Source organism: Ambystoma mexicanum, chromosome 7p (assembly GCF_040938575.1).
Source record: "Ambystoma mexicanum isolate Mex_15411 chromosome 7p, UKY_AmexF1_1, whole genome shotgun sequence".
Taxonomy (NCBI): Eukaryota; Metazoa; Chordata; class Amphibia; order Caudata; family Ambystomatidae; genus Ambystoma; species Ambystoma mexicanum.
The window spans coordinates 106,046,646-107,200,078 of NC_090939.1; the positions used below are offsets into that span (position 1 = coordinate 106,046,646).

The 1,153,433-nt window shown below is 46.3% G+C and overlaps 2 protein-coding genes across 3 annotated transcripts; one reads left to right on the top strand and one right to left on the bottom strand.

Annotated features, from left to right (window-relative positions):
• Window positions 1-53,878: 53,878 nt before the first annotated feature.
• Window positions 53,879-353,473, bottom strand: CCDC191 (coiled-coil domain containing 191). The gene is made up of 17 exons (XM_069635893.1): window positions 353,065-353,473; window positions 319,702-319,740; window positions 271,437-271,578; window positions 256,980-257,129; window positions 225,472-225,650; window positions 222,686-222,909; window positions 203,936-204,101; window positions 182,347-182,537; window positions 167,581-167,821; window positions 153,825-154,336; window positions 109,548-109,663; window positions 105,077-105,159; window positions 101,010-101,111; window positions 83,496-83,639; window positions 76,818-76,970; window positions 63,816-63,970; window positions 53,879-55,962 (listed from the first exon to the last, which is right to left on the bottom strand). The coding sequence occupies exons 1-17, from the start codon at window positions 353,155-353,157 to the stop codon at window positions 55,818-55,820; spliced, it is 2,835 nt and encodes a 944-aa protein (XP_069491994.1). The 5' UTR covers window positions 353,158-353,473; the 3' UTR covers window positions 53,879-55,817.
• An 837-nt stretch (window positions 353,474-354,310) lies between these two features.
• On the top strand, window positions 354,311-785,395 carry QTRT2 (queuine tRNA-ribosyltransferase accessory subunit 2). 2 transcript variants are annotated; one of them, XM_069635894.1, is made up of 9 exons: window positions 354,311-354,398; window positions 392,890-393,121; window positions 433,916-433,971; window positions 537,845-537,921; window positions 539,823-540,032; window positions 586,214-586,413; window positions 661,545-661,696; window positions 761,994-762,114; window positions 775,457-785,395. In XM_069635894.1, exons 2-9 carry the CDS (start codon window positions 392,898-392,900, stop codon window positions 775,689-775,691), a joined length of 1,275 nt encoding a protein of 424 aa, XP_069491995.1. In that variant the 5' UTR covers window positions 354,311-354,398; window positions 392,890-392,897; the 3' UTR covers window positions 775,692-785,395. The 2 variants fall into 2 exon arrangements, with proteins under 2 accessions (XP_069491995.1, XP_069491996.1); XM_069635895.1 differs by lacking the exons at window positions 761,994-762,114; window positions 775,457-785,395 and adding an exon at window positions 735,548-739,148.
• Window positions 785,396-1,153,433: the final 368,038 nt, after the last annotated feature.

A 1,153,433-nucleotide genomic window follows, 5' to 3' on the forward strand; every position in this document is an offset into this window, starting at 1 on the left:
ACTGTTTACAGCAAGGGCTGCAAGTTTCACTCTAAAAACAAGCTTTGGAAAATGTCCCTTAGTCATCGAAGATGGACGTGTTTAGTGTTTGCAATATTTCCTGATGTCAAAGAAACCTGTTGGAGGGTTTCATCCTAGAGCTTTACAAATGGATTCATAGAGAGAGTGATTCATACTGCTAGTGCTTTAGTAAATAGCACTGTTCTTAGAGTGGTGAATGGTACCCCTACATCCTTTCCCCCTCTAATCCATATTCGTGGCATGTTGTCCCCATTGGGGATGGACCGGGAGTTTGTGCAACAATGACCGCGTTCCTCCATGCCCTCGCTATCCATATTCTGCAGCTCTCCCTGCCAGTCCTTTTCTTCAAGTCGGTGAATTTGGATACTTCATTCAGCTCTTAGGCTTCCAACCTCACATTTTTCTAGGTTTTCTTTCCTTTCCTCCTGTGTAATACAGGCCTTTTTCTTTGCATGTTTTACCCCTAAAAGTACTTGCAGTCAGACCCTCAGGGTCTCTGGAGTATTTGAACCAGACCACATGTGGCAAGTGTGAGCCAGACATGATGAACTTTCTCCAGGCTGCTCACGGTTGGCCACAGGGAAGGACCTTTAAAGATGTCCTTCCTTCACCAGAGACAATTTCTTCAACGTGCCAACATCAAGAAGGGCAAGATGAGAATTTATTTTCTCTGGCATGGATTCACATGCTCATATTCCCCGTTGTCAGACTGGGAATCCTCGGTAAAAAAGAAAGCAGTCTTGTTTTAAGAAAAACTAAAAACTGCCTTTCTAGCAATAATCAATCAGTGTAGGCTGGGTCATACTGCACCCATCCAATGACTATCTTCTCTCTCAGCCCCTCCCCTGGAGGCCATCTTCAGAGTGAAAGCATGTGAGGTGCCAGTATGAACCCAGAAGAGCCAAGTGGGGAAGCAGGGAGGGTTGCATGTGATCCATGCTGGAGGTAAGTAACTTGTTCCTTCGCCAGCATGGGGTCTGGCATGGATTCACATGCTCATGAATATGATTACATAGCAGTACATATACACAACCACGGGAGTGGCAAGGCTAGGCTCAACTGAAGCAATACACTTACCCCTGGAATAGACTCACTTCAAACAAACAGGTTATGCAGCACTGCCTGGCCGACTCTGGACTCCCCCCTGGAATCCCTGTTGACACAGAATCTCGTGAAGGTGTGTGTCGCCTTCCATGTAGCAGCCCAACAAATGTCCAGCAGGGGGATTCCAGAGTGAAACACCATTGTAGCAGCGGTGGCTCTGGTGGAGTGGGCTCTCTGCAGGCCTGTAAGGGGTCTGTTGGCCAGACGGTGACAGTGAATGATGCAGCCAGAGATCCTCCTGGCTATGGAGGCTTTTGATGGAGCCTTCCCAAGATTCACAGGACCAAAATTAACAAAGAGTTGAGGTGTGTTCTGGAAAGCCTTTTGTCCATGCACCATAGAACATTCATCAAAGTAGACATTTTTTGGCATGAAGTGCAAATTGCAAGTTCAAATATACACAATACGGCACATCAATCACTTGCTTTATAGAAATAATTCACCGGTTATATGGAAACTGAGAACAGTCACCAGCTTTGCTTGTGATGCCGACATGAGATGGAGGTGATTAGTCTATCTTGATTGGATTTAATGCCGGATATATATTTCTGATGTTTGTTAATCTGCTTAGAATCACATGCTGTGCATAGGTCCGACATCCAGTGGTCACTGCGGAGTATTGCATTTTGTTTTTCGTAGTCGAAAAGGGGACGTCGACAAGGCGTGTCTGTAACACTATCCCTATAGTGACGTGTGTTGTACCCACAATCCCTCACACGTCGAGGTCCCTCAGATTGTTTTTTTCCGCCCAGCTACTGGTCGCCTTTACGCGGAGCTCCTCGAGAGACATTGCAGATTTCATCTCCTCGACCTTTGGTCGTTTTCCTATATTAATATAGAACATATCGATCCCCCCCCTCGACGCTGTTGTGAAGCTGTCTCCGCTGAGCAAGATCTTCGACGGAGGGGACGAGCGGAGGAGATCTTTCGGCGTTGCCGAACATGTGGCCTGGCCTCGCAGGCCATATACAGTAGGGAGAGTGGGGGTCGTGGGACATCTCTAATTCTTTTCTGAGAATGCCTTTCCTTTTCCCCTTCCTTTCCCTTGGGGTGGTTATCACGTTTTATTGCCTCGGCTATGGAGAGGACACCCTTTAGGTTTTGCCCGCTTTGCAAGGGCAAGTTTACTTGGAAGGACAAGCATTCACGGTGTAACCGCTCCTTGCCCCTCGATCACAAGGAGGAAGGTTGCACGGCTTGTCGGCTTCTTAAGCCGAAGACTCTAAAAGACCGTAGGGTCAAAAGGTGGGCGGCCTACGCTATGTCGAAGGCCGACGCTCCACCCACCGTCGCTACCTCCGACAGTGACGAGGAACGTGATACCACGACCTCCGCTACGGAAGTCGTAAACCCCCCTAGAGAGCGCACACGCGCTTCGTCGTCTGTCCCCGGCCCCGACGGGCTCGGCTCACGCCCTGCTTATGGGGATGAACACCCCGGCGACACTGACGCACACAAGACCACACATAAGCACACAACCCATGGCTCTTCTTTGCCGAAGGCAAAGAGGGCATCAGCGCCCAAGGAGACGCAGGTTTCACCGGCGGCCTCCTCGGACCGTTCGGGTTCGAAGCCCCTCTCGCAACCGCAGCCGCGACCAGCGACTGGGCTTTCGGCAAATAAGGGCGCCGCCCCCAAATCATCGGCCGGAGCGCATCAGCAGAAAGCGCATGCCGCCGTAGAGCGTTCGACACCCATAACGTCGAAACCACAGCTGTCCGCTGACAAGCGAGTCGCTGAGAGCTTGGCGAGGATCGTGGTAGCCGACGCCCACAGGCGTACGCCGAAAGACACGTCGAGCGCTACGCAAAGGTCGAAAGACACGCCGAAAACACAGGGACGATCTCCTTCAGTCGAAGGGATTCCTAGCACACCTGAAGGCTTTTCGGAGGGCGACGGGACACTTTCCTCGACGTTATGGGAGAGGTTGAGTCGTTTTCAGCTACAAGACACCAATTTTCCCCCACTAGACCGCTCAGGGGTACCCCATGAAACCATGGGAAGGCTCCATCTCTGCATGGAAAGAATGGAGAGGTTTATGAATGCCCAAAACCCTCCCACTCCAAAGAGAATAAGAGAAGGGCCTCAGGAGGACCCCAGGGCCAAAATTCCAAGATTAGTCAATCCTCACCAGGACACAGCCTCAGACTTCCACAGTGTGTATGACCTCACTGGGGAAGAACATTATTTTGAGGAGACCTTCTCACCCCTGGCAATCACCATCAATATATTCCAACACTGATGTCCTAAACCTAAATCCTCCTGACATTTCACCTGTTAGAAATACGTCTCCCATTGACGATCAACCCACATTTAATGCCCTGTTGCGCAGAGCAGCAGCACACTTCGAACTGGACACTGGGGAGCTCTCCCCTGAATTAGACTTTGTAGAAAGGGTAATTAAGGAGAAACCCCCGGTCAGTCAGACAATTCCCCTCCTCGCTTCGGTGAAGAGAAGAATCATCCCTTCGCTGTCCACACCCGCACTAATCAGAGGGGTCAATCCTAGAATTGAAAAACTTTTCACTCCTTCACCCTCAGACCCACTGTACATCAGGGGACATTCCATTCCGGATTCCCTGGTAGTAACCAACACAAGAAAGAGGGCAGGAGTACCACTTTCCACCAGTGAGGCGCCACCTGACAAGGAGGGCAAGCGGTTATATGCCCTTGCAAAAAGAATTACATCCTCGGCCGCCTTTTCGGCAAGAACTGCCAACAACAATTCTTTGCTCGCTAGCTATGCGGACGCGCAGTGGGCCAAACTGCGCAAAGACGCCGAAGAAGCGCCGGAACCATTACGTACACGCCTGCTTTCAACTATTGGCGAAGGAACCCAGGTCAACCAGAGTATTGTAAAGAGCTCTCTGGATGCGGCAGAAACTGCGGGACGTTCCCTAGTTCAGGGAATAGTCCTAAAACGACACGTATGGCTGCGCAACTCAGGGTTCAAACTGGAGACACAGGCGTCTTTAATAAATAAACCTGTTGAAGACTCAAACCTCTTCGGGAAAGCAGTGGATGAGGCTCTGGAGATGGCTAAAAGAGTTCGATCCGATCAAAACTCTTGACCAAATCTCTAAGCCCTCTACCAGGCGCGGCTATGGCAATAAACGCTTTTTTTCGTGGCCAACGCCAACAACAAAACCAGCAGCAACAGTACCCTGCCACCAATTTCCAGACCAATAGTGGCCAGTTCAGCCAAAGAGGACAGCGCCGGGGCAAAGGAAGAGGGCGAGGGTCCACCCCCAGAGGTTCCCAAGCCCCTAACAACACCAAGTGACGCGAAGATTCGCGTCCCCTCCCATGCAACACCGGTCGGGGGCCGGATAACATCCTTTCTTCCAGCATGGGCGGGTATAACGTCAGACCGCTGGGTACTTTCCACCGTAGCCCACGGATACTGCATCGAATTCAACAGTTCCCCAACATACAAACCCCCGAGGGGACGACGCATGTCACCGGAACATCTTGCCATACTTCTACAAGAAGTACAACTGCTGGAAAAAGGAGCCATAGAGGTCGTGCCTCTATCTCAGGTAACGGAAGGTATTTATTCAGTGTACTTCCTTGTACCCAAAAAGGATCTAACCATGCGCCCTGTATTAGATCTGCGCCCAGCGAACAAGTTCATCAAACCCCAAAAGTTTCATATGGTGACCCTACAGGAAGTAATCCCACTGCTATCACAGGGAGATTACATGACAACATTGGACATGAAAGATGCATACTTTCATATTTTAATGTTGCCAGCGCACAGAAAATACCTCCGGTTCATGATAGAGGGCAAACACTACCAGTTCAGAGTGCTACCCTTCGGGATAGCATCAGCACCGAGGGTATTCACGAAGGTACTGGCAGTGGCAGCGGCCCACCTGCGCAGGTTGTCCATCCCAGTTTACCCTTACCTCGACGACTGGCTCATAACAGGGGATTCTTACGAAACATGCTTCTCCAATACCCAGAAGACTGTAGACCTTTTGTTCCAGTTGGGCTTCTCCATCAACGAAAAGAAATCCAGCCTAGACCCCAGCCAAATCAAACAATTCCTAGGGGCTCTAATTCAAACAAAGGACGGCCTCGTCTTCCCCTCCAAAGAGATGGTCCAAAACATGTTGTTTCAGATCCCTCAATATGTGACCGGTCGAGAGGTGACGGTACGCAAAGCAATGCGCTTGCTAGGCATGATGGCGTCGTGTATTTATTTGGTACCTCACGCGCGCCTGCGCATGCGCCCAATGCAGGAGTGGCTCAACAGCCAGTGGTGTCAGGCCAGCGGACTATGGGACGACCTAGTAGTGGTCTCGCAGGCCTTAGTTCTCTCGCTATGGTGGTGGACAAAAGAAAACATAGAAAAAGGGAAACCCTTTGCCACACCCGCGGCGGAAGCCACTCTAACCACAGACGCATCCCTCACAGGATGGGGGGCTCACCTATCCCATCAAACTGCTCACGGGGAGTGGACTCCGAACGTAGCATCCAAACACATCAATCTTCTGGAGCTACTAGCGGTGTTCAAGGCGCTAAAAGCCTTCAAGGAACACCTACAGGGCAGGACAGTGATGGTCCTTACAGACAGCACCACAGCCATGTATTACATCAACAAACAGGGGGGAACCCACTCTCCAGGACTGTCCAAACTGGCCCAAAACATATGGAAGTGGGCTCCCAAACAGAATATGTTCCTTCTATCACAACATGTACCAGGGGAACTCAATCTGCTGGCAGACACTCAGCAGAGATTTCCCCCTGCCCGAAGAGTACGAATGGCGACTGCACGAAGACATCGTCCTCGACGTCTTCACGCAATGGGGGTTCCCAGAAATAGACCTGTTCGCAACCCTGGAGAACTCACAATGCCAAAGTTACGCCTCCAGGTACCCCCAGAACCAATCCAAGGGGAACGGTCTGTCGATTCAATGGTCAGGGAGATTTGTTTACGCTTTTCCACCGACTCCCCTTCTCAACAAGGTAGTGCACAAGATGCACCAGGAACAAGTAACCATGATACTGGTGGCTCCAATGTGGGCCCGGCAGCCATGGTTCGCTCACTTGATGGAGATGTCTCTATCTCCCCCAGTGAAACTCCCCTGCCCGTACAACATGCTGCCACAAGACAGGGGCAGGACTCTGCATCCATGCCCCCAGAACATGAATTTAGCAGCCTGGCTCCTGAGATCATAGAATTTGGACATCTACAGCTCCCGCAGAGATGCATGGACATCCTCAGGGAGGCCAGAAAACCTAACACTCGCCACTGCTATTCTAGCAAATGGAAGAGATTTGTCATTTGGTGCAGAGGAAAGAGCATCAACCCAATTGACTGCTCTCCCACACATATTATTCTATACCTGACCCACTTATTGGATTCAGGTCTAGTGTTCAATTCCATTAAAGTCCACCTAGCGGCACTTTCTGCATACACCACTTCCCAACTCAGTGTCGTGGTGGAAGATCCCTGTTATAAAGCCCTTCATGGAGGGAATAAAGAGAATACACCCCCCGATAGCTGACCCAGCTCCCGGATGGGACCTTAACGTGGTACTTACCAAACTCATGGGCTCACCATTTGAACCCATGCACAAAGCATCTCTTAAAGACCTCACTCTTAAGACTGCTTTTCTAATAGCTATCACCTCCATCAGGAGAGTAAGTGAACTACAGGCTCTTTCTGTTCTAGACCCCTTTGTTACAGTTCACAAAGATAAAGTGGTTCTACGCACTCACCCAAGGTTTGCTCCAAAATTCATCTCAAAATTCCACGTAAACCAGTCTATAGAACTACCAGCGTTCTTTCAAAATCCTTCCAACTTGGGAGAGAGGACTCTGCACACACTAGATGTCCGCAGGGCGGTCATGTTCTACATGGAAAGAACCAGACCACTGAGGAAGACTAATCAGTTCTTCGTCTCGGTGGCAGCAGGAAGAGAAGGGGATGCAGTTTCAAAGTCCACTATTTCTAGATGGATTGTTCAATGCATCACTCTCTGCTATACTCTTGCTAAGAGAGAACTGCCCTTTAGGCCAAGAGCACATTCTACTCGAGGCACGGGGGCGTCCATAGCATTCATTGCAAATGTTCCCCTTGAGTCCATCTGCAAAGCGGCTACCTGGAGTTCTGTGCACACCTTTACAAAACACTACTGTCTAGATGCACACTCTAGATCTGACTCCCAGGTGGGACAGGCAGTATTAAGACATCTTTTCTCTACTGTTCCTTCTCATAACCCACCGCCAACTCCGGGTACTGCTCGCTAGTCTATGCACAGCATGTGATTCTAAGCAGATTAACAAACATCAGAAGACAATGCATTACTTACCGTAAAAGCATTTCTGATGGTTGTATCTGCTTAGATTCACTTGAGCCCACCCTTCCTCCCCGCTTGGATGGAAGGAACATAGACATCTTTCTTTATTTCTCTCTTTTCTGTACTCACTCACGCCTAGAAGGCTCCCTCAGGGCAGAAAAATACAAACAGAGGGACCTCGACGCGTGAGGGATTGTGGGTACAACACACGTCACTATAGGGATAGTGTTAAAGACACGCCTTGTCGACGTCCCCTTTTCGACTACGAAAAACAAAATGCAATACTCCGCAGTGACCACTGGATGTCGGACCTATGCACAGCATGTGAATCTAAGCAGATACAACCATCAGAAATGCTTTTACGGTAAGTAATGCATTGTCATATAATTACATATGCATTTGTTACTAATGTTTGAAGATCATTACTTACTGAATTTTGTTATTTGTTATACAACAGACATATGAAGTTTGTATAACCCCCTGATGAAGAGCGCATCTGCTAGAATTACTAATTGATAAAGAAGCGGGTAAAATTCAGCCACAACATATTTCTATTACCTTATTTTCAAGGGATTCTGTGACCTTATACAAATTGATTGTTAAACATTGGCACCTTTTTAAAACTGGACGAAGATTTAATACCCCTTTTGTCTGACCAACCTAAATTCACATACACTAGAGCACCAACCATCAAGCATAAATGAAGCCCATCTTTTTTAAATGTTTCAGCTGAAAGAACTGGTTACAAAAAAGCAGTGGTTTCTTCAAGTGTGGTAACTGCAATCAATGCAAATATGCGCATGATAATTGCAAAGTTTTCACTGATCCTTCGAGTTTCTTTATTAAGATTAAGGACGTTATCAATTGTAAAACCTGTTTTGTTGTGTATGCTATTATTTGTGTATGTGTTAAAATTTACATCGGCAGCACTATCGGGCAGTTGAGGAAACGAATTCGGGATCACTTAGCAAGTTTAAGGAACCAAGATCCTAAACTCCATTGGCCATACATTGGCAACAAAAACACCAGCTGGCCAATAAAGAAGATTTACGTTTTATTGGGCTCATGAAAGCCAAAATAGGGAAAAGGGGTGAGAACTTGTAGTTGAAACTACGTCAAATGGAGTTGATTTGTCTTCTACGATCTACCGAATGCGATCTGAACACAGATAATGAAATTTATGTGTTTTTGTAAATGTTGTTCACATGGGGGTCCCTGTGGCCCTAAGTGGGCAACAATGGAATGCCCATACCTATTACTGTTAACCTGGATCGAGAAGTTTAGTCTGTATTAGTCACTGATTTGGTCATCGTCACAACATTTGCACAATACAATACCTTTTTTGCGCGCCCATTTCTATAAGTGATTATACTTAATAAGCTTCATTGGCATGGAGAGTGACAAAATGCATGCATTTGTCACACTGACATTGGAAATGGTTATTTTAGTTTCAGAAGAACCGGTGTTTTCCTAATGGAATATTCTGGCCATCCCTATATTAGATCCTATCTGATTTTATTCACATTAGAAAACAATGGTCGTTTTGTTTCAGAAATATTCTATCTAATATTTTCAATCCATGTCCTGTACCATCTAATATCCATGTTGCAGTTGACATTTCACTACAATAATCCATTTTAATTCATTAGCCTGGTCTGCTTAACGTTTAGCACCTTCACGCGAACCTGTTACACAAGGTACCTGCATTGGGCTCGTACCGGATGTGACGTTCCTTTGTTTACCTATGACTTCACACTTTGACTACGCGTGACGTCAGTAAGCTTGTCCGGCATCACAGATGATGGAATATTCTTTTTAAGGAGGCCGCATAAGAAGTCCTTGTCGACTTACGCGCACGCCATTAAGGCTATTCTTCAGTTGTTTTGGGATCTATACCAGGGATTCCACGTGCATTAGTTGCAACGGTCTTGACTAAACCAAGTCAGCATTTTGTGATTTAGTTGATGGAGCTGCTTTCTCAGGCAACTCTTAGACACAATTATGCATCATGGCCATTGTTTTGACTTTTTAGCTGTGTTTAGGCGCTTACTGTAGTTAGGTTTAATGTGTCTGCACGCAAAAGGCTATACATATGTTTGTTATTTCTGAATCCTGAATGCACTGTAACAGTCTCTTAGAACATTATTTAGAATTTTGGGACGCGCATGGGTTTTATGGATCACTGGAGCTCAATTCCCAGGTAACCATTTGTTTCACGCGATCAGCTGCTTGTATTTTGCAAGCACACCTATTAATGTGAGAGTTGACATATCGATTATGCTACATTTGATGATGAGTTGATGCATATTTGATGAAACAATTTGAAGACAGTGAATAGAGAATGTGGTCACCACAGACATTACTGAATTATCTGATTCATCCAGTTGAAGAAATACAGAAAACATTTGCTTGTGCAATTTACCTGTCCTTCAGGTATGCTGTGTTTATTTTGTTACCACATTATTGATGGTTGTCTTTTTTTGAAGACTTTAAAATACAGTGACAATTCATAGTTGGTTTTTATTGATTGATTTATAGATCAAGGAAGTTATTTACTCTAAAACAGGGTAAGCCCATTTTTCTTTATGTAGTGTTTATATTACTTTCCTTATAGAGGTTAATAAAGACTATGCACATAACATAGTTTACACCTCACGGGCGACTTACTGCAAGTGTTTGGTGCTTACAATCTTCTCTCTAAAGGTCATCTAACTCATAAGGCTTTTCGTATACTCTTGCATGGTGATTAGTCGGTGGCTTTACACACTACATTTTGCAAAATAATGTTTTTTGTATTGATTGATGACTTGCACAGGCTTTATTTTGACAACAGTAAATCAATAACTCTTATATTCTGTGAAGATATGACATGTTAATGTTTACATAATATTCTGAAATGTCTTTTCTCTGAATTCCTGACATGATGTTGCAATTCTCCATTTGAAACCTCTTGTGTGGTATGTTTTTTGATTTGTTTTCATTTACACATTTGGCACTGTATTATTTGGTCAACAAATTATGTTTTGAATATGTTGCGTATTGATGTTGATGGATACTATATTTCACAGCCTTGAAAACGACCCGGGTGGTCGAAACACGTGTCGGCTGTTCGTCTCGACATGCAATATAACTGGCTACTCTTAGCCAAGAAGACTTTATAGCACTTACTTTGTGAACTCTAATATCGACATTGAACATTTTGTGGACATTGACTTTAGGATTACAATCCAGCGCGTGAGTTGATTCAAAACGTTTTCCCTCTTTTTCCTCATGACACAAACCCAAGTGAGTGGGTTTTTTTGTTTTGGGATCCTCGCTACCGGGATACAACTTATAACCATTTTCAAATTTTAGTATGGTCACTAGCACAGTAGCTATCAAACCCACTAATCTGCAATCTCCTGCTCATATATATTCGGTGGCTTGTGGAATCTGCTTAGATCACATGCTGTGCATAGGCAGACATCTAGTGGAAGCTGCAGAGTATTAGTTTGTTTTTCGAAAATGGCCGTCGACACAGGGCGTGCCAGTAATACTATCCCTAGTGTGACGTCCACTGTACCCATGATCCCTCACACGTGTAGGATCCTCTGATTGTTTTTTTCCGCCATGCTGGTTGGAAGCATTGCGCAGAGTTCCCTGGCTTTAAGCCATATTGCTAAAAATTCATATTAATTTCCCCGTTCTTTCACTCCCACGTCGAAGACATCGAACATCGACGCCGGTCTGAAGAACAAACAACCGCTGAGAGCTGCATGATGGACTTTGGATCTCGGAAGGCCTCTGGCCTCGGCCCTGCAAGTAGGGAGAGTGGGGGGAGGAAACCTACTCTACACTCTTTATTTCCTACACACACTAGCCCGCTGCCTTAAGGTGACATATGGAGAGTACTCCATTTAAATTTTGCCCCAAGACAACCGCAAGTACCCTTGGGTTGACAAACACGCCACCTGTAATCTCTGCTTGCCGAGAGACCACCCCAAAGCTACCTGCAGAGCGTGTAAGTTTTTTTTAAAGCAAAAACACTCAAGGACCGCTCCACTAAACGTTGGACCCAACACGCCAGGAAGCTCGAGGCCATGGAAACAGTGGGTTTGTTCAGTGATGGCAGGGATGCCTCCCTTTCGGACGGTGAAGGCACAGGGGTGTCGTAGGACACCCAAGCCTAGTCCCCGACCTCAGAGGATTGTCCGGCAGGGCAGTTATGGGGAACACACCCGGCGACAAGAGCGCTACCCAAACTACCTCTACACCTAAACACACTAAATCCAGCCGAGACTCGACACGCGTGTCGAGTTCTCGGGAGAAAGAGGCACGAAGAGAGTGGTCCACCGAATCGGTGTCCTCCGGGCGTTCCAGCTCGAGATCGCCGCACGACACACGGCAGCCGTCCACAGTTGCCAAGAGTGCCTCGCTCCCTAAAGTAACGGAAGTTCGTTCATCAGAAGACTAATCCGACCTCCATCCACAAGCCGCACACCAAAAGTCAGCTCCGGCAGCCCGCTCAGCATCTGCCTCTGAGTCTCGACATGCACACTCAAGGGAAAGAGAGAGTAGCCCCGAATCTTGACACCAGGCGTCGAAAGATTCCCAAAAGGCCAAACCGTCAGGGAAACGCTCTTCCACTCACGGGAAAGGGGAGAAACAGCAGAAAAAGCCTACACTTTCTACTTCTGCACCCCAGGTACATAAGGACAAACACAGGTAGTCAGATGAGGACAAATCTAAGACCTCTGTCCCTGTCACTTCACCCAAGCTCACCCCTCCCACTCCTTACGAGAGGGGATTAGAAGAGGAACCTCAACAGGAGGTCGTCATCCCCAGTTCCAGAGAATGGAGCACTGAAGACATAGATAGGGTGATGAGAAGAATGTCTTCCTTAGTTAATTTTTAGCATTTTCTTAGCTATACCCCTGACAATGCTACTCCTTCAGGATCCAAGGACCCTCAGCCTCCTTATAAGAGATCTCGGCTTGATACTCCAGCTCAGGGACTGTCTTCAGACCCTTACCATATTCAGCCTGACCAACAGTATGAGGATGACCCAGACATTACGGTGCTAGACGACCAAACTGGGGTCGAGTATTATGGAGATGACGAGGGCCTGGATGAGGAAGACGATGCGGAAGTCTACAATATGGACTCCCCGGTTAACAAGGACCACAGGCTTCTGACTCACCTATAGATAACCAGCCCCTTCTAAATCAGGTCTTGGCTAAAGCTGCAGAGCACTTCCACATAGATACGCAGGGGGCGCAGGAAGAGAGGTACCTTTGCAGAGCAGCTAGTGGGGGATAAAAAAACCCATTGCTCAAGCCATTCCTATTCTCAAATCAATCCAACGTAGAATTGATCCTTCCCTTCTCAATCCTAATCTCACTAAAGCTGTGAACCCCAGAATTGAGAAGATGTTCAGGGCTGCCCAGTCAGACCATCTTTACATAAGGGGTCATCTGAAGCCCGACTCCTTGGTAATCACTAACACCAGAAAAAGAGCGGGGACACCTCTATCATCGGAGGCTCCCCCAGACAAGGAGAGCAAAAGAATCTACCAGTTAGGAAGGAAAGTAGCCTCCACTTCTGTATACCAGGCAAGGATCGCCAACACCACCACTCTGCTGGCAAGCTATAATTGCCACCAGTGGGAGCAGGTAGTTTCTCTCATTGACTCTGCACCGGAACCAATAAAGGGTCAGTTGGCCTAGATCGCGTCGGAGGGAAGAGCTGTGTCCAGTTGCATTCTTAAGACAACATTTAACGCCGCAGATAATGCGGGATGGCTCATTGCAGAGAGCACTGTCGTTAAGTGGCATGCTTGGTTAAGACAGTCAGGGTTTAAACCCGAGACCCAGGCAACCCTTATTGACATGCCGGTGGAACCGAATGACTTGTTTTGGCAAAGCAGTAGAGGGCGCACTGAAAACTGCCGAAGACGAATATGATACTGTAAAGTCCCTGGGTCAACTAACTAATAAGACCACTAATCAAAGAGGGAATAGTAATTTTCGCCGCTCACGTGGACAAAATTCCCAGAGGGGCTCCAATTCTTCACAGGGACAGGGTACATCATGGGGTGGCAACCAGAAGACTACCCAAGGTTACAGCAGAGGTAACAAGAGGGGCTGTGGTAGAGGCAGCCCCGGCAGAGGCGGCGGTACGCCTCCCGCAAAACAGTGACGTTCCGCTCAGGGTCCCTTCCCATGCATCCCCAGTAGGGGGGCGCATCTCCAACTTCACCCAGGTATGGGAAAGGGATCACATTGGACAGATGGGTGCTGTCCACAGTGTTTGCAGTATACCGCATCAAACTCCTAGAGCGCCCCCGCAACCACCCTGCACGACAAAAGATACATTCACTGGACCACCAGAAGATCCTCCTCGAGGAAATCGTCAATCTTCTCGTAAAGGACGCGATAGAACTCGTCCCGGGCAACCAGGTAAACAAGGGTATCTATTCAACTTACTTCCGTGTGCCAAAAAAAGATTTGACAATGCGCCCAGTATTAGACTTGCGCCCTGCAACCAAGTATGTCAAGCCCCAGAAATTTTGCATGACTACTCTCCAAGAAGTAATCCCCCTCCTAAAAAGGGGGATTACATGGCAACATTGGACATGAAAGATGCCTATTTTCATATTTCCATGTTCCCAGCGCACAGAAGATTCTTGCGCTTCAAGGTGGACAGGCACCACTACCAGTTCAAAGTGCTGCCCTTCGGTATAGCCTCGGCTCCAAGGGTATTCACCAAGGTACTGGCGGTGGCGGCGGCACACCTACACAGGGAGGCAATCCCAGTGTACCCTTACCTGGACGACTGGCTCATCACGGGGGAAACCTCAGTAGTTTGGAGATCAAACATCCAAAGAACCATCGACCTCCTCTTTGAATTGGGTTCTCGATAAACGAGAGAAAAAATTAAGCCTGGTGCCAAGCACCTCCAAGCAGTTCCTAGGAGCTGTACTAAACACTCAAGAGGAGTTGGCCTTTCCATCAGAGGAAAGAATTCGGAATCTACTACTGCAAATTCCTCTATATCGGCCCGGTCGCCAGATAAGGGTGCGCAAAGCAATGCGTTTGCTAGGCATGATGGCGTCATGTATTTACCTGCTCCCCCACGCGTGCCTGCGCATGCGACCCACGCAAGAATGGTTGGCGAAACAGTGGTCTCAGGCAAGTGGTCAGTGGGACGATCTAGTGGTCGTTTCGCCAACACTTGTACAAAGTCTTCACTGGTGGACAAGAGAAAACCTGTCACGGGGAAAGCCTTTTACGATCCTGAGGTACAAGCTGTAGTTACTACAGAAGCATCCCTGTCAGGGTGGGGAGCGCACACCTCCTCCACCACACAGCTCAGGGTCTCTGGTATCACACAGTGGCCAAGAATCATATCAATCTGCTGGCAGTCGTCAGAGCGGTTCGAGCGTTCGAACCCCACCTGTTGAACCGGTTTGTACAGATCCTAACGGACAGTACAACAGCAATGTTTTACATAAACAAACAAGGAGGGCCTCGTTCGCTAAATCTGTCCATGCTTGCCCAGACAATTTGGACATGGGCACTCAGACAGAATATTTACCTGTCATCTCAACATGTTCCAGGGGATCTCAATTCGCTAGCAGACGCTTTAAGCAGAAATCCCCTCCCAGAAGAACACGAATGGTGTCTACATAGAGAAGTCGTAGTAGAAGACATCTTCTCACAGTGAGGTTTCCCCACCATAGACTTATTCACCACAAGCGAAAACTGGCAATGGCCAGGATTCGCATCCAGGTTCCCTCCGCCAGACATCAGTCATGTCATCAATGACATTTGCGATGTCATCTTTGATGTCCTGGGTGTTAGTTTTAGCAGTGCACGCTGGTGGCGCGAGTTATGGTTGCTTGGCTTACCATAACTGGCGAAATTCAGCGGTTTTTCGGTTTTACTTCGAACCATAACGTCCCGTTAAAGTTTTTTTTACTGAATTTCACAGGTTTTTAGTAGGTCAACTTAACCATAACGTCCCTTTTAATGTTTTTTGCTAAAGGTCATCAGTTTGTAGTAGTGGCACGTAACCATAATGTAAAGTAACTTCTGACTTAATTGCACACCTTGCGGAGAATGCCACATGACCATATGCTGGCGTACAGCACAGTGACGTGTCCGAGAATCTGTACACATTCAACAATAAGATGTATGCCTGGTGGACAGTGTGGAAGTACATTTTATATTGATGTAGGAACGTCCACCTTCAACATTTCCCTTGCACAGCTCCAACACTTATTCGTAGTCAGCCATTAGCAATGTAGTACACATTACATCCTTTTAGCAAAAGTTCCAGTTATCTGAAAACGACATGAGCTAAGGCCATCCCTCCTCCCCAAGAAACAGCACCACTGCTGTAATGAAGGAGCATGAGAAACACTGCCCCTACCTTACAAATAAGAAACGCACAACATTTTGCCCCGTCCATCTACAAACCCCCCCCATATTACTGTTTGGTGCCTCTTTCCTCATTTCTGTTCGCAAATTTTCTTATTAGCTGTCCTTCCCAAAAAATAAAAGCCATCCGTAAACAAAGTAAATGTTCCTTTAAGAACCAACTTTCACAGTGCAAACCTATTTAAAAAAAAAAGTTGCATACACTCCATCTACTTTATATTTCTCAGTAAAGGACATAGACGCAATAAAATTTGCCATTAACAATCAAGATTTGCAAAGCAGTAACGTGTGCTACTAAAAAATAGGATTTCTCGTTACAATCCTTTTCCAAGATGGCCACCATAGAAAGGGAAGGTGGTTGTTCCATACATGGCCCCTCTTCGCTTTCCATGGCAGCCTGCAAAAAGCAGAACTATGTGCCGTGATGCACAACCTGAAAATGAACACACAGCGATGTACAACGTAGCACGTTACATTTTGAAATAATAAACTGCTTTGTAAAAGAAAACATTAACATTTTAGATTTTGTAAAGTACTTTTATTTCACAATAAACTGTTAGAGATCATCTGACTATTCCCATTTTCAATTAAATAGTAACTTTGTTTCTTGGGTCGTCTTCAAAAATGGTAATTGTGATGCACACATTGTTCTTTTCGTATACGCAAAGTATTTGCTTTCGATAAAGCAACCGCTTTGGTCGCACAGTGATTTCGAAGACTTTGGCATGACCTTCGGCCTACAGGACCATAAAACATGTGATGTTACTCCTAATGGCCACTCCAGCGTATGGACAAATGGGTCCGGGCCGGTCGTCCCACAAAACCATAACGGTTAGGCAGCCGGTCACGAGTACGTGCATCTGGCGTGCAAAGAAACCATCACTTGGCATTTGGAATCCATGGCAATCACAGTACGGCAGAATGTAGCTGTTCGGATAAACGTAACAGAAAATATGTATCAATACCCAACCTTCATCATACAATTTAAAAAAGACAAACATAACGTGGAAACTGATGCACAAATCGATGTGATCATACGTGACATTTTAAAGAAATAGCGGTGAACATGGGTGAACCTAGTGATAGTCTACAAATGGCGAGAATCTGCACTCTCCATAAGTAAGAAAATAAGAATGACAACTACACCGAAAGATAGTACCTCAGTTACAATGCCAAATTATTATTGTGGTAATAAAAAATTAAAACTCGTTCCGGTGTAGAGTTGTCAAATAAACGTACACAATATTTACCGTCTCCATTGTCTTCGTTAAACCCAGACAGCAATGTACTTGCACCAAAGAATCTTCTTGAACTGATATTACATAAGTCTTACAAACGTTTAGAACATAACCTTATCAAATGGTATTTTTCCAAACTTTCACTCCCTGCATTCTTACTGAATTTTCCCTCTGGCTCAAGGTCAAAAAACAATTGACCCTTATGGGTTCAGTTGGATGCGTGGGCCTACTGAGCTCGCAACCAAAAAAGCAAACCAAGTGACCTTCACTCAGAATGAAAATACATTCTGATTTTGCAACAACATATCTGAATGCATGCATGTGAACTGGTACTCCCATACACTTGCAGACCCGCTATTTCCATCAAACAGTGCAGGTGGCTGCCTCAGATTTCAAACTCTAGGACGCCAGTCTGACTGCAATATTATTTTACATACATTGTAACACAGATGCAGTAAATCTTCGCCTGTACTTAGTGGACACTATATTGAGCAGCAACTTCCAATTTACCATATGACTTTGGTGACAATAAACCCCACTGTTTGACTTCCTGCTGCCACATCCCATCCCAGCCTCATTAACCCTCACCTTCCGAAACAGTATTTCATAAGGTTAACAAGTGCAATGGTGTGTTTTGTATGCGTTAGTGGCGATTTCCGCGTACACCAAAACACGAATGAAAGATGGCGGGCGCAGCAAAAGAATCTGCCGCACTTCACGCCGTTCAACATCCGATCAGTGAAGGCGCCTCATGTCCGCGAACATGACTCTACGGATTAGGCAATCAGTATCTTGGCCGGGGAGCGAACAGGGAAGTGTGTCCGCGGAGTGGACATGGATATCACTAATATTTTGAGACACACTTCTCCTCTGGTCGTTTTAAAGAAAACTACTGGACGGATTGGCACCAAATTTACAAAAGCATGCTTTCGGGACCAAGCTCCTGCCGCAAATGTGGTGAAAATCCATCCAGCGGTTTGGGCTGTAGGCGTGCGCAAAGTTTTTCCCCCATTCAGTCTATGGGGAAAAAAAGATGTTTTGGGACCTCCCCTATAACTCCTCCTCCCCCCCAGACCAAACATCACCGAACTTTGCAAAAAAATCACAGTGGGCCATATATTGAAGTTTATTATATAATAATACCGTATCACAAAAAAGTAATACTTTCTTTTAACATTTATTATAGGGGTGTATTTAATCTACTTTTTAAAAGTTTTACATTTTAAACAATTACGTGTCTATCATGTGATTGGTATAATTGAATGCTTTTAAATTTGTGGACAAGTTAAGGTTACCATGATATTTGATTTTATTGTAATATATTTTTTTGATTGAGCTTGTTTATTATGTTACCTTAATTGCAGTATTTATAATGTTTGTGGACTACGTTTTTGTTGGTTTAACATTAACTCTTTCGGTCTGGTAGGAAGAAGCTGAAAAAGGACATCCTGGTCTCCAACTCAGGCCTCCTTATCGCTGATACCTACACCAGTGATTCCTCCAAACAGACCCTCACCAACATCCTCTTTGTTGTTCCCTCTCTAGGCCTATGGACGCCCCTACCACCATATGTTCTCTCTCCTTTTTCCTCCACTCCCATTAATGGTGGCACCCGTTGGGAGGCCCTCATGGCCCCCTTCCACTTCTCCAAGACCATCATTAATGTCTACTTAAATGGCACCATCTTGGTCTAGGGCCCTCGGGCCAACCTCCTCCTCCTTTTATAGATGCTTCCCGTGCCTTATAAACTTCCTTTCCTCTCCTGCTATCCCTTCTTTTACCCTCTTACTCCTCTGCCACCTCCAGCCTCTGCCACTTCTACGGCACCCTCTGCTGCTTCTTGACCACCCTGTTGCCTCCCTCCTCAGCCACCCCTCTGGCACCCTCTTCTTCCTCCTCCCTGGCTACCTTGCCTTCTCCTCCTCCCTCCTGCCCATCCTCGGGCTTCTCCAACCCTTCTGCAGGGGGCACCTCTGACCTGTACCCCTCCACGGAAGTCCTAAGTGGGACACCTGCTCCACATTGCTACTCTTGCTCTGCTGTCAAACCTCTGACATCTGCAGTCTCTTGGAAGAACTTGATTTAGATGTACTGTCTCACTGAGACTTGGTTCACAGCCAGCTCTGTCACGAGCTTTAACACTCTCCTTCCTGATGGCTAAAAGATCCTCTCTGAATCGAAAACCAACTGTTCATTGGGGTTTGGGGGTGTAGCCTTGATCTTCCCACAGTAGATCCTTGCTTCTATCGCTACTATTGTTATTTTGCATTTATATAGGGCCTTATATACCATTGGTATGGTCTGAAGGCGCTGGTAGGTTGAACGCCCTTGGGAACCGAAGTTCAGGTCAGTATAGAGAGTAGAGGGAGTCCAAAAGTGCGTGTGCGCACTAGGTATGTGTGCAGCTGGTGCGGAAATCGCATGCAGGACGACTACTCCTTTGAATGCCTGGCCTGCAGGCTCTCCATCTCTCCTGGCCTTTCTTTCATTGTTGCCACTATTTATTTACAGGCTACCTGGCCAGTTGGCCCCCTTCCTCTGAGTGGGCCGACCTCTCCTCCTCGGAGATCTGAGCATGCACCTGGATCCTACCTGCACTTCTTCAGGACTCTTTTGCAATCTCTGTGACTCTCTGTTCTTTCCTCTGGCCTGATTTAATCCGCAGGGCACACCTTGGATGTTCCCGATCTCCTCAGACCTCCCCTTCTCTAACCCTTTCCCCACTCCTCTCTCCTGGAGTGATCACTTTCTTCTTTCCTCCCACCTCTCTATACCCCTCAGCCCAAGCAGTCTCCATCAATGCCACCTACCTTCTCAGTCATCTGACCCATGAAGTGTGTCAGTTGAGGCTTTCACCGCTACTTTCTCCCCTCTCTGCACCTTTGGCTGACTCACACCCTAACATAGCCCTATCTAACCTTCATTTCTCTATCTCTAACACTCTTGATGTCCGTGTCCTTTGTGTGATTGGCATTTTCAAAACATTTCTGCATAACAACCCCCCCTTGCCCTCCTTAGTCCTATTCTGATCCTTTGTTAGTCCCTCCTCCAGCCCCTTCCTTCCATAACCACCTTCTCCTTTGGGCCCGGTTAGAGAAGTCAGCAGGCTTAGGTCCCTTGGCGCGAATGTCCAAGAGTGATTACAATAATCCCAAAAGTCTTGTTCTCCTAGGGCAGCAGGTCCCCCTGGCTTCTTTCTGTAGGGACCCTAGCACAAGGAACCAATCAGCCAAATATCCTTGGTGGTCTCCTTGTACGGAGTAAGATGCCCATTCTAGAGCTGCGAAGGTCCACACTTCACCCCTTCGTGCTCTGTGGGAGGGTCCTTTTGATTTCCACTTTTGTACTATTACCAGTGCTGCCACCATCATTAGAATCACGTATACTTTACGTTCTGCTCTTGTGGGCAATTCATCCAAATGTCCTCGTAGGCGTATCATTGCCATGCCTCTGTTACCCCCTCCCTTCACTCACAGGGTTTCCTCTACGCCTCTGGTTTACCCCCCTATATGCTTGGATGCGCGGGCATTCCCACCAAATATGGTTCCAGGTTCCTTTCATTCCGCATTCCCTCCAGCATGAGTTGGGCACTGTGGAGTAAAATGTGTGGATTTCTACTGGGGTTAGGTGCCATTGTAGCATACATTTTACCAATATTTCTTGGATTTGAAGGGACCTCGTGAGTTTGGGAATATTGGCCCACACACTTTTCCAATCTGTTTCTTCTATTAGTTGGCCTCTTGCCCCTTCCCAACTTGCCATATATCTCCTTTCCCCTGGCTCCGCCCCCTGTTTGGTGTATGAATACATTGCCCCAACTGTATGTTTGTCCCCTGAATCTGTCAAATGTTTCTCAAAGGGGGTTAGGATTCGTGTCGCTGCTTCCTTCAGTAATGGCTGCAATATGTCTTGTTTGGGTATATCTAAACCTCTCTGCTTGTTCCACACCAAAATCCACCTTGAATTGAGTGAAGGGTTTAATTTCCCTCAAACATATCCCTGATCTTATGGCAACCTCCCTCCTGCCATTTACTAAACCCCTTTCCCCCGCCACCCTGAGAAAATTGTGGGTTGCCAAAAATTGGTTTAAGTGGGGATGGGAAGGTGGTAATTTGGGCTTGCTTAATTAGCCCGTCCCAGGAATCCCCTACCACAGACACTATCTTGGTACAGTACATATTTATTGGCCTATCCTCCTTAGGTTTCCATAGTATTTCCTCTACGTTCTCTCCTACCACTGCCTTATCCATTACCCTCGATGACTTATCTCGATCATCCCACAGCCAGTCCCTAATCACTCTCGTTTGTGCCGCTAAGAAGTACACCTTAAAGTCCGGCTGCCCCATTTCGCCCCTATTCCTTGGCAGCGTCATTATCCTTTTTGCTATTCTCAGCCTTTTATAGTTCCAAACAAATCTCCCAGTGTATTTTTGGGTAGCTCTGAAGGAAGAAGCAGGAACCTGTGTCGGGAGAGTCGTGAAATAATCCAGCTGTTGAGGAAGGATAACTATCTTCAAAAATTTACTTTAACTATCTGTTTTATCGCTAACGGCCCCCAATCGATCAGTTTGTTCTTAATGGAGTCTTGCAGAGGCAGGTAGTTTGCCAAAAAAAGCTCCCCTGTTTCTTTTGTGAATTTAACTCCTAAATATGTAATGGCCTTCTCAACCCAGCTATATGGTTCAGGACTTCTGATTTGTGGGTGTATGTTTTTAGTCCTGCTACTGACCTGAACTGTTGCATCTCGCTCTCCCAACAACACAAGGAGAATTTAACGACACAAGGCTTTGGCCCCGAAAGATCACCATGGACATTTCACCAACTACAAAACCCTTATGTCTCTGTTTTCTCCCTTCAGTTTAGACGCAAGGCTGACTGTTCATCAAGCAAATAAAGAATTGTGAAACTTTCCTATATCTTAAGTATTAAATATTATTAAACACAATATGCACAATCAGTTAACACATACAAATTCATTGCACATATTCACATTACAATTACAATTTAAAATACAATACAAACTCATTAAAACATACAATGTAAACCGATATAATACCTGTTGATTACAACCCTTAAAGTGCAAAAACTCATAACCTGTGTTGGATAGCACAGATAAAGTACAGATAACACTGATAATACCTTTTACCTTCTCATCAATAGAAACAATTGAGTGAATCCCTTTATACAAAAAGGGTTAATTAACAACTTAATATATCGTTCAATACACTGTTAATCAATACAGTGTTGATTAAGCCCAACATGTTTCGTTCTGCATTTGATTACACATATTCCACCAGAACCTCTTCAGGGGACCAACAGTTATAGATTATAAAGCAATCAATCTTAGGGTAGCAGGAATCGCCACCTCTATTACAGTGTGTACAGCCAGCCACTAATGGAGAATACAGATATATAGCTGTCATTAATACTGGTAGTCTTACAGATCCTAACCATATAGGCACACAAATGGACCTAGGTAGGCTTACCGAATCAATTGACTTTCTATTCATAAATCGGTACAATGTGGATGTCTTCTAAATAGACCACAACCTAACGGGGTAACAGAAAACACAGTAGTGGGGTCAAACAAACTGTGTATTGCATACAATTTATACTCCATTCTATCACATCCCGCTGACTCCTACAGTTCAGCATCACTGTAATCACTCTTACTTCTACCTTGTAGCAACCTGTTGTTAATCTACTTGAAATTCTGCTACGTTTAATTTAAAACAAACCATTATCAGACAAATCTCCATTTTTTTTTTTTAAAAAACATTTATTTTTAAGAGCATCATATATTAATGCTCATTCAAACCCTTGCTGCAGCCGTATTAACCTGCCGATCTACATATTTACAATGGCTCCAGCATTTGAACCCTTATGTCGGTATAGTACTTGTCCTGCGTACTAATCACAAACGCGACTTGTGCTGTTAAGTATTCAATTCACCTTTTACACTTGTCTCATCGGCATTGGCATGTACTCGATGGCAACACTCAAAAGGTCCAGGTAGGTCTTCTGGTTCAGGTTACAAATCGTACGAGCTTCAGAAATACCATGCTTCACCCTCGGCACTGCGCGTAGCTGTGAAGGTATAAACGCAGCACAAGCCCACATCAGTAACGATCCGATTTCTTCTACTGAGTAAAGTGCATAGATGTGAGGCGTCTAAACTTGTGTCGCCCCAACATAACACCCGGCAGTGTTAAACGACACTGGTTACTTACTGTGTCTAGTGTTATAAATCGATCGTAGGTGACTGACCTCTTTCCTTCCTTGTCCGTAACGTCACCCGGCAGCTATCATGTGACAACAGCTACGCCATGTGCAGGACGCTGTGGTTTATAAAGGGCTTCTATTACAAAAACTATTAAGGCACGCCCAGTTAATGGTCTGCACCTGCCGTGCGATCCTCAAAGCAGCAGAATAGAATCCTTAAAGGTAAACACCCAGCCTAATCACTAAAAACTCATTCTTTGAGATCATAAAAAAAGGGGAAAGTAATTATAATCCCTACTTCAGCGTCTCAATGACATTCATTTGTACGATTCACGCAAAATTAAAACGGACAAGAGTTTTATTTTCTATTGTGCAGATCCACTGGCACCATCATAAATTGTGCCATCCAACCAAATCATTCAGGCTGGTCTCTGATGAATTACACAAAAAGATTAACCACTGCTCTCTTTTGTACAATAATTTAGCGGTAGATTCTCTATTTAGCATTGTGGGAATTTGCGATAAAACAGTCAATTTTAAAGTATTGCTATTGTGATCCATTGATTAAAAAATGGTTAACCAAAGGGGCTGTTAACACTTTATTATGTATAGAGCTTCGATGCTCAGAAATTCTCGCCCTGACTTTTCGCTCTGTCATGCCAATATAAATCTTCGGCATGGGCACCAGATTGCATAGACAACATTACTCAAGTTGCAATTTGTAAATTGTCTTTGTGACCACAATTGTTTTAAACCAATGTCTATCTCTGTAGTCCTACTGGTATATTTGCAATTGGTGCATGATCCACATGGCGAATGTCCAGTTACCCTTGGCATCCCCCATAGTTCTGTCACATTTTTCTGCTGATCACCAATCTGGGAGATGTCATTCTTGGTTAGCAATTCTTTTAGATTTGCAGCTCTTTTGAATGCACACAATGGCGCTTTTAAGGGGCATTTGCCACCTTTTAGAACATGCCAATTTCTCTTAATGATCTTAACAATATCCTTTGACAATGGTATATAAGTGCTTACATACACAATCCCAGTATTATCCAAGGGTTTTGCTTTATACTCCAGAAGTGCCTCCTGATTATTATTAATCTCTTCAATGCTCATTTGACTATCGCTTTTGGATACTGTCTTATCCTCAGCTTCTGACTCGGGCTGTTCGCTTCAGATAAAAAAAGTGATATTCTGCGAACTATTCCTTTCTAACTGTAAAAATTGCCCAAAGAGCACGTTTTCTCTGGTATGCCTAGGATGACAACTATCAAATGGAAGAAGAGAATTATGATCTGTTGGTTTATGGAAAGGCCTTACTTGTAGAGTATTGTTTATTTTGTCTACCCATATTGTAATGTCTAGAAAGTTCACCTCACGACTGCTCTGTGTTGAAGTAAATTTTAAATAATGGTTCTGTTGGTTGATCCAAATCTTGATAAGAAACCAATGAGCCATCCCACACAACCAAAATATCATTGATAAAGCATCTCCATAAGGCAATCTGACGGAAGAAAGGGTTCAAGGTGTTATAAATGGTTTGTACTTCCAAAGATTCTACATATAAATTAGCTGCTGAAGGTGCTACGGGTGACCCCATGGCTGTACCATGGATCTGATGGTACAATTTCCTGTTAAAACAAACATTTTCAGTAAGTGCTATTTCAGCACACCAAAGCTATTGGGAGAAACACCATCCAATCTTTTGGATAGTAACACATCTTCCAATACACTCAAGGTATCCCATTGAGGTATACAGGTGTATAATGACACCATATCCAAACTGATCAGTAGTTGCTTGGTATGGTCAAAGTGCATCCCTTCGAACATGTTGATTATTTCATTAGTGTCCTGCACGTATGAAAACATGGTTGTGACGAACGGTTTTAGATACCGATAGGCAAACTTTGAAAGTGGCTCTAGAAGTGACCCTGTTCCTGACATGATTGGACAGCCTGGGGGATCCAGCAAAGACTTGTGGATTTTAGGGAGGATATAAAATTTGGAATGGTGCCTTTTAAAACCAAGACGTACTTGTATTCTTTTTTTAAAAAATATTTTTATTTTAAGTAAACCAAACAACAATACAACAAAACATAAATAAAACACACAACAACAAGAATACAATCCCCAACCCTCCCCCCTATGAGCCTGTGTGGTGTCCGCCATCGGTATCCGCTCTGAGCGGTGGGGCCCCATCGCCCTCGGATCCAGCCGAGGCCGACCCTGTCCCAAACAGCTCGGCTATCAATGACTTCCATGCCGTGAGGGAGCCCATTTCTTCCTCCTCCCCTGCCATACTGGCATCCCGCCACGCCGCTGTCTCAGCATCTGCCCATTTTTGGAGATCCCGCCACCAGACCTCAACTAGTGGCTTTTGACATTCCTTCCATCCCATGGCAATCCTACGTTTGGCAAGCACATAAACCAGATCTTTAAGTTTCTCAACATGTCAGAGCTTACGCGCCCTGGGATACCCCCCCAGCAGACAGGCCCAGGCTGAATCCACTTCGAGTGTAATTCCCTTTCCCGCCAGCCTCTGCGCCACTTCACCCCAATAACTTGCGATCACTGGGCACGCCCAGAACATGTGTATCATGTCCGCATTCTCCTCATTACACTTGGGGCACACCTGGCGCCCAGCATCCCGAAACCTGGATATTCTCAGGGGGGTCATGTGTGCCCTGTGCGTAATATAGAGCTGTATCTGCTTAAACCTGGCGTTCCTCGACACCATTTTGTGGTACCCCAGGGCGCGCTCCCACAACCCATCCGCCATCGGGGCCCCCATCTCTGCTTCCCATTCCAGTCGCAAGTGCCCCAAATACTTCCCAACCTTTGTCATTAACATCTCATACAACCTGGAGACCTCATGCCCTCCCTCCGATGTGTCGTATATTATCTCCAACGCAGCATCCGGTTCATCGGCCAAGGTAGCTTCAGGCAACATACTCCGGATCTCACGCACTACCCTAAGATATGTTACGTATTGACCCCTGTGCAGCCCCGACACCACCTCTAGTTCCTCGAAATCCTTTAGGGCCCTGTCCTGCCAGATGTCTCCCATGGTGACCAACCCCACTGATTCCCAGTACGTCCGAAGGATTGCTCTTAGCTGCCCGTCTCCCTTCGCCAGTGCGACCAGTGGTAACTGCGGCACGCACGGCGAGGGGTCGCCCATCATCCGGCAGGCTCGCCGCCACATGTTCCTACCCAAGGCCAGCATCTTAGGACGTTCCCTCATACAGGCATTGGCCACCCAGATCACCTCCCGCAAATAAAAGGGGGAACAGTCCTTCCCCAGCAGCCTGTGTTCAGGGGTCTCGTCATCCGAGAGCCACCTGGCCACATATTGCAATTGCGCAGCCACATAATAGGCCTCGAAGTTCGGCAGTTTCACGCCACCCTTCTCGTAAAAGTTCTGCAGTTTCCCCAGTGCAACTCTATTGCGTGTTCCGTGCCATAGGAAATCCCTACATACACTATGTAACCTTACAAAAAACTTCTTGGGTATCATATAAGGGATGTTATTAAAGTAGTGCAAAAGCCTGGGCAACACCACCATCTTGAGCATAGCTCCCCGGCCCATCATCGCTAAAGGCAATCTTTCCCAGAACCTCATGCACTTCTCAATCTTCCCCACGGCTAATTCGGTATTATGCTTATGTTCCTCCTCGATCGTGTGATGCACGTCAATACCCAGGTACCGGAAGGAGCGCGTTGCCCACGGGATCTGCAGCACTGGCAACCTCTCCACGGGTGTCCCCACATAACCGCCCAGCGGAAATAGTATGGATTTCTGGGGGTTTACTGCTATGCCGGACAGCCAGGCGTACCTCTCCATTACCTCCAAGACATACTGCAAATTCTCTTCCGGGTATTTCAGGTATAGCAGCATATCGTCTGCATACAGGGATATAAGATGACACTCCCCTCCCACCTCAATACCCACCGGGTCATACTGCTGCTGTAGGTAAATCGCTAAGGGTTCAAGGGCCAATATATACAACATTGGGGACCAAGGACACCCCTGCCTAGTGTCTCTGCCCAACTGCCATCTGTCTGACACCACTGCGCCCGTGCGGACCCTGGCCAGAGGTGCACTATATAACATCTCGGCCCACCTAATGTAGCCTGGTCCCAGTCCAAACCGTCCCAAAGCCGCCAGCAACCACGGCCATTGAACAGAGTCGAACGCTTTAACCGCGTCCAACGCCACTATCGCCATTTCGCTCTCGTCACTACATCCCCCCCTCAACCACCCTGTGAAGGCGTCTATGATTGTGAGTGATATTCCTGTTCGGGACATAGCCCGTTTGGTCAGGATGGATCAACTTGCCGATCACCCTCCGCATTCTGGCCGCCAGGACAGCTGTTAGGATCTTACTGTCTTGGTTCAGCATCGACAAGGGCCGATAAGAGCCACAATCATGTCCCGGCTTATTGGGTTTGGGGAGCGGTATTATTATCGCCTCCCTGAGCGATTCAGGCAGCCGCCCCACCTCGAACGCTTCATTAAGCATCTCCAGCATGGGCGGGAGCACCTCCTCTCCATACGCTTTATAAAATTCACTGGGGAACCCATCCGCCCCTGGGGCCTTGCAAGTGGGTAACTGTCTCACAATCTCTCTCAGCTCTTCCAGAGTGATCGGAGCATCCAACTCCTCTCGCTCTTCATCACTTATCCTGGGCAGACCTATGTCTCCGAGTACTTCATCTATCTCCTCCCAGCTCCCCCCTCACGATCCTCGTATAATGCCTGATAATATTCTGCGAATGCTCCATTTACACCTTCTTGGGTATCCACCTCTTCACCCTTTTCAGTGATCACCGATCGGATCGGGGACCTCGGGGTCTCGCTCTTATAGAGCCAAGCTAGAAGCCTGCCCGTTTTGTCCCCCCCGCATGTAGTCTCTCAATATACTTTTTGTAGTTTAGATTACAGAGCCTGTCCCAATGTTCCGCACATCTCTGCTGCAGGGTAGAGACCGCCTCCGTATCGAGTCCACCCTCCTCCAACTCTCTTTCCAACTCAATCTCGGCCCTGTGCAGATCGGCCAGGACTCCCCTCCCCCCCCCCATCAACCCCTTGGACTTCGCAATGGCGACCCCCCGCATTACAACCTTAAAGGCCTCCCATAAAGTACCAGCCGACTTAACACTCCCTGTATTCACCTCAAAGTAAGCAGTTATCTCCTCCCTCATATCCTCTCGGAAGACTGGATCCTTGAGTGCTTCCGCCCTAAGGCGCCATGTTGGAATGCGCGCTCGTGGGGGGTAAAGCTGCCATTGCAAGACCAGGGGCGAGTGGTCCGAGAGGACTCTCGCCCTGTAGTCTATCTGGTCGCACTCCGCGACAACGTCCGGAGTGACGAAGAAGTAATCCAGCCTCGTGTGCAGTTGATGCGGGGCCGAATAATGCGAGTATTGCCTCACGCCAGGGTGACTCACTCTCCAAACATCTACCAGGCCAAAGTCCGCCAGCAACGTCTGCAATACTCTGGCCGCCGGGCCGGGCTGGGCTTGGCTATCTTGTCGTCCGATCTATCCTCCTTGGGGTTCAGAACACAATTGAAATCCCCGCCCCAAATCACCGTGCCCCCCATCCCATCGCTAAGTCTCGTGCACAGCGTCCTAAAGTATGTCGCCGTGTCCTGGTTGGGAGCATAAGTGTTTATAATACACACTACTTTGTTCTCCACAAGCCCCCTTACCATAACCAGCCTCCCATCAGACTCCACAACCTCCCCCAGCAGCTTAAACGGGACATGTGGTGCCACCCAAACCAGCACACCTCTAGCATAGGCAGAATATGTAGATCCCACTACTGTCCCCTTCCACTTCCTTCCCACCAGTTCCAATTTTTCCTGTGTCAGATGCGTCTCCTGTAACAAGGCCACATCTATCTTTTGCCTCTTCAGGTACAGCATGACCTTGTTTCGCTTTAGGTAGCTGTTAAGCCCTCTAACGTTCCACGTTAGAATCCTAAGGTCCCCCATGGTCTATCGGTAGCTCCCACCTCCCTTCCGGGGATTCCCGCCCCCCCCCCTGCCCCGCAGACACCAATTCCCAGTTCCACCCCCAGGCTCATATAAAAACTAACACACCCCACACCCCTAACCCAACCAACTGCCCAGCTCCATCCCTGGATCTCAGGCATCCCCGTGTTCGGTTCTCTCTGGAAACCCAAACAGAGAACCCGACGGGGTGTCACCCCACTAACAGTGACTAACCTTAACTCAAACTGGGGTACAAAGAACGGCCCCTGGAGGCTCCACTCCCTCGCATTCGTATCCGTGCACGCGGACCATGTTTCCAACACCTAACGCGTACACGTTCTCACCCAAAGTCACAGACTATATTCCAGTCCCAATGTCCCTAGCCCAACCGGGCCCGCAGCGTCACTTATCTCGTCCCGTTCCATCAGCTATCCGAACATCTGGCTCCTGAGGGCAGTTTTGCGCATCCAGCCACTCCATGGCATTCTCCGGAGTAACAAAAAACAGCATCTTGCCCTCAGAGAGAACCTTCAGTTTGGCCGGATAGAGTAACATGTATTTATACCCAGCCTCCCGCAATCGCCTCTTAACCGCTCCAAAGTTCATGCGACTGCGCTGTACCTGCAGGGTATAATCTGGGTAAGCAGTTATGGTCGCCTCTCCTCGTCGTATAGTGCCCCCCTTGCGAAAATATTCAAGGATCCTTTCCCGGTCCCGGTAATTGAGGATCTTGGCGATCACAGGCCTGGGTGGATTTCCCGGTGGTGGCCTCCTAGTCAAGGCCCTGTGCGCTCTCTCCACCGCAAACCCCTGCGACAGGGCGCCCCCCGTGATCTCCTGCAGCAACAAGTTTTCAATAAACTCTGTGGGACTTTGGCCCTCAGCCCCCTCCGGCAGGCCCACAATGCGGACGTTGTTTCTCCGGGCGCGTCCTTCCGCCTCCTCAGCCCTACTCTCCAAGTTACCCACACGTTGCACCAAGGCATGGAGATCACGCTTGTGCGCGGCGCAGTCCGCCGCGGTAGGGCCCATCTCCTTCTCCAAGGTCTCCGTGCGCTCTGCCAGGGCTCGCACGTCGTGCCTTAGGAGGTTCACGTCCTCCTGCACCGCCCCAACCTGTAGTTCCATCGCGGTTTTCAGTTCAGCCACAGCGAGCTGGAGCTTGGTCTCCCACGTCGCTTTCAGGTCCGCGATCGCAGCAAGGACCTCTTGGTTCGCACCCCCGACGGCCATCTCCTTGGCCTGAGCCTGAGCCCTCTCCTTGCTCCTGGCTCCGTCTGGGCCGGGCGGCGTCTTGGCGTATTCATCAAGCGTGGGTTGTTTGTTCTTTGCTCTCAGGAGCTTGTTCGACATGTCTCCCGTCAGAAGGGCCACACTCAGGTCCAAGGTAGGGATTCCGTCTTGGGGATCCTTTGTTCTCCGGCTCACCCGACCATCTTCCCGACTGTTGTTGTCCACCGCTGTCCCAAGGTGGGCCGGGTTGTGCTGCACCCTTCGTAACGCCCCGAGGGCGCACGTGCATTGTGGAAAACCGCCACTGGGGTCCCGATCCCTCACTCCTTTGTCCCCCAGTCAAGCGGCGGCGGCCATTTTGTCATCCGTCGAGGTCTCGTCTCCAATTCTTCACCCGGCCTCTAATCACACTTCCGCAGTGCGGACCCGGATAAAAATGTATCCGCACGTGCAGCAGAACTTCATGTACGCAGTCAGCACCTTCTCAACCGAATCGCTTCGGTCCTTGCACGGTTTCCAGGCGGATAATGTACGGATCTGTGGAAGCCCCTGTACAGACGCGTCTTTTCACATGGCTTCCAAGCCACGCCCCCCACGTACTTGTATTCTTGTTGGCAAATCCACCTTCTCCCGAATGCTTTTTCCACTTTCTCTTGAATCAGAGCAGAATGTTTCGGAGTGAGGTACACGCGGATATGCTGATAAAACAAGTTGTCATTGAGCTGACGATCGCATTCAGCAATTTACTTTAGTTGTTCAGCATGACACCTGCTCCACTTTTTATCAGCCTTACGGTGAATAACTTCCTTATTATTCGATAGACTTGTCAGAGCACTTCTTGCTGCGTTACTAAGATTTTGAAAAGTGCCAGAGTCTTCTGTTCCAACTGGTGAAAATCATGCCATACCCTCTTAGCAAATACTATGGCTTCAGGTGAGTAACTTGCCACTGGGGGGGCAAAACATAGAACGATTACGTAGACTGCTCACATTTTTTTGAGAATCATCTTTAGTATGGAAGAATTGCTGAAGATGTATTTTACGCAATAGTTGTTCAATTTCATCACGGATTAGGAATTTGTCATGGTGTGATGTAGGCACAAAGCCTAATCCTTTGTTGATAAAAGCTACTGCCTATGTGCTAGGCGCATACATTGATAGGTTCATTAGTAAGGTTGGTTGATGCGTGTCTGTCTTTCGGCATAGTCCCAATTGTCCGGAGACGGGTGTTGTTCTAAAAAAGAAGCTGAGGAAGAAGATGAGGGCTGATGTTGTGGAGGAGGAGGGCCAGTATTAAACTGGTTACCTCCAAAACCAACTATTCTTTGTTGTGTATTTCTTCCACTACCTCTCTTGAATCTCCCTCTATTCCTGAACACTGTCTGCCCTCTCTGATTATAGGAACTGTCATCACTGGAACTTCCAGAACTATAAGCAGTATTGCTGAATCTAACTTGCTGTTTGTTGGGTGCTCCTTGCTGATTAGCAAAAGGATTGTACCCATCTTTTGTATAACGGAGCGCTTTCTCGTGCGAGAACTGCAACAGATATGTCTTCATTCTAGTGATCCCATCTTTAGTGCAGAATTCTTTAAAATCAATTATTTCTTTCATTATTTCCTCTAGCCTTTTCTTATAGGTGTTGAGAGGTACCAGTTTTTTTTTTGTCATATTCCATTTTCTCTAAATCTCCTGTGATTTTAATAGTCCTTCCACGTGCGGTGTCAACAATAAGGATAATCCAATCTCTTCCACATTTATTTGCAATGTAACTCCATTGGATCACAAACTCCTTATTATCTAAAAACAAACGCGGTTCATTATGCACTACAAGACCCTGTGGTAGGGTGCCAGATCGTCAGTATTCAATCATTATAGAACCGTGCAATTCGGTTTGAATTAATCTTTGTTTTTTCTGAAGTAGTACATCCTAATTACTAAAATTCATAACTAGACAGCCTTCTCCTTCATCCGAAAAGAGTGAGGCTCTAGCTAGTAACTCGGCTACATATTTTTCATCTTAACACTTCATTCTTTCCGCCGCCATCTTAGTTAACGATGTATCAAATACACAATCTGCACATCATTCACTTCTGCAGTTGTATTCAACAGACAATGGGTTCAAAAGCCCACCTAAACACTGTAAAACTTCCTCGATGCACATGTAACCTTCAGGTCATACCACACTTGCACACGTCTCATGGGAACAAACCCACGCTAGAACCAACAACACAAGGGGAATTTAACAACACAAGGGTTTGGCCCCAAAAGATCACCATGGACATTCACTAACTACAAAACCCTTATGTCTCTGTGTTTTCTCCCTCCAGTTTAGTTGCAAGGCTGACAGTTCATCAAGCAAATAGAAAACGGTAAAACTTTTCTATATCTTGAGAATAAAATATAACATTTTATTAAACACATTGTGCACAATCAGTTAGAAACACCTAAAATGTGTTGCACATATTAACATTACAATTACAATCTAAAATACAATACAAATCTCACAAACCTATTAAAACATGCAATGTAAAGAGATATAATACCTACAGGTTGACTACAACCCTTAAAATGCAAAACCCCATAACCTGTGTTGGATAGCAGATAAAGTACAGATAACACTGATCTCTCTGTCTCTTTCTCTCTCCCTCCATCCCTCGATGGCTTTAAGGGAAACTTCAGGCTCTGTTAACGTTAGCACACCGTCCACAAAAGCGGTGATTTTATGGTCCCTTCCCCCAAATGGTATCTTTACCATTGCCCTGTTGGTTCTTACTGCAGACAGTAGAGGCTCCAAATGAATTGCATAGAGTAATGGTGAAAGGGGGCATCCCTGCTTTGTGCCCCTCTGTACTTTAATGGCCTCTGATAGTTGGCCATTAATTGCTAAGTGTAATGATGGGTTCTGATAGTTATTCTGGTAGTTGGCCTTAACCACTGCTAGAACATTTTCGCTGAATCACAACATCTTCATAGTGAGGAATAAAACCTGCCATTCTTTTTTTTTTTATTATTGTAAAACTTCAGTTCAATACAAAATCAAACTTTTGTTACATTACCGTATCCCAAAGTTCAGCTAATAAGCTCCAGTAAGAGTGCATATTTGGGCCGCATCCGAAAACATGACGTTAAAGTGCATTAGGGTATTCAAAAAGTCTTTGCACTTGAGTTTGGACATGTTGTTGGTAAACATTCTTTTTGTTCAGTGACTAAAATCATATCTAAAAAGTTGATTATACTACATGTGTGCATGATGTTTCTCCCAATCGAGACAAGTTCCCACCAGTCGTCTGCATCATAAAAAATTAGTTTATAGGAACCAAGATGTAGTTCACGAGAAATATTGAGCCCTGTGCATGCAGTTATAAGATGTTTTAATGACTCGGTTTCTCCTGTCATGCAAAACCTGCATTTGTCGGACTCGATGGATTTGTCTTGTTGTCGCCAGAGTGTTTCTCTTGTGGCGAGGGCGTTCATTCTGAATTTCAAGAATTGGTTCCGATGATGACGAGAGGGACAAGATGATAAATATTTCGGAAGAGAGTGTAATTTCAACATGCTCTTGGAGCCTGGTAGAGTGGATTTAAGAGATGCACGATGTTCATAGGTTAGAATCCAGTCCGAAAGTTCCAGTTTTTTTTTTTGCGTGTTGTGGACGATCGATTAATTTCTCGATACTGATGCTGGCAGCTTCCATGATATTTGTCAAAACAGAATGCCATGATTGAAGTAAGCATGATTGTGTACTTACGTTATCGTTGCTAAAGATTTCATATGCTGAAATTTGTAGACCAAGCTTCATTTTCCTCAGAGAGGATAAACTTTTCCAAATGATTGTCATATGAAGTGAACGCAAGGCTAATTCATATCTCAGGGCCACCATTGAAATGTCTTTTGAGAGCCTCAATGCACGTTTCCAGAACCTGCCTTCAAGCTTCTGCCATAGCCGATAATCGAGGTTCCATCCTGACTCTCCACCAAAAGTTATAGTGGGAATGAACTTCTGCAAGTAGAATGTTATTAGTGGTTCAATTGAGAATTTCCCATAATCTTTATTGATTTTTGCACCTTGAAGGCCGAGTGTGTTCGCTCTTTCCAATAGGTCATTTGTCCAGGCCGATTCACAGATGGAATTGTTAATCATTATTCCGAGGTATTGTATAGATGTCACAATGGTAAGCAGAACTTTCCCAATGGCCCATCGAAATTTTTTATCCCTCCGTGAAACAGTTTTGCCAATACACATTATCTTGGTTTTTCCTGTATTTAGTTGCAGATCATTTACTTTTAGATATTCATTCAACTTCGACAGCAGATTTTGCAAGCCTATGTGAGTGCGATCAATCAGCACAATATCATCAGCATAGACGAGGCAATTAACTGGCCTTGCATTGATCTTTGGGGGAAAACAGTGTGCAGCGTACAACCATTTTGGTAAATCGGAGATAAATATTTTGAACAGGTCGGCCGCAAATGGACACCCTTGCTTGACTCCTTTATACGTGGGAATTGGGTCAGTCAGGTCACCTTGGGAGTTCACTCTTACTTGAACAGAGGTGTTGGAATGGAGCGCTATAAGAGGATCAAGAATCTGGGATGGACAATTCCACTCGCTTAGTTTAGCCCACAGTTTTTCGCGATGAACTGCATCGAAAGCTTGTTTCAAATCGACGAAGGCAAAAAAGATTTTTGTTTTGGCTCTAAGGGCTTCAAGTTTTAGGATGGTTAGTATGGTCAGATTGGCATCAACGCCTACATCTTTCGTAAAAGCCTGTTTGTCAACAGTCTACTTGTTTCACCTTAAGTGCCCAAGCAGTCAACTTCATGCGAAGAAACGAGCCAAAGATTTTGCCCATGGTATCGAGCAAGGCAACTGGACGATAGTTCGACGGATCATCTTGGTTTCCCTTCTTATAAATTGGTACCACTATGGCCCAATGATGCTTGTGTTTTTTTAGCATGATGTCGGATATTTGGTCAGGTACTGCTGCCTTCAAGTTTTTTAGCTTTTGAATTGCTAATTCAAGGTCAACGTGTGATGGGGTTATATCCCATTCTTTAGTGGAGGGAAGACAGTGAACTTGGGGAATTTGATGAGGTTGTTCATAAGCCTTTGTGAAATAATCCACCCATGAAGAGCTTGAAATTGCATTTGAGATAATTGGGCTAGTTTATGTGTTTCCTTTGTTTAGGATAGCCCAAATTTCTCGGGAGTTCTTTGTAATAATTACCTTTTAACATGATTTCAGCTCTGTTATGACAGAGTGGGATTTTAGCCAATTTCTATATACCTGACGTCGAGCCTTTATGCTTCTTTGTATGACAATTTGATTACCATGAGTTTTTCTTAGCATTCGTAGGTCTTTCCTCATTAACGTTTTGGCCGCTGCTATTTCGGAGCTGTAAAGATTTTTCGACATAGGGCCGTGGGATTTTAAGTTAGCATATTGTTGAGAGCCTGCGAACAACAAAGGAACATATTCCACGTCATTTGAGTCTTCAAGATGCAACGCTATTTGCTGAATTTTTGTGCTGGTAGTTTTCATCCGATTTTCGGCTGCGTTTATTGCCAGTGGCATTTTATAAGGCTCTGGTTGTGTCAAAGTTTCAAAATCCAGAGATGGACGAAGCATATCATGATCGCTTATGTCCTTCTGAACTACTTCAAGTGAAACAACTCTTTCAAATAGATTACGAGAGATCCAAATCAAGAGTGTTTCTAAGTAGAAGTCGCTTCCAGGTTGTCTTGCAGGGTTGGTCTCCTTTTGTGTTGCCATTAACCATCTGACAATTTCGCGACGAAAGTGCTTGTGACCATAGTTTCCCTCGTTCTGGTACTTCGTCTTCAGATATAACACTGTTTTCAATTGTTTGATGGTTAAATCGAAACCAGCTACAGTTCAGATCGCCGCATATGAGCACAAAAAGATCTGGATAATTAAGGAAAGCGTCGTCAATCAGAGTTGTTATCGATTCGATAAAGTCCATGGTTGTGATCATTACCGGGTTCCAATAGATGTTGATTATGAGTAGATGGCTGTGTGTTCCAGAGTTAATCTTCTCAATTCGAATTATCGTACCCTGTACAAACGGGTTAGTGTTGACCGCTTCGAGGGGAGTCATCCAGTTTTGAATTTTTAATAAGGTGATTAGGCCAGAATAGGGTTGTCCCTTGGTGTTTTTTTTTGGCTGGGTTCAAATGAGTAGTAAAACCATCTCGATTGGGAGCATCGCGTAGCCATGTTTCCTGAAGGCAAATTGCAAAGACCCCATCAAGCGACTCTGTAAAGTTATTAAACAGATGAGAGAATTTGCCGGTGTTCCAGGAAAGTAGCTTTAGCTCGGTCCGTGTCGCTCATTGTTATTGGATATTGTTATTAGTGTGCTGGGTCTTCTGTCTGGAACCTCTATTGCTCGGTTTGTAGTCCGTATCATTTTGTGGTCTGTGGAAAAAAGATAGTGACTTCCGTAAGGATGTTAGACGGACTGAACTTTGAGGTTTTCCTGAGGTTGATTGACTAGTCGGAACTTCTTTTTGGATTGACAAGTCAGGTTCGAGGGTAATATCGAATCCATATACTAGCAGTTCTTCGACTGCTTGCAGTAAGATGTTTTTTTACTGCAGACGATATTATATGTAGTAATACTTGGTCGGTTGTTTTTTCCGTTGCGTACTCTACAATCTTAATGTCATCTGTGGTTATTGTTCTGAGTTGAGGAACGCAGGCGAATAGTTTTAAAACATTAGCTCTGTTCAGGTTTACTTTGTTTCCATCAGAATAAATGTTCTGGAGACGAAGCTTCCATGAACTTATTGTAGATTTTGCACTTTGGTTGTCGTCTACTCTTGAGCGAAAGTGTGGATCATTTTTCCTGTGATTTGTTGTTAGCTTCGGGTTTAATTTAGAGCTGGCAGGTGAGAGTAGGACCTGTGAGGTAGTAGGGCTTTCCGTCCTTCGGGGTTCCCTAAAGTGACGTCTAGTCACGTTTCCTTTCAGGAGGGATTTCTTCCTTGCCTGGTTTCCTTTGTCATTTGGTGCTGAGGCTGCAGAAGAAGAGTAGTCGTTAATTTTGCTACTAATAGAGTACGTAGATAAGTCGCATAAGTCAATGGAGCTAACTTCGCCGGCGCAATCTGAAATTTCAGAGTCCGTATTCAAACGACGGCGTTTAGTTGGTAATTTAGACAAGACTTTTTTTTGATCAATTGCTTGGACGGCCCTTGAGATTGTGTTAATTCAGCATGTGGTTTAACATTGTCCCGTACAAACAAACAGTTTTTTTTTTGGTGTTGTCAAAGTTCTTATGAATTTTTTAACCTTTGTGCATTTATTTTTTTGTTGTGGCATTAGGTCCAGATTTAATTGGGAGTTTTCCATCATGCTTTGGACCGTTCATATGGGTTTTGGTTAGCTCTAGAGTTTTAGCTTGGCCACTGAAGATATTGAACGAAGTGGGTTAGAAAATCACTGAACCAGAGGGTACCTCTTGAATCTCATTAGTATCCTTCGTAGGAGGGAGATCATTTTGTGGTCGGTCAATGCTTCCGCTAATGCTTTCTACAACGCTGGGAAGCTCAGATACAGATTGAGAAGATTGAGTTTGAGGTAAGGCAGACCTCATTCGAAATCGACACTGCAGCATTAGAATCAGAGGTTGTGACATTTGGTAATCTTGCATCCACATTTTGAGTAGCTAAAGTACTTGGGGCCGTGACAAGAGGGACGAGGGTTTGAATATATTGAGTGCCATTTTTTCTCATCCATTTCACGGCATCTAGAAGACCTTCTGATAAAGTGTCATTTTGACAATGATGTCTAGCGGCCAAGTCACCTAGCCGCTCTTGCCATCTTGTAGATATATCGCAGTTTTTTTCCATTTCTATTTGAAGAAAATTTGTGAAGTGATCAATTTTTTTCGACCAAGTTTTGGATGATTGCACCTTGGTCACTTAATTGCCCATGTAGAGCTTCGTATAATTTAGTGAACGGAGCCAGTGCCACTGCTTATGCCGCAAGAACGTTATTATGAATTTGTGTTAGAGCTTCCATTGGAATGTTCACAGACAGGGCTTTGCCGGTCGAGGGTTGTTCCTCACTTGAGGACGCGTTTGAGCAGTCCAGGTGGAACTTTGCGTTGATTGGTGAGAGAGTTCTTGTTAAGTTGGACAGATGGGTATCCCCATAAACGAACTCATTCCGTGGGTGAGGCGTACTTGCCAGACTGGCTTGCTGGTCATCTGGCTTTTGGGGGAAATGCATTTTAGATTTTAATTCTGCGATTTGTTGCAGGCGGCGCGCTCTTGCAGAAGAACTTGAGTCCAGGTCAGACATTTTTAATATCGCAGTTTGCGTGGTCGAATCCAAAGGGGTCGATGTAGACCACCAAGAGGAACGCCAGAAACCTCTGGGACCTGGCATGCATATCCACTGTGATTGCCTTGGGCGAGAGCATCAGGCGTGTTGTTCATTAATGGCTGGCTCTCCTTAGACAATGCAATCGGTCTAACCAGAAGATGGCAGGACTTGTGATTTAGGTCAAGGGAGGATTTCTTTAACGCTGACAGTCGATCATGATGATTTAAGGACTCTACGCCTGTTTGTAGCAAATGTGACAAAGGCAGGTGGGACTGGCTACTGGATGCTAGGGTTAGAGCACTGGAGCCTGACTTTGCCGATGTTGCCGCCCCGGGGGGCTTCACTTTTAAAGATGGAGATTTTAGGTGTGAGGGGTGTTCAGTCTCCAGAAAAGGATGAGAGGACAAAACGTTTGAGATGTTTAATAGTTCATCATCACTCACCGTAAAAGGCAACGTAATGTGTTTGTTGGAACCCATGGGCCGGGAGGCATTTGAAGTCGTTGCAATTATTGCATCGAGGACTGTGTCATGGCCTACTAGATGTGCTTGTAGTTGGGAGACACAGATCACGTCTGTACTCGGTTGTTTTGTAGTACTTGAGTTAGGAATTGAATAAGAGGCATTTGCAGTGGTTGGAGACTTAACAGTCAGCAAAGCCTCATCTTCGTTTGGAACGGTGGCCAGGGGTGCCGGCATCAGTTTAGCAGGACTACCATGAGAGGGTATTACATGCACTGGACTTGCGCGCCCGTTTACATGGCCGTCACCTTGAATTGCATCTAGGTGGTCGTGCGTAAGCATTACAGGAGGATTCATGTATTTTCCATTTATGTATCTGATGTACAAGATCCCAGACCGCCGTGGCAGTGATAATGTCAATTGTTGCATGGGAGATGCAGGCTTCAGTGCAAGGTGATAATTCTTCACTGATGCTTAGAGTGTTTTGCACATCTTGAGGAGGATTTAGTGTTTGCGAACCAAGGGAACAAGCCGGTGTGGCATGTGAAAGCGCTGCGGGAAGAGTAAGTGAGGCAAGTAAGGTTTGGCTTGCAATTTTGCTTACCTTTTTGCAGGCTGAAGCTTTCAACGTTGTCCAAGGATTGAACATTTGCCGATGTTGGAGAGTTTTTTTTTGCGTGTCTGGGGGCCTGCATTTTCGGCAGTCAGCGTCATTATACTGACTTACTGCAACTGCGCCTAGGCGCAAGGACGCTTGGGAACGGTTGAGATGGAGTGGAATCGTCTGCCGCGCTCCGAGCGCCACAAGTGTTTAACAGAAAAAGCTCCACAAGGTAGAGGGCGGACTGTGTCACGTTGTGCAGCTCCTCAGATAGTAACAACCACAGGGAAAATGGTGCTGCCAAGACTCAACTTCCGGACTCCTCTGGATACCTGGTCAAACCAAGTGTCTGGTGAGCTTTTCTCCCCGCGTCGGGTGTAACACGCCACACGCCAAAGCCGCTAACCAGGTCCAACACAGCCCTTCTGCCACAGGGCTTATGCCGCAAGGGCGGATCGAATATGCAAATATACCCTGGAAAATGTCACGTGACTAACGCGTCGCAGCAGGGGAATCCTCGTGTTGTTGAGGCGTTTAAAGCAACGGCATCCTTTTCACCGTTCGCTTTCCACTTTTCGTGCTGGCAGCTCGATGAAGGGAGGGAGGGAGTTCAGCTTCTTCTCCGCAACGATCCACAAAAATTAAAAAGCAGAGAAACAGTCTAGCCGCCACAGCTAAACGGGTCCAACACATCCCTTCTGCCACAGGGCTTACGCTGCAAGGGCGGATCGAATATGCAAATATACCCTGGAAAATGTCACGTGACTAACGCGTTGCAGCAGGGGAATCCTCGTGTTGTTGAAGCGTGTAAAGCAACGGCATCATTTTCACCGTTCGCTTTCCGCTTTTCGTGCTGGAAGCTCGAGGGAGGGAGGGAGTTCAGCTTCTTCTCCGCAACGATCAACAAAGAAAAAAAGCAGAGAAACAGTCTAGCCGCCACAGCTATCAGGTCCAACACAGCCCTTCTGCCACAGGGCTTACCCAACCTGCCATTCTACCCTATTGAAGGCCATTTCTGCATCTAAAGCAACAGGAAGGGCAGGAATAGTCTTCTGGTTAGCTTTCTCTATGAGGTGCGCTATCCTTCTTGTGTTGTCACTCGTCTGTTTGCCCCTGATAAAGCCCGATTAGTCTGTACTAATGATATGTGGGAGGATTGGGTCGAAGCGGTTCGCTAGAACCTTCGTATATATCTTGGCATCAACGTTAATTAGAGCGATCGGCTTATATCAGCCACATGTGGTAGAATCCTTTCCCATTTTTAGGAGGACTACTTTAGCCTCTTCGAGGGATGCAGTGATTTGCCACGCTCTCCTGAATTCATAAAAGAGAGGTACCAGGTATGGTATTAAAGTTTTCCTACAGTACCTATAAAACGCTGAGACTTTTTTTATACTTACGTTTTGTATCTTTGCACTAATCAAATTTATCTTGTATATTTGCGGTATTATGTATGTATTGTACTTCGATGGGCTTGGCCTGAAATTTTCGATGTTCAGTTGAGGCCTTCCACTTCACACCTAGAAACACTTGTGTACAGGTGCGTTATAAATGTCATATAACTAAACTGGTACTATTCGTTTGTAACACAGGGCACACCTGATTATACATTCACCATCCACTTCCCCAACCTGAACCTTAACTGTGGTTAGCACTTAAGGTCATAACCCTTTGAGGATTAGACACTGAAATGGGTACGAATTCTATAGAAGTGACAAAGCGGTCACAAAGAGGTTTTGGGGACCATGCTATACAAAAATGGTATTCCATGTGTTTGCTTCCTCCAGGGGATTGAGCACTGAGCCTCCAACAAGGTCAAGTTCTTTGTTTTAAAGTGGCACATATTGCTACAGGTGGCTTACTGTCAGCATCTGTATGAGACCCTGTATGCAACCAGCACCAGTATTGAATATCTTAAAGGTCCTCCCAAAGCCAATCTAATCTTCATGACACAAATAAATGCAATCAAACAAACCTGCTCATTTCAAATGAAAGCATTCAGGCAAACCTTTCCCTATGTGGATTTGACAAATGATTGGCAGCTGTGTGGCTATAATTGGGTCATGAACAATCTGTCAATTACATGAATCTGAGTCCACTGCAATATACTGTGTAGAAGCTGTAGCGGGCCAGTTAGTGGAGGCTCATTGGCTGGTGCAGCTCCCCTGTAGAACTAATAGTACTCCAGTAGTATATTCATTACACTGGCTCCCACAGACCCAATGAGTTCAGTTTTATGGCACATTGCACTTTATAGGAGCTCAGTTTATGAAGCCTAAATACCATTAAAGGCAGGCCCCGCTAGCTTAATGCCCTTATCATGCTGACCCTACAGATAAGAACAGGCCAGATAGCGTCAATGTTTTGGTTTTGAGGCAATGTGTTGGGACTGCAAGACATCTCCCTTATGGTCATTAGGGGGCCAATTCAATTTCCATTAAAACCTTTCTGCTTGTTGTCTGATGTGCAGATTTGTCAACAAGCCCCAGGAGACCACCACAATGGCTAAAGTTATCCTGATCATAACATTACATTATCAGGAAACCCCTTTATCTAAGTGGTGGCACTTGAAGCCCCACAGTTTAACTATGGACATCCCTCTAAAACAAAGATACCATCCCATTTTTACAAAAGATTGCAGTTAAAACAAAGTATGCAAATATTGCCTTACTGTATTGTAAAATAGCTGGTCACATTTCCTCCCCCAAGTACACTGGATTATGTGTGCACCAAGAATGGTCTTTTTCAGTCGTCCAGACGAAGAGGGAATTGACACTAAGGGCCAAGGGCCGAGTCAACACTTCTAGTACTTTAGCTCCAGACTCGACTGGGGTTGTTACGTAGAGAATCCTGATGAATAGAGTGCCTCCTGCCCCACGGAAAGATTTTACTTTATCCTGCATTGACTAATGTCAAGAGAACGTCTTCTTTGGAAATGATGGGATTGAACTTTAAATCAGATTCAGTCTGCTCTTTTTAAGAGTTTCACTTTTCATTTATTGTAGATTTGTAAGGCGAACACTGCAAAGGCAATCACTTAATTGCGCCCCAAAGTAAAGGGGATTAGGAGATTAACAAGGGGGAACACAGCAAGACAGGGTGTACAAGTAACTGACGATTGTTCCTTTACACATTCCAGATCAGGCAAGTGCTAAACATGACTGAACAATGCTCTCCAGTCGTTAACAATATATCAATGACTGGGTCAGATAGCTGAAAACAACATGCTAAGATTTGAGAGCTAGGGCAAGAGGACAGAAGTCCAGAATATACATAGTCTCAACCAATGGGGGCAGGGAGCCCAATGTCAGTCCCTGGTCCATGCAGGCCCAGGGCAGTTGCATAAGTAATCCACCATTTACAATGTTCATCCCCTGGACAGGAGAGCTCCAGATCAGTCCCAAGTCCATAGAGATGAAACCCATCTGTCAAGGTTCTTGAGAAGTTAACTGGTAAGAGGAGGGCTTGGAGACCTCTGAGGAAGGTCAGGGGTTAGCCCAAAGCAAGTTCTGCTGTGCATATATGGGATAGCCCTGGACTTTTTACTTCAATCGGAGCTTTGTCAATGTGCCAAGAAGGTACCGATCTTGAGGAGTACGGAGGGTGCTAACCAGCAAAGGACTGCTTGAAGCGAAGGATGTTTAGTTGTTTTCTTGTTGATCTTATACTTTATTGTTCATGGTTGCCTTCAGCCTTTGGAGCACATCAATAATATATGAGCAAAAGATTCTCGACAGCCACTTGCATGAAAAATAAAACCACTCTGATACAAGCTTTTCTAAATGTCTATACCATATCGCATGGGGGCAGACATTGAACAGAGGCACTTTAATAGAGAAGAGGACAAAGGAATAGCTTGGGGAACATGGGATAGCGAGGGGAAGTAGGAAAGATGGGGTTTGTGTGGCGATGGAGGAGCGGGATCATCAGCCATTCCATCAATGCTAGGGGTTTCCAAGAAAGAAAGATAAAGGAAAAAAGCTATTTTCTATATAGGTCATTGTCTTATTGTGTTCATCTATGTTGCTTCTCTAAGCGCTGATCTGCGATACAAACTTATCAGTCTCAGGAGGTCACTTAGCCATCCATGTCTCTACAAAAGGTTTGAGTCTACGTTTCCACTGCTTCAGCACGACGTGCTTGGTGCACGTCACTGCTCTCAATATTCATTCTTTAAGCCGTTTCTCAACAATAGTCTTTCACTAGGACACATCTTCACATCATGTGGGTCAGTACCAGCGGGATTACCCAAATTAACCTTTTGCAATTGACCTTTTGTCCTAATTGACCTAATAATAGTGGTCCTAATTGACCTTCAGCACAATTGACCTTTACCTTTATTTTACTAATATATATATATATATATATATATATATATATATGGTGGGTATGGGGTAATAAATAATCTAATGGGATTGGGTAGGGGATTGTGGGGGGGGGAGGGGGGTTTTCCTCCCGCGTATATGTCCTAATTGACCTTCATTTCACGATCAATTGTGAAAAGGTCCATTCTCCTGCAATCAGTTGTGAACAGGTCAATTCGTATACATTCGTAGCAGCAAGTGTTGCTATCTCTTTGGCTAACGTTTAATAGCTTTTCCAGTGGCCAGTATATCCTAACGGTCCTTGTTGCATGAGCCTAATCGTTGGTTCTCTTGAGTCCCATTTAATAATGTTCACGGTCCCCAAAACATCTTGTGTTCTCTGCTGCATAGCCAATCCCATTAACGCAGAAAGGATGCTCAGCACAAAACTGCTTAGCAAACGTAATTCCAAGATGGCTGCGTAGAACGGAGGACGTTGTGCCCTGCGCTCCCGTCCTGCATGTAACTGCCAGCCCGTCCGCCTTAGTTGTAGCCCTCCCCGGCAACTGGACTCGGCAGTGGGGGGTCTTTGGAACGGGGGACGACGTCGGGACCAATGGACGGCCCCTGGGGGAGAGGCAGCCGGTGGCGCTGGGCAGTCTGGTGGCCCGGGGCTGAGACCGCGTCCGCCACGAGAAGTGGGGAGTGAGCCTGAGGCCCTCGGGTGGTTCTGGTGGGCTCCGGTCGGGGGCCTGCCTCGTTGCTGCCGCCCCCCCAGCCCAGAAAAGGAGAGCAAGCAGACTATTTCTGCCCGTCGGACAGTGGAAGCCGCCCTCGCCAAGAGAGGTTGACAAGCGGCCCGTGGCGCTCAGAGCAGATCGGGTGGGCTCTGGCCGCAGGAGCGCTATGATGCAGCTGTTCCCCCACCCCCTGAGGCCCGAAGGGGAGGCGATGCGGTCTAACTCTGCCCGCCCGTGGACTACTGAGGAGGAGCAAGAATTTCCCCAGGCTGAAGGTACGGAGAGGGCCCGGAGGGGTGCAGGGGAGCCGAGGAGAGCGGAGCGGGGAGTGACTGTGTGTGGCGCTCCCTCCTGGGCGTCTTGATCGGCGGGGTCGTGGTGGCCCCTGCGGCCTGTGGTTGGAGGCGCTGCCTCAGGAGCAGACCGCAGAGTGGCTTGGCTGGCCCCTGGACCGGGAGCAGGTACCCGGGGGCCAGTGAGGTTTGAGAGCGCTGGCGGTCATTTGATGAATTCCGGAGTGGGGCCCCTCACTGGATCCTTTGGGCACCACAAGGAAGAAGTGCATTAGATTTTAGTACAGCGAAGCAACCTGGCCCCTGGTGGAAATGGTGCCTTCGAACTTTGCTGTGTCCTGGGCAAGCCGGCGGATGGACCTACTAATTAAGAGCACCAGAGGAGGGGGTGTTCTTTTCCGTGCCAGGGAGTGAAGCTCGGTCAGGGCACGGTGAGGCATTTACATACGGTCCGGGACACGGCGTGATCCCTCAGCAAACTGTCCGGCCACCCCCGCCCCCCTCTCACTCATCGCCTCTGCCCTGACGGTACCTCCTCACCAATATACCAGCACCCTGTCTCCTGGCGAGCGGTGTGTGCAGTCTCTTCGACCAGAGATGTCAAGAAATAAGGGAAAAGACTGCCCACCACAGACGGCTCTCTCACGAAATTTTGGTCTGAAGACACCGAGACGGCGGAGGCTCAAGAGATGGCCCAGGATGTAGGCGGGAATGCCTTTGTAGTGCCCCAAGAGGTCCAAGATAAGCCGATAACGCAGCGATGTTATCACAGTTCATGGGTGAATTGGTGGAGAAGATCACGGCAGCGGGGCAACAGCAAATGGACAAGTTGCGAGAGGATCTGGCTGAAGGCCTAAGGGAAATTAAAAGAGATATAAATAAAGTTGAGAAGAGAGTGGACATTAATGAGCGTGTCATTCAAGAACTGACGGAAGATGCAAGAAAAGTGGATAACTTGCTGGAGACCCTGGCTGTAGCCACACAAAACCTGGAGTTACAAGTGGAAGATCTGGAGAACAGGTCAAGAAGGGTGAACATTAGAGTTAAATCGCTGCCAGAAGATATCCAGGATCAGGACCAAGACCCAGTGTTAAAAGTAATATTTGTGGATCTGCTAAATTTAGATTCGGACTCAGCTATGCAGTTCGACAGAGTCCATAGGGTGGGTCCGCGTAGGCCGGAGCCAGGATCCAGACCGCGTGATGTGCTGGTGGCCTTTCATAGTTATGCAGTCAAAGAGAAGATTATGGAGAAGGCGAGAAGGGCCGCTCACATCACTTACAATGGTCAGGAGATCTCGCTATGTCTAGACCTGGCAAAGATTGCGCTAATTAAAAGGCGACGGATGGGTCCGGTCTTGTCCTTCCTTAGATCTCAACAAATTTGCTACAGGTGGGCCCACCCCTTTGGTTGTCGTTCATCTGGCAAGGTTCCCATCATAAGATCACGACCTGCGACCAGGGGTTAGCCTTGCTGGGATTGGAGGAACAGGCCTCGCCCCATTGGTGGGTGCGGAGGCGCAGTCGGCTGGACGCAAGCCATGGGAATGGTCCACAAACATAGGAGAGGAAGGAAGAGAGCTACGGACACAGCTCCCAGGAAGTCTACCAACAATGGAGCTCAGGAACGTTAGTCAGGACAGGGTAATCCTCCGGCTGCAACATAGTATATTCAATGGCTGTGCGACGACTCAGATTGGAGCCCGGGGAGGGTGCTACCGAAAGTTGTTCATTTGATGCTGATGGGCAGTTCTCTAGTGTTGTAATGAATTGCAGGTCTGGGGAAGGGGGAGGGTGGGGGTCTTGGAATGGGTTTTCCTGTGTGGGAAGTTTCTGGGTTTGTTATTGAGATCGGCTCTCGTGGAGAATTCACGAGGGGGGCTGAGTGCCAGTCGATCTCACCTAGAAGGGAGGGACGGGGGAGTTGGCGGGGGGGGGGGAAGGAAGGGTAGCCCACTGTACCGTGACGTGAGGCTTTGCCAGACTGTGCACCCATACCAATGTTGCCTTTTGCCTACCTGATGTACCCCCCAGCGCAACATTACATGAGGCTTTGCCAGACTGTGCACCCATACCAATGTTGCATTTTGCCTACCTGTACTTGCATACCTGAGGTAGCCTCCCGCACCATGAGGTGAGGCTTCGCCAGATTGTGGATTCTTTATTTGCATTTCTGATCCTCCCGATTGTTATAACTTTCCTGCTTGGTCCTACACACTGTGGACTATACTACTGCACTTACTGTAACTAGCACCTAGACTTTGTGCGCTGCTATAAATGAAAAAGAAAAATATAAAAAATAAGAGCATGTGTCATAGGAGTATGTGGTGTAGGATCACGTGTCAGAGCATGTGTCGCAAGAGTTTGTGTCGTTAGACTGTGTGGTGTAAGGTCGCTGGGTGCATGGTGTGTAAGTGTATGGCATGTAAGTGTATGGTGCATAAGTAACGTTCGAGTGTTTGGTGTATATGTACATTCCCAGAGAAACTATGTTTTGACACAAACACAGTTATCTGGTATTCCTGCTGCTGAGCATTCCAGAGACCATGTCAGGTTCCACAGTTGGTCACGGACACCGTTCGGTTATTCCTGCTGATACCAGATTGATTTCATTTTGTTTCAAATTTGCAGCATACAGTGTATGTTTCTGCATACACCTTTTATGTTTTTTGAACTACAGTATCATTGCAGTGAAATATTTTGAATGGAATACTTATTTGTCATTGCACATGTCATCTATAAATCTTAAATCATTAATATTTCAAAATTTGCCAAGTCGATATTAAAAGAAATTTCAGTGCTCCAATTCCTGATAATATCTCAGTGCTGGCCAAATATCTTGAAAATCCAAGCAAGCAATTTTGGAATATTTGGACCAAACGTTTTTCTCTCTCTATGGGGAAAACCCTATGTGAAAAGCTGCTCAAACATTCAGAAGATGTCCATGCAGGGGCAGCTATCGCCAAATTTGACTCTGGAATATTTTCATGGAAGGGTTCAAGAGTTAAGAAAAGTTGTTTTCTGAAATTCCATAGACAATTCGTCTTAACTATGCCATGCGCTAGCGTGATGACATTATATACAACAAAATCCCCTGCCTGGCCTTGGGGACGAACAGTGGGGGTGGACAAAGGGGCTAGTGGATGCCCGACTCAGTGTAGATATACGGGGATATCCAGGCCACTCCCACCTGATCACCACTGAAGGGCACAGTCACAGGAGCAGTGTCACAAATACCAATGACAACCATGGTCCAAACCCGCTGAGGATAACCCTAATCTTAGTACTGGTCTTCCTAGACAGCTAGCCCACCTGCTATCCAGACTCAACCACCCATGTTAGGATTCATGCATTTTCCTTTAAAGGAACAGCATTGCAACATTCGGAATCAATTGGCACAACTGAAAATATATTTAGTTCTTTGGCACTGCTGCCGATGTAAGCATTCAAGGGAAAGGCAGACTAGGGAAGAGAGCGTGACCCCCCCCCCCCTCCCCCCCCCTCCCCCCCCCCCCCCCCCTCCTCCCCCCCCCTCCCCCCCCCCCCCCCCCCTCCTCCCCCCCCCCCCTCCATGGATGCAAAGTTGTACTCGACAAACAAATTTACATATTTTATCTGCGTGGAAGACAAAACAAACCATGTTCTGCCACTCCTCGAGAATGGCCCCTTTTTAACAATGATCGTCTGAATTTTATGTTTTTATTTGGTTGTATGAATTGAAATGTTTGCATTATTGTGGACTGTATGGTTTTATACTGAAATAAATCAGACTGACTGACCAAAAGTAACTGCCCTTTCCCTGCAATGCCACACCAAGCAGTAGCCCCTATTTACCAAAGGTTTTTCTGACTTAAATGCTGGCAAAACAGAAGGAACTAGTTCACAGCAGGCAATGTCAGCAGGACTCCAAAAGGGAGGGATGGGGACCTCATGCATGTCCAGGCCGTTTTCTTTAATCCAAGAAGGTGGCAGGCCCTGATATAAGCTATAGCCAACCCCCTTTCAGCCCACATGTGCACAAGCTTATGACCCAATCACAGACCATACTACCCAGGTGCAATCCATAGTGGCACCCAATCGGAGGAACGACCAGATAATAAGTCATGATGCCCAGTCAAAAGGTGTGGAGTGTTCAAGAAGGAGTTGGAGGAAGGTGACTGAAGGAGATTAGCGAGCTACAGGTCTGATAAGAGGAGATCTAGGAAGAGAACATTGGAGGGAAACTATTAACATCTGGAGACAGAGTTGCTGGGGAGTTTGAGGGTAGAATTATTGAGTAGTTTGGAAGGAGAATTGGTATCATCTGAAAAGAGTTATTGAGGTTAGAGGGAGAGTTATTAAGTATTTGGACAGTGATTTGGGACCATCTGGAAGGAGGCTGAAGGGGGCCAGATTGAGGAGGTTGGAGGGAGTGTTATTGAAGAGATCAGTGACAGAATTATTGAGGATGGGAAGGGAATTGGTGCCATCTGGAAAAAGCTGTGAGGAGCTTAGAAGGATACCTATTGAGCTTGGAAGGAGTGCTATTGAAGCGGTTGGAGGGATGACTTTTGAGGAAGTTGGAAGGAGAATTGGTACCATTTGAAGGGAGAGTTAAGGAGGCGGTTCGGGGGGTGGGAGTTAGCTGGACAGGTGGAGGCAAAAAAGATGGAGAAGGAGAAAACCCATACTATCTTGGGAAGATGACAGAAAAGTAAGCCGAGGATATAGAGTTGTAAAACATGAGGCAGTAGGAGGATCCTCAGATACTAGGGAGGTTCCGGAGGACCAGGTAGTCCTATAGTAGACCTCAGAGGTGGGAGGAGGTGTGAGAGTGACATTTCACTGAGGCACATTGTGACTGTGATAGGAGTGGCAATAAAGGGAGTGTCCCGGAGACCATGACACTAAAACAGGTCAGGTGCCAGCGAATTCCCCAAGCAAGGACCCTGAGACTATGGGAGAATGGACCAGTATTGATAAAAATTTGCTTTGGTCTCAGACTTCTTGAAGAGAATGTAAGATTCTGCAAAGTCTGTGATGTGTTGGGCTCAGACTCTCTGAAAGTGGATTAGTGAGCCCTGCAAACTCGCACCTCGAAGAGAAAGTCGGGTGTGTTCCACTGGACATGGGAGCAGAGCCGGGATGAGCCCAAACAAGGAACTTTGTAAGAGACATTTTCTTTGCTCACAATTCATTATTTCACATTCTGCTGGTTTCATTGAGAATATTGTGAGAAACTGTTTCTCTTCCACACCTTTTGAGTTACACCACTTGCTGAATGGATTGTCTACCCTGTTCGGGTGTGTGGCCATGAACATCAGAGAAAAAATGGAATCTGCTGAACTGATGCCTTCTTGTAATTGAACATGCCTCTCTCCCAGATCGTTATTTTCCTAACCCTCACCTACCGGAACCACATTATAATTTGGAAAAACCAAAGTGTTTTATGGATTTATTCATTAACCAATCAACTTGTCTTGTGTCCCCACACGGCACACTGACTAGCTCTATGTGTTTGTTCATGTTCTTATTGCTCTCCCTTACCAAACGTTAGCTTGGTCTACCAACATGTTCAAAAGACATCAGAACTCCCAAAGGTGTGTAGGTCTGAACTCATGGGAAGCCCTCGCTGAGGAGGGCACCCCTCCCACATCTAGGTGCGTGTCTGGAGACAGAGAAGGATATAAAGCAGGAGAAGGTGCTTACCGTGAAGGGAAGGAAATGTCCCAATCTGTCATAGTGATAGAATGCATTTCTGTAAGTGGAAGAATTTGAGGCAGTGTTTCTGGGTGCAAACCGGTCAGTGCCACCTGTGACCTCAATCCCATCATCTAAAATAACAGCATAGGCACAGGCACAGTAGCTAGGGTGCGGTTGCTTTAGATGGTGCTAAAAAGATGGAGAGGCCTTAGAAATATGTGGAGGTCAATGAAGTCAAAGGAATTATTTCTGAAATAGTATTTTCTAAATAATTCCTCATTGAACAAGTTGACATGAAAGAATTAAATCTTTTAAAAAGTGACACATTCGCAGATTCATTAAGGATGATGGACTTGGTCCAGCGGGCAAGGTTTGCAATTGTTGGTAATATGAAGGGGTTTGCTTCGCCATCACACATTTAAATAAGTGTTATAAGTTGGAGTAAAGTGTGGTTTCAAATGATACATAGTGCAACATACCCAGAGACCACTGAACCACAGAGGCTGCAATGCAGTTCAGTGAGACAGCGTGAACCCGGTGTCACTATGTCCTGGAATATATTGTTGCCAAATGTCTGCAAATGTGGAGCCTAACTGGATAATCTGTCAGTGGAATGAGCAAACCTGCTGATTAATGTGCAGGGGGAGAGGTTGGATATGCATTCTGTTTGGGGTGTTTCAGAAAGATGCAATGGAAGACCCACTTGTGTGCTGGGTTGGTTTGCCTTAGTTAGCCTAGGATCTGTTGACCAAGAGGAAGTTCTGCATTGGTCCAGGTTCCTTAGTACACAGACCTGCATGCCACGTTTACATGAGGTGCTGCATGCCTTGTGTGTGAGGTGGAATCAGTCACTGCATGACTGGACCTGTGGACGAATGACGCTCTTGTGCTAAAGCACCTCAGAGATTCCTCTGAAAATCCTCTTATGGGAATATTTTCTAGATCCTCAGGGCAAGACCTCGAAAGTCCAGCCAGTGGGTTAGCTCTCAGTGTTTTCTAGGCTATAGGGGCCGGCAGTAGACTGTATTGGTAGTACTTCAGGTTGAGACCTAGTATTTGGTAATGTGCGTATGGACCTCTGATCAGCTTAACTCAAACTAGGCCCACCTCTTAAGAAGCGAGTGCATGTTTGTATGTAAAGCAGGGTTACTGTACAAACAGCCTGGAGGAGTTAGAGGATGCTGTAGAGTCAAACTAACCCGAGTCTCCTCAAATCATACAAGTTTACATATTTTATACTTTTGCAACAGTTTGAACACTCCCACATATTTTATTGCAAATCATTCCCCCCCAACGCATGATTGGTTAAACCCATGCAACAATATGTAATCTCCTATAATTCCCACACTCTCATTGGACACATTTAACTACCATCCCCTTCCAACATATCTTTGCATCAGCTCATATTTCCAGCACACCCTTTTCTGCGATCTTGCGTGGTAGGTCATGACGTCGTCTCATAGTTATACATTCACACAACAAACATAATGCATTACAAATTCCAACTGAAACATAATGCATGACACATTTCAACTGGCTGGAGATCTTTAACCATGCACATGGTCTTTGTAAGGACACTTCAACGACATAAGAAAAGGGAGGAATAAACAAGTTCCCTTTGAACTGGCAATAAATATCTTACCCGACCCAGACTTGCTGGCATACTTATTTCACACTAATCTACTCGACTACCAATTCAACACGCGTGGCCTCTGTGCACATCCTGAGAAACTAATCGAAACCCATAAAATATTTGTCAACTCTGCCCTTAAGCGTCCTTTCCACCAAGTTTATTACTTGGTCACAACCAGATGGCTGGTGTTCCCCTGACAATGACTAAAAGGCTCCACTGTACTTATTACAATAGTATTGCATCTCCTTATTACAATAGTACTAGGTCGTATGCCCTTCCTCAACCTCGCTAAACCAGTTTTCCCAGTCACACAGAGTTTATCTAGCTAACCCAGGCTTCTGGGTCTGCACAATCTCTAGCTTATGAGAGGATTCATGGCATACAGATTTCTATATTCATTATGTACCCGAACTATGCCAAACACATACCTGGCAACTCCTGGTCAACCCTGGATTGTTGAGTAAATGCACAAGGTCCCAGAAGTACCTGCAGGAAACAGGTTGCCAGGTCATGGAGACTAAGCTAACAAAGGTGTTGTATTTACCCAGCTCTTGTTGCTGATGAAGGCCTTGAAAGCTGTTGGATGAGTTTGCTGTCCTCTGATCTTGGAAGCCAACCGCGAATTGACCTAAATGAAAGCTTATTGCAAGGAACAGAGAGGTCAAATATGATCGGGCCGAGGCACTCTAGGCAGAATGTTTGAGTGTCGGTGCTAGAATCAATGGGCTTACAGATGAGGAGCTTTTGCTTTCCTGCTTGTGGGCCATCAGAATAAGAGATTGTGGGAAACAAAACAAAGATGAATTTTCTTGTGCGAAGAGCATGTAGAATCTCCTTGTTCTGTCAAAGCGCAGAAAAAGACTGGCAGTCGGTCCATGTGGGAACGAGGTGCATCCGCTGGGGTGTCTCGGGCATGCAGTGCCGAAAATGTTCTATTTAATGCTGCACAAAGAGTGTGCACTGATCCATTCCACAACCCACACCTTTGCAGGAAAGCAGATGGGACCACTTGCATCAGGGCAAACGTAGTTAAAACCAAGTCCAGCGTCCAAGCAGCATTTGAATGACAAAAGGAGGATGTGCGAAAGTTGCGATGAGATTTTTCTTAATTACTTTTCTTAGTTTGTGACTGAATTTGCTATGTAATCCTGATACCTTAAATCACAATTAGTAACTTCACTTACTTTGACATCTTTCATCTCAGTCATGGAACTGCAGCAATAGGAGCATTTTCCATATTATTAAAAACAAACACAAAAAGGTTTTTTAAAAAAGCAAACAATTTATTTTTTCACAATAAAATTAACTAGACCTCTGAACATGTTCATTGAAACTAAATCTGTTTAAAAAATGAAAGCTTTGCAAATCCCAAACCAGCTTCATTAGTGTTTCCTTCCGGATAGGTACTTGAAAAGAACATGCAGTGATTTTAACATGTTTTTAGTCCATCCATGCTCTTGCCAGATGGTGATTGCATATGGGGGGCATCTCTCCTAGGCAAGGGTCATGGGTGGATTCTAAAGTGTCAGAGCTCACGGCATGTGAAATGAGTTGGGGTGATCAGGTTAAATGGTCTTTTTACTGGTTGTGGGTCAGGAAAAGAGCACAATTGAAACTGGCATGTATGACTTTTAAATGCATTTAACAATTTGGCCTCTAAATTTATGAAAACTAAAATTCAGCGCTGCCTCACCACATGCAACCTTCGAGCTGCTAATGACCGTCTTCTGCTTGTATCACGCACCAAACTTTCCTCAAAAGAGGGTAGACCATTTTAATCCAAGCCCCCCAAAATATGGAAAAGTCTTCCAGGTGCTATGTTAAATACATTGACCCCCCTCTCTTCATTCATAACCAACTCAAAAACTCTTCTCTTCCACTCTCAGTTCACTTACCAGCGCCTGGAGTCCCCTCGCCATGTTTGTGTGCCATATAAAAGTATAATGAGCTGTGTGACATTAGGCTCAGATACTCACAGTTGCCATAGTATTGTCATTTCTGATAGAAAACACTGCACTGCTTTATTTCAGAGTAAAGGCCAAGAGATTCTGTGGGGTTGTTTTTAATCAAGGGTTCCATGTAGAAAATTACTTTTGGTAGGGACATAATGGGCATGAACAAAGGGCCTTTCACCCCGTGGTTGGTAGGAACCATGCGTCCTTGTGATGGTGACATATATGAAAGGAGTTTGTCTGTTTGTGAGTTTCACATGCTACGGAAACCACCGCCCACATTGGCACTAAGTGGGGCATTTGTTCACAGTCTTTACTCAAAGGCGAAACAGAGTGAATGGACTGGCCAGCAACGGTAGTAGGGCCAGAATAAGAATGCCAATAAAAATGGTTATTTGGGTAGAATGGGTGAAAGCAGCATGACTTTTCCAAACACTCCTGAAGCATCTGCCAGATCCTGGTGAAAAGGAAGAGTGATTGACATGTGTTTATCTAGAAGTTATCTGAGCCAATGGATCAATATTTGACATTAAAACACAGAGAGCTGACCTAGAGTCCTGAAACCTGAAGACTTTGTCCAGTCGACACTCGGAGAAGTCTAAAGTGCAAAAGAGGGTTCAAAGGCACTGCAGTGACACTGATCACTATGCTCCTTAGCCCAAGGAACCTCTTGGTGGTTGGTTATGCCTGTTTCCAAAGAGCCAGGGCTATGAACATTTTTAAAAGGTGCAGATGGAAATCTTTCTCTACGCAAAGTGCCGCCAGACATTCTGAATCCCTGGTTTTCACTCTCACACCTGATCAAGAGCATGTCCATGTTGACATCAGGGATGGGTAGAGCTTTCTCTTCTGTGGAAAGAATCTGTGTAATTGTTCTAAGTGCAAGAGAGGGATACAAGTCTGCGATTGAGCCATGTTTGTAGCCAATTTGAAAAGCCGAGATCATACAGATCCGAGAAGCTGTTCGCCACTGATGGTTGCTTTGGTTTATCACTACTTTCAGTTGGAATGCTTGCACATACTAAGGTGAGGAGGAGACTGGAATTGGGGTTAAGATTGTATTGTGCAAGCGATGACCAGACGTAAGCAATGACCGGTATAGGTTATTGCTTGCGCCAACAGTATCAGGAAAAAACAACCAGAACCTTGTCACTCATTTACTGGTATGTGGCGGGGAGCCTCTTGCCCCCTCCCCAGGTATCTTCTAGCCAAGTGTTGCATTCCATCCACCTGCTTAGTGCAATTTACATCACAGGATTCCACTCTTTCTGTAGTCGGGGAGCATTTCAGCCACCTTCTTCCGGAGCTGTTCCCGCCTTTCCTCTTTTAGTTTTTCTTCTTTCTGTGCTCGTGGGAATCGTCGCCATGCCCTTAACGCTGTCAGGATTATTCTCCTTGGGGGGGGAAAAGAATGACTAGCGTTAAATTAGGGAAAACACTCACAATCAATCCATGTTTAGAGGAGACTCTGTCCACCAAAGCCTCAACAAGAGGCAATCTGTTGTCTCTTCTGGTAAAACTGAACAGCTATGCCAGGATGATTAGTTGGCACGCATGGATAAACCCCATTCCCGCCTGCAGGAGGTCCACATGTGACTAGTCATCATCATTCTTCAATCAGGAGCAGGCATACAGCTGGTCTGGTGCCTGCAGTGTCAAGCTATTGGAAGCATGAATGGAGCTCCATATATTTTCCCCCTGGCAAACACCTCACTGTGCGTTCTTTAAAACAACGCTAGGTCTGTAGATAGGACAAAAGGACAGTAGCCGTCAGGTGATTAGAGGTCTCGTATGTCAAGTAGTATCTCATCTGCAATTGTTTTCCCTCTTAGACCCAATACTAGCCCTTTACAGTCCCCTCGGTGGGTGTTATCCTATCAGGTCACCTTCAATACTTTGAACTCAAACATGCAATGTACTAACTCATGCCCTACCCGCCCTCCCTGCTTGACTACAAGGGGCAATATCATTGAGCCCAGACTTGAAATCATTTAACAGGTTATGTGTCATCGTTTTATAGACTTATTTTGTAAACTATCATCGTCCTACAACTTCAGCCTGTGCCATTACTGCATTTGGGGGTTGGTATTACAAATACAAGACCATTCTGTTTAGTACTAATGAGTTCTTTTCTTTTTTTAAACAAGGGTTCTGTCAGTAGTAGCCAATATCCCATACAGCTAAGTCTATCTGTATCATGGCAACTGCTTATGAAATATCTCAGTACCAACACTTTGTTCCATGTCTCCAAAAAGTGTAAGTCACAATCCCTGTTCTTCCTATGATGTTTTACAATTCAGGAAACAAGTTCCACGGTATCGTGAGTTGTTGAGATGCAAATGTGTGCATATTAATCTAGTCCATTCAATAGCTTTTCCATTTAGAGGATTAAAAAGACATCAGGTAAGAGGAAAGAGCCAGGAACTAGTACACCCAAAAGCAAGCAACCACTATTCTCAACGGACTCATTGAGAACAATCAAGCTCCACTGTCACCCAAATTCTACATGACATCACTCATCCATGTCACACAAACAACAGCATCATATCCCAGGCATCTGCAAGACAGGATGGAACAAGGTGTTAGTCCATTAGGATAGCCCTGGTGTCACCTGTACATGGTCTTCGCTCCCCAACATTTACCATAAAGGAGATAAAGGACTTTAAGGAGGCCAGCTCCAGCTAGCCTGTGGAACAACCTCTAGACTTTTGGATTCATGTAGATCTACATGATGGACAGAGAAGGAAATAAATTCACATGCAATATGATGCCGCCAGAATGGGATTTTAAATAGGACGTGCTTAAAACAGCAGAAATCAACATGGCGAATCTTCCATTTCTGTCTGGGTGGTTCCTGTAGTCACACCAGCTCACAGCGTTTTCCCTCAAATGACAATTCAAAAATGTTCTTCATTTACATGTGAGACCTTCTTTGCAAATTCCTTTTAAGAAAACAAAACAAAAAAACAGCTCTTTAAGGAAAGAGAAGAAGATGCAAACGTGTTCACTGGAACCAAGGTTAATCTGTCGGGTCCAGAAATGATTCCCTGCTGAATGTGGTTCCATTGATTCAGGGTGTTCATGGGAGGATCTTCTTCCATTTGTGCCACCCAATCTCCCTTGTCTCACGAGCACCATAGGACTTGCTATTAAAATATGTGTATTTGCCCCAAGAGTACAAGTTTATAACTTCCACAGAGAAGAGGATCAGCAAGAAAAAATCAAGTCTTTGGAAAGGGGAAGAACAGGAGCCATTTCTTGCCTGTCTTGACCTGCTTCCCAAGCCTCACCAGAGGAACTCCAGAAACTCAGTCACACTTTAGCTAATATGCTTGCACCAAATCTCCTTTGGATTGGGGTTTTAATTAAGACCTTAAGGCCTATGGTTTCAGGTTAGGGTTTAAGTTAATGCTTAACCTGTAACTCCTGAAATAAAAAAACAGAACCTAGATCTTAAGTGAAAAGGGAGGAAAGGTTCAGTAGAACGTAGGGGCTCAGAATATAGCATTTAGTCTTGCTGTTTCGGTGTTTTGCGGTAAGGCTAAGGGTAAAGAGTTAGACTTTGGGTTATTATTAATAATCAATTTGGGAGTTATGATTACGTTTACTGGTTGGTGTTTAGCCCTAAAGCTAAACTTAAGCTATGAGCCTAAATTAGATTTAGGGATTGGATTTACCAAAAAGGGTATGGGATGGGTTTAGGTTTATGGGTTGTGCTTCGATATAGGGTTTATGTTAGGCTTTGGGGCTGGGTTTAGGAGATCAGGTTGATTCAGGTGTATTGTCTGGTATTAGGCTAAGGACGCAGAATCTGAGAACTCAACACTAACATAAATGATATTAAATGCATTTGCTTTAGACTTACTCAGTTCTGTCGTGAACTGATGATGGATCAATCAAAGGCCAGACACAGAGGATCTTTTTATTTTCCCCACCCGATTTATATTGAGGTTTTTTTTTTTACAGGGAGCAGGGGTTGGGAGATGAGCTTTAAAAACATTGCTGGGGGAAGCATCAATTTGCACAAAATAAACTTAGCCTTAGTCAGCACAGAAGTTCACTAGGGTGTGCTCTATTACCCAAGGAGGCCTATCACCTTACCTTTCCGGGTGAGTGTCTAACAGGGTCCCAAGGAAACGTCCTCAGGTTCTTATCAAACCAGAATCCTTTTCTATCCCTGACTTGACCCGATGGAATATTGGGTACAGTTTAGTCGACAACAACAAAAAAAAGTATGCAAATTAAATTGTCTTTCACAAAATCTCCTGTGGATTTGTGAGGCCTACAGTCTACACACTTGAACTTCCAATTCTCTTGGCTGCTTCTCAGGACCAGAGTGGGGATTACCTGTTAGATCTCTGCCAACCGTCAAGTCTGAGCTAACTCCTCAGAAGGCTAAGAGCCTCAGGCAGACAAGAGGCCACCCTACAGCTTCCATTGGCTCTGTATTAGGCTTTGTACAAGGCCTCTTGCCAACTCTCGCTTGGGGTCCAGCTGTACAGCCAAATATGACTCTTCCTCAACATCCTGCCACATGCTCATAAATAAGGAAATTAACCTCCTTCCGTCGTTCTTGTGTTTCACCTCCTCCCTCATCAGCCTCCTCTCTCCACCCACTGAGGTTCCTACTCCTCTTCTCCCACGTGCCTCCTCCTCCCCTTTTCAACTTTTGATTTTCCACTTCTCCTTCTGTACAACCTTTGGCTGCATGTTCCCATTTAGTCTGCTCTTTCCTCCCTTACTCTGGAAAGGGCCCTTTATATACTATGCTGGCACTATTCCAGTCTGGTCTGGAATCACCTTTGGATGTTTGCCTTTGGGTGAAAGGGATTGGTGCATGAGAATTAGGTCATTAATTGCAGGTGTAGCCACTTCACTATGGCAGCAATATGTGGTGATGCAATCGGAGGCTTTGACCAGCCCGGACGCCCATCGTATTTCATTACCATTACCATGGAGCAAGAGCGTGGAGCAAGCTGGCATTCGGACGATAAGTACAGTGGGTGCAGTGCTTGCTCAGGCTAAGGAGCGCCCCAAATTCCTGGCTGCAGCTAATTGTTGAGTTGTTGGCACTCGCTGTTGCATAGTGACGATTGCCGACAATGGATCTCTGACAGTCCATATGTTGTAAGTGGAGCGCAGCATGCCCAGCACCATATTGGGTCTGGTTACAGAACAGGGAGCGGCTCAACAGTATTACTGTAATTATGTGGTTTTGTGTCTATATGGGAAGCAGGGATTCTGCAAGGCAACAGCAGATTTTCTATGAGGTTTGCTTTTGTGTTACTTGAAGGGACAGTGAGAAGGAACCATCCTCTGGCAAACCCATGCCTCATCTTTGTGGCATAGAATGGTTAGCGCGGGGCTCCTCCACATGCCAGTTCAGGCTAAGCATCACACCACGTGGTGCATTACCCCGCCCTCTTGGCATCGCCACTATCGAGAGAGTCAGGCAGGGAGCTTTGTGACAGTTCCCATCAACAAAACGCATGACAATTGCTAATGTTTTACTTAAACAACATGAAGGTAGCAACAGAAATATCCAACGTGAGAATGAAAGTTAGTGTGGTGATTGATTCAGCAGGCTCAACCACATGTGAACTTTAGCAAGCTACCTGTGGCAACATCATTTAACACCTTGTACATTGGGGTAATTGTACACCCTTGTGCCAAACGTTTATATTTAAACACAAAGGAATGTATGACTATATGAAATCTTTCATGCACTTTAAGTGCTGCCACGTGAATGACAGTGATCGACACAAAAGGGTCTGACACAAAGATGTGATCAACAAAAGCTTCCTTTGGGGGCACTGAACTAATTAGGGTCAAAATAATAAGCAGGGAGCTTTTCAACTAAATCAGAGTTGTCAGGATGATGATTCTCCAGAATTGGGGCTGGTCTTTAGGACAACTCATACATTCAGGTGCTCTCAGGGAAGTCAGAGTGTCCAAACACAATGTCCTTCCGGTTCTCTGTAGTTACGAGGCCAGGGCTCTCCTGGTAGGTTAAGACAATAACCTGTATGCTTATAGTGTCGGGTTAAAGGGGTTCCTGCATCTTTCTATGGTCTTCTCAGGGGTCTCCCTCTCTTTGGTTCTCAGTCTACGGCTTAAGGGTTTAAAGCATCATTCATGTCTGGTCTTCTTGGGGTCTCACCAACTTGGTTGTCAGTCCCAGATTCCAGGGGTTCCAGCATCCTTCTTCTGACTTCCACTCCTTATCTCTTTCTTTGGTCTGCTTCTCTTTGCTTGTCCACATTCAATGGTCTTGATAATGCTTCCTTTTGTTCCACCTCCAATAGCCTCCTCCTCCTGGTCCTTACTCTTCCTCTCCTTCTGGGTCTTTCGCTTTCCCAGCTCTTTGCGTCCCTCCTTTCCCAGTCCTCAGAGTCTCCTGGGTCACATCTGCAGCCTCCCGTTTCCTTCTTACCCCTGTCTTCTGGGCCTCTCCTTCAGCCTCGTGTCTCCAGTCTCCAGCTTTCCCCCGTTCGTTCTGTTTGCTTCTCAGCCAGCTCTGAATGAGCTCTTCCTCCTCACACCTCCAGCCTTCTGGCACAGGTCCTGCCTTTTATAGGCTTTGGCTCCATCGTCCGGCCTCTCTCTGGTGTAAGGGGACTCCTGATGCGGACTGGCTGTCAGACCTAAACTGGGGTATGGTTACAGCCCTTATGTGGGACTTGGGATTGGCTAGATGCTCCCTTGGGCAGTGCCCTCTCTACCTGCCACAGCCTGGCCCTGCCTTCTAGTTTCCCTTTGGGATAAGGGAACATAGGTGTATCTCTTTAGGCAGCTGCTGTAGGGATTGAGTTGTGAACCCCACCAATTAGGATGGCTTCCAGTTTTGATGCAATGAGATTTAGGGCTAGCTAGTGCCCCCCCGTGAGTAGTCCCCTCTCTGGTTGTCACACCCTGGCCCTGTTCTCTGGGTAGACTCTCTTAGCCTATCTTCTCTTACCTCGATTAGAGTGAAGGCTTTCTATGAGGACTACCTCTCAAATTTCCTGTGCAGGTTTGGGTGCCAGTATGTAGATTTATCCGGGGGCTAAAAGTGCAGGCACTATCAGCCCCACGGAACCTATGCTCCTCGATTCCTTTAAGAGCAGGAGTGTCTCTGTTGACAATGTCTTCTGCTCGTGGCATGGTGGAGGTAGCCAGAAGAGCCAGCACCACTTGGCTTGTTGCAGTACCTTCCTGCCTCCCTGAAACTCGAGGAGAACCATCTCCGGTTCCGGAAGCACCTCAAAACCTTCCTCTTTGCTTCTGTTTTCTCCCTTCCCCTGCTGAATCCCTGACTGAAATTGCACTGGTTACCTGGCCACCATTTCCGATCTCTGGCCCAGGACCTGTCAATTCAATTGCCCACAAGCACTGCCTCCCTGGCAACCCCTGCACCTGGGGACAGTTTTCTGCCCCCCCCCCTTCCCATGCACTTGTGTGATCTGAATGACACCTGGCCTAGTAGGATCATGGTCTGCCCTCCCTTTGCCCCCCCCACCCTTTGCCTCGTCGTGCCTTGAAACACTTGTGTATAGGCGCGTTATAAATGCCATATCATATGATACCTGGCACCCTTGGCAATTGAACCATCCACCAGCAAGGTCAGCCAGAGGAATGTCACAGTACCCATGAAGCTGACGTGCACAAAGGTAATGGAGATGGCATATAGTTATATAGGTGGGGGAATGCAATCTGCAGTACTGACCTTACACACCCTCACATCTTGTCTAATCACTGTACCAGCAAATCATTAATTTGTGCTTTTTAAAGGCTTTAACACCTTGAATGCCTTAAACACAATAGGTTAACTTGATCAGAAATGGGATTTCCAGAGCATGGTGCTACATCCGACCACCATCACCTTAGCATTTCCAGATTTCAATGCAGGCACATAAGCTGCAAAGGGACCTCAAAGCAACTGATAGATGATTAAATAGATTGTTATGCACTAGTGAGATGATGCAGGCTATCTGGGTGACTAGTACAAAGAGTTGTCTGCCGAGCACTGTGCATATCTTGAAGCTGGGATGGAGCGGCAAGCAAACTACTAAAATTAAAAACATTGTTTTTAAGTTAAAAAAGGAAAAATAATACTTTCCCCCCTAACTGTGCTCAGCAGGAATGGCAAAAAGATCAAAGGTACTTATCTGCAGGCCTAGAAAGCAGATTCTACTTTAAATTGGATGGGGAAACCTGGGAATATGGGGGGGCATGTGTAGAAGGATCTCTGGACAGAGCAGTGCCTGCCACATAGAAGCAGTCCCATACATGGCAGAGGGTGCATTGGAGTGGTTATGAACGAGTTCTGTGCACAGTACTCACTGCATACAATTTCTAAAGTAACCGCTTTGAGAAGCTTTTTCTATTCCTGGCAAGCGGTTGAATGATTGTCACAAGTTGGGAATAGGAGTAAGCCAGTTGTTGGCATAGTTCGTGTACACTTTAACAATTAAAGATAGGAACACAATTGTAATACGTGTAATGCATTCTACATTTCAATTGCATTTTACTCCTCAAAACGTTTCTGCAAGAATCTTTTTTTTTTTTTTAAATGACCCCTTCTTGCAAGGCTATATGGCTCCTGCCACCCACCCAACTTGATAGTAGCAAACGAATGTACCCCAATGTTTCCTTCTCAATGATTACATTCGTCGAGGTGTAACAATATTTGATCTGGTATGCAGGCATGAACTTGGCCAACATGATCCGTTCCGATATGTAGGTGCTTATCCAGTGCTGCGATTTGCTTTGCATTCTGAGACTTGTAGAAAGCAGAACTACAAGTCGCAAAATGCACAGAAAGTGGTAGGGCTGGAGAAATACAGAAAGATTGGAATAGCTTATGTTCACAAATACGTAGGTTTCACCGGAGCAAAAGGTGGCCTAATTACAAGTACTGTGACACAACACAAGAGTATTTACCCTTTTAATCCTTAACGGGCAATGTACTAATTAGGTCAACCCTGAACCCATGGCAGCTTTGCAGTAGTGGCTAGGTCACCTAAATGCCACTGAAGTGAGATCCACATCCAAGTCATCATCCCCTGTTCCCTACTGTAGCGGGGCATACAATAAGCTGCAACAACCTTCCTAAAACCGATACCAGAAATGCATCAATGTGTGCTTATGAAGGGTTCTGAAGGATCGGCCAGCTGACTTGCAACCACCATCCTGCTGTTCAAGCTGTTATAGGGCCTACTCACAGTAAAACCACCAAAGACCCAATCAGACAGACAATGTTACTTACCTGTGGCTGTGCTCCGCTGCAATCCTGTGCTTTTCCCAGCTGGCGATCTTTTCCTCGTTGACCAGATCGGACCAGGCTAAGAAGGTCTTCTTTTTCAGGGATGCCTGAAACGAGCGGTCAGCTCGCTCCTCCAGAATGGATAGATAGTTCTTGTACTGCGTACAGACAGAAAAGGCAGGTTTACTCAGGCCTTCATTATAGAAGGATGACCACAAATAATTTTGCTCCATTTTGGCCGAGGGCACTCTTTCAAAGAGGAAACCAAATTGTTGATGAGTTTCCATTTTAGGTTTCTCCTTAATGCAGGCAGAACTACAACAACCATGCAAACTTGCACAGATAATACCTTATTAGGCTTGGAGTTTGCCTTGCATAATCAAGACAAATACAGTAAGCAGAAAGAGAACAAATAAAGCACTATCCTCGTGGCTGTTCCAATACTCAAAATCCGTAGCTTTACCTCCCTCAAACCACTGTGGAAGCCGACTACTGCCAAAGGCAAGGCCAGAAAAATGCTTACTAAGCCAGCAAATGAATCTGGAACATGGAACCTGTGGTACGCAAACCCTCGATCACACACTTATGTACTGGTGCTCCACTATTTAACTGGTTCAGAGGCCCAACAACCAGTTAGCAAGTATTAACGCCAAGGGATGGGAGCTGTGAAGGAGGGATTACCGTGAAATGATTGAACATAAAATACCCACTGCAAAATGACCAATTTTCTTTTGGTTGAATTATTTTTTTAATATTGCGGGGGCGACCCCCCACTTCCCCTTTACCCCACCGTCCATCTACTTATTACAAAAAAAAGGTACAAAAATCCCTAACAAATTCAAGGAAAAGAATTTGGTAATTTTGCAGTAGGTATTTTCGATCATTTCTGCAGATATCGTGAAGGAGGAGGCGCCATGGTCTTAGAGTACCTGGATCACCAACTTGAATTACTCTTTTATATATGGTCTCTCCCTCCGTCCCAACTTGTTGGGATAGATGACACAAGAAACGTCCAGGGAATAGTGCATAGAGAACCCATGGACACTAGCCCATCTGGCCACCGGACAGATCTCAGAGATGCGGACATGCCTTTGGAATGCTGCTGATGTTGTCTTGGATCTGATGGAATGTGCATACAGTCTCACGGGAACACGAAACCATAACAAGTGTATGCTTTTTTAATTGCATGACACAGACCATCTATCAAGGGAGGCTTTGGCAGATTGGTCAGAATAGAGAATTTGCTTGAGCAATATTTGATTACAATGCAATGATCGATGTCTAGCAGTTTCCGATGGATCACTGCCAATTTATGGAATAGGGTTAAGCTAATAGGGATAGGTTGCTTGAAGCTGGCAAAATAAAAGAACGTTGCACCATGTTGCGCCGTCCAAGCCCTGATTGTCACCCCATCTACTTGTCAAATTATTATGCAGTTTTACATGGCAGAAAGCACCCAGGGCAGGCTAATCGAGGCCATAACAAGGTGTAGAACCACAAAATGAAATGCAAAGTGACATAATTCACACGCAAATGTACATACCTGCTAGAAGAATACGATTCACAAGTGCCTGTCTGTCTTTCCCGTGCATGTGATGGCAATTAGATGGTTAGAGAGACACACATGAGGTCAATGATAATTATGGGTTTCAGATGTAGAGGTTCATTTTAGGTTGGTCCTTGCTGTCTCCCAGCACTAGGTGAGATCATAGGACGCACGGAGTAGAGGTGATGACTACTAGCACGTAAGGTGTGGAATCATGAAATGTGGTAGGGAACCATCTGAAAGATTGAAAGGCGGCGATGTGCCAGGTGATGAGCGCGAGTTAAGTCAAATGTATGATGCAATCATGTTCTCTAGCGTTCGGACATTTAGCGCTGGATATGATCAGTGATTTGGAACTGTTGAGCACTAAATTTGCATAATAGATTTTACAGCAGTGAAGATGGAAAGGTGTGAATTGTACTACTTAATTCAACCTGCACACGGACCTCCGATTTCTATGCATCTCTATTGTTGGTTCATCTTTGAATCTCTTTGTGTGTGGTCTTATGTCTTGTAAGGTCCCTGTTCTAGCTTTTCATTCTTTCATTCTTTCTTTCTGTTTCATGAGAAGTCTTTCTACTTGGTTTCTCATATCAAGCGGAAAGATGTGTAATTCCTGCTCTCTGGACAACGGTACTCACCTCTTTGGTTGAACCAATCGATTTTATTTCTTACCGATTTTATTTACCGGAAAAGCAGGTAGCTAAGGGGTTTGGTGTTGGGTATATAGAAAGGGGGCATTTCACAGTAAAACAAAAATCAGTTCAAAAGTATGTTGTTTTTATCCACAATCAAAAATGTTCGGTGTTCTCATATGGAACCCTGCCCAACACCCACATTGAACAAGAATTGGCAAAGTTGAAATTGTCCAATTGTTTGCTGTTGTTGTAATATCTAGGTGGACATGATCAACAAATGCCTAGCCTCGTTGGCTGAACGATGCATACCAGCGTGGTCACACTTTCCAGTCTTATTGCAGCTTCTCACCCCAACACCCTCAGTCTAGTGTCCAAACTGATTCCCAGAGGCTCAGGAATTTGTATTAACTGGCTGCTTTGAATCTTCTCGACCGTTCAAAAGGTCAAAGATAGATTATTAATGAATTGCCCAGCAAAGTTTGAACTTTTCCTGCAAGCAGAAAGATGGGTACAATTATTGGGTATACATCACTAGTAAAGAGTCAAATTGCGGATCAATAATTCAAGATGGATTTCCATGACCTGGAACATCCCTGTATCTCCAAATCTCAAACCGTTTGATGTGACAAGTCATTTATAAGGCGCCTATACACAAGGGTTTCTAGGCGCAAGTTTACCAGCACGGTTTAGTTTAACGTGCACATGCGAAAACTTGCAGATCATACAGAACATGGATGTTTCCAGATGCACTCGGGCAATATGCCACTGCACATCTGTTCTGTTTGAACCCTGGTGCCATAGCTCTACGCATCTCTGCCTGCCAGACTCACATGAAGTCCCGGATGCCTGTGAGCTTGCTGTGCTTTAAGGACGCAAAAAAATGAAAAACTGCTTAAGGTTACCTCCTTCCTTCAACTCCTCTAGTCAGTCGTTCTCGGCAATAAGACAGGGAGATGGCGCCTGCCTGTTCAAGCAGTACAAAACCTAGAAGGTTCACCTCTTCCCTGTCTTTTTTCCCACAGATCCACTGTCAAGATACAACACAGGATTTCAACCGCCTAAGGATGCTAAAAAAGCTTTACCGTTTACAAAGCACACTCACAAGATTCTGGTGGTTAATAGATTCACACCTCCACTAAACCCTCCTAAACAGATGACAATGGGCCTCATTACAACCCAGGCGGTAAGGGGTTTACGGCGGCGTAAACAGCGCCGACCCTTACCGCCTGATTCCGAGGTCCCTTAGCGCCATGGAGGATTTAACACCTGCTTTTAGCAGGTGTTAAAATCCATGGCGCTAAGGGACCTTGTTGTTAATTACGCCACCGTAATTCACGGTGGCGTAATTAACGCCTTCCCCACTCCCATTATGCCCTATGGGGCAAAAATGGGAATGGTAAATGGGTTAATGGGGACTTACCTCCCCGCCAACCTCGGAATGGGGCGGTAAGTCCGCCAACCACCATGGCGTAAACGTACGACCCAGGAGGTAACTTACCGCCTGGGTCGGGGGCGTGGCTTGGAAGCCATGTGAAAGGACGTGCCTGTACGGGAGGTCCCGCTGATCCGTACATAATCCGACTGATACCGCGCAAGGACCGCTGTGATTTGGCAGAAAGTGGGAAGACTGTGAACATGAAGTCCGGCTGCACGCGAGGACACATTTTTACACGGGTTCGTGGTGCGCACGTGTACTTAAGAGCCGAATGAAGCACTGGTGGCGAGATCACGATTGATGACAAAATGGCCGCCGCTTGACGAGGGGACAAAGGAGCGGTAGATTGGGACCACAGCATACGTGCGCCCTCTCAGCGGAACGAAGGGGGGAGCGCGACCTGGCCCATCTGGGGGTGCGCCGTACAATAGCGGTGCCCGAGGCTGTGGGGCGAGCTGGGACTCTCAACTGAGTCGTGGTGTATGGGCACGGTGCCTCCCTGGCCTGGACCGGAGAGCGGCCAGAAGGACGCTCCTGACTGGAGATATGTCGAGCAAACCTCTGAGGGCGAAGAATAAGCAGCCTACGCTCGACGAATACGCCAAGACGTCGCCCGGCCTGGAAGGTGCCAGGAGCAGGGATAAAGCTCAGACCAAGGAGATGGCCGCCGGGGGTGCGAACCAAGAGGTTCTCGCTGCGATCGCGGACCTGAAGGCGACGTGGGAGACCAAGCTCCAACTTGCTGTGGTCGAATTGAAAACTGCGTTGGAACTACAGGTCGGGGCGGTGCAGGAGGACGTGAACCTCCTGAGGCAGGATGTACGAGCCCTTGCTGAGCGCACGGAAACTCTGGAAAAGGAGATGGGCCCTACCGTGGCGGACTGCACTGCATATAAGAGCGATATCCATGCCCTGGTGCAGCGGGTGGGTAACTTGGAAAGTAGGGCCGAAGAGGCGGAAGGACGCGCTCGGAGGAATAACGTTCGCATCGTGGGCCTGCCGGAGGGGGCTGAAGGCCAGAACCCCACAGAGTTTATCGAGAACTTGCTGCTGCAGGAGATCACTGGGGGAGCCCTGTCGCAGGGGTTTGCGGTGGAGAGGGCGCATAGGGCCTTGAACAGAAGACCACCGCCGGGGAACCCACCTAGGCCTGTGATCGCCAAGATCCTTAACTATCGGGACCGGGAAAGGATCCTTGAGCACTTTCGTAAGGGGGGCACCATACAGCGAGGAGAGGCGACCATCACTGCTTACCCCGACTACACCCTGCAAGTGCAGCGTAGTCGCATGAACTTTGGGGCGGTCAAGAGGCGATTGCGGGCAGCGGGGTATAAGTATATGTTGCTTTACCCGGCCAGATTGAAGATATTCTTTAAGACTAAGACACTGTTTTTTGACACTCCGGAGGAGGCCATGGAATGGCTCGATGCACAAAATTGTCCTCAAGAGCCAGATGAGCGGATGGCGGATGGAACGGGAAGAGATAAGTGACGCTGCGGGCCCGTTTGGGCGATGAATATTGGGACTGGAATATAGTCGGTGGGACTTTGTTATGGTAGTGTATGCGTTAGGACTTCGAAACATGGTCCATGTGTGCGGATACGGTAGTGTGGGAGGGGAGCCTCCGGGGACTGTTCTTTGTACCCCAGTTTGAGTCTAGGTTAGTCACGGTGTGTGGGGTGACACCCTGTCGGGTTCTCTACTTGGGTTCCAGAGGGAACCAAACACAGGGATGCCTGAGATCCAGGGATGGAGCTGGGCAGTTGGTTGGGGTAGGGGGGTGGGGTGGGTCAGTTTTTATATGAGCCTGGGAGAGAAACTGGGGATGGGGGCCCTTGCGGTAGGGGGGAGGCGAGTGGACCTGGGAGAGGGATGGGAGCTACTGATGCACATTGGGGGACCTTAGGATACTAACGTGGAACGTTAGAGGGCTTAACATCTACCATAAGCGTAACAAGGTCATGTTGTACTTAAAAAGACAAAAGATAGATATCGCCTTGTTACAGGAGACACATCTGACACGGGATAAACTGGAACTGGTGGGGAGAAAGTGGAGAGGGACTGTAGTCGGATCTACATATTCTGCCTATGCTAGAGGTGTGCTGATTTGGGTTGCACCACATGTCCCGTTTAAGCTACTTGGGGAGGTTGTGGAGTCTGATGGGAGGCTGGTCATGGTAAGGGGGCTTGTGGAAAATAAAGTAGTGTGCGTTATAAATACCTATGCCCCCAACCGTGACACGGCGACATACTTCAGGTCACTGACCACTAGACTGGGTGAGGGGATGGGGGGGTCCTGTGATTTGGGGAGGGGACTTTAATTGTGTACTAGACCCCAAGGAGGACAGGTCAGATGACAGGGTGGACAGGCCCAGCCGGGCGGCTAGGGTACTGCAGGCGCTGCTGGTAGACCTTGGCCTGGCAGACGTGTGGAGGACGAGACACCCTGGCGTGAGGCAATATTCACATTACTCGGCCCCGCACCAGTTACACACAAGGCTGGATTACTTTTTCGCCACTCCGGACGTTGTCGCGGAGTGTGACCAGATAGACTACAGGGCGAGAGTCCTTTCGGACCACTCGCCCCTGGTCATGCGTTGGCAGCTTTGTCCCCCACGTGCGCGTATTCCAACATGGCGCCTTAGGGCGGAAGCGCTCAGGGATCCAGTCTTCAGAGAGGAAGTGAGGGAGGTGATTGTTGCTTATTTTGAAGCGAACACAGGCAGCGTCAAGTCGGCTGGTACTTTGTGGGAGGCCTTTAAGGTTGTAATGAGGGGGGTTGCCATTGCTAAATCCAAAGGATTAATGGGAGGAGTCCTGGCAGATCTGCGTAGAGCCGAGATTGAGTTGGAGAGAGAGCTGGGGGAGGGAGGGACGGACATGGAGGAGGTCATTAATCTGCAACAGAGGTGCGCAGAACATTGGGACAGGCTTTGTAATCTGAATTACAGGAAGTACATTGAGAGGTTGCATGCCGGGGGAGACAAGACGGGCAGGCTTCTTGCTTGGCTGTATAAGAGCGAGACCCCAAGATCCCCGATCCGATCAGTTATCACTGAAAAGGGAGTGGAGCAGGACACCCAGGAAGGGGTGAATGTAGCATTCGCAGAATATTATCAAGCATTATATGAGGATCGAGAGGGGGAAGCCGGGAGGAGATAGAGGTAGTACTTGAAGATATAGGCCTGCCCAAGATAAGTGACGAAGAGCGAGAGGAGATGGATGCTCCGATCACTCTGGAGGAGCTGCAGGAGATTGTGCGGCAGCTGCCCACTTGTAAGGCCCCAGGTGCAGATGGGTTCCCCAGTGAATTTTATAAAGCGTATGGGGAGGAGGTGCTCCCGCCCATGCTGGAGATGTTTAATGAAGCGTTCGAGGTGGGGCGGCTGCCGGAATCACTCAGGGAGGCGATTATAGTACCGCTCCCCAAACCCAATAAACCGGGGCATGATTGTGGCTCCTACCGGCCCCTGTCGATGCTGAACCAGGACAGCAAGATCCTGACAGCGGTCCTGGCGGCCAGAATGCGGAGGGTAATAGGCAAGCTGATCCATCCTGACCAAACGGGCTATGTCCCGAACAGGAATATCACTCACAATCACAGGCGCCTTCACAGGGTGGTGGAATGGGGGGGCAGTGAGGACAGCGAAATGGCAATAGTGGCGCTGGACGCGGTTAAAGCGTTCGACTCCGTCCGATGGCCATGGCTGCTGGCGGCTATGGGGCAGTTCGGACTGGGACCATGCTACATGAGGTGGGCCGAGCTATTATATAGTGCGCCTCTGGCTAGGGTCCGTACGGGTGCAGTAGTGTCAGACAGATGGCAGTTAGGCAGAGGTACCAGGAAGGGATGTCCTTGGTCCCCAATGTTGTACATACTGGCCCTCGAACCCTTAGCAGTTTACCTCCGGCAGCAGTATGATCCGGTGGGCATAGAGGTGGGAGGAGAGTGCCATCTTATATCCCTGTATGCAGACGATATGCTGTTATACTTGAAACATCCGGAAGAGAATTTGCAGTATATCTTGGAGGTATTGGAGAGGTACGCCTGGTTGTCCGGCATAGCGGTTAACCCTCAGAAATCCGTATTATTCCCGCTGGGCAGTTATGTGGGGATACCGGCGGAGAGGTTGCCGGTGCCGCGGATTCCGTGGGCAACAAGCTCCTTCCGGTACTTGGGCATTGACGTGTATCACACGACCGAGGAAGAACACAAGTATAATTCTAAACTAGCTGTGGGAAAGATTGAGAGGTGCATGAGGTTCTGGGAAAGATTGCCTTTAGCAATGATGGGTCGCGGAGCTATGCTTAAAATGGTGGTGCTGCCCAGGCTCCTGCATTACTTTAATAACATCCCGTTTATGATACCTAGGAAGTTTTTCGCTAGGTTACATAGCGTGTGTAGGAATTTCCTGTGGCACGGCACGCGCAACAGGGTCGCATTATGGAAATTGCAGAACTCTTACGAGAAAGGTGGCGTGAAGCTGCCGAACTTTGAGGCCTATTATATCGCGGCGCAACTGCAATATGTGTCCAGGTGGCTTTCAGATGAAGAGACCCCCGAACATAGGCTGCTAGGGAAAGACTGTTCCCCCTTCTATCTGCGGGAGGTGATTTGGGTGACTGGCTCATGGATGAGAGAGCGTCCTAAGATGCTGGCCCTTGGCAGGAACATATGGCGGCGTGCCTGTCGGATGATGGGTGACCCCTCGCCGTGTATGCCGCAGTTCCCTCTGATCGCCCTGGCAAAGGAGGACGGGCAGCTGAGAACTATTATCCGGACGTATTGGGAGTCAGTGGGATTGATTACAATGGGCGACATCTGGCAGGATGGGACCCTGATGGAGTTCGATGAACTGGAGGCAGGGTCGGGACTACACAGGGGTCAATATGTAACATATCACAGGGTGGTCCGGGAGGTCCGGAGCACGTGGCCCGAATCTACTTTGGCCGATGAACCGGATGCCACGCTGGAGACGATGTATGACGCATCAGAGGGCGGACACGAGGTCTCTAGGTTGTACGAGATGTTGATGACAAAGGTCGGGAAGGATTTAGGGCACCTGAGACTGGAGTGGGAAGCGGAGATGGGGGCCCTGATGTCGGATGGGATGTGGGAGCGCGCCCTGGGGTACCACAAAAAGGTATCGAGGAACGCCAGGTTTAAGCAGATACAGCTCTATATTACGCACAGGGCATATATGACCCCCCTTAGAATTTCCAAATTCCTAGTTAGTGGGCGCCAGGCGTGCCCCAAGTGTAACGAAGAGAATGCGGACATGATACATATGTTCTGGGCGTGCCCAGTAATTGCAACTTACTGGGGTGAAGTGGCGCGGAGGCTGGCAGGGAGGGGTATCACACTTAAGGTGGATTCGGCTTGGGCTTGTCTGCTGGGAGGGTATCCCAGGGCGCGTAAGCTTCGACATGTTGATAAACTTAAAGATCTGGCCTATGTGCTTGCCAAACGTAGGATAGCCATGGAGTGGAAGAAATGTCACAAGCCGCGAGTGGAGGTCTTGTGGCGGGATCTCCAAAAATGGGCGGATGCCGAAACGACAGCGTGGCAAGATGGCAGTATGGCAGGGGATGGGGAAGAAACAGGCTCTCTCACGGCATGGAAGTTGTTGTTAGCTGAGCTGTTTGGTGCGGGATTGGCCTCGGCTGGACTTGAGAGCGATGAGGCCCCACCGCACGGAACGGACACTGATGGCGAACACTCTACAGGCTCATAGGGGGGAGGGATGGGGATTGCAGTGCCTTACTTTTTGTTCGTTTGGTTTTGTTGTTTGAAGTGTTTATTTATGTTTCGTTGTAATGTTGTTTGGTTGAAATAAAATAAAAATATATTTAAAAAAAAAAAAAAACTTACCGCCTGGGTCGTAATGAGGCCCAATGGGCCTCATTCCAACCCTGCCGGTATCCTGGCGTTAGAGCACATGTAGATACCATTCCGGCACTTGAGTGCCAAAGTGATGGTGTAATCCCCATTCGTCGAGTCCCACATGAGTCCATGAGGGGATTTTCTGTCATTACCGGCACCGGCAATGGCTTATTTTACCAGTAGGGCACCTGCCTTACCTCCAGCTGGTGCCCCACTGCCAAAACTCGTAGTCGGCCGGTCCAGTCAAGTCAAGTGCCAGTATCTACGAATACACTTTTACCAGACCAGCCGACTCAAAATGAGGCCCAATGTCCTGAATTATGCCTTCCCAGCCTCGGACAGAAATAACCTATCTCTCACATAATGAAATAGCTTCAATGACTGAATAAACATTTAAAAATGTATATTTCATTATAATTTAACATACAACAAAAAGACAGCATGACCAAAGGAGAACCCTCCTCATGGGTGACCCACACCATTTATAAAACAGCCCTGTTGCACCGCCACCCCATCATCACAGCGGATCACCCTGGTAGTCCTCATTCGAATAGGAGGAAAAGTCTGATAGATAATTCGAAATCAAGCGCTCATTGCTAATCTCAGAACTCTGCTGCACTCTTCTGGGCTCCAGACCCCAACAAGCACCCAACCACTGCAGGTGTACACCTTTGGTGCCTGTGCCAATAAATCCCAGTCACCAAGCAACCATAAAGATGCACAACAAGGCACCCATCAGCATCAAACAAACCAACGTTATCATGGTCTTACCTATTTGCAGAAAATTGGAGAGTCAAACATCGAGTTACATGACAAGTAAGGCATAGAAAAGAGAAATACAAGCAGAAGTGCCTTTATGCAGGATAAGGGGGCCTCCCTCAGACCCAGGCACCTCAGCCATGGCCCTGACAAGGTGATGCCTTTGCAGGTATGGTTGTCAACAGCTTCTCAAGACTTTCTGAATCCAATAAGATATATAGTCCTTCTCATTCCAGGCCAACCCGGGTTTCGCAGGTCTTAGCAACCCCGCTTGCACACCGCGATCCAAAATGGACTTCTTGATAACATTAAGCCTCTTCCTCTTCTTTTCGGTCAGGAGCGCTAAGCCAGGAAAGACGTAGATCGCATGTTCCTGAAACTCCAAAGATTGTTTTGTTGCATCAGCCTTCAGAACCCTATCCCTGTCTCGAGCCTCGCTAAGCTGGACTATAAGTGTCAGGCCAATGGATGTGTTGAGCGTTCTCTTGGATGGAGTGGGTTTCATTCTGTAGCATTTGTCCACATACATGGGGTCCCCCTCAACCTCCAATTCTAAGAAGTCGGGAGCCAGGAAGAAACAAAGCCAATGGGGTCATCCCCCTCTGCACCCGCTGGAAGACCAATAATTTGCAGCTTGTGCCGCATTCTCAAGGTATTCCAATCTGTGCTCCATTGCCAGGTTCCCCTTGATCACCACCTCCACGTCCCGCCTCATTTGCTAAACCAGGGAGAGCGTTTGAGCACATTCTTGGTCCATTTCAGACACTTTCTGCTAGAGATTGGTGGTCCTCGTCTTCAGTTGGCCCACTTTTGCATTTAATGTATCCAATTTAATTTCCAGCAGCGACATGGATTTCTCAATCCTTCCCAGCGCCGCCATCACAGTGTACTGTGCCGCCTGTTTCACCTGGCTCTGTTGCCTGCCCTGAGGTGAAAAAAGTCTGCATCCTCAGTCCTGGTTTTCTTGCTGGCTTTCCCAGACGCCATTGTAGCCTCTTTCGTCCTTTGGCAACAAGATCTATAAAATGTGAGGACCGGGGTGGCGCCTGACTGTCCTTCAATGTATCTCAGTCAAAGGCCTAACCAGTTCTTGAAGGCAAGTACATCCCTATAGGTTTCACTGGCTGCCCTCCTAAAGACCTGGTCAACCCCAGCACCCCTACACCATAGGTAACGAGATAGGGCCCCATGCACATGGCTGGAGTGGTTACCTTCTGTCAGCCATAGGCTGTAACACCATATAATGGCCACAGACCAAGCTCTTCTCGGTCCCATTGTTCCTCAAGGAAAGCGGCATGCCAATTCCTGCCAGCCCCACTGCACTCGGGGTACTCCACCGATTTGGTCGCCCACTGTGCCCTCCAGTGTGTTTCCCCCTCCAACCTGCAGCTTGCGTGGATCTGGACTGCACAATAATAGTGAAACACACCGCTCGCCATCGCACCCCAGTTAGTGTGCCCTGAGATACGGATAATGGCAGCGCAGGGAAGTCACAGCTGCCAGTGCCTTCGGTTTCCCCGCCGGGAGGCTACTTTCTCAGTCCCTAGATGTCAAAGTGCATCCCGATCCGCACCATCACTTCTAGGGGGCTTCTGACCCACTCTCCCATCCCCCAAGCCAACCGGCCGCTTCGCCCAGAGAGCAGGGATGAGACCAACCTAGGCGTTCCTCCTGCCCGGTGCTTCACAGAGAGGCAGCCATCTTGTTTGGGCTCTTGAGCACCCCCAGCACGTGATATTTAATTCAATTTCCTTTCTTTCAGCAACCAAATGTACTAAGGCCACTACACCAAATTACAAGCTATACTGCCTTCCTTAAGACAAGCTTTAGTGTTTCCTTCAGTCATTGAGCTTATATCTGGTTTAAATCTCAATGCAAAACAAATTGAAAGAGCCTTGCACTGACGGGAAGAAACAATCTTCCAGCAGGGTGTGAGTCACAGCACATCACAGACTTGGATTTTCTGGCTAAGCAGCAGAACTCCCTTATTTCCTTGCCAACAAATCTCTTTAAAAGCACCCAAAGGTTGCACTGATCACAATAGAAAGCCACAATAAACATGTTATAAAAGCATTATGAGCTGGGGTAACCGAGTGAAGCATATGTAACTATGGCAGAACCTGTGGGTAACCTGATTACTAAAGTAATGTCGCGATAAATATGTACCTTAACACAGCCCCTGAAAGTGTAAAGCGGTCATTTTTGGTGGAATCTACAGTTGTTGTGTTAATGATCGGGAATTTCTGAAAGCAGCAAGCAGGGAGAGCAGCAATCGCTGTTCTCACTGGGTTTGTCTCCTTGGGGACCACTGGGTGAAGGCCAAATTGGATAGGTGCATTCTCCCATTAGAGCTTCTTGGGGATTGTGGGGCACGGGCTCTGTATCTACAAACATGCACATAATTGTGTGAGCTCTGCATCCCACCGCAAGCATTGGCATGTGTACGATGTGCATGATGTGTTTATTTATAGACCCTGAATGCTGCCAGACATATGCCAGACTGGCCCAGACTGGGCAGGTGGGGGCAAGTTGCTCATGGTAGCAACTGCTTCCAAGAGGCTGTAAGTTCTGCTATGTTCATGGGTAATACATAATGGGTAGTGTGGCAGCATCCTACCAGATATTATGGAGGAGCTGTTGCTCCTCTTCTGCTAAATCATCACATACCTTTAGCCAGCTCTTACAAGGCCTCCAAAGTGTGGAGGGCAATGGGTTTCCCCCCTCAAGCCATCCTATGATTTACCTTCAACCAACTCCTGAGGCTTCTCTGAAGTAACAAGCGACGGTACAGATCCTCCGCACAGGCTTGCTTCTCACACTGACTCTGTCGCACACTCTGTACCCAGGCCCAAAGACACTTCCTTTGGAGGACTGTGCAATGATGCTCCTCAGCCCTCTGAGTAAGAACGACAAAAAGAAAACACAAATAAACACAACGTTAATAAACAATCCCACCACACCCTATGCCCAGAATAACGTGCATTGTCTTGGCATCTGCTCTTCTCCATCCTCGAGCTTCATTAATATTCACAACTTGTTGAATAGCTCTGCCTATGGGTAGGACCTTGGAAAATATTTTCATTAACCCATTAACCAAAAAGCTCAAACTTTCTGCATACTTCAATCACTCAAACTCACACAAGCACCTCTCGCACTGCAAGCTGCATGCACTTCACCACACCGCAACACATAACCCACACCAACAGCACACAAGGTCTGACATCGCTCCGATACTCGCACCAAAGCTCAGCACACTATGTATACCGAGATGAAGGTGCCAACAGAACACCACTCCTCTCACTATCCTACTCCCTCTTTACCCTACTAATCCACCCTGCCTTCTCGTTTGCAGATCCGCCAGAGCGCCTGAGGACCAACTCGTTGGTGACGGTGCACGGTACAAATACCTTTAACATTTACAATTTAACATTAAAACACATATCTGCATACCAAATTGGGTGTATGGGTCATATTGTTATACAAACCACAGCTAGTTATCTGGCTCTGCTTTATGATGTTTTACATTGAAGAACCTCTAGAAAATGTATTTAAACTGTGTTTAGCCTACGAAAAAGTGCTACCTATGCAGCATTGTAAAAATAGCCAAGGAAACAGATATGCAACAGTGCAAAAGTGAAAAATGCAGCTCTTACTTTAAAGCTGCCAGTCTCCACTGACATCCCATCATGCAAGGGTAGAGAGGGTTGAGCCCTCAGTTCATTTTCCTGCTCTATGAGCAAGGACTTCTGGGTAAAGCAGAGCTTTTCTAGCTAGTTTCCTCAGCTAAAATTAGTTGCCACATTACTTTAACAAGTTCAGTGAACGTATGGTGTGGTGATATTTAATTACGGAAGACTTCGTGAGGAAGTAAGGTTGTTTAACCTGTTTTTTCACAGCTGTCTGGCGTCCCCCTGCCCTTTCATCTCAAAATACCTGCACTTTTTGACAAATGTGCCTCGTAGGGAGAGGAGGGATCTAAAAAGGATGATTATGCTGTACAGACGAGACACACAATACATGACTATCAGACTGGTAAAACAAATGCCTTGTAAGCATCTGAAGGCATCCTCCACAGAACGCTACGTCTAAAGAGCTACTGTCACGCAAAAACACAATAGCAAGGATTCCTTTTCAGGGGCAAGATCTCTGGTGGTTTAGAATACCTCTACGGGTCATTCAGAGCACCGACGGCATAACAATCTCCTCCATCACCAGTTGACATTGAGAACTTCAATACTTCAATGCCAAGAGCTTCAATGTCGAGAATAAGACCAGTGACATGCTCGCTGTCGAGGAAGTCACTGACTTCTGCATCGTCTTCGATATCATAAATCACAACATCAAGGTACCAGGTTCTGTTGGAGTTGTCCATACCCTCCTTGTTGATTTCGAGGGCTACATCAATGGATAAGATCCCGTCTCCAGTTGCAGGGATGCCTAAGGCACCAGTCCAGTCACCAAAGGAGCCAGGAAAAAAAGAAAACTTAAAAAGTGTCCAGATCGCTTTCACAACCGAGGTCACATGGCTCTACCATGCGTGGAACAGAACCCATCCCCACCCTTTTTCTCGACAAAGACCCACTACTCCTCCATATCCAGGCACCCTTGAAGACCATTCACCTTCATTATCTGACTGGAGAGTCTACTCGCACAAGACACCAGACTCAGTGCTCCACAGTGCATCTCCCTAATTACTTTTCGTTCAAGTCACCAAGAGAGCCACCATTAAGTTAAATAATCCTATCTCAGCCCCTTGCTATGAGGCTTCAATAACCTTCGAGTTTATTCACCCAATGGAGTCACCCATCTGCCAATTCCTTTATTTATGGACATTTAGAAGTAATCAGGGCCACCTTTCTGACACCAGCATCACCATCCGCAATGACAAAGATAGCAGAAGTAGTTCAGGGTTCCTGAGACAGATCTGCTCTCCTTGACAAAAAGAGTCCTCCAGCCAATTCGCTATCAGTGATTGCGGCAAGGAAGCGTTACACTTCTGGCTCATCCCCTGCCCCACAATGCTGAGACATCACCTCCAGATATCAGCAGACAGGATTACTGGGGAATCCCCGTTTGATAGACTGGTCAGAGAAGGTTACCCACACTTTTCCTCTAAGCCACCTGATGCCCGGTGTGATTATGAAACTGAAACAATCCAAGGTAATGACCATGATCCCGATTGCTCGGATTGGACTGTCACCGAGTCAATTTATTCTCTGATTATTTTCCCACCGGTCTACATTAGTTTAAGGGCTAATCCGTGCAAATCTGCCATTAACTCCCCCTTAGCTCCATGACTGCCATTCACAGAGTATGTTTGGTGCAAGTGCTGCCCTGGGTGTTGGGGAAAAGTGTTATGTTATGGGGTGAGCACTACTCTCTTTTTTTTAATCTTATTTAGCCCTTAGTTTTACACCTCTAAACTTATGATTGTGGGGTCTTGAGATGTTACATGCTTTAGCACAGGAATACCTCTTTTAGAGTGGGGTTATGGCAATCTTTACCTTTGCACGCTCCACTCTCCATCCCCCTTTCAATGTTTCCTAGTTTGGGAGTCCACACCCTGGTTCTGCTCCCATCAGGCCTGCCGCATCGTGTCTTTGGAACCAGAAACCAGCCCGTCGAGACTGGTGTGAATTACCAACCAAGGCCCAAGTAGGGACACTACTGCCCAGTCATCAGGAGAGGCAACCTTTGCTAGGACGCCACTACTCTCCAACAAAGATCGGTGTTCGGTGGGAGCAGTTTTCTAAGGTCCATTGGTGTTAAAGCTATCGAGGAGAAAGATTCAGGTTGCTAGTTGAGGGTTGATAATGGAAACGCGAGTCACTGTTTCCTTAAAAACATTTGTGTTTTTTAAAAATTAAAAAAACAATCCTGGGAGAAAAAAAATTGTTTTTGCAAAATTAAAAAGGAATTCGTAAAGTAAAGGGTTTTCTAAGAGGGGATTATTAGTTGGGGTGCTGCTCAGTTCACAGGCCGGAAAATTAGAGAATATCCAGACTGAAAGGCATATCTTTTATCACAACCTGGCAACATTGAACCAGGCAGCATATCTCTTTAGCTCATATAATATGGGGACTTGAACTGGCCAGATGAATACATGAACATTTAGAGAGAAGCTAGGTGACCCTCTATCAGAACCCACCTAGCTTTCAAACGAGACAGCTAATTCCTGTGGTGGCACTGTGCCAATTCATGCCCAGCTGAAACAACACTACCTTACGTCCTGCAGATGACAACATCGCTTGTTCTTTTTCCTGTATAAAAGTGCATTTAGAAGCTGTTACTGCAAATAAATAAATACCCTCTCGAGCACCTCTTTTGGCTACACCGGGGATTAATAAGTTCCTTTGAGGGGCTTAGAAAGGTTTACCCTCTGATCGAGAGATGCACCACTCCCCGGGAGTTAAAATGGTGTTTGTGATCCCCTACACAACACCTTGATTGTATCAGTTATTCCACATGTGCAGTATGCTCTTGTGTGTATATGGTGTGTCTGGATGTAATGTGGGTGATGCTGAATGATCTCTCACTGAATTTGCATTTATGTCGGGCTGCTGTTGTATGTACTATTGAACTATGTTCTTCACATGAATTGTAAAATAACTTCTAAAACGTATCTAATTGTTGGACTGTATTTATTGTTCCAGATTGAAATGTCAGCTTATCTCTTTATCTTTGCTCCCTGAATCTGGAAGACAGGAACTGCTGCCTTCCTGTTTGCCTTGTATGCTGGAATCACCAAGTATATGATGCACACAGGGCGGGGTGATCATTTCATGTTTCACAAAACTCGCCCTAAAATTAAAATGGAACATTCAAGCATAAAAATTGATTCGGACAGCTTTGGAACTGGATACGAGGATAAAATGGATGAGATACTAATCCATCCATTGGAATCAATGGGCCAGCCGGCCATAGGCAGATGTTTAGCTGGGTCTCATGATGAGGAGGGCTGTGTGCACATTCTCAGTTCCCACTGCACAGGCATCCTAGGAGAATTATAATTTGCTTTACAGATGTGTACATTTACATACACATATTTTTAATGAAAATGTGTTCTGAGATCCTGCGTGTAGGAGGAGCTATTCAGCAGTTTATGAAGATTATCGAAGGTACCCATGATGGGGAACTAGGATTACAAATAAGTAACATTTCCATATTCTTCTATTGGCACGGCTGAGGGTTGTAGGATGGACTCTTTATGCTGCCCCCTTCTGCACAGCCGAGGCGATCTAGCTTTTCTAAAACAACCTGTCATGAAATATAGTGTTCATGATGGGGTTCCGTTACACATTGCAAGGTCATATAGCATGACCTCAATCAAACACATGGGACATCATTTTATAAAAATGCATAAATTAACTACAAAAAGCAAAATAAAGTTGTAAAGCAGGTTAAAACCAACTTTAAGTCTTGTTTTTTCAATGTATTGCAAATAGTGTAAATGCTGCCTGCCATTTATTCATGGAAAATAGTATTAAAAATGGATTGCTATGGAATCCTCCTGCCTTTCAGCAGGTGTAAAAAGCAGGCAGATTCCATAAGAATCCAAAGCATTTACGGCAGCATGAAAATATGCTCATGTAAATGCATGAATGTTTTGCTGACTGAGTGTAGAGGGAAGATGGAATTGGCAATACCTTTCTGTGTCCTAGCTCCGCCAGCAAAAAGAACGTAAATGATCTGGAGCTTTATCTGAGTTGTTCTGCCTTATAAACCACTCCAGGGACTTTAAACAAAACAACAACAACAACAACAAAAAGGGTCCCACTGTCTCTTATTACACCTTTTTTAAAAACACAGAACCTCCTTGCCAGACTCCTTTACAAATGGTCTTGCTCGCCCTACAGGAGCAGTCAGTAAATATCCTAATATTTAATCTTCAGAGACAAATCTTCAGTTGCCGGACAGTAGGTTGCTGTCCAGATTCTTCACCAAAATTGAAACCATTTCCATTCCATCACTCTCTAAGGTCCCTATAAAATCAGGACGTTTGGAGCTCGGCTTTGCAGATGGGCAAAACATTAAGGTAATTTGAGCAGGAGTAGTAATCCATGCTGGATTAGGTTTCAAGGAGCCAAAAGGCTTGCATGCCAAATGACCCCCCCCTCAACTCCACCAAATCACTACCCTCCTTCATGAAAACATGCAATACAACTTTAAGGGAGCTGTTGCAGGAAAAATAGGGACCTTAATGTTTACAATGACTGTGTAGGTCTTAGACCAAGACGTTGTCCAACAACAATCAAACTAAATTAGCTATATCAGTGTAAAAAGAACAGATGATTTCAGACTTGCTGTGTACATCATTTATGAAAAAGAGTGATATTTAGACAAGCAATCATTTATATCTCAAGAGGGGCCTTTCGAAGAAAGACCTTAAAACTATAGCCTTACCTATTGATAACTTTACACACTTACTTGTCTATAGCTGGTTATATAATCTCATATTTCGCGCTAAAACAGATTTGTCTGAAAACAAATATTGAAAAAACATTTAATTTAATAACAAAAATTTAGGGGCATAAGGACCAAGATTAGGGTTGGATGTAGGGGTCAGTTAAGGTCAGAGTGAAAGTAAGAGTAACGGGCAAGCTTAGACTATAGTTAGTTATGGTCTAAGAATGTGGTCAGGATGGGGACGGAGTTAGGTTAACGGGTTGGAGTATGGGACGTTAAGTTTCAAGGTCCTTTCTAAAAAGTATATCATTGCAAAAAAGGGTCGTCATTGAAAAATAAATATTTTTTGAAGTAATATTTTTAAGGAACTAATTAAAGCGAATAGCTTTTGCATTACAAAGTACAGCACAATTTCACTTTTGCATTGAGACCACTTCCAGTGGAATGGAATTTCTGTGAAATCTACCAAGGTAAATAATATGGATTACTGTTCTGCCACTCCTAGAACTTGTGGGAAAATATCACTCATGTAAAGCAAACACCATACCAAGCGGAAGGTCATTGGCACTGTATGACTTTAGAAACAACAGGTACCAAATAAACATGGGTAGACGCAAGATCCATAAGTCTTTCGAACACCTGAAATCCATTAAAGAACAATGACTTGCAAACATAACTGGAGAAAGGGAAAGAAAGAGCAGGTAGGAAAGAGGAGGAGAAGGATAAAGAGGTAGCAAGAAAGAATCAAGAAATCCAACATGTAGGTCATTAATCGATGGGAAGAAAAAACACGACAGCATTAAGAGGAGGAGGCTATTGGGAATTTTGGAATGTGTAAATAGGGGAATGGAGCAAGATAAAGAGCAAGCGAGAAAGACAGAAGGCGAGATATTGCAAGAGAAGTAGAGAAAGAAAGTGTGGTGTGCATGTGGGGTGCTTGTCAACAGCTTTCATTCGCTCAGATTTGGGGGTTTCTGAAAGTGGGGGGTATGCACAGTTGCAATCAGTGTTTTACCATCATATGTTGCTTGGCTTGTTCCACCAGCCGCTTCCAGGGCTCAAGGCCTCGTCTCTTCAGGAGGAATATTTGATGGTGCTCCTTGGCCTTCAACTGGAACAACTGATCCCTCTCCAACCGCTTCTGCTTGTCCAGCTCTTTCTGAGGAATAGACAGAGTAAAGTACAAAATATCAATGATTCAACTTCATACTGCACCTGCTTTTCAGAGATGCAACACTATTATGTGGCGATGACTACCATAAATAAAAGTGCATTTTTTCCCTTCCCCTTTGCCCCAACTCCTGAGCATGATAGAACTTTATTCATCACCAGCATGTCTTGGCATGCCTTGTTAAGTACTTCTTCTGCATGTTGCGCCCGCCCTTCACTCCCTTTTTCAAGTTGGACTTGGCAGCTTATTAGCAAGGATGGTGGGAGAACGGATGGAGGAAAGGGAGCTACAGACTAAGAGTACCAGTGTCACTACAGTGAGTAACGTCTCTGTACTCTTATGGCCCGGACATACCAAGGTGACCATATACTAAGTCCTCAGGGACCAAGATGCTAAGAACATTGATTTAGGGCTGGGATGAAGTATCCTTCCCTGTTGTTGATGGAGTATGTCTGGGCCAGTGGTGCAGTAGATACTGGGCCCGATATTTCAGATTTAACCAGAACAGAGCCATCAGGCTCATGCGGCAACCTGTCATGCTCTTCCATTTGTGCAGCACGCTGGATATTAGAGGAAGTGGATGGCATGCATAAAGTGTCTGCCCATCCCAGGGAAGTAGGAATGCATTGTAGGTTGCAAATAGATCCACCACTGGTGTGCCCAATGCCTGGATAAGTGGCCGTAGTGCCCTCTGGTTCATCTCCCATGCATGCAGTGTGGGTTATACGACTCAGTGTATCCTCCAGTGATATTGCATTTCCCAGATACCAGGCCCAAATCCCCATAGCCAGATGGCAAAGTGTTGGGGACTTCGTCCCACCCCGTTTGTTCAGGTAAAACATCATGGTGGTGTTGTCCCTATATATCAAGACTCGTCTCCCAGCTAATTCCGGTAGGAAAGCCATAATTATCCCTCAAGGGACCTTGCAAGTTCCCTCATCGGTTGAGCACTCGCATAGTTAGGTTCCCCTATTCCATCAACCACTGACGATCTGAGTGCAGATACAGTGTGGTGGGAATGTGCTGTACTTGAGGTTGAGATTCTTGACACCAAGATGACCTCAGGTTTAGCTTTAACAGTCTCATGTGTAACCTGGCCTGAGGGATCACAAGAATGCACAATGGCATCAAGCTTAGGAGTTGCTAAAATATCATGGCCAGAAGAAGTCTGTTCCTCAGGAACTCACTGCAAAGTTTTCCCAGGTTTTCCAACCTGTTGGAAACACCCTTCCCTGAGCACAGTCCCGTACTATTCCAATAAATTGTAACCACTGTGTTGGAGTCAGAATCGATTTTTTTTACATCCGCAGTCAGGTCTGGAGCAGAAGCCTGTTGCATAACCACCGAAACGGACTCCATCATATGTGACGGTGTTGGACCCCGATTCAGTCAGTCGTCTAGATACGGGTATAGATGTACTCCTTATAGATAGAGATGCAACATTAAGGCATCCATCACCTTCATAAAGACCCACGGTGTTGAGTTTAGGCCAAAGGGATGAACCTTGTACTGATCGTGAATCCCTTGTGAAGTGATGAAACGTTTGGTGCGGAGCCCAAATTGGTATGTGCATATAAGCATCTTGTAGATCTAAGGTACACAACCAGTCCCCTTCCAGAAGAGCCGTTAGGATCTGACCCGGAGTGATCATCTTGAACCTCTCTGTAGGTAGGTAATGGTTTATTTATTTTGTGCATTTGTATAGCACGCACAAACCCTCAGGCATCAGGGTGCTAGAAATGAGGACGTAGGCAAGGAGAGTGTATCTTAGAGATGGTTGGGGACAGGTAGAGCGGGGCGGTGTTAGTGATGTATTTGTGTGTGATGGAGAGTGTTTTGAATATGATTCTTTTTCGGACAGGGAGCCAGTGCACTGTTCTGCAGACAATTGATATGTGTTCTGATCTGGAGATGTTCAGGGCGGCTCGTAGGGAATTGTTTTGGATTGTCTGGAGTTTCTGTATGTTTTGGGCAGACGTGCCAGCGATGAGGGCATTACAATAGTCGGGCCTGTTGGCCACCACTGCACGGGCTATTGTTAGGCAGTTTTCTGTCGAGAGGAAAGGTCTGGCAGCATTTAGTAGTTTGGTTGAGTAAGCTGCAGATGAAGGTATAGCGAAAACCTGCTGTGATAGGGAGAGAGTACCGTCCAGGTATATTCTAAGGGTTTTTCCATCCAGTGATACAGGGATCACTGTGCCATCGATGCCGAAGGCAGAATATTCAGGATCCAGTTTTTTCAGCACAGCTTGGGGCCCAACGATGAGCAGTTCAGTTTTGTCATTGTTGAGGCAGAGGCCATGAATCGCCATCCAGGCTTTGATGGTGGCGTAGTGTGAGTTCAGAGATGCAGCATCTTCAAAGTAGGTACCACAGAGGGGTAGAAGAATTTGTGGATCGTCAGTGTAATTGGTGTATGCTGTGCCAAGGCAGTCCAGAAGGTCGAAAAGTGGCTTAGTGAATATATTCTAGAGCGTTGGCGATATGCAGGAACCTTGGGGTACACCACAGTTGATGGGGGCGGGCGCAGTGCTGCCGATCTCAGAGAGTACTTTGAGCTTCGATAGAACAAAGATTGTTTCTCACTACTCACCCAGCCTTGTCCTTCTTGGGAAGGGCAAACAAGCATGAGAAACAACCCTATACCAGATCATCCAACTGGACCTGTTCTATGGCATCCAGTTTTTTCAACTTCAGTAATCCTTCCGTTAGCTTTGATGAAAATTGTTGGGGAAAGGGATTGTGGGAGGCAGGAGATGTAGGCCCACGGGTTTAATGTTAAGGACCTCCAAGATGGTCAATGGAGGGCTACCCTACAGGACAACTACATACCTGGTTTCACACTTATTAGGGATCATCAGTGCAACCTGTTTTCACCCTCATTAGGCATCAGTATAGTCCTGACAGCATCATGGTTGGTGCACATAAAAAGGGGGTTGTTCTCATACAGATCTATTTAGACTGAATAAATCACCAGTGACCTAGCATCCTGGTCATGCAAAAATGTCCCGGGAGGGTAGCTCAGCGGCACATGCTCGCCTTGGAAGCAAGACGACACGAAGCAACACAGGTTCGATCCCTGGGTCTGTGCTTAGAAACCTCTGAGTATTTAAGCGCATTATAAATACGCAACTAAGACTAAAAAAATATTTTGCAACTGAAAAACAAACAATTCTTGTAACAGCGCCTCGATGCCCGCGGGCTGTGTGAGCGCTTTAAAAATGCTAATAAATAAATAAATGTCAATACATCTTATTATTTATAAGTGTTCAAGCAGACAAAAAGAGATTTGTATTGATACAGTCAAATAAGACACTAAATGATTTATTTCAAAAATACAAATAGACAATCAAGAAAACAGACAAAACAATGAAAAGTTGAACAGTTGTTAACATAGATTAGATGCAAAAGAACAAAAGTAAATACATGCAGGCATTTCTGTATGTTAGGTGCCTGCATCACAGTTTGCCTACATTTCAGTTAGGGCACAAAAAGCATTAGTCAAACGTAGTTACATAACTATCTACCCAATCTACTTACGTATCAGGTAGGGCACCATGATTGGAGAATTTGGCAATTTTGTTTTAGCAACATCCAAAAAGTTATGGTGGGTTTAAAAAGGTTGGATATAAAATCCTTCACCTGAAATGTGAAAATAGGAAAATCCATTGCAGCCAAGTCACACACTCCACCGCAACCCTAGTAACCATTGCTGGAAGTTAACCTCCAGTTCTGAGGCACAACAGCAAGGCATTGTGGGTATGCATCTGTCGGGTTCCCACAGCCGGAGCTGTGGATTATGGAGGATTCAGGAGCTCTGCAGGCCAACGGTAGCGTCCGCGAGTGAGAGGAGGAACTACCGCAACCCACAGCGGGATTCATAGCAGGACAGCGCTGCTCTCAGAGATGCAAAGAAGTGTATGCGGAGCCGAGAGGAGAGAGATGGAGAGAGAAAGCACCTGGAGAAGCTGCCGAGGACCAGCGAGTTGAAAAGGGAACACTCGTACCGGGGCGCACCTGGGGGCTACTGCAAGGCATATGGTGATACTGGTTGAAAGGAAATGTATAGTGACTATCAGCCCAAAGTAAGGGGTGTTTTGATTCCTATAAGCAAACGCTGAACTTTAAAGGGAATGGCAAAGTAACTGGAAAGCATAGATTATTGAATATCGAAGCAAAGGAAAGCTATACAGGAATTATTCAATACCGAACTGAAGGAAAGCTTTGAGAAGGCCATGAATGGAATAGAAACAGGTGTGAAACACATGAAATGAACAATTGAAGACAAAGAATGAAACATTATGAATAAAGGCATAGCAAATGATGAACACTTATGCAGTTTGTGAAAGCAAGGTGGTGGAAGAGAGCGAGCACCAAGCATAAAGTTGTGTGGAAGAACCCACTGTGGCAAAACCAAAAGACTGTCAAGGAGAATTCAGAGTGAATGCAAACTAAAGCACAGGTGTGGTGAAAGAGAAACCTTTGTGAGCAAGAAACCTAGCGTTATCGGTTGCTTGGCCTGTAATGTGTGGACCGTGTGGTTTGGCAACTGCACCTCCATCGAGGATACCTGTCTGGAAAAGTCAAGGAAAGTACCGATAAAGGATCTTCACTTGTGACTAAGATTGCTGAAGTAAATGGGAAAGATAGCAAACCGTATCAACTGAACCACGAAGGACTATAAAGGGTGACCTAGAAGAGGTCGTGAGACTCAAGGGACTTGAATTGGCTATATATTGGCAAGCCGGAGGACTAGATGTCTTGGGGAAGGAACCCCCGAGACCTTGTGAACCGTGCTGTTGCCTTGGGGAAGGGAACCCTGAGGCCTTTTCTGGGAACCTTGTTGTCTTCTTGGAGAAGGGAATCTCGTGATTATTTGAAACTGCTTTGAACTTGGGGAAGTGGAGCTGGAAAGTAAGCCTAGATCTGGAACTTTATTTGGAACACTATTTCGTTTGTTGCCGACATCCCTACACATTGTTTAGCTTTAGCTGTGAGGACAGGTATAGGTGTTGGGCACACAGACCTTTAAGTTGACCTTACTGACTTAGACTGTCCTTAGTTTCTTTAGGTAGAGAAATCCCACCTTACTATAGGGCAGGTTAGGCCTTACACCATCCTGACATTTAAGTTAACAAATACATTTTGTTTGAACTTTGAACATGTTGTCTGTGTTTGCTTCATGATGCCTTCACAAATAGCACCGAAATGCAGACATTAATATAAAATGGCATGTGGAGCCCGAGCTTAGCTTAACTTAACTTAGCTCCACTGTCCCCCATTGATTGGAAGGGAAAGAGCCAACAAGTGTTCGATGGGCTCATACACTTACAGGGTTCTATGGACATATACGCTGCAATGCTGGAGAGCAACTCTGCTCCGGAGAGAAGATGAATGAGATAAGCGACTATGGCCAATGATCGGGTGAAGAGTGAAGAGACGATTTCTCCGTTACCTTTTGAAATAAACCTTTCCCAGGTGGTTCCAGCAAGATCAGGGGGTACATTCCCCACCCTGCATTACTCCATGAAGAGTTGCACTGCAGTGTATGGGTGGTGGGTATGGGATCAAGCCCTGCCCCTGCCACCATTGTTTGGCTATTAGTGGTTGGAGGTTCTGTTGAGGTGCTGAAGCAAGAAGCCACGCGTTCTGGAACCATGGTCAGGAGGAGCTATGAGTACCATGCTCCTGCCCTGCGTTAGTTCAAGATGAATCAGTGGCAGAGGTTGATGATATCACCACACAGAGCCCTACATTTCTCCATACAACAGCCACAATGCAATGTGAGGCAATTCTTGTGGAATCATCGCTGTCACGTATGGATAATTAGTATAATGTGCTATTAATCCATGAGTCTATTAAGAGGCACAGTAGCACAAGTTTCCTGCTGCTGTCTGGAGACACTCATTATTTGATTTTGGCTGCACCATCTAGCTAATAAGATGTATTTATATATTCATAGATGCGCGCGCCTAAATATAAGGCAGGTGCAGATGAGTTGACCTTGTGAGATGACTGTCCTCAGTGAAAGATCTGCACCAAGAACATTTCCACGCCAGCCACTGCTTCATCTCAGACTCAGCAGTCTGAGTCATTTCAGTATAGAAATACATCCCATAAACAAATCCCTACCATTGCAGTTTCTCCAAACTATTAATAGCTAAACACTCATCAGCAGCAAATGTTCACAATGCCAAACCAAGGGACACAATTGCGTGTCATTTTAACTTCATCACTGCAAGCACTGCCTACATGTATTCAAAAGCTAAAATCTCAGTTAGGTGGGGTTAACCGGTAGGGAGCATAAGTGGACAGATGAAACTGACTCTGGCCAACAAAGGTTTAGGCCAACATGGTACCCTTTCTTTGAATGTATAGTAAAACACAACAAAGAAATGACCTGTCAGGCTCATATAAATGAGGGTGCTATGAAAAGTGTGGTGAAATGCACCGAATGTGCCAGGAAAATAGAAAATTGATTAGTGAATGAAAAGCTTAAATTGGTGGAAAATTGCAGGCGAAGAGCCGAATGCAGAAACCCTAACCACTCAACATATGTAATTATTGTCACTGGGGCGAGGGACGTGTTATGTCTTTCCAAAGCTCTGCAGGCACATAGATATACAGAAACTGCTTAAATCTCAATGGGGAAAGATTGCGATTTCTGTGCCCGACACCGTTTCATCACTTTGGTGTCCTGAGTGCTGACCACTCTCCATCGAACACTGTCCCCTTTGGATGTAGGATAAATAACTTTATAGTTCATGCCTCACACTACAAATGAGTAACAGGCTTGTCACTGTAGGTCAGTCATACCAAGCTAAAGTGGTGATACTGCTGGGTTGAGAGTGCTCCTTTACTGTCCTCTGCCCTCTCACCTTTTCCTTCCTTCATGTCAACTGTTATTAGCATTATTATTTTATTTTCAAAGGTAATATTTATTGCGCCAGTCGTTTTCACATCATTGTTCAAAGTGACATTGGGCCTCATTGCGAGTTGGACGGTGCAGGTTAAATTGCGGCGGTATTGCCATATACTGCCGCATTACCGCACTGTTGATCTATGAGTTGGGCGGGACGTGGGAAGATTCACCGCCAGCTATGCGCTGGCGCTAAATCTGCCACCTTTCCACACAATGTTGTTGGAATTACTGCCGGCGGAATTACCACCACAATAATTCTGTTGAAATGCCCCATGGAGTCCTATGGGCTGCCAATATATGAGAAACGCCACAGCCACTTGTAATCCAGCCGTAATACCACTGGACCAAGTGGTGGTAACAGTAATTCAGTTTGGTGGTATCTAGACAGAGTTACTGCTGAGATACCACCAAATGTATAATGTGTCAAACTAATGCATCATTTGCAAGGTGATGGTCTCTGGTAGGTCTCCAATATCCAGATTGCAAGGCTGTATTGTATATAACGATCTTATAATGCCAATAATCACCTCATTTGCACAACAATCCTTCGAACATGACTAGTTCTAAGTTTTGCTAACGATACGCAGATATTCTTCTTCTTCACGGCTGTGACCCCTCCAATCTCCGTACTCATAGCTGCCTAGCTGCCATCCACCAATGCATGGCTCTACACTGCCTCATGCTAAACCCTTGAAAGCAAGTCATTTCTCCCCCGGTCTCCAATGCCAACCTCACTCTCCCATCTCTCCCCCTTACCTCTTCACTCCCTGAACTATTGCTTGCAACCTTGGGGTACCTTCGGACAGCAACATGAAACTCTAACAGTTAATCATGGCCACTGCAGCCAGACTCAATGTCCTAAACATTAGAAGCATCTATCTTCCCACCCGTCACACATCACTTAACCAACACTCTCATCTCTACTTTTGGTCCCTGCAAACTGGACTACGGAGTGAGCCTACTTCTTGATCTACCTCGCTTTGCTTTTGTTCCCCTCAGACATCAACTTTGCAACGCATGTTCTTTTCAACCTAACCAGATCCTCTCCCACCTCTTCCTACGATCACTACGCTGGATGGCTATCTCTCGCTTTACATTTCTGCTACTCATCTGTAAATCCATCCATGGTTTTGCCCCATTCCCTCAGTGAATGCAGCTCACTGTACTCTTCTTCTCAAACTCTTTGTTCCTTGACTTTTCACAACCTTCAGTCCCCCAGCCCTCCTCCAGCTTTTGCTCCTTTTTCCTCCTTGCCCCACTCCAATGGAATGCTCTTTCCCCAGCCCTCAAAGCCATCGCTTCAGGAGAACTCTTCAAATCAAGGCTCAAACCCCACCTTCTAGCAACGGAAGGAGCACCCCAAACCTTTCCAAGATCCTATCTAAACTAACCGCCTAACGCACCTCTCCTATATTCTGTGCTCATATTATTCTAATTTTTAAAAATGACAATAATGGTCCCAGGCTCCCAGAGCTAAAAATGTGTTCATGTCCTCCAGTCACTGCCCATGGTTTATGCTCCTATTATTACCCCTTCACCACCCAGCATAGGCACAGGCATAGGCCATGCCACACAGCAATGCTCTTATGTAAAGACACCTTCTCCTGGGTATACCTTGGCTTTCTGTTATTGCCTAACTTGTACATTATTTCTGCTTGAAATGACATCATGGTTTTAAGCACAAATAAAATTCAAATAAATAATTAGATCAATTTTCATTTCCTAACCAGAAAAGCATTTCCTAATGCCTTACTCCCTCCCCCGCTTCCACTTCGCTGTTGATGTTGGCGCCTATTGAGTTGTATGCGTTCTTGTTAATTTCTTTGGAAAGAATGAATATGTATTGAACTAAAAAGAAAAGTGGCCCAGGCTTTCTTTGCATTAGCTGCACCAGTCTCCACCATGCTCTCCACTATTTTTTGTTTGCTGTCCAGCTCATGACAGCAAATAGTCTTACCTCAGATTGGCAATTACAGCGTGTTGGTCTTCAGTTTATTTGAGTAGTACAGAACTATGCTATCAGGCTACTTCGGAAATTCAGTGATCATATTTTTTGATACCTCTTACCCCCTTCACTGATTGCCCCCACCCCCATTGTGAAACAAACCAGCAGATCTTCATCATAAAAACTGAAGACGTATTGTCCACATAGCTGTCTTCTACTGCTAATTTCTCTGAGGTCCGAACCAGCATCTATCTCATTTGCATGATCCTTCTCATTCCAGGCCACAGATCTTTAGAATTCCCTTCTTGGTCATCACAGTCGTATTACTTACTTGTAATAGCTTTCTCTTGACATAAACACATAGCTTAGTAAAAAATGATTGATGTGTGTGATCAATTTCCCGGCAAACTGTACTTTGCTACAGCATCACAATGGTTCTATGTGATTTTACGGAAGACATGATTTCGACTGATGGATTTTTTACCGAAAAACTTCCATCGAAAAAAACACTTATTTTTTTTATTTTGGTGGGATCCCCCTTAAGCCCACCTTTTCCCTATGTGTTTAACCCTACCCCAAACCCTTCATCTGTTTTTTTTCTTCTAAATTTGAATTTATTGACATTTTCAAGGTCATGAAAAGGGGGCATTACAGAACATTGTTCAAAAACAGATACAGTGGATCACATATGTGTGAAACATTCTCACCCCCCAGATAAGAAAGCGTTTTCTTTATTCAAAATAACTTTACCCCACCACCCGCCACCCCTCCCGCCCTGGAACATTTTCTCCTCCTTAATCTATAACCATATATATTCAAGAAATAGAGCGTAGAGACTTGTTTGGAGCACATTATGACGTATCTGGTAATCACACTGACAGTTTGTTTGGACATAAAATCCTCTGGGCCATGATGTAGGTCTTTTCTAAGGAAATAGGTTTGAATGTTCTCCTCAGGGGGAAGGGTACAACCTTTCAATTTCACTGATTAGTTCCCGCCATGTACTTACAGACAAAATCTCCCCCCAACATAGTCTCATTGGCCTGATTTTACATGCAGGGTTGCAGTGATTTTTTCCATAACACATGTTTGATGCTACATTTATCCATTCGTCCTTGCCTGGTGTGTGTTTGGACTTCCATTTGATGACTAAAGTGGCGCAGCATGCCAATAAAAGGTGGGCTGCTAGGCCCTTGATTCTCTTTCTTTTGTCTTTGCACTGCTCAAATCCAAAGAGAATCAAAAAGGGATCTGCAGACCTCGGAACTCCATCCAGGTCTTTGATCCACCCCAAGACTTCATTCCAGTTGACCTTAATTCTGGAGCCGTACCACGACATGTGCCAGTAGTCCGCTATCCCACCGCACTTGCGCCAACATAGTGGGCTTAGTGACTGAAAACTTCTAGAGAGCTTGAGGGGGTCATAATGCCACCTGTGTAGCAATTTAATTACATGAGGTTTGTATTGGCTAGCTATAGAGACCTGAGGGGCAGCCCTGCACATCCTACCCCACATGATCGGGTCAATCTCTTCACCAAGATCTTTCTCCCATCTATTCTTCAGGTGAAATGTGGAATCCCCTCCTGCTTCAACCAATTCCCTGTACATGGCGGATATTAAACCTTCCATTTCCGTTCTGGAGTTCAACAGCTTCTCAAAGGGGGTGAGGTCCCTATCCACTTTATCTTTCCATTCAACCCTTGTCAGAACTCCCTTGATCTGCAAGAAGTGGATGACAGGGAGGGGGCCCAGCCCGAGGTTCTCACCCAGCTCCAAAATCGTAACAAAGGACCCATTCTTCCAGAGCTGACCCACCCTCTCCAGGCCTGCTTCGAACCATAATTGGAATCTGTCTAGGTTAGGAATGTTCTCCCTGATGCCAGGGGCCCATAGATGACTCAGGGGGGACGGCCATGAAGTGATTCCCTGCATATCCTTTCTCTCCTTCCATATTTCCCAAATGGTTCCCAGTATCGGGTGATTTCTTAATCTCTGTAATAGTTTGTTTCTCAGGACCCATAGCCACTCCGAGACCGTTGCTGGGGACAGATAGCGATTGTCCATCGCAACCCATTGATGTTCTTTACAGTTTCGTAGGTGGGGGATCAGAATTCGGAGCTGGGCAGCCTCATAATATTTCTTCAGGTCTGGCAGTCCCGTCCCTCCCTTATCTTTGGGCAATGTTAAAGTGTTGTAGGCTACTCTTGCTCTTTTACCCTCCCAAAGGAACTTCACAATGGCCCTTTTGGCCTCATCAAAAAAGGTCTTCGGTATTTTTATGGGGAGCATTTGGAAGGGATAAAGAAAGCGGGGGAGACATACCATTTTGATCGCATTAAGCCTACCCATCCACGATATTGTGAGTGTCTTTCATTTGGCTAGGTCCGCTTTAAACTTTAGGCGGAGGGGTGGGAAATTGGCTTCATAGAGTTTGGTAATGTCTCTCGTGACCTGTATGCCTAAGTATTTAAACTTGACATTTTCCAGGATGAGGCCCAGAGGGGAGAGTCTAGCCACATCTGCTTGTGTGGTCTCATACAGGGGAAATAAGATTGATTTGGCCTCATTGATTTTGAAGCCTGAGAGGGTACCATATTCCTTAATCAGCTGGATTGCTCTGGGATGGAGAATATGGGATTCGAGATGTGCAAGAGCAGGTAGTCTGCACATAGGGCTACTTTATATTCTGTGGCTCCCAGTCTGGGTCCTTCAACCTGAGGGTCGTCTCTCAGTTTCTGGGCTAGGGGTTCTACAGAGAGTGCAAAGAGTATTGCAGAGAGAGGGCATCCCTGTTGCGTCCCTCTACCTAATCTGAACCAGCGAGAGTATTCACAGTTGACAAAGACTGAGGATTTGGGTGATGTGTAAACTACCTGAACCCCTCCCCTGAATTTCCGGCCTATACCCACTTTGCAGAGGACTGCCTTCAAAAAGCCCCATTCAACCCTGTTGAAAGCCTTCTCTGTGTCAACCGAGAGGAGAGCTGGTTCATTCCTCCTGGTTCGAGATGCATTAATTAAGTGTAGGATCTTCATCATGGTGTCGGCTCCTTGTCTGCCCGGTATGAAGCCGACCTGGTCAGTATGCATTAATCGTGGCATATACGTCTCCAGTCGGGCTGCTAAGATTCTAGTATATATTTTTGCATCGATGTTTAGTAAGGATATGGGGCGATACGACCCGCATTGCTTAGGATTCTGACCTTCTTTGGGGATCACAGAAACAAGGGCTCGGGCTAAAGAGTCCGGGGCTCTTCCAGTGTCTAGGATCTCATTAAAGAGTTCTACCATGAGAGGGAGGAGAGAAAGGATTTATAGAATCCGGTGGTGTAGCCACCTTCCCCGGGGGATTTGCCCAATGACAGTCTCTTCTTAACCTCTTCTTCTGTTATGGGACCCTCTAATGCACGGCTTTCATCATATGTTATCTGTGGGATTTTTACAGAGGTTAAGTATTGATCGTCTCCGACTCCCCGAGTCGGGCTTCCAATCTATATAGGGCCTCATAAAATGTGGCAAAGGCCTTGGGAATGTCTGCGTTTGTCCCGATGTGGGAGGTGTCCTGGTTTTCTATTTCCAGTACATTCTGCTCTATCCGTTGGGCATGTAACCTGGCAGCCAGCAAGGAATCCGCCTTGTCCCCCTATATTCAAAATAAATTCAGTGTTTTTATGATGGATTTGCTTTGGTTAAAAAGTCCACCGAAATGTTTTTTTTCGTAAAAATTACTGGATACACATCATGAGGTTGGAGGTTACCGCCAATTTTACCACTTACCGCCTAACTCGTAATGAGGTTGTATGTTTCCCTTAGTCTTTGACTATGTTGCCATTTGTTGGTAACTGTTTATCTATGTGCCAAGTACCTTGCAATACAGTGCATTTTGTTTTATGGCCCTAGCCACCCTCTAAGCATGTTTTGGTGTTTGTACAAGTGTGCCTAGGACAAACTGGTGGCAGCAGTTTACTTATAAAGAATTTTTACTTTGTTTTTATGGCCCATACCATGTTTACTGCTTTTGGCCCAAGACTGTGGCCAGTGCCGAAAATGGCCGTGCCATGAAGTCTTTTGTTCTGTCCTTTGGCCATGTTATCCCTTTGCCTTCACCCAGGTTGGGAGAACCGGGTATTCCTTATTTGGACATGCAGCCTCCCACGAAAAACGGCATCTTTCACGGGCTCCTACATGTCACGTGTGCTAGTGCCCAGGAACAGGGATGGGACTGTCTGGTCCCAATCCATACTACGGGTGCCAGTATGTGTGGTTGGCCTGAATGACTGGAACCACAGTGGGCCACACCTGGCATGCATGCAAAGAGCAGATCTTCCATTGGCTAGCCCAGATTTTAGCGCAAAACGATTCTTGGATAAGAGAAAGGGCTCTGCATCCATTCCAGGTCCATCACCTGAAGTTCACACTGAACTACAGAAGGAGCCAAGTTTCCTGAACGAATGAGCAGACTTGTGGAACCGCCGGAGACGTGCTGGAAGGTTTGGCACCTTGACCCTCCTATTGTCCCGTTGGACCCCTGCTTTTGTATCGTACCAAGAAGGCCTGCAAAGGCGCTTCAACCCTTTGGAGTAGTGGGACCAACTACTCTCGGCACCTCCTGCTTACCATCGCAAAGAGCCTTGTTGGAAGTGTTCCTGGGCCATCCAGCGAACTGACCAGCTCGAACCAGGGTTATCGTACAGGAGTGCTGCCATCCCGAATTGAGACTCAAACTTTGGGAACCGCTTACTTGTGGTCCTGGCTCCTCTGGGTCGCGATTTATGAGAGTGCGCCACAATGTGAGCATTTGCGGTCCCTGTGTCGCCCCGCTGTGGTAACTGTCACTGTAAGTTCCTGCAGACCTGCCTCACCGTGTCCTGAGATGTGCTGCACCGGAACTATCCTCCTCCTCTTTTCTTCGAGAGCTGAGAAAAGGCTTCTGCCCGCCATGGACGATCGTCCCGTCCTGCAGCCGCTGAAAGCTGGAGCGACCTGTTTCTGCAGGGGTGAAACCTACTAGTGAATTGGACTAGCATGGCACCATTTGGCCCAGACTGTGTCCAGGGTCGCTGAGTACTTGCCTCACTTACTGGTGGTCCCCTGCCACATCCAGCTGTTTTACGCACAAGAATCCCTGAAAAGATGCTCACCTTAGCTGGGCTAGCCTGCCCTCCCAGCTATTCCCAAACTCCGAAAGTCGCTCTATCTGCAAGGGTAGACCCTTCCTTTATCAATAGGGCTTTATTCTTCATTGCCTCAACCCCCTTCCTGAACAGCTACAGCGCCCTGAAGAGAACCCACTTTTCTCTTTACGCACAACCACACGTTGTTAATGCACCACTGTACATTCTGAGCATAAGGATCCTCACTTCTTAGGGCTGGACTGCATAAGATAGGGATTGGCTTCGAAAAACTGCCTAATGCGATATCTGTGCTGAACGTACCTCTTCTGGTGCAGTTTGTGGTTATTTACTCTCCTTTCATCAGCATTGGGCTAAATGCAGTTTGTATATAAGTTACATAGTGAAAAGCGTGTGTGGTAACTGTTTTATTATTACTGTGGTTTATTTGTGTTCAGTTATAAATGCCTATAATGTATGTATTTTATGATATACATATATCTAAGAGTATTCTATGGGGTTTTACTGTGTGTGCTCATTGTGGGCTTCCGGTCACTCTCACCCCTCCTTAGACTTAGTCATGAGCGCCTGCCAAGCTACCGTAGATTTGTCTGGTTTGTCCAGAAGGTTCCCCTGTTCCACTAAATTAGGGTGGCCTCCTAAACATCTGCCCACCAGGTCAGAGTTTAGAAATCCATCTTAACACCTGGCTGACACAATCTCTCACTACTCTCCTCCATGAAACCTCTGCTTGAACACACTCCTCAATCTCTCTGTTCTCCACTCACCCTTAGCATTCTCTCACTTCCGCTCCTTCACCCTCCTTGCACCTCACCACTGGAACGCACTACCCCTCCATGCCAAAAATACCACTACCATTCCCTCATTTAAGTCTGAGCTGAAGCACCACCTCCTATGCCATGAGAAAGCACGCTCAACTCCCCAGCCCATCACTCCCCTTCCATAACTTCCCTGACCTTTACTTCCACTGCACCTACGTCCTTGTAAATATCCAGTGCGATCAGACTACTGCGTTTTGTTTGTCTTGTCTGTCCTTGGTTTTTGTATTTTGTATTTCCAAACATCACTACGTCAATCGCTCATCATTCATTACCTCTTACGTAAGGCATGTATTGCCCCATATAGTTTTGGTTCCATTGTAGTCTTTCTGGGTGAAATACCTTGAACCCTCAATAAATAAATACTAAATAATATTCCTACAATGGGGAAAGCATGCACACATATGTGTATGCTAATGAAACAGAATAGAACTAGGTGGCAATCACAATATATACATTCTCCAATACACAGTCTGTGCATTTGCTACATGTTGCATCATAGGGTTGCCTCAGCAATATATATATATATATTTTAACTTTTATTTTTCAAAGAGTTACATCGGGAACAGCGTTCAGAGCAGTTGGCAGAATAGCATGACAGTTAGTGCACAGATATATGTTGTTACAATACACAATTCTCAGTTAGGATGGTGACAATGCGGTGTCATCTTCTTCAGGAAGCATATTACATAGGTAAAGGCGGAAAAGAGACCATATGTCCTTGGGTCGACAGGTCGACGGCACTGTTACAACAAATTGCTCCTCACATTCATTTATCATTATAAGTCTTTCAGAAAGTCTTCCCTTTGGGGTGCTTCTGTAGATTTCCAGCATTTCAGAATAGTTTGTTTTGCGACTACACATGCAATGTTAAACAGCCGTCTGGTGGTCTCGGCCGCCTTGCCAACGGTCTCATTTTAATTGGATGTACTGTTATTTCACCCAAACTTCCATTAAATAAAGGAAGAATAATTTTGCACAGAACATTGCGGATCCCGATTTTTTATTTGTTGATCGCTGTGGAGAGTGCTGTTCAAATCATTTGCCTGAATGGAGTAAATCATCAAATCTTAAAATATATATATATTCTCTAATACAAAGTCCTGTGCATTATGCAGAGGTAGAACCTATTGCTACATGTTGCATCATGGGGTTCACAGGGTATGAGGCATCCATGTAGTCCTTGCCCTGTTCACACTTCTTTGCATGTCTATGCACAGCAAAGTAAGAGGCATTTCTATCACTATCCTGTACACTTCCGTTTATAGAAATCAGTTTATATCTGGAGAGGCTGGTCATGCCTCAACCAATATCTACCCTTGGCAGGAATAAAACGATTGGCATATCCTAGAAGTGTTACTCTCACCTGGTATCCACAGGGACGCCACCCAGCCGGGTTACTCGCTGGTATGCTTCTCAGCTTTGCCCAGATGTGGTCTGCGGGGAAGGTTCTGCCTTGTGGAAGAGTTAGGCATGCTCTCCGTCCTGCCTTCTTTGCAGGGGCACGTTGTCTTTCATGGGCGTGTGCGGTCCAGTTACTTCACTGACGCCGGCCCGTTGGATATTGTTCAGGTAGGTCTTATTGCTGTTCTTTAGTTTTGTTGCTATCCTGCATGCCTTTCTTTGTTTAAAAAAATGCTCTTTTTTCTCCCTTAGGTATGCGGAGCTTCAGCGCAGCGAACTGGCTTGGTTGAGCCCCGCTGGCAAATGATGGCGTATTAAGAGCGCTATGATGCGGTAAGTAAGCGCTATGCGCAGCGCTGCAAAGTCTTTCCTTTGCTAACCTGTGTTTTCCTTCCTTGTAGGTCACGGTGTTTTTCAGTGCAAGTGGAATGTCCGGAGTGGTGCCAGCCGAGAGGCGACCAGCAAGGTAAGCCGTTTGAGCAGTTCGTAACTTGCAAATGTTTCTATTGCTTTCTTTAATGTTGCCTCTATCTTCCTCTTTAAGGTCGTTCTGTCCGGGAGGCGTGCAGATTCGAGGAAGCTGTTCTCAGTAGCTGCGAGTGGCTAAAGATGAAGACTGCAGGTAAGATGCTGCTGCTAATAATGTTCCTTTTGTCTCCTTGCAGGTTCTGCTTCTCCGAGGTTCGAGGGAATAGCTGGACACGGTGAGCGTCACGTTGCAAGCTGCAAAGTAACGCGAAGCGTGTTGTCTTGCTCGGGTGTGGTTTAAATGGCCCCAACAAAATAGTCCAGGTAAAGGAGTCCCTAGGCTGCCACACCCAAAACACTAGACAGCATAGCTTGGTTCTTTGGAACCAAGCTATGTGGAAGCCTCCATGTTGGCTGATAACACATTAAGTAGTTCACAAGCACATGTTTTTCATGGTGTATGAGCCTGGCCCCATGTGCGCCAGGAGTGGCCCCAAGAGGGTTTTGGAAAAGGATGCCAGGTTCTAGAGGCCCGAGTCCTGACTCCACCTGGAAAATGGGTTTGCCAGAGGGGGTTTTGGGCGAGGGTCGTGACAAGAAGTTACCATTTAATCAAAGTACCAGAGAGAAGAATGGCTGTGCCAATCAAGCGATGGCCTGTTCACAAACCTGTTTCTGCTGTCTTCTCTCTTCCCGCCTCCTCTCAAGTTGCGCTTCCTTTTCTGCAGCTTCCTGCCTCTGACGCTCCTCTTCCTCAGCCTTTAGCTGGGCCTACGAAGACAAGGGCATGATTTTAAAGTAGTTCAACCACCTATCCAAGAGACTGGAGCTTTTCTGAATAATGTAAGCAGTTTAATAAAGAGTCATGTAAGTGCGGATGCATGTCTGTGTGTATGCAAGTATGTATGGGGACAATCACATTGTGCAACAATCTGAAAGAAATAAGGGGGGCTGTGGAGGCCGGTGATAGCCATACAATGTGTGAGGTGCTCCCTGGTTTAGGTATACCAAGAATCCCGCAGAGCCACTCTGTGTCCAGGGTCATCTTGTCTTCTCAGGTCAGAGGTTGATGTGGCGCTGCCTCTACAGCGCAGGCATGTGGGGAGAAAGATTAAGGGGTATGCCCCACACCCTTTGCCGCACTGCTTCTCCCCCTTATTCGGCAGCCTCATCGGATGAAGAAACACTACGAAGATGGACCACTATTAGCCCGCACAGCCCAATGGAGTACCATCCCTGGTCAAGGAGCCATTAGCTCCACCAGACTTCAAAATGGCGGTGTGACTTTTAAAACTTCAGATGCGCCCATTAAGCAGATCATTAGACCAAATCATGAAGAGGGCAATAGGAATAAGCCACCCGAGAAACCACTTAGTGAATTAAGTAAACCACGGCTAGTGGGAGAGCGGAATGAGGGACTAACCAATCATGCACAGGAATTTGGGAAATCAGGGGGAATAGTAATCCACAACCTCATCCAATGGATAACAGGGCAACTGCCTTAGAGGCAGAGGGGAGATGGAAGGGGGACCAAGAAGAGAGCCAACAAGAAAGCCAGACCCTGGAGGAGACCATAAGTAAAGCACAGGGAGATCCTCTGGGAGATCCAAGAGCCTGTTGTGGGCTATATCTCAGCCAGCTGATCCAGAGGGGGAGAGAAGGCAAGAGCCTGCTGGGGGTTATATATCAGACCCAGGCAGAGGGTAGCGATGAGGAACGAGATTGAGGAGCTGCTGAGGGCAATACCCCAGACATCAAAGGAGAGCAGAGGTCAAGAAGGAGATATACCAAACTCCATGAGGGCTACATCCCAGATGCTGGGAGGAGATCAAACATCAAGAGTCAAAAAAAGGAAACATTGGCCCAGGATGGCGACCTCTGGCTGGTGGGAATGTACAATGCCTGATTTAAACTCTTGGAACTTTAATGGGCATGGTGAGAATTTCAACCTGAAAGCAAGGGCTGTAAAATCTGCTAGGCATATAGACGGTAATGCCCACTTAATGAGGGCTATTTCCTGACAGGCTCCTTTCACCGAACCGTGGCTTTTACAGCATGTGCGTTTATTGCCGCATGACTATGGAGGGGCAGGTAGAGAGGGTGCCAGACCCACAAGAGGTAACATGGGAGATGGGAGTCAAGGATGGTGGTGTTTTGTTTGGTGGAGTGTGTGGTGGAGAGAGGGGTGGAGTGGTGGGTTGGCAGGATGGGAAGTAGCAGGGTCCTAGCCAGAAAACAAGAATTGCAGCTGTGCCCCCTGCAGAAGAGAGGGAACCGAGGTTCGGAAAATGTGACCTGCTGGAAATTCGCATGGATCATATAAGAGATTGGAAAGGATAAGGATAATAATGTATGTACGTATCTATACTTATACAGCGCCTCATATGCAAGAGTACTCCAGCTTCCAAGTGCTGTAATAACTGCTGTTATTTTTACCTGTGTCTTAAAATGTGCTAGAAATACAAGAAGATTTGTCGTTTAATCCTCCATCAAATAGACAAAGGGCCTCATTAGGACCCTGGCGGAAGACCATGGTGCTATTAGTACCATGGTCCATGCCGGTAAGTTACCGACTCCGCCATGGAGAAAGGGGGAATTACCACCCCATTACAAGGTTGGCGGGGCGGTAATTCCCCCTTCCTCCATGGCCCTTCCCCATTCCCATTTTTGCCCCATAGAGCTCATGGGAATGGGGAAGACGCTAAGTACGGTGCCGCAAATAGCACCAAGGTCCCTTTGCGGGTCCCTACTTTAACGGCTGGTCTACACCAGCCGTTAAGGTCGGGTCCCGCGAAGGGACCTCGTAATTAGGCGCTAATAGGTTAACGGCGCCGCAGCCTTTTACGGTGCCGTTAACCCATTAGCGCCTGGGTCGTAATGAGGCCCAAAGTATTTCATCCGTTTGCAGTTGTTAATGCTAGAGAACGAGAGCCACAAACCAGCAGCCGAGTCATCTACTCTCTTAGACTAGAGAGTCTTTCATAAGGAAATGCAGAATTACTAAACAATTCTTTCAAAAGCATAAGAGACCCATAATGGACCCATGGACTGTACGCGTACAGAAACCTATGGGGAAAATCGTCTTCTACATTTCTATCACAGGTGTGCTTGCCTCGGACAGGCTCAAGTTCAAATGAAAGACATATACATTGAAATGTTTTCACTTCACACAAGTAGCTGTGAACAAGTCAAATGGATTCGTTAAGAACAATTTTATACAAATTCTATGAATTTATTCTATTGTAAATGAACAGACAACACATGCAATGAACAGTATTCTTAAGTAATAATGTGTAGGGTCTTAATCCAAGTAAGCCAGCCAAGTCGTTTACTCAGCCCACCTGCCCTTCCTACTTCAGGAGTCCCTCGTGGCACTATCCTCGCCCCTAAACATTTCAATATGTACTTGCGACCCATGGGCCCCATTCTCAGATTTGCCGGTTTCGGGTTTTATACTTATGCTAACGTCACTCCACTTTATATTGAGATCCTAGGAAAAGAGCTTATCTCTTCACCACTCAACCAGATGCAATCCTAATAATATAGATCCTAAGGGTATGGCTGCATGCACAAAGATTCATTCCATCGCCTCTGCACTTGGCAAAAACTCACTGATACAAAAATGTAACACCAATGTACATAATTCAGGTGTACTCTATTGTGAGGGTATATTTTTTAAAAACACACTTCTTATTCTTGTAGTTCGAGGAGAACAGTCCATCATGGAAACCATTGCAATTTCTAAAGGGGTGTTGCTAACACAAGGAACATATCTCGGCCGGCTGCCAATCTTCCAGTACTGTTAAATGTTCCTATGATGGGCCAGGATGGATTTGATAATACTGGTGGGGTTATGTGTTCACTTAATCAAACCTTCATTGACCTATACCTTGAAACGAGTAACAGTTGTGTGTCGGACACAGGTTCTAGGTGATTTCATCTAAATAAATCACTTTGTGGTAATTTAGTTAGACCTATTTGTGCTAGTGCAAAATGTTTTTTTCTTTGAATAGGTCTCCCCAGACCCCGTTTCTCCCCCTAGCACCATCTCCCATATGTATGCGCACACTCCTGTTTTTGGTTGTAGTACCAAAATAAGATCAAACGTAATGACCATGATTAAACCTTTCAGGCGAAACCACAGGTTACTGTACAGACAGTATCGACCTCAAAGAGGGGAAGCAGATAATAAGGGGGCCCGAGTATGCGCAGGACCAAGAAGTGTATAAAGAACAAAGAGGTTTTCGTGTTTCAATCAACTGTTTGCCACCATCAAAATCCTTCATTATACAGGGTCTGATTACGGGTTTTCCTCTAAACCCATTTACCATTGTCGTAGATCTGCAACATTACAAGTTTTTGTCCTCCCCCCCATTATAGAGTCCTATAAGATTCCACTGGGGGGTTGGAGGAATTTCTGCGGAGGTAATTCTGTCAATGTTTATGAAGGAAATACCTCCATGTCTGTATAAGAGGAATTTTCTCCTAATATGCTCCATACCGGATATCTGTCAGACTGGAAAATCAGGGGATAAATCTGTTACTGAGAGTTTTTCCAGTTAACTGCAAACTTGTCATGAAGCCCATGATCATGTATGCAATCATCTAATCAGTAAATGGGCATCACCCTTTAGAAACCACTTTTTCCAGATGTATTTGTTTAGCACTATGCACATTTGCTACTTAGTGAACTCGATAACCATATTTAAACTGGGACGATATCCTCTGATGCCTACCAGTTTCTCCTCTTCACGTTTTCTCCGGAGTTCCTCCAGCTCCCTCCTTCGTTCAGCCCTTTGAGCAGCTCGTTCTTGCATGGCTAAAAGAACAGTGGACATGATTAATCAACACAATGCTGCAGACAATATATTGTTTGTGGAAAGTGAGGCGGGTAACAAGTCAATGGGTACCAGTTCCCAAAGTTGGTAAGGGTGGCACAATATCTGAAGAGCACAGTGCCATAATTAGGGCGGATTCTGAGGCATGCTGGCACCTTAAGATTCATTTTAAACTTAGACGTATTTGCAGCTCTTGTATGTCACCTGGTGATATTGAAGGTGTAATTCTTGCAATGAGACAGATATTGGTCTCTAAATATCCTCTCTGCAAAGGTAGATGCTGTTTAGAGCTTTTCAATACAAACTACGGAAGAGGGCAATCCATTCATCCTCACTGGACAGTACCCTGTACATTCAATCAATTTCCTGCCAATTATGCTTTCAAGTTATCAATGAAAATAGAAGGGAACTGGGAGAAGGATAGACCCTGGGTTTTCTGAATTTTCGTAATGTTTCTTAAAACATTCACTCACTTAGTTATATATTCCTCAGTGTACCCATGGGTGGGGGGCAATGAGGGACTGAAAATTATGCTTTTAGGATACTTCAAACATTAATAGTGCCACGGAACAAGACAACTGCATTCAACCAAAAATGTAAACAAGATGACATAACCAGTAATCACACCCAAATAATCCCTGCCACAACTCACAGCCACTGGCTTTACTTTCCATCACACTTATTGGCATACTAACTAACTAATGTTACGATCTATTCCTGCTCAGCTGACCCATACCTATAAAAACCAGTAATTGACAATGGCAAGTACTACATCACGTGTTACATATTTATTCCATGTGTCCTTTACAAACACTGCTTCCAACTAAAAACACCTGGATTACCTCTCTCCTGAAAATTCCACTCTGCACCTGGACATCAACTACCACCAATTCTCGAACATGCCCTTCAATGTCAATATATTAGGAAAAGCAGCCATCCAGCAACTTCAATCACGCCGAGAAAAAAACAATCTCTGTGGCAGCTGGTAGTTAGGCTCTTGACCAGTTCGAGGTGCAAAAAGGCATCCGTTGACATCATTGGCAACGAGCATCAATTCATCAACAGTAGCCAACTCGCCCTGCTTGTACGTTATGTGCAGCTTGCAACCTATGACCCGACTAAGCAAGCAATACAAGATAAGAGAAGATTTAAACCAATATTTTCACCAATTGGTTCTAGTCTTTCCTGTAAAACTGGCCATGTTGGCGATGCACAAAACTTCAGCACCTACACGATCCCAATCGCTATAACCTGTACTATGCTCCGGATTTCTTCACTCTTAACACTTGTGCTCAACATGCATAAAAACACTGCATGCATGCCAGCAGATGATTGTTGTACATCCACTGCTATCGAATGACACAAATGTTACGCAGCACGAGGGTACACACATCAAGACACAATTGGTCTCTACACCACCATCCCTCCACCAAAGGTCGGTTGATAGACATAAATCTTTCTTCAGGAGCCTGAACACCTAAGACACCAAATCCTGCTAACAAACGCACAAACCCTTGCAGATAACAGTTGCATGACTATGCAACCCCCACACAAACATCAGAAAACCAAACGCAGTGACTTAGACCTATTCCGCCATTCCTGACTAGATCCCACTTGGTCATCCTAACTCATGCCATAACCAGGCCAAAACTAGACGACTGCAAGGCCCTATACATTGGCATAGCGTATAAATATTATTGCCCAAACAATGGAGAGAAATAAAACCCAGTGCTGTTATGACTGCTCTTGTTCCCACTACACACCTGTATCAGCTTGAAGCTCCTCGCCAAGAGTCGCAGAGCAATCTGCAGAGAAGTCAGCAGCACAACACGTCAACCTTTGCTCTAACTTGCAGAACTTCCCACAGATACTGGTCTTCTCCAAGTTCCTCACAGGTACCTGATCTTTCTGGGAATTGCCATAAGACCCCTGAAACACGCAGAGCTTTGCAAGCAACACAAGTTACCTGACCTCAGGAAAGAGCAAAAGACCAACCTGTCAATCTTTCACCATGCTCCCCCGAACCCGGGATAACCTTTTTTTTCTGAATTTTTTATAGCATGGATCTAGCTTCAAGATGCACTGAATTGCTTTGTAGTAAAACATCTCAAGATGGCCAACAGAGGAGGAGCTAAGGGAGCGGGCAGTAAAACCCAAAAGTGACTATACTAGAGCACAAAGGTGATAGAGGTTTTCAGTTTCATTTTAAACTGCTCTATGTTACCGAGGATTCCCTGCCTTACGGCGGGGGCTATTCACAGCATGTGAATCTATGAAAGACCTAATGCTGGTGAATACTATATTCAAGTATCAGGAGTATAGGTGCCAATTAATGTTAGGCACATGTTTATTTGAACCTTCGGGGTGTACATTTCAGGAGCAGAATTCATAATTTCTTTGCAGATGCACAGATAGGTTTTCACAGCGGAGTTTGTGGGGTGGTTGGGTTGTTAGGGGATTGTATAATTAGGGGTTCAGTGTGAGGTGGATGAGGAACAATTGAGTTTTGATTTCATTGCTGAAAAATAAGCGCAAAGGGGTGATTTTGACACATTAGAGGAAGATCTGCCCATAGTCTTAGGGTGTACTTGCTGTCCGCAAGCTTTTGCTGTTACATTTCCTGACTGCCAGTCTGGATCCTCGTTTGGCATACACCTCCAGCTATTGTCAATTTCTTTGCCAGCCTGTTTTTTATGGCTGTAAACTGCTTTGTAGATGAAGCATAGATTTCATTTTAAACAAATCTTAGGAGAATGGGGCAACCAAGTGAAACCTTCAGTTTATGGTTGATGTGATCATAGTTGAAGCTCATAATATATCCCAGCGAGTTAAGTGCTCGTCCACAGACATCTGTGTTTGGCAAGTAGCCACAGGTTTGCATTGCATCAAGGCTAGCTCAGTCCATCATTACGAGGTTAATGAATTGACCACGAGAACATGTGTTAATTATAATCTCAATTATTAGAGCACTTAGCAGTAGGAGGATCTGGCAAGCACAGCTTTATAAAAACATGGTATTATGTTTTTGAGTGCATTTGACAAAACATATGGGAGGATGTTTTCAATGGGCAAGAGTAGGGTCGCAGACAAGTCCGAATAGTGTTCCATCCATCTGCTTGAGGGAGGTTGGGTTGAACTGATGTCGGAAAGTTTAATTGGGGAGCCAACATTTGACATTTGACATTTTGTAGAAGGCTAAAGGTTAATTTGCAAGCTTGGTGACTTGGCACATGGATTTAGGCAGAGGGGGAGGTTTGAAAGAAAGCAGTCTTTGAACCAGGTTTAACCAGGTGGAGTGGGCATGCAATAGCGCAGAAGAACACGTTTTATCTTCGGAGGGTTTTGTGTAAGGTAATCTGCTAACATCCATGAATGGAAGACGATGAGGAAGGTTTCAATGCAAAGAAGGTCTTTTGCTGACAACAGCTTCAGGTGTATGGATAGCTCTTGGTCACTTAAAAGGATCCACAGGGATACCATGCACCAGTTAATGAACATAGGGGGCAGTATAGATGCTGCAGGTGCCCAGCAAGAGGGAGTGGGGGGGTGGTGAGCACATGTCGTTGTCTCCCTGACAGGATGAATTTTAAAAAGGGGATTACCATGTGGGAATCCCCAGGGGTGTGCAGATGGTGGAGAGGAGCAGAAGGTGGCCAACTGTGTTGGGTGTTAGAACGAGGCACTGTTCCTACTGGCCCAGGACCTGAAAGGCAAGGTGTGCTATCAATGCTTCACCTATAACCAAGCTTGATTGAAAGAGGAGTGTGGAAGCCTATACACAATAATCTTGTGATTGCCTCGCTGAGTGCAAGCGCTACACGAATAGATAGACATACCATCATTGAGTGAAAGGGCTAGAGACACTGAATACAGGATACAGTCATTACAACCCCAGTTCCTGATTCACCCTTTCCCACCTTCCAATAGTCTTTTGCTTGATATAGAAGGACAACTGCACTAATCATGTGTCCTTTGCTTGATCAGGACTTTCAGTGTTGGCTTGCAGGGCCAGGGCCCACAAGGGGAAAATTTCAGTTGACTATAATTCTATGACAACTCTACGTTTACATCTCTTTCAGATTTCAAAAAGGGTGACTCTAAGCAGCTAAATCAACTAAAGGTCCTCCCTCAGGGATTATAGTCTAACCCTGTATGTGCTTTGATGTCACAGCACTAGCGGTCTACATGTATAGAGAGAAAACAGGGTCTATCAAGACTGACCAAGCCACTGTACGAGCCTCTATCTACTGAGCTCAACAGGTAAGTGCTTGGATCTCAGAACACCTGCTTTTCTGGAAGAACCTCTTCCAACCTCTTATAACTCTTCAATGCCTTGGGGTACATCGCGCAGGCAATACTACAGCGTTACCTTTCACCATGGGGTGAGGTGATCCTGGGTGCCCTGGAGTCCTCCTGGAACTGGAGAGGGTGCTTTGACTATCAACCTGGCTGGCACTGTCTGTCCCAAATGAAGGCGCGGGTGAGCTATGTAAACACAAGACAACAAATGAAGGCGCAGGTGAGATGTGGAAACAGAAGACTACAAATGAAGGACCGGGTGAGCAGTGCAAACTCAAGACCACACATGCAATGTGTAAACACAAGACCACCAATGAGGACATGGTTGAGCTATGTAAACACAAGAAAACAAATTAAGGCACGGAGCAGATGTATAAACAGAAGACAACAAATGAAGGCACAGGTGAGATGTGGGAACAGAACACTGCACATTTAAGGACCAGATAAGCAGTGCAAACTTAAGACCGAAAAGGAAGGCACAGGTTAGCTGGAAAAAAACAAGGCAACAAAGGAAGACACAAACAAACTGTGAAAATATAATGCCAGAAGTAAAGGCATGGATGAGCCACAAAGTAAATGAAATGTGGCTGTGTAAACACAAAACCTCAAGTTAAGCCACAGGAGAGCTGAGAAGTACAATACTGCAAGGGGAGGCACAGTGCGCTGTGAAAACACAAGAGTGGAAAGGAAGGCACACATGAAGTGTGAAAACACAATGCCAACAAACAAAGGTCTGCGTTGAACAGTTAAAACATGAAAGGCTAAAAGAAGGCATGAGTGAGCTATGACAATGCCACAAAGGAAAACAGGAGAGTAGTGAAAAGATAAGACAACAAAGAAAGGCGCAAATGAGCTGTGAAAACTCAAGGACACAAAGGCGAGCTGGGACATTCAAGACCACCAACAGTCACATGTGAGCTGTGTAAACAAGTGCCTAACGGTAGCCTTGTGATTTAAAGATAGTCAAATTATAGGTTTAGATTTCGTCTAATAAAATAACTAAACTGTGACATAGCACAATGGCTCCACTCCAACCACCACCCACTTTCCTCCTCGCCCCACCTACTTCTCAGCAATGATAACTCCACAATCACCCAAGCACTGACCAAATATCACCTCCAAAATGCAGAAACCCAGCAACCACCTCCACCACCACCAGCTATGATGCAATGACTCCCTCATGACCATCAAGCAGAAAGCCAGATACATAGAAAGAGCCTGGCAAAGGAACCCATGCCCTTCCACCACAAAACCACTCAAAGAATGCCACTCTTAATGCAGGATGGCCATACACAGCGCCAAGGATGCCTACTACCTCCAAGAGCTCCAACCTGCCCCTAGTCGCATACAGAATGTTTTTTTTAACATCAAGTCACTCCCCAAACCACCTACCACCCCCTACCATGCCCTCATCCATCTCAGTATGGAACTCCCTCATGGACTACTCCAACTCCAAAATACACAACATTAGACAAGCCCTCACTTCCACAGTCCCTCTTTCGAACCCCATTCTGAAACCATCCAACACCTGAGGCACATTCCACCCCAAATTTAAGACACCCTGGTCACCCTCACATCCAAAACTAAACCGGACTCTTTCTGGATAAAGTAAAACCAGTTCAGGCTGCATCAAACTGCATCACCACCCTGTCTCCACACTGCATCAATATCATCAACTCATGCCTCTCACACGGCACAGCTAAATCTCCCCTTCCTCAAAGAACCATCCCTCAACCCCCATGCTCCGAGAGCTACCACCCCATCACAATCCTGCCATACCTCATCACAATAATGCAATGCTTTGTCATGAGTCAACTCAAACAGCACATCACCCTAAACAAACTCCTCACCCCTTCCAATTAGGTTTCCACCAGGACACAGCACAGAGACTCTCATACTTCACATCATGGATGACCGCCACAACATCACTGACACAGGACACACAGCCCTTCTTTTCCTCTTTAACCCCACTGCAGATTGACATTATTGAGCACACCATGTCCTAATCATCATACACCCTAGGATTAAAATATCATGCACTGTGTTCAACTATGTTACCTTCTTCCTCACTGACAGGACACGCTGTCTATAACCCCCTATCTATCAAACTCTAACCCACTCAAATAGGAGTACCACAGCAAGGATCTTCCTCATCGCTCCTACTCTTCAGCCTACATGTTGAATCCTTCTGTCAAACTCTTAGCAACAACACCGTCCACTTTCACCATTATGTAGGTGACACACAAATACATTTCCCAATATCCTCCCGCTCAAAGCTCCACACCCTCAGACATTGTGTTGTCACCATCACCACGTGGATGGCCACCCACTGCTTCAAACTCATACCCATCCAAAATACCTCTTTATCTGCCCCTTCCCCCGGGCACACGCTGAACCAAAGAACTCTCCACAGGCAACCCACACATATTCCGCTCCCTAGGAGTGAAGTCCCTAGAGCTTCACCATTGATCTCCACCTATCGTTCTCACAACACATAGCATCCATCACCAAAGCATGCAATCTACAGCTACAACTCCTATGCAAGATAGGACACATTATCCCACTGATGACTTCTGTACAGCAGTCCAGGCACTAGCTCTCTCCAAGTGGAACTATGTAAATGCTATCCTCACTGGACTCTGTAGCAAAACTCTTGCAAGCCAAACAGAACACAGCTGCATGACTCATTCTGTACCTACCCAAACACTTGCACATCACCTCAGCACTCTTCCAGATCCTCTGGCTACGAATACCCCAGAGAATTACTTTCAAATGACTCAGCATGGTACACAAGGCCACCCACCACAAAATCCCATCCCGCCTGCAAAAAAAAACTACATCCCATTACCATCAGAAACATCTGGACAAGCTAAGCAAAATCTTCGACACATTCCATTCTGTAGGCTGTCCCACACACAAAAACAAGCCTTCACCCTTGAGCACCGAGAGCCTTGAACGACCTTGCATCCCACATCTGTGCCACACCTTTCATCATCACCTTCCGCAAAAACCTCCAAGTGCATTCCTTTCCCTAAACCTAACCAGCCAGACCGCCTCCCTTGCTATCCTTTGCCAATCCCAATCTTCTTTTCCTGTTCTGTGAACATTGTACATTCTTTTTCACCTCCTCCCTATGAGCTTTATAAAGTGCTCCGAGACCCTCTTGGTAGGGGCAGCATTACATCAAAGTTTAAGCAAAACAAATAAATACAATAAACCATTTTGAGAGCCAAAGGTTACGGAGCCCTGGTCTAACGAATTAAGTATGGGGGGCTGTACTGTGGGTAAATGACACAGAAATAGAAAGGGTTGACATTAGATTTACATGCATTCAGCCCTTCTATGATATCTATGATATCATGTACTCTTCTCCAGTTACAGTGGACGGGTTTGGCACAATAAGAGGTATAATTAAGGGGCAACCATCTATCAGTTTGCTGTGAGGAAGCCATGATTTCTTTGAAGTGGGAGGACACGCTTTTTGTTCACAGGTGCAAGGACAACAGGAGAAGCAGATGTGGGTCTAGGCGGCAGCCTGCCCCACATATTCTATACAAATACCTGCATTTTCAGATACTTCAGATCCAGTTTGGTCAAAATAGCAACATTTGAAGGGAGAAACATCGAAAAGAATGTTGGCAGTCAACTCCCCCACCAGAAATGGGGCAATAAGTGTAATCTTAAACCACTTTTGTTCATGAATGACCCTCTCATAAACCATTTATTGGTCCTCAAATCAATATGCAAATACTCCAAAGGCAGACTGCACCAGTACTCATGCCAATTCCTGCACATGAGCCAATAACTGACGTCATTGATCCATAAAAAGGCCATTTATCATTCAAGAAACGCGCCAGGTTCTAGGGCACCCTGCTTCTGCAGTAGGCCAGGCCGGCAAACAGCTATAATAAAATGTTTAAAGCCGTGAAAGAATTCAGAAATGAAAATCCCCAGTATGTGTGTATATCCCATGCTCCCTTAAATAGTGGTCCCCACCACTTCCCATGTTTTTACAGCATTACAGCAAGCAGTTATGAAAGAGCACTGGTACGTGTGCGACTATTGACACTTATTAGGACTGCCCCCTGACGTGTATGCAGTGCACATGTTTTTTGGATGAGTGATTGAAGTTTGCCTCTCGATTTACAGTTTTTCCAACTAATCAAGGTTTAGCTGTATTGAGCTTTCTGTTTGCACTGTCAAACAAACATAGGCGCCACCGAGGGGTGGCCAAGGGGGGCCATGCCCACCCTTATAAAAACGCTAAGTCCTCAACTATAGGGACAGGGAATCCATTTTGGCCTTCACCAGGATGGGCGGATCCATACAGAGGGACGCCGCAAAGATAGCAATCTACCCTGACTACACCCTGCAGGTTCAAAGGAGCAGGGCCCAGTTCCACCACACCAAGGCGAGACTCAAGGAAGCAGGCCTGCGCTATCTACTCCTCTACCCGGCTAGACTCAAGGTCCTGCGCAACAACAAGGCCCACTTGTTTGATAACCCAGCAGAGGCCTGCGAATGGATGGACAGAGAACAGATCCCGGACATCGAACGGAAGCAGCGCGGGCCCTAGCCGCCCGCAACATAGGAACTTCTCCACTCATTGACTGCAGTCGCCGATTGTACATTCATATGACAATAGTCGTGGCGACACTGATGGAACCGGAGCCGCGCCGGTCGTGGCGCACCTCCTGACAACACCTTCGGAGGCAGCCCCCTTCCTAACCCCAGGATACTTTGGGTGAGTTCACCCGCCCGTAGGGCACCGGAAGACCCTGGTCTGATGGGGCAGAAACGGGGATGTCAGAGCAAGGGCAACCTCGCTAGACGTGTTATGTTTGAAGTTGTGTTTTTTGTTAAGTTAGACGTTGTTGTTTGTGGGGGTTCGAACCCCAAGTTGGGATTGCAGTTTGAATTGGACACAAACCGGACCGGGACCAAGCGCAGCAGAATTGCAACCAGGACGACCAGGTTCGTCAAACCCCTCAACCTCACGCTTCCCACAGCCGCACGACCACACACAGACCATGGCTGAGAGGATCAGAGTCATGTCCTGGAACGTCAGGGGGCTAAACAGCTATATCAAACAGCGACGCATCCACGCCTACATGAAACGCCACAGGGTCGGAATCGCCCTCCTTCAGGAGACCCACTTATGTGGCCCTAAGCTTGCAGCGTTGGCCAAGGTCTGGCGGGGCACCCTAGTGGGCTCCCCCTACTCCACCTACGCCAGAGGCGTCTTGATATGGATCGCCCCCTCTGTCCCAGTCAAGCTGACCCACACCAAAACGGACAATGAAGGTAGGATGGCCCTGGTTCAGGGCACCATAGAGGGGAGGGACGTCCGCCTGATTTGCACCTATGCCCCGAATCACGATGCCACTGTTTTCTTTCGCTCGCTGTACGCTCGGCTGACCCCGAGTGATGAATGCATAACGATATGGGGAGGTGACAATAACTGTACCCTGAACCCTTGCATAGACAGGTCGGATGGTAAACACGGGGACCCCTCCCCACCCGCCAAGATATTGAACGCCCTCACGCAGCAATATGCCCTGAAAGACCTGTGGAGAGTGCAAAACCCCGAAACCAGAGGCTACTCCTTTTACTCCCCCCCACATAAGGTCCATACCAGGATAGACTGCCTGTTCATTAGCGAAGAGCATGTGGCGGGATTTGAGGACACGCAGTACCTAGCCAGGGTACTTTCAGACCATTCCCCTTTGATGACCTCGTGGGTGACCACGACGCCCAGGCCCCCCATCCCCACGTGGAAATTGAGAAGCGAAGCGCTGTTGGACAAAGCCTTCAGCGAACAAATCAGGGAGGGTTCCACACATTACTGGCAGACCAACATTGATAGCGTCAGATACTTAGGCACAGCCTGGGAAGCCTACAAGGTGGTAACTAGGGGGGAAATGATAGCCGCGGCTGGAGGGGCCCTAAAATCCGTCACGTCCCTGCTAGCGCACGCTGAGACTGAACTCCAAGATCTCGAAGCCACCCCGTCCCCTGATCCCGCCCACTTGCAAAAGATGATTGATCTTAAACAAACATGCCTAACACACTGGGAGACGCTGGGGAAGTTGAGCTATACTAAATTCACGGAGAGGAATCATGCCCTGGGCGATAAACCCGGGAAGCTTCTTGCATGGCTTTATAAACGAGAAACCCCCAGATACCCCATTTGCTCCATTCGTAATACAGACGGCCTGACCCTCCACACGCAAGTGGGTATCAATGCAGCGTTCAAACAATATTACCAAACCCTTTACTCCGATCCAGCCCCGCCCCCTGACCACGCGATCGAGGACGCCCTAGACGCCATCTGGCTCCCATGCCTGGAGGACCACTTGGCAGATCCCCTCGGAGCCCCCGTCACCCCCGACGAGGTCACAGCCACCATTAGGTCATTGCCCTCGGGTAAAACGCCGGGACCGGACGGTCTCCCGAGCGAATTTTATAAGGCCTATGAGGATATACTGGCCCCCCTGTTGTCCAAAGTATATAACGAGGCGTATGACATAGGCCACCTCCCCGACACCATGATTGAAGCCACCATCATCCCCCTACTTAAGCCCGACAAGGACAGCTCTGACTGCGGCTCATACCGCCCACTATCCATGTTGAATGTAGACAACAAAATCCTCACCGCATTACTGGCCAGAAGGCTTCGTGCAGCCGTCCCATACCTCATACACCAGGATCAGACGGGCTACATGCAGGGTCGCTCTATGTCCGAGAACCTGCGAAGGCTGCACCACGTGATACACAGCACAAACGGCATGCCCGGTAAATATGCAGTTGTGTCCCTCGACGCCTCTAAAGCCTTTGATTCGGTCCGATGGACATGGCTTTATGCCACCTTAGCAAAGATGGGGATCGGAAAGGCTTTTTTGAACTGGGTAAAACTCATTTACACCAACCCCACCGCCAGAGTGCGTACCAACAACACTTTTTCTGAAAAATGGAGCCTGGCCAGGGGCACTCGACAAGGGTGCCCCCTATCCCCTCTACTTTACATCTTAGCGATTGAACCAGTGGCAGCATACCTTAGGCAGGAATACGGTGACGGGGGAATAACGATAAATGGTGTGAACCACCTTGTCTCCATGTATGCGGATGACATGCTCCTCTACCTGAGGGATCCCGAACACCTTCTCCCCTACATCCTGGAAACCCTAGACGGGTTCCACAGATGTACAGGGGTCCAGATTAACCACAGCAAGTCTTGCTTATTCCCCCTGGCTGCACTTAGTGGAACCAAGGAAGAACACCTCCCCCCTTTGGCCCTTAAATGGGAACCCACTACGTTCAAATATCTGGGCGTCGTGATCCACCGGGACCCTGAGACCGAACATGTTCTGAACACGGGCAGGGCTAAGGAGGGACTGGCTAAATCAATCGACCTATGGTGCAAACTGCCCCTTTCGATGGCTGGTAGGGCGGGACTCCTTAAAATGGTAGCACTCCCCCGTCTCCTACACTTCTTCACCAACGTCCCCTACAACATCCCCCAGCGTTTTTTCAAAGACCTGGCCATGCTATGTAGGAAACTCTTATGGCGGGAGGGGAGGCACAGAGTTGCCCTAGACATTACTCAAAGACCGTACGAGAGGGGAGGCCTGAACACACCTAACTTTGAGCTCTACTACATAGCGGCCCAGCTTAAGCACGTGATCCAGTGGATGGCTGATGATGCCATGACGGACACACGCCTATTGCAGCCCCCAGACGCACCATGGCTGCTCAGGGACCTCCTCTGGATCGGACCAATGCCCAAAACGCTGGACGCGCACCTCATCCGCCTAGGCACTCAAATTTGGAGTCGGGCCTGCAAGTTGGTCAAGCTGTCCGACCCTTACTCCCCACAGATCCCTATAGCCGCCATCATGTTCACTAGGCCGGAAGACCGGAGGGCGATCCGGAATATATGGGAGCCCTCTGGCGTCGCCACTCTGGGCGATCTGGTGGATGACCAGGGCATCCACACATTTCCCGAGCTGCACGAATTGACTGGGGTCCCACTGGGTCAGTTCCTTCTATACGGGGCGGTGCTGGACAGACTTAGGAGGCGATGGCCGGATGCAGAATCCCAATGCGCCGGACACGAGGCCATAGAGAACCTGATAGGTGTGGCAGAAGGGGGACACGAAACCTCTAGGCTTTATGAGATCCTAATTGACAACACCACACATAGCGAACTCACATGCAAGAGCAAATGGGAGGCCGAGCTGAACACACTATTTGGCGACACGGAGTGGGAAACAATAACACACTATCACAAAAAGGTCTCTAGGAATGCCCGATTTCAACTTATCCAATTTTACATCATCCATAGGGCCTACCTTACCCCAGCTGTCATCTCGAGATTCAATGGCGCTGGTGTGGTGCGGTGCCCCAAGTGCCAAGAACCTGCGGCCTCCCTGACCCACATGTTTTGGGCCTGCCCGAACATACGAACCTTCTGGTCGCAAATTCAGACCAAGGTAGCAGAGGAGGACATAACGCTAGACGTGCAATCCCCCAAGGCATGTCTATTGGGCTCGTACCCACGAGGGAAAAAAAACAAATCTCTCAACAGGCTCAAAGATTTGATGTACATCCTCGCTAAAAGGCGCATCGCAATGGCCTGGAAGTGTCCCAGAGCCCCTAAACTTGTAACATGGTGGGAGGACCTTCGCAGATGGACTGTGGCTGAAACCGGGGCCTGGGAGCTGGCGCAAAGACAGCAAAAAATAAATGACTCGGAGGACCTCCTGCAGTGGATTGCCCTCACGACGGCCCTGTTCAGTCCTAAGGAAGCCAGCACCTCAGGTGAGGACCCGGACAGCCCGGGCTCACCCTAATGCCAGCAGCAGACTGCGTAACCCCGGTCCGGGTTCACTTGGGGAGGGAGGGAATGGGAATTATTGCGGATATTTAATTGATTGTCGTGTTGATGATACTGGTTGTATGTTTCTTGAAAAAAACAATAAAAATATATTTAAAAAAAAAAAAAAAAAAAAAAACGCTAAGCCCGCACCAGTCCACCTGCCTCTATGTGTTTGTTTTGGTGTGCCACCCCAAGATTTCCAGCTACCTCATCAGGCCACCCCTATGAAAAATGTCTGGGGGCGCCACTGCAAACAAAATTTGAATTGAATTTGCATTTCTAACGCTGTGTGTGGCAAGTAGTTCCTTAGGAATACATATCCCATCTTCATTGCAGCCTTTTTCGATCCGTGGCGGGGCGTCATAAAGGCAAGTTTTTGCTGGTTATCTTCCGGGTATCACTGGGCTGCGGCTGTGGGATCCTATGCTGGATAATTTCAGCTCACTTCTCAATCTTCATATCTTTGTAGGAGTATCACTTGCAAGGTCACCCATCTATACCCGGCGGTATGTTGGCTTAAAAGAAAATCTCTAATTGTTCAAAAAGTACCTAAAAATGGCTCTCTTACCTGATGTGACCCTCAACATCAATTCAGGGACTGAAATGGCTACGAACGGTGCTCAAAAACCGCAAATTCTCTACCTAAGATTACTCCTAAGATTACTCCTGAGAATACTGCCCTACCGATTTCCCTACCCTCCGCTGTCCTATTCCACACTTGTGGTAGCTATGGGTAGTGTGTCTGTCTCCTGCATAGACACCTTATGCTCCCCTTCACCCCCATGCGGTCAATATGTCCACAACAGTTGAGTGCCCAGTTCATGACATAATGGGCGCAGTTTGTCACTTTGTTCCCTTGATGAGCTCTGGCTCTCAGTCTCTAATGATTCCATCCCCCTCAAAATGGATCCCATAGTGCAGGTAAACCTTCTAGGTGCCTCAGAACCTAACAAAAAAAGTAAGGGCGGAGCACCAGGGCACAGAAAACATTATCAGCAGCCAGAACCTGGTTACTCAGAATATAGATCATGTGAACTCTGAGCTAATTGCCAATTCTACTCATACTGATACATTTGCCGGCATTTCTGACTCTACCGGGGCAGTAAACTCTAGAAGAAGTTTAAGATGCATGCTATTAAATACTACATCGCTGATCAAACATTCGACTGAGGTAGACGATTTTTTCATAGATCATAAGATCGATCTCTGTGCTACTACAGAATCATGGCTGCATCCTGCAGCAGGTCCCACCCTTCGTTAGCGCTTCCCCAGTGGGTATAACATACTGAGAGCTGATTCCCTGCATGGAAAGGGAGGGGGAGTTGCTTTCATTTTTCATGCATCGATTAACATACATCAAGTCAAGGACGTCAGCACTCCTGATTCCAAAGTCCTGCAAGTCCAGTTGGCTATTGATAACAACACCACTCTTAACATCATTGTGATTTACTGTCCTCTTAATAACGTGCCAGATTTTCTAACCAATCTCTTCGACTGCATCTCCTCTTCTCTCAAACCTCAATCTAGAGTGATTATTATGGCGACTTCAACTTGGGCTTGGATGACCCTCGGACTCCTCTGCCAAAGCTGTGCAGACTACTCTGGGGGGGATTTGATTTTCTACAGAATGTTATGTAATCCACACATAAAGGGGGCAGAATCCTGAACTGGGTGGCCTTGCATAGGGTAATGGTGGTTAATGTAGAAATAGATCAATGTCCCTGGTCTGACCATTACCCCATTCAATTCCAACTTCCATAGATAGTTCCGCCAAGGAAATCCACAGTCCCCCTGTTAAAAGTGATGCGTCATAACCTGCGGAAACTGACCCCAGTTTCTATGTTACCTCTCTTTACTCCCTTTCTAGACAATCTTGCAAACCATGAGTCAGCCGCTGAGCTGGCTGCCCTCTACCATAGGGCAATCATTATCCCTCTTCTTGCATTGCAGTCACTTGCCATCAGAGTGGGGTAAGCATAACTTTTTTGATATGTGTCACCCCCCTCCTCTTCTTTGATTATTCATTTTGCAGAGAGTACAGCCCTTAAACGGGAATTTATGTAGACCAATGTGGTGTTAAATATGTTGATAAAGAAACTCTTTGGTGAAAGATATTTTATCCTTTTCCTACAGGACTCTTGCACATCAGTGCTAAACTTTTGCACATCAATGGTAAGTGACTGTCCCAGTTGTGATACGTGTGTTAAATAAGTACAAAAGACACGAGGTCCCTAGTGGTAGTTGGCACACCTGGGTCTGGGACCAATATGTAATGTGTTTTGCCATCACCAAAGTAAGTTTTGAAACACCCTGCCACAGGTTGTGGAGAGTGGTGTGACATTGAATATCTAATGCACTTTTTTTGAAATTGAAAACGTTGGTTCTCAAGTTATTGAAAGTCATTTTAATCATGTGACATGTAATAATGATATGCTTGATGAAATATAGCTATGTTCTCTTTCCTTGATCCCCCCCCCCCCCCTCTCCCTCCTTCCCATACCCCCTCCCTTTTCGCTCACCCTATGTATTCTGGGTTTTCAGGGCTAGGCTTTGTGACTCACCTAGCTCTTGCTCACAAGTTAAATGTGATACATGTGACCTGATGAGAGTTTCTTTAGACAGGAACAGTAATTTGGCCTTGTTCTGAATACTCTTGACCGGAGAAGTATTCGTAGAGTCCGTGTTACTACTGAGCACTGAATTAAACAAAAGAGCTACCTTTAGAATAGCTCGCTTACGTTGCCCTGATGCCACATCTTTTGTCGCAGTGACGCCTGTGCATTCATGTTTGTCTGTGTAATTTGGTTTTAATGTTAGTATCACAAGTGCATTGAGATGCACATTTTGTAATGTGTATTAATGTCTATGAATTTGTTTGAACCCTTGCAATAATTGAGGCCTGCATGGTTGTAGGTCAATTGGTCGAATCTAAATGGTCGACAGGACAATTGGTCGACACCAAAAGGTCGACAGGTCAAATGATCGAATTTCTTTTTTTTTTTTTGTCACATTTTTTTTTGGGGGGGGGGTCCCCCCAAAACCCCCTTTTTTTTCTAAAAACACCTTTTTTCCCCTAAACGAAAACCTAAAAAAAATATATATATATATAAATAAAAATAAAAAATTTATCATTTGTCCTGTCGACCATTTGTCTGTCGACCATTTGACTAGACACCAGCCTGCACTCATATGTGGTATGTGTTTTTATATATTTTTTGTAGAAAGTGGTTATGCTGAACAACTCTGGGGTATAAAGTCTTTGTTGACCTTTTGAAGGAATCGCGTCCTGAAGATGGCCTAAGAAAAGAGAGATCTAAGACACTAGAGATAGTGTCTGAAACAAAAAACCGGCCGAAACATGTCGACATCTATCTGTAATATCCTCATGATTTAACTGTGGGATTCATATACAAACAAAGCATTTTGTGTCCGTTTGCACCCCCGTGTTCCACGAGTACTTTTGTATCTTGTTTAGTCATAGTGAAACAAAGTTTTTTTTAACAAACTATGTCTTGTTCAATTGTTTAATTGTGTCATGTTGTTTGAGGGGCATTTGTCGCCCCCTGCTTTTATCCACACAAATATTAAAAGTGAATTTATTTTTTCTAATTAAGTGCCTGCATTGGGTCCATGATGTCCTATAGTAGTAAGATGGGCTGTGTTTAGTCTGTGAGCGTTAAGCTGACACATTAGGGCAACGGAAAGAGGGGTAATCAGACTCACTCTCTGTTATTTCTTCTTTGAATGAATTCCCTTTGAGTTCTGATCCCCCCGAGAAAAAAAGTTTGGGAATTTACCTGGTTTAAGTAATCACTGCCCTCTACCATGACATGTTGTCCTTAGCCATAACTAAATTGGCCCCGCAGAAACTTAGACCTATGAAATCACAACCATCTAAAGCGTGGTTTAGTACTGATATTCTAAACTTTACTTGATACACTAAACTTTTAATCTCCTCCCTTCTCTCCTCTCGTCTTTTCTACTGTTCTTCTCTCCTCTTCGGACACCCTGGTCCTCATCTTGCCCCCCTAAAATCCCTCTACAACTCTACCATTCACACCCTCTGTCTTCTCTCACCTCATGACTCCATCTCCTCCTCGCTCTCACAGCTTGGCTGGCTTTCCTTTCATTCCCAACTCAAATTCCACTTCCTCTGTCTTGTCTTTAAATCTCTTCATGAACTTGCTCCCCCTTATCTCTCCTCTCTCATCTCATTCTACACTCCCTCCCATTCCCTCAGATCTGCAGATCACTTCCTTCTCCTTGTTCCCCCGTCCCCATGTGCCTCCTCTCGTTTTCGCTCCTTTCAGCTCCTTGCTCCCCTCCACTGGAACTCCCTTCCCCTCTCTATCTGTTCCATCCCCATTTATTCCTCCTTTCGTGTCTCCTTAAAATCTCTTCTTCTCCACTCCCCTCCCTGATACTCTGATCCTCAACCGCCCTTCCCAATCCCCCACCCCTCTTTTATCCTCCTCATCTTGCCTCTCTACCCCTGTCTTGTCTCCTCTTATGCCCCGTCCCCCTCTCTCGCCTTCAGCTTATCTCACTTCCTGTTCCCCACTCCATTCCCCCTCTCCACCCCTTCTTCCCTCATTTATCTCCACTGGCAAATTGTCCTAGTTGCTGTATTACTGGTTTGACTCATATCTTGTAATTGCTTCTACTGTTATTGTATTCTTGTTGTTATAATGTACATCGCTTTGGCATAAAGCGCTATATAAACACAATAAACAAACATATTCAGAAATTAAAACACTAGAAAATTAGAACCCTACGTATCTGGAAAAAGACCATGTCCCGGGACTATAAAATAAGCTACGGTGTGCAGCTACAACATACAAATCTGCCATCTGCACAGCAAAACAATAATTTTACGACAAAAGAATTAAGGAGGCAACTTCCAACTCTAGGGAACTAGTTAAAATCCTGAGGGAGCCGATAGACCCTCATCCTCACATTTCCACAATTGTGAAAGATGCTAACTGGTGTGCATCCATTCAGAATGTAATGTTATACAAAATCAAGAGTGATATCACAGCCAATTTAGGCTCTTTGAGCGGTTCTGCTCTTATGAGCAATTGCAGGAGATCAGTCAGCCTCTCTGCCTCAGTTCAATTTCAGGAAGGTGGTGGAAGCGGACATGTTGGATATCTTAGTTGTTTTTCTAACTGTAGAGGTGGTGTCTACCCGGCTCCCATCGTCAAAATCCTATACCACGTTACTCTGCCCTCTTATCACTACATTTGTTAATGCCTCGTTTTAGGAGAGCCATTTGCCGTCCGGGATAAAACATGCCTGGATTTCTCCACTCCTAAAAGTAATCCTCCTTGGATCCTAGTTTAGCATGCAATTATCGCCCAATCACAAACACACCTTTTCTTCTGAAGATTCTGGACAAAACTGCCCATTATCAAATCCAAGGGTTCCTAAATCTACACAATATTCTGGGTCTAAAGCAGTCAGGCTTCAAAAGCTCCCACATTACTGAATCCACCTTGCTGGATCTGAAGTCTAACATCCTACAATTGCACTTCTGATGCTTCTGGACCTTCTTCAGCGTTTGATTTAGCAGATCATTCTATCTTGGTGGCTAGACTGCAAGATTATGCAAGATTATGCTGCATTCTCTTGTGAGGCCTCTACCTGGATTCACTCCTTTTTGACTGATTGGACGGACAGAGTTCATCATGAGGACGTCATTGCATATGGTTATGTGCTGGTGTGTGGTGTACAACAGGGGTCCTGTGTAACCCCAACTCTGTTTACCATCATCACTTTGCCTCTCTTTGAGTTGTTGGATTCAGAAGGCATAACATACGCCAACTATGCAGATGATACACAGTGCCTTACACCTCTCACAGGCAATCATACTCTGAACACTGTGACTATTAACACCACCGTCTACAACCACATACATGGATGCTGCGTAACGGGCTGGCACTTAATGCCAAAACCGAAATTATGATTGTCAGCACTGCACCAAAACTACGCAGATTGGGTACTACCTACTGTTTCTTCCAAATTGCTGACTGAACCCTGGCGACTCTTCCAAAAGTCAAGACTTTGAGAGTAGTTCTTGATCAAGAGCTCACTATGAAATCACACATCAGTAGTCTTATATCAAGCACCTCCTACTATATCAAGCTCCTAGCCCAAATCAGAGCATTCCTCGATTCCTCCAACTGTCCCACTCTGGCTTGTGCCATCTCTGGAGCTCGCCTCGATTATTGCTCTAGCCTGCTCAGGGTTAGGTAAACTTAACTGGTTACAGGTGGTGCAAAGTAATGCTGTTCGGGTTATGATATGATAGTTTATTTATATAGCGCCTATACACAATGTGTTTAAAAGCGCTTCAAGGCAAGGGAGGGAACCAGGAAAAATACAATGACATTCTTACAGGCCATGAACAGTAAGGATGTGAAATTAACTATCGTACTCGGCCTGACGACATTTCAGATAGTGCAAAAGCTAAGACATAGATAAGGAAGGGAGGGGGAGAGTGGGAAGGAAATGGAAACAGACCGGCGACTACCGTACTAGGCCTGGGGACATTTCTGGTAGAGCCGGAGAAAACAAAAGGTGAGGGAGAGGGCTGCAGAAAGGGAGGGGAGGAACAAAACAAGCGACTATCGTACTAGGCCTGACAACATTTCAGATAGTGCTGGAGTTGGGGCGGGAGAAAAAAAACAAGTAAGGGAGGGGGGAGGAGACAGACGAGGTTGCTATCATATTAGGTCCAGGGACAATTCTGATAGAGTAAGTGCATGGAAGAAAGTAAGGGGAGGAGGGAAGGAGATAGGAAAAGGGAGAAAGAGAGAGGAGGAGAGAACAGAGAGTAAGCAGTCAAAGGCGGTCATTACGACCCGGGCGTAAAGGGATATCGGGCACTGGTAATGACACCGGTGCCGGTAATCCCTTTGCGCCCTATTCTGAGGTCCCTTTGCGGGTCCTTCCTTAATGCCTGGTTTTATCAGGCGTTAAGGACGGGACCCGCAAAGGGACTTCAGAGCTAATAAACGGTCCCGTAATTTACGGTACCGTTATTAGCACCCTCCACATTCCCATTGAGCCCTATGTGGGCTCAAATGGGAATGGGGAATGGTATTTTCAATGGGGACTTACCGGTCCCGCAAAGGTCGGACTAGACCAGTAAGTCCCCATTGAACCAGGGCAGACACAGTACCGGTAATGGTGCTAGTCATGGCGCTAATAGAGCCATGACTAGCACCAACCTCGGGATGAGGCCCATAGAGTGGAGAAGCAAGAGGGGAGAGTGAATACAATTGCAGAAGTCAGTAGTAACACATAATGTTGCAAGCCTGGATACAAGATGAAGATGGGAACAGCATGATTCAGGGCCACCATGAGAAAGGGTGACGCACCGTGAATCAATGAAGTCCATAGAAGTCAAATCCAGCATTGGCCACAACGGTGATGGTGAAACCAGAATGTATCAGGACAGACTCCTAGAGAAGTAGGATGGAAGGGGGGAGGGAGAGCAGGGTAGAAGAATCAAGCAAAACAGGCAACACCTGTGTGCGAGAAAGAGGGTGGGGGGTACAAGGTAACATCACAGAGGGACCAGAGAGGTGGGCATGACCTGTGGGGACAGAGGGAGTAAACACATGTTGGTGCATGCTTACCTGCTATCTGAGCAGGGGTTCGGGCACTGGATCCTCCTGGTCGAAACAGGAATTGCCCTTTTCTTTGTCAGACCTTCGCTTTGGCGAGAGACACCCTTGATCTAAGAATTAAGAGCAGGAAGGGAGAGGCAGGGCTAAGAAGGTGGGTGGTGCTTAGGCCAGGTGAACTAGATCTACTTGCACCTGCTCCCCATCGGCAAAGGAAAAGAGACTGGAGGGCTCCTTAAGTATGAAAAAAAAGTGGCAACCAGGAAGGCACCAGGTGGGTGGGGCTTGCTGAGTAGGGTTCTCAAGGGGCAGCGAAAATCTGATCATGTCTCAGTGGCAAGAAAGTGCCTACATTGGCTGCCAATTGGAAAACAGATTACCTTTAGGACTTTGGGCCTCATCAGGGGTTGGGCAGTATCCCTGTGCTAACTGTGCCGGTATACCACCCAACATTATTAGCATTACCGCTACTCGGTCTGGCCCTGTTATCGCTGGATCCCGAGTAGTGGTACAGTGGTAAGTTCCCATTCTCCAATCGGGTTAGAGGGCGCTATTAACACCGGCCGAAAAATGAGCAGAAAGCAGGATTTTTACCTCCAGCAAAATGCTGGAGGTAAAACTCCAAAATAACTGTCCAACTCATAATAGGGCCAATCCTTAAATGCAGCAGTATTGGTGTTACCGCCGTACTTAAGGGCTACCGCCCAACTCGTGATGAGGCCCTTTGTGTATTACTCATGCCTGTCTGTACGGGAAAAACACACTTATCTCTCCAACCAGCTCTCGTGGCTCCCGATTAGGCAGACCCTGAGATCTAATAACTCATGCCTACTGGATTCCCCCACGGCAGAACTGTTGCTAGTGTCAGATGGGTGTTTTTAAGTGGCTGCACCACGGCTGTGGAATGCTTTGCCACCGGGCCTCAGATCTTGCTTTTCTCGAACTATCTTTAAACGTAGACTGAAGACCATTCTGTTTGAATAATTCAGTTCCGTCTGTCCATGATGAATTCTTGATCTTAACCATCCGATTTGTTTTTCTGTTCCTCTCATGTTTGTTTTGTCCTAGCACTCCTATGTCTACGGGCTCTCGTCCCAGTGATTTAGAAACAAATTAAATAAGTAAATAATTAAATCTGGGTGGAAGTTCTAAATGAGCTATGGACTAAGCTCATGAAGTTCACTATGAAGGTATTTTGTGTTATTGACCAGCCAGGGATCACTTTCTGCCGACCAGGTGCCAGTGAGGGAGAACAGCTTTGCGGTCCCCTGTCTGTCGCAGCACCGCCTACCTTCCCGTTTTTTCCTCTTCCTCCCCCTCACTCCACCCACCCACCCACCCACTCAGAAGCCTGATTGGCCTCTGGGAACCACGTGACTGGGAAGAAACGGGAGACGACCAAACAGGGATCACTTTCTGTAAAACAGGTGCCATTGAGAGACCAGCTTTGCCAACCCTGCCTGTTGCACCCCGCCAACCTTCCTATTTTTCCCTTCCCTTAGCTTCTGAATTGGTTCTAGAGCACACCACTTCTAACCTTCCCAGATCTGATCTCAGCCACCTTGAATTTTGCTGCGTCTAAACTAGAACACTTGGATTTCACTGCTTTTGAATTTTAACCAAGACTGAACTATGCTACCTCTGAATTTCACCACTTTGAATTTTGCTGCTGTACGGTTTCATCACCTTAAATTCTATCATTCAAAATGTTACCTCTGGCAAACTTCCAGATTTCACATCTACATGGGTTATCAACCACGACAACCACCACAGGAAGGTTTCCGCCCCATGGGAGCATAATTTTCATCAATGTAAGCTCTGCATTCTGACCTTTGCCACACACATTTTCAAGAACCTCCCCATCATAAGGGGTAGTGGACATGAATAAACCACCACAAGGAAGCCCCACTGGGAACCTGACCACATGGCCACGATTATAGACGCTCTAAACCTTTACCACTACGAATCTTGAGAATCCACCCACCACAAGGATTTGTAGACTGAGAAACAAACAGCACAGGAGGGCTTTTGCACCTGGGAACCGATAACAATGAGACTTTGTCAAATGCAGGCCACCCAGAGTGTGATCCAAAAACCACAGTGAGGCATCCGGTACTGTGTAACTCAGCAAACATGGTAACTCAGCACAGTCATTTCACTATGGTATTGCATAATGACCCTGCATAAAGCCAACAGGAACTATCAACCACTGCAAATCCTTCCCGTCTGGTGAGTCACAGCAAACACCCAGAGCCAATACATCGTCGACCCACAATAGTTATAAGAAACCGACAATTAGAGCTATGCCCTGTTACAAGGATAACCGTACAAGAATGGAAAACAAAACAAGAAAGACAAAAGACACCACACCCCCACTGAACAACAGGAACCACCTGCCAGAATTCACAACACCTCTAAATCACCACCAACCTCCACTCAACGAACTACAGATCCAGACAATGATGAGAACAAAAATGTCATGCATCCCTTGCTACCTTTCCACCTACAAACCATCCACATCAGAAATCAAGCAATCCACAGAAAAGGAGCCAGTGAATGCTAAAGGACACTACCCAGAGCAAACCACCCACCCCAACACACAGAACACAGAAATTGATAAACTTGCCATTGAAGGCCACCTATAATAACCGGAGCAAAACTAGAATCCCCCACCACCAACACTCCATATATGACTAGAGATTGTGAAAAGGGCCAATCGGACAACCAAACACCCAACCACAATGATTCAGAACAGAGTGACCCAGCGCGTAAACTACTGGAACTCCTCAACGAAGGGGCAGATAATATACCTACCCACCCTAAAACAAACAGGCATGTCCAACAGAGAATCGAAGGGCTGACGGACACCACCCCCACTGAAACGCCAGAAAAACACCCAAAAAGAAAAACAAGCCAAAACGCACACACCACACTGCAGCCCACTCAACATACGCTCCATGGCAAAGCATAAAAGAGAAATCTACGACCTCCTAAGAGAAGGCAACACTGATGCTCTCTTCTACCCAGAAACATGGCTCTCAGACAACTACAAAGTAATTGCTCACAAAGCCATACCCGACAACTACAAATTAATTCACTCTAACATGGAAACTGGAAGAGGATGAGGAAAATGAAACCAAACAAACTCCCTCAGCACCTTACTGGAAACCCTCCATTTCAAACAAATTCTAAATGGACCCACTCGCAGAGATGGACACATCCTCAACGCAATCTTCTGCAGGGTTGGACTCTCGACCACTATCCCACTGGTACCAATAATTTGGGGCGATCATCATATGATCCCTTTCACTGTCAAAACCCAGAGCCCCACGACACCCACAAACATAAAACATCCAGTGACAAAGAAAAGAAACTGGAAAAGACTTTACCAAGAAACATTAACACAACTAGTAGAAACCGCCAGACCTGACAACTCCCACCTAAACAAAATGACGCCAGACACAGTAGAAGGGAACCTTCCCACCTGTATCACAGACACACTAGACCAACTAACTCCCTTAAAACTCTTCAAACAAACACAGAAAAAGCCACAGTGAGATGGTTCACAGAGGAACTGAGAGAACTCGAAAAAACAAACCATAAACAAGAAAAGCGATGGTGGAAAAACTACAACCAATTGGGCAAAATGATCTACCAGTGACAAATTCAGCTATACAAATCAGCTGTTCTGAAAGCCAAGAAAACACAATATAATGTGAGAATCCAATTGGCAACAAACCCACAGAAAGAAATGTTCAGAATCATCAAGGAAATAAATAACCCAACTTCATGCAACAACATCGTACCCTCGCAAACGTTGTGCAATAGCATCACGGCCCACCAAAGGGCACACATACGAGCAATCAAACAGCCAATTAATGCATCCCGCAGGACCGCAAACATCACCCTCTCAGAAACCAATGCCCCAACAAACAGCACAACATTAAACCAATTTGCACCTATAAGCAAGGACATTTTCGCCAATGATTGATGATGAATGATTTTAAATGATACCAACATGGTTGGATCTCCCAGCGACCCATGCCCACCGGAGAACTACAAAAAGCTACTCACCCATAAAACACCAGCCCTCTATACCAGGCTAATAATGCATCTATCCTTGAACATGGGAAGGGTACCAAAATCATTAAAATCAGCCCAAATCAAACCTCTCCTAAAAGACGAGACGAGAAAAACAGATGACCCATACAGACCTATATCAAACCTACCATACTCAGTGAAAATCCTGGAGAACCACGTGTACAAAGAACTACTCAATTATGTGGCAAGCAACTGACTACTTGATCAATTCCAGGCTGATTTCAGACCGATGAGCGGAACTGAATCAGCACTCCTCTCTATAGGGGAGGACCTAAAAATTAATGCAGACAACAACACCCAATTGGCCCTCATACCACTGGACATATCAGCTGCCTTCGATACAATCAAACACACAACTTTAATCACGAAACTGGAAGAGTTCAGTCTCCAAAGCTCTGCACTACAATGGCTGAAATCTTTCCTCACTGACTGAACCAAAAGAACCCACCTACCACTGTTTACATTGAACACAAAAAATATCACCTGTGGCATACCACAAGGATCAAGCCTCTCCCCACTCATCTTCTACATTTATCTGATTCTCCCCCCTAATGAAGCGCATTCAAACCCATGGGCTGACAGCCTACAACTACGCAGACAACACCCAACTGATCTTCACGATAACTACCAACTATGACCCTTACAACACCCTCAATCACTGTCTCACTGATATACCCACCTGGATGGCAAACAACAAACTTAAACGTAAGCCAACAAAAACAGAAATAATGATTACTCCACAAGAATTCAATCCAACACAGACATCTCTCCCCTTGCCCCGAGGATGGGAACTCAAACAGAGACATCAACGCTGATAACAAATCTGGGAATACTCATGGACAGTGGCCTCACTCTAGAACCACAAGTCAACACAATAGTAATAAAATACTCTACCACCTCCGACTAATATGAGGTATCCTCCCTTACCTCAATTTCCCACACAGAACCCTCATGATTATCTCCTTGGAGTTATCAAAAATAGACTGCACAAATAGTCTCTTCCTAGGAATGCCTGAACGCCTCACAAAAACTATAAAACATCTATTCCCCATGAGGAGATCACCCCAACCACATACATGGCCCAAACCATATCTACAAACTCGAAGCCAGAAATAAAGAAATCGTAAGATAAATGCCTCCAAAAAAGAAACATTAACACAGCAAAACGAAGCCGAGAGACCACCCAAAACCAACTAACCATCTCCGCTTTCTCTTCTACACCCAAATAAATCTCACTTGCCACCCTGAGGGCTGGCTAGTGAAACAACCTTCCAAAGCATGCAAACCACACAACACTTTCTAACCAAGTTACAAACCCAAAAACCCCTGACACCAAACACCACAAACCCTAGAAGTTGCCCATCCGGATAAAAGAAGCCCCAGTGCACAAAACAAAGCACACCCACCGCGCGCTCGCACACACACACACAAAGTTCTTCCTGGTTCTGCACTTGTCAACAGATGAGCACTAAAACTCTCCTCTCCCGCTTTCCACCAACGAACAAAATTCACTTTATTTTACAGAGCCACTTAAGCGCCTGGAGATCATGGAAATGGCAGAGGTGCACGTTATAAATCAACTTTACATAACATTTCATCCTTTATAATGCTCTTCATTTTTCCCAACCTTTTGGGACAGATTACACAGCAAAATATTGCAGGAGGGGGTTACAGCATATGTCAGGTGGCTTCTAGCAAATACGTTATGCAATACCTCCTGGCACAAAGAAACATTTCACTAGTAGGAAACATCAAAGGAATAGTGCTTACAGAACACTTGGGGGAAAGCCCAAATGGCCACCTGACAGACCTCACAGATGAGCACATTCCTTTTGTGCAGGTCTGGTGGAGTGCATGATTCCTGCCCAACTCTTATGGTACAACCCATCGTGGACGTTTTGCTGCATTTTTTCTCTGCACTTTTACGAGGGATGCAGGGTTAGAGTATACATTTTATTAATCTGTAAGGGTAGTTACAAGTTGAGGAAGGGGTAGAACAGGGATATTAGAGGTTTGGCCCCCATAAGAATGCTGGAAAATTGTTGGCCACCTGCGAGTTGTACCAGATCCGGAGTGCACATGCAGTATCTCGAGAACCTGCTGGGGAATGTTGTGGTCTAGGCTGAAAAACATTTCCCTGTTCAGATTGAAAACAGACAGAACCTTAGGAATGGAGAATTTAACTGTCCCTAAATCCACTTTATCAGCATGAATCTTTGTGTAGGGATGCTTTCAGGAGAACACCTACAACTCGCTCCTCCTCCTGGCAGAGTAACCATGACAAGGAAGGCAGTCTTCCAGCAGAGGTGGTCATGGTCACAGCAGGCTTAAAAAAGCTTCCTCGTTAAGGAATCTAAATCGAACTTCAAATCCCACTGAGGAGGGGGATTTCTGACAGGGGGATAAAGTTGAAGCAGACCATTAAGGTGATGCATAATGGCTTTGTTCGGCAAAGAGACAACTTGCCCATCCCTATTCAGATCGGCTACGACAGTCAAGATCAGGCAGTATTTACGCAAGTCAATTTTAAAGCCAGTGCTGGCCAAATGATATATAAAAGACATAACCTTGTTTATGGACACCGAGAGGGGTGACATTCTGATCCAAAGCCCAATGACCGAAGAGCATCCACTTTCTTTTGTATCATTTCATAGTTGAATCCCTTCTGTTTGCACATAATCTGAATAATGGGGCCAAAAACATCCAGATAAGCATAAACTAGTTCCATTTGTATGAGGCTTGTAAGATGAGCAATGGTAGAGAGGAGTGAAGGATCACCTCATTTCCTCATGGGAAGATCCAGAAAAACAATGTCCTACATTAGTAAATCACAATACCAAAACTTGTATGGTTAGTTCAGAGCAATCTAAATACATTTTGAGTTCATGCTGAGCTTGAACTTCTGAAGAACCGTCTTAATAAACAGCGCAGGGAAGGCTTCAAAGAACCTGCCCCCTCAAACCTCACAATTGAACAGAAAGGCATCACACAAGGAACATGATCTTTCCACATCCAGGAGTATGTAAAACTGACACTTTGTGTTGTGCCTTGCAGCAAATAGGGGGGACACCTCACTGCAGGAAAAGAAATGCATCTTCAACAACACCCCCCTGATGTAAATCACGGTCAACATATACTACTCGATCATGTTTCTGCCACAATTTCAAAATTCTCGGCACGGTGTCGTTCAAGTAACAGAAGCTTGACTCCTCATCTTTTTTTGTCAACCTCCTGGCCAGTAAATGGCAACCCAAGCCTTTCCAGCCATCAGGCAAATCCCGAGTCTATCTAGCTCTGTGTTGAGAACATCCTGAACATGTACCATTATTAGGAAATGATTGTTCCCAATAGCACAGTGATGCAGCTGGACTGCCCCAGGTACAATGAGAGGGAGCTGGAGCCTCTTGCTTGTTTATATAAAACACAGAAGTGGTGTTGTCTGTGTGAACCTGAATCGCCATTCCAGCAATAAAAAGAAGAAGGGCCCTCAAAACTAAACAGATGGCCTTCAGCTCCAACACATGTGCTGCTTCATCTCTATGCACTTGCAGCATGTTGCTGTGGCTCCAGATCCAAACTGTGAGTCATCTGCTGTCAGAGATATCAGAGAGTAATGGCTCAAAGAAGTGACTCCCGAAGCCAGGTGTTGTTCCGAGTCCACCAAGGAAGAACTTGCAATAGATGTGGGGAAACCTCCAGCAGTTTCGCTGAGACTCTCGATGCTAGTCCCATGGATTGGACAGTTGTAATTGTACCTCCTGCATCCAAAGCTTTATAAAGGCACCACATAAATGCACAAGGTCATAAGGCCCAGAAACACCTGAAACAAAATGGCCTGGTACGCACATTTTTCCTGGAAAAGATGCCAATATTTTTATGGCCAAAATTCTGTTCAGGAGAGGAAAAGCCATCCCCTCTGAGGTGCTGAGAAATGCTGCAAAGGACCTGAATCCTTTGCACAGGAGACAGGTTGGACTTCTTGTGGTTTATTGAAAATCCGAGGCTGAACATGGTGTCATGTACAGTCTGAACATTCTCCAGGAGGAGAATCTTCAAATGGGATTGGATCAGTCTTTCATCCTGGAAGGGATACAAATGAATGCCCTGAAGCCTGAGGTGCGCTGACACTACATCTAGGACGTTGGATAACACCCTCAGTGATATCATTCTGACCAAAAGGAAGGCATTTGTACAAAAAAGGTTAACCTTTCCATGTCGATCTCTTGAAATAGTGATGTTATTTCTTGACGTGGAAGTAAGCTACCTTATCCGGATGATCGAGCAACACAAACTACTCCCCTTTTTTGTAGAGGTTCCAAGATGTCTTGAATATTCACCATGTGGAAAGTTTCCAGCAGGAGGAAAGTATTTAGAAATGACCAGAACAGATCTTATGCCACTTGCTGTTTTGGGGACAAATAGGTACCGGGAATAACATCCCTGATGTTTTTGATGTTCTGAAACTTCCTCACAGATATCTAGACACATGATTTTTTTCTCCATCTCTAGTTGGAGTTTGGGGGTCACACTTTGCTGGCAAGGAGGTGATGATGTGGAAACCTCAACAAGTAAATCTGTTTAAGATACTTAAGACCCAATGACATCTTGCCACGGTCAGCACTCCACTCAGGTTCTCTTGCCGATTACCGGAACTGTACGTTTCGGTGCTCTCTGGAAGCAGTGCAGAGGTGAACTCCAAGTGTAACTGTATGTGTCCAGCTATCTGCAGAGATGCATTCCAATGTGTATGCACTCATCTGCAAAAGAATGTCTGTCAGCTTATGCTCTTCATCTCTTAACGTCCTTCCTTAGCAGTATCTTGTTGGCTGCCATGATCCCATCAAAAGACTTTGCCTACTTGTGCTCCATCTTATCACTTGACCATGCTGCTGCTTCCAGACAAGTTCATTTTGTCATAGTCAATTTTCAGCCTTTCTTCGCCAGTGCCTCCCTCTTCTGGTTTGGTTATCTTGAGCCAGCCCACAATGGTAATCCTGATAGTTATACTGTGGTTTTAATATGGTCTCATTGGTTTGTGGGTAATGGTAATCACAGCCTTTTTCAGATAAAGTTCTTCTTTTGTTTGGATAGTGATAATTAAATACTTTCTCCTTTCATTTCCTTTTCACATAATATCTGCGCCCAAAACTTCTCATTAGTTTTTGATATTCAATATAGTGGCAAGCGTTAAGCGGTTTACATGGGAGCGCCCCGGGGTTATCATTCAGACGATAACTCAATGGATTATCCATGAGGGTCGTGTCTGTCGCTTCTGCTTCTGCTCTCCTATTCAGGAGCTTCTGAGCGCTCCAGTTGCATTCTCGTATCCTTCCGAGCAGGAGTCCTTGTTGCTCCTCTCGGATGCCGGTGCTCGCCAGCCAGCGGAGGTAGATATGCTGTATGGAGAGTGCCTCTCGCTCACGAGATAGACTGCTGAAACTGCGCCTCCCGCTGCACGACCTCTGCAACTAGGGCTTCTCTGCTTCATGACTCCCTCATCACCGTTAACTGCCAAAGGCATGACAGCAATCCCGGCCTCCTCAATCTGCCCCTGCTGCATACACGGCCACAAACATCTCCTTATACTACAACTACTAATGCCACTCCTACTCATCCGCACCTGAGGGGGATTTAAATAAGCAAAATTACTGCTCAGGTGTGGAAGGTTCTGAACACTAGACTGCATACTGCAGTTCTTTACCTCAGAGTTCCTCTTCTTCATCCTAGTACCTAGGGTATTATGGGATTTGAAGTTCACAACATTCTGATACTGCATTTCATCACATATTTCAGTTTTAGTTTTACTTAACTCACTCTGTTTGACAAACCTATCTTTACATGAGGATTTAAAAAATATTAATGGTTGTATCTTGTTTCCACCATTTAAACCAAAAGAAAGATCATTTTTATCAGAAGGGAAGGTATTGATGTTCTGATTATTATCCTGACCATAATGGCTGTTATGATCTACACTTTCGGTACCTTTAAAAAAGGGAGTTTGACTCTGACAACAAGCCATTAAGTATTCTGGCATCCTGGTTTTCTCGTCCTTCAAGGATGATGAATACCACTTATTTCCTAGCTGAACTCTCCTCTTCCCTTGGTGGCCTTCTCCTCCCAGGTGATGCTCACGGCTAACACCAACCCCAGAGTTAGGATCAGGAAGCATCCGCCTGGCCACCTGGGAGGAGACTTTAGGCTGGGATTCTGTGAGGAGTCTGTTGGATTCATTACAGTAAGTTCAGTTACTGATTATCCCTTGTTTTTCCCAGCACCACTGTTGTTCCAGTCCACAGCTGCCTTTTCTCTTCTCGCCTCAAAGTTACATACACAATGCAAAGTGCCTATATCTTTCCTGTCCGTACGCCTTTGTGTTTTAACAATTTTCAGGTTGTCTGCCTGATCGCTAATTTCACCAGCAAAGTTGCTGCTACACAAAGAACTTGCTCAATGGTACCCATGAATGAGATTCCTCCTAGATAGCTAAGCTTCACCGAGGTTCTCTCGCTGAAGGAAGCTGACAAACTTCCTCCACACTGACCTTACGACTGTCCGATTGACCTTGTACCAAACAGAAAATATCCACCATGGGCAAATATACTCAATCTAACAAAGAAGGCCAGGTCCTGAAAAGGTATATGGAAGAATACATGCATAATGGCTCCATGCAATCCTCTACATCGCCCGCTGGGTGCCAGATCACTTTTGTAAGGAAGAAATCCGGAGAGCTCTGGCCATGCACAAACTACCAGGAGCTAAACCAGATCACAATTAAGAATTGCTATCCGCTGCCATTCATTCCTGATCTCATCGAGCAGGTGCGATAGGCCTCATGTTTCACCATGTTAAATTTACAAGGCACATGCTGTTAAGGATCTGAGAAGGAAATAAGTGGAAGGCCTCTACGATTAAGTAAGGCAATTTTTAATACACCATCATGTTTTTCAGACTCTGTAATGCCCCAGACGCTTTTCAATATTTTCTCACTGACATGGTCCATGATTTGTGTGGGGTTTATATAGCTGTGTTCCTGGACAAAATACTGACATATTCTCACAATAGGCAAGATCACATCAACCACTGCGGTTCTACATCAGTGTCAAAAACACTGTGTGTGCTACTCTAAAGAAATGCAATTCCCACATGATTGAGGTGGAGTTCTTAGGCTATCTTCTCACCCCAAAAAGGTAGAAACGTATCAGAGGAAAGTGCAAGCTGCCACGAGTGGCCCCTACCTACTCATCTCACAGAACTACAGCGATTCTTGGAATTTACCAACCTTTCCTGACAAATTTTAAAGATTTCACCTGGCTGGTACAACCCTTTAACCAACTGATTCAGAGGTGTGTTCCTTTCCTTTGGGATGCAGCTATAAAGGAACCCTTTAGCAGTCTGGAAGAAGCATTCTGCTCTGTACTTGCCTTTACTCTAACCTGATGTTCGCAATATGTCAGTGTTTTAGCAGACACTTCTAGAGGTTCAGTAGGAGCTGTGCTGTCCTTTAAGGGAAAAGATGGGTTACTACATCCCGTGGACTATCACTGACGAGATCTCAGCCTTGCGGAGCGCAACAACATTTACGAAAGAGAACTAGCTATCAGAGATGGATCCATGCAACCGTGTTATCTGCTGGTAGGAGTTCTGCACCCCACTGAAATACTTATGGACCATAAAAATCTGACTTTCTTGAAAGAAGCATGATTTATCAGCCCCGGCACACCCCCTGGTTGCTGTTTTTTGTCCATTTCAATTACACGTTTTCCCAATGGCCTGAGTCGATGCAAGTGAAGCTGATTACTTGTCTCTCTCCAATCCGAATTCTATGAACCATGTGGACCCTCTACCTATTCTGCAACTCATTCAAGCAACCAGCAGTAGAGTCATTTCAGGGTTGAAGAAAGAACTAATTTTATCGTTGCAAGCCCCTGCATGGATACAAAACCCAGCGCTACAAACCACCTGAGAAGGCACGTTAAACCTAGAAATTCAACTATACCTAACCCTGCCAGGGATTAATTGAGAACTCCTCAAGCAGTGTCACTATTCCAAAATGTTTGGGCATCCCAGACAAAACCAGATAAAGGAGATGGTTCTACGCTGGTCCTGGTGGCCTCACATGACAAAGGATTCCAGGCAGACCCTGTGGAGTTGTCATTGTGTACCTTATCACTGAATTGCCATTTTCACGCAAGGAGACCTATCTGGCAGTAGTCAACACCTAATCCAAGATGGGGCATTTTATTTCACAGACACTGGTCTCCTCCAAGGGAAATCTGGCCTGCCTGTTTATGCAACACATTGTCTCCCTTCATGCCTGCAAGAAGGTGTGGTGTTGGACTGCGGATCTCAGTTCACAGTTCCGTTTTGTCATGTCCTAGACAAACAACTGTGTTACCAGGTCCACCACTCCACCGCTTTCCACCCAAAAACTGATGTCTGTAAAGACTGGAGGGGGTGTCTGTACTACTACCCACGATACGGTGTGGATAGAGGCACAGAGACACCCCAGCTAAGGTTCTCAATTGGTAGGAATGGATGAGCAGCCAAGGCTGAGACACAAGGGAGGTGATGCAGGCTGGTTATTAGGTACAGTGAACCCCCAAGTTCCCCACAATGGAATGTCCACACCCTATGTTATGTTCTAAAACAGTTCTTTTTTTAAAGGGTGAAAAGTCTGGGGGATATATACAAATAAATAAGACTAACTTTGTACATGGATATCTAATCAAATAGTTCACTCAATATATACAGTTCTATGTGGTACCACAGTTACCCTTAGACTCAGTTACAATGCACCAACTGCAGACAGTTATTAAAAAGCAGTGAAATTATTAGGCATTGTTTAACCCTATAGACATTAAAGTAGAAATGCAGATAATGCTTAGAACATTGGAAGAATGCTTTTATTGGGAATAACAATACAATTCTGTGCGAGGATCCCTCCACCTCGGCCACCTGTAAGAAAAAGGTAAGTTGCGCTTTGCTTTTAAAACAATGCCCAGTCCTTCTATGTTCAGTAATTGTCTGCTTTTGTTTCTATAGATCCTGCAACCCCAAAGTACCTGGGAAGTCACAGGAGAACAGTATGCAAGATCAATCTGGGACTCCTGGATGAACCCTGAGGATGGAAGATGCTCTTCCTCGTCACAGTACCTTGGGTGCCATGGGAGGCGAAGTGGTAGAGTTTCTCGGTTTTACACGATAATGCCCCTCGAGGATGGACCCCCCTCCTGAAGAAGAAATCGCTGGGACATCAGTGTCAAACAGGAGAAGGGAACCAAACACTGTCGGAAAGGCAGCAGTGAAGCAGTCTCCTTAGATGGGTTGTTATTCCGGCTGTGGATGCCCCACAAAGCTGCAACTCACTGTGGACCTCTACAAGACTTCAGATTAGAGGAGGAGTCCTTTGCTTTTCATTGATGGCCTTTGGTGGCGATGGGTGCAATGACAGAGGAGGTATGTGTCAGTGGTTTCTGTATTTCGTGGTTGGCTGCCGTTCACCGCACCGACATCAGGATGGCATATGGCGGCTTGGAGTTGAGCACTGGACTTCTCTGTGGGCCACCACCAATTCAGTGGTTTCTGTATTTCGTGGTTGGCTGCCGTTCATCGCACCGACATCAGGATGGCATATGGCGACTTGGGACTCAATCTTTGGTTTGTAATGGTGGGAAACCCACCAGCTTGCACTTCTCTGCAGGTGGCGACACTGGACTTCCTCAGCCGTGAAAAAGTGGACAGATGTCGTGCTTGCAGTGACCCTTGAAGATTTCTTCAGTTGGTTGGAACTTGGCAAGCTCTGGGCATCTGAAAGCACTATTCTAGGGTACCCCCCTCTTCTGAGTGATATACAGCAGTCTGACTTCTGTAAGGATGGCATGGTAATAAAGACACAAGTGACCACAGTTCCAGGGTGTTTATTGAACTTTATCAAGGGTGTGATAAATGCCTATCTAAAGCTAAATCTAAGATGGGAGCAAGCTACGGCCATCAAATAATAAAGAATGCAGTCCTAGTGGAGTCTTGACAACATAAAAAGGGCCTATACTAAAAGAAAATATTGCCAATCCTTACCGCTAAATTACAAATAGTGTGGGTACTGTTCATGAAAAAGAAAGAAGTGTTCACAAAATGATAAGTCAGGATGTTCAGGCCGTTGGCCTCCCTTCCCCACGTTTTCAGCACGGGACAAGGTGGCTCACTTGAGCATAGCCCACTCTTGGGCTGCTTCGGGCACAAGGACACCATTCTTTTACAAGCATAAGGGCCTTGTATGCCCAAGTCTCTTAAGTTATCAAAAGTCTCTTGATCCAGAGGGCCTGATGTATCAAACTAACAAAAGAGTTTCTTTCCAAGTATTCAAGTTGGACGATTCACTCTTCATCCTGGATCCCCCTCTGCTGGGCTCAGATCTCTTTTGTACCACAATCTTTTCACGGGTGATTCACGGTTCACCCGGATGCCCCTCAGCTGGGCTCAGATCCCCTTTTCACAATTAGTCATAATTAGGAGACTAATTGGCTCAGACCAATTACAGTTTGTACATCTATCGAAGACTTTCAAATATGCACAGGGTTTAGCTTGACCCGTTGCAGGACCACTTCAATTTCACAGTTCATAATTTTACATTCTCAGTTGGATGCCTAACAGAGGCCTTCGAATGAACATCCACGTGGTGCCGGTCCACTCTGTATATGGTATCTTTACCTTGCCTCCCAAAGTTCAGTCATTCCTTGGATTCAATTATAATTGTGTCACTCATCACATATGTCTTACACTCCGTTCTTTGCAGATTTCTTCATACAATGTTGCCGCTTGCAACCTTGGTTCTAACACAGACTGGTCTGCTATCAGTCTCCATGACTCACCGGCAGTGCTGACTTTACTGGAGCGGCTTTGTTGTCGGAGCCAAGTACAGTACTACAGCGGCAATTGCTCCTCCCCACCTAAGCTATCGATGCGGGAGAGCCCCCAGTACCTTCGACACACAATGCAACTTTCTTCAGCTTTAATTCGGGTCTTATGTTTCTTATTCTCGAGGGCTCGCAAAAGTAGCGGTTTCCTTCCTCTGAAAAGGCCAAGGGCAATTCCCTCCTTGCAACCCTTCCTGGTCTTCCCGTCTTTCACTCGTATTAAACTGCCATCTCTTAACTGCTGCTTCCTTGTGTGTTTTGCCTTGCTCAGAGTGTGCTTTCGTGCTCCGCCTTTTATCCGTGTGGGGAAGTGTGATGGAAGTCAGGTGTGTGTAATTATCAGTAATTGCCCGACTCTGCCTAACCCTTGTGTTGGGACATGTCAGGTATTTGTCGCTCATAGAGAAAGTGTTTGTGTCGGAAAAGGGGGTGGTTGAGTTCCTAGGTATCCTACCTGGTAGGATTGGGAAAAGGTGTTATTGGTAAGGGGATATCACGTCTCACCCTCCGGTATCCCACTTTCACTCTCTGAGGATCCCTCATCCAGGTGAGCCTCCCGCACTAGTTCACACCCAGTAACTGGATCTAAAAGCAAAGGTGTCTCACACTTCCCAGCGGTCACATAGAGCCTCCAGGCCCTGGATGATGCTGTTGGACTGCTTGGGCTCAAGATGTCCGGGCACACCTCTTCAGTACCCACGAAGATACCTCTGCAAGACAGCAGGCACACTTTGGGTGAGGAGCAGCAATTGCACAGTGTCCCCTCATAGCTACAGGAAGAGGTTGCCTGTCGAGGTCCTCCCTGGTTCAGTCCATGAATCAGCAAAGCAGTCTATGGATTTGTTGAAGAGTTGCAGCCGCAGACTTCTTCCTCCAGCTGGATTTAGGATACAAGCTTCAAGAATACTCCAGATTTCTTCTGGCTTCTGACTTCAGCTTCTGACAAAGAGGTAAGTGAGGGGTCCCTTGTTATACACACATGTGCCCCATTGACTCAGGCTGAGCTAGACTCAGCCAGCCAATCGCACACACGCGCATTCATCAGGCAGCATCCAACCAGGCTCACAGGCATTCAGGCCATTCACCCAAACCTAGACACCCAAAAGAATGAATGTGTTTTGGAGGCAACTCCAAGCCTTTCAGAGCACACACTGCATTCATTCCAGTGTCAGTCAAGGGTGGCTCAGGCAGACCACAGGCACTGTGACACACAACCAAAATCAGACACCCACAACACAGAATGTGATTTGAATCTTCTCTCCATTCATTGAGGTCCCACCAGTTGGGTTTACCCCAAACAAGTAGTCCCTGGGAAGGCTCCTACCAGTCTAGCAGGAGCAGCCCCAGAGCAATGTATGGTCCTTCCACCATACATCCAATCAGGGGAAGGGAACAGAGCCAGGGCTTCTCAGGACCTGGGTATCCAGAAATGGAGGGGACCCAGAGCCACTGTCAAGTCAGAATTTAGCTGCCACCAGCCCATGCCCAGCTCTGTGGGCAACACATAGAGTACCTCTACCCATGGGTGCCATGAGGGTATCCCATAGGTCTTTGTTCAGAATAAAAATGAATAGCTGCACTGTCAGGGGTCCAAACTGGACTCCTGTGCAGAAAACATACAGAAAACAGATACAGGGAAGTGATGGCACAAGGATGAGGAGGTCATGATCCCTCCAAAGCATTTCCAGCATCACCAGATCAGGTTACCCAGGTGATAGAAGAGAACCTCATCTGTTTTATATCAAAAGCCCAAAAGCCCACGATAACTGGAGTGAATCCTGTCATTGTCCGATTTTACCTACAAGAGTCATCACGTATTCATTGGCATTTCCCCTTTCTACTGCTTTCTGGTTGTCATCCCTGCAGATTACTTGACCTGCTTGCTATCTAGAGATAGCCACGTCCCTCCAGCCCCGGGATTATAATTGCTGGGAGCTGTTAAGCTCTTGCTTCTAGCCTAGGACAGCCTAGTTAGCTTTAAACCAAAAGCTACCAGGAACTACTTCAACTGATGCCATGGAAACATACATATGTGATATGAACTCTGAATGTTTGGTAACATGATTAAAAAAGGATAAAGGACACAGCCAAGGTGCCATTTAAAGCACAAATGAACATATATAATGGGCAAAAGGTTTGAGTTGAATTTGCATGTCAAGTGTAAGTGAAATTCACAGCAGTTTATGTACTAGCTGCAGGTTCCCTCGGAGGTAGCTTCTGCCTTCCCGGTGATGCCTGGTACCAAGGAGCTGTATTCCACTCCTGCTTATCAAATTTTAATTCTGATCCCTGACGTAGAGTTAGCCAAGATGATGGTGTCTGTTCATCACACCACTCAGCCCACACTACAACATGCTAAAGACACTGACAAGCGCCTGACCGATCTTAAGCGATGTCCGGCCCCTGCCTATGCCGCTCACAATTGAGTTTGACAATTGACAAAGAAGATCCAGATTCAGCTCCTACCACTGCAAGCTTCAGACCTGCTTTGTTGGTCCCTCCAGGACCGTAAAACGAGTTTTCCCAGCAGCTGCCAAACTGCAACTCCCCAAAGAATTAGTGGATATATCCAGTCTCATCTGTTTCACCTTATTCCTGTTCATCCCGCACATCAGCACATAGGCTTCTCTGACATTACTGTTTCCGCTTCTGCTGCTTCTGAGATTCAGTCTGTCCTTATGTTTGGAAAATGGGGGTAGGGTGAGGGGCTTAGTGCTGCCTCACATCAGATCCTGTGCATCCTCAGTGAGGCAAAGCCGGATAGCCATTGGTGTGAAACTGGCTTACCTTGCCCCCATACTGATGAAGAAAACGGTTTTCAAAATTATACAGTTCCTAGGTACCAAAACCTGAGACATTTTAGGCAGAATACTTTTAAGAGGAGGCTTCATTTTGTAATGAAAATACATTTTGACTTTTCTGGCATAGTTGCACTTTGCCATGGCAGCTGCCTGACCCTATAGGTCTTCAATGTCTGTGAGATGTCTGAGGAGGAGACACAGAACTTTGCTGTCAGAAATGGATGGCAACAATCTAGTTAGATTTGAAGGCCAGATTTGCTCTGCTGGAGAACCTTAACTGTGTTGGGGTCAAAGGGTGTCTTCTGTAAGGGTGCAGAAGTATGAAACTGCCGCACAGGTGGCATGCTTGTTGGCATAAACTTTTATTAAGATGAAAAATAAAAGAAACCTTTCTCTCCCTACTCTAAGAGGGGTTTCCCTGCCTCAACTAAAAATACTAAGGAGTCCGTCAGGATATCCATGAAATCAAGTCCACGGTCCTGTGTCACAATCCCTACTTCTATCCCTTACACTTGGCACGAAACTAAAGAGGTAGTGGATGTTCTTGGTCCAGAAGAAAGGCTCCTTTCTTCTGGACAACGGATCCCAGTTCCACTTGTTAGATAGGATCTTTGCCTAAGGGAATGGCTCCCCTTACCCAGGTCTCAATCCCTTTCGAAGGCTAGCAAACAAAGTTCCAGGTTGAAATATCAAACAAACAGCAAGGTTCTCAGTTCAACTCAAATGAGTAAAGTTCCACCTTGAAGGTCAACATTCCTTATTGTACAATGTGATTTCTTCGCTATTGAGTTGCTAGAGAATGCTTCACTTCTCCAGCTCTCTTGTTCTTACTGTTTTCACAATGCCAGGGAAATACTCTGTTCCCCTGGCCTTCTCTTAGGTCTGCTTTACATTTCACAATACCAAGGGGAATTACTTTCTTCCCCTGGCCTCTCTATAGTTTCAACACAGTTCATAATACCAGGGGGAAAGACTCGCTTCCCCCTGGCCTCTTTACAGCTTCGAGACAGTTCACAAAACCAGGGGGAATTATCCCCTTCCCCTGGCCTCTTTACAGTTTCATTCAGCCATGGGAAGGACTCCCTTCCTCTGGCCTGGACCAACTTGGCTCAGTAACCTGCCAAGTATGGTCAGCTTTCTCGAGCTTTAATCTTCTCTTCAGTCTCTTCCCACGAGACTGTGACGCAGAAGATTTCCTTCACCTTGGTTTTCTCTCAATTATATTGACGGTCACCAACACCAGGGGGAATGACTCCCTTCCCCTGGCTTCTCTGAAGTTTACACAGTTCTGCGGGTGTAGGTCCCAGACGCAGATGTTTCTCTTCTCCTGCTCAGGCAGACCTGGTTAACTTGCCTGCCAGGTACTGCGACGAAGAAGATGGCTTAACGTACTCTTCTCCTATATGTGCGGGGCCCAGACCCGAGCTTTATCACTTCTATTTGTATTATGTTCAAGGGTGTCCTCTTTACCCCTGTTGCCTGGTCAAATGTTCTCTTGGCCCCTCCAACTGTCTTGGCAACCCATGTAACTGTAAGGGTTGTGCCGGTATGTGGCAGTGGTTCTTGGGCTCTCAAGAACCCTCTTCCTGGTTCCTCTTGGTTTCTCGTCTCTCTGCAGGTGCTGCTGGGGCGGCTCTGCAGCACGTCCTGCTGTGCAGGAAACCCTCTTTCGGGCTTCTCCTGCTTTCTCGTGCCTCTGCGAGTGCTGCAGTGGCTTTGCAGTGCATCCTGCTGGGTAGGTTCTGCGTACTTTCCAAGGTGCATGGTCAGCCTACTTCTTCCACTGGTTTGGCTGCTTCTGGTGTGTTCCCCTCAGCCCTTCCACCGCGGACCGACTGGGGACGCATCTGACTCCTGGGCAGCGTCCCGTAAAGATTCTTTGAGTTTTATTCCTTCTTGCCAACATTGCATCTTGTGGGTCATACAGAGAGGGCTCAACAAGTTGGTAAGTCCTTCTTTGATTTTTATGGAAGAAGTCCACAAAAAGCTAGACTGCTCCATCATGTTCTTGTTAGTGATCATCATTGTTCCGTGCCTCTTCCTCGTCCCAGTCCCTATCCATGATGGTCTATGAGATTAGTCTCTATTCTCCCTCGTCTCAGTACTAATGAGAACGGCAGAAGGACACACATACATAGGGGTAAATGGAAGGGAACTGAGGTCTAAGGTAGGATTACTAGGGTTTGGGGGAGGGTCAAAATACAGCATTCTCTCGCAGTGTCCTCCCTGTGTCCCAGGGGGGAGCCCCACGATCACATCCTCCTGCTGAGTACCACCCCCAGGGGGACTATCAGATAGCGGCCTCACCTCCCTGTCCTCATGTGAAGGGTCTCCCCCTTGGGGTGAAGGGACGACACTGCAGGATTCGTCACACTTTCCAAAATAAGGGAGATCTAACATGGTCCCCTGTACGTCAGAACTGTGGCTGGGGGGCCTTTAGATAGATATGACATCTCATATACCACAGGCAACTGTGTCAGTCATGTCCTGATGAACTGAGAGCTGATGAAACGTGGTCTCTTTAGATACACTGCACATCTCATAACACGGACAACAGATACATTCATCTTCCTATTAACCGATAGCTGCTAAAAAGAGGTCTCTTTAGATACACTCCCATCTTATATAGCACGGCAACTGTGTCAGTCATATTCCAATTAACTGAGAGCTGCTGAAAAGAGGTCTCTTTATACACCTATCATCTCATACCACTGATAACTGGGTCAGTCATGTCCCCATTAACAGACAGCTACTGAAAGAGGTCTCTTCTGCAAGGTTCTGTAGAAAGGAAAGGAAAGGAATCGTACAAAATGTCGACCTGAGAATTGCAAAGGCCCGAAAATTGCCGGCTTTTATTTTTATTTTTTTAATCCCCCCTTACACCACATATATATGTGGGGGGTTTAGAATATAATATTAATATGGGGGGGGGGCTAAAAAAAGTCATCGCAATAATCACATAGATCCAAAGGAAATCTCCTCAGTTGCCTCTGGTGGTAAACGCTCACGGAACCAATCTATTTCAGGCAAGATTTGTGACAAATAAGAGGACCGAATGGAGGTAGAGCTAAAATACCTCAAAGCAAAGCCCAAGTTTATATATTGGTTTTTCTTGCCAACCATGCCCCACGCTTCGCATTCTTTGACCAAGAAATGGCAAAATGGCAAAGCAGGCACCTTCCCTTTTGCCCAGAGCTGTAGATTTGCCATGACCCACAATTGCAAAATCTAAAGAATGCTGGCTCTGAAATGGGCTATTTCCAAGGAAAGGCTGCAAATTCTATGACTGAAAACAGACAGAAGGACAAAGGAGAATATTTTTTGCTTCATGTGTAAACAAATAACCCAGAGTCTGCAGGGTTTGTAGGGGGACTAAAGCTAACGCTGTCAAGGCCTTTGTCATCATGCACGCGTGTGTGTGTAGAGCAGACGTGTGTGTGTGTATGTAGAGCAGGCACCTGTGTATAGATCAGAAGTATGTGTGCGCAGACCAGACGAAGTACCAGCTAGTAGAGCCGGTGATTCCTTAGTGCAGTTGAATTCATGATCGAACGAACGCATGAGCGACGAATTAGGAAGTATGTAGATATAATCCGATCTCAAACGCATCATATCACATCACCACGCTTACTCTCTTCTTTTACACCATCACCCAACTAGAACACAGCGATACTATGACACCATTCGGTATAGCTGTTCTCATACCAACATCTTCCTCATACTACACATCACTCTAACTAAACACTGCTGGTTACACCCTCCAGCCGGCGTTCTCCTCAGGCCTAACGCAGCCTCAATCGATCTGGATAATCCGGCCAGAAAGAACACATACGCCTCAACCCTCAACCACCACACCTAATGCTAAGAAGCTGCCTCCACATGAATGCTACACCTGCAGCACACATATACGGTGCGCACACGCATCTTTGACGCCTTTATACTCTCTCTACTGACTTGAACTTCGGTTCCCGAGGGCGTTCAACCTACCAGCGCCTTGAGACTATACCAATGGTACATAAGGCGCTATATAAATGCAAAGTAACATAACATAACATAACATCATTCCACTAAACTGCAGATTTTATGGAATAGGCAGTTCCCACTCTTCCGAAGAGGGTGTATCCATCACAATTGCTACTGAAGCTACTGGAGAAAGGACAGGCAGAGTATCAATGGAGGTCAACTTTGGAGGCTGAACTGCAAAACAAAGAGGTGATGGCTAGCAGGTTTAGAATTAATCTTAAACCTCTGGCAATTGCTCTGCACAACCTTCCAGACCATTGTTCTTCACCTGCCAACCCATTACAGAAAGAGGAAAGACCATATGCAAATCAGTCAAAATAAAAGGGCCTATACTAGAAAACCTATTGCCAATCCTTATTGCTAATTTACAAATAGTGTGGAGAGAAGTTAATGCAAAAGAAAGAAGTGTACACAAAATGATAAGTCAGGATGTTCAGGCTGTTGGCCTCCCTTCCCCACGTTTTCAGCACAGGGCAAGGTAGTTCACTCGAGCCAAGCACACACTCTGGCTTCTTCGACACAATCTTCGACACAATGATACAGTTCCAAGTCCAGCATCAGGGCCTTCTGTGCCCAAGTCTCTTTTCTCATCAAAGTCTCTTGATTCAGGGAGCCTGATGTACAAAAGAAAAACAAAGTTATTTTCTTTTTACAATTATGTGATTCAGGGTCCTTAACCTGGATCCCCCTCAGCCGGGCTAAGATCCATTTTCTATTACAGTGGACCTCCTCTTCCGGGCTCAGATCCCTTTATTTTAAGGTTCCATAAATATTCCTTCTCGAGTGACTCATGATTCACCGCGGATCCCCCTCAGCCGGGCTAAGATCCCTTTTCCACTTTCAATTAGTCTCCCTCAGCCGGGCTCAGACCAATTGCAGTTCACTTTGTACTTATCCAAGACTTTTGAATGTGCACAGGGTTTAGCTTAACCCATCGCAGGACCACTCGATACAAATTTCCTTTTTACAATGCAGTCATCATTCAGTTGGATACCTAACAGAGACCTTCGAGGGAGCACCCATGTGGCGCCGGACCCCTTCTGTGCATAGTATCTTATTTGGCTTTTTCAAAGTACATTCACTCTTTTAGTTTCCACTTGTTCGCGCCTCTCATTAGATGTGCTTCAAACAGTGTCCTTTGTGGATTTCTTCATACAATGTAGGCACTTGCAACCTTGGTTCAAACACAAGCTGATTTCGTATCAGTTTCCCTGACTCACCGGCTGTGCTACTTTTACTGGCGCTGCTTTCTTGCAGCAGCCAATGACAGTACCATGGCAGCAATCGCTCCTCCTGGCCTGGGTTATCGACACGGGAACACCCCGGATACCTTTGATGCACAGTGTAGGATTGTTCAGCTTCAGTCCTCAGTCTTAGGCTCGTCATTTTCCAAGGGTTGTGAAAATAACGGCTTCTAGAGATGAAGCGCACTGCCCTCCTTGCAACCCTCTACGGTATTGAGGCCTTTCTTCTTGCGTTAAACTGCCATCTTGGAACTGCTGCATCCTTGTGTGCTTTTCTTCGCTCAGAGTGTGCTTTCATGTTCTGCCTTTTATCCGTGTGGGGGAGTGTGATGAGATACAGGTGTGTGTAATGATCAGTAATTGCCTGATCTTGCCTGATCATGGTGTTAGGACATGTCAGGTATACGGCTCTGGTGTTAGTCTGTTGCCGCTCACGATGAACTGTCCATGAGAAAGTGTTTGTGTCGGGAAAGGGAACGGGAGGTTCAGCTTCTACCTGGTCGGGTGGGGAAAGGGTGTTACAGGGGAGGGGATACCGCGTCTCACCCTTCGGTGTCCCACTTCCACTCCCCGAAGACCCCTCATCCAGGTGGTGATACCGCACTGGTCCACCCCCTGGAACTGGTTTCAATAGCGATGGCCGTGTCTTGGCCTCATGGATGACAGATCCCTGGGGACTAGCGGGTGAGACACCTTCAGGTTTCTCACAGTACCTTCCTCATTGCATCTAATCCTTGTCATGTATTTGTGCTAGAGCATGTGCACCTTTCGCATGGTTGTTAATCTTTGGCATATATCCATGAAGGGCACACATATCTTCCTCATGGCTTCTAACCTCATAACTCAGTGCTCGGGTACATGTACATTCCTTGTGATGTTTAAGCTGAATTCTGAATCCCTTCTGTTTTATGTGTATTATTTTCATACAGATACTGATCTGGGTCCTACATCTACACTTCATACTCTAGACTGAGAGTCAAACTTTATTGTTTTGCCCACACAGTCTCTGCCAGTCAAGAATTATGCATATAGAGGAAATGTAATATTGAAGTGCATGGTGAAGAGTATTAATACTCTGATTAAAACATGTTGTCTGATGTCTAGTCTAAACGGACTAATGTGCAAGCCACAGACATTTCTTTCAAAAAGGAAAGATTTCCAGGGGCTACGGGATGCTGAAGACAGCAGTTTAGGGTTTGAGACAGGGAACTATTGTCTGGGATGTTTTGGTGGTGGCTTAAACTGTTAGGACCTGGTGCACTGCTTCAAGGAGCTTGCTAGATATACCTAGAGGGTCTTGGAGCGCCTTACATGGTTAAAAGGTGGTGGTCGGTCAAAATCTCGAAAATAAAATCTCGAATGACAATAAGGTCGAAAAAAACTCTCAAAAAAAAAAGTCGAATTACTCTTTTTTTAATTATATATTTATTTTGGGGTCCGGTATTAAAAAAAATTGTTAAAAAAATAAATAAAATGAATTAAAAAAGGGGGGTTCGGGGGGGGGAACCCCCCATTTCGGATAAAAAACGGCATTAAAAAAAAAAAAAAAAAAAAAAAAACTACCTTTTTTTTCAACCTTTTTTTTCGAGATTTTATTTTTCGATTTTATCACTATAAACCCCAAAAAGGTGGCAGCTGAAAAAAGGAGTTACAAAATGTTTTACGGAAAGGATAGGAAGATTAGGATAGACCATTGATAGCAGCGGAGGGGCAAAATAAGTATGTTTTGAGGCTCTTGCTCAGAGTGGTGATGGAGGATGCAGTGTGTTTGTGAAGAGGTATGCTCAGGGTGCCCAGCGGGTAAATACTTGCTTTTGAGTGCATGTGAGTTTGCAGAGTGGAATGTGTAGAAAGTGTTGACTGGCTTATCTAGTGTTTGTGTAGGTGATGGGTTTAGTTTGTCATGAAGGTAATATGGAGTTTTTAGGTGGATGGCTTTGAATACAATGCAGAGTCTTTTAAAGTCAATTCTCTGGGGCACGGGGAGCCAATGGAGCTGAGCATGATATGTGAATGGTTGGGTCGGTGGAGAACGAGTCTGGCTTCTGTATTTTTTATGCCTTGCAGGAGGTCAAGGGTGTTGTTGGGGAGATCATTGAGAAGAGCGTTTCCATAGTGCAGCTTAAAGAGAACCAATGATTGGACTGCTGTCCAGAAGTCGTCAGGAGGAAGGATATGTCTGATTTAGCATAGGAGATAGAATGCAGACATATATTCCCTCCCTGCGTGAATTGGAATTCAGAAGGAAATGTGTGCTGTTGCAAAGTCCTGGGGTTGATGTGGGGAGGATTCCTCGGCCAACTGCTCCATGCCCCAGGCTTAAGGCTCCCCCATGACTGTGGCTTGTAAGTCCACCATCCCGGGACAAAAGGATGAAAGATCATAGTTATTGTGAGCTCCACCTTGCCAATATACATTTGCCAACTCAGCCCGCAGAGAGCAGGCCTAATCAAAAGTATCCCAACGCTGAACTATTCCAGTTACCTGGGTCATTGAAGTTTGTCAGAGAACTGACATATCAGCAACACACAGGATTGCTCTACAAAGACAGTGTGCCCAGCAGTTGCTCCACTGTGTTTGTCCATCCGACATAGCGATCAGCATTTTAACAGTAAGGTCCAGAGTGCAGCATGTCCCTGAACAGTGGCATTACACATACCAGAAACATAAACCAACCACTAGCCCAAGGTGATTATTGACGCATGTGAACATGCTTAGGATTAGCCTGCTCCAAGGGGAGAAGTTAAAGTCCTGCATAATACACAGTAAACCGAGGGCAACATTGGAAGCTGGAGAGAAAGACAGACAGTGAGTCACTGTTTGGGAAAAGTGCAGGGGCGAGTGTGGCTGGAGGAGGGTGAAGCAGAAAGAGTCGCGGCAGAAGGCAGGAGACACATGGCCAGAGAATATAATCACTTGCAAGGAGGAAGTTGAGAGTAACGCCAAAGAAGAGTTGTGAGGTGACCGTAGGAAATACCAGAAGGAAGGAGGATACAATTGGGGGTCAAGGCAGAGGAAGGGGGATGAGAGTAGGACGTGTCAGCCTCTGGACAGGTTAATGTTGAGAACACGAGAAGAGGGGAAGCAGAAGGAGGTCGCCCTAGAGGAGGATACGGCAGGCCCTGTAAAGCTGTGCTTGCTGAGGTGAGAGTGGCAAATCCTGAACTTGGAAGAGGTGGAGGAATGAGAATTTGTAATGTGTTGTGGAGGTGAAAGTGAAGCATGGGAATTAAAAGTGGAAGGGAGAGGGACATGTAGTAGTTGCCCTAGAAATTAGCTTGTAGCTGGACATAAAGGAGACAAGTGAAGGTGAACTCGGGGGGCCTACAGCCACAATCCTGCAACTTGCAAGTGCCAGTAGTATAGAAGGCCACAATCTCGACCTGACAACCTTCTCTAGGCCTCACCATAAATCTGAGGACAGAGATTGCCATTAGCGCAAGCACCTTTCCTTGGCAGTATTGTAGCCATATGGAAGATTTTGGGTTACCAGGAGGAAGCTCCCACATGATGCCAAAAGAGAGCAGGAAGATTACAGAGAGCAGAAAGGTCAATAAAGGAGGGTGTGGATACTTCAACCCTAAGACTGTGAGTGACTGTTTGCCAAGCCGCCAGGAATGATTCTGGAACCCAGGTTTGGTTTGTAGAGGGAGATCTATGGATCTAGGACACCAATTTGGTTGCCTCACCAAGGAACAGAACCGGAACACAGCCTGACCCAGTTGAGAAACTATCCTGATCTTTGAATGTAGATCCTTTGCAACATCTTTTATTACTTTGACTGAAACATATCTTTCCTGAGTAAAACCCTTGATAATAACACTTCTCCCATTTGTTGTCTTGTGGAGTCGACTCAGCTTTGTGTCTGATTGAGTCACAGGTGGAAGTCAGAAGGCTAACCTAGAGGTTTACCCTGGCCCTCCAAATGTCCCACTGTTCATTTGGTTTTGTGACAATGCACACAAGGAACATATCCCGATGTATTCATTTTGAAATTATTCTTTAAAAATACATGATGCAACATACATTAGAGCAGAACTTCTTCCTAAAAATGTCTCGGCTTTAACCAAATGTTGTCGAAGATAAGGCCCTGAAACAGCTACTTTTATCCAGTTTAGCTGGCAATGCGTGGTAAGTGATTTATAATGGTCAGTTACGTTAACATTTTAACAGAATTGTTTCGATGAGACAGGAAGTGTCATCTAAAGCGATTAACTGGAAGCTATTTAATGCTCGGCTGTATTGAGCAGACCTAAAAAATAAATCCCTGGCAGAGATAGCCCTTGGAATTGTGTAGAATTCTTCAAGTGATGATGGACCAGATCGGGACCAATTTCCTAGATGCAAAATGTTACTATGTAGAACTGATGTCTCCAAGAACTAAAAGAAGATTACAATGGAGCACAAACAAGGCTTTCATCTGATCAGTACACAGATGTAGTACACAAGGTTCACATGACAAGTTCAAACTGCTTTGGAATACGGGGGGGGGGTACACATTATTTAAATTGATTCATCTATACACAGGTTAGGATATATTAGTAATATTGTTATGTATGTTTACTTTTTATTCAGAAACAATGAAAAAGATTAATTGCATCAGGCAGAGGTGATTTTAGGGGCAGGAAAGTGAGATCAAACTGAGAAGCCTGTAAAATCTGTGACACTGCGAGAGGTTAGAAAATTAGCAGATTGGATTGGCTTGGTCTCACAAATATGCTATAAATGCCTACCAAACCTTAATAATGTAAGTTACCTCAAATGTACGTTGTTGTTTACAGTGGATTGTCCCGCCATTGCTGGATCGTCCTGGTCTTTCTTGATCGTGCACTTTGACCTTGGATTCTGTTGAGAAAGCGCCCTGGTCACAGCCGTGGCTTGTTCCGCCTCCTTCTTTAACATGATCAGGCGCTGGTTCTCCTTCAGTTCGAGGATCATCTCCCTTTGCTCCACTAGCTGTCGACGCTGCTCCTCTAGGAGCTGCTGCTGGAACGCGTGGCGGTTTTCAAAGACTTCACCTGTGATAGGTGGACGCCTTTGCACTGGACTGCAGAGAGGATGACTGTCCAGAGGCAGCAGTGATGGGCCTTGTTTTTGATGCTTGTACAATACAAGCTCTTCTGCTGTCAAGGCAGCATGTTGGCGAGTGACCTGCCAAGCATGCCTTGGCGTCCTGGATGGCTGATCTCTGGCGCTGCTGGCATTGGATTTCACATCGAGACGTATGAGAGAAGGCTCTGTTCTGTCTCCAGCCCCAGCCCAATCCACCTGCAAAGGGAGAATATTGTTGCATGAAAAGTGTAACGTTAACGTTCACCTTGGTCTCACATTCATCACAAGAGTCACTGCACTGATCTCTCATCTACTCTTTTGTTCCTTTATTTGTACCACTGTGTCTCTTCCAGGTGCTTGGTCAATAAGTACCACACCATTGGTAAATTGACATTTCATCTTTAAACGTTTTCAGTACCAAGATACTGACATGTTACTTTATTTCTACACTATCTTCTAAGGCATTTGGAATGTTTGTATAGCACACACTATAAACTAAACCCGCTACAGACACTGGAGTGACCTTCCAGTATTATCCCCACACTGGTTTTGTAAAAGATGCTGTGCTAAGACTATGAGAAACTGCAGTTTTTCACAGTGATAGGGACCCACCTCCCCCCCCTCGCAGCCACCAGCATGTGTCACCCTAGATCTGGAGGGCACAGTGTTGGTTCAGCCCACAGGATCATTATGTGACAGATAATAGCCCATCTGCTAACATGGCCTGCAGGACTGTCCAATTATGGTGATGCTCCAGTCCATATCATGCTTCATGTGCGTGTACTTCTCACTCTGTCCCTCTATAAGCACTGGATGTAATGGGGCTCTTTCTTTTACACAGACAGCTGCACAATGTGAAGTAGACTAGGGCCACAAGCTTATTGGAACCCAAGCTGACATATAGCGAATTCTGTGGACCTACTTCAAATTAGAGAACTTGCGGAGATAAGGTTCTTCAGCCCTTAGTGTTCGCAAAGAGCAGGACGATAAGGGGGACTGTGGACGGGCCATATTTTCCACTTGTATATGTCAGGGTATGTTGGTTGTATATGTGTGGTTAGGAAAGGAAGGAGTGAGGGCACCAGGCTCACCAAAGTTGTTGGGCAACCCATGTCTCCTTTAGTTTAGCAAAATGTGCATTTACACAGGTCTTCAGAGGATGGAGTCTGCCTGCTGCTGCTAAGTAGCACTGGTGACATCACTGATAGGTTTTGGGATACACTGATTGAAGCTGTGCCTTTTCTGTTGCAGTGGCAGCATGCTCAATTTTCAATATGCCCTTAGAGTAGAGTGGTTGAATATGGCATGCCTGTCTGCTAGGTCATGATAGACAGGATGTAGAATGCTAGTGCATTGCAATCGTTACATATAGTCCTGAATCCTACAGTCCTTGTGGTGGCTCCTGGCAAACCTGGTGCACATTTGTGGCACAGACAGGCATAGCACTGACCATTGGCCTGCAACAGGCTGGGGCATTGAGCAGGCCCTAGTACTAGCTGAAATCCATTGATTGAAGTCACAATGTGTAACAACACCCAAGCCTGGATGAATGATGTACAGGAAAGATGGTATGTGCAGTGTCAGGGAAACCCAGATTTCCAGTGGCGGCACTGTGCCTGACCAGAGTAGCTTACATGGAATGCCTGTGAAATCAGCTCGTGGCTATCCCATATGAGATTGGTTGTGGTATCAGCAGGGTGTAGCAGGTTGTGTATCCCCTGTGATGATTGATCATGCTTGCTGGCTATGCTGGCTATGCTCGGAAACCAGATGTACACTCACTTTGGCTATCCAAGGACAGGCTGTGCGGGTGCCAGTGCACACAATTTATTATTTTTTATTTGATTATGAATTATTATCTGGGACATTTGTTAGGTGCTACACAGAAAAGCCTCAGGGTGCCGAACAAGAGGACATGAAGGCACAGCGTGTAATAGAATAGAATGTTTGGAAGCAGATCCAGGTTTTGAGTGGTTTGTGAAAGTGTTAGAGGTTGGCGTCCTGGATAGATTGAGAGGATACTCCTTCTCTCATACATGTGGATTTCAAAGAGGGAATGGATTAAGTGCACCAGGGCGGAGGAGCAGAGTTGTTCTGAAATGGCTGTGTGGGGGAGATGGCTTAGGTCCATTGTAGAGGCGAGTGCCATCTCGATATGTGAGACAGTGAGACAGTCATCATTAGATGATCTGGAAATGAACTCACTGTTGCGTACATCCATTAAACCGAGAAGGGGAAAGGACAGATCCTTGCGGCATCCCGCAAGTGGAGAGGGAAGGAGGGGATGACAGGGGTATTGGCAATAGTTGACTGTATCCGTTTGTGAGAAAGGATTGGAACTTCTGTAGAGAACAGAGGGCAAGGTCTGCTGATTGTAATCTAGGTACACGAATTTGAAAAGTAGAGTGACGTTCATGGCACTTGGTGGAGGACTAGAAGTGCACAGCTATTGAAGCTGTACCGTCAATAAAGGGGTGGGGGGGGCTGCGATCATCGACCACTGCTACTAAAGCTGTCAAATTGCCATGTTTGATGGGAAATACGGATTGCAGTGTATTTAGAACATTGTAATTTCAAAGTAACTGATGAATCCAGTGCTTCTGCTATAAAAGAAGGGGGAGGGCAACAACCAGTCTATACTTTTTCAAGGACCTTTGGCTCAAGGGAAGGTTTCAGAATGTCTGGGAACATACCTTTGGGCAGTTCCAGATTGCATGCCTACCAGATAGTAGGTATGAGAGAGGGGAACATCTGTATATGGGCAACTTTAATGGACGTGTTCTGCTGATGCTGAGGCACGAGACGGGTTGTGATGTTTCGCACTGGTTGGCAAAGGGCTGCAGTGTGGTCAGGGCTGAGGGAAACAAGAGGACATTGCAATGTGATTGGCCCTTTGATTTTGTCCGTTTTAAAAATGTAAAATTAATGGATCTTTTTGCATCACTCTTTGGAAGGTGAAAGAGGGTGGACTTGGCACACAAGAACATTTAAGTTAGAAACTATTTTAAAACTCATTTAGATGAACTGGAGGAGTTGGAGGCAGAGCCTTCTCTTAGTCCATGCCCCTCTGTCAGGTTAGACTACCTCCTGACAATGAGGATTACCTTGGTGATATATATACTTATTCGCAAGGACCCACAACCCAAATACACATTAAATCTTTGCAGAGGGGAAAATGAGACACACCAACCTATAGATAAGTAGGCCTGGACTCATAGTAGAATAGCCAGAGGCAACTGCTCAAGGGGCAGCCACACTAGGTCATTTATGCCATCAGGAACCCACACAATCTTGCCCTCAGGAGAGCACAGGCTGGTTAAGTACCCCGCACCCCAGTTCCTCCAATCGAAACCGTGGTTTCCACATAAGGGCCCATGTGGAGCATTCTCTTGTTGGGTGTCTTGGCCCACGTTCAAGTTATTATGCTGCAACACTTGGTGCTGTGGGTTTAGGAAATCCAAGAGGGCAGAAAAGCCCACATTTGCGCCAGAATCCTGGAGAACCGTGCAGTTTTGCGCACAGCAAAATGGTCCCCTGACCTGCCACCCACCAGTGTGAGCGTGAGGGGCCAGGAATGCCATTAGTGAAATGTGTGCCAAAGGAAAAACAGCAGTGCCGGTGGCTAAAAAAGAAAAAAAGCGCTTTGAAATCACCTGTGTTTCTCTGAAATGCAAGCTAAAAATGCCTAATTTAAACATCGCAAGATATTCAAAAATCTCAATGAACACCAGCAGGCATTTGGCAGAATGTATTATTGTGTGCATACTAAATCTGGAAAGAGAAAGAGCCCAAAACAATGTTTTGTTATAAACTGGCTGAGCTGTGGATGTCAGCAGCTTAAGTTAAACTGGACCCAAAGTCACTAAAATCTAAATGTTTAAAATAAATGAGTGACCTACTGTTGAGTGTCACATAGTTTGCAACTGTTGAAATGTCATAGTTTGAACTTAGAATCAGCGTTCTAGCTGCATGTGTAAAAATTGGCAGTTTGATTTGAATGTAGAAAACTGGGTACCAAAGTGACATTTAGCTGAAGCCTGGCTTAAAGAGATTGAATTCTGCCTGACACCACCCCCGACAGGAGTTGAAACTTGATCAGCAGCTGTGTTCCCAGGCCTGGCTGCATTCTGCTGCCCCTGCCAAAAGGAGATGACACCTCTCTGATTGAATAAGGGGAGGAGCACCTGGGGACTACATGAAACTAAACAAAGCACTGTCCTTGGCCCAGGCAAATGTTAAATTAGGGGGGTCGTAAATGGCTTCCTCTTGGAAGGAATCTGGGAGGGGCACTGCATCTGTGAGCCAGCTGAGCTTGGGGGAAGTGGATAAACCAGAGATTCCACCATGTGCTTTGGAAAACCACACCCCTTAGGGGCCAGAGCATAATTTTAAAAAGATGGATAATTCATAGTGCGGACTTGTAAAAAATTATATAAATAACATCATCATTCTTGTGATTTTTCTGTGCACATTTTAAGAGGTCTTAGGACCGGGTGGTATGTTCTTGGGGATAGTAGCGGAAAAAAGGTTGTTACTCCAAATGTATGCATGTTAAAAGTCTGACACTTTATCATCTGAAACCCATATCCCTGGTGCACATTTGTGTAGAATCTGGAAAGGTTTAGAGGTCGTTATCTGGATAAAATAAAAAGGGGAGAATTCTGTCATAAGTGGACACAACATCTTACAAAGACAGGGATCGGATGGTTTGGTGCTACAGAAAATATGTTAACTGGATATATAATATTAGAAAAATGGTACATAGATAAATATGTATTTGGATCAGAAATAGATTTGTGTGCAATTTGACAAGGGGAGGAACCTCTGACCATAAACCTACCTCATCACTCTGACTCACAACCCAGTTCCCCCAATCAAGGGAGAGAGGAGGAACTGGCCAATGATAAGTTGAGAGGGTTGGATATAGAAGATGAGCCGACCCTCCCACTTTCTAAACACATAAAAGGAGACTGTGCAGGACAGGTAGGGAGATTCACTTCCCACTTCAAGCTGATTTCTTGCGGAGCGTTTTGCCAGAAGACACCAGATCCAGCACTTAGACTTCAAATCCAGACAGAGACCAGAACTTTGAATTCAGACTTCAGAATTTGTCAGCAGGCCTCAAAATCTTTTGCAAATTGATTTACCCCAAACTTCCAAGGGGCAAAGCAGAGTAAAACAGCCGGGCTGAGCTGTTTGATTCTGGCCTAAAACCCTGTGCCAGAAACACCCAGAAAGCAGAGCTGTACCCGGAACCAGAGACCAGACCTTTGTGAAGCGCTGAGTGCCAGACCAGACCAGTAGAGCAGAGCTGACCCAGACCGCTGCAACCAGAGAACCAGGCACAGACTGTCCGTGGCGAGGGAGCCGCAGTCCAATCCTGACCCGATCCGTAGCGAAGTCGCATTCCTGTCCAAAATATAGTGTGAGTACCGCCAGAACTGTGCAAAACCCAATCTCTTAGTTTAAAATAATCTAATTCAAACTATTTTAACCTGTTGAGAACTGCATCCTAGAAATCTTGTGTTCCTTCTGTGATCTCACACCTGAAAACTGTCATCTGTCATTCTGAGCTTGACTTTTCTTTTGAGAATCTACCTTCACGAAATCGTCCGTATCTCCGGAACCGTTTGTCCTAGGAATGGAATTTCATCTTAAAGCTAAGATTCTGGGCTTTCCAACGAACCCAGAACCGACTTTCTATTCATTATACTTTTTCCGTAATCGCGCTCGACGCACTCGGAAAAATTGCCGTGAATTGCGATTTGGCTCAATTTCTTCACTTGGCTAAAATAGCAGCTCCTTGCATTCCTTTGCTGAAATTCGTTTGCCACCTGACAATCATTCATAGAGCATTGCTAAAGTGATCCTGAACTAATACAAAGTAGCTGTCACCCACCCTGAACCTCTAGAGGGAATTTAAATCATTTTAGCATATTTTTCACTTCTTTGCATACCACCTTTAAAGTACTTTGCCTGTGTTTAAAATCATCCCTGTTTCTCTAAGCTTGCTAGGGGGGAACTGAATTTGTATTGTACTGTGATCGTATTCCTGAAGAACTGTGTGTGTCACTTCCACCTCCTTACATTGCATAGAGGGGGGGTGAATTGCCAAAAGGGGAAAAGTGATTATATTATGTTTTGCTGAAAAGTTTATTCCTGTGTTGCTTCTTTTCCACCTTGCATTTCCTTGTACCATATAAAGCATTCTCAGCTACCTTATCCTCTATACTACTCCTAAGTAATTACCCAGTGTGCTAGTATCACATCATCCATTGCTGATCACTCACTGTCATATGTCTAAGTGTGATATCAATTATTAATTTATTATAAAAGTGCGATATATATATATATATATATATATATATTGTTTAATTCTCAAATAAACCTTTTAAATTTGCAAAACTAACTTACTTCTTGGCTCAGTGGGGTCAGGGGGATTCTAAGAGAGGGGTGTTATATAAGGGTTGTCATCCAGAGTACACGAACTTGACATAAAAGTATATAAATAAGGGCTTCCCTTGAGCAATCCCAGACAAGGCACTGACTTAGTGGGACTGCTTGATTGGAGTCATTTAACACTCTCTAAGGAAAAAGGAGATGTGCTGGTGGAGGTCGAGGAAGCACGTAGACCATCACTGTGGCATCCCGTATGCCAGCTGGGTTTGGTGAAACTGAATTGCGGCAAAAAGAAAGCGTATTGACGAGACCAGTAACACCATCAGGAGGAAAACACCAGGAGCTGAGAGACCACAGACATCCGCCACAGTGCAAGCGATAGACGGAGACGTTCACATAGCTTAAGGATGGCTGTTGGCACAATTTAGCAAGGCAGTGGCACAGCCTAGCCCCAATGCCCATACAAGAGCTGCAATACTCTACCCCATAGTTATTCAGTATATGGCCCTCCAAACGTTTGGTATTTCAATTTACATCAGCACTCGTCAGCCTAGTCAGAGAGAAGAATCATTGAAGTGGTAGTCCAAAACATCTGGAGGGCCACAAAATGAGTACCCAGACTCTAAACAAGACAGGGAACATGTGGGTTTCTTGGCTACAAAAGGTCAAGTTAAATACATGCAAGTAGAGCGGTAAGGCAAGCGATGGAGAAGGATGTAGCTTATTGGATCCAGTGGGGAAGAGATCTGTGTAAACTATGGTAGCTGGCATAGCCGCATGAGTTGGTGTTCGGCTAACATATTCAAGGAGCAAAGGGCTATTAACATGAAATGAGAATTAAGGCTTGGAAAGAAGTGTGTGGGATAATATATTCCTGAGAATGTGATCTGGGCACTATATCCCCACAAGCATTTTCTGAAAGTGGCCTTACATTCCCTATATGCTTCAAGAAGCGAGTTGGGGGCGCTATATCCCTGAAACTGTGTATTAAAGCCAAAGAAGTGATCCAAACCTTCATACCAGAAAGAATTAGAAATAGCAAACAGGGCACTATATCCCTATATTGTAAAATACAAGACAGGAACTTGGTGCTATAAGTCAGGGCATGGGCCAAAAAACGTGCTGGGCGCTATATCTCTGAGACTATTCTTGAGCAGCAGAATTCCGCTAAATTCATGATACTGTAAGCCTCTAACACTCAGACCATTAACTGAAACTTACTGGGAACCAGGCACTCAGACATAGATCGGAATCGAAAAGAGAGTGGAAACCCATTAGCACAGTATTCCCCAACATCTTTCGCTTAGATTTCTCCAAGCCAGAAACAGTCTACTTATAGATAAACCCCTTGTCCCTACAGGCATTCATCTCACCCCTAACCTGACAACACGAATGAAAGTCATTACAACTGGCATACTATGCTCCATGCTGCGATGATCCACCACAGTAAGAAATGGGATTAAAAGGTCTTTTAAATAACGGTATTGCGAGCATTGCCCGCAGGTCAGGAGGAAGATCATTTCATGCGCTTGGGGCAGTCGAGTTGAATGCTAACTTTCCTGCTCTTTCAAGGTTGAATCGAGGTGTACTCGGCAGGCAAGTAGTATTAGAGCACAAAGTGCGTACTGAGGATTTAACGAAAAGTCTAGACTTCAAGTACGAAGGACTAATACCATACAAGCATTTATGAGTAATAGTGGCAACCCAGAATGCCTAGCTTTCTTTCATCAGTAGCCAGTAGAAAGCGCGGCAAGCTTCCGTCACAAGATCTCTGGGTTTCAAATGATTAATGACCCTAACTGCACCATTTTGCAATGCCTAAAGCTTACCAACATTACACAAGTTAGAACGATGTAGAAGACTACCACAATAGTCGACCTTAGCACCCACAATGGCACGTGCCAGTGCTGCACAGTTCTCCTTAGATATAAAAGGGCATATGCGACAAAGCAGCTTTAGTTACAGGAGGTAGAATATACTGTATCATTAGTTTGAGCGTTCATAGAGAGAGTGGCCTCAAGGTACACTCCTACGGTTTTAACCTTCTCTGCCACGGGTATGGTGCAACCACAAATTCTTTAGAATCTTGCGGGAGTTTGCACATTCTCTGCTGAGTGCCTAGAATCAGTAGTTCTGTCTTAGAATCATTTAAGGCCAACCCATTAAATGCCATCCAACCATGAATAGAGTTGTAGATTTCATTAATGTTGGCAGAATACAGCCTATAATCCCCAGTGATCTGCAACAGGACCTGCATGTCATCAGCGTGGTTGGCATGGAGTACATCGATACTATCCAAGAAGTCAAAGATAGGCTTATTAAAATGATTATAAAGGGTAGGTGATAAACAAGAGCCCTGAGGGACACCACCCACAAGGTCAACTGGGGTGGCCGCTCTAGATTCAGTAAAAACTCTTGCAGACTGACCAGATAGAAAAGAGTGAACCCAACCTATGGCATTAGGTGAGAGTCTCTTGACTAAAATATGTATGCGCCAGTCTCACCTTATTTTGTCATGACTTAAAACATTATTAATCAGTGGTAATTCTGATCAACTATTAATTTGTGGTGTTGGTAATCAAGTTGATGACATTGCCTTAGAACAAAAGACTTTTATAGGATTTGGCAATTCCAAGACCTAACAAATTCAAAACACTTTTCCGGAAGACCTGAATGTAGCAGATATGTGGCGATCCAAGAATCATGTTTTAAAACTATTTACTTGCTTATTTTCCCCAAACTTATCCTCTTGTATTGGTTAGGTGTTTATTAACAAATAGATGGCACATGCTCTTCCTTGTTCAAAAATTGTCTCGCTGGCGATCCCTGATCTCCCCCTAGTTTGGGGGACATCTCCTCTTCAGGTATAGACGTAATCCTGCACTATAGAATGGCTATGAAATTATTTCAGAATATTAAGGACTTCACCTCTGAATTTGTTACTACTAATTCCCATATTGATAGGTCTATAATACTTATTATTCAGTTTGAGGTACACCAATAAAAGGCATGAGAAACAATCCACTGAATGAATCCAAACCACTTAGCCACTCAAAACCTTTTTCTACAGTAATCCCTCAAAACATGCAATGATCTCGTCATCAAGCGTAATTAATTAAACAATATAGCTAATGAAAAATCCTATGGCTCTTTATTACATCTCAGAGCCAATTATTATGGTGGTTTAAATAAAGCTGGCAAACATTTAGCCTCCAATCCTGAGCGCAAGAAAGAGAGATAAAAAAAATGATATCAATCAAATACTTTTACGGAAAACACTTATCTGAAAGAAGCTGACATTGTGCAAACATTCCTAGACTTTTACAGCAAAATCTACTGCCCGGGTATTACTGTATTATACAATAGTATCTTACAATATCTTTTCCAAATTGATAACCCCTCATTTCAATCTGAAGATGTATCATCTATTGAGGCTCCTTGGACTCTTGAAGGAAAATAAAAACAATCTGCGATCTCAAGCTAAGCAAAAGCTCCTGCAACTGACGGCCTTCCCATTGGCTTTCTAGTGTTTTTGTGACATACTGTCATCTCGTTTATTTCAACTTGATTCTCATTTTATTAGCCTTGTGATGCATTTATGTTCTTCTCCTTTCAGATGCTTTTTTTATTTTATTTGCAAGTACTGATAAAGATCCCTGACATGTGAGAATCTATCAAAACATTTCTTTAATAAATTCAGTTTCCAAAATCTTTGCAGAAATTCTCTTAAATTACCTTGATAAAATGATACTTTACTTTGATCCAGAAGATCAAACTGGATTATTTAAAGGTAGATTTGCCTCATCCAACACGCAACACTCTGGTCCATACCATACTCATCCACACACTCTGGGCTGGGAGGATAGTTCAGGGGCAATGCGTTTTTCTTGAACGCACGTCAACGCAGAGAAATACAGGTTCAAATCCTGGTCCCATGCTTAGAGACTGGTCTCGGTTATTAAGCATGCAAAAAAATAAAAGATTAATTAATTTAAAAAAAATACCATAAGCTCATATAACCGCTTACTTCTTCTTACCCTGGATCATAAAAAGATTTTTGTTTGAAGCACTGAAATTACATGGAATAGGATCAAATTTCTTAGGACTTGTTAACATTCTTAATTCTTCTCCATTCACATATGTTTTCATTAATTGCTCATTACCCACGCCACCCTCTTTTTAAGGATATACTCAACAGGGATGGCCCCTCTCTGCCTTACTTTTGTCCTGATCTTAGAACCTGCACTTCAATCTATTTGTAATAACAGAAATATCACTGCTATTGGGACTTCCACTATTAAATGATCTGCTTATACTGATGATATACCTCTTTACTTCTCTAACCGCTCTGTTTCTATTGCAAATATACTCACAACCATTGATATATTATCATTGGTCTCTCATATAAACTGAATCTTCATGAATCTAAAATCCTTCCATTAACCCATGCATGTTCCCAATCCAGAATAAATATTGTTGTAAAATGGTATACTAATTCAATTAAATACTGGTATTACATTTACCAGGACAGTATAATTAAACTCAGTACTACAACAAGATTGGAGAAGATTACTGGCCCACTTTTAAATGGTCTCCTTTCATATCATGGTGGGACTGACTCATAATATTATTCATCCCAACTATACTTTACCCACTATTTCTGTTAGCACCCGACATCCCTCAACCTTTTTTTAAATAAACGATAGCCTCCTTACTAAATTCTTGTGGAATATCAATCATCAGAGTTGCTTTCAATAAACAAAACCGCCTCAAAAGAAATTCTGTTTTCTCAAATATACTCTTGATCATGTGGTGCAATGTTTAAAATATGCGAAGTCCAATTTGATGATGACCAATTGGTACAAAATTGAAATTGTTCTTACACGTTTTCGCTTATGTACTTTTTCTTCAAAGGAATTTGTCATTACTTCACTTCTTCAAAATTGCTTGGGATACTTTTTTAGATGATCCTTATGAATCTACTCAATTTAGGAATATTTTCTTTTTGGCACAGCAAATTGTATCAATGATCATGCCATATTTCATAACCGATGGTTCAGTAAGGGAATTTTCTGCCATTATCAACCTTTTAATGGGAATGTGCCTATTCTGGTTTGATCATTAGTATCTTCATATGCGATTATGAATATTAACTTGACATTAGGAGATTTCCATAGTTATATTTGCGCTCATTTAAAACAAACCTTCAAAACGTTTCCAATCTTTGTTGCTTAATTCCAATACCACAGCTGCTTTGTTCTATGCTCTAATCTATTGTTTCACTGATGGCAATATGAAACCTAAACTTGAGAATGAATGGGGGGGGGATTGGGCTATCACTGTTTCTACTGATACCTAGGAGAGAATTTGGTTAAGATGTGTAACACTTCCATTTCTGTCAACCTTATGCAACCTATGTATTCCTTAAAGCATCAGGCCTTCCATTCCCCAAAAAGAATTTCAAGATCTTCCTCGGATTGCTCTGAATTATATTGAGCCTTGCATCTACCCAATGCTAACTGTATTCAGAAGATTTTTTAATTCAACTATATACAAGAATTTTGGACTGATATCTAGGAAATTGTGCAAACAATCTTTACTTGTATTGCACCCGTACCAATTGCTGAATTTTTCTTAGGTACCATGATTAATATTGCCTTCCAAATAATATCATCTAACTGGAAATGTGCAGATAAATTATCAAATGTGTTGAGGTAGAACTAGGTTTGCTGTAATCAAAGCATTGGGAAATAGTCATAAATCTAATGTAGAATTTCAAAAAGTCAATAGTGATTTGTCTATGTTAATTTTCTCCATAACTCCAACCTTTTGTTTGCTTCTAACCAAGTTGACAAAAATATTTATGTTTTTAAACTACCACAAAGTTGATCTGTTTACATGATAAATGCAAGTCATCTATTCCCTACCCTCTATCTCTTTTGCCACCGTCCTCATCCTGTCACTCCATTTAATAATGTGTTCACATGCAACTATGCTATATGTGCTTTTTAATATATTAACCACGCAATTGACTCAATCTCATAATTTGCATTTTATGAATTGTAATATTCCTTTACATTGCTGTTAATTATATGAATGTACTAATTGTCATCATTAAAATAATGTTCTTTTTCTTGAAAAACGTCAATATCATTATTTAACAAAGAAAATAATCATTAATAGTAGAAGAAATAGTTATCACATAACTCAAATTGTTTCCGATCCGAGGGGCTCAGGAAATCTAAAAACATGCATGATATTATTAACTCCCATTGAGGGACATTACCCTGTGAAAAAGTCTTCTGGAAATAACATCTTGTTGACACAAAAATTATATTGAACATAACGAAATGGGTTAACGGGTTTAAAAGGGTTAGGGAAAGGTGGTAGGCAAGCAAGGGGCAGTATTACTTGCAGTCACACGCCCTGTAAAAGACAAGAGGGGAACAAAAAGACATCCTTTAAAAAGCCTGAATGCCAAAGGTTATTGAGAAAGAGGTTTATTTGAAAGATGTTTCCACATAGAACCATCAGGCCCCAATAACAACACAACCTACAAAGATAATCCAGTGTAGCTTCCCGATTATAGAAACAAGGACCTTTTTTACAATCCACATGATGCTTGACAAGTTTTGCTTCAGGCAGGCAGAGTAAAACTGGTCCTTTCCTGAAGCAATTTGGGAAACAATTTCAATTAAATAAGAGAAAAGGTTTTTTTAAAGTGGAAAGCCTGATTTCCCAACCACAGAATCAGACATGTTGCTTTGTTTCATGAGGCGATGACAGAAATACACAAAACAAATGCTGTGGGCCAGCGTGCAGTTGGTATATTTTGAATGGTGCATGCACTCTGCATTGAGAATGCATTCCTGTGTTGGAAGGGTCTACACTCAAGTCCCTTAACTATAGCAAGTAGTTAGGCCTAAATGCAATTATTTCCCAGTTGTTCTGTCTGGTATCTGTAACCCTCTCTGAAAAGTCTTTGTTATATATTCATCTCAAATGATATTAAGCAGATAAAATGATAGAAACTCATCAAACATTATAGAGAAATGGTCTACCTCTTGTAGAGCCTCTGCCCCATTATGAATAATTCCACACTCCACTCTCATCTCTGAATCCCGGTGCTGCGATGCTGAAGACGATGCTGCATCTAGGAGTGCTACCATTTTTCTTTTGGTCTCCTCCTTCTTGGCCTCCAAATCCCTGCGATCCCTCTCGGACCGACACCACAGCTGCCACGCTACAAAACAGTGCCGCAGGAGTCTCCGGCGGTCATTTTCCGAAGCCAGCTGTCGCTTCCTTTGTAAAACAGATGTACAAAATTTGATGCAACAATCAAACAACGTTGATCTACAGAGTGTGAACTTTTGAATCACTGTGAAAGAGAAAGGCTGTGAACTGCAAACAGGAAAGAGTAGAAACGCTTTGGAGTACGAGCAGGAAACAACCGAAAATGAGTAAGTTAAAGTACAGTGAGGAGCAAGACTTGATTTTTTTAGACAAAATGAAAACTATAACATATGAAATGCAGACAGGAGAAATGGTGCTGGGCTAACAATAACAGAAATGATAAAGGAGGAAAAGGGGTGAATATTACATAATGTCGGGAAACTCCAAAACATGTGCTCATCAGAAGATGTAGTAAAGAACACACACATGAACATGTTATGTAGAAAGTGGAAAAGAATGGAAATACATTGAGCTGTACATTTAATGCACAACAGTACTGTTTGGTAAAAATAAACAAATATGTTACAAAGAAATGTACCAAGAAACGACTACCGATATACACAGGTTTTTCAAATTATGACCCCAAAAAGATGGTAAGTGCTACTTCAAGCCTTTCCGGAATTGTGCTGTGTTTAGATAATTTCATTCTGGACTAAATCATAAACATGACTGATAGATTACATTTCAACTCGAAAATGTTGTACCATCAGCTATTCTGCACTCCTCTTATTCAGTTTAAAGAATCAACCTGCAGTGAAAGCCCGCAGGCCAGTGTGCCCGACAGGTCGGACCCAGCCAGGCACAGCGGCCACGTTAGACAGACCGTCACAGAAGCACTGGCACGGTTAACAACGGCGACGGTGCTTCCGTGTTTCCCATTCCCATAGAGTCCACTGGGAATCTATGGGAATTACAATTTACTAGCGTTTGGTTGTAATCCCCCGGTGGCACCGGGAAGTCAGGCGCAGTAACTCATTACGGGTCCGGCGGCAACCTGCCGGTATCACTGGCACAGTTACTGCCAGACCCGTAATGAGGCCCAATGAAACCACTGCACGCCCCGAGTGAATCGGCAGCAAGTCATGACAGCCACACACTTTTCCACTGGATATTGGCATGGGATGACGGACCATTGGTTAAAAGACAATGTTGACGTCTCTCTTAAATGGGGTGCAAACATGAGTCAAAAAAGCAGTCAAACATGCAGTACTGATTCAGGACATGGAGGCCAATGGATGTGTACGGCAGCTGGATGGAAATTCTTCATGTTACTGGACTTGTTGGCTGCCTTCAATATTTTAGACCAGTCAGTCCTTTTTACATTTTTAATCATTTACTTCAGCATTTCTGCAGTGGTTGAGCTCTTTCCTGGCAATATGGGTGCAGTAGGTGAACCCGGAGAGCTAGAATTCACTCCCCCGCCATTCTACTACAGAAGGTTCCTCAGGGTTACTAGTCTCGGCAAAACTGTTAATGCACCTATAAGCACAAACTCCAACAACAACTATATGCGGATAATATGTCACTACAAGGAACTGGAGGGGAGACGTCACACTCCGTATGGGATACCTCCTGAGTCCAAGTTGGATCCTTCACTCATCCGCAGGTGCGGTGGACAGCAAAGGAAAGCTGGGTTTGTAAACAGTATCGACAGAGCCATGAGCTACAAGGAGGCGGTACAGCTGAGAGCTTAAGTGGCACGCTCCAAGTCCCTGGATGTAACCCAATATGCATGATGTCATCCTTGAGTTAGAAGACTGAAAGCATAATGAAACACCATTATCCTCTTGCCAAGACCCTGCACATGAGAAAGCCATACCAGATGTGGGTTTGTGCGGTGGGCAAATGAAACAAAGAGCTGTGGGAGAGCGGTACAAGGCCAGGAAACAGGGGCAGAACTTCCTCCTGGAGTTAAGATAGGCCAGTGGACCTTATATAGGCTTGAGAAGCAGCTACAGAATAGAATACAACTTGGCCACATCAAAAGCCAGGCGGATTACATTGGGAATACTGTCCTGCGTCTTAAGCCTGCAAGATATATTGAGAGCCCTAAAAAAAGGGTGATTGGATACTATTTCCAGCCAGGCACAATTCCCTGCAACACAATGATAATAATGCATATTAGAACACCCTAGCGGGTGTTTCGCAATACTGATTGGTCAATCTGCGGGCTATACGAACTGGAATAGCCTGCAGATCGATTACAGCCCGCAGTTAGGTTTGGAATGGCTTATGTGATCCCACGGAGCTGTGGACGGCCGTGTAAGCCTGGAAAGTGGACGCGTTGGTCGGCGTCTAATTTCGGAAGGGAAAGAGTTAACTTTCCGCTCCGAAATGCACGTTGCAAGACCAACGTGTCGTCCTATAGGATGGGGAAGCGCCTGCGTGGGTCCGCCCACGTTTCCGATAATTAAGAAGAAGAAGAAGAAGACCAACGTGTGCCACATAGACCCTCCCACGGAAACAGGGAAACGAAGCCGAAAGGAAACGCTTTCGGTTTTGATGGTGCAAGGAAAGCATTTCCATAAGGGGAAAGGCGCAGGCATGACCTGCATTGTTCCGTAATGTGGAACGTGAAGAAAGCTTTTTTGCTGGCAACAAAATGACAGGCAATCTTGGGCACACCGCTTCATGTTCAATGCTGCATGGAATTGGCAATGGCGAAGGGCACAGGAAGGTAATGAATGTATGTGCAGATGCTGCTTGCAACTGCATGTTAGTGTGCAGTAATTGGTAACTTACATTTGTGTAGTGGGTGAAAAAAAACACACCTGAAATATCCTTAATTAGAACAGGGGGCAGGCATACCCGCACCTTATTGTACGTTAAGAGCATACTCCTCCCACCCTAGCACCTTCTACCACCCTATAAAAAACACTGAGGGTGTTCTAATAGCTTTATAGACCTGTAGCAAGGGCCGTACCGGGCGTTATGGTCCCTCATACCTCGTTAAAGGCGCTCGCTTCGCTCGGCCCATTAACTCGGTCTTCAGGGCCCATAACGCCCAGTACGGCCCTCGCTGCAGGTCTATAAAGCTATATTAAATCAACTATATTAGTACATTCACTAAATTTATAGTGCTTGAACGAGGGCGTCTAATCACTGCAAAGACTAGCACTTGCCAATGCACTGTGCCTTACTTTTAACACTATTCACACAACCAGGGATTTTAGACTTTTGGGGTGATGATACTAAATTCAATAGATTATATAAAAGGCACATTAAGAAATAACTTTGAAAGGCAGGTATTGGTCTAACTACTATATTACCATGTGCAAGGGAAGAGACTCAGAGAGATGTATATATTTATGTATGAACAGGATTTGTAAAGCGTGAAGACATTTGCTCTGTGTCTTTGCTAAAGTAAACAGATGCAGGATGCCTACGGCATCAAGCCATTACACATGTCTGGAAAGAACACACGTTTTCAATAAATTCCCATGTGACTTGGAAAGGGACGGATATTAAATGGGGATCCTATCAGCATTTAACATCACACATGGAATGCAATCAAGAAGAAAGCTGCAGGCTGGTGCAATTTTCTTTTTTTGGAAAGTTTTATTTACAAATTAACATGTTATAAACAATAAAATAACCTACACAAAACAGTCAAGAACTTGACAAATCACTGCATTTTGACACAGAACTATGTACAGTACGAGATACAAATTACACCAAAACCCTCCACCAAATCAATTACATCTCTCAATCACGCACCCCCCAAACCCACTAATTACACATATACAACACCAAGTCTAATATAACTGAAGAAATTTACCCCAGATTTTCTCAAACTTACCCAATTTCTCATCTCTCCTGTAAAGCACCCTCTCCATTCCTGCCAAATCAGGCATTTCAGTCAACCATGTCTCAATATTCAATGACAGTGTAGATTACCAATTCCGCAAAATAATTTTCTTACCAATCATTGTCCCTCTGAACAACCATTTCTTCTGATTCTGACTGAGATCATCCAATGACTCATCACTCCCCAATATCACCACTTTGAAATCCAGGACAGGCAGTCCCTCTATGACCTCATCACAGTCCCACAGCAAATGCTCCAACGTACCAGACTCATGCATGCATCTCCAACATTCAGAACTCTCCAACATCCCTCTTCTACACATTTTCTCTGGTGTGCAATAAATCTGATTAAGCATCATTATCTGTCTCGACCTCTCTGTAAGTCCCAATGAGCACATCTTAACATTCACACACATTTGTTGCCACAAGTCTTCTGTGATATCTGGCCCAATTCTTCTGCCCCACTCCTCCCTTAGCGAATCATCACCATGGTAATATGACACAATCACTTTATACAATCGACTGGCCAGGCACCCTTCTCTTCCTACCACCTTCCTAGTAAACATATTCAAATCAATTTTCTGCTCCAAGTCTACATACCCTATCGCACGTTTAAGTTTCAGATAGTCAGAGGCTTTAAAGTTCTCTATGTTATAATGCTGCTGCAGTTCCCTCGCAGTCATCCAATTGTCATTTCTAAACAGATCAGCCACCCACCGCACTTCTCCCAAAATCCAATACACCCAAAAGACCACGTTACCATTTATTTTAATAGCGGGGTTCAACCATATTGAGGCCCCAGGCTCTTTAAATGCGTCCACACCCAAATACCTACACTAATTCTTCCATGTACTCCTTAAGTTCTGAATCAACAGATCTTTTCCACAACTCTGCTTCGAGATAGAAGTCAATACAGCTCGCAATGTCAGAGGCCCATTGAAGCTAGTCTCAGCCTCCCCCCACCCCACACATCCTGCAACTCTTCCACGAAGGGAACCAAGAAATCTGACATGAAAGCCAGATGATACGCTCTGAAATTTGGAACCCCTAGACCGCCCCATGTACTGGCAACTGCAATTTCCACAACTTCAACTTCGGGGGCTTCCTATCCCACAAGAATTCCTGAAGCATTCTGTCCAAATCCTTCCATGGCATCACTAAAGGGATCATACGCAAAACATAATTTATTCTTGGGGCAGAGATCATTTTCAAGGCATTCACCTTGCCCCACAAAGAGAGATTCAATAGACTCCATCTATCCAGATCAGTCCGTAACCCACTATACACGACACATGTTTTCCTTAATCATGTCTCTAATCTCAGGAATCAGCCAAATTCCCAAATATAACAATTTGTCCGGACACCATCGAAATCCTAAATCCATTACAAATTTCCTATCAACAGAATGTGATAAGGGCATTATCTCCGATTTCGACCAATTGATCTTGTATCCAGAACACAATTGGAACTCTGCCATTATATCCATTAGCGCCGGTATAGATTTTTTAAGATAACCAAGGACCAGGAGCATATCATCTACAAACAACCAAATCTTCTGCTGTAACCTCCAGCTCAATTGCCCCACCACTTCATCAGCTTCTCTAATAAACTCAGCCAATGGTCTAATGCTATCACAAATAATAGTGGTGATAAAGGGCACCCTTGCCTTGTTCCTCTCTCCAACTTGAACTTTCCAGACCGCGTACCATTGGTGTTAACCTCTGCAGTCGGATTACTGTACAGTAGCCTGATCGACGAAACAAATTTCTCACCAAAACCCATCTTGATCAATAATGAGAAGAGGAAATTCCAATTCACTCTATCAAACGCTTTCTCCGCATCTAAGGACAAAACAGCACTGTCTCCTTGTTGACCATTCACCTTGGAAATAATATTCAAGATTTTCCTGATGTTACTGGAGGTCTTCCTACCCCTCACAAAACCTGACTGGTCTACATGGATCAAAGAAGGAAGCAAATGTTCCAATCTAATCGCTAATATCTTCGCCAGAATCTTGTTATTGGCATTGATTAAACGTATAGGCCTATAGCTCGATGGAAGAGTATCATCTTTCCCTTTTTTCAGACAGAAATCATGGCATGCCTAGTAGATTCCGGCAGCACACCCTTAATCATTGACTCCATATACATATCCCTCAAAAATGGAGTGCCGGGTCCGGCAGTAACCTGTAAAATTCAACAGGAAACCCATCAGGGCCCGGGGCTTTCCCCACATTCAGTTTACCAATAGCCTTCTTAATTTCATCAACTGTAAAATCCTCTTCCAGCAACTTCGAATCATTCTCAGAGATCCTAGAAAGACCCACTTTTTCCAGAAATTCTGCACCCCTGCCAGTCACCTCCGGCTCATTTTTGTATAGATTCACATAAAATTCCCAGAAAATCTTGTTCATCTCACCCGGATGATTAGTTATTTTGTCATCCTGACCCCGAATCGAAGGTATGGATCGCTCAGCCTCCCTCTTCCTCAATCTATAAGCCAACCACCTATCAAATTTTTCACCCTCCTCATAATATGCACATTTAAGATAAAAGTTATTACGATCCGTACGCTAATCTATCAGCGATTTCAACTCTCTCCTTACCCTCTTTAGTTCAGACACCACCTCCATACCTACTGGATCAGCCATTACTCTCCTGGACAATTCAGTCAACTTTTTCCCCAGTACTGTCTCTCTATCGATGCTCTGCTTCCTCAATCCACTAGAAACACCGATCGAATGACCCCGCATTGTACACTTCAGAGCCTCCCAAACTATACTAGGACGCATTTCTCCAATATGATTACACGCCACAAAGCAGTCAATTTATTTTCTCAATGTCTCCACCACTTTATCCTTTTGAAGTAAAGAGACGTTCATCCTCCAAAATGTGTGCTTGTCCAAAGCATACCTTAACCGCAGATGCAAAGTCACATGGGCATGATCAGTTAAAAGTATGTTACCAATTTCACTGGCCTTACAAAATTCTGTCATCTCACCAGCCGTTAAAAACATATCCAATCTTGAATAAACCGAATGTGCCCCCGAAAAAAAACTGTACTCTCTAACGGACGGATGCTCCAGCCCCCAACAATCCTTCAAATTATGTTTCAAAAGCAAATCAGCCAAAGCCAAGTGTTGCCTGTCTACACTCCCCTTAGCAGTTTTCCCACTTCTGTCCAAATTTGCGTCCAATACAATATTAAAATCCCCACCCAAGACAGCATTCCTGCAACGTCTGCGCCACTTTCCTAAAGAAAGACCCATCATCCACCGATGGCGCATAAATATTACATAAAGATACCACATGGCCCTGTATTTCTATCAGCAGAGCAATCATCCTTCCTTCCTTGTCAGAAACTTCCCTCAGAACCTTAATTGGGGTATTCTTTCTAATCAATATCACCACTCCTCTGGATTTAGTATTGAACAAAGCACCATGAACCCTCCCCACCCATACTTTCTCCAATTTTTCAACCACATCTTTCGCCAAATGGGTCTCCTGCAAGAAACATATCACCGCTGAGGTCATCCAAAAAACGTAGCACCTTCATCCTCTTTTTAACATTATTCAATCCATTCACATTCTGTCACCAACCGCAGGTCCTCACACATCATTTCCACTTCAGTATTTTCCCCACGAGCAACAAAAGTCAACACACGACACCAAGGTCACCCAACCCACCCCCGCTGAAACAGATGCAGTTAGCAATCCACAAACCCACGTAGCAATTAAAAAAAAAACATTTAAAAGTCCCAATGCCCCGAACCCCCCAAATCAAAATGAACTCAATTAGAAACTTCAAACCACAAACAATAATAGCCCAAAACCCCCAACATCACCAACATGCCCCTCATTTCATCACTCCAATTCCACTTCAACTCAACAATTCAGCAACTAACTTGAAAATAGTAATCAACTATGCCACAGACCCCACTCAACATCAACCCACCCCACTCGGCCCAAACACCCCGATTTAGCCACTGGATTCCCCCACCCAATCGCTGCAACGCAGGAATCACTTGAATACTCCATCAATACAATATAGGCATAAACTTCGAGGCGCCCATCATACCCACCATCCCACAGCCCGCTGGCCCCCCATCAGAAACAAAGCATGATGAGCAAAGTTCGATTTCATGCCATGACCACCACCTATAAGCAAACTTAATAACAGCCCAAAAACACCCCTCCTCAAATTATATCACAAACGAAAGAAGCCACCAAACCATCCCAAACCCCTTACCTCAGGACCATCCAAATCCCAGAAATACCACACAATTGCCCAACCCATATAAACATGAATATCAACCTGGTTAATAGCACAAAACCAAGAACGCAGCCCCTATACACTCAGTCAGTATAACATTATGTTATGGCATGTAGCACCTAAGCAGTTACAGGGCCAACTCCAACATCATCACCCCTTCCATTTCCTAATGCAGTTCCAACATCCCACCCTCAAGAGCGCAGATAACCGCTCCAACTACCCAATTAGTCGTAGGTTCCCTTGTGAACATATAATGCAGCCCGAGATCACCATGCCCAGACCGCTAAACGTCTAACATGCATCAACTGCTAATAGCAATACATCATATGCAAGGAAACTACAAGAACACAGTAGCATAATATCACAGGCATCATCATCATAATTTGACACATGTGAGCCCGTCATAATGCCACAATGCCTCAACCTCCTGAAGAATGGAAAGTCACAACCACACTTCATCCTCTGCACGCCTTCCTAATAGCCGAAAATAATATTTTCCCAGACAGATAACTTAAAAAAATAAAAATAAAAATAAAGGGAAACAGAAATCCACAGAGACTTTCCGAAAAGCTATCGGTGTTCTTCCCCACATATAAACATACATAAAGCATCGACCGCCTTTCCCGGATATCTCCCAGCATAACGAGACATCGAAGAAACCTTTTTCATACCCTCGTCTCTGAAGGTCTGATACGCGTGTGTGCCACGTACGCGCATGTATAATAAGAGGGCCTGCACAGCTGGCGTACTACCGGCGGTCAAAGCTACGGATTCCGTAGCACATGAAAAGGAGGGTGAAGACACAGTCCATTATCCACTGACTAGGCACGGGCACTCCGCTCCAGGTCATGGGGGATTAGCACGACCCGACAGTCAATTAAAGCCAGGAATTCTCGCTGGATGCAAACAAAAAAACCCTGCATACATATATACCAATAACCCTCGGCGGGCATGTGGATGTTAGACGATGGGCATGATGTAAGTCCCAAAGCAGTAGTTATCCAGCGATCTTCTTCCTCAGGTGGGCGCCGATCTCCTCCACTCCTCCAGTCCTCCCGTCCAACAATCCATCCGTTCGCTGCAATACGCTGTTCAGCCAACAAAGTGACACCGCTCCCACACACTATAATCCAAATGATGATGCGGGACGCACGTCGCACCACGTGACTCCCCACAGAACAAAGTCCTTTCCTTGAATTGTTTCCAGCGAGTATCCACAGGCAGAAAGATGCACGAGCCGAGTGAGTGCATTCTTCAAAAAGGAAACATTTAACTGTGGCAGGCTAGAAGTGCCATTTTGCTTTAGTTAGTGCAATATGAATTATTATTTTTAAAAAAAAAACACTAAAAAACAATAAGCAACAGTACCTTCAAATGTCTCGTCTCTATTAAGTAAAGGCTCCAGCCAACTCACTGCTTCTTTTGAATCCGAAGTGGTCTTATCCCCACCAGGAGGGCAAGAGTCGGGACATTATTTCTATTCAAGAAAGCCTTCACCCCAGCTAGTTTAGCCATGTATTTAGCCTCTTTAAAAGACATCCTGATAGCCAAAGATTCCTTGGGGTAATCAGGGTAAATAAAAATCTGTTTTCCCTTATAGAAGACTTATCCTTGCAGATCTGAGCAGCTCCTCCTTTATCCTTGTACACATAAAGGAGATGAGAATTTGCCTTGTTTTAGGGCCACCTTTCCTTCCAACCCTATAAACATTATCCAGGTCATTCAGGGTAATCTGATCACAATGAAAGGAGGTTTTTAAGATATCCAACACCAACTGCATCAAATCTTCAGTATTATCCTCCTCAACACCAACCAGCCCCAGGTTCCTGGCTCTAATCTTGAAATCCAACTCCAAATGTTTATCTCTCCCCTTCTGTACTTCCTCCGTCAAACTGTTATAAGCTCTGTAGCTACCAGCCATTTCAGAGGAGATGGATGCAGATCCACTTTCCAAGGCAGAAACCTGACAGTCTAGCTGGGACACCTTCAAGGAAATATCCTTCATGGTAGACTTGACATCCCCCACATCGTGTACTACCTTTCCCAGATCCAGGGCCATCTTCAACAGCAAAGAGTATATGTCTTGTGTGCTTGGTGTCTCCTCCATCCCCACAGCTGGCTTTGATTTCTTGGAGATTGGATTTTCCGCAGTTTCAATTTTCTTTTTTGAGTTCATAATCATCCAATAGTATCATAAAAAGGGAGAGGGCAAGGAGCAGCAGGATTATGCTGCTGCCTCTGCTGCCTGCCTTCTGGACAAAAGAAAATAGCACTCAGCCTGCCCCGCTCTCAATCTGCCCATTTTGAAAACAAATTGTTACCAGTGATTGGCCTGTTGCTGCTGTTGCATTAACATGATGAGCTGACGACGATTCATCTTTTTGATCTCAAGCCAGAGAGAGTAGGTCACTCTTCTCCAATAGAAGGGATTACGTTGTTTTTAGGATCCCAAATTATCCTTTCAAATATAATCCCTTTTGCAACTCCCATTGCACCGAGACTCTTCTGCAACTTTTTACAGACTGGCATACTCGTAATGAGGCCCATCGTTTAGTGAGACTTTCCTTTCACATACATTTTCATAAGCAAGTAGATTTGTGAATTGTGCCTTGAGTTAAAAAAAATAAGTGTGTGAATTGTTTATTGAAGAGCTAGCAGTAGTACATACATACACAGGTACAGATGTCTCTCTGCTATGAGTGTGGGAGTGGAGATCAGATAAAAGCAGAGGATCCCTGTCTCCTGCTGCTGGTGTGAGCTTTCAAGGAGCCCAGGAATACGGACATCATAAAACATGGTGGGAGACAAAGAGCGAAAAAGGAAAGGATGTTTTCTGCAAAAATACAGCCAGGTCCACATCATGGGGAAAGTGAAAGAGAAGATGCTTGTTGTTGCAGAAACCATCCTTTCCTATTTCACTCTTTCTCTCCCACCATGTTTTATGATGGCTTCATTTCTGGGCTCCATTAATGCTCACACCAGTATCACGAGACGAGGCCCATCTTCTTATCTGACCATCGGATCACCACCCGCAACCCCACACATGACATGAGACATCTCTACCATTCCACATACATTTTAGAATTTGCTCTTTCATGTCACTGCCGCCCAGTACAGAGGAAAGTACAAAGGAAAGACATTTTCTGCACGTTGTCCTCCATAATCGACCAGTTTCTTGTTTTTTTTAATGTAAAGTTTATTGACATCTTTAAAATGAATCAAAAAGAGAGGCAGCAGACAACCCGGATAAGAAGCCATAATTAAACCACACAACCACAACTCCATTCTGTCCGACAGCCCCACACCCCTACCCCATGCCCTGGCATAGGCAACCACCACATCCTGACACATTTACCTCATAATAAACTCCATGTACGATAGCTTAACACGCACCCAAAGAAATCCACCTACCAACCAAAACTGAAAAGCGAAACGAAAAATAAAGACCAAGAAGAAAGGAGGCCAGACTGTAGCCAAACCACCACATCCCAGCAGGGAGGGAACCGTCCCACGCCTCCAAGCGCCCACCCACCCGTCCCTCGGTACCTATTCCACCAGCAAATGCCCTAACGGGGCAAGAACGGGGTGCAGCACCCACTCCATCTTGATATCCCCCCCACGACCATGAATGGCTGCGGTGCTCCTCTCCATTAGGTAAATATTCTTAGCCGTGGTTACCCTAGCCACTTCAAAAGCATAGCCAAACATGCCCTAGCTGCCACCAGCAAGCGGTGCACCAAGTAGGGCAGACCCTGATAACCCCCCTGGAGTTCCTCCAGTCCAAAAAGCACCCCACTGGGATGTCCCTTGTCATTATGGGGAAATTGACATTGTCTTAAGGCTGTCACTACGGCGAAACTTTGTTTCTCTTAGTCTTTCGACTTTGTTGCCACTTTTGGCAACTGTATTTGATTGTTCAATGCACATTACTGTACCGTGCAATGGGGTCCTTGCGTTTTCGGGCCCTAGTCATCCACTAAGGATTTTTTTTAGTGACTGGTCAATGTGCCTAGGAGTGGACTGGTGGCAGCTGAAGCTTTTTCGTGTTTTTAAACCTTTTTACCGAGCCATACCGCACTTACTGCTTTTGGCTCAGGACTGTGGCTAGTGTCCACTATTGTTGTGCCAAGAGCTCTTTTGTCTACTCCTTTGGCCCTTTTGTCTGTTGGCCTTGCCCCTGGACTTAGTGCTGGACAGATCTGTGATTAAAGATTTTCCATTCTGCCCCCCCCCCCAAATATCGAATATGGTCCAATCCACACAAAGAGGACTGCAGTTGATGGTAACACTCAGTGAAATACAATCTAAACAGCACCCTTTGTAAATGATGAATACTGCGCCTCAGGTTTGGGGTGCACAGAAAACACTGGGTGCCTAAACGATCAGCGTGAATATTTTGGATAAATTGAATCGAGAAGAGTCTTAAACTTCTCGTGTGTGGTGATCTCAGCATTTCCACAGAGCTACACTAGAACAAGCAGAGCGCCCAGGGAATTCTCGAATCGCACAGAGGAAACGTGCAACCAGCAGGAACAGCTGTTCTGTTACCAAGGAATAAATCATCCGACTGAAAGGTGTATTTTGTCAATTTCCCAAGCCACACCTCCAAGAGGATAACGCATTATTTATTTACATCTACTAAATTGTTTAGTGTTGCAGACAGAAAAGCCGTACAGATGAAACATAAAAAAGTTGAATATAATATAATTTATATTGATTGCTAATATGGACCAAAACGTGGGGAAGAGTGTGTAGAGCAATACAGTGCTAAATGAGGGCCTTAATCAGTGATACAGTTCTAAATGAGGGCTTTAATCATCTAGCAGTCCGGGGCATTACCATGGCATGCTTGATCTAGATGACCTTGGCTGTGGGGGATATTGGGTTGCGGGGGGCATTTCTAGCTAGAGAGAGGGTTAGTTCTCTGTCAGAGCACGTGCATGTACATTAGAGGGGACCATGGTGCAATCAGCTGGTACGGGATGCAGAAAGCACTGGATCCCCCAGTTCTAGCCGTTCTGTGCCAGTCGCATTGTGCAATCGATTTCCAACAGCCTCCCTCGCCCACTGCACCTTTGCGGCAGAGGTGATGTTTCTCTCAAAATGTTTGGTTTTGGGGCCTTTGGTGGCACTAGCCATCTAAATGGTCAGAACGTTATGACAGGTAAAAGAGAGATAGAAAGCAGACTCTGGTTGGCATGGCAACAGGCAAGGCTTGTGGCATGAAACAGTTTAGATTGGGTTTCTGTAACAGGCGTCGCCGCCACAAGGCTCCCGCTTCCTCCTCCTCTATTGCCGAGATGCATAACTCTTCCTCTCTGCAACCTTCCCCCCACCAGCCCTGCCCAATGCAATGCTTCTTGTGCTGGGCTGAAACTGGCCAAATGCATGTATGTGCCATGTGGTTTGCAGAGAAAGTGTGACAAATGAAATGAGCAGAGAGTCCAGTCTGCATTAGATGCCTGAATCAAAATCACAGACCTAGTTCAAAAATCAAATGTTGTGGTCATTAGATTCCTATAATGCTCTTTGATTTCATACAGATAACCGAGCCCAGACACCACCTGAAGTACACCCCTCATCCATCCTTCTAGGAATGCTGCTGTGTGGTCCGGTGCCGGTAGAGGCACATGTCTGCTATCTTACCTCACCCCACACCGCACCGCACCACACCAACATCCCACACGCCCCCACTACTCCACCAGCCCCCACTACCTCACTGCATTCCATACAACACTCCAATCCCACCCCATCCCAAATACCTCCATCTAGCCACCTTATCATTCCATCACACTCCCACATCACCATTCCACCACACTCCACAGGTCTACCCCACCACACCATTCCAAATCACCACCTCACAAAAACACACCAAGTCACTACCACCAAACCCATCATTCCACTCACATCACACCACACCACACCACCATCCCACACGCCCCCACCACTCCACAGGTCTACCTCACCCCACCACACTCCACCATTCCAAATCACCACTCTACAAAGACACCAAGTCACTACCACTCCACCCACCCCCAGACCCCACCATTCCACCTCACCTTCACAATGCCACTCAATATCCCACACCACGACTCCATAACTCCACACCCACCACATTCCCCACTCCACATATGGGTGGAAGTACAAATAGGCAGACTTTACCTGAAGGACCACCAGGGGCTTTCCCTGGGAATACTACCAGCGGTATTTCACCCAACCCTGCATTTGGCGGATTATAAATCGGGTGGTATTTGGCAAATACCACCTGATTTACTTTAACTCCACAACCTCGGATGATCCCCCTACATACAGTCCACAGTGTTGCAGAACATCACAGTAAAGGGAAAACGAGATGGGCCTGGCGGCTCCTGTCCTGTTAATATTTATGCAGGAGCGCTTAAACAGGATTGGCCAAAGCACTAGAGTCCATGGTAGACATTTCTGAGAGAGGGAACTCAATAGGCATGCGGTTAAAGTTACCAGACTGCGGCTTCTTGCCCGCCTCCAGCCATTACCTGTTCTCTTCCCGCAGGCCGGTTTCCATTTCCTTCGTTTCTCGCTCCAGCTTCCGGGCCCAGGAGTAGTCCCTCCAGGCTCGGAATACCCGCAGCTGGCCCTTCCAGTCTGCCAGAGCCCTGGCTTTGCCCATCTTGATCCTGCGCTCCAGAACCAGCTTGTGCCAAATGGAGAAATGCTGCTTCAGACACTGCAGGGAAAAGGGTTCAAAGGGGGTGGGCATCAGCGCCTGGTATCTGCAGCACTTTGGATCAGTCACAGCTTCCTGGAGTATGTACATGCATAGCAGCAGTGATGCAGAAAGTATCAGTCACATGCCCTGTGTGCTGCAGAATCATCAATCACAGGACAGAAGCTTGGAAAAGGACATTGGTCTAAGCCTTAGATCTACATCATGAGTTCTTTCATTTTCTCCTCTTTTCTTCTGCCTACGCTCCCCCTCTCCCCTGCTGATCTGTTCTCTCTTGGCACCGTGCACACCGTGCACCTGGCCACACTCTGGGCCCGGGTACCTGCTCACCCTGCCACCCTCCCGCACTGCCTCCGGCCCACCCCTTGCACTGGGGTCTGTATCTGTACCCATACAGCCCCCCCTTTTTCTTCCTGCACTTATCAGACCTACCCTGTCAGCTGCCTTAAACCTAGCACTTGCAAATTGCTGGCTGCATTACCACTGTTTGTTGCCTTTATTATTTATTTATTGTTATTTATCTATTTCTCCTCTGCTTCCCACTTTCCACTTCTCCCTCCTGCCATGCACTTTTCCCCTCCCCCTCTCCCATGCACTTGCATGTTCTCAATGTCACTGGGCCTAGTAAGATCGCCGTTTTATTCTCCTCTGTTCTCCTCCCTTGCCTTGTCGCGCTCTGAAACACTTGTGTACGAGCGCAATAGAAATAAAATATCAATATCAATGCCTGCTCCCTGAGCACCCCAGCACCAATTGCAAACTGTTTGGCTATTTACCCATTTTTTTGTTAAAAGTAGGCTCTACAATGCAACATTTGAACCCATTATTTAAAAAAAATTCACAGGGGAAAAACCCCCACGAACACCCCTTTATTGATTCGGGCTCCCTCACTATGCTCGGTCGCTATGGCATTTTTGGGGGAAATAGTTATGTCCCTCCACTTAAAAAAAATCACCAGCCGCCACTGGCCCTCAGACTGCATTGGGAACGGGATGGGGGGAACCCAAGGACTATGGTGGGAGCACAATGGGCGGGAACCATGGGATAGTGGTGGGAGCACAGTGGGGAGAGCCCAGGGTGTGTGATGGGGTAGGGAGAGACCAGCGACTGGGTAGGAGTGGGATGAGGGAGCCCAGGGAGCACTGTGATGGGAGCAGGTGACGGCGCGCAATATATACTGTCCATTTGCCATTTCTGGGGGGTCCCGACCTGCCCAGATTTTGCTCAGGGGGGCCCCAGCCAAAAAAGTTTGAAGACCACTGGTCTAAGGGAATGGTTGCGCCTGTTTGTATAAAATTAATTCCCAATTATGATGTTGGGTTGTTTAGAATGCGCTACATACCCAGAGGTTTCTAAGTACGCACCCGGGGATCGAACCTGTGTTGCTACGCGTCGTCTTGATTCCGGGGCGAGCGTGTAGCCCCTGAGCTATCCTCCCGAGACTCAAATCAATACATGTGTTTCACTGGTAGTTGCAGGGAGATTAGCGTGACACACTCGACTCCTTAGTGTGTCAAATCACACATTAAGAAAAAATACTCCATTTAGCCATACATACAGATGGGTTTTCCTTTCTACGTGAAAAAAATACTTCTCAGTTACAACAGTGATTGGAGTAAATTAGCTCATTTATAGCATTGTTTAAAGCACAACAGCCTACACACGTTTCACATCGTGGGGTGCCCTCTGTGGTCCAACAATGGTGATCTATTTCTTCTTTTATGTCTGTTTATCACTCACAAAAGGTATAAATAAAATCATATGTAAAATAATCAATAGAGTGGGCACAGAGAAGTGCTTTTTCTTAACATTTGGCAAAAATGGTCCGATAACTGCAAGAATACTCTAAGAACATAGCACGTTTGTGAAGTGATGGGCTCGAACGAGGCGCTAGTCACCTGCCTAGACTATGGCTTTCCAACACTAATTTTGGGGGCGAATACTTGTTTGAGTAGCTGGCGCACCCACACAAATACTGGCTATTCATGGCAGCAGTGGCGGCTATACAGTTGTTAAGAACATGGAAGTCACTTTGGGTCTAGGATTGCTCTTGGCCTCTCTAGTGGAGAGAGTCGTCATGAGAAGACCAGGGATGGAAGTCACTGTGGCCACCCATGTAAGAGGAGTGGGTCCAGGATTGCTCTTGGCCTCTCTAGTGGAGAGAGTCGTCGTGAGAAGACCAGGGATGGAAGTCACTGTGGCCACCCACGTAAGAGGAGTGGGTCCAGGATTGCTCTTGGCCTCTCTAGTGGAGAGAGTCGTCGTGAGAAGACCAGGGATGGAAGTCACTGTGGCCACCCACGTAAGAGGAGTGGGTCCAGGATTGCTCTTGGCCTCTCTAGTGGAGAGAGTCGTCGTGAGAAGACCAGGGATGGAAGTCACTGTGGCCACCCACGTAAGAGGAGTGGGTCCAGGATTGCTCTTGGCCTCTCTAGGAGAGAGTCGTCGTGGCCCCCCACGTAATAGGAGTGGGTCCAGGATTGCTCTTGGCCTCTCTAGTGGAGAGGGTCGTCGTGAGAAAACCAGGGATGGAAGTCACACGGCCACCCACGTAAGAGGAGTGGGTCGAGGATTGCTCTTGGCCTCTAGTGGAGAAAGACGTCATAAGAAGACCAGGGATGGAAGTCACTGTGGCCACCCACATAAGAGGAGTGGGTCCAGGATTGCTCTTGGCCTCTCTAGTGGAGAGAGTCGTCGTGAGAAGACCAGGGATGGAAGTCACTGTAGCCACCCACGTAAGAGGAGTGGGTCCAGGATTGCTCTTGGCCTCTCTAGTGGAGAGAGTCGTCATGAGAAGACCAGGGATGGAAGTCACTGTTGCCACCCACGTAAGAGGAGTGGGTCCAGGATTGCTCTTGGCCTCTCGAGTGGAGAGAGTCGTCGTGAGAAGACCAGGGATGGAAGTCACTGTGGCCACCCACGTAAGATGAGTGGGTCCAGGATTGCTCTTAGCCTCTCTGGCCACCCATGTAAGAGGAGTGGGTCCAGGAATGCTCTCGGCCTCTCTAGTGGAGAGAGTCGTCATGAGAAGACCAGGGATGGAAGTCACGCGGCCACTCACGAAAGAGGAGTGGGTCCAGGATTGCTCTTAGCCTCTCTAGTGGATTGAGTCTTCGTGAGAAGACCAGTGATGGAAGTCACTGTGGCCACCCATGTAAGAGGAGTGGGTCCAGGAATGCTCTCGGCCTCTCGAGTGGAGAGAGTTGTCGTGAGAAGACCAGGGATGGAAGTCACTGTGGCCACCCACGTAAGAGGAGTGTGTCCAGGAATGCTCTCGGCCTCTAGTGGAGAGAGTCGTCGTGAGAGGACCAGGGATGGAAGTCACCGTGGCCACCCACGTAAGAGGAGTGGGTCCAGGATTGCTCTTGGCCTCTCGAGTGGAGAGAGTTGTTGTGAGAAGACCAGGGATGGAAGTCACGCGGCCACCCACGTAAGAGAAGTGGGTCCAGGATTGCTCTTGGCCTCTTGAGTGGAAAGAGTCGTTGTGAGAAGACCAGGGATGGAAGTCACGCGGCCACCCACGTAAGAGGAGTGGGTCCAGGATTGCTCTTGGCCTCTCGAGTGGAGAGAGTCGTTGTGAGCAGACTATTCGAGGGGGAACAGTGATGGATCTCGAGTAGACTTCCATAATACAGGGCTGAAACAGCAGTGGAAATATGGATCAGATTGGTAAGCTCTGACTGAGATACCTGGACTCTCTCTGCAGAAGAACGTAGGCATTCATTTGGGAGATGTTGCGTATGTTGAGGAGGTTGAGGTAAGCAGACTATTGCTTTTGAGTACCAAGTTCACCAGTCCTTCTCTGATTTGATGAGGATGTTCATGTTGAAATATTTTAAATGCAAATAGAATCTCAACACACAAAAAGGGTATAGCAAATTTGTAAAGTGAGGAACAGGAAGGGACAATTCCAGTCTGGTAGGGTGAAGCATCTCCACGTTAGCGGGGCACCATTGTTACCACCCTGGGTGGTGGTTATACATGTTATTGGTAGACTCAAACTCCCAGAATGCATTTGTTTCCTAGAAATTACACAATCATCTGGTCAGCACATCAACTGAATTCACTTAATGTGTAGAATTGTGTGGTGTAAATGTGTGCACTGTACCCTCTATTACAATGTAATTCAAACATTTTCATAATGTTGGGGTGGTTAGGAAAGGTCCCAGTGATGACGAGGGGTTCATATTGCGCACACCATATTTGTAACTTGGGATGATATGATATGCCATTTATAACGTGCCTGTACACAAGTGTTTCTAGGCTCGAATGCGGCAGTTAGCGCAATGTTGCAATTTCATATGTATGCAGTGTATGGGATATGTTACTCAAGTGTTACTTTGTGTTTAAGTTGATACATATTAGACCTGCAAGCGCATATGAAGATAAAATGCCAAAACCGTCAAATGAAATGTAAAAACATGATTCAGATATGGAGTGCTATGAAGTGCCTAGAAACTGGCCCATAAGGTGTTTTTCATAATGCGCACGCAAGGAAGGGGACTGGTCATAGAGAACCCACTGTGAAGAAAATATGACAGTTATTAAACATGCATGCACACACATATACATAAACATGGAAAGAGGATGGGTAAATTAGTAACTACGACCTTAAGCAGATGGTCAGCTCAGCTAATAAAGCTGCAACATTTTCTGGCCTGGCAGTGTCGCATAAAGCAGATGTAAACTCTTTTAAAGGCCTTAAAGAGGGTTTTGGCTATTTGTGTTGGCCAGCAATAAAACAAGGGGTGAAGTACGGCTCAATGCCAGGAGTGACCAATATGAGTTTCGATTGTTATTCACAGGGTGCCGTCCGTGTTGAAATGGTAGTCATTAGATTAGATTTTCCAATGACGTCAAAGCAGGGGTGGATTAGATGGCAATGAACAGTCCAAAGGGAACATGTTTATTTTGCTCTCACTCCTATGTTGTTTGACGTATTCGTGCAAACCATATGCAAATTACATTTAAGATTAAGGGATCTCAGACCAGCTAGGACTTGTAATTAATGATGTTTGTAGGTGAATGTTTAATTGTGTGATGATGTCATGACCTACCACAGACAAATCCTAAAAGGATGTGAGCTCTATACATGAGCTGAAGATGGTAGTTAAGATAACGACTACCAATGAGAATGGAGGAATTGGAGAAAGATGGCATTTCTTTGTATAGGTCTTTACCAATCATGTATGGGGTGGATGGTAATAAAACATATGGTAATGTTTTAACTGTTGCGAAATGTGTATAATGTGTCAACTTATGTGGTTAAGCGAGACATGGGTCATCCCCGGACGACTGCACAATAAACTTGCTTTAAATACAAATGTGCACTCGCTTCTTAATTGGTGGGCCTGCTTGGTTCAGGTGATCAGGGGCCCATCCATATATCTGGCAACGGACAAAGGGTCCCCAGGCTTTCCGAGACGTTGGAGGTCTCCGATCTGCACAACTCGGTTGCGACATCTCACTGTGGGGACCAGTCTTCCGTGCACAGTGAAAAAGAGAGGTTTGCGGGCACCACATTGGTTAAAAGCCTGTCTGTACCCCGTAGGTGTGGGACCAGGGTGCTGCTTTGCAGGACGAATTGACAGAGCACCCCATTGGAGCGCTTCCGGTTCATGTGAGTGTACTTTTGGGGGGTAAAACAAGGGGGGAAATGGGGGAAAAAATAGTGATTTTCTTTGATTTAAGGGATTTGGTAAGGGTAGAATTGGAATGTGTGCATGGAGTTAGCTGAGGATATGGGGATTGAAGGAGTGAATGCTTTGAAGCAGTTTGTGAACTGTTTTACGTTGTAAATCCTTTGTATATATTTCTACTTAGTTTGTTATTTTAGAGGTTTGAGGTGGTATCCTACCCAGCACGTCCATTGTGAGGTTTGTCCTGATACCCTTCAGTTGGCTTGTCTAGTTGGCTGGAGCCCTCACCTAGAGGTGAGGTGACGTCTTATGGCAATTCCACCCGTAGGTACCTCCTTGGAGTATACCCTTGGCATTCTTCATTCTGTATTGATTGTGCGTGCGGAGCACTCGCCTCGCTTTTCATGGTTAGTCGAAGAAGTGAGGGGGAAACTTCCTGTAGTCAAGAAACGACGGTATTGTAGTAGAGAAGATCGTACTACTGATGAAGAGAGCGAGAGCAGCGGTGTTGTAGTGAAAAGCACTGCGCTCCTTCTATGCTATAGTGAAGGAGATACCTCGAAAATATTGGCCGGCGTGTGTCTTTCGATAAGATGCTTTCTTATGTGTAAAGTGAATAGCTAAGTGAGGATAGTGCAGCGAAAGTGAGTGAGGTGAGTGAGTGAGGTGAGTGATTGTGGTGAAGATTAAGAAACCAGGAAGGGGAAATAGGGAGGTTCTTTGGGTGGAGATATTTTGTGCCGCAGGTTCAGCTCCAGGTGTTTGTGTGAAATTATTTTGGATACCTAGGGTTGGAGTATGGGGCTCTGTTGAATCATTTGTGTCAGGTGCTTCCTGGTTATAAGGAGAAGATTCTAAAATTCCATCGGGAATGGCTGTGAGAAACTAAGGGTAAAATGCTAATTTCTTGGCCTATCGAGGTGACCTATAAAAAGTGGATTTTGGAAAATCTTAGAGCTATGCAGGATGTACGAAAAAGGCAGGAAGGGCCATAATATTAACATCTCCGAAGAGGGGCTGAAATAGGAGTGTGCAGAAATTCCTTCTGCCCCGCCCCATATAGGTGGTATCCTTTATCGCCTGCAGAAGGGTATACAGACCCCGAGTTTCGAACCTCCATTTTGCTCAGTGGGCACTCCAGTGGTTGCGAGACGGACACAAGAAATGCCTCCGTCGGCTACGATTCCTAGGAAATGGGACAGCGAGGAAAGTGGAAGGGTAATTCCTTCAATAGTTAGGGCTATAGAAAGGATGAAAACGGAAGGTGGAAAGGGAAAACCTCCCCCTCCCCCAACCCCCGGACTACTAGATTAGCAGAAAGATTGAGGGTGGAGGAACAAGAAAGAGTGAGGCCGGCAGTCAGAGAGTAGATGAAGGGTTGAGAATGAGGGGGAAAGGGGAGACTATGCCTTTTTCAAATCAGATAGAGGATAAATTGCAAAGGGTTGTAGAGACAGAGGAGCAGGACAAAATGGAAAAGTGCAGAGACTACCAGAGGGACAGATAAAGCTGTTACGGTGGCAGAGAAATGAAGAACGGGAAGAAGTAAATAGACAGGCAAAGGATGTGGAGGAAGGAAGGCGGAGGCCTGGACAAGTTCTTGTTAGGTTGGATAAATTGATTATTAAGGGGGTCAATGTGGACATGGAGAACAGGAATGTTGTCATGGGTACAGGATTCGAGAAGGGAGGACTGAAGCCGGCACCCTATGATAGTGCCGAGTATGCTTCCATGCCTGTAGCAGTGTCGGGGGAAGGAATAACAGGTGTAGGAGACTAAGAGAAGTGGAAATTGGATATCGAGCAGGGAGAGCAGGGTGTAGCCTCCCTACCTCCCACTCCAGGAGCAGCAACAGAGAATACACCATGGAGTCTTAGGCAGTGCCAGGGTACTTGCATGGCTGTACTACGTAGTAGGGAAGAGATGGGGAAGCCCCTCTAAAAGCTGGTGCAACTCACTTTCCGTTGCTCAAGAAGGGTCTTAAAAAGGCGAATGATGTCCCGTGGTCACACCTGGACTGGAATAATTTGATGCAGACATTCCCTTCGCTCACTGTAGGGGCAGGGAAATGGAGTTATGCGTTAGAGAAACAAACCACTGGTGCGATGTTGCCCACAGGGGGCATGAAAAGCTTATTCACGGCTCCAATGGGGGAGCGGTCAGACGAGCTTTGGAAGAGAGCAGGGTATCCTATCCGGGAGTTCAGTTGGATTCAAATGCTTCCGATGGAGCAGTTTGTAATAATTGCAGGGTGCAGATATGGGGAGCCCTGTGGATTATGTAACCCGATAAGCCGGATATAGAATCTATTTTAACAAAAACTATGAAGTTGGATGATCCTGCTGCACACAGAGTTAATTCAGGAGATGTGGAGGACAGAGACTGGAAAAGAATGGGACAAAAATGTGGTGATTTTCTACCACATGCTAAAGAAGGGACTCCCCAAGGAAGTCCAGCACGATCTAGATAAAGTGGTAGGGATGGAGCCCAAGAGTTGGATAGCAATTTGGGCCCATATTGTGCATTTTTGTAAAAGGAGGCAAGAAAAGGAAAAGAAGAATATAGATCAGGCAGAGAAGGCAGAGGCCAACGTTCAGAAAAAATTGGCAAAGATTTGTTTGGAAGGACTAGTGATTACTAGCTTCATGGAGAGACAGCAGTGGGGATTGGGACAACAGGGACATGGTGACTCAGGTATGACACAGGGTTGGACGAACAGGTATGCCCCTGGTCCAAGGCAAATGAGAGGGTTTCCTAGGGGTAGGGGACGATTTCCACAGACAAGTGGGTCATTTGGTGGGTTCAGAGGAATGGGTCCCTGTCACTGTTTGCTTAGTTTGTGAATAAATACTCTGAGCCAATAAGTAGATGTATGGATTTCAAGGAGAATCCACTTCTTTTATTAATACCTCTTTTTTTTTTCTTTTTAGGCTTAACGCAAAGGATACATCTTTTCTCTTCTCTTTTCCAGCAGTAAAGGATGCGTGTAACTGAAGAGTCCCTCGGATCCTATGCAAGACCTTCTGCAGCTTAAGGTAAGTGATCTCTGGTGTCTTGTGTTTTCCTTTGAACTCTGTTACCTCCCTTCTTCTTCGAGTTATAGAAAGTTCATCTACTCCTATACATTCTTCTTTCTTTGCAATTTCTTTTCACGTATCTTAGTTACTGTCTCTTTAAGAATTCCCTTCTGCCCCTTTTGGTACCTTCAAACTTCAGTATTGTTCCATATGCAAAAGTCACTTGCAACTGTTCCTTTAAGAATAGTCTCTTTCATATCCTTATACCTAAATAGCGTACGTTTCTCTCATAGTCTTAACATTTACTAATCCTCCTTTCTGACTTACAGACCCAGCCCATGGAGGCCCGTATGTGGATACAGTCTGTCGTAGAACAATTATACGCTCACTTAACAACGTTTATTTCTTTGTTTTTTAAACCGCTTGCGGCAGTCTTTATCTTATTGTTACATGAACAAGAGCTGTACCTCTGCGGACTAGATGCTTTGTTTTGGGGCGTGTCACACAGACGATTGGTTCAAATGTAACCGCCCCTCTCTTCTGCTAGTGGGTTTTCTACTTCCTTATGGGGCGTTACTCACTTTCTGTCTTGCTTGCGTAGATAAGCTGACTCGACAGCTGCGATCCGCTGCCTCCTTCGACGTTGTGGGTGAGCCACACCCCACTAACTCAACTTTGTCTTCTCCGACATTGCGGTTAAGCCACAGTCCCGCCGCCTCAACTTTGTCTTCTCCGGCATTGCGGGCAAGTCCCCACTCCGTTGAAACAACGCTCGCTTCGGCCTGATCTCCAGTCGAGCGTTGTGCAACAATAATTAACGCTAGCCAACTCGCGAACAGTTCTTTAACTTATAACAGTTTTCAGTGCGCAACAGCGCAATAATTTCTAACCAAACTTCTCCTAAACTCATCCGTCTTCAGCTAATAAGCCCACTCGTAACGGACGTCGTTTTTCTCCCCTTCCAAGACGTTTGTCTCCTAGGTAATCAAAAAACAGAGAGTCACCTTTAGAGGAAAGGCCATACATCAACACTTCCCTATGTTTACTTCCTGAATTTGGGATCAAGATCTTGCAGACTATAACATTCAGGCACGTAACAGATAGTGAAGAGATAGTCTCCACATTGTCACACTGTCACACCCCCTCTACTAAGCCCTTACGCTTGGGAAGGGTTTCAGCCCTGGATAAGAAATCAGCTTGTATCATTAGTTTCCCAGGTTTATGAACAGTTTTAAAAGAGAAGGGCTGGAGGGAAAGGAACCATCTGAGTACCCTCTGGTTTGAATCTTTATTACGGGCAAGCCAGACTAAGGGAGCGTGGTCTGTTATTAAAGTAAATTCTCTTCCCAATAGGTAATACCGAAGGGCATCAATGGCCCACTTGACTGCCAAGCACTCTTTTTCTATTGTGGGGTAACTCAACTCATGTGGTAAGAGTTTCCGACTAATGAACAGTATTGGCCTTTCTTCCTCTCCTTGATTTTGGAACAATACTGCCCCAATGCCTGTACCTGACGCATCCGTCTGAAGGAAGAACGGGGCCTCAAAATCTGGACAGTGTAAAACAGGCTTAGTGGTTAGGGCCTCTTTTAGTTCATTGAAAGCTTGCAGAGTCTCCTTGGTTTGCCAATTCTTTTTCGTGAGAGAGGTTTTCTTTAACAAATTTGTTAGAGGAGCGGCTAATGTGGAAAAATGTGGGATAAACCTCCTATAATAACCCACAAATCCCAAGAAGGCTCTAACTTGCTTTGGAGTTCCCGGGAATTTTAACTGCTTAATAGCGCTTATCTTCTCCTCTTGGGGCTTGATTATACCTTGACCCACATAATATCCTAGGTATTTAGTGTGATATGTAGCCACATGGGTTTTCTTGGGATTTATGTGTAGACCAGCTTGTTTTAGGGTTTTAAACATACTTTCTAAATGTCGTAGATGATCTGACCAGGTGTTACTATAAATTATAATGTCATCTAGATAAGCTCCGACATATTGTTCATGACCTCTGGTGAGGTAGTTCATTAATCGTTGAAACGTTGCTGGTGCTCCATGTAACCCGAAGGGTAACACCGTGAATTGGTACAACCCCGTAGGAGTGGCAAATGCTGTCTTTTCCTTATCTGAAGGTGATAATGGGATCTGCCAATAACCTTTGGTTAAGTCAATGGTAGTCAGGAACTTGGCTTTTCCTAGATTGTTTAATAAATCTTCGATCCTTGGCATGGGATAAGCGTCGAATTTAGATATTTCATTTAGTTTTCTAAAGTCCATGCAGAATCTTACACTGCCATCTGGTTTCGGAACTAGTACTACAGGAGAGCTCCATTCACTATGGGATGGCTCAATGATTCCTAACTCTAACATTTCCTGTACCTCTTGGTTGAAGGCCTTTATTTTTGTTTCCGGAATTCGATATGGTCTGAGTCTTATTATGGTCTCCGGTTTGGTAACGATCCGGTGGTGAGTTAACATAGTTTTTCCGGGTAGTGAGGAGAATATCTCCGAAAAGCCTTGTAATAAATGGGATAATTCCTTTTTCTGGGTATTTGTTAGCTCCGGATTAATATTCAGGCCTTCTAGACCTATTGTTTCTTTAAATTTTGGGAAATGTTCTTCTGGGGCCACATCTAGCGTTATCATGGCGACGGTTTGGGTGGGAGGTATCCATCTTTTAAGTAAGTTCACATGATACGTCTGACAGGGTATCCTCCTCCCTGGTTGTCTCACTTTATACGTCAAAGGGCCTAGGACCTCTTGTATTTCATACGGCCCTTTCCAAGCCGCTAACATCTTGTTCTCTGACGTAGGCAATAGCACCAATACGTGTTCCCCCACGTTGAAGGTTCTCAATTGTGATTTCTGATTATAATGTCTTTCCTGATTTAATTGAGCTTGAAGTAGATTGTCTCTAGCTACAGCCTGTAATTTCTCAATCCTTTCCTTTAGCTGAGACGCATATTCTGTTAGGGTTATCTCCTGTTCCGATTGCTCCTCCCAATTCTCTTTTAGAATGTCCAGCAGAGTCCGGACCGGTCTTCCGAATAACAGCTCAAACGGTGAAAATCCTGTTGAGGATTGAGGAGTGTTCCTTAAAGTCATCAGTATCCATGGTAAGATTCTATCCCAATCTTTATTCCCAGGAACAGTTGTCTTCTTTAACATTTGTTTGATGGTTTGGTTATAGCGTTCAACTAAACCATCTGTTTGTGGGTGGTAAACCGCTGTTTTTAGGTGTTCAATTTTTAGCGTCGCACAGACTTGTTCAAGGACATTAGACATGAAATTGGAACCACGATCGGTGATGATCTCTCGGGGAATTCCAACTCGTCCTATAAAGGGAATAAGCACATCACATATCTGTTGTGTATTCGTGGCTTTTAATGGAAATGCCTCCGGATATCTGGTTGCATAGTCTACTACTACCAGAATATACTTATGGCCCCTCTTTGTTGGTTCTAAAGGCCCCATAATATCGACTCCTATCCGGCTAAAGGGATCTACAACGAGAGGCATCGGTTGTAGTGGTGCTTTTTTTATATTGGCCCTATTCTTCTTTTGGCACTCCTCACAGGATTGACAAAATTTAACCACTTGATTGTACACTCCTGGCCAATAAAATCTGTCCAGAATCTTCTTAGTAGTCTTTTCCGTTCCTAGATGACCTTCTCCAACTTGTATGTGGGCGACTTCTAAGACAGTCTTGTAGAATTTTTTGGATATCACCAGTTGCTTTAGATCCTCGCCGTTCCGAGATTTGGTTACTCTGTACAACAACCCATTTTCTTTCATAAAGTGTGGATCTTGCCCTGATGGGTCCTCTAATGCCCTCTCTCTGGCATATTGCAACAATGGATCTAAGCTCTGGGCTGACCTAAAGCTATCTCCATCCTCATCTAGCCTCCAGTCAACTGCGATCGGGCAACTATTTTTTTCCTTCCACTCCTGTTTTAACGCCCTTTTTATCTTCCTACTTTTCTGGGTCTTAACCATTGGCGTAAGTATTTCTTCTTTATGGAAAGGGGCCGTTTCCAACCAGTTCTTCTCTATTTCGTGGACTAATTTAGAAAATGTTGGTATATCCGTTCCAATTAATAAAGGTTTGGGTAAAACAGGTAACACCGCAGCTCTCACATTCATAGTTTCCCCGGCCATCTTTATCTGAACCTTCTTTGAAGGATAGGCCTTTATGTCCCCGTGGACACATCGAATAGGTATCTCCCCAGATGAACAATAATTTTCACCTACCAGATCTGTCGTTACGGCGGTCTGTAGACTTCCTGAATCGACCAAGGCTGTGGTGTGTTTCCCTTCCACCTCCGCATCACAAGTATACAGATATTGTGACTGCCTTCCCGGTGTTTGTTCATAGGTGTCAGCCTCCTTAATGGACTCAAGAACACCCACATCCATTGGTTCCGTCTTTGGTTTCTTTGGACAGAACCTGGCAAGGTGGCCCCACTCCCCACAATCGAAACACTGTGGTCCTCGGACAGCTGTTGGTGACTGACGATAGTTGCTAGGACCTTCACTGTTGGGTCTGGAGCGTATAATTTCCCCTTCGGGTTTCCTCAGCATCGAATGTGGCCACTTTGGTTGTGTCATAACTTTATTCGCAAACGTATGAGGTCTAGTATTTGTTGTATAGGACCAAGCTTTACCCTGTCCAGCCTTCTGATAAGCGGAGGCTACCTCCACAGCTTCAGACAGTGTTAGACGATGGTGTTGTCTAACCCACCTTTGTACTGGACCAGGTAGGGCTTCAATGAACTGTTCCAAAATCACTTTTTCAGTTATTTCTGTCGGGGAAGACATTGTAGGTTGTAACCACTTTTCGGCTAATTCTTTTACTCTGTAAAACATTTGTCTCGGCGTTTCTTCTCCAAGTAATTTAACATCTCGGAATTTTATTCGATATGTTTCCTCATCATGACCCATTCGTTCCAACACCACTTTCTTCATGTCTCCATAACCGGTATCACCCGCGGGATTCGCTGCTTGGTAGGCACACTGCATTTCGCCGGTCATTAATGGTGCGATGTAATGGCACCATCTCTCGGCGGGCCACTGTGCATTACGAGCTACTCTTTCAAAATTTACAAAAAAATGAGCCGGGTCTTCACCAGTCGAGTATTTTTGTAACACTGAGGTGGGAACTTGAGTGTTGTTTCTGGCATTCGTGACTTCCAAAAGTTGGGCCTGTTGCATTTGTAACGCTTGTTGGAATGCGAGTCTGTCAGCTTGAGCTTGTTGGGTTTGCATTTGTAGGGCCTGTTGTAATAGTTTTTGACCCTCAGTTAGGGTTTTAATAAGGTCCTCCATGGCGCTCTCTCTATCCCACTTCTGACACCAAATGTCACTGTTTGCTTAGTTTGTGAATAAATACTCTGAGCCAATAAGTAGATGTATGGATTTCAAGGAGAATCCACTTCTTTTATTAATACCTCTTTTTTTTTCTTTTTAGGCTTAACGCAAAGGATACGTCTTTTCTCTTCTCTTTTCCAGCAGTAAAGGATGCGTGTAATTGAAGAGTCCCTCGGATCTTATGCAAGACCTTCTGCAGCTTAAGGTAAGTGATCTCTGGTGTCTTGTGTTTTCCTTTGAACTCTGTTACCTCCCTTCTTCTTCGAGTTATAGAAAGTTCATCTACTCCTATACATTCTTCTTTCTTTGCAATTTCTTTTCACGTATCTTAGTTACTGTCTCTTTAAGAATTCCCTTCTGCCCCTTTTGGTACCTTCAAACTTCAGTATTGTTCCATATGCAAAAGTCACTTGCAACTGTTCCTTTAAGAATAGTCTCTTTCATATCCTTATACCTAAATAGCGTACGTTTCTCTCATAGTCTTCACATTTACTAATCCTCCTTTCTGACTTACAGACCCAGCCCATGGAGGCCCGTATGTGGATACAGTCTGTCGTAGAACAATTATACGCTCACTTAACAACGTTTATTCCTTGGCTGTTAAAACCGCTTGCGGCAGTCTTTATCTTATTGTTACATGAACAAGAGCTGTACCTCTGCGGACTAGATGCTTTGTTTTGGGGCGTGTCACACAGACGATTGGTTCAAATGTAACCGCCCCTCTCTTCTGCTAGTGGGTTTTCTACTTCCTTATGGGGCGTTACTCACTTTGTCTTGCTTGCGTAGATAAGCTGACTCGACAGCTGCGATCCGCTGCCTCCTTCGACGTTGTGGGTGAGCCACACCCCACTAACTCAACTTTGTCTTCTCCGACATTGCGGTTAAGCCACAGTCCCGCCGCCTCAACTTTGTCTTCTCCGGCATTGCGGGCAAGTCCCCACTCCGTTGAAAAAACGCTCGCTTCGGCCTGATCTCCAGTCGAGCGTTGTGCAACAATAATTAACGCTAGCCAACTCGCGAACAGTTCTTTAACTTATAACAGTTTTCAGTGCGCAACGGCGCAATAATTTCTAACCAAACTTCTCCTAAACTCATCCGTCTTCAGCTAATAAGCCCACTCGTAACGGACGTCGTTTTTCTCCCCTTCCAAGACGTTTGTCTCCTAGGTAACCAAAAAACAGAGAGTCACCTTTAGAGGAAAGGCCATACATCAACACTTCCCTATGTTTACTTCCTGAATTTGGGATCAAGATCTTGCAGACTATAACATTCAGGCACGTAACAGATAGTGAAGAGATAGTCTCCACATTGTCACACTGTCACAGTCCCCAGCTTAATGGGCCAATGGGAAATAACTATGGAGGGTTTTATGGGATTCAGTGTTGGTCATGCGGAAGTTTGGGACACATGTCACGAGATTGTCGAGACAGGTCACATTATTTTAAAGCGAGAGCTCAGCAGATGCAATCCCCAACCCTGCCATATCCCGAAGGCTCTGTACATTCGCAGCAGGTATACATTTAACAGAACCCAGCAACTGGGGCTGCACATACCTATAAGATCCCACCAACTATGCCAGCGCATGCACCGGTACACACATAGGAGAAAAATCCCTTACCCCAAGGAATGGTTACTCATTGCACTGAGCAAGTGTTTTTGGATGCAGTCCTTTTTCGCTCCCTGGTCCTAATATGTACCAACGGTAGGACAGCCCACAGGGATCTCTGATGTGACCGGTACTGTCTGTTACTAGTGATCCGGAAGAGGAACCCCGAATAGGTGTGCAGGTAGGTGATTGAATGTTCTCATTCATGGTCGATATGGGGGCCAAAAAAAACGTGCATTAAGGAAGGTGAGTTCCCCTTTTCAGGCAAAATGATGGACACATAGGGATTCTCTAGGGCAATCCTGTTGGTTCCTTATACTGAAGATCTACGTATCAAGGTAGGTACACAAAATGTATCTGCTCCTTTGTTGCAATGCAAAGATACCTCAGCAAATCTCCTTGGTACAGACCTCTTGAGTAAGTTGCGAATGTTGATTGCTTTCACCGAGTAAGGCATAGTATGCTCGATTTCCGGTTTGCATCCAGTAAGAGAAGCAGCGCATTTGCATGCATATTGTAGTGACAGAGCGGTAAGGGGGGTGCCTGTACATTCAACTTTGTTTCTTTATGGGGTAATAGTTTTGTTGAGTTAGGTCCCAGGAATTAAAGATCAGACATGGCGGGTACCGATTGAGTTTTTGTTTTGGCCTGTTGTGCTGCAGGAGGTAACACCAGGCACCATTGTCATGATAAAGAATAACAGGGTGGCTCTCTCAGGGACTGATGAGGAAGGCGGAGAGTGAGGAGCAGTTCTGTGCATCGATCCGACCTTATCGCTAAGGGACGTGTCTGACGAACAATTGTTCGAAGACACAGGAGAGATGGTTTTTGAGATTGGGGTGCTTTGCCAGATAGCGATGGAGCAACCGGAAGTACCACAGACCATGCTCATCGTTAAAAATACATCGCCACATTGGAAGGAGGATTTGGAAAAGGTACCGGACCATTTATATACCAGCAATCCACATGATGTGGGGCTGCCAAGGAGTATTGGAGCAGTGTGAAAAGAATTGAAACCTGGTGTGATATTACCACGGGTTAAGAAGTACCCCATGTCTAGAGAGACGAACAAAGGGATTTACGAGACCATTATGGCGTTGTTGAAGCAAGGCATAATATAACCTTCTGTGTCCCCATGTAGTGTCCCCATGTAACACGGCCATCCACCCTGTGAAGAAAGCAAAGGGGTCCAGTTGGAGGATGGTCCAGGATTTGCGCCCCGCAATAATATTGTTCAGGTGGAATTTCTGGTGGTACCGAATCCTGCCACCATTCTCTGTAATATCCATACTGGATTGACCCCTTTAGTGATTGATTTAAAAAATGCATTTTTCTTGATCCCCTTACTCCTTGATTCTCTGTACCTCATGCGTTTACCTATCCTGATCAGAGATTTGAGTACATAAGGTTGCCCAAAGGGTACTGTGAATCTTCGAGTGGTTTTAAGAGGGTGGTTCAGATGGATTTGAGAAATGTACATGTGTTCAATACAATAATCCAGTATGTGGACGGTTTACTAGTCTGTAGCACTTCAGAAGAGCAGTGTTGAGGAGATTCAATAACACTCCTCACCCTGCTTACGGAGAAGGGGTACAGAGATGGCAAAGTAAAATTGCAGTACTGCCAAACAAAGTTATTATATTTGGGGAAAGTGATATCACCTGCAGGAACTAAGGTTATGCCAGAGAGAGCCACTGCCGTTCAGAATACACCTCACCCAGTCACAGTGAAACAAATGCAGCCGTTTTTTCGGGCTCTGTAACTATTGCAGATTGTGGACATTTGACTACTCTAGTTACGTGATGCCCTTTACTGCAGGGACTTAAGAAAGCGCAGAAGATAAAGGGTCCAAAAGAATGGTCTGAAGAAATGGTGACCTGCTTTCAGGAACGCAAAGCTACAAATCGCCAATGCTTCAGTCTTGGTGACTCCAAGAAACCTTTTTTTTATTCACTTTCTCATTTGAACAGGCAGGTAGCACCGGTCCTGACCCAGCAAACATTGCTAGGCCATAAACTTTTAGCATATTATAGTGGACTAAAAGACCCAGTGATCTAGGGACAGTTCCCTTGCGAGCAAGCTTTAGCGACAGTGGCTTTTGCAATTCAAAGGCCTTTAACCATTACCATGGGTTGCCCGGTGACATTGTACAGGGAGCATGCAGTCTTTGCGAACTTGGAAAAATCCAAGTAGACTCAACGACCCAAAGAGTTTCGGGGTACTAGGTTATCTTATCAAATGCATTGATACATCCTGTGCAGTATCACCTAGTCAATCCTGTGACATTTGTAGCCGAGTCAGTGATACCTGAATACATTGTTCATGATTGTGCAACTTATGAGGGAGAAGAGGACGAAAGGAAAAATGTTGAAGAGGATGCCTTGGAGGGAGGTGAGGTACTGGTGGGACCTCAACTATCAGTCAAGACGCTGATGAGAAGCATATGGATGCAGCCATTGTGGGTCTTGTGTAGGTAGAATACTGGGTCAGACTAAAGAAACGGTTGCCTTCGTATTACTCTGCGCAGGCAGCAGAACTAGTACCACCCACTAAGTACCACCCCCAGGGGGATTATTGGGTAACAGCCATGGGAAACGACAGAGGGATCTTTGGTGAATGAAAGTATAGAGATTTTTGATGAAAACGCTTGTTTTAGAACAGGGGTGTGCATTATGCACACAAAGATCCTACGTGGTGGTTTTGGAGGTCCAGGCATATAACAATATGTAGGGTGAAGTACAATGATGGTATGCTCAATAGTGTGCATTAAATAATCATTATCACCCTGGCGGGGGAAGCCAGCCAATCAGGTGGCTAGGAACGCAGGTTTAGGATACTTCATGATATGAAGCATTAAATATACACAGATGGCGCTAATAATTACTAATAATATGTAATGTATGCTGAATAAGCAATAGTATGCTATGTGTGTGCATTACTCATTAGTTAACCACAGAAAGGTGTGAATGAACAGAAGTGCTGGTGCTCTGGGTGGCTTTAGCTGGAAACCCCTTGAAGGAGAAATATTTTTGAAATAACTAATACACACATTTTCCTACTGCTGGGAAAAGGCTTATTCTGGGAGTCCATTTGGGTGCAAATTAATTTGTTTTTCAAGTGGTTCTAATGTAATCCCACCTGGGTTTTTACAGATTTTGGGAAGGATTTCCAAGCCTTTTGTATCTCCTTCCCAAATTACCAATACTGCTGGCATAGACTGGATGTCTATTTTTTTTACTTGTGTTTTGACATGTTTTGATGCAATCATGGCTGTATTTTTAAATGGTTTCCATGTGTATCAGCTGCCCAGATCGCCATATCTCTTGCCAAAGAGTGCATTATGGAGAAATTTAATTTGTGCTCCTATAACATTTTCTCCACTTTGGGCCTGATAACTGTCCTGCTTCTCGCACATTTTCAGCTTACTTGTAAATCCTGCCACAGACAGCCTTCACTTACTAGAGATTCTGCGGAATATACCAAAACTACTTACAGGGATCACCCTATTTCTCCGATGATGGCCAAGTAAGGTTGGCGTGCAGATTTTAGGCCCTCGCCAGTTCAGTGCTGTAGAAAAAGCTGGTTGAACAGTAGACAGAGCAGTTGTCTCAAAGTTATCTGGATTCATCCTAGCACCACCTGTTAACCTAACTAGGCAATTGCAGGTGAGGGAAGTGGTTTAAAAGGGGTGGTGTTTTAACTGCTATGTATGTTTATGGTTTTTGACTTTGTAAACCACCTTGAAACTGGTTTGTCTGGGAATAAGACTGCGCTCAATAAATATTTTTCTATTCTATCCAGCAACCGCTTAAGAGGGACCAAGTAACCACAACGCAACAGGAATACACATAGGTTTTCTGGCAGGACCCAATGACTGCTTGGGCAGCAACGAAGGGCTGCATTCTCACTAGGGAACCTACATCCTGAAAATTATTCCAACAGAGAAGCGTTATTAGGGTCAGCCACTTATCCCAGCTTGTTGTTGGACAGTCAGTGCTAAGGAGGCCTTAACTGAGGTCCTTTCGGCACAATGGTGATTATGATGTTGGCCTGCAGCCTCAAACACTCGCTCTCAGCTCCTCACCATCAGTGCTGTGTGGTGGCCTTACTGTGGCATAAAGCGTTAAGCATTAAGCGTGTCATAACCTTATGCAGTGACATTCAAGATACAAACACAGCCACCTATACTGGAACCCCAAGCTATGCAACAAAATAAACTCTAAGGTAATTGTTTACACTTTGTAGTCCGAATAATACACTAGACCTTCTCACTGCAACTGCCCTTCAGTATGTGGCCATGCTTGTGGTTATGATTTATTCAAAACCTTTCAGCCATCAATGTTTGGTTTTGCTTTAGTCCCCCCCTGATTGGGACAGGTATGCCCAAACATGATTCCCAAGACTGCTGGGCCTAGAGACCCAAGCTACCCCTCACCGATGATGCCCAGCAAGGCTGAAACATGTCTGGGGATGCTTGTGGTCTCGTGCAGAAGGTATGTGACTGAGCAGTTTGGGTTGGACGGCCCCTTTGGGGGTGGGACCAAGCCTGATTTGGAAATGGTCTTTCCCCTTCTGCAATGGTTTGGAAGGCTGAAAAACGATAGTCTGGAGGGTTGCCCAGAGCTGTGCCCGTTGTTATGATCTATTCAAAACCTTCCAGCCATCAACATTTCGATGTGCATTAGTCAGCTTGAGTGGATCGAGTATGCCCAGACGTGGGTCCCAAGCCTGTTGGGCCTAGAGACCCAAGCTAACCCCTCACTGATGATGCCCAACAAGGCTGAAACATGTCTTGGGATGCATGTGGTCTTGTGGAGAAGGGATGTGACTGAGCAGTTCAGGCTGGACTGCCCCTTTTGGGGTGGTTCCAAGCCCGATTTGCATATGGTCTTTCCCTTTCTGTAATGGCTTGGCAGGCTGAAAAATGTTGGTATGGAGGGTTGGCCAGAGCAGTGTCTGTGGTTATGATGTATTCAAAACCTTCCAGCCGTCAACGTTTGATTTTGCCATTCAAGTATGACCTGAGGGATGTCCCACACACATGATTGCTCTTTCCACGTGTGTCCACCTCATTCGCCAGGCAGACAGTCCACTCTGGGATCTGTCACTTCTGACAGTTGGTTAGGCGATTTTAGTTTTAGGTCTCTTGGGTCGATCAAGCAGAAGTAACACCCAAAAGACCAACAAACCTCCACGCTTCCAAGAAACCTTGAGCACATGTCAAACAAATCACAAAATTACTCACCGACTCATTTCAGTACTCTCCTGCAAGTGCTAGAAACTGCCCAGACATGTGTCTGCTGGCTCTGAGGAGCATTAAGCCGTGGCCCTTTTTGATCAGCACTATGGTTTGATCATTCTAGGTTGACTCTACAGCTGGGGCAAACATTTGAACTTGGGCGATTTCACACGTAAAACACATTAGGAGTAGGCAATTGTACATCTAGGCCCTGGGATCAGTTGTCCATGATAGAAAGGACTGCCACAACACCACAAAAGCCATATCTGAGCAAGTACCCCAGGAATAGTGGTTGCAAAAGGAATGAGGAGACAATGTAGCAGATTGGCACATGCCTACTGAAAAACAAGTGAGCATTTCAGCTGTAACAAAGCAGAAGTAAAGCCGCTAAGGAACAATAGCCCATCAGATTAGGCAACAGTGAGACGTGACAATCCATCAGCCCGCTGTTTTTTTTTGGTTGTGTTGTTACCAAGGGCTCCTTTGCAGTAGATGACATTTGTTGCTTATGTATTTTTCAAATTTTCAAAATCACTCACCTTCTGGTCCTCCATATGTAGGCGTGTCAGCAGCTCCTCTAGTCGGCGTTTTCTATGCTTCTCTCTTTCCACTCGCTCCTCTTGCTGCCGATGCAGCTCAGACGATGCCACCAACGAATGCCCCGTTTGCTTCTGCATGTTTTTTATCTCTTGCTTCCTCCTTTCACTTGCAAAAAATGAAACAGTTATACACCTCGTTCAAGCGAAGAGGTGTTGGTAAAGCAGGAAATATCTCAGTGCGACAAAAGCCCTTTTCCCACAAAACAATGCTGAAAAGGAGCCTCCACCCAGAACACTCTGATGGGGAATAGTAAATAGCGGTTGACATTTGGTGGAGGCTGGAGCATCCAGAACTCTTTTTGTGTTGTTATAATGGGGATCGGTCATTGCAATCACCGTACACCCTTTTTACTAAAACTCTGCGGACCATGTTTGTTATACAGGACAACCTGGATCTATGTGATTTTGCATTTTTTAACGAAACACATTTTTTAAAATTTTAGTGGGGGTCCCCCTGTTTCTCTATGTTGTTAACTCCACCCCAAACCCCTCCCCACCCGTTTTACCCCCTTAACCCTCTCTCTCTCTCTATATATATATATGTATATTTTTTCTTTTTTTCTTTTTTTTTTTCCAGTGTATGTGTTTCTTTCAAAAAAATGCCTCGACCAAAAAATGGTTCGTTAAAATCACTGGGTACCACCTCACCACCCACAGACTTAGATGACTACTGGAGTAAGAGGTCAAGCGTACAAATTAAAGATACATAATGTCAGTGGCAAATGAAGTCATATACAAGCCGATGAGTCTGGAGTACCAATATGACGATTGCAGGACTATTATGAGGCACTTACCCTCAGGATTTGAAAGAGGTTAATTTTTAGGAGACTATAGCTGCCCAAGAATAATAATGAGATAGTGTAGGAGTTTAGCTAACATTTCTTAGAGGCTGGAAGAAGTTCCCTGATCTGTCCTTATAACATCAACCACAAATAAGAGGGAGCTCAGGTCATATCGGGTCTCAGTTCAAGCCGCAGGAGAGGATTTTTTTAACAATGGTGGAGCAATTAAGTACCCCTGGATAGATACATTTGTGTGTGGAAAGGCACATACTGTTGGCCCACAGCTCAGAGTTAGTATCCCCTTTGAATGACTGTTCAACAGGCAGCACGTTGAAACAACAAAGCAGAGGTTGCAAAGTCCAGCAATCCACTAGATGCCACTTTAATATTATCATAATTTCGATTGGAACACGTGTGCATTATAGATTTAAAGGGGTAGTTCGATCAGAAATGGTATTGGCCCAATCGATCAGGCTTGTATTTACAAGCATACATATATCGTTCTTAAAAACAATTCCAATGCAATTTACCAGAGATTTTCGCACTATAACACATGCAAAAACTACGGATTGGTTACCGCCGTCTTGTGCTAATCTTATCCGTTGATCCATTGCCCCAAGTTCAAGTGCCCTTGCGGCACTAATTCAGATTACCCGCCCCCAACACTGACATCACTAGACGCTCATGCCCCATTTCACAATGCCAATGCACGGCTCATATCAACGTCCTCTGTGCGCAATCTATTGATGTGTCTCAATGGAAAGGCCTAGACCCCCGTACCTCGACAAATTAAGGAAACCCTTTCTGATCACACAACTTTGGAGTTTCTCTTTCCTTCGTGTCAGTGACTTGTTTCTGCTCTGTTCAGCTATCTTCCCAGTATGACGCTCTGAAAATAGGTACTTACACTACCTGAAATGAATTAAGTCATTAGTCACTTTTCATGTCTTATATTATGTACTAATGTCTTTACCAAACCATATATAAACACGTGTCCTTGCAAACCTTTAAAGTTTGAGCCTATTAATCTTGTCTTTTCGCTGTGTGTTTTTTGTAACGCTGACATCACTAGATGCTCACGATGAGCTCCACCTATTGTAATGACTTTAGTGGGCAGCGTAGCCAAACGTACCCTGACATCACCAACGTCATAACATTAACTAACACAGAACCAGGAACATAAAAACACATATCCACAACAAACGCAAAACTGTTGTTTCTTTTCACAACACAAAAATGTGTTATTTTGAAGGAAACAGCAATAGTCGGGAGCATAGCAAGTACTTTTCATTTTGCCATAGCACTGAAAAGAGTTAATTAGGTCCATGAAAACACAGGTAACTTTTTCCAGTATATGTTATAGCTAGTGAACATTGCATGGATCTGATTATTTTTTTTTAACTGTGAACAGTGATCTCATAATGTAGATTCTGTTCATCAATCGATTAATTCCAGTCTTTGCATTCTTCACAGAAAGTTATCTTCCATTGCTGATTTTTGATTGACGCACATGGCGTCGCAACACTTTCACATCCGGACGTTTTCAGAACCTACAGGCTGCAATGTTACTCCTTATTGCTGCATCAGCGAAAGGACAGATTGGTGTTTGGTGATCGTCCCAGATAATGGCTTTCACGGATACGTTGTTGATGTTTATTGTCCAATTGCGGTTGAAGAAGCCATCGACCGGTAGACTGTACCCATTACAGGCGCACATCGGTATAATAGAACTAAGTAAAATCGAGAATGCAAAAATATATTTCAGTACCCACTTTACAATTGAATATACACCAATGGATACTACAACATTGTGGAATACATCAAGACCACTGGGTCATGCATCGTGTGGGAACTGTACAGCCTGTAAATTCACCGAACAAACAATATCCATCGATATAGGATGGAAATGCCCCTGGGAACAGAGACATTTCACAAACTGTAACACTAATAATGTGATATATAATTCAGTGTCCATGTAACAAGAAATATATTGGTATGACCACAAGGGCCATCAAACTACGGATTGGAGAACATATGTCCAATATTAGAACTAAGAAACAAACAGCTCCCTTAGTGGAACATTATATTGGAATTAAACATACAGAGAATGACCTCAAATGGAGCATACTGGAAAAGGTCACAATACCAAAAAGAGGGGGCAATATACTGGCGCTCCTACTTAGGAGAGAACAACAATGGATTTTTAGACTACAGAGCCAGATGTTTGGCCTCTGTAACGCTCACCTGATTCCCACGGAGGCGCTGGTCCCGGCTGAACTGTTATAGTCTCTTCAATTGAGAAGCGTAGAGCTCGGATGACTCTCTGGACTGGGCTTCCTCTTATTGACCGTCTGGCTTGCAGGGTAAGGTTTCTGCAGGCGGAAGAAAAAAAGGGTTAATGACCGTTTGGCTGGACTTCCTCCTCACTAATCGCCAACTCTCCAAAAGTCCAATGTCCTGGTGAGCTCTCACCTTAGGCGTATAAATGCTGGGCTCTCCATCCTGCGACTTACGCAGGGGTGCGTGGGTTCCAGTTACGTCACTGGAGGTCCTCAAAGTCTTTTGTGGCCTTAGAAGTGGCACAGGTGCTGAGATGCCAAAAGGTGATGCCGCCGTTACTGCACGAGCGGATGCCAGTAGGTATAAAGAGTTTATAGTCTTGAAGAGATGGGCACCTTTAATGAAGTCTTTGCATTGTCTTTTTCAGGTGCCTGGATGCTGAGGGCGTGGTCACTGAGAGCGCGACACGTGCGGTTGTACGTAGGTATGGGAATTTCAATGACACCTCAATAATGTCCCTTGTTTTCTGTTTTCAGGTCTTGAGATGTTGCGGGCGTTGTTCGTCCGTTGCCGTTGCACGTGCGAAGTACGTGAGTATAATGATCTGTGACCTTATTATAGCACCTCTAACAATGTTCTTTTCTTATTTGCAGGTGTCGGGACCTTGCGGGCGTTTTCCCAGTCGCGGATGCACGTGGGGAAACACGTAAGTGTTAGGCTTTCTTGCAGTCTTTAATGGCACTTAAATAATGTCTTTTCTTGTTTTCAGGTGCCGGGCTGCTGCGGTTGAAGAGATCGTAATACGTGCACAAAAGCAGGTAAGAAAAGTAAATGCGGCCGCCTTCAACCGATTCCTACTTAACAATGTTCTTTGTCTTTAGAGGTGCCGTTAGGCTGCTGAAGAGAAGGCCGCAAAGAATCCGTGAAAGCAGAGATGGATCGGGTAAGCGAGCGCGGCTGCGAACGTGTTGCAACTTGCTAACCTTATGTTTCTTTTGCTTGCAGGTTCTGCCGGTGTCTGGATTCCTGGATGGTAAGTATAGTTCTCGTGTCTTTCTTCCACAGGTTGCTGAGCTGAAGCTGGAGATGTCACTGGAATGCTGGAGCTGACTCGGTGAGCGTCCTGCTGCAGATGCAGAATAACGCGAAGCACGTTTTCCCAATCGGGTGTGGTTTAAATAGTGTTGGAGTGATTGGGTGTCTTCTTCCTCAGCCCCGCCCAGGTAAAAGAGTTCCTGTGTTCCAGAGCTAAGGAGTGGCACCAGCCCCACCCAGGTAAGAAAGTAGTCCCAGTTCAGGGAATAGTTCCTCCCAGCAGAAGGCTGGGGACTTCATCCTGCCAGCATTTGCAAAGGTGAGTATGCAGCATGGTCTGCTACAGGTAGGTCCACCCAAGCACCTTTGCAAGAATTATGAGCCCGGTGCCCCTGGCGCCGGGACTGAGGTTCCTTATGAGCCTGGCGCCAGAGGCGCCAGGACATGGTCCAAAGGGCCCCAATAGGGGTTTGCTGGAGCCGGGGACGAGGGTCGTGAGCCTGCTTCCGGGGATGCTGGGCTTGACTCGGCTTCTCGGGAGCAGTGCTCATGACAGCCTCAACAAAGAAATCTGTTGGCAAACACTGGCAGTCCAGTGAATAGAGGACCCTAGATAGCGTGGGACAGATAAGGTCGACAGATGCATTATGCTATAACACCAGGAAAGAAATATCCTGCTTGTGGATGATTGACAAATGTACGACTCTTTACCAGAATACACAGGGACCCTTATGAGACCGTGGAACATCCATAGTCAGTTTTGACCATCACATGCACTGGCAGAAATACATTATAGGCAACATATATGAATACATCCTAGATTTCTCATTTGATGAAATCAGGTTGCACATAGCAAAGACAACATGGTCTTCCTCTGGGTCTTTGTCCTGAAAAAATCCTCGAAAATACGTTCTAACGAATTGCAGATGACAACATAGCCACATGGACTAGTAAAACCGGAGAATATGCACAAAGGGACCACTTATACCAGCATCCTCCTACAATCTGGAGCCACGCCTCCGGAGCGATGACAGAACCGATGCATAAAAAACATTTATTTTTTCCTAAAACATATGATAAATGTCTTGTTGCATACCTCTGTGTTTCTTATCCTGATAAAACGCACGACAAAAATCCTCAAAAATGGCCTAAAGAATCCAGATGACAATATCGGAACACAGGCACAATGAGACCACACATTTCGGCATTCGGCTGGAACCTGGAGTCACGCCTTTGAACTGATGGAGACAAAAAACATGAGGCTTCACATCCGTGTTATAACATAGGGCAATGCCTCCATCATACAAATAAATATAATATGTAGCGCACGAACGGACTACATATCCCAGCATATGGCAACGCTTCTATCATATAAATAAAGGGTAGAGAGCACGAACGGACCACATATCCCAGCTCCCCTTGCGAGATCCATAGTCGCCTGTGGATCGAGGAACACTGAAAATTATAATATAGAACATACATAGATGTAGAGACTAATATTTTATACATTGATTAGGCTTCAGGTGTATTTTAGCTCCACTAGACCGAAAAGACTACATTGTCACGTGACCATTACGTGGCTATATAAACTAACCGCCATTCAACATGGCGATGTGTACTAACAACCGGCACAGGCGCGGTACGAACAGGGAAACCATTGAGGTAAGAGCATGCACTCCGGTCCTTGATGTCGATAGAATATAGAGAAATGGCACTCTGCACTCACGTTTAGTAGACACGGGCGGGCGCCAGGTCTCATTTAGGAGAAATGGCTCTGCGCACGGAACACTTTTCCAACTTGTCGATACTGCAATATGTAACTGACATGCAGGGACTGAGGGACTTTATGTTAATCCCAGACAAGTTCGCTTGCAGCCTAACATTAGGAATGATCTTGTTGCAAGCCAGATAACTAGGCACCTATAGTAACGGGAGGCATGTTTGTTATTTATTTATTGCAGCGACCCGTGTATGAACCACAAACATAGAGGAACTGATTCCAGATTCTTCACGTTATTCATCGCAACAGTGAAGACAGGTGATTTATCTACTTTTTATGTCCCGGCCCATCTTGAGTAATTCTGATTTAGTATAAAATAATGACTCCAGCCCAATACATCCTTTTGACTCTACAGACCCCAGTAAGACAATCAATACAGGAGTCAGGAAGAGTCCACGTATTGCCCCACCACAAGCAAGTCGACATAGAGAATCCAGTTCCAAGTATCTAAGTATAGGTAAGGATTCCTAACACAAAAAATGTGGGAACAAAGAATCTATTGTCAGCAGCACTTTTGAGACTGATGGCAGTTTCCATTTGTCTTTTCTTGTCTTTCTCTAACCCCTTAGCACCAAGGGAATGATTGATTAGCCCTGTGGACACCTGAAGATATCCTCACATAACTTCATGATTTGGATATTGTATAGAGAACATTACGAACTCAATGCATTTGCCCTGAAGAAAGCGGCCAAAGACTGAATCCCGCTGAAACGGGTTGACTTATTCTGAAGTAGCTCTGGACTGATAACCCAGGCTCCGATACCCCACATATGAAAATGAAAGGGCTTGTATAAAGAATAACATCACAGCAATTTACAACTAAACAACCAATTGTTGAATAGGAAATCAGCTTTTTAAGTTATTTTATTCCCCTGTCTGATCATTTCAGACTTCATTGTTTTTCTTTTTCTTTTATAAGACATACACATTGGAGGCAGTAGTATTAAAAGTTTACACCGACCCCCATTAGGTATGCATGGAAACTGTAGTATATAGGAAGTAATGAGAGAGGAAAGGGTCAGGACCTCCACATACCATTTGTAGTCGGCACACCAGCACTGACTAGGGCTGGCAATGACTGCAAATTCTTCTGTAGGAGATACCTGACACAGGGCCACTTAATTATTGTTAGGGTTCCAGCTACAAGAATAACTTTTTTACTAATTATCCTTCTGTCATTTTTGTGTTAAAAAACTTGGGTATAGACAGGAGGCGACTACCTTCTGACTCTCACTTGTTGTTAATTAAGTGCTAAGGGAGGCCAGGTGAGCAAGTGCCACGGGAAGCAGGGAGTGAGGATCACATTCTAAGCGCGAGGACTGGGGTGGACCAGGTTCGGTAGGGATTCACACCCCGCTAGGCTTGTCAGGGGAAAGGGGACCAGAAGGGCAAGTGCAGATTGTGGGCAGGGGACAGGAAGACATGGTGTTGGGGTATACTGGGCGAGGAGGGCCTTGTGGAGCTCAGAAGGGACCAGGCAGCCAGTCAATGCGACAAAGGGGGGCTTTAGCAGGGGTGGGGGGCGAAGAAGAGAAAAAGGTGGGTCTTGAGAAGCTTCCCGAACTTAAGGAGATCTGGCAGAAGCCTAAGTGGGCAGAGAGGCCATTACAGAGGAAAGAGATCTACCCCACACTCTCTGCTTGGAATAGCTTTTGATCTGCATAGAATTGCAGCTAGATGCCCGAAGGTCTCTACGCGGGAAGTATTTATGGAAACAGTCGGATGTCGTGGGGTCTCTGGCCCCAGAAGGCCTTGTGGATGATGCAGAGGGTCTTGAACTTGATCCTCGCAGCCACCGCAGCCACCGGGAGCCAGTGGAGATAGATTTGGGCTGGAGAGATGCAGTCCATGGGCTTGAGGCCAAGATAAGTCTTGCAGCCCTGTTCCGTATTAGTTGAAGGGGACGAAGGGAGAATAAAGGCAGATTGAGAAAGAGGCTGTTGCAGTAACCCGACCTGGAGAGGACCAGAGCTCTGGAGACATTGGGCCTCATTGCGAGTCCGGCGGTAATCAAGCCTGAAAAACCGCAGGTTACTACTGGACTCGTATTACCATTCCACCTCTGTGATTCCCGGAATCACTGGGCCATTACAACCCCGGTGACCCGGGAATTCCGGAGGCAGAATTGTGCAAGTCCCCAACCCCATGGAGCCCCATAGGACTCCATGGGGATGGGGACAATGGAAACACTGGTTCCGTCTATGACAGAGCCGGTGTTTCCATGTCCACCTGCAGGCGGGTGGTGTTAAACCCACCAGGTCAGACCTGGCGGGAGTGACACCTCGCGCCTGCAGGACTCTTAATCAGCCGATCCGGAAAGAACGGTGGCGACGGTTTTACCACCACCGTTCTTTCAGGATCGGCTGACTCGTAATGAGGCCCATTGAGTTTCTGTATGCCTGCTGCTCCAGTTTTCTGCTTAGATTCTTCAAATATTGTGAGTTCATTACAAACAGGGCTCGAAATTAGGATTGGATAAGCCTTACAAGCAGGACCTGGGTATCCAGCAGTTACCGGTCACCAACGAGCTACCACCAGGGAACAAGGAGCTAGTTTATAGCATTACATTAGTTGGCCGGGGAAGTCAAAAGTGGCTCCTGGTACCTGTTAGTTTTAAGCTCACCAGGCTCTTTTACATTTGAATTTGATTTGAGTGACATACTTGAAATAATCAGACTGGTATTTATTGTTGTAATATAAATCAATTATATTAATGGTAATAAATACAAAAAGCAACGAAAAATTGAAATTGTAAGGCCTACCTAGTGACATCACAAACAGTAATTAATTAAAAACAAAATATTTAACAATTACATCTCAAGTCACATATTATTCAATTTTTTGTACAATGAAAACAGTTTCCAAACACTGTGCAGAAGCTTAAAACTGGCTTTGTTAAACACTGAAGAGAGTCACACAGTTGAATCTTGAAGTCAACCTTTCAACAAGTTCAAGTTTGGGAGGGCAAACCTCTTTTGCAATGTTATGTGGCGTAGACTGGGCCCTGAAAACAAAATCTGCATCGATTCCATGCTTTTGCATGGCTAGCACATTCAATGTCAGATCTTTTACAAATTCAAAATCTATATGCTGCAAGATTGGCTTTGCCACCCACTGTTTGCTACTTTTGGTAAACTCCTTGTTGTAAACAGACATCCCGAAAATTCCTGCAGTTTTTGCTTGTTCCTTCCAATGTTCTCGTTGAGTGCAAGTACAGCCAGTCTTGTTCTGGCCTTCATACCGTCTATGCCAAAATGGAACCTTTTATGCCTGTACTTTAGGCACATATTATGGAACAACTCCAAATCTCCAGTGTGGCAGAATTTGGTGAGTCCCCTCATGTCTTTTGACACAATCTTCTGAAGTGCTGTGTGAGGAGGGGAGTCTGAAACCAAACACCTTTTCTTATGCTCCTGTCCCTTGCTCAATGGTCCATGTGCACATTCGTGGAAATGTTGGTTTACTTCCCAAGAATGTATGCAGCACAATGGGGCATTAATGAACGCTATTTTTCCAAGTAGAATATCAACAGATCCATCACAAGTTTTTGAGCTCCACCAAAGATGGTTGCTGATAGACTGTGATGAATTTAAAATGTTTTCTGTAGCCTTTTTTTGCCAGCAGTAGTTTCTTTCTAAATTGATTTTGTGATATGCCATACACCATATTGATGCTTTATGTCTGGAAACTGCTATAGCATGGACTTGGCTATTAAAACGTGCCTGTCAGTGGCTCTCAAGTCTATTTGCCTTCCTCTGGATTGCAGAAGTTGAATGGATTTAATGAAACCATATTTTTCCATGGCAACAGAAGATGTACATTCAGATACTTGCACGACGACTGCACTCACTATTTTGGTTTCCATGTCTTGGAAGAGGTAAGTGCAGTATTTAGCAGAAACCCCTGGGCTGTCACACTGTCCATCATCAGCAAGCCAGAGCCTTTTGCCAGTGAGAGCATTGTCCATTGACATCTGTTCTAGTGTCCATGCCTGGCTAATATGGGGGAAACAGGAAATCCTTCTGATATTTGTAGTAGTGTGTTTTTGAAAGGAACTCGAGTCCCACAAAGTTAAAAAAAAAGTTGAAATTGTACTGAACGCTGATCTGCTAAACAACAAAGCAGATGAACAAAGTACATTTCCAGCAGGCACTTATACAAATATAGGTTGAGCAGACCATAACAATTAGTTATGGTGGTGTAATCAGCTACCCTTGATCTTCAGGTTGATGCCTTTGACTACACAAGTAAACTTCACCAATGGCTCCCCACAAATCCTCCTACACAATTCAAGATCACATTTAATCATTTTCATGATCTCGATCAGGCAGCAGTCAAATACAATGTATTTTAGTTCCTTTAATAGCCAATCGTCCAGAAGTATAATGGTTTGAGATTCCATGGTGGTGGATAAGGCCTCAACTCTAGGAAGAGTGAAGTCCACATCACAAGCACAATCGTCAATCAGTAGCGAAGATGCTTCAGTTATTTCTGTGTGTGATATTTCCGATTTGTCCACATGTATTGGGGAAACATGGAACACTGTCCGTTTCTTTGATAGAATTTTTTAGAGGGTGTTGATTGCTTTAGCGGTTCTGGAAGAAAATCTGAAACATCTTCTGTGTTGTCCGTCTCTTCTGGGTGACATTGTGTGCTGTAACAATGAACCAGGATTAATTTCCATGGGTCACTGCTGATATTCAATTCAAATTCCGGCCACTGCACATCTACATCACGACACTGAATCTTGCGAGGACCATGCTGAGCCTCAAAATGTAGCTACTCCCAAGCGACAACGGTTTGGCAACCGACATCATTAGTTTGTGTAATTGTCAGAGTCTTTATGCTCATCTTCTTCCTAGGCCTCTAATTTAAGAGAAAGAAAACATGCTTAATTTATAGCACACATACAGAATATATGAATTACAACAAGAAAATGTAATATCAATGAAATAAATTGTAAACAATGTAATTCTTTAATAAAACCTTTCTGTTACTTACCCTTGTTTTCCGAATGTTCCATCTAACAGTCAAATTGGATGTGTCGACCACCAGACCAAGCTGAAAAACAGCCTTTTGAAATTGCATAGACCTTAAAATGTGCTCTTCTACTTAAAGAATCATATAAACATATATACAAATATAACAAAATGTCCCTATAGAAACCACTAAAAAAATATTAAATATTACATCACAGTTACAATGTATGATAATTGATATTTTACAATATCTTATGTATACCTCTTGTCCATGTGCCTCTCCAATTTGGACTGCTTCAGTAGTACATTCCTTGTACATGAATTCAAAGAACACACAAAATACATCTTCAGAAAGTTTAATGATGGTCAACCTTACAATATCAGTTCAACTATGTAAAACGATATGGTTAATCGTCTGATTAACATTTTTCTATTAGCATTAACATAAAATCAAACACTGTACATGTAACATTTTAAAAAGACATTTGAAAAATGTACCTAAACTTCAGAGATGTCGCAGAGAGTTGGTCTAAGATCATCCTGCAAAAGATATTCATTAAATTGTGGTCCCTTTAATGTGTTATGTTATTTTGTTTCACCTATTCCATTTTTTGCTAAGCATCTAAAGTTTATGAACAAAAACATACACCATGCATATAGTGAAATGGTCAATGTTCTTCAGTGACAAAGTACATTTTTCAGAAGGTTTACTTTCATTGTTGCATGTGTTTCCGAGTTAAATATATCAAGATTGTTGATCTAATGCTTTGCAATTTGCTGACAGTATTGCAAATGATCAAAACAATAACTTAGCTTAAATGGAAAAAAGATATTGTTAATCTAGGAGTATAAATCAATACATTTTCACTTCACATACCTCATCCTCCAGGCCGGTTGCATTAGAAGAATAGTACGTTGTTGAAGTTCAAGGCTCCGTCTTTATAGCAGTAATTGGAATAATAAAGATGTAAAAGCAAAATAAAAAAAATGACATGCAAACAGGCTCGATATTGACAAAGAAGAATCCAAGCCACTTTGTATCAAAATGTGATATTATACATAACAATAACTAATATGTTTTAAGTTGAACTTGAAAAATTCAATTCTGAAAAATGTACTTGAAAGGTGAGTGAGGTAGCTGTTGACTCAGAAATAGTGGTCTTAGTAGCATCACGGTTTTTTAATCGATGTATATATTCATACCTGTAACGCTCACCTGATTCCCACGGAGGCGCAGGTCTGGCTTCGAGTGCTGATGCTTCTTCAATGGTGAAGCGCGGGACTCTGAAGATGGACAGGAAGGGCCCTCTACTCTGGCTTCTCCGGCTTGCAGGAATATTCCCCTGTGCGTGAAAAGGGAGTATTACCTACTGACTGAGTTATGCACAAGCCTCCCACTCTCTTCCAACCCTCCACGATACCCTTCCACGATTCCCCGTGAAGTCTCACCTTAGGGTCAGGAAGGAGGAGCTCTCCATCCTGCTTCTGATGCAGGGGCGCGTTGAAACCCAGTTACTTCACTGGATTGAGGATTGATGGGAGTTCAGGTAAGCTTGACTATTCAGGTAAGGCTCTGTAAAAGTTCAGTTGCAAGTTCAAAAGTCCAAGCTTAATAATAATGTTCATTGTCTTTTTGCAGCAAGCGCTAATGCTTATGTCTTTTTTCCCCTTAGGGGCCGGGGTTCGGAATGCCGGAGATATGGCGCCGACCCGAAGTGAAACGTGCAGTTCCTGTTACAATAAATGGCAGGTTAGTTCTGGATGAGCGCTCGGGAACTGTCTTTGCATATGCTCATTCAATGTCTTTGTCTTTTTTCCCCATAGGGGCCGGGGTCCGGAAAATGCCTGGAAGCGGCAAGACCCGAAATGAAATGGGAATGACCCAACAGGTAAGTCTTATTCCCTTCCTTCTCTCACCTCTTATTCTTGACTTTTTCTCTAGGCTCTGGGAAGTGGCTGTGTATCCGGATGATCGCTGCTGAAGATGGAGGAACCCAGGAAAGGTGAGTGAAATGCAGCGCTGCAGCGATCGTAACGAAATGCTTTTAAAAATAATGTCTTCCCTTTCAGGATCGTCGGTGATGTTTCCGTGGTGCAGATTTAGCTGGTAAGGTCTCTTGTCTCCCTTTGCAGGTGACCCAGGATGCTGACAGGCGTGGCTGAAGTCCAGATGCAGGAGCTGACACGGTGAGCGTCCAGCTGCGAGGAGCAGAACAACGCGAAGCGTGAGTTGCTGATCTGGTGTGGTTTAAATAGCTTTGGAAGAAGTTCCAAAAGTGTATCCTTCCTCCGATCAGGTATGTATCTTTCCCCGACCACACCCGGGTGGAAAGTAATCCCACAGGTAAAGTAGTTCCATTCAGGCCTCAAGAGGGCCTGGATGTGGCAGCATGGTCTGCATCAGGTAAGTGCACATTAAAACACGTAAACACATGTCTAGCTTTATGAGCCTGGCGCCTAAGGCGCCAGGACAGGGGTCCAACATGAGCCTGGCGCCTAAGGCGCCAGGACTGCGTCCAAAGGGCCCCAGCTTGGGCCCGCTGGCACTCCCCTGGGGGAAATGATGCCTGCCTCTGGGGTTGCCGGGTCGGACCTGGCTCCTTGGAGGTAGGCATCATGACAATACCATTGATAGAAAATGTACATTAGTATTATAATTTAGACCACATCAAAAACATTAAACAAAGATTGTGTTAAAGTCGCTTGGCCTCACCAATAGGCTGTTGGATGGGTCTGTGGAGTCCTGCATGGTAACGTTCTGTACTTCCATCAGTGCGGTCTACATGAAGACAAACATAGTATTTTTTTTAAATGTCCTATTGTTAAAGAACGCGATGTGACTGTGTTTGGAAAGGCATCCAATTACACCGAACTAGTCGAGCATCCCTAAAGTATGGATACCCAAAGTTATCTAAAGTTAAAAATGGTAGAAACAACAGTACATTGTATCACGAAGGAAACTTGGGTAATAAAATATTAATGGAAATATTCCACAAAAACTGAAAACCATTCATTATGTTACCTGTTCACAGACTATTTCAATATATTGAGTGGTCATAGATAAGACATTACACAGGCACATTTAGAAAATGGTCAAATACATTTAAAAATTCAGCATCCAGTACTCACCTGGGTCAGCGTGTGCGTAAATTCATGGGAACTCCATTGGGAAGTAATTTGCAAATGAGTCTGTGGTGACGCTTTTTAGTGTACTGTGGTTTTTCGAACATATCTTCGGAGAAGTGCATGCTGCGGACGCGGAAATCGATTGCCCATCACGTCATCCAAGACATCCTTGGCTCTGCTTTCAATTTCGTACACCAGAAATCCGCAGCTCAGGAGGCATTTTCTTATTACAATGAAATCCATTGGAAAAACATGCGGGAATACATGGTGTACATGGTGCTCAGCGCCTTCAGCGTTCCCATCCACCCAGGCTCCTTGCGAGCACACGCCCTCAGGTGCAAACTATCATCGTTAGCAGAGGGGGATGGATGTGGATGAAGGGAGCGCGATAGGCCAGTAAACCTGTTAAAGCACACCCATCTTTTATGATACTCTTAGATGTCTGGACGTTTTGTGGACTTACAAAACATTTCGAACAATTGCTCAGATTAACACATTTTTTATTTGTTTTATTTAGTTTGGTAAGTGGGTGGCATTGACACTACAAATTATATAGCTGTGGTCGAGGTACTGTCTGTATAAAGCCACGGTATTGTCCGTGGTCAATGGGGAATGCATCACTTATGGCTCGAACCACACAAGCCGGTATAACTTGTCAAACGCGAAATCATCGTCTTCCATGAACCCACCATGTAAACGCACGATATGCCACAAGCCTGTACCACCTGTGTAAGCGATACAGAAATAGTTTACTTGAATGAACCCAATAATATTTTTGTTTGCACTACCATGTAAAATGTAAGGCATTGTCATGCTTTAAAAGGTACTGTTTTGTGCAAAGTACTGACAGTACTTGAGATTTCAAGTAGGGAGGCAGAAGAAATGTGAACACATTGCAGGAAAAACACTTTGGGAGATACTTGCAAGTGAATGAAGCGTAATTGCTTGGATGAAAAATCTAAAGATGAACACTTTGGTTTCAGATTAGAATCAGTAATTTATTTCAATTTACAGAAAAATTCTTTCATCAGTGATCCATCAAAGTTATATTGATGTAGGGGAACAACATATTATGTTAGTGATCTTGGCTGTCAAACACACAACATATGTAGAGCGACATACCCGTTACTTGCATTATGAGGGCAAACTGTAGCTCGGAGTTCGTGCATAAAGACCATCATCATTCGCGACACGGATCAACGGATAAATTTAGCACAAGATGGCGGTACCCGACCCGTCGTTTTCGCATGTGTTAAAGTTAGAAAAACTCAGGTAAGTTGCATTGGAATTATTTTCAAGAATGATAGATGTATCCTCGGAAATACATGCCCGATCGATTGGGCCAATAACATTTCTGACCAAACTACCCCTTTAAGGATTTTTCCTACTGTAAGGATGGCATGGCATCAAAGTAAGACAGGGACAAGTCATTACAGTTCAAGGGTGTTTATTGAACTTTATCAGGGGTGTGGAAAACACCTATCTAAACCTAAATCTAAGATGGAGCAAGCTACAACCATCGAATAATAATAATACAGACCTAGTGGAGTCCAGTCAAATAAAAAGGGCCTATACTAAAACAACCTATTGCCAGTCCTTACCGCTATGCTACAAAATATAGTGGGATAATGTTCACAAAAAGAAAGAAATGATCACAAAATGATAAGTCAGGATGTTTAGTCCTTTGGCCTCCCTTCCCCACATTTGTAGCACGGGACAAGGCGGGTCACTCGAGCACAGGACACTCTTGGCCTTCTTCGGCACAAGGTCACAGTTCCTTTTACTAACATTAGGGCCTTCTGTGCCCATGTCTCTTATCTTCAGAGTGCCTGATGTACCAGAAACAACAAAGAAAAGTTACTTTCCAAATATTCAAGTTGGGCGATTGACTCTTCGCCCTGGATCTCCCTCAGGTGGGCTCAGGTCCTACTTTCACAATTAGTCTCCTTCGGTCGGGTTCAGATAAACCTTAATTTGCAGGCATCCCTCAGTCGGGTACACATTTGCCACCGCAATATCTTCTCGGGTGAGTTTACTGTTTACCCAGGATCTGCCTCCTCCTGGCTCAGACCCCCTTTTCGACAATTAGTCCCCCTCAGCTGGGCTCAGACCGATTCCAGTTCACAGGCAATCTAAGATTTTCAAATGTGCACGGGATTCAACTTAACCCGCTGTAGGACAATTTCGATTTCACAGTCCAATAATTTTTACACGCTCAGGGCGGTACCAAACAGAGACCTTCAAGTGAGCACCCATGTGGGGCCGGACCACTCTCTATCTGATACCTATCCCGGTTTCATAAAGTTCAATCATATACAAATTCTCTTTGTTCATACAATGTTGCTGATTGCAACTTTAAACATAACACAGTCCGTTCTGCTATCAGTTTCTCGACTCACCGGCTGTGCTGAACTCGCTGGCATTGCTTTGCTGTTGGAGTCAAGGACAGTACCACGGTGGCAATTGCTTCTCCCCGCTTTGGCTATCAATGCGGGAGGGGCCCATGTACCTTTGACACACGCTACACTGTTCGTCAACAGCAATTCCCAGTCTTATGTTTTTCCTTGAGGCTTATTGAAAGTCACTGTCCTTTCTTGAAAAGGACAAGGGTAATTCCCTCCTTGTCGTCCTCTCTGGTCTCGCTGCCTTTCTCCTCGGTTTAAACTGCCATCTCCGAATTGCTGCTTCCTCATGCATTTTGCCTTGCTCGGAGTGTGCTTTCGTGCTCCACCTTTTATCCGTGTGGGGAAGTGTGATGGAAGTCAGAAGTGTGTAATTATCAGTAATTGCCTGACTCTGCCTGACCCTTGTGTTGGGACATGTCAGGTATACGGCTCTGGTGTTAGTCTGTTGTCGCTCACGATGAACTGCCCGTGAGAAAGTGTTTGTGTTGGAAAAGGAGGAGGGGTTTGAGTTTCTAGGTATCCTACGCAGTAGGATGGGGAAAAGGTGTTATAAGGAAGGGGATACTGCATCTCACCCTTCGGTGTCTGACTTCCAGTCCTCGAAGACCCCCATCCAGGTGATCCTCCCGCACTGGTCCACCCCCAGGAACTGGATCCAATAGTGATGGCCGTGTCCTGGCCACTTGGATGACAGATCCCCAGGGACTAGCGGGTGAGACACCTTCAGGTTTCTCACACTACACAGTGAATTCGAGTTGCACAAGCCTCATTCTCCCCACACTATAATTTCTTATTTCTCCATGGCGTTGCCTAACGTTCACTTAGAAATGCAGTCCAGGACAGAAAATATTGGCTTTTAGAATTTCACAAAAACAATTTGCAGGGATTATGATGACATTTGATTCTGTTGTGCAAAATGTTTATTTTCTACCGAAATACACAATCCCAGAATTGTAACTAAAAGCGAGTGCAATCATGATTTTTCAACAGATGTAAGTAAGATCCTTTTTCAAAGGGCGAACATTCAAAATTGCAATTAACCACATCAATTACAGAATTTTTCAGATTTTAATTGAAGATAAGGTCCAGAATTCGTTCAAAGTGCAACAAAAAATCTTCAGTAAAAAGAAAGGCATTTCCATGGAGTGAAGATGAGCGGACATTCTATGGATTAAGATATCGCAGAAGAAAACTTATGTATTGCTACAATGTAAAAGGTAAGGTTCGGAACTACTGGAATGACGACGCAGGTAACATCTTATTACTTCAAGGGAGTCAACAAAACGTTGTCATGTGGGAAAGAGAACTGAAATATCCGGGTCAGAAAGTCTGAGGGTGCAGCTAATGGCCTTTTGACTTTCATCATACTGGATGGGGATGGCAGTGTTTCCCTGCCAAGACCTTTGAAGTAGTCATTCGTGGTGAATATATTTGTTATCTATGAAATCTTAAATTGCTTCAGTGTTTTACAACTTTTGACGGCTATGTTAATGTCATATTGTGTGTATGGAATTCAATATCTGCATATAACCGTTGGTGGCTCATTCTTTTAACCCTATTCTGGTTGAAGTGAAATGTAATTTCACTTTGACAAATGATCCCATTGAACTGAATGCAAACCAAAGACTTCTGTAACACAGTTAGCTGGGCGTGTATGGTATGTGCCCCTATATTAAGTTCGATTTCATATTTTTTCAATATGTTGAAGGCAAAGCGGAGATTGGGTGCTGCAAAAAGCACTCCATACTGGATAATACCCCTGTGGCAATGCGTGGATAGTAAGTGTAATAATCTAGGATGACATTGGCCATAGGGCGGCTCACTATTCATGGCAGGAAGCATTTCTACATATTCATTTGTCTCCTTTTTAAAAAAACATGAAAAAAGTCAGGTTCAATTAGGCAGTGATATTAGAAAGCCACAGATGATTAAGCAAATGTCCAATGTTCTTCTGCTTGTAAAGTTTGTATTGCAACAATGGAGCACGCTTTTTAAAAAGATTTTTTCTATTAGACTGAATTTCGTTAATACCTGTAGGGTTAATTCTCCTACGTATTCCTCTGTATAGCAATTGCATCTGTAATGATCACAGTGTGTATGTGCCTAATGAGACATGTTACATTTTTAAGATATTATAATCGGAAAGTGTTACATAAAGCTTGGATTTCAACATTAATAAGACACTTTTGCTATATTTTCTGTTATTAGGAAAGGGCTTTAAAGAGAACTATTAAAATACCTAGGATGCTCTCTGAAATATCACGCCCTGTAAATCGGTTCACCCCTCGAAGCCCCAGACTTACATTGAGCGTGCCTCCTCCATGACACGCCGGCGCTCAGCCATGTCTTTGCGTAACCGCACAACCTCCCGCTGGATGTCATCCTCCTCTTTCTTGGCTCTTAGGGTTTTCCTGCGGCTCTCCTCCTGCAACAGCCGTTGGGCTTCAGAGAGCGCCATCTTCTTCAGGGTGCGATCCTGTCGCTGGCGTTCAAGCCGCTCCTGCCTCTTAGCACGGTTTTCTTTCACCTGAGAAGAGAGTATTTTTTACTTTTATCCTGAGCACAGCTCAATTATTCAGAGATGTCTTTAAACTCTCCGTCGGTGTGCTGTGCCGAATGGGCTTTAGTTCTGTACAACATCAATATTCTGCAGTTGGGGAAAGATGATTACAGGCAGATGCTGAGGAACACTGAGTGTAATAGCAAATGTGATGTCTATTCAGTTCTCTCGAGCAATAACCAGTAAGAGGTCATTCTGATATTAGAGTTGGCTGCTTTCAGACTTCAGGGCTATGTGTGAGAAAGACTCTTTCATGTAGAGGACAGTGATGATCCGTCATCACCACCAAGAATTGTACCGTTACTGGATCTGGCAGATGCCTCCATTACTATGGAGTAAACCCATCGGGATCCCCAAAAGCAGCCACGGTTGTGGGAGTAGATGGCCTTCAGGACTCTGTTATCTATGTTGGCCTGAACATCAGCTATGGTGTCCATTCTTCACCTCTTTCTAATCCCAGCTTTGTAGCTTAAAGAAAAATAGTGTGACTCTGTACATATCACTTATTCTACCAATTCCTCAATGTGTGGATATGTGAATTGTGCAAATGAACAACGCTAATCTGTGCAATCTAACCCTGCCCCACTTGATATGTTCCCCCACACCCACATGCCCGTACACCTTCCCCACCCAATCAAATTCTGATTTCTGTAGTCGGGTCTTAACCTGACAACACTTCTGCTACAATAATTTGTTTCTCTAAAAACCCAGCCTTCTCAATGTGCCTGGGTTTGTGTTATATCAAATACCTACATATGAGAGAAAATAAATTCCAAATGCCTGTGTACCTGTTAGACCACTATGGCAGGTGAAGGATGGAGCCCGATTAGGTAAACGTGATCTTTGACTGCTTATCATGCACATGTTTAAAGGCATCTGATGCACTGAACTCCAATGGCTGAATCATACTTTAATAGATACTAAACTTGCACCTGCGCACCCAAACATATTTGCTGCTACACTCAAACGCCAAACTTACAATCTTCAGTGCTGTGACTGCAAAACCTTTCTCTTAGGGTCACAGGGTTAGTCTTACCTGCCAGTCCCACCTTTAGTTCCCAAGCAGGCTGGTATCATGAAGACATTCAAACTGCAATCTCCCACAGTGGTCTCCAAATGAACCAAGTGCTGCATTTGGATCCCCAGAACGTCCGACTCTGAATGTCCACCAACCAAATCACTTTAAATAGGAAGAGTAGAATGGGCCATTTCAGGACACAGCATGCCCAAAAGCTATCTCTGGAAGTTCACTTCCAGCTCCAAAACACTGAGCGATGCATTGTGGGTATGTAAATTAGCTGAGAAGCATGCATTTTTGCAACATGTGAGAAAATAGTCTTTGTCCTACTTATCCAGTCTACTGTTACATTTCAGGTAGAAGGATTTTCTATACCTTTTTTAAACACATCATAACTTTGAAGGTGTATAGATCTTAAGTCTACCGATGTAAGGGCTGTTCACCATAAATATTTGTAATCCTACTTTTTGAGCCTCAAAACTATCACTTCCCATGAAGTAATGAATGAACCTTATGACTACAGAACTCTGACCACAGGGGTTGAAACATCTCACACTATGACCTACAAAATCTTTGACATCTGCACTTCAACCACAAAACCACCCTACACCAGCCTTCCATTCGTGCGGTCAGCCACAAAAAACATACTTATTCCAGCACCCACACTTCCAAAGCTCCTGACCTCTAGCCTCTGAAACTCTTAATATACAAAGCCTTCCATTCTCTGACCCATGATCCAAATGACTCCCCAATGTGGCCGCCTCCCACTCCCTAAACATTTGTTGCCTTCTCAAGCCCCAACCGACTAGGTCCTGAATTGCAAATTATAAATGTGCAGCCTCATACATTTCCATTCCTAAACTAGCCACCTTTCAACTACTGCCCTATAGGTGCCAACTTGCATTCGGGTTCTTGTAGCAAGTGTGTGAAATCAGACCATATCCACAAACCACATGGTCCTTTCATTAAGTTTATAATCAATCAACTGACGGTCAGCACATCAATAGCCTATTATTGTTTTCCTCAAGGCAGGAAATGCTTCTTTACAAACAGAATTTGCACAATAAAACAAAAATGTATAGGTATCATGTGTTAGACTTTGCTTCCATTGGTCTGGTATGTATAAGAAAATCTTCATGCGATCTTCAAGCTTTGTCAGTTATGACAAAAAAAGGCATAATTATGTCCCCACAGTTCTCCGACAGGAAATGTACATGGTTCACACAATTATACTATGATTAACACATGCAAATGTACTCTCGCCTGAAACATGACTAGCAGACCCCACTGTCTAAGGTTGCGTGTTGGAAACACAGGAAGAACAGATATGTATAATGTGGCAGCGTGAAATCAGGTCTAACATTCTGGACTCCGGGCTTGATGCTGTAACCACCAGACTATAACTCTCTTCCCTGAAAAAGATTCAAGGTAGCAGCAGACACAGATGCCCACCAATGCCCTACTGTCACCCCAGATTGCCTCCCAGCCATGCAGTCATCCCTAATGATCACCTGTTGATGTCTTAGCTCCATGGTCAGCTTGGGATCTTTCGGTCTCTTCTTTCTCTGATCTTCTCCAATCCCCAGGTCCTCCAGTATCCCAGAGTCCACCACTTCCTTCTGCAGGAGTCGCTGCATGTAATCCTGGACGGTGGTGCTTTCCACCTCCTGCTCTAGATACCCGCACAGGTCTGAAAGACAAAACCAGTGCTGAAGGATTTGCTTTGAAAATGCAAAGCGTTCACAGAACAGTCTCTGACAGAGGGACATGTTTAAATCCATTCAGCAAATGGTAATCCCATACCATAAATGGGCAAACTCTCCAATAGAAGTGAGCATAGATGTTTAAAAGGGCTAATCATTTAATTTGATTTAATATAGCATTCCACGCTGGTGAGAGTGCAATCCACTGTGCTTTGCTGTACATTCCCAGTTATTAATGCACAGCATGGATCATTGGGTAAATGGGAGTTTTACGAAATTCTAAGAACCCCCTCCCTCCGGCACATACCCCAAACCACCCCCACACTCCCTTTGCCAACCTGGACCATGCATTCTTGCAGCCACAAGAGCAGGACACAGTAGAAATAAAAGTGATCCTGTGGCCAGACCAGAATACAGTAAAGATGATGAGTTGACCTGTGGAGGGGAGGATATGTGAGGGGAAAAGTAGGTGGCTCTGTTACTATAAAGTTTGTAAGGCGAAAATTCAGCAGGCAGGGAGAGCAGTGGGAACAGATAGTATTTTGACAGTAACAATTATAGGTCTTAGTAGGGTCAAGACAAAGCTGCGCCTCTCCTGGAAGAGCCAGTTAGAGGGCATGGTAGCACTCATATATGCCCACTGGATGGGTTTGGTGCTTTTGGCCATTCCACTAGTTGTTGTTGGTGGGCATGGGCAGGATGCAATATCCATTTTAAGTCATAGATATCGGGTGGGGTTCAGGTAAGATACTTGGGAAAGGGCAGGTCTTGGACTCTGCCTAATGCACTTGTTGCGGTCGAGTTGGGTAAGTGTAAAGGTAATCTGTTTATGCGGCTAGCAGGAGCTATTCAGAGGAGACCCGGAGTCCTGAGGTGAGCAACTAGACTGTGCCTGCTGAATTAAGGAAAGCGAGCAGTGCGTGCTTCCTTCGGCTTCTGGAGTGAGTGTTGGGGCATGCCGTTTGAGAAGTACTTTGTCATGAGATTGCAGGAGTAGATTATTTGTTTTCCTTGGATACGTCCTATTTCAGCTGCTCCGGGACAAGGACCTGCATTTTGGCAAAGGTATGGTGGAGATTCCCCAACTCCTATACAGAACTTATGCACTGGGTGCACATTCAACCTCCCCTCAAGTACACCGCACCATTCAAATAAATTGGCTCGCACCCAATCAGGGATGGTTTCCACATTCAAATCGCTGTGGAAAAACACTACGGAAGAGGATTCAGCATGAATCCCAGACACACATTTAGATATCTGACCAGATTTGGCCCTGGATGCCCTGAGCTTCCAACTTGGATTCTCAGGAAGACCGTGTCCATAGATGGCGCACTATTATTTCCTTGCTTATCCGGGTAAACAGTCTCGTTTTGGTGTCCCACTGAACTTCTATTTTTTTTTAAATATATCTTTTATTGCAATTCTTTCTTTTTTGAAACCATAAACATAACAAAAGATCAAAACAGACATTTTCTGAGGTCTTACACATTCTCGCAGGCGAGGGCTGTATTTACTCACCACAGTTTCCTCTTATTTTATCTAAAACAACCCTCCCCCTGCATCCTCCACGTTATTTCAATATACCAAAAAGACTGAGGTCATTTTCTCGGATAGTCATCTCCTCTATCAAGACACACAGGGGGTGACTTACACAAGAAACAGGAGACCTCCTCAAGCACCTCCACACACACACACATTGTGCCCAACATTAGGACACTCCTCTGATCCTCTACATCCCATCTCTTCAGCGCATCTGAGAGTTTTCTTTGGCGGTCCCCTCAACCTCCATGGGGAGGCAATTGGCTCTTTTATGTAATTAACTTGCATCGAGAAGAAGGCAATTTCTGAGGTGCAGGAAGTGAGGCCAAGTTTTTTTTAGTGTGTCTCTAGGAAGGCCCACCATTAGATGAGTTTCACAAGCATGAAAACCTCCCATAGCTTCCGTAACCACCATGTTTTGGTTGGGTGCATGGGGGAATTCCACTTTTGTGCCACAGCCAGTCTGCAGCACCTATCAATGCCTCCCCACATCTTTGGGAGCCTGTAGTGCTCGTATTCTTTGGAAGTGGGGGGTGCTGAAAAATACAGTATGGGGTTCCTTCCATAGTAAATCTCTGGTTATTTCTTTTATCCAGCTAAGGCGCTCTGACTAATATATCTCTATGACTACGCAGTCCCACCACATGTGCTAATACGTTCCCATGTATCCACACCTTATTGGGCACATCTGTGAGCTCCCTAAAAACCTACTGGATATGTTAACAGGGTCACAGCGCCAACTGTGGAGCAGCATAAAGTTTTGTAGCGAGCGTCGATACATTTCCCGCCCCTGATTCCTTTCCGAATGTGCTCATAATGGTCCCTTCGCGCGGGCACATCCAAACAGGATTACTTTATATAGTCTCAATATAATCCCCTTTCTAGTTGTGGCCTTGTCCCATATATTCTCTACATTTGTTAGTCCCCTCCTAACCTTATTCTCCCACTTGGCCTCTAAGATTGTCCCCTTGATTCGTAGATCTTGAAACACCCCCAGTTTGATGTCCCCCAACATTTCTTGTATATCGTCGTACATCCCCAAAATTTCCACACGCTGAAGAATTGGCCTACCCTTTCGACCCCTGAATCAGACCAAAAGTGTGCCGATGGCCCTTCAATTGTGCCCAGATCTATTGTGTAATTCCAAACCGAGCTCATTGGGAAGCGTCAAGGGGGAAAGTTGTTTGTTATGGGAACCCTTCTTCCGCATGTCCCATAAAATCCCCAATATGAGGTGGCTTATTACTCTTTCTGGAATCGCCTTCCTCAGGGATCAGAGCAAATCCCTTACTTTTTCGGGTACGCCACACAATCTTTTTGATATGCCCAATATGTCCAAAAGTCGTCCCTTATGTGTTCTAAGAAGATCCTTAATTGCGCTGCCTTATAATATGCACGCAGATCAGGGAGGGAAAATCCTCCCTTCTCCTTTGGCATGGTGAGACCTCTACTGTTGATCCTGGTTTTCTTGCGCCCCATATAAATCTGGAGATTTCATGTTACAGTTCTCTAAAAAAGTTGTCCGGGACCTTCACCGGTAGCATTGTGGATAGCAACAACAACCTGGGCAACACATTAATCTTAACAGAAGTCATTCTTGCAAGCCAGAACACAGTTAAATTGTTCAATTTCTGCAAGTCATACTTACGTAGGGGTGTTCCTCCAGGTTTTCTTTGTATTTATGCAACATTGCTCTATATTAATACCGTAGGCATCTATACTTTTACTGAGCCCAGTCCCTTCTCCCGCAACCGGGAATATATATGATTTGGTATGATTCAGTTCAGTTAGTCTGACGTATTCATCCAGTTCCTTCAAGACGTACGTCATGGACGTCCCTGGTTTAGTCGGGTAAAGGAGAATATCATCCACAAATAGCGATAGTTTGAACTGGATATCATCAATTGGGAAACCCTCAATTCTTAGGTTCTGCCGGATTGCCACCACCAGAGGCTCGATCACAAAGGCAAATAGGAGTGGAGAAAGGGGGCAGCTGTGCCTTGTTCCCCTACCCAATTGGAATTCAGAGGATTCTATTCCATTTACCCTTACCGTAGCCATCGGTCTTTCATCATGGCCCTTGTCCATGCTTTCAATTAGGCCCTAATCCCGCTTTCTCTAGAACATTGTGAAGAAATTACCTTTCCACCTGGTCAAATGCTTTGTCAGCATCTAGAGCAGTGGGGATGGCCGAAAGGTGGGATAAAGGGGAGATTGAGATGCAATGATTTCCTCTTGAAAGAACTTGTGGTAGCCAGGATAATTGGAGATAAAATATTGCAGTACTTGGATACTAATGACAATGGCCAAGTGAATGCTCCTATACTGTGGAAAGGGTTGAAAGCGATAGAGGATTTATAATCCACACGGTGACAAGAGATGGCAGGGTAGCTCTGGGTGCAAAACTGAGTAAATAAAAAAGAACAAAGCAATATTGAGGGAATAGAATGCAAGTTGAGATTTCTTACACAAAAATATTAGAGAAGGGGGAGGAGGCGGACAGGTTACTGGCTTATCGTCTACGATCTCAACAAAGTTCAAGAGTGGTGGGCCAGCTGCAATATGCGAGCTGTAAAGTGGTACCGGATAGAAAGCGGATAGAGGAAGAATTAAACATATATTACGAAACGCTACATTTCTTCTAAAACTGAAAACAAGAAACATGCAAGATTAGGGTCAACATAGTCGAAAACACAAATAAAAGAAACATAGAGCCTCATTATAACTCAGGCGGTCCGGAAATAACAGTGGCGGTAAACCCGCCGCCACCGTTGTTTCCGGACCGCCTGATCCCGACTCCTGCAGGCGGGAGGTGATGTTCCCGCCAGGTCTGACCTGGCGGGTTTAACACCGCCCGCCTGCAGGCGGCCGAGGAAACACCGGCAGCATTACGAGATGCTGTCGGTATTTCCATGATCCCCATTCCCATCGAGTCCCATAGGACTCGATGGGAATGGGGATTAACACCATTCCGCCTCCGTGATTCCCGGAAAACCGGGGTTGTAATGCCCCGGTAATTCCGGGAATCATGGAGGCGGAATGGTAATACGAGTCCGGCGGTAACCAGGCGGTTTTACCGCCGCGGTTACCGCCGGACTCGTAATGAGGCCCATAGTGACTTTCATATTCCCTCTGTGCATTTAACCATCTAACCATTATCTTGGGAATAGGAACCTTAGTCAATGACAAACATGAGCACAAGACCATAGTTGATCCCTACCTCCAGTAATGCCAGTTCAGGAATGAAACAGTCTGAGGATTAGTTATATCTCCCGCTAGGAAGGGGCGGCAACGCAGAGTCTCCCCTTCTCTGCATTCCCAGAACGTCTTTCCAAATAGCTCTATGTTCTTATTTCCTCCGCCTCATTTTATTCTATATTCCAACTCACACCCTTTATGTCCCTCTCTCCCTTTTCTATACATTTCTTCCCTCCTTTCTATCCCCCCTGTCTCCACCTCTCCCGTATTCATTTTTTTCATTTTTCCCACTCCCTTTTCCCCCTTCCCTTTCCTGTTTCCCCCTCCTTTTCCTCCTCTTTTTTTCTCCCCATCTCTATTTTCCATTTCTGATCCCTTCCTTCCACTCCCCTCATTTTCATCTATCGTATTCTCCCTCTTCTTACTTTTCCATTTTCCCTTCCGCCACCCTCTCAGCAGCATCACTTCTTTGGAGATGGAGGCTCCCTTTGGACGATCCGACCCTGCTGTTTCTCTCCTCTGCTCCCCATCTCCTCTGGTCCCCTTTACCCCCGGTTGGCCAGTTCTTTAGTCACTCTTTGTATGTCTTCTTCGGGGACCAATCTGCAGGCCCCACTCCAACTCTAATGGCAACGGAAACTGGCATCCCCACCGAGACGTGGCATCAAGGTCTCTCAGCCATTGGGTCAGTTCTCTACACAGCTTACGCTTCATGAGTGTGTGTATTGAGAGGTCTTGGAAGATAGCCATCTTCGAGTTCTTAAAATCAATTTTTTGCGCCATTCCTGTCTTTGTTAAGGTTTTTGGCTATCTCTGACTGAGTAATAGTGGAATCTACCCATAACCGCTCCGGGTCGTCCCATACCAGCACATCCTCCCATGTCTGCTCTACCCAGAGTGACCTGCAGACTACCGTCATCTGCGAAGAGTGTATTGATGATCTCCTGGATCGTGTTCTTCAGGTCCTTAGTTGACTCCTTTTCCTGTTCCGGGATCCAAAAGAAGTGAAGTTTGCACCGCCTCTCTGGGTTTTCAATGTTATCCATCTTAGGGCGTTATTCCTCCTCTCTCATTTAAAGCTCTGAGATCCTTACATTGCGCTGCGTCTCTAGAATGTCCACTAATGACTGGTTTGTCTCTAGGCCTTGTACCCGGTCTTCCACAGCATCAACTATTTCCTTCAGCTGGTCCAGTCGAAGACCTACTTTGGCTCACATCCCTCTCATTTCCTCCAGTTTTGACCTTATATCCCCTCTTGTGGCAGTATGCTTGTCATCTTCAGGGTCTCGTGCGGGGGAACTCAGAGTCAACTTCCCTCGAACATCCTCCCTTTGATATTTTTGGAGGGCCATCTTCCAGCTCATCCAGTTTGCCACCCTGTTGTCCAATACCCCCCTTTTGTTTTTTTACTTTTTTCTTCCTTCCTCCCTTTTTTCCCCTCACAGTTTTCCTTTCCTTCTCTCTTTATTCCCTTCTCTATGTTGATTCTTTCTTCTTTCCTTTTCCCCTTCTCTTTTTCTTCTTTCTTTCACCTTCCTCTTTTCCTTCTCCCATTATCTTTTTCTCATAGCCTCTCCTCGGGAAGCACACACCTGCGCTTTTACCAGATGTTCTTCCCATTAGCGTCTTCTTCCTCTTTGCCCGACCTATGTCTGTATTCCTTCTGCTAGCTTTTCTTTTTGGGGAAATGAGATAGGCCCACGGCAGCTGCAAGCCTCTCTTCACTTTCATAAGCCAATGATCCTGGTGTTCCTCTGCTATGGGCCCTCCTCGCACTCTCTGCTGTGTTCTCGCTGCAGTGACCAGTCCTCTCCCTTCAGATCCTGGGTGTACAGACAGGGCCTGTTTTCCCCGTAGCTCATTTCTGCAGTTGTCAATTCTATGTCCCAGGCTTCACTGCGGGTCTCCGCTCCCGGCCTGCACTCAGATGTCAGGGGTAGAGTAGGAGGAGCGGGTCCACTGCACTCCTGTGAGCAGCTCTATGGGGAGGAGAAGGTTGTAGGGGCAGCTCAGTGTTCCACCACACCTCGCCCCCATCCCCTCCTTTTACCTTAATGTGCACCTCTCCAGGCGCTCCATTGCATGACTCTCCGGGGTCGTCTCACTCCCCTCTCAGTCTCCCGGTCACCAGTGGGGGGGAAAGGAATATTTCCTTCCCAAACAGTTCTTTCACTTCACCTTTATTTTTCCCTCGCTTGGGGTGGGAGGGATCAGTTAATTTTATCGTTTTAATCACATAATTTCCCTTCAAATCTCCAGCTCCCAAAGGGACTTACTCAGGGTTTGGAGTGGGTACGACAGCAGAGCCGTTCTAGTGTACTGCCATCTTCCACATGCCCCCTTGCGGTCTCCCACTGGACCTTGAAATACAGGTTGCAATTGTAATGGGGGCCTTCAGTCTTTGTTCCCCTATCACAAAATTTCAGCTGCAGCATGCACCACTCTAAAACCACAAAGGTGCTGCCACCAGCCAATGAGTTAGCACAAGTAGCCGATCAGGCCTTTCTGCTCAGGGAAACATACACCAGGCTACCTTTGGGGCACCCTTACCTTGGAGGAGTCATAGCAACTACCATGAACTCATACATTGAAGTACAAAGTCATTGGGCCTCATTACGAGTCCGGCGGTAACCGCGGCGGTAAAACCGCATGGTTACCGCCGGACTCGTTTTACCATTCCGCCTCCGTGATTCCCGGAATTACCGGGGCATTACAACCCCGGTTTTCCAGGAATCACAGAGGCGGAATGGTGTTAATCCCCATTCCCATCGAGTCCTATGGGACTCGATGGGAATGGGGATCATGGAAACACCGGCAGCATCTCGTAATTCTGCCGGTGTTTCCTCATCCGCCTGCAGGCGGGCGGTGTTAAACCCGCCAGGTCAGACCTGGCGGGAACATCACCTCCCGCCTGCAGGAGTTGGGATCAGGCGGTCCGGAAACAACGGTGGCAGCGGGTTTACCGCCACCGTTATTTCCGGACCGCCTGGGTCATAATGAGGCCCATTGAGTCCCTGTATGTACACAAGTGTTTCTAGGCACGACAAGATAAGGGAGTGAAGACAGAGGGAGGACCAGACAAATGATCTTACTAGGCCTTGTGTCATTCAGATCATGCAAGTGCGATAACGCATAGTGCAGGGGGAGGGAGAAGGGAAAAGTGCCTGGGAGAGGGAAAGGGGACGTGTAATCAGGGCAGAATTGCTCTGAGTAAGTGCAGCAAGGGCAGCACATCACTGGGTAAGTGCAAGGAGGCAGGGGACTGAAGTGTTACAGTTACTGCCCCTAAGTGTGCGGTAGGTCCAGAGGCAGTGCATGGGTGACAGGCAGTGGAGAAGCCTGTTACCAGGTGAGACTCTGAGGGTAGCCAGGTCACCAGTCCGTGCAGCCGACAGGTAGGTCAGCATGGGAGAGAGAAAGCAGGGGCGAAAAATAAGGTCTTGAGCTGCTTCCGGAACTTCAAGTGGTCCAGCACAAGTTTGAGAGGGGCAGGTAGGCCATTCCAGAGGGAGGCACCTGCAGAGGCAAGATATCCACCTCAGAGAGTTAGAGGTGGCTGAGCGAAGTGCTCGAGAAGGAGGGTGTTTTGGAAGAGAGAGTTGGATGTAGTGCGGGCCCAAGCACCAGAAAGCCTTGTGGATGATGCAGAGAGTCTTGAACTTGATCCTTGCAGCCACTGGGAGCCAGTCCTGGGCTTGGGACCAAGGATAATTCTTGCAGTCCTGTTCTGGATTAGTTGCAGAGGGAGGAGAGTAGAGGAAGGCAGATTGAGAAAGAGGCTATTGCAGTAGTCCAGCCTAGAGAGAACCAGGGCTCTGGTGACAGTGAACTTCTGGGAGAATCACTAGAATGAAAAGGTCAGTGAACTGTGGGGGGAAAGTACTGGGGGGCTCACTGTGAGTCACAGTTTAGGATGGTGATCTGAACATTGTCAGATACTTCTAAAACACAAGGAACAAAGCAATGAAGCAACGTGCAAGCAGTCAGAAAGAATCATTGAAAAACATGCTTTTTCCCCTCAGGATTGGGTTGCTGATTTAGTTGACACTCTGGTGGCTGTAAGTGATATCCCACAGGCAAGTGGACTTCATTCCGTTTCCTGTATCCCATGGGGTTTGCATTAGTGATCAACACTCACATGACGGGCCATCTGGATTAGCATGTCGAGGTGGGAGTCCAGAGCTGGGGTGGCAACAATAAGTGGCTGCTGGAAGATAAGCAGAAGCAGAACTAGAGTATTGTCCAATGGCAAGTTCTGCCGCCCTGGTCACACACGATTCCTGGTTGCGAGGACAAACTATGATCAGCTCTCCAGCCCTTGTGAAGGTCTGCCATTTTTCTGCTGGCTCCTGCTGGATTCCTGGATGCCGCTCCTGTGTATTTCTGGCACGAGTTTGAAAAGTCTGGACATGCCCTCTTTTCAGCCCACCCATGGGCCACGGACTTTACTTAACACAATTTCCTAGGCAAGCCCATGCTTGCCTAGGATAAGTCTGGGCACAACGGTCTGCTGCCTAGACTGAAGACGCTGTCTACTATACTCCTTTTCACGCTTTACTAAATACTATAATGTCTTCAGCATGTTCATGTCCTTTTTGTCCATCACAGCTGACTTCCTCGTTTGCAGAACGCCCATGTTGCCTATTAGCTGGGGCTCTGTTTTATTCCATCTTAGTGCTGCTACCCTCATTACATGTTTGCTCTGATATTTAGTTTATTCATACTCCTGCTGCTATGCCTAGCCCAATTGCCACGTGTTGGACTTGCCTGAGGCACTTTCTTTAGCTTTCCGTAATTTTTCTAATCTTGTTTTTCCATCATCTGATTCTCATTTTCCTTGCTCGAATGTCGTACTCTGGAACGCTAAGTTGTTTTCTAAAAAATAAATCACATTCTATTCTTGATATGTTTCTGCATTTTAACTTGCACTTTATGTGCATCATTGAGACTTGGCTATCTTCTTCAAATTCTGCTATCCCTGCATCTTTGTTCACTTCAGACACTGCTTTTACACACACACCTCGCCCTTCTAGCCGTGGTGGAGGCACCAGCATTCTTTATTGGCCAAACTCCACGTTTAATTCTATTTCTCATACGCTTCCTATTTTTTGTTCTTTTGAATACTCTCTTTCTACTTTTTCTAATGCCTGACCAGTGACTTTTCTGTTAATCTATCAGCCTCCTGGTCCTCTTACCACTTTTTGTGATAATATTGACATATTACTTAGTGCAGTTTTACCTTGCTCAAATTCTTTTATACACCTAGCCGATTGTAATCTTAATCTTTCCTCCACTCATACTTCTACTCCATTTGTAGCTATTATTGATTCGTATTTCTCAGCTCTTGCTACTCCTCCAACTCATGTTTCTGGTTCCTGTCTGGATCTTATTTTTACTTCACCTTTGACTACTTCTACGGTCTCTGTTCATCCTGTTTATTCTTCTGACACGCAGCGGCTTTTCTTTTCAATTTCTTTCCTTATTCCTACCACTCACTCGTCTCCCTCTGCATCCACGCTTTCTTAAATTCATCGCGATCTTCATGCTTTTAACACTCCTCTTTGTGAATCGTCTTGCATCTCTATACTTCTATCTCATTCAGCTTTTCTTGCCCTTTCAATGGATGTAGCTGGCTAGGTCCACTCAACTTCTATTTCATTGTCTCTTGATGCATTATACCCGGTCTCTTAATTTTCTCCTTTCGCAAGCCTTCTCAGAGCCTTGGATCTCCCCTTAGCTTTGCTCGATGCGAAGAGCCCTCAGTTGCCTTGACCGGCATTGGCACAAGTCCCGCTCTGACGTTGACCTTATTATTCTCTTCTTATCAGCGCTCTTAATACTCAGACCTCCTGCATTCTCAATCTTGTTATCCTCAACGGCTTTTCCAATCGTGTTCTCATCTTCTGTCTCCTCTGTCTCCTAACTATTCTCTTCAGTCAACGCTCACACCTCTTGACTTTTCTCTTCATGTGGCTATTTCTCCTACTTCCCATCTTTCTTCCCATTCTTCTCCTCCTCTTTCTTCATCTATGGCTATTTCGCCCTTCTCCCCTCTCTCTAATTCCGATACTTTTTGCTCCTTTCAAGGGCTCATCCTACTGTCTCTCCTAAAGATTATTTTCCCTCTTCTCTTATTCCAAAAATCTATCTTTCTCTTAATTCGGATCTTAGTAGTCTCTTTAATATTTCTCTTGCTACCCCTACTTTTCCTCCCTCATTTAAACATGCTATTATCCTTCCTATTCTGAAAAAAAGATCCATCTTTACTCTCTCGTTTTTGGACTATTTCTCGTCTTCCTTACCTTTCTAAGCTATTGGAACATCTAGTCTACTCTCAGGTTTCTTCCTTTGTCACGTTATACTCTAGTCTTCCTCGCTTTCAGTCTGGGTTTCGACCCCTTCACTCTACTGAAACTGCTCTTATCTCGGTCTTTGATTCACTGCTCTCAACTTGCTATTCTAAACAAATACTCTTCTATTCTCATACTTTTGGATCGATCCGCTGCCTTTGACATGGTAAACAACACACTACTTTTACAGTCTCTTTCCACATGTGGGTTCTCTGGTTCCACTTACTTGGTCTCATGGACCGGAGCTCGCTCTGATGCCTCTCCTCTCTCCCATGGCGTTCCACAGGGGTCTGTCCTTGGACCTTTTCTTTTCTCCCTCTACACTTCTCCAATGGCCAATATTATTTCTTCCGTTGGGTTGTTTCATCCCTTCTATGCTGACCAAACTCTTTATCTTTTCTCTTCCTTCACATCTACTATTCACACCATACATTTTGGCCTGTCTCTCTGCTATTATAACCTGAATGTCTGATCACTTTCTTGTTTTTAATGCTTCTAAAACTGAAGTTCTTTGATTCCCAACTTGTAGCATTCCTCCTCCTGCTTCTCCCACATTTGTCCTGTTTCCACCCTCCCGCCTTCCTATCTCTCTTACTGTCCGTAAACGGTTCCATGTAATGCCCTGCAAAAATGTCGCCTGGCAAAAAAGTCACCAAAATATGGCCTTTTTTTTGCAGGGACATTATTACATTGAACATGCGGGGACAACCTTGCAACCCTCAAAACTTTCTTTTTCAAGGGGAACGGGGAACACCCCCTTGCCCCTTGACCCCATAAATATGGTCACCATATATAAAAATGATAGCAGCCATATCGACAAACAACGCTAGAAGTACCTGGGACTTACTTAACGACAGAGAGCACAATCAATCTGCCGTAGGTATTAATCAGGTTTCAGAAGACAAATGGTTCGAACACTACACTACTCTTTATGAAGCGGAAAGTGGGGGAAAAGCAATTACAGAGATCTCGGACTCAACTCCGTGGGCCTTGAACTTTGATAAGGATGATATCCGAACCCTGATAAAAAAACTTAGTACCTCAAGAGCAGCCGGCCCAGACGGCATTTCCAACAAATTACTAAAAGAAAATTGTGAGGACTGGACGGAGCTAATATACACATTATTTCAACAAATCATGAAAACCAAACAAATACCAGCTACATGGACGGAGGCTTATATAGTACCCATATATAAGAAGGGTGATCGCGAAAACCCTAAGAATTACAGGCCCATAGCACTCCTAGACTCAATTGGCAAGCTATTTGCGTCACTACTTCTGAGAGATCTAAAAAAATGGGCCACCGAGGCAAAAATTCTGGATGAAAGACAAACAGCCTTTGTAAGTGGAGTTGGCACTGCCTTGAATCTGTTTTTGATCAACTTGTTGAAGGCAAAAACATTAGCCGGGAAAAAAAAACTCTATCTTGCATTTATTGACCTCGAACAAGCCTTCGATGGAATCAACAGAGAGCTCCTGTGGTTAAAAATGAGAAATTGGGGATGCCCTAAGGATCTACTTGAAGCTATCAAAACATTGTATACCGACACCTCAATTCAAGTCCAAATTACAAGCAATGGGGGACTTTCGAGGAGGATTAAAACCTATAGAGGAATCAAGCAGGGCTGTGCTGTAGCCCCATTCCTTTTTGTCCTATACATGGCAGATATGAACATAGCTCAGGAGAAGATTCGTGCATTTCCACCGACAATAAATGGAAAAGAAATACCTTGGATGCTGTACGCTGATGATGCGGTATTCATCGACCAAACACCAATAGGTCTACAACGACGGATCGAATCCTTTAACAACTACTTAAAAGAAAATAGCATGAAGATGAATATCAAAAAATCCATGATCTTAACAATGAAATCAAGCAGGGGCAGAAGACAGTCCGGTAAAACAATACGATGGTCATTAGAGAACCAGAATTTAGAAGAAGTGGAAACGACACTCTACCTGGGGATAATGATAAATAAAAACAGCAACGAACAGGCGCACTACTGTCTGATCCGGGAAAAACTAGTGGCTTTAACAAATCAAGGGATTTGCCTACATCGCAGATATGGGAAGTTCTCTTTAATTCCAATTGTAACGTTCTACAAGCAAAAAGTGCTGGCGGTCATCACTTACGGCACGGAAGCACTCGTAGCCCTTAGATGGGAGGTTTGGAATCTCTGTGAAGCATATTTTTGGCGGAAAATTTTGCGCCTACCAACCTCATTACCAGTGGAGCTCATTAGAACTGAGCTCAGACTCCAATCAATAAACTCTGTCGTACTCTGGAAAACCTTGTCATTGTATAGAAAGTGCATTTTGGATATACCACCAAAACCATTTGAAATTCTAGCCAAGACGAACATCCGGAATGAAGACAAAATGCTTAATGATTGGAAAAGCAGATGCAAGGCACAGTTGGAACAACTAAATCTGGAAGAGGATACCCTAAAGAATAACCCGGACAAAGCAAAAAGAGTTATTCGGGAAAAGGATTGGGAGGAAACCCAGGAACAAAGATTGAGAAGAAATATATGCCATAACATCATCTGGGAAAAAAAAGGCTTGAATATCCTACCGCCATATCTGTTGAAATTTCCAATTGAACGCTACCGGGATTTGCTGCTGCGTTGCAGACTTAATATTTGGATTAGCAGAGAAGTGAAATGGAAAAGAAGACAAATTGACAGAACAGCTGCATATTGTCGGTTCTGCAAACGGAAGGACCAACTGGAAACGATTAGACATGTTATGTTAATCTGCCCAGCTTTAAAATGCAAAAGAGAGATCTATATGGGAAGTTACACAATAAATATTACTGAGGAGACGGAAGAAAGTTATTGGGAAAGAATCCTCACTGCGGAAAAAATTGGCAAAACTCTAGATGCATTGAAATTTGTTGAGATGTTAAACTTGAATCAAGAGGAACAAGAATCTGATCTGTAAGAGAACGCTACGAGTAGTCCTAGATACTTAAGTACTGAATTACTTTGATTGCCCAAATCTTGAATAAATGAGGTTGTGGATCATAAGAAAATGGAGAGATTAAAACAATGACGGGACAATTATTGCCTGATGACAATTGGATCTGGGGAAATTTTAACAAAGTTTTAACAAAGGAACATTGTTTATTACTAAAGGAATAAGGATGTAATGTTAAAGGTTTAACTATACTTAACCAATAAAACACAAAAAAAAAAAAAAAAAAAATAATGTCGGCACAACCTTTTCCCAGCGACATTATGTATGGCGACCATATATAGGGGGAAAATATTACCGGATACCCCGTAATCTTGGTCTTCATCACAACACTATTCACATTTCTATTACCTCTCACTCCTGTCGATTTGATCTTTTTAACATCTGCAAAGTCAGGTCTTTCCTTACTTTTAGTGCTACTAAACTTCTAATATCTTCTCTTATTTTTTCACTGCTATTGTATTGTTCTGCACTAGTCTTTGGTCTTCCTGTCTCTCGTTTAGCTCCTTTAAAGTCTGTTTTTAACTCTTCTATGCATCTCTGGTACTCCGTTCCTATTTGTGATTCCATCTCTACTTCATTAGCCTCTCTTGGATGGCTACCTTTCCAATCTCGACTGTAATGTAACTTTCTCTGTATTGTATTTAAGTCCTCTATGGTCTTGCTCCTATTTATCTTACATTCTTTGTGTCCCCTCCGGCGTTCTGCGTTCTCAGTCCTACTTCTTATTATCTGTACCTCGTCCGCCTTGTGCGCAATCGCACTTCCGCTCTTTCTCTTTGCTTGCTCCTCTACATTGGAACGCTCTCACCTTTCTCTCTGATCTATTGATTCTTACTCTGCTTTTCGTGCTGCTCTGAAAAGCTTTCTACTTCAGCCTTAATTGTGTAATTCAACATATTTTATTACTGAATGTGTTTATTTGCTGCTTATTGTACTGCTATCCATACTACTCATTATACTGTAAATTGTCATATGTACAGCGCCTTGGTGTAAGGCGCTATATAACAAATAAATACATTCAAATACTTGGAGTGAGACAGGAAGGCTATTTGTATGTTTTGTTAGGCCTGAAAAAGGCAAAACTCTAAAAGAGTCTGAAAGCATTTGGTGCTAAAGACACTCCTGACAATGTGGACAAGGAGGATAGAACTTTTTTACATGTTATTCTGCTTTGTAATACCTATGTGGCCAAACCTTTCACTCCCTTCTAGGTATATGATCTGACAATGTTTCAGAAATGGGTGCAGCTGGAAATGAAAAAAATAAGCCATTTGTACACTGAGTCATTTATTGTGTATAACTATTAGAAGGCAGGAGAAGGTGTCATGTCTGTACCAACATATTTTTTCTTTTGGGAGATGCTTTTTTTATTACTTAAAATGTTCAACATTCAATAAAAGGCTTTGCTCAGGGTACAAAGCATATATCACAATTGCCATTTAAGAAGATAACATACCCCCCGCAAATAAACCCCCCAAAACAAACAAAAGAACAGAGAAGAAAACATATTGCAAAACAAATGCCAATAATATAATGTCTGGGTGTATCAATTAGGTACAAAAGTATCAGTCAATGTGAAATTCTCGACATACTACAAGCAGCAATGTCCGCCTTCTCCAAACGAGCTAACAGATTTTACATTGTAGGGTCGTGAAGAAACAGCGTCTGTGTATTATGCATAATCTACAGTTTCCTAGATGTACCCCTCATGTATAAGCATTTTCATTCTATCTCGTATACATATCTGCAGTCAGGACCAAATGGTCACAGTGGCCCAATCAACTTTTATAGGCACAGCGTTCAAAGGAGAACATTCGAGGCAGGAGATCTTGCTTCAGTTCCCTTCCAGGTGGTTCCCTAGTCTTCAATTTAATCAGGATGGGTGTTTGAGCAGAGAATAGTATGATATGTCTTAGCTTCCTGACCAGGGCATCTCTGTGCCAGTCTTCTACCTCCCCCTCAAATGACATTGATACCAGTGACAGTTCTGGCGAAGCACCCTGAAGGCATGCAATCCTGGAGCGTACCGTCGTCCATAGTGTATTCTGGGACACGTCCAAAACAAATGTCCTTTCATCCCTAGTTGTCCACCCCGCCCCCGCCAACACAGCTGCGTCTTTGTAAGCAGGGTCTGGGTTGGGCTTATGAAAATCCACCATGTTTGCAGTACACATGAAGCTTGGGAGATATCCCTCCCCAGCTTCAATAAATACTGATGCCAGGCGGTGTGCTAACTGCTCAGTTAGCGCTCTGTAAAGATCTATTGGCAGCCCATCTGGGCTTGCCGCTTTTCGGGCGGCTAGGCCAATGATGGCTCTACTAACTTCTGCTTTCATGATCCAAGCAATCAGCAGTAACAAATCATCCGCCATAACCCTAGAGGTTAGAATCTGCTGTAAAAAAAAGATCCCAGCTGGTCCCCATGTAGTATGTATCTGGGGCGCATAAAGCTCTAAATAATATTCTGGGAAGCAGTAATTAATGGCATGCCCCACCAGCAGGTTCCCAAATGTATCTCATATACCTTCAATTATTTGGGCATGTTGTTGCCAATTTAAGGATAAGGCTGTTAGCCTAGGCGGTTTGTCGCCCCCTTTGTAAAATGTTTGAGACAGTTTGGAGAAGACCTTCTGAACCCGCGTAGTGGTAAAGTTTTAAAGTTTGCGTCTATGATTGTGCAACTTAAGTGGGAGAGAGGGGTCATTGGTCCATTTATGCATCCATACCGCATCTGGCAGATCATTAGTCAATTGTCAGGCCGAGCTCCTTCCTCCCCCGACTCCTTACCTGTTGCTTCCGTCTCTCTGTCCTTGGAAGAGGAAGGCCGTTTCTTTGACGACGTGGAAGAATCCTTGGTTGGCTTCTCCTTGGATTTCCTGTCGTGCAAATAAGGTCTCGCTCCCTCGGAGGCCACCTTGACAGGGATTGAGACCTGTCTCAGGGGGCCCCGAGGAGCCAAACCCCAATAATCAGGGAAAAAGCCAGATCAGTGCCAAAAAACCCTGTGTGTGTTCTTTGCGGTCCAAAACGGATTAACAAGAGTAGTATGAACCTTGGAGAGAGCGGGTGGAAACAACGTAAACTCCGAGGTGACAGTAGGCTGTAGAACACCGTGGACTAGGATAGGAATTACGTAAGAGCAACTAGGAAAACAAATAGAAGAAAAGGGAGAAAAAATACAGAACCCACTTACCAGGAACAGCTCGAACCACAAAAGGAATAGAAAAGAATGCAAAGAATCGCGGAGGAGGCGGAGTCAGGAGAAGTAGCCGCTAGTACGAAAGGCGAGAACACCGAAAGGTAAGCAAACACGAGTGGAAACTAGAAACGGCAGAATACCAGAAAGCAAAGAATAACGAGCACAAGAGGGGAAGCGGTCAAAGAGAAGACCGAGTTCACGAGAGAAGAGGAATGAGACTAAGAGGGCTAGAAGCGCACGTATCAGGAAAAGCAGATACAACACACCGGGTGGTGGGCGGAGCTTGGTTATATACACATGACAGCCATGATGGGTGAGGACTAGACCGTGCAATGGTGACGCTACCTAGCGTTACCCTTCCAGTAATGCCAAAGTTTCCACGGTCGAGTCCTGACATCAATTTAATTTCTTGAGCTTTCCACTGCTTGATCTTATATACCCAGCTCGATATGCACTACCCTCTAAGGTAAGCATCCCAACATTTAAATTAATTTAAATCGCCCAGAAGGTTCTCCTCCCAGAAAGATTCCAATCCTTTTATCACTTTCTCCATAAAGTCAGGGTACTGTAATGTCGTCAGTTTAAGTCTCCACGGTGGAGCCTGTATGGGTTCATCTTGGACGGTGATCGTCAGCCTCACGGTCAGATATCGTCATGGGGAGAATGTTGCAGAGATCCACCATATGGAGGACACCAGCTGGGAGTAGCCAGTAGTCCAGTCAAGCATAGCTACGGTGATGGTGCGAGAAATATGTAAAATCTTTCAAGTGAGGGTGTAACGCCCTCTCTACATCGACCGTATGGAGTTCTTCCATAAGGGCCTCCAGTGTCCTATTTGTCCGGGGTATATGTTGGGGCATAGTAGCTTTGGATTGCCTTATCACAGGTCGTATGTCATAGCCACATTCAGGTCCCCACCCACAAGTGGCAACTGTCCCATATGTGCCGCGCATTCTGTGAACACCTGTGTGAAGAACCCTGCATTATCCTCAGTTGGCGCATAAATGTTTCTCAAAGTAAGTTGACGACCGAATAGGATCCCACACACCATCAGGTATCTGCCATCAGGGTCTATCAAAGTATTGAGTACTATGAGGGGGAACACGTTTGTGAACCAGAGATACTCCCCATTTGTGGGGAAACAGCGCATGAAACGCTTGTCACACCCATCCCCTAGAGTCTTGCCTATTCCAATGCACCCAGGTGTATCTCATGCAAGAATAGGATGTTCCCTTGATTATTTCTCATGTAGTTTAACAGCCTGTGTCGTTTGATCAGGTCCCCAGTCCATAAATGTTCAGCGTTACACATGTAATGGTGATCATCTTATAGTAGTATTAGCCTTGTGACAGCCCTTTCTATTCCCAACTGTTTCCTATCATTACCTCCCCACATACATGGGACCGCTGCCAATATCTCTTGGGGCTACGCTGACCTGGTATCATGCGGTTTAAAACTATGAGCAGCAAGGTCCCTGCCTCAGCAGTCACCTTTCCTGTTTCTGAACACATTGTTAATACTTGCATTGATATTATAAACAGTGTGAAAAAGAAAGTACATCCCAAACTCGTAAAACAATGAAAAACAAACCCATGAATCATCTGGCTCCTCCAGTAGGATTCCAATAACAGAACAACACAACCAATATGTATGCCGCAAAGAAGACTCGGATGGGCTCTCCATCGGTATTCCACATTATTTAACCTTCATAGTAATTTAGACCACATCTCTACAGACAGTATAGATGGGCCACTCTACATAGGGACTAATCTAAAATATTCCCGTTTGTCGGTGGAAGGTGCATACAATTTTATCCTAGCCCCTCTTTTTTTTCAACTTGGATCAGTGGCAGCGATAACTCTACATTTAACCAAACATAACAGTATGAAAATCACCCTATGTGACAGGTGTTTTTCATTCCGGCGGGGTCGTTGGGAGAGGTGCAGTTTACAAGCTACCACATTTATTGCCACAAACATCCTCAACCACCCATCCTACAATTGCAAACAAAACCTGCCTCATCTGCAGATAGTCTTGCGTGGATTATGGTGCAGTATCTTTCCTGGGTCTCTTGGGTTTTTGCCCAGCTTTTTGCTAGCGGTTCTGGGCATCAGAGGTGCCCCATCGCTATCGAGATGCCTTCTCATATGTGAGCGGTCTGCTCCCCCTGGATATGCTCTGCAACCGCTGTATCATGTTGTCGCAGGAATTGCCATACCTCATTCGGGGATTCAAATGTGTGCCATTGTTTTTGATATTGGAAACACTACGTTGCCGGGAATTTAGGATAATATCGATATTCCATCCCTTTAAGGACTTCAAACTGATCTATGTGATTCCGTCAAATCCATTTCTTTTTGGTAAAGACATTTCATCACAAATGTATGCAGGGGAGACCACTGCATCCCCTTCCTTGTATCCCCCCCACATTTATCATTACTCTAAATCCCACACCACACATACAAGTACGTTGAAATTTGTTGGGACAAATTCAATGGAATCGAATTCGATGAAATCTACGATGTAAACCATTGTTTGAAGAGTGTGCCATCTTTTTGAATTATACCTTTTGCCCGGAAGGCCTTCATGAATGCCAACTTGTGCTGAAAATTCAATAGTGGTACAGTGATAATTCCCAGCCGTACCCCTTATTGGGTTTGGGGATGGGCGCCCTGACCCGTGTGCTCTTTCTATGACATATGTGCGTAGGTTGATGATTTGCAGTTCTTTTGCCACAGGGCAGTAGAGGAAACCCTCCATGTTGATGCCTTCCAGGTTTCAGGAACTCCTACCACATGAATATTCTTGAATCTAGATTGATTTCCCTGGTCTTATATTCTTGCACCAAATTGTTGAATCTCTTCAATTGCTGTATCCATCTCCGTAGAGAGAGAATCTTGGTCATCCTCCACCAGGCTTATATGCTTTTCATTCTCTGTAGGGCGTTCAGCTTTCAGGTTAATGAGACTATTGATATCCTTCATCTCTCGCATGATATCCTACACCATGGTATTAGTTTCCTGGATAAGCAACAAGTTACGTACCTGATACTGTTGTTCTCCAGCATGGGTCTGGCATGGATTCACATGCTCATGAATATTCCCCATCGTCAGGCTGGGAATCCTCGGTAAAGAAAAAAATCAGTTTCAGTTTTGTTTCTGAACTGTCTTTCTCCTAATAACCAATCACTGGTCTCTGGGTCAAACTGCCCCCAGCCAATGACTGCCCTCTACCAAAGCCCCTCCTCAGGCAGCCATCTTCAGATTTGGTAGCATGTAGAGTGGCAGTAGGACCAAGAGAAGAGCCGCAGAGGGGTAGGCGGGAGGGTTTGCATGTGAATCCATGCCAGACACATGCTGGTTAGTAACTTGTTGTTTCCTAGCATGGGGTCTGGCATGAATTCACATGCTCATGAATACAAGAATATATAGCAGTACCCACTTGCACAACCCCGGGAGGTGGCAAGGCACAACATTAAGCATTTCAACAACTCAACATTAAGCATCTCTTACCTCCTCACCAGGCTCACCTTCAAGCGAATAAGTTGCGCAGCACTGCTTGGCCGACACTGGACTCCTCCCTGGATTCCAGGTCGACGCAGTAGAATCTCGTGAAGGTGTGCGTCGACCACCACGTAGCAGCCCTGCAGATGTCCAGCAGGGGCACACCAGACAGGAACGCCGTAGTTCCAGCGATCGCTCTGGTCGAATAGGCTCTCGGACGGCCAGGCAACAGTCGGTTTGCCAACCGATGACAGTGCGTGATGCATCCGAAGAGCCACCTGGAAATGGAAGCCTTGGAGAGGGCCTTCCCTTAGTTCAAAGGGCCAAAGTTCACAAACAGCTGCGATGTCTCCTGAAAACTCTTTGTGCACATAGAACTTCAGCGCTCTAGCCACATCCAGCGAGTGCAAAGTCCTCTCAAACGGTGACTAAGGTGACGGGAAGAAAACAGGTAACACCAAAGGCTTGTTGAGATGGAAGTTCTACGGCACCATGGGCATGAAGGAGGGGTGCATCCTCAGCACAACCCTCGTCTCGTGGAATGTCTGGTACGGAGGCTTACATGAGAGGGCCTGGATCTCTCCCATTTGTCGTGCAGAGGTGATGGCCACAAGAAATGCCGTCTTCCACGATAGGAATTTCAGAGGCGCTGAATGCAAAGGCTCGAATGGCAGACCCATGAGCCTAGTCAGCACTACACTGAGCTCCCACGCTGGGGCCGGAGCCTTCACCGGCAGGAACGATCAGAAAAGTCCTTTCATGAACTCCTTCACCAGGCGGTGAGACCACAGCGACGACCGTCCCGGAATTCTGGTATAGCTGGAGATAGCCGCCAGATGATTTTTGATGGAGGCATGCGCCAGCCACGCCTTGGCCAACGACAGCAAGTACGGCAGCACTTGAGGGGCCATAATCCGTAGAGGGTTGACCAGACGGTGAACCTCTTCCATTTATGTCCATAGCACTTAAGAGTCGAGGAAGCCCTGGCCTTGCCAAGTACCTCCTTGCAGTTCGCCGGGATATCGTAGCCTCCGAACTCTAATGCTGCAGGAGCCAGGCCTGCAGGTTCAGTGACCGTGCCTCCTTCCCAGGCTAGAAGATTTGCATCCGTCAGAAGCTTGACTGGAGGGGACGCTGACATGTCCAGAAGGTCCGGGTACCATATCTGCCTCGCCCATGCCGGTGTGATGAGGACCATCCTCCACCGGGACCGTCTAAGTGGACTAATGAGTCGCAGAAGCAACAGCAACGGTCGGAACGCACAGAGGAACAGGCCATCCCAGGGGGAAGGAGAATGCATCCCCCATGCTCCCCGGCTGGGGAAACTTGCTGGCGAACCTCCGGCACTTGGTGTTCATCACAAACAGATCAATCTGGCCCATCATCGGAATAGTAGATCAACTTGATCTTGCTGAAGCTCACATTCATGGCAAGAGCGCAGCTCCCTGCTTGGTGAGTCGGCGACGGTGTTCTTCACTCCTGCCAGGTGAAAGTGTACCAGGAACATCCCTTGGGCGACGGCCCAGTGCCACAGATCTTGTGCTTCCCTGGAAAGAGCCGGGGATCTGGTGCCCCCCTGCTTCCGAATGTAGAACATTGTGGTGGTGTTGTCGGTGAAGACCTGTACCATTTTGCCCTGGAGGGACAGAAGGAAGGACCTGAGGGCCCAATACAACGGCCCACAGCTTCAGGACATTGATGTACAGTGACTTCTCATTCGGGAGCCAAAGGCCTTTGCGTGGAGATCTCCGGTGTGCGCGCCCCATCCCTCCAGGGAGGCGTCCGTCGTCACAGTTTCCTGATGCACTGGGGTCTGGAAGTCCATGCCCGCCGCAAGGTGCGCGCAGATGCCTCACCACCGGATCACTCGACGGAAAGTCTCGTTGAGGACGATCTGGTCTTCGAAACTTCCCGTCACTTGCATCCAATGGGCGTCGGGGAACTCCTGCAATGGCCGCATCCACAACCTGCACAGCCCAACGAGGTAGATGCATGACATCATGCCGAGCAGGGACTTGATGGACCTCACCCTGGCAATTTCCATGGTCAACAGCCGTTGTACCTTGCCCAGGATGACTTTTATCCTCTCCTCCAACGGTGAAGCCAGACGCGCCACCGTGTTGAGCCTGGCTCCCAGGAACAGAGCGTCCTGCAATGGCACCAAGCAGGACTTTGCATAGTTTATCGAGAACCCCAGTTCCGTGAGCAGGCGGACAGTCCTCGCTGTGTGTTTAACAGTGAGTTCCCTTGAATTCGCTCGGATGAGCCAATCGTCCGGGTAGGGTTAGACGTGGATCCCCTGCAGGCGCAGCCGCGCCACCACCGGTGCCAGGCACTTGGTGAAGACCCTTGGAGCCGACTTCAAACCGAATGGAAGGGCCTTGAACTGGTAGTGCCACCCCTGGACCACGAAGCACAGAAACATTTGATGCTCCTTGTGTATGGGGATGTGGAAGTAGGCATCCTCCAGGTCCAGCGACGAAAGGAAGTCCCCTTCTTCCAGCTGTCCCAGCACGTGCTGAAGGGTGACCATCCGGAATTTCTGGGATTTTATGTATATGTTGAGGCGGCGGAGATCTAGGATGGGCCGCCAGCTGCCGGTCTTCTTTTGGACGATAAGTACCAGAGCCTCTTCGGAATGAGCTCTATCGTGCCCTTTTTCAGCATTGCTCGTACCTTCCGAAGTAGTTGAGGAATGTGGTTTTCTTTCCTGGCCACAGGTGGAAAACCGGGACACTTACCTTGGAACTCCAGAGTGTGTCCGTGGGCCAGGGCATCCAGCACCCAACGGTCGGTGGAGATGGATTTCCACACGCCGACGAAGTCCGCCAGCTGGCCTCCCACCAGTGTGCTCGAGTGGGGGCCACGACGTCACGGCAGGTTCAGTCCTGCTTCGACAAGGCCTTACCACCTTGGGCCCTTTGGCGACAACGACGATGTCTTCCGGCCTTGCTGCGGCCTCTGTAGGCTTCTTGGGACGAAGAACGGGCTGCTTGATGGTATGAAGAAGAGCTGCCCCCGAATCCTTTGGTGGCACCTTGCGACTTGCCTCCGGCGGACTGAAAGGACAGCTGTCGTTGATGGAGCGTGCCCAAGGCACGGGCCGTCTCAGTGTCTGCCTTGATGGCCTGCAGTGGCTCCTCCACTGCCTTGCCGAACGAGTTGCTCCCATCGAAGGACATGTCTAGTACCCTCGCCTGTACGTCTTGACAGAAGTCGGTGGCCCTGAGCCAACCACGCCGGCGAAGGCAACTGCTGTTGCCCATCTAGCGGAAGCCGGTGTCAGCGATGTCCGTGGCCACCGTGATGGTGTGGTCTGAAGCCACCTCGCCTTCTTGCAAGATTTCAAGGGCCTGTCGTCTGGAAGGAAGTTCAGGAGGGAGGTGATTTTAAACCACAGCTCCCAATTATAGCGGGCCACGATAGCGAGAGCGCTGGCCGCCTTAATTGGCGTCGCCGCCAACGAGATGATCTGACGTCCCATGGTGTCCAGCTTCTTCCCCTCGCCGTTCGCCGGGGAAGTGGAAGTCAACGCTGTCACCCTAGCAGATTTCTGCTTGACCGCCGAGGAGACCACAGAGTCCGGGGACGGCTGTGCTCTGAGGCAAATAAGTGCAGAGTCTGGAACCCGGTACTTCTTCTCATACCTGTCCCTCTTCGCTGCGGCCGAGGATGGGTTCTTCAGGAGGGCCAGCCCTTCGTCCGAGATGTCGTTCAACAGCGGGACCGAGAGCACGATCTTCCTCTTGGCCTCTCGTCGCTGACAAAGAAATCCCTCCTTCTGCTCTTCGGGGCATAGCTGAAAAAGCTCTGAGGCCCTAGCGATCATGGCATGAAAGGAGCCAATTTCGTCAGGAGGAGAAGCCCGGGGTGGGGGCGACGGGTGATCAGCTCTCTGTCTCTGTCTCGTCCCTCGTTGGAGGAGATGGAGGTGAAGGATGGCAGGGCGGGGGTGGCTAGACCCGCCTCCGCTTGGATGGAGCGCTCCCCAACAGTCCAGGTGCTGCTGGATCGTCCGCCAGAGGCAAAGGCATCCTTGTCCTTATTTCTGTGCACACTGTGTGCAAGGCTAGTAAGATGTCCTCCGACCTGTCGTTCGGTGGTGGCAGCGGTTGTGACAGGAGCGTCGGCAGTGGCGTAGTGTCCTCGGGCTCCTTGTCGATCTGCCGTCCCTCGTTGTTTCTCGACGTCCGCCTCGTCGGGGTCCTTCCCGTAGGATCTGACCTCGACTAACCTCTTGTCAAGAACTGCCTTGAGGCCCGAAAGCTTGTCCTCGGAGGACTATCGTGCCCCCCCTTCTTGCCCCCAGGGGCTTCACGGGGGTCTTATCGATGGGCGTGAAAGAGGATTTCGTCTGGCTGGGCAGGGAAACTCTTGGCTTGGGGGCTGTCTCCACTGGGGCCGCCTCCGCGGTCTTCGCCAGGGATGCTACCACTCCCTCAATCAAAGCCTTAGCCTGGTGAATCTGGGCCTTCACGACCTTAGGCGCGTCTGAGGCCTTCTCCGTGGGGGGAGGGCCACTGCCTCGTTCCCCCTTGGCTTTCTCTGTCGGAACCGACCGGGCCTTCTTCCGACGCTTACCCGGGCTGTCCGAATTCCTTTTCGTCGAGCCGGAGCGTTGGCTCGTGGTCGACGGCGTTGGCGATGCTGCGCCCGGCCTGGAAGCCGAGGAGCCCGTACCAACGGGGCTCCCGGTGCCCGCTGACTTGCGGTGCTTTGCCTTATGTTGGGCCCCGTCACCGGCGCGCCCTCAAAGGTCTTAGAAGACTGCTCAGGTTGTCTCTTGGAAGAAGTACGCTGCCGGGGCTCACCTGCCGCCGGACTCTTGGACTCCAGTCAGTCAGCGAGTCTCTTGGGACGGTCATTCATAGTACAGGAGGACATGTCCTTGCAGAATGCACAGGCCTCCTCGACGTGCGATTTATCTGCGTGCAGGCAGTAGAGGCACCGGGAGTGCCCATCCTCCTTGAAGACATTCTGTAGTCCACATCATGGGCAGATCCTAAACAGAGGCGTTGAGTCTCCTTTGTCTTCGGCCATGAACACGAGGGGTAGGCTTCCAAGATCTTCTGGAATCCTCCCAGAAGTAAATTCGCCCTAGAGGGGCGTAGAGTTTTCCAAAACGGGTCCCCGTTAATCGGAAGATGAATCGGTGGAGCTTGAGGCTCAATTTGACTGAAAAAATTAGAGTAAACTCTTTGAAAAAACACAATACTTGAACGTACAGTAAAAATCTTAAGATGGCTGTCTGAGGAGGTGCCTAGATAGAGGGCAGTCATTGGATGGGGGCAGTATGACCCAGAGACCAGAGATTGGTTAATAGGAGAAAGTCAGATCAGAAACGAGACTGAAACAGATGTTTTTCTTTACTGAGGATTCCCAGCCTGACGACGTGGAATATTCATGAGCATGTGAATCCATGCCAGACCACATGTTGGAGAAGTTGGTTTATGGTTTTAATTCCTGCCAATATGATTTGGAGCTGTGAGACTGTGCCTGTGTGTCTGGAGGATCTACATGGGTTCAGGGACCTTGTGCTGTCCCCCTCAGCGTGGGCTGTATCTGCTATGTTTGAGCCCGAAGAGTGGATGGGCATATTTATGAACAAGGACTTATTCCTGCACGGCCCAAATAAGCTCAGCGTCTAGAACTGCACAACCTCCCTGTACTTAAAGGTGATGCACATTATTAATTATTCCACAAATCATCCGTATAGTACAACCAGTCCAAACACCTCAGAGGAGTGCTGTGTCTTACTTTTCCCCCAGGCCTTTGGTCATGGCGCTGTAGCAGGCAGGTACCTAGCAATATCGGTCCATGTCGCCACATGGTCTCATGATGCTTCTCGGAGTACTACAGGCCATAGGCCCCTGGGTGGATGAGATAATTGCATTCACTGCGGTGCTGAATTTCTTTTTATTCAGTAGCGTGTTTCCTCGCATCTGTCATTTTTGAGTGTCATGCAGCAGTGTCCAAACTGACTGGTCCCACATGCAGGCGGAGGGAGGTGTGACAGCCTAGATGGTCCAGCATGGGCTTATCTACTCTGTGCACATCGCTGTCAAACTCTCAGCCGTCCGGCCTCAGGGTGCGATACCAGCAACAGGATCAGTTTCTGCTTCAGGTCGCGAGCACCGCTTCCCCTGTCTTCATGGACCCATGCACTTTTCAGGGGGGAGGGGCAACAAGCGAATACCTAAGTTGTCATGTCACCCGGAGCCATACCAGCCAGGTACAACACTGCACTGCCATCATACTGAGGCCGTTGTCAGCATCGGTAACCCTCACATCATCCACTGTCACTTCTATGCCTCCTCTCCAGTTTGGTTGCAGGCTTCGCAGTCGGAACGCCCATCCCCTTCGCGTTGGCCTCGTCCAGCCACACACAGTAGCGGGCCATGCTGAAGGGCCGCCTCCAGCGTTACCTTGTTGGGCTTTGGCAGTCCTTGCTGCCAACCCGGCTCCAGATCAAGTCGCTGTATACCTTTGCTCTTCGGGTATGTTTCCCTTCAGTGCCACAACTGAGTTTGGGACTGTGTGTGTTTTAATCTGCACTCGTTCACCACCATAATTGGAGCTCTGTCAGCAAGCAGACATCTTGCTCAGGCTCTCGAGTGCACCCCCTGTACCAACATATGTATAGGGTAAAGCAGTGCTTTAGGATAAAAAAAAAAAGAAAAAGTAGAGAACACAAAATGAACGATGACTTAACACTGGCGACGTAATGTCAGAAACAGAAGAAGTGGAAAGGGGATTTATTTAAAAAATGTACCACTGTGCCAAAGGTTTGAAGTTCTGGGATCAACAGAAAAGAGAGTTAGAGGGCCAGAATTGTAGTGAGATGTCTGGCACCTATGAACACGCTTAGTGGTCCAGTCAGAAGGTTAGAAGACATCTTGAAGAATGATGTCCATTACATAGTCCAATGAATTACTTCTATGTTATCCACTGAGCCCTGCCTCTTCATTTGTAGTACACTTTGATCATCTTCTCTCTTCCTTGGGGCTCACAAGTTTGCCATCTTTCGAAAATAGGTGTGTGAACTATTGGGTAGACATTCCCACTGCAATAGACATTGTAGAATTTTGACGATTATTTCTGCCCACAATCATTTTGTCTTAACCTACTCTTCCCCTCATAGGAAGGGACACTGTTTGGAACTAGTATTATCCTTTGACGTTAATTGTAGATATCTTTTTATTTATTTTATTGTTTATAGCTGATTTGGTAAAATAACCATTTTCCACCTTTTAAATACACAAATCTAATTCACAATAAAAATATGACAAGATTAAGACATTAAAACAAAACCTTAAACACGATTATATACTCAGCTTCTAAAACAAGGAGAACTGTTACATTAAGAACTAGAGACAATTTAAGCACTAGACAACAACATTGCTAGAAACAGTTGAGAATGAAAGCAGCTATATTTTCAAACCGTCCCGCTCTACTTTGCAATAATATAATGGGTAATATTAATTTAGCTCCTATACATAGATACAGGCAACCGATGACATCTTATCCATTTCCCACCAAATATCTGTTCTCTATCAGACATACTAAACAGCTGCATTAAGAAAGGAGATTTTTCTGGAGTATATAAAGGCCCGAAATTGGTCTCTCTCTCTATGTTCGCGAGATCGGTCACACATTTTCCATATCCCCTTTCATAAACCGTGGGCAAGAAGTCAATAAATGTCTTGCAGATTCAACTGCCGAAATGCATAACCTACAAGTTCTTAAGTAATAGGGCTTCTTTGCCATTGGTGGGGAGCAAGTTTAGTCACAAGTGCATAATAAATCGCCTTCCCTTACAGTTTTCAGTATTCTTGATATATCCAAAAGGGAGATCGATAGGGAAACCTTGTAAGGTGTATTCTTTATATAATGTTTTGGAAGAAAGATAAGAAACACTACAACTGGTGTCCTAGTCTTTAGCCTCCCTCTTGATATCCTTATAAGACGTGGTGAGATTCTCATATGTATTTAGATCAATGCCTAATAGCTATCTGCCATCTAGTCAGTGACAACGTTAAACCCAATTCTCTGCAAATCGCCTGAATCGGTGTCGCTTTTGGGTGACCAAGGAAGTATCGTCATAATTTGCCTTCAAGCAACTTCAACCACAGTACTTCTTTATTGGTCAAAATCTCAAAGCCATAGAGTATACTCCAACATTCCATAGAACATGGTATTTAACCTATGTTCATTCTCAGTAGAGGGGCTCCCACAATCATTTTCAATTTTGTAAATCTTGGGGGTTCACCCTAAGTAACCAAGGGCAATCCAGATGTGGGCCCCTTGCTCACTGTGCCTTAGAGAGGTTCAGCTTCACCTCACTGAGAAGGCCGAACACGGCTGAAAAACGTGTCTGGGGTTGCTGATGGTACTCATGTACAATGGACAACTGCCTAGAATTTCAGTGCTGGACTGCCCTTGTGAGTAGGACAAAGACTGATATGCAAATGAGATTTCTCCCCTGTGAAGGGTGCAGTGAGCTAAAATGTTGTTGTAGTCCCTCCTCAGTGGAAGACATTCCATAGAACAGGGTATTTGACCCATGCTCATTCTCAGTAGAGGGGCTCCCACAATCCTTTTCACTTCTGTACTACATTTAGATGGATTTGCATGAATTAATTGACCACCCATTAGGGTGAGGTGAAGTAAATACAATTTCCATCGCAGATGTATCTAATGATTTGTATTTGGGCTCTTATTCAATTACCCTAGATCAGGAGCAAGGGAGTGCTGTACAATGTTGCTTGAGTATTACAGCAACAGTCTAAGCTGCCCCAGAGGGGATAGGTTCTGGCTACGGTCCTTGCCCACAGTGGTGATTTTGTCCTCGCTGGAGGGACTGAAGGATCCAGCTCTTACCTAGGTACTCCTTGATGAGCAGGCACCTCTCAAGTAGTTAACCCCAGAACATTTAAATAGTAGTTTTGAATAAAGCCCATAACTATGTGACATAGACCTACCCCTAGTCTGTTCCTCTGTAAGAGTTTGAGCACTCTCTTTTCTAAGCTCTTGATTCTGGAGAGAAGGGATCAAGCCCAGGGAAAAGAGCTTCATGGAGGCCGCAGATCAAAGAGCAGCCAATTTTTAATCAATATTTGCTTTGATTTGTGGCAACCAGGTCCGAGGCATGCCTTTGCTCGCATTCTGCAGGTTGGCTTAATCACAAAAGTGAATTTTACTGCGCAAAATATTTTGTGCACGCCGGTTCACTTTGTTGAAAGAGCCCACCCACAGAACGTAGGTGATTTCTCCACTTGTAAGTAAGTGGGTGAATAACACAAATCTATCCATTTTTGCATATTTGTCGTATCCACACAGATTGAAAGTATGTTTGATGAATTAATCTTGGTCATTTAGAAACGTATATAAAAAGCAATGCACAAAGTAGATGGATATAAGTAGTGATATAAAAAGTATAAATATGTAGTGGTGTAGCAATACACCATGGTAATGTTCTAAATTGTCGTAATTGGTATTGGGAGATTGTGAGATATGATTTAGAATATGCAACTCAATATCAGTAGATGAGATATTAATGAACTAAGAGACTGCCTCTTATTTTCTTTTCTTTTCTTTTCCTTTATTTCCTACTTCACTGAATAGTACTATATACCTACAAGGAGTGCTATTGAAACATTTAACCCTCCTGAGGAACCGCAGAAATTGTGGGGAAATACGTGTCAAGGGAACAACATTGCAAAGCAATTATGAAAACTTTATTTCGAAAACATTGTTCACCAAAGATATTAAAGTTCAAAACTATTTTTGAGCGCTAGAATTGAGTGACTGGACCTCTTTTTTTGTCACAATGTCCAGGACAGCAGTATAGCCCGAGCCAGTAAACTTTACGGATTCCTTGGTGTACAGGCAAGAGAAAATATAAAATAAGGGAATCAAATGATCATTAGAGCCCAGAATGGAGCAGTGAACTAGGAACCAAGGTTTGTGGGCCTTAATCCCCTGTATCGTTTGAGATACCAAGGATCTGGATGGCACCTGGATTGTCATGGCCCCTAAGAGTGCCAGCCTACAACTACTTTTTTATTCCCCCTTTGCTCCTTCTAGCAGCTCCCTGGTCTTTGTTGCTATGATTCTGGTCCTCCTCTTGCTTTTTAAATCTTGGTCATGGAAGGGGGACTGCTCACTCTCCTGAGACATTGCGCATCTTTTGCATGGTAGCCATGTTGGAATGTGTTTTGCCTCTATGTTTTGGACACCCTTATAATGTTCACACAGTGGCAGCCAGTGTGAGAACATAATAACTGATGTCCAAACATGACACCTGAACATGTGGCTGTGTGGATATGAGTTGTAAAGCATGTACCTCCAGGGGATGAAGGTAGTTCTGGTCCTTGAGCGCTTCTCATCTGCCTTCACTTTGGCAATGCCGATTGGTCAGGTTTCTGGACCTATAACCTGATGCCACGCTTGACTACATAATTGTAACCTCCATCAGCAGGCAATAACACAATCATGGACAATGATTGCAGAGTGGAGTCACACCATGAACTGCTGTTGCCCTCTCACCATCAAACCTGCTGTACTTCAGGAACCCTGGGGTTGGCTCTTTCAGGTGGTTTTCTTCATCCACCTTTCCAGCGTCATCGTCATCGTCGTCATCACTTGCCAGCTCGAGCCTCAGCTTGGAATTCATCCAGTCGCTAAGCAGGTCCTGGGCTGCAAGACAAAGAAACCATCAAGGAGCGTTCAGAGTCTTTTCTGGACGAGACAAGCACCATTTGATTTTAGAATTTGATACTGAGACTCTTATGAAGAGTTATAAAGAAGACAAAAACCATTAAAAAAATGATATGCCAGCATTTAATCCATATCGTTGGTTAGAGACTACGTATTTTCAAATTTCCTTTAAAATACTCTTAGCGGGTCAGAATAGGCAAGTAGATATTGAAATTCTAACATACCCCCTCTACCCTACTGCCGAGATCTGACCTGTTTAATTAGCCAGGCCTTGCTATAATTGTAACGTATTGAATTATCTTCCCGTTTCTGGTTTTTGCATTCCCTGCTTTCTTTCGTACTCCTGATGGACCCTGGCTTTCATGACCCTTCTCACACTTGCTTCTAGTCGTTTCTCCCCCTGGTGTGTCACTCTGTCCAGAGTGATCATTCACTTCTGTGTTAGTGCAACACCACACCGCATCACCTCAACAGGTCTAATGTAGCCTACTTTATTGATGATCTCCCCATCATGATTCATTCATGTTTCCATTGAGATGTCCACTACCGTATTTATATTGCAATTTCAGAATGGGGCTGTATCCTTAACTCCTTCAGCCATCGCTTCCATGTATGTGCCTCCACATGTGATTTCTTCCATCTCATGATATGGTAACTCCTATCCCCCCCAACACTGCCACATCCAGCCTTCAGCGTGCTACCGGCCCTAACTCTAACTTAGCACTGCCTCTTTCCTCTCTCCAATGTGTGTGTGTATTTCGCTCAGACACACAAGCAGGCGCGTGATGGTGGAAGATGTTCATGGATCAGAGTGAACGTATTTATCAAAGGAGAGTTTAATCTGTGAATACAGTACAAGTGACAATCCGCCTACCTTCCACAAGTCCTCTTTATTACAGGAGGTGCTCCATCAGCCTCCTTCGCTATTCCTCAAAAACCTCAAATGAAGCACCAGACATTAAGCTGACAACCCCACACTCCTTCAAAACTGTCAACCAATTTCAGTAGACACAGATCAAACCCTATCACGTTCGCACAGTCGCGCACCTTTCACAATGTTATCATTTATTTTACACATTGACCCCACACGACTACGATCTAGACTTGGATAACATCTTAACCTTGAAGGGCTTACTAGACTATCTTCCCTGCGATGGACTTCATTATGCAAATGCATTGGATATCGGTCTACATCTTGTGGACTACATTGCCTTGTCATAATCCACAAAGCGGTTTCAAGTAACACCACTTTCTACTTTTTGAGCAGTCGTATTACTTTGCAATGCCCAGTACTATGCTCCACTTGCAGTTTTTACTACTCAGATTTAAAGCACATTGCTTTAAGAGAAGGAGGGATATGGGTGAGAGTTAAAGTTACCATATTCCCATCGGTTGGCTTTCGGACACCCCCAGTCTTTGAGTCAATCATTAAGCAAGCAATTTAGAGTTTGGGGGGTTAGGAAGAGAGGATCTGAGCTGGTCATCATGCCCCCACCAGCTTACAAACCTATGTTACTTCCTCATGTATTTTTCCTCAAGTACCATTTTCAGTGAGCGCATTCTCATCTTGTTGTCCATTAAATGCATTCAAGAAGTTTCCCCCCAAGCTGATTTCATCTTTAGGGTGCCTGCCTGCAAGAGTTGCCCCTAGCGCACTACTCTTTACTCCAGGCTCCTTGTCAACTAACCTTCACCACTTTTTCCTTACCCTTCCCCCCTTCACACCTCGCCCTTTCCCCCTAGCCCATTCTTCCATAGCCTTTTACCCGGATTCTTCTACCTCTCCGTATCCCCCTACTTTTATTGGGTTTTTATAAGGCGCCAACCACGGACACAGCTGTTTCGTAGCGCCCTTAATTTCAACCCTTCATTCTTAACCTACTATCCTTGTAGTACTATATGAAACTACTTCTACAAAAAAGAGAAGCACTAGTGGGGGAAAATGGACAGAAGTAAGTTTGTGCTTGCCCAACTTATATAGCTAGAGACACCACCACAGCATGCACACCAACAACTCACATGAGCCCAAGGGTTCTAGCCCATAATGCCGGCACTAAAATGGTGTCAGTAAAAACAACAGCAGTGGTACTCCTGCTCTTTTCTTTTGTTGCTTTTACAGAGGGGCCCTCTACAAAATCTAAATTATTTGTCCATCTATGCCACTGCCCGCCAGTCTCCTGTCAAGCAAAAACAGGAACTCGGCAACAGCATTTTTTTGAAGGCCTTCCACTGCCATAAATAGGACCTGGCACAGCTCACAGGCTATGATCTCATTGGCATATTGTTCTTTTCTCGCACTATTTTATAAATAAGGCACTGTTACCAGCCTCTGAGGTCTAAGACCAGTATACATTGAATGTCACTGACTTGACATGCTTCCTGGTGTTTGTATCTACTTACTCCAACCACTTATGCCAACATGTCGCCAGTCTCTCCTCCAGTCAGCGATGCATCAACATAGTCCCCACCATCCGCAATACAAATCCCTCACCAGAGATGTTCACGAGATTGCCCACTTTTGCCACATTTTTCAGATCTGTCAGGAAACAGCGCGTGATGCAGGAAGTGGTGGCAACAGTTGGGCCTGGAAGATAAGGAGGGCGTGGGAGTGAGGTTGGGGGTGGTGGGAAAGGTTAGGTTTAGATGATGGGGGTTGGGGGGGAAGGAGTGGAGTTGCAGGAGAGTAGGGAGGAGGACCTGATATGATATGATTGGCTATTTATAACGCACATAACACCCAGAGGATTGTAAGCGCGGACCCGGGGATTGAACCTGTGTTGCTCCGTGTTGTCTTGCTTCCAAGGCGAGCACGTTGCCCCTGAGCTATCCTCCCGAGACTACCTGGTGGAAGATTGCTGGCTGCAGAGGTGTCCCCCCTCACGCCCCAAGGGTGTCACGGAGTTCCCCCCTTCTCACCTGAGAACGATCCTTGCTGGACTCCGTGGGCGGTGTCTTCTTGCGGACAGACCTGGACTTGAATAAGGCTGAGCGAGTCTCTTCCGACTCCAGCGTGTGTTTAAGATTCCGGGATGCAGCAATCTGGGGATCCGGGGAAACGAAGAAGATGTGCTGATGGCGCACAAGTCCAGGAAGCAAGAGGGAACGGGAAAGGGGCAAGGAATGGAAGTAGAAAAGCTAGGAACCAGGAAAGCAATACTGCGAACTACGGAGCACACGTCTGATCGCTACTTGCTAATAGCATTGAGACGCGCGGAGCCGCGGGGGTGCGGTCTATTAGTAGAATACGTTACGTCCAACCTATAGACCGCGGAAGGCGTGTCACGCTGGACGGCCATGTTGGGAGTGTCAGGGAATGCAAGGCCCGTTGCGATAAGGACCAGGAAGACCAAAAGGGGCGCGTCCTGTGGGTCATGACAAAGGGAGGGTGTGGTAGAGATCAGGTGGTCTCCCGCATTAGAGGAGGGTGCAAAGGGAGAGTGAGAGCAAGAATTGTGTTTTCCCAGTCAAAGCCAGGTATGGAAAAATTGGCAAAGTTCAAAGTTGCATGAAAAGTCTAATCCCAGTGAATGGCCATTGTCCTCAGACAACCCGATGTGGGATTTCCCTCTGCAGCCCTTACAGAGTGCAGATCCCCTCTCTCCCAGCATCATCACCAATTTAGGATTTTACCAGCAGAGCAAGATCTCCTCGCCGTCATTTATGCACCATCCCACTCTCCCACCTTTGATAGCCAACTGCAAGGAGATTCAGTTAACATACTACAAAATGGTGGTGTTGTAGGGGCGAGCTATTTTTAAATGACAAAAGCATCTCACTGATGGCAATGTTACTCTCCATTGGTAGAGCATTTGCATCCCTCTCATGTAAAATGATCACACAGACATTTACAGGCTTATATTGGAATAAAAGCATGGACGTGGAGTCAAAAGAACCCTTCAATACAAGTAGGGGGAGTTTGTTTTCCTGACGCAATTTAAAGGAGGTTTGCCTATAGAGAATCCCATTGGTTATGCTTGGACAGTTGCAAGATCTTTACTCTGCAACATGGAAGAAAACACACCACCAAAGACCGAATAAAAACAGCAATTTCCATTCAAAATTACGTGTTTTAGAAAACTATCTAGCACATGCATAATCACAATAAATAATAGCAACCATGTTTTTTGAAAGGAACACTGGCTTTGGAAGCTGCACACTTCCTGAATTAAGTTATTCATTGAATACGATTTCCCTCTGCTCCCCCTATCAGAAATGCCTGACGCGGTGGGTGTATCAGCAGGGTTGCCCGCGATGTGGTCCACCCCACTCAAATCCTGAGTCTTTTAATTCCCCTTCCTCCTCACCTGATGAAGACGAGAGGTCCAACTTCCTTCCACGAGGTCGATGAGTAAATGTTCTCCTCTCCTTGTGTAGATAGGGTCTGCCTCGGGAGGAAGCCACCGCGACCCCTTGGGAATGAATTCGCGGGGACTCCCCCCCGCGACAGACAAGTACGGCAAGGGGAAAAGCCTAACGGCACAAAAACCCCTTTGGAGTGTAGGTATCCGATGGTGCGGAACGAAGGAAAATCCAAAGCCAGCTGAAATGCGGGAAACTGGCAAACTGATGGTAGGGAAGCACTAAAGGTAAGGGGGGGGGGGTGACCAGAGAGAAACGGCAAAAAACAAGTAAGGCAAGAGAAAAGAGGTGGAGAGCAACCGTGCCCGCGAAACAAGAAGGAGCACCGGTAAGAGAGGGCAACAGGAGGAAATATAGGATAGGAGCGGAACTCCGCTAAGCGAGAGCACTGTGGAGCGCAAGCAACGAAGAGGAAATCAGAAGTTGCAACGCGCCGAACTGCCGAGCGCGAACAGAGAAGTACACACAGCGGCGGCCATGTTGGAAAAGACTAGAATGTAAACAGCGCTAGTGAGCACAACGTGGCGGCACAGTCGGACGACCGCCATGTTTCCACCTCTTCCATAACCGCCAGAACCCAGCGGTTGTGACACCCCCCAAAAAGTACTTCCCACCAAAAGGAAAGCTCAGCAATGTGGTTTGTGATTTATAACCTGCAAATAGGATCCGCAAGTGGTGCAGGCTTGGGCTGAACTTAGAAGGTAGGCCGGTAGAAATCTTGTAAACTGGGAATGGGTAGCACAGTACTCCAGGACAATGGAGGAGCAGGACTTCCTGATTCTGCTGCTCTTACATGTAATGTTTCTGGGGAATGGAATGATAAGGTTTCCTGGTATCTGGGCCGAGACCTAGGATACCAAAAGAGGTAATGGCTTATTGTCATTTTAGTGTACATGACTCTCATATCAAAACTAGGGGTGTAGGCAACAACTTTGCAGAAAGGGACTACAAGTCCCGGAAATACTGGGACAAGGAAGAGGGCTCAAGAGGCATGCAGTTGCAGCAGTCAGGCAATTAAGCCTAACAGTTAATTCGGTAGTCAGGCATTTGAGCCTAACACCTCAGGGATCCTGGGAAGCATAAAAAGGAATCCTCAGGTGCAAGCAGAAGGAAGGGGTGGAAGGAGCTGGAACGTTAGCTTGAGTGCAAGCTGTAGCAATGGAAGCAGAAAGAAAGCACACGGCTGGCAAACCAAGCAGAAATGGGAGAACAAGAAGAACGCCGGAACGTGGAAACAGCAGATTTCACCTGCGTGTTCGGAGAGAGTCCTATTGCCCCAAACTCTGAAGTGCAGAGGCTGTGCAGCGGAAGATGTGCAGGAGACCTGGTTTTCTCCATCTGAGCCGGATTGCCATGGTTGCCATGTCGAGACTGTGCTGGAGACCGAGGCGAGGAGCAGTATTCAGTGCCGGACCAGAGACACCTTTGCAGAGGAAGGGCGTGGGTCCTTACGAAGCCAGAAGCAGGAGTTATGGCATAAGTCGGGAAAGCAGTGCGACCCACAGAGCAATTATCAGAGAAGCCGGTGAATAAAATATGGCTTTCTAAAACATTGCGCAAGCATTGCCAGCAACAGTATCCAACTCCATGTTAACTTGCGTTTGGGCAAAAGCAAGTAAAACCTGTTTGTTGAATCTCAAGTCCCAGAACAATGGAAATGTAGCACTTGCGTGCAAGTATTCCTCTTACTCACGTAGAAAGTTAATGGTACTTTAATCCATTGTCCAATCTTTAAGAGACTATTTCTACCTAAATCAGCGGTCGCGTGTCTCCAATTAAGGGAGGAAAAGCTGCGAAAACCATTACCGAATACTTTCCAATTGAGGAAACCTTGAATTTAAGAAGAGTACATCAAAGAGTGGTCATGTGTGCCCAACTGTGATTCCTAAAGAGGGACTGAACCCTATCCTTCAACGTTACATCGGAATACAATTCTAACTAAATTTTTAAACCATGAAAACGAACTCAAAGAGTGGTCGCCTATGTCTAATTGTGGTGTCTACAGGAACACTGCATCCTATTCTATACTTGTAAGTGACATATCTTTCATTTACCAAAGGTTAAAGTATATAACCTGCTGAAGACAAGAACAAGCATTGCCCAAGCCAAGAGGCGTCTCATTCGAATAGTGAAGACAGCCTTTCTTAGAGTTAAAGAGCAATCCAGCTGTATTGTGAAGTTGCTAACAGTAAATTGGCCTAGGTTACAAGTGTGCAAGCATTACCTGAAGCTATGAGAGTGGCACCAAGGCTTTTGGGTTATTACTTGGGCTAATGGCTGGTAGAGGGGTATTGGAAAAGCCGGGTAAGGGGAACTGTCTGTGTAAAGATTATTTTAAGGTAGGCACAACCTGTAGTGCCAAAGACTGTAGAAGCCAGAGAGAAGGGAGTCTTAAAGGCGGATCCAGGTTGTTTTGGTAGTAGACAGGCAAGAGAGGCAAAAAGGCTATCCCTTTGAAGAAAGTCATTCAAAGGAAGAGTGCCTTGCCTACCTGAAGAGGTTGAAATGTTTTTGGAGAATATCTTGTCAAAGCTGGTCTACACGTCTAACTACTGAAGCTGTGGTGTGGTAGTGGTTCAAAACACTGAAAGTCTGGTGGTATATCTGGTTGTCAGTAGATGCAACATTGCAGTTGTCCAGATAAGGTGGCAAACTGTGGGACAAAGGTGACTGTTCTCATGGTGAAGCAAGTAAAAGTCTATTTGTTGAAGTGAAATCAGCAGCAACAAGGGGTCATCCTGACAATTATACCATTGTGAATACTAAAACTGCAATTCAAGAAATCCTAGCTGTATTGCAGACAGTGGGGATATTGCATTTCCTTTTGAACTGTGGCAAATCTTCTTAAAGAGGTGATAAAGCATCGTGGCCGGGATTGCTATTGGTGCTCTTTTGCTGAAAGTGAAAAGAGGATAATTCACCCAGGAGACGAGATTTGTTGTCAGTGCAACCTTTTGTTAATGAACTTGTAATTTGACTTTGAAACATGAAGAACTGACCCAAGACAATTGTTTCTTTGGTTGGACATTTGCAGAGGTGACTTTGAATCCTGGGGATGGAAAGTTACCCAGGACATTAGAAGGTCATCCAGGAATTGTGAATGGTGTTCATGTCATGTTTAATTACTGTATTCTTTCTATATGTATTTGATGCTTAGTGTGAGGGCCAATTATCCTGTGTTAGAGTGTGTCCCCTTAGCTTTTGGTTAGGCATGGAATTCCTCAGCAGAGATGAGATAGTGAGGTGTTTTGACATATTTTCTTTGATAATAAAATGGCATACATTACTGAATTATCAAACAGTTGTCCCCCTCACATTACTGACCCCTCACACTTTAGAGGTACACATTTCAAGTTGCAAGCCACTAGCCAGGCATAAAAAGAACACTCACTCTCTGTTCTCCACATGCACACAGCACACAATTTCTGACTTGCCAAAAGTCAATTATTACTAGCCAAGGACTAGTGGGGAATGCACATTTGTAGGTCTTTAGATTATCAGAAAGAATGTTGGACACTTTGAGGGACTGGTCAGACAGGAACATAAGGCTGAAACCAAGCACTGTCTCCAAATATCAGGGATGAACGGCAAATACCACCAAGAATCTGGGACACATTTGCAGAGGAAACAGGGCAGCCAGGGACAAGGGGGTGAAATCTGGGACTGTCCCGAAAACCAAGGATGAATGGTAACATTGGAGAGAATTAAAAGCCTGCCTGTTGTATTCCAATGCACAACTTGGTTTCAGCCAGTGAGCCGGCCTCGACTGGGCGTATTAAAAGGAGGTGGGTGTGGGGGTGGGAGGTGCTCGCGACCAAGATGACCGCTGACTGCTGAGCTTTGCGAAGTGCTGGAGTAGGGGGATGCCATATATAGTTAGCGCCGAGCGCACCCTTGCCATATTGCTATGGCGTTACCCTGTGAGAACCCGGGGGTGCCGGCTGGGTGCCTGCCGCCTAGATCCGGAGCACGCTGATGCTGCAGCAGGAAGATTGCTGCTGGTGGTGTGCTGCCCTACGGGCCTGACGGGGGGGATGCGCTGAGGGACTGCGCTCCGGCGGAGAGTTTTGAGAGGTGGACCCAGACAGCCAGAGCCGCTGTGGAGGGATGCAGCGGGCGCGGGATGAGCAGCACCCCTGCCTGGGAGGAGCTCGCCCCAGGATCTCCTCTCCGGTGAATGGGCTTCCCTGCTGCCCGGAGCTGCTGAGGACTGCTGAAGACTGCAGAAGCGGGCTCATTTGTGTAATCCCTGCAGTAGGGGGCCCCCGCTGGCAACGTACAACAGAGGCAGATAGTGGGGGTGAGCAGGAAACAGAGATGTCATTACTGGCCCACAGGCCCCACTGCCTATCTATGCTTACTGCGACCTCCCTGCGAGGTCCTTGTCGGCCCATCTGACGATCTCCAGTACTGCTGCTCACCCGCTGTACAGGCTGCATCCCAACTTCCAACTTCATGCTAGAATGAGACACTGGCCCGTTTCCTTTTGGATTTGTTGGCTGTTGGAAGCATTTTGGTGGGATCCTGAACAGTGAGTACTGCCTGGGCGGGGCACTGCACCCTCTCCTCTGTCCATCTTGTTTAGATGCAGTGACGAGTTGCTAGCCACCCACGGTGCTGCAGGAAGATGTGGCTGCAGTGCCAATGGGGGGCGTCCCTGAGTGCGACCATGTTGAGCTGCGGAGCATGCTACACAAATGGCGAAGGGCAATAAACGGCAGACCCAGTTACCTTTTTCCCAGAAAGAGGGCTTGGGCAATAGGAGTGAGAAGATGCCGTCTTCCTGGGAAAACCTGGATAAATCTGGCCCTGCTCATAGTGGGGCAGGGGATGAGCCCACCCCTGGCGGAGGTGCGCCAGCCTCAGATCTAGTGCTGGCAGAAATGTGCTCTGGGCTTGCTTCCATTAATACCAACCTAGATGCGATGACGTACAAGGTGGACTGTATGCAGGAACGACTGGACAAGGAGTGTGGCCGGATCTCTGAAGCAGAACACAGGGTGGGAGTGCTAGAAGATACAAGTGTAGAGGGGACGCATACGATTTGATCTTTGAGGAAAGAGGTTCAGGGGATAAAGGAAAAGTACAAGGACTTGGAGGCAAGGTCTGCAGGAACAACATTTGTGTGGTGGGGAGCCCGGCATCTGTGCCACAACGCAACATGGAGGTCTTTAAGAGGAACTTATTCAGGAGTGTTGCAACCCCCTCCAGTGTCCTCGCAGTTTCTGGTTGAGCGGCCACACAGGATATTGCAGGTGGTCCCTAAGCCAGGCCAAAGCCCCTGCCCGGTTATAGCTCACCTGCTGAATTACAGGGATCGGGGCACGGTCCTTAGAAAAGCCTGTGAACTGGGAGATTTGCAATATGAGGGAGCCCGGGTCTCGGTCTATCCAGACTTAACCCTAACTGTCCAGCGGGCTCACCTCTCCTTTCTGGCAGCGAAGCGTTCCCTTCGAGATTGGAGCCTACAGTATGCTACGCTGTATCCATCCAGGCTAATGGCCCTTCATGGGGATGAAGCCTACTTTTTCACTGATCCTGCAGCAGTCCACGACTTCCTGAAAGCCTTGCCGAAAGACTGAGACTATGCTTATGTTGCAATGATGTAGTAGATGCTTCACAGACCATGCCTGCTCACTCCCCAGAGTTTTGGGGGGCGGATGCTTGTGGGTCTTTCGATGGAGGTCTACATTTGTACGGGTGCGCTGGGTGTCAGTACAAAAGGCTAGTTTATGTAACGAGTAGGTCCTGCGGCTGGATTCCTTTATTGTCCTTGGCCTCCCCCTGAGGGCAGTTAGTGTTGAGTTGTCAATCTGGTGGCCTTGTCCGGTGGCCCCCTGGTGGCTACCCATGTTGGTTGTGGTTGGTTGACCGATAATGGGGGGGGAGGTTTCACTGCTAGTTGTGGTTGGGCAGTGTGGGTGGGAGTGGAAGCTTGAGATTGGGGGATTTTGGGGTAGGGGTGTGAGTAGTTTCGGGAAAGTTGTTTTTGAAAATTAATTCATGTGTACCTGAGGTGTGATGGTGCGCAGTCGAAATTTACTTGTGTAAAGAGAGTGCAGAGCGAAGTTGGTGTCTGGTCTCATGGAATTATGGCTGGCTGTAATATTAGAAGTTGGAATGTGCAAGGGCTGAACAATCCGCGCAAATCCTGCAAGGTGATTAATTATTGTGAGCAACATGGCGCCAGGGTACTCCTTTTGCAAAAGACCCACCTGTTTGGAACAGCAAATGAAGGGGTAGCTAGGGCCTGGGGATCCAGTAGATACTATACGTCATATTCTACATATTCGGCTGGGGTCATGACGCTGATACATAGATTGCTCTGATTTCAAATATTAGAAGGTCATTGATCCACAGGGGAGGTTTGTCACTGTCAGGCAGCTGGGCTCATACTCCAGTGATGTTTGTGAATATCTATGGCCCTAATGGGGATGACCCGGGGGGTTCTACGAATCACTCCATTCCTGCTGTTATAAATATATGCATACTAACATTGTGTGGGCAGGGGACCTCAATGCCACTGTCATTGGATAGGTCTGCTGGGACGGCCCGTCCCTTTTCTCAAGCAGCTGAGGTGGTGCAGAGATGCATGTCTGAGTTGCAGGATGTTTGGCATGTGCTACACCCTGGGGTGAAAGAATATTCTTTTTATTCTTTCAGTGCATGGCACGTCCTCGCACATGTTCTTGTTAGTGTGCCCTTGCTGCGTATGACGCTTGACTGTGTGTTGCTCCCGAGAACCCTGTCAGATCACTCCCCTGTCTTGTGGTAGCTGGATATGGGCCAGGAGTGGGTGCCTAGACCTTGCTGGTGATTCAAGGCCACGGCCTTGCCGGACATAGCGTTTCAGAATAATATAGGCTCTCTGCGCATGATGGCCTCTATATGGGAGACGTTCTAGGTGGTCCTCTGGGGTGGCTGTTTGTCTTTGGAGTTTGGGGTGCTGAAAACAATCAGGTGACTGCCGCAAGAGGTGGAGGATGAGATCAAGGTTGCAGAGACTGCAATGTTGTTGATGGGCGATGCAGAGGCCAGCGTCGGGTTGAGGGGGGCTCTGGACTGGTCAATGACTTGGCTGACCACGAGGTCAAATACCTGGTGCGCCCGGTGTTGGCGAGGCAATATGGGCAGGAAGGTAGGCCGGGTCGCTTACTGGCGGCAATGTTGAGACAGGAGGGAGGGGCCACTAATATCGCAGCAATACACAGATCAGACGGGCATGTGGTAGTGGAGTACGAGGCCATCCTTGACGTTTTTCGGGAGGGATCTGTACATGTGTGCAAATCACAGGAACCCCTGGTCGCAGGTGATTTAGCTGAATACTTGGAGGCAGCATCAGTACCGAAGTTCGCCCCAGAGGCGGCAGAGGTGCCGGCTAAGTCGATTACGGTAGATGACATCCTGGTGGCTGCCCACTCGCTTCCCACGGCTAAGGCTCCTCGGTCTCATGGTATAAAGACATTTTATAAGGATCTGGGGCTGGAGGTCACCAAGTACATGGTGGAAATTTGGAAGGAAGCATTGGGCTCAGAGCAGCTGTCCCCTACAATACGGAGGGCTCTGGTGATCTTAATCGTAAAAAAAAATGGGAATGGCCTCTTAGAGTGTGCTTCGTACCGCCCAATATCCCTTATTAATCTAGATACCAAGATCTTTGCTAAGGTCCTGGCGGACAGACTGCTCCCGTTCATTTCAGGAATGATTCACCTGGACCAGTCCGGGTTTATCCCAGGGAGGCCGACCTCTCTGAACCTCTGCCGGCTGTTCGCTGTATTAGCTCAAATAGATCCCAATGTGCAGGCGGCAGCGCCTTACTCGATATGAAGAGGCGTTCGACTCAGTTGAGTGGAGTTACCTTTTTGAGGGTGGTGGGGGTCCCAGCGCCCTTTCTGGCAGCGGTGAGACTTCTGTATACCAGCCTGACAGCTAAAGTTGGGTTGTTTGTGAAGCACTCTGTGGCCTTTGACCTGGGACACCTGCTATCTCTGTTACTTTTTGCGTTGGCGATAGAACCTCTGGTGGCCAGGGTTTAGCGATGAGGGAGAGGGGCAATGAGCTGGTGTTGTTCTACGCTGATGATGCGGTTTTATATTTCAAGGAACCCAGGGTAAACCTGCATCCCTTGTCGCAAGAAGTTTCTGTATTTGGTCAATACTCGGGTGTCTGTGTCAACTGGTCCAAATCCATTCTATTTCTGCTTAATGAAGCTACGGTTAGGCCTGCTGATGTTGGAGGGTATAGGTGTGATCAATTGTCAGACCGGTATTTGGGCATATGGGTCAGCAGGAACTCCCAGTCCTTGCTGGAGGATAATCATATGAAATAACTGATGGCCTTGAGGAATAAGGTGGAGAAATGGTGCACACACACTGCCTTTGACCCTACTGGGCTGAGATGCCATTGCCAAAATGATAGTGGTCCCTAAACTGTTGTATATGTATCAGAACATCCCGGTGTGACCAGGAGCAGAATTTTCTGCTGACTTGAAGGCCATAATGGTGAGGCTGGCATGGCACCCGAACCCCCCAGGATTTGCTGGGACACCTTGGTCATCCCGTAGGACCGTGGCAGAGTATGTGTGCCAGATATGGAGTTATATTTCCTAGCAGCGCAGGTGCACTTCACTTCAAATTGAATGCCATGGTCCCCAGCATACCCACATGTGAGGATTGAAAAATGCTTGGTGCACCCTTTCACAGCTTAGGGCGTGCTGGTGTCAAGGAAGGTGGCTGATGAGTGTAAATTTGATACAGTGGCTTGCATGGTGCATGCGTGGAATAGGATCCTTAAGAGGATAGGAGTGGACATCCCCTACCATAGGGGCTACAGCTCTGGAATATTGAGTGTCTAGGACCTACCTGTGATGAAGCCCTGGTTCAGGAATGGAGGGGTGTGGGGATAAGCACTATGGCAGACTTGTATCCTGATGTGGTGTTTGTGTCCCAGGAATTGTTCACAGCCAAGATGGGCGATGGCCTCCGTAGGGGGCTGCAGAATTTCTGCGCAAGGGCGTCGATTAAATCGTGGTCTCCTACATTCCCGATTGTCCCCCGTCACTTCCGATTTTGCAGTATCTCTTGAATTCAGCCTCCGCCAAGGGAATTGTTTCTACCATATATGGCCAGGTGCAGCGTGACTCTCCCCGGGAGGCCTTGAAGTGTAGACAGCGCTGGGAAAAAGACGCTGGGTTTGCATTCACAGTCAAGCAGTGGGCGCTGCTATGCAAGCGGTCCCATAGTGGGGCATTCAAAACCCGTCCCCAGTTGATCCAGCTTAAGACCCTTCATAGGGTATACCTGGTGCCTGCCCGGCTGTGCCTTTTTGACCTTGCTAAGAGAGATATGTGCCCAAGATGTCGGATGCATCCGGCTGATTTCCTTCACATGCTGTGGTCATACCCTCAGCTGTACGATTTTTGGATAGGGGTGGCGGGTGCTCTCTAGAATGTTGGACCATGTTGTGCCCTGTGATTTGCTATGCTGTATGTTTGGCTGGCTGTCGGGAGTTTTGGGCCCTGTCCGCAAGTTTCTGGCTACTAGCATGATTATGGCTTGAAGAGGTGTGCCGATGCGGTGGACCAAGAGGGCTCCCCCTACCATTTGAGCATGGCTGGGTGACTTGGTGTGGTTGAGCCACATTGACAGGCAATATGGTGCTCTCTGTGGGCCACGGACTAGGCGTAAGAACATATGGGGCCCCTTGGTGACATACCTCCTGGTTCAATGCCCGGAGGCGGCGGTGGAGGAATTGGTGCCTACAATGTAGAGCTGGATACTGCCAGATTCAGTCTGTGTTGCTTTTTCTGATTGGTTTGACCTGTAATATTGATGTACCATACCAATGGTGACTCTATTGCTCTACTGTGCCTATCATTATGTACTGTTGTGATATATGCTTTTGATTTCCCCCAGTAATGGTTCTCACCCTCAGCGTATGCATCGTCATGATCCTGCAGCTGGGCCGTAGATTCCAGGTCCAAGGCAGGAGCGAGCGGTCGCCGACGGGGGTTCGACGTCTTAGAAGAGAACACTTCCGACACAGCAAACTCAGAGGCCTGCTCCACTCTCTGTGAAGAAAAGCAAAATATCCAGGGTGACCACACACTCCCATTAAGTCAAATTGCATCGAATTCCTTGCATTTCATTTTTTGTTTGCCTTTATGAAATAGGTCTATCTCGAGTCTTTTATCACACAACATTTACCAATTTCTCATTCCACTCTCTAGTACTGGTCTTTTATTACAGATATGCAGTTGTGAAATCTGATATCCACAGTGAAAGAACAACGCTATGACCTCACCCCAATATCTCAGACTCAAATAAGTCATCCTACAAACGAGCACATCATTATTTGCGGGATAGGGAGTTTTTGCTGCAGTAGATTTCATTGAGGTAGAAATCATCAAATTTGTGACAATGGATTCTGCCGCAAATATGTGTGAGGGTGGGTTTAGGTGCATAATTAAGGTAGAAGGATTAGGGGAGGGGCTGTGGGGGTTCTCCCCCAGCATCTATTTGCGGTAAAATCTTCCAGTAAAAGCATGTTCCCAATGATTTCTACTTCGAAGAAAGAAATCACATAGAACAATTTTTTCTGCCGCTGCAATGCAATCAAGGAACGTAAGCAGTGATGCCATCGCTCTGTGCAAGGTTATTAAGCACTTGGGCAGGCTAAAAATCACTTTAAGAGAAAACGTTTACCCCAATTGAAGAAATACTACAACACTACAATAAAATGGTAAAGGGAGTTTATTCACTTTCTACTTGGACTTATCTATCCTGCGTCTTGGCTCAGGTTCCCCGCTTGTGATGTTTTCCATAGTCTACATCGTCATTGGCTGTAGATGGAATGTTATTAGGCTTGTTGACGTTTCTGTAAAATAGCCATTTCTATACAGAGCCTTGAGCAAAGGATGCACAGGGTTGACGTACAAGTTGGTTCAATTGTAAAATCCACATCTCTCTGAAAAAGGATTAATCAGCTTCCATGCGCCACGGATGTTAGCGTAACCATGAGACGCTGATAGATCACAGAATCCCTTTACTGGCTCCCTGTGGCTGCAAGGATCAAATTCAAGACCCTTTGCATTGTTCACAAGGCTTTCAGGGGCCTGGGACCTACCTACCTGCAACGCTGCATACCAAAATACTGTCCCTCATAAGCCCTCCGCTCATCTACCTCCAACCTTCTGCGAGTCAGCCGGTTCTCCGAGCAGAGATTTGGAAGGAGATCCTTATTCTCAGCAGGTGCCTCCCTCTGGAAAAGTCTCCCTGCCATCTTCCTTCATGAGCCAGATCTCCTTAAATTCCGGAAACTCCTCAAGACTTTCCTCTTCTCCTCTTCCTTCTCTCTCCCTCTACCCTGCTAATCCAGTTATCTGTTTTTTCCTTCCCTCCCTCCCTACCTGCCTCCCTCCCTCCCTCCCTCTTCCTTACAGCATGCTGGCTGGCCGCTGGGTGTACCTCCGAGTCTCATTGGTCCCCAGCATCTATCTATCTATCTGTGTTCTTGTATTGCGCCACTAACCCCAAGGCCTCAGGGCGCACACAAGAGAGGGGAAGAGACAGACAACAAAAAACATAAAATTCAGAAAGAGACACGAGAAGAGGGCAGTATTCATCCTATAAGCCAACAAGAAAAGGAACTGATGTGAAATTGCACCTAGGTGGAATACAGGAATGAATGACATCAGCATGGGAAAGGGAGAAAATTACACTTGGCCTTTATCAAACAATAACGTTTTTAGTTGTTTCTTAAAAATACCTAATGAACTGCTATCAGCCAGGTATTTTGGCATGGGGTTCCATAGGGCAGGGGCCCAAGAATTAAAGCCAGCTCCTCCAAATCTTTTCAGAATAGACAGGGGTTGGACCAGAGTAGTATTGCAACTGGATCGTAGTAAACGACCAGCAGGTTTCTTTTTTATCCTAGTAATAAGATATAAAGGGGTCTTGCCATGCAAGAATTTGTACACAATGGACAGCCCCTTATGATGCATCTGCTGTTGAACAGGCAGCCAATGCAGGCTGCGCCTAGCTACGGAGATGTGCATATTGCGCTTGGGTCCCAGCACAGCTTGCACTGCGCTTTTCTGGATCACCTGCAATGTTTTAAGTTTGGCCTGGGATGTACCAATCAGGAGACTGTTGCAGTAATCCAGCTTACAGTTCACAATCGCAGCTGTGATCAGTGCAAGATTTTCTCTGGACAAACCGTAAAACTCTGCGCTGGTTTCTTCCCTGCCAGTGCAACGACTTTCATCTTTCCTCCACGTCGAAATCTTCTCTTCCTCTGGACGACGCCGCGACTTGCACCCGCTGCCAGGAACAACTGCGCCCGCTGGAGGATCCTTTCCACATAAGGTACCGTGTTCCGCCTGGCTTCCCTTGCAACCGACTGTACGGGGTAGATTTAGCCCCCGGGTTTCAACCCTGGGTTAGCCTGGGACACCCTGGCTAAACTTTTCTGAGCCTAACTAAAACCTTTCCGAACTCCCTGCAAGACTTTTTTTAAGCCTGTTGTCATTGTGTGATCTTGGGTGCCTTTGTGCCCTGCTCTCTCCCAGAGTGGGCCCGGCCTATGGACTTTGGCTCACAAGTAACTTTTGACTTTCCTGCCTTGCTTAAGAGTTCCTAAGCATTAGTGTGGTGTATTTTCCTACATTCTTCCTTTTTCCCTCCCTTTTTCGTTAACTTATTGGAGTGCCATCTATAGTTAAGCGCTCACCTCTGTTTGGAAATAAGTGGTGTTAACTAAGACGTGTCTGATAAGGAATAAGGAGTGTATATATAATAATAGTAATTGTGTTTTAGAGTGATTTACAGTAATAGTGCTGGAGTGTTTCAATAGTGTGTTTTTAAATAAATAATTATATACCTTGATACCAAAGCTCTGGTCAGTGTTTGCTTGTGCTATTGTATCTGAGTGCCTATTGTGTATACTTTGCATACTGCCTAACTCTTCTTGAGGGAAGTCTGACTGCTCAGCCACAGCTACCAGGTAAATCTGAGTGGTACGGACTACTACCAAGTGGGTTTACTGCCAACACCTATAGTCTTAAATCTTTTGCAGTGGTCCCAGAGGGAACTGCACAGGTTTCTGCCTAATAGTCACGCTGCTGTGATTTTGCTTAGGGGTGTCCCCCAATGTTACTTTGCTCCACTATGAATTTGCCCTTAGGTGCACCCCCGCTGTCATCTACCTGGAGTATTTCCCCTGCTGGGATGTGTTCCTGGGTGGTCCCCACAGTGACTTTGCTCCTAGGGGTACCGCTAGCTAGATGTCCACCGAACTTCACCAAATAGCATACTCCAGATGCCCATAGATATCCTGCTGCCATGTCTGCATGTCTGCATGTCTGCACTAACACGCCCAAATTCTACAACCCACCTTACACTCTGCCCATCGACTAATGTCCCCTCCCAACAGATGCCAAACACATCAGACCTCTGCAGGGCTCATATCAACGTGTAAAACACAGACCAAACAAACGCACCCTTGCACTACAGGCACGCCAATCTCCCTACTGGATGCCTATACCCTAAGTGCCCGTGACATAACTCAGATGCCATGGCACCTATGGACCATGCAAACTGAAGAGGGCCGCTGTATAAAATCAAATAACATAACACACATGTTGTCAGTGTCTGTAGGATACTTAATTGGCATTGACATCCTTTCAAGGGAATTTAACAAGAATCACACAATCAAAGCTTCGAAACCTGGATTCAATAACACATGAGTTCTACCCAAGCCTAATGGTCCCCAAAGAAAATATTGCCACATCCTAGGACAGAAAGGATGAAAATGTGAAATGATGTAGGTATTTCCTGTTGAACACTCAAGCTATGTAGATGGCCCTACGGCAATGATGTAGGTATTTCCTGTTGAACACTCAAGCTATGTAGATGGCCCTACAGCATAGCCGTAGGTCATACCTTGCTGTTAAATGTAAAGGCTGTCACCCTACGACAGAAAATACGAAGATGTGTAATGATGTAGGCATTTCCTGTTGAACACTCAAGCTATGTAGATGGCCCTACGGCAATGATGTAGGTATTTCCTGTTGAACACTCAAGCTATGTAGATGGCCCTACTGCATAGCCCGTAGGTCATACCTTGCTGTTAAATGTAAAGGCTGTCACCCTACGACAGAAAGGACGAAGATTTGTAATGATGTAGACATTTCCTATTGAACACTCAAGCTATGTAGATGGCCCTACAGCATAGCCGTAGGTCATACCTTGCTGTTAAATGTAAAGGCTGTCACCCTACGACAGAAAGGACGAAGATTTGTAATGATGTAGACATTTCCTATTGAACACTCAAGCTATGTAGATGGCCCTACAGCATAGCCGTAGGTCATACCTTGCTGTTAAATGCAAAGGCTGTCACTCTATGAAACAATCCAGTGCAATTCCCCCTACCTGTTTACATTTCACAATGTATGATGCTCAAACAAACAGGTATTGCACATCATATCTGTAGTGAAACATAACCTTCCACATTGATCACATTAAGTTCTCCCGGACCAGAAAGCAGTGGTAAACCTTCTTGATGGTACACTTATTTGGGGTGGTTATGTAAATAAGGATAACACATTGGATCCCTCAAGAAGGCGTTTAAGTAACTCTTTTTTTTCACACTTGAATAAAACTTCATTAAACAATGACCATTTCATCAAATGAAGAGCAGCTACTGGCAAATCCTTATCTATTCAGGTACTTCATAATGAACTGCAGCAGTGCTGGGACTGTTTTTTCAAACTGTGGGCAAACATCTGCGTCAAATGTTTCTAAGCTGCATTTATGGTTTTTTCTCAGAGAAAGACAATTACTGTTGTGTGAAGAAATTAAGGTAATGTAAAAGTGGTTGGAAAAATATGAAATAATGCTTCATCTTGCAGAGATGTTTTGAAGCCCTTTGCTAAAATCAGGCAAACATGACAATGTAAGTCTCCAACTGGGGAACAGTATGAAAAGAGAATGTAGATAAGAACACAATGGGAATTTTTATTTAAGCAGGTTGTCAAAAAAACAAGCCGCATTTTAATCCAGTCTCGTAATTCGTGGCTTGGGCCTACCAGCCAACATGATTTGGTCCTGCACTGTTATTTTGATGGTTGTCTTGTCCAGGGAAAGTAACGAATCAGTCTCCCATAGAGCCACTTACCCTCAGCAGTCAATACATTTCACTATCTATGTTGAATTGAACATGTTGTGTTCTGCTCAGGAGAGGAAAGGATGAGAGGAGACACAGCAGAAAAGGAACGTAAGGTAAAAATATAGTGACAGTGAGATGTGCTGGATTGTGAGAAACCAGAAGGTGTCTCACCCGCTAGTCCCCGGGGATCTTTCATGCAGGTGGCCAGGACACAGCCATCGCTTTTGGATCCAGTTCCGGGGGGTGGACCAGTGCGGGAGGATCACCTGGGTGAGCGGTCTTCGGGGAGTGGGAATGGCACACCATATAGTGAGATGCGGCATCCCCTTCCCTGTAACACCTTTACCCCATCCTACCCGGTAGGATATTTAGGAACTCTATCCCCCTTCCCCTTTTACAACACAAACACTTTCTCACTGACAGCCTTCTCTAAGGGAAAACAGACTAACACCGAGCTGTGTACCCGACATGTCCCAATACTATGGTCAGGCAAGGTCAGGCAAGGTCAGGCAAGGTCAGGCAATTATCGACAATCACTCAGACCTGACTTCTATTACATTTCCCCACATGGATAAAAGGCACATATGACACGAGAGCACACTCTGAGTGAGGCAAAGAACACGAGGAAACAGCCGTTTCAAGACGGCAGCTGAGCAAGAGGGGAAAGATGGCAAAACCGAAGGGTATTGCAAGGAGGGAAATTTCCTTGACCTTTTTTCGACAAGGAACCATTACTTTCCAGAGACCTCGGGAATAGAAAGTGTAAGACCAGGAAACCAGACTGAAGAATCCTGCATTGTTTGTCAGAGATACCCGGGGCCCACTCGCGTCAGTATTCAAGGAGGGGAGAATCACCAGCCGCCGTGGTACCATCCTTGGCTCCAAGAACAAAGCAGCATCAGCGAAGTAAACACAGCCAGTGAGTTGGGGAGACCGATACAAGACCAGTCTATGTTGAAGCCAAGGTTGCAAGCAGCAACATTGTATGGCGAGCGCTGGAACAAACATTGTTAATATGCATGTAATAAGAGACGTGAATGAAGTGAAACTGCTGATGAGTGACTGAACTGCAAAGCAAGCTACAATACCTTTGACAGAGTGGTCCGGCATGGTGTGGGTGCTCAATCGAAGGTCTCTGTAAGGTATCCAGCTGAGAAGTAATAACAGTAGATCAATTTGGTCTGAGCCTGGCGGAAGGAGACCAATTGAAAGAGAACTAATAAATGTGTATCGAAGTGGTTGTGCAACTGGTCAAGCAAAATCCAGCGCACAGTCGAAAGTCTTCGATTTTGATGAAATAGAGAATGTTTGGAAAAGTATGTGAATTTGGTTCCAGCCCGGCAGAGGGAGACCAATTGAAGGTTTTGTATTAAAGTGGGTCTGAGCCTGGCGGAAGGGGCCCGGGGTAAACAGTAAATCACCTGAGAAGTTGTAGAAGTGAAAATCCTAAGAAGAAAGGAACTTTACTGTTTTGTCACGTTGGATCAGGCCCTCTGAAATAAGAGACTTGGATGTACAAAGAGACTATGGCACAGAAGGTCTTGATGTTGAAGTCTTGAACTGCATCCTCGTGCTAGAGAAGCCAGGGAGTGTGCTAAGCTCGAGTGTGCCGCCATATCCCGTGCTGAAAACGTACGTGAAGGGAAGCCAACGGCTTGACTATCCTGACATGTCATTTCTTGAAAACCATTCTTTTGCATAACATTGTTTCCCACGTTATTTGTATTTAGAAATAAGGATTGGCAATAGGTTTATTAGTATAGGCCCTTTTATTTTGACAGACTAAACTAGGACTGCGTTATTATTTGATGGTCGTAGCTTGCTCCCATCTTTAGATTTAGGATTAGACATGCATTTTTCAAACCCAGTTGAAGTTCAATAAACACCCTTGAACTGTGATCACTTGTGTCTGTCTTACTGTTTGATAGCATGCCCGCCTTATACTGAGCCACCGCTCTTACTGCTTGCCCCAACGACTCTGCCACTGCATCTATGTCAGCCACGAGTGCCGATTCAAACCACGCACTCATGGCTGTCACAGAGCCAATTCACAGAGGAGCCTCCTTCCTTTCAAGGACGCAAATGGTGACAGCGCAGTTGAAGAATGAGGTGTGGTCCTGTATGCCCACACCATGTCCTTCACAGTCATCCCACTATCCAACCGGGACATGAAACCTAGCTGAAAAATCCCCTTCACCACTCTATTAAATTTCTCCACTAGCCCATTCTGCCTGGGACAATACAGAGCTGCGGTCTCATGTCTTACATCAGTGCTACCCAGGTAGTTTGCAAACACTTTGGACTTAAACTGTACTCCATTGTCTGTTAGCACTAACAATGGGAAACCCTCTCTACAGAACACTCCATCTAAAAACTGCACCAAAGCTGTGGCTGTAATTTCATCAGCCCAACCTAAACATGGCCATTTGCTCTGAGAATCCATCAACGCGAATATGAACCTCGGTAATGGCCCAATGATATCCAATGCCACTTTCTCCTAGGGCCGTGTCGGTCTCTGGACCGGATTGAAAGGTGGCTCCTCGGTTACATGCGATTTATCACTAGCCGCGCAAGGGAAACAATTCACTACTATGCTCTCAACATTAGAATCCATTCCTGGCAACCAATACGTTTCTCTAACTCTCTTCATTAGTCATGTTGCAACGTAGGTGACCACTATGAGTCACATCAAGATTTACAGATCTCACCCTTTAGGAGGCACAATCTCCTCACCACTATAAAAACAGATTGACCTCCTCCCACAATTCACTTTGCACTTGATCAAATTGAGTACTCACCCCAGAAGACTGCTTCGGCCACACTTCATACAATAACCTACAGACCCTTTTCCATTCTCCATCTGCTGCACACTCCTCTTGCCATTTTGTTGGCTCAAAAGCTGCACCTTGAGTTATATGTGCCACCATTGACTCGTGTTCTACTGGCAACCCATGCACCTCCTCCACCGGTAAACTCAACAATCTGCAACTACATTGGTTAATCCAAGAGTGTATACCGTCGTGAAATTATATTCCTGCAGGGCAAGGGCCCACCTATTAATCCTGGGAGAAACACACCTATTGTGCCCCACCAAAGCAAGCACCAGAGGCTTATGGTCAGTTTTCAACAAGAATTGTATGCCTCACAAAAGGAAATTAAAATGGCTCACCACCCAATAACAAGCTAATGCCTCATTCTCAACCATAGAATAATTATTTACTGCACCCTGTAGAGCTCTTGAGGGGAACACAATTACAACCTCCTGCCCTTATCTTATCCGTCTAAGTACAGCTACCAATCCTACACCTTTTTTCTGCAAAGATCAAACATTCCTAGCATCAGCAGGCGTGGCAAATTCTTAAAACTTTCACTAGTCCTGCAGATCGAGTTCCTTAGTTTTTATACTCGACCTAACACACATTTTTATTTATTTAATGTGGTATAGTTTATAAATAAAATGTACACATATAACACAAATAAATCATAATCATAATTCATTACATTATACTTAAAATACAAGATAGAAACAAATCAATAAAATCCAAATACTCAGGAGAGAAACATAGAAACAATTCATCAAAATGCATTAAAGGAATGGTTCAGTAAAAAAATATTATTGTCCCTATGGGTCGGCCATGTGCTTTTAATCATAATTCGATCGATCATACAAACATTTCCTATGCACCTTACCCAAGTTTTCTTCTGTTGAACACAAGCAAAATCAGGCAGCACGGCGCTGCATTTTGTGATAATCTGATCATTTGCCGCATCACCCTGGGTGACCTGCGTTTGCGGCACTAAATCATATCCCCTGCCCCTGAGCCTGACATCACTAGAAGCGTACCGCCCATTTCACAACGCCAAAACACGTCTCGGGTCAACATTCTCTGCGCCTCAGCTAATGACGTGTCGCCATGGAAACGGCAGGAAGCCTCTTTCCTCGACAAGTATAAACAGAGCGTTTCACAACTCACAACAGCAGATTTTCTGTTCCTTTCCTCTCGCTGTATTTCTTTGAGTATTCTGTAACTCGTTCCAGTGCTCTGGCCAGCTACCTTCGTTGCTTGTAGCCCGTAGGAACAGATACCAGTACGACCGCTATAAATTATTTTAGTTTCTTTACCACACAATGGCAACAATAGCAACAATAAGGCCCTACCTGTACGAGCCCGAGTATTCCGAGGAGGAATGACTGGAAGGAGCAAGCTCTGTAGACGATGGGGATTTGGACAACAGTTGGGCGGACGTTTCAACAGATGAATAGCCTGAGCCTAGTCGCATGGACGGCGTTTCCACCTGGTGAACCTGCAATCGGTGCGCGCTAATGCCAACCGAGGTGGAGAACTGCTGCTGCCGAGAAAACTCTGGATGCTTGTCCTACATATCGCAAGGCGATCCACAGCCGCAATGCGTTACCGAGCTGCCAGACTTCACGGCAGTTTGTCTCACACGGTCCGTGTTGAGGATTTTGATGGTGCTTATAGACGAACTTCGCGCAACAGTTCGCCCTCGTAATCCAAGTAACAAGTAAGTGTAGTCTGGTTGTGATGTCAGTTAGGCCACTACTATTTCACGGTTGTCCCCTATATTCTCGTAACTTCAAGATATCATTGTCATATCCGTTTAGTCTTGCAATTCTCTAGTAATAGTCGCATAAAAGTCGTGCAATATTGTGCAGTGTCTAGTTAGCATTTGTCCTGGCAAAAATGCCATTGCATACACGAATTGTCATTGACAACCAAGGTTTAATACACTTATCTGGGTCATTTAAAAACAGATTGTATCTTTCTCTTTCATAGGTGGTACCGGCTGGTGGCCTATCGTTCGTACACATGGTGGCTACATGGGAGGCTTGGACACCGAGTTCGAGGATCAATACCCGCCTGTGTCGTTGGCGCCATTAGACAAACTTTCCCCAGCGACTGTGGTCAGTACAGGGGATTTTCCCTCGCCGAGCTGCAACGAGACCTTTACAATGTGTAGTATTTTTGTGCCATCAAAATAAGAAACCAAATAAAACACAACATATTTTTTTATCAATGGTTGTTTCAGTTTTTAAGTGAATCAAGTGTGTCTCCATTCAGCAGTGTTCCGGTGCCTTGTCTGCACACCTCCCGGCCCATCCATCCCACCCCCCACTATCAAAGGCAGTTCGCACCAGTGGATGTGCACTGCCATGGGGGGCTTTCAGGGGCGCAAACGGCCAAGGTGCCAAACAACATGTACACTTCAAAAAGGTATCCCACAACCAGGGGCCATTGCTCACATGGCCTCCTCAGACCCTGTGTCTCCAGGCAGGCCTCCCCTGAAGCAGACCGCGCCCCTGCAATGTACATAATACCACGACATATACACGTCATTCATTCACAAACACACCCCTTTTTGTTATTCTTTATAAACCACTGGATATTTACCATGAGAACATCCTTGAGCACTGCAAGTCAACTCGTGAATGTGCTACTCTGTGTCCGCTTCGAGTGAACTCGTCAGTGTGCTACCTGTGAACATCTCCCTGTTCTCCTGCCACTAATTACTCTACTTGCTGAATCCAACTGTTTGTTGGTCAAGGTAAGGACATGTATCCTAATCATATCTCCTTCTTTTCTAAATTTATATCTATTCCGAAGTATCTAACTCTGTAGTGCTATGTTAATTTGTATTATTGCTATTGACTTGAGTTTCTTTTATTATGTTATCGGTATATCAATTTTTATCATTGTCAATTGGCATCGTATTGCATCCTTTGAGGACCGTGCCTATAATATAAGCATGTTTCATTTTCGTGCATGATAGAACATTCAAGGGACGAGTAACATGTTCTGATTTTCAACACATCAATGAATCGTTTGTGAAATTTATCCTATGATACAGCCGCACACGCTGCACTGGTTTTGCTGTGGTGCCCAAAAGAAAGCGTGCATCGAACAATGTATGGTCCAATTCATTCTTTCGCACATGTTTATGCAAAATAATTTTCTAATAATGTTGACCTTTATTTTGCAGAATTTACAACAATGCCTGCATGTTCTATTTTCGGTTGCCCTTCGAAGACCCATGACAAATCCAAAGGCAATACAATGCATGCATTCCCTTAGACTGGTGATCGAATAAGAGAATGGGTCAGACGTTGTGGATATCCACTGGAAGACCTTGAAAGTAGAGACAACCAAGTCTTGGAGGACAAGAGGGGTCATCAATACCGCATCTGCAGCCTGCACTTCTCACCGGATATGTACGACACATCCTTGTACACAAAGAGGAATCAACTGAGAACAACTCGGAAATTGCTCCCAAACGCTATTCTGACTTTACTCATGAAAATGCCGCCACAGGTGAGTCACGCTTCCGGATTTAGCTTTACGCCTGTATTTTCGGTGTAAATGCCACTTATAGTACTTTCCATATTTATGTGATTGAATAGCTGTTGAAATAATGACTTTTTTGCTAAACATCAGTCCTTGTTTTGTAGAACCCACTTAGAAAAATGATTTATGGGGACGGATAACTATGCTATATTATGCGTTTAAATAAGTGTCATTATCTCGTTTTCAGTCTCCTAATATGCCATTTTGTAATGTTGGAATTTCTAAATCGAATAATACTTTCCCTTTACCACTCCATGACTATCCACCGAATATGAAGGAACAAGATTCAACACCCATGTCTTGCCTGGAGTCATCAACCACTTCGAGCGCGTATCAGGTAATCTTACCTAGCTATTCTGTTCCAGACTGGTTTTATGTACGGAATTCTAGATAATGTGATCATATTTTTGCAACGTATCATTGCATTGCACAATGTTTCTTTACCACTTTACTGTTGATAAGTACCTTTGTCGTCTTTCCAAATTGTGTGTCCCGTTTCCAATCTTTTCGACCTTACTAATGCAAGTACTATGTTTCAGGGAGATGCAGAAGCGTCCACTACAATCCGAACACCCCTGGTAGTAGATCCGGTGTCAGGTGTATAAGTCATCATAGCTCAGTTTGTCTCACACGGTCCGTGTTGAGGATTTTGATGGTGCTTATAGACGAACTTCGCGCAACAGTTCGCCCTCGTAATCCAAGTAACAAGTAAGTGTAGTCTGGTTGTGATGTCAGTTAGGCCACTACTATTTCACGGTTGTCCCCTATATTCTCGTAACTTCAAGATATCATTGTCATATCCGTTTAGTCTTGCAATTCTCTAGTAATAGTCGCATAAAAGTCGTGCAATATTGTGCAGTGTCTAGTTAGCATTTGTCCTGGCAAAAATGCCATTGCATACACGAATTGTCATTGACAACCAAGGTTTAATACACTTATCTGGGTCATTTAAAAACAGATTGTATCTTTCTCTTTCATAGGTGGTACCGGCTGGTGGCCTATCGTTCGTACACATGGTGGCTACATGGGAGGCTTGGACACCGAGTTCGAGGATCAATACCCGCCTGTGTCGTTGGCGCCATTAGACAAACTTTCCCCAGCGACTGTGGTCAGTACAGGGGATTTTCCCTCGCCGAGCTGCAACGAGACCTTTACAATGTGTAGTATTTTTGTGCCATCAAAATAAGAAACCAAATAAAACACAACATATTTTTTTATCAATGGTTGTTTCAGTTTTTAAGTGAATCAAGTGTGTCTCCATTCAGCAGTGTTCCGGTGCCTTGTCTGCACACCTCCCGGCCCATCCATCCCACCCCCCACTATCAAAGGCAGTTCGCACCAGTGGATGTGCACTGCCATGGGGGGCTTTCAGGGGCGCAAACGGCCAAGGTGCCAAACAACATGTACACTTCAAAAAGGTATCCCACAACCAGGGGCCATTGCTCACATGGCCTCCTCAGACCCTGTGTCTCCAGGCAGGCCTCCCCTGAAGCAGACCGCGCCCCTGCAATGTACATAATACCACGACATATACACGTCATTCATTCACAAACACACCCCTTTTTGTTATTCTTTATAAACCACTGGATATTTACCATGAGAACATCCTTGAGCACTGCAAGTCAACTCGTGAATGTGCTACTCTGTGTCCGCTTCGAGTGAACTCGTCAGTGTGCTACCTGTGAACATCTCCCTGTTCTCCTGCCACTAATTACTCTACTTGCTGAATCCAACTGTTTGTTGGTCAAGGTAAGGACATGTATCCTAATCATATCTCCTTCTTTTCTAAATTTATATCTATTCCGAAGTATCTAACTCTGTAGTGCTATGTTAATTTGTATTATTGCTATTGACTTGAGTTTCTTTTATTATGTTATCGGTATATCAATTTTTATCATTGTCAATTGGCATCGTATTGCATCCTTTGAGGACCGTGCCTATAATATAAGCATGTTTCATTTTCGTGCATGATAGAACATTCAAGGGACGAGTAACATGTTCTGATTTTCAACACATCAATGAATCGTTTGTGAAATTTATCCTATGATACAGCCGCACACGCTGCACTGGTTTTGCTGTGGTGCCCAAAAGAAAGCGTGCATCGAACAATGTATGGTCCAATTCATTCTTTCGCACATGTTTATGCAAAATAATTTTCTAATAATGTTGACCTTTATTTTGCAGAATTTACAACAATGCCTGCATGTTCTATTTTCGGTTGCCCTTCGAAGACCCATGACAAATCCAAAGGCAATACAATGCATGCATTCCCTTAGACTGGTGATCGAATAAGAGAATGGGTCAGACGTTGTGGATATCCACTGGAAGACCTTGAAAGTAGAGACAACCAAGTCTTGGAGGACAAGAGGGGTCATCAATACCGCATCTGCAGCCTGCACTTCTCACCGGATATGTACGACACATCCTTGTACACAAAGAGGAATCAACTGAGAACAACTCGGAAATTGCTCCCAAACGCTATTCTGACTTTACTCATGAAAATGCCGCCACAGGTGAGTCACGCTTCCGGATTTAGCTTTACGCCTGTATTTTCGGTGTAAATGCCACTTATAGTACTTTCCATATTTATGTGATTGAATAGCTGTTGAAATAATGACTTTTTTGCTAAACATCAGTCCTTGTTTTGTAGAACCCACTTAGAAAAATGATTTATGGGGACGGATAACTATGCTATATTATGCGTTTAAATAAGTGTCATTATCTCGTTTTCAGTCTCCTAATATGCCATTTTGTAATGTTGGAATTTCTAAATCGAATAATACTTTCCCTTTACCACTCCATGACTATCCACCGAATATGAAGGAACAAGATTCAACACCCATGTCTTGCCTGGAGTCATCAACCACTTCGAGCGCGTATCAGGTAATCTTACCTAGCTATTCTGTTCCAGACTGGTTTTATGTACGGAATTCTAGATAATGTGATCATATTTTTGCAACGTATCATTGCATTGCACAATGTTTCTTTACCACTTTACTGTTGATAAGTACCTTTGTCGTCTTTCCAAATTGTGTGTCCCGTTTCCAATCTTTTCGACCTTACTAATGCAAGTACTATGTTTCAGGGAGATGCAGAAGCGTCCACTACAATCCGAACACCCCTGGTAGTAGATCCGGTGTCAGGTGTATAAGTCATCATAGCTCAATAGGACGAGATAATCTGATCATATTTTCGCAACGTATCATTGCATTGCACAATGTTTCTTTGCCACTTTACTGTTGATATGTACCTTTGTCGTTTTGTCCCGTTTCCAATCTTTTCGACCTTACTAATGCAGCTTCAGGGAGATGCTGCAGCATCCTCTACAGTTACATTATCCACTGCGGTTGTTCCGGAACAAGACCATACAGTTGCTCCGGAGCCAGAGGTATGCGCACTGACAGTACCATCGAATGAAAGAAAGTCGGTCTAATTAGATGTGTAATGCCAATGACTTATTTTAAATGGATACTATTTTTTGTAGGGATGTATACAAGATCCGTATATTGAACCGGAGGAACGTGTATCAGTCGGTCCGCCAGCTTTTTGATGTTAGAGTAAAGAAGGTTTCAAAGAAATGAAATAAAAATAAGGTTAGTTATTAACACTTTCTATTGTTTACAAATGTTTTGTGCTAAGGCCTTCATTATATGCTTCTTTTTAATGTCATTTGTACAACACTGTATGTTGGATTTACACTGAACATCCCTTTTCCTATCTGTCCTGTAGTTGCCCAATCGAGTTCCGACTATGCATACACAGACAGCGATACAAATGACAGATGCTGCTTGTCAAACTGTTTTCCCCATGGAGGAACTATTCATTGAGGCGCGTCGTGCTCACACTCGAGATGCCTATGTCCAATGGCCAGAAAATGAATTTAATAAGACCGGCGATTCCAGCAAAGTGTTCTTGGACCATTGCTACAATGCGCCCGCTCCGCCAGAGGAAGGTGCAATTGAATTTATAGAAGATAGTTTTACATTACTCGATGAGCACTTGACACAATCGACACCCGCCAAAATAATGCCCCCCAAAAAACAGTCCACATTGATGTTTTCTCCTATCCTTCGTCAAGTAACAGATGTTGAAATGACAGAAACTGAAGCAGCAACACTATTGACCGACGAAACAGACAAAGATATCGATTATAGTATGTCCTGTTTTGGTGATATGTCCACCACGGGGCAGTCCGAAACAACAATGTCGCCTGATGACAGTTTTATAAAAGAGGCCAAATACATAGTATTCGACAGCAGCTTGATGGAGATTATAAAGATGCTGAAATGTGTGGATTCAGTGGGAGGGGAAGTATGTGGAAAGCCATTGGTGAGCGTGACCCGTCTAACACAAGGCAGTAACCTGAAAATACATGCCACCTGTGAAAAGTCACAAAGCATTTTCATGGTCCGCTCAACAGATGCTGGGGAAACTGCCAGCTGGCAATCTACTGTGTGCAGCAGCTTTACTTTTCAGTGGCTCTAGTTTCACAAAGTTATCCAGTTTCTTTCAGTTTGTGGGACTCCATTTAATTTCCAAAACACAATACCACAAATACCAACGTGAGTATCTATTCCCTGCCATCACTGATGCTTGTAAAATTGAACAATTGGCTATTGAAAGTACATTCCCCGACAAACGGTTCAGGCTAGCTGGCGATGGACAGTGTGACAGTCCCAGATTTTCTGCTAAGTACTGCACCTATCATCTTCAGGACATGGAAAGTAAGAAAATTGTGAGTTTGGTGGTCGTGCAGGTGTCCCAATGTAAATCCTAGGTGGCCATGGAGAAACTTGGTTTTATAAAATCACTGGAAGATCTCCAATCGAGGGGAAGGCAAATCGAACCCATAGCCACGGACAGACACGTTTCAATAGCCAAGACAATGAGAGAGCAGTATCCAAATATGAAACATCAGTTTGATGTATGGCATGTTGCCATTTCAATTAATAAGAAAATCTCGGCTGCAGGGAAAAAAAAGATTTTGAAAGTATTTCACAATGGTCCCAGTCTTTCAGCAACCATCTTTGGTGGAGCTCCAAAACATGTGATGGGTCTGTGGAAATTCTACTGGAAAAATGGCGATCACTAATGCAGCTCTGTTCCAACGTTCACCACTGGACAGAAAACCAACATTTCCACCAATGTGAACGTGGCCCTTTGTCCCCAGAGCAGGCACGGAAGAAGAAGTGGTTGATACCATCTTCAGCTCCACACAAAGACCTTGAGAAGATTGTGTTTGATAAAACTCTATCAAGAGATCTGAAGGGACTCACAGAATTCTGTCACACAGGAGATTCGGAGGTGTTCCACAATATGTGCCTAAGGTACAGGCCAAACAGATTGCATTTTGGCATCCAGGGGATGAAATGTAGGACTTTACTAGCGGTATTAGCGCATAACGGGAATGTGGGACGTGAACAATCTAGGACAGCTAGAAACTTAGGGATGCTTTGCTACAATATGGCCTTTACAAAAAGAAGCAAAAAAATGGGTGGTCAAGCCAGTATATGAAGAAATGGAATTCGATTTTGTGAAAGATCTCATTGTTAATGTAGTCGAGATGCATAGTCATGGAATCGCGCACAAATCTGTTCAGAGCACACATACATTGCCACAAAACATTGCCATCGTGCCATGTCCACCCAAAGCAGAGCTTGTTAAATCGTTCAAATCCTGGTTGAAATGATGACCGTCTGTTTTTATTTTTGCAAAAAATGTTTCAATAATCTGTATAAATAAAGTATGCATTTTGTCTTTTGAAATCTATCCTCTCAGTCCTTTTCTTAAAAATATATTACAATTATTACGATTGCTTTCACATTTCACAGTTTAGTTGAGATACTGTGGGACCTTCATTTTTCGTGTTAATGAACAATGGGTAACAGTGTGTAAGAATATTTGGGTTTTGGCAGTTGACTTGCAATAAAGTTCTGCAAAAAGCTGAATAACTGCTGGACCTACAAAAGGGATTAGACCTAGGCCACAAAACATTCTAGGCATGCAAGAAGTACTGACCGTGAAAACATGCCATGGAGTAGGAGGCCATGAGATAAGCAGAGGTGGCCCTATTGGCAAATTTCACCTACAGCTGAGCAGCGCCACGAACAACAAGCGGCCCTCTATTTCCTGAGCCCGTGTTTCAAAATTCATTTTCTCATGGATGCGTTGACACAGGATGTTGCAAAGCAAGAATGTACGTTCATTTTGAGTGAAGGTCACCAGCTTTGAATTTCGGCTTGGGAGCTGTGAGGCCCCACGCGTCCCTCGCACAGTATAAGGTTCTATTGTTTTTTGACCTTGAGAGGCGGGGACCATTCCGGAAGGGATTGAATTGAAGGGGGGTATAATAACGTATGATATGATAAGGTTGCCCATTCCAAAACTGCACCTAGTTACATATGAGTTCAGTTTTTGAGCAAACGTTGACACGAACTGAGGATTCTGCTTCACGGTCTGCATTACGCCTAGAGAATGGAAATTGCGAATATAATGCAAGTTTCTCTTTAGACCATTTCATACCAGAACTAATCGAAATACGAATAGCTGACCGTCAGTGGTGGGTGACATTGTACTTGTTCGTTCTGTTTGGCATATTGCAATGAAGTGCTAGTACTTCTATCTACCGGAAAACAGGCAGAGGCGTAGACAGGGTAGGGCCTGAGGGGCAAGGCCCACCAAAAATGTGTAGACCTTCACTCAGGAGCAGTGTGCAGGAATTTACAGATGTTAATGTCACTGTGGTGGGCCCAACTACATTAGCTTCAGGCCCCACTTGTAAGACAATCCTGGCCACGCCTCTGGCAACAGGGGCAGGCCAGCATCTAGACGCATGTAGACCACCACTCGTTTCTCCCAGCCTCTATGCTAATAAATCATTACATTGTTTTTGTACCTCGAATTCTTGCCCCAGTTTACGCATTACGTTTAGAGCTCAACATTCTCATTCGCACTATCCGCGGAAGCAAATAGCAGAGTACTTTGATATTCCACGTTGTATTCTCTCGGTTAACATTGTGTCACCTCTGCGCTAATAAAGGAAATGAATAATTGTAATAAAGATCGGCTACTGAGACACTTTTCGATTTTTATCTTTTGCAAACAGGTACATCGTGCCGTTCTGCGATTGTCATCTATTCCAGACCCCGACCGATGGCTTCTTCAACCGCCAGCTGCAGCTACATGTCAATGTCTGGATCTACTTGACCGAATTTTGGGATGACAGACAAGGTCCAATCTGTCCGTACACGGTACCGGCGGCTAGGAGCAACATAACAACCTTTACGGTGCTCTAGTGCCAAATTGAAGCACCAGCCTTGCAATTCACCGTGCGACCAAAGTGCTTCGATTACCCAAAACGAACACTCTGTGTACCCAAAAGAACAGCGCGTGACTCACAATAAACATTTGCGGATTTATTAAACGAGAGCAAAGAAAAAAAGTTCTATTTTAATTGATTAGGTCACACGCCGATTGTTATCGAAACATTTAATGTGCAATAAATGTACTTTACCAATTGTACAGTCTTGTTGTGTCCTCTTAAAGTACAGTTTCATATTCCTAATTGTGACGCGCCTTGCTGTGAGATGATGTGTGTTGTTTTCCGGGTTCCGTGTCTAGTCACGTCGGTGACGACTGGGCGCGTTTGGCCATGCTGTCCAGCAATGTCACGGAGAGAGGCGGAGAATATAAATGATTTGGTAATGTCAGGCTCAGGGGCGGGGGATATGATTTATTGCCGCAAACGCAGGTCACCCAGGACGATGTGGCAAGTGATAGGATTATCACAAAATGGCTGCGCCCTGCTGCCTGATTTTGCTTGTGTTCAAGAGACGAAAACTCGGGTAAGGTGCACAGCAAATGTTTGTACGATCAATCGAATTATGGTTAAAAGCACATGGCCGAACCATAGGGACAATAATACTTCTGACCGAACCATTCCTTCAACAGTAAAATAAGGAAATGACTTCCTATATTGATGTCTCATACGAGCCTCATAACGAATAACCCCATTACTATAACCAACTCATACCCCTTGAACAATCACTCAGATATTCAAATTCAAGATAGTACAAAATGAGAGATGCTCCCAATCACGATGAATTAAAAAATGCAATCACCCCATGATTACAGGTGAGAAGAAATGTACAAGTGCTTTCTATGAAATGGTACATGTAATAGAGTGCCCTTTTTCAGCGGGCCTTTCTGGGGCGGGTCTTTTAGGTGCAGCACTGTGGCCGCAGAACCCCTTTTTATGACTGTAACGAACTCATTGTGGCAACAGTAAAGACAGACACAAGTGATCACAGTTCAAGGGTGCTTATTGAACAATGAATGCAGGGTGGACAAACGCCTAACCTAAACCTAAGATGGAAGCAAGTGTTGACCATCAAATGAAAATATGGCAATCCCTGAGGCGTCTTGTCAAAATAAATGGCCTATACTACTAAAGAAGACCTATTGCCAAATCCTTACATCTAATTATAGAAAGAGTGTGGGATAGCAAGGTATAAATTTGTTTTCCATAATTGATTAGTACCATTTGCTAATTAAAGTATTTTTGATTAGCAAATGGACCCATTTGAATAGCAATTCTGTACTAATATTATTAATGTCACCAGAAGTTATTTGTACCCAGGACATCATATGGGCAACAATCCAGCAGTTTTGCATATCGCTGAAATAAGATATTAGTGAGAGGAGTCAGGCCTTTCAAATTCTTTAAACTTCAACTGGAGATGCAGGTCAGGTAACTTAGTTTACCTATTCAACCTAAGAGAAATGCACAAGACCCATAGCAATGGAGGACAACACATTTCAAATGTCATTTCTGTAAAATGGTGCATGTCACTACAAACCCACTTTATTTTGCACACTGCTGCCACCCAGAGGCCAGCCATGCACAGTGAAACTTTTATTTTACATTTATTGCAAACAAAGTAAATGTTAAATAAAAGCTTAAAACATCTCTTGTAAATGCTACTTGTCCTTCATAAAAATCTACTCGACTACGCGAGTGGGTGGGTAAAAAGACTATGTGAGCTATAGATGAGTGCCTGTAAAATGTAAAACGGTATCTGCATGAAATGGACACACATATGATAAAAAGGCTGTGAAAACTGTTTGGCCAGCTATCTCCTGCAGGTGGTAATATTATAATAAACCATAAACTAAAGCGAGCCCTGGAGGCTAACTACAGCGTTTGGTATTGCAGTAGATCTGTCGATGAACAAACTGGATGGAACTATTGATCACTACTTTGCATAAACATCCACTTCGCTTTGTATTGCCATTACGAAAGTGGAGAGAAAGAGACCTAGCAGAGTGGATTGCAAAACAGGCAGAGAACTGGACAGACCAGGTGGACTATTGTAGTTTGTGGTCAACTCACTTTCAGGGTACCTTGTATAAAGCAACAGAATGATAATATAGATTGTCAAGGAGCATCGGTTCGACCATGGGTTGAGCACCAGTTGCAAGATGAAAGCCATCTGCAAGTTACAGAACTAGGTTTGCCATTGATTAGCATTTGATCAGGTGATCATGTACGCTTTCAAAAGTGTTAACTTGTCAATATGATGCATCTTACACAACAAAATGAAATAGTTGACACTATGAAATTTAGATACACTAACCTAACCTTTACTGTAAAGCATTGACATGATGCAGTGTTTTACAGTATCAATACTGTAATTATGCATTATGTCACAACATACATTTTAGGAATGGAATTGCATGACTATTTAAAAAATATATAAAGTTGACACATACTGGTCTTTGCCAGACAGGATATAGAATGCTTAATCTAATTATCCTGATTACTTCTGGCTTGCAATCAATTGAAAAAGAGGCTTGCCTAGCACTCCCACACATGCCTTTGACACTTAAGAGTGGAGATGATTACTGCTGCACTTTCTCACCATTAGCAGTTGAAGTGAACAGAGAAAAGAGGGTGAAGAGAGTATCAAGGGCAAGAGGGGAATGCAGAGCAAGCTCTGCCGTCATTGAAGAGGGACACTTAAATAACTAACTTTGCTACACAAGCTTCCATTTGATTAGCAAACCTACAGAATTGCACAGCAAATTGCTATGTAACACTGCTTATTTTATGCCTTGGATAGGATTTACAATAAAGAAAGAAGTGTTCTCAAATCATAAGTCAGGGTGGGCTTTAGCCAGGGGTCTCCCTTTCCCATGTATTGAGCACGGGACAAGGCGGGACTCCTGAGCACAGCACACGCTCGAGCTTTCCCAGCACGAGCTGACAGTTCTGTACCAGCTATCAGGTTCTTCGGGCTCAATGTGGCTTTTCTTACTTTCACAAATCTTAATGTCTTTTCAAACAGTTCTTCAGGCTTTGGCCCTTTTATCGGCTTCCCACTGCCGGGTTCAATCTCGCCAACTTTTACAAACAGTTTACTGTGGACCCCCCTTGGTCGGGTTCACTTCGGTCAACACACTGTTCATAGGGACTTCAGGCCTCGCCCCTTTTCGTTAGCATCCCTCTCCCGGGTTCACTCTTGCCAACTTCAACACACTGTTCATACACTAATTTCACCAAGCGGGATTAATTTCCCCTAGCTTCACAATCATCTGTCGGTCAAAGACTTTCGATGGTACAGAGGATTTTACAAGATCCCCGTATGACCACTTTCACCTCTTCTTGCCTCTTCCCAAGGGCTTCTGGTTACAGTGGTTTCTACCTTTGGGTAATCGCCCAGAGTTTCCTGCCTGAGCACCCACGTGGTGCCGGGCTCCTCAGTGCTGGGTTTCCCCCTCTTTCATCAATGTATCATTTAAGCGTCCCAAAAGTAAAAATTTGCCGTTGGCTATTTATCTTTCAACACAGTTCGGTTTCTTATTGGCTCTTATCTCGACTCACCGGCTGTGATCAACTGCATGGCTTTCTTCTCCTTCGAGTCAAGGTTGGTACCATGGAGACCCGCGTCTCTCCACAGCCTGGTTATCAGCAGAGGAGTGTCTCATGACCGTAGACATCTGCTGCAACACACGCTGGCTATTGTTCGCAGACTTCTAATTCCTTCTGCAGAGGTTTCACTGGCCTGGGTTTGGAATGCGCAAGGTCGCTTCTCTCCTGGTCACCCTCTCGGTCTGCGTCGTCTTTCTCCTCCTCTTGAACTGCTGTACTGAGTTAGCTCTCGCGTTGTGCGGTCTACCTTGCTTGTCCTGTGCTCTTGTGCTCCACCTTTTATCCCTGTGGGGAAGGGAAAGGGCCATCAGGTTTGTGTGATTCTGGGCAATTGCATGACTTTGCCTGACCCTTGTATTGGGACATGTCAGGCAAACAGCTCTGGCGTTAGTCTGTTGTCTTTCGTGCTGTGCGAAAGTGTTTGTGTGGGAAAGGAGGGGGGCAGTGTTTTGGAATATCATATGTGGTAGGATGGGGCAAATAGTGTTGAAAGAAGGGGGATACAGCGTCTCACCCGTCGGTGTCCATCTCCCACTCCCCAAGAACCCCCTATCCAGGTGATCCTCCCCCACTGGTCCAGGTGCGTGTTCTGGCCATATGGATTACAGATCCCCGGGGACTAGCCAGGGAGACACCTTCAGGTTTCTCACAGTACCCACAGTGACGCAAAACATTTGGGCACAGCTGGAAACATTTACAGCTTATTTGTAAACCGCACTTTCACCTAACGAGTGACAGCAATTTGCAGACTTTTTACTTGTTTCAAAACATGCAATGGATTGTGGAAAGTACTCCACTAACGCTTTCCAAGTCGCTGCACCGCGCGGCAGTTTGTGCAATAATTAGTGACGCCACAGTGACTAGTACACCCACCCCATTGGGAATGTTCCCTTCTGCGCCGTCCTCTCGCACACTAAACCAGCATCAAAGGAACTTCATTTATTGGGACAGCACCTCCACTTAGGAGTCGGGCTACTTTATCTTAGTGGTTTATGACTGCCTCCTTGCTGAGAGGCCGCTGTTCTTGTAATGGGGCAGAACCAGAACTCCTCAAAGGGAACTGCTATGCTTAATGAGACAGTACTAACTTGTTTCAGTGTGTCTGTCTTTAGTGTGACAGCACTCCTCAACAGACAGTTATCCCTTCAATGGGACAGTAATACACTTCTTAGCACGTCTACTATACTGTTGGGGTGTTACTATGCGCAACTCTCTGCACTTGCACACAACTGGAGGTACTTTGTGCTAAGTGCATGCGACACTATAGACTGGAACGCACGGGAGGTATATCTTGACATACTGGGCCCACTCGCCTTCTTTCAACTGCTGTACACTAGTCTGCGGCAAAGGCCTTATTCGAATATACAAACACTAAAGTGCAGATTGTGAGCTGCATGTAAAAGAAGAAGCGTGTAATTCCCTGATGGAACAGCACTTTTCTTACTTGCTGCACAAGTATACGGATACAGAATGTGGAGCAAATATGATAAGTGTTGTTCCATCAGGGAATGACACTTCTTATTTTACATTGAGTTTAAAATAGGCCCAGAGTAGGCTACATTGAGAGTGTGCCATGGGATTGAGCCATGCAGCCATGCGCCTCCAGAGTATACAGTGCTGTGCCTTAGTGATGCAATGCATTATCCAGACATACTACAGTAGCTCAGAATGCACCCATGAGAGTGAAACCGCAGGTAACTGAGCATGCTCACTGAGTACATAGTGGGGTGTGGGAGACTGCAGTGGGTGGGCGTCTTATGTCTCAATAAGGCTCTGAATGTATGCACTTCTAGTGTACCCACCCAGTTCTGTACACAGAGGTGCAGAGGCAGGCTTCTCCTGACATACGAGTGCATGGCTTGCATGACAGCTGGTCCGATAGCACAGCGAGTAGAGCACTTGTTTTAACATCAGAGCAGAGCCTGCCGACACAGGTTCGAATCCCGGCAGGGCCGAACTCAGCCTTTCATCCTTCCGAGGTCGATAAATGAGCACCACACACCGTGGGTAATAATAAACAGCGCTCAGATACCCGTAGCGCTATATAAATGCCAAATTAGTATTATTAAAGTGCAGTGGAGGGGTATCCACAAACCCATGCCGTTCTCAATCTACACATTATGTGCAATTCTAGAACTCTTGGCCTGGTCAGTTTTTTCGTACATGTGGTACTGTACTCTAGACTACTCTAAAACAAAATGTCTACAGTGTTAGCTAGATTGCAGCAGACGGTTTACCTAGACTCCCTGAGAGTGGTCCAATATAAATAAAGTGAATCCATTATCCAGACAGAAGGTGTAGTGATATGATATGACATTTATAACGCGCCTATATGCAAGTGTTTCAAGGCGCGACGAGGTGGGGGGGGGGACGAAGGGAGGGGAAACAAAGACAGCGATCTTACTAGGCCAAGTGACATTGAGATCCCGCAAGTGCATGGAAGATGTGAGGGGAAAAGTGCCAGTGGAAGGGGGAGGCAAGTGCAGGACACAGGATCAAAACAAGTAGTATGGCCAGCAGGTGGCAGTGCAAGGGTTAAGTACAGCCAACAAGTGTCTGATAAGTGCAGGAAAAGGGACTGTAGGGTTGCAGATACAGACCCAAGTGCAAGGATTGCCAGGAGGCAGTGCAGGTGTGCAGCTGGGCGGGCAGGAACCTGGGCCCGAAGTTCAGAGGGTGGCCCGGTGACCAGTGCAGTATCAGACAGGAGATCAGCAGGGCAGAGGAAGAGAGATGCAGAAGCAAAGAGCAAGGTCTTGAGGTGCTTCCAGAATCAGAGTTGGTTCTGCTCAAGTTTCAGAGAGGCTGTTCCAGAGGGAGGCACCGGCCGAAGAGAGAGATCTGCCCCAGACATTCACTGCGCAGCTGTACACTGGAGTGCAGCTAGAAATGTTTCCACGCATATTGAGTGTGCTCCCAAAATACACAGTGATGTGTGCCAGGGAAAGATGCTTAGATATGAGTGGGCACGGTGCTGCACACTCAGGGGGCAGAGTCTAGCAACATGCACTGAGCCCTCTCGGGATACCCACGAAGCTGCACAGGAGTTAAGCAGAGGGTCATCTTGGCACACCGCATCAATGTGGCAGTTATTCAAAGCTGTTCAGAGAAAAGATGCAACTACTTTTACTGGAAAGCATTGTACTGAGCACCACATACCGTGGGTAATAATAAGCAGCGCTCAGATACCTGAGGGTTCGTAGCGCTATATAAGTTCTAAATTATTTAATTATTATTGAACTTGAAAAGACGAAAGCGGCGTTGACTTTCACTGATGTGCAGATTGAGTGCTCAGTTTTATTAAAACATTTGACAATGGTTTTAGTTTTAAGATTCAACATATTTCCCATTTCTGTGCACACAATTTCTAAATAATAATTTCAGTTTTTCCTTTGTTTTTATTTTTAATTCACGACGCAACCTCAGCACGCTCCTTCATGATGGAGGAGTAGGAGTTAAGGGACGTGATTGCGTGCCTACGGGTTTTATTGTCGTGTGCACACTACTTTCCAATCACTACTGCAGCATGCCACTTTGTGTTATGACTGGCGGTAACTGTCCCCAACAGCCTCCTCGGCATCTCTGTTGAACCCCTGCATGGCTCTTCAGATATGGCTTCGCTTCCTGCATGTTACAGGCATGATATGATAGGTTATTGAGAACGCGTTTAATACCCAAACGCGTTTAATAACCAGAGGTTTCGAAGCGCGGACCTGGGGATCGAAACTGTGTTGCTCCATGTCTTCTTGCTCCCAAGGCGAGCGTATTGCCTCTCAGCTATCCTCCCGGGACATGGCTGACCTTTTGAACCTGGAGCCATTGGTAGACTGCCGTGCAGGTGTGCCCGATGTAGGCAGCAATATAGCGCTTTAGTGCAGCTTCAAGGAGTGTTCAAGGAGTGCCTCGAGGTCTGCTGTAGAGGAGAGGTAGGCAGCGTGTTCATTTTCCAGGGAGGCAAGGAGGGTCACAGACTCCAAGGCATGCTAAATGTGTAACTCACCACTAAAAGTGATAAGTATATGTTACTTGCATGAGGGGCAAGTGTGTGTAGGGGCAAGTGGAGGGATGCCGGAAAATACAGACCTTGATGCCCCAAAAGAAGGGAGGCTGCAGACCCATGTCCATGAGGTGGACCGCAGACGCAGGATCAGGGGCCCAACCCAGAAAAGCAGGAAAGGCGATCAAGACTGAAGGGTGACAATCAGAAGCAGCGCTGATCTTCTCATACGACCAGTTTACGTTTCAGATTTGCTTTTTTGAGGTTTGGCATGCCAGCGCTTGTGTGTGTTCCTTTACCCACAGAAACTCGCTGTAAAGGGTATTCAGTGATAAAATTGCAGCAAAAATGCTGTGGTTTGACCCAGTAAAGGTGTACCCCATTATACCATTTAAGGTGAGCGGGGGTTGCGGGTCGTGTTTCCTGCTTCCTTTACATGGACTGCGGCGGCAAAACCACAGCTTTTGGCCGCAATATTTTGTGTCCACGGCCATTTTTGCTGCAATTTTAACACATGCAACCCTGTAAAGTGCATCCCTGGTCAGGAGAGGGTTCTTAGAAGAGTAGGCTAACTCACGCTCTCTGTCTGCATGTCTCTAGATCATCATGCAGATGACAACTGTACACAAACAAAAAAGGTCAAACCGTTCAACTGAAGGTGCAGGAAATGAACCCCCATAAGATCAGTGTCACTTTCCACAGGACTGGTGGAAAGAGGAACGGGTGAGTTCGTTCAGTTCTCTTAGCTGAGCGAAGGTGAATCAGCCTTTTCAAAAGACAAATAAACATATTTTTACCGTAGTGTCCTTTCCTACCATAATCTTTGAACCCTAAAGTAATTAATGCATGCATTCCTTTGCATTAATTTTCGCTGTCCAAAAATGCTTGCCGCCTTACTTTCCGTTTGTGTGCTGAAACATAGCTGTTCCATAGGTCTCTGCACCCTGGCAAGCAGACATCAGATTTGCGGTAAACTAGCTGCGTCGAACGGTACCAATGAGCTATTTGCTCCGTGCTGGACTCTTTTCGGGTGCTATGCTGCCATCCAATGGCCAGCCACGCACAGTTTGCCATTTAAAGCAAACAAAAGGTTTCGCATTAAATGTCAAATAACCCCTTACTCACCAGCAAGGACGAGCACCAAACAAATTCGTCCTTAGTAGGATCTCCGACTTGATCGGGGCATCGAGAATACCCTTCTTTATATTCTTAAAAGCTTCATCATGGCACTCAGCCCATGTGAAAACCACATTTAGTTTAATTAAATCTCTCAATGGAGCACTTAATGTATCGACAAAGTTCAAGAGTATTCAGCTAACCCCAAAAATGCTCTCAAAGTGTCTTTGTCATGAAGTGCAGGAGCCTTTACAATAGCCTCTATCAGATTGGTCAATGGTCTGATGCCTTGCTCATTGATGACATGACCGAAATAGGATAATTTCTTCAGCTTTATTTTATATTTTTCCTCTGGAGAACACACAGTACCCTCCTTACACACTCATCATGCTGATCTGATGTGAAAATCAATATGTCATCTTGAAAACCGCTCACATTTTCCATTTCTCCAAACAAAAATTCCATCAAGCGCTGAAACACAGCAGCTGCATAGGCTAGTCCGAAAGGCTTTCTCTGTATGCTCCAAACGGGGTTACAAACAACGTGAGAGTTTTTTACATAGGGTGCAATTCTATGTGGTGATATGCACTAGATAGATCTATATTTGTGAAATACCTTGCTCCATGTAATAGCGTTCTCATCGCTAGCACCTTCGGAAGTGGGTGCTGATCCACCCACATATTGTTGTTTAGGGAACACAAATCCACACACATGCAAATTGTACCATCGTTTTTTTTAGCTATCACTACAGGAGAAACCCACTCAGCTGTCTCAATGGGCTCAATCACCTTCGCTTGGCACAACTTATCTAACTCAGCCCCAAGTTTGTTTTTTTAACATTAGAGGTACAGCTCTCACTTCCTGAACAACTTCTTTTGCATTTCTTTTCAAAATTATCTTACGCTGAAACCCCTACATTCACTACACAAGTCTCCGTTCACAAGTATCCCTGGTTCCCTTGCATTTGGATCAAGTACAATTTTCAAAGCTTTTTAATATCTGCAACTCAGAGCTACTCAGCTGTCTGCCACATACAACCTGCCCACAGCTATCCAGCCCTTAAATCCAATTTGCACAATCTTCAAGCCCAAAATATTTACTGGCACACACCCATATCCTCTTGGGTGTATATCTGAGGCTCGAAGTGCTGACCTCTTGAACACTAAGTTCTCTAAAGTATTTACACTAACTACAGTGTATTTTGACCCTGAATTAGCCATCATGCCCAAATCATGCCCATCAATCTTAACAGTGCACCCTGGTGCTGACACATCATGGTTATCTATGGTAGCTATCAAAATATCATGTACCTCTTCTTGCAAACATTGCATGTTATCCACACACCGCACATCATTGGCAGAGCTGCTACCCCTGCACATGTATGCTTCTTGACCTTGCCTCTTGCATTTACTGCATATAAAATTTCAGAGAGGGCAACAACTGCTAGTGGAGATATGCCCACTTTTGCCACAAGCAAAACACTGAATGTTGTGTACTTTAGATTTGTTTGGAAACGGACGTTTCTGGGATTTCCACCATCCGCTATATTTTACAGAGTTCGATCCTTCTCCGCCAGTCTTTGCATTCTTCATATCCACTGCATGGACTTCACTCTTCTGTGTGCCGGACAGGGTTGCGTAATAGGCTGCAGGCTGTTCCGCAAGCTTTGCCATGCTTACAGCTGTCTCAAGGGTATATTCTCTAATCACTGGTCTTTCCTACAACCTCTTATCCACGGTAGAGTGCACAATCTGGTTTCTAATGAGACTGTCTGCGGTTCCCAAAGCACCATTTTTAGTTAACCCTTCTGATGCTGCACATATAAACTCACTTTCTCGCTGGTTTCTTGCAAATAAATAATGTTCCATGACGACATTAACACAGGGCCCAAACTGCTCCAAAAGGGCTCGTGCTGTAGCCTGATAAACATCCTGTGCATCACCAGTAGGAACTGGAGGGAGAGTCTCAAAAATCCTTCTCCCCTCCACACCATGACTGTTCAATAAAATGGCTTGTTTCCTTTCAGCATCAGATGCCTTCGCCCCTGTGGTAATCAAATAAGTACCTTGCTGAAGTACCGCTTGACCCGCTTCGGCACGCTGTTTTCCTGTGACTGCGTTTGAGTGCATTTGACTTCAGTTACCAGAACTCCCTGCTTCATTCACTCGGACTTGCCCACCAAAGGGGCTGGACTTTGTTATATATTGAAAGTGCTCGCGCACCAGCGCGCGCGCACCTAGCAAGAAGTACCTTGCTGAAGTACCGCTTGACCCGCTTTACCGCAGTGCGGCGGGAGGCATGGGGAGTTATTTTGTTCGCAGTTTGTTTGTGTTTTCAACGTAGAGGGTACGTGTTGCCCTTTTATAACTCGTAGTTTAATTTAATTTAATTTGTTTGTTTTATATCTGTGTGCGGATTTTGTTGAGGCTTGAGTGATCCTTCTGACACCTGATCTCACTGCTACTTCATTAAGGGTGAGGTGTGGTCAGGGGTGGAGAGGGTATTTAGGAGTCAACAGGGCCTTATTTCCTTCTTTTTGGACATCTTTTGTCCCCGTATGAGTTCATATACCTATACCTTAAAAACAAATATGCCGGAAACAATTAGCCTAATAAACACACCGGCGGGCAAGAAAGTGACTCCGCAATCCCGACTATCGAAAAAATCAATAGTTTTAACACCGGCTCCACGCATTCCATTTCCAAATAGAGACATTCGAGCGTTTTGTGCTAAACGGAAAGCATGCATGTCTGAGGATGGGCATTGCAAAACAAAAAAATTACCCATTGGCAAGACAATCGTTTTGCCCGAGGACTCTCCAGCTAAAGCCCAATGCTTTGAGAACAATCACATTTCAAAAATGGTAACCCTTTCTGCTTTAGCAAGTCAGGTCATATCTACTCGAACAACCATTCGTGAGATAGATGGGGTGGGAATTAGTGCTCACAATATCAACCTGAACGAAAAAACACCTTTATCTTCAGTTCCACCCCAAATTACGCCACCTGCCTCTAATACTAATGGAACGATTTTAAGCATATCTGATAACACCTTGTAACCATGATTCACACACCGAGTAAGCAAGGTACTAAAAACATATCACTTTCGCCGGTAAATGAAAGTAATGAATTAAGTATGGATATATCAAATATCTCCATTCATGCTAGTTCCAGTAAAATTAGCACGATACATGGAAATTCCTATCAACATGATGGCTTTGAAGAAATTGCGGATATTCCTCATAAGGCCATATCTGACTCCTTTGCATATCCAACACCTCGTCGTCGCATTCAACTAAGCCATCATGAGGATCGGACAGAGAATCTTGCGCTTATTGAAATTACACTAGCTGCTGTCAATACAACGATGACTAGCTTGTTTAAACTTTTTGAAGGCTTGGATGTAAAAATCATGTCTCAGGCTAAACAAATACAGCAGATATTGGAATGGACTTCCACTATGTCATTAGACATGGCATTAACTAAAAATAGTGGTAGCCAACATGAAATACTACAAAAAATAACGACCTGCTCTAAACAAGAACAGTTTGTTTCAGCTGTACCACTATTTGAACATGTAATATATCCGATAGAACCTCTGCCCTCAGAGGCTATTAATATAAATGATTCTTGGATCAGTTTAGATCGAAGTGTAAAGAGAAAAAAATCTCGTGATATTAGATCAAGTTCACGAATGGAGAACGTCAATCACAAAACCACTCTTTTAGCTCGCACGAAAAGAGTTGCTCCCAAAATAAAAACGAATATTAAAACAATGATGACAGCTGCATCAAGGGATGCTGTGAGTGAAGTACTAACTCAACCTATTTTAACTGCTGACACTACTCCTATTGTAGAACCGACACAAGATTTGAATTGCCCACTCCCCAAATCAACGGAGACTCGGGCTGGGAATAATAAAGGAGAAACTAGGAATGACGTCCCTTATAGTCCCCATAAAAATAATGTGAGCTATGCCCCGCTTACGAAATAGTTGACTTAATTGATATGATTCCGGCAGTGCCAGTTAGGAAAGTGGTACAAGCGAGGTCCTCTGCGCTGAACAGCCAAGCACAATCTCTATCACAAATAAACTTTCATGATCAACAACTTCCTCAGCATAAAATTGCCGAAGAATCCCATACTCAGGAGCAAATGACCTCAATTAGAGCAGCGGTCGACGCTTATCTAAATTCAAGAATCTTAGAGGCTACTATAAGTGAACCTGTGGCAACTATGAGAAAGCATGATGAGTGCTATGACATGGAATCTAGAGCCCTAGTAAAAGCCAAATATGATGTAATACATTCAAAAAAAGATAGCTTGCAAGCTGAACAAGTGAATTGCACGAGAGCAACGATGTCTGTTAGCACTAATAACCGTCTGGCTGTCGGGCAAGGTTCACATGTAGTCTCAGATTCGAATGATAAAATTGAGATGCAGGCTACACAGAAATCAGTACGTTTTCAAGAAAATCAGTTAAAAAAAATCAGGGTTTCGGCAACACAAAAACACTTTTGCAAATTGTCATTCTTTGATCATGAAATGTAGAGATGAACCCTATGAAAGGTACGATTTATGCAGAACCAGTGTTCTTAATATCTTTGGGGATGTGCATGATTTGCAAGATGTGTCGTCAAATGATATTGATCAAGCGGAATTTGTATGTGATCAGAATCTGTCGATTGTCCGTTTGTGGATTAAGTCAGGTTTGGTTTTGAATTCGATTTGGAAGGCCAAAATGGATTTGTTCAAGATGGGCTTCTTGGTAGCTCAAGACCCTGAACGTCTAATGGAAGAACGTAAAGGCCTGGCCGTGAGTGAAGTTGAAGAAAGCTTGGCCATCTGTTCTTGCTCTTACTGTGGACCAATTGAGTTAGCGCGTCAAGTAGACGTGACGCATACAAGGACACAACCATTAATAGAACTTAGTAATAGCCCCCTGTCTCTGGTTAGCTGGAACACAAGGGGACACACTCATCTTCAATGGTCCTAAAACCTTCTTTTAAATCAGTTTGATATTGTGGCCCTTCAGGAAACCTGGCTCTTAAAACTGCCCCTATGGGATGATCATGATATTGTCCTTTTGCCAGCCGTGGGGGGAAATAAGGGAAGACCGACATCCGGCCTCATGGTGGCTGTCAAGACAAGTAAAGGTCTGCGTGTGAACAGATGGGCTGAGCCCAATAACTTCACTCAACTGGTTAAGATCTCTGACTCTAACACTACCTTTGCTTTAATTAATGTGTATCGTAACCCTATGGGTATTTCTGATGATCTATTTTATAGAGATTTAGTAAGTATCCTAGAAAAGGTCGCACTAGATCAAAATGTGATTGCTACAATTGTGGTAGGGGATTTGAACCTTGATTGTTTTTCTGTAAAAAAGATCTCTGTTGCTCAGGAACGGTGGTTAAAATTCACACTAGATCATAATCTGTTCATGGTAAATGGAGCATTTTCCAGAGATATCCCGCCTCACCATACGTGGGAAAGAGGAACATCTAAATCCACCATTGATTACCTCTTTGTTACAAAAGCATTGTTCTCAAAAATTTTGGATTTCAAGATTGTTGAGCAAAAAGAAAGTGACCATCTGCCATTAACGGTAGTATGGCAGGAGAATCGTAATGAGCCAGAGCAAAAACAACACTGGTATCGACACTCTCTTGATACCAATGTTAAAAAAACCTGCCTTAGATGGTCTAGGAAGGCGCTTGATGACTTTGAGAAGGGCACGAGAGAGTGTTTGGGCAACGGGATGGACTCATATGTGGAGGTGTTATCTACTATGAAAAACATTCACATTGATAAAAATCTAAAGCACCCGCATAGGCATACTTTTGATCCGGCTGTCCAACAAACCAGAGCTTGTTATAGGCGAGAGCTGAAGGCCTGTCTCAGATTACCATTGAAAGAGCGCAGAGCAACTCAGAGTCGAATTAAATGCCGCTACCGTAACTGGATGAGGGCGAGGAAGGCAACGCTCTTCCAGTACGATAGCGAGTCGTTTATGCAAACCATCCAGAACATACATTCTGGACAAATATGGGCTCTCTTGAATAAAACGACAAATCCTACTCAAAACAATGACCAACTGAGTGGGGTGACTGAAGTTGCCTGGTTGGCTCATTTCACAAAGCTTTATGCAGATGCCAAATTTGATGGACACAATTATGTGAAACAGTGCTCAGATTCATGGCATTTAGAGTGTTCTGAGGATATAGTTGAAGATCTTATTAGAAAATCTTCCTCTTCTAGAGCAGTGGGCCCAGATGGCTTGAGTAATGCCATGTTTAAGCATAATCCATCTAGATGGGCCGCCATTTTGAATAACATCTTTCAAAAAATCTTATTCATCAGGGAAGTTCCAACTTCTTTGAAATCTTCTCTGATTGTGCCCATTTTTAAAAAGGGAGATAGAGGCTCTCCATCTAGTTATCGTCCCATTACTCTTCTTGACGCCCCGGGAAAAATTTTCTCTCGGCTAGTCTTGAGAGACTTTGACAAATGGACGTTAGCTTTCCATCAACGTGATCCGAGCCAGACAGGTTTTGTTGCGGGCTTGGGTACGGCGGTAAATTTACTAATATTGAATGCCTTGAAGACGCAGGCTCAAACCACTAATCAACCCATTTATTTTGCATTTGTTGATCTCAGTTCAGCCTTTGACTCTGTGTCTCGGGTTAAGCTTTTTGAAAAACTTCAAGCTGCAAATTGTCCTGCTACTTTGTGCGATATCATTTTTGATCTACATTCCCTGACCTCCATCAAGGTGAGGCTATCGGTGTTAGGCTTGTTGTCAGCTGCTATCAATACCTTCAGAGGCTTAAAGCAAGGTTGTATTCTTGCGTCGGCCCTTTTCAACTTTTTTATACATGATGTGATGCACGCCATTAATCAGGTTCCATCTGATCCACCAAAGTTGAACGGCTCTGCTTTAAGGGCCTTATGGTATGCTGACGACTTAGTTTTAATCTCTAAAACACTGATAGGTCTACAACGGCTGTTGACCGCTTTGGGTTCATATTTGGATGATAATGAGTTGATTATAAACATGAAGAAAACACAAATTGTGTATTACGCACCCAGAGTGACCAAAAGAACTAGAATGAACTGGATGATCAAGGGTATCAGCGTAGAGGTGGTTGTGAACTATCTATATTTGGGTATCTTGGTAGATGGAGCCACACAAATGGATTCCCAGATGAGAGCTCTTGAGAATAAATTGGTGTCAGCAATTTCTCAGTCCAGAATTCTACTATACAAATATGGTAAGTTCTCAATAAATTGTGTAATTGTTTTCTGGAGACAAAAAGTGCTGCCCAAACTATTGTATGGTCTGGAAAAGTTGAACATAATTAAAACTGCTTTCCTAGCAACATTGGATTTTAAATTCTGGAGAGCCGTGTTACGTTTACCTTCATGCGTTCCAGGCCCGTGGGTGAGACACGAGTTGGGCCTCACGACATTGTTGGCGGAATATGAGTGGCGATTATGTGCCTTGTTTCGCAAATGTTTGGTACACACACACACGGATAATCTAATCATTTTGTCCAAATATATGTTAACATCGTCTCACAAATTTGTGACTACTTGGATAAAATACATTTTTCGAATATTGGCTAATGCTGACATAAGCATAGAGCTCCTTATTACAAATCCTACCAAGGCAAAAGATAAAATCCATAAGAGGGATTGGATTGAGACCCAAAATCTCTGCCTTAGATATAAGGACTTCAACATCAGTGCTTTTTCTAATAAAAAGTTGGGAGAACTAGAAAGTTATTTATTCAGGTCTCCAACGCCGCAAATGCGATCCTGCATTTTACGTCTCTGCTTTAATCTGTTTCCTACGAGAGATGTGTTGCTAAGGAGGCGACAAATTGAGAAGGAACTGAACTTTTGTAGATTCTGTACAAATAAAAACATCAAAGAAACATTAGAACATCTAATAGTAGAATGTCCAGCTTTAATAGATCTTAGAGCTAAGTGTTTCTGGAAACATCTGACCCTTTTTGGTTGGATGGTAGAAGAACATAGATGGACTACTATTCTAGCTACAAGAATCACTAGTATCCGCATTGCCACATATAACTTTTTGAATGCTTTAAAATTGAATACGGATTTAAATGTAAATTAAAAAAAAAAAAAAAAAAAAAAAACACATCCTCAAATTCATTCTCATGCTCAGTGACTTCTTTGTATTACTCTACGTGGGTATAGGTGTCTAGCGTTAATCAAGTGTGTTAGTCCACCTTTATTTTATTTATTTTATTCTATTTTTTACGTATTGGTGTTTTTATGTCATGCTAATATTCAAAGTTTGGACATGGTGTCCTCTTTTTTAATATGTGTTTATCCTGTTTTTGACCTTTTTCATTTGTGCGTTGAAATGTAGATATAATGAATTAAGTTTTGTATTTGATAAAAGTTGAGTTTCTCAGCTAAATTCAATAAACAAAAAATATATATGTATGTCAAATATCTCCTTCCACTGTTCCCACACTATCCTGGGCTCTTCTGTGGTGGGCTCGAAGAGTGGGGGAGCTTGAATAGTGGCTTCCATGGTTTCCACAACACTAGCTGTCATATGGGGCGGCGCGACTCTCTCCGTTTTTACAATTCACAGCTAATAGTTGTACTCTCAGCAATTAATAGCCATATACATTCTTTGCATCAACTACTCACATTAGTCGGTCATTGGCCACGATGCAGACAATTCCACCGTAAAACAGAATGAGAGTTGTAATCCTTTACAATAATTCTGCCTGCAATTCCAACAAGGGCCACTGGAGAGCAACATGTCACCAGGAGATGAATACGTCACGGCGAAGAAGAGAACAAACTTTGATCCCGCTCGTCGCCAGTTTGTTGTGTTCTGCACAGCACTGGAGAGGAAAGGAGGAGAGGAGACAGGGTAAAACAGGAACGTACATACATTAAGGTAAAAGGAATACCCACAGTGAGCCGCTCCTGAGCCACCGCTCTCACTGCTTGCCTCAATGACTCTGCCGTCGCATCTTCACTTGGACATGGTTCCAATTCAAAGCGGGATAGTTGGGCTCAGCTTAGGCCAGCAGATTTGAGATTCCCATGGGCGAGTCTTGTCCCTCTTTTTGGTAGCATGGTGGGCACTTCCTCCGGGATAAGCCTTGCTCTCCCTTGCTTCTGCTAAGTCTAGGGACTTCGATCCGACTTGTGGCTCTTTTGCTGCTGATTCTTGTGTTTTCTTCTCACTCTTGTGTTCATTGTGTTACATTGAAATGGGACTCCAACCCAACAACCTATAACAATGTCCTTGACTTGGAATAGTTCTAATTAAGCATTAAACCCTGGGGTGGGCAGCCATTACCGGTTGGGTAATGGCCCAGGGCCTAAGTTACGTGTAATGTAACGTGAGCCCCGGTGTTCTTACTTGACCTGTAATGCCCACCAGCCGAGGAGTTTATAACTATCATTTTTTTTTTTTTAATTATTTTGGATGGCTAATTAAATTAACCTTTCAAAACAAAATTAATACATAACACATATATCATAACAAAGGAATCTTGACAAATAAGATACAATTAAATACATTTGCTTAGCTGATGATTAAGACAGATAAATAAAACCTCCTGCGAAACCACTTCCAATTAGCATGCCTAATTCTATGAGTCAAGCAATAATAACATGTTAAAATCAAATATAAGCACATCATATTCAAATGGTTATCGATGTATATAGAGAACCAGGTTCTACCCCATTTCTCCCATTAAACAAACAACTTACTTACTTACTTGGATATATTGGACACAGTATCCTATTTAGAAATTGGATAGTGGCGATTCTTACTGTTATCTTTGAGGTCGCAAACAGCTCATGCCATAGCTCATCAGTTTATATCTATAAGCACTCCTGCATAATTTCCAGGCTGCTAATATTTTTTTTAATTTTAAGTTGAGAAGTGTCATGGTAGCGGTTTCCCAATTTAAACAAAACCTACAAAATAAAATGGTCACCATGAAGTAAGGGATAAGTGAACTACATGTATCCCCTTGCCCCTTTCCAGGGTGGCCCTTGCCGCAGGAAGGTGTGTGACAGTAGGACAGCCAGTGATGCAGGAAGCAGCAGCAGGTAAGTGGGGCCTGGGATGGGGTAGCTCGGGGATTGGGTAGACGATGTGCAGGGGTGAAACTTGCGAAAGCCCTGTGAGGGGAGATGGTGCACTGGCCCCCCATTCCCCCAATTCTCAGCAGGTTCGAAATGCAGGCATTACCATGAGGTCACTGATTTGCTAGGAGGGTCCACGATGTGGCCTCCGTGATGCTAATTCATATTAGTTTCAAATGGAATTGGTTGCACTTAGTTAGGGAATTCTCTCAATGTAGATCACAAATAGGCTTGAGAAGTCGCTACTTAGGGAGTTCAATATTCATATTTGAGATTTCTCTTATGCCTTAGGGAGATATCATCTGCTCTCCATCTCTGCCTTTTAGTCACCGGGAGGATATCTCAGGGGCAACGTGCTCGCCTAGCAAGCAAGACGGCGTGGAAAAACACTGGTTCGGCCCCCGGGTCCGTGCTTATAAACCTCTGGGTATTCAGCGCATTATTAATAACCAATTATAATAATTACAGAAACTCCTAACTTGTCAAAAAAGGTTTCCTCATAACTGATATGCATTAGAAGTACCCTATGTTTAGTTTCAGCATTTCCTGTTCAAACAAGACTGCTTTCTGCTAGTTTAATGAGCAAATATGTTGAATTGCTTTATACTTTTTGAAACTACCTTCCCTGGAAATAAAAGTATGTACTTTGAACTGGCCATCAAGAAATTTTAAAAAAACGAACTTCATATTGTTTTAAAATCTAGACTGAAAAAGCATTAGGCATTTGAATGTGGTGTACACTTAACTTTAAAAGTTACTTTTAATGCAGCTATTTCTACAACACCCAGTAGTCCGAGCCCTGGATACCAATTCGGAGAACACTAAAGGCCAGCAAAATAAATATTTTGTTATTTTTTTCTGATCACCATGTCCCAATACGGAAATATTTTGTATCCAGCCTTCTCTGGAGAGTAGACATTAACATTCAACAGGCCCATGCATGGCGTCTCAAGACTGGGCTTCTCAGGTAAGGAAATCTGTCAACCCCATTATGCTCAACAATGCTGCACACTGGGTCTCTATTGGTGGCAACACAGAGAGCTCAAATCCTTAACATTGATACAAATTAACAACATTTCGGGGACCACACAATCCCCACAATAACTGCATTTATTAGGAAGGCCTAAGCACGTTGATAGTGCATGTCCACCCCGGTCACCTCAGTTCGACTCCTTCTCGCCTCATGGTTGGGAAATGGCTTTGAACTGCCAACGATTTTGCTTTTTTTTAAAATATTCAAATCTTTTTTTGTGTGTTCGAATCTTATTGTGTATTTTCAAATTAATAGAAAAATAACGACGAGTTGGAATCAGATCACTGAACTCGCAGCATGTACTTGGTAATGAAATCTAACCAGGTTATACTCATTTATTTCATTAATTTGATATTTATATAGCGCGCTTAACCAGGAGGCATCTAGGCACTGAATACATTTCCACTCAGCAGATTCATTTCAAGCTTACAACAAACTCCCTCACCCTGCCTCCCCAGTACCCCCCTGGTTCCCAACCCCGGCGCGCTCCGCAGCACTTCTTCTCTCAGTCTCTGAGCAATGAGTCTCTCGCTGACTAGCGTCACAGGGTTATATCACTTACGACAGGGTTAGAAGCCCCCAAGCTAGGGGGGCACGCGTAGTCCTCGTTTGTGTCCTTAATATATTGTAGAAAGGCTTCCCACTTCTGTATTATGCAGCATCCAAGTCATTTGTTCACTGATAAGGAGTTGCCACATGCCTCTTACCCAGTCATCCAGTGTTGGGATTTGCGGGGACTTACACCGAACGGCTATGGTGGTTCTGACTACAAGCCGCATCAATCGGTTGAGGGGACCACCAACCCTCAAAACAGAGCTCCGGAGAGCAGGGAAGTCGCAGGTTGGTCATCTGCTTGAGGGGGTCTACCACTACTTCCCAGTACCATCTCAGCGCGGGGCAGTTCCACCACATATGTATGTGCCTGCCGCTGCGCATGCCCGCCAGCATAGCCCGGAGTCGCTGGAGCCAATGTGAGACGCCCTCACCGGGCAGATGCACCACCTTGCTAGCATTTTATAGTTTTGTTCAGCGTACTATGCACTGTCATCTTTTTGTGGCACCTTTGCAAATGTCAGCCCACTGCTCTCATCTATCCCCTTGCCTCTGTTGTTTTACCATCCTCTCGCATACGAAAGTGGTTTCTCCCACCCTCAACCATATAGCTGTGATATTAGGCCGGTCGAGCCCCCCGGGGTAAAGTCCAATCTTTCAAATGCAGTAAGTGGTCTTGTGGCTCCCATTGTATTACTACCCTGTAGTACCCAGTGTCGTAGCTGCAAGTATGTGAATTGTTCTCTCTCAGAGATCCCAAAGGTGTCTTTGCACTCCAGAAAACACCTGATGTTGCCTCCCTCAAACATATGCGCAATGTACTCGCAGCCTCCCACCTGCCAAGCCTGGCAGACATTATTACTGTATGCTGGTGTGAAGCTATTGTTATGGTGAATCGGGGTGGCAGGGCCTGGGAAAGTTGTCCGCTCTAATCCCTCCGCAAGCGCATCCCAAACTCTAAATGTTGTGAAAGTAGATTGGAGCTCACACAAGCCCATGGGGCGATCCCGGTGCAGAATCCACAACATACATCGCAGGGGCTTGCCCGCTACTAGCTCTTCCACTTGTTTCCACGGTTTTGTCGATTGCGGATCGACCCAATCCCGCACTATCCGCAATTGCGATGCCTGGCAATATTTTCGAAGGTTCTAAGAGTTAAACCGCCTCCCCCCTTTGGCCTGTATAATGTAATAGCAGCAATCCTAGCGGGTAGATTTTTCCATAAGTACTTTTATCTCTCTTTAGTGCTTCCAGCACCTTTCTGGGGACCATTATAGGGAAAGTCTGGAATAGGTATAAAGGTTTTGGTGGCATAGTCTTTTGTATTACTGCAGCTCTGCCCAAAATGGATAACTCTTGCGAGCTCCATTTTAACAGTTTATCCTTGATTTTGCCTATGGCCTGCAGGTAGTTTGCGTCATACAAATCCCTTGTTCGCGCTGTGAGGGGTATGCCCAAGTATCATATGGCCTTGGTCATCCACCTAAATGGAGTAGTGCCCCATAGACCCTGCACTCTTTGGCTTCCCAAGAATATATTCAGCTCTTCATATTGATCAAGGTTTATCTTAAACCCTGAGACCGCCCTGTAACTTTCTAAAAGGTCAAGTGTCGGTGGGAGCGACTCCTCCGGCCTTGATAGCGCTAAGAGAATATCATCTGCGTACATTACCACTTTATGTTCCGACCCTTCATAACCTATCCCATGAATTTCCTTTATGCGCCTGATTAGCTCTGCCAATGGTTCCACTGAGAGTGCGCAAAGTAGGGAAGAAAGTGGGCACCCCTGTCGTGTGCCCCTGCTTACCCCAAAGCCCTGAGAAAGTTGCCCATTAACCGCCACACTTCCCCTTGGAGCGCTGTATAGTGCAAATACTCCCTTTATGAATTTCTCATCCAGGCCAAATGTATGTAGTACTTTCCGGGGATATCCCCATTCCACCCAGGCAAATGCCTTTTCGGCATCACGCGACACTAGCGCGGCTGGGATCTTTTTCTTATGTGCAATGTAAATGAGATGTATGACCCGTCTGGTGTTACCATCCACCTGCTTCCTGATATAATTCCCGATTGGTCCGTCGTCACTACGTGCAGCCAGGACCGGGTCAAGCCTAGTCGCTAGGATTTTGGCACACAGTTTTATGTCAGTATTTAGCACCGCTATAGGACGGAATGATGCGCAAAGACTCGGGTCTCTGCCTTCCTTATGGATCACTGAGATCCTCGCCTCTCTCATTGAGCCCGGGACACGGCCCTCTCTCCAAATTGTATTGAATAACATATGAAGTGGCCCCATGAGCTTGCTGGAAAAGGTCTTATGAAATTCCGGTACAAACCCATCTAACCCTGGTGCTTTGCACACTTTTAGGTACCCCATGGCATTCAGAATCTCTTCCTATGTTTTACCTCTCTCTCTCTGCGCTGCCGTCAATATCGGTAGGCTGCATCTGCTCAAAGAGGCTACCATCAGGCCAGGCTCAGGGGAGTCACAAGTGTACATCTCTCAATAAAAGTCATCGAATACCTTGCGCGTCTCCAGTTCAATGGTGAGCGAGCTCCCACCAGCAGTTCGCAACACGCCTACCGGCCTCTTATTAGCTCGGGCTTTAAGCTGCCAAGCTAAACGTCTGCTTGCCTTGTTCCCCTGTTCATAATATAGTTGCTTTGTTTTTAATAAGGTGAATTCTGCTTTTTCCCCTTAATTAGGTTAACCTTGCTTCTAACTGCTTGAAGTTTTCTATAGATTTTTCACGAACTAGTTCCCCTTCCAATTCTTTCAGCTGTGTTAATAGGTTCTCTAGCTGTAGCGCTTGTGCTCTTGGAATCCCTGGCCCCTTCAAAATTATCACACCTTTAATATATGCCTTAAATGCCTCCCAGGATATCTCCTCCCTGTTCTTGTGTGCATATTGGATCATTAAATATGGAGATTTTAATCCTCAAGTAGGAGGGTTTGTGCTCCCTCGGTGGCAGGTTCCACGTGATAAAAATTGGGGCATGGTCCAAGTATGTAAGATTGCCTATTTCTGCTGCTCTTACACCGGCTATAGATCTCGCCCCCACCATGATGTAGTCTAGTCTAGAGTACACTTTGTGCAACTGTGAATAAAAAGAGTAATCGCACGCAGTGGGATTCAAGTGTCTCCAGCTGTCTACCAGCCCTGTCTCCTAAAATCCTCCAATGAGGGTCCTGGGTGGCTGAGTTGTGCTCATACATGTGTGTGCCCCATGAGATATCCCAATTGGGGTCAAACGTCAGGTTGAGATCTCCTCCTAGCAGTATCTCTCCCGATGCAAACTCAACTAGTTCTTTTAACACTGCACAGCAGACCTTGTTTTGACAGTTCAGTGCATATATCGAGGCTATTGCAAAAAAGTATCCCACTGAACCACCCTTCTACAAATAGATACCTTCCTCTCCTGTCTGATTTGGTCTTTACCAAGTTGAATTGTACTTGTTTGCTCACTAAAAATGCCAGCCTTCTTACTCTTGTTCTTTGCTCATGAAAAGAAATGGTGCAGGAAGTCTTTTGTGCAGTGTCTAAGCGTGTCCCTATTAACTAAGTGCATTTCTTGCAAACATGCTCTGCAAGCGAGACAGCTTCAGAAGAGTCTACCTCTCCTTTGCAGAGTGTTAAGGACCCTAAAGTTATTTGTCAGAACTTTAAAAGATGTAGCATTAAAAAACAAAGTGCATGGGTCAGCTGAGAGTTCAATCCCTTTGTTTCAACATCCCTCTCTCGATGAACCTGTAATGTGACTGTGGGCATACCGCTCCCCCAACTTCCCCCGTCCCCAATTCCCCAACCAAATTCTCCCCAACAAACTAGAGGCGAGAAATGGAGGTAGTCTACCCCATACCACATTTCTAAACATCCTATCATTGGGCAGAACTAAGGCCCTCAATTCGATACCCTCGTGAGAGAGGCGCCGCCTCCACTGACATCGGTCTCTGCCTGTGTTGCTTCCATCGGGCCTCTGGCAATTCTGAGAGACGTGTTTGTGGACTGCGCTCCCCCCTGGAGTCTGGCAGGCCATGTGGCCGCCTGCTCGAAGGGATCCTACACTAGTGTCTGTTGCTCATCTCACTCTGCTCGCTTACTGGTTGCAGCCCCAGTATCTGCACCGCCTCCTCTGGTGTAGTGCAGCTTGTCTCTTGGTTGTTCTAGGTGAAGACCAGTCCGAAATGGAAGGCCCCGCAGTAACTGATCCCTTCCTTTTGCAGCTTTCCTGTGATCTGCCGAAAGGTCTGCCGTTTCTGTAGGGTGATTGCAGCCATGTCCTGAAAGATCAGTAGAGACAGCTTGAAAAGATATGGTTCCCATGTTCCTTGGCTCACGCAGCATCTCCTCCATCTGATACAAGTGAAATTTCATAATTATGTCTCTGGTCTGGGCCTTGGGTCCCCTTCTCAGTGGGCCCACCTGATGTACACAGTCCAAGGTAATCCCTTCTGCGGCAAACTCCAGGACTTAAAGACTTGTTGGACCCAGCCTCGAAGATCAGATCCCTCCACTCCTCCCGGGGCACCCCGTATGTGAAGATTCTCCCGTTAGTGCCCGTTTTCTAGGTCCTCAATAGTTGTCATGAGAAGGGACATATCTTGCTTGGTGCTACCTAGCTCTCCTTGGAGACAAAGAATGTCCTCCTGTAGCAACTGCAGCAATGTTTCTGTGTCTCCCACTTGTGAATTAAGTTGATTTGTGTCTTGCACTAAATCAGCAATTTACTTTTTTAGCTCTTCTGTGCTGCTCTTCTCGGCTAGTAGGGACTGCGTGAGATCTTCCTTCGGCTTAGTTTTAAGACTCTGGATGCCATTTTCTCTATTGGATCTTCCGCTTTTATTAATTCCACCCTCGAGTTCGAGGGTTGTCTCGCCACCGCTGCTTGTCCCGGTATAGACCACAGGTTGCTTAATGTCTGGTCTTGTGTGCCTCGATGCACTGATCTGCTTTGCAATATCCACTATCTTCGCGCATTCACTAGGAGTGATTTCCTTTGGTAGTGAGTGCCAGTACAAATCTGCTGCTGCTCTTACCGGATCACGTCAGTAACCCACCACTTCAGTATTCCAACCTACGTGCAACTACTGTATGTGCCTGTGCTTGAGCATTTGTTCTGACTCTTGTGCGTTTTATCCACCATGAACTTGGGCTGGGCGCCCTGCCGTACAACTGCTGATGTCCGCCAAGTTATGCCCGCCCTGCCAGTTCAGCACTCAACAGTGTTCCACTACTGCTCTGATCACCTTTGCAATTCAGCTGGTCTTCCTGTCTGCCTGTCGCTGTGCTTTCATACAGTACAGACCAAGAGCTGGGCCTTCAGGGCTCCTCCGGGACCATACTCTGCCAAAGCTCCTATGAGAGGGGGGGACTGCTTATGCCCCTGGTGGTCCTCTTGTCCTCTTGCCTTCCCTGCTTCTCTACCACATGCAATGTGTCTGTGCTGGTAGAGTTCTTAGCACAGGCTGGCCTCCCCTGCTGCTCTTCAAATGTTGTTTTGTATGGCATCTCTGTTTCCTGGGGCCCTTCAGAGATCTCCAGCTGCGTGCATACGACTTGTTCAACTAAGCATTCTTAGCAAATGTCTGTTAATCGCATCAGGAGGCAGTCGTCTTTGGCTTATACTTCTGACTAGTATCTTCCTTGTTGCTTTATTTTCTGTTTATTTTCCAATATTGTCCACCACCTGTGTTCCAGCCTTTGTTTGCAGTTATGGAAGTCTCATATTTTGAGCACCCGCTCCGTTTACTGCTTTGAGAGCCTCCTCTTGCTTGGGGCCCACCCTTGGCACCCCCTTACATAGTCACGTCGTAGTGCACTGGAATGTTTTGGCCTGCCAGGCCCGAACCGATGCAGTGCTGGGTGCTCGTCACTGCATGCTGTAGAGTAGGTCGTAGACTCCTCCCTCCTCAAACTAAATACAGGTAACATGCCAGGCTGATCAATGGTTCCAGCATTGCAAAAAGCTGAATTATAGCCATGAATATGTAAAAACGTAGTCGGAGAACTGGACAGAAAATAAGTTAAGTATAAAAGTAGATTTTTTTCACCATTTTGTAGCTGAACAGACCATTCAGGCTGAACAGGCTCAGATAGATTCTAAGATGGATGCCAAAAAAACAAATTGGCTTTGGGACCAGGTGTCAAAAGCCCTTATTCATGCAGACGATTGAGTATTCTTTGGCAGCAGTCCACTGTAGACAAGCATGTCTGGTATTGTATATTTAAATTTCTTGGCAGGAAAAGCACAGTATCGTCTGTCAAGTGACTTTGGCAGGTCTCGAAAATCAGATATGGGGCTGCTTTTGGAAGACATCTAAGGATTTATAATGTGGTCCGGCTGAGTATCACACTAGCATATCACTATTATGTGTCATTCAAATAGTGCTTGCCAAGGTAAAGTCATGTGGGCTTGGTAATTGACAAGCAAGCCAGCCAATTGGAGACTAAGAGGGTTTATATGCTAGTTAAGACAGCCAATTGGAAATGTACCATGAATTATTGCATCAGCCTGAAAAGGCCTATATTAGCAAGCCGATTGTAGGAGATCTCTGTGCCTTCAAGTCTGTCTTCTGAACCTGTATTAAAGATTACATTGAAACTGCATCCGGGCTTCCGTTTCCAGCCTCTGTCTTTGTCCTGTCTCCAGTGCCTGAGTCCACAGATATCAAAGCTGGGGGTGTTGAGGGTCCCCCTTTACAATGCAGTCTCTGAGAGCAACTTAGATTGCGGGCTGCAGGTGCTCTGGTGGGAATAGTCAGCACTGTCTCTGCCTCCTCCTACCTGATGCACTTGCCTGCTGTGTCTCCGGTTACCGGGAGCTCAGTTTTCTGCTGGGCGGCAAGGCCAACCCCCGAGTGTTGGGGACCTGGATTATGTGTTGCTACGTGGTCGGCTGAGGATTGCCTACAGTGGCACACACCCCCTCAAACCCCCCGCCTCCACAGGTGTGATGGTTTCTATGATCATTGTCTGCCAACAGTCTCCCATTCTCCTATTACCAGGCGCTCCGGTATCTGCTGAGCCTCATCTGCTGGGCAGCGATGTTCCTTTCTAACGCTGGTGGCCTGGGCTTAATGCTGCAGCGAGACCGCTCATCCAGTTCACCATAGGCCTGAGTGCATTTTCTGCCTGGATTCGGTGCCTGTTCCACCTATGGGTACTGGAGCGACTAGTTTCGGCAGCCGTTTGCGACGGCCCCTATAACGCCCCCAAAAACGTTTTATTAGAATATTATGAACCAAAGATAAAACTTCTGTGTAACACAGTCAGCTTTTAGAATAGTTTAAAATGTAGAACAAAAGCATACAATTCCCCTCTCAATACAGCTGCAACAACAGTCATTTTTCCAATAGAAAAGCAATAAGCCCCCTAACCAGAGAAGAAAATCAATAAAAAAACTCCCACCAACTCGACCCCCCATCCACATCTATCTCCATCCTTCTTCTGAAAACCCATGACTCTATCGCCCCCAACCATTCCCAGCAGGTTCTTTATGACAAGTTGGCCAAGCGCTCTGAGCCCAGGAAAGCAATTAAAGTCCCTAATCCTATTCTTAATAAACTCCAGGAACCCACCCCATTTCTGAAATAAATAATTTCACCTATTATTTAGGCCCTATTTCACCTTCTGACAAATAAAGAGCATCCAGATACTTTTCATCCAATGCTCAGTGGATGGAATCCGGGTTGATGTCCATGCTGCTGCAATGGTGTTCCTTGCTACTACCAGCATCAGCCTAAGGAGTTGAACTGAACTACAACCCACATGAACCACACTCTTATCCGCCAGCCCCAACCAACAGATCCCTGGGGAGCACCAGAATGCCATCCCAATCACTCTCTGTAAAATAGGTGACAAATCTGACCAGTAAACCTGTAGTTTGGGGCAGCTCCACCAGAAATGCAGATAAGCGCCTGCTCCACCACAACCCCTGCAGGACAGTCCACAAGCCCCCCTTTCCATGCGTACTTCCCTTTCCGGAGTGATAGACCACCTTGTCATGTGAGGAATCCGAGGGCATCCCCCCTTCACCTCCCCTTTGATCTTCCTCTCAGGTGGACAGGGAAAGGTCATTGCTTTTGGATCCTGACCCTGGGGTGGATATGCGAGGGAGGATCAACTGGGTGGAGGGACCTCAGGGAGTGGGGAAGAGGATGTCTTCAGATGAGACATGGTATCCCCCTGTCCCGTATGAGAATGCGTCCTACCCTCCCCCTGCCTTTGTAGGGTATTGTCAGACTTGATCCCTTCCACACATACACACTGTGCCACAATCATATGCCTTTAAGACTGGGACGAGGAAGGGGGAAACTAGGAGTGATGCACACTTCTAGTCAATTTCACCACTGTGATACTGAGACAAGGAAGATGACTATGGAGGGTCAGGCATGTACAGTTAATTGGTACAAGTATGGCCAGGCAAAGGACTCACACCAACAACTTTAGAAAGTTGGCTTGAGCGGTTTAGAGGATCCTGGATAGGCTGCCATTCATGCCCCAACAAATGGAAAATGCAATGTGTCTGCCGGGCTTAATCAACGAAGATCCTCGTTGGTACATGCGGCTCAAGGATTAGTCCAGGTGACTAATGCCCTGCCACCTCCAGCAGAATTTACCATGATTCACAGAATAATACATGAAAGAGAAAAAGGGCCCTTTATGGGAGAAAAGGAGAATGGTAAAGAAATAACTCAGAGAGACAGGCAAACCATCATAGATAGAAACGACAGCAAACTCAAGAGATAATTGCACCCCGTCCCTGGATTGTGAGGTCTGGGCATACCCGATGCAGATTCCTTTCATAAAGTGCTTAGATTATGTAAATCTTACCAGAGTTTGTAATCATAAGTTTATTGTAAATTCAACCATGTATGACTCACCTTAATCCAGTGGTCCACGTTGTCATAGTCCACAGATGGCTGTGAATGATAAAGAAGGACAATGTTAAGTTACTAAACCGTTGCTGGGACCATCCTAGTAAACCTATAAACTAGTTCAACACAGCCAAAGATTCTCATAGTTCACATGTGCTGCACTGTCAAGGGAAATAGTGTGCACAGTAACAAACAAGGCCCTACATTGTCTTGCTTAGTTATCACATGGTCATAACTATACAAGACCACCTTACCTTGCATGTAGTTTCTTAGATACCCTGTGACTGTTGCATTTCAGATGACGACATGTAAAAATAGTTCTTGTGTCCTCAAATGCATTTCATTACTGACAAACCACCCATGTTCCCAATGTCTTTGTACTGGGAGTTTCCTGTGCACCCCATTGCATGTTACTTGCCTCTCTGTGCATCTTTATGGTTGCCATAATGTATGCAATGTTGTTCAGCTCTTCAATCCATTTCAGTGAGGCGTGTGTGGTGGTGGCTCCATTATCAATTCATGTGCAATTATGTGGAATTATGCAATCTTTTAAACCCCCATTCATTTAGGGTCAATTCTAAGGGACTAAAACATCTGTATGTGTTGGAGGACATTCCGGGTGCATCAACCCCACTCCATTCTCACAAACCTATCACTCCTGGTGGTAGCGTAGCCCTATACAATCACAGCATACTATTCAGGTGTCCGAGTATACTTGTAGGAGTGATCAGGATAATGTGGGCATTGTTTCAGCCTTTCACATCTAAGAGCAATCTAAAGGGCATTAATGGGTTATTTTAACCCTCAATATTGAAATCCTTCAAGTGGCGGTCCACCAGGTTATCCTCTGTCACGATTACTATTCATTATTTATAGGATACTCAAGGCAGATCTACAGAATACAGGAACTCAAAAGTGTTTATTACATTTGTCAGGATGGGAGTGGCATTAACGCCAATGGCGAATGCGGGTTTAGCATCAAAAGAAAATGGTGCTCCTAACATTAAGTACTCTAAGAAAAAGGTGACAAATGGGAACTAACTACAGTGTGTTATAATATGATGTGGCATTTATAACGGGCCTGTACACAAGTATTTTTAGGCGCAAGATTTCATATCTGCTAGGGATACTGGACCCCTATGGCACTCTGCCATCCAGCATAGCTGGCCACATATCCTCCCTAGTGTGTCTCTGGTTGGATATATGGGTTCCTGTTCCTTCCCTCTGCTCTGGGTACCTTCTGTATAGAAACTAACTTCCGGTGGATTCCAAGATGGCGGCCGCGGCGAGGAGACGTGCTTAGAGGTCTCTCCTGCCGGGCCGTATTTATATTTTATTTATTTGTAACGTGCACCATCAGGCCCGGGGGCATCAGGGCGCAAAACTTAAGATTATTTACATACATAGTTACATACAGGTATTTACAGCAGTAGTTAAAGTGATGAGATATAAGACAGACATGTAAAACGAGCAGGGGTCATTACATTGGGATCAGAACATGACATGGAGAGTAGACGAAGGTCATAGTCTTAACCAAGATCGGCTAGTAGAATATGTCAAAAATTAACAAAGAATCAGAGGCAGGATCAGGCGACTGCGAACTGTGGTGCATGGAGCAATAGCGGAATGTCTCCGTTCTGAGCAAAGAGCCATGATTTTGTTTTCAACTTGAAGGTGTTAAATGAGTCCTCGGGTCTGACGGTAGCAGGGAGAGAGGTCCATAGCTTAGATGCTAGGACAGGGAAGCTCACGCCCCCAGCTTTTTGACATTTGAGCCTTGGGATCGATAGGCAGTGAGTCTGGGCGGTTCTTTGTGGTCGGGTGGAGGTGTGGAGGGAGAGTCGGTTGCAGATGTGCCGTGATTATAAAGCACTAAAAAAGAAGCATTGGGTTTGAGAGATACCACCTCTCTCGGTCAGCAGTACCGGCGTGACAAGGCGACTCCGCCGTGATTGTGTGGAGACGCAGAGGCAGGGGGTGAATGCACATACTCCACCAGAGCGTTACCCCAGGACAGCACCAAGGAAATATTACGTTTGGCGCGAACCTCGCTCCAGATCTGGAGAGCTGAGCTGGATTGCTGGAAGATTGCACGGACACCCTGTGGCGGCTCCAATCCCGGCAGAGGAGTAGTACTACTAAAGAGAAGGAGAGAGGAACGGGAGCAGCCATGGACGAGGGGAGAGGCTCTGCTGGTGGAGCCAAGGACAAGGCGGCCTGCTGCTTGGGAGGACTGGCCACACGAGGTGACCCCCCTTGGAAGTAGGCATCCCGGGGCAATGGGAGCCGGATCGGCCCACAGGAGGCAAGGAAGGAGTGCCCCCAAGGGAAGACCACAGGGGCTCTCCACGCCTGCAATCATCGCAGGCTAGGTGGAGGGGTTCGCCACACAGACAACGGAGGACAGGGGACGGAGCATCGATATATCATCAGGGGGAGAGCGGGTACCAGGAGCTGTTGCAGGACAGGGGTGCACAGCAACAGCGACTAAGGGGTGACACGGGCGGTCCCCTTTGGCGGGGACGTGAGAACCCGGATGGACCTGCAAGCCCCCCCCCAAAAGGTAACCAGCAGCCACGTAGCAACAGAGGGGGCCCCACCAAACCACCCGGTAATGGAAATGTAGGCTGGGACCCTCCCTCAAAACCACCCCAAGAGTCCCCCTAGAATATCGGGACAGACCGCAGTCTTCCCGTCCTCTCCACATAGTGGGAGATGAGAGAACATAGGGGCCGGCCACGGAGGGACCCATCAGGAGACCAGTGCCGCGCCAGAGATTGGGGCCCCCTGACAGAACAAAGTAGAGGACCGCCGCAGATTGGAGGCAGACGCTTGTAAAGAGGGGATGGGGACACTCCTGGTCACTCATACCATCCCCCACCCTTCCGGGGCATATTGACGAGAAGGTCAGGCAGCGGAGACTGTTGGAATGCCACTGCACCTGAGGAGATTATCAATGCTCCAGAGGTACTCCAGTCAGGCGGCCAGGGCTTCGGGGGGAGCAGAGAGGGCATAACAGAGGTGCAACTCCACAAGCGGAGGTAGTAGGAGAAGACTAGCAAGCCCACTCGTGCACACCCTCTCCCCCCCGGTAATAAGCACAGTTTGTGCAGAAAAGCACGGCAAGCCGCAAAGAACATGCCCTGGTAACAGGCACCTCCAGGGGAGAGAAAACAGGAGGAAGGAGCAGCACAAGTAAAGGTGATAACAGAAGAGAGGGCCCCCATCCGAGGAGGTCAGAGGATCGTAACTGGCGCTAAGATGTCAAAGACAAAAGGGAAGGGGGGGTTGCCAGGGACTCAAACCCAGACATCCAAGCAGGATGTGAATCTGGTTCAGATGTGGTCCGCCGACAACTCAGTCAGCACAAGAGGGAAAACACACGCTGAATCATCTGAGGAACAGAGTCAGACCCCTCCACAGTCAACACAGGCCTCGAAGGAGGACATGCAGACGTGGTTCCGAGAATTACAGGACAAATTAATTACCACGGTACAAGATCACTTTACAACTATGAGAGATGGCATGAAGCAGGCGGTACAGGAGCTGAGGGTAGACGTATCAAAACTCGAAGAGCGAACAGACCCGCATTTTGTACTATTCTCTCCAGAGTAAGAGGAAGCGCAGCAGCACAGCGAGACACAAGAACATTTGGTGTGCTTAACAAACAACTTAAGAGTTGCAATGAGAGGACCTGGAAAATAGGTCCCGAAGGTCGAATATACGCATAAAAAAATATGGTGAAAGTGGTGGAAGACAAGGACCTCAAGACTGCAGTGCAAGAAGTCTTCAGAAACATATTGGTAGTGGAAGAGGCTGAAGACATCAAAATTGATAGGGTGCACCGGGTGGGCCCTAAAAGGACAGACGAGCCGTGGGAACACCCCAGAAACGTGCTGGTGGCCATGTCATCGTACCCCCAGAAAGAGCAGATTCTGAGGAAGGCAAGAGGGATGGACCACATCAGGATGAATGGAGAAATCCAACTGTATCAGGACTTGACCCTGGTGACTCTACAGAAGAGAAGGGTGATGGCACCTGTTGTTAAGGAACTGGTATCGAGGAAGATTAGGTACAAATGGACATTCCCCTTTGTTCTCCTGTAGGAGGGACTACAGGTGACGGACATCAAGGAGGAGGAAAGGGACGACAGGCACCAACGGACAAGGGAGGAGACTTGTAGGAAGCCATGGGAATGGAAAACAGTGCAACATAAGAGGAAGCAGTTGGAGGGAGGAAAGCGCTGACTGTAAAGTGCACTTGCAACCCTAGAAAAGAACTAAAGGCCCATGGCGGAAGGGAAGCAACGCTGGACCGTAGAGGAAGGGGGAAATAGGCGACCCAAAAGACCAACAGGAATCGCAGCCTGGCGAGGGCACCTTCACCGGAATTCTACAATCTTAGAGGTAATGCAGGGTTTAGGATTCCCCATGGAGTTATTTCCGAGTAAGCAGAGGGCCAGGAGTGACGGGCTGAGCGCCCTAGTAACCCTAGGTCCCTGGGCCCTCCTCGGGACAGTTGTTAAATCTTTGGGGGAGTTACAAGTTTGGAGGGGGGGTGGAGGGAGGGGGTCCGGAAGGTAGATCAGAAGCAGACTGCGGGGGGAGGCATAGCATTCACAGTATGCACCGTCCCTGGGGAAGCTGAGAATCCTAAAGTTTAATGTCAGGGGTCTAAATACCCCCGTAAAAAGTAAGAAAGTAGAGCACCTGCTGAGAAAGGAGAGGGGGTGGGACGTTCTAATGTTACAAGAAACCCATATCAGACTCCAGGACTAAGCAAAGTTACGTCTAAGGGGCTTGAAATTGATAGTGCAATCCAGTGCTATAGACAAAAGAGCAGGGGTTTTGATAGCAGTTCATGAGGGTAGGAATACACAGCTACAAAACACAACGGTGGATAAGATGGGGCGATACGCATTTGTCAACACCCCAATAGTTGGGTTGCGACTCACATTAGCCTCTATATACGCACCTAATACGGGGCAAGATAGCTTCCTGCGGGAGACACTGGGGAATTGGAGGAATTTGCAAACGGGGGAGATAATTCTGGGTGGGGACTTGAACCTGGCATGGCATCCAGCAACAGATAGAAGTACAGGAGGTCACCAAGGGAAAGGGGCCCCCACAAAACATCTTCGCCAAACGATGGGCCACCTGGCGCTCCGAGATGTGTGGTGGGAACTCAAAAGCCAGAAAAGCGGATTCCCGCACTATTCCCGTGTATATAACTCAATGCCGAGGATTGACTACTTCTGGGTCTCAGTGGGGTCAGTGGGGGTAATTCAAGTAATGGAAATAGGCCAAATCCCGCTATCAGATCATGCCCCCTTATGGTTGGATGTAAAGACATCAAGCAGAAATAGTGGGCTGTGGAGATGGAGGCTTCCACAAGAAATTCTACAAGATCCCATCTTTGGGGACTCAAGCAGGGAAAAGATAGAAGAATACTTTGCCCACAATGACACAGGGGAAGTCAAGCTGGGAACGGTGTGGGAGGATTTCAAGGTGGTTATGAGGGGCCATATGATTGCCTTGAAAGTGTCTAAAGATAAGCAGAGGTACTTATGGGAAAAGGAGCTGGAAAAGAAGTTAACAGACATACAAAGAGAACTTATGCGGAAACCTACAGTAGGCCTGAAGAAGGCTTTGAGACATTTGCAGGGTCAGTTAGATGTGCTTGGCACAAAAAAAGCAGCGAAGGGTCTCCTCCACCTCCGACACTGGCACTACACGAAGGCCAACAAGGCCGATAAATACTTAGCAAGACAGTTGCGAGTAAACAGCAAGAATTATCGATCAAGAACATAAGAAATTCACAGGGAGAGACACTAACACGCACTAGTGACATGGGGGAGGTTTTCAGAAACTATCACTAAGAGCTGTATGCGACGGGTAACCCGGACTGTTCAGACCAAGATACCTACTTAAATGCTATATCCATACCACAAATAACGAAAGAAGAGAGGGCGATCCTGGAAGGGGACATTAGGGAAGATGAGGTGAGGAAAGCAATAGCAGGGCTCCAGACGAACAAAGCACCGGGCCCATATGGGTTCTTGGCTGCATTTTATAAGAAATATGCGAACGTTCTGACGCCATTCTTAACAAAGTTATTCAATACATTCAAGGAAGAGGGGAATGTGACTTCATCTATGAATGAAGCCAAGGTACTTGTCTTCCACAAAGCAGGAAAGGACCCGTCCCAACCAGGATCATATCGCCCAATTGCCTTAATCAATTTGGACTGAAAACTTTATAGAATAATATTAGCAGCTAGATTGTCAACGCTCTTCCCCAAATTGATAAATAAGGATCAATCCTGATTTATCCCCGGCCGACAAACTCACGATAATTTGAGGCAAATAATACACCTGGTAGAGAAGATTGGAGTCAAGCAAACACTGGCAATTCTACTAACATTAGACGCTGAAAAGGCATTTGACAGGGTGGAATGGTCGTTGCTGTTTTGAACCTTAACATGTATAGGGTTTGGGCAACAATATGAAAATGATCAGGGCTAATTATAACACCCCATCCATTAGAATAGCCATAAACGGGGAAGTCACGGGCAGAGTGGCGTTAACAAAGAGCACTAAACAAGGGTGTCCGCTGTCACCCCTCCTATATGCTATCTTCTCAGAGCCTTTTAATCAGAATTAGGGGGTCTCCATCCGTAGCAGGGATAGAAATGGCAGGCAGGCAGCACAGGGCGGTTGCGTACGCGGAGGATATGCTGGGCGCCCTGAAAGATCAGTCTCGCACCCTCCCTGAAGTAATACAAGAATTAGAGAAATTTGGGGCAATCTCTGGGCTGAAGATTAACAGAAACAAATCAGAAATTTTAATTCTTGCAGGGGATAGTGGGGAGATTAAGCGGGGAGAGGACGCCCTAAATTTAAAGATAGCGGATAAAATATTTGGGCATAACCCTCACGGGTAGGGTGGATCTCCTATACGGGGGAAATTAAGAAGGACTTGGAGTGGTGGAATCCACTGGCGATTTCCTGGTGGTGACGCATTACTTTGGTAAAGATGACCATTTATATCATTCTTCTACAACTGGTATACTATTTTCAGGCTATCCCGATAAGGGTCCCCAAATCCTTTTTCAGAGCACTCACAAAAGCAATATCCCCATTCATATGGACGAAGAAGAGCAAACCACCAAGGGTAGCTAGGACAGTACTAACAGCTTCGATTCAGGAGGGGGGGCATGGCTCTTCTGCATCTCTACAGGTACTGTCAGGCGGTGCAACTATGGGTCTTAAAGGAATGGATGGGGGAGGAATAGCAAAAAGTCTGGGCAGAGCAAGACAGGGCAGTGGCAAGATCCCCATTGGGGAGACGTTTTGGAAAGGGAAACGATTCAGGCACCCAAATCTTCGCATTAGCGAAATCATGAGGGCCCCACTGGAAGCATGGGATGGCCAAACGTGGAAGGGCCCCTTAACAGAAGTGCCATCCCTGTTCACACCCATGTTCGGGAATCCAGAGTTCCCACTGGGAATGGAGAAGGGGGCGTTCAGTAGATGGGAAAAGGCAGGGTGCACAAAAATATGAGCAATGATACAGGACCAGGATGTGAAATCGTTCGAGGCATGTAAAATACACCGAAATCTCAAGGAATCGGACATATATAAATATGAACAGCTTAGACATTGGCTCGGGGCACCATCCATTAAACAGACGGCTTTGAGGGATCTCACACCATTGGAAAAATTCACTCTGACCAACTCAGTGACCAAGACACTTGTGTCAGCACTATAGAGGTTTATCAATGCGCAGAAGGGGGGCGTCAGGTGGAGCTACATGTTGAAGTGTGAACAAACCCTGGGGAAAGCCGTCAGTAAACCACAGTGGGAGGAACTCTGGGGAAACATCCCTAAATTGACCCGCTTGGTCCAAATGAGGGGAATGTGGGTAAAGGTTGTAACACAATGGCACTACAATCCGGTGACGTTAAACACGATGTTCCCAAATGCGCCTAAACTCGGATGGAGAGGCTGCGCGGGGGAGGGCACTTGGAGGCATATTTGGTGGGACTGCAAGGAGATTCTGGGCTGAAGTGAAGACGCAGATGCAGGGAATTTTCCCAAACGTGGCCCAATTGGAAGAGAGGGTATGGCTGTGTGGGATTAAGGACCCAGTAGCGAAGAAATATACTAAATAACAATGGAGGAAGCTTTATGGCCTGGTCATTGCGGCATGGGCAGCTATAGCCCAGAATTGGAAACAACGGGACCCCGCCCCCATTGGTATTTGGCTGGTTATAGAAGGTTTAGACACTAGTGACAATGGAAAAGCTAACTCATACCTTGCAGGGTACAAAGGAATCCTTTGTGAAAGAATGGGGGGCGATGTTGGAATATCTTTAACCAGACTATATGGAACAATGGTGTCCACATAAAATAAGAATCTTGGACATTTTTGCGGCATGAGCGAATCCCCACAGGAATAGAGAAAGCGATCTTCTGGAGGGAGGGGAGGTGGGGAGGGGGAGTTGGAGGGAGAGATAATGTTTGCCTTTGTATGTATTTGAAAACAATAAAAACATATTTAAAAAAAGAAACTAACTTCCATGGTCCTTTTATAGGTCATACCTAATGCTTTGTATGCTTCATGCCCGCTATTTGTTAGTGTTCTTTCAGCCTTATTTTGCCATTTCTGATAGGTCAAACACCTTCCCACTGTATTGATGAGGTAAAATCCATTGTGTACACGTGAGGCAAAAAACCTTGGGATCATCTTTGACTCCTCTCTCTTTCTCTCCACACATCATGGACCTTGCCAAGAAGTCCAACTTTCAGCTGCACCTCCTCAGGGGCATTCTACCTTTCCTCACCTTCCCTCAGATGCTCAACATCTCCAGATCCCTGGTTCTCTCCAGGCTGGACTACTGCAACCGCCTCTTTCTCATTCTGCCACTTTCCTCCCTTCAACTAATCCAGAATAGGATTGCCAGACTTATCCTTGGCCTCAAGCCCATGTACTGCATCTCTCCAGCCCTAAACTCTCTCCACTGGCTCTCGGTGACCGCATGGATCATATTCAAGACCCTATGCATCAACCATAAGGATGTCTGGGGCCTAAATACAGCTCTCTCTCCCTAAATACCTCCTGGCCAGAGTCCTTCGGTCCTCTGGTTCCAACTCTCTGCAGGTCAAACATTTCTCCAAGCATAGAGTGGGAGGTAGATTTCTTTCCTCGGCTGGATCCTCCCTCTGGAACAGTCTCCACAGCCCCCATAAAACTTGAGCAGTATCTTCTTAAATTCCGGAAACCTCTCAAGACTTTCCTTTTCTCCTCTTCCTTCCCTCTCCCGTCTCCCGTCTCCCGTCTCCCTCTGCCGCTGCGACTGGCGCCTGATCCCTTCAGAGTCATACAGGGGCCAGACCACCCCCCTATCAGTCCCTCCAGCATCCCTTGCCAGCACTTTCCCTTAGGCTCCCTTTCCCGGAATAGCCCAACCTGGTCCTCCCTGTCCACTGCACTCATCCTCCCTTCCCCACTCTTCCCCTGGCACTTGCTGCTTTGGCCCGCCCAGCACTTGCCTGCCCCCAACATTGTGGGCACCACTCTCCTGCACTTATCCCTCTACCCCCCCATGCACTTCCACCTTGTCATGTACTTGCACCGTAGGATTGTCACATGGCCAACATAACCGTTATTGTTGTTCTACTTTGTTCACATGTTTCCCCCACCCATCTTGAAACACTTGTGTATAGGCGCCATACAAATGTCCAATAAATAAAATAAATGAATACATTGATCTCACCTGTAGTCCTTTGTTGCATCTCCAAAGCTATAAAATACACAGTGGCCATCTTTAAATCAGGATGAAGTCCTGACTTTTGATGCCAGCTCCACAGCACATCCCCATAACTCCTGCCACACGTCTCACCTATGCAGCCCTGGTCTCTCCCATACGCTCCTCCTGCCATGCCGCCCACTGCCCTTATCGGTATATAACCAGTGGGTCCTATCCGGCTTAGGCTGGCACACTGCCTCCACCTCCATCGCTCCTCTGTCTCTCCCACAGGTAAATCGCCACAATGGTCCTATCTAACATACAGGACCTTGCAGTTTATTTATTTATTTATTGTGCATTTGTGAGGTGCTTATACTGTAAGTCAATTCTGTTTCAAAGCGCTCACAGGGCAACAGGGAGGGAACATGGGATTGAAAACAATGAATACAGTGTAAGATAAAGACGGACCTACTATGCCTTGTGAGTATTCAGAACGGGCAAGTTGAGTTGGTGCCACAGGACCGTAGAGGTCTAGAGGGAGAGTATTTAGTAAGGGAAAGTTGAAGATAGCGTGGTCCCAGGCCCCAGACAGCCTTGTGGATGATGCAGAGGGATTTGAATTTAGTCTGTGCCGCAACCGGGAGCCAGTAAAGAGCTTTTAGGGCAGGAGAGATGTAGTCCCTGGGCTTAATGCCAAGGATAAGTCTTGCTGCTCTATTCTGGATTAGTAGGAGGGGTAATAAAGTCTAAGAAGGTAGATTCAGGAAAAGGCTATTGAAGTAGTCCGGCCTAAGAGAACCAGGGCTTTGGAAACATTGAGCTTCTGGGGGAAAGTGAGAAGAGGGTGTATTCCTTTGAGAAGGAAGAGTTGAAAGTGGGACTTCTTGGCAATGTCCCGAGTGTGAGGGGGGAAAGGAGAGAGAGGAGTCAAAGATGACTTCACGGTTTCTGGCTTCCGATGAAGGAGCAGGGGAGAGCCCATAGAGGATGGGAAGAGTGAGGGGAAAAAAGAGGAAGCAGGGGTCCCAGTGGGAATGATCTCAGGCTTGCTGGCATTGAGGCAGAGATCGTTGGAAGTACACCAGGACTGGATGGCAGGTAGGGATGAAGGAAGATGCAAGAGGGTCAGCAGGAAGTTTGAAAAAGAGCTGTGTGACATCTGCATAGCACTGGAAGTTGTCGGAGAAGGAGGAGTGCCGGCTGAGAAAGGTAAGTGTTGAAGAGCCAGGGGGAGAGGTTTGAGCCCTGGTGACACCACAGGTGGAGAAGGAAGTAGGTGAGGAGAAGATGCCCAAATGACTTGGGATGAACTGTCAGTTAGGATGGAGGTCAGCCAGTCCCAGTGCCCACTCTGAGAAACCAAGGGCATCATGGAGCCGTTTTAGGAGGACAGAATGGTTGACCGTATCGAAGGTAGAGGAGAGATCGAGAAGGATGAGGACAGCTGGAGCGTAAGAGTCCAGAGATGCAAGCAGTTCTTCGCGGGTGCACAGAAGAGCAGTTTATGTGCGTCTGGATGCTCGGAATCCAGATTGATGGTTGTGGAGACAACCAACAAGTTAAGTCTGTGTGTGTGAGGTAAGTTGTGGAAAGGCCAGCTTCTCCAGCAGTTTCCCGAGGAAGAGGGTGATAGAAATAGGGCTGTGGTTGGCTGGACAGGTAGGGTCTTCTGAAGGTTTTTTTCAGAAGGGGGCGCACAAGGGAGTGCTTGAGGGAGGAGGGGAAAGATCCTGTGGCAAAAGAGTGGTTGCAGAGATCAGCGAGTACAGGGGCAAGAGAGTCAATGTTGTCCTTGATGGTTCTGGAGGAGCAAGGGGAAACCTGTTTGGAAGAGACCTTCATGGAGCAGATAACTCTAGTGATTTCTTCAGGTGGGACAGGGGAGAATGAGGAGAGAGAAGAAGAAGGAGGGTGGGAAGTCGTAGGAGGGGCGGGAGTGAAGGACTTGTTGGGCGGGAGGGTAGCAACGGTGTTCAGGATGTCCAGATTTTTTGTGTTAAAGTGTGTGGCCAGTACGTTGCAGAGGGCCTGGGATGGAAGAGGGGAGGAGGAGACTGCGTAATGGTTGGCTAGTTCCCTGCAGATTTTAAAGAGTTCAGCCGTGTTGTTGGATACACCGATACCAGTGCCTGGATGTGGCCCTTTTCTTGCCACGGACGGAGAGTCTGTACTGCCTTTGCAGCAGGCGGCAGGGCAGTTTGTCAGAGGGTAAGCCTGAGGTTTGCCACTTCCGTTCCGCAGCCCTGCACTTGCTTTTCGGGGCTTGGAGGCAGGTTGCAGATGGATTCTCATGACTAGGGCAAGAATGTCATGGGTGTTGGTAATGGCCAAATGGAGGTTGCTGAGAGCAGAGTTGGTGGTAGCTTGAGCTGGCTTTTTTCCTTGTTGGAGCATGTTCATGAGAGTCCCCAATGGCATATGGGATCCTGCGGTGTAAGGTGACGGTAGTTGTTACACGTGTGATCGACTTTGTTATTTCCACATTGGCTCAGGCTCCTTGAAACCATATGGATCTGCTTCTTCCCTTCATGATGATAGATCCCTGCTATGGACCTTCTATAAAGTTGGGGTGCAGGACCTTGGATGCAGTAGTACACATCACTGAGGCAGTCACTGACCTGAGGGGATACTGATCTAACCTAAAAAGGGGACATGGATTACGAGGTCAACTATGCAACTTCAAACCTCAATAATTGCCATCAAATACCAACCTTAAAATTGGCAGATAGGTGATATCCAAAACATTTTTTTGTTTTTTTTGTTTTTTTAAGAGTACAGATAGAGAAATCCTTCTTCAAAGTTGCTCATCAATTAGTACCTACTTTACGATCTGCACTTTTTCAATATTTATATAAGGGATTCATCATCATGACCCACTTCACTTACCACATGGGCACTGGTTGATACTGCCAGAAGTTAGTGCAGGGTGTTACTAGCCCCATCCTTTTCACAGAGAGCTGAGAGCCCTCTTCACACATCTTTGTAAGTAGCTCAGAGATGTTATACGAAGGGGGGGTCTGGCAGCATAGTCTTTGGCACACCAGAGCTTTTGGACTGCAGCTCTCATCAGCCCTAGCTCGTGTAGTCAAGGGTGAGGGTACATGGGAGTCGTAGTCCTAAACATGGGTGGGGCTCACACTTCCCAGGTTTGAGTGCAGTGTCATTGAAAGGGTATCAACATTGTTAAGAGATTCGTTTTCATGGGGGTGCGGGGGAGGAAGAGGGGTTGGTGTGCCCTGGCCTTGTAATTAGTTTTGTGGGGGCAGGGGGTGCTCCTTAGGAACTTTCCCCAAATGTACCCTTTACCAGCTCTGGTGAGCCATGGCTATTTTGTTTCCATTCTGATTATGAGGGTCACTTCTGATGTTTATTTTATTTGACCAATGCCTTTCTCACCAAACAACAGTCTATGAATTAAAAGAAAATGTTCTCTTCAAGATGTAGAGCAATTATCAACATATCATACTTTTTTTCCAATGCAATACTTTTATCAGCAACCAACTTCTTCTTATAAAGCAACAGTTTATAAAGAAATGGCAATTGCTGTTATACTTTCTTTCTGCCACAGCCTTTTGCCACAAACATATTGTTTCAGATCATCTTTGTTTCCTGGTCCACTCGCCTTCCAGGACTAACTACTATTGGTCCCTTTCCTGGTTTACTCACCAGCCAGGATCAAAACTCCTACAACTACAATTGTTCACAGTGGCAATACTTGTTCCTCAGACTCTCCACACCAACATACCATGAGGTATGTGTGTGTGGAGAGCAACAGCTGCCTCTTTTAAAGACTTTTTACTCTTGGCAACGTGGGTTACAAACTTACTCTCATTGGTATCAAACCAAAGAGGAATTATGCCCATGTCGCTTCTTTGCTGCTTCTGTACAGCCTCTTGGCTGGGGGTAATGCGGGTTGTAGGTTTCCCCTAATTGGTGTCCCACAAAAGAGGAATTATGCCCAGCTTTCCGTTGTGTTACTTTCTTCGCTCGATATTCAAAATTATCGGTTATCATTAAATAGTCTTTTCGGAACGCCCCAGGGTCACCTCTGTGTTTAGGGCAACTCACCGTATTGACTTGGCGTCTCTGCTCCTTGATTACTGGAGGCGGAGGACCTCCCGTGCTCTGTCCACTCTCCTGCCAGCATCCGCTCAACTCTGGGGGGACTGCTTCTTCTACCTCTGAAGACCCGGTAGCTAAGGTGCTTCGCTGCTTCACTCTGTACTCAGTAGCAGTGGCTGCGGAATGGGAGCACATCTCAAGGTCAGCTAGCCTCCCTCTTCTGATGGCGATTCCAATTGCGATCACTCTGCACGGCTCTCCGGCTGCCCGTTTCACATCAGTATCAACAGGGCTTCCCGTTGCTCTCACGGCAACCTCAGCACTCCAGTCAACTTCAGCTTTGCCGTTTTCACCTTTTCCCAGCTGCACTTCATTTCTCCATATAAATGTCCTACTCAGGTGGATGGCGTTGCAGCAACTAGATTGTTCATTCAGGTTAGTTGCTCTTGGTATCCTTACTAACTCTGAGCCCCTCTTCCTCGCCCCAGTACTACAGGCATTCTGGATCTTGAAGTCTTTAGTGGTTTTGAGAACAGGCTCTGATTTACAATAAGCCATCAATGGTTTAGGGAGAGTAGGGGAATCTAGGTTTAAGGAGGTCATCAAGTCTCCCCAATAGGAGTCCCACCCATGTGATCCTCCCCCGAAATACCACCCTAAGGGTCAGGATCTGGATCTTCCCCTGGCCACATGACAGAGTGCAAAGAAACCACGCAGGTGGCAACAGTGTGCGGTACAAGAACCTTTAACATAACATGAGAGGAGGCCCATAACAGGTTTTCAGGGATGAACTTGCTAGATTCATCACATACAATTCCCCTAATGTCACTGGTTTTCACAGCCTCTATTGGGAATTGAGAAAATAAATCTATATTACTCTGTTTTTTTCCTTTCCAATGTTTGACAAAAAAACAATAGGGCTGTGAATCCAAAAACCAGCCCATTACTCTAGCATTAGTATCTTTGTGAAGACTTACCCTTTTAAGGGGGGGGGGGGCACGATTCGTAACGAGTCAGAATTTCCTACCCGTTTGGTAATATTTTAAATAGGTCACTGACCACTAATGGACAAGGCTTCAAGTTCAAGAGCAGCAAAGTTTTTCTCTCGAGGAAATAACTTCCTACTAATGTAGAGAACAGGTTGTTCTATACCATCAACATTGTGAGAGAACGGTTACCTAACCAGTATGTGAAGCATCAGTCTGTAAAATGAATTCCCTATTGGAAGTCTGCCACCTTCAATACGGGTTCACTACACAAAATGTGCTTCAATTGATCAAAACACACTTGATCCTCAAGACCCACTTGAGTTTCTGGGTCTCTGCATTCCTAAGTTTGTCTGTTAGAATAGATGTAATAGATGCAAAGTTAGGAATTAACCAACTATATTAGCAGACCGGTCCCAGAAAGGCTCTCAGTACTTTCTTGGTTTTAGGAACCTGGGTTTCTTCAATGCTCTAAACGCTTTCAGTTTGGGGCTGAACCAATCCATTCTCCACAAAGGAACCTAGATATTTTATGGCTGATCTAGCTTGATGACATTTCTTAGGATTGGTCGCAAACCCAATTTTCCTTAGAGCCCAAGTCATCATATATAGATGTGACGTTCTGGCCAGGTTTTACTATGAATAATAATGTCATCAATATAAGCTCCACAAAAAAAAAAGAGGAGTAAGGTTAGAGATGTTGATCTATCAACCTTTGGAAGGAGGCAGAGTTCCACGTAAACCAAAGGATAAAACCTTTAATTGAAATAGACCTATATTTTCCACTCCTATAGCATATAGGAGTGGAAAATGCTTTATCGAATTGCTTTATCGACTGAATTAACTGGAACTTTCCAATATCCTTTTGTTAAATCGATTGTAGATAGATACACTGCATCCCCCAACCTGTCAATAAGATTGTCTATTGTAGGCATGGGGTAACTATCAAATTGTGATACTTCATTAACTTTTCTAAAGTCAATACAAAATCTCCATGATTGGCCAGGTTTAGCTAACAATACAATAGGAGATGACCAAGGGCTATGAGATGGTTCGATAATATCAGCATTTGACATGGATTCTAACTCCTCTTGAATAATTCTCTTCGTACTCGGGAATTGGGTAAGGGTTTAGATGTACAACCTTCCATGGAAGGGTACGAATATAATGGTATACTCCCATAACTTTCCCTGGTTCCGTTCTAATCACATCAGGGAATTGTTGTAGGAGGTCTTTTAAATCCTGTTTTTGATGTTGTGCCAGATCTGGAAAAAATGTACATATTAGTGTTGCTGTCATCAGTCAATGAACTGGTCAACATTACTCATGTATCTTGAATAAGATTTTCTTTCCATTCTTTTAGAAGGCAAATATAATAGATTGGAGTTTTAACCTTTCTATCAGGCTGTGAGATTTGATAGTTAGACGGTCCCGTTTGCTCTATGACCTCATAATGTCCATGCCAGCTGGAGAGCATTTTTATTTTCAGGAAGTAAGACTAATACCTTTTGGCACCCTAAGAAAGACTTCTTACTGTTTTTCATCATAGTATTCGCACTGCTACCATTGGTCCAATCGCTGAGCAGTCTCTCTCTCTCTCTCTCTCTCTCTCTCTCTCTCTCTCGCTCTCTCTAATCTCCTTAACCTCTGCCATAAATGTACTCAAACATTGATTGAATAACAATATTATTATATTTTGTGCATTGATTTTCCCAAAATGTCCACTTATTTTAACAATTCACAACGGTCTCACCAATTTCACCAATCACCTGTCACTATGCACCTTTCACAATGATGTTTTGATATGATCTTCAAAATCTTAACTAAACACCTGTCAATAATTGTAGCCTTGATAAAGACCTTTAGATGGTCAAAATGTGTCGGCACTCTTGATGATAAATAAAAACACGCTTTGATATCACTGAATGCATTGTCCATACCTATCACGACTTACAGTGAACATAGCAAGCGTTTATAAGGATTTGTACTGGCGCCATCCATGTAGGAACCCAACACAAACCTACCTAACCCAGACTTGGGGCACCAGAGCACGGGCCCTTTGGTTCCTACAACCCGCCGCAGGTACAATGTAACCCGGTATTAAATAAGGAGTAAGGCGCAGCAACCACTAGTTCCTAATGCTCTCACGAATTTCTAAACTAATAAGGAATATTTGGCAATCTTCAATTCAACACCCCATTGCAAAGGTCCAAACATATACGTTTCAAAAAGAACACTCCGTGTGACCAGGGTTGTGCTCCCGTCCCCTAGTTGATTGCAGGAACACTCACATAACAGTTCTGATTTAACAAAGTTCCTCTTAGTCAGACATAAATGTTTCTTTTCTCCCAGCACGACCTTCCCTGGGGTAAAATAAATGTGTCTTCATAAACACTTGTTTCCAAAACCAAAGCACTTGTAATTGTTCACAATTTCCTTCTTGATGAAGCAAGTGTCTTTCCCATAAAGCTCTTGTTCCACTTTAAAGCAATCGATATCTTCCACAATATCCTTCTTGTCAAGACCAATGGCTTTCTCACCAAACTATGAATTAAGGAAAATGTTCTCTTCAAGATATAGAACAATTATCAACATATCATATGTCTTTTTCAACGGGATACTTTTGTCAGGATAGCAACCAACTTCTTCTTATAAAGCAACAGTTTATAAGAAATGACAATTGTGGTTATACTTTCTTTCTGCCACATAGTGTTTCGAATCATCGTCTTCTTTCCTGTTTTTCAAAACTTGCACATTTATTATATGCCCCATTACACCGACCAGTACGTGGCTTAGTCCTCTTTAGTCACTCACAACAGTGGCTTAGGAGACAAAGGGTGATGTATAGGGTGAGATCAGGATCACCCACAGACTCACAAAAAAGCCTTTTTGACATCAGGGTCAATTGGCCTTCCCGTCATGTCCACTACCATATTGCTTAATTCCTCCCAAAAGACCTGGGTCTTTAGATGCGACTGGAAAATAATCCAATTCCGTCTCCAAAACAGATCACTTTTGCAATCCACATTTATTTGCAAACAGTAATTCAAGCAAATTAAAGATGCACTACCTCCACGTCCCTCGTCCTCACCACAGTACTTACTGATAAAGGTGATCCGCTTTCCAACAGAATCCTTTCTCAACAAGATCCTTTTTTTGTCTCTCACCCTCACAATTGGGGTAAAAAGACCCTGCCCGGTATTGCAATCCTCCGTTTTGTGTTCTGCTCTTCTGGACAGTAAATTCTGAAGAGACCCACTTGGCTGGTCTATTGCTTTCCCAAGGTTTGACCCCCGCTGCTGGGCTTTGTGCGTCTAAGAATGCAGCTCGTTATTCCCCCCTCAGTCCCTGCTGTGCTTGGACTTTGGAGGGGATAGACGGCTGCTGACCTGTTGCGTATGTGGCATCCCTGGCGTGCCTGCTTTGCTGAGCTGCAGACATGCCAAGGCTAGGGGGTGGCGAGTAACGGCTCTTCATGAGCGTGCAGAGAGCGAGGCACAGGGATTGAGCAATGGAAGAAGTCAATAGTATCGGTGGTCACTGTGGCTCACGCTTTTATTATGACTTAAGGAGGGAGCGCTGAATGGGAATGTTTGGATTGCGGATGTCCCTCCACGCAGCCTTGAGGTCTCAGTGAGTAAAGGGAGAATATGACTGAGGTTACTGTGTTAGAATCGATGTCTCATGGAAGTTGTGACTCTTCTGTTTATGAGGGTCTGGCAGTTCCACATGCTCAGATCTGCAACCGACAAGACACTTTGCATGCCCTGCTGGGCTTCTCAGTCTGTCACCTTCCCCCCGTGGCGTCTCTGGACGTGCTGTCGCCTCCACGGTTAGCCTGCGTGAGGCTGCAGCGGTGCAGTCTATTTTCCAAGATGGTCCCCGCCGCTATGTACACGCCCCCTGAGCGTCTCTCGAGGCGTTGCAACCGTTTCATTTTGCCGGTAAGCAAGGCAGAGTTTGCTCTTCTTTTTCTTCCCTCTTGTGAAGTTTTCCCTTGCTTTGCTTGCAGATATCCCTCTCTGTCCTGGCATACAGAGCGCACAGGGTCTGTTATTTCCTTGTTCTATTTCCTCCGAGCCGGCGGCAGTGTTTCCCTGTCATCTTCAGCGCTGGTTAGGTTTCTCAGGCTTTCTCTATTCGTGTTCTCCTCTCAGTCTCTGGATTCACCCCGTACCCACTGAGACTGGGCAACCTGTGTTCCTCTGGACCCACAAGCCTGCATCTTCTTGGGATTTCCTGGTTTATTCAGAGTGAGAAACAATACTTACTGTTACCACCTAACTGGGACTGGAGCGGGATTCTTCCTTGGTGAACGAATTCCTACGGTATTCTGTCATCCCTGCGAGTTGCAGCAAGGCAATCAGGGTGGGCTTGAGTGCTCACTGTGTTCAGCCTCTACCCCTTCACTAGTTGCTGAACACAATCACATGCTCAGATCTGCAACCGACAAGACACTTTGCATGCCCTGCTGGGCTTCTCAGTCTGTCACCTTCCCCCCGTGGCGTCTCTGGACGTGCTGTCGCCTCCACGGTTAGCCTGCGTGAGGCTGCAGCGGTGCAGTCTATTTTCCAAGATGGTCCCCGCCGCTATGTACACGCCCCCTGAGCGTCTCTCGAGGCGTTGCAACCGTTTCATTTTGCCGGTAAGCAAGGCAGAGTTTGCTCTTCTTTTTCTTCCCTCTTGTGAAGTTTTCCCTTGCTTTGCTTGCAGATATCCCTCTCTGTCCTGGCATACAGAGCGCACAGGGTCTGTTATTTCCTTGTTCTATTTCCTCCGAGCCGGCGGCAGTGTTTCCCTGTCATCTTCAGCGCTGGTTAGGTTTCTCAGGCTTTCTCTATTCGTGTTCTCCTCTCAGTCTCTGGATTCACCCCGTACCCACTGAGACTGGGCAACCTGTGTTCCTCTGGACCCACAAGCCTGCATCTTCTTGGGATTTCCTGGTTTATTCAGAGTGAGAAACAATACTTACTGTTACCACCTAACTGGGACTGGAGCGGGATTCTTCCTTGGTGAACGAATTCCTACGGTATTCTGTCATCCCTGCGAGTTGCAGCAAGGCAATCAGGGTGGGCTTGAGTGCTCACTGTGTTCAGCCTCTACCCCTTCACTAGTTGCTGAACACAATCTTGGGTGATGGCGGGCGGATGTGCTCCCTTCCTTCTCTAGCTTGGGAGATAAGAGGTTTGAGTGAAATGATCTACCTACTATCGGAACCAGATGTGTCTCGTGGCTGTACATGAAGTGACCCCAGTGCAGTGTAAATGTGGCACCCTTGTGGACATGGTCCTACCAGCAGGAAGGTTGGTCCAGGCAGCTAGTGGAAACTAGTCAGGGTCACTGTTCATGAAGCAAGGCTCTGGCCCTGGTCTTCTCACTTTCAGGTGTATCCTTTGGGTTGGCCTACTCTACCCTTGGATTTTTGTGGGACTACGAGAGTTATGACATTTCCATGAGTGCCACAGCAGCATCAGGCCTGTGTGAGTCATGATAGGATCCTATCTTAGGCCACGGAAGTGGCCTTTGCTAGGTGTTGATGCAAATTTGCACTCAAGATTTTCTAAGATGGAATCTAGGTATCTATATGAATTGTGAAGAGGTGGTTCGGGCGGGTCCTTGTTTCATAATGAATGATAGATTAACCGGGTATAGGACAGCTGGCTGTTAGTAGTAGGCCTGTTAACACTGTAGTTGTATGGCGTGGGCCTCCATTTGTGCCCTGTGTAAGGAGTAGCCTTTTCTGGGTTTGGGCACTGCAATGGGGGAGGTGGATGCTTTGATTAATCCCGGGCCTCATCCCCCTCCATGGTAAGGACAAGGGGGCGGATTATCCTCATTCGGTTCCTACCATCTGCCTGCTGGAGGTAGTGGTGCAATGGATATGATGCACTGACAAGTATTCCCACTGCCGATTTGCCAGGGAAATGGGGCCCCGTCTTCCCCGGACTCTCAGGCTAGATGGAAGGGGGTGTGCTGCCAGGTCCTGCACAGTTTTACCACAGCCAGATCTGGTATACTTTGCAAGCTTCTCCGGGTCACAGGAAAACATGGCCGTCAAGTATCGGTGATGGAGTGGGGTCGGTATGGCTCAAGTTTCCAGGGGCATGTCCGAGTATCATGGAGTATTGGGAGGTCACCAGGTGCTCAGCCGTTTTGACTGATGGACGTTTTGCTGAGGGAGGTATTATTTACAGAGCAGGATCGGCCCGTTGCCGGCTCTATGCAATGTTGTCGTGTAGTGTCCTTCAAAAATTGATATGGTTGAGAGGGACCTCCCTCTCAAGCATGTGACGCTATTCTTTTCGTTGTGGTGATGAGGCCTACTCCACACCAGATGCTTGGAAAATACTCAGTCCCGTCTGTTGAATTGCATCACTTTGCATTTTGGTTTCTGGCGTGCTTTATAGGTTTTGATCTTAGCAGACTGCTTAGGAACCTGTGTTGCAGAATTCTGGGGGTACTGTGTTTGGATGTGTGATTGCTAGCTCTGACAACCTATCTCAGATGTAGGAAGAGCTTGTTGAAAAGAGATTTGCACGCTTGTGGGCCTCTTAGGGGATGAGCTTACACTGGATAGTTGTATCACGTGTTGTAGTGGCTCTTCTGAATTAGCCTTTGTCCTCCCAATTTCCTCCAAACCTTGCATCCTTTAGGTATTATGGTAGCAAGTCGGAGTGGCTTGCCAAAATGTTAGCAGTGGTGGATGTTGGGTGTGATTCTGGGCACTTTTGGCACCTGGTTCTTCCCGATTTAGGCAACTTCTTCTGCCCCCGTTGTCATGGATCTTAACCTTTTGATCTGACAAGCTGAGCCTAACTATCCCATACTGCATATAAATGATCAACGATGGGACTGTGATTGCGGCCTGCGATTCCCATACCTATGTGTTCATTGTAAGGGTTGGCATAAATCATGATGCACATTTCATTCTTACTGGCGTTTGCAGACATAAGCATACTTGCCAGGAAATAAGTGTGCATTATCATGCTGTTTTGTTAGTTGCCACCGCTCTAGGTGGCAAATAGATATACCTCGTCAGAGATTGGCACTCAGCCTACTCTGTGAGGTAATAAGTATTTCCGCCAGGGAGGAGGAGGATATGAGCTCACTGGTGTCACGGTATGAGAGTGTGTATTCTCAAGAGAAACCTGTGACAGGAAATGTTTTTTATTTATCAAATGTGAAAGCAATCATTCTCAAGAGAAACCTGTGGCAGAAAAGGAAGTTTATTCATCAAATGAGAGAGCGTTCCTTCTCAGGGGATACCAGATGACAGAAAAGGTTATTTATTTATCAAATGTGAAAGCGATCATGCTCATCGGAGTCTAATGCAAGGAGTGATTATTTACCACATGTAAAGCACTCATTCTGCAGGTGGACCTTATGGATCCAGGTCATGGTCTATTTAACAAATTGTTATCCAATGTTATGTGACAGGAGCAACTCTGTTAGGAGGCTAAAGGTGTGATAGAGATCAAGTGTATGTATAACTGATTTGACATAGTTTCAGTACATAAAACAAAAACGTACCATGCTTAAACAAAATGAATAGGTCTGTGCCTGTTTCTTTGGTCTAAGATACCCGAGATGCTGCTGGCCTGCAGGGCAAATTCCTCTGAGAGCCCTCACTGGGTTTTCTCCCACCTTGCAGCCACCTCACCACTCCGCCCCCCCCCCCCCTCTTGGGCTACTCATATTTCATGCACATGTGTGCAGTAAGGCGTTACACTCTTCGGTCTCCTACAGAAAAATATATAAATACAGGGAGAAACACCTTACAGGCAGGAAACAGCAAAACGAGTTGGGCAGCAAGAGGAAACATCTGGAGCCCTTTAAATATCTAGCTACACAAGCACGTCTGGGCACGAGGACATTTTGGGGAGGGCTGCATTTATACCATGTCACTGACATGGTGGAGTGGGTGCCAGAGGCGTGCCACAAAATGGAGCCGCGACTGCGGCATAACAGTGAGAACCCATCGACCCCAAGGCAGAGTGAGAAGCAAACAGGGTGAGAAACAAAACCCCAAGATGCGCTGAAAACCAACCAACCCTGAGCTGGGGCAAGAGTTATTCAACCGCGGTGGACCAAAGACTTCAAGGAAATTGTGTATGTGCTAGAAAGCATTTCCTATATGTGTTGTGGAGTCCATGTGAGTGTCAATATGCGCATAGGGGGTAGTGGGTTTCTTGATATTGCCAACACTAATGATTTTATTGCCAACCTTGTAATACTCAATCATCTGATGTCAAGGTTGTATGGATTTAATGAAAAACTGCAGTTGCCACCAATCAATTCTATGCAGGCCAAAGTACTGAGTGATGCTGAGATAACCAATTTGCTAGATATGTGTGATGGGTGGAAGAGAATCTGGCATTTACTGTTCTTGCATATCACTTTGCATATATATGACAACTGTCAGATGCTCAGTCCAAAGAAATACAATTCTGGGTGGATTTGTCACCATGGCTATTCAAAAGGCATTACCTCCACGTCCACTCTTCCTCGTCCCAGTACTTACCTCATGAGGCCCCTGCCTCCGACACAGGACCTTCTTTTATTTCTTTTTATCCCTATAACTCCTCCCCCATTGCCATGTCACACCGTACATTTTTTATTTTTTATTTTTTTTCCTGGCGTGGGGCGCTGGGGAGCGATGATTGCTGGCCCCCTGGTGGGGTTGTGTGGCGAGGATTTTGGCTTCCTCAGGTGCAGCGATACTCCCGGGTTCCCGGTGGAGTTGGATGCCTCGCCTGGCTTCAGCGGGGCTATGGCCAGCGTAGGGTTTTCCGGCCTGGGTCCTGGAGAAGCAGGATCGGGTTCAGGTAAGGAGTTTTGGGGAGGGGACTCTGGTGGCTGAAGCGGAGTCGGCCGGCTCCTCTCTCTTTTGGTGATGTTTTCCTCCTAAACGCTACGAGCAGCTTTACAGCTCGTGTTGGTCTCTCTCTCCACGTTGTTCCGGGGGCGGGTGGAATCCGCCTCTGGTGCTGTGAGTGGGGTTGCCATTGGGAGTGAGGTGTTCCTATTGGGTGGCTGGCCTCTATTAGGGGGCAGGTATCTCTAACGGCTGGTTAGCGTTTAGTTTTGCATCATTAGTTGAGAGGCCTTAGCAACCATTGGTCACCTGTTTCTGTGAATACACGATGTGTAAGCATTCCACGAAGAACATCTGGTCCTGTCATCTTCCTCTTCTCCTGTGGTCTGCAGATGGAGAACGAAGAAGGCTAAGCCTTTTTCCCTATCCAGGCAGGAGTTGAAGAAGCTGCTTAAACACCAATGGATGAGGTGTCCTTGTACATGTGCACGCAAGCGCTGGCGCCTGTCTCCCTCTTCATCTTCTGGCACTGAATATTTAGCCTCTTCTTGTTCCTCTTCGGCTGATGCAGAAGAGAAGTACATGGACAGAGAGGGTGTGGAGGAGGTGCTGGCGCATGTTGGTGATTGCATGGGGTATTCGGAGCCCTTGGTACCGGTGGAGGGGGCTGACCCTTCTCTTCGCCAGTATAGACTTACTCCTCGGTTGGGGTTGACATTGGTTCCCGATGTCCGGGATAAAATCCTTCAGGAATGGCGTGACCTGGAGAAAATTGAAATGCCCTGCTTCATGTCCATACTTTACCCATTGAAGGGCGAGAGTTTCCTGTCTGATCCTGTTGAAGTCAATGATATCCTCGCCAGGCTAGTGGGTCACTCCTCTATGTCGGCCAAGGAGGCGGCAGTCCGGGTTCCAGTGGACCGCAGTGGTTAATTCCTGCCTTAAGAAAGTTTATTCCAGCCTTAAGAAAGTTCATGGAGGGGCACATCTGGCCCTTAGGGCGAATGTCTACGGTTCCTGCATGGCTGAAACGATGCTAAGTGGTTTTCAGGAAATTGAAGAAGGCTGTCAATGAATGTTCTGATTGTGCCCCTTTGCTATCGGACATGCAGAGACAGGCTGAACTTTTGTCCGTTCTAGCTTATGATGGGGTGCTTGGTTCAGCCATGGCCATGGGGGCTGGTGTGTCTGCCTGGAGGCAGGTGCACCTAAGGGACTGGAAAACTGATGGGTCTCAGAGGGAGGCTGCCCTGAAACTTTCTTTCAATGGGTCGAGGCTTTTTGGGGATTCGCTTGAGGATAAGGTGCTCAAAGTTTTTAGGGCGGATGAACATGCTGACAAACTTCGACGGAAGCCTCCTTCAGCGGCCAGGAGGTCTTCCTTTGGTGCTGGTGCAGTGTCCAGTAGGTATTTCCCAGGCTCCTCATCACATTCTTTTCGGAGAGCAACGGGGTTTGGGGTCTTCCACGCTCTTCGCATCCTGGGCCGGCGCCCAAGTCCTTACGGTTTGGACATGCTGGTTTGCGGGTGGCTTCGGCAGTTTTTTCCAGTATGGGTAAGGTGGTGTTCCGACTCCTGAGTTCTGGACACAGTTTGGAGGAGATGTCAAGTGCATTTCCTATCGCCTCCTGTCCAGCATTGCATGGTTCGGACTGTGGTTCCCAGGTCACGGATCAAGAGGTTGGCCATGGACGCCACTCTCTCCGAGTTGGTGTTGCAGGCGGCCATCATGCCCGTTCCTCTCCCTGTTCAGGGCCAGGATTTCTAGTCTTGGGTGTTCCTTGGAGGAAGTATCGCCTAATTTTGGACCTCAAAGCCCTGAACTGCTTCGTCCAGAAGGAACACTTAAAAATTGAAACTTTACAGAACATTCTTCCAATGTTATTGAAGGGGGATTGGATGGCATTTCTGGATCTCCACGTGGCTCTCCATCCCGGGCACATGAAGTTCTTCCGCTTTGCGGTGGGATCCTGACTTTTTCAGTTCAGAGTGCTCCTGTTCGGACTGCGATCGGCCCCCAGCGTGTTTACCAAGCTGATAGCTCCCCTGGTGGCCCATTTACATCTGCAGGGCATTCTGATTTTTTCCCTAGCTGGACTATTGGTTGTTCAAAACGTCCTGCCGGCAGTCTGTCATGGCTCAGCTCTGATTGGTATGCCAGGCGTTGAAGGACTGGGGTTTCCTGAGTACTGGCAGAAGTCTCACCTGGAGCCTTCTCAGGATCTAGTTTTCATTGGGGCACAAGTTTGCACCAGGATGGGGAGGGTGTTCCTGTCCCTAGAGAGGGTCCGTCGCTTGCTGGCTGTTCTGGGCAGGTTTCTCAGGAGGAAGTAGGTCACAGATCACCTATTGCTGAAATTGCAGGGGCACATGGCTTCTTTCGCGTTCCCTGGGCCCGTCTTCATCTACGTCCCCTGGTGTCTTATCTTCTCTCCCACTGGCACCCGACGTCTCAAGCTTTCGAGGCTTTGATTCCAGTGTCACCAGATCTGCGGTTCTGCCGGCTGTGGAGGTTTGGGGTTCCGAATCTTCGGGCTGGGGTGTCCCTGGTCCTTCCTCCTGTGATCACTCTTACTACCAACTCCTGCGGAAGGGGTTGGTGTGCTACTTAAGGGGTCCTCTCTGCTCAGTGGTTGTGGGATCGGGAGGAGTGCCGTCGATCATCCCATTGGTGAGAGTTGTGTGCCATTCTCCGAGCCCTAGTGTACTTCAAGAGGTTGCTGGTAGGCCGAGTGGTTTTGGTCCGGACGGACGATACAACGGCCTTGGCATATGTCAACCGCCAAGGGGGTTCCGGCCGCTCCTTGAATGCCTTGGGGGGAATAGCATCTGGTGTCCCTGGTGGCCTCACATATCAGGGGGTGGTCAACCTTCAGCAAGATCTTCTTGCAGTGGCCTCAGGTTCTCCTTTACGCGTTTCCACCTATTCCCCTTCTGTCCCGGGTGGGTCAGCACATCAGAGTGTCCAGGGTGACTATTGTTGTTGGCTCCGTTCTGGCCCCCCCCAGAGTTGGTTCCCCTCTCTGTTGGTGCTTCGGTCCCAGGAGCATTGGCTGGTCCCGAAGTGGCCTTGTCCCCTTCAAGGGCATCTGCAGTTGGGGATCCGCCGGATACATGGGCAGTATGGATATTGCATGGGCTAGGCTGATATCTCAGGGGTTCTCTGGTCCTGTAGTTGAGTCCTTAAAAAATGATCTTAGTCCCTCCACTCTGTAGACGTATGGCAGGCATTGGAGCCTTTTACGGGACTGGTATGGGAGGTCTGGGATCCCTCCCCTACGTTCTGGCCTACCCGCTATCCTTCAATTCCACCAGGAGGGGTTTATCAAGGGCCTGGCGGTTTCCACGCTTCGCTCTCAGTAGGCCTCCATTAAATTCCTTTTGGGGGACTCCGATGGTCACTTGGATGGGGAAGTTGCTCCAGGATTGTTTCTTCTTTCCGTCCTTGTACTTATAAAGGGCTTCCCCCTTGGGTTCTCCCTCTTGTCTTACGGTTCCTTCGTGGGCCTCCCTTTGAGCCCATTTCCGAGACTGATATAAAACATCAGACACTAGAGACTGCCTTTCTTATTGCCATCACTTCTGCCCGTAGAGTTGGGGAGATTGGGGCTCTGTTATGGCACCCCGCCCTTTCCTGGGGTGCTGCCGGACTCGGTGGTGCGGAGGTGTGATCCAGAGTTTCTCCCTATGGTTGTTTCTCGGTTTCACACCTCTCAGGATCTGGTTCTTCTTGCCTTTTTTCAGGATCTGCAAACGCCAGAGGAGGTGGCTTAGCATAACATTGATGTTCGGAGGGTGGCGTTTGGCTAGGACTGCCCTTTCCACCACTCTGATGGTCTTCTGATTACTTTTGGCCCGGCTGGTGCTGGGCGTGAGGCATCGGTGGTGTCCGTTAGCCGATGGATCCGTGTTATGGTCTCCATAACCTATGTGGCTTCTGGTCTGCCTGTGCCTGTGCACATTCAGGGGCGGTCCACCAGGGGTTTGGCGGCCTCCTGGGCCGATACACGGGGGGTTTCTCTGCACATTTGTAGGGCTGCCACCTGGGCTGATCAAAACATTTTCATCAACCACTATAGGTTGAATGTCTCCCACTCAGGGATTGGTTCCTTCGGGATTGGAGTTTTGTCTGTGGGGATGTGAGTTCTTAAAAGTTGCACTGTTTTTGGCTCTGTGTCTCATTGGGACTTTTTCCCCCGTTGCTGCTTTGGTATACCTCATGAGGTCATGAGGTAAGTACTGGGACGAGGAAGAGTGGACGTGGAGGTAATGCTTTGAGTACTGGTAATCTTTATTACTCCTAGTCCTACTCCTCCTCGTCACAGTACTGACGACCCTCCTCACCCTCTCTGCGGGGAAGGCCCCATGCTCCGGCTTGGTAATATGAAACTGAGTGACATGGCTATGGGGGAGAAGTTATAGGGATAAAAAGAAACAAAAGAAGGTCCTGTGTCGGAGGCAGGGGCCTCATGAAGATTGTGACAAGGAAGAGTAGGACTAGATTACTGGTAAGTAATCAGAGCAGTACAAACAAGCGCTAAAAATGCATAAAGCAAGAATTGAAAACGCATTATTTTCTGTCAGCTCTAGATGGATTTGTGTTCTTTCATCGTACATCCATCTCTAGTGATGTAGTGGAGGCATTGACTGTGCCAGACACTGCAGACTAAGCGTTGAAGCCATTTTACAGTTAAATTCTGCTTACCTCTCAGTTGACCTGTGCTACTGAACTATTGTGACATTGCAAAATGAGAAAGACCAATTGTCCCTCTAACTTGAACTATTATGATTGTGTCCGATATCCCTGAAAACCACTTGCATGCGTGTTGTCAGTGGTATAATGCAGCCCTTGGTTTGCTTCAACCCTGGTGCTTGCACTTTGAAGTGGCCTGCCCAAAATATAGCACAATATTTATTGGATTAAATGTTTTTCTTGTTATTGTTATATTGTATGTTGATGAATTAATATGATTGTATTTTAGACGAATTTGTTTGATGCATTCATTATATGAATTTATTGTAAAGGTTGATTATTTTGCCATGAACAAATACAAAAAATTCAAAAACAGTACGATACAAAACTTCAAAAATTAAGGAAATAATGTTAGACATTACCATTTTCTAAAAAATGTGTGAATGCTGCCGATACGTTCGTGGCTGTTGCACATGAGGTGCTTAAGACTGGGGTTTTCCCCCACGCTGCCAAATAGTTTCTGTTTAGCGTCAATTCAGTCAATGACTCACAGCTTTTGAACGCCCTTGCTCCAATTTGAAATGCATACAAAACACCCAAGGAGTTTAATGGCAATAAAGAACGTGCAGGTAAAATTGTTTAACAACTTAATGAGAGAACGGACCAGAGATGCAAGTTTATGTAACTTTGAAACCACCCACAGTACATTTGTGGGAGAATGATTGGAATCTATTGTGATAAAAAATGATCTCATAAATAGCTATTTATGTATATTCTGTAAGATCTTGTGGACACGATTCTATCTTTTGTAGAAAATATTATAAGCAACTCGGAAACAATGTTATGCATGGAAACGTTACAATATTTTTACACTTATTGGAACTTTTGCATGCGAGATTTAAAGCTGTGGCAAAACTAAAGAACAACGATCAGAAAAGATCCCATGGGTTCTGGAAAAAACAAGCATGCAGACAACAGTCCCATCTAAGACCTTACAAAACAAAAAAGACGCATCCCTTAGCAATAAAACAGAGCTATGGGCTTGGTTACCGCAAGCTCTGATCTCACACCGCAAGAAATAGCCATCCCTGAGAGGTGACCCAGCGACAAGCGACATGATCGAGGTAGGCGAAAACCAAATCACCTTATGTTCCTGGAATACCCGAGGACACTCACATCTGATGGCACCAGAGGGGCCTAATCTCGGTGAATTCGATATCATCTGTCTACAGGAGACTTGGTTACAACAAACACCAATGATGGAAGGATATCAGATCATCTTAGCCCCAGCAGCTTGGGGAAGTAAAGGCCGGCCAACATCAGGACTGATGATAGCCTGTCGCAATGGATCCGCAGCCTCATTGGAAAAAACGCTAAACGGCAAATCAATCAATGTTAGCAGTGCTCGTCTCCTGGCAAGGCATAAACATCTCAAAAACGGACCAAAACCAAGCCATAATAGTCAACTTATACTGGAATCCAGCAACAACAACTGCAAAAAGATTCATCAGGCAATGTGAAATCTTGTTTGATGTAATCACGACTGAATATCCTGTGGCAACTATATTGATGTGTGAAGACTTCAATGCCATATGCAAGGATGAAAAGAAGGTAACATCAGTCCAGCATGCATCCGCAAAACGAGGCAAAGAATGGCTTAAGTTTAGCAAATCGCATGGGCTGCATAACTTAGACGATGTATTTCCAGCAACAGATAGAATATCGACGTGGGAGCGCCCACCTTCTGCTTCAACTATCGATTACATCTTTGTATCTCAGCCATTACTATACATCGTTAAATCCTTCAACGTGCATCGTACGTCGTCAAGTGATCACAACTTGCTCGAAACTGCTTGGCAAATAAATATCAAAAAGAGCAAGAAATTCACCACACAAATTGAGCCCACTGCACAAGGCACAAGATTAAGAATAAATGCTGCAGACATTACCAAAGTGACTGCCAAGTACATCGCAAACAGGCATCCAGAAGCTAATAATGCCATTGATTATCAACCGCTTTTGCTCCCCCATATGCAACGAAAAAAAGGAAACGGGTTTGCAACAAGAGGAAATACTAAACATGTGTACAATAAAGAGCTAGTCGAGAAGAGGCGCGAGTATAGAAGAGCTCTACGAGCAGCCCTTAAGATCTCGAAAACAGACGTGTCTGAAGAAATCAAAGCCATAAAAAACAGGTACAAAACCTGGGTAAGATCTCACAGAAATAAATTATACCAGGCAGATGCCGAACAAATAACCAAAGCCCTCATCACCAACAACAACAGAAACTTCTGGTCACTAATATGTGACGCGGATAAAACGTTAGACAATCAAATCCTGAATAATATCAGTCAAGACATCTGGGAAAACCATTTTGAAACAGTATTTTGTTCAACTGTAAGAGGGCCTTTGCAAGAGCCACAATGTGACGGTGTGAAGTGGGTCAATTTAGAAAAGGAAGAGGACATTCTGGACTCCATCAAGAAGCTAAAAAACTCTAGAGCCCCAGGCCCAGATGGCATTTCCAAGGCTGAATTGAAAAGCCATCCGGAAGAATGGGCCAGCTTGCTGAGTGCCATCTTTCGACGGTGTGCCGAAACCCGATCCATCCCTCATTCATGGACCAAAGCTATCATCATCCTGATCTATAAGAAAGGCTGTCTAACCGACCCAGTGAACTTTCGCCCGATCGCCTTACTTGATGTGATGGGTAAGGTATACGCCTCACTGCTAATGACCTGATTCCAAGCATGGGCAGCTGCAGCTAAATGTAACGATCACTTCCAAGCTGGCTTTAAGAAAAACGCAGGCACGACATGTAACATCTTGGCATGTAGTACGCTAAAAGCCAAAACTCTGCAAAACAAACACCATCTGTTTGTAGTATACATTGACTTTACGCAAGCCTTTGATCGTGTGGAGAGACAGTTACTATGGAACAAACTAAAAGCCTGGAATTGTCCTGAAGCCATATTAGCCCCAATTCAAGCGCTACATCGTAATACCTCAATGAGAGTACGACTGAGCCGAGAAGGTGACCTATCAGCTGAAATCAACAGTTCACGAGGAGTAAAACAAGGGTGCCTGCTGGCCTCAACACTTTTCCTCACATACATTGGTGACATCCAAGACATAGAGAAGACAACCAGGGCCTTTTCGCCCAAACTAGGTACATCGCAAATTGGTCACCTCTTGTATGCTGACGATTTCACAATATTTGACCAGACAGAAATTGGGCTTCAACGGAAACTTAATGCCCTACAAGCGTATGCCACGACAAATCATCTCGAAATTAACACGAGTAAGACAAAGATCATGATTCTCCAAAATTGTGGGAAAACAGAAAGTAACTTCAAATGGCATCTGGGTGAAACTAAAATTGAGACCGTCACAACATTCCAATATCTTGGAGTGACCATGGACAGTTCAAGGCAAGAGTCCGCCATGCAACTGGAACTACACGCAAAAATCAAGAAACTAGCTGCTCAAGCCAAAGTCATTGACGGCAAATATGGAAAATTCTCTCTCATGCCCACGATCAATTTTTACAAAATGAAGGTGGTGCCTGCTGTTAAATACGGCATGGAAGCAATGCCTACGATTCCAAAACAAGTATGGTCTAAGCTGGAAGCATTCTTCTGGCGCAAAGTGTTACACTTACCCAACTCCACCCCATGGGTAGCCATCAGGCGAGAACTCAGCCTACAATCAATGGAATGTACAGTGACTTGCAACTCCATTATGTTATATAGGAAATGCAGAATGGCCAACAGCAAGAAGGTCTTCAGGATGCTGAACTCCGAAATGGAGACCAAAGATTGTATCATGTTAAAAACCTGGCAAGATGAAAATCAAGCGATGTTATCCAACATCTCATCAAATGAAGAAGAACTCATTAACAACCCATGTAAAATTCTAAGAAAAATAAAAGACGATGATTGGGCCTCCACAATTGACAATGCTGCGAAATTGAAACTCACTCGCCACCTACCAAGCAACACGTTAAAACGAAACGAGTTGCAGAGCTATGTAAAACAATTTCCAAGCAGACAGGCCCGTACCCTAATTTTGCGAGCACGAACGAGATTTTGCACATTCGAGGTCAATCCCAATCAAATGGTTGCCGATTTTGTGTCTACGGTTCTAATCCACCAAAAGAGACTCTAAGACACCTGCTCATGGTATGCCCAGCTACTGCCTCCATAAGACAACATTATCTATCGCGGATAGTAGGCTTTGACATTCTTGCCGAAGAACACACATGGTGGTGCCGGCTCATTGGTGGCGAGAAAGTAGCATGGCAAATCACAATGGCCAAAATGACAGAATACATTGAGCAAAAATTACTTAATAACAAAAGTGCCAATCCAGTACTCAAACAGTAACATATTCGACGCACCAATCTAGATTTTGATTCATCATCTGTCTCGTGTGTCAAAGTCTTGCTTCCTTCTTCACATTCGAGAGTAAACAGTGTATTGTAAAAATCTCTTTTGATTAAACAAGAAAAAAGAAAAAAAAAGCTGTTGCACAACAATCTGTCAGTGTATGAGACCTCCACTGATGGGCTTAGAAACAGTAGAAATGGAATAAGTCCCGTTTCATGGTATCCCTTTTGCCTGATGTTGTGCATAACTTGTTTTGGGGGAAGGTTGGGGAAACATAATTTATTAATAGAAATATGTGGGGTTCTAGTTTGACTTTTTGAAAAAGGTGTTGGAGAAATGAAAGGGGGTCATGTCATCATTGTCTTACTAGTGGATTGCTTTATATTGAACTTTTGTTAGCTTAGATTTTTGTTTATGCATTCATGCTGGTGTATCATATTACTTTTTAAATATTTGTTATCATATGTGTAATATTGTTCCGTTTGAACACCGTTCCTAACTAATTTAGCATGCCATTTTATTCTATTACTCGCTTATTTATAATCCGTTTTCTTCTTGATACTTTGTATACTATCATATTCCATTAAAATGCCCTCTGCCACTGCATTGTCTGCTGGGTAAACTTCACATAGGAAAGACTGGAAGCAGAAAGCTGCGGCAGTATCGTGACTTACCTTTGCACCCTCCTTCTTGGTGTGCCGCTTCCAGTGGTACAGCTCCGGCCTCTTGTTCTTTCCATATGACATGTCTGTAGTCCTCACCAGCATGCTCCTGGGACACCAGGCTGCAAATGTCAGAGTTAACCGGTCACCCAGCTGCAGGGCCCAGCCTCTGGGCCAAAGCCAACACTACCAAGCCGTCTGCTGCAGGGTCAGCCCAGAGGCAGTGCAGCAGGAAAGAGGCACCCAGCTGCAAGCTCATCAAGCGTAAAGTTCAAACTCGGGGACAAATCCGGCATTTAATGGTCCAGAAAAAGTCCAACACATCCTTTCAGCGTGCTCCAAAACTGTCCTGCCAAGATCAGGGGAACTTTTACTATAACCGAAAACAAGACATCGCTATCCTGCCACAGCTTGGCTGCGGCACTGCATTACTGGGTAGTGTAGTCTGTAAACGGACACGCTTGGTATTAGTCTAGGCACCGCTAGGCATGTGGGACTACTTTTCCCAGGAGACATTTTACAACACGAAGCGTTGGACCTGTCGCCATAGGAACTGCAGAGCCCTGTACTTGTAAATAAAAAAGGATATTACAGTAAGTATTTTGTGTGTGGCAAAGGAACTCTGAAACGCAGACGATTCTTTTTCAAGACATGTTTTGCATAACAGGAATACCCTTTGAAGCTATATAACGATAGTTACGAGTGTAACTATATGGTAAAAATAGGTGTATTCGTTGTCACAGTAATCTTAGTCAAAAGCATGAAACAACAACTAATTCAAGTCAAAGCAAAACTTTCCGAACTGTGTACAAATGTAATCAAAGAATCTATATAAAGAAACACGTTTTGGCTGATATGATCCGGCTTTGAAATATATATTATTAACATTTCTGACATGACTGCCCTGTTTTACGCTGAACTCACACAAACCAAATCTCACTTAAAGATGGCGCCCGTGTAACGCGGCTGCAATGGCAGGGGACACAAGCGTGTAAACCAAGCGGGCATTTTAGAGGCAACAACCATATAGCGTTGTATTAGTCATTGGTGTGGAAAAATGCTTTCTAAAATAAACTAATCCATTTCGTAGCATCGGCTTTACATTTGCCGTTTCCGTGATGTTTGTTGGTGTCTTTTCTTAAATACGGTCGGCAGTCTACAGATGGATACTGTATTTCATTCCCGTAGCACGGAGACGTTTTGCATTTGGTCCGTCGTTTATGTCTATCCTTTATTCTACAGTCTCCTTTCTGTGTTACTATTTTCTACCTTCCGAGTACGAATTACAAACAGAGGCTAATCCGATTGGTTGAGTTTATATCTAGCCAGGAAGAAGTTGAGTGCACGTGAGTTTGGGGGTGAAAAGCAATGCATTAGGGTGCGGGTTCATTGAGGTCTATCGTTCTGTGGCTACGGTTTAATTGCATGTTATGATCAATTTTCCTTTTTTAATAGTCACATAAGTGAGCTTTCGCGTGAGGGAGCATTGGTGCACAGTTGTCCAACGCAGCAATTACACGTTTTCCCAATAATACTTAAACCATGGCTGCCAAGTCCCCCCTGTCACGTTTGGCCTCTTCACCCAGATCTGGCTTTAATCAAGGACACTTTGTAGGGGGCCCTATTGTTTTTGCATTTTTTAAAACGATGTTTTGTTTCGTTTCTTGTATGTTTCAGCCAGCAATGGGAAATTTATATCAGCTGTCCAGTAGGGCGTGCTGTGACGGCCACTAGACATTACTTCTAGTTTTGCTTTTCCTCATAGAATGGATCATCGGCCTCCCTCTGGGAACATCAAACGGCTTTTCTCCATCATGGCTCACGGGTGAAACTTGGCCCCCACACCCCCCCCCCCCCGACCTATTATCAGGAGGACTCCACCCAGTGGCCAATTCAAGGCAAAGAGGCTAGTGGGCAGGTTTGACAGAGGGGCATGGATGCAGAGCTTGGGAGATGTTAATGGATGCACTAATCTCAGCTGACATCTCTCTCTCTCCAACCCTCGCACTACACCCCTTTCCTGGTCTGACCATGGCCCTCTGCCCTCTCATCTGGAACTTCATGGCTCCCCGGCTAAGCCCCTGCCTGGACTACCAGTCTCCTTCTCCGTCATTTGACCGATGAAGCAAGTGTCTAGCTGCTTTTGCTGCCTCTTTCATCCTCCCAACCCCTTGTATTGACTCTCACAGTGACTCGGCCCTGGCTAACCTTCACCTCTCCAACACCCTTGACATATTTGCCCCTGCCATGAGGATCTGCTTGAAGCCTGCCTCCAAGTGCAACATTCCGACCTTCGCCTTGCTGAAAAGCAAGTGGAGAGTTGCAGAACGGAAGCGGTTGGCTCTCTCGTACACCTTTTGACAAACTGGCCTGTCGCATGCTCCAAAGGCATAACAGACTCTATATCCGTTCCAAGAAGCGGGCCCATATCCAAACTTGCATCTCGAGGACCACCACCAACACGGCTGAAATCTTCAAAATCTGTAAGGAACTTGCCAATCCTACAGCACTCTCTACTTCTCTTCCTTCCCAGGCCTTCTGCATGGTTTCGACTTTCCACTTGACAACCAAAACTCAGGACATTCTGTCCTTGCTCTCCTCTTCCCCCTCCATTCTCCACCTGAACTCGGGCCTCCTTTGGCCCCTCTCTCCCCCTCCCACTTTTCTACTTCTCACCCATAGCACTGGATGAGGTACCCAAGACTGTTTGCTCTGAGAAGGTCTCCTCCAAATAGGTGCTTCCCTGCTACTCTAGAACTATCGGGGACAATATTGCCATCATGGCCTCCTCTTGGGCTGAGTGCTGCAACCACTCTTTTGCCACTGGCTCCTTCCCATAACATCTGAAGCCCTCCCTTGTGCACCCCCTCTTAAAAAAAGCAGTCTGCGGACCCTTCCTGCCTGGCTAACTACTGCCCTATTTTCACTACCCCCTCCTTGGGCAAACCAGTGGGGACGTTGGCCATCCCCCAACTAACTCATCTCACTGAAGCTGCTTGCTGTCTCCACGACCACCAGTCTGGCGTCAGAGCAGCCAGAGGCACGGAAACTGCTATCCTGAACATCTGTGACGACTTGCTCTCAAATCTTGACTCTTGCTCTCCTGTTAACATCCTCCTTGAACTATCCTCTGCCTTTGACACCGTCAATCATGCCAAACCGGCATCGCAAACTGGGCACTGGCTTGGTTAACCTCTTTCCTTTCAAATTGGCTCTGCCATGTTCAAATGGGCCCTTTTCTCTCCTCTACCTGACTCTCTTCCCGCAGTGTCCATCAGGGCACTAACCTCTTGCTATGGCTTTGAAACATCTACCTTGCCCCTCTTGCCGACTTAATCTCCACCTTCTCTCCTCATTTCCAGTGCAATGCAGATGACACACAGCTTTGCTTTTATCTGCCCTCCTCTAACTCCCCTCATTCCTGATTGTCTGACTGCTAATCAGGCATGGTGTGCTGCTAACGATCTCTGTCTTAATGCCAGTTAGACAGAGCAACGCCTGCCCCTACATTCACATCTCTACTCTCTGGCCGCTCTCCTTGGGGCCCCATCCGATCACCCTCCTGTGAGGTGAAAAACCTCGGAGTCCTCTTCGACTCCTCCCTCTGACCTCATATCGTGAACCTTGACAAGAAGTCCCACTTTCAGCTTTACCTCTTTAGAGGCATTCTCCCTTTCCTCACCTTCCCCCAGAAACTCAATATCTCAAGAGCACTGGTTCTCTTTATGCTGCACTACTGCAACAGTCTCTTCCTCAATCTGCCGCTTTCCTCCTTCCACCCTCTTCAACTAATCCAGAATAGGACTGCAAGACTCATCCTTGGGCTGAAGCCCGTGGACTGCATCTCTCCAGCCCTAAAATCTCTCCACTGGCTTTCGGTGGCTGCAAAGATCAAATTCAAGACCCTCTGCATCATCCACAAGGCTTTCTGGGGCCTGGGACCATGCTATATCTAACTTCTAAATCATGGTGCATGCGGACATATCACTTGATCTTCTTACGGTTCATCCGGAGCAAGCAAAGAAGAAGGTGTATATGATGGACTGGATTGATACCAGAACTCAGTGTCTAACTTATAAAGACTTTGATTCTACAATCTTTGGTCCCAAGCGTTTTCAAAACATTGCCTCTTATCTATGCTTGGCACCATCTGCTGCCTTAAGAACTGCCATTCTTCGCTTGAGGCTTAACATCTGGCCCACCCGTGAGGTTAAAACAAGAAGAAAACAAATCTCTTCTGACCTCAACTGGTGTAGGTTTTATAAAAATGTACTGATTGTAGAAACTCTTCAACACATAATATTGGACTGTCCAGCACTTAGCACTTTAAGAAGATTGCAATTTGTTAATCACTTTGCGTATTTTGCACAACTTGATCCGAGAAATAGATGGGTCGCCTTGGCAGCCACTGAATGTATGAGTATAAGAATTGCAACGATTAATTTTTTACAGGCCTTGAACTTGGAATGATGGTTTTACAGTATTCTGTGAATTTACATGGTTTTTTCTTATGTGGATTTTATGTTTATGAACTTTTCTATTTTGTATAAATTGAAAAAGTTGATGTAATTTCAACTATATTCAATAAAAAAAATAATAAAAAAAAATCTAACTTGCCTCCCTAAATACCTCCCTGCTAGAGTCCTTCAGTCGTCTAGCTCTAAATCAGCAGGTCAAACGTTTCTCCAAGTGGAGAGTGGGGGGTAGATCCCTTTCCTCGGCAGGAGCCTCCCCCTGGAATGGCCTCCCTGTCCCTCTCAGACTTGGACTGGATCTCATTAAGTTCTGGAAGCTCCTCAAGACTTTCCTTTTCTCCTCCTTCCCTCTTCCCCTCCCCTGCTAATTCCCCCCTGCTGTTATGACTCGCTGCCTGGTCCCTTAGGAGTCTTTGTGGCCAGGCCCCCGCATACCAGTCTTCCGCAGTATCCTCTTCCCAGCACTTTCCTTCGGCACCTTTCCCTGACTAGCCTACTCTACCCCTGTTCTCTCACTTTGCCCTCACCCCTGCCTCCCTACACACTTGCCCTCCATGTCCTCGCAAAGCACTTACCCTGCCTCAGTCCTGGGGCTTCCCCCTCTGCACTTTGTTTACTGCCCTTGCTTGATCCGACTGTCACATGGCTTAGTCGGACCGTTTCTTGTTGTTTATCCTCCCCTGTTCTCCCTCCCCTTTTGTCTTGTGTTGCCTGGAAACACTTTCTGCGGTATAGGTACCATACAAATATTCAATAGATAAAATGATTGTCATGAGAGAGGCAATGATGAACTTGTGACATTCAAACTTTATACCGCAGACCTAAAAAAGATTCTAAGAGGTGCATCCCGATTAATCATTCCTAAAAAATCAGAGATGTGTATCTTTTATTCAGCATTCACTAAGCTGTAAAAAAATAGTACAAACCCAGCGACAGAGAAGCAAGAAAAACAATGTATAAACATCAGTCTACCAATCTTCCCTTCCCATCTGCTGTCTTTACCTTTCACTCCAGTCACCCCCATCCCAATACCACCATTTACCACCACGTCCAAGCACCCACCACCATGTCGTCTTAGCCCACTAGTGGAGAATACAGATTTTCCATACTAGAAAAGTCCTGGTTCTGTTTAAGACACTAAGGCAAAGCATGCTTCTCTCAATTGAATGCGAGCGAACAGCATCTTCAAATAGCAAATGTAAAACGTCAATGAAAAATTAACTCAACTACATTTCCCAAAACACTGAGGAGAAATGCATAGTTTAGTCTGAAACCATGTGACTATCCACACCAATCGCAGCATGTTCTGGATATAAACAGTCCCTTCCAGGAACCAACGTCCGTTTTGATGCGAAGCCGGATTCCCGAGAGCTGGAGAGACCCCAAAGTGCCGCTGTTACGTGACTGAGCCTGTGTTTGTCTTTGAGCCAGTATTGTAGCGTAGATCATATTAAACCGGCCTTGAGCTTAACGGGAAGCCTATGTTTCCATTGTCCACAAGGCTTTCTGGGGCCTGTGACCTACCTACCTGCAACGCTCCCTACCTAAATACTTTCCCTCATGAGCCCTCCTTTCATCTACCTCCAACCTTCTGCGAGTGAGCCGGTTCTCCAAGCAGAGATTTGGAGGGCGATCCTTATCCTCAGCAGGTTCCTTTCTCTGGAATAGCCTCCCTGCCGCCCTCTGTCTTGAGTCTGACCTTAAGTTTTCAGAAACTCCTCAAGACCTTCCTCTACTCTGCCAACATAGTCCTCTGCACACTCCATCTCTCCTTCCTCTTCCTTACAGCTTGCTGACTGGCCGCCTGGTGTACCTCAGTGTACCACCGGTCCCAGGCACCCCTGCCAGTCCTCTCTCGCACTTGCCTCTGGGCTCTACTCCCACCTAACCTTCACTGCACTTATAACAACCCAAGAGAGTGGCTCTCTCTGCATTTACCCCAGTCTCCGCCAACTGGGTGCACCTGGACCTCCCCCTCCCTGTTGACCTCCCATGCACTTTCCAAACCCAAATGCAACGTGCCTAATGATTGTCTGTTCTCCCATATCTTCTCCCCTTAATTGCACTGGTAAAACTGCAGAATCGACGTCCGGCCTAATTGCTGTTCATCAACTGATTGAATGTATTTTATGCACTTACACTACCTGTGCAGACTATTATCGTATCAGAATCTCAAGGTCTCTGAGTGACTGTTGTTTTTCCCTTTGTATCCACCCTCCTTGAGCGCCATGAAACACTCATGTGGGTAGGCGCTATATAAACAAACAATACAATATAATCTACAATAAGTAGGTGTCGGCTGTGTTAGAGGAAAGGACCCGGTGACGTGTACGTGATGGCCATCTTGAAAACAGGCGATATTACGAGGACATTCTGCAGCGGTGTATGGGACGGCCATAATTAGGACAGGCAGTGTAACTGTCGGAGTCAAATGCTACACGGCAGTGCAAGCATCGTTTTCTATTGTTACACTTACTATTGCTGATTACGCAATTGCCATATCCTGAGGAAGGCTTTCATTGAATTCATTTGACAACACCAGTTATTTTTACACTTATGATAATTTAATAATAACATTACATAGTCAAACCAACCTCATTCTGGAGGGACTTTCATTTTTAGTATTTGGCTGTATGTTAATTAAGTCACAGTTGACTTATCCATAACAATTATAGTTATGCACTATATCGCCATAATATGCAAGGAATAACAGTCCACCCTCCTCAGCCGTTTCTGGCCACAATTGGTGAACCTTCCATTACATGGAAGGAATACTGGAAAAACGATATTGATACTAATGACAATGGGACTTTCAGAGCTAATAATAAAAAAAAATTACATTCCTTGGGACCAGAGGGGCACAAAGTGTACAGAGAATTGGTTTCTCAAATGATTGAAGGGGATGAGGGGGATGAGGGAGATGGTGACAGTGCAGATGAGTATGAATTGGCGATGCAAGCACTGGATCTTTATTACCAACCCGAGACCAACGTAGCAGTCAATAGATATTATTTTTATACCAAGAAGCGAGTAAAAGTGTGGATGAATACGTCAATGCACTGAAAAAACTAGCTATGAGTTGCACTTTTGGTAGAGGTGTGACACAAGATGAATTGATCCGAGATCAAATTATTATCACACAAATAGTACTGTAGTACAAGAGAGACTTTGGAAGTGTGGTGATCCGTCTCTGGAGAAAGCAAGAGCCATTGCTAAAAAAGTTGGAACGTACTGTGACATGCAGCAAAGCCATCAAGGATCGTGAAAATGATATAGGAATAAAGATGACTAAAATTAATGCTGTAAAAGAAAGTGAAGTACCTAAGGAGATGAATTCAGTGAGAAACAAAGAGTGGATCAAATATCCAGCAGGAAGGAAGGAGGAAAAGAATATTAAAGCAACATATACAGGAAGATGTTTTAGGTGTCGAAAAAAGGGACACTATGCCAATTTGCAACATTGCCCAGCCTTGAACAAAAAGTGCTCCAATTGTGGAATGAAAGGTAATTTCAGTGCTATGTGCAGGAATAAAAAGAGCAATTCTAGAATAAAGTGTATACAAGAAGATGAAGACGAAGATAAGCAAGGAGTGGACATAGTGATAATGGTGAAGAGTGACGGAAAGAAGACCACTCCTAATTGATGGCATATTGTCGGACCTTACAGTAGATTCAGGTTCTCCATACACGATCATGACAAAGGAAAGATGGTGAGAGTTATGTTCAAAGGGTCTGAATCCTGTTTTGAAGAAATCGGACATTAGAAACCCTGGTGCCTTTGAGGGTTCAATGATTCATATATTGGGATACAGACTTGTGTAAGTTGAATTTAGAGGGAGAATGGCTGAAGTTAAAGTATATGTAGCTTCTAAAGGTGTAAATGTGTTGGGTTGGGAAGATAAAGCCAAACTGCAGATTACATTGAATGCTGGTAGTGTGGAACCAATTTCCATTGTAGTGGCCAATAATGAAAAGGATAAGTCTAAAATGATGGAGTCTAAATATGGTACAGGTAAAGAGAGAGTTATTCCCTAATGTCTTCAGTGATAAACACAAGATTCTAGTGAAACCTGATGTTCAACCTATGACGCATGCTGTAAGACATATTCCCATAGCCTTACGGGAGGATGTTAAGACAGAGCTTAACAGATTGAAAGAAGAGGGAGTGATTGAAGAGGTTGATGCATCTGTGTGGATATTTCCCATTGTGTTTGCTCGAAAATCCAATGGCAAAGTTTGGATATACATGGACCATAGGGAATTGAAAAAAGCTATTGTAGAAAAATATCCATTACCAGTTATTTCTGAAATGCTGAATTTAATTGCTGGAGTTATGTTCTCAACCATTGGCTTATCAGCTGTTTATCACCAGATAAAGTTCCATGATAAGTCAAAAAAGTTTACTACATTTATTACCCCGTTTGGAATGTACAGGTATGCTAGGATGACATTTGGTCTGGCCTCGGCCACAGCGGTATTCCAAAGAGTTATGTCACATTTGTTGGAATGATTCCTGGTGTATATGTATTACAGAATGATATATTGGTGTGTAGATTGGGCACAGAAGAGCATGACTAGAGGTTGTGTACGGCACTGAGGAGACTAGAAGAGAGAGGTTTAACAGTAGAATATACCAAATGTAAATTTGGTAGTGGAGACATTGATTACCTAGGGCACACCTTATCTGAGGGTGGTTATAAACCTAAGTACAGAGCCATGCAAGCTATAGAGAGAGCACCTTATTCATGCACCAAAGATGATTTACTATCCTTTTTAGGATTAGCAGAGTATTAGAGCATTTTGCAGAAATAACCCAATCATTGAGAGAAATGATGAAACAAAATGTAAAATTTACATGGAAAAATGAACATGAGAAATGTGTAGATAATATTAAGAAATGGTATCCTGGATGCACTATTAGTGGGTTATGTACCAGGAAGGAAGTCTACAATTACAGTAGATGCTAGTGCTAAAGGATTGTGTGCTGTGCCATCTCAAAATGATGGGGAGAGAGACAAAATAATTGTATTTGCTTCTAGGGCTATAAATGAGACAGCCAAGGTATTCCGTGATTGAAAGAGAATTACTAGTGTTGTTGGGGATTAGAACACTTTAGACAAAACTGATCATAGACCGTCAGTAGAAATTTTAACTGTCAGAGGGATCTCTAATTCTACACCAAGGATTGCCAGACTAAGTCTCATATTAATGGAATATAACTGTGAAATTGAATATTTTCTGAGAAAAAGGAATTGTATTGCTGATTTTCTATCTAGAATACCTTCTGAAGAGAGCATAACAAGGATGAGTACAGGAGAGATAGAGAAGAATTGTTAGTACAGGAGAGATAGAGGAGAATTGTGAGGAACAAGTGTGTAGAATTCTTGAATTTGAATCTAATGCACAAATATGTGGTGTACTTAAGGCGGTGAGGGTGGAAAGAAGCATGTCCAGAACACAAGAATTTGGATCAAAATTATTGAATGCATTATAAATGGATGGCCTAATGAAATTGGTGACGAGTTCAAAGGTTACTATGTAGTCAGGGATGAATTCACTGTTTAAGATACTTTTGTGATGAGGGGGAAGTAAAGGGGGTACCGCCTGAGGTATTAAAGAAGGAGATAATAAAATTGGCTCATGAGGGCCATCGTGGATTGTCAATAACTAAGAGGAAAATTAGAGAGATGTTTTGGAGGCCAGCTATGGACTTGCATGTTGAGAGAAGTTCGCGTCAGTGTGTAGCTTGTAATAATTGCGATTACAAATATGGTTATCAAATAGTTTCCTTTTAACTTCTATTCCAGTTCCTGAACGACCATGGATGGAGTTGTCTGTTGATGTGTTGGGTCTTTATGAAGGTCTAGGACATGGTAATAGATTTGTGTTGGTGTTAGTGGACAGATATACCAAGTGGCTTGCCTGAAGTAGCTGTCATGGATTGTGTTGCTACAAGAAAAGTGATTGAGGTTTTGGAAAAAATATTCAGAAAGGAAGGTGTAAACAAAGTAATTATGAGTGACAATGGTTCACAGTTTTGCAGCAAGGAAATCAATCAGTTTGTGGAGAAGATGGGGTTTCAATGTAAATATTCATCTGTGTATCACCCAGAGAGCAATGGCATGGTGGAAAGGTTGAACAGGGTGATTGGTGATTGTATACAATTGGCTTTAGCGAATGGATTAGATTGTAGAAAAAATCTCAGTGTTTTATTATGGAGTATAAGAATTATTCCACACAGTACTATCCCCTTTTCGGTTGATATGGGGCAGAGAGCCTAATAGTAAATTGTGCCCATTTTGGTTGAATCATAAGTTGGCTGTATCAGTGGTGAACAAGGATTTGGTGGCAGACAAGAAAAGAATTAGCTAACAGAAGTAAAAAGGGTACCACAGAGGTCGTATCACCCGGAAAGGTGGGGAATTCTTGTGTAGGACATTTGGTGAGAGTGAAGAAGGGTAGAACGTGTGTAAGAAGGGTGAATCTACATTTTCTAAACCTGTGAAGGTTATCGAGTGTTTTAAGAATGCAGTGAGAGTTGAAGATGGAACAGTTTGGAATTCTAACAGAGTTTGTAAGTTGTTGAGAGAAAGGATAGGGGAGAATGATAGTGTTGTGGTGAGAAAGTGGGATCATTGGGATTACCCTTGAGTGCTGAATAATCGTGGAAGTAGAGATGTGAGTGTTGATGCGGATGCGCTTGACAATGGTGTCACTAGCAATGAGGATGGTGACAAGAGTAATGTAGATCGTAACAATGCGTTCCTTCACTAAGCAGCAAAAGAACCAATATTGCCATCAGGTGGAATCTTGCAGCTCGTGATTACAATGCAGTTATATTTGAAAACCACATTTGCTTTATAATGCACTTCACGTTATTATACTTTGTTAGGAAAGCGACAAGTGCTTAACCAAACATTTTAACAGTATTATGCTTATCTCAACAATTGTTTCCACTTTTTCGTGGGTGGCATAATACATTGCCACTGTGTCTTTAATAGAACCATGACTTTCCTAAACGTTAGTATGGAAAATCAGTATTTTATGTCAAGACCAGAGGCTCTTTTCATGCCTGTTCAAAGGTTACTTACCACCAACGACAGTACCTTGTCGATTGGTTTAAAATCGAAGTTCTTGAAAACCGATTTGCCTGACCAGTCGCCCGCTTTCAGTATGTCTTCCAACCCTGAACGTTTTGGATGCCATGTGCTCAGAAGGCCTGTGTATCCATGTTCTGCTTCTTGCATGGTCATCTGACCCATCTTGCATGCGTCACACATGAAACTACTTTATTTGGCTTTGTCAACCCCATTAACAACTGAGTTACCCAGAGAGGTCTGAGATTCGTTGTCTCCTACTCGTAAACCTTGAGGCATTTGACTATGCAGAGCTTTGGCTGCTCTGGAAAACTTGGATAGGTCACTGTCACTATTCCTGTCTTGGCGCACCTTGCCATTTGATAGATCACTCCCTTCGGAGCATAACCTTTGTGGGAACCTTCTCGGGCTTTCACGCCCACAGTCTTGCTAGACAGGAGCTTATTATCTGGCCAGTCCAAGAGCACCTCGTTCACATCCCAGAGCTTGGAATATTTCAGAATTCAAGGCTTTGTGAGCCAAACCCCTCCATACCCCTTCTGATCAGCGGTTGCTTCCCTATAGCGCCCCCTTTATTGTTTTGTGTCCAGCTGAGACTGGAGATTTATTGATGTTTACTATCCTGTAAGCTTTCCCTTCTGACACTAACTCGGAGAGAAAGTTTGCTACTTCAACCGCTTCTGCCACAACAGACTTTTGGCCCCTCTCCATCAGCTGGATCAAGCTGCCAGGTTCTGAATGATGTAAGGTATCCTGGGGAGCAAGATTGGTGGCTCTGTGGAGAGCTCTAGGAGAATCTGGAACCAACCTTGCAGAGACCATCACTAATACTAGTCTGACTGCTTGTCTGCGGGCCGCTGTTAGCATATGCATGATCATGACAAACAGGGGTAAAGGCATATTCTGTGCCTGGCCCAAATTGCTAAATAAAGGAGTCTGTTGCTGCTGTTGCTTGACAGTTGAGCCTTGATGCAAATAGATCTGTCATGCATTATGCATCAGCCTCTGGAACACTTGGTTTTTCAGCTTCCAGTCGCTGGTGTCCTTCAGGCGTCTTGAGTTCCAGTCGGCAATCGTGTAAGTACTCTGCCTGTACTGAGATGTTCCTTTCTAGGCTGTACTGTCAAAAGTCCTTGGCTAGCTCTGCTAGTAGTCAGGAATGCGTGCCTTCTGGATGGTAGTTTATATGCCTTACTGCCGAAATGTTTTCCATTCTTAGGAGGACGAAGCTTTTCACTGAGCGAGGGGTCAGCGCAAACAATCCTGCTAATAGCTACAGGCAATTAATGTGATATCTCAGTTTTGTTTAGGACCACTTCGCTCCTGTGGTCAATGACCCACATTCTTGCCTGCTGGCATTGTATTGTATTATAACGTCTGGGGCACAACTGAAGATCACTCTCTCATTCCAAGCTGCCATGTCCAACAACCACTGAATCTCTTTCCGCGCTTCACTGGAAATCTGGGCTTCCTGATCGTAATACAATCACCTGCGCAAGTGTTGAATCTTCATCCCCTGGAGTGTTCGATAATGCAGCAGGCCTGGGAATATGGCTTAAATCAAGGATGCCAGCAATCTAACAATGCAGGCTGTGCTCCTGAGCGATGTCTTCTATTTCTCCACTGTTCCCGAAAATCTCTTTGCGGATCATGTGCATCTTGTGTGACAGCAAATTTAGCGATGCTTCAATCGTGCTCTCTGGGAACTCCAGGGCATGCTCTAGTTCTGACTTTTCCTAGTTTATCTGGAAATCTAGGTCTTGTAACATGGATGACACTTTCCAGACCTGCACCACTAGTTCTGCTTTGTCATGCGCTATGATTATTATATTGTCGAGATATATTATTAGCCCCGTATCATGCTTCCTGAGGTGACCTACTGAGCTTTGTGAAGGCCCAGGGAGCCAACGATAACCTGAAGGGCAGACGCATAAATTCCCACACATGTCCTTCCCAGGTCAAGCGTAGAAACTTCCTTTGTTGGGGGCAAGTGGAAACCCACAAGTATGCTTCCTTGAGACCAGTCTCCGGCTTAGAGCAGGCCTCTGAGGCGGTGGATACCTTCGATCTTGAAGTGCTTGTATACTAGAAATTCGTTCAGATTCTGGAGATTTATGACTGGTGTGACTTTGCCTTTTATTTGAACAAGGAGAAGATTTCTAGAAGAAGAATCTTTCTCTTTCTCTCTCTCTCTCTCTCTCTCTCTCTCTCTCTCTCTCTCTCTCTCTCTCTCTCTTTCTTGGATGAGGATGGCAGGCTTGAAATGGTTCTGCGAAGAACTCTAGTTTGAAATCTTACTGCCCGCATCACCCATGCATCATTTCTGATGTTGCGCTAGTAATGCAGTCGCTGGACTATTCGCCCCCTTCTTGATGTCTGCATGCTTGTGTCTCTCACCTGCTGGAGCTGACTGCTGCTTCTGAGCACCTCTACACACTCAGCCCCTTGCGCATCTTCCACGCAGCCGGAAAAAGTTGCTCATGCGTTAAAATAGCGTTGGAATCCTTGGGACCTTTGCTGGTAGAAACCTCGACTGGACAAGCAGTCCGGGCCTCACCCAGCCCTGTCGAAAAAAATGTTGTGTTGAAGACATGCTTCATGGATGTCTACGCTTTTTCCAGTGCTGTATCTGTCCCCACAAATTTTGCCAGCTCTTTGACAAAGGAATTCCAGCAGGTCGTCTGCCTTGTCACTGGCTTTGGTTGTCGCAAGGTCTGCCAGCCTGGCATCTAATTTAATTAGTGGATAGAGCGCAGTTGACATTCCTCGGCTTACAAACGGCGCTCCATTATTTTCGCTATTGGCTCAGCTAAGTCCAACACTTTGTCCTGGTAGTTTCGCCATGGGCTGTCTATCCCCTGTGTGGGGTCCTCACCGAATTAACCTAAAAAGGTAACTATCTTAGAGTCTAATGATGGTGTGGCTGCATTTTACTTCCTAGGTAGGGACTTGGACACACTGCTCGAAACCTCTTCCTGGACTCTTTGTCCAGGGGCTTGAGAATCCTCCTGCAGAGCTATTTAGTCACTTTTGGCACTGGCTCTCAGATTGAAGATCTAGGATCAATCAAATCTTCTGGGTCAAAATCTCCCTCCTCCCTTTCAGCCTCCGGCTCAGTTCTTCATGACTATCCTCTCTCGTATCAAGGTCTGAGTGCGAAGAGAGGTTTTCTACCTCTTCCTGCTCTTGTCGTCGGGCATAGGTGTGCTCCGTTCTGTGTTTCTTGACTGCGAAGGCCTTTTTGAAGGATCATAAATAGCTTTCGGCTACTGTTATCTTTGTTCCTGGTGTGGCCTCTGTGAGGCGCCCTTACCGATGCTTCCTTTGCTCGCCCCATTCTTCCTGTTCATGCCCCCTTGAGGGCTTGGAAGTTGTGCCTCCGTTTGTTCTCAGTGGGCCTGCACGGGCCAGAGGCAAGTGGACAGTGCCTCTCGCTCGGACTGTCTTATCTACTGACGACCCTATGACTTTCCTGATGGTCAGCATCACCTGGCTTTTCAGGGACGTGCTCTCCAGGTCTAAATTGTTAGATTCTGATATCTTGCTCAGTGTTCCAACACTTTGCTGTACTATAATCACTGTGTGTATGGACTGCATTTAATTGTACATTGCTGGCTAGGATGTGCCGCTTGGATTGTTCTTGGGCCTGTTAGGAGTCAGAAATGCGAGGTGGACAACCTGAAAGAGATTTTTCACAAGAAGTCATTTTATTAACCTCTATAGATGTGGTAAACGCTTCGCGTTCCCTAACCTAACGTGGGTTTCCCTGCCTATGAAACTAAGATTAAAGGAAAACGCTCTAATTAAAAAAGGTATCTGTCCCTCCCACTTATACATACAACAAAAGCATTTAGGTATTTATATATGGCTGTTGAAACTCAACAAAATAATAATTAAAACCAAATACTCTTGTAACCAGGGTTAGATCCCTTTCCCCAGGATTAAAGTAGAATTTCCATATAAAAGTTCCAATGGATAAATCTCATTTCAATAATCTGGTTTCTACTTCTAAAGGTAACACAAGAAGGCTCTTCCCAATTGCCAAGTTCTGCTTCCTTCACTCTTGCAGGGTTTTCACTTGGCATTGGGACTGTTTTATAATCCTACAAGTTCAACACTCTTCAGAATAAAGTTCCCACAAGCTTTGGTTTGTCTGGAAGAGTGAAGACAAAAGTCTGGGCCTCATTACGAGCTAGGGTGTAAATGGTAAAATTGGCAGTAACTGGGTCACTGCCAATTTTACCATTACGCCAAATTATGAGTTTTGGTTTTGAGTGGACGATTTACCTCTAGCAAAGCCCTGGAGGTAAATATTCCCACTTAACTCCCCAAAATCAGCAGAATTGGCGGAATTACTGCAGCGGTTATTCCGTCGCGGTAATTCTGCCAAAAAAAGCCACATTGGATCCGATGGACCCAAGATAAATGGACAATTACACCATCACCACCACTTGTAGTCAAGCGTACATTTTGCCTGACCAATTGGCAGTGATTTCTCAGGGCTATTTTTTTTTTAGAGGATTTACCTGCGATGTTCCACCTAACTCGTAATGAGGGTCTTTGTCTACATTCTTCCATTGAATATTTCAATAGAAATTCTCTTCTCTGAGAAAGACAACTGCTGCACATTTCTTCAAGGCATAAATAAGTTTTCAAACATTGACTAGCAGAGTTTGCTAATATTGTATTTATTAGCAAACTGACCTATTTGATTAGCAATGCTGTACTAATATTGTTTATATCACCAGAAGTTATTTGTACAGAAGACATGAAATGGGCAACAAAACAGCATTTTTGCATACTGCAGAAATGCGACATTAGTGAGAACAGTTAAGACTTGCAAATTCAGCTAGGCCTGCAGGTCAGGTAACTTAGTTTATCTATTTGATCTAAGAGAAATGCATTCAACCCATAGCAACGGATGACAAATTTAAATACGATTTCTGTAACATGGTGCATGCCACTACAAACCCACTTTGTTTGGCACACTGCTGCCACCCAGAGGCCAGCCATGCACAGTGAACATTTTCTTTGATATTTATTTCAAAGTAAATGTTAAAAGCCTTCATAAAATCTACTCGACTATGCGAGTGGGTGAAAAGACTTTGTGAGCTGTTGAGTGTTTGTAAAAAGTAAAAGGTTAGCTGCATGAATAGACAGAAATAAATAGATATGACAGAAAGGCTCTGAAAACTGCTTGTCCAGCTGTCTCCTGCAGTTGCCAATATATAATGGAATCATAAGCAAAGCGAGCTCTGGAAGCTAACTACAGTGTAGGGTATTGCAGTAGATCTGTAGATATACCAATTGGATGGGACAATTGATCACTACTTTGTGTAAACATCTAGTTAGCTTTGTGTATTCATTATATAAGAGGAAAGAAAGTAAGGGACTATGCAGAGTGGATGGCGCAGCAAGCAGAGAGCTGGCCAAACTAGGTGGAATTTTGTAGTTTGTGGTCATCTCGCTTCAGGGTAGCCGGTCTAAAGCAACAGGGTGATCGAATAGAATGTCAATGAGTATGGGATCAGCTCATGGGTTGAGCACCAGAAAGTTACAGAACTAGGTTTTCCATCAAAGGCATTTGATTGTGTGATCCTGTACATTTTCAGAAGCGTTCACTGATCACTATGAAGCATTTTCATCAATACAATTAAATATAGTTGACACTATGAGATTTAGATGCACTGACCTAAACTTGACTGTAAAACATGGAGATGATACAGTGTTTTACAGTGTCAATACTGTAATTATGCATTTTGTAACAACTTAAATTTTTAGGAATGGAATTACATGACTGTCTTTAAAAAATATAAAGTTGCAAGGCATAAAATAAGCAGTGTCGCATAGCACTTTGCTCTGCAATTCTGTAGGTTTGCTAATCAAGCTATTTTCACTTATGTTTTTAGATGGTATATAAGTTGTATGTTCTTTTCTGAATGTTTATAATGTATGTATGGATAATTTGATATCTTTTTTTATATTTTAATTCCTTAACAATAAAAAACAAAGTTATCTTGTTTTTTAAATGACTTAATTGAGCTAAACATAGTTGCAACCTTAGATTTCAAGGAATGTTCCTATAGACAGAGATAGATGTGTCAATATTGAACATATATTTAGAAGTTTCTTCATTTATTTGACAAGGACCTTCCGTTAGGATACCCCACTAGGTGTGAAATATATACACCCACTGGAGGCTGTCCACATCACTCTTGGATTTTTCTACCAGAGAGACAACTCTGAAATAACATGAAGAGAGATTGAGCTATGTAGCTCTTTGCCTGCCAGGACAAACTCCCTTTGTTTATATTGCTAATCAAACGGACACTTATGTAGCAAAACTAGCTATTTAAATTGCCCTGTTCAATCAAAACACAGCTAGCCCTGCATTCCTCTCTTGCCCTCAGTGCTCTCTTCACTCTTTTCCCTGTTTACTTCAAGTGCTAATGGAGGGATAGTGCAGCAGTAATGTTCTCCTTCCCTCTTAAGGGCCAAAGACCTGTGTGGGAGTGCAAGGCAAGAATTGCATTTTTCTTTTTCAAATAATTGCAAACCAGAAGTAAATCGGGATGATACTTTTTAGTGATAATTTTATTAACTATATCCTGTCTGGCAAAGACCCGTAAGTGTTAACTCCGGTGCTGCTGCGCTAGCCTAGCACTTAATACACTCACTTTCACACATTCAGACAGCAAATCAATAAAGTCCAACAAACGCGATAATTATACAGATTGCCAGGGAGATACTTAACTGTCATCTGAGCATCAAAGAAAGAGGACATTGGTTCCGGGAAACAGACTGTTTATATCCCTACGTGTTGATTGGTGTGACAGTCGCATGCTTTTGGACTACTCATTTCTCCCCATTGTTTTGGGAAATGCAGTTTAGTTTTTCTAACTGTTTTACATTGGTTGTTTGGAGATGTGGTTCTCTGACATTAAAGTGAGAGAAGCATAATACGAGCCTCCGGGCTTGACGTAGGATCAAGGAGGATGCATCCTGTCTGTGAAATTATAAGCAACAAAACACCCTGTGCCGATTCGATCTCCACTTCGTCACGCTACAGCCATACCTCCCTGACACTGTGGCTACTCCCAGGAGGCCCTGAGAAAGTGATGGTGGTTCTGGCATCTCATAGTGAAGGCCGTTATCTTCCCCTACCCCCCACATGCACCCTGTGAAAAACCTTAGGGTGTTTCACGACTCAGTCCCAGGGATCCCTTGTTCAGGTGGGCAGGGAAGGGTCATTGCTATTGGATCTCGACCCCTGGGGTGGACAAGCGAGGGAGGATCACCTGGGTAGGGGGTCCTCGGGGAGTGGGGAGGAGACACCTGAAGGTGAGACATGGTATCCCCATTTCCTGACAGCTATTTACCCCACATTCCATCCACCTTAATGGGATACTACAACTTCCATAATTCTCATCCTTTCTTTGTCAACCTGACTACTGGTACGAGGAAGAGGAGGACTGAAACTTGGAAGATTACCGCTAGTGATCTGCAATGGCTCAGACACACACACCTAAAACACATTGACAATCGAGTGTACAAAGGTGGAGCTGTAAGGGAGGCATGGTACCACAAGTAGAACACTGACACAAAAGGTACAATTCATAAAACCTTTATTGAAGTTTCAATGGGGTTGGAGAAACTCCTACTTTGCCCTATAGCTAGGATATCATCAAATAATAAACAAAACAGTCCTAGCAAAATGGCCTACACTAACAAAAACCTAAAGCCTGCCCTATATCTTGTACAACAATGTGAAAAGGAGAATATGTATGCGAAGGAAAGTCAGTGTTCAAATATAAAGAATAAATGTGGCTGAGTCAGCTCTCCTCCCCACGTTGGACAGCACGGAGTAAGGGGGTCCTTGTGGGCAAGATGACATACTCTGGCTCGGGCTCTTAACACAAAGGCAGGTCAAAACATGGATTCAGGCCCGCTTGGCCTTCCACGTTAAAGTCTTACTTTCAAATTTCCAAATCACAGTTCACCAAAAAAAGTTCATGTCGGGCTCAGACCTCTTAAAGCAAAAGTTCACGTCGATCCCCCTCTGTTGGGCTGAGAACTCTTAGTTGCACAACACTTGCAGGGATTTCCTTACACAAGCTCAACTCTTATCCTTTAGGGGTTCCCTTCCCCTAACTTATTACACTTTCAGTCTCCCTCAGTCAGGCTTGGACCATTTCCTGATGTCGAAGACTTTCGAATGTGAGTGGATTCTTTTCTACAAACCTCTGCAGAACCACTTTGACTTTCCAGCTTTCAACTCACACCTCTGTTATTTGCCCCAGTGCTTCCTGGTCTGGGTGGCTCACTGTATTATGCACCAAAGTTCAACGTTCAGCTTTTTACTTTCCCCTTCACTCAGGGTTAATTTCAATCACCTTGCTTTTACAGTTGGCTCATTTTATCGCTACAAACGTTTCACCTTTCACAGAGACTTTCTAGTGGGCTATTTCCTTTGGCCGGGCCACTCCATTACTCAGTAACACTGACTTTACAGCTAACGTTACTTCAAAGTTCATTTGCAAGTCTTCCTTTCATCGCGTCTTATCCACAAGCGGGCAGACTTCAATTGTGTGATATAATGTTGCCACTTCAATTTTTCTTTAGAGCACACCGGTTTCTCATGTCGCTTGCCAACTCACTGGTCCTGTTTGTTTCTATACTGTCTTTACTGTCTTCCAGGTTATGAGTCCAAGTTAGTACCACAGGTTTGGCCTCCCTTCCCCAACTCTGCCATTCACGCGGGAGGGTTGCTGGCATCCTTGAAACACAATGCAGCCTTCTTGTTTGGGATTCAGTTTTTTCCACGTATCATTCACAGCCTTTTGCAGGCAACAACCGCCTGCAGGGAACTCCTGGGGTTCACCACCCAGAAAAATTTGCTTTCAACAGAGAGTTGTGGAAAGTCCACCATCAGATATGTGACAGAAAATCAAAAAGACAGATTTTGATAAAGTATTGAGTTACACGGTTCGACGATCTGCTGGTCAGAGGGTAGCCGCCATGTGGGTCTCGCCGATGAGACATGTACTGGCAGTGTTACAAACACTTTCACTGTATTGCGCATTACAAATAATGTTTCCAAAAAGGAAAAATGTATAGCAGTCATAGTATGTCCCAAACTCGTTCCTGCAATGTCCGTGTCCCTCACTTTTGCTGAATGGTAATTTTACTGAATCTTTTTACCTCCCTTTTTTTGGTACAAAGTAGAGGGGGCAGGGGATGGTCTCCCCCCTCCTTTTTGTGGTAAAAGAAAAGAGGTAGAATTGTCGGTAAAGTTGGCATTCAGCAAAAATAATTCACCAGAGCCTAATAGATCCGCAATGTCCCCCATAGGCCATCCTGGGAACAATTACTGATTTTCAAACAGTTTCTTTATTTGAAGAGGGTATTTGTAGAGACTGAGCAGGAGCAGGCAGTTGCAACAACTTTGTAGTGTTAATGACTGTCAACTAGCACTGTGATTTGATACCTTTTGCGTTTCGGGCGCCAAGTTACGGGGTTCAATTTGCTTCCTGCAACATCAAAAAAAGTGACTCACAAAGTACATCTATTTTATTTTTTTAAACAATGATGTCTTGGCCACGTTATTTGTTTAAGCATCTGCACTTTTTAGTTTGGACTTTTAGGTGTCGCTTATGACACCTACAAGTCAAAACTATTGGATTGAAGTACAGATGGGGAGGAACAGAGGTTTGACTGGGAACCAAAAGGCCCTTCCCGGAATCACATATAAGGAGGGAAAGAGTGTGTAAGTGTTGTTTGGTTATGTACCCATCCATTGCCTGGCCATGACCATGCTAATCCCTATGGCCATTCCCACCCATTCCTGCCTCTGCCCGCCCAAAGCACCTCCTCATTGAAATTATTTCAGCTCGCATTTCCCATCAGACTTTACATTGAAAGTGCCTGGCAGTGTTTGTTCAAAGCAGTCTTCTGAGAGTTAAAGACAACTGGAGCTGTAAATACACTGTTTACTAGGCCTGCTTTTAGCCACTCGACTTATAAGCACTCTGCATGACCTTCATTGAAATCCTGTTATAAACGAGCATTGCAAAAGCAACTGAAATACCGTTTAAAACAAGCATTGACAAAGCCAACATTTTTGGCTTGTGCATAGTTTTAAGCTTTTGCCAGCCACTGATATGTTCAATACAGGAAACTGGCAGCACGTCATTGATGTAGTGTAATAAGACATAATGGTTTATGTTCAAGTAAAGCTATGTAGCACGCCTTACAAATCTGCTACTTGGCACTAGCATCGAAGAGACAATTGAGGGTGTTTATGTAACGTATGGGGCGTGTACTAGTAGCTTTGGGTCTTATGCAGATGAATGTTATACTGCACTTCGAACAGTGGGGTGTTATGTTATGTTATGTTGGGTTTGCTATAACGCAGCCTTTGACATTTACATTGCATCTTTTGGTGGAAAATTCAGGGCATGGCATTTTATTTTAAAGAGTAGACGAGTCTCCCTAGGACCAACTGCTGGAGTGAGAGTCTGTGGAGCGGAGAACCCCAACGCAGACTTGCGCTGGGTTGCACTTGCTTGCTATTATTCGATTCCTGTTTGTTTTCCACAGCAGTTGTCATCTGCACATATGCATAACAAAGGCAGACCCCACACTGCCCACTACCGACTTTTCAATATTTACCCGAATTCAAGAAAACAAAAACTCAATTAAGTGAACGGTTCAAAGAGGTATATTTCATTTATATGATGACATTTTGTTTGGCTGCTGTTGAAATACAGATTTAATCTTATCAGGAATAACTGCAAGGTGCATCCTTGAATTAAGAATGATTAAAAACAGGGGGCTACCCTGCAGGCTTCTTTGGAGCGTCTTTAAATCTTTTAGTAGTAGCCAGTTTACAGAGATCTCAAGTTGCTCCTTTTTAGGCGTAAAGTGTTAAGCTAGTTTTGTTTATGAAGTTTACGACACTTTGCATTCTAGTACTTCCACTCCTATAGAAGATAACCATCACTACAAGTAGATTACTACTCCATAGTAGAATAGAAACCTGTTCCACTGCAAATCAAGTGAATTAATTGCTTCGGCTGAGTACAGACCTATGTCCTAAAAGAGACTGGTATTATAGCTGTGTGTTTGTGTCCACCCTTGTCCCTTCCAGAGGTATTCCACCCTCCTTATGCTAATTTTCCACTGCTCTTATTCGTTTTGTCTATTAGTTGATGCTCACGCACCACCTATAAGCCGAAATGATGGCATTGGAATATGAGAGGAGCGAGATGGGATGTGAGAAGGGACAGACAGCTTTTGCATTTTTTTTTTTATTATTAGCATTTGTCTATCACAAAACAACAATTAAAATAGATTAAATTCATTCTTCGATTGGACATTTCATAATGCACAATTTCATTTAGTTCCTTGTATCTAAATCATTCTTTTAAAATATCATCTTCAAAATGTTTATCGTATCTAAAATAAGATGAGCATTATCACCACCTAATAAAACCACCCAACTTTCTTCTGATGATAAGGTACTGTTCTGCGTGAAGAATGTCCCTATGTGCACAGATCTCAGGTTGATTAATCCCCTGCAAGACAGTAATAGATGTTTTAGAGTTTCTGGCTCCTTCGGCCCTTTACAATGTCGACAGCCAGTGGCAGGTATCACCAGTCTCGGGCGTGAGGCAAGTAGCTCTCTTGTTGAGAACAGATAGTCTCGCCCTGTAGTAGCTGTTTGGGAATTTCAACGAGTATGCTGGCATCGATCCATCTGCCCTTATCTTGTGATCACAGTAATAAACCAGTTTTTAGCTCTTGCCTTCATACTCTCCAGACTTTAGCCTTCACTTTATCTGGGAAACTCTTACGTTCATCTGTCATGGAGTCTAGTTCTGTCAACAGGGAGTTGCAGGCCTTGTTCCACTCCACCAGTATCTCGTCTCTATTTGAGCTTATTGCTGTTTTTAAGAAGGGATATAAACGGCTTTGGGTGCCTTTCCTACACTTAAGGTAGAGGAACAGCGTTTTCCAACAGACCATTCCCTGTAGAGACATCGGGCCTATTTCTAATAAAATCCCTTATATCGGACTTGCTTTCAGTAGACCCAGGACTGCTTGTCAGAAAGCTCCTTCTAGAGTCGGCCACATCTTGCCATGTAGAAATAGAGCTGTTTTGGCCCCATACGTCAAGGCTGCCACCACTTTCAGCTTGTAGAATTGAATCACTGCGAAGAGCAAGAAGCGACCACATTTTGTATGTAACTTTCTTCCTTGTGAGGCTAGGTTCTTTATCTTAGATTTTAGGGCTTTTTCGGTCAGAGCGTCAGCCTTACTGGAGTTGACTAGGATCCCTAAGTAATGGAACACTTCCACTTGTTCCAACGACTCATCTTCCAAGTGCCATATGTGGGGTTTTCCCTTCCTTCCCTGTATCAGTTCCAAAGTCAATACTTTGGATTTAGGGACTTTAATCACCAGGCAATTCTCCTTAACATAAAACATCAATTTATTCATTTGCTGTTCTAGACCAATAGGTGTTTGGTCTTTAAGGACCAAATAATCTGCATACACAAGCCTATTTAATGGCTTCCCTTCGGTCGTTCGGGGTGGGAACAACATCTGGCCTTCGCTAAAGTGTCCCTAGGTCCAATATGAACAGGTTAAATAGAGCGTGGGCCACGTTTCAGGCCTTTGTAGGTTGGAATCAGGTCCAAAAGGGGACCAGCATAGTCCAATCGAACTTTTAGTGATGTATTGGCGTATCATGCTTTTATGGCCTCTAGAATGTCTCCAGGACACCCCATCACTTCAGTTTAGACCACATGAAGTTGGTTGATGCTGTGGAAAGCCTGTGCGAGATCTATAAAGCACAGGTAGATTTTTGTCTTTTTCAACCGTGCCCTGCCCTTTAGAATGTAAAGGAGGAGAAGATTGATATTTGTTCCATCCCCTTTGTTAATCCTGCCTGGAGCATGTCTGATTGCCCCATCGCCTTGGTCCACTCACAGTGATTGCAGTACCATGGACGGGAAGATCTTTCCGATCACATCAAGAAGGGCAATAGATCGATAGTTCTTTGGGTTGATCCTATTGCCCTTCTTAAATATAGGAATTATCGACAGCTTCTATGAAGGAGGCACCATCCTGGTCTTTAGGATCTGTGTAAAGAGTAAAAGCATGAAGTGGTCCCACTTTTTTCAGTGCAACATTTGTGAGCCCATCTGGGCCTGTGGCTCTAGAGGAGCGTGCCCTCCCAATTCTCTCCACAATCTCTTCTCTTTCCACAGGAATATTCCATGGACCTGTAGCCGAAGGTCCTTGGACTTTGCCCTGATAGTCTCTCATAGCCGAAAAAAGGGTGGTAAAGTGTTTGATTCATGCTTCTTCCTCAACGGCAATTGGTGAAAAGGAGGCCATTTATGCTTCCATGTTGTTAATTTAAGCAAATCACTAAACCACTGATTCTGAAACTGACTGATTTACCTGTACTCTCAAGATCCTGTAATTCCCTTTTGTACGTGTACTTATTCAAGTAACTGGCCATGTGAAAGCTCCTTGATGCCTCATGGCTTAGTGCGCTATACAAATGTAAAAATAAAGTAATCAGCCCCGAGATCTCTTTTATTTAAACATTTGTGTAACGCCCAGACCTACAGGTATCACAGCGTTTGTACAGTGTGATAAACATACGAAAAAGACACAAGTCATTATATTAAGAGGTCAGTGCATTTTAGACAGTTCATAGTTAACAAGGTGTTAGTCATGCTTATTGAATAACCAAGTTTTCAATAATTTCTTGAATGCTAGGTAGGATGGCTTGTTTCTTAGGTGAGGAGGTAGGGGGTTCCACAGGGTGGGGGCTGTGGAACTGAAGCTCACGCCCTGGTCCTGGCAAGTTTATAGCGAGGGGTTGCTAAGGTTAGCTATTTGGAGGAGCAGTGCTTCTTTGTGATTCAGTGGTTAAGGTAGGTGGGGCTTCTTTATGGATACAGCGGTGTGCTATAGTTTTGAAGTCAATACAAGCTTTTATTGCTAACCAATGGACTTCTCTGCGGGTGGAAGAGATATGGTTAGACTTGCGGATACCCAGTGCTGCCCTCAGGGCTTTGTTTTGGAGCAGCGGTAGGTTGGTTAGGTTGGATGAGGAAGTGCTCTTGAGGAGCGCTTTGCAATAGTCAAGTTTGCTCTAAATTATAGCTCTGGAGAGTGTAAGGCGATTATTAGGGCTCAGGAATTTCTGCTTAAAGAAATGAGATTGGCTGCGCAGGAGGTAGACTTGCATACAAGCTTCAGCATTGCTTCTGCATCATGATTCGTCATGGTAACTTTGTATGTTCTGAACCAGTTTCTATACCGCCGTTTCCTGTGATTTGTTGCTCTAGACAGAATCCTTGGATTTTGTTTATTTACTCGCCCATTAATTAGCCGCTATCAAGTGATAATATTGCAGGAAATAATCATAAAGAATGAATTTACAAAGATGGACAAATATTGCAAGAAATAACAAGAGTGGGTAAAAAATACCTAGAAACAGAACAAATATTGAAATAAAGAAAGGAAAATGTAATGATGGTGGTGGGATTAGGTGTAAAAAAATAATAATTTAGGTTGAAAGTGGGATAAAGGGGAGGGAGATGAGGAAAGTTTAGAAGTTGGACAGGTAAAGGTGGAACGAGGGGCTCCCACCTGAAAATAGATATTTTTACAATGCACTGTAAAAGGCATTTCTATTTGTTTTCATGCAAAATGTATTATACATTGTAATTGTATGTCACTGTTATTTCCACAATAAAATCACAGTGAACCTAATTGGCCATGGCCATGCTAATCCCTGTAGCCATTCACACCCCCAACCTGCCGTCCCCTACCAAAAACATCTTTGAGCTAGCTTTATCATGCAGTAACATCAAACGTGATGCTGCAGATAGCCTGACAATGTTATTTCAAAGCAGTCTTCTTAGGACAAATGGCTTAATTTGAGATATAAATATACTACTGCTGTAATACACATCTTAAACAAGAGAGCCTTCAACCACTTGATTTATAACAGAATGCGCATCCTTGCATCTGTTCCTTGCACCAGTCCTGTTAAAAACCAGCATTGAAAAAAAACATATGTTTTGGCTTATGTGTAGGTATTAAGTAGACACTTGCCAGGCACTGTTATCATATGCCCAGGTAAGCGCATCGTTTTACAGCTGGTACCTCCTTATGGCTATGTAGTACCATTCTGGCAGTGCCTGGCAAATGCCTATACTTTGCCTACTCAAACCAAAAACTGTTTGCTTTGCCAAACCTTGTTTTCTATGGACTTCAGCCATAAAAGTGATAATGTTCCCATCATCACAATGAAGAAAGTTGCAGCTCTATATAAACTTGGAAGGAGGCTGGCACACCAGCTAGGTAGGAGGTTTACAGTTCTCCCAGTACAAGGTAACAGGACCTGCTAGTACAAAATCTGGCATCACATTTTAAGCTGCCACAATGAGCAGCAAATGACACTTAATAGTGAATTGAAATAAACTTTCTTGCTTTTTCAGATTATTTTCATGTACATTTTCTCCCTGAAGTTCAGTCACTAATAAGAAAACATGTATATTCCCCCTTGTGCATTTAGTGCACTGCTGCAGATTTACACAAATAAGCACCTGCATATAGACGTACATTTTAAAATAGGTGGACAGCTGGCGATGAAACATGGCCACAAATTACGGGCTGCATATTTGTTGATATAATTCCGACCTACAGGTTCACGTATTTCTATATAACTGCTTGAAGACTTCTATTGCCACTGAGGATCGAATAATGTCCAGTATTAAAGGAAGAGTGTGGGATTTGAGGGCTGCTCTACATATTGTCGTAGAAATTAAGTACTCAACGATGCAGAAATCTATGGAAAGTCACCTCAGAGTTCCCTGACCTTATAAGGAAAACCCTCTGCGACTTGCCTTATCACATACAATGTTGGGGAGGTTTTGGGGGGGTCGCGTACTCAAATATAATACATAATCTAGTGCATGAACAGTTTAAGGTATTGTGGGCTTCATTACAGGCTTGGTGGTAATGGTAAAAACTAAGTGCATTTGTAATACCCACTATTTTTATAATGCAACCCATTTACAGGTTGGAATCACATGGGGTATTTACAGCAAGGGGTATATAGAAAATATTGCATGGGATAAATACCGGACGTTTACCACATGCAGTATTTCACACATACATGTTCTCTACTTAAGCTCCCCAATACATTTCAATATCGTCTGGAAAAATAGAAAATATGGTCCTATTAGAGCTCTTGGCCTCATAAAGCTCAAGGTGTTTGCCTAGTGTCACAATGCCTCCAAACCCATGGCCTAGCAAGCATGTTGTGAACCTTGCAGTAACATAAGTTACTTGGTTGCAATTAACTTGCAACCCCACTTGCCTAAACATATGCGATCCTGGGCCATCACGTTATTTTAGAGTGCTGTTGTCATGACCTCTGTAGCACTCACCCCTTCAACCCAGACTGGTTCAAGTACTAGTGCCCTTACATCCACTCACTGGGTTCACAAGGTTCCAAGATACTTTCCCAAATGGAGAACTAGGAGGCTATGCAGTTGGTCCAGGGCGTGGCATAGGTGGCTTCAGCAGTTTCATACCAATACCAACATGGAGGGTTTCTAAACCAGAAGAACTAAGGGAGCAGTCTAGTTGCTGGGTGTGGCTGGCTATATAAACCACACCCAGACAGAACTCCACGCTTAGCGTGGTTATGCCCAGAGGCAACGGCACGCTCACCGCAGCTCCGAAGCAGCGTTCTCAAGCCTGGATCCTGCTGCTTCATTCTTGATCATGCTGGCTCTGCTCTCCTTCAAGCCCGTACCTACCTGTCTTTAGTGCTAAGGTTATCCACTGTCCTTCGAAACCTCCGGTGATTACGTCTATCGTCGGCTCCAGCGCTGCTCCTCCAGACACCTGGCGAGCCCGCACTTCACCGGCTCACCTCCAGCATTCCCCTAGGACTTCCATGTGTTCGCTCACCGCCGGCCCCAGCTCCTTCAGCTCCAGCTTCTGTACACGCGGCTCGGCAGCTCCCTGGAAACCTTCACCTGCCGGCACGCAGTCCACAAGCAGAACTCATGTGTGAGGTAATACATGGGCATTAGCGAACAATTACAGCAGAGTTGCTGCAAAGCAGACACAGAGAGAAGAGTTGGCATATGCGTGAAGTAATGCATAGACACTGATAATTGAGTACAGCCTTCAAAGCGGACTCCGTGCTGATTCCTGCATTTGGAGAAGGGAACAAAGACTGATACAAGACTTGTGCCAACACATAACTCTTCTTTGATCAAAGGACTAGCAAGAGAATTGGGGCTTAATTGAACAAACCAAACTCTCGGTGCCATCAGTGAAGAAACTGCTGGACTAAAGTGCCCCTGTTGAGAGAGAAAGCAGGATGGAGAGTTCTCCCTTTATTTACCTAAGGTGAGCATGCACACAGCAGGGGTTAGAGCGGGTAGGAGGGGTTATTCATAGATCCTATTACTCACCATAGTCCTGTTCCTGTCCCCTAATCTAGACGCAGTTTCTACAGAGTTGACCGAAGGCTAAATTCCACACAGATGATCCTGATACTCCTGCAGAACCAAGGTGAGCGTGACAGCTGTGAAGAATTCTACGGATCCCTCACTGAAACATTGCCCAAAGTCTCCTCCCAGGTGGCCAGAAAAAGGCATATTCTTCCTGATCCCAACCCTGGAGGCAGTGTACTGATGGAGGATCACTTGGGAGGAGACGGGCCCAGGGTGGTAAGGAGTGTCTGTTGGGTGAGACACAGTTGTCGGGACAATTCTTCCCAATGTACCTAAAGAGGTAATGGCTTATTGTCATTTTAATGTCCCTAATCCACATATTAGATCTAGGATTGTGAATGCTAAGGTTATCAAATCTGTACAAACTCTAATAAAGGAAATATCTTTTTGGGTATCCCAAACTAAACATCTCCTCAAACCCAAGTGCACAATGTAAAGGAGTATGGAAATGTTGTCTACAATAAACCATCTTTTTCCTTCACAGCTAATTCTCATAGCCCCTCTCTTAAGAACTTTAAGGGAATTCAATCTACTCTTGTAGGTAATGCAGAAGGTGGAAAAACTAACTTTATCAAAAAGAAACTACAAGTCCCAGAATTCTAGAGGGACTGAGAAAGGGAAGAGGGCTGATGAGGCATGCAGTTGTCAAAGTCATGCAATTAAGTCTAGGAGCCATGGCAGTAGTCGGGCAATTGAGGCTAATAGTCTACACCTGAAAAATATTACTGAACCTGGGAGGCAAAAAAGGCCCTCTCAGGGAGAGAAAGAGAAAAGGAGTGGAAGGAGCTGGACATTGACTGGAGTGCATGCTATGTCAATAGAAACAGAGAGAGCGCATGAGGCAAGCAAACCGCACAGAAGTAGGGGAACAAGAGGGACGCAGAACGTGGAGACAGCAGATTTCCCCTGCAAGTTCTTACAGAGTCCGGTTCTCTCAAGTCTGAAGTGCAAGGGCTGCGCAGTGGAAGACATGCAGGAGAAACGGTTTTCCCCATGTGAGCCTGATTGCTGTGGAAACGGAGCTGTGTATGTGCCGGAGACTAAGGTAAGAAGCACGTGGCAAACTGGGGGTCTCAGGAGAAAAGGAAAGGCCCAAAACGTGTGGTTGGACCGGAGACACCTGTTCAGGAGAAGGGTGGGGGTCCACAGCGAGCCAGAAGCAGTAGAAGTAGTAGTGGAAGTCGGGATAGCAGTGCAACGCAAGTGTCTTAAGAAGTCAGTGAGTGAAGCACGGCATTCTAACCCATTGCGCAAGCCTTGTGGGTAACAGTATCCAGCTCCTTATTGACTCGTGTATGGCTTTATGCAAGTAGAAATTGTTCATTGCATTCAAATTATTGGTAACCATGGAAATGTAGCACTCTTGTATACCTTGAAGGACCTATTGCTTGCGTGAGAAGCTACCCTTTCATTTTTCCAATATTAAAAGAATGTTGCTGTCTACGCCCTGGTCATGTGCCCCTAATTAAGAAGAGGCAAACGCTGTTAGAGCCATTACCAAAAACCTAACCTTGAAAATACGCAAGTTACAATCTATAAAGGCTGAATACTACATCAGAGTGGTCGCGTGTGCCTAATTGTGATTCCCAGAGGAGGACTGAACTCGATCCTTTGTCTTTAAATGGGAATAACATTTTATATTCATCTTTAAACCTTGAAATATACTTGAGGTTGCAGTGTACTAATTGTGTTTTCAACTGAAATCTTGTACTGTATCTAGAAATTACATATCTTTCATTCCTATGAAGTAGAGTATAAACTGTTGAAGAGAAGGCGCACCCCCTGTTAATAGTGAAACCAGCCGTTCTAAATGTTAGAGCCATCCAGCTGCACTGTGAAGTTATTAACAATCAAGTGGCTTAAAATAGAAGTGTACACGTATTACCTGAAGCTAAGAGAGTGGCACCAAGGCTTCTGGGTAATTACTTGGGCTAAAGCTGGCAGAAATGTGTGAGTAAAGCTGGGAAAGGGGAACGGGTTGCTTGTCAGAAATAATTTGAAGTAGATTCACCTTGTTATTGCCAGAGACTCTGGAAGCCAGAGAGAAGCGATTTTTAAAGGCAAATCCAGGTTATTTTGGCAGACTACCAGAGAGGCAAAGAGGCTGCCCCTTTTGAGGAAGGTTATTGAAAGGAAGAGTGCATTGCCTACATGAAGAGGTTGAAGGTCTTCGAGTATATCTTGTCAAAGCCTGTCTAACAATTCAAAGCACTGACAGTGTGGTAGTAGACTAAAGTACTGGAGGTGTGGTGGTATATTTGGGTATCAGTAGATGCAACGTTGCAGTAGTCTGAAGCAAGTAAAGTACTGTGGGACAAAAGTAACTGTTCACATAGTAAAATCCAGTAGAAGTGGGGTTGCTGAAGCAGAAGTATATCCTAACAAATATACTAATGTAATTACTAAGACTATAACCGAAGAGGTGCTCACCCTTTAAGAACTTTGTTGATTAAGAACTGTGTATTATTAACGGTGGGGATACTCTACAGTTTCTTTGAACTGTGGCAAACTTTCTGGAAACCAGGATTACCTTTGGTGCTATTTTCTTTTCTGAAAGTGGATCTTTCATCCAGGAATCGAGATTTTTTACCAGTCGAACTGTGTTTGCTGAACTTTGGTTTTGACTTTTGAACTAACAAGAACTTGTTCAAATCCTTTCTTTGCTGACCCTTATTTTGAGTAAACTTTGAATCCTGAGCAAGGGACATTACCCAGTACAAGAGAATGTCATTGTGTTATTATTGTCTGTTATATTCTGTTATATATTTATTTTATGTGTTTTGTTGTTTAGTGTGAGGGCCGGTTATCCCATGTTAGAGAAAGTTCCTTTAGCTTTGGTCAGGCAGAGAATTCCTCAGCAAAGTAGGGATAGTGAGGCAATTTTGATTATATTTGTGTTAATAAAAATGGCATCTTTTGATAAATCAACAAGCAGTTGTCCACCTTGCACTACTGATGACCCCCCACAGTGCACTCAGTTCATTTATTTGGTCAAAATGAATTTTGAAAACCAGGTGATCCCTAATATTTAGCACCATATTAAATCAAACAAATCATTCACAAAATTCACAAAGACAATTCAAGTCAGAAAGACAATTGAAGTCAGAAAGACAATACAATGCTTACAAGATCATAATAAGCCTTAAATGTGTTTACCAGAATATTTTATTTATTCTCTATGGTTTTGATGGCATGCTGCACTTCACTTTTTATTTATTTTAATTATTTATACACAGGAAGAAACTTGCTCTTTTGATCACAAAAGAACTTACAATCATGGGCCTAATTTTAGTGGGGACAAGGGAGTTTGTTTGTCCCCCCCCCAACTTTGTAGCACACTTTTGTCCAACTCATTTGGCAGGGGCCCCTTTCATTTAAATGTCATGTCCCCACAACCCCCAACATTTTCAGTAAAGTTACTCCACTGCATAAAATAGACAAGAAATTGGATTTGATGGGAAGCAGTGAGCTTTTTTTTTACAATGGGCCATTTTGAGGGGCGTTCTGACCAGGTTGTGGAGGGGAGTACATGGAACAGTCACCTGGGACAATACCTAAGTGGACAACATTGGACAGTTTTAAGTGCAGGTAGGCGGTACGGCCAGCTGTACTTGGGATGTGATCATGATGGGGGAAGTGCTAGAGTGGAGGCAGAGAAATGCGGGACAGAGGCAGATTAGAGGTGATGGGGAAAATTGTTAGCTAGCAGGCAGATGAGAGGTAGGTTAAGAGGCTAACTCGGAGATGAGGAGGTAGGCTTTTAGTTTGGTTTTTGACCAAATCTGTGTGGACTGTTTCTCGGATGTCTGGGGGAAGACCATTCCATGCAAGTGGAGCAAGAAGAGAGAAAGGGCGGAAGCGAGAGGAAGCACAGGGAGGACGAGGAGCCACAAGGGTAGTTGAGGAGGCAGAACAGAGATTATGAGAAGGCTTGTAGAGTTGGATAGCGGAGAATAGATACCGTGGTGCCGTACCAAGGCATAAATTAGTTTTCATAAATTGATAGCAGAGTTTGCTAATCAAAATGTTCTTGATTAGCAATCAAGCCCATTTGATTAGCAATGCTGTACATATGTTTGTCAGCAGATTTGCACCCAAGACATAAACGGTGCAACAATCCAGCATGTTTGTGCCCACTGAAGACATTAGTGAGCCGAGTCATGGCTTGCAACTTATTTAAAATTCCACTAGACCTGCAATTCGAGTAATTTAGTTTACCTATTTGACCTAAGAGAAATACACTCGACTCATGGCAATGGATGACAAAAAATTGAAATGGTGCATATCTCTACAAACCCAATTTGTTCGGCACACTGCTGCCACTCCAACAAAGTAAATACTAACTTAAAGCGTCCAACATTCCCTGAAAATGGTACTCGCCCTTCATTAAATGTACTCGACTATGCAAGTGGGCGAGTAGACTTTGCGATCGCTGGTTGAGTATGTAAAATGTAAAGGAGTTGCTGCATGAATGGACACAAATAAATAGATATTAAAATAAGACCATGAAAACAGTTTGACCAGCTCTCCTGCAGGTGATAATATATAATGCAATCATAATCGTAGAGCAAAGCGAGCTCTGGAGCCTAACCGCGTGCGTTATTGCAGTAGATCTGTAGATGTACAGACTGGATCAAATTATTGATCTCTACATTTCAGAAACGTTTGGTTAACTTTGTGTATTCATTATGTAAGAGGAATTAAAGTAAAATAGTGGATCGCATAGCAGGAAGAGAACTGGGCAAACTAGGTGGAAAATTAGTTTGCAGCCATTTCACTTTCAGGGTAGCTGGTATAAAGCATCAGAGTGATAAGGCAGAATGTTATGGAATTTGGGGATCAGTTTATTGGTGGAACTTCAGTTTCACAGATGAATGCAACCAGCAGGTCACAGAACTAGGTTTGCCATCAAAAGCATTTGGCTGTATCTACTTTTTCAAAAGTGTTCATGTGTCATCATGACGCATCTTCCCCCAACAAAATGGAATATAGTGGACACTATGAGATTTAGATGTACTAACCATTACCGTAATGTTGTACTGTAGCAATACTGTAATTATGCCTTATGTAACAACTTACATTTTTAGGAATGGAATTGCATGACTGTCTTTAAAAAGAATTAAGTTAACACATCCTGGTCTTTGTCAGACAGGATATAGTTGGCTTCCTTAAAGTATTATCCCGATTACTTCTGGTTTGCAATTATTTGAAAAAGAACAAAATCCTGCCTACCATTCCCACACAGGCCTTTGGCACTTAAGAGTGGAGCAGATGAGTATTGCGGCACTCTGTTCATTAGCCCCATTAGCCCCTTTGAACTTGCATCGAAAAGAGGGTCGCAGAAAGCCTTGAGGGCAATGGAAGAATTCTGGTGAGCTATGTTTTCATTGAACAGGGAAAATTAGCTAACTTTGCTACACAAGTGTCAATTTAATTAGCAAACCTACAGAATTACATAGCAAATCGCTATGCAACACTGCTTGTGTTATGCTTTGCGTACCATTGCTAGACTTGGAACCAGGAGAAGAAATTTAAAACTGGCATTGTTGGCCATCCAGCCTGGTGACGTTAGAAGGAAGTACTTGTGAAGTGAGGGAGATCAAAGAGTCCTTAATTACTGTGTTATTTATTACTTACATTATTATGTGTCAGATTAATTTGAATAACTGTGCGTGTCGTTTTAAGGCTGTTGTTCAGTTACAAAAATGCCTGCAGCCCTGAGAAGAATGGGCTGGTGGTGGCACTCAGTGGGAGCTACTCTCCTTTTTAAAGTGGGGAGGCAGAAATATTTTGCCTGAATCCTGTGAGGGAGCAAGAAAAGCATGGCTCCCTGAACCCAACAAGTGGGTTTGGGAGGGTTTTCAGCCATGACGTAGTTTTAAAATAATTTCATGAATATGGTCCATTGTGTAGCTCATTTTCTTTGAAAAAATGAATAAAAAGCCTTAAGATTTTCAGCCGGTTCTGCAGGGGGCTACAATATGTAATCACATACTTGAGATGCTTGGTCAGTCACATGTCTGACACATGTGAATGTAGCAAATTATGTTCAGATCTATCATAACAGTGTGTGCATAAAGGAAACTGAAGCTGCCCAGTAGAGAAATATTGTGGTACATTACTGACACAGTGCCCGATATAGTCTTCCACTCCGGCACTTTAAAACATGTCCATCAAACCCACATGTAAGCAGGCATTACACGATTTTTTGTTTGGGCAATTGGGTGTCGCTTGCAACACTTATAAGCCGAAACTATTGCATTGGAATACAGATATGGAGAAATGGCATTTGAGGAGGAACGCAAAGCTTGTAAGTATTGTTGGTTATTTTCCCACTCATTCACTGCCCTGCTAATCCCTATGGCCAATTCCACCAGGTTCCTCCCCCTCCCTGCTCAAAACACCTCCTCATGGGAGTTTGCTTTAATCAAGCCTTACCATCAAACTTTGCACTCAGAAGTGCCTGCCAGTGTTTGTTCAAAGCACTCTTCTGCGAGGTAATGACTTAACTGGCACTGTGTACACACTACTGGTGTAATACAAATGTCTTTCCAGGGCTGCCTTTAGCCAGTCAATTAATAAGCACTCTGTGTGTTCTTCACTGAGATCCTGTTTAAAACGAGCATTGGCAAAGACAACAGTTTTGCTTTGTGCATACGTTTGCGTTTGCCAGGCACTGCTATTAGATGCCCAGGTACTTGCACCATTTTGCACCTGCTACAGGCAATGGGTAGTTGTTACCACCGCAGCAGTGCCTGGCAAGTGCCTTTCCCATGCCTACACAAAAGCCCAAACTGTTGGTATGGCCAAGGCTTGTTTCTGTTGCACTGTGAATCTCGTTGCCATCGTGTCTACAAACAAATTGCAAGCCTGCGTTAAAACAGGTGATTTTATAGCACCAGCTCATCTGGCCTGAGCCCTTATTCATTAGAAGTCAAATAACCCATAAGGCATTTTACAGCAATTTCATGTTTTCCCAACTCCCGCATGGCATAATCAGTCAGCACTGGCTTTTATGCTCACTTCCTATTGCATTGTGGCACTTGTAGTCCCCGCATGTAGAGTGTGAATCAGGAAGACGTCTGTTGCTAGTGCTGCAGAATACGACATGTACGCTTTTCTGGGAGCGGTTTAATCGCCTTCTCCTTCTCCCCAGTGGCGTTTGATGAAAGTGGGCTGTGATTTGCTGCATTATCATCTCTTGGCTGTTAGTACTGAACAGTCTTCTTATGCTACTTTACAAGCACATACCGCTGTGATGCAAAACATGAATATATTGAGGCGCCCCAAATATATCCATATACTACATTCTGGTAATAAATGGGAATGTGGGTCATTGGTAAATGATGTTTGTCTGGCATTGTGCGATCATTTGGAACACCGTTCTAACTTGACGTCTAAGCAAAACCGCCCCGCCCCCGGCTCCACCCCCGTCCATCAGCCTCGTGTACCTTAAATTATGTTACTGTTGTGACTTATAAAATATCCCGTTCAAGATTTCCACAGCCTTTCTTTCGAATACTCGGTTCGCGTTTGGCACGTGGAGCCAAGTCGGGACCCCCTGGCTCGAACCCCCCTAAACAATCGCTCACTATACCTATTAACTTTCTTCATTTAAAAGTGAAGGCTGGGTTATTCAGGTTGCAATCTTAAACTCATGTGTTCAAGTAGTTTACTTCCAAGGAACGAATAAGGTCCTTGATCTTTTGAGAGATTTGCTCTCGGCAAGTATGCCCTGCTATTCGTTCCATCAGGGCCCAGGTGGGGCGTGCAATACACTGTCGCATATATGTCATTCATAACACGCCTGTGCACCAGTGTGTCTAGGCGTGACAAGACAAGGAAGGGTAGACAGAGGGAAAACGAGACAAACGATCTTACTAGGCCTTGTGTCATTCAGATCGTGCAAGTGTGGGTGGGAGGTGGAAGAGAAGTGCCAGGGAGGTGGGGAGCGTGCAGTGGCAAAAGCACGGTAAGTGCTGCAGGGGTGGTGGCTCAAGTAAGTGCAGGGACGCAGGGGACAGTAGGGTTGTAGATAGTCCCTAGGGGACAGTAGGGTTGCAGATGCAGTCCCTACGTCGGTGGGAGGCCCGGAGGCAGTGCAAGGGGCTACTGGTCATGCCCCGGGCCCGTGCGGTTCAGTAGGTGGCCAGGTAACCAGTAAGCGTAGCTGACGGGACCATCAGCGGGGGAGAGAGAGAGAGAGGGAGTGAGAGAAAGCAGAAGCAATGAGGAAGGTCTTGAGTTGCTTCCGGAACCTTAGGCGGTCTTGCTCAAGTTTGAGAGGGGCAGGGAGGCTGATCCAGCAGGAGGCCCCAGCCAAGGACAGAGATCCACCCCCCACTCTCTGCCTGGAGAAGTGTCTGACCATCAGAGAGTTGGAGGTGGATGAGCAGAGGGCCCGAGAAGGAAGATGCTTAGTAAGAGAGAGTTGGATGCGGTGTGGTCCCCAGCCCCAGAAAGCAATGTGGACAATGCAGAGGGTCTTGTTCCTTGCAGCAACTGGAAGCCAGTGGAGAAATGTCAGGGCTGGAGTGATAACGATCCCTGGGCTTGAGGGCAAGGACAAGTCTCTCAGTCCTGTTGAGAGGGTGAGAGGTTAGACCCCTGGGAACACCATAGAGAGAGAGATGGTGGAGAGAAAGGACCCAACTTTGTGCTGGGAGCGTCGATTGGAGAAAAAGGAGGTCAACCAGGCTAGGCCCTGACCTGTGATGTCCAGGTTGTCACAGGGATGATTGATCAGGATGGTGAGGTTGACCCTATTGTAAGCAGAGGATACATCAAGGAGTATGAGGACAGGAAGGTTAGAGTCGAGATTAGAGAGCAAGTCTTCACAGTTGTTCAGGAGAGCAGTTTCCGTTCTTCTGGCTGCTCTAAAGCCAGACTGGTGGTCATGGAGACAACCAACAGATTCAGTATGGAGAGTAAGCTGGGAGATGGCCAGATTTTCCAGGAGTTTGCCCAGGAATTGAGTAATGGGGATCTGGTGGTAGTTTGCCGGAGAGGAAGGATCGGCAGAGGGCTTCTTAAGGAGGGGGGTGTACAACGGAGTGCTTTGGGGGGGAGAGGAGGTTCCAGTGGCAGGAGTGATTGCAGAAATCGGCCAAGGCTGGAGCGAGGGTGTCTATGTGGTCCTTGATGGTTCTGGAGGACCAGGGGAGAACCTGCTTGGACAAGACTTTCATAGATTGGACTTGTCTAGAAACATCGCCAGGAATGAACATGGGGAAGGAGGAGAAAGGAGGAGGAGAGACGGCCGGAGTGGGGCCAAGAGTGGTAGAGGGAGAGGAGGTGGAGAAGAGGACAGGATGTCCTGAGTTTTAGTGGTGAAGTTAGAAGTCAGAGCTGTACAGAGGGTCTGGGAGGGAACAGGAGAGGTGGAGACTGCAGCAGGATTGGCCAGCTCTTTGCAGATTTTGAAAAGTTTGTACGTGTTGTTAGAGGCCGCAGAGACACGGGCTTGGATTGTATGGGTTTCCTTTTTCGACTGCTCCCCGAAAAGCTATAGGAACATGCATGTTCTTTTCAGGCTACCTATTTTGTACCCCAGATCATGGACTCTTTGGGATCTACCCGGCTCTTGAGAGTCCCAAGGCTGCCCAGGACACTTGGTGTGAAGTTTCCATTCTTCCATGTGCACTATGCGTGAAAAGCTGACGATGATGATGATGAAGGTAGCATCTAAAGACCAGAAGACCACTACCTCACCCTTGTAAATGTGGATTTCTTCTAGTAATCTCGCGCCTTGAAAGACTTGTTTAAGCGCGTTATAAATGCCATATCATATCATAAAGTCCATGCACTGAGCCAGGCCATCTAGAATAGCCAATGCTGGGCAATCGTTTGAAAGGAACAAATGGCGAATAAAACAGGATGAGTCGGAATAATAGATTTGGAGACATGGAAAAAGATCACATAGACACAAGCCGCTTTCGAAGGCTAGAGGGTGTAGTTGCAGAGTCCTTACGCCCATAATAACTAACAATGACAAATAAAATAATTGGTGATGAAGAAACCCAATGACAAATGCCAAGGTGCATGCTTCTAGCAATTGGTGCCATGCTCGTGTGGGAGATGGCAAGGGGTGTAGAGTTAATTAGAAATGTCTATTTTCCATCTCTTTTTCTCTCTACCCATCTTTGTCTCTCCCCGCCCTGCCCCCCGCCTCTCTCCCTCTTTGTCTCTGTCTCAGTTTCCATCTTAATCTCTCTTGTCTTCCCTCTCTGTCTCTGCCCCCCTTTCTCTCTGTCTCTGAAGGCTGTCTCAGCATATCTGGCTCTGCAGACCATTCAATTGCTTTAGTGGCAGCACCAGTCAGGAGTGCATTTGGTGAATTTGTGGTGGCGGCTTGAGAGACTGGTCCTGCATGACTGTTAATGGATTGGGCACTGAAACTGGTTCTGGTTTTCTTGGTACGCTTGTTCCTAAATATTGAGGGATTTCTAATGCATGATAGGGACACTAACTAGCACTCCCTTTTTTGTTTTTAAGTTCTATCATGTTTTGGTGTGGCTTCCAAAGTATTTTCTAATTCTGGGACTGTGAAGAATTAGAAGAGCACACCACTGTATTTGGATTACTACATATTACCAGAAGAATTCTTAAAATGTGATCTTCCTGATAGATGGTACGATCAGAAAGCCGTTGAACATGCACTTTGTTTAAGTTTCCAATCCATCTTTTCCTCTTTGCTTGTAGGGATCTGCATGAAGGCCGACACTCTCCTGAGGATGCAGCTAAGCCTCTCCAAGGTGGCGAACGGCTGCCGGCTGGGCGCAGTGACGCACCTGGGCATAAATGGCGAGAAGAGCCTGGAGGTCCCCGGTTGCCTGCTGTACACAAGGACGGGCTCTGCACCACACCTCACCCATGACACACTGCACACCATCGAGGGGCTGCCCGCCATGACCCACATCACCCTCTCCAGTCTGTAAGTCCAGGGCCTGCTGAAGCGCTGCTGCCAAGATGGCTCGCTCCTTACCTCTGGGCTTTGGGTCTGCCTAGGGGAGCTTCAAATCTCTATTAGAGACAGTCAAGGTGCCTTTGACTGTTATATACTGGCCAGCATGGGGTAGGAGTGGTCAAAGTCTCCGGGACAGTCCCGGCCTGATTCAATGGGGGGGTTGGGGAGGGTTTGGGGGGGTTTCACAAGAACTGTCCTGAGTGGAGTGCCTGTGATTGCCCCTTACCATGTGACCGGGACCGAGTTAGTGGGACCAGTGGATCCTCTCCATACTACACCCTTGCACTTCATCCACTGGCTCAGGAAAGCACTCGGTCCTCGAGTCAGAACCAGGTAGAGGAGTTAAGCACTCGCCCGCCATTAGATCTCAAGTTCAAAACCCGGGTTGGCTGACTCAGCCCTTTATAAGTATCATTAATATCACCTAAAGGAATCTGGCATGGAGCATATTCTTAGGAACACTGAATCATAAACCGAGGGCTGGGAGCTTTCTCCTAAAAGAAAGTCATGGGACGCAATCTTCAGGTGATCGCCAGAGTATGGAAAAATAACATTGCAGTTGGCGAGTTTTCAGTAGTGTGACGTCAGTCTGACACTTCTTATGGCGAGTAGAGAGATCTAGAAGTGCCAATGCTGCGTTGCTGTGTGGCATGTGATTTTGGTGCCGTTGCCACTTGTGTTAAGCCAGTCAAGAGTGATGTAGGCTGGTGACATCTCCTTTCCATTGACCCAGCAGATCATCAATGAAACGCTTCCACAGGGAAATCAATCTATTCAGATTGTATTGCTTTTCCTCATCTGCCATACATGTTGCCCCCGGGACCCCCTTTCATTTGCGGGTGATGGAAATAGTTGTTTTAAATGCAACCTGTGATCCGCTTTGCACAGGGTGTTGGCGGCAGTTGTCGATTGTCTAATGATGCAGAGATGCACCAAATCAAGCTGTTTGTGCGTGGAAGATACAAGCCAAGCGCTTCTCTTACGTGGCAAAATGTTTGTGGGACCCTCAACGAGGTTGATTAAATTCCTCGTGTCTTTGTAGAATGGCTGGATTCTCACCCCAGAGGTTTGCAGAAAATGATGCTCGTCCTTGGCAAGTGTTTCTGCTAGTAGAGAGAACCAGCCTTCCACAGCGGTCTAAGGCATTCTGGTGTAATTCCGGCAAACTATAGAATGATGGTATTTTAGAATTCTAGCCGTGCAGATGGTCCGGTTCTAGGCTGTATTGCTCTCTAATAAACAACCTTCTCTTCCTTTTAGGGTCTGTTAGAGGACCTTGTAATGTGCAGGGTTCTCCAGTACTTGATATGCTGCTATGTCATATTTGTCAATATCCATGTCAGTAGTTCATCCCCCCCTTTATCGGCTGGCTTAATTATTCTGTTAAAGCTCACACAACACTCTTTATCCCTCTTTAGAGATGCTGCACTAAATACAATTCTTTTTTTAAATGGGATTTGGACCCATCATGTCATCTCTTTTGGATGACCCTTCACTGTTTCGATCTATGAACGTAAATGGCGGTCTAAGCCCAGTTCCCTCCGCGGTTCTTTCATATTCACTCCTGTCAAGGGGTGGACTCCAATGCAAGGCTTAAAATGTGCACTTGCCAGTAGCCAATTGCGAGTGATGTTGGACTACTGGTAATAAATGATGTGCTATGTGCAGGTGGATCATTGAGGGGGCGAGTGACTTTCTAATCTTTCCAAGCCTGGCTTGTAGTTTGAAACTGAACTTTTTACCCACACTCCTATATTTTTGTCCTCTTTTTGCTGTGTGTTTGATGCCATGCTGGGTTCCATTTCATCCTGAGGTGTGTGTGCTTCCATGCTGAGTTGCTCACATCTCCTAGTTTCCATGTGCTGCCATGAGGTCTCCTTTTTGTTGTTTTCTTACCCTTGCTGAACTCTATTCTATCATGTGGGTGTGCTACGATGAGCACGAGCCTTCTCTCTCCGTATATAAAGTGCCAAGAGACCATGAAATGGCGCAAGTGTGCCACATCACCATCCACATCCTGCTTCCCGGTCTGTCTGTGCTCCCCTGCACGCACGCACGCACACTTTTTGTTTTCCGTTGTTTGTGCCCCCATGTATTCTCCCTCAGTTGCGGTATTCCAGTTTGTGGGAGACTTGACCATGTCTTTCCCTAGTTCTTGTCCTTGCTTTCTGAGCTCTCTTGTATTTAGATGTAATTTACCATGCCGCACTCTCCCTCCTGTTGGGTGCATACACCCCTATACTTCCCTTCCCTGACCCTCTTCCCATGTATGTGTCCTTGTGTTATGTATAGTGCTCAGTCAGCTAAAACATTGCAGCACTGTATCCTTGTTCAGAAGTGCAGTTGCTGCACAGCTTGATTCTCGGACCAACAGGCTACGTGGAGCCTGGTGTCTGAATAAATGTGCTACTTCTATGCCAAGGCTACCAGTTCTAAGACGGTATGGAGGGTGTGCTTAGTGCTGGAACTGCAAGCTAGTCTGGAGGCTAGATGAGTAGTTCCTCCAGTGGCCAGCGTAGTGTGCGCCCGAACTCTGGTGTTTGGTTCCTCGCATTCTCTCCCGTGTAGCCCAGGCCATGCCCGTCCCACATAGTTGCGCTTGAGGGCCGATGTGAGGGCTGGAGTTACCTACATGTAGATGGTTCTGTGGGTTGTGCATGTGACAGGTGATGATGGAGATGTGCCTCCTACATTATGCTGCACCTTTCCTGCTGCCCCCTTTTTAGGGAGTCTTGGTTCCTATGCTGAGCTCCCTTCTGGTGTCTATCCGTGTTGGTTCCCTAGGTTTATCACCATGCTGCTCATTGTTCTGGCATGTCTGTTTCCTTATTGCCTCTCTTTCACTGTTTGGAGTGTCTTTGTTGCCATGCTGACCCCTCCCCCCCCCCGTGCTGGTGTGTCTACTTTCCCACTTCTCTCCATGTTTCTATGCAGCAAAGCCTTTTCTCTGATTATGAAGATTGCTTGTGGCCTATGTGACAGGGCAGGACTCCACACCTCCCCACCCCCTCTCCCTAGACCACAGTGCTGGTTTGTGTGCCGGAGGACCACCTCCCATACTTACCTGCAAGGAGGCAGCGGGGAGGAGATGCCGCAGCCAGGCTGCTGCAGCTCCCACTAAGCCATGGAGTACGACGTGCACAGCAACACCGGCAAGTCCCGGCAGCCCTGCAGCAAGGGGAGCAGCAATTGGGACAACACCCGTTGCTGCAGGAAGAACCTGAAATAAACCGACTAAACCACTAGGGACTTTGTTTAAAAAGGGGGGAAAATCCCCAGCAAGAGGCTCCATGGAAGAAATGCTGCAAAAGGGGTGGGGCTTATTAGCCCTCAGAAGCTCCCCTATTGCCTTCCCTTTATCACACCCCCTGAGCGGGGTAAATTCCCAATCCTGGGAGGGGGTTGGGTATTTAAGGAGGTAGGTGTGTGTGTTAGTGTGCAAGTGTGGGTTAGTTGGGTGAGGACAGGAGGTGGTGGGGGTGCAGAGGCTATTGTTAAGGAAAGGGTCTGTGAAGCGTTTTGTGTGAGAGAGGGAGTGTGTAAGTATTAGAGGTAAAGTAGGAGCAGACGAGTAGTGATGGTGGTAGTGGAGGTGGTGGTAGTAACTGAAAGTAAGTAAAGTAGGCGGTGGGAATAGCGAGTGAAGGAGACAGATGGTAGTAGAGCGGTGAGCAGGGCACGATAGCCCTGGGGGTCTGGAGAGGGGAAGACGGTGGTAAGTTGGTAGTAGTGGAATAGGCGCAGTAGTAGAGGGAGCGTGGTTGGAGTGACCGTGATTGGGCAATAGGAGTAACTATTGTCATATAGGGAGCGGAAGGAAGAGACACTAACGGAGACAGAGGGGTAGTTGGAGGTACAAGTGTTGGTAAGACTAGGAGTAAGAAACTGAGTAAGATCGAAGGGTGGAGGTGGAAAGGCAGAGGGAGAGAGTAGGAACAGTGAAGTGGTGTACCGGGAACGGCTAAAGAGACCAGTATAGATAGGGGCAGGTTTGAAAGGGTATGAAAGAAGTGTGATGCCGGGCAAATGTAGGCACCCTTAACTCCCTCCGATTACTAAGCGAGGATCGGAGAGGAAAAGCTGGAAAATCCAGAGGGAGTCAGATGGCAATCGTATTAAGTTCACCACCAGACTTTGAAAGACGGCAGACATGTAGATGTTACCATTGGCTACCACTAACTTGCAGCGTGAAAACCCCAAGCCATGAGAAACAGACACAATTCTTTAATTGACCATAACGGCAGACTGTATTGCAAAATAAACACCCTTTGACTCTTTCCATCAAAGTCTGCATGGTTCTTTGTGGTGGGCGACCCCATCACACCTATTTAGTTGCAGCTGAGCAATGCCAACCTGTGCACTGATGCAGTTTGAGTCACAAAATGTGATCTCCTATCGGACCCCCGCACACCTGCTGACATGAATGATCACAGAACCTTGCCTCTGTGCATTAGGTAATTCAAGTTCTAGTCCGTAATTAGGAGAACTGTTACTTTGGCTTCATTATTTCCTCCCTCCCATCCTTCAGGCACTATATTAATTCATGCAGGACACTTATCGAGTTACCGTAACAGATGTCCTATTTTAACAGGCTGATCCCATTTCAAGCCAAAAATATTCCTCTTTTCTTCGATTAGGCTGTGTGTTTTGCCTTTATGCATTCATAGAAGGGTGACTACTGTATCGATCCTTTTATCTATATGCTGCCCTGATTCTGCACAATAGAACTGGCTGTGCTCATAACTAGTCTGCCTTCTCAAGAATTGCCACTCGGCGCTCCCTCCAGAATGAATTGGGCATTCCTGTACTGGATATTTCTGCCTCCTTTGTGCTGAACGATTTGTTTCTCCAACACACTTCTCCCGCCACTTTAAGCCAGTCTGCGTGCACTGCCCTCCATCACCTTCCAGAATGCAGTGTTTGGTTGCATTTAAAGTATTTCTGTGCCTTATGTGTTTTCTTGTAGGACAAAACCTTCTGCTCAACCCAGGTGGTTTGCTTGTGCTGAATGTGGGCCTTGTTTCCGGGTACTGACAGTAATGAACTACTGCTGCCCCTGATGCATTGTGCCTACTGCCTTCCTCAAGGCATTCATGAGTGTATCTCTGGCCTGCTCAGGTTTGGCTAAACCGAGCATGATACTCGGGTTTAGATGCACAGAACATGCTTCAGTCCCTCCGATGTTTTGCTCTACCCAAAACTGCCTCTGGCCACTTGAAGATTTTGATTGTAGTGAAAATGCATGTCACCTGATTTGGTTTGGCTGTTTGCAACATTTCTTACAAGTTTCTGTGAAGGGTCGGAAATGTGAGGCGGACAACTTTTTAGATGATTTATCAATAAATGCTATTTTATTAAATCATAAAGTGCAATAAACGCCTTACTATCCCTTTCCTGATAAAAAATTCCCTGCCTAAACCGAACTAAAGGAGAAACTCGAAGAAAGGATTTTTGGCCCTTACACTCGTACATAAAATACATAAGAAATCATAGGGCAGTTCAAGACAACAATAAACAATATGTTCAGTCTTTCTTTGTAACCTGGGTGAATTCCCCTTCCCCAAGTTGTAAGTTAAATTCAGTTACAATGTTCACGAAAAAGAAACGAGGAAAACCCGGGTTGATAACAAAGTTCTAACACAGTTCTTTGTGCCTTCAACTTGTCACAAGAAAGTTCTAATTATACAATGTTCAACAAAAGAAAGATTCCCCTTCTTCCTTGAACCGTTATTTCAAAGCTTCTAGTAGTATCAAGAGTCTTCTTGGCCAGGATGATTTGCCACAGCTTATAAGATTCACAGATAAAGTTCAAAGAAACACGGCTTCTTAATGTCTGCTTTTCTCAGCTCTCCTTTCAACACCATAAATCACTGTTCCTAACTTTGTCAGGATAACTTTACAGCACTTCCACGTGGTCTGACTCGCGCACCAGGTTCAATTCTACAGGGATTCACCATGCGGGTCTACTCGCCTGCCCGATAGCTTTCCACAATTCAGTGCTTTTGAAGTTCTAGATCTACTGACAACCACAAGTTCACAACAACTTGAGCAGTTTGCAGTCTTTGTCTTTCAACCCCCTTTTCGGTAAAGACCAGATTCACTGCAGTCCCTCAACGCTTCCAAGTAAGCAAGTCACTTTTCTTCTGAACATTCACCTTCCATAAGGGCAGCCTCTTTGCCACTCTTGTCTTTCTGCTACATCCTCAACCAAAAATGCCCTTAAGAATGTAATTCTACCTTTTCTCCTTGTGGCTTTGGCAATGTGAGTTTTTGTACCAGCTTCAAATGCAGGAACAATAACCATTAGCAAGCTTCACTAGTTTAAAACCTTTAATTTGGCTTTTCTCTGCCTGTTAGCCCCATTAGCTTAATGCTATGCCTTGATGTTAGTCTCTTAGGCTCTATGCAATGTTGTCAACCCTCTGGGCTTCGGGCAATACTTGTTTCACTCTTGGCTTTGAGTAATGCTTGTTTGTTCCCTGGAACGCAGATTCAAGTTTAATCACTTAAATACAAAGCTACAACGGATTCTGCTACTTTAAAAAGATGATCCGTTAGTTCATCTTCACTGTAGAATCACTTTTAGGCACACACAACCATTATTTCAACTGTTTTCTTCAATTGTATATCCAATTAATAAAGGCAACTTCACTCATACACAAGTGCTATTTTTGTTGCAGCCATTGTCGGGCAACCAACAGTTGAGTTAACAACAATTTCACTTGCACGCAAGTGATTCTTCTTCGATACAGTTGCCTGCCTTTGTTTGCGCAAGGGATTAGAATGCTCGGTAACACTCATTGGCTTCTGTCTTTGATCCCTTTGCGTGCTATAGGACCTCCACTGCTTGACCTCCGCTGAAACGGACACACTTCCTTGTTGAAGTTACCTTTGTTCCCGCCATGCAGTAACAGAGCTCGTCTTGCTCCTGAGACCCTCAGCTGCACACCAGCTTCTGGCCACGGTCTCCTGCAGGCTTCCTGCTGCGCAGACTCTGCAATCGGATCACATGGGGGAAAGCCTTCTTTGGGGGTATAGCTGCATTGTAATGTTTGTCTGTGTTAAGTGGAAAGTGAGCATGGTGATAGGAGAGGTGAGCTTCTGGAGTGGATGGTGTATTTTTGGAGCTCACTGTTCCTGGTTACTTTCTGGATCAGGATGAGCTGACTGTGCTCGTTCTTATGATTCGTGGTAGAGGTACTCGGGGGGGGCGGGGGTTGCGGGGTTGGGGGGGAGGATTCTTTCACAGGTTGGACCGGATTAGGTAATGATTTGTACGATCAGAGGGTCATTATTCTCAAGGTCAGTATTATGTGTCGGAGCGCCTATTTTCATTGAACTCATGATTCTATAATTGCGGTGAGTTTTGGCAGACATTATTAGTCGTGGTTATATAAAAAGTCAGGTTTTTAGAGCTTTGCGGAAGGCCATGTAGTCTTGGGTGTGTCAAATGTGAGGAAGGAATGAGTTCCACAGAGTTCGAGCCAGGGATGAGTAGGCGGACCCTCCAATCCTGGTAGAAATGGAGCTGGAATCACTAGTAGCAGGGCAGTGCTTGACCTTAGGGTGTGTGATGGGTGGTAGGGTACAATCTTCTCTTGTAGGTAAACTGGGGCAGTTTTGTTCACTGCTGGATAGGTAATGCATAGAATTTTGAAAGTGGCCCTTCGTCCAACAGGCAACCAGCGAAGGCTGCAGAGAGCGGGGGAGATGTGATCCATGTGTCCCAGTGCAAGGAGGAGTCTGGCGGCAGTGTTTTGGGCTCTTTGGAGTTTATGTTGGTTTGCCGGGGTACCCAGATATAAGGAGTTTGCATAGCCCAGTCTCCACAGAACAGTGGACATAATAGTGGCAAGTCTGTTGGGGTAGGTGCGGTACAAAAAAATGTGCCTTAGGAGCTTGAGGTGGTAGTGGCAGGATTTTGATACATTATTGATCTGATGGGGGAGGGTTACATCTGAGTCCATGGTGCAGCCAAGGTTTTGACTATTTCGGAAGTTGGGCGTCAGAGGGGGGTAGGGGGATTGCCAAGGGAGGAGGGCCAAGGGAGTGGTTGCGGGGGAAGGGCAGAGTTGCCACTCACCATGATCTCAGTTTTATCAGGGTTCAGAAGGAGTTGGTTTTCTTGTCATCCATTGATCAATGTCTCTGAGGCAAGAGTCAAGGTTGGGTCGTGGGCTGAGGCTTGTTTTGGGAATTCTCAGGATAATTTGGGTATCGTCAGCGTAGTTGTAGCGGGTGAGGTTGTGCGCGCGCGGATGATCCCTGGTAGCGTGGCCAGATAGAGGTCGAAGAGGAGAGCAGAGAGGCAGGCGCCTTGTGGTACTCCGGTGTTCACGGTGCACACGGTTGAGAGAAAAGGGGAGAGATAGTGGATTTTTTTCCTGTTGTTGAGGAATGAGGCAATCCATATGAGTGCCGAGCCTCGGATTCCAAGGGATTGTAGTCGGTCAAGGAGGATAGAATGATTAACAGCGTCAAAGGCGACTGACAAATCAAGGAGAACCAGCGCTGCACAGCCTTCCGAGTCCGCGGAGACCTTGAGATCATCCCAGATGGAGATCAGAGTGGTTTCTGTTCCATTGCGCGGTCTGAAGCCTGATTGAGCAGGGTCGAGTACGTTGTTGGTTTCTACGAAGTGGTTGAGCTGAGAGTACGCAGCCCGGTCGATGAGTTTCGCCAAGAATCGGGTGTTGGAAATCGGCCTATAGTTCTTAGGTTCGAGGGGGGGGGGTTCAAGTGATGCCTTTTTCAGAAGTAGTTTAACATGCACTATTTTAAAGGCCTCGGGAAAGATACCAGAGGAGAGGGAGTTGTTCATTATGGACTTTGCTTTTTCTCCCGCACATGTGGAGGAGAATATTTCTTTGCGAAGAGTGCCCGGACAGGGGTCAAGAGATGATCCGGAGGGTCTGCTGCCGGATAGTAGATTAAGGAACTCATCACTCGAGATGGGGCTGAAGGAGTCGCAAAATTGTATTATGGCAGTTGCAGCAGTAGGATTCAGAGGAGCAGGGAGTGAGGGTACAAAGTTTGGTATTAAGGGTTCTTGTCCTGTCTAGAGCTGTGTTGTAGAAATGAAGGGAGAGGGTGTTGCAGAGCATTTGCGTGGGCGTGGTCAGGGTAGATGTGCAGGAGGGTTTCAGGAATTCAGAGATGATCTTGTGGACCTCTTTGCTGCTGTTCTGACAATTCTGGATTTGTTTACTGTAGGAGGCCTTTTAAGCCTTTCGGGCCTCGGATTTGTAATTGCGGTAATCGTGAGCGAATGTGGATCTAATGAGTTTTTTTTTAGATGATCGCCATTTGCGTTCAAGAGAGTTGTTTTTGCTTTTGAAGGTCATCAGGTGGGGCATGAACCATTTAGGGGACGGTCCTTTGCGATAGGCTGCGGGGCGTAAGGGGGTTAGAGGAAGTAGTGATTCATTGAGCCAGGAGTCAAATGTTTCGATAGTTAATGGTCCGTCTGAGGTCTGCGGTGCTGGGAGACTGTGCAGCAGGGCATCAGCTAGATCGGGAAGTGCGTTGACTTTGTTTCACCATTTGTGATTGTGTGAGTCGGCAGAGATGGTCTTGGGGGAAGTGGGTGTAGTGAGGACAGAGAAAGGGATGGCAGAGTGGTCTGCCCAGATGAGCGGTTTGGGACTAGATAGAGACAAGGTCTATCTAGAATATCTTATCATGGCATGGCATTTTTATTATCTATAATGGAGCGAACGAAAGTGTTGTGTCTGGACTGGCCTGCATTACAGGAGCCAGTTAAAACATGTTTCCTTATTGTGTCATGGCTTTTTTTATGGCCAAGCCAACAGGAGTATGTTCTTATGTGCGGGTACTGGCTTAAATTGGCAAAGCTAGTTTAGATATGTTTTCTTATGGCAGGGGTCCCCAACCTTTTGTTAACAATGAGCAACATTTGAGCGTCAGATGAAATGGTGAGCAACTTCAGCACTTTGATGCAATTTATCGGCATTCAGTGGTAAAATGATTGGAACAAATCATAACATCATTTGACATTAACTGGTATAGAAATACAATCTTTAGTAAATTAAGTGGCAAACAGTGCATTTCTAGGCACTGGGCCAGCAAAATTATTCAAAAACATTGCAGGATGTATGAAAATATTTGAGTGCTTGGAGTTCTCTCCCAGGAAATGTTCAAGCGATTTAATGGTAAATGTTTTTTAAGCACGTTTTAACAGTAGCATTTACTCCAAAATATAAAGGCTTATTTTGGTGCTGCCCCATCTATCCCTCCAAAGGGATTGTCAGGATCTTTTGGGGCAAATTGGGCATTTTTAGGAGAACAGGATGAGTAAAACTAGACAGAATATGGTAGAATTTAAAGATCATTTCAACCAGGCTTTGTGTGAGGGGAGGGTTATCCACCTAAGAAATCTAGCGGAAAATAGTGCTTTTTAAAGCACTCAAGGTCTGTTACATTGAAGACAAGTGATTAGGAATAAAAAAAACGATTTCTGATGGATTTGGGTACTCTTTCCCCAAGCAATCCCCTGGGAAATATAGTTGTAAGTGGTGCATTCTTAAGCATGCTAGTGGGCCAGTAACATTGTACACAAACTGGAACTTTTGAAGACCACTTTACAGAAGGGGTGGCATTCTTCCTTCATATTGTACACATTATATGTTTATGGTTGTATACCTCAATTGTTAAGTGCACTCCCTTGACATGGGGTCAGCCTGCACTTCGCATGTTCATACCTGTGGCAGGGTCGACTTAGCCATTCATTGCTCGAGGTTGATTAATTCATTACATTACATTGGGTAATATCCGTTCTTAAAGAATTTAGAAGCAGGAAGAATCTAGCAAGAAACACTATACTAAAGTAAAAATAATTTCTATGTCACTAAGAAATTATTTTCAGTAACATAAGTGAATTGCCATTGGTAGCTACACTAATTAAGTGTGCACAATTTGGAGCTCATTCCCCTTAGAAATCCATTAGTCATATGCCAGATAAGCAAAGCATCATACAATGTGAATGTTCCCACCAGGCACTGCAATACAAGTAGTATGCAACATTTGTGCCAATTATGAGGCAGGGGGCACGCAAACACAAACTTCACATGTAAAGAAACTGGCATAAGCAAATTGTTTAAGAAGGAAAGTTTGAGCATGCATGCCACTTATTTGCCCAACATGTCGGCACCAGCTGTATAAAGGCACAGAAGCTGGCAATTGTCACCAGAACACAAACACAGGCATTTGGTTCAATTATTTGTCCCATTAATGCACTTCCGTACTAGAAAGAAGAATCAGAAGATGAAAATGTTTTCACAAAGATTATGCAATTATTGTGAAACATTTTGGACCAAAGAATTACATTTTGGCAACAAACGCAAATCATACATGTACAAAAGAATCTTATTGGAACTTCCTTGACAGTTGGGCATTCAAGTCACTTATTTTCCTACTTCTTTTCGTACTATTCGACGACTAACCCCTTTGCGGTCTACCTGAGTGCAACGGGGGAAGGCTCAGTTGGCGGCAACATTATCTTCGTAGATTGTATTCTTGATCCAGCCAGCGATGCACCTCATAGTGTACCAGAGTTTCAAGTGGCATATACATTTTAGAGTGCTAAAACAGAAATTGTCTGAATAAGGGTGGATTCAGTGGGGAGTCCTTTTTACTTCTGATTACAGAGCAGTACCATGGGTATTCACATGGGTGGCCAGGCCAGCTTAGTTTCTGTGCTTCAGGTTCTCTTCAATCACTGGGGACTGTCTCATCTGAAGCCCCAAGAGGTTCATTTCTGTAACCGCCCCCCCCCCCCTTGCTCCCTGCACCCACCTGGCCTGCCCCACCACTCAGACCACTCTACTGATGCCTCCACAGCTAAAGCGTCAATACCTAACAGTATGCCATGCCTGTCAAATAGAGTAGGCTGATTGGCTAGCCTTCCTGCACAGTTCTGGCTCAGGGTACACTGCCATTGTTGTCTCATATCTGAATGTCCTTCTTCTTAGCCTTCACACAATGACCCAGAGCAACGGGCGAGCAACATTTTAGGGTCAGGAGAGCAACATGTTGCTCGCGAGCTACACGTTGGGGATCACTGTCTTATGGTATCATTATTGGCACTATGCGCAACAGGAGTAGGATCTTATGTGGGAATACTGTCATGTATAGGTTCAGTCAGCATAGACATGTATGGGCACAGGCAGTATGGAAATGTTTCTATACTCTCATATATTGTGTGGAAAGGCATTATAGAGTCAACTTGTTAGTTTTATTTTTCTGAGACTTATAATTTTGTGCAAAAATACTCCACGCTTTGAAGTTTTTGTGGCATAGATTTCCCATATACAAGTAAAATAGTTAGCATTCTATCACATTTCTATGTACTTCATGCTTGACTCCTGATGCCTCCTGCTTTTAAACGCTGTATAAATAGGTGTTATTAGTATGAAATGTAATACTACTTAGTGTGTGAACCTTAGAAGGATGAAGGACTGATTCAGCCTTGCTGAAATATGAGGATGGAAAGTGCAGGCCAACACCTGTCGGAGATGTGCTTTTAACTCACTGTGCTATCTAATTGCAACAAATAATGCTGTTTAATCAATTGTGCAGTTAAAAACATTTATCAGGATATCTACCCATCGCCCTCTCCTGTCCCCTCTGGCCCCTTTTAAAAGAAAATATAGCAGTATTGTCAGGTTTACTATTCGGCTATGACATCATTACAGTACAGGAGCAATATAAGTGTTCCGTTAATAAGACATGGAACCACCAGGGCCAATGCTTTACCAAATGCTGTATTATTAACATTCATTAAGTAACAGCTCATGAGATAGCTCAGTGGGTTAAGTGCTCACTGCTGGTATTTATGTGTGTTTTGCAGGTTACAGGTGTGAATCATAGCAAGGTCTACTCAGCCGTATATGCCACTCGCCATATAGCTCGGGAATGTATGGTCAACGCAATTAATGGTCAGCGCCATATAAGAGTACAATGCTGTGGGGTCAGCCTCTTGGTCCTCCTGATGATGAACCATGTATGGATCAAAACACGTTTAGGTGTCATGGGTTCCCTTACAGTTTGTTTATGAACATTTGGATTAAAGATTGATTGGTAGATATTGCATCTATAAACTTGACCTTGAGTCTTTCTGTGGTAAAAAGAAGAAATAAAGGGTTCTTTGTTACTTAGCACGCTTTTTGGAGATGTTGTGTCAGTTGGCTATTCCTCTGACTTTATCCCGTACTAGGTGTACGGAGCATTAACTCACACTGGGTGGCATTACTGGACATTTGAGGATGCATTTGGCCTATGAAAGAAGCAACAGGCTCTACAAAGCTGTAACGTACAGATGTTTACCATACCTATGCTGTAAGGCTATAACAGACCTGAGATGTCTGTATCCCCAGAAGCTACATTAGTCACACTGTATTATGGCAGCAAATGTGGGGCTTTACTTGGCATGTGATTACTAGACATATTTGGTACAAGTTGTCAGCAGGTGGCCATATGAGGCTTTAGTGGCATATGCCGTATCCAGTGATAATCTTGCAGCAGAAAAGCTGTGGCAGGAAAAGACTATTTTTAAAAATGCATTGTTTGATGCATTTATATGTCGGGGAGGGGGGGATTAATTATATTATGAAATGTAAGCTTTCTTATGTTTCTACACCCATCCATCACTTCAGGCGATGACATCGAGGTTAAATGTCATTTCATGTGATGTTGCCAGGGTCAAGGGTTATGACATCACTTCCTGTGATGTCATAGGGTGTGTGGTGTCACTTCCTCTACCCCTGGCATTTTGGTGAATTGACGTCCCTGTCCTATTCATGATTTTTTTTTTGTCCCTCCCAATAATGGTGCACCATTTGCTGCTTTTCCACTACAAGCTTGTGGATGTCTGACACTGGAAACCAAGTACAAGTAGTGATGATCATGATTTTCTGTCCTTAAATTGCCCGGCCAGTGTTGCTGTGTATTGACCATCCATCTTTTTCTCAAGCAGAGCATAAAAGAGACGTATTTGACCCTTTATAATCCCAAATTGAATATCAATAACCCCACCTACCCTACTAAGCCTCTCGCTCCTCTGCACACAGACCCAGCCACTAGACCATTTTACCACAGACCATGCTTATTTCTCTTAAAATCATATGTGTTAAACATAAGGTAAATTCTAACTACAATCCCCTCCTCGCTTGACACCTTTTAAGATGCTAAATGGGTTGTAATTACTAAATGTTTCAAGGCTGTGAATTTGGCCAAATCCATCCAGTCGTCTGTGTCAATGGCCCCCAGGGTTGATCAATGCCTGTTTTCCTGTTTGTCCTAGGTTCCATGTTACTTTTTCTTAGTACTTACTCTGAGCTCTGTCCTTGCCTCCACATGCCACGAGATTCCATCATTGCCCAACTGGGACCTTGGCAGAACCCCTCAAACTGCCATTTGCCTAAAATCCCCTTAAGAATACCACATCCGTACATTCCCATTGCCCGTAATAACCATTGTCTCCACATCATCTATTAAAAGGTTAACTTGTTTTCGAGTTTACTGGTGTAAGGGTGCAGAAGTAGACGCAGGACGCAACGGCGGCATGTTTGTTGGCACCACTTTTATTGAATAGAAAATAAGGAAAAAACCCAAACTGTCCTTAGAACTAAGAAGGGTTTCCCAGCCTCAACCAAAACTAAGGATAATGTCAGAATGTCCATCAACTAAATATTCCGCTCTTCTATGTCCCTTACACTTCAAAAGAAACCTATAAAGTAAACTACACCCTGTTTATAACAGGATGACTCCCTCCTTCGGGATGTTTTCAGGCAGTTCATAAATGATGGGGAAAACACCCTAGTTGTCACTAGGCTTTTCCGTGTTGTTCCCCCACAGACTTGGAGGAGGTTTCTCTCTTCCCAGACCCCCTTCTCAGGTAGTTTGTCCAGTTCCAAAACAAGATTGGGAAAGTATCTCCCTTCCCCAGTCTTGATGACTGTCTTCCAACGATGTCAATATTATCCAACTCTAACTTAGCCTTCCACAACAAGATTGGGAAGGTGTCTTCCTTCCCCAAGCCTTATTATTGTTCAGCTTTCTGCCAAAGGATAGGTCTTCCTTCCTCTGGTCTTCTCATAACTTGTGTCAAGGGATCTTCTCCTCTTCTCCTGGACCTCGCGTGACTTATTCCAATGGATCTCTTTCTCTTCTTCTTGACGTCTCGTTTTGGAATAGTAATTTTGTGTATTACTTAAGCCTGGTTCACTAACCTCCCCAGTGTTATTTCCCATGTACAACTCTTGGTTTCTCAAGGTTCGAATCCCAGACCCCTCTCTCAGGTTCATAGTGTCTCTTAACTAGGCCCAGTTCACTATCCTGGTAGGCCTCTGAGTCTCTTTGGGGTGCTCTGTCATCCACTATATTCTCAAGTGGTCTCTCTCTTTGGTCCCATTGGGACGAGGAAGATGATTGTGCACTTTCTCCCAACCCAGCCTCAGGGTTCTCCCTGTGCCTTCCCGGTCCTCCTCCGTGTACCTTTACACTTGGTCCATGTGCCGTCCGGTTCTCTGCAACACTGGTAAGCTTCTTCTGTTTCCCCTGGGCTCTTGCAGTCTTCTTTTGGCAGTTCCGCCACGCTGGTTTCTCCCTCCACGTCGGGTCTCGCTTGGACCACTTGGGTGGCTGCCTTTCTGCCACCGTATGTCAGGTTCCCCAGCTTACTAGTCGTGGCTCTTCTCTGCCTTTTCGTTCCCCGGCTTCCTACTCCTGGTGTTCGGGTCTGCAATGCAGCTTCTCTCCCCAGTGTGATGCTCCTCTGGGGCAGGACTGACCTTGAGGAGAGTCCTTTGTTCGTTTTTATTGCGGATTGACTTTCTAGCTTCAAATAGCTAATATGTACGGATCGGTCCCGCGTATGGCTCTTCAGTGCCTTGCTCTTCCTCGTGTCAGTAGTTTTGGCATTAACCATATATACTCTCCCCTCACTCTTCCTTGTCACACTATCATCTGCCTGATATACATAGCTACTTACTATGTATGAGGAAATTAATAGAAGAAAAAGGAGACGGAGAGGGTGCGTGGGCCCTCTTCATATGGTTGGTATTAGGTGGATCATGTCTGGCAGCATGATGGTGTATTTACCGCGTTCTCTCTTAATAGTCCTCACTTCTCCCACAGAGGGGGCCCCCTCCCGTTAGGTTCTCCCACGAGTACCACCCCCAGAAGGAGTATGGAGTGGCAGCCTCACCTCCCTGGCCGCATGGGAACGGCACCCCTCCTGGGGAGAAGTGATGATATTGAGGTATTCATCACACTGGTAATGCAATGACACAACTATCAGTGGAGCACTTTGATAGCCACAACCATTATGTGGAAAAAGGTGCATTGTTGTCATTGCCTCCTCCTCCCACCCTGTCTGTATATTATTTGTTAGACATCCTCTTGTCCTTCTATTGCCTTATTGTGCCCATCCATTACTTTTCTTTCTGGCATAAATCTCTGTCCCTACCCTATTTGTACCCCCCACCCCTCTTCCTTACTGTGTGGTCTGTCCTCTTGCTACTCGTTCGGTTCATTAGCAATTCCCCCTCTTTCTACTGGGCGCTTACACTTAATGAGTGGGTCTGTGTCCACAGTCGTCCTCCTACTCCTTGGGCTGTTTGCTTTCAAGTCTTTCTCTCTCCTTTCAGTCCACGGCCAAACAGAGGCATAGCCAGGATCATATTGCAAGTCGGGCCTAAAGCTAATGTAGTGGAGCCCACCACAGTGACATTTACGCTGCAACTGCCCACACAGTGCTGCTGAGTGGGCATTTATAGATTTTGGCCGGGCCTTGCCTGCTCAGGTCCTACCCTGTCTATGCCTCTGCAGCCAAAGCCTCTTTTAGTTCTCAGAGAAAAGCACCCTCCCTTTGTGTAGGATCTGTAATTTCGAGGATGACATTAGATGTATTTTATCTTCGAATCCCCTCTTTCCCTCTTCATGCCATGATATATGTGCCCTGTTTTTACACAGCCTGATTTATCCAGAAAATGTGTCCAGAAAATGTATACTTTCCCAGGGTTGAAGGATGTGTGGCCTGCCATCCACATGTCCCTCCCAAGATTAAGTCGCTGTCCTTAGTTTAGTTTGGTTAGCTTCTAGCTCTTTGGGACACTATACTGGTTACAAAGAGGGCAACTTCTCCTGACTACCGCAATCCTTCATCCAGGATTACATGAAGTCCTTCTTGTTATGCCCATCCTCCACCTCTGGGATTCCACGTTTGGAGGTTGTTCCTCCTGCAGGACTCCCGCACCACCCTCCCCCCCTCTATCCATGTATAGTTAGTAGTTGACGATCAACAGGCAGGATTGCATCTATGTAAGCTATCTGGTGCTTTGCCTAAGAGAATTTTAGGACATACAATCCAGCTGATCATCTCTCTTCACAATGGTTGCCTTTCTTTCTTTTTGGGCTGTACTCTGTCCATTGGTGGCATGACCAAAACTGGTTTACGTATGGCTCACACCTCATGCAAAGATGCAGACATGAGAATTGCAGTGAAAGGGAAACTGCTTAGATAATACCATTCTGGCTGGACTGTTCACATTGGTGGCAAGACCAAGGATGATTTGCATATCATTTATCACTTCTACCTTTCCACATCTACATCGCACCCCTACTTGACTTCAAAAGATCTGGTATCTCCTGTAACAACTGCGTAGATGACACACAATAATCTACACATTTGTGAACCACCCATCACGAAACGCCCACGGCCTTGCACAGGTGGATTTAAACTAAACCCTAGCAAAACAGAGCAGATGCTCTGTAATCCTAAAAGGTCCTAAAGGTTCCAACTCCACCACAATCCTGTGTCCTAATGAGATGGGATCCTACCTAAACTCGTCAGTCATGGTAAGAAATCTTGGAATGAAAATGGACAACACCCTCCCTCTTAATCCATAGGTCATAGACATCGACAGAAGCTGTTTCTCCCAGCTGTGCATACTACGCCACATCTTACCTTACTTCACCTACACCCGCAGGGTCATGGCCATAGCTTCTCTATTACTATCCAAACTAGCCTATGCAAACAGCCTCTGTCTCGTACTCCCAGATTACCTATTGTGTAAACCTCAAAGAGTCCAAAATGCAGTGGCAAGAATACTTCTCACAATGAAGCGATTTGAACATTTCATGCCAGCATTATGTACTCTTCACTGCCTACTGTGAAGGCATCATGAAGCAAGACACAGACAACGGATTCAAATTCGGTTTTATTTAACGTAGTCGGGAGGACTAAGGCCTAACCTGCCATATGCTAAGGTGGGATTTCCCTACCTAAAGAAAACTAAGGATAGTCTGCTGGATCAGAAAGTCCAGATCAAGTAACTCTGTGTCCAAAACCTATACCTGCCCTCACAAATAACTGTATACAATGTGCAGGGATGTCAGCTTCAAAATGAATAGTGTTCAAAGGTTTTTAAAAAGTGTAGAGCCTCAAACAGCTCTTGGCTTTTGCTTTACTCCAAAATGAACATGGGTCAAGAGTTAAAATGAAATGGTAGAGCTTCTTGCAACACTTGGTTTATGATTAGCTCCTCCTTTCCCAAGTTCAGGACAGTTTACAAAGAGGTTCCCTTGCCCAAGATTTCAAGTTTTCCAGCTTTGCAAAACAATACAGTTCATTGGAACACTTCTCAATTCTCTGATCATTAGCACCCTTCACTGGTGCACGAAACGAATCTGTTTCTTGAGCCGTTGCACAACACAAGCCTCTGTAGGAATACTTTCTTTTTTTCACAAATGGCCCTCAGTCTAGGCGCACTTGTCAGACCACACGGTCCACCCATTACAGGTCATGCACCGATACCCTTTATCTACTTTCCATTAACAATTGTTAAACTTGTTCCTTTCATCAATGTTACTCTTCCAACACTTGGCCGTGGTCCGACTTACCACCATGCGCCTAGTTACACGTTGTGCATTCTTCACATACCCTTCTTGGGTTTTCCCTGGCTTTTGCCAATACTTGTGTTTCCAACAATTAAACAATTCACTCTGTGGTATCTTTCACTTGCACCACTGTGTTTCCATTCCACTCCTAAATACTTTATGCAGCATTCAAAATGGTGCAAAATGTCTTTTAATTCGTTCAGTATTCAAAATACCTGGCTTTTGCTTCATGCGGTATTCACAATTGCTTCCTGTCGCTTTCAGTTCATTCACTTCTCCAAAAGCACTTGTTTCCGCATGCCCGAAGTGCTTTTCCATTCATTCGGTAACTAACTATGCATATGTCAAGCTCCCAGAGTGCCCCGTAATGAGTGTTTCCCTTCCATCATTCACCGGCTCTGTATGGCAGCTCCCTTCGGCTTCTTGCCTGCTCCTAGTGCTGCTGTCTTGCTTCTCGTTTGTCCGCTCTTCTTCCGCTGAGACCGTAAAGAGCACTGCTCGGCCTCTGGGCATTCTGCAGCCGCTGGAGTGTCCCGGTGCCCACAGCTCCTGCTGCATGCACCCAACAGGGTGGGTTGGCAGGCCTTCCCGACCCTCTCGTGGCAGGCCTCTGTCACGGCATCCGTCTCTCCTGGCTGACATTGCTTTCGGCTCCCTCTCCTCTCGCGCTCTAGCCAGCTTCTCTCCTGCTCGTGTCGGCAACCTGCCTCTGAGTTACTTCCCCTGCTCTTCATGTTCTGAAGCCAGGCTTCTTATACCTATGGAGATTGTCAAAGGCCCTCATGTGTGAGTCAATTAGTTCAATTGCCTGACCTTCATGCAACCTGTTAGTCAGACATGCCTTGCTATCCCAATAGTATACTTCCATAGTCCTCTTCTTTGTCTCAGTACCAAAGTGGTGTTTCGGGAGGTTTGAAAATGAAGTGTGCATTACTCTGTGCTGACTCGTCTTGGTAGTTGACTGATGATTGTCTGCATTAACAACATAAGGTGAATAGGGAGCCCTCTCATCTAAATGAGGATGTGTCCTCATAGGTGGTCTCTTCCTTGTCCCAGTGCCAAGGTGGTAATGTTGAGGGACATTTTGGAAGGAAGAATGGGGAAAGGGATGACAGCATCTGAAGGCTTGAGGGATAGGAGGTTTGTTTTGGACAGGGAATGGCAGATACCATGTCTCACCTAAGGACGTCCTCTCCCTACTCCCCAGGTTCCCTCCACCCAGGTGATCCTCCCTCGCATTTCCACCCACAGGGTCTGGATCAAAAAGCAATGACCTTTCTGTGGCCACCTGAGAGGAGGATTCTGGGGAAAAGAAGTGAAGGCTCCCTCAGGTTCCTTAAACTACCCATAAATAAAGGTGCATTTTAAAGTTGCCTAGCCCATAGTTCATACGACAGAGTGGGCTCTTCCTCCTTCAGAAGGTCTGTACTACAGAATAAGAAATGGCATGGAGGGTCCTCCTTTTCAGTTGTAAACACAAAACTGTGGAACACCCCACACAAACCTCTTCACCTGGAGAAACCGCTCAAGACTTGGCTTTTTAACCAGGCATTTAGAGAAAAATGAAAAATTAGAGCAACCTGTGCTAATTTACAACAATCATTTTTAGAAACTTGCCACTACATCTGCGGGAGACCAAGCAAACCCCTCCTACGACGCACTGATCTGGACCTTTAATCTCGTCGAATTTACCACAAAGCGCAAGAACGTGACAACACCCTCGTCCCCACTGTCTGCCCCGTCATCCCTCAATTAACTCCTCATAACTAAAATCCTGCATCCTTACCCCTTCCACTATCTTACAGACTACCTCCTAGGTCTAGTGTACTTAACAGATTCAGACCCTATCCCTCCTGTATTGACAACGATGATGTTAAACAATCCGGGGGATGCCCATATGGCAAACATGTCCAGTCGGTACCAACCACGAACAATTTAGGCATTTTCATATTGACACACAGGTAACTGGTACTTCCGACCTGCATCCATCAGCACGAAAGTTTTCTGCATTTTCCTTCCCGCTATACGACTAATGCACCCTTCCCTCTTTTCTTACAGAACCATCCGCCGCAAGGCCAACATTATTGGCAGGAGAGCTCTATATTACATCGCAATTTGCCCACCTCCCCTTTCTCGTGGGTGCTCGTGCGATTGATTTTAGGACCGGCTTAAGATGCGTGGGAGCTCCAGGTGGTCACCCAAACCTTTGCCCAAGGCAGCTGTGTGCTGCATAGGGTATAATGCATATGCATCCTTGTGCTAACTCCATTGAGTGATTTTGCTAGTTTTTTTTTATTGAGCTTGCAAAACCCTAGTACCATCTTGAACATTGTTATTGCCCCAAGGAGAAAGCAGAGTAGAACTTGTCTGGGATCAGTTAGCACCTTGAGGTCTGTCTTTGGCCTGTAAAAGCACATTTAAAGTGACCTAACCTTCTGTTTCTGGCGGCTTGCAGGGGCGTTTTAGCTATCATGGGACAGGCAGACTGGACAGCAGGGGGAGCTGAAACCCTGAATGAGTACTTAAGAAGAGCTATAAAGCCCCCTGGGCTTGGGTCATGTATTTAGAGTGATGGCGATTTACTCACTGACTTCATTGTTTATATCCAGAGTGAGAAAGGGATTTATTTACAGACAGCAGTTTTTTAGAATCTGAACGAGCTTGATTTGGGGCCGGTGCCCCTTGACTAACCCACCTGCACCTTCTGATGGCCACGCCTAGCTGAATTTTGCCACCCCTCCCCCCTTCCCAGAGCACCCCTCGATTTTGAATGCCACTTAAAGCACTGGCCGCAGTGAAGCTTCAGATAAAATGAAGGCCTTTATGGTTATCTGCATTCAGTTGGGCCATGGAAGGGATTGGGGCGGAACAAGACGGAGCTGCGCTTTGGAAAAAAAGTGTCTTGCCTGAGTGCCGATCCATAGAGAGGTAAGGCCCATGGTGACTATTCTGACTGATGAAATGAGCGTCACACCAAGTGTGCATTGCATGCTCAGAAGAAATGAACATTTTAATTACGATCGCAGATAAATGTGATAAATGATGTTCATTCTTACGTTCCCTAAATGGTTTGTTTTTATGCAAAGCAGCCAGCATCCTATATTATATTTATTGAGCGCAGGCCTAACTTGGAGGAGCAATGGAGCACTTTACAGAGCTATACAACAGTAAAGATGCATAATGGGGTGTTTTTCAGAGGTAACCGAGCAGATGTATAGCGGGGGTAGGATACAGGGCAGGGGTACAGCTGTACAGGGTGGCGGGGAGGAGACTGGCATATTCAGGGTACCCACATTATGTGACACCGAAGTCTGACCCTCGAACCCGTCCACACCACTGACAATCCTTGTCCCAACACACATGATACCGGGGCTCGGGTGGGGGTAGGATTCCACAAGTAGATTTTGTTCATTCCCAGCACTGCAGAACAGTGGGTTCTCCAGAACCGTGGGGTCTCCAGGAATAAAAGGGGGCATAGAGGGTGCCAAAGACCAACAATGTTAATGTGTATGCTTATCCAAAATTGACACGGGCAAAGTAGTCTAAAGTGGTCCAGGGGAGGTAAAAATCATAGGTCAATAGAAATGACACCAGTTATAATATTGAGCCTGGCGAACAGGCAGGGCACAGCATTGGGTTCTGAAGCGCCAGAATATAAAAACCGAATTAGTTGAAAGGTGTTAGCGCCAAATGCCATGTTTCGCATTGTATAGCATTATCTGTTTGACGCTTCCCTGTCGCAGGGGAATAATAACACTGGGTATCCATTTATGGAGTGGCTGTCTCACTACCAATTAAAATCAATAAAGACATGTTCTATTTGTTCAAGGAAGCCAGCATGTGTGGCTCACTCACTGGTAATCCCATTTTAAACCATGGATGGTGAACCACCTCCCACACTTCTTTTCTTGCCTCCCTCCTGAAATGTATATCCATGTATGGCTCTATAGCTTATTTTCTCACAATAGAAGCAGTCGGTCAACACAAATTATCTACACGTCATGCCAAAGAAATATTGATTCATACCACTGAAATAGCTACTAATGTCACTTAATAACCAATTTTCCAACAATCGTTTTGATATACAACAGAACGTCCTATTTCATTTTAAAACGCACCACAGAGCATTTTGTGTACGAAAATTGTCCATCTGTTCAGTTTCATGGATACAGTTTTCTTATTCACTATGTCCAGTAGAAATACACAAATAGACTTTAATGCCGCTGAAAGCCATAATCACAAAAAACTGACACCCTTCAACTAAGCCACTGTGCCTAAACCATGTTTTAATATAGATTACCAAAAGATTTTGTCTATTAAATAAAAGTATGTGCCTAAATTTGTTTTGCTGTCGCGGTCTGCGGGGGTGGGGTCTGCTCAGCACGGGGTGTCGGGGCAAGTAATAACTGAAAGTGGTTGTTACACTGCAGTTGGGATCAGAATCATGGAGGTCTGCTGTGCACAGAAACATGTGTGTTATGCATACACCAAAGCCACACATTGTTAACTCGGGGTACTGAGGTCAGGCCCAATATAAATCTATGGTTTTCAGTTCAGCCCACCAAGCAGGCCCATTGGTGCTATTCACTCATTTAACCCATGCCTCACCCTCCCTGACTCCCACCCCCCACAAAACAATTTTGCAAAATGGGTCGCATGTTGTGTTTTTTAAACGTATAATGTGCTAAAAAGCAAAAATTGCCACCAATTTTACTATGCCTCCAATTGAGGCAGGGCAAGGGTGAATGCTGCAGACAGGCCTACAACTGACATGTATTTGTTTGTGTACTGTGGCTTGATATGAAAAACCAATATATATATATATATATATATATATATATATATATATATTAGTATAAATTGTTTGTGTCTTGGCGAAGTGTTGGCGTATGGGAGGTGAAGGTGTGTGAGAGGCGTAAAGCAAAGGCGTATGGGTGGCAAATGAACCTGACGAGCGGTAAAGGTGAAGGCAGGTAGCATTCTAGAAGTTTCCAAATTGTTTTTTTTTATAACACATTTTATTGACTTTTTAAGACCAACAAGTACAAGCACACTACTAATGAAATGGTCATTGTCCGTTTCCCTCCCAGTACATGCAAATAATTGAGAATGAGTCTACATGTTACATATAGTAAAATCACACCCCATTCCCCTGTTATGAGCAGACAAGAAACACCAAGATGGGTGTCTTCCCATCTTTGCCATACTTTTTGCGCCTTTGCCGGGCATCCTCTGGCCGTATACACCCTCCGCTCCGTTGCAACACAAATGTCCACATCTGTCACCCATTGATCATAACTCGGTGTCACATCCGACCACCATTTATGTGCAATGTTCCTTTTAATTAGTGCGGTGGTGGTGAACAGAAACAGCTTTTGACATCTTGACAGCTCAATTTCATCCTCCATTCCCAGCAGTAGTAGTTTTGGGTCTCTAGGAATAGATTTGCCCATGACTGTTGATAATTCATTGCAACATACCTCCCAGAATTGTTGAATGTGGGCGCAATCCCACAGGATATGGAAGAAGATGCCCTCTTCAGCTCTGCACCGCAGGCAGGCTGGATCATTTATCCTTCCCCATTTATAGAGGGCTACCCTAGGGTTGTATACCCTATGCAGTATCTTTAGTTGAATCAGCCTAAGTCTTGACAATATAGCCACTTCCCTGGGAAACATCAGTGCAGAGACCCATTCCTCCGGTAGTATAGTACCCACGTCAGTTTCCCATTTGGCTTGTAGCCCTGACAGTTCTGTTGTGCCGAAGGAGGTTATGGCACTGTACAAAACCGATGTTAATTTGTGGGTGATTCGTTCTGGGAATAGGTTTCGTTCTATTGGGGTGTATTCCGGCAGGGTGTTCATATCGGGGAGGCTGACCTGTAGTGTGTGATGCAGCTGGGTGTAGGGGTATTGTTCAGTTTGCGGGAGGTTGAAGCGGATTGCCACTTCCGTAAATGGAATTATGTTGCCTTCTTTCACGACACCGCCTAACGTCAGCGTCCCATGCCGTGACCAGTTCGGCCATTTGGGAAGCGTGTACACTTCCGGGAGGTTCTTGTTGTTCCATAGTGGCTGTGCTTGGGATAGCTTATTGTCCCATCCCATGAATTTATGTATGTCTGCCCAGATCTGGGTTGTATGTAATTGCATGGTGGGAAGCGTCGTTCGGTTTTCCTCTTATAGATGGGTTTTTCGGGAGTGTCCTTCTCTGGTGGTCTGTTATGTGGCGCAGAAGTATCTCCATGCAGTTTATCATTCACGACTGCCATTTGGCTGGCCCAGTAGTATGTCTGCGGTCGGGGGAGCCCAATTCCACCCTCCCATATGGACCTCTGGAGAGTAGCGAGCGCCATGCGTGGGTGGCCGTCATTCTATAGCAGCTTCCGGAGTGTTTGATCTATTTTCCTAAACTCGTTTGGAGGGACATGTAACGGGGCATTTTGTAATATATATATATATATATATATATATATATATATATATATATATATATATATATATATATATATATATATATATATATATATATATATATATATATATATATATATATATATATAGGAAACGGGGCAGGGCCATCATTTTGAAGAGTGCCGCTCTGCCTAATAGTGTTAATGGAAGGGTTGACCAGTGTCGGACATCTTCCGCAAATTTTGTCATTACCGGGTGTAAGTTCTTAGGAATGTAGTCGTTCAAGTTGTTCGTGATTTGTATACCCAGGTATTTGAATTGTTCCCTCTCTACTTGGTAGGGGCAGTGGGATGGTATTGTTTCTTCTTGTCCTAATGGGAACAGTATGGATTTGGCCCAGTTAACGCGTAGGCCGCTAAACGAGCCATGTCTCTCCAGCACCGTAGTTACTATGGGGCAGGATCTTACTGGGTCTTTTAAGTATATAAGCAGGTCGTCTGCGTATAGGGGCACGTTGTCTTCCCAGTTTTCCTACCAGCGGAAGCCGTTCCATGTCCCTGTGTCTCTTAACACTATCGCAAGGGGTTCGATCGCTATTGCGAAGATCATAGCTGATAGGGGGCATCCCTGTCTTGTCCCTTTTCCTAATTCAAAGGGGTACATAACCGTTCACTTTTGTTACTGCGGCCCGAATCCCATTCTCTGCATTATTTCCCAGATTGCTTCCCAGTTGACTGAATCACACACTTTTTCAAAATTCACTGCCAGTAAAGCTAATGGGCTCTGAATAGTGGTCGCTTTCTCCAATGCTCCAATGCTGTGTGTAACCTGTGTATATTCATACGCGTGGATCTTTGAAGCATGAATCCACAATGATTCCGGTGGATCAAGGAGGATAGCTAGTGTTTTTGCTAGGATTTTGGTTTTGGTATTAATGAGAGAGATGGGTCTGTAAGAACTACATCTGTCTGGAGGTTTGTTTGCCTTGGGCAATACCACTATAGTGGCTTTCCTAAGATCCTGCTGGAGACATCCCTCTCTGCGTGAGGCTTTGTACATCCTCAGTAGGTGTGGCGTTATCGCATTTGGGCCTATTTTTTTTCCACACTTCTACTGGGAGGCCAGGGTTTTCCCAGATTGGAGGTCCGCTATGGCTGTGGTTAGTTCATCTTCTGTGGTATCTTTTTCTAACAGAGATATCTGGTCGGGTTTAAGGGTGGGGAGGGTGATTCCTGTTAGGATTGAAGTGTCTATGGGGGAGGTTGGTGTTTTATAGAGTTCAGCATAATAGGTTGCAAATCCTTCCGCTATGTCCCGATCTGCTGTTATCGGTGCGTCGTCTTGTATTCTGATTGCCCTAACATGTCTGAGACCCTCATCCCTCCTCTCCAACCATGCCAGCATTTTGCCCGCTTTGTCTCCGGTTACATACACTCTGGCTCGCATTGCTTTGTGTGCCTTCTTGGCGCTATCTAGGGCAATATTCTTTAGCTGTTTTTGTGCCAGCTGTAATGCGCGGTGTGACTCTGGTTGGTTTTGGGGTAAGTGAGTTGCCTCTGCTCTTTGTACTTGCGCTTCGGCTTCCCTGAGTGATTTTAACTGTTTTCTCTTGTGGGCTGTGATCCAGGAGATGAGTTCCCCCTCTTAGTACCGGTTTATATGCCTCTCACAGCACTGTCGGGTTTTCCACTGAGGCTGCATTTAGTTCAAAATATGATTCCATAGCTTTCTGGACGTGCTCCACTAGTTCAGGGAAACCCAAGTAATTGTTTAGCCGCCAGGTTGGCGGGGGGGCTGGCCTAATGGTGGTAAGTTGTAGCATGAGAGGGGAGTGGTCTGAGATGCCTCTGGGTAGTAGCTGTGCCTCGCTTGCTAGGTGTAATTTGATTGCTGGGAGAAAGAAGTAGTCATGCCTCGATAGGGAGGCATGCGGTCCAGAGTGGAATGAGTATTCTCTTGCATCAGGGTGTAAGTGTCTCCACACATCCTTCAATCCCAGAGCATCGGTAAATGTAGCTAGTTTGGTACGTGTGGAGGGGTTCCTTGTGCGTATATGTGTGCGATCGAGTTCCAGATTCATGACCTCATTGAAATCACCTCTATTATCATCAGGTTTGAAGGGTCTACAGTGATTATGGGTGTTATGTCATTAATTAAGGAGGTAAGCAGGGTTGCTGGTGCGTAGATAGCTAACATGGATATAGCGCGTTCCCAGAGAGTTCCGGTTATATGTACGAATCTACCCCCTGTGTCTTGTGTGACAGATATCAGGTTAAATGGTAGCCGTTTGTGTATTTGGATGAGTACTCCGCGGGACCCCGTGGAGAAACCAGAATGTAATGCTATGCGGTAGTTGGTTCATTTAAACAAGTTGCAGTTCGTGTCTGCTGAATGCGTTTCGGTCAGGAACACTGCATCTGGTGCGTACCGATAGTTGTTGTAATACTAGGCGCCTCTTAATGCTACTGCCTAGCCCATTCACATTCCATGTCATAATACTAATGGATTTGGTATTGGTTCTATTGGGGGATCCTGTCATTCCAGCTGGGGGATGGGTGTGTCAGGGTGTGTTGTGTGTATCATGCTATGGTACATTGCATCCCTAAGGTGGGAGGCAGACCTTAAGCCAAAGTGTGCGTTAACTTCCAGGCACAAGTATGAACAATAGCCTTCTTAGAACAATGAATGCTATGGACAGGACTCCTTTTAAATGTTTTCCTTCTTGTAACAGCAAGTACCCATGGAACGACACACACCAGAGGTTGTAATAAGTATCTTAGTCAAGAAAATACCCAGCAGTCCTGCAAACCTTTGCGTCCGAAGACGATAAAAGAACGGCGAGTAAAGCAGTGAGCGGACTACGCTATGCAGCAGGCTGAGAGTAGCTCCCCCTGCCGCTGCAGGCGCGTCGAGTGACGAGGAAGTAAGCGACAGCCATGGCTCCGATCCGGAGGCCATTGACCTATCTGCGGAACAGCCAGGTTTCGAGATGTCCGCCCCAGCCCCGGCAAGCAGGTCACCTGTTCTATCGGGAAAAAACACCCTGGCGACAAGGACACACACACATCACGTAAAGGAAAGCACGTAACCCCCCCATCCTCCAAGCCTCCTTGACGGACTCGTCCGGATGGTCACAGATGCCACCGGGTACGCTGAGTCTCTCGACGGAACCCACCGGTCCTCAGGATCGGCCGGCCTCCCCGCAACCATCCATATGCATTTCGGGCAATCAAGTCAGAAGGGCGTCAGCACCAAACACCACAAGAGCACCGAGACGCCTAATAAGAGCGCACCAGCGGCAAACGTTTTGGCACTGCCGAAAAACGCAACAAAGCTATTAGGCCCGTCGAAATCTCTCACAGATACGCCGGGGATCCACGAGAGCCTCGCAAACATCCTCTCGGCGGCTAATAGGCCTAAGGACACGTCAGAAGACACTTTGAGGCGTTGAGAAGGTCGGGAAGAATATTCAGCGGGTTCCCAACCCCTGTCTAAGACTGTTTTACAAATCTCGACCACCTAGAGACCAAAGTCCTCAGGAAGAGTCCTTTCCCCCTCTTGACCCCTCTGGTTCATCCTTATGGATAGGTTTGAGGGATCTATGAACAAGATCTCTACGTTTGTGGACTTTTCTGAAAAATGTATCACCCCGAAAAGGCCAAGAGAGGAAGACTCCTACCTTACTATGTCTAAACTTCAAAGAATTTCCAGTCAGACTCCTAATGAGGAGGTGTTTGACCTAACGGACCCAGAGGATATCCATTCCATCAGGACCCTTATGATCAGAGAGAGGATCCCTTTCACAAGACTATGCCTCCAGATTGGGGTGATGAGCAACCAGTGGGCGAGGCACCCTACATCCAGACACAATGTGCATAGATCCTCCCTCCTCACCTCCTATAAACCAAGCCTCTCTCATTGATGACCAGATGGCATTCAATGCTATGCTTAAGAAAGCGGCTGAACACTTTCAGTTTGCCACTCAAGAGGCGGTACAAGACACTGGGCCTCATTATGACCCTGGGGGCAGGAGGTTAACGGGGCCGGTAGAGCTGCCGGCCCCGTTAACCCCCTACCACCTCATTACGAGGTCTCCTCGCGGGACCCGCTAAGGACGCTTGGTAAAACCAATCGTCCTTAGCGGGTCCCGCGAGCAGACCAGGATGCAAACGGGCCCGTTGTTTGCATCCTCCCTATTCCCATTGAGCCCTATGATGTACCGGGTCTGGGTTCCCTGAATGAGGAAATAACGGGCCCTCCAAGGTCGGAATGGCCCGGTATTTCCCCATTCAGGCAACCCGGTACCCGGTATGGGGGTAGCCATGCCGCAAATAGCGGCATGGCTACCTCCTTGGTCCTAATGAGGCCCACTGACTTCATAAGGAATATTTTGAAAGAAAAACCACCCTCAAGTCAGACATGACCTCTGTTGAACTCCATAACGGTGGATCACCCCCTCTTTGTTGACTCCATCTCAGTCCAGAGCAGTAAACCCACGAGTCGAGAGACTTTTTCGCCCCTCTCCAACAGAAATACTATATATCCGGGGACAGGCCACTCCGGACTCCCTAATGGTCACAACTACTAGGAAGAGAGCAGGAGTACCCTTGTCTACGGCGGAGGCACTGCCAGACAAGGATTGCAAGAAGCTGTATGCCCTGGGGAAGCGCATTACAACATCAACAGCCTACTCTACCAGGATAGCTAACACCACATTGCTGTCTAGTTACAGCGGTGTCCAGTGGAATTTGCTCCAGGAGGGCCTGCAGGAAGTCCCAAAGCCAACACGATCACGCCTGCTGGTGGTTGTGTCGTAGGGAAGGCAGGTCAATGAATGATAGATGCTGCAGAAACAGCGGGATGAGCACTGGCCCAACGTACCTTGCTAAAAAGGCACGCATGGCTAAAGAATTTGGGGTTTAAACCTGAAGCCCAGGCATCCCTCATTAACAAGCCGGTAGAAAAAACTAACCTGTTTGGAACGGCAGTGGATGAAGCTTTAGAGACTACAAAAAAAGAACATGAAACCTAAAAGTCTCTAAACCAGATTACACAAAGACCCTATCAGCAGCGAGGGGGTAGCTCTCACCGCTGCTTTCAGGGAAAGTCCTTCCCACGTCCCCCCACAATCAGTATCGAACGGGAAAGACATTGTGGTCCTCAGAACAAGGGGCAGCTGCCGCATGTCAATATCAGCAAAGAGGGCAGCACTGCAGCAAAGGAAGGGGTGGAAGCACCACTCCAAGAGGCTCCCCGGCCTCAAATAAATAATTTGCCGATCTGGGTCCCCTCGCATGCCTCCCTGGTCGGGGGACGGATAACATCATTCTTTCATGCATGGCAGGGAATTACCACAGACCAGTAGGTGCTCAATACCATCACCCACGGTTACTGTATCGAGTTCAGCCGATCACATTGATACCGATCACCAGCGTCCAGATACTTATCGCCAGAACATCTGAAGATCCTATTGCAAGAGGTTGAGATCATGCAAGAAAAGGGTGCAATTGAAGTCGTCCCTGTTCTACAGGTAAACAAGGGTATTTATTCAGTGTACTTCCTTGTACCCAAAAAGGATCTCACCATGCGCCCTGTGCTAGACTTGCGCCCAGCGAGCAAATTTGTCAAGCCACAAAAGTTCTGAATGACAACATTGCAAGAGATAATCCCTCTACTAACACTGGGGGATTACATGTCAACGTTGAACATGAACGATGCATACTTTCATATTTCAATGCTGCCAGCGCACAGAAAATACCTAAGGTTCATGATAGAGGACAAACCATATCAGTTCAAGGTCCTTCCCTTCGGCATTGCCTCAGCCCCAAGGGTATTTACAAAGGTGCTGGCAGTAGTAGCGGCTCACTTGCAGGCAGTTCTTTCCAGTCTATCCTTACCTCGACGACTGGCTAATAACAGGGGATTCATACGGAACATGCCTATCAAACACGCAAAAGATGGTAGATCTACTGTTCAGTCTGGGATTCTCAATAAACGAGAAAAAGTCCAGCCTAGACCACAGCCAAGTCAAACAATTTCTGGGGGCTCTAATTCAGACAGAAGACGGCCTTGTCTTCCCCTCCAACGAGAGGGTTCAAAACATGCTGTTCCAGATCCCTCAGGCGACTGTACGCAAAGCCATGCGACTGTTAGGGATGATGGCCTCCTGCATTTACTTAGTCCCACATGTACGTTTGTGCATGCGCCCCATGCAAGAGTGGCTCACCAGCCAGTGGTGTCAGGCAGTGGACAATGGGACAACCTAGTGGTTGTCTCGGCAGCCCTTGCTCTCTCTCTCTGCAGTAGTGGTCGAGGGAAAACCTCTTGAAAGGGAACCCCACAGTAGAAGCCACTCTCACCATGGACGCATCTCTGACGGGGTGGGGTGCTTACCTCCTTCATCGCACAGCGTTTGGTCCCCAGCATTAGCATCCAACCACATAAACGTGTTGGAGGTTTTAGCAGTGTTCAAACCCCTAAAGCTTTCCAAACACAACTACAGGGGAAGACAGTACTGGTCCTCACGACAGCACCACAGCCATGTATTACCTGAATAAACAGGGGGGCACACACTCTCCAGGGCTATCCAAACTGTCGCAGAACATTTGGAAGTGTGCTCTCAAACACAATATATTCCTCCTGTCTCAACACGTTCCAGGGGAACTCAATCTTCTAGCAGACGTTCTCAGCAGAGACTTCACTCTACCCACAGAGTACGAATGGCAATTGCGCAAACCCAGCGTTCTTCAGATGAGGGGGTGTCATTGTGGGGGGGTCGGCGAAGATAGCGATATACCCAGATTATACGCTAAGGGTCTAAAGGCAGAGGCCGGAGTTTGGCCCTACGAAGGCTGGCCTGCTGGACTGAAATATATGCTGATCTACCCAGCCAGACTCCAGGTCATCCACAGTGGAACTTCCCACTTCTTTGATAATACGGAAGGAGCGAATATACTGAAAGAGCGAATGCTTGGATGGATACTGCGGGGATTGCCCCGTTTCCGAGGCGACCAAAAGCATAGAACTGATTGATGGAGTGACTGACTGCAGGAAATTGGGAGGCGTCATGGTGTTGTGCCATGGCGGCAGAGGAGCAGGGACACGACACTGGGGTGCCAGTACAGGTACTGGTCCACCTTGGTGGCTACTATGTGAGCGGCTTTGCTGTTCATGGTGCACTTCTCTATCCCTACTGTGAAAAACCCAAGGGTCTTTCCCAACCTACTCCCTGGGGATCTTCTACGCAAATGGCTAGGGGCAGCCCATTGCTTTTGGATCCCAGCCCTGGGGGTGGACAAGCGAGGGAGGATCATCTGGGTAGAGGGTCCTCGGGGATTGGGGAGGGAATACCCAAGGGTCAAACATAGTACCCCCCCTTCCTGATAGTGACATTTTCAACCCCCCCTCAGCCTTTATAGGGTACATCCAAACACACACTCCGCCTTTCCCTAAACACTATTCAGTTACATTCAAAAGTCTCTGTGAGAGTAAAGGAGAGCACCACAACGGAAGGGCAGCTGTGCGTGGTTGAAATCTGAGCAAAATAGAAAACTTCACTGAAGCTCCTCGGCGGAAGGGGAGCTGGGAGAGAATTGGGGTGGCTCCCAGGCAGAAGGCTGGTCCAGGAGGGCCAAAAAGATCCCACCCTAATAAACTGTGTAAGTTAAGAGTAAAGTTAGGCCCCTGGTTGCATGACCTTTAATGATTGGACCGTGATGTCTGCTATGTGCGCCACGACCAGGGGAGGCATAAATTAAGGAGGACTTGGTTTTGCATGGGGAAGGGAGTCCAGCAAGCAATAAGTAAAGCGTGATAATTTCCAGAAGAACTGTTGGGAAATATACTTTTGTGTTTGAAACCAAAGTAACCTTAAACATTGACATTTTGAAGGATAACCATGAGGGTCGCTGAAGACAAGGGGAGCCTGAGAGACCCTGTGAAAAAGTGAATCCTAAGACCCTGTGGACCTTTTTTACTCTGCCTGTCTTGAACTTGGGGAAGGGAGCTCCATTTTCACATTGACTTTGCTTTGAACACTCTTACATTGTTCAAATCCCACACACCTTATTACTTTGTAGTAGTGAGGGCAATCATAGATTTTGACACAGACATTAGTTTTCCTTTTTGTTTTTTTAATTGAAATTGTATTGGTTTTCACGAAAAGATACACAAACCACCATAAAATCATCAACAAACTAGAATGCTATATAACCATTTGCATCGAATCTGGACCCCTTCAAAATCGTGACCATTCCCTTTCGAACACTGAACACCCCCATGGAGTGCAGCTGTACTTTTGTCATCTGCTTCCCTCTCCAGCTTCAACCAGCACTGCTGCGTACACAGGACACCGGCACCAGTCCCTAGAAGTTCTGCACCACTCCCACCTTGTCTCCTTAGCTCACTGCCCTGGTGTCACAGGAGCCTCTGTCTGTGTACCCTTACCAGCGTCGTCAGTCCATCTCCTGTCGTGTGAGCCATGTCCAGGCCCCTCCTCCATCACCCACTCTTTCCGGGGCTCCGGGTCAGTGTCTTTAAAGGGGGACCTCCATTGCACCTTGGTGCTTCACACCACAACAGGTCTCCTCCAGATCTGTGGGGACTGCAGTATGTAAAATACAACCAGATCTACTCTGTGCACTACTAGCACCAGTCCACACCAGGCATTCTCTGCTGTCAATATCAAGGCAGCACCAGGCCGACCTCCATGCTCCGTTACTGTTCGAGATGGTTTGATGTTCAATAACAGGTTGTCATTGCATCTGGAAGTGTATGTGCTGACGTAAACTATACTGAATATTTGATGGCATAGAATGCCTATAGATTCCTTCAACATCACATGTCTGAGTTGGCCTCCCCGCCCTTTGTTTATGGGGTTCTGAATTGATCGCGGATAACGAGTCGTGGTAGAAGATGGTTACAGAGTGCACTCTTACAATATGGCGCCCCCCTTCGCGCCGGCAGTTAGTCACCTTGTCGTTGTTCTCCAGGATTTTGCCTTGTAGTCCTTCGCCGGTTTCGGTGATGTTGCGCTTTCATGTGAATCTGCGTTGCGCTTTTGTTTGGATCTGGGTCAGTGTTTGGCAATGGTAATTCACTGCTCCAGACAGTGCGGACATTGTGCCTAGGAAGTCCCCTCCTGAAGCAGACAGGTGAGTCCGTTGTTTACGCCACTCAGATGAGGGGTCAGGGTTTCCTGCCACCTCACGGCCGCCCTGGTTCATTAGAGCACTGCATGATATGTGGATACGAGGTGGGGTATTTAAATTCAATTTTTTCTATAAGTTTAAGATTCACGGGTGACACTCCTCCATTCCCCATTACATCTTTGGTGGTGGTTGTGAGATTATTCACGTGCCGCATGTGTGGTCACTGGCTATATGCCATGGGTGCCCTGCGTTTTGCCTTTTGGTATTCGAGTTCAGGTGCATTACTTGTAAGAGCCCTGATTTAGCGGATGGTGCAATTCATCATCTGGCACTCTTAATTTTGTTTACAGATGCAGGTGTTGTCCTGTGAGATATTGAGAAACTTTTCTGTCATTTTTCGTCCTGGATTGGAGATACCCAGTTGTCACCCAATATTCCAGTGGAGGTAATTATGTCAATGTAAATTGGAAGTCGATTTGTGATTTCTGTTTGGTGATGTCTGTTATTGACACAGAGCATGTGGTCTGTGTTTGTTGTCTGTTACTTCAGGACCTTTATAATGCCTAGGCATACTTAGAGGACCCCGAAATTATGTCTCCCAGTGGCGGGATACGAGGCAATTTTCTATTAGAAGACTCCCGCCAGAATAACACCACTCAAAGGTAATTTCCATAGTTTCATGTCTTGGAACCGGTAGAGGTTGGCTGACTTACGGGCTTTACTCATTGTGATGCTGATATTTGTTCTCAGTATAATTGTCTGAACACTATTTGTTTGACCTCCCCCAGTGTTACTTAGCATCCGCCTTGTTTTCTCTTGATTTGTAGGCACTGATTTTTTCCATTGGTGGTGCCAGAAATGACACTTTCAACACGGTGAATGTTCTCCCTACATTGGGCTTGATGAACAGAAACATGTCGGGATCAATATTTTAATGACACATTGAGAATGTTGTACGTTGTAATGTTTTTGTTATGCTGTTTTAAATTCAGTTTCCATGTTGTAGTTTCCACGGTATTATGTCCGGGTCTTTCATATTTTTAGATATTTGAATTTAATTGGAATAAATATATTTGATGCAAAGGTGTTTGTAATTGACGCACACAGTCCATTTTTTCAGGACTCAGAGTGCCGGGTGATCTAGCGGACTGCTATGTCTGGGTGATGAGGTGCAAGTGTAGATAGAAATCATCTGACTCCTTATTTTTATATATATGATCCATTATCCTGTTGGTGGAGTGAGATGAAAGATTAAGAATAGGGATTGTGTTTTTCAACCTATTTGAATATACAGACCTCCCCACAACTAGGCCTGTACATACCGTGGGCCTAGGTTACCCTCTGCCACTTCTTTAAGGCCAAAGTCTTTTTCCTGCCAGCACAGCAGGACTCCAGTTGCATCTGCTTTCCCCCACATAGTGCCATAGTGCAACACTGTCTGCTGCTGCCTGCTGTCTCCTCAGGTCGTGTCTCAAACTGCGGCACCGGGCTGCAGCATTTTCTTACCTGCTCCTGAGCACACTGCTGCTCCCTTGTCCGCTTTGCTGCAGCATCTCCACCGTTGCTACCAGCCACCACACTCCTTCGCCAGGCCTCCCCCTCTCGGGCCTTCCGTCGGGATGTGATATGTGCAACGCCCTCTCCTAGTCCCCTGCATATTCTCCTCCTCGCCTCAGCCATCGGCCACACCAAGGCCATATAACTGCACTGCGGGGTTCGCCGCGGCTCCGCAACGACCCGCTCCAAGGATTCCCAGCAAAACAATGCTGCTCAACACTGGGGAGAAAGCTCTATTCCAAGCTCTGAGGATGGGAAACTTTAGAGCTCAGCTTCACGTGGCCATCACGGTCCACGCCCCCTGGCGGTCTCAGAAATTTACTTTTGTCTTCCCTTTTTTTTCTTTTCATTGGGGCGCATTCCCTTAGAGTTAGGGCAAGATAGGTATTTTTCCAAATCTATTTGTGTCATCTCGCTCAGTTTCTGAGTTGGGGATCTCATAGACGGGGACTGTATGCCCAAAAGGGATTATATGTTGGAAAAGGGGAGAATCCAGGATGGTGGGGTACTCTGTGCTCTCGCACTGGTAGGAGGTCGGTGGCTGTTTGGGGTGCGGTGGGTCGAGGGGGAGGTAGGAGGTTCTGAGGAGGGGCGAGTGCGACGGCAAGATGGGTTGGGATTGCAGAACTGTGATGGGGGACATTGGGATTGTTTCCTGGAATATCCAGGGGCTTAATAGTTTTGTCAAACGCAACAGAGTGCATACATAGCAAAGGAGTACTTATAGCTATCCAGCAAGAGACACATCTCACAGAGGCTAGACGGGCCATACTCCACGTGAAGTGGGGGGGGGGCATGTTTTTGGTTCTGCCTTTTCAGCCTACGCTAGGGGTACCCTTATATGATTGGCCCCTTCTGTACCGTTTAAGCTGCTCCAGTCCAAGTGCGATAATGTGGGCAGAATGACCATTGTGCACAGGTTCTTGGAACAGCGAGAGATCTGCATAATCAATACATATGCTCCAGACCACGATGTCCCCTCCTTTTTCAAGTACTCTGGTAGTCACATGGCAGAATACCAAAAGTAGGCCACTGATTCCGACCTGGTAACTGAGAGCGGAGGCGCTGCTTGATGGGTCGTTAAGAAGCCATATGGGGACAAAATTGAGTTCTTTGCACTAAACTCAGGGAGTGTGGATAGTGCAGGAACTCTGTGGGAATCCTTCTAGGTGGGGATGAGGGGCGAGGCGATTGGCAAGATGGGGTGGGGGCGCACGCAGGGATAGGAGAGAAGGGCAAACATTTGTTCCATCAAAGAAGAGTGTGGGGAGGAATGGAAGGCGCAAAGTGAAATAAACTCAGTCGTTAGTCGGTATTACCAGCAGTTGTATAGTGCAGGGGATGAGGGTACTGCTGCCGACATACAGGACGCCCTGTCGCATACTTCACTGCACCGTCTGGAACGGGAACAGGTTTAAATGTTGGATGCTCAGATTACTGCGGATGAACTGTTAACGGCCATAAAGTGGTTGCCTACGGATAAAACGCCAGGGGCAGACGGCCTCTTGGCAGAATAGGCAGGCACTCTAGCACCCCAACTCTTGCAAATGCCAGAGGAGGCCTTTGAGAAGGGCAACTGCCTGAATCCCTTAGGGAGTCCATAATTGTGCCAATACTAAAACCTATTAAGTCCCCAAGACTGCAAGATTTTCACAGCGCTTCTGGCAAACAGGTTGCACATTGTGATTTAGCGCCATAATACAAGATGATCAAACAGGATATGTTTCAGGTAGGAACATGTCCTGGAATTTACACATACTGCATCATGTTATAGACCATACTTGCGATGCTAGGGCAGATTATGTAGTGGCCTTGCTCGATGCGATAAGAACCTTCGACTCAATGTGGTGAGATTGGCTACACGCCTCCCTGAAACAATTTGGGATGGGACTGAGGTTTTTGAGGTGGGTAAAACTGATCCAACTGAAACCAATGGCTAGAGTCAGGACGGGGAAGCATATTTCGGACAGGTAGGAATTATGCAAAGCGACTAAGCAGGGGTCCTGCTCTCCCCCATGCTGTTCTTTTTGGCTCTGGAACCCCTGGTGGCCTTCCTTAGAGTGGACTTCAAAGAAACTGGCATACTGGTAGGGGGAAGCACACATGTGGTCTCTCTGTACGCAGACGACCTGTTACTCTATCTACAGAACCCGGTGGTTAATCTGCCACTGCCAAACATGCTGGGGGTTCTGGATGGTTTTGCGCGACTCAAGTACATCCATGAGTAGGAACAAGTCATGTTTGTTCCCTCTGCCTGGTTTAGTCAGGCTAGGGTGGGGACTCTCTGCCAAACCTAGAGTTGCAGTGGGCGGTTGACACTTTTCGGTATCTGGGGGTAGATGTTTACCACGACCCCAGGCGGGAGCACAAGATGAACACGCTACGGGCATGGAAGTGAATAGGGAGGTCCATGGAGTTCTGGTGTAAGCTTCCACTGTTCATGATTGGCAAAGTGGAGATCCTTAAAATGATAGTGCTGCTGTGGCTTTTGTACCACTTTGTACATTTACCGTATGATATCCCCAGGCTGTTTTTTCACAGGCTTGATACGTCTGTGCTATTGCAGTTAGGGTGGAGACTCTGGAACAGATTGTGGACACTGATTGCGAGGGAGAGACTGAGGCGAGGTTTGCTGTTTCAGATGACATTGGGAGCCAAACGGGATTATCACCTTGGGGCATTTTGGCAAGCTTCCCGGAGCTGGAGGAACAGTACGGCCTCCCTAGAGGTCACTTCTTAACACATCACAGGGTGATCGGGGCAGCGGAAGCCTAGTGGCTGGAATTCTGGCAAGGCATGGAGGAGTACACGGTTCTGGACTCTATGATTTGCCGGAGGGTGTTCATGTGATCTCTAGGCTCTTCGATATGTTACTGGGCACGCTTACAACGTCGGAGCTCAGGGTATGGTCCCAGTGGGAAGAAGATGTAGGCCGAGAATTCATGGAGGGAGAGTGGGCTAGGGTGCGGCTATGTATGTGGAGGGTGTCTGAAAACCGCTAGACTGAAAATTATGCAATTATATGTCACACATATGGCATATCTGACCCCACAGGCAATCTCATGATTCCTGGGTGCAGGAGAGCAGAGATGCCCCAGTTGTGCAAGTGAACGGGCAGGTATGCTGCATATGTTTTGGTAATGTCCAGTGATCAGGACTTTCTGGCAAGAGGTTGCGTGTAAGGTGATGTCAGGGGGGTTCAACATACATGACTGGACACCTGAGGTATGCTTATTGGGCATGATTCCTCGTAGGCGAGAGGAGTCGCACCTTACTAGGATGAAAGATCTTAAATGTATTTGGGCAAAGTGTAGGATAGCGATTGCATGGATGACACCTGGAAGACCCAGGATTGAGGTGTGGTATGGTGGGGGGTCTGAAGCGGTGGGCGGAGGCAAAGACAGTGATATGGCACCACACGGTGTGCAAAGGACAGTAATGTGGCTGCATGGAATATGCTGACACAGGCAATGTTTGCACCCACAGAGGATAGGCCCCATGACAGCCAGAAGGTTGGTGTGACGGTGTGACCAGATCACGGTGTACGATTGGGAAGGGTGTTAGCGGCATCAGGGCGGGAGGAGGGGCTTTGGGGGGCGGAAACCTGGGCTAAGCATGCTAGGGCTTAGGTTCATTGTTTATTTGTTGCAGTCCTTGGTCTGGGTTCAGTTAGGGGGCCAGTGGCATACTTGGACTGTAATGGAATCAGTTGCTGGCTTTGAAGCATGCACATGATGGGAATATTACAAGAGTGGACATTTCTCAGAAGGGAGGCATGGGACGTGGGTCGAACATTGTTATTTTCGCAATTAATACCATGATGCGAGGTATGCCACTGTACGGCCATTCTTTGTGTTTTACTTTTTCTTTTGGGTTCTTTGTTGTTGGAAATAATAATGAAGTTTAAAAAAACAAAAAAAGGTTGCTGGCTATTGTTGATTGGTTTTTATTAAATTGCCCTTTCACATTGATGCTTGTCACGTAGGCTGAGTCCTAGGGGAACACATTGGGGGACTGAGGTAAGGGGGCATGGTGCATCCCTTTTATACAGCGAACAATGTCCCCTCATTGTCGAGGAGTGGCGGGGCTGAATGCGAGGGAGTCGAGACTTTCTAGCGGCACTACGCCCCTGTTGAAAACATTTTCCAGCAGCTAACGCTGGATAAACATCTGTCAAGACGAGGAAAATGTGGGAGAAGAATCCATGCAAAGAACATAACTCAAGTAATTTCTCCTTCTCACTGGCGCATAATCTGGAATTGAGCATGCCATATACTTTTGAGAGCACGTTTTATTCATTTTTCAGACTATGAAGGACTCTGTCTTTACGAAGTCAGATTCTTTAGTCAAACTTGGTCCTCTGCTCTAATTTCTAAATTCTGATCCAGATGTTCATTTGCAGCAAAAGTCAGATCACCTCTTTTGACTATGCTGTATCCTCCAGTAGCATTTCTCTTTTTCTCTCTTTGGGAACAGCGGCTGGGCCAAATATGAGGACGTGGGATGGTCTTCCCTCCTGGTGTTGGTTGAGTGTAAACCCTGTTGGATTTAATGTAATCCATGTGCTTGATGGGTGTTGGATTTAATATCCCTGTGCTTGATAGGTGTTGGATTTAATGTAATCCCTGTGCCTGATAGGTGCTGGATTTAATGTAATCCCTGTGCGTGATGCTGTGTCCCTGTAGATTAGACTGATTTGCTGTTTTTTCTATTCTTACTCACAGGGCAGAGCACCATGAAGTACTTGAAGAATACAAAGAAGGGATTGGAAAATTTGCAGGTGATGGATTGTCTTTTTTGGCACGCGTGATTTCTACATGTGCTATGCATTGCCAGCTCTGTTGATTGGTGTGCTCTTTTGCGCAGTGTACAGATGCCTGTACTTGGATGCAAATCACTATGGCCTTTAACACCTTCCCTAGGAAAGGTTCAGCCCCCCGCCCTTGTAATCCTTATTACCCGACCACCTGGGGAGAGCCACTGATGGGGACACCATGAGGATTGTGTCGAAATGAGGGTTCATCCCATAGAACACACTCAATCTTTGCTCGCCTAACTGCTACGGACTTCCCCCGATACACCCTCCATTAGATCTTTAACACAGTTCTGAGGTCCTGATGAGGAGATGGTTACACCCGTAGGTGCCTGTGAACAGCAATTGGAAGGTGTTAGGCCCTTTCAGGCACCCCAACACTGTCTATCACGTATGTTTCATGCACCGCTGGTCACACTCCCTCCATCTCTCTTGCATGAAGAGGGAGGTGCAACAGACTGGAGGTGTGGCTTAGAAGACCTAATGGCAGTTTCCATCTTCAAGGGCCATGAACTGCAACTTGTGGCTCTCCAGATGGGATGGGTTACGACTCCCACGATTGACTGATCTGGAGTGGACTGATGGAAACTGTTGTCCGAAATATCTGGAGACCCAAAGGTTGCAGACCTCTGTTCTAGGGCCATATTTCTGCCCCAATGACTGACGTTAACTGTTAGGTGTTAGTCATTCTGCACAAAGCGGGTCTAATATTTGAGCCCTAGTTACCCGACATTTTATTTGCAGTGAGTTTGATTTGAATGCAAGATACATCCAATTATAGGGCACATTAAATGGCATTACCTGGAAAAACATATCTGGTTAACATAAAGCTGTCATGGGTATGTGAAAAAATAAAATGGTTCACGCGAATCTGTTGTCTTCAGGAAACTGACACATGTTGAAGCGGGGGTGCAGTTGACTTGCTCTAACTTGCTTTAAGAACTAGTAACACAGTTCACCAGATCATGTAGAATGTAGAGGTTTTGGAAAAGGTTCCAAAAGCAGTCCCGTGGGCTTGGTGCTCGGTCTTGAATTTGCCCAAGTGTGTTATTTACCATTTGCATGACCTAGTAGCGCTTTGGCACCTCGGTTAGTGCTGCAGAGCAGAGGTTGCTCTTAGATCAGCTGCAAGAGTCACGGTGAGTGTTACCATTGCCTGCATTTGTGTGCGCGGGTCATCTGTGTACTGCTTACCTTAAGGGTTTGTGTGTGCGACCGGGAGCGCGTCATTGGCCTGTGCATTATTGTAGAGGCATGGTGAGGTGACAAGATTTGGAGTTGCGCTATTTGGTTTGTGTGATGGATGTTGTGAGAGGCAAGTCGAGGGTGCTACTGTAGATTTTCAGAGTTGGGTCAGTGGTAGGGAGTCTCTCTTCACCTTCCCCTTTGAACCCGATTTCTCTATCCTGGGTATAGTCCTGCTCGATGGGATGTCTTCATGGGAAAACTACACTATTGTGTCCATGTGTGTCCCCTAGGAGAAACAGGATCTTCAATGTGAGTGGGGAAAAGATTTGAGTTTGAAGAGAGGCAGCTGACTAGAAGAACCTTTGGTGTGTGAATTCCTTTCCTCACTCTAAGCCACATTCATCTCTCATCTCAATAGGGCTTTTGGAAGTGTTCCAGAGGCTGGTGATTATGGGGTTACGTTGTGTTATCGATTTCTTTTTAGATCTTGCCAAGAAGTAGTGAGTTGCTCACTGGATTTGTTGGTTTTCTCCTGGGCCTGATGCCTTCTTTTCTCGCGACTCCGCATGTGAGATTGTATCTGCATGTCGTTCTCACGTTCTGGGTTTGTAATTTGTGTTCTTTTTTGTTTGCCTACCTATGCTAGTGAGTCCCACGCCTTAATTTCTTGGCAGAGTTGTGTGATGATACTTTTCTCATACCGCCTTAATTTTTTATTTGCGTCTGAAAACGTGTGCTTTGACACTGTTTATATTCTTTTTTTGAGTAATGTAAAACATGTAGTCGTTTTTTCTGCTTTTGATTTTTCGTCATTTTTTAAAAAAAATCCCCTTTTCAGCTCATTTTTTTAAAAATCTGTTTCTTTCTTTAGAAAGGGATCCTATGTTGTGTCTTGTTGAGTAGGTTTACTTTGGCAGCTTCATATCACTCTATTAAGGAATTGAATTGTAATAGCCCGGCTGCCCTGTTTATTATCTTGTAATTCACCTTCTTTCTGATGTCTAACCCATTGTCTCTAGTTTGCCCTCATCTACTTTATAGGCGTGTGACCGCTGTGTTTTGACAAATCCAGCGTCAGCGTTACCTACTATAACAAGCTCCTTGTTTGGTGGCAATTTTCAAATTTGATCATTTCTGGCTTTGCATTGTCATACATAATGTAATGATGTGCCCTTCTTGCCTGTTTGTGTGTGTGGGGGCAGGGGTGTCTTGTGGAGCAGACCCCTACAGAGGCTATATTTGTATTTGTATAGAGTTGTTTTTTTTATAACGTGTGAATACCGTACCCGAGTTTGGCATCTAATCGTGGATCCGGGATTTGAACCTTCATTGCTCTGAGTGGTCTTGCTTCCGAGACTAGCGCGTTGCCCCTGTGCTATCCTCCGTTCACATTCTTATGAGCGGGCGGTATAGCGAGGAACCTCTGGTTCCCTTACAACACAGTGGCCCTGGACAGGTGACTGCCATATGTCATATGTAGCTGCTACTGCCCCTTAAAAGAATCAGACTCTGAAGATTCTACAACCGTTTGTGGCCCGGTACAGTGGAAACGCAGTGCTTGGGCCGTGTGACTTTGCTGCCGCAGCTTACCAGGTTCGAATCGGCTCATGATTGGCTGGAGGAGCCACGAATGGTGGAACAGGCTGCCGGATCAGCTAGTGGATTATGGTCCTGGCATATTGCCATGTATGTGATTCTGAATTCCAAGATAACAGAGCAGCATTTTAGAGGCTTGTGCCACAGGGGTAAGAGGTGGGTAAAGTGAGGACGGGAACGCCTGGGCAGTGGCGACTCGGGTGAGTCAGCCAATCCCTTAACCAAAAAGATCTCTATACCGAGCCGCACTTCCCTACTGGAAGCCCAGACGGAAGTGGAGGAGGGAGAAAGAAAAGGACTGCCAGAAAAAGGGAGATTAGAGAGGCAGAAGAGAAACAGATGGGAAGGAGAGGGTGCTTCTGCGTTTCTTGGTGGTAGAAGGTAGATGCAATAATCAATAGGAGGTTGTGTGGTCCAATATAGTGCAGAATGATCTTGGCAAGAAAATGTCTGGAGCCCAAATTGATCACTCTATTTCCACCTCATAAATGTTCCTTCTCTTTTCAGTGTCCCTTACAATAGTGTTGTGAAAGAGCAGCACATTGTTCCATTCTCCACCTTCTGGACTTTGAGGGTGAACACTAACTTAGTAGTTGGCAGAAAACAAAATGCTGAGATTGATTTTGGGTTGGTTGCGGTTAGTTTGTGAAATCTTTAATTTACAGTGCTGCAGAAAACACAGGCAAGAATAATCGAGGCAAAGACCCCTTTCCAATTTCAAATCGTGCTCCTCCAACCACCAAGACAGCCTCTTTATGCCGTTAGTGCTCGATTACCCTTTTCTGTGAAGCCAGGCCGTCCGCAGTTCAGAAACTAAGTCTTTGCAAGATAACCTTGCAGCTGAGAGCAATGAGTACATTTAAGCTCAGTGCTCGCATGACAGCAGCTGATCTGTGTTCTTTAACATACTTTTGGCGGTGAAAGCTTTCCTCTAAATAATTGTGCTGGTGCAGCAAATTCAAAAATGTGAGTAAATGCATCATTACTAGCAAAGCTTTTCTGGTCAATTAAGATTGAATACATATCATCCAAGATGGTTTCCATTTCTCGAGTGATTTGAGGCCTCGTTTTTAAACAAAACTTTATGTCCTTAATTACATTATGTCGACTTGCATTTACATTCCGATCTACATTCATAATGTACATTTTTCCTCCGCAGGAGGAATTGAATGGGCTATCCTGACAACATTGTGGCCACTTATATTATTGCAAGAGGAGTTATCAGCTGACTAGGAAAACAAGTAGAATTAGTCAAGTGAAGGAACAAGGCATTTGATAAAGAAACCTACATTAACGGATTACTGCCACTGGGAAGGAAGTTCAGGCGTCTTGACAGAGCATGTCATTTTTCCGTGGTGCTGCTAGCAGTCTAGTCTTTGATTTCGGCTTTCAGCGCTGAATTTGCCATCTGAGCAGAGTTATAGCTCCTGCTAGACTGGTTATAAAGAATGCATGTGCTTGAGCTGAACATTGACGCTAATTTAACATATATGCAGTTAAATAGACGATTGCAGGAATGATTGCTCTTGGGCTTCTCAAACTGCAGCCAAATATGCCACTTACATTTCTATTTTGAGAAGATTAATAGTCAAGATTATAATCACTCAGCCAATCGTCTCTCTACCACTGCTCCAGAAAATGAAACGATGGTCACTGCCAGTCTGCTACTATTGGAGATCCCAAGGCAATTCCTGATACTAGTAAGGCAGCTGCCAGGTCCCATTCCCAGCGTCATGCCAGAAAATTGGGCATGCTGGGAATGCTGTCATCTGGCTGCATTCGTGGCCCCTCCAATCCCATGGTCCCACCCCCACTTCATCCCCCACCACAGGGAGGAGGCATGTGGTCAAAGACTTGGTATTCATTTGGGGTGCAGTGACCCAAGCATTAAATTGTGAGCGGGTGTGAGCTCCTTTACTTTCATCCGATAGCACACATGAACTGTACATGTGTGTTGGGATTTGATCTCCATTCGCCGCACCTGATACTCACTGCAATGTCCATTCGTTGGGCAGGCAGAATTTGACTATCTTCAATTATGGACCTTGTGGGAGCAGCTGAGCAGCCCCCCTTAAGCTGGTAGGGCTCTGCCCATTGTGCCCAAATGGATCGGGCAGTTATATGGCTCTTCTTGCAATGGTGTTCTGGAAAGTTGCCATCACTTTTGCTATATGCAGTTATATAGCCTAAACTCCCACACATTTCACCCAGCATTCCACGGAGGGCCCCATCACTTGTAATTTTAACCTTTCTACTGCGCTTTCATATACCTTTACCGTTACATAACATCAAATATGAATTGTTTTATGCACTTGTATTCCTGAACTACATTTGACCAATCCAAATTTTAATGACGATGGAACACTTGCTCCCCTATTTACCTACTACATACCCATTTACATTGCATCATTTAACTTTTACATATATCGTTTACAACTATGCTCCAGTTTAGTTGTAAATCCACGTTTAGCATCTGTCTTAATTATATTCTTGAGTTCATAAAATCTGTCAATTCTTTAATTGTTTCATCATTTATTGTGGGCTTATTATTCTTTATTTTTAGCATTGTCACATGGTTATCACCTAACCTTTCACACATTTTGCAAACATAGTTTAATTATAGACATCAAGAAAGTAACAGATAAAACAGATAGAAACTTGGATAAACGCCAAATTAATAAAATTCATTTCATGAAAGTATTCTAAAAACAGTTCATTCAAGTTGTAAAGACCTCAGATACCCTACAATGGCTGTGACTGGTGAGGTTGTGCGACCTGCTAAGCAAAGCTGCCAAAACGATTTGCAAGAGTCTACAGTACGGTGTAAAATAAAGCGATTGAATTAAACCTAACGCTTTCCCGTGAGCGCTACACAGCAAAGCGATGTTCTAACGTTTCCAATATAAAGACGGTGTTACAAAAACGACATATTGTTATCTGTGTTGCCATGGGATTGAAACCATGGAGAAACGATGTCAGAATAAGATTCCATCGAAAGCGAATGAAATTTCATTGAATAGTGGGACGAGGATAAATAGTTGAAAAAGGTGCAATCGTTTTGTCTGTTTTGTAATCTAATTTTAAGTGCTTCAGGGAGTCATAAGAATGCATAGTGTTAATTGTGGTTGCCCAATCATGTCTATAAACCATCTTTTTAACTTTATCTGGGTTTATCCGTAAGTCCTGTTAGGCAGAATCCTGTGCAGTTTCCCTTAGGGAGCACTACAGAAGATTAGGACTACAGGTGAGAGCAATAAATCCCCTTTGGTATCAGTCTGTACCACAAAAATTTAGTTGGTAGCTGTGGCTGAGCAGTCAGACTTATCTCAAGAGGGAGATGAGCAGTATTCAGGGTTTACACAATAGGCCTTCAGTACTATGCACGAGGAAACACTGACCAAAGCTTTGTATTCAAAAGTAGATATATATTTATTTTATACACTTCTACTAAAACACATTTATCACAGTTATCAAGCAAGTTAGATTAAGTCAAGGAAAAATATACACACTCCCTAGTTAAATTGTAGACCAAGTGAACCAGAGTGAAAAAGGAGCAAAACGGCACTTGAAAACCACACACAAGGGATACTCACAATTTCTCACAAGGGAGCGAAAGCACAAGTTATATAGAAATAATTTCTTACACACCCTAGCAACACTACCCTTAAGTTTGTGAACCAGAGTAAGCAAGACAGTGCATCAGTATAGGCAATACTTAAATGAAAACTGAGCAAAATGGCATTTCACAAGGTTTAGAAAGGGGAAGAAAAGGGTAGTTATAAAAAGTAGGTGCAGCAACACAAGTCTAGTTGAGAATCAATCTAAAGAAGGCAGGTCTAACAAATGTAGCCAGAGTCAGTAGGCCTGTGCCAGAGTCAGTGGTACAGGGCAAGGGCCCAGGAGAAAAATGCTCTTGTAGCTGCAGTCAAGTCTTTGGTTAACGATTTTGAAAAGGTGGATGCAGAAGGTGAAAGACAATGTTAAGAGAGAGGGGCGGCCAACTCAACAGGCAGGTCAAGGATTTAAAACCCCTTTAGTGCTACCGCGAAGAAAGGGTGGCCTGGCGGAACAATGTACTTTTAAATTGAAGAAGTGGCTCCTGCGGTAGCAGTAGTTACTGCAGTTCGGGGGAATCCAGCAGAGGAAGAGAGGCTCTTGTCGTGGAGGAAGGTTCGAGTGACTGCACTACTCAGGGATGAAACCAGCCGCGGTGCTGCCCGACGAATAAAAGGTACGCTCCTTTAAATCGCGATCCGGGTGGACTGGTGCCTGGCCATCCGGCCTCAGAGTACAGGGTACAGGAGATTCGACCAAGGCAGGCCCGGGAAGGTGATTGGCAAACTGGTTGGCCCCACCAGCTCAAGGGAAGAAGGCTCTTGCAGATGAAGATCTTCTCTCGTCGTGTGGAGAAAAATGGTGAGCCGCTGCAGCAGGGCTTCACCGGTGGGTCAGTCGTTGCAGATGTCCTTGGCTTCTCTTCTCTTTGGCTTCTCAGTTCCAGTGGCGACATCTTGCTCTTCCAGTCCTCAGGACCCTGCTTTTATGCAAAAAGATCCCCATTGATACAGCCTAGCTGTCACTCACACAGTGGAGTGGTGATCTTGGCGGGAGACCCTCCAGCCTTTCAGGATAGAGTGCGATATGGGTTGCGGAGGCAACCCTGTCCAAGGGTCCTACTCCCTCTCCCACACAATGGACCCACCCCATACTCAGTGGCGCCGAAAGGAAAGCTTCTTGGCAGAAGCCGGCCAAACGAACAAACAAAGGATCCCCAACCTGGGTTAGGAGTTTAGAGAAAGACACGAGAAAGAAGCTATATTAAAGTTCTGGCAAATAAAACCTACCAGAGCAAAGTAAATATTAAAATGCACCGGCGCTATGTTAGAGGCTGTCAGAAAATGTTGTAGCCTCGAACAATGGGAAAATCCCATAGGAAAATATTTGCGTTTGAATATTTATGGTAGTAACCACTGCCACCAGCCAGAAACATTTCAGAGAGGGACTGTACGGTACCCTCTCGAAAATGAACATGAGTGAAAAACTATTAACCCTTTCCAGTACTTCCATAGTAAGATGGGATGTACTGGTTTAGTTCATAAAAATTGACTAGTAAAGTCAATTGGGACTTTACATTCCCTGGGAGACAGTAGTCAGTCCCAGGGTATGGAGTCTGTTTGGGGGTCGGTACGACACCCCTGTGTCACTACACGGATGGTGCGGTGTAACACATGTGAATAAAGATGGTTCCTATGGGGGTGAGAAAATCCCATAGACATTAAACACAAAAATAGCCTAGAACACACATAGGACAAATGCCTAAGAGTGGGAAAAAGAGTCTCACTCTTAGCAGGAAAAAGAAAGAAAACCCTTGAAATCCAGCAAAGCTGCTGCGGGACTCTATAGGTAAGGGAAATTAGCCATAGAATGAGAATTCTCCCTAACACTGCCCCCCCCACCCCCAGACTAAGGGACAGGAGGATCTAATCCACTCCTGGATGAGTCTCTTACCTCTAGTCGGTTATAAACATCCTAGAGAGACCATCAGCATTTTGGTGGTGATATCCTGACCTGTGCTCAATGGTAAAATCAAACCCTTGTAGGCAGATTGACCATTTTAGCAGTCGTGGGTTTTCCCCTTTAATTAGCATCAACCATCTCAAGGGTTGGTGGTCTGTTTGAATGATGAAAGTAGAGCAATACAAGTATGGTCTAAACTTCTTCAAAGCCCACACAATGCCAAAACATTCTCTCTAATAGTTGCCCACCTTGTTACAGGTTCCTTCAGTTTCCTACTGATGAAGCAAACAGGGTGCTCCCTACCTTTCTCATCCAGTTGACCGAGTACTGCACCTATACCTATATTGGAAGCATCTGTTTGTACAATGAAGGGTTGGTGGTAGTCCGGAGCTCTGAGAACTGGAGTTTGACAAAGGGCTTTCTTCAGGCTTTCAAAGGCCTGATTGCACTCCTCATTCCATTTGATCTTTTTAGGGAATTTAGGAGAAGAGATTACATACAGTGGAGAAGCTATGGACCCATAGTTCTCAATGAAATTCCTGTAATACCCAGTGAGGCCTAGGAAGGCTCTCACCTGGGTTTGAGTAGAAGGGGTTGTCCAATTTTGCACAGCTTCAACCTTGCTGAGCAAAGGCCTTATTTCACCACCTCCTACCTCATGCCCAAGGTAGACCACTTTACTCTGACCAATTTGGCATTTACTTGCCTTTATGGTCAGATGGGCCTGTTCCAGAGCCTGCAAAACATATCTTAGGTGGTCAACATGTTCTTTCCAAGTAGGGCTGAACACTGCAATGTCATCCAAGTATGCCATGCAGAAGTCCTCCATCCCATTCAGAACCTGATTAACCATCCTCTGGAATGTAGCAGGTGCATCCTTTAATCCAAAAGGCATAACCATAAACTGGAATAAGCCAACTGGGGTGGAGAATGCAGTTTTCTCCTTGGCATGGTCAGTCAAGGCTATTTGCCAATAGCCTGACGTGAGATCAAATGTGCTGAGGAACTTGGCTGAACCAAGTCTATCCACCAGCTCATCTGTCCTTGGCAAAGGATGGGCATCCGTCTTAGTGACTGCATTTAGGGCTCTATAGTCCACACAGAATCTTAACTCCTTGGATCCTGCCTTTGGTACTAACACAACTGGGCTAGACCATGGACTAGTAGAGGGCTCTATTACCCCGATATCAAGCATCTTGTTGATGTCATGATGCCCGCTCCCGGGGAGCCGGTTCAAGCCCTGCGTCCCCGAAAGCGGACATCCAGTCCCCAAGGAAGGACCCAGCAACCCCATATAGGGGCCCTTTGGACAGTGTCCTGGCACCTATGGCGCCAGGCTCATAAAAGACACCAGTCCTGGCGCCATAGGCGCCAGGCTCATTATGAGAGTGCTTGGGTGCACTTACCTGATGCAGACCATGCTGCAGGATCCCGGCCTCCTTGGGGCCTGAAAGGAACTACTTTACCTGTGGGACTAATTTACCATCCGGGCGTGGTCGGGGAAGGATACATACCTGATTGGAGGAAGGATACATACTTGGAACTTCTTCCAAGGCTATTTAAACCCCACCCGAACAGCCACACTTGCTTCGCGTTGTTCTGCATCTAGCAGCTGGACGCTCACCGTGTCTGCTCCTGCATCCTGACTTCTGCCACGCCTGCCACCATCCTGGATCACCTGCAAAGGAAGAGACGAAGAGAACAGAAGAAGGAAAAGTCCTTACCTGCTAAATCCGCATCCCGGAGACATCTCGCCGACAATCCTGAAAAGGAAGACTTTAATGTAAAAGCTCATTGCGTCGATCGCTGCAGCGCCGCATTCCACTCACCTTTACAGGGCGCCTCCATGTTCAGCAGCGATCATCCGGATTCGCAGTCACGCCCCAGCGCCTAGGGAGAAAAAGACCAGAACAAAAGGTGAGAGAGAGAAGGGAATAAGGAAAGCTAAATCTCCATGTTAAGACTTACCTGTTGATTCATTCCCTCTTCATTTCGAGTCCGCGCCGCATCCTGGCATTTCGGACCCCGGCCCCTAAGGGGAAAAAGAGACATCAGCGTTAATGAGCGAATGAAAAGACATTACCAAAAAACGCTCATTAAAGACTTACCTGATTTCTACAAGGATTTCACCTCTCATCTCGGGTCGGTGCCTGTTCCCCGGCATTCCGTACCCCAGCCCCTATGGGGAAAAAGACACTAGCATTAGTACATTAATGCATGGACACAAGGGGAACCTCTTATCAAAAAACTTACCTGGAAGCCAAGCAAGTTTGGTTCTCACCAACCGAAAATCCAGTGAAGTAATTGGATACCAACGCGCCCCTGCATTAGAAGCAGGATGGAGAGCTCGTCCTTCCAGACCCTAAGGTGAGACGCTACGAGAAATCACAGAAGGGTTTCGAGGAGGGTGAGAGGGGAAAGTGGGAGGCAGATTGCATTACCCCGCAGACAGTTAATCCCCTATTTTCGCCTACAGAAGGATACTTCTGCGAGCCAGACAAGCCAGATTTGGGGGCCCGGTCCAGTCCGTCTTCCGAACCCTGCGCATCACCTTAGAAGAGGTCACAGCAGCGCGAACCAGCCCAGCGCCTCTGTGGGAGTCAGGTGAGCGTAACAGTTGACCTCTCCTTTGATGTGGGTTCTTACATTTTCTGACATCCTGTAGCCCCTGCTTTTGACAGGTAAACAGTCACCAGTATGGATATCATGCTGGCCCCAAGGGGTCAAGCCTGGTGCTAGAGAAAAAAGGGAGGCAAATTGATTTAACAAAACTTTGCACTACTCCTGTTGCTCATGTGTCAGATTAGAAGAGAGATTAACTCCTTCTATTTTCTCATCTAAAGGTTTGCCTTTGAGGAGGTCAGGTAGAGGTTCACTCTCCTCCTCCTCTTGAGCTGAAGCTAGAAGCTGAGCTCCCAGTTCTGGTCTCGAGACATAAGCTTTTATACGGTTGGTGTGAAAGATTCTAGGAGCCCCATTAGGATTGCCTAATTCCACCAGATAGTTCACCTCTCCAAGTTTTCCCACAACCCTGAAGGGTCCCATCCATTTGTCCTGCAAGGCCCTCTGCCTTGTTGGGATCATAACAAGAACTAGCTGGTCTTGAGCGAACTCAACCATGTTGGCCTTCTGGTCATGCCAAGGTTTGACCAGAGCCTGGCCAACTTTCAAATCATCACTTGCCTCAGCCATCATGTGTGACATTCTCCTCCGGAGTCCTATCACATAGTCAGTGACTCTGACTGGTGTGGAGGAAGGAGCACTCTCCAACCCCTCCTTGATCAGGGCTAATGGAACTCTGACCGGATGGCCATAGAGAAGTTCGAAGGGACTGTAACACACTCCCTCCTGAGGGACTTCTCTATATGCAAAGAGAAGGCATGGCAGTAGGAGATCCCACTTTTTCTTAAGGGGATCCTCTAAAGCTCCTATCATGCTCTTCATGGTTCTGTTAAACCTTTCTACCAACCCATTTGTCTGAGGGTGGTAGGCTGTTGAGAACTTGTAGGTAACTCCACAGTTTTTCCACATGGCCTTCATGTAGTGGGACATACAATTTGACCCCCTGTCGGATATTACCTCCTTAGGAAACCCAACCCTGGTAAAAATACCAAGGAGGGCCTTAGCCACAGCCTGAGCTGTAACAGTCCTCATTGGAATTTCTTCAGGGTACATAGTAGCATGGTCTACTACAACAAGTATACACATGTTGCCTGAAGAAGTTGGAGGATCAAGGGGACCAACAATGTCGATTCCTACCCTCTCAAATGGTACTCCCACCACTGGGAGAGGCACTAGAGGTGCCACGTTCTTGGAGCCACTTTTACCAGAAGTTTGGCAAGTGTGGCAACTCTTGCAATACTTGTCTACTTCAGCCCCCATTTTAGGCCAATAAAAGTAGAGAGAGAGCCTTTCCTTGGTCTTCTTGAAACTCAAGTGACCAGCCAAAGGTATCTCATGGGCTAGTTGCAAGAATTGGAGTCTGTTCTCTTGGGGCACTACAAGTCTCTTGTAGTCTCCAGGGATTGACTCTGCCGGATCACTATAGAGGAGGCCATCTTCCCAGTGTAACCTATACTTCCCAGGCTCTTGCCCTTCAAGCAGAGAAGCGGCCTGGTGGCAAAGACCTTCCAGAGTTGGACATTCTCTTTGTCCATTAATGAAGTCTGCCCTGTTAGGGCCACCTTCTGCCAGTAACGACTGCAGCTCAGGATGGTCCCCAGGGTCAAGATCTCCAATGAGTTCCTGGCCTCCTACTAGATCTGAATCTTCAGGCTCTAGTTCAACCACACAGCGTTGTACCTCACTCTCAGCCTCCGCTGAAGGAGGGATCACAGGTGTGATCTTTGACATGCTAGGAGATTTCCTGGTTGGCAGCACTGGAGTGCTTTCTGCTGGTTTCCCCTTGGAAGGCTTGGGTTTCCCCTTTGCTTCTGGTTGCTTGGAAATAGCAGTTAGTAACTCCAGTGGAGTAGGAGTGATGTCTTTTTCTATCATCTCCTCAGGAGAGCCCCTCAAGGTCCTCTCCCTGGCAGGTCTGGTAAGCTCATGTAATCTCTTACTAGGAGGTCTGGGAGTACTTGACACTACTCCCAGTTCTTTCAGATCATTGCCCAACAGCACCCTTCCTTGTACTTCAAATTGCACACTCACAGGTATCCTGATAGTCATTTCGCTGCACTGGATGAGAGCTGGTAATTGGGGAAGCATCTGCACAGGCCCTCTAGCTAACTTGGTGAGATGTTTGGGTGCCTTAGCAACATCCTCCCCCTTTAAAAAAGATTTGTCCACCAGTTATGTTGGCCCCAGTGTCTCTAATGACAGGGGTCTCCTGACCATTGACTAGGACACTGTCTTTATAATACTCTTTAGTATTGGGAGGGATAGAATTATACACATCTAAATTCTGTTGTTCCCACAACCCTAGGGATACTAAAGATAAACTAGCTGAGACTCCAATGGGGTCTTCAGCTAGTAGTTGAAAGTTTCCACTGGCCATATGTACTTCCTCCTCTGGAGCGAAGGCTAAGGAGACAGTGTGGACCCCTGAAGGTTTACCCTTACATCCGGGATCCCCTTTCACATGATCAGTAGAGCCACAAACATAACATTTTCCAAATCTCTTTATGAATGGGGGCTTGTTCTGACCTCCTTCTGGTCTGGGACCAGAAGGCGCACTAGCCTGATTAGGTTTCCCTTGTAGCTTACCCTTAGAATTTTGTTTGGGGCCCTCTTTGGAATTGGAATTATTTGAATTCTCTTTGTTGTCTTTCTTAGGCTGCTTTCCCTCATCCTTTTTCTGAGTTACCCCTGAATCCTTGTGAGTAGTCCTTTTGGCAACCCACAAGTCAGCAGCCTTAGCTAGTTTCTTAGAATCCAGTTCTTTTGAATCAGCCAAGTGCTGTCTGAGCTCAGGAGAGCAGGCATCATAGATATACTCCATCATTACAACATTTCTTATTCCTTCATAAGTGTTAACTCTATAACCCTTAATCCATCCCTCTAAGTTCTTCAAACACTCATTCACCCAAGTAGCCCAAGGGGTACTAGCATGCTTTTTTTTTATTTGGTTTTATTGGTTTTGAAACAAACAAAACAAAAAAAAGAACAGTTCAAGCATTTCACTTGTTATATCACTGTTAGCATATGGTTACATTGGAGAAACGGCATTAGAATCTCATCATTCAATAAATCGTTGCTATATTCAAGTCTGTTCCTTGGTTGTAACAGGCAAAATAACATAACCCACACCCTCCCACCTCCCTCCCCCTAGCTGGGCAGACATCTTTGCGACATCACTTTTCTCTATCAGTATGATCACAGTGGATAGAGTTCTACCCACTTATCATGTGGTCCTCTACAGTTCTGGGATCAACACCGTTTCTCAATGAGGGCTGTAAGATTTTTGTTTTTACTCGGGGTCCAGTGTCATCATCTGATTGGGAGTCCGTCGTCTCTGAAAGATGTTTACTTCGGAAGTCTGACCATAAGGTCTCGCATTGGGACGCTTTGTTGTGCAAAGAAGCAGTGATCGTCTCCATTGTGTAGATGTTGGTTGATAGGCAGACCCATTCTTTCTTACTTGGGACTGTTTTGGATTTCCATTTTGTTACCAGCAGCGCTCGGGCTGCGAGGAGTAACTGTGGGGCAAGACCTCTGAGTCTGGTCCATCCATCCTCATCTCTCTCCAGTCCAAAGAGAATCAGACGTGGATCAGCATCTCTTTGTATGCCATTTATGTCTTTGATCCATGTCAGGACTTCCTCCCAGAATACCTTTATGTGTGGGCAGCTCCACCACATGTGCCAGTAGTCGGCTGTCTCTCCACATTCTCGCCAGAATCTTGGGCTCAGTGTCTGGAACATCCGGGACAACTTGAGTGGATCGTATTGCCATCGATGTAAGAGTTTAATGGCATGTGATTTATATTGGGTGGCTAAGGATGTTTTGGATGCAGCTTTACACATCAATTCCCATTGTTCCGGGTCTATCTCCTCCCCCAGGTCCCTTCCCCATCGGCTCCTGAGGCGTTCCGTGGACCCAGCACCTGCTTCGATAAGTTCCCTATACATTAAGGATATCAGACCCTTAAGTCCAGACTTTGAGTCCAAGATTTGTTCGAACGGGGTGAGTTCTCTCTGGAGCTTTTCCTTCCACGTAGGTTTCGTGAGGACTCCTTTAATCTGAATGTATTGGAAGGTGGATAGTGGGCCTATCCCTAGGGCTTCAGTTAAGTCTGGAAGAGATATGAAGTTGTCTTTTCTCTGGAGTTGCCCTACTCTTTCGAGGCCTGCCTCGTACCAGGGTTGGAATCTACCTACGTCGGGTATTTGGTGGTTCATACCAGGGGACCGTAGGTGGCTCAGTGGAGACGGCCAGGTGGTAATCTTGTTCCTTCCTTTGCCTGGTTGCCAGATAGTCCATATAGTACTCAATATTGGATGGCCCTTGATTTTCCGCTGGATTCTCTTACGGGGGGTCCATAACCATTCTGACACTGTGGCTGGAGAGAAATAATGGTTGTCCGTGTGGATCCACTGGACGTGATTGTGGTGATGCAAGTGAGGGATAAGGACACGTAATTGTGAGGCTTTCTAATATCCTCGCAGGTCGGGAATACCCACTCCTCCTCTGTCCTTAGGAAGCGTCAAGGTATCATACCCGATCCTCGCCCTCTTCCCCTGCCAGAGAAATCTCAACATGAGACTTTTGGCCTCTACGAAGAACTCATTTGGTAATTCGATAGGTAACATCTGGAAAGGGTACAGAAATCGGGGAAGCCATACCATTTTAATGGCGTTAATCCGCCCTAACCACGAAATTGTAAGCTTGTCCCATCTTTGCAGGTCAGCCGAAAAACTGCGGAGGAGCGGGGGGAAGTTAGCCTCATATAAATCCGTTAGGTTTTTAGTGATCTGGATGCCTAAGTATTTAAGCACATAGTGTTCAAGTCTAAGGCCTAGGGGAGAATACCTAGTTTTGTTTTCTTCTTGCGTACCCTGTAAAGGGAACAATATTGATTTAGACTTGTTTACTTTAAACCCAGAGAGTTGGCCATATTCCTCTAATAATTGGAGAGCGTGCGGGACGGATACAGAGGGGTTTGTAATGTGTAAAAGTATGTCGTCAGCATAAAGTGCTAACTTATATTCTCTAGTCCCCAATCGTATGCCTTCTATTCTGGAGTTGGCTTGTATATTTTGGGCTAGCGGTTCCAGGGAGAGCGCGAAGAGAATTGCGGAGAGGGGACATCCCTGTCTAGTACCTCTTCCTAGTTCGAACCACCTGGAGTATTCCCCGTTGACCGAGATAGACGCTTTGGGGGATGTGTATACTGCCTGTATACCCTTCCTAAATCTCGGCCCTATCCCCACTTTGCAAAGAACCCCCCCAGAAATCCCCACTCCACTCTATCAAAGGCTTTTTCTGCATCTATCGACAATAGGGCAGGGTTTCCTGATAGCTCTGGTGATGAGTGGATGAGATGGAGAGTTTTGCGCATGGTATCTGCCCCTTGCCTACCCAATATAAATCCGACTTGATCATTGTGTATGAGTTGAGGGATTAGTAGTTCCAGCCGAGCAGCTAGTACCCTAGTATAGATTTTGGCATCTAAGTTAAGTAAAGAATTTGGGCGATATGAGCTACAGTATTTGGGGTTCCTTCCCTCTTTCGGAATCACAGTTATGAGGGCCTTTGTGAAGGAGTCGGGGGCTGTCCCTGTCTCTAGTAGCTCATTGAAGAGCTCGGTCAGGAATGGTATAAGTTGAGCGCTGAAGGTTTTATAAAACCCAGCAGTGTACCCGTCCTCTCCAGGAGATTTGCCTACAGTGAGTCTTTTGATTGCTTCTCGGACCTCGGGTTCGGATATCGGGGATTCTAATAGGTCAGTTTCAGAGTACGAGATTTTGGGCATATCCACCAGGGAGAGATATCGATCTGTGTCTGATTGGCCTGGGGTCACTTCCGAGGTATACAATCGCTCGTAGAAGTTGGCAAAAGTCTCTGGTATGGTGTAGGGGGTGGGGGGAGTCGTGGGATTTTTTTCAGTTATCTCTTTCACTGTTCGCTCCGCCCTTAGTTTTCTTAATCTAGCTGCCAGTAGTGCATCAGCTTTGTCCCCTTTCTCATAGAATTTCTGTTTGAGAAATCGAAGTTTGCCCACAATTTGTTCGTGTTCCAATAGTCTCAGTTCTTCCCTTTTGCGTTGCGCTGTACTAATGTTGTCACGATTTGCTCCCAGGTGTCCCCTGTTCTCGCTTTCAAGTTTGCATATTTTAGACCTAAGCCTATGCTTGATGATCTTCCTTTCCCTTTTCTTGGTAGACCCTTCATGTATCAGAATACCTCTCCAGGTGGCCTTACCCGCGTCCCATACTATTTGTTTGGAGTCTTCCCCATTGTTGTTTAGTTTAAGGTATTCCTCAATTTCAGTCGCCATTTCAGTCTTAAATACTGCATCTTTCCACAGGCCTTCATTACAGCGCCACTTCCCTCCTGGAACCGGCAGGTCTGCCCATCTTATGTCTGACAGGACCATATCGTAGTCTGACCACGTTATCGGAATGATTTCTGACAACGTCGTGGTGAGGTACAAATAGTCGATCTGGGTAAAAGTTTTGTGCGGATTAGAATAAAATGTGTAACCCCTTTCATGCGGGTGTTTAATTCTCCATACATCTTGCATATCATATATCTCCATTATGCCGGAGAGTCCCGTGTAATCACTTCTCGGTTGGTTTCTTATCTCAGGGTTGCCTGGTTCCCAGTCTTTGGTCGGGTCTGCCCACAGATTAAAATCCCCTCCGAGAACAACCTGGCCAGATGCTTCTAACATTATTTTGGGTATTGTCTTCTCTAGAAACTTGGATTGTCCTGTGTTGGGAGAGTATATTACTGCCACTGTTACTCTAACCTTTGCGATTGTCCCGGATATCAGGAGGGCACGCCCACTCACATCAGACCAAGTCTTTTCCACTTCAAGGTTGATTCCATTTTTAATCAAGATTCCAACCCCTCCTTTCCTGAGCGGGCCTGAGCCCCAGAATTCTTTTCCCCCTCTTTTCCCTAGTATCCCCCTCTCTTCTCCCTTGGTGAACTTCGTCTCTTGTAGAAGGAGGATGTCAATTTGAGATCTACGGAATTCCCTTGCCACCAATGATCTCTTGGTTGGTGAATTGAGGCCTTTCACATTAAGCGTTCCTATCCTAAGGGACTCCCTGCCCTTCTGCTCTTCAACCAGTGCCATTTTCAAAGTATGTCAATCGTAGATTTGTGACCCGCATTGAGTAAATGTATCTTACATAGAGACTCACATATTCTTGAGCAGTCTTTTGTGTTGCCGCTGGTGCATCATATTCTATGCATTTCTTGTCCACCCAGCCCCCCCGCCCCCAGCCCCTCCCAAATTGACGGCGTTCGTCCAGACCCAAGTGAAGACACAGATCCGGCATCGAACCACCCTTGGGGACCGTTACTGCACGTCCCCAAGATCACTATAACATCATAGTCTTGACTGAGCCCCCAATTGCCCCCCATTCCCCGTTTACATGGCCCAAGTCTCTTTAGAGCCCATACATCCTTAGGCAGTTCGGGTCCTGGACATATGTATTAAAATGTATGTCATCTTACCAGTGTTGTGATTCATCATTTGTCCCCCCCCTGGAGGGGTATTACCTCTCCGATATTTTCTTGAACCCTTGACTCGTTTCCTTCTGGGCCCCTGTATACGCCACCCTCTTTCTTCTCGACGCGGGTCCTCTCGACCATTTTCTTCCGTATTTGGACCAAGGAGATCTGAAATACACGCCTTGATCTTCTTTTCCGAACTCAGCTTGATTTTGTTCCCATTATATTCAAAGAACAGAGAGAAGGGATATCCCCATCTGTATCTTATATTCTTTTCCTTCAGATGTTTGGTTAGGGGGGCACACATGCGTCAGAGTGCCAAGGTCATAGAGGATAGATCTTGATATATCGTGATTTGGGATCCTTAGAGGGTAATTGAGTCACTGCTTCTTGCTTTCTCTAGGATCCTTGTCTTGTCCTGGAAGCGGTGAAATCGAGCTAGGACTGATCTAGGTCCGCCTGGGGGTCCTCCGGCTCTGTGTATTCTCTCTGTCTTTGGTTCATCAACCTCATCATCAGCAAGTAAGAGTTTGATGATGTCATGCAAGGTGTTCCTCAGATCGCTCTCCGTTTCCCCTTCTCGTTCCGGAATTCCGAAGATTCTCAGGTTGTTCCGTCTCTCCCGGTTTTCCAAGTCGTCAAGCTTAAGTTTGAAGCTCTCTTCACATTGCTCCAATTCGGTCATCCGCTGGTCTAATTGTACCTCCAGGGTATCTATGGACGCTTGGTTATTCTCAACCCCTTCCAGCCTTTCCTCCATGGTGTCCAGTCGTTGGGTGATTTTGTCAATTTTGGAGCCGATACTGGCACCCATATTTTTAATTTCTCCCAGGAGAGCAGCGATGTCCCCCTTGGTAGCCGCGGACTCACTCACCGAGGGGCCTTGATTCGCCATGGTAGAGTCCAGATTCTCGGTAGGGGTCGGGACGTAGGAGAATGTAGCTAGTTTACCCTTTATGTCCATTGGTCTCTCAAAATACTGTGGTGTTGCTTGGGTTATTTGAGTAGCAGATTGCAGAGAAGGCACACGCCCGTGAATCGGGGGCTCTACCCTCCGCACGGCGATGCAGGTGTGTGGAATCAAGGAAAACCGAATGTTCAGATCTCTACAGCGGTGTAGTAGGACTGAGAAGGTGCCTGAATGCTTCACTTTGTGCTCCACAGTCCGGACAGCGCTGCTGATTTGGGTCCGATGACGTCACCGAAGTTTGGAGAAGGACCCCTCACAGGTCTCGACGTTGGTGCTGCTTGTTACGGTGTGGGACTAGCAGGGGCGCACCTGAATTCGTTCAAGGTATTGGGGGGGCAGGTTGCCCCTCCACTGCTATGTGGGTCTTCCCAGGCTTCCAAAAGTTTCTCTGCCTGTGGTCCTTGTGTGTAGAGGAGGCACACGCCCCCGACTCGATGGCCTTACCCTCTATACGGCAGTATAGTGTAGTATCACATAGACAAGGCGGCCCGGATATTCCTTATCAGATTAGCGAAGCGCCGGGGAGATTCACTTGGTAGTCTGCGGAGAATGTTGCAAGATTGGGGGTGCACTTCCCCAGCAGTCTCACTGGTCTGCACTTTTCGGCCATACACTGCCCTGTACAGTGGACTTGCTCTTTTCACTCCATCCCCTGCTGCCGTGATTCGTAATTCCGGGTCAATTCGGCCCGGTAGAGCATCAGCCACCCTCCCAGTTCTGTTCTAATGTGGCTTGCGGTCTGAGGCCGCGTTCAGTCCGGGGGGTGCTGGTCTCCTTAGCGGAGGCGCTCAGGGCGCGCCTCTGAAGGGGGCTTTAGTGGGCTTGTGGTCCAGGGAGCCCAGTATGCGGTGGTGGATGGGTACTTCCGCCCTCTCCTGATCGCGGTGACTAGCGGTCTTCTTGTGGCGGTGGACCTCCCCTGGGGGGGTCGCGAGTAGGAGGAGTGTGGGGTTTGCCCGTAGAGTGTTGCGCGGGCAGCGCGTGGAGGGGCTGCTTAGCAGACTTCCCTGCTCCGTGGGTGCAGGGGGAGGCTCCTCACCTTCGTTCGCCTGCGGGCCTCTCAGGGTCTCCGGTGACACACAGGTCGGGAGGACCTGCCGGGGACTCCTTCTGCGGTCTCCGCCTCTGCCGCGGGCACACGGCGTGGCCTCCCCAGACGTTCAGAAAAGAAGGGGGAGGAAGGAGAGGTTGAGGGAAGCACTTTGCGGGCCTCTTGTCCAAACCTAGGCCGTCCCGTGGGATTCACTGTTTGGCAGCCGTATTAGTCAGCAGGGTTTCACTTTCACTTTACACGTGCTGTAGAACACGTTTGTTCGGACGGTGCTTTCTCTGCGTTCCCCTGGTCGATTTCGTCCGTGTTTTTCCTGGGTGTCGCGGGGGTCTTCGTATAACTGCTCCTTACTTCATTGTGCGGGGGGGGTCGTGAGACGGGGGCTCAAGTCGTCTCAAGGACCCACGGCATCGGAGCTCACGCGGAAGCAGGGCTCATCCGTGCGCCCCCTGGTGGCCAGTCCACTATCATGCTTTTTGAGTTCCTAAAACTCTTAAGGTACTGGGAAGGAGTTTTCCCAAATCTAGCTATCAAAGCTAGCTTTACATATTCATAATCCATCCTATCCACCTCCCCCAACTCCATTACCACATCGGATGCAACAGGGGGGAGCCTAGAGAATAAACAGGGGATCAACTGATTCCCTGTGATATCCTGGAGCCCATGATTGTATTCAAACATAGCAAGCCAATCTAATACATCCAATTTAGGTTCGTACATACCCACAATCTCTTTAGGCATCCGGGGTCTTTTTGGACTGGAAGATCTAGAGGATTCGGGGAAAGAAGCATTTTCCAAAGACAATTTCTTCATCTCAAGCTCATGGTTGAGCTCCATTTCTTGGAGCCTTAGTTCTTGATGCCTCTGTGCAGTTTGGGCACTAATTCATTTGAATTCTAGTTCAAGTCTCATTTGTTCTAGTGAGATAAATTCAGGACTTAATGTGGGACCTGGTAAAGGTCCAGTAGCCACAGGTTGAGGCCTTTGAGCAGGTAGAGGGCCAGAGAGGTTGACATCGTTATCCTCCTCCTTCCTCATCCGTTTCAACAATAACATTTTCAATGTTATCCTCTTCACTGTTTGCTACATTTGCTGGAGTAGTGGGCACTACAGCACCACTATCCAGACTTTGTTTCTCCAGCAGTCTATCAATCATTTCTAATTTCTTGCCTTTACAAGTAGACATTTCTGTCTACACAGGTCCCTTAAATAATCAGCAGTATTAGTAAGGAGGGTCTCCTGACTGTAACGTTCCATATTTTTGACTTTGTTTAAAATGAACTTGTTGTAATAGTTAGCCTTGTGGTTATTTGAACCAAGGTACTAGCAGAACTCTAAAATGTAAATCCAATACTTTTATCCTCACCGCTGTACACCAGTGTTAGGCAGAACCCTGTGCAGATCCCTTAGGGAGCACTACAGAAGATTAAGACTACAGGTGAGAGCAATAAATCCCCTTTGGAATCAGTCTGTACCACAAAGATTTAGTTGGTAGCTGTGGCTGAGCAGTCAGACCTATCTCAAGAGGGAGATGAGCAGTATTCAGGGTTAACACAATAGGCCTACAATACTATGCACGAGGAAACACTGACCAAAGCTTTGTATTCAAAGGCAGATATATATTTATTTTATACACTTCTACTAAAACACATTTATCACAGTTATCAAGCAAGTTAAATTAAGTCAAGGAAAAATATACACACTCCCTAGTTTAATTGTAGACCAAGTGAACCAGAGTGAAAACTGAGCAAAACGGCACAGTGAAAACCACACACGAGGGACACTCTCACAATTTCTCACAAGGGAGGGAAAGCGCAAGTTATATAGAAATAGTTTCTTACACATACTAGCAACACTTCCCTTAAGTTTGTGAACCAGATTAAGCAAGACAGTGCATCAGTATAGGCAATACTTAAATGAAAACTGAGCAAAATGGCATTTCACAAGGTTTAGAAAGGGGAAGAAAAGGGTAGTTATAAAACGTAGGTGCATCAACACAAGTCTATTTGAGAATCAATCTAAAGAAGGTAGGTCTAACAAATGTAGCCAGAGTCAGTAGGCCTGTGCCAGAGTCAGTGTTACAGGGCAAGGGCCCAGGAGCAAAATGTTCTTGTAGCTGCAGTCAAGTCTTTGGTTAACAATTTTGAAAAGGTGGATGCAGAAGGTTAAAGACAATGTTAAGAGAGAGGGGCGGCCAACCCAACAGGTAGGTCAACGATTTAAAACACCTTTAGTGCTACCGCGAAGAAAGGGCGGCCTGGCGGAACAATGTACCTTTAAACTGAAGAAGTGGCTCCTGCGGTGGCGGTTGTTCCTGGTAATTCCTGCAGTTCGGGGGATCCAGCAGAGGAAGAGAAGCTCTCGTCGTGGAGGAAGGTTCGAGTGACTGCACTACCCAGGGATGAAACTAGCCGTGGTGCTGCCCGACGAATAAAAGGTACGCTCCTTTAAATCGCGATCCGGGTGGATTGGTGCCTGGCTATCCGGCCTCCGAGTACAGGGTACAGGAGATTCGACCAAGGCAGGCCCGGGAAGGCGATTGGCAAACTGGTTGGCCCCACCAGCTCAAGGGAAGAAGGCTCTTGCAGATGAAGATCTTCTCTCGTCGTGTGGAGAAAAATGGTGAGCCGCTGCAGCAGGGCTTCACCGGTGGGTCAGTCGTTGCAGATGCCTTTGGCTTCTCTTCTCTTTGGCTTCTTAGTTCCAGTGGGGCACGTCTTGCTCTTCCAGTCCTCAGGACCCTGCTTTTATGCAAAAAGATCCCCATTCATACAGCCTAGCTGTCACTCACACAGTGGAGTGGTGATCTTGGCGGGAGACCCTCCAGCCTTTCAGGATAGAGTGCGATATGGGTTGCGGAGGCAACCCTGTCCAGGGGTCCTACTCCCTCTCCCACACAATGGACCCACCCCAGACTCAGTGGCGCCGATAGGAGAGCTTCTTGGCAGAAGCCAGCCAAACGAACGAACAAAGGATCCCCGACCTGGGTTAGGAGTTTAGAGAAAGACACGAGAAAGAAGTTATATTAAAGTTCTGGCAAATAAAACCTACCGGAGCAAAGTAAATATTAAAATGCACCGGCGGTATGTTAGAGGCTGTCAGAAAATGTCGTAGCCTCGAACAATGGGAAAATCCCATAGGAAAATATTTGCGGTCAAATATTTATGGTAGTAACCACTGCCACCAGCCAGAAACCTTTGAGAGAGGGACTGTACGGTACCCTCTCGAAAATGAACATTAGGGAAAAACTATTAACCCTTTACAGTACTTCCATAGTAAGATGGGTTGTACTGGTTTAGTTCATAAAAACTAACTATTACAGTCAATTGGGACTTTACATGCCCTGGGAGACAGTAGTCAGTCCCAGGGTATGGAGTCTATGTTTGGGGGTCGCTACGACACCCCTGTGTCACTGCACGGAGGGTGCGGTGTAACACATGTGAATAAAGATGGTTCCTATTGGGGTGAGAAAATCCCATAGACATTAAACACAAAAATAGCCTAGAACACACATAGCACAAATGCCTAAGAGTGGGAAAAAGAGTCTTACTCTTAGCAGGAAAAAGAAACAAAACCCTTCAAATCCAGCAAAGCTGCTGGGGGACTCTATAGGTAAGGGAAATTAGCCATAGAATGAGAATTCTCCCTAACAAGTCCATCAAGGATCAAGCCAATTCAGTGAGTCTGTGCAAGCATCCTTCTGAAAAGACACCTAAATGGCTGTTGCATTTTTTTGCAATAATGTCCTTAAGGTCGGTTCAAAGGCAAGGAACTGTTTCTGAGCTCATGATTTTATGAGAAAGTGCGAAGTGCTTCCACAATGCTCTAGTTTTTAGACTATAAAGACCCAAGTCATATTGTATCAAGGCGAGGGGAGTACTGTTAGGTATGTGAAATACGCGTCTCCAGAGATTAGCCTCGATCTGTGGGAGTAGATCCAAAACCCAAGTAGGTAGTAACTCTATGCCATATAGGAGTTTTGGAATTATTTTCCCCTCATAACATTTTATGGCCCGGATCATGGAAATACCTTGAATCCACACGTAATAGCTGATTACCCAAGGCAGCTCCGCGAGAGATCGGCCATTCTCTTACCATCGACTTAGATTCTCGAGCAGAGATAGGGATTCTCGGGTATGTGAAGCTTGTCACGCGTTCAAACTCTTTATTCTCAACATGCCAACTACATTTTTTAATGTGTTTTTGGAGTTGATTACACAAGACATAACTTTGGTCTTTGATGAGTTGACTTTGAGACAGTGAGCTACTGAAAAATCTGTGAATGCTTTTAACAGACGCTGCAATCCTATAAAGGGGTACCGAAAATAAGGACGTCATCCACTTAGGCTAGTGAGGTGACCTTGAGCTTTTCAATTCTCGAGGTTGCCAGGGTGGCCTGATTAAGACGGATGCCTATGTCGCATTAAATAAATACTGAATAAGCAGGCCGCCAGGACACAGCCTTGCCTGACCCCTTTTACTGTATTCATTTTTTGTGACAAAGTACCTGCACGATCTAGTTGTATTTTTTTATTCGTGTTAGTATGCATCGCTATTATTAAACGAAGAAGTCCAGGTGGAATTCCCCATTTTTGCAGCTTATTGATATTGATATTTTATTTGTATCGCACTCATACACAAGTGTTTCAGAGCATGACAGGTCAAGGGGGGGGAGAAGGGAGGACAAATCAATGATCTTACTAGGCCCAGTGACATTGAGAACGCGCAAGTGCAGTGGAGAGGGAAGTGGGAAAGTGCAGGTCGCAGGGGAGAAGTGGAAAGTGCTAGGCAAGGGGTAAAACAACAACTGGTAGTGCAGCCAGCAGGGTGGCAAGTGCAAGGTTAACACAAAGACAAGGGGTGTCTGATAAGTGCAGGTAAGGGCACTGTAGGGTTAGAGATACAGACCTTACTGCAAGGGTTGCCAGGAGGCAGTGCGTGTGAGTGGATGGGTCGGCAGGGACCTGGGCCCGACGTCAGAGGGTAGCCAGGTGCAGGGTACCGAGACAGATCAGCAGGGAACAGGAAGAGCTTAGTCCATAGAATATTTTGGTTGACTGCATCAAAGGCAGCAGACAGGTCTATCGTTGCCCCAAATAGGGACTTTTAAAAAAAAATGTAATTTTTTTTTCTATACCTGGGGATAGAGAGTTTTCAAAATCAAACCGTTTAGTACTGTATTGTGTTTTTTTCTAAATCATGTTTGCAATTTTGAGATCTTACCAACTGCTGTTTACAATGCTTCTAGGTGCTCGAGCAGTATGGTCGCAAAGACTTTACTGTCAGCGTGTAAGATTGCTATTGGACGGTAATTGGCAGGATCGGAGCGAGAACCTCTTAAAAATTGGGATAATATGGGCTGTAGAGCATGAGGAAGGAAATGATTGCGTTGCTACGTCAGTGAAAAGAATAGTCAGAATTGTAGCCCAGGTTGCTGGATCTCTTTTGAAGAGAATATTCAAGAGATTATTAGGGCCGGGAGTGCGTGATGAACTATCGAAAGTCAGGTTCCAGGCATCAACCTCATTGGGGAGGAACTCATAATAGTGCTGGACCCAGCCAAAAGCTTTTCAAAGTGAGCAATCCAATGGGACTTTGGTATTGAAACAGTTCTAAATAGGGATTGAGTTCGATTCAAGTTATTAATCAGAGTCCAGAAGGCACGTTTATCTTCATTACGTAAGGCTTATAGCATTGAATCTGCATCGTGCTGCATGTGTCGTGCCCTATGTCCTTTTAACTACATCCTGTAGTTATGTTTGATGTGTTTAATACTCAGCTGATATTGCTCTGAATTTTTTTAACCACATTTTTTAATGCCCTAATCTCTGCTCCCAAAGACCTCTTACGTTGAACGTTGATCTCAGAATCGAAGGAGTATATATGTTTTTTTGTCTGTTTTTTTACTTTGAGAGCTTGATCTACTATCGGAGCTCAATCATTTTTGCACAGAACCTTCAAAGTTCTTTACTCCAAAAGACTTGCATTGCCAGTCCAACGTGGTGATATTCACTCAATAATACGCATTCTGGTTGACTTTCTCTCCTCAAATCGAATTCCATCTCAAACGGTTGCTCGCCTGATTGTCAACAGAGGGGGAGAGGTTTGGACAGGTTTGCTGGGCGAGTATTGAAATTAAAAAATATTTGAGAGGTAACTGTGATCGCTGTATGCAACAACCAAATATTAGTAAGCTTGCATATATGTAGTCAATTGTTGAGTGGATCATCCCATTGTTCCAGGTGCGTTTACTAGGTTCATCCCCATTAACGGAACCATTGAGCATTACCAGCCCTAAGCTTTGTAGCTTTTGTAACCCGATTTTACCAAAATCATTGTTCGTCAAGTGGTCATGGGACAATCCAGTCAAAGATTGAGTAGGTAGACATCTGCCATTCAGATTAGCTAAAATGATTAGTTGGCTTTCCATATTATGTTCGAGCTAACCATTTAAATGGGAGATGATCTTATCTGTGAAGGTATTTAAAGGAATACTGCGCTCTAAAATTGTATTTTCCGAGTGTGCGGGCATGTGGTTTTAAGCAAACTGTGATCGATCGTAAAAACATTTCCTGTGCACCTTACCTTAGTTTTCTGCACATTTACACATGCGAAATGAACGAGCGGGGCGCGGCCATCTTGTCCAAATCTTATCCGTTGCCACATCGCCCTAAGTTCAAGTGCCCTTGCAGCACTAATTCATATCACCGGCCCATGATGCAGGCCTCGCTAGACGCGTACAGTCCATTTCACTACGCAAATGCACGTCTCGTGCCAACGTTCTCTGTGCGCAAGCTAATGCTGTCTCTCCATGGAAATGGCAGGACGCCTCTTTCCTCAATAAGTATAAACAGACCGCTTCTCATCAGACAACATCAAAGTTGCTTTTTCAATCGTTTCACTGTCTTTTTTTTGTGTAGCCTGTGACTTATTTCTGCTCTTTTCAGCTATCTTCGTTGCACAGAGACCCTGCAAACAGATATGTATACTAGCATTTCTATTGATTTCAATTTTGTTATATAATGCCAACAATACAGCCCTACCAGTACGAGCCGGAGTATTCCGAGGCTGAATTACTTGATATAGAAAGATGCGGAAACGATGGGGCATCAGATGACAGTTGGGGAGACGAATCACTGGATCCTGAGCCAGAGCCTAGTCGCATGGAAGACGTTTCCACAAGGTGTACCTGCAATCGGTGCAAGGTCATGCCAACCGAGGTGGAGAACTGCTGCTGCCGAGTGAACTCTGGATGTTCCGGAAGAAGACGCACCATTGCTATGCATTACCGAGCTACATGACTTCAAGGCAGCCTGCCTCACAAGGTCTGTGTTGAGGATTATAATGGTGCTTATGCATGAACTACGCGCAACAGTTCGCCCTCGCAATCCAAGTAACGAGTAAGTGTACTCTAGATGTGATGTAATTTTGTCCACTGAGGTCACTAACATTTCATGTTTGTCGCCTATACTGTCGTAACTTTGATCTATCACTGACAATTGAATGTAGTGTGCAAATTGAATATATTTCTCGCGTTTCTGGGAAACCAGAGTGTTCATCTTGTGTGTCTTTCACGTTCAACTAACAAACAATATTTCTCTGTGCCGCAAACGGATGGATTGAATGGGTGTTCACTTTTGTAATGTGTGGACACTTCAAAGCACAAGTTCATCTAATGTGCCTTTCATGTTCAACCTAGAAACAATATTTCTCTGTGCCCCATACGTTATGGATTGCATGGGTGTTCAATTTTGTAATGTGCCCACACTTCAAAGCCCAAGTTGATTGGTCCATGAAGTTACTTTTGTACGGGCAACTATGCCATAGGATACACGGTGCATTTTCAAGTAATGTTTGTACACTTATCAGGTTCATTTAAATACAGTATGTATGTTTTTCTTCCACAGGTTTTACAGGCTGGTGGCCTACCGTTCATTTACATTGTGGCTTTATGGGAGGCTTGGAATCCGTGTTCGAGTAATACCCACCTGTGTCGTTGCAGCCATTTGCGCCAAATTCCCCAGTGACAGCTGACAGTACAGGGGATTTTCCCACACTGTGCTGCAACCCGAAGTATACAATTTGTAGTATATTTGTGCCATCAACATCAGCAACAAAATAAAATACAAATGACCTTTTATGAATAGTTGCAATTTTTCAGTGAATCAAGGTCACACTCAATAGTCTGAGGGACATGAAAGAATAGTTGGTGCCCTTTTACGCTCACCTCCTCTGCAACAATCCATCCCCTATCCATTCTAAACGGCCAAGGTGCCAAACACCATGTACACTTCAAAGATATCATCCGCACAGGGGCCATTGTTCGCATGGCCTCCCCAGACCCAGTGTCTCCAGGCTCCCCTCTCTCGCAGACCCTGCCCCTGCAATCCACTTAAGTGTGTCTCCCTTCAGCCGTGTTCCGGGCCTTTTCTGCACGCCTCTTGCCCATCCATCTCCCCTCCAGTATCAATGGCAGTTCGCACCTGTGACCGTGCGCTCCCAAGGGGGTTGGCAGGGTGGGAATGGGCGAGGTACCAAACACCATGTACACTTCAAAGGTATCTTCTGCACAGGGGCCATTGTTCGCATGGCCTCCCCAGACCCAGTGTCTCCAGGCTCACCCCTTGAAGGCCCCCACCAGAAACATGTCACACATTCACATACACACCCACTTTTCTTATCCTTTATAAACCCATTGATATTTTGCCGGAGAACATCGCTGAGCACTGGAAGGCAACTCCTTTGTCATGCTACCTGTTCTCCTGCTACTAGCTCCCCAGCTTGCAGAATCGGCTTGTTTGTTAGTCAAGGTAAGGGCAGGTCACCTATTGGTTGTAGTAATGTTCATTCATCTCAGTGACTTTACCATTGTCTAATGTTCCAAGTGTTTTGATCTCCATATATAGCGCATTTCATCAATGTCCATTGTAATAGAATATCATCTTTCTTGGACCATGTCTATAAGCATGTTTCCTTTTGATGCATGAAAGTACATCCAACGGACGAGTAACATGTTACGATTTGCGTTATATGAATCGATTCTGTATGGAAGTTATCCCAGTGTATATTCGACGTGTTACACAGGTTTAGCTTCTTTGACCAAAGCAAACATTGCAAAGAGAAAGCTGTGATATAATTTCATCAATGTCATGCATACAGTACCATTTTTTTTGTTTGTAATTATTTATACTTTTGTTATACAGATCTTATAGATTTTTCAAGAATGTCTGCTTGAATGGTTGTGGGTTGCCGTTCTAGGAGCCATCGCAAAAGTCAGGGCACAGTCCTGCATACATTCCCGAAAGATATTGATTTAATCAGAAAATGGTTTCGATATTGTGGTTTTGTGGTGGAAGAGATCGAGTAGAGCACAGAATGTCTTGAAGGACTTCAGGGCCAATCGATTTTGCATCTGCAGCCTGCACTTTACTGACGATATGTATGACCAATCGAAGTTCACAAAAAAGGGTCGACCCAAATTTTTTCGTAAATTGCTTCCAAATGCAATTCCAACCAAATCGATGCACACGCTGCCTCAGGTGAGTCCCGGATGATGAATTAGCTGTAGGCAGTGGGGTACTGAAAAGGTAACTATGAATGGATTGGTGCTTTTGGTGTAAATGTGTCTTATTGTTTGCATATTTACAAAATTGTATAACGTTCCAACTATAACACATCTGTACACGGTTTATGGAGCCTCAAATAAAGTAATTATGACCATATAAAACAATGCCATAGTGCCCTTCAAAAGAAGCATAATCTTTTCGTAATCGTTGCTTGACATGTCAATTTTTTTAGGAGAGCATACTGATAGAAGCACAGACCCTCGCAAGTGACGAAACCGCTGACCCGTCCAGTATACCAATGGTGAGCCCTACAGACATGCAGAAGTTCATATTCTCGACAGTCAGATCTTTCCATATATCTAATGCAAATCTAATTTTCTCCTTGTACCGCTTTATGCAATGCACTGAAAATGAAGGAACACGATTCGAATTCCATTTCTTTTTCGGAGTCAACAACAACCACAAGCCCCTATCTGGTAATTTTACTTCACTTTTCCTTTGCGAGAATGTGTTATGCTTGGAATTTGAAATAACATGAAAACGTTTATGTACCCTGTTGGTTGTTTTCACAAGGTGTCATCTTTGAGTTTCTCTTTGTGTACTATTGTCTGCATCCCATTACCCCAGTGCCATTTCGCTGTTTTCATCCGTACAAAAAAAATATGGTGTTACAGGGGGATGCTGGTACTTCGACCACAATTACATCGTTCTTTGCAGCTGGTCCAGAGTATGAGGTATGCGTACTTACTGTTCCCTTGAATGAAAGAAAGTAAATCCTACATAGGATACAAATAGACAGTGACATGCATATGTAAGTGCAGTTTTAAACTTTTCTGATTTCAGTTCGAACGTTACACTTCTGCCCTAATGCAGAATAGATTCCAAAATGTTTGAGGGCAACATTAAAATCAGCATGTTTTGCACAGTGATCTCTGATCAAGTACACTTGCCATCTCGGATGGCTATCAGGTGAAATTAAATGTATATTTTGACTAAATGACGTACACTGTTTGCTAGGGTATGTGTGTAATGGCTGTGTGCGATGAAAGATTAGAATTTCCAATAGGATTGACTTTTGTTTTTTTTTTATGAATATTCAATTCAAGGAATGTACACAAGGTGTGAAATTAGAAGAGGAGGCACATTTCTATGTGTTCATTTTTATCTATTCGATAAAGTTGGTTCTGTTTGTAGATATTTAAATGCGTGTGTTTGCGTGTAAATGAAATGTGCTCGATTTAAACCATACAAAAAAAAAATGTCAGCTTGCTGGCCCTGTTATACAGAAGACTACAGTTTCACAGAAAATCAAGAAAACAAGGGTAAGTAACAAACAATTTAGTTTTCTAGAAGTAGTTTGGCCTTGTGTTTTCTTCATGACAGGTTTTTGTATTGAAAGTGCCATCTGCTGTATGTGTGCTCTACATTGAACATGTTTTTACAACACATCTCTTAGAGGCCCAAAATGAAAGTATAAAGACGCAGAAAACAAATAAAACCAAAGATGTTGCTTGCCAAACAGATTTCACCATGGAGAAACTACTATTTGAGGCGCAGCGTGGTCCTTTCAATTGTCACAACCTCGAACCGAGGCTATGGGTCTTGGGCACCATGGCCCCCACCTCAGTACTATTCCAAGGTCAGAAAGACCCACACTAGCCCGTTGCGGGTGCCTTGGTCGCAATCCTGGCGCCGTTGGCACCAGGCGCACGTGGCAAGTATGGTTCCCAATGGACAATGGGTGAACATGGCTGCGCCTGTGAGGATTATCGGGGGAACTGCAGCAAGCAGGCTAGCTTCAGGGTGGGGTCCGCCCCTAAGGCACCTGGGATACCTGCCGGGTATTTAAACCACGCCCGACCCGAGGCACGCGCTTCGCGTTATTCTGCTTTGGCAGCGTAACGTTCACCGGGGCCTGCTCGGGCAAACAACTTGGAAGAACATTGCTATTCTCACCTGCTCAGCTCCAGCTCGTCCATCCAGTAGGAGCCATCGAGGACTTTTCCATCGGTGCTCTGCCACTTATTCAGGACTAAAGAGGCAAGCATAAGAAGCTACTTACCATCTCACCTGGAAGGCCTCCGCCACTCCGAACATCACCTTTGGCGTTCTGTCCTCCACTCCATCGTCGCTTCCAGGAATTCTCTGCGACCTCAGAAGAAACAAAGCACAGGTTAGCTCACTTACAAGGACGCTCCCAGCGCCGCAACTAGCGCATCCTTACCTTCTTGAACTCGGTAGTCGGCCTCGGCATTCTACATCAGCCTCTGCAAGACAAAAGTAGGTTACTCGGACAATTATCAACACAGACATTATTAAAAAAACACTAAAGACTTACCTAAAAAGGGGGAGTCGCAGCCGGTCTGGACTCCAGGCGAACGCCAGTGAAGTAACTCGGCGGACCAAACCAACGACGACGCGCCCCTGCCTAGCTCGGCAGGACAGAGAGTACGGCATTACGAAAATCAAGGTGAGCAAACTCCCAAGGGGAAACTGCAAGGGAAGACTGGGAGGTGGGCCACGGGAGACCAGGAGAAGTCGCTAAAACATCCCTCCTATTTCCTAGAACTGATCCCAGGCAGAACGGAGTCCGGGGGAGTTGCAGAGAGCCCAGCGGTGTCCCAGACCAGTCCAGAGGCGTCCCTGTGGATACAAGGTGAGCATTACATCAATAAGCAGACTTGTGATGCTTATGCCCAATGGCCTGAAATTGAAATGAATGTGACCGGCAAAGCCAGCAAGGTGTTCTTTGACCATTGTTACAATGGGAAAATTCAACAAGGTGAAACTGAATATAATGAAGATGCATTGGAATTCCTTGCAGACCACTTGACACAATCTACACCCGCAAAAAGAGTTCCACCCAATAAACATTCGATGTTGACAGTTTATCCAGTTTGTTGCCAAACAACACAAGCTGAACTAACAGAGACTGAAGCTTCAACGCAATTGACCGAGGAACTTGCAAAAGATCTCGACTACAGTTTGGGCAGTGATTTGTTCACCACACTTGAGTCACAAAGCACATTCATGCAGGACGGTTGGCTAATAAAGGAGCACAAATACATTAAATTCGACAGCTGCCTGGTAGAGATTATACGGATGCTGAAATGTGTCTATACATTGAGTGGGAAAATATGCAGGGGACCATTGGGGAGTGTGTCTCGTGTATTACAAGACACTAAACTGAAAATCCAAGCCACCTGTGTCCACCTCCATAATACATTTTCATGGTCTGCTCAACCGATGCTGGGCAAATTAGCAGCTGGAAATCGACTGTGCTCAGCAGCTGTATTTTTCAGTGCCTCGATTTTCAGTAAGATGTCCAGTTTCTGTCAATTTGTGGGACTTCAGTTCCTTGCTAAAACCCAGTACTATAAATATCAACAGGAATTCTTATTCCCTGCTATTAGTCAAGCCTGGAAAATTTAAGAGATGTCAATTGAAAGCACATTCTCTGGCAAACGGTTCAGGCTAGCTGGCAACGGACAATGTGACAGCCCCGAATTTTCAGCAAAGTACTGCACATACCACTTTCAAGACATGGAAACAAAAGAAATGGTGAGTTCGGAGATCGTGCAGGTAACCCAATGTACATCCTCTGTGGCCATGGAGAAACTTGGTTTCATCAAATCCCCCGAACATCTTCAGTCGAGGGGAATGCAAATAGACCTCATAGCCACTGACAGACATATTTCAATAGCCAAGACCATGCGAGAGCAGTTTCCAAATATTCGTCATCAATTTGATGTATGGCAAGTTGCCAAATCAGTTGATAACAAAATTACAGCTGCTGGTATAAAAAAGGATTCAGAAAATATTTTACAGGGGTCTCAGTCTTTCAGCAACCATCTTTGGCGGAACTTGTGATGGGTCTGTGGAAATTCTACTTGAAAAATGGCACTCATTGATGCACCACTGCTACAACGTTCACTCATGGACAGAAAACCAACATTTTCACGAATGTGCACATGGATCTTTATCCAAGGTGCAGGAACGCACAAAGAAGTGGTTAGTGCCATGTTCACCTGCACGCAAAGCTCTTGAGAAGATCTTGTACGATAAAACTCTTTCAAGAGACCTAAAGGGACTCGCAGAATTCTGTCATACTGCAGATTTGGAGGTGGTCCACAATATGTGCCTAAAGTATAGGCCCAAAAGGTTGCATTTCGGCATAGACAGTATGCAAGCCCGAATATTACTATCTGTATTAGCACACAATGAGAACTTTGGGAGAGAACAATCAAGAACTGCCTGAAACTTTGGGATGCTCCGTTACACCTTGGCCTTTGCAAAATGAAGCAAAAAATGGTTGCCCAAGCCAATATACCAGCAAATGGAATTTCATTTTGTGAAAGATCTCACTTTGACTGTGTTGGCCATGCATAATCATGATTTTGATGCAGATTCTGTTCCCAAGGCACATACAATTCCACAAAACATTGCAATCGAGCCCTGTCCACCTAAAGATGAACTTGTTGAATAGATGACCTCCCGGTATAAATGATTTTGTGTTCCCCAATGTTTGTACATTGTACATCAACAGCCGAATGCCGAATGCTATTAAACTCGAATTTCAATGCTTTAAAACGTATTAAGAAGTATTTAATTCTGCAGATTTAATCTGTTTATCAGTCATTGATTTATATCTTTTGCCTTCCCTCAATTTATATTACTGGTCCCCTATCAAGACACGTGTCTATGGTTACTATTGTAAATATATTTCACAATAGAATTACCCCAGCACACCGGTTGTGCGCTGGCCATTTGGGTATATGAATTCTTGGTAGGCAAATGGATATTTGCCATCAGGCAAAGGTACACTGAGTCTTGCTATGTGTAAATCACTCAGATACACATCCACACGTGCAGTGCATGGCACTGGCGTTAAAGGCCTATGGTGGGTAACATTTTCATAGCGATGATCAATCGCCTGACCCCATAACTAACAGAATGTTTTGCTTTAGCTGTGTATTAGTTTGGCAAACAACTCGGCGAGTGGGCACCACCTTGCACACTCACATAGTATTTTGGTCTTTTGATGTGTGTGATTTTTATTTTGGGGTTCTCCAGAGCTTGACATAGCATCCAAATTGACTTTTCAAATGTATCCTTTTTTTCAACTTTTTGTCAAGAAGTGTCTCTTCTAGGATGGCATACAGTAACTCTGGGTTTTGCTTTTCATGAGCCCCTCGCAGTGTCCTTCCCATGTGTTCCCCCTGGCCCTCCAACACCCTTCCACTTCGCTCCACAATCCACCTACTGTATGGTGCTCTCTGTCTCTACTATCGTTTCTAAATACTTCTCTGTCGACTATTCTGCTCTCCTCACTAAATCTAGTTGGAAGAAGTTTAAAAAAGACATCCTGTTCTCCAATCATGGCCTCCCTATCGCTGATGCCTATACCAGTGCTTCCTCCAGGCAAACACCGACCAACACCCTTTTTGTTGTTCCCTCGCCAGACCAATGAAATCTACATATGGTATCTGTGCTCTCTCCTTTCTCTTCTTCTCCCATAATTGGTGGCACCCGGTAGGAGGCCCTCTTGCCCTAACAGCACCCTCCCTCTTTCGTCCCGCACTTTTCCCCTTTCCCCCTCCACTGGACTTGTGCGATCTCATTGTCTCTCCATTGCTCTTTTGTGCATGTGGGTCAGCTGGGCTCATGTACGCGGTGTGAAGTTCAGGGCAAGGGAGCAATGCATCTATCTAACTAAACTAAACAACAGAAACTGATAATGCAAAAATAATGGCACGAATACAATCTTGCATGAATAGGGGTACTTCAGTGACATGAGCTAATATATCGGCATTCCAACCTCTAACCTTTTTTAATATATCTGATACACCAAACTCTGCCCAGGTGCACACCCGAAAGGTTTGATCTGCCATCTGCCCTGATGGGTCCTCAGGATATAGGTAGACGTGTGTTGTTTTTTTGTGAGAATATATTACTACAATGAATTAGGGCTGTGATGTGGGTCCTTGATTGATCGGGGCATGGGAGGGTAAGATGGATATCAGCATGAAAGGAACTGTGGGGTACTGAGCTGGTGTGCTCTGGCCTGGAGGCTGTGAGTGCACGTGAAGGTTAGTGGAGATGAATGGAAACTTGGGCTTATCACTTGCAAGTGTCTCACGTTCTCCGCAGAGCACATTCCTCTGAGAACAGCTGGCACAGAGGTGGCGATGATGTGGGCTGGCTGAGCGAGGCACTGAGGATGTGAGAGCGACAATTGTACAGAGATGGATTTTCGGGCCTAGTAGAAAGATTTATTTATTTAATTCGGGATATTTTAAAATGGTTTTTTAATGCTGGGCAAGAAACTATAGTGTGTGTGTGTGTTATTTGCGATGGGGTGCTACGCCTCCCCCCTTGGTTATAACATATGTTATGTTTAGAGAGTGATGAAAGAGGGGAAGGGGGGCAAGGAAGGTCGGCTACTTCCCAACACTAGTAAGATCGATGTCTCTGTCATTGGTGGATGTCAGAAAACAATTAGTTCATTTTTCTGGCATATTTCGAATGCCACGTCGGTCGGCCGGGTTCATCTCTCCAATGGAGTGAAGGTCATTTTGTGTGATGTTGCTTGTAGGGAGTTTACCAAGACAGATGTTACCAGGCACACACACGCTCAAAACAAGATTCAATTGTTATTCGACCTTGGACGAAAGGGAGGAATCGCTATGGCTTGAAGGACAGAAGTTGTTGAATACTGGCAGAAATGAGAACATTCACTATTTTGAAACTGGACATTGTAACATTTACTTTCAATCCATCCATGCAAACCGTTGTTCGGAGCAGACTCTGCGTTTCGCCAAGATAATGGAACAACCAAATGTAATGTAAGTTTAACTATTGATAATTTATTTTGCGATTCGAAACAGCATTTCTGATATATGCGTATGGAACAATTCAACGACGCGCGAATATGCGATTTGATGCAAAAAATGTACACAGCAATTTATGTGGTAGATTAAATTTGTACTGCGACACCCGCAACACAACCTGTGTGCAGGCTAGCAATATCTAAATCACTTCTTCCCATGGCATATCAGGGTCTGCTATCAACGTATTATTGGATGTGCCGAGTGCAGAACATTTTCCAAGACAGTTCCATTACATTTTTTAAAAAATGTAGCAGGGGCCCGTCTCTAGGATGAACATGGCATGACATGCTGTTCTGTCGTTATTTCCCCACTTTGAGAGTCCGCAGCCATTGCTTTTTGCTCACTGTGCTTTTCACAGATGGGAAATATCTGTTTGCATATCAGCCTTTGTCCCTCCCACATGGGCAGTCCAGCACCGGAATACTATGCAGGTTCCCTTCTGAACGCAATGTTTTCTGCTTGCTTCTGTTGTTTGTGGTTTATGTTCAGTACTAGGTTTCATCCGGTGCTGAATTACACAGTAAACTGATACATTTGAATAAAGAACGGATACTAAAATATATTTTTGTTATGTTTTCTACACCGCTACATTTTGCTGTTTAGCGAATGCCATAGTTTCCAGATACCAACAGATGGCTTCTTCAGCCAGCAGTGGCAGATACCCCTAAACGGATGGATTACCATTACGCTGATGTGGGACGATCGACTGGGACCGATATGCCCTTTGGCATTACTAGCGACAAGGAGCAACCCGTCATCGTTTACAGTCTAGCAAGAAGCTGATGCAAAGCTTTGCCATTCAAGGTGCGTCGAATGCGCATCTTCTCCCGAAAGGAAAAATTGCTCCTTAATCGAAATCAGCGGATCATGGTTGTTCTGCGAGCGTTTTTTGGTGAAATAAAAGCACATTATAAATTGATGTTTCCTTTAAAAATAGTATTTTCTATTTCCGATTTGGGACGCGCTGTGCTGTGAGAGGATGTGTGTGTTGATATTCCGGGTTCTGCGTCAACTGACGTAAAGACATAGTTGATGACTCTGTGTGTTTGGCTACACTGCCCACTAACGTCATGAAAATAGGTGGAGAATATCGCTAGGAATAGTGATGTCAGCTTCAAGGGCGGGTGATATGAATTAGTGCCGCGAGGGCACTTGAACTTAGGGCGATGCAGCAACGGAAAAGATTTGGACAAGATGGCCACACCCGCTCTTTCATTTCGCATGTGTAAATGTGCGGAAAACTAAGGTAAGGTGCATAGGAAATGTTTTTACGATCAATCAGTTTGCTTAAAACCACATGCCCGAACGCTCAGGACAATAACATTTTAGAGCGCACTATTCCTTTAAAGAACCCAAACCTGTATGCCAGTATATGTTTATTACTAGGATATCCCATATACTATCAAGTTTGATTTTGATGTGAGTCGTCAAGATACTAAATAGTAAGGAGTTGGATGAGATTATGAAGATTGGACTAAAGGTTTTAATCATGGTCAATAGTCCCCCAAAAGTTCTCCCTGTAGCACCCTTGCGTGCTGGTTGGCACGCAATTACATAGCCTTCAAGGGCTGGAGTTTGTAAAAGCCAGGTTTCCTGTAAGACAATGAGTGTGTTTGCTCAGTAGGGTTCCTACTTCTGGGTTAGAGCGAAGAATGTTGATGACCTCTAGTGTTCCAGCAAAGCAGGAATACATGGTGGCCTATTTAGTGAACATCGGGGATAAGGTGAAAACCTCTGGGTTTCGTTTACTATTGGTAATCTAGCCATCTCGGTTAAGCAGTTTTGTGAATTTGATGTTGTCCTTGCGTTGCCCAGGTAGTGTTTTTGTCTTAGTTGTTCTTCTCTCTACAGAGAGATTCTACCATTTCTTTTAGGGATTTTTCCTCAGCAACATTGTTGCCCTGAAGTTGAGGAATCTCAGTATGTAGCGAGAGATCAAAGCCCATAGATCTGATGGCGTCTATTGCCTTAAAGAGAAGATCAAGGACAATTTTGGATTTAAGAAACAAAATCACTCGATCGGTCCTGTGCCTGTTGGCAAAAAAGACACAATCGATGTCGGTTGAATTGATGGAAATGAAAGAGGGGAAAGAACAAAGCAATTCTAATGCAGTTAATCGATTCAGTACAATGGACTCATTATTCTAATTTATTAAATTAATCCGTTATGATTGTTTCCTCATACGTTTCTCCCTTATTGTTTTCATCTTGATTCACCTTTTACACTGCCCACTCTTGACATGCCATCTCTGGCAATTGCCCTTGCTGTTCCAACAATTCAAAGTCAATTTTTTTTTCCAATGACGGTAAAATGTAATTGGACAAATGAACCTCAAGCGAATGCTTGAGCATTCTCGAGCTTTGAAACACTTGTGTATGGGCACGCTATAAATAAAATATAACATATCATCATACTGAGAAGAATTGCCATTTGGTGATGGGAGGAGCTAGCCCAAGGAATTCACATTTTTATTAAATAAAATGTTACGGGCAATCCATCTCTGAAAGGTTGGTCTGCTAAACAGTCCCCCTTGGTCTGCTGATCAGACCCCCTTTCATAAAAATCCCTATAACAAAAGCATAATTCAGACATGTGCCCTGCCACATCACTGCTCCGACATCTGCAGCACCTGCCCTTCAGTGGCACTGGGCAGGTTTAACCACTACATGTGGCTTATTGACAGCTGCCGGCACATACTGTTCCCGAAAACAGAGGCTGTGTTTAACTTGTGTACCTCTGATTTAAAATATCACAATTGTGGTTCTTTGTCTGTTGGCAGGGTAACTGTAAGAATAAGCCTAACCTGGTTTTGGTATGGTGATGGATAAAAGACCACAATTATTAAAGTCCCACACTATATTATGCAAGTGTCAACCCTGTGAGCCAGGTCAACTATGGAAGGCTAAGTGGATTCTGGCTAGCCTGCGGCAGGACGCTGCTCTCCTTTGCTTCTCTGGGATGCTGGGATACTGGGTAAAGCCTCCCATGAAGCCCAGGGTCCCTCACAACAAAGGCCAGCATCACACCAGGGTATTGATCACCAAAGGGCCTTTGAAGCTGCAGGCTTGGGAAGAGGGTGCAGTTAAAGTTGCCAGTGAACACAGGAAGAACTGAGAGGGGTTTCACCCTCAAAACATTATGTGGGGCTCTTTCCTTCCTGTCCATTCCACTTCCTCTGGAACAATGTACTCTGGCTATGATGCAAGAAGGCAGAGGTCACTTTCCACAGCGTGAGGGATTGGATCCCTTAAAGCAAGATTGCTTCTCTCCAATCCCTCAGTGTCCTTTTGTAAGGAAGGGGTGACCTACTCCTCCCTGGATTCTTTCCTGGACACCAAGAAGACGTCCCTGGAACCCTTTTGAGAGTGCAGCCCATTCCAAAGTCATCTGCCATTGAGATGAAGACGGCTGTATCCAAGGCAAATGAGAGCTCTGTCCCCCAACCATCCCCTGGGATCAATGGGGGTCAACTGCTGTGGACTAAGGCCTCAGCTGCTGGCTGCAATGAGCCAGACACCTGCTCACTGGAGGTGAAGGATACCCTGTGGGTGCCAGCCAAGCTCCCTAAAGTGGGAGTGCAACACAAGGACTTACCTTGTCCTTGGAAACCAGGGATTGAGCCCCCAGGAACCCAGAAGTCAAGGGGCAGCCCTGGTCCCTGGTTCCCTCATTGAACCGCTTATGAGCTACACCAAACCAGACATCGCCAGCCTGTCCCAAACCTCTTTATGCCATGTGATGTTGCTTCTTGTACCTAGTTGACAAGCTCACAACCAAGTGCTGTATCACCACCTCAGGGAGCTCGTAGAAGCATGCCTCAAAGTTGCCGTGCCTCCTGTAAAGAAAGACCGGTGGGGGGTGTCTGTACTTCTGCTCTCTATATGGTAGAAGAGAGGCACAGAGGACCCCAGCCAAGATTCTCTAGTACGGTAGCAATGGACGAGCAATCAAGGCCTAGCTTCTCAGGAGGTGATGCAGGCTGGTTCTTAAGTACAGTGTAGTCCCCAAGCCCCCACAAAGGAATGTCCACACACTGTATTGGTTAGAACACAGTCTTTATATAATCAATGTTCAAGGTTATGTACACTTATCATAATAACTCACTTTGTACTCAGGAAAATCAACAATGGCAAATATATACAATTCTAAAGTGGTACCACCCTTTGTATTAGATCTTATTAAAGTGCATCAACAATACTGTAACAATGTCACACAGATCAAATAGAGTGAAACCAACAATAGAGAGAGGAGAGAAAATAAGATGGTTGAGCAATAGGCAGAATACTGGCCCCTACCACTAGGCACAGTTCTGTGTGGAGATCCCCCCCACCTGGGCAACCTGTAAAATAAAGATATAGCACAATCCCAGTCCATATATTGTTCTGCAAGTCTTATTCCCTCCTATAATGTTTTTACCCCCCAATGTACCTGGTGGAGTCGAGTTCTTCGAAGAGGCGTCGACAGATCCTTCTTGAGCGACCCCCTTTCAAGCGGGAGTCACGGATCGTCGAGAGGCGTCGAGAAGCGTCGAGGAACTCGGTGTTCGGCGACGGGGAATTGACGGCCCTTCTTGAATGCCTTCCCTTTCAAGCGGGAGACATGGGGCGTCGAACGTCCGTCGACAAACAAGGTAGAACGGCGTCGATGAGGCGGCAGCTTCGTCCGAGCGGTGCTCGTCGGCGTCGGAGCGTCAGCGTCCTGCAAGGCAGAGGCGTGCGGGGCACCTCGGTGACAATAGTTCTGGACCGCAAAGATTGTGGAGACGGAGGCCCAGCAAGGGCGTCGAGTCGTTCGAGTCTTTGTGGTCTTCGGGTGGCGGGAAACCCACCGGCAGGTTTCTCCTCGGCGCGTTGGTCGTCCTCGACTTTCTCCGGCAGGATAAAGCGGTCGACGGTGCGGACGAGGGAGTCCTTCGATTCAAATGTTCTTAGGCAAAGGAGCGGACGGCTCCGGTCGTCGGCGGCACGGCGTCAAGTGGTTCCCACGGCTGGGCAACACAACTTCGACGGGCCTCTAGCGGTCACACAAACCTGCGAACCCTGGTCGACGGCAATGGACTTCGACGGCGGCGATGTCCGGGTGCTTCACTTCGATCTCCTCGGCGATCCCGTCTCGGGTCGGCAGCCTTTCGAGGGTCTGTCTTCCAGGGCGCTTCGGCGAAGATGGAGCGGTGCTCGATGGTCCCTCGGAGCACGGGAAGAGGGCGCCTTACCAGGTCCTCTCTCGGGTCAGTCTTCGACGATTTCGGCAGCCTTCGGATCGGTCGAAGCAAATGCAACAGCAAGTCTTCTTCTTCCAGCTGGACGTCGAGGATCAGCAGTTCCAGTTACTTTTAGAGTGGAGACTCAGCTCCAGAACGCTTCGGAACGCTTCTGAACGTTCCCTGAACCCTTCTACCAGTGGTGAGAGGTCCCCAGATATACTATTCTGTCTCTCATCCACACTGCTGGCACACACTCAGCAGCCAATCATACAGAAGGGCATTCATGCAGTCAGTCAGCCAATCAGGCACACAGTGCATTCAGGCCACACTCCTCCCTTTCAGACACTCACAACAAGGAATGTGGATTGGGACAAGTACCCAGCCATTGAACACTACACACTGCATTCAGGCCAGTTTCGGGCAGGGCTGTCTCAGTCTTTGTCTCTCATGCCAGAAACCAGACAACCACAACAAGGAGTGTATATTGGTCACACACTCCATTCACCCAGGTCCCACCCACAGGAGGTACCCACAACATACAGTCACTGGGAAGGCACCAGTTAGTCTAGCTGGGCCTTCACAACAACACCATATATGGAACTTCCACCCAACAGCCAGTCAGGGGGAAGGGACAGACTCAGGGCTTCCCAGGACTTTGGGAAAACAAGGTAACAGGCAATAGAAAGCAAGAGGCCACAGGGGCCATCTTGTTTCCTATCAGGAATCAACTGATCCCCATGACAGGGCCTGGATATCCCAAAATGGAGGACACCCAGAGCACCTGTCAAATTCAGCATGGAGCTGCCACCAGCCCATACCCTGCTCTGTGGGCCACCCACAGGTGCCCAAAAACATACACTAGGGGCACAGGGTTGTACCCCTACCCATGGGTGCCATAAGGGTATCCCATGGGTCTGTTCACCAAACCAAAAGAGAGAGCTGCACTGCCAGGAGTCCCACATGGACTCCTGGGCAGAAAACATGACAGATCACACGATAAAAAGCAGTAAAGGACAAGGATTCAGAGGCCCTGTCCCTCTGATGCATTTCCAGCATCACACCCCCCACCCTCACCCTCCCAGCAAGAGTACGTTTCTGCGATGAGGCCCTATTTCCTTGGGCCACTTTCGGGACCATGGTGACATTTTAAGCTACTATTTTTCATTAGACATGTCCTTTGAACAGTGACATTGCTGCAGCTTGCTTGTCTGATACACCCTTGCTCCAGTACTCGGGTGCTTTCACATAATATCTTGCATTTTTTGGGTTCTTTCCACAGGGAAGCAACCCTTCATTACTCAACCTAACAGCAGTCATCTTCCAAACTTGTATAATTGCAATGGTCATATCCACACTGAAACCAGAGAGACGTATTTAGCCAAACGTTCTCACTCTTAATGACTTGAATTTGGTGCACATGTTTTCAATAGTAGGCATTGTAAGCGCTTTGCATCGCCGGGCAAGAGGTTAAAGCAGGTCTACTTGTTTTGATTCAATTCTGATCCAGACACAGTTTACAGGTACAGGCATGCCTTGGAATACCTGACCAAGCACCCCTATTTGCCAATACAGCCAGTTTGTTCAATCTCAATAACATAAACAGCCTGCAAACCTCGTGAAAGGCGATTTCACATATATAGTTGACTCTGGCTTAAAAAACATTGAAAATATAATTTTAGCAAAAGTACTAAACAAACTCTTACCAGTGATTGTTTCATGGCTGTGCACCCAATACCATTTCTCATGACAGTCACTAAAGGATTTTAGTATTTATTTGTAATGCTCCAATTACAGGCCCCGAGGCATATTGTCGCCAACAAGACAGACAAACCGATAACACAGTCAGGGAGCAAAACATTGGTGAAACCTTCAGCAGAACAGCAGTGTTTATAATCCAGCCTTGAAACCACCCAGGGATTTGCAAATGTTTAGGTCTGTAGGGAGATGGTTCCAGCTTCTTGGCGCTGCTTAACTGAAGGAACCTTGAGACACCATCTCCAGCTTTGCACGTGGAGTGTGAAGGAGGCGCAAGTTATTGGACCTCAAGGTTCTTTGTGCCGGAAGCCAGGTAATCCGGTTAGAAAGATATGACGGACTGACTCCATACAGGCATTTATGCGTAATGCAGAGAAGGTGAAAAGATACCTTAATAGTTTTGGAAGCCAGTGCAGCGCTCGCCTGGCCACCGCAACATGGTTATATTTTCCAAGTCCTTCAACCACTCTCACCGCATTGTTTTGGATCATCTGGAGACGCATCATCTCTCCCTTGCTTATTCCATGCAGCAAACTGGAGCCATAATCTAATTTGGCTCCAACAATTGCCCTTGCAATTGTCGCACGATTCTCCTTAGACAGGAAGAGCCTTAACTGTGCAAGCAGTTTAGTATAACAAGAGATGGAAGACACCAGATAGCTCACATGAGTCCTCATGTTAAGTTCCTGGTCCACAGTAGGTTGCTTATACCATATTCCCATACCGGGGACCACCATATTAGAAGGAAAAAGTGCTTGTTTAACAGTTAAACGCCAGCACCACCCTACTTTTCAGAGGAACAAGCGCAATATTTAGTAGGGTGCCATACTCCGAACACATGATTTTTATAAAGAGCTTTCCTCTATTGATATTGATGATAGTTGAGATAAGAATCGAGCCCAGCTCTAGCCTCACTGCTTCCACAGGGGTGGAATTTGTCAGCCCCAAGACTTTCCTCTAATCTATCAGCCCATTTTGTAATATTACAGAATCGTTGTTGGCTCTAGGTTTGGAAGCAACCGTGCTAAGCTCTATTGTTACTTAAGCATATTCGTAAGATACATAAATCGCAAGATCACAGGAGCGTTTTGGGGTTTAGCCAGTACCCCAATTGTTGAGTAGGAAGGGAAAGTGTTCTCCTGGCTATCTTGCTTAATTGGTTCCAAGAAAGGTTCTAACACAGTGGTTATTGCGATACAATTTTCGCTTTATTTGTGCTAGTGATGGGTTAATTCTTCATACAGTTGATATGCATCTAGTACATTTGCAGCAAAATTGCCCCCTGCTTGTCAGCCGACACGTGTTTCGAACCGTGGGTCTTTATCAAGGCTATTGGTTGCGGTCCATAGCCCCCTATGGGGTCCTGGTAGGTGATGAATGACTGTCTTGTGGGGACAGTGGCTCCTGTTGGGCCCTGAGTGCTGCTTGCGCGGTTCCGTTGAGATAAAGACCCACGGTTCGAAACACAATTTGGCATCCCAATAGATTTCAACCATTAAGGCATTCCTGTTATCAATATGAGCAACGCTTTCACTTGATCTTAGCTCGCGGGCCACAAGGGTGGCCAGACCACCAGAGTGATGACCCCTAGCACCTTTGGTATATTTTCTTTTATAATTCACAAAACCATCATATATGGCCTCCCCCAGTATCCATGTTTCTTATAGCATGATGACTTCAGCCATGCACAACAAATGAGCAGAGCATTTATCCCTAAACAAGTGGGAGTGGCCACAGGTGTTGCATGTTATAAGCTGGAATGCGGTTCAAGCTTTGGCCACACCCAGGGGCATAAGAGAAAGGAGCCAATCCCAGTGCACTTTAGTAGATGGATCTACAGTTGGCGCATCTCCAACCGCTCCCGTTGTAACTATGTGCACCTTTTTAGGTGGTCTGCTCTTTGCACCCGATAGCAGTTTTCCCCCCTCCAACTCCACACAACAAACATCCGTACGTACTACCGGATCCAAATTGTAGCCCCGTTTCAGGAGCGTTTCCGCATTCGATCTCACCAAAGCAGTAATTATGGACCCACAACAGTGAACTCTCGACAGTGGGTGAGTATGACCCTCTTATATGTTCCACGTAGTAAAAGTCCTCACTTCCAAGCACTCTGAGTGCAGGTATTTCATTAAATAGGTCCAATAGGCTACTGCCATTTATAAATTGCTTCACACCATCAAACAGTCTATACATCGAAAGAGGTTGGAGGTAGGATAGGATGGCTCACTATAGACCTCCTTTCCACCATACCACCCCCTGGAGCTTTAGTCCGGCCTGTGTGAAGAAAACTCAGAGGAGACAGACACTTGTAAGTTCTCATCAGATCATGAGACTATTTCCTCATCCACAGGATCTTGGTACTTCTCTTTAGAGCAGGATTTAATATTTTCCACCAGGAGCCAATTAGTTAAATTTCCTGGATGTTTCACTCTTTTCATCCGCCTGGTAGCTTTTTTCCTGGCTTTCTTAGATGTTGCCAACGTCGTCATCTGTTGACCTAAGGATTGGTCTTTCGGACTGTCCATCAATTGCCCTCACATTCTGTTGAGCTGCTTTTTTCAATATTCTCCTTTTCTTCCTAGAAGGCAGTGAGTCATCTCCTACTTCCTCTTTATTCCCCGAACTATCCTCGACCTTGGTAGATTCCAACATGTCCACGATCTGTGCGGCTCCCCTATAAAGCCTACTATGGAAGGTTGATTTCCAGGGGCAACTCGGGCCAGCATAGGTGAATCCACTTCTTCCAAGCCTTTCACCAGATTGCGCAAAATCATTGAATGCGTCTGAACGGTACAGTGAATATGATGGTAAAGTTCCCAAAAAAGTTTTAAAGCAAAGCTAGTGGCCTCCTCATGGGCATCTGCCCCTGGCATAGCTACAGGGAGGAGGCTGTCCGAGATATCCTGATCCAGATCCACCAGGTCAGCCACACCATAGTTTCTTGACAAGGTTTTGGGTAAGGACAGACCATTAACAATATCAGTTAAACACTTGGTGCAAGATAGTCTACCCTGGGAGGTAGAGCTAGGAGAGGCTTGCAGCATCACAAATCGTAGTTGGTACCGCCACTGGCACCATCGGCACTGCCAATTGCACAAGATCAGCTTGTAGTGAATAACCTACATTCAGTTAGGAATTATTATCCAACTCAGCTGAGATAGAAGATTGCGCGTTATCCAGAGCCTCAGAATTGCTTGATATTGCCTGGACAGTTGCCACAACCTCAGTCTGGCCTTGAAAAAGTAATTGTCCCCTTTGCAAGGGAAGTTGGAGGAGCCAGACCTGGTTTACCATTCCCGGTAGCTTTATCTAAGGTATTCACTGCACCGGGAACTCTGTTGCAAGCCATCACCCTCTTGCAGTTGTTCCTTAGGTTGCAAGATTTTTCTTACAGCTTTTCCTGGCATGTTTATAGCGCAACCTGATATTTACTCTCAGCACAACCAGCAGCTGAGCACAAAAAGGATAGTACACTTCACAAACAGGAATTCCATCAAAAAGTCTTAAGCCAAACTCACTGCTACACTGCAAACTGCACTCTAAGAGGCACTCTCCATAGCTTGCATGCATGTGCGTGTCACACAGATATTATGACTGCAGCAAGTGAGCAGAGACTGTTAGTTTTTCCAGAAAACAAATGTGTAGATCCAGCAGCGTAGCATCCTGCTAAAACTGCTAACTGCACTCTAAGAGTGACCGCAGACCGTTAGTTTTTCCAGCAAACGGGTGTGTAGATCCCGCACTTTTATGATTGACATCACTGCTGGGTTTGTAGTAGCTTGGGGCTGAGTAGACTGTTTAGCCACTACTGATTCCTGTATTACTGTCAGTAGTCATTTCGTCACACGTACGCCCTCTCATCCACTGCTACTAGTACTACACACTGAGTACTAGGACATTTTGCACATGGCAATATTGTCTATCAGAGGCACAATAGAAATGCTCTACATGTTAGGCACTGCTGTCTGCTCCGCTTGCGCAGTCCACATGCACCTTTACTGTCTTGAACACAATCCCTGCACTCTTATTTTACCTTCTCTCTGTCCCCTTTCCATTTGTTGGACCTTTTCTCGCTTTGCCCTTCCTCACTCTCCTTGCGTTTTCATTTGCGCCACAGATCAGTCTGAATAACTCAAGTGGAGGCATGAACCCCACACAAGCCTTGGTGCTGTAATCACTTTGGCACAGGATAAAAGCTGCTTTCTGAGCTCTCAGCCCAATACCACGCAGCCGTGATGCAGGCCAAGATTCAGGTTCTGCATGTTTCTCTTGTGCAATTGTTGCCTTAGCTAACCAACCACGAGTCCTGCCTAACAGAATGAGAATATATGAAAAGTTAGCATTCATCAGCAGCTGGCACTGTTGGGCTTCAGAGCGAATCTTGACAACTTGACAGCTGCGCAGCAAAGTACGTTCAAAACATCATCCAACGCACAGCATCAGGGGCTTTAGACGCAGGAGAACAAGATGTGAGCAGACAAACCCTTTGCAAGCTGCGAAGAATGCCCTTTATCCTCATTTAAGCTCACATTTCTGACAAGCAAGAAGAGGCTTCAAGCTAAATGGAGGGGGTGGAAGAGGACATCCGACTCCCATGTGAATCCCAACCAAAGGGGTGTGTGTAGGCACATACTTGATCAATCTCTTTTCAGAACGTATCTGTCAAGTACTAGTCTGCCCCAGGGGCCATGCAGCAATTGGTCGCCAATTATTATATAAATAAATGAAGATTGCATCCCCTCATCCCTACGACCAAACTCTCTTGCATCTGTTCTTTCTCTGTTGTCATCTCCCACCCAGAAGAGAAGTTGCGTTTGTCATATATGAACCACTGGAGAAGAGGTACCAGAGAATTATACTTGCAAAAGTGTGCCTCGTCTGACTGCCACCAAGTGGGCAGTGTTCTGAGACTGGACCATACAGAGGACAGTGGCTGTTTGCTAACACAACCCACCTACATTGCACAAAGCATGCAACTGAATCAGTGCCCCAGAGATATCTGTAAAAGCGAATAATCAAGATGAGTGACCTCAGCTCTGCCGTTATATTGTGACCAATGGTTCAGATCAGCTTTTTTTGTGTGCACATTTATGGGGTCAGAAAAAGATGGGTTTAAGCTGTTGTATGGAGTTCACGTACTCACAACACTAGGGAGTTGGCGTTTTTGTCAAGGGGAATGCAGACAGATTATGGACAGGTGGTGCAAGAGCTGTGTGCACATCAATCCGAATGTGAGGATCAATGTGAGTGAGGGAGGTTTGTGTGAATGAATTTTTGAGGAGACCTATAAGGCTTAAAACGGCTTACTGAACAATGCACCAGGATCATTCACTATAGCACTAAGTCCAGTGGACGATTTTAACATTCATGGGAATTCAGATTTTCACTCCCAGAAGGTCAGTGTGCTTCGAAGGGTGAGGGTGCAGAATTCTGGACAGACTGGCCTGTATGGGCTCAGACCAGACTCCACTTTGGGACTCGCTTTAACATTTAAGAAGACCATAAATGCCCCAGATATTTTCCACCTATTGGACGTGTTCTGGTGCACAGTGCTTGCCCTGGCAAACATTGGTAAGGAAGCTCTGGGACTCTCCTCCTTCCCACCTAACTGTGTTAGGGGTTTTATGATGCCACTTGATCCCCTGTGCATCACGCGTCTCTAGGTAACACGATCAAAGGAGTGGGGGGCATGGAGTAGCTGGGAAGATGCTGGGAGTGATGGGAAGATGCTGGGAGTGAGGGAATGGTCTCCCTTCTCTGTCAGGATAGAGACGCCATACCCAACACCTTTCTGATTGGCCTCACACAAGCCCACCAGCAGAGTGGAACTAGATTCTAGGCTCTCATCCCTCCTGTTTAACAATTCACAAGCACAAATGGGATAATCTGGACACACAAGACTGCCTGATACGAGTGGATGACACCAAAGTATTTACCTTTTACTCCGAGGCACACGCTGTTGCAACCATTACATGGCCTGAAACCGCTCCCTGACATCAAAAGTAGTTAAGAACTTGGACTCTTGATGGGTAATCACTTCTCTCAGCATAACTTCCAAATAAGCTTCTTAAGGAGAGTGCACAATGTGGCTGCAAGACTACTACTATGTCTTCACTATATGAACACTGTGATAGATCCCATGATGCCATCACTGCTTCCGAAGGGCGGGGGGGCCTTCCCATGAGGGCAGGGTGGTGAGGCCGTTACCTGATAGTCCCCATGTGCGTGGTACTCGGCGGGTGGATCTTATGGGAGGGGAGATCTCCTTTGAGACCATTGACGAGCACATTGGGAGAACGCGGTATTCACACCCAGCAAATGACCCTGATGCCCATTTCAAGCGCTAACACACCTTTCTTTCCTCTCCTCATTCCTCTTCACACTTACCCTCCTACCCGATCTACTTTGCTAAGGCAACTCAAATAGAGGGTACTGAGACGAGGAGGTCTACTAGTGAGTTGCAATCTCGATACTCACCTAGTACTGAGACAGGAAGGGAGTGCAGAGCAATACAGATTATGGATTGGAATCACTTTCACCAGTCTAGTGGTTCACGAACAGTAATTGGCAGAATTGAGATAAATACCAACGAAGGACTTGACAGGTTGTCAAGACCTCCCAGGAAGAACCACGAGAGCTGAGACAAGCTCGCTGTGCAGAGGTGAGAGTCAAGGTCTGCTTCAGGACGTGAGGACTGCGCGGCACAGATGCGGACAAAGACTCCAGGCGACCCAAATACTGGGGACCGCAAAAGCACGCCATCACCGAGCAGTACAAATCTGCAGAGCTGTTGCAGGGGAAAGGAAGCTCCGGAAAGTTACCGGAATACCACGAGTAAGCACAGCTACCTGGTGGGAGCCAGCACCTGCGCAAGCCACAACACAAGGTACGCGGGAAGCCAGAGAGGTTCCGAAACCTCAAGGAGGTTGTTGCAAAAGTCGGAAAGGTGAGTCTAGGACTTGCACCCAAATCGTACATGGACTTGGCAGGAGACTGAACCAAGTCTACAGCTTGGAGAGAGCATCCAGGCAACGCTTTTGCAGCACAGCTCTTGGTGAGAGGGAACCAGATCTGCATCTAGGGGTTGGGGACCCGTGATGGCCTGGAAAGAGCATCCAGGCTGTTCCTCTTCAGCGCAATCCCTGGATGAAGAAATCCGTGCATTTGACACTCGAGTAAAACATAAATGAGCGTCGGGAAACGCATTCGATGAGAAGTGGTGGAAAGATCTGCTACAGAAGATCAATAACTAACACACCATCAGCTGAATATCTTGAACACTGCAGTGCAAAGACATCCCCCTTGCTTTAACCAACAGCTACTCTCTTGTCAAGACATATCTTGAATAGAACATCTCCCAAATCAAGAGCGTCCATTTCTCTGCATTGGCTTCCTAAAATGGTCTGCTCTACTAAGCATAGAGATGCTTGACGTATCTGTAGACCAACAAATATACACCCAACCCAGCATGCCACACCAGTTCACCTGACAGAGCTCATCATGAACAGACATGCTGTGACCAATACTCTTTGCCTTATCGCCAGTAGGTCCATGCTAAACGACTGCTGACTCCCAAACCTGCCCCTCTCTCCTGCAAGCTCCAACTCGATCACAGGTGACCGGTTTGTGGGAGACCAGAGAGACTCTACCCCTACATTTAAGCAAGTAACGTGCCCCAGCCTGAGCAGCTTCATCCCTAACTAGCATGAAAAACATGTCCCTCAGGCTGGGCCCAGCCTCGTTATACAGAAAACCATCAAAACACGTAAGAATGATGTCCCTGGGTTGTACTTGCCTTCGTGCAGGCCGTGATAACCTTCATACAATCCACAATTGCTGTCAGCTCAGCCTAGGCAGATTGGTAACACCCAAAGAAAATGTGTACCCCCACCACACACATAAGTATGCAAGGAATGGCAAATGCAGAACGTCCATCTGTGAAACCATTAACAGGGGAAGACAATGACACAGCTCATTTTATTCTCTTTTGGAAGCCTGTTTGTTTTTGTGAATTAAATAGAATTACATGACACGGCTTTCCGAAATCTAGAGTTAGCTCGGAGAACTCGCAGAGAGATGTGTTTTGGACAGGAGTGGGCAGATTGTGTACAAATGGCCATAGGGACTAACATGACCATGCAGGGCCATCTTTTTTTTTTTTTTAAACTTTGTTTTATTGACATTTTCATAGTGTAACAAACGGGCTCAAAGCATTTTCAATAAGATGTACAAAAGACTGGCCCAACTTGGAATGTGCCCAAATTATTGTTCATCATTGCCGTTAGTTTGTCCATCAGAAACATATTCTTAACCTTTTTCAACCAGACCTCCTTCGTTGGGGTCTCCGGGCTCTTCCACTTTTGGGCCAGGGCCACCCTCCCCGCCCTCAACATGGTTTCCCACATCCTTGGGTATCTGGATATGTCTGTGTCCTCTGGGGGGAGCCCAGCAACCCCCTAATGAAGCCCACCTGGTCTCCGTGGACCAGCTTTGGTAGGATCCCTTCCATTCGCCCCCGATCACCTTAGCCAGAATCTTTACATCGATATTCAGCAAAGAAATCGGGCAGTAGGAGGAGCACTCCGAGAGGTCCCTACCGTCCTTGGGGAGTACCACTATAATTGCCTCCATCATGGAGTCCGGGAGGGATCCCCCCTCCAGCACCGCATTAAATACCTTAACCAGGTAGGGGGAAAGGGTCGAGCAAAACCTCTTATAAAAGTAGACCGAGTAGCTGTCCTCGCCAGGGGAAGTACCCACTTTCATCCCCCTGATCACGTGCTCCACCTCCTCCTCGGTCACCGGACCCTCCAACCCCTCCGCCATCTCCCTGGTCAGGGCCGGGATCTGTATAGAGTTCAAGAACCCCTCAATCTCTGCCTCCCACCCATTATATTCAGACGAGTATAGCTTCTCGTAGTATTGGCGGAAGGCCTCGCCGATGTGGGGTGTGTCATGACCCACCTCTCCTGCCTCGTTCTTTACTGCTTTCACTAGTCTGCTTCTCTGAACCTCCCTCAATTTCCAAGCTAGAATCCTGTCCGCCCTGTCCCCTTTTTCATAGTACTTTTGTTTGACCAATTGAAGGCTTCTCTCTGTCTGGTGGAGGAGGAGATCCTTCAACTGGACTCTATAGTCCTCCAGGGCGGCCACCTGATCTCGATCTAAGGGGGCCGTGGGGAGCCCCCCCGGTTGGAGTTGGGAGATTTTCTCCCTCAGTAGCCTTTCCTGGGCCTCCCTCACCCTCTTTTTCTGGGCTCCCATTTTGATCAGGACTCCCCGTCGGGTTGCCTTAAAAGCGTCCCATAGGGTATGCAGACCTACCTCCCCATTATCATTGAGTTCGAAAAATCTGTGATGGCCTCGAGAACTTCCTGCGCTAGAACCTCGTCCTTTAACAGGGAGTCATTGCACTTCCACCTCCCCTACGTTTGCTTAGCCCTCCCCTTGCTATAGTGACTCGGACCAGATCATGGTCGGACCAGGGGACGGGGTCAACCCTATGACCGGAGGTGAATGGGTGCAGTATCTCGTCCACCAAGATGTATTCTATCCTGGAAAACGACGCATGAGTGGCAGAGAAATATGTGAAAGAGGGGGAGTTCGTTCTGGGGCTCGGGATCGTATCCATCAGTCCCAGGTCTAGATTAACCCTTTGGAAGGTACGTGCCATGGTCTCATCCGATGCCCTGGAGGGCAGCGGCCCTGCGCGTGTCCTGTCCCGGGCTGGGTCCAGGACCATGTTGAAGTCCCCTCCCACCACTACCGTGCCATGAACAAAGTGTTTAAGTTTGTCCCCCACCTCCTCCCAGAATTGGGTTTGGCCTTCATTTGGGGCGTAGACAACGGCCAGGGTGAGCTGGGCCCCCTATAAGGAACCCCCTACTAGCAGGTAGCGGCCCCCTGCGTCCTTCAGTGTGGCCTCATTCTCAAAGCCGGCATTCCTCGCTACTAAGCTGGCGACCCCTCTCTTTTTGCATTTGTGGGAAGCACAGAAGACCTCCCCAATTCCTCCTCCCCTGCATTTTGGGCTCATTCCCCCGCGGCCGGTGGGCCTCTTGCACGAAGAGAAAGTCGAGGTTGGCCCTTCTGAATTCCCTGCAGACCAGTGATCTCTTTGTGGGGGTGTTTAAGCCCCGTACATTTAGGGAGCCCACACCCAGGGCGGGCAGACTGTTAGCCATAATCTAAGATGTCCTCTCTCTCGGTCAACGTTTTCACCATGCTCTTCCTTGCGTGCTCCCTAGGTTCAGCTTTGTGTTCCCCGACTCCCCCCTCCCATACCCTCCAGGAGGGCCTAGAGCAAATCCCCAACTTCCCCCCTTCCCCAAACCATAACTGAACTACCCCAACTTCGTGTCCCCCACCCCCCTCCCCGGCATCCGGCCAAGTAGTTCTGCCATCCCTGGCTTTTGGCCGAACCACCAGCCTGGCCGCTTTGTCCGGACATTCTGTGGAAAGCTTATCTTTGTGAGCCCTCCTCCCTCCTTGCCGTGTCGCCCCCCTCATGGCTCCCCCATACTTGCTGTTCGTAGGGACGCTGTTATTGGTGAGTCAACTGTCTGTTCTTTACACATAGCAAGACTCGGCGGGTTTCCCCAGACCTCAGTCTTCGAAGTCGTTCCGCTCTCCCTCCTTAACTGGCGACCCCCGGAGTATCCCTCTACGGCCCCGACGGGCCCCTCCGGGGATTCGTGTCCACAACGTAGTCCTGGATGGCTCCTCGTATGTCGTCTTCCGTGATCAGGGTTGACCGCTGGCCCATATACTCGAAAGTCAGAGAGAAGGGGTAGCCCCAACGGTAGCGGACCCCCCTTTCCTTAAGCAGGAGCGTTAGGGGTTGACGCATCCTGCGTTTGGCCAGAGTGTAGGCGGAGTGTTATAAGTGATCTCCCGAGACTTCCTGGCTTCCTCCAACATCTTTGTTTTTTCGTAGTAGTAGTGGAACCGGACCAGAATAGATCAGGGGCCCCCGCTCTACCCCCGGCCCTATGCACTCTATCGAATGTGGGTTCTGTAGTCATTTCTTTCGCAAAGAGAAGGGCGATGATGTCTCTCATCTCGCGGGTAATGTCTCTCTCCGTTTCCCCTTCCTGTTCGGGTACCCCAAAAATTCTGAGGTTCCTCCTTTCCCTGTTTTCGAAGTCGTCCATCTGCCTGGACCTTTCCTCGTCCCTTTTCTCCAGGGCCGCCAGCCTCAGCCCAACATCTATCTCTAGAGACGCCGATGATGTTTGGTTGGTCTCCACCTGCAACAGTCTGTCCTCGCCCTTGTCCACTCTTTGATCTTTTTTTTTTCAAATTTCTGGGCAATGTCAGAACGCATGTCCCTGATCTCCTGTAGTATGGAGGCGAAACCTCTTTCCATGGCCGTCGCGGAAGGTCCCAGAGCCTCTGACTGGGCCGTTCCTTTAGTGGGGCTTGGGCTCCTCTTGCTGGTCGCTATCTCCTGAAAGCGAAAATTCTGTAAGGTTTGCCGCCAGTCCATCGGGCACCCCCCTCTAGGTCCGCCAGTGGTTTCCTTCCTGGGGCACTCAGGTGGGGGCCGTGAAGAGGGGAGGGGGGCCCCTGGACAAGGCGCGCTCCTCCCTAGCTGTCTTATGCCGTTGCAGGGGGTTGTCACTGGGCGGGCACACGCCCCACCGTCTCCAGGCGGGGGCCACACACCCGGACCAAAGGGACTGCTGCCTGCTTAGGTTGCCGCTGGTCCGACCAGGTTGTTCTTTGTGGGCACCGAAGTCGTCCCCGGGCAGGCACACGCCCCACCAAAACCTGGCAGGGGCCTCGCTCCCGGGGTCCGTACGGGACTGCTGATGCTTTCCTCGTGGGGGGGAGGGGCCGCAGGCTCAATCCGGGGTGCGTACCACGTGTGCTTGGCCTGATCTTTCTGTGCAGAGCCTTCCTCCTCCGTGGCGAGTGGGCGAGGGCCGCCTCACCCGCCCAGTCCGGTCCTCGCCTGGCCCGGGCTCCCACCGCCACGGTGCTGTCCCGCTTTCCTGCTGGGGGCATCCCGCCAGGCGGTCCGCGGCTCGCCCCTACCGTCAGGCCTCTGGGGACTCGGGGCTGGCTCCGAGCAGCGTCCGGCTCCCGCACCTCTCCGGCGGGATCTCGAGTGTCAGCCTCCCGCCGCTTATTTCCTCCCGGCGCCTGAAATGGCCCTCAGCCCGCCGTGCCGCAAAGGCGGGGGGGAGGGGCGAGGGTCCGTCGCACGGACCAGGCAAGCCCCCTCGATCCGCCTTGACGTCAGCTCACGGGATCGATCAAGAGAGGCGGGGGGGAGGAATCCCCGCCGTGCCCGCGCGGCTTCTCCGGGGCTCCTCTTCACTCTCCTATGCCTCAACCGCCGAGGCCCTGCGCGGCTTCGTCCCGGCCCGGCGCTGCTAGCTCCGTTCTGGTGGTTCCCGGGGGCTGCGGGCATCGCTCCTTCGCTCACCGGGTGCCCGGGGGTGTCCCCGCACCACTCCGTCGTGCTGGGTCCGACTGGGGGTCTCGGGGGGGCTCAATCCTCTAAAACTGCCCGGCTCCAGCAGGAGCAGTACGATCAGGCAGCCATTGCCTGCGCGCCCCCTGGTGGCCTCCCCCATCAGCAGGGCCATCTTGAGCACTTTTGGGGCCCTGGGCACTGACATTTTTGGGGCCCCCCTCCACCAAACCAAAGTAATGAAGGGATCAAGAATACTGGTCACGCCCCCGTCCGTCGCGCTCACAACCTATAGGTTGATATGCTGTCTCGCAGCATAATAAGCACCTTTACTCCCTTTAAGTCCCTTTGCCCTCTTCATTCTTGCTCTAGTCAGAATGATAAACGAGTAGAATTTGAAGACCAACATTAGCAGTCTACAAAGGGGTTACTGTTCAAGTACATACAGGATACTTTTTATCAATGACATCCAGGAAGGTAGATGTAGTATTAATGCAGGACCGTATGTAAAAGGTACATATAACCCATAATAGAGAGAGAACTCACATTAGCTGCCTCCCAGAATGCAAAAGTGCTCATGCACTTGAAAATCAACCCAGGAAAGACAGAAATCATGATCGTATCCAGAGACCAAGAGAACAAAACCACCATCCCGTGGCCTACGGAAATGGGAAACGCACCAACACCATCGAAGGTAGTAAAAAATCTGGGATTCCTAATGGACAACACCCTAACCCTAGAACCACAAATTAATGCAACAGTGAAGAAATGCTTTTTCCTCCTCCACACAGCAAGAAGAATTCTACCTTTCCTCTCCTTCACGTACAAAACACTCACTATCGTCGCCCTAATCATGTCAAAAATCGACTATGCAAACAGCCTCTACCTCGGAATACCAGAATACCTCCTGAAGAAACTGCAACGGATCCAAAATGCAGCAGCAAGACTACTCCTCAAACTATCCAGAAGAGACCACATCACTCCAGCCCTAAAAACACTACACTGGCTCCCAGTAAAACATCGCATCACCTTCAAAACAATGTGCATAACGCACAGGGCAATCAGCGGACAAGGAGCAGAATTCCTACAAAAGAAAATAAGTCTACAAACCAACGAGACCCCTCCGATCAAGCAACAGAATACACCTGGAACTCGAACCATACCTTAAGAAAAAACTTGGAGGCACCTCTTTCTACCACTTAGCCGCAAAAACCTGGAACAACATCCCGAAAGAAATGAGAAACACTGAAGATCACCTAAAATTCAGGAAATCACTAAAAACTTGGCTCTTCAACACCACATACTAAATCTGAAAACCAAAATAGGAAAAAGGATGACTAAACTGGAAAGGACAGACAACCCTGAACCGACAGGGAAGCTCGCACAGCACCTGGACGGGTGACACCGGATAGACTAGAACACAGGCGACACGCACGGAGACTGAGCCAACTACCCCAGACAATTCCACCAACACTTCCCCCTGCCCCTTAGTTACCGCCAGGTACCACAGTGTTGTGGAATTGTCAAGATATTGGCAATCACCACACTACCTGAGATGTTGACATTGGCAGGTGCACTGGCCACAGGAGTATGAAGGGAGTATAGGGGAGCTATGAGAGAGCATGTTAGAGGTGGGGACCGTAGGAGTAAGGAACCTTGTGTGCCAGTCGGACCCAGATCAGGGGAGACTACGCAAGCCGAGCGCCTCAATTCAGGATAGAGACGCAAACTAACCAACCCTACTAACAATTCCCCCTTCTGCGTACACCCCTCAAACTCCAAACCAAACACAACCAAAACCTACAGCACAACAAACCGCAAAAACTTCACTACATTGCAACAACAAAACAAAAACACACATAGACTCGCACAACAGTACATGACGACTACCGGCCGCAAACACCCCAGGCCCAGTCAACGGATCCACTGGGCTGAGGCCGCCAACAGCACATCACTGCTCTCTTGCACTTTTCCTGCTTCCTCCCACTAACTCAACCTCCCCTCCTCTTTCAGAGCCGCCAGAGCGCCAGGGGACCACTCCGGTGGTGATAGTGCGCGGTACAAATGTCTTTTAACATTAACATTAACGTGCATGGATAGAGACCACCAATTGGAAGGAAGGAGAATGCTACACATACCGTACCATGGATGGTGGAGGCAGATTAGAAGCTACCAGGAAGGTGTCTTTATCCAGAATGACTGTGATTAGAAGTGGGATATGGGTTTCAAATGGTGTCGCCATTAGATATCAAATGAACAAATGCCTGTGGTGTGCGATATAAATATGCACACTATTAACACAGTGAAACCATGAATAAGGCTTTTATGAAGATAATACCATGAGAAGGAAATCACTCGGAAGGGCTGACCATTTTGAAAGGTTTAGGGACTGGCAATATTGAGAGGTTAGGCAATAAAAGATTAAAGGATATGCCCAGGATTAAAGGGTGAAGGGGTGAAGCTGGGATTTGTTCCAATTCTGCAATATCTGCATTTGAACACTTTCTTTTCCAGTTCTTAACATGAACTGAAACGGATCTGATTTTATTAAAAAAATAACTTGGAAAGTACACAAATCACATTACCAAACATGACAATTTTTGAACAAAATATTATAGAAGGGTGTTATGCAAAATGGGAATGATTCTAGCTTCATTCTCGCCATCATAAAGGGAAGTATATAAGAATCAGCATACCAATCAATGTCATTTAACCAATTTAATCTGGGTTTTTCTTTTGTATTTTAAAGCTTTAAATACTTTCAAAACAGTGGCTTGTGACATTTTCATTTATAAACGTGCATAAAAACCTTTGACTTTTTACCAAGAAGCAAACCGTTTTTTTGTGTCAAACAAGCAGACCTTAAAATATGCTTCCCTCTGGCCTGCAACATCTGGTCCGCTCACTTCTGTCTACCAACCCTTCCACCCAAATGGCCTGCATAAAAAGAAAGATCAAGTAATGGCCTAACGATAACAGCAGCATGCAAGAAGGCAAACCTCTCAGAACACAGCATAGTAATGTACGATAAGTTAGATGATTTGACCAGGATCACTGTATTGTCTGCTGGCAAATCCGGGATACAAACATGAACACTGTCTTTCCATAGTCTTGAATTTGGATACTTATTCACCTCTTGGACTAACAGTTTATGCCATTGTTGGAGGCGACGGCATAGGTTTTACAGCACCACATTTGAACAAACCAATTTCTAGACCTTCACCATACGGATGATACGTTAGTTTTTATAGCAAACCCTATCTGGTAAAGGCACGTTGTTGATAATAGCAGATGTTCTGCAAAACCAAGTACATATGCAGGCAGGTTTATAAACTTCAGACATAGGAAAGATTCAGCCAGCCTTGCTTGAATGTGATATTCTAACTTTGCATATGAACACATATCTCTGCAATGGGTGCTTCACACACTGAGCTAACTTCGGAACCATAATCGCACTCAATTGATCAATATGCATTTCACCATTGCCTATTGCACATGATCAACATAATTCCCACAGGAAGGAAATAATTCTACGGAGTTGTGCCATAAGGAAAACACAAACTATGTATACCACAGTGTATAGGACATCTTAGTGATGATTCGGGCGACGGGGAAGAGTTCAACAAGTCACCAGTGGAAAAGGTAACTTTTTTGCATATGGGAAAGGTTGATCCACATTCAGTAATGTTTTTGTCTTCTTACAAGATGTATAAACCACAAGTCTGAACCAAGTTGTGTTGTATTTAGAAATAAAAACAAGACCTCAAGCATAAAATATCCTGTAGGTTCATCTGATTCTTACCACATATCGAAGCAGTAGTGATTGCCCTGTTTTGAGCTTTACTCTGGGATTTTTATTTTCCAGATGAGTTATATAACAGCTTGCCTAGAGGCAGGGGTACTTACTCTCTTGTATGTTTGTGTATGTTGTCCATGTGCTATGCTTACCACACATCAAAGAAAATTACGGAAAAGTGGACAAACTCCTCTTTAACACCTGTGGAAAATGTGCACACAGGCAGACCGGACCCCCATAGAGATGACGTATTGTTTATACCGAGATCATGATGTGCTAGTGTGCAAATCTGTCAAATATTGGCAAGAACCAGACAGAAGCCGGGACCAGAACTAAAATTGTAATGAGAGCCTTTTAAGCCGAGTAAGAACAGAGACGTCAAAAAAGAGGACTAGGACCAGGACCACTAAAACCTGAATTCAGTATAAAGCCAGCCCTAGAGACTATTGCCTCCTCTTCATCCCACATCAACATATAGGAGGGAGTATGTCTGGTGTGGCTCTTAGAGAAGACCATTGGCAGAATCTGCCTCTCCCTAACCCAGTGGTATTCAAACTGTGGGTCGCGACCCCCAAGGGGTCCGCGGGTGCATCCCAGGGGGGCCCTGAGAGCTCAGCATGAAAAAAGATTTTTTTTTTTTTTTAGATTGGAAGAAATGGGCAGGGGTGGCCCACATGGGCGGGCTGAAGCATGAAACTGTCTCAGGCAACAATGAAAAAGTGGCCCACAGTTGTAAATGGATATTCATTCCTTTAGTCACAGACTGGGCCTCATTACTACTATGGCGGACCAGTAACAACGGTGCTGGTAAGCTACCGGCACCGTTGCTACCGTTCCGCCATAGTAAGAGTTGTGCTCGTGGGTGCTTGACAGCCCCCGCCAGGTCTGACCTCAGCTCGTCGGATGCACCGGCACCGTTATTAACGGTGCCGGTGCATCCGAGCTCCCCCTTCCCATTTGAGCCATATGGGGCTCAAATGGGAATGGGGATCTACCGGCACCTTCGAAAGGGCAATTATCATGTCCGCCTAACTCGGCATGACCTAGTAATTGCCCATTCGCGGGTGCCAGACCTGGATGCAACTCCAGTGGCAGCCGTGCCGGTTTTACCGGCACAGCTACCGCCAGAGTAGTTATGAAGCCCACTGTTTCAATAGTACCCAAAGGGGTGCTTTGTGTTAAAATGTAAGTAAATTGTGATATATTCAGCAACAATGGTCAACATTACTAACTGCATAGTGGCCCCTCACCCATTATGGAGGAGCTAAGGAGCCAGCCCAGTGAAACAGTGAGCACTCCCTCAGCTGCTTTATCCAGCTAATGGAGTGCTCCTGGGCTGGCTGAACTGTCAAAGGGAAACACTGTTTCCCTTTGACAGTTCAGTTTAGTTCCCCAGCCGCACATGCTCACTGAGCCATGCAAGTGCTGGGGCGTTTTGCTTCGCCAGCATTGCATAGCTCATTGGAAATGCTGGCTGGGGCACTGCATGTCTGTATGTCCGAGGGGGAGCTCCTGCGCCTCCTCGCACATACGGACAGAGCAGCTGGAGCAGCACCCACACACAGGCCAATGCAGAAGGTACGTTTATGTTCATTGTTTTTATTTAAACATGTGTATGGATGCGTTATGAGTGAGTGTATGGTGATGGATGCTCATGTGAATGATAGAGTGATTGCTGTATGAATGTGCAGCGCCTTGCATATACACATAATCATGTTCATTGTGTTAGGACCAGTGGGGCCCAGGGGACAGGGATGGTATCTTTTTACCGGACATCTATCATTCAAAACCCTCTGCCTTGTCCACAAGGCTTTCTGGGGCCTTGGTCCAAAATACCTTCAGCTATTCCTCCGCAAATACCTCCCCTCTCGAGCTCTTCACTCCTCTACCTCCAACTCCCTCAGGGTCAGTCGTTTATCAAAGAAACGAGCTGGGGGTAGATCTCCATCTTCGGCTGGGGCCTCCCTCTGGAACAGCGCCCTGCCACTCTAAAACTTGAGGAGAACCATCTTTCTTCCTGCACTTATCAGACCTACCCTGTCTGCTGCCTTAAACGTAGCACTTGCAAATTGCTGGCTGCACTACCACTGTTTGTTGCCTTTATTATTTATTTATTGTTATTTATCTGTTTCTCCTCTGCTTCGCACTTTCCACTTCTCCCCCCTTCCATGCACTTTTCCCCTCACACTTGCGCGTTCTCAATGTCACTGGGCCTAGTAAGATCGCTGTTTTATTCTCCTCTGTTCCCCTCCCTTGCCTTGTCACGCTCTGAAGCACTTGTGTACGAGCGCGATAGAAATAAAATATCAATGCCTGCCCCCTGGACTCCCAGCAACAATTGCAAACTGTTTGGCTATTTACCCATTTTTTGTTAAAAGTATGCTCTACAATGCAACATTTTAACCTATTATTTAAAAAAAAATTCACAGGGGGAAACCCCCCCGAACCTCCCCTTAATGCCCCGCCACTTAAAAAAGATTTACCAGCCGCCACTGGCCCTCAGACTGTGTTGGGAACGGGATGGGGGAACCGAGGGACTATGGTGGGAGCACAATGGGCGGGAACCATGGGATAGTGATGGGAGCAGAGTGGGGAGAGCCCGGGGTGTGTGATGGGGTGGGGAGAGACCAGCGACTGGGTAGGAGTGGGATGAGGGAGCCCAGCGACTTTGATGGGAGCAGGTGACGGCGCGCAATATATACTGTCCATTTGGCATTTCTGGGGGGTCCCGACCTGCCCAAATTTTGCTCAGGGGGGCCCTGGCCAAAAAAGTTTGAAGACCACTGCCCTAACCACTTCGGAGAGCAAATGTAAATAGTCCCAGATGTTGAGTTGAATGCCTTTGCATCATTGAAATCTCACTACTCTCCCACTGTTCTCCATACCAGTGGCTCCTTTTCCACTTTCGGGAAAAAAAGTAGCGTGATTGACGTTGACTCAACTGGTAACAGTGATGTGACCAAAATAACATTAATATAGAGGTGGGACATGAACAGCTGAAGACCGCTGAATAGAGTAGCAGGAACAGGCAAGATTGAGAGAGAAGTAAAGTGCCATAGGTCACCCTAGTTCCAGCAAGTGACTGCTCAGCAAGACGCTTTCAGAAACACAAACATGCTGAATATTTCTTTCTGCCTTTCCAGCCTGATTCCCCACTCAATACACAAACGGAAGGATCAGCTTGCACAAATACCCTAGTGGCTCTTGGTATGCTACAATTATTTGGTCCTCCAATCCTCCTGGCTCTCTCCATAGCAGGATTTGTTCCTCCGACCATCCTAGCTCTCTCCATAGCAGGATTTGCTCCTCCGAGCCTCCTGGCTCTCTCCATAGCAGGAGTTGGTCCACCAACTACTCCATGGCAGGATGTGGTCCTCTGAGCCTCATGGCTCTCTTCAAAGCAGGATTTGGTCCTCTGATCCTCCTGGCTCTCTTCACAGCAGAATCTGATTCTCCTGGCTCTCTCCATAGCAGTATTTGGTCCTCCGATCCTCCTGGCTCTCTCATAGCAGGATAACAGTCCTCCTGGCTTTCCCTTTAGCAGGATTTGGTCCTCCTAGCTTTCTCCATAGCAAGATGTGTTCCTCCTGGCTCTCTCAATAGCAGGATTTGGTCCTCTGAGCCTCATGGATCTCTTCAAAGCTGGATTTGGCCCTCCAACCCTCTTGGCTCTCTCGAAAGCAGGATTTGGTCCTCTGATCCTCCTGGCTCTCTCCATAGCAGGATCTAATCCTCCTGGCTCTCCCCATAGCAGGAGTTGGTCCTCCAATCCTCCTGGCTCTCTCCATAGCAGGATCTGATCCTCCTGGCTCTCTCCATAGCAGGATGTGGTCCTTCAATCCTCTTGGCTCTCTCCCTATGGCAGGATTTTGTCCATTTGGCTCTCTCCATAGCAGGATTTGGTCCTCCAATCCTCTTGGCACTCTCTATATCCGGATTCGGTTCTCCTGGCTCTCTCCATACAAGGAATACATTTGTTTTCAAAAATTGATTAGCAGATTTTGCTAATTAAATGTTATTTGATTAGCAATTTTGTACTGATACTGTTAATGTCACCAGATGTTGTTTGTACTCGAGACATGAAATGAGCAACAATACAGCAGTTATGCGTACATAAGACATTAGTGAGAGGAGTTGGACCTTGATAATTCTTTAAATTTCTGCTAGACCTGCAGGTTGGGTAATTTAGTTTACCTATTCAACCTAAGAGAAATTCACTCGACCCATAGGAACGGAGGACAACAAATTATAAAAAGCTATCTACTACAAACCCACTTTGATTTGCACACTGCTGCCCCCAGAGGCCAGCCATGCACAGTGAATTTTTGTATTTACTGCTAAACAAATTAAATGTAAAATTATAATTTCAAACTTCTCTTGTAAATGCTACTTGCGCTTCATAAAATCTACTCGACTATGCTAGTGGACGAAAATACTTTGTGATCCATTGATGAGTCTGTAAAATGTAAAAGGTTAGCTGCATGAATGGACACAAATAAATGGATATAATAAAAAAAGGCTATGAAAACAGTTTGGCCAGGTGTCTCCTACAGGTGGTAATATATAATACAATCATAAGCATAAAGAAAAGGGAGCTTTGGAGGCTAACTACAGTGTTTGGTATTGCAGAAGATCTGTAGATGTACAGACTGGATGGAACTTCTGATCACTACTTTGCATAAGCATCTTGTTCGCTTTGTGTATACATTATGTAAGAGGAAAGAAAGCGACTAAGAGTGGATTGCGTAGCAGCCAGAGAACTGGCCAATTAGTGGAATATTGTAGTTTGTGGTTATCTCACTTTCAGGGTACATGGTATAAAGCAACAAGGTGATAAATAAAATGTCAAGTAGTGGGGTCGCTCATGGGTTGAGCAACAGTTGCAAGATATATGCAATTTACAGGTTACAGAACAAGGTTTGTCATCAAAAGCATTTGATCATGTGGTCATGTACATTCTCAAAAGTGTTTGCTGGTCAATATGATGCATCTTCCCCAACAAAATGAAATATAGTCGACACTATGACACTTGGATACACTAACCTAAACCTTACTGTAAAACATGGAGATGATGCAGTGTTTTACAGTACCAATACTGTAATTATGCATTATGTAGCAACTTCCATTTTAGGAATGGAATTGCATGACTATCTTTTAAAAAAAATATAGAAAGTTGACACAAATCGTTTTGCCAGACAGGATAGAAAGCTTAATAAAAGTATCATCATGATCACTTCTGGATTGCAGTTATTTGAAAAAGCAAAAGAAATTCCTGCCTAGCACTCCCAAACATGCCTTTGGCACTTAAGAGTTGTGGAAATGATTACTGCTGCACTTTCTCTCATTAGCACTTTAAGTGAACAAAGAAAAGAGGGTGAAGAGGGCACTGAGGGTAAGAGGAATGCAGGACGAGCTGTGCTTTCATTGAAGAGGGCAACTTAAATAGCTAACTTTGCTACACATGTGCCGATTTGATTATCAACCCTACAGAATTGCATAGCAAACTGCTATGCAACACTGCTTATTGTATGCCTTGTCCATAGCAGGATTTGGTCCTCCAATCCTCCTGGCTCCCTCCAAAGCAGGGTTTGGTCCTCTGAGCCTCCTGACTCTCTCCAAAGCAGGAAATGGTCCTACGATCCTCCTGGCTCTGTCCCTTCAACTCAGAGTGCACCAGGCACTCGTGTTAATGAATAAAGGATCGATTCTACCCCACAATGTGGTAGTTCTGAACCTGTCAGTCTGGCTTCTTAGGTGCTAGTTTGGTCACATGTGCCTTCCTCGGGACTATGGAAGTATTGCCACATTCAAGCGCAGGTGGTACTAATACTTTTTACCTGTGGGTCTACTATACTGGCTCCACATGGCAAACTCTGGACTGCAGCACGTTTCAATAAGAGCTTATCAGGCATGGATTTCCAGATGACTAAAAGCATGAGCAAAAGCACTATTTGTCAATCCTCCATTTTATTTTTTAAACAATTTTATTTATTGATCGGAGGCATGTGCACTTACAGCATTTAAAGACATGACAATATATCAACTTTGTATCATAAGGTCAACAGTGTACCAACTTTGTTGAGTTTAATGGCTGCCCAGATGCCCCGACTATTTTCAATATTGCCCCAACAAATGACCCCCGAACCCGTGCCCCTCCCCCCTTCTCTTTACCCCAACGTGTCAGGGTCCAGAGTCTTCCCTTCTTTACTGAGTTCTTTCCAGATTGTGTGTGCAGAGTTTTCTCCGTAGTTGGCCTGTCAGGCGACATGCATGTTTTTAAGTATTCACGGTTTGTAGAAATGGGTTTCTCGGTCTATCACAAAATCGTGGCAGGGGTTCAAGATCGCCAAGAATTTCAGGTATTTTCCTGTTTTAAGGGCACAGATTTTTTCCATTGCCATGACCTCCCAGATCTTGACCCACCACCAGGCTGTCGTCGGTCCCATTTCATTCTTCCATCTCTGTGTCCCGACGCTGCATAAATACCTTCTGCTGCCGCTCCTAGTAAGATTGTCTTGGGTGACATTGGCACCCGTAATATCCCTTATGTTCCCTAGCACTTCTTTCCGATATGTTATTGCTTTTGGGCATGTCCACCACATGTGGTATAGATTCCCCCCTCTCCCCACAGCGTCTCAAACACGTAGGGGAATATTTAGCATTGATTTTGTCTTGGCGATAGGGGGACATATGCCACCTATAACACAGCTTATAGGCCGATTCTTTAATCGTGATGCATTTGGATGAGCCGTGTGACCTTGACCATATCTGACTCCATTCCTCTTCCGATATCGTTTCCCCCATGTCCCTTTCCCAATTTTCTTTATTTGGGAAGTTATCCTCTAATTGCGCATTATTCTGTAATCTGTATAGCCTAGCTATCCCTCTCTGTTGGGCCCTCCCGCATAGTTAACTCCAATCCGGACAATGTCCTTGTGCCTGCCCTTTTCACCATTGTCTGATTTGTGTGTATTTGTATCTCTCTTTTTCCCCCGATCACAAATTTCTGTTGGCAGTCTGTAAAGAGCAGAGGGGACCCCTCCCTGTACATATCCTTAAGGGTCAATGATTCTGCACCCGTCCAACTGTCCCAGAATTTACTCTATAGCCCCGATGTAAATTCTGAATTATGTGTCAAGGGGGTGAGTAGGACCATCCCACGCCGAACATGTTTCCAACCCAGGGCTTTGTCCCAACTTTGTAAAGACATCTTAGTTGCTTCCAATAGAGCCCTTTCCCAGGCTCCCGCGCCAAGTGCTTGCAGTGCTTTCAAGGGGATCGTTGTGGCTGCCTGCTCTATCTCGCACCACCCTTTTAGGCTGTCCTGCCTCTCCCACCTCAACATTGGTGCCAGGTGAGCCGCCAGTATGCATCTCCCCACATCGGGGACTCCCAGACCTCTGAGAAGTGGAGGGCGTATCAGAATACGTTTTTGTATCCTAGGTTTGTTGCCTTGCCAAATGAAGGTAAATATTGCTTTTTGTAATACCTTGATCGCGCAGAGGGGTTAGCTATAGGCAGCGAGCCTACCACGTATAGTAGCCGGGGAGGAGGGTCATTTTCACTGCTACGTGCAAACCATGACAGTTCTTGGGTTTCCCATTTTTGCATGTCCTCTTGTACCTGTTTCCAGAGGGGTATAATGTTTGTCCTATATAATCTACGGATGTTTTTTGTTAAGTATATTCCAGAGTTTCTTTTTCCCAGATTAGGGAGAATGTCTTCTCCAGGATCTCGATCTCCTCCCTTCTTTCTGTTATATTTATTGCTTTAGATTTGGCGAAGTTAATGGAAAAGCCTACGATCTTCACAAACCCTTGCAACTTTGTCATGTCCTTGGGGTCTTTCATGAATAGCATTTTGTCGTCCGCATAAAGTGCGATTTTATGAGTTGCCTTTCCACATGTCACCCACTTAAACTCTATGTCTAGCCTGATTTGGATCGCAAAAGGCTCCATTGCCATCGCAAAGATCAAAGGAGAGAGGGCGCAGCCTTGTCGCGTGCCTCTCGTCATTTTGATTTGTTCCGAGCTCTGGCCATTTACTGTAAAGCTTGTTGATGGGGTTTGAAAGTTTGCTAGTACCACTGTGGTAAATTCCTGGCCGCACCCAATGTCCTCCAGAACCAATTTCAGATATTCCCAATGCAGACTGTCAAAGGCCCATCTAGCCTCTAATGCAGCCACTGGGAAGCCTTGTTGCGTACGTGTTCCCATGTCAATGATATCTATAGCCCACCTCACGTTATCCTGTGTGTGCCTTTCCGTGATGAATCCTGCTTGGTCATCATGTATGCTACCAGGGAGGACTTTCATCAGTCTGGTTGGCTCAATCCTCCTTTTTTAAAAGAATGCTTATGTTTTTATATTCCACAAATTCCCTCCATCAAAGGTACCAGGGCCCACTTGTGTCAATAAGTGTAATGTCTGCTTCATTTAATGTGAATTTGCCTATCCTCTCCATCTTACAACTGTGGCAGAAAGATCAATCCCTTCGTACCGTGGATAAGTGCATTGTTGATACTACATAGATGGAATAGAGGACTTTAGGCAAGAATTGCTGCACTTTGTGCAGCTGGCTGGGGCAGCATAGAGTGGGTACAGGGCAATCTGGGAGAATAGCTGCGACAACTGTGTGAGCAACCACTGCAAAAGAAGTTTTAACAGCATCTGTATGGTTGTCCTTGTATATGTCCTAGTGTCTGTTCTGCAAACATTATTGCCTGGGTAGGGACGCAAGAGTGAATCCATGGTTTGGTAAGTAGTTTTGCAAAATGTGGAGTAACCACAACAGCTACACCACCTACTAGTTACCTATGCTGGAAAAAATAACTTCCCTATATGGTCCTTTTATTGATTCACATGCAACTTTCCGATTCTCCCTGCAGTTTGCATGATATGTCAGACATACTAGGAATACGGGGTGTTTAAATGTTACAATGCACTTAAGACAGCAAGTCTAAGGCATTTGTGAAAAAATCCTTCATGAACTTGCAGAGTCTTGTACACAATGATGTGGATGTGTGTACGGATGTATATTTCTGGGGTTTGTTAATCTGTTGTATTGACCTCCATCTAATAGTTGGCGCAGAGTATTACAAGTTGTTTACTTCCAAAGTAAAAGGCTATCTCATGGATGGTGCTAACGCACTATAGTCTATCCCTATACCGCAGATGTACGCATGATGCCCTACACGTTTACGTCCTCAGATTGTGTTTTTCCACCATCAGTGTGGTCGCAGGATTGACAACCGCATTCGGTCAACAGAAACATGACTCTGATGCCTTCCTCGATTACAATGCATTAACAGTCTTGGCTGTAACTTTGTGGCTTCGAAACCTAACGAAAGACTGATGCTGCCCCAGTCATAAAGTAGCTTTCTATGCATGAAAACGGTGCACAGTAAGTACAGAGGGGGAATACGTTAAAATAATTTCTGCGAATTACTTCCTCTTTCCCGTGCCTAGAAAGGCTAAATTATAGACGCACTCCTTTTAAACACTGTCTCAATGGTAAATCCAAGATTGTGGCACAGGGCACATCACATGAGTAATAGATGCCAGCCTTTTGACCACACCGAGGACAAATGCCGGCGTGTACACATTTTAAGTGCAACACGCGGAAGGCTCGTTGAGAGATAAGATTGGGAGCTTATGCTATGGAGGCTCAAACTCCCCACCAGTTGGGGCCTGAGTGCGATGGGAAGGAGGTTGATACTAACCCAGGTCTAAGGGACTCCTCTGTCTCTGAAGTAGCACCAGAGGGTGCTATCAAGCAGTCCCCAACTCTGCTGGGCCATGCAGATATGCTCAGGAGACTTCACATGGTGACGAGAAGGATCATCCCCAAAAACATCAGAAGCCCTGACCAAAGCATAGAGTAGACGGAAACATGTCCATACCAGGGGCAACTACTGCATCTCACTGCACCTAAACGACGGCCCAAAACCTGGGGCTGTAACCTCAAAATTGGCATCTGAAGCTGACACAGATGAACGTACGATACCTCACAACATGGAGTCGAAGAATTCTCACTATCAAAAGAAACACAACGCCCGTCCAAGTCCGTGCACTCACACATTGCAACACAATCTAAAGACACAATATCAAAACCTCTTCTTTTGCAGAAAACGTCACAAACACATGGTTCAAAGCATTCTCCAACATGGGTGCGAGGTTTGGTGCCAGTGACCCCAAACGCCAAAAGCATCACAAAGGTACCGTCCACATGCATACCGAGAGAAACTAGCAGTTTCTTAATGCCATCCTTGATGCTGGCTAATCCCAATCCGTTCATAGACCCATTTCACGTCCTCTGAGGATGACCTCATTATTGAGGAATAGTCCGAACAAGCAGGGGAGGTTGCTTTTGAAAAGCACAATCAGCCTATCCCCAGCACACCAATCGTCCTACCGATCACTAGACGCTATCTCCTGGACACCCTTGAAAAATGAATACCTTTTTACATGACGGCATACGGACAAAGCACCTTACACTTAAGAGGGAAAGGGCACTATCCTTTGAGGAGGCATCTCAGTCAAACCAGACAGCATCCTGATGACGTATAAGATGCTTAGAATGGGAAGGTGGAAGAAGTAAGGCAAGATCCACTGGGGAGGAGAAAGAGGAAATCCATAGAGTATCCAATGGACTGCCTGTAGACCTTGTGCCATCGGTCTCACATTCACCTACAGATGACCAGGGAAAGTGCATCATACGGCTAGAAAGAGTAGGTGACAAATTTGGAATGACTACAGAATTAAGAGGAAAACTATTTTATGGCGGGTACTGTACAGCACCCCCAACCTGTTGCACACTGTATTCCCATTTTAAAATCAGTCGGAGACAGATCAGACTGCTATTGGAGAAACCCCCTACTAACAGATCCGTTGATGTTGGAATTTAAAAGAAGTATTGCCCCTCACCAAAAGACCCAAATTAGGTGAGAACATAGTCCGGCGTCGATTCTTTGCTTGTCACTACCACAAAGAAGAGGGTGGGCCAGCATTAACTTCCGAGGCACCCCCCGAAAAAGTAAGAAAATATATCCGTTGGAATGGAAGATGGCAACAACCACGGCCTAAAGCCTGTGTATAGTGAATTCATTAGGCGTACTTATGTTATCGCATGGCTCATTGGGATGAACTGGATACCGTGCCTCAGGCTATTCAGCTGCAAGTCCAAGCAATTGTTTGGAAGGGGCAATTAGCATCCAACGCACTGAAAAAGTGCAGTCTCTATGTGGCTGAGAATGCAGGAAGGCAAAATGCCAGTGCAGCAGTAGTGGCTGCCTTGTACCTGGACTAAGGCAGTGACTCGGGTAATTCCAGTAAACAAACCTCTTGTCGATGCCAGCCTTTTTAGAAAACTACTGGATGAGACTAGACAAAGCCAGGAAAGTCTTTTACGCACTGAAATCGTTAGTACAGATGTCAAGCAGGCCCTATGCAAGGTGCAGTTTCTCTAGACCATGTGGATGATACAGGAGGCAAAGCTAACCATCATTAGGCCAAGCCAATCAATGCGTTGTATCTGCAAATCGCATATGAGGTCCTCAGTCTTTCCCTCAAGCTCAGTTCCAAACTTTACATTACAAGGGACCACGTTGAGGCACAGGTTGTGAAAATAGGACACGCTCTTAGTGCATCCCGCCAAAATAATGACCTTCTGTTCCACATTCCGTTACGTGCCACCCCAGTAGGGGAAGGATCCAATCATGAGAAGGAATTACTTCAGGCGAGTGGATGCAGTGTGGCAAGGGTGCTGTATAAAACTAATCTCCAAACCTCACAACATTCCTTCGAAATACTGCAGACTACCCAAGGAGCATGCTGCCCTACTATTGGACGAGGTGCACATTGTTTTGCTAAAGGGAGCCATTGCAGAGGTTCCTCCACAGGAGAGAACTGCAGGTATTTACTCAACGTACTTCCTAGATGACAATGAGGCTAGTTTTAAAACTATGGCCAGCAAACAAATTAGTCAAGCCTCCAAAATTTAGAATGAAAACCCTGAGGAGGTGATTTGATTGTTAAACGGGAGACTTCATGAGCACTTTACATGCTTTCATATTTCTATGTTCCATGCACATCCATGATACCTGCGCTTCAAAGTAGTCAACCAACACTAGCCGTTTAAAGTGCTTCTTTTTGGGATACTATTGGCACCTCATGTTTTCACAAAGGTGCTGACGATGGGGTCTCAGGCATGGAATTCATGTATATCCCTACTTGGACGACTGGCTCATAACAGAGAGCAATGCAAAGCAGTGTCAACACAATACTGAAACGTCAATCCTGCTGTTACACCAAGTAGTCATTTCAATAAATATGGGGAAGTCAAGCCGTCTAACCTGTGTGATAAGGAGAGTGAGTTGGCTTTGTCCTGATGGGCTGGGAATCCCTCTCAGCCTGGGATGGAAGACTTACCAGAGAGGGTCCCCGAGTTCCTGACCCCCGCACACCCCCAACCCCCTTACTCCAGCTTGTTCACCTGCAGACCCTTATCTCCAGCCTTTTCTCATAAAATAGATGCTCACCACTGTATTTCTATTTGTTTTAGAAAAATGATATCTGAAAGTACGGACGTGGCAGAACAAAAACTGCGAGCCCACATCCGACACAAAATGCGAGCCCACATCTGATGCAAAAGAGAGGGAGAGCCGCCATGGAAAACTGAAGCCCAAAGCCCAAACTCAAAGCATGCCAGAAGCGCCGGCATGACACAGCAGGAGGAAAGGAAGACCATGCAACTACGCGACAGAATAAACAGTCTTGCAACACTACCGAAGCAAGCTGGCGAGAATACACAAGGGTACGAACGTTCCCTCGATCACCAGGGACCAGAAAGGGTGCCAAACCCACCCTCCCTCGAAAGACTTACCAATACAACCCATCCGCCATGGAGCAGGATCACGAACTGCAAAATAGCCCATCCAGGGTCACCATGATTGTCACTCCATGGAGAAGCCACATAGAGAGAAGGGGCAGGGCTTGGACACGTTTATTAGACTTTCCTATGCACATACAAGCCCAAGTGGGGAATGCAGGCATAGATTGGCACAAAGAAGAGATGGCCAATCCCTGGAGGGGGGCAGGGAATTTTAGCAGGGGACTGGAAGCAGGAAGTGTGGGTTTACTGGGTAAGATCAGAGCTGGAGGGGGAGGATGACCAAGAGACCAGCAAGAGGAAGGAGGACGCTACGGCTTGTGGAGATTTGTGGAGCAGGTGAGGTAATGATTTAGGAGCGATAGTGGTTCTGCAGTGTGAGTGTGCATGTTTGTGAGACAAGTGATTAGAAAGGTTAGTGTAAGGAGATAATATGAAGTGGATAGTACTGGCTGAAAGTAAGGTGATTGAGTAGTTGTGTGGATGAGTAGTAGTAGTGTTGAGGGGAGTAGTAGTGTGGAGGATGTGATTAGTGGGTGAAGGAGAGTACTAGTGGAGAGGAGTAGCAGTAAAGTGGACTCGGAGGAGAACTAACATCAAAAGGTGGATGTTAGCCCTAAGAGGAGTGAAAAATCAGATGGACCGAAGATAGGCAGAAGGAGCAAGGAGAGGGTAGAGGTAGTTGGGAGTAGAAGGTAGGAGGTGGGCGTGATTGAACAAACTTGAATCTAACAGTAAGTCCAATGCGCTATCCCCATTCCTAGGCCCCACAAAGATAACAAACACCCTGGGGGTGGTTTGCGTGCTCACGACCAAGATGGCCGCTGGTAAGTGAGCTCCGCAAGGCATCTGACAGGGGGCTGCAGGGAGGCCGTACATCAGCCTTGTTGAGCGCACCTATATTATTCGGCCGTTTGTGGCCTATAGAGACCCCTGTGTGCCTGCTGGGCAGTTTTGGAATGCTGGTGGTTAGAGCAACCTGATTGGTTGGAGTGTGGTGGAGAGGACAAGGCAGTGGGCTGTCTGGCTGGTTTGCACAGGGGGCCGGGAGGAACAGACTTCTACTGTCAGGCATTCTGCAGCCTGCTGCCGACATCAGTGGGGGGAGGAGGGAGAGGTGGAGAGGAACAAGCTCCCTGCTGCAGAAGCTGTGGGACTGCTGCAGTCCGTGGCACAGTGCCTGGTGCTGGGGCCAGGGAGAGGAGGCCCCCTGCCATCGAGCCTGCTAGATGGGTGGAGCCCGCTACACATACCATCTGTTGCCTGTAGCATGGGAGGAGCGGAACACCTGCTGCAGGGCTGCCACAGCCTTTGATTTGGTGACCGGTGCTGGGGTGGGGGAGTTGCGCTCTACTGGTTCCCCTTCCTGATCTACTGTGATGCCTCACCCGGCATATGCAGGGGCTGTCTGTGCTGCTGGAGCTCCCTGCCGCGGAGCACTGTGCCAGGAAGGGACGACCAGCGCTTGGGATGGAGGCGCTCTGAGGACCTCCACCTGCCGGTGGTCGACATGGCCTCCCCAGTGAATGTGCTCTTTCTCCTGCAGGGTGAGAAGATGATCTGTTAGGCCTGGTTGCCTAGTCCCTCTTCATCTGGTTGCAGTGAGCTCCACCGAAGGAGGTAGCACGGCTATTGACACAGTTCTGAGGCAGTGTAAGAGGGGTGGAAATTCTGCTGGTTGCTGAGCCTGCGGGGAGCCCGTAGGTCGTAGAAGCTCTGCTCTTGTTGACTGGCACTGCCTGCTGTCTCCATTTGACTCCACTGAGGACTGGTCTGCACTGTTTGAGGGGCTGGTTTTCGGTGCAGGCTGCAGGTCGTGTAGCAGCGATTACTGGGGAACTTGTCTCCTGTTGGGCTGCTGGTACATCATTGTCTTTGTGTCCTGCCAGTGCCGTAGCCCCTGCCTCCACTTCCTGGATCTCAGGGTGCCTGGGGGACAGGTCAGGGTATAATAACCCTGTTCGTTCCACCTGGGTGCCTCTCTCTTGCTTCCCCCTGGAGCCTAGAACTGCGACTGGACTGTGGCTTTTGGTGCTGCGGAGGGGGGGATTGAAGTGCCCCAGTGCACGCTGGGCTGCTGGGTTTTGGTGTGGGCCATACATGGCAAAGGGCAACAAGTGGCAATCTTGCTTGCCATACTCCCAAAAGGAGGGCTTGAGTGATAAGGGTGATAGGATGCTGTCCCCTCGGGATACCTCGGATAAACCTGGCCAGGCCTGCACAGTTGAGGGGGGTCTTACCTCTGCTGGCTGTGCCCCGGCTCTGGATCTTGGACTGATGTTGGATGAAATGAGGTCTGGGTTTACATCCATTAATTCAAAGCTGGATGGCATGGTTTATAAAGTCAGTCGAATGCAGGAACGGCTGGATAAAGATAGCATTTGGTTCTCTGAGGCAGAGCATAGGGTGGGGTTGCTCAAGGACACCAGTGTGGAAGTGACGCAGGCGATTCCCTCTCTGCAAAGGAAGGTTAAGGGGATCAAGGAGAAGAACGAGGATCTTGAGGCGAGATCTCCACGGAATAACATTTGTGTGGTGGGGAGCCTTGAGTCGGTCGAGCAGCAAAACATGGGAGGTTTTTATGGAAAAATTCATACAGGAAGTCCCCATCACTGTCATCGCAGTTTCTGATAAAAAGGGTGCACCAAATATCCCAGGTTGTCCCCAAACTGGGCCAAGAACCCTGCCCGGTCATAGCACGATTGTTAAATTGTAGGGATCATGACCTGATCCTCCGGAAGGCCTGCGAAATTGGTGACTTGCAGTATGAGGGAGCCAGTGTCTCGTTCTATCCGGATTTCAGTTCAGCATGCTTGGCTCTCCTTTCTTGCGGCTAAGCGCGATCACCACAAGTGAGGTCTGCATTATGCTATGTTGTGCCCGTCCAGGCTGAGAGTCCTCCATGGTGGAAAATCTAATTTCTTTACTCATCCCGTAGCTGTTCATGACTTTTTGGAAACTTTGCCGAAGGAGTGAGGCATTGTTGGTACTGGATAGCTGTGGAAGCTGTTCCCCCGGATCTTGCTTAAACGCCTCCTGTAGTATGGCTGCTGGATTGGTTGGGGTTTCACAGAGTTGGACGCAATGGATAATTTGTTGGGTGGTGATTTATTTGACAGGGTGCGCTAGGTGGGAGAATATCATGCCGATTCATTTGAGTCGGTCCTGCGGCTGGCTATCCTGGTTGTAACTGGCCTCCCCCTGTTAGTAGCCGGGGTAAGCGAGCCAACATGGTGGCGGAGTCCGGCGCCCCTAGGTGGTCTTCTATGTTGGCCTTTATGAGATGGATGGTTTCGAGTGGGGCGAGTTTCACAGCATGTTGGGTAAGGGCAGTGTGGGTGGGGTATGGGGGACAATTGGTGGGAGGTGTGGGGAGTGGGGTAAGGTTGTCTTCTGGGGTAGGTTGGGGTTGTTTTTTGGTGTGGGAAATGATTCACGTCTCTGGTGCGGGGGTACTGTTGTGTAGTGGCTGTGCGTAGTCTGGTATGAGGCCCGGTGCTGTGTGGGCTCGTCGGATAGGCTTATGGGGGTAAGGCTGGTTGTAGTATTATGAGCTGGAATGTGCGGGGTGGTGAATAACCCATGTAACGACCGCAAGGTGGTCAACTACCACGAGCGGCATGGAGCCAAAGTGATTTTATTGCAAGAGACCCATTTGGTTGGAGTGGTGAACAAGGGGGTTGCTAGGTTTTGGGGATCCTGTAGATATTATACATCGTTCTTCTCTTACCGCGGGGGTCGTACCATTGATATACAAATCTCTTTGATTCCAAATCTCTTTGATTCCACCTGGTGGAGAAGGTTGTTGGCCCGCGGGGCAGATTCGTCATTGTGTCGGGTAGCTGGGCTCATATCCCGTTGACGTTTGTGAACATCTATGGTCCAAATGTGGACGATCCCTCGTTCTTTGAGCAACTCCTCTCTAACTGCTATAAATACTTGCATACAAATATTGTCTGGGTGGGGGACCTCAATGTAGCTTTGGTAGTGTTGATGGACAGATCTGCTGGGTCTGCTAGTCCTCCATCTCAAGCAGCAAGCGCAGTCAGCGATATGTCTGAACTGGAGTTGGAAGATGTTTGGTGTGTGCTGCATTCCTGGGTCAGGGACTACATGCTCGCGCCTGGATTATTTTCTGGCTAGCCTATCCCTGATGCGTATGAAAATTGCATGTCTGCTTCTTCCACGGACGCTGTACGATCATTCCCCTGTTTTAGGGTTGCTAGATCTGGCTGGGAAAGAGTGCCCAGACGTTATTGGAGGTTTAAGATCAGAGCTCTGGCGGACATCGTTTTTCATAGTGAGATGGTGAATATTGTCTGCTCCTATTTTCAGGACAACATGGGCTCGGTGTGCAGGATGGCCTATATGTGGGAGGTGTTTAAGGTGGTTTTGTGTGGTGGTTGCATGTCCTTGGAATTTGGGTTGTTGAGATCGATTAGGAGACAGTTGTCAGAACTTGAAGGGGAGATTAAGTTGTTTGAGTCTGAGTTGATGTCTGATGATGATGCAGTGGCCAGGACTGGGCTGCGGGTCATCTTTATAGTATTCATGACTTATCTCACCAGGAGGTCAACTATCTTGCGTGTCTTGCAATGGCATGCCAATATAGCAGGAGGGAGGGGCTTCCGACATAGCCGCAATTTGTGCGGCGAATGGCAGAGTGGTAGTGGGGTCTGACACTATTCTGGATGCTTTCCGGACCTATTATGAGCAGGTGTATGCGTCAAGAGAGTCCTTGTGCGCGTGCGGCCTGGTTGAATATTTGGAGGCAGCCTCACTACCGAGGTTAAGCCAGGAAGCAGTTGAGGCATCGACCAAGCGAATTGCATAAGATTACATTCTGACAGCTGCGTGTGCGTTGTCCACGGCTAAGGCCGTCTTAGCTCAGATAGACCCAAAAGTGCAGCCCGTTACAGCCTTACTCGATGTGGGGTACAATATAGCCCCTGAATGCCAGAAATAAAGAGGCCAGAATGTTTTGTGGCATCCTATTAAAGTCTAAAGCCAGCACAGAAATTATGTCATGAGGCCTATTGAACTAAACTTAAAACGGGCCTAAATCTCAAATGATGGAAAGTGTGCTTGGAAGTTCAAAAGTGCGACGATAGGTGCAATGCATTTCAGCAAGGAAAGAGAAAGACATGTGGCCGAAAATGCTGTTTTACTAAATCTGTGGAAAGCTACACTTTTTACTTAAAGAGACAGATGGCAGCGTGTACGTTATCTTCAATTCAATACCAGATTGTGATCCAGAAATATCAAGTGAAACCAAGCTTATTGCAATTATAAGAAATAAAAGAACTTCCTTTTTCCTCATCCCAAATGACAGTATGCAAAGAGAAGTGCCCATTTGGTTTCAAGGTGAACATGGTTTTCTCATATAACTGCCCTGTGTATGGACAATCCAGAAGTGATACTCCTGTCTTTTGCAACTGTGAGATCAAAGAAATACATTACACATGGATATAAGGCCCGGATGTCTTATAAAATGCTTCACGTAAAATGCATTGTGTGCGAGTTAAAAGCCATGTCTTGCAGAATTGTACATGCAGCTGGGCATTTCTACTGAAATGAAACTTTAACCTCAAAAACTTTTCCTCTGCTTGTCCCGGAGAGGGAGGTCTGGTTGCCAACATTCAATCTGGTCCATTGCTTAAATATACAAAGAAATACACTGCCATTGATGGAAACCATGGTGGAAATAGATAAAAGCCCTGCCTGTTTTCAGCAAAAGTGACCTTGAGGTCACAACTCCCACAAAAAGGGGAATTAAGCTATAGCTAGGACCATTCGGAGGCCAAGGAGGGATAGGCTAAGATAAACATGAGCCAGCATCTGGCAGGTCACATGTTTACGGTCAAATGAAACTTAGAAAAAAAAGGTGGGGGCTAGAGTGTGCGAGGCCTGTGAAGCTGGGGTTTAATTAATAGAAAAATACATTTTATTGCAGATTTGCTTTAAACTGTAGTTCTTAAAAATATATCCATACATTGAAAAATTAGGGTACTTGCCATGTTGATAGATTTTCAGAGCTTAAACATGCAAAACCCACATGTAAGTTTGGGATGACAAAGCTTTCTCCTCCCCCAACTTTCCTAACTCACACCCCTCAACTCTTTGTCCTATTAGCACACAGGTGGGACGTGGGTGGAGAGAGCCAACCATTCCGGTCTGCGGGAATCATGACAAGTTTGTGATGTCCTTTGCCCTATAAGTAGACCAGTTTGCATCAGAACTTGGCCTTTTCTCTTTATTCCGGGAGGTAATCTGTTGCTGAACTCTTGTGAGAAACACCCAAGCAGAAAGGACCCAAATCCTGCATTGGAGACAGGGAACAGGAGACATAGAAGCTGACTGTGACCACTGGGAGGAGCCAGAGGTGACGATCCTTGACTGACACCCTTGCTGTCCCAGAGGTGACCTGCTGTTCCCTGCTGCCCACTACAAGGCCTCTCCTGTCAGCAAAACTATCCAAAAGCCATAGACTGTGTAGGCCCTGCATTTCGCAAATATTGTTCTAGTTATTTCCCCATAGAAAAATACCCTGTTTGTGTAGATCCTTTAGCATATTTAATATTTGTAAGAAAACCCCTGACTTTGGTACAGAAAGGGGGGTCCTGAATCCAAAATAATCCCCAAAACCCTGTTTCCAAGTGAGTGTGCAGGGTGCAAACAAAATTCCCCATTGATCCCTTTCATTTCAAATCAGAAGTGTGAAGCTTTGTATTTCCTTTACATGTGTGGGGGAAAAAACAAAATTGCTCCTTTGTTCCCATTGCGCTCTGACATAAACCACAATGCCCTGCCTGTTCTTTTTAGGTGTGGCAAAACGAATTTTCCCATTGCTTTTCTTTCCTTCATATTGCATCTGTAGTAATAAGTGCAAAACGATTTTTCCCCGTGAATCCCTTTTTCCAAAGAGTGCATTTTTCTATTAGAACCCAAAACGATTTTCCCATTGTGTTCCCACTCTCTGCCACTGGCATTCAATTCAGAGGGGTCAAGTCAAATTGATGTTTGGAGGGTGGGGATTGCTCAGAGAAAAAGTATTATAACCAAATCAGCAATCACTGTGTGCCTTGAATTTTTCTTTTTCTGTATTGGTGATTTGAAAAGAAAGCTGCAGGAAATTGTGACTGCATATCTTAGTATTATCTCTGTGTTGGTGCCAGTACGGAAGTCATTTCTGTTCTTTGTTCTTGTGTTGCAAAAGCATTGGTGGCTGATGTTAGTATGTTTGTCAAATTTGGTTTAAATTAATTAATAAATCTGTATTCTTACTACACACCGGCCTGGCTCCTAGTCCATTGTGGCACCGGGTGTTTGTTGGGGTTGGGTGGGAGACGGGTTTGAGACCTTACCAAGCTGAGTCAAAATAATAGTGATTTGTTGTGCGCCACCTTGATTGGGGGTAATGGAATTCCCTGAGGTGAGTGTGACCGTGTAATAAACTGTGACATCGATATGGAGAAAGTGTTTGATTCAGTTAAATGGAGCTATCTTTTTGAGGTGCTGCGAGGGGTGGGAGTCCCATCGTATTATTTGAGGGCGGTGAAACTCTTATATGCAGGCGCAAATGCTCTGATCAGTTTGTTTGGCAGACACTCTGAGGCTTTTGCCTTGGGTCGTGGCACTAGGCAGGGGTGCCCGCTGTCCCCGCTACTCTTTGCGCTTGCCATAGAGCCACTGGCGACCAGGCTCCAGAAGTTCCACCTTGCTCGGGGTTTGACACTGGCCGGGACTAGAGAAGTGGTGCCCCTATAGGCAGATGATGCAATCTATATTTCAAAGACCCGAGCATTAACCTGTATTTCTATATGCAGGAGGTTATAGAGTTCGGTCAGCACTTGGCTTTGCGCGAACTGGTCCAAGTCGAGTTTGTTTCCACTCAATGAGGCTATGTCCGGCCGGATGATATTGGAGGAGATAGGTGGGAGCAGTCTACCATTAAGTATTTATGTGTACGGGTTAGCAGACACCCCTGATCTCTCCTTGGGGCAATCACCTCAGTTACTTAAAGGCTCTGAGGAGTAAGGGTGGACAAGCGGTGCACGCTTCCTCTGACATTGTTGGGCGGGTTGCTATAGCCAAGTGGTTCTGAAATTCTTGTACTTTTTTCAGAAGATCCCTGTATGGCCAGGCTCTGCCTTTTTTGCCGACTTGAAGACTTTGCTGGTGAGGCACCCGAAAATTCCCTTGGATCAGTTGGGACACCCTGGTTTTCCCGTGGGACTGTGGCGGTATATGCTGTGGGCGTGTCCCCAATTTCGAGACTTCTGGGTGGGGGTGGTAGCAATTGCTGGGGTATGATGTACCATGTGATTTTCTGTTCTGCATGTTTGGCTGGCTACCGGGGAGCCCAGGCTCCAGCCCGTAGCTGCAGGCTACTAGTATGATAGTGGCCCGGAGATCTATATTGTTACGCTGGACCAACCGGGCCCCTCCTACTACCCGTGCTTGGCGGGAGGATTTGATCTGATTAAGAGACTTTGATAAGGAGTATGGCACTCTATGCAGTCCGCGGACTAGGCCCAAGAATATATTGGTGCCCCTTGTGGCTTATCTTCTGGCTCAGTGCCCGGAGGCGGAAGGGGAGAGGGTGCTGCCCACAGTTTAAAGATCAGTAATCTGGTACATGCTATTTTGTCTGTTTTTAAAAAATGTATTTTTGTTGTGCCTGCTCTCTACATGCCTGTTGCCCGACGGCATCATTCATTATTTGTTTTGCTGTAATGCTTGCTTGAATGAACATGAATCTCTTCTAATAAATAAAGTTAAAAAATAAATACAAATAAAAAAAACACCCTTTAACTGTCTCTAAGACTCGGATGTGACTTCTGTGACCCTAGCCAGACTGAAAAGTTCAGAGCAGCTAAACAAGGAACCGGCAGTCGATTAGTCCCAATAGTCCATCCTAGTATGGACACTCATGAGGCTCTTAAGGGTGATGGCATCATGCATCTTCCTCAGTACTCCAACACATGCATTATTTACAAGAATGTCTCCCAAGCCAATGGTCACAAGCAACAGGCAGCTGGAACAAGCTGCTGGCAATTTCACAAAAGGTTAATAAAAAAAAATCAGCAATGGTGGTCACCAACTAACATGTTAAAGGGACGTCTTTGTAAATCCACCAATGCAAGTGACTATCAGAACAGATGTTGAGGGGTTTACTGTCGGTCCTTTACTATCCTTGGAAAATACCATCTCAGTGTATTGGGACTGTGTAAGGAATGCACTACTGGCTTTCCATGCTATGGATCTTCCACACACTGATCAGAAGAGTGTATGGAGTAAAACGGACAACAATAGAGCCATGTTTTATCCCAACAAACATGTCAGAACTCACTCTCGAAAACGTGTCACCAACTGCACAGCAAATATGGCATTGGTGCATCCACAGAGAGGTGGTCCTTTAGTGAGAACACTTCCCAGGGATACAAAACTACCAGACAGCTTAAGTAGGTCCATTAAACTATTGCACGAGTGAGAGATGAACACAAACGCAATTTTTTGTCCAGAGGTGGGGTTTTGGTATTAGGTCAAAAGACAGTGTCTGTGTCTCTGTGTGCATGTCTGTGTGAGGGTGCATAACTTTGCAAATACGTGTGTATATGTGGGGGAAGGGGCCGGGGTGGCGAGGAGCAAAGGGGGAATTTGCAACAAAAAAAGCCCTCGGTCATGTCCTTTTTCTGCTTTCTGTGGCCCGCACAAAATGGACCGAAATAAATCGGTACTTTTTATGTGCGACCTTCAGAAAGCAGAAAAACAACATAGAATTGGGGTTTTCTGCTCAACTTTTGTATCCAGATACCCAAAACTAGATTCCCAGGACAATGCTGAACGGATACACTGGTCGGGGATTTTGCCTAAGCTTTTTCCCTAACTCCCATTCTACACAAAGTAGTCAAAAGTTATATGAAGAGAAACTACTCTAATCCTAATCACACCCATGTAGACACAGGTGTGGTACTTTCACTTACTTGGGGTGATGATAGAGCCACTAGTTATGAGACTGGGTCTGTTCCCACAACAGATTAATTGAATAACTCCCCTTAATGCACAAGCTTTGAACATGGCAGCCTGGCTCCTGAGGTCATAGAATGTGGACACTTAAACATGTATTTTTTATTTTATTTTTATTGTATATAGCGCGAACCTGGCCCGTAGGCAGCGGAGCGCTTTACAGAGTTCAGGAGAATCCAGATGCTAGAATTTTTAACAGCAATGCAGGAGTGTGGGGGGTTGTCAGGGTTTCAGTCCTGGGGCAGGAAGCGATGATCTGCATGATGGAAGGGGCAGTACAAGCCTCCATGGGGAGTGAGCTCCAGAGTGGTTGGGCATAGCAGGAGAAGGACTGCTTTATGGTCCTTTGCTTACAGGTAAGCATGGACTCTAACTTTTTGATGGTCGAGTTACGGGAGGTGGGGGAACCTCCTTAGATAGAGTTTGGAGACCTCTTTGTATGCGATGGATGGGGTTTTAAAGAGAATCCATGTGGGGAGCAGGAGCCAGTGGAGATCACGTAGGATGGGGGTGGTGTACTTGAACTTGTGGGATGATGTGGTTTAATCTGCAGACACCCACGATGTGATGGACTGCGCTGTGGTGGGCAGCTTTGAGGGAAGCCAGGTACGTGGCTGGGAGCCCGGCAAGGAGGGCGTTACCCCCGTCAATGTGAGATGATCAGTGCTTGGACTACTGTACAGAAGTTACCAGGGGGGATGAAGGGTTTGATTATCATAAGTGGGAAGATTTGGAGACCGGCAGTTTGGGCTTTTGGCCACATGTTTTTTAGAGCAAGACACCGATATCGACAATGAAGCCTAGGGATTTGGCGGAGTTGGTCAGCTTGGGGGTGAATTCGTCTAGGTTCATGTTGTCGAGCCAGTTTTGGACAATCTGTTGTTTGGAGGGGGGCCAATAAGGGCAAACTCAGTTTTAGTGGGGTTGAGTTTTGGGTAGGCGGATGACATCCAGGTCTGGATGGTGTCCAAGCCGAAGCAGAGACGAGAGATGTCTAGAGGGCAAATAACCTTCATGTACAGCTGCGTGCCATCAGCGTACTGGGGGATGGAGATGCTGGGGTCATTTAAGAGGTTTCCTAGGGTCTCCATATAGAGTTTGAAGATAATGGGTGAGAGAATGGAGCCCTGTGGTCTGCTGCAAGATACCAGTATTCGTTTGGACCTGAACTGCCCCGTTTGGATGGCTTGGAATCTGTTGGCGAGGTATGAGGAGAACCAGGCAAGGATATTTCCTGTGAGGAGGTCCATTCTGGTGGCGATGATCGAGATAAGCGTGGGATAGTCGACCATGTCGAATGCTGCTGAAAGGTCAACGAGGCAGGAGTCACCTCTATCCGTAAAATGAAGTGCATCATCTACCTGAATTGTGGCCGTTTCTGTGCTATCTTTGGGGCAGAACCCTTTTCCATGAGTTTCCCTATGAAAGGAAGGCTTGCGATGGGTCGTCAGGATTCAGTGAGGGCTTTTTGAAGAGGGGGTGAATCGGTCCTGTTTTTAGAGAGTCTGGGAATGAGTCTTCAGCGAGAGAGGCATTGATGATATTAAGGAGTGTGTGGAAGGCACAGCCTTGGAACTATTTGATGATGCAGGCTAGGAGGAGATCATCCGAATAGGCTGTGGGTTTGAGGGATGCAAGCGTGTTGTCAGAGAGGCCCTTAATGGTGAGAGGTGTGAAATCTGATCAAGGGGGAGTGCAGGGGGGGGGGAGGGTGGCTCCTTGGAGGCCTTTGTGGAGTCGATCAAGTACCTGATTTTGGCAATTTTGTCAAGGAAGAACCTTTCTGAGCATTATGGCTATACTTCGCAAAATATGACAACCCAATTCTGGGGCTTATTTTAAGAAGAGGGTTGTAATTTGCTGCAAAACTCAGCACATCAACCCAATTGACTAATCTCCAGCAGACATTGTCACAGGTTTGCTTTGTTTACTTATTCACGGTTAGTTTTTAACTCCCATAAGGTGTCCGCAGCATTTACCACGTCCCAACACAAGGTGTTGGGGTGGAAGGTGCCAGTGGTTAAAGTTGTATGCCGGGAGATAAATGCATTAACCCTACTATTGCATCACCAGGCTGGCGTCTAAATGCATTCTTGTACATGCTGATGGGCACTCCTTTTGAGGTTTTTCACAGGAACACATTTCAACTGCTCAAATACAAGGTGGTTTTTCTAGTAGCTCTCACATATATTTGTAGGGTGAGAGTCAGGCACTCTGTGTGGATAACGTCTTTGTTGCAATTCACAAAAACAAGTTGGTTTTCAGAAAATGTCCACGATTTCCCCCATTGAACTCCCGACTTTTTTCCCCAAATCCTCAGACACGAGGCGGAAAGGCATTACATACATTATAAGCTGGCTCATGTTTTACATACAAAGAACAAAGAACCTGTGCAAGAGATGCTAGTTCTTCGGTTTTTTTTCGCCACGGGCCAAAGGAGGAATCCTGTTACTAAATACAATATTGCAAGATGGAGTGTGCATTGTATGCATAAATTCTTAAACTAGCACATAAGCCTCTCACTCCAAAGGTACACTCTACAAGGAGTACAACAACCACGTTTGCATTTGTTGCAAATGTTCCACTCAACGCCTTATGCAAAGAAGCACCTTGGAGTTCAGTCCATACTCTCAGCAACCAGCCTTACCTCCCCTGTTGATTGGCTCCTGTCAACAAACGAGATAAGGTTGATCCCCAGCCCCTCAAGCAGCCATGACTGACAATGAAGGTGAACAAATGGCAGTAGGAGGTGTGATGAATCCTGTGTTGTCCTCTTTGTTGTTGGAGCGCTTTGAGAGCCACCCGGTTCCCTGAACACCACCCCACGGAACTCCTTGCTGCTACTCTCAGATTGCTATCAACACACACCACCAGCACCCTACCGGGTGGCTCTCCAGGCGCTCCACTCCCAACGAGGATTACCACCAATTTCTGCCTTGATAAAGACTACGGTCGAAACACGCGTCGGCTTTTGTTTCACCATCACCCAGCATATTTTATATTAATAGTTCAGCTTCAACTTGAGAAATGATTAGGCAATTCAGACAAGACTCTTACACCTTCTTTGCCTTTTTTATCTGTCTTCCTGCCACCAGTATAATCTGCCTATGCAGTCAGACTGCCTTTCTTTCAACATCAACAGTTTCAGCATTACAGAATGTCAATGTAATCGTATTACAAGCACCCAGCTCCCTTCCCTAGCTTCTTTCACACCTTCTTGGTTCCAGTAGTTACCCTGAAGCTGAGTTGCCACTCTTCCAGCTTTAGATGACCATGTCACATTTGTATCAGAGGACACTGGACTTTTAACAACATCAACAACTTCAGAATACAGATGGTTAGATTTTAATATGGCTGGTTTCACTATGGAAAGGATTTGCCTACTGGAATGGGCAAGGCTTGCTCTTCTCTTTTAGTTCAACAACTTCTATGTTCATAGGATATTTGTTCTGGATGTTTCAAGCTTCACAAGAGAAGTTGATTTAGGCACACGTGACCTCTCTTTGATGAAGATTTTTAACTTTAAGGAGCTGTCAGTAATTATATTCCCTTTTGTTAACGGGGAGTTAGTTTAACTTCAGTCGGGAACCATAATTGTTCACAGAGGACCTCTTTGTTGAAATACTCCTTGTAACAATTTGTGAAATACCCCTTCAGCTTTCCGAATGGTTTATCAAAGCGTTCCCCTTCTAACTGGAGACAAGTAACAACTCTGGTAAAAGTATGCAGTTCAACAATGGGAAATGTAAGGCTTTTCGTTAAACGCAAGCACACCAGCTTGCATTAGATGTGCGTGTGATTAATTTCCATTGTTCAGAAGACGTTCCAAAGCAACAAACAACTTCTATTTGGTTTGAATATTACCCAAGTTAAGATTGAGCGGGTAGCAGTTACTGGAAAGGTCTTTAAAGTGAACCTGAACACAGAGCTTTATTCACCGGCTCCAGGACCACTGCAGTTGCGGGCTGCTTCCACTTCCCAACTTCTCCTTCTGCTACTAATTTAGGCACTCTGGGGGCCCACATCCCTCTGCACCATGGGTGTCTCCAGTCCGAAGACTTTCAATTTAGACATATCTCTCTCTGTGAAGCCACGACCATGCAGAGGTTGTGAACACAGGACCAACTCAGAAGCTGCAGGTGAAATCTGCTTTTCTCGCGTCCCGGTGTCCCATAAGTGATAACACTTCCTCGTGAACTGCCAGGCTTGTGCTCTTCTCCTGCTGCTACTACTGCCAACCTTCCAGCTCCTGCTCCAGCTCCTTCTACAATTCATTCCTCTCTCCCCTTCCTGCTGCAGCCTTTTATGCTTCTCAGGTGGGGCAATTGAATTCAGGTGTAAGCCCTCAATCAGTGGCGGCTGGTGAATTTTTTAACTGGAGGGGTGTAAATATTTGTCCTTGATATGGCCGAACGACCTATCGTAGCGAGGGACCCCACACCACTCAAGGAGGGTTTTAGGGGGGGAGAGTGTTCTCCCACTGACAATCTTTTTAGATAATCGGTGAAAATGTTGCATTTTAGAGCACACTTCTAGAAAAATTTGGTAAATAGCCAAACTGTTTGCAATTGTGTTTTGTAGGGTGAAAAGAAATCCAATAGATGCAAGCCACCAACAATGCACAGGAGTATTTCTCCAACACGTTTTCATGATGCCTTTTCCCACAATATGTGCCAGTATAAAACATGTCCAAGCTGACTGCAATATTATTCCCTATTATTCCCATATAAGAACATACTCATGTTTGCTCTTTGCATAATGGCAGTAATTATACTATAAGAAAACATGTCCACATTTGTTCTGCCAATATATGGCAGTATCCCCACATACGAACATTCCCCAGCTGGCTTTACCATTTAAAATGCATGCCTAAGTATGAAAACCTGTCCAAACTGGCTGTACTGAAATGCCAGTCTAGCTACATAAAAACACTTATGCTTGGTTTACCAAAGGTGCCTAACACAAAATGTCATGTGACAGTAAGAATAATACCACTGATCCTGCTTGCTTTATCAAAGATGCCCAATACAAAATGTCGTGCCTCAGTAAGAAATGGCTAGACTGGTTGCATAAAAAATGTCAGCTTTGCTTCATAATGACACTTGCGTGTCACATCTCTGGGCAGACTCGCTGACACCAGCCTCCATTCCACAACATCCACTCACACACATAGCTCGGGGTCTTTCCGAGGGACACGTACTCTCCAGAAAAGCCACTGGGTCAAAGGACCGATAAAGGTGGGTTGGGCCCAGGCTTGGCGCATTTGACGTCATGTACATCACTCTTTGGATGAATAGAATCCAAGCACTTCCTGTTTTCCTCTGACATGGGGGAGGAATAGCCTAAGACAGAACACAAGACTGCAGTCCTGCCTTTTGGGTGTGGCTGCTATATAAGCCACACCCAGGCAAGCAGTCCCTGCTTTGCGTTACTCTGCTTGATGAAGCGTGACGCTCACCGGCACAGCTCCTGAAGATACTTGCCCGAGGAGTTTGTGCAACTCTCATCTGTTCCGCTCCAGCCTCTAATGAACCGCAGTTGCAGGGATACTCCCGAGACTTCATCCAGACGACCGGCATCCAGCTCCTGTTATCACAGCTTCATCGACTCTGGCACGGCTTCAGGATTCGCTCCGCATCAGCACGAGTCGGCAGACACCTGCAAAGGAAAGAAAACAGTAAGCAAAGCTCAACAGACCAGCATCGCACATATTTTAAGAATGCTGCGCGAATACAAGAACATTACCTGGCACTGATTACAGTTGTGGATCCACTCAGCACCATCAGCACGAGTCGGCAGACACCTGTAAGGCAAAGAACAGGCCATAATAAATACAGTGGAGACACTGAAGGCAAAACGTGTTACAGAAGCATTACCTGACTGTTTTGCTTTGCATGCATTTGTTTACTCCATCATCCCGTCACCGGCAGGCCTGCAATTGAAAGAATAGAGAGTATTAGAAGGACAATAAGCGCATACAAATAGCGCAGAAAAGAAGGCATAAAACAGCGCATTGAAGCAAGAAGGACATAAAAGACAGACAGAAGGTATGAAAACTTACTGAGAAGAATCGTCAGTACTATATAAAGACTCACCTGAACGATCATTCACCCACGCTGCAGCAGGACTGGGCTTGGGAGGTACGAACCAGTGACATAACTGGTTCCAACGCTGAACAGACTCGCGCCCCTACCCGAGTTAAGAGCAGGAAAGAGAGCCATCCTTTCACATATATCTGGTGAGTTAACCAGCAGTCAAATCAGGGAAAATCGGGGAACCCCCAAGCTCCTCACACATGCACACAATCAATGTGGTTATGTGTGCATGCCAGGCACTGGGGGAATCAGGGGGCGGGGATGGTATTATTATTATTTTTTTTTTTACTGGACATCTATCCTAGATTTCTAGTAAAAATAAATGCCACTACCTTTTTTGTATTCTCAACGTCGGTATCCATCTGGGATGGAATTCATAGATGCTGAAGATAGGACTTGTACCAATGGAAGACTGTAGTGACTTGTTATATGAGAATTCTGTGGAACGCATGAGGGGAACACAATTATCCTGAGTAGATGTTAGAAAGCAGCACAGATATTGTTTGAGTATGTGATTCACCCCCTCTGTCTGACCGTTTGTCTCGGGATGGTAACCAGAGGACAAGGCTTTCTTGAAACCAAAGCCTTACACAATGCAGTCCAAAAGCATGGGGTGTACTGCGGGCCACAACCTGAGATGACCGCTTCAGGGAGTCCATGTAAACAAACAGTGTCTTTCAAGAAGGAGCTCATCTCCCTGGCCAACTTAGGCAAGGAAGTAAAGCGGGCTATCTTTGTATTAGAGTACACAGTGATCATGATGTTGCACACTTCTGATTTAGGTAGATTAAATCGGTGGGGATTTGCTACCATGTTATCGTTGAGATTTTTGTTTGGCACAGTTTTCCTGCAGGGGCCCATTTGGGGTTCTTGGCTTGAGCCCAATGTCACAAGTTTGAACAAATGCTTGTATGTCCTTCCTAACGATGGGCCACCAAAAGGGACAAAGTAATAGTTCCTGTGTAGAGGTGATTCCTCGATGGCCTGCAAAAAAAGTGTTATGACATAAAGACAACACATTTTGTCTTAAGGCTCTTGTTATAAAACAGAAGTCTGTCCTTGTTCCAAATGTGTTGTGTTGGTTCTAATGAAGTAGCGTCCGGTTACCGCTTGGACCTTGCGTAGGAAGGAATCTACAGTATATACAAAAGTGATGTTTGAGAACATGTTTTCCGTGCTGGAAAGCATGTCGCTCTGGGTCCATCCCATACGGGAAAGGGTATCGGCTACTACATTCTTGGTTCCTGGTATATATGTTAAATGTTAATGTTAAATGTTAAAGGTATTTGTACCGCGCACCGTTACCAACGGAATTGGTCCCCAGGCGCTCTGGCGGATCTGCAAACGATAAGGGGGGGATGGGTTAGTAAGGTGAAGAAGGAGTAGGATAGTGAGAGGAGTGGTGTTCTGTTGGCAGCTTCAACTCAGTAGACACCGGGTGCTGAGCTTTGGTGCTGGTATTGGATAGGTGTTAGTCCGCGTGTGCTGTTGCTCCGGCTTATGTGTTGTTGCAGTGTTGTGAAGTGCGTGCGGCTTGTGGTGCGAGAGATGGTTGTGTGAGTTTTTGAGTGAGATAAGTATGCAGAGTTTGAGGTTATATTGGTTAGTTGGTTTCCTGATCTTTTGCATGCTAACATTCACAGTATTGTCCATGCTAAAATTCACAATTCTATCTAGATGTGACGCAGGCTAATGTTCACAATTCTATCTAAGTGTGGACATGCTAATATTCACAGTTCTATCTAGATGCGGCGCAGGCCAATGTTCAGAGTTCTATCTAGGTGTGGGCATGCCAACATTCACAGCCCCATCCAGATGCGGTGCAGGCTGGTGTTCACAGTTCTGGGTGTGGCACATGCTAACATTCAAGTTTCATGTAGGTGCGGGCATGCTATCTTTCAGTCAAGATCTTATCTAGATGCAACGCAGGCTAATGTTCACAATTCTATCTAAGTGTGGAAATGCTAATATTCACAATTCCATCCAAGTGTGGACATGCCAACATTCGCAATTATGTCCAGATGCGACACAGGCTAATGTTCACGATTCTATCCAGATGCGAGGCAGGCTAATGTTCACAATTCCATCCAAGTGTGGACATGCTAATATTCGCAGTTCTATCTAGATGCGAGGCAGGCTAATGTTCACAATTCTATCTAAGTGTGGACATGCTAATATTCACAATTCTATCTAGATGCGGTGCAGGCCAATGTTCACAATTCCATCCAAGTGTGGACATGCTAATATTCGCAGTTCTATCTAGATGCGAGGCAGGCTAATGTTCACAATTCTATCTAAGTGTGGACATGCTAATATTCACAATTCCATCCAAGTGCGGACATGCTAATATTCACATATAAATGAGATGGAACTCAGATTGGGAGAAAGAATAGGCCTATCGTGACTGCCAGCTGTTGTGATACTTGAAGGTTTGGCTTAACTGAAGTTTCCAATGGTTGTTGCGACACTGAGTACTGAACAGGGCCCCCACAAGCAAATGCCTCCATTCTTGACGGGCACTTTTGATTGTTAAGAGTTCTTTTTCAAGGACTGAGTAGTTCCTCTATGCATCCGATAATGTTTTAGAAAAATGGGCAACCGGATGTTCTTCCTGATCTTCCAGCAGTTGCTTTAAGACTGCACCCACCTATCGGTCTGAAGCATCTGTTTCTAAAATAAAAGCCTTACAAGTATCGAGTTGAGTCAGTACAGGAACTGATGTGAATATCTTCTTCAGTTATTCGAATGACTGCTCTGCCTCAGTATCCCACTGAAATTTCACCTTGAGTCTCAGCAGCCTTGTAAGTGATAGAACCATGGTAGAAAATCCAGGAATGAACTTCCTATAAAAATTGAATACACTTAAGAAACGCTGTAGTTCTTTGATGGAGGTAGGGGCCTTCCAAACCAAGATTGCCTTCATCTTTCTGGGATCCATGGAAACTCCTTCGGAGGAAAGAATGTACCCTAGATAAGGCACGGAAGAAGCGCTAAAGATGCTTTTCTCTAGGCTGCCTCTTAAATGGTTCATTTGGAGCATGTGAAGCATCTCTAAAACATTATCTGGATGTTTTTTGGGATCCCGAGAGTATATAAGAATGTCATTGAGGTAGACCACTACTGAGTGCATCAATAGATGAGAGAATAGTTGATCCATGTATCATTGAAAGATTGCAGGTGCATTTGCTAGACCAAAGGGCATCACGCAGCATTGAAAGTGACCGTATGGTGTTCGGAACAAGGTCTTCCATTCATCAACTTGATAGGCTCTGCGTAAATCCAGTTTAGTAAATATCCCTCCTCCTTGAACAGCTTCTGATATCATGTATTACTAGTAAGGATCATTTGTCCTTCTTGGAGATCTTGTTTAGACTCCTATAATCAATGTAGGGCCTGAGCTCTGTTGTTTCTTTTTTGGGGATAAAGAATAAAGACGCTCCTGGAGATTTGGATTCTCGGATGAGTCCATTTTTCTTAGATTAATATCCAGCTACTCCCTTTTGCAGCTTTATTTCCAAAGGAGAACAGAACCATCTGGATAAACAGAACTGTGGCATCAGGAAGTAGCTCTATGGTGCAATCTTTCGGGACGATGCAGTGGTAATGATTTGATTTCTTCATCCTGAAATACTTCTTGAAATGATTGATACTGTTGAGGTATTATACAGGACAGGGTTCTTTTGGTGTTTTCATTGGAAAAAGTCTGCTTAGCTGTTATGGGTTTAGAGGCTTCACGTTCGATACAGTGAGATATAGAAAACTGAGCTCATAAACAGTGTGTGGGTAGTCCAGTTAATGTAGGGGTGTTGCTGGTACAACAATTATCACTGAAAAGTGTGCTGCTCTGATGAGATCAAAAGTTATTGTCTCGGAGATCTCAGTTATGGGGCCTCTAGTCAAAGGTGTTCTTTGGTTTCTCAAGGTATTTTCATACGAGCGGCTAATTCCAAGTCCATTAGACCTGCTGCTCCTGAATCCACTAGGGGAGAGGCTTCCCATTCTTCCTCACCCATGGATAAATGTACTATAAGGGCAAGAAGAACTGTGACTGAGTGATTCATAGACTAGATGGAAACGGGATAAAAAGGTATGGGGCAGTTTTGCTTCTCACAGGCTGTTATCCCTTTCAAGACCAGGGGCTGGCATTTCCCTGCTTTCTTGGAGGTGCTACTGGGCAGGCTTGCAACAGATGGGCAGGCGGCTTGCACAGATGACTGGCTGATCTGCAATAAATGCATAAACCTTTTGTGTGACTGCAATTTCTCTCTTCATTGGTAAAGGGCCATGGGCTGCGCCTACTTGCATTGGCTCCAAGGTATCTCTATTTATATGTGCGTCAGAGGCCGCAGCTGGTAAGGAACGGATGGTTTTGGACGGTATCTTTTGTGCTCTTGTTTCTCTCCTGTAATCGGTAATCTATTTGCAAGGTGGCCTGTATTAACTAATTGAAGGACCCTGGTCCTGGAATATGTGCCGTTCATCCTTGATGTCATCATGCAGGCTCTACCTATACAAGGTGAAATGGGCATTATCGGGCCATGCCATTTCCATGGCCAACTGTTTAAACTTTGTGGTATAGGGCAGTATATCCAACTGTCCCTGCTGAAAGTCTAATAGCCCTTCTTGAGCTGTATGTCCGCTCTGGACGACCAAAGATGCCCTTGAATGTTGCCACAAAGTCGTTAGCCGTTTAACAGTGGGTCATTAAGGATGAGTAGGTGGTTAGCCCACGCCAGCACATTTCCTGACGTGAGTGACAATACACCCAATTTTTGAGCAATTGTTGGGGATGCAGTCTGTCAAAAGGAAAGGCAACTGTGCAAGTGTCCAAAAACTCCTTCAGTTTCTTAGGATTGCCTTGGAACTTCTCTAAGGAGAGAGCAGAGGGAAGCGAAAAGGCAGGCAAGGCTTCTTGATTGGCCACTGGTTTTCAGCGAACAGTGTTTTCCTATTTTAATGACTGAACCTCGATGGTCGGAGCTTGGAACGCAGCAACCAATTCCTGCATCTGAGCCATGTTTGCCTTGGTTCGCTGGCATTGCAATCTCTCAACACCAGCCTTATCTACCCTGTTAATTGTCTCTTGTCGACTAAGAGATTAGGCTAACAAATGCCAGTATGAGGCTCCACGGAGGGTTCAAACCCCAAAGAAAAACTCCCAAATGATGGATGAAGGTAGGAATCCAAAACAATAAGTAGTAGGAACGAAGCAGAGCAACTTTGCATAGAGTGGAGAGAGAGTCGGGAAGGATTTGGCAGAAAGAAGAGGCAAAAAGAGAATAACAGAATCCAGGAGAATAGGAACTGAAGAACACACACAAGAGAATGTGCACACTAAAAAAGGAACCCAGCCAGTGCAACAAGACAGATACAACGCAAGACTTCCTTGTTCATGGAGTCTGCTTATTTGGCCCCCCGTGGCTCGGAGATACTGCAGCCATTTTGGATGATGTCATACACGATGTACGTAATGGCACGTTTACGCCATATTTCAAAAAAGGTAGCAGGCGCTCCTCTCCAGAAAGAACATGTCATGATAACTTGTTCTGAGATCAGAGTTTGCAGCACACGCTTTTTGATCATTGTACCTTTCACAGATGGGAAATAACCATTTGCATATCATTCTTTGTCCCGCCCACATATGCAGTCCAGCACCGAAATGCTATGGCAATTCCTCTCTGAACAAGAGTACCAACAGCAACCCCATACACGTTTCTGCCATGTTGGAAGAAATCTAGACTGCAGTTTTCTGTTCCAGTTGGCTGTTCAGAATGACTGTTGAAAGCAAAAGAAGGGAGCCAGCACTGCCACTGTATTCGGGGTGGAAAGCAGTGAGTACTAACACATACATTTAGAAAACATGATTGTGTAGAGCCACAAACTAGAGCAGATTCATAAGTGGGTTAAGCTATTCTAGAACATTAATTTTGCACTGTTCCTTTAGTTCCCACTCTACCTCCTTCAGGTACACTTGCTAGTCTATGCAAAGCATCCAAGTCTAAACAGATTCACAAGCTACGGGAGGCAGATGTTACTTACCAAGTGTGAGTATTTCTTTGGCTTGTATCTGTTTTGTCACATGCCCCGCCCCACCGAACCTCCCCACACGGGAGCTGCAGAACACTTTCGAGGGGATTGGTTCCTCCAACGTATTCCACATCTATGACAGGTAATCGCCACAGCTGTGCTGATTTGGAAAATTTCGGCGTCTGTGTCCTGTGTCAATGATGTTGCTACGCTGTCCTTGAGGGCCTCCGTTGAGCCGACGTCACCGGATGTTATAAGTAAGACGCAAAACGCCCGTAGCCTCAGTTCCGTTTTTTCTGCGAACGTGTTTGCTTCGGAATCTCGGCGCGCCTCGTTTCTTCTGATTTCTATCGGTTCTTCGAACTTGGTTCTTTGTGAATTATCATGTCTTCGTCTTCTTCTACCCCGCGGTCAGGCTTCAAGAAGTGTCAGGACTGCGGTTACAAGATGTTGCTTACGGACCCGCACAACGTCTGCCTCTGGTGCCTCGGCGAGGACCACGCCACAGATGACTGTGACGATTGCCAGTCTTTGATGTCGAAGGCCTTGCGGGAGTGGAAGAAGAAGCTATCTGTAGGTAGGGTTTACAAACCCCGAAAGCCGAAATCCACTGGGCTTTCGACCGACGATTCGAGGGGCGACTCTCCGCGTTGGCGTAAGTCCAGGGGGTCTCGGTCCCGGAGTGGTTCCTGTCATTCCTCTGCCTCTTCTAGGCACTCGCGAAAGCCCTGTCACCGGTCGCCTTCACCGTCCTCGTCCGAAGACTCCGCCAGATGGCGGGTAGCTTGTCCTACCAAGCATTCCTCTTCTACGGAATGGGATGCATTTTGTAAGGAAATGATGCCGATTTTCGAATCGCAGGGCTCCGTTCCGTCCGCGCCTTCGAGAGAAGCTGGCAAGGAACGCGCTAGGGCCACCGCTCGCACGCCTTCAGGTCGGGCGGTCACTGCGATCATCGGGAGCTGTCGAGGTCCTGATCGGACATGGTAGATCGCTCTTGCCATGCCCGCTCCAGGTCCTGCCCTCGAGACCATCGGAGCCTGTGACGTCTTCTAAGAAGACGTCGATGCCATCGCGCATGTCCGTCGAGGGCCTCTCTCCAGGCTCCGCCTCCGAGGAAGTCATCGACGCCATTGGTGCCAAGGCTGTCGAAGGACTCGCTCGGGGCTCCGGCCTCGAGGCCTGTGTCGAAGCTGTCGGCGCCTCATTCAACGCCGATTCCATTGACGCCCTGGACGCCTTTTGTGGAGGCTTTACCGGAGGTACTGCGTGCATCATTGGAAACTCCGAGGAAGGCCCTGAGGAAGTCAGTGAGGCCTGTATTTGATCCTTTTTCTGTGCCCTCATCCAGGGATTTATTCCAGCCTCTGGATTACATTTCTGAGGTGGATGAAGGGTCTGATGAAGGTTTGGTTCCTGATGAGCTATTGTCTGGTCATAGCCAGTTGGAAGACCTGCGTCAGTCTTTGCGCAACACCAGTGGTCTGGACACCTCTCCGGAGGTTGAGTTCGGTAGGCCTGAGCCTCGCACGCACGCCGAGTCTTCATACCGGCGTCTCATGTCAAGGGTGACAGAGTACTTGTGGTGGTCTGCGCCACCAGTGGATTTTCTGCAGGATGACCTGACAGATATCCTTGACCAAGGTCCACCCACTGACCCGGTGCTGCCATTTCATATGGCCTTACAGAGAAGGGTAGCAGCAGCTTGGACTGCTCCGGAGAGTCTCCCGGCAGTGAGCAAGTTGTTGCTGAAAAAATACTGTCCAGCCAGTGGCGACCCATGCTACTTGTCTACGCCCCCCACACCGGAGAGTTTGGTGGTGCAGGTAACTACGGCCCCAGCGAAGCAGGTGCCGTACCCTACCATCCCTCCTGATAGGGACGACAAACTCTTTGACGGTTGGGCGAAGAAGGTATTTTCTTCTGGAGGTATGGCTTTACAAGCAGCCTACTCTGTTTGTGCGCTTGCAAGATTCACGCACACTCTGTGGAATTGTGTGTCTTTGGCGGCTGAACGTATTCCCGAAGGGGAGGAACGGGATGGTTTTCTTGCCCTCGTTCAGGATGGCAAGGATGCCATGTGTGAATCCGTTCAGTCGGGTCTGGACGTGGCAGAATGTGTCACCCGGTCCATGGCGGCGAGCACCCTGATGCGCAGATTTGCGTGGTTGCGGAATTCGGGGTTTGCTCCTGACGTACAAGCCCGGCTTCTCAACATGCTCTTTGATGGTGTACATCTTTTTGGCAGCAAGGCTGACGAGAGCCTTGAGAGGTTGCAGACCTCCAAAGCTGCAGCAAAGTCGTTGAGCGCTGCAGTTCGCCAACCTCTGCCTTTTTGTCCTAGGGGACAACAGTGGAGGGGAGGTTCCTTTCGATGATACTATTCCTTTGGTAGATCAAGGGGAGCTGCAAGTCAAGGGGGTCAACGTATGAGTACCAGAGGTGGAAAACAAGGTACTCTAGGTACCAAAGCTGCTCGGGCAGTTGCCTCTTTGCCCTCAGGCACTGCCGCAGCCGCTTCAGCTCAGTCATGAGGCCATGTCCCATGGTTCGCCGGTTGGGGGAAGGCTGGCGCAGCATCTTGTAGAATGGCGTGCCATTACTTCCGATGTGTGGGTTCTAGAGATCATAGCCCACGGCTACTGTGTTCCTTTCTGGCAGAGGCCTCACGACAATCCACCAGGGGATCTCTCTTTGAAGAGTCTGGATCTGCTCCTTGCGCAGGAAATCAAATCCCTGCTGGAGAAAGGCGCCATAAAACTGGTGCCTGTAGCGGAGAGGACCAAGGGATGGTATTACCCATATTTTTTGATACCGAAAAAAGACTGGGCATTGAGACCCATCATGGACTTGCGTTGTTTGAACAAGATCCTCAGGAAGGACAAGTTCAAGATGATTACTCTTTCTCAAGTCCTCCAGGACCTTCAACTTCAGGACTGGTTGGTGTCTCCCGACCTCAAGGACGCTTACTTTCATGTGCCGATTCATCTGAAGCACAAGAAGTACCTGAGGTTCGCGGTTGGCGACTCGCATTTTCAGTTTCGGGTCCTGCCATTCGGATTGACCTCCGCCCGAGGGTCTTCACCAAGCTCATGGTGGTGGTGGCAGCGTGTCTCAGGAAAGGGGGATTCACGTCTACCCCTATTTGGACGATTGGTTGATCAGGGCGCGCTCTCCCGAGCAAGTCCTGGATCATCTGTCAGTCACCTGCCACTCCCTTCACAAGCTGGGCTTCTCCCTCAACTTAAAGAAGTCCCACTTGACACCTACCCAGCGGCTCCAGTACATCGGAGCAGTGCTCGACACGTCTCTGGGGCAGTGTTCGCCTCCCCAGGCGAGGGCTCATCACATTCTGCAGATGGTGGACAAGTTTCAACGTGCCCAGAGTCTCCCGGCGTTCGAGTTCTTGAGGTTGCTCGGCCTCATGGCATCCTGCATTCTTCTGGTGCCAGAAGCCAGGTTGCGGATGAGATCTTTGCAGTGGGCTCTCAAGATGCAGTGGATGCGGCAGGATGTCGGATCCCGTTCAGGTGCCGCCCTCGGTCGGCCAGGACCTTCTGTGGTGGGCCGTCGTAGGCAATCTGATGAAGGGGGCTCCATTTTGGCTACCCTGGCCAGAGGTGACGATCTTGAATGACGCATCCTTCACAGAATGGGGAGCTCATGCCAACGAGTTGAGTCAGCGGTCGTTGGTCTCCGTCGGATCCAGACTCCTTATCAATCTGTTGGAGCTGAGGGCCGTCGGGTTAGCCCTGAAGGCTTTTCTGCCGTCTGTGCGGAGGAAGAATGTCCTGATTCTGATGGACAATATAGTGGCCATGCTCTACCTCAACAAAAAGAGGGGGGCAGGGTCTCACACTTTGTGCAGAGAGGCGATGCAGCTCTGGTTCTGGGCCATCCAGCAGTTAATTTCGATCTCGGCAGTTCATCTGGTCGGAGATGAAAACGTGGCGGCGGACGCTCTGAGCAGGCAGAGCACGGTCTCTCACGAGTGGGAGATGGCTTAGGAGATTCTCCTGGAGAGCTTCGCCCTTTGGGGGACCCCACAAGTGGATCTCTTCGCCACCACTGTCAACCGGAAGTGCGAAAGATTCTGCTCGCGGGAATTTCCTTCAAGAGGAGCCTTAGGGGACGCGTTCGTAGTGGAGTTGTCCTTCCCACTGCTGTACGTGTTTCCTCCAGTCCCCGTCATTCCGCAAGTGCTTCAGAGGTTACGGTGGTTCGGTTCCCGAATGATCAAACCCTCCCAGCCTGGCCCTCTACAGAATTTCCTATGCTATTACAGCTTACGTTTCCGCAAGGCTTTCTGTAGTCATTCTGGCAGAAGATTGGTGCCACACGTTCTGGGAGAAAAACTACAACTGAGGCTACGGGCGTTGTGCCTCCTACTTATAGCATCTGGTGACGTCGGCACAATGGAGGCCCTCGAGGACAGCGTATCGACGACATCGACGCAGGACGCAGACGCCACAACATCTTCGGAAGCAGCACAGCTGTGGCGATTGCCTGTCATAGATGTGGAATACGTCGTCGGAAAATCCCATCGAAAGAACGTTACCAGGTAAGAAAGTAAGTTGTTCATCTTGGCTCTCCCTTCTTTTGCTAGCATAAATGGGCATCAGTTTGGAAAACAATACAAGTACGTAGCGTGAGGGATAGCGTGGTTAATACATCCCATGTCGACCCCCTTTTACTTTGGGAGTAAAACATGTTTGGTACTCTTCACCAACTACTATGTGGTGGCCTATGCAAAGTATCTGACTCTTAACAGATACAAATCACAGAAAGACTCCTACTGGGTAAGTGCCTTCTGATATATTTTTTATAGTTCAGGTACAACCTAAGATCCATTGCAAACATTCTATTGTTAATAACTTTTGTTTCATTTGATGTAGCATTATGAAGTTTTCCAAAAATGTTTTCTAGCTCAGGCCCCAAGAAGCTGGAAGTTTTGGTTAAAATGTGTTCAACGGTTTAAAAGTTGAAAGCATGGAAAAAGAGGTGTGCTTTTACTTTTTGCGTTTTCTTTCCTTTAGGAACAATAAGATTTCATTGAACAATTTTTTTTCAAAAGCAGCAACAAGTGGTGATTTTTTTTCTCTTCATTTGGCGCCCAGTGACGCGTCCTCTCTATCAACATCTTTTATATATCTACCATGGTGCATTGCAGCAACTGAGGCTTTTCAGAATGGAAATGCAGACTTTTTTTCACGAACGCAAGGCTTTCTCGCGAGTATTCTTGCGAGAACAGGAAATCACAATGCGCTAAAATTATATTGGGAAGGGGTAAAAGGGATGTTGTTCCTTCAGGGTAGATGTGGGGAGGGTTAAACCGCAACAATGGGTAAGTTTAACAGTTAGTGATAGGTTAGGGTAAATTATTGTTTTCCATTCGTTTTTGAAGGAAAATGTTCTTGCAACCTCTTTGTGAGAAAAGTGATGTTCTTGTGAGAATTTGACTTTAAGTGCTTTATGCTAATACAATTGTGGTTTAAATGTTATTAGGTGGGGTTTGGGGCAGTGTACCTTCAGAGTGAATGTGGGTGCAGGCGAGCTACAAAGTAGCATTAGGGCACATTTATAGCTTGGAATAATATTCACAATGCATTTTCTCTTCTTGCGGGTATCAATAACCATGATTTTCATGTGATATAATTGAGGCTGTAATAAGTGATGTAGTACATGTCATTTTGTATGTAACCTGTGTGCTCATGGGCTGCACAACTGGGGTCTCACAGTTAAGGTGGCATACCTTCAAATACATGATGAATTTCAAGGGTTTTGTGGCATTAAACCGTGACTTTTAACATCACTTCACCTGAAGTTCTACACACATACAGAAAGCTACAAAAATGTTATGGTACCTCATATCTGGGAATCCATTTACTTCACAGACATACATTAAGCTGAGCTTTAACAGTTGCATTTAAGTTAGTTTGTGCTCTCATAGCACATAATGGAGCTTTAAAGGCAACCAGCCGGGAGACCAGGACATTCTTTTCATCATGTATGTCTTGTGCAATGTTAGAGAGCATGTATTAGTTCCTGTTAATGGGGCATTTCCTTTTCTACGTCGGGTAGTAGTGAAACAAGCATGTCAATCTATAATAGATACCAATGCTGGAGAACTATGCCTACGGGTATGTCATTTATTATTTTATTTATCATAGTAGCTCTTATACTTCAAATGCTACTTAACCTTATACTCCTAGTCCTTCTTTCCCCACATGCCTTTTCTCTTCTCTGCCATGTTATTAAAAGATTCCTAATATCATTGACATGAAACGTAGATCTCAGTGGGAAACGAGTGTGGAAGAATCTGGCTTTGCTGTATTTTTACATTGCCTCTGAAAAATGCTCTGGTTCCCTACCGTGGTATAGGCATCCCATGAGTCTGGAGAAATGGAGACAGTAACTCAGCGTACCAGAGTCACTGAATAATGTATGCTGTTTACTTGCCTTATGATTTATTTTTGGGAGCGGTGAAGTCCAGTGGTTGGGTAAAGCAAGATGTCCCTCAGTTCTTCAGCTTTGCTACACAAAAGTATTTTCTGTGTTTTGCAACCAAGTCTCCTCCTTGGCTTTGAGAGCTTGCAGTGCTGTGACTCCGAGGGCCGGGCAGCCCCCCTGGCTTTCTTGCTTAACAGGAGCCAGTTACTTGGAAACTATAATCGCCTAGAGTCCCTGGTCCTGAATCACAAAATAGAAATCCTAATCTCCATAGCCATGCTTACTAATCAGACAGACCCTAGAAGACTGCCCTGGGGACAATACAATACAGTACTGTTCAGTCGCACCCACCCACAGGTACCAATGGGACTGACAAGGTCACCCGTTAAAGGAACTGAGGAGTGGTGCCCCTGCAGAGCCAGCTGCGCGTATGCCGTACCAGCGCAGGACCCGCACTTCAATCTGAAAAGGGTGGGACTGGCCTATCTATCCCTTTACCAGTAAACTAAACCAGAAGGAATTGGAAATTTCAAGATGGTGGGCATTGTTCCTATGGCTGCGGTCGATCAGTCGCTGAACACCCACCCAGGCCCAGTTAACTGCAGCTCATTTGTCACCTACCCCAAGTTCGCACTCCTGAGTTCTCTTATCTGAGAGGCTGCAAGGAGGGGCTCGGGCACTAGACCAGCCCACGCTCTCAGTTAGTGCGGGCGTTAGGAGTAAGGCGGCTGCAGCAGGAGTAGGAAGGTGGAATTTGGAGAGAGCTTTTGGAAGGAGTGCAGAAGGAGCAGGAAGGTGCCTGGAGGAGGAGACTGGAGAGGAGGAGCTGGAAGGCAAGAGTGGGTAATGACCCTGGTTGAGATCGGTGAGTGTAAGGAGGGGGAATATAAAGTTATATTAAAAGAAGGGGGGCAAGAAGCAAGGAAATGTGAGGCACAGGTGTGTCAGAAGGTGGTTCGGAGAGATATGAAAGAGGAGGCTTAAGGTTTGTTGTTGGGCGATGGAGAATTTAACGAGGGGTTTGGCAAAGTGAAGGAAATGGTTTGGAGGTTATTGTTGGAAAGCTGAAAGAGGAGGCTGAGTGAAAAACAGTAGGAGAAGATTGGAAACTTGTTATAGGGGCAAGAAGTGGTTAGAGGTTCGATACAAAAGTACCATTAAATAAATCCAGTATATGCAGTAGGAGGTGAGGCTCAGAGCAGACAGCGACTGTGCTGGAGGAGGCAGGAATTGATGAACGGTGATTGAGAAAGAAGAGAGCTTGAGTAGAGAGGGAGACTTTTTGAGGGAACTGATGAGAGAAATAAATTGTAGGTGACGAGATTGAGATTAAGGAAATAATCGGAGGAGATACCCAGGAGGAGAAGCTGGAAAGTGAAACAGGGGTGGATGAACAAGTCCTATCGGAGTTGGAAGCCGAGCGCGAGGCAGGAGAGTTTGTTTGGGAGCTTGAGGAGGCGACACTGTGTTTTCAGAGGAGGTAATTGATGAAGAGCTAGAGGAAGAATTAGCAATAGTACTTAGATATTGGAAGGCAGAAGAGGAAGGAGCTTCAGAGAGAGCAAGGAGAAGTGAAGGGTGAAAGAGTTGTCAACAGAGTTAATTAAAATAAAACGGAAGGAGACGGTGGGGGGATAGGAAGCCTGGGAGAGTTGTGTAGGTGGAGAAACCTTTAGGGGAAGCCAGTTTCCCAGACACTGTCGGGAGGTACTAAAGAGCCTGATTGGGACTAGGCAGGCAGTAGAAGTGGGAGGAGGAATGTGCTGGTGGAAAATCGGCTAGGAGAAGGATTTGCATAGAAAGGTTCCTGATGAGAAGGTGGCCAGGACCAGGAAAAGCTTGGAAACCTCAGCAGGGAGGCCAGACAATCCAACCTGACCAAGACCCCTCTCTGAGAAAATGTGACTCTCCCTTCAAGTTGCACAAGACGATAATTGTTTCCACTTTGACAAACTAGAGTTCAGGAGCCCCTTTGTTAGAGTCTGGTTGTCTGTTGATACTTGTTGGCTGTCCTGACAGCTCTCAGACCTTCCATTCTCTCACAGGGGACACACTGCTTGGCTACAGTACCCACCTGCTGCTGTGTACAACATGAAAATGGGCCTAAAAAAGGTTCAGAGGTAATAATATTTTGGAAGTAATTAACATAAATATAAAACCAGAGTCCTCTCCGTGGAAGATGTGAGTCAATGACTGAAATGTTTCTTCTCATCCCCCTCCTAAGCGGCCATGCAAATAATGTTCTGTTCCTCTTCCCTTTGGGCAGGTATGACAGACTCCATTTTATACTGTTCTCTGCATGACCCAGTGACCGTCTGCCCATCTGGCTACAACACTAACAAGGTAAGTGAGATGGTCCGAGTGATGACTATGAGGGCATGTGATGCTTATCTTTGTGTTTGAGTAATATGGGTTTGTGTTGCTTACATTGGTATTCTCAGAGCACTAGAAGGGCATGTACATCTTTCTTTCATAGTACTTAGCAGCCCGGCTTAGTCCTATCAGAGTGATATGAGGGCATGTGATGCTTAAAATTATCTTACCAAAGTGACATGATGGTGTATGACGATTAGCTTTGGACATCGGAGGACTTTTAGATACTTAGTTTTGCTGTATTAGAGTAGTAGGGGGGAGTGAGATGCTTGGTTTCGGCCTAAGAGAGCATGGGGGAATACAGTGTCTGTGTTGTCATTTGGGCCCTTAATAGTGATAGAAGTGATTATGCCAGAATTCATGGGGGATTTTGCTCAAAATTGAACCCTGATGGAAAGAATTATAGAACCATTTTTCCAGGTGGTCGTCGGTCTGTCTCCTAAAGTTTGCATTTCATTATGGCTTCCGGAAATTGCATTCAAAGTAGGGGACCGTTTCTCTAACCAAGGTGTGACATAGGATACCCAAGCGATGGGTCATTTGACATCAGATGACCCCTCTTTCAGGCCTGGAAGGAAACTGTTCTCAAGAAGTATCTTGAAACCAGGTCTTGGGATTTCTGGGATGTATCTCAAGGGGGCATTGGTTCTGCAAAAGTATACTCTGGCTTTCAACCTACAGTGGGTAGACTAACAGCGTGAGGCAATAGGTATTCAGTGAGGCAGTGGGATTAACAGGCCACTGAAAACACATTCTAAATAATACATCCAGAGAACTACTCTCCAAGCAGAGCAGCTGGTTCCCGCCACACAGTGGCAACCAAAGCATTATTAGTTGGGTGGGAGCACAGAAGAAGAATGTAATTAGACTTGCCAGCACATTCACCCTGTCCCATATCCACTGGAAGGGCTATGTGCTGGTGTAGGTTTCATGGTTTGTATGCACAAGCCCTACAGAGCTGTCATTGCCACATGAGGCACTATATCCCGTGCACACCATGCTCCCCAGCCTCTTTGCAGAATAATTTCTTCTCTCCTCCTACCAGGAACACCACAATAGCCCCGGTACATATATCCTTCCCTTGCTCTCAGCATGCATCCATTTTGAGTTCATACATGCGAAATGGACTGCATACAGAAACAAACTGCACCGCTCAGGCCATGAAAAGATCTGCAGATGTATAAAAATGGATACGAATCTTCCATCTTGGTCTGCTGAGGCAGTGTTCAAATCCCTACTTTTCAGAAGAACTGAGCACGGGAGGGATAAACAAGACCCTCAAGAGAAACCTTGAAGGGAAATGACTAAAAGCGAGGGCGTTCATGTCTGTAGCAATGCCCGCTGTATCCCTAGGCCTCCATATTGCCTTCTGGTCTTGAACCGATAGCACTGATTATGAACACAGTGCACACAGCAAGGTTCTGGGAGTGGAGGTGTGAGAGTGAATGCCCAGTTCTATAGCCATTTCCAATAGTTCAGTAGGTTAATGTGTCTCCTGACCTGGGTTTCACAACTTTTAATCCAGACAGGTCTGACTCAGCCCTTTATACATTTTAGTGAAATGAATACCACTGCGAGTAAGATTGACAATGTTTCTATTAGCTGCCTGTACAAATGTTGTGTGTTGCTGCCCTCTCCCGTTTCAACCATTTTTCAAACACTACATGATGTGTTTTCATGTAACATTGTATTTTAGAAGCAATTTAAAAATGTGCTCATTTCACTCCCTGCCCACAGTAATGACATTCTTCCACTGCACACATGGCGTCTTGAAGCTAGGGTCATGTTTTACAGCACAGCTGAAATGTCTTTGATTTGTTGGTTCCTGGCTATTAACTGGCTTATATTCTTTTCTTGCTGTTCCTTGACAGACGGTGTCCCTCTGGGGAGGAGGTGGGCGTCTAGAACTGTCTGCTTTGAAGTTCATGACTATCCTACATTCTCTGAAAGCTGACTGGTTCCAGTGCCTGTCAGATGGAGAACTGGTGCCAGGTGGCAACTCCAAGAAGCGGGTCAAAAAATCGGTCGATCGGTCGCTGGCTTTTCTGGATGAATGCCTCACGCTGCAGCAAGATTCTGAGGTACGAGTTGTGGAACTACTGGAGTAACCAGATAAAGTTCTGTCTTTAATGTAATTTAAATAATCTTGTATGGTGCACTTCTACCACTTTAGCATGGTTCTGTAAGAAAATGGGGTGGGTTCATTAGCTGGGCCAAGGGAAATAAAGATGGGAACCTGTGGTGCTGATGGGTGCTAGTCAGAAGTACCCTCTTCCTGTGTGTCAATTTGCTTTATATGAGTTTGGTGGAGAACATTTGCTAGGCCAGTGGCAGCCGTCTGTGGGGTATTTCTGTAGGTAGTGTAAGGTGGTAGGAGATCTTGGAGGGGAATTGGCTAGTCAAGGGAAGTTGGCCTAATATCGATCTAGTAAGAAAGTGTGAGATGGGGCAAAGCTTGATGGCTAGAGCCTGTAGAGTGTCAGTGGGGGAGGAGTTGATACACTCCAGGTAGAGCAAGGAGCCATAGTTTCCATGGATTATGCTACATTGGGGAGACTACACCATTTGGGGGCATGGTCACTGCAAGGCCATGCTGTTACAGAACATGCCACCCCCCTCCGGGGGATAGGTATTTGGGGTTCATTAAGCCAGCAGTCTTTAGGATACAGCAGATAAATGCACAGTGTCCAAGTCGGCAGTCTGCAACGTTTAGTTCTCCAGATGTCTCCCACGATCCCTGACCATTGATACTGCTGGCTGATATTACTCTGGAGAGTCAAAGGTTGCAGACCCCTGGTACAAGTATAATCCTTTTGTTTAAATAGCACCTATCCCAAGGCACTTAAATGGAACATTCCTATCTACAATTATTATTATTGGACTGAAATTACTACTTATTAAACGACACCGGAAGGATGAAAGACGAGATGGCCTGCCAGGGATTCAAACCTGTACATTACACAAATATCTCACCAGCGAGAGTTTAACTAGCTGAACTGTCAGAGTACACGTGACATGACATGGCATATATGATGGCTTTGGTCTATAATGTTATGTGATATTTGTATAGCACCTAAGTGCCATTGGCATCACCTTGAATTGCTTGAGGTTGTTGGGGTCATTTGGCAGACCACAGTCAGCACATTCATGATAAACCTGTCGGGGGGAAATTCTGCCGGGGTCGGCCGGGCCGTCCGCAGACCTCCGGGCAGGGAGGCCCCAACTCCTCCCGTATATCCCAGATGAGATAGAGTATGAGACACACACACAAGGAGCAAGGCGACTCTGCTGTTTATTTATACAAAACGGCAGGGATGGGTCAAGGAGCGTACGCGTCCGTCCTGACACACACACAATCGTGGGGCTCGCAGGCCCTTTTTACTGCATTATGACGCGCTACTTGCGTCACTTCAGAAAGTTAACAAAAAACCTATCGCCACTCTTAATTGGTTGCTCGAGTGGTAGGGTTAGTATAGTACACATATAGAGAATGATATTAGTGGACAAGGTGTAGTCAGGTGGTATATCTGGGTTGTCCCTACAATTAGATACATAAGAATTGTTACATTAAGACTCCTGAGGATTGGCTAATATTACTGACGTCTGAGATAAGAGCCCCATGTTCTGATTGGTGCACTCGTGAGCTTCCCAGCCTGGGACCACCGTTGTTCCCAGCTCTCGGTGTACCTGTGTTTGCAACAATGTTTCAATATGGGTACGTGCAGACAATGTGAGGATTTATTCATAGGTGGAAGGCTGACCGCTCCCACTGTAGCAGGTGTCCATTGAGCCTTTCAAGTGTCTCGGCCTGTGTCTCGTAGTGAGGGACCCAGACGCCTTTTCTCTCCTGGGTTTTGGCATCTCGTCAGATTCGGCTTGGTCACGTGAGGCGGGACCGTGTTTGAGGCAGAATTCTGCACAATTAATATTGCTTTTCCACTGTGTGTCTGGTTTAATTTGTAGATATGACTTTAACGTTGGTACGCGGAGTGCGAGGTTGCAACATCGTGCCTTTGATGATTTGTTCTTGGATGTGGGTTTGCAACATTGCGACCTTGGCTGGTTGCTCCACCGGGTTCTTTCTGCAGGATCAGCAACCTGACTCTTGCTTTGTTAATGTCCATGGGAGCTCTTGTTTGAGGCCTACTCGGGCCTGGTGCTTAAGTAGTCTGTTTGGTGCATAGGTGCTTTAGATTATAGTAGCATACATTTCCATGACCAGTATCGTGTTTCCATTATACCTCTCATGGTGGTAACGGGTTTCAAGGGAAGCGTGAGCAAGCGTTATAGATGAGTTCATGATGCATCTTGCGTTTCTGCATTCTGAAAGCCTATGTAAAAATAATAAAGATGCACGTCCGTGAATATGCCTGTCGCCTACGTCAGAGCACTGAGTATGTTCTTCGTGTAGATTGGTGTGGAAATGTTAAGTGTGTATACTTGTACAGATGTGCTTCCCGTTGTCTAGGTCGTCATGGCATCTCTAACGACGTGTGGTTTTTAGTCTAGCTGATCCGAGCCGCAGGTGTCGGCATGGCCAGTGCGGGCTGCTGGGCAGGCAGGTGGACATATCCGTATGTTCCTGTACCAGGGTACCTGGTCGTCTGGTAAATGGACAAACTCTTCTCGCGGCGGGTGTCTGGGCCGTGACCCTCTAGGCCAAGCGCGAGAGGTGAAGGACGGGAGCCTGTTCTTCCATTCTCCCACTTCAGTCCCCCCTCTGGTCGACCTGTCGACCACAAACATATCCTTCTCGTTATCTCCTCTTACCCTCCATATCTTAGTTATCCCTCCGAGATGTCCATAATGGTTTACATGATCTTCAAATGACCAATACATGTATTCACATGTTCCTCCAGGAGTACAGTATACCCATCTTCCTATGTAGCTCCTGGGGTTCCTTGGGTTCTCAATCTTCACTGATGGTGGGTCTAGATGATTGGTGATGATTTGGGTGCGCAACTTCTCCCTTTCTTGTATTATCACACCTGTATGCTGGCCGTCATCTGCTGGCATTAAGGGGTGCATTCCCACCATTTCCAGCAACTCGTCAGTCGTGCGTGCTTTCCGGGCCTTCCAAAATCTAATTATGATCAGGGTAGCTCCAGCCAAAATAGCACATCCCACTATTATTTTCAGTCCATCTGACAGCCAAGATGGCATCCATGACCATAATAGTGAAAACCAGCTCTTATCCTTGTTTACACCGTTACTTTCGTCCATCATTTTGGAGTGCATCTGGGCCAATTGTGAAACTGCTTCTGTCAGTGTACCATTGTCAGCATCGTTGGCAGGTATGAACGTGCAGCAAGATTGTCCTATTTTTGCACAAACTCCTCCTTCCATTGCTGTGAGAAGGTCCAATACATATCTGTTCTGGAGTGCTACCATCCTTACAGCTCGCAGCTCCTCTTTAATTGCGTTGAACCCATTTACTGTTGAATTGATGGTCATCATTAGTTCCCACCTTGTTATTTGGAGCCATTTTGCGTTTGCGTATGCCTGCAGTCCCGGATGTATTATTGAGGAGAAGAACATTGCTGCTCTGCTGAATAGTCTGTGTTCTGGCGGTATTGATGTTAGTTCCGTTTCCGACCTTCCCCACAGGTAATTTCCTGTCAATGGCTCTCCTTGTCTTTTTCTCCTGTTTAGGACAGTATCATTGCTGTTGGTCCTGTTTCCTTGCTCCTTCTGAAGTGGTGCAGATCTCTTTCTTCTCTTATCCCCTTCATCCATTTTAGGAAATTTCGCCACATTGACATGCTTCTTAGGTACCACTAGTGATGGTACATTGACGTGTACCATTGTGCACACACCATTCCACAGGGGAGGCAGTGTATGATATGCCTTTTCCCCACAGGCCCAATAATGGTCCATTATTACTGCTGTTCCCGCTCCCCCCTCAGGCAACTCCATCACGCTTGCACAATTGGTGTTATATCCTACGTCCACCTCTCCTTTATGCTGGTAGCATACTTTAGGCGCAGTCAATGGTAGTATAGTTATCGGGTCTTCATCTTCTTCTACCCACGTGAGCATTGGTACATACTTGATCCACGTCGTCCAACATCGATGATTGTGTGTCTCGATAGTTGAGATAGTTTCTTTTGTTACCATGTTGCTGCCAATCACTCCTATCTCCCAGCTGTTGCCCAGGAACACTTTTCCTGTTATCGTCAGTAGCGGCCTCTCCCAGCATCCTTGTTTACCCGGAACTTCAGTTGCGTACCAATCACATGGTAGATACTGCAGTGTTACCTTCTTTGTTTCTCCTTTTGCGGGGCCACTTGTTATGTACCTGAATGCTTCAGCATGTAAACTGGTCTTGTGATAACTCAGATAGGTCTTGAGGAAGTTGTTTTCATATGGGTATGAGTCTCGTGTTTTCCATGTCATGTGCACTACTGTTCCTTGAAATCTTCCTTTCGTTTGGAACAGGGCCAAATATATTATGCACTGTGCTGTTTTTTCATCTATTTCTGTGGCAACAAATGTTCGTGAAGCGCTCATGGCGTATGGTATTAATGAGCAAACGTAACAGCTATCCTCAGTTGTCTGCTTACCAATGCGGGTCATGTGTTGGTACCATATGTTGTTTGTGACGTGTGCTGAATCTTGTACATAATTATCAATACCTTTATTGTCTGAGTACGTGCTGCGTTTAACTCTATTTTGCTTGGGTGCAAAATTACGATTACCACCTGACGTAACACCTGTTGCAGCAGGGGACGGGGGTATATTAAGTTTGGGTGCAGCAATAAAATCAATAGCGTAGCTGTACTGCCAGACAGAGGCAGCCAAGAACCCGGTGATCATAAAAATCCCTATTATTTTTATTACATATGCTAATTTCACCGGCATTTTGCTCTTACCTTGCTGCGGTCCTGGCAGCTTATTCTTGCGACGTTACAGTTGCCCGCCTAAAAATTCTCAAAAGTGCTCGTTATTAAATGTTAGTTTTGTTTCCTTTAAGCTCTCCCTATCAAGTAGTCATTCAGTGCCCAGGCGAAGAGCTGCTCCCACGCTACTCTAAGTGATGGGTCTCTTAGGACCGGCAAGTATGGGCGGAGGTGGGGCATGTAATATTCTATGGCCAGGAGGAAGGCTGTGTAGTATACACGTACCCTTCTCCTTTTTAAGTATGTTGGCCTCTTTATTTCGTATACAAATTGGTGTGACAATTCTTCTGGGTAGTTATCGTCTGGCAGCACCATCTACACCTGCACACTGAACTTGTTAATTAGCTTTTCTTAACAATACGGTATTACGCAGTTCCTGTATGTGCGAGAGAAAAAGAGAACATTCACGTGTTTACATGTGTATTGGTGCAAGCAATGTCCTTCAATTTTAGTTACAACTGTACTTAGCAGTCAATGGGGGGGGGTTTGCGCTCAGATGGCGGAAGTATTTTTACTCTTTGAGCGAGTGATCATGGGGTGGGCAGTATGGGGGTCACCCCCTTCTTCGTCAGTTATTGTCTCCGAGGGAACAATTGGGTCGTTGTCTGTGGTGGAACTTTCTTCCGCTGTCGGCGATGTTGTTGCTGTTCTTCCAATGGACCTGTCGTTGGCGCTGGGGCGGGTCTGCAGTTTGTAGATCTTTACGTCATGTAGGTGGTTCCAGGCACGCTTATCCTTTAGTTTTACTGCTCTTGTTGATACGTCCTCTACCAGATGGGGGCCAGTGAACCTCTTCTCGTGCCACCTTCTATTGAAATTGCGAAGTAGTACGTGGTCACCTTTGGCAAGTTTGCACGAGTTCTCCTTTCCCAATTCCGTACTTTCGTCTTTTTCTTGATTGCTGGTAGACCCGCCCCGTGTGCGCTCGAGCTGTTGAGACACAAATACGACACTAGTAATCAAAGAAGACACATATTGATACATTTCATCTCCTAATACATTCGCTGAACTTTCGTTATCGGTGAATGCCCTTGACGTTGGTGTTAGGGGAAGGCGCATTTGACGTCCAGTAACCACTTCGTGAGGGGTGAGGTGGTGGTCGGACCCTGGCCTGTTTCTAAGTTCAAACAATGCTAACGGAAGGCAATACAACCAACTTTTCTTTGTTGTTTGTTGTATTTTAGCAATTGCCTCCTTCAATAGGCCATTCAGGCGTTCACATACACCATTAGCCTGTGGGTGGTATGCACATGCAAATTTGTGTTTAATGTTCAGCAGGGATGTAATATGCTGGAACATTTCATTTGCGAAATGGGGGCCGTTGTCTGATCTTAACACCTCGCACACTCCCCACCTGGGGAGGACCTCCCTTACTACGAATTTGGCTGCTCTAAACGCATCAGGGTGTGAACAGGGCCCTGCTTCAATCCACCTAGAAAATGGACATACTACTACAATCATATACCTATTGCCTTGACAGATGTTGATCATATCAACATAGTCAATGTGAAGGTGCCGAAAAGGTCCTTCTGGCCGGGGTATTGTACCTCTTATCACTTTTAGAGTATGACCGGCCGTAAACTGTTGACATGTGAGGCAATTGCTGATAAAATTTGACACATGGGAGGTTAACTCGGGACAAAACCAATCTTCTCTAATTCGTGCTGCAATTATTTCCTTGCCTGTATGGGCAGGGTGATGTAATTGGCTCAAGGCGGTATTTAACAGTGCCAACGGTATTACAACTTTCCCAGTGCCACCCTGGCGCCATAGTGCGTCGGTTGGTGACATTGTGCATCCTCTTTTCACCCATACTTCTTTTTCGGCCATTGGTGCAGCCGCTTGTAGCTCCATAATCTGTGTGGCTGGGAGATGGGTGTACCCTTCTCTTATTAACATCTCCCTCGCTATTCCCCTCCCTCTCCCTCTCTGTGAGTCTGTGGGGTTCCATATCTCACCAAAATATGCAGCATATTTCGCATGTGCGTCTGCTGCTGCATTTCCTTTTGAAACGTAGTCTTCTCCATTGGTGTGTGCGGTGCATTTTACTAGGGCTAGTTCTTGGGGGTCGTTTATTACTTCAATTAGTTCAGCCAACAAGAGGGCATGTTGTACTGGAGTGCCATCAGCTCTCCTAAACCCTCTCCTTCTCCATTTTGATAGCCCTGAGTGGACAGTGGATGTAACATATGCACTGTCGGAATATATAGTTACTCTTTTATTAAAACTTTCCTTTAATGCCAATATTAGTGCAACGAGTTCCGCCGCTTGAGCAGAGTAGTGCTGTGGTAATTGTACACACTTCATAGCCACACACACCGGCGCCTCCATCATTTTTACTACTGCTGCCCCAGTCCTTCGTATCCCATCTCCTTGATCAATAGTTGATGACCCATCAATAAACAAAAGCTCACCTCCCTCTAGTGCGTTTTCTTCAACTTTCCTAGTACATGAGTATATTTCAGTTACTTGGGTGCAGTCGTGGGCGTAATCTCCCTCTTCAATTACTTCTGCTAGGAACCTTGCAGGGTTAACCGTGCTACATCTAACAATTGCCAGTTCAGCTTTAGACAAAATAATCTCATAACCTGATGCCCTCTGTGTCGTTAATGTGGACTTAGGTTTATTCAATATCGCAAATAGTGCATGTTCCACAAATAGTGTAGTTGGACACCCCATAGTTATTGCTGATGCTTTTTCTACTGCAAAAGCAGCTGCAGCAAGACCTTGTTCACAAGAGAAGTGGCCTAACATTATAGGGTCTAAGTGACCGCTGTAAAATGCTACTGGTTTATAGCCCATGCTATTTTTTTGGGCCAATACTGCTTTCATCACTGCTGAGTCGCAATGTGAAAATATAAAGAAGCGCCGCTCATAGTCTGGGGATGCAAGTACTGGAGCAGTTGATATCGCGTCTTTTAATTCGTCAAATGCCTCCCTCATTTCCATAGTCCATCCCAACTTTTTCTCCCCTTTATTTGCTTCCTTCAAACCCTCAAGCAGGGGTCCTATGTATGAGCTGTAATCAAATACCCATGCTCTACAGTAGTTGCACAGCCCCAGAAATTGCTGCAGTTCTCTCACAGTCTGTGGCACGGGAGTGCTTGAGATGGCCTGTGCTCTTTGTGGTGCAATCCTTCTTCCATGTTGGGATATCAGTTGACCAATGTAAAGTACCTGTTCCTGACAGTATTGTATCTTTTCCATGTCTACCTTGTACCCCTTTTCTGCCAGTATCGTCAACATTTTTAAGGAGTCCTCTCTACATTTACTTTCGTTTGTACTGCAAATTATTATGTCATCCACATACTGTAACACTGTGCTTTCCACCTCAACGTTACCCAAATCCATCTGTATTACTCTATTGAAAATTGAGGGTGATTCACAATACCCCTGTGGTAATCTGGTATGTTTCCACTTTGTATTTCGGTAAGTGAAGCTTGTCAAATCTTGTGAGTCTGGGTGTAATGGTATTGAGAAAAAAGCATTTTTAAGGTCAATCACTGTAAATCGTGATGCTTCTGCTGGAATGCCACACAATATTGTGGCCGGGTTTGCTGTTACTGGATACTCTGCTTCTACTATGTTGTTCAAGGGTCTGAGGTCCTGTATGAAGCGCCAAGACCCCCCTTTAGCCTTGCGCACCGGGTACACAGCTGTGTTACATGGTGATTCTGAGGGGACCAATATGCCATTGTTTATAAGGGCCGTTATGGTTTCATATATGCCCTCATCTGCCTCTTTTGACAATGGGTACTGTTTAACTCTTGGTAGTATGGCACCTTTTTTCAATTTTATCCTTACACCCCCTATGCTTTTTATGCATCCCACGTCATAAGGGCTAATAGTCCATAATGATTTGGGCACCTTTGACATATCCTCCTTAAAAAATGGGACTGGGGTGCCTGCGGGTGCCTCAAGTGCCATTGCAATTTTCTGTGCTACTTGTTTGTGAGCCACTCTTAGCCATATTTCTACACTCATCATGAACACCATTTCATTTTCTTCCTTTTCTTCTGAGAACAGCTCTTCATCTGACACCTGGGTCAGCCTACATCCTTCTGCTAGTGCTATCACCGCCCTCCATGCTCTCCCTTCTTTATCTTGGGCGTGCACAGCAACATAATCAGCTGTTGCAATAATGCTCTCAATGTCCACTACAAACACCTTCCCTTCTAGTTCATTAACTGGTGTTTCTGGTCGGAATAGATAGGCTGCTGGTCTCCTCCATATTTTCCCTTCTATCCCTGGCATCCATGCAAATGCCATGTCAGTGCCATATTGGAATATCTCGCCATCTACTGGCTCCGCCCTAATCGCTGTCTGTCCACAGTATGCTTGCAAAATCTGTCGTGCTGCGAGCATGTTAATCCCTGGAGTAGAGCAAATTATGCCATCCTCTGTAAAGGAGATCGTCATGTTCAACCTGTTCATTATGTCCCTCCCCAGTATATTTACCGGTGAGGCACTATAATACAAGAGTGGAACTGACAGATCATAATCTCCAATAGATAAGGGAACATTATCAGTAAATGGAACCAACCCTTTAGCCCCAGAAAATCCTTGGGTGTTCATGGCTTCGCCTGACATCTTAAATTTACCTTCCCTTATGCAAGACCGGGTTGCCCCGGTGTCAACAAGAAATGATAATTTTTTGTCACCTATCGTTACCTCTATGGGTGGTTCCTCCGCACTATTAGCTGTTACTGACAGGATGGGACACACCAAGGCCGTCTGTGGGCTGGCCTATTGGGGGTACAATGATTGGCCATTCCCTGTGTAAGGGTTGTGTCCCAACACCGTCACCCCACCCAATTGTGTTCGTTCATTTTGGGGTGGTGGTTGTATTAACGCTACTTGTTGTTGTGGCGGTGGCAGGTACTGTGTTATTTGTTGTTGTGGCAGTGAATAGGTTTGTGGCTGTTGTGTTGTTTGTTGTTGTGGGTCACTCCCTTTTTGTGACGTCTGCTGTTGTTGTATGCCCTGCTGTTCTTGTAATGTCCTAGGTTGTGCTTGTTCATTCCATGCTGGTGTTCCTGGCCTGACCCTACATGTACGTGACATGTGTCCTAATAGTCCGCAGCTCCAACACACGGGTGGTTCCCTGTTTTGCCATGGGAAGCTCCCTGTGTTGTCCTGGTATACGGGTTGCCCTGTGGGGTAGTTATTTCTTAGTCCCCCAGCCTGTTGTTGGGTATTATATCCATATCCTCTCCCCCTCATAAACCCTCCTCTACCTCTGTTATAACTATAATACCCAGTTCCTTGCATTGGGTATCCTCCTCCCATGTTTGGTGCGTGTAATTGCAGAGGCGGCACTTGCTGTATTACACCTTGTGGAGGCGTTATTTGTGCGGGATCTTGTGCAGCCACTACTTGCGTTGGGCTTTGGGCCATTGGTGTGGGCGTAGTTATTAGTGCCCCTTCCATTGTGTATTTAGTAAGTTTTTTCTGTACTAATTTGGCCTCTTCTGTTTTCCTATCCTCTTCCTTTTGTTTCATTTTTCCTTGCCATGTTCTGCAGTGATGTACTATAGTCAGTTGTATTTCTGGCCATGGTTTTGCTTCCATCCCCACTACTTTCTTTAGTTGTTTTTGAACTCCTTCTGGGAGCCCTTGTACTAGTATATGATAAAATATGGCTGGTGTTTTGTCCCATTGTTCTCTAGTTTCCATGCGCCACTTCTCTTGAACATCCTGGATATAATCAACAGGATCCTCATTTTCACCCATCTTACGGGAAGTAATGGCTCCTATGTCTGATGTGTCTGGGTACTGCACTCTCAGTGCCTGCCATAGCGCATGTCTGCAGTTTGCAAATGGTGCCCCATCATGCGATGTGTTCGTTATTGTTACCCCATGGAATCCCGCTCTTTTCCAAATGTCATCCGCTCTATCCCCTAATATTGATATTAACAGGCCCTTCACATCTCCTACTGCTAGTTTCTGTCCTGCGGTGTGTTTTTCCATTTCATATATCCACTTACCTGCACCTCCACTTAGTGATGGGAGCCTACATTTTATATTTTCCTTATCCGTATGTTTCCAAGGTACATACTGTGGTCTAACCCCTCCTCTCTCCAGCAGTGGCATTAAATTCTGTCTTGTGTCACCCTTTACGCTCCATAATGTTAAGTCTTCACACCCCTCCTCTTCCCCCATTTCTTTTACTACTTCAAATTCTTCCTTACTACCTCTGCTCCTACCTCCCTCTTCTTCCTTTCCCCTTTTTTCATCATTTCCTGTGTTCAATATGGGTATGTTTATTTGTCTGTCTTGCCTGCGACTAGGGAGGTCCCTAAGCCGACATGCATAAGGTGTAAGTTCATTCATGAAGGGCGCGAGCTTTATTCTGTGCAGAGAGCGCGCGGTAGTTGAACATGTAGGGCGTGACGTGGGAGGGTGCGATGGTGATGTGGGTGGCGTGGTTTCATTGGTTTGTGTTTCCCCTATTCTTTTCACTTCCTCCTTACTTCTCTCCAGCTCCTCCCATCTTCTACTCATCCAGGGCGAATCTATGTTTGTTCTAGTAAGGTATAGTTTATCTAAGCTTTCCCTTTCACTCTTCCTTCCATCCTTCTCCACTCCTCCTTCCTCCTCACTGCAAAAATCATTCATAAATGGCACCCCCCACTCTGCCTTTTTTCCTTTTATTGTTACTGTTTTTAAGTCTATTAGGTCTCTTTCTCCCTTTCCGTTGTTACCAACTGTCCCCCTTTGTGCTGATGTTGTTGCTACCTCTCTACTTTTATATACATCTCCCCATCTTTCACTCTCCCAACCCCTCTCTTCTCTTCCTCCTTCACTCCTCTCCTCCATTTCCCTACTATTTTCCTCCCTTTTCCTTTTCAACTCCTCCATTACTTCGTTGCTCATCTGTTCCAATATCCTTTCATCCTCTTTCTTCCTTTCCCATTTCACCCTTTCTCTTTCTACTATACTCTCTATTACCTTCCCCTCTTCATATTTCTTAGTTGCCTCTGATATTATCCTCCTCCTCCATATTTCCATTTCTTTTTCCTTTTCTTCTTCTTCCTTCTTCTTCTCTCTCAGCACTACTCTTGATACCCTATCTGCTGCTCCTTTTACCCTTTCAGCTTCTCTCTTTTGTTCCTCACTTCGTTCCCTTAATTTTTCCAATTCGTCCTTACCTTCTTTCCTTTTCCTCACTCTCTCTCTTTCCTCCCGCTCAAGTTGTTTGATCAGTTCATTCTGCTCATCCCTTAGTTCTGCTAATCTTTCCTCCAAAATCTCTTCCTTCTGCCGTAGTAGCTCCTCTCCCCTCATTTCACTCTCTCTGGCACTATCCTCGTTTGTTCTCCTTACCGCCTCCCTTTCTTCTCCAGTTAGTGAGCCTCGTAATTTCAACAATATCTGTGCAGCTATCCACTCATCGTTTCCTATCTCTACAGTCTGCTCATCTCTAATCCTCCTGTCCCCCATTGGTATCTTCCCATGAGCCACATATGGTGGAGGGCTGTATGCCGGGTTTGAGTATCCTTCAGCCGCCCTTAACTGTCCTGCTATTTCTCCTAATTCTCTTAAAGGGTACAACCCTCCTCCCTCTGTTTTCTCTCCCGGTGTTATGGGTATCCCATTGCTCGGTTCCTTTTTTATGTCGTCTGATTTATCAATCTTTTCTCCTCCCTGTCTTTCGTTCCCCGTATTCTTTGTGCTTCCGCACTCCTTTTCCCCACCCATTCCTTCTTTCTTAATCTCCTTTTCTTCCGGTGTTTCCCCCATAGTGAACATTCCATTTGGTCCTGGTCGAGACCCCTGGAACATCCTCCATAAGTTAAACACCTCCACATGGTTTGCCAACTTCTTCCCCTTGTATGTATTGTGCAGATGGTTCAGTAGTGAATGTTGGGCATATGGATCGAAACTACCATTAGGCGGCCATGGTGTTAACATTTTGTTATCTGTACCCTGGGTCCACTCTATGCTGTACTTAATTAACTTCTCCCTATGTGGTGGCAGTGTGGTGCATATGTGCTGTAGTGGGGTAGTGAGGGTGTTCCCCCACCCTCCCGCCCCTCTCCCGTATGACATAAATTCACTCCCCTTGTTACCCTTCCCCTTACTAGCAGTTTACGATATACAACCTTGTATTGCTTACCTCGCCCCGCAAGTGTGGGGACTTTCGACAATCCTTTTGACAAATTATGCAATAATAATAAATATGATGTTATATTATATTCCTTCCCCTACGGCCCCCTGCGGCCGAAGCGCACGCAGCCCCCTGCGGCTGCGTACCCCTTACGATGATCTTATACAGTCGTCCTGTTTCTCCGTTCTCCTCCCCCGTTTACACTTGCCGTGGCCGGCGTTCTCCGTGCGCAGCCACGCCCCTTTCCCCTTTTTTCGATCCACTGGTTTATAGTTTATCTCCGTACCAGCTCCTTTATCATGCTTCTCTTCCCCACCACTCTCAAACCCAAAATTCCTTGTGCTCGCGATATCCTATTAAATCCCTACTGGTGACGTCACCGATTTCTTCGAGCTACTGGTATATTCTTGTTATGTTTTTTAAGTTCAAAATACACTTGCAATCTACCCCGCTAACCCTACAGCTGTCTTCCTGTCTCTCCTGGAACAAGGTAATCTCATCAATAATATAACCGGACTGCGCACGCTGCGTCGCCTCGCGTGTGATACGCCCCTTAACAGGAGGGCTTAACCAGCCAATTATCTTCCGTTTTGGGCAACTATGTAACTAGCTACCGCCCACAGGGAAACGTCATCTACCTATCGAGTTTCTTGCTCGAACAATAGGGAACCTCATCTACTCATTGATCAATAAATGTCAAGTCGTAGGAAACCACACACACCCACCCTCACACTTAGTCGCAATTTAGATCATCAGTTTCTTACGAGCGGCTGCACGTGATGTTTTCGTGCCCCGCCCCCCTCTTTCGCGTAACGTTAGCTGACTGTTACGAGTGGCTGCACGTGCTGTTTTCGTGCCCCGCCCCCCTCTTTCGCGTAACGTTAGCCGTCTGTTCTCGCACTCGTTTTGCTACCATTCATTCCATTAGCAACACTCAGTTAAACCTTCGCCGCACATCTCTACAATACCTCCCCCCTCCCTTATTTACTTCCTCCCCCTCCCTCACAATTTCGCATTGCTTGTTGTGCGTGTCATGCTCACCAAGTTCTCTCGATGCAGGGCCGCTCGACTGCGTGCACCCTCCAAGCGGCTCGCCACCTCCCCTCGTCTGGACCACGTCTGGACACTCGCCGACCGCGGGCGGGATACTTCTCAACCGGCTCCCGAGGGCCAATATCCGGATTGCGCTGTCCGGTCTTCTCGCGGCTCCGCGATGGTCCTGTAGTCCTCAGAAGGGGGCAACGGCAGAAGGGGCCGCGCCGCCGGGCCTCCTCGCAACGGGAGTGCCTGGAAAAACTAAAAATAAAAGTTGATCTTAAACAGATCTCAGCAGTGCCTCCAACTTGTCGGGGGGAAATTCTGCCGGGGTCGGCCGGGCCGTCCGCAGACCTCCGGGCAGGGAGGCCCCAACTCCTCCCGTATATCCCAGATGAGATAGAGTATGAGACACACACACAAGGAGCAAGGCGACTCTGCTGTTTATTTATACAAAACGGCAGGGATGGGTCAAGGAGCGTACGCGTCCGTCCTGACACACACACAATCGTGGGGCTCGCAGGCCCTTTTTACTGCATTATGACGCGCTACTTGCCTCACTTCAGAAAGTTAACAAAAAACCTATCGCCACTCTTAATTGGTTGCTCGAGTGGTAGGGTTAGTATAGTACACATATAGAGAATGATATTAGCGGACAAGGTGTAGTCAGGTGGTATATCTGGGTTGTCCCTACAATTAGATACATAAGAATTGTTACATTAAGACTCCTGAGGATTGGCTAATATTACTGACGTCTGAGATAAGAGCCCCATGTTCTGATTGGTGCACTCGTGAGCTTCCCAGCCTGGGACCACCGTTGTTCCCAGCTCTCGGTGTACCTGTGTTTGCAACAATGTTTCAATATGGGTACGTGCAGACAATGTGAGGATTTATTCATAGGTGGAAGGCTGACCGCTCCCACTGTAGCAGGTGTCCATTGAGCCTTTCAAGTGTCTCGGCCTGTGTCTCGTAGTGAGGGACCCAGACGCCTTTTCTCTCCTGGGTTTTGGCATCTCGTCAGATTCGGCTTGGTCACGTGAGGCGGGACCGTGTTTGAGGCAGAATTCTGCACAATTAATATTGCTTTTCCACTGTGTGTCTGGTTTAATTTGTAGATATGACTTTAACGTTGGTACGCGGAGTGCGAGGTTGCAACATCGTGCCTTTGATGATTTGTTCTTGGATGTGGGTTTGCAACATTGCGACCTTGGCTGGTTGCTCCACCGGGTTCTTTCTGCAGGATCAGCAACCTGACTCTTGCTTTGTTAATGTCCATGGGAGCTCTTGTTTGAGGCCTACTCGGGCCTGGTGCTTAAGTAGTCTGTTTGGTGCATAGGTGCTTTAGATTATAGTAGCATACATTTCCATGACCAGTATCGTGTTTCCATTATACCTCTCATGGTGGTAACGGGTTTCAAGGGAAGCGTGAGCAAGCGTTATAGATGAGTTCATGATGCATCTTGCGTTTCTGCATTCTGAAAGCCTATGTAAAAATAATAAAGATGCACGTCCGTGAATATGCCTGTCGCCTACGTCAGAGCACTGAGTATGTTCTTCGTGTAGATTGGTGTGGAAATGTTAAGTGTGTATACTTGTACAGATGTGCTTCCCGTTGTCTAGGTCGTCATGGCATCTCTAACGACGTGTGGTTTTTAGTCTAGCTGATCCGAGCCGCAGGTGTCGGCATGGCCAGTGCGGGCTGCTGGGCAGGCAGGTGGACATATCCGTATGTTCCTGTACCAGGGTACCTGGTCGTCTGGTAAATGGACAAACTCTTCTCGCGGCGGGTGTCTGGGCCGTGACCCTCTAGGCCAAGCGCGAGAGGTGAAGGACGGGAGCCTGTTCTTCCATTCTCCCACTTCAAACCGCGTACATTACATCACAGGAGATCATTCCACGATACTATGTTTACAATTGCAGGCACATTTTTTTTGTTGTTGCAGAAATGGCTAGTACTGTAACATTACGCGAAGCAGTGCAGAGTACTGTGTGATTTGCTGTCAGTGAATGTGATTACAGGCTAGGGCACTGAATTTGACGTGGGGCATAGCCATTTTATATGGGGACGCTGCACTAAAAGATGCATTTAACTATATTTCTGATGCTTGTTAATCTGCTTAGAATCACATGCTGTGCATATGGTCCGACATCCAGTGGTAACAGCGGAGTATTGCATCTTGTCTTTCGGGGGACCGAAAGGGGACGTCGGCATAGGCGTTTCTGAAACACTATCCCTATCGTAATGTGTGTAGTACCTAAAATCCCTCACACGCCGAAGTCCCTCAGATTGTTTCTTTCCGCCCAGATAACTGGTCGCCCTATAGCTGAGCTCTTCATGAAACATTGTTTATCTTACCGAATTGTCGGTTATTCCCCGTTAAGTAACTTCGCCCATCAAGAACATCTTCGACGAAGTCTACGGGGGAATCGTATATGGCTGTGGGTTCCGGTGCCTAAGATCCAGCGTTCGGACTTCCATGTGGTCGGGCCTTCTGGCCGGCCTACACAGTAGGGAGAGTGGGCTTGGGGTTTGCCATACTGTTATGTCTTTCCTCTTTTCCACTGCTTTCCTTTTTGGTCTGGTCACCCTTCCCTTCTGCTATGGAAAGGACTCCATTTAGATTCTGCCCTGTGTGTAGGGTCAGTTATCCGTGGAAAGACGAGCACATGTCGTGTAACGCTTTTCTCCCCCTAGAGCACGACGAAAGGCGGTGTTCGACATGTAATTTCCTTATACCTAAAACCCTTAAGGAGCGCTGGTTGAAGCGGTGGGCCGCGTACGCAATGTCACGCGTGGAGCCTCCCTCCCCTGCCGCGTCACCAGCCAAAAGTGACAGGGGTACATCGGATGACCAAACGTCCAATGCGGACGTAGAGACCTTGAGGCGGACTATTCTAGGGCCGCCACGCCCGTCCCCGACCCTTCCAGGCTCGAGTCTTGCTACAGGGACCACTCCCGATGACAGGGGCGTACAATCGCACCGCACAAAGCACACAACCCAAGCGCCTTCCTCGATGACTTTGTTGAAGAAGGTGAAAGAGCCAACGGGTCCGCCGGAAACTTCGGCGGCGCCCACGGATCGGTCTGATCCAAAGCCTTCCCCGCATCCGCAGCAGCGCATGACGACTGGGCATAAGAAACATAACAAGGGCGCTACTCCCCAAACTACACGCGCCAAAGTTTCAGAACAAGAAACTTTGACGGATTCCAAGGCCCGTACAGGCCCGAAAACTACGAGTAGGCCTCTACCCGAGAAGCCATACGCTGGCCCTTCTGGAGCCGCGGAAGACCTTTTCACTGCCAGCACATCATTGGAGGCGTTGTCTCCCGAAGATTCAGTGACTATCCGCAAGAGCATCAATAGGATTGCAACAGCGGTGGGCCTAGTACCGGTTCCGCCCACAGTTAGCCCCAAACTACACGCGCCGAAGTTTCAGAACAAGAAACTTCGACGGATTCCAAGGCCCGTACAGGCCCGAAAACTACGAGTAGGCCTCTACCCGAGAAGCCATACGCTGGCCCTTCTGGAGCCGCGGAAGACCTTTTCACTGCCAGCACATCATTGGAGGCGTTGTCTCCCGAAGATTCAGTGACTATCCGCAAGAGCATCAATAGGATTGCAACAGCGGTGGGCCTAGTACCGGTTCCGCCCACAGTTCGGGGCCAATCCGCCGAAAAGTTTTCCACTGATTGGGAAGACGATCCCGAAGACTCTTACGAAGAAAGCCAGGTAACCCTCTCAAGCACCCTGAGGACATCCTCTGAACGCCTTAGGACGGAGAACACGGTTCCTACTCAGCTAGGTCCATTTGGACCACGGAGCAATTCGAGGGGTGTATGGATCGCCTGGAGCAGTTTTTCAGGGCTTCTGATCAACCTCTGCCAAAAAAAGCTCGGGTAGACACTAACCCTCAAACACAAGATGTCCAACACCAAGTTGACTATCAAGAAGATGTCCAGATGGACACGTATAGAGACATCTATACAGAAGAAGAGGAGTCTTCTTTTCTGGACAACTATGGGAAAGATCAAGGAGCAACAGACAACTGGGAGGACACCCAGCAGGACGATCACAACTCTATCGTTTGCCTCGACTCTCCCCCCATCCACCCCGATTCGACAAGCTTCCCCGGTGGATGATCAAATGGCTTTCAACAACATGTTGAAAAAAGCAGTGGAATTCTTTAAAATTGCCACGCTTGAAGCCTTGCCCGAACAAGATTTGGCGGAGGACATTATTAATGCAAAGCCTCCGGCAAGCCAGTCTATCCCTCACTTTAGCTCTGTAAAGAGACGGCTGGCCCCTTCCTCACTCAAACCCGCTCAGACTAGGGCTGTGAACCCAGGGGTCGAAAAACTTTTCCGACCCTCCCCCACCGACCCGCTTTATATCAAAGAACACGCAATCCCAGACGCGCTGGTGGTGACCAACACTCGCAAGAGAGCAGGGGTTCCCCTTGCCACGGGAGAGTCACCCCCAGACAAGGAGTCCAAAAGGTTGTATGCCTTAGGCAAACGGGTTACGTCGGCGGCGGCCTATACCGTCCGGATTGCCAATAACACAACTTTACTAGCAAGCTACATCGACGCCCAATGGAACCTACTCCAGGAAGGCCTTCAAGAGGTTCCGGAACTAACCAGAGCCAAGCTTCTCGCCATTGTCTCGGAGGGCAAACTTGCCAATCAGAATGTGGTAAAGAATACCCTGGACACCGCAGAGACAGCAGGCAGGTCTCTCGCACAGGGTACTCTCCTAAAGAGGCACGCGTGGCTGCGTGCGTCGGGCTTCAGGCCTGAGACCCAGGCATCAATTATCAACAAACCCATCGAAGAGGCCAACCTCTTCGGGAAGGCGGTAGACGATGCGTTGGAGACAGCCAAGAAGGAGCACAAGACTATTAAGTCGCTGCACCAGATTTCCCAGAAACCCTCTTCACAGACGGGCAGTAATTCTCGGCGGTCCTTTCAAGGACAAGCCCGCGCCGCTCAAAACAACTTCGGCACGGGCAACTTCAACTCAAGTCAACCTGCTGCAAGCCCCACTTACTACCCCATAGGGGTCAGAAGTGCGGAAAGAATAGAGGCAGAGGCTCCAATTCCAGAGGAGTGTCAACTTCGGGTCAGAAATTACCACCAAGTCCAGGTCCCCTCCCAGGTCTCCCCGGTCGGGGGGCGATTAACATCCTTCCTCAAGGCATGGGAGGGGATAACTTCAGACCCATGGGTCTCAAAGACGGTCGCCCACGGTTACTGCGTGGAATTCGCCTGACCTCCACAGTTCAGACTGCCAAAACATCGACGCCTTTCATCGGAACATCTGCAGATCCTGATCCAAGAGGTGGAAGCGCTGCTGGGAAAGGGCGCCATAGAAGCCGTACTGATTCTTCAGGTAAACAAGGGTATTCAGTGTACTTCCTTGTACTCAAAAAGGATCTCACCATGCGTCCTGCGAACAAGTTCATAAATGAATTCGCCTGACCTCCACAGTTCAGACTGCCGAAACATCGACGCCTTTCATCGGAACATCTACAGATCCTGATCCAAGAGGTGGAAGCGCTGCTGGGAAAGAACGCCATAGAAGCCGTACCGATTCTTCAGGTAAACAAGGGTATTCAGTGTACTTCCTTGTACCCAAAAAGGATCTCACCATGCGTCCTGCGAACAAGTTCATAAAGCCCCAGAAGTTTCGCATGGTAACACTGCAAGAGGTGATCCCATTGCTAAAACAGGGGGACTTCATGACAACATTGGATATGAAAGATACATACTTTCATATTTCAATGCTGCCAGCGCACTGAAAATTCTTAAGGTTTGTGATTCAGGACAAACACTACCAGTTCAAGGTACTCCCCTACCGCACAGCCTCGGCGCCAAGGGTGTTTACCAAGGTCGTGGCAGTGGCAGCGGCACACCTTCCCAGACTTTCAGTTCCAGTTTACCCTTACCTCGACGATTGGCTCATCACGGGGGACTCATTCGACGTTTGTTTTTCGAACACCCAAAAAACAGTAGACCTACTGTTCAGCCTGGGATTTTCTATCAACGAAAAGAAATCCAGCTTAGTCCCCAGCCAATTAATATAGTTCCTGGGGGCACTAATTCGTACGGAAGACGGTCTAGTCTTCCCTTCCAGCGAGAGGGTTCAGAACATGCTCTCTCAGCTTCCTCAGTATGTAGCCAGTCGAGAGGTGACGGTACCCAAAGCTATGCGTTTGCTAGGAATGATGGCGTCATGCATATACTTGGTTCCCCACGCGTGGCTGTGCATCCGTCCCATGCAAGAGTGGCTCAACAGCCAGTGGTGTCAGGCCAGCGGACAATGGGAAGATCTGTTAGTTGTCTCGCCAGCCCTCGTTCTCTCTCTGCAGTGGTGGTCGAGGGAGAACCTCTTGAAGGGGAAAACCTTCATCACCCCTGCAGTGGAAGCCACCCTCACGACAGACGCATCTCTCACGGGGTGGGGGGGCTCACCTGCTTCAACAGACAGCGCACGGAGTGTGGTCCCCTCAGGTAGCGTCCAACCATATAAACCTACTGGAGCTACTAGTAGTCAAAGCATTGAAAGCCTTTCAGGAGCAACTGCAAGGGAAGACCGCGCTGGTCTTAACCGACAGCACAACAGCAATGTATTACCTGAACAAACAGGGGGGCACTCACTCTCCAGGGCTATCCAAGCTGTCCCAGAACATCTGGATATGGGCTCTCAAACACAAGATGTTCCTGATATCCCAACATGTTTCAGGGGAACTCAGTCTTCTGGCAGACGTACTCCGCAGAGATTTTCCTCTGCCAGAAGAGTATGAATGGCGACTGCACGAAGACATTGTATCCAACGTCTTCGCAGAATGGGGGTTTCCAGAGATCGACCTGTTCGCTACTCAGGAGAACGCCCAATGCCAAGATTAAGCCTCCAGGTACCCCCAGAACCGATCCAAAGGGAACGGTCTCTGGATAACTTGGTCGGGGAAATGTGTCTACGCTTCTCCATCTTCCCCCCCGTCTCCCCTTCTGAACAAGATAGTACACAAGATGCACCAGGAACCAGTCACCATGATTCTGGTGGCTCCCATGTGGGCCCGCCAACCTTGATTCGCACACCTGATGGAAATGTCCCTCTCCCCACCAGGCAAGCTGCCCTGCCCGTACAACATGTTGTCTCAGGACAGGGGGGAGACTCTGCACCCATGCCCACAAACTTTGAACTTAGCAGCCTGGCTCCTGAGGTCATAGAGTTTGGACATCTGCAACTCCCTCAAAGATGCATGGACATACTGAGGGAGGCAAGAAAGCCTAACACATGTTATTGCTATGCCAGCAAATGGAAACGTTTTGTCATCTGGTGCAGTTCCAAAGGCGTCAATCCCACCGATTGCTCACCTTCACACATTGTGTTATATCTAACCCATCTGTTGGACTCTGGGTTAGTCTTCAATTCCTTAAAGGTTCACCTAGCAGCGTTGTCCGCTTACATCACGTCACAGCAGACGTTGTGGTGGAAAATACCTGTGATTAAAGCCTTTATGGAAGGGGTTAAAAGAATGTATCCCCCCATCACTCACCCAGCCCCTGGGTGGGACCTAAATGTGGTTTTAAATAGGCTCATGGGACCCCCTTTTGAGCCTATGCATAAAGCTAGTCTGAAAGACCTGACCTACAAGACAGCCTTTCTGGTAGCTATCACTTCTATCAGAAGAGTTAGCGAACTACAGGCCCTCTCGGTTTTGGACCCCTTTGTTACAGTCCACAAAGATAAGGTAGTTCTGTGCACACATCTCAGATTTGCGCCGAAATTTATTTCGAAGTTCCATGTGAACCAGTCAATCGAACTACCCACGTTTTTCCAGAGACCTACTAACATGGCCGAAAGAAGCCTTCACACACTAGATGTGCACAGGGCAGTCATGTTCTACATGGATAGAACTAAACCACTGAGGAAAACTAAACAATTCTTTGTTTCAGTGGCAGCTGGTAGAGAAGGGGACCCTGTCTCTAAATGAGCAATATCAAGGTGGATTGTCAAATGCATCACTCTATGTTACACTCTTGCAAAGGGAGAACTGCCCTTCAAGCCTAGAGCACATTCTACTCGGGGCACTGGGGCATCCATAGCATTCATTGCAAATGTTCCCCTAGAGTCCATTTGCAAAGCGCCAACCTGGAGTTCTGTACACACCTTTACAAAACGCTATTGCATAGACACTCATTCTAGGTCTGATTCTCAGGTGGGACAAGCAGTACTAAGAAATCTTTTTTCTACTGTTCCTTCTCACAACCCACCTCAAACTCCGGGTACTGCTCGCTAGTCTATGCACAGCATGTGATTCTAAGCAGATTAACAGGCGTCAGAAGACATGCATTACTTACCGTAAAAGCATTTCGAGGGGATTGGGTCCTCCGACGTATTCCATATCTATGACATGTAATCACCACAGCTCTGCTGCTTCGGAAACTTTTTTCGCCGTCTGCGTCCTGCGTCGATGACGTCGATGCGCCGTCGTCGAGGACCTCCTCCGACGTCCGACGTCATCCGATGTGATAAGTAGGACGCACGACGCCCGTAGCCTCAGTTCCGTTTTTTCCGCGAACGTGTTGCTTCGTGATTCTCGGTTCCCGCCTCGACTCTTTAAAGTTCTGTTCTTCTCGGTTCCTCGAACCTGTTCGTTTTGTGAAAATCCTTCGTGTGAAGATGTCTTCTACTTCGTCTTCGACCCCGCGTCCGGGTTTCAAGAAGTGCGGGAAGTGTGGGTCCAAGATGTCGGTGACGGACTCGCACGACGCCTGCCTCTGGTGCCTCGGGGAGGCCCACGACACGGATGACTGTATCGACTGCCAGTCGCTCACGTCCAAAGCCTTACGCGAACGTAAGAAGAAGTTGTCGGTAGGTCGGGTGTCCAAGCCCAGGAAGTCGAAGTCTGCGGGGCTTTCGACGGATGATTCGAGGGGTGACTCTCCACGTCATCGTCGGAAGTCTCGTGGGTCTCCTTCTAGGAGTCGGTCTCGCCACTCCTCAGCCTCTTCGAGGCATTCTCGGAAGTGCCGACACCGGTCGTCTTCCAGGTCCTCTTTGGAGGACTCTGCCCGGCACGTCGCTTACCCCACCAGCCGTGCGATGCCGGAGGAATGGGCTTCCTTCGGGAAGAAAATGCTGGCGATTCTTGAGTCGCAGGGTACTATGCCGTCCGCGCCCCCGAGTGGGGTCGGTCGTGAGAGGTCGAGAGACACCGCTCGCAAGAGTGGTCGGCACGAGTCACGGGAGAGGTCCCGTTCGGACAAGGAGACTCGTTCTCGACGTACCCGTTCCAGGTCCCGGTCCTCGACGCGTTCGAGACCGCGTGCACCTGTGAGGTCTTCGAGGAAGACATTGACGTCTGTGGCGTCGAGGGCGTCGACAGGCTTTCTCGAGGCTCTGGCTCCGAGGAAGTCATCGAAGCCGTCGACGCTCAGGTTGTCGAGGGACACGCTCGGGGCTCCGGCTTCGAGGGCTGTGTCGACGCCGCCATTGCTGGAGGCGCTGCATCTGACATCGACGCCGATTTCCTCGACGCTGATCCTCTCGGCACCGATGCCGGTTCTCTCGACGCCGGCGCCGATTCGCTCGACGCCATCAACGCCTTTCGTGTCGGAGGTACCCCGTGGCACGGGAGAACCCCCTAGGAAGGCTCTGGTTAAGAGCAAGCACTCTCGGGTGCCTTCTTTTCGCCACCTGGACTATATTTCAGAGGCGGATGAGGATTCTGATGGCCTGATTCCTAGTCAGGTTCCAGATGAAATTGTCTCGGGCCATAGTCAGTTTGACGATTTGAGACAGTCACTGCATGATGCCAGTGGACTGGACACCTCTCCGGAGGTTGAGTTTTGTAGGCCTGAGCCTGGCTCTCATGCCGATTCCTCATACCGGCGCCTTATGGCTAGGGTTTCTGAGTACTTGGGATGGTCTGCTCCCCCAGAGGAGTTTGTGCAGGATGATCTGACAGACATCCTTGATGTTGGTCCCCCATCTGATCCGGTACTGCCGTTCCATATGGCTTTACAGAGAAGGGTGGCGGCGGCTTGAACTGCTCCGGAGAGTCTCCCGGCGGTGGGCAGATCCTTGTCGCGAAAATACCGTCCAGCCAGTAGCGACCCCTGCTACTTGACCAGGCACCCTACTCCGGAGAGTTTGGTGGTGCAGGCGGCCACGGCCCCGGCAAAGCAGGCGTCGTACCCTACCATCCCTCCTGATAGGGACGACAAACGTTTTGATGGCTGGGCGAGGAAAGTGTTTTCTTCTGGTGGTATGGCGCTTCAGGCGGCCAACTCCATTTGTGCCTTGTCTCGTTTCACACACACTCTGTGGAACTGTGTTGCGTTAGCGGCTGAACATGTTCCTGAAGGGGACGAACGGGATGGTTTCCTTGCTATGGTCCAGGATGGTAAGGATGCCATGTGTGAGTCCGTTCAGTCGGGTTTGGATTTAGCTGAATGCGTCAGTAGGTCCATGGCGGCGAGCACCGTGATACGCAGGTTTGCGTGGTTGCAGAAGTCGGGGTTTGCTCCTGATGTGCAGTCTCGGCTCCTCAACATGCCCTTTGACGGTGAACACCTTTTTGGCAGCAAGGCTGACGAGAGCCTTGAGAGGTTGCAGACCTCGAAAGCTGCAGCGAAGTCGTTGGGCGCTGCAGTTCGCCAACCTCCGCCTTTTCGTCCTAGGGGACAGCAGTGGAGGGGTGGTTCCTTTCGCTATTACTCGTCCTTCAGTAAAGTGAGAGGAGCTGGCAGTCAAAGAGGCCAACGCAGGGGTACCAGAGGTGGAAGACAGGGTACCCGTGGTGCCAAGGCCGCTCGGGCAGTTGCCTCTTTGCCCTCAGGTAACGCTGCGGCCGCTCCCACTCAGTCATGAGGCCATGTCCCATGGTTCGCCGGTTGGGGGAAGGCTGGCGCAGCATCTTGTAGAGTGGCAAGCCATTACTTCAGATGTGTGGGTTCTGGAGATCATAACCCATGGCTACTGTCTTCCCTTTCGGCACAGGCCTCGTGACAATCCACCGGGGAACCTCTCTTTGCAGAGTCTGGATCCGCTCCTTGCGCAGGAAATTCAAGCCCTGCTGGAGAAAGGCGCCATAGAACTGGTGCCTGTAGCGGAGAGGAACATGAGATGGTATTGCCCTTATTTTTTGATTTCGAAGAAAGACGGGGGATTGAGACCCATCATGGACTTGCGCGGTTTGAACAAACTCCTCAGGAAGGACAAGCTCAAGATGGTTACTCTCTCTCAAGTCCTCCAGGCCCTTCAGCTTCAGGACTGGTTGGTGTCACTCGACCTCAAGGATGCTTACTTCCATGTACCGATCCATCCCAAGCACAAGAAGTACCTGAGGTTCGCGGTTGGCGACTCGCACTTTCAGTTTCGGGTCCTGCCGTTCGGATTGACCTCCGTCCCGAGGGGTTTCACCAAGCTTGTGGTGGTGGCAGCGCATCTCAGGCAAGGGGGGATTCACGTCTACCCCTACCTGGACGATTGGTTGATCAGGGGGAGCTCTCCCAAGCAAGTCCTGGATCATCTGTCCGTCACCTGCCACTCCCTTCACAGGCTGGGCTTCTCCCTCAATTTAAAGAAGTCCCATTTGACGCCAACACAGCGGCTCCAGTACATCGGAGCAATGCTCAACACTTCCCTGGGGCAGTGTTTTCCTCCCCAGGTGAGGGCTCTTCACATTCAGCAGATGGTGCACAAGTTTCAGCATGCCCAGACTCTCCCAGCGTTCGAGTTCTTGAGGCTGCTCGGCCTCATGGCATCCTGTATTCTTCTGGTGCCAGAGGCTCGCCTGCGGATGAGATCTTTGCAGTGGGCGCTCAAGACGCAATGGTCGCAGTCCTCCGGCAGGATGTCGGACCCGGTTCAGGTGCCACCCTCGGTCGCCCGGGACCTTCTGTGGTGGGCCGTCGATGGCAACTTGATGAAGGGGGCTCCTTTTTGGCTTCCCTGGCCGGAGGTGACGATCGTGACGGATGCATCCCTCACGGGTTGGGGAGCTCATGCCAACGGGCTGACAGTCAGCGGTCGTTGGTCTCCGTCGGAGTCCAGACTCCATATCAATCTGTTGGAGCTGAGGGCCGACTGTGCGAGGAAAGAGTGTCCTGATCCTGACGGACAACACAGTGGCCATGCACTACCTCAACAAAAAGGGGGGGCAGGATCACTTCCTCTGTGCAGGGAGGCGATGCAGCTCGAGTTCTGGGCCATCCAGCAGGAAGTTTCGATCTCGGCAGTTCATCTGGCCGGAGACGAAAACGTGACGGCGGACGCTCTGAGCAGGCAGAGCACGATCTCTCACGAGTGGGAGTTGGCTCAGGAGATTCTCCTGGAGATCTTCGCCCTTTGGGGGACCCCTCAAGTGGATCTCTTCGCCTCCAGTGTCAACCGGAAGTGCGAAAGGTTTTGCTTGCGGGAATTTCCTCCAAAAGGAGCCTTGGGAGACGCGTTCGTGGTGGAGTGGTCGTTCCCGCTGCTGTACGCGTTTCCTCCAGTCCCCGTCATCCCGCAAGTGCTGCGGAGGTTACGGAAGTTCGGTTCCCGGATGATCCTCATTGCTCCGGCGTGGGCTCGGAGGACGTGGTACCCGGACCTTCTCGACTTGTCCATCTGCCCTCTGCGTCGTCTTCCCTACCGAGACGATCTGCTCTCACGGGAGGGGGGTCAGGTTCTCCATCCAGAGGTCAGATCCCTCAACCTTCACGCTTGGCTTCTGAAAGGTTGAGGTACATGGATTGGGACCTCCCTGAAGACGTGATGGAGGTGTTGCTTTCGGCCCGAAGGCCAGCAATAAAGTCTCTGTACCGTTGCCGTTGGCGTAAGTTCTGCGACTGGTGCCGAGTTCAGAATGTGGATCCCTTTGCATGTGACATCCCCATGGTTCTGTCCTTTTTACTTTCTTTGGCCCACAGGGGCTTGCAAGTGGGTACCATTAAAGGTTACCTGGCGGCGCTGTCCATCTTTAAGCGCTCGTCTGAAGAGTGTTCTTACTTTAAAATCCCTTTAATTTCACAGTTTCTGAAACGGCTCACTAATGTGTTCCCTCTGTCACCTTTCCTGGTGCTCGGTTGGGATTTAAACCTTGTTCTTAAGTTTCTTATGGGTGCTCCGTTTGAGCCTTTACATTCTTGCCCTTTGAGGCTGTTAACTCTGAAAACTGTGTTTTTAGTTGCGGTTACTTCAGCTCGCAGAGTGAGTGAGTTACAGGCACTTTCAGTTAAGCCACCCTTCGCTGTATTTCACAAGGACAGGGTTGTCCTTAGAGTTCGTCCTTCTTTTCTTCCGAAGGTAGTGACGGAATTTCATTTGGCCCAGAAGGTTGTTCTTCCGGCATTCTATCCTCCTCCGCATCCTGGTAAGGAAGAGCAGAGGCTCCATAGGCTTGATCCTAGGAGAGCTTTAAGCTTTTATGTTTCACGCATGTCCCGGGTCAGAGTGGACGATCAACTCTTTATTGGTTACGCTGGAAAGCGTTTAGGGCAAGCTGTGACGAAACAGACTTTGTCTCGCTGGATTATTTTGGCCATCTCGGAGTGCTACCGCTTGGCTGGTAAGGACCCACCGGCTGGCTTGCGGGCCCATTCTGCCAGGGGTATGGCTGCATCTACTGCCCTGCAGAGGGGTGTTCCTATTCGCAACATCTGTGATGCAGCCACCTGGGCTTCAGTACATACATTTGTACGTCACTATTCCCTTGATTCCATCCGAGCACAGGATCTGGCCTTTGGCAAGGCGGTCCTTTGCTCTGCTATTTGATTGGCTATTCTAAATTTTGATTCTAAATTCTTTCCCTCCTCCTTGCTCTGGTACTGCTTTGGGAGTCTGTCATAGATATGGAATACGTCGGAGGACCCAATCCCCTCGAAGAACAAGTTACTTTCTTACCTGGTAACGTTCTTTCGATGGGATGGTCCGACGACGTATTCCATATCGCTCCCGCCCTGCCTTCCCCGCTGCAGAATTTCTTTTGCGATTGCAGCTTACGTTCCGCAAGGCTTTGTGTCTGACTGGCAGTTGACTATGTCACACGTTCTGAGGGAAAAAACTAACTCTGAGGCTACGGGCGTCGTGCGTCCTACTTATCACATCGGATGACGCCGGACGTCGAAGCAGCACAGCTGTGGTGATTACATGTCCTAGATATGGAATACGTCGTCGGACCATCCCATCGAAAGAACGTTATCAGGTAAGAAATTAACTTGTTCTTCTGGTGATTGTATCTACTTAGATTCACATGCTCCCTCCCTGCCTCCCCGCTCTGGGTGGAAAGAACATAGACTTCTTACTACTTTCTCTCTTCATGTACTCACTCACTATAGCCTTGGGCTCCCTCATGGCAGAAAAAATACAATCGGAGGGACCTCGGCGCATGAGGGATTTTGGGTACTACACACATCACGATAGGGATAGTGTTTCAGACATGCCTATGCCGACGTCCCCTTTCGGTCCCCCGAAAGACAAGATGCAATACTCCAAGGTTACCACTGGATGTCAGACCATATGCACAGCATGTGAATCTAAGCAGATACAGTCATCAGAAATGCTTTTACGGTAAGTAATGCATGTCATCCCTAGAGCAACTGAATTCAGTTGAGGGCTCAGCAATTACATGTTCAACAGTACTTTACATTACATGCATACTCTATAAAGACTACACCTTAAAATGTACTTTGCTTTGCATGCATATTTTGTTGACCGAAGTTTGCTTATATAGATTTACAGGAAATTATAACATCTTAAGATGAAATGATGGGCAGCGGCAACCGTAGTCAGGGGCTCTGCGGAGTAGATCATGGACCAGAACTGATCCAATTCATAACCCCCCCCAACTTTGCAATAAAAAAATCATATCCCTTGTCGTTGAATTTTTTTAAACCAGGACACCCCGCCAGGATGTGTCTGCAGGACTCAATCATAATCTCACAAATACGACATAGCCTCTGTTCTTTAGGTTCCTTTACCCAGGCCCCTATAAAATCACGTACTGGCAGTATGTTAAGTCGCAAATATAAAATGAAACGCCTCAAAGGTAGGCTACAGTATTTCATAAGGTAAGTAAGTGGTTTACACCAAGCGAAGCCCTGCTTTACGAACTCAAGGTATCGCTAACGCAGGGTTAGTGCGTCAATGGTCATTTTCCCGGTCTTGTAGCAATGATCTTTTACTTAGCTCAAACAGGAAGACACCAGTCTCAGACATGTCCTCAGTTTGGAGGCCAGTAACATTTAAGTGATTAAGTAACATTTTTGTCAGGCTCTGATTCGCCAAATTACCAGGTCCGAACTTACTATGAGCCTCAAGTGACACAAATAATGTATTTGAGGTATCACCATACATTGCTGCAAGAATCCTCATGAATAATTAAGTGCATCTCAACTTCCAAAGAATAGCAAGCTAGGTCAAGCCCAACTCCATTCTTAATGCCTCAACTGAGACCGAGATAGGTAATCCCAGCATTGACCTCAGATGTTTTCCTTCAATTTTATGTAACCGATTAGCACGAACACCCGGGCCAGATTAACCAAAATAGGAATAGCCGATTTGGTGTATACCTTGAGGAGGCCTTCTGTTGATTACCTCCCGTAGTTCTGAGAAAATCTTTCAGGACCGCCACTCACGCAGTACCTTAGTGGTCACATGGATCCCAACTGTTGTTGCAAATGGTATGCCAGGGAATGGGCATCCCAAATATGTCTTATTTGGTTCAATTTAATCCTGTCTAACCACCAGTTATAATTCACAGGCTTTTTTCCCTTGCGTTGCAATTGAAGAATCCTAGTCTTCTGGGGATTCATTTTAATTGTATTGTCTTTTGCATACTGCGCAAGGGCGTCTAAATAATGTTGTAAGCCCAACGGCGTGCGATTAAGTATTGGTGTCATCCGTGTAACTTATCCAGGAAATGGGACGGCCCGCCAGGCGAGGAGGATGGTTACGACATTGAACCAGGGTTATTCCCATATCCGCCAGATAAAATTTAAATAGCAGGGGGGCTAAAACGCACCCATGCTTTTAATCCCCGGTTGGTGACTACCGGTGCAGTGGTGGTTCCTTCCTGAGATAGACAGACTAACACCAATGTGTCAGTGTACAGAAGTCGTATGAAGTAAAGTAACTGCGGATCTATATGCCAGGCAGCTAGTTTATTCCAAAGATGACATCGAACCACCAAATCAAAAGCTGCTGGATAGTCGAAAAAACAGAGCCCCATCTGTTCCATTGCAAACATCAGCCGATAGTAGCTGCATAGCCAAAATAACTAATACTGTAGAGCATCCTCTCCTAAAGCCAAGTTGCTGCTGTGGCTGAAGGGGGTATGAATTTCCAGCCCATTCTTCAAGTAGTTTTAATAATATTGTGACAAGCTCTGCTAGAATCTAACATAGCAAGCAAATGGTAATTCAGTAGGTCATTGTATGACCCTTTTTTTTGTACCGGAATTAAAATTGATGATAGTCAATTATCTAAAATGGTGCCGCTATCCAGTATTTCCATAAACTTAATGTGAAGGACCTCAGCCCAGAACTGTGGACTCCCTTTTAATAGGGCATTGGGTAACCCGTCTGGTTCTGGAGCTCGGGACGGTTTCAACCCCATAAGGATGGCAGTAATATTAGTGCTGCTCATCCTGTCCATTAAAAGATCAACTTCTTGGATTGAGTCAAAATCCATGCAGCTGCATGAGTTATTATCCCAATGTGTCTGTTTATAAATTGAGTCCACCATTGTTCAGTGATCCCACACAATTCTTTTGGGGACTTTACAGTCCATGAAGGTTCAAAACAGACACCAACATTTGCGGGATTCATTAGTCTTAAGCTTGAAAATGAATTTCCAATTGGCTGTTTAAGCACTGCTTTTGTATTGCCCCTGTATTGCCCCAGCCAATTATTGTATCTTATTCTCACGGTTGCCATTTCAGATTTTTGCGTAATTAATGAGATAGTTTTAATATGTCTGATGTTGGCAATCTTGCATCTTAGGCCCTTCTTTTTATCATAGATCCCTATGTCAAATATCTTGTGCCTAGTTCCATTCTGATGGAAGACATGCTTTGGCCTATGAATGGGTGGCCATACTATCTGCAGCAAGTATCGTAGTTGCCCATTGGAGTTGAAATACAAATCATATGGCTTCTAACCCAACTGCTCAATGTACTTTTCCGGATGTTGGCCTCCGTCCATCTAATACGATTACCTTGTGCATATCTCAGCCCTACTCAATGTTGACCTATACCTTGTCTGTAGGTTGATATAAAAAATGGACTTCAACATTGCATGATCACTTAACATGGTATGATTGATCTCATAGTTGCTTAACAGACGACGAAAGGTATTAGTGGCAAATGTGAAATTTAAACTTGAAGAGGAGTCACCTGCCTCATAATGAGGTCAATTAAAGAGGTCTCCTCATGGGGCTTAAGGGGCTCTAAAGTGATAACGAAGCAAATCAACCCGGCCTTCCCCAGGTATTTTATGAATTCATATGCATATTGGCAAGCTGCTGCAGAAATGTTTTACATAAGGATGGGTCACCCTCCAACCGCTGTAAATCCCAACATGTTAAGCACTGCGCATTAAAATCCCCTCCCACCAAATCTTTACCCCAGGGTATACGTTATAGCATTTCTCTATGGTGCTGTTGATACTCTCCGTTAAATAACCAGTCATATGTCCATCCGGAGGATGATAAATGTTAACAATGAGCGTATTGACGTTAGCAGATGGAAATTTAGTTATGGCGATCAACATACAGTTGGAGGGATTACCTTCCATACTAAACCATTTAGCCTCCATTATTAAAGCTTGTCATTGTAGTTTGATTCACCGGTACTGATGGGTATGGATAGGGTCCATGAATAAGATGATCTCTGGCTGCCATGTCCATATTATTATACATATATTGGATTCCCAGGGGTACCCTCGGATGAATCCCTCCTATAACTTGGTGTGGCTGAGCGTATGGCTGAAGTGGCGTGGTGGACTGTGCCAAAGGCATCGTTGCCATATTGTAAGCTTGTGCTGGGTGGTTTGGTAAGTACTGACCCACCCGATCCTTGAGGTACCATTGGGGGTGCACGAAAGATACCCCCTGTGCTGGAATAGATGGCTGTCCCAGCTGACAAAAAGATTGTAATTACAGCAGTAATTTAGGTGGCTTGAAAGGTTGAATAGAAGATGCATGTGCTGTTCGGTTGGTCTGCTGTTTTTCCATATTTTTTAATGTTATATCCGCCCTTAACAGCCCCTGTATTTTCAACTGTAGCGGATTTGGATCTGCAGATTCTGGGAATTGCAGCCACTTGTCTAATGTTCCTGATATGTGCGAGTCCTGTTTATCACTTGTGTTTGCATTACGCTGGCTCCGGCTCTTCTCAGCATTCTGATATGATTTTGACTTGCCATTGGAACTCTCTCTCTCCAAAATGGTCGTTGGTGGACATGTAATCGGCAGAGGAGTAGGTATTAAGAGTACTTCCTTCTTTTCACATCTGGTTTCTGTGAGTCAGTCTCTTATTTGTTAAAGTAGTTTTATTTTTGGTTGGTTGATGTTGCATAATTAACGCAGGTTGCTTTAGCTGTAGTATAAAAATTGCCTCTGCCCGTGAAGCCTTGACACTTCCAGCTGCGGCGTGGATGTCGAAATCGTCAATGGTGTATCAAGCATGCTATTGTCTTCTATTTGTACTGCCTCTGTTACCATTAGTTACTGATTAGTCGATGAGGTCGTTATAGAAGAACTGGTGCTATTAGCCAAAATAACATCTACAACCAACGCTAAAACTCGCTTAAGCTCGTTCTGCTCACTAGTAATAGTGGTAGAGCTTAAATTAGGAGAGATAGTCATCTTGTGTGCTTTCAGCAGCTGTTCATGCAAACACTCCTAGGTAGTTAAGGTCATACTTTCCATGGTACTGTCAGCCCCTGCGGTTATCCCAGTCACATCTGGGCCGGCTGACAGGTTAGTGGCAATTACGCCAATAAAATCAATACTTTGTTGTGATCCTTCTCCCAAGGACTTCCTACGCAATCTAAACACATATCCAGGGCTGAATTATTGTTCTAAATTGCATTGGTTGATAAGGCGATTCCTGAATCACAAACGCATTTGTGTTGGCACATATTGACAATTGCTGGGATTTCAACTGATTGGTAGGTGAGAAAAAGTGTGATCTTCTGTTCGTCCGTTGGTGTATTTGTCCTTAACCTTGATACATGAGCACACAGGGGACGGGGAAGCTCACCCTTTCCCTTCATGATAGGTTTGCTCTAGTTATATAGCTTTGCTTCAGTACACGCTTGCCAGCCAGCTGTCTACATGTTAAAGGGTGCTGCCGTTAGAGCAGCTCCTCAAAACGTATGTATGAGGTAGAGTAGATTTCATCCCTCGCATCTTTGTAAGATTGAATTCTTGGCGGGCCATACACCGACAACTCTGCAAGTTGCAATTGTTTTAGTCGAGAAATATACAGTTTTCAGTCGGTAGATGGAAAGCCGGTTGTCGTATTGCACAGAGCCGCCACAAAACCACTCACCTCACCACTCCAAGCGGGGAAATGCTTTTTTTAATACAAGCTGATGCAGGCTCCTTCTCCAGAATAAAAATGGTGGGGAGACTGCATCTACGTTGTGACAGGCCGTATTCCAACCAGCATCCACAGACCACTCACCTCACCTCTGTGCCATTATGCAACACGCCTGCGGGAGATGATTGAAGAAAATGGTAGAGATGGGAAAACTAGGCTACCTATGTCTGAACAAGGATGATTTATCAAAAGCAGAAGAAAAAGAGAAGAGTAAAGTGATAGATAATTTAAAATGCCAATGGCACAATCTTAATGGACCTACGTAAAGGTCTGACCAAAAATGTTAATGTTTGTAGTGTTTCAAAAATGATCTTAAATTATGTTCTTTAGTCTAATGACTGAGTTGACCTTGGAGGGGTTTGAACCTGCAACCTTCCACTGGGTTGGAGTGCAGAGGCAAGGAGAGGCTATCGTGCTTGATTTTCATGGGAGCAGTGTTACCAGGAAGCCACAGTAGTAGGGGGCTGTAGCACCAGGTCAGGGGCTTTAGTGTCCAATCGCGGGAAACAAAGCTGCCTTGTGGCTGCAGGCCACAGTATATGGCACTTGTTGGGGGGGCTCTGGAATGGCATCTAAGCACCTGAGGTTTTCCAATGCTTGGGAGACGGTGGTGGCCAGAATGACATGTGCCTACAAGTGATTGGGTCCGTAACCACTGGAATGGAGATTGCAGTCCTTGATGTTCATGGGGGCTCTTGTACCTCAGAGTTTCAGGGGATGGTGGGGTTAAAGAATCCGGGGGGTTACATCGCTAAGGATTCACAAGGCTGTAGCAGTGTTGGGCTACAATGGATGTGGACTACAGTGCTTGGTCCCCGTGTGGACTACATTAGCACAGAGGGCAAGTTGTCTTCAGCACCTTCACTCTCGAATACTGCAGTGATTTCTTTATATATATATATATTTCTGATGCTTGTGAATCTGCTTAAAATCACATGCTGTGCATATAGTCCAACATCTAGTGGTAATCGCAGAGTATTGCATCTTTTTTCTAAGAGGGCCGGACTGTAACAATATCCCTACTGTAATGTGTAGTGCACCCATGATCCCTCATGTGTCCCAGATTGTTTTTTTCCGCCATACTGGTCGGTAGCATTTATTCAGTGCTCGTGATAACTAGATGTATTGCTAAATATGATTGCGTCTTCGCACCCTTTCAACGATTTGACTCGACAGCCTTTTCCTGTTTTCCGTCTGAAGATTTCTGCAACTGGATTCCCGGCGACTGGTGGCGGCCTTCGCCATCAGGCTTTGGCCTTTCATAGTAGGGCGCATGGGGCCTTAATTCTCGGCATTACTCTTCAGAGAATGCCTTTCTTGTCTGTCTGCTATTTCTTTACTTAATAATGGAGAGAGCTCCAATTAAATTTGGCTCTTCCTGTAATAGGAAGTTTCCTTGGCGGGACACTCATAAGAGTGTAGTAACTGCTTACCTCGTGACCATGATGAGCGGCGTTGCAAGGCCTGTTGACTCTTTAAACCTAACACAAAGAAAGACGCACAAATCGGTGGGCGCTTACGCCATGCAGGCTGAATCCCAGTCCCCCAACTGTGATGTTGCATCGGATGAGGAGCCCTCAACCAGCCACGGCTCCAGTTCGGAGGCCGAAAACATTGTTGCAGAGTTCACGGACTCCTGCGTGCCCATCTCCCACCCCACTAGGCAATGCTACAGGGAGACCACCCACTGGCCGCAAGGACACACATGCTCACACCACCAAAGACTAGGCACACAACCGCTTGGTAGGCCTGCCGAAAACCCTCTGCGAAACCTGTTGTACCTTCCAGTTCTTGACCCCCTGCACCTCCTTATTTAGCGCATGGTTCAATGTCTTCAACTATACAGGATACACCCACTAAACCCCACCCACCCCCCCAAATCTTTGGCAGCTGTTTCGGACACATTGAAAGACACATCGATACGTGCGTCCCTAAGGTAAAACTCACCCTAAATTAAGAGATAAGTTTCCCAAGACACTTCCACAGTCAGATTCCCATGGTTCTGGCCCCCAGGCAACTCACGTTTTACCTTAGGGTTATGTCCAGCCCCTTCCCCACTGTCACAGTCCCTACAGCATCAGAAAGGCCCTGTTCAAGAGGAATTGGCTTTCCCACTTCCTGAAACTCCAACCACAGGGTACAGGATTAGGGCAAGTTTTGAGGAATGTATGGAAAAGGTGTCTGAGTTCATTAATTTCTCATACCGTTTTGATAGTAGTACTCATAAGAGAATGTCTTCCTTAGATGAGGACCCTAGGCCCTACAAGTTCCCTCAACTTCAGGGTCCTGTTTTCCGCTCTACCTCTCCTGCACTTAAAATAACTGATCCCTCTGGGATATTTTTCAGGATGATCAGTATGAAGAATATTTTATGTCCCAGACAACTCAGCCATTCGCTACCTTCTGGCATAATTTTTAACACTTCTATACACTTTTTTCAACTTTTATCACTGTTTTTGTGTTCCCCGACGTTCACGAACATCTGACGACATCACAGGCTTTTAGACAGTCACATGACAACACGCTCGTGCGTGGCATGATGACTTGTCCGCGAACAGGTCCGTGCTGCGCAAACAGTTTGGAACTGCATTTTCTGCTCATCTAGAAACTTTAAAGCTCACAATTTACCATTGTGCAGCTCCTACACCTATTCTTACTCATTATACATTAACAATCTAGCACACAGCACATACTTGGAAGAATATTAGAAAAGCTGCTATTTATCTTAAAAATGGCATCTGCTATTGCCATCCCTCCTCCTCAAGAGCCACCACCAGCTGGAGGACCTACACAACGAAAGAAGCGCAATACTCCAAAAGACAATCAAAAAGACCAGGAAGATGAGGTACAAGAAGTGCCTACCTCTAACACCCAAAGAGAATCGTGCATCTGCCAGTTTTTTACCACTGTTGGAAATGTAACAAAGCTAAGGCTACCAACGTCAAATGCACTGAGTGCAAAGTTGTTCTCAGTCGCGGACAACCTGGGTGGTACTCCTCCATGCAGGGCAACACCAAATCCAACCACTGCAATGCTCTCAGAAAGGTTGTTCCTTTCATAGGACGTAGTAGGCTGTCTTCCTCAACCAATGCTGTAACCACACAGCCTACTTCTGTGGGACACAAAATCCCACCACTTACTTTGCAAGCGATAAAAGAGGCTGTTGATCCATATCTTTCGAAAAGAACAATACTCTGTATATACTGCAACACCCCTCTGCAGGGGGGGAGCAATTTCAAAGTGCTTTTGAAGCTGTAGAAACACTGCCCTCTACCTTACGCATGTGCAACATCTTCCCCTGTTAACCTGCCCCTTCATATGTGTGGTTGGTGCCCCTTCTCTCATTTCCCTACCCACCTTACGTTATGGCCTCTACTACACATTTTGTTTAAATGTTAAAAAATTGAACTATAAAAATGAGCTTATATACTCCATCTACTTTACATTTTTCAGTAAAGTAGTTAGATTCAATAAGATTCTCCAACATTCCCGTTAGCATTTTCTGCTATGCTAATGGAAATAATGGACATGCTAGAGAAAAAGAAAAAAGCACAGAAACAAATTTCTGTCCGCAATTATTCTCTCTAGTATACAATAAACACCATAATTCATTGCCGTTTACAACTATGCACAGTCTCTGCATTTCCCTGTCTAGTCCATGCGTATTAGAAAACCTGGATTGCGCATGCACACCATCACACAAAACAGCCATTGTACTCTTTTTACTGTTATGTTTGTAATACTCCCTCATTACCTGCTTTAAACCATTGATGCATATATCCACCAATCACTTAAAAAAATCTGTACTTATAGCCTATCAACATATTAAATGTCCACGTACCAACTGCCACTTAACAGTGTTCTACAAATCTTTTGCATCTACATTTCCCATGCAAATAGCAAAGAATTGTATAAAGTGCTTCTATAAATGCAAATATGCACTGTGCAGTGACACAAGTGCATACATAAAAGGGGCTGTACGGATGGACAGGTGCTCATGGGAGCCCAGGAGGGAAGTGCCTAAAGATCCCAAGATGGGAGACCACTAGCTAACTGCTGGGGCACAAGAACCCCGAGTTTGGGGTACATCTTAACCGTAAGGCCAGTTTAACAGAGTATTTTCTGTCAATTCAATAGATTTTTATAAGTGAAAATGTTTCATAATGTTACATCACTGTATATGTTATTAATTCCTCTTTAACATATTTGAAAGAACTATAAACCTCCTTTAATAAACATATTTTTTGCAATGGATACTTAAGTGAGTCTTTATCAGCAGAGCATAGGCAAATCAGAGTGGACATTTGTCCTTGCCGAAGACCAGACACTCTGCCCATGGCAGAAAAGTTATATCACTATTTTTTGTACTTACGTTTTGACCATTCCAAAAAGGTAAAAACATAGGACAGATTTCCAAAAGCATCCTTTCAGGTCCTTGCTGATGCTCCTCATGCAAGTTTGCTGCAATCCCGTCCAGCATTCCCGACTGCAGCCGCAATCAGAATTCTTTTCTCCCATATCAACCTGGAGCTTCAGCCATGTCACATGCCCCAATAAGTAACTCAAAGTAGGCATTTGTCCTTGCCAAGGGCCAGGCCCATTGTCCATGGACCCAAACTTATGTCGCTATTGTTTGTGCTTACCTTTGGAAACTTTGGAAAAATAAAACACAAAACAGATTTGCAAAACTATGCTTTCAGGTCCTTGCTGATGCTCCTCGCTCAGGTTTGTTGTCATTCAGTACAGCACTTCAGGCTGTGGCCACAAGCAGAATATTTCTTCCATTCAAACCTAGAGTTCGGCCATGGCTGCATGCCCCAATAATCAAATCAGAGTAAATGATTATCAAGTAATTGCAGGGTGGTAGAATGGGTAGATCACTACGTAATTCGACTCTCTACAGTCTTTCTCAAGGCAAATGGATTGTGGGCCAGTCATTGCTGCAATGTTGTGGAAATTAGTCCAGCATCCAATCCCAATGTCTTGTCCCACTCTGGTTGCAAAACAAAAGGTGGGTAATATTTTGAGATAGCCTGCTGATGTTATTTTTGCAGCTATTTGTGTTTGGGCCGTGTGTGTTATGGGTACTTTGTGGTGCATTTCGTGTGCCTGACCACTGTTGCGGTGGTCCTGGGTGTTATTCTGGTTGGTGTCTGCTCTGTTCAGCGTTTTCCTTCCAGTTCTTTTCTTCAATTGTTTGGGCACCGCGTTGCTGCGTGTGTGGTTCCTCTTTTGGTTTATGGTATGACTAACAGTGGGAGAAGTGTAGTAATGTGCTGGAGCATGTCAACCATTCAGAGTGTGGAATGTTGTGCTTTGAGTGTGGGGATTTTAGGGGACTGTTAGAGAGAGAAGGTGAGCTGAGCTGAGTAGATGGGCCAGTGTTTCTTCCTATGTTACTTTCTACATTACATTTGGGCTAGGTGTAAAACTGGACCATAAAATACACATATAACTTGCCTGGTGTCCTGGACAGTACTTGAGAGAAGGACTCCCCCTCCATTTGTTCACTGTGCTATCGTAATTAGTACATATCTGATTAAACCATGGCAAAATAAAAAGTCACTTTTATACCTACACTTAACAGTAAAGTGTATTGAAACCATGACTTAATTGGGTCCGGTTGTACAGTAAAACACTTTCGGCCATTACATCCGTACCCTTTCTTCGATAGGGTACAGATGTAATGCACCATTCAACTCTTGAGTGTGATAACCCTCTTTTCAACAGTAAAGTTGAGAATAGAACATTTTGACAAGTGATGGAAATTGTTTTCCCAGGTCAGACTTCTCCCAACACCGCAACAGTAAGGGCCACTCAATGGAATCAGAAACTTTCTCTTTCTCAAATGTGGTTATGACTGACAGTTGTTTCTGGCCAATATTGTGTTTTAGGGTGAATAGACGTCTCAAAATGTTTTTAGTTGACTTGCCGGGGACAACACACGCCTGCTCCGGTGAAATCAGAGTGCTTATACAAGGGAAGAGGCAAGTAGTCTAAATATTTGCTAGTGCTTTGCTATCCGGATTAATCGGCGACAGAGGGTGGTATGAGGAGCACACCCAGGTGTTTTTTTGAGGCTTTAAAGACAATGTGATCTGTGTGTGCTGGAGGGCCAGGAGCCGATCTGAACTGCAGGCTCATACATCCAAAGGAGATATGGGGTAAAGAGCTCTGAGTATGCTCCGGAGAACTCTGTGATGAGGCCGTCAATCAGTGCCTGGGGCTCTCACATTGGGCAGTTGTTTAAGTCCATCATGGATTTCTTCTGTAGTGAGTGAGGAGGCTATTGTAAGGAAGGCAGGGTATCAAAGTTAAGATGGACACAATTGATCACAGTTGAAGGGTTTTTATTAAACTGTAAATGGGTGGGATAAATGCCTAATCTAAACCTATGATGGGAGCAGGCTACGACCATCATATTATAACAATACAGTCCAAGTGGGGTCTAGTTAAATAAAAAAGGGCCTATACTTAAAAAAAAAAAAAATAATAATAATATTGCCATTTCTTACCGCTATGCTACAAAATGGTGTGGGATAATGTTAACAAGAAAAGAAAGAAGTGTTCTCAAAATGATAAGTCAGGATGTTATGGCCAGGGTCTCTCCGCCCCACGTTTAAACCACAGGACAAGGCAGGACTTTTGAGCGCAGCACACACTCTTGGGCTTCTCCACATGAGCCTACAGTTCCTTTCAACAATATGAGGGCCTTCTGTGGCCAACTCTCTTTTACACAAAATCTCTTGCCTCAGAGGACCTGATGGATCATAAACCACAAACAAAAAGTTCCTTCAGTGCTTCTTCACATGGGCGATTATTCTTCGCCTTTGGATCCCCCTCAGCCGGGCTCCGATCCTTCTCTCTGTGTTAGTCTCCCTCAGTCGGGTTCACTACAGCCTTTCATTCATAATATCATCACCTTGTACCATCCACGAGTCCCAACATGTTTTTGAACAACCATTGACTGTAGACATCTCTCAGCAGGGGTCACGCTTGTCATCACAATCTTCACAGGTGTTTCACTATTCACCCTAGTTCGCAGGCATCCTTCAGTCGGGTTCACATTTGCCAATGTATCACAGTTCACTTTGCTTGCTCAACGTGCAAAAGACTTTCAACTGTACAAGGGGTTTTGCTTGATCCTCATATGACCACCTTGACATCTCAAGCCGGCCTCCCCCAGGTCTCTTGGTTCTTGTAGTTTCAACAAAAAGGCTCCAGCCACAGTCTTTTGAATGAGCACTCGCATGGCGCTGGACCACTCTGTATCTGAACATTTACTGTTTTTTTTTAAAGTTCAATATACACAGGTTCTTTGTTCATACAATGTTGCTGCTTGCAACATTGGGCCCAGCACAGTTCGGTTTACTATCCGTTCCCTCCGACTCACTGGGTGTGCTGAACTTGTTGGAGTTTCTTGCCTCGGGAGTCAAGCACGGTACTGCAAGCGCTTCTTACTGCTTTGGTTATCAGTGCGGGAGGGCCCTGCGTACCGTTGAAACCTGCCACATCGCACACCATCTTTACTTCCCAGTCTTTTGATCCCCCTTTCAGAGGTTTTGAGAGTCTGGGTTGAAAAGGGCAGTCACAATTCTCGCCGCCTTTTGAACTGCCATTCCAGAATAGCTGCTTCCTCGTGCGTTCAGCCTTGCTCAAAGTGTGCTCTCGTGCTCTGCCTTTTATCCCTGTGGAGAAGGGAAAGGACCGTCGGGTGTGTGCAATTATCAGCAATTGCCTGACTCGGCCTGACCCTTGTTTTGGGACATGTTATGTAAACGGCTCTGGTGTTAGTCCTTTGCTTGCTCTTTTTGGAAGTGAAATATGTTCTTGGGCTATATAGCTACCAGATGCATGTAATGCATCCACAGCTACATTCCGTCCTAACACTGAGGTGCCCAAACCTCCTACTTCTTGGCAAATGGTTGGGTTGGTTCAGCGCTACAGTGATTAGGGAGACCTCCGGGCACATCTTGTTGTTTCGCCCTTATTCACTATTACCATGCTGAAGTGGACTCGGCCGCTCTAAAAAAAAAAAGTACAACAGATCTGTCCAGAGATCTGCCTATCTCTTTATATTAAAGTTTACCTACAAAGAAGTCGCTTTAGTGGTCTCAAATCTTGAGTTACACCTTCAGAATCTTAGCCAGATATTGCACAGCACACTTTAGTCAGGCTAATGCCGTTTGTGGCTGGAGCTGCTACTAATTAGAATGCATTCTCGCCCACTCTTCACTGTATTGTAAATGGTTCTTCTCCAGCATGGGGTCTGGCATGGATTCACATTCTCATGAATATTCCTCATTGTCTGGCCGGGAATCATTTGTAAAAGAAAAAATGGTTTCACTTTCACTTGCAAACTGTATTTCTCCACTTAATCACTGTACTCTGGGTCATACTGCCCCCAGCCAATGACTGCCCTCTCCCTAAACCCCTCCTCTGGCAGCCATCTTCAGATTTTTATTGCACGTTCAAGTGTTGGGAGTCCTGAGGTTTTGCTCCGTGAGGTACCGTTTTTCGACAGAAAAAGTTTCTATTTTTGTCAATAAAGAGCCTGTTTGCTCTTCACTGCATCTACCGACATCAGGGGCCTGTTTGTCGGTGCATTTCAGCGCCCCTCAAGGGCAAGGACCGTCGATGTTTCTTCGAAGTTTCCAGAAGGCCATCAGGCATACGCCACAACTCCGACCATGATGGTGGAGAAGAAGGAAGGTCCATCTTCAAGCCTTGCACCAGATACGGACTACGGAACGTGTTGTTGAAGGACAAACACCTTCAATGCCTCTACTGCCTTCATCCGGACCACAAAGAAGGAGAGTGTGAGATCTGCCTCGGCTTCTCCAAGAAAACGATGAAGGATTGTCGCAGTAGACTGGCGGCGTGGCTAAACGCCAAGGCCTCTGCCCCTTTCCCCAAGCAGGGTCATGCCTCACCCAGGACCGGCCGGTTCGTGGAGTGGGCCTCTAAGTCCTTTGACGGTGTCCCATCCATGGGGGCCCAAGAAAAGGCCAAGCACTGCAAGTCTGTTTCTGTCTGGGTCGCCGCGCATAGGAAGGGCGAGATCAACGTCACCATCCACCTCCATCGCCAGCCAGCGATCAAGCTCCTCCTCAAAGAGGAAATTGCCCTAAGCTGCAGGAGAAACCCAGGATGGCGGAAAAGACAGCCGACCTGCCCAAGAAGGCCTAGGCGTCGCAGGAGAAATCATAGTCCACGATTGAGCTGGTGGTGACTCCTCTCTCGAAGGCACAAGGGGCTGACCCCTTGTAGCTAACCCCTATTGCGCCCAGGGTGTTCAAGCCTCTGAGGCGGAAGGCCTCAGCAGGGGCGGCGGCTAAGCCGGCTGGCACACCAGAGAAGAGGATGCCATCTCTGAGTCCGGCCCAACCCCTCAGGGTGCAAAAAACGGGGGTGGGGGTGGCGATGAAGTCACAGGCCAACCACAGGCCGTGCCCCAGGCCATGGAAGTTTCATCCACGGACAGACGGGATCTGGAGTCCCTGTACAAGGTACATGAGGATGTGGAGGAGGACAGCTGCGACAACGCAGACGGCGGCGCGGGTCCTAGTGTTCCGACCATGCCAGCAGAGAGATGTATCCCTGGACATCCTTTCGACCCTATACATATTGGTGTCAGAAATGCAGAAGAGGATGCCACAGACTCTGGCCCCTATGACCCTGGATCAGCCTCTGGCGAAAAAGAGGAAGCATCATCCAAGGCCCCCTATCAGCCTCCACACCCGCGTCAAGTGCTCTCCCTCCCCCGGTGGACACTGGGACGGACACAGGCACAGCAACATCGATATTGTCACAGCGGGCGGATTTCAGCAACCAAGGGCTTCCCCACCAGATGAGGTGGGATCATTTCACACCATGGTCGCCAAAGCATCTGAACTTTTCCAGCTTACGCATGAGGAAACCAAGAAGGAGGGTTTCCTATACCAGGGGCGCGAGGCCAAGAGGAAGACCATCATGGCGGTGCCCCTCCTGGACGATGTGTGGGAGGAAGGCCTGGCCCTCTTAAGGAATCCTTGCACGGTCCCGGCCAAACGGGATACACAGGAGAACCATTGCTGGGTGCCGGAGTCTGCACCCAGGTGTCTGCGGTCGCAACCGTCACCAAATTCAGTGGTTTCAGTGACCGCGAGGAAGAGATAGACAAACCCTTCCTCGTTATCCTCAGTCCCTCCAGACAGCAAAGGGAAGAAATTGAATGCCGTGGGAAGGAATGATATTTATACTGTGGCCTTGACCACGAAAGCGGTGAACACACTGGCAATCCTGGCCATGTACAAGAGGGAACTGTGGTACAAGCTGGGCCCAATTCTAGAATTCCCACCCTACGACAAGAGGGCGGAGGCATCACCCTCTTCCAGGAGGGAGAGGCGGCTTCGGACCATGCCATCACAGTGGCGGCGTACATCGCCAACACAGGTTTCCGGCAGATGGGGGAACAGTGTCTGCCTCCATCGTTGAGGTTGGCTGAAGGCCAGACATTTCCATCAGGAGGTCCAGACGAGGGTGCTGGACATGCCCTTTTGATGGAGATAACTTCTTTGGAAAGGCCGTCGAGGAGTCCCTGCAGGCCATCAAGGTGGATACAGAGACGGATCATGCACTGGGCACTCTCCAGCAACACCGGTCTGCCTTTCACGACTCCAAAGGAAAGTCAGACAGATCGAAGAAAGGATTCTCCTTGTCGTACTGTCAGCCCTCCCGGCCGATGACCCAGTAAGGCCTACGGTGGAGGTGGTCCATACCGTCGTCGCCCCCATGGCAGAAAGCAGGCTCAGAAGCAGGATTGAACTGGCCAGGACGTTGGCCCCCACCCATGTACACCGGTGGGAGGCCGGCTGATGGGATTTGTCAGCGAGTGGGAGAAGATCTCCACCAACAGATGGGTGCTGGATGCTCTCACCCATGAACATATCCTTGAGTTTCAGCAAAAGTGCCAGTGGATCCTGCCGGTGGCACTGCACGAGCAGTGCATCCCTCAACTCTTGGAGGAGGTACGGGCAATGCTTCGAAAGGGGACGATAGAGCTGGTTCCACAATGACTCCGGGGTTCCAGAGTCTACTCCAGATACTTTTTTGTCAAAAAGAAAACCGGGGGCTGGTGATCCATCCTAGATCTGCGACGTATCAACAAGTACTTCAAGTCCCAATAGTTCAGGATGGTCACGTTGCAGCACATGCTGGAAGGAGACTTGCTGGACCTGGAGGACACCTACTTCCACGTCCCCATTCACAGGAAGCACTGCAAACGCTTTGTAGTGCAGGGGACAGCACTACCAGTTCAAGGTCCTCCCCTCCACTTCGGACCCCAGGGTATTTACGAAGTGTCTGGCACCACTGGCGGCCCACCTATGTCTACGAGGGATACACGTATACCCATACCTCAACGACTGGCTCATCTGGGCCAGTTCACGGACATACGGAGACGACCGTCCAGCTGCTGACAGATCTAGGGCTCTTTATCATCAATTATCCAAAGTCTTGCTTGATGTCATCGCAGAACACGATGTTCCTGGGAGCCAGACTCTGTAGGTCTCCTGCCTCTGATTGGTTTAGAGAGAGAAATACAGTTTGCAATTGAAAGTGAAACAGTTTTTTCTTTTACTGAGGATTCCCAGCCTGGTGATGGGAAATATTCATGAGCATGTGAATCCATGCCAGACCCATGCTGGAGAACAATAGTTACAGGTAAGTAACTTGTTCCTTAGACCTTGTTCATGTTTTCCCCAATTCAGTGGACCTTGGAGCGTCATTTTTCTTATTGGCCAATTGATGCAAAGTAGTACTTTTAACTCGGCAGTGACTTACCAAACACATACTCTGGGGCTAAACATTTGAAGTTGGAAGCTACTACCAAGTCACTCGCCCCCTCAGTTCTCCACATACACACATCACAACATTTCTTACTTGCCATGAGTCCATTATCACTCACCAATGGCAAGTGATGAGTGCAAAGTTTGAGGTCTGACCTGCTCATTTTCTTCCTCATGTATTAATTCCAGATCAACTGTGTTCCTTCCAGTTTGTTTAAAACATTTGACGCTTGGGATTGATTTATGTTTTTGTACTTCTAGTGATGGCATCTCTTATTGTTTGCAAATGTTTTGCACACTGGGTCTGAAATATCAACGTATAGTTTGAGACCTGCCCCAATGTTAAGGACTTGACAGAATTCATAACAAAGGTATAACGCATGGTAAATCAATGTCTCGTTCTCACACTGCAGATTTTGATTCTTGTACCTTGGTTAATATCATGTTTGCTCCATAAATGTTACCCGTAAGTTCTCGGCTACAAATCGCCTGTCCTTGGGAGACGTCCCAGAAGCAAGGACTGTAGAATTTCGATACATCTATAGTCACAGCTCATAACATGTTTGAGTCAAAGGACTCGATACCTTTGTTTGTTTTTATAGGGTATTATCATGTACAATATCCTCCTCTTCTCTCCCCCTCCTAACATCGTCATTATGCTTTTGGAATAGGGACTCTTTCTCTGTTATTACCATTGCCAGACTGCACTATATTAAAATGTGCTCTGCATCTGAACTGTGCCACCTTGGCATCTCTGCGTACACTACCATTTTCATCTTTGGTTTTTCCAGGTTCTGAAGAAAAGCCAGATTATTGGTGCCGTGGAAGGTGGTGATGTGTTGGACGAGCGTCTGAGATCAGCAAGGGAGACCGCGAAGAGGACCGTGGGAGGTTTCCTGCTGGATGGTTTCCAGGGCCAAGCCATGGACAACGATACTAAAATGAGCCTGATCGAAGCGGTCACTGCTGTGTTGCCAGAGGACAAACCGAGGTGAGGCTTGGTTTTCTGTACTCTTCCGTTGTTCACAATTGATCAGGGAGGACTTCGTAGCACACCTAGTGCACAGCCACAGGAGCAGAAGTGCAAGGAGCTTCCAAGGCAGAAGTGCTACTGGGAGCAGGGTCTGACATCTATGAGTCTGGGGGACCAAAAGGAATACTGGAAAGTTGAAAGGTTCTATTTCTAAGGCCCAGATATAGCACTCTATACTGGGATTACTAAACGAGTTCCCGACTCGCCAAGTCATAGAATTGCATGAGCAGTCAAGGCAATCCTTCTGAAGGTGAGAACTGGTTTAAAGGTACAGTACAAACATTTATTACACAGTATGGAATGGGACACACAGTATATCTGTAAACATATATGCTTCATGTAATAGTTGTCCATAGCAATCCATTACAACAGGTAAGTGCATGTAACTGTGCAACATGGATAAAGACACAAAGTACACTCGCAAGATCATAAAATGTTTAAATCACAGAATCCTCCTTGACTTTTCATAACAAACGGGCCTTCGAAACACAATTGCCACCCCCACACCTGACTCCCAGTGATAAGTCTATGGGCCAATAGCTAGCAATATACCAAAGTTAAACTATAGCGGTATGTAACATGTCTGCACACAGGAACCTTCTCAAAGATGACCCCCCAAAAGGGTGTAGAGGACTCATTAGTGTCGGTTTAGCACCAATGTTCTCACCAAACCCCAGATGGGAGATTGCAGAGGGGACTAATGACGTCACTAGCAGAAAAGGCCATGGTTCTTTTCTGACTACGCCAACTCACCACATGAGCCCTACAGCCTGGGACAAGCCATCATAAGAGAGCCAGCGGACCCCCAACTGAAGATACTAAGAAAAGCAGCTGGATATGTTTCAGTAAAGGGGATGCAGAGTGGAACACTTGAATCAGCAGCTGGGACAATTGCCGTTTGATAGGCAGGGGGCAAGGTCAGCAGCAGACCAAACCCACATCAGAGGAGTGAACCTGGATAACCCAGCTGAGGTCAGAGGCACCCCTTGAAAATGTAGTGCGAAGGACGGTGATTCAACGACCGCAGACCAGACATCCAGCGCCAGTGACCTCTTGGCTCAAAGATCTCTGGGGGCAGTTCAGAATGAGTGCAGAAGGACATGACACTGGAAGTCTCCATGTTTGGAGGATGGTACCAGAGTCCTACTACACAGATGACTCATCGAGTAAAGAGTCCAGCAAAGTGGGAGAGCCTTGCTGGGATGAGATGGATGTGGTGGACTGTTCCAGAGGCAAGCAGCACAGGCCAGGCCACAAACACATTTCCAATTGTCGCCTGTGGACCATGGCAACAGAGCTCTAGCGTTCGTTCCTTCTGGTCAGTAGAGAGGCAGACCTTGATTGTGGTATTTTGAAAAGTGAGAAAGGTTGCTGGTGCAGAGCTTCCACAGTCTTCCGCGGGTCAGTAAATAGTCTGGACACCACTAAAGAACAATTGGAGTGGTTTCCCAAACAGTGTTTAAAGGGGACTTTCTACTTTACACTCAACACACAGTAGACACTGCAAGTGATTTAGTTCACAGTTAATAGAATTCAGTGACGTCTGACTAAATACAAAAGCAGGCTTAATAAGGAATGTCTGTTTTCATATGAAGTCATCACCACATTCTGCAATTGATAAAAAGAGAGCAGTTTCTGACTGCCCTTCTCCCCTGTCAGACGTGATTTCAGTTGACCAGTCATGCCAATCTCACTTTTCACTCCATTGAAGGGCACAAGGCATGGGGGGGGATCATGACCTAACATGAAAACCGCAGTGCAATTGAAGTGGTTAATCCCGTTATTGTTTTCTCCTGCAAAGGTGCACTTACACCTCTGGTTCAGGGCCCCATCAAATGCCTGCACAACTGGGCGCAGTTCCCTGCTCTAAAGAACAGGCAGGTCTTTTGGCAACAAGGCACCTGCGAACCTCTTTGTGCATGGGGAATTGTCACTGCAGACTGGTACCACAACCCAGGATGAAAGGCTGGGACACGCGCAACCTCAGAGTCTGTGATCACATCGGGGTCTCAAACTTTGTAAGGAGAGACGTGACCTAAAACCCCCTTGACAAAAATAATCCACCAGCCAAATAACCATTGCACTGTTTTGCGAGGGGAAAACAAGGTTTATTACACACAAGCTTGCCACCCCCCAAGAATTTGCAGGTTATATAGCGGAAAACTGCACATTTGCATATGTAGGTCACAAATGTCATCCCACCACACTCATTGGCTACCACCTAGATGACATGCTAATACCCCTTATAGTCCCTGGACCGATTTGGCCAAACCTGATCTAAGCCCATTCCCCTATACATGTGCTCCACTACATCGTCACTATTGAATCCCAATACATGATTGGTACGCAGGTACACTGTTGCAATAATTGTCATACGACGTGCACCCCTCCGACCCGGCGCTATCAAAGTAAGGATGGCAGGGCTTCTCTTTATACCAGACGCTGCGGCAGACCACAAGCTGCACCCTCAACCTTGTACTAAATTTACAGGCATCACCTCTGCTCCTCCTATCCCAAATTACAGTACGTTCCAGATGCAGCTCCCCCACCTCTTTTATCTCCTTGAAACCCTATGGTGCCCAGTAATGATGTGACTAGGACACCTCTCGTCTGAATTTCAGGATTTACGTGCTCTGGTTGTGCGTCTTATTGTAATTCATATGGGATGGCCACTCATTGGGTGGGGGCAGTACCGCTCTAAATCTATGACTGGCCTGTTGACACTACCAACCCTTGTGCCCTGTTCTCATGAATTTGTCCTTCAAAGGGCGCATCCCTAACTTCTCTCCCTGCATGTAACATTCCATTCCCAGTGCCTTTGAGCTCTGCAGCTGGATATAATTCACATGCATCTGCGCAGCGCGGGTGCCTCTGACCTAAGAATCTTTCTCGGGTGATGGAAAGGGATCTGTTTTGGGACTGGGCTAAACCGATCTGCAGCTCCACATCAGGGCCTTCATTCTGCTCATGGTGTAATATGACAAAAAATCCAATATGGCAGTATTCTTGCCATGTTAATCCGCTGACTTCACATTTACCAAATCACCTTTCTGACTCCATCTTCCCTCTCTCCACCTACTTCAACTCCCTTGTTGCACCTTACTCAAGATATGACTGCTCCTAGACCCTGGGCCTATAATACAATGCCCTATCTATGACCTCTGCAACATTAATACATTTGTTGCTCTTTCCATGTTGCTTTGTTATACATCTAATATGTGTCAAAACTTACTAAATGCACCTTCTGCCACGCAAAACTGAAACAGCTCACACTGCAGAACTTACTAATAGGTCTTTCTCAGCCTGAACATTCTTTCCTGGCATGGTTGCAATATACGTGCATCCCAACACAGGCATGGTTAATGGTTCGTCAAGTTGTCAAGGTAAATTAGGGCAGGAGCGTGGTGACTCTTGCCTTTCATGATGAACTACCTCTGCAGTATGTAGGGCTGTTTTGCATCAGATACCGGCCCATGTTCTATAGCCCAACACTTCAAGAAGTCTTCCCCCACAGTACGTAACCATTGTGAAATGTGCTACATAACTTGAGGGTGACTTGCGGATTCCAATATTTGATGTCTGGCTAAATAGCGGTGAAAGCCAAGGCTGCGCCAAGGTTTTTTTTAAATGTAAACTTACAAAAAAAGCTTGTTGCAGACAGGGTTCGCAATTACTATGAGCTGGGAGGTATTGGGTTTGTGGCCTAGCAGAGTATAGTTAGATTGAAAATTCTAACTACCACGAGGTACCTTACACTGTCCAGACTAACTGATGCCATACAAACGGACCTCCCTGACATGAACTGTGTGCTTGGGGTTGCGTATAAAGGAGCATTAGGACACATGTAAAAAACATTTGATCATTATGTAATGGACAAAGCATAGCATGGAAGTTTAGCTTTTCAACGTGGCTGTCCTAGCTCACTATTTCCCAGAGTAAGTCCCTGCTTATTGGGTGATGTCAGTTAGCCAGGAGCTGCTTAAAGTACCTGCTCATCAAAACCTTATCTCAACCCCCTGCCCATGTTAGAATGGCCTGCTACTCCCATGCTGTCAGTCAGAAATAGCATGCATGTAGAAGCCAGAAGCCAGGTGTTGGGGTGCGAATCACTGAATTTAGGTTTTGCCGAATATGTGGCTTGCATCTGATTCAGTGCTGGGCTTTGAAGTGAGACCATCAGTTCGCCAGGAGCGGCATAGTTGTGCCGCCTCCCACACCCCTGCCTTGTCTGAATGTGGAGCCCCTGATACCATCCGGCCATTTTCCAGCGGTCACCAGTGATGAGTGAACATGTGGAGGTTTTGGCAGACTGTGTGAGAAGTAATGCAAAGTTTTAATGTTTTTTAAAATATAGCTAGGATAATGGCACAAATGCCCAAAAAGGACGAGGGGTTTACAACTGAATCAGACTTTCTTCCTTAGGATTTATTTTTACAAACCATGTCTGGAATGGATAAACGATTGTGTTGGCACTGTCCTTGTTGTGAGGATGCTAGTCTCTGCCAAGATTTCCGAGGGCACAAATAGGCTCCAGGGATATAGCACCACTTACGCCTTGGGTCCAGGACACAGCATTCAACTGCTTTCCTGCCATAGGTCCTCTTCAGAGGTATAATGCTTGCCTGCTATTTGTAATCTACAGCAGTATTGCTTTTTGTTCTGGGTTATAGAGCCTCCAGTTCAGCGTGAGGGTCACAGTTCTGTCAAGATGCGAAGTGGACTCCAGAAAGGATACAACTCAGTGAATTCTTTTAACCAGTTTATTCTGGATTTTCTACAAATGTGGACAAAGCAAAAAGGTCAGAGTGGCCAAAGAAAATCTTACTTGATAAGAGATCTTAAATCTCTGAAGCATCTCTCTGCTGTCACTCAGTTTGCCTCTCTTGTTAGCGGGAATGATGTTTTGGTGGAAGGGTGGCTGAGAAGACTCAACAACATCTCCCAGAGGTGTGTGGCAGAGACCAGGTGGATTTCTAAGAGCTTTGTCGGCTATGGGTTTGTGTCTTGTGGTCCAAAACTTACCACTTATCCCAGTGTTACATTCCACCCACTTGCCATTCGCTTGTATCTTCGTGCCTCTCACTACTCCTAGTTTCTTGCCCGCAGTTGGGCTACTGTCTAACCTCCTCTTTCTGGCCACATGCTCGTACATCTTCGTCTCCCAGACCACTAAAAGGTGTATGTTGTTCCACGGTCGGTCTTTTACTCTCCATGTCCCAAGTGTCTCCTCCTCTCCTCTACCTTCCCCTTTCTCAGAACTACCTGTATTTCACCCAGTCCACTCCTCCTGTGCCTTCTCCCCCACTGTTCCCCTAACTGCTTCTCCTCCTTCCCTCTGATGTCTCAACTCTTCCTGAAACTGCTGATCCATACCCTCCTCACCCTACTTGTCCACCTCTTCCTCAATCTGGCTCGTTTGTCTCCACCTCTCTGCTGCTCCAAACTCCCACACGTGTCTTCCTAGTGGGAGTTTTATAGCTACCCTTGTTATCCCCGTGCATGAGCTTCCACCTATTGAGCGGCAGCTGTGAACCATACATAGTCTCCCAGCTCCAGGTATTGGCAGAGCTGCTCTGGCTGTGCACTCACATGTGTTATTTGGCTTTGCTTATTGGTTTCCTTCCTCCAAGTGAACCACACGGATAAAAGGCCAAGCACGAAAGCACACTCTGAGCAAGGTAAAGCATACGAGGAAGCAGCATTTCCAAGATGGCAGTTTAATACAAGGAGAAAGACGGCAGAACTGAAGAGGATTGCAAGGAGGGAAGTGCCCTTGACCTTTTCAACAGAAGACCGTTAGTTTCATAAACCTTCAAGAATAGAAGAAGACAGACCCGGAATCAAGGCTGAAGAATCCTGCATTGTGTGCTGGAGGTACTCCAAGGCTCTCCCGCGTCGATAGGCAAGACGGGGAGAATAGCTTGCCGCTGTGGTACTGTTCTTGACTCCTACAACAAAGCAGCGCCAGTGAAGTCAGCACATCCGGTGAGTTGGAGAGACTGATACCAGACGGGTCTGTGTGGAAGCCATGGTTGAAAGTGGCAACATTTTATAGTGAAAACTAAAGAGAACAGTGTTTGAAGCGTATGTGGAAAGCGACACAAACGCAATTAAAACAGCAGTGAGTGATAGAACTTTGAAGCCCAGATACAATATCGTAGACAGTGGTCAGGCACCAAGTGGGTACTCATTTGAAAGTCTCTGTTAGGTATCCAACTGAAAGCGGCAGACCTGAAGGGTGATAAGGAATTGTGAAATCAAAGTGGTCCTGCAACAGGTAAAGCAAAACCCTCCACACATTCGATAGTTGTATTGTATTTGGTTATTTATATAGCGCTCTTTCCCACTTGTGTGGCCACAATGCGCTGTTCTTGGTTGAACGCCATTGGTGACCGTAGTTGATGTGGTTGGAGATTCTAGGGAGTTTAGATTAGGAGATGCATGTGTGCATATTGCTGTTCTAAGACTTGTGTGGCTGGCAAGGCTCCACTAAGCAGCCTGAGAGAGGTCAGACACATGGGTGGGTGCTGTTGAGGGTTGGAGATAGATTGCTATTGTTGAGAGAATCTGTGTGCAGCCAGCTATCCTGGGTTCCTTTCGGATGGTGGTCGCTGAATGCTAGTGGCAGAGGGTGTTTAGGTACGTCAGGTGCTTCAGTCTGGACGGCTATGTGTGAACTAGGTTGGGTGTGCTTAGCCGTATTCTATCATGCATGGTTTCTTGGCCGTGCCTGCGGCCCATGTCCACACTAGTGGTGTGAGATATAACTACCATGGGCTGCGAGATTGTTCTGCTGGGGCGATCGTTGTCAAGGTCTATAGTTGAGAATCCTATAACAATGGGCCTAGGTTTCATGCTGTAGCCGGTATCTGCATATATTAAACGAGGATGAAGGCTACATCTAGATTTGGGAGTCCTGTATAGTGGTAGAAAGGCCTATATTTCACCGTGCAGTAGGTTAAGCCATATGTTAAAAAAAGATTGAGGCCACGCCTAGACTTGAGAAACCTGCACCATGGGAGAGAGGCCCAGGCATCCCAACGCAATAGGCTTCGTCATACAGAACACAAAGATGGATGCTACACCTATACTCTAGAATCCTGTGCAGTGAGTGGAAAACCAAGTACTGATGTTAGCGAGATGGCTCACTTCTCGTTCTTGGTCTCAACCCCCTCTCTGATGGTCAGTAGCTTTCTTGACTCCACTGGTCCTCCTCTGCTGCAGAACCTTCTTGCTGCCAGCCCTGTGTCCCTACTGGGCCTTCTGGTTACTCGGCTTGCTGCTGCTAGTGTTGGGTAGCTCTCCAGTCCTTCATAGGATAGGGCGTCCTCACAGGAGCACCAGCGTTCATTTTTGCTGGCTGCCCGGGTCTGCGGTTCTCTTCTGTGCTTCCAGCTTCCTGTGGCTGTGCCACCGCACGATTCCTCAAGATGGACGGGGAGGTTGCCTCCTGCAGGACCTCCATGACACCTCCACGGCTGTTAGGACCGTTTTTCTGAAGTCCAACTAAGGGCTGTGGGAAACCTGAAGCTGTCTCACCCGCTAGTCCCCTGGGATCTGTCACCCAGGTGGCCAGGACACGACCATCGCTTTTGGATCCAGTTCCTGGGGATCGACCAGTGTAGGAGGATCACCTGGATGAGCGGTCTTTGGGGGAGTGGGACTGGGACACCGGATAGTGAGACGCGGTATCCCCTTCCCTGTAACCTTTCCCCATCCTACCAGGTAGGATACTCAGCCCCCTCGCCCCCCTTCCGCCAACACAAACACTTTCTCATGGACATCTCACCGTGAGCGAAAACGGACTAACACCAGAGTCGTATACCTGACATGTCCCAATACAATCGTCAAGCAAGGTCAGGAAATTACTGCTCATTACACACACACACCTGACTTCCATCACACTTCCCCACATGGATAAAAGGCGAAGCACGAAAGCACACTCTGAGCCAGGCAAAGCACACAGGGAAGCAGCAGTTCCAAGATGGCAGTTTAATACATGGAGAAAGACGGTGAGACCAGAGAGGGTTGCATGGAGGAAATTGTCCTTGACCTTTTCAGACCTTTACTTTCGTGAGCCTTGGAAAATAAGAAACCTAAGGCCTGGAATTAAAGCTGAAGAAACCTGCATTGTGTGTCGGAGATACCCAGGGCTCTCACGCGTCGATAACCAAGGCAGACGGGTAGAAACTTTTTCTGCTGTGGCATCGACCTTGGCTCCTACAACATAGCAGCGCCAGTAAAGCCAGCACAGCCGGTGAGTCGGGGAAACTGATCCCAGACCGGCCTGTGTTAGAACCAAGGTTGCAAGCGACAACATTGTATGGAGAAATTTAAAGAGAACAGTGTGAATCGTGTGTAACTGAACTTTTGAAGCCAAAAAAGATACTGTATATAAAGTGGTGTGGTCCAACTCCACATAGGTGCTCATCCTAAGGTATCGGTTAGGTATTGTGAGAAACCTGAAGGTGTCTCATGTAGAAATCCCTGGGATCTGTCATCCAGGTGGCCAGGACACGGCCATCACTATTGGATCCAGTTCCTGGGAGTGGACCAGTGATGTAGGATCACCTGGATGGGAGGGGGTCCTCGATGAGTGGAAGTGGGACATCGACGGGTGGGACGTGGTGTCCCCCTCTTCTAACACCTTTTCCCCATCCTAACCCGTAGGATATTCAAACACTCTACCCAACCCTTCCCCCTTTTCTGCCTCTTAACACTTTCGCCCATCATGAAAGACGGCGGACAAACACCAGAGCCGTTTACCTGACGTATCCCAACACAAAGGTCAGACAGAGTCAGGCAATTGACCAGAATCACACACACCTGACGCACCTTTCCCTTTCCCACAGGGATAAAAGATGGAGCATGAGAGCACCATATGAGGGAGGCAGATCGCACAACGAGACAGCTATCCAGACACGGGAGTTCAAGAGGAGGAGAAAGATGATGCGAACTGAGAGGGTGACAAGGAGAGAAGCGACCTTGCCCTTTCCAACCAAGGCCTGTGAAACCTCTGTGGAAGGAATCGTAAGGCAGCAAAAAAGTAGCCTAAGTGTGTTGCAGCATATGTCAACGGTACACGGAGCATGCCTACGGTGATGAGCATGACAGAGGGTGGCACCTACTACCGTGGTACTGGCCTTGACTCCCGTTACGAAGAAAGTCCAGCGGTTCATCACAGCCGGTGAGTCGAGGGGAGAACCGATAAAGAAACTGAACTGTGTTGAACAAAAGTAGCAAACCACTGATTGCAAAACGTACAAAGAACTGTTATTGTGAACAGGGAGAGCCATCAGCAGATGAGCCACGCACCACGTGGGTGCTCATTCGAGAAACTCTGGGCGATAATCCGATTGTTGAAACTACAAGTACCAGAAGGCCTTGCAAAAGGCGGGAAGAGGGTTAAAGTGGTCATACAGGGGACTAGTAAAATCCTCTGTACAGTCGAAGGTCTTTGACCAGCGATGATCGTGAATAAGGGAAGTGAATCCCATATCCCAAGAAAGTAGAAGGAATTGTTAGATTGACAAGAGTGAACCCGAAGGAAGGATGCCAATGAAAAGGGGTGAAGTCTAGCGTCCCAAAGGACCAGTGTGTTGACAAGAGTGAACCCGGCCGAGATTTGTCCACCTTCAACTGTTTAAAAAGACATTAAGGTTTGTGAATAGCACAGAGGGAAGTGTGTTGAAAGCCATAGTGAACCCGACCGAGGGAGGCAAACAGTTGAGAAGGATCTATATCCGGAAGATGGGGATCCATGGCGAGAAACCATCACCCCAATAGCACATGAAAGCAACCGGGAAATTGTTTTTAAATACAAGCCAGAGTGTGAACCTGACGGCAGGAGGCAGATATTCGAGAGAGGTCTGAGGCCCGGAAGAGGGGTACCCAGAGGTGAAGAATCATCACCCCAAGTATAATACAAAAGGAACTTTTGTTTATTTGTATATTTGAATCTATCAGGCCATCGGAAGCAGGAAGGCTATCCTCCGAAGGTCCCGATATCGCTAAAAAACTGTTTGGGGATCTGAGCCCAGAAGAGGGGAAATCCCGGGGTGAAAAGTCCTCACCCAACGTACATACTGAGAGGAACTTGTTCTCTTTTGAATGCATCAGGCCCTCAAGGGCAAGATACTTTCTATAGAGCGGAAGACTACGCCATCGAAGAACGTGATAGCTGAGAACAGAACTGTCTTCTCGTGCTGGGAAAACACGGGCATGTGCTGTAGTCCTACCTTGTCCCGTGCTCAAAATGTGGGGAAGGGAGACCATGACTACTGCATCCTGTCATATTATTTGTGAACACTTATTTATTTCTTATGAGCCCTATCCCACACTCTTTTGTATTTAGCGTAAGGATTGGCAATAGGTTTTTCTTACTACAGGCCTTTTATTTGACAAGGCGCAAATAGGAATGCGTTATTTTGATTTGATGTTCGTAGCTTGTTCGCATCTTAGAGTAGGCATTTTAAACAATGTTGAACTGTGATCACTTGTGTCTGTCTATTCTTGATACCATGCAATCCTTACAGTATCCAACTGGTTGGCAAATGTGAAAGGGAATTATGAGATTGAAGTGGTCCTGCAACAGGTCAAGGTAAACCCTGTGCACATTCGAAAGTTTTCGATAGCTAATGCAAACTGAAATTGGTCCGAACATGGCTGGGGGAGACTAATTATGTAAGAGGGTGCTACGCTCGAGTGAACCGCCTTGTCCCGTGCTGAAAACACGCGAAAGGGAGGCCAAGGGCATGAACATCCTTACATATCATTTTGAACACTTCTTTCTTTTCATAACATTAATCCCCACACTATTTGTATTTAGAGGTAAGGACTGGCAATAGGTTTTTTAGTATAGGACCTTTTATTTTGACATGCCCCAATACTAGGACTGCGTCGTTATTATTTGATGGTCGTAGCTTGCTCCCATCTGTAGATTTAGGACTAGATAGATGTTTGTCATACCCGTTTTGAAGTTCAATAAACACCCTTGAATTGTGGTGACTTGTGTCTGTCTTACAGTTGATACTATGCCTTCCTTACAGGGTTTAGTAAACCATTCAACGGAGACGGTACAAGACTCCACTCTTAGTATAAGGCTGCGCCACCTGAGTATATGGTAGTGTAGACAGAGCAGTCAGGCTTATCTTCAGAGGGAGAGATGGCTGTAGGAAAGTACATAGAACCTTTAGTATACCACGGATTCAATAGAAACACTTACAACCAGATGTATTATACAAAAGAAAGGTTTATTAAAAACAGAGTTAGGCCAAATTAAATCGGGATAAGTACTGTTCATAGAGTCATAAACACATTTATAAAAAAACACACCACAATGCTTGCAGGTACACAGACTAAAGCATAAACCTTCTTCAGAATACCTAAAAGTAATTCTAGTGAAGTCAGACCTTCTCATACCCTGTTACCACGATACATTTCTGAATAGTGGAGCACAGATTCCAGGAATAGTGTATACCTATAATTACTTTTAGGCTAACACAGTTATAGTAGGTGAGTAAAACCTTTTGGTGTAAGATACAATTACAGTTGCTTTTCAGCTCGGTGGAACACAGACTAAGATAAGCAAGAACTATTTGCACTAATTTAGAATTGCACCAGGCAGACCAAGGCCCGCTACAGCTACAGAACACTTTTTAACAATGGCACACAGCTATTCTGGGCAGGTAAAACCTAATGTGCAATATAGTATTACAGTTGCTTTTCAGGTCAGTGGAGCACAGACTGAGGTAAGCAATCACGCTTTAACTTATTTTAGGATGGCACACAGCTAACTCAAGATAAGTAAAACCCATTTTCTTTTTAAAGGAGCTACTAGAAACTTAAAGGTAAGTATGACATAAGGCAGACTTATTCTAGACATGCTAACGGAAAATCAGGGGAAGGAAGACCCAATTGGGGCACTCATACATTTATATCCTAACAGGAATAGTAAAGTGCACCCTTTTCCGGAGCCAGAAGAAGACTTAATATCGCCGGTCAGATTCTCATCACTTGCAAGGTCCAGCACTATGATGGGACTTTTTGGACTCGATTCACGTCTCTGCAGGTCCTGCAGGATGCCACGAAGGTTTCAGCTCGATTTGGAAGACGGTGCACTGCACACTGGCTCGAGGTACCAGGGTGTTGAGGTATTGCATGTCATGATGCCTACCCCCGGAGCACCAGGCCAGGCCCAGCACCCCCGGGAGCAGGCATCAAGCCCCCGGGTAAAAGCCCAGCGGCCCCTTATAGGGGCTCTTTGGACTCTGTCCTGGCGCCTTTGGCGCCAGGCTCATGTTGGACATCAGTCCTGGCGCCATAGGCGCCAGGCTCATAAAGGAAGGTGTTTTGTGCACTTACCTGATGCAGACCATGCTGCAAGATTCAGGCCTCCCTGAGACCTGAAAGGGACTATTATTTCATTGGGACTATTTTGCCACTCGGACAGTAGCTCACGCTTCGCGTTGTTCTGCATCCAAGCAGCTGAACGCTCACCGTGTCTGCTCCTGCATCTGGTCTCCAGCCACGCCCGCCTCGATCCTGGAAAACCTGTAAGGAAAGAAGAGAAGAGAAGAGAAAGGTGAAAACCAAGAATTTTATCAAACTTCTTACCTGCATCCGGAACCTTCACGCCAGCGTTCCTGAGAAAAGACTTTCATTTAAAAGCACTGCGTTGCTCGCTGCAGCGCCGCGTTTCACTCACCTGTCCTCGGGAGTTCTTCTGGCTCCACCGCGACTGTCTGCACCGGTCGCCACATCTCTGCGCCTAGGGGAGAGAAGAAGAGACAAAGGTTGAGCAGAAGGAACATATGAGGAAAGCCTAATTTTCCGCCATAACAGTTACCAGTCCTCTGTTGGTGGATCATTCCTCATTTTGGGTCGGCGCTGCTTCGTTGGCAGGTACCGCACCCCGGCCCCTATGGGGAAAGGACAAAAGACATTACTGGAGGAATATAAAGACATTAAGAGGGATCGCCCCCATCGCTAACTCACCTGAGTTTACCATCGGCAATTCAATCCTTCAACGCATTGCCTTCATTCTGCACCTGAAATAAAGGACAGATCACAGGTTAGGAAAGCAACAGAAAAGGAGGCTCAACACTGAACTTTTGTAATCTTCATACTTACGGCGTTCCGCTTGGAAAAGTCAAGTGGATTTTGCCAGCGCCATTCTGAAAACCAGTGAAGTAACTGGACAAACACGGGCCCCTGCACCAGAAGCAGGATGGAGAGTTCATCCTTTCAAACCATAAGGTGAGCTTCAACCGGGGATTTCGGAGGAAGTTAGAGAAGAACGAAGGGGGGAAGGGGGAGCAAGCACACTATTCTGCAGACTGTTAATCCCCTTTCTCATCTGCAGAAGGATATTCCTACGGGCCAGACAAGCAAGATTTGAGGGTCCTGTTCAGTCGGTGTTCCGAGTTCTGCGCATCACGCTCGAAGAGGCCACAGTAACCCAGACTAGACCAGCGCCTCCGTGGGAGTCAGGTGAGCGTTACATTGCAGCCCAGCAAGGTCGCAGCACGACGTAGGATGGCTCAAAATGCAGGTCTTCTCAAGTCTAGTGGATCCCACCACCAGGCTCTGGTTCGGTGTCATCTTCCTCTTCGGTTTTAGCTCATGTGGTCGACTTGTTTGCAGATTTCAGGTTCAGAGTTTTTATCAGAAACTACAGCACAACTTCTGCATTCTCTTCCTGCATTTTACAGCAAGGGGCAGTCTCGCTGTCCAGTCAGGACAGCCAGCCCCCCACTGGGAGTTTGTTCCTTTGAGGCAAGGTGAAAGACAACGACTGCAGAGTTTTGGACTCGTCCCTCGTTTCCTGCCTTTACAGACACTCTTGAGCCAGGGCAGGGATCCACAGCATTCCCACCGAAGACAAAACAGCCACTGAGGTCACTCGTACCTAGAATGGCAGGGGAAGATCTCAAACCGAAAGCACACGAGAAATGGCATAAAAAGAAGGAGCCCAACATATTAGCCAAATGGTGGCCCTTCTGTGCTTTATGGAAGCTGAATTAACAGCCTATAAGTAATGAAGACTAAAAAGTAATTAAAGTAGTTACGCTGCCACCATCCATTCAAGGAAACTTGCAATTGGAACCAAATGTTACAAGGTAAGTAAGAAAGGCGATACATTGTATCCCCCCAGCACTCCACATAAGGTGGGATGTGCTTGTTCACTATATAAAATGTAAAGTGGGATGAAAATCCATTTTTCCTACTTGGGAACTGTAGTTCAACCAAGTACATGATAAAGAAATTAACAGGGGAGCCCATAGGGGCAAACTAGCCTAAGCCCAAAAGTTATAGGAAACTATAGCTTCAACCATAGACTATGGAGAGACATAAATAGGTCACCCATAAGAGTGAAATACTATGTGAGAGGGGGGAAAAATATTGAGTGAAATAGGTATAGTTACCTAGTTAAAGCGAAATGTTCTGGAGTTGACACAGGTCAGGAAGATTTATTATTGATATGAAAATCGTACCCAACCGCTGCTTGCCTCTGTCTGCCGCTCCGCCTGGTTCTTCTTTCTTGCACATGATTTGAAACTTCTGGGTTTGTCGCAGGCCGATGGACAAGACACCAAGTCCTTTATCAGTTTACTTTTTTTTCCAGAAAAACCACCCTGGTGCAGCGTCCACACTTGCAATGAGAGCTGCTAATCCATTCCTTACTCCTCATAAGGGCCACCTCATCCCAGTACTAGGGTCCGGCAAATCCCTAGGGCTCCTCAGGATCTTCTTCATCCCAGTACCTTCAACTTTATAGATATTCCAGAAGTACATAGACCTAGCCTATTCATGGAAGTTTGTGTTAAGAGAGGGGTGTAATGACGGAGGGATTATTTAGGGTACAGGTGGAGGGTGTACATGCCACGTTCTCCCGAGATGTTCTACCGTGTCCCCAGATGGGGTGTCCCCTCCCACGCAGTACCACCCCCAGAGGGACTATCGGGTAGCGGCCTCACCACCCTGGCCTCATATGAAGGGGATCCCCCTGGGGAGAATTTACAACCTCTCTGGATTCGTCACACTCGGTATACTGTCAAAGTGACTACTAAGGTATTTTAAAAGTCCTACACACCAGCATTTTTGTTAGTAGTAGTTCCTTAATTTGTTTGGGCCCTGCGGAAGAGCTAAAGTGGCTGTTCTCCTTGCATAGGCTTTTTGAAGTTACCACAAAGGCATTTTTATTTAAATGGGTTGTAGCTTTATCTGAATGTGGGTTCATAGACACTTTAACGCACATCTGTCTGCGTGTGTGCACCTGAGAAAGTTAACCTTGGCTGCTCTATCATGATTGGGTGGCCGCCATAATTATAAAGGGGCACAGCTGTGGATTGGTGCGCAGTGCTAATCCCATGCCCATTTCTGTGTATAGCTAGGGAGACCTTGGGCTTTTCTACATATTCATAAGCTGGAAGTTACCTTGAAGCTGCTGGGGAGATGGTGCATCTCAGGGGATCCTTGGGAGTGGCTGGGATGCTGTGCTTCTGATCCCCCTGACTGTGAAAGTCAGCTTCTGCGTGCTGTGGAATCTTGCTTCAAACTCTTCCTCACATTCCATCTGGCGGTCCTTGTTGGAAGCTTCCTGCAACCGTGATGCCATCGGACTGGAAATGCGAGTCTCTGCTGCCAGTCTGAAACTTTCCTGCCATGTTGCTTCTCTGACAAATCTTCCTGCCTACATGGGACGCCCTGACTGCTGCAGATGCTTCTCCTGAGGGTCTGTTTTGATGCCTATCCTAAAGCCCTTTGTCCCCACCAAAGCCGCCTGTGACCTACTTTACGAAGGGCCTTCTCTGTGCTTCCTCACACCTGCTACTTTTGTCAAACCCTCTGCTTTGTGGGTTGCCTTAAGTGGGTCCCTCAATGCCGCTGAGAATGTCTTCCTTCTACTTCCCAATCTTGTATTTATTTTATTTATTTATCTACAGGAGGAACAATGCTCTTTTGATCACACAAAAAATGTACAATAGATCAGAAATCAGATTTGATGGGAATCAGCGTGCTTCTTGCAATGGGGTGAGTTTGAAGGACATTCTGACCAGGTTGTGGAGGGGAGTAAATGGCACAGTCACTGGGGACAATGCATAAGTCGACATACATAGATTAAGGACATCGAACATTGGACATTATTAAGTGCTGTTAGGTGCTACGGCCAGCTGTGCTTGGGATGTGACCCTGATGGGTGAAAGCTAGAGTGGAGCCAGAGGAAGTCTGGGACAGAGGTAGGTTGGAGGCGAGGTAAAAATGTTAGCTAGCAGTCAGATGAGCGGTCGGTTAAGAGGATAACTCTGAGGCGAGGAGGTAGGCTTTAAGTTTGGCTTTGAACAAATCTGTGTGGACTGTTTCTCGGATGTCCGGTGGAAGAGAATTCCATGCAAGTGTAGCACGAAGAGTGAAAGATCGCAAGCACAGGGAGGGCGAAGAGCCACAAGGCAGAGCAGAGATTATGAGAAGGCTTGTGGAGTTAGATAGAGGAGGATAGCTGCAGTGGTACCTTACTGTGGATGAATTTCTGAAAGGGCTCTGCTTGCAGAACCTGCATCCTAAACCGACACTTGGACCAAAACCAATCCAAATTTCAAAAGTGGCCGCTGCACCCGCAGCCCCTTAGCCTCTTCGACAGTATCATCAGCCTGGGTCTCCAGACCCACATTTAGATCCCCAATCTGTCAGTGGTCCTCTTCTTCTAGGCTTTGCCTGCAGTCCTCCTTCAAGGCCCTCCTGACCGCAGCCCGTTCTTCAAGGGGCTTCTGCCCCAGCTCCACAGTGCTCCGTTTCCATGGCTCTGGTAATTTAATCTGGGACTATATGTTGTCTTTTGTAGTGCTCATGGCGCTTCAGTCAGATGGTTGCTGCCACCTCAGCTCCAGCGACCTACAGATAATACTTGGCAAACTGTTCACCATCACCAAGAGCTGACCTACAGACTTTGCTGTGTTGACCTATATGGACACACTCTTCAAACTATCTTCAATTCGTTATAAGCACTCAAGAATTGTACTCACCTTGTAAATTGTACTTCATATACTTTTAGTTAAGCGCTTGCTATTTGGTCTACAATGTTTGGAGTTGTATCCTTTACAAATTGATTTTCAAAGTACATACATATTCACTTTCGTGAACTGCTGAACACTTTTGTAGCTTGGACTTTTTTTCCATACTCTGAAAGTGTTTGCTTTTGGGTTTATAAACACTATAGTCCTATTTTAAGGTACTTCCCTTTCTGCAGAAATTTCATAATACATGACTTTATTATAAAGAGTATATTCTTCCTTGCACGTTGCTACCAGCACTCCCTGCTTCTAAGAGTCAAGATTGTCTGTTTCGTCATGTTTACCATTGTGTAGAGTCCGGTCTAACTTGGTGGTAATTCAGCCTACCTCCATAAATCGCTTTATATAAGCACTCGGGAGAGGACAATTGAGCATTTTCTCTAGCACCCTTGGATGGAACTTCTAAAATGACTGAAGGCCATTGTTTAGGTCAGGCTGAAGTTCTGTGTGTTCCTGGAGTCCCTGTTGGCTTTTCCATGGCTCAGCGTGTGCTTCTCTGCATCTGTCTCTGTTCTGCTTCTTCCCCGGGCACCCATGCCTTCTTTGCCCATTGTGCTTCTCTCTCTCTCTGGCTTGCTGGTAAGCTTGCATGTCAGGTGCCCCCGGTGTCATGTTTGCAGGCAGTAGTCCACAGGTCGCGGCTGCCTTCCACACAGCTCTTGTATGCTGATGCACGTGGAACCTCTGGACCTTGTCTAGAGGCGTCACCAGGGAGCTATAGCACGGGGTGTTTTGGTTGTAGCCCCGGGTGTTTTGGTTGTAGCCCCGGACAGAAGTTTAGGGGCTACAACCAAAAGGCTAGCTAGCCCAGAGCCCCGACAGTCCCGACATTGGCGTAGCCCCGGATCCCCTCCAGACCTGATGCTTGCCTTTGGTCACTGTTTTCTTTCCCTCGTTCACCTCTTTTATCCTGAGGCGGCTTGCTCTCTAAGACTTGGTCTTCAGGCCTTTGAATTTCCACTGGTTTCAGTAATATCAGTATGCCAGTCATATAGGGAGTGTTTCCTGGGCTGAAAGTGGTGGCTCCTTCCCTCATTGATCAGCAAAGTGGTTGCTCCGAGAGCGTGCCACAAGTAAAAGGCTAGCGTCCTTGATGACATCGCTTCCATCATCCCATAGTCCCCGCGACGGGGGTCTCTTCGGCATTCTGCGTCACGCCTCCATGAAGCACACAGTGCGTGCTCCGGGACCCTGGTACATGGCTACCCTGAGTAGGGAGCATGTTGGGCTGACTTTGTATCCACTCGAAGGCAGTCAAATCCAGCTTTATACAATATTGTCAAATCATGATTCACATTTGGACAAAAAGGTATACAAATTACAACACTAAAATCAAACAACATTATTCGTATACTTCATAAAGATATCACACACTCAATATCACACTTCTCATCAGACTTTGCATGTAATGCAGTAAAACCAAGATTGCATCTGACAAGTGCTATTAAAACCTGAAATCTTACTATATTCGATAAATACATATTTTCCTTGACACTGATGGCTGCCCCAGGAATGATTAATAACGATGAAATAGATCTACAGGTTACGAAGGCTGGTACCTAATTTTCTAATATGTAAATTACATGTCTTAATGAAGGTCTTGGCCATTCTTTATTAGTTGCAATATACACTATGGATAAAAACAATAACCGACCTTATATGAACTAGTACACAATGGCATTTGATTCCATGGGGCAACAACCACTGTTGAAGAAATGAGACAAGTGATCAGTACACGGCAGTGCTGGCACACGGTACATGCTGGCATGCACCTTATTTTGAGCTTACAAGACTGTTGCCCATTGCACTCTTTGGTCCTGACTGCAGGGCAGTCGTTACAGCTGGGCTTCAATGGGGACTGCTGTGCAGCACAGTGATATGCTTATGGGGTCGCACCCACTTAGAACTGCAGCTACAAATACCAGTCTTCTGTTTTTAGATATCGCTTCATGTCACATTCTTTGTGCTTCTAAACGTAATGGCTGCCATTTTTATAGCAATTTAAAGGTACCCAGTTTAGGGACTTTGGATGGATGAAGGTGTGAGTCGACACTGCCGGTATTAAAACCTGCGAAATGCTCGCCAGAGGTTACTGCTAACCCATAAGCTATTCACCCAGACACATAGAATTACACCACGTAAAAAAAGGAAAAGCATAGTGGCAGAAAATATGTATACGCATGATCTACTTTGCCAATCGTGGACGGCCTTCCTCTCTGTGCCTGCATCTTTCCTTATCCATACGCATGATCTACTTTGCCAGTCCTGGAAGGCCCGCCTCTCTGTGCCAGCATCTTTTCTTATCCATACGCATGATCTACTTTGCCAGTCCTGGAAGGCCCGCCGCTCCGTGCCAGCATCTTTCCTTATTCATACGCATGATCTACTTTGCCAGTCCTGGAAGGCCCGCCTCTCTGTGCCAGCATCTTTTCTTATCCATACGCATGATCTACTTTGCCAGTCCTGGAAGGCCCGCCGCTCCGTGCCAGCATCTTTCCTTATTCATACGCATGATCTACTTTGCCAGTCCTGGAAGGCCCGCCTCTCTGTGCCAGCATCTTTTCTCATCCATACGCATGATCTACTTTGCCAGTCCTGGAAGGCCTGCCTCTCTGTGCCAGCATCTTTCCTTATCCATACGCATGATCTACTTTGCCAGTCCTGGAAGGCCCGCCTCTCTGTGCCAGCATCTTTTCTTATCCATACGCATGATCTACTTTGCCAGTCCTGGAAGGCCCGCCTCTCTGTGCCAGCATCTTTTCTTATCCATACGCATGATCTACTTTGCCAGTCCTGGAAGGCCCGCCTCTCTGTGCCAGCATCTTTTCTTATCCATACGCATGATCTACTTTGCCACTCCTGGAAGGCCCGCCTCTCTGTGCCAGCATCTTTTCTTATCCATACGCATGATCTACTTTGCCAGTCCTGGAAGGCCCGCCTCTCTGTGCCAGCATCTTTTCTCATCCATACGCATGATCTACTTTGCCAGTCCTGGAAGGCCCGCCTCTCTGTGCCAGCATCTTTTCTCATCCATACGCATGATCTACTTTGCCAGTCCTGGAAGGCCCGCCGCTCCGTGCCAGCATCTTTCCTTATTCATACGCATGATCTACTTTGCCAGTCCTGGAAGGCCCGCCTCTCTGTGCCAGCATCTTTTCTTATCCATATGCATGATCTACTTTGCCAGTCCTGGAAGGCCCGCCGCTCTGTGCCAGCATCTTTTCTTATCCATACGCATGATCTACTTTGCCACTCCTGGAAGGCCTGCCCCTGGAAGGCCTGCCTCTCTGTGCCAGCATCTTTTCTTATTTGTGTAACTTTATCTTTATTTAGTTTTTGGACCCTGGGTAGGTGAGAAAGATATATATGAGCCACAGGACCTCGTAACTGTTGCTCTTTTTCAAGTGTTTGCCTTAATGCCACCTGTCTTGTTTTCTTGTGCAATGTCACATCAAGGAAATTGATGGTCGCGGACTGTTCTCTGATCATAAACACTATTTCACGGTCTGTTAAACAGAATCGTTTTTCTCTATGTATAATTATCCCCCTCTGAGTCAATATCTTACTTTCAGAAATGCACTGAAAGGGGCAGTAAACCCAGTTTCATTGAGTCCTGTATGGGTTAATTTCCCAGTCTCTCTGTGCCGCGCTTCCCTTGCACTCCCAGGTGGCACCAAATCGTGTGCATGCTGGCGGGACTCTGACCTGGGGCAGAGTGCCTGCACCAGCCTTTCCAAACATAGAAGGGACAGCTTGCTTTCTTCCCCAGACGCGTGCGCATCATTTCAATGTGTATAAAGGGCCCTTGTCAGTGTCAGGCCATCTGATCTCATTCGGACGGTAAGGCGTCTCGTCATTGGGCAGTCTACAGTGATGCACTATAGACTACAAAGGGACGTTCAAAGGGTTAATGCCAAGATCAAAAAATAATGTCCGCCTTTGCGTTCCCTAAGGAAGCGAAGAAAACACCGAACATTGGGCTGTCTTGCCCTTAGTAATAGGAAGTCATTAATGATAAACTATTTAGCAAATCTATAGAAGTGAGTTAAATAAAAGCACATGTAATGAAATCTAGTCTACACAGTTTACAGTCCAACGCAGGAAAGTACATATTTATCCTAGAACAAACTTTTAGATGTTTGAGGGGCCTGCAAAATAGTCACGTCGGAAAATGCTTTAAGCCCCCAATGGCTCTCAATTAAGCTAAACTAGAAAGGTCTAAATTACCCACAACAAAGCAGCTCAAGTGCAGAGGACTGTGGACATTTTATAGTTGCGAGGAAGTGATGCGGTGGTAGTTTCAACCAGAGATCGTCTGAGTAGTTTACTTTACACTAAATGGATCTCCTATGAAAGAGGAAATAAGGCTGATTGGCTCCTAGCATATAAGCTGAAAGTCAGCGCTGTCAGGAATGTTCTCTTTGAATGTGAGGGGGTCAAATCCCTTTATGAAGGAAGATACATTTAAGATTACAATGACGGAATACAACTATATAGCCCCTCACAGAAGAGGAAGAGAAGGCTGTAATTAAAGCAAAACCCAATACCAAAGCATTAGTCCAGATGAATGTCGATTCTTCATTTAGCAAAGAAAAGACCAGTAACCCGAGGGCTTCACTAGCGAAATTAAATCTTTTCATAGACACAGACTCAGCTGCCAAAACGATGACTTGGATATTTCTGAATTTGAAGCCAGATCAGAATCCCCAGCATTGCAGCTGATACTGCCCAGTTGTATTCCTAATCCAAATCAGAAACATATTCCTCAAACTCTTGGCGGGCTGAATGGAGGCCCTTCCTTGGCCAGATGTGCTTTCTGGGATGTTTTACCCATGCAACCGAGCCCTACCACAAAAACTGTGCATTACTGGCATTGAAAACATCATGATGGCCAGAACTCCCCAGAAAATGCACAGGGAAAACATGAAGAATAGGCTGCCACCCAGTTTTGCCTATGTTGTGAGCACAGGAGGGCACTGCCTAAAACCACCATTGGGCTACACACACAGTAGCCTGAAACCATTGGGAATGGCAAGGCTGATTGCCAAAAGCAACCCAGAGCTGTTGGGAATTCATTTTCTTGATGTCAAAAAAGTTGCTAAAATCATGGGGGTGCAGTACCAGCTTTGCCCACAAACCGGTGCTAGCGGTCTAAACTCTGACAGGAGAACTGCTACTTCAGAAGCTAATCAGCCACCTGAGACAGCTGGAAACTTCAAAGGCCTGCTGGTTAATTAAAACTCTTAACCACCTGCTGTTCCCAGAGACAATCTGATTGCATTAACAGGCCAAGAGGCTGGGAATCCTTCTCACCTCAGAGACCCACACAACAGCCCAGGAAATCACAGGTCTCTGTTAATCAAATACAGAGTGGCCCCCCCTGGTCTGTTGACCTCAGCCTGCTGGACTCAACACAATAGACCCTTGCAATTGAATGGGGTATGTTGATTTTCAGTGTGGACTGTAAACAGAGCCCTGCCTGGAAGGAGAGACATGTGTTTCCTGATTTACCCAGTTTCTGGGGGTGGGCTCAGACACATCTGTGGAATCATATTGCAGCAAATATATGTTTAAGTTAAATGCTTCTAAAATATTGTATTAAGCTTACAAAAATGTGCAATTTGGAGATCCTTAATCTAAGAAATGTACCCACAATTCAAGACTTGATTCAACTTTGTACCATGTTCTGAGGCAAAACGCCATTATTTATTGATACTACAGACACTGTGCTTATGCTATAGACCTAGTAAAGTAATGGAATATGGGTAGAAAGGCGGTGTACATGTGTGCCATTTTTGGTAAACGTCCGATATTGGAAAACCAACTAAAAACGAAAATAAGTTGCGATTTGTGAATGCAAGCCCTCAGGAAGATCAGAGTTGGGCCAGAATGTACCTTAAGTCAGCTGTAATATGTACATGTAATGTCAAACAACTGTGTATCTGGGAAGTATGTGTAGTTATGAAAAATGATTTTCTAAGCAAAAGCAAAGGGGCGTTTCTTCAATAGATCGTAAATGGCTGACATCACTCTGACACACTATCCTTTCTCAAATCAGGGACCAAAGAATCCTTTGGCCTATCAAATCTTGAGAGGATTGGGCATGCAGAATTAGCCGACCCACCCTCTTTCTAAACACATAAAAAGAGCCACTGGAAGCCAGATAGGACTTTCTTTTTCACTTTCTACTGAGCATTTTGACAGACAATTCCACATCCATACTTCAGACTTCACATCCAGAGACTCCTGACTCCAGAACAAAACTCCAAGAACTCTAGAACCCAACAGCTGAACTCCTATCAGCAGGCCTTCAAAACCTAGCAACCAAACCAAACTATTCAGACAGCAGGGCTGAGCTGTCTGATTCTGGCTAGTACCCTGTGCCAGTACCCAGAAAGCAGTGCTGAATCCAGAACCACAGACTAGACCAGAAAGCAGAGCTGTACCCAGACCAGACCGCTGTGAGCAGAACTGGTGCCTGACAGACCCAGAAGGCAGAATTATCCAGTGAGCAGAACCAGGCAGAGACCGTCCGTGGCGAGGTAACCGCAGTCCAATCCTGACCCGATCCATGGTGAAGTCGCATTCCTGTCCAAAATATAGTGTGAGTACCGCCAGAACTGTGCAAAACCCAATCTCTTAGTTTAAAATGAATCTAATTCAAACTATTTTAACCTATTGAGAACTGCATCCTAGAAATCTTGTGTTTCTTCTGTGATCTCAAACCTGAAAACTGTCATCTGTCATTCTGAGCTTGACTTTTCTTTTGAGAATCTACCTTCACGAAATCGTCTGTATCTCCGGAACCGTTTGTCCTAGGAATGAAATTTAAGATTCTGGGCTTTCCAACGAACCCAGACTTTCTATTCATTATACTTTTTCAGTAATCGCGCTCGACGCACTCGGAAAAATTGCTGCAAATTGCGATTTGGCTCAATTTCTTCACTTGGCAAAATAGCAGCTCCTTGCTTTCCTTTGCTGAAATTCGTTTGCCACCTGACAATCATTCATAGAGCATTGCTAAAGTGATCCTGAACTAATACAAAGTAGCTGTCACCCACCCTGAACCTCTAGAGGGAATTAAAATCATTTTAGCATATTTTTCACTTCTTTGCATACCACCTTTAAAGTACTTTGCCTGTGTTTAAAATCATCCCTAAGCTTGCTAGGGGGGAACTGAATTGGGATTGTACTGTGATTGTATTCCTGAAGACTGTGCGTGTCACTTCCACGTCCTTACATTGCATAGAGGGGGGGTGAATTGCCAAAAGGGGAAACGTGATTATATTATGTTTTGCTGAAATCATATCAAGTTTATTCCTCTGTTGCTTCTTTTCCACCTTGCATTTCCTTGTACCATATAAAGCATTCTCAGCTACCTTATCCTATATACTACTCCTAAGTAATTAAACCAGCGTGCTAGTATCACCTCATCCATTGCTGATTACTGCTCATATTCACAAGTGTGATATCAATTATTAATTTATTATATAAGTGCGATATATATATTGTTTAATTCTCAAATAAACCTTTTAAATTTGCAAAACAAACTTACTTCTTGGCTCAGTGGGGTCAGGGGGATTCTAAGAGAGGGGTGTTATATAAGGGTTGTCACCCAGAGTACACGAACTGGACATACAAATATATAAATAAGGGCTTCCCTCGAGCAATCCCAGACAAGGCACTGACTTAGTGGGACTGCTTGATTGGAGTCTTTAACAAAGTGGGGGCTCGTAGCCGGGGATTCTGGATTAGATCTATCACTTGTGCAGATTAATACAGTGTGCCAGCTGACAGGATACATATCCGGTTAGATCACCACGCTGTGTTACACTGTAAAGCACTCCTCAAAGGAACGCTCTAAGGAAACGGTCTGTTTTGCAAAATAAAATACAAACTTCTGCAAGTCAGGAAGGAACTCAAATTCCAGAATGACGACACTGGTAGACATCAAAATAGCCAGAGAGCACTTCTTACATAAGCTATTTGTGAGAGGTGAATGAACTGAGCAGGGCCAGGATGCGTGGTTGCAGGCAATCACACAACAGGTCACAGCAACTGGGTTAGATATCTGGAGAGATCAGGGTCCCTTACATGTGGCCCTGAGTGAACTATACATGGCTCCTCAAGCTAAAGATGAACACGACAAGATGGTTAGGATAGCGGCATATTTGTTTCTATATATGGGAGCCATGCAGGACAAATGTGCTGAAGGCCAAGATCTGGCAAATAGGCAACAGATCGCGTTAGAGAAGGCCCAATCTGACCTGGTCTCTTCTGAGCAGAGGATGCACAGAAGCCAGGAGTCATAAAATGAGAGCAGACAGTATCTCATTAAAATCAAAGAGGACATGTGTATCCTGTAACAGGAAAAGTCTGACCAGGATACCAGATTTCTGGCCTTGCAGAAGGAGTACCAAGAAGGTTTGGACTCCCTACTGCAGAGCCAGAAAAAGCTGGAGCAACAATTAGATTTTAATATGGCATGTGCTGAGCAGGTAGTTACCCTGCAAAGCCACCTAGATAGGGAAAAGGCAGAGAGCAATAAACTGATCCTGAAAGACCTGGATATCCAGGCAGAGTTTGATCAGGAGCGCCAGAAAGCTGGTGCCTTTCAAAGGCAAAGGGACGACCTGGCGGCACAGATGCAGACTCTTAGTCAGGAAAGGGACACCTTAGGCCAGGAAGTCTGCCATTTAAAAAGAAAAACTGAAGAAAATCACTTGGCCCTCCAGGGGCTGGGTGACCTCCAAAAAGAGCATCAGAACTTTTTAGAGCACACCAGGAGGGTGGAAGAGGCTCTGGAAAGAAAGGAGCAGGCCAGTAGGGATGGGACTCAGGAGGTAACCCTCCTGCAGCAAAGACTGGCCCAGTACTCCAGGACTAATCAGGAGGCACAGAGAGAGAATGAGGCTCTCTGCCAGCACAATGATAGGCTCCAGCAACAGGTAGCCATGCAGGAGAGACTGATAGTCTAGTAAGGCCTTAACTGAGGAACTGAAAGCGCAGGCTCTTGCATTGCAACAGGGAGCAGGGGCTGATGGAGATGAGGTTCGCTGGGAGAGGGAAACGCCTGAACATAACCTCAGGAGCCCTATTACCAGAGGCCTTCATCTCTCCCAGTCCCTGGACTCTGCCACCCCCATGTCCCCTGGTGCACATGAGCACAGGGCCATAGGGATGGCAGATTACTATCCAGCCACAGGTATGGGGCTCATAGGCCAGTACCACCCAGGAATGGATGGGCGGGCATCCGGGTATGGGCACCTAAGTACAGTGCAATTTAGTGGGGAACCCCAGGAGGGTAGGCCCACTAAGGGCATCCTGAAAACCTCTGCCCAGTTAGGTCAGTGGGGGGGGGGGTACCCATCAAATCCTGGTAGCAAGGAGGGATCTGAAGACTCCTCTGAGCGTCACAGGACACAGGAGACCAGGTCCCCACATTCTGCCAGCTATTCCCAGGCTCGCAGAATCCGGGAAAACCTGGAAGATCAGACGGGCACCTCTGGGAGCAGTGCTTCTGAATCAGAGGATGAATGGACCAGGGTTACCCGAACCAAAAAGGCCAATAAGGTGAAAAGGGCCTTGCTTAAGGACCCCTTAAAACAGATTAAGGCAATCAGGAGCGTCATCACGCCTTATCATAAGAACGCCAAGTATTCTGTTTGGGAACACTTGGAGCTCTATGAGCAAATGATGGAGACTTTCCATTTGAAGGACAGCAGTAGCTGCATCCAGTACGTCAAATGGACATTCTCCCCTGAATACTCCAGTTTCTTTGCGGGGCTGGAGGACCAAAACCATTCAAGAGGGTCCACATATAGGGCGGCCATCTTGAAACATTTTTCTGTACATAGAAATCCCCAAGAGGCTCGCAAGGCAGCCTTCAATTTGCAATGTGGGGAGGATCAGGCCCCACAAGAATTTGTGCAAGAATTGAAGCGTGCCTTTGCACAGACCACGCACGGACAGCAGAGAATTCATCTACATATTTTTCCATGCTCTTCCCAAGTACATAATGACCCAGCTCGTGAGAGATTTTCACGAGAAAAGATCTTTAAACTGGGTCATTGAGCAAGCCACCCGGATCTATGACTGTGCAGAAGCCCATAGAAAATAAAAGTAATGCGCAGAAAAACCCCAAAACCAACAGCACCCCTGCTGCTGCCAAGGTGGCAGAGGTAAAGGTTGCCCCCGTTTTAGATTTGGAGATGGGGGGGGGCCTAAAAACCTGCCTGCGCAGAACAACTCTAACACCAGAAGGCCCTCGGGCCAGTCACAGACAGGGAGTCAAGGAGGTAGTCCCACGAATGGGGAACCGACCCATCCTGGGTTATGTGCGGACTCCTCCAGCCTAAGGGGGGGATCCAATCAAGCACCTAACCCAGAGAACTTCCCTCCAAACTTCCCACAGGAGGGCAGAAATTCCCCAAACCCTGGGCCAAACTTTTTCCCCAGGTATCCACAAGGTTTCCAGCCCCAAACTCATCCATCCTTCTTTCCCCAATTCCCTGAGCCCAGACAACCTAATCCGGGAGAGGGGAGGCCAAGGGTGGAGGGGTATCCAAATCTTCCCAACCCGGGGTATTACCAGAGAAGGGATAGCTACCCTTCCCGGGATCAGCCCAGGGGAGAAAACCGGACCCCGTATCAGCCTGAGCGGGTTTCCCAGTTAGAGCGCCAGGTTCAGTACATGGCACAGGATTTGGGCCGCATGCTGAGGGCCCAACAGAACCCTCAGATGGGCATGCCGCCACAGAATGCCCCAAACTCTGGACCTAGTGCTCCAGAACAATGACGGGGGCAGCACCCCGATAATTCACCGGTTCCCAGGGAGGAGGCACAAGGGGAAGGGGGGTGTAAAGCCTTGGAGGAAGCTTCCTTCCCAACTTGTAAACAGCCTCTGGAAACCCAGGAACCGGAAACAAAATCTCCTACCCCTGAAAGTCTGCCACCCAAGGAGCAGAGAGGAGGTAGGAGAAACAAAGGACCCAAACAGACCCACTTTGTGGAGGAGGTACAGGTCTTCCAATTTGAGGGAGAGGGATCCTCAGAGGATCTTGGGAAAAGTATTTTCTCCTTCAGAGATGGGGGGGGGAACTCCTCCCAAGGAAAAATGGGTCCCAAGGGATTCCAACCCAGACTGGGTAGATGTGGGGATTGAGCTGTCGCCGCCCATCATTCTATCCCAGAACCAACAAGACCGAAAACCCCTGGTTCACACCCATCCTGATGACTGCCTCCAAAAAGGGGGGGTCGGCCCAGAACTGGAACCAGGGGAACCCAAAACCATATCAAATTGCCACCTTTTTCTTTCAGATTCCCGAGACTCTCCACAGAATTCTGCCCAAATCTCTTCTCTCTCAATGTCCAAAACAAAAAAATTGACCCACCAGTTGTCCAAACAACCTTGAGGAGAAGGAGGGAAGATATTATGCCCCGGAACAAGTACAGGGGCAGGGTACAATCTTGGCGCTGGTGGACACTGGATCTCAAGCTACCCTTCTGTCCAGAAGGGCCTTTGATGAACTGAATTCAGGTAGGGGGGAGAAGTACCAAATTCCCCTCACCTCTCTTCCTGGACAACTTCAGAACTTTGACGGGAAGGAATTGCCCGTCGAGGGGACTGCAGAGTTGGACATTAAAATTGGGCGACACAAGGTGAAACACCCGCTCTTAGTAGTAACTCCAGAGGGCACCCCTTGTTTACTAAGGAATGACCTCCTGAGAAGGTTGTCACCCCTAATAGATTGCGTAAACAAGGTCCTCTGGACCCAGACTAGCCGACCAATAAAATTAAAAGAGAGTGTCAACCATGTTAGTTTAAACGGCACCTGCCACATGGTTGAACAAAAATCTGACCAAGTAGAATTTCACTTCCAGAACAACCAAATTCCGGACGTGACAGTAATAGCAGTAGGGCAACAGACTGGTGATGGGGGGGGAGGGCCTCTCTATTTCTGAAAATCAACCTTCCTTCCAGTTTAAGGTGGTATTCCACACTGGAAGGAAACACTCTGAAATTCTTTACCAATCCACAATCAGACACTCCCACTCCTATAGTCCAGAAAGATGTGAAATCAGCTCAGAGCCTGGCTGATATTCAGCAAATTGGAGATCAGTTGTTCATCCCTGTTCAGTTAAATGATGGGAAGGACTCTGTTCTCGCCCGAGTGTGTGTGTGTGTGAACAACAGTAAGAGCTTCATTAGCTAAGCCATGTTCCGACAACTCCCAAAAGATCCAGCCATTCCCACATTCAAACTGATAGACAAATGGGAAATGGACCTGGAAGCACCCAATTCCAAACATCTCCTGCCAAGCAAGTGTATGCTCAAAATCTCCATTGGCAACAAAAGCATAGTCCATAATTGTTGGGTCGTGCGAGACGTCACTGCCGCCTTTTACTTAGGCAGTGACATTCTCAATCGCTTTGCCATTAGTTTGGACCTAATAAACTTCAAAGCTTGGTCCCGATTAGCGGATAATCCCATGGGCTTTGATGATCCAGAAAAAGCATTTAGGTCAGCTCAATTGCTACCTTATGCAGTTGAAATTCAGCTTAAAGAGGAAGTCACCATCCCAGAAAGGACCCGCCAATTCTCCCGGGAAGTGAAAGTTAAGAGGACAAAAATTGAAAAACCCTGATGCTTATATTCATCTAAATGCTTCTCTCCAACAGCAAGGGTTGGGGGTAAACCCAAAACCATTAGACAACATAGAACATGACACCATTCCAATAGAGGTGGATAACAGCGACTTAAAGAGTATTACTCTAGCCGCAGGCACCATTATTGGAATGGCGGTTGATGACCGACATTTCTCCATTGATTTAGGAAATGAACTGTTAGGACCAATCCCCAAGGACTGTTTTGACAGTGACAGTGAGGACATTACAACACCAGACAGGATTTTCACCCGGCATGGCGGGAACTTCCTGGTGTACACCTCTTGCCCTTATGGGTAAGGAAGATGTGACTTGTGACTTCAGGAGGGATGAGGTGATTTTCCAGGTCCATGAGGGCTGCCTTTCCCACCTGAAGCCTCCAGTCCAAATCAGCACTCTGACCAGGGACTTCTCCACGCAGCTGGAGGAGGCCGCTGAGATAGCCAAACCAGAAGTCTTTCCAGGCTTCAGGCAGATGGTGGAAGAGAGAGTCAACCTAGCAGATGCCTGTGTGACTCTGGAACAGAAGCAAAAGTTGAAACAAGTTTTCTTGGATTTCCAAGATCTCTTTGCGGTAGACTCATATGACTGTGGTCGCACCGACATCCACACAACAATTCCCACGGACCCTGGCATGACTCCAGTGTTTGTGAAGCAATATCGCTTGCCTCTCGCATCCATGGAGTCCCTTACTGAAATAATTAAGAACCTTGAGTCCCGGGGAATAATCCGTCCAGTCCACAGCACTTTCAATAATCTGGTGCTGGGAATATTGAAGCCAAACGCCAGTGGAGACTCTGCGCCGACCTTAGGGAGCTCAACAAACGGGTCCATACTTCCTGATGACCTCTGCCCTACATTGACGAAGGACTGGCCCAGATCCAGGGGTCACAGCTATTCACTCCAATAGACCTGACCAATGGATACTGGACCGTGCCTGTCAGTAGGGAGGACCAATACAAACTGTCTTTTACCTTTGGGGGCCAGCAGTACACATGGACCCGGACTGCCTTCGGATACCTCAACTCCGGCAATGAATTCAACATTTTCCTACATAAGGCCATGCCCGACCTGGGTGCGAGGGATAACCTGGCTTATGTAGATGATGTCCTCATCAAAAGTTCATCTGTGGAGGAACACATAGCGGAGATCCGTTATGTTCTGACACAGTTGCGGGCTGCCGGAGCAAAACTTTCCTTTTAGAAAGCACAGTGGTGTAGAACCCGTGTTAATTTCTTGGGGCATGAGATTACTCCTCAGCGTCTCTGTCCCCAAGAAAAGAAAGTGGAAGCACTTCAGAAACTGAAGGATCCCACAACTCTGCGGGAACTAAGGAGCCTCCTTGGACTGACTAATTACAGCAGAAAGTTCATTGAGGGCTACGCAGAGATCACCAGACCCCTGATTCATCTTTTGAAGGGGGGGTCAAGTGGGAATGGGGTCCAGAACAATCCGAGGCAGTAAGACAACTCAAAAGAAGCCTCTCACAAGCGCCTTGCCTAGCTTACCCTGTCGGAAACAAGGAGTTCTTCCTGGAGACAGGGTTCTCTAATACGTGCTTGACCGCAGTATTATACCAAAAGCATGACTAGGTCAATAAAGTAATCTCCTATTCGAGCAAAACTTTATCCTCTGTGGAGGAAAAATTCAACGATTGTGAGAAGGCACTCCTGGCAACGGTGTGGGCATTGAAGAATTACCGCCCGTTCATCCAGGGGGAACACATCATAGTGGAGACTCCACACCAGCCTCTGCAATATCTCCAAAGTGACAGAATCCGGGCCGGAAATGTGAGTAATTCCCAAATTACTTCCTGGATTCTGTCAATGCAAGGCTTTCCTGTGGAGGTCAGATATGGCCAAAACAAGAAGAGTCCCCTCGCGCAAGGTCTGGCTGACTTGCATGATTGTGCCAGAGAAAACTGTCTCGAGGACGAAAGTCTAAAAATCAAGGACAGCATGGAGGCATACCTTAATTCCCCACACAAAGTCTTTGAAGAAGACAAGTGTGAGGGAATGCCCACTGTCTATGTGGATGGATGCTCTTAGATCTTGACAACAACGGGGAAAAAGAACTCGTGGCCGGCGTAGGGAACGCATGGGTGAATGAGTCCCCAGAACCCTCCGCTGGATACAAAATTGGTCCCCGAAGTAGTCAGGTGGCAGAATTGATGGCTGTGCATCAAGCCATCCTCACTGCTGTCCAACATCAACTCCACGAACTGGTCATAATCACAGATTCGGATTATGTACGGAATGGGTTCGTGCAGCACCTGGTTAACTGGAAAACCAGAGGCATGCTATGTGCTAATAACAAACCTTTGAAACATGGGAAGTTAATTCAAAACATTGATGATCTGGTCACCTCGAATGGGATGACCATCTACTGGAAGAAGATAAAGTGTCATTCCAAAGTAGAGGGACCAGACAAAACTGGAAATGACTTAGCTGATCAGCTGGCCAAAACCGGGGCAATCCAAGGGGATCTAATAGAGATTGAGTCCCTGTTGGGGGAAATCCAGGTCACTGCTATCACTAGGTCCCAGACAAATGCTCACAATGATCTTTCAACTGCACAATGGAGTAAGGAGACCCCTGATGCTGATTTGATTACAGCTCAGAAGGGGGATCCAATAATTGGTAAGTTTTACCAACACATTGAGGACCCTGAGAACTTTCCCCTGACGGATACCGATTACATTGGGAAGGAGGACCTTAGAGTGTTGATGAAATGTCCAAAGATGTTTGAATCCAAGACGGTTTGTTGTTAAGGAAATCCCAAGCTGGCCATGATCAGTGGGTGGTCCCTACCTCATTCCAAAGCCTGATGTTAAGTCACGCCCATGATGCGGCCACAGCCGGTCATAGGGGGTTTTACACAACACTGGAAATCTTAAGAGAGGTTACATACTGGCCACACATGGGGCAGGACCTCGACCAATACTTGAAGGGGTGTCTTGTGTGTGCACAAGTTCAGCCAACATCCCTCACACACCGGGCGCCTCTCCAAAAGAGGGGGATGACACTGCCATGGTCAGATTTGCAAATCGACTTTGTAGGCCCTGTGATTCGCTCATCTAGAGGAAACAAGTACATGTTGACGGTTACATGCTTGTTTACCAAGTGGGTGGAATGTCTCCCGGCCCCAAACTGCAAGGCAGAAACAGCAGCTGACCTGATGATTAACCACATCTTTTCCCGTTTTGGTCTACCTCAAAGGATTGAGTCAGACAGAGGTAGCCATTTCATCAGCGAGGTGATGACAAAGATGTGGGAGATACTGGGGGTCAAAAGGAAGCTACATATTGCTTACCGGCCAGCTTCTTCTGGAGCAGTAGAGAGATACAACTGAACCATTGTGAGCATCTTAAAAAAGTTTCTGGCAGATTCTGGGCCAAGTTGGGATATCCAATTACCTCTGGTCCTAATGGCCATCAGATCTACCCCTTCATCTGCAAATAAAATGTCACGATTTGAGTTGATGACCGGACGCAAGATGGTGCTTCCCCAGCATTTGCTCTACAGGACCCAAGAGCAGACACTGATAAATGCCTCCACAACTCATGAGTATGTGGAGAATTTAAGGAAACGCCTTCAGCATGCTTTTGCCTATGCTCAGCGGAATCTAGAAAGATCAGCTGATGGCATGAAAACCCACTACGACCTGAAGACCATCAGGAAGGAATATACTGTGGTAGACCGGGTCTATCTATACAATTTCCAAAGGAACCAGGCCAAACAGCGAAAATGTTTGCCTACATGGAAGGGACCATTTGAAATTATAGACAAGATCTCCCCAGTAGCTTATAAGATCCGCATCTCCAAAGGTAGTCTGGCGGAAGGGGAAGACAAGTGGGTCCATATAAATCAGCTAAAGTGTTGCCATCCCAGGCACACACTGCAGCAACTGGAGGAGTCCTCTGCAATACCAGAGGGGACCGCTCCAGATTAATTCAGTTCCAACCCTAAAATATCCCACATATAGTCTCTAAAATAGTATGATTCTTGTATGCCACTCTCTTTGAATTATATCTTGTTTTTCAAAATAAGAATGCTATGTCTCTTGATTTATAAAATGTACATGCCGCCCCACTAGATCAATAGTGGGGGAGAAATGTCTACGAATAGGTATTGCCGCTTTTGCTTTATCATCCTAGGAGAGATGAAACCATGGAGACTGACCAAGGAGAACGATCCGGGGATCGGGAGCAGAGATCCGAGGGGCCCGGGGTACCGCCCAATATTCCCATCAGGACCGGCGAGGAGAACCGATCTCCTGGGGGTCCTGGTTTCTGGGGGAGGGCTCAGAAACTTTTGTGGAATCATATTGCAGCAAATATATGTTTAAGTTAAATGCTTTTTAATATTGTATTAAGCTTACAAAAATGTGCAATTTGGAGATCCTTAATCTAAGAAATGTACCCACAATTCAAGACTTTATTCAACTTTGTACCATGTTCTGAGGCAAAACCCCCGCTATTTATTGATACTACAGACACTGTGTTTATGCTAGAGACCTAGTAAAGTAATGGAATATGAGTAGAAAGGCGGTGTACATGTGTGCCATTTTTGGTAAACGTCCGATATTGGAAAACCAACTAAAAACGAAAACAAGTTGCGATTTGTGAATGCAAGCCCTCAGGAAGATCAGAGTTGGGCCAGAATGTACCTTAAGTCAGCTGTAATATGTACATGTAATGTCAAACAACTGTGTATCTGGGAAGTATGTGTAGTTATGAAAAATGATTTTCTAAGCAAAAGCAAAGGGGCGTTTCTTCAATAGATCGTAAATGGCTGACATCACTCTGACATACTATCCTTTCTCAAATCAGGGACCAAAGAATCCTTTGGCGTATCAAATCTTGAGAGGGTTGGGCATGCAGAATTAGCCGACCCACCCACTTTCTAAACACATAAAAAGAGCCACTGGAAGCCAGATAGGACTTTCTTTTTCACTTTCTGCTGAGCATTTTGACATACAACTCCACATCCAGACTTCAGACTTCACATCCAGAGACTCCTGACTCCAGAACAAAACTCCAAGAACTCTAGAACCCAACAGCTGAACACCTATCAGCAGGCCTTCAAAACCTAGCAACCAAACCAAAATATTCAGACAGCCGGGTTGAGCTGTCTGATTCTGGCTAGTACCCTGTGCCAGTACCCAGAAAGCAGTGCTGAATCCAGAACCACAGACTAGACCAGAAAGCAGAGCTGTACCCAGACCAGACCGCTGTGAGCAGAACCGGTGCCTGACAGACCCAGAAGGCAGAATTATCCAGTGAACAGAACCAGGCAGAGACCGTCTGTGGCGAGGGAACCGCAGTTCAATCCTGACCCGATCCATGGCGAAGTCGCATTCCTGTCCAAAATATAGTGCGAGTACCGCCAGAACTGTGCAAAAACCAATCTCTTAGTTTAAAATAATCTAATTCAAACTATTTTAACCTATTGAGAACTGCATCCTAGAAATCTTGTGTTCCTTCTGTGATCTCAAACCTGAAAACTGTCATCTGTCATTCTGAGCTTGACTTTTCTTTTGAGAATCTACCTTCACGAAATCGTCTGTATCTCCGGAACCGTTTGTCCTAGGAATGAAATTCCAACGAACCCAGACTTTCTATTCCTTATACTTTTTCCGTAATCGCGCTCGACGCACTCTGAAAAATTGCCGCGAATTGCGATTTGGCTCAATTTCTTCACTTGGCAAAATAGCAGTTCCTTGCTTTCCTTTGCTGAAATTTGTTTTCCATCTGACAATCATTCATAGAGCATTGCTAAAGTGATCCTGAACTAATACAAAGTAGCTGTCACACACCCTGAACCTCTAGAGGGAATTAAAATCATTTTAGCATATTTTTCACTTCTTTGCATACCACCTTTAAAGTACTTTGCCTGTGTTTAAAATCATCCCTAAGCTTGCTAGGGGGGAACTAAATTGGGATTGTACTGTGATTGTATTCCTGAAGACTATGTGTGTCACTTCCACCTCCTTATTATGTTTTGCTGAAATCATATCAAGTTTATTCCTGTGTTGCTTCTTTTCCACCTTGCATTTCTTTGTACCATATAAAGCATTCTCAGCTACCTTCTCCCGTATACTACTCCTAAGTAATTAAACCAGCGTGCTAGTATCACCTCATCCATTGCTGATTACTGCTCATATTCACAAGTGTGATGTCAATTATTAATTTATTATAAAAGTGCGATATATATATATATTGTTTCTCAAATAAACCTTTTAAATTTGCAAAACAAACTTACTTCTTGGCTCAGTGGGGTCAGGGGGATTCTAAGAGAGGGGCGTTATATAAGGGTTGTCATCCAGAGTACACGAACTGGACATAAAAATATATAAGTAAGGGCTTCCCTTAGCAATCCCAGACAAGGCACTGACTTAGTGGGACTGCTTGATTGGAGTCTTTAACAGATGGAGGTAAATCATAAGAACATTAGGAGATTGTTAAAGGTATTCAGATTGGGGCAGGCGTAAGAAAATTCTATGAGCGAACCTTGCTTCAAATGCTGAGAAGTAGTCTAATTGCCTGCAATGGAGCTACATAAGGAGGGAATGGTCAGAAAGAGAATAAAGTGGTTCTCTCTAGCTATGTATTAAGGCGTAGGTTATACTATGTCTACAAGCCTAAGGAAATACTACTACTGATAATAATGGAATGGGAAGCCGGCACGATTGCACCCTTTTGCCCTTGCTGTTTGCACTAACCATCTATCCTTTTGCCCAGAATGAGGCATACTCAGGCTTTCACAAGTAATTTATCAGACCAACACAAACGGAGATAAAATAATGCCAGTGAATGTTGGCATTTAAGATACCCGAGGTCTTGAATATCTCAGAAAGGGAGGAACCAGTTGTAATTTTAAAGCATTTGTTCTAGGAGCTATCATCAGCGATGAGTGGGGAGATAAACCTTGGATCCAGCATTTATATCTAAAGTTGGACCAATTAACAGCACAATCCTTAATTCTCAACAAACAATACGGAAAATGTTCTATTAAAGCAATTGTGGACTTCTATAACCTGAAAATCGTTCCCGCAATAACATACGCAGGTGACACCGGCTTAAGGTTCCCATGGGAGACATGGGACAAACTGGAGGGAAGATTCTGGCGAAGAATTCGAAGACTCCCTAACAGTATACCAATTGGAGTCACACACCATGAACTTGTTCTACATTCCTCACATGTGCAAATCATTTAGAAAACACTAGCCACTTTCAGAAAAATAGAGCTCACTACTTGTCCACCGCAATATGAGATTCTGAAAGAGGGAAACGAAAAATTACATTCTTGTCCGTTAATAATGTGGAGAAAAAATGCATTGACATATTGAACCAACTCAATGTAAGTACAGAGGCCTTACGAACACATCCACTTAGAGTTAAAACGCTGCTCATGTCAATAGATTGGTCGCAATCAGAAGCAACGCGTGCAGCATCATTCTCGTACACACTGACAAAAACATTACTCAATTCCCCCAAGATCCTGCCTAAATACCTGGAGAAAAGCGCAAATCCTAAGCACAGAGATCTAATATTGCGATTTAAACTAAACATCTTGAGAACAAAGCAAAACTTGATGAAATACGGTCTGACAAAAGACAATGTGTGTCGTCGGTGTCATTAACAAGAAGAATCACAACGACATCTATTAATGTTCTGTGAAAAATTAGAAATGGAAAGAGGAACTATTCTGAGCAAATCTTACTTCCATCATGTGGCTTGGACTCTGAACTATGGTGGAAAGCCCTATATGAAGACCCAAACCAAAGAACAACTAGGGCCCTGGGGATCTTTCTAGAAATTATGCTGAAAAGACTTACAGCTGCGATTGACAATGGAAAAACGGATATGATACCCTCCAATAGCCAAGCAATTTCATGTACTGGACATATCAAGGACTAAATAGTAAAGAGATTGAAACGAAGAAGAAGTATTTGCTTGGCTTATGGAAGACGGAGAAAGGACACATAAAGAATAAGCAAAACGTTTGTATTTGTTTACACTAAATGCCTAACAAATCAAATAAAAAAAGCATTTCTTGCACTTTCTCCAACATAGGAAAACCTTGGGGTATATGGGGGTTGGTGTCATGGTAGATTGGGAAGAACTCCTGTGCTATTTTATCAGACTTAAACATCTTGTCTAAATACAAAATATCAGATAGGAAAAACGTCCTATTTTAAAATGGAGATACACCCCTGTCTGATAAGTCTTTGGCCTTCAAGAACTAAATACTAAAGAAACCTGAGATCAAAGACTTGAATTTTATCTGGGAACATGGAAGCCAAGAATCTAGGACTAGTTTGCTGATGGGTAAGCACAAGAGACGCAAGGGCATAGAGTCTGGCGTTTCCAGTGATTCATTGATGGGAGATGGAGACCCGATCAGAATACTTATTAAGTGGAAGGCAGGAAGTCAGGGGAAACCATGAATTTCGATGTATAAAATCTGGGTTGAACCTCCATTAATGGTGCTCAGATGGTTGACAGTAAAGCACTCCCGCAATGGAAATGGGTCCAGCTAAATATAACATGGCACCATAGACATGACCCTTGACACATCTCATATTGGGGAACCCTGACTGTATGAAAAGCCTAAGAGAACACACTTATAAGAAATGGAAAGAAGGTGTATTAAGTACCGACAAAGTTATAAATGGTAACAGATCTATTATAATTTGAGGATTGTGAAGCCATCCTTGATTTCTGGTGCTTACTGAAAGGAAAATAAGGAAGGACTAACTAAAGATATTGATCCGATATAGTATGTTTGACAGCAACACTGAGGGTGATCACCTCCTTTATGTGACAAAGCGGGAGAAGGAGTTATGTCAGGAAATCCGATGACGGAAAGAAGTTCACCAAAGAGCGACAAGACCAAACTAATGTTTCCAGCTGGAGTAAAGCTCAAGATATCTCACTACGGATAAGTCTGTCTTGGAACTGTGCTGGGGTTAATGTAACGAGAGTGTTTATATTGTCTCTGGGAACTATTCACTTTTTCCAATACTCTTATGTTTGTCTTGTCTCATTTTCTCTTTTGCAGACTAAGGTCTGGAAAATCAGGAAAGGACTCAGTGCTGCAATTTCTGAACAAACATAGTTACTCTGACGACTACAACGGTGACTTGGTGCACTATATAACACCCACCTGGTGCCTTCCTGCTTGCCGCTCTTTTCCCTACTTAAGGAGCCCTCCAGCCTCTTTTCCTTTGCAGCTGAGGAGCAGGTGTAAGTGGACATAGGTCACCTGGCCGAAGCCCCGCCCACCTTCTTAGCCCTGCTTCTTCCTTCCTTCTCTTAACTCTTGGATCAAGGGCGTCTTTCGGCCAGGGGTCCAAAGTGAAGGGCAGTCAAAGAAAAGGCCAATTCCTGTTTGGACCTGTTCGGACCAGGAGGATCCAGGGTCCGACCCCCTGGTAAGACAGCAGGTAAGCATGCACCAACATGTGTTTACACCCTCTGTCCCCACCGGCCATCCCCACCCTCTTTGGTCCCCCCGTGTTGTTCCCTTGTGGCCCCCCTTCCCGCACACAGGAGTCTGTCCTGATACATTCTGGTTTCACCATCACCGTCTTGTGGCCAATGCTGGATTTTACGTTTATGGACTTCATTGATTAATAGTGCGTCACCCTTTCTCAAACTCTAATGCTGGACTCCCTTTGCATCTTGTACTTATGGTGGCCCTGAGTCATGCTGTTCCCATCTTCATCTTGTATCCTGGCTTGCACCATTATATGTTACTACTGACTTCCGCAGTTGTATTCGCTCTCCACTCTTGCTTCTCCACTCTTTTTGACTGCTTACACTCTGTTTTCTCCTTCTCTCTCATTCTCCCTTTTCCTATCTCCTCCCCTTATTTTCTTCTATGCACTTACTCTATCTGAAATGTCCCTGGACCTAGTATGATAGCAACCTCGTCTGTCACTCCCCCATCCCCTTACTGCCCCCCCCCCCCAGCACTATCTGAAACGTTTTCAGGCCTAGTACGATAGTCGCTTGTTTTGTTCTTCCCCTCCCTTTCTGCACCCCTCTCCCTCACCTTTTGTTTTTCTCCGGCTCTACCAGAAATATCGTCAGGCCTAGTATGGTAGTCGCCCGTCTGTTTCCATTTCCTTCCCACTCTCCCCCTCCCTTTCTCATCTATGTCTTAGCTCTTGCACTATCTGAAATGTCGTCAGGCCGAGTGCGATAGTTAATTTCACATCCTTACTGTTCATGGCCTGTAAGAATGTCACTGTATTGTCCCTTGTTCCCTCCCTTGCCTTGAAGCGAAAATGAAACACATTTTCTATAGGCGCTATATAAATAAACTATTATATCATATCATAAATCAGTATTCCTAACATAGTATATGGTGCATATTGGCAGAATTGCTCTGGATTCTTCTTTTAAAGGAGATATTGAATATGATTAATTAGATCAGTGGGGTGTCGCTGCCATTAAACCCTTTACTACTAGAGGTAGCGAAGGGACATCCATTGCACGCAGACATGGGGACACAGCTGCCCCATCTTCTATTTGAAACGCACCTGTCCCTCGCTATTGGTGGTGAACTTTTGGAGGACCGAGCAACCTAATTCTGTAATATGCTGGACGAAAATTGGGAAAAGTTTAATGGATATGTGTAAGCTCTGAAGCTGATGGAAAGTGTTTTGATTTTGTTTATTTGCATTTTTAAAGCGCTCACGCAGCCCGCGGGCATCGAGGTACTGTTGCAGTAATTGTTTGTTTTTTTAGTTGCGTAATTGTCATTTTTTGTCTTAGTTGCGCATTTATGACGCGCTTAAATACCCAGAGATTTCTAAGCGCGGACCCGGGGATCGAACCTGTGTTGCTTCGTGTCATCTTGCTTCCAAGGCGAACACGTTGCCGCTGAGCTATCCTCCCGGTACAAATGACATTTTGATTTGATGAGTAAATGATAGCTTGTAGTCCAAGGTGATCACCCAGGTTTTAGACCGTGTGAGCCATGTCTACGGTTCTTAGGTTCCACTAACAGGATTTCCGGCTATTTCCATTTAAGGCAAAGTGAATTAATGTGTCTCTACATTGTAGTGCTATGCACCTGGCAGGTGGGTAGGCTTGGCTGGTAAAGTCCTGCTAGCCTCAGCGGGTCAGAGTGAACAGAACCCCTCGAGTACCGAGAGCTGTCAGTGTCCAAACCCTGCACTTTCTCTCGGGTGATAGTAGCCCTGACCTCCCTCTGGGTAACTAGTAATGTTTCTTTCGCCCAGGGAATAGGGTGTCTGATGTAAAAGCAAGCCCAATTCTGTGTACCAAAAAGAAATCCAAGATGGCCCATACACAACCTAGAGAAGGGGTGAAAGTCCCTTCCCTATGTTGCTCGTGGTGGGTAAGGAGCCACAGTGAGGGACCGGATTGGATTGGTGCGGGTAGTAAGGGCAGAGGAGGGAAATGGGAATACTTGGTGTTAGGGGGCCAAGACAAGGAGGGGGTAAGGTGGAACAGGCTCATCAAGGCTCGCCTGTGGTGGAAAAAGTGGTGGCTCCTGGGGAGTGGTGCAAGAGGTTGGCAGGGAACGCAGGCCTAAACAATATGTCCAAGCCCACATTCCTGTCCTGCCAACTGGCTGCCACTTCTCCGGAGCTCATTGCACATGGTCCCAACATGCTTTCAGTGTGCGTAAGGTTTTCTGTGTTGTTCCATTCCTGAACCTTTGCATTTGGGCTACATCTGCAAGGTTTCCATTACTCCCTAATGCCTGACGTTGTGGGTGATGGTTTAGATAGGAAGGAAAAGACTCTCAGATCAAACACTACCTACAGAATTGTGTGACCACTGGTTCATGGTCACAGCAGCAACCCACATCCAAAAATGGATCCAATCTGGGCAAGAATTCAGAAGAACTTTCTAGTATTGGCAAACAAGAGTTTCCTCGCTAGCCGAGGATGTTCCCTTTCATCAGGTCCACGTATTTTCTTTTGCTTTTAATAGCCGCGCACTAATGTGCGTTATTAGCCTAATTTGATGTAATTGGGCCCTTTACTATTCCACACAGTGAGTGTCAAGCAAAGCAGCAGAAATTAGCCTGAGTTGATGAAAGGAACTCTGCTGGAGATATTGTGTTTGTCCACATTATGATGTTCTTGTTATGTTGCCCGCAGAGGTGAAGTCGCGCTCCTTTCCTCCAGCCTGCATTAATGTTCAGTTAAGCTCATTTAATGAGAAGGAGATGAGATCAGTTCATGTGCATAGCTGAATCAGGTCAGGACGGTCTGGAGAGATTGAGTAGACCTTGACATTGGGGAACCCTTGCGCCCTCGCAGTATCTCAATTCACTAATCCCAAGGGCGATGCAGTCGGCCAGCGAGAAGATGTTATTTCCATGTGTGTTGCTTTCCCTTCACATTGCCCATCATTTAATTAGTAATTGAACATGCTGATTATTACTGTTGTGCAGCTAACCATGGCGTGTCAATGTTCTCTTTCCATAAGGTTTCTGCGACCTTCTTGTAAACTTGTGCATTGATATGAGAGCAAGATTATACACTGCTTTCATGGCATGCTAATCTGGCAAACCTCTTGCTTTGACAACTTCAGAAATATTGGATGAATATATTGAGGGAGTGACTCAAAACATGAAATGTTACGTGCCGATAATACGTTCCACTAAGTGTTCTTAGTAGCGCTGCAATTGAGCAATGTCTATAAACACGTGCACATAGGGATTCAAGCAGCACATTTTTCATGTTAACTGCAGTAAACTTCTCCCAGTGTGTGCAGAAGGGGGATCTGAGCACGGGTGGTGCTCAACGTCTCAGGGGGAATCCTAAGGTGAAGTGGAGAGTTCCCTCTTTTTCAGTTCTGGAAGCCAGAATTGGGTAGCCACTTATTTTCCTCGTTCTGGGGTGCCTGTTGTTGTGCCAATGAACATTTTCCTAGCCATTTGTATGGGTCACTACAAAGATGTAGGGAAGAAATCATAAAAATTGAATGTGCCTGCTGCAGCAACAGTAGCTTTTGCAGTGGGCCCCTGGCAAAGCCTTAAAATCGCCTTTGCCACCAACATTATCATTGTTAAATTACTCTTTCCTCCCCAGCGTTAGCCTGCTGGTGTCTGCTCCCTCTGAGGGAAGGGGGTGTGCCTTTGACAAAGCAGTTTAGAAAAATGTAAAAGCCTAATGCCTGCACCCAGGTTCCGCCTGTGGGAGCCCCCCTTTCCATCACTCCTCTTTCCTCCTCACCCAAGGTATCGTGTACATCTGCCCATCCCCATGACGTTTTCTGATTGCACTCTTGCAGTGTCTTTCTTCTTGTTTTCTCTGCGTGGTTCGCCTCAGTTTGCTGGTTCCCTAGTCCCCGAGTTCTCCAGGGCTGCATGTCTCAGATTTCTTACAGTGTGGCTCTTGCCAGGGTGGTAACCTCAGGGGATTCAATTGCAGTCCTTGGAGCCATGTCATCTGTCCCTTGTGTGACTCGTCCAAATACCCACTGGTGGCCGAATGCCTTTCAGGTTACATCCCAACAAATTCCACCTGTTCATTGTGTCTCCAGATTCTGCATAATCCTGGCTGCCTCAGGTAGGAAAAAGAGACCTCCTTGTGTGTAGCCCCACCAGAGAAATATCCACCCCAGATATATTCTTTTATAGCTACTCTGACTACAAGCCTCCCCATCATCTTCCAGTCAGCCTCCTGTGCTGGACCTTCGGTGCCTGCAGCCTCTGGTGCCACCCCAAAGGCTTTGTGCTTGTGTTGCTCGCTGGGCACGTGTGATGGGCCCCCCTGCTGCCTGGCAAGAGCTGGGTAGCTCCTGTTGCTCCTCCAAATCCAATGCTCTGTCTTGAGATCTCAAGCCACGAAGTCTGGCAGAGGTTGAGAGGCTGTTCTGCCTTGTTCTGAGCCTTTGTCCTCACTGCAGTCACCTATGTTCTGCCTTTGTGGGTCACCCTTGTGCCTTTGTTGCTGCCGCTGATGTCTTCCTCACTGGGTCATCTTGTAGATGGCTCCTTTCATGTTGGATCCAGTGGCGTCGCCTCTTGTCCTCTCTGAAAACTGAACTGGAGCTCTGAGCTGATGCCTAGCCAGACCCAGTCCTTATATCCTAGGTGACCTCTGCACCCATGCCGCCTGGGCCTTCGCCGCAGCACGCTTCAATCTGGGGCAGTCTCCATGTCTCTGCTGACCTACTGCTGTTTATAAGGATCCCTGGTACCCATATGCAACCCTTCTGGGGCACCCTTGACCTTGACCTCGACAGTCTACTATAGTGGGTACATGCTCCCATTCTGTAGCCATCCCTCAGCAGCCCTTTGGTTGTTAAACTTGGGTCGTCTTGTCATCTGGGGATGAGTGGGGGGGGGGCTAACTGGATGCTTGCCATAGTTCCCCTTCCTGTGAGTAAAGATTGCTTACTATTACGGGGGTTGTCCTATCAAACACTGTGGACACATTTTCTTGAACATCTCAAAGCCCGTAAAAATACCAGCGACAATTACTTACATTCATTGTGTCTTTGTTTCCCATGAGACCCTCCATTTTTAAAAGCCTTCACTGGGGTGCAAAATGTGCAGTAGCCACTCGCTACTGATCTTTGACTCTTAGTGAGTAAGAAATGGTGTGCTGTGTGTATGTGTAGAATGTAGGTGGCACGTGATTTAGTTGCTTTCACCTTGCATTGGTGCCCCCCACCGTCACTGTATCCTTTATTCACTACTCGGATTTAGTAGAACATTACTTGATGAATCACTGCACCGCTCTCTGTTTAAGGCTTGCACAGTGGGTAGTCTTGGGCTATTGTGGATCTGGTTTTTTTAACTGGTTTTATGTGCAAGGAGGATCCTTTCTGGAGATCTTTCACTGTTTTAAACTATTCTGTATCTAACCTAAAGGTAATGTAGTTGTATATAGCGGCCTTTTGCCAATAGTGCTGGCCTCACGGTGCTAGGCTCTTTTAGAGAAGAGTGGCGGCCGGATAATAGGATAGCGGGTTGGGCAGATCGCGGTGCAGGTCAGAAGTACTCCTCACCTGTGTGCTGATGGGGAGTGTAGGGAGTGTAGGCCGGGGCATGTTAGCCATAAGGGTGCCCCTTTGGTTTGCGAGGCAGAGGTTGGTTTGATTGTTCTAGTGAGAGAGTCAGGTAGGTTATGCTTTAGTCTATTACATTCAGTGGTGGTCTGGTAGGGAGTAAGTGAGGTGTAAGATAGCAAGATTTTAATAGTGCGTTGGGGTTTGATAGGAATGGGAAAGGTTGGAGTAAAGTGTTTTCCTTACAAGTGTGTTTCTTAATAAAGAGAATATATATATTTCAGTGTCCACTCGGTGGATGATTTTGTTGGTTGCTTGTGTGAAGCTATCTGTACCTGGATAGCAGCCCTTTGGTCTCCTAGGAGTGAAGCCAGACTCCTCTGTTACATTTCCATTGAAAGGGTTTTGGATACGATGGACTATCTTTGCGCACCACAGTATTGGTCTTTTGAACCCCTCACCAGTGCGCTTCAGAAATACAATGAGAGACCATCCTGCAATTGAATGTGTTCAAGCTTGTCGATCTTGGAGCAGCCAAATTCCAGTTTGCATTTAATGAAAGATTTGAGCTTACAAATAAGTCTGGAAGTCTCAATGAGCCGTGTTTATTTCCCTTGGACAACATCACCTTCTGTACTTCAAGTGTGAAATCCAGATTTAAACGGCAGGCGTGTGTGGAATCCCCTTTCAACACATACTTTGACTGGCCTAATCTAGAAGGCTCAGGGGCAGGGGTGATTGGCAAGCCAGTTAACCTTTCCCATTTTTATTCCCCATTTCCCCATTGCGCTGTCTATGGCCCAGCATTGTTTTATGAAAGGTTCTCCGACTCCACCTCCCAGTTGTTGTGAGATGTTATAGTATTGTATCTCCCTCTGAGAGCAAGGTCAAGAGAAGCCATCTAGCTATCCTAGGCATCCCCCTATGCCACGTGTATTAGGAAATTCATTTTTGTTAATAAATTGGATCAGCAAGTGAAGCCGGAGTAGGGAGTGCCTAAAAAAAATATGAAAGGTGAAGGAGCACATTCCTTTTAACAAGGATCATCTGCCCAAATCAGGAGAGAACAAGCATTACCCACTTCATATAGTTGCGGAAAGAGAAAAGGAGCAGTGGGTAGTTTTAAGTTATGGGCATTGGCTATGTTGGGAGATAATTTCACTCCAAAGTAAGTCTTATTTCCAATTCATACACAGTGATCTCCTCCAGCTGCCTTTGCTCTTCAGTGTTTGAGGAAACATTGAGATTTTCAGGCTCTTGGTAATTGCCTTTGAAGCTGAAGACCCATGCTAAACTGCTCAAATTCAACATTTAGTTCCACATTAGAGGCCAGTAGAAGAGATACCATGGCCAAACAATTACCATCTTGTAACCCCTTCTGGCCCACTAAGCTAATGCCCAAGCCAGAAAATTATTTTATTCTAATCTTTGATATAGCTCCCAAAAACTAAATGAAGTTAAGTAAAAGTGGCTTGCAGCCTGGAATATTACTAGAGAAGTATCACATGGAAGGAGAGGTACCACCTATTTTGAGAGGCCATAACAGATTGGGAACTATTGAGGCGGCTTCTGATCCTTCTGGGATGACCTGTGGAAAGAGACAGAAAAGCATTATCGCCTGCATTTGGAGCACGCTGACCTGTGGGTCGTCACTAAAATAATATCCAGACTGATAACATTAAAGCAAGGAGGGTCCTATTGTGTATAGCCAGTGTAAAGAGTTAATAGCCTTGCTCACCTTCCTTTTTACAGAGGACTGTCATTAGGAGCTTTGAAATAACACTGTGGAACTCATTTTGGAGGTGCCCGGAAAGTAATTTAAGTCGTAAAAGACCGGCAAAAAGGTGTTAAGACCTGCATAAATACCTCCATTCCCTCTCCAAGGCCTTTTCATTGTTTTTGAGAAGCGCAGTTACTTTGCGGTCTCCCTTTTACCCTGCGCCTTCAAAAACAACTTGGTTTTTATGCCCGCATCAGATTTTTATGCTTGTGTAAAACCAATGATTTCCTATGTAATACATATAAACAGAACACGGTACAAATCACTGTGCTATTCTGCAAAACAGTTATGCGTGAGAAATATTGCACTTTACAGTATACCAGCAACGCAACATAAATCTACTGACATCATACATTTACTTAAACGTGTAAAGTAAAATGGTAACAATTTCTTTCATCTTGTAAATATGCGAGCAAACCGTGCGTTTTACACATAGTAGACAAGAATATACATTCTACAATCCGTCCTTGACATCCATTTTACAGACCAGCATTGACATACCCTAAAAGAAAGGAAAGCATCTGAAAAACCGTAAAGGCACAATGAATACTCCACTTTTCCAAGGGGGTCTCTATACATCATAGTTCTACATCGTAATGGCCCATAAGTAACATCTAGAGAATATTTATGTGCATCACTTAAAGTTTGGCACACGTATTTTGGAGAATAGCAGAGTGGTTTGTCCCGTGTTAATGTTCTCCAAATATATACATGTATATATTTGTATATTCAATGAAAAAACTTTGTTAGAGGGACGTTATGGTTAAGTTGCACTGATAAAAACCTATGAAATTCAAAGAAAAAACTTTGTTAAAGGGACGTTATGGTTTCAAGTAAAATCGAAAAACCCCAGAAATTTGCCAGTTATGGTAAGCTAAACAACCATCATTCGCGCCACCAACGTGCACTGCTAAGACTAACACCCAGGACATCACAAATGGCATTGATGAAATCACTGATGACATCACATATCTGGGACATTTGTTTTTGTTTATTGACATATATAGGTCAGGTGGTTTTGTTCACTGGCAGTCAGAATAATACAATTGAAAAAGGTGCTATGTATCTAGATGTTAATCTTGTCATATGTTCTTTAAGTACTTTCCTTAGGGTTTGGTCTCAGCTCATGGTGCACATACATAGGGAAATGAGCAGGCCTCAAACACACAATTCATTTGTATCCACCTACCCCTCCATATTAGTGTTTGGTTCCTCTTCCCTCATTTCCCTCCCCACCTTTCGTTCTCAGATCACCTGCCAAAAAATATACATCCAAAAACAACAAAATATATTCCTTTAGGAACCACCTTTCACAGTTAAAAAATAGAACTTAAAAAAAACATGTATAGACTCCATCTACTTTATATTTCTCAGTAAAGTACATAGACTCAATAAGATTTTCCAACATTTCCATTTGCATTTTGTGTTATGCTAATGGGAATATTGTGGCATTCATCCTCCGTTCCAGGGACTGGAACGGTGGATACCGGCCCAGCAGCCCAAGATATCAGCCCAAGCAAAGCGAGGGTGGATAATGAGGTCTCTGGAACATTATCCCCCCATTCCAGCCCCTAAAATGGGGGATGAAGGCCATTAGCAACCTAGGTTCCCAAAGCGGAAACCCAGGGTGCTAAAAAAGAGGATTTTCCTTCCTACACTTTTCCAAGATGGCCACCATGGAAAGGGAAGGCGAGGGTTCCATACAATGGCCCCTATTCGCTTTCCATGGCAGCCTGCAGAAGGCAAAACGAGAACCCTATGACCATATTACCACAAGCACATTCTTCTTCCCTTTCAGATCTATCCTAATTTCGAATAACTTTACCACAAAGCCAGTCCCAGGTGGGCATGGCCACTTTAATCCTATGTTTTGTGCCTTGTGGTCATGGCCAGTAGCCAGATTGTCCGGAACATGACCTTATTCCATGACCCGGGCAATTTGGCCACTGCCCATGGCCACAGGCTACCCCTCAGTCACTTAAGGTATACCGATATTTTTTGTAGATACATTATGACACTTGTCAAATAATAAAACACTGGCACATTTGCAAAACCATGCTTGTAGGTCCTTGCCAATGCTCCTAACTCAAGTTTGCTGGAAATCCACCCATGTTTTATTTTTTCAAAAGTGTCAAATGTATGCACATACAATCGTCATATAACCTAGCCCCCACTTGACAAAATCCATTCAGACTTTACGAAAACATCTATATCTAGATCTATAATCTTTTTGCAAACCTTTGTGTAGATTTGTCAAATGGTAATGAAACACTAGAGAAAAGATCCAGAACTTTGTGCCCAGTTTAATGAATACGTCTTTATTCAATGGATTGCCCTTTGGTTGATTACACGTGCTTCGGCCCTTCTTGGCCTTTTTCAAATCAGGGCTGATGCATTAACTCATCACTGTTTGACAAAATACATTTCCTACATCGTTATTAATCCAATACAGTTCACAAAAACGTAAAGAATTAGAAGCATATGGTTTTTTTCCCAAAAATTACCAACCCAATGCCGATTAAACATCCATGTTACGTGATCCATATGAAATCAAAATAAAGTAACAAAAAATCAAGTAACAAAAAATCCACATAGATATTAATCTATATCATCAAAGAATCAAATGAACCATTGTATCACAAAAGACAGAGAAATAGGGGTTGGCGTTGGGAGTGGATGCATAGGAAATGAAAAAATGAAAATATTACAATGAAAAAGTCAGAGAAGGACGGGGGAGAAAAATGGGGGGAATGTCAAACAGACAAAAACGAGAAATAATAATAAAATTTTAAAAAAAATTAAAAAGAGAAACAAATAAATTTTAATTAGTCCCAGTTGTTCAAAATGCATGATTCTAATCCATCGCTATGTCGCAATGTTGTCAGCGACTTACCCTCTGTGGGAGTCACTTTCTTAATTCACAATCTTGTCTTGCGCTAAGTTAACAGGTATGATCCCTTTGTTGCAATTCTATTAGGAAATTAATTGTAAATATGCCGTTAGACTTGCCAAATGGCACCTCATTTATAAGCTTTTACATTATTTTGGGACCCCCCCCTCTAATTTTGCCCCCTCTTCACAAAATCCCACCAAACTTCGTAAAAACATTCATATCTAAATGTATTATCAGTTTCCCAAATTAAGTGTAGATACGTCAAATGGCACCTCATTTATAAGCCTTTACATTATTTTGGGATCCCACTCTAATTTTGCCCCCTCATGACAGAATCCCACCAAACTTTGCATAACCACTCAGAATCAGCTCAGAAATATACATGCAGAGTTTCATGCAGTCCCATTAAGTGGCGCCAAAGTTATAAGCCATCCAAGAACTGCATTTCACCAATCCTGTAATGCTGAGGTGTTCGCGAACTTTACAGGACTGTTCACGAACATTCGAACTGTTCGCAGACTTTTGCGGCAAAAAACACCAGTTTTTTTGCTTCTTGCAGCCATATCCCATCCTCATCACCCCTCATCTCCCAAGAGATAAGTTTGACAAGTGCAATGTTGTGTTTTTTAATATGTTTTTACCACAATGTCAGCGGACAGCGGCGAAAGTCCGCGAAGCCATGATGGCGGGCGTTTCCAAAAATCTGACGCACTTCATGCTCTTCACCATCCAATCAGTGAACATGTTGCATGTCCGCAGACATGACGCAAGCCGATTAACCAATCTGTTTCCTGTCCGCGGAGCGAACAGGGAAGTGTGTCCGCGGAGCGGACATGGATATCACTAATTTTTTGTGACCTACTTTTTGGTTGATTTAAAAAAAAAAACTACTGACGGATTTTACAAAAGCACGCTTTCGGGACCAAGCCGCTGCTCCTGCCGCAAATTTTGTGAAAATCCATCCAACGGTTTGGGCTGTAGGCGTGAGCAAAGTTTTTTACCCATTCAGTCTATGGGGAAAAAATACATTTTGGGACCCCCTTTACAACTTTGCCCCCCCCTTGACCAAACCTCACCAAATATTGCAGAACAATTCAGAGTGGGCCATATACTTTTTTTTGCAAAGCTTGGTGGTTTAAAGAGGCTTCTTCTTTGCACTCTGTAGTGCAAATGAGGAAAATTGCCCGCAGGGGGCCCGTTTGCACACAAGTACAAATGTAAGCAGTCCCATCTGGGCAATTTACGTTTTTTAGAAAATGAGCTCATATGCGTTGATTCATGAGTTTAGTTATACAAAGTAAAATGGGTATCACCCTTAGCTATTTCATGGCTATTAACAACTCTGTAATGAGTGATAGGGGCTTCCTTTTTTAAGATGGTATTCTTTTGTACATTAGTTCAGCTTGAAATTCTTCAGAGAAGATGAAATACTTTTTACTGCCCTGTGTGTATGTGCACATTCCTAATTGTGGCATTGTGTGAATTGGCAGGCAATATTTTCAATGCCGACTGGGGCCCGACGTGTACTCCGGTTTAATGCCAGCATACTCGCCTCATGTACAATTGAAGCGCTACCTTTCGTTACTTCCAATAACTATTATAATTCCCTTTACCATATGCCAGTTTGGTAATTTGATTGTTTCTTTCACTTGGTACGAAGCCCAATGTAGCTGTTCTAACTTATTGCATGATCAGACACATTATGACCTATCCAGTGAGGCCAACTTATCTCTGGAGTTTTAATATTCAAATGTGAAGCCGTTCTCTTCCCATCACAACTTTGGATATGCTGTTCTCCTTTGAATGTGCTGAAACCATGGGAGTTCCCGGCCAACCTCTTTTGTAATTATATCTTGGAGGGCTTCTTTCTATTTTTTAATGTCTGGTGACGCCCATAACCGAATCCAGTACAACACCGGCTTTAGAGCTATTTAATGAACAATTGAATTAACATCAGTTTCCAAGGGTATTGAGGGGATTTGGAATGTGCTGAGGAAGTTGGAGTAGCTTTTTGAGGGAGATATTTTCTGTTGTTGCTAGTTCATGCCTTGGCATGCCCCCAAATGTCAGCCCTGTATGTGGCTATGGATTTCACTTGCACTTTACATATCTCCATAGCTCCTTTCACTGCTCCGCTTCCGTGACTATGTGCAAACTTTAACACTGACCCAACCCAATACTATATTGGCTTTAGCTAACTGTGCTTGCCAATGGCAATTTACAGTGACCCTAGTACCTAGATAATCGTATGCCGGGTGTTAGGACAGTGTTTCTGAAGTCCAACTAAGGTTTTAGTAAAACCATAAAACATATACAGTACACAACTCCACTCTTAGTATAAGGCTGTACCATCTGAGTATTTGGTAGCGTAGACAGAGCAGCCTGGCTTATTTTAGGAGGGAGAGAGGGCTGTAGCTTGGTAAAAAGAAATTTTCTACATATGGTCCAAATAAACACTGAAACGCTATGTATTGTAACAATAAATGTCTATTTAAATACAAGTAGGCCAAGAGAAATTTTGGGTAAATTAGTACTATCACATTATATATTAACACAATTATAAAAGCCAACACAAATTCATGGAACAGTATAAACCTATAACTACATTCAGGATAACACCCAGTTATACCAGGTGAGTAAAACCTAATGTAATAAACTATTACAGTTGCTTTTCAGCTCAGTGGAACACAGACTAGGTAAGCAATAACTCTTTACATTAGTTTTTCCTCTTTACACTATTTTTATGATTGCACACAGCAGACCAAGGTAAGTAAGACCTAATGTTGTAATACACAATTACAATTGCATTTCTGATCAGTGGAACACAGACTAAGGTAAGCAATAACTCTTTAACTTATTTTAGGATGGCACAAGGCAGACCCAGGTTAATACAATTTGAATACACTTATTAAGAATTGCACACAGATATTCAAGTTAAATAAAACCCAAAGCAGATTTATTCTAGACAGGCTAATTCAGTAGGTCAGGGGAAGCAAGACCCAATTGGTAAACGCATACACTTATAATCTGAAGGAAATAGTTAGGTGAAGCCAACAGCATTACCTTTGGGAAGTGGGGGAACCAATTCACAGGTGAGTAAAATAACTTTATGTATACTTTTAAGAAGGGCAAAACACATTTAAAGTAAGTAAGATCTTTTTGTTACTGCTCATATTTCATAGGTACTGTTACCAAACCAACTCTTTCACAAGTAACTTTTATTTTAATGTTTTTTTTTTTTTTTATTGTGTTAGTTTATTCAACTTTTCACAAATACATCCAGATACATCATTAAATAAAAGAAATTAAAAAGGAGTGGACTTACATAGGTAAAATGGCTATGATTTTTTTCAACTTTCCTCCAAAACAAACAGTAATACAGAATACATGCATGGTCATTACTTGCTATAAAATAGGCCCACTGCTCTCCCTCAGTTTGTATCGGCCCCCGTCCGGTAGCTCTACCAGTCTCCACTCCTATGGGTGTCAGTGCTTCACATGCACACAACAGATGTTTAACTGATTCGAGTAAGCCTGTGTCACACAACCGACATTCGCGACTCAATCTTGGGATTTTGTGCCAACCGCCCTCTATTTCCCCTGTCCTTGCCACGTTAAATTTGAGTCTTAAATAGTCCAAAATTAAGTAATTCTCCAGGAATTCTCGAATATATGTCGGAGGATCAGATCTTAATTGAACATAATGAGAAAATTCCCTGGCACTGTTCCTTATGGCAAGATAAACCATAACCTGCTCGTCCCTCCATTCCACAATGATGTTTTTCATCACTGATAACACCTCACTGATTCATCCAGGGTGCTGCTAGGTGCTCTCCCTAACCAAAGGCCTGCAATCTTACATAAGCTGGCCATTTTACTACCTACCATGTGCTTAGAGCAAGGCAAGTATGCTTCCAATAAAAGGCATAACAGCTTGGTAGCTGGAGCATTAACCAATTTCCAATATAATGTCAAGCATTCCAACGCTAGTTTTAGATCGATAGTTAAAAGGCCAAAATCCAGCACGATTGTTTCAAATGGAGTGCAAGCAGGTAGCCAGTCGGAAAAGATTCTTGGCCATTTTTCTTTCTACCAGTGCCAGCTCCCTAGTTTTAGAAAAGGCCCAGGATTCCATATCATATAGTATCATTGGGACTACTTTAGCTTGGTAGCGGTGCAGTATACAACCCACTGAGTAGCCGCCTCCCCACATGAAAATGACCAAATCCTTCCTAAGGTGGCATTGCTCTTTAGTTTTATGCAATCCATGTGGGCCTTCCCATTCAAACCTGAGTCTAATTGGATGCCCAGATATTTGTAGGATTTAACCACCTCCAGTTTTACCCCCAACAGTTCAGGTTGGTTTGAGCTTCTGTTTTTTCCTTTGAGGATCCATGGCCATGATCTTTGTCTTGAAGATGTTAATAACTGAACCGTGCTCGTCTGCATAGCTCTTAAAACAACACCGGGAACTTTGGAGGCCACCCGGTGTTAAGTCCAATATGGCCAGGTCATCAGCATAGCCTAGCCACTGGAGTTGCGTTGTGCCAAGCTTAGGAGGAATAGAGGATGAATGGCGCAGGGCCAAACCCATGTCAGCAGTGTACAGGTTGTATAAGATCAATGCTAACGTGCACCCCTGCTTTAGGGCCCTAGTGGTTGGAATCCATGCCGTTCTTCCCCTAAGTTGGTCCACTCTCACCTTCACCCTGGTATGTGAATATAAATACACCAGCATTTTAAGCAGGCCAGGAGGAATTCTTTGGGAGAATAGCTTCCTCCATAGCCTGTTGCAATCAATGGTGTCAAATGCCGTATACAGATCGATAAAAGCAACATAGACAGCTAGCTTCCTCCCTTTTCCATGCTTGCTCAATCACTGTTGTCAGTGCCAGTATGTTATTGCTAGTATTGGATTTCTTGCGAAATCCAGTTTGGAAAATCGGAATGATTCTAAGGCATTCTTCCCACAATGTCAGGTCCTCTAATAATAATCTGGCAAAGATCTTACTAGGGGCACCGAGCATCGCCAGCATACGATAACCCAGGTTAGTAAAACCCACAATACACTTATTAAAGGAATGGTTCGCCCAAAGAATGTTATTGCAAAAAAAGATGGGCAATAATAAAAAAAATCGATTGGCACTTTTTTTTTTTAAGTCCCTATGTAAAATTTTGAGAAAATGTAGCTCAAAGGGAAGCACATGGGGGCATCCATTTTGTGAAATGGATGCCCGCCGCTGTGCTTGCTTTGGCTTTTGCGGCACTAATGAAGGAAAAGCCAGCCAGCTGTAGTAAACAAAAGCTACCACTGGGTGCTTTTCCTTCATTGGTGCCGGGACTCGGAGGACAGAGACCGGAGACTACAGGCAGAAAAGCTGCAGCTGCATCTCGGTAAGTGCTATTTTTTTAATACAAATAAACACTAGCTGCATTTTTTTTTCTTCTACGTTTTCCGGGCTGGAGAAGCCCAGAAAACTTAGAAATAAAACCGCAGTTTTAAAAACATAAATACAACGTTATTGTGTTTGAAAACGCTGCGGTTTTTCTTTCCAAGTTTCTCAGGCTCCTCCGGCTCAGAGGAGCCTGAGAAACTTGGAAAGAAAAACTACAGCGTTTTTGAAACACAACCGCGTTGTGTTTCTACTGCCGTGGCTATCACTTTAGGTCTCCGGTGCACCCCCAGGGAGCACCAGAGACCTAAAGTGAAAGCCAAGGCAGCAGAAACACAACGCGGTTGTGTTTCCATGCCGTGGTGTTTCTGCCTAAAGCTGTTTTGCCATTTTGGGCTCTCGGGCTCCCGAAAGCCCCAAATGGGAAAGCAGCTTTAGGCAGAAACACCGCGGCATTTAGCAGTTCAGAAAACAACCGCGTTGTGTTTCTGCCTAAAGCTGCTTTCCCATTTGGGGCTTTCGGGCTCCCTAAGGGAGCCCGAAAGCCCCAAATGGGAAACCAGCTTTAGGCAGAAACACAACGCGGTTGTGTTTGAAAACGCTGCGGTTTTTCTTTCCAAGTTTCTCAGGCTCCTCCGAGCTTCAAAAGCTACCGCAAACATAAATACAACGTTTATAAAGCTGCGGTTTTATTTCTAAGTTTTCCGGGCTCCTCCATCCCGGAAAACCTAGAAAAAAAAACGCAGCTAGTGCTTATTTTAAAAAAAATAAATAGCACTTACCGAGTGTAACGCTCCCCTGATTCCCACGGAGGCGCAGGTCTGGCTTCGAGTGCTGATGCTTCTTCAATGGTGAAGCGCAGGACTCTGCAGATGGACAGGAAGGGCCCCTCTACTCTGGCTTCTCCGGCTCGCAGGAATATTCCCCTGTGCGTGAAAAGGGAGTATTACCTACTGACTGAGTTATGCTCAAGCCTCCCACTCTCTTCCAACCCTCCACGATACCCTTCCACGATTCCCCGTGAAGTCTCACCTTAGGGTCAGGAAGGATGAGCTCTCCATCCTGCTTCTGATGCAGGGGCACGTTGAAACCCAGTTACTTCACTGGATTGAGGATTGATGGGAGTTCAGGTAAGCTTGACTATTCAGGTAAGGCTCTGTAAAAGTTCTGTTGCAAGTTCAAAAGTCCAAGCTTAATAATAATGTTCATTGTCTTTTTCCCCTTAGGGGCCGGGGTTCGGAATGCTGGAGATATGGCGCCGACCCGAAGTGAAACGTGCAGTTCCAGTAAATGACAGGTAAGTTCTGGATGAGCGCTCGGGTAATGTCTTTGCATTCGCTCATTCAATGTCTTTCTCTTTTTTCCCCATAGGGGCCGGGGTCCGGATGCCTGGAAGCGGCAAGACCCGAAATGAAATGGGAATGACCCAACAGGTAAGACTTAGAAGGAAACTGAGCTTTTCTTATTCCCTTCCTTCTCTCACCTTGTTATTGTCTTTTTCTCTCTAGGTTCTGGGAAGTGGCTGTGGATCCGGATGATCGCTGCTGAAGATGGTGGTTTCCAGGAAAGGTGAGTGAAATGCAGCGCTGCAGTGATCGTAGCGAAATGCTTTTAAAATGATGTCTTCCTTTTCAGGATCGTCGGTGTGATGTCTCTGTGGTGCTGATTTAGCAGGTAAGGCCTTTTGTCTCCCTTTGCAGGTGACCCAGGATACTGACAGGCGTGGCTGAGGTCCAGATGCAGGAGCTGACATGGTGAGCGTCCAGCTGCGAGGAGCAGAACAACGCGAAGCGTGAGTTGCTGATCGGGTGTGGTTTAAATAGCTTTGGAAGAAGTTCCAAGTGTGTATCCTTCCCCCGATCAGGTATGTATCCTTCCCCGACCACACCCGGGTGGAAAGTAGTCCCACAGGTAAAGTAGTTCCATTCAGGCCTCAAGAGGGACTGGATGTGGCAGCATGGTCTGCATCAGGTAAGTTCACATTAAAACACTTGAACACATGTCTAGCTTTAGGAGCCTGGCGCCTAAGGCGCCAGGACAGAGGTCCAACATGAGCCTGGCGCCTAAGGCGCCAGGACTGTGTCCAAAGGGCCCCAGCTTGGGCCCGCTGGCACTCCCCTGGGGGAAATGATGCCTGCCTCTGGGGTTGCTGGGTCGGACCTGGCTCCTTGGAGGTAGGCATCATGACACCGAGATACAGCTGCAGCTTTTCTGCCTGTAGTCTCCGGTCTGCGTCCTCCGAGTCCTGGCACCAATGAAAGAAAAGCCACCCAGCGGTAGCTTTTGTTTACTACAGCTGGCTGGCTTTTCCTTCATTAGTGCTGCAAAAGCAAGCACAGGCGGGCATCCATTTCACAAAATGGATGCCCCCATGTGCTTCCTTTTTAAAATTTTGAGCTTCATTTTCTCAAAATTTTACATTGGCACTTTTTTTTAAGTCCCTATCGATTTTTTTTTATTATTGCCCATCTTTTTTTGCAATAAACATTTTTGGCCGAACCATTCCTTTAAGAAATGCCCACAGCTATTCAAGTTAAGTAAAACACAAAACAGATTTATTCTAGACAGGCTATACAGTAGGCCAGGGGGAAGCAAGACCCAGTTGGTAAATGTATACACTTATATTAGGTGAAGCCAACAGCATTACGTTTGGGAAGTGGGGGAACCAATTCACAGGCGAGTAAAATATGTATACTTTTAAGAAGGCCAAAACACATTCAAAGTAAGCACTTTTGTTCCTGCTCATATTTCAGAGGGACCGTTACCAAACCAACTCTTTCACAAGCAAGTCACTTTTTAACACTTGTCATACTTTTCAAGGCAGAATCCTTTTCTTATCAAGTCCTTCCCTAGTGTATTGCATAAGTTCTCTGAGGCAGAAGAGTGACCCTGGTCTAGGTGCCAGCTGTAGGCAGGTTGAATAGGGTCAGTTGTAGGAAATGTTCCTGAGGAAGTCTCTCTGCAACAAGTAAGTAGTTCACTTTAGAGTTGGTTAGGATCCAGGGACTTCTGAGAAGACACCCTAGAGGGATTCCAGCAATGGGCCTGGGCGATCTGGATGAGAGGACTCCCAATCACATGAATCACCCACAAAGCTTTACCAGAATCAGAAAAGGCTTAAGGTAAGTAATACCCCAACCGACACAGTACCTCAGCACAGAAGAAGAGTTTGCAGCAGGACGTCTTCAGGATCTGCAGCCAAAAACCTGGTTGATGAATTCCTTGTGGTGAAGACTGAAGGCAGGACACTGGAAAGGCATTTGTAGCAGGGATCAACGGGGACGTCTTCAGGCAAGGGGTTCTTCATGACTGGATGCAGTTTTGTGGTTTTGGTGCCCTTTTCAGGAGCCAGGAGACTGAATATGGCCGGTCGGATTTTCATCTCTAATCTGGTCCAGCACTCTTGTGAGGGGACTTTAAGGACCCAAATAAAGTCTCTGGAGGTCCAGAAGGATGCCACCAATGTTTCAGCGAGATTCGAAATTCGGAAGACTGTGCACCACGTAAGGGTTCGAGGTCCCAGGGTATTGGGGAATTGCAGCCCAGCAAGGTCGCAGCACGCTGTGGGGTGGCTCGAAAGTGCAGGTGGTCTTGAGCCTTGTGGCTCTCACCAGGCTCTGGGTCGGGGTCATCCTTTTCGAGATCCCCATGTCTCTTGGAAGGAAGGGTAACAGCAGGCTCTGGTTACACTGTCTGGTCTCCGGTCACTGGAAATCACTATGGCTGTTGTTTCTTCATCTTCCTGTTCGGTTTCAGTTCTAGTGGTCAACTTGTCAGCAGCTTCCAGATTCAGAGTATTTATGAGGAACTACAGCACAACTTCTGTAATCTCTCACGGCATTTTACCAAAAGGGGCTATGTGGCTGTCCAAGCAGGACAGCCAGCCCCCCAGTGGTAGTTGGTTCCTTTCAGGCAAGGTAAAAGACAAAGGGCTGCTGAGCTTTGGACTCTTCCCGCGCTTCCTGCCTTCTGAGACACTCTGGAGCCTGGGCAGGGAATCGAAAGGATTCCCGCTGAAGACAAAGTTTCCACTGAGATCGTTCTGTCCTGGAATGGCAGGGGAAGACCTCAGAAAAAACAGCAAGCACACAAGAAATGGCGAAAAAAGTAGGAGCCCACCATTTTAGAAAATGGTGGCCCTTCTTTGCATTACCGAGGCCGAATTTAACAGCCTGCGAGTAATAGAAGTCAGAAAGATAAAACCACTGCCACCAGCCACTCATGTAAACTCGCAAATTGTAACAAAATGTTACCAGGTAATTAAGAAGGGGGATACATTGCATCCCCCCAGCACTCGACGTAAGGTGGAGTGTACTGGCTCACTTATTCATAATGTAAAGGGGATGAAATTCCCTCTTTAATACTTGGGAACAGTATCTCACCCAAGTATAGGAAAGCGAAAGCAACAGGGGAGCCCATAGGGGCAACCCAGCCTAAGCCCATAAGTTATAGGAAACTATGACTCCAACCATACAGTATGGAGAGAAATAAAAAGGGAACCCATAAAAAGAGTAAACGACTAGGTGAGACGGGTAAATGTTTCCCACTCACCTAGGGACAAGAAAAATGGCCAAGTCCAAGCAAAAAAGAAAACAATTCTGAGGTTGACACAGGTCAGGAAGATTTATCTTAAATATGAAAATCCTACCTAACACTGGGAGCTGTTCTGGTCTCCTACGATCAATGCATACTTTTAATCTATGGTTCTTTGTGCATCTTGAGTGAAATATCATGGCCTTCGTTTTACCAACATTTATCTCCAAGGCCATGGTCTTGCATTTTCCTTTGAAAATAGCCATTGATTTATCAATCCCTTTAGGTGCTGTTGCTAGCAGGATTGCATCATCTACGAAGAAGAGTGCCAGAATACCGTTTTGTCCTAATCTGGGAGATCTAGTGCTCATTGTGATTAGTGCATTCATTATCTCTTTGGTGAAAATGCAGAAAAACCATTAGTCGCGGTCTCCCGATCAACGACAGGGTATAGGCAGACTTTCCTTAGAATTATGTATTTCTGACGTATAGAAATAGCCTAAAACCTAAGTCAACTGTACTCCTCCTACTTGGAAACCCGCCTGTAAATGGCTTATGATGTCATTGGTAGTTGCCCATCCCTGTAGATGCTTCAGTACCGCTTTTGCAAAGATTTTCCCTCTAGCGCCCAATAAAAATATTGGGCGCTAATTTGATGGGTCCTCTCTGCCCACCTTTCTGTAAATGGGCACTATTTCTGCTTTTGTCCAGGACTCCGGTACACTCTTTGATATTATCAAAGCGTTGAAAAGGCGATGCAGTTTGGGCACACAGATTACAGGGTTTGCCTTACATAGGTCAATTGGGATCTTATCGGAGCCTGGCGCTTTTCCTCCCTTCTGCGAGCAAAGTGCATCGCAATTTCCAAAGGTTTGAGCCACTTCTAAGGTTCTTATTCCCATCTGTGTAGATGGGACCATGGGCAAGATTTCTTGTTTCACTATAGAACCCCTCAAAATGGTTAAACCAAACTTCGCTGCCATTGGAACCTTGAATGACAGTCGCTTGTTTCTACTCTCAATGCATCCAATAGGTCGTCCCATTTACTGCACAAAAAAGCTTAATTTCTTTGGGATAATAGGCATCTATATTTTGACCCTGGCCTCTTTGAGCAGAAAAGCAAGTTACCTTTCACTTCTCTGCATTCGTCGATGTACCACTTTACCTGTCTGATGGCATGCTTTTTAACTCCAGCCATCAGTTTTGTTGTATAGGGCTGGATAGATGTGATGAGTGAATGACATTTGTGTATAACTTCTATATTTAGCAGTTTACCATTGCATAACTTTTGTATATGCTCTATAAGCATGGTATATGGCTGGGATGCTGCTATTCATTTCAAGGCAGGCCCACTTGACTACACAGCGAGATTGTCCTGTGATAGCTATAGCTGTGCTCCTACCATCGTTCAGTGGGCACTTCAGTTGCCACTTAATGTTGCTGAGCACCAGACAGAGAGGCCTATGGCCGCTTTCGTGGCGATCGATAATTTCGAAGTTGGTTACGTATTCCCAATCACAGGCTAGAATGAATATGCTGTCAATCCGCGAGGAGCTGTTATTGCCAAAGAAAGTATGTTTTGCCGATTGATTGGCTTTGTATCTACCATTACATGCTCTTAGTTCCAAATTGTGTAATACAAATTCAACTTCTATACCTTGTCCATGAGTACGACTAGGGTACTCTGGAACAAGATCTGGGATGTCCCACACCGCATCTTCATCTTCCCTCAGGTCCTCTATCTCCCTTATTGGTTTGAATTGGAGGTTAAAGTCTCCGAACACAGTTGCATGAGCAAATTGTGGGTCACAGGATGCTCACTTTTCGATTAAACTTTGCAGTGTAATTTTTGCTTTCAGGTGAACCTCTCATTACACTATTGCCTTGTTCTGCACTAGCCACGCTGCACGTTGCACTCATTATGCAAATGTACTTGCGACTTGCTGTTGTGATTTGATTGATGCCCCTGCCTCCATATGCTAAGTGGCTTCAAGCTATTAACTTAAAGTAGCCTGTCTGAAATCTGCTTAACCATTAACTGCATATCTCTGCACTCTGAATACACTGCCTCACCCTGAACCTAGCTATTTATCTATGCCTCACTTGAATCTAGGTGATTATCCATGTATTCTTGCCAATCTGCCTCATTTCAAATCTAGGTGTTCACCCACGCATCCCTGCCTAACCGCCCATCCTTATGCTAGGCATCTATCACGCATATCTAGTATGTGTCTATTCACCACCTACCTGCTGGCCTATATTCTGATCAGCCTCAATAGTGCACCACCTACTAAGATGGTTCCACAACTACCCAACATGCCAGCTTTACCTAAATTTAATAACCAAGTACCTTATTCAGATTCAAATGACCCTCCGGTTCTGCCACCTTCCAGTCACCCTCGCATCACTATAGAAAGGAACCTAGGACTTAGAGCCAGGTTAGCCAAAATCCATGAGCCCCTGGCCCGCTCACTGACTAACACACAAAACCGTAGAACGCAACCCTTCCGACCTTACCCCGCCACACAAATCAATAACCTGTTACAAAAACCTTACTCCACACCCTCTCACAACTCCCTCACTTTGGTCACTCCTGAACCCTCACAGGACAAGCGCCACACTACCACCTCAGAAAAGTCAGATTCCACTCCCAACAACATAGTTAGTCCTAAAATCAAGGGAGTTTTGATCAATGCCAGATCACTGGCTACAGAAATCGCAGACCTAATACTGGCAGAAGACCTTGACTTCCTCGCCATCACCGAAACCTGGCTACACCCAGCAGCAGGCCCTATGCTCATGCTGGCAATCCCAGATAACTATACTATCCTGAGACAAGACCGTCCCATCTCGAGAGGAGGCGGTGTCGCCATTATCTATAAGTGCAGTCTTACCATGAGACTAGTCACCCCTATAGATGCCCTCTCCTGCGAAATACTAGCAGTCAAAATACCTCTCACTAACACCCAAACTCTTAACATTTACCTGATCTACCGCCCACCAGGCCCTATTGGTACCTTCGACGAAGACCTCAACTCTATTCTATCCAGCAACCTTAAAAGCTCCACTCAAGCACTCACCCTAGGTGACTTCAACTTGGGTTACAATGACCCGGAAGACCATCCTGCCAGCATTATAGCTAATACTCTCACTGAATTAGGCTTTGTGCAAAGATGCACAGTACCAACACACTCGAAAGGCAGAACACTCGACTGGGTGACCGATCACAACTGCTTAGCGAATATTACAAATATCTCACCTTTAGCCTGGACTGACCACCACTTGATATCATTCGTGCTCTCCACCGATAGGCCACCACCACCGCCTATTATCAAGGTCCCACCTACCCTTACCAGAAACAAGAAAAACATGACAGCAGAAAGACTTATCCCTAATCTACTCCCCACTCTCAACACATTGCCAGACGATCTGGACCCCGAGTCCATGGTTGAAGAATATAATAACATCATGGCCACCTCGCTGGACCGGATCGCCCCACTCAAACTCAGATCCAGTAAACCAAAAACGCACCTCAACAAATGGTACACACCATTCCTCAAAAACCTAAGGCAACAAAAAAGAAGTTGCGAGGCCATTTGGAAAAAATCCCCCACAGTCTCAAACAAACTCAAACTCTCCAAACTAGCTGCACTGTACAAAAAAGAAATCTACCTGGCCAAACGTACCTCATTCGACTCTCGTATATCCCAAGCCAAATCTAACATGAAAGAACTTTTTTCTATCCTCAAAGAAATAGAAACCCCCACAGCCCCCCCCGATACTTGCACCAAAGACAAAAGCTGGTGCACAAACATTCAAAACGCCCTAGCAAACAAGATTGTGACTCTTCAAAGTAAAATCGCCAGCAAAAGAGCTTCCCTTAATAACACTCTCAATTCAAAAATTCATGACAAACCCTTGCCCACTGACCTAGACCGTTTCCAGTTTGCCAAAGTCAATATTTTGGAAGTGGAAAAAATCATCTTATCCCTGAAACCGTCCAATTGCCAGGGCGACCTGTGCCCTGCTCAGCTCATCAAAGATGCTGCCCGGGACCTCTCCCCTTTTATCACAAAACTGATCAATGCCTCCTTTGCCACCGGATTTATCCCTACGAATCTAAAACAATCCTGGGTACTCCCATTATTGAAAAAACCCACCCTCGACCCTGCCACTCCCACAAACTATCGACCCATAACAACCGTTCCCTTTCTCCTAAAAATTCTAGACAAGGTTGCTTATGTACAAATACAGAAGCACCTGGAAGAACACAACCTCCTAGGATCTCGACAGTCTGGGTTCCGGCCCCAACATGGGACTGAAACCGCTCTCATTGACTTAAAAGCCCAGATCGATTCGCTCAGAGACAATGGGCAAGCTGCCTTACTCCTTCTCCTTGACCTATCTGCAGCTTTCGATCTGGTCGATCACTCTGTCCTATGTTCACACCTCCACACTGCAGCTCACTTCTCAACGGAGGCCATCACGTGGATCACATCCTTCCTTAACGGCAGGACCATGCGGGTCTTCTCCCCCACGGCTGCAGCAGACCCCATACCCATCACCTGCGGTGTCCCTCAGGGCTCCTGTGTCTCCCCCACACTATACAACATATTTACCAAGCTCCTTTTCGATGATTTGGATCATCTCGGTATCACCTACACTAATTATGCAGATGATACTCAGATCCTCCTTCCGCTTTCTGGAGATTATGGAAAGGATTTGGCCTTGTTAAATAGGGTGTACATCATCATCCAGGCATGGATGGCCACTCATGGACTATGCCTGAACGATGATAAAACAGAACTCATCATCCTAGGTACCTCACTTAATATGAAGAAGCTCGGCCCGGCCTACAATTCCTTCATGATTGATGGAAACAACATCAAAGTCGGACAGGAGGTTAAAACATTGGGATTCTATCTTGACTCCAATTTCTCCTTTAAAAGACAAGTGAGCTCCCTTGCATCCTCCACGGCTTACACCTGCAAATTAATCCGCACAGCTAAACCCTTCCTGTCGGATTCCAGCTGCCTGACACTCGCCAGAGCTCTTATTCTGTCCCGCCTTGACTACTGCAATGCCCTATACTTGGGATCTACTAAGGCTACCACCAGGAAACTGCAAACCCTTCAGAACAATGCGCTAAGAGCAGCTCTGAGCATTTCCAGAAGGGAACACATTACAAACTATAGCCTACAGAATAATTGGCTAACCACCAAAAATAAAATTCTATTAAAAACGGCATCACTCACTCACAAGTCTCTGAACAATGCCGCCCCAACTTATCTGATCAACAGATTCCACCGACAGTCCTCTTCAAGACCCACCAGAACCGCATACAAAAACTGTCTAACTGTTCCCCATTTCAAGCGAGCCACCATAGGGGGCAATAGCTTCCCGGTAAAAGCTGCCTTGTTGTGGAACTCCTTGCCTCCAAACCTTAGAATTGACATGCCCTACCAGAATTTCCGCTCACTGGTAATCTCATGGTTGAAAAGCGAGACCCACTAAGACCATGAAGTGCCCAGCACCACCTGTACAAATTGTAACTACATGTGCCTTCCTGCTTATGTGCCCTGCCTACCTGTATATAATGGCCTGTAGGCCTACCACTGACTTGTATATAACACTGGTGTAGTTATTCCTGTATTATGTATATTCTTTGTACTGTAACCAAGCTTCGAATATTCTTGTAAAGGCTGCGCCCTGATACCCCCGGGTACATTTGCGCATTATAAATAATAAAAACAAACAAACAAACAATAATTGCAAACTCATTAATTTTGCTTTGACTGTTCGGTCTGTTATAGATGTTGAACAGAAAGATCTGTGCTTATATCTAGGTGCTGCAAGTGCAGCGATCCAGTATCATGATTTACTATCTTCCAATTTAGGTCTTTACCCACCCAACTCACGAGGACGACACTGGGTCTACCTCTCGAGTTCTTAGTGGATGGTGTGTGAAAGGTATGGCAGCCCTGCAGATGTATCTGCTCTATTGCTCAGGTTTCTCGCAGGCAGATGCTCCTTTGCCCCCATATAAAAATTACACCATGCATCATCTCCAAGATGTTTTGCAGCCCCTTCGATGTTCCATGAGACTATAGTTAAACTATCATCTGGATGCTATTGACGGGGGTTAGGGGTTTGGGAATCACGTTCTGTCTGCCTCTGTGTGGTTATCAGTCCACACCCTTGAGTCTCGCCTCCTCTACGTTGTTACTTCCTAGAGTCCTGGTTGTCTCATTCCCAGCTTGCATAGGTTTGGGCATAGTAGAGCTCTTGCCAGGGTTTTCCACCCTTGTAGGAAGATTGCTGGTCATATTACGATAGCTAATATGCGAAGGGGCATATTATCTCAACACAATACTGGATCCCTGTAGCGTGTATGTATGGAATTCTATGGCCCTTGAACCAGTGTACTGCTTTTCAGATAAATCTATATAAAGTCTCCTTTGTTCTTAGGCTTGCCGTTTTGATTACATTTAGACATTTGATTCAATCTACTTGTCTATCATCCTAAACTTCTAGAATCTGAAATCTATTGGTAATAGGGATGGAGTAGGAGATCACAATTACTTCATCCACCTTGGGTTTGCCACTTCTGTCTCTTTGGTGACAGTATTGATCCTAGCTAGCTATTTTGTCACTAACAAAACAGAAAGGCGCAGATTACTACTGCTAATCTGCTTAATGATGTGGTAAAAGAGGCAGTAACTGATTTACTGCCGATTTGACAACTTTACGCTGAACTCGTAATGAGGGCCGTTGTACTTAATACATTTCAGACGATAGTAAAATCCTCGAGGTATATAAGATATCCCTTGGGATCGAAGACCTATTGGAAGGGAGGCACTGCAGCGGTTATAGGAAACACCTGTTCACAGCAGCAGACGAAAACTAGAGAAAACATGTTGGTGTAAGGGAGAGATAGATTGCAAGGAATTTGAAACACTATATGTTCTGCAGGAATATTTACTGGGGTTATAAGTCTACTGATATAATAAAAGGTGACTGTGTCTGCCCTCTGATTCAGAGTTCATGGGGACACTGTTGCAAGGAAAGAGCCCTGTGTAAATAAAAGTACCGTATTAAAACTTGAAAACTTGCTGTCCTTGTTCTTGTGGTTGCATTTGGCAGACGGAATAAAGTAGTTAGTCATGTGCCAAATAGCTGTCTTGTTAATGCAGGAGAGAAAAAAGAGAAAACTAAACTGAGTGGAGTTCACTTAGTGGAGTCATTTAACATAGCACACTACTCAATGAAGTTCTCTAAGCATGAGAAAGAATGAGAACAGTTTGTTGATTAACCTATGGCTACCAGCGCCTTGAATAAGGTAATCTAGGAAAAGGTTACACAATTAAGATCCCAGTGCTGTGCAAGTACCGATATCTGATTAAAAGGGTGTAGGGCAGCAATCCCTTGCAGCCTTCATTAGACGTTCTGATAGTGTGAGACAGCCATGGTATCAAGAAACGTCACAGACATGTGAAACAGAGTTGGAAAACCTTTTATTCTAAGTGGTCAGGATGGTGTAAGGCCTAACTTCCCCTAACTCTAAGATGGGAAAAGAGAAGTCTAAGCCTGTCAGTCCAAAACAAAATACTGTCTGTATCAAAACCTATGATTGTCCACACTTCTACAGAATAATGGGGTGAATGGGATTTGGCCAACTCAATAGTGTTCAAAGTAAAGTTAATGTGACAATGGAGCCTTTCTGCAGCTCCCTTCCCCAAGTCTAAGTCACCCAGGTTTATAAGTTCCACAAGTCTCTCAGGTTTCACTTGGCAAAGAAAGGTTCACATGGCAAAAGAAGTTCACTGTACCTTTTCTTGGTAAATTCTTTCGGCTTCTCCGGGTCTCCTTTCCGTGAACCCAAAAGCCCTTTAGATCATGCGACTCTTTGCTTTCAATTGGGCTCCCCTGGTCGTGGCACAGTTGTCAGACCGCATGGTCCACCCATTAGAGGTCGCACAACCAGGTTCCTTATACTTAATAGAGTTCTCTTTTCCTTATACTGGAGTCTCTGCGGCCATCCTGGATCAGTCTCCTGCCTGGGGGCCATCCCAATGCTTTTCCAACATGCTTTGCTTATTCAGGCGTCTCTGCGGGCAACCTGGATCAATCTCCCACCTGGTGGCAACCCCAAGGCTTTTCCAACACACTTTGTTGTTGTCAACACTTTTCTGCCAGTTTTGGTAATTTTGCTCCCATCTAATTTCTCGCTATTTCGCTCATTTTTCGAGTCCACACACAGCTCCCCACATTGCAGACACTTCCTGTCTTTACACAGTAATTCGAGAATGTGTAATCATATATGCAACCACTCTGCCACTATGTATCCTTGTGTATTGGAGTCTACGTTTGGGGAGCAACTTGGGAGAAAGCTAAAATCATGTGTGAGTGTTACGACTATCTCTTTGACATTGCGGTCCAGATGAAGCAACATGGGCCGGAGCCTTCGGAGGGCCCAACTGATGAGAAGGGGATCGAATAAAGCTGCCGAACACTTAAAAAAAAAAAAAAAAAAAAAAAAATGTATCCTTGTAATTCCATTTGTCATTTTCACCTGACGTGTCTCGAGTCTTACTCGTTCGGGCTGCAATGCTGCATCTTGCTCGCTTACTTCAATACACACTGGACTCTCACTGCGCTTCAGTCATCGGTGGTGTTTTATTTCTTCTTAGGTTAATGTCTGTTATCTGAGGTCAGGGTCACCCCACCTTCCCCTTAGACACTCCTGTAACAAGGGATCAGCACGCCTCCCCGCTCCCTTCTTTGAACTTCTCTTCTTTGCTGGAAACAGGGGTTGCTAGACACGCCTCTGCCGGGTGCTTCCTCACACTTCCTCACGCATACCCTCAAAGTCACTGTTTCTTCTAGCGGGTCCTGGGTAGCCGCGGCTCCTAAGCTTTCCCCCCAACTCGCTCTCTTTGCTGATTGCTAGTGTTCCTTTTATACTCTCCTGAAGACTTGATAAGCTGCAGGTGGGAATGGTTGATTTCAATTGCCTGATCTTGTTAGTGGGACTTGGCATATGAAGATGTTGATGTGCCTTTATCTGCATCTTCTTCGTCCCAGTACCATAGTGGTGTTTCCCATAGGAAATCTGTACTGCTCTTAATTTCCTCTTCTTCGTCACAGTATTTGAGTGATACGTATGGGGGAAAATAATGTTGTGTCTCTTGATACATGCTATTAAGGCTAGGGTGTTTGGATATGTCATTATCAAGGAAAGGTGGATACCATGTTTCTGGTCTAGGGGTGTCCTTATGATAGGAAAGTGGTATTGGAGTTAACATTCCCTTCGTCCTTTTCAATGTTAGGGTATGATGTGTCAAATCTTTTCCTTGGTATCACGTTGATGATGAGAAGAGGTTGGTGGTTTTGCTTCTTTCACTCTGTTACCCTCAGTAAATGAGGTTAACGGGGAAGTAAAAGATTGGGTCTCACAGTAGTTGATGATATTAGAGAGGGGGGTAAGTCAGTGTCGTAGTTAGAAATTGGGGTTTGTTGCTCTGAGATTTTATATTCCCTTTCCTTCGAGGATGAATATTTGTCAGAAGGTTTTGGGATGAGGCAGGACATGCATGGCAATACCTAACAATGGTGGAGGGAGGGTAAGATAGGTCACGGGTAGAAAAGTGGGGATACCATGTCTCGCCCTTGGGCTCTCCTTTCCCAATCCCTGAGGACCCTCTAAGCAGGTGATCCGCCCTTGCTGGTCTGCCCCCAGGGTTGGGATGCAAAAGCGATAGCCCGCCCCTGGCCACCTGCTTAGAAGATCCTTGGGAGTAGGCAGGGAAAGACCCTTAGGTATTTTACAATAGCTAAAGCTGTAATTGACTATTAGGTCTTCATGTATGATTGAAGGTAGTGGTGTGCAGGTGCGCTGGGGGCTTCATCATACTGATTAGCTGCTAGTGCAATTAGAAGATGGGATAGTTCTGCATTCTTGCTTCCAAGATTATCACCCCAATGTCTGAGGAAATATAGGCTTTCCTTCATAAATCATTTAAAAAAAACTCTTTATTCAGCATTTTTTAAAAACTTAATCACGTTGCTGCTTTATCTGCATCAGATGGTCTGTCCCAAGGCCCCCGCTAAAGGTACCGCTTGCACTCTTCCAGAATGTCCTTAGGCCTGCAGGAGATGGCAGTGGACAGTACATTGGTCCCCTCCATTTAGTTACAATTTGCTCAATCTTCAAGCCATGTCTGAGTCTTAGGAGACAGACATCTTGTGTAATGTAATTGGCATTTGTACAGCACCTAGTGCCGTTAGCAAGGCATCAAAGTTCTGTGGGTGAATGCCCTTGGAGGACCGAAGTCAGAGGTATGAGAGATTGGTCAGAGGAATATAGAATGCGTGTGTGCATTTTAGCCAGCAGAAAGGGAGGTAGGGGTAGCTAAGTCCCTGCTAGCGACCTGTGTGGAACTAGCTTGTGAATGGGAGCTGTGAAGGCTGCAGGGAGAGTGTGCAAGTCAAGGGGACTGATTATGTGATTGTGTTCAGCTAGACTGAATTTTTGTCGTGGGATTTAGCTGCATTCTAGTGGCAGAGGTGATGTGCGATATGAGAAGTAGCGTATGATTGCAGTTGTGTGTGGGTGGGAGGTGATACGGCTATTTTCCATCGAGATGGAGAGCGGTACGTACCCGTGAGTCATGGCTGATTACTTGTTTCGTTGATGGAGAGCAGGGCATGTAATGGCAGATTAGGCCGTGTTGTATAACAATATACCCCTTGAGCTTGTAGTGCCATCTAGAGGCACTTTTGAACCACCTGCCTCAAGGTAAGTGCTTTCCTGCAGCCAAGCAACACCAGTTCTCCTTATTTGCCCAACTTCGCTTTATTTTTCCATTCTCTTGCATTCATACGCCCTCCCCTGCCTGTTCCGTTCTGCTTCCTGGTTGCATCCGCCTCCCAGCCTGACCACGGCCTCAGATTGGGCCATGTTGTCCTCTCAGGACAATCACTTAAAGCAGCCTCTTCCCATTCCACTGACTAAGGGCCACAAGGCAAAGGGCAGCTCCAGACCAAGCAGCCCCACTACGTGCTTGCCCGTGTTCACCTGGGATGTCTGCCTCAGTCAACCAGCAGCGACTGATAAGGTAAGTGTGGGGAGGGCGGGGAGTACAGACATTACTGTACTCCAGAAAAACCCCTTCCACTATTATTCGCTAGTTACCCCTATTCTGCTTAAGCCTTAATGTGTCAGGTGGCCTTATTTTGCTTTAAGCCTCACTGTGTCAGGGGGACTTATTCTGCTTGTAGTCTAAAGGTCAGGTAGCCATACTCCGCTCTTAGCCTCATTGTGTCAGGTGGACCTATTGGGGAGGAAGGGTAGTACAGGGGCAACACATTTGTCCTGGAAGCAAGACAACGCAGCGCACAGGTTCAAATCCCGAACCTGCACTTAGAAACCACTTGCTGGTATTAAGCGTGTTATAAAAGAATCATTATAATTTTGTCATTATAATTATTCTGCTTTTAGCTTAATTGTGTCAGGCTGACTTATTCTCGTCTTAGCCTGACTGTGCCAGGCAGACCTATTCTGTTTTTAGCCCCACTGTGTCATCTAGCCATACTCTGCTCTTAGTCTAATTGTGTCAGATGGCCTTATTCTGCTTTTCGCCTAACTGTGTCAGGCAGCCATATTCTGCTTTCATCCTAACTGTGCCAGGTAGGCATATCCTGCCTGTAACCTTACTGTGTCAGGTAGCTATACTCTGCTCATACCCTAATTGTGTCAGGTGGCCTTATTCTGCTTTCAGCCTAACTGTGCCAGGTAGCCATATTCTGCTTTCATCCTAACTGTGCCAGGTAGGCATATCCTGCCTGTAACCTTACTGTGTCAGGTAGCTATACTCTGCTTATATCCTAATTGTGTCAGGTAGCCTTATTCTGCTTTCAGCCTAAATGTGTGGGGTAGCCATATTCTGAGTTTAGCCCCACTGTGTCAGGTAGCCATACTCCATGCTTAGCCTAATTGTGTCAGGTGGACTTATTCTGCTTTTTTCTGTGCCAGGTGGCCAAAGTCTGCTTTTAGCATCACTGTGTCAGGCAGCCATATTCTGCTTTTATCCCAACTGTGCCAGGTGGCCATATTCCTTGTTTAGCCTAATTGTCTCAGGTGGACGTATCCTGCGTTTAACCTAACTGTGTCAGACAACCATGTTCTGCTTGTAGCCGTACATTGTCAGGGAGACATATTCTGCTTTCATCCGAACTGTGCCAGGTAGCCATATCCCATTTTTAGCCTAATTGTGACTGGTGGATTTATTCTGTGTTTAGCCTAACTGTGCCAGGTAGCCATATTCTACTTTCATCCCAAACGTGTCAGGTAGCCGTATACAACCTTTAGCCTAATTGTGTCAGGTGGGCTTATTTTGCTTTCATCCTAACTGTGCCAGGTAGCCATATGCTGCCTGTAGCCTTACTGTGTCAGGTCGCCATACTCTGCTCTTTCCCTAATTGTGTCAGGTGGCCTTATTTTGCTTTTAGCCTAACTGTCGGGTAGCCAGATTCGGCTCTCATTCCGAACTGTGCCATGTAGCCATATTCTGCTTTTAGCCTTTGTGACAGGTGGCCATATTCTGCTTTTTGTCTTACTGCGTCAGGTAGCCATATTCAGCTTCGCCCCATAGTAGCCACAATATTTACTGATCTGCACCTGGTAGCCACTGTGCCCGAACCTACCGACCCACAGCCAACACTGGCATCCTCTTCAGTCAACAGGTGCTCTACCGCGCTACACCCCATATCCAGCTTCCGAGACCTCATCCGCCCAAGTTAGCCTGAGTTGTACCGTCAACTATCTACAGGGCTAAACTGTACTGTGCCCTACAACAACCACAGCACTACACACCCAGACCACCCCAATCATCCCAAAAAGGACATCACGGCCGCACAAGCAATAAAGGAAAATCGTGAAACAACCAAACCCCGAGGGCTCACGCTCCTTGTTCCACAACTCAGTTAATCCACTACAAGCGACGGCTAACAACAAACTTACACCTCATCCACAAATTAAACCAAAAAGGGAAGAAACACTTCCAGAGACCAGGAAGTAACCCAACCAAGAACACCGGAACTGAGAAATTCAACCCACAATTAGTTAAAAAAAACACAAAGCCATGCCTCGCCACGAGCAAGAATGGAGAACAGAAAGAGGAAGGAAAACAACCCCACAGGAAGGAGCCCATCCACAACAATTCACATCACCTAAAAACCTAGTGAGGACAAAGCCTAACAGACTAAGAATACAGACCAAGAAAAGAACTAACACAGATAATATCTCTCGCAACCTCTCCACATATGACTCCTTTGCAAGAGATAACCTACAACTGGCAACAAACCCACATGCAAGAACCGAAACAAATGTTGACTCCATCGGGATGCAGAATCCAGCACTATAAAAAACAAACCATCCCAACCCGGATAGCACTCTCAATAATACACCATCAAGAATCGGGGACAAACTTGGGTCCACTACCCTCAACATGCCCTACATTACTAAAGACTGGAACAAAGGACCCAACACCCAAACAATTCCCAAACAGGGACAAACCAAAACCAAGCAACCCTGGCATCAAACTTATCAGATTACTCGACAAAGAGGTGAACCACCCAAGAACTCTTCCCAACCAGCACAACCAGGGGAGAAACGTCAGCAACGGAAACCCGACCCACACCGACTCAGACAAAGGAACAAACAACCCACAAGGGAAAATAGACCGACTACTCTGCAACCTACTCAACGTTCGATCCATGGTAAAACACTCAACAGAAATCCACGACCTAAGTGAGGGAGGGAACAAATGCATTCTCAGAAACAAGGCTATCTGACAATTACAAAACCATAGGGCATGAAGCCATTCCTGGCAACTTCAAAGTAATACACACAAACCGATAAATGCAAAGACACAGTACACATCTGCACCACCCCTATCCCCTCAACCAACATCGAAGACTGTGAATACCTCCTCATCAAGGTTGAACTAACGACCAAGTCAGAATAGTGTTTCTCCTGATCTACAGACTGCCATCCTACAACCCGAACTTTGCGACGAAACTAGCAGACTCAATTGCCATACCATCAACCTACCATGACAACCCAGTCATATTGGAAGACTTCAGCATCTGGTTTGAAAAAGAAAACAAAACCTCAGCTAATTCATTCTGCTTACTCCTGAAAACACTCAACTTCAAGCAAATAGTAAATAGATCCACACACTACGTCGGACACACCCTGGACGTGCATACCGACCGGAAAAGTAATACTACCCGCCGCCAGGAAAATAAACTGTCCTTCCTGTACCACACTCTCATGGGCTGCCTGTTTCAGGACACTCGCTCTTTGAATCCAGGTTCTATGTATGTAACGCGCAATTGCAAAGACAATGTGGGACGTCAAGTAATGTCTAAGCAAATTAAGGGCATGACATGTAGAGCGAATCCCAACCGACTTTAGTACTGGTCTTAAATATATGCATCTTAAAATAAGGGACACAGCACATATCAAAAGATAATGTGTCACTATGGGAATCCTTTGTCTGCATGCTCATTACTTTCTTGGTGTCCCCTCATTGGACTTGTCGATGCCCCCGCCTTCCTGTCTCGGGTGTACATGGCCTTAGAGGCGGATTATGTCGTTCAAGATGCAGGGGGTGGGTGGCGGGGAGAACCAAGTCTTGAGTGCCTTCTGGAAGGCAAGGTGATCCTGTATGCAGCGGATGCTAAAAGGGATAGAGTTCCATATTATGGGTGCTTGGAAGGAGAAGGAGGATCCCCCCTACTTTGGTCAGTTTGGCAGAAGGGATGACGAGGAGGAGAGCTGTGCCATATCTCAGGTTTCTGTTGGGTTTGTAAGGGGTGAGCATTTGGGATGTATGTGATTTCCTCGAAAATATTACACCTCATGGAGATTTCACTGAATCCATTTCACAGAAAAACAAAATATTTGTTTTGCTTTTTCTACTTTTTATTTATTTTTATTTTTTTAACTATAATGCATGGGGAGACCCGCCACAGATCCTCTTTACCCCATACACCACGTATTATGCATTGCACATATACCATATTCCCAACCATTTTCGGTGAAATAAATACAGTAAAATCTCATTAGGTGGAATGGTATTCGAAGAAATATACGGTAACTAAGCATGTGTTGTAGCTATTCAGGGCCTGTGCTGTTATCCACACTCTTGAATTGTTTTTTGATACAAAGTAGCACTAAGCTCACAAATCTACTGGCTTTCCTCACCCTGGGCCGTCAGACTGAACACAGTAGAGGTTATGCATTCGACTGAACCTTCGTGATTTCTTTTATAATGGAAACCTCATCATGCCAAAAATGTACAGCTATAGGCAGACAAAACCAGGAAAGATGTATACAGTCCGCCTGCCACGCTGCATTTGACACTGGTATATTGAAATTTTGGAAAGGATTTGCTTAGTATGTTTGCAATTCATTAACAATCTCTTGGTTTGTAAACACACATTCCCACTGATTATCCGAGATCGCCTCCCCTAAGCCCGCATGCCACCTGCCTCTTGTAGGGGTTGCATGTCTCTCTAGGTCCCTGCAAGCCACTGCTTATAACCCTGAGCTTTGTGTATTTGTTTGAGCAGGTGGAGGCACCAGCATGTGTTTGAGTCTCTGCATGGTCACATTTCCGTGAGATTGACTCCATATTATCTCTGCTTTTTCCCTCTCCTACCCGATCATCCATAGACTCATCCATGGGCTAGGCAAGCCCGACGAGGTGCTGCAATGCGTGGAGAGAGGGGTGGACTTGTTTGACAGCTGTTACCCGTTCCAGGTCACAGAGCGAGGCTGTGCGCTATCATTCAGTTACATTTACCAACCAGATCCTGAAACAGCAGGTACCTTGCCCTGACACCATGACATGATTTTGAAGCTGTCCAGTTTGATATGATAAACACACTCACTTTAAAAAAAAATGTATTAGCATGAAATTGTAATGCATAGTTTGATACATGTGAATAGAGAAACCGAGCTTAATCAATAATGGATCTGGCATTTTCCTGCAATGAAACCTTTTACTGTTTTTGAATGCATAAACCAAAGGATAAAGAGAGTGAGGGAAGAGAGAGAAAAAAAAATGAAAGGGAAAAAAGGAAAAAAAAGAGGAGGGGGAAAAGCTAGTCAAGAGCAGGCATTTGTTAATTCTCTAAACATAGTTCCTCCTCCCTTTCCTAGCTTGACCCCCCCTCACCCGTTGGGTAAATGGAAGTGTCTGCACCTTAGTTCTCTTTAGTCTATAACTGTGCATCTTTCTCCTCATGATTGATCCTGGCAGGATGCCAGTGGTTGTTGGAGTGTTTGGGTTGGCTGTGGCCTTTGTTCCTCTGTTTACCGTTTGTGTAACCTCTTGCCAAGCCTTCACCCATCAGTTCCTGCTCCCTGAGTGACTTGGCCAGGATTGTATTTATCGTTAAAGGGGCCCCATTCCATTGCTGAGGTGGAGGTTTGGTCGTGTAACTGCTCTGTTAATAACTCCATTTCATAAATGTCTTTTGCCTTCAGAGCCCATTGCTTCTCTGTGGGGAGCTTGGCATTTTTCCAACCCGCTGCCAGGAAGATGAAGTGCACCATGTGCGGCAGTCTGGACCCTCTCCCTTCATTCATCTCCTACCCAAACAAAATTGGCCAGGGGTCGAGGTGCCTCTCTGTGGTATGCAGACTTTCCATAGAAAAATGTTCCATCGAGGGGTTTTCCATCAAATTCTTTCCAACGAAAAAAAGAGCATTGAATGCATATTTTTGTGGGGTAAAGGGCTAATTTTGTTTGGGGTGTGTTTTTAACGGTTAAAAACGAGGGTTGCCCCCCATCGCCCAAAAAAATCAAAAAGTCATGCATTCCATGCACATTTATTCGTTGGAAAATTTTTTATGGAAATACATATAACCCATCTCTATTCCATTAAGACTTTTTATCCACCCTAGGACTTCTTCCAGTAGCCTTGCAACTTTTTCGCAACTCCACCACATGTGCCAGTAATCCACCCTTATGCCGCAGTTTCGCCAGCATCTGGGGTCTGCGCCCTCGTACATTTTGGATACCCTCCCTGGATCCCATTGCCACCTGTATAGTAACTTGATTCCATGCATTTTGTATTGGCAGGCTATGGATGTCTAAGTGCATTTCTACACATTGTGGACTACTGCCGAGCGTTAATTTCTGTCCCCATATCCTTTTCCCACTGCTTCTTCTGCATCTCTATATCATATCCCTTGGCTTCCAGTAAAGCCTGGTATAGTTTTGCGATCCGGCCCTTTGAGGAGGCTGCAGTGTCCAGTATTCTTTCTGTTGTTGTTGGCTGGCTCCCTCTGTAGGACCGCCTTCCATTCTGGGGACATCGGGGCTCCCCTGAGTTGGAGATATTTGAACACGACAGAGTCCCCAGACCCAGCCCTTCTTCCAACTCCAGTATGCCTACGAATCCCTTGGCCTTCGCCACCTGCCCTACTCTTTCCAGTCCCAACTCAAACCAGTCCTGAAATCTAGAGTGTTCTATGATGTTTTCTTGGATTGGCGGTGCTTATATATGGCTCATTGGGAAGGCCACGTGGTTACCCCTGTCATTTCTTTTTTGTCCCACCATAGGCTGCATAATGGGCCCAATACATGGTGCTGGCGCATCACTTTGGAGTCCCTGCACGCGGGGACCATAACCACTCCTATGTTGACGGGCGGAGCAGGTAATTTTCTATTAGCACCCGTTGTTTCTGCCCATCCTGCCATAGGTGTGGAACTAGGGCACGAAACTGCGCTGCCCTGTAATATAGGCTGCGGTCCGGAAGTCCCACCTCTCCTTTGACCTTCGGCTGAATTAGCAACTTATAGGGTACGCTCTGCTTTTGGCCCTACCAAACTAATTTATTGAGTCTACGTTTGGTTTCAGTGAAGTGGGCATCTGGCATTCCATTTGGGTAGGAACATCATCTTTGCAGCCTTCAGCCTTCCCATCGAGTAGCCGACCCAGCAGAGGGGGATAATTGGCCACATACAAGTCGTCTAGATTTCTGGGTATTTGCACTCCCAGGTACTTCAAACTAGCCCGTTCTAACGGGAACCCCAGCTCTTCCCATTCCCCGCTAACCTCCCGCCGCGTGCAACCCAGTGGAAACAGAACACTTATATACTTACTGAGATTGACCTTAAACCCTGTTACTTGGCCATAGTCTGTCAATAGCCTAAGTAACGCTCTTCCCGAAGTGAGGACATTAGAGAGGTAAAGGAGTATGTCATCTGCCTATAGACTGAGTTTGTGCTCTACTGAACCTACTCAGATCCCTGTTAGCTGCTCATCTCGCATCAGCTGTACACTAAGCGGCTCTATGGAAAGGGCAAAGAGGAGGGGAGACAGTGTACAGCCCTGCCTTGTCCCTCTACCCAGGGGAATGGCACGGAAGAACGTTCCATTTTCCACCACCGCCGCCTTGGGGCTGTGTATATGGCGCCTATTGCCCGCCTCATCCTTTCTCCAAACCCCATTTTGTGAAGTACGGCGAAAAGAAAGTTCCACTCTACTTGGTTGAAGACCTTTTTCTTTTTGGGGTCCCGGCTAAGGAGTGCATATTTCCTTCTATTGGCAGATACGTGCTCGGAGGTCTAGGGTCTTTCTGATGGCATCGGTACCTTCTCTCCCCGCGATAAACCCTACTTGGTCTGGGTGTATCAGCCGTGGAAGCACCTTTTCTAGGTGTGATGGTAGAATGCGTGTGAAGATTTTTTTCATCAACGTTAAGCAGGGATATAGGGCGGTAGGAGGAGCACTGCGTTGGATCTCTACTCTCCTTGGGAAGCACTGTTATGAGCGCATTGCTAAAGGAGGCTGGAGCAACCCCGGTTTCCAGAATAGAATTATACAGCTTGGTCATATGTGTCAGTAGGGTGCCTGCAAATTGTTTTTAGAACCCTATTGTATACCCATCCTCTCTGGGGCCATCCCACTGGGGAGCCATTTGATTGCTGCTGATACTTTTTCCCTAGTTATGGGGCTCTTGAGGGACTCGATTACCGGGCCTGTTAGTCTCCATTTCTACCCCCCTGAGGTACTCATCAGGTGTTTCACCGGGGCCCACTTCTATTGGAGTGTGCAACCCTTCATAGTATGTGGCGAACTGCTCTGTTAAATCAGTGGGGGTGTTCACAGCTTGGCCCAGTTCATCTTCCAATCCCACCACCCACCTATCTGCTCTTTGAGCCCGTAGTCTTGCGGCCAACAGCGCATCAGCTTTGTCCCACTTTTCATAATACTTCTGACGGAGGTACCATAGCTTGCTCAGGGTTTCGCCCATCTAAACTGCCTTAAGCTCTGCACTCTTTTTCCATATCCCTTCAAGTAACTCTTCTCCGTGCTGCCCCTCTGCAGGCATGCGTTGTTCCCATTCTACAATATCTTTCCTTAGCCTTGCCTCCAGAAGACCCTGTTCCCTCTTTTTACTTGCCCCCTCCTGTATAAGGAGCCCTCTCCCAGTGGCGTTCCCTGCATCCCACAGTGTGTTTACGCTCATCCCCTCTGTGTCGTTCATTTCAAAGTATGCCCGGATGGCATCCCCAAGCTTTTCCGTAAAAAGTGGATCCTGTCAGAGGATTACACCTCCATTTGCTGTCTCCCCTGTTGAGTGCCGTAGTGTCTAGGCGCAGTAACACTGTATCATGATCTGACCACCCCACAGGCCTTATTTCACAATTGGATATAATCTATTCGGGTGTAGGTAGTGTGCGGGGCCGAGAATGTGTAGCCTTCATCATTTTGCTGCTGTTCTCGCCGGCATCTATCAACCCCCTTGCCATGATGTTCTGACCTAGGTGCCCCTCCCTCCTTCCTTCTCTGTGTACGGCTGTGCCACAGGCGGATTATCGATCTAACAACTCGTCTGCCCAGGAGTTAAAGTCTCCTCCTATAATGTATACCTCGCAGGGAGTTGCCTGTATTGCACCTAGCGCCTCATTAAGGAAATCAGTCTGATCTTGGTTGGGGACGTATAGAGCCGTGAACACCATGTCAGCTCCCACCAGGTTTCCCTACACTATAAGCAAGCGCCCATCCATAAGTCTGGAGACCTCTTGGTCCTCAAGACGCACATGCCTGTGCAGTATCATACCTACTCCTCCCTGTTTGGACTGTCCTGAGGCCCAGAAGACCACCCCTATGCCAGCCTCCTTCAACTGTCACACTTCTCCTGCCACCAGGCGAGTTTCCTCCAAAAAAAGTACATCTAGGCCAGCATTTCAAAATTCCTGGGTCACCAGGGACCTCTTTTTGTGTGAGTTTAACCCTTTAATATTTAGGGTTCCAGCAGCCAAGCTCTGCCCTCTACCTAGGACCAACATCAAGGTAGCGCCCATCTTGGTTTACATAGCTGATTGCCTCTGGCTTTTCCCCTAACTCGACTTGCTCTAATAAGACACGGTTGTTTGTGAAACTACACCAGAAAACCCCAACAAAACTTGAGTCAAACATAGTAACTGTGTGCTGCAACTAGCAGCTAGTGTCTTGGAGACGCCCGCTTTTTCACTGAGGGCCACTTGGGGGAGATGCGTCTCCTTCCTCTGACATTCTGGGGTGGACCTTTTTGGCATTGTCCCGTGGGGCAACTGGTTACCAGAAGCGCAGTTTTGCACCGTGGAGGTGCCCACCTGGTAGTTCAAGTAGTCTTTCTTGGGGAAGGGCCATTCAGGCGCACATATTTGTGGCCCGTCTGTCCTCTATTCCGCCTGGGGAGGCCCTCTGGTGGGTTTCGCGTGTCCTTCGTCTGTGACTGGGTAAACTGTCGTTCCACTTCCATCTCCAGGTCCGAGGTTAGGTGGCGCATGGCCTGTACAGCCTCTTCAGCAGAGGTAATTCGGTACTCTACCCTTTCCACCTCGAATTGCAGGGCGAAAGGGAATGCCCAGCGTTATCGGATACCTTTTTCACTTAGCCATTTTGTGAGTGGCAGACAATCCCGTCTTCGGGACAGCGTCAGGTTGGGTAGTTATTGGTATACTGTCACGTGTGAGCCTTCATACTCAATGGCCTGTTTTATCCGTGCCCTCGTGAGCACTTCGGCCTTGTCTTTATATCTCGAGAACCTGGCCAGTACTGATCGAGGCCCTGAACCATATGACTTGCCTCCTCTGTGTGTCTGCTTCAGTTGTACCTCTTTTCCCCCTTCCGCTTCAAAAAGCAGGTTAACGATGTTCTGCACCTTTTGCTCCACTTGGGATGGGCTTTCCCCTACCGACTCCATGAGGCCTAGGATGCAGATGGTATTTCTCCTTTCTCTGTTTTCTAGGTCGTCCATCTTTAGTGTCACTTCTTCTTCCCTCTTTTCTAATTCGGTCATCCGGACCGAATTAGAAAAGGCACATTTCTACTAAGTCTGCTTTTGCTCTCAACTGCACCCATTTGCCCGTTAGGTCGACTAGGGACGCCTGCAAGTCTCCTCTGACTGCCTTTTATGATATGATATGGCATTTATAATGCGCCTATACACAAGTGTTTCAAGGCGCGACGAGGCCTTGGAGTGGAAACAGAGGGGAGAAAAAGACAACGATCTTACTAGGCTATGTGACATTGAGATTGTGCAAGTGCAGGGGCAGGGGGAAGGGGAAAAGTGCAGGGGGGAAGGGGCGGGATAGTGCAGTACATAGGATAACAGTAAGATAAATAAAGACAGTTAATAAATAAATAAAAGTGCGGCCAGCAGGTGGCAAAGGTAAATACAGCAATCGGGTGTCAATTGATAGCCGGGGCTGTAGGGATAAAGAACAGTCCACGAGTGCAAGGTTTGCCAGGGGGTCAGTGCAGGTGTGCAACTGGCGGGGAGGGTACCTGGGCCCGAGATCAGAGGGTAGACCGGTAACCAGTGCAGTTTCAGATGCAGTCAGGAGATCAGCAGGGGAGAGTAGGAGAGAAAGCAGAAGCAAAGAGGAAGGTCTTGAGGTGCTTCCGGAACCAGAGATGGTTCTCCTCAAGTTTCAGAGGGGCCGGGAGGCTATTCCAGAGGGAGGCCCCAGCAGAAGAAAGAGATCTAACACCAACTCGCTGCTTGGAGGAGCGATCCGACCCTGAGTGAGTTGGAGGTGGATGAGCGAAGAGCTCGAGAGGGAAGATATTTAGGAAGAGCGAGTTGAAGGTATTGAGGTCTCAGACCCCAGAAGGCCTGTGGACAATGCATAGGGTTTTGAACTTAATCCTCACTGCCACTGGAAGCCAGTGCAAAGATTTCAGTCCTGGAGAGATACGATCCCTGGGCTTGAGGCCAAGGACAAATTCCGCAGTCCTGTTTTGGATGAGTTGCAGAGGGCGGAGAGTAGAGGCAGGCAGATTGAGAAAGAGGCTATTGCAGTAGTCCAGCCTAGAGAGAACCAGAGCTCTGGAGACAGTGAGCTTCTGAGGGAACGAGAGGAAAGAAAGAATACCCCTGATGTGCAGCTGGTAGTGTGACTTCTTAGAGACGTCAGAGATGTGAGGAGAGAATGAAAGTGTGAAGTCAAAGATGACCACAAGGTTTTTAGCCTCACAGTTGGGAGCGGGAAGAGGGCCAAGAAGGCCGGCTACAGAGTGACAGGAAAGGAGGGACTAGGTGTGCCGATGAGGAGAATCTCGGTCTTACTGGCATTAAGGCAGAGATCATTGGTGGCACACCACTCCTGGATAGCAGAAAGACAGACAGAGATGAGCGAAGGAGAAGTGGCGGAAGGGAGCCTGAAAATGAGTTGAGTGTCATCCCCATAGCAGTGAAAGTTGGGGCAGAGAGCGGCGATGCGGTGGGCAAGAAGTGCCAGGTATTGGTTGAGGAACACCACAGGTAGAGAAAGAGATAAAGGAGAGGAAGGACACAAGTTGGACCTGGGAGGGTCGATCGGAGAGGAAGGAGGTCAGCCAAGCCAGGGCCTGATCGGTGATGTTTATGCTTATGTTTATTAAGTTTATATAGCGCTTTAATCCAAAGCACTTTAATCCAAAGCACTTTACAATTAAACAACAAGAAACAATAACGGAGAAGCAAGTTAAAAAACATGAGACAAACCCGCATAACAATATGTAGAACAGTTTCCTTGGATATTGGAGAGGAGGGAAAAGTGAGAAGGAAGGGAGAGAAGGGAAGGGGAACAAGATTCAATTATGTGAAATAATGTCGAGTGGATGTGAAAAGAAGGGAAGGGGACGTATGGGGAGAGGGGAGAAGGGAGGAGAGAAGGTAGGAGGTCAAGGGGGGTAGTGGAGAAGGGCTTTCAAGGAGGTGCGGAAGGAGGTGTATGTGGGGTTGGAGCGGATAGAGTGAGGTATGGAGTTCCAATGTAGGGGGGCCAGGAGCTGAAAGGAGCGGAAGCGAGAAGCCGCACAAGGAGACGGGGGTACAGTAAGTAGAAAGAGGTCAGCGGCCCGGAGCGAGCGAGAGGGAGTGTAGAAGAAGAGGAGAGAAGAAAGATAGGGGGGAGCAAGGTTATGGAGAGATTTGAAGACCAAACAGAGAAATTGAAATTTAAGTTGGGGAAGGGAAGCCAGCCGAGTTAAGAAAGTGAAGAGGAAATAGAGTTGCGAGGGCCGAGGAGGCAGAGAGTACTTATAGAGGTGTAGTAGATGGACTTGAGGGGGGGGGGGCAGATGAGAGGCAGGGAGTCCAAAGAGGAGAGAGAAACAGTAGAAGAGACGGCAGAAGATGAGGGAAGAGATTAAGAGTTTAGAATACCCAGATTATCACAGAGACGGTTGAGCAGGATGGCATGGCTGGCCGTTTGAAAGGCAGAAGAGAGATAAAGTAAGATGAGGACATGGGGTGTGGGAGTCAAGGTTGGAGAGCAGGTCTTCACGGATGTTCGGGGGAGCAGTTTCCGTGCTTCTGGCAGCTCTGAAGCCAAACTGATGGTCATGCAGACAACCAATAGATTCAGTCTGAAGGTTAAGCTGAAAGATGGGCAGCTTTTCGAAGAGTTTGCCCAGGAAGCGCGTGATGGAGATTGGACGATAGTTATCCAGGGACGGAAGGGGCGGCAGAGGGTTTCTTAACAAGAGGGTGCACAAGGGAGTGCGTCAAGGGGGAGGGGAAGACTCCACTGGCGAAGGAATGGTTGCAGAAATCAGCCAGAGCTGGAGCCAGGGTGTCAGCGTGGTCCTTGATGGTTTTGGAGGTTTTTGACGAGACTTTCATAGAACGGACTTGTCTAGAAACCTCCTCAGGGGAGAACAGGGAAAAGGCAGAGAAGGAGGGAGAAGAGGTGGCCACAGAAGGGCCAGAGGACAAGCAAGGGAATAGAGGGAGGAGGGGGGGAGAGGAAGAGAGAGAGGACAGGATGTCCTGAGTTTTGGAGATGAAGTGAAAAGCCAGGACCGTGCATAGGGCCTGGGAGGGGACAGGAGAGGTAGAGACTGCAGCAGGATTGGCCAGCACCTTGTGGATTTTAAAGAGTTCGGTAGAGTTGTTAGATGCCTCAGAGACGTTGAATGTGGGCTCTCTTCTTGTTGCGGACAGAGAACCAGTATTGCCTTTGGAGCAGGCAGCAGGCCAGTTTGTCAGAGGGTGTGCAGGAAGCACACCATTTCCTCTCAGCCACCCTGCACTTGCTTTTAAGGGTGACAAGGTCTGAGTCGTACCAAGAGTTGCACTTGGCTTTGGCTTCAAGCTGTTCCTTGTGACGGGCAAATACATCAAGAGTGTCAGATATAGCAGAGTGGAGCATGGAAAGGGCTGTGTTAGGGTGTGAGCCAGCCAAAGGGGGCGGGGGGGAGAAAGTGGTGGCGAAAGCCTCCACTCACACGCTTCATGGGTCGGATAACCAAGAAGGTAGGTGGCAGTGCTGGAGTTGGTTTAGCCTGAGGTGTAGAGAGGGTGAGATGGGAGGAAAGGCGAAAGTGATTACTCCAGTAGAGAGGAGTGGTGAGAGGGATAGAAAGGGGGAGGTCTGAAGAGATCAGAGCATCCAGAGTGTTCACTGCAGAGTGAGTCGGGCCAGAAGGGAGAATAAGAGAGTGAGAGATAGTCGCAGAGGTCAAGAAAGAGTCCAGTGGAAGGACAGGAAGCATCCAGGTGGATGTTGAAGTCTCCAAGAAGGAGGAGAGTGTCAAAGCTTGTGACAGTGCTGGCCGTGAACCATGTCTCGGTGAGACCGAGGACATTGAGGTTAAGTTCCTCCAGGAGGCGGCAGATGTCAGAGGAGTGTTTGACAGCAGGGCGAGAGTGGCAATATGGAGAAGGTTGCCGTCCTTGAAAGACTTCCGGGGAGGGGTACAAATCGGAGGTACGCTTGCAGAGGTGTAAAAACAGCCCAAGGGGGGAGTCAGAAGAGGAAAGAGGAAAGGGCAAGGTAGCCAAGGAGGTGACAGCAGGTGGAGGCGAGGAAGTAGTGGGGGATGGGGAGGGGACAGCAGGAGAAGAAAGAAAATTGATGAGGCGTGTGAAGCGTCTATCAAAGAGGACAAGGTTGGCTTGGGGACCTTGGACCAAGATGGCGCCATTCAAGTAGACATTAATGATGATCGTAGAGGAGTGGAAGGAGGCCAGGAGGGCCTCCCACTAGGCTCCACCATTAATGGGAGAGGACAAGAAAGGAGAGAGTATAGCGACCATATGAAGAGTCCATAGGTCTGGCGAGGAAACGACAAAGAGGATGTCGGTGAAAGTTTGCCTGGAGGAGGCACTGGTATAGGTGTCAGTGATAGGGAGGCCAGGGTTGGAGACCAGTATGTGTTTTTTTAAACTTCTCCCTACCAGATTTAGTGAGGAGAGCAGGATCGTCGATAGAGAAGCAGTTAGAAAAGATGGGAGAGACAGAGAGCGCCATAGAGTAGGTAGGGAGAGGAGAGAAGAGGAAGGGAGTGGGAAGGGGAGAACACTAGGGAAGGACCTCCGGAACCCCTCCAGCTGCTTCTCCCAGCCCCTGCAAGGGCACCTTCTGCTGGTTCTCCTTCTGGTTCTTCCCCACGGACTGCACCCCACTGGTTAGAGCGATAGTGCACCCACCTGGGTAGCTTGGGGCACTCTTCTCCTGTCCTTTTGGGTAGTGAGGTGGGCTGTGGGAGGGGCCCGTGCTGTGGAGTTTCACCAGTTGTGGCCTGGGTGGCCAGGCTGCATATTCTTGGCCGGTGCAGGGGTGGTGGCTACCACGTGTAATCACCTCGCTCCTTCCTTTTGGGTCCAGGTCTCAGGGGTGTTGGGGCCTTTTTTCCACTCCCCACCTCAGGGCTGCACGCTCCTCCCGAGTTAAGAATAGTTTGGCTATTCTTAACTCAGAGGTCAGACTCTGTTCCTGAGCCTTCTATTCTTTGCTTATTTGCCCACCATGAGATACAGTGCCCACTGAGAAAGACTTAATAACGCATCCCTGCATCAGAGTGAATCATACTTCTCCAGCATGGGGTCTGGCATGGATTCACATGCTCATGAATATTCCCCGTCGTCAGGTTGGGAATCCTCGGTATTGAAAAAATCAGTATCAGTTTCGTTTCTGATCTGTCTTTCTTAGTAGTAACCAATCACTGGTCTCTGGGTCATACTGCCCCCAGCCAATGACTGCCCTCTGCCTAAGCCCTGCCTCTGGGAGCCATCCTCAGATTTTTACCGCACGTTCAAGTGTTGGGAGTCCTAGTGCTGTAGCTCTTGAGCTTCTACTGCGTTTTTGTGATTTTTCAGGAGATTTTTTCTCATTTTTCGGTTAAAAAGGGCCTCAAGCTCCACCGTTTCTACATCTGATCAACAGGGACCCGTTTCGGAGTTTTCTACGCCCCTCAAGGGTGAAGATTTCGTCGAGTTGCGCTTTTGGAGGATTCCAGAAGTTCCAAGGCCTACCCCGGGCATGGCCCAGAAGAAAGGAAGCTCGACGCCCGGGAAGCTGTTCAGGACCTGCCCTGGATGCCAGCTTCAGAATGTGTTCAAGGAGCACGAGCATTCGTTATGCCTCTACTGTCTCCATGAGGACAAAGCGCACGTGGAGAAGGACTGTGCGTTTTGTGGGAACATGTCGGAGCGGACCATGAAGGATCGCCACCTCCGTCTCGCCAACTGGCTGGAAGGTAGGAGCCCGTCAGGCGAGAAGAAGAAGAAGAAGTCCGAGCAGTCTTCTAAGTCCTGTGAGGGCGCCCCGGCGACGGGGGCCCAACAAAAGGCCAAGCACCACGAGTCCGCGGGAACCGGGAGCGCCGAACGGTCAGGCTCCTTGGCTGCAGGGAAGGGCGCCTCCTCCCCGGCGCCATCAACCACGAGCCAACACTCTGGCTCGGGTAAGAGGAAGTCCGAGAACCCGGCGAAGCTTCTGGAGAGGCCCCGGTCGATCTCGAAGATTCCGGCAGAGGGGGAGCGAGGCTCGGGCCCTCCCCCCAAGGTGAAGGCCCCAGGCGTACAGAAGGTGACAATGGCCTTAATTCACCCTGCTAAGACCTCGATTGAGGATGTCGCAGCGGCCCTGGCTCAGCCTGTGGAGGCTACGCTAGTGGAGGCGACCTCGGGATCCAGAGTCTCCATGCCACCGCGGAGGGAGTCATCTTTCAGGCCCATCGAGAAGACCCCACGATGTCCCCTCTGGAAAAGGAGGGGGGGCAGGTGGCCATCGTGGATACGGACACGACCTCTGAAGAAGAGCTCATCGAAGTCGTGGAGGAGGCCCAGCCCATCGGGAGGGATCCCAACGAGGGCGACGACCAGAGCGACAGTGTTGCCGACGAGGTTCCTCAAGAGCCCTCGCGCCCGTCGTTTCCGGTGCCGCAGGATAGTTCGGTGGCCATTTTGTCAGCAATTCAGTCCTTATGCTCGGAGATAAGGACAAGGTTGCCCCTCCCCCCGACGGAGGTACCTGAGCCAGACCCGACGGAGGAACCGGAGCCGGGACCTTCGGAAAGTCCACCGCATAAGAAGAGGAGGATGCATCCTCCGCCACCTCTCCCACCTCTGCGGCCTGCTCTGCCTTCCCCTGGTCAACTACCCACGGGGATGATAGAGGCACGGACACGACTACGACAGGTACAGATGACGACGGAGGCGACGACGGGACGTGTCCCCCGTCGCCCCCTGCTCGGGCATCCCCACCCGACGAGATTGGATCCTTCCATGCCATGATTTCCAGGGCATCCAAGCTCTTCCAGCTCTGCCCCGAAGAGAAGAAAAAGGAAGGGTTTCTTTACCAACGGCTCGAAGCTAAAAGGAAGACGGTCCTCGCCGTACCGCTTCTGGATGACATCTGGGATGAGGGGTTCTCCCTCCTCAAGAACCCTGCCACAGCGCCTGCAAAGAGGGACCGGTATGAGAAGAAGTACCGGATCCCCGACGCTGCCCCCTTGTGCCTTCGGGCACAACCTACCCCGGATTCGGTCGTCTCGGAAGCAGCAAAGAAGAAAGGTGGGGGGGCATCGGCCTCGACATCAACTTCCCCGCCGGACGGTGAGGGCAGGAAGCTGGACACAATGGGACGACGGGTCATCTCATCCGCAGCGACGACTATCAAGGCGGCCAACGCCCTGGCTATCGTAGCCCGCTACGACAGGGAGTTGTGGTTCAAAATCGCCCCTCTATTGGACTTCCTTCCGGACGCCAAAAGGGCTGAGGCCCTTGAAATCTTACAGGATGGTGAGATTGCTTCGGACCACGCCATCACGGTGGCAACTGACATCGCTGACACCGGTTTCCGTCAGTTGGGCAACAGCGTTTGCCTGAGACGTCGAGGATGGCTCAAGGCGACGGATTTCCGCCAGGACGTACAGACAAAAGTTTTGGACATGCCATGCCAATACGGGAACAACCTGTTTGGAAAGGCTGTTGATGAGTCCCTTCAGGCTATCAAGACAGACACAGAGACTGCCCGGGCACTGGGAGTGCTCCAACAACGACGACCGTCCTTTCGGAGCGCCGGAGGCAGACAAGGTGCCTCCAAGGGATCCGGCAGTGGCTCCTCGACGTACCGCCAAGCGGCAAGATCTTCATCTCAGGAGGCCTACAGAGGACGCGGCAAGTCAGGTGGTGCCCGTCATCGTCGACAGGGTCAAGGAGGCAAGGCGGCCTCCAAACAGGATTGAACCGACCGTGGGGTCGGGCCCCCGTCGAAGCACCCCGGTGGGAGGCCGGCTGACGAGGTTCCTCAGCGTGTGGGAGTCCATCTCCACCGACCGTTGGGTGCTGGACGCCCTGGCCCAAGGGCACGCCCTCGAGTTCCAGAAGAAGTGCCCTCGCTTTTAACCCGTGGCCAGGAAGGAAAATCAACTACTGTTGGAAGTAAGGGCGATGCTCAAGAAAGGTGCCATCGAGCTCGTCCCAAAGAGGCTTCAGGGCTCCGGAGTTTACTCAAGGTACTTCCTCGTAAAGAAGAAGACAGGAGGATGGCGTCCCATCCTGGACCTGCGACGACTGAACAAGTACATCAAGGCTCAGAAGTTCCGAATGATCACCCTCCAGCACGTGCTGGGGCAGCTGGAGGAGGGCGATTTCCTGTCGTCGTTGGACTTGGAGGATGCGTACTTCCACAACCCCATTCTAAAAAGACACCGAATGTTCCTCAGGTTCGTGGTCCAAGGGCGGCACTACCAGTTCAAGGCCCTCCCGTTCGGATTGAAGTCGGCACCCAGGGTGTTCACCGAGTGCCTTGCATCGGTGGCGGCGCGGCTGCACCTGCAGTTGATCCACGTCTACCCCTACCTGGACGACTGGCTCATCCGGGCAAAGACAAGGGAGCTCGCCGTGGAGCACACTGCGAAGACCGTCCAGCTGCTCACAGACCTGGGGTTCTCCATCAACTTTCCAAAATCCCACCTGGTCCCGCAAGTCGCCCTGTTTCTGGGAGCCAAGCTCGACACAGTGGCGCGGCTGGCCTCGCCGTCAGAGGAAAGGACCAGGACCATCCTGGGCAAGGTGCAGCATCTGCTGGCCGCAGACATGGCCAGGGTAAGATCTATCAAGTCTCTCCTCGGGATGATGTCCTCCTGCATTTATCTGGTGCGCCTTTGCAGGCTTCGGATGCGCCCCTTACAAGAATTCCTCGACGCCCGCTGGGTCCAGTCGACGGAAGCTTTGAGGACAGGATCCCACTCAACGAGACGTTCCGTCGGGTGATCCGGTGGTGGGGTACCCGCTCTCATCTGTCGGCGGGAACGGACTTTCAGACCCCAGCTCACCAGGTGACAGTGACGACGGATGCCTCCCTGGAAGGTTGGGGAGCGCACTCTGGAGATCTTCACGCGAGCGGCCTTTGGCTCCCGGAGAAGAAGTCACTCCACATCAACATCTTGGAGCTCCACGCAGTGTTTTGGGCCCTCGGGTCTTTCCTTCCGTCCCTCAAGGGCAAGGTGGTGAGGATCTTCAACGACAACACCACCACGATGTTCTACATCCGGAAGCAGGGCGGAACCAGATCCCCTGCCCTATCCAAGGAAGCCCAGGATCTTTGGCATTGGTCCGTCGCCCAAGGGATGTTTCTGGTGCCTTTTCATCTGGCAGGAATAAAAAACACCATCGCCGACTCACTCAGCAGGGAGCTGCGCTCGTGCCATGAGTGGGAACTACGCCAGGATCAAGTGGACCGACTCTTCCGTCGATAGATCGATCTCTTCGCGACGGCGACAAACTCCAAGTGCCGGAGGTTCGCCAGCAGGTTCCCCCAGCCGAGGAGCATGGGCGATGCTTTCTCGTTCCCCTGGGACGGCCTATTTCTTTATGCGTTCCCTCCGTTGCCGTTGCTGCTCCGGCTCATCAACCAGCTCAAGAGGTCCCGGTGCAGGATGATCCTCGTCGCACCGGCGTGGCCAAGACCGATCTGGTTCCCGGACCTTCTGGACTTGTCAGCGTCCACACCAGTCAAGCTGCCGACAGACGCGGATCTTCTCTCCAGAGAAGTAGGCGCCATTCTTCATCACAACCCAGAGTCACTGAACTTGCAGGCCTGGCTCCTGCAGCACTAGAGTTTGGAGGGTAGGACATCCCAGCCGACTGCAGAGAGGTTCTTGCAAAGGCCAGGGCGTCCTCAACTCTCAAGTGCTACGGACATAAATGGAAGAGGTTCTCCGTCTGGTGCCGTGCACAGAAGATTAACCCTCTGCCGATTACGGCCCCTCAAGTACTGCCGTACCTACTGTCATTGGCCAAGGCTGCACTAGCTCACGCTTCCATCAAAATGCATCTGGCCGCCATCTCACGATACACCAAGGACTACGGGACGGGCATCCTTGTGGTTTCATCGGCTGGTGAAGGAATTCATGAAAGGATTGTTCCAATCATTCCCGCCGGTGTAGGCCCCTGCCCGGCGTGGGAGCTCAACGTGGTGCTGACCAGGCTCATGGGGGGCCCCATTTGAGCCTATGCATTCGGCACCGTTGCAGTTTCTGACGTGGAAGACAGCTTTTCTCGTGGCCATCACCTCCGCACGATGAGTGGGAGAGATCCAGGCCCTATATTGCAAACCACCATACTTGACTTTTCACGACACGAGGGTGGTGCTGAGGACGCACCCCTCCTTCATGCCCAAGGTGCCGTCGGACTTCCACCTCAACGAACCCTTGTTGTTGCCAGTTTTCTTCACGTCGCCGGCTGAGAGGACTCTGCACTCGCTGGACGTAGCTAGAACGCTGAAGTTCTATTTGGACCGCACGAAGAGTTTTCGGAAGACATCACAGCTGTTTGTAAACTTTGGACCTGTGAATCAAGGGAAGGCTCTCTCGAAGGCTTCCATTTCCAGATGGCTCTCTGGCTGCATCATGCACTGTCACCGGTTGGCAAACCGACCGCTGCCCGGCCCTCCGAGAGCCCAGTCGACCAGAGCGATCGCTGCTACCACAGCGTTCCTTTCTGGTGTGCCCCGGCTTGACATCTGCAGGGCTCTGACGTGGAGGTCGACACACACCTTCACGAGATTCTACTGTGTCGATCGGGACTCCAGAGAGAAGTCCAGGGTCGGCCAAGCAGTGCTGCGCAACCTGTTCGCTTAAGGTGAGCCTGATGAGGAGGTAAGAGATGCTTAATGTTGAGTGTTTTGGTATTGCTTGTTGCCACCTCCCGTGGTTGTGCATGTGTATACTGCTATGTATTCTTATATTCATGAGCATGTGAATCCATGCCAGACCCCATGCTGGAGAAGGAACAAGTTACTTACCTCTAACTGTTGTTCTCCAGCATGAGTCTGGCATGGATTCACATGCGAACCCTCCCGCCTACCCATCTGCGGCTCTTCACTTGGTCATACTGCCACTTTACGTGCTACCAAATCTGAGGATGGCTGCCAGAGGCGGGTCTTAGGGAGAGGGCAGTCATTGGCTGGGGGCAGTATGACCCAGAGACCAGTGATTGGTTACTACTAAGAAAGACAGATCAGAAACGAAACTGATACTGATTTTTTTCTATACCGAGGATTCCCGGCCTGACGACGGGGAATATTCATGAGCATGTGAATCCATGCCAGACCCATGCTGGAGAACAACAGTTACAGGTAAGTAACTTGTTCCTTGTCACCAAGGTTTTCCTCCTAGAAGCATTTGGTATACTCTGTCAAGTGTTCTATAAAGTCTGGGTATTGCAATGCCGTTGGGTTCAGTCTCCAGGTTGGTGATCGTTTAGGTTTGTTTGGGAAGGTGATCTTCAATCAAAACTGGGGCATGGTCCGATAGTGTCATGGGGAAACTTAGCAAGGGAACTATACTGATTTAAATCAGTTAACGGTGAATCTCACTAAATCAAAGAGATTACCAATTTTACATGGACAACGCAAGAAGAGAATTTCATTTGTGTGGTCCTTCCAGAATATGCCCCTAGAAATTGTGGACGATTATAAATATTTGGTTTTAAATACTAATAATCATGTAGGTGATCACCCTTATCTAGAGGACACTCGGAGGAAAACGGTGACCGCCAAAGAATGCATCTTGCACGCCAAATTCTCTGTGAGTTAATCGCGCAATTAACTTTCATAAGCAAAAAGCGGCCCCCATTATTATGTATGGCGCGGAAGCTAGAGCATGACGCAAAGAAAAATTCTGGCTGCAAATAGAAGGGACCTTCTGGAGGACACGTCTGAAACTTCCTAAATACGTGTCCATGTCTATAGTGAAACATGAGTTTGGTTTACTGTCCCTGAATTCCATGTATATGTGGAAAATGTGTGCCTTTTATAGAAAATGCAACATGCTATCTCAACCGGGTACTTTAATGAATATTTTGTCAGATTATGTGAACAACACCACGCATAGAGCAACCATTTTGTGGAAAGGCAAAATTCTACAACATTTGCTAGCAACGGGCATCACTGGTGAGCTACTAACATCAAACCTGGAAAAGGCCAAAACCAAAATGTGGTATGCCGACTGGATTAATACCAGAGAGGAATGCCCAAAAGGTTGATTATTATTGGAACACAGATCCTTGACTAAAAACTATTCCTCGTCCGAAACGTATCTGATCAAATTTCCGGACCCAATCTACAGACACCAATTTCTGAGATTTTGTTTAAATGTATGGCCCACAAAGGATGCTCTTGCAGCACGTAGAGTAATAAAGAAAACTATGAATAACTGCAGATTCTGCCAGCATCAAAGTCAAGCAGAGACAATCAAGCATCTATTTACCTCTTGTACAGCTCTCTTAAACCATGAAAGACCTATTTTTGTGAATTTTATAATGATTATAGTTCTGTGATTACATCTGAAGTACTATGGCAATCCTTGTATAATGCTGAGTTGACATCCTTGACATTGGCTATAATGACCTTTTTGAGGAACCTGAAATTGTGTGAATAATGTTCTAAATTGGTAAATACTAAGCCTCTGTGATGTTGATCTTCATACCAACTTAATTGGATGACTTTTCAGACAGTGATTTTGGTTTTAACAATGGATGTGGATACGAGGTGTTAGTTTTACATTGGCTATTTACTGGTTTTATCTGCATCATTTTGCATTTATGTAAATGTGATTGTTACTTGACATTATTTTCTTAGAGACTTTTTATACAGATCTTCTAATAACCTTCATATCACCAGATTGTTTACCTTTTTATACATTTTCAATTTATATTTTATAATGAATGTGTAAGTTAATTTATTTCTGATTAAATTGAAAGGTTGAGTTTTGCAACCAAATCAATAAAAAAAATAATAATAGTGTCATGGGGAGTATGTCACATTGACTTATCATGGGGATGACATTGGGCGGGAGTAACCAATAATCTAATCTAGCGTAGCTATGGTGATGAAGCAAATAGTAGGTAAATTCTCTCTGAATTGGGTGTAGTGTTCTCCATGCTTCCACTATATGAAGCTCTTCCATCAGGGTGAGAAGAGTTCTATTCTTATCAGATGAATATTGGGGTATATCTCGTGTGGTCTGCCTATCCATTGTATGTGAGAAGGCGACGTTGAATATAATTGTTAAATGGCCCATGAAGGAAGTGCACGTTACAAAGATGTGTTAAAAAAAAAAAAAAAAAAAAAAAAAAAAAAAAAAGCCAGGAGTATCCTCTGTTGGAGCGTATTTGTTGAGGAGGGTGAAACCTTAATGAAATAATGCTCCATGTACTAGGACATGCCTTCTCTCCCGATCAGCTAAGGTATTAAGGCATTGAGAATCTTGAAGGGGACTCGCTTGTGAATCAGGATGGTAGACCCCTAATTTCTTATGATATGGTGCTTGAACCGCCTGCCCCACCCATCGCCTACGTAGCTTTGCTGATTCTGTGTTATCTAGGTGTCTCCTGTATAAAAATTGTATCTCGCTGATTGTCTCTCATATTGTTTAATAGTCTCTCTTCATAGGGTCTCCCATTCCATGTATATTTATTGTTCTACGCGTGAGAGTAACCATCTGAAATCAACTGGAAGGATCGTGCAGCCTCTGTGACTCAAACATATCCTCATGCCTTGTTCCCTGCCTAAAGCATTGTGGTGTAGCATAGCCCATATCGGGGTACATATGGATCTTGGCGCAAAGGTCTCTGAAGTCATTGATATAAATTGGTTTGTCTCACCACCCGATCAGTGGGTGTGTACATCTGTGTCGTGCCATGACCAGTATTTGCCTGGATGTTGTACCATAAATCTAATCCAGCCATAATTGCATAAGTAAGAATCCAATAAACATTGAGGTCTAATAGTAGGGCCCCAATAAGGAAACAGAACAATCCATGTGTAAGAGCTGAAAGAAAGGCCTCCCAACCTGTCTGTTAGCTCTATACATATTATGACACTTAGAAGAGACCTAATGAAAAAGGTTAGCTTGTGTTGCAATGGTGGAAGGTAGATGAGCCACCTTCTGTATAGCAGGCTTGTAGTGATCCCTTCGATGGAATGAGCTGCCTGTAGTTAATTGGCCATTGCTATTGACTTATTTTGTTAGTGGACCGAAGGTAATAAGGGGGCCAGCCAATACGGAAAATGTGATGGGAAGGCCCGTGCATAGAAGTTAGGTCTATTAGCAGTAGTAGTCTACGATCTAACAGTCTGATCATCTGTTGCCTTCAAGGGTGTGATGTGCAGTTGATAATTAATTTCATCTCCTGGGTCTTATAGCCATACCCCAGCTTGGGCCACTGAGTTTCTTTCCGGTCTTTATACAGTGGTTTTCAGAGCCTGTGAATCATTTTTATTGTGGGTCGACATCCCTTTAGTTGGCCTGGTTCCCCAGTTCCAGGACGTGATCTGTGCATTGTGCTGTTGCAGGAATTGCCAAGTGTCCCCCGGGGAATCATACTAATGCTATTGTTGCAGATATTGGAAAACACCACACCGCAGGAACTTTCAGATGGTAGCGGCAGTCGGCTCATACAACAGGTTGAATTCTTTGCGTAGTCCAGATACTTCCACAGAGAAGTCAAGTTTATCCCTCTGTTTGTATTACTCGTTTTGCTTCGTATGCTATCATCACGCGAGTTTGTGTTGGAAATTCAGGAATCTCAGCGTGATTATCCTTGGACGTTTGCCTTTATTGGGTTTAGGCATCGGTGCTCTGTGTTCCCTCTCGATTATATATCCACATGGGTTCGTAATTTGTAGACTGTCCTGAAAAAATATATATATGAAACTTTCCATACACAAACTTTCCAAGTTTTCAAGAGCCCACACCAGGTGTAGATGGTTGGAACTAGAGCGATTTTCCTGATCTTCCATTTTTGTGCCTTGCTTCTTTGATAGCTGCGTCCAATTCAGTGGAGAGGGATTCGGGATTGTTCTCCAGCACACTTTTATACAGCATTTATTCTCAATGTTGCGTTCGGCTTGTAAATTTATGGAGCCATTAATGTCTTTTATTTATTTCATTATGTCCTGTGCTGTGTTTGTCTCCTGGGTACATTTATGAATTTCATCTCTGCTAGGATAGCATGAGGTTGTGCCGGCACATCCATTTTGTTAGGGCGCCTGAAGGATCTACATGGGTTGGGGATTTTGTATTATTCTCGCTAGTGTGGGTCATATTCAAGTCAGAATATGGTCCGGACATTACAGCGGCTCTGGTTCATGTGTACCTATGGCTCCTGGGTGTATACACCTTGTGCATCCAGTTCTATCAGAGGCAAGTGTCGTACATCGCAGGTCAAAGCGATTCCAGTGCAGATGGAGCACGCATAGAATTCCCCCCTCGCCCCACACCACCTGGGTCAAAGCTGGTGACTCTTCACTGTGATTTAGTCAGTGTTGGCCCACTGGTACGCACTTAATCCATACCCAAAGCCCTGTAACGACATTCGTATAACAGGTCAGTCCCTGAGATCAAAGAACTATTTCGGCGCCCCTGCCTTATTGCGCCCATATGCGAGATAGCAATCCGCTTTGGGATGATGAAACCATCTGCTCTCTGTAACAATACACCATCCTCTATTTTGGTCCGACTATTAGAATGAGTGTCTTGCCTCCCACAATGTAATTGCAGGCATGTGGCTTACCCAGTGGAAATTAGTCGGCCTCTGACGCGAGGTATACACTGACATTACCAGCAAACGATTGGTCATTTTGACGGTGTCTTCCGTCTGAGCCGCTGCCAGGCCCAAAGCCAGGGCATTGTGTTGCACACAATTCAGTTCACTTCGATCGGTCATCGGTACACTAATTGTGGGTCTCAGCAGGTGTCTTCCTTCAGTGAACCGAAATCTGCGGTCAACATTGGTGCACCGGGCAACAGCCCATCGGGTCCCTGTGGGTTGGGTCTCATTTTACTGTGAGCTTGCATCGGCTGCTTGTCGGGGCAGGTCTCCCTGTCGTCGGCTCTTTCCCTCTGATGCAGATATCTCGCTCCTTGACAAATGGAACGGGGCACAGCTCACATCATCCGTTTCTACGCTCCCTCGGCTACATCATACAAGCAGAGTTTGTCTGACATATCAAAGTGGTTGTAGACAGGTGCCTCAAAATGTCTACATCTGATCCAAATATCTGCAGTGAAGTCTCCCTGCCTTTGCCATCTTTCGCTTCTTTCGCTTCTCAGCCAGCACTGCTGACGTGACTGCCAGCAGCGATGTACTTTTTTTTGGTAGGCACCATTCCTTTAGGATCTACCTATTGACTGGATGTGTGTCTTTACCTCCCCTGCATTCACTTCGCTGTACATTCACTGAGTCATATTTACTACTTTGTATACTTACCTCTCCTGTCTTTCACTACTACTAGCATTCACTTCGTCATTCCAGCGGGAGACCCCCCCATTCCTTTTTACCTCACATTCTACCCACTTGCCATCCCTTGACCCCACCCTATCTTTTATAACATGCATTGCATATGAAGATGCAGATGCAGTAAAGGCATGGAAAAGTAAATGTATAACAAATTACAAGTCTGGCGAAGTGAAAGCAGACTCGGTAAGTGCAGGGGAAACTTTCCTGCTAAAATAAAGGGGGGGTGGGAGGGTTACTTAACGACCATCCATTGATCAAGATTATCTGTGGATATGGTCCTTGGGTCTTACGGGAGCCTTCGGCATAGAGGTTAGTCTGTCATCCAATCGCCTGTTGAGGATTGTGCTACATTTTAAGGCAAATTCAATATTGAAATTGGATTTCACCTTTATGATTAACACGGCATTTCACCTGGGATCAGGTCTCATATTTCATGGTGCGCTTCACCTGCAGTGTCTGTGCTTTCCACTTTCTGGCCCGAGTACAGGTACCGAAGCGTTGTATCCTTTGTATTTGAATGTCTCCAGCCTCTCGGGAGCCTGATTTCAAGGATGGGAAAGGGCATGGAGAAAGAACAGAGTGTTCTCTGTCTCTTCTTTCTTGACAAGCTGAATGATCGACCACCGCTGACAGCTTGCACTCGTTTGGATGTGACAGCAGTGCGCAAACTGCATTTCACAGTCTCTGCCACCTCTTATCTCTCACCTTTTCATGTGTTCCCCGATGATTGGATCCGGCAGAAGGGAACATGCAATCTCAGCACTTAGTTTACTCTTCAAAGATCCCTCTAAGTACAGGAAATGAAAGTATAAGATTTAGGGGAACCATCATTAGGTCAGAAGTATCACTTTTGTACATGCAGCTGAACCTCTTGCCTCCTCCCAGCAAGCTGTCTTCACATAACTAAAAATATATTGACCTGCACCACTTACCTTGCAAATGATTGCAAAACACTGTCTATAGTTTACAAATAGTTTTGTTTTTCTTTTTATACATTTTTTGCTTGGCTAACGTACTGGGGTGATGGCACTGGAAGGTGACATATTTCCTGTGCCAAGCTCTCAGGTGCTATTCAAACAGCTTTAGAACACACAGACCCTGAAGTCCACCTTTCCACTGTAATATTGTGCAGTGCAGGAAGTGGCCAGAGAAGTACATCCTTGGCCCCCTATTATTCACCGTTAGGGAGATATTTGCACAAATCTCTGGTGGGGGCTGCGTAATCGTCTAACCTAATGCTGCCACAGTGTGTCAACCCAAAGGAAAGACCAGACTCTTCGATGGTAACTGTAGCAGAGGAGTCCAGCTTAAATTCAGGAGGGATAAAGGCTGGCAGGGAGGTACAATTAATCCAAACAGACACCATAAAATAATACACGATTCTGGTATAATGAAAATGTACATGCAAGATCACCTATAACATTTTTAGGATGGGAAAAATAAGTACTCCAGTTACACAGAAAACACAGCACAGAATACTATAATAAAAAAATAAAAACAGTAAAGGGCCAGTAATGCCCCATTTCACTTTTTGCCCCAAAACCCCTATACATGGTGGCAGATGCAATACATATTGACTTTATATTTATTTGTAGAAATTACAGGAAGGTCAGTGCATTTTGGCATTGATTTACAGAGCGGAGGACCAGTAGCCTCAATGGGTGAGAGGATGTGGAAATAAGACCAGATGATGCAGGCGAGGTAGAAACATGCACCAGGGACGAGGATAGTAGGGCATGATATAGGAACAGGCAAGTGGAGAAAAGTGCTAAGTTTAGGGTAATGGGGGTGAAAGGTAAGTGCTGTGGTGTTGTCGAGAGGTAGGGGGAGAGGAGAACAGGGAGATATGGTGGCATAGAATGCTATGAAAGTGGTTCTTCAGAAAGGAGTAGAGCTAGGAAGTTGGATTTAAATTGTGATCTAGTTGGAGTAGTGCAGAGTGGGAGAGGAAGATCATTCCATAGTAAGGGAGTGAGGAGTGGGAGAGCGCTGAAACGAGAGGGAGCGCAAGGGGTACGAGAGGTGGCCAGGAGATGAGTCGAAGATGATTATAGGGAGCTATGGGCAGAGTAGGGAGTGAGATGGGCCGATAGGTAGGGTGGCGCAAGTCTGTGTATAGTTTTGAAGATGATGGGAATGAGTTTATACTTTGTCCTCTGTCTCATAGATAACCAGCCTAATTGACGACTGGCTGGGGAGGTGGAGGTGAAGTTGGGAAGGTTGAAGAGAGTACGGAAAGCAAAGTTGAGGACTTTGTTGAGAGGTGAAATGGAGTAGTTGAGAAGGCCATAGAGGCGACTAGTACAGTAGTCCGATTGGGAGAGTGCTGAAGAGGGTATTTGGTGCTTAGCAGTGTTGACGGAGAGAAGATGTCTTCTTTTTCTGATGTTGAGGAGATTGTCTGCTCGCAGTGCTGAAGAGCGAGAAGTTGTGAGATGGGTCTAAGATGATTGATTGCGGGCAGAAGCAGAGTAGGGAAGGTGGTCAGCAGAGGAGAATAGAAGAGGGGAGAGGAAGAGATAGCCTTTTTGGATGGAATCTAGAGAACATCAGTCTTAAGTGGGGTTGAGCATAAGCAAGTGAGTTGCCATCCAGTATTTGATTGCGGATAGACAGTTCGAAATGTTTGACTGTAGCTCGTCAGATAAGGAGGGAAGGGAGATCTGTGTGGCTTCACCGGTGAAGAGTTGATGGGAGAAACTGTAGGAGGAGTTCAATGTGCCAAGCGTAAAGGTATAGAGAGTGAAGAGAAGTAAAGACCAGATTGACCGTTAGGGAACAACAACAGTAATGGGGGTGAGTGGGGACGTAGGTCTGTTCCAGGACACCTGGAATTGTCTTGGGGCGAGATAAGAAAAACAAGCCAAGCAAGGGCTTCGTCCTGCTACCCAGGAGCGATAGTGTTGATGGATGGTCAGAATAGTTGACTGTATCGAAGGCAACTGAGAGGTCGAGAAAAATTAGACTAGATGAACGGTTAGCATGATGAGGTGAAGAGATATAGTTGCTGATTTAGTAGAGTGCAGAAGTTGGATGCCAGATTGAAGATTATACTGGAGGATGTTTGTGTCAAGGGACTCAGTCGGCTTGAAAATTACACGCTCTTGAATTTTGCATTAGTGAGGTAGAAGAGACAGGATGAAGGTTGGCGGGACAGTTAGGATCTAGGCCAGATTTGTTAAGAATAGGGATGACCCTAGCCCACTTGTAGGATGATGGAAAAGTGGCACTGCCAAGAGAGGAGTTGAAGAGGGAAGTAGTATATGGAGCAACATTGGGAGCCATGAGTTTCACTACGTGTGGGGATAGAGGGTTGATGAGGGCACATGGAGGTTTGGCCCTGAGAAGGGCTCATCCTGATTAGTGGGGGCAAAGGAAGACCCTGTTGCAGGAGAGGAGGGCAGAGGTGGTGGAGAAAAGTGAGCAGGTGGGGAATAGGATGTAATTTGCTAGGGTATTGTAAATGTTAGAGATTTTAGAAACAAAGCAAGCGAAAGATCGTAAACAGAAACAGTAGAGGAGATGAGGGCTCAGGAGGTGAGATAATTGACTTGAGAGATTTGTGGAGGCGCCTATTATGGAGGATTGAGCTGAAATGAGAGATAGATAGACGTCCCGTTTGGCAGATTCAAGAACATAGGAGTATTTTTGAAGAGCAGTTGGCTAGAATTGGAGACCCAAGGAGTGTCTAGAGCTCTACCAAGTGCAAATGTTTTTCCACAGTGTTATGGGTGGGTGCGGATTGAAGTGGAAGGCCATGGGGGAGAGGGTTTAGGAGTCAATGTAGTAAGAGGGAAGAAGGGAGTCTTAAGAGCAGGAATTTGGAGGAGCACTTGGTAATGGTAATGGTAGTGGTAGATGGAGAGAGGGGTGACGGTTGAGGCAAAGACGATGGAATGATCAGAGAGAGGAGATATTAGAGGCAGGGAGTTGAAACCTGATGAGAATAAGGTGACGGGAGTAACCATTTGAGCGGGTGGCCAGAAAGTGAACAGGCGAGAGCAAGTGGTTAAGGAGAAGAGCGCTAGTCAGTGAATAGAGCTGTGGAGACAGAGGGGAGGTTAAAGTTACCAGTGACTTCCAGATGGAGGTTAAAGGGTTGACCACCTTGACAAAATGTCGCACAGAAATGACCATCATATTCAGGATCCAAGGGCACCATACAGAACTTTGCACAGATTTACTCTCACATTCTAAATAAAGTATTGGGCATAATCCATATGATTGTAACACAGTTGTGGCATTTAGATTAGTGAATGGGGAACACAATGTCCAACACAGCCAGGAGGCTTCCAAAGTAAAGCACATGTTTTTGTTCCTAGGCCCACAAGGTCATATAACACACAATTGAGGGAAAAAGTTGTGACACGGAGTGATACAGTGTATATCCTAAGCAGAAGTGTTTGTGCAATACAAAGATGTTAAACTCCATAATGAATCAGTGAAAGTCTGTACAAATCCATGGCTTGTTAGAGAACCCCTGAGACCCTGGACCATTGTCAGTCACTTGTAGAAGTTCCCATTTGAAGGCTGTGGTCCATATGCAATAGGACAAACCTAGGCTCTCCTGAGGTTATGATGAAAAGCCCAGCAAGGTCCAGTTCCTTTCCACAGACACCCAGAAGAAAGCAGTTCCTCATGGAACACCTATGGGGACCCAGCAGAAGAGAGGCAGAGTATGTGTAGGGTGCTGGCTGCCTACATGCAATACATTATAAGGGTTTGCAATTCTGAAGCAGCTGCTACAAACTCCACAAATGGCTAGTGGTGGTAAGGGTTAAAAGTGTTTTTTGTTTTGTTTTACAAGGGTTTGTCCTTATGAAGACATGCAGGTATAGTGCTAGAGATGTTAATGGTGGAGTGTTACAAGCCGTACTGTTTCTAAAGGGTAGTATTTTCAGGTATTGCTGAAAAGCCTGACATTTTGGCCCTGCTGCCCAATGAAGCTGCAACCTTTTCCAACACAATAGTTAAGTTCATCATTGAGAGCCACAACATTTCATAGCACTAGATTAAGACATGAACCCAATGGGAGCAATGTCCTGGACCAGGAATCCTGGAAGTGCTGGTGGACTTCTGCAAGCTTGATTTGGATGGCTACAGCGGTGTGGTAAACTCAAACCCTCTGGGGCTGACATTCAGCTTTTTCAGCGGTTTCTGTGCACAATCCAGCGATTTATATCATCCTCTTCCAGGGGTGAAGTTATATTTTCCTGTTAAGAGGGCAGCAGGGATTTTAGGTCTGATAGGGGTGCAGGTGCAGCTTACCAGCTTGCATTTCCAAGCTTACTTTGGGCTTTAGAGCCCTTTTGGTGGACTAGGTGCAGCTTTTAGTGTGGTGTTTAGTCCAGTGCTGCGTCACCGTCTGGGTGCTTAAAAGCACTTGGGTTGGCTACTAGGACTATAGAACGCAAATACAATGCAAATGTTGCCCTTTTGCCTTTGTTTTTTCCCCCCACCCCATTGCATGCTAATTGCATCATAAATGCACAATTATAGCTGTCCGAATGCAAAGCAAAAAGAAAATCTGGCCTCAGTTGGTTGCTCGCTTTTGACACTGGACACCTTCAACTGTCTGGAGCATTAGCATGTCATGGTGCAATGCACTATTGAAATGTTGATGTGGCATTGATTTCAATACCGAAATGATCTAAATATGCTTCCTGTAAGGAGCAGGTGGTGCATCCTGTACTATATATAACTGTCTTCTTTTTCTCCTCCTGATTCTTTCTCTACTCGTGTCCTCTGCCTTGGCATTTTCTCTTGGCTCTTGCTAATGTTCCCAGCCTTTTGTTCCTTCATGTAAGCCCACTCAGCCTCGACTACCTTCACTTCCATACCCAGCAAAATGTATATAAACTTAAACATCTGGCTGATCTCACTCCTCGTTTTTCTTTACATTCGTCCTATGTCCTTTATTTCATTCTAAATAATAGTACTTACAATAATTTATCACTGCAGTGTCTCCTCTGTATCGTACCAAAACATCAAAGCCACTTTTTTAAAATCCCATAACCATAGTTATTTAAAACTAATTTCACCAAAGTGTAGGTGGGGCGTGGGGGTGTGAAGACTGGAGGGGGTATCAGTATTTGGCAGAGTAGAGGCACAGAGCACCCCAGCTAAGGTTCTCTATATGGCAGCTATGGATGAGCAATCAAGGCTTAAGCTCTCAGGAGGTGATGCAGGCTGGTTCTTAAGTACAGTGAGTCCCCAAGTCCCCTTAAAGGAATGTCCACGCACTGTTATGTGCTAACACAGTTCTTTATATAAAAATAAGGTTCCGAGATATATATACACAATTCAATAACACACAATGGAATTGTTAAAGTGCATCGCATACAGACATGTGCAGGATAACAGGAGGATTTAAGACATTATGATGCCTCCTGTGTGAGGAGCCAGGATTTTACATTTTTCCTAATACAAAAGTATGAGATTTCTGCTCTTAAGGCTAGGGACAGGGCATTCCATAGTTTTGCCGCTAGAACAGGGAAGCTACTGCCCCCTGCTTTCTGTAACTTAAAACCTGGGAACCTTGAGGCAATGTACGTGTATGGACCTCGTAGGTCGGTCTGAGAGGTTTCTTGAGAATTTGTCTGCCAGGTATTTGGGCGCTGAATCAGAGAGACATTTGTGAGTGAGTGCTAAGGATTTGAATGCAATTCTGGTCTTTCACTGAAAGCCAATGTGCATTACTTCTCACAGCCGATATATGGTGAGTTCGAGGGATGTTCATTGCAGTTCTAATCGCATTGTTTTGGAGAATTTGCAGTTTTTTTAGGTTGCGCTGATTAGCTTCTAGGTATAAGGCATTGCAATAATCTAATTTGGTTATAATAAGCGTTCTAGCTATGGAGGTGCAGCTTGCTGTCGACAGGAAGGGTCTGCAGGCATTGATTAGGTTGCAGGTATTGGCTGTGGCAGAAGCTGTCACATTGACTTGTCTTGTCAGGGCCAATGATGAGGCAAAGTAAATTCCAAGTGTTTTCACTTCAATGGAGACATTTATGTTGTTGCCATCTATGTTAAAGGAGTTGAACTGCCTATCTAATCTATTTAGTCTAGTCTGGGAACCAATGAGAAGTAACTCTGTCTTTTCATTAAGACCGAGGCCGTGGTTGGCCATCCATGATTGGATGATTAGGTAGATATTGTTGAGTAGTTTTGTGTTAGTGTCGTAGTCACCCGTGATAGGGATGAGGATTTGGATGTCATCCGCATAGTTAGTGTAGGTGACACCCAAATGGTCTAGGTCATTGGAAAGGGGCTTCGTGGAGATATTATAAAGCGTTGTAGAAACGCATGAGCCCTGAGGTACTCCACAAGTGACCGGTGCAGGCTTGGCCGACGCGGTCGGTGCGAACACCCTCATGGTTCTGTTGTCCAGGAAAGATTGTATCCAGCCAGTAGCTTTGTCTGAGAAATGGGCTTCTGACGAAAGGTGATTGCACAGGCCTTTATCATTGACTAAATCAAAGGTGACCAATAAGTCTAATAGCAGAAGGAGGGCTAAATTACCTTCATCTTTTGTGTCGTCCATCTGAGTTTTTAAGTCTATAAAAGCCGTTTTGGTGCCGTTTCTAGGTCTAAAGCCTGATTGTCATAGGCCAAGAAGGGTATTGGTTTCAAGATGTTCCTGTATCTGAAGATGAGCTGACCTGTCTAGAATTTTGAAAAGGAACATTACTGTGGTTATCGGTCTATAATTTGTCAGGATGTTAGGACCAAGTCTGTTTTTTCTTTTAGTAGTGAAGACCCGCGCATCTTTCAAATTAGTTGGGACCGTACTAGTTTCAAAGGATGCGTTTATTAATGTTGTGATGAAAGGCGCGAAATCACTCGCTGCCGCTTTGATAATGGTTCGCCGGGCAGATGTCCCCCTGGCATCTTGATTGTTTAAGGCTCTTTATTATGCCCTCTTCATGCTTGGAGGTGAGAGGGTAGAACTTAAATGGGTTGCACTGTTTAGGATAGGAAGCCTGGGGCTTGTGTAGATATATGTCAGGGGTGAGACTGAGTTTGTTTGTTTCAATTTTAGCTTGTAAAAGCGCCATTTTGTCAAGCAGAGCTTTTTGTATGTTAGTGCACCAAGTCGTGTCTTTGGTGCATGTGGCTGGTGGTGGTATTGAAGATTATAGTTCTCTAAGGATGCTAAATAGTTCTTTAAAATGCATCTCAACTGTTGACAGTTCTATTAGAGCATACTGTGAGAAACCTGAGGGTATTCTCCCAGGTAGACATCAGGAAACTCTTATTCAGGTTGCTCAGGGAGGGATTGCACTCTCAGATCCCAACCCTGGGGCTGGACGAGTGAGGGAAGATCACCTGGGTAAGGGCCTCGGGGCTATGCTCAGGGGAATGCCCCAGGAGAGAGAAGCAGTATGTTACTGGGTAACAAGATGAGAGTGAGATCCCTGAGGCCTTTATAGGCTGCACTACATCTGCCTCCATTCTTCCCATTGAATCTCTCTTACCCAAGTACACTGACCCCTGTGTAGATAACCTATTCCCTAGAATATCAAACCCAGTCACATTCAGAAACCGTCTCTCCCAAAACCCCTGTAGTCCTGTGCCTTACCCACATACACCTGGTCATACTTTTCCACGCCCCTCTGGTCAATTTTTCCCACACTCCCCTTCTGTTCAGACAAAACACTACCAGCCCCACAATTCCCCCTGTTCACTTCCTACTAATAATCCCTGTTATCCTGTATGCCCCACAAACCCTATCAATCCCATCCCTCCGATTGTCATCTTCCGAACATCCAATCTACTATGACAGAACCCTACTGTTCCCACAATCCCCTATATTCTGTTCTTCATCCCGGTCATTCTCGTCCATTGCACAAACCTTCCCCATCCCGTCCTGTAGGATACTCCGACACAAATACTTTTTCACACCCAGGACAATGGGCTAATGTAAAACCTGTTGACCTGACATGTCCTGACCCAAGGGTCAGGCAAAGTCAAGCGATTGGCTTAAATATCACACACCTTACGGCTCTTCCTTTTCCCTACCGGGATAAAAGGTGGAGCAAGAGAGTACAGAACGAGCACAGAACGAGCACGGCAAGAATGGCAGACAGCACAACGAGACGGCTGAGCAGGCGCAGCAGTTCAAGCGAAGGAGAGAAAGGCAGCAGGAATCGAGAGGGAGGCGAGGAGAGAAGTGATCTTGCCCTTTTCGTCCCAGACCCACAGAACCTTTGTGGAAGAGAGCCTAAGACCACAATCAATAGCATGAGTGTCTCACAGCAGATATCAATGGTACACGGAGCAAGCCAATGCCGATAAGCAGGAGCGAGGGAAGCTCCAGCGACCGTGGTACCGGCCTTGACTCCAGAAAGAGAAAAGTCAAGTGGTTCTTCACAGCTGGTGAGTCGAGGGGAGAACCAATAAGAACCAGGCTTTGTTGAGTGAGAATCGCGAAAGTGGCATGTTGAACCAAGATTAATGAATTAACATATAAGAACTGTGAATGAACTGTAAAGTGTTAAGGGGAGACCAGCGGCATAGGGAAACGTTGCACCACATGGGTGCTAAATTCAAGAGACTCTGGTAGATCCCCATCTGAAGGAAACTACAAGTACCAGAAGGCCGTAGGAAGCCCAGCGAAATAGATTAAAGTGGTCATACAGAGGGGCAAACAAAGTCTTGCGATTATCCAGGGATTTTGATCGACAAGCACTGTGAAAGAAAGGGAAGTGAATCCCGAAAACATTGAATTGTGTAAAAAGTGAACATTGAAGGTAAGAGGGGTCAGCACCCAGAAGAGGGGGATCCAGGGGTGAGCCACAGTCACCCTGATTGAGAGCCACAGTAAACCCAGTGAGGGGGGAGGCTAAGAATCGAGAGGGGTCGGAGTCTGGCAGAGGGGAATCCAAGGGTGAAAAGCACCCCAAGGTTGAGAAAAGTGAAAGAAAAAGTACTAGCAGTCAAGAAGGGTCCCAGACTTACCCAGGGGGATTCAGAGGTGAAGCTTTCGTCCGAAAGTTCAGTGAATAAGAACCGTCGAATAATTTGAGGAATGAGATATATAAGTAGGGTCAGTGCCCAGAAGAGGGGGACCCAAGGATGAAACCCCCCTACGTGAAACTGATAAACAATTGAGATGGGTCAGCGCCTAGAAGAGGGGGACCCATTTGTTAAAGGAACTTTTGTTTTTGTTATTTGAACACATCAGGTCCTCGAAAGCAAGAGAATTTCAAGTGAAACTAGACATGGCCATCGACTGCCCTGACAGCTGAAAGCTCGAGAATGTGTCCTGAGAGCTGCCATCGTCTTGTGCTGGAGAAGCCCGAGACTGTACTGTGCTCCGAGCTCCCATTTTACCCCGTCTCCAAAACGTGGGGAAGGGAGACCCAGGCTACCGCATCCTGACATATTCTTTGAGAACACTTCCTTGTTTTCTTAAGAACTATCCCACACACCTTTTTGTAGTAGTTGTAAGGTTTGGAAATAGGTTTCTTAGTATAGGCCCTTTTATTTTGTCACAACGCCACTAGGAATGCCTTATTTTTCATTTGATGGTTGATGCTTACTCCCATCTTAGATTTAGGTTAAGATTAGGCATTTTTCCAACCTGCATACAGTATTTATTGTTCTATAAACACCCTTGAACTGTGATCACTTGTGTCTGTCTTACTTGTTTCCACCATGAGTTTCTCACAATACAAATCTTTCAGTAATGTGTATCAACATAGACAATAAGGAAGGCAGGTTAAGGTTAAGCAATGGCAGAATGCTTTCTTTGGATACAGGTGCACAATTCTGAATGAGGATCTCCTCATCTGGGCAACCTGTAATAAAATAATTAACAAGGCTAGTCCATAAATGCTTAATAAGCCTTGCTTCCTGGTCAAAAAGTTCAACCATCCCAATGTACCTGAAGTGGAAGAGTTTCTTCGATGGTTCATCGACTGTGTCCCTCGAGGGTGGACTGCATTTAAAGCGGGAGCCACTTGGCGTTGAGATCCTTGAAGAAAAGTGGAACACTTGCGGTGGTGCTGCAGCTTCGACCTTTGCGGTGCTCTTCGATGATCAATCGTGGAGTCCTGGGAAGATGAGGCGTGTCGTAAACCTTGATGCGTAGTGTTCAGTGCCGCAAATAAGACTTGGTGATGAATGTAGGTCCGGCAGTGAGCGTCAGTTGTCAGGAGTCGTGTTCGGCAGTCCTCTGGCCTGTCGGTGCTGCAGCACATACCTCGGGATTGCTTCCACGAAAGGGGCCCAACCATAGGCTGAACCTCAGATCTTCACTCCGACAGTGTCCTCGGGACGTCTTTGTCAGCTGGTGGTGGTAAAGGTAACCGGCAACCTTGACCTTCTCCAGAGGGACAAAGTGGTTGATGGTGATGGTAAGGGAGCCCTCTGACAAATGTTCTTAGGCAAAAGTGGAGCTTCTTGGCTACGGGCATCAAGCAGCACGGCCTGAAGGTGTCCCCACTTCTGGGCGACACAAAACTAACTGGCTTCCAGTGGTCACGGAAATCTTCCGCACCCCGGTCGACAGCAATGGACTTCGATGGCCTCGATGTTATGGTGCTCTTCAGGATTCTCACCGGACCGCTACTTCAGACTCACAGAACTGGTTTCCATGGTGCCTCGATGAAGAAGAGCAGTTTTTGTATGATGGTCCCTCGTAGCCCGGGGAGAGGTCTCCTAGCACGGTCCTCCCTTGGATCAGACTTGACAGCTTTTAGATTACTTCGAAGGAATGCAGCAGCAGTCGTCTTCTTCCAGCTGGGCTTCAAGGATGAGCTTCAAGTTTCAACTTCAGCTTCTGAACAAATTGGTAAGTGACAGGTCCCCAGATATACACATCTGTCCCTCATTTACTCTGGCTGAGCCAGGCTCAGTTAGCCAATCACACAGAAGGGCATTCATGCAGGCAGACAGCCAATCAGGCTCACAGGCATTCAAGCCATTCACTTCCACCCAGACACGCATAACGAGGAATGTGGAATGGAACAAGCACCCAGCCTTTCAGCACGCCACACTGCATTCATGTCAGTTTCAGGCAGGGCTGTCTCATTCATTGTGTCACACACACACAGAAACCAGACACCCATAACTTAGAATACATATTGGTCATACCAGCCAGTCTGGCCTGGACTTCCCACAATACCATATATGGTTTTTCCACCCAACAGCCAGTCAGGGGAAGGGACAGAGCCCATGCTTCACAGGACCATGGGAAACAAGGTAACAGGAGGCAATAGAACCCAAGAGGCCCCAATGGCCATCTTGCCTTCTTTCAGGAATCCACTGATTCCTGTGGCAGGGCCTGGTCATCCCAAAATGGAGGATACTCGGAGCTTCTGTCACGTCAGCGTGATGCTGCCACCAGCCCATACCTACACACAAGTGCCCAAAAACATACTTGAGCGGTACAGGGTTGTACCCCCAGCCATGGGTGCGATAAGGGTAACCCAAGGATTTCTGTTCACCATGACCAAAAAGAGCTGCACTGTCAGGGTTTCCAACTGGACTCCTGTGCAGGAAATAACTCAGAACACACATAAGAGAGTACAGGACAAGGACATGGAGGCCCTGTCCCTCCAATGCCTTTCCTGCCTCACAGGGGGAGGGGGTTGGGTAAGGGGAATAATAAGGGTGGGGGAGATGTAGAGGGAGTCTGTGGGGAGGTGTCGGGGGGGGGGGGTCCCCCCACATTAAATTGCGGCACAATGTGTTTAAAAGAAAAGGTAATTTGATGATATTGGATTAAAAAAATGATTAGATGTTATAACACAGATCCGTCTCCTCAACCTTTCTTCTTATCTCTTATGAACAATCTTCTTATCTCTTGTGATGCTGATCCTTCTGCAAATTCATTGCTCTCAGCTTTTGTCTTCAAATTCTACATTTGATAATCATGGCTCCCCTTGTCTTCTGCTTCTCCTTCATCCGCTTCTTCCTTCTCTTCTTTTTCATCCGCTCAGTGGCCTCGTATTTCAACGAACAAATCCCACTGCTGCTCCGCACAGTACTTGCCTTTGACTTTCATTCCCACAGTAGAACCTTGTCTCCTTCTGTATCTGACGTCTCTCTTTTCAATGCTTCTCTTTCATCTGTTATGTTTTTCTATCTATGCTTACCTCTTCCTAAGAAACCCTCCTTGTATCTCTCTATCCTTTCAACTTTCTGAGCACTTTCTCTTCGTTTTCTTTCTAGCTTTTTTCTATATGTGCTATAAATCCTCTTTATCTTATTATCTGGTTTCTGGTTCTTTCCTCCTCCCACTTAAGTTTAGTTTCTATCTTGTGCACGCTACTAAAACTGCTTTTGTACTGTTCATTTAAGTTCTTACATCCTGTCGCCATTCTAAACAGTCCTCATTCTTATACCACATCTGTGGCTTTTAACTTTGTGGATCATCCTGTCCAATGTTCTTCCCTTTCTTCTCTGATTGTATCTGGCTCAATTCTCTCTTGGATTTCATCCCTGCTCTCTTACCACTCTTATTCTGTGGCTTGTGCTGACAGTGATTCAATTTTTCCTTATGTTGTGATCCTCAGTTCAGTTATTGGACCAATTTTATTCTTGTATTATTCACTATTTCTGTAAAAATTGCCATTTCTGAATGAATCACATTTTTTATAATTTTCTTCCTTCAATGGTCAACTCTATTCTTCAATTTCAGACTGCCTTTCTGCTGTCATATCATGAATGGGTGCACATTCTCTTAATATTTACCCATTCAAGACTGAGATCCTTTTCTAATGGATTGTGTCCTCCCACGGATTCCTTATCTTTGACATACCGATATCCTGCTTGAAACTTTTTTCGACAGCAGAGGGCATTTTGCAGTGTTGAGTCGATGTCCCCAGGGGCTTCCATTCCCATGTTCAGAAATGACTTTGATTGTGGTATAAATAGCACACACTATGCCATTTGCCTCTGTTATGTTTTTCTGTATGCACAGCACGTTTTGGAACTTTTTGACTCACCTGAGCGATTCTTCTACTTATTTGAATTCTTCAAGTATGTCTACTCCGAAGCCTGGTTTTAGGAGGTGTGTGGACTGTGATTTGAAAATGTCGAACAGAGATCCGCACAGGATATAACTCTGGTGCCTTTGTAAGGAGAACAAAGTTAGATCGATGACAAGCAAGGCCTTGAAAGAGAGGAAGACCAAACTCACATTAGGTCTCAGAAATCTCCATCCTCTACTTCTTCGAAGAGGTAATCTTCGTATGGTGGGACAGATCACCCGAAATGCCTCAAAAACTCTAAACGGTCAAGGTCTAAGAGTAATTTGCGACATTCTTCATCCTAGTCTTCTCGAAGGAAATCGAAGAGACGCCATTGTTCTTAGTCTTCTGACTCCTTGCCCACCAAGAGACGGGTACATTTCCCAGATAAGACAGGATAAGTTACGTCAAAAAATGATGGTTGTCTTTTCGAAGGCGGCCCACTCCTGGTCTCTCGAAAGAGCCAAAAAAGGCTACTGATTCAATTTCATCCTAAAAAGCCAGCTCGGAATCATCGTAGGCTTCAAGCTGCATGCTGAAAAGCACAAGTCAGAAGATCTATGAGAAGCCTACTTGAGCAGCGATGACAGTGTTGACCACAGGGGGAGCATCGAAGCAAAAGGCTTCAATATATTCACTTCCAAAAGCTTTGACATCGAAATTGTCAATCTCAGATCTGTCTTCAAGCTTTAAGCCTCAATCAGCCCTTAGTGTACAAATATTTTGGCACGCCTAATGTTCCTGAGGAGCTCATATTGGAGGAATCTTGTTTAGAATACTTGGCTACTGGCCTTAAGGAAGCCAGTGGCTTGGACACTTCTGAAGTGGAATTTGCTCCACCTGACACAACTGCCCCTCGAAATGCAGTATACAGGGCAGTGATGACTAAGGTTACTGAATATTTGGGTTGGGGATGTCCTACGAAGGACATTGTACAGGATGACCTACCAGATATCACTGACAAGGGCCCCCCCAAAGAACTTGTGCTACCTTTCCATTCAGCACTCAGGAATACCATCTTGGAAAACTGCCAAAATCCTGATACCGCTCCTGCTGTGAATACGGAGTTGGTAAGTAAATATCGACCAACATCTATTGATCCTGAATTTCTTTCCATGGACTCTACTCCTGAGAGTTTGGTGGTACTATGTGAGGGGTCAGAAATGTGAGGCTGACAACTTTGTGATGATTTTTCAAATAATGCCATTTTATTAACTCAAAAGGTTGGATAAACGCCTCACTGTGCCTACCCTGATGAGGATTTCTCCGCCTAAAATAAACTAAAGGAAACACTCTTAACAAAAGGTTTCTCCCTCACACTTATACATACAATAATTCAACCAGGTAATGTAAAAGCAACAAATATAACCGTTACGTTCACAATAGGTCAACTGTCTCTCCTTATAATTTGGGTGAATTAACTCCCCCCCCCCGATTCAAGCTGGATTCTGTTCAACAGTTCCAAAACGAGTAAGGAAATCCTCTCTTGTAACAAAATTCCAACACAGTTCTTTGTGGTTCCAACTTGCTAACAAAAGTTCCAACACTTCAGAATTGTTTTCACAAAAGGTTCTTTCTCTTCCACTTGTAATAAGAACAACTCAAACAACTACCTTCTCATAAACTAAGGACACTTCCTTAGTTCATCAGCATCAACATAGATTGTCTTTGTCAGGGTTGTTTTATAACCACATTTTTGTTTAGAAACACTTATATACTTCTGCAGCAGGTAATCTAACACTTTCTCCAACAATGAAAGGTTGTCAGGATGATTCTTTAACTCCACTTAATCAACTTTCTCCTGATTTACTGACAGGCCTACTACTTCAAAGACACCTGGTTTACTCCCATGCCAGGCCTACGACTTCAAGGTTCTCTGTTCGGGTATACTCCCCTGCCAGAGCAGCATGAAGTATTATCAAAACCTCTGAACTGGTATACTCCCCTGCGATGTCAGTGAATTACAAACACGCCCCTCTGTGGTTAAAATCAGTTTACAGCAACTTCACAATGTCTCTTGCATCACAACACCAGGTATTAAGCAATTCTTCAGGGAATGCAAGTTTCACATTGGTTTTCTTTATTACACTTAGTGACTTCCAATACCTCTACAAGTTACGCTCCTCTCCTTCTGAATAACCTTTACCAGAAGGGCAGCCTTCTTGCCACTTTGGTTTCCTCACTTCATCAACCAAACACTCTTATTCTGATTATTCTTTGGCTTTGGGAATGTGGGTTTATACCAGCGTTTGTTAGGCACTGCGTTGAACATGGACAATACGTTTTACAAACTCTGGGACTTTCATTTACCTCCTTCTGACTGTGGCAATGTTGGTTGGTTTTAAATTGCCTTGCTATAACTTTCTAGAGCATTGGGTTCAAAAAAGATTGCCCCATTTTGTTGCCGGCTTTTAAATAAACTTGCGTGCTTAAAGTTACAGCCCCTTGATGTTGCAAAATAATGTTGTCTCTGTTTTCTGCCAGTTTGGTATTCAGAATTGCCCCTTTCATGTTTTCTTTTCTACGCGTTTGTTTTCTGATATTAAAGTACCTGCTCTTAGCATGCGAGTGGTCACTTAGCGCTCCAGTATCACAATAGTTAGGTAAACTCACCAGGTATGGTGTACGTGTCATCTTACCTCACAGCTCCCAGGTCTTCTGCCTCAGCTGCTCCTCGCGGTCAGGCAATCTGCTGCTTCCAGTCTGCCGCTGCCCACGCCACTTGCATGAAGAGCTTCCACTGCTCCAAAAGCTCTCCGGCGCTCACCTGCCACCAGAGACGGCCTTGTTAAGCGGGAAGCTTTGTAAACCTTTGCTTCCTGCTGCACAGCCTCTGAAGTCCAGATCTCCAGGGTGTAAGTGTCCTTCTCCAATGCGTCCCGCTGTGCGACTTCAGCAATTACGGCTTCGGAAGGTGAAGATCCTCTCGGGACCGGTTACTTTTCGACACTCGACAGTAGTCCTGACTTCTTCACTCCTCCAGTTTCTGCTTCTGCTGCAACGGGAAGAGTTCACAACTCCTCCACCTACGACTACTGCTCCACTCCTTCTGCTCCACTCCTTCTGCTCCACTCCACTCTGGCCTGCACCTCAGGGGGGCTTTTACGCCTCTCAGCGGTGTGGGTTATTCCCATTAACAAGCTGCACTCCGCAGTCTTGTTCCTCTGCAGCCCTATTCTTCGTCCCAGTTGAGGATTGTGGCACTTAAGAGTCCATAATGCAAAGATAAGTTTTTGTAATGGGAATGTTGTTTTCAACCTCATTTCTTTTCCCTATTATATTCCTTAAATGAGTATCACAAGGATAATTTGACAGACTTGGCTTTCAGAAAAGATTGGTATATCTAAATTGGTATTATTTTCAGATCTTCTTTACTAATCTTTTGGGGAATAGGGGAGTATCTCAATTTATGAGTCTCCCTGTTTTTGAAAGGTTTTTCATTTCTTCCAATCTCTTAGGGTCTATGAATGTTTTCACCCACAGTAAGATGTCCAGCTTGGGAAGTAAAAAGTTCTCTGACACCAAGCCACTACAGATTTTGGTATCATTGACATTTCTTCCCTGGAGGAAGATGAATACTGCGTCTCACACAACAGAGTCCTCTTATTCCCTTGGGCCCTTTCTCAGGTGATCGTCCAGCAGAACACCACCCCCAGGTTTAGGATCAGAAAGCTGTTTTGTTGATTGTTCAGCCTTTGTTGGCTTTTAGTCCTCTCTAAGGCGATTCTTGGGTGCTGGTATTCTGATTGTACTTGGATCTGCACTTCAAGTGCCTTTATTGTGGCTGAAACGATAATGAACCTGAATATTTTTCTTCCTATGATGGCACTTGTAGTGTGTGCGATCCCTGAAATTAATGCCAAACGGTAATCCAAATATGATTATTGTTAAATTATATATGAATGTATTCTTCATGTATTGATTTCATGCATAGCATTTAACATATGCTTGTTGTACAGTTCGTAATGATTACTCATCCATTTTTCATGTATTGACTCCATACATTTCTGCACATTTTACATTCCCTTTATGCACATACATCCTAATAAAATTAAAATATTCATATCTCCCAACACATATTTCCCCACAGCATTGGCTGTGGTTCTTCGGGAGAGATTCTGCACCAAAATTAAAGAAAAAAGGTTTTTTTCGAAAAAAGGTTTGTGGGTTTTTTTTAAAGAATTTTTTTTGTTGACAATGTGTAGCTCAGAAAAAAAACAATGTTGAAAGATTGAAGAGAGAGGACTTAATGTGTGTATATATATATATATATATATATATATATATATATATATATATATATATATATATAGTTAAATTCACTCACCCCTTTGTAAAAATCGGTTTCTTTGTTAATTTTTGTTTCAATTCTTTTGATTAAGGCCATTAATGCGTCTTGTGCATTAGCAAAATATACATTCACTTAGTGGAATGCAATCTCCCAAACAGCTGATAACGTTCCTGAAGGAGAGATGATGGAACAACCTCATTAGTGATGGTAAGGAATCAGCATACCAATCCCTCCTATAGGGGTTAGATGTACCAGACTGTATTTTTCGCTCAAGCGCAGTCATCAGGAGGTTTGCATGGCTGTGCAAATGGCAAACGGGTCAGTTTGCCCATTTCTAAAAAGGCCCCAGAATGTCCTGTGTGCAATCTCTTCGGGAACCAGACCTGCTCCTTCTGTAGGAGATTATCTCCCTGCTGGAGAAAGGTGCAGTGGAAAAGGGTACCGGTAACGGAGCAAAACCAAGATTAGTACTCCACCTATTTTCTGGTTCCCAAGAAAGACACAGGACTGCAACCCATCTGGCACCTGAGATGCTTGAACCAGTTCCTCAGGAAGGACAGATTCAAGAAGGTCACTCTTTCGCAGATTCTGCAAGCCATTCAACTCCAGGACTGGATGTTGTCACTCGATCTTCTAGGTGCTTACTTTCATGTGCCTATACATCCCAAGTACCTGAGGTTCACCATTGCCAGTGCTCACTATCTGTTTCAAGTACTACCTTTCGGGCTTACCTACGCCATGATGGTCATCACCAAATTGATGGTGGTGGTGGCAGCAAATCTAAGGAGGGGAGGGATTCACATCTTTCCCTACCTAGACAATTGGTTGATCAGAGCCCGTTCTCCCAAACAGGCTCTGGAACATCTAAACAGCACCTGCCACTCAATCCACAAACTGGGCTTCTCCTTGAATTTCGAGAAGTCCCATGTGACACCTTCCCAAAAGCTGCAATTCATCGGAGCAATTCTGTATTCTTCCTCTGTGATTAAAACATACACCATCTACTGGCTTTCAGTTGTTGGGCTTCATGGAATCCTGCATTTTGCTGCTGGCAGAAGCCTGCCTAAGGATGAGGTTCCTCCAGGCGGCCATCGCATCTCTGTGGTCACAATTCTTAGGCAGGATGACAGACCTTCAGGTCCCGAGCAAGGTTGCACAGGATCTCCTGTAGTGGGCCTGCAAGGATAATGTGTTGATAGGTTAACCCTTTGGGCAACTCTGGCTGGAGATGACAGTAGTAATGGGTTCTTCCTTCACAGCGTAGGGAGCTCACATGAGCGATCCCAAGAACAGCTTTGGGGATGTATTGACCCACTAGTCTCTGCCCTGCGACATCACTGTGCGCTGGTGGCACCAGAACCAGCGAAATGGCTGCAAAAAGCCCTATGCGCGCTAAAACCTCTGAACATGGCGCAGTGAAACCAAAAAGATGGCTGCAAACTACTTTGCCTGTGTCAATAGTGGAACAGGAGACCACACTGCAAAAACCTGTCATTGGGCTGCCCACAGAGTGAAATTGGAAACTACATGAAAGGCAGTGCTAATTTGCAAGGAAACCCAGAAGTGCTCTGAAATCCGTTTTTCCTTGGTTGCTGAAATTACAAAATAATGATTCCAAGCATCAGAAAATATCCAACATCCTTGCTGGGTGTTAATCATCACCTTAGTTAAAGAATCCACATAAACACACAATGTCAGGAAAAGCAGATTCCATCACAAGAATATCAGAATATCCACATTAAAAGGTGTGCTTGTCTGTAAAAATCTGTCAGAATATGGGCGCAGTACCGCTGGCTGCCTGTGTGACAGCTGTCAATTAAGTACATTGGAAGCTTAAACATGTGCAGAAAATCAAATGGTTGAAATGAAGTGACTTGCTATCAAAAGCAATATAGGGTGCAACTATTTAATCTCTATGTTGTCAAAGACTGGGATTAGAGATCTGTTTGCCTATTTTGAAAATGTAAGTTTATTTGATCAAAGACAAATTTAAACAAATTGAGTTTTAAAGTAAACTGATACAAGCCAAAGAACTTCAAAGCAAATTCCACAGCATGCCCCAAAAAAAAGGCACCTTCCTTCTGCTCTCTGCCCCAGGAACTCCCATTCAGGTATTAATGGAGAGGGGAGGAGATGTTGGCCTGCTGCACCAGGGAGAGACAAAGAGCTTCCTGTATTGAAAAGAATATGCAGATGCAAGTGTCGAAAGAAACTCCTGCCAGAGGAAAGAGGCAGGGATTGCTCTTAACTCACCAAAACTTTGGGGGCGGGACAGACAGTGTTGTATATTCTGAAAACACAAGAAAGTATATATTTTGAAAAGGACTGACACAGAACTGTGCAAAATTGTAAGAATTGTAAAATGACAGTATTGTTAATATGTAAATTCTGGTCACGTTTTAAAAGTACTCAGAACTCTGTGCTATGTTCATGGACAAGACATATGTATAAAATTGGGGATAAATCCGACATTGGGTACCAGACCAAAAGTGCAAAAAATTGCAAAATCTAGACCCAAGCTCTCACCGAGACAGGGCTCAGATGAATACTTGCTCCACCAAATCTGTGATATCAATATGCTGTTGCTAGCAAGTTTGTAAAATTGTAAATATGTCTTGTATGAAAAATACATTTCATGTGCAGAAACAAAGGGAAGGTTCTCGCTGGATCATAAAACACATTGTCATCATGACACTCTGTTTTCTTCTCAAATCAGGGGAGAGGAAATACCCTAACCAATTGAATATCTAGGGGTGTGCCTAGTATAATTCAGCATACCCACCCCTTTAGGAAATACATAGAGACAGCTTAGGACCTAGAGAAACACACACATTCACCCACCAACCGATTGCTGGCAGAGCACTTTGCAAGAGAAATCCATATCCCAGACTCCAGACTCCAGAATTTTGAAAGCAGAAAGGCCCATTTCCAAAGCTGAACCATTCTCAGCTTGGCCTTTAATAAATCCTGAAACCAGATTTTACCCCAGACCTCCAAGGGGAACCAAAAAGATCAGCCTGGCTGTGCTGTTGCTGCTTTCTTGCTAAGAATTCTTGCCAGAATCCAGAGATCCAACCCAATGGAGCAGAGCTGTGATCAGATAGCTGCGAACCAGAACCAACCCGTCAGATACAGTCCAATCCCACCGTGCAATGTCCAGAGTACCGCGCTGAGTGCTGAACCAGAGCGCCTTGAGTCCAGTCCGGTGTACTAGCTGAATTCCTGCCCAGAAAGTCTCTGTGACCAGATCCCTGACGGGTCCATTCCAAACAGTGGTAGTGAGTATCCATAGCATAGGATTGCCTCTAGCATATGCATTATCAATAAGGCATCCTTTCCAAACCCATCTTCAATTAAATCCAGAACTGCATTGTAGAAAATATTTTGTCTTACCTGAACTCTTACTACTCTTACCTGAGTCCTTTGTAATAGTAGTGTTAAAATCATCTTTGCGCTAATATATTGTCTGAAGAAAGGCGAGCGTCTCGGCAGGCTAAACCAACCAGTGATATCCTGGGCTGGTAGCTGCACTGTCATGTAGTTGGCATCTTCATAGTCTCCCTAGTGTAAAGAAATCTTGTTTGTTAATTTAAAAAAAGCGCATCTGTTATTTTGCTATTTGACTCTGTTTGAAAAAACCGACCTTCATAACTTCTGCACCGTGTATGCTAGAAACGGAATTTGATTGTCACGTGTGAAATAGCTGTTCATTGCATCCGACCTCAGAATTAAGTTTTCAACCTGCTAGTTACTTAATCATTGCTAGTGTTTATCTGTAACCAGACAAAGCGGCTCCCACTAGTATTGAAAACATTTTTGTGAATTAAATCCATTTTCAGTGTTTTTCCCATCCATTCAAAGCCACATTTTGACAAGTTGCAATCATTCCTGTTTTTTTATGAGTTTGCTGGGGGAAATTGAGATTGATACTGTGTTGTTGAATTCTTGCTTCCTGAAACCAGTTTTCTCTCCTTCCATTTCTTTATTCTGCATATTGGTGGGTTTGGGTGGTGTGCAGGGGGAAAGAGTAATCACATTGCATTTTGATTGAACCCACACAAAGTATTATTCTATGCTGCATTATTTTTCCTATCATTACTCCGTGTGATTAAAGAGATTTATTGTTTAGTTTAGTTTATTTATAGTGCGCACCAGACCCGGGGGCATCAGGGCGCAAAGGATAAGGATATGTTCAACTTAGTTACAGGGTACATGGGTACATGAAATGCACAAAAATCTACACATTGTGACATCACCCCATTGGTGATCATTGTAGAACCATTAAAGTAGTGTGATATATGTATTGTGCAAATCCATAAAATAAACATTTTTAACTTTGCGAAATAGCCTGGTTCCTAGTTCAGTGTGACCGGGGTGGGATTCAAAGAGAGGGGCGTGATATAAGGGTACATCATTCAGAAATAATAGAACTTATAGATATAAATAAATAATTAAGGGTTCCAGCTCTGCATCACACGCTAGGCATTGACTTAGGTGGAATGCCGGGTTGAAATCACTTACAAGATTGGGGGCTCGTCACGAGATTTCTGAAGTAGACATACCACTTGTGGCAGTCTAATACAGTGTGCTAACTAACGGGGTACATAAACCCTGTTGGGCTACCACTCTGTATTACACTGTGAAAAGCACCACTCAATAGGAACGTTCTAAGGAATTGGTCTGTTTTGCAAAAATAAAGTAAACTCCTGGAAATCAGGAAGGAAATTAATATTTCCCGAATGGCGACCTTGGTAGAAATCAATATGGCTAAAGAACACCCACTGCATAAATTATTTGTAAGGGGTGAATGGACAGAGCAGGATCAGAATGTGTGGTTGCAGTGATAGGGAGAATTCTCATTCAATGGCTAATTTCCCTTACTTAGTGAGTCCCCCAGCAGCTTTGCTGGATTTCTGGAGTTTGTTTTTCCACTTGGTAAGAGTGTACCCTTTTTTTTCCACTCTTACTTGTGTTTTGCCATGTGTATTTCATTTGTTTTTGTGAGTGTGGACTCTGGAGTACACTACTTCAGTAGCCCCCTTCTTTTGTGTGTTACACAGCTCCCTCAGTGCAGTAACACAGGGTTGTCTTTTAGACTTCCCACTGACTCCATTTCTGAGGCTGACTATTGTCCCCCAGAAAAGGATAAAGTTGCCATTAACTTTACTTAGTCATTTAACCACAGATCCAGTACACCCCATCTTACATGGAGTACTGGAAAGGGGTAATCCTTAGCCCTTTTTATCTGTACCTCCTAGAGCATTGTTTCGTTGTTTTAACATTTAGACTTGGCTGGTGGCAGTGGTATATATCCTAACTTTTCTACCGCGATTATACTATATTAACGTGGTATTGTTTTAGGCCATTATATTAGCCTCGAACTTAAACCCGCTGACCACATATTTTTTCTTTTGGCCATCGGTCAGGTTTATTCACCATTTCTTTTTGTTAAAGTCCTTCTTGTGTTTTACTTTGCGTGGCAAACCAGGTTTGCCTTCTTTGTTCACTGTCTTTTGGCGGGCTTCTGCCAAGAAGACCTCCTCAAGGCGCCTGGGTGTCTAGGTGGGCTGAATGTGAGGGAGGGGTGTAGTCACCCCCAGCACAGGTTATCCTCGGAAACCCAAGTCGCACTTTGCCATGATTGGCTGAGGTGGTTGTCCGGGCTGGACAACCCCCCTGCTGCGTGATTGACAGCCAGGCTGTGTGAATGGGGGATTTTCGCATAAAAGGCAGGTCTCTTGGGCTAGAAGTCAGTCGCCACTAGAACTACAAGGAACCGAAGAGAAGCTGAGAAGAAGTAGACTGCTGCAACTACCCCGTCCCGGTGAAGCCCTGCTGCAGTCCTGAGCTCTCCACCCTTCGACGACCAGAGAAGATCCAGTCCAAAGTCGTCTTCCCTTGAGCTTGGTGGGGATAACCAGCTTGTCTTCTACAGCCAGAGGATCCTCTTTGTGGTCGAGATCGCTGCACACTGCTGTAGTGGTCCGGATAGCCATCTGAAGAGCCTCTCCTGTTTTTAAGGAGTGCACCTTTTATTCACCGTCGCTGCTGCCGGCTTCATCCCTGTGTGGTGCAGACCCCTCCAGACGTCCTCCTTCGTCCCGAAGCTCCAGGAACCGTGGGTCTGCAGGAAACTACCAGGAACAACTGCCGTGGCACCAGCCTCTTCTTTGAATAAGGTACTGTGTTCTTCTTGAGGAATTAGGGTGAATCCCTTTTCTTCATTTCCAAGGCTTGCCCTTGTCTTCCCTCCTTCTTAGAACTTTTGCTTCCCCTGTTGACAATATCTAAGTACTCCTGGCTACGTTGAATCGTGAACTATCTGACTGTGTGATCCTCGACAACAGGAACTCGGTTTCACTTGACACTGGCTCTGGCCTATTGACTTTTGAATTCCTGTCTAAGAGTGTTCTCTGGTTCTGTCTGCTTTGACAAAAGTATTGCCTATGATTTTTTGCACCCAACTCTCTCTGGGTATCTCAGGTGCTAAGTGTGTTTTTGCCCCGGTAACATTTCTTGCCGTGGATACGCGTTTCTTTAGTAAGACCGAACTATCAAAAAGTGATTGCAAGAGTATTCCCGGTAACGTCTTTTGTTTCACAACACTGGCCCGCTAAAACGCAGGGTACTTATCTTGAAGTATACCGTACAAAGTGAATTGGTTAGTTGTAGCATATTTCACGTGTGGTTTTTGAATTAATAGGAGTGTCGTGTGTGTATGACAAATGGTTTAAAAATAAATGTACTTATATTTTTTTACCTGAAACCTTGAGTCAGTGTTTGCTTGAGTCACAGTAATTGTGGCCCCTTTGTGTAATCTCTGCTACTGCTCATATACTCTTGAGATAAGCCTGGCTGCTCCTCTACTGCTACCACTTTAACATAGTAGTACAGACTTGGACCAAAGGTAAAACTTGTATTGCCACCTGTAGTCTTAATTGTGTGTAGTGGTCCCCAAGGGCACTGCACAGGATTCTGCCTAACATGCAGGCAGTCACAGAACAGACCACTGCAACAGGATTAGACATATGGCAAGATCAGGGTCCATTACATGTGGCCCTGAGTGAACTGTATATGGCCCCTAAGGTAAAGGAAGAGCAAAACAAGATTGCCAAAATAGCGGCATATCTGTACCTCCATATTGGAGCAATACAGGACAAATATGCTGAGGGCCAATATCTGCAGGCATTAGAAAAAGCCCAAACTGATCTGGACTCTGTAGAGCAAATGCTATAGAGGAGCCAGGAATCAGAAAATGAAATTGGGCAGTACCTAACCAAAATAAAAAGACATGGGTATCCTGTCGTAGGAGAAGGTAGAACAGGATACCAGAATGCTGGCCTTGCAGAAGGAGTACCAAGAAAGTTTGGACTCTCTACTGCAGAGTGAGAAAAAGCTGGAACAGCAAATAAACTTAAAACAGGGCATGCGCAGAGCACATAGTCACCCTGCAAAGCCACCTAGACAAAGAAAAAGAAGAGAATAAAAAACTAATTCTGAAAGACCTGGACACCCAGGCAGAATTTGATGAAGAGTGCCAGAAAGCTGGTGCGCTCCAAAGACATAGGGACGACCTGGCTGCACAGAGGCAGTCTGTTGTTCAGGAAAGGGACACCTTAGGCCAATATGTCAGTTACTTAAAAGAGAAGATAGAAGAAAATCACCTGGCCCTTCAGGGAGTTGGTGACCTCCAAAAAGACCATGAGAAATTGTTAGAGCACATCAGGAGGGTGGAAGATGCTCTAGCAAGGAAGGAGCAGGCCAGTATGTACAGGATTCAGGAGGTAATCCTCCTGCCTCAAAAACTGGCCCAGTACTCTAAAACGACACAGGAAGCACAGAGAGAAAATGAGTCTCTCTGTGAGAACGACGACAGGCTCCACAGACATGTAGTTATGCAAGAGAAATTGATAGAAACCACAGGGCCTTTATAGAGGAACAGAAAGCTCAGGTTCTTGCATGGCAACAGGGAGCAGGGACCGAGAGAGATGAGGTTCACTGGGAAAGGAAACACCTGAGCATAACCTCAGGAATCCTAGTACCAGAGGCCTTCATCTCTTCCACTCCCTGGACTCTGCCAGCCCCATGTCTACTGGCGCACATGAGCCAAGGGCCACGGGGATGGCGGACTTCAATCCAATAAGGAATATGGGGCTCATAGACCGGCACCTCCCAGGAATGGATGGGCAGGCATCTGGGTATGGGTTCCCAAGTGCTGTAAAATTTAGTGGGGAACTCCATGAGAGTAGGCCCACTAAGGGCATCCTGAAAACCTCTGCCCAGCTAGGACAGTGGGGGTGGGGTGTACTCATCAAATCCTGAGAGCAAGGAGGAATCAGAAGACTCCTCTGAGCGCCCCAGGACACAGGAAACTAGGCCCCCGCATTCTGCCAGCCATTCCCAGGCTTGCAGAATCCGGGAGAGCCTAAAAGACCAGACGGGCACCTCTGGGAGCAGTGCCTCTGAGTCATAGGAGGAGTGGACCAGGGTCACCCGAACCGAGAAGGCCAATAAGGCAATAAGTGCCTTGCTCAAGGAACCCCTAAAACAAATCAAAGCGATAAGGAGCGTCATCACGCCCTATCATAAGAACGCAAAATATTCTGTTTGGGAGCACTTAGAGGTCTTTGAACAGATGATGGAAACTTTCCATTTGAAGGACAGCCAAAGCTGTATTCAATATGTGAAATGGACCTTCTCTCCAGAATACTCCAGCTTCTTTGCGTGGCTGGAGGACCAAAATCTTTCTAGATGGTCCACCTATAGGGCGGCTATCTTGAAACATTTTTCTGACGACAGAAATCCTCAGAAGGCTCGCTAGGCAGCCTACAACTTGCAATGTGGGGAAGATCAGGCCCCACAAGAATTTTTTCAAGATTTAAAGCGTGCCTTTTTGCGCAGACCACCAGAAGGGTGCGCACTGACAGCAAAGAGTTTGTGAATACTTTCTTCCACGCTCTCCCCAAGTACATCATGACCCAGCTAGTGAGAGACTTTCACGACAAAAGATCGCTAGACCGGGACATTGAACAAGCCACACGCATTTATGAGGTGCAAAAGCCTGTGGAAAACAAAAACAATCCAAAAAACCCCAAAACAACCAACACCCCTGCTGCTGCTAAGGTGGCAGAGGTGAAGATTGCCCCCATTTTAGATTTGGAGATGGAGGGGCCTAAAAACCTGGCTGCACAGAATCAAAGCAACCCCAAGCCCAGAAGGCCCTCAGGCCAATCACAGTCAGGGAGCCAGGGAGGCAATCCCACAAATGGACCCCTAACTACATCAGCCCCCGCTACAAGGGGAATAGACCCATCCTGGGTTATGTGTGGACTCTTCCAGCCCAAGGGGGGGGGGATCCAGCCAAACCGCAACTAACCCAGGGAACTTTCCCTCTCAGTTCCCCCAGGAGGGCAGTAATTCCCCAAATACTGGACAGAATTTCTTCCCAAGGTACCCGCAAAACTTTCAACCCCAAAACAATCCATCCTTCTTTCCCCACTTTCCTGAACCCAGACAACCCAATCCGGGAGAGGGGAGGCCAAGGGTGGAGGGGTACCCAAGCTCAACAGAACCCTCAGATGAGCATGCCGGCGCACAATGCCTCAAACTCCGGACCTGGTGTTCCAGAGCAATGACGGGGGAAGAACCCCGACAACCCACCGGTTCCCAGGGTGGAGGCACAAGGGGAAGTGGGGTGTAAAACCTTGGAGGAAGCTTCCTTCCCCACTTGTAAAAAGCCCCTGGAAACACAGGAACCGGAACCGAAATATCCAGCCCAGAACCAGGGAACCCAAAACTTCTCCCATATGTAGCTGCCACCTTTTCTTTTCAGATTCCCAACAGTCCAAACAGAATCCTGCCCAAATCTCTTCTCTATCCGTGTCCAAAACCAAGAAATTAACCCCCCAGTTGTCAAAAAATGTACATTATCTGTGCCCCTGAGGAAAAGGAGGGAAGAATCTATGCCCCGGTCCAAATACAGGGGCAGTGTACAATTTTGGCCCTGGTTGTAACGCTCACCTGATTCCCACAAAAGGCGCCGATCTGTTCTGGACTGCTATGACCGCTTCTAAGGTGATGAGCAGGACTCGGAAGACGGTCTGGACCGGACCCCCAAACCTCACCTGTCTGGCCCATAGAAGAATCCTTCTGTAGATGGAAAAGGGGATTAACTGTCTGCTGGATAATGTGTCGGATTCCCCCCCTTTCCCCTCTCACACTCCTCGAACCCCCTCCGCGATTCCCCGTAGAGTCTCACCTTAGAGTATGAAATGAGGAGCTCTCCATCCTGCTTCTGATGCAGGGGCGCGTTGATTTCCAGTTACTTCACTGGATCTCGGGTTTGGTGAGTATTCAACTCCGCTTGACTTTTCCGATATGAGGCCGTAAGTATTCAGTTGCAAAAGTTCAAGCCTTAATTGTCCGTTGTCCTTTTCTCTATTTCAGATGTAGGATGAAGAATCCGCGTAGAGGAATGGATTCGCCGAAGGTAACTCTGGTGAGTCTTTTTGATGGATGGTTCCCTTAGTGATCTTGCTTTCACCCACTAATGCGTGTGTCTTTTTCCCATTAGGGGCCGGGGTACGGAAGTGCCAAAGAAGCGGCGCCGACCCGAGGTGAGGAAAGATTGTCCCAACAATAATCTGGTAAATCTTAAGGTGGAAGACTCAGGCCTTCCTCGATCTGTTCCTTCGCTCACCTTTGTTTTGTCTCTTTTTCCCCCTAGGGGCCAGGGTACGGCAGTGCCAAAGAAGCGGCGCCGACCCGAGGTGTGGAAAGATTGTCCCAACAAAAATCAGGTAAGTCTTAAGGTGGAAGAATCAGGCCTTCCTCAATCTGTTCCTTCGCTCACCTTTGTTTTGTCTCTTTTTCTCCTTAGGCGCTGAAAGGCGACGGATGGTGGCTGAAGAGCCCGAGGTCGCCTCGTGAAGGTGAGTGGAACGCGGCGCTGCAGCAAGCGATGCAATGCACTTCTAAAAATAATGTCTTTTCTCAGGATCGTCGGAGTGATGGTTCCGGACTCCGGATGGCGGTAGGTAAAGTTCAATTATTCACCTTTCTCTCGTTTCCTTCCTTTTCAGGTGTTCCAGGTTGCAGGCGGGCGTGGCTGGAGCCAGGATGCAGGAGCAGACACGGTGAGCGTCCAGCTGCTAGATGCAGAACAACGCGAAGCGTGAGCTGCTGTCTGGGCGTGGTTTAAATAGCCCCCAAAGTAGTTCCAGGTAAGTATTCTTCCTCAGCCACGCCCGAGTGGTAAAAAAGTCCCATAGGTAAAATAGTCCCTTTCAGACCTCAAGGAGGTCTGGATCCGGCAGCATGGTCTGCATCAGGTAAGTCCATCCAAGCACTCCCATAATGAGCCTAGTGCCTATGGTGCCAGGACTGATGCCTTCTATGAGCCTGGCGCCAAAGGCGCCAGGACAATGTCCAAAGAGCCCCTATAAGGGGTTGCTGGGTCCCTCCCTGGGGACATGATGTCTGCTTTCGGGGACGCTGGCCCTGAACTGGCTTCCCGGGAGTAGGCATCATGACAGCACTCTCCCCCAAAGCCCCTCCCAAGATTGTTCCCTCCGGGGGTTTTGGTTTGTTTGGGAAGATCCGGTGGAATTTCTTAATTAATCGAGGTGCATGTACATGGTCACTGGGTTCCCACGACCTCTCCTGAGGCCCGTATCCCTTCCAATCGATTAGATAGAAAAGTTTTGACCTTAACATCTTTGAATCTAAAATGTTCTTCACCTCGAATTCAGGTTCTCCATCTATTTGAATGGGTTCTGGAGGCTTGATTAGTCTGGTTCAAGGTTGCACTGGTTTCAAAAGTGACACATGAAAAACAGGGTGAATTCGCATGTTGGCTGGTAAATCAAGTTTAACGGCCGCTGTATTGATTATGGCCGTAATGGAGTAAGGTCCCAGATATTTTGGATTAAAAGTTCGAGGTCCCTTGAGCGATAAGTGCCTGGTTGGCAGCCATACTTGGTCCCCAATCTGGTACTGAGGTGCTTCACTCCGATGCAGGTCAGCATTCTTCTTGTATTTTCTCTTGGCTTGTTGTAAATGTGTAGTTGCTTCTTTGAAGGCTTGGGTAATTGTAGAATGCAGATGGTCCACTGCGGGCATTCCGAGGCCTTGAGGCCAGTCGAGGTCTGAGGTTCGAGGGTGATGCCCATATAAAGTATAAAAAGGACTTTGCCCAGTTCCAGAGTGTACCGAATTATTATATGCATATTCGGCTATCCAAAGAATGTCTTTCCAGTTACTTTCAGATTGCTGCAACATACACCGTAAATATTGCTCAAGGGTCTGATTCGTCCTCTCTGTTTGACCATCGGTCTGAGGGTGGTGACTAGTCGATAATCTTACATCGATTTGTGCCAATTGACAACATCTACGCCAAAAGTGGGAAATGAATTGGCTACCCTGGTCTGAGATTAGTACAGACGGGAATCCATGTAAACGAACAATATTTCCAAGGAATTCTTTGGCTAGAACTGAAGCCGAAGGTAAACCTTTCAATGGAATGAAGTGGGCCATTTTGGAAAATAAATCCACAATAACAAGAATAGTGTTATATTCTGAACAAGGAGGTAAGTCTGTAATAAAATACAATGACAGGGTGTGCCAAGGTGCTGGCGGAATGTCTAAAGTTTGAAGGAGACCGGCTGGTCTTTTCTTTTGGCCTTTATTTTGGGCGCAAACACCACAGGACATCACAAAGGATTTAACATCTTTTCGCTAAGAAGGCCACCAGAATTGTCGTTTCACCTTTTCTTCCGTCTTGGCAATACAGGGGTGCCCCTCTATTAGTGTATCATAGCGAGAAATAACGAGCTCTTGTAATTCCTTGTGTGGCAGAAATAAGCGCCCTTGGAAATAAGGTAAATCATTATTTATAGTAAAGTCAGATCCCTTTTGTACCCAATCCTGTAAGTCTGTAGGGTCCAGGAGTTGTTTAATTCTAGCTTGAATGTCTTCAAGCATTTGTAAAGAAGTCATGCCCAAAATTCTCTGTTCGGGAATTATCGGTACAGGTTCTGAGGTAGTATCAGTTTCTCCCATTCCTATACGGGATAGAGCGTCAGCTTTGCCATTCTTACAGCCAGGACGGTAGGTGATTACAAAATCGAATTCTGCAAAAAACAAAGCCCAACGGAGCTGTCGAGATGACTGAGCCTTGGCGGTCTTTAAATACTGTAAGTTCCGGTGGTCGGTGATCACCGTGATGGTATGTCTAGCGCCAAGTAGATAATGCCGCCAGGCTTTAAAGGCAGATTTAATGGCTAACAGTTCTTTGTCAGTGATTGTGTAGTTAACCTCGGGTGCCGAGAATTTTCTGGACCAAAATGCAACGGGATGCAGCTGGTTAGTTTCGGGATCTCTTTGAGACAAGACAGCTCCCATGGCTAGGCTGGATGCGTCAGTTTCGACGACATAAGGGAGATCTGGGCGCGGGTGCTTCAATACAGGTGCGGAGGTAAATTTAGCTTTTAGTTCATGAAAGGCCTGCTCGGCTTCTTCAGACCATTCGAAACGTTTATTTTTCCTTAAGAGCGCAGTGATGGGTTGAACAACACGAGAAAATTCCGGGATAAACCTGCGCTAAAAATTGGCAAAGCCAAGCATGCTTTGAACACCTTTCACGGAGCTAGGCGATGGCCATTTGAGGATAGCATCCACTTTTCGTGAGTCCATGCGGACTCCTTTAGGTGTCGGGATGAAACCAAGAAACTCGACTTCCGTGGCATGGAAAACACATTTTTCAAGTTTAGCAAATAGTTTGTGTTGGCGCAATTTCTCGAGAACTGCCCTGACATGTTTTCTATGATCAGATTCCAAAGAGGAGTACACAAGAATGTCATCGATATATACGACAACACAAACGTCGATGAGTTCCCGAAAGACATTGTTCATGAAGTATTGGAAGGCAGCCGGTGCATTGCACAATCCGAAAGGCATCACGTGGTACTCGAATAGCCCATATTTGGTGCGGAAGGCAGTTTTCCATTCATCGCCTTCCTTTATTCGCACCAGATGGTAGGCCCCCCGGAGATCTAACTTGGTGTATATGCAGGCATCCTTCACCTGGTCAAGGAGTTCAGGGATCAGAGGCAAAGGGTATCGGTTTTTAACAGTTATCTGGTTCAATGCGCGGTAGTCAATACAAGTTCTGAGGTCGCCTTCTTTTTTAGGCACGAAGAACAAAGCTTAGGATGCAGGAGACTTAGACGGGCGAATAAAACCATTGGCTAGGTACTGATCTAGATATTGTCGTAAATGAAGATTCTCGGGTTCGGTAAGGGCATAGATCCTGCTGCAAGGGGGTTGTGCACCGGGCAATAGATCGATCTGGCAATCGTACGACCTGTGAGGCGATAGAGTGTTGGCCTGTTCCTTTTGGAAAACGTCTTGAAATTCTTGGTATTCTGGCGGTATTTGCAAAATGACAGGGGTTACTGTAGCTAGGCCAATATTTGGATTTCTTGGATAACAGGTTTGTGCACAATCTGGAAAGGTTATCCTCTTTGCTCGCCAGTCAATTCGAGGATTATGTGTTTCCAACCAAGGGATTCCTAGAATTACATGAAATTTCGGAGCCTTGATTACATCAAACACAATTGCCACCCGATGTCCGTCTTGACCCAACAATGTCACTTCAGTAGTGGAGTGTGTTACCGACCCAGAGGCGATTTCGATTCCATCCACTGTGGTGATGACATCCTTACTGGTTTTAGGGCAAAGAGGGAGGTTGATCCTGGAAGACAATTCACGATCCACATAGTTTTCTATAGCCCCACTATCGATGTATGCCTTAATGGCATGAAACCGCCCAGGCTGCTTCGGATTTACGAGGACCATTGGCATAATGAAATGCGAGGTCAGAGAGTTAGTTTTTAAGCTCGGCAAGCGGACCCCTACGCTTGTCGGGCGTGGTCGTTTCCCGACTGATTCCATCAGGTTCTTATCAGCGACTCCTACCGCCTTCTTAGACGGTTTTATAGGGCAATCTCGTAAAAAGTGTCCAGAAGCCCCACAATAAAGGCATAATTGCATTTGCCGTCTTCGTTCACGCTCTTTTTGAGTTAAAGGTCCTTTAACCCCTCCAATTTGCATAGGTTCAGTAACATCGGCACCCTTGGGGTTAACATGGGTTTTGACCAAAACCCGGGTCTCAAACTTGGACCAATCTGCCTTTCTGTTTTGAAGCCTGTGATCTAATTGGACCACTAAGTCTATATATTCAGAGCAGTCTTGGGGCGGATTTACGACCTGGGCCAGGACATCCTTAAGTTCTCCACGTAGACCTCGATGGAATAACGTGATTCTTTTATCCTCCGGCCAACCAGTCTCCACAATTAACCTATTGAAGGTCACGATGTAGGCTAAGAGGTCCTGGTTACCCTGTCATAGGCATAGAAGCTCGTTGTCCAGGGCCTGTCCCTGAGAATGCTGTGCAAAAAGTCTTTCCATGCTTGTCTGGAAGGCTTGAAAGTTCTGAAGAATTGGGTCATCTTGAGTAACCAGTAGAACTGACCAATCCGCAACACAGCCGCTGAGATATGATAGTACAAAAGCGACCTTGGTTTGGTCGTTAGGGAAGGCCCCAGGTCTGCAGAGGAAGTGCAATCGGCATAGATTCATGAATACGGCGAACCTTTTGGGGTCCCCGTCAAAATGTTCCGGTGGGGCCAGTGGCATATTTCCAGGTAGATTAATTTGCACAGGGTTATTTGAAACCACTGGGGCGGAATTACCCCCAGAAACTGGTAAAGGAGTTTGACCAGCCTGACCTTGTAATAGCTGTCTGGCAAGATCATCAGTGTGTTCTTTAGATACAATTAACTCTCTCCTGAGGGCATTCGTCTCCTGGCGAGCGGAATGAACTTCAGCCCGTAATTCCCCCAATAGCTGGGCCAGCTGGTCTGTCTCGGAAGTCTCCATAGCGCCCGGGTGGGAAATTGTAGGTAGGCTTTGCGTTCTGTAACGCTCACCTGATTCCCACGGAGGCGCCGATCTGTTTTGGACTGCTATGACCTCTTCTAAGGTGATGCGCAGGACTCGGAAGACGGACTGGACTGGACCCCCAAACCTCGCCTGTCTGGCCCGTAGAAGAATCCTTCTGTAGATGGAAAAGGGGATTAACTGTCTGCTGGATAATGTGTCGGATTCCCCCCCTTCCCCCTCACACACTCCTCGAACCCCCTCCGCGATTCCCCATAGAGTCTCACCTTAGAGTCTGAAAGGACGAGCTCTCCATCCTGCTTCTGATGCAGGGGCGTGTTGATTTCCAGTTACTTCACTGGATCTCGGGTTTGGTGAGTATTCAACTCCGCTTGACTTTTCCGATATGAGGCCGTAAGTATTCAGTTGCAAAAGTTCAAGCCTTAATTGTCCGTTGTCCTTTTCTCTATTTCAGATGTAGGATGAAGAATCCGTGTAGAGGAATGTATTCGCTGAAGGTAACTCTGGTGAGTTTTTTTGATGGATGGTTCCCTTAGTGATCTTGCTTTCACCCACTAATGCATGTGTCTTTTTCCCCTTAGGGGCTGGGGTACGGAAGTGCCAAAGAAGCGGCGCCGACCCGAGGTGAGGAAAGATTGTCCCAACAATAATCAGGTAAGTCTTAAGGTGGAAGAATCAGGCCTTCCTCGATCTGTTCCTTCGCTCACCTTTGTTTTGTCTCTTTTTCCCCTTAGGGGCCGGGGTACGGCAGTGCCAAAGAAGCGGCGCCGACCCGAGGTGTGGAAAGATTGTCCCAACAAGAATCAGGTAAGTCTTAAGGTGGAAGAATCAGGCCTTCCTCAATCTGTTCCTTCGCTCACCTTTGTTTTGTCTCTTTTTCTCCTTAGGCGCGAGCGATGCAATGCGCTTCTAAAATAATGTCTTTTCTCAGGATCGTCGGAGTGATGGTTCCGGACTCCGGATGGAGGTAGGTAAAGTTCAATTATTCACCTTTCTCTCCTTTCCTTCCTTTTCAGGTGTTCCAGGTTGCAGGCGGGCGTGGCTGGAGCCAGGATGCAGGAGCAGACACGGTGAGCGTCCAGCTGCTAGATGCAGAACAACACGAAGCGTGAGCTGCTGTCTGGGCGTGGTTTAAATAGCCCCCAAAGTAGTTCCAGGTAAGTATTCTTCCTCAGCCACGCCCGAGTGGTAAAAAAGTCCCATAGGTAAAATAGTCCCTTTCAGTCCTCAAGGAGGTCTGGATCCGGCAGCATGGTCTGCATCAGGTAAGTCCATCCATGCACTCCCATAATGAGCCTGGCGCCTATGGTGCCAGGACTGATGCCTTCTATGAGCCTGGCGCCAAAGGCGCCAGGACAATGTCCAAAGAGCCCCTATGAGGGGTTGCTGGGTCCCTCCCTGGGGACATGATGTCTGCTTTCGGGGACGCTGGCCCTGAACTGGCTTCCCGGGAGTAGGCATCATGACAAAGCACTCCAGAAATTAAGACCCCACAACTCTGCGGGAATTTAGGGGCCTCCTTGGACTGACTAATTACAGCAGAAAGTTCAATGAGGATTACGCAGAGATCACAAGACCCCTGATCCATCTTTTGAAGGGGGGGTCAAGTGGGAGTGGGGTCCAGAACAAGCCGAGGCAGTAAGACAACTCAAAAGAAGCCTCTCACAAGCGCCTTGCTTAGTTTACTCTGTCAAAAACAGTTCTTCTTGGAGACATGGTTCTCAATACATGCTTGACTGCAGTATTATATCAAAAGCATGACAAGGTCAATAAAGTAATCTCCTATGCGAGTAAAACTTTATCCTCTGTGGAGGAAAAATTCAACGATTGTGAGAAGGCACTCCTGGCAAGGGTGTGGGCATTGAAGAATTACTGCCCGTTTATCCAGGGGGAACACATCATAGTGGAGACTCCACACCAGCCTCTGCAATATCTCCAAAGTGACAGAATCCGGGCCGGAAATGTGAGTAATTCCTGAATTACTTCCTGGATTCTGTCAATGCAAGGCTTTCCTGTGGAGGCCAGATATGGTCAAAACAAGAAGAGTCCCCTCGCGCAAGGTCTGGCTGAATTGCATGATTGTGCCAGAGAAAACTGTCTTGAGGGCGAAAATCTTAAAATCAAGGACAACATGGAGGCATACCTTAATTCCCCACACAAAGCCTTTGAAGAAGACAAGTGTGAGGGGAATGCCCACTGTCTGTGTGGATGGATGCTCCTACCATGTTGACAACAACAGGGAAAAAGAACTTGTGGCTAGCGTAGGGAATGCCTGGGTGAATGATGCCCCAGAACCCTCTGCTGGGTACAAGATTGGTCCCCGAAGTAGTCAAGTGGCAGAGTTGATGGCTGTGCATCAAGCCATCCTCACTGCTGTCCAACACCAACTCCACAAACTGGTCGTAATCACTGATTCGGATTATGAACGGAACGGGTTCGTGGAGCACCTGGTCAACTGGAAAACCAGAGGCATGCTATGTACAAATAACAAACCATTGAAACATGGGAAATTAATGGGATAACCATCTACTGGAAAAAGATCAAGGGTCCTTCTAAAGTAGAGGGACCAGACAAAACTGGGAATGAACTAGCTGATCAGCTGGCCAAAACCGGAGCCATCCAAGGGGATCTACTTGAGATCTAGTCCCTGTTGGGGGAAATCCAGGTCACTGCTATCACTAGGTCCCAGACAAATGCTCACAATGAACTCTCAACTGCTCAATAGAGCAAGAAGACCCCAGATGCTGATTTGATTACGACTCAAAAAGGGATCCAATAATTGGTAAGTTTTATCAACATATTGAGGACCCTGAGAACTTTCCCCTGACGGATCCCGATTACATAGGGAAAGAGGACCTCCGAGTGTTGATGAAATGTCCAAAAATGTTCTGAATCCAAGACAGTTTGTTGGAGAGGAGATCCCTAGCTGACCATGATCAGTGGGTGGTCCCTACCTCATTCCGAAGCCTAATGCTAAGTCACGCCCATGATGCGGCCACAGCCGGTCATAGGGGGTTTCATACAGCACTTGAAATCTTAAGAGAGGTTGCATACTGGCCACACATGGGGCTGGACCTCGTCCAATATGTGAAGGGGTGTCTTGTGTGTGCACAAATTCAGACAACATCCCTCACACCGTGCACCTCTCCAAAAGAGAAGAATAACACTGCCATGGTCAGATTTGCAAGTCGATTTTATCGGGCCCGTGATTCGCTCCTCTAGGGCGAACAAGTACATGTTGACCATGACATGCTTGTTTACCAAATGGGTGGAATGTCTCCCGGCCCCAAATTGCAAGGCAGAAACAGCAGCTGCCCCGATGATCAACCACATCTTCTCGGATTTTGGACTACCCCAAAGGATCGAGTCAGACCGAGGTAGCCACTTCACTAGCAAAGTAATGACAAAGATGTGGGAGATACTTGGGGTCAAAAGAAAATTACACATGGCCTACTGACTAGCCTCTAGTGGTGCAGTAGAGAGATACAACAAGACAATTGTGAGCATATTAAAAACGTTTGTGACAGATTCTGGGCCAAGTTGGGATATTTGATTACCTCTTGTCCTGATGGCCATCATATCTACCCCTTCATCTGCAACTAAAATGTCACTGTTTGAGCTGATGACTGGATGCAGGATGGTGCTCCCCAGCATCTGCTCTACAGAACCCAAGAGCAGACATTGATTAATGCCTCCACAACTCATGAGTATGTTGAAAATCTGAGAAAACACCTTCAACATGCTTTTGCCTATGTTCAGCGAAATCTAGAGAGATCTGCAGACAGCATGAAGACCCACTATGACTTAAAGATGACTAGAAAAGAATACCATGTAGGAGACCGGGTCTGCTTATACAATTTCCAGAGGAACCAGGCCAAACAGCGCACATTTTTGCCTAGCTGGAGGGGTCCTTTTGAAATTGTAGACCAAATCTCACCAGTCGCCTACAAAATCTGCATCCCCAAATGCAGTTTGCCAGAGGGGGAATATAGGTGGATCCATATAAACCAACTGAAGTGTTGCCATCCTAGGCACACTCTGCAGCAACTAGAGGATTCTTCTGGAACCCCAGAGGGGGTCAATCCAGCTCCCTAGTATTCCAACTATAAAAATTATTCCTTCTATATAATCAATAAATTGCCAATAGAAATAATTGTCCTGATTTGTCAAAATGTATGTGTCCGCCCCACTACATAAATAGTGGTGGGGAAATGTCTACAAATATGCTTTTACTTTGTCATCCTAGAATTGGAAACCATGGTGACTAAAACCAAGGAGGACCACCCAGGGACCGGAAGGAAAGATCCAAGAGGCCCGGAGTATCGCTCCATACTCTCATCAGGAATTGGCGAGGAGAACCGGTCGATCCACCACTGATGGGAGAAGCGGATGAATTTTGCCATTTGGACCAGAAAGAAAAGAAACTGATCATCCCGATCTCGCGACTTCCCTTGACGGGCGGTCAAAGCCAAATCACGAGGGGGGGGGCTTGTGGGATGTATTGACCCACTAGGTTCTGCCCTGCGACATCACTGTGTGCTGGTGGCACCAGAACCAGCTAAATGGCCGTAAAAAGCCCTATGCGCGCTAAAACCTCTGAAAATTGCGCAGTGAAACCAAAAAGATGGCTGCCAATCTACTTTGCATGTTTCAGTAGTGGAACAGGAGACCACACTGCGAAAACCCGTCATTGGCTGCCCACAGAGTGAAATTGGAAACTACATGAAAGGCAGTGCTTCATTGCAAGGAAACCCAGAAGTGCTCTGAAATCCGTTTATTTGCTGAAAATACAAAATAATGATTCCAAGCATCAGAAAATATCCAACATCCTTGCTGGGTGTTACTCATCACCTTAGTTAAAGAATCCACATAAGCACACAATGTCAGGAAAAGCAGATTCCAAAACAAGAATATCCACATTAAAAGGTGTGCTTGTCTGTACAAATCTGTCAGAATATGGGCGCACTACCGCTGGCTGCCTGTGTGACAGCTGTCAATTAAGTACACTGGAAGCTTAAACTTGTGCGGAAAATCAAATGGTTGAAATGAAGTGACTTGCTATCAAAAGCAATATAGGTTGCAACTATTTAATCTCTATTGGCCTCATTACAAGTTTGGCGGTAAGTCAGTGTCCTTGCCGGCATGGAGCAAATAACGTGTCCGTGTTGCAAAGAGCCTGTTACTAGAGGGCCATTACGACTTCGCGGGCACAAGCTTTGCGCCATGCCGGTATGGACCTTACCGCAATGCCGTAAAAGACCTAAAAATCGCCCTTAGCAGCATCGAGAGAAGCGCAGATAGCAACACCGCCATCCATGCCTCCGGCATTAGCGGTGACCGCTATCATCAGAGACCGCTAATAGCAGTGACCGTAAATGAGCGGAACCGGAAGTAGCGTCATCGCACAGGAACGGGAAAGAGCAGGGCGGCCATCTTGAAAAACACAATCCATTGCCATCCTCTGCACGCAGGATCCACATCATCACCACACCTGTCCCAAAATAATCCAGCAGCATATAAGAATGCCCAAGGCACTTAAAAAAGGAGCTGCTCGCCTGTGCAAGGAGCGCTTCTCGGAAGAAGAGCTCAACATGCTCTCGGACACCTTGGCTGAAAATGGAGATAGTGTTTTCTACTGATATGCGTAGTCCCGCACTATTGCGCAAAAGAGATCTGGGCGGAGGTAGCGCATAAAGTGAGTGCTGTAGGACCCACCCCACGCACGGTGAAAGATGGCCGGGAGCGCTGGGATGGCCTGCGCCAACGTGTAAGGAACATCCTTGCAGCAAACCGTAACCAGGGAATGGCAACAGGTGGCAGAGGCGGCTCACCCATAAAGATGCATCAATGGGAGGAGATTTGTGCAACCACCATCGGAATGGAGTCAATCGAGGGAGTGGGGGATATTGGGCGTGGAGCCCCGTCATCGGCTGCTGCAGGTAGGTGTCACAAATGAACCACTGTATTGCAAACCATGAAGATGTCCCCCCGAACTCACAGTGAAATGATGCAAAGCAGGGTCCACCAGACACATGTACACAACCCTGCCCTCAGGCAGTGCACAGCACCATCTTATCCACATGCATGATGCACCCCATACATGTGTCATGCCAGACGCATCCCTGCATGACCCAACCAAAAGGCAAGCAACCCGTATGTCAGTACTCCAACGGCAAATCCCTGCCATTCCATAGAAATGCAGCTACCCCAATGCATGCCTGATGCACGTAGACCCATCACTAATGCTCTCCCTCTCTTGGTCCCCCACAGGCACACAATCTGACAGCGATGAGGACCCCAGGGAGCAGCCTGCGACACCAGTCAAGAAGTCCAGAGGCATGGATGGGGCAAACAGGGCCTCAACATCAAGGGGGGAAGAGTGAAACCAGGACCACATCACAAGGCCAACACACCCCAATAACCTGCAGCACCATTGTGCAATAGGTCCACAACCACAGCACCCACACACAGGAGCCAGTGGCTGAAGGCACTGTATCTACCGCCAGAAGTACTGTCGGAGAGTCAGCTGCCACGGCAGCCGTGTCAGATGATGAAGCACATACTCCGACACCCGGAACACCTACCGCTACAGGCCCCCTGCAGTCACCCCACCTCTCCCGACCCAGAATACACAGTACCAGCAGCCATGAGCTGTCTGCTGTGGAGTCATGGCCAGGAAGCTTCAGCCCCACAGGGAGCATGCATGAAGAACCAACCATGTTGCATGCACCTTCGACATCCACCAGTGTCCGGGACAGGCAAGAGGGGAACACGGTAGTCCAACAGCGCCAGGAGGAGCTGACTGGACTGGTGACCCAGCACATCATTGAAAGTGGCCAGGCAAGGGATGAATTCAGGGAATGTGCAGTGTCCCTCAAAGCTGCCATTTAGTCTACATCGAGAAACATATGCAGCGAATTGGCGGCTGTGAGGCAGGTCCTCACCCGCATGGTGGAAGCCTTGGAGGCCCTGCGTCCCGCACAGGTGGTTGAACAACCCAGGCACCTCCTCAAATGCCAGCTCCAGACAGACCAGCCCCCTGCGCAGGTCTGGGTGGAACGTGCGCAGGTCAGACAGGGGTTGACCCGATGCTGGCAGTGGACAAGGGGTGTAGGTGCAGCCTGCCATTCCGAACTCTTGAAGACTAATGGTGCATGCAAGTGCACACCATGTGTGAGACAGTTGAGGGGGTGGGGGGGAGAGGGTGTGTGGGGAAGTTGAGGGGAGAGGGGGGAGGATTCGAGGGGGAGGGGGGAGAGGGTGTGTGGGGAAGTTGAGGGGGAGGGGGGAGAGGTGTGTGGGGAAGTTGAGGGGGGAGAGGGGGAGACGGTGTGTGGGGTGGAGGGCTTGTGCACATTCTATTTTCTATATGTTCAATACACCTGTTGTGATATGAGAATTCACATGTCCAGACATTGCTTATTGTGTACGTGTGCTTTATTGGTGAACAGTGTACAGTGTCCATGTCCCTGATGCACCCAGTGCCTTGAGTCCCACCTCCATAGCACACTCCTCATCCATGTGTGTTAGAAACATTGGTCAATCAAAGTCTGGCTCACGGCACGTCCCTCCTGTGCATCGCTACCCCCCTGATGTGCAGCACCATCTCCTCCCTCCTCATCCCCCTCGTCAGGTGGTTGTAGTTCAACGTCAGGGGGCAGAGGCACATTCCGTTTGGTGCACATATTGTGTAGCATGACACAAGCCATGATGATCTTGCCCACCTTCTCATGCCCGTACAGGAGTGCCCCACCGTACCTGCTGAGGCAGCGAAACCGTGCCTTCAAAAGACCAAATGTCTGCTCGATCACCACACGGGTATGTGTATGCGCACGATTGTAGTCCTCTTCGTGCCTGTTCTGCGGGTTCCGGACAGGGGTAAGGAGCCACCTCTTCAAGGGATGGCCAGCATCACCTGCATGTGTGCAACAATGGTAATGTGTAAGTGGTTACATCAAATGGGACCTGTATCAATGACACAATCGCATGCGTTTATTTCATGTTTGCATCCTCATATCCCTGCATGAATAGAGCTACTCAATGTAACTACAATGTGTGTATCCATCTGATCGACTGGTGTGCGTGACATCTTCTAGTGGGCACAGGGGTGTCCTATTCCTTATGAGTGCTCATGTACTGTGGTTGCCCACGCCGATTGTTCCAATGTTCTAGGCGATGTGTAGTTTATTGTATGCTGTTATCCTGTCACCGTTGATGCCAGACTCTAGATCTCACTTTCCGCGCCTGATGTTGCCATGCTGGTATGCTGGACCTCTGTGTTGGTGTAGGAGTGGGATCATGTATTTTGGCCTTATGTGACTCCTTTGTACGCACCTATGGACACCTATCCTTCTTGCTGATGTAAATTGCTCATGTGCATTGGCCATACTGACAGCTTGTCGCTGCATTGTGTTGCAGGGGCTACGGTCTGATTATGTGCAGTGTACATGTTGATGGCTATGGAATGGTTGCAGCAGTGCCTCATTTTCATAGTAGTTCAGTTTACATCTTGCATTTAGGTGTCAGGTCCAGTCTGGCCAGTTTTGGGGCATGAGCATGGTCTATCCTCACAGGTACTCTCAGCCAGGTGAAGTATGCATTTCTCCCCCCCTTCTCAGCCAGGCGAAGTATGCATCTCTCCCCCCCCCCTTCTCAGCCAGGTGAACTATGCATCTCCCCCCCCCCCTTCTCAGCCAGGTGAAGTATGCATCCCCCCCTTCTCAGCCAGGTGAAGTATGCATCTCTCCCCCCCTTCTCAGCCAGGTGAAGTATGCATCTCCCCCCCTTCTCAGCCAGGTGAAGTATGCATCTCTCCCCCTCTCTCAGCCAGGTGTAGTATGCATTTCTCCTCCCAATCATCTCCCCACATCACAATGCCATGAGCATGACGAGCAACTCACCGAGTAGCCAGGATCGTTGCCCTGCGTATCGCTCTATGTAGCATGGTATCGTGGAGTTCCGCATGACCATTGAATCATGGGTTGATCCGGGAAATCGGGCACAACAATGTGTGATGATCTTGTTTGAGTCACATATCATTTGAACGTTGATGGAGTGATACAATTTACGGTTGCGGTACACTACCTCCATGGCATGTGGGACCACCAATTCCACATGGGTGCAGTCGATGGCACCGATGCAACCTGGCAAGCCTACCAGTGAATGGAAGTCAACTTTGGTTTTGGAGATCTCCTGCGCAGTCCGTGGTAGGAATATGTGGTCACCTGTGTGCTTCAGGAGGGCATCGAGCACTTGGTTCAGTGTACGTGAGAATAATGTTTGTGATATGCCATGCATCTGCCCTACTGTGTGCTGGTAGGTGCCTGTGGCCAGGAAGTGGAGCACAGACACCACCTTCAGTAGAGTGGTGATGGCGGTACGAATGTCTGAGGCTGGCAATGTCGTTATGCATCATGTCCACAATGGTGGTGATGGTGTCCTGGTCCAGACGGTACAGGGTGTGGATCTGCTCAGGGGTTAGGCTGAATGGACTGGCTCTGATTCGAGGGATTGGGTGCTGCCTCTGTGGTACAACTGCCTGCACTGGTGGTGCATGCTGTGCCTGCCTCACCCTCCTTCACCTCCTGCGTCTCTTCTGTGCTGCTTGTTGTTGTAGTTGTTGCTGGAGTTCCACTGCAATCATGTCCTCCAGCCCCAATATAGCTACTAGAATTGGTTTCATTTTGGTGTGGGAAGGGGTGGGGTGTGCTCCTTTTGTGCTGGCCCAATCTACATTGCCTCCACCTGTGATGATTGTGTGCACCTGTGGCAGTTGGGAACACTGCACATGGCCGTTATGGGTGGTTCGCGACGGCGGTATTTACTCCATGCCGGTAAGGTACTTTTTGGGCTTCAGTAGGCCGTTATTTGCCTGTCCGCCTGACTTGTGTTCAGCTCCTGTTTACGCCATGCCACTATTGCCGGCATGTGAGGTTGCGTGCCCGCGCGAATGCCGCCATTAGAGGGGTTGGCGGGTTGTAATGGAGCGGAGCGGAGCGATAAGCGATGCCGGTAATCCTTTACCGGCATCGTTTTTTCCTTAACTCCAACCTCGTAATGAGGCCCTATGTTGCCAAAGACTGGGATAAGAGATCTGTGTGCCTATTTTAAAAATTAAGTTTATTTTATCAAAGACAAATTTAAACAAATTGAGTTTTAAAGTAAACTGATACAAGCCAAAGAACTTCAAAGCAAATTCCACTGCATGCCCCAAAGAAAAGGCACCTCCCTTCTGCTCCAGGAACTCCCATTCAGGTGTTAATGGAGAGGGGAGGAGATTTTGCCCTGTTGCACCGGGGAGAGACAAAGGGCTTCCTGGATTGAAAAGAATATGCAGATGCAAGTGTCAACAGAAACTCCTGCCAGAGAGGAAAGAGGGGGGGATTGCTCTTGACCCACCAAAACTTTGGGGGCGGGACAGACAGTGTTGTATAGTCTGAAAACACAAGAAAGTATATTTTTGAAAGGGACTGACACAGAACTGTGCGAAATTGTAAACATTGTAAAATGTCAGTATTGTTAATATGAAAATTCTGGTCACGTTTAAAAATACTCAGAACTCTGTGCTATGTTCAGGGACAAGACTAAGGAATTTGTGGTTTTGTAGCAATTGTGGTGATGCCAGAAACATGAAACTTCACATGATTATGCCCAGATACCATGCGCACATATGTGTAAAATTGGGGATAAATCTGACATTGGGTACGAGACCAGAAGTGCATAAGATTGCCAAATCTAGACCCAAGCTCTCATCGAGACAGGGCTCGGATGAATACGTGCTCCACCAAAACTGTGATATCAATATACTGTTGCTAGCAAGTTTGTAAAATTGTAAATATGTCTTGTATGAAAAATAGATTTCATGTGCAGAAACAAAGGGGAGGTTCTCCCTGGATCATAAAACACATTGTCATCATGACACTCTGTTTTCTTCTCAAATCAGGGGAGAGGAAATGCCCTAACCAATAGAATACCTAGAGGTGGTGTACCTAGTGTAATTCAGCATACCCACCCCTTTAGGAAATCCATAAATAGAGACAGTTTAGGACCTGGAGAAACGCACGCATTCACCCACCAACCGATTGCTGACGGAGCACTTTGCAAAAGAAATCCAAGACTCCAGACTCCAGAATTTTGAAAGCAGAAAGGCCCATTTCCAAAGCTGAACCATTCTCAGCTTTGCCTTTAATAAATCCTGAAACCAGATTTCACCCAGACCTCCAAGGGGAACCAAAAAGAACAGCCTGGCTGTGCTGTTGCTGCTTTCTTGCTAAGAATTCTTGCCAGAATCCAGAGATCCAACCCAGTAGAGCAGAGCTGTGACCAGATAGCTGCGATGCAGAACCAACCCGTGAGATCCAGTCCAATCCCACCGTGCAGTGTCCAGAGTCCCGTGCTGAGTGCAGAACCATAGCGCCTTGAGTCCAGTCCGGTGTGCTAGCTGAATTCCTGTCCAGAAAGTCTCCGTGACCAGATGCCCGACGGGTCCATTCCAAACAGTGGTAGTGAGTATCCATAGCATAGGATTGCCTCTAGCATATGCATTATCCATAAGGCATCCTTTCCAAACCCATCTTCTATTATTTCCAGAACTGCTTTGTAGAAAATCTTTTGTCTTACCTAAACTCTTTCTCTCATCCCTATAGTCCTTTGGAATAGTAGTGTTAAAATCATCTCTGCGCTAATATATTGTCTGAAGAAAGGCAAGCGTCTCGGCTAAACCAACCAGTGATATCCTGGGCTGGTGGCTGCACTGTCGTGTAGTTGGCATCTTCATAGTCTCCCTAGTGTAAAGAAATCTTGTTTGTTAATTTTAAAAAAACACATCCTTATTTTGTTATTTGACTCTTTCTGAAAAAAACGACCTTCACAAAAACCTTCATAACTTCTTCACTGTGTATGCTAGAAACAGAATTTAAGTGTCAAATTGAAGCGTACATCCTCAGCTTTCGACCAAACCCAAAACCACACCCCAAGTTATTCCGCAATCGTGCTTACTGCACGCGGAAAAGTTTGCCGCAAATTTTTCGTTTGGCTCAAATCTCTCACGTGTGAAATAGCTGTTCATTGCATCCAACCTCAGAATTAAGTTTTCAACCTGCTAGTTACTTAATAATCATTGCTAGTGTTTATCTGAAACCATACGAAGCGGCGCCCACTAGTATTAAAACCATTTTTGTGAATTAAATCCATTTTCAGTGTTTTTCCCATCCATTCAAAGCCACATTCAAAACCATTTTGACAAGTTGCAATCATTCCTGTTTTTCGCTGAGTTTGCTGAGGGAAATTGGGATTGATACTGTGTTGTTGAATTCTGTCTTCCTGAAACCTGTTTTCTCTCCTTCCATCTCTTTATACTGCATATTGGGGGGATTGAGTAGTGTGCAGGGGGAAAGAGTAATCACATTGCATTTTGATTGAACCCACACAAAGTATTATTCTATGCTGCATTATTTTTCCTATCATTACTCCGTGTGATTAAAGAGATTTATTGTGACATCACCCCATTGGTGATCATTGTAGAACCGTTAAAGTAGTGTGATATATATTGTGCAAATCCATAAAATAAACATTTTTAACTTTGCAAAACAGCCTGCTTCCTGGTTCAGTGTGACCGGGGGGATTCAAAGAGAGGGGTGTGATATAAGGGTACATCATTCAGAAATAAAAGAACTTATAGACATAAATAAAAAATTAAGGGTTCCAGCTGTGCATCACACGCTAGGCATTGACTTATTTGGAGTGCCGGGTTGAAATCACTTACACAGCAGACTTTGGGTCCCCATCAGAATCAAGACTTCACATATAAACCTTTTAGAGATTAGGGCAATCAAACTGGCACTGATGGCCTTTTTGCCATCCAAATTGGGCAAAGAATATCCTGATAACGACAGATAGACAACACAGTGGCTATGCATAACCCCAACAAAAGAGGTGGTGTAGGGCCACTACTAGTGCACAGGGAGGCAATGCAGCTCTGGTTCTGGGTACTGGAAGAAGGAATCTCCAGCAGCCGTTCAGAAGAGAACACAGCGGCGGATGCTCTGAGCAGGTAGAGCACAGTCTACTAGCAGTGGGAGTTAGCTCAGGAAGTCCTTCTAGAGATCTTCGGCTTTTAGGGAACCCTTTGAGTGGATCTGTTCATGTCCAGTATTAACAGCTAATGTGACCTGTTCCGCTCCAGGTAATTTCCTCAGAGAGGAGCTCTGGGGGCATGTTCGTAGTGGATTGGGAATTTCCACTCCGGTTCGCGTTCCCACCAGCCCCGTTATTCCTCATGTCATCAGGAGGATGAGGAAGTTCAGGAAATCCATTATCCTGATTGCTCTGAATCGGGCTAAGAGGACGGGGTACCCGGACCTTCTATCCATGTTCGTCTGCCCTCCGTTCGGTCTTCCCAGAGAGTGGACCTACTCTCACAAGAAGGAGGCCGTCTTCTTCACCCAGAAATCAGAACTCTGAACCTTCACACCTGATTTCTTAGAAATTAAGATACATGTTGGCTGTGTTGCTTTCGGCCAAAAGACCAGCAAAAAAGCACTATAATTATAATTGTTCTTTTATAACGCGCTTAATACAAGTGAGTTGTTTCTAAGCGCGGGATCGGGATTGGAACCTGTGATGAGCTGTGTTCTCTTGCTTCCAAGACAAAGAGCTATCCTTCCTCACTATACTGCTGCCTTTGGAACATGTTTTGCCGCTGGTGAAGGACTAAAGATGTGACCCTTTCACTTGCTACTGCCATGCGCTGCCTGGTGGTGTTATCCACCATTAAACATATGCCAGAGCAATGCTCCTATTTTAAGATACCCATTGTCATTCAGTTCCTCAAGACATTGACATATATTTTCCCTCCGATCCCTTTCATAGTCCCGTCTTTGGATCTGAACTTGGTACTGACGTTTTTGATGGGAGCTCCAACTGAACGTCTCCATTCCCGCCCACTAAGGTTATTAACCTTAAAAAAAAAAATGTTTCTAGCAGCCACCACTTCTGCTCGCTGAGTGAGTGAGCTGCAAGCTTTGTCCTGCAAACCATCACTTACTATATTCTCCAAGGAGAAGGTAGTTTTCAGGGTTCATTCCTCCTTCCTTCCCAAGGTGGTGTCCGAATTCCATCTGATATAAACAATGACCTTGCCAATATTTTACCCACCTCCTCATCCTTCCAAGGAGGAAGAAAGGCTGCATAGACTTGACTTAAAAAGGGCTTCAGGTCTTTATATTGCCAGGTTGGCAAATGCCAGGCAAGATGATGAAATCTTTGTTGGTTATACTGGACCCGGACTAGCACAGGTTGTGAGTAAACAAACGGTGTTAAGTTGGACCCAGGTAAGTACCCGAAAAAAGCAAAAATAGAACAAATATACATGATAAATAATGCAGCCATCTATAGCATGTAATATAAGATATGAGACAGAAAAACTATTCCATATGGCGCAAATTAAAACGATGCAGTTCATATTTCTCACATTTTTCCTTCTCCAGTCCCAAGTATAAATCATATGACCGGATACTCTCAAATGACGTCTGGATGTAATGTTGACCTGCATATTACAAAGGAGTCGATTGCAGAACGTTGTATTATATTTTAAAACATTGATGATTGCTATTTCCATCTAATCTTGTGTACCAAGGGCATAATATTAAATATCAGATCTCAGTTTCAGCTTTAGCTGGACAAGAAAAGACAGTATCTAGAGTGATCATATTTTCCCCACCTGCTTGTGTACTCGGGCACAAGGAAAATATTCAATCTGAATTTTAGGCATAGGATCCTTCTCCTGGGTGGAAAGTTGTCATTCAGATATTGTTCTGATTCGAAAGAAAGCTAGACATCTTTCAAATATAGTAAGTGATTGTGAATTTTCAATGTATCCTGTATAGCTCCCACTTCTTCCTTTGTAGCAGCCTTTGATTACTGCAGCAAGTCACTCTAGCCTATAGATTCTAAAACATTTCTCATAAATTTGTATCACTTCCCATTTTGCGAGTGCATGGCATGTCACATTGCTTCTTTGTACGAACTCAATAATTTTGTTCATTGACTTCAGATCCTGTTATAACACTAAATTAAAGCAACTGCATAATTTATGGAGTGCTTCCAGTTTCCAGAAACAAAGATGGAAGGGGATATTTGCACGGGACCGAGGATTTTCTTAATCAATTTGCTTTCAGATTTTGATAAGTTGTGGGCTGAATGATACCCCCATACTTTACTGCTGTATACTGCGGTGGAAACTGCTTGTGATTTATAAACTTAAAAGTTGGCAAAGGCAGGCAGTTCCCCTAATCAGAATGTGTTCACTTGTATTAAATTGATCTAGTCAGCTAGCTAAGTTTGGAAGCAGACCCCTAAATAATCGAAACTGCTAACTTGTTTCAATGGCACGTCTTAGAATCTTTAATTTTTTGGGGCATGAGTAGTGGCAAGCCACAACCACTGCCTCCTCAGTATTTATAACTCATGTCCTTACTTTACAGATAACGATGCCACTTCTAAATGCTTAAAGTCCCAAGGGTGTCTTTTAAACAATGACAGCGACAACTGCATGAAATAAGACACCTAATTTTCTTTTTGCGATTGACTGGACATCTGCAATCTGCAAATAAATGTATGTGTGTGTGTATATAAGTATATATATATATATCTCGAGTAAGTGAACTTAAAGCATTGTCAGTGCAGTACCCATTCTTTGTCATCCACAAGGACAAATTGGTTTCACAAACTCACCCTAGGTTTTCACCTAAATTCATTTCCAGATTTTGCGTGAACCAATCCATTGAGCTACCGGCCTTCTTTCAGAGCCATCCAGCTCCGCTGAGAGACAACTCCATGCACTAGATGTAAGGAGAGCGTCCTTTACTATGTAAACAAGACCAAACTGCTCAGGAAAACAGACCAACTATTTGTCTCCGTAGCACCAGGCAGAGAAGGAGACCGCATTTCCAAGAATGTCATCTCCAGAGGGATAGTCGGATGCATACAGCTCTGTTACTCATCATCTAGCAAGACACTGACTTTGACACCAAGAGCTCCCTCCACAAGGGGTACAGGAGCTACTTTGGCCTTTATTGCGATGTCCCGCTGGACACCATTTGCAAAGCAGCTACATGGAGCTCAGTACACACTTTCACTCAGCACTACTGCTTTAATACACCCGTACTCGCGCTACACTTCATGCTACCTCATGTCAGAATCAAACAATCTGAGGGACCTCGACACGTGAAGGACTATGGGTACAGTGGACATCACACTAGGGATAGTATTACTGACACACCCTGTTGACGTCCCTTTCCGAGTTACGAAAACAACTGTACTACTCTGCAGCTTCCACTAGATGTCGGTCTATGCATAGCATGTGAATCTAAGCAGATACAAGCATCAGAAATACGATTACAGTGAGTAATGTATCCCATATATACATTATATTCACTGAAAAAAACGTGTTAAAGGGACGTTATGGTTACAAGTAAAACCGAAAAGCCTCAGAAATTCACCAGTTATGGAAAGCTAAGCAACCATAACTTGAGCCACCACCGTGCACTGCTAAGACTAACCCCCACAACATCAAAGATGTTCTGCATTTGGTATCATTACAAGCCCAGAAAACACTGCATATCCCCAATATTGATGGATGGGAAATGTCAGATTTATAAGGTCATTAATTTCTGCTAACATTGAAAGATCAGGAGTATTGTTATAGACTAGTGTTGGATGTAAACTGCATTAAGGTTTAGAGAAAAGTGCTTGAGGTTACCATCTGTCTAGCTAGGCAGGTATGCATTTCTTGTTTGGTTCCTTGTGGTTTGAACCATAGCATGTTCTGGAATTCCTATTGCCATCCAGTATTTCTTTTGTGGATGGAGTACTTTAGGGGATGTTGCATGCAATGTTTTTTTTCATTTTCTACTGTTTCTATTTATGTAAGTGATTGTCTTTTACATTTATACTTCACTGTGGAGTGATGTTACAGATTTTAAGAATCTGTGCATGAAAAGCCCAGGCTTTTGTATATGGATATGTGAATTTTTGTTTGTTTCAGGGATTGATCTTGTATTGATCTGAGATAAACTTAAACTGACATCCCCATGTGCTTAATATGTCATAAGTTGCCATCTCATAACTCATTGGATCTTTAGAATTATATTAACACATGCATTATGTAAGAGCAACATGTGACCAGTAGCAAGGTAGTTTGGACCTCAACACCAGCAATCACTTATCAAGTACATCTGCTGAAGATACAGATCAAATTCAATAAATATATATAGAGGACAACAAGGGTCAAAGAGCAATATAAAGAGCCTGAATGCGTGGCTACTACTGTCTGATATTGTCTGCTATAGGGTCCTTCCTTGGACCACTCTCTCCATACGTTGACCTCTTCCTAAAACCATTTGTGCTAAAGATGGAATCTTATCTTAAAGATAACACTGATATCCATATCCTCAAAAACACTATTTCACCAAATTAGTTGTTAGTGACGTTGGTGTAGAAGCTCTCTACACAAGCATCCCTCAACTGCCTAGTTTAGATGTCATTGAAAAATATTTGAACCATCAGGCAATATCTGACCGGAGGGAGCCCACAGATTTTATCTTAAACTGCGCACGTTAAGCACTCACTGAAAGTGAAAATCAGTTGTTTAAACAGGTTAAGGGACAAGCATGGGGGCCACCTGTGCCCCGGACATTGCAAATGCGTATGGCAATAACTTTGAGGTCAGCTATATCTATAAAGAGACACAAATACATTCAAGCATCATATAACATGGAGGTATAGATTTATCAATGGCATGGTAATGATTTGGCATGGAATGAAACAAGGTATAGACACATTTCATGACTGGCAAAATGCAGAAATGTCAATTTGTCACTATGGCAGTCAGCGTTTTATTTATTGCTCCCTTTTGTCGCCCTTAGCCTCATCCGAAATAACAGAAGACTTACTGACAAAAATACATTGCTGCACTTCTCCAGTTTCCACCCACAAGCACTCGTGGAGAATCTTCCATATGGAACATTTTGGGAAATAAAGAGGAACTGTGCATCTAATAGAGATTTTATGATGCATTCAGAAGACCTATATAAGAGACTTTAAACGAGAGGTTACCCATCTATTATCAAGGGCGCAAAGAAAAGAGCAAAGTACGCTAATGGGGATTTTTGCTTTAACAAGAAAGAACGGAAACCAGAGGACAAACTCACTTGTGTGACAACATACAGTCCCATAAGCAATTAAACTATGCAAAGTTGTAACAAAAAATGCGCACATTCTCCAAACACCGTATTCCAAAACAACAAATCCCTGGTTTGTCTTTTAAACTACCCAGAAATCTCAGACAAACCCTTGTATACACACCCATGAGATCAATAAAAAGAAAGACTGAACAAAAATATACCAATGGGGACAAAAACCAATTACAGGTCACTTTATATATGGTAATTGTTCGGTGTGTGCCCGAACACAGAATCTGAAACAAACAGACCTTTATGACCTCAGATGGGAATGTAGAGATTTTTCCATCTGTAAGAGTAGTTGGGTCCTATACTGGATAAAATGCCCATACAACGGTATCCGGTAATATCCCCATATATATGGTCAACGGGAAACGGCTGTAGTGACTATATATATGGTGACCATATATATGGGGTCAAGGGTAGCGGGGGTTGCAGAGGTGTCCCCTGCTCTCCTTGGAAAAAAGGTATATATTGGGAAAACGGCAAGAGTGATTAGACCGAGAATTTGCAAGCACTGGCTATGTGTAAAGAATACGGTGCCAGATAAACCTCTGGTTGAACGTTGTGTAAAATTGAACCATGGCCCGAGTGACATATGTGGTTTGTATTACAAGTGGTGAAAGTACATTGCGTGGCGGCGATGGACAAAATGCTTAGAAAAAGGAGCAAAAATTGATCCAATGCCTTCATATTGTGAACAATGGGTTACATATGAGTGGTGAGTCAAATGTATTCATTACATAGGGTTATTTTTGGTGACGCCAATCCTCTGCACTACACTCTTTTCTTGCCATCCCTATCACTGATTTGGTCAGATTAAAAGTACAGCGTATTCAAATATGGGACTCCCTATATGTTTAGACCAGGCACCCCTAGTTTCCATTTGATTTTTTAATGCCCTTCAAATTTAGTTTTCTGGTTGTACGAGCCACCCGTTCCAATAGGGCGCCCGATTTTGGTGCATTGTTTATATGCAACGTGACCCCATGTTTAAGCACAGGTCGATTTTGTTCTGAATCATAAATCATTAACATCTACAATGAGACTATGACTAAAGCCATTGATGCTATTGCCACACTAAAACTACGAAAAAGCAAACCCAAAGCCCATCTTAACTCGTGGTTCACTCCAGAACTAAAAACACTCCGTACTGAAAAAAGAAAATGGGAAGCACGCTGGAAATCATCCTCTACACTCGAAAACAAAACGAGCCTTACCATTACCACTACCACCTACAAAAATAAGATAATCCAGGCTAAAAAAGAAACCTATAACGACAGTACTAAAGAATTATTTAACATTCTAAGAGAACTTGAGAACCCCAACCCACCGTCAGATACATGCACTAAGGATAAAGCCTGGTGCACCAGCATTCAAAATGCCCTCTCCAATAAAATTAAAGGACTGCAGACCAAAATAGCTGACAAAGGATCCCAACTAACAGTGATTACACCAGCACCTACCCCTAACATTAACTCAGGTTTCACATTCAAAAAAGTCACCATTCCTGAAAAAGCATTGCATCTCTTAAACCATCTAATTGTAAGGGCGATAGCTGCCCAGCACAGATTATGAAAGATGCAGCGAGAGACCTTGCCCCATTCATTACTAAACTTGTAAACTCCTCCTTCTCTAATAACTCCGTCCCTAGCAACCTCAAACAGGCTTGGGTTCTACCACTATTAAAAAAACAGACCCTTGACCCGGCTATACCCACTAACTACAGACCAGTCACGACAGTCCCCTTTCTATTAAAAATTTTGGACAGAATAGCCTACTTGCAAATACAAGATTGTCTTGAAGCACACAAATTACTTGGTACCCGTCAATCTGGCTTCAGACCCCAGCATGGAACAGAAACCGCACTTGTCAACCTCAAAAGCCAGATCGATGAATTAAAAGACAAAGGAAAGATGGCCATCCTACTTCCACTCGGCCTCTCTGCGGCTTTTGATCTGGTGGATCATTCCATACTATGTAGCCACCTATCCTCAGCGGCCCATTTCTCCAGTTCTGCAGTTGCCTGGATCCAATCTTTCCTCGCTAACAGAACTATGCGCGTGTTCTCACCTTCAGCAGCTGCTGACCCCATCCCCATCCCCTGCGGAGTCCCTCAAGGATCCTGTGTCTCGCCCACTTTGTACAACATTTTTACAAAGCCACTATTTGACAAACTGGACCGTCTGGGTGTCATCTACACAAATTATGCGGATGACACCCAGATACTCCTACCCCTTTCAGGAACCTATGATATAGACGTCGAGTGGATCAACGAAGTCTACATCATCATTCAGGCATGGATGGCCACACATGGCCTCTGCCTGAATGATGATAAGACGGAACTACTCCTAGTCGGATCATCTAATAACCTTCTCAAACTAAGTCCTCACTACACAAATATCCTCATCGATGGGAACAGTATACCCATTGCCAAACATGTAAAAACTTTAGGTTTCTACCTCGATACCCAGTCTAACCTAATTAAGCAGATTAACATGACCTCATCGGCCACAGCCTACACATGCAAGTTGATCAGAGCCTGTAGACCTTTACTATCCCTCACCAGCTGCCTTACTCTAGCGAGAGCGCTCATACAATCTAAATTGGATTATTACAACAGCCTTTACCTAGGAGCTAACAAAACCATCTTAAACTCCATATCATGCAAAACAACACGCTCAGAGCAGCGTTAACTATTCCCGAAAGAGAGCACATATCAAACTAGAAAGCACTACAGATGGCTCTCTATACATGACAAAATTGACCTAAAAACGATCTGCCTCACTCACAGGGGGCTTAACCACCAAGCCCCCCTTATCTCACAGATAAGTTCACATGGAAGGTTTCCAACAGAATCACTAGATCATCCAACATACCATGTCTGGCGGTGCCTAGATATAATCTAAAAAGAGCCGGAGGCTCTAGCTTCCCGGTATTAGCCGCCCAGCTTTGGAACACTCTCCCTCAGAATATTCAGACTATTCAAACCTTCACCAAATTCAGAAGCCATGTCATCACATGGATACTCAACAAAACATAAAATAACAGCTCTTGACACCACTGACCGCTAGGTGGTCTGCACAGCTAGTATGTATCATCCATCCTATACTACTGCTATGACCTATGTATAATGTGTATAATGTTTATTATGTATATATGTACCTATATGTACCACTGTAATTTTTCCCTGAATGTTTAAACTGTATTCATGTATCTGTCTATAATATGCCTGTAACCATTACTATCCTCTAACGCCCAATTACCTCCGGGTCAGGTGCGCGATATAAATAAAATAAACAAACAAACAAACAAATAGGTTTTATTCATGGTTATCAGCTTCTGTCTATTTTTAGGCTTTTTGGAGCAAACCACATTTGCCCGCTTTCTCCAAACACAATACATCTTATGTCGCTCCGTTGATCCGTGTTAGGTCGAATTTCATTTTTGTGTATAATTCTCCCCACTTGTGAGTCCCTCAGCACTGTGTGCTGCACCCTTGGATTTCTATCAGTTAGTAGGGGCCTTTTTTCCACACTCGCCACTCATTCAGTCTTTTACTCTACCTTTGGGAACCCTTTTTTCCCCTTTTTTATGTATATTTTTGGAGTCATGCTTTCTTCCAATGTTTATGGCATATGCAATGTATTATTGCAGCGCACTGCACTTTCTGTGCAGTGTTGTTGTTGGGATCTCATTAAGCTGCTCTTGTATTTTCCTTATGATAACACACTTGATCAAAGACAGAGGACACCTTTGCCTTAACTGACTTTTATTTTGTGGAATACGCACACTCCACTTTATGTGGAGTGCTGAGGGCGGATACACGGTATCCCTTTTCCACTTCTGTAACTTTCTAGCTACATTGACAAGTTCCTCTGCTGGTGGCAGTGGATGCCTTCTACCGATTTTTGTGAAATGTGCACCCGGGCTGCTGTCGCAGCTGCGGTAAGGGGCACATGGGTCACCATTGACCTAAAATGGTGCCAGTTTTCTTTTTTCGCCAACTCTTGAGGACTTGGCCTTTCTTGAGCCACCTTCTACCTAACTAGGTGGGGGTGGTCTTGATAGTTCTTTTGTCTTTGGTGGACTTCCGTCCAAAAGCCCAGCATGCGTCTTTGAGTGCCAGAAAGGTTAGGAAGTGGGGAAGGTGACCAAAACTCCCCTGGTCTTTTTCCTGCAGTGTGGCTGCTTGAATCCAGTTCAAACTGGGAGCTTCACTGTCCTTGTGGACAAGCCAGCCCCCAGATTTGCATGTTAGGCTTGAATGGTTATTGGATGTTCCAGACGATTTTCCTGCATAAAGTCGAGGGTCCTGTAGCATCAACAGAGAGTCGACCCATGGAATGAAGAACCTGAGGAAGGATGATGTCTGCAGCCACTTCCAGTGACTGCTGATTAACCGCTGCTGCTCCAACCTCCACTTCTACTGTGGGAAGATCCAGGCTGGATGACTTCCACCCTTAGACTGGTGTGCTTAACCAGTCTCGAGACAACCTGCTTTTTTAGCTCTCCCTCGAAGAGCTGTGACCATCCTGGGCTGCAATCTCCCAATACCCTGGGACCTGGACCAATTTGCTCTTCATTGTCTCTTGAAGCGTGGTTTAGACTGACACCTCTTGTGGGCATCCTTATGGGCCTGCAGTAACTCTTTCGCACTCTGAGACGTCTCCCCTTCCAATTCAGGGACCGAGAAACGAAGCAAAGTCTGCCGTGTGACAACCATCACTGACCCGAAGCCTGTGTTGTGTCCCGACAAATGAGTATTGTGAAGATAGTCTGCTGGCAGTCCCATCTGAAGAAGCGGACACTCTGCACCCGCCAAAAGTTCTTTCTTCAGTCTCCAGGCAAAGAATCCAAATGGGGGATGCTGTCGCTTCACCTTGGGGACCCACCAGTCACATCATTGTTCTTCATCAGAAAATGTACTGTCTTGCCCCTTATCTGGTACTTGCTGTGTTGGATTGGACTCCCGAGAGCTTCCTAAGACACATTGGGGTGGACAAACCAACTGTATTCTCCCAGGCCTAAGGACATCAGTCCATTGGGCTGAAATCCGCCAAAGTATTTTAACTAAACATTTTATCTACCTGTAACCTTGAAGAATCCTGCTAAATTGACGTTGGACTTCCTTGTTTTGCTGTCCATTGGTCCTGGCTCCACAGTGCCACCTTTGATCCCCAGTTAGGGTTGGACTTTATAAAGTGTAGGCTGCCTAAACAGTATTTACTGTCATCTTTGTTGCATAATATTGTCTGCTGGTTGAAGAACTGATTTATTACTTGGAATACTATTCTTACTACTTACCTGTAAATCATCTAAGGTCTACCAGTGAACTGAGTAATGCTCAAATGTTTTATTGGATATTTTTGAATATGTTTACATACCTGAACTCTTAGAATTTTTTATTTGCTTTAGTGTTTATAATAACCATATTTTTATAAAACTACAGTCCGTAAGTGTATTCTTGACTATAGGTGTGCCCTCAGGTCTTTGTACTTACCTACAGTCCTTCTCCCTCCTAGACTAAGCATGGCTGCTCGACCATAGCTACCAAACCTTTTGTTTAGTTCATGCCAAACCTAGGAGTTAGAGCCATGTGCATCCCAGAGTGGGTCTTCTACAGTCCTACCAGAGGTGGACTTCAGTAAAACTCCCCAACAATCCATCTCAGCGCACGGAACGTATTTCTACCGGCACAACAGTTCTCTGCAGGACAAGACTGCAAGAAAGGTAGGATCAGCAGAACAACATTGATTAGTTAGATCTCCTTTAGTATATACCAAATGACTATATATACTGAGTTCTTCATATGCCCCATGAACTACACTGATTGTTAGGATTGACACTCGACATAAGATGAGGAAGACCTAGTTACCCCACTACAGGAACAAAAGGATTACAAATTAAGTGACTCATTGTGAATACGGCACAGTCCCGAGACTAAAGCTCAAAACCGTGTACTGCATGAAGGTCAGTGCATTTTGTCAATTATGTTTCTTATTTGCTACACCAATCAGAATAGTACGTGACACACATTCCCTTTTAATCATTTATTGTGGATAGTAAATACTCAGTCTAACCAGGGGTTATAGGATCCAGTACTCATGGAAAAAGTTATGCAGTCCTGATGAAGGGCGTTGTTTACACCTGCATTAGGGGCCACATGGGATGTGTGTATCCCATTTTAAAAAAGGCCGAAACAGTGTGTCGAGAACCTCAAAATGATTACATCCCATATAAAGGATATTAACGTCTGAGAAAAGTAGTGATTCCACAGGAGCAGGTGAAATGCCCCTGTGGTCAAGCCATACAGAGACACTAGTTGGAAAAGAATTGACATAACATATGTCTCAACAGTGTTTTATCTGTACATTGATATGGACACTATTTTGGCTCTCTATTGTTTTTTCTCCTTCAATTTAATTTTGGGATTTGTTGTTTGACACATGCATGCACTAACCCTTAGGCACAGTATGTACAGGACAGACTTATTATGTTTGATGAAAGCTTTTAAACAAGTTTTTGTATAGTATGCAATGTTTTTCTTTTTGAGTCAGTTTTGTTGCATCCTGGATTGTCTTAAGTTGGCCTCTGCAAGATTTACTTGTTTATTTAAATACAAGTGTGGGGTTGTCTACTCATTGTGAGATTATACATATCCCTATTTTTTAGTAGAACCCCCCTTATACAGGGGTGACCCGTTGCAAATATTGTGTTGCAGAGATGTAGAGTAAAACAAGAATAAATATAAGAACTAAATAAAAATGACATTGATTGTTCGTCCAACGCGGTCTCTGGGATTACCATGAGAATGGTCTGGCATTGATATCGATTCTCCAAACATTGTGTTTAAAAAGCTAGGAGCACCACTTGTATGATTAATTAAAATGCCCGAAAGGTGGAGTTGTGATGCAAGTAATAATTATTTAAAGCTTTTCTGGGGTAACTTGGAAGTTACTGTGGATTGGGTCGTTAGTACACCTCCTTGTAGCGTTGTCATGGATGATTTTCATGTGAAATTGAGGACCCAAGTTCTGCTGGTGAAAGAGTTCATGATAGAAGAAAATAGCTGGGGACTGTGGCAATGACTATTGCCTACATACACAGCGATAGGGCGGGCCAAGCTATAAGGGACTCGTTATTACGAAACAATTTAATTAGATACCAACCAGCTTCCGAAACTGACTCTTCATCGAGGGTGGAATCCCTTATAGGTTACATGTGTATTCATGTGTAGGACTGGCAGGGTTTGCAGATGTTCAGATGATACATAGAGTACAAAGGGATCGCGTTCCTCTGCTAGCTCGGCTACATTTTGTTGAAAACATGCAGAGCATTTGGGCGGTTGGCTCTAGTTTGAGACCTAATCCGTTGGTGATCACAGGCAACAGACAGAATTTCCACTGGAACCCAGATCTGTCAGTTCAAGCCTTAGAAATGATCACAGGGGGAACAGTGTCTGAAATTGACACTATTCTAGATGGTTGGTCCGCTAGTGGTCATATTATGAAGACAGATGAAATCCCATTCAGGCTGGTGAGAGGGACTTGTGTTTGAATCCGGTGGTCTAAGATGGCAGCATAAGGACAGCGAGTGGTCATATTATGAAGACATATGAAATCCCATTGAGGCTGGTGAGCGACTTGTGTTTGAATCCGGTGGTCTAAGATGGCAGCATAAGGAATCGGAAGACAAAAGGTTGGTTGGACGGCCCATGTAGGAAAGCCAAGCCGTCTCTACTACAGCGGGGGAGATACAGACTTAATAGCCATTAGGATAGCCAGGCGAGAATATAAACTGCTAATGCTATGCACAAAAAGGGGATATAATTGGAATGTTTGAAATACTTTCCGTGCGATAAGTCACTGGAATATCCAGAGACTGGGAGCAATGAAACTGAATGCTTGAACTTTTCACCACCAATTATCATAATGTTATGCGGCCTCGGGAGGATAGTTCAAGGGCAACACCGCTTGCCTTGGAAGCAAGACGACGTGGAGCAACACTTGTTCTTTAACCGGGTCAATGCTTAGAAACCTCAGGGTATTAAGTGTGTTATAAATAACCAATTATAATTGTGTTCTCTGATGGGTTAGTGCCTGACTCCTGGAAGACAGCCACAATTGTTCCTGTATAGTTATCGCTCAATCTTGTTAATCGATTCTCATGCTATATGTTTGGTAAAAATATTACAGAATCAACTGTGATTGAGTCAGGCTGCCAGTAAGGCTTTCAGAAAGAGAAAATTACCTCGTAACAGTGTCTGGTAATTGTGCGGCTGAAAACGGCGCCGTTTTAAATGCACTTTTGATCACATTTATGAGTGTCTCCCCCGGCATTTAAATGCGATCAAAAGTGGATTTAAAACAGCGCCATTTTCATCCGCTGCATTATTCCTGGCGACATTATCAAATAGAACCATTTACTCCTGGCTAAGTGTGATGGTTTACTCCTGGCTAAGTGTAATGGTTTACTCTTGGCTAAGTGTGATGGTTAGGAAGGAGACATTGGGCCTCATTACGAGGTAGGAGGTAGCCATGGTGCTATTAGCACTATGGCTACCCCCTTAACGCATTCCGGGTCCAGGTTCTCGAAATAGGGACTTACCGGGTCATTCCAACCTTGGAGGACCTGGTAAGTCCCAATTCCGAGAACCATGCCCGTTCCTATTCGAGCCCCCATAGGGCTCAATGGGAATGGGGATGGAGATAATAATAGCGGGCCTGTTATTAGCTCCCTAGTCCCTTAGTGGCTACCACGAAGGGACCTCGGAATAAGGAGGGTAAGGGGTTACCGGCACCCTTACCGGTGCCGGTAACCCCTTACCTCCAACCTCGTAATGAGGCCCATTGTATCTTTCCCTGATTTGAGCATGGTCTTTGAATTGATCTCTGGGCCAAAACTATTGGCTGTGTATTCCAACCAGTGTGTGTCCCTAAGCTCTTGCTTTTTTGCATTATGTCATTTATATAAATCAAATGTATCCAGCGTGCTGCTTGGGAGGAGGGCACCAGCACCCCCTTCTTCACGGTTACTTCGCGGGTTGGGGAGTGGTGAGGCAGGGGTCTCCTAGCTCCTATCTTTTTATGATTTACATTCATAATTTGGACTGTAAATTACAACATGTTATCCGATTTTCCACTAATTACGGGGCGTTTTACCCCTCTCCTGTTATTTGCAATGAGGTTGTGCTTCAAGCCAAAATAAAAAATGCCTTGAATAAACTCCTGGCGGAATGTGCTTGTTTTCATAGGCCATTTAGACTATGCTTTCACATCAGTAAAAAGTAAAATAATGGTAGTTGGTCAAACAAAAATAATGTGTAAAGAAACTGTAAGATTGAGGACGAACCTCTGGATGTGGTCACATCTTTTCATTTTTTGACTCCCTGCTTTTTGTCTGCCCTGACCTGGACTTAATAAGCTAACAAACAAAAGTGAATTGTGGGTTTCTAGGAAAGAATGGGCCCTATATCCCTGATTTCAGCAATTGCAGTCTTTCGGGCAAAGGTGATATGTTTATGATGCTACATCTTTTTTCTTTATATCCATGAGTCTTGATGTATTATTCAGTTTTATTTCATGTGTGCTTTTGTGGAGTATTTGGCTGAAAATAAACCAGAACTGACTGATGGAATCAAAAAGCTTTGGTTTAGAAGACTGCAAGTTCAACTGGCCATATAGAGAAGCAAAATCAACAGCATAGCATGTTGTGGTACATACACATGCTTACAAGAAACAAAAACAAGTCATTTTACATACAACTGCCATCTGTTTGTGGTCTACGTAGTTCCAATTTGATGACAATCTCATAACCAATATGCAGGTGATGGCAGCAAAGAAGTAATTTTAGACATGGAAGGCCACTAGTGATCTGGGACTAAGCGTGAAATAGCGGGGAAAAATTATAACCATGTCGATTGTAACAAACGTTGAGACAAATGGCACCTTCTGAGCAAGACTTTGGGTTAATGATTAAATGGTGCTGTATCTGGATGAGGTGTGTACTTGTTAAGATGAGTTGATACCTTTCCTGAGAGGTGAATTGGGGTGATTTGAGGCAGTTCTTTAGCATAAAATGGGTGAATGATGGCCCTCAATGTGAGAGAAAGAGAGAGCCATGGCGGATCTGCGAACACCAACAGCCAAAGTATAAAAACAAAATGGCGACCGCTGACTTTTTGCGTTTGTGGGCCATTACCTCGGTGCAGTCAGGAAGAGGCAGATGAATAGACTATGCAACCAAAACGGTGGACAAGTTAAGCGAGCCGGGTCTAGGTACACGCTGAAGAGGAAGGAGGGATTGTACCGATGAGGCACTCAACATTGTAGGAATTGGGGGCTAGATTGATGTGATAGAAGGGATAAGGTTTGGCATCTTATAAGAAGGAAAGCTTGCCAGGATACAGTAGATGTGTTTATCTTGAATGTTTTAGAGGTGGAATAGAAGGATTTTGTGAGAGCATATCAAACGCCACAGGCACCTCCTCCTTTTTCATCTGTACGCTCTTGCTAGTTGATGTTATGATATGATATTGTAGGTTATTTATAATGCGCTTAATACCCAGAGGTTTCTAAGCGCAGACTCGGGAATCGAACCTGTGTTGCTCCATGTCGTCTTGCTTCCAAGGCAAGCACGTTGCCCCTGAGCTATCCTCCAGAGCCAAACTCTGTGCCAGGAAAGGGTGAAAGTCCTCTTGGTTGTAGTCAGGCTGTTCTGACCTTGTAGGTAAGGCTGGTGTATGTGGGCTTGAGATGGATTCTTGGATCATGGCAGGAAAAGGAAGGTTGGAGATGGGTTAGTAGTTCTAAGGGACAAAAGTGTCCAGGACTGTTTTTTAAGGAGAGGTCTGATGTGCTTTTTGAATGTCTTGGGGAATGTTTTTGGAAATGAAGGAGAAATTGATACAATTGGTTAAAGAACAGAGGGGCGAGTTCTTTAAAGATAGCGGTGGTTTGAGGGAAGGGTCCAAGTAAAGTGAGAAATTCTGATTTTTAAAAGTAGTGAGAGGTGATTGGGCCTGTAGATGTGGGACAACGATGGTAAGGAAAAAGAGGGGAGTGGTGGAGAATTGTAGACTGGTTAGAGTTCTGTGGATTGTGAGGTAGCTGAAGTAAGAGATTTTCGTAGAGGTTTAGACTTTGTCTGCTGCAGAAGTTGCTGGGGCCTGAGCTGCACTCTGGTGCCCGAGTGTGGTCCCTCTAACCGCTCCATTCAAACTGGTAGAGGCCATAGCAAAAGGGAGAGTGAGCTCATACTGTAGCTCTCTGATAGGGAGATGCACTTAGTTCTGATGGCCTTCCTCCCGGTTCTTTCGGTCATTGAGGGTCATTGGGCTCCTTAATGTATGGTTGGTTGTTGGTATAGAGCAGACAGCCATTTGTGGGAGTATATGGGCCTTTTTTTTTTAACTAATAGCAGAATGTTAGCATTTTAGGCTGCTCTTTTATGATAGCAGTACCTGGACATGGGAGGTGTGACGGTCCTTCAGATGGTGTCACTTCTGCCCAAGGAAGAAACCCCTTTCCATGAGACCAGGGAGGTAAGGATGTTAACCAATAGTCCCCCTCGTAAGGTAACATACAAAAGGATCTCATAAAGAGGGACTCCTCTCCTGGGGATAAGGAAGCGATTGGGAGGCATGGCACCTTTAAACGCCAACCCTGTAGGCTGACAATAATGCCTGAATCTTGTCGACATGGACTTGTGTCCGAAATATTGTTATTCGGAAACATTGTATCATCCGGACGTCATAGGTACTGAGATGAAGAAGAGTTTGAGAATGTTATAATCACGTGGGAAAAATGCTAGACCAGCTGTTGTCAATGGAAGAGATGTTATTGTGAGGAATTCGACCATCCGTACGGCGAGTGTGCAGTCGGCTGGGCTTTTTTGATTTAAAAAAAATGAAAATAAATGATGCAAGATCAACCTCCAAAAATGTGTGAGGCCATTCCGCATACATTTTCCCTGCTCACAGCACAAAACAAATTATCCTGTGTACTCCAGGAGGACACAGCATAAAGGTGCTATCCTCCCCTGCCATGTTCAGCTGGAATGTGACCACCACGGGTACATCAAAGCATCTCAAAAAGGGTGAAGGCAACTGCTTCCTGCGGCCTTTGGCAGCCGAATTAAAATAACTATTGTCTCAACTGCTGGTGGCAGCGCATACTGATGAGTTAATTGAGGCAAGCCTGAGAAAGGGGCTTATTTGCAGAACAGACAACAGCAAAGCCGGGCTAACACCTCTTTAATATGCAATGTGTCAACTTGAAGATAGTTTCCACCCCTCTGTATGAAGGACAGTGAATGGCATGCCTGGTTCCATTATTTGCCATAGGCAACCCCTGCCGAGCGGACCCCTTTCAGAAAGTATGTGATTTAAGGGAGACAAGAAGTCTGCTCTCATCACAAACTTTAATGGAGACCTGTGCTTTGATCAAGAGTCACAGATGGCTCAGTTAACCAGAGAGACACTTTGATCTACAACAGGCAGGAAGATGGGTGGGATTGAGTAGTATATGGTGTCACCCCTTACCTTCCCTGTTGCAAAGCACTCTGGTCCTGACCTCACACATAACAGAAGATTGGTGGTGGGGACCCCAGATTGGTTCTTTAAGGTAGGCTTAGCCTGCACCAATCACTGGGGCCCATTTGGCTTTAAAAGAGGGCTGTGCCCCACATTTAGCAGATCATCCGATGACTTTGAAAGCAGTAAGAAGGACTCATTTGGACCCTTTGCTGAAGGTGCAATCTGCCTTACATCTTCCTCCAGTGAAGGAAGGCCAGGATTCCCATGAGGTAAGCAAGATCCCTCCCCTAAACATCTCCCAGGGACCAGAGGGAGAATTCAGACTCTCAGTCCAGCAGCTCCAGCACCGGTAACCAGCCAACACACAGCGTGCCCTGCTAGGTTCTGCCAGCAAGCTTCCTAGGTGGGAAGTGCCAAAGAGTCTCTGAACAAAGGACAAGGGTGTTGCCTGCAAACACTCTCCTCAGCTTTGGGCTGTCTGCCTTCAAAGGATGCCACAAGCCCTGCGAAGATGCTAGGCCACACAAGCATCAACCAGTGTCCATCTTTTGAGGAGATCTTCGAGGCAGTGAAGTCCTCAAACCACAACCAGCTGCACCACTGACTGTTGTCACGCTGCAGTCACCAAAGCCGTCGAGATGCCCAGCATTCTAGACCCACCAACCAGCACAGAGACAATAATTCTTGACCCCGAGCCGCCATGTAGGCCAGCCTACAGCCATGCATCCAGCCTCGCTTGCCGAACTGCCTGCCGCCTGATACCTGCAGCTGTCTTCCGTCTTGAACTCTGTCACAGGAGCTGCAAAGCGTCCTGGAACTGACTCGATGCTGTCGAGCATCAAGAACATCTCAAGCACCAGGTACATTGTGGTTCTGTCCCCCTGGTCCTTCTCCGAAGGCCCCTAGTGACAATTACAACCCCTTGCTCCTCACACCAAATAACCTTGAACAGTTAAGACTGATTGAGTTAGCGACTACCCTCCTGTTAGCATCCAGAGTGCATCCCTTTCCTTCGTGAAACGGTCTGTCCTCTGTGTTCCTCTACAGGGTGGGTTGTATTTTGTAGTCTGCTAGAACTGTCTGTTGTAATAATAACAAGGTAGATATTTTTATACAACCTTGACTGGACAGTCCCTTTTATCATTGGGTAATTGTATTTTCGCTGTGTTGCAACTAACCAATGATCAATGACCTGGCAGAGATAAGCCTACCGTTCTATCCATGTTACCAAAAATTGGACAGGGAGGTTTATAATTTACTTGTGTTGCAATCTGTTCGGATCTCTTCTGGTGTACTAGATGTGTGGGGCTGATTGATGATTTAGAAACCAATATTCATCCCTGGCCCACTGGTGGCCCGGAAGTTGATTCATCAGAGTTATTATGCTGGGGTGGACGCTGCTATATGAAGACATCGGAAACAATCGAGATCGAGGATAGATCGAGACAGACAGAGAAGTTGAGATCAAGAGAGATCGAAGCGAGAGAGAAACCGAAGCAGGAAGAGAGAGCGAAACCGAGGGAGGTGAAGAAAGACTTGAGAAGCTTGATGTGGAGGTTGTGGTTCAGGAGAACGCACAAGGACATCTCGCAGACCGGCAGGGCTTTGGCAGTGGAGAAAGCAGAAACAGAGAATTGAAAAGTTGTCGCTCATGGAGGCAGAACGCCAAACATTATGCAGGTGAAACCTGGTGACCAGTGGGTGAGAGTCTGTAAAGACTGGAGGGGGTGTTTGTACTCCTGCTCCCTATTTGGCAGAGCAGAGGCACAGAGGACACCAGCCAAGATTCTCTATTTGGTAGAACGTGGGCGAGCAATCAAGGCCTAGCTCTCAGCAGGTGATGAGGGCTGGTTCCTAAGTACAGTGTAGTCCCCAAGCACCCACAAAGGAATGTTCGCACACTATGTTAGTGAAAACACAGCTCTTCATATAAATAAGGTTCACGTTATATACACATTCACAATAACACACTTTGTGCTCCGACAATTCTAAAATGGTAAATATATACAGTTCTGTGTGGTACCACAATTATTCTGATTCCATTCAAATGCATCAACTGTACTCCGTTCTAAAAGCATACGAATCAATACAGCAAAAAGATATCAACCATAGACTTAGGGGGAAAACAAGTTGGTTAGACAATTGGCAGAATACAGGCCCCATTACCTAGACACAGTGCTGTATGAGGATCCCTCCACCTGGGCAATCTGTAAATGAAGATGTAATACAAGCCCAGTCCATATATCGTCTATTAGAGTCTTTTCTCCTTCTACAAAAGTTCTACTGCCCCAAAGTACCTGGTTTCGTAGAGTTCTTCGGTGAGTCGTCGACAGGCCCTTCTTGAGCGCACTCCCTTTAAGGCAGGAGCTGCGGGTCATTAAAATTCGGTGAAGAAAAGGGTGAACACGGTCGTCGGAGGCAACAGCTTCGGTTCTTGCGGTGCTCATTGACGATCGGTCGAAAACATCCTGCAAGCTGAGGCATGCAGTGCACCTCGACGACGATAGTTTGTTGCCGCACAGACTCAAAGAACAACTTTGGCCCAGCAAGGTCATCGGGTCGTTGGCATCTAGCGTCGGTGAACGGGACGTGACCACGGCTGGCTTCAGTAGCTTTGTCAGCGTTTCAGAGGTCTTCGGGTGTCGGGAAACCCACCGGCGGATTCTCCTTGGCGCGTAGGCAGCCTCTGCTTTCTCTGGCGGGACTAAGAGGTTGGCGGTGCTGGCGAGAGATTCCTTGGATTCAAATATTCTTAGGCAAAGGGAGCACTGCGGCTCAGGTCGGCGGTGGTGGACGACTGCGGTGCTGCTCTTCGTTCTCCTCAGCTTTTCGTAGATCTGTCTACCAGGGAGCTTTAGCAAAGATCAGCTGGTGCACGATAGTCCCTCGTAGCTCGGGAAGAGGTCTCCTAGCCAGGTCCTCTCTTGGACCAGTTCCTTGAAGACACAGCAGCTTTCAGATTAGTGAAGGACAGCAGCAGCAGTTCTTCATCTTCCAGTGGGCTTCAAGGTTAAGCAGCAAGTATCAACTTCAGCTGCGGAACGACTTCAATTTCATTCCATTTTCAACTTCAGATTCTGAACGATTTCCATCAGTGAGAGGCCCCCAGATATACTGTTGATTTCCCATTCACTCTGCTGGGTCACACTCAGGTAAGCAATCACTCAGAAGGGGATTCAGGCAGGCAGGCATCTAATCAGGCACACAATGCATTCCAGACACTTGCAACATGGAATGTGGATTTGGACAAGCACCCAGCCATTCAGCACTCCACACTGCATTCATACCAGTTTCGGGCAGGGCTGTCTCAGTCATTGAGTCATACACCAGATAACAGACGCCCCCAACATAGAATGCATATCCGTCACACACTGCATTCACCCAGGTCCCACCACACGGCCTTACCCACAACATACAGTCATTGGGAAGGCTCCAGCCGGCCTGGCCTGGACTTCCCCACACTAACATATATGCCAGTCAGGGGGAAGGGGCAGAGACAGGGCTTTTCCGGGACTTCGGGAAACAAAGTAACAGGCGATGGAAAGCAAGAGGCCACAGGGCCATTTTGTCTCCATCAGGAATGGCAGGGCTGGGCATCACAAAATGAAGGACGCTCGGGCATCTGTCAATTCAGCACAGAGCTGCCACCAGCCCATACCCTGCTCAGTGGGACACACAGAGGTGCCCAAAAACATACACTAGGAGTACAGGGTCATACTCTTACCCATGGGTGCCATAAGGGTATCCCAAGGGTCTGTTCACCAAACCAAATACAGGAAGAGCTGCACCGCCAGGAGTCCCACATGAACTTCTGCCCGGAAAACAAGTCAGAACATACATGATAAAGCAATAAAGGACAAGGATTCTGAGGCCATGTCCCTCTGATGCATTTCCAGCATTTCCAGCATCATAGAGTCAAACCAAGCAAGAGGAGAAGCAGCAGAACGCTCCAGCAAACCAGACGCCTATTGTTTTTAAGACACCAGGAAAGCATTGTGCCAATCAGCCCGAGAACCTGCCCCACGGAAGGACAGAAGTTGGTTTGTGGTGGCTGACCTGCAGTGGGTGGACCCACCGGTCCAACAACTACTTCCAAACCACTAACCCTAGCTGTTTCGACAAGCCGCCTGAGCAGGCCTGAGAAGTATCCAGAGTGGTGGTGGCTAAACGATCCATACAGAAGTGACGGTCAAGTTCCTGGTCTTCCTCCCAACTGTCAGCGATACAGGACACCGGAGATAAAGCCCCAACAAACATGGAAAAGGGCTGTTGACCGTTACGAGATCCCAGGCCAAACCAGTGATACTTCACGACACAAAGAACAGGTAATGGAGTGTTTAAAAGTCCAGTAGAGGGCTGAAGGACAATTAAGAGAACCTCAGAAGACACCAGTAACAGGAGGGTATGATGAACTGTTAGCTGAACAAACAAATACAAAGACCTTTGAAACAACAGAGAGCTAACCCTCACCTTAGAAGTTGTTAATAAAGTCTATCATAGAAATTCCAAAACCCGACTCCCCTTGAAATGTATTCGAGGGGTTACATTCTCAAATTCAGATAAAGAAACCGAAATGCTTCAGGGGGGGTTTTAGGAAGCATCAATGACGAGAACAGTTCTCAGGAGGGCAATTGTTGACGTAGAAGTCTCCTGTGCACAACCCCAGAATCGTTGAGGGGTGGTCTACTGAGCCAAAACAAATCGTCCTCTGTCAACAGGCTGTTGCATACTTCTGATCGGTCAGCACCAGATCCTGCCAAGAGTCTCGTCCTTTCAGTTCAACATTAACCATACCTTTTTAGAAATAAGAAGAAAACCATTATTGTTGTCAACATCTTCTTACTTGAAAAGACAAGAAAATCGAGAGTCCTTGAAACAGTAAACCATGGAGAGGAAGAGAAAACGGTGGACCAATTTTGTAAGACAGTTTCTGGTGCAGTTCCACAGTAGTGTGGTGCTGGTGAGTTATGAGGGACTCTGGGAACATCTTCGTCCCAGTGGGAACCGAACAAGAAATGTGCAGAAAGGTGAAACAGTGATAGTCTCCATAAGGAAGTTAAAAATATGACTGAGAACTGTGAGAGACTTTGGGGAGCGAGCTAGAAGAGTCATTCTCCTAGCTCCATGAGAATTCTGTGCTGGTTGATTAGGGAAAACCCAGAACTTTTATGGAACTTTTACTTTGCACAACCTGAGAGCCATTTGGACACTTTACATCCGGGAGACGGGAGCCACTCTCCTGGATTACAAACTGGAGCTGGACTTTATAGTGATATGTTGTAGTGACAGTGATAGCATAGGAGCCTTTGTGACTGGGACGGTGCCTTTTTGTTTGGACTTTCACAGACTTCCTGATGAGCACCCGAGTTTCTTTAGTTTAGGTAGGGAAATCCCATTAGAGTTAGGGATAGATGTATATTTGTTTTCATTTAATAAAAGTCTATAGCAATCACTATGGTGCCGTTTGCTCGGTCTCTTCATTCCTTGTTGCCAAAGAGGATATACCTATATCGGGCATGGAAGTGATTCATAATTTGTGGCTCTGCTTTGTATCAGAAGGCAGCATCTGGGCATGTGAGGTTGTAGTTGGCTTATTCGGGCAAAAGGTGGCATCCATTTTGCATTTACAGATGCACTTGGAATATGGTGATATTTCCTTGAAATGTGAGGCTGATCTTCACATAGACAGATTATGCAGCTGAAATTTGGCTTTTATTTGGCAAATATAGCAGTACTGGATTACTTGATGCTATACTTGGTGTATACGGGGAGCATCTGGACACTTGAGGTAATGCCTTCAGTGAAATACCTGAAGGTATCTCACATAGCAAACCTTGAGAAACCCTTATTCAGGTGGCCAACAAAGGGCTAATCGAATCAGATCCCAACTCTAGGGGTGAAAGAGTGAGAAAGGCTCACCGAGATGGGGGAAGCACGGGGTTGTATTCAAGGGAATAACCCAAGGGAGATGGTGTATTGTATCAAGAGGAAGAGAGGAGGGCGAGTTCCTTAAAACCTTTGTAGGCTGTATTCCATCTGCCTCCCTTCCTTCCATTATATCTCTCCTGTCCCAACCTGACGTCCCCTCCATATCTGGTAAATACCCTAGGAGCCCAAACCCTGTTGCACTTCAAATTTGCATCTCCCAGAATCCCGGTTTTTCTGTTCCCTACCCGCATACTCCTGGTCATTCCTTTCCACGCCCCTCTAAGTCACTATTTCCTGCTACCAATCCCACAATTCCCGTTCACTTCATAGTAATAATTCTAGTCATTCCTGTGTACCTCAAAAAACCTCCTACTCATGTTAAAACCCCTCCAAAACCCACCCTTCCGAGATCACCAAAAAGCCTTCTAATACAAGGGTTGTAATTCCATATAGCACAGTTTCCCCATCCTATCCCTTAGGACAATCTACTCCCCTCCCCTCACTTTTTTTGACACCAACACTTTTTTACCCCACGAAAGACAACACTCATAGCGCCAGCCCTCCAGATAAGGTGCGTTACACAGGCTATTTATGGCAGCACCCGCATAAATCATGGAGGTCGCTGGTGGCAACCTGGCTAGCAACAGCTTGCAAATCCACTCTTTACTTTAGTAATCAACACAGTTCCTTGAAAGAAGCTGCTGGGATGAGCCATGGTCTGTTTATTTTTTTTAACACTGTCCTCTGTTAATGATTCTATCAAGATGATACTTTCAGAGTAATGTAAAAGGGAATTTGTGTTCTGTTCACTTTGTTCAACTGCCTCCATTTTGTAGGTTAGTGTTATTGCATCTTGAATAATGAACATGCATTTCACTTTGCTTTAGGACACACGTAGTAAAGTAAAATGTAAATTGCCTTATACAAGGGCTGCATTTCTGCTTAATTGGCTTTAATATAGGCAGCGCAGTTGCCGCAGCATGGGCATTTCATACTCTGTTTTCTTTTCATCACAGACGCACACCAATTGCATAACTAGGCATGTCGTCTGAACTCCCTTTCTGACCACCCACCGCAAGCGGGTGTAATGGATGCAGGTAGAAGTAGTGCTGTATATATTTTCAGCGTCACAGATTGTACCTGTACCTCTCAAGAGGACTGCTATATATTCAGGCAAAGTAGCCTAATTTATCAACGGATCTGCTATACCGTACGCATGTCATTGCACAATGCCAAATATTCATAGCAGGGCTGATTGCATCATGCCCACATTTCTTTGCAGGACTGCTGTTTTTTGGGACAGTACCTGCATTTCTTAACAGAGTTGCCGTTAAGAAAGCATGAACATGTGTTGCCATTTACTGCAGCGAGCTAAAGTACAGAACAAGAACAATGTCTGAGCTCTTCCCACCGACCTCCGGCAGTGTGAGATGACATTGCTGTCATATACTTCAATCCCTTCTAGTCAGTCTTGCGTTTTTCAAAACTTCTGCCTCTCCCATGTCCAACTACTGAGTCCCAATGCCAAAAATCTAGCACATTTCAAAGCCTCATTATGACTCTCCTTACTAATGTACGATAGTCCGAACAGGCTTAGAACTTTTGACAAGCCAATAATGTCAGGCAAGCCTTGCATGGAACTGCCAGTGCCCTAATCCTATGTGCCTTTCAGTGTCAACAGCCTGTTCAGAAAGGAAGCTCAGTGGGTCAATAACCCTGCTGCAGAGATTGTTGTGTAACCTGTTAGTGTTGTGTAACCTGTTAGTTGAAATCCTGTTAATAGGTGAGTTAATGAGTCTGCATCAGAGATGTGCATTGAAGATGAAGGTAACATTCAATTGTAACACAGTTGACTTAACTTTCGACTTATCAAAAGGACTACTAAATGTTCAGTGATTCAGAACACACACATTTCATCCGGGATGCTCTACTTGTAATGGCTCATAACACACAACTCATCAAGGCTGCTATACCTGTGATTGCTCAGAACACACAGCTCTTCAGGGCTGCTATGCTTGTAATGGCTCAGAACACACACCTCATCAGGGCTGCTATACATGTGATGGCTCAGAACACACAGCTCTTCAGGGCTGCTATACTTGTAATGGCTCAGAACACACACCTCATTGGGGCTGCTATACCTGTGATGGCTCAGAACAGAGACATCTAATTTGGGATGCTATACTTGTAATGGCTCAGCAGAAGCACATCCCATGAGGACTGCGATATGTGTAATGGCTCAGAACACACACCTCATCGGGGCTGCTATACCTGTGTTGGTTCAGAAGAGGAAAACGCACATCCCATGAGGATCACTACACTTGTAATGGCTGAGAACATACATCTCATTTGGGATGCTGTACTTTTAATGGCTCAGAAGAAGCACATCCCATGAGGACTGCTATTGGCTCAGAACACACAAATCTCATCTTGGCTGCTATACTTGTAAAGGCTCAGAACACACACCTCATCAGGGCTGCTAAACCTGTAATGGCTCAGAATACACACTGCATCAAGGCTGCTATACCTGTAATGGCTCAGAACCCACATCTCATATGGGATGTTGTACTTGTAATTGCATACAGTGTTGGTAAAGCATCTGCATTAAAGCAAGTTCTGCATCTTGTCAGACAAACCTCTTACTCTATAATTCCCAGCTTAATGGGCAAAAGAAGGTTTGCACGCATCTAAAAAGGAGCACCTAATGGTAAAGCTACACTCGATTTTTTTAAATAGAAAAGGCGTTTCCAGCTTTTGGGATATTTATTGGTGCTATGTTAAAAGACAAACAGAAAACGGGAGATGAAGAGCACCTCTGAACCTAAGAAATACAGAAGAACAAAGGTGTGGCGGGGAGTGTGGGAAGGGGGCGGGGTCAAAGGGACAGAGAACATACTAGACAATCCAAAACAGGAATTTGATCAACAGGAAGCGATAGCAATGAGCGACATGATAGGGCAGAAAAGAAAGTTAGAAGGGAAACAGAGTTAATAATAGGACAAACACACAATAGTAGTGAGAGATAGAAATAGAGAAAAAGCGAGACATTTGGAGACAATAAAATAGAACACAGATCAACAGCAGATGGGGAGAGATGGAAATGGAAAAGCAAGACTAGAGATGGGCAGGCCAATAACATAAGAGACAGTGCAAGAAAGATAATCAAAAGGAGTAGCAAGCACAACCGAGAAACTGAAAAAACAATATGGCCAGAGTAATGACGAGCGAGGAAGAGGAGTTCTATCAACCGATACAGCACGATATAGGAGGGGAAAAAGCAACAATAGAATGCAGATGGGAGAGGAAGAGTGACAGAGAAACAGAGCGCAAACTGTGGCATCGCAACACTTAAGGGTGAGAGGGAGTTATGCACAAATTGGATAGTAGACAGTACTCTCTTGCGAAGTAAAAAAATAATGTTTACTCTCTTGAAATTGGATTTACAAAAAATTGGGAGTAAAATACTCACTCCAAAATCCTACCTGTGCACTGCATAGCACTGTTTACCTGACATGTCCCAACACAAGAGTCAGGCGATTACTCAAAGTCCCACACACCTCACGGTCCTTTCCTTTCCCCACAGGGATAAATTGTGGAGAAAAACAAGAAGGCAGACCGCATGACGAGACAGCTATCCAGACTCGGCAGTTCAAGAGGAGGAGAAAGGTGTCAAACATTGAGAGGCTGAAGAGGAGAGACACTACCTTGCCCTTTTCGACAAAACCCTGCGACACTTCTGCTGAAAGAAGCATAAAACCAAGGACAATAGCTCAACAGTGCTGCAGCAGATGTCATTGGTACACAGAGCATATCGACACCGATAAGCCGGTGTGAGGGAGACTCCTGCTTCCGTGGTACTGGTCTTGACTCAGTAAAGAGGGAAGCAAAGCAATTCATCACAGCTGGTGAGTCAAAGGGAGAACCAATAAGAACCGGGCTGTGGTGAATGAAAGTCAGCTGCAGAAGGGGACCGGCACCATGTGGGTGCTGCTCCGAGAAACTGTAGTCGATCCCCATTTGAGTAAAACTATAGATACCAGAAGGCCGTAGGTGAAAGGGGTCATAGAGGAGGTCAATCAAAATCCCTGTACAGTCGAAAGCCTTTGATCTGCAAACTATGAAGAAAGCAAGGGAAGTGAATCCCGTAAACATTGAAAGTGAATCTGAAGGTGAAGTTGGCAAGTGTGAACCCGGAAGAGGGATGCTGACGAGAAGGGGCAAAGTCTAAAGCCCCAAGAAAGAGTGTGTTAACAAGAGTGAACGCGGCAGAGGGATGTCCACTAGAACTGTTTAATTAGTGTTGTGAAGGAAGGAAAAGCCATAGTGAACCCGGTGGAGGGAGACTAACAGTCAAGAGGGGTCCGAACCCGAACGAGGGAAATCCAGGGGTGAAGCCATCACCCCAAGTCCATTATGAGATGGAACTGTTATTTGATTTGTGGAGAACAATTTCTGGAGGGCCTTCGACCGGAGGAGGTGGACCCAGGGGTGAATCCATCACCCGAGAAATAAGTAGAACAGAACTGTGTGTTTGTTGTTTTTCTTGAAAAACATATCAGTCCTGCTGGTTGAGGAAACCACAACCCCAAAGGCCTTGATATCGATAAGAATTGTTTTAGGATCCAAACCCAGAAGAGGGAGATCCGAGGGGTGAAAACCGATCACCCAAGACCACAAGGAACAAGGGGCAGTGCCCAGAAGAGGGGGAACCACGGGTGAAGAATCTTCACCCTAGGTGAAACCAGGAAACAAACTTTTATTTTGTTGAAGGAAGTTTTGTTTTGTTGTTGAATATGTCAGGCCCTTGAAGGCAAGAAGAGGCTTTTTAGAGAAACAAGACTTGGCCAACGACGGTCCTGATATCTACAAGTGGAACTGTTGTCTCATACTGGGAAAGCTCGAGTGTGGGCTGTGCTCCAAAATTCCATCTTACCCTGTGCTCAAAATGTGGGGATGGGAGATCCAAGCCACAGCATCCTGACATATTATTTGTGAACACTGCTTTCTTTTCTTGAAAACCATCCCACACCCTTTTTTTATTAAATGTAAGGTTTGGCAATAGGTTTCTTAGTATAGGCCCTTTTTATTTGACACACCACCATAAGGACTGCCTTATTTTTATTTGATGGTCGACGCTGGCTGCTATCTTAGATTTAGGTTTAGATTAGGCGTTTTTCCAACCTGCATACAGTTTAATAGATACCCTTGGACTGTGATCACGTGTCTGCCTTTACTGCTGCCGCCATGAGTTCCTTACACTTCCATATGATGATTATACCTGTAATGTAAGGCTATCGCTGCTATAAAATGGCAGCATGTGCATATGTGAAGCTGCATTTGTCATATAATGGCTGCACCTGGGTCTCTGGCAATGTTTGCCACATGATGAATACACTTGATATATGTAGGCGGGACCCAGACCTCTGACGACTTTGCTGAGTGCAGCTCAACCATATCAAGGTACCAGCACCCCTTACATTCTAAATCAGCACCCTCCTGACTGCTTTAGGGACTATTGGTTATTTTATTCATTGTATGCATGTTATACTTTGATGCCATGTCCTTTATGCCATATGGTATGAAGGTACTGTTATTTACTGTTGTCATTGGCGAGGGTACGGTAATATGATGTAATCGGGTAGGTGTTGTCATTTCCTCTACCCTAAGCAATTTCTGGAATTTTCATCCTTGATTTTTAACCTGTGAGTTGCTGCTTCTGGTGTTTATTCGATATCACTTCTACTATCTGTGAGACACCATAAGGTGTCTCACCCGCCAGTCGATGTGGATCTCTCTCTCAGATGGCCATTGCCTTTAGATCCAGACCCCGGGGATGGACCAGTGCAGGAGGATCACCTGGGTGAGGGGTCTTCGGTGAGTGGGAGTGGGACACCGGGTGGCCAGACGCTGTATCCCTCCCTTTGTAACACCTTTACCCCATTCTACCAGGTTGGATACGTGGAACTTTACCCCGCGCTCCCTCTTTCCCTTCACAAACACTTCCACACAAACAGCCCGCTCTGGGAGAAAACAGACTCGCACCCGAGCAGTGTACCTGACATGTCCCGCTACCATGGTCAGGCAAAGTCGGGCATTTACTGACAATCACTCACACCTGACCTCTATTAAACTTCCCCCACACTGATGAAAGGCGCAGAACACAAGCACACTCGGAGTGAGGCAAAGCACACAAGGGAACAGCAGTTTCGTGTCAACAGCTCAATGAGGGGAGAATGACGGCATTCCAAGAGGTGTTCGCAAGGAGGGAAACACCCTTGACTTTTTTGGCATGAAACCGTTACTTTCAAGAAACCTTTGAGTCAGAAAGCGTAAGGCCTGGAAACCAGACTTAAGAATCCTGCATTGTGTGTCAGAGGTACGGGAGGCCCTCCCACGTAACCGACCAAGGCGGGGAGGAGCAGCAGCCGATGTGGTGTCGTCCTTGGCTCCAAGAACAAAGAAGCACCAGAGAGATCAACAAAGCCGGTGAGTTGGGGAGATTGATGCAAGACCGGTCTGTGTTGAAGTCAAGGTTGCAAGCGGCAACATTGTATAACGAGCCCTGGAACAAACATTGTTAAATGTGTGTTGTGAAAGACGCGAGTAAAGCTAAACTGCTGATGAATGTTTGAACTTGAGAAGGAAAGATATGATACCGTTGACAGAGTGGTCCGGCACTGTGAATGTGCTCATTCGAAGGTCTCTAAGGTATCCCACCAAGAAGTGGCAGAAACAAAAGTAGAAGATTGATATGAATATTGTCTGAAGTGAATCAAAGTGGTCCTGTGACTGTTTAAGCAAAAAACCCATCGCACATTTGAATGTCTTCGAGTTTGATATCAACAGGAAACCGTAGAAGGTGAAATGACATGGTCTGAGCCTGAACGAGGGAGATCCATGATGCGAGCCCAGACAAGGGCGATCCATGGTCCAAACCTGAAGGAGGGAGACCCTTGATGAACACTGGAACCGAGAACCTGTGCATGTGAAGATTTTGATGAAAGTGGAGTTGTGATATTTGTTTATGACAGGCCCTCTGCCTGCAGTAAGATGCTGTTATTGGGAAAGATGCTTTGGCAGAAGGCCGTGATGTCTGTGCCTTGAACTGTATCCTTGTGGCAGAGAAGCCAGTGTGTGCGAAGCTCGAACGTGCCACCTTGCCTCGTGCTGAAAACGCGGGGAAGGGAAGCCAAATGCTCAACCATCCTGACCTATTATTTCTTGAACACGTTTCTTTTTGCATACACAAATGCCCTGCACCCTTTTGTATTTAGAAGTTAGGATTGGCAATAGGTTAATAGGCCCTTTTATTTTGACAGAGACTCCACTAGGGCTGCCTTATTATTATTTGATGGTGGTAGCTTGCTCCCATCCTTAGATTTAGGTTAGATAGGCGTTCAACCAACCCACTGAAGGTGAATAAACACCCTTGAACTGTGATCACTTGTGTCTATCCTCACTGTTTGATACCATGCCTTCCTTACATATCTGTGACCTCTTTCTCAATTTGTTCATGTCTGCTCATCTGATCGCAGAATCAGAATGTAGGTACCGCTTTTGGTGGAGAGTGTTTTGCTGTCATTATTAACTTGTAAAATTATATTTTAGAAACATTCTTGGTTGATCCCTTTCCCAAGTTCAAAAAGTATAATTCTCTTTTTTCAGTCCTAGAGAAAAATATGGCCCTGGAACCACAGGTAAACCGAGAGAAAACTGGTGAGAACGGAGAACCAGAAGAAGACTGTGAAGGCATTACACCATTTGAAATATGTTTGAAGGATAAAAGGTATGGTTTATGATATAGCTGCATCTTTTCTGAGCACTGAATGAGTTTAAATTGTTCAATCTCTTTTTCTGAATTCTTCCTTTCTCCCTCTATTTATTGACTCATGTCTCTTTTCTCCCTGTATGTGTCCTGTACACTCTCGTGATCTTTAGTGGTTTCTTTCTCCACGTCTCTCCATCTCTTTCTCTGATCTGCTTTCTTTCTCTGTCCTTTCCTCTCCACCTACTCTTCCATCACACTCCCTCCCGCTCATTTTCTGTTACATCACTTCTTTTGAATCATTCTGTTTCAACAGTATTCATTGTATTACAAAGAATTGTTTACTTGTTAAGTCTCCTTTCCACCTGCCCTAGTCTTCATGGTCAGTTCCTGCTTTGGTTGGCCAGTCTAAACATTTCAAGGCATGCCTTTACCCCAATGCTTTCCCATACCAGAGACTGGACTACTTGTTTGGAATGTTAATTTCTCTTAAGACGTGGAAGCAATAACTGTTCATGCCATGGCTCTGGTGCCAGCTCTATGCAACCTCAATGCTCCTTTATCAATGTATTGCATCTGGGTTTTTTCTAATATAAATAATTAGTTTTAATTAGTATGAGACTAAAGCATGACCCACTTTCAGTACTAATACACTCTTCTGTGAAATACAGAATCTCACTAATAAAAATCAATGCCTTACTTGCTCATAAGGATATCACCTCCTTCAGGTCTGCTGTGGGAGTTAAGTGAGTGTTTCTAAGTACAGGGCTCAGGAGTAAGAATACATCCCCCGATTTATGGGGTTGCAGTCTAACGCTGAACACTTAAAATGGGTGTTAAATTATGGATAAAGCAGGTAAAGGTGTGACTCCCCAATCTAGGTGTCATTGGCAGCTTCGCATTCTTTAAATTGCCCCACCCACTCTTGACCTTACTGTAGACTTGGCACTTTTTACATTCATTTTTGCAAATAATGTAAAAGTGCATGTCCACCGTGTGGGAGACCCTTAATCAGATATCCGGTCATTTTTTTCGAATACTTATTTCCGAAACAGCATTTTGTCAAAAACATTTTGCCAAAAATGTTTTTTTCTAATGTAATTTTATTTTATGGTTTTTTTTTTTGTTTCGTAAGTTTAAAAAAAGTGTTAAAAAAAGGAGGGTTGGGGGGAAACCCCCATTAAAAAAAAAAATCATTCGAAAAAAAAATTATTCTGCAAAATTGTGTCGGGAAAATGGCATTCGACAATATGCCATTCGAAAAAGTCACTATAAACCCCTTAATCATGTCAGGTGCCAGAAACCCAAGTCACTGGAGTGCTTCTTGTACCCTTTATGGGCGAATGCACAGGAGAGGCAATCTTCTACTCATGGATAGCTCCCTCTCACAGATTCCTCCTCTTTTAAATAGTACCACAGGATCGGGAAGTGAACTAGATCATGTACATATTCGATACTGCACACACCCTCTAAGTCGCGGTTCCGCTGTTACTCATGTGGCTTCTCCTGGATCTTGTGCCATCTGTTTTTTCTTACTGTGTTAAGTTACTGGAATTTGAATTGCGCACCACTGCCCTTTGCAAGGGCTCACGGTGCTCTTAAGGATCTGGAAGAGAGGAGGTGGGTTTGGTTAGTGAGGACAGAGGGGAAAATGCAAGATGGTTTTGGTTTTGTGTTCATGCATGCGTGCAGACAGGAAGTACCATGAGCTGTGTGCCTGGGCCAGTTTCAAGGTGTTATATGCCTAGAGCATAGGGGGGAGTAGTGGAAGTAGGGAACATGCATCAGTGGGTACTAAGAAGGTTGTATATGACTGTACCCGACATCTCATCATGCTTACTAGGTCTAGGTGTGATGTCTTGGAGCCAGTTGCGCAATTTCATTGGTTACCAGGGAGCACAATCATGGTAGGGGACTCGTTACCTTGTGCAACAGCAGGCAAAATCATATTGGGACACCGGGGAGCATGTGTGACATCTTTGCTCAGATTTTACACTCCACCAGGCAAGACTCCAGTAGTCGCATCAGAGTAATAACGGTCCAGTTTTACAGTGCCAAAAACAGAAAACCCACAATCCTATTTCAATGTCATATTTAGACTTTTTGGGCACGTTTAGAAGTCTAGAAAATGATTCCAAGTTTAGGACTAGTTTCTCATTGTAATTCAGTTTACAGGAATATATTGTAACCGCAGAGGACTTTTAACATTAACATTGAGTTGACATTAATCCCAGTAATGCCCTCATGAGTGTGCCTACCATTTGTCTTGGGATTTGAGGGAAAGTTATTTGTCACGAAACCTGAACAGGAAGTATGTGGTATACATATTGGGCGATACTCTGGAGTGCTGGTGGGATAAAAGCAGTGGTGTAAAAATGGCGTACCTCGACCCAAACTTTCTAACATGAGCCATTTGGGAAACCCTTGCTGGGTCTGGAATGATTTAGACCAGCAAAGAATGTACAATATGCATAGGAAACATAAAAGGCCAGTAAGACGCTTTGATGCTGAGCTCCCCAGACACCCACCTATATATTCTAGTGGCTGTAGGTAGGTGGGCTGCTCAGCGGGCAGAAAAGAAAAAGATGGTAAGATCATAAAACAGGACGTGAGCTCCAACCCCCAGCTGCAGGGAAAAGGAAAAGACAGTGCATTGAATTGTGACGGGCCACAAGCAGCACTCCCACATTCAGTCCAAGGGCAGGCTAGGATGAGACAACAAGGCCAGTGAGACAAAAATCTGAACAGCTCCAAAATACAGAAAACCCAAAGGTTTTCAGGAGACCCAACCTGAGAAATGCAGGAGCAGGTCAAGATGAACCCTGTGGTGATGTCACTCTCGGGCTGATGGAAGATGTAGTCCCAGAATGCTAATTTGCCATGTTATGTTGAGGCGGAGGCCACTCTCGCTATCCATATGCGGTGTAATGAGGGCCGCAAGGCAACCTCATGAGGGGAAACAGGGCAGGTATTCATGGCTTGATGATATTACATGAGGAAAACTGAAAGTAATACTCTCGAGGAAAAGAGTGAACAGAATTCAGACCAACCGTTTATGATTTTTGGCTGGATTTAGTTAAAGCACTGCATAAAACATTGCCTGTAGAATGCATAAGCATGTTCAACATTGGCATGTAGCAGCACAGTACCCAGCTTCTCTTGCAACACGAAGATTCCAGGCAAACGCTCTGGGCTTAAAATGTACATGACCAAGGCTCCCACTGTGCACAAGTCATGACTTGTCATACAGACATGCCCTCTGGTTCTGGGCGTGTAGTAAATGGAGGTAACCTATACAGAGTTGGTAATCGGATGGCAAAGGGTGCAGATGGTACTGTCTCCAGTGGTTACATTCCTTGGAATGGCTGGATTGTGCCTCACTTCCTATATACTGTATCTTACTGCCATGCTCTCGGTTTCCTCTCTAGCATTATTTGTGTTTATTTCCTGTACCCAAACTTTCCATGCATGCTCCAGAAACGAGTCCAGTTTCCTCTGCATACTGTTGCAATGTATGCCAGTGTCTCAGCAAGCCCAGACAGGCGTGGTCAGAATGTAGTCCCATAGCTTTGTTCTTAGAATAAACTACAGTTTCCAGTTATTCTTGACGTTCATCAAGGCAGGGGAGCACACCTCAGGCATGCCAGCTCAGGTCCCCACTGAACATGCATGCATGGATGCATGCATGCATGCATGCATCCATCATCTGTCGGGAGTGTGGCCGGGGAGCACAGGGCAAAAGATCTATCCGAGTACGCACTGATTCAGGAGGCAACATAGAAACAGGGTACAGGCCAGGTGAGACAGGTAGTCACAGGAACGAGAGAGGGAGAGGGAGACTAAGGCAACATGCACCTTTCCCTGTCTGCTGTTAAGAGACCAACCCAGGTTCACACTGTATACGGATATGGCGCTGAGGCACAACAGTGGACCAAGACGTAATGCAGGCAAAGGGCAGCATGGATCGAAATAACCAAGTACAGGATAATCAGAGAAAAGAAGTGAAAAGCAGGTACTGTAGATTGAGGCTGTAAAGAGAAAGCTATACAAGAACCAATAATGCACATGGGAATATTGGTACAGAGGTAATCATGGGCCATGCATCAGAACTGGTATCGGGGACCAGCAGGGAAGCAGGCAAGGAAATCTGCCTCACAGAAACTTGGAATCCTAGATTTCTAGGAATATCAGGAAACACAAGTCGCCAGTCACATACAACGGTTGGGGAATACGTGGATTCAGGAAACTCGGTGCACTTAAGAGCAGGCACTTAAACTAACTATGAACTGAAGTCTAGTAAATGAGCAAGAAACAGGAAAATGTAATACTTCTGGTTGCTACTAATTACTAACTGGAGAAAATAACAGTAAAGTAAGATATTGGGATTGCAGGGAGAAACAGCATAGGCATAAACAGGAGTAGTGTGAGAGAAAGGGAAGCTCGCAGAAACAAGGGTGTTTGCAGAAAGGCAGCACAGATACTGGCATAGAACAGGATGTCCTTTACTGCAAAACAGGGCAGAAGCTGCAACAAAGCAACTACAAAAGGCAGGATTTTGTAGCCAAAAGCAGGATTTCCAGGAAAGGCTAAAACACTGTCCGGCTGTTACAGCAATTTGCATAGGTTCTTCAAAACAGTTTACAGCGAACAGAATTCAGAAGCCAAAAGGAGGAAATTAAAAAAAGCATTAAAAAAACACTCACAGAAGATCAAAGGATCTTACTATTGAAAGTGTACTTATGAAAGCCCTCCCAGTCCACAGCTCCACAGGATGGAGACGATTTCCACCTCAGGCAGAAGTACTCAATCAAGACCACTCCAGGCTTCAGTAGCCTACAGCAGTTGATTGTAATTAAGGTCTCTCCAGCTCGTGGTGCTCTTTCTAGTAGCTTGTAGCAGGTTAATACAACCAGGTTCTATCTGGGTCCTTGCAGCCTGCTACAAGCACATGTACTTAATATGCTTCCCCAGGCCCCTGCCTCTTGAACAGCATACATATACCAGAATGCATCTGCTGGATTAACCCAATACCTGGCATGGAACATGAAATTAGATTGGTCCAAATCTGCAGTTGTAAAACAGGTAAATAAATGAAGAGGCAGTGTGTAGGTTTTAACATGGTAGTTATGCCATAAACAATCTCAGAAAGTGTGCATGTAGCTGTGTTGGGCAGCATGCGGGTAGGTTCCTGACATTACCCATCCGACATAAACTGAGCTGTCATTCACTCACAATCCCCAACATTCTAACATCATGCAGGGAAGACCTGCAGAATACTTGCACAAACCACATAAATACAAGATCAAAAGCAACTATTAAGGCGTATAAACATAGGACACTTAAGAGAAAAGGATATTGCTGAGACCAGCACAACAAAAAAGCCCACGTAGAAGAACCAGTGGATTCCTTTTCGGAAATCACAGTGGAGTTTTGGAAATTGTAATGTTCAACCTAACCAGGGAAGCCCGCCGTTGAATACGGGAAGCGCGCAGAGGATGTTTTGGACAAAGGACGGCACCGCAATGAAAAGAGCTTAAAACACAGATAAATGAACATAGGTAGCCAAAACAACACTATGTCTAGAAATTGTCAATTTGACTCAATATTTACAACAGAGTGTACAGTAAGCAGCTTGCACTTGTACATGAGGCCAAGCAGGTTACAAAGCAGTAATAAGGACGCTGAAATAATTTGTAAAGCTCATGCAAATACACAGTTTAAAGACAACATGGGATGCAGAGCACAAGTCAGCTTTGCGCCTTCTGAACATTTGGCTAGATAAAACCACTGAAAGGAGAATGTGCAGTTATCATCCAGAACACATTTCCTAACAGTCCAACGTTCTGCAATGCCAATGCCTAAGCCAGGCTAACCTTACACTCGCATGACTCGAATACCATGTGGAATAATGAGCACTACCCAAAATATTACGAATGATTTAGCCAAAAACGATAACCTAAAGAGGATGAGGCCACCAAGAGGACAAGGGATTTCTTAATCTTATCAATGCTGACCAAGGAACTCCCTAAATGTAGCCACAGCACACTTCATGCACCAAACAAGCACGCTTAGGCAAAAGGCTACGCACCCCCAGATAGCCAAGCTTTGCAAACCCCCAACTGCACTGAAGTTGCGAGGATAAGCAGAATTACAGCAAATTGATGTTCCTGCGAGAGGTGGGAATTTTGTCCAGTATATGTGTGCCAGGTGCCAGGCACAGAGTAAAATCTCCAGAAGATTAGAACGATCATTGTTCTGTTTGTGCGTCTGAAGATAGGATATATTAAACAGTACCTTGGTATGGACAGTCGCACTCTCCTGGCAGCTCAGATCCATCAGGCTTAAGCAGGTGTGGTGGTTGTAAGGTGCAGTGGTTCCTGCACGAAAGCCCGAAATCTGTATGGGGCTCCGCATGCTACATGTTCCTGCAAATGTTCCAGGCGACAGTAGTTCTGCCTGTTTTCTTTCACTTGCCTTAGCAATACCGACTTTAAATGCACACAGGGCCCTGAACTGCTAAGGCACTATTGCTGCAGAATACACATTATTCAATGGCGCCAGGCCCAAGTCTCCAGTTGCAGGTGAGCAAGTGGAAAGCGTGCCCTCTAAGCACCATGGTATCTGAAACCATGCCAGAGTTACTTTTCACTATTGGAAACCTTGCAGAGCACACATCTCTAGTTAAACATACTTCTCCACAGTTACTTCCCACCAGCAGTTGTCAAAATATTTTCCCAACCACTGATGCTGTGTTCGCAGTTTACTGGGAAAAGTACACCTTTTGTCTTCTATTGCTCAGGTCAGTAGTCATGGTGCCTGAAGCCATGTGCATTGTAGATTTCAGGTTGAGATAAGCAGTCATGTTGAGGCTCTTGTACAACACCCCTCAAACCTTTCCCTCCACAGCTTTAATGCAGCAGCAATATTGTTGTACTTTTAAGTGCTGCTAACCATTTTAAATCCCCTCAGGGTTGCAATGAAAGACCATCTTTTGTTAAGGTAATCTCTTAGCTGGCACAGACCACCCCGAATGATATGTAGCAATCACATGGGCTTTATTCTTTTTTTTATTTTTTATTTATTTTATTGTGTAATAGCCAAAATTTGACTTTAAACACATGCCAAATAATAAAAAAACAGAGGAATAAAATTAAATCAGTTAAAACAGTTACAACAATAACATTTTCCCTTATTCAAGTAAGGTTAGGACATAACCACTGAGAAAAAGAAAGAAAAGGAAAAAAAAAAAGAGCGATCGTTGGCACAAAAAGGCCCTTAAAAGGAGAGAGAAAAAGCACACCAAACAAAAATAAACACAGGAAAACCCTCGGAAAACACAGCAAATACATATCACATTTTTTTTTTTACAGAACAGAGCATAAACCATACCAGGGATCTAAAGGTTTCCCTCTCTCCCCCATCCTCTAGTGAGAGACCAGACTCATAACCTGATGATAGTCTCCCCCTAAATTCATCAGTGTTCAACCAGGATTCGTGATAAACAAACCTGCCAAATCTTCTAACCCTCAGGCTCCAAGTACCCGGGCATTTAGATAGTAAATGTTTGGTCGTCTGGACCTCACTACCATCACATTTATCACAGGTCGGTACGGTATTACCCTCACCATCTCTGGTTGCCAGCATCTCCCGGGTGGGAAGCAGATTTAATCAAAATCTCAAAAGAATATTCTAAACGATGTATCTGGTGACTTTGATAGATAGGCAGGCACTCCAGACAGACGCTTACCGCTCGATGTTAAGGAGGCAGATCTCTTCACCTTCCTCATACTGTCTATGGTGTCTATCCAGTCAAACTGCTTCATCTTTTCCTTCACCCTTACTGGATTCTGGAGGAGAAGGTCAACATCACACTCGGATCTGACCAAGATTTAGGAACATCTTTGCTTAAATTTAAGTAAGAACCCATTTTTGCCAAGAAGCATCTCATGTGCAACTAACTCAAAGAGCGAATTCTTGGGTGGAACTAGTACTAATCTATAGAGTGTCATCCACTTCCATTCCAACCATGACCTAAGCGATGACAGGCATAGCTCCTATCGTAGGGCGGTTATTGGAACACAGTCTGGTAAACCTAGGGTTCGTTTCCACAACTTGGCTTCAATTCTGTCCCACTCAATATCCATGGCTAAAGAATTGTAGTCCAAACCAAACAGGACTATCGGGACTACCTTGCCAATGCAGAATCTAACAAGTGGAGCTTTATTCCTACAATTTGAACAATATTTCAGGTTCCCTTGAAGTTCATTTAGACAGGGGAGAACGCCACTGGTCATCCTTTGGCATGCCAGCTCCGGCCCCTTCTTACACACTCTGAATATTCATACTTCATCACCCATCCAAAATGAATTGAGCGGTCATTCACTCATGTTCGCCAAATTCTAACATCATTCAGGGATGACCAGTAGAACACTTGCTCAAAATCACATAACAAATACACCGCACTCACACGATACAACACATCCTCATGAAGGCCTGTTTGAAAATGCTACTTTCAGCAACCGGCATACCAGAAATCCTGTGAGTGTTGATGAGCAGAGAAGATAAGATTGTTCCTTTCAGGAATCCACTGTGACCAGTGAGGAAGGATAAAACACCACAAGAAAAGTGGGATGCCAGGGCAGATAGCAGTTAACTGGAGGAAAAAGCATTCAGCTGAAAAAAACTCCAGGATGATGGATGACGTTTAGGATGAAGAGCCTCTGACCCTCTGCTGCTCTGGTTAAGAAGTTGAAGATGGAGGTACCGAAGGAGAATCCCAGGAAGGAGGACCACAGGACGAAAACTGGTCAGAAATGATGAAGACGAGGCAATGGAGAAGGAAATGGAGTCATGGAGATGACGAAAGCAGGAGAATGAGGGAATCTAGAAAGAAGGGCAAAATCAAATGGATGCTTAATCTGGAGCTGCAAAACAGTTTGGTACTTACTCATCCCCTCTAATGCGAAACGGAGCATTGAGACACACTGTGTTCCTTGCAACAGCCACAAATATTTCCGGGTAGTCCTTGCAGTGCACAGCATGATGTTCCTGCATCTGGGCCTTGGTAGGAGGCCATATTGGAGTGGGCTGAGACAGCATCCTCGGTTGCCTCGGAAAGGCAATGCATGAGGAACCATAGCAGAATACTCTCTCCCATGTGACCCCGGACAAGGCTTCTCAGGGAACAAGCAGAGTAAACCCATTGGTCGCTGGTTCCCAAGTTCTATCCCAGGGCTCCCATCCCTTCCAATTGATCCGGTACTGCATTATGTTCCTCGATGGAAGCAGGAATCGCAAATAGCTTCTATTTCATACTCCGGGCCTTTACTGCCACAGTTCGGAGCAGGGTAGAGGGCTACTCTGACCAGGAAAGCAGCCCTGTCCACATTTCTTTAGAGGCGATACATGGAATGTAGGATCACACACTTTCCAGGAAGGAGGTAATTATAATCTATGTACTACAGGATTAATCTTCCTTATGATCTTGAAACGTTCTTGAGGGAGAATTTAGTAGGGCAGAAATGTGCAGGAAAGTGCATTGATGCCAATCCCACTTTATCCCGTGCTTGGTAAGCAGGTTCTTGTAATCGTTGTAGGTTCACCAACTTTGTTATCCTGTTCTGAGATTCTTTAAGGGCTTCCAGGGCTATCTTCTGTCCCTTTGGGATGCTACGATTTCTCTTCTACAGCCTTGGAACTTCTTCATCAGGTTTAATGGTACAGGAACGGCTGGTGGACGATCACCATTTGTGAAATAGAAAGGGCTATTGCGTAAGGCAGTGTGAGTGAGCTGTGGTTGTAGGCAAACTCGACCAACAGTAATAATTCTCCAGCATTAGATCGTTCATGGATTCACATGCTGTGAATATTCCCCGTCGTCAGGCTGGGAACCCAATCCCCGGTTCCTTTGATTTAGTACTTTTCCTATGTAAAGATGTTGACACCTTGAGTGTCTCATCGACGTTGTTGTGGGTGCTTTTGGTTCCCACCCAGGGTGCTTTTGGTTCCCACCAATAGGACGTCGAGTGTATAGCTCGGCCCCAGCAGCTTCCCCTCACATTTCAACTTTCTTTCTAGCTGGTGGGCTTCCTCTGGTTCTTCTATCTAAAGATAAATATCTTTCCACACAAAATATATATTTTTTTAATTTATACTCCAAGCGGAGCAACCAACGACTCATCTACCGTCCCGCTTACGAACATGGAGACAGTTGGACCGAAAAAATCCTTGTTCAGGCCCTGACACACTTGCGGCCTAAAGAACGTATACGAAGGTGACAGGAATGCAGACTGTTTATACTGTCTCTACTCTAACCATTCACCAGAGGAAGTGAAATCTGTCAGGGTGTCTCACAGAAAACCCTTAAAGACAGAAACTGTTGCCTCATTTGTTGGCTTAATGAAGGAGCATACCCGGCGTCAGAAGAGGGTTCGTCAAGCAGTGGGAGAGCTACCACCCCCTCTGACAATCGGTCACCATCAAGCCACAGGTCCAGGTCTGAAGAAACTTCGGTGAAGAAACAAAAATCAGGTGAGCCAAAATAGTCGACGAGCCACATTAAAGCCACACATTCCCAGTCTCCTGCTAAAAAAACACCAAGTTGCAGTGAGGGTTCCCAATCTGTGTCTAAGCAATTGTCCAAAGTCCCGTTGACGAAAACACCATTGGCAAAAACGACGGATAAAGGTTCACGCCCATCGACGAAAACCACGTTCCACTTGTTGGAACGTCCTCTCCGACGAAGGACAAACATAAATCCAAGTCGTCCACGAAGACCCCGTATTCGTCCTAAAAAAAAAACACCATTTGTCCTCTCAGTCTCGCACTTCTAAAGATGTGACGCAGGCCAATGTTCACGATTACATCGAGGTGTGGCACATGCTAACATTAACAGTTCAGAGGTAGGGTAATGTAGAGTGGCAGTTTTTTTTGGAGTAGAGTAATTGCTCTACTCCCCACCCATGCCACATTTACTTTGCTGGTTGGTGCTGGTTGACGCCTGGCCACTGGATTCCCCTGGCATCTCCTGCGGACACTTTCTGGTGCGCCTCTGTTGGAGCCGGCATTTGCCTTGGGGCCCTTAGCCGCTGGGGCTGCCGGGCAGACGGCTGCCCAGATAGGTCCAGGATAAGGAATGATTTGGCCAATTAGGGTCGGGGGGAGAGTGCGGGAGGCGGGATGAGGAGGGGAAAACAACGCAGCTGCATCGGGCAGCAACAGGGGACTGGGGGCTACAATTTAATCTGGGCATACTTAAAATGCGATGTAGGAGGGTGAAAGGCACTTTCCTACTCACCTGCACCTCCAGAATGGAAATGGCATGCAAGGCGAGGTGCCGGGGTTAGGGCTGGAAGCATGGACACAGACAGCCAATCAGGGCCGGGATGCGGGAGGCGGGATGGGGCGGGGAAAACAATGCAGCTGCAATCAGGCAGCAACAGGGGGCTGGGAGCTCAAATTTAAACTGGGCATACTTAAAATGGTGATCTAGCAGGGTCAAAAGCACTTTCCTACTCGCCTGCACCGCCCGAATGGAAAAATTATAAGCAGCAGCAATGTCAGTGTGTGTCCGGAGATATCAAATAACACACATTTATTGATAGGGATTTTCGTTTTCTGCAGGGACCCAAACTTTACTACCGGTGGGATTCATGGAATTGCAGGAAATGGACAAATGTGTTCTACCTGTGTTCTCTTTTAATTCGCTGATATTAAACTTGTGGTATTAATACAAAGTGCTAATCTATCAGAATACCACATTTAATGGGTTTTACCTGTTCTGTAGCTCTGGTTATTACAGCTTCAGTGACATTACATGTTGGACCGTGAGCAGCAACCAAGATGTGGCCTGCCGTCAGCCCTAACAACATACATCTTAATCGCTGCTCATTTTAGCCTGTCTGCTTCTATGTATGAACATATTGGTGAGCCTCAAGCCCAGTGGTCCCACAGGAGGTAACACTTGTGGATCAAAGTAATGCTATTCCTAGGCATTCATCTTCAACTTGTTCCTTGTTCGTTTGAAGGGCACACAAGGTTTGGACTAGCCAAACTAGTCTGAAATGTGCAGTATACGTGACTTCCTGGCAGGCTGCAGAAACATAGGTGACCAGTGATTATTCTGAACATGGTGCAATGCTTATAAGAACGTTTCTTCTGCAGCCTTTTATCCTATCTATCCAGACAGAAGACTCTTGGCCTTCTTTTTTTTCCATCACAAGAAATGTGACCTTTCAAAGAAGAGAGGGGGTTAATGCAAGCCCATCATGGAATCTTGAAATCTGAATGACTTTACAAATCAGAGGCGAAGTTGTGTTAGCCAATCCCTTAAAGTGATCATGTAACTTCCACTCTGTGACTGCTGCTTGAAGAGTTTGACCAAAACTATGGAGTGATAACATTTAAAGTAGTGTGCTTCTGAACTGGTGGACCTGGATGAAAAACCCTTCTTGTCCCCTGAGCCCACGTAGCTCCTTTAAAACCACAAAAACCAAAAGGAGACCTCATGCACACTACCGGCCAATATACCATAATGTAACTTGCACAGGTACAACTTCACTCGATCAAAAAAAAGAAACATCCACCACCAAACCCATTCAACAGTCCACTTTATCCACTGACCCCGCAGGCACACACCATCTCGCCCCTCCACTACCCTTAACCCGTTTGTCTCTCCCAAGTACCAGTCACCCTTTAAATCCTCACCCTTCCACCACATATGAACACCACCCACTAATAACCCTCACAGGTCTAACCAATTCTGCAGAAACACTACCAAGCAATCTGAAGGTCTTTTCTTCAGATCTGTTACACTCACAAACATTGGAGGACAACTGTGCCATAATCGATCTTTTCCATTTTCAGTCTTTGGGACCTCTCCTCTGGGTAACATATTCCTAAACAAATCAGACGATCACATAGTAGCACACTCAGACCCAAGAACCAGGTTCTTCCGACCAACACAAAAGTTGTGACTAGATGGGAATTATTAAAAGGGAAGTGTGAAGTAAGCAGTGCCTTATTTAAGGTAGTAGTAGGTGATAGGTTACAGCTAGAGTTAAGGAATCTGTGATAAGAAGTTTGAAGAGGTTTCAGCTTGACTGGCTTCATATGAAAGATAGAAGCTCCCCATCACAAGACGTTCCACAAAACCTTGACTAGGTAACACGTGTATTATTCTAGAGATTGATCATGATCCATGGCAAGTGGTTATACTTTCTATGGTATAATGTCCCTTCCAGTTTAACCCTGCAAGAGCTTTACATGCAACTTTAAGCCTTTTGAGGTTAATAAAGCAAAGTGAAGACTGTCTACCAAACATGTCCTCGTCTCTTAAATATTTTTGTTTTCTCTTTCATGGCAGGTACTGGGATGATTTTGACCCTTTGGTGGTGGGCTGCTCCTGCTACTGCTGCCGTAACCACAGCCGTGCCTACATCCATCACCTTCTCATGTCCAAGGAGCTGCTGGCCGGGATCCTGCTGATGATCCATAACTTCCATCACTATTTCAGTTTCTTCCGCTCTCTCCGCGCGGCGCTGAGGGATGGGCAGCTTCACAGACTGAAGGAGCTCATCTGCCGAAAAACCCAGGCTTGATGTCCCTGAGCGAACTGTCAATGGGGGCTTCATGAGGCAGGCAGAGAGCAGGGTCCAAATGTACTGTTTTATGGCTGCAGATATCATGGGAGGATAATTGTGGGCTTGTGTCACTTGGGGTAGGAACAGTGGCTAAGAATCCGACTGGTTGGTAAGTGACACAAGGTTATTGGGAGCACAGATTCACAGTAGAGGGAGCCTCTGCAGCACAGATCTGCTGATGCCTTTTGGGAACAGCAATTTTAAGGTATGCAATGGCAAGGTCCTCAATTTAACTTGTGTCTGTACCGGTGCGGACTGAACATTCTTAATTCATTTTGGAATGCCATAATCAGAAATCCTGCTAGAGTAGAGTGCTCCAGACCAGAAGATGTCATTACATCAGTAGCTTGTGGTGTTTGCAGCAGGCTCCCAGCCTCTCCTCTCCCCACTCTCACACTGTCGACTTATCCTTCTTTTGTTCCAGGACACACGCATTGCTATCTGTATCATTGCTTACTTTCAGTCTAAATTCATTTTTTTACTCTTTAATATTTTATTTTAAATGTCCATGGAAAGAAAGGGTGCCGGCAGCCTAAGCACACCGCTTCCCTCTTGACTGAGTTACTGGTGGTAGTTTGCTTCCCAAGAACTGGTCAATTCTGGCTACAAGAGTGATGGTTTGGTCCTTTAGAAATATATTGCTCTGTGTTCTAGCATATAAAAAAGAAATAATGTAATCATGGACAAGAACACAAAGATATGTTCCTAGGACAGTGTTTTATGATCTGTGGCCACAGAAATGTGCTACATTAATGTAGATTGGGTCAGTTTTCAAATGTCCATGCATACAGTTTGCTATGTTTTGTTTCCCCATTAACATGTGGCTGCTCTTAGCACATTCATCTGTAATCAAGTTGCCAGTGTGGGCTAGCAGTTCCTTGAACGCCAATGACCCCTGGATTGGTAAAGGTTTGTTTCCCCAGATATTACATGGTTCAAAGCTTCCCAGTCGGACATATTCTGTTAGGAATCTCTTAAGATGCCAAAGAATCCTTTAGGAATAGCAAATGTTGTCTGGTACCTGTCTTTCAGTTTCCTGATTAGCTTGATCAGCCATCTGTGAATTCAATTGGATTTCTCTGAGGTCCATCCACCAATCTTCTACATTTGTGGGATGTTCGTACCACAAAAGAGTGCAGGGGTGTTTTTCTGTAGCAGAAAGAAAAACTTCCAAGCAATATGGAACAGGAATATGTTCTACCTCCTCCACCCACAACCAGCTTCTTTTCTTCAGCCCTTTTCCTCCACTCAAAGGGAATGCACATGTCATTATGTGGCTCTTGTCTTTTACGCTAGGAGTCTACCTTTCTTCAAATGGGGTCTAGTTCCGTTAGCTTCTCTTTTGTGCTCGGATTCAGCCCTGCGTTGATGCCACAAACCTGTGGTTTTAAATGATGTATGGGCAGCCCTGCTTGTTTTTTTCCAAATCTGACCCACACACCCTTTCCCTTGGTCCCCTGGAACTGTGGTCGGAATGGACATAGACATTGTTCTCTTCTAAATAAGATCAAGAGGTAAGCACAGATCTGTTCTAATCTGAGCTACCCATGTAGAAAGAGGATCAGGATGATCTTTTCCACGGTTCTATGTGATATTTCCGCATATTAAAGGCTGAACAAAAATGTTTTTCCCCCCAAACGTTTTTGTGCACCCATCAGTATGCAGAAATATCACACTTGAATGACCCCAACCCCCCACCCAATCCTGTGCTAGTCATAAACATAAAGGGATTTAACCCCCCAAAACCCCATTCCTTCACCACCATCTTCCTTCCCCGGCCAAAGCCTCCCTCCTCTACCCACCCTCACCACTGACACACTAACACAGCTACACAAACACTCATATTTACCCACTCCCTGTCCCCCTCCCTTCCCCTCCTTTCCCCTTCCCAAACAATGCACACACACACTCACAAAAGCACACACCAACACTTACCTGAGCCCCAGCAACTGCCCTCTTCCGGCTCTGTCGTACCTGTCAACCACTGTGTGCACTCATGTGCGCCGCAGGAGCTGATAGTTGAATTTAGAAAGACTGATGGGAGAGGTTTCTGGGCAGTCTTTCTATGTCTGTTATTTCAGAAATCATTTGTTTTATATGTACCCCTTTTCCAGTGCTTGCATTACTTCAGACTTTTGCAATCTGGCCATGGGACTTGTTTTTCCTCTAAAAAGTAGTTTCTTGCCCATCATAACCAGTATCTGGCTTGTAGGCTGATGTGTGTCAAAAGACTAAGCCTAGCATATGTGACAAGGGTCCTTTCGGGGCTTGTCTCCTATTGGTGTGCTCAGGAGTCCTAAAAGGGATTGCACACCTATAAGGCCACAACTCTGAGAGAGACTCCCTATGTGTTAATACTCAGAGTTTGAACAGAGGCCTGTAAGAAGCATCGGTTCTGTGGTGATTCCAAGACTGTCCAATCAGAGCATACCTTCAGAGACTGGTGGAGATACTAAGTACACTGAGCCAGAGGGGCTTGAAGTCAAGTATTGGCCTACCTAACACCAGCACCACCTGGCACAGAATTTCGTAAGACCCAGAATTTAACAAAAGTTGCATGGTAGAGTGGTGAGCCCAACCGTACTTCTGGTTGTTTTATGAACCGGTGATACAATTTGAGGGCCAGTAACCTGTGATGGACCTGGTCTCCTCTCAGCTTAATGAGTGCAGGGTCATTGGGATCCAATGGTCCCACTTCACCTTGTAATCGGGCTGACAGTTGCATTCAGATATGTCTCTTCCCCTGAAGGAAGTCTTCATGGCAGGAACGCTCTTGGAAGCCCAGAAGCTTGAAGGTTCCGAATGGTATTGGGGTTTCCTGTTCGTACTGTGGTTCCCATTCCCAGGATCCATTACAAGATCCTCCTGATATTCTTTGGAAACGTAAGCGTCAGTTACTGCCTCTTACTTGCTTCCAGCATCTTTGGGTGGCGTCCGGGTGTCTGGGCAGGATTTTCCTATTAAGCTTACACGGTTGGAGTGGAGGATGGTCAGCTGTTTGAAAAATGTAATTTGCTCAGGACCCATCATAGGCTTTGTCGATGCATGCTGAAAGACCTTTTTCCTGCTCCATCTGTCTCTGCATGCGTGGGTACATACCAGACCAATACCAGTGGTTCAAGCTTTTGTACCAGTGTCCCTGATGCCCGTAGCATTGGTTAAATTAGCACGTCTTGCAGTTTGTTGAGATGTGGCATATCCCTCTGCCTTGTTATCTCAAATCCAAAGCCTGCGCAAGCCAAGGGGGTTGTGTCATGCGCTGCAGGAGCCGCAGGTTACACTGTCCATCCGACGTCCTCTACATCCACGTAATGCATTCCACTGTGGCCCTTAAAACCTGGCCACCAAACCCTCTGTGACAAAGCCTGTGCAGGCCAAGGGCGCAGTGTTGTGGGCCACAGGTGTTCGGCGCCAATGGTGTGGGTCCCTCCTTACTCCCATGCCTCTTTCTGGACAGTTTTGCCTCTTTAATTCAGTGGCTCTGCTCTCTGTCTGCGCCCTTGATGTCTCTCCAGTTCCTCTCCACCAACATGTGGCCTCTTCTGCATTGAACTGCCACCTCCTTGAGGCCTTTCTCTGGTGAGGATCACCACCCCCTTTTTTTCCTGCTGACTCTGTCCCTCTACCTTAACTGTTACATGTTCACTACACCTATCCAGCGTAAGAGGGGCTGCTTAGCCTTTGGCCTTAAGGCTTTTGTCTGGACTTCCACCTGCCTGTCTATCGGCTGCTAGGCCGCCTGGTGAGTTTTATTCGTGGACAGTGCAGTTCTACTGTTTCTCCCCTCCAACCATATGGTGCTCTCCATCCCCCCATCTACTCTAACTGCTACTCTATCACCTACCCAATCTCTCTCTCAAAGCATGGAAGAAAAAGGTTTTAAAAAGGTCTCCTACCTATCGCTGACACCTACGTCAATGCTTCTTCCAGGCAGACCTATTTCTGATACCCTCTTTTCCATTCTCTCCCCGAACCTATGGACCCCCCACCTGGTTTCAACTCTCTCCCCTTTTCCTCGTCTGCCATTAATGGTGGTACTAGATGTGAAGTACTCTTGGCACACTTCTCATCCTCTAGGTGCATCATTAATGTCCATCACAATAGCAACGTCATGGCCCATTGTTCTCAACCCAACCATCTCCTTTTTGATAGTCGGCTGGCGTCTCTCCTTAGCTTCCTCCCTTCTCCTACTACTCCTTCCTCCTCCCCTCTATCCCTGTTACAACCACTGATGGGATTACCACACCCCTGTATCCCTACATGGAAAACTTTCAAAGGTGGCATCCAGGTTCACTTTGCTACTCTAAATGTTCGATCTGCTGTCAAAAACTCCTCGGAGTCTGTCTCCTTCTTGAAGACTTTGACCTTGACATTCTCGCTGTTACTGAGACATGGTTCAATGCCAGCTTTGTCACTGCTTTTGACACTCTCCTTCCTGACTGCTACAAGCTCCTCTCCAAACCTTGGCCCAACCGGTCTGGAGGCAGAGTGGCCCTTACCTTCCCCAAATAGGGGTCCCTGCTTCTATCATACCTACTCAACCCTACTCCTCCTTTGAATGCCTCGCCTGTAGGCTTGCGGTCTCTCCTACTCTCTTACCCTTGTCACTATCTATAGGCCCGTTGGCCCTGTCTATCTCTTTCCCTCTGAATGGGTTGACCTCACCTCCTCTCTCTTGACATCTACCTCTAAACTCCTCCTCCTTGAAGATTTCAACATCCACCTTGACTCTCCTGAATCTGCCACTTCACTTTTCTATGACCTTTGTGACTCCTTCTCCCTTATCATTCTCCCTTCCGGCCCGGCCCACTCAGCTGGACACACTCTTCTGTCTCAATTGACCAAAAATTGGTAAAGTTGGGAGCTCAAATGAAGAAAATTAAAATCCCAATTTTGTAAATTCTCTATTTTCCACTTGTGAGATTCTGTATTGGCAAGGTAGTCCCGATAGTTCTGTTTGGCTTGGACTACAATTCTTTAGCCATGGATATTGAGTGGGACAGAATTGAAGCCAAGTTGTGGAAACAAACCCTAGGTCTACCAGATTGTGTTCCAATAACCGCCCTACGATATGAGCTATGCCTGTCATCGCTTAGGTCATGGTTGGAATGGAAGTTGATGACACTTTATAGATTAGTACTAGTGCCACCTAAGAATTAGCTCTTTGAGGTAGTTGCACAAGAGATGCTTCTTGGCAAAAATGGGTTCTTAATTAAATTTAAGCAAAGATGTTCCGAAATCCTGGCCAGATCAGAGTGTGATGTTGACCTTCTCCTCCAGAATCCAGTAAGGGTGAAAGAAAAGATGAAGCAGTTCGACTGGATAGACACTATAGGACACTATAGGAAGTATAAGGAAGGCAAAGAGATCTGCCTCTTTAACATCGATTGATAAGCGTCTGTCTGTAGTGCCTGCCTATCTATCAAAGTCACCGGATCCATCCTTTAGAACATCTTTTTTGAGATTTCGATTAAATCTGTATCCTACACGGGAGATATTGGCAACCAGAGATGGGGAGGGCTATGCTTTATCGACCTGTGATAAGTGCGATGGTAATGAGGTCCAGACAACCAAACATTTACTATCTAAATGCCTGGGTACTTGGAGTCTGAGGATGAGAAGATTTGGTAGGTTTGTTTATCATGAATCCTGGTTGAACACCGAGGAATTCTGGGGGAGACTGTCAGCAGGTCATGAGTCTGGTCTCTCGCTAGAGATTATTAGAACCTTAAGAGAACTCAGATTGATCAGTGATGGAGATCGATAGGGGAGAGAGGGAGATTCTCAGATCCCTGGTATGGTCTATGTTCAGTTTGATTTATGTTGTTTTTTCTTTTAACATGTTTTTGCTGTATTTTCCGTGGGTTTTCTTGTGTTTATCTTTGATGGGTGTGTTTTTTTTTTTTTAGGGTCCTTCTGCGGCAACGATCTCTCTTTTTATTTTCTTCCCTTTTTCATTTTTTCTTAATGGTTGTTTTAACCTTGCTTGAATAAGGGAAAATGTTTGTGTTGTAATTGTTTTAATTGAAGCAATTTCATTGTTCTGTTTTTTATTACTTGGTATGTGTTTAAAGTCTAATTTTGGCAATTGCACAATAAATAAATTTTTAAAAAATGCCATCTCGGCTGACCTTCCTATCTCTAACCCCCTCACTACTCCCTCTCTCCACCTGCCTGGGACCTCTCGACCCTCTGACTGAGCCCCACCCCCCAGCAATGCCAGCCTCCTTCGCAGTACCTTGACCAATGAAGCGAGTGTCAGTCACCTCTACGAAGGTCTCATCCAAACAGGTATCCCCTGCTCTTCTAGATCCATTAAGGACAACCTCTCCTCTGTAGCCCCAGCTCTAGCCGACCTCTGTAACCACTTCTTGGCCACTGGTTCTTTCCCTCTATCCCTGAAGCACTCCCTTGTGCACCCGGTCCTAACAAGGCCCTCTGCTGACCCTTCTTGCCCGGCCAACTATCACCCCATTTCTGCTACCCACTTCTTGGGCAAACCCTTGGAGAAGTTGGTCTTCCCCCAACTAACACACCACACTGACTTGCTGGCTGTCTACATGACCATCAATCTGGAGTCCTGGCATCCGGAGGCACGGATACTGCTCCCCTGAACCCCCGTGAAGACCTGCTTGCTGATCTTGATTTTAACACCCCTGCTGTTCTCATTCTCCTTGATCTCTCCTCTGCCTTTGACACGGTCAACCATTTTATCCTTATAAAACGGCTCCAAGATACCCTCAGCATCATGGACCGGGCACTAGATTGGCAGACCTCCTTTCTCACTAATCGCCCTTCCCAGGTGCACCTGGGCCCTTTCTCCTCTTCTACCTCTTTCTACCTGTGGTCTCCCCTAGGGCTCTATCATTTCGCCTTGGCTTTTCGATTTCTACCTTGCCCTTCTTGCCCACCTGATCTTCTCCTTCTCTCCTCACCCCCAGTGTTATGCTGATGACACTCAACTTTTCCTTCAAGCTCCCCACTACTACCACCTTGTCTCCCACCCTCATTCCAGACTGCCTTTCTGCTATCCAGGCATGGTATACTTCCAATGATCTGTGTCTTAATGCCAGTAAGACCGAGATCCTTCTTATTGGGACACCTCCACCCCGCTTCCCTCCAGCTCTCTGGCCCTCCTCCTTGGGCCCTCTCCTTCTACTGAGGCTAGAAATCTTGGTCATCTTCAACTCCTCTCTCTCCTTCACTCCCCACATCCTGGACCTTGCCAAGAAGGCCCACTTTCAGCATTGTCTCCTTAGAGGCATTCCCCCTTTCCTCATCTTCGCCCAGAAGTACAATATCTTGGGTTTGGGTCTTCTCCAGGCTGGACTACTGCAACAGCCTTTTCCTCATGCTGCCCGTTCCCTCCCTTCCTCCTCTTCAACTAATCCAGAATAGGGCTGCAAGACTTATCCTTGGCCTCAACCCCAGGGACCGTATCTCTCTAGCTATAAAATCTCTTCACCGGCTCCCGTGGATCAAATTCAAGACCCTCTGCATCATCCACAAGGCTCTCTGGAGCCTGGGACTATGCCGTCTCCAACTCCCTCTCACTAAATACTCTCCTGTCAGATCCCTTTGCTCTTCTAGCTCCAACTCTCTGCTGATCAAACGTTTCTCCAAGCAGAGAGTGGGAGGCAGATCTCTCAGCTGGTGCCTCCCTTTGGAACAGCCTCCCTCTCAGACTTGAACCTGACCGCCTCACGTTCCGTAAACTCCTTCTTTTTCTACCTCTTTCCCTCTCTCCCTCCCCTGCTAACCTCTCCACTGCCGCTGAGACTGGCAGCCTGGTCCCTCACGAGTCCTATAGGTTACCAGGCCCGCTGCCCAGTGGATACCAGCAACCACCCCATCTAAGCACTGCCCTCTGGGCCCCCCGTCTGACTGCTGGGCGGTAGGCATCTCCCCCCTGGGACACCTCCGCCCTAGCACTTACCAGTGGCCTACACTTTTGGCACTCTGTGGCACTTCCCCGCTTCGCTCCCACTAGCACTTGCCCTACCCTGATCCCCCCTCCTCCTGCACTCTATTGCACTTCCCATATTGGGCTCCCACTAGCACTTGCCCTACCATGATCACCCCCCACCCATACCCCCTCCCATCTCCTGCACCTCCCTTCACTTCACTTGCACGTTCCAAATGTTGTGAGGCCTAGTAGGACAGTGATTGTCTATTTACTGTCATTGTTACTGTTTATTTACTCCCTTGCTCTCTCCCTCTGCCTTGGGGCACCTCGAAACACTACTATAGGTGCCATACAAATAACCAATAAAATAATACATGAATAAACCATGTCGGTATCTAGGCCTGAGCAAGTCTTGGGATGCGGGAATTTTGCTCTGGTCCTTTCGATCAGAATTGAGATGTGGTTAGAGTGACTAACGACATCTGTAAAAGCATCACTTCAAAGCAAGAACAAGGCAGAAAAATATTGAGCTTGTTGGACCCAACCTGCACAGGCCATGGCTCTTCATGTTTTCTACCTTTGTCTCGTCAAAAAGGGCACCTCTCTATTCCAAGATTAAGTGTTTGCTCTTGACTCTAAGTTGGAAGTGGTGTCCATAGAGTTGATATTAATGGGCACAGGGTGGAGGCGGAAGGTCACTTTTTCTTTGGTTTGCATTGATCCATATCCAGACCCTATGCTTTCCTTATTATACCTATGTGTTGCATTGTGTAGTGCAAGAGTGGGGAAGGTGGTGCACCACAAAGTCTGTTTCGTTCCCAGTCCCACCTCACCTCTACCCTCTCCTAATGCATTCACATGTATTGATGCCCTATCCCACTGTTGGATTAATTATAAGTGATGCTTATAGTTATGGTTATTGATTCATTCTGGGATCATGTCTCAGCACTGCTACTGCGTGTATGTCGATTCCATATTTGTGAGTAGCATCCTTTACCAATCACAAGAGGTCTTGCATGTTTGCTGTAAGGAGCACTGGGAGTTGTAGTCCAAAACATCTTGAGTGAAGCAGGTTGAAGACCCTCGTCTCATAGGGACCCGCTGTGATTATTGTCTCCAGGGACAAGCTCTTGTACAGACGGACTCTAGCCAGTTACTTTTAAAATTCCCGAAAGGTCCAGGAGTTTACTATCATCTTTTTTTAACAAGCACATATTAGGTTTATTTACTCAAGATCTGGTGTTGAAGCAGCCCCAAACGGTATGCAGTGATTATATTGAATACAAAACTAATTAAAAAATAACGAATGAAAAAACAACTAATTCCAAAATAACTAATTTTTTTTAAAAAAAACTAAAAATGGGGTTGTGAGAGGGAATAGTGGTTTTGGGGGTCGGGAGGGAAATTATTGAGAAAGGGGTGGTCGGGGAGGCACCCCCATACAATGAAAAATGAATTGGTTATTATCGAATTAGTTATTTTGTATTAGTTATTTGTTTCATTAGTTATTTTTTCATTCATATAATTGCATGTAACCGCCTCAAACATCTAGGATTTAACAGTCTGCTAACTTTGGAAATAGCAACACTAAAATATAATTTTTTTAAATCTCCAAATCTTTATTGGGTAGAATACATTATTCGCTTCTTAATAAGGAACTGTTTAAATACTCCTGATTCCTATAATGTATCCGTTTACCAACATTTTGTCATAGGAAAGTTTGTTCTTGTAAATAAAGTGAAGTTTGCCTTTTTAATGTCTGTCGTTTTCTTTTGTTAACGGCTGTGTTCTTACCATGCCCCTTTCAGCCCAAATTATGGCTACATTACCAAACGTTTGCAGCACATGAAAAAATAAGATTTTGAAATTCATGGTCCTGTTTTAGATATGAAATCTCAAAGTTGGGTCAAGAACAATGAACACAGCGGAAATAAAGATACAAGTTATTTGTTTTAGATGAGATAAGGTCTAGGAAAGAGACGAGGAGGGGCGGGGAGACATTAAGAAGCATTTCCAGTTCATTGCATACCAGGTGCTACCCTCTGTGCCGGTGGGTGTGTACATATGTGTTTTATTTTGTATATCTGTCTCTCCCCAACCCCTCTGGCCTGGATCTTCCCTGTTGCACAGCTTTACAGTTTCTCAATGGATTGGTAACATAATGTGCTACCGACTCCTCAACTGAGGGTGGAGTTTGCCATTGGATGCGCGGGATCAAGGGTGTGCTTGGCTTTCATCATGAACGCAGTCATTTTGCTTGCAGTCTTCAGGGATGAGCCCTTCTTTGTGTGATGGGTCCTATTGGGGACAAAATGGGATTTGCCCCAAAATATGAAATGACAACCTCTACCTCCCACTCGACTGCCGCTTCTGTATAGGTGTACTCTCAGGGACGGTGAATGCAGGATATCGCATCTGCTGTTGTTCCCCCCAAGAATTTTCATACACTGGTCAAAGTAATAGGTACAGATACATGGATGACTATGGGTGTTTTATTTGAAAATGTTTAGGTTGAAAATGTTTCCCTGATTTTTCGTTTTTAAATAACAAAATATGAACATTGTAACTTGAAATTCGAGCATTTCAGTACACAACATTTTTTATATGGTTGCTTTTTAGTAGCACATATTTTCGTACTGTTTTTCTCTTAGCTGCCCGCCTGACGTGTCCCTCCTCAACCTTCCTCTTGCCCTCTATTTGGTGCTCTCCGGCTTGTCAGGCATTTTCCTTCATAATTATAAAAAGGGCTGCACTCTTTGCCACCCCTCCACCCACACCTCTTCATAATCTTTCTCCTTTCGTGAAGCATTTTGCACTCTTCTCTTTTCAGTAACATTGGGGAGCTTTCCTTATATCACGGTCTGCCCTGTGGAACCCTGTTTGGCCTTCTTATATATATACACATTTATGTATTCTTTTTTGTTGGTTAATATTTCTTATTGTCATTGTTTTTCTAACTTTTATATTTCAACTTAGCCCCTGATATTACAGTGGAGGAGGTGGGACGGTTAAGAGTACTGTCCTATTCTGTCCCTAAGAGAACCTTGAGGGTGTTTGGCAGTGTGGACTAGGTGAGATTGTCCCTAAAGTCTGCCAGCGGTCTGTGTTGACCCCAGAAGGCGCAATGCTGTTGATGGTTCACCCTAACAAATGTAAACCTCATTGCAAAACATTCTGGAGCTCTGTAGACGGGCTCAGGGTGTTGACCCATATTCATAATTTGCCTTTTTGCCCTTGGCAAAGAGAGAAAGCAAAACCCAAGTTCTGAGACTGAACATTTTCTAGCAAAGCAAAAATGTATTTTATTTCATCCTTCCATTTATAACGTTAAAACTACAAACCTAATTGTTGCAAGATGCAGGGAGACGCAAGGCAGGTTTTAACAACAACCAAAGACAGAAAAGGACATAAGCAATGTTGGCACAGATTGGAGATGGAAAGTAGTCTTGAAGGTGCCCTTAAAGGAAAGTATCGCAGAGCAGTCTCTGATGAAGCAAGCGAGGCGGTTTGAACATTTGGCAGCGTGGATGGAGAGGACTATCGTCTCTTCTGGTGTATTTGGAGATGGGTATCCTTCGTAGGCTGGGATTTGTGGATCTCAGGAAGCAAGCATGGGTATAACGGGAAATGTGTTTTTTTTAGCCTGGAGCAGATTGAGGCAAGTATTTGAAGCTCAAACAGAGGATTAAGAATTTGTTTCGTGCAAGAGCCAGTGGATGGAGACCAGGGCAAGGGTAGTAAGGTTGTTTTGAAGTTTCCTTGGAAGTGTTGCAACAGTCGTCCGGATTTTTTCAATCTGTCCAATTGTTATTCATCAAGACTGGAGTAAAGGGAGTATAGTTAATCCAATCTGGGTTTGAGGGAGCCAATTATGAGGTTGCAAGGACTGCTCAATACAGGTTGAGTTTTTCTTGAGAGTCTAAGTCTACCTGCTTGGAATGGTGATGGCAATTGAAGGTAATGGGAGCACACAGTTTGGGGAATGGAGCAGGGCCTAGTATCATGCCTTCCATCTTGAACCAGTTATAGTTGAGGGACTTTTGGTTTGGTCAATCCAGGTCTTGATAATAATAAGATGTCTGATTTTGTGGGACTAATCGGTGATGGGAAGTCCATAAGTACTCCACATGAGACTGGATACGAGGGTAGAAGGTGCAGAGCTTGACTGACTTGAAACATTTGCTCAGGAAGTCCATGGCGCATTCAGTGGGTTGGATAATTTTTGGGTGAATGTCTTTGGGGCTGGTGTTGAACGCTGCACACTGGTCCAGGAGGGTCAGCATGTAGAGGACATGATCTGTCATAGGATAATTGTGTGCCAAACTGTGATGAGGGAAGTCGTAGCACGGTGTCTGGGGCAGCATCAAGACTGGCATGGATCCAGGATGTTTGTGGAAGTTGAGAAATTGTTGGAATGGAAGTAATGCTGCTAACCCGAGGGTCTTGGTGCATGAGGGCAAGCCACCAATGGGTATGTAGTTGGTAAGGGTTCTTAAGAGGGGTAGCAATAATATATTTAGTGCAGTATTTTGTGCTTACACAGTGAACAGCACGCACATACTATGAGATACAATGATCCGGTAGCTTCATATTTGAATATTATTATTTCAAGACTTAAATTGTTACACTTAAAGTTCCCAACATGCATCAAACCAACTCCGCTTAACATCCCTTAATGTTAAAGCTGGTAAAATAGCTCAGCGGGTTGAGCGCTCGCTGCTGCGATCTGAGCGTGATCTGCAGGTCGCAGGTACGAATCCCGACAAGGCCAACTCAGCCTTTCATCCTTCCGAGGTCGATAAATGAGTACGAATTTCGGTTGGGTGATATTGTATGTAAATATGTGCTCTGTAAAGCACTTTGGATTAAGGCGCTATATAAATAACATCATTAGTAAAAACACCACAATTAATGCTAAAGCCTGTTCTACAGCAATATCCCTTACTTCTAATAAGCTCATCTTCCCCTCCAACACCCATAATGCCATTACCCTGTCTTCCCCTAACACCGTAATTTGTTTTGGCATTATGTAAGGTACAAACTTGCAGTAGTACCGATTCTGAATGTCAAGAATGCAGCCAATTATACACTACAAAATAGATAGGGGTTATTCATAAAATCCGAAACCACCAAGAATTTTTTGTAGGCCACAGGCTCATGATCCCACCGATTCTGATAAAGTGGGGTTCCACAGGGGGGAAAAGGGTCATTTTGCTCATTCTTTCTACACAAGTAATAATGTTTTTAAGTTTTGCAAACATTAAAGAAGTTACTTAACATGGTGAGAAAAGAGGTACAGGTAAGGTAACCTTTCGCAGGCTCAAAAGTGGCTTGTTAAAGGTGAATAGAATTGGCTAGAAAGAACGGTGTGCTAGAAGAGTGTTATTAATTGTAGAGATAAGTGCTGAGGAACCTGAAGTTTTATCCTAAATCTGAATCAAAGGGCCAGAACATCTCTTCTCCCTGGGTCCAAGGTAAGACAGTGCTATTCAAGTTTCGAATAAGAAATAATTGTGTGGATTGTCCCTGGGCCCATTTTGAATTGAAAGTCAATTTCAAAGTACATCAAGTTTTTGAAAAAAAAGGTGTATGCGTTGTGCTCTGTAGATTGCTTAGATTTTAGATCACCATTGACTTTTTTAAAAAAAGAGATTGGTTAAGGCTAAAGGTAATCAGAATTGAAACAACCCAGCGTTGCTACACGCAGAACATCACACACACAACACCTTTGCTTGTTAACTGATGCAATCGCTTTTGAGAAATATTTCCATTTAGAGGCAGTTATATGGCGGGGGCGTATTTTAGAAATCATTGTAAGCAAAAATAAAACGTTGGTTTGAACTTTAGCTTTTAGATTGACAGACAATGATATGTTTTTATTTCATCTAGAAGCAATTAGCAAGAATATTTTATTTCTAAGGTGATTAGAATTGCAACACCATTGTATTGAAATCAGTGCTGATTTTGTGAGATATGTTGAAAAGGTTAAGATCAGAGATCTGGGAAGAAGCACTGATGAATGATTTAATGAATGGTAATTTTAAGACTGCTAAATTGAACTAAAATATTTTAAATAAAGATTTTAAAATACCTATTTATGATTCTTTACACCTTCATGCTTCAATAGCTGAACAAAAGATTTGGATGAATATTTTATTTATCATCACTAACTTGTACATAAAATGCTAATAAACATAATCTAGACTGATTAAAATCCACACTCTCCCATTTACAAACAAGCTGGTGCGGAGGTAAGTACATGGTACGTTTAAATGCATGCTTGGGAGATAGAAGTAGGAACACTTATAACACTCATTTTTATTTTGGCAAGATAAGCAAAATGTGTGTTTAACCACTAAATCGATATTCCTCCGCCAAGGGTTTCAGGGTTCACTAAGTGTAAAATGTCAAAATAAAAGTCTGCAGATAAAATTGTTTCTTGTATACTCGCCCAGGGGAAAGTCCTTTTCTTCAAGGCAAGAGCGTGAGAAATCTGTTGCACTGGGTAGAATTAGATCATTGTTGTGGGTGGGTTGCAGCACAAGAGGTGTGTATTTGTTTAAATACAAGTGTACATATTTTCCCCAGAAGTGAGAAATGATTCTGAAGACTTTGTGCAGACTTCATTTCACTGTAGTGAGTCAATTGAGGGGCCTATGATCACAAGGCTTTAGGCCCAGCACAACCCTTGCTGCTTTGTTTAGGATTGGTACCAGGTGTGTTAGTACATTTTTGTTTAACCACAGATAGAGGCCATAGGCCATTATAGTAGGTGAGGCGTGAGAATATGAGTGCTCTTATACCTTTTACATTTGTGATGTCTGTCAAGCTAATGCAGAATCCTCCTAAGGACTTGCAGCTAGAGCTGGAACTTGTGTGCCAGTGAGTCAATTTCATTGTTTAAGGAATGTTTATTGTCCAATATTCCTCTGTTTTTAGCTTGGCCTGAGGGCTGGGGGGAGTCCTAGGAGGGGTACCCATTCGAGCGGTATTGAATGGGGAGAATAGGCAAATCAAACAAGATAATCTCTTATAGATACATTGGGAAATAAATGATATGTGGTCCTGGAGAAGTTTGATGATATGTAGATTGGTGGTTTAAAGAGAACCTGTGTATTGTTGAAAACAGTGAAAAGGTTGTTGTTGCCCGCCAAAGGTTTAACATTCACATTAAATAACAGAGGGAATACAAAGGATTCTTGAGATCTCACCTTTCATAGGGAAAATTGGATGGTTTGAAATCTATTTTGGCCCCTGTACAGTCTTCAAAATAAAATGTAATCCAGTCCAAGGATGTTCTTTCAATCCCCTTTTGTGTTTTTAATCTTTGTATTTGTTTGTTGTGGTTGACGGTATTGTACACAGTTGATATGTTGAGAAGCAGGATGGCTCTTTCTATGTTATTGTCCAGCAATGTAAGAATGTCTTCTTTCATTAAAGATTCTGCGCTCTGTTTTGGGTGGAGACCAGATTGGTTTTCACATAATAGGCAGTTCTCTCTGCTGTGGCAAGTGAGTGGGTGGTTATTTCTTTCCAGAAGTGTAGCAATGAAAGTGACATCAGAGACTGGTCTAACGTTTTCAGGAAACTCTGGTTTTTTTTTTTTTTTAACACAGGAGTAATAGCAACCATTTTAAAGTAACCTGATGTTTATTCCTTCTATATGTGAGGGATTACAAAATTCTGTCATGCGGATCCTTTATCTGTGTCCCTGACATTGGTCACACTCTACAGCAGATGCATTTCATTTGTTAGTGGTCTTGAAGTGTGATTAGGTTGAACTACTGGAATGTAGGTGAGTGGCCAAGGGTAGGTGTTAGGTTATTGAGCAGTTTTTGGATGTAAGAGTCTTTGGGTTTTAGCGATTGTTATGCTGGAAGAATATTTCTACTGTGTTGGCCATTTCTTCTGATGGTTTGTGGTGGTTGATGTGATTGTTGGTTAGTTATCTCATTGTAAATCTTAAACAATTCTTATGTTTTGCTTTGGGCAGTTGAAATATTATTCTTGTAAAACGTTTTTTCTTTCTTTCATTGATACAAGATGAGCGCGGTGCCCCATAGAAATCCTCCCGGCCCGGGAGGATGGATAAGGATGAGGATGGGGGATTGTTTCACAGTGAGGTGGTTCTTGGGAGGGCAGAGGATTTTGTCGAGGTTTTGTTTTCTTGCGTTATTTGTCTTTTTTTGTGTGCTAGGGTTTGCAAAGCTAACCTTTCACAACAAATACATAGATAAGTGACAATCAATACTGACAGATAAGGTATGCATAAAATACTTTAAAGAATTCCAAAATCTAAACCGTAAAAAAAAAAGAAAAACTACAAAAGTAGATCAAATAGAGTAGAAAGGTAAAGGGTCTATCGGAGGCACGAGAAAAAACGATGCCTATAAAGTGGCAAGTGCAAGTACATTCCTACTAGAAGGTCAGTAATCCATCAAGCAGTCTTCCCTTAGGCATTATTAAGTCATACTGAACATTTGTCAGAAACACCTGCGTTAATTGGGTTTTTAAAACAAGTTTCCAGGATATATGATGTCCTATGAGAATCTTATCCAAAAGTTCCTCCTCTGTAATAACTCTAAAGTCACTAAAGCGCCACTTAAAGTGCTTCTGCCCCAGAATAGTCAGGCCTACACAACCAAAACTAGATGTTCCAGCATTTCAACAGTGTTGGGGGCCTTACAAAAGCGACAAATCCTCTTGCATCTGTCAACTTTAGCTCAGGCTCCCAACACTTCATTCGTGGGAAACAGATTAAAACGTGCTCTCAGAAACAGTCTTTTCCAACGGGCATTAGGGAATTTTATCTAATTAGGATTTGATGATTTAGGTTCTGGTTTTTGCTTTGTGTGTGTGCAGATTGATTTGGAAACTTCCATTGGTTCATGAGTAAGTGATGATCTGACCAGTAAAGTTCTACATGAGTCCTCTCATTTGGAATAATTCCAAAGTAGCAAATGATGGTTTGGGCATGTCCCTCTTTGAGAGGGTGTGTATACCCAGGGGCTCAAACCTCAGTTGGTCATGGTTTGGGCAAGTATGATGGTGTTTGGGTTAGTCGGCTGTTCGAGTCAGGGCTTTATAGCTCCCGTGATGAGGATTTTATTATTAGTGGTTTCAATATTTGCCACCTAGTCTGCCCATTCCTGTGAAAAGACTGTGTTGGGATAAGGTGGGCGGTGCACCGCAATGATAGTCTGAGGTGTTAACGGCGATGTGGCATTTGCAAAGCAGTTTTTCAAGGGTTGTATCAATCGTGGTTACTTGCGTTTCTCTGAATATGTGATGGCAACTCCACTGCCTCTTATTAGTCGTGTTTGTGGTGAGTAATTTGTAGGCAGCAAGTATAATGGGATAAATGGTTGTCTGTGAACCATGTTTGTGATTCCCAGAAGGTTTCAGTTGAACTATTCATACATTGCCACGTGCTGCTGTCATGTGCAATGGCCAATTATCTGTTGATCATTTGTACTATAGATTTCTCTGTTTTTGGGATTGGGCGAGTGTTTTCTCTTTTCAAGTGTGGATATGTGCTAGAATTCTGGCACAGTAAAGGAAATCTACCTTCCCTGTGATTATGGGATTCTGATCCGTATTGATTTCTATGATTACCATCATTGTTCTTGGGTTGGGGTCTCCTCTGGATCATTGAGGGTGGTTGATTGTCTGTTATTAGATTGTTTAGTAGGTTAAATTCCCATTTGAGGTTAGTGATACCCTTGGGTAATATAATGATGCAATATGGCATTTATAACACGCCTGTACACAAGTGTTTCTAGGCGCCACAAAACAAGGGAGGGAAGACAGAGAGAAGACAAGACAAACAATCCTACTAGGCCTTGTCATTCGGATTGTGCAAGTGTGCCCAGAAGTGCAGAGAGAGGGAGAAGTGCAAGGGAGAGGGTAGGGGGAAGTGCAATTTAGGGCCACATGGCTCTGAATAAGTGCAGCCAGAGCAGCGCAGTTCTGGGTAAGTGCAAGGAGGCAGGGGGGCTGTAGGGGTTACAGTTACAGTCCCTAAGTGCGCGGTAGGCCAGGAGGTAGTGCAAGGCAGGACTGGTCATGGAAGAGCCTGGTACCCAGTGAGACTCTGAGGGTACCAAGCAACCAGTTGGTCCAGCATACATGTAAGATAGCAAGGAAACGAGAGAGAGAGAGAAGGCAGATTATAAAAGGAGGGCCTTGAGCTGCTTCCGGAACTTCAGGTGCTCCGGTTCAAGTCTGAGAGGGGCAGGGAGGCTGTTCCAGAGGGAGGCACTTGCAGAAGAGAGATCTATTCCCCCAGCCCCCCGCACCTCTGCCTGGAAAAGCATATGACCCTCCGAGAGTTGGAGGTAGCTGAGCGAAGGGCTCTGGGAGAAAGGTATTTCAGAAGAGAGAGTTGGATGTAGTGTGGGGCCGGCCCCGGAATGCCTTGTGGATGATGCAGAGGGTCTTGAACTTGATCCTTGCAGCCACCGTGAGCCAGTGGAGAGATTTCAGGGCTGGAGAGATACAGTCCCTGGTCTTGAGGCTGAGGATAAATCTGTAATTGAGGGAACGCTTCACAATGGGGTCGCAAGGCTGCTGGAAAGGGGTATGATTCTGACCCTTCTTGATCTTTGGTGCCACTTGGACCGTTATTACTGTTCCTGTAAATGCTACATGAGGGCGACCAGGAGATCATCCCTATGCCACTCCAAGCTCATAATCCTCAAGCTGGACTTCTTCTCTGGCCCCCTTGGCCACCCCACTAGACGTCTTCATAATCTGGTCATGGACTGTATAATACCTGATGATAAAGATCCTAAGCAATTGAACTGAGAAATGCTAGTAGATGTAGGTCTATAGGTATCATCATTGCCCCAGTAGGGCGATCCGTGTGAGTGTGATAGTATACATGCCCAGGTCTGTCCCCTGAACAAAGAGGGAGGAAATGCTGGCTGTTAGGAGTATATAAAAGGCACCTAGAAACTCTTGTGTAGTGGAGCGTTACAAATGCCAAATCATATATCATATCATATATCAATGTCCCAGAATGGAAACCTCTGTAGCAGTAGGGGTGAAGAAATGGTTATCAAAGTCAAGAATCTACCTGATGGTCATATTCGTGGGCCTGAAGTCCAAAAGCGACCTGGGCCCTATAGGCGTGCATCTTTGTATCAGAACAGGTAATCCTGATATGACCAGTGGTGCCTTATTTGGGCCCTTGAACCATATTGAATACTCCGGTGGTGACAGTGCATGGTACAAGTACCTTTAACATTAACATATTGAGTAAACTCATCCATAAACCTCTGGTATATAGTGATACTTCTTCTATGTAAAGTGGTCTTGTATTAGCAGCCTTTTACCATTTGTTGTTGGCCTTCTCTGCGTTTGTTCTGTAAAGAAAGGGGGGAGGGTTCTTAGTGGGAGAGACCGATGTGAAAACCTGTGCTATTGATGTGAGTAGGTCACAAGTAATGAGGTCCTATGGAGGTCCAGTGCCACTTAAGGGTTATATGAATGTGATGGAGGTCCACAGGGATATGTTTTCCCTAGGGGAGAGCGCATTATGTGAAGGTGAACATGCTCAGAGTTGTATTAACCGCTTATGTGAGGGGTGGGACAAAATAGAACTAAAGGGGGGAGCTTAATTGTAGCTCCATAATGGTTTAGTTTGAGTGGAGTCAGACTCAAGTAAGCACGTCTTTCATAGGTTTGCTGGGGGGGATGCATATGGATTTCTTAAGTTGGAAACTTGCTTTTTCTTTGGGTGAGAGAGCAGAGTAGGATGTGTACCTGGCTTGTTTCTGGTATTGGTCTCGTGATGAGGTTAGCTGAAAAGCCAGTTTTTTTGTCGAGTGGTTTTCTGGAACTTAGGTGGTCTCTATCATCTGTACAAAGGTGTTTGGGCACAGAGTTCCAATGTTTGGTTGCTAGAAGGGAGAAAGGACCCGCATGCCATATTCATTTAAGGTTTGGTACCGTTAATCATGTCATCCTGGATTGGAGTGTTGTTGATGGTGCATAGTGTGAGATTGTTCTTGTGATGGATTCTCTGCCCCTACCATGGTAGGTGCAGTGAACGATGCACAGTTTTTAAGTTAATTCTTTTTTTTTATCAGAAGTCAGTGAAGTTTGTTGGGGAATGGTGTTATCTGTTTTGATCTTTTCAGTCTTCTGAGTAATTCGCTGTTGGTTTTGGACACTTTGTTGTCTGTTGAGTAGATATTCTGAGACTTCGGGGCTGTGTGTATACTCAAGTCCTGATAGTACGTACCACTGATATAACTGCCATTGGCCTGTGCGTGAAGGTCCAGCAAGGCGAGGTGCAGAGTTGGAGGCAGCAGCTTCTTACGAAGTCTTTAGCCTGTGGTTCTGGAGTTAGGTTGCTGTCCAAAGAGATTCCAAGATTCCTTATAGAAGACTTGCGTGGCAGACAAGGGCCCATTACCCCTGGACTGGGGTTTGCTGTCGGGTTGGGTGGTGTTGCACTGCAGATCATTAGTTCAGTTTTGGACGGTTTGCGCATAAGCTTATTGGAAGTCATCCAAGAGTCCATTGGCGCAAGGCATGCGTTGAGGTAAGGTGAGTCTGTTGTTGGAGATTTTGTAGACCAACCATTTGCATGTCATCCGCATAGTAGATGCATGTTAGGCCATGTTGCTGATGATATCGTCATCTATATGTTGGAGAAGAGGCGAGAGGCTGGCACCTTGGGGCAATCTGCATGTCTGGTTGAGAGGAGGTGATCTAAAAGGGGTCATGGTTTTTCTGTTCCCTTGGTCAGGAAGGAAGCGATCCAGCACAGGGTGATTCCTTTGACCTCCATGTCCTATGCTCTCCTTATTAGTATTTCTCTGCTAATTGCTGTTGAATTGAATGTGTCAGAAATGCACAGAAGGTCTGTGCACTGGTTGAATTGTTGACTGTGTTTCCTAAATTGATCAACGCGTGGAATCTGTTCATCTCATTGGACTGAATCTCTGTTGTGATTCATGGATAGTTTTTTGAGCATATTCCCAAAGCTCTTGATTTATGACTTTCCCAAATATTTTGCAGATTACGGCTGTTGTGGAGATTGGGTGGTAAAGAGCTGGGTTGTTTGGATTGGCTGTGTGTTTTTGATAGGGTTAGTGAAGGTTGTTGTATGAAGGTGAGTGGGATGATCCCCAGCTTGATGGAGGCAAAGAAAGTCGTAAAGGTAGGTGCTAGTTCTGGTTGTGTTAGATATAGTGTCATAAAGGTTGTAGGCGCATGGGTCTTCAGGGAATCTTCCAGGGGCCTGTAGTTAACCGTGGGAAGCAAGTCCTGGGTGTTAAAAGGGCAGAAAGCAGTCAAACTTGGCATAGGAGAATCTTTGGTGTTGCATCTCTAGCTGGATAGAGCACGCTTGGTCCTTTTTTGCCCATGTAGTCTTGGATTTGTTGAATTCTTTGTGCTGATAGTCGGGGTACTTGAGTAGATGTGGAGAGAATGTTGCTGCCTTGAATTCGTAAATGATTTTTGAAGACTTCCTTCCGATTGCGTTGCACTCATTCATTGTGTTGCAGAAGGAACCCTATGCCCCAGAGCAGTTCATCTAACTCTATCTTGTTACAGGTACGTTTCGGACTCTTGTGTTTTTGGTGGTCCATCTCGTGTCACACATCTCATGCCTATCTTGGGCCTTGTCGCACTGTATCCATTCATAATGTTCACTCTGTGGAGGTCCTATTTATTCCCCACCTTGTGTCTGTCATGCTCTTTCATGCGTGCATGCTTATTTCATAAGTTACTTTAAAGCAGGTACTCTCCCTTTCAACTTTCATCAGCTAATCACTTGGCTCACACAGTTTTCATTCAGTTCAGTGCTCGATATCCTTCATTTGACTTTGTTTCAAGGTTTCATTCAGTTCGGTATTCAATATACGTTCAATATGCTTGATTTAACTTTGCCTCAGGTTTTCCTTTAATTCCCTTTGTTACTTAGGTGTAGCCCCTAGGAGCGCCCTGGCCTCGCGTGCCTTTTCCCCACACTCTGGGTCTTCGGTGTTCCTCTCCGGTGGTCTTGCTGCTTCCTTTCTGCTTCAACGGCTGGCGGTCGATCACAGCGAGGCCCGCTCGCCGGGTACTTCCCAGCACACGCTGGCAGCTCTGCTTCTCTTCCCCTGACGTGGACGGCGGTCTTTGTTCTTTCTTCCTTGCCCGCAGCTCCAGCTGCTCTCTCCCGACCGCAGAGGTTCCTACACCTATGGCAGTCTGATTGCCCAACTCGCACGGGGCTCCATGGGTCTTCTGGTACTTTTGTTGGCATCCTGGCTTACTCTAAGCCCCCACCACGGCTGCCTCCTCACGCGCAGGGTTCCCTGCTGGTCCCTCACACACAGGCCTCCTTGTTGGTGGTCATCTTGCTGCTTTCTGCCTCTCCTCTTATACACCTGCAACCACTTGACAGGTTACAGGTGTGGTTTCTCAATTGGACTTGCCTGACTGTAAGTAGAGGGACATGCCTGACCTTCACAGTACTTTATAGGCATCTTCCTCGTCCCAATACTAGAGTGGTAAAAGGTGTACACTAGTGTTCATCACTCCTAGTCTCCTCTTCATCGTCCCAGTACTGTCATAGGTAAAGTGTGGGAAAATGAGGGGAGCTGTTTTACAATAGCCCATAAAGACGGGGAGGGTTAGGTTGATTTTCAATAGGGAAAGGGGGATACCGTGTCTCACCTACTTTGAGCTTAAGCCTCCCATTGTCACAGTCTTTCTGGTGCTTCTAGATTGATAATATCCCCTGGGTCAGTGGGACAGGGATAGCAATACCCCATAATTGCCTCCGGGAAAGAGGGTTCCTCTTGAAATGGAAATGCAGGATACTGTCTCTCACCTGAAGACCTCTCATCTCCAAGGACCCTCCCCCTTCCAGGTGATCCTCCCTCGCTTCTCCGCCCCCCGGAGCAGGATGCAAAAGCAATGGCCTTTCCCTGGCCACCTGAGAAGTGGACCTGAGGCGAGAAGATGTGAGGACGCCCTTTGCTTTCTCACATAATATACAGGGATGGGCCAACCTGAATGAAAACAGGATCTCCTCCCCCCCCCCCGACCCCCAAAGAAATAACAAAATGTAGGATGGCCTTCTTACACACATGTCTCACACAGTCTCCTATTCTCAGGCTCAGTGGTCAGGTTTTTGGGTCGCAGTGGTCACTGTTCTACAGTCCCTGCAAAGTAACCTCACTCCTCCATATTAATATGTGCACTTCTGCTTCTTTGTGCCTAGGTGCAGGCTTTCCGGGGTCCTGCACCCCAAGACCAAGTCAGTCCTGGTGATCTGCAGGACCCTTGAGGTTTTCTTATAGCTGGTGTTGGGGTCAGGAGAGACATAAGGACTAATCCCTGCAAGCTTCTTTGACTGTTCTCCACACATCCTCTGTAACTTGTCACTAGGCTCCCAGACACCATTGGGAACCTCTTCCCACCTGTTAGACCAGTGTAGGGCCCAACCAAGACCTCTTTCCAATACCTCCTTATTGTCATGGTCTCTTTTCTCTATTGCTTTATTTTCCCTCTTCCATTCCTTGTCAGCCCATGGGCAATCTTCATCACTCTTCTCGCCTGAAGACTTATCTTTCTCAGTCTCCGCCCTTTTGCTTACCCCCCACCTCCTCGACTTCCTTAGTGTCGCCACCTTCCACTCCACTCCTGGGTTTTGCTTCCCCCTTCCAGCCTTCTACTGTTACTACTTCCTGCAATCCCAGTCCAGGCTTTACTTTCTCCTTTCCCCTGATTGTACTACCACCTTTCACGCTGCTCCTGGTTTTGCTCCCCCCTCTTTCTCTTGGTCCTATTATGGCCTTCCACCCAATGCTAGTTTTACTTTCTCCCTCCTTTCTCCTGTTCCTATTACCACTGTCCCCTCCACTCCTGACTTTACCTCCTCGACTTGGTCTCCCGTTCTTGTCTTCTGTAGAGAACACCTTCTCCTCTCTTCTGCTGTCCCTTCTCCAGCTTCCCTCTGCAGCACACTCGTGTCTCCAGCCTTCTCCAAAGTCTCTGCAGCACTTCCCCTCTCCAGAGGTCTTCCCTCTCAAGGCTTCTCCAAACAGGAGACGCCAGCCCTGCCAACTATTGCAGTCAACTAGGCTGCCTGACTTAATATAGTAACATTCTCCCTCCCCCTGACTGGAGCCAGGGGCTGTTGCCTGCAGCTGTGAGTCCAAAGGGTGTGAGGGTTGCAATTGGCTTGGCTCTCTCACTTCCTGTTAGTCATGATGAGGCTGAAGGGGCTGGGTTACAGCTAGAAGAGGAATGAATGTCTAACAATGCACATCTAACTTCCTATATATATGGAGAATAGTAATAGAACAATATAACACAATGTGGGTGCATGGGAGGTATCACAGCCCTGACACGAAGTGGTTAATAAATACGAAACAAAGGTGCCCAGTTATGAACATGCTGTCCCTTGCACACCGTAAGGCTGAACAATCAGCTCACAAATATTCAGAAATGACATTCATATATATGTTTGTTATTCCACTGACACCAAATATTCAGAAGGTCTATGGTCAAAACTTGTTTATTTTTTAGAGGTCCAGTCGTTCTGAGTTTCTGGGACCTTTTCCCCTTCTTCAGGAGTTTAACTGTGAATAAAAACGTAAACAAACGGGATATCTAGCATCCCATATTACGCAATTCTTACAATCATAACTGTAATACAAATCCCTGCAAAATGGGGGCAATACTTGCTAGTGGGTATTTGCTAAACTGCATTGACATTAGCAAGTAGAAAATGAGAAGGTGTCCGGTCAAAGTTTCGAAAAAATAGTTTCGACGGGTAAATGTTTTGACACAAAAGTTTCGATTTTTTTTTTTTTTAAATAGTAAAGGATTTATTTTCATTTGGTATGGTTAAATGTGTTTTTTAAAAAAAAAAACAGGGGTTTGGCGGGGGACCCCCCAACCATAATTTTTTTTATTTAAAAAAATAAAAATGTGAAACTTTTTTTTCGACACTTTTGTGTCAGAACTTTCACCAGTCGAAACTTTGACTGTCGAAACAGTCACTATGAACCAATGAGAATGTAGAGCTTTATGAGAGCAATACCTAAGACACTGGGAAAGGTTTGAGACTGTGTTGTACCTTTGAGATCTTGGGAGTAACCAGCATCCCCACAATATGAAAACCCATAACGCAGCACTGCTTGATGCATCCTGGCACTGCCCATGGATGGGCATTCAGCCCAACGCCTTCTTATTTGTGGACTGGAGCCAAAGGGCATGTCAAGCGCTACACCCCAGAGACTGACCCATAGACTAGAGAACCCAGGGGAGTTCAGGAACCCCATTAGATGACGAATCGTGACACTTTATAGTTTTCTTCACCCTAACACTTGTTTCCTTAGATTAATCTCACAGAAGAATATCCTGTTTAGTTTTGCAAAAACACTTTTCGCAAAGGAGTTCAAATGAAACACATCGTGACAAAGTCACCTTCATAAAGGTTTTAAAATATGCTTCTGCGTGAAGCTTTAATTCAATCCGCCACAGTGGTAAATTGCTTCTTGCCAAAATGGCCCCTCTGCCAGGCGGTCATGTCAGTAGTATTGGGATTGCACAGATAAATACTGCTGGAGCAATAATGAACCGCTGGTGGTAATAGCAAATGATGGCCATGACACATTTACATTTAAGAGGCAGGTACAATTCTACTTCAGTTAAGAAACATGTGCCTACCATTCTTGTCCTCCGTTTCCCTCCTTAACACTAGAGGCATGTTGCCAAATACGACTGTCCGCTTTTAGAACTGTGGGGATTTATATCTTAGCTTCTAATGCCCCTTCCCTTGCCCTAACAATGCCCATGTTGCAGGGAATTTTGCAGCTTTGTATTCCTTGTGACCGTAGGGCGCTCGGTGTGAGTCACTTTGTGTTGGAGTGCATCTTTGTGTCTGTGGGACTTCTGCTGGATGCACGAGACATGTTTTCTTCGTCATTAACATTTAAACGTTGCAAAGTTGTTCCCTTAAGGTGAGAGGTTGTATGTCCCATGCTGGATATGTTGCTCTGTCTAGATAGCTGGAATGACTCTGACAGGGTCAGCCTTTTGGGAAGGAAATTTAAGGAGCCTCCCTAGCTCCTTGTATTAGTCACTGATGTGGGTAGGAGTTCAGGTGCAAATTCTCCTGGTATTACCCCTTGCCTTAGTGCATGGGTGCAGTAAAGGTGATAAAGGGATCCCTGTATACCTCTAAACCCAGCATCCATCCTTCCATCCAGCTTGATGTGGTGCCGGGCCTCTTGGACCACTGTACTGTGGGTCCTAAAGGTTGGGAAGGGGTTTTCATCAGACCTCCTGTTGTACTCTTTTGATAAATAACTGTATGAGAAAGGGGAAAGCGACAAATAGCACCAGTGAGTGTTCCAGACTGATTTGCATAAACTCAAGAGTATTTTGGGAACCTAAGAAGGACTTCAGATCTTTATATTTGACCAAACTACCTGCAAGAAAAGGGTTGTATGTTTGAATCTCCAAGAACAGAATGCACACTGGAGCTCATTTAATTTTTCACAACACTTGCCCTAACATTAAAATGTTTAACATTAAAGAATATACACGAATACAGACAGCATCAGGTTTTGGATGAGAATTATATATAGGAGAGCAGAACCATGTTCACCGGAATCAATAAAGAAATACTACTGTTAAATTGCCTTCAGATAATACTTTTGCACATAGATAATATGGTGATTTCCATACTAAAATAAATGGCATCACTCTGTTTCTCAATACAAAATGTTTTTTGTCTCAGTAGTTTTGCTTATTTTTCTGGCTTTATACAGTTTGTGGTCCCAGAAATCAAGAGATGGGTACATCTCCTTCGGCCTCCCGATGGTTTCTTCTCCATTTCTCGTCTACTACTCTGTCCTCAGGGATCCAAGAGATTTCCAAGCATCCTTTGATCTCCCTGATCTCCCTTTTTAAAGTATATAAGCCCTTGGGTACCGTTCTGGACCATGGTTTACATTTTCTGTCCTCAAGGCACTTCTTGACTCCTTGAATCTTTCGTAGACTGATATTGTATCTTGGCCCAATACTTCTGTCGATTTACTCTATGGTGGTGGTTGGTTGTTTGAGCACCTCTTCCTTCAATGCTATACATATAATTGCCAACTATTTCTGTTCTTCTTAATGTGAGGCTTGCTTTACAGACATGTCCCAATATGCAATTTAAAACACTTCTCCTTTTCTTTTGATTGTTACTTTTCTCAGTAGGCAAAATTATTTCCCGTTCCTGTAGAAGAGGGGTCTGCAACCTTTGGCTCTTTTAGCAAGGTGGAGCGATGAAACGGACAACGGGATGGCAATTTTGGCTATAGACTTTTATTATCAGCAAAAGGAAAAATAACATATCTTTCCTAATTTCTATAAGGTTATCCCTACCTAAACAAATAATCGCTAGGGTGCTCGTCGTCAGGATGTATGTCAAAACCAAAACAATGTCCTCTGTCCAAACCAGCTACTCTATCCCTCACGCTAATAAACAGAAGGATTCAATAAGCTCTTGATGAAGATACCAGGAGAAAGACTCCCTTCTCCTGGTGTAAGAAAGCAATCTTAGCCTGTGATATTTTTCCAGAATGAGCAGGAGAATTACTCCCTTCCGCTGGTCTATCTGTAGGAATCCCGATGGCTGTTCTGTTACAGCCTTTTGTCTTTTGCAATAGGGTTTGATTCACCAGTATGACAAGGAAATGACTCCCTTCTCCTGGTCTACCTGTAGGTTTCTTGAAGTCTGTTTCGTTCGTCTTTTACACAAGTTTTTAAAGTCTCTTGACTTCCTCCCAGGAGTTCTTAGGGCACTGCCTCGAAATTCTATCAACTCTTCTTCTTATGTTCCTTATACTGTTAGGACTCCCTGTGCCCTGTGTCGGCTCTTGATCGTTGGGGAGCTTGCTCCCAGACAGTTCTTGATTTCATAGACGTTTTCCATGCTTATTAGTTTCACCACTGTGAGGCGGTAGTTCACTCCCAATGCACTCTGTACTTTGGCTGCTTTGTAGATTACTATTGTAACTAGGAAGATTACTCCTGTGACTTTGTTGACTCTTCATTAGCTGGGTGTCTCTATTATGACATGGGAGATTACTCCTGAAGAAGACTTGACTCTTGGTTCTCTGGGTATCACTAATGTGACAAGGGAGATTACTCCTGAAGAAGAGTTGACTATTGGTTCTCTGGGAATCACTACTGTGACATGGAGTTTACTCCTGAGGAATGCTGGACTCTTGTACCTCTATGGATCCCCTCGCGGCTTGCAAACAACTGTTACTTTCACCTTGACTGGGGAGTGTGACAGGGGTCTCGGTCAGTGTTGCTTCTGCACGCTTCCCCAGCGTGCTCTTCTGCTGCTTCTCTTCAGTCACTGTGGCTCTGCAGAGTCGTTTCCATGGCAATCTTGGCATTGTTAATGGACACGTGGACCACCTTCTGGAGATAACGCCACCACCGGAATCTTTCCGCTTCAATAGTGAGTCGGTCTCCCACCATCTCGCATAGCTTCTCTCTGCTTCTTGCCTGAGGACTGACTGTCTTTCAGGACTTCAAATGCCACGGGTTTGAACTTCCCGGCCTGCACAGGATGGACGCCGGCTTCCCTCGTGGCTGTTCCTGCTTCCCCACAACCTTAGTCCTTCCTCAGTCTTCGTTTTATAGGCTGGCCCACCCCAGCGTAACGTCACCGTCTTTCTTTGGTATTCTTGATGCAATTCTCATGCTTCTTTCGGTCCACCTCCTCACATTCTCTTGGTAATAGTCGGTGGTTACTCTGCGTATTTCCTTGGCTCTTACTCCTCTCAGTCAAAGCATATCTTGATGGTGTAGACAGATGAGACTTTACAACATCAGCAGCACTGTCAGGTTGTTGGTTACATGGCTTTATTAGGGTTGTGACATATGGGGGGAAAAATGGTATACAGAGGTCCTTCACGGGACGGGAGTCCTTATTCCCAGGATGGGAGTCTCTCCCTATGAGGTTCTGCCATTCCCCCCTCCCTCGCACCAGGGAGATGTTTGAACTGTGTGGCCTATACTCAAATTGCTGCCTATTTAAATAAATATCCAATTCTCAATAAACATCAATCCGGTTTCAGACAAGGTTATGGAACCGTGACAGCACTATTGGAGTTGAAGTCTAGGCTTCGTGATGGCATGGATAATGGAAAGCCCTCTTCCCTCATGTTGCTAGATTTATCTGCAGCCTTTGACCTGGTGGATCATTCCATCTTGGTCACCAGGTTGAGGTATGTGGCACATTTCCAGATGAATCGGCTTTATGGGTGTCGTTGTTTCTAAGAAATAGCGAATGTCAAGTATATTGTGGAGAGGTACCGCCTGTTTTTCTTGAATATGGCATACCCCAAGGGTTCTTGTGTCTCTCCCTGCCTTTACAATATTTTTACGGTCCCCTTCTTTGCTCTTCTGGAACAGAATGGTGTGGCCTTTACAAACTACGCTGATGAAATGCAATGTATCATCCTGTAAAGGACCGGTAGGGGGTGTCTGTACTTCTGCTCTCTATATGGTAGAAGAGAGGCACAGAAGACCCCAGCCAAGATTCTCTATTACGGTAGCAATGGACGAGCAATCAAGGCCTAGCTTCTCAGGAGGTGATGCAGGCTGGTTCTTAAGTACAGTGTAGTCCCCAAGCCCCCACAAAAGAATGTCCACACACTGTATTGGTTAGAACACAGTCTTTATATAATCAATATTCAAGGTTATGTACACTTATCATAATAACTCACTTTGTACTTAGGAAAATCAACAATGGCAAATATATATATATACACCCTTTGTATTAGATCTCATTAAAGTGCATCAACAATACTGTAACAATGTCACACAGATCAATAGAGTGAAACCAGCAATAGAGAGGGGAGAGAAAATAAGATGGTTGAGCAATAGGCAGAATACTGGCCCCTACCACTAGACACGGTTCTGTGTGGAGATCCCCCCCCACCTGGACAACCTGTAAAATAAAGATATAGCACAAGCCCAGTCCATATATTGTTCTGCAAGTCTTATTCCCTCCTATAATGTTTTTACCCCCCCAATGTACCTGGTGGAGTCGAGTTCTTCGAAGAGGCGTTGACAAATCCTTCTTGAGCGACCCCCTTTCAAGCGGGAGTCACAGATCGTCGAGAGGCGTCGAGAAGCGTCGAGGAACTCGGCGTTCGGCGGCGGGGAATCGACGGCCCTTCTTGAATGCCATCCCTTTCAAGCGGGAGACACGGGGCGTCGAACGTCCGTCGAGGAACTCGGCGTTCGGCGTCGGGGAATCGACGGCCCTTCTTGAATGCCTTCCCTTTCAAGCAGGAGACACGGGGCGTCGAATGTCCGACAACAAACAGGGTAGAACGGCGTCGATGAGGCGGCAGCTTCGTCCGAGCGGTGCTCGTCGGCGTCGGAGCGTCGGCGTCCTGCAAGGCAGAGGCGTGCGGGGCACCTCGGTGACAATAGTTCTGGACCGCAAAGATTGTGGAGACGAAGGCCCAGCAAGGGCGTCGAGTCGTTCGAGTCTTTGTGGTCTTCGGGTGGCGGGAAACCCACCGGTAGGTTTCTCCTCGGCGCGTTGGTCGTCCTCGACTTTCTCCGGCAGGATAAAGCGGTCGACGGTGCGGACGAGGGAGTCCTTCGATTCAAATGTTCTTAGGCAAGGAGCGGACGGCTCCGGTCGTCAGCGGCACGGCGTCAAGTGGTTCCCACGGCTGGGCAACACAACTTCGACGGGCCTCCAGCGGTTACACAAACCTGCGAACCCTGGTCGACGGCGGCGATGTCCGGGTGCTTCACTTCGATCTCCTCGGCGGTCCCGTCTCGGGTCGGCAGCCTTTCGAGGGTCTGACTTCCAGGGCCCTTTGGCGAAGATGGAGTGGTGCTCGATGGTCCCTCGGAGCACGGGACGAGAGCGCCTTACCAGGTCCTCTCTCGGGTCAGTCTTCGACGATTTCGGCAGCCTTCGGATCGGTCGAAGCAAATGCAACAGCAAGTCTTCTTCTTCCAGCTGGACGTCGAGGATCAGCAGTTCCAGTTACTCTTAGAGTGGAGACTCAACTCCAGAACGCTTCTGAACGCTTCTGAACAATTACAAGTGGTGAGAGGTCCCCAGATATACTATTCTGTCTCTCATCCACACTGCTGGCACACACTCAGCAGCCAATCATACAGAAGGGTATTCATGCAGTCAGTCAGCCAATCAGGCACACAGTGCATTCAGGCCACACTCCTCCCTTTCAGACACTCACAACAAGGAATGTGGATTGGGACAAGTACCCAGCCATTCAACACTACACACTGCATTCAGGCCAGTTTCGGGCAGGGCTGTCTCAGTCTTTGTCTCTCATGCCAAAAACCAGAAAACCGCAACAAGGAGTGTATATTGGTCACACACTCCATTCACCCAGGTCCCACCCAAAGAGGTACCCACAACATACAGTCACTGGGGAGGCTCCAGTCAGTCTAGCTGGGCCTTCACAACAACACCATATATGGAACTTCCACCCAACAGCCAGTCAGGGGGAAGGGACAGAGTCAGGGCTTCCCAGGACTTTGGGAAAACAAGGTAACGGGCAATAGAAAGCAAGAGGCCACAGGGGCCATCTTGTTTTCTATCAGGAATCAACTGATCCCAATGGCAGGGCCTGGGTATCCCAAAATGGAGGACACCCAGAGCACCTGTCAAATTCAGCATGGAGCTGCCACCAGCCCATACCCTGCTCTGTGGGCCACCCACAGGTGCCCGAAAACATACACTAGGGGCACAGGGTTGTACCCCTGCCCATGGGTGACATAAGGGTATCCCATGGGTCTGTTCACCAAACCAAAAGAGAGAACTGCACTGCCAGGAGTCCCACATGGACTCCTGGGCAGAAAACACAACAGAACACACGATAAAAGGCAGTAAAGGACAAGGATTCAGAGGCCCTGTCCCTCTGATGCATTTCCAGCATCACACATCCCTCTGACTGGTTCACATGAAGATGATGAAATTCTTCTTAGTAGAGTATACAATCTTATCCAAACCTGGTTGCTGCAAAATGGCCTTGCTCTGAACAAAGATAAGACTGAACTAATGGTGGTTGGCACTCCAAATATGGTTAAAAAGAACTAGGATCTGTCTATGATTGTTTTTCCATTGCGGATACTAAAATTGCTACAGAAAAGAAAGTTAAGACAAGGTACTATTCTTGACCAGCATTTGAATATGAAGGCACATGTAAGCAGGCTGGTTTCGTCCTCTGCTTATTATATTACATTGTTAGTCCATCTCCACCCGTTTATCCCTCAAACTAATGTAGAAACTATTGCTAGGGCCATAGTTGGATCTAAAATTGATTAATACTGTAGTCTTTTGTATGGAATCACAAAGTCGGATTGTAACCACCTACAGGTGATCCAAAACAGTGCGGTCAGAGGAGTAACAGGCCTTGCCTGGAGAGACCACGTCTCTGAGACAAGACGCAGTCTGCACTGGCTCCCAGTGGAAGCTATACTAGTATATTGCTTATTGTTGATCAAACACAAATGTCGTATGGGAAGGATGCCATTTTACCTACAAGATCTTCTCATTGAGAAAGCCAACACAAGACTCCTCAGATCGAATAATTCCGATCAGCTGGTGTCTCCTAACACTAATAAAGCCATGAAAGGAGCTTTTTTGAACATGGCACCAAGGGCTTGGAATGCCCTTCCACCTGACCTCCAATAACTAAAGTCTACTGAGGCTTTTAGAAAAAAATACAAAATACTGTCTTATTGTACTAAATATCTTTTTAATCTGGGCTGTTTTTATTAGGTTTCTTGCTTGTACAATGCTGTTTCTGTTTGTTAGTTCATGTTTGATTAATGTGCGCCCTTAAGCCTACGGGTCCTTGGTTGCGTGTTATAAATGAATTAATTAAAGTAAAGTTTGGGTAGTGGCCATCAATGGTGAAAGATCATGGTAGTTGTAGTCCTAAACATCTAGAGAGCCGTAGGTTGCAGACCCAGGATTGAACAATGTTTCCCAGTAAGCAACTCGCATACCCTTTTGCTTTTTAGTTTTGGCTATTATTTGGTGCTTTAGCACCACCTATAAGCCAACACTATTGTATTGGCGTACTGATAGGTGGGACATGTGAGGAGAGGCGCTATTTACTTACCCGTTGACTGCCCATGGCCCCGGTAAAACCTAAGGCACTCCAACCCACTACCTGCACAAAACACACCCTCCTGGGATTGTCTTTAGCAAGCTCTATTCACAATAACATCAGACGTGTGTAGGGCCTGCCATTGCTATTTTTAAGAAGTGCCCTTCACTAATGGCTTTGTTGCTGCTGTGAATGAGCTCCTGGTGTAATAGAACTGTCTTAGTCAAATATGTCTTCAACCAATTGATTTTATTAGCAATATGTTTCCTCCCATCTGTTCCTTCTGCCTAAGCCCTGTTGAGCAATGGCAAAGCCAACAGTATTGGCTTGTACATAGGTACTTGACAGACATTTGTCTGGGTCATCGAACCATTTTCCAGCTTTTGCCAATTTATGGGCAGGTATTAACATTATGGATGTGCCTGGCAAATGCCTATCCCATGCATAAACAAAAGCCCGAACTGTTGGCTTTGCTAGGGCCTGCACTTTAGACTATTTTGTTCAACGTAGCACTCACATTTCTTAGTCTCCATTACAGTAGATGGTAGTTGTCTTGCAATAACATTTCCTAACATGTACAACTAATTATTTATTTTATTATCTCAGAACATGTTTGGATATTTGGACCACGTGTCCTCCACAAGCAGCAGCAGGCACTTCAAATTACGTTTTGTTTTTGGTCCTACTGGGACTGTTGCTGGATATCAGCACAACCTGTACCATCAAACAGCTCAAATGCCTTCTTAATCTCTTTGTATTGATCACTGGGTCTTGAGACTACCATTCCCAGCATGCACGTCGCTTTCCCTTTCTCTATCATTGCTAGGCCCTTTACTTCCGCTCTCTCGCCCTCTATGAGCTTCTTTGTTATCTCTCACCTCCGTTGGGGCCACTGGGTTCCACGCACCTTCCCTCTGCTCTGCCTTGTTGTTGGACATGCTCTGTTTCCAATCCTCCCTTTGCATGACCTTAACCGGTTCTTAATAGTTCCAATCCTTTTTGGCAGAAACGTTCACGCCAGCGTTCATGAGCTCCTCTGCTTTTCTGCACCTCTCCTCAGCGCCTTGTGACAGAGTGACATTGGAGAGATCAGTTGGGGAGGAACAGGAGAACTTGGGGTTCCAAGAAAAGCTTCCTACTACGTAATGCAATCTCTAGTTATGGAATACCCAGGAGTCCTCCCTCACTTTCCAAGATCAGACAGGTGGTTGACAAGTCCCTCCCCAGCAATTTAAATATCCAATAGAATCCTGTGTATTGCATTCAGTGGAAACCCACTTGTGGGGGGGGGGGGGGGTGAGGCATCTAGTCAGGACATTCCCAAACAGAACTGCTAGGCAAGAGATGACCCCTCCTCAAAATCCCAGAGAACTCACTCAGACTGACTTCCTTGTTCTGTCACCAGGCTGGATGGCTGATGATGCAAAACAATGCCAGATTTTAATTTCTTCTGATTAACAAATTTCTCCACCCTACGGGACTACCGTATCTATCCTCCTCTATCGAACTCTTCTCGTAATCTCTGCTCTGCCTCCTCGACTACTCTCGTAGCACCTCACCCTCCCTGTGCTTCCGCTCTTTTTGTCTTCTTGTTCCCCTTGCATGGAATTCTCTTCCCCCGAACATCCGAGAAACAGTTCACACCCATTTATTCAAAACCAAAGTGAAAGCCTACCTCTTCACTTCTGAGTAACCTCTTAACCTACCTCTCATCTTCCTTCTAGCAAACAATTTTCCTTTTTCTCTAACCAGTGCTTTAAATGGGCTGGCCCTGCCCGGTCCTCAGTACCTGCACTTCTTATTTTTGAGCTATTTGAGTACCTGCACTTCTCAACTTCTGAAAGAGAGTACCGGTTTCCAACTATGTTGCGAGGTGAAAATGAAAGCTTTTCATTTCACTTTATCGCAACTTAAAGGACTCTGCTTGTGCAGCCTTTGCTTGGGAAAGCAGCAGCCTCTGCCCCCTCCTCTCTCCGCCACACGCAGTGCCCATAATGTCCCCTTCAGGCCCCACCCTGCAGAACAAAAAGAGAGACAAACCTGCATCTACTGTGCTCTCAGCACACCAGGCGCGGAATACGGTTTTGCTAAGTGAGCTTCACCTGTTTCCATTGGTTCCCTTTGATGCAGCAGGAATTGATTAGGTAAGCCTGGGAAATTACTTTTTTAAGATGTCTTTGTTATTAGCAGGGCCTATTCTAATATGTAAATGTCTACTACTTGGCTACGGGGTGGGTAGGCTTACTGCCACGGGCTGGTCTTCCACCGGGCTGCACCACGCATGCCGCCCTGGACTTCTCACACCTCTGGGCCTCCCGGACTGGCCTTCAGGCAGCCTATAGCCCTCAGGTCATGCTCCAGTTCTAGTCGCGGCGACACGCAGTCCAGGTCAGGTCTTTCTTTTCATCTGGCCTGCCTGGGTTGGCCCCTAGGTGGGTTCCTTCATCCTAGGCCCCGCTCCCGCTCCGGGCAAAGCCCTGCACATGCGGCCCCGGGCACGGGCATTAGTCTTTCCCAGGCCATACGGCACTTCTCGCTGGGCTGCAGCTGGCAGACGCAGCCTGGCTCATTTAAAGAATGCCCTGGGGGGCCGCTCATGGAACCATAGCACTTTTCTGTGCTCTTTCTCTTCTTGCTCTCTATATATGTACTTCTTTAACCCCCTCCTTTCAACTGTCACCTTCTAACGTTTTTTGCAGCCCGAACCATGTCTCTGTTTCTTGGCAGGGGAGGCCTGCCCATTGTCCTTCAGCCTCCATGCTACAGTCAGGTAAGTCCACTGTCTAACAGAAACACATTTCAACATGAATAAAAATGTCTTTTAAAACCCTTTGTGTCTTGTAGTTTCTTTATATGTATTTATTTATATACCACGTCTTCTTAACCCCCTTTTAAAGGCCCCATTTGGGCCAGGGATTGCACTTGCCCTTCATTTGCGGCTCTAAACAAATGGTTCTGCAGTATTTGACATGGCCTTGCGCGCTCTCTGTGTGAATGGAATTCTAACATCAAATTAAACGGTTGCTGCTTATTGGAAAAGCAAATAACTTAGACTGTTTCCACTTGTTAATGCGAGAGGACAGAGCGCTATAAACTATGTTTGCGAAATTACATGGAAAACACATGTACTAATCTTTAACACTGGCGTGGCATATTAGATTTCATCAGAAGTTGAGCAAGATCTGTTTCTGTATAAAATTGTTACCCATTCCCCCTCGCCCCAGTACTGTACAGTTCCCATTGTCAATTCAAACTGCTCTCAGAGGTTTGACACTGGGTAATCCCCAGCCCCAATAAACAAATACAAAAACGAGGACAAAAATAGCGATTTGTCTTGTTTTTTGTTTTTTTTTGGTTGAAATTTTCCATTGTTTTCATTTGTATTTTTAATTCTTTGCACCTTTTTAAACGAGAGAAAAACAAAGAGTGGACCTTAGCTGTGGGGTTGGTAAGGTACTACTACAACAATTTGTCATAAACAAAATGAATTTTATTTACAATTAGGCATCCTTCTTGAAGACAATATTCACATGTCAGGTGACTACGAGGCAAACCAAAAAAAAACCTCAATTCCAATTACACCATTATCCAGACCTGGATGGCCAAAAACTGGCTCTGCCTCAACAGCGAAAAGACCGAACTTCTGATCATCGGCTCTCCATCGACAATCAAAATAATGGGTCCCCAATATGACTCCTTCCTCATAGACAGCGCTTGTATTCCTGTATCCCAGTCAGTCAAAACACTGGGAGTTTACCTGGATTCTAACCTCACCATGACAAGACAGGTGAATGCTATCTCATCAGCGGCAGCCTACCACTCAAACCTTATCACTGCCGCCAGGCCCTTCCTAACGCAACAAAACTCCCTGATCATTGCCAGAGCAATCATAGGATCTCGCCTAAACTACTACAACGCACTCCTACTAGGCACATCTGCAAAGAACATCAAGAAACTTCAAACCGTGCAGAACCATGCCCTTAGAGCAGCCACAGGGATCTCCAAAAGAGACCACATCTCGGCCACCAGAAAATCCGTCCACTGGCTGCCGGTTAAAGAACGCATCCTCTTTAAATCCCTTGCATTGACCCACAAGTGTCACCACGACACAGCACCTCGCGCAAAGATTCTCTGCGCCCCCGTCAAGCAGACCTGCTAGATCCAATCAAACCAATAGTCTTTCCATTCCCAAAAGCCTTAGGATTGGAGCAGGTGGATCTAGCTTCCCAGTTCTAGCGGCGACTAACTGGAGCCTGCTATCTCCCGCCATCAGAGGCATTGAAACCCACATGGTCTTCAGAAAAACACTAAAAACCCTGCTGTTCGTATAAGCCGTCCGCTCGTCACGCCAAACTGGAAGTTTATGACCATTGGAACACTCCCTGTAAACATTGTATTTTATTTATTTGTATAGCGCACCAGGCCCGAGGGCAACCGGGCGCATATCTTAGAGCAATAGGTACATGCATGGCATGGAATACAGTTACAATCAGTAGATTATATTCACAAGGGCAGTAAATTACATAGCAGTGCAGATTGGCAAACAGATTGGCAAGGAGGTAGTTGTCAAAAAAGAAAGAAGGTGGAGAAGATCAGATGGCCTCTGAAGGCAGTTGGTCAGATGTAGTGGATAGCCAGAGCTTGGCTTTGTGTTTGAGTAGGGTAGGAGAAAGCAGGGTTCTAATGGTGAGTGGCAGAGTGTTCCAGTGTTTGGCAGCTAGGACTGGGAAGCTTGCACTGTTGGCTGTCTGTAGTTTGTATCTGGGGATCGTGAGGCAGTGTGTTTGGGAAGATCTGAGTGATCGTGAAGGTATATACTGAAAGAATCGAGAGGCTAGGTAGATGGGGGCCTGGTTGTTTACACATTTGTGATTCTGGGGCAGGGATTTCAGTGATATGCTTAGGAAAACTGAGATCCAGTGTAGACTCTTCCTGGTTTCAGTGATATGTGCAGATCTAGGAATGTTGAGGGCCGCTCTAATAGTATTATTTTGAGTGATCTGAAGTTTGTTGAGGTTGCCTTGGTTGGTGCCTTGATAGTGCATTGCAATAATCGAGTTTGGACATAACCAGTGTTCTAGCAAGGATAATGCAGTTCTGAGTGGAGAGGAATGGGCGGCAGGCGGTGATCAGCTTACATGTGTAAACATAGGCAGCGACGACAGCATTAGTTTGTCTATTAAGGGAGAGTGTAGAATCTAAGTAGATTCCCAGAGTTTTAGTATCTTTGAATACTTTGATGGTGTTGCCATCGATATTAAAAGTGCTGAACGAGGGGTCCAGCTTATTGAGTCTTTGTTGGGTGCCCAGGATGAGGCGCTCTGTCTCATCATCGTTGAGACAGAGGTCGTGTTGGGCCGTCCAGGCTTGGACAACTTGATAGATGTCATTCAAAGCTTTAGAATCAGCGATGTAGTCACCAGTGATAGGGATGAGTATCTGGGTGTAGGTAACACCCAGATAGTCAAGCACATCAAACAAAAGTTTGGTAAATACATTGTAAAGTGTAGGGGATACACAAGACCCTTGTGGGACTCCACAGGGGACCAGGGTTGGATCAGCCGATGAGGTAGGTGAGAATACGCTCATGTGTCTATTGTCCAAGAAGGAGCTAATCCAATTAGTGGTTTTTTCAGAAAAGTGGCCATCTGATTTCAAATGATGCCAGAGGATTTGGTGATTGACCAAATCAAAAGCTGCAGAGAGATCCAGGAGTAGTAGGAGGGCCAGTTTGCCATTGTCTTTTAAGTCCTCAATTTGAGTTTTGAGATCTAATAGGGGTGTTTCTGTTCTGTGCTTAGGTCTAAAGCCAGATTGTCTTGTGCGGAGTACATTGTTAGTTTCCAGATACTTCTGTATCTGTAGGTAGGCTGCTCTATCTAATATTTTTAGAAGGAACAGGACTGTGGTGATGGGTCTCTAGTTGGAGGGTATCGAAGGATCCAATGTAGGTGTTTTCAGCAAAGGGATGACCCATACGTCCTTCAGATTTTTAGAGACAATTCCAGAGTGAAATGAGGAGCTGATGAAGGCGGTAATGAAAGGAGCAAGGTCATGTGCCGATTCCTTGATGATCGGTGCAGGGCAGGAATCACCTTGGCAGTTGGAAGGTTTTGGATTGCTAATGATTTTTTCCACCTCTGGGATTGTGAGAGGTACAAAGCTAAATGGAGTCTGGGTGAAGGTGGTGGCCATCTTGGGTGCAGGGAGTTTGGTTAGGGAGGAGGTGAGAAGGGAGTTTTGTTTGGCATTGATTTTGGCTTGTAAGGTGGTTATTTTGGTGAGGAGAGCATTTTGGATATTATTGCACCATGTACTGTCTTTGCTGCATGTATCTAGGATGGGCGAAGGGGATTCTAATTCGAATTTTAAATAACTCCTTCGTGTTGGATTCAGCTTGCGAGATACGCTGGTTGTAAGTCTCTTTTTGCTTGTATATCTTATGCACCAACATTTACTCCTGTAACTAAGTCACATTATTGAAACAGCGCCGCGATGCCTCCGGGCTGCCAGGCACTTTACAAATATAAATAAATATTTACTACTAAAAACCAGGAATTAGTCAAAAAAAGTTTTCACATCCTATCCACTATACATACACATACTCAGTCACAACCTGATCAAATTATATGCTCAAAACTCCAAAGGGTTAACAATATCTAAAAACCCTCTCCACACATTTACTCATCAAATGGTTCCTCTACACCTCTTTCCAGAAACAGGTGTGTCACCAGTGTTAAACAGCACAAAATACTTGTCCAACAGTGTCTAGGTCAGTCGTGGGATTCTTGTGTTGACTGATGTTCACCCGACTGTCTTCAGGGCAAATGTGAAGCATAAGTGTCACCTCACCAACATAATCCAGTGGAAGATGACTTCAATAATTCTACAACGTGATATTTGGGGGGGGGGGGGGGTAATGCAAAAATTGAAATCAATTCCAAGTACTCCACAGTATCAATTCCAAGTACTCCACAGTCCAATTCACAGTAGAGCTATACATATTCTGCCAGCACTGTTTGCAGATGAATCAGTAGCCACGTGTCGCCTCCTTATGACGACATGATAGCCAAAGTAACCGACTCTGCACTCAATCTGTCATAAGATTCACGTCGTGAAATTTCACAGCTTCAGGCTTCACTGCTGCATCCCCAGGTAACAGCTGCAACCTCCTGCTTGTCTGTCTGCGTCCCATCCGTATCACCAGATGGCTATCATGACATTATGATATGATAGGTTATTTATAATGCGCTGAATACCCAGAGGTTCCTATGCGCGGACCCGGGGATCGAACCTGTGTTGCTCCTGTCGTCTTGCTTGGAAGGCGAGCATGTTGCCCCTGAGCTATCCCCCAGGGACAATGTTGTCATAATGAGGGTTAGGGTTGGGGTAGGGTATAAAAAGGGTGGGGCTAGAAGTGTGGCTGGGGATCTCCCCCGCATTAAAAAAAGAAGAAAAAAAAGAAAAAGAAAGTGCAAATCAACCCCCCAAAAATATTTTTGAAATTCTATTAATTTTGGTCCGTTTTTTTCCGGCATTTCAACGTAGAACCTTCACAGTGCCAATCTTGTGAATGCCGTGTTTCTCATAAAGCGTCACTTCTCCAGTGCATTTTAGGAATGTGTCCACAATCAACTGCACAGTTTGCTCTGGCGCGGCCATGCCTGTGGTGTGTTGCACTCCTCCCTGTGGGGGAGAGGGGCACTCGCCACTGACTGATAGTCTCGTAAGTGCCACACTGCTTCCTGATATGCTGTGGTGACCCGGAGATGTGAACCCGCGTTTATTCGAATTTAATTGAATGTAAAACCACCATCAAAACCTGTAACTTACAGATGGGCTTCATAGCCCTGCACTAGGTTTGCCACCCCTCTGAGAAATCTCGCCAGCTTGGTTTCATGTAACCTTTGTAAAAACCTTTGCATGCAGGGCTGGCTTAAGATCTGTCAGAGCAGCTGGGAGCCCCTTGTAACATGTTTGGAGGTCCCCCTTTCCTTACAGTTGTAGTCTGAGGTCCACGTTGGATGCTTATTTTTTAATCAAGTCAAAAGAATGCAGCAAGAAGCTGAAATGTCAGCTGGAAAGCTATTAATCATTGTTGACAGCAAGATGCTAGTGTCTGTGAAACCATCAAATAAAAAGTCCACAGCGTAATGGGATATGACTGGAGGGAGGTAACGGTCTGAAGGCCCAGCAAAGGCAGCTGAGGATGATTAATGTTCCATGAGACTACCAACATGGGGCAGCTGCTCCGGCCCCTCTCTCCAACAGAGCACCCAGTCCCATTTTAACTTCCAGGCGCTCACTGCTGCAATGTGTGTGCTTTCAGCTTTCAGCATTACATTTAACTTCTCTATGCTGTGGAATGCTTTGTGCTCCTTCAGGATATTTGGAACACGCCGATGCCTCTTCAGGCATAGCATGTGGAAAGGTGCTTTCTCCTAAATCATCCTGAGATACACAGGGTGTATTGTTCAATACAAGATTCTTTTCAGCCGAAAGATGGATTTTGATTCTCCTCTTCTGACCCTGTTCTGCTATTCCTTCCTCTTCTTGCCGCACATCCTACGAGAATAAGGGCGGCATTCATCTCTTGCTATCTGAATTGGTTCTGTTTGCTTCAAATGTTTTCCATTAATTTAGTTTGGTGTTTGATGGAAAATTGAAAGCTTGCATTGCTAGGCACATTTTTCCCATCGCTGCGTCTTTCTACTTAATTTATATGACAAAATCATTGCTAACAAAGTGGCGTGGCGTATTGTGTAGGGGAGACATGGTATCACAAGTATAACAGGTACACAATAGGTACAATATGAAAAACCTTTATTGAAATTTTCTGGAGTTGGACAAACTCCTACTTTGCCCTATGACTAAGATGGGAGTAGTCTTCAATTGGGTTCACCTTTGGGTGATCAATTTTCTACATTTTATCTTTTGAATTGGATTATGCTTCTTTCATTACCACAGAAGTAATGATGTGTATTACAGAGATAAGCTGCCATATGTATTGGGCACACTGCACAGGCAGCATCAATCATTACCACAGAAGTAATGATGTGTATTACAGAGATAAGCTGCCATATGTATTGGGCACACTGCACATGCTCAGGCAGCATCAATCATGCTTTGTAGAGGACAATGCTGGCCTACATTGGGAACAACCAGCATAGACATGTTGCTAAAGAGGCATATTTTGGGCACAACCAGCATGCCAATGTGTTATATCAGTGACAGTGCTGTCTTACACTGTGGACACATTGATCATTAAAATGTGTTGTGCTCTACAATGTTCTTGTCTGCTCTTGGTGACATGGAATGTACATATTCCCCTTTAGAACTGATTGTAAACTTATGGCTTTTTGGCCACTTTTCCTGCTGTAAAATGCACCATTTCAGCCCTATATTTGAAAAAACAATCTTAGGGAGTGGGGGGGGGGTGTCCCCCCAAACCCTTCCTAGACCGTTATAGCACCCTCGCTACGGTCGGTCTCCCCCACTATTTCAGAAAAATATCAACACATACACACTGTAGGAAATCACAAGAAACTAACCTTTGATCACTGTCCCTGACTCCAAAAGCTATCTTTGGGACTGTATGGCTATCACTGCCTGTGATGCTATTGTGTCAAAGGTCACACACCATCGATTTGATTTGGAATATACTGCTTTTGGTGAGGGCGTTGACTTTTGGGTTGCCGGCCCACCGGGAGACACAAAGTTAATGCTTCGGCCCCACATTCAAAAAGGTTGGACAAGCCTGCCCTAGACTAAAACTCAGAGGATTTTGGTTACTCTAGATGTGCTTAAAAGATGGGCTTGTGGCAGCAGTGACTTTTCCCCACTTTTTGGGGAATTTCATTTTAGTTTTACCATGCTTGGCTACTTACTGTGGCTACTAGTCGAACATGGCCATGCCACGAGATTTTTCACCTGTTCTTTTTCCATCTTGTTGTTTAGCCTTCTTCCTGGCCTCAGAGGCCAGGAAGATCCTTATAAGGACTTCTACTGCCTGGGAAAGTAGCAGCTTCTGTTGTGCTACTGGAGGGCCATGTGTGTTTGCAGGCACGATGTGGGCTGGGTCAGTCTGACTCCAATCCACATTCTAGTTTCTGTGTGTCTGAGTGGTATGCATGAATGTTCCCTCCAGTGGGACCACTGCTGGTGTGTGTGTGTGGGCTAGTCCTGCTATTGGCTAGTGGGAGTTTCAGCTCCTACCTGGATTTTAGGATAAGAGAGGGACCCCTGCACCCATTCTTCAGAGATCAGTGAAATGTAATTTGTGATGCCCATTGTGTGACCTCATTGTGGACCCTTTACAAGCTCATCACCTCTGAAGAAGTTAGCCTAGACCGCCTGTCACTGTTACCTAAACTGGTTTGGCTACAGCTTCCCAGAATTGTCCCTGTCACAATATAGGTTGTGCTTCTATACATCTGTCCACCAGGCCAGAGTATAGAAAATCAGTCCTAACAGTCACCACAGCGGCGCCCATTTTAGCAGGGGGATTAGCCTCCCCAGTGGATGCCGGAATCAAGGTGGCACCAGCTGGAAGATCAATGGTAAGGATCTGTTCATGCTGTTTGGTCTGTATCTTCCAGGGGGCACCAGAGGCAGTAACAGTGCTCTGCCACCGCCCAGAATTCGGGTCCACAGACCCGACACAACATTGAAAGAAAAAGAAAAAACCAGGCCATGGCCTGTTACTGCCCCTGGTGCCCCCTTTGGGCACCACAGGCAGTAACAGTGCTCTGCCACGGCACAGTTTATTTATTTATGTGCTCAATGTTTGTCGGGTCCGTGGACCCGATTAATTTATTTATTTCCGCAAAGCTGGTCGGGCCCAGCATTGCAGAAATAAATTAATTAATCGGCTCCACAGACCCGACAAAAATCGAGCAAATAAATAAATAAAACAGGTCATGGCCTGTACTGCCTCTGGTGCCCCCTCCTAGGGGGCACCAGAGGCAGTAACAGTGCTCTGCCACGGCATGGTTTATTTATTTATTTGCTCAATGTTTGTCGGGTCCATGGACCCGATTAATTTATTTCTTTCCGCAATGCTGGTCGGGACTTGCATTGCAGAAATAAATTAATTAATCGGGTCCACGGACCTGACAAAAATCAAGCAAATAAATAAATAAAACAGGTCATGGCCTGTACTGCCTCTGGTGCCCCCTCGCAGGGGGCACCAGAGGCAGTAACAGTGCTCTGCCACGGCCCGGTTTATTTATTTATTTGCTCAATGTTTGTCAGGTCCGTGAACCCGATTAATTAATTTATTTCCGCAATGCTGGCCAGACCCAGCATTACAGAAATAAATGAATTAATCTGGTCCAAGGACCCGACAAACATCAAGCAAATAAATAAATAAACCAGGCTATGGCCTCGCGGGCCACATGAAATGGCTCGGAGGGCCGCATTGTGGCCCGCGGGCCGTACGTTGGACAACCTTGGTCTAGGGCAAAACAAAAATGCACCCCATTACACTACAGTGTAAGCTGCTTTGTGCAATGATAAAAAGTTACCACACGTGATACAAAGTAACCACAAGTAACAACATTGTAACACGACTAAGGGAAACACTGTTTCCCAGTACTGATAGCCTGAAGGACATATCAGTTTCCCCATAACATGTGAGGAAAGGCCAGTGCAATGAAGTTTAAGGTTTCACTGTACTGCAAAAAGTACAGGTTAGATTCAAAAGTAAAAATCAAAAGGTTTAGGGGTTCCATAAAGATGAAAGGAAAGGTGCAGTAAAGAGAATCTTTCCTAACAGTGACCACTTCAAGAAGCAGTCAACTTCCATATGCCCTGGCTGCACTTTACTGTGTCGAGTGAGCGGATTGAGTACTGCTGTCTGCAAATACCCAGACCTCCCTTGGCCAAATGGCGAAGCCGGCCTTTTCGAAGGCCCGGTTAAAAGGCACCTCAAGCCTGTCTTACCAGAGATAATATGTCGCTGGATACTCCCAAAGACCGCCCACTCTCCAAGTCTGCAGAGTCCAAGCCAGCAAACCACTGTCCTTAAACAACCAGGTAATTAGTACTGATGCCCCTCCAGCGTATTCACTCGCTCTAAACATTACCATCCCCACACCTGCAGTCCCTGACCACAAACCTCTGCATATTCATTACCGGGGCTGCCCTCAGGCCTCAATGGAGTGTTCAGAGACCACACTTTCCGACCAACTGCAGTATGGTTTTTGTCCCAGTCAGTATTTCTCCCACCATTAGTCTGGGCTGCTACCAGAAATGGCACTCCCAGGCTCCTTTCCCAACCCAGACTTTGTCCCTTCTTACGCATCACACTACCCCTCTTTCAGCCTCTTTCTCATGATCCAAACCGTGCTTCCAAACTAGCACTGCCCTGGGTTGCTACGTCGAGCCGCACCATCATTGCGAACCACCCACCTGGACTACCGACAATCTTGAATCATGTGTTAGGAACCACCTATCGCCTGGCACAACAACCAGCACCTCACCTCCTGTAGAACATCTCACTCGTTCCACACAGTGATCTTCGCATGACTACACAGCTTACTGTATCACTTTATTGTTCTCTAATGCCTAATGCTGCCCACCTACCTGAAGCAGCTGCTGCATTGACTATTTGCTACCATAATTGCCAGGCGTTCTGCTGTAATAGCGCTCTCCTAATTGCCTTACGGGCTACGGCAACCCAAGTGCCTGCACTTGATCCTGCATCACACACAATTGTTTGCCCATGTCTGAAATGGTCTACTATAATAGTGATTTGCCAACTGTTTTCAAAGTGCCCCCATGTACTCCTTCACCACACTATTGTATGCCTATGCTTGAAGTGGCTCATTGTAAATGTGATAGTTCATCCGCCTCAAAACCTATAGTCCCTCATTTGCCTCTAGTAGTGCCAGCATCCCCCAATTGCTTGCATACGCGTCTAGCAGTACGCTGCCACGATAAGCTCCCAGCTATCCCTTTGCTCGCTGCCACCCGAATGCCTGCCACACCCTCTGCCTTGTGCAAATACTACATCGAATGTTCTGAGGCTCCTTGCTCCATCTTTGCCTGTTGTCCCCCCTCCACCTTTCTGCCCCCGCTCAAATGGATTGGTGCAGCACTCCACCAAAGAGTCCCTTTGGAACGAACTATAGGGCACCATCCTGCTCGGTCCATGACCTGCCAGACAACCCTCTGCCCCCAACCACCCAAAACCTTATCACTTGGTCCACCCCAGCCTCTTTAAATGCCCTCCCAAGCTCAATTGATACTTGCCATCAGTCGCCTCCTCCAGGGTCTCTCGACCCCATGCCTAGGCAAACTACGCCGACACAGACTTTGGTCCTGAATCTGTTATTTCAACTCCTCTTCTCCCCCATCAGTGCCCACAGATTGTATGACTGCCGCGCCTGTGATAAAACACTCCCGTTTTGTGCAGCTGCCACTGCCCAACTCTCACAGAAGTCTAGGCCCCACCCCATCTTCAGACTCCCGTAAATACGCCGTCCCTAGGTGCACATGCTGTGGAAACCCATGATCTCAATTTGGAGCTACAGCTAGACTTCATAGCCATCACAGAGTCCTGGCTCCGCGATGCCTCCGGACCACTCCTGTCCTTGGTCACACTCCCTGACTACACCATTCACAGAGCCGACCGAACGAATGCGCCAGTAGGGGCCGGGGATGCCCTTATCTCTAAAACCTCACTCCAATTCAGAACGTGCCCCATTTCCCCACCCCAGGATATGAAATGCTACTCTTAAAACTGACCACGATCCTCAAACGACCTATAACATGCTGCTAATATATGGATAGCCTAATGGACCTAGCTCCCACTCCTGATCATGCCCCTCATGATACCTGCAACCAAATGTATCATTTCGGGGGATATTAACCTTGGCTTTAATGATGTTTCTGATATCAAAGATACCACACTATCAGCCGCCCTCAGTGACATGTGCTTCACCCAACTTATTTCTCCACCGACCCACAACAAAGGTTGAATCCCTGACTGAATTCTCACGGCTAATATCCACACCAATATAACAGCCATTGACCCAGTTCCCTGGTCACACCACTGTATCATACAATTCTCCATTTCCCGCTCTAAGCTCCTCAAAATCCAGCCTGAGCCCCTAAGTCCCATCCTGGTCCGCAACACACAGAAACTGAAACAGGACAACCTTAAACCTACTCTTCTCTCAGATCTTAGTATCTATGCTCCAGGTCCCAACCCGTTCTCCCATGATTTAGCGACCCTCTATCATTCCTGTATGTCCAAGTCCTCGACATACACACCCCATTCAAATCTAAAGTCCCCAAACCTCACAAAACCCACTACTCTTTTCTGAGGAATTGGTTGATTTATGCAGAGAAAAAAGATCGCTCAAACACTTCTAGAAAAAAAACTCCTCCGCCAGACCCTCGCATCCTTAGCCTTCAAATATAAAAAAGCTGTCCTCTCCTGCAAATCCAACAGCTATAACTGCAGAACTGCCCATTCCAGTTATAACAGCAAAGAACCTTTTGCTATACTCTGAGAGCTGAAAACTCCCATCCTCCCCCTTCAGATACTATCTGAGTTGACAATGACTGGTGTACCACCATACAAAATGCCCTCTTCCTCAAAATCAGTACACTACTATCCAAGATCAATGCCAAAAAAGCCCTAATCGCGGCCAAGCCCCAGGGGACAAACGTGAATATCCTGTCTCGTAATGACTATGCATCAACCCCCCCCCCGTTCTCATTTAACCAAGTCCCTCCTGAGCAAGTAGCTGCCGCCATCGGTACTCTCAAATCCTCCAACTGTAAAGGAGACTCCTGCCATGCCCATATTGTGAAACTTTGTGCCCTTACTCACACCCATCATTAATGATTTCGCAAATTCATCCTTCACAACCCAGCATAGTTCCTCCCGTGATCAGATCTACCTGAGTCACCCCGCTCTTAAGAAAACCCTCCCTAGACCCAGCTATACCAACCAACTACCATCCCATCACCACTGTACCTTTCCTTCTAGAAACCATGGACCGTCTAGACTATCTAGACGTCCAACAATTCCTACAAAGTAACCACCTACTTGCCAAAACACAATCTGGCTTCCACCCCAGACACAGTACAGAAACTGCCCACCTCAACCTAAAAATGCAAATGGACTCCGTCCGAGACTCTGGTAACCTCCCGATCCTCCTACTACTAGATCTCTTTACGGCCTTTGACTTGGTTGACCATAATATTCTCTGCCAGCACCTTAACCGACACTTCGACTTCTCACCGGAAGCTACCGCTTGGATCAAATCTTTCCTAAGTGATCGAACCACTCCGGTGTACATAGAGGAATCGGCTGCCAATGCCATCCCAGCACCTCTGGGTGTTGCACAAGTTTTGTGCCTGTCACCCACCCTCTACACCACATACACAAAGCCCCTATTTGACCTTGATGCCAAATGTATAACCTACACTAACTTTGCAGACAACACTCAGATCCTCGTCCCCGCTCTCCGGTGACTGACAGTAACTCCAAATTAATGAAGACTACAGCACCATCCAAAACTGGATGACTACCTATAACCTATGTGTGAATGATGAGAAAATGGAGCTCCTTATCATTGGATCCCCTCACAGGATCAGACACCTTGACTCTGTCTTCTCATCCTTCTGCATTGATGGCACACCCATCCTAGTCTCAAAGCAGATACCCCTAGGGGTCTATCTGGAGGCTGAGCTAAATATGAACAGACAGGTCAATGTCCTTGCCTCTTCCACTGCCTACACAGCCCGACTTCTATCACTGTGTAGGCAGTTCCTCTGCCCGAGTAACTTCATTACACAACCATAAGCATTGACCGTGGGAGGATCTGTTTCTGTACGCCTTTCCCCATCGCTTGCAGTCAAGTTGGTGGTACTTCTGGATCTGCTCACCAGAGAGGGATGCGTAATCCTTCATCATGACCCAGGATCCCTAAACCTGAAGGCATGGCTCCTGCAGCCTTAGAGTTTGGGGGTTATGAGTTGCCAGCGGATTGCAGGGAGGGGCTCACCAAAGCCAGGGCATTGTTGACACTAAAGTGCTATGGCCATAAGTGGAAGCGTTTTTCTACGTGGCGCAGGTCGTAGAACATTATTCTTCGGAGCGTCACAACCCCACAGATTCTTCCGTACTTGCTATCTTGGCAAAAGCTGGTCTGGATCATGTGTTGTGCGCCTTAACCTAGGTCCGCTGCCTAGCTATTCTGCTGTCGATCCAGAAAGACATTATTCAAAGACCACCTGAACTGTATACTTTCTCAAGAAAGCATACCACATGGTAAGCGTGCTACACCGCATCGTCATGATGTACTATATACGGCCACTTATGCCAATTGTAAAGCCTCCTCTTGAATTCACTGTTCTGTGTACGTTACACCCCTACGAATCGACCTTAACGATCTCGTACTGCCATGCTAGTACGCAAACTATATCCCACCGATTCGCACAGCTGTGGTGCGCTCGATTCGGCCCCACTGGCTCCCTAACATGGCTATTCCACGCTCTCATTTCTAGTCACTACAGTACTACCACCTAACGATTAATGCTGCCTATCGCCATTCATGCAATATCAGGCCCCGTTGATCGATCCACCTGAAAGGATTCACGTTAGCACTATATTGTAATTTGACCTAAAACTATGTCCAATATCTCTGTAATGGAGCGCAGCGCTGGGAAACACTGATTAACTCTAAACCTGTAGCCTTGTTGCCCGCATCCTGCAATGCCGCTCCTCCAGCCCAGTGTACTACAACTTCTCAACAAAGGCAAATGTAAGTCACTGTATCAATGACCTAGCATACCCTAACACTGTGTTCTGTCATTGTGTGTTGAATCTAATCCAACCTGATACTGTGTGCTGCAGCTAGCCTGCCTTGATATTGTGTGTACTATCGTGTGCTGCAGCTGGCCTGCCTTGATAGTGTATACTGTACCTAGCCTGCCTTGACATTATGTTCTGCATCCTGCCTACCTTGATACTCTGTGCAACTATCATGTGCTGCATCTAGCCTGCCCTGATAGTGTGTGCTACTATTGTGTGTTGCATCTAGCCTGCCCTGATACTGTGTGCTACTATTGTGTGCTACATCTAGCCTGCCCTGATACTGTGTGCTACTATTGTGTGCTGCATCTAGCCTGCCCTTATACTGTGTGCTACTATTGTGTGCTGCATCTAGCCTGCCCTGACGACATGTGCTGCATCTAGCCTGCCCTGATACTGTGTGCTACTACTGTGTGCTGCATCTACTCTACACCAACACAGCGTTTAGCCAATAACAAGTGCCTGTGCATCCCCATGGCCACCTGGGGGAGTGCCCTCTACACCTATTGGAGTGTCCTTCACATCTGCCCATTGGTCCTACTGCATTTGATCGCTACCTTAGTCTTAATAAGCCTCTGTACACTTACAACGGCATCAGCTCAACCAACTCCAGGCAGCCTGTCAAAAGACTTGGTTCTCGCACTACAACAAAACGTTTTGTGCTCATCACAAGGCCCCTATGCTCAATTGCTCCAGCACCACTGCTGAATACCCTCGGACTCCCTCACCTATACCTCTGACACTTAATACATTTGCGCTTCCGTCACAACCAAAAGTCACCACCAGTAAAGGGGCCCTTATTAATGTGAGATCATTAACGGCTCATGCCTTAGACATCTCTGACCTGATCACCATTAATAAATAAATTAGATTTCCTGGCGATCTCAGAAACTTGGCTCCCCCCAGGTTCTGGCCCTGCTCTTATATTAGCAGTCCCAGCCAAGTATAATATCATCAGATCCGATAGAACCACTAAGAGAGGAGGTGGAGTAGCTATCATTGCCCAAAACACTCTAGCTATTAGAGAATGTGACAGTACCTCTTTCCCCTCTGGAGAACTCTCATCAGAGCAGACACTCCTTATCCACATCATATACAGACAACCTGGTCAATTAGCCTTTGAGGAAGACATAACCAGCCTCCTCACACATAACACTAAACCTAACTCTCAAATCCCACTTCTAGGCGACTTGAATCTTGGCCTATATGACAACCTAGACACCAATGCACTAGCTATCCGAAATACTATCTCAGAACTAGGCTTCTCATTGCGGATATCTGACCTCACACATTGTAAAGGCAGAATTCTAAACTGGGTAGCAGACTTCCACTGCAATATCAAAATCCTTGCAAATACGTCTTGTGCATGGTCTGACCACAATGTATTTCCTTTGAAATCCTTGATTCCAAACAATCGTCACCCAAGGACTTCCAAGCCCACCAGCTTTAACCAGGATCAACTGCCTAATCTCTTTAGAAAGCATTCTCCCATTACTTCAACCTATTACCCAGCAACAGCTGCCCCCGGACTTAGATCCTTCTACAATGCTAGAACTATACAATCAGAATTTATTGAAGGCCTTGGACTAACTAGCCCCACTCCAATTAAGGAAAGCCAAACCATTATCACACCTTGACAAATGGTTCACTACCGAGCTGAAAACACTACGTAAAGCTAAAAGAGATGCAGAGGCATCTTCTAAAAAAAACATCAACACAGAATAAGGATACGTTTATAATTGCCTCCACTACATACAAAACTGCTATCTGAGAAACACAAAGGGAGAATTACAACAACAGCATCTCTAATGCCAAATCTAGTACCAAGGAGCTCTTTACCATCCTCAAAGAATTGGAATCTCCTGTGACCCCTCCTGATTCCTGCAAAAAAGACGCCCTCTGGTGTACCAACATCCAAAAGGCCTTAACAAAATTACACTACTTCAGTCTAAAATTGAAGCAAAAAGCGTTAGCCTGTCGACTACTACCAAAACCAACAATCCTAACATTAAACTGACCAATTTGAGCTCCCAATCTGCTACACCTACCTCTCAAACAAAGCTTTCGAATTCACCCCCTGTTACTCCATCAGAGGTTGAATTCATCATAAAAAGACTTAAACCATCCAGGTGTCAAGGAGACATGCCCAGCCTTTATCTCTTCTTTCATAAACGCTTCTTTTTCCTCCTGTACCGTACCCAACAATCTAAAAGACGCTTGGGTCATGCCCCTCATTAAAAAGCCAAACCTTGATCCTAATATTCCGAATAACTTTAGGCCAATCACCACCGTGCCTTTCCACCTAACATTTTTAGACAAGGCCGCATATGTCCAGATTCAAAATCACTTCGAGACTAACAATCTCTTAGGCCTCAGACGATCGGGCTTCAGACCAAGACATGGGACTGAAACAGCCCTCTTGGATCTGAAAATCCAAATGGACGAGGTAAGGGACAATGGAAAGCCTGCTCTACTCCTCCTACTAGACTTATCAGCAGCGTTTGATTTAGTCGACCACAACATCTTAACTAACCACCTCACCACAGCTGCCTCCTTCTCCAGCAAAGCCGCAGCCTGGGTCAACTCCTTAGCAGACAGATCCATGAGGGTTTTCTCCCCTACCGCCTCAGCTGATCCCTCGACCATCACTTGCGGAGTACCATAAGGCTCTTGTGTCTCCCCTACCCTCTACAATATATTCACCAAGATACTGTTTGACCATCTAGAGGATCTAGGCGTATCATAAACGAATTATGCTGACGATACGCAAATACTCATCACTCTATCAGCCAACTACCAATCTGATTCCACACTCCTAAATGAAATCTAAAGCAAAATACAGGCATGGATGGCCAAACACGGCCTTTGTCTTAACGACGATAAAACTGAGATCCTTCTCATTTGTTCTAAATTAAGACTCAACAAGCTAGGCCCCAAATACTCCTCTAGATTCTGTCTTAACCCTTCAAAGACAAATTAACGCCACCTCATCCTCAACTGCCTATACATCTAAATCAATAAATGCCTGCAGACCATTCCTGAACACCAATAGTTGTCTCATCCTGGCAAGAGCCCTTCTACTGTCCAAACTGGACTATTGTAATATCTCTACTTGGGCACCAGTCAGAGGAACCTACACAAGCTACAAGTATTGCAAAAGAATGCTCTCGTAGCTGCCCTAAATATTCCTTGATCTAATCACATTGCACAAATCTGACGCAACTCTAATTGGCTCCCTATCCAAGATAGGATCACCTTTAGAATGCTCATGATTACCCACAAGTGCCTCAACAACTCACCATCTAAGTATCTGATGAGCAAATTGTCCAGGAAAGAGTCTACTAGAACTAACTATGCCCATTGCCTAAACATTCTGAAATTCAAACTCAACAAAGTTGGAGGTTCTAGTTTTCCGGTGGTCGCGGCTAAGACTTGGAACCAGCTACCACCCGCACTAAGAACCGACACTGTGTTCATCTAATTTTGGAATGAAATAAAATCTTGGCTATTCTCGCAGCCCAACTGAAGACCACCATGCCGTGACCACTCTAGACCCAGCGACCTTCTCGACCATGCCCATAGCCTAGGTTTAACACGCTCACTGGCAGCCTTGGCCAGCTGAAATCTTACCCTAAGCTATATAATGAACCTGTTGAAGTGGGAGAATGGAAGAACAGGCTCCCGCCCTTCCCCTCTCGCGCTTGGCCTAGAGGATCACGGCCCAGACACCCGCCACAAGAGGAGTTTGCCTATCTACCGGACGACCAAATACCCTGGTACAGGAACATACGGATGTGCCCATCTACCTGCCCAACAGCCAGCCCTGTCCATGCCGACACCTGCGGCACGGACCAACTCGACTAAACCTACACGTCGTTAGAGATGCCATGACGACTTAGCCAACGGTCAGCACACCTGTGCAAATATACACACCGGACACTCCCGCACCAATCTACACGAAGAATATACTCAGTGCTATGACGTAGGCGACAGACATACTCACGGACGTACATCTTTATTATTTTTCACATAGGCTTTCAAAATGCAGAAACGCAAGACGCATCATGAACTTATATAAAAAAGGCTTGCTCACGCTTCTTCTAAAAAGCCATGTACCATAATGAAGAATATAACGGGGACACGATACTGAGGACCAAGAAATATGATACTGTAACCTAAAGCGCTCTGCATCAAACGGTCCCACCTATGCACCAGGCCCAAGTAGGCCGCAGGCAAAAGCTTCCATGAACATTGAATGAGCAAGAACTGGGTTGCTGACCCTGCAAAATGAGCCCGGCGAAAGCACACCGCCAAGGGCACGATGTTGCAATCTCACACGCTGCAAGCCAACGCCAAGGTCGCACCTGCAATATAAACCAGGCACACAGTAGGAAAAACAATATTAATTGTGTTGAATTTTGCCTCAAACACGGTCCCACCTCACGTGACAAAGCCAAACCTGACAAGATGCCAAGCCCAGGAGGAAGGAGACGCCTGAACCCCACGTTTCGAGACACAGGCAGATACAATTAAAAGACTCATTTGGACATCTGCAGCAGTGGGAGTACTCGACCTCCCAACATATGAATAAATCCTCACATTGTTTACACCTACCCATATTAAAACATTGTTGCAAATGTGTAACGCTCACCTGATTCCCGTAGAGGCGCCGGTCTTGACTGGGCGTATACCGTATCTTCAAAGGTGATGTGTAACACACGGCTGGCTCTTTGGGCTGGACCTCTGTGCACTGTATGTCTGACTCGAAGGGTAAGATGTCTGCAGATAGAAAATATGGGATTAAGGAACTGGGTTATTGAATGTCTCTTCTTCCCTTTCTCTTCTCCTGTAGAACCCCAAAGGTTAACGCTCTCACCTTAGGTAAGTGAACGCTGTGCTCTCCATCTGCCTCGGGGCAGGGTGCTGTAACCAGTTTCTTCACTGGATAAGGGGAGCAGGCCTCTTGACTTCAGAGGACTGCTGTCCGTCGTTTACTGCACGAACGGTAAGTTTCGAGTAATTCTAATGTCTTTAAAGTCTTTAGTAATGATGTCTCTTGTTTTGCAGGGTTCCGGCGATGGCGGATGACGGGCTGAAGTGAGTTGAAGATGGAGCCCGTGTGATGAATAGAAGCGCCTGGAAGCACGTAAGTAAGCGCTTGTTGCCTGCTTCACGATGCGCTCTAACTGTCTTTTTATTTTGCAGGTACAAGTTCGGAGCGGCTGCAGGGTGCCGGAATACCCACTGGGTTAGATGTGGAAAGGAGTAATGGCACGTGAGTATTAAAGTTCCCCAATGTCTTTAAACGCACCTTGTTTTGTCTTTCAGATGTGGGATGCAGCGCCGAAGGCCTCCGGAGCGTGCGAAGAGTTGGTAAGCTTTTGTCTTTCAGATGCCGGAATGCAGCGCGAGGCGTTGGTGACAGCCGATGGACCAGGTAAGTGAAGAGCTGTCACTGAAGACCGTAATGCTAACCTGTTCTTTCTTGTCTTTATAGGTGTTGCTGAAGACTGGATTCAGGATGGTAAGCCTTTTTCCTTAGGCCCAGGATCAGATGCAGAAGACACGATGAGCGTTCTGCTGCAGAGGATGCAGAATAACGCAAAGCAAGATTCATCCATCAGGTGTGGTTTAAATAGCCTCCTGTAGTGCTTAGGTGTCTCCTTCCACAGCCACGCCTAGGTAAGAAAAGAGTTCCTGCTTTCCAGAAGAGTTCCAGTGTTCTGAATCTAGGGAGTGGCTCCTGCCCCACTCAACAGGAAAAGTAGTTCCAAACAGAAGAGGATCAGAGGCTCAACTGGCAGGCAAGTAAGCAGCATGGTCCGCTGCAGGTAAGTCCACCCAAGCATTATGAGCCCGGCGCTTCCAGCGCTGGGACTGGGCATATTTATGAGCCTGGTGCCACTGGCGCCAGGACTGGGTCCAAACGGTCCCAATTGGGACTGGTTGGCACTCGGAACCTGGGTTATGGATCTGCTTCCAAGGGAGTTGGGAAAACCCTGACCTTTTGGAAGCAGAGATCATGACAGTACCCCCCCTCAAGGCCCCTCCCAAACCGGGCTTCTCCGGGGGTTTTGGCTTGTCAGGAACTGTTCGGTGAAATCTTTTGATTAGGCGAGGAGCGTGGACATATTCAGCAGGTTCCCAGGATCTCTCTTGGGGGCCGTAGCCTTTCCAGTCAATTAGGTAAAATAGTTTAGATTTGGAGATCTTGGAGTCCAGAATGCTTTTGACTTCAAACTCGAGTTCTCCATCAACTAGGATAGGTTTTGGAGATTTAGTTAGTCGGGTTTGAGGTTGCACGGGTTTTAATAGAGAGACGTGGAAGACCGGATGTATCTTCATGTGCGGGGGCAAGTCCAACTTGACCTCTACTGGGTTTACTATGGTAGTGATGGAATAGGGACCAAGGTATCTTGGGTTGAATGTGCGTGGCCCTTTTAGAGGTAGATATTTGGTGGATAACCAGACTTGATCCCCTACTTGATATTGAGGGGCTTCCTTCCGATGTTGATCTGCTCCTTTCTTGTATTGTTCTTTAGCCCTTTGAAGGTGAGAAACAGCTTCCTTAAAGGCTTGGGTGATTGTAGAATGCAGGTAGTCTACTGCTGGTGTTTCGAGATCTTGGAGGGGATCCAACTCCGAGGTTCGAGGGTGACTGCCGTACAAAAGAAAAAAACGGGTTTTCCCAGTTCCCGAATGGACAGAGTTATTGTAGGCATATTCGGCTATCCAAAGGATGTCTTTCCAAGTTTTTTCAGTTTGTTGCAGCATGCAGCGTAAATACTGTTCCAGAGTTTGATTGGTCCTCTCGGTTTGTCCGTCAGTCTGAGGGTGGTGACTGGTCGATAGTCTCACATCAATTTGAGCCGACCGACAGCAACTTCGCCAAAAATGAGAAATAAATTGACTACCTCGATCCGAAATTAGAACCGAAGGAAAACCGTGCAGTCGGACGATGTTTTCGAGAAATTCTCGGGCCAGAGTTGCTGCTGTTGGCAAGCCTTTGAGCGGAATGAAATGCGCCATCTTGGAGAATAAGTCCACAATTACTAGAATCGTATTGTATCCGGAGCATGGAGGTAGATCGGTGATGAAGTCCATAGAAAGCGTATGCCAAGGGCGAGGTGGGATGTCAATAGGGCGTAAGAGGCCTGCTGGTCTTTCCTTTTGACTCTTGTTTTGGGCGCATACTCCACAGGACATTATAAAGTCTCTGATATCTTTTTTCCAAGACGGCCACCAGAAGTAGCGCTTGATCTTTTCTGAGGTCTTGGCCATACCGGGATGTCCTTCCATTAAAGAATCGTGATAACAAGAGATTACTTTTTTCTGTAAATCTGTGCTGGGTAGGTATAATCGTTCTTGGAAATACAATAAGTTGTCCTTTACTGCAAAGTCCTTTCCCTGCAGATGCCAATTCTGTATTTCTGCTGGAGTTACAAGTTGCCTGGCTTTATCCTTAACTTCCTCTATGGATTCTGTGGCGATTACACCCAGAATTCTTTGTTCGGGAATGATTGGTACAGGTTTAGGGTTGATCAAGTGTTCTTCCACTCCCATCCGAGAAAGGGCATCAGCTTTACCGTTCTTTGTACCAGGTCGATAGGTAATTATGAAGTCAAACTCGGCAAAGAATAATGCCCAACGGAGTTGTCTAGAGGATTGGGCTTTTGCGGTTTTCAAATATTGCAGGTTTCGGTGATCCGTAATCACAGTAACGGTGTCTCGGGCCCCCAGCAGATAATGCCGCCAAGCCTTAAAAGCAGACTTGATAGCCAGAAGTTCCTTGTCAGTAATCGTGTAATTGATTTCAGGAGGCGAGAATTTGCGGGACCAAAATGCCACGGGATGCAACTGATTGGTTACCGGGTCCTTTTGTGATAGAACTGCCCCCATGGCAAGGCTTGAAGCATCAGTTTCGACGATGTAGGGGAGTTCGGGGCGAGGGTGTTTTAAGATTGGTGCAGAGATAAATTTAGTCTTCAAATCCTGGAAAGCTTGTTCCGCCTCGGTAGACCATTCAAAACGTTTGTTTTTCTTTAACAAGGCAGTGATGGGCTGGACTATTCGAGAGAATTCGGGGATAAACCTGTGGTAAAAGTTAGCGAAGCCTAACATGCTTTGCACACCTTTTACGGAGGATGGTGATGGCCATTTGAGAACTGCATCGACCTTCTTTGAATCCATACGCACTCCGCCAGGTGATAATATGAATCCCAAGAATTCAACTTCAGTCACGTTGAAAACACATTTTTCCAACTTAGCGAAAAGTTTGTGTTGACGCAATCTTTCGAGGACCATTTTCACGTGCTTCCGATGTTCAGATTCCGATGAAGAATAAACGAGGATGTCGTCAATGTAAACAACAACACACACATCTATGAGCTCTCTGAGGACATCGTTCATAAAAAAAATTGAAAGGCGGCCGGGGCATTGCAAAGTCCGAAGGGCATGACCTGATATTCAAATAGCCCATACTTGGTGCGGAAGGCCGTCTTCCATTCATCGCCCTCTTTTACTCGTACCAAGTGGTAAGCTCCTCTAAGATCCAGCTTTGTATATATGCATGCTTTTCTGACTTGGTCCAGGAGTTCAGGGATCAAAGGTAACGGATATCTATTCTTAACGGTGATCTGGTTCAGGGAGCGATAATCTATACAAGTTCTAAGGTCTCCTTCCTTTTTTGGAACGAAGAACAAAGCTGAAGAAGCAGGGGACTTGGAAGGACGAATAAACCCATTTGCCAGGTATTGATCCAGGTATTGTCGAAGGTGAAGGTTCTCAGGCTCGGTGAGGGCATAAATTCTACTACAAGGAGGAGTAGATCCAGGTATCAGGTCTATCTGGCAGTCATAAGACCTATGAGGAGGTAGAGAGTTAGCCTGATCCTTCCGGAAAACATCTTGGTATTCTAGGTATTCGGGAGGTAACTGGGGAGTCTCTGAAGAAATTGCTGCCAGTGCAACACCAGGTGGAGGGTGACAAGTAGAGACACATTCTGGAAACTGGACCGTTCTTGCTCGCCAATCGATCAGAGGATTGTGTTTCTCTAACCAAGGTATTCCTAGAATAATCTGAAACTGAGGGGCCTTGATCACATCGAACACGATCTTCTCATGGTGTCCATCTTGACTTACTAGCGTCACCTCTTGAGTGGTATGCGTTACTGGCCCGGAGGCTATCTCCGTACCATCCACCGTAGTAATGACGTCCTTTCCAGCCTTGGGACAAAGAGTTAGATTCATCCTCAAAACCATTTCATGATCCACATAATTGCTGATGGCACCGCTGTCGACGTAAGCTTCAATTGCATGTAATCGATCCGGATTATCAGGGCTAATGAGGACCATAGGTATCACGAAATGCGAGGTCACGGAACTGGTTTTCACGCTCGGCAAGAGGACCTCTATTCTTGTCGGGCGAGGTCGTTTCCCTGCTCAGAGTTTGTAACTTTGGTAACTGCAGCTCCTACTGCCTTCTTGGCAGGTTTCACCGGACAGTCTCGAAGAAAGTGCCCTGAGTTTCCGCAATAGAGGCATAATTGCAACTGTTTTCTCCTTTCCCGCTCCTTTTGTGTTAGAGGACCTTTCAGACCCCCTATTTGCATGGGTTCCCCGGAGTCTACTCCTTTGGAAGGAGTTGGCGGTTTGGAAAATACTCGAGCATCAAACTTGGAACGATCGGCCTTCCTGTTCTGCAGTCTGTGATCTATTTGAACGACTAAGTCTATATAGTCCGAACAATCTTGTGGGGGATTCACTACTTGGGCTAACACATCTTTGAGCTCTCCACGTAGACCTCTATAAAACAGCGTAATCCTTTTGTCCTCAGGCCATTGAGTTTCCACTATCAGTCTGTTGAAAGACGCAATATAAGCCAAAAGGTCTTGATTACCTTGTCGCAACGAAAGAAGCTCATTGTCCAAGGCCTGCCCCTGTGAATGTCTTGCGAACAGTTTTTCCATACTGAGCTGAAAAGCTTGAAAATCATGGAGGACCGGATCATCTTGATTTACTAGAGGGATCGACCAGTCTGCCGCATTGCCACTAAGGTACGAAAGCACGAAAGCTACTTTAGCTTGATCAGTTGGAAAGGCTGCTGGCCGGCATAAGAAATGCAACCGGCACTGATTGATAAATACTGCAAACCACTTTGGGTCACCAGAAAATCGTTCGGGCGGAGCCAGAGGTACATTCCCAGGTAGGTTGAACTGCACTGGATTCATAGAGGATGTAGAAGGAAGATTTCCCCCAGATGCGGGTAACGGGGTCTGTCCGGCTTGTGACTGTAGCAATTGTCTAGCGAGATCATCTGTTCGCTCCTTGGAAATAATCAGTTCCCTTCTTAGAGCGTTCGTTTCCTGACGGGCTGCATGCACTTCTGCCCTTAGTTCCCCAAGTAACTGGGCTAGCTGGTCCGTATCCGAGGTTTCCATAGCGCCTGGACGGGAGTTTTGTGGTAGGCTTTGCGTTCTGTAACGCTCACCTGATTCCCGTAGAGGCGCCGGTCTTGACTGGGCGTATACCGTATCTTCAAAGGTGATGTGTAACACACGGCTGGCTCTTTGGGCTGGACCTCTGTGCACTGTATGTCTGACTCGAAGGGTAAGATGTCTGCAGATAGAAAATATGGGATTAAGGAACTGGGTTATTGAATGTCTCTCTTCTTCCCTTTCTCTTCTCCTGTAGAACCCCAAAGGTTAACGCTCTCACCTTAGGTAAGTGAACGCTGTGCTCTCCATCTGCCTCGGGGCAGGGTGCTGTAACCAGTTTCTTCACTGGATAAGGGGAGCAGGCCTCTTGACTTCAGAGGACTGCTGTCCGTCGTTTACTGCACGAACGGTAAGTTTCGAGTAATTCTAATGTCTTTAAAGTCTTTAGTAATGATGTCTCTTGTTTTGCAGGGTTCCGGCGATGGCGGATGACGGGCTGAAGTGAGTTGAAGATGGAGCCCGTGTGATGAATAGAAGCGCCTGGAAGCATGTAAGTAAGCGCTTGTTGCCTGCTTCACGATGCGCTCTAACTGTCTTTTTATTTTGCAGGTACAAGTTCGGAGCGGCTGCAGGGTGCCGGAATACCCACTGGGTTAGATGTGGAAAGGAGTAATGGCACGTGAGTATTAAAGTTCCCCAATGTCTTTAAACGCACCTTGTTTTGTCTTTCAGATGCGGGATGCAGCGCCGAAGGCCTCCTGAGCGTGCGAAGAGTTGGTAAGCTTTTGTCTTTCAGATGCCGGAATGCAGTGTGAAGACCTCCGGAGCGCACGAAGAGTAGGTAAGCCTTTGTCTTTCAGATGCCGGAATGCAGCGCGAGGCGTTGGTGACAGCCGATGGACCAGGTAAGTGAAGAGCTGTCACTGAAGACCGTAATGCTAACCTGTTCTTTCTTGTCTTTATAGGTGTTGCTGAAGACTGGATTCAGGATGGTAAGCCTTTTTCCTTAGGCCCAGGATCAGATGCAGAAGACACGATGAGCGTTCTGCTGCAGAGGATGCAGAATAACGCAAAGCAAGATTCATCCATCGGGTGTGGTTTAAATAGCCTCCTGTAGTGCTTAGGTGTCTCCTGCCACAGCCACGCCTAGGTAAGAAAAGAGTTCCTGCTTTCCAGAAGAGTTCCAGTGTTCTGAATCTAGGGAGTGGCTCCTGCCCCACCCAACAGGAAAAGTAGTTCCAAACAGAAGAGGATCAGAGGCTCAACTGGCAGGCAAGTAAGTAGCATGGTCTGCTGCAGGTAAGTCCACCCAAGCATTATGAGCCCGGCGCTTCCAGCGCTGGGACTGGGCATATTTATGAGCCTGGTGCCACTGGCGCCAGGACTGGGTCCAAAAGGTCCCAATTGGGACTGGTTGGCACTCGGAACCTGGGTTATGGATCTGCTTCCAAGGGAGTTGGGAAAACCCTGACCTTTTGGAAGCAGAGATCATGACAAAATGACAGGTGCACCGCGAGCTGGGAACAGCGATAGTCCCAGACTGGGAGGCTCGCGAGCGGACCAATTAGAACTTGGGGTTCTTATCACTGACGCCATTCACATTAACCAATCCTCAGAGGTCTTCATGTAACAATTTTCATGTATCAAATTGAAGGGACAGCCCAGGTATACCACCTGACTAACTCTCAGCCAATAACACTGTTCTCTATATGTGCGCTATACTAACCCTACCACTCGAGTAACCAATCCAGAGTGGAGATAGGTTTTTGCTAAAACTTTCCAAGTGACGCAAGTAGCGCGTCATACTAAGGTAAAAAGGGCCTGCGAGCCCCACGATTGTGTGTGTGTCAGGACGGACGCGTACGCTCCTTGACCCATCCCTGCCGTTTTGTCGCGTGTGTCTCATACTCTATCTCTTTTGGGATATACGGGAGGAGTTGGGGCCTCCCTGCCCGGAGGTCTGCGGACGGTCCGGCCGACCCCGGCAGAATTTCCCCCCGACAAGTTGGAGGCACTGCTGAGATCTGTTTAAGATCTGCTTTTTTATTTTTACTTTTTTCCAGGTAATCGCGTTGCGAGGAGGCCCGGCGGCGCGGCCCCCTCTGCCGTTGCCCCCTTCTGAGGACTACAGGACCATCGCGGAGCTGCGAGAAGACCGGACAGCGCAATCCGGATATTGGCCCTCGGGAGCCGGTTGAGAAGTATCCCGCCCGCGGTTGGCGAGTGTCCAGACGTGGTCCAGACGAGGGGAGGTGGCGAGCCGCTTGGAGGGGTGCACGCAGTCGAGCGGCCCCGCATCAAGAGAACTTGGTGAGCATGCCACGCACAACAAGCAATGTGAAATTGTGAGGGAGGGGGGAGGAATTAAATATGGGAGGTGGGAGGTGTTGCACAGGTGCGCGGCGAAGGTTTGACAATTTAGTGTTGGCAATGGAATGAATGGTAGCCGAACGAGTGTGAGAGCAGTCGGCTACGTTACGCGAAGGGGGGAGGGCGGAGCACGAAAACATCACGTGCGGCCGCTCGTAGAGACTGATTGGCCTAGGTCGCGACTACGTGTAAGGGTGTGTGTGTGTGTGTGTGGTTTCCTACGATTTGGCATTTATTGATCAATGAGTAAATGAGGATCCCTATTGTTCGAGCAAGAAACTCGATAGGTAGATGACGTTTCCCTGTAGGCGGTAGCTAGTTAGTTGCCTAATACGGAAGATAATTGGCTGGTTAAGCCCTCCTGTCGAGGGGCGTATCACACGCGAGGCGACGCAGTGTGCGCAGTCCGATTATATTATTGATTACCTTGTTCCAGGAGTGACAGGAAGACAGCTGTGAGGTTAACGGGGGTAGATTGCAAGTGTATTTTGAACTTAAAGAATATATGAAGAACTTACCAGTAGCTCGAAGAGATCGATGACGTCACCAGTAGGGCTTCCATAGGAATATCCCGAGCACAATGCATCTTTTCTTTCTGAGAGTGGTGGGGAAGAGAACTGTGGTAAGGGAGTGGAAGCTGAGATAAACGGTAATGAGTTGATCGGGGAAAGGTGAAACGGGGGACGTAGCTGCCCACGGAGAACGCCGGCCACGGCAAGTGTAGAAGAAGGAGGAGGAGCAAGTGAAAATAGGACGATTGTATAAGAACGTCATAAGGGGTACGAAGCCGCAGGGGGCTACGTGCGCCTCGGCCGCAGGGGGCCGTAAGGGTATCGCGTAAAGGAAGAAAGACAGAAGAAAATATATAAATGTAAATACTATATTTTTATAATTTTCCTTAGCGGACTATCGCAAGTCCCCAAACTTACGGGGCCAGGTAACGATATAAGGCTGCATATTGTAAACTGCTAGTGAGATAACCGCTACCAAATAGGGGAAGGGTAACAAGTGGAGCGCTACTATGTCACACGGGACAGGATCGGGAGGGTGGGGGAACACCCTCACTACCCCACTACAACACATATGTACAACACTGTCACCCCATAGGGAGAAACTGATTAAGTATAGTATAGAATGGACCCAGGGGACGGACAACAAAATGATAACACCGTGGCCGCCTAATGGTAGCTTCGATCCATATGCCCAACATTCACTACTAAACCATCTGCATAATACATACAAAGGGAAGAAATTGGCAAACCACGTGGAGGTGTTTAACTTATGGAGGATGTTCCAAGGGTCCCGACCAGGACCAAATGGAATGTTCACTGTGGGGGAAATACCGGAAGAAAAAGAGATTAAGGAGGAAGGAGAGGATGGGAAAAAGGGGAGTGAAGACCCAAAGAACACGGGGAACGGACAAGAGGGAGGAGAAAAGAATAATACATCAAATGAAATAAAAAAGGAACCGAGCAACGATATACCCCTAGCAAAGGGAGTGAAAACAGAGGGAGGGGGGTTGTACCCTTTAAGGGAGTTAGGAGAAATAGAAAGAGGTCAGTTAAGGGCGGCTGAGGGGTACTCGAACCCGGCATACAGCCCTCCACCATATGTGGCTCATAGGTAGATGCCAGCAGGGGAGGGGAGGACTGGAGAAGAACAAACTGTGGAAATAGGAAATGATGAGTGGGTAGCTGCACAGATACTATTAAAATTACGAGGTTCATTAACAGGGGAAGAGAAGGACGTAGTAAGGAAAACAGACGAGGATAATACCAGGGAGAGTGGAATGAGAGGGGTAGAGCTGTTACGGCAAAAGGAAGAGATTTTGGAGGAACGACTAGCAGAATTAAGGGATGAACAGAATGAATTGATCAAACAGCTCGAGAGTGAGGAAAGAGAGAGAGCGAGGAAAAGGAAAGAAGGTAAGAACGAATTGGAAAAAATAAGGGAACGAACTGAGGAGCAAAGGAGAGAAGCTGAAAGGGTAAAAGCAGCAGCAGAAAGGGTATCAAGAGCAGTGCTGCGAGAAAAGAAAAGGGAAGAAGAAGAGAAAGAAAAAGAAATGGCAATGTGGAAGAGGAGATTACTATCAGAAACGACTAAGAAATACGAAGAAGGGAGGGTGATAGAGAGCATATTGGAAAGGGAAAGGGTGAAATGGGAAAGGAAGAAAGAGGATGAAAGAATATTGGAACAGATGAGTAGTGAAGTAATGGAGGAATTAAAAAGGAAAAGGGAGGAAAATGGTAGGGAGATGGAGGAGAGAAATGAAGGAGAAAGAGAAGATAGGAGAAGGGAGAGTGAAGTATGGGGGGATGTATATAGAGACACAGAAGTAGCAACAACATCAGCACAAATGGGAGCGGTTGATAAAGGAGAAAAAGGAGAACTGGACCTAATAGACTTACAAACAGTAACAATCAAGGGGAAAAAGACCGAGTGGGGGGTGCCGTTTATGACTGACTTTTGTAGTGAGGAAGAAGGAGTGGAGAAGGAAGGAAGAAACAGTGAAAGGGAAAGCCTAGATAAACTATACATCACCCGGACCAACACAGACTCACCATGGATCCGTAGGAGAAAGGATGAGCTGGAGAGAAGTGAGGAGGATGAGCAAGGAATAGCGGAAAGACAGACACATGAGGCCGCACCGTCCCCATCACGCCCTCTCCCATTGCACCCTACATGCTCAACCACCTCACGCTCGTTACGCACAATAAAACTTGCACCCTTCACAGACGAACTAACACCTTATGCATGTCGGCTTAGGGACCTCCCTAGACGCAGGCAGGAAAGGCGAATACACATGCCCACATTAAATACAGGAAATGATGGAAGAAGGGGAAAAGATGGAGAAGAAAGAGTTACGAGCAGGGGAAATACGGATGAAATTGATGATGTAGAAGAAAGGGAGGAAGAAGAAGGGTGTGAGGACTCGATTTTATGGAACACAAAGGGTAAAACGAGACATAACTTAATGCCACTTCTGGAGAGGGGAGGGGTTAGGCCACAGTATGTCCCTTGGAAGCATACAGACAAAGAAAATATAAAATGCAGGCTCCCATCATTAAGTGAAGGTGCGGGTAAGTGGATATATGAAATGGAAAAACACACCGCAGGACAGAAACTGGCAGTAGGAGATGTGAAGGGCCTTCTAATATCGATATTAGGGGATGCAGCGGATGACATTTGGAAGAGAGCGGGATTCCCTGGGGTAACAATAACAAACACATCGCATGATGGGGCACCATTCACAAACTGCAGACATGCACTATGGCAGGCACTGAGGATACAGTACCCAGACACATCAGACATAGGAGCAATTACCTCCCGCAAGATGCGTGAGAACGAAGATCCTGTTGATTATATCCAGGAAATCCAAGAGAAGTGGCGCATGGAAACTAGAGAACAATGGGACAAAACACCCGCAATATTTTATCATAAACTAGTACAAGGGCTCCCGGAAGGAGTTCAGAAACAACTGAAGAAAGTAGTGGGAATGGAAGCAAAAGCATGGCCAGAAATACAACTGACTATAGTGCATCATTGCAGGACATGGCAAGGAAAAATGAAACAAAAGGAAGAGGACATGAAAACGGAAGAGGCTAACCTAGTACAGAAAAAGCTTACTAAATACACAATGGAAGGGGCACTAATAACTACGCCTACAACAATGACCCAAAGCCCCACACAAGTAGTGGCTGCACAAGATCCCTCCCAAATACCACCTTCACAGACTATAACACAACAGGTGCCGCCACTACAACCATACACGATCAACATGGGAGGAGGATACCCAATGCCAGGAGCTGGGTATTATAATTACAACAGGGGGAGAGGAGGAATTATGAGAGGGAGAGGATACGGATATAATACCCAACAGCAGGTAGGAGGACTTAGAAGTTCCTATCCCACAGGGCAACCAGTATACCAGGACAACACAGGGAGCTTTCCATGGCAGAGTAGGGAACCACCGGTGTGTTGGAGTTGTGGACTATTAGGGCACATGTCACGCACGTGTAGAGTAAGACCAGGAACACCATCATGGAGTGAACAGGGACAACCAAGGCCCACACAGGAACAGCAGGGCATACAGCAACAGCAGACGTTGCAACAGGGAAATGAACAGCAACAACTAATAACACAACAACAGCCACAGACACATTCACTGACACAACAACAGGTAGCGATAACACAACAACCCCAAGTACAACAAACACAACTGGGTAGGGTGACGGTGCTGGGACACAACCCTTACACAGGAAATGGTCAATCGTTGTACCCTCAATAGGACAGCCCACAGACGGCCTTGGTGTGTCCCATCCTGTCAGTAACACCTAATAGTGCGGAGGAACCACGCATAGAGGTAACGATAGGTGACAAAAAGTTATCATTCCTTGTTGACACCGGGGCGACTCGGTCTTGCATAAGGGAGGGTAAATTTAAGATGTCAGGCGAAGCCATGAACACCCAAGGATTCTCTGGGGCTAAAGGGTTGGTTCCTTTTACTGATAACATTCCCTTATCTATAGGAGATTATGACCTGTCAGTCCCACTTCTATATTATAGTGCCTCACCAGTAAATATACTGGGGAGAGACATAATGAACAGGTTGAATATGACGATCTCATTTACTGAGGACTGCATAATTTGCTCCACTCCAGGGATTAACATGCTCACGGCACGACAGATTATGCAAGCATACTGCGGACAAATAGCGATTAGGGCGGAGCCAGTAGATGGCGAGCTCTTCCAGTACGGGACAGACATGGCATTTGCATGGATGCCAGGGATAGAGGGAAAAATGTGGAGGAGGCCAGCAGCCTATCTGTTCAGACCAGAAACACCAGTCAATGAGCCAGAAGGAAAGGTGGTTCCAGTGGACATTGAGAGCATTATAGCAACAGCTGATTACATTGCTGTACATGCCCAAGACAGAGAAGGAAGGGCATGGAGGGCAGTGATAGCACTAGCGGAAGGATGTAGACTCACCCAGGTGTCAGATGGGGAGCTGTTCTCAGGTGAAAAGGAGGAAGGTGAAATGGTGTTTATGATGAGTGTGGAAATATGGCTAAGAGTGGCGTACAAACAAGTAGCACAGAAAATTGCAATGGCGCTTGAGGCACCCGCATGCACCCCAGTCCCCTTCTTTAAGGAGGATATGACAAAGGTACCCACATCACTGTGGACTACTAGCCCCTATGACGTGGGGTGCATAAAAAGTATAGGGGGAGTAAGGATAAAATTGAAAAAAGGTGCAATACTCCCCAGAGTGAAACAGTACCCACTATCAAAAGAGGCAGATGAGGGCATATATGAAACCATAACGGCCCTTATAAATAATGGCATATTGGTCCCCTCAGAATCACCATGTAACACGGCTGTAACCCAGTGCGCAAGGCTAAAGGGGGTTCTTGGCGCTTCATACAGGATCTCAGGCCCTTGAACAACATAGTAGAAGCAGAGTATCCCATAGCAGCAAACCCGGCCACAATATTGTGTGGCATTCCAGCAGAAGCATCACGATTTACAGTGATCGACCTTAAAAATGCATTCTTTTCAATACCATTGCACCCAGACTCACAAGATCTGATAAGCTTCACTTACAGAAACACAAAGTGGAAACACACTAGATTGCCACAAGGGTATTGCGAATCACCCTCAATTTTCAACAGAGTAATACAGATGGATTTGGGTAACATTGAAGTGGAAAGCACAGTGTTGCAGTATGTCGATGATATAATAATTTGCAGTACAAACGAAAGAACATGCAGAGAGGACTCCTTAAAGATGTTGACAATATTGGCTGAGAAAGGTTACAAGGTAGACATGGAAAAGTTACAGTACTGTCAAGAACAGGTACTTTACATTGGTCAGCTCATATCCCAACATGGAAGAAAGATTGCACCACAAAGAGCACAGGCCATTTCAAACACACCAGTGCCACAAACAGTGAGGGAACTGCAGCAGTTCCTGGGGCTGTGCAACTACTGTAGAGCATGGGTATTTGATTACAGTTCATACATAGGACCCCTGCTTGAGGCGTTAAAGGAAGCTAATAAAGGGGAGAAAAAGCTGAGGTGGACAATGGAAATGAAAGAGGCTTTTGATGAGTTGAAAGATGCGATATCAACTGCTCCGGTACTGGCATCCCCAGACTATGAGCGACAATTTTTCATATTTTCACATTGCGACTCAGCAGTAATGAAAGCAGTGTTGGCCCAAAAAACAAGCATGGGCTACAAGCCAGTAGCATTCTACAGCGGCCACTTAGATCCTGTGATGCTAGGTCATTTCCCTTGCGAACAAGGTCTCGCCGCAGCTGCTTTTGCGGTAGAAAAAGCATCAGCAATAACCATGGGGTGCCCAACTACACTGTTTGTGGAGGATGCACTATTTGCAATATTGAATAAACCTAAGTCCACCCTAACCACGCAGAGGGCATCAGGTTATGAGATCATCCTATCCAGAGCTGAACTATCAATTGTTAGATGTAGCACGGTCAACCCTGCAAGGTTCCTGGCAGAAGTACTTGAGGAAGGAGATTATGCCCACGATTGTACGCAAATAACTGAAATGTACTCATGTACTAGAAAGGTTGAAGAAAACGCACTAGAGGGAGGTGAGCGCCTGTTCATTGATGGGTCATCAACTATCGACCAAAGGGATGGTATAAGGAGGACTGCAGCAGCAGTGGTAAAAATGATGGAGGTACCGGTGTGTGTGGCCATGAAATGTGTGCAATTACCACAGCATTACTCCGCTCAAGCAGCGGAATTAGTTGCACTGATCTTGGCATTGAAGGAAAGCTTTGACAAACGAGTGACCATATACTCCGACAGCGCGTATGTTACATCCACTGTCCACTCAGGGCTGTCGAAATGGAGAAGAAGAGGGTTTAGGAGAGCTGGTAGCACTCCAGTGCAACATGCCCTCCTATTGGCTGAACTAATTGAGGTAATAAATGACCCCCAAGAATTAGCTTTAGTAAAATGCACCGCACACACCAATGGTGAAGACCACATCTCAAAAGGGAATGCAGCAGCAGACGCACATGCGAAGTATGCTGCATACTTTGGTGAGATATGGAACCCCCCAGAGTCACAGAGAGGGAGAGGGAGGGGAATGGCTAAGGAGATGTTGATAAGAGAAGGGTACACCCATCTCCCAGCCACACAGATTATGGAGCTACAAGCGGCTGCACCAATGGCCGAAAAAGAAATATGGGTAAAAAGAGGATGCACAATGTCACCAACCGACGCACTATGGCGCCAGGGTGACACTGGAAAGGTTGTAATACCATTGGCACTTTTGAACACCGCCCTGAGCCAACTACATTACCCAGCCCACACAGGTAAGGAAGTAATTGCAGCACGAATTAGGGAAGACTGGTTCTGCCCCGAGTTAAATTCTCATGTGTCAAATTTTATCAGCAACTGTCTCACATGCCAACAGTTTACGGCCGGCCACACTCTGAAGGTGATAAGAGGTACTATACCCCGGCCAGAGGGACCGTTCCGACATCTCCATATTGACTACGTTGATATGATCAACGTATGTCAAGGAAATAGGTATATGATTGTAGTAGTATGCCCATTCTCGAGGTGGATTGAAGCAGGGCCCTGTTCACACCCAGATGCATTTAGAGCAGCTAAATTCCTAGTGAGGGAGGTCTTCCCCAGGTGGGGAGTGTGCGAGGTGTTAAGGTCAGATAATGGCCCACATTTCGCAAACGAAATGTTCCAGCACATCACATCCTTGCTGAACATCAAGCCTAAATTTGCATGTGCATACCACCCACAGGCCAACGGTGTATGTGAACGCCTGAATGGCCTATTAAAGGAGGCAATTGCAAAGATACAGCAAACAACAAAGAAGAGTTGGTTATATTGCCTTCCATTAGCCCTATTTGAGCTAAGGAATAGACCAGGGTCCGACCACCACCTCACCCCTCACGAGGTGGTTACCGGACGTCAAATGTGCCTTCCCCTAACGCCAACATCAAGAGCATTTACTGACCACGAGAGCACTGCGAGTGTTCTTGGTGATGAAATGTACCAATATGTGTCTTCTTTGATTACTAGTGTAGTGTTTGTGTCTCAACAGCTCGAGCGCACGCGGGGCGGGTCTAACAGCGACCAACAAGAAGACGTGGATAAAGAATTGGAAAAGGAAAGACTGTGCAAAGTTGCTAAAGGTGACCACGTACTACTTCGCAATTTCAACAGGAAGTGGAACAGTCCATGATTCACTGGCCCCCATCTGGTAGAAGAGGTATCAACGAGAGCAGTAAAGTTACAGGACAAACGTGCTTGGAACCATCTACACGACGTAAAGATCTACAAACTCCAGACCCGCCCCAGCGCCACCGACAGGGCCACAGGAAGAACAACAACAGCGTCACCAACGGAGGAAGAGACTTCTCCCACAACTAACAACCTAAGTGTCCCCATACCCTGCCACCCCCCAGATTCCCCAGAGACAACTATTAGAAAAGAAAGGGGTGATCCCCATACCGCCCACCCCATGGTTACACGATCAAAGGGTAAAGAGACTCCCGCCAGCCTGAGCAACAAACCCTCTGCCCATTGACCCCTACCCACTGTAGTAATAACTGAACTGAAGGACATTGTTTTTGCACATATACACATGTAAACACCTGAATGTTCTCTTTCTTTTCTCTCGCACATGCAGGTAAAGCGTATTATTGTACTGTTAAGAAAGTAGATAACTAACTAATTCACTGCCCAGGAGTAGATGGTACCCTCAGACGATAATTACCTGGAAGAATTGTCACACCAATTTGTATATGAAATAAAACGGCCAACGTACCTGAAAGGAAGGAGGGTACGTGTCTACTACACAGCATTCCTCTTGGCCATAGAACATTCAATGCCCCACCTCCAACCATACTTGCCTGCCCTAAGAGATAGATCGCTTAGATTGGCGTGGGAACAGCTCTTCGCCTGGGCACTGAATGACTACTTGATAGGGAGAGCTTAATAACAATAACTAACCTTAATAACTAGCATATTAAGAATTTTCCGGCGGGCAACTGTAACGTCGCAAAAATAAGCTGGTGGACTGCAGCAAGGTAAGAGCAAAATGCCGGTGAAATTAGCATTTGTAATAAAATTGATAGGGATTTTAATGATCACCGGGTTCTTGGCTGCCTCTGTATGGCAGTACAGCTATGCTTTTGATATTATTGCTGTACCCAAACCTAACATACCCCCAGCTGCAACAGGTGTTACGTCAGGTGGTACTAGTAAAACCCCACACCAGGAAAATAGAGTTAAACGCAGCACATACTCAGATAATAAAGGCATTGACAACTATGTACAAGATTCAGCACACGTCTCTAACAACATGTGGTACCAACACATGACCAAAATCGGTAAGCAGACAACAGAAGACAGCTGCTACGTTTGCTCATTAATACCATACACCATGAGCGCTTCTCGAACATTCGTTGCCACAGAAATAGATGAAAAGACAGCACGATGCATAATATACTTGGCACTGTTCCAAACGAAAGGAAGATTTCAAGGGACAGTGGTGCAACTGGTGTGGAAAACACGAGACACATATCCATATGAAAACAACTTCCTCAAGACTTATTTGAGTTACCACAAGAGCAGTTTACATACTGAAGCATTCAGATACATAACAAGTGGTCCTGAAAAAGGGGAAACAAAGAAAGTAACACTGCAGTATTTACCATGTGATTGGTACGCCACTGAAGTTCCTGGTAAAACAGGATGTTGGGAGAGGCCACTGGTGACGATAACGGGGAAGGTGTACATGGACAACAAATGGGAGATAGGGGTGGTTGGCAGCAACATGGTAACAAAAGAAACTATTTCAACTATCGATGCACACAACCACAGATGTTGGACGACTTGGATCAAGTACGTACCCATGCTCACGTGGATAGAGAAGGATGAAGACCCAATAACAATATTGCCGTTAACTGCGCCTAAGGTATGCTACCAACATAAAGGAGAGGTGGATGTAGGATACAACACCAACTGTGAAAGCGTGATGGAGTTACCTGAGGGGGGAGCAGGAACAGCAGTGGTAATGGACCATTACTGGGCCTGTGGAGAAAAGGCATATCACACACTGCCCCCTTCGTGGAATGGTGTATGCACTATAGTACACGTTAATGTACCATCACTAGTGGTACCCCAGAAGCATGTGAACATGGCGAATTTCCCCAAGATGGATGAAGGAAACAAAAGGAAGAAGAGATTTGCACAGCCTCGAAATGGATCAGAGAACAGACGCAACGGCAACGACACTGTCCTCAACAGAAGGAAAAGACAAGGAGAACCTCTGACAGGAAATTACCTGTGGGGAAGGTCGGAAACAGCACTGACCTCAATACCGCCGGAACACAGACTATTCAGCAGAGCAGCTATGTTCTTCTCCTCAATAATACATCCTGGACTGCAGGCTTACACAAACGCAAAATGGCTCCAGATAACTAGGTGGGAACTAATGATGACAATCAACTCTACAGTAAATGGATTCAATGCAATAAAAGAGGAATTGTGAGCAGTAAGAATGGTTGCACTACAGAACAGATATGTACTGGACCTCCTCACAGCAATGGAAGGAGGAGTTTGCGCAAAGATAGGACAATCATGCTGCACATTCATTCCTGCTAACGATGCTGACAATGGTACCCTCACGGAAGCTGTGTCACAATTGGCCCAGATGCACTCAAAAATGATGGATGAAAGTAAAGGTGTGAAAAAGGATGAGAGCTGGTTTTCAATATTATGGTCATGGATGCCATCCTGGCTGTCAGATGGACTGAAGATTATAGTTGGATGCACTATTTTGGCTGGAGCTGCACTGATCATAATAAGATTTTGGAAGGCCCGGAAGGCACGCACCACAGACGAGATGATCGAAATGGTTGGTATACACCTCTTGATGCCAACAGATGACGGCCAACACACAGGTACAATAATAAAAGAGAGGGAGAAGTTGCGCAACCAGATCATCACCAACCACCTGGACCCACCATCTGTGAAGCTCGAAAACCCAAGAAACCCAAGGAGCTACATACGGAAATGGGTATACTGCACTCCTGGAGGAACCTGTGAATATATGTTGAAGTGGGAGAATGGAAAACCAGGCTCCCGTCCTTCACCTCTCGCGCTTGGCCTAGAGGGTCACGACCCAAACACCCGCCACGAGAAGAGTTTGCCCATTTACCAGATGACCAGATACCCTGGTACAGGAACATACGGATGTGTCCATCTGCTTGCCCAGCAGCCCGCACTGGCCATGCCGACACCTGCGGCGCGGATCAACTAGACTAAAATCTACACGTCGTTAGAGATGCCATGACGACCTAGACAACGGGAAGCACATCTGTACAAATATACACACTGGACATTCCCACACCAACCTACACGAAGAATATACTCAGTGCTATGACGTAGGCGACAGGCATATTCACGGACGTGCATCTTTATTATTTTTATATAGGCTTTCAGAATGCGGAAACGCAAGACGCGTCATGAACTTTTTACTAGCTTGCTCACGCTTCTCTTTGAAACCAGTTACCACCATGAGAAATATAATAAAGACAATACTGGTTATGGAATTATATGCTCCTATAACCTAAAGCACCTGTGCACCAAACAGACAACTTATGCACCGGGCCAAAGTAGGCCTCAAACAAGAGCTCCCGTGGACATCAACAAGACAAGAGTCAGTTGCTGATCCTGCAGAATGAGCTTGGCGAAGCAACCAGCCAAGGTCGCAATGTTGCAAACCCACGTTCCAAGAGCAAATCATCAAAGGCACGATGTTGCAACCTCGTACTCCGCGCACCAACGTTAAAGTCACACCGACAAATTAAACCAGACGCACAGTAGAAAAACAATATTAATTGTGCAGAATTATGCCTCTTTCACGGTCCCTCCCCACGTGACCAAGCCGAACCTGACGAGATGCCAAACCCGGGAGAACAGAGGCGTCTGGATCCCTCGCTACGAGACACTGGCAGATACACTTGAAAGGCTCAATGGACATCTGCAACAGTGGGAACGGTACCCCGTCTAGCTATGAATAAGTCCTCACATTGTCTGCATGTACCCATAGTGAAACATTGTTGCAACTTACAGGTACACCGAGAGCTGGGAACGACGGTGGTCCCAGGCTGGGAAGCTCACGGGTGCACCAATCAGAACATGGGGCTCTTATCACTGACGCCAGCACATTTAGCCAATCCTCAGGAGCCTTCATGTAACAATTTTCATGTATCTAATTGTAGGGACAACCCAGATATACCACCTGACTACACCTTGTCCACTAATATCTTTCTCTATATGTGTGCTATACTAACCCTACCACTCGAACACCCAATTAAGAGTGGCGATAGGTTTTTTGTTAACTTTCTGAAGTGACGCAAGTAGCGCGTCATAATACAGTAAAAAGGGCCTGCGAGCCCCACGATCGAGTGTGTGTCAGGACGAACGCGTGCGCTCCTTGACCCATCCCTGCCGTTTTGTCTAATAAACAGCAGAGTCACCTTGCTCCTTGTGTGCGTCTCATACTCTATCTCATCTTATCTGGGATACACACGGGAGGAGTTGGGGCCTCCCTGCCTGGAGGTCTGCGGACGGTCCGGCCGACCCCGGCAGAATTTCCCCCCCCGACAAGTTGGAGGCACTGCTGAGATCTGTTTAAGATCGACTTTTATTTTTACTTTTTCCAGGCACTCCCGTTGCGTGGAGGCCCGGCGGCGCGGCCCCCTCTGCCGTTGCCCCCTTCTGAGGACTACAGGACCATCGCGGAGCTGCGAGAAGACCGGACAGCGCAATCCGGATATTGGCCCTCGGGAGCCGGTTGAGAAGTATCCCGCCCGCGGTTGGCGAGTGTCCAGACGTGGTCCAGACGAGGGGAGGTGGCGAGCCGCTTGGAGGGGTGCACGCAGTCGAGCGGCCCTGCATCGAGAGAACTTGGTGAGCATGACACACACAACGAGCAATGCGAAATTGTGAGGGAGGGGGGAGGAATTAAATGAGGGAGGAGGGAGGTGTTGCACAGGTGCGCGGCGAAGGTTTGACAATATAGTGTTGGCAATGGAATGAAAGGGAGTGAAAAGAGTGCGAGAACAGTCACGCGAAAGAGGGGGGCGGAGCACGAAACATCACGTGTGGCCGCTCGTAGACACTGATTGGCCTAAATCGCGACTAACGTGTAGGGGTGGGCGTGTGTGGTTTCCTACGATTTGGCATTTATTGATCAATGAGTAGATGAGGTTCCCTATTGTTCGAGCAAGAAACTCGATAGGTAGATGAGGTTCCCTATTGTTCGAGCAAGAAACTCGATAGGTAGATGAGGTTTCCTATTGGTCGAGCAAGAAACTCGATAGGTAGATGACGTTTCCCTGTAGGGGGTAGCTAGTTGCATAGTTGCCAAATACGGAAGATAATTGGCTGGTTAAGCCCTCCTGTTGAGGGGCGTATCACACGCGAGGCGACGCAGCGTGTGCAGTCCGATTATATTATTGATGAGATTACCTTGTTCCAGGAGAGACAGGAAGACAGCTGTAGGGTTAGCGGGGGTAAATTGCAAGTGTATTTTGAAATTAATAATGAGAATGTACTAGTAGCGTAAAGACATCGGTGACGTCACCAGTAGGGATTTTATAGGATATCACGAGCACAAGGAACATTGAGTTTTGAAAGTGGTGGGGAAGAGAAAAATGATGAGGGAGCGGATACGAAGATAAACAATAAACGAGTGGATTGGAAGAGGAGAAGGGGAGAGGGGCGTGGCTGAGCACGGAGAACGCCGGCCACGGCAAATGTAAAAGGGGGAGGAGAACGAGGAATAAGGACGACTGTATAAGATCGTCGTAAGGGGTACGCAGTCACAGGGGGCTGCGTGCGCTTCGGCCGCAGGGGGCCGTAGGGGAAGGAATATACAATACAAAATTATACATATATATTTGTGTTTTATTATTTTTTGTTTTTTTTTAATTATTATTATTGCATACTTTGTAAAGGATTGTCGTAAGTCCCCACACTTACGGGGCCAGGTAAACAATATAAGGTTGTAAATTGCAAACTGATAGCGAAGGGAGGAGTAACAAGTGGGGCACAACTATGTCATATGGGACAGGGTCGGGAGGGTGGGGGAACACCCTCACTACCCCACTACAACACATATGCACCACACTGCCACCCCATAGGGAGAAATTAATTAAGTACAGCATAGAGTGGACCCAGGGGACGGATAACAAAATGTTAACACCATGGCCGCCTAATGGTAGTTTCGATCCATATGCCCAACATTCATTGCTAAACCATCTGCACAATACATACAAGGGGAAGAAGTTGGCGAGCCATATGGAGGTGTTTAACTTATGGAGGATGTTCCAGGGATCCCGACCAGGACCAAATGGAATGTTTTCTATGGGAGAAACACCGGAAGTAAAGGAGATTATGAAAGAGGGAACGGATGGGGAAAAGGGGTGTGAAAGGAAAAAGAATGCGGAGAATGAAGGAGAGGGAAGAGAAAATATTGATAAATTAGAAGACATAAAAAAGGAACCGAGCAACGAGATACCCATAACACCGGGAGTGAAAACAGAGGGAGAAGGGTTGTACCCTTTAAGAGAACTAGGAGAAATAGAAGGACAGTTAAGGGCGGCTGAAGGATACTCGAACCCGGCATACAGCCCTCCACCATATGTGGCTCACAGGAAGATAGTGGGGGAGGGGAGGATTGGAGAAGAGCAGATTGTAGAGATAGGACATGATGAGTGGGTAGCTGCACAGATATTATTAAAATTACGGGGTTCACTAACGGGAGAAGAAAGGGAGGCAGTAAAGAGAACAGGCGAGGATAGTACAAGGGAGAGTGAGATGAAGGGGGAGGAGCTACTACGACAAAGAGAAGAGATTTTGGAGGAAAAATTGGCAAAGCTAAGGGATGAGCAGAATGAATTACTAACACAGCTTGAGAAGGCGGAAAAAGAGAGAGTGAGGAAAAGGAAAGAGGGTAAAAACGAATTGGACAAATTAAGGGAACGAAATGAGGAGCAAAGGATAGAAGATGGAAGGGTAAGAGCAGCAGCAGAAAGGGTGTCAAGAGTAGTGTTGAGAGAAAAAAAGAAGGAAGAAGAGGACAAGGAAAGGGAATTGGAAATATGGAGGAGGAGGGTAGTATCAGAGGCAGCTAAGAAATATGAAGAAGAGAAAGCAATAGAAAGAGAAAGGGTGAAATGGGAAAGAAAGAAAGAAGATGAAAGAATATTGGAACAGATGAGCAACGAAGTGATGGAGGAATTAAAAAGGAAAAGGGAGGAAAATAGTAGGGAAATGGAGGATAGGAGTGAAGGGGAAAGAGGAGGGAGAAATAAGGAGAGTGAAAAATGGGGGGATGTATATAGAAGTAGAGAAGTAGCAACAACATCAACACCAGGGGGAACAGTTGGTAACAAAGGAAGAGGAGAAATGGAGCTAATAGACTTAGAAACAGTAACAGTAAAAGGGAAAAAAACAGAGTGGGGGATACCATCTATGACTGATTTTTGCAGTGAGGAGGAAGAAGGAGTAGAGAGGGTAGGAAGAAAGAGTGAAAGGGAAAGCTTAGATAAGCTGTACCTCACTAGAACAAACATAGACTCACCATGGATCCGTAAGAGAAGGGAGGAGCTGGAACAAAGTGAGGAGAGGGTGCAACAACTAGTGGAAAAACAAACCCATGAAGCCACACCATCGCCATCTCCATCACGCCCTCCCCCATCGCACCCTACATGCTCAACCACCACACGCACGCTGCGCACAATAAAGCTTGCGCCCTTCATGGACGAAGTGACTCCCTATGCATGCCGGCTTAGAGACCTCCCTAGCCGCAGGCAAGGCAGACAGATAAACATACCCATATTAAACACAGGAGATGACGAAACAAGGGGAAGGGACGGAGAGGTAGGTAGGAGGAGGGGTAGTAAGGAAGAATTTGAAGTGGTAAAGGAAACGGGGGAGGAGGAGGGGTGTGAGGACTCAATATTATGGAACATAAAGGGTGACACAAGACACAACTTAATGCCACTGTTGGAGAGAGGAGGGGTTAGACCGCAGTATGTACCATGGAAGCATACGGATAAAGAAAATATAAAATGTAGGCTCCCATCACTAAGTGGAGGTGCGGGTAAGTGGATATATGAAATGGAAAAACACACCGCAGGGCAGAAACTAGCAGTAGGAGATGTGAAAGGCCTGTTAATATCAATATTAGGGGATAGAGCGGACGACATCTGGAAGAGAGCGGGATTCCATGGGATAACAATAACGAACACATCGCATGACGGGGCGCCATTTGCAAACTGCAGACATGCGCTATGGCAGGCACTGAGAGTACAGTACCCAGACACATCAGACATAGGAGCAATTACTTCCCGTAAGATGCGTGAGAATGAGGATCCTGTTGATTATATACAGGATATTCAAGAAAAGTGGCGCATGGAAACTAGAGAACAATGGGATAAAACACCAGCCATATTTTATCATATACTAGTACAAGGGCTCCCAGAAGGAGTTCAGAAACAACTAAAGAAAGTAGTGGGAATGGAAGTAAAACCATGGCCTGAAATACAGCTGACAATAGTACATCACTGCAGGATATGGCAAGGAAAAATGAAACAAAAGGAAGAGGACAGGAAAACAGAAGAGGCCAAACTAGTACAGAAAAAATTAACTAAATACACAATGGAGGGGGCACTAATAACTGCGCCCACAACAATGGCCCAAAGCCCCACACAAGTAGTGGCTGCACAAGATCCAGCTCTAATAGCACCTCCACAAAGTATAATACAGCAAATGCCGCCACTACAATTACACGCACCAAACGTGGGAGGAGGGTACCCAATGCAAGGAGCTGGGTATTATGGTTATAACAGGGGGAGAGGAGGATTTATGAGAGGGAGAGGATACGGATATAATACCCAACAGCAGGTGGGGGGAGTTGGAAGTTCCTACCCCACAGGGCAACCAGTATACCAGGACAACACAGGGAGCTTCCCATGGCAAAACAGAGAACCACCCGTGTGTTGGAGTTGTGGACTACTAGGACACATGTCACGCACGTGTAGGGTCAGGCCAGGAACACCAGCATGGAATGAGCAGGCACAACCTAGGCCACCACAAGAACAGCAGGGCATACAACAACAGCCACTTCAGCAACATCAATTAACACAACAACAGCCACTCCACCAACAGCAATTAACACAACAACAGCCACTGCCACAACAACAAGTAGTGATAACACAACAACCCCAAACTGAACAAACGCAATTGGGTAGGGTGACGGTATTGGGACACAACCCTTACACAGGAAATGGCCAATCATTGTACCCCCAATAGGACAGCCCACAGACGGCCTTGGTGTGTCCCATCCTGTCAGTAACACCTAATAGTGCGGAGGAGCCACGCATAGAGGTAACGATAGGTGACAAAAAGTTATCGTTCCTTGTTGACACCGGGGCAACCCGGTCTTGCATAAGGGAAGGTAAATTTAAGATGTCAGGCGAAGCCATGAACACCCAAGGATTTTCTGGGGCTAAAGGATTGGTTCCTTTTACTGATAACGTTCCCTTATCTATCGGAGATTACGATCTGTCAGTTCCACTCTTGTATTATAGTGCCTCACCAGTAAATATACTGGGGAGGGACATAATGAATAGGTTAAATATGACAATCTCCTTTACAGAGGATGGTATAATTTGCTCTACTCCAGGGATTAACATGCTAGCAGCACGACAGATTATGCAAGCATACTGTGGGCAGACAGCAATTAGGGCGGAACCAGTAGATGGCGAGATATTCCAGTATGGAACAGACATGGCATTTGCATGGATGCCAGGGATAGAAGGGAAAATATGGAGGAGGCCAGCAGCTTATCTGTTCCGACCAGAAACACCTGTTAATGAACAAGAAGGAAAGAGGAAAGGTGTTTGCAATAGACATTGAAAGCATTATTACAACAGCTGAGTATATTGCTGTGCACGCCCAAGACAAAGAAGGAAGAGCATGGAGGGCAGTGATAGCACTAGCAGAAGGATGTAGGTTGACCCAGGTGTCAGATGAGGAACTGTTTTCAGAAGAAAAGGAGGAGGGGGAAATGGTGTTCATGATGAGTGTAGAAATATGGTTACGAGTTGCTCACAAACAAATAGCGCAGAAAATTGCTATGGCACTTGAGGCACCTGCATGCACCCCAGTCCCTTTCTTTAAGGAGGATATGTCAAAGGTGCCCAAATCATTATGGACCATTAGCCCTTATGACGTAGGATGCATTAAAAGCATAGGGGGTGTACGGATAAAATTGAAAAAAGGTGCAATACTACCAAGAGTAAAACAGTACCCATTGTCAAAAGAGGCAGATGAGGGCATATATGAAACTATAACGGCCCTTATAAACAATGGCATATTGGTCCCCTCAGAATCACCATGTAACACGGCTGTGTACCCAGTGCGCAAGGCTAAAGGGGGGTCTTGGCGCTTCATACAGGACCTAAGGCCCTTGAACAACATAGTGGAAGGAGAATATCCAGTAACAGCAAACCCGGCCACAATATTGTGTGGCATTCCAGCAGAGGCATCACGATTTACAGTAATAGATCTTAAAAATGCATTTTTCTCAATACCATTACACCCCGACTCACAAGATTTAACAAGTTTCACTTACCGAAATACTAAATGGAAACATACCAGGTTACCACAAGGGTATTGTGAATCACCCTCAATTTTCAATAGAGTAATACAGATGGATTTGGGTAACGTTGAGGTGGAAAGCACAGTGTTACAATATGTGGATGACATAATAATTTGCAGTATAAACGAAAGTAAATGCAGAGAGGACTCGTTAAAAATGTTGACTATATTGGCTGAAAAGGGGTATAAGGTAGACATGGAAAAAATACAATACTGTCAGGAACAGGTACTCTACATTGGCCAACTGATATCCCAACATGGAAGAAAGATTGCACCACAAAGAGCACAGGCCATCTCAAGCACTCCCATGCCACAGACTGTGAGAGAACTGCAGCAATTTCTGGGGTTATGCAACTACTGTAGAGCATGGGTATTTGATTACAGCTCATACATAGGACCCCTGCTTGAGGGTTTGAGGGAAGTAAATAAAGGGGAGAAAAGGTTGGGGTGGACTATGGAAATGAGGGAGGCATTTGACGAATTGAAGGACGCGATATCAACAGCCCCAGTACTGGCATCCCCAGACTATGAGCGACGCTTTTTTATATTTTCACATTGCGACTCAGCAGTAATGAAAGCAGTATTGGCCCAAAAAACAAGCATGGGCTATAAACCAGTAGCATTTTATAGCGGTCACTTAGACCCCGTGATGTTAGGCCACTTCCCTTGCGAACAAGGCCTCGCTGCAGCTGCTTTTGCAGTAGAAAAGGCATCAGCAATAACCATGGGGTGTCCAACTACACTGTTTGTGGAACATGCATTATTTGCAATATTGAATAAACCCAAGTCCACACTAACGACACAAAGGGCATCAGGTTATGAGATCATTTTGTCTAGGGCTGAACTAGCGATTGTTATATGTAGCACTGTTAACCCTGCAAGATTTCTAGCAGAAATAATTGAGGAGGGAGATTACGCCCACGACTGCACCCAACTAAATGAAATATATTCATGTACTAGAAAAGTTGAAGAGAATGCACTAGAGGGAGGTGAGCTTTTGTTTATTGATGGGTCATCAACTATTGATCAAGGAGATGGGATACGGAGAACTGGGGCAGCAGTGGTAAAAATGATGGAGGCTCCGGTGTGTGTGGCTATGAAATGTGTACAGTTACCACAGCATTACTCTGCTCAAGCCGCTGAACTAGTTGCACTAATATTGGCATTGAAAGAAAGTTTTAACAAACGTGTAACAATATATTCCGACAGTGCATATGTTACATCCACTGTCCACTCAGGGCTAACAAAATGGAGGAGAAGAGGGTTTAGGAGAGCTGACGGCACTCCAGTGCAACATGCCCTCTTGTTGGCTGAATTAATTGAAGTAATAAACGACCCCCAAGAGCTAGCCCTAGTAAAATGCACCGCACACACCAATGGTGAAGACCACGTCTCAAAAGGGAATGCAGCAGCAGACGCACATGCGAAATATGCTGCATACTTTGGTGAGATATGGGACCCCACAGACTCACAGAGAGGGAGAGGGAGGGGAATGGCTAGGGAGATGTTAATAAGAGAAGGGTATACCCATCTCCCAGCCACACAGATTATGGAATTACAAGCAGCAGCACCAATGGCCAAAAAGGAAATATGGGTAAAAAGAGGATGTACAATGTCACCAACCGACGCACTATGGCGCCAGAGTGGTACTGGGAAAGTTGTAATACCGTTGGCACTTTTAAATACCGCCCTGAGCCAATTACATCACCCAGCCCATACAGGCAAGGAAATAATTGCAGCACGAATTAGAGATGATTGGTTCTGTCCCGAGTTAAATTCTCATGTGTCAAATTTTATCAGCAATTGTCTCACATGCCAACAGTTTACGGCCGGTCATACCCTAAAAGTGATAAGAGGTACCATACCCCGGCCAGAAGGACCTTTTCGGCACCTCCACATTGACTATGTTGATATGATCAACATATGTCAAGGTAATAGATACATGATTGTAGTAGTATGCCCATTTTCTAGGTGGATTGAAGCAGGGCCCTGTTCACACCCAGATGCATTTAGAGCAGCCAAATTCATAGTAAGGGAGGTCTTCCCCAGGTGGGGAGTGTGCGAAGTATTAAGATCAGACAATGGCCCACATTTCGCAAACGAAATGTTCCAACATATCACAGCCCTGCTGAGCATAAAGCACAAATTTGCATGTGCATATTACCCACAGGCTAACGGTGTATGTGAACGCCTAAATGGCTTATTGAAGGAGGCAATTGCAAAGATACAACAAACAACAAAGAAAAGTTGGTTGTATTGCCTTCCGTTAGCCTTGTTCGAACTGAGGAACAGGCCAGGGTCCGACCACCACCTCACCCCACACGAGGTGGTTACTGGACGTCAAATGCGCCTTCCCCTAACGCCAACGTCAAGGGCATTCACTGACCACGAAAGTTCAGCGAGTGTACTAGGTGATGAAATGTATCAATATGTGTCATCTTTGATTACTAGTGTTGTGTTTGTGTCTCAACAGCTCGAGCGCACGCGGGGCGGGTCCACCAGAGATAAAGAAGAAGGCGCCAGTACAGAATTAGAAAAAGAGAACTTGTGCAAACTAGCCAAAGGTGACCACGTGCTACTTCGCAACTTCAATAGAAGGTGGAACGACACAAGGTTCACCGGCCCACATCTGGTAGAAGACGTATCAACAAGAGCAGTAAAACTAAAGGATAAGCGTGCTTGGAACCATCTACATGATGTAAAGATATACAAACTGCAGACCCGCCCCAGCGCCAACGACAGGTCCATTGGAACAACAGCAACAACATCCCTGACAGCGGAAGGAAGTTCTACCACAGACAACGACCCAATTGTTCCCTTACCTTCTCACTACCCAGACACCCCAGAGACAACAACTGACGAAGAAAGGGGTGATCACTACACTGCCCACCCCATGGTCACACGTTCAAAGAGTAAAAATAATTACGCCATCTCCCCCCCCCGCCCATTGACTGCAAAGGACAGTTGTAACTTAAACTGAAAGACATTGGCCGCACAAATACACATGTAAACACGTGAATGTTCTCTTTTTTCTCTCGCACATACAGGAACTGCGTATTATTGTATTATTAAGTAGAAAGCTAACTAACAAAGTCCACTGTCCAGGCGTAGATGGTACTCCCAGACGATAACTACCCAGAAGAATTGTCACACCAATTTGTATACGAAATAAAAAGGCCAACATACCTAAAAAGAAGAAGGGTACGTGTTTACTACACAGCCTTCCTCCTGGCCATAGAATATTACATGCCCCACCTCCGCCCATACTTGCCGGTCTTAAGAGACCAATCACTTAGAGTAGCGTGGGAGCAGCTCTTCGCCTGGGCACTGAATGACTATTTGATAGGGAGAGCTTAAACAAAACAAAACTAACATTTAAAAACGAGCATTTCTGAGAATTTTTAGGCGGGCAACTTTAACGTCGCAAGAATAAGCTGCCAGGACTGCAGCAAGGTAAGAGCAAAATGCCGGTGAGATTAGCAATTGTAATAAAAATAATAGGGATTTTGATGATCACCGGATTTTTGGCTGCTTCTGTATGGCAGTATGGCTGTGCTATCAATTTTGTTGCTGCACCCAAACCTAATATACCCCCGTTCCTTGCTGCAACAGGTGTTACGTCAGGTGGTAGTAGTAACATTGCACCAAAGAAAAATAGAGTTAAACGCAGCACATACTCAGACAATAAAGGTATTGATAATTATGTACAAGATTCAGCAAACGTCACAAACAACATATGGTACCAACACATGACCCGCATTGGTAAGCAGACAACTGAGGATAGCTGCTACGTCTGCTAATTAATACCATACGCCATGAGTGCTTCACGAACATTTGTTGCCACAGAAATAAATGAGAAGATAGCGCAGTGCATAATATACTTGGCACTGTTCCAGACGAAAGGAAGATTCCAAGGAACTGTAGTGCACATGACATGGAAAACACGAGACTCATACCCATATGAAAACAACTTCCTCAAGACCTACTTGAGTTATCACAAGACCAGTTTACATGCTGAAGCATTCAAATATATAACAAGTGGCCCTGCAAAAGGAGAAACACAGAAAGTAACACTGCAGTATCTACCATGTGATTGGTACGCCACTGAAGTTCCGGGTAAACAAGGATGCTGGGAGAGGCCGCTACTGACGATAACAGGAAAGGTGTATCTGGATAACAGCTGGGAGATAGGAGTGATTGGCAGCAACATGGTAACAAAAGAAACTATCTCAACCATCGAGACACACAATCACCGATGTTGGACGACGTGGATCAAGTATGTACCAATGCTCACGTGGGTAGAAGAAGATGAAGACCCAATAACGATACTACCGTTGACTGCGCCCAAGGTATGTTACCAGCATAAAGGAGAGGTGGACGTAGGATATAACACCAATTGCGCAAGTGTGACGGAGTTACCTGAGGGGGGAGCGGGAACAGCAGTAATAATGGACCATTATTGGGCCTGTGGAGAAAAGGCATACCATACACTGCCTCCCCTGTGGAATGGTGTGTGCACAATGGTACACGTCAATGTACCATCACTAGTGGTACCTAAGAAGCACGTCGATGTGGCGAAATTTCCTAGAATGAATGAAGGGGATAAGAGAAGAAAGAGATCTGCACCACTCCAGGAGGAGCAAGGGAACAGGACCAACAGCAATGACACTGTCCTAAATAGAAGAAAAAGACAAGGAGAGCCGCTGACAGGAAATTACCTGTGGGGAAGGTCGGAAACGGCACTAACATCAATACCGCCAGAACACAGACTATTCAGCAGAGCAGCAATGTTCTTCTCCTCAATAATACACCCGGGATTACAGGCTTACGCAAACGCAAAATGGCTCCAAATAACTAGATGGGAACTAATGATGACCATCAATTCTACAGTAAATGGGTTCAACGCAATAAAAGAGGAGCTGCGAGCTGTAAGGATGGTAGCACTACAGAACAGATATGTATTGGACCTTCTCACAGCAATGGAAGGAGGAGTTTGTGCAAAGATAGGACAATCATGCTGCACGTTCATACCTGCCAATGATGCTGACAATGGTACACTGACAGAAGCAGTTTCGCAATTAGCTCAGATGCACTCCAAAATGACGGATGAAAGCAATGGTGTGAACAAGGATGAGAGCTGGTTTTCACTATTATGGTCGTGGATGCCATCCTGGCTGTCAGATGGACTGAAAATAATAGTGGGCTGTACTATATTGGCTGGAGCTACCCTGATCATAATTAGATTTTGGAAGGCACGAAAGGCACGCACTACTGACGAGTTGCTGGAAATGGTGGGAATGCACCCCTTGATGCCAGCAGATGACGGCCAGCATACAGGTGTAATAATACAGGAAAGGGAGAAGCTCCGCACCCAAATAATTACCAACCATCTAGACCCACCATCAGTAAAGACCGAGAACCCAAGAAACCCCAGGAGCTACATAGGAAGATGGGTATACTGTACTCCTGGGGGTACCTGTGAATATATGTATTGGTCCTTTGAAGATCATGTAAACCACTATGGACATCTCGGAGGAATAACTAAGATATGGCGAGTAAGAGGAGATAACGAGAAGGATATGTTTGTGGTCGACAAGTCGACCAGAGGGGGGACTGAAGTGGGAGAATGGAAAACCAGGCTCCCGTCCTTCACCTCTCGCGCTTGGCCTAGAGGGTCACGACCCAAACACCCGCCACGAGAAGAGTTTGCCCATTTACCAGACGACCAGATACCCTGGTACAGGAACATACAGATGTGTCCATCTGCTTGCCCAGCAGCCCGCACTGGCCATGCCGACACCTGCGGCGCGGATCAACTAGACTAAAATCTACACGTCGTTAGAGATGCCATGACGACCTAGACAACGGGAAGCACATCTGTACAAATATACACACTGGACATTCCCACACCAACCTACACGAAGAATATACTCAGTGCTATGACGTAGGCGACAGGCATATTCACGGACGTGCATCTTTATTATTTTTATATAGGCTTTCAGAATGCGGAAACGCAAGACGCGTCATGAACTTTTTACTAGCTTGCTCACGCTTCTCTTTGAAACCAGTTACCACCATGAGAAATATAATAAAGACAATACTGGTTATGGAATTATATGCTCCTATAACCTAAAGCACCTGTGCACCAAACGGACAACTTATGCACCGGGCCAAAGTAGGCCTCAAACAAGAGCTCCCGTGGACATCAACAAGACAAGAGTCAGTTGCTGATCCTGCAGAATGAGCTTGGCGAAGCAACCAGCCAAGGTCGCAATGTTGCAAACCCACGTTCCAAGAGCAAATCATCAAAGGCACGATGTTGCAACCTCGCACTCCGCGCACCAACGTTAAAGTCACACCGACAAATTAAACCAGACGCACAGTAGAAAAACAATATTAATTGTGCAGAATTATGCCTCTTTCACGGTCCCTCCCCACGTGACCAAGCCGAACCTGACGAGATGCCAAACCCGGGAGAACAGAGGCGTCTGGATCCCTCGCTACGAGACACTGGCAGATACACTTGAAAGGCTCAATGGACATCTGCAACAGTGGGAACGGTACCCCGTCTAGCTATGAATAAGTCCTCACATTGTCTGCATGTACCCATAGTGAAACATTGTTGCAACTTACAGGTACACCGAGAGCTGGGAACGACGGTGGTCCCAGGCTGGGAAGCTCACGGGTGCACCAATCAGAACATGGGGCTCTTATCACTGACGCCAGCACATTTAGCCAATCCTCAGGAGCCTTCATGTAACAATTTTCATGTATCTAATTGTAGGGACAACCCAGATATACTACCTGACTACACCTTGTCCACTAATATCTTTCTCTATATGTGTGCTATACTAACCCTACCACTCGAACACCCAATTAAGAGTGGCGATAGGATTTTTGTTAACTTTCTGAAGTGACGCAAGTAGCGCGTCATAATACAGTAAAAAGGGCCTGCGAGCCCCACGATCGAGTGTGTGTCAGGACGAACGCGTGCGCTCCTTGACCCATCCCTGCCGTTTTGTCTAATAAACAGCAGAGTCACCTTGCTCCTTGTGTGCGTCTCATACTCTATCTCATCTTATCTGGGATACACACGGGAGGAGTTGGGGCCTCCCTGCCTGGAGGTCTGCGGACGGTCCGGCCGACCCCGGCAGAATTTCCCCCGACAATGTATTGGTCATTTGAAGACCATGTTAACCACTATGGACATTTGGGAGGAATAACTAAAATATGGAGAGTAAGAGGAGATAAAGAAAAGGATATGTTTGTGGTCGACAAGTCAACCAGAGGGGGGACTGAAGTGGGAGAATGGAAGAACAGGCTCCCGCCCTTCCCCTCTCGCGCTTGGCCTAGAGGATCACGGCCCAGACACCCGCCACGAGAGGAGTTTGCCTATCTACCGGACGACCAAATACCCTGGTACAGGAACATATGGATGTGCCCATCTACCTGCCCAACAGCCCGCCCTGTCCATGCCGACACCTGCGGCACGGACCAACTCGACTAAACCTACACGTCGTTAGAGATGCCATGACGACTTAGCCAACGGTCAGCACACCTGTGCAAATATACACACCGGACACTCCCGCACCAATCTACACGAAGAATATACTCAGTGCTATGACGTAGGCGACAGACATACTCACGGACGTACATCTTTATTATTTTCCACATAGGCTTTCAAAATGCAGAAACGCAAGACGCATCATGAACTTATATAAAAAAGGCTTGCTCACGCTTCTTCTAAAAAGCCATGTACCATAATGAAGAATATAACGGGGACACGATACTGAGGACAAAGCAATATGATACCGTAACCTAAAGCGCTCTGCATCAAACGGTACCACCTATGCACCAGGCCCAAGTAGGCCGCAGGCAAAAGCTTCCATGAACATTGAATGAGCAAGAACTGGGTTGCTGACCCTGCAAAATGAGCCCGGCGAAAGCACACCGCCAAGGGCACGATGTTGCAATCTCACACGCTGCAAGCCAACGCCAAGGTCGCACCTGCAAGATAAACCAGGCACAGTAGGAAAAACAATATTAATTGTGTTGAATTTTGCCTCAAACACGGTCCCACCTCACGTGACAAAGCCAAACCTGACAAGATGCCAAGCCCAGGAGGAAGGAGACGCCTGAACCCCACGTTTCGAGACACAGGCAGATACAATTAAAAGACTCATTTGGACATCTGCAGCAGTGGGAGTACTCGACCTCCCAACATATGAATAAATCCTCACATTGTTTACACCTACCCATATTAAAACATTGTTGCAAATGACAGGTGCACCGCGAGCTGGGAACAGCGATAGTCCCAGACTGGGAGGCTCGCGAGCGGACCAATTAGAACTTGGGGTTCTTATCACTGACGCCATTCACATTAACCAATCCTCAGAGGTCTTCATGTAACAATTTTCATGTATCAAATTGAAGGGACAGCCCAGGTATACCACCTGACTAACTCTCAGCCAATAACACCATTCTCTATATGTGCGCTATACTAACCCTACCACTCGAGTAACCAATCCAGAGTGGAGATAGGTTTTTGCTAAAACTTTCCAAGTGACGCAAGTAGCGCGTCATACTAAGGTAAAAAGGGCCTGCGAGCCCCACGATTGTGTGTGTGTCAGGACGGACGCGTACGCTCCTTGACCCATCCCTGCCGTTTTGTCTAATAAACAGCAGAGTCACCTTGCTTCTTGCGTGTGTCTCATACTCTATCTCTTTTGGGATATACGGGAGGAGTTGGGGCCTCCCTGCCCGGAGGTCTGCGGACGGTCCGGCCGACCCCGGCAGAATTTCCCCCCCGACACTGTACTTGTACATTTTATACATCTCCCCACCATGTGAGAGGATAGCTCAGTGGCAACGTGCTTGCCTTGGAAGCAAGATGACACAGAGCAACACAGGTTCGATCCCCGGATTCTGCGCTTAGAAACCTTTGGGTACTAAGCCTGTTATAAATAACCTATCATATCATATGTATATATTTGTAAGATTTTTGGATCCACCACTGCATATTTACTGTATCTTGTACTGTATTGTGTATTATTACTGTAACCGTGTACCCTAAGAAAAGCGCCCAGATACCTTAGGGTTCGTGCGCTATATAAGCAAATAAAACAAACAAACTTGCACAAAGAAACAGTTTATTTTACCTTACGCCATCACTGCAAACGCCAACTTGAACCTCTCCAGTAAAAGGAAGCATAAAGGTCCCAGGGGTTTGAAATTAGCTATGACTAAAACACTTTTACCAGCAGAAAAGGCAGCCAACCAGTGAGAGCTGGAGATCCCTTTCTCCCCAAACAGACTTCCATGCCCCATGATTTGGGTTAAAAATGGCCAGCAGCCTTTTCATAGCGCCTCGCCCTACCTCTCAAGATCTGAACTACAAAGGCTCACTCCCAATCGGATCACTGCAGAGAACCACCTGACCACCCCAGCCAATCATGAAACCGAAGCCTGGATTAGCCAGTACAAAAGAGGCACAGTTTCTTTAGTCTGGGTGAGGGAAAGCTGGATTACAGACATGCCTTGCACAGTTGAGCCAACGGGAAGTCCAGGAGTGCTGAGCAGAAGTAGTACAACAATAAGCCTAGAGAGATGGCTGATACAAGGGTACCATATCCAACACAGGGGAGAAGGGGTACCATATCCCACACAGGGTGGGATGGGTACCATATCTCACACAGGATGTGAAGGGCCCATAACATCTACAAACTAACCCATGTAAGGGGGGAGGGACCGAGTAAAAGGAGGAAGAAATAAAAGCATTGAAACGGGAGGAGGTTGATATGATATAAGTCATTTATAAGGCGCCTGTACACAAGTGTTTCTAAGTAGGAAAAGATAAGGAAGGGATGACCAAAGGAGGACAAAAACAACAATCTTACTAGGCCTTGTGTTATTCAGATTATGCAAGTGCAGGGGTTGGGAGGGGGAGAAGTGCCCGGAGGGGTGGGGGAGAGGAGAGTGTGATGTAACGTGTAAGTGCTGGCAGGGAAGTGATTCATACGTTCAGGAAGTCAGAGGGACTGTAAGGTTCCAGTTAGAGTCCCTATGTGGTTGGGAGGCCTGCAAGCAGTGGAAGGGCAACTGGTCATGCAGGAGCCTGGTCCCATAAGTTCAGTGGGTGGCCAGGTAACTAGTTTGCACAGCAGACAGGAGCACCAGCAAGGGAGAGAGAAAGTGGAAGCAAAAAGGAAGGTCTTGAGTTGCCTCCGGAACCTTAGGCATTCCTGCTCAAGTTTGAGAGAGGCAGGGAGGTTTTTCCAGAGGGAGGCCCCAGCCGAGGACAGAGATCTACCCCCATTTTCTGCCTGAAGAAGCGTCTGACCCTCAGAGACTTGGAGGTGGATAAGCAGAGGGCTCGAGAAGGAAGATACCTATGAAGAGAGAGCTGGCTGTAGTGTGGTCCACGACCCCAGAAAGCCTTGTGGCCAAGGGTTGGGGTTTTGAACTTGATCCTTGCAGCCACAGGGAGATGATAGAGAGAGATTTCAGGGCTGGGGAGATACGATCCCTGGGCTTGAGGCCAAGGACAAGTCTTGCAGTCCTTTTCTGGATTAGTTGTAGAGGGCGAAGAGCAGAGGCAGGCAGATTTAGAAAGAGGATGTTGCAGTAGTCTAGCCTAGAGGGAACCAGGGCTCTGGAGACAGTAAGCTTCTGGGGGAAAGTGAGAAAAGGAAGAATACCTCTGAGGAGGTGCAGCTGATAGTATGACTTATTAGAGATGTCGGAGACGTGAGGAGAGAAGGAGAGGATGGAGTTGAAGATGACACCAAGGTTCTTAGCCTCACAGGAAGGTGCAGGTAAAGGGACCAGGGTGGGTGGTCGGAGTGAGAGAGGGAAGGCGGGAGAAGGTGTACCATTGAGGAGGATCTCAGTCTTACTGACATTAAGGCAGAGATTGTTTGATGCACATCATTCCTGAATTGTGGATAGAAAGTCTGGTATGAGAGAAAAAGCAGAGGAGGCTGAGGGGAGCCTGAAGGAGAGCTGAGTGTCATCCACATAACACTGAAAGTAAGAACAGAAGGTAGAGATGTGGTGGCCCAGAGGGGCCAGTTAGTGTTTAAAGAGCCGGGGAGAGATGTTAGACCCCTGGGGAACATCACATGTATAGAGAGAGAGAGAGAGAGAGAGAGAGAGAGAGAGAGAGATAGAAGAGAGGAAGGACCCAAGTTGGACCTGGGTGGGTCGATTGGAGTGAAAGGAGGTCAACCAGGCTAGGGCCTGATCAGTGATTCAGCAGGTAGATTAAGCTGGGAGATGGGCCAGATTTTCCAGGAGTTTGCCCAGGAAAGGAGTGATGGAGATCGGGTGGTAGTTTGCCGGAGAGGAAGGATCGGCAAAGGGCTTCTTAAGGACAGGGTGCAGAAAGCAGTGCTTAAGGGGTGGGGAAGGTTCCAGTGTCAAAAGAGTGATTGCAGAGATCGGCCAAGGCTGGAGCAACAGTGTCGATGTGGTCCTTAATGGTTCTGGAGGAGTAGGGAAGCACCTGCTTTGACAAGACTTTCATACATCGGAAACATTGTCGGGAGTGAACAGGGTGAAGGAGGAGAAAGAAAGAGGAGATACGGCCGTAGATGGACCTGGAGTGGTAGAGGAAGAGGAGAGAGTGGACAGGATGCTCTCAGTTTTGCATGTGAAATGAGATGCCGAGCCATACAAAGGGCCTGGGAGGGAACATGAGAGGTGGAGACTGCAGCAGGATTGGCGAGCTCCTTGCAGATTTTGAAAAGTTTGACTGAGTTGTTAGAGGCCGCAGAGACACGGCTTGGATGTAGGCTCTCTTCTTAGAAAGGACAGAGGGTCTGCATTGCCCTTGGAGCAGGCACCAGGCCAGTTTGTCAGAGGATGAGCTCTCCAGTTCCTCTCAGCCACCTTACACTTGCGCTTAATGCATGGCGAGGTCGGAATCTTACCAAGAGTTGCACATGGATACAGGCTTCAAACGGATCCTCATGACAGGGTCAAGGACATCCATAGTATTGGAGATTGATAGATGAAGGTTGGAAAGGGCTGTGTCAGAGTGTGCATCAGGTGTAGGAGGAGGAGAAAAAGTATCAGCAAAAGCCTACACTGACACATGCTTCATGGGCTGGATGACCGAGAAGGTGGGTGGCAGTGCTGAGGACAGCTTAACCTGAGGGGCAGTGAGCAACAGGTGAGAGGCAAGAAGAAAGTGGTCACTCTCTTGGGGGAGAGAAGTGAAGTGAGCTAGATGCAGTAAGAGGTCGGTGATGGAGTGTCAGAGGAAGTGGGTGCACACAAACAACAAAGGGCAAGTCAAGGAAGCCAAAGTCTAGAAGAGGTGCTGAGATCCAGGTGGCAGACCAGTATGACCTGAATTGGGGTGAAGCGGTGGTACAAGCACTAGAGAAGTGTAGCGGTCTGTTGACTTACGCCCACAGAAAGTTTGCTTCAGCTAGTTCTTTGCTAGCATAAATACCTATTACAATATCACCCCTGCCGCTGTTTGTTTTTCTTAATCCTTTCAAAGGCAGTCAGGGTTACCAGCTTTTATGGCTGAGCATCAGTCCAGAAGATAATTTGGAGTTTAGGGAGCAGGATTTTTCGGTTCGCTGTCCGGCGTGCTCCAGCTAATCACAAACCTCCTCGTCCTGCGGTTCTCTGACAGAGATTGACAATGTGGTGCTACTGTCCCAGCGCCTGACACGCTGAAGAGCTGGCAGGGAGCTGCTTCTTAGCAAGCCTGAGTAAATCCATTGATTTTTCCAGCAGGCTGCACAGATTATCCTCTGTTGTTGTTCACTGGCTGTCAGCCCTGTGCCCACAGGGAGAACAGCAACACGGGGGTCATTTTTCAGCCAGGGCAAAGTACCCTTGTGTTTTGAACGTGGCCAGAGTTATTTCTGCAACATGTATTTTATTGGGATATACATTTATTCTGCCAAAAAGTAAAGCATCGGTTACAGTGCAATTTCTCATGATATGCTGAAATATCTATATTTTGTTATTAACAATTGGGAAATTGGGAATTAGGGCAGCGTTGCTGATGTTTTAGTGTTGAATTGGATCTACTGTTTTAAGTATGATGATTGTGGGGAGTTATTCATAAAAGTAAGTTGGCTTTATTATAATAATAAAAGAAATCTATTTAGAGTTTATGGTGGCAAATGTATTATTAATTTGGGTCACAAATTCTAAACAGAAATGTATAATGTTATGCAAAGAGTTCTTATAGGGTGCAATGTCTGCCATTTTGGTGGCTTCTTGGTGCATGGTTCGAGGTTGCAGGGTGCAATGTCTGCCATTTTGGTGGCTTCTTGGTGCATGGTTCGAGTGTGCAGGGTGCAATGTCTGCCATTTTGGTGGCTTCTTGGTGCATGGTTCGAGGGTGCAGGGTGCAATGTCTGCCATTTTGGTGGCTTCTTGGTGCATGGTTCGAGAAGAGAAGGGGGTGAGAGAGGCAGGTGTGAAACCTGTAGAATTGACGATTGCCGCCATATGTCATTAAGCAGTCTCTGGTTACAGCTGTAGAGATGGAATTGGGAGTGGTCAGAATCACACCAGTAGGTGGTGGATATCCTCAAGGCAGAAGTCGAGGCTACTGGCGGGTGGACCAAGTCCCCTGTTATGTTCAGTGTTGGAGCTCAGGCGCCCTTAGGGCAGTCGACAGAGGAGAGGACGCTGCGCCACTAAATTGGGAACCTGGGGAGCCGAGCGAGCAGAGTTTCATGCTGGCCGGCAATTCCTTGAAATCATTCCCTTTGTCTGTTTTGAGACACGTCTGTTACCTACACATCTACATCTCCAAGCCAACACTTCACATTGACACAATTGAAAACAAAAACTAAAAAGGAATAGGTTGTTCAAAGCAGTCAAGCCCATTTCCATGATGATCATTGGTTTAACATGTGATAGGCTTATATGTTCTGCCGATCTACACCTGTAACCTCATCGTCTGTGTGGTGGACCAGCAAATCATCATGTGACTTTCAGAAGTGGGGATTCAAACTAGATTCATGAACACAAACAGTAGGTGGTTGGGATAAATACCTAAATGTTTTTAGGTTTATCTACCACTCAACAAGGTGTTTCATTCTGGTGACATCCGAAGCAAGCAGGGTCTGGGCAGTTAAAGTTAAACTATAAGGTGGCAGCTTGTTCAGTCTCGCAGGGATGCTTTCTGCATGCGTGACCCAGTCTTGGTAATATGGTGTCCAGCATCGTCCTCATTATTACAGAGACGGGTATATAGCGCCCAGTCACCTCTTGATTTACGGCCAGTCTCAAGAACAGAGAGCACACCTATTGCTTTGCACAAATCACAGTCAAAGGGTTATATAGAACTCAGCACACTATTTGTGATACATCCAGGAGAATAGTGCCCATCACACTTCTTCCTGTCTGGGTTACAGATCCCTACTTCACTGACGATGAATATAGTGCTTCTCTCACTTACAAGTCGCAAAGCACACAGCTGCCTAATAAGGCATACAGTGATCTGCTAGTTTATAAGGTATATTGTGTCTAACTCATTAATAAGGCACACAGTGCCCAACTCACTTCGAAGGGATATAGTGCCCTTCTCACTACTATGGGATATATTGGCCCTCTTAAGTAGTCTCAGTCCTTTTTGGCTTACCAGGACTTCCCATTCCGTAGGCGCTCAGATATTTCAGTGACAGAAGGTTGGCCAACCTTCCAAGTTTGTCCAGGACTACATATGATCCTTGCTTGTCGAGCCTGAAAATGTGGTCTAGTCTCTAGCCCTTCTGCTGTGTTCAGGACTAGCTCTTTCTCTTTGCGATCTTGTGGTATGCTGGAGGACTGCCTCTGTTCTCTGTGATATCTCAGCCTTTTAATGGGCTGGACCCTCCCAGGCTTTTTCCACTGAGGTGATATGCCCCGAGATGGCGGGTCGACCCTGTAGGTGACGTGCTGCTGCCCAAGTTAAGGGCCCGAGTGCAGTGAGGGTTGCTTAATGAAGGTGGCGGTGTCGTTACCTACAGGGTCGGCCTGCTACCGAGGGGCATATCGCCATTAGCACCCGTGTAGATGTCTACACGGGTGCTAATGGTGGTTATATATTTTTTTAAAACATACCTTTTGAAGCACGACATGATGCTGTGCAGTCCTGCTGGACCGGTAGTCCGTTTTCAATGTTGATGATGTTGGACGTCATCAACATTGAAAACGGTCTTCCTGGATGACAGCACTGCGTTGCGCTGGGCCGTGCTTCAAAAGAGTGTTTATTTTTTTATTAAAGAAAGAAAAACACTCTCACCCACGTAGGAAACTACACAGGTGCTAAGAGATGATGTGGGAGTTGGGGCTGGGGATGGGGGTGTTGGCTGCCCAGGCAGCTTGTAATTTCCTGCTTGTACCACACAGTACAGCCGCGTTCCAAGCCTCCTGACTGACTGGAGCCCCCCTGTAGGGTGCAGATTGACTTTCCCTTTGGTTCAAGTTCCTTTTTGCTTGTACACTGCTTTCTAATTGGTGTAACCATTCAATTACCTGATTTGCACCAGCTGATTCGAGTCTCTGGGTCGCCCAGGTTAGATAAGGCCGGTGGCCATTTTGAATATACTATCCCTCTTAAATAATCTCGGTCCTCTTCGGTTTTCCAGGACATCCCGTTCTGTAGGCCTCTCAGATATTTCAGCGACAGAAGGTTGGCCAACCTTCCAAGTTTGTCCAGGACTATATGTTCCTTGCTTGTTGAGCCTGCATACGTGGTCTAGTCTCTAGCCCTTCTGCTGTGTTCAGGACTGGCTCTTTCTCTTTGCGACCTTGTGGTATGCTGGAGGACTGCCTGTGTTCTCTGTGCTTACTCAGCCTTTTAATGGGCTGAACCATCACAGGCTTTTTCTGCTCAGGCGATAGGCCCTCGCCGACCCTAGAGGCAACAGCAGCCGCCCAAGTTAAGGGCCCGAGAGCAGTGAGGGTTGCTTAATGAGGTCGGATTCAGGTGGAAGTCTAAGTTCTTTCTCTCAATTCTGGCAGCTTTCTCCTCCTGAACTGCTGTGTGCCCTGTGACTGTTACCACTAGTAGGGGCTTTACATGAGTCTGCAAAGGTCCCTGCTGGCATATGGGACCCTATTGCTGTTTTTGTCTGTGTCCTGGCAGCCATCTTCTCTAGTAGCTCTCCTGGCCAGAGCACTGGCTAAGCTGGCACTGATCTGTGGGGTGGAGTGTAGTCATGAAGTTGAGTCATGAACGCGTTGAAAAAGCAAGCAATACTTAGAAAGATGTTCAGCAACATCAATGAGCTAAGACAGCTGCAGCAGCATACCCACTCTATCCCAGGAATTGTGTGACAACCTTGAAAACTACGTCAAAAATAAAATCGTAAACATCCAGCAAATCCTCATTGGTATGCCCAAGAAAACAAACAATTCGCCCAGCCGCCCAACTCTAGAACTGACCAGACTAAACTACTTCTGAGTGACCATGAAAGAAGTTTTACCAACCTAGGCCTTACTACCTCTATTCAGGATTCTCAAACTTAGGTGGTTTTCCCACTGTCAATAGTCGATAGTTCTTAATCCTGAGTGTTGTTGACTTGTCGTCTTGTCCTATTGGCCACCCTTCCTGCCTCTCGCTGTCTCATCTGCCTGCATCCTGCCTGTTATCCTTCCCTAGTGTTCCCCTCTTCCTTCCTCAGCTCTCCTCTCCCCCCCTACTCTATGGTGCTCTCTGTCTCTCCTATCTTTTCTTACTGCTTCTCTATTGACTATCCAGCCTCCTCACGTAATCTGGCAGGAAGAAGTTTAAAAAGGATATCCTGGTCTCCAACCCAGGCCTCCCTATCGCTGACACCTATACCAGTGCCTCCTCCAAGGACATTCTCACCGACATCCTCTTTGTCGTTCCCTCGCCAGACCTATGGACCCTACATATGGTCTCTGTGCACTCTCCTTTCTCTTCTTCTCCCATTAATGGCGGTGCCCGGTGGGATGCCCTCCTGGCCTCCTTCCATTCCTCTAAGGTCATCATTAATGTTTACTCAAATGGGACAGTCCTAATCCAAGGCCCTCAGGCCAAACTTCACCTCTTTGATTGACGTTTCCAGCGCCTCATCAATTTCCTTTCTTCTCCTGCTGGCCCCTCGCCCCCCTCCACGGCTTCCTCGCCCCCCCCTGCTGCCTCCTCCTCGGCTATCTTGCCCTCTCATTCCCTTTCTGCCCCCCCCCCTCGGGCTCCTTCCACACCTCTGCAGGGTGTACCTCTGATCTGTACCCTTCGCCAGAAGTCCTTCAAGGATGACAACCTTCTCCACATTGCCACCCTTAACTCTTGCTCAGCTGTCAAACACTCCTCCGACATCTGCCACCTTCTGGAAGAACTTGACCCAGATGTCCTCGCCCTCACAAGACATGGTTCACAGCCAGCTCTGTCACAAGCTTTGATACGCTCCTCCCCGATGGCTACGCGCCCAGGTACAACCGCACCGGTGGGGGTGTAGCCCTGATCTTCCCCGAGTGGATTCCTGCCTCTGTCATTCCTACGCAGGCCTACTCCTCTTTTGAATGCCTCGTCTGCAGGCTCTCTCTCTCCCCTAGCCATTCCCTTACTGTGGCTACTATCTATCGGCCACCTGGTCAGATTTCCCCCTTCCTCTCTGAGTGGGAGGAACTCTCCTTCTCAGTCCTGGCCTCGACCAATCAACTCCTCCTTCTTAGAGACTTCAACATCCACCTGGATGACTCCTGTCCTTTCTCTGGACTCTTTCGTGACCTCTGTGATTCTCTCTCACTCACTATTCTCCCGTCTGGCCCAACTCACTCTGCAGTGCACACTCTGGATGTTCTGATCTCCTCCGACCTTCCCCTTTCTGCCCCTCTCACCACTCCTCTCTCCTGGAGTGATCACTTTCTCCTTTCTTCCCATCGCACCCTCTCTACCCCTCAGACCAAGCCACCTCCATCACTGCACCCACCATCTCCGTCATCCGACCCATGAAGCGTGTATCAGTTGAGGCTTTTGCCGCCACTTTCTCACCCCCCTCGGCTTACTCTCACCCTGACACAGCCCTCTTCACGCTCCACTCTGCTATATCTGATACCCTTGATATCCTTGCCCCTGTCATGAGGATCCGCCTGAAGCCCAAAGCCAAGTGCAACTCCTGGTACGACTCAGACCTTGTCACCCTAAACCACAAGTCCAGGGTATCCGAGAGGAAATGGCGTGCTTCCTGTACATCCTCTGACAAGCTGCCCTGCCGCCTGCTCCCAAGGCAATACCGGCTCTCTGTCCTCAACAAGAAGAGAGCTCATATCAAATCCCGCATCTTGGCGGCATCTAACAACTCGGCTGAACTCTTTGAAATCTGCGAGAAACTGACCAATCCTGCCGCAGTCTCTACCTCTCCTGTCCCTTCCCAGGCCCTGTGCACAGCACTTGCTTCTCACTTCATCTAAAAAACTCAGGACATCCTGTCCTCACTCTCCCCCTCTCCCCTCCCTTCCTGTACTCCCTGCTCTTCCTCTGGCCCTTCTGCATCCATCTCTCCTTCCTCCTTCTCTGCCTTTCCCCTGTTCTCCCCTGACAAGGTCTCCAGACAAGTCCGCTTTATGAAAGTCTCATCAAAACAGGTTCACCCCCTGTTGCTCCAAAACCATCAAGGACTGGAGTCTTCCCTTCCCCCTGAAGCACTCCCTTGTGCACCCTCTTCTTAAGAAACACTCTGCCGATCCCTCTTGCCCGGCTAACTACCACTCAATCTCCATGACTCCCTTCCTGGGGAAGCTCCTGGAGAAACTGGCCATCTCCCAGCTCAATCTCCACACTGAATCTGTTGGCTGTCTTCATGACCATCAGTCTGGCTTCAGAGCTGCCAGAAGCACAGAAACTGCTCTCCTGAACATCTGTAAAGACCTGCTCTCCAACCTTGACTCTAACACGCCCTGTGTCCTCATCTTGCTTGATCTCTCTTTAGCCTTTGACACCGTCAACCATGTCATCCTGCTTAATTGTCTCCGTGATAACCTAGGTATTACCAGTCAGGCTCTGGTGTGGCTAACTTCCTTCCTCTCTGACCAACCCTCCCAGGTCCAACTAGGGTCCTTCCTCTCTGCTATCTTTTTATCTACCTTTGGTGTCCACCAGGGGTCTAACCTCTCTCCCTGGCTGTTTAACCAATACCTGGCACTCCTTGCCCACCTCATTGCCACTCTCTGCCCCAACTTTCAGTGCAATGCGAATCACACTCTCCTCATTTTCAAGATACCTTCGGCCACCTCTTCTCCGTCCATCTCTGACCGTATGCCTGCTATCCAGGAGTGGTGTGCAGCCAATGACCTCTGCCTTAATGCCAGCAAGACTGAGATTCTCCTCATCAGCACACCAACTCCCTCCTTTCCTGTAGCTCTCTGGCCGGCCTCTCTTGGCCCTCCTCCTGCCCCCACCTGCAAGGCTAAAAACCTTGGGGTCATCTTTGACTCCACACTCTTTTTCTCTGCTCACATCTCTGACGTCTCTAAGAAGTCACGCTACCAGCTGCACCTCCTCAAAGGTATTGTTCCCTTCCTCTCCTTCCCCCAGAAGCTCATTGTCTCTAGAGCTCTGGTTCTCTCTAGGCTTGACTATTGCAACAGCCTCTTTCTAAATCTTCCTGCTTCTACTCTACGCCCTCTGCAACTCATCCAGAACAGGATTGAGAGACTTGTCCTTGGCCTCAAGCCCAGGGATCATATCTCTCCAGGACTGAAATCTCTGCACTGGCTCCCAGTGGCTGCGAGGATTAGGTTCAAACTCCTCTGCATCATCCACAAGGCCTTTGGTGCCTGGGGCCTGAATACCTTCAACTTTATCTGCCTAAATATCTTCCCTCTCGAGCTCTTCGCTCATCCGTCTCCAACTCCCTCAGGGTCAGTCATTTCTCCAAGCAACGAGTTGGTGGTAGATCCCTCTCTTTGGCTGGGGCCTCCCTCTGGGACAGCCTCCCTGAAACTTGAGGAGAACCATCTTTGGTTCCGGAAGCACCTTAAAACCTTCCTCTTTGCTTCTGCTTTCTCTCCCTCTCTCCCCTGCTGAATTCCTGACTGATATTGCACTGGTTACCTGGCCACCCATCTGATCTCGGCCCATACCCTGCCAGTTGCACACCTGCACTGCCTCCCTGGCAACCCTTGCACCTTGGAACTGTTTTCTGTATTCCTATAGACCCCCCACCAGCACTTATGTCTGCACTCCCCCTGCAGTTGCCACCAGCTGGCTGCTCTTTTATTTATCTCATTATTGTATTATCCCATGTACTGTACTTTCCCCTCCCCCCCTTGCCCTTGCACTTTCCTCTCTTCCCCCCTCCATTGCACGATCTGAATGACACCTGGCCTAGTAAGATCGCTGTCTGTATTCCCTCTGTTCCCCCTCCCTTGCCTCGTCGCGCCTTAAAACACTTGCGTATAGGCGCGTTATAAATGACATATATCACATCATATCATAACCTAGTGACTCAACGCAACAAAGCAGAATCCCCAGCAGACCCTTGCACACAGGTCATCTACAACTTCATACTCACCCAAGAGACGCCTGCAGAATACTTCCAGAATCTCATAAATCATTCTCTGGCAACAGGAGTTGTACTGTGTAGCATTAAAACAGCATACATTAAACAACTCTTCAAAGATCTCTCGGGCGGAACACAGAAGACCTAACCGACTAAAGACCTATCTCAAACATATATTAAACCTACAAATATGAGCCAATCATAGAACATGTAGAAAGCAATCAGTTACCAGGCACAATTAGGTTTCAGATCCATAAGAGGAACGGAAGCAGCACTGCTATCCATCTGGGAGCATCTAAAAACAAACGCTGACTCCAATATCACCTTGGCTCAAATACTACTAGACCTTTCAGCAGCCTTCGACACAGTCCACAAAGAAACTCACCAAAGAGTCCAAGAAATAGGAATTAATGACACTGCCTTGCCTTCGGTAAAATTCTTCCTAACAAAAAGAACAGAAACAACCTGGCTAAGCCCCTTCAAGTCAGCACCATGCACTCCAACCTGTGGGGTCTGTGAGGGGTCAGAAATGTGAGGCAGACAACTTTGTATAGGATTTTCATAAGGTGCCATTTTATTCACTCAGAATGGGGTTGGACAAACGCTTCACTATCCCTACCCAGACGAGGATTTCTCTGCCTATCAAAACAAACTAAAGGAATCTGTCCCTCAAACTTGTACATACAATAAACTTTACAAGGTCATGTATTGCAATTCAAATATAACCAAAATAACAGTTATGTTCAAAAACCTGATCATTGTTTCTCCTTTTAACCAGGGTGAAATCCCCTTCCCCAGATTCAAACAGGTTTTTCAATGAACAGTTCAAAATTAGGAAAGTTCTGTCTTGCAACAAAGTTTTAATGATAAAGTTTCTTCTGGCTTCAAAAAGTCTCACCTTTAGACCTTAACCAACAGTTCAAAATATTAAAAAGTCTTTATCTTCCGACTTTTCGCAGACAGTTCAACACAACTTCTTCTTAGAAAACATGAATATTTCCACAGTTCATGTGCATCAACAAAATACTTTTTGTCAGGATGATTCCACAACAGTTCACAATATAGTTGCATCAGCAACAATGATTTGGCAGGATGATTCCACAACAGTTCACAATATGTTTAGTGGTCTTGCCACTTGTTCTTCTTCACAGTCTTTAACCACAACACAGTTCTTCAGTGACTCATACCTGATCCACTCACCTGCCAGGTCGACCCTGGTATACTCGCCTACCAGGACCGATGACAAGTTCTAACACTCCTACAAGTACTTCTGTGGTAAAGTTTACCACAAATAACTTAACAAAGTCTTTTGACTTTCCACAACATCTCTTTTGACTATTTCTTCTGGGAGGACATGAAACACATTAGTGCTGTTTGTTCCACACTTAATTCCTGCATGCAATGTAGGTTTTGCTCCTCTCTCCCTGAATACTTTCTTCTACCAGGAAGGCGGTTTTCCTGCCACTCGCAAACAACGCTTCCCACTGCGCAACCCCTGCATACAGGTCCTTGAAGGTAGAGACCTCCTCAGAGCTGGCATTCGAACTGCATATCACAGCAGCGCCGGCTTCTCTAGATTACTTCAACTGCAACGCAGAGTTACACCGATCACTCCACCTCCTACTGCTCTCTATTGCCTGCACCTGAGGGGGGTCTATTATACTGCCCAAACTCCCACAGGTGTGGGTCATTAGTATAATTAGACTGCAACTTGCAGTCCAGAGCCTCTGTATCCCTCTTGTTCATCCTAGTTCTTTGGACACTGTGAGACTTGAAATCCCCAATGTGCAGATTACCCTTTCCTTTGACAGTCTCAATGTTACATTAAACCATTAAGATGGTAGGGTCTTTGGGGAAGTCTATTAAAGGGTTTTTCCCATTCCTCCTGACCTGCTCCCCCCCATGCGATCCTCCCGCAGAACACCACCTCCAGGATCAGGAAGCGTCTACCTTTCCCTGGTCAAATGAGATTGGTCGCAGACCAGCTTTCTGCGGGAATCATCTTTGATTCATCACAGGTCCCACAAAGTTCATCTCCCACAGCTGCTCTTCAACATCTACATGATACCACTCAGTAACCTCATCAAAGGACATGGACTCACCAACTACAACTATGCAGACGACCAATAGATAATCTATAAAATCAACACTAATGGTGAACAAGCTCAAACCCTCACCAACGGCCTCACACAAATAAACAAATGGATGAGCACCAACAGTCTAAAACTCATCCCGGACAAAACAGAAATCATGATCACGCCCAACAATCCTTGAGATGAAAATCACATTCAATAGCCTAGGGAAATGGGTAACTGACCAGAATCTTTCAAAGTAGTTTAGAATATTGGACTATTAATGGACAACAACCTAACACTGGAACCACAAGTCAACACAGTTGTAAAGAAATGCTTCTTCCACCTACACACAATCAAATGGATTCTACCTTTCCTCACCTTCCCACACAGAACACTCGCCGTCATCTCCCTCGTCATGCCAAGAATAGACTACGCCAAGAGCATCTACCTTGGAATGCCGGATCACCTCACCAAAGAACTACAGCAAATACAGAACACAGCAGAAATACTACTCCTCACACTCCACAATAGAGAACACTTCACGCCAGCATTGAGAACCATGCACTGGCTACCAGTCAAAAAAAGAACTGACTTCAATGCCCTTTGCACAGCACAAAGACAACTACATGGCCAAGGAGCTGAATTAATGCTGGAACAAAATCCCCATCTATAAACTGAAATAAACCCTGACATCCAGTTATGACATTTGCCTTGAACCAAAGCAATACTAGAAACTGAAATATGGCAGATCAGCGTTCTCTTGCATCTCACTTTGGAACTCACTCCCTGGGGAACTATGAACAAAACAAGAAGAAGATCTGGAACAATATTCCAAAACTACTAACAGCCCGGCTCATTAACCTACCCATCTGAACATGAAGCAATAATGAGAAATAACCATCCCGAAAATAGGAAAGGCACCACAAACCATTGTAAAACCAAAATGAACTGGACTGGCCCAATAAAAGAAAAGCATAATACCGACAAACCGTAAAAATAAGGAATTCAGCCTAATCGAAACAAAGCAAATTACATGAATGCACTGACCTCCCTCACCGCTAACCCTACTAAAATATTTTAACTTTCCTACACACCCACAGCTCAACCGCCAAATTCAGCGCACACATACCCCTACCACCGCACAAACGGAAAATCGCAGAGCAAACGGCACACCGTGTCAACAATCTCACTCAACCCAACACCCTAAATCTCCAGCACTACACCACAGACACACAAAGCAATCCATATAGACTCACATACTAAAAGAACACCTAACCCATACCATCTAGAAGCAAATCCAACAAACAGTGACTATTTTTTCTGAACTGAAGCTACCAACAGCACAGCAACAAGCTCTCTTGTGCCATCCCTCTCCTCCCACCAACTAACCCTCCATCCTTTTCAGATCCCCGTCAGGGCTGTCACATGGTGTGGTGAGGCCCGGGGCAAAACTTTGGGGAGGCCCCCTTATAATTCTTTGCACTTGACCAGCGGCACTGCCGCCATAAACAGGAGACAAGAGAAATCTCCCATTGAGTTTGTGTGGAGGAACCCAAATATGGTTCATTATTATGACAGCAAATGAACTACAGCAAAGTGATGTTTCTGTACTCAAGACAAGTTCACTCCAGACAAACAGTTTTGTCATATGCATAACTATAAAATGGCGTGACGATGTGGTGTGCATGATGGCAGCTTTAGGAAGCACCATGCCCCTTGTGCGCATTAAAACACACATCGTACATAGTGACAGGTAGATGATGTTGAGTGGTGGCTGATACATTTTTGAACTGGAGAGGCCTTAATGTTTGCACCAATTATGTGGGATTGACGGAGCACAGTGAGGGAGCCCAAACCAAACAAGGGGTGCTTGAGATGGTTTCTTGCCCCAAAATTGTTTGAAACCAATGAACATGGTGTATTTGACAGCACTTTCTTAAAAAATTAGGTTAAAAAGCCATAGAGTTTGCAATTAATTTTGTATGGTAGCACATGGAAAAAAAAACAATACATCTAAGTCACAAACCTTGCACAGGAGAATTTTCCATTGCATTTCATGCCGCCTTTGCCCACAAAATATGCAGTATGAATTTTTTTTCATGTTGGCTGTTCCCAAACATGGCCATGCAGGGTGCACCAATATATGCCAGAATTACCTATAAGGACTCACAGCCGGTAAAAAACACCATGCCACGAAAAGTATATCCAGAATGGCTGTGCCCCATAAGTGTTATTACTGGCTAGACTGGGCAATATTCAATGTAGGCCAGACTAGCCACCTGATAACACTTATCTTTTCTTTACCTTGGCCTGGCTGAAGATGATTTGGGGCCCATTTCAACATAACGGTTGGGCAGCCCCAATTGCTTAGAACGGAAAACAGACTGAGGCACCCATTCGGTGTATACATAATAATGGAGACAAAGAAATACAGCCAGGAGTTAATAGATGCTGATTATCACAAGAAGGCCAGCCAGCAGGGAGCTGAAACACTAAATACCCACTGAAATTCTTTAAATCGCCTTTGTCAGAAGTTGGCTGATGTGGAGGAACCGGTGTTAAAAGGCAACTAGGTGATAACATTTCTGTTTATCGCAGGGAAGTGACAACTGAAAGGGCTCCAACAAACACAGCTGTAAGGCGAGCATTTCAAAGCGCTCATTTTAAGCCCCAGAACAAAAGCAATATAAAAAGAGGAATATATTGCTGTGTTACAAGACTGATGACTGGCACCATGGAGGCATTTGCTGGTGTCCCCCAAAGCCACTTTCAACTGAAAGAGCTGAAATGCTCTGGCGAGACAGCCAGCTGGCAGGGAGCTGAAACACCAACTGCCCGCTGAAAATCTTTAAATCCTCCTATGTCACAGTAAGTGGCTGATGTGGAGGAACCGGGGTCAAAAGGCAACAAGGTGATAATACCTATGTGTACCCCAGGAAATTGACAGCCAGAATGGCTTCATCAATCGCAGCATGTAAGGTGAGCATTTGAAAGTGCTCATTTCAAACCCCAGAATGAAAGGAATATACAAAGGAATATATTGCTGTGTTACAAGACTGATGACTGGCAACATGGGGGCATTTGCTGTGGTCCCCCGAGGACCCTTTCAACGGAAAAGTCTGAAAGGCCCTGACACTGTCCCTAGCTATACCCTTATGTTTGCTTTATCCTTGATGCATGGTTCCATGCATCCTGAGTAAAGCAACCCAACAGCCCCCTCCCCTTCATTTAGGGGTGGGTACTGGCACATACAACACTTTCATCCACCAGTCACACAACTCCTTGCATGCACGCATACATAAAAACAAACACATCATTGTCACTGACACATATATGAGCATATACATACACAGTTAATTGAAATACACATATATGCACACACAAACACACATTTAATTTTAAAACAGAACACTTACTTCCATAGAGAAACGCAGCAACCCCCCACCCCTAAATGTAGTGTCCCCCAGGCCAGTAAATGTAGGTGTGGGGGTTTGGCACATATATATAACACTTTCACCTAGCATTCACCCACCAGTCACACAACTCCTTGCATGCACACAAATAAACACACCGTTGACACCAACACACGCGCACACACATACACAGTTAATTTAAATACATACACACATATATATATATATATATATATATATATATATATATATATATATGCACACACACTTAATTTTAAAACAAAACACCTTACCTCCGCTATGGCGCCTAACCTGGCAAACTTGTATGTGGAGTATTTTGAAAAGTCAGTCATCTATGCAGACACCAATCCCTATAAACAACACCTTGTGGAATGGTTAAGATATATTGATGATATCTTTATTCTGTGGGAGGGCTCCGTTGAAGAGGCTGATTTGTTCGTGGAATGGTTGAACATTCAAAATGTGTTCCTTAAATTTACCAAGGAGATCAATCCAAAGGAAATACATTTTTTGGACATTACCATTTTTGAGCACATGGGTAAATTAAAGGTGAAACCGTACCACAAAAAGACAGACAAGAACTCGCTTCTCCATTTTTCCAGTCATCATGCTAACCACATCAAAAATAATTTGCCGTTTGGCCAGTTTCTTAGATTAAATAGAAACAGCAGTCGACAACAAGACTACAGTGAGAGTGCACATAGTTTATCCAATAGACTTTTGAGCAAAGGCTATCCCTCGAAACTTGTTAGACACTCTCGGAAGAGAGCATACAACAATGATCGCGATGCCTTATTGGAAAAAAAGAAAAAAGACAAGAACGAGAATCTTAATCGTATTCGTTAACACCTTCTCTAATTTGTCATACAAAATCAAGGGCATCATAAACAAAACATTGAAAAAAGTATATAATGACACTTCTATCGCTCCACCTTTGGTAGCCTTCAAGAAGAGTCAAAATATCAGAGAAATGTTGATTCGTAATGACATATCCATTAAACAAACAGTTGGTTCCAGACAAACCACCCTATGGGGAATGCCAGTTGTCAAAGGCCACTTTCCTTGTGGACAATGTGTAATGTGTTCTTCAACCACAGAAACCAAACAAATCACCCTGAATACTACCACCACGTGGGTAATGAGTGAAATGACCAATTGTAACACCGACAATGTGGTTTATATGATCACGTGCCCATGTGGTCTACAGTATATCGGTAAAACTAACAGGAAATGTCACACACGGATGATTGAACATCGTAGTTGTATCAAGAACCAGATAATGACAGCCCCTCTAGTGAGACACTTTGTCGAAATGAAACATTCCCATGAAGACTTCAGATGGGTAATTCTTAAAAAGGTATGAGGTATTGTCAAATTAGACACTGATCGAAAACTGGTGCTATTCGAACAAAAAATGATTTTTAAATGTCAGAGTCATATCCTTGGTTTGAATGAAGAAATTGAATGGAATCACACTTACAGTTGAGCCTGTTCACCATATGTTGTTGTGTTCTTGATATCTATGAGACTGATTTTGTGATGATGTGCCTTTTAGAATAATCACATCACTAGAGTTTCTGATACGTTAAGAACTACATCACCACCTTTCTTGAGATCTGTGTTACTACTTCCGTGTCATTTCTTACATTTCTGTAACAAATTATGTATTTGTGGCCCGGTGACATACAAACTTGTCCTTCACGCAATGCGATATTATTGAATGTTGTCCACAATGGGTTTGTCCTTTAATTTAAATGCATGGATTGAAAGGTTCAACAATGTGATTTATCAGCTTCATATTGTACCATTGTTTATATCACTTTTTGTTTCCCCATGCATTCCAGGCCCCTTGTGGATTTGGTTGTGTGTCTTTGTGTGGGTGTATTCTACAACACTCTGACTACATAACGAGTTATCTAGTTAATAGGCTCAGTTCGTTTTTCTAGGTATATTCTGGGCGACCTATTTAGTATTTAAATTGTTCATTTCACTCTCCTTTCTAAGAACTGTCCATGTCGTTAACGCGGCCATTTAACTGCATATGAGTTTGTCTATCGGCAGTCCATGGAACGATATGGCCTTTGGGGGATTAGTGAGTCCTCTTTCTTTCTCTATGAACCACTAGCTCTTTGGTCCCTGATGTCCGTCGGGCCGTGCGCGGCTTCTGACATCACAGATGTATTGCGATGGGAGTTTTGGAGCCCCGCGCACTTTTGTATTCTGCACTCTGATGCTATTTTGTGATAGGTATGTCTATTTACTCGTTTTGTACAGTATTTTTGAAACATTATGCAACCTTTGAGTGTTGGACACTGTAGGGTACCTTTGGTTACTGAATTTTTGTCTTTACATTTAGACGGTATGCCACGAAGATTTGAAAACCTGACACTAGCAGTCGTCCCCTTGTGATGGTGTACTTGGAAGTCGTCCTCGTGTGAGGTGGGCACTAGGAAGATTGTATGGAGGTAGTTTTTTTTCATCCCTCAGTGTGGCTTATTATGATATTAACAATCACAAGGGTGTTTTAACTAAGACGTGGTGACAGTGTTTCAGTACAACACGATGAGGGTGATTTAACCAGGATGTTGTGTAATGCTGTATGCTCCTTACTAATGATGAGTCTTTTCTCTGCATTTCCATCCCTGTGGTTCTTACATTTACCAAGGTCTTTAGTGATGTTCATGAGCTGATAGTGTTTAAGGTTAGTGAACGTGACACTGATTAGTGGGTGTGGTGCAATTTTCTCAATTTTTTCATCTTCTTACGCTGGTATTGGTCCACTCCCTTATAAACAACTTAGTGGTTATTCTAGGTTTGCTTGTAGGTCCATTCGAGACTTCTGGCTACTTTTGAGCCTTTCTTGAATTATTCGCAAAATTGACAGAGGAATTTTGAAGCCAGCGGTGTATGCATTGAAGGCAGCAGCTACGCTAATAATATTCAAGGTATATTGTTTATATCTGTGATGGTCAAGGTAGTTATTCTACCCTTGAACTTTGCCCAGTGACTTTGATCCTTTTGGGGAGGTCGCTAGTGCACTTAAGTGATGCTGCGCTTTGAGCATTGGTCTGAGTATACTATTAACTGGGTATAGGTGTACATCTAAGGTCTCCTGTGTGTTTTGTTGTTTTAGGAGCAATTGTTGCTTCGTGGTGTGGAATATACCAACATGTGGCCCTGGAATGCATGGTATTTATCAAGAAAATAGTTCTCTCCCCTGAAGAAAGTTCATGCAATAACAGCCTGGAAGAACTGAAACATGTCAGGATTGTTTTATGTCATTTGAGTGATATACTCAATGAATGTATTTATTGTATTATGTTATTTGGTTGTTTAAGTGTTGTTCATTTTTAGTTTAGTCATTTTTAATGTAGTCATTTGATGTATATTAATTTTGTTCATCATGTATGTAATGTTTGGGTCTAAAACATTTTTTTATGAAAGTAATTTCTTAATGAGCATTTGTTTTTCCATTAAATATTGTTTTATATATAAAAACTTTTTGGATACACTGAAGCTATGTTAAGTCTATTTTTTAAGACTATTAGCATAAGGAGTTGTTGTCTCCCAAACCAAGTTCAGTATACATCAGTAAATTAGGTGTACATATAATTAGGTTTAATTCCCTTTCTTCTCTTATATACACATATCCAACTAATTAAGCCATGACCTTCTTGTCACGTCCTTGCTTGACTGAAAGCAGTATCGCCAGGAACTGCCAGGAAATATCATTATATCACATCAAGTGGTTTTAATGCATGCACATTTCTACAATGTGAGACAAAAAATATTACAGCTGAACCAGAAACCAAGGAACATACCCTTCAAATGACCACGTTATAATGCACAGGGTGCCCTGTGTGTTCTGGGGGAAGTGGAGGTGCCCTGCTGCTGAGGTGGCAATTTGCAAGTATTTTTTCACTTTCCATGAAAGATTCGAGGAGGAGGGGACTCAAAAAGCCCTCCAGGTGCGGAGCGCGCAGTGTGCGCTGTGTGTTCTGGCTTTGTGGCTTATCGGCCAAGGAGTTGCCAGCGGCATTACAACATGGAGACTGAGCTGTCCTTCCTGAGCGAATTACAAATGTACGACTGAGCAGAACGTATGAATACGGCAGGAAATTGTTAATATAGTAACAAATGTGAACTTGGGACATTAAAGCATGCCAGGCAAAGTATTGACCAAAACCCGTACATATAACCTGAGTCAGGAGAAATCGTCCTGAAAATCAGACACTCGTAGTAGCGCAATCAATTAAACATGCATGTAATCTGAAAAAATCGGCATGTGAGCAGCCCGCCATTCCACCTAAAATAACTGATTTCTATCATCTTCAACAAGTGGCCAAGAACACAATAATCCCGCCTATGACAAATCAATCAATACAGTCATTGAATAAAGAGGGCTCTGAATCAGATTATGGGGATATTGACAGTAATTCCTTTTTAGAACTTTATGTTCTCCATGATTCTGTGTCTGGGGCTACGGGGGGCCGTACACATCAATGACAATTTAGGGCACAACTCAGCCGTAGGCTAGGGGACACGGAGGGCCAGTCACAGCATCTGTAGGTGAGGGGATCTCTCCAAGATTATCTGCTTCCCATAACCTGTTCTTTGACGCCAATGAGGAGGAGAGTGACGAGAACAGGAATAAGGCGACTGGTACTGAGAATAGCTTGGCTGCAGGTGCAAGAAAAATATCTGAAGCAGTGCCACGGGTCCTACATTTTGCAGTCAAAATACTGTTGAAATTATGTGGCACCATTCAAGAAGAATTACAAAAACAGAATGGTACATTGGCCGCGTTGGAACTGAGAATGCAGGGCACAGGACCACTCTGAAGTTGCTGGCTGCAGGAAATGCACGAATCTGTAGCCGCCCAGGATAAAGACACTAACAGACCTTCTGCTCTAGAGGCTGAAAATGCACGAATCTGTAGCCCCCCAGGATAAAGACACTAACAAACCTTCTGCTCTAGAGGCTGAAAACCAAGAGGCTGATATGCCTCACCCGACAGGAGAGGCGATTAGCTCAGTTACTGGAAAGAACTAAGTTAAAACTGTCTAAAATTAAACAGGTAGAAGTGCGACCATGTATTGCCACTCCTGAGCCACTAATCTCAACCGTAATGGCAGTACAACCACCCAATTCAAAGAAAGAGGAGAAGAAAGCCTCTAGATGATAAAAACGCCCACGCAGGCAGACGTAAAGGTCAATAAACCAACGTTACAGACTCCATTACCACAGCCGGGGATTGCACCGGTTACGGTATTGAGGAGGTCAGGTGGTGGTTGGCTCGAAAACACATACCACAGTAACAGATAGCTTTGTGGAACCGGCCAAGGATTACGAAGAGCCAGACCCTCTGGTTTTTACAGTTGGTTGGAGTGCATTGGTGTCATCAAATTCGTGGTTTAATAGATCTGACCCAATGCTGATGTGTCAAAATGTTTGGGCACTACAAGTCCTTACTACGAGTGACTTTTGCTTTTTCCGCCCTGTCAAGGATAATCAAGTGAACTATGGTCAAGTACAATGTTCAACACCTGGTGGATTTGGACTCATGTGGATGAAATACTGAAAATGGGATATGAAGTAGATAACCCGGCGAATGTGAGAGCAAAGGTTACAGTGAAATTACCCTCCCCCCACTCCCCCATAAGCAAAGAGTTTAGGGCCTGGCCCAATTGGGAGGCCAGGCTAGAAGATGCGCAGAGTTGGGAAAGGTTCAAGAGGTGCCTAGTCTCACAGATGGCAGAATGTAAGAGAACATTGAAGGTGGCAGGTTGGAACACTCGAGGGCACGGTCACTTGCTGGTAGACCAGGGATCTCGTGACCTATTAGTCCATATTCACATTTTCTTCCTCCAAGAGACTTGGCTGACCACGGATATACATCTAGAGGGGTTCATGGTGTATCAAGTGACAGCAGAGAAGGGGAAGGAGGGTTGCCCTTTGGGTGGTCTATTAATTGTGATAAAGCAGCCACTATATGCTCAAAACTCGAATATGCAATGTAACAGTAAAAATATTCTGGCACTGGAGGTGTGCATTTAGGGGTCAAATACATGGACGAAGATGTTGCTTATTAATGTCTATGTGCCTCCTGATGTACTCGACCTCGATGGTGTAATGGAATGTATTGATGATCTATACGTATCGTGGATGTCGGAGGCCGGTAATGATTTCGTTCTAATAGGGGGTGACCGGAATGTAGGTTGCAGAGACCGTGAACGATGTGCCAACTATAGCAAAGAGAGGTGGGCACTTAAAGGGCACCCAATGGATGTTCTTTAAAGAATGGGAGCTAGTAATGTTTAATGGCAGAAGCAAAGGCGATTGCCTGGTGAAACCACGAGGCACTTGGGTAAGAAGTCCTCAACATTAGACTATTTCTATGGTAGTGCAGAGTTGGAAGAGTCTTTAGGAGTGAATGACGCAAGCTATAGCGACCATTCCATAATTCCTACTAAAATACCTAAGGGCCCATCCAGATGTACAGGGGCAGAAGGAGTTGAAGCCAACCATGGGCATGATACACTGCGATGGTCGCAAAGAAATATTGGGCAGGCAACAAAAATAGCAAGAGAAATAGTGGAGAGTGAGTTGAATGCAATCCGGCAGTTAACGGGCAATGGAATAGGCAGTTTGAAGCAGTTATCAGCCACGGTAGCAAGATGGGATAGAGTCCACCCTATTATCCTGGGGAAACATGCATTCGATATGGGAATAAGGGAAGCCAAGAGGGAGAGGCGAAGAAAAATCAGGAGAATAAAAAGAATAGGTGCGACAATGAGTACCATGGTAGCCGAAACTACGGAAATAAAGTGGTCATACAGAAGCTGGTTGAAACACTACCGCCTCTCAGATAAAACGGTGAGGTGGCAGCATATGTTCAGTGTTTTGTGTGGTGGAAAGCCGAGGGCAATATGGCAGATGCTCTCGGCAGCAAAGGGAGACAAGTGGGCACATGTGGTTAAACATATTAGTGAGCAAAAATGGCTCCAGTACCTGAAAGAAACAAAGAGGTTTGACATCATGGGTGTGGCCACTGTGTCTTATAGCCCCTGGAAGCTGGACATAGGGGTGGACAAGATCTATGCGGCCATACTTCACTTCAAGATCTCTAGAGCAACAGGTCCCAATGGACTGTCAAATGCAGTCTTAAAAGCTGATCCTGGGGCATGGGCTAAATTACTAAATATTTTATTCATGAAAGTATGTAATGAAAAGATGATTCCGGAGACCTAGCGTAAGCTATTTTGCTGCCAGTATAGAAGAAGGGAGATAGGGAAGATCTGTGTAATTATAGATTATTCTCCCTACTTGATGTCTCTGGAAAATTGTTTACCTCTTTTGTATTGACCGAGCTACAGAAATGGGCTATGGGAAATGACATCTTAGATAGAACGCAGATAGGCTTCCGCCCAGGATCGGCCACGGTGCATAACATCAGGCTGATTGATAAACTGATTAAAGAGGCCACAGTGAAGAATAATCCACCCCTATATTTAATTTTCGATACTGTACATCGTAACAGATTGTGGGAAAAGCTTAATGGAAAGGGGTGCCCAGACTGGCTGACAGAGATCTTGGTTAGGTTGCATTCCATTACAGGGGCACAGGTTACCATGGATGAAATGGGTTCATTAACGGATCCAGTATTGATTATCAGGGGAGTCAAGCAAGGTTGTGTGCTGGCTCCGCTGTTGTTTAATGTCTATTTAGAGGACCTACTGGAATTGCAAACACCGTGGGCCTGCTGATTAAATTAGGAAAACAACCCATCTCCTGTGTTATATGCTGATGACCTAGTTCTTATGGACGGGACTGTGAGTGGGATTCCTGATAAATTCCAAGCCCTGTTTGAATATGCACAAAGAAATGAATTGTCGATAAATATGAGCAGAACTAAGGCAACAGTAATATCTGGGCGCAAAGTAAATCGAGTAGAGCTACAAAAAAACAATTGGGACGATTGAATATGTGGAAAAATATCCATACCTGGCCTTGGAACTAAGAGTGAACAGGTCCTGCTGTGGTATTAGTGAAAGTAAGAAAATGACGGCATGCCAGCTCACCCACATGATAACCAAATTGTCTACGCAAACTGTGGGTTTCTCAATGGTAGGAATTCTCGAACTGTTGTAAGGAACTCATGGTGGCAACAGTAAAGACAGACACAAGTCAAGTGATCACAGTTCAAGGTTGTTTATTGAACTTTGTACTGGGTGAGATAAACGCTTAATCTAAACCTAAATCTAAGATGGGAGCAAGCTACCATCAACTAATGATAAGGCAGTCCTAGTGGAGTCTTGTCAAATAAAAAAGGGCCTATACTAATAAACCTATTGCCAATCGTTACCACTAAGTTACAAAAAAGAGTGTGAGATAATGTTCGATAGAAAAGAAAGAAGTGTTTACAAAATGATAAGTCAGGATGGTAAGGCTGGTTCTCCCTTCTCCATGTTTTTACCACGGGACAAGGCGGGACTTCAAAGCACAGCACCCTTCTGGGCCTCTACAGCACAAGGCTCACAATTCCAGTTCAACGATACCAGAACCTTCAGGGGCCAAGTCTCTTCTCTGCAAAGTATCTTGCCTTAGAAGGCCTGGTGGATCAAAACAACAAACAAACAAAAGGTCCTTCGGTAATCTCTTACCTTGGGCAATTGCTCTTCGCCCCTTGGATCTCCCTCCGCTGGGCTTGGATCCTTCTTGCAACTTGGACCTCCCTCCGTCGGGTTCACTACAGCCTTTCAAATGCAGCTTGCAATATTCAAGAGCCTTAACGTCTCTTTCAACACCTTCCCACTGCGGACAACCTACGGCCGGGTTCACTCTTGTCAACACAGTGTTCACAGGTACATTACTCTTCATCCCAACTCGCAGGTATCCCTCAGCAGGGTTCACATTTGCCAAATATAGAGTTCACTTTACTTTATCACAATGCAGGATTCACTCTCATTAGCTTTCCCCTTGGCATCCCTCCGTCGGGTTCACATAGCCATCTTTACCACAGTTCATGAGTTTCCAAAACAGTTCATGATTTGCCTCAATTTACCAGAAATCATGGGTTCCCTTTCCCTAGCTTTCTTTTGGCACCCCTCTGTTGGGTTCACTCTTACCTTATTCTTCCAGATTCACAATCTTCCCAAAGAGCGAGGGAGGGTTCCCTTCTCCTAGCTTTTCCTTTGGCAATGCGTTAGAGACTTTTGATTGTACAAGGGATTTGTTGTAACCCTTGTAGGACCACTCTGACACCTCACACCGCCCTTTCCATGGGCGGCGTGAGGTGTCATGAGTTTCAGCCTTGTTGGGCATATGGCCTTCCGGTACTTGCAGTTTCAGTGCAAAAGGAGCCAGCGAGAGTCCTTCGAATGAGCATTCCTGCAGCGCCTGACCACTACGTAGTTGGCCCTTCTCTGGGCTTCCCTAAAAGCGCAAACACAGACAAGTTCTTTGTTCCCAAATTCTTGCATTTTTCTAATGTTGACACTTACAACCTTGGACTCAAACACAGTTGTGTTCGCTAACAGATCCATCAGACTCACCCTTTGTGTCGGGTCCGCTGGATTTTGGCAAAACAGAAAGGTGATGACTGGAAGGTTTTGAATTAATCATAGCCACGGGCAAAGCTCTGGGCAACCCTCCAGACCATTGTTTTTCTGCCCGCCAAGCCATTACAGAAGGGGACAAACCATATGCAAATCAGGCTTGGTCCTACCCCAAAAGGGGCGGTCCAGCCCGAACTGCTAGGTCACATCCCTTCTGCACGAGACCACAAGCATCCCCAGACATGTTTCAGCCTTGTTGGGCATCATCAGTGAGGAGTAGCTTGGGTCTCTAGGCCCGGCAGACTCGGGACCCACGTCTGGGCATACCCGTCTTACTCGAGGTGACTTTGGCAAAACAGAAAGGTGATGACTGGAAGGTTTAGAACTAATCATAATAACGGGCAAAGCTCTGGGCAACCCTCCAGACTATCGTTTTTCCGTCTGCCAAGCCATTACAGAAGGGGAAAAACCATATGCAAATCAGGCTTGGTCCTACCCCAAAAGGGGCAGTCCAGCCCGAACTGCTAGGTCACATCCCTTCTGCACGAGACCACAAGCATCCCCAGACATGTTTCAGCCTTTTTGGGCGTCATCAGTGAGGAGTAGCTTGGGTCTCTAGGCCCGGCAGACTCGGGACCCACGTCTGGGCATACCCGTCCCACTCTGGGTGAGTTTGGCAAAACAGAAAGGTGATGACTGGAAGGTTTTGAATTAATCATAACCACGGGCAAAGCTCTGGGCAACCCTCCAGACCATCGTTTTTCAGCCTGCCAAGCCATTACAGAAGGTTTTTCCCCTTCTGTAATGGCTTGGCAGGTGAAGAACGATGGTCTGGAAGGTTGCCCAGAGCAACGCCAGTGGTTAAGATTCAGTCTAAACCTTCCAGCCATCACCTCTTTGATTTTGCTGGGTCCACTGGATTGGCTTGCTTCTGGAATCACGGACGGTACCATGGTAGCCACCATGCCTCCCCGCCTGTGTTATCAATGCGGGAGTCCCCCGTGCATCGTTGACATCTGTTACTCCACACGCCAGCTGTACTTCCCGGTCTTGTAATTCCCTTTTCGGAGGCTTCGCGGATCTGCGTTGAAAAGGGCATGGGCAGTTCCCCCTTCGTCGTCCCTCTAGGTCTCGCTGCCTTTCTCCTCCATTTGTAATGCTGGTTCAGTGTAGCTGTTTCCCTGTGCGTTCTGCCTTGTGCTCTTGTGCTCCGCCTTTTATCTCTGTGGGAAAGGTAAAGGCCCATTGGGTGTGTGTGATTATTGTCAATTGCCTGACTCTGCCTGACCCTTGTGTTGGGACATGTCAGGTAAATTGTTCTGGTGTTAGTCTGTTGTCTGTTACGGTGTAAGAAAGTGTTTGTGTCGGAACAGGGAGGGTAGAGTTTCTAAATATCCTACAGGGTAGGATGGGGAAAAGGTATTACAAGTAAAGGGGTACCGCGTCTCAACCATCGGTGTCCCACTTCCACTCCCTGAAGACCACTCATCCAGGTGATCCTCCCCAACTGGTCCACCCCCAGGGACTGGATCCAATAGCGATGGCCATGTCTTGGCCACCTGGACGACAGATCTCTGGGGACTAGCAGGTGAGACACCTTCAGGTTTCTCACATTGTATAGGCAATGTTTTTGCCTCGCTGTACTATACGGCCTAGAGGCAGTTACCATAAAGGATTGGAAATGGTTAAATGTACCAGAGGGAACATTTTGGAGACCGGTATTAGATGGCCTCTTTGCGGTTGGAGTTAGGCCTGGTTTTTATGGGCACTATGGTGGATATGAGAACAGGGGTAATGTACACTAAATCAAACACCAACCCTCTGTGCCCATATTGAGCGTCCTGTGAGATGCATACACTCTAAACTCTCAGGCTCCCATAGAGTATGGCCAGTTGAATGCAGATTATTTTAAATGCATTGAATGGATTCCAGACTCTGAGAGGGGGGCGGGTTTGAAGATATAAAATCTATCTTCAAGAAGAAAGCCATTGCGTTGGGATTGGATTAATAACTACCTGCATTTGTATACCCTGCATCAGTATACACAGGTGGCAAGCGTGACACGCATGAAAACACACACGTATGTATTGCGCAGCCCGGGTCCTGCGGTTTGTGACGTAATGATGCAGCTGCGCATTAATCAATTGCAGTTACTGACCATGCACGGAGTCTACAGCAATATAGTGAAAGGGAATAGATTGTGTAGAATATGTAAACTAAAGGGTAAGAAGGAAACAGCTCGACATGTTTTCACAGAGTGTAGGGAGCTTGGCCCAAACTATATGTGCACCTTAGGCCGGTTTGTCAGTCCGTATGATTCTATAAAAACAAATGAATTTTGGATATACTGATTACATTTTGATTCTGAATCACATCTCACTTTACTGTTTGTGAAAGCAAATATTAGAATATTGGAAAAAGTTAATTGTTTTTAAGTTAGTAAAAGAAAGGAAGGATGTACATGATGATTATTGATTGACATGATATGTATTAATTATTCTTTTAGAATGTTTTTAGGATTGTATCGTGGGATTTGTAGTAAATGTGTTTTTAGAGAAAACGATCATGATTTTTTATCCATCGATTTATCCATTGAATGAACATATTTGGAAAGGTATTGGATATTTGTATGTGTAATTTTTGTTGTTGTTTTATTTGTATGTATTTTATGTATCTGTAAAGTTCTTTGAACTAATCAAATAAATAATAATAATGCACAGTAAATAAAGTAACCTGGGGTGCTTTTGCGGTATAACCCTGGATGTTACTTACAAGTTGGAGCTAAGGTACAATCTCCTTACTCTTCTTTACGCCTACTCCAAAATCTCACACACCGCTTATGCTACGGTGGGAGGCCGCGTAGTGAACTTTAGATTGGACCATGGACATGGTATGCTTACGGGATCCCTATAAGTCAACTGCATCGCCTTCAGGAGGCGGAAAAGGCAGCAGTCATTAGGATACCCAATACAGCCCCTTTGTCAGCATTACAGATGTCCCTCCATTTGTTACCAGTCAGGCAATGGGTTGACTTTAAAACCCTGCGTATGGTGTTTACGTGTATCAATGATCATGCCCCTACCTACTAATATACGTTATTAGCTGAAGCGTTCGATGCGTTTAGCTAACCTGCACCTATTGGTGATTCCTCCATCTCGATTCGTCTTCAGAGGCGATTGATGTTTTTCCAGATAAAGCTGCCGATTGTGGCACTGGCTACTTTTATCTATAGGAAGGGTGACGGATACCAAGGTATTGCCACTGTTTTAGATGGGGAATCCCCCCTCATGAAGCCAGGGTGGTGAGGTCACTACCTGATAATAGCCCTGGGGCTGGTGCTAAGCAGGAGAATCCCATGAGGAAGGAGGACCCAATTGAGTACAGTGACATCAGAGGGAGAACCCAGTATCCCCTTAACCCTCTCACCTTTACCCAAACCACTTCTCAGTACCCTTCATGTACTGTTGTCATGCTGCTCCAGTACAATCCACTGAAGAAAAGGACACTCACCTAGCACCTATTGGCAGTACTGTGGCGAGGAAGAGGATGAAAGAAATGAAGATTACTCGCAGGAACAAATGTATACGTTCTAGTCCTTGCCATGATGTAATTGGCTGCCTGTCATTTAACGATCCAGCAGCAAGGGAAGGGTGGCGTCTTGGATCCCAGCTCAGTACTGTTGTAATGTCAAGCATCTCTTCATTCCACCTGGAATGAGAATGCTCCTTTCCCCCGTTCCACCTCGGAACTTTACAAGCCATTCCCCAACTGGCAGCCCTCGTCTCCGGGGGCCGCACAATAAAGCTCCCTGTTCACTCACCTCGCCTCCGCACTTTATTTCATTTGGCGACGAGGCACACCTATCCCAGTTCCCCTGTAAGCGACACCGGCCCCCGGAGCTCCTCCGGCACGTTTCTGGCAGTATCCACGGCGGCATCCTTGGCTGGCGCCCCCCCCCGTGGCCCTCCTTCATCGAGGCCCCTCCCGTTGCCTCCACCCTGAAGGGGAAGGGGTCAGGCCACCGGCAGCAACTCAGCCACAGAAAACAAAAGGTACCAATTTTCTTATTTGGGGCATAGAGTTGCACGAGCGCGCATCCTTTGACTCGCCGACCAACGGCAGTCAGAGGAAAGGAAGAGGAAAGGACCTCTCTGCGTGCTGTGCGTGGGGCCATTTTGGGGCAGGCCCGACCTTGTTGCCATGGCGACGACGCCGCTGAGCTTCAGCTGTGCTCGACACAACGAATCACAGCTGTTCATCCTGGAAAGGAATTAATCATCAGATTTGATAGACTGATTTGGCACCACGTAATCTCCAGAATCTCTGGATTGACTGTACATCAAAGAACTAATGGAATGATAGTGCTTCACATTAAAAAAAACAAAAACAAAAGGAACCTCTGGAACTTATGGATTGATAGTGTTACACAAAAAAAAAATATATAAAAAAAAACATGTGACTTATTTAAAACAATCAACACTACTGAATGAGCTGACAGTACACCAGACTGCCACACATCCTCAGTCTGCCGTTTGCAGCAACTAAAAGCGCCACTGAGAACACTCACAGTGCCATAGCCCACCACCGCAACGCAGCTCAAGCCACAAAGCTTTCACCATCCTCACCAGCCAGTCATGCAGAACGTGCCACATCCCACCAAGTTTCTCCCCTGCCCTGGAACACCAACCTGTCCTTGGGAGCAATGGCTTGACAGCTTCCAAATATACCTCAGGGCCATAGGTGGGAGTAAATTTAACAACGACCTCAAAGAAGCAACCCTCCTGAACTGCTTAGGAAGCGAGGGCCTAAGATTATTCAGGGCGCTTCCGGAACCAGATGGTGCAGGTGGAGACAGCAATCGAAAATTTGACACTGCCTTGACCAAACTCACCAAACATTTCGGCAGCAAGACAAAATGTGGTGCTGGAAAGGTACAAATTCTTTTCTCGAAAGCAAGCTAAGGGTGAGTCAGTCGATACTTACTTAGCTTCCCTCAGAGTACTGATGTCCACTTGTGAATTCACGGGTGTTGGTGACTAGTACTTAAGAGACCAGCTTGTGCTCAATGTTGCTGATCCCCGCATACAACAAAAACTGTGGCAGACAAAGAATCCCTCGTTGGACCAGGCCACCGAAATAGTGAGGAGTATGGAATTTGGGGATCATTGCATGAAAGAGAGACTGGCCCTTAAAGAAGGTGTTGAAGTAAAATATGTGGAAGGCAGCTCTGACTATGATCAAGATGGCACATTAGTAGCGACTTTGAGAAGGGTACCCCAAAACACTAGAGGAAATTCCAGAAGAGGGAGAACATCGGTCTATGACAACCAAAACCCCACGCGCTGCCAGAAATGCGGGTGGTATAAACGCCATGATGCTGGGAAATTGTGCCCAGCTAATAATGTTGAATGCTACAAATGTGGCCAGTTGGGCCATTTTGCCAAAGTCTGCCGAAACAACCGAGGAAGACCAGGTAGATCCGGCAACGGCAGCAGACGACCTGACAACAGACACGGGTCCGTGAAGACAGTGGACTATGATCAAATGTCAGACAACATGTTATCCGTCAATCTGACACACCCACAAGTGCAAATCCTCACGGTCACTTCCTTCCCAGAATTAAGTGGTCCATGGGTCAAAATGTACGTCAACGACATACCTTTGAAAGTAATGGTGGACACAGGGTCCCCCTATACCATGGTAGACCTTGAAACCTTTGTGAAGGTTCTCTCTGGCAAAGTCCATAATCTACGAAACTCTCTGGTGAGAGCCACAGGGTACGGAAAGACCCCATTTGACATCATTGGGTACACATGGATCAAGCTCAAGTTTCATGACAGGCAAACATACTGCAAGCTGTTTGTAGCCAAGAATGGGTCCTCTGTAGTAGGATGGGAAGAACAAGCAGCTCTCCAAGTGAGAATTCATCCCGGGGAAGATATCCCTGTATTGAGTGTGTTAAAGAATAACACTGACATCAAGTCCAACTTGGCTGAGCAATTTCCCAAAGTGTTCTGCAACAAAATCGGACTACTCAAAGGTTTCCAACACAGAATCATATTGAAAAGAGGTGCTGTCCCTGTAGTCCATCGAGTACGTGGAGTTCCCTTTGGAACCAAAGCAGCGCTTAAAGACGAACTCACACGTCAATGCAATGAGAACATCATACAACCCATATAAAGTTCCGAATGGCTGGCCCCTATCGTCCTACTAAAGAAACCCGACAATTCCATACGGATGTGTGTTGACCTGAGGGACTTAAACAAGAACATATGGGTCGACAGACACCCACTCCCTAACATATCCGAACTTCTCTCGACCATGGAACCGGCAAGTTTCTTTAGCACCTTGGACCTCTCCTCAGCATACCACCAGATTGCTCTAGATGACAGCTCTAAAGCCCTCACCTCCTTTGTAACACCTTTGGGAGCATACATGTTCAATAGAATGCCATTCGGGCTCGCTTCTGCCGCAGCAGTCTTCCAGAGACTCATGTCGCATCTTTTCGGAGGCCTCGATGGAGTACAATGCTTCCAGGATGATATTCTCATATCAGCCAAAACTGAGGAGTTCGCTTCCAGAGTACTAAGAGGTGCTGAATTGAACTATTCCACCATCGAGAGAGAGGCTTTGGCTGTCAAGTGGGTCTTACAACACTTCAGAAATCTGATTTGGGGTTTACCCATCCTCCTAAAGACCGATCACAAACCTCTAGTCAACGTCCTGCAATCAAAATCACCACACCTTCTTTCACCGAGAATAAGACGCTGGCTTCTGGACATCATGCAATACAATGTCCAAGTTTACTACAATCCTGGTCCAGAGAATCAAGTAGCAGATTGTCTTTCCAGACTAACCACCATTGAAAACAAACAAGACATTGAAAATGAAGATCAAGACGAGGACATTATAGCCACCATAAATCCTGCCATTCCCTCCGATGAATGGACACGCATCACCAAAGCTGACACAGAACAACAAGAAATTAGAAGAGATGTGATTAACGATTGGATCAGTGTTGGACAAAATTTGTCGAACTTCACACCATTTAAAGATGAGATATCCATGAACGAAAACCACATCTTCAGGGGAAGCAGAGTAATTCCAGCCGTGGCACTCAGAAAGAAACTACTTGACCTAGCCCACGAAGGACATCTAGGAAGAAGTTTGACAAAGAACAGAATGAGGAACAACTACTGGTGGCCCAATATGTGGAAAGAGGCAGAAGAGACAGTAAAAAACTGCAGTGCCTGTGCTTCCAGTGACAAATCGAAAATCTTAAGGAAAACACCACTTCAGCCTGTAGAAACACCCAAACATGTATGGTCAAAGCTGGCAATAGACATTATGGGCCCCTTCGAAAATCTGGAAGAAGCAAAAATATTCATCATCGTAATCGTTGACTACACCTCCAAATGGACGGAATGGGGTGTGGTGGAAACCAGTGCAACTACAAAGAAGGTCATTGACTTCCTAACCGAAATATTTAACAGGGAAGGTGACCCCAGAGACATAGCTCAGACAACGGGTCCCAGTTCACCTCGTTGGAATTTAGAGAATTCCTCGATAAAAAATCCATCAACCACATCACTACGTCACTGTACCACCCAATGTCCAACGGCTTGGTGGAAAGAATGAACAGACTGATAAAAAGTGTCATTCAACTAGCCACTGCCAACGCTATGCCTTGGAGAGAAACCCTCAAGGAAGCCTTGTACGCATATAGAACAACGCCACACTCCACCACCAACTCAGAGCCATTCACCTTAATGCGGCGCAGAACCGCAACCGATCAACTGAGACCAGTGTGGATCTTCTTAGACACCGGTGAGGCAGGGATGAACATGGAACGAAAAGTGGACATGGAACAAATCCACAAAACTATAAAAGAGAAGCAAAAGAAGTACAAAACATACTATGACCAGAAGAATGGAGCAAAACAGATGCTCCTTCAGGAAGGAGACTGGGTATGCGTTAGAGAACCCAAGAAAATACTCAAGGGTGAATCTAAATTCAGATCTCCACAAAAAGTGATACGTTGTCACGACAAATCTGTCACATTGGATGATGGAAAGAGATGGTCACACGATGACCTCGTGAAAATAACCTATGACACCTGCAGACCCAGCACTTCCGAAAACCACCTCAACGACGCTTGGTCAAGAGAGAACGTCAAGAGAACAACCTACGACACATGCAGACCCAGCACATCTACAGACTCACATGATGGCGAAAAATCAAGAAATGAACTTTCTTTTGAAGAGACATACCACTCCAGACACACAAGAAACTACGAACTTTGCCACCCCTATGAGCAAAGACCGGCCAAGAGTCTGTCGAAAAGGAATCGCAAGATCATCCGGAACTTCAGCAATGATTTCATCTACTACTGACCACTATGCCTACCTGTTAAATTCTTTTAGCCAACATTCCCACCCCACTCTCCTTGTCCCCCCCCCCTTCCTTTCCCTCGTTCCCTTAGGTAAGTAGATGTTGTAATGTCAAGCATCTCTTCATTCCACCTGGAATGAGAATGCTCCTTTCCCCCGTTCCACCTCGGAACTTTGCAAGCCATTCCCCAACTGGCAGCCCTCGTCTCCGGGGGCCGCACAATAAAGCTCCTTGTTCACTCACCTCGCCTCCGCACTTTATTTCAAGTAACGACCGAGCACTTTGCTGCACAGAGGATGCAGCCGACGGAGCGCAGAGGAGAGGCATACCCACGGGAGGCCGACAACGCAAGAGGCCGAACAGGGAGGATAAGACTTAATGTGCCAGTTACCGGGGCTGCTGAGGAGACGCTGACCCAGAGGCAACTTGCTGGAACGGCAAGCGAAAGACTGCAGAACTGGAGAAGCAATCTTGTCGCCTGGGAGACCCGCAAACAACCAGAGAGACGAGGCAAAGGCCCGACAGGTACAAGGGTGGCCAGTCGGAAGGTTGGGGAGATCCAGAGGGCACAGGGAACAAGACCTGAGGGAAGAAAGGATTACTTACCGGGGTAGAGGGACCCAGAAGAGAGGGCCTGGGACTCGGCGCAGACAACCATACCCTGTGCAAGAATAGGAGAAAGTACAAACTTTGCAAAAGTGAAGAACATTCCTAGACCTTGGCGGGAGAGTAAACCAGGGCTAGGGTGTGAATACAGAGTGAGGAGAGATACCATTGTAATCAATCAAGTGAAGGGGGTGTCGGACCCGTGGAGAAAAGGCAATCCACACCTTATAACAAGGGGGAGCATGATCCCTACAGAAGCCAGTGACAAACACAGACTGGCAGGGGAGTAAACCAGGGCTGTGGAACAGAGGGATATCGGAGCAAAGAAAAACTGATAGTGAATTTGTGGAAGAGATTGAGAACCCAGATTGGGGAAGTGGCCCCCAAACAATACTGCAGGAGTATATGAACTTTGTGTGGGACAGTGGTACCCAGAAACCTTGGCAGGAGGGTGAACCAAGGCTGTGGGTAAATGACATGGTATGGTGAAAAGGGCATAAGGGCCTGGGGCCCACAACACCTGAAGCATAAGTGCAATACAGCCTGGGGCCCACAACACCTGAAGCATAAGTGCAATACAGCCTGGGACCCACAACACATGCAGCATAAGTGCAATACAGCCTGGGACCCACAACACGTGCAGCATAAGTGCAATACAGCCTGGGACCCACAACACCTGAAGCATAAGTGCAATACAGCCTGGGACCCACAACACGTGATGCATAAGTGCAAGGCAGCTTGAGGAGAAAGAGCCAGGCTGTTTTACCTTGTAACAGCCCTGGGAAGCAGGGCGGCTAATTAAGATTCAAGTTGGTGGAGTACGAGAAAGGCTGTGGAGAAAGCGGAGATAACCCTAAGCCTTGTGGAACTTATTTTTACCTTTCTGGCACCCTCATTGTACTTTCATTTGGATAAGATCGGGCTGCAGGTCAGCATTACCCTTTCACCTTATCCTGGGTTTAGCATCTGTGGGATGGGACAGGTTCTGGACAGAGGACGGTGGGGTATAATTTGGACATCCTGACACTGACAGTGGAGTACGTTTTGTTGAGGCGGGGAAACCCCTCATAGAGAAAGGGCTAGTTAGGGTTTTCTCCAACCCTTTTATTTTGTCTTGAATAAATGTTTTTATCCATCAATATGCCACCTTTGTGTCCGTCTCTTACTCCCAGAGCCTCACAGAAGAAGTGTGACCTCATTCTCCATTTTTCGGAAGGCATTAGAAACCTTTCTTGTTGCTTAAGCGGGCACGTTTCCAACTATTAAGTTGAGCCCTAGCCTAGATGGCTAGTTCTCTCTGGGACTTCTTCTGGGTTGAGAACGGGTTACAGGTGTGCTTTCTTGTCTCTAGTGCTCTGCGCCTGGATGCAGTTAATTCTTCTAGGTGCGCAATAGGAAAATTAAATTGTGGACACAGAAAATTTGAGGCTTACCATTGTAGGGGGCCGATTGGCCGCCAGCTGTAGTAAACTTTTTAATAAAATTAGATTTTCATTAATGAATTTTGGAATTGATGTATTTTTAATGATGTATTTTGGATTAAGTATTTTAACAGTGCTGTTACAGATTGTAAAGGTTTTTTTTAAACCTGAAACAACACCAAAAAAAATCTTTTGTCATGGTCCCTTAATTGTAAAGAACACATTAACTTAACTTGTGGGAGGGAGATCGAAAAAGTAGATAAGTCTATTCAGTGATACTACATGTACATGTCATTTCTGGACCGTATTTCCCCTTGTAGTGCCCTGCGCGGAATAAGTACAGGTGGGGGATCCAGGTAATTCATGGGTAGAGGCGAGCTGGGGGGCTTGAGGTGGTCTGGCTTGCTTCTAGGAATCAAAACTTGCTGAGCGGGAAAATACCCATACCAGTCATCCATCCCCGCCAACCCCAGTCACGACACAACCATTCCTGGGGTCCTGCATCCAACACGCATGACCCATAGGCATCTTCCTGCCACCCCCACCTCCAGAACACAAATCCTTTACTTGGTATCCTGCATTACACATTCCACAACAACAGAAACCATACCTGTTCCACCAACCCAACCCCTACAACACAAAACCCTTATGTGGTTTCCTACCCCCCAACATTACATATACCATACCTGGTGTCATGCCTCTCCACTCCACACATCACACATACCATACCTGGGGTCATGCCTCTCCACTCCCACAATACAAAACTATTATCTGGCATCCTACCTCCCAACATCACACACACCATACCTGGTGCCATGCCTCTCCACTCCCACAATACAACACTATTATCTGGCATCCTGCCTCCCAACATCACATACACACCATACCTGGTGTCATGCCTCTCCACTCCACACATCACACATACCATACCTGGTGCAATGCCTCTCCACTCCCATAATACAAAACCGTTATCCGGCATCTTGCCTCCCAACATCATGCATACCATACCTAGTGCCATGCCTCTCCACTCCACACATCACACATACCATACCTGGGGTCATGCCTCTCCACTCCCACAATACAAAACTATTATCTGGCATCCTACCTCCCAACATCACACACACCATACCTGGTGCCATGCCTCTCCACTCCCACAATACAGAACTATTATCTGACATCCTTCCTCCCAACATCAAACACACACCATACCTGGTGTCATGCCTCTCCACTCCACACATCATACATACCATACCTGGGGTCATGCCTCTCCACTCCCACAATACAAAACTATTATCTGGCATCCTGCCTCCCAACATCACACACACCATACCTGGTGCCATGCCTCTCCACTCCCACAATACAAAACTATTACCTGGCATCCTGCCTCCCAACATCACACATACCATACCTGGTGCCATGCCTCTCCACTTCCACAATACAAACCCGTTATCTGGCATCCTGCCTCCCAAAATCACACATGCCATACCTGGTGTCATGCCTCTCCACTCCCACAATACAAAACTATTATCTGGCATCTTGCCTCCCAACATCACACCCACACACCATACCTGGTGCCATGCCTCTCCACTCCCACAATACAAAACTATTATCTGGCATCCTGCCTCCCAAAATCACCCATGCCATACCTGGTGCCATGCCTCTCCACTCCCACAATACAGAACTATTATCTGGCATCCTGCCACCCAACATCACATACACACCATACCTGGGGTCATGCCTCTCCACTCCCACAATACAAAACTATTATCTGGCATCCTGCCTCCCAACATCACACACACCATACCTGGTGCCATGCCTCTCCACTTCCACAATACAAACCCGTTATCTGGCATCCTGCCTCCCATCCTCATGCATACCATACCTGGTGCCATGCCTCTCCACTCCCACAATACAGAACTATTATCTGGCATCCTGCCACCCAACATCACATACACACCATACCTGGGGTCATGCCTCTCCACTCCCACAATACAAAACTATTATCTGCCATCCTGCCTCCCAAAATCACCCATGCCATACCTGGTGTCATGCCTTTCCACTCCCACAATACAAAACTATTATCTGGCATCCTGCCTCCCAACATCACACACACACACACCATACCTGGTCTCATGCCTCTCCACTTCCACAATACAAAACTATTATCTGGCATCCTGCCTCCCAACATCACACACACACACACCATACCTGCTGCCATGCCTCTCCACTCCCACAATACAAAACTATTATCTGGCATCCTGCCTCCCAACATCACACACACATACCATACCTAGTGCCATGCCTCTCCACTCCCACAATACAGAACTATTATCTGGCATCCTGCCACCCAACATCACATACACACCATACCTGGGGTCATGCCTCTCCACTCCCACAATACCAAACTATTATCTGGCATCCTGCCTCCCAACATCACACACACCATACCCGGTGCCATTCCTCTCCACTCCCACAATACAAAACTATTACCTGGCATCCTGCCTCCCAACATCACACATACCATACTTGGTGCCATGCCTCTCCACTTCCACAATACAAACCCGTTATCTGGCATCCTGCCTCCCAAAATCACCCATGCCATACCTGGTGTCGTGCCTCTCCACTCCCACAATACAAAACTATTATCTGGCATCCTGCCTCCCAACATCACACACACACACCATACCTGGTCTCATGCCTCTCCACTTCCACAATACAAAACTATTATCTGGCATCCTGCCTCCCAACATCACACACACACCATACCTGGTGCCATGCCTCTCCACTCCCACAATACAAAACTATTATCTGGCATCCTGCCTCCCAACATCACACACACATACCATACCTAGTGCCATGCCCCTCCACTCCCACAATACAGAACTATTATCTGGCATCCTGCCACCCAACATCACATACACACCATACCTGAGGTCATGCCTCTCCACTCCACACATCACACATACCATACCTGGTGCAATACCTCTCCACTCCCATAATACAAAACCGTTATCCGGCATCTTGCCTTCCAACATCATGCATACCATACCTAGTGCCATGCCTCTCCACTCCCACAATACAGAACTATTATCTGACATCCTTCCTCCCAACATCACACACACCATACCTGGTGCCATGCCTCTCCACTCCCACAATACAAAACTATTACCTGGCATCCTGCCTCCCAACATCACACATACCATACCTGGTGCCATGCCTCTCCACTTCCACAATACAAACCCGTTATCTGGCATCCTGCCTCCCAAAATCACACATGCCATACCTGGTGTCATGCCTCTCCACTCCCACAATACAAAACTATTATCTGGCATCTTGCCTCCCAACATCACACCCCCACACCATACCTGGTGCCATGCCTCTCCACTCCCACAATACAAAACTATTATCTGGCATCCTGCCTCCCAAAATCACCCATGCCATACCTGGTGCCATGCCTCTCCACTCCCACAATACAGAACTATTATCTGGCATCCTACCACCCAACATCACATACACACCATACCTGGGGTCATGCCTCTCCACTCCCACAATACAAAACTATTATCTAGCATCCTGCCTCCCAACATCACACACACCATACCTGGTGCCATGCCTCTCCACTCCCACAATACAAACCCGTTATCTGGCATCCTGCCTCCCATCCTCATGCATACCATACCTGGTGCCATGCCTCTCCACTCCCACAATACAGAACTATTATCTGGCATCCTGCCACCCAACATCACATACACACCATACCTGGGGTCATGCCTCTCCACTACCACAATACAAAACTATTATCTGGCATCCTGCCTCCCAACATCACACACACCATACCTGTTGCCATTCCTCTCCACTCCCACAATACAAAACTATTATCTGGCATCCTGCCACCCAACATCAAACATACCATACTTGGTGCCATGCCTTTCCACTTCCACAATACAAACCCGTTATCTGGCATCCTGCCTCCCAAAATCACCCATGCCATACCTGGTGTCATGCCTCTCCACTCCCACAATACAAAACTATTATCTGGCATCCTGCCTCCCAACATCACACACACACACCATACCTGGTCTCATGCCTCTCCACTTCCACAATACAAAACTATTATCTGGCATCCTGCCTCCCAACATCACACACACACACCATACCTGGTGCCATGCCTCTCCACTCCCACAATACAAAACTATTATCTGGCATCCTGCCTCCCAACATCACACACACATACCATACCTAGTGCCATGCCTCTCCACTCCCACAATACAGAACTATTATCTGGCATCCTGCCACCCAACATCACATACACACCATACCTGGGGTCATGCCTCTCCACTCCCACAATACCAAACTATTATCTGGCATCCTGCCTCCCAACATCACACACACCATACCTGGTGCCATTCCTCTCCACTCCCACAATACAAAACTATTACCTGGCATCCTGCCTCCCAACATCACACATACCATACTTGGTGCCATGCCTCTCCACTTCCACAATACAAACCCGTTATCTGGCATCCTGCCTCCCAAAATCACCCATGCCATACCTGGTGTCATGCCTCTCCACTCCCACAATACAAAACTATTATCTGGCATCCTGCCTCCCAACATCACACACACACACCATACCTGGTCTCATGCCTCTCCACTTCCACAATACAAAACTATTATCTGGCATCCTGCCTCCCAACATCACACACACACACCATACCTGGTGCCATGCCTCTCCACTCCCACAATACAGAACAATTATCTGGCATCCTGCTACCCAACATCACATACACACCATACCTGGGGTCATGCCTCTCCACTCCCACAATACAAAACTATTATCTGGCATCCTGCCTCCCAACATCACACACACCATACCTGGTGCCATGCCTCTCCACTCCCACAATACAAAACTATTATCTGGCATCCTGCCTCCCAACATCACACACACCATACCTGGTGCCATGCCTCTCCACTCCCACAATACAAAACTATTATCTGGCATCCTATCTCCCAACATCACACACACCATACCTGGTGCCATGCCTCTCCACTCCTACAATACAAACCCGTTATCTGGCATCCTGCCTCCCATCCTCACACACACCATTCCTGGTGTCCGGCCTCCCCAATCCCGCAATGCAAAGCCGTTATCTGGCATCCTGCTTTCCCACGCAGCAAAACAAAAGCACACTTGGCACCCCAGTTTTGGCAGCTGCAGTACAATGGGGTAAAATGATTTACCATGGATCTCTCGCTGTACATAGGAGGTGAACCCCGGATTTGAACTCGGGCACTTAATCACATATCTCCTGAGCCCTTGCTGATACAAATATGTGTTTACACGTGACTTTACTAAGAGGATGATTTCAGCCTATGGGCTACTTAGAGCGATTCCTTTAAATAATGCTCATTGGATATAGATTCTGTAATGAAAGTCTTGAACAGAGAGGCTGCAGTTCGATCTCCCTTTTTACTGCGGCTGATCATTATTGATAACTTCAAAATAAATGAAGCACTGGAGATCCATTAGGTTTGTTTGTTTATTTATTTGCATTGCGCGCCAGAGGTATCCGGGCGCAGAGATTACAAGGACATTCACAGCTTAGGTTACAGAAATACATTACACATGGCAAGCAGATAGGGAACACAGTCAGGCATAGGTAACACATACGAATCTTTACAAACAAAAATGCAAACACCATATGGACTGAGTACCAAATGGGGAGGGAGGCCAGGCCTTAATGATCTGTTGATTGAAGTCAGTTAACACAGTTAAATCTAAAGGTCTGGTATGATTGATCTTCTCGGAGTGAGGGGGCAGGGAGTCCCATAGCTGGGCCGCTTTGATGGGAAAACTGCTGCCGCATTCCCCCCTTACATAGTTTAAATCTGGGGATGGATTATGTTAGCAAACAACTCGGAAATTGAGAAGGACATTTATATCTTGCTAACCATTGAACATTTTGGGATTTTTGAAGAATTTAATTTCTTCACACATACATATTTGATGACAAGAGGACACAGAAGAAGAACTAATCTCTATGAATCAATAGAGTACAGAAAATGTGGAACTCCCAAGGACATTAATCTAATTTTGCAGACAATCTTTTCTTCATGACTCAACTCCTTAATGACAACAACGAATTAAAATCATATATATTTGCGCAACATACTTGATCTCCAGTGCTTCATTTATTTACATGTGACTTTACAGAGCTAAAGTGATGCTCTTTTTCATAGAGATAATGTGTAAAGTACCAAAATCATACTATAAACCAAAATTACAAATATATAAATCCTCAGTTTTGTAAAAAAAAAAGAAACTGAATGCAAGTCTACTTGTGACAGAAAGTAAAGTACGATTAACCTAGAAAGCAGAGGCGTTGCTGGGAGGTGGGGCTGAGGGGGCTATAACCCCGGGTCTTTTGGTTGTAGCCCCGGATAGAAGCTCAGGGGTTACAACTAAAAAGGCTAGCTAGCCCCCAGTCCCGGCACTCCCAAAATTAGCGTAGCTCCGCATAAAGATGCGGAGCTACGCTAATTTTGGGACCAGACCCTGCTAGAAAGTTCTCTCTGGTTTTTGCAACTCTACCTTCAAGACTTAAAGATTCACATCAACAAAACACAATGCTGTGTTTCAAGGTCACATGCTTGTAGTCATTGTTTGCCTCGTGCCTGGAGCTAGCTATTATGCATGATGTGGAGAAACTGAGGTGTTCTGCAACACAGATCACCCTCTGTATGCTTGCCACACCTGCAGAGACTATGGAAACACACTAGACCCTTTGAAAAGGGGGTTGGTTGATTATGTAAGTTATTTTAACCGTCTTGGAAGAAGATTGTGTGGTTAGCTGGAGATTTTGAGGGGGCTTTCACGTCCAAATATGTCCACCCGTTTCTTATCACCCAACACTCGTTCTTAATAAGCGGGCTTACATGAATGGTAGCATGCTGATAGTGTCGCATGAATTGAATGGTAGCGTGCTGATGCTTTCACATGAATTGAATGGTATGGTAGCATGCTGATGGTGTTGCATGAATTGAATGGCATCGTGCTGATGGTTTCACATGAAATGAATGGTAGCATGCTGATAGTGTCGCATGAATTGAATGGCAGCATGCTGATGGTTTCACATGAAATGAATGGTAGCATGCTGATAGTGTTGCATGAATTGAATGGTAGCATGAAATGAATGGGAGCATGCTGATGGTGTCACATGAAATGAATGGCATCGTGCTGATGGTTTCACATGAAATGAATGGCAGCATGCTGATGGTGTCACATGAAATGAATGGCATCGTGCTCATAGTGTCGCATGAATTGAATGGTAGCATGCTGATAGTGTCGCATGAAATGAATGGTAGCATGCTGATGGTTTCACATGAATTGAATGGTAGCGTGCTGATGTTTTCACACGAAATGAATGGCAGCATGCTGATAGTGTCGCATGAATTGAATGGCATCGTGCTGATGGTTTCACATGAAATGAATGGTAGCATGCTGATGGTTTCACATGAATTGAATGGTAGCATGCTGATAGTGTTGCATGAATTGAATGGTAGCATGCTGATAGTGTCGCATGAATTGAATGGCAGCATGCTGATAGTGTCGCATGAATTGAATGGCATCGTGCTGATGGTTTCACATGAAATGAATGGTAGCATGCTGATGGTTTCACATGAATTGAATGGTAGCATGCTGATAGTGTTGCATGAATTGAATGGTAGCATGCTAATGGTGTCACATGAAATGAATGGTAGCATGCTAATAGTGTCACATGAAATGAATGGTAGCATGCTGATAGTCTTGCATGAATTGAATGGTAGCATGCTGATAGTGTCGCATGAATTGAATGGCAGCATGCTGATAGTGTCGCATGAATTGAATGGTAGCGTGCTGATGGTTTCACATGAATTGAATGGTAGCATGCTGATAGTGTTGCATGAATTGAATGGTAGAATGAAATGAATGGGAGCATGCTGATGGTGTCACATGAAATGAATGGCAGCGTGCTGATGGTGTCACATGAAATGAATGGCATCGTGCTCATAGTGTCGCATGAATTGAATGGCAGCATGCTGACGATGTCGCATGAAATGAATGGCATCGTGCTGATGGTTTCACATGAATTGAATGGTAGCGTGCTGATGGTTTCACATGAAATGAATGGCATCGTGCTGATGGTTTCACATGAAATTAATGGCAGCATGCTGATGGTGTTGCATGAATTGAATGGTAGCATGCTGATGGTGTCGCATGAATTGAATGGTAGCATGCTGATGGTTTCACATGAAATTAATGGCAGCATGCTAATGGTGTCACATGAAATGAATGGTAGCATGCTGATGGTATTGCATGAATTGAATGGTAGCATGCTGATAGTGTCGCATGAATTGAATGGTAGCATGCTGATGGTTTCACATGAAATTAATGGCAGCGTGCTGATGGTGTCACATGAAATGATTGGCAGCATGCTGATGGTGTTGCATGAATTGAATGGTAGCATGCTGATAGTGTCGCATGAATTGAATGGTAGCATGCTGATAGTGTTGCATGAATTGAATGGTAGCATGCTGATAGTGTTGCATGAATTGAATGGTAGCATGCTGATAGTGTTGCATGAAATGAATGGCAGCATGCTGATAGTGTCGCATGAATTGAATGGTAGCGTGCTGATGGTTTCACATGAAATGAATGGTAGCATGCTGATGGTTTCACATGAAATGAATGGTAGCATGCTGATGGTGTCACATGAAATGAATGGTAGCGTGCTGATGGTGTCACATGAAATTAATGGTAGCATGCTAATGGTGTCACATGAAATGAATGGTAGCATGCTAATAGTGTCACATGAAATGAATGGTAGCATGCTGATGGTGTTGCATGAATTGAATGGTAGCATGCTGATAGTGTTGCATGAAATGAATGGTAGCATGCTGATGGTGTTGCATGAAATGAATGGTAGCATGCTGATGGTGTTGCATGAATTGAATGGTAGCATGCTGATGGTGTTGCATGAATTGAATGGTAGCATGCTGATGGTGTTGCATGAATTGAATGGTAGCATGCTGATGGTGTCACATGAAATGAATGGCAGCATGCTGATGGTGTCACATGAAATGAATGGTAGCATGCTGATAGTGTCGCATTAATATGTTCGGTCGCCCGGATGATCTACTGTCCTGCTGAAGGTGTCGCAGCTTTTCTCGTGTCTTCCTGGTATTGCCCCGTGAAAAGTGCCAGTACAGCGCTGCTAGGGGAGTTTGATACTGTTCTAATAAAGGTATAGCAGCACTGCTAAGTGCAGTACTGCCCCTGATAAGTGATCGTTGCCTAAAGGTTTTACAGTTCTTTTGAAAAGTGTAATACCCTCAAACAGCAGGGTGCCATTTAGTGCTAAATAGAAAAACATAAATTGAAGTATACTAGCATGCAAAATGAAATTGAATTCCAGCTGGAAGTCTTCTACTAATTCTTCAATTACACAGTCACAGCTAGGGTGGCGAGAGAAAGAGAGCGAGAGAGACAGAGAGAGAGACAGAGAGAGAGAGAGAGGGACAGAGAGAGAGGGAGAGAGAGCACAATTGCCTCTCACTGCCCGCCAGTGTACATTCCACCTGCTTCGAGAACAAGAAGGACGTTCACTCTGTCCACGACCTCGATTGCGTTTTTGCTGAAGCTGCCAGCAGATGTCAGCACCCTGCCATTAAAGGTATAACGGCACTGGATAAAAGTGCAATTACGGTTCCAGAGTCAGGTTTGCCAGCTAGGCTGAAAAATAGGGTTTGTTTCATTAAAGGTCTGCACTCTGTGCTGAGAGCTGCTGACAGCTTCCCCCACTGCCACTCCTGCCCTTTCCATAAGACCCAGGAGTGTTCAGAGAGGTCAGTCTGCATGCCCAGTCAACCCTTGCCGTCTCTGCTGAGAGCACCGTATTCAGAGAGGCCAGGCTGCATGCCCAGTCAACCCTTGCCCGCTCTGCTGAGAGCACTGGATTCAGAGAGGCCAGACTGCGTGCCCAGTCAACCCTTGTCCTCTCTGCTGAGAGCACCGTATTCGGAGAGGTCAGGCTGCTTGCCCAGTCACTCCTTGCCCCCTTTGCTGAGAGCACCATATTCAGAGAGGTCAGGCTGCATGCCCAGTCAACCCTTGCCCTTTCTGCTGAGAGCATCGTATTCAGAGAGGTCAGACTGCATGCCCCGTCAACCCTTGCCCTCTCTGCTCAGAGCACCGTATTCAGAGAGATCAGACGGCACGCCCAGTCAACCCTCGCCCTTTCTGCTGAGAGCCCCGTATTCAGAGAGGTCAGACTGCATGCCCATTCACTCCTTGCCCTCTCTGCTGAGAGCACGTATTCATAGAGGTCAGACTGCAGGCCCAGTCGCCCCTTGCCCTCTTGGCTGAAAGCACCGTATTCAGAGAGGTCAGACTGCATGCCCATTCACCCCTTGCCCTCTCTGCTGAGAGCAGCGTATTCAGAGAGGCCAGACTACATGCCCAGTCACTCCTTGCCCTCTCTGCTCAGAGCACCGTATTCATAGAGGCCCGACCACATGCCCAGTCACCCCTTGCCCTCTCTGCTGAGAGCACCATATTCAGAGAGGCCAGACTGCATGCCCAGTCACTCCTAGCCCTCCCTGCTGAGAGCAGCGTATTCATAGAGGTCAGACTGCATGCCCAGTCACTCCTTGCCCGCTTTTCTGAGAGCACTATATTCAGAGAGGTCAGACTGCATGCCCGGTCAACCCTTGCCCTCTCTGCTGAGAGCACCGTATTCAGAGAGGTCAGGCTGCATGCCCCGTCAACCCTTGCCCTCTCTGCTGAGAACCCCATATTCAGAGAGGTAAGACTGCATGCCCAGTCACTCCTTGCCCTCTCTGCTCAGAGCACCGTATTCAGAGAGGCCAGACTGCATGCCCAGTCACTCCTAGCCCTCTCTGCTGAGAGCACCGTATTAAGAGGCCAGACTGCATACCTATTCACTCCTTGCCCCTTTGCTGAGAGCACCATATTCAGAGAGGTCAGACTGCATGCCCAGTCACCCATTGCCCTCTTTGCTGAGAGCCCTGTATTCAGAGAGGCCAGACTGCATGCCCAGTCACTCCTAGCCCTCTCTGCTGAGAGCACCGTATTCAGAGAGGTCAGACTGCATGCCCAGTCACTCCTTGCCCTCTCTGCTCAGAGCACCATATTCATAGAGGCCCGACCGCATGCCCCGTCAACCCTTGCCCTCTCTGCTGAGAGCACTGTATTCAGAGAGGTCAGGCTGCATGCCCCGTCAACCCTTGCCCTCTCTGCTGAGAGCACTGTATTCAGAGAGGTCAGGCTGCATGCCCCGTCAACCCTTGCCCTCTCTGCTGAGAGCACCGTATTCAGAGAGGTCAGGCTGCATGCCCAGTCAACCCTTGCCCTCTCTGCTGAGAGCACTGTATTCAGAGAGGCCAGACTGCATGCCCCGTCAACCATTGTCCTCTCTGCTGATAGCACCGTATTCAGAGAGGTCAGGCTGCATACCCCGTCAACCCTTGCCCTCTCTGCGGAGAGCACCGTATTTAGAGAGGTCAGACTGCATGCCCAGTCAACCCTTGCCCTCTCTGCTGAGAGCACCGTATTCAGAGAGGTCAGACTGCATGCCCATTCACTCCTTGCCCTCTCTGCTGAGAGCACGTATTCATAGAGGTCAGACTGCAGGCCCAGTCGCCCCTTGCCCTCTTGGCTGAAAGCACCGTATTCAGAGAGGTCAGACTGCATGCCCATTCACCCCTTGCCCTCTCTGCTGAGAGCAGCGTATTCAGAGAGGCCAGACTACATGCCCAGTCACTCCTTGCCCTCTCTGCTCAGAGCACCGTATTCATAGAGGCCCGACCACATGCCCAGTCACCCCTTGCCCTCTCTGCTGAGAGCACCATATTCAGAGAGGCCAGACTGCATGCCCAGTCACTCCTAGCCCTCCCTGCTGAGAGCAGCGTATTCATAGAGGTCAGACTGCATGCCCAGTCACTCCTTGCCCGCTTTTCTGAGAGCACTATATTCAGAGAGGTCAGACTGCATGCCCCGTCAACCCTTGCCCTCTCTGCTGAGAGCACCGTATTCAGAGAGGTCAGGCTGCATGCCCCGTCAACCCTTGCCCTCTCTGCTGAGAACCCCATATTCAGAGAGGTAAGACTGCATGCCCAGTCACTCCTTGCCCTCTCTGCTCAGAGCACCGTATTCAGAGAGGCCAGACTGCACGCCCAGTCACTCCTAGCCCTCTCTGCTGAGAGCACCGTATTAAGAGGCCAGACTGCATACCTATTCACTCCTTGCCCCTTTGCTGAGAGCACCATATTCAGAGAGGTCAGACTGCATGCCCAGTCACCCCTTGCCCTCTTTGCTGAGAGCCCTGTATTCAGAGAGGCCAGACTGCATGCCCAGTCACTCCTAGCCCTCTCTGCTGAGAGCACCGTATTCAGAGAGGTCAGACTGCATGCCCAGTCACTCCTTGCCCTCTCTGCTCAGAGCACCATATTCATAGAGGCCCGACCGCATGCCCCGTCAACCCTTGCCCTCTCTGCTGAGAGCACTGTATTCAGAGAGGTCAGGCTGCATGCCCCGTCAACCCTTGCCCTCTCTGCTGAGAGCACTGTATTCAGAGAGGTCAGGCTGCATGCCCCGTCAACCCTTGCCCTCTCTGCTGAGAGCACCGTATTCAGAGAGGTCAGGCTGCATGCCCAGTCAACCCTTGCCCTCTCTGCTGAGAGCACTGTATTCAGAGAGGCCAGACTGCATGCCCCGTCAACCATTGTCCTCTCTGCTGATAGCACCGTATTCAGAGAGGTCAGGCTGCATACCCCGTCAACCCTTGCCCTCTCTGCGGAGAGCACCGTATTTAGAGAGGTCAGACTGCATGCCCAGTCAACCCTTGCCCTCTCTGCTGAGAGCACCGTATTCAGAGAGGTTAGACTGCAACCCAGTCAACCCTTGCCCTCTCTGCTCAGAGCCCCGTATTCAGAGAAGTCAGACTGCATGCCCAGTCACTCCTTGCCTTCTCTGCTGAGAGCACATATTCATAGAGGTAAGACTGCATGCCCATTCACTCCTTGCCCTCTCTCCTCAGGGCACCGTATTCATAGAGGCCAGACTGCATACCCATTCACTCCTTGCCCCCTTTGCTGATAGACCCATATTCAGAGAGGTCAGACTGCATGCCCAGTCACTCCTTGCCCTCTCTGCTGAGAACACCGTATTCAGAGAGGCCAGACTGTATGCCCAGTCACTCCTAGCCCTCTCTGCTGAGAGCACCGTATTCAGAGAGGTCAGACTGCATGCCAGTCACTCCTTGCCCTCTCTGCTCAGAGCACCGAATTCATAGAGGCCCGACCGCATGCCCAGTCAACCCTTGCCGTGTCTGCTGAGAGCACCGTATTCAGAGATGTCAGACTGCATGCACAGCCACTCCTTGCCCACTTTTCTGAGAGCACTGTATTCAGAGAGGCCAGACTGCATGCCCAGTCAACCCTTGCCGTCTCTGCTGAGAGCACCGCATTCAGAGGTCAGACTGCATGCCGAGTCGCACCGTATTCAGAGGTCAGACTGCATGCCCAGGAAACCCTTGCCCTCTCTGCTGAGAGCACCGTATTCAGAGAGGCCAAACTGCATGCCCAGCCAACCCTTGCCCTCTCTGCTGAGAGCACCGTATTCAGAGAGGTGAGACTGCATGCCCAGTCACCCCTTGCCCTCTCTGCTGAGAGCACGGTATTCAGAGAGGCCAGACTGCATGTCCAGTGACTCCTTGCTCTCTCTGCTCAGAGCACCGTATTCATAGAGGCCCAACTGCATGCCCCGTCAGCCCTTGCCTGCCCTCTCTGCAGAGAGCACCATATTCAGAGAGGTCAGACTGCATGCCCAGTCAACACTTGCCCTCTCTGCTGAGAGCACCGTATTCATAGAGGTCAGACTGCATGCCCAGTCACTCCTTGCCCCCTTTGCTGAGAGCACCATATTCAGAGAGGTCAGACTGCATGCCCAGTCACTCCTTGCCCCCGTTGCTGAGAGCACCATATTCAGAGAGGCCAGACTGCGTGCCCAGTCAACACTTGCCCTCTCTGCTGAGAGCACCGTATTCAGAGAGGTCAGGCTGCATGCCCCGTCAACCCTTGCCCTCTCTGCTGAGAGCACTGTATTCAGAGAGGTCAGGCTGCATGCCCCGTCAACCCTTGCCCTCTCTGCTGAGAGCACCGTATTCAGAGAGGTCAGGCTGCATGCCCAGTCAACCCTTGCCCTCTCTGCTGAGAGCACTGTATTCAGAGAGGCCAGACTGCATGCCCCGTCAACCATTGTCCTCTCTGCTGATAGCACCGTATTCAGAGAGGTCAGGCTGCATACCCCGTCAACCCTTGCCCTCTCTGCGGAGAGCACCGTATTTAGAGAGGTCAGACTGCATGCCCAGTCAACCCTTGCCCTCTCTGCTGAGAGCACCGTATTCAGAGAGGTCAGACTGCAACCCAGTCAACCCTTGCCCTCTCTGCTCAGAGCCCCGTATTCAGAGAAGTCAGACTGCATGCCCAGTCACTCCTTGCCTTCTCTGCTGAGAGCACATATTCATAGAGGTAAGACTGCATGCCCATTCACTCCTTGCCCTCTCTCCTCAGGGCACCGTATTCATAGAGGCCAGACTGCATACCCATTCACTCCTTGCCCCCTTTGCTGATAGCCCCATATTCAGAGAGGTCAGACTGCATGCCCAGTCACTCCTTGCCCTCTCTGCTGAGAACAAAGTATTCACAGAGGCCAGACTGTATGCCCAGTCACTCCTAGCCCTCTCTGCTGAGAGCACCGTATTCAGAGAGGTCAGACTGCATGCCAGTCACTCCTTGCCCTCTCTGCTCAGAGCACCGAATTCATAGAGGCCCGACCGCATGCCCAGTCAACCCTTGCCGTGTCTGCTGAGAGCACCGTATTCAGAGATGTCAGACTGCATGCACAGCCACTCCTTGCCCACTTTTCTGAGAGCACTGTATTCAGAGAGGCCAGACTGCATGCCCAGTTAACCCTTGCCGTCTCTGCTGAGAGCACCGCATTCAGAGGTCAGACTGCATGCCGAGTCGCACCGTATTCAGAGGTCAGACTGCATGCCCAGGAAACCCTTGCCCTCTCTGCTGAGAGCACCGTATTCAGAGAGGCCAAACTGCATGCCCAGCCAACCCTTGCCCTCTCTGCTGAGAGCACCGTATTCAGAGAGGTGAGACTGCATGCCCAGTCACCCCTTGCCCTCTCTGCTGAGAGCATGGTATTCAGAGAGGCCAGACTGCATGTCCAGTGACTCCTTGCTCTCTCTGCTCAGAGCACCGTATTCATAGAGGCCCAACTGCATGCCCCGTCAGCCCTTGCCTGCCCTCTCTGCAGAGAGCACCATATTCAGAGAGGTCAGACTGCATGCCCAGTCAACACTTGCCCTCTCTGCTGAGAGCACCGTATTCATAGAGGTCAGACTGCATGCCCAGTCACTCCTTGCCCCCTTTGCTGAGAGCACCATATTCAGAGAGGTCAGACTGCATGCCCAGTCACTCCTTGCCCCCGTTGCTGAGAGCACCATATTCAGAGAGGCCAGACTGCGTGCCCAGTCAACACTTGCCCTCTCTGCTGAGAGCACCGTATTCATAGAGGTCAGACTGCATGCCCAGTCACTCCTTGCCCCCTTTGCTGAGAGCACCATATTCAGAGAGGTCAGACTGCATGCCCAGTCACTCCTTGCCCCCGTTGCTGAGAGCACCATATTCAGAGAGGTCAGACTGCATGCCCATTCACCCCTTGCCCTCTCTGCTGAGAGCACCGTATTCAGAGAGGCCAGACTACATGCCCAGTCACTCCTAGCCGTCTCTGCTGAGAGCACTGTATTCGGAGAGGTCAGACTGCATGCCCAGTCACTCCTTGCCCTCTCTGCTCAGGGCACCGTATTTATTGAGGCCCGAAGCATGCCCGGTCACTCCTTGCCCTCTCTGCTGAGAACACCGTATTCAGAGAGGCCAGACTGCATGCCCAGTCACTCCTAGCCCTCTCTGCTGAGAGCACCGTATTCATAGAGGTCAGACTGCATGCCCAGTCACTCCTTGCCCGCTTTTCTGAGAGCACCATATTCAGAGAGGTCAGACTGCTTGCCCCGTCAACCCTTGCCCTCTCTGCTGAGAGCACCGTATTCAGAGAGGTCAGACTGCAGCCCAGTCAACCCGTGCCCTCTCTGCTCAGAGCACCGTATTCAGAGGGATCAGACTGCAGCCCAGTCAACCCTTGCCCTTTCTGCTGAGAGCCCCATATTCAGAGAGGTCAGACTGCATGTCCAGTCACTCCTTGCCCTCTCTGCTGAGAGCACGTATTCATAGAGGTAAGACTGCATGCCCAGTCACTCTTTGCCCTCTCTGCTCAGAGCACCATATTCAGAGAGGCCAGACTGCATGCCCAGTCACTCTTAGCCCTCTCTGCTGAGAGCACCGTATTCAGAGGCCAGACTGCATACCCATTCACTCCTTGCCCCTTTGCTGAGAGCACCATATTCAGAGAGGTCAGACTGCATTCCCAGCCACCCCTTGCCCTCTTTGCTGAGAGCACCGTGTTCAGAGAGGCCAGACTGCATGCCCAGTCACTCCTAGCCCTCTCTGCTGAGAGAACCGTATTCAGAGAGGTCAGACTGCATGCCCAGTCACTCCTTGCCCTCTCTGCTCAGAGCGCCGTATTCATAGAGGCCCGACCGCATGCCCCGTCAACCCTTGCCCTCTCTGCTGAGAATACCGTATTCAGAGAGGCCAGACTGTATGCCCAGTCACTCCTAGCCCTCTCTGCTGAGAGCACCGTATTCAGAGAGGTCAGACTGCATGCCAGTCACTCCTTGCCCTCTCTGCTCAGAGCACCGAATTCATAGAGGCCCGACCGCATGCCCAGTCAACCCTTGCCGTGTCTGCTGAGAGCACCGTATTCAGAGATGTCAGACTGCATGCACAGCCACTCCTTGCCCACTTTTCTGAGAGCACCGTATTCAGAGAGGCCAGACTGCATGCCCAGTCAACCCTTGCCGTCTCTGCTGAGAGCACCGCATTCAGAGGTCAGACTGCATGCCGAGTCGCACCGTATTCAGAGGTCAGACTGCATGCCCAGGAAACCCTTGCCCTCTCTGCTGAGAGCACCGTATTCAGAGAGGCCAAACTGCATGCCCAGCCAACCCTTGCCCTCTCTGCTGAGAGCACCGTATTCAGAGAGGTGAGACTGCATGCCCAGTCACCCCTTGCCCTCTCTGCTGAGAGCACGGTATTCAGAGAGGCCAGACTGCATGTCCAGTCACTCCTTGCTCTCTCTGCTCAGAGCACCGTATTCATAGAGGCCCAACTGCATGCCCCGTCAGCCCTTGCCTGCCCTCTCTGCAGAGAGCACCATATTCAGAGAGGTCAGACTGCATGCCCAGTCAACACTTGCCCTCTCTGCTGAGAGCACCGTATTCATAGAGGTCAGACTGCATGCCCAGTCACTCCTTGCCCCCTTTGCTGAGAGCACCATATTCAGAGAGGTCAGACTGCATGCCCAGTCCCTCCTTGCCCCCGTTGCTGAGAGCACCATATTCAGAGAGGCCAGACTGCGTGCCCAGTCAAGACTTGCCCTCTCTGCTGAGAGCACCGTATTCATAGAGGTCAGACTGCATGCCCAGTCACTCCTTGCCCCCTTTGCTGAGAGCACCATATTCAGAGAGGTCAGACTGCATGCCCAGTCACTCCTTGCCCCCGTTGCTGAGAGCACCATATTCAGAGAGGTCAGACTGCGTGCCCATTCACCCCTTGCCCTCTCTGCTGAGAGCACCGTATTCAGAGAGGCCAGACTACATGCCCAGTCACTCCTAGCCCTCTCTGCTGAGAGCACTGTATTCGGAGAGGTCAGACTGCATGCCCAGTCACTCCTTGCCCTCTCTGCTCAGGGCACCGTATTTATTGAGGCCCGAAGCATGCCCGGTCACTCCTTGCCCTCTCTGCTGGGAACACCGTATTCAGAGAGGCCAGACTGCATGCCCAGTCACTCCTAGCCCTCTCTGCTGAGAGCACCGTATTCATAGAGGTCAGACTGCATGCCCAGTCACTCCTTGCCCGCTTTTCTGAGAGCACCATATTCAGAGAGGTCAGACTGCTTGCCCCGTCAACCCTTGCCCTCTCTGCTGAGAGCACCGTATTCAGAGAGGTCAGACTGCAGCCCAGTCAACCCGTGCCCTCTCTGCTCAGAGCACCGTATTCAGAGGGATCAGACTGCAGCCCAGTCAACCCTTGCCCTTTCTGCTGAGAGCCCCATATTCAGAGAGGTCAGACTGCATGTCCAGTCACTCCTTGCCCTCTCTGCTGAGAGCACGTATTCATAGAGGTAAGACTGCATGCCCAGTCACTCTTTGCCCTCTCTGCTCAGAGCACCATATTCAGAGAGGCCAGACTGCATGCCCAGTCACTCTTAGCCCTCTCTGCTGAGAGCACCGTATTCAGAGGCCAGACTGCATACCCATTCACTCCTTGCCCCTTTGCTGAGAGCACCATATTCAGAGAGGTCAGACTGCATTCCCAGCCACCCCTTGCCCTCTTTGCTGAGAGCACCGTGCTCAGAGAGGCCAGACTGCATGCCCAGTCACTCCTAGCCCTCTCTGCTGAGAGCACCGTATTCAGAGAGGTCAGACTGCATGCCCAGTCACTCCTTGCCCTCTCTGTTCAGAGCACCGTATTCATAGAGGCCCGACCGCATGCCCCGTCAACCCTTGCCCTCTCTGCTGAGAGCACTGTATTCAGAGAGGTCAGGCTGCATGCCCCGTCAACCCTTGCCCTCTCTGCAGAGAGCACCGTATTCAGAGAGGTCAGGCTGCATGCCCAGTCAACCCTTGCTGTCTCTGCTGAGAGCACCGTATTCAGAGAGGCCAGACTGCATGCCCCGTCAACCATTGTCCTCTCTGCTGATAGCACCGTATTCAGAGAGGTCAGGCTGCATGCCCTGTCAACCCTTGCCCTCTCTGCTGAGAGCACTGTATTCAGAGAGGTCAGACTGCATGCCCCGTCAACCCTTGCCCTCTCTGCTGAGAGCACCGTATTCAGAGAGGTCAGGCTGCATGCCAGTTAACCCTTGCTGTCTCCTGAGAGCACCGTATTCAGAGAGGCCAGACTGCATGCCCCATCAACTATTGTCCTCTCTGCTGATAGCACCGTATTCAGAGAGGTCAGGCTGCATGCCCCGTCAACCCTTGCCCTCTCTGCTGAGAGCACCGTATTCAGAGAGGTCAGACTGCATGCCCAGTCAACCCTCGCCCTTTCTGCTGAGAGCCCCGTATTCAGAGAGGTCAGACTGTATGCCCAGTCACTCCTAGCCCTCTCTGCTGAGAGCACCGTATTCAGAGAGGTCAGACTGCATGCACAGTCACTCCTTGTCCTCTCTGCTGAGAGCACCGTATTCATAGAGGTCAGACTACATGCCCAGTCAACCCTTGCCCTCTCTGCTAAGAGAAGAGCACCGTATTCATAGAGGAGCACCGTATTCAGAGAGGTCAGACTGCATGCCCAGTCACTCCTAGCCCTCCCTGCTGAGAGCACCGTATTCAGAGAGGTCAGACTGCATGCCCAGTCACTCCTAGCCCTCCCTGCTGAGAGCACCGTATTCAGAGAGGTCAGACTGCATGCCCAGTCACTCCTTGCCCTCTCTGCTCAGAGCACCATATTCATAGAGGCCCGACAGCATGCCCCGTCAACCCTTGCCCTCTCTGCTGAGAGCACTGTATTCAGAGAGGTCAGGCTGCATGCCCCGTCAACCCTTGCCCTCTCTGCTAAGAGAAGAGCACCGTATTCATAGAGGAGCACCGTATTCAGAGAGGTCAGACTGCATGCCCAGTCACTCCTAGCCCTCCCTGCTGAGAGCACCGTATTCAGAGAGGTCAGACTGCATGCCCAGTCACTCCTAGCCCTCCCTGCTGAGAGCACCGTATTCAGAGAGGTCAGACTGCATGCCCAGTCACTCCTTGCCCTCTCTGCTAAGAGCACCATATTCATAGAGGCCCGACAGCATGCCCCGTCAACCCTTGCCCTCTCTGCTGAGAGCACTGTATTCAGAGAGGTCAGGCTGCATGCCCCGTCAACCCTTGCCCTCTCTGCTAAGAGAAGAGCACCGTATTCATAGAGGAGCACCGTATTCAGAGAGGCCAGACTGCATGCCCAGTCACTCCTTGCCCTCTCTGCTGAGAGCACCGTATTCAGAGAGGTCAGACTGCATGCCCAGTCAACCCTTGCCCTCTCTGCTAAGAGAAGAGCACCGTATTCATAGAGGAGCACCGTATTCAGAGAGGTCAGACTGCATGCCCAGTCACTCCTAGCCCTCTCTGCTGAGAATACCGTATTCAGAGAGGTCAGACTGCATGCCCAGTCACTCCTAGCCCTCTCTGCTCAGAGCACTGTATTCAGAGAGGTCAGACTGCATGCCCAGACACTCCTAGCCCTCCCTGCTGAGAGCACCGTATTCAGAGAGGTCAGACTGCATGCCCAGTCACTCCTTGCCCCCTCTGCTGAGAGCACCGTATTCAGAGAGGCCAGACTACATGCCCAGTCAACCCTTGCCCTCTCTGCTAAGAGAAGAGCACCGTATTCATAGAGGAGCACCGTATTCAGAGAGGTCAGACTGCATGCCCAGTCACTCCTAGCCCTCCCTGCTGAGAGCACCGTATTCAGAGAGGCCAGACTGCATGCCCAGTCACTCCTAGCCCTCCCTGCTGAGAGCACCGTATTCAGAGAGGCCAGACTGCATGCCCAGTCACTCCTTGCCCTCCCTGCTGAGAGCACCGTATTCAGAGAGGCCCGACCGCATGCCCAGTCACTCCTTGCCCTCTCTGCTGAGAGCACCGTATTCATAGAGGTCAGACTGCATGCCCAGTCACTCCTAGCCCTCCCTGCTGAGAGCACCGTATTCAGAGAGGTCAGACTGCATGCCCAGTCACTCCTTGCCCCCTCTGCTGAGAACACCGTATTCAGAGAGGCCAGACTGCATGCCCAGTCACTCCTTGCCCTCTCTGCTGAGAGCACCGTATTCAGAGAGGTCAGACTGCATGCCCAGTCAACCCTTGCCCTCTCTGCTAAGAGAAGAGCACCGTATTCATAGAGGAGCACCGTATTCAGAGAGGTCACACTGCATGCCCAGTCACTCCTAGCCCTCTCTGCTGAGAATACCGTATTCAGAGAGGTCAGACTGCATGCCCAGTCACTCCTAGCCCTCTCTGCTCAGAGCACTGTATTCAGAGAGGTCAGACTGCATGCCCAGTCACTCCTAGCCCTCCCTGCTGAGAGCACCGTATTCAGAGAGGTCAGACTGCATGCCCAGTCACTCCTTGCCCCCTCTGCTGAGAGCACCGTATTCAGAGAGGCCAGACTACATGCCCAGTCAACCCTTGCCCTCTCTGCTAAGAGAAGAGCACCGTGTTCATAGAGGAGCACCGTATTCAGAGAGGTCAGACTGCATGCCCAGTCACTCCTAGCCCTCCCTGCTGAGAGCACCGTATTCAGAGAGGCCAGACTGCATGCCCAGTCACTCCTAGCCCTCCCTGCTGAGAGCACCGTATTCAGAGAGGCCAGACTGCATGCCCAGTCACTCCTTGCCCTCCCTGCTGAGAGCACCGTATTCAGAGAGGCCCGACCGCATGCCCAGTCACTCCTTGCCCTCTCTGCTGAGAGCACCGTATTCATAGAGGTCAGACTGCATGCCCAGTCACTCCTAGCCCTCCCTGCTGAGAGCACCGTATTCAGAGAGGTCAGACTGCATGCCCAGTCACTCCTTGCCCCCTCTGCTGAGAACACCGTATTCAGAGAGGCCAGACTGCATGCCCAGTCACTCCTTGCCCTCTCTGCTGAGAGCACCGTATTCAGAGAGGTCAGACTGCATGCCCAGTCAACCCTTGCCCTCTCTGCTAAGAGAAGAGCACCGTATTCATAGAGGAGCACCGTATTCAGAGAGGTCAGACTGCATGCCCAGTCACTCCTTGCCCTCTCTGCTGAGAGCACCGTATTCAGAGAGGCCAGACTGCATGCCCAGTCACTCCTTGCCCTCTTTGCTGAGAGCCCTGTATTCAGAGAGGCCAGACTGCATGCCCAGTCACTCCTTGCCCTCTGTTCGGAGAGTACCCAGCAGTCCTCTCCCCTTGTCACACACAGCATGGTTAATGGCTACAGCACCTCTTCATTCTCCACATACACAAGTCTGTCCTTATAAACACACGCGCTTTGGCTTTGTCAGTGCGTGGTACATCGGGGCGCATTAAAAAGTACTTTGCCACAGCCCTTTCTTTTAACCCTTTCCTGAGTCTCAGCAATGCTGCCATTCATTACCCGATGCCCTCATTCTGCCACCGGGCAAATACCCAAGCTTGCAAGTAAGGGTTGTTCCAGGGGCCGGGCTCTGCTTTTCATTACACCGGACACTTGACTGTCTTTAAATGCACTGTGAATTCCATAGAATAAAACACTCCAAATGCAGCCTCGTTAGCTAGTCTCCAGCGGGACGCCTTTGAAGAGTTCTGGGGGTGTTGCTGCACCCCGTGTTTCAGCGCCACTTTTCAGCGTCGTTCGGTCTTTCATTCATGCATGCATGTTGAGGCTCCTTGACCTTATGATGCTCTTGTAACCAAGCATCAGCAAATCCTGGATTAGCAGGCAGGCTCTGCACTTGAATAGAGGCCTGACACTCTAGATCAGCCCCCTTTGAGGGATACCCCGAGTACGATGGAATAAAGCCGGTTTGCTGTCTCAAGAGATAAAATCTTCCAGAGGTTTGAAGCAAGGATGCCTCCTGGCACCATCTCTCTACAACTTCTTCACAGCTGACCCCGATGAAACACTAAAAGCTGTCCAGAGTTTCCCGCCCTTCATTGGCGGGGTGCCATTGAGGACTTGGTCTTAATAAACCAAACACTGGTGGGCCTCCAAAGGAAGCTGGACAGATTGAAGGAGTATGTTGAATCGAACGGTTTGCAAATAAACACTGATAAGACGAAGATTCTGGTCCTGGAAAAAACAAAGACGAAAAAATCAAATTTCAAGTGCAGGCTGGGGGCATCTCAAATCGAACAAGTTGATTTGTTTCGATATCTGGGAATAGAGATAAACAGCAATGGCACTGAAGCCCCAATAGTGGTGTCTTTATGTCAAAAGGCCAGAACACTGGCATCTCAAGCATCAATCTTAAACATCAAATTTGGCCGTTTCTCATTGATCCCGGTAGTACATTCCTATAAAATGTAAGTAGTTCCCATTTTGACGTATGGTTCAGAGGCAATACTTTTGATTTCTGACAAACTGTGGCCATTACTAGAAGGTACCTTCTGGAAGGCTGTCTTGAAGGTTCGGGTTCATCTTCGATCCCAATACAGGTACTCTGGAGAGAACTGGGCCTTCTATCATTAAGGGCATTGGTCGACTGGAAGCGTTTGGCACTATACAGAAAATGCCTCTTGCGCTTGGGAGTAAGAACAACTGAAATCATCTACAACGAAATCATGAAGGGGTCAACTTGGGCACTTAAGGGTTGGGTAACATCAAACCAAAACAAATTGGTAGAGATAGGCTACACAGAGGATGACCTAAAATCGAACCCAGGTCATGTGAAAACCAAATTAGAGGAGCTAGATTGGATAACTACAGACAACAATGCAAACGACTAAACATGGTTTCAGCAACCAAACCAGGAACTGGGCAAATTGCCAGGTTATCTGGCAAAAGTCCCTAATAGATGTTCCCGTGATACAGTTCTGAGACTACGATTGAAACTGTTTTTGACAAAAGAAATTGCCCTGTTGTTGTACTATTTCGTGTATTGCCAACACAAAAGACATTTAATCTCTTATCATACACAATGCGGTAGAGCTGGGGGAGCCAGGGATATCATGGGTAGGGCCCAGCCAGGGCCGAACCTGCGGGTCAGATCTGGCTCTAGGAGCCCACGACGGGCCAAGCCCATGAAATCCCTGGCTTCCCCAGAAAAAAGAGAAAAAATGAAACGCGCCCCTGGTTTGCCACCATCAGGGCCCCGTTTATTTATTTCCATACATCAGCATTTTTTTCCATTTTGCCCGTATGGCGCAGGCAAAATGTATGAAAAAATGAAAAAAATAAACGCGGCTCGGATGCCGAGAGGGCAGAGGGGGGTCATTTATTTTTTTCACAGTTGCCCATTTCTTTCCATTTTGCCTGTGTCGCGCGGAAAAATAGAAAGAAATGGGCAACTGTGAAAAAAATCATTGCAGCCTTGGTGCCCTGTCGGCATCCGAGCCGCGTTTATTTTTTTCATATATGGGCATTTCTTTCCATTTTGCTTGCGCTGCAAAGGCAAAATGAAAAGAAATGCCCTTTTTTTGGCACTGTGCTTTGAGCAGTCATGTGGGGCCCGGGGCAGGCCTGTGGCATCTGGGGGTGCCGGCCCGAAAGGAGGGTCGGGTTGGAGCCCGGGCGTCGCCAGGCTTGCCCACCTCTACAATGCAGTGACATAAGCAGGACACCAGCATGCCAATTGGCCACCCTCTCCTGTTTGTTCCCCGCTCTTTTTTTCTCTGTTTCCCTCGTGCCGTTCCGCCTATGATTGTAAAACGCTCTTTTGCTTCCCGAAGCTAGGTCTGCGCTCAATAAATACCATGATAATAATAATAATATTAATAATAATAATAATAATAATAAAGATGACAGCCGGGCGTGGTAAGTCAGTTTTGCACCGACCCTGTGATTGCGCAGTGCCCCTATAGCGCTCGCGCCTGCAACAATTGGCGATGTGTTGCTGGGGGGGGGGGCAACCTGGGTATCGATCGCTACCCGGTCTACCTGCAGGTCGCTGCCACGAGAACCTGCTGCACACCAGGAGGCCGCCTCCCGTCTAAGGAGGACCGCAGGGCTTTCTGAAGAGGCCGCCCTGTGCTGGTTCCCACGTGGCAGAGCAACCGAGCATGCCACACGCTGGAAGTGAATGGGGAAGACCGTCATATCTCTCTCCCACCAGGTGAGGCTCCCGTCTGATACTCTCCACTGGGAGAGGGCTCGTGCTGCAGGTTGCGGCCTATTACTTATAAAGGCCAGGAACATCAGGCCATGACAGTATGGATACCAAGACACAGCGCCACCCAGTGGCCCTCCATGCATTTGCAAGATTAGCAGGAACATCAGGGGACAGGTGGATAACTAGCCACAGCGCCACCAAGTGGCCCTCCATGAAATTGCAAGATTAGCAAGGTTAGGCAAGAGTGTCACACCAGAGGAGATAGAATTACATAATACCACCTTCCACCTAATGCCTGCACGCTCTGGAAACACACCAATATGTACAGGCACTTTGAAATGAATGGCGGGGAAGAGGAGGACATTGTGTCATTGTCCACTACCCCAGGAAGGAGTGTAGCACAGCTCTGTGGCTGTCTGCCTAGGATGGACCACTGACCCAACCGCCCACAATTCCATAGTAGCTCAGTTCTGGAATTTAACATACAGAGCCCGCCGGCGACGCTAGGGCCCAAATGGACACTCTGGGGTGAACGTCTCGAAATGTATTTCTACGCAGCCAGAGTGATGGAAGATTCCAGGAAAAAGTGTATGCTCCTGTTCTAGGCAGGAAATAAGGTGCACAGTTTCTGCAAATCTCTCTGCAAGGCGCTGGCTTCTACCATGATGCAGGCACGCCCTGAATATCTACTTCACCCCGATGGTGAACGTGGACTATGATCGCTTTCAGCTGCGGCACAAGGGTCAAATGAATCATTCCAAGTTCGGCGGTAGCCTCGCCGGTAAAACCGGGAGGCTGCCGCCGAACTTGCACATTTTTCCGGCACCCGCGAATGGGCAATTACCGGGTCATTGCGGCCCTGCCGAACCCAGTAATTGCCCATTTGCAGGCACCAGAATAAAATGCTCCCTAGTCCCATTTGAGCCCCATAGGGCTCAATGGGAATGGGGAGGTCGGATGCACGGCACCATTCGCAAATGTTGCTGGTGCATGTGACATGCTCTGTTCGCGGGTGCTGGTACACCCGCCAGGTCAGACCTGGCGGGCGAGAAGGCACCCGCGAGCAGAACTCATAGTTTGCTGGCCCGGTAACAACAGTACCGGCAAGCTTACCGGTACCGTTGTTACCGGACGGACAAACTTATAATTAGGCCCAATGTTTTTTATACCCAACTAAGGCAACTGGCGGTGACATGCGCTTTCTTGGATGACAAAGGGGGGGTTGCCCGAGAAGACCATACAAACATGCAGTTCCAACAGCTGCGGAAGGAGATTGATAAGGAACCAGGGCTGCCGCTCATTAGAATACTCGAGCTGGGAGGCAGCTCAAGGGCACAAGAACGAGCCACATCGAGACCCTCTCACATGGAACTTGAAGATGCGATATAGGGCCTCAAGATAGAGGAAGTGCAGGTGGTCTGTTTGGGACCCCAGAAGTCCACAAGGTACAAATAGTCAAAACCACTGCCGGCCCACCAACCACAAAGGAAAGAGGAGAGCAGACGTCCCTGTGAATTCAGAGGAGCACAGCCACATTGTGACTGATGCTCTGCATTGGGTTGCCAGTGCAGCAGATGCAACAAGTTGGGGCACTTTTTGAATGTCTTCAGAGCCTCATGGCTGATAGTGGAAGTCACAAGATCTCAGCTGACATCCAGGGGAAGAACAGCAAACCTGGCCACCTTATCAGAGGATCACCCAGAACCCGACAAGGCATCAATGGCGGACTACTACCTAGAGGTGGAAATATCCGCCATAGATGAGAGCAACACTGAGGAGACAGTCTTCATATCAGCGCTAGCACTAGGAATGCAGCAGAGGAGATGTCAACCACGTTTCAAGGTGATTTTATCTACCCAATTGCAATGTTGATAAACACTGGTGCATCAGTCAACGTCATGCCCGTAACACAATAAACCTTCCATCGCCTAGGCTCGCACCACCAAAAATAAGAATCTTCACATATGGGGGAGGATGCCCATTCCGTTGGAGAGGGCATTCCAGGTGAAGGTGGCACACAGCAACCAATGCACACAGATGACATTCTGCATCACCGGAGAAGTCAAGATACATTGAGTTGCACTACAGCAGAGATACTGGGATGTGTGCACTACACATTCCAAGTATATCTCATGGATGTGCAAAGGTTTTGTGGAGAATACGATGCCCAGTTCCAGAAAGGTCAGGAAGTGTGGCTACATGTGGACAAAACCATCCAGCCTGTCACGCTGTGACACAGGTGCATCCCCTTTCATCTAAGGAAGTAGGTGGAGGAGGAGCTGGTGCACATGGAACAGGCAGACATCACTGAACAAGTGCCAGGGACCACCCCTGGATGTCACTGATAGTGGGCGCCCCCCAAAACTCAAAGAACCAGTAGTGGTGAGGATATGTCTGGACATGCGCCTCCCAAACAGGGCAATCAAGAGGGAACACAAACAACACACACACTCAGATATATTGTCCGACCTGCAAGGGGCAGCAGTATTCCCCACCATAGACTTGAGAGTAGGGTACCACCAGGTGCAGCTGCATGAGGAGTCGAGGTCCATTACGATATTCTCATCCAGTATATGGCTGTTCCAGTACAAAAGGCTCAGGGTTGGTGTCTCCTCGGCTGCCAATATTTTCCACCATACCATCAGGGGGGTGCTTGCTGGGCTGAAAGGAGTCATCAACATTAGTGATGATGTGCTGATTTACTCGAGGACCCAAACACAACAGCTACGCTTACTGGCAGCTGTGTTTCAGCGCCTAAGGGACAATGGCCTTACGCTGCACAGAGAGAAATGCCACCTTCTCCAATCTGGATTGCAGTTCTTCAGGTTAGTATTCCATGGCGAAGGAATCTCTCCTGACCCACAGAAAGTAGCAGCCATACAGAACTTCCGACCGCTGACAAACCCATCTGAGGTGCAGAGCTATCTGAGAATGGTGCACTTTTGCATCAGGTTCATCCCAAACATGGCTACGGTTACAGACCCCCTCTGGGCCCTCGTAAAGAAGGCAGCAGAATGGGTATGGTCAACAGCAGCCCAGAAATCCTTCGAACAATCAAAGGCGTCTCTGCCAGTGGAAAGGTAGAGAAAGTCCTAGACCCCTGCATTCTCAAACAGAACACAGATGACATGATAGGCTGATCAGTGGTTCCAGTATTGCAAAAATCAGAATTATAGTGCTTTTTGAAGATAAAAGGTACTTATAGGCAACATATATTTTTGGGGTCAGAATAATCCAGGAGATGGAGAGTGTCTCAGATACCGCCCCACATCAGGTCCATTGAATCCCACTGAGCCTTTCGCAAAGCCATCAAAACTAACCTCTTTGTCTGACTACCTTAACCTGGTTTCTATGACAATTTGCACCTTCATGTACTCTGTGCTACGCTGTAAACACCATCTCTGAACTGATCTGTAACAAGTAATACTGGGCAGCTCCTTTGTAACGCTTAATCAAGCCTTCTTAAGCTCTGACATAGCGCCTCGATGCCTGCGGGATGCCGTGCCTCTACAAATTTAAATAAATAAATAAATAAAATATCCTACGTACGCCACGAATATCCAAAATGTAGTCTGAAAACTGGACAGAAAATGAGTGATGCTTAAAAGTAAATTGGTTTACCGTTTGGTTGCTGAACCTTTAGGTTGAGCAGGGTCAGATATTTTCTAAGACGGATGTCAAAAATAAAATGGCTTCAGATACTGGTGTCAGAAGGGCTGACCCATTCTGACCTAGAATATTCTTTGGCAGACGGCTGGGTATTGTACATTTAGAATTTCTTGGTAGGAAAAACAGACAATGATTGATAGTAAATCAGATTTTGAGCATGGGAAGGCTACCAATTAGGTGGAACAGCTGCCTAACTAGCAACAAAGATGATGAACTCATGAGGGGTTTTCACAGTATAAGCTGCCAAGTAGATTTGGCAGGTCTCGAGAATCAGATAAGGGCTGGTTCTTGGCAGACATCTATGTATTTATATGAGGTCTGGCTGGATCTCACACAAGTTTATCAGATTATGTGTCAGTCAAACCATGGTTGCCAAAATGAAGTCATGTGGGCTTGGTGAGTGACAGTTAAGCCAACAAATCACAGACAAGTAGGGGTTTAATTCTGGTTGAAGGGACCAATCAGATTTGTATTGTGCAATTGTATGTAATGTTGCATCAGTCTCAAAAGTGTACAAAGGCAAGATGATTGTAGGAGCTCAGTGCTGTTACCTCTGGTGTCTTTTGAATCTATATTAAAGATGGCATTGAACCAACTGCCCGGGTATCCGTTTCCAGCCTCTGTCTCTGTCCTGTCTCCAGTCCCTGGGTCCACAGATGTCAAAGTTCATGGAGAGGATGTAGATGGTCCTCCCGTTCAGAAACAAAAATGGCATTCTTTGATCCCAAGAAGTCTGCCAAGATATGGGTTGATGCGAGTTCCGTTAGCAGTGCTGGTGCAGACAGGAGTCAGCGGAGTTTACACAACCATAGCACACAGGTGTAAGGCGCTGTAGCCCACAGAGAAATAATATTCACAAATCAAGAGAGAGGTGCTGGCGGTCTTGTGGGGGTGCAGGCACTTTGACCTGTACATATTTGGACACCCTATCACTATAGTGACGGATCACAGTTACTGCTAATCTTGAACGGTTCAGCACTGAGGCCACCGCTGAGACTGGACCGGTGGATGCTACAACTCCAAGATTACAGATTCACACTCCAGTTCCGGCCAGGGATCCGCAACCCGACAGATTACCTCTCCAGACATCCCATCACCCAGGAACCTGATACAGGTGTGGAAACACAGGAGGAGGAGGTGCTGATCGCTGAAGCAACTCAGTGACATGGGGGAATGATGCATCTGATTTAACAACTCCATGGGGGCCAGTGAAAGTTGCTTCCAGGTGTCCAGAATCAATACACGGCTGAGACTAAAGCATTCATGGCAGGCTAATGGAGAGTGGGGGCCGAGGATGTCCAGTAGTGGTGGAGGATGTCCTGCTGTGAGGTTCTAGACTAGTGATGCTGCCCGCACTGATACCAAGGGTGCTGGATATTGTACACACGGTCACCAGGAAACCTTAAAACCCAAGGCAAGGCTGAGGGAGAAGGACTAGCTCCCGGACCTGAAGAAACAGGTAGAGGAGTTGCTGGCCAGGTGTGCATGTTGACAAGTGGCTGACTGTATCATTCCAGTATTGCAGGACACTTTTTACAGGTGTGGGATGCCGGACTTCATACAGTCAGACAACTGAGCACCATTGTGTGGGTTTGTGGAGCCACAGGAAATGAAGCACATCCGAGTCACACCTTGCTGGCTGAGGGCAAATGGAGATGTGGAACACTTCATGAGGACCCCCAACAATGTGTTTTGTATTGCTCTAGAAGTGGGAGCGGATCTGAAGGAAGCTCTGGTGACATTCCTGATGGCCTATCGAACAACCCCTCACACTGTTACTGGGGTAGCACTGGCAGAGTCCGTCATGGGGTGCAACGCAGGAGCGCTCCCGTGGTGGACACTAAAAATGTGCAAAAGGTGAACAACGATAGAGAGATGACGCGAATGAGGCTGTTGAAGTCAGATGTTCAGGTAGGAGACAGAGCACTCATCAAGAACTGTCACGCCATGTACCAGCTGTGTCTACCATAGGAGTTCTCCTCATGGACAGTGACACACAGAAAAGGATCAATGGTCACCGTCAGCAGAGAAACATTGATCGTCACAAGACACTGTAGCTGGTTCTGGCGAATTAGCCCACACAGAGGTAATACACAGGGCCAGGGAGACAATGGCATAGAACAAAGAGAAGAATAGGAAGACACAACACGGTTGGACAGCCAGAGTCTTGTGCCAGAGCACAAGGGGGATGATCGGCATAAGAGTTCAGATGGGGAGCAATGATACCCAGTAAGAACGGAGATTAGGCAGTGAGATTGCAAGACTGTGGTGGAATGAATAATCAAAGGCCAGTGTCCTTCACAATGCTAAAGTTTATGTTGATTTGTTGTGTTATGGTTAAGAAGGGAAGTGGTGACGTGAGCATGGCAGCAGTCATGGTGCATGCTGGGTCATGGGGGCAATAAAGATGACGTTGTGGCCAGTCAGTTACGCACTGACTCTCTCTGTGTGTGCCTGTGATTGCGCAGCACCCTACTAGTGCTTGCGCCTGCAACACACATTACAATCCGTTAGCACCCTGGAAGACTTTGGCAACCAATCAGATTGCGAGGGATGCAGGCTTTGTCTGTCAGGACAAGCCTGCTTTGTCAGTTTCCCTCCTGCCTTATTCCCGCTTTCTGTCTCCATAAATCTCTGCCATTTTTTTTTCTTTTTTTTTTCATTTAGTTTGTACAAACTTTTTGAAAAAACAAAATTATACACACAATTCCTCCCCTATCTATCTATAGGGTGCTTCAGAAATGGATCATTACGGTGCATTTTTCATAGCAGAGTATAGCGTTCCATGACTTATTGCTTCCCCCCGACTTGGTTGATCTCACTTTTCATTACTCTGTTCGCTACAAATGATTCATTACTCCATTACCAATCCTTTGTCTGGCTTTGCTTCACCTCTTCACCTCATCTCAACATTTTTGAAGCACCCTTTACTTTTTAGAATCTTTCTTCAATTTAGTTCTCTTTTAGCAAACTTTCAAGTATTTCCACGAAATATGTCAACCCGAAAGTGTCTTTTTCACATGGGTTATGAAATTTTCGCCATAGATCCTCTCCACTTAAGGTGGCGTATTTTCGCACTATATGTCCTAAGTGTATAGATCTCTGATTTTTCAGGGCCTCACAGTACAGTGTTAAATGTTTAAGGGTTTCTTGGTGTTTATTACAGAAACGACACCTGAGTAATACTTTCAAATTCCTCGTTCTTATTGCTCGGCTTACTCTGGCGTTTATTAAGTTCATACGAAATTTCATATAGTTTGCTCGGTGTCTTGCATTAGCTGATCTCATCAAGTATTGAGGCAGTTGTTTTCGATCTTTTGCCTCTATAGCTGCATCTTCCATAAGTTTGTGGCGATTGCGATCATCAACTGTCGAGCACCAATCCTGTTCCCATAGCTTTTTCTTCACATAATTCGGGTTGTTTCTCAGGGTATCTTGATCAGTTCCCAGTAGCTCTAATTGCTTTTTACACCCGACTGCCCATTTACATAGTAGAGTTTCTTTGTTGCCCTTCATAGCATTTTGTAAGATCTTGAATTGAGGCAAACATTCTACTGTGATGATTTTCCGATATATGGATAGCATGTTCCATAACACTCGGGCTTGCATGGATATTAAATTAAGTTCATATCTCACACATGCACTCGAGATTCCTTTCTGTAAATGCAGGACTCTCCTCCAATATTGATTTTCTAGTTCTGGCCATAGAGTGGCAGACACTCCTAGGGCACTTTCTGCCCCATAGATCAGTGATGGAATCACTTTTTGGTTATAGTGGGCTATTACTGGTTGTAGCAAGAATTTCCCAAACTTTTTATTTATTACTACTCCTTGACTTGCTAGTTGTCTGCATTTTTGTTTAGCATTCTCTGTCCAGGGAGCATCATTTATGTTACTATTAATCCAAACACCTAGGTACTTTGTCTTTTTCACACATCTTAAGATGTCATTTCTCAATCTCCACTTTGGGATGCTTTTTGTACTCCGTTTATTATTTCGTGTTAAATCTTGCAGGATTATTATTTCAGATTTTGCAGGATTGATTTTTAGTTTATTTTGTTCTACATATCTCTCTAGAGCCGCTAGTTTTCGAGTTAGTCCAATTGGTGTTAGGTCCAGTAATGCAATGTCATCTGCATATAGCATCCAACTTATTGCCTGCCCATTTATTTTTGGTGGGAAGGAATTTACATCTGCGAGACTATCGCCAATATCGGATATAAATAAACCAAACAGCGTTGCTGCAAGAGGGCAGCCCTGTTTCACACCTTGGTTCATTTCGATTGGCTTGCTCAACGTTCCACTTGAATCAAGTCTGATTTTAATGACTGTGTCCGTGTGGAGTTCCTTTATAGGTTGTAGTAGATTATCTGGGCACTTCCATTTCTTCATCTTTTCCCAGAGCATCTCTCGGTCGATGGTATCAAAAGCGCTAGATAGATCGACAAATGCTACGTAGATCTTTCTGTTTTGTCGAATTGCTTCCATTTTCAGAAAGTTCAGAATTGTTAGATTCAGCCCGCAACCAACTCCTTTCACGAATCCAGTTTGTCGAAGGTCGTATCTTTTGGTATCTTGGATCCAACGTAATAGTTGGTTTTGGAGCTGGGAGGCAAAGATTTTGCCGACCACATCAAGCAGAGCTATCGGCCGGTAGTTTTTGGGGTCAGTTCGATCGCCTTTTTTAAAAATTGGTACTACAATGGCACACCGCCAGGAAGATGGTATTTGTTTCATCTGGAGAATGGTCCGGAATAATAAGTAGCAGATATCTGCCCATAGTTCTGGGTGTTGTTTTAGGTGTTGATTTGTTAGACCATCTGGTCCTGGTGCTCTGGATGTGCTTAATTTTAGAATGTTTCTGTAGATTTCCTCTTTTTTTTTATTTCAATTGACCACTCATGCTCTGAGGATGGTAAAATTCTTATATTGGGTTGATTGTTATTGAATGTTTCTGCGTAGTGTCTGATCCATTGAGCTTCAGAGATCATAGATTTCATAATGGCTCCCTGGGGTGTTGAGATGTTAATCAGCAAGGCCCAAAAATCTCTAGTCTTTCTTTTAGCAAGTACTTCCATCATAATTTCGGCATCTCTCTGTAACATGATGTGTTTATGGCTGATTAGCCAGTTCTTATAGGTTTGTTTCAGATGTCTTATCATGCTTTGGTTATTTGTATTGGACTTGTTTTTGAACATTCTCAGTGCTTTTTTCAGATTTTTTTTCTTTTCGTTAACTTCTGCATCCCATGCATGGAGCTGTGTAAAATCCGGTCGTACCTTAGTGTGTTTTTTCTCCCGATATATCTCTAATAGAGTTGTGTACTCGATTTGTTCCGTTTCTGTTGTATTTTCAAGTGATTTCCTTAGTGAGATGATATTATTCTCACTCAATCTTAGCCTGTTACGGCCAGGACCTGCTTCAAGTGTCGGTACTTCATTGACAACTGGTCTTCTAGGTTCGTTGAATTTCAAATACAGCTTTACTAGGCAGTGATCGCTAACCTTCATTTCGATGATTTTGAGAGACAAGACCTCGCTTCTTAGGATTCCGTCTACGAACATGTAGTCAATTGTCGAACTTTGCAAAAGTCTTCTCCAGGTTGGATGGGCGGGAATGTCCCCTGGCGTGTTGCCGTTCAGCAAGTGTAAGTTCCAAACTTTCATTTCTTGCATCCATCGCCTGGCTGCCTGTTCGCCATTGGTTATTTTTTCTTCAAGGGAGTCGTTTATAATAGACAGACAATTTATGTTTAGGTCTCCACATACTAAGATGTTTGTATCCTTTTCATTCCTTTTGATATTACAAATTAATTCTGAGATGGTTTCCATGAAGTTGTCTAATAATGTTGTTGCGTGTTGCCAATATATATTGATCAGTATTAGTACATTATCTTTGTTCACGTATCTCTCCGGAAGTTTCACTTTGCACACTTGTATATATGGTGACAAAATAGTATGAGATAAGATACGTATACCACTTTTTACTTTGGCGAGCGTTAACATTCCTGACATGGGTCGGCCTTTTTCCCCTTTAATTGCTCTGTTGAAGGCTATCTCAAAGCCGTCTGCTACTGGTGATTCCAGTAGCCAAGTCTCTTGTAAACAGAGCAAGTCTATGTCCATCAGTTCATTAGATGTATTTTCAAAAAGATGTGAATGTCCTCGTGTGTTCCATGAAGCGATGCATATATTGCCAGTCTCCTTGATCTTTGGGCATTAGCTATGTTTTGTGTTGTTAATAGTTTTAGCAACCCATGACCAGTCCATGTCTTCCCTTTGTGGATTGATTGTTTTCTTCATTTTGGAGTACATCTGCTCAGTCGATACTTCAACTAACTCTGTTTCTGAAATTTGTGTTTCATTAATGATGTGGCACTTTGAAGGGGCATTTTTGCTTTTTGAGTATAGTTCTTCAACACGTTGCACACTTTTATTCTCAGTTTCAGGATTATAGACTAGTACCAGTCCTTTGTTCATCGATTGATCTGCCTTCTGTGAATTTTGAATTTCATGTATATCAAACCCCATAGAGTTCAGAATGGTTCCAGCGTTTAAAAGTGAATCACAGATGATTTTAGAAGCTATATGCAGGATCACGCAGTCATTATTTTTCTCATCCTCGAATTCTGCTATTAGGATGTCATCAGAGGCCACAGTTCTTAGTTGTGGAATATGATGTAATAGCTTCATCACATTATTCCTATTCAAGAGAAGGTCATCTTTTTCTCTCACTATACGTTCTAAGCACAACAGATATTTTCCCATTTTCTTAGATCTTCGAACTTGTAGGCTGAAATCAGGGCCATTAGCGTCGCTTGCTCGTGCATTATGCTGTACTTTCAGGTATGTCGGTTTTAGTGGAATCCAATGGCTCTTTTGTAGCGATGATGGAGCTTTTGAAGACTGTTCCAAAGAAGGTTTGAGATTATGGGGAGATCCTACTTTAAGATCAACACCTCTTAACAGAATAGGTTCAGTTAATCCTTTATCCATTAGCGCCATTTTAGCCTCCAAGATCTCAAGGTTTCGCTCATATTTCCACAAGTCCGAGTTACTCGAGCTATGCTTTATCTCAGATTGTGAGAGTTTCTTGGTGGCTAAGGTTAGCGCTCTTTTAGCCTCAATTGTCATACATTCAGAGGAGATTTCCACTACGGTGGGTAAGATTGTGCCAGAGTGTTTGGGAGAATCACTGTTAGTGTCTTTTTGTTGAAGTGCATGTGTCTCATGATCTGGGCAGCCGGGTTTGGAAGGAGGAATGGTTCTACTAGCCGGCTGCTTTGCAAGAATCTTCGTTTTAGGGAATACTTGGTCTTTTTTCCCTATATTGAGGTCAATGTTGATTAAGGCGTCTGAGGGGGGCCGATCCTCAGACATGGCCGAATCAGGAATCTCAATCCAATCATCTTGCTCATATGTTGAGAGATCTAAAAGCTCTTCAGAAAAGCTCACAATTCCAACAGGTTGGTTGTTTGGTGCGTCTTTTGAGTTTAGTAGCTCAGCTGGTATGGAATTCTTCACTGTACAAGGATTAGCCTTAGCGGCGGTTTCATCCGCTTGCTTGATGTTTATAGTAGAACAAAGCCCTTTGATGTTCCTTAAGAATGATCGTACACTCGATCTACATTGTTTTTTTCTTTTTGGATTTTTTCTCAATCATCTTGTCTCTGACTTTATTATTTAGTGTTACATCTGATTTTTTTAATTCAAATATTGGGTACATCTCTTTTTGTATTGAATCTGGCTTGGCAGGAGAGACTGTCACACCAGAACCTTCAAACATAAGTATAGAGTTCATGAGATCTTGTGTCTCGGGCTCATTGACGCCTTGTTCTGATTGAGAAGCTGAAACAGCGACGTCCATTATATACTTGTCTACAGGATTTGCTGACATTAAGTCCTCATCTCTGTCAGAGGGAATGTCCTGCATCTGAGGTAGGTATGGTTTCTTATTTACTTCGCACCTTTGTGGAACATCTTTTAGCTGTCTGGTGAGCGTAATCGTTTTTTCGCTACTACAGATTCTATTTCTCTCATTTATGCAAATGACAGCTTCTCGTGGTCGTTTTGATTTTTGTGTACATTTCCTCGGAGGAGCATTAGCATCTCTTTTTTCACACCTCGTCTCTTGCGTGATTATCTCTGCATTTAAACTAGTATCTGGGATCATAATTTGGGTCTCATAGTCTATTGTATTGTTCGCAGCAGGTTCCTTTGTTTTATCATCATTCTGCTCTGTAATCTCTTTAGGTATCATTGATTTAAGAGCAGGATTTGATTTATGTTGTTGCAGTAGTGTTATGGCTTCTCGAGCTACTTCGGCGAACAGTCGTTTGTCCATCGCACTATTTTTGGTTTGATCCACAATGGTCTTAATATATGCATCAGCTCTTAGATGGTCATCAGTCCAAGTTTGTTTCATCCAATTTAGATCTTGATCCACATTGATAATTTTCGAGTTCAACAAAGCTATAAGAGTTGTTTGATCTTTAATATTCTCATTCAGCTGTTCGTACAGTTTGATATATGGCGACATCGAAATTGTATGAGGTGCCATTATGAGTGTATTTAGTTCTCTCGTAATTTCTTTAGCCATAAGTTCTGCCATGTTTAATGTTTGGCTATTCTGTTTGTTACTTTTCTGAGGTCTTATTCGAGAGAAACTAGATTTTTTCTTACGTAAATTCGATTTTTTCTTAGATCGAGCATCTGGCTGTATATCTACCACAGACGGTGGACAGTAGATTTCCAATCCAGTGAAAGGAGAGCCAGCTCGCTCCCTTTCATCGGCGAGCCTTTTTTGTGATGTAATAATTAGGTCACTAAAATCATCATTGATGGATTCTGTACGTTTCCTTTTCGTCACTGGTTTTAACCAAGGTTTAGGAAGTTCATTTGGGTTTAGTGGGCCAGCTGGGAGACTGCAGACATGCTCCTCACAGGTCGAGAATACCTCCAATGGCTTCACTTGTTCCGAGGGGTTGCGGGATCCAGCCGATGATATTTCCGTTCTGCAGTCTACACGTCTCATGTCTACTAGGACCAGCGGGCTTCATCGGTCACAGTTCTTCTTGACACATGGCGGGCAGTCCGAAGCAGATCCAGGACTAGGCCGTGTTATCAGAGCTATTTCCCCGGGAGCAGCATCCATCAATGATGTTTTTCTGAAGAGCTCACTGTGGGCCACAATCTCGCCAGTTTTTCTTTCCGCAATCTGGAGGATTTTATTGGGGCTATGTAGAGGTCCGGCAGGCCGTTTGTCGTTAAGTTCACAGCCATCGCTAGCCATACCACTAGCACTGTCTGTAGGGTCTATGCAGTTGGTCATGCCTCCGCTAGTGGTATCACCGACAGCAATACTCATCTCCTGTACGTCTTTGTCAAAATCAATTACCGTACCGGCCATGCTTGAAAGAGATTTAGTAAGCAGCAGTGTAACGCTCACCTGATTCCCGTAGAGGCGCCGGTCTTGACTGGGCGTATACCGTATCTGCAAAGGTGATGTGTAACACACGGCTGGCTCTTTGGGCTGGACCTCTGTGCACTGTATGTCTGACTTGAAGGGTAAGATGTCTTAGGTAAGTGAACGCCGTGCTCTCCATCTGCCTCGGGGCAGGGTGCTGTAACCAGTTTCTTCACTGGATAAGGGGAGCAGGCCTCTTGACTTCAGAGGACTGCTGTCCGTCGTTTACTGCACGAACGGTAAGTTTCAAGTAATTCTAATGTCTTTAAAGTCTTTAGTAATGATGTTTCTTGTTTTGCAGGGTTCCGGCGATGGCGGATGCCGGGCTGAAGTGAGTTGAAGATGGAGCCCGTGTGATGAATAGAAGCGCCTGGAAGCACGTAGGTAAGCGCTTGTTGCCTGCTTCGCGATGCGCTCTAACTGTCTTTTTATTTTGCAGGTACAAGTTCGGAGCGGCTGCAGGGTGCCGGAATACCCACTGGGTTAGATGTGGAAAGGAGTAATGGCACGTGACTATTAAAGTTCCCCAATGTCTTTAAACGCACCTTGTTTTGTCTTTCAGATGCGGGATGCAGCGCCGAAGGCCTCCGGAGCGTGCGAAGAGTTGGTAAGCTTTTGTCTTTCAGATGCCGGAATGCAGTGTGAAGACCTCCGGAGCGCACGAAGAGTAGGTAAGCCTTTGTCTTTCAGATGCCGGAATGCAGCGCGAGGCGTTGGTGACAGCCGATGGACCAGGTAAGTGAAGAGCTGTTACTGAAGACCGTAATGCTAACCTGTTCTTTCTTGTCTTTATAGGTGTTGCTGAAGACTGGATTCAGGATGGTAAGCCTTTTTCCTTAGGCCCAGGATCAGATGCAGAAGACACGATGAGCGTTCTGCTGCAGAGGATGCAGAATAACGCAAAGCAAGATTCATCCATCGGGTGTGGTTTAAATAGCCTCCTGTAGTGCTTAGGTGTCTCCTTCCACAGCCACGCCTAGGTAAGAAAAGAGTTCCTGCTTTCCAGAAGAGTTCCAGTTTTCTGAATCTAGGGAGTGGCTCCTGCCCCACCCAACAGGAAAAGTAGTTCCAAACAGAAGAGGATCAGAGGCTCAACTGGCAGGCAAGTAAGCAGCATGGTCTGCTGCAGGTAAGTCCACCCAAGCATTATGAGCCCGGCGCTTCCAGCGCTGGGACTGGGCATATTTATGAGCCTGGTGCCACTGGCGCCAGGACTGGGTCCAAAAGGTCCCAATTGGGACTGGTTGGCACTCGGAACCTGGCTTATGGATCTGCTTCCAAGGGAGTTGGGAAAACCCTGACCTTTTGGAAGCAGAGATCATGACAGTACCCCCCCTCAAGGCCCCTCCCAAACCGGGCTTCTCCGGGGGTTTTGGCTTGTCAGGAAATGTTCGGTGAAATCTTTTGATTAGGCGAGGAGCGTGGACATATTCAGCAGGTTCCCAGGATCTCTCTTGGGGGCCGTAGCCTTTCCAGTCAATTAGGTAAAATAGTTTAGATTTGGAGATCTTGGAGTCCAGAATGCTTTTGACTTCAAACTCGAGTTCTCCATCAACTAGGATAGGTTTTGGAGATTTAGTTAGTCGGGTTTGAGGTTGCACGGGTTTTAATAGAGAGACGTGGAAGACCGGATGTATCTTCATCTGCGGGGGCAAGTCCAACTTGACCGCTACTGGGTTTACTATGGTAGTGATGGAATAGGGACCAAGGTATCTTGGGTTGAATGTGCGTGGCCCTTTTAGAGGTAGATATTTGGTGGATAACCAGACTTGATCCTCTACTTGATATTGAGGGGCTTCCTTCCGATGTTGATCTGCTCCTTTCTTGTATTGTTCTTTAGCCCTTTGAAGGTGAGAAACAGCTTCCTTAAAGGCTTGGGTGATTGTAGAATGCAGGTAGTCTACTGCTGGTGTTTCAAGATCTTGGAGGGGATCCAACTCCGAGGTTCGAGGGTGACTGCCGTACAAAAGAAAAAACGGGCTTTTCCCAGTTCCCGAATGGACAGAGTTATTGTAGGCATATTCGGCTATCCAAAGGATGTCTTTCCAAGTTTTTTCAGTTTGTTGCAGCATGCAGCGTAAATACTGTTCCAGAGTTTGATTGGTCCTCTCGGTTTGTCCGTCGGTCTGAGGGTGGTGACTGGTCGATAGTCTCACATCAATTTGAGCCGACCGACAGCAACTTCGCCAAAAATGAGAAATAAATTGACTACCTCGATCCGAAATTAGAACCGAAGGAAAACCGTGCAGTCGAACGATGTTTTCGAGAAATTCTCGGGCCAGAGTTGCTGCTGTTGGCAAGCCTTTGAGCGGAATGAAATGCGCCATCTTGGAGAATAAGTCCACGATTACTAGAATCGTATTGTATCCGGAGCATGGAGGTAGATCGGTGATGAAGTCCATAGAAAGCGTATGCCAAGGGCGAGGTGGGATGTCAATAGGGCGTAAGAGGCCTGCTGGTCTTTCCTTTTGACTCTTGTTTTGGGCGCATACTCCACAGGACATTATAAAGTCTCTGATATCTTTTTTCCAAGACGGCCACCAGAAGTAGCGCTTGATCTTTTCTGAGGTCTTGGCCATACCGGGATGTCCTTCCATTAAAGAATCGTGATAACAAGAGATTACTTTTTTCTGTAAATCTGTGCTGGGTAGGTATAATCGTTCTTGGAAATACAATAAGTTGTCCTTTACTGCAAAGTCCTTTCCCTGCAGATGCCAATTCTGTATGTCTGCTGGAGTTACAAATTGCCTGGCCTTATCCTTAACTTCCTCTATGGATTCCGTGGCGATTACACCCAGAATTCTTTGTTCGGGAATGATTGGTACAGGTTTAGGGTTGATCAAGTGTTCTTCCACTCCCATCCGAGAAAGGGCATCAGCTTTACCGTTCTTTGTACCAGGTCGATAGGTAATTATGAAGTCAAACTCGGCAAAGAATAATGCCCAACGGAGTTGTCTAGAGGATTGGGCTTTTGCGGTTTTCAAATATTGCAGGTTTCGGTGATCCGTAATCACAGTAACGGTGTGTCGGGCCCCCAGCAGATAATGCCGCCAAGCCTTAAAGGCAGACTTGATAGCCAGAAGTTCCTTGTCCGTAATTGTGTAATTGATTTCAGGAGGCGAGAATTTGCGGGACCAAAATGCCACGGGATGCAACTGATTGGTTACCGGGTCCTTTTGTGATAGAACTGCCCCCATGGCAAGGCTTGAAGCATCAGTTTCCACGATGTAGGGGAGTTCGGGGCGAGGGTGTTTTAAGATTGGTGCAGAGATAAATTTAGTCTTCAAATCCTGGAAAGCTTGTTCCGCCTCGGTAGACCATTCAAAACGTTTGTTTTTCTTTAACAAGGCAGTGATGGGCTGGACTATTCGAGAGAATTCGGGGATAAACCTGCGGTAAAAGTTAGTGAAGCCTAACATGCTTTGCACACCTTTTACGGAGGATGGTGATGGCCATTTGAGAACTGCATCGACCTTCTTTGAATCCATACGCACTCCGCCAGGTGATAATATGAATCCCAAGAATTCAACTTCAGTCACGTTGAAAACACATTTTTCCAACTTAGCGAAAAGTTTGTGTTGACGCAATCTTTCGAGGACCATTTTCACGTGTTTCTGATGTTCCGATTCCGATGAAGAATAAACGAGGATGTCGTCAATGTAAACAACAACACACACATCTATGAGCTCTCTGAGGACATCGTTCATAAAATATTGAAAGGCGGCCGGGGCATTGCAAAGTCCGAAGGGCATGACCTGATATTCAAATAGCCCATACTTGGTGCGGAAGGCCGTCTTCCATTCATCGCCCTCTTTTACTCGTACCAAGTGGTAAGCTCCTCTAAGATCCAGCTTTGTATATATGCATGCTTTTCTGACTTGGTCCAGGAGTTCAGGGATCAAAGGTAACGGATATCTATTCTTAACGGTGATCTGGTTCAGGGAGCGATAATCTATACAAGTTCTAAGGTCTCCTTCCTTTTTTGGAACGAAGAACAAAGCTGAAGAAGCAGGGGACTTGGAAGGACGAATAAACCCATTTGCCAGGTATTGATCCAGGTATTGTCGAAGGTGAAGGTTCTCAGGCTCGGTGAGGGCATAAATTCTACTACAAGGAGGAGTAGATCCAGGTATCAGGTCTATCTGGCAGTCATAAGACCTATGAGGAGGTAGAGAGTTAGCCTGATCCTTCCGGAAAACATCTTGGTATTCTAGGTATTCGGGAGGTAACTGGGGAGTCTCTGAAGAAATTGCTGCCAGTGCAGCACCAGGTGGAGGGTGACAAGTAGAGACACATTCTGGAAACTGGACCGTTCTTGCTCGCCAATCGATCAGAGGATTGTGTTTCTCTAACCAAGGTATTCCTAGAATAATCTGAAACTGAGGGGCCTTGATCACATCGAACACGATCTTCTCATGGTGTCCATCTTGACTTACTAGCGTCACCTCTTGAGTGGTATGCGTTACTGGCCCGGAGGCTATCTCCGTACCATCCACCGTAGTAATGACGTCCTTTACAGCCTTGGGACAAAGAGTTAGATTCATCCTCAAAACCATTTCATGATCCACATAATTGCCGATGGCACCGCTGTCGACGTAAGCTTCAATTGCATGTAATCGATCCGGATTATCAGGGCTAATGAGGACCATAGGTATCACGAAATGCGAGGTCACGGAACTGGTTTTCACGCTCGGCAAGAGGACCTCTATTCTTGTCGGGCGAGGTTGTTTCCCTGCTCAGAGTTTGTAACTTTGGTAACTGCAGCTCCTACTGCCTTCTTGGCAGGTTTCACCGGACAGTCTCGAAGAAAGTGCCCTGAGTTTCCGCAATAGAGGCATAATTGCAACTGTTTTCTCCTTTCCCGCTCCTTTTGTGTTAGAGGACCTTTCAGGCCCCCTATTTGCATGGGTTCCCCGGAGTCTACTCCTTTGGAAGGAGTTGGCGGTTTGGAAAATACTCGAGCATCAAACTTGGAACGATCGGCCTTCCTGTTCTGCAGTCTGTGATCTATTTGAACGACTAAGTCTATATAGTCCGAACAATCTTGTGGGGGATTCACTACTTGGGCTAACACATCTTTGAGCTCTCCACGTAGACCTCTATAAAACAGCGTAATCCTTTTGTCCTCAGGCCATTGAGTTTCCACTATCAGTCTGTTGAAAGACGCAATATAAGCCAAAAGGTCTTGATTACCTTGTCGCAACGAAAGAAGCTCATTGTCCAAGGCCTGCCCCTGTGAATGTCTTGCGAACAGTTTTTCCATACTGAGCTGAAAAGCTTGAAAATCATGGAGGACCGGATCATCTTGATTTACTAGAGGGATCGACCAGTCTGCCGCATTGCCACTAAGGTACGAAAGCACGAAAGCTACTTTAGCTTGATCAGTTGGAAAGGCTGCTGGCCGGCATAAGAAATGCAACCGGCACTGATTGATAAATACTGCAAACCTCTTTGGGTCACCAGAAAATCGTTCGGGCGGAGCCAGAGGTACATTCCCAGGTAGGTTGATCTGCACTGGATTCATAGAGGATGTAGAAGGAAGATTTCCCCCAGATGCGGGTAACGGGGTCTGTCCGGCTTGTGACTGTAGCAATTGTCTAGCGAGATCATCTGTTCGCTCCTTGGAAATAATCAGTTCCCTTCTTAGAGCGTTCGTTTCCTGACGGGCTGCATGCACTTCTGCCCTTAGTTCCCCAAGTAACTGGGCTAGCTGGTCGGTATCCGAGGTTTCCATAGCGCCTGGACGGGAGTTTTGTGGTAGGCTTTGCGTTCTGTAACGCTCACCTGATTCCCGTAGAGGCGCCGGTCTTGACTGGGCGTATACCGTATCTGCAAAGGTGATGTGTAACACACGGCTGGCTCTTTGGGCTGGACCTCTGTGCACTGTATGTCTGACTTGAAGGGTAAGATGTCTTAGGTAAGTGAACGCCGTGCTCTCCATCTGCCTCGGGGCAGGGTGCTGTAACCAGTTTCTTCACTGGATAAGGGGAGCAGGCCTCTTGACTTCAGAGGACTGCTGTCCGTCGTTTACTGCACAAACGGTAAGTTTCAAGTAATTCTAATGTCTTTAAAGTCTTTAGTAATGATGTTTCTTGTTTTGCAGGGTTCTGGCGATGGCGGATGCCGGGCTGAAGTGAGTTGAAGATGGAGCCCGTGTGATGAATAGAAGCGCCTGGAAGCACGTAGGTAAGCGCTTGTTGCCTGCTTCGCGATGCGCTCTAACTGTCTTTTTATTTTGCAGGTACACGTTCGGAGCGGCTGCAGGGTGCCGGAATACCCACTGGGTTAGATGTGGAAAGGAGTAATGGCACGTGAGTATTAAAGTTCCCCAATGTCTTTAAACGCACCTTGTTTTGTCTTTCAGATGCGGGATGCAGCGCCGAAGGCCTCCGGAGCGTGCGAAGAGTTGGTAAGCTTTTGTCTTTCAGATGCTGGAATGCAGTGTGAAGACCTCCGGAGCGCACGAAGAGTAGGTAAGCCTTTGTCTTTCGGATGCCGGAATGCAGCGCGAGGCGTTGGTGACAGCCGATGGACCAGGTAAGTGAAGAGCTGTTACTGAAGACCGTAATGCTAACCTGTTCTTTCTTGTCTTTATAGTTGTTGCTGAAGACTGGATTCAGGATGGTAAGCCTTTTTCCTTAGGCCCAGGATCAGATGCAGAAGACACGATGAGCGTTCTGCTGCAGAGGATGCAGAATAACGCAAAGCAAGATTCATCCATCGGGTGTGGTTTAAATAGCCTCCTGTAGTGCTTAGGTGTCTCCTTCCACAGCCACGCCTAGGTAAGAAAAGAGTTCCTGCTTTCCAGAAGAGTTCCAGTGTTCTGAATCTAGGGAGTGGCTCCTGCCCCACCCAACAGGAAAAGTAGTTCCAAACAGAAGAGGATCAGAGGCTCAACTGGCAGGCAAGTAAGCAGCATGGTCTGCTGCAAGTAAGTCCACCCAAGCATTATGAGCCCGGCGCTTCCAGCGCTGGGACTGGGCATATTTATGAGCCTGGTGCCACTGGCGCCAGGACTGGGTCCAAAAGGTCCCAATTGGGACTGGTTGGCACTCGGAACCTGGCTTATGGATCTGCTTCCAAGGGAGTTGGGAAAACCCTGACCTTTTGGAAGCAGAGATCATGACAAGCAGTTCATTACCTTTCTCCGCATTAACTATTGTGTTATCCAGTCGGGTGTTTGTAGATGCACAGCTAACAATTGCAGAGTCCAAAGATGCCCTATGAGCATCATCAACCACAGCGGACTCTCCCTCCTTCGCCGCATAGGTTATGTTGGGCTCTGTTTGTAATGTTTTTAGTATAGTCGGAAGCGGGGAAGTTGGCGTTGCTAGTGGATATAGGTCAGTACTGCACGAAACTAAAGTGCTATCCTGACAATCAAAATAGTTCTCAGAGTCTATGGAAGTAGAGGAAGCACAGTTCTTTTTACGGAACTTGCAGCGACTTACCATTAGTTCCAAGCGCGGGTCAGTGGGAGCGCAGCCGCCTGCAACCAGGAAGCGTCGTTGCCGCCGTGTGAGCGGATGAGTGGCATCTTCCTCTCCTTGATACACCACTGCATTGTCCAAGTTGATCCCTGAGGGGCCAGGGTCTAAGGTGTACACCACAGAAGTCATAGGGATCACGTAGAAGTTAAAAAATAAAAATAAAAATAAATGCACTGAGAGACGCGTTCAGGCACAAAACACGATTGGAGCTGCAAGGAGGAATAGCGAGCGGAGTTCGGCACAGAGGCGTGGGCGGGGGCCGTGGCGGCTCCCAGCTCCCCAGGCGCTCCAGGCACCCCAGGCAACACTGCCAACACTCAGCGTCACTCCGCGTCGCTCCGCGACCTGTGCTGGGTCTTTGAAGGGAAAAGCGACTTCCTTTCACAACGAGGTAGTCAGGCAGCAAAACAGAGTTCCCAACACTGCCAACACTCAGCGTCACTCCGCCATCTCTGCCATTTCCTACCCCCTTTTCTCATTGCACTCACTCCTTCTTCTCCCTGCATCCCGCTTCACTGGCATATTCCTGGCTCCTTGCTTCTGTGAAGTCTGCTCCCCATTCTGCCGTTGGAAAACTTGCTATCATACCCCCTTCCTCTCCGCCTCTGCGGTGGTTACACAGGGGATATTACCTCATTCGCCACTTTTCTGTATACCACGTTTTGTTCTCTCCTAAACACCGTTTTGCCAGCACCAAACAGGTGCTGATGATAATGGCCTCGGGGCGGGCTGTACCATGTGGTAACTGCCCCCACTGTGCTTTGGTAAGCCCCTCACTTCTCTCTGCCAATTCCTTCAGGACAGTAAGGTTCTACAACAATACCAGATGCCAATATTGCCTAATTAACCTACATTTGGAAATTATTTTGGGGAGGCATTAAATAGTTTTGATAGGGAAAAATCCAAACTACAATTTCCAGAATTCCAAGGGAAAAAACGAACTGCCTGGCTCTTACTCAAGGGAAATGTGAGAGCGGACTATACGCCTGACTAGTTTCCTGAATTGAAACGTTGTGCCTGCAGGTGCTAACAGAGAAAATGCGGCATTTGCATGAATCTAATTCATGTTTGGAACGAGCGGTAATAGCGTGGGAGGTGTGAGCTGCAGGGTGGAGAAAAATGGGACCATCTGGTAAAATATCTCTCAGAAGAAGGATAAAGGGAGGATAGTGTGCTATATAATAACATTAAAATACAGGTCTAGAAGGGATGATTTTAAGCCTGTTGTGAGCAGGGGAGGAATTGGGCCGGAAAAAGATGGAGCTGCTCTGTGCAAAAACTGTCTTGCCGGAGCACCGTTCTGTGTAGACAAGAGGCCCAAACCCCTTAGGTTGAAGAAGCTCTACGCCCCTGACTCCCTGCCATGAGTTTCTCAAACACTGTGTCTCAATGCGTGTAGTTGAGCTGTGCATGACTCTCACATACTGTATCTGAAAGTTGTCCGTTGCTAAACAGCCAACACTTTACTGTGAGGGTGACTATTCTGACAGAGGTAATGAGCACCCCACCAAGAGTGCATTGCATGTTCAGAAGGAATGAACGTTTAAATTACTAGGCCAGACATGTTTGATAAATTGGTGGTCATTCTTATATTCCTGAAATACATTTTGTTTTTATTTTTATGCAAATCAGCCAGCAACCTATATTCAAGGCATGCACACCATTTGACAGATGGGCCCTCAGTCCCGCCCACACCACTGACCCCCCCATCCCACGTGCGAAGCGTGGGGGGTTGGAGGGAGTTCCCCCAGTACATTGTGTTTATTTCCAGCACTACTCGTGAGGCCTGGTGGCTTACCTAAACCAGAGCTATTCTTGGGTAGATATTAAGGGGCCGATTCATGGAACAAATGTGCGCCGAAAATCTTGGTGCAGACCGGTGCAAGCGTGAAAAAGCAAGCGCACGCGCACACGTGTGATTCATGGAAGGGCCGGCGCGTGTTCACTGTGGGATGTGCGCCAAATCAGAGCGTGGAGCGCACAGGCGCACACATCACAGCACCATCCCGAACGCGGTGCGCGACGCGCACAGGAAATCGCACAACGTCGGTGCACACACCAAAAAGGGGACGGGACACGGGACTTAACATGCGGAATGGGGAACAACGCGTGAAAAAGAAGGCGTAACTGGGGAAGTACTGCATGGGAATACAAGGAACGCCCACACACACGCGAACAACGCGTATTCATGGAATCGAATCAACACATCTGCCAAATGAAGGCAAGCGGAAGCGTCCCCGCGCGCAGTATAAAAGTGGGCGCAAACAACAAACACGTAGATACAGCTACGATGAATGCCCATTTGTCGCAGCACTGATCGTGGGACACCGCAGGAGGAGGAGAATAGCCGGGCCCCGCAATTTTTTGCCCCGGATCACCCTTTTTGGGATGCCTGATGACCAGGTATAGGTTTCCACCTCGTATCATCTTAGACCTGGTCAGGGAGTGGGAAGATGACCTTACATCCTGTGCTCCCAAGCATTACACCCTGTGCTCCCAAGCTTTGAGCCCCTTGGAGAAGGTGCTCAATGTCCTGCATTTTTTGGCCACTGGGTCATTTTAGCGGACAACTGCCATAGTGGGGGGGGGGTCATGCTGCCTACACCAGGTGTTGGCAATCATGACTGCGCGCCCCTCAGTCCGCAGGCACATATACATGCCCAGAACACCCGCAGGAAGGCAGGCCGTGGTACAGGACTTTTACAGGGTGGCACACTTCCCCAAAGTGCTCGGTGCCATAGATTGCACCCATGTGGCTCTACGTCCAGCTAGGGCCACTGAGCACATCTATCGAAACCGCAAGCACTGGCATTCCATCAACGTGCAAGTTGTATGCAATGCCAAGGGAATCATCACCTTTCTCTATGCAAACTACCCTGGCTCTACCCATGATAGTTTCATATACAGAATGTCCGCCCTGAGACATTCTGGAAGCTGGGAAGCATGGCGATGCATGGCTCCTAGGTGAGTATAAATGCCTGTTCACATGCATGCATGTCACACACAGACAAATACACAAACCCAACTAATCACAACCATTATCACCTCTCCAAGGGACAGTGCCTACCCTCTGAGCAATCACATGATGACGCCAATCCGGAACCGCACCACACCACCCTAGGTAAAATACAACGTTGCCCATATTGCAACCAGGGCCATAGTGGAGCGCACATTCGGAGTGCTCAAGTCACGCTTCCGCTTCCTTGACCACTCTGGCAGCCAGCTACTATATGCACCTCCAATAGTGTGCAGGATCATTGTGGCAGCATGTGTCCTGCACAATGTTGCAACACGGCAGAGTGTACCGGTGGACATGGTGGTGCCTCCACATCCCCAACCACAGGCACAGGTGCTGCCCATGGGAGGGGAAAGGGCACGTGGCGAGGTAGCCCAGACCCAGCTTGTGGCCACATTTTTCACCTAAACTCCCACCCCTGCGGAGTGCACACAGGCCTGGCACATACTAGGTGACAATTGATGATGACAAAGAGACAGTCAACTGTCACAACCTTACCACCCTGAGGATGTTGCCATGGAAGTGCTACATTGTGTGCATCCCTAGCTACTTAAACATAACCAATCCCGTGTGACCAAAAAGAATACATGCAAGGTGTGTATCACACCCCCCGCAAAACAGGCCATGACAATTCCTGGTATGTCATCCAAACCCTCCCAACCCACATCACCCTTGTCTGCCACACCATGACATGGCATGCAATAGCAAAAGCCCAACACATGACCAATAAGATAAGTGACATGTGATAAATGGAAAGTGGCCCGAGACAATGACACCTGACATGGAATCAGATGAAATGTCTGACCACCAACCTCCCACACATACCAATTACACAAATGCCTTCTACCAGTGGTAGCATGAACACAACACTGAATGCCTGTTCACATGCACATTGGGCAAAGCAAAATCGCTACTCCAGAACCCGTGCACTGTGTGTGTCTCCTGCAACACCCTTCTCAGCACACAGCACAGTGAGCAGCCATTGTGTTTGTGTTGGGGATACACCTTGAGCATCACATGAAAAGGACTAACAAAATAAATAACCTATTGACGCATGTACAGGATCCCCAAATGGTAATTGATCATGCGCTGCAGGGACACAGCATGCCCGAGAAGGCAATCTGTGTGCACCTGTGGGCATGGAAGGGTGGTTGTACGTGTGGTGGTGTATTGTGCAACTGTGTGTGTCAGTAGGGACATGCACTCAATATATGCATGTGAAATCAAGTGACCCTCAGTGTCCTGTACACATCACATGTGAACATTGTCCATGTGTACACCCAGCATGTCAAACCACACCAATCCCCTGACACCTGAAAAGTAAACACAACACAGGAACAGGCATTGACCAGCAGAACACATCATGTACATAGTACCCCACAATTACATTGTCAGAGAGTACCCAAACACTGTAGCCCAAGCACACTGTCCGTCAAAAAAAGTCCCTGCCTCATTTACACATCACCAGGACCTTCTGAACAACTTTGTCTGGGGTATGTAGCCTTCTTCCTTCAAGTCTACCTGGCTACAGGATCACCCCACCCCTTGGTCTCCATGTTCCACCTTCCGTGTAAATAGGGTCCAGCCCCCTCAGAAGCCACCTTGACTGGCAAAAATACCAAATCGCAGAGAACTCCAAGGAGCCAAACCCCCAAACCAGGGAAAAAGCCTCTAGGCACCAAAAAACCCTGGAAGAGTCTCCAGTAGATGACTTGAAGTTGCAAAAAATGTCCAAGCACATGTACAAGCAGAATGCTAGAACAACCAAGGTAGCACAGTTCAACAATGGTTCAACAAGATGGGTACCATATCAGGACACAATATACAATGATGATGCAACAACTGATGGGTAGTGTCACAGCTCTGGTTGCCAGATGCAGGAGTGGCAAGAACTAACCACCCCTTCGTGGTCTGGGCACCTGCAAGATAAAACGTACACAGGCCTCCGAGACCCCGGCGGGGAAAGAGGTTCAGGGATCTGTTGTTTGGACAGGCATTGGTATTCAGGATAACTGGAAAGAGGGGCAGGAGAGGCGAGTTGGATTGGCAAGGGAAAGTAGGCAAAATACTAAATACAACTATTGACAATAACACATACTCAATCAGAGAAACCATGTTCATCATGCACATTGTACCAAATGAGTCAAATGCAAGCCAAAGAGAGACTTATCTCTGGGGTGAGTGCTGGCCTCCTGCCTGCGCACTCTCAGGTCTGGTAACAGGAGCAGTTCAATGCTGCAAAGAGAGCGTGAGTTACTAATCTGTGTGTGTTTACAACACACACACACCATTCATGCCCCAAAGTAAGTGACTTCTCCACAAACACTCTTGTCTGCTGCTTTGTACGTATACGTTAGCTTGCCCCCGTGGTGGTTCATATACTTTCAATGCAGTAAGGCAGGCGCACGTGGGCGCCCAGTAAATGGAAGACCAATGCATCAAGAATCACACATGATATAATGGTCCCTGGGTGAGCTGCTAGATGCGTATAGCGAGGTGCAACTTCAGTACAAGTCGTGTTCTGGTAGCCGCAGATTTCAATAGGTAGTGCATGTGGCAATTTGCACATGAAAATGATATGCACTACACACGAGTCTGTGCCTCGCTGGGTGTCCCTGTGCGCTGTATTAGTTTCTGGCTAGGAATGCTACTGTGCTAATAACTCAGCTTCCATGGAGCAGGGGGGACTCGAGGATATGTGCGACGACCCATGCGTGTGCCCCTGACAACTTGTAAAGCTACTTGGCATTTGTCCCTCAACGCATCTTAGCTGTACTGTGCACTTCTACAACAATGCCTGACCAATCTCCCCAGCACTGGTGCTACTTAGCATGCATGTGCAAGTGGCCTGGTGGAAGGTTGGCTGCGGTGTGGCCCCTTGTGCTGCTCACCTTGCTTGGAGCTCCTGGAAACACATCTGCTTCCGTCGGACGTCTGAGCACAAGCCCTGTGCTTCTGCTTGCACACATATGCGCATGTCTGCACCACCGAACGTGGCCAGGTTTCAGTAGTACTTGGCCCTGTGTCTGCTGGCAAAGGTAGTCTGGAGGCTCATTTTCTTGCAGAAAGGGCATAAAATATATTAATAAGGCTGGAAAGTTCCCTGTGTGTGTGTCTTCATGCTGGTTGTCACTGGGCCATGTTAGAGACCTACATCCGAACTCCTCCCACCATCAGTGTGACTTTGACAGGCAAAGGGTGCAGGCTACTGTCTACAGCATGAAGTGCATCAAGCACATATACAGGCAAGAAAAGAACATACATCACAATCCACATCAATTAATGGAGATATCAATCATGTACTCACCCAAATTGATTACAGACATGCCGTGTATAAAGCCCACTCAATCCCCACTACGGGTGTTAAGCAAGTAGTACAGCAGCAGACTGGCCACAGATATGATGAAAGTCCAAAGCCCTTGTTTTAATGGTTGTTACACCAAACCATCCTTGCGAGCCCATGGATAAGGGAAGCAGGAGTGGCCTATGTGAGTCAGGACCCCAAGCTGCAAACACATACACGAGACAAGCTTGAAGGGCCCAGCTGGAACAGACAGTGGATGCTTTCAAAAGCCACAAAGCACCACACCGTCACATGAATGCACAATAGACAAGCAATTTTAAACTATATTAACTAATTAAACTAACTATAAAAAACCTATATTACCTAATTAAACTAACTATCAAAAACCATATTAACTAACTAAACTAACAGAAATGGCTACATACAACCCGGGGGTGGGAGGGAAGGCACCCAGGAGGGGGGAGGTACAGGGTGCACCTCAACACCCAAATGCGATGATGTTGAGACAAAAAAAAACCTCCATGGGCTGAACGCCTGCACAGCCTGACCTGTGTGGGAGATAACTTGTCGTCCTCATCACCCTCTGGCTGAAAAGGTTGATGTGGCACAGTACCCTGACCATGCCTAGGCGCAGCTTTCCCCTCATCGGCAGCAAGTCTGCGGGACGGGTGAGCCTGGTTCTGTGCGGCGATGACACGTAGGTCAGCATGTAGAACCTTGCGTGATACATGTGCTTCCTCTTACAAGGTAACACATGTAACACAGAGTTCTTCCTGCATGGCCTGGCTGGACAACTGGTATACCTCCCGGCAAGCATGTAGCTCAGCCGAGATGGTATTCTCTAGCTGCTCCAACCTCTCCTCTGACCGCGTCCTCTGGGACATCAAGAGCACAGCCAGAGTAGATTTGAGGGATTCATAGTCAACTCTCATGGCCTCCATGTGTGCCTCTGCGTGAGCAGCAATTGCTTGATGCAAAGACACCATTTCAGCCCGGCGTGCCCTGTCTGAGGCCGCCATGCCCCGCCTGAGCAAGCAGGCCCTGGACTGTGCCGCCGGCTGCTGGAGTTCCACCTGCCTAGCAGGGGGGAGCACGGATTTGGCCACACGTTCCATGCTTTCAGCGATGTTATCAATTGCTGCCCCCTGGTGTTCTGAATTGGCCACCATGGCTAGCTCCCACTCAGTATACCCCAGTGGCGTGCGGCCACCGTGTTGCTGGGCTTCACACCTATGGGGCCCAAGGAGCCGACGTCCTTGTTGGGTTGGCACCGCCCAAGGCTGCAGGACTACATTCCTCCGTTGACGTGATGCCCCAGGCACATCAGCAACTGCAGTGGAGGGTGCCCCTGCCTCCCGATCCACCACAGGCGGAGGTCCCACCACCGTCTGGCCCCTCAGTGCAGGTGTCGCAGACAGAGGAGCGTCCACATCAGAATCACTCACCCCTGACAAATGGACCCGATGCACATCCAACTCGACATTGTCGTCAGAGTGATCATCCAGGCTAGACTAATTGCCAGCCGTAGACAAGATGGTCTGTAACACAAGTGGGTTCTCGTGGTCTACCAACCCACAACCCCCACTTGTGCTGGGTTGCTGGTGTGATAGCAACCCTGTGCATGGCATGACAACACCATCCTCTGGCTCCATTGCATCATCATCAGAAAAGTGGAGAAAAGATTAGTACACATGTCAGAAGCACATAACACACACACACACATAGACATCACATAGACAGCCAACACATGAAGCAGACATGTCACACACAAATGAGAACCTGGCATGCATCCAGTGGCCTTGATATGCAAACACATCCCAAAAGCAGAAATGGATGTGTCTAAATAGCAAAGCCTACACAAGTACAAAATCTAGTATATGAACTTATGTCAGGCACATGTCACAGGCAGAAAAGACAGATGGCAACTAAGAGATGCAACACACCATAAGCATTTCTGAACTGCAAATTGACCACTGCTGCAAGTGAATCCAAACACACACTTACACAGGTAACATGCGTTAGACATGCATCACTAAAGCTTCATCATCAATACAGCTAAATCCATCTGCAGCTCAGCCCATACCGGGTGGCATGGGCCATGTATATATAGTGAATGTCCCAAGCAAAGCACGGGTCTACAACCAGGCATGAGGGACAATAACGTCCAGCACCGTCCGAGCTGCAGGCATGAGGCCTCCACAACCCCCCTCAGGGCCTGATTGAGCACATTGGGCTATGAATGTGCCCTATAATATCATTCCTTGTGGAAATCTCCACGCCCAGGACCCACCATAGTAGCTAAGTGGGCCTTGGCATACACATACTGCACAACAGTGAACCTTTGGGATCATGCCAGTTCCACATAACGTGCGCAATGCAGAAATCTCACCAGCATAAACGTCTATCAACTACATATTAGTCAGTCAACAAAAAGGCTGCGGAAGACACATGTGTAAATGAACACTTTCATCACAAACACATAAGTGAGTACTCGCAATGTTGCACTACACAACGTTGAAGCTGCTTGCATATGTACATGTGAAAGCATTCAAAAACACCCATTTCCCCATACACCTGTATTGTGAACATGACCAGCATCCAATACACCAAAGCAAGCAGCTACAACGCTGCTTGCTTTGATGTGTGTGGAAGTGCACACATACACACGTGAAGGAAGCTCCACAGTCATTACAACCCGATTGGCAGGCTAAATCCAATCAGTGCCCTATGCGAGTTGGTATAGGCTGCAGATTGACCAATCAACTCATCTAAACAACCACTAGGGAGTTCCAATACTGAGCACATGTGTCACAGGATGCATCTGTGCCTGTCGCATTCATGACAGATAAGGGATGAAAAACTGGCCATACATGCCAGGTGACTTTGACATTGCATCAGTGAGTAGGCATGTAGAACGGTGTAACACGGCTCAGAAGTGGGTTGATGCAATGCAGAACATGTGTACATTACCCACTATCTACATGAACAAGCACATTATGATGTTTATCAATAAACGTGAAGGCAGTACAAGGGCAAGTTCAGGCATCACGTGCAATGTGCATGCAATGGGTTGCATGGCTACAAGCAAATCCCCCACTCCCTGTAAGTGAAAATGCAGGGAGGCATTGCATGGCAGCGAAAGGGTGACCAGAGACCTGTGTATTGGCAGACAGTGTTGACTAGCGTTAATTGCATCATTTGAGTCAACTGACAACACAGCAGATGAAGATGGGACAGTAAGCGGGACACATGATGAACCCTCAGTAGTACACCCATGTGTGCAGAAGCCACTACACCAGTTGAACAGAGTCAGGGGTCCTGAAACAGGGGGAGACCTGTGCCCCACACAGACTGTGACCCCCTAAACATGTGTGTGATGCAGGACTGAGCCAAAGTGGGCATGGAATGGATGATCAAATGCCATGAAATGTAGGTCATCCTGGACACTTACTACAATGATCATCCAGTAAAGGACACATAGGGGCATGCATGGAATTCACATGGAGCATGAATGGGCACTCATGTCCCTGCGGAGCATCTGCCATCTGCACAGTCCAATTGAGACAACCTGCATGAAGGACAGAGGAAGTACCCCACTGTATGTGTCTGCAAGGTTGGCTGGTGGAAGTTTGCATGTACACAGGAGCCTTGAACAGGCCATTGCAGTACGCCAACATGATGCACACCAGTGCCATGTTGAAATTGGGGCGCAGGGGGGGTGGAGGGGCAAGGGAGCATGCCTACGTGGGTACCCGCATGCTGGCAGAAGACACATGCACGTCAGTCATGCAATTATATAGTCCCAGTGCTGAGAGGAAAGACACCCCAGGCTACATGTAGAAGGGCCAGTGAGCTGGAACATGGACCGGAGGGGCAGCCGGGTGAGTAGCATTTGAGTAGGGTGCATGTGTGGCGATGAAGACAGTCCCCGTCTGCTCTACATGTCCAGCATCCTGCACAGCAGGCACGCATCAGTGAAGCATTGCATAACTTGCACATGAAAAACCGTGCACGCAACCCCCGTTAGCCCACGTGTGTGGAATTAACCTCCCACAGTATGCAGTGGCAACCAAGGACACGAAAAACACGTACGCGTGGGACACGCAGGCTACTATGACCTCGAAAATGGGTACGCGATACACAGGGGCATCCACAGTGGGAAAAATAGTGAGCGCGACTGACCGTCAGACTAGCGTGATAATGAAAAACATGCATAGCCAATACCCCCGCGAAAAGAAGAGATACGTCCTGGCTGGAACATGGACCGGAGGGGCAGCCGGGTGAGTAGCATGTGAGTAGGGTGCAAATGTGGTGATGAGGACAGTCCCCGTCTGCTCTACATGCCCAGCATCCAGCACAGCAGGCACACATCAGTGAAGCATTGCATGACTTGCACATGAGAACCATGTACACATTACATGTAGTGGCAGTCAAGCACTACACATCACACAAGCAAACCACACTTGGGCTCGACAAACACGCAACAACACTCACTGGATGGGGCATCAAAGTCCAGCATCTCTCCCACTCCTTCAACCATTCCTGCCGGTATGAACCCTGCAACGACTGACTCGTGCGGGGTGAGGTCTTCCTCCTCAGGTGGTGGTCCACTGCCAGTCACCAGAGTCATTTTGTAATTAGAGGCACGCTTCGTCTTAGTACTGCGTTTGAGGTCATCCCAATGCTTTTTGCACTCTTGAGCTGTGCGCACCTCATGGCCGAATGCACTCACACAATCCCCAACTTGGTTTCAGTGGGACATACGATGGGCAGCTGTAGTTTGACAATTCGGCCCCACTAGCATATCACGGTTGTGGTCCCGCACGTAGTCCACAAGGAAGTCCACTTTCTGCATGCAGAAAGGCTTCTTCCTCGCCGTGCTGGAGGCCAGAGCTTTGTCTGGGGTCCCAGCCTCTACTGCAGGTGCAACCTTCCTCCTCTTGGACAGTGGTTCGGACTCTGGCTGGCAAATGCCACCCTGATCAGTATGGGATGTGGCACTGGTGGATTGAACCGAGGGAGTGGCAGATGAACAAGGACGGAAGCCCTGACTTGCGTCAGTGGCTGCTGGGTGCTCTGGAATGGACCCTGCGCAGCAACATCCGCTGTGCCAGGGTCATTGAAGGGGGTGGGATACAAGATGTTAACAGTACCCCTGCACGTGCAAGGGTGTATGTGACCCCGGTGATGAAGTGACGGGTCACGCAACGCTCAGGCACCCCAAAACTGCAGTATAACCATGCACGCAACCCCCAGTAGCCCACGTGTGTGGAATTAACCTCCCGCAGTACGCGGTGGCACCCAGGGACATGAAAAAGACGTACGCGTGGGACACGCAGACTACTATGACCGCAAAAACGGGTACGCGATACACAGGGGCACCCGCAGTGGGAAAAATAGTGTGCGCGTCTCACCGTAAAACTAGCGTGATAATGAAAAACATGCGTAGCCAATACCCTCGCGAAAAGAAGAGATACATCCTTGATCCGCTGTGAAGTTGTGATGGCGTGCAAAACAACATGAAGTAGCAACACACACGTCGGTCTCCACGAAAGGCACGTACAGCGAACTGCTGGCCCCGCTCACCGTTAACCCGTGCTGAGGGAAACGCCCGTGTGTGTCACTTCTCTTACGTGCTTAGGCCCTTTCCTCGGAATACACGCATTAACACGCGTACATGATTTTTTTGCACGTGCGGATGCACCCATGCTGAGGGAAACGCTCGCGCGTATCACGTCACATACGTGCTTACGCGCTTCAGGCCTTTCCTCGAATTACACACGGACGTGCATTTCTTTCACGTGCCAAATCACTCTGTATGAAGCTGGCCACACGACAACACACGGAAGACCACGCTCCTGCCAAGAAGGCCATTTTCCTGCCCCCCAGAACCCCGAGCACACTCCCACCTGCCATCTGCTGCTGCCTGCTGGCCACGTGCCCTGCTATTTGGTGCCTGCACGTCAGCCATCTGCAGGGGCCCAGTTGCTGTGACCACCTCTGCTGGAACAGAAGACTCCTGACTGGTATTCCATTGCTCCACAGCCCAGCCCCAGGACCCAGTTGCCCACCCACTGGGGTTGCCATGTCCGACACAACACCATTTGGCACCAGTGGCAACCCCCCAGCAGAGAAGCAGAGGGCTGCCAGCTTCAGTGCCAATGAAGTTGGCATCCTGGTGGAGCAAGTCCTGGGACATTATGATGCCCTCTTTGGAAGTTCACGCGCCGACAGTGAAGGACGGAAGACGATCTGGAATGACATTGTGGCTGCCATCAACGTGGAGGGGGTGGCAGTGTTAGGCAGAATCCTGTGCAGTTCCCTTAGGGAGCACTACAGAAGATTAAGACTACAGATGAGAGCAATACATCCCCTTTGGTATCAGTCTGTACCACAAAAATTTAGTTGGTAGCTGTGGCTGGGCAGTCAGACTTATCTCAAGAGGGAGATGAGCAGTATTCAGGGTTTACACAATAGGCCTTCAGTACTATGGAACAAGGAAACACTGACCAAAGCTTTGTAGTAAAAGAATATATATATTTATTTATACACTTCTAGTTAAACACATCTATCACAGTTCTTAAAGCAAGTTAAATTCGGTCAAAGAAAGTATACACAACTGCCTAGTTAAATTGTAGACAAGTTTGAGCAAGAGTGAAAACTGAGCAAAACGGCACAGTGCAAACCAAACACAAATGGCACTCTAGCAATTTCTCACAAGGGAGGGAAAGCACAAGTTATACAGAAATTCCTTCTTACACACCCTAGCAACACTTCCCATACGTTTGCGAACCAGTTTAAGCAAGGCAGTGCATCAGTATAAAAAATACTTACATGAAAACTGAGCAAAATGGCATTTCACAAGGTTAAAAAGTGGGGAGGAAAGGCTGGTTATACGAAGTAGGTGCACCAACACATTTCTAGTTGAGAAGCAATCTAGAGAAGGCAGTTCTAACAGATTTATTCAGAGTCAGTAGGCTTGTGCCAGAGTCAGTGGTACAGTGCAAGGGCCCAGGAGCAAAATGTTCTTGTAGCTACAGTCAAGTCTTTGGTTAACGATTTTGAAAAGATGGATGCAGAAGTTGAAGACAATGTTAAGAGAGAGGGGCGGCCAACCCAACAGGTAAGTAAAGGATTTAAAACACCTTTAGCACTACCACGCAGAAAGGGCGGCCTGGCGGAACAATGTACCTTATAAATGAAGAAGTGGCTCCTGCGGTGGCGGTTGTTCCTGGTAGTTCCTGCAGTTCGGGAGATCCAGCAGAGGAAGAGAGGCTCTCGTGGAGGAAGGTTCAAGTTACTGCACTACCCAGGGATGAAACCAGCCGCGGTGCTGCCCGACGAATAAAAGGTACGCTCCTTTAAATCACGGTCCGGGTGGACTGGTGCCTGGCTATCCGGTCTCTGAGTACAGGGTACTGGGGATTCGACCAAGGCAGGTCCGGGAAGGCGATTGGCAAACTGGTTGGCCCCACCAGCTCAAGGGAAGATGGTTCTTGCAGATGAAGATCTTCTCTCGTCGTGTGGAGAAAAGTGGTGAGACGCTGCAGCAGGGCTTCACCAGGGGGTCAGTCGTTGCAGATGTCTTTGGCTTCTCTCCTCTTTGGCTTCTTAGTTCTGGTGGTGACGTCTTGCTCTTCCAGTCCTCAGGACCTTGCTTTTATGCAAAAAGATCCCCATTCATACAGCCTAGCTGTCACTCACACAGTGGAGTGGTCATCTTGGCGGGAGACCCTCCAGCCTATCATGATAGAGTGCGACATGGGTTGCTGAGGCAACCCTGTCCAGGGGTCCTACTCCCCCTCCCACACAATGGACCCACCCCAGACTCAGTGGCGCCGAAAGGAGGGCTTCTCGGCAGAAGTCCGCCAAAAGGACAAACAAAGGATCCCCGACCTGGGTTAGGAGTTTAGAGAAAGACTCAAGAAAGAAGTTATATTAAAGTTCTGGCAAATAAAACCTACCGGAGTAAAGTTAATATTAAAATACACCGGCGGTATGTTAGAGGCTGTCGGAAAATGTGGTAGCCTCGAACAATGGGAAAATCCCATAGGAAAATATTTGCAGTCGAATATTTACAGTAGTAACCACTGCCACCAGCCAGAAACTTTTGAGAGACGGTTTAGTTCACAAAAATGTACTAGTAAAGTCAATGGGGACTTTACATGCCCTGGGAGACTAGTCAATCCCAATGTATGGATGCTATGTTTTGGGGTCACTACGACACCCGTGTGTCACTGCATGGAGGGTGCTGTGTAACACATGTGCGTAAAGATTGTTCCTATGGAGGTGAGAGAAACCCCATAGACATTAAACACAAAAATAGCCTGGAACACACATAGCAAAAATGGGTGGACTGGTGCCTGGCTATCCGGTCTCTGAGTACAGGGTACTGGGGATTCGACCAAGGCAGGTCCAGGAAGGCGATTGGCAAACTGGTTGGCCCCACCAGCTCAAGGGAAGAAGGTTCTTGCAGATGAAGATCTTCTCTCGTCGTGTGGAGAAAAGTGGTGAGAACAAGGCAGGTCCGGGAAGGCAATTGGCAAACTGGTTGGCCCCACCAGCTCAAGGGAAGAAGGTTCTTGCAGATGAAGATCTTCTCTCGTCGTGTGGAGAAAAGTGGTGAGACGCTGCAGCAGGGCTTCACCAGGGGGTCAGTCGTTGCAGATGTCTTTGGCTTCTCTCCTCTTCGGCTTCTTAGTTCCGGTGGTGACGTCTTGCTCTTCCAGTCCTCAGGACCTTGCTTTTATGCAAAAAGATCCCCATTCATACAGCCTAGCTGTCACTCACACAGTGGAGTGGTCATCTTGGCGGGAGACCCTCCAGCCTATCATGATAGAGTGCGACATGGGTTGCTGAGGCAACCCTGTCCAGGGGTCCTACTCCCCCTCCCACACAATGGACCCACCCCAGACTCAGTGGCGCCGAAAGGAGGGCTTCTCGGCAGAAGTCCGCCAAAAGGACAAACAAAGGATCCCCGACCTGGGTTAGGAGTTTAGAGAAAGACTCAAGAAAGAAGTTATATTAAAGTTCTGGCAAATAAAACCTACCGGAGTAAAGTTAATATTAAAATACACCGGCGGTATGTTAGAGGCTGTCGGAAAATGTGGTAGCCTCGAACAATGGGAAAATCCCATAGGAAAATATTTGCGGTCGAATATTTACAGTAGTAACCACTGCCACCAGCCAGAAACTTTTGAGAGAAGGACTGTACGGTACCCTCTCGAAAATGAACATAAGGGAAAACCTATTACCCCTTCCCAGTACCTCCATAGTAAGATGGGTTGTACTGGTTTAGTTCACAAAAATGTACTAGTAAAGTCAATGGGGACTTTACATGCCCTGGGAGACAGAAGTCAATCCCACGGTATGGGGTCTATGTTTTGGGGTCGCTACGACACGCCTGTGCACTGCATGGAGGGTGCTGTGTAACACATGTGCGTAAAGATGGCTCCTATGGAGGTGAGAGAAACCCCATAGACATTGAACACAAAAATAGCCTAGAACACACATAGCAAAAATGCCTTAGAGTGGGAAAAAGAGTCTCACTCTTAGCAGGAGAAAAAAACAAACCCTTCAAATCCTGCAAAGCTGCTAGGGGACTCTATAGGTAAGGGAAATTAGCCATAAGATGAGAATTCTCCCTAACAGGCAGCCCACGACATGCAACACGTCCGGAAGCGCTGGGAGGACTTCAGGTCCAGGAGCCACAGCAAAGCCCGGCGCCTCTTGAAGGCAGCGGATGATGAGGGGTGCCGTGTCCACCTTACCGACAACCAGATGAGGGTCCTCGAACATATACACCCAGCGCTCCACCTCCAGGTCCTTCAGAGGCAGACCCGTCCGGAGCCGAGCAGTAAGTGTACATGCATACTGATTGGACGTTGTGCATGTTGAGGTGTGCCAGGAGTGTGCAGGTTGGACATATGTCTTGAAAGGTCCATGTATGGATGTGTATGTACAGGGACATGAGCCTGCTGCATGTGAGTCTAGTCGTGTGTGAGGCACATCAATGGTGTATGTGTTCAAATGCATGGTGCCCAAATGCATGTGTGGGTGCACACATGTTTAGATTTCTGTGTATGTACTGTGGCATGGTTGTGGTGTGACACATGGATGCTGGTTCCACCTTTATGTATGTGCACAATGTACATGTGCGTGTGTGTGTATTTGACATGTGTGCCACTGTGATACACCATGGATGCATGTGACACCGACATGTAGGAGGCTGATTGGCAGATGTGACATGGATGCCGATGATTTCACTGCGACAGGTGGTGGAGATGTACAGATGCATGTATGTCTGGTGGCGTGTGCGCATGTGTTTGGCACTCCCCGTGTTGCATGTGATGTCAGGCTAACCTATGGATGCTCATGCTGTTGTATATGTATGGATGGTGCTGCCTGCTGCCACATTCCTGTGAATTTGCGCATGTGTGTGGGTTCAAATGATATGTGTGTTGGGAGTGTGATGCCATGTGTGAAGTTTGACACTGCCACTCATGTGCAACTGTCATGTGTGTATCAGACCATTGTACAGTGCCCTGATGCCTGTGTTCTGTCTCTCCCTGTCTATAGCGTCAACTGATGAAGAGGGCGGAGACGGTGCTGTGGAGCACAGCGGCAGGGATCCCACTGCCAGCCGGAGACGCAAGACCCAGCTCCCCTCCCATATTGTCATCTCGTCAGGGAGTGAGGAGTCTGGTGCCGCGTCTGTGGCCTTAGCTGCCGAGGGTAGGTCCAAGAGGCGGAGGTCGGAGGTGGACTCCTCGGCCGTGAAGGGGCAGCTGAGACCCCACAGGGGCCTATAGAGGAAGATGGCACGGAGTCATCCAGGTCGGTTGGGCGTTTGGTTGAGGAGGAGGCCGTGGAAGGGCCATACACAGGATCTGGAGGGGGGCCTCCATTGGTGCTAGTGGTGCAGGAGTAGGGACAGGAGGCAGCACAGGCGGCCGCGGAGGTGCCTGTGTGTAATCCTGTCCCCGATCCTGTGACTGCATCATCCCGCACCAGCAGGGATGCCTTCGTCCAGACCCGTGTTCAGCGAGGGGATCTGCTAACAACAACTGGCCTTCCTCCCCTGCGGACGTGGCAATCCGGGACCGTGTTGAGCCTGTCCTGGCTGGGGTGGCGTTGCGTCAACTTGGCATCTGGGATAACGTGCAGGGTTCAGATGCCTCTTTGACTGCGTCAACCGACTAGGAGGGATCACCGGTGCTGGGTTCCTCTATGTGCTGGACCTTCTACTGACCCCCTCCTCAACTGAACCACCTATGCGCCAGTCGTCCTCCATGCCATCTTCCTGGCCATGTATCACCTGGCCACCCTGTGGAGCTGCCCCTGACCCAGCGGCCAGGCTGGTGGAGGACACATCCCTGCCACAGTCGGGAGTTGGAGGTCCAGCAGGGGTGGCCACCCCAACAACTGGACCCCAGCAGGAGGAGGACGTGCAGGCATCAACAGGCATGGCACATGCACAGCAGCAGCAGGCTCAAGGTGGGAGTGATGATGGCTCGGGGCCATCAACATCAGAGAGGCAGGCATCAGCTGGATGGCAGGAGGACCCTTGATTGGGAGTGTCTTCTGTGTGGCAGCGGTTGGGCCGGCAAATAGATGCGGAGCGGCGGTGGGGGGAAGAGGCACAGCTCACTATGGTCAGGGCGGAGAAATCCATGCGCAGGGCATTGAGGCGGGCTGAGTGCCTCGAGGAAATTTGCAGGGAGTTGGAGGTGGACATGGCTTTATCCCTGCGAGACCTCGGGGCCAGGGAACAGGCCCGCCTCCAGGACGTTGAACAGGAGTTCGATGATGCCCTGGCTTGGGAAATCAACAAGTGAGCCGTAGGACTTGCCCGCCGCCATTGTATATAGTTCATTAGTGTTAGGTTTCCTTTCTATTTTTCTTTCATTTGGGGCGCATGGACTATGCCCCACCTTTTTGTATATAGTTATTTATTAGCTAGGGTTTTTTGTAGGTTTCCTTTGGATCGTTGGGCTCATGGACCCTTGGATGTTCTTTTGTAAATAATTTTCGATGTGGATTTCATTTTCTTGGACCCATGGTGGAATACTTTGTTTTTTTTTAACTGTGATTTTTTTTATGGACAGAACCATAGGAGCCATTTTACTTTTGATTTTATTGGTTGCAGCATTTATTTATTTTGATCAATTTTGGAGTTCCGGACTTGGGTTATTTCTTTTCATTATTGATTTTGTTTTATTCATTTCGATGATTCTTCAATACACTTTTTTTCTATACTTTAATTGTGTGGTCTTCTATCATTTGTTTTGTGCATGTCACAATGTTGTTTTTCACAGTCATGTGTCACCATTGTGTGGGTCTGAGGGACATGTATTCATGGGCATGCTGGTTATGTATTTTCTATCATGCCTTTGGGAATTCAATGTGGGATGTTTGGACTGGGGTGGGATTTGGGTGGCCATAAGGCCCATGGGTCTGGAGTGTGATGACATGTCGGGTGGGGGGACATGAGTTGGGGCCTGCTGGCAGGTGCCTGTCACTGCTGGGTGGGTGGGGGTGCAGGGTGACATGAGTCGGGGCCTGCTGGCAGGTGCCTGTCACTGCTGGATGGGTGGAGGTGCGGGGGGACATGAGTCGGGGCCTGCTGGCAGGTGCCTGTCAATGGTGGGTGGGTGAGTGGGTGGGGGGACATGAGTTGGGGCCTGCTGGCCGGTGCCCGTCACTGCAGGGTGGGTGGTGTCGGGGGGAAATTCTGCCGGGGTCGGCCGGGCCGTCCGCAGACCTCCAGGCAGGGAGGCCCCAACTCCTCCCGTGTGTATCCCAGATAAGATGAGATAGAGTATGAGACGCACACAAGGAGCAAGGTGACTCTGCTGTTTATTAGACAAAACGGCAGGGATGGGTCAAGGAGCGCACACGTTCGTCCTGACACACACACAATTGTGGGGCTCGCAGGCCCTTTTTACTGTATTATGACGCGCTACTTGCGTCACTTCAGAAAGTTAACAAAAAACCTATCGCCACTCTTAATTGGATGTTCGAGTGGTAGGGTTAGTATAGCACACATATAGAGAAAGATATTAGTGGATAAGGTGTAGTCAGGTGGTATATCTGGGTTGTCCCTACAATAAGATACATGAAAATTGTTACATGAAGGCTCCTGAGGATTGGCTAAATGTGCTGGCGTCAGTGATAAGAGCCCCAAGTTCTGATTGGTGCACCCGTGAGCTTCCCAGCCTGGGACCACCGTCGTTCCCAGCTCTCGGTGTACCTGTAAGTTGCAACAATGTTTCACTATGGGTACATGCAGACAATGTGAGGACTTATTCATAGCTAGACGGGGTACCGTTCCCACTGTTGCAGATGTCCATTGAGCCTTTCAAGTGTATCTGCCAGTGTCTCGTAGCGAGGGATCCAGACGCCTCTGTTCTCCAGGGTTTGGCATCTCGTCAGGTTCGGCTTGATCACGTGGGGAGGGACCGTGAAAGAGGCATAATTCTGCACAATTAATATTGTTTTTCTACTGTGCGTCTGGTTTAATTTGTCGGTGTGACTTTAACGTTGGTGCGCGGAGTGCGAGATTGCAACATCGTGCCTTTGATGATTTGCTCTTGGAACGTGGGTTTGCAACATTGCGACCTTGGCTGGTTGCTTCGCCAAGCTCATTCTGTAGGATCAGCAACTGACTCTTGTCTTGTTGATGTCCACGGGAGCTCTTGTTTGAGGCCTACTTTGGCCCGGTGCATAAGTTGTTCGTTTGGTGCACAGGTGCTTTAGGTTATAGGAGCATATAATTCCATAATCGGTATTGTCTTTATTATATTTCTCATCGTTGTACCTGATTTCAAAGAGAAGCGTGAGCAAGCTAATAAAAGTTCATGACGCGTCTTGCGTTTCTGCATTCTGAAAGCCTATATAAAAATAATAAAGATGCACGTCCGTGAATATGCCTGTCGCCTACGTCATAGCACTGAGTATATTCTTCGTGTAGGTTGGTGTGGGAATGTCCAGTGTGTATATTTGTACAGATGTGCTTCCCGTTGTCTAGGTCGTCATGGCATCTCTAACGACGTGTAGATTTTAGTCTAGTTGATCCGTGCCGCAGGTGTCGGCATGACCAGTGCGGGCTGCTGGGCAAGCAGATGGACACATCCGTATGTTCCTGTACCAGGGTACCTGGTCGTCTGGTAAATGGGCAAACTCTTCTCGTGGCGGGTGTTTGGGTCGTGACCCTCTAGGCCAAGCGCGAGAGGTGAAGGACGGGAGCCTGGTTTTCCATTCTCCCACTTCAGTCCCCCCTCTGGTCGACTTGTCGACCACAAACATATCCTTCTCGTTATCTCCTCTTACTCGCCATATCTTGGTTATTCCTCCGAGATGTCCATAGTGGTTTACATGATCTTCAAATGACCAATACATATATTCACAGGTACCCCCAGGAGTACAATATACCCATCTTCCTATGTAGCTCCTGGGGTTTCTTGGGTTCTCGGTCTTTACTGACGGTGGGTCTAGATGGTTGGTAATTATTTGGGTGCGCAGCTTCTCCCTTTCCTGTATAATTACACCTGTATGCTGGCCGTCATCTGCTGGCATCAAGGGGTGCATTCCCACCATTTCCAGCAATTCGTCAGTATTGCGTGCCTTTCGTGCCTTCCAAAATCTAATTATGATCAGGGTAGCTCCAGCCAATATGGTGCAGCCCACTATTATTTTCAGTCCATCTGACAGCCAAGATGGCATCCATGACCATAATAGTGAAAACCAGCTCTCATCCTTGTTCACACCATTGCTTTCATCCGTCATTTTAGAGTGCATTTGGGCTAATTGTGAAACTGCTTCTGTCAGTGTACCATTGTCAGCATCATTGGCAGGTATGAACGTGCAGCATGATTGTCCTATCTTTGCACAAACTCCTCCTTCCATTGCTGTGAGAAGGTCCAATACATATCTGTTCTGTAGTGCTACCATCCTTACAGCTCGCAGCTCTTCTTTTATTGCGTTGAACCCATTTACTGTAGAATTGATGGTCATCATTAGTTCCCATCTAGTTATTTGGAGCCATTTTGCGTTTGCGTAAGCCTGTAATCCCGGGTGTATTATTGAGGAGAAGAACATTGCTGCTCTGCTGAATAGTCTGTGTTCTGGCGGTATTGATGTTAGTGCCGTTTCCGACCTTCCCCATAGGTAATTTCCTGTCAGCGGCTCTCCTTGTCTTTTTCTTCTATTTAGGACAGTGTCATTGCTGTTGGTCCTGTTCCTTTGCTCCTCCTGGAGTGGTGCAGATCTCTTTCTTCTCTTATCCCCCTCATTCATTCTAGGAAATTTCGCCACATCGACGTGCTTCTTAGGTACCACTAGTGATGGTACATTGACGTGTACCATTGTGCACACACCATTCCACAGGGGAGGCAGTGTATGGTATGCCTTTTCTCCACAGGCCCAATAATGATCCATTATTACTGCTGTTCCTGCTCCCCCCTCAGGTAACTCCGTCACACTTGCGCAATTGGTGTTATATCCTACGTCCACCTCTCCTTTATGCTGGTAACATACCTTGGGCGCAGTCAACGGTAGTATCGTTATTGGGTCTTCATCTTCTTCTACCCATGTGAGCATTGGTACATACTTGATCCACGTCGTCCAACATCGGTGATTGTGTGTCTCGATGGTTGAGATAGTTTCTTTTGTTACCATGTTGCTGCCAATCACTCCTATCTCCCAGCTGTTATCCAGATACACCTTTCCCGTTATCGTCAGTAGCGGCCTCTCCCAGCATCCTTGTTTACCCGGAATTTCAGTGGCGTACCAATCACATGGTAGATACTTCAGTGTTACTTTCTGTGTTTCTCCTTTTGCAGGGCCACTTGTTATATATTTGAATGCTTCAGCATGTAAACTGGTCTTGTGATAACTCAAGTAGGTCTTGAGGAAGTTGTTTTCATATGGGTATGAGTCTCGTGTTTTCCATGTCATGTGCACTACAGTTCCTTGAAATCTTCCTTTCGTCTGGAACAGTGCCAAGTATATTATGCACTGTGCTACCTTCTCATTTATTTCTGTAGCAACAAATGTTCGTGACGCACTCATGGCGTATGGTATTAATGAGCAGACGTAGCAGCTATCCTCAGTTGTCTGCTTACCAATGCGGGTCATGTGTTGGTACCATATATTGTTTGTGACGTGTGCTGAATCTTGTACATAATTATCAATACCTTTATTGTCTGAGTATGTGCTGCGTTTAATTCTATTTTTCTTTGGTGTAATGTTACTACTACCACCTGACGTAACACCTGTTGCAGCAAGGAACGGGGGTACATTAGGTTTGGGTGCAGCAACAAAATTGATAGCACAGCTATACTGCCATACAGAAGCAGCCAAAAATCCGGTGATTATCAAAATCCCTATTATTTTTATTACAATTGCTAATCTCACCGGCATTTTGCTCTTACCTTGCTGCAGTCCTGGCAGCTTATTCTTGCGACGTTAAAGTTGCCCGCCTAAAAATTCTCAGAAATGCTCGTTTTAAATGTTAGTTTTGTTTTCTTTAAGCTCTCCCTATCAAATAGTCATTCAGTGCCCAGGCGAAGAGCTGCTCCCACGCTACTCTAAGTGATTGGTCTCTTAAGACCGGCAAGTATGGGCGGAGGTGGGGCATGTAATATTCTATGGCCAGGAGGAAGGCTGTGTAGTAAACACGTACCCTTCTTCTTTTTAGGTATGTTGGCCTTTTTATTTCGTATACAAATTGGTGTGACAATTCTTCTGGGTAGTTATCGTCTGGGAGTACCATCTACGCCTGGACAGTGGACTTTGTTAGTTATCTTTCTACTTAACAATACAATAATACGCAGTTCCTGTATGTGCGAGAGAGAAAGAGAACATTCACGTGTTTACATGTGTATTTGTGCGACCAAGTTCTTTTAGTTTATGTTACAACTGTCCTGGGGGGGGGATGGCGTAATTATTTTTACTCTTTGAACGTGTGACCATGGGGTGGGCAGTGTAGTGATCACCCCTTTCTTCGTCAGTTATCGTCTCTGGGGTGTCTGGGTAGTGAGAAGGTAAGGGAACAATTGGGTCGTTATCTGTGGTAGAACTTCCTTCCGCTGTCAGGGATGTTGTTGCTGTTGTTCCAATGGACCTGTCGTTGGCGCTGGGGCGGGTCTGCAGTTTGTATATCTTTACATCATGTAGGTGGTTCCAAGCACGCTTATCCTTTAGTTTTACTGCTCTTGTTGATACGTCTTCTACCAGATGTGGACCGGTGAACCTTTTATCGTTCCATCTTCTATTGAAATTGCGAAGTAGCACGTGGTCACCTTTGGCAATTTTGCACAAGTTCTCTTTTTCTAATTCTGTACTGGCGCCTTCTTCTTTATCTCTGGTGGACCCGCCCCGTGTGCGCTCGAGCTGTTGAGACACAAACACAACACTAGTAATCAAAGATGACACATATTGATACATTTCATCACCTAGTATATTCGCTGAACTTTCGTGGTCAGTGAATGCCCTTGACGTTGGCGTTAGAGGAAGGCGCATTTGACGTCCAGTAACCACCTCATGTGGGGTGAGGTGGTGGTGGGACCCTGGCCTGTTCCTCAGCTCGAACAATGCTAACGGAAGGCAATACAACCAACTTTTCTTTGTTGTTTGTTGTATCTTTGCAATTGCCTCCTTCAATAAGCCATTTAGGCGTTCACATACGCCATTAGCCTGTGGGTGATATGCACATGCAAATTTGTGCTTTATGCTCAGCAGGGCTGTGATATGTTGGAACATTTCGTTTGCGAAATGTGGGCCATTATCTGATCTTAATACTTCGCACACTCCCCACCTGGGGAAGACCTCTCTTACTATGAATTTGGCTGCTCTAAATGCATCTGGGTGTGAACAGGGCCCTGCTTCAATCCACCTAGAAAATGGGCATACTACTACAATCATGTATCTATTACCTTGACATATGTTGATCATATCAACATAGTCAATGTGGAGGTGCCGAAAGGGTCCTTCTGGCCGGGGTATGGTACCTCTTATCACTTTTAGGGTATGACCGGCCGTAAACTGTTGGCATGTGAGACAATTGCTGATAAAATTTGAAACATGAGAATTTAACTCGGGACAGAACCAATCATCTCTAATTCGTGCTGCAATTATTTCCTTGCCTGTATGGGCTGGGTGATGTAATTGGCTCAGGGCGGTATTTAAAAGTGCCAATGGTATTACAACTTTCCCAGTACCACTCTGGCGCCATAGTGCGTCGGTTGGTGACATTGTACATCCTCTTTTTACCCATATTTCCTTTTCGGCCATTGGTGCTGCTGCTTGTAATTCCATAATCTGTGTGGCTGGGAGATGGGTATACCCTTCTCTTATTAACATCTCCCTAGCCATTCCCCTCCCTCTCCCTCTCTGTGAGTCTGTGGGGTCCCATATCTCACCAAAGTATGCAGCATATTTCGCATGTGCGTCTGCTGCTGCATTCCCTTTTGAGACATGGTCTTCACCATTGGTGTGTGCGGTGCATTTTACTAGGGCTAGCTCTTGGGGGTCGTTTATTACTTCAATTAATTCAGCCAACAAGAGGGCATGTTGCACTGGAGTGCCGTCAGCTCTCCTAAACCCTCTTCTCCTCCATTTTGTTAGCCCTGAGTGGACAGTGGATGTAACATATGCACTGTCGGAATATATTGTTACACGTTTGTTAAAACTTTCTTTCAATGCCAATATTAGTGCAACTAGTTCAGCGGCTTGAGCAGAGTAATGCTGTGGTAACTGTACACATTTCATAGCCACACACACCGGAGCCTCCATCATTTTTACCACTGCTGCCCCAGTTCTCCTTATCCCATCTCCTTGATCAATAGTTGATGACCCATCAATAAACAAAAGCTCACCTCCCTCTAGTGCATTCTCTTCAACTTTTCTAGTACATGAATACATTTCATTTAGTTGGGTGCAGTCGTGGGCGTAATCTCCCTCCTCAATTATTTCTGCTAGGAATCTTGCAGGGTTAACAGTGCTACATCTAACAATCGCTAGTTCAGCCCTAGACAAAATGATCTCATAACCTGATGCCCTTTGTGTCGTTAGTGTGGACTTGGGTTTATTCAATATTGCAAATAATGCATGTTCCACAAACAGTGTAGTTGGACACCCCATGGTTATTGCTGATGCCTTTTCTACTGCAAAAGCAGCTGCAGCGAGGCCTTGTTCGCAAGGGAAGTGGCCTAACATCACGGGATCTAAGTGACCGCTATAAAATGCTACTGGTTTATAGCCCATGCTTGTTTTTTGGGCCAATACTGCTTTCATTACTGCTGAGTCGCAATGTGAAAATATAAAAAATCGTCGCTCATAGTCTGGGGATGCCAGTACTGGAGCTGTTGATATCGCGTCCTTCAATTCGTCAAATGCCTCCCTCATTTCCATAGTCCACCCCAACCTTTTCTCCCCTTTATTTGCTTCCTTCAACCCCTCAAGCAGGGGTCCTATGTATGAGCTGTAATCAAACACCCATGCTCTACAGTAATTGCATAGCCCCAAAAATTGCTGCAGTTCTCTCACAGTCTGTGGCATGGGAGTGCTTGATATGGCCTGTGCTCTTTGTGGTGCAATATTTCTTCCATATTGGGATATCAGTTGGCCAATGTACAGTACCTGTTCCTGACAGTATTGTATTTTTTCCATGTCTACTTTATACCCTTTTTCAGCCAATATAGTCAACATTTTTAAAGAGTCCTCTCTGCATTTACTTTCATTTGTACTGCAAATTATTATGTCATCCACATATTGTAACACTGTGCTTTCCACCTCAACGTTACCCAAATCCATCTGTATAACTCTATTGAAAATTGAGGGTGATTCACAATACCCTTGTGGTAACCTGGTATGTTTCCATTTAGTATTTCGGTAAGTGAAACTTGTTAGATCTTGTGAGTCGGGGTGTAGTGGTATTGAGAAAAAAGCATTTTTAAGATCTATTACTGTAAATCGTGATGCTTCTGCTGGAATGCCACACAATATTGTGGCCGGGTTTGCTGTTACTGGATATTCTGCTTCCACTATGTTGTTCAAGGGCCTTAGGTCCTGTATGAAGCGCCAAGACCCCCCTTTAGCCTTGCGCACTGGGTACACAGCCGTGTTACATGGTGATTCTGAGGGGACCAATATGCCATTGTTTATAAGGGCCGTTATAGTTTCATATATGCCCTCATCTGCCTCTTTTGACAATGGGTACTGTTTTACTCTTGGTAGTATTGCACCTTTTTTTAATTTTATCCGTACACCCCCTATGCTTTTAATGCATCCTACGTCATAAGGGCTAATAGTCCATAATGATTTGGGCACCTTTGCCATATCCTCCTTAAAGAAGGGGACTGGGGTGCATGCAGGTGCCTCAAGTGCCATAGCAATTTTCTGCGCTATATGTTTGTGAGCCACTCGTAACCATATTTCTACACTCATCATGAACACCATTTCCCCCTCCTCTTTTTCTTCTGAAAACAGTTCCTCATCTGACACCTGGGTCAACCTACATCCTTCTGCTAGTGCAATCACTGCCCTCCATGCTCTTCCTTCTTTGTCTTGGGCGTGCACAGCAATATACTCAGCTGTTGTAATAATGCTTTCAATGTCTATTGCAAACACTTTTCCTTCCTGTTCATTAACAGGTGTTTCTGGTCGGAACAGGTAAGCTGCTGGCCTCCTCCATATTTTACCTTCTATCCCTGGCATCCATGCAATTGCCATGTCTGTCCCATACTGGAATATCGCGCCATCTATTGGTTCCGCCCTAATCGCTGTCTGCCCACAGTATGCTTGCATAATCTGTCGTGCTGCTAGCATGTTAATCCCTGGAGTAGAGCAAATTATACCATCCTCTGTAAAGGAGATTGTCATATTTAACCTATTCATTATGTCCCTCCCCAGTATATTTACTGGTGAGGCACTATAATACAATAGTGGAACTGACAGATCGTAATCTCCGATAGATAAGGGAACGTTATCAGTAAAAGGAACCAATCCTTTAGCCCCAGAAAATCCTTGGGTGTTCATGGCTTCGCCTGACATCTTAAATTTACATTCCCTTATGCAAGACCGGGTTGCCCCGGTGTCAACAAGGAAAGATAATTTTTTGTCACCTATCGTTACCTCTATGCGTGGCTCCTCCGCACTATTAGGTGTTACTGACAGGATGGGACACACCAAGGCCGTCTGTGGGCTGTCCTATTGGGGGTACAATGATTGGCCATTTCCCGTGTAAGGGTTGTGTCCCAATACCGTCACCCTACCCAATTGTGTTTGTTCATTTTGGGGTTGTTGTGTTATCACTATTTGTTGTTGTGGCAGTGGCTGTTGTTGTGTTAATTGCTGTTGCTGCAGTGGCTGTTGTTGTGTTAATTGCTGTTGCTGCAGTGGCTGTTCTTGCGATGGCCTAGGTTGTGCCTGCTCATTCCATGCTGGTGTCCCTGGCCTGACCCTACACGTGCGTGACATGTGTCCTAGTAGTCCACAACTCCAACACACGGGTGGTTCTCTGTTTTGCCATGGAAAGCTCCCTGTGTTGTCCTGGTATACCTGTTGCCCTGTGGGGTATGAACTTCCAACTCCCCCCACCTGCTGTTGGGTATTATATCCGTATCCTCTCCCTCTCATAAATCCTCCTCTCCCTCTGTTATACCCATAATACCCAGCTCCTTGCATCTGGTACCCTCCTCCCACGTTTTGTGCGTGTACTTGTAGTGGCGGCATTTGCTGTATTATACTTTGTCGAGGTGCTATTAGAGCTGGGTCTTGTGCAGCCACTATTTGCGTGGGGCTTTGGGCCACTGTTGTGGGCGCAGTTATTAGTGCCCCCTCCATTGTATATTTAGTTAATTTTTTCTGTACTAGTTTGGCCTCTTCCGTTTTCCTGTCCTCTTCCTTTTGTTTCATTTTTCCTTGCCATATCCTGCAGTGATGTACTATTGTCAGCTGTATTTCAGGCCATGGTTTTACTTCCATTCCCACTACTTTCTTTAGTTGTTTCTGTACTCCTTCTGGGAGCCCTTGTACTAGTATATGATAAAATATGGCTGGTGTTTTATCCCATTGTTCTCTCGTTTCCATGCGCCACTTTTCTTGAATATCCTGTATATAATCAACGGGATCTTCATTCTCACGCATCTTGCGGGAAGTGATTGCTCCTATATCTGATGTGTCTGGGTACTGTACTCTCAGTGCCTGCCATAGCGCATGTCTGCAGTTTGCAAATGGCGCCCCATCATGCGATGTGTTTGTTATTGTTATCCCATGGAATCCCGCTCTCTTCCAAATGTCGTCCGCTCTATCTCCTAATATTGATATTAACAGGCCTTTCACATCTCCTACTGCTAGTTTCTGCCCTGCGGTGTGTTTTTCCATTTCATATATCCACTTACCCGCACCTCCACTTAGTGATGGGAGCCTACATTTTATATTTTCTTTATCCGTATGCTTCCATGGTACATACTGCGGTCTAACCCCTCCTCTCTCCAACAGTGGCATTAAGTTGTGTCCTGTATCACCCTTTATGTTCCATAATATTGAGTCCTCACACCCCTCCTCCTCCCCTATTTCCCTTACCACATCAAATTCTTCCTTGCTACCCCTCCTCCTACCTACCTCTCCTTCCCTTCCCCTTTTTTCGTCATCCTCTGTGCTTAATATGGGTATGCTTATCTGTCTGTCTTGCCTGCGGCTAGGGAGGTCTCTAAGCCGGCACGCATAGGGAGTCACTTCGTCCATGAATGGCGCAAGCTTTATTTTGCGCAGCGTGCGTGTGGTTGTTGAACATGTAGGGTGCGATGGGGGAGGGCGTGATGGAGATGGCGATGGTGTGGTTTCATGGGTTTGTTTTTCCACTAGTTGTTACACCCTCTCCTCACTTTGTTCCAGCTCCTCCCTTCTCTTACGGATCCATGGCGAGTCTATATTGGTTCTAGTGAGGTACAGCTTATCTAAGCTTTCCCTTTCACTCTTTCTTCCTACCCTTTCTACTCCTTCTTCCTCCTCACTGCAAAAATCATTCATAGATGGTATCCCCCACTCTGTTCTTTTCCCTTTTACTGTTACTGTTTCTAAGTCTATTCGCTCCATTTCTCCTCTTCCTTTGTTATCAACTGTTCCCCCGGGTGTTGATGTTGTCGCTACTTCTCTACTTCTATATACATCCCCCCATTTTTCACTCTCCTTATTTCTCCCTCCTCTTTCCCCATCACTCCTCTCCTCCATTTCCCTACTATTTTCCTCCCTTTTCCTTTTTAATTCCTCCATCACTTCGTTGCTCATCTGTTCCAATATTCTTTCATCTTCTTTCTTTCTTTCCCATTTCACCCTTTCTCTTTCTATTGCTTTCTCTTCTTCATATTTCTTAGCTGCCTCTGATACTACCCTCCTCCTCCATATTTCCAATTCCCTTTCCTTTTCCTCTTCTTCCTTCTTTTTTTCTCTCAATACTACTCTTGACACCCTTTCTGCTGCTGCTCTTACCCTTCCATCTTCTATCCTTTGCTCCTCATTTTGTTCCCTTAATTTGTCCAATTCGTTTTTACCCTCTTTCCTTTTCCTCACTCTCTCTTTTTCCCCCTTCTCAAGCTGTGTTAGTAATTCATTTTGCTCATCCCTTAGTTTTGCCAATTTTTCCTCCAAAATCTCTTCTCTTTGTGTTAGTAGCTCCTCCCCCTTCATCTCACTCTCCCTTCTACTATCCTCGCCTGTTCTCTTTACAGCCTCCCTTTCTTCTCCCGTTAGTGAACCCCGTAATTTTAATAATATCTGTGCAGCTACCCACTCATCATGTCCTATCTCTACAATCTGTTCTTCTCCAATCCTCCCCTCCCCCACTATCTTCCTGTGAGCCACATATGGTGGAGGGCTGTAAGCCGGGTTCGAGTATCCTTCAGCCGCCCTTAACTGTCCTTCCATTTCTCCTAGTTCTCTTAAAGGGTACAACCCTTCTCTCTCAGTTTTCACTCCCGGTGTTATGGGTATCTCGTTGCTCGGTTCCTTTTTTATGTCTTCTAAAGTGTCAATCTTTTCTCTTCCCTCTCCTTCATTTTCCGCATTCTTTTTCCTTTCACACCCCTTTCCCCCATCCGTTCCCTCCTTCATAATCTCCTTTACTTCCGGTGTTTCTCCCACAGAGAACATTCCATTTGGTCCTGGTCGGGATCCCTGGAACATCCTCCATAAGTTAAACACCTCCATATGGCTCGCCAACTTCTTCCCCTTGTATGTATTATGCAGATGGTTTAGCAATGAATGTTGGGCATATGGATCGAAACTACCATTAGGCGGCCATGGTGTTAACATTTTGTTATCCGTCCCCTGGGTCCACTCTATGCTGTACTTAATTAATTTCTCCCTATGGGGTGGCAGTGTTGTGCATATGTGTTGTAGTGGGGTAGTGAGGGTGTTCCCCCACCCTCCTGACCCTTTCCCAAATGACATATTTGTGCCCTACTTGTTACTCCTCCCTTCGTTATCAGTTTACAATTTACAACCTTATATTGTTTACCTGGCCCCGTAAGTGTGGGGACTTACGACAATCCTTTACAAAGTATGCAATAATAATAAAAAAAAAACAAGAAATAATAAAACACAAATATATATATATATGTATAATTTTGTATTGTATATTCCTTCCCCTACGGCCCCCTGCGGCCGAAGCGCACGCAGCCCCCTGTGGCTGCGTACCCCTTACGACGATCTTATACAGTCGTCCTTATTCCTCGTTCTCCTCCCCCTTTTACATTTGCCGTGGCTGGCGTTCTCCGTGCTCAGCCACGCCCCTCTCCCCTTCTCCTCTTCCAATCCACTCGTTTATTGTTTATCTTCTTATCCGCTCCCTCATCATTTTTCTCTTCCCCACCACTTTCAAAACTCAATGTTCCTTGTGCTCGTGATATCCTATAAAATCCCTACTGGTGACGTCACCGATGTCTCTACGCTACTAGTACAGTCTCATTATTAGTTTCAAAATACACTTGCAATTTATCCCCGCTAACCCTACAGCTGTCTTCCTGTCTCTCCTGGAACAAGGTAATCTCATCAATAATATAATTGGACTGCACACGCTGCGTCGCCTCGCGTGTGATACGCCCCTCAACAGGAGGGCTTAACCAGCCAATTATCTTCCGTATTTGGCAACTATGCAACTAGCTACCCCCTACAGGGAAACGTCATCTACCTATCGAGTTTCTTGCTCGAACAATAGGAAACCTCATCTACCTATCGAGTTTCTTGCTCGATCAATAGGAAACCTCATCTACCTATCGAGTTTCTTGCTCGAACAATAGGGAACCTCATCTACTCATTGATCAATAAATGCCAAATCGTAGGAAACCACACACGCCCACCCCTACACGTTAGTCGCGATTTAGGCCAATCAGTGTCTACGAGCGACCACACGTGATGTTTCGTGCTCCGCCCCCCTCTTTCACGTCACTGCTCTCGCACTCTTTTCACTCCCTTTCATTCCATTGCCAACACTATATTGTCAACCCTTCGCCGCGCACCTGTGCAACACCTCCCTCCTCCCTTATTTAATTCCTCCCCCCTCCCTCACAATTTCGCATTGCTCGTTGTGTGTGCCATGCTCACCAAGTTCTCTCGATGCAGGGCCGCTCGACTGCGTGCACCCCTCCAAGCGGCTCGCCACCTCCCCTCGTCTGGACCACGTCTGGACACTCGCCAACCGCGGGCGGGATACTTCTCAACCGGCTCCCGAGGGCCAATATCCGGATTGCGCTGTCCGGTCTTCTCGCAGCTCCGCGATGGTCCTGTAGTCCTCAGAAGGGGGCAACGGCAGAGGGGGCCGCGCCGCCGGGCCTCCTCGCAACGGGAGTGCCTGGAAAAAGTAAAAATAAAAGTCGATCTTAAACAGATCTCAGCAGTGCCTCCAACTTGTCGGGGGGAAATTCTGCCGGGGTCGGCCGGGCCGTCCGCAGACCTCCAGGCAGGGAGGCCCCAACTCCTCCCGTGTGTATCCCAGATAAGATGAGATAGAGTATGAGACGCACACAAGGAGCAAGGTGACTCTGCTGTTTATTAGACAAAACGGCAGGGATGGGTCAAGGAGCGCACGCGTTCGTCCTGACACACACACAATTGTGGGGCTCGCAGGCCCTTTTTACTGTATTATGACGCGCTACTTGCGTCACTTCAGAAAGTTAACAAAAAACCTATCGCCACTCTTAATTGGATGTTCGAGTGGTAGGGTTAGTATAGCACACATATAGAGAAAGATATTAGTGGATAAGGTGTAGTCAGGTGGTATATCTGGGTTGTCCCTACAATAAGATACATGAAAATTGTTACATGAAGGCTCCTGAGGATTGGCTAAATGTGCTGGCGTCAGTGATAAGAGCCCCAAGTTCTGATTGGTGCACCCGTGAGCTTCCCAGCCTGGGACCACCGTCGTTCCCAGCTCTCGGTGTACCTGTAAGTTGCAACAATGTTTCACTATGGGTACATGCAGACAATGTGAGGACTTATTCATAGCTAGACGGGGTACCGTTCCCACTGTTGCAGATGTCCATTGAGCCTTTCAAGTGTATCTGCCAGTGTCTCGTAGCGAGGGATCCAGACGCCTCTGTTCTCCAGGGTTTGGCATCTCATCAGGTTTGGCTTGATCACGTGGGGAGGGACCGTGAAAGAGGCATAATTCTGCACAATTAATATTGTTTTTCTACTGTGCGTCTGGTTTAATTTGTCGGTGTGACTTTAACGTTGGTGCGCGGAGTGCGAGATTGCAACATCGTGCCTTTGATGATTTGCTCTTGGAACGTGGGTTTGCAACATTGCGACCTTGGCTGGTTGCTTCGCCAAGCTCATTCTGTAGGATCAGCAACTGACTCTTGTCTTGTTGATGTCCACGGGAGCTCTTGTTTGAGGCCTACTTTGGCCCGGTGCATAAGTTGTTCGTTTGGTGCACAGGTGCTTTAGGTTATAGGAGCATATAATTCCATAATCGGTATTGTCTTTATTATATTTCTCATCGTTGTACCTGATTTCAAAGAGAAGCGTGAGCAAGCTAATAAAAGTTCATGACGCGTCTTGCGTTTCTGCATTCTGAAAGCCTATATAAAAATAATAAAGATGCACGTCCGTGAATATGCCTGTCGCCTACGTCATAGCACTGAGTATATTCTTCGTGTAGGTTGGTGTGGGAATGTCCAGTGTGTATATTTGTACAGATGTGCTTCCCGTTGTCTAGGTCGTCATGGCATCTCTAACGACGTGTAGATTTTAGTCTAGTTGATCCGTGCCGCAGGTGTCGGCATGGCCAGTGCGGGCTGCTGGGCAAGCAGATGGACACATCCGTATGTTCCTGTACCAGGGTACCTGGTCGTCTGGTAAATGGGCAAACTCTTCTCGTGGCGGGTGTTTGGGTCGTGACCCTCTAGGCCAAGCGCGAGAGGTGAAGGACGGGAGCCTGGTTTTCCATTCTCCCACTTCAGTGGTGGTTCAGGGGGACATGAGTCGGGCCTGCTGGCAGGTGCCCGTCAATGGTGGGTGGGTGAGTGGGTGGGGGGACATGCGTCGGGGCCTGCTGGCAGGTGCTCATCACTGCTGGGTGGGTGGATGGGTGGGGGACATGAGTCAGAGCTCCCAAGTGTGCTCACAAGTGCATGGTGCCATGTGGGCTGCCTGCAGGGCATGATGAGGGTTGTAGGGTAGTCCCCTGTGGTGTGGGCTGCCTGCAGGCCATGGGGAGAGGGGAAACCGCACACCCGGGAGGGCCCACAATGCCAAATCGCGTGTGAAACTCCCCACGTACACCCCAAATACACGTATCCCGATCTCACCTGGAGTATCGCGTGTGAAACTTCCCGCGCACCCCCGAAATACACGTACCACGCTCGTCCAAGGCCTATCGCATGTGAAACTTCCCACGCACCCCCGAAATTCACGCAGGCTGCCCATCCACCCTCCCCATGCACGACAGGCAGCCCATGCACCCTGGCCATGCCCCACAGGCAGCCCACACCGCAGGGGGGACTTTTTCCATGCAAGTTACCTGCACGAGCGGGGTACATGTATTCCGAGGGGTGCGCGGGGAGTTTTACACGCGATAGGCCTGGTGCGAGCGGGGTACGTGTTTTTTACCAAAGGGTGTACGGGGAGTTTAACACGCGATAGGCCTGGTGCGAGCGGGGTACGTGTATTCCGAGGGGTGCGCAGGTAGTTTTACACGCGATGGGCCTGGCGCGAGCGGGGTACTTGTATTCTGGGGCATGCGCGGGGAGTTTTACACGCGTTTTCGTGGTTGGGGGGCTGTATGCTGGTCCACTGGCCTTTGCGCCATGTACTGGATTTGTGCAATGTTTTTGGCGCACGGGGCGGGGTTGGGGGCGTAACTGGCGCTGCTGCAGGGTCGCTGCGCCACTCTGCGCCACGGCTGCTTATGCATGTATTAATCCATGAATACGCTGTCAGCCTGAATGGGTTTTGGTGCACGCGGCTGGCGTAGACTGCCGCACTCTGTGGGCCAGCCGCGTGCGCCACTTTTGCGCCGAATTCTATGAATTACCCCCTAAATATTTCTAAAAAACATTTTGTGGTGTAGTTTCTTCATTAGCCATAGTTTTCAGACTACTTACCATTCCAATGTGAGATCAACTATTGCAATGGTAAAATACCACATATTTCAAAACGGGACTGATTTGATTAATCTGCATTTGTAATGCACATCTGCGCATCATTACATGTTTAACCCGTACTCTCCTAAACAAAGTGTGTTTCTTATTTGTCCTATGTAATAATATCTTACACCAGATTTCCATATTTGTACAAATCCCATTTTCATACCAGTAAAAATGTTAGTACAAAAAATACACAACTCCTATTAACATTGGCACCAAATAAAACGTGCTCCCTTCGTCATGATTGCACAAGTTTCTCGTGAGCTACTCTCCCATGAGTATGAACATTCAAAACTATTGTCTCTGGCAGTGCTGGTTGCAACACGCAAGAGCGACAAATTAAATACATGCGTCATTTCCAGTGAATGAGATGCGAGGCGGGAGCGCCCGTTTCCAGAAGCTGACGCGAGCGTGACCTTTCCAGCTCCCCGCCCGGGGGAACAGTTGTCAGCTGTAATATGTTTAATACTTGAGCTGTGAGGCAAATTGAACCGTGCGGTCCAATGTACGACCAGACAAGAAAATCGTTACCACAATTTAACTCGGTGGCGTTTTCTGACAGCCGTGTCCTGATTGACTCTGTGCTCAAAGGACAATTTGTGGAGGAGCGGGACTGTTGGCTGACAGGCTTTCCACTTCCTGTTTACTTGTCTGCCCTCTACAGAGCAGTCCCATGTTTACTATTAGGCCGGTGTCAGATTTTTGGAGTCCCAGAACGAGAGCTTCTTTTCTGCCATTGTCCCTATTGAGTAAACCCAGCCCCTGATGCAACCAATGAAATTGGGAAGGGTTATCTGGCATTATCACTGTAACTTTATTACAAACAAGCTTTGACAAAGCCATTCGTTATTGCTTTTGTAATTGACATGATGCACTGAAGTGCTCTTAAAATATTTCCATCACCTCCATGTCCCTCTTCCTTGTCCCAGTAGTTAATTATGAGGTAACCTTACCTCTTTTCAGGAACCCTTTTTGTTTTACCATACATGCTAACATTCAGGAGCACCAAAGAGGGAGTTTTGAGAGAGAAAATCGGGAGATGTTGTTTTTCTCATAGAAATGTATTGGCGCTGGAATTATCTTAGGCGGGAGAACGTGAGAAAAAGCAATATTTCTCACTGAAAAGTCGGGAGTCTCCCGCCTAAATCGGGAGGGTTGGCATGTATGGCTTTACTTCTTACCTTTGGTCCCACCCTGTTGGAGTGGAATAGAATGTGGAATGTGGCTGAGTAGAGCTAGGAATGGAATGGGGAGGAGGCAGATATGATATAAGAATAAACGAGTAGTTCAGACATACAGGCTGGCTCCTGTCATTATTTGATGAAAGTATAATACCTAAAATGGTATCCCTGAAGCATACAACAATTGGCGACGAGGTAGTGACTGACCCGCTGACACACCACTGAACTATGGAGGTGGTCAAGAAAAAACTGCTTATGAGACTGATTGAAAATATTGGAGGTGAGGAAGATGAAAGATGGGAAATGGGAAACAACCCGAAAAGGAAACAGAAGCCAGGTGATTCAGTTGGAAAGTGCAGTGATATTGGCAGCCTGAGGAGGAGGCTGGGAAAGAATAGCCAGTGGAAGTGGCCAATGAGAAGACAACAATAGAGGAAACAGAAACCAGAGGAAGAAAGGAAGACATAAGCGTAAGAACAGATGAGCAACGCTGCGTTGAGTTTGACTGGTATGCCTTTGTACTATACTATGTATACGTGAATACATGAAGGTGAAGATTGCCAATGGACTGTTGTGCAGGAAAAGCATTTTTCCACAAAAAAAAGAGAAAATGAACTGTGATGCTCGCTAGTGTGCGAGGCCCAAGACTGTGGGAGGATTAAGGTAAAACATTGAAACAGAAAGTAATAATGGTGCGAGTGCAGCCAAATGAAGGATGGAGCAAAGAATGACAAGGTAAGACGCGCTGCATAATGGGGCCAGGAGTCACAATTGTGTAGTTGGGTGTTATATTGATAACAATGATGCACTGTTGTGGCGTATATATAAACTGATGTGATGCTACAGCGCAAACATTGAAGGGTGAGCATTTTTTTGAAACAATTGGAAACGTGCTGCTTACCGGTGCGTGAAGCTGTGACTCTGCAGTGAAGTCACCACGCGGTGTAATGACAGTGTGTAGTTCCTGATGATAGAGGAAAGAACCCAAAGGAACATAAAAATATGTGCAGCCATTTTGGTTTGGTGGCTGAAGTGCACGTGTTGTCATAGCAACGTGACGTTGAAAGACATTGGTGTGAAAGCAATAACGAAAGAAAAAAAAGGCACTATTGAAACGCCACGAGCAAACAAAAACGTGAAATAAAGTACAATGGCTATCCTAGCGTGTAATACACCTGTTACCATGATAATATAACACGGAAAAAATGTTGCAAAGTCACAGTGTGAAATAAACAAGACAAGTCATGGATACATAAAGAAAGAGTTAAAACGACAGTGTAGGTCACTTTACCGAAATGGGCAGAGACTACAACATAAAAAGTGCCCACACTGAGAAAGTGTTTTCATGCCTAAGCGCCTCACATTTCCCTGTCTCCTGATGGAAACATGAAAGTGGTAAAGAAAGATACTAACAGTCCAAACCACTACAGTTACATTTGGATGAAAGTGGGGAATATATGTGGAATGCTACACTTATGAGATAGTGGCACAAGGTTTTGCTATTGTATGTATATGGTCGTAAATTTGATGCTGCAGTGCCCTGAACAACAATTTACTTCACGGGTGAACCAACAAGGGACAGGCATCCAAAGTGGTGTTAAGTTTCAAGGTGTGCTTCAATTGTGTTCGCACACGAATGCATAGAGCAACCATGTACTAAAATACTGTTTAGAAAGAGATCATAGTCGTATTTAAGGTTATCCTGGTGTGAGAGTAACAAAGTAGAACTGGACAAATAAGAGTGGCACAAATGAAATAATGTATCGACCAATAAAGGAAAGGAAAGGAAATAACATTGTGCGATCAAGCAGCAAGGGCAACTATGGTATGCATGATTAGGTGATAGTTGCTGATAAAGAAAAAAGGAAAAGAGTGAAATAATTGTCAGAAGTGAATAACCATGTTCCTGAATATCACAGGTGGGAACACAAGAACAATGCAGAATGATGGGATTCCGGTGAACTATCTACATTTATACTGGGGCCACAGGAAAATCAGGGGCAATGATGGCAGGAATGGATGGAGGAGTTCGAGAACTTTTTGAAAGCAGCAGGGAACCAGAATGCCTCAAACAAAATAGACATATTAGCTAATTTGGTAGGAAAGGGGGTGAAAAATGTGGTGATGAGCAAAGAACAACATATCAACAATTGGTTTCCGCGATTGGTGAACATTTGGTGGTCCCTCCCAATCGGGACTATGAACGGTATGCATTTAACCAGGGCACACAGAGTCCACATGAAACAATTGACCAATTTGCATTACTGTTAAAGAGAAAGGCAGAATATTGCGAATTTGCAAGCTTTAGTGATGATGAGGCGATTAGGCTCAGAATCATTGAAGGGTGTACGTCATCACAACTTCGAAGACACCTTCTAAGAGTACCTCTTTCATTAAAGGAAGTCCTAGAGTTGGCACGAGTGTATGAAAGAACTGAATGGCAGGTGGCCAAGATGGAAAACAGGAGTGAGTTAAATACCATTAGTAGTATCAGAGCTAACAGACAGAGGAAATCCCGATGTTCGAACCGGTTCACCCAACAAAATGCATGGTCTGGTACAGGCAGGAGTCGACTGGAGAAGAAGTGCTCTAGATGTGGATTGGATTTCCCACACAGATGTAAATGTCCAGCTCTTGGTCGGATGTGTATAAAATGTGGACAGAGAAATAATTTCTGGATCATGTGCAAAGATGAAACCCCAGTGTTGGCAACATGGAGATCCAGTGCACAATTGCTACCAAGAAGGAGGGGTGGCATGGTGAGACTTCCTGATGCAGGATCGGACTGGGAAAAGGGGAACAAACAACCTAATGCTAGTGGCTATTTAAAAATGCATCAGTCCCAGCTGAGAACTGCCAAAGAAGTAAAACCGAACCAGAGAAAAGAGCTGGCCACAAAGCAATTTGAAAATGGGGGAGGAGGGCATGGAGATGGTCATGGAATAAAGAAGGTTGCAGGCCAATGTGGATTGGATAACCCGTAAGAGGAGAATGGAAGAAAATCAGATGCCAGTGAGTGAAATTGAATTTGTACTAAGCAGACAGAAACAACGACCGAATGTGGGATCCAGTCATGACCCAGAGTCATTAATAATCATGGCTGTCAAAAGGCCCATAGCGACTGGTGTGAAAGAGGGTGGTGTATTAACAAGGGTGATAGAGAATGCTTCACTCTGTCATGCAATGTCCCAGGATGAGCTGGAAGAAGGGTCAGGGAGAAATGAGGAACCTGTTGGGCATATGTCACAGGATGACTGAAATGGAGAACTATACGGGGAAAGGAGGAGTGAAGAACCTGTTAGTCTCCTGTCACTTAAAGACTCTGGACATTCGCCACCTTGTTTGTTTGGCAGTGAGCGCCCTCAAAGGACTATACATTAGCCCATACTCTCATTGAACAAATGTAGAGGTGATCCTGTCAGACTGATGGAGAGAGTGAACTTTTATGATAAGCAAGGGGGAGGTGTTTTAGTGGAAGAGAATGTGGAATGTGGCTGAGTAGAGCTTGGAAAGGAATGGAATGGAGAGGAGGGAGTTATGATATGAGAATAAATGAGTTCAGATATACAGGCTGGCTCCTGTCATTATTTGATGAAAGTATAATACCAGAAATGGTATCCCTGAAGCACACAACACACCCCTCCCTTCGACCCATAAAGTGTACCTGACCCAACATTCTCATCAGTTAAAACTTTTCCTTCCTCCGGCAGGGACCCAAGATCTTGGATCGTTGGTCAAGCCTTCAGGAGTCCTCCTTTCCGGGAATGACGCTCCTGACGCAAAGGACTCTGGTTGAGCATGTTTCCAGAGCGGGGGATCTGGCCTTCGCAGGACCGCAGGGAAGACCTTTGAGGAGGCCACATGAGCTTTGGGAGCAGTTTCATTGCTGAGCAGTGGCAGCTTGTGGCAACCGCAGAAGATGCTGCTGGGTGTGCAACTCGCACCACCGGGAGGACGCGCAGGCCTGGTGCCAGTGTTTGTTGCTAGGCAAACCATGTGCACCTGGGGCAGGCTCTCGAAGCCACTGATTAATTCAGGCTGGCAGGAAGAGAGTGGTATGATTCCTGTTCTCTCCCAGTGAGCTGCTGTACCTGATTCTTTTGATATGGGCAAGCACGCTGATAAGCGCCATTTAGAGGGCAGGTCCTCTTTCCCCAGTGCCCACCCATAAGGAAAGAAAAAACAAGAGGATATCAGAGTCTGTGGCCAATATTCTGATTCAGGTTGCCCGCTATAGGGAGTTTCCGGACTCTGGATCAACAAGGGGACCCTCCACAGTTTAACCGCACCCTGAAGGCCAGACTCTCCCTCCTCATGCATATGAAGGAGGGCATTTTACAGGAATGGAGCGAACTGGACAAGATGAAAGTTCCCAGGTTTCTGGTGAAACTTTATCCCCTGAGGGGGGGAAGAAAAAGCAATGCCACAGAAATTTCAGGTTAATGATATTCTATCTAGCCTGGTGGGGTGGTCGTCCATCGCACCACAAGAGGCCACCATAGACTCTGCAGACAAAAAGGCAGATGCTGCCCTCAAGAAGGCACATGTGGTCCCCTTTTAGCCCTTCGCTCAGCCACCTACTCCTCCTACACAGCGGAAGCTGCCTTGGCGGGACTGAAAGCTGCAAATAAGACACCTGAGGGAGGTATCTTATAAGGTGTCTTATGTTCTTCTCCTGCTTCATGTTTCACTGGCATATGACAGCATCAAGGCGTCGGCAATGGCGATGGGCTCCATCGTGGCAGGGAGGAGACATCTGCAGTTATAGAGTTGGAAATCAGATTTTCACCAAAAAAACATAGCAATGAATATCCCATTCAAAGGCCAAATGCTCTTTCGAACATTTCTCTCGAACGAATTCCATCGTGCCTTCAAGGCAGACAAGCATGCAGGGGAACTTCCGGGGAAGACTAGTTAAGAAGGAGGGTCTGGGCTTATGATCAAATGCCTTGCTAAACCTTTGCCCCCTGGACAAGCTGGCCACCTCTGGCCCTCCGCCAGGCCAACATGGGTAGCCCAATGTCCTTCATGGTTCCATGTGTTTAATTTGTGGGGTCCCCTCCAACCCCCTGTTTCTACAAACTTTTTACTCTCCCCCCAACTACCCTTTTAATCCCCTTTTAGTTACCCCAACCCCTTTTAATCTCTAACCCCACCCGATATATACTTTTACAAAAATGTTTTTGTCGTTATTTGTTTTTCATTATTAACACTGCATACCCTCTTTCACCTGCCAAATAACAGAAGTCCTGACACCAAGCCAGTTGGAGATCACCCTCGAAGGTTCTGGACCCAATGGGACTGGCTTTCTGGGGATGCCTAGGTAAACTGACTGATCCGTTGAGGTTACAGTTTGGAGATTTCCTCAACCCCACAGGTGTCAGGACTGATCTCTATACAGCTCCCCAGAGGTCCAGTAAAGAGGAAAGCCATGTGCCTGGCAATCCAGGAACTATGGACAAAGAAGGCCATTAAGAGGTTGCCCGTCCAGGAGAAGGGTAAGGGAATATTTTCCATTGTGTTCCTGGGCCCCAAACTCTCCGGGAACTTTCAGCTCATCGTCGACCTGAAGCGGTTGAACCTCCATGCAACATTTCAAGATGGAATGTCTACAAAGAATTATTCAGTTTATAGTGATTACGTCAAAAAAAGGGTCGACATGGAAAACAATCGAATACAAACCATCGCATACCAAAGCATCGACAACCTATATTTTACATGTAAAAGTGCAAGTCCATCTAAACCAGTCCATCGACAATATGCATGGACTGGTTTCAATGGAAATGCACTTTTACATGTAAAAAGTAGCATTTCCATGCTTTTTTTGTAACTTTAAAACGTTATGTGGCGCTGTCCAGTGCTGAAATTTCAGAACTGGCCAGCTCCTTGTAACGTTTTTAAGTATTTCTGTATATTGGGGATGGGGGTTCCTAACCCTAATGTAATCCTCAATCTAACCCTAGCCCCAACCCTAACCCTAACACAACCCTAACCCTAACACAACCCTAACCCTAATCTAACCCCTAATCATAACATTACATTTCGATGGATGCATCGAATTTTATTCAACGAAATGGCCATTCTATGGAATGGTATTTCGATGGAAAAAATTCGATGGTTTGGTGTTAGATGGATTGTCATTCGATGGAATGACTGAATACCAATTATTCCCCTGGTCCAAGAACAGAGACTTTCTAGCCTCACTAAATCTCCAGGACGTATATTTTCACATCCCGATTTGGGGGCCCCACCAACAGTTCTTAGGTTTGCTGTGTATGGGGATCACTTCCAGTTCAGGGCTCTCCTGTTGGGGTTGAAATCGGCCTGAGAGTAATCACCAAAGTCCTGGGGCTGGTAGTAGTGGCACTATATCTATAATTAATGCAGGTGTTCCCATACCTGGACGACTTACTCCTCAAGGGACACTCTCAAGATATCCTAGTGAGAGACGTGCAAGCGGCTTGCTCGCTACTTATGGACATGGGGTTTATACACCACCAATCAAAATCCAGACTCCAACTGACTCAATACCTACAGTGTATTAGGGCTTGCTTCTAGATGGCCCTGGGGAAGGTCCTGCTTTCGGTGGACAGAGTACTCGGACTCCAGACAGCCCTTCGTCTGCTGCTGTACTACCAACACGCCTCAGCAACAGACTTTCTACAGCTTCAGGGGCACATGCCTTTTTTGTGTGTTTCTAGAACTTTGGGCTTGCTTACAACTAAGGCCTCTCCTGATCCACCTCCACAAGTGCGGGAGGAAAGTCTTTGGATTATGATGCCATTATTCTAGTACCCCTATCTCTCTTCCAACAGCTTCAATGGTTGTTACAGATGGCCAACCTCTTGAAAGGGTTCTCCTTGGTTCGGCCCATATTGACCATTGTTACCATCTAAGTCAACCCGACAGGTTGGGAGGCAGTGCTGCAGGGTCACACCCACCAGAAGCTGTGGACGGATCAAGAAGTTCACCACTCATTCAACTGAAGAAAACTGGCAGTGGTTGCCAGGGCACTCTAAGCCTTTGCGCCATTCCTCAAGGGGCAGTCATTCTTCTCCAAACAGACAATTCTACCACAATGTCCTATGTGAGCAAACAGGGGATCTCTGGTTTCTCAGCTGTGTATATCAGGGGGCAAGACAATCAGGTGGCAGACAACCTGAGGTGAGTGATCCCCCTCGGCCGAATAGGAGCTGACAGCAGACGCGTTCCAGCGTATCTGCAGCATTCTGTGATCCCCGATTCTGGTTTAGTTTGCCTCACCCCAGAACACCAAGATGGCCAAGTTCTGCTCTTGAATCCCACCCCAGATGTTCATATCCTGGCTGGTGGGTCTCATTTATGCCTTCCCACCTCTCCCTCTGATCCCAAAAGTCCTGCTCAAGATCAGGGATTCCAGTTCAGAGGTCATCCTGGGGGTCCCCTTTTGGACTCAAAGGGATTTGTTTCCTCTCATCCTAGAACTGATGGTAGCTCAGACGGTCACATTCCATCCTCTGCACCCCCCTCACCGTCAGATATATCTCCAGGGCTATCAGGTCCTGTAAAAATTTCACCTGGGGCGCCTGGAGATTGGGAGGGGAAGGCTGCAAATCGGGTGTGCTTCATAAAGTTTCCTGCTCCATCCAGAATTCCAGGAGATCCTCCACACTAAAAGCCTATTTAATTTATTTATGGCAGACACTGAGGAATTTTGATTCCTGGTGTCAGGCCATGAACATTTCTCCCGTCTCAGGCCCAGGGACATGCGTCCTTCAATTCCTGCAGGTGGGGTTCAATCTGGGATTGTCTGTGTCTACCCTTTGGGATCTCCTGTTGGTTCTCAGGGCATAACAATGCCCTCCCTTTGAACCTCTGGGTGAGCTCTAATTGAAATTCCTGAAATACAAGACCATCTTTCTGGTAGCTATTATCTCAGCCAAATGCCTTGGGGAATTTGTAGCTCTATCCTGTGGGGCCCCATATTTATTGAGCACCCTTGAGGCGCGGATCCTTGGGTGTCATCACCCCTTCCTCCCCAAGGCGGCCTCTAAATGTTACCAATCCCAAGAGATTGTCGAACATGTGTGTTTCCCAAATCATTCTTCCGGTCACGGTACCTTCCTGTGCAGAAGCAAGGCGGTTTGTATTCGGGACATTTAAGGGCTGCGACCTATGTGGATCCCAACACTTTCATCAAGCATCATCCTCTTAATCTACACCGCCATGAAGCAGATGCTTTTGATATGGGGGTAATTAGTGTGGCACTATTGTAATTATGGACAAGGTGCAGTATCCGGTTTTGCCCTTAATAAATTGGTATTGTTGGTGTGCATTTCATCATGGCTGCTCTGGAATTTTTGTTCTTGTCCCATTAGTTACCTAGATTTGGTATTCCTCATAGTTAAGTACTGGGACGAGGAAGAGGGACGTGGAGGTAAGGCTCAGATTATTTAGCAACAATCTTCATTACTCCTAATCCTACTCTTCCTCGTCCCCGTACTGATGCTCCGCCTCCCCCTCCCGACTGGTATTAAGAGACTGGGCGTCTTCTGGGGCAGTGATGATTAACTGATATGTGTCACGTCGGGTGCGTTTTATGCCCGAAGCTAGGGGTGGGACGAAAGGGAAGAAGTAAAAAGAAAAGTAGGATTCCTGTCAAGAGGTAACGTTAGCTCATAATTAAGTACTGTCACGAGTAATAGTATGACTTGGAGTAATGACGATTACTGGTAAGAATTCACAGCATGATTTAACCGGTTAGTGTCATGATATTGTCAGGTATTGACACTAGTAGCCGGCTATTGCCTTTAAATACCCAAGCGGTCACATCACAAGTCCCTTTTTGCCATCCGACACCAAGGTACTCAGATTATAAGACATAAAATGTGTTGCTACGGTTTGCCAGATGTTGCCATTATACGCCCAGGTACTCACGTCATTTGCTGGATATTTACTAATATATGCTTAGATACACTGCTTGCCAGTTACTGGCCTTTAATTCAAATGTTCTCACCCCATTTGGCAGCTCTACCCATCATATATCTAAGTGCTCCATTTACTATCCATTACAATCTTATGACCAGATTATCACACCATTTGCTAGGAATTCCCAAAATGTTCCCACTTAGTGACTATATTGGCCATGTATTGCCATTATATGCCAAGGAGCACCATTGGGCAATTATTTTCATCACATTCCCAGGTTCTCGCACCATTTGGGAGCTGCTGCCTCATATGCCAAGGTACACAATGGGTCCTACATTGGCATCATAAGCCAGTTTTTGTTATAATGTTCCCAGGTACTCGCATGGCTTGCTAGGTACTACCATCAAATACCAAACTATTCACACCATTCCTCCGGCACTTCCATGATATTCTCATAGACACTCACCACATGCCATCACGTGCCAGGTATTGCCACCATCTTCCAGATAATGGCATTATATGCCCAGGTACTCGTACAGTTTGGTAGGTATTGCCAATATATGTCCACGCCCAACAGTTGCCAGGCATTGACATCATAAAGCGTAGTACTCACACCAAATGCCAGCTTTTGATGCCAAAATGCCCATGCACTCTTTTGCCAGAGAAATGCGAGTACTTCCACCATTTGGCTGCCTTGCCAACATATTGCCAGGTCTACCACCTTCCAGTTATTGCCATCATGTGCCATCACAGTATGGCAGAATCTATCATCCTATGCCTAGCTGTTCAACATTTATAATGTGAAGCTATAACATGCCTCAGTTCTCACATCCTGTGCCAGGCATGGCCGCCATTCTCCAGACAAAGGCATTACAGACCAAGTACTCCCATCATTTGCCTAGGTATTTGCATTGTATGCCCGGCAATTACGCCATTTGGCACTGCGGAGCTGGAGTCGAGCAGGGCTTGTGGAGATCCGGCATGTTGCAGTCCGTTCCTGCTCCTGTTTGCAGAACTTAGGAGCAGGAGTGGAATGTGGAACAGCTGCCCGCCCGCCCGCTGCCCTTCTAAGATCCGTGACCTCCTGCAGTGGATCTATGAACCGGGAAGGTAAGGGTGAGAGCAGTACTGCTGCCCTCGTCGTCCAAACCTTTCTGATGAAGCAAGGAAAGTACACAACCAATCCAGTACAGAAACAAATAGCAGGGTGCACTCATTAACATATGCAAGAGGAAGTGATGTCACAGGAAGTGATCATCACAAAGTAAAATATTGCTATTTTTATTCAGTTGGTGTTTGCTGATTGAAGACAGTGGATGGGACAAATGTCCTACCATTAAAACAATTATTAAACTAGAAATATAAATCGGGAGAGGAGAGGGTCGTGGAGGTTTTGTATTGTTTTTAGGAGGTTGAATTTTATTTCCACCTTTGGCAATTGTCCCATGCCTGGGGTTGAGGAGTTGATTGAGAGGCTGGGAAAAGCCAAATACATATAATCCCTAGACTTCCCTAAGGGTTCCTGGCAGCTCCCCCTCAGTTCCTCTGACCAAGAAAAAACAGCCTTTTCGACTCTACAGAGGTTTTTCAGTTTACTGTTCTGCCTTTTGTGCTTCACGGGGACCCCGCCACCTTTCAAATGTTAATGGACAAGATGCTACGGTCCTACTCCACCTTGATGACATTGTGATTCACAGCAACAGTTGGGAGGAGCATTTCTACCATCTATACAAATTCACCAGGGCCCTAAGAAAGGGTGGGCTTAGAGCAATCCGAAAAAATGCCATATGGCTCTGAGTACTGTTAACTATCTAGGGTACTTTCTGGGGAATGGGCTAATACAACCTCTGTCAGTAAAAGACAAGGCCGTAGCATTAACACCACAGCCTAAAACTTGAGAGAGAATTTAGGACTTTTGTTGGATTGGCCGGCTATTATAGGAGGTTCATCCACAATATTTATTAACTATATAAACTAAAGAACTCTCACCTGAATAAACTTGTCTGGACCCAACAAGACCAGAAAGGTTTTGGAAAGTTGAAATAATTTGTATGTGATGAACCAGTGTTACAAATGCTGGATTTCAACCAGGAGTTCATCCTAGAGACCAATGTATCTAAAGTAGGTTTAGGGGCAGCCCTTTCCCAGATACTTGACAGGCAAGAACATCCAGGCTTGTATACGAGTAGGAAGTTGTTCATCAGAGAACAAACATACACCACTGTAGAATTGGAGGCTCTGGCAATTAAATGGGCCATCACCAGTTTCTGCTACTACCTGACAGAACCTACTTTAGGAAAGATTCTAATGCTTTAGGAAAGATTTTAATGAGATGGTTCTTAGGCTTGCATCAATCTGTTTCACTGTTTAACATCGAAAGGGAAATTAACAAGATAATGTTGACTTTCTCAGTCACTTCATCTTAAAACGACTAGAGGGGAGCTTGAATCAAAGGGAAAGAGGTATGTGAGGAATCGAGGGCATTTGTCCCTTCTCCCCAAGGGGGAGCCACTACTTCTGAGACTAAGGAGCTGAGTCTGCTATGCAAAATACTCCCTAGGGGACAGGGTAAGCGGAATCTCAGTGGGGGGGTCCCTCCTTGAGGGACAAGGCCTCCCCAACTAATGATACTTCTGTTCCTCCCTGTTCTGATGAATCACCAATCTTTGCTGGATACATGGCAGCAGAACCTTGTAATACTATATAGAGCACTTTAAATGGCCTGGTTTCTGACTCTGTTTGTGTGACATCCCTACTTGAAGCCCAGGACCAATGCTGTTCTCTCTTGTGCAACAGGCAGGAGCTAAAAAGGCCCAGCACCCAAGCAGGAAGAGAGAGAGAGTGAATCTGTGGCTGGAGAACAGGCACCTGTGTTGGAGCACAGGGGACGGTTGTTTTTTCTCACCGTCACCTGGTGGCAGGACCACGTTAGAGGTGTGGTGGGATGCTGCTGAACTGGGTTAGTCGACCCAGCCCTTTAAGACAAGGTAGCAATACGATGAGATGAATGGGGATGCAGTAGTTACTCAGACATCAATAATCTAAATGACTCAGGTAGTTGGCAAAAAGGTTAACTGTTTTAATATCAATTATCTAAAACAGGGAGTACAGTGGGCATCAACGGACGTCTCACCACATAGTCTCTCAATTTGCTTCAGAAAAAACATTGTACTTATAGTAAAAACTTGTCATTGATGACGTGAACCTACGTATTATTTACTAGCGTCATCTTACGTGGCAAACTACAGAAACCTATTGAAGAGAGTGATTGGTTCTAAAAGAACATCTAAGTATGCGTTCCATACTATTCTAAGAAAGTGATAGGCTCCTTAGCATCAGGTGGGGCAACTAAGCCCTCCCCTCAAACAGGTCACTATGCACGTCACTTAATACACTATGTCCCATTGGTTACAAAACTATAGGGCCCTTAATTACACAGCCCCCTACAATTGGTTGGCACTCTTACATCTGTCAGTACTTTTCCACCTATGTTAGCAGCACGCAGGCTAGACTTCCAGGTGCTGGTGAGCTGGTCATAACCATAGCTTTCCACCAATTAGCATATCGTCTATCATCACTTCAGTGGTCGGCAGTCAATTAAGGCTTTGAACTTGTCCTTGGAAATGTTCTTTGCTCTGGAGAATTCAGGGGAGTGAAGGCACACTCTGCCTTCATGCGTAGGTGTGGTTCATCATGTTTGTCCAACTTCCTCCTTCCACATGACTGAAGACCACAAATTGAAGCTCTGGTGCATTTAAAATATATTTTTTTAATAGACCTCTGATGTTTTCCTTGTTTTTTTCTATGCCTTCTGAACAGGAGTTTCGTTCTTTCACATGATTTGTAGCTACTGTCTGTTCATCCCAGTCCGATAAAACCTTGGCTTCTTGGGGCTCATCCAGCCTCGCCTTTTTGAGATGCGCTTCTGTAACTCAATTGCTTTTTCAACTGAGACACACTGGGAAGGCCTTCTCTGGTCTAGCACTGCTATGACACATAGTGGAATCGTCCATTCTTTACTTGTTCCTATATATGTATACATTGGCGCATGCCGCAATCTAGTCACTACATAGCTAGCCTCCAGAATACATTGTCTGCTTGCTTTTCTTTGCATATGTACACGTGTAAAATGACTTAATATCTTCATCGTTTCTGTAGCATAAGCCTCTTCATCTTGAGCCCAAGATGTCACTTATCTTTGATACTTTCTTGATGCCTTATAGAATATTTTAATTCTCTTGCTCTGCATCTCTTCTATGTACGTCAATATTACTTTGTGTGACGTCACCAATCCGCTCTTCCATTCATTGGTCCCGCTTCTTCTGGGATTTCATTCAAATGACCATCATACTTTCGTGTATGCAGGTATGGCTTTCTCAATGGGAACCTTGCTTCCAGGATTCTCCTTGGTATCAGTATTTTCACTGGTACTGCATGTGTCTCACACTCTGGTTCCCAACATATAGGTAATATGGGCGATATGGTTGAGGTGGGCTTGGTTGAGGTGGTACTTGGCTCCTTCTCTACACTCCCCCCTCAGGCGATTCATTGAGCACTCTCCCATCATTTTTAACATCCAAACATCCTCTTTTGAAGAAGTGCTTCTTTGGGACCTATACCTTTATGACTCCTTTCAAGCATCCAGCTGATTTCACATGCTCATCCTTATTCCAAGTCATGTCCACATGGACTGCAATAGATCCATTTCCCCACATACTTCTTGGATACAGGAACCCTCAGGTGCATGAATACTAGCCTTCACAAAGTCTCTGATTCCCCAAGTGAGCTGTACTATCCAGGTAATCATATAGCTCTTGATCATCCACCCTAGCACTTCTCTTAGGTGTCATTATTTTCTTGTGAGCTTATGTAATTATTTCATGAAGTATGTCAGCATAATTCCTTCTTACTGGACCAATTATAGAAACATTCGCCAGGGGACTTTCTGTTTTTACATGTACTACCTGTGTGGGTTTGCTCAGGGACAATCTCTTTCTTTGTCTTTCCTTTCAAGCCTGTTTCTGACGTACAGGGAACATCAATATAACACCCTTTTCTAAGGAAAGCTGTCTGGTGACATTTATCATATGCTCAGGCACTCCTATATGGACTATCGGAGTAGGGATACTCGCATAAGGTCACGGCTGCTTAGTAGTTGCAACATCTGTACCTTCCTTCTGTATAGGACGATACACAGGAATCTTTGCTCTACTTGGATCAAAATAGTAAGCATTGCGCACTATAAGTGACAGAAGTATCACTATAAACAAAATGCATGCGTAAATGACGTACAGGTAAGCCCATTTCTTACAACAATAGCTTCTTGCACAGTGTTGACGTCTTTCGTTGTCCGCCATTACGTTGTTGCTATTGACGCTGCCCATTCTTTTTTTTAAGGAAGGAAAAACTAATTTTTCATCAGGCAACATTATGCAGTACTCCGGTAATATCTTGATTTTCTCAATAAGTTCTACAAGCAGCTGACTGATCTCGAGACGATAAACAGGGTCCTAATGTATAGAAAAGAGTTGTCCTTTCGCCAGATGAAATGCGGGTGTCTCTCTACCAAGAAATGGAAGACTACAGCAAGTAGGGTCTGGATCTCTTCCTCGAAAAGTCTCATTCAAGATGTCCTCGGCGTTCTCTCAGAATACAGGTGACTTGTTCAATGATATCTTGTAATAATTCATTAAGTGCCACGTAATTCCTCGGATCTCTCAAGAGCGTGCGGACATCAGTTTGTCTTCCAACAAGATGCAGGCATTTCTCAATTAAGTAATAGAAGACCATGCCAACCAGTCTATGTGCATTGTCAGCCGATAGGGGCATTTGTGTTTTCCCCACTGTACTCAGGAAGTTGAAGAACTTGCTCTATTATGGCTGCAAGCAACCTCCTCACGATTGGACCAGACATAGAAACTAGCATGAAATGATGAACGTCAAAAGTTCTCCCCACCAGCGCAGGGCAAGAATGAAGAATGTAGATAAAAACAGCAAGGATGATCCAATGAATGTTGTCATTGGGCTCCACCATGGACACCTCTGAAAAGAAACTCAGTAAGAAAGGAATCGGGGAACTGTTCCCTCTTCCAGTCATCGAAAAGGAACTCCAAATCTGACATGCTTTCCTTCTCGATGAAGACTTAAACATGTATTAGTCCAATGTCACCAAATGCCTGTGGCTCAAGAACAAATAGCTTCCCTTACCTCCTTTTTTAGTAACTTAAAAGAGTGTCCAGAAACATGCCACAGTCCAATATACTCTTTATTTGTCTATTCCAGCTTCTGCGTCCTTCTTGCTCGTCATGGACCTAGTCTGCACATGCTGAGGTTCTTCCCCGATGCTTGCTTCCTAATGGGGTGGGGGTGAAGGGGGCTCTCCAGAGTACATCTTTACGTCTGCAAGAAATATCCATGCACATCTGCCTTGCACTTTCACTAATGATGGCGTGACTTCTTCCATGATGAATGGGCCATTAAAGCGTGGCTCGTGCCATCTCCTCGTGAAATTCCTGATCAAGATTTCATCACCAGGAAAAATGTTGGGAAGACATCATTTTTTAACTCCGGTTGCTGTAGCATCTCCTTCTGTGTTCTGTGCCCCACACCCCTTTCTCTAGAGCTGATCTGACACGACAGAGATACTTGAAGTCATGCATGGTAAATAATCACGTAACTCCTTTCCTAACAATTCTGCTGTTGTCTGGGCATCACTTCTAGTTCTAGATGGAGGTGTGAGGGGTGTCCTCATCCGCCTCCCTGTTACTATTTCATGGGGGGTAAAATGGTGGTTGGAATCTGGCTGCTTTCTCAATGCATACATTTGCAGTGGTAGGCAATGCAACTATCCTTTCTTCAAGTTAAGCTTCAATTTGGCCATTCTTTCTTTAAGCAGGCCATTGAGTCTCTCACAGATTCCGTTTGCTTGCAGTTGATAAGCCGATGAAAACTGAGCAACAAGCTTATGTGTTCAAAGACTATATTAACAAAACGAGGGCCATTATCTGATCTCAATACTTCAAATATTCCCCATCTAGGAAACACTTCTTGTATTAGAACTTCACTGCGCAGGTGGAGTCTGGATGTGTACATGGACCTGCCTCAATCCACCTTGAAAAGGGTCATACCACTACAATCCTATATCTGTATTCATTACAGACTTGCAGCATGTCGACATAGTCGACATGTAAATGCTGAAAAGGACCATTAGGTCTCAGGATAACTCCTCCAACTGTATGCAGTGTGTGCCCAGCCATAAACATTTGACATATGATACAATTTACTGCATAAAATGCAACGTGTTCTACCAAATTTGGAAGAAACCATTCCTCCGCAATTGTTGCAGCAAGGCTCTCTCTAGTGACATGCGTTGGGTAGTGTAGCTGTTCTAACGCCACCCTTAATAAGGCTACAGGCATCACCGGTTTACCAGTGCTGTCTTGTCGCCTCAGTGCTTCGGAAGGGTTTAAAGAACATCCCCTCCGCATCCACAGGTCTTTCTCATCCTGAGGCGCTTCCCCTTGAATATCTACTAGTTGAGTTTTAGACAAATTGCTATAACTTTCAGACACACTCATTATCACCACCATACTTTCATTTACATCAGGCGTATCAAACTTCATGATGTTCTCTGAATATGCAACACGTTTCCCTTCCTCGTCTGCTGCTTGATTTCCAAGTGAGATAAAATCAGCCCTTTTAGTGTGCGCTGCGCTCTTAAAGACTGCGATGGCTACTGGGAGTTGCAGTGATTTAATAAGTCTGTCCAATAAGGTGGCATGCTGCACTGGATTGCCGTCCGCTCGAAGGTAGCCCCTCATTTTCCAAAGTGCTAGCCCTGCGTGTACTGTCGATGTCACATAGGTGGAGTCACTGTACACTGTTACTTCCTGGTTTGCATTATTCTCGAGCATGACAATCAGCGCCACTAGTTCTGCAGCCTGTGCTGAAAAGTAAGACGGTAGTCGTGAACTTATTAATACTTCAAACTCCCCATTCGCCGTGTGCATCACCACAGCGGCACCTGTATACCTCTGTCCATCATTTCGATCCATTCTTCAAGAATCATCAATAAAAAGAATCTCCCCAGCTGCCAAGGCATTTTCCTTCACCCTCAGGAGTTCATCATAGAATTCCTCATAGTACGAGCAATCATGTGCATGCTCGTCTTCTACTAGTGGTTCTGCTACAAACATGGCAGAATTCACTATTCTGCATCGAGCTATTTTAATTGCTGGATTCAATATAACCACCTCACAGGCAGAAGCCCTTTGAGAAGTCAACGTGCCTTTAGGTTTTTCCAAAATGGCAAATAATGCATGTTCAACAAATAACGTCATAGAACACCCCATTACTATGCTTGCAGCCTTCTCAATGACGAACGCGGCGGCTGCCAAAGATTGTTTGTGTCATGGCCACGGGCCCCAGAACACAAAAATCACACCATCTAGTGATGGGGCAATGGGTCACTTGACTCACTTATGTCCCTTTGGGACTCATAAACACAGGGGCCCTGGCTGGACTCAGTCCTGGCACCTTTGGCGCCAGGCTCATATAGAGATGTGAGCAGGAACACTTTAGTTCAGTGCAGGAGTGCTTTTATTTTACAAGAACTTTCCAGGTGGTGAAAGCCTTTATTCCAGAGAACATCCCCATGTGCTGACTCATCGGGCCTGGCTCCCTAGGCCTGGTCTTCAGGTGCTGACTCATCGGGTGTGGCAAGGCGTGGCAGCAGGCAGGCCAGAGCTATTGGGCGTGGCCGGGAACAAGACTATATAAACCAACCGACCCCTCAAGCAAATGCTTCGCTTTCCTTTGCACCTCCGTTCAACGTGACGCTCACCGCCGCCTGGACCAGCTACTTACCTTGTGATCCTGCAACAACAGCATCCTTACCTGGACCATGGCTCGCATCTCACGGCAACGCTCCATCTTCTTGGCAGATCCTGAATCGACACCGCAGCAGCTGCGCTCTCTGTCACACGAAGCCGAAGTCCTGAAACGAGAAAAGAAGACAAGACAAGGTTACGACTCCCAAAAACTCCCAACCCAGGGTCGCGCCGCATTTAAAACCCAATGCGCATCCTAAGGCACTATTAAAGGCTACTTACCAGCTGTCGGACCATCTCAGCCCTGCTCCTCCGTACCGCCGGCTCTGCTTCTTCTACTGCAGCTACCGCCTGCAAGGGGAGAGAGTAGAGAAAAGAGACATTACATACAAAGGACAGAGAACAAACTTTACAAATAGAAATACAACAGTTGGAAGACAAGCGGGCAAGTGGAAACAAGGGAAACACTTACCTACAAGAGAAGTGGACTAGTCGCAGCTGGCCTGGACTTCCACGACAAGGGACCAGTGAAGGAACTTGGTTCCCTTCAACAAGCGCCCGTGCCAGAAGCAGCAGGATGGAGAGATCCTCATCATCATTCAGCAGGTGAGCCTCAAGAGTAGTGCAACCCCAGGGAAGCCACATCCAGGGAGAAGAGGTCTGGAGAAGGGGTCAGGGACGACAGGCTGCATACTCATATGACTGCCCCCCTCATATTCACGCAGGAACCGCACTGCTCATCACCAGAGTTCCCCACACAGATGCAGAGGGAGGAACAGACAAGAGGAGTTTCATCCCTGGGAGGGCTGCGACTGTGCCTCAACGCCTCCGCAGAGACCAGGTGAGCATAACAGAATGCGAAGCCACCTACAAATCTCTGCCTGGGCGTTATGGAAACTTCAGAAACGGACCAGTTGGCACAGTTACTGGGAGAGTTATGGGCTGAAGTTCATGCCTCAAGACAGGAAACCAATGCCTTAAGGAGGGACCTCATTGTGAATCGAGAATGCACAGACGATTTAGCAAGGCAGATGCTCCAATCACAGGCAGGCCAAGCCCCATTACCAGGGCTGGCCTACCCTATTCCTCCACCACAGTCAACGCCAACGCCCATACAGGTGGTTCTTCCAGGGGCGGTTCCCTTAGCTCTTCCCAAACGCTTCACTGGTGATCCAAATAAGTACGCTGTATTCATGAATCAATGCCGCCTTCATTTCCTGTGAAGACCTGGGGCCTTCCCCAATGATCAATCTAGGGTGGCATTTGTACTTTCATATTTGGGAGGAAGTGCGGCGGACTGGTCTATATCCTTGGTAACTCAAGATGACCCTTTTCTTTGGGACTTTGGGGGTTTTCCGCGCGAAATGGAGAAACTATTTGCACAGCAAGCCCAAGGTCATGCTCCGGACAACAAATTATTGTCACTCCGGCAGGGTAACCAAGATTTGTTAACCTACATCGCCTCCTTCAACCATCTTATACCCCAAACAAATTGGCCAGAGGGAAAAAGAGCTATGCTCTTTCATTGTGGATTACGAGGGGAGCTTAAGGACATTCTAGCCCATGTAGTAAATCCCCAGAGGGGTGTGCTGAATATACTGACCTAACAGTTCAACTCGATCATAGATTGCAGAATCGGAAAATGGATAGAGCCAGAGCTGAAGGGCGGTCGGTCTATGTGCGACCCCGTGAGAATCAGGCCAAGTCGCATGAACGGTCGGAACCAATGCAGATCGGAGGCTTGCAGAGCCCTCTCACCAAGGCGGAAAGAGAAAAAAAGAAGACAGCAACATCTCTGCTTGTATTGTGGCAAAGCAGGACACTTTCTCCGAGGATGTCCGGTGAATCCACCAAGGAGAACATTCGGAGCAACTGACAAGAGTGAAGAAGAAGAACTGGACTCAGAAAACTCCAACGCCCGGCAAACGTAGGGGTCCACTTGTCGAGCAGTGAAAAGGAACCAATACACACCTCACACCTAGTCATCCTGGTGCTATTGGAAGACCACAAACACCCATCGAAAATGCATGCTTTAGAAGCATATATTGACAGTGGAGCTGTGGGGAATTACATTGACCAAGATTTGGCTATCCGGATAGGTCTTCCTCTCCGACAGAAGCAGAGATCGGAAAATGTTATGGCGGTTGATGGATCTCAGTTATCATCTGGCCCAGTGACGCATTATACTGAAAAAGTTACGCTTCTGTGTCAGGGAAGTCACCAAGAGGAAAACACCTTCGATCTCATTGGCGCTCCTCAGTTCCAAATGATTTTAGGAATGCCTTGGCTGGAAACCATTAATCCCAAGATTGACTGGCGTAAAAGAGTTCTGACTTTTCCCCCAGACTGGGCTTACCCCTGTTTCAACAAAGAATGCTTAGTGAAAGATCACACTAAACCAAGTTCAAAGAAAGGAATCATATTAAGTCTCACCAGTTCTTTACCCTCTGAATACCTGGATTACCAAGATGTATTTCAAAAGGAGCAAGCGAATACCTTACCCCCGCACATAATGTAAAACTGCCAAATTGATCTTGTACCCGGAGCTCAGATTCCTTGCAGTCAGATTTATGCCTTAACGGAGCAAGAAAACCAACATTTAAAAACATACGTGGATCAGTATTTAGCCAACGGCTTCATTCGCCCGTCAAAATCCCTTGCTTCCTCTGCCTTATTTTTTGTGCCTAAGAAGGAGGGAGACCTGAGAACTTGCATTGACTACAGAGCCCTCAATCATATCACGGTAAAAAAACGGTACTCGTTGCCACTCATTCGAGAACTTCTAGATCAAGTAAAAAACTTGCACATTTATACCAAATTGGATTTATGAGGGGCCTACCATCTGGTAAGAGTCAAAAAGGGGGATGAGTGGAAGATAGCCTTTCGCACAAAATATGGCCTTTACGAACACCAGGTTATGCCATTTGGGCTATGTAATGCCCCCGAAGTGTTCCAATATTTTATGAACAATGTGCTCCGTGAACTATTGGACGTGTGCGCACTCATCTATATCGACGACATCCTAATTTACTCAACCACCAAGGTGGATCATGTCAGACATGTCTGGGCTATTTTAGAAAGATTTCGACAACATCGACTGTACGCCAAGTTGGAGAAATGCTTCTTTCACGTGACGGAGTTCGAATTCCTCAGGTTTATACTCACACCGCGAGGGGTACACATGGACATGCACAAAGCAGATACCATCCTCCAATGGCCCTCACCAACTTCCACGAAAGGTGTACAAAGTTTGCTCGGATTCGCCAATTTTTATCATCGGTTCATCCCAGGATACTCTCAGATTGTTCACCCCATCACATCCCTGCTTCGAAAGAACAAACGATTTCAGTGGACCAAAGAAGCAGAAGAAGCCTTCCAGACCCTAAAACTAGCATTCACATCAGCACCCATTTTACAGTATCCCTGATCTGAGTTGCCATACATCATCGAAACCGATGCTTCTGATGTGGCCCTTAGGGGACCCTCGCGTATGGAAACAAGGCACAATCTCCACACACGAACTGATACGCCAGACACGAGATTCAATTCCCAAAATCTAGGGTTTATTGCAAAGAAAATAATCTCCATCGGCCGACTGGGTCTCACGTCCCGCAACGTGTGTCACCCAGACCTCATGGGACGCAAGACAGCGAGCATTCTAAATCAGTTACATATACACAAAATTGATCATCTTATTATCAGTCATGACATATTCAAAACCGCCCATAATGTATCTTTCTCTGCAATGGTTTGATGATTGACAATTATGGCGAGTATGACACCCTTCAGACATTATTCAGCAACAGTTTGCAATTTGCAAAGATGCAGACACCATTCTTTGTTTAAGGGAACATAATGCTCTTGTTCTTACAAGCAAGCTGCGTGTAGGGGAGAGACAAATTCCAGGCCTCACTATCTTCAAGTTTCTATTCGTGGGCTAGAGGTCAGCTCGATCTACAGGGGCTCAATGAAAGGGGGACACAGAAGAGAGTATAATTCAGCCTTTAACTGTTCATTTCTACAGTTTCTGTCGCACCAGCGAGACTTGCTGGCACCTGCGTAGTGATTAAATGCCTTATTGCTTACTTCCAAGGACTTGTGAGGGAGGAGATCGGGGCATTGCTGTCTGAGTTGTCTGGGCAGCGTTTCAACATGTTACTTGTGGCCTTGCTCTATGCACGAACAAGAATGAAATAGAATTCACTTACAGCAAAGCAGTTTGAACAGAAAATCAAGAAAGCAAAAATTACTAAAATGGCGAATTCTATTTCTACAAAATGGATGCTCTCTGGTTATGCTCATGAGTTTGTACCAATAATGCTGACCATATGATGTGGTTGGTTTTCGGCCAACAAAATATACCGCCTATGCTATGGGAGGGTAATTTCTAGACTCACAAACCCTCCTCTTGGCCGTAAGCCAAACGCATCATCCAAACATTGCATCTTCCTCTGACCATGTATCTGATTCTGAACTTTGCATACTACTATAATCGTCATCATTGTCATCGATATTAATTGACATAAATTCTTTTACTGTCTTCATTTCATGATTCATTTTAGTATCCAATCTGGGGGTTCTTTGCTGTGTTACCATGTGTACGCATTCATCACTTATTTCAGTGCAAATTATTGGTAAACAGCGTATGCAACAACAACATGTCATGAATATTCCGAGCACTGTGACTAGAATTGCAACTCATTTCCATCCCCATGAGCGTAATACTTCACAGAACCAGGAGCTTATGTCTAATTCCCAGTTACCTTCTGGGGGATGGAGGTCAGAGCTCAGAACGTGCAACTTTTTTATTGCTTCAAAAATTGTAGGGGAGGAGTCACTTACAAAGACACAACACGATGACCCCACGATTTTCCAAACTCTCCCACGATCAGCCAAAACTATGTCAAGAGCCATCCTATTTTGCAGTGTCATCAATCGAATCGCTTTTTCCTCCAAAGTCATGTTATATAATATATCTGTTATTCCATTTATTGTTTTTGCTAATATTCTGGACAGTTGTCTTATATTATAGGAATTTATTGCTTGACCCCAAAATGGTATACACGATTTTGCTATGTCCTCGGCTATTAATCCTCCTTCCTCATTTCGTCATGGTCTTGATCTAGATAGTTTGGCTACATCCCTAAGTAGTTACTTAATCCCTAAGTAACAAGTACCTCTCCAATTTCTCGGCAACCAGGGATAAGCTTTTTCTCCACATATGAAATAGACAGGATCACCTACGTATACCGGTTCTTCCTCTCCCTCAAGGATTGCAATGTTCATACACCTGGTGTATGTTCCCACTGAATAGGAGCCTTTCTTTCTTAAGAAAAACGGAACAGAGCGAGGACTATAATTTATTGTATAGGAGGGGGGGCACCGTATCTTTATTCCCTTCTAGGTTCATGTGAAACGTGATTACAGATGATTTATATGGTACATATAATCTATCTTGTGGCATTACTACTGGTATTATTTGTCTTGCCTTGCGAAATACAGAGCAACCTACAGGTTTCATTATTACCTCATCAAATTCGTCCATGTTTGTTCTATCTAACTGACCCATTTCACTCTTATTCCGTTTCCCATAATATAATGCACTTAAGGGCGCATAACATGCAGAACTCAATGGCAATGGCTGTATGTACCAACCTATTCCCTTTCCACCATGCTGCAGTATATGGGTACAAACCCAACAATTGTTTTTTCTGAGGATTGAGTGTGCCATATTCATTATCAGAAGTAATGTATTATTTCCATAACCATCCCTGTGCCTTTCTTCCATTGGGGAGAGAGTGTAGGAAATTACATGGACCGGGCTCTCAGTGGCAGAAATATTTCTAATAGGCAAAAACACTTCCAAGGGATGTATCTCTTCTAGATACCATAATACCAAGACTGTCATTATTGGTGCTAGTATACTTATAACACACATGACTATTGTTAGGATCAGCATACAATTTTTTCAGCAATTTCTTTTCGGCAATCTTACAGTCTCTATATTCACTACATTATCAGCATTGGTGCAGGAGGGGGCAGAAGCTGGTGCAGGCATTTTTTCTTGATTCTTCTTCTCCAACAATGTTTGTCGTGAATACCTCTTACCGCTGCATTCGTCCGACTATCAGTAAGTTCTAAAGTGTCAACAAAGTGTTTTAGCCAGTTCCCAGTTGCCTGGATTGCTATACGTTGGGCAAGATTATCGTGCTTCTGCACATTGCTCAAAGAACTCCGGAGCAGTCATCAATTGCCTTTGTACCATATGAGCCCCACTTGTCCATGTGGGGTGATCAACACATGGATTTTTTTATATGTTTTCAAAGATAGCACAAGGGGAGCCGTGTTCCTGAGCTGTCGGATTTGCACAACTCCCACACCTCTCTCCCCTAGGCCTCCGGTTCCCACTTCATCCGTGATGGGAAATAGAGGCAGCAAAGAAAATAAAACAAAGATCTGATCACTTCTTATCTCGAGAACGTAGATTGTACCGTATTGCTCCAGGTACTGTGTGATCGATGAATAGTGCGGGTGCATTTCCAGATTCAGGCTCAGAGTCAGCCTGCGGCGCAACGAGAGGTGGTGGGCGCCAAAGTGATGATGCAGGTTTTGTGTCAACCAGCAGCGATGCAGATTCTGCTGGGCAACGTTGGGGCTCTCTTAGCCCTTTCTCCTTGGTAGCAATCTTTCCAGGCTTTGTCTCAAGATCAGGCAAATTTTGGGTCAGAGAACTGGCAACAATTTCCTTCGATTCAGAGGCAGCTGTCTCTTCCTTATCGTCTGGATCAGGCAGTTCTTTCAATGACGATGGAATTCTTTTTGTGTGCGTGGCATGTATCCACGCCTTCCTACCGTCCACACGGACCGCTGTCTGTGTTGCCAGAAGTACTTGGTACGGGCCACGCCATCTGGGTGCAAGCGACGACTTCCTCTCAAAGTTCTTCACCAGGATCCAGTTGCCTGGTTGCAGAGAATGCCCCAGACCAGTATATCTGATAGGTAGAGCCTCCTGCACCTGCTGATGAATCAAACACAATTTATGTATTAAAATGTTACAGTATGTACTAAGACAGGATATTCTACCTCACACAATCGCCTTGGCTGCGGCGCACACCAAACATTAGCAGGCCCCCCCATTACTATTTCATAGGGGGAGAGCCCGGTCCTAGCTTGCACAGATGTGCGCATGCACAGTAATATTACTGCGCCAACAAAATACGGGCCGTTGTCTGACCATATGACTCAGGGCAGGCCAAACCGTGAAAAGTACTCCTTTAACATTACCTTTGCAGTCCTCATGGCGGTGCAATCCTTCAGTGGATATACTTCCACCCATTTACTGAACGCCCACACTACCACCAGTACATATTTTAAGTTCTGACACCTTTCCATCTCTATAAAATCAAAATGGATCACCTCAAATCGCATAGAGCGGGGGCCAAAACTACTTGTTGGAGTAGCTGTTCCCTTTCCACCATTGTGTTGCAAGCACGTTATACAATTTTGTACTAGCCTCTCCGCATTTTTTCTTATATGCGTATTCTGCCACACTGTAGCCAAATGCTGAATCATCTTCTTTGCACAAATGTGCGTGGGGCTGTGGGCCATGTTGACCATTGCAATTACATAGGAGTTTGGCAACATCCAATTTCTACTCTTCTTGTCCACCCAGCAACCTTCCAGATCTAATTCTGCAGAGCCCTCAGCCCACCCTTGTATTTCATCAGCTGTTGCTTCCGCCTGCATCTCTTTGACTGTAGCAATCCCATTCTCTATCATGCAGGGCACTTCCTCTGACTGTACTGTTAACATTTTGGTGCTCAAATCAGTGGCAGTTGGTTTTGCAATCCTGTCAGCAAATGCGTTTCCTTCTCCCACTTTACATGTTATTTTTCTATGCGCCTCGCATTTCATTATTGCTAGTCGCTTCGGACACGTTAGTGCAGACAGCAATCGTACTATCAAAGGGCCATGTTGAATCCTAGTTCCATGTGATGTCAAGAAACCCCTCTCAGCCCAGAGAGGGCAAAAATTATGTACCACCCCAAAGGCATACTGACTGTCAGTATATATGTTTACATTCAAATTTTCAGAAATGTCACATGCTGTGGTCAACGCTATTATCGCTGCGGCTTGTGCAGAGTTGTAGGGGATTCTTTTGCTTTCTACAATTCTTTTTTGTGTCGTAATGGCATAGGCAGCAGTTGATGTGCCATTAGGTAATTTAAAACAGGAGCTGTCACAAAACAGTTTTCCATCTGGCTCTTTCTGTGGGGTGTCTGTTAAATCAACTCTTCGTTTCGTTTCTTCTTCAGTAACCATTAAACAATCATGGGGAGGTGATTCATTCTCACCTAATTGTTCCCTGGGCAGTGACATTAATTCTGCAGGAATCAAAGCGCTACACCTTGAAATTTGAATGTTTGGTGCAAATAGGACAATTTCATATCTAATCAATCTAGCGGACGTGAGGTGTTGCGTCTGCGTTCTATTTAATAGAACGTCTATGGCATGTGGCACCATCAAAATTAAGGTGTGCCCCAACACCATTCCTTCATTTTGTTTCACTGACGCAGCAGCCGCTGCAACAGCTCGCAAACAATTTGGTAAAGCGCATGCTACATGGTCCAACATGGAAGAAAAGTAACCACATGGTCTATTTCTTCCACCTTGTTCCTGCGTTAAAACAGCCAGCGCGCAGCCTTCATTCTCATGCACAATCTGAACATTTTTTCATAATTTGGTGTGCCCAAAATGGGGGCAGAGCACAACGCAGCAGATCAAATGCTCTCTGGCATTCTTCATTCCATTGCCAAGGCATTACAACATCCTTTTTACTCGATGCCCCCATCAGCTTCACAATCATTGCGAAATTTGCTATCCATTGACGGCAATAGGAAGCCATGCCTATTATGGCTCTGACTCCTTTCTGGGGTTTTGGAATAGGCATACCAGAGATACTCTCTATCCTTTCTGGTGTCAGTCTTCTCCCCTCTCTCGAAAGTAGGTAGCCCAAATAAGCCACCTCCTTTCGACAATATTGGAATTTTTTCAAACTCGCTTTATAAAACAGTACTTTTTTTTTACAAATCTCCTCTGTATCAGCAGCAATCAACAGATCATCTATGTATTGCAATAATACACAATCCGCCGGTAGTTCTAGCATATCTAACTGTTCTTTTAATGCTCTGCTGTAAATACTTGGACTCTCTGTATAGCCTTGTGGAATGCGCGTAAATGTAAATGACCGCCCCCCCTAACGTGAAAGCAAATAAATATCTGCTATCCTGGTGCACTGGAATGCTGAAAAATACATTCTTGAGGTCGATCATGCTAAAATATGTTGCTGAGGCAGGTATCATTGTCAGAATTGTGGTGACGTCTGGGACCAATGGGAACTGAGGATCAACCACTTTGTTCAATGCGCGTAAATCAATTATAAAACGATATGGTATTTCATTACCTCCTTTCTTATACACTGGGAGAATGGGGCTGTTACAAGTGCTACCTGTAATCTCTTCAATTACATTTCTTTTTACCATATCTGAGACAATACTTTTCAATGCTTTCACACTCTGCATTGAAATCTTATATTGCGGAATACATGGCAATGTTACTCCTTCTTTCAAAACAATTTTCACTGGTTCTATCTTCAAACATCCCACATCATTGTCATTCATTGCCCACACACAAGCCGGTACTTCACTTAACTTCCCTGGCAGAGGTTTGGACAGGAACTCGGCCACTGGTATATTCTGTGGTGATATTGTCAGAAACACTTCATCAGGAGTGCAATGGATAAATTTAATCCTAATAGATTTTCCCCGCAATTCTTTGTCAATACAAATGGACAATATTCGGTAAATGGCCCTAGTGTTACTGGTAGTGATTGGGACACGGGATTAATTACTCTGGTGCCTGCGAACCCTACTGAAGTATTCTTTTGCCCTGACAGTGGTCTTTCCGGAACCAAGTGGTGGTCTATTGAGCACTTTTGTTCACCTGTATCTACGAGAAAGCTGTGCTCTCTATTCCCGACTTTCATTTTTACGTAGGGTCCTTTTTGATCTATGGGAATAGACACTGGTTCCGACCCTTGCCTTGGGCTGTCCTATCGGGGAAACAACACATCATCCAATGTGTAGTCACCAAAATAGTATGTATTTGGTTGAGTATCAAAAATATTTCTGCCCCCACCTCTATTGTGCTCACTTTGATTTTGGAAGTAAGGAGTCTGACTCTGATCTTGGTTCTGATTCTTACTGCTATTTCCTTGATTATTCTGGTTTTGTTGTATATTATTATTTCTATTCTGTCCATTTGTTCCCGGGCGACCTATGTGCTGTCTTCTCTGACGATACCCATTTCTATTTTGCATGTGTGGACATTGCGCTCGCCAATGACCCTCCCCCCTACAATATGCACACTGATTTAATCCCAGAGGACCTCCATGCATGTTGGAATTACTCCCTCTCCCTTGCGCATTTCCTCTTCCTCTATTGTGACCCGTTACCTGCTGGAGTAACACCCTCGTTTTCAGATCCACTCTTTCTTTTACTTCTTTCTCTTTCTCTGTATTCACTCTATTCTCATAATACTGGGCCATGTGTAATATCTCATTCAATGATTTTGCTTGTCATGCACTTTCAGATGTCATTATTACATTTTGGATTGGAGGTATTATTCCCCTCACATATTTGTCAACGAATGATCTTTTTCCTGCCTCAGTACTTACATCTTGTAACATATAATAATGGCACAGACATGTCACATTCTCCCATAGAGACTGGCAACTTTTCAGTAAAAGGAACTCTACTTGTAGCTCCTGTGAAACCTTGAGTATTCATGGCATTTCCAGACATTGTCAATTTCCCCTCTCGTATACATGAGCGTGTTGCACCTGTGTCTACTAAAAAAGAAAAGGATTTGCCCCCTATATTGGCATCAACCCTCGGTTCCACTTGAGGATTAGGAGTCACAGATAGTATCAAACACATCAAGTCTCCCAGGGAGCTGTCCTATTGTGGATACATTCTCATCCCTGTACCTGTGAAAGGATTTCTTCCTTTGACAGTGACACCCCCTATCCTAGGAGTCATCAATCGTCCCGTGCTTGTGCCCTGCTGAATCTGCATGGGTGAATGCTGTGGTTGCCCTTGCGGCGGATTCATTGCTGTCTGCTGCGTTTGTAAATCTAGCTGTACTCTCGGCACTTGTGTTTGCTGAACTGTCTGATTTTGAGCAAACCCACCTTCATTCTGTTGAGTGTATGCAGGTGGGTATGCGGTCCCCCCTCTTGAGAATTGCCCATTGTTCACGAACCCTTGGCTTCTACACATGCGTGCAAGATGTCCCAACATACCACATGTCCAACATACAGGAGGTCTCCTAATTTGTGCTTCCTGCATGCCTTGACTATTAATCTGCATGTTTTGAAACCCACTTTGGTTGTTCTGGAAATGTCCCTGATTATTCTGGAAGCCTCTACCTTGGAAGTTTTCCCTACCTCGTGGTACGAATCCACTATTTCCTTGATCATACAGCCTTTGGTTATTCACCTGTGGCATGACTGCTGCTTGCTCCATACCAGGGACAATGGTTCCGCACCGCCTTCTTTCTGGCAGCCACCTTAACTTGCTCACATAAGGTGGCGAGACCCCCTCTCACCATGGAATCGCACTTTGGGTTGATCTAGTCGCGCCAGAGACTCTCACGCCCGTGATTTAAGTAGATCTAGATCTGACCATCTTACTTCCTTATCCATTGAACAACATCCTTCAGGACCACATGCGTTACCTCCCTCCTCCCCACAGAAGGTTTCTCTGTCCTAGTCTGACATATCCTGTCCCCAACTTGTGTGGCTTCTCTCTTCCTCGTCTCTATTCAGAGTTAGTCTATCTAAAGACAGCTCTTTAGGCTCAAAACTACACGAGCCTCCCACTCTGTCGTACAGCTGGTTACTCTTGAGTCGATCGTTTTTACCCTTTCCCTTCAGTTCTTTCTTAGTACTCATGTCATGATAGACCTTATCGATTGCGTCCCCAATGGTTCTAGAGTCAAACTCATCCTCTAGATTTGCTCTAGACGGACCTGCTAGTGGTTCAATTCCTCTAAGTCCTCCCATGCCACCACTGGATTAGGAACATTCATTCTTTTTCTACACGCTCAAGATCGCGTGCTCTCTGCCTTCTCTCTCATTCTATTTCATCATCAAGCTCTCTTTGTTTTTTTGCTTCTTCTCTCACCCTGTCTTCTTCCTTTCTCTTCATATCTCTTCTTTCATTTGCCCTTGGTATCTCCTCGTCTCTTTGTCTTTGTATTCTTTCTCCTCTTCCTCTCTTTTTCTTTCTAATCTTTCCCGTTCTTCGATTGACCTCTGTTGTCATGCTTTCTTTGCTCCTCTGCTCGTTCCTGCTCTTTCAGTTGTGCCTCTTGATACAACTGTTCCCATCTTTGTCTATCTTTCCTTTTTTGCCCCATCTTCTTTCAATCGTTCCTCTCTCTCTCTCTCTCTATCCTTTTTTGTCTCTTTTGTCTCAATCTTCCCTTTGCCTTTCGTCCTCGATGCTCTTACCATCAAGTTTGAGAAAAATCTGACCACCCATCCATTCGTTCTGTATGAGCGCTACCTCATCAGCTTTATCTTTTTCTCCTTTCCATCTCTTTATTTCTCGTTCTATATCTAAGGATGTACTTGGTCGATTACTTCCCTCCTTGTCGCGTCTCTCCTTATCCCTCAGGACTTTAGAGATCACATCTCTCTCAGGAATTTTCTCTGCACCTTCATCGCTGCTTTGAGCAGGTGCCGGATTGTTGTACCCTGTCGCTGCCTTAAGCTCTCTTAATGGGTACAATTTGTCCTCTTTCTTGCTATCGTTGTCTACTTCAGGTGCGGTGGGGGAGCAGAAGGCTCCTCACCTCCCTCCTTGCATATGTTAAGTATCCAGCCTTCAGGAGGCAGCTCTTCTCTTTGCTCCTGGTACATTTTCCAGAGCTCTAAGTTCGCTAACCTTTTGTCTAACTTTTTTCCCATGTATGCTGCATGCAAATATGTCGTCATATGCTGCAAAACTGCCTTTGATAGTGATCCCCCTTGTTGCCATGGCATGAACATCTTGTCTGCTGTGCCTTTAACCCATTCCGCGCTGTACTGTTTAAGCTGGGTGCGTGTTTCGGCAACTGTTGGCAGAGATGTATTAGCAGAGTAATATTCATTTTGACTCGTCACACTTCACTGTCAATACTCACCTTTACACTTTGCACTTTTTCAAAAATTATGTTTCAAGAAAATAATACAATATGAGCATGCACCAACCGTCGCAGTTCCAAACCCTCTATATCATGTTTTACTCCAAACTACTTGATTTCACTTGAACACCATCAATTCAATTTCAACAAATTAATAATTAATTCTGAAATCTCGCATTTTCCTTGTCTCTTTTAATTTCTCTATTATTTTTTCACCACATATAAATCTATACAATCACATTAAACAAACAGACAAACAGACATACTCGACCGGCCACATATATCTCAGTCTATGATCCTCAAGACGTATCCTTGCCCCTAACAAATACCCCGATTGGGATGTGAACTTTTCTCTTTGGACTGTCTTTAAACAAGACTGTAGCCTATGTCATCCGAAAATGGGACTCTAGATACGGTTCCTTCTGTTACGTGCTTATGACGTGGGACACTGGGCTTACTCTACAGCGCAGATCCTCATCTCACAGTTTTTCAATTGCTTGGCTCCTCTCCTCAAGTCAATTACTTAATAACTCCATGCTCATCATCTCGAGTTGCTTTTACCCCAACCTACCTCCATTATTTGTTTTCCCTTATCACTCTGGGCCTCATTACGACCCTGGCGGAGTGGGTTTACGCCAGCGGTATTCGCGGCGGACCCGTCCGCCCTACTACGAGTTCCCGTAGCGCCATGGAGCGTTTTCCGCCTGGTTTTTCCGGGCGGAGAAATCCATGGCGCTACGGGACCTTGTTGTTAATTACGCCACCGTATTTTACGGTGGCGTAATTAACGCCTTCCCCACTCCCATTATACCCTATGGGGCAAAAATGGGAATGGGGAAGGGTAAAATGGGGAATGGGGATTTACCGCCCCGCCAAGGTCGAAATGGGGCGGAAAATCCGCCAACCCCCATGGCGCTATCGGCAGCTTTCCGCCGTGCTCCATGGTGCATTTTGCACCACGATTTCCGCCAGGGTCGTAATGAGGGCCTCTCTCCACTTACTGCCCATTCACAATTTTGCCACCTCACTCAGTTTTTACTCACCATTTCCTTTTTCGACTTCCGGCTCTCGGGATTGCCGCCTCTTTACCTCCCGCTCCAACCTTCCGTTTGTTCAGCTTCCTGTAGATGTTGGGAGGGGATTTTGCCTGAAAACAAGGGTCCCGTCTCACCTGCGCTTGCAAGACTTATCTTTAAAACTGGTTCCGCTATCTACAGCTTCATGTCCTTTCAGTTAAATGGCAGAGGACGCTCAATATTTCTAGGAACCCAAAGCTTACTATCTCGATTGATTTTTAACCATCATCACTCTGCTACCACGTGAATTGGGGTAGTCAACCCAGCCCTTTAAGACGAGGTAGCAATACTGAGATGAATGGGGATGCAGAAGTTACTCAAACATCAATAATCAAAACGACTCAGGTAGTTGACAAAAAGGTTAACTGATTTAATATCAATTATCTAAAACAGGGAGTACAACGGACATCAACTGACGTCAGGGGAGTGAAGGCACACTCTGCCTTCATGCATAGGTGTGGTTTGTCATGTTTGTCCAACTTCATCCTTCAACATGACTGAAGACCACAAATTATAGCTGGGGTGCATTTAAAATACAATGTTTTAATAGACCTCTAACGTCTTCCTTGTTTTTGTCCATGCCTTCTGAACAGGAGTTTCATTCTTTCACACGATTTGTAACTACTGTCTGTTCATCCCAGTCCGATAAGACATTGGCTCCTTGGGGCTCATCTAGCCTCCCCTTTCTGAGATCCGCTTCTGTAACTCAATTGCTTTTTCAACTGCGACACACTGGAAAGGCCTTCTTTCTCTGGTCTAGCACTGCTATATCAAGTAGTGGAATCATCTGTTCTTTACTTGTTCCTATATATGTATACATTGGCGCATGCCACAATCTATTCACTAGCTAGTAGCCACAAGAATACTTTGTCTGCTTGCGTTTCTTTGCATATGTACACGTGTAAAATGACTTAATATCTTCAACATTTCTGTATTATAAGCCTCTTTATCTTGAGCCCAAGATGTCACTTATCTTTGATACTTTCTTGATGCCTTATAGAATATCTTCATTCTCTTGTCCCTGCATCGTTTCTATGTACATCAGTATTACTTCGTGTGACGTCACCAATCTGCTCTTCCATTCATTGGTCCCGCTTCTTCTGGGATTTCATTCAAATGACCATCATACTGTCGTGTATGCAGGCATGGCTTTCTCAATTGGAACCTTGCTTCCAGGATTCTCCTTCGTATCAGTACTTTCACTGGTACTGCACTTGTCTCACACTCTGGTTCCCAACATATAGGCAATATGGGCGAGATGGTTGAGGTGGGGGTACTTGGCTCCTTCTCTACACTGCCAAGCCCAGGCGAGAGGAAGAAAGACCAGAGCCACTGAGAGGAACAAGGAAGAAATCACCACAGGCACGGCACCCCGGCGTACAGGAAAGCAGACGCCAAAGACCGGTACCGGACTGACCAGAGAAACCACTAATGGAGAGATGACCATGAGGATGTCGGACACGCAGTTCCACCACATGAAGTGACGCTGCCTCCTGGAAGCAAACAGGCACACAGTTGGAGAAGACTGGGTGTGTGTGGAGAGTAATGGCAAGCCGAAGGAGCCCGTGAGGGTCTAATATCATGAAGGCCTAGGAGAGGCCCAAGCAGCTAAAAACCTGTGAGCGGTTACAAGTGCGAATGCCCCTGGAAGGCGAGAATCTGGAGTCAAAAGACTCATGGAATGCCCAGAATAAGAATTCACCACGGGGAGGGGGAAGGAACAATGACAAAGCCAAACAGGGACTAATACTGTGAAAGGCCTAGGAGGGGCTGAAACTGAAAACATCCTCTTAAACCCAGCCTTACCTCGCCCTGAGGACCGCCAGGGAAGCCTCTTTGTAATAATGCTGGCCAGTGGTGACAAGAACACGTCTTTATTCCACACCAAACATCCCGTAACTAACTTCCCCTTCTTTGTCCTGCCCCCTCCCTAGCCCAACAACACTTCCCTTAGTCCTGGCCCAAACGTGGGCCTTCCCCTCTAATGCTGAGGGAGGGTTACGTGCCCAATTCCCAACGTGACATCTCCCCCCTTTTTAGAGTGCCGGCTCACCTCGTGGCTTACCCCATCTCTTCAATTAGTCTCTGAGGCTTTTTGAGGTCGCATCGATAAACTGGGTGCCTTAACCAGTGATGGGTCATCCGATTCTCTGCTGCTGGTCTTTTCCTCGGATTGTTCTCGGTCCCGCATATACGAGTCAGCCGAGAACGAGTCACTTTGACTGCTTCGAGAGGATTCCCGGGCAGGGGTCACTGTGACCTGAAGCTTTTTAAAGTGGGAGGAGTTTTGGGTTATGGAATCGTGCCTCTCACCACTTGAAGTTGTCATGGTTCCCTTTTTGTGGGTTACAACCAACCGTTCTGGTGCGAATGTGGGGTCTTCCTTGCTGACCTTTGGCTGTCATACTAGCACTGGATCACCTATCTCTATGTCACACTCTTTTGCTCCTCGCCGGGAATCTGCTCGGTCTTTCTTATCTCTTCCTGATCACGGGTTGTTGTTCCAGTGGCCCAGTGGGATGCTGCATGGCACTTTCTGCCAGTTGTATTCACGTGGTTCTTTGGAACATGAGGTCAGATGGACAGACTCCTGTGGTGCTGTACGGCGTGTGTTGATATTTGTGCAGGAGTTTGTATGGGGCTTGCTGAAATGGCTTGTTGAGTACGTTGGCCACTTGTAATGTTCTTTTGACGTTGGCCATAAATCGCTTGACGATGCCGTTGGCTGGAGGCTATTGTGCTGTTATTTTCCTGTGATTGAAGCCCCTATAGCGTGCAAAGCTCTCAAAGTCGTGACTGGTGAAGGGTGGGCCATTGTCTGACTTTATGAACTTAGGTATCCCGTACATTGATAGCATGAGGTCCAGTGTAGGAATGATGTATGTGGCTGAGGTGGATTCTATCAGCTGTGCGTCCGGGAAGCGTGAATGCTCGTCGATCAGTACTAGTACGTATGCACCGTTTCGTAGTGGGCCAAAGAAATCCATGGCAAGATCTTCCCACACTGCTTCCGGCAAAGGGGACATCTGCAGTGGGTTGGGCCACTTGAGCGCATGTGGTGCATCGGCTTATGACGTCTTCTACCATGGTGTCTAATTTCAGAAACCATACTTTCTGCCTCAGAAGGCACTTTGTTGAGACCATCCCTCATGGCCTTTGTGTGCCGGCATGACTGTCCTTTCCCTAAGCGCTTCGGATATCACTACTTTGCAACCTTTCATGATGAAGTGGTCGTCTACGAGTGTCAATTAGTATTTGACCAGCTCCAGGCATCTTATGTTGTCCCTCGCTGGCTCTGTTTCTCCTCTGGCCTGACTCGTTAGGTGTTTACTTTTTCCGGTCTTGATGCAGTGGGCCACAATTGAGAGGGCAGGGTCACACTCTGATTCTTTCACCAGGGTGGTCCAGTCGACCGATAGGGGCTGCAGGTGATTGATCACGTAGTTGATGTAGGCGTCTGTGATGGAGCGGCCTGCTTGTGCCAGCACCGTGGGGTGTCTTGACAGCTAATCAGCTGGGTTGTCTTCCTTGCCTGGGTGGTGGAGGATGTCAAATGTGTAGTCCTGCAGCCTCAGGCCCCATCGTGCTATTCTCACTGGCATTCGTGCTTTCGGGTCACCGTAGTTCGCCAAGAGAGCTTGGTGGTCGGTAACGACGGTGAAAGCCTTGCCATTTAGGAAGAGATGGAAGTATTCACAGGCCCAGACGACCGCCAGGCTTTCCTTTTCTGTCTGGGGGTACACCTGTTCCATGTGTGTGAGGCTCCTACTTGCGTAAGCCACAATGAAAATGTTGCTGGAGTCCATAGGGTCCCGCTGCGTCAGAATGGCCCCTACACCAACAGGGCTGGCATCACCTATTACTTCTGTCTTCCTTTTCGCATTAAAGTATGCCATGTCGTCGGCCTTGGAGATGTTCTTCCTGGTGGTTTCAAAGGCGTGTTGACAGTAAGCCTACCACTTGAAGGGCTCATCCTTTTTTTTTTCAAACAATTTTTATTTATTTTGAACATGAACAAAAAACACAACATTTCAAATGTTATTAATACACAGTCTGCTTAAATTTACAACCTAACAACTCCCCTTCCCTCCCCCCCAACTCCCTCTCAGTTTAGGCCTACACTGCGCCTTTGTTCCCTATATTATACTTAGTTTGCATTTTGCGTATCTGCAACACCCCCATGCCTAGGGATCTCTAAAACTTCTTGTGTCCTGCCTTCAGAGGCGGTCAAGCCGGCTATAGGTAATCTCCATGTTTCCACTCCATATCCTCCTTGCGCCCCTTCTTTACTTGATGCTTCTTGCCACATTGTAGTCTCTTTATTAGCCCATTTCAGCAAGTCTTTCCACCACACCTGTGCCACAGGTCTCGCTTTTGCCTTCCAACCCATTGTTATTCTTCGTTTGGCTAGGATGTACGCTAAGTCTTTAAGTTTGTTTACATGTGGAGCCCTTTTGGATCTTGGAAACCCCCCTACCAGGCAGGCTTTAGGCGACTCCACATCCAAAGTGATTTTCTTTTTTTGCAATAGCTGTGCCGCCTCCACCCAGAACTTTCTAATCTCCACACACGCCCAAAACATGTGTACAAGGTCTGCATCCACCTCCCCGCATTTCGGGCACAACTGAACACCTGTTCGGCCAAATCTCGCTACCTTGTACGGAGTTAGGTTTGCTCTGTGTGTCACGTACAACTGAATTTGTTGTAGTCTAGTGTTCCTCGACACCTTCTTATGGTACAATTTCACTCTGCCCCACCCATCGTCTGACAATGACTCTCCTAGGTCCGCTTCCCATTGCTGTCTAATCTGATCTATCTCTCCGCCCACCGTGGGCATTAATAACTCATATAAACGTGTTACCTTGTGTCCCCCCTTGGACACATCATAGAATGATTTCATTGTTTCATCCAGCTGCAAGGGCATGATGGAGTCCAGCCATCTTTGTTTTAGGCTTCTCAGAAGTCTGGCATGTGTTATGCATTGCCCACTATGTATTCCAGTATCTCTTATTAACTCCTCAAATCTCTGGGGTAGCCCTTCCATGAGTATGTCTCCTACAGAAGCCACTCCTACGGGTTCCCAATTCCCCTGGATATTCCGTCTGGTCTGTTTATCCACCCCTCCTAGCGCTACTAGTGGTATTTTTGGAGAATATAGTACCACACCCTCTAGGGGTTTTCTTGCTCTATGCCATATGTTACGACCAAGGTGCAGCAGTAGGCTCTCGCTGATATTGTACGAAACTAGTAGCCATATGACTTCCTTCAGGAAGAACGGTGTGACTGCCTTACCTAGAAGCCTCGATTCGGATGTTATCTCATCTGACAGCCAATTGGTCAGAAATTGTAGTTGGCAAACTATGAAATATGTCTCAAAATTAGGCAGCCTAATACCTTCTTGTTCGTACGAGTTCTGGAGCTTGCACAACGCCACTCTATTTCTGGAATTATGCCATTTAAAGCTCCTGCATATACTATGTATCATCTTGAAGAAGACCTTTGGGATTGCAAAAGGGACATTGGCGAAATAATGGAGGAGTCTCAGCAACACCACCATCTTCAGTAATGCTGCACGCCCCATCATAGACAGCAGTAATATTGCCCAGGAAGCCATACTTTTCTCAATTTTGTCCATCGCTTTAACTGTGTTCTGTGTATGTTCTACCTTGGGGTCATGGTATATGTCCACTCCTAAGTACCTAAATGTGTCTAGTTCCCACTTAATCGACAGCACTGGCAATCTATGGATAGGTCTCCCTCTGAACGTCCCAAGGGGGAATAGACTCGATTTCTGGGGGTTCACCGTTATTCCTGACACTAGGGCGTACCTTGCCAACACGTCCAGCACATGCTGCAAGTTTTCTTCCGGGTATTGGAGGTACAGTAGAATATCATCTGCATACATGAGATCAGATGCCTCCCACCTGGTGTCTCTATCCCTACCTCCCCAAATTCTGTCCTCAAATAGACAGCTAACGGTTCTTACGCCAATATAAACAGCATCAGGGACCATGGGCACCCCTGCCTCGTGCCTTTACTTAGCTGCCATTGCTCTGAAAAGGTACAGCCCGTCTTAACTCTCGCCACCGGTGCATTATACTATAGCTTTGCCCACCTTATTTATACGGGCCCCATACCGAAGCCCTCCAAGACCGCCAACCGGCATGGCCATTTAACTGAGTCGAAGGCTTTTACAGCATCGAGTGAAACCCTGCTACTTCTTGTGTCCTTTTATTTGTGTTGTCTATTATGTGGTGTAGTCTTCTCAGATTATTGATGATGTTCCTATCTGGGACGTAACCTGTTTGATCTGATTGTATTAGTTTACCTATCATGGGTCGCAGCTGCACCGCCATCACTGCGGTAAGGATCTTACTGTCCTGGTTCAGCAGCGACAGAGGTCTGTATGATCCGCATTCCGTGCCTGGTTTATTAGGTTTGGGGAGGGGGGTGATTATCGACTCCCTCAACGACTCGGGTAACATCCCATGTTCAAGGGCTTCATTTTGCATAGCTAGAAATGGGGTAAGAATATCTGTTTTAAATTCTTTATAAAATTCACTGGGAAGTCCATCCGCCCCGGGGACCTTGCCAGTAGGCAGCTCACTAATCACGCTATCTAGCTCCTCTATCGTTATGGGCATTTCCAACCTGCCTCTCTCATCTGCCCCGAGCTTTGGGAGATTTATCTCTGCTAATGTTTCCTGTAAATCGAGTTCTTCCTCTTCCAAAGTATCCCTATAAAGGTTTTTATAGTACTCAAAGAAACACTTGTTCACTTACTCTTGGGTTTCTCTCAGTGTACCATCCTCCCCCTGTACTGCATGGATTGGTTGTCGAGCGGTTTCACTTTTATACAGCCAAGCTAACAACCTTCCCGGTTTGTCCCCTTCAGCATGTTGACGCTCTACTTAGTTTCCCCAGCTTATCCCACAGTTCCCTGCACTCCTGCTGAAGGCAAGCCATCTCCCCCTCTTCCTCTACTGTCTCGCGACTAGCTTGCATTATAGTCTCTATTTTGTTCTTTGCTCTTTATAGGTCTCGCAATATTACTTCTTGTACCCCTTTGAATTTGGCCATTGCCGCCCCCCGGACCACAACCGTAAAATACCTTCCATAGTGTACACGCCGTATCTATGCTGCCGGTGTTGTATTTAAAGTATTCTTGCACTTCCGCCCGCATATGTTCCCGGATCCCAGCATCTTTCAAAGCTTCTACCTTAAGTATCCAAGTTGGGATTTTGGCACGGGGAGGCAATATTTGCCATGTAATCTCCAGAGGGGCATGGTCAGACAGGACTCTCGCTTTATATTAGGCGTGTGAACACTCATGTATTGACTCTTCTCCTACAAACACATAATCCAATCTCATATGTAGGTTCTGTGGGGCAGAATAGTGCGAATACCCTCTGTCTTGCGGGATCATCACCCTCCATACATCCACAAGCTTTAATGTGCGCAGCAGCACGTTCAACGCTTTTGCAGCTGGGGTTGGGCTAGAAAGTTTACCATCCAAATTGTCTAGCGTTGGGACTAATGTACAATTAAAATCCCCCCCCCCATATCACTGCATAGTCTCTGTGTGGATTTATCTTGGGAAGCAGCAATGTTTTAAAATAAGAAGCAGTGTCTTGGTTCAGGGCATACGTATTTATGATGCATAGTTCCTTAATTTCTACTAGGCCCCTAACTATAACCATTCTACCGTCTTTGTCAGTAACAGTCTGAAGGACCTTAAAGGGGACTTTCAGCGCCACCCAGATCAGGACCCCTCTGGCATATGCCGAGTAAGATGAACCCACGGTATTCCCACTCCATTTACGTATCAATATACCTTGTCTTTCTTTGGTGAGGTGGGACTCCTGTAGCAGTGCAAAATCTACCTTCTGGCGTTTAAGGTACATCATTATCCTGTTTTTGCTTATGTAGCTATTCATTCCCCTGACATTCCATGTCACAATTTTGAGATCACCCATATTCGCTTTTTGCTTTGAAATCCTGCTCAACCTCCTCTTGTTGTTTCCTCTGCACATTTGTGTAGGCCTTACCCCCCTTAATTACCCCAACTCTCACCCCTCCCCTTGCCTCAACTATTCCCAACTGTTGCCCAGCTCCATCCCTGGATCTCAGGCTACCCCGCATCTCGCTCTTATCCTGGTTGGTAGTCAGTACTCAGAGTGCTGCAGGAGGATACCGCACTACCTTTATCCTAACTAAACTAACTACTAGGGGTTGATAGAGTGTGTCCCTCCGCCGCTTGCAAGAAAGCAGCACCTATGTCTCCTGCATTTAGCTGATAGTACATTGCACCATACATTTTCTCTGGGTAACCGTGTGCACTCATAATATCGAGTTCACCTTATTCTGGGACCTGTCCTTGTCCTCTGTACCATATCTCATATATCACTAAGCATCACAGCACACGTTCAGTCCGACAGTATGTTATAGAGGAAATTCAACATCACTTATCCTCTCCTTTCTCCGTCTGGTCATCCGCTCCTGCTGGGCAATTCAACGTGTCCATCCACTGTGTGGCGTCTTCCGGAGTATCAAAGAACACTGCCCTGTCTTTATGTAGGACTTTCAGCTTTGCGGGGTACAGCAACATATATTTCAAGCTGGACTCTCGCAACCTTCTTTTAATTGACACGTAGCTCAGTCGTTGCTTCTGCACCAAAAAAGTGTAGTCCGTGTATGCCGTAATGGTTGCAGACGCTCTGCTGATTGTAACTCCTTTGCGGAAGTGTTCCAGGATTCTCTCTCTATCTCTATAGTTTAAAGTTGCGGCAATAATTTGCCGGGGAGGGGGTCCCGATGGCTTTTTTTTTCGACAGGGCCCTATGTGCTCTCTCTACTGTAAATCCCTGGGTGAGCGAGCCCCCGCCTATTTCTTGAAGTAGCATATTTTCAATATAGTTTGTCTGGTTTGGGCTCACTTCCCCTTCAGGAAGTCCCACAACGTGAATATTATTTCTATGTGCTCGTCCTTCCGCCTCCTCTGCCCTGCATTCCAAGTTGCACACTTGTTGTTGCAATATAGAGACATCCTTAGCGTTAGTGATGCAGATGCTCGTAGTTGACTTCACCTCCTTCTCCAGACCACCTGTGCGTTCAGCTAAAGCTCTGACGTCTTGTCTCAGAAGGTTGACATCAACACTTACGGCATCTATCTTGCACTCCAGAGATGTATTAAGCTCTGCTATGTCGGTGTCAATCTTGTATTCCCATGATGCTTTTAATTTCGCAATGGCCTACAGTATCTGTTTGTCATCTCGTATTGGTGCTACTTCTCCCTGGGTGCTCTGCCCCACTGCTTTTGCCATGTCTCCTGCTTGTGCTGGTTTAGTAAATATGTCAATTGATGGCTGCTTTCCTTTGGGTTTACTCGGTTTTGACGCCATGTGTTCTGCCACGCCTCGCTGCAAGCCCTTCTTTCTGCCGCTCTGACCACAACTCTGCAATTGTCTGCCGCCACTATGTATCCTTGTGTTGATGGGGTGGTCCAGTGCACCGTCCCCGCCGCCAAAAACTGGGGTATTTATCTGCAGTGCAGTCTCCTACTGTGCTCACCATTTGCAGCAATAGCGTCCTTTTTGCCGTTAGTACGAGTACTAGGCGCTGGTGTTTTATCTGTACGTTCCCATGTGTTCTGCCACCCCTCGCTGAGAGCTCTCTCTTCTGTCGCTCCAACCACAATCCCGCAATTGTCTGTCGTCACTATGTATTCCTGTGTTGGCGGGGCGGTTCTGTGCACCTTCTCCGCCGCTAAAAGTTGGGTTATTTATCTGCAGTGCGGCGACAGCAACCTTTTGGCCAGTATTACGGGTGCCAAGCTCTGATGTCCTTTCTGTACTTCCCCAACTCGGGCAGCCTCGCCGTCCGTCTGTGTTAGTTCCAATATTTATGTAACCTTCATTGTTTGGCCCCTGCTTCATTTTGTGACCGCTGCACATGCCCTCTAATTTCACAATAGCCTGTTTTTCAGTCCGCTCAGGTGCCCTTTCCTCAGATCTCCTGGTAGTTCGTTGTCTATCAGAGTCAACACTGCAATCCGGGCGTTTTTCGTTGTGTGGCTCCTCCATGTTAGAGCCTCCAACCACAGGTGTGCTGGTCTTTGTTTTATGAGCTTCCTCCCTTCAGGAGCTGCGCCAATGACTGCTCTATACGAGGATACCAGGGTCTGCTGCTGTACAGTTCCACTTTTCCGGCAGTCCCAGCCACTGCTGCCCGTGTTCGTCTCGTTGCGACTAGGCAGACACTATGCATCCCTTTCGCATGTTAGATAACTGCTGTGCTAACACGTCTTACTCATTCAGGGCTCACATTGCGAGACTGCTTCCAGGCTACTGTATCTCCTTAGCAGATCTGTGCTACTGTTGCCAGTGTATTGTTTCCATTTACGGTTATGTCACGCTATGATTTCAATTGAAGCCGTACCATATAGAATCCTACTTATATATGCTTCATGCCCCCATCAGGACAGTCCCACCGCTTCTTTTGATGTTTCTATCAGGATTCGGTTCTCCGTCCGAACTCCCCTGGGTGTATAGTGACATCCCTGTGTGTCCACCTACGTTGCCTGTGTCCAGACGCTCCTTCAGTACCACTGGATCTTGCAAGGCGGATGACTGCGAGTCCCTGCCCGTGTATACTGCTCGGGAGGGAGGTGAATCTGCTCTGGTATTTAGTGCCTCTCTTTGTATGGACCCTGTGTGTCGTGTCCTTCTCCCTCCTTTGTCTTTTCACTCGGATGCCTGGACTGCCCAGGGCTACCCCGCTCTCCGTATCTGCGCTTACTGCAGCTCTTAATGATTGTGCGTCACAGTCGGATTCCAATTCTGCCCCGATCGGCCCGGTTCATATGGCTCAGTTCTTTGTTCCGCCACAGGTGCCATTTTCTTTCTTCACATCACGGGACACACGTGCATTTCTTTTCGTCTTTGCTGCAATTCCTCTCCACCGATGTGCACTTGAATAAGCTCTGCATTTGCCTCGCATCTTCGCACAGCAGTGATTTAATTTGCTTCAGTTGTGTATCAGGTTAACCCTGTGTACTCGGGTGGATCTTGCAGGATCAGCAGGAGACTTCTCGGGACCCGTCCTATCACATGGCTACTCGGCCACGCCCCCAAGGGCTCATCCTTCCTCGTGAGTAGACACAGGTGTGTGCTGATAGTCACGTAATCTTGTAGGTATCATGAGCAGTAGCTTGAGAGCCCCAAGAACGAGTGGAGTTCAGAGACATTGTGTGGTTGCTGGGCGGTGTTTAATGCGGCCACCTTGTCCGGGTCGCATCCCTTTTTCTGAGAAGATGTGCCCTAAGAATCTGAGCGAACCCTTCTGAAGTTCACATTTGGCTTTGTTGAGAGTCAAACCGGCTGCTTCAAGTGCTGCGCACACTCGGTGGAGGGCTGCGTCATGTTCCTCTTTGGTTTTGCCGAATTCAAGAACATCACCCGAATAGTTGAGGCAGTTGGGGACATGCCGTATGACTTTGTGGATTCTCGTCTTGGAAGATTGCCACAGGAGACGAGATGCCGAAACTGAGGCGCTTGTTTTGGAAGAGACCCATGTGTGTTACAAAGGTTGTAATGTAGCGTGATTCAGGGCCAATTTCAAGTTGATGGTAACCCTTTGTGATGTTTAGCTTCGAGAAATAATTTGCACCATGTAATAGGTGGATCATGTCAGTGATCCTGGGTGCCTGGTGTCTTTCGCGCTCAATGGCTTCATTCGCTCTCCTCATGTCCACGCATAGCCTGATGGAGCTGTCCAGTGACTTTTTTGGGTTGGGGACTATGGGCGATAATCAAGGTGTGGCTCCCATCACTGGTTCGATGACGTGTTGCTTTAGCAGTTTGTTAATTTCTTCTTCAACTTGCCGTTATATGTTGATGGGTCTGCCCCTGTAGTGTTGGGCGACCGGCTTGACGTCTGGGTTGATATGGAGGTGAATTTTTCAGTTTTTGAGCTTCCCCAAACCTTGGAATAATTTGGGGAACGCCGTCTCAAATGTCTTCCGGCCTCGCAAAGTATTTATGGGCCATGAGTTGGTATAAAATGTGTATGAGGCCCATCTCCACACCTGTTTTAAAGGTGAGAATACATCAGCAATTTACCTTGATCTTGATTACGTGCAGTGGAATGTTTGCACTGTGGGACTTGTGGGTGCACGTGGCTGTGATGACTCTGTTGCATGGTAGTAGAGAGGTTGACCTGCACAGGTATACGTCTACGGTGGATCGTTTGAGCTTCGGGGGCCTGTAAAGGGACTTCTATGCCTCCTCACTTATGACATTGACAGTTGCCCCTGTGTCTATGAGAACTTCCAGGGGGAGTGTTGTTGACATTGAGCACGAGGATCGGACTGTGTTATTTCGCTGTGTTGTTGTTCAGCGCCCAGACGTATCCTTTTTTCCATTGGTTGTCATCTGATGATGATGGTGACCTCATCTCGATGTATCGGACGTATCAGACGTATCGCCTGCGGCACCCGTGTCTAGAACCGTCAGATGGTCTATGGTCGTCCCATGCGCAAGGTCTGCTGTAATCATGCTCTTCCCGCCCGCGTCTTCTGGGTTCACTGTCAGGCCCGGCTTTGTTTGGGCTCGCTAGTGTCATCCTCTGCCGTTCCCTGAATGATCTTCTGCTGGCTGGGGACAGTGGCGCATTTTTGCAAACGGCATGGAAATGGTTGTTCCCTCTGCAGGCGGCGCATTTCTGTCCCAGTGCTGGGCATTCTTCCATGTGAGGGTATTCATATCAACATCTGATGCATGTGGCGTCTGCGCATGTGGCTGGATAATTTGGGGTGGCCTGAAGTTTGTTGACTGTATCCGTTTCAGGTGCATTGGGCTGTATCGTGACTTTGCCTAGGTTGTCCAGCTGTGATTCTACTGCCTCCTCCATGCACGCCAATGCTAGGATCTCCTCCAGTGACTTCTGCTTCTGCAGTAGCTTCTTCCGGAATGCTTGTGAGTCGCATCCCGCAATGACTTGGGATCTTAAGGCCTTTTTGTTGGAGTACCAATGAAATTTGCATTGTTTCAGATTTATTCTGACCCTCATGTTGAAGTTGTCTAGGGACTCCCCTTTGTCTTGGTGCATCGTGTTAAAGATGGGTCTCTCCTAGTCGACGTTGGTATGAGGTATGAAGTATTGTGATCATTTTGTGTGCAGGTCATGTAATGTTGCCATCTCGAGGTTGAGAAGTTCACCTGCGATGTCCCTGACTGCTGGTCCGCCGGCCATGGATAATGTGTTTTTCAGCCTCTCATCGTTGAGCCCTATGGCTCCCACGTAGAATTTGAAGTCTTTTAGCCATAATGTCCAGCGTGGCCCAAGGCTGCTAGTGTTACGCAGGTCAAACGCGTCCAGTAGGTGCAGTATTTGGGTTCCACCTCTAGAAGGAAGAGTGGGTCCTGATGCACCACTTCCAGATGTTGAGGCGACATCGTCTCCTGACATGATGTGGGTGCTAGCCAGTTGAATGCGTGCAAATTTGCTTTGGGGTGGGGCTTTGCCTGCCTCTGTAATCGTCTCTTGTTGATCCCCTTGTTTCTTAGGGACTAGAGGGGTCCCCACGTGCACTTTCCCCAGTTGCTCTGGAGGGTGTTTGGCCTTCTCCCCTGATGCCCTGCATATGTCTTTTGGGGGTGAAGGAGTCCCCTTGTGCGCGTGCCCCTTCTTTTCTCTTTTCTTTCCTGAGGCGTGCTTGGCCCTCTTTCAACTTTGTCCTTGGGATGGGGGGGGAAGTATCCCTCTATGAGCCGTACCCCGGCACGTAACCCACTGTGCCAGCTCACACCACGGGTTGCGGGAGCTTTGTGGGGGCGAATTGTCTCCCTTCTCATGCCGTATCTTTTGCAATGGCGTGCTTTGAGGGCGTGTGTCCTGTGAGGCGCATTGACGCTCGTATGCAATGCTTGATGGCACCCTCACGTGTTGTGCCACTCACACCACGGGTTGCAGGTGTCCTGTGAGGCGTGCCGACGCACGTGTGCAGTGCCCGACGATCCCCTCACGTGTTGCACTCCTTTGGGTGTGGCGGCCAGGAATGTGTTGCCAGGTCCGCTTATTATAAGCGACTTTGGGCTTGTTTTTGCCCAAAGTCGCTTATAATATTTGGAGGTCGCTTGTCGCGGTTTTCGTCCGCTTGTTGGACCGTCTGTGCGCGTGTAATTGGGCTTGTTTATATTGCTGTTAAGCCCATTACACGCCGCACAGAGCGTCCTGCACTGGGCTGTTGGCAGCACTTGATGGTGATGGTGATTGCTGCTTTGTCTTGCTCTCGGGTGCGCCCTGTATTTTGAATATGCTTAAGTGTTTGGCACTGATGGGATCGTTACTTGCCCACCAGGTGTCCCATCAATGCCAAATGCCTAAACATATGCAAAAAAAGCGCACTTTAAAAGTTTTGTCATGCAGGCAGACACACTGACATGTAAAGATGTAAAGAAGGGGATTGGTTTAGTTTAGCAAGCGTCACTCTATAGCAATATTATCCTGGTGATATCCCCAGTGCTGACGCATTATCCACTAACATCCTTTATTTATTTATTTTTTAAAAACTTTTTTTTGCAAGACTGGGTTAGAGGATTATTCGAATCTATATACAACATTTTCTCAGAAAGATGTATTCAGGAAGGCCATGTTTCTTTTCAGCTTCCAATTGGCCATGTTACAATATTATATAGCGCCTTGGATTAAGGCGCTATATAAAACAATAAATACAAATATTTCAGGGCCGTATTATTTTGCAATCTGGGACTTCTAGTCACCATGCAATAAAATATTGTTGTTCTAACACACTATGTCAGTGTTCTGTCTATGTATGTTTTTCTTGTTGTGTTATGTTTCTTACTTTTGAGACCTTTCCACAACTTTTTAGGTGTACGCTTGTTTTTTCCGCTTATTTGGATGGGAGTCAGCTTGTTTTGGGCTTGTTTTTGAAGGGCATTCAGCTTATTTTTTCCTTCCGACCTGGCAACAATGTAAGATGTCACGGCGTGACCCGCGTTCACTGGTGACCTAGTACGGTGGAGGAATGTGTCCTGCCTAGGACCATCCTCATCGCCAGTGTTAAACCCGGCCTTACCCTGCCCTCAGGACCATTCGGGCCAGGAAGCCTCTCTGTAATAATGAGGCGGGGAAGCCTCTCTGTAATAATGAGGCGGACGCTGGATAGTGGTGACAAGAACACATCTTTATTCCACACCAAACATCCCGTACCTAACTTCCCCTCCCTTGTCCCGCCCCCTCCCTAGCCCAACGTCACTTCCTTTAGTCCTGGCCCAAACGTGGGCCTTCCCCTCATAATGATGAGGGAGGGCTACGCGCCCTATTCCCAATGTGACACATCCCATGAGGGTTTACGAGTACAAATATACCAAGAGAACGAGTACACCCAGTAAGGGACAAGAATAGGGATAGCCCAGGAGGGAGTAGAGCTCCTAATAGAAGTCCAAATACAGAGAGGTCAACAAGCCTATTAGAAACTGACACAATATCCCCCGGAGGAGAAAGCAAACCAGAAAGCCAGAGGCCAGGTGGGCCATAGCGTTCAAGCAGAAATGTATGTGACGAGCTGATTAAAGAATTGAGATGCGAGTTAAAAAACAATGCTGACTAGCCATCAGCAGTATTTGCACGCAAGTGTTTGAAATGAAGGGGACAATTTTCATAGGGACTCGGAGCCACCGCTTAACCAGCAACAAAAACAGAAACGTAAGAACTGAACTTTGCACATTTGTTTGGTTAACAGGCCGGGGCCTGAATTAAAGTGGAGCAGCAGAGAGACCTGGGTAGGGACCAGAAACATGCCACCGTGAGTCAAAAGTATAGTGGGCTTAACTTACAAAGGCTAGTTACATTGTCTAGTTTTTAGTGGTAAGGCCGGCTTTAAGTGGGCCGGGGCTAGCCAGGGCTCCCGAATTTGCCCTGCTATCCCCAGCCCACTAGAAGCCAAGGCTTTTATTCCAAAGCCTGACGCTCTCACATATACGCAAGAGTTTCAGGCTTTAGCAAAAAAAAAAAACTCGCCTGCCTTTTCATTGTGGCACCGACCCCCTGCAAGGAACCCCTTTCATTAGAAATGCAGGGATCACCCCCCCTCGTGCTCCAGGTGTGAGGGTGATGAACGATGCAAAGTGGTGCTTCACAGGGGGTCGGTGCCGCAATTAGGCAGCAACACTTACCTGATTTGAATGCCTCTTGTTAGGCCACTGGCCATTTGCAAAATCGAGCCGGTGCAAGTGTCCAGGTACCAGGCCTTTGCCTGGCCCTGACGTCATAGTGCCAGTTGCTCACACCATTTTCCAGCTGTTGCCATCTTATGTCCAGGGAGTAACATTATGGAAGTGCCTGCAAATGCTTATCCCATTCCTACAGAACGGCATACATTACAGGACAGACCCGGATACCAAAAGCTGTATGCCAAGTCCTTATATATATATACATGTATGTATATATATATACACACACACACACACACACACACACACACACACACACACAGACTCTCTCTCTCTCTCTCTCTCTCTCTCTCTTCTTCCCCCCACTCCCCCCCCATTCACTTCTGACTGGGCTTTACCAAACAATTCAAACCCTCCACTCACTTCTGACTGGGCTTTACCAAACAATTCAAACCCTTCACACAACCAAAACTGCCCGTGACTCGGGAGGATAGCTCAGGGGCAATGCGCTCACCTTGGAAGCAAGAGAACACGGAGCAACACAGGTTCGATCCCTGGGTCTGTGCTTAGAAACCTCTGGGTATTAAGCGCGTTATAAACAACCTATCATATCATATCACGTGCTTTGACCTCCCGCAGCGGATCGCAGCCACACACTGCCATTACATAGGCTATTTTAGATGACAGTGTGCGGACATCCAGTTCGGCGCAGAAGTGAGCAAGCTAATGTGGGTTCACACCTGTGGTGTCCTAGTGCTTTACACATAACCTACTAACACAATATGATATATAAAGGTCTGTTAAGTAGTGACCAAATACCCAATGGTATTTCTAGTGTAAAAGACAGATGTGGGCTAGGAGACCAAACTCTACTGATCACAGTTTGAAATCCTGGCCAGCTCAGGCTTTCATCACCATGAGAGTAATCAAATATGTTCCACTGTATTGGGTAGCGATGAGTACACTTATATAAGACCACAGAGAAATTTCCTTTTATGGATTTCGCTAAGTTAAAGGTAATTGATTATCAATAATTCACTGCTTTATAAGTGGTCATTGATTAGCAATAGGTGTGCAGAGGATTTGTAAGAGTCAAAACTATTCCAAACGTTGGCCTCTGAGACCGAACAAATGCATATCTCGAGAGAAAAGGATACAACGTTGTTACATCGCCAGGCTTCTTTTCCGCAGAGTCTTTTGCTGAACGTCTTTGGCTGAAAAAAACTCATCCAAAAATATAGGGGTGGGTGGGTAAGGGGATATAAGAGGTAGGGAGGTGTGGGGAAAAGGGAAAGGAGACTTGGGGGAACACCCCTAAATATAAAAAAAATAATTATTGGACACGTTTTTTCAGCGTGTCCAATAATTAACTTAGAAAACTGTTACATACGTTGGAGGCATAAACTGATTTATTTAGATAAAACTGTACAAAGGCCCCCAACAGAGTGATAGAGCTTTAGCTTTTTTGAGAATAACATCAACTGACAAATCCCAGGTCATTCACAGGTAAACTAGAACGCTCTGAGCTCTCAGAGCTCAGAGCACAATAACATTCCAAAGCAGCATTAACTATTTACAATGCAAGCTAACATCATAACACATCTTCCCCTTTTCACATAACGCACAAAAATGTCCAATTACACGTTTCTCCTCTTTACCACCGCAGTTCTATCTTTATTCCACACTTGGTCTCCCATGACTCGCACAGCTCCCTTCAAAACAGCTACAACTTTAATGGGCTCAAAGGATCTCCTTTTTTCTTAACCAAGCCCTTCTCACCCAATATCCACACTCCACGCGCAACTCCTTCTTGCCTCACCTCACATTCTCGCGCATGACCCACTTGCTCTTTTTTTCCTTCAACATCCTCCTCACCTCATCAACAACCAAATCAGACTCTCTACTCCTCCCCAATCATGGAGGACTCACTTTAGAATACGGTTTGCGTCCCCTCATTAATTCAAAAGGGCACAACCCCGTGGTAGCATGGGGGGCCATCCGCAATGCCCAGATTCTGTTTTGAATAGTTACCATTTTGTCGAAGCCACACTCCTGTCCCATGCGTATACTTTCCATAACACACCTATTCATTCTCTCGACGACCCCATTTGTCTCAGGATGGTACAAAGCAAATCTTTTATGTTTTATACCACATTTACTCAAATATTTAGGGAAAACCCCTCCCGTAAATTGAGTCCCATTATCTGTAATTATACTCTCCGGGAGGCCTTCGTTTGCAAATACACTTTGCAAAACGTTCACCATATTTTCCCCTGAAATATCCCTCACAACTCTGAACTCACACCACCTGGAAAATAGATCGACAATCAAAACCACATATTTGCCTCTACCATAACCTAGATCAACTGGACCCAAAATGTCCATGGCCAAATCACTCCATACTTTCAACGGCACTCCCCACATCTATTACTGGCTGCTTCCTTGCTTCACATCCCTTCCAAGTCTTAATGCACACCTGACACTCACTCAAACGCCTGTCAACATCTTTGTCAAAACCCGGCCACCAGTAGTCAGATTTCAAAACACCTTTTGTCTTTGTCACTCCAACATGCCCTACATGAGCTAGATCAATTAATTTCGAACAAATGCCCTCAGGCACAACTGCACGCTCCCACTTGATCAAAATTCCTTCTGAGACTGATAATTCATCTCTCACCTCCCAGAATGGTCTCTCTCCATCCACCGATTCCACTTTCTTCGGCCAAACTGAAGTCGCCACATAAGATATCACTTAGCTTAAAACGTTGTCTCTCCTCACTTCTTCTAACCACTCCTCCTTGGCGACAATACCATCGGAGTTCACAAATACCATCTCCATTTCCATTTCCATGTCATACGAAGTATCACAATTTTCCACTCTTACTCTTGATAAACTGTCTGGCAAGACATTCTCTTTACCAGGAATCACTTGCATCTCAAATCTATGGCATTGTAGTCTAGTGACCCATCCAGCCACCCTGCGAGAAACCTTATCCAAACCCTTATTTTCGAATATCACCTTCAAAGGTTTGTGATCTGTCCTGATAATAAAATCAGTTCCCCATTCAAAATTCTTGAAGCGCTCCACAGCCCAATAGCAAGCTAATGCTTCCTTCTCTAGAACGGAATAGCCCATCTCAGCGCCCCTCAATCCACGTGATGCATGAGCAATAACAATTTCGAATCCATCATCACGCTTTTGTGACAACACTGCTCCTAACCCACTCTCGCTAGCATCCACAGTTATAATACTGGTTTTCCTGGTATCAAAACAACTCAAAGGGCGAGCCAAATCTATTTCCTCCTTAGTTTTTTGACATTCCATTTCACAATCTTGGTCCCACACAAATTCAGTGCCTTTCCTCAACAATTTTCTCATATTTTCCACTTTCATAGCATAGTTCTCTACAAACTTCTGATAGAATTTGGTCATCCCGAGAAAAGATCGCAATTCAACCTTACTCGCCGGTCTCTTTACTTCCTTTATCGAACTTATAAGACTCTCTTTTGGTCTCACTCCCTCACAAGACACTTCATGGCCCAAAATACTCCACTTGTACATCGCAAATTTGCATTTTTCTTCCCTCAACGTGATCCCCTTTTCTTCAAAGATTTCTAGTACAGAATCAAGAATTCTATCATGTTCCTCGGCATACTCACCACATATCAAAACGTCATCCTGGAAACAGAAAACACCTCTCATCCCTCTCATCAAACGGTCCATGACCTTCTGAAAGACTGACAAAGCTGATGCCAGACAAAATGGCATCCTTTTAAACTGATATACACCTTCATGGGTAATAAAAGCGGTAAGTTTTCTACTACTCTCCTCCAACTCAATTTTGATGATATGCTGAAGCCATGTTGAGTTTAGTGAATACCTTTCCAGACCCCACCCTCGACAACATCTCACCCATGTTCGGTAACGGGTGTCTGTCTACTAACACACATTTGTTTAATTCACGCATATTAATACACAGTCTCAAATCACCAGACCCTTTCTTGACAACAACAACAGGCGATACCCATTCCACACCTCAGGCCTTCTCTATTACACCCTCTTTTTAGTAGAATCTGGTGCTGCACACCCTTTATCTTTCCCAATGTTTTGCTGAAGACTTTTTGGATAAATTGATACAGGTGCACCGGATACCTGTAGCACCTGCTCGATCTCGTTGGGATCCAATTTGATTTTTAAATTTTTGCACTCTCCAACTTAATAGAGCTTGACCCTTCTTAGTAACATACATTTTCCCATTGCAAGATCGCCACTTAAAGTCAAATTTTCCCATGGTATATCCTAACAAATCAATTTTGTCTTGGTTATAACCCCCAGGATTTATGTCTGGTCTCATCAAACTCCCGGTACACAAAGGACGGTTCTTAGGGGAATAATTGGTCTAATTGCAGATGAAGGCAAGGAGAAGGGTAATGATACTAGTTATGAAGTGGTCCTAGGCAAGGGACACAAGATGGTGAGCTCTGCTGGCCCTCTAGGGAGGCACCCAAACATGGCCGGGAAGGGTGGCCAATCCTATAGACAGTGAGTGGTGTGACGCCTGTCTGGGAGGGAGAGGGGAGCGAAAGTTGGGACTAGCTTTTCGCTGACTGTATGTGGGTTGACTGTGCTCCACATGTAGTACTGTCCCTAACAGCCTAAAAAGTGTGGGTGGGGCAACCAACAAAATTGTGGATGAGTAGGGGATGGAGATTAGATCTCGTAATCATAAACCAAAGCAGTTTGATTGACATGTGTGGGCTAGGGGCATCGGGAATTTCTGGGTTTATTCACCCTGATTGCTCAGTGCTCTTTCCATGTGAGTGGTTGCCCGAACAAAAATAAAAATAGATCAACAACGGTGGAGGTTGCCGAATGGTTCTTAAAAGGTACACAGTCACCAGGGTATGGGGTGTGCTGAGAAACCCGTGCTCTTTTGGGGTTCCTGGTTGGTTTTAATGATAGCCCACTGTTGATATTGGGGATATCGTGTGGGGTTGTGGATGGGCCACAACAGATCTGGGCAACCGGTTTCGATGGTTCTGCTAGTGGTTGTAGACCATCTTCTTCAGGACAAGAAAAAGCTTCAAAAGTTACAAAATAACATCTTCCAGCTGTCCTTGGAATGGGGCAGCAAATGCAGGCTGCCTGGGATCCTGTATGGGGAACACAAAAACACATTGCAAGAGGGCCATAAGTGAACCTCAAAGTGCAATGTTGCAGAGTGATACATCCAAAAACAGCTCATCATCAAGTTGAAATGCTAGTCATATGCTAGATAGGGACAAAGGCTATGTGGTAAGTCTGGCCACTTAATGTGTGGCTAAAAAAAACTATTAAGACAACAAAGTCCCTGGGGAAGGGGGGGAAGCGGGGGAAAAGACAAAAGGGCCCAAGTAGGGCAATGCACGGAGGCTGGGTGTATGGCCATATTGCAAAAGTGTAGGGGGCGGAGGGCAGAGGAAGGCCGCCTACCTGGGTAGTTCCTAGTGCTCAAGGTATCCTGTGGAGTGGTTCGGGGTGAAGGCAGGGAAAACTCTGCAGGTCCGGACCTGTCAGGGTAAAAGGCAGAGTGTAAGAGGAGCGCTGCTGCTTGTAAGGCAGTGCAGAAATCCTGGAGGGAGGGGTGTGGAAGGCTGCTTACCTTGTTAGCTGGTGCGGATTGGTTTAGGGTGCCTGCTTCTGGAAGAACGTTGATGGTGCCTGTGGGCCGCTGCAGCAGTATATGTGATGCGAGGAAGGGGGGCGTGGCTGGGCCCTACCCTAGAGGATCGGCCAATCGGGGGCGCCAAGTTGTGGGAGAGGCTGGCGCTGCTCCAATCCAGGCACACACACACGGTGGTGTGTGTGTGCCGGGCTGGAGGGGGCATGGCCTAACTGCGAGGCGTCTGGGTTGCCGGAGGCTCAGGGAAGGAGGATGGGAAAGGCTCGTGTAGCTTGGGCGAGCCCATCAGCTAGCCATTTGCCGAAGGCCCACGAATCTGGAGACAAACGCTGGTGGCGTAGATGGGCCACTGCAGCGTTATGTGTGTTCTGCGTATGACACACAGAGGGGGCGTGGCTACACCCTTAATTGAATGGCCGGGCCAACTGGGGGTGCCAGGAGATGGATGGAGTTGGCGCTGCTCCAATCCAGGCACGCATAGACATGGGTGTGTGTGTGACTGGTTGGAGGGGGCGTAGCCTGCCCGCGGGGCAGCAAGACGCCAGAGGATCGGGGAAGTCAGGCAGATGAAACATTGGGAAGGCTGGGGATGCCGAGCCATGGTCTTGGGGCTGGAATCCAATGGGAGAAGGGACAGTGAAGCCTGGGCCACAGGGCAACATAAACAAACCGATTCAGAACTGGAAAGCAGCACAGCTCGAGGCAACAGAGGTTTGCAAGTAAAAGAAAAGAAAAGGAAAAGGAAAATATTCCAGACACAGCAGAGCAAGCAGTGTGTACATGACAAACATATTTGAGGGTGCCCAAGGTGGTGGGATGATCAGTTGGAAGGAACCAAGTTGGGAAGAAAGTGAAAAGAGACCCCCACATCCAATACCAAATCTTGTGTTGGAGAAAAAGTGGTAACTCAGAAGGTGAGTAGTGAAGCGGATGCAAGAGTTGTGCTGGTAGGGCTTGTTTGCAAAGGGTTACAGAACTGGATTTCAAGAATGTGGAGCGGACAGAAAAGGGGAGGGAGAAAAAGGAGGTGGAAAGGAATTAGAGGACAGGAAGGCATGCTGCCACTGTGTGTAGTATTGCATCGGATAGTCTGATGGTTAATCTGGAGCCGGTAAACTGGGCAGTGGTGGCACTTCAGTGTTGAATGACTGTGAGTTCCTGCCACTGCATGGCCTCTTTGAAGCCTTTTTTGCATGTGTCCAGACGGAAAATCCACTTTTGTTCTTGAGTGAAGAGCAAAGCATGGTAGTTCCCTCCTCGTCTCTGGCGCTTGATCTTCTCCAAGATGGTCCAATGGAAAGTCTCGTCTGCATGTCCTTCTGCCAGGAAGTGTGGGACCATGGGTGCTGTTAGTTTCTTAGTTCAAATGCATAATCTGTGTTCAATCATCCGTTTCTTAACTTTGCGGGCTGTCATCCTGATATAACGCAGATTGCACGGACAGGTGATCATGTATACCATTCCTTTGGTGTTACAGTTAGTGAAATGTTTTTGTACCCATGGGGTCGTCCAGCCTATATCCACAGAGCTGCTGCGTGATGTTTGTTTGCACATGGAGCAAAGCCCAAAAGAGCTATGTCCCACTGCATGGTTCATATTCCATAGAGTGCCCTGCGCGTCTGGTGTGTTATTGGCTTCGGGACACACTGTGTTGACCAGTGCGTCTCTAAAGTTGCCTCTTCTCTTGAGTGTGAAACGTGGTGGCTGTATGGTCGATGCACCGGTGTTAAGGATGGACCATAGGGACTTGATCTCCTTTTTGATTTTGTTGAGCAGTGGGGAGTAAATAAGTACTGCCATGATAGTTTTGTCCTCTTGCTTTTTTTTGTGTTGTTCAAGAGTGCTTGGGCTTGGTATGTTTCTAGCCCTTTTGTATGTGTTATGAACAATCCTCTGTGGGTAGCCATGCTGTAACAGTTGGTGTTTGAGAATCTTGGCCTGGGCAGTGTAGTCTTCCGTCCTGCTACATAGGCGGCGATATCGCAAAAATTGTCTGAAGGGTAGGTTGTCCCTGAGGGATTGTGGATGGTAGCTTGAGTATGTGAGCAAAGAGTTCTTGTCGGTGTCTTTCCGATAGATTCTAGAGATGAGCCCTCTCTCAGATGCCATGATTGCAAGGTCGAGAAAATGTGTCTGTTTCTTGTCTTTGTCCATGGTGAATTTCAAGTGGATATTTTGTGTGTTGATCCATTCGTGAAAAGACTTGAGTTCTTCGTTGGAACCTCTAAAGATTAGAAAAATGTCATCTATATAGTGACACCAGATGAGCAAATTGTCCCGGGTTGGATGGTGGATATATGCACTTAAGCTCAAAAGAATTGACATACAAATTGGCCAAACTGGGAGCGAAAGTGCCCCCCATGGCGGTCCCGGATTCCTGTTGGTAAAATTGGTCGTTGAACACAAAAAAGTTTCTTGACAGAGCTATCTCAACCAGGGAGGATATAAAGGTGGATGGAACCTCGTACAGCTCTATGCCTGAATCAAGGAGTTCACGGAGCATGGTAAGGGTTTCCTGTTGCAGAATCTTCGTGTACAGGGATTTGATGTCAATGGTGACCAACCAGTCCAGTTCCGGGTTGAATGCCAAGGAGTCAAGAAGGATTAACATGGCTGCCAAGTCTTTTACGTAGGACTTCATTTTAGGAATTTCGTTTTTGATAAAGAAGTCTACATATTGGGATAAAGGTTCCAGGATTGCCTGTATCCCAGAGACAATAGGGCGGCCGGGCGTGGGCACTGTGCCCTTGTGTATTTTTGGCAAGGTATATAAGGCTGGAGTCCTCGGATGCTGGGGTGTCAGGAAGGATGCTTCCCTTGAGCTCACATATCCTTCAGCTTCAGCTTCTTCTATGATTGGCGCTATCAATGCCTGTAGAGAGGCTGTCGGGTCACTGGGAAGGGGGTGATAACTGGTGTTGTCATTGACAAGAGCTTCTACTATCTTGGTGTAATCAGTGGTGTTCTGGATGACAATGGCGCCTCCTTTGTCCGCTGGTTTTATAGTTATGGACGAGTTTTTTTGCCAAAGCAGAGATGGCTTCTAGTTGGTTTTTAGAACAGTTGTTATGAACAAAGGGAATGTCTGCTTCGATTTCTGAGAGTTTTTTCATAAGGGCTTGCTCAAACGTAATGGCTTCAGCGGTGTAGGCACTAGAGGGTACACAGAATTATGATGGAGGTCGCAGACCAGTCGTATCTTGTTGTGTGTTCGTTTTATCTTCAAAGAATTGTTGCAGGTGTATCTTCCGGAGAAGTTGAGTGCATTCTATCCGGGTTTGAAATGGGTCATATCTAGCTGTGGTTATGAAGGAGAGCCCTTATTGAAGAATCTCCTCCTCTGGTGCTGTCAAATTGTGCGATGATTGGTTCACAATCAGGGAGGTAAAGGTGTTGTTGCTTGTCCTCTGCTGCGTGTGACCACCATGGATTGTTGTGGTGTTTGCCACCTGGGTCTGCGTTGTCCTCTGCCGCGCTGACCTAAAAAAGGTACCGCAGGAGTGGTGTATTGTGTGGGAACTGTGGAATGGACTTGTTGGCCTTGGCGCCCTTAGCTGCCGGAACTGTTGCTTGAGTTGGAGCTGGAGTTTGACCATGTTCGGTTTGGGCCTCTCTGAAAGTTCTGAAAACAGAGCTGAGCTGCGTCTCTCCATGCTTGTCTCTCCTCGTCAATGAAATATTCGTCAGCGACATATGGGTAGATCTTTACATGAGTAAAACTCTGTAGGTCCTTCTTGAGTTTGAGAATTTTATTGTTTAAGTTGTTCTCTTTAAATTCCTTGAGGGATGTTTCTAGAAGGGCCAGTTTGGTTATGTAAATTTCTATTGTACTTTTGGTTTTTAAGGAGTCGCTCTTTTGAGTTAGTTCAGCTATCAGCTTGTCAGTGACAGATTTGGTTGTGTTGATAATTAGGATTAGCCAGTCACGTGTGCATTTATTCGCTATGAAGGACCAGTCCTTTCTGAATTGGAGATTGTCCAGAAAAATCTGTGGTTCTATGCAAAAAAATAGTCCATTGGGGGCGGCATGGGCCCTCAAATACTCTGTCATGACAGCACCAAGGAGTTCTGAACGGATGATCTTCTTTCTCAGAATGTCTATATCATTCCATTTGTCTGTGTTGCCATTGGTGTTGGGTGCTAAATCTATCCCTAGTAGGGAGGGGTTGGCCAGAATACCATCTACCAGTTCTTCGGCAAAGGCTAGGTAATGCCCTTCCGACATTGATGATTGAGAAAAGAAGGGGGGGGCTGGAAAAGGGGAGGGTATGTTGTCTAAAGTCACAGGTTTCAGGTAAATTACTGAAAGGGTGGAGGTTGGTCCTCCCTTTCTGCTACTTGAGTATATCAAACCCAACAACTGGGAACAGTTGTGCGAAAATCAGAAAAAAACATCAGGGTCAATTAGGCTTAAAAAGCCGGGAGTGCAACTGCCTTCCCAAGCCATAAGGGCATAACGGTACACAAAGGATGGTTCTTACACTTGCAGGTGAAGGCAAAGAGAAGGGTAATGATACTAGTTATGAAGTGGTCCTAGGCATGGGACACAAGATGGTGAGCTGAGCTGGCCCTCTAGGGAGGCACCCTAACCCGGACGGGAAGGGTGGCCAATCCTATAGACAGCGAGTGGTGTGACGCCTGTCTGGGAAGGAGAGGGGAGCAAGAGTTAGGACTAGCTACTCGCTGACAGTATGTGGGTTGACTGTGCTCCACATGTATTACTGTCCCTAACAGCCTAAAAAAGTGTGGGTGGGGCAACCAACAAAATTGTGGATGAGTACGGGATGGAGATTGGATCTCGTAGTCATAAACCAAAGCAGTTTGGTTGTCATGTGTGGGCTAGGGGCATTGGGAATTCCTGGGTTTATTCATCCTGATTGCTCAGTGCTCTTTCCATGTGAGTGGTTGCCCGAACAAAAATAAAAATAGATCAACAACGGTGGAGGTTGTCGAATGGTTCTTAAAAGGCACACAGTCCCCAGGGTATGGGGTATGCTGAGAAACCTGTGCTCTTTTAGGGTTCCTGGTTGGTTTTAATGATAGCCCACTATTGGTATTGGGGATATTGTGTGGTGTTGTGGAGGGGCCACAACAGATCTGGTCAACCGGTTTCGATGGTTCTGCTAGTGGTTGTAGACCATCTTCTTCAGGACAAGAAAAAGCCTCAAAAGTTACAAAATAACATCTTCCAGCTGTCCTTGGAATGGGGCAGCAAATGCAGGCTGCCTGGGATCCTGTATGGGGAACACAAAAACACATTTCAAGAGGGCCATAAGTGAACCTCAAAGTGCAATGTTGCAGAGTGATACATCCAAAAATAGCTCATCATCAAGTTGAAATGCTAGTCATATGCTAGATAGGGACAAAGGCTATGTGGTGAGCCTGGCCACTTAATGTGTGGCTAAAAAAACTATTAAGACAACAAAGTCCCTGGGGAAGTGGGGGGAGGAAAGGGGGGGAAAAGACAAAAGGGCCCGTGTTGGGCAATGCATGGAGGCTGGGTGTATGGCCATATTGCAAAAGTGTAGGGGGCGGAGGGCAGAGGAAGGCCGCCTACCTGTGTAATTCCTAATGCTCCAGGTATCCTGTGGAGTGGTTTGGGGTGAAGGCAGGGAAAACTCTGCAGGTCCGGACCTGTCAGGGTAAAAGGCCGCGTGTAAGAGGAGCGCTGCTGCTTGTAAGGCAGTGGAGAAATCCTGGAGGTAGGGGTGTGGAAGGCTGCTTACCTTGTTAGCTGGTTAGCTGGTGCGGACGGGTGTAAGGTGCATGCTCGTGGAAGAACACCTATGGCATCTGTCATCTGATGTGCATCGCCCTACACGGGCCCTTTTGTCTTTTCCCCCTCTTTCCCCCCTTCCCCAGGGACTTTGTTGTCTTAATAGTTTTTTTAGCCACATATTAAGTGGCCAGGCTCACCACATAGCCTTTGTCCCTATCTAGCATATGACTAGCATTTCAACTTGATGATGAGCTATTTTTGGATGTATCACTCTGCAACATTGCACTTTGAGGTTCACTTATGGCCCTCTTGCAATGTGTTTTTGTGTTCCCCATACAGGATCCCAGGCAGTCTGCATTTGCTGCCCCATTCCAAGGACAGCTGGAAGATGTTATTTTGTAACTTTTGAAGCTTTTTCTTGTCCTGAAGAAGATGGTCTACAACCACTAGCAGAACCATCGAAACTGGTCAACCAGATCTGTTGTGGCCCCTCCACAACACCACACTATATCCCCAATACCAACAGTGGGCTATCATTTAAACCAACCAGGAACCCCAAAAGAGCACGGGTTTCTCAGTACACCCCATACTGTGGGGACTGCGTGCCTTTTAAGAACCATTCAACAACCTCCACCGTTGTTGATCTATTTTTATTTTTGTTCGGGCAACCACTCACATGGAAAAAGCACTGGGCAATCAGGGTGAATAAACCCAGAAATTCCCGATGCGCCTAGCCCACACATGTCAACCAAACTGCTTTGGTTTATGACTACGAGATCTAATCTCCATCCCGTACTCATCCACAATTTTGTTGGTTGCCCCACCCACACTTTTTTAGGCTGTTAGGGACAGTTATACATGTGGAGCACAGTCAACCCACATACAGTCAGCAAATAGCTAGTCCTAACTCTCGCTCCCCTCTCCCTCCCAGACAGGCGTCACACCACTCGCTGGCTATGGGATTGGCCACCCTTCCCGGCCGGGTTTGGGTGCCTCCCTAGAGGGCCAGCTCAGCTCACCATCTTGTATCCCATGCCTAGGACCACTTCATAACTAGTATCATTACCCTTCTCCTTGCCTTCACCTGCAAGTAGACCAATTATTCCCCTAAGAACCATCCTTTGTGTACCGATATGCCCTTACGGTTTGGGAAGGCAGTTGCACTCCTGGCTTTTTAAGCCTTATTGACCCTGATATTTTTTTCTCATCAAACTCCCAACATCACCTTGCAAATCCTTCTCAAACACTCATCTAGAAACTAGCGTAACCTTCGAACCTGAATCAGCCATCATAGATATCATGTGTCCATTCACACACACCATCGCTACAGGACGTTCACAATCATCTTCCCTCTCAGCATTAGATACAACATTCCCAGTGTTTACAATAACATGTGGTGTAGGAAGCGTAATCTCATCCTCCGATGACTTCGCCTCATCATCATCGTTGACATACAGAATTATCTTTTGACTGAATTGCCCAGAAGAGAAATTTTTGCAACAATTTGCAAAATGTCCTCTTCTTTTGCACTTTAAACATATGGTCCGTCTACCAGGGCACATCATTGAAGAGACAAAGTGTGAATTGCGAGCACAGCGAAAACACAATCTCTCGCCTTTCTTCTCTCCCTTCTGCGAATAGTTAATTCTCCTTTTATCTTCTGAGACATTTCGTGCAATGTGCTTGTCCTTTCCTCTTCTTTTACTTTTTGCATCAACCACATTCAATATCTCAGTTGTATGCTCCTTCAAGTCACTGGATTCTCCCTTGGGTAATTTTGCCACACAAGCGAGGGAGTGTTCTACCCGTCTTGCTATGTCCAGTACTTCATCAAGACTGGGTTCATCCCTCAGCCATAATTCCTCACAAATTTTATTTGCACTGCAATGAGTCATAAACTGGTCTCGAATGTGCTCATGAAAAGATTCTTGAAATTTGCATGACAGGGCCAGATGTCGAAGAGCTGTCACGTACTCTTCAACAGATTCTCCTTGCTCTTGAACTCGGGTGCGAACATTGAATCTCTCTAGTATCATGCTCGTCTTTGGGTTGAAATGCAAATCCAGCATGATCAAAGCATTCTCAAACTCATTTACCGCATCTCCACTCCCATCTGCGGGAGGTTGCGGTAGTGTCTCATATTTTCTTTGCCCCTCATAACCTAAAAAGTGCAACACTAGGGCAAGCTTCCTGTCGTTTGAGTATGAATTTCCACCTGTGGCCTTGAGGTAATGCATGAAACCTTTCCGCCATTGGGCCCACAAAATCTTGACCGGCCCAGGTGTGGGCATAAATATCGGAGTACCAGCTATACCTGGCAAAGCCATGTTAGGATATTGTGACTTATTTGCTTTACAGGATGTTGCCAAGGTGTCTGGTACACTCTTCTGAGGACAGTCATGCTGCTTGCTGGAACAAGATTCTCCTTCCAAATGATCAGACTTGAGATTGTGTGACAATGAACTTCAGATTTTCCTGATGAGTGTAACACGGTCTGTGTACTGTTTATTAAGATAATGCACCAAAATACATGTGTTTTCCTGCTAGCAATGAGGTTCAAAAGGTTTTTTTTTTTTTCATGCTGCACTGGATCACACCGACCTCTGAAAACAAGGAACCAATGGCTTATCTCTCCAGATTGGCTCACATTTGGTACACGTGCGTTCATACTTTTCTTGGAACCTGAAATTGGTGCAATACTCAAACGTAAAGAGCGCAAAACATCTGCCCCTGGCTTCACTATCAACGTGGACTGGCTCTGTTAAGCTTTCATGCCACCGCAGGAAAATTCCATTGAAGTTGCAATCCCTTATGAGCGCCGTTGAGCCCAGCCGACGAACAACGCTCCGCTCTGGCACTGTGGCACATACAAATGAGCGTAAGAGGTGAGTGTGCTTCTACACAGCTACGCACGGCAAAGCCTGGGCTTGGCAGCAGCAGATGTTTACTTGGATCGTTGCGATAGCGCATATAACGAAAGTTTCTTTTTCCTGTGGGGCGCTGATCGCTACGCGGCTCGCACTACGGAAACCCAGGGGCGGCCGCGTTTTCCCAGCAGACGAAAACGGATCGCGTTTAATGTGAACGTCTCACCCAGATCGTGCTGGTGCTCAGGTCGGCGCAGGGACACCAGGGGCACTTACTGGTGGGCAGCGCTTCTACACTGGCACAAGTGGAGCGGCTTAAATTTCCAGGCGCCCGCTTCAACACTAAAGCCAAGTGGAGCGGCGCTTGTCTTTCAAGCAGCTGGAGGCCCATCTTCCACATCCCATCCTCGTCGCCATTGTTAAATACGTTGGAGGCATAAACTGGAACAGATACGATGAGATTTATTTAGATAAAACTGTACAAAGGCGCCCAACAGAGTGATAGCGATTTAGCTTCTTTGAGAATAACATCAACTGACAAATCCCAGAACATTCAGAGGTTAAAAAGAACGCTTTGAGCTCTCAGAGCTCAGAACACAATAACATTCCAAAGCAGCATTAACTATTTACAATGCAAGCTAACATCATAACAAAAACACAGCCAACATTCAGTGTGTCTGAAACAATAGGCGTCTTCTACTTCCCCTCTGAGATATACAACTGTAATCAGTGATAATCGGCTAATCAGATTGTGCGATTTTCCTGCAAAGCACCTCACACCAGGTGCTTGGTCAATACAGGGATATTATCTATCCTTGTCACCCCACAATAACCGTTCTTAACTTCATTACGAAACACTCAACGTCTGTCCACCCTGGTCGATTTAGCAATCAGTGTTAGGCTGTCCATGGGGCCTGCGCATACTGGATTGTAACTATGGAATTCTAGCACTCTGGTTTACTCACTTGGAAAATGTTCTCGCCCTGCTGATGTTTTCGGTGGGACGGCTGCCTTTTGTGCTAATAGCACTGCTCTGCTTTTGCAGTGCATTCCTTCCTTGCTTAGGCGGCGTTCCCTCACACGCCCATGTGTCTCAGAGCTGAGGGAGGTTTAATCAGCTCTGTTTCTGCGATCCCTCCTAATGTTGTGGCATCCCCCCTTCAAAGAACCCCATGTGCACAGACCTCAGAGGTCCCCAAGCAATGATTAGGAGCTGAACTGACGCTCCTGTGATGCAAACGTGATTGGCACTTATTAACAAGTAAAATGTGTGATGGCATTGCCACAAATAACCACTCACGTGGCTCCGGTCTCATTCCAAGGCTGTGTGTTTGCTCTTCAAACAAGCAGATTGGCTGATGGGTTGTTCTGGAGATTTGTCAGTGGTTGCCAGATATGTTAGGGCGAATGGGGAACTTGGCGAACTTTACTAAGGCCGTCCATCTCACTCTAGTTCCGTTCGGCTTTTCCCACTCCCTAGCTCAGATGTCCGTAAAGGTTGTTAGTTCTACAGCCAGGCGACACCTACTGGGTATTTCTGCTTGTTGCTGCAGTGGTTTGCCTGAATGCCTGGCTGACTGGCTAACTGACTCCCGATAGCCTTCTGTCTGTCCCTCCTCTAGCCCCACGTAGTTTTCTTTGGGAGTTCAGTTATGGTGCCTTGCTGCTTTTGCACTACGGGCAAAGTTATCCGTGCCTCCATTACGGCCTGACATGCCTTTTGGGATCGTCTAATGTGCTTTTTCTAGCTTGCGCACCTCAGCGCTTTCTCTCTTCATTCAACCCTCTCTCTGACCATTCTTTCTTGCACCCTTCCTGGAGCTGACGACGGAAAACGTCCGCAAAATGGAGGAGGCAGCAGGGTAACCCCTGCGGGGTCATGTCGCCGGGAGCGGAGGCCCTCACCCGGAAGGGGAAAGGACAAAGGGGGCGAAACGGCGCCAAAGCTGAATGGGCCGGGAAGCCCGCGAAAAGTAAACAAAGGGAAGGGGGCGGGGCTTGCTGGATATAAGCAGGCGGGACCAGGGACCAGGCATCTCGCTCCGGCACTGGGACCCGGTCGCCGCCACCGGACAAGGAATTTCGTTTGCCCAGCAGAAGGAAGGAGGACCAGTGACCGGGCCAGGAAGCGCGTCGGGGAAAGCGCTACGAGGAAGCAGCAGGCGGGATCGTGCAGCCGTGGGAGGACAGCCGGCCGGCGTGGAAGGGCGGCCCAGCTGATCGAGAGTTGCGGCGCGGCTGGAAGAAGAGACGGAGGACTGCTGACGGGATCGCCCGCCTAGCAGAAGGAGCCGAGCAGAGCCAGGAGCGCGGAGGGAGGTCGACCGCAAGGAGCCGGCAGGCGGGATCGCGCAGCCAGGGAGAGACAGCCGGCGGACACGGAGGAGCAGCGCGGCTGACCCGAAGCAGCGGCGTGAGAAGGCGGGCCCAGCTCAGGACCAGGTATCGAGGGTCGAAGGCGGAGCAGAGCTGCTGGGGAGCCCGCCTAGCGACGGCCGGAGGCAGAGGACAAAGAAAGTCGGCCGGGTCACACGGCCCGCCGGAGGCTGCAACCCGGTCGGGGGAGCAGGTAGAGGGGGAGCCCGCTGGAGGGTTCAACGGTCCCCCAAATCCCCCGCCCAACCCTCACGGACAGAAACGTGCCGGGCAGAGGGGCCAGCACAGGGGCACGCAGACGCCCACGCCCTCCCTCCAAGAGGACGGAAGCATTCGGCAGGCCGCAAGGAGGCAGCCGCAGGGGAGGAGCGGCTACACTAGATACAGACAACAGCGTCGAGCGGCCCAGGAGAAGCAGGAGAAGCAAGAGGCAGGCGGTTGACCCATTGCGAGGCCGACAAATGGATCTGGCGTCATTCATGGAATTGGCCAGGGTAGCAGCAGCAACCCATGGCCCGGACTGGATGTCCAGGATGGTGGCCCAACCTAGCCAGGAGGGGCGCAGCCAGGGGGTGGAAAGCTCCCCCCTGATGTTTCAGGACAGTGGCAGCGAGGCCACAACGATCGAGGCCGAGATCCACAGCCTGGGGGAGGAAGAAGATGAAGAGGAGACCCAGGGGAGCAAAAGGAAAAGGACAATGACGGCCAGGGCTAAAGCGAGCAAGGAGCAGGCCAGCAGCACCAAGAGACCACGGCAGAAGGGGAGGGCGCAGGAGGATGCGGCCTTAACGGCTCCTACACCTGCTGAGGCTCCAGGGAATCGAGTGAGCCCACCCGACGCTCCTGCGACCAGAACGGTGGATGTCGCGGGTGGAGGAGCAACATCCCTGGAGGCAGTGAAAGGTATGGTGTTAGAATGCATGCAAGCATGGGGGAAAATGGGGCAAATGCCGAATGTTGTGCCCAGTACTGGTATGGTGGTAGGGGGACTGTCTCAAGGAAGTATAGCCACGCATCTGGGGGCATCACAAGGGCTGGGAGGGCCATGGTGCAGCGGTAGCTCGCAAGGCTGGGCACAGGCGGGTGGAATGAGTCAATTGCCGCAGAAGAGGGGGATACCGCCCGGGGGTTTCTTATCTGTCGGGCTGCCCAGTGTGGGCCCACCTATGGGAGGCGGGCAGCAAGCACAGTTGGCAGGGCTCCCGTGGGGTCAAGAATGGACAAACCAGGGGCTAGGGGCGTCGGTAAGCAGGGAAGGAGCCCAGCAGTTGGCTTCTGGGTCGCCGGCAGGGGCTCAGGGGACGCAGAAGGAGGCAGGGCCTGGTGCAGTCTTGGTAGGGGGGCTGAGCACGGCGCAGCCCGTAGCAGCAGGCCTGAGCAGCAGTGAAACCGGGGGTCTGTGGGGGCAGGCAACCCAGTATGGGAGGCCAATGCCAGGGTTCGCACCTATGCGGGCTACGGTGAATTCGCTGGTGTGGCACATTCCATGGGGGATCAAGGAGAGGTTGTGGAGGAAGGAATTCATTGACATCTTTGATTTGTTGGGGATCGTCCCCACCGGGGGAGGTTTGAAGGAACTGTCTGAAAAGGAAAAAGAGAAAAGGGACAGGGAGGCCACCAAGGTGGAGCGTTCCATTAACAACTGGCTAAAAGCTTATAGGATGTATATGTCAGTAATGTTGGAGAGGTACCCGCAGGATGCATTGGCGATGATAGCGTACGAGCAATATGTGCATGATTTGTATCAGAAGTATGGAGGCGAGGGATGGCTGGAGTATGACCGGGGCTTTAGATTAAAAATGCAGATATGGCCAGCAATGTCATGGGACGAGATGGATGTTGGGGGGTACATGGACAAAGTGGTGCCCTGCAGGGAATCACAGGACGAGTCACCGGGAGAGAAGTCTCGGGGTGGGAGAGGCAGAGGCGGGTTCCCTCAACGGGGCAGAGGGTCCTTTCGCGGGCCCTCCTCCTGGGGGTACCGGGCAGCAGCCCACCAGGGGGAGCCAGAAGTCTGCTGGCGGTTTGCAGAAGGGTATTGCTCATACGGGAAAACGTGCAGGTACAAGCACCAGAGGGGCGGTGGTACGGGCACCCGCAGGGCCACTCCGGGAGAGGCTAAACCCGGGGAGGGAGGGAAACAAAAGAATAAAGGGAATGTTGAGTGATGCGCCGACAAAACAAGGCATTGCTGTGGTAACAATGAATGACAAATGTATGATTAAAAGGGCATTGCCCACACCAGTTAGCCTTCTTGCCATGACTCCCTTCCTAAATGAGTACCATAACAAAGCCGACGCAAAATTGCTATGGCAAGGGTTCAGGTGGGGCTTTAGGATCCCGGGGGCAGGTTCTCAAGGGGGAAGGGAGTCGGCCAACTTACGATCGGCTCTGGAGAATCCTGAGGTGGTGGAAAGGAAGGTTAACAAAGAGGTGGGGCTGGGGAGAGTGGCCGGCCCATTCTCTAGGCCCCCCATGAGCAATCTGGTAGTATCGCCACTAGGACTGGTGCCGAAGAAGGGGGAGGGTCAATTCCGCCTGATACACCACCTATCCTTCCCCGAAGGCCAGTCAGTGAACAGCGGCATCCCAGAGGAACAGTGCAGGGTGCAGTACGCCTCCCTGGAGGATGCGATACTAATGGTAAAAGCGGCAGGGGAAGGGGCATTGCTGGGGAAAGCTGACATAGAATCTGCCTTCCGGCTATTACCGATCCACGAGGATAGTCACCACTTGCTGGGTTTTAAGGTGGGGGATAAGTATTACTATGACAAATGCCTCCCCATGGGGTGCGCCATCTCCTGCTCATATTTTGAGGCATTCAGCTCCTTTCTGGAGTTTACGGTGCGGCAGGAGATAAAAGATGGGGGAATGTTGCACTACTTGGATGATTTTATCTTCGTGGGGAGGGAGGGGACGGATGAGTGCAGATCCATGATGGAGATATTTCAAAATAAAATGGAACGACTAGGGGTTCCCCTTGCACCAGGAAAGACCGTGGGGCCGGCAACGACATTGACATTTCTGGGGATCGAGATCGATTCAGTTAAAGGGGAGTGTAGGCTCCCTCAGGACAAGGTTAAAAAACTGAGGGGCTTGATTCGGGAGCTGATGGGTAGAAACAAAGCAACCTTGAGGGAATTGCAAGTGCTGGCTGGAAACCTCAATTTTGCAGGCAGAGTGATACCAGCGGGGAGGGCATTTGCCAGAAGTATAGAACTAAAAACGGTGGGTTTACAACATGCCGCGCAGCACGTCAGATTGGGTGCAGAGGTAAAAGAGGATCTCAGAATGTGGGATGGCTTTCTGTCAGAGTCCAGCGGGGTGGCAATCTGGAGGGCGGAATGGGCAAGCAGTCAGAGGCTCAAACTGTTCACGGATGCATCCGGGTCCCTGGGTTTCGGGGCAATTCTGGGGGACAGATGGTGCGGCATGGCATGGCCAGAGGAATGGCACAAGGAGGGGGTCACAAAAGATATCACGCTTCTGGAGCTATTCCCCATAGTGGTTGCATTCAGGCTGTGGGGCAGGCAGCTGCAGAATTCCAAGGTCTCGCTATGGTCGGACAACCTGGCTGTGGTACAGATCATTAACACAGGATCGTCCAGTAACCCGAGGGTGCTGAGGCTCCTCAGAGAACTCACCAGGAGTCTGTTAGAGTTAAACATTGAGGTTAGAGCACGGCACATTCCAGGGGTAAAAAACACGGCCGCTGATTCTCTGTCTCGTTTACAGTGGGACCGGTTCCGGGAGAGCTGCCCCGAAGCAAGGGAGGAGATGACCCCATTCAAGGTACAATGGTGGGAGATGATTGGGGCGATCTGACCGCACTAGTTGAAACTGCCCTGGCACCCGGTACAACCAAGAGGTACAGGGCTTGTTGGATTCGGTTTGCACAGTTCCAAAAGGAGGTACTAGCGGGGGACCCCGCGGAGAACCCGGTGAGAGCATTCATAGGCTGGTGCTGGAAGACAGGGAAGACTCGGGCTTGGGTAAGCTATCACCTAGCAGCCATTGCACATCATGCAAAAGTACACGGGGAGAAGGACCCCACTAAGGAGCATTATGTCATGCTGGCCATGAAGGGCTGGGCGAGGCAAAGCACAGCAAAACCGGATGAGAGACGGCCAATCGATATTGGGAAATTGCACGGATTAATTAAATGCCTGGGGGAAGTATGTCGGGATGAATCAGAGCGTGTGCTCTTCTCGGCGGCTTTTACTGTGGCATTTTTTGGGGCGCTCAGAATCAGCGAATTGGTGCCGGAAAACAAGAACGGCAAAGGGAGTGGGTTCTTGCGCGTCAGGGACATCCAAGTGGGGAGCGCGCAGGTCGTCATTTATGTGAGGCGGTCAAAGACGGATCAGAAAGGAAAGGGTACGGCACTGACCGTACGGGCCATTCAAGCGAGCAGGGTTTGCCCGGTGGCGGCAGCGGCAAACTTTATGCGACAGAGACGGCCATCAGGGGCTGAGGCGCCATGGCTCACTCACGGGGATGGGTCCGCACTGAGCCGATTTCAGTTCAGAAAAGTAATGTCTCTTGGGCTGGAGAAAATGGGTATGGCAGGGGGCCAGTTTGGGACACATTCCTTTCGGATTGGGGCCGCCACCTCAGCATCAGTCGGGGGGCTAGGGGCCGAAGAGATTAAGAGATTGGGGAGATGGTCGTCAGGATGTTGTAAACGTTATGTCAGGCCGGAAAAAGTGTAAAGATAACCATGCCGTTCCCTCCATGTCATTTACCAGCAGTGCACCAAAGGAAGCGACGCACAGTATGGGTGGTGGGGCACTCATTCATCTCAAGGGCAAAGGCAAGCTGGAACCAGCAGCAGGAAATCTTGACGGCAGGAGAATTCAAGATCGAATGGCACGGGGTGCCAGGGATGAAACGGGCCCAGCTGATAGGGCAATTGCATACGCTGCTAAACAAACGGCGGAAGCCGGACGTGTTGGTAATACACTTGGGAGGGAACGACCTGACCAGCTTGGGGAGGGGGCCCTTGCTGAGAGACATCACAAGCTCTTTACAGGAAATATCAGCACAGATGGGGGAGACGGAGATCATCTGGTCCGAGGTGATTCCGCGGTTGCAATGGAGGGGAGCAGCAGACCATTCGGCAGTAGAGAAATCAAGGAGGAAGCTGAACGGGGCGATGGCCAAATTCTGCAAGGGCAGAGGTTTCTATCAGATCAGGCATGGGCTGATTGACGGGAAGACTCCCGAGTATTTCTTAGCCGATGGGGTGCACTTATCCCCTAAAGGAATGGAGCTCTTTTTCTGGAACATTTGCACCAAATTGCTGGAATTGTGAGAAGGAATGAGGGAGAAGGGAGCCAACGGAGGGCGAGAACCCACCGGTTGGCGTGGCGGTGTTTGGGCAACCAAGCACAAATGATAGACTCCGGACGAGCCAGAAGGAAACAGAATGGGTCTTCGCTCTTCTGGACCAGCGCCTCTTGGGCCTAAACGGCGGGGGCGCCTGGTAGGAACAAACAAGGCTCAGCTTCCCCCCGGAAACAAACGGCGCTCTCCCCACCCACGGACCCCTGCACGGGCAGGATAGGAACAGGTACAATGGGTCGGGGGAGTTGGGGGCCTACTAGACCAAGTATAGGGGGAAGCAAAGGAAATCCGGCAAGCAAACGCCACACGCGCAGAATGAGGTCACTATTGTGTACAAATACTTCTGTTGTCATGGAAATAAAACTGCGGCCAATTTTGCCAATTGAAATCTTGTGTCATGCCAATTCATGGGGGTGAAAACATTGTGTGCATGCGCAAAGATATTTGGGAGCAAAGGCAAATGGACGGCTGCAGGGGTTATGGAGCTGACGACGGAAAACGTCCGCAAAATGGAGGAGGCAGCAGGGTAACCCCTGCGGGGTCATGTCGCCGGGAGCGGAGGCCCTCACCCGGAAGGGGAAAGGACAAAGGGGGCGAAACGGCGCCAAAGCTGAATGGGCCGGGAAGCCCGCGAAAAGTAAACAAAGGGAAGGGGGCGGGGCTTGCTGGATATAAGCAGGCGGGACCAGGGACCAGGCATCTCGCTCCGGCACTGGGACCCGGTCGCCGCCACCGGACAAGGAATTTCGTTTCCACCCACCCACCCGCGAAATACAAGGAGGAGGACACCCGGGTTGTGCTGTCGCAGGGCACCCAGGTCAGAAATGACAAGTTGGCGGTGTTTGGGCAACCAAGCACAAATGATAGACTCCGGACGAGCCAGAAGGAAACAGAATGGGTCTTCGCTCTTCTGGACCAGCGCCTCTTGGGCCTAAACGGCGGGGGCGCCTGGTAGGAACAAACAAGGCTCAGCTTCCCCCCGGAAACAAACGGCGCTCTCCCCACCCACGGACCCCTGCACGGGCAGGATAGGAACAGGTACAATGGGTCGGGGGAGTTGGGGGCCTACTAGACCAAGTATAGGGGGAAGCAAAGGAAATCCGGCAAGCAAACGCCACACGCGCAGAATGAGGTCACTATTGTGTACAAATACTTCTGTTGTCATGGAAATAAAACTGCGGCCAATTTTGCCAATTGAAATCTTGTGTCATGCCAATTCATGGGGGTGAAAACATTGTGTGCATGCGCAAAGATATTTGGGAGCAAAGGCAAATGGACGGCTGCAGGGGTTATCCCCTGTGCCTGCCTACCCCCTCCCACCAACACTGTGATTGGGCCCTTGGCTGGCCCGCATTGTTTGTTAATCTGAAGGTCTATCCACAGCCACTTGCTGCTTTGGCCCTATGGGGTAAATTATCAGGACCGCCATTACTGCCTGACTGGTGTGTTTAAATTGTTTAAATCTGCTTTTTCTAGCTCTTGCACCTTGGCGCATTTTCTCTTCATTCAGCCTGCTTCTGGACCTTTCTTTCTTGCTCCCTTGCACACCACTGTGCCTGTGTGTCTCCCCTCCCACCTTCACTGCTATTGGGCCCGTGGCCCGCATTGTTAATCTGAGGGTCCGTCCCTCACAGCTGTCAGCCTGACTTGCCTTTTGAAATAGTTTCATCTGCTTTTTCTAGCTTGCGCACCTCAGCACATTTCTCTTCATTCAGCCCGCTCCTGGGCCTTCCTTTCTTGCTCCCTACACGTTTTCTGTGTTGCTGCTGCATGGCTTGTGAAGTCTTCCCTCATTCCCTTTCCTGCTCCCCCTCCCCAGACACACCTCTCATAATCGCTTCTTTCACCAGAGCCCATCCTCAGTTAATGAAGCTCATGGCAATGGATCATTTTATGACCACAAAGTACACCAGGGGTTTGTGTGGACTTTGTTTAGGGTGCCATGAAACAGCTGTTTTTGTTGGACACTTCAACATCAATCTAGTGTTCAAAGCAGACAGTGCAACAGGGACGTGACCTATGTTTACCCTGGGGCCCTGCTAAATGCTATTTAGCATTCCAAGTAATCAGAAAACACAATCATTGTCACTTTACACTTTTCATTTAAAGCCTCGTACATGAACAAACAATGCCATCAATACATCAGTCAACCGAGCTGTTATGTTATTCGGTTTTACCGCACCCTTATGCCATTTGCAGAGTCTCCTGAAGCAATGGGATCTGAAAATAACAGGACAACAGTGCAAAGAACAGATATAGAGCGTCTGAGGGCACCCTTTGGTGGTCAATTTCACCGAAGCCAAAATGTTTAGGTTAGGTGAGAAGTTTACCTTAGGTCAAACCACATATAACCGCCTAGTACAGACCCTGGCGCAGATCTCCATACTTATGGAACAGCTTGCCATCCAATCGCGACAAAGCCACCACTGGAAGGCGGAACTAAAAAGGAACCAGAAGGTTCCTCCTCGATTGACCTCTGGACCATTTCTGTAGACTGGAATACATTTACAGAAACCGTTTCAAGGGGGGCTTGGGGTACCCCTTCACCCCCATATAATGTTCCCAATGAAAAAACGAAATGATTTATTATTATTTATTTAAATGTATTAAATCGTACTGTACAGCCAAACAAAGGCTTTTTGTACAACTACAATAAAATAGTCCAACATTAAAATTAAATTACCGTAGAAAATCTTACCGTAGAAAATCAACACATCACAATTAACACTAGTCATGGCTAATCTAAAAATGAAATTATTTATTTATCAAACATCTGTTGTCTTTTTGTTACTAAAAATGGGGCTAGCAAGGTTAGCGACAATTACAGCCTTTCAATAAACACAATAATAATTGATATCACATTTTTATAAAGGTCTTCCAGCCACATTTCACAAGCCTTGATGCACTACAATAATAGATGCAGATATGTATTGAGAGGGCCCTAGCTTGGCGAAGGACAGAGCACTTTATAAGTCATAGGGGGAACAACACGCGAGGGAAGCAGCAATACAAGGGAGGGGGGGTTCCATGGGGTAGGGCAGGATAGGAATTAGGCAGCAAGGAATCTACAAGCAACCATTGGTGGAACCAGGGGAGGCTGATCACCCAATGTCAGGTTAGGTGAGGATTGGAGGGTGTGTGGACCTAGCTGTTAGGAAGGAGCCATTCCTTGAAGAGGAGGGTCTTGAGCTCCTTCCTGAAATGTAGAAGCTAGGGGGCAAGTCTGGTTCATGAGCATTGGGGCTGAAACTAAGCTGGGCTGTCTTCTGGTTCTTTTCTTCTTACACCTGCAGAGGTGAAGTATGCACACGTCCTGACATCTTGTGGATTGATGCTGAGTTTCTCAGGAATTATATGATATGATAGGTTATTTATCACGCGCTTAATACCCAGAGGTTTCTAAGTGCGTACCCGGGGATTGAACCTGTGTTGCTCCGTGTCGCCTTGCTTTCAAGATGAGCACGTTGCCCCCGAGATATCCTCCCGAGACCCGAGAATGTAGCCTGGGGATTTCAGGGCGACAGCCTTGCAGAAGATGGAGCAAGATTTGTAGATATGTGCTTGCATCGGTAACCAATGCAGTTTGATGAGGGTTTGGGTGATGTCAGTTATATCTTAGGGGTTACAGGGTAGTCAATGGAAGGCCTACCAAAAGGCCATTGCCACCATCCAGGTGGGAGAGGACCACTGATTGGATAGCAGATCTGAAGATGCTTTCTGGGATGAAGAGCTTGACTTTCTGCAGGAAGGCAAGTTGATACCACGCTGCTTGTGTCTTTCTTGCTATGTGCTGTTTGATGTAGACGTGTCTGTCAAACTCAAGGGACTTGGCACACGTGGTCAGCTGGGGTGTGGAACACTTGAGGTTCATAGTGAGAGCCAGGTCTGGATGTCAGGGTGTTTGGAGTTGTTAGTCAGTATTAGGAATTTGGTCATGTAGGGATTGAGTGGCTGATAAGCACTGGACATCCATGACTGGATCAATGTGAGGCAGGCCTTGAGCCTGTGGATGTCTTTGATGAAGGATAGCTTGTGGAACAGCTGTGTGTTATCTGCTTATTTGTGGATGTGGATGTTGTGTGGAGCGAGGAGGGTACCAGAAGATTCAGGTAAAAGTTGAAGATCACTGGGGAGGGGATGGATCCTAGAGGGACACTTCAATGATGGGTAGAGCTGGTGATCAGGAGGAATCCATTTGGATGTATTGATGGCGGTCAGCAAGATAGGCTTTGACCCAGCTGAAGACTATCTTGCAGATCCCCATGAGGAAATCTAGAATGTTGCTTAGTATCTGGTAATCTACTGCCGAATGCTGCTGAGAGGTAGAGGAGAACCAGGAGGCAAGGTTGGTCATCATCGAGGATGTTAAGGGATTGATCGATCACCTCAATGGTAGCAGTTTCAGTGGTGCATCTGTGTCGTAAACCGGATTGCTAGGACTGAAGGAGATTGTTTATTTCAAAGTGGTGGAAGAGTTGTGAGGCTACTGCTTTCACAAGTTTCTTACCATGGACAAGTAGATGGGTGATTGGGCGGTACTTGCTGTGGCTATCAGGCTCCAGTGCTCTTTTCTTGAAATATGAAATAAAATGTTTGGTCTTGAGGGTCAACTGGAAGGTGCTTTGTCTGAGAGAGCTATTGATGATCGTCAGGTAAGGGAGGATCCTTCCGTCAGCAGTCATTGCGTATGGAGGCTAGGAGGATGTCGTCCAAATACAATGTGGGCTTGAGGGATACTAGGGTCTCAGTAAGGTCTTCCATGGTGAGTGTCTTGAAAGTTGTCCAGGAAGGGATAAATTTGGGAGATGGGATGTGTAGTGTGGTCTCAGTTGTGCCGTTGGTCATGCTGGTTTTGTTGATGAAGTAAGAGTACGGTTGGGTTGGACATGACCATGATGCCATGGGAATGATGGCGAGAACTACACCCTTCTTGTTTGGACTGACTCGTAGAAGTCTACGATGTGGGTGGAGGCCGATGTCATCCTGGTCTCGGTAATGATGGTGTCTGAATCATGTGGGGTGATGAGGTTGCTGATGTCTGCGGCATGGTCAATGATAATCATTTCCTATTTAAATAGTGTTTTTGCCAAAGAGCTGTTCATAGAACCTTTACATACTATTATTGTTGAGTGCTGAGTGGATGATGATGATTAAAATGTGTGGTGGTGGTTGATGGGAGTGCTGATGGGGTCTATGGTGAAGTGGGTGAGGATGCTGCAATTTGGTGTCCATGATGTTGATGGTGAGCAGTGTGGTTGGCGATGTGTGGGGATGGCTGAAACATATATTCAAGCTAGTCAACCTGATGTTAGAGAAGCAGGGGTTCTGGTTATGATCTGACCAGGTCAAAGCAGGAATTGCCCTTTTATTCACTTCTGGCACCCTTTGATCTAACAGTTTAGAAAGGAAATGGTGGGACAGGGATAAAAAGGTGGCTGCGGCGTATGTCAAGTGACCTAGATCCTCTTGCACCAGCTCACCAATTGCAAAAGAAAAGAGAGTGGAGGGCTGCTTAACGAAGGAAAACGGATGGCATCAAAAGATTAGCAGTGATTGACAAGTGGGTGGGATGTAGGTCACGTGAGCTGAATCCCCTGGCCCCAGCTCATCAACTATAGCTATAACCCAACTTAATAGTATGATTATATTTTTTTCTTTTATTTTATTTGGTGTTAATGTTGGACCCTGAAGATGCATTCAATTACTGACCCATATCCAATATCCCTCATACAGCCCAACCCACAAAGAAAGTGGCATTAGAACTCCTTTCTGACTACATTGAGAATAGTAGCATACTCTGCCCTTATTAAGCAGGCTTTCGGTCAGCACAACCCCACTGAGTCTGTGGTTATTTCTGTGAGGGATAATATTAGGGAACTTGTAGACAGAGGCGCTGCTGTAGCTGTCCTATCCTGTCTGCAACCTTGCTCACCGTCGACACTCTGGTTCTCACAGTTTTACAAAACACAGGATCACAGATCCTGCCTTAAACTGGATCAAGTAATTCCTAATAAACCGGACCTTTCAACCTGATCTTTGGGGTCGCAACGCATCCCTGTCATCCTCTATTCCAGTCACTGGTTTGTGGTGTACCGCATAGCTCTGCCCCATTGCCGTTAGTATTCAGCTTCTATAATTAACCTGTGTTGAAACCTCTGGTCTCTTTCAGGAGTCCCTCTCTAAACGGTTGCATATTTTATTCTATGCTCTGTTTTAACCTTGTGATTGATTCTTCACTCTGAATGCCACATTAATTCCAAATTACGATTTGCACATTTTTGCTCGATTGCTATTGTACTGTGGATCGTCAGTCAGTCTTTTGTTCCTACTATTACTCTATGTAGTCCGCCCATTAGCAAGCATATCACAAAATGGTGCTAGGTCTCTGTGCAGCAGATGCATTTTTAGCAAATGTGCTTTTGTTACGCAATATACTGGTGCATACATCGTTATAATTAAGTATTTATTTATTTATTTATTTATTAAAAAAATGTATTTGATGAAACAGATATACAAGGCATATAATTGATACAGCAGATGATTTACGGTACAGAGCTTGTACAAAGAAATTGCATAAAACAATAGAAACATCATGTGGGTATAGTCCAACTATAAGTAAACTACCTTTGTATGAAGAAGATTAGAACTTTTGAAATAATTCAGCATTCTGTTGCATTTTAGTGCTAGTAAAGGATTGTTAGCATTTTGCTGCATTGTAGTCCACTTAAAATATCAGTTGCTTAAATAGCAACCTATTTATTTCTGTGCTGTTTTAGTCTTGTTATTGAATCCTCTCTCTGAATGGCACATACATTCCAAATTACGATTTGAGAATTTTTTTCCCCCTATGTAGTACTGAGGGAGATCAGCCAGGCTGTCTATTTTATTTCTGCTATTGCCTATGCTGGCTCTAAAACATCTCAGAAGAAAGCCATTTACTTACTCACATCTCAATGGGTTTCTCATCTAACTCCGAGGTGCCAGTAAATATGGCATTACAATAATCGAGCTTGGCTCCAGTCTCCGGTAATAGCTCTTGCTATTGTAAGGCAGTTAGGAGTTGAGAGGAAGGACCTGCTGGCATGAAGCAGTTTGGCTGTGTAAGCCGCCTCTGAGGCGATTAAGTTCACGTGGTGAGAGAAGTTGAGGTTGGCATCCAGGTAGACCCCAAGAGTTTTGGCAGCTGTAGAGGTGATGCGGTTACCATAGATGATGAATTCTTTGTAAGCTAGATCAATGATGCGAACTGTGGGGATGGAGCCGACCATGAGGATTTGTTTTGTCGTTGAGACAAAGTTGGTGAGAGGCCATCCAATTTGGAATGACCTTGTAGACAGTGTTTATGGTTGCTGAGTCCTGGCCATAGGATCCAGAAAGTGGGATAAGGAGCTGCGTTTCATCAGCGTAATTTGTGTATGAGATGCCTAGTAGGTGTAAAGCCTCACTCCCCGACTTACCAATGCAAATTCATAAAATATGACACCTCCCAGTAGGGAATGAGACTAGGAGAACAGGTTGCAAGATTAGCAAGGTTTTTATATAAAGTTGGCATCCAAAGAACTCTGCTGCCCCGAGAGCGCTCTGGCAAACAATACACTTACATGGAATTATAAACCCAAAAAGCATCATCAATGACATCACTAACATAGGGTACTACATTAGAACAGGATTGGTTACATAGCTAGGCAACATATAATGTGTAGGTGCTGCTTCTTCCAGATAGGCTGTCCAGTTGGCAGGAGGGTGAGTGTCACGAGGTCCAGCTGCATGTGTCCGGGAGAGTCGAGGGTTAGGTCACGGTGAGATGAAGTCGACACTAACTAAGCTGGCATGAGAAACTACCAATGGACATATAATAAACAACAATCAATATACCTTTGAGTAAATCCTTGTGAACCTATAAATTGCATTCACCTCATTACATCGTCTTTCATTAGGGCTTTTACGAGGTACAAGGATTAGGAGTCTTGTCCCCTATGATAACCTGGGTGATGGCTGATTCTTTACACTTCAAGGCAAGCATGGAGTATACTGACATATGTTAGTTTTAGGACACAATATACTGCGACACAGGTCTGGATTTAGTGGGGGCACTGTGGGGGGGACGCACAGCAGAGTCACACTCCAGGTACATCAAGATAATACATTAGGAGGGCACAGGATTACATTGGCAGTAATTTTCCAACAGCGGAGGCAAGAGGGTCTGAGCAGGTTTGTGGAGATGGATGAGCTAAAAGGCATGGTTTAAGCCGGTTCACACACAGGACAGTGATCACAGAGGAAGGGTGAGATGATACAGTGTACTATTTGTTGCAATTATTTCCGGCATATCCGTGAGAAAGGGATCTGTGAAGCTTTCAGACAGTGGAGGAAAAGGTGGTGGCCATGAGCGCGCCATGCACAGCGTGGCAGAAGGGGAGAGAAGTATTTTCGTATTATCAGAGTGAGGCCCAGTCCAAAGAATGAGTGGAGGGCACACAAAATGGAAGCCAAGTGTAGCCTGCAATAGCCCCAATTATGCTAATGTTAGCACAAGGGCAATGGAGGTGTCCCCCGCTGATGCGTGAGCAAGTGATCCATATCGTGCAGAATGTGCGAGGGGGGTCCAAACGACCCTTCACTCCCATGCATTCCCCCCTTTCGTTACATCTAAAGTAACAAACTAATCCTTATGGTTATTTTCATTTCGATAATACTCTGCTTCCTGCACTGCCTCATCCCATGCGGGTGTCCCTTTAATTGGCATCCAAGCCCTACAAACACTCGTAAGCTCTGACCTCTTCTAGCATATTCATCAGGTGTACATGTCATATATATTCCCCCATCCCCATCCAGATCTACCCAGACCTCCCCATACCATTGTAATTCCCGTGGTTTCTTAATTGTGGTGTGATATAAGTTATACACCCTATCTCCAGGATGTCGGTATACTGCCGTCATGCGGTACTTAGAGGGACCTGACTCTCCAGTTAGAATCTGTGCATCTTTCATAGTTGCCACTGTTTTCGATTTGCCCATTGTTACCATCATCATTGCATAACTAGGCATTGATTTTGCACAACATCGAATGCCCACATGGCACACACAGAAAGATAGTAGCACAAAACGATGAGAGGAACAAAACGTTTCATCGTAACACTGAGCCAAGACGGTATCCAATTAAAAATGTTGTCAAACCAGTTGCTTGGCTCTATTCCTCCTTCCTTCGGCATTCTTTCCCCCAAATTGTGCACAGCCAAGATGACATGGGAGAGGGTCCCATTGTCCGCATCTTCAGAAGGTATGAATGTGCAGCAGGCACTCCCGATTTTTCAGCAAACACCGCCGCTCATTGCTGTGAGGAGATCCAGGATGTACCGGTTCAGCATTGTCATTAACTGTAGTGCACGGAGTTCCACCTTGATCACGTTGAATTCTTCTTCAGTGTCGTTGGCCAGTTGGATTAGCTCCCAGCGGACGATCTGCAGCCATTTGGCATTTGCCCGCGCCTGAAGTCCTGGCGCCAGAAGGGAAGCAAAAAATGTCTCGGCGGAATTGAGGAGTTTATATATATCTGGAATTTCGTACAGGAGCTCTGATGATTGGCTGGAAATGTAATTGGATGACCTTCTTTTGCGGGACACTCTGTCTTGCAGCTCGTTTTCAGACAGAATGTCGTATGCGGAAGGCTCTGTTGTTGCTGGCTGAGGTGCTGTCGATATGCCAGCCGAACCTGATTGTCTCGTCATGCCATTTGTTTTCTGTGAACTGTGTCCCTCTGATAACAAAAAGTGGTTATTTGATGCAAATCACTCCTTGCGGCTTACTCGTGCAGGTTTTTTCATTCTGCAGCATTTCTATTGTAACTGTGTGTGACTGGAAGGTGCTTCGAATCCCACACAATACGAGATGAACTAAACATTGGGCATCCAACAAGGGCACTTCTTGAGGTATAAGAACTTTAGGTGTGCCAGAGGCATGAGGAATGAGAGAGCAGATATAACAGCTCTCATTCGTTGCTTGTTTGGCTATTGCACTCATGTCTGAGTACCATTTGTTTGATTGATCCAGGTGGCGGGGGTCTTCAATCTCATCTAATCCCAGGCCATGGTATACATCATACCTTTTCCCCTCCCACCACCCTTTTCCGCCTCCTCCTCCCCTCTTGACTATTATCTAACATTTTCACTCTCTGATACTTTATGGGAAAGACGTTTGCCCACGTTGCATTGCTCAGTTCACTAGCAGCTTGCCAAGACTATGATACTGGGGGGTTTTGGGTGATTGGGGCTTTGGGGTTAAAGTGCATTACAGTGCCATGTGAGGTAGGTTCTGTGGTTGCATGCGCATTTGTATATGTCAGGTCAGGCTCACCGAACCAGGAATAATCACCATCATATTCGTTAGTCTCATTATCATTGTCGAAACCCATAGCAGCAAGTGGAAAAAAAGGGGTTTTGACAGTTCAGTTTTTATAAAACGTTGTGAGATTATCAGTTGAAGAGCCATTATGTGTCCAAATTGTCTTAACTCCAGCCCATATAAGGCTTGATCCTTCTCGTATCAGGTTCAACCCACTCCCCCCTCTTTCATATCCCCAATTATGAAAATGAAAGTCCAGTACAAACCAACACAAAATAACATCACAGAAAATACTATTGCTGCAAACGATAAACCACACTTGTAGTTGTACTATTTATTCACTCTATTCTCTACCCTATCACTATCTATATTTGAGTCGTTGTTAGTGAGGGCCCTCCTCTCTGTCATATTTCCACCTGAAGGGGCGATATAAAAGGTTAAGTACATCAAAAAAGAACTTTTTTTCCAATAAATTGCACATTATTACGTATATTTTTTATACGTACACACTTTACTCTAATTTATTAATTAAAAAGCTTTTCAATAAGTAATTTTCTAATTTTTCTCACTTTAAAAGTTTTTTTTCAGTCATTTTAATTTTTATTAGAGTGCAGAAAAATAATCAGAAAAGGTAAGTCGAAAGAAAGACATGGAGAAATAGTGAGCGACAGAAAGAGAGATATGTACTGTACACTTCCTTAACATCTTGTTATATATATCGTTCATTTTGCATATTTTATTGATTTATTTATTTTTTGCATGCTCCTTTTGATTATTTCATTTTCTATTTTATGTTTCTTTTCCTCTACTTTAGCCACTTGCAACCTCATTACTTTTGGGTGTTGTACTATCGTGTGCCCTTCTCATCTGAGAGATGCACCCAGTACTTCAACCCCTTCACTTTTACTGCGGTGGGCGTCCAATATATTACCTCGTAAGGGCCGTGAAATCATGGGGAGTTCCATCTCCACACGAAACTGCGCACATATGCATTTTCTCCTGGCATTAACTGTCCTGTGGGGCTGTCTTGTGCTGGTGTTGTTGTGTCTGTTTCATTATCCTTTGTGAATGGGGGTGCTATTTGCTTTGCTATGCTCTACGTACTGCACATGTCAGTTGGGTGAGGTATTCCTTAAATTCATCCGCTAGCACTGTGACAGCTCTGTGAGCGTCTGACGCTGTTCTTACTTGGGATAGTGGCATATGTATGCGCTGTCCCATCACTGTGCGGGCTGAAATGATGGTACTTACTTGGTTGCGTTCTGAGTTGGAACAGTGCTAGGGGCAAGCAATACACCCAGTTCTTTTTAAATGTGTTGCGTAGCTTGGACAATTTACTTTTGAGCAGGCTGTTGATTTTTTGTACCCTTCCGTTTGCTTGCAGGTGGTAAATAGAACATAATTTATGCTTTACCCCTAACAATGTGGTCACTTCCTTGAAGAGGTCGTTTAGAAAATGGGTGCCATTATCTGACCTGATTACATCGCATATGCCCCACCTGGAGAATACTTCACACACTAGAAACTTCGCCGCACATTTTGCGTTGGGTGGGCGCATGTCCCAGCCTCGACCCACCTTGAGAAGGGGCACACTATCACAATGAGGTACCTTGCCCCGTTACATCTCTCTCCTATATCCGCATAGTCAATATGGAGCATTCTGAAAGGTCCTACAGGGTGTGGCAGTGTTCCCCGTAATGTCCTGAGTGTCATACTTGAACTGTATGTCTGGCATGTTGTACATTCTATTGTTAATTTTGATAAATGCTCCTGTAAATTGGGGACGAACCACTCCTTCTGAATGTCTGCTGCAATGTGTTGTTTTGTTACATGTGTTGGAAAATGTAGCTGTTGAAATGCTATTTGCAATAGTTCCACGGGCATGACAACTTTCCCTGTCATTTCCTGATGTCATATTAAATCTGTCGGAGACTGTTTGCATCCTTTCCCATAACTCTTACTCTTCTGGGCGTGTACGTCTTTGTAACTCTATCACTTGCAAAATGGATGTGCAGTTGTAACCTTCCTCTTGTACTTCTTGACTGGGTGTTTTTACAATACATTCTAGTGGTTGGGGGACATTAAAATACGCTGCTTCTTTTTGCGGCGGCATTTGCTGCTGCATTCCCGAGTGAGATTGCGTCCATGTTGTTGGTGTGTGCCTGACATTTTACCAACGCTACCACTGACAGTTCTGCTAGTACTTCAATTAAATCATTCAACAGTGCTGTGTGTTGCACCGGTGAGCCATCTGCTCTCCTGAAACCTCTTCTTTGCCATCGTGACAACCCCGAATGTACCGTTGTTGTCACGTATGCAAGTCAGAATAAATTGTCACTGCACATCCTTTGGCTGTATGTAGTGCTTCAATTAGCACAATCAACTCTGCTGCTTGTGCTGAGTAGTGTGATTGGAGTTGTTTCTGCACTATAACTTTGTACTCCTCCTCTTCTAGTCTTATCACTGCTGCTCCTACATGTTTTTCTCCTTTTTCACTGTCGATTGATGCTCATCCATCCAGGAAGTATATTTCCCCTTCCTCAAGGGTGTTTTCGCTTGCGTTTGGGATATCATCTCCCTCCCCCTCGTATGTGGCACAATCATGTTCTTGCATATCTTCTACAGTACAGGGCTCTGTAATGAATGTAGCAAGGTTCACACTTTTACATCTAACTACATGGACCTTTGGGCTGGATATTATGATCTTGTAAGCTGTTACTCTCTGTGTTGTGAGTGTCGATTTTGATCTTTCCAGAATGGCAAATAGTGAATGCTCTGCATACGGTGTTACTGAGCATCCCATTACAATGGTGGTGCTTTTCTCTATCGCGAAGCCCGCTGCTGCTAGATCACTGAGTCTAATGTGCCGCTGTAGTAGGCCAACGGCTTGTGGCCTAGTGATGTCTTTTGTGTTAGCACTTCTGTCATCAATATTCCATTGCAGTGTGAAAAGAGGTAAAACTCCTGGTCATAATCAGGGTTTGCTAATACTGGGGCGTGTGTGATGAGATCTTATAATTTGAAGTATTGTGTCACCATTTCCTGTGTCCATTTTATTGGGGGGCTGCTCTTCTGTGCTTCTTTTGGTGCGTGTAATAGTGGACGTGTATAGGCTGCATAATCCAGAATCCACGCACAGCAGTAATTACATATGCCGAGAAATGTCTGCATGTCTTTCACTGTTTTGGGGATTATTGAATGGAGAATTGCTGCCACTCTATCAGGTATGATTCTTTTACCATCTTTTGAAATCAACTGTCCCAGGTACAACACTTCTGCTAGGCAGTATTGAAGCTTACCCTTGTCCACTTTGTACCCTTTCATAGCTAGTAAATTCAGCAATGTAAGAAAAGATGCTGGAGCTCTCACAGTACCCTTGTGGCAATCTGCAATGTTCATATCTGTGTCCCCCCAGAGTGAAGGCTGTGAGATACTTGCAACTGGGGTCGAGTGGCACTGAGAAAAAGGCATTTTTCAAATCTACAACTATGAAACACGTTGCTTCCTTTGGGATGCTACACAAAATGGACGCTGGGTTAGGCACTAGAGGAAATTCCTTCTGTATGACGTCATTAAGTGGGCAGAGGTCCTATATCATCCTCCAAGCCCCGCCCCATGCTTTTTTGATTGGGAAAATTGCTGTGTTGCAGGGTGAATTTGATGTCACTATTATACCCTGTTGTAAGAACGCATTTATAGTTTCTTTTATTCCTTCCTCTACTTCTCTTGATAATGGGTATTGCTTCACTCTCAGCGGAATTGCACCTGGTTTCAATTTTAGTTTTATGAGCGTGACCTCTTGCAAAAGCCCTACATCGAGTGAGCCTGTTGTCCATAATTCCGGCGGCACCTTTTCCATATCCTGATCAAATATAGTGGGTGGTGCACTGACAGTAGCCATGAGGGCGTTATGTATTTCTCTGTGCTGAATCATTATGTCACATGGTACACTTATCTCCATTATAATTTCCCCATCTGTATCATTGTCAGTGACCAATTCTTCATCAGTCAAATCACGTAAAGCTACATTTGGATCTATGCACAACACTGTTCTCCATTCATATCCATGCCTGTACAGTCCTATCACTGCAATACGTTTGCTTGATACTTGTACCCCTTCCAAATCAATAAACATCTGAGTTTACAATGGGGCAGAACACAAAATCAGATGGCACTCTCCATTCTTTCCGTGTTATCTCGTGCACCACTCTAGCAAGTACTCGTATTCCATAAATGAACATATCAATATCCCCCCCCCTCGTACTGCAATTTCATTTGTCATAGTGCTGATCGTTAACATGGCCCTTACTGGATATACCCCTGGGGTGGAGCATACTATCCACCTTTCTGTGAAGGAGATGGTCATATTCAATTTGCTCAAGAGGTCCCTTCTCAACAAATGTATTGGCGAGTCTTCATGGTACAGTAGGGGATCTCGCATTGTCTTACCTCCCACAGTTATTTCTAAATCTTGTGTGTAAGGAACTTTCAAAATAGCCCCAGAGAACCCCAGCATTTCCAAATTCTTTCCGAAGAACAGGAACTGGCCTTCCATGAGGCACGATTTTTCAGCTCCCGAATCAACCAAAAAGATGAACTGTTTGTTGCTTATCTTCGCACCCACCAGTGGTTCCTCTTCTGCACGTAGTGGAGTTGATAGGACTGGATGCGCAAGTGCTTCTTTCTGTGGGCTGTCCTAGTCTGGATATGTTCCTGTTCCAGGGACTGAAAAGACATTGTCCCCCACTACAGCTACACTGCGAAAAGGTGCCAGTGTGCCATTTGCAGTTGTTGCAAAAATGTTTGTATTTGCATTTCCCATTGTTTTTTGATGTGCTACTTGTTGCTGCATGCCTTGCTTTTTGTGTTGCTGCCTATGTACCATGTTTTGGACTCTCTGCTTGGGCTCATTACAATACTGTTTATGTTGTCCACCCCCACACATTGGTAACCCGTACAGGCTTCCCGTATGTCGGGTGACTAAATTCCTGCTCGTTTCCCATGGGAGGGGTCCCTTGGTAATATCCCATTTTTTGCATTCTACATTCTCTTGAAAAAAGCCCCCAACTCCCACAGTTCCAGCATGACCCTTGGGGTCCTCCCCTCATTCCTTGCCCTCCAAACCTCCTTGTTGCTGGACCTCCAAATCCTCCTCTTTGTCCCCTGTACACACCTCGTCCTCTTGCGGGTCTGCCCTGCCACTGGGGTCCTTCTTATTTCTCCTCTCTCGCCCATTGCTCTTGTCCGTTTGCAGACCAAGTTGCTGCCATTCTTGCTGGTATATTTCCTATACCCTCCTCCCCATCTCCAGGCCTCTCCGTGGGTAGGGCTACATTAATCGCAGCGACCTTCACCAATTTATTCTGAACGAGCTTCGCTTCGTCTGCCAGCCTTCTCTGGGATATCTCTTTTTCTCTTTCTTTGATCCTCCGACAATGATGTACTATGATGCTCTGAATCTCAGGCCACCCTTTGGCTTCTATTCCAGCTATTTTATCCAAGGCCTTCTGCACCTCCTTTGGGAGCCCTCGCTTAATTATAAAGTAAAATAATGCGGTAGATTGGTCCGAATCCCTGCCCGTTTCTGATCTCCACAGGTCTTGTACCCAAAGAATGAATTGCGCAGCCTCTTCCTCCTCACCCATAGTACATTGCATCACTAAATGTAAATCAGGGGTGTCTACGAAGGTTCTCCGCAATGCATCCCATACTTGCGCCCTCACCTTGTTGAACGATGACCCATCATGGCAGTCACTAATTATGGTTACTCTCAGGAAACCTGCCTTCACCCACACTCCATCCGCCTGATCTCCAACTGCAGACACTAACAAACATTTTACATCCCCTATGGCCAAGGGCACCCCTGCTGTGTTCTTCTCAAAGGTGTGTATCCATTTTTCCACCCTAGCCGAAAGCGGGGGGAGCAGTTTTAGCAAGTTGTTTTTGTCCATCTGTGCCCATGGTATATAACTGGGCCTCCCCGCTCCCTTATGTATCAGAGGCATCTGTAGCTTAATCTTACTTCCTTTTTTACTTACCAGCGCTTTCTTAGCTTTGCTTAATGACATGTTTCCTACCCTCTGCCTCAATCTCCTTTGCCATCTTGGGAGTCCACCCCCATCGTCTGGGTCCTCCCGTAGCGGAAGCTGAAATCCTGCTGTTACCCCTTCTTCATACTCATCCAGATCACTCCATACTTCATCTATCCCTTCCTCTGACTCTCTCTCTCCTCTTCCTTCTCCCTCATTGTTGTCTGCTGCTTCTGCTTGCACTATTCTTATTGGCTTGTCATTTAAATGGAAGAAAAACTCTCCTGATTTCCACTCATGTTCCGGTCCCTTAGGCACATTACCTTGTGGCGGCGGGGAGGGTACAGATCCCCCTGCTGTGCTGGGTGGAGGCGTCAAATCGCTGGCTACACTGGGTGGTACCTCTCCTCCCCCAGGCAACATCTGTCCTCTGTCACACAGTGCTCTTAGCCGTGTTATTTGCATCTGTGTACTAGCGAGTTGTCTTTCTAAGTCCCCAGTAAGCCGTGCTATGTCTGGGGCCATGGCAGCTGGGTTTGTTGGGGCACTTGGCGTGGGCACATACCTGGGGTAACTGTACCCTACTGCAGGCCTCATTAATAAGGGGGATAAGGGGAAGAGCCTAGTGAGGTCATTTTCTCCTGTCTTTACTGTACATTCTTCCACTGTTACTCCCTCTCCCCCCGTCGGGGCGGCAGGCCCTTCCAAGGACACTTCCTTAGTTGTGTCACTGCTTGCGGATGTTTCCTCAAACATCCTCCATAAATCTAGTACTTCCCGTCTGTTTTGCAGTTGCTTACCTCGGTACTTTGCTAACAAATTGGTTGCCACCAAGTCTAACTCTCTTTACTTAAAGGACCCTCTTTCTGGCCATATTTGGGATGAGCCCTCTCCTTTTATCTCTGTAAGCAATTGCTCATGATATTTCTGTATTTTTTCACTGTACAAGGGGAGGTGTTGACAAATATACGCTAGCGGTGTCCCCCCCCCATAATGTCTGGTCTCAATTCTGTTTGTGTCTCGCTCTTGTACTATGTGCATTAAACAATGTAATTCTCAAAACCCTTTTCAGTGTTTTTTTTCGGTATTTGTTAACCCACACCACGTTAAACATCAGCAGCCTTATTTACTTACACCTTAATTTCAGGAACCACAGAACATATTTTTCATCAATACTTATTCCATAAACAGCACAATACACACATACTTTATCGACAGACAAAAAGAATTGACTTCAACAACATTGAACATGTAACATGTACTACCTTCTGATATTAATTGCCCCTCTTTTTAGTTCTAGTCTCTTATTTCTTATTCTTATATTGTTTTTATTCATTCACTCCCCACCTCTGAGCCCATTTAAGCTACCTCCTTGAAGAATTATATCCACACAGAAAGAGAATATTCTAAGTTACTACTCCGAGTCTACTAAATATATGAGACTCCTATGTTTTATTTTCTTTATCTCCACTTATACCCAGCACTGATCAAGACAATGCTATGTTGGGCCACCTTCTACACCCCTTCGGAGCTAGGACCCCATATTCCTTTTTATCTCTTCGTCCATAACAACCTAATTGCCATATAAAGGATAGCTAAGAAAAGCCTATCAGTTTCACTCACATAGTCCCTAACAATAAAATTCACTTCCCCCTATTCATTTACCCTTATCTTCACACCCACTGTTTCCCAACTTTGCCCCTTATTTTGAGAATCTTGCAACCAGTACTCACATGTCCGGGGTGGTCCGAGAGCCTCCATTCACGGTCTATCCACAATCAGGGCCACACCCCTACCAAGCCGTGACCCTCCTCGGCGAGCAGTTGGGTATTTGCAAAGATGACAGGGATCCTTGGAACCTTTCTTTTTGTGTGCACAATGGTCAACCGCTGAGGCAATGGTTTTGCTGGGGGCTTCCCGGATCTCGCCACATGACACAGGGGTCTTCCTCGGTGCACCCTTCTCGATCAGGTCACGGGGGTCATCAAATGTAAAGGCTCACTCCCCGACTTACCAATGCAAATTCATAAAATATGACACCTCCCAGTAGGGAATGAGACTAGGAGAACAGGTTGCAAGATTAGCAAGGTTTTTATATATAGTTGGCATCCATAGAACTCTGCTGCCCCGAGAGCTTGCTGGCAAACAATACACTTACATGGAATTATCAACCTCAAATGCATCATCGATAACATCACCAACATACGGTACTACATTAAAACAGGTTTGCTTATACAGCTAGGCAACATATAGTGGTGTAGGCGCTGCTTCTTCCGGATAGGCTGCCCAGTTGGCAGGGGTGAACGTCACAAGGTCTAGTTGCCTGTGTCAGGAAGGGATGAGGGTTAGGTCATGGCGAGATAAAGTCGACACTAACTAAGCTAGCATGAGAAACTACCAATGGACATACAATAAACAACAATCATTAATATACCTTTGAGTAAATCTTTGTGAACCTATAAATTGCATTCACCTGATTACAAAGTCTTTCATTAGGGCTTTTACGAGGTATAAGGCTTAGGGGTCTTGTCCCCTGTGATAACCTGGGTGATGGGTGATTCTTTGCACTTCAAGGCAAGCGTGGAGTATAGTGACATATATTAGTTTTAGGACACAATATACTGATACAGAGGTCTGGATTTAGTGGGGGCACTCTGGGGTGGGCCGCACAGCAGGGTCACGCTTCTGGTACATCAAGAAAATACCTTAGGAGAGCACAGGATTACATTGGCAGTCATTTTCCAACAGCGGGGGCAAGAGGGTATAAGCAGGTTTGTGGAGATGAATGAGCTACAAGGCATGATTCAGGCCGGTTCACACACAGGACATTGATCACAGAGGAAGGGTAAGATGATACAGTGTACCATTTGTTGCAATTATTCCCGAACATCCATGAGAAAGGGATCTGTGAAGCTTTCAGACAATGGAGGAAAAGGTGGGGGCCATGAGCGCACCATGCACGGCACTGCAGAAGTGGAGGGAAAAAATGTTGTATTATCGGAGTGAGGTCTAGTCCAAAGATGGAGTCAAGGGCACACAAAATGGAAGCCAAGTGTATCCCGCATTAGCCCCAATTATGCTAATGTTAGCATAAGGGCAATGGAGGCGTCCCCCGCTGGTGTGTAAGCAAGTGGTCCATATTATGCAGAATGTGCGAGGGGGGTCTAAACAACCCCTAACTCCCACACATAGGTCAAGGTGGTCAAAGAGTGGTTTTGTGTAAATGTTATCGAGAGTAGGGGAGAGGCAGGAGCCTTGGGGGACTCTACAAGTGACAGGAGAGGGCTCAGCTAAGAAGTTGTCCATGAAGAGACAAGAGGATCTGTTGTCTAAAAAGGACTTGTCCCAATCGGAGGCTGATGACAAGAAGTTTGCTGTTGAATTAAGCGGCAAGCAGAGGATTTGGTGATCTATCAAATCAAATGCTGCAGAGAGGGCTAGCATCATCAGGAGGGCCGGTTTGCCAGTGACTTTGATAGCATTGATTTGTATTTTCAATTCTAGTTGTCATGACCCTTGTCCCTGGCCCTCACTGGCAAGTCAGCCTTCCAGTTAGGGCCAGGTCAAAGGCCTTAAAACCTCATCCAAGACTCTCTTGGAGTCAGTCCTGGCACCTTTGGCGCCAGGCTCATAACCATCATGAAGACCAACATTAGAATGGGACTATTTACTTGGGACTATTTAACTTGGGGGAGTTCAGCCAACATGGAGGCACACACATAGCTCAGTTACAAGGAACTGAGCTATGCGGTCTAGTCTTTTGGGTGTGGCAGGCCTGGGAGTACTTTACCTGGACTACTTTGGGTGTGGCAGGCTTGGGACTATTTTACCTGGACTACTTTACCTGAGACTATTTAAACTGCACCCAAACAGCAGAACATGCTTTGCGTTATTCTGCTGTGGGCAGCGTAACGCTCTCCGTGTCCAGTTCTTTGATGCCAGCTTACCTGAAACTAAGGACCTGCAGAGATAGAAAGAACACTACGAAGCTTACCTGGAACAGTATCCTGTCTTCAATCCATCGTCGACTTCAGTTCCACTCACCTGAAGGTACGAACTCCAACATCCGGCACCGCATGCATCCTGGAATACCATAACCTGGAAAGAGGAGAAAGAAAGACAGCATTAGTAAGCGTTTACTCACGTCTCCTCCCGAATGAAGAAAGCCACACAATTCTTACCTGGTTAGTCATCTCCTGGTCAGTATCATTGCTGGAACATTACGGCGCTCGGCGAGGAACATCGCAACCTGCAAGGAGAGAAAACACACAGGTTAGCAATATAAAAGGCAAAACAGCGCTGCGCATCGCGAATTACTCACCGGACAGCATCGCGCACAACGCGCTTTCGCCTACCGGCCCATGCTCATCTTCAAACTGCATGACAATACCAAAATACCTTTCCATACCTAAAAGGAAAGAAGCAAGACATTATTATTCGAACTAAGAGGAACATAAGAACTGCATATAAAGACTGTAAAGCAGCAAACCCACGGAGTCGCAGCAGGCCTGGATTCCCACAGGGGGGCTTGCACCAGTGAAGTAACTTGGTCGCTGCTCGCCCCCCCCACATCTACGCGCCCCTGCCACGAGGAGTAGGATGGAGAATCCACCTTTTACAATATTAAGGTGAGGAGAGTGCCCAAGGGGGAGGAAGGAGTTGAGGCCAAGGGAGGTGGGAAAACATAAAGACAATCTGGTATTGAATCCAGCTCTCCTATATTGCAGACCCATCTTTAACCAGAGGCCTTACCAAGGGACTGGGAGAGGGTTCGAGAGTGCAAATCATCCAACCAGGGCTGGGTGGCGCCCCCGTGGATACCAGGTGAGCGTAACAGTGGGCTTAGTCATGGTTTACAGAATAAGCCAGGGTTTTAGAGCTTTACGGAAGGCCATGTAGTCTTGGGTGAGTCGATTGTGAGGAGGGAGTGAGTGCCACAGAGTTGGAGCCAGGGATGAGTAAGCGGACCCTCCCACCCTGGTTGAATTGGAGGCTGCAATCACTAGTAATAGGGCAGTGCTTGACCTTAGGGTGCGTAATGTGTGGTACAGTGTACTCTTCTCTTGTAGTTATGCTGGGCCGGTTTTGTGCACTGCTCGGTGTGCTAACAGTCAGCCAGTGAAGGGTGCAGAGAGAGGGGGAGATGTGGCCCCTGTGTCTGAGTGCAAGTAAGAGTCTGGTGGCAACGTTTGGGCTCTTTGGAGTTTGTTATGTTGGTATGCTGGGATACCCAGATATAAGGAGTTGGCCTAGTCCAGTCTCGCCATAACAGTGGACATAATTGCGGCAAGTCTGTTGGGGTCAGTAGGACGGTGTGCCAAGGCAAGTGCTGAGGGTAGACAAGAGCTGGGCAATCGGGCGTGGGAGGTCAGGAGCCCCGAGAATGCATAAGGGCCCAGGACACCAATCACAGCAACTGTGAGATTAGCAGAGGAGAGAAGACGGGAAGGAGGAGGTAAAGTCTTGAGGGCTTCCAGAATTTAAGAAAGTCATGCTCAAACCGTAGAGGGAGGAGGAGGCTGTTCCAAAGGAGGGAGCCAGCTGAGGAAAGCGGTCAACCACCTACTATCTTTGTCTTCTGGGCATCAGTAGCAGAGTCTTGTCACTCCGCGGTGGGTGTCCTTTTAGATCCTGTTGCATCCCACCTCGCAACTCACATTCTAGTGAATTGATACTGAATTTTGCCACCCTCTGGGATACAAGCCAGCCTCAAACAATGCTGGGTATTGTATTAATATATACTCTTCCTTCTGTGGCAAATGATCTGTGGTTGAAGGAGGCACTGCCGCCCGGAATACGTTTGCAACACTTATTCTTGTTTTAGAATTTATTGAAAATATATCTCTTTGCCAATGCCGACAGCTGGCTGCTCTCTGATCCCTGGTTACTCCAATTAATGGAGCATAATCATTGCCAAGGAAACGTATCCACTTCTGTACCAGAATAGAGGTTTCCATGGCAGAATGGACATTGTCCATTCCTTAGGCAACCAAAGGTCAAATATATTAGTTGGCCCTTGATTCGACTGCTTCAAGCTTGCTATTTGCTAAATCCTCCAGTGTAAATGTGCGGTGGCCTATTTGGCTCACTCCACGTCTCTTGGCATCCCAGAATCCCTGGGATTTTCTGATATGGACCCCATCTCATTATTTGCTGTGCCGTCAAACCACGCTATGTCCCCACCCCACGCTCTTATCTGCTGTACATCCCAGGGCACTATTCAACTGTGTCCTGACAAACCCTAGTGTATGGTTAGCAGACCACATACCTGTATTTGCAATGTAAGCTAAACACCTGGCTGCAAAGTTTAGTGTGATTTCTTGATGTAGATGATCACCGCCCAGCTGGAAATTCCTATACTGTTCAAAGCGTTCAAGACTACAAAAGAAAACATCTATTGGCGTGTTAGCCTTACCTAAGAGATATGCTGGCTTAACTGGTCAGCTGTTTGGGAACTGGGCATTTATAAATACAAGTGCCATTGCATCAACATAATGAATAGACCTCTTGCTGCACATTCACCAGCTTGTTGTTGGCTTTTGCATTGAAATCACCTGTTGTTGATGGCGCACTGTGGCGATGGTTGTGCCTTTCTCTCTGGCCATCTGATATGGTTCCGACACCTGTTCTCGTCTACCTGGTTTGCAAACTGAGACTTTGTTTTGATTCTGAATTGACCTTGCTCCCTGAAATTAATGCAGCCATTTCTTTTATATGAAGACCCTGCGCAAGGCTTTCCCGCTTTCACCCCTTGTCCATCCGGCATGGCTGGACTACAGCAAATCTTCCTTTGGCTTCCAGATTATCTATTTGTTTGTAGTCAATTAAAAACTCTGGAGCTTGCTCAGCAAGAGGCGCTCCTTTCCAACCTCTCTCTGCTCCTTTTCTCTCCGAATCCTATTGGTTGCCTGTTCACCCCACAATCATACTTGCGGTCCTCTGTGTGGTGCACGAGGCTCATAATTGCTGGATTGATCCTTTACGCTCCCCCCCATGCTCTGCTCGCCTCTGATCCCTGTCTTCTAAAGATTCCTCATTACTAGTGATAGAGACATTTCTGTACTGGCTCCCACTGCAAAAACCTCCCCTTATAGTTTTGGAAGCATTGACAGCCCTCTCCTGTTGTTTTGGTCTTTGAAGAGCCACCACTTCCCCTGTCAGGGGTCGCTCACTCTTTTCTCACTTGTACAATCGGCACAGTGCGGATTCTGACGTTTCATGTGCTCTGAAAGTTTCCTTCCCAATCTCTGCGGCCCATACCTTTATTTTCTCTCCATCATAGAGACCACACACACAGACTTATATTTGGCCTCAAGCTCAGGGGTGGCATCTCCTGAGCCGTAAAACCTCTACACTGGCTCCTGGTGAATGTAAGGATCAAATTCAAGACCCTCTGCATCACCCACAAGTCTTTCTGGGGCCTGGCGACACACTACATTACACATACTCTCACTAAATACCTCCTTGCTAGAGTCCTTCAGTCCTCCATCTGTAACTCTCTGCAGGTCATACGTTTCTCCACGCAGAGAATGGGGGGTAGATCTCTTTCTTCGGTAGGAGCCTCCCTCTGGACCGGGCTCCGCGTCCCTTTCAGACTTGAGCTTAAGTTCCGAAAGCTTCTTAAGACCTTCCTTTTCTCCTCCTCCTTCCCTCTCCCCCTTCCTTGTTCATCCCCCCACCGTGTATACGACCGGCTGCCTGGTCCCTTCTGAGTCATACAGGGCCTAGGCCCTCGCTCGACCAGTCTGCCTCAGCACCCTCCCCTAACAGCACTTGCCTTTGGGCTCCCTTTCCTGATCAGACTACTAAGTCTGGTCTATCCCACCTCCTCGCACTACTTGCTCCTCTTCCCATCCCCCCTCACACTTGCCTTCCAGGTCTCACCTAGCACTTGCCCTCCAGGCCCCCCCTCTAGCACCTGCCCAGCCCCTGCAACCCCCTTCCCTCCTGCATCCCCCTACCCCTCCCCTTACCTTTTCCATTTCCTTCCCGTTCTTGTCCATTATTATGGTGTAAGACAAGCAGCTCTCCACCATCACCTCTACCGAGTATCCTTGTATTTGCAGTTTCTTACTTGCACCCCTGAGTTTGTCATTATGCATGTGGCTTTGTATGCTCAATACTTGTTCTTCCTCTAAATGTTCAGAGTATTGCAAGTATATCTTTTCCTTCTTGTGACACTGCAGGAAACTCCCGTCTCAGCCAGCAGTGGGTCCATGTTTTATTTGGTAAAGGACATTGTTGAATGCTTGTCTGATGCACAGCAAAAGCATTTGCTTTGGATTTCATATATTGTCTGAATTTCTTGTCTGGAGTTTCGACAAATGATTTCTTATTTTTTTATTTGTCTTCTCCTTCATTTGTAACAGAACTGATAGAAATAACTGGCTGGTTCACTTCTTCCTCAGCGTTTGTCTTTGTTTCTTTAATTGCCTTGGTGCAAACCTTTGCATGTTCAACTTTCTTTGCTATGGTGATTTTTCCTTCGAGTTTGGGGTCTCCACAGATCAATAATTTTCCCTGCTCCTTTGATATGGATTATTATCGGATCTCTAATTAGTTCATCAGGTCCAATTCCTTTTCCAAATTGTATGCCAGTTTTATAAATGAGATAAATAAATAAATAAATGATAGCATTCGCTGGCGATGCTGAGACCGTCATCTACTCCTTCATTGGTCCTCTGTCGTCTGGTATAAAAGCGAAACCTATTGATTGCGACATTCACATTAGGTAATGTTTGTCTAACTGTCTTGTACTAATCTCGTCAACGTTCATGTCTGCACTTCCCAATGGTTCTGCTGTTAATGGCGGTAGTTCTCTGAATTTGTCCTAACCTTCAAGGCCTTGAGTGTGCAATAACAGGAACCTCTATGCTCACTGCTTATATTCTCCAGGCACATTTTTCATATACTGATCCTCCACACTTGTACGTTGCATCCTTTCTATTTTGTTTTCTGTGTATGTTAGTCTCATCTAAGCAACCTATGGTATGCCTTTCTTTTGGCCAAGAAAATTAATAAATCGTACTTGTCCAGCAGGTGATTCCATGTCCTTTCTTTCTGCCAAGGCAGTGCTCTTGTCAGCAGTGCGTTGCTGCCCTCTGGGGCAACTGGGGAGCTGTTTAGCATGTCATGGGACGTCGTCGCTTTTGTGTCCAAAATGTGGTGTACCCCCAGGCACTGTGAAGAAACAGGCACAAACCAAGATGAATAATGTTATCTCCTTTTATTTAAAGGTAGCTCCTGTCAGGGTGTGCAGGCAATGGCGTCGTCAGGAATCAAATTTAGGAGGGGCACAGAGGGGGCCAAAGACAAAAGTAGGGACGGCACAGACAAATGTAAGGGGAGAACATGGTCACTGCTCGTCTTAGGCAGGGGGGTACAAGAGGGGCGCATGGTTTCACAGGGGGGGCCCTGGCCCCCAACTCCCTCCCCTAGCGACGCCACTGTGTGCAGGAGACACCCATCTAGCCCCACCACATCGTTGTGTGGGACGGTCGCCGTTATGGCCGTCTTCTAGGGAAGTGACGTTGGGGTTAGGGAGGTGGGCGTTGGGAAGGGAGTTCACTTCCTTGTTAAAGTGAATAAAGAAGGACGTGCAGAGCAGCTCCGGTGTCCGTGCCTTATTGTGTTGGCCCACTCGTATGAGAGTTGTGTGAGAGGCCAGATAGCAGGGGCTATCCCGCAGTTTCACATTGGCGATGAGGTAATTGGCGGACTCACGCAGGGCGGAGCAGAGGACCTGCAGGAGTGGAGCGCTGCAGCCGCGAGGCCTGGAGGATGTCGTCGGGCATTTAAAACGCACGTCGGCGTGCCTCCCAAGCATAAGCCCACCCCTTCTGCCTTCTTTTCCCCTAAGCAGACGGCTTGGCGGCGTCGGCCCACGCTGAGGCCGCGGCTCATGGCAGGGACGTGCCCTGGTATCGGTAAGAGCCTGGGGGAGGGGCTCATCATAACAGCAAACAGCGCGGGCGCCTGGCAGCGCACTGAGAAGCACAGGGACTGTCTCAGAGGCGTGCCACGACACCAGAGGCTCATGCATACACCCTGGTGACAGTGAAGGCCAGGGGGGGGAGGCACATCAGCACAAAAGTGATGGCGAGATGGGCAGGAGCCCCCTAGAAGCAGTACATACACAGTACACAGGGCCCAAGCCAGGGACTGTGGTCAAGGGAAGTCTATAACCCAACTGAAGGGAAGCACACCCCACCCTACGGCAAATGCCCATCAAGGGGCCCATCACTGCGTCCCACCATGTCGGATAAGGAGGCGTCCTCCACAGCGGCGGATGGCACGCCAGGAGGCACTGCCAGTACAGCAAAATCAGCAGGGGGCGCATCGCAAGTACTCCACCTGCCCCACCCTTTTGACCTAAGAGACACCACCAACCTAGGGCCCTGTTGGGTCATATGGTTGAGAGACTTTAAATTCTATGTAGGGGCCATAGGGCTCACTGATGTCCATGGCGGTGGGGGCCAGCGGTCCGGGAGTCCGGGGGAGTTCCTTGACAACTTTGTTATGCGACTCTGCATCAAACTTTAATACTGGGAATTTCACCGTTACTCCAATGAAGATGCCTTATGGTCTCAGGTGATCACCAGCTGCGTGTCGCAATCCTTTAGGAAACAGCTACTGCAGAAACAAAGGTCACTGGAGGAGATTCTCACACTAGCTCGGATGGAGGCAGCTGTGGAGTCCCAGCGCGACAGCCTTGGAAAAATCACTATCCAGCACAAATTGAAAGACCCCCCACGTCATAAACAAACTGTTCTCAATACCCAATCAGAGTGTGAAGCGCTTGGAGGCCACGTGCTTCAGGTGTGGCTATGAATATCCACACATGGGCGAATGCCCCGCCGTGGGGCAGCAGTGTGCTGCATGCGGAGGAATAGACCATTTCAGAGCCATCTGCACGAATGCACCAGCCCCTGCGCTCGGCAGACAAAGATTACAAGAACGACGGAGGAGCACTCGACTGAGCCCGCCTGGCAAGAGGCAAGAAGGTGAACCGAAGAGTCAATGGCAGGAGGACCGAGAACGCAGAAGCACGTATACCCTAGAGAAGAGGTGGCCATCAGAGGGATCCAGACACAGTGGGAGGAGATGATTCGTCCGCTATATAGAGATGAGATCGCCCTCAAGCAGTGAGTCCCCATTGTCAGGCGAGGATCAATGGAAGAAGGGCTATGTATGGGTGCTCAACAATGATACTGACACTCAACACAGCCCTGTTCTCATGCTACAAGTTAATGATAGCCCACTGGAATTCCTCATCGACACAGGGGCTACCGTCAATATTATCAGCGAGGAGGCGTACAACTCCCTTGCCTGGCCCCCAAGGCTGAAAAAGCTGACAGTAGACATATATCCATTTGGGGCGACCACGCCACTAGCCTGCAAGGGTACCATCACGGCCTGGTGCACGCATAAAACGCATGTGGCAAAGATTCCGTTGCATGTATTAAAGACCAAGGCCAATAGTGGCTGTATACTAAGCTTCAGGGCAGCTGTTGACATGGGTGTAGTCAACATCTTGTACCAGCTGATGGCCCACAACTACTTTGCCAGGCCGGAAGCAGTCAAAGCAGTTTTTCCAAAGCTATTTAAAGGACTGGGGAAGTTGAAGCACAGGAAAATCTAATTACACATTAACCCAGAGGTTCGCCCAGTAGCCCAACACTATCGTGGTATACCAGTTAACATACAGAGGCAAGTCGAGGAAGAGTTAGACAAACCCATTCCAACTACAGGTGATCGAACCAGTCACAGGTCCAATGCCCTGGGTGTCACCCATAGTCTCAGTGCCTATGACTTCCCCGGACCGGTCCATACACCTGTGTGTGGACATACGGAGGGCTAATGAAGCAATTGAAAGGGAGCACCACCAGGCACTGAGGATCACGGACATGATTCACCTAATCCATGGAGCGAAGGTATTTTCCAAGCTTGACCTCACGAAGGGGTATCATCAGAGCGAGATTGCGCCCGAGTCACAATACATCACGACATTCGTGACTCACCTGGGGCTTTTTCAATACAAGAGACTGAGTTTCGGCATCTCGTCGGCGGCTGAGATATTTCAATAAGAAATACACAAGGTCATAGGACACCTGCCCAACTGCCTCAACTACTCGGACAGCATATTGGTATTCGGGAAGACAAAGGGGGAACACAATGTAGCGTTGCACAGGGTGTGTGCCGCACTGGAGGAGGCAGGCCTCATGCTCAACAAGGCAAAGGGCGAGTTTGGAAAAGGGTCGCTGCGTTTCTTCAGACATATATTCTCTGAAAAGGGGATGAGGCCAGATCACAAAGCGCAACCTCCCAAAAACATGACACAGCTACAATTCTTCCTGGGTTTGGCGAGCTATTGATTGAGATACTCAACGACTATGCCACCGTTAGCAACCATCTGCGGTTGCTCAACCACAAAGACAAGCCATTCCAGTGGTCTGATGACTGCCAAAGAGCGTTCGAGACTATTCGCAAGAACTTTTCCAGGGCTGAGGGCATGGCGTATTTCGACACACAGAGGGAGACTGAGGTGATAATGGACGCCAGTCCCGTGGGGCTGGGAGCCATCTTGACACAAAGGGACACAGCCGACCCGGCCAACCTATTCATCGTGCCCTACGCCAGCAGGAGCTTCACTGCCACAGAACAGGCATACTTCCAGGTGGAGAAAGAGAGCCTGGCAGTGGTGTGGGCCTGTAAATACTTCCATCTATTCCTGTACAGAAAGGCATTCGCGGTCGAGACAGACCATCAAGCTCTGTTGACGATCTATGGGTACCTCAAGGGCAGTATGCCCGCCAGAATCGCTAGATGGGGGCTGCGCCTGCAGGACTACAAGTTCAATATCAAACATCGGCCAGGCAAGGAAGACAACCTGGCAGACTATCTGTCCCGCCACCCCAAAGGCCTGGCTCGAGCAGTGCTGTATATAGCTGACGCTTATATCAATTATGTGGTCCATCACCTACAGCCACTCCCAGTAGGATGACCTGATCTCATCGCCCAGTCGGAGCAGGATCCAGCCATTTGCATCGTCAGACACTGCATCCAGTCGGATAGACGGGCCCATCTCAAACAGCAAGCCAAACCAAAGAGCGAATCCGTCCAAGACGACATTCGATGTTTAGACCTGGTAAAGGATGAATTGTCCATAGTAGATGACCACGTCGTCTTGAAGGGTTGTAAGGTGGTGATTCCGGAGGCTCTACGAGAGAAGACGGACCGGTTGGTGCACAAAGGCCACCGGGGGATGGTATCAACGAAGCTCTTGCGACATCAAAAAGTGTAGTTCCCTAGATTAGACGCTTTGGTGGAAGAAATGGTAGGAGGCTGCCCGACGTGTGCGCAAGTGGCCCCGCCCCCACACCCGAATCCTTTGCATATGTTCCCACTCCCTGAATACGTGTGGGACAAACTGGCGGTGGACTTTTTTGGCCCTCTCCGCAGTGATGCATATGTCCTCGTGCTGACAGATGAACATTCTCATTTTCAGAGAACACGGCTGCCACATGCGTGATCCCGATGCTGGATCGCATGCTGTCCACATATGGAATCCCGAGAGTCATAAACTATCACCCGATCTCTATCACTCTTTTCCTGGGCAAACGCTTGGAAAAGCTGGCCATCTCCCAGTTTAACCTTCATACTGAATCTGTTGGTTGCCTCCATGACCATCAGTTTGGCTTCAGAGTCGTCTGGAGCACGGAAACTGCTCTCCTGAACATCCGTGAAAACCTGCTATTTAACCTTGATTCTAACCTTCCTTCTGTCCTCATTCTCCTCGATCTTTCTTCTGCTTTCGATACGGTCAACCATGCCATCCTGCTCAAACGCCTCCGTGATAACCTGGGTATCACTGATCATGCCCTGGCCTGGCTGACCTCCTTTCTCACTGACCGACCCTCACAGGTTCAACTAGGGTCCTTCCTCTCTTCTAGCTCTCTTTCTTACTGTGGTGTTCCCGAGGGGTCTAACCTCTCTCCCTGGCTGTTCAACCAATACCTGGCACCTCTTGCCCACCGCATAGCTGCTTCCTGCTCCAACTTTCAGTGTCTTGCGGATTGGCAACAGCTCTCTTTTAGGCCCCCTCGGCTGCCTCTACACCTTCTCTCATTCCTGACTGTCTGTCTGCTATTCAGGAGTGGTGTGCCGCCAATGATCTCTGCCTCAATGCCTGTAAGGCGGAGATCCTCCCCATCGGAACACCAACTCCCTCCTTTCCTCTCTCACCCTGGCCACCCACTCTGAGTCCTCTTCCTGCTCCTACCTGTGAGGCTAAGAACCTCAGGGTCATCTTCGACTCCACTCTCTCCTTCTCTCCTCACATCTCTGACATCTCTAAGAAGTCTAACTATCAGCTGCACCTACTCAGAGGTATTCTTCCTTTCCTCACTTTCCCCCAGAGGCTCACTGTCTCTAGAGCTCTGGTCCTCTCAAGGCTGGACTATTGCAACAGCCTCTTTCTAAATCTTCCTGCCTCTACTCTCCGTCCTCTACAACTAATCCAGAACAGGACTGCGACACTTGCCCTTGGCCTCAAGCCCAGGGATCGTATCTATCCAGCTCTGAAATCTCTTCATTGGCTCCCAGTGGCGGCAAGGATCAAGTTCAAGACCATCTGCATTGTCCACTAGGCTTTCTGGGCCTGGGACCACACTGCCTCCAACTCTCTCTTCCTAAGTATCTCCCATCAAGAGCTCTCTGCTCTTCCACCTCCAACTCTGAGGGTTAGTCGCTTTTCCAAGCAGAGTGTTGGGGGCAGATATCTTTATTCGGCTGGGGCCTCCCTCTGGAACAACTTCCCTGCCTCTCTCAAACTTGACCTTCCTCTTTGCTTCCACCTTCTCTCTGCTGCTGATGACCTGTATGTTCCTGGTCATCTGGCCACCCTCTGAACTTGGGCCCAGGTCCCTGCCTGTCCAGTTGCACCTCACACTCCCTCTTGGCTCCCCCTGCACTTCTTGTCTGTATCTGTAACCCTACAGTCTCCTCTCTCTGTACTTATGAGCCACCTGCTGGCTGCACTTCCCAATTACAGATCATGCTGCACTTTGATTACCTGCACTTCTCCTTGCACCCCCCTTGCACTCCTCCCCTTCCGCTCCCCTGCGCTTGCGTGATCTGAATGACACAATGCCTAGTAAGATCGTTGTTTTATCTTCCCTTTGTTTCCCCCTCCTTGTCTTGTCACGCCTGAACACTTGTGTACAGACACATTATAAATGGCATATCATATCATATCATATCGTGTAGAGACATTGCATAGCCGTTCTACTAAAAACTGCTGAAGTAGCAATTCATAATGGCACTAAGATTTGTAATCTATACATGGTGGGTTTACCTGCAAAATTGATGGCAACTCACTGCGTATGGAATCGGTGAAATCTGTGTACCGGTCCTTGTGCATGTGAATAACACTGTTGCGGAGAAGGAGATGAAAAATGGTTTGCAGAAACAGTTAGACGCGCTGAGTCGCTATTGCACTAGAAACTGACTTGAGCCACATCTACTTCGACTTGAACTAGGACTTACTTCCATTTTATGTATGATTGATGTTGATAGTGCGGAATTCTTGGCACGGTTCCTAATTTGTTTTTACACTTTTTCTGAAGCAGGCTTAATCCAAGTGGTGGATTTTGCACAAAAAAGGTCCAGAGAGGCCATGACCAACCTATCCTGGGAGAGAGACGTGAAGACGATTCATCAGATGATCATAAGATCTGTCCTCTTCCTGTGATCTCAGATGTATCTTACTTTACCTTTATCACACCAAACGAGGAGAACACTCTTAAAAACTTGGCTCAGTGATCCAGATAAGATTTGGAAGTGGGAGTATTTTACTTTCTATTTTTTAAAGTTGGGAGTAAAATGACTTTTTAGCGAGTAAAAATGCAATTCGAAATCCCAATAAGAGTATTTTATAGGTGGGGAAAATATGTTTTAACAGGAAAATGTAATTTTGTTAGTGATAATTATTTCTATGCACCTAGTTATTCATGCACAATAAAAGCTGCAGCTTTACTTCTTCTGATCAGGCAGTTATAATAGTAGTTTCTTCCTGTGGTACTACGTGTATTACTGATCCAAACATATCCACGGAGCTGCATGGGTGAAAGCAGGGGAACACGTGTGCTTCCAATTGTTAGGGAGAATTCTCATTTTATGGCTAATTTCCCTCACCTAGTGAGTCCCCCAGCAGCTTTGCTGGACTTCTGGAGTTTATATTTTCACTTGGTAAGAGTGTGAGCTTTTCCCCCACTCTTACCCATGTTTTGCCATGTGTCTTTTACCTGTTTTTTTGATTGTGGACTCTGAAGCACACCACTTCAGTATTCCCCTTCTTTTTGTTTTACACAGCACCTTCAGTGCAGTGACACAGGATTGTCTTTTAGACTTCCCACCAACTCCTTTTGTGGGGTTGACTACAGTCCCCCAGAAAAGGGTAAAGTTGCCATTAACTTTACTTAGTCAATTTACCACAGATCCAGTACACCCCATCTTCCATGGAGTACTGGAAAGGGTTCCTTCCTATCCCTTTTGTATCTGTACCTCCTAGAGCATTGTTTCGCTCTTTTAACATTTAGACTTGGCTGGTGGCAGTGGTATCTACCCTAACTTTTCTACCGCGATTATACTATATAAACATGGTATTGTTTTAGGCTATTATATTAGCCTCAAACTTAAACCCGCTTGACCAAATACTTTTTCTTTTGGCTCCGGTCGAGTTTATTCACCATTTCTTTTTGTTAAAGTCCTTCTTGTGTTTTAGTTTGCGCAGCAAACCAGGTTTGCCTTCTTTGTTCACCGTCTTTTGGCGGGCTTCTGTTCAGAAGCCCTCCTCCAGGCTCCTGGGTGTCTAGGTGGGCTGAATGTGAGGGAGGGGTGTAGTCATCCCCTGCACAGGGTATCCTAGGAAATCCAAGTCGCACTTTGCCATGATTGGCTGAGGTGATTGTCCGGGCCGGACTACCCCCCTGCTGCGTGATTGACAGCCAGGCTGTGTGAATGGGGGATTTTTGCTCTGGAAATACAAGGAACCGAAGAGAAGTGGAGAAGAAGACGGCTGCTGCAAATACCCCGTCCCGGTGAAGCCCTGCTGCAGGTCTGAGCTATCTACCCTTCGATGACCAGAGAAGATCCAGTCTGGAGTCTTCTTCCCTTGAGCTTGGTGGGGATAACCAGCTCATCTCCCACAGCCAGAGGATCCTCTTCTTGGTCGAAATCGCTGCACACTGATGTAGTGGTCCGGACAGCCATCTGAAGAGCCTCTCCTGTTTTTAAGGAGCACACCTTTTATTCATCGTCGCTGCTGCCGGCTTCATCCCTGGGTGGTGCAGACCCCTCGAGACGTCCACCTTCACCTCGAAGCTCCAGGAACCGTGGGTCTGCAGGAAACCAACAGGAACAACTGCCAGGGCATCAGCTTCTCCATTGAATAAGGTACTGTGTTCTGCCTGAGGAATTAGGGTGAATCCCTTTTCTTCATCTCCATGGCTTGCCCTTGTCTTCCCTTCCCTCCTTCTTATAACTTTTGCTTCCTCTGTTGACAATATCTAAGTACTCCTGGCAACATTGCATCTCGAACTATCCGACTGTGTGATCCTCGACAACAGGAACCCGGTTTCACTTGACACTGGCTCCGGCCTATTGACTCTTGAATTTCTGTCTATTATTGTTCTCTGATTCTGTCTGCCTTGACAAAAGTATTGCCTGTGATTTTTGCCCCCAACTCTCTCTGGTTAACCCAGGTGCTAAGTGTGTTTTTGCCCCGGTAACAATTCTTGCAGCGGATACGCCTTTCTTTAGTAAGACCGAACTGTCATTACTGTCAAAAAGTGATCGCAAGAGTATTCCTGGTAGCATCTTTTGTTTCATAACACCGGTCTGTTGAAACACAGGGTACTTACCTTGAGTTAGAGTGTACCAAAGTTAATTGGTTTGTTGTACTATATTTTACGTGTGGTTTTGAATTAATAGAAATGTTGTGTTTATAACGAATGGTCTAAAAAATAAATGTACTTATATTTTTTTTACCTGAAACCTTGAGTCAGTGTTTGCTTGAGTCACAGTAATTGTGGTCCCTTTGTGTAATCTCTGCTACTGCTCATATACTCTTGAGATAAGCCTGGCTGCTTTGCTACTGCTACCAGGCTTGTACCAAAGGTAAAACTTGTATTGCCACCTGTAGTCTTAATTGTGTGTAGTGGTCCCTAAGGGCACTGCACAGGATTCTGCCTAACACCAATTTTTTGTTGGGAGTAATTTTACTCCCTATTTTTATTTTTGGAGTATTCGCCTATTTTTAGGGAGTAAAAGTGGTTGATACACCTCTTATCTACAGGGCTGCACGTGCTGCTCATGTGGCGGTATGATAAGATATGATAGGTTATTTATAATGCGCTTAATACCCAGAGGTTTCTAAGCGCAGACCTGGGGATCAAAACTGTGTTGCTCTGTGTCGTCTTGCTTCCAAGGCGAGCACGTTGCCGCTGAGCTATCCTCCCGAGACGTTATGTCCCGGGAGGATAGCTGAGGATATCCTCCCGAGACGTTCTATCTCGAGAGGATAGCCTGAGCTATCTAGACGTTATGTCTCGGAAGGCTATCACCGGGAGTGTTATGGCTATCACTCCCGGTGATGGCCAGAAGAGGGGATTCGACTTAGAATCTGTGGGACCATGTGTGTGTAACCGTAAACCATAGAAACCACATGCTTTGTTTCTTTCCCCTTAAATTGGATCTGTGAAGTCGCTATCCAAAGTCTCCACGCAATAGGTTGGGAATCACAGGAAAAAAGATTTGCGGGCGATGATGATCTGATCGAGGGTGTTGATCCAGCTGGTGGCCTTGCATTATTTCTGTACGCAATTGAGATTCGGTCGACAACTCCCAACAACAAACTGCAAAAGTACAAGCTGCAAATATATAATCACGGGTCTAGTTGCTCCCCAACCGTGTATCTGTTTGGGATTGAGGTGCCTAATTTAGACATCGTCCTGTGGAGTGGCTGATTGTGAAGCAGAAAATATGTTAATTTTAACTTGGAGGCATTTGTATTGTTCTTTTCTACTCCTTTTAAAGTGCATTAAACCATGGACTAAATGTTGTTTTGAAAATGTCTTTGAATAATTCAATAATGGTCTTTTAATAATTCATGTTTGAATGGTACACTGCCTAACACATGCTATCAACTATCGCTAACTACAATAGAGAGTGAGAGTGGGTCTTCTCTTTGATATGCCTGGGAGGAAGGACACCCACGTTTCAGACTAAACCTGGAATTAAAGGCAGCGTGTTGGGTGAGATGGCCGAGCTGTTGATCTGTCTACTTCAGATTTTCATAGTCCACCTGCATGCATAGGATGCCCTGCGCTGAAATAGCCAGTGCAAACAATTTGCATAGGTGGGTCGCTGCAAATGTTACTGCAAAATTGCCCATCAATAGTGAAATGTATGGGGCCTGCTCCCTGATGTTTACCAAATTATCAAGTGCTGCCAGGGCAGCAGCACGCCATTATTATAAAAATTCCCGGCAATATTTCAAGACGAAGAATAACTTATATCTACGCTGTGCTTTTGTTGTGGTTTCTTCCTCCTAGTGGTGGAATTTTGGGAGATAATGAGACCCATTTTGCATTGTCGCCATGCCTTGAAAGCCACCTTTTCCTTTCCATTCCATTCCAGTTTCATCTAGCACAACTTTTTTGGTAGAGATCACACTTTCAAGCAGAGGCGTTGCTAGGGGGCCTGAGGAGGTTATAGCCCCGGGTCTTTTGATTGTAGCCCGGGATAAAAGCTCAGGGGCTACAACCAAAAGGCTTGCTAGCCCCGAGTCCCGACAGTCCTGATGCTCATCAGCTTCAGTGCTGGCCCCTCTTCTCTTTCAGGTGGTTCTCGCGAGACTCGATGTAACAGAAGGCACAAGACTCCAGTCTCCTGGGATAGATAATAGTTCCTGGGAAGGGGCAGCATTTAGAGACAAGCAACAGCAACACAATGCACCTGGGCCCAACAGACAAGAACCGGATTGGAACAGTAAGAACGGACTGGTTTCCAAAGTGGGAATGGGACAGGCTTCCTCATTCAGGAGCTGATTGGCAGACCCAACAACTGCCCCTCAAATCTCAGCTGGGCTACAGGGGAACACTGGGGTAGCTGCAGGGGATCAGGGACTAGCAAACAACTACCCACGAATAGGGGAGACCTAGGAACACTCCCCGAACCCTGTTGGACCACTAACTAACTGAGCAAAGGGGAGAGTAAACAACCACAGTGACCAGATGGCAAAGATGCAGGCTGAAAAAGGGGCGGGGCTAAAGGTCCTTATGAACATTTCCTGCGGAAGTCCGGGCCAACAACAGGATTGCTTAACTTGAGATTGACCCGGGGAAGCAGATCACTTGGGTAACCAATGGGAGCAGAGGGGAATCTTCTAGGCAGGAAGAGGCGGGCTATGAAGAACCAGTAGTAAGTTGATGGTGAGAGGTGTTTGGATTAGGTTGGGAGCGCTGGAAGGAAGCCAACTGAACAGATATGATGGTGTAATTCGCGAAGGAGCCATTTGGAGTATTTGGAGAGTGTGAAGGCAAGGTGCTGGGACTGAGGGAGTGGTACCAATTTGGCAGTTTGTATGTGAGTGAGTGACAGAGTGATCCAAGGTGGTGTTGAAGGAATGGAAAGGGAGGGGTTGAGAGAACAGAGTCTGTGTGTGTTTAGGTGTGTGTGTGAGAGAGGAGTAGGAATAAGAATTGAGAGGCAGTGGGGCAGTGGAGGGGAGAGTCTTTGGTAGTGCTGGGAGGAGTGATGTTTCGAGGGAAGCAGATACGATTAGGAGGGAGTTGTAGGGTGGAGACAGGAGAAGGGGGAGAGAGCGGTAAAACCAGGAGACGGAGTGTAGAGTGAGAGTGACATAGTGGAGGGAGAAGAGAGGAGACAGGGGATCGAGGAAAAGGTGGGAGAGCGTCATCTGGAAGAGAATGGTGCCAGGACAACCAGAACACCATTCTCTTCCAGGTCACCTAGGAAGTACCGTAGGGGTTCACAGAGATACAACCAAAGCCTTCTGGCAATCCCCAGGACAGGGATAGATCAGACCGTAGGGTTACCCTGGCCATAGCTCTCAACTCACACGCTTTTGGCAGGTGTTACCCGCCTTGTAAAGCGGTGACTCACCCGCCAAGCCTCCTGCACACCCATTCATTTCAATGGGCTCTCAGCCGCCAAAAACAAAATCGGGTGTTTTCACCTGCATTTGCTACCCAAATGGTTGAGAGTTGTGCCCTGGCTCTAGTGAATTGCTGCACAGCACGACCTGGTGGTGTAGGGAGTTTGGACTAGCGAGGTGTGGGCCCCTTCAAAGGTTGAGGTGAAGATCTAGGGGGACCTCACCTAGCCTGCAAGACCCAATTGCCTGTTTTTATAATAAAAACACGTTTGGATTTATGACTCATTAAGCCCCAGTTCACATTTTTCACGAAGACCAAACCAGGCAAGCAAAGGTCTCTTTTTAGTTCGCATTTTGCGGACACGTTTTGCACAGTTCTTATGTCAAGATGCAGTCGCTTTTTAGTAATTTTGAATTTCCATTGAACACCCATTTTTCGCAGAGTGCCTATGTGTGGTGCTGCCCGTGCAACATATATAAACGGGGCGTTTACCGGCCGCGTCAGAGCGACTGGGAAGCCCGAACCGAGAGGACATGTGTGTGTGCGTCCTTCGGGGTCTGGGGCTTACGGGAGGCGCCTGGGGTCGCAAGCAACCCCCAACAGTGGTGACGAAGTTGGAGGAAACGAAGCCTGGGCCCGGCGGTGAATCATCCGGTAATTTTTTTGATGCAGCAAGGTCGTCCTGAGACTTCGCTCCGGGCCGCAGGCTGTGCGTTACCCACGCGGCTGGCGGCCATTTTGCAGATCAGGCCATGGAACTTCTCTGAGCTCCGGTTTGAGCAGGGAGGTGAGTCCAGACCTAATTTTTGGAAATCCTGTCAGCAGGCAGTCATACCTGCACGTGAATATGCCCAGTTTGTGATTCTTCATTTTCTTGGGTCTCCTACATCGAGTGCAAGCATGGAGGAGGGCTACAATGGCTGGGCCTGCATAGCCCACATTTCTTTCTTGTTCTAATTTTTGGAGCAGTTGGAAGCGGAGGCTTCTTTTCATCCTCTTCATCATCGGACTGGTGGCCCCACTTATCTTCATCCTCTCCATCATCACAGAGGTGTGTTGCAGTAGCTGTTTCTTCAATGGTGCATGCTAGAGTCATTTGGACTTGGTGTTTGAGTTGCGGCCCCTGTCTTCCACGCTGGGGGTGCCTGTGCGCTCGAACTGATGAGTGATACTGAGGACCAGGATGGAGCGTCGGTGCAGCAGCCTCCACGTGCGCCAGTAGTACTTCAAGGTTTGCTGCCTCCAGTGCAGCCGGCACAGCAGCCTCCAGTTGGTCAGGCAGGTCTTCCAGGTCCTCTACCTCCAGCACAGCCGGCGGCAGTACCTGTTGTTCAGCAAATTCCCCCCGCTATGGCTCAGGTACGTGCACAGGCGGCTCTGCAGCCCATCCCGGAGTTTGATGTATCGGGCCCGCCTTCCAGCTTGGGGCCCAGATGGAGGAGGTGGGTGGACCGCCTGGACATGTACTTTCGGGCTGCCCAGGTGGTTGATGATGACACCAGGCTGGCAACCATGCTATATTTGGCAGGACCCTCTGTCCAAGAGACTTTTGAATCGCTTCCGCCGGGGGATGGATCCTATGATCAGGTGAAGGCCGCTCTGCAGGCTTATTTTCTGCCTCTTGCCAATGCGGATTATGAGCGTTTTGTGATGCTCTCTGCCAAACAGAAAGACGATGAGACTCTGGACACTTTCTATGGGTGCCTGAGGCGTCTCTCGCTGGCCTGTGCTTGGGGTGATGCAGAGGATCTGATCAGGACCATGCTTATCCAGGCGTGTTCATCAGGCAAGCTCAGGCGCCAGGTATTAAGGGAGCCCGGAATCACGCTTCAGCACATCCTTGAACTGGGGAGATGCCATGAGGTGTCTAAGGCGAGAGCAGCTAGAATGGAGGCTGGGTCGCGCTCCATCAAGACCGAAGAGGCATGTGCGATGTGGCGAGGTGGCAGGGGCACCAAAAGACCTGGCGGCGGTCCCCGGGATAGAGCCGGGAGGGCAGGAGAAATCTGCCAAAAATGTGGGTATGACCTGCCCCACCCAGCAGAATGCCCTGCGGCTGGAAAGACCTGTGGACGGTGTGGGTTACCGGATCATTTCTCGAGGGTATGCAAGGCGGCAATGCCGGTGTTGGTGCCGAGGGGCCCGGGCTGGTCCAGTTTCACTCGCCAGGGTCGACCATCCAACGTCGCTCAAGTGGACCAGAGTGAGGAGGATGCCCAGGTGGAGGAAGCGGAAGAAGAGAAGGAAGAGGACATTTTCTTTGTCTCGAGTGTGGGGATCCTGAAAAGCAAGAACAGGAGACAACCAAGGTGCGTGGTCGAGGTGAATCGATCTCCTGTCCAGGTCCTCGTGGATACGGGGGTGTCGGTGAATGTAATGGCCCGTGGACACTATGATGCTATGGACCAGCCCCCCAAGCTGGTCGCGCCCAAGGCCCGCGTCTTTGCCTTCGATGGTATGGACCCTATCCCTCTGGACGGTGTGTTTGTGGCAACGGTAGAACACAATGGCTCCCAAATCACAGCACGATTCTATGTGACACCGGTGAGCACCAATACCTTGTTAAGTTGTGCTGTAGCAGAGGCCCTCGGCATTGTCAGTTTCGCATACTCCGTCTATTTAGAGGACATTAATGACTTTCTCGAGAAGTATGCCGCACTGTTCAAGGGGATTGGGCAGATGGCCGGTGACCCAGTGAGGCTGCACATTGATGAATCGGTGCAGCCCATTGCCCTGAAACATCGAAGGGTACCGTTTCACCTCTGTGAACATGTCGACAAGGAGCTGGACAACTTGGTCAATCTTGACATAATAGAAAAGGTTGAGGGTCCGACTCCCTGGGTATCCCCGATAGTGGTGGCACGGAAGCCTAAACAACCTGATGCTGTCAGAATCTGTGTCGACATGAGGCTCCCAAACAAAGCCATTAAGAGAGAGAGAGAGACACCTCACCCCGATGATTGATGACATCATAGCGGAGGTACAGGGTGCTCGCTTCTTTTCGAAACTGGACCTCCGGGCGGGCTATCACCAGGTTGTCCTCCACCCCGAGTTGAGGTATATTACCACCTTTACTACACACCGAGGGCTATACCGCTATAAGAGACTGAGTTTTGGTGTGTCCTCGGCGACAGAGGTGTTTCAGAACATTATTCGGGGCGCCCTGGCTGATCTAGAGGGCGTTTTGAATATAAGCGATAACATCCTGCTGTTTGCAAGAACAGAGGTAGACCATCTGAGGCGGTTGGCGAAGACGTTCGGAAGACTGCAATCCTTGGGCCTCACCCTCCACAAAGAGAAGTGTGAATTTCTGCAACCATCGATAGAATTCTTTGGTTTTGTATTCAAGGGGGGGGGGTGTCTCCTGATCCCAGGAAGGTGGAGGACATAAAGAAGGCGCAGCCTCCGGAGTCCGTGTCTGATGTGCGAAGTTTCCTGGGCATGGTTACATACTGTGGACGATTCATAAAAAATCTTGCCTCCAGGTCGGAACCGGTCAGGGCACTGACAAGGAAAGATACCATCTGGAACTCGGGCCCGCTTGAACAGGCGGCTTTTGATGACATCAAGGGTGCCTTGGCAGCTGAGGATACCATGTCATTTTTCGATCCTGCGTTACCATCATAGATCATCGTCGACGCCAGCCCATTCGGCCTGGGCGCCGTGCTAACGCAGATTCACCTTGATGGGGGTGTCCGCCCGGTGGCGTATGCCAGCAAAGCCCTGTCTGAGGCGGAGCAACGGTACTCGCAGATCGAAAGCGAGGCGCTGGCAGTACTTTGGGGATACCGGCACTTCCGGCTCTATGTCCTTGGAGGCCCTGTGACGGTGGTGACAGACCACAAGCCACTGCTTCCCATCCTAGCGGGGTCGTCATCCAAGCCACCGGCACGCATTGAGAGGTGGATGCTTGCTCTTTTGGAATATGGAGTCACCTTGGTGTACCAGCCGGGGGCGAACAACGCGGCAGACTATCTCTCCAGACACCCTGGGGCGTCCGGAAGAGTAGACCATGACATTTGTGCAGAGGAGGCTGAGGAGCACATCCGGGTGGTGGTGGAGGCGGCCATGCCGAATGCCATGCCTCTTCAGGAGCTGGAGGCGGCTGCAGCGGATGATGAGTGCTTCAAAATCCTGAGGCACTCTATGCAACAGGGCTCCTGGAAGTCGGTGCTGGAGGCTCTGTCGGGGCGCACTCAGGAGGCCAGGACCGGACTTGAGCAGCTATGGAAGGTCCGGGAGGAGTTATCGTTTTCAACATCCGGCCTTCTACTCTGCGGAGATCGGATTGTTGTGCCCCAATCGAAGGTGGACGAAGTGATCGCCCTGGCACCCCGTGGTCACCAGGGCGCCGCCAAGACCAAGGCCCGCCTACAGCTGAGGGTGTGGTTCCCCGAGCTGGAGCGCAAGGTGGATGACTTTGTAGCGGCCTGTGTTTGGTGCCAGGTGGCATCTCCCCTGCAGTGTGAGCCTGACATAGAGACGATGCCTAGGGGGACGCGCCATTGGGAAGTCGTTCATGCGGACTTTGGGTCCACCACGATGGGCACCCACTCCTAGTTCTGGTCGACGAATCCTCAAGGTATCCCGAGGTGGAGTTTGTGGAGTCTGTGGCGTTTGAGCATGTCGTTGTGGCCGTGAAGAAGGTGTTTGCGGCCCATGGGTTCCCACGCACGCTGTCCTCGGACAACGGGGCGCCATTCCAGAGCGAACGCTTCTCGGAGCTGATGGAGAGCTATGGGGTGGTGCACAGGAAGATCATGCCTCTCTGGCCCCGGGCCAATGGTGAAGCAGAACAGCTGATGAGGACTCTAAACAAGACCTTTAGAATTGCTCAGGGGCAGGGGCAGTCCCTCGAGAGAGCCCTTTACCAGTTTCTGAGGGTGTACCGCACCACGCCACATGCATCCACTGGAGTGGCCCCGGCAGAGGCATTGTTTAAGCGGTGCCCTCGAGGGTTGCTGCCGGAGGTAGGAGAGAAAGAACCTGGGGTGATCAATGACCAACAAGTCGAGATGGACCGGCGAACAAGAATCGAGCAAGAGACCGTTCGGAGAGGGCTTCGCCCGCAGCGGCTGGAGCCAGGTGATGAGGTCCTTATTCGAAATAGACATCCCCATGGAAAGCTCTCCCTACCGTATGAGCCGGAACCGCTGGACGTTGTCGCAGTCCGGGGATCCATGGTGACTGCATCGGACGGCCGGTCTGCGGTTACTCGCAACGTGAGCTTCTTTAAGAAGCTGCGGGATCCAAGAACTGATCCACCTCCTGATCCGGACCCAGGAGAGGTCCCTGAGGATGAAGGGGATTTACCTGTCTGCCTGATTCCCCGGCCCGGGGCATGCCTATGGACAGATCACCCATGCCGGAGGTGAGCAGGAGGTACCCCCAGAGGGCTGGGCGAGGGAAACCTGTTCACCTCAGCGACTACGTGTTGGGTCATCTGGCTGATAATCCTAATGATGAGAACTGTTAAGTAAGGGGACCCGGGTGGATGTTAATAAAGGGGTGTTTTGAACATGGGGCATTGTGAAATGCTATGCATATAATTTGGTTTGGTTTGCAGTGTCTAGTGTTAGTATGTTTATTGTTCTCCCGGAAAAAGGAGGAGTGTGGCGCTGCCCGATGACAGGGCGCGCACGTGGCAGCGTGACGTTGCACGCCGCCGCGTGCAACATAAATAAACTGGGCGTTTCCCGGCCACGTCAGAGCGACCAGGAAGCCCGAACCGAGAGGACGTGTGTGTGTGTGAGCCCTTTGGGGTCTGTGGCTTACGGGAGGCGCCGGGGGTCGCAAGCAACCCCCAACACTATGCACAAGCCAGAATCACTTTTTGGTTCATGCTTCAGTTCAATCCCATTAAATTTGTGTTTCAGTCACACTAAATGCACACTTCTCATAGAGGCTGTAGAGTCCACGGCGACCGCCTGGGACTCAGGATCTCCTCACGGTGTCTCCCCAAAGAAAGATGTGGACGCTGCCAAACCATGCACACCTATCTATCTTTATTAATCAACTGACCGCAGTGCCTTTCCCGGGTTTCCCCGTGTTTCCGCAACGTCACTTCCCACCCCGCTCCCTAGGTCCCGCCCCCACCCTTGACTACAATTCCCAGCCTTCCCCGATACTGCGGATGCCATAACAAGCAAGGAAAGGCTGCTTTTTAGTCCACCTTTGAATCACATTTAGCAGACCTTCGAGCCCATACACAAAAGCCATGGTCACATGTTCATTTTTTGTTGTTGCTTGTAACGCACATTTTTCTTCCCTTCCTTCAATACAAGTTCACCTTTTAGTTCACTTTTCGGTCACATTTAGACCATATGTACCAAGGAGTTTTTACCTACATGACAAGGTCACATATTCGTTCATGTTTTGGTCATATTTTAGTGACAGACACTTCCTATATAAGCAAAGGTCATGTTTCGTGTTTGTGGTATTTCACGGCGATGACATACATGCAGGCTAATGTGACTTTTTAGTTGGTTTCGTTCGCATACAGTATATCACACATCTTTCAGAGAGCCCCTACCCATATGCCAAGGCCATATTTGTGTATACACTGCAGTCGCATTTACCAGACATTTTCATAGACTCCATAACAGGGTCACAGTTTAGTTTGTGTTTTGGTCGCATTGGCAAAATAGACCATACACTGCAGACTCGGTGCTGATTTTAAAACAAAACTCACAGAATGAATCGTTCACTGGGAGATGGCTTTTTCATTGACCCTGGTTTGGACCAGCATTTCCCAAACTAAAACTGCAAAAAAGGGACTTTTCAAGCCTCAAGCAAATGCTTGGAAAATAATTTTTAACTAATCTCTCTCTGAACACTTTTCAAGCCCAACTAGTCATGCCTTGAATCAGGAACCCCGTTGGTACTGGACAACGTAAGATAGAATATTCTGACAGCCGCCATCCCTCTCAGTGGCTGTTATTGCCACCAACCCCCTTTTCCTAAGGGACTGTGTGTACTGCACTCCCGCAAACTGCACCTCTCTAAAAGACGTTTCGGCTACTCAAGGCCGACGCTCCACTCTCACGGTGCAGTTTCTCACTGCCACCATTGCCTTAACTTGTGATCACTCACACCCAAGTTCCTGAAGCCTTCTCCCTTGGCTTCATTTTGGATTCAGCCCTAAACCTGATGTCTTGCCTGCTGAAAATATCTGACACTTGTCATGTTCAATGGAACTGTTCAATTGCAGTAGTCAAAGTATTTCCAGACTGGACGGTGGGGAATACCACCGGTGGGGTGGGGTTGCACTCCCCGCTTCTACTCTCGCCCGGCTAATAGCCATCCTTCATTCTGTTGCACACTTCATTATGGTAGCCAATAAATGACTATGGGGCTCATTCCAAGTCAGGTGGTCTGGTAATAAAGTGCTGGTATCTGGGGATACCAGCACTTTACTGGACCGCCCAAATACAGGAGTGCCGGTGGGGCACCTGGCTTACCTCCAAAAACATGCTGGAGGTAAGCCAAGCCTCCTACCGGCTAAAATAGCCCTGGTTACCACCAACAGCATTGCTAGTTCCGGCGGGGGTGGTTCACAGTCTTCTCTTTTGACAAAGTGTTTAAATAGGGAGCTTTTCCTCGTGACCTCTTGGTCTTCATTTTGTGCAGTCACCATTGTCCCTTTTATGGCGGTGACATTCATGGGTATCGGGGAATCGATCGTACTGGACCATCAGTTCTGCCGGGGTCTTGTTTGTGGCCTCATGCGGGGTGTTGCAATAGTCTCGTAAGAGTCTACACAAAGCCTGATACGGATTGGTGGCTTCTATGCAGGCTCTCTGTAGGGTTTTCTTTATTGACGCCATAAACCGCTCTGCCATGCCGTTCGCCTGCGGCCATCGCAGCGTTATCTTCAGGTGTATGAACCCCAGGTGCTTTGCCAACGTCCCGAACTCAGGGCCTTCTTGATGGAGTCGAACGCCTGCTGGCATGCGGGTGACCATTCAAACGCAGCCTCTTTTTGTAGCAGTTTCCTGAGTGGATCATTAATGGAGGAGTAATGAGGGATGTATCTCGCGCAGTACTCGGCCATCCCCAGGAATGATAAAATACCTGCTGCCTGCTGTGTCTCCTTCAGGTTAGAGATGGTCTCGACCTTGTCTGGGTCTGGGGACATGCTGTGTCTCGCGCAGTACCTGACCATCCCCAGGAATGATAAAATATCTGCTGCCTGCTGAGTTTCCTTCAGGTTAGAGATGGTCTCGACCTTGTCTGGGTCTGGGGACATGCTGTCAGCTGAGAAAATTTAAAGAAAAAATATGGGCAAAAGAGGGGGGCTTGACTCAAAAAAGGCGTTATAACATAGATCAGAAAGGAGGGAGAGTCAATAGCTACCCCTATTCAACCGTGTAGCTACGGTATGTTTACAAAAGGCAGAAAGCTAGTTTGTAGATACTAGCCGTTAAGGGTCACAAAAAAAGGAAGGGTGGAATATAATTGGATTTATTCAGACATACATTTTAGAAATGGTGAGTTCACAGCAGGAAAAAAACAACGAAATTGAAAGATCACATATACGCCTTCTTTGGCTTACAAAAGAACAACAAAATTAACAGTATTAAGTAACACACTGTTATTGCATCACAGTTTGGTAAGTGATGGTTAGTAGCATATATCCAATGTGGACTTCAAATACTACAGTCAGAATGGTAGTGTGTCATTGTGGTCGACACATTTTTATATAGGTGTTTCTGGTTCGGGGGGTATTCAGCCTTCACTGAGTGGTATTGTTCACAGATGAAGGGTCTGAACTGTCATCAGGACGTAGTTAGGGCTGGTGAACGCCTATGGAAAAGGATGACACATAGGAGGGAGTGTTAGAGAAAGGGTGTGAACACACAGAGAAATCTGTGTAAAAGGATCTGCACTATAGGAAGCCTACCTGTGTTCTGTCAGCGGTTGAACACAAATTGTTTTCAATGAAGCATCTAAATCGTTCTGTCGTCCGTAGTAGGGATCTACAGGAGAAGGGTGGCAATAAGTATATCTAAATGGTATGACGGATCATACGAAAATAGTTAATAAGTGGGAGGAGCATACCTTTATTTACAGTATGTGTTCCAGTGGTGGTACTGGAAGCTGTTCACGGGCGAGAGCTGCCATGTTGTTAGAGGCTTTATCAGGTTAGAAAAATAGCCAAGGTCGCTGTGTAAGGAAGAATTCAAGGAAATCGATTATTGGATGATAATATGTGTATTACGTGAAAATGCCTTCTGATTATCTACGTGAGAAGAGTGGATTCAGGTTGTGCAGGTATAATTACGATGTTGGGCTGAGTGAGGAGTGGAAAAACTTGATGACTTATGGCAGTGAAATAGTGGAAGTCTTAGTAGACAGTGCGCCATGAATGATCGTTATTTTGCACGGCTATAGTGCCTGTGGTGGTTTGTGTATTTTAAAACTTTATTCTAAGTCTTTTGTAGGATACATGCAAAGTGTGAGGACTCTTATGTAGCATGGCAATTGTTCATGCTAGATGGCGAGTGCTCGACTGGCAGAGAAATGTGGCCGTTAACAACCAAAAAATACAATTGCGTTGCTGACGATTGTAGTGAGTTAAAACCAAAAAGTGCACACAGTGTGCGACTAGCTTATTTGGAAGAAATCCAAGGTATTAATAGACAAGGCAGTGCTGGTTTGGAGTGATACAATGGTGGTAGCTGGTTTCTTACCTGAAAAAGCAGAGAGGTGTCTTAGCACGTCTGCCGTCTGTCTGAGTTAAGTCAAAAAATCAATTTTTGCTCCAGTTTACAGAGTGAGAGATCTCTATCACCACCTCTGAAGGGGTTTCTGGCTGTTTGTAAAACAAACCAGAAAATGTCATTGTGGGTGTGGTGTTTCTCTTGGAAATGTGCCACCATTGGCTTGCCTGGAACAGCATTTTTGATGCACGAGCGATGTTCGCATATGCGCTGTCTCACTTCTCTCTTGCGTTTACCGATGTATAGCAGTTTGCATGGGCATTGAATTGCGTACACTGTCCATTTGCTTTTACAGTTGGTGACGGATTCGAAATTCCAATTCTTTCCGTTGAGATCAATGGATTTCATATTTTTTGTCAGACAACATACTGAACATGATCCGCATTTGAAATGACCTTGAACAGGTGGTAGATTCCACAGGGTGCTTTGTTCGGTTGGCCTGTTAGGTTCTGTGTAAGTATTGACCAGCCGATCTTTAAGATTTCTTCTTTGTTTAAATGTAAAACCGGGTTTGGTAGGCCTGAAAGAATCTGTGTGAAGAATGTTCCAATGTTTAAGGACGGTCTTCTTTATTTGATTCCTGAGTGGTGAAAAAGTAGTCACACAGGTGATTTTGTCTTTACAGACCTCTCGTCGGGTGGGCGTGAGACACGATTCTCTACTTCTGTTTTTAGCTTGTTTTCTGGCTCGACGAATGATGTGGCTGGAGTAGCCTCTTTCTTTAAGTCTTGTAGTGAGGTCTCTGATGGTTGTTTCCAAATCTTCTTGTCTAGTGCAGTTGCGCCTCAGGTGTAGAAATTGGCCAAAAGGGAAATTTTCCTTCAGACTGGCCGGATGAAAGCTGTTGAACTCCAAAAGGGTGTTTTTAGCAGTTGGTTTCCGGTAGAGGGTTGTAGCTAAGGTATTGGTGGTGGTTTTGTAGACAGTGAGGTCTAAAAAGCCATCTGGCATGAACAATTACCATGCTACATAAGAGTCCTCAAACTTTGCATTTATCCTACAAAAGACTTAGAATAAAGTTTTAAAATGCACAAACCACCATAGGCACTATAGCCGTGCAAAATAATGATAATTCACGGCGCACTGTCTACTAAGGCTTCCACTATTTCACTGCCATAAATCATCCATGTGCTGAGTTTTCCCACTCCTCACTCAGCCCAACATCATAATTATACCGGCACAACCTGAATCCACTCTTCTCACGTAAAAAATCAGAAGGCATTTTCACGTAATACTCATATTATCATCCAATAATCGATTTCCTCGATTTCTTCCCTACACAGCGACCTTGGCTATTTTCTAACCTGATAAAGCCTCTAACAACACGGCAGCTCTCGCCCGTGAACAGCTTCCAGTACCACCACTGGAACGCATTCCGTAAACAAAGGTATGCTCCTCCAACTTATTAACTATTTTTGTATGATCCTTCATACCATTTAGATATACTTATTGCCACCCTTCTCCTGTAGATCCCTACTACGGACGTCAGAACCATTTAGATGCTTCATTGAAAACAATTTGTGTTCAACTGCTGACAGAACACAGGTAGGCTTCCTATAGTGCAGATCCTTTTACATGGATTTCTCTGTGTGGTCACATCCTTTCTCTGACACTCCCTCCTATGTGTCATCCTTTTCCATAGGCGTTCACCAGCCCTAAGTACGTCCTGATGACAGTTCGGACCCTTCATCTGTGAACATTTTCACTCAGTGAAGGCTGAATACATCCCAAACCAGAAACACTTATATAAAAATGTGTCGACCACAATGACATGCTACCAGTCTGACTGTAGTATTTGAAATCCACATTGTATATATGTTACTAACCCTCACTTACCAAACTGTGATGCAATAACAGTTTGTTACTTAATACTGTTAATTGTTTTGTTCTTTTATAAGCCAAAGAAGGCGTATATGTGATCTTTCAATTTTGTTGTTTTTTCCTGCTGTGAACTCACCATTTCTAAAATGTATGTCTGAATAAATCCAATTATATTCCACCCTTCCTTTTTTTGTGACCCTTAATGGCTAGTATCTACAAACTAGCTTTCTGCCTTTTGTAAACCTACCGTAGCTACACGGTTGAATAAGGGTAGCTGTTGACTCTCCCTCCTTACTGATCTAAGCTGAGAAAATGTGACCAAGGAATTTCAATTTGGCCTTGCTGAAAACGACATTTGTCAATATTGAGTGTTAGTCCTGCGGCCTGGACCGCAGTGCAGGTGGCAAGGAGTGCAGCGTCATGATCTTCTTTGGCCGCCCCGAAGACAAGGATGTCATCGCGGTAGTTTAGCGCTCCTGGGATTGGTCTGATTACCTGCCGCACTGCCTCCTGGAAAATCTCTGCCGCTGACGAGATTCCAAAGTTCAATCTCCGGTAGCGAAACAGTCCTTCATGGGTGGCGAAAGTCATTATGATTCATGAGTCAGGATGTAGCTCCAGTTGATGGTATCCTTGTATCATGTCGAGCTTCGAGAACATTCTGGCGTTGTTGAGCTGGACGATCATGTCCTCGATGTATAGACCCGGGTGCCTCTCCCTCTGGATGGCGGTGTTCGCCATCCTCATGTCAATGCATAGGCACAGTCTCCCATTCTCTTTTGGCACGATGACCAGGGGTGAGATCCATGGGGTGGGCCCGGTGGCTGGTTCGATTATACCATCGGTGAGGAGTTAGTTGAGTTCCCTGGAGACCGTCTTTTGGAGGTGGAATCAGACACTCCTCGGGTGTTGTGGGACAGGTCTCACTGATGTGTCAATGTGTAGTTTGATCGGCGGCCCCTTCAGTTTTCCCAGGCCAGTGCATAATTGGGGAAACTTTTCCATGATGTCATGTTTGGTGATGAGCTCTTGGGGCCCGCCAATAAGGAATGTCCAGTCATGTGATTTTTTGGTACACAAAGGGTGTATTTAACAGGAAATAAGTAAAAAGTGCTCAGACCCTCCACCTCACACACACCCCCTCCCCCCAAATACTCTCCCACCCCCTCCCTCCCCCTTCCCCTCCCCCACAACTCCCCCACACCCACTCTCCCCCTCCCCCACAACTCCCCCACACACTCCCTCCCCCTCCCCCCACAACACCCCCACACATGGCGTGCAATGTTATGCCTCTCGAGTCTGCATAAGTCTGCACATGCAGGCTGACCCAGCTACTTATGTCCTGTGTCGGACTCCGGGGGTGGTGCTTGACGATGACCCCGTGGGCACATGCTATACTGTCAGGGCAGGACGCTGAGCCTCCAAGGCATCCGCAATCCTGGCAAGGACCTGCCTCATTTCCGACAGCTCCTCACAGATGTTTAAGGTGCTCGACTCTATGGCCCCTTTCATGGCTGCAGTGTTCTCCCGGGCCTCGTTCCTCGTCACGTCACCATCAGAGACATATTGTTTTACAAGCCCGGTCAGCTCCTGCTGCCGTGCCTCCATTTGTGCCATTCTGAACTCCCCGTCCCGGACCCCTGTGGAGGTGGATGGTACGTGTGGCAAGGGGCCCAATTCAGGTGGGTCCTCTGTGGGGCTCCAGACCCCTGGTTCTGCCTCTTCTCCAGACTGGATGTGTGAGGTGCCATCGGGTGTTCTTATTGGGTGTACTGGGGTGTTTGGGGGCGGGGCTGGGAGTGCCACCAACATACATTGAGCGGTTTTCCCCCTGAGGGACACATACCTCGCCTTGGGCTTGTTCTTCATTGCCACTCTGTGGCGCTGTGGCAGCTGCCTCCCCCACCGAGCTGTTAGCTGCAGACAGGGTCCCATCTACCACTGGCTCAACTGCCTGTGCCCTTGGACGTGGAAGGCCTGTTAGTGTCTTCCCTGGACCTGGCCCTCTTCGATGGATTGGTGGCCTGTGAAGCAAAGTCCAGTGCATCGCTGTCGGTATCAGGGCCTGTGGGGGATCGAAAGAGGGACGGCATCAGTGATGGTTGTACATGCATCATGCATACAATGATATTAGTGCAGTTGTACACATTTGATGACTTGCTATCTTACAGTTGTGGCATACAGGTTGCTTGCCATATGGTGGGGTTATTCAGGCATACGTTAGGTTCAAGCATGTGTGAGGTGGTGTATGCTGTATGACATGCCTTTGTGTTGTGGACTGCGTGCAGTGTGTCACATGCCGTTTCCCTGTTTGTGGTGCGTCTCAGGTATGGCATTGGCATGCTGCATGCATGTGAATGTGATGGTGCTGGGGACAGCATCTAGGCAGGGATGTGTCCATGTGTGTGTGATGACACATGCATTGCCTCATGGCACGGTCACATTGGTGGACCATCATCATACTTTGCATTACAGTGTTTTCTTTGGACACTCACCTCCATCTGCCGATGATGACGCTCCACGTTCCATATCTCCCACTCCCTCAATGGACTCCATTCCAATGGTACTGGAGTAGGTTTCTTCCCAGCGGGTGAGTTTAATGGGTGAGTTGGACCCACCGACAGTAGCCAGACCCTGGCTCCAATTAGCAGACAAGATATTAAGCACTCCGAGGCGCAGGTCGTCCCAGTGTTTTTTAACGTCCTTCACAGTGCGGGGGGTGGTGCCAACCGCACTGACTTCCTGGGCCATTAGCTCCCATACCTCTTTCTTCTTGAGCTGTGCAGCTCTCTTGAGGTCTGAGGCAAAGACCACAGGCCTCATTAGGACCCTGGCGCTAAGTGTTTAACGGCGCTGTAAAAGGCTGCGGCACTGTTAAACACTTAGCGCCTTACTAGAAGGTCCCTTTGTGGGACCCGACCTGAACGGCTGGTCTAAACCAGCCGTTAAAGTAGGGATTCGTAAAGGGACCTTGGTGCTAAGTACGGTACCGCAATTTGCGGTACCGTACTTAGCGCCTTCCCCAGTCCCATTGAGCCCTATGGGGCAAAAATGGGAATGGGGAAGGGCCAATGTTCAATGGGGAATTACCGCCCCGCCAACCTTGGAATGGGGTGGTAATTCCCCATTGAACATTGGCAGACTCGTTACGATACCAGCACCAACCATGGTGCTAATAGCGCCATGGTTTAGCGCCAGTATCGTAATGAGGGCCCACATCTGCATTCTCTGCCAGTGTGTCGGCCAGCATGTTAAGTTCATCCTCTGAGAATCTCTCCTTTCTCTCGCTGGATGTGCCTTTTTGTATGGCCTTTGGCATTGTGCCGAGGTTTGGGTGCAGATGTGGCTGGTGGTGTGTGGCTCCAGGTCCTGGTTCTCTAGGATTGCAAGGGATTGTGTTTTTTGGCCGCCGTGCCATTTCCCGTTCCGGCACGATGACGTTGCTTGCGGTTCCGATAATAAGGGGCCCGTTATTGCCGGGCCTGTTATTGCCGGGTCAGTTATTGCCGGGCCTGTTATTTAGGGGTGGACGGAGGCAGAGGGGGTGTCAGCGCTTTCCATGATGCCGCTAATGGAGGTTTTGGGTCATTTGCAGCATACCGGTACAGACGATACCGGCATGCCGCAATGCCTGTGCACACATTCTCGTAATCGGCCGCTGCTAGCGGCGTCATTGCTACCCGGACGCGGTATTACCTCCAGACCGGTAAAGTTTGGTTTTTAACGCGCATCTCATAATGAGGCCATATGAGTGGTAAAGTGACATTGGGGTTGGGGGCCCAGCAATGTGCTGGACTAGATTCCACAGAAGAGTTAAGCTGTTTTGTTGGCATATTTATGTGTGCTGTGTGTTGTTGTATTTTTGTTGGAAAAAAGGAGCAATGTTATGTACGCCTTACGTCCCGCGAGCGCGGTGATGTAAGGCGCTGTGGAACAAACCTCCCCACCCTGCCGTAATAAAAGGCAGTGTGATGTCCACGTGACCTCGGTCACGTGGACGAGTAAATAAAGGGGAGTGCGGAGTCCGCCAAAAGGCAGTTCCTGCTCTAGTTATAAGCCCAACAAGTGTCTGTGTCCTTGTCCGCACACATCGCAAGGCCTCCGGGCAGGCCCAGCCTCCAGCACATCACAGGCAGTTCCGGGCCCAACCAAGACCACGCGTGCTGTGTGTCTATTTAGCTCCTCCGCCAGGGCCTCCACGCGGGCCCTGACTCATTCTCCCTTCAGTCGGCGCACCAGCAGGGCAGAACTTAACAGCATCCACTCACAGTCTTGAATCCGCACATGAAGTCATGGGATTTTCACTTAATACTATTTTTTTTTTTTTAACAAAAACAGTTTATTTACTACATTTATCTTTTCTGCTAGCGATTTCACAGTAAAGAGTTCAAGCGTAACACTGCTATTTGTTATTGTTTATTAGTAACCCGGCGAGAGAGAATCAGAAGGCAAGAGCCATTCTGATTGGCTCTCGCCAGGTCCCTACTCTGCCGGGAATCCCTTCATCAGGATTCCACGGCCTTTGTTCCCGGCGGGGGGCGTGTCAGCCCCTCAGCCAATGAGGAGGCTCGAAGCGGGGCCATCCCCGCTCCGAGCCTCCCCGCGGCTGAGAGGCTGCCTTCGCCCCCCGCAGGGGACTCGGGTAAGGAATTTCTTTTTTTTCTAAATCCCTTCCCTCCCCAACTCCCCCCTCCCCCCCACTTACCTTCTTGTTCCTGCGTCCCCGGCGGGGGTCGAGGAAAGCCTACAGCCGTGTGGAGACTCGGAGCGGGGCCATCCCCGCTCTGCGCCTCCACACGGCTGGAGGCTTCCCTCGTCCCCCGCCGGGGACGCAGGTACGTTTTTTTTTTTTCTCCCCATCCCACTCCCGCCCTCCAAACCCCACTCACCTTATTTTTAATCCTTTTTTCGGGAGCGGGCGCGCTGGGAACAGGGTCGCTCGGGTCCTTACCTATGGGCCCCGGGGCATTACCTGAGACGGTAATGCCCCCGACGCTCGGGTTCTATTGCTTAAATAGAATTGACATGTGTTTCTTCCCATTGCAGGTGTTCTCCTGCCATTATCCGCTGACCTGAGGATTCGTTTTTATTGTCTGACTTGCACCTTTGTCAGCCGCGAGGGGAACACTTCCGGGAGATAAGAATTGCTTGTGTGTGTAACTTCCGGGTGCCTCATAAGGACCTTTCACGTTCGACTTGCAGAAGCTCGGAACATTCCACTTTGCTTCAGGGGGTGGGATCATTTCTAATTTCGAGTGAGAAGACTCAAATGGACTACAAGTGCCTTGGGTAACAAAGGGGTGCGACATGTTGCCAATATCAATGCACTCACTGCAGGTCAAATTATCTGTTCTCACTTCTCTAAGTGATTGCTGTCACCCCCAGGGTTATTTCAGCATAATTGTTTGTTGCTGTCACACAGATGCTACAGCTGTACATTTTTATGTTTAGCCTTTGATGACCCAGCATGGGAGATGTTTATATCTGAAAAACTCGAGCATGATTCTTCATGCCACCATGAATTGTAAGCCAGCATTGTCCTTGCTAAGTAAGACAATTGTTTCCATGCCTAAGCCAAGGTGCCTGTGATGAGGCTTCCTTTGTGCACATGCGTCATCTTCCTGCGCCTAGTCACTGCTTCCCATGTTTGCATGGCAGGCAGCATTTTCAATCATTTCCTATGGAATCTGCAATCGTTTTTTTAAAAATAATCTTTATTGTATATCATTACCAGAATTCAAAAAACATAAAAGATTGAAAACAGCTTAATGAGTTCTGGTCTTAACTAAAAGTCCTTCAAAAACGGCCCGGTTTTATACATTTCAAACCTTTGTCTCTTGGTGATGATGTCTTTTATAAACATATAGCAAGTCCCATATTCCCGCACCCTCCCACCGCATTGAACATAAGGAAATTAGGATGACCCCTTAACAGGATGTAGGCACTCAATAATCGAGCTTCTATTGTTCACATAACGCGTCGCTATAATTATTACAAGACAGACAAGCAGATTAGGTCTAAAATACTGTTTTTCCTTATCTCGGACGAACTCATGAAAGGGGAGCCCAACCTTGAGATACTTTAGGTATGTCCCTGTTGCTAGGGCGCCAACTTTTTCCATGGCCAATACTTCCCAGACTTTCACCCACCACCATGCTACCAACGGGCCCTCCTCGGTTTTCCATGTTTGGGCTAATGTCATACGGGCTGCTGCTAGTAAGTGTGTAATTAATGTCGCTTTAGGACCATTAGCCGAGTAGGTTTTGTTCGGCAGTTGTCTTTAGCAGCACTTCCAGCGGGGAGTTAGGTAGTTACGCACCTGTAATCTCCTTTATGTGGCCCAGTATCGCCTTCCAATAGAATTGTGCTTTTGGACACAACCACCACATATGGCCCAGATCTACCAGAGCACTACATTTCCTCCAGCCGAGAGGATATAGTTCTGGTTTCATTTTGTTTAGGCGCTGGGAGTTAGGTACCATCTGTAGAAGATTTTGAATGATGACTCTTTAATGGCTGTACACTTGGAGGCCCTATGTGCTTGTGCCCAAATGTGTCCCCATACCTCTTCGGAGATATCCATATCCATATAGCTTTCTCCCACTTATCCATATATGGTAGCCTGTCATTCATCTGAGCTTTGTCTAATAGATTATATAGTCGCAAGACACCCTTTTTGCCCCGCCCTCTCTCATCGTCATTTGCAACCCTATCAATGTCCGCCTTGCAGCTTCTTTCACCTCCCTCTGGGATATCTAGTGTCTAATCTGCACGTATTTGTAACGTTCCCCCCTTCCACATGGAAGGCATGCTTACAGCCCTCAAAACAGAGTGGCTCCCCACTATGGTAGAAGTCCATCAGCCGTAGGGCCGTACGCCTCCTCTCCCCCATTTATCCCAAAATACATTGCTCCAACCTGGGGAGATTCCTTATTAAAACCCATCGGCCTATAGGGACCAAGACCTGGAGTCAGCCCTTTCATTCGCATCGCCTGGTGCCACCTTTGTAAGGTGTTTTGGGTAGACTCCAACAGCTGCCCGTCCCATAAAAGGAAGCATGCTTAACAGGATTGTGGTCGCCCCCTGGTCTACTTTACACCATCCTTTCCCTGGGTTACTCTCTCCCCAGTGTAAATTGGGTGCCAGCTGGGTGGCAAATATGTACCGTTTTAATTCCGGTGCTCCTAGTCCACCCATCATCTGGGCTCTAAACGGAACCAATCTAGGGACCCTCAGTCGTTTCTTATGCCATATAAATCCTAAAACTGCTGCTTGTAAAGATTTAACCATCTGAGTTAGGATTCTGATGGAGAGCGATCTCGAGACATAGAGGAGTCGGGGTAGTAGAGTCATTTTCACTGCCGAAATTCTAGTGAGCCATGAAAGTTCCTGATTATCCCATCTGTTTAAGTCGTCCAGCAATTTCTTCCATAAGGGAGGAATGTTTTCCCCATATCTCAGGAGGATAGTTTATGGGCAACGTGCTCACCTGGAAGCAAGACGACACGAAGCAACACAGGTTCGATCCCCAGGTCCGTGCTTAGAAACCTCTGGGTATTAAGTGCGTTATAAATAACCTATCATATCATATAACTCCTTATAAGTATTAGTTAATGTTAAACCCAGGTAATCTATCCCTTTCTTCTCCCAAACCAATGTAAATGTGTTTCTGAGGTCGACTATGCTATCGGGTGTATCTGATACATTCAAGGCTTTGGATTTTGAATAATTAATGGTGAAACCAGAGATCTCAGCGAATTCCGGAAGTTTCTTCATTATTTTTGGCATGGTCTGTTTCGTATCTCTCATAAAGAGCAAAATATCGTCAGCATAGAGGGTGATCTTATGCTCCACCTGTTTATAAATGACGCCCGCAATCCCCTGATCTTGCCTATTCCTTGCCGCTAGTGGTTCCATAGCCATTGCAAATATCATCAGAGACAGCGGGCATCCGTGTCTCGTGCCCCAACCTATGTCTACCCCTGCAGTATGTTTCCCGTTAATTAGGAATTTGGTAGAGGGAATCTGAAAATTAGCCAGGACCATCCGTATAAATGTTGGGCCGCACTCAAATGCAACTAGCGTTTGTTCAAGGAACTTCCTGTCCATGCTATCAAATGCACTCTTTGCATGCAAAGCAGCTATAGAGAATGGTTGGTCCGTCTTGACCCCTATATCAATGATGTCCACTTCACGCCTGACATTATCATGCGCTTGTCTTCCCAGGATGAATCCTGATTGATCATTGCGGATTACATTCGGCAGGATTCGTGCTAGCCTCCCCCCCAAGATTATGGCATACATCTTGGCATCACCATTAAGTAGGGAGATGGGGCGATAATTAGAACAATCAGTGGGATATTTTCCTGGTTTCAATATTAGAGTTGTGGTGGAGACACTCATGTCATCCGAGACCACACCCAGTTCCTTAATTCTATTAAAGAGCCAAGTCAATGGCTTTATAAGCTGCGTTCGAAATGTCTTATAGAATCCATTTCTGAGACCATCAGGCCCTGGAGCTTTATTGGCTGGTTAGGAACCAATGGCCTCACTTACTTTCTCCTCTGTAATGGGATCCTCAAGGAGTCCCTTATTTTCCTCCGTTATTTTCGGCAACTGTACCTCCTGGATATATTCCAGTTGCTGGGATATGTCCTTGCTTTCCTTTCTAATAGCCCCTTATGGAATGATTCTACTATTGCCAGCTTGTCATTCTCCTCCCTTAGTAATTCTCCAGATTAGTTCTTCAGCTCTGTCATATAGTTACGTGTCTTCTGCTTTCGTAATTTGGCAATGAGAAAACGATTGGCCTTACCCGCTTAACATAATATGTCTGTTTCACTCTCAGAAGTGCCTCGGCAGAACGATCTGCCATGTGGGCCTCCAGTTTTGCCCCAGCCCTCTGTAAAGTACGTAATGTCTTAAGAGTTTGCCTCTCCTTATGTTGGGCTTCTAGTTCCTTTACCTCCATCTCAAGTGCTGTGCAGTGGAGCTCACATTCTCTGAAGAACCAAGTCTCTTGAGATATACATTTTCCCCTAACTATGGCTTTACCCACATCCCAGACCACCCTCCAGTTCATTTCTTCTGTGTCGTTTTCATTAAAGTAGTCATTAATGACCTTCTCCATATGGGACCTCAAGGCCACATCCCTAAGGACTAATTCATTCAATCTCCATTGTCAGGGGACCGCCTTTGCAGGTCTATTGAAGTCTATCTGGATGGACACTGGGGCATGATCTGAGAGATATCATGTCCCTATTTCTATTTTCGTGATTCTAGGAATTAGCATTGCTAACACTAATACGATGTCAATTCTTGAGAATGCTCGGTGTGCTGCCATATGTATACTCCAGTTCAGTATCTAAGTCTCTGAAAAATGTCCCCAAAGCTTGCCTGAATTCATTGTCATGACTTGTGGGGGCTAATGTTTTGTCCAATGTGGGGTCCATAACACAGTTGAAGTCACCGCCTATTACTATCTGACCCTCGCACCATCCTCCAATTTTCTGCAGTAACATAGTCAAATACTGGTCTTGCCTTTCGTTTGGAGCGTAAAGTGTGACTAAGGTAAATGTCTGCTCCTCCATCATACCTTTGAGCACTAACTACTTTCCCTCAGGGTCCCTGTATAGGAATGTCTTCCGGAACCCAGTCCCTCTACGCAACAGAATCCTCAACCCCCTGGTCTTTGTGCCACTAGATGCGTAATATTGAGAAGGGAACAGCCTATGTGGTATACGTTGTTCGTCCCTCTGTAGTAATTGCGTTTCTTGTAAAAAGACCACTGAGGCCTGCAGCCCTGTTAGCCTCTGCATGAACGATCAGGGCCTCATTGGGGAATTCAGTCCCTGAACATTCAGGGTCATCATAGTCATGTCAGCTATAATCAAACTTCGCTTCCCCATGCTTCTGAGTATCCTGTAGGTTGAAATTGTCATCCCACATAAAAATATGGGTAATCCACCCTCTTGAAAACTGTTCCCCTAGAGTCTTTCCCAAACTCCCCCCAATCCAACATTAACACAGCGTACTAGTCGCAAATCGTGTATTTCTGTCATACACGTCTCGAAGCGGGCTAAACATCCGTCTCCCAGACCACCTCCCGGAGCCCTTTTGCTCTGTGGCTCAACCAAGTGGAGCCTAATGCATCTGACACCATGTCAGCCCATAGGCCACATCTGTTGTTCATCCCTTTCAATTAAACTCTTTCAAAGAATCTCCCGCGGTGGGACTCTGTTTCAAGTGTGTTCTGTAGGTGGTGACCCTTTCCTCTCCCCTTTGGGTAAGGACAAACCTGCTAAAATTGGCCCTTCCTGAGCATACGCTGTTGATGTGGCCCCTCCTCCCTCTGAGATGATGCTTGTTCCGCAGAGTGGGGGTCCTGTTGCTCCATTAAATCCAACATCTCCTCTTCTTTAGTCAGGTGATGCTCTTTACCTTGGTATTCGAATCAGAGGCCACACAGATAGGTCCATCTGTAGCATATACCCTTCTGCTGCAACAAGGCCGTCACCATCCTCAGGCACTTACATCGCAATGAGGTCACAGGAGCCACATCTTGATACATCAGTATGTGGGTCTCTCGAAATCCTAGGGGCTCCTGTTTCCTTGCCTCCTTCATAAACTGCTCCTTCAGTTCAAAGAAATGCACCCTCGTGAGCCCGTTCGGTTGCAGGTTCTTCCTTTGCTGGTAGGCCGTATAAACCTGATGAGCTCTGTCCAGAATGATCTCCTCTTCTTTCAAGTTAGCAAACAAATGGTGGAATAACGCCTGTACATATATCCTTTGAGATCACTGTCTGGGACTGATGTTGGTAACCCACGAAGCCTAATGTTGTTACGCCTGAACCTATTTTCAGAGTCCTCTTGTTTGTGCACCATCCACTCCATTTGTTGTTGCATTGGAGCCATCCGTTTTGCTAATTCCTTTTGCTCAAAGCCTTGTTCACATAATGTTGTCTCAGTTTCATCATCCCTTCTTTCCTTTGCTACCATCTGTTTGCTCACGTCTATAATTGACTTAGCGAGGCTGAGGACACAGTCCTTCAGTTCTTTCTTTATTTCAGTCACCATTTCCTGAGGATCGTAGCGCCTCGTGGGGGAATCATCTGCATCAAGTTGTTCTATGGCGGCTTATGCTGAGTGGAAGTGTGCAGCTGTTTGTTGGTGTCGCTTCAGCCCCTCTTGTCTTGTATCATTGATGCCTGTGGGCTTTAGTGCAATACAAATAAAGAAAATGTATAAGAAGTGCTTTAATGTGACCTGACTGGAGGCCCTTTTGTTTATTCGCCTGCTTGGACATCTTCCTGCTATTCACGGCCCTCACAGACAGTTTTCCCTCTTTTGTATTTTGCCGGTTTATCAGGATCCTCGCACTTTCGGGCCAGTCCTAACAATATTAGCTCCCTATGGCCAGATATTAATCTTGGTCCCGCACCCGGCGCCTATCTCCTCCCCCTCTGCTCTAATGATGGGGATCCGCTGTAAGGTGAGGGTGGCAAGCCCATGCATTCAGGGGGTCTCGCAAACCCCAGAGATGAGAAGGCGCATCTCACGAGGGCCGTATCCCAGGATGGCGAGCTGAAGGTAACTTCTTCTAATAGGGGTGGATCCGCCAGCCGGGGCCCGCTTGGGTACGGTATTTTTACCCCATGTAGCACTTGCTCCGTACCTTGCCTTCTGGGTGTTTTGTTTTCAGAGCGGGTGGTGCCATCATCTGTTCTCGTCCTCCTGCGTTCCTGGGTGCCCCCTGCGGGAACCTCCTTGCTGCATACGCCCTCTTTTCTGTCCCGCGTGGGCCAAGGCACGGTCCCGGACTGGCGTCTGGGTGGAGGCTGAGGTGCTATCCCTGGAGGTGCTGCATAGGATCAGTGGGTTATCTAGCCAAGTTCCCATGGCACTGTCCGGTCCACAGGTCCTTTGGGAATCTGCCGGTTCCCATAGAATCAGGTCCGATTTGGGTTGTGTATGTCTGCTGGAGGCGGGATCACTCGCTACTCCGGGGCCTCTTCCTGACTTCAGGTGAGCCCATCCACCATTTTTGGCCACGTCCCTCACCCTCTGCCGCATTGACCTTGATGCAGTTCTGCAGCGATTTCAAACCTCAGACTTGCCCAGAATGTTTGTGGGAACTCCGATCGCCATTGTGTTGCTATCGGAGCGTGTCTAGAAAAAATTTGGGGGTATTCAGGGTGTAAAGGTCGGCCGAGAGCGCAGAGCTCACTGAGACAGCAGGTGTCTCTGTCCATGGCTGGCCACGCCCCCTGTAATCATTGGTTTGCAGCAGCATGAAAATCTCATGCTAGCATGAATACAAGTTGAAGGAAGAGTGTAAAAGCGAGGCAGAAAGTAACTCCTGTTCCACCCCCGGCCTCTGCCTTCAAAAACGAAGAAAATTACATGGAGACAGGCATAACACCGTTGCGCCTCCACTTCCGTTTCGGGGGACTCAGAAACGAGCCCCACAGCCTCTTCCTGTAGCTAATTGTGATACAGACAGAGAGCAGGGGAGTTGCTAGGTCTGGAAAAGATCTAAAGGGCTAAACTGATGTTGGAACTGTTGGGACTGGGGGCTAGCTAGTCTTTTGGCTGTAGCTCCTGAGATTCTATCCGGGGCTACAACCAAAAGATCAGGGGCTATAGCCCCCTTAGCCCCCCCCTAGCAATGCCCCTGACAGAGAGGCTCGACTCTCTAATGATTACTGCCTGATTTTCACAAGAGTAAATAATCAGACAGAGTCGTTGCAACGATGGCCGATATGCATGTGCGTGGTGGATGCCAGTATCGCTCATTTCCCGGTCAGCGCAGTAAGAGGCCACGGAAACCTGGGACCCGCCTGTGTATTCCTTGCCTTTTTACTACACCTTGACCTGGATATGATATAAACACGCTGGAGTAGACGATGTCCGCTGCTGTGGATTTGACAGCTCACTCAAAATGATTAACACATTATAGGCAGCATTTTCAGATATGCGAAGACCCTCCCACAATCCTAAATGAGTCAAACCCTTAGTGTCTATAGAGGAAAGTGGGTGGTCACAAGAGTTTATGGAGGTGAGTAATGGGTTATGGGTAAATTGAACGGAGGTGAACTCCTTTCTTGTCCATCTTCTGGGTGTGCCTTCGACCACGGCGTATACACTACACACCTTGAAACTGGCATTGCCCATATCACGACATTCTATTGCTTGAACCCATCTTGTTTTGTCTCGCCCTTTGGCCGGGACAAGAGGACAATCTGACAGAATTCCTGATAAAACATCTATTGTCACTGGGTAACTACCGTAAAATTGAATCGCTGCCATTTATTAAAAATTCTCTTAGAACTGTAGGTTTGGATGGCTGCTCTGTAAATCCACATAGTCTTGCGGGAGTCTCTGCGAAAGAGCAAAAAAATAGGTTCCTGATACCCTGAGGTAGTAAGAGAGAGGATCTGACTCTTTCTAATCTACCTCCCTTCTCTGACCAATTCTTGGCCCAGGTGCGTACCTTGATCTGGTGACTAATCATCACCATCGGTCTTCACTGGCCGGCACCAGGCCGGATACTATTCTGGTTAAGACAGTAACCAGTGATTGCCCTGGCGTGAGGTTCACAAATGATTCCTGCTGCCTTTTGGGGGCATTTCTGTCCTTTTTATAACGACCTGCTTAGATCTGATCTTTCGAGTCTTCTAAGTGGTCTCCCTTTTCATTGGTGTGAATGGAAAAGAACGTCCTTTTTTACTTATCTTTCTGCTATTGTATGAAAACTGTTTTGCGATTTTTATATTTACTGGATTTTATCCTGTCCCGGGATATGTTTGTTGTTGATTCTTGATGTTGATGTTTTATGGATTTTTTTTTACAAATCCAAAATCATGAAAGGTTGTTGATGATTACCTTAGTGCGAATTTGGGAAAACCAAATATATGATGCCTACTTTCGCTAACAAGTAACGATGGACCGTGAAGATGGCATTGGACAGCAGCTGAAGATGAATATGTGATGTGGTGGTCATCTGCTGGCGATAACCTAACATGGGTGCGATTGGAGGGATTACTTACTGGTAATCTTCATTACTCCTAGTCTTGTTCTTCATCGTCACATCACTTACTCTCTGAGGCCGCCGCCTGCATGACAAGGACCCTTTTTCTATTTCTTAATAATGTGCCTTGATTTTCCACATCGCTCATGTCACCTATATCTCTGTGACTCTCCCGAGCCCCTCCAGTTCTTTTATTTCTTGTGCACATGGCAGACCCCGGAGTGTGGTTGTAACACACGTGAGATTTCTCATGCTCTGGCAGAGCTAAGCGGGAACCGTGCTGAGAGCTGTGCTGATGGCAGTAGGACGCAGAGCTACGCTCCATGCCGCCCGGCACAAAGATCCCAGACTCCCTCCACATAGCAGAGAGGGCCGGTTGAAGGGAGGAACAGTCGCACGGTGATCATACAAAGGAGACCAGCCATGCAGGACCCTGGAGGAAGGCCCACCGGGGGTTGGCTAGACACAGAGGTTGACAGGGCCATGCCTCAGGCCTCCAGGTGCACAGCTCTTAAACTCCTGCCTTGAAGCAGAGAGGCCTGGTTTGGAAGATAGTGCGATAGTGCGCCAGCCCACTGTGTCAAGACTCTGGGGCCACCGCTAGGTGATGGAAGCAAGGGGGAGAAGCAAGGAAGGTGAAAACGGATCCTGCCATGGAGGTGGGGGCCTCAGAGAATAATTACTGGGACGCAGAAAAAGGACATGGAGGTAATGGAAAATGAAATATGTGGGACTACAGATACTCGCACATTGGAGAGATGGGTCTTAAATTGAATGAAGGATATTGGGCAATCGGAAAGACAGAACATAACGGAGAAGACACAACTGCGGGAAGTCTTGCCCTGAGAAATGGGAGAAAGCCATATCAGGTGTAGAGTTACAGAAAAGCCCACTGTGGCCAATAGTGTAATTGATGGTGTAAGGTGTGTGAAGCCAGTAGCACGTACAAGCAATCTGTTTCCTATGGACACACTTAGGCCTCATCACGAGTTGGGCAGTGCGGTAAAAATGCAGTGGTAATAGCGTTACCGCTGCATTACCGCACCATCCAATTACAAGTTTGTGGGAATGTTGGAGGATTCACCTCCCGCTCTGAGCTAGAGGTAAAACCACAGACTTTCCACCCATTTTCAGCACAATTACTGCCGCTGTAATTGCGCCGAAAATGCACCATTGAGTCTAATAGACTCTAAACAAATGAGGACTTAAACCGCCACCATTACTTGTGATCCGGTGGTAATACGGCCAGAACAAGCGGCGTAACGGTAATTACGTTGGCTGGTATTGCAGCAGATTTACCACCGGGATACCGCCCAACTCGTGATGAGGCCCAGAAGCATGGTGGAAACAGCAACAAGCCCTGCAGCGTCATTGTTGAAGGAAATTGAGTTTGTATGTGATGTCATTTTTTAAAGGGTATATTGACTTATCACATTTTAAAAAAGAATACTCAGTAGTCTGCGTGATACGAAGGAGGGGCAGCTAAGGAGACAGATGCCCTATTATTTTCAGATGCGCAAGGAAGTGTGTTGAACTATATTTTCACTAAGACTGTGCACATCTGCAGACCTCAGCAGACCTCAACATTCTGGGCATGGATAAGAGCGCCTTTGTGTCTGTGCACATTATGCCGTGCCCATCACATTAGGAACCCAGGGGCCAAAGCAAACATGGTGCTTTCCATTGACAATAACGGCACAAGGTCACCATTACATTCAACAATAGGGGAACGGTCATGGTACAAGGTAGTGATTGGACGCTGTTGACCTTCGGCCAACGTTTCGAGAAGCTCAGAGCAGTGGCCACCTCAGCAGGAAATTACCTGAAAGCCCTAAAAGGTTTCCCCTTGGGCTGCAGACACTTATGTCCCAGGTTTCTCAAATAATACTGACTTTAAACTGAAACGCAATACCAACATCATTATTAAACATGCTGACATTATGAATATGCAAAAATATACAAAATCATGCCTAAGGCAGCTAGAAGCAAAATAGAATGTGCAACATACGGTGACTTGATCAGTAAAGAAGAGAGCATATTCCTGATAATCCACAGGCGCAGCTTCTTACATGGTATTGGCATAAATGACCGAATGCCAACTTTGACCTACTCCCATTTGACCGCATCTTTTTGACCTAATTCAGTTGTAGTCCAAAACATCTGGAGAGCCAAAGGTTGCTGAACCCTGATCTATGCCATCAGATTTGTGACAGGGCCAAAGGTGCCACTGTGGCTCCTAATGGAGCAAATCTATACGTGGAAGCCATTGAAAAGATCATGCAAATTATACATATAGACAAAGCATTCTATTGTGGAAGAGGTACATGGATGATGTGTTTTTGATATGGGAAGGGACCAAGGAAACTGCTTGGAGTTTTCCTTAATTGGATTCATCACTGAAACCCCCATCTTAAATTTATGGTAATAATGAGTAGCAAGGATGTTACACTTTTAGACCTTACCATATATATAAAGGGCATCCTGAAGGCTGAACGTTTTCACCAACCAATGGAGGGGAACTCTTTACTTAGCTTTTTAACTCTTTTTATCCCAGGTCTGTGAGAGAGACGATCAGCCATATGGGCAGTACTTTCGGCTCAACTGGTATAGTACCGATAGGAGTGATTATGAGAGAGAACCTAAGATTTTGAAAACCAAGTAAAATATCAGAGGTCATTCCAATTAAATGTTGAAAAGAGTTGGGTGATCGGATTTACAAATAACAAACCGGGACAGGACACCAACATAAAAGTAGGACTACATTGTGCTACCGTGACTAGACTTCAGTGGTCATGTGTGTGGCCGTGGGGGGATTTATTCCTGGCTGTGACAAAGCATGTTCAAAACGAAGCATAGGAACGTATGTTCTGAGTGGAATAGTACAGGTTGCAATGAAGCCATTCTCCAAGCAGTCTCTTTGGTGCAATTCATTAATGCATGTGCCCTTTAACTGACAGATCGGAGTTTGAGATCAAACTGTCATGATTTATACAGTCACAACTGTGATTCTGCCACTGATCACCCACTGTTAACCATAAACGGAAAAGAGGTTTTCAATTTAAAAAAACTCTCAGGAAAGGAGGCCCAATTCTGGGATAGTACCGGCAAAATCAGAACTTCTGGTCTCCCGAGAAAAGAGCCAAAAAGAGGACTGGCAATAATCGCAGGGAGGCTATCCTGGAGAAAGGACCCGAGAAAAGAGCCAAAAAGAGGACTGGTAATAATCGCAGGGAGGCTATCCTGGAGAAAGGACCCGAGAAAAGAGCCAAAAAGAGGACTGGTAATAATCGCAGGGAGGCTATCCTGGAGAAAGGACCCGAGAAAAGAGCCAAAAAGAGGACTGGTAATAATCGCAGGGAGGCTATCCTGGAGAAAGGACCCGAGAAAAGAGCCAAAAAGAGGACTGGTAATAATCGCAGGGAGGCTATCCTGGAAAGGAAGATATGATGGCAAGAGAAACACTCTAGTGGTTGTCACGCGCACTACTGACACTAACCATGAACATTAACATAATCATGTACAAACACTGGGGGGTCCTAAACAGTGGTGAGAGCGAGCTTCAACCCCACAGTGTGCATTTAACCGTAGGTCGTCAATCCGTGGCAAGCTTATCAGGAATTATATCAGTTTGATTAAACCAGCAAACACGCCAAATCCAATAAAACAAATGGCTGACTTCCCAAAATTCAATGGCCAACACTCATGTGGTGCTTGAGCCACGGGCATGTACACAAAAAACCCAAAAGAAGTAGACATTTTCCTACCAGGGATGGGGCACAGAAAGACTTCACCAACTTCAAAAGCACCATAGTCATGTACGTGTCTGGTGTCCATGTGCTTTACTGGGCAATGGCAAATCGAAACGAAGAGGAAGACCTAGATTTTTTAGCATGAAAGTTGGATATGCAATCAAATCACTCTGTCTGCTTTGGTTCAAAATGTTATTGAGAAAGGTCACACCGAAGAAAACTTTGAATAGACTGGGCCTCATCACGACCCAGGCGGTAAGTTACCGCCTGGGCCGTGACTTTACCACCATGGCGTAAACTATGTTTACGCCATGGTGGTTGGCGGACTTACCGCCCCATTCCGACCTTGGCGGGGCGGTAAGTCCCCAATCCCCATTAACCCTTCCCCATTCCCATTTTTGCCCCATAGGGCATAATGGGAGTGGGGAAGGCGTTAATTACGCCACCGTAAATTACGGTGGCGTAATTAACTCCATGGTCCCTTAGCGCCATGGATTTTAACACCTGCTAAAAGCAGGTGTTAAATCCGCCATGGCGCTAAGGGACCTCGTACTCAGGCGGTAAGGGTCGGCGCTGTTTACGGCGCCGTAAACCCCTTACCGCCTGAGTTGTAATGAGGCCCAAGAAGATACAACACAGAAACACTGCGGCAGCCGAAGACATATTAGGGCGCTTTGAACAGAAAATAATATCATTCATGAAAAGCCAAATCAAGAGGCTCAATGATTGCTTAGATTGGAATATGTGTAAATGATTTATTATTCAACACGGAAGTTGAACTGCAACATCACACATATAAAAACAGGATGCCTTTTGTAGGAAACCTTGTTAAAATGAAGTAGATGCCCCCTTCAACTCCTTGCGTTCTTGTCTTCTTCTATAGCAGCGGTCTCCAACCTGCGGCTCTGCAGAGGTTTTGGACTAAGACTCCCATGATCCCTCACCAATCATTATGCTGTATAAGGCTGATGGGAGTTGTAGTCCAAAACATCTGTAGAGCCAAAAGTTGCAGACCTCTGTTTTATGGAATACCCATCAAAGTATCAGATGCCCCAATGCTTCTAGTACGATATGATGAGGTGCCATGCGATCCATTCTATAGTGCGGTTATGCAACAATACCCTTTCATAATCTTTTGGCACTTTTTAATTTTCGACACCTGTGCATGAATGCACAGCGCGGTTTGGTTGGATTGAGTTTATATTGACGTTCATGGTATGATGTGTTATTCATGGTGTTCTGTAAAACAAGTCATCCACATTTCTTAATATATGCGCCCTGTATGTCTAACAGCACAAGATATATGGATATTCCTGCTAGACTGGTTTCGTGTAATTAGTGAAGGGATGTGTTTTGATTGAGGTCCAGGTGGGCTGGGACTAGCCGGGCAAAGCCCAGATAGTCTCCACAAGCTACTAGCGAGCCTGTGCGCTGCCCGGGCTCCCCGATTGCACCTCTAAGAAGACCATGCAATTCTTCGTGCGCATGCGTCCTTTGTCTGAAAGCACACCTCAAGTGCTTGAGCTAATCAGGGGGGACGGAGAGATTGATTTACAAGCTTGGTGAAGCATTGGAGGCCTTGAGTAGTCTTCTGCTTGAACGGAGGATCCCGAGCGTCGTACCCATATGTTGACCCTGTCTAAATTAGTTGATATGGCGTGCGGCTTGGAGCACATTGGTGGAATCTGCTCCTCCCTTTCTCAAAAGTGATTTATTTACAGAATGAAGGTGATTTACTCACTGATTTAATTGCTTATACAGTGAATGGGAGAGAGAGGGTGTTTCATTTACAAACCCTGAGAAATGAATGTACAATAGGAAGAGTGGATGCAAACAATAGCCTTTGAGACCACACAGAGTGACCCAAAGTACATGTTTGCAGCGTCTCAGTGCATTGTTTGGGTTAGACGGTACCCCTTAAGGGCACCCCATCACTATTTAGGTAGCAACTAACATTAAGGTCACGCCCCCTTGTTAGGGCCCTACTTTTCACATCCCTCTTAAAGCACTGAAGGTGAAATGGGACTGGCGTCTGACTGATACAACTGTAGTAGGTTCCCATGAGACGACCACCAACAGCAAAGTATTGTAGAGTAAGAAAGGATTTAAGACTTCACAGTAGCTGAGGAAACAGACATACCAGGCTTAACTACACCATACTCCACATTTCATCATGTACTGACACTAGCTGCAGCGGGAAGTATCTGTACCTCTTGTGAACAATGCACTCACCAGCTGCATCCCTGACACCTCACTGCTGAAGAAGTGTGACCGCGGCAGCAAAGACTCCCACCCTGCGCTTTATCACTAGAGAAGCTGGGCTTTGGCCGTGAGGGCCTAAGATGAGCAGCTCAGGCCTGCATGGAGACAGTATACATTTAAGGATTTATACTCATGTAATAAACTATTGGAACGCCACAATAAGAAGACTGATTCAATTTTACCTATAAAACCCCACATATTTCTTGTTCAAATAATATTTAATATTCAACTGTAAACAGTGCCCTGGTTTGCATTTTTCAATCGTACTCCAGTTTTTCAATGATCTTTTTTTAAAACATTTCTTTGTGCGTTTAATGACATTTTTCCAGTAATCCTTGGTGGCCGTGCATTTAATGGCATATTTCTTGTGATCCTGGGTGCCCAATTCTAAATCGAGATAAGTCGTTTTATCTGGATTATAAATCATTGTAATTGAGATCTCAAAATTATTCTCATTGAGCTTTTGATTGAACTTAAAAAGGTCTTCTGAGGTGCCATTCCAAGGCAATCGTACCTCTCAGGAGGATAGCTCAGCGGCAACGTGCTCGCCTTGGAAGCAAGACGACACGGAGCAACACAGGTTTGATCCCTGGGTCCGTGCTTAGAAACCTCTTGGTATTAAACGCGTTATAAATAACATATCATATCGTATCATATATCATCTATATATCGTCCCCATAATAATACCTGCTCTCTATAGTCTGTTTCTAACAGCTGTGTCACATGTTTTTCACATATTAGCAACCAAGAGGGGCACATTTAGCACCTATTGCCACTTCTTGTTTCTGTAAAAATATATCTCTATCAAAATCAAAGTAGATATTCATGAGAATAAGCTTCAAAATGTCAGGTGCATATCATTTCTTACGTTTGAATTCACTGATTGTTGGTTTAAAAAGTGTTTTACTGTTTGTTTTTTAAATCATGTTTAATAGATGTAAATGAAGTTACAACATCTATTGTTACTTGCAAATAGTATGATTTCCAATCAGTTTCTTGAAATGTTTTAGTACAACTGTACTGTCTTTCCAATAATATGGTTGTTGTGTAACTAAATGCTTCTAAATATTATCCATATATTCTGATAAATGTTCTATTATCCCTCCTATTCCGCCGAGAGCTGCTCTGAAAGACTGTGATATATATCTTCCCTTATGCCCGTTAGGTAAAGGACATATGCATGGAGTTTTCCGATGCCTTGCATACAGATATTCTTTTTCATCTTTTGAAATACGTCCATCTCGCTACCAATTATCAACTTTTATTTTATTATTTGGTTTACTATCTGGTTTGGATTCTTTTTCAATTTTTTGGAGCATGTGTCCTCATATGGATGTACTCTTCCTGCTTTGATGAAGACTTCTATGTTCATAATAACTACATGTTAGGGAGAATTCTCATTTTATGGCTAATTTCGCTTACCTTTAAGAGTCCCACAGCAGCTTTGCTGGATTTGAAGGGTTTGTTTCTGTTTACCTGCTAAGAGTGAGACTCTTTTTTTCCCACTCTTAGGCATTTTTGCTATGTGTGTTCTAGGCTATTTTTGTGTTTAATGCTTATGGGATCTTCTCAACCCCATAGGAACCATCTTTATTCACATGTGTTACACAGCACCCTCCATGCAGTGACACCGTGGTGTCGTAGCGACCCCCAAAAATAGACTCCATACCCTGGGACTGACTATTGTCTCCCAGGGCATGTAGAGTCCCCATTGACTTTACTGGTCAAATCCTATGAACTAAACCAGTACAACCCATCTTACTATGGAGCTACTGGAAGGGGTTAATCGTTTTTCCCCTATATTCATTTTCGAGAGTGTACCCTACAGTACCTCTCTCAAAAGTTTCTGGCTGGTGGCAGTGGTTACTACCGCAAATATTCTCTGTGGGATTTTCCCATTGTTCGAGGCTACCACTATTTCTGACAGCCTCTAACATACTGCCGGTGCATTTTAATATTAACTTTGCTCCGATAGGTTTTATTTGCCAGAACTTTAATATAACTTCTTTCTCGTTTCTTTCTCTACAATCCTAACCCAGGTCGGGATCCTTTGTTCGTCCGTTTGGCAGGCTTCTGCCCAGAAGCCCTCCTTCCGGCGCCAGTGAGTCTGGGGTGGGTCCATTGTGTGGGAGGGCGAGTAGGAACCCTGGACAGGGTTGCCTCAGCAACCAATGTCGCACTCTATCCTGATAGGCTGGAGGGTCTCCAGCCAAGATGACCACTCCACTGTGTGAGTGACAGCTAGGCTGTATGAATGGGAATCTTTTTGCATAAAAGCAAGGTCCTGAGGACTGGAAGAGCAAGTCGTCGCCACTGGAACTAAGAAGCCGAAGAGGGGAGAAGCCAAAGACATCTGCATCGACTGAACCACCGGTGAAGCCTTGCTGCAGCGTCTCACCACTTTTCTCCACCCGACGAGAGAAGATCTTCACCTGCAAGAGTCTTCTTCCCTTGAGCTGGTGGGGCCAAATAGTTTGCCAATCGCCTTCCAGGACCTGCCTTGGTCGAATCTCCCGTACCCTATACTCGGAGGCCGGATAGCCAGGCAGCAGTCCACCCGGACCGCGATTTAAAGGAGCGTGCTTTTTATTCGTCGGGCAGCACCGTGGCTGGTTTCATCCCTGGGTAGTGCAGTAACTAGAATCTTCCTCCACGACGAGAGCATCTCTTCCTCTGCTAGATCACCCGACCTGCAGGAACTACCAGGAACAACCGCCACCGCAGGAGCCACTTCTTCATTTTAAGGTATATTGTTCCGCCAGGCCGCCCTTTGTTCGCGGTAGTGCTTAAGGTGTTTTAAATCCTTTACCTACCTGTTGGGTTGGCCGCCCCTCTCTCTTAACATTGTCTTTTCAACCTTTGCAACCACCTTTTCAAATATCGTTAACCAAAGACTTGACTGCAGCTACAAGAACATTTTGCTCCTGGGCCCTTACCCTGTACCACTAACTCTGGCACAGGCTTACTGGCTCTGGTCACATTTGTTAGACCTGCCTTCTCAAGATTGATTTTCCATTCGAACTTTGTGGTGCACCCCTTTCTTATAACTACTCTTTCTTCCCACTGCATAATCATTGTGAAATGCCATTTTGCTCTGTTTTCATTTTAAGTATTGCTTACACTGATGCACTGTTTTGCTGAACTGGTTCACAACTGATGGGGAGTGTTGCTAGGGTGTATAAGATCCTATTTCTGAATAACTTGTGCTTTCCCTCCCTTGTGAGGAATTGATAGAGGATCCCTTGTGTGTAGTTTTCACTGTGCCGTTTTGCTCAGTTTTCACTCTGGTTCACTTGGTCTACAATTCATATAGGGAGTGTGTATGTTTCTCCTTGACTTAATTTAACTTGCTTGATACTTGTGATACATGTGTTTTATTAGACGTGTATAAAATAAAAATATATATACCTTTTAACTACAAAGCTTTGGTCAGTGTTCCCTTGTTGCATAGTCTAGTGGACCTAATGTGTAAACCCTGAATACTGCTCATCTCCCTCTTGAGATAAGTCTGACTGCTCAGCCACAGCTACCAACTAAATCTTTGTGGTACAAACTGATACCAAAGGGGATTTATTGCTCTCACCTGTAGTCCTAATCTGGTGTAGTGCTCCCTAAGGGAACTGCACTGGATTCTGCCTAACACTGGTGTACAGCGGTGAGGATAAAAGTATTGGATTTACATTTTAGAGTTCTGCTAGTACTTTGGTTCAAAGAACCGCAAGGCTAACTATCACAACAAGTTTATTTTAAACAAAAGTCAAAATTATGGAAAGTTACAGCCAGGCGACCCTCCTTACTAATACTGCTGATTATTTAAGGGATCTGTGTAGACAGAAAGGTATTCCTGTCAAAGGCAAGAAACAAGACTGTTAGAGAAACAAAGTCTGGATAGTGGTGCTGTAGTGCCCACTACTCCAGCAAATGTAGCAGACAGTAATGAGGATAATGTTGAAGATGTTATTGTTGAGACAGATGAGGAAGAGGAGGATAACAATGTCACCCCCTCTGGCCCTATACCTGCCCAAAGACCTCAACCTGTGGCTACTGGACCCTTACCAGGTCCCACATTAAGTCCTGAATTTATCTCACTAGAAAACATTAGACTTGAACTTGAATTCAAAAGAATTAGTGCCCAAACTGAACAGAGACATCAGTGTTGCCCCACTGCATTTGAGTCAACTGTTCACTTTGAACCCATGTGTTTCCCCATCACATTTTAATCATCTGTTACTATTTCAAACCTAGGTGCTGCCCATTGCATTTGAGTCAATTGTGTCCATGTGTTGCCCCACTGCATGTGAGTCAACTGTTCACTTTGAACCCATGTGCTGCCCCATTGCATCTTCGTCACCTGTTACTATTTTAAACCTAGGTGCTGGCCATTACATTTGAGGCATTTGTTTCTATTTTGCATTTGTTTTACCCTGATAGGCCGACCCACATAGCATTGTACTAGCTTGAATTGCCTACCCTACCACGGCGACGCCACAAGATGCAAACCCGACGAGTCACACTAGCCCTTCTCACACTAACAGCAGTCCTAGTCTGCAAACTCAGGATCGTTCCAGCCCCTACCTTTGACTACACTACCCCTCAACTCCTGGCCCTCTCCCCCACCATGACACAGACACAATCCCAACCACTGACGAGTCATAATGACCAGGTTGAAGAACACCAACAGTCCCGCACATTTGAGTCCAAACCGTGTAACACCACATCCAGAAATGCTAGACTCCGAGCCAGACTTGCAAAACTATATGAACCGCGCGCCAGAACGCTGACCACGTCCAACCGTAGCAAGATTACACCTAACAGGAGTACAGAAAAACCACACAGCCCACACCTGAAGACACAGAATGTACTCACGCACACCTCTATCACGACCCAAGAAAATTTATGTACACCTCCATCCACCACCCCCCACTTAAAAGGTGCTTTAATTAACGCCATATCTACGATTGCCCATGCCATTGAGATTGCTGATCTCATCCAGACCGAAAACCTTGACTTCTTGGCCATTACGGAATCCTGGCTTCATGCCGCTGCAGGACCTGCCATCATGTTAGCGATCCCTAATGGTTATACCATCCTAAGATCAGACAGAAGCGAAGCCCGTGGAGGCGGCATAGCCCTTATTGTCAAATCTAACTTATCTACCAGGCTAGCTCCATCCAACGACACTAAATCCTGCGAAAGCCTTACAGCTAAATTAGTTATTAACAACTCTCAAACCCTCACCATCCACCTGATTTATAGACCTCCAGGCCCTATTGGAACCTTCGAGGAGGACATTTCCACCACTCTATCTCATAACCCAACAAAATCATCACAGGTTATCCTTTTAGGGGACGTTAACCTGGGTTTCAACAACCAAAATGACCCACATGCAAGTAGAGTGGCTAACCTATTTTCTGAACTAGGCTTCTCACAAAGAGTACTTCACCCTACCCACAACAAAGGTAGAATACTCGATTGGGTGGCAGACCGCAATTGCAACGCCTCTATCCTATCGATCTCCCCCCAAATTTGGACAGACCACCACCTTATAACATTTGCTCTAGAAACTAACAGACCTATTCCTACCTTAGCCCAGCTAGCACCGTCCATCCCGACAAGGAATAAGAAAAACATCACCCCGGATAATCTACTCCCACTCATCCTTCCTACACTTAATTCACTTCCAGACAACTTGGACCCTGAAACTCTAGTGAATGAGTATAACAAAATTATGTCCTGCGCACTGGACTCAATTGCACTACTTAAAATGAGACAAAGCAAACCCAAAGCCCAACTCAATTATTGGTACACCCCCCACCTGAAAACACTTCGCTCCAAAAAAAGACAATGTGAGGTTGCATGGAAACTACAACGTTCTGAAGAAAATAAAAGCACTCTGAAGGATATATCTACCCTCTACAAAAAGGAAATACTGTCGGCTAAACAGGAAACCTACAACGCTAGAATAGCCCAAGCTAACTCTAGTATGAAGGAACTCTTCATCATCTTAAAGGAAATAGAATTTCCCATCCCAGTGCAAGACAACTGTGTCAAAGAAAAACTATGGTGCACCAATATTCAGCAAGCCTTAGCTAACAAAGTGACAACTCTCCAATCCAAAATTGCCAAGAAAAAATCCTCACTTAGTCTGGATACCATGCCCACAATAACTATCACCCCTCCTAAAAATAACACTGACACTCCTCGCTTCAAGTTCTCCAAAGTATCCATTATTGTGACTGAAAAAATCATACTGTCACTCAAACCATCAAATGGCCAGGGAGACCAATATCCAGCCCAACTGATAAAGGACGCAGCCAGAGACCTGGCTCCCTTCATCTCAAAACTCATGAACGCCTCATTTGCAACAGGGTCTATACCAAGTAACCTAAAAGAATCCTGTGTACTCCCACTGCTTAAAAACAGACTCTAGACCCAGCCATACCCACAAATTACCGCCCAATCACTAGCGTGCCATTCCTCCTAAAAATCATAGATAAAGTGGCGTATTCATAAATACAGAAACACCTAGAAACCAACCACCTCCTAGGAGTACGGCAGTCTGGCTTCCGTCCTCAGCACGGGACCGAAACAGCCCTCTTAGACCTAAAGGCGCAAATCGACGAGCTAAGGGATCAAGGGAAACCAGCATTACTCCTCCTTCTGGACCTATCAGCTGCATTCGACCTTGTTGACCACAAGGTCCTTTGTAGGCATCTGGACATGGCTACACACTTCTCTGAAGAAGCCACAGCTTGGATCCAATCTTTCCTCAATAATAGGACCATGAGAGTCTTCTCCACCAAACGGCAGTAGACTCCATCCCCATCACATGCGGCGTGCCCCAGGGATCTTGCGTTTCTCCTACACTCTACAACATCTTCACAAAGCCCCTTTTCGATGATCTGGACCTTCTTGATATCCCCTACACTAATTATGTAGATGATACTCAGATTCTCCTACCACTTACTGGTGATTACGACAAGGATTTGGCCTTGGTGAACAGGCATGGATGGCCACTCATGGACTATGCCTGAATGATGACAAAACTGAAATCATTATCCTTGGCACACCCTCTACCCTCAAAAAACTGGGCCCTAACTATTCCTCTTTTAACAATGATAATAACCAAATCACAATCGCTCACGCGGTAAAAACTCTGGGTTTCTACTTGGACTCTACCCTCTCTTTCAACAAGCAGGTCAAGGCGATGGCTTCTGCCACCGCCTACACCTGTAAATTTATAAGAGCAGGCAAACCCTTCCTATCCAACAATAGTTGCATCACACTTCAAGGCATAAATTAGTTTTCAAAAATTGATTAGCAGAGTTTGCTAATTTAATTGTTCTTGATTAGTAAACAAACCCATTTGATTAGCAATTTTGTACTAATGTTTTTAATGCCACCAAAAGATACTTGTAGTTGTAGTATGGGGTTGCAGGCGTGTCCCCCGCATGTTCTATGCAATAATGTTGCCACAAAAAACGGCCATTTTCCGGCGATATTTTTGCATGGCGAGATTTTTGTGACAACATTATTACATGGAACCCTTGTACCCAAGATATAAAATGAGCAACAATACCGCAGTTTTGTATACCGCTGAAGTAAGACATTAGTGAGATAAGTCAGGCCTTGCAAATTGTTACTGTAAAATGGTGCATGTCACCACAAAACCACTTTAGTTTGGCACACTGCTGCCACCCAGAGGCCAGACATGCACAGTGAAACTTTTATTTGACATTTACTGCAAATAATGTAAAGTTTAAATAAGTTTCCAACATCCCCTGCAAATGGTACTGGTCCTTCGTAAAATCTACTCGACTATGCTAGTGGGCGAAAAAATACTTTGCAAACCCTAGGTGAGTGTCTGTAAAAAGGTTAGCTGCATGAATGGACACAAATAAATAGATATGATAAAAAGGCTCTTAAAACAGTTTGGCCAGCGGTCTCCTGCAGGTGCAAATATATAATGCAATCATAATCATAGAGCAAAGTGAGCTCTGGAGGCCATCTACAGTGTACAGTTTTGCAGTAGGTCTGTAGATGTACAGACTGGATGAAACTATTGATCGCTACTTTAAGTAAATATCAAGTTACCTTTGTGTATTGATTAAGTAAAATACTAAGCAGAGTGGAAGGCATAGCAGGCAGAGAACTGGGCAAACTAGGCAGAATATTGTAGTTTGCTGCCATCTCACTTTCAGGGTAGCGGGTATAAACCAACACAGGAAGATAGAATGTCAAGGAGTATGGGATCAGCTCATGGGTTGAGCACTAGTTGCAAGCTGTATATAACCAGCAGACCACAGGACTAGGTTAGCCACCAAAGCATTTGGCCATGTGGTCATGTACATTTTCAAAGGTGTCCACTCGTCAATATGATGCACCTCCCCAACAAAATGAAATCTAGTTGACACTGAGATTTAGATACACTTCACTGTAAAGCATGGAGACAATGCAGTGTTTTTCAGTAGCAATACTGTACTTATGCATTATGTAAACTATTACATTTTTAGAAAAGGAATTGAAGGACTTTTTTTTTCAAATGACTAAAACACACTGGTCTTTGGCAGATGTGATACAGTTAGCTTAATAACAGTATTATCCCGATTATTTCTGGTTTGCAATTAATAGAAAAATAAAAATAAAATGTGCGTAGCACTCCCACACAGGCTGTTTGGCACATGAGTGATGGGGATGATTACTGCTGCACTCTCTCTCTCCATTACCCCTTTGGACTTGCAGTGAACAGAGAAAAGATGGTGGAGAGAGCTCTGAGGCAGGAGAGGAATGCAGGGTGAGCTGTGCTTTTATTGAACATGGTAACTTAAATAGCTAACTTTGCTACACAAGTGCCAATTTAATTAGCAAACCTACAGAAATGCATAGCAAATTGCTCCACGACACTGCTTATTTTATGCCTTGCACTTGCTAGAGCTCTCGTGTTATCGAAGTTGGACTATTGCAACTCGCTCTACATTGGGTCCAATAAGGAAGTTATCAAAAGAATTCAAATCCTGCAGATCAATGCGCTTAGAGCAGCATTAGGTATTCCCAGGAGAGCCCACATCACTGAATTTAGAAGAGCCAATAACTGGCTTTCAGCTCATGAGAAAATCCAGCTAAAAGTAGCCTCACTTGTTTACAAATGTCTAAACAATGCTGCACCACGTTACCTTTCTATGAGATTCACGAGAATAAAACCAACAAGACTCACCAGATCCGTGAACTCCAACAACATTTCAACACCTAGATTTAAAGTGTCCAGAATTGGTGGCTGGCTGTAGCTTCCAGGTCAAAGCAGCTCAACTTTGGAACTCCTTACCATCCACCTTGCGGACAGATCAACCATACCCCACTTTCCGACATAACCTCACAAGGTGGATCAAAGACGCAGACAAATAACAGACTACCAACTGGCTGGACCTATTCCGCACGTCCCTCCACTGTTGTATTTTTGCACACACCTACTTCTCAGCAGTTACCGCTTGTCTGAGTAGGACTGTAAATACTTGCACCATTATTTTTGCCTTTTGTGTATATTCTGTGTATATTTATTTGCTTCCATATTTACCCTGTGTTTCTGTAACTAAGCTGTAAGTTATCATATGAAATGCGCCCGGTTACCCCGGGGTCTGGTGCGCAATGCAAGTAATAAAAACAAACAAACAAACAAACAAACAAGAACTAAGGCTCAAAGAAATAGAGCTCAACCATGAGCTTGAGATGAAGAAATTGTCTTTGGAAAATGCTTCTCTCTCCGAATCCTCTAGATCTTCCAGTCCAAAAAGACCCTGGATGCCTAAAGAGATTGTGGGTATGTATGAACCTAAGTTGGATGTATTAGATTGGCTTGTTATGTTTGAATATAATCATGGGCTCCAGGATATCACAGGAAATCAGTCGATCCCCTGGTTATTCTCTAGGCTCTCCCCCTGTTGCATCAGATGTGTTAATGGAGTTGGGGGAGGTGGATAGGATAGATTATGAATGTGTAAAGCTAGCTTTGATAGCTAGATTTGGGAAGACTCCATCCCAGTACCTTAAGAGTTTTAGGACCCTCAAAAAGCATGATAGTACCCCTTGGGCTACTTGGGTGAATGAGTGTTTGAAGACCATAGAGGGAGGGATTAAGGGTTATAGAGTTAACACTTAGGAAGGAATGAGAAATCTTGTCATGATGGAGTCTATCTATGATGCCTGCTCTCCTGAGCTCAGACAGCACTTGGCTGATTCAAAGGAACTTGATTCTAAGAAGCTAGCTAAGGCTGCTGACTTGTGGGTTGCCAACAGGGCTACTCACAAGAATTCAGGGGTAACTCAGAAAAAGGATGAGGGAAAGCAGCCAAAGAAAGACAACAAAGAGAATTCAAATAATTCCAATTCCAAAGAGGGCCCCAAACAAAATTCTAAGGGTAAGCCACAAGGGAAACCTAATCAGGCTAGTGTACCTCCTGGTCCCAGACCAGAAGGAGGTCAGAACAAGCCACCATTCATAAAGACATTTGGGAAATGTTATGTTTGTTGCTCTACTGATCATGTGAAAGGGGATCCCAGATGTAAGGGTAAACCTTCAGGGGCCCACACTGTCTCCTTAGCCTTCGCTCCAGAGGAGGAAGTACATATGGTCAGTGGAAACTTTCAACTACTGGCTGATGATCCCATTGGAGTCTCAGCTAGTGTATCTTTAGTATCTCTAGGGTTGTGGGAACAACAGAATTTAGATGTGTACAACTCTATCCCTCCTAATACTAAAGATTATTACAAAGACAGTGTCCTAGTCAATGGTAAGGAAACCCCTGCCATTAGAGACACTGGGGCCAGCATAACTGTGGTGGACGCATCTTTTTTCAAGGTGGAGGATGTTGCTAAGGCGCCCAAATGCCCCACCAAGTTAGCTGGAGGGTCTGTGCAGATGCTTCCCCAGTTACTAGCTCTCATCCAGTGCAATGAAATGACTGTCAGGATACCTGTGAGTGGACAATCGGAAGTACCAGGAAGGGTGCTGTTGGGCAATGATCTGAAAGACCTGGGAGTAGTGTCAAGTACTCCCAGACCACCCAGTAAGAGATTACAGGAGCTTACCAGACCTGCAAGGGAGAGGACCTTGAGGGGCTCTCTTGAGGAGATGATAGAAAAAGAAATCACTCCCACTAAACTGGAGTTACTAACTGCTATTTCAAAGCAACCAGATGCAATGGGGAGACCCAAGACTTCCAAGAAGAAACCAGCAGAAAGCACTCCAGTGCTGCCAACCAGGAAATCTCCTAGGTTGTCAAAAATAATACCTGTGATTCTCCTCCAGCTGAGTCTGAGAGTGAGGTACAACCCTGTGTGGTTGAACTACAGCCTGACAATTCAGATCTAGTAGGAGGCCAGGAACTCATTGGAGACCTTGACCCTGTGGACCATCCTGAGCTGCAGTATTTACTAGCAGAAGGTGGACCACAAAGGGCGGACTTCAGTAAGGAACAAAGAGAATGTCCAACTCTGGAAGGTCTTTGCCACCAGGCAGCTTCTCAGCTTGAAGGGCAAGAGCCTGGGAAGTACAGGTTACACTGGGAAGATTGCCTCTTCTATAGTGAACCAATAGAGTCACTACCTGGGGACTACAAAAGGCTTGTAGTACCCCAAGCAAACCAACTCCAATTCTTGCAACTAGCCCATGAGATACCTTTGGCTGGTCACTTGAGCTTCAAGAAGACCAAGGACAGGCTCTCTCTCTACTTGTATTGGTCTAAAATGGGGGCTGAGGTAGATAAGTATTGCAAGAGTAAAAGTGACTCCAAGAATGTGGCACCTCTAGTGCCTCTCCCTGTGGGGGGAGTACCATTTGAGAGGGTAGGATCGACATTGTTGGTCCCCTTGACCCTCCAACTTCTTCAGGCAACAGGATTATACTTGTTGTAGTAGACCATGCTACTAGGTTCCCTGAAGCAATTCCTATGAGGAATGTTACAGCTCTGGCTGTAGCTAAGGCCCTCCTTGGTATTTTTACCAGGGTTGGGTTTCCTAAGGAGGTAATATCCGACAGGGGGTCAAATTGTATGTCCCACTACATGAAGGCCATGTGGAAAAACTGTGGAGTTACCTACAAGTTCTCAACAGCATACCACCCTCAGACAAATGGATTGGCAGAAAGGTTTAACAGAACCATGAAGAGCATGATAGGAGCTTTAGAAGACCCTCTCAAGAAAAAGTGGGATCTTTTACTGCCATGCCTTCTCTTTGCATATAGAGAAGTCCCTCAGGAGGGAGTGGGTTACAGTCCCTTTGAACTTCTGTATGGCCATCCGGTCAGAGGTCCATTGGCCCTGATCAAGGAGGGGTTGGAGTGTGCTCCTTCCCCAACGCCAGTCAGAGTCACTGGGCCTCATTACAACCCAGGCGGTAAGTTACCGCCTGGGTCGTACCTTTACCACCATGGCGTATGCCATGGTGGTTGGCGGACTTACCGCCCCATTCCGAGGTTGGCGGGGCGGTAAGTCCCCATTAACCCATTTACCCTTCCCCATTCCCATTTTTGCCCCATAGGGCATAATGGGAGTGGGGAAGGCGTTAATTACGCCACCGTAAATTGCGGTGGCATAATTAACAACAAGGTCCCTTAGCGCCATGGATTTTAACACCTGCTAAAAGCAGGTGTTAAATCCTCCATGGCGCTAAGGGACCTCGGAATCAGGCGGTAAGGGTCGGCGCTGTTTACGCTGCCGTAAACCCCTTACCGCCTGGGTCCTAATGAGGCCCACTGACTATGTGATAGGACTCCAAAGGAGAATGTCACACATGATGGCTGAGGCAAGTGATAACTTGAAAGCAAGTCAGGCTCTGGTCAAGCATTGGCATGACCAGAAGGCCAACATGGTTGAGTTCGCTCAAGACCAGCTAGTTCTTGTTATGGTCCCAACAAGGCAGAGGGCATTGCAGGACAAATGGATGGGACCCTTCAAGGTTGTGGGAAAACTTGGAGAGGTGAACTATCTGGTGGACTTAGGCAATTCTAAGGAGGCTCCTAGAGTCTTTCACACCAACCGCCTAAAAGCTTATGTCTCGAGACCAGAACTGGGAGCTTTGAACCTCTACCTGACCTCCTCAGAGGCAAACCTTTGGATGAGAAAAAAGAAGGAGTTAATCTCTCTTCTAATCTGACACCTGAGCAGCAGGAGGAGTGCAAAGTTTTGTTGAATCAATTTGCCTCCCTGTTTTCTCTAGCTCCAGGCTTGACCCCTTGGGGCCAGCATGATATTCAAACTGGTGACTGTTTACCTGTCAAAAGCAGGGGCTACAGGATGTCAGAAAATATAAGAACGCACATCAAAGGAGAGGTCAACAAGATGCTTGATCTCGGGGTAATAGAGCCCTCTACAAGTCCATGGTCTAGCCCAGTTGTGTTAGTACCAAAGGCAGGTTCCAAGGAGTTGAGATTATGTGTGGACTATAGAGCTCTAAATGCAATCACTAAGACTGATGCCCATCCTTTGCCAAGGACAGATGAGCTGGTGGATAGACTTAGGTCAGCCAAGTTCCTCAGCACATTTGATCTCACGTCAGGCTATTGGCAAATAGCCCTGACTGACCATGCCAAGGAGAAAACTGCATTCTCCGCCCCAGTTGGCTTATACCAATTTAAGGTTATGCCTTTTGGATTAAGGAATGCCCCTGCTAGATTCCAAAGGATGGTTAATCAGGTTCTGAATGGGATGGAAGACTTCTGCATGGCATACTTGGATGACATTGCAGTGTTCAGCCCTACTTGGAAAGAACATGTTGACCACCTAGGACAGTGATGGCGAACGCGTGGCACGCGTGCCGCTGCCGGCATGCCGAGCCGTCTCTGTGGGCACGCCGTGACTACAGTTATACACTGTAGTCACGGCGTCGGCTCCCACAGTTCTCTGGGGAGAACCCTGAAGCCATGCCCCCCGCTAGGACCCTACATTGTCTGGCGCTTTGGGACGTGAGCCTGGGGATTGGGGCGGGGAAGCGCAGCATCATGCGCGGTCTGGAGTGGGTGGGGTCCCGTGCCGAAGGTCGCGCTATCTCCGTGCCAGTTGCCGCGCCCCGTCGTCACGTGCAGGTGCTTTCTTTTCCCCCTCGGTCTGTCCGCACGCGCCAAGAGACTTAGATGAGCGTGAGACCAGCAGGGCCCCGGCTGGCAACAGTGACTGCAGGAGCCACCACGATTGGAGCGAGCTCTGTGGCCTGCTACACCGCGGCCAGCGGAAGGAGTTAGTGGGACGTGAGGAGAGGGCCTGCTACCTCACCCATAAACACGCCGATGTTTTCCCACAGGGAGCCAACTCTGAGGTATATACTGCAGGGGTTGAACTTGTCTGCGTGCATTTGAGCGAGGGGGTATGGAGTGTAAACCGGGGTTTCAATGTGGGTTTCATTTCCTTAAAGGCATGGTCTAGTAAAAAATGTTATTTAAAAAATAGATAGACAACATAAAAAAAAATACTAGCATTCACTTTTTTTAAAACTTCCTATGTAAAACTTTGAGCTATTCAAGCTCAAAATTCGCAAAAGCAAGCACATGGGCGCATCCATTTTGTGAAATGGATGCCCTCCTGTGCTGGCTTTTGCTTTTGCGGCACTAATGAAGGAAAAGCCAGCCAGCTGTAGTAAACAAAAGCTACCGCAGGCAGAAACACAACGCGGTTGTGTTGGAAAACGCTGCGGTTTTTCTTTCCGAGTTTCTCAGGCTCCTCTGAGCCGGAGGCGCCTGAGAAACTTGAAAAGAAAAACCGCAGCGTTTTCCAACACAATAACGTTGTTCAAAAGCGACCGCAAACATAAATACAACGTTTTTAAAGCTGCGGTTTTACTACAGCTGGCTGGCTTTTCCTTCATTGCCACTTAGCAGAAATACTGTTTAAGATAGAGTCCTGCGTATGGCAAGTGATGTTAGTCAGCAGCTCACCACTGACTTACAAAAGGCAGCGGTGAAAGCACAGATATAAATAATCATGCAAGGCTAGCAGTAATTTTGCGTTATGCTGTTGGTGACACCGTGAGAGAAGAGCTCATGAAACTGGTGTCTTTGCCTGGAAGAACACAAGGGATAGATATCTACAATGACTGTTAGGCTGCGCTTCAGAGTTGGTATGCGTTTTGAACGCTGACATTTTGTAGTTGCGAACTAGCATGTTTAGTCAACTATGTAGTGTTGGCATCGTAGCCCCATCTTTACATGCTGGGGCTGGTAGCTTTGTTTAAAGTTAGAGTGAAGTTGTCTAGGACGGTGTTCATCCAGCTGCACAAGGATATTTGCAATAGCCATTGGCGACTTATGTGGGGGAACTAAGTAGTGCCCCTTTGTCTGTCTCGTAGCTAACGGCTTCGCTATTTGCGCGAATTAGTTGTTGCGAAGTACGGATTACAAAATCAGGCGAAACATAGATCCTTTTAGTCGACTGATACTAGTTGAAAATAGTTTTTGTTCCCAAATACTCCCACAAGTCCTAACCCGAGTCCTGTACCAGCATTTTGTCTATTTCGGCAGGGGGATTAAGAAAACAAGAAACTTAAAAAATGTGCAGGAGGATTAAACTTGTACGGTGTACTTTTTTCTTGTTTCCTCCCTCTGAATTACTGTAATGGGCTTTGCACTCCTTGCCAGTATAGTCGTGGATGAGTTATGGGAGTGGAAGTATAAAAAAAATCAAATGCAGGACAGGTTGCTGATTAATGTTCAACCAAATTAAAGGCATTCGGCATGAAGTCCACCTGAGCATGGACACTAGGAGTAACCTCACCAGACCGCTGCATTTGGGGCTGGTAGAATAACTCTGGGGCAACATGCTCGTCTTGGAAATTAGATATCTGGGAGGCACAGGGTTCATTTACTGGTCCTGCGCTTATAGTCTGGCATGAAGTGCGTTATTAACACTACAGAAAAGGTCCAATATGTCTTTAATATAGTAAGCGAGGTTCAGTGCTGCAGTAACGCGCCTTTCAGGTAAATTGAGATTATTTAACCTACAGATGTAGACCTTATTGCAGCTACAAGCCTACGCACAGTCTCAAGACTCTACTATCGGGTAATCTTCTCCCTTGTCTGCATGGATGTGGAAGTCACACCATTTACCTGCTGTTCCACAGGTGGATTGCAATGAATAGTTTTAGAACTGGTTATGACTGAATCACTGTAGTAAATCTTAGTTCTCCACTAACCTTCTTGGAACACTAATGCACACAACTGACCTCATAACCTGCCACAAATTGCCATGAAGGATACGGCACTTTCCTATTCTGTCCAGTTTGATCTATTAATTGCCAGTTTAGGTGGCAACTGGATTTTCCTGCACCATCCGGAACCTTATTGAACAGGTTCTAAATTACTTGATGTGGTCTGAAATAACCACCATTTTTAAGAGGTGAACCCGGTTCCATATTGGGATTCTGTTTTCGCCCAGTTAAATAACTAGCGTGCCTGGCATTGGGCTTTCTGCATTGCATGGTCTCTTCACAGCCTGCTTCGTGACTTGACAAATCTAATGCACATTTTTGAAGTTTCTTGTTTCTTAGCTGCTTTTTTTATTGGGGGGCATGCCCCCACACACTCAATATGTACTTGCCCTACCGCCTACCCTACCCCCTGAAAAATGTGCGAATGGGCCAGTGCAAGCTCAACGTGGGTAGCTCCACACTACCAACCTGTCAACCCCATCATAGTGTTACCTCTATATAGATTTCTCTTCATGAGTTGTCTGAAGATCTCTAAAGCCTGTTATAAAATCTATGTGGACACCCTAATTGGTATATGTATTGCAATGTGAAGGGATGTCACCGCAAGTGACTTTGCAGTGGCTCTGTCTGTCTTCTTCTTGCTGATAGATTCTATCCATCAGCAGTGAGTTTTGGATACGAGGCTTGAGCCTCATTACTCCATCTTCTCGGGTTGAGAATGTAGTTCTGTGTTGGGATTCTTCATGGTCTGTGTGGATTTGTCACAGTTTATTATGTACCTTTTTTGTGAAATGTTGCAATAATGTAGGGATAGATTTGTATTGGGTGCTTCATCCGTCTTTATTTTGTGTTTTTTGTAGATTCGAATACCCAAAAATGAGTACATCAAAGAAGGCAAAATTAAAAACAGATAGTGGAAGATCATTCCAAGAGGACTGGACACAGTCATTTGGAGTGATTGAACGCAATGGGAAAGCGTTATGTGTTCTGTGTAATGAAAGTGTTGTATCTCGCACATCAAGTGTCAGACGTCATTTTGATACCAACCATAAAAGTGTTGCGGAACTTGGTAAAGCTGAAAGAAAAGAGTTTCTTGATGGGAAATTAAGGAAATATCACTGCCAGTATCGTAGTTTTTGCAACTATCTTTCTAAAACAAATTATCTGGCAACTGCCAGCTTTGAAATTTCACTGTGCATAGCAAAACATGGGAAGCCCCTCTCTGATGGTGATTTTATCAAAACGGCCATGTTGGCTGTGAGTAATTCCCTTTTTCATGATTTCCCAAACAAGGACACAATTAAGCAACACATCTCTGAAATGCCACTTAGCAGAAATACTGTTAAAGATAGAGTCCTGCGTATGGCAAGTGATGTTAGTCAGCAGCTCACCACTGACTTACAAAAGGCAGCGGTGAAAGCACAGATATAAATAATCATGCAAGGCTAGCAGTAATTTTGTGTTATGCTGTTGGTGACACCATGAGAGAAGAGCTCATGAAACTGGTGTCTTTGCCTGGAAGAACACAAGGGATAGATATCTACAATGCTGTGATGGAGGCTTTTTTTTCACAAGACATAAGGCCAGAAAAAGTGGTTTCAGTTATTAGTGATGGGGCACCTTCCATGGTGGGGGTAACATCAGGTTTAATACAGTTTTTTGTTAAAGAAGTAAAGCATCCAGTCATTCAATTTCATTGTATTATATATCAAAAAGCTCTTTGTGCGAAGGAAAGCAGCAAAAAATTAGACGATATTCTCAAGGATGTCACAAAAATGGTGAATTACATCATGGCTCGTGCTCTTAATTGTCGACAGTTTCAAGCACTTCTTGATGAGGTACAGGCACAGTATAATACTTTACTTATGTACAATAATGTACGGTGGCTAAGCAGAGGAAGGGTCTTGGAGAGATTTGTAGCCTGCTTGGATGAAATTAGGCTGTTTATGAATGAAAAGGGGCAGGAATATCCACAGCTCACTGATATGACCTGGCTCACCAACCTCATGTTTTTTACTGATTTTACAATACACTTCGACATACTGAACAAAAAACTGCAAGGTTTAGGGAAAATAGCAGAAAGGATATTTTCTGATATCAGAACATTTGAGAGAAAACTGCAGGTTTTTGAAAGAGACCTTGAAAGCGGGCAGCTGAAATATTTTCCAAATCTAAAAATGCATTTGGAAAATTCTACAACATTTACAGACAATCCAAACCATCATGAAATCTACAAGGAATTTTCTAGCATTATAGTAGTTGCAAAGGAAATTTTTGTAAAAGATTTTTACAGTTTCGTAAAATGGAGACAACCTTGTGTTTTCTTGCGTCTCCAGATAAAGCCAAATGTGAAGAACTTGATCTTTCCTGCTTACACCGGTTGGATTTAGAAAATCTTGAAATGGAGCTACTGGAATTTCAAGAAAGCTGTATCTGGAAAAATAAATTCTATGACCTGCGTGCAACACTTGAGAAGATGGAGTGAGAAGGGATAACAGAGGACAGCACAGTTGCTAGTTCGGAAAATGAAATCCTTAAAGTGTGGAATTCTGTGCCAAATAATTTTAAGTCAATGAAAACACTTGGGATTGCTTTTCTTTCTTTGTATGTGTCATCCTATGCTTGTGAGCAGCTGTTTTCAGCATTGAATTATATCAAATGTGATGCCAGAAATAGACTAACAGATGAACTCAGTGCTGTATGTGTTGCTCTTAAACTAACAGAGTATGAGCCAAGGTTTGACAAGTTATCAGCATGCATACAACAGCAAAAATCACATTAATTGTGCCCACAAAAGGCGTCTTTAAAAATAATACATGCACGTATACAGTTTTTTTTTTCAATAAAAAACAAATGTTTAATAGAAAGCTCTGTTATTGTGTTTTTCTTTTTAAACAAAAGCTGTTAATTAGTTTGAAAAACTGTACGAATTGTTTTTTCTAAACTAAAACCTTGTTATTCAGGTTTAATTGCAATGTTGGCACTTTGAAATAAATAAGTCGTTTTGGTTTGCAGTTTGGGCACTTGGGCTCAAAAAGGTTTGCCATCACTGACCTAGGATATGTTTTGCAGGCTCTGCAACAGGCCGATCTGACCATAAAGGCAAGCAAATGTCAAATTGGTCAGAGTAAAGTGGTCTACCTTGGGCATGAGGTAGGAGGTGGTGAAATAAGGCCTTTGCTCAGCACGATTGGAGCTGTGCAAAATTGGACAACCCCTTCTACTCAAACCCAGGTGAGAGCCTTCCTAGGCCTCACTGGGTATTACAAGAATTTCATTGAGAACTATGAATCCATAGCTTCTCCACTGAATGTAATCTCTTTCCTAAGTTCCCTAAAAAGATCAAATGGAATGAGGAATGCAATCAGGCCTTTGAAAGCCTGAAGAAAGCCCTTTGTCAAGCTCCAGTTCTCAGAGCTCCTGACTACCACCAACCCTTCATTGTACAAACAGATGCTTCCAATATAGGTATAGGTGCAGTACTCAGTCAACTGGATGAGAAAGGTAGGGAGCACCCCATTTGCTTCATTAGTAGGAAACCGAAGGAACCTGAAACAAGGTGGGCAACTATTGAGAGAGAATGTTTTGCCATTGTGTGGGTTTTGAAGAAGTTTAGACCATACTTGTATGGATCTACTTTCATCATTCAAACAGACCACCAACCCTTGAGATGGTTGATGCAAATGAAAGGGGAAAACCCCAAACTGCTAAAATGGTCAATCTGCCTCCAAGGGTTTCATTTTACCATTGAGCACAGGTCAGGATGTCACCACCAAAATGCTGATGGTCTCTCTAGGATGTTTATAACTGACTAGAGGTAAGAGACTCATCCAGGAGTGGATTAGATCCTCCTGTCCCTTAGTCTGGGGGGGCGAGTGTTAGGGAGAATTCTCATTTTATGGCTAATTTCCCTTACCTAAAGAGTCCCCCAGCAGCTTTGATGGATTTGAAGGGTTTGTTTCTGTTTACCTGCTAAGAGTGAGACTCATTTTTCCCACTCTTAGGCATTTTTGCTATGTGTGTTCTAACTATTTTTGTGTTTAATGCTTATGGGATCTTCTCAACCCCATAGGAACCATCTTTATTCACATGCGTTACCCAGCACCCTCCGTGCAGTGACACTGGGGTGTCGTAGCGTCCCCCAAACATAGACTCCATACCCTGGGACTGACTACTGTCTCCCAGGGCATGTAAAGTCCCCATTGACTTTACTAGTCAAATCCTATGAACTAAACCAGTACAACCCATCTTACTATGGAGGTACTGGAAGGGGTTAATACTTTTTCCTCTATGTTCATTTTCGAGAGTGTACCCTACAGTACCTCTCTGAAAAGTTTCTGGCTGGTGGCAGTGGTTACTACCATAAATATTCGACCGCAAATATTTCTCTATGGGATTTTCCCATTGTTCGAGGCTACCACTTTTTCTGACAGCCTCTAACATACCGTCGGTGCATTTTAATATTAACTTTGCTCCGGGAGGTTTTATTTGCCAGAACTTTAATATCACTTCTTTCTCGTATCTTTCTCTACAATCCTAACTCAGGTCGGGGATCCTTTGTTCGTCCGTTTGGCGGGCTTCTGCCCAGAAGCCCTCCTTCCGGTGCCACTGAGTCTGGGGTGGGTCCATTGTGTGGGAGGGGGAGTAGGACCCCTGGACAGGGTTGTCTCAGCAACCCATGTCGCACTCTATTCTGATAGGCTGGAGGGTCTTCCGCCAAGATGACCACTCCACTGTGTGAGTGACATCTAGGCTGTATGAATGGGAATCTTTTTGCATAAAAGCAGGGTCCTGAGGACTGGAAGAGCAAGACGTTGCCACTGGAACTAAGAAGCCGAAGAGGAGAGAAGCCAAGGACATCTGCATCACCTGAACCACCGGTGAAGCCCTGCTGCAGCGTCTCACCACTTTTCTCCACACGACGAGAGAAGATCTTCACCTGCAAGAGCCTTCTTCTCTTGAGCTGGTGGGCCCAACCAGTTTGCCAATCGCCTCCCGGACCTGCCTTGGTTGAATCTCCCGTACCCTGTACTCGGAGGCCTGATAGCCAGGCAGCAGTCCACCCGGACCGCGATTTAAAGGAGCGTACCTTTTATTCGTCGGGCAGCACCGCGGCTGGTTTCATCCCTGGGTAGTGCAGTAACTCGAACCTTCCTCCACGACGAGAGCATCTCTTCCTCTGCTGGATTACCCGAACTGCAGGAACTACCAGGAACAACCGCCACCGCAGGAGCCACTTCTTCATTTTAAGGTACATTGTTCCGCCAGGCCGCCCTTTCTTCGCGGTAGTGCTAAAGGTGTTTTAAATCCTTTACCTACCTGTTGGGTTGGCCGCCCCTCTCTCTTAACATTGTCTTTTCAACCTTTGGAACCACCTTTTCAAATATCGTTAACCAAAGACTTGACAGCAGCTACAAGAACATTTTGCTCCTGGGCCCTTGCTCTGTACCACTAACTCTGGCACAGGCCTACTGACTCTGGTCACATTTGTTAGACCTGCCTTCTATAGATTGGTTCTCCATTCGAACTGTGCGGTGCACCCCTTTCTTATAACTACTCTTTCTTCCCACTGCATAATCATTGTGAAATGCCATTTTGCTCAGTTTTCATTTAAAGTATTGCTTACACTGATCCACTCTTTTGCTGAACTGGTTCACAACTGATGGGGAGTGTTCCTAGGGTGTATAAGAGCCTTATTCTGAATAACGTGTGCTTTCCCTCCCTAGTGAGGAATTGTTAGAGGATCCCTTGTGTGTAGTTTTCACTGTGCCGTTTTGCTCAGTTTTCACTCTGGTTCACTTGGTCTACAATTCATATAGGGATTGTGTATATTTTTCTTTGACTTAATTTAACTTGCTTGATACTTGTGATACATGTGTTTTATTAGAAGTGTATAAAATAAATATATATATACCTTTTAACTACAAAGCTTTGGTCAGTGTTTCCTTGTTCCATAGTCTAGTGGACCTAATGTGTAAACCCTGAATACTGCTCATCTCCCTCTTGAGATAAATCTGACTGCTCAGCCACAGCTACCAACTAAATCTTTGTTGTACAGACTGATACCAAAGGGTATTTATTGCTCTCACCTGTAGTCCTAATCTTCTGTAGGGCTCCCTAAGGGAACTGCACTGGATTCTGCCTAACACTACACTACCTCCTGTACTTGCCTTTTTAATTAGGATTTATTTGTTTTCTGAATTGCTTTTATCGGCTAGTTCCTTCCTGGTAAAAAAAAAAAACTTTAAAACTTTATTTGTTTCTTTTATTCCATTTTACATGATTGTTGTCTTCCCACCTTGTTAGGTCTATACCACCTTGTTAGGTCTATACACACGAAGTAGAAAAATATGTCAATTACAATGCCTTCCGGTAATTGTACTGTACTTTTAGATTTCTTTTTTAGACTACTAGCTATTGTTTTGTTATAGTCTATGTTCTGTGGAGTCCTCCAAAGGTCTCCGTTGTCCCCCTTACTCTTTATTCATACCCAACATTTGCTGGCTCTGTTTGTTAAGTTTGGTCTTGAATATGAGTCATGTGCCATTTTAAATATTATATATATATAAGCAGCTGAATGGGTTGCCTCCTTCCTGGCCAACAGAAGTTCCGGTGTCTTCGCTACAGACGCTGCAGACAACCCCACACCTATCCCTATCCAGTGCGGTGTACCCCAAGGCTTGTGTGTCTCCCACAAACTCTACAACGTGTATACCCAGCCGCTTTTCGACCACCTCGACTCCTTTGGCATGTCATTTTTTTTTTTAAAACACTTTTTATTGGCATTTTCTTAAAGGTTACATTTCAAGGTTGCATTTAATGAAGGTACTCATAGCCGAATAAGGTGTGAAAGAAACAGGTAACAACAAAAAGTAACAACAAACATGCACAGTCTCTTTGTGAGGATGTCTTCGTTCGTCAGGTATCCTGGAGGAAAGGAGTATGTAGGCAAGGGGCTTGCGATTGTTCAAGGTTCAGATGTTGGGTGGATCCGTGGTTGTTTTGGAATTGGGGTGGACAGGCACCTCAGGGGGGCTTGTGGTCAGCAGAGAAGGGTACGTCGCGGAGGAGAGCCCTCCACGCTTCGAGGGTGTTGTTCACGTCGGCGGTCCCAGTAGTGGCTCCATCTTGCCAGGCCCTGGTCTCGGCTGTGGTCCAACGCTCTAGTTCTCCAAGCCAGTGTTGGTATCTCGGGCCCGGCTTGGATTTCCAAGCCATAGCTATGGTTCTTTTAGCTAGGATGCAGGAGATGTCCATTAGCTTGACCACGTGCTTGATCTTGCTCCGTCTAGGGTAAGTTCCGAGGAGGCATTCCTGGGGGTCCCAGTTGTATCTGGTGATGCCAGCTTCCGTGCAGGTTTGTTTTATTCTGGACCAGAATTGCAACACCCTGTTGCAAGACCAGAACATGTGCAGTAGGTCTGCTGGGGTGGTGCCGCACCAAGGGCAGTTTGGTATTGCCTTGTTGTTAAAGCTGGAGACTCTCTTCGGGGTCATATATGTTCTGTAGAGAACATTGAGTTGAATTTGTCGGAATCTGATGTTCCTGGAGACCTCGCTGGGGTATTGTAGCGCTCTCTCCCATTCAGTGTCCGATAGCGTGGCCCGGAGGTCGAGTTCCCATCTCTCTTTTAGTGTAGCGCTTTTAGGGTTGGGTATGTCTATCAGTCGGCCGTAGAGGCGGGTTACCGGTTTCCAGCCGTCTGAAAGTTCGTGCATCTCGTTAAGAAGGGGGTTGGGGATGGGTTCTTCTGGCCATTCAGGCCATTTCGTTTTCGCTGTCTGTCTGAGGCGATGGTACCACAGGAATTGGCCTCTGCTTAGGTCCTCTGATTCTAGGATCGCCTCGAAGTCTTTGAATTTGGCATCTTCGTATATGTCGCCCCAGGTGTAGATCCCAACGCTCTCCCATTTTCTCGCCACTTTGAGGTCCGATAAGGATTGGCATGCGTCCACGAGGATGGGGGTGTCGGGAGAGTATGGGTGTGTGATTTGTTGGGTGGAGCAGGTTCTAGTCCAGATTTGTCTGCCCAGTTGCACAATCATAGGAGCCCCCAGTGTTTGTTTAAGTGGGTTCCAAAGTAGTTCCTTGGGAAACAGGTTGGAAGGTGTAAGACTTAGGAGACCTGATTCAGGGTTTGGGTCGTCATGGAGCCACCTTGTGACGTGGCTGAGTTGGGCTGCCAGGTAATATCTGTGTAGGTCTGGGAGTTGTATCCCTCCCTCCTTGTGTCGCAGCGTGAGGATCTTCAGAGGTAGCTTGTGTCTGGCTGGGCCCCACAGGAAGTCCCTGATGAGGGATTCCAGTTTTTTGAAGAAGGGTGTAGGGATGTAGTGGCAGACGTTTGTGAAGTAGTAGAGGAATCTGGGTAGGATGATCATTTTCACAATTGCTGCCCTGCCCATCATGGCAAGCGGTAGCTTAGACCAGAACTTCATGGAGTTACGGAGCGCCTTTGTTGCTCTTTCAGTGTTGTGTTCGTGGGTGAGTTCTGGGGTATGTGTTATGTTGATTCCCAGGTAGCGAAACATCATTGGTTGCCATTTTATCCCCACCTCCGGCAGTTCCTCCATATTGGTCTTGATGAGTCTAGCTAGTGGGAATGCGCAAGATTTAGACCTGCTGAATTTGATTCCTGAATAATGGGCGTAGTTGTCCAGGACGTCGAGTAGGACTTGTGCATTCACCTGTGGGTCCTTTACGTACAAGAGTACGTCATCCGCATATAGGGAAGTTATGAAGTGTATGTTGCCCAGTTTTATGCCTGCATCGAAGAGCTGTCTTCTGCAGTAGATGACGAGCGGCTCCAGTCCCAGAACGTACAACATGGGTGATAGCGGACAGCCCTGCCTGGTGCCTCTTTGTATCGGCCAGGCTTCCGATATTATTCGTCCGGTCTTCACTCTGGCGGTGGGTGAACTATAAAGGACCCTGACCCATCTTACAAAGCCTTCTCCAAACCCGAATTCAATCAGCACCTCGATCAGCCATTCCCAGAAGATGGAGTCGAAGGCTTTGACGGCGTCGAGTGAGAGGACCGCCAGATCTTCAGGGCTTTCATGGGTTTCGGCTATGACGTGTTGCAGTCTCCTCAGATTGGCCGAGGTGTTACGTCCCGGGATGAACCCGTTCTGGTCTTCGTGTACAATAGACCCAATCACCCTCGCGAGCCTCTTAGCCAGAATGGTGGTTAAGATCTTGGCGTCATAATTCAGCATCGCTAGTGGGCGATAGGAATCGCAGCATTCGGGTGGCTTGTTTGGTTTGAGCATAGGGATTATGATGGTTTCCCTCATGGTGCTAGGAAGAATTCCTTCTTCGTATGCTTCCGTGTAGACTCCCAGTAATATTGGGGTGATGATGTCTTCATAGGTTTTGTAGAACTCTGGGGGGAGTCCGTCGCTTCCCGGAGATTTGCTGGTGGCTAGAGATCTGATCGCGTCCTTGATGTTGTCGGCGGTGATCTCTGCATCGAGTGCCGCTCGCTGTTCTTCGGCTATTTTAGGGAGTTCGATCTCTTCCAGGGTGGCTCTGATGTCTTCTCTGGGTATTTGCTTGTCGTGGGAGTAAAGCTCAGAGTAGAATTTTGCAAAAGCGATGTTGATGTCAGGTTGTGATTTGTGTGGGACTCCGCGTTCATCTTGGATCTCGGTGATGTAATGCCTCGGGTTTTCTCGTTTGCATAACCAAGCAAGTAGTCTGCCTGGTTTGTCGGCTTCTTTGTGTATCTTGGTGGTGTTAGTTACAAAGTCGAATTTCGCCAGTCTGTCCCATGCCGTTCGGCAATCGTCTCGGAGTCCCCGCAGGGTCTCTTCCCCTTCAGTGGTGGTGCTTAGTTGGGACTCGAGGCGTGCTATATCCGCTTCATGTTCTTCTAGTGTCTCTTTCAGACGTCTCCGGATACCTCCTGCTCCAGAGATGGCCTCACCCCGTGTTACCACTTTCATCGCCTCCCATAGCATGCTCCAGCTTGACACAGAGCCTTTGTTGTTATCTATGTAGTCTTCGAGTTTAGTGCAAAGGTCTTCTTTGAATTCTTGATCAGTGAGTGCCGCAGGGGACAGTCTCCATGTCGGTATCGGAGGCCTGGGACCAGTCGATCCCCATTGCATGACCAGCGGGGAATGGTCAGATATCGATCTGCCAAGGTATGTGACGTCCTTTACCAGGGCGACTTGTTCCTTGTCGGTGAAGAGGTAGTCGATCCTTGTGTGAACCTTATGGGGGGCAGAATAGTGCGAGTAGGACCTTTCTTTTGGGTGTCGCGCTCTCCATATGTCCACTAGGTCTAAGTGTTCCAGAGCGTTGTTGAGGGCCGTGGTGGCGGCATTACGTGGTTGTGATGGAGGCACCGATCTGTCCATCTCACCATTGCTGATGCAGTTGAAGTCGCCTCCCCAAATGAAGGTGCCCTCTCTGTGGTGAGCTAATTTGGGGCAGAGCATTGCGATGTGCGATGGTATCCCGTGTTGCGGGAAGTAGGAGTTGACCAGGCAGATTGCAGTATTTTCAATGGTCCCCCAGAGTATCAGATATCTGCCCTCTTTGTCTGCTTCCGACCCTAGTGGGCGAAACGGAACGCTTGGGTTCACCCATGTGAAGACTCCCCGTGCGTACTTGGAGTACGATGCTCCCTTTCCAGTACCACCCCATCTCTCTGCTAGTTTGGAGGAGGATTCCGCCGTCAGGTGGGTTTCCTGGAGCATGGCTATAGAGACCTTCTGCCTGCGGAGATAGGAATGAATTCGATTTCTTCTCAGGTAGGAGTTCATCCCGCGAACATTCCACGTTAGTATCTTCAGTTGTGATGTCATTTGGGAGAGTGGGTGCTCTTCTTCGTCTCCTCTTCAGGGGGTCTGTCCAGAGGGTTCTGGTTCCTGTTAGGGCGACTAAGCATTCGGCCCTCGTACTCGCCTAAGGTGGAGTGCTGTGTCGGAGTGTCCTGATGTCTATTCAGGCGTGAAGACGTAGTGACTGTGCTTATAACATAACAAATAACGTAACTGAAACTTGTGCGCCTAGCGACTGCGTTCTTTTCGCTGCGCTCAGGCGCTCTCGCACCGTCGGGACCCATCCGGGCGTCGGGTTCGAGTGGGGTCGGTCAGGCAACTGGCCTGTCCTGGTCTGTTCGCGGGGGCGAAGTCCTGGATCCGGTGTGGGGCCAAGCGAGAGCCGCGTTAGTTTGGCGAACTGTAGTGTTGATTGCTTCCGCACCGCAGAGTGCGTGTGTTTTTTGCTGGGTCTTGCGTCGTCGATTGAGCGTGCTTTCAGGTGCTTGATCGCAAACATTAGTCTTTGGGGCTAGTGTCAGCGCCTTGAGCTAGATTGTTGTCTTCCAACCACATGTTGGCTGCTTCTGGGGTTTCCAGGAAAATCGAGCGGCCCTTGTAGATGACTTTAAGTCTAGAGGGGTACAGCAGCATGTACTTTAAGTTCAGGTGTCGTAGCCTGGCTTTAATTGGTACGAATGAGTTTCTCTCTCTTTGCACTTTTGGGGTATAATCTGGATAGACAGATATTCTTGCGTTGCCGCGTGTGATTGGGCCGGTTTCCCTGGAGTGTCTGAGGATGACTTCTCGGTCCTGGAAGTTAAGTATTTTGGCAATTATTGGGCGAGGGTGGGAGCCCGGGGGGGGTTTCTTTTGGAGGGACCTGTGCGCCCTCTCAACAGCGAAGGCTTGCGTGAGTTTGCCTGCGCCCACCTCTTGTTGTAGTAGGGTCTCTATGTACTCGGTTGGGTTCGGGCCCTCGTCGCCCTCAGGAACTCCGAGTATTCTGATATTGCCCCTTCTGGCACGTCCCTCGGCCTCCTCAGCCCTCGCCTCGAGAAAGGCCACCTTCCTTTCAAGGTCCGACACCTTGGACCTGAGTTCCATAGTGGTTTCAGTGGTTTCTTTAATGGTCGTCTCAGAGGTGGCGACCCTATCCGTTAGATTCCTGGCATCCTGTCTCACAAGCTGAATGTCTGACCTGAATTCGTCGATTTTGGTGTCAATGAAGGTGCGCAGGGATGCTATGGCCTCCAGGACTTGTGCTTGGTTCTCGGTGGGATCTGCATTCTTCGATTTTGGGGCCTCGGGGCTGGAGGGGCGTGGGTCGGCCGGGGTTCTGGCTTTTGTGGAGACGTAGCTGTCCATCGTAGGAGGTTTCGATTTGCCTCTGGCAGACATGGCGGGCCTGGGGGCCGGGCGACGCTGCCTTGGTGGTGCCTTGTCGGCGCGCTGCTCTCGGGTCTTGCGGGGGGTGTTTCAGTCCGCCAGGCGGGAGGTGCTGGGTGGGATGATGGAGCTAGCGTTGGGAGGATGAGGGGGGGGATTTGGGCGCTGTTGGGCTCCGGGCTCTGGGCTCGGAGCGGCGGGTGTTGAAGCCTCGGCGAAGTCAAGCGGGGCCCCCCGACTCCTCACCTCCTGAACAGCAGTCTCTTCCGCAGACGTGTCGATGGCGGTCTCGGCGGCGATCAGGATGTTTCCCGCCCGGGGAGCAGGAGCAGATCTAGCGGCGTTCGTCCACGGCCTACGGCTTCTCTTGTGGCGGAGGGGCCGCGGGTGCCAGAGTCGGGTCTGTGTGGGAGTGTGTTCCTCAGGGTCTCGTCTGCAGGCGAGTCGCGCCTCCGTAAGCTGGAGTTCCCGGCCGCGGCCCGTTCAACAGCGTTAGGGCAGCGCGGGGGCCGCCATCTTGGATGTAGGCTCGGGCGGAGGGGGGAAGGTGCGCGGAGGGCAAAACTCGGGACTCCCGGCTCCGATTTTTCTCAGGGTTGCTGTCGCTGCTCGGCGGCAGATTCCGTCGTGTGTTGTCCGAGTTTGTGGCTCGGAGACAGTCTGCAAGCGGTCCGACAAGGATCGTAACGCGGCGTCTCGGCCGGAGCTCGGCGCCTCAGCCTCCTACCACCATGAGCTCCAGGCCACGCCCCGACTCCTTTGGCATGTCATATACAAACTATGCCGATGACACACAAATCCTCATTCCTCTCAACGGATGTAACTCATCT

Bases quoted from the DNA above. Each gene is read 5' to 3' on its own strand.
- CCDC191 (XM_069635893.1), bottom strand. From the start codon at position 353,157: ATGCTGGTGAGGACTACAGACATGTCATATGGAAAGAACAAGAGGCCG. The intron at 257,130-271,436 runs GTGAGAACCATT...TTTGTCTTGCAG, and splicing joins TGACGATGCATACGCTGAGG to CCCAGGACCTGCTTAGCGAC. The intron at 222,910-225,471 runs GTGATCATTAGG...CTCTCTTCTCAG, and splicing joins TGGAGCTAAGACATCAACAG to GTGAAAGAAAACCGTGCTAA.
- QTRT2 (XM_069635894.1), top strand. From the start codon at position 392,898: ATGAAGGCCGACACTCTCCTGAGGATGCAGCTAAGCCTCTCCAAGGTG. The intron at 540,033-586,213 runs GTACGAGTTGTG...TGGTTTTTCCAG, and splicing joins CGCTGCAGCAAGATTCTGAG to GTTCTGAAGAAAAGCCAGAT. The intron at 661,697-761,993 runs GTACCTTGCCCT...CTCTTTTTTCAG, and splicing joins ACCAGATCCTGAAACAGCAG to TCCTAGAGAAAAATATGGCC.